This window comes from Macaca mulatta, chromosome 16, assembly GCF_049350105.2.
Source record: "Macaca mulatta isolate MMU2019108-1 chromosome 16, T2T-MMU8v2.0, whole genome shotgun sequence".
NCBI lineage: Eukaryota > Metazoa > Chordata > Mammalia > Primates > Cercopithecidae > Macaca > Macaca mulatta.
The window spans coordinates 6,747,921-7,670,000 of NC_133421.1; the positions used below are offsets into that span (position 1 = coordinate 6,747,921).

Here is a 922,080-nt window from a genome sequence, read left to right on the forward strand (position 1 = left end):
CTACTAAAAATACAAAGAAAGCTAGCTGGGTGTGGTGGTGGGCACCTGTGATCCCAGCTACTTGGGAGGCTTAGGCAGGAGAATTGCTTGAACCTGGGAGGCAGAGGTTGAAGTGAGCCAAGATCACACCATTGCACTCCAGCCTGGGCGAGAGAGCGAGACTCTGTCTCAAAAACAAAACAAAAAACAAACAAAAAATAGCCAAGGAAGTTAGAGTGAGGAGATGTTTTGTCACCCACGTCCCTGAGTTGTTTTTCAGAAATCCGGACACCCACCAAATGGATCTGCTGGCCCGTAGACTTCAGATAAGGGCAGCTGAGAACTGAACTCTGACTTCTGGTCTTTGTTCTCAATTTCTTCCTGAGGGGCCTGGAGGAAGTCATGCCCAGGAGCCAGAGCTAACATTCTTTTCTGCTGACCCCAAATTTTTAGACAAAGCTTCGCCTCCTGAATCAATTGCAAATCAGAAAATCTTTGAACCTACCTATGACCCGTGGCCCCCCTGCCTTTGAGATGTCCTGTCTTTCTAGGTAAAATCAATATATAGCCTGTATGTGTTGATTTACAACTTTGCCTGTAACCTTTGCCTCTCTGCCTTTAAAAACTCTTGACTGGCCGGGCGTGGTGGCTCACGCCTATATCCCAGCACTTTGGGAGGCTGAGACAGGTGGATCACCTGAGATCAGGAGTTCAAAACCAGCCCGTTCCACGGTGGCTCAAGCCTGTAATCCCAGCACTTTGGGAGGCTGAGACGGGCGGATCACAAGGTCAGAAGATCGAGACCATCCTGGCTAACACGGTGAAACCCCGTCTCTACTAAAAAATACAAAAAACTAGCCGGGCGAGGTGGCGGGCGCCTGTGGTCCCAGCTACTCCGGAGGCTGAGGCAGGAGAATGGCGTAAACCCGGGAGGCGGAGCTTGCAGTGAGCTGAGATCCGGCCACTGCACTCCAGCCTGGGCGACAGAGCCAGACTCAGTCTCAAAAAAAAAAAAAAAAAACAAAACCAGCCCGTTCAACATGATGAAACCCCATCTTTACTGAAAATACAAAAATTAGCTGGGTGTGGTGGCACATGCCTATAATCCCAGCTACTTGGGAGGTTGAGGCAGGAGAATTGTTTGAACCCAGGAGGTGGAGGTTGCAGTGAGCCGAGATCACTCCACTGCATTCCAGTCTGGGTGACAGAGCAAGACCCTGCCTCAAAAATAAATAAACATAAAAAATAAAACGTTTGTCTGTAAGCCATCAGAGAGTTCAGGTCTTAAGCAGGAGCTGCCAGATTCGTCTTGCTTGGCGCCCTGCAATACATGCCCCACTTTCTCTGGCTGCGATCCTCATGCCAGTGTTTAGCTCTGCTGGGTCAGGCAGGCCCACCCAGGTTCATTTGGGTAACAGGAGGAGCAAATGTAAGCAAATCGTTTTTTAACAAAGGGGATGGGGAAGAAAATCAATGCAACTTCTACAGGACAGGACAGAATATCCACCTCTATAAACAAAAATTATTTTTGCATTGCTATCAGCCATCCATACTTTACAGAGAATTGAGATCACACAACCCAGAAAGATATCCTCTAGAACAGGGGTCTGGGGCCTGTTAGGAACTGGGCGCACAGCAGGAGGTGGTGTTGGGTGAGTGAGTGAAGCCTCATCTGTGTTTACAACTTCTCCCCAGCGTTCTATGACTGCCTGAGCTCTGCCGCTGTCAGATCAGCAGGGGCGTTAGATTCTCACAGGAGTGCAAACACCATTGTGGACTGCACATGCCAGGGATCTAGGTTGCGCGCTCCTTATGAGAATCTAATGCCTGATGATCGGTCACTGTTTCCCATCACCCACAGATGAGACTGTCTACGAAAACAAGTTCGGGGCTCCCACTGATTCTACGTTATGGTGAGTTGTATAATTATTTCATTATAATAACAATGTAATAATAATAGAAATAAAGAGCACAATAAATATAATGAGCTTGAATGAGCCTGAAACCATACACTGCTGCTCCTGCCCCCTGGTCCGTGGAAAAATTGTCTTCCATGAAACCAGTCCCTGGTGCTGCCCTGGAGTTTACATACTGCACAGCTTTCTGATGAAACACAAACTTCTCTCTATATGAGAGATGGCTGAGGCTGAGAAATTCGAAAGAAGAACAGGTCAGTGGAACTTCTTGTTTTTTTGTTTGTTTGTTTTTCGGTTTTTTTTTTTTTGAGACAGAGTCTCGCTCTGTTGCCCAGGCTGGAGTGCAGTGGTGAGATCTCGGCTTACTGCAACCTCCACCTCCTGTGTTCAAGTGATTCTCCTGCCTCAGCCTCCCCAGTAGCTGGGACTACAGGGGTGTGCCACCATGCCTGGCTAATTTTTTTATATTTTTAGTAGAGACGGGGGTTTCACCACGTTGGCCAGGATGGTCTCGATCTCCTGACCTTGTGATCCACCCGCCTTGGCCTCCCAAAGTGCCGGGATTACAGGCGTGAGCCACTGCACCTAGCCTTTTTTTTTTTTTTTTTTGAGATGGTCTCACTTTGTTGCCCAGGCTGGAGTGGAGTGTGGCATGATCATGGTTCACTGCAGCCTCAAACTCCTGGCTTCAAACGAGCCTCCCACCATAGCCTCCCAATAGCTGGGACGATAGCCATGAGCCACCCTGCCTGGCCAGGTCAGTAGAACTTCTGACAGAAAAGGGGCTTCAGGAGCAGTTTGTAGACCAAGAACAAGAGCCCTCATATTTCTGAGAGATGCTAGAGCTTCCACTGTTAAACTGTTACCTATACTTGGGTTTCCTGCTGAATTTCGCAATGAATCTCTTCGATGTGAGAGATTTCAGGGTTTGCATCAGGGACAGCCAGGAAGGGAGGAGGCACAAAGCAAGGCTGGATCCCAGAGACTCTGTGGGCAGGAAGCCACTCGGCTTTTGAGATGAAGGCAAAGCCACAAGGGAGGGCCCCCCTAGAGCGGGAGCAGCCTTTGATATTCTCCAGGCCAGGGAGGCCCTGAGGGCTGGGCCTGCAGGGAGGGCTTTACATTCCAGAACTGAACCAGAAAAGACAAGGTTACCTCAAAGGAGTCCCAGGAATTCCCTAAAGAAGGACTCTGTGAGGGAATTCCTGCTGGGTGGGGGCATCCTAGAGCCCTTATGAACAAGGGTGTGGAGAGCTCTGCCCGCGGTCTCTGCCTTGGCACTCCCAAAGCTGAGTGGGGAGAAGAACCCACTTCAGTACCCACTGAACTGAAGAGAGTTTCAAAAAGTTACAGCCTGGCTGGTGCTGCCAAATCCTGCCTCTCCCTTCATCCAGACTGGTCCTGGGATGCTCAGTAGAAATTATAAATTGCCAAAAGTTTGGAAACATGGAAACATTCTCACTTCTACCACCAGATGGCGGCCATCATCCCTCATTGTTAAACCAGACAAGAAGCGCTTAGACCCGCATGTCACACCCATTAGGATAGCCACTAAACACACACACACACACACACACACACACACACACACACACAGAGAGAGAGAGAGAGAGAGAGAATCTGCTTGTGCACTCTTGGTGGGCATGTAAGATGGCACAACTGCTATGGAAAACAGCATGGAAGTTCCTCAAAAATTAAATTTCCGTGTGACCCAGCAGCAATTCCACTTCTGGGTCCTTACTCCAAAGAATTGAAAGCAGGAGCTCAGAGAGAGATTTGTACATCCATGTTCATAGCAGTGTTATTCACAATAGCCAAAATGTGGAAGCATCCCAAGTATCCACCAATGAATGAATGGAGACACAAAATGTGCCTGTAGAAATACAATGGAGGCTGGGCGTGGTGGCTCACACCTGTAATCCCAGCACTTTGGGAGGCTGAGGCAGGTGCATCACCTGAGGTCAGGAGTTCGAGATCAGCCTGGCCAACATGGTGAAACCTTGTCTCTACTAAAAATACAAAAATTAGCCAGACGTGGTGGCGGGCGCCTGTAATTCCAGCTACTCAGGAGGCTGAGGCAGGAGAATCGCTTGAACCCAGGAGGCAGAGCTTGCAGTGAGCTGAGATTGTGCCAATGCACTCCAGCCTGGGCAACAGAGTGAGACTCCGTCTCAATTAAAAAAAAAAAAAAAAAGAAATACAGTGGAATATTATTTAGCCTTAATAAGAGAGGAAATTCTGATACATGCTACACCAGGAATGAATCTTCAGGACGCTATGCTAAAGTGAAGCAAGCCAGACATAAAAAATAAACATTGTGGCTGAGCATGGTGGCTCATGCCTGTAATCCCAGCACTTTGGGAGGCCGAGGCAGGCAGATCACTTGAGGTCAGGAATTTGAGCCCAGCCTGGTAAAAACATGGTGAAACCCCGTCTCTACTAAAAATACAAAAAATACTTAGCCAGGCATGGTGGCGCATGCCTGTAATCCTAGCTACTCAGGAGTCTGAGGCAGGAGAATCACTTGAACCCGGGAGGCAGAGGTTGCAGTGAGCCAAAATCGTGCCACTGCACTCCAGCCTAGGTGACAGAGCGAGACTCTGCTTTTAAAAAAATAAAAATAAAAAATTGTATGATTCCACTTATATTGAGGTACCTAAAATTGGCAAATTCATACAAAGAGAAAGTAGAATGGTGGTTGCCAGGTGCTGGAGGAAGGAGAAAAAAATTCGTTGGTAAAACTGGAATCATATTTCACACATCAAAACCAATTCCAGATTTTAGTTAAAATTTAAATGCAAAAAAATAAAACAAATATTCTTAAATATTCATGTCATGAATAGTAAATATAATTTGTCTTCTTTATGATTTTCTTTTTTCATTTTCTTTCTTTCTTTCTTTCTTCTTCTCTTTTTTTTTTTGAGAGAGTTTCGCTCTTGTTGCCCAGGCTGGAGTGCAATGGCATGATCTTAGCTGACTGCAACCTCCGCCTCCCGGGTTCAAGTGATTCTCCTGCCTCAGCCTCCAGAGTGGCTGGGATTACAGGCATGCGCCACCACACCCAGCTAATTTTGTATTTTTAGTAGAGACGGGGTTTCTCCATGTTGGTCAGGCTGGTCTCGAACTCCCAACTTCAGGTGATCCACCCAGGCTACTTACAACCAGCAATAAAGAGAAGATATGAAAGCAGCCAGATAAAAAACAAACATAAAAATGACAGCAATCTTCTTGTTCAGAGTTAATGTGATGCAGAAGATACTAAAGTAACATTTAAAAAGTACTAAAAGGGCTGGATGCAGTGGCTGACGCCTCCCGAGTAGCTAGGATTACAGACGTGTGCCACCACACCCGGCTAATTTTTTGTATTTTTAGTAGAGATGGGGTTTCACTGTGTTAGCCAGGATGGTCTCGATCTCCTGATCTCGTGATCTGCCTGCCTCAGCCTCCCACAATGCTGGGATTACAGGCATGAGCCACTGCGCCTGGCCATGGTCATTTGATTTTCAACAAAGGTGCAAAGGCAATTCACTGGAGAAAGGATAGTTTTCAATTCTTTAAATAGGTAATTGGAACAGAATAGAGTCAATGTAGCAGTAAATTGTAGGCTGGGCGAGGTAAAATAGTCCTACACGTACATGGTCAATTGATTTTCAACAAAGGTGCAAAGGCAATTCAGTGGAGAAAGAATAATCTTTTTGGCTGGGCGCGGTGGCTCACACCTGTAATCCTGGCACTTTGGGAGGCCGAGGCGGGCGGATCAGGAGGTCAGGAGTTCGAGAACAGCGTGGCCAACGTGGTGAAACCCCATCTCTACTAAAAATACAAAAAAATTAGCTGGGCATGGTGGCAGGCACCTGTAGTCCCAGCTACTTGGGAGGCTGAGGCAGGAGAATAACTTGAACCCAGGAGGCGGAGGTTGCAGTGAGCTGAGATCGTACCACTGCACATTAGCTGGGGCAATAGTGCGAGACTCTGTCTCAAAAAAAAAAAAAAAAAAAAAAAAGAATAGTCTTTTCAACAAATAATGGGCCGGGTGCGGTGGCTCCAGCCTGTAATCCCAGCACTTTGGGAGGCCGAGACGGGCGGATCACAAGGTCAGGAGATCGAGACCATCCTGGCTAACATGGTGAAACCCCGTCTCTACTAAAAAGTACAAAAAACTAGCCGGGCGAGGTGGCGGGCACCTGTAGTCCCAGCTACTCGGGAGGCTGAGGCAGGAGAATGACGTAAACTCGGGAGGCGGAACTTGCAGTGAGCCGAGATTGCGCCACTGCACTCCAGCCTGGGCGACAGAGCAAGACTCCATCTCAAAAAAAAAAAAAAAATGTTGAAACCATACGACATCCATATGCAAGATACAAATAAAAATAAACAAAAACCATAGAACCAAATGCCAAATGTAAAACTTAAAACTATAAAACTTATAGAAGGAAACACAGGACAAAATCTTCATGACCTTAAGTTTGGCAAGGATTCCTTAGATACTATATCAAAAGCACTATTTATAAAGGAAAAAAATCAATTGAGCTTCATCAAAAGTAGAAATTTCTCTCCAAAAGACACTGTTAAGAGGATAAAAAGACAAGCCACAGACTGGGAGGTAACGTTGCAAATCATATATCTGATAAGGATTTGGGTCCAGAATTTATAAAGGACTCTCAAAATGCAATGATAAGAAAAACAATCTATATAAAAGTGAGGGCCGGGCGCGGTGGCTCATGCCTGTAATTCCAGCACTTCGGGATGCAGAGGCGGGTGGATCACCTGAGATCATAAGTTTGAGACCAGCCTGGCCAACATGGTGAAACCCTGTCTCTACTAAAAATACAAAAAATTAGCCAGGTGTGGTGGCACACATCTGTAATCCCTGCTACTCGGGAGGCTGAGGCAGGAGAATCGCTTGCGTTTGGGAGGTGGAGGTTGCAGTGAGTTGAGATCACACCACTGCACTCCAGCCCGAGTGACAAAGTGAAACTCGGTCTCAAAAAGAAAGAAAGAAAGAAAGAAAGAAAGCACCAAAAGCTGCAAACTAAATCCACAGTGACAGAAAGCAGGTCAGCAGTTGTTGCAGGAGGTCGGGGGTGAGGGTCTGGGGGGAACTGGGAAGATGGGATTACAAACGCACAGGAGAAAACTTTTGGGGTGAAGGGTGTGTTCCTTACTGTGATTGTGGTGATGATTCTATGGATATATACAGAGGTTGGTTAACACTTCATAAATTGTACACGTTAAATGTGTGCAGCTTATTTCATGCCAGTCATAACTCAATAAAGCGGTCAAAAAAAAAAAAAAAAGGTGAATCTGGGATTGGGATGGGTGAGTGTCAGTCAGAACATGGAGAACTCAGAAGCCAGACGGAGGGGTGTAGATGATCCCCGGTGATGGGCCAGCACCCCAGCGTTTCAGACAGGAGTGGGTTGTGGGAAACCAATACTGTCAGCAGGATCTGGAATGGATTGGAGGCCAAAGCAAGGAGTGGGGGCAGGAGCTCCTTGCAATGGACCCACTATAGTAGTGGGGGTGGTTTCTAGAAATAAAAGAAGGGGGTCTTTGGGAAATGAAGGCGAGGTTAGATATAGAAAAGGAGGGAGAAGCAACTGGATCCATGACAATTTAGGGCCCGTTCCCCAGCTCCCAAAGCAGTCACTTGATAAACCAAATCTAGGGCAGAGAAGGCTCTTGGAAGCTTGAAAACAAATTCCTGCTATGTCTGCTTCTTTCTGGTTTCTCCTCTGTGTACGGGGTCCTGTGACCATAGCTCTTTCTGCTGACCGCAGCTAGGCGCTGCTGCCTATGGAAGAGAACCACCCACTCAGCCCCGCTCACTCAGCAAAGGGGCCTGTGCTCCTGCTCCTGCACCCGACTGGCCTTCAGGACTGCAAGAGGCCCCCAGGGGCCAGCTCTTCCTGCTGCTCTCAGGGGCACCACCATTACCCTGTCCAAGCCAAGAACTGTTTTATCTCTCAAGTCAAGTTCCTCCTTTGGTCTGCTTTCTATCTCTCTAGGTGTAATATAAGTCATGAATATTCATTCTGCCAAACAGCCTGGAGTCAGTGCCTGACTTTACTGCTCACTTCCTCTCTACCTTGGTCCTACCTCAGTTTACTCCCAAAATGCTCCACCTACCACTATGCCCTGATTAACAGATGACCCCATCAGGTGACAGGAATCTAAATATAACTGTGGCTGGGCGGCTGACTTCCTGCGTGTGCTCAAGGCAAGAGATTAGGAATTGTGCCTTCACCAAGCCTGTAGATCCAGATCCTAGCTGCCTGAGACAGCCCTCAGGGTACAAGCTTGCAATCTGATGACAGAGAGAAGGGGAAGGGAGGAGAGGGGTGCCTGGTAGGAGACAGCTTGGTCCAGAGAAAGGTGGGTGCCAAACCCAAGGCCAGAGGTAAAGTTTAGAGCCTTGAAGAATGACTAACACCACTAAGTGATGGGTTCCTGTGAACTTTATCCTACCTAGCGAGGAATCTGCCAGCCTTTGATTGACACCGTAATAGTAAACTGGTGCCTGAAGACCATACCCAAGCCAACTGTTTCATTCTTTCATCCATTTATTTATTCACCCAGCAAATATTCATTGAAACCCTAGTGGCTCCAGCCTGACCAACATGGTGAAATCCCATCTCTACTAAAAATACAAAAATTAGCCAGGCGTGGTGGCGCACCCCTGTAATCCCAGCTGCTCGGGAGGCTGAGGCAGGAGAATCACTTGAACCCGGGAGGTGGAGGTTGCAGTGAGCCGACATCGTGCCACTGCACTGCAGCCTGGGCGACAGAGCCAGACTCCATCGGGAAAAAAAAAAAAAAAAAAAAAGAAAGAAAGGAAAGAAAGGAAAGAAAGGAAAGAAAGGAAGAAAGGAAGAAAGGAAGAAAAGAAAGAAAGAAAGAAAGAAAGAAAGAAAGAAAGAAAGAAAGAAAGAAAGAAAGAAAGAAAGAAAGAAAGAAAGAAAGAAAAAGAAAGAAAAGAAAGAAAGAAAAACCCTGGTAGCAGACCTACACCCTGCCTTCAAGGAGTGGACACCAAAAAATAAAACTAATTATGAACAAGATGAAAAGGGCTCCAAAGGGGTCTTCAGCCCAGATCTGGGAGAGGTTGGGTCAGGGAAGGTTTGTTAGAAGAGATTCCATTCAGACTCAAGTCCTAGAGGGTTAGTAGGAATAAGCTGAGAGAGGTGTGCCGAGGTCGGACAGATGGGCTGGAAAGATCCTGAAGGAGCACTAAGTAGTCTGGATATTGGGCACTTAGGGTGAAATGGCATTGGGGGCTGGGATGAGGTGAGGCAAGGCTGGGCGTATTGGCAAGTTCCTGATCTTGAAGGCCTTCATTCACTCACTCACTCACCGAACAAATATTTATTTATTTATTTATTGAGATAAAGTCTTGCCCTGTCGCCCAGGCTGGAGTGCAATGACACAATCTCAGCTCACTGCAACCTCCGCCTCCTGGGATCAAACGATTCTCCTGCCTCGGCCTCCCGAGTAACTGGGTTTACAGGCGCCCACCACCACGCCCAGGTAATTTTTGTATTTTTAGTAGAAATGGGGTTTCACCATGTTGGCCAGGCTGGTCTCGAACTCCTGACCTCAGGTGATCCGCCCACCTTAGCCTCCCAAAGTGCTGGGATTACAGGCATGAGCCACTGCGCCAGGCCTGAAAAAGACCTACTCTGGGTCAGACATTGTGCTAGGGGATCAAGAATAGTTTTGGCACTTTGGGAGGCCAAGGTGGGAGGATTGCTTGAGCCCAGGATTTTGAGACCTTGTCTCTTTTTTTTTTTTTTTTTTTTTTTTGAGACGGAGTCTCGCTCTGCCGCCCAGGCTGGAGTGCAGTGGCCGGATCTCAGCTCACTGCAAGCTCCGCCTCCCGGGTTTACACCATTCTCCTGCCTCAGCCTCCGGAGTAGCTGGGACTACAGGCGCCCGCCACCGCGCCTGGCTAGTTTTTTTTTTTTTTTTTTTTAGTAGAGACGGGGTTTCACCGTGTTAGCCAGGATGGTCTCGATCTCCTGACCTCGTGATCCGCCCATCTCGGCCTCCCAAAGTGCTGGGATTACAGGCTTGAGCCACCGCGCCCGGCCTATTTTTTTTTTTTTTTAATTAACTGAGTGTGGTGGCATGCACCTGTAGTCCCAGCTGCCCAGGAGGCTAAGTTGGGAGGATCACTTGAGCCCAGGAGTTGGAGGCTGCAGTGAACTATGATCAAGTTGCTGCACTCCAGCCTGGGCAACAGAGTGAGACCCTATCTCAAAAAAAAAAAAAAAAAATTTAAAAATAGTCCTGGATTCATTAAGAAATTTGCAGTCATTGGAATGAAATCTTGAGTTAGGTGATTTTACCACTAGCAACAAAACATTTTTGAGCCCACGCTACCAACTGCTCCAATTATTTGTTTACAATTATTCATACCATTATTATTAATTTTCTCAGGACTGACTATACACTGAAGGTGGAAGGCATAATTAGTGATAAGGGATCTAAAAATGTATTTCAAACACTCTTTTGATAATTTCTCTCACTCCTTCTTGCTCATTTGCCAGATTTTTGGCAGATCTGATGAGATCATGTTTTTACCTACAATGTGGCTGATGAAGGACTTATGAAGAGAAGCAGCATCAGGTCTGCCATTTCCTTTTTTGTGGCTTGTGCTGGCTTTATTAGTTTATATTCAATCTGTCTTTGCAAGCCACATGTCCAGTTTTTGAGGGCTGGGTTAGTGATAATATAATATAATCAGAAAAGCTCGGCCAGGGACGGTGGCTCATGCCTGTAATCCCAGCACTTTGGGAGGCCGAGGCAGGTAGATCACGAGGTCAGGAGATCAAGAGCAGCCTGGCTAACATGGTGAAATCCCATCTCCACTAAAAATACAAAAAATTAGCACAGGCCCGGCGCGGTGGCTCATGCCTGTAATCCCAGCACTTTGAGAGGCTGAGGCAGGTGGATCACAAGGTCAGGAGATCAAGACCATCCTGGCTAACACGGTGAAAACCCATCTCTACTAAAAATACAAAAAATTAGCCGGGCATGGTGGTGGGCTCCTGTAGTCCCAGCTACTCAGGAGGTTGAGGCAGGAGAATGGAGTGAACCTGGCAGGCAGAGGTTGCAGTGAGCAGAGATCACACCACTGCACTCCAGCCTGGGAGACAGAGCGAGACTCTGTCTCAGGAAAAAAAAAAAAAAAAAAAGGCCGGGTGCCGTGGCTCACACCTGTAATCCCAGCACTTTAGGAGGCTGAGGCGGGCAGATCACAAGGTCAGGAGATCGAGACCATCCTGACTAACACAGTGAAACCCCATCTCCACTAAAAATACAAAAAATTAGCTGCGCATGGTGGCACAAGCCTGTAGTTCCAGCTACTCGGGAGACTGAGGCAGGAGAATGGCCTGAACCTGGGAGGCGGAGCTTGAAGTGAGCCGAGATCACGCCACTGCACTCCAGCCTGGGCGACAGAGCGAGAGTCCATCTTAAAAAAAAAAAAAAAAAAAAAAAAAAAAAAGGCTGTTTAGCTGAATGCATTTAACCTGCAGTGCATCACAGTATGGTGAAGGCAATGACTCCACTTGCTGTTGTGTTCCCTATCTGCAGGCGGGCCTTCCCTCTTCCATCAGACACTATGCACCTGGCCCTACCCGAGGTGATCTGAGCTACACACCAGGATGTCAGTGCCAATCTGCAAAATATATATCAGCCTGATTTGATGTATGTCAGTCTTGCTACATTTAATACAAAATCACATGCTACTGGGTCATTTTGTGGATTTCTGGAAATAGATCCCAGGGCCATAGCAGCTGCTGTCTCTTATATCAGAGGTGGAGAAAGCTCTGATGTAGCCTATAGCAGGTATTGAATATGAGAGCCTTGATTTTCCTGCCTAATGGCCTCCAATGGCCTCTCATTGCGTCAGAAAAAAATCCACATCCTGGCCGGCACAGTGGCTCACGCCTGTAATCCCAGCACTTTTGGAGGCCGAGGCGGGTGGATCACCTGAGGTCAGGAGTTCGAGACCAGCCAGGCCAACATGGTGAAACCCTGTCTCTACTAAAAATACAAAAATTAGCCAAGCACGGTGGCGTGCTCCTGTAATCCCAGCTACTCAAGAGGCTGAGGCAGGAGAATCGCTTGAACCCGGGAGGCAGAGGTTGCAGTGAGCCAAGATAGTGCCTCTGTATTCCAGCCTGGGCAACAGAGTGAGACTTCATTGAAAAAAAAGAAAAAAAAAAAAAGCTTGTGGTTTTTTCAAAGCTCAATTAACAACTTTTTCTTAACTAATTTATTACCGAATTTAATTGAAGGTCTGTCCTCATTGGCTAAGTGATTTGCAATATGTAAACATGGAAAAATTTCATTACCGCCTTGTAGGAACTTAAATTAGAAGAAAACCAAACTCACAGAATGCAGCGGCAGCAGCAGCAGCAGAATATTCTGAAAAAGGGTTGGACTTGCTGCCACAAAATTCTGATTTTAGACTTGGCAGTCACTCATTCAATGCGTCCAGCCTTCAGCTTTTGGAGGCTGCATTCTTCATTTGCAAAATGGTGACTACCAAAAAAAGAAAACCAAAACACAGCAAACAAAAAAACCCCACTAATGATGAGGTCTGAAAAACAAAGATGGGATCCCTGAGAGTGAAGGGAAGAATAATGAGCCAAGGTAAATAAAATGAGAGGTTAGACTAATGTATACACTTGAGATTCCACCTGCTTTACTCTCTCCTGTATTCCACAACTATATGCTGGAGAATGGATTTACACTGGTCACTGAAGGAAAAGCCTAGTTGCATGACGGAAAGGAAAACCACAATAATCTCACCTCTACAATTCAATAACGATCTTAAGGTACTATCATACGCAATGAGACAAGAAAAACAAACAAGAGGTAAGTTTGCTAGAAATGTAGACTCAAAATTATAAGACTCAAAACTTTAATCCAACCCTGGTTTAAAACAGCAACAGCAACTGTTGGTCACAAAAATATTTGATGAGAAGCCTAGAGAGGATACATATTTTTGCCAAAATTATTTGAGAATGCAAATGTTGTTCTGGTTGTTATCATGTTGGCAAGAGAAGGAAGAAAAGGTTAGGCCAGGCACGGTGGCACATGCTTATAATTTCAGCACTTCGGGAAGCCAAGATGGATGGATCACTTGAGCCCAGGAGTTCAAGACCAGCCTGGGCAACGTGGTGAAATGCTGCCTATATATAAAATGTAAAAATTAGCTGGACATGGTGGCATGCACCTGTTATTCAGTATGCTGAGGTAGAAGGATGTATTGAGCCCTGCAGGCTGCAGTGAGCCATAATTGTGCCACTGTACTCCAGCCTGAGCAACAGAACAAGACCCTGTCTCAAAAAGAAAGAAAAAGAAAAGGTTAGCACTGTTGGGGATTAGCCAGGTATCACCAAAGATCTAATTTATATTTAAACTATACTTGCTTGCTTCTTTGTCACTGCAATGACAGTTCCTTTCAGCGTGTTTATTGGCCTTCAGGGAGAAGGAAATAAAGAGGCTCCAAGAGATATTAATCTGTTAGAGTACAAGAGGTTTTTTGTTTTTGTTTAATCTCACAGGAATGCAAGCTTTAGCCACAAGTTTGGGAATCATACAACTTGTAAAATATATTTATTATGGCAAATCGTATTTGCTCATTGAGGACCCAAACTATGCTTGGAAAAAATTGAACTTGCCTGCTCAACTTGTAAATTAACTCAGTGGTTTTATGATAATTCATGTATCATTTTATAAGGAGGTATTTACATTGCATAGACATCGATGGGCTCAGTGAATTGCTGGGATAGCTGGAGAACCAGATTTGAGGTTATGTAGGAAAAACCACAACCAAAATTATGACGTAGAACTGGTCTGGTGAGGACATCTCTGCTACATTCCAGAGGGGTAGGTGCTGGAATGATGCTGCTGATGGCACTGGGAACTGGAGGACACCACTGGCACTGTTGCCACTACTGCCACCATCTCTACCACTGCCAGTGGAGGCGTTCCACAGCTCCTGTTTATTCCTGAGCTCCAAATGCAAAATTTAAGATAGTGCATCTGATTACATACACCCAGGTCATATGCTCAGTCCTAGCTGCAAAGAAGGCTGGGAAAGTAGGTATCTGGCAGTTTCAGCATTGATGTTGGGAAGACAGTTATGCCATTCACCAGGCCTGTAGGATGAGGAAAGGGGTTCCAATGGGCAGATCACAAGGTCAGGAGTTCGAGAACAGCCTGACCAACATGGTAAAACCCCATCTCTACTAAAAATACAAAAATTAGCTGGGCATGGTGGTATGCACCTGTAATCCCAGCTACTCAGGAGGCTGAGGCAGGAGAATTGCTTGAACCCGGGAGACGGAGGTTGCAGGGAGCCGAGATCATGCCACTGCACTCCAGCCTGGGTGACAGAGTAAGACTCTGTCAAAAAAAAAAGAAAAGAAAAGAAAAAGAAAGGAGTTCTGAGTGTGAGCAGCCAGTAAGAATAATACAAGTCTAATATATATATGGTTAAGCCCAACTATTCTCTTACCCTGCACCTGTGCCCAAACGAGTGAATGTTGTAAGCAAAATCACTTCATCATGCAGATGAAATCAGTTTTAATTTATGACCTCAAGTCTCAAATGAACCTGCAACACAGCCAGACGATTCTATTTCTATCCACTTTCTAATAAACTCATTTTTCTACTTTCTGAGACACTATTTCATATGACTCCCCCCACAAATCTCCAACAGCTCCTCATTTCAATGGAGTCTTTGTTAGTGATCCCTAGAGAAAACAGATGCAATCAGAGGAGGTCTATTGATCTTCTCTTTCTGCAAATGCAACCTTTCCACTAGTGCTCTGAATCCCATCCCCTCTCACCAACTCAGAGTCTGCTCCTGTAATCTTCCCCCCTCCTTTTTTTTTTTTTTTTTTTTTTTTTTTTGAGACAGAGTCTTACCCTGTCACCCAGGCTGGAGTGCAATGGCACAATCTCGGCTTATTGCAACCTCTGTCTCCTGGGTTCAAGTGATTCTTGCCCCTCAGCCTCCTGAGTACCTGGGATTACAGGTGCGTGCCACCACGCCTGGCTAATTTTTGTATTTTTACTTGAGATGGGGTTTCGCTATGTTGGCCAGGCTGGTCTTGAACTCCTGACCTCATGATCTGCCCACCTCGGCTTCCCAAAGTGCTGAGATTACAGGCATGAGCCACCGCATCCAGCTAGTCTTTCCTCTTTCATACTCCAGTGGATCATTCCCATTGGTATAGAAACGTATCTTAGCTGTGTTCAGTCGTTCACGCCTGTAATCTCAGTACTTTGACAGGCCAAGTCAGGAGGATCACTTAAGCCCAGGAGTTCGAGACCAGCTTCGCCAATGTGGTGAAACCCTGTCTCTACAAAAACTACAAATATTAGCTGGTGTGGTGGTGCGTGTTTGTAGTCCCAGCTACTTGGGAGGCTGAGGTGGGAGGATCATTTGAGTCCAGGAGTTCAAGGCTGCAGTGAGCCATGATCGTGCCACTGCACTGTGGGCAACAGAGTGAGATCCTGTCTCAAAAAAAACAAAAAAACCAAACAACAACAAAAAGATGTTTTAATATCACTCATCTCCAAAGACATAAACACAACAAAACAAAAACCTGCTTCAAGCCCATGTCCTCTTTCAACTCTTGACTCTGTTCTCTTTCCAAATCAACCTCATCATTACAGTGGCCTATTCTTGTACTCATTCTTCCTCATCTGCAACTTTTTCTCAAGCCACTTCAATTGGGCTCTTGTTCTCACTATTTAATCAAGGTCATTAATGACCTGTACATCTTGCCAAACCCAATGTTTGCTTGTTTAATTTTTCTGTTGGCATCTTATTGAGCTTCTTAGCAGCATTCGAAGCAGTTGAAAACTTTGTCCTTCATGAAATACATTCTGTTTGAGCTTCCATGGTTTCAAACCTCCCTGGCTTTTCCCCTTGTCAATCTACTTGGCTTCCCAGGACTCTGTCCTTAGCAGCCTTCTCTCCTCTATCTACAGTCACTCCTTAAGTGATTTCCAGCCCCTTTGCTTAATTTACTTTTTCCATGAATTTTATTATATTTCACCTTTATCATATTTCTCTTATTTTGAAAAATCTCAAACTTACCAAAAAGTAGGAAGAATAATAACTACGAACACCCATATACTCTTCAATAAAATTCACAAATTGTTAATTTGCCAACATTTGTGCACATCCTCTCTTTCTTCCATTTTTCCTCACCTCTCCCCCTTGTCCCACAGAGTTTACTTTTTGCTGAAACATTTGAAATCAAGTTAGTGGGGTTTTTTTTGTTTTTTTGAGACAGAGTCTCGCCCACTTCAGCGTCCCAAAGTGCTGGGATTACAGGTGCGAGCCACCATGTCCTGCCTGAAGACACTTATAGCTGTCACAGCTGGAAAGGTGTTACTGGCATCCAGTGGGCAGGAGCCAGGGATACTGCTAAACATCCTGCAAAGCACAGGACAGTTCCCAAAACAAAGAATGACTCAGCCCAAATGTCAGTAGCGCTGAGGTTGAGAAACCCTAGTCCAGATTTATTTGATTGTTTGTTCATGATTAGGTTCAGGTTCAACGTTTTTGGTTGAGAAAGCTACTCAAATGGTATTATGGCCTGTAATTCCAGCACTCTGAAAGGCCCAGGTAGGCGGATCACTTGAGGTCAGGAGTTTGAGACCAGCCTGGCCAACATGGTGAAACACTGTCTCTACTAAAAATACAAAAATTAGTCAGGCATAGTGGCACATGTATGTCATTCCAGTTACTCAGGAGGTTGAGGCACGAGAATCATTTGAACCCAGAAGGCGGAGGTTGCAGTGAGTGGAGACTGTGCCACTGCACTCCAGCCTGGGTGACAAAGAGAGATTCTGTCTTAAAAAAAAAAAAAAAAAGGCCGGGCACGGTGGCTCAAGCCTGTAATCCCAGCACTTTGGGAGGCCGAGGCGGGTGGATCACGAGGTCAGGAGATCGAGACTATCCTGGCTAACATGGTGAAACCCCGTCTCTACTAAAAATACAAAAAACTAGCCGGGCGTGGTGGCGGGCGCCTGTAGTCTCAACTACTTGGGAGGCTGAGGCGGGAGAATGGCGTGAACCCGGGAGGCGGAGCTTGCAGTGAGCCGAGATCACGTCACTGCACTCCAGCCTGGGAGACACAGCGAGACTCCGTCTCAAAAAAAAAAAAAAAAAAAAAGCAACAGCCTAGCAGCCACTGGAGGGGACAGTGAGAAGCGAGAGATTGGTGCCTTCTCGGATCTTCCCTGGACATGTGCACAGCCCTGCCCATGCATGTATCCTTCCAGAGTCCCAAGAATAAGTCAGAGATCATCAAACTCCTAATGCAGAGAATTGTCACTATTTGATCTATGTGGCAGCTCCCTGAAAATCTGTATTCCTAGGGCTTGTCTTTATTTGTGTAGACTCAGAGCTCACTCCATGCAAACAGCCCTATCCTATGGCATTTGTTGAAAAACAGACAAACAAAACAGCTGCAATTGCTCAACATTGCAGCTACTCCAGGTGGTAATGCCAGCTGGGGCCAACAAGAAGATAATCAAAGAGTTTAAAAGGAAAAGCTTGGCCGGGCGCGGTGGCTCAAGCCTGTAATCCCAGCACTTTGGGAGGCCGAGGCGGGCGGATCACAAGGTCAGGAGATCGAGACCACGGTGAAACCCCGTCTCTACTAAAAATACAAAAAATTAGCCGGGCGCGGTGGCGGGCGCCTGTAGTCCCAGCTACTCAGGAGGCTGAGGCAGGAGAATGGCGGGAACCCGGGAGGCGGAGCTTGCAGTGAGCCGAGATCGCGCCACTGCACTCCAGCCTGGGCAACAGCGTGAGACTCCGTCTCAAAAAAAAAAAAATAAAAATAAAAAAAAAAAAAAAAAAATAAAAGGAAAAGCTGAGGCATGAGATGTCCGTAAAGGGCCTTGGTAATCTCTGACTTAGGACTCTAGAAGGACACATGTACATACAGGGCTGTGCATATGCACAAGAAAGACCCGAGAAGGCCCCAAAATCTCACCTCTAGTTGACCTTGAGGCCATGCACAAACAGGAAGTGAGGGATAAGGGGAGTTATAAACCGTCTCCTGGAGCGTTGCAGGTGTGATCCAACATACACACTGAGCCCGCTGGCAAAAGCCGTGAAGCTTATTGGTTCAAGGCAATTAAGAAAATCTGGCCAGGCACAGTGGCTCATGCCTGTAATCCCAGCACTTTGGGAGGCCGAGGCAGGCGGATCACCTGAGGTTGGGAGTTCGAGACCAGCCTGACCAACATGGAGAAACCCTGTCTCCACTAAAAATACAAAATTAGCTGGACGTGGTGGCGGGTGCCTGTAATCCCAGCTACTCGGGAGGCTGAGGCAGGAGAATAGCTTGAACCTGCGAGGCGGAGGTTGCAGTGAGCCAAGATCTGCCACTGCACTCCAGCCTGGGCGACAGTGTGAGACTCCATCTGGGAAAAAAAAAAAAAATCCATTGTATTTTCTAGGCTGGGCAGCATGGTGAAACCCATCTCTACAAAACCCACAAAAATTAGCCTAGTGTGGTGGTGTGCACCTGTGGTCCCAGCTACTCAGGAGGCTGAGATAGGATGGTTGCTTGAGACCAAGAGGTCAAGGCTGCAGTGAGCCAGGGTCACACTGCTGCACTCCAGCCTGAGCGAGACTCTGTCTTTAAAAAATTTTGTTTTGGACGGGCCTTTGGTGGCTCATGCCTGTAATCCCAGCACTTTGGGAAGCCAAGAAGGGTGGATCACAAGGTCAGGAGATCGAGACCATCCTGGCTAACATGGTGAAACCCCGTCTCTACTAAAAATACAAAAATTTAGCCGGGCGTGGTGGCAGGCACCTGTAGTCCCAGCTACTCGGAAGACTGAAGCAGGAGAATGGCGCGAACCCAGGAGGCGGAGCTTGCAGTGAGTGGAGATCACATCACTGCACTCCAGCCTGAGCTACAGAGCGAGATTCCGTCTCAAAAAAAAAAAAAAAAAAAAAAAAAAAAAATTTTGTTTCTATACACTACCACTAAAAAATATAAAAATATAGGCCGGGCACGGTGGCTCACGCCTGTAATCCCAGCACTTTGGGAGGCTGAGGTGGGCAGATCACGAGATCAGGAGATCAAGGCCATCCTGGCTAACACAGTGAAAAAAAAAAAAAAAAAAATTAGCCAAGCGTGGTGGTGGGCTCCTGTAGTCCCAGCTCCTCTAGAGGCTGAGGCAGGAGAATGGCGTGAACCCAGGAGGTGGAGCTTGCAGTGAGCCAAGATCACGCCACTGCACTCCAGCCTGGGTGACACAGCGAGACTCCGTCCCCCCCCAAAAAAAATGTTATGTCTATACACTACCACCAAAAAATCTAAAAACATAATTCAGAAATCAATTTTATTTAAAAGAACTGAAAACAAGGAAATACTTAAGGATAAGTTTAATGAAAGAAGTACAAAATCTATACTCTAAAAACAATAAAATATTGACTAGGCGTGGTGGCTCACGCCTGTAATCCCAGCACTTTGGGAGGCCGAGGCAGGTAGATCACCTGAGGTCAGGAGTTCGAGACCAGGCTGGCTAACACGGTGAAACCCCATTTCTACTAAAAATACAAAAATTAGCTGGGTGTAGTGGTGCGCACCTGTAATCCCAGTTACTCAGGAGGCTGAGGCAGGAGAATTGCTTGAATACGGGAGGCGGAGGTTGCAGTGAGCTGAGATAGTGCCATTGCACTCCAGCTTTGGCAACAAGAGTGAAACTCTGTCTCAAAAACAAAACAAAAAAACAAAAACAAAACAAACAAACAAAAAACTGCCGGGCACGGTGGCTTATGCCTGTAATCCCAGCACTTTGGGAGGCTGAGGTGGGTGGATCACGAGGTCAGGAGATTAAGACCATCCTGGCCAACGTGGAGAAACCCCGTCTCTACTAAAAATACAAAAATTAGCTGGGTGTGGTGGCGTGAGCCTGTAGTCCCAGCTACTCGGGAGGCTGAGGCAGGAGAATCACTTGAACCTGGGAGGCAGAGGTTGCAGTGAGCCAAGATCATGCCACTGCACTCTAGCCTGGTGACAGAGTGAGACTCCATCTCAAAACAAACAAACAAAAAAACTATAAAATATTGTTGAAAGAAATTTAAGACAAAAATAAATGCAAAGACACGCCATATTCATGGATTAGAAGACAATATTTTTTAATGAACAACACTCTTCAGAATGACAGATTCAACCCCAATGTTTTTCAAAGTCATAGCTGACTTCATTGACAAGTTGATCTTTTTTTAATTATTATTTTTATTTTTGAGACAGAGATTCCTTCTTGTTGCCCAGGCTGGAGTGCAATGGCACGATCACGGCTTGCCGCAACCTCTGCCTCCCAGGTTCAAGTGATTCTCCTGCCGCAGCCTCCTGAGTAGTTGGGATTACAGGCGTGCGCCACCACTCCCAGCTAATTTTTGTATTTTTAGTACAGATAGGGTTTCTCGGCCGGGCGCGGTGGCTCAAGCCTGTAATCCCAGCACTTTGGGAGGCCGAGACAGGCGGATCATGAGGTCAGGAGATCGAGACCATCCTGGCTAACCTGGTGAAACCCCGTCTCTACTAAAAAATACAAAAACTAGCCAGGCGAAGTGGCGGGCGCCTGTGGTCCCAGCTACTCGGGAGGCTGAGGCAGGAGAATGGCGTGAACCCGGGAGGCGGAGCTTGCAGTGAGCCGAGATCGCGCCACTGCACTCCAGCCTGGGCGACAGAGCGAGACTCCGTCTCAAAAAAAAACAAAAACAAAAACAAAAAAACAAACAAACAAACAAACAAAAAAAGAGATAGGGTTTCTCCATGTTGGTCAGGCTGGTTTCGAACTCCCAACCTCAGGTGATCCGCCCATCTCCGCCTCCCAAAGGCAGCCTGATGTTAAGATTCATATGTAAATTCAATGAACCCAGAAGGGCCAAAGCAAGCCCCCTTTTTTTTTAAGACTCCCTCCGTCACCCAGGCTGGAGTGCAGTGGCATGATCTCAGCTCACTGCAACTTCCACCTCCCGGGTTCAAGTGATTCTCCTGCCTCAGCCTCCCAAGTAGCTGAGACTACAAGTGCTACCACCAAGCCCAGCTAATTTTTGTATTTTTAGTAGAGACTGGGCTTCATCATGTTGTCCCAGATGGTCTAGAACTCCGACATTAAGTAATCTGTCTGCTTTGGCCTCCCAAAGTGCTAGGATTATAGGCATGAGCCACAGCACCCGGCCTCGGCCAACAATCTTAACAAAGAAGAATAAAGTTGAAGGATTCGCACTTCTTGATTTTAAAATTTGCTACAAGGCTACTGTTATCGAGACAGTGTGGTACTCACACAGGATAGACATAAAGATCAATGAAATAGAATCGAGGTCCAGAAATAAACCTATACATTATTGTGAATTGGTTTTTAACAAGGGTGTCAGTACAATTCATTGCGGGAAAGAACAGCCTCTTCAACAAATGGTGCTGGGCCAAATAGATACCCATATGCAAAGGAATGAAGTTGGAATCATTCATGATAAAAGACAAAAATTAACTCAAAGGAATCAAATGCCCAAATGTAAAAGCTAAGAGTGTTACACTCTTAGAAGAAAACATAGGCATGATCTTGGATCAGTTGATGTTTTCTTAGATATGACATCAAAACTGTAAGCAATGAAGGGAAAATAGATAAATTGGAGTTTGCCAAAATCAAAAGCTTTGGCAGGGCACAGTGGCTCATACCTATAATCCCAGCACTTTAGGAGGCCGAGGCGGGTGGATCACCTGAGGTCAGGAGTTCGAGACCAGCCTGGTCAACATGGAGAAACCCTGTCTCTACTAAAAATACAAAAAGTAGCTGGGAGTGGTGGCACATGCCTGTACTCCCAACTATTCAGGAGGCTGCGGCTGGAGAATCGCTGGAACCTGGGAGGCGAAGATTGCGGTGAGCCGAGATCACGCCACTGCACTCCAGTCTGGGTAACAGAGTGGTGAGTCTGTCTCAAAAAAAAAAAAAAAAAAAAAAAAAAAATTAAAAGCTTTTGTTCTTCAAAGGACATCAAGATAGTGCAGTGACAACCTACAGAATGGCCGAAAATATCTACAAGTCATGTGTCTGATAAGGGACTTGAATCTGAAATACAAAAAGAATTCTTACAACTCAACAATAAAAAGAAAAACAACCCAATTTAAATGGGCAAAGGATTTGAATAGACATTTCTCCAGAAAAGATATATATATATATACACACACACACACACATATGAACAATAAGCACATGAAGAGATATTCTACATCATTGGCCATCAGGCAAATGCAACTCAAAACCACAAGTTACCACTTGACATTCACTAGGATAGCTAAAATTAAAAATGTAGATAATAGGCCAGGTGCGGTGGCTCATGCCTGTCATCTCTGCATTTTGGAAGGCCGAGGCAGGTGGATAACCTGTGGTCAGGAGTTCGAGACCAGCCTGGCCAACATGGTGAAACCACGTCTCCACTAAAAATACAAAAATTAGCCAGGCATGATGTTGGGTGCCTGTAATTCCAGCTAATCAGCAGGCTGAGGCAGGAGAATTGCTTGAATTCAGGAGGCAGAAGTTGCAGTGGGCCAAGGTTGTGCCATTGCACTCCAGCCTGGGTGACAAGAGCGAAACTCCGTCTCAAAAAAAACAAAAAAAAAGGTAGAGAATAAATAAGTGTTGGCAAAGATGTAGAGAATTTGGAACCTTCAAACATTGCTGGTAGAATCATCAAATGGTGCAGTTACTTTGAAAAACAGTTTAGCAGTTCTCCAAAATGCTAAACATAGAGTCACCATATGAGCCAGCAATTCTACTCCTGGTTATATAGCTGAGCAAAATGAAAGCATATGTCCACATAAAAATTGCACACAACTGTTCACAGCAGTGTTATACAAAAATAACTCAAATGTTCCTCAACTGATGAATGAATAACCAAATGTGGGATAGCCACACAATAAAACATTATTTGGTCACAAAGGGAAACAAATTACTGATAGGTGCTATGAGACAATGAACCTTGAAAACATGCTTGGTGAAGAAACCAGATGCAAAAGCCAGCATATTGTATGATTCCATTCATATAAAATGTCCAGAATAGGAAACTTCATCTACATGGAAAATAGATTAGTAGCTCGTTGCCAGTGTCTGTCATAAAAGGAGACTAGGCAGTGACTTTAATGGGTACAGGGTTTCTTTTGTGGTGTTTAAACTGTTCTAAAATTGTGGTGATGATTGCATATGTTTGTGAATATATACTTAAGTGCGTGCTTTCAAGGGGTAGATTTTAAAATTTGAGTTATATCTCAATAAAGCTATTATAAAAAAATTAGGAAATACAGAATATAAATACAGAATATGTAGTCTTATTTTCCCCTTTTTTCCTCTCTTTTTTTTTTTTTTTTTTTTTTTTGAGACGGAGTTTTGCTCTTGTCCCACAGGCTGGAGTGCAATGGCGTGATCTCAGCTCACCGCAACCTCTGCTTCCCAGGTTCAAGCGATTCTCCTGCCTCAGCCTCCTGAGTAGCTGCGATTACAGGCACGCAGCACCATGCCTAGCTAATTTTTGTACTTTAACTAGAGATGGGGTTTTGCCACGTTGGCCAGGCTGGTCTTAACTCGTGACCTCAGGTGATCCACCCACTTCAGCCTCCCAAAGTGTTGGGACTACAAGTATGAGCCACTGCACCCGGCGTCTTCCATTATTCTTAACAAAATGTGTCATACTCTATATACATTTTTGGCTGGGTGTGGTGGCTCACGCCTATAATCCTAGCATTTTGAGTACCTGTAGTCCCAGCTACTTAAGAAGTTAAGGAAGGAAGAATTTCTTGAACCTGCAAGGCAGAGGCTACAGTGAGCCGAGATTGTGCCACTGAACTCCAGCCTGGACAACAGAGCAAGACTCTGCCTCAGGGAAAACAAAAAACAAAAAACAAAAAACGGGAGGCTGAGGCAGGAGAATCGCTTGAATTGGGAGGTAGAGGTTGCAGTGAGCCAAGATTATACCATTGCACTCCAGCCTGGGTGACAAGAGCAAAACTCTGTCTCAAAAAAAATAACAAAAATTTGTATCATGACATTCACTTCATAATAGTACATGAAACTTCTGTTCATTCTCATTTATGCCACATAGTACTCTGTTGTGTAGCTCTACCACGTATAATTCAATGAGTTTCCTGTATATGTGGCATATGAGCTGTTCATAACATTTTGCTAAAATGTCACAATTAATAACCGTGTGCACTTGTGTTCTTTCATTTTTTTGCAGATGTATCTGCAAGGTAACTTCCTATAAAAGAGATTATTGTGTCAAAGGATAGATACATATGAATATATGATGGTTAAACATTGCCAAATTTTCTCTCTCTAGTATCCCAGTGTGTACTTCCAACAGCAATGTAATAGAGTGCTTATTTTCCTTCCAGCTTCATTAATATAGTAGGTTGCCACCTTTTGAATTTTTGTCAATGAGTGAGAAACAGTATCTCAGGCTGGGCTCAGTGGCTCACGCCTGTAATCCCAGCACTTTGGGAGGCCAAGGCAGATAAATCAACTGAGATTGGGAGTTTGAGACCAGCCTGACCAACATGGAGAAACCCCATCTGTACTAAAAATACAAAATTAGCCAGGCGTGGTGGCACATGCCTGTAATCCCAGCTATTCAGGAGGCTGAGGCAGGAGAATCGTTTGAACCTGGGAGGCAGAGGTTGCAGTGAGCAGAGATTGCACCACTGCACTCCAGCCTGGGCAACCAGAGCAAAACTCTGTCTCAAAAAAAAAAAAAAAAAAAAAAGAAAAAGAAAAAAATGAAACAGTATCTCAGTGGAGTTTCAGTTTGAATTCTCTTTTGAGTGAAGTTAAGCATCTTTTGACATGTTTAAAGAGCTTTTTTTTTTTTTTTGAGACGGCGTCTGGCTCTGTCCCCCAGGCTGGAGTGCAGTGGCACGATCTCGGCTCACTACAAGCTCCGTCTCCCGGGTTCACGCCATTCTCCTGCCTCAGCCTCCCAAGTAGCTGGGACTACAGGCGCCCGCCACCTCGCCCGGCTAGTTTTTTGTATTTTTTAGTAGAGACGGGGTTTCACTGTGTTAGCCAGGATGGTCTCGATCTCCTGACCTCATGATTTGCCGGCCTTAGCCTCCCAAAGTGCTGGGATTACAGGCGTGAACCATCGCGCCCTGCCTGATAAAAAATCTTTAGCGAATAGTAGGTGCTCAGTAGGTGGCAGATATTACTAACAGTTAATATTATGGTCTGCAGGCTGGGCACAGTGGCTCATGCCTGTAATCCTAGGATTTTGGGAGGCCAAAGCGGTGGATCACTTGAGGTCAAGACCAGCCTGGTCAACATGGTGAAACCCTGTCTCTACTAAAAACACAAAAAAATTAGCCAGGTGTGGTGGCGAACTCCTGTAGTCCCAGCTACTTGGGAGGCTGAGGCATGAGAATTGCTTGAACCTGGAGGTGGAGGTTGCAGTGAGCTGAGATCGAGCCACTGCACTCCAGCCTGGGTGATGGAGCAAGACTCTGTCTCAAAAAAAAAAAAAAAAAAAAAAAAATTATCAGCTTTGCTGGGCATGGTGGCTCACGCCTGTAATCCCAGCACTTTCGGAGGCTGAGATGAGTGGATTGCCCGAGGTCAGGAGTTCAAAACCAGCGTTGGCCAACATGGCAAAACCCCATCTCTACTAAAAATACAAAAATTAGCTGGGTGTGGTGGTGTGCATGTAATCTCAGCTACTTGGGAGGCCGAGGCAGGAGAACAGCTTGAATCTGGGAGGGGGAGTTTACAGTGAGCCAAGATCATGCCACTGCACTCCAACCTGGGCAACAGCAGGAGACTCTATCTCAAAAAAAAAAAAAAAAAAAAAAAAAAAGAAATAAACCACTATGAATCTATGAATAGACAACAGGTTCCCTCAACCAATATCTCCATCATATTGTTCTTAACAGGACTACATCAGTCAACACAAGGGTAAAGCACTTAGCCCACTGCTTAGCACATGGTCTACACTAGTAAATATCAGCCAATTTTATTTCCAGGCAATTATGCCACTATGTGGTTGATGTTACAAAAGAGGAATTCTGTGAGAATGGGGCATCCACCAGCTCTGGAGAAACTATATCTAGCAAACTACATTTATCAAGTAATAATGGGCCAGGCGTGGTGGCTCACACCCGTAATCTCAGCACTTAGGGAGGCTAATGTGGACAAATCACTTGCACAGGAGTTTGAGACCAGCCTGGCCAACATGGTGACACTCACTCTCTACCAAAAAAAAAAAAAATTAGCCAGGCATGGGGGTGCACGTGTAGTTCCAGCTACTTCGGAGACTGAGGAAGGAGAATAACTTGAACCCAGGAGACAGAGGCTGCAGTGAGCTGAGATTGCAAATCTGCACTCCAGCCTGGTGACAGAGTTAGACTTCATCTCAAAATATAAAACAAGACAAAAAGTAAAAATGGATTCCTCTTTGTATTACTAATCAACAATTAATTAACTCCAATTAAAACTGGAATAAGAACAGGCCGGGCGTGGTGGCTCATGCCTGTAATCCCAGCACTTTGGGAGGCCGAGGCGGGCAGATCACCTGAGGTCAGGAGTTTGAGACCAGCCTGGCCAACATGGTGAAACCCCGTCACTACAAAAATACAAAAATTAGCCAGGCATAATGGCGGGTGCCTGTAATCCCAGCTACTCAGGAGGTTGAGGCAGGAGAATCTCTTGAACCCAGGAGGCAGAGGTTGCAGCTCACTGAGATCGCACCATTGCACTACAGCCCGGGTAACAGAGACTCCGTCTCAAAAAAAAAAAAAAAAAAAAGAACTTTTAATCAGCATGTGATAAGCAATATGATATATTTTCTGTCCAAAGCAAAGAAACTTGACATTTTAGCCTTGCAAACTTATCTAGAATAAATGTGATGGTTCCGTTAGGCTTTTGCAAATATTGGTGATTTCTGCCCTGGATCCCTAGGGATACCTTCACAGACTGACTTCTATGGTCCAGGACCCTTCTTGCCAGGATGGAAACTACCTATCCAGGAAAAAAAAGGACAGAAAGAATGAGACAAGCAGAGGGGCAAGCTGATATTTATAGACCAACTACCATGTGTTAGAGGTTACGTATTTGATCTCTTTAGCCTCCTGATGTGCTGTAAGGCTGATTTATTATTCCTATTTTAGACATAAGGAACTTAGATAAACAAGAACTCAGAGAGGTTAAATAATGTGTTTTGGGTCAATAGGTAATTTGTACCAGGATTTCTTTTCTTTTTTTTTTTTTTTTTTGAGATGGAGTCTCACTCTATCGCCCAGGCTGGGGTGCAATGGTGCAATCTCGGCTCACTGCAACCTTCTCCTCTCAGGTTCAAGCAATTCCCCTGCCTCAGCCTTCTGAGTAGCTGGGATTACAGGTTTATGCCACCAGGCTCGGCTAATTTTGTATTTTTTTTTTTTTTTTTTTTTTGAGACGGAGTCTCGCTCTGCCGCCCAGGCTGGAGTGCAGTGGCCGGATCTCAGCTCACTGCAAGCTCCGCCTCCCGGGTTCACGCCATTCTCCTGCCTCAGCCTCCCGAGTAGCTGGGACTACAGGCACCCGCCACCGCGCCCGGCTAGTTTTTTGTATTTTTTAGTAGAGACGGGGTTTCACCGTGTTAGCCAGGATGATCTCAATCTCCTGACCTCGTGATCCGCCCGCCTCGGCCTCCCAAAGTGCTGGGATTACAGGCTTGAGCCACCGCGCCCGGCCCAAGGGTTCCCACTTGCCTGGAAGGTGACAAGTGTCTGGGAAGCAGAAGTCCCTGCTTCTAGTCGTTTCCCTACAACCTGCAGTGAACCTGTCCCTTATTGAAGGCCAGGGACGTATGGTGCCCTGGCCCTACTCACTTCCTGCTTTTGAGAATCTGGGTCCCAGAGGGAGAGGAAAACCAACAGTAGTGAGTGAGTACTATCAGCTGAACCCTGAATTGGTACACCTGGTCTGATAGCCATTTGTATTTATTGGAAACCACAGGACAGAATCCTTGAAACAGAATTCATTGAGGAAAATTTGATTTATCCACTCTGTGCCCTTTTTTTAAAAAAAAAAAATTTTATTTTTTGACATGGAGTCTTGCTCTGTTGCCCAGTCTGGAGTGTCATGGTGAGATATTGGCTCACTTCAACCTCCATCTCCCAGGTTCAAGCAATTCTCCTGCCTCAGCCTCCCGAGTAGCTGGGATTACAGGCGCACACCACCACACCTGGCTAATTTTTGTATTTTTTAGTAGAGATGGGGTTTTGCCATGTCTGCCAGGGTGGTCTGGAACTCCTGATCTCAAGTGATCCGCATGCCTCGACCTCCCAAAGTGCTGGGATTAGAGGTGTGAGCCACCACACCTGGCCTACTCTGCCTATTGCCCACCTTTTGGGTTGTCAGTTAGGGGAAATAATATTTATGGGAAATGTAGTCAACGTTAAAATGCAGCAGTCTGTTCTCTAGCATGTCTGACCACTTGCTAGCCAGATCTGCTTGCACACTTGCAGTGTAAGCTCTCTGCTTGAAAGGCAGTTCCTTCTTTCTCTGATCAGCTCTGAGGGAGAGCAAGTTCTTCTTTAGTTGAAGAAATCTAGTTGAAGAGCTGAAGCCTCTCTTGCTGCAATCCCTGCCCATCTGTATGCACCGTACTCCAGGGATTTGAGGACAATCTTCATGGCCCAAGTCATCTACCCTCCCACCCCTAGTGTAACTTTGATATTTTGGATGGATTCTTCATTCCTTGGGTCTCCATCCACCACAGCTGGTCAGTGTCCCTGCAAATAATGGTGCACAGAACAAATACAACCAACGTTGCTGACGTGACCCAGTCAGGGTAATGTGCAGGAGATGCATCTGTTCCTATAATCTACACTGTGTGACTCAATGAAACACAGCATGAGTGCTTTCTATCAGTTCCATAGAACTTGCTCTTTTTTTTTTTTGAGATGGAGTCTTGCTCTGTTGCCCAGGCTGGAGTGCAGTGGCGCGATCTCCACTCATTGCAAGCTCTGCCTCCCAGGTTCACGCCATTCTCCTGCTTCAGCCTCCCAAGTAGCTGGGACTACAGGCGCCTGCCACCACACCTGGCTAATTTTCTGTATTTTTGGTAGAGACGGGGTTTCACCGTGTTAACCAGGATGGTCTTGATTGCCTGACCTCGTGATCCGCCCGACTCGGCCTCCGAAAGTGCTGGGATTACAGGTGTGAGCCACCGCGCCAGGCCAGAACTTGCTCATGTTAAGTTTGTAATGGGAAAATACAGCCAAATCTTTTTTTCTTTTTCTTTTTTTTTTTTTTTTTTGAGACGGAGTTTTGCTCTTGTTGCCCAGGCTGCAGTGCAATGGTACAATCTCGGCTCACCGCAACCTCCGCCTCCCAGGTTCAAGCGATTCTCTTGCCTTAGCCTCCCAAGTAGCTGGGATTACAGGTGCACGCCACCACGCCTGGCTAAGTTTGTATTTTTAGTAGAGACGAGGTTTCTCCATATTGGTCAGGCTGGTCTCGAACTCCCGACCTCAGGTGATCTGCCTGCCTGGGCCTCCCAAAGTGCTGGGATTACAGGCATGAGCCACTGTGCCCAGCCACACCCAAATCTTTCTCACCTAAACTACACCAAGTCTATGCTTCTCATAACTGTCCCTCCCTGGTCCAGGAACTACTGTCATGATTTCTGCGATACTGGTTTTCTTCCTATCTTTACCGTTTGCCAACTATGTATGCATAATGTTTAGTTTTGTCTGTTTTGGAACTTTATGCAAGTGGAATCAGGTTCTAAGTATTGTATAATTTTCTTATTTCTCTCAAAATTAGGTTTGTGAGATTCATCTACATTAAACATGTGGCTTTGGTTTGTTCATTTTCTTTTCTTTTTTTTTTTTTGAGATGGAATCTTGCTCTCTCGCCAGGCTGGAGTGCAGTGGCACAATCTCAATCTTGGCTCACTGCAACCCCCGCCTCCCGAGTTCAAGCGATTCTCCTGCCTCAGCCTCCCAAGTAACTGGGACTACAGGTGCATGCCACCTTGCCCAGCTAATTTTTTTATTTTTAGTAGAGACAACCATGTTGACCAGGATGGTCTCCATCTCTTGACCTCGTGATCTGCCCACCTGGGCCTCCCAAAGTGCTGGGATTACAGGTGCCACCACACCTGGCCAGTTTGTTCATTTTCATTGCTGTAGACTATTCCATTGTATGTTAAAACTTTAAAAAAATCTAGTCCACTGTTGATGAACATATGTGTCCTTTATTTATCGTATTATGAACTATGCCACTGTGAATATTCATGTGTCTCTGGGGCACATGGGCAATGTCATTGGTAACCAATTATTTTATGTATTTATGTGTTAGTCCCAATGTCCTTCAGAACATAAGAATCACATCTTTTATACTTAATAAAGACTTTGAGCATACATCTGTTTTCTTTTTTTTTTTTTTTTTTTTTGAGACGGAGTCTCGCTCTGTCGCCCAGGCTGGAGTGCAGTGGCCGGATCTCAGCTCACTGCAAGCTCCGCCTCCCGGGTTCGGGCCATTCTCCTGTCTCAGCCTCCTGAGTAGCTGGGACTACAGGCGCCCGCCACCTCGCCCGGCTAGTTTTTTGTATTTTTTAGTAGAGACGGGGTTTCACCGTGTTAGCCAGGATGGTCTCGATCTCCTGACCTAGTGATCCGCCCGCCTCGGCCTCCCAAAGTGCTGGGATTACAGGCTTGAGCCACCGTGCCCGGCCATCTGTTTTCTTAAAATATATTCCTAGGGGTGGAATTTCTGTCCTAGGGTTTACCTAAAAATATGAAAATGTTCAGTATTCTTGATGCTCCTATCTGATTTCAAAATGGCTTTTTCAACTACTTCCTTCACACGGAGAGCCCTAGGTGTCCAAATCAGATGCCTGACCATTTCTGAGGGACCTTGATCTTGAGGGCCTGGCTTCAAGCCTCATTATCAATGGCAATAAATTTGCCACTCTCTCACTGGAAGGAGCCCCTTCTATTTTATTTTTATTTATTTTTATTTTTTGAGAGGGAGTCTCACTCTGTTGCCCAGGCTGGAGTGCAGTGGCACAATCTTGGCTCACTGCAACCTCTGGACCTCCTGGGTTTAAGCAATTCTGCCTCAGCCCCCCGATTATAGGTGCCCAACACCATGCCTGGCTAATTTTTGTATTTTAGTAGAGACAAGGTTTCACCATGTTGGTCAGGCTGGTCTTAGATTCCTGACCTCAAATGATCTGCCTGCCTCGGCCCCCCACAGTGCTGGGATTACAGGCGTGAGTCACAGCACCTGGCCGCATCTGCTATCTTTATGGCTTATGCCTCGTGTTAGTCATCACAACAATACAGAGGATGCACTGGGCTGCCCTATCCTGGCCAAAGGTCTCCCTGGTAAGTATGGATTTGCTAATCCAGGAAAATCATTTATGGGGGGGTTGGGCAGGGTGCTGGGGAGACCCTGCTTGCTCTCTCAAATGCACACCAGTCATTTGGGAGACATTCACTGCTCGAAAAACTCAGTCTGTATATTGGCTCTCCCCTAACGTTGGCAGGACCTGGGGCAAAAGTACAAACAGATACCTTAATTACTTAAAATTACAAACCAGGTTGGACATGGTGGCTCATACCTGTAATCCCAGCACTTTGGGAGGCCAAGGTGGGTAGATCATTTGAGGTCAGGAGTTCAAGACCAGCCTGACCAACATGGTGAAACCGTCTCTACTAAAATCACAAAAGTTAGCCGGGCGTGCTGACACACGCCTATAATCCCAGCTACTCAGGAGACTGAGGCAGGAGAATCACTCGAATCCTGGAGGTGGAGGTTGCAGTGAGCTGAGATGGTGCCACTGCCCTCCAGCCTGGGCAACAGAGTGAGACTCTGTCTCCAAAAAATAAATAAATAATAAAATAAAATAAAATTACAAACTACTCCAATTAACCGCTAACCTTAATATAGTCTATTCTTCTACTTGGACAAATCTACATCTTTTAAGACCTGGAAGACCAGGTTTAAATTTAGAATTCCTGGACTCCTGGGAGTTAAGCACATGAATGAGGTGGCCAAGGGAGCACAGGACCTGGCCCAACTATTGTCTCTTGGCTCACTTCTTTTCTCACCTCTGTCCTGCACCACGAGGGATCTGTGGACATAGGAGCTCAAACACCCAAGTGTCGTGTCACCCCCTTAAAATAAAACACAGCTGCCCTTTAGCCCCCCCTTTTTTGATGATAATCATTTTAATAGAAGTATATCTTCTTTAAAACAAATGATTTAATTAAAGAAAGTAGAAACTGATTCTAATTAGTGGATTTTCTGATTATTATTATTATTATTTGAGACCGAGTCTCGATCTGTCACCCACACTGGAGTTGCAGTGGCGTGATCTCGGCTCACTGCAACCTCCGCCTTCCGGGTTCAAGCAATTCTCTGCTTTGGCCTCCCGAGTAGCTGGGAGTACAGGCACCTGCCACCACGCCCGGCTAATTTTTTGTATTTTTAGTAGAGACGAGGTTTCACCATGTTGGCCAGGCTGGTCTTGAACTCCTGACCTCGTGATCCACCTGCCTCAGTCTCCCAAAGTGCTGGGATTACAGGTGTGAGCCACTGCGCCTGGCCTATTATTATTATTTTTAATTATACTTTAAGTTCTTGGATACGTGTGCAGAACGTGCAGGTTTGTTACATAGGTATCCATGTACCATGGTGGTTCGCTGCACCTATCAACCCGTCATCTAGGTTTTAAGCCCCACATGCATTAGGTATTTGACCTAATGCTCTCCCTCCCCTTCCCCCCACACCCCACAGGCCCGGGTGTGTGATGTTCCCCTTCCTGTGTCCATGTGTTCTCATTGTTCAATTCCCACTTATGAGTGGAACATGTGGTGTTTGGTTTTCTGTTCTTGTGTTAGTTTGCTGAGAATGATGGTTTCCAGCTTCATCCATGTCCCTGCAAAGTACATGAACTCATTATTTTTTATGGCCTCACTTTATATTCTTTTTATGTTTTGTTTTGTTTTGTTTTTGAGACGGAGTCTGGCTCAGTCGCCCAGGCTGGAGTGCAGTGGCGCGATCTCGGCTCACTGAAAGCTCCGCCTCCCGGGTTCACGCCATTCTCCTGCCGCAGCCTCTGAGTAGCTGGGACTACAGGTGCCCGCCACCACGCCCGGCTAATTTTTTGTATTTTTTAGTAGAGACGGGGTTTCACCGTGTTAGCCAGGATGGTCTCTATCTCCTGACCTCGTGATCCGCCCGCCTCAGCCTTCTAAAGTTCTGGGATTACGGGCGTGAGCCACCGCACCCGGCCACTTTAGATTCTTTTAGGGATGCCTAGACTCTGCCCTAGAGAGAATGGATCTGGGAAAGAGGCCACAGCTTCAGCTAACTGGAAAGGGAATTCTGGGGCCACAGGTATTCAGAACTTGGTCCTGAAGTGCCAAACCCTGTGGACTCTCTCACCCTAGGGTGGGATTGCTGGGCCTTAGGATTTCCTTAAAAATATGAAAATGTACGTAATTCCTGATGCTCCTCTTTGATTTCAAAATAGCTTTTTAGGCCGGGTGTGGTGGCTCACGCCTGTAATCCCAGCACTTTGGAAGGCTGAGGCAAGTGGATCACGAGGTCAGGAGTTCGAGACCAGCCTGACCAACATAGCAAAACCCCATCTCTACTAAAAATACAAAAATTAGCCGGGTGTGGTGGAACGCACCTATAGTCCCAGCTACTCGGGAGGGTGAGGCAGGAGAATCGCTTGAACCCGGGAGGCAGAGGTTGCAGTGAGCCGAGATCACACAATTGCACTCCAGTCTGGGTGTCAGAGTGAGACTCTATCTCAAAAAAAAAGCTTTTTAAACTACCTCCTTGGCATGGGGTGCGCTCCAGGTGTTGAAATCAGATGGGGAGTGGTGATTAGAGGGGAGTTCCTAAAGTATGGGGCCCAGGGCAGGTTCTCTTGCCCAGGTATAAAGGGCCACACTTGATTTCTCCTCTCCTGCTATGAGTGCAGGGTCTGTACCTGGCTGTATCTCCACCATCTATCACCACTGAAAAGCCAAACGTATTTGCTTAATGGATAGTGCACTGGCCTCTGCATCAGAGGACCTGGGGTCCAGGCCCAGTACTGTCGGAAACAGTTCTTCATACTTTATTACCTCGTTTAAACTTTTCTTAGCCATTATATTGATAAAAATTCCAAGAGGTGAAGTGACTCTCCCAAGGTCGCACAGCTAGAAGAGGTAGAGGCTGGAACTGCACCCCGCCATCTGTCCTCCTTTCTTATTCTTTTTCTTTTTTTTTTTCCCCCACTGTGCTGTGGTGGGCAACCGGGACCGGCCCGTTCGAGAGGCCCGGTCTTTACTGCTCTCCCTCTTCTCCAGCTCCGCTCCGCCTTCAGCCGCCCTCTGGCGCTGGGTCAGGCGCCCAGCTCCGCCCGGACCCTCCCCTCCTGCCGCGCTCTCTCCGCGCTCCCGAGGCCCCGCCCCTCCCCTCGGGCCAACGTCACGTGCCGCCCCATCCCCCCGCGCCTGCGCACTGCTTATTTCCCGCTGTCAGGATGAGGAGGCGGAGGTCGGCGGTCGGGTCCGTCTCTGCCGGCGGCTGTGGCGGCGCCGGCGGCTCCAGCCTTAGCGGTTCCTCCCTGGGCGGCGGCGGCGGCGGCTCGGTCGACGCCTCCTCCGCCAGCTGAGCCCTCGGGAGCCCGGGACGCCGCTTCCCCGCCCATCCCCGCTCCCCGAGGCCGGCCGCCTGGTCATGGCGCAGCCGGGCCCGGCTTCCCAGCCTGACGGTGAGGCGCCCACCATGGCAGGCGCGGCGGGCGCGGCCTGCCCGGCGTCGGCGTCGCGGGAGGACTTCGGGGAGGGCAGGCGGCGGGAAGGGTGCGCGCAGGCCCCAGGGGTGACCCTGCCGGGCGGAGGCGGGGGCGCGCGGGCTGCGGCGCGCGAGGGCGGCGCGGGCACCCCGGCGGCCGTCGCTGGGGAGGGGGCGGGAGGCGCCCGTGCAGCGCTTGCGGGAGGACAGAGGGAAGGGCGTGGGGAGGCTGCTGGGTAGCGTGGGGGAGTGTGGGGAGGGAGCGGTTCTGGGTAGCGGGGAACCGGCACGTGGGTTCTGCCCGTGGGGGAGGATGGAAATCGGGAACATGTGCTATATTCGTTAAAGAAAAAAAAATGTTAGGTAGCGTGCCCTCCCCGCGGCCCCAATCCTTGCTATAGAGCTCTTTGCGCCCAGTTATGTGACCTGGAAGTAGTGGTGTACAGTAACTGGATTTAGTAGCATTCCCTGAATGGCACTGTAGCTTAATGGTAAGTGTTGGGGCCTGGGTGTCTAAAGGACCTGGATTGTTAACCAGCAAGCTCTGGGCTCATTTGTTAGCCTCGTTGAACCTGAGTATTCTCACACACGAATTAAGAGGTTAATTCATGCCTTTGTATTTTATCTATAAAAATAGCAACACGAATGTGTATATAAAATAATAGAATTGTTAGGAAGCTATTAGGAGTAATGAGAATAGTGTTTGAGAATGCTGAGGCCTTCTCGCACTACTTGAAGATATTTGCTTGTGGTACTAAAAAAAAAATGAAGTGGAAGAAATGTGTCATTTATGGCGTTTATATTCTTGGAAGGGAAAAAAGGGCCTCATCCTAAATAATGAAAGTTGATTATCAGAGCCCTTCATGATCTTCTGGGAAACTGGACTGAGCTGTGCCTCACAGATTGACTACATGGTTCCAGGTTTTACCACCTAGAATTGATGTTTGGGAGTAGTGTACTTGGTCTTTTCCAAGATCCTACTGTATCTAGTTGTGAAAGTTCTTTCTGGTGTGTTTCTATAATCAACGTGTGTGCTTAGCGTCTTTAAGTGTGAGTAGAGTAGAATGTTGGGAAAAGGGACTTGGTACGGAGTAGGTACTTTAAAACTTGCCTTTGCTTGGGGTTGTCTCAAAATAACCTTTCATGAAACCCTTACTCTTTATTCTTGCCTTTGGGGAACTTGTAACCATATCAGACATTAAGGTTCTGGCTGCTCTCTGGGAAGTGTGCTCCAGAGCCTATTAGCCTGTAGTTTTGGGTGGTGTTAGTTGCCTGAGGGGAGATGTCCAGTGAGCACTTGGACTTTTATAAGAACCTGCTTGCTATTTCTGTTTCAGTAAGCGAACGTAAGGGAAGGAAAGTGTTTTTGGTGGGCTGTCAGAGAGAGGAAACTGGGATGTTTTCAGGCTGCATTTTAATGATCACCTTTTGCATTTGGTGTCAGGCAAGAAAACTTTGTTTTTCCACAATCCCACTTTCTTACTGCGCAGAGAGGCAGGATACAGAGAGAGCCTGTGGTTCTGATCAGGAGTGATAGGTATGCATAGCTGGCTGCTGCCTTCTCTTGAGTTGCATGGAAACAAACGTTTAGGGCAGCTCAGGTGACATGACAGTCTGGAATCAAAATTCCCTGCCTCTTTCAAGATATGAAATGGTCTTCCTTGTAAATAGGCAGAAGTGACTAAGCACTTGAAAGAGACTAGGGAAAATTAGCTTTAGGAAATCTTGTATTCTTGCTATTTTTGTTCAGATTTATTTCCTATTTTTGAAATCTTGTGACTCTAGTATGATTTTTATTTTAAATTAATGTAGGTAGCCATGGCTACTTTTTACAGTAGGAGAGAGGTAATTTGGTACATTTGAGTGCCTTGTGTCAGTGTCTTAGAAGTTCATCTTGGGGATTTTAATTTTTTTTTTTTTTGAGACAGTATCTCACTCTGTTGGCCAGGCTGGAGTGCAGTGGTGCCATCTTGGCTCACTGCAGCCTCGACCTCCTGGGGTTAAAGCAATCCTGCCACCTCAGCCTCCCAAGTAGCTGTGACTACAGGTGCATGCCACCATGCCCAGCTAATTTTTGTATTTTTGTAGATACGGCGTTTTGCCGCGTTGCCCAGGCTGGTCTCAAACCCCTGAACTCAAGGGATCCATCTGTCTACGCCTCCCAAAGTGCTAGGATTATATGTGTGAGTCCCTGAGTCTGGCTTTTGGGGATTTAATTTGTGTCTTTAGCGGAACTCATGTAGACCACTTTAGCTTTAGGCACATTTGAATTTCCTGCTGATTAAAAAAAAAAAATTGCCAGAATTCTTTTGTGTCAAACTGGTGGTGAAAGATAACTAACTGCTTAGTCTTTGACTGTATCTCGTTTTATCCCATTTCAGAAGCGATTGTCTTTGATGACTTAAAAAAAAAACTATATTGTCTGTTTTTCATGGCCATATGGTAGATTAGGAAAATCGATTTGTGTGTAAATTGAAGGGATGAAATGTAATCACTTTATTCATTTTAATTATTTTGTAAATTAAAAAAGTTTTGGGTTTTTGATACTGCCTCTTAGTTTACTTATTTGGAATATAGGTAATTTTAATAGTTAAATTTCAATTGATCTGTCTTCCCCTGAAAATTCAAAAATTTGAAAAATTTCAAATTTTAATGTTTATTTTAATCTAAGTTCAACTATATCTTTGAAACATTTGCTCTGATTTTACTTCACTTTTTTCTTTTTCTTTTGTAGAGAGGGTCTCACTGTGTTGCCCAGTCTGATCTTGAATCCCTGGGCTCAAGCGATTCTCCCATCTTGGTTTCTCAGTGTTGGGATTACAGGCATAAGCAACTGCACCCAACCCACTTCATTAGTTTTTATTCTTGCCATGTTGAGCAGGCTGGATTCCTGATTGTTTCTTGTTGGTTACACAGACATGCTACCTTTTACCCCTGAAGGACATGCTTTACATACATAAATCTGCAACTTCCCTATCTCACTTAATAAATGTTAGCTAGAATATACTCATACATGGTTATATGGCCATGTAATGTTCTGTAAACACTATAGGCGTTATCTTAGGGAATCTTCGTAGCAATGAAGTAAGTACTATTGAAATATTACTGCTTCTATTTTCTTGATGAGGAAACTGAAGCACAGAGAAGTTAAAGAAATGTGCCTGGTGTTATACAGCTATTAAGTGGGGGAGCAGGCTTCAAATCCATACCATCTGGCTTATGTACTAGATCATGGACTACTTTCCAGGTCAGTGTTGTAGGCCTTCCTCATTCTTGTTAAAGACTATCTCATCATATGCATGTACCATGCATGATTTATTGCCTGTTTCCCTATTGTGGGGCAAGTAGATTGTTTTCAATTTTTAATTATTATTATTATTTTTTTTTTGAGACGGAGTCTCGCTCTGCCACCCAGGCTGGAGTGCAGTGGCCGGATCTCAGCTCACTGCAAGCTCCGCCTCCCGGGTTCACGCCATTCTCCTGCCTCAGCCTCCCAAGTAGCTGGGACTACAGGCGCCCGCCACCTCGCCCGGCTAGTTTTTTGTATTTTTTAGTAGAGACGGGGTTTCACCGTGTCAGCCAGGATGGTCTCGATCTCCTGACCTCGTGATCCGCCCGTCTCGGCCTCCCAAAGTGCTGGGATTACAGGCTTGAGCCACCGCGCCCGGCCAATTTTTAATTATTTTATAAGCAGTGTTGTAATGGATGTCCTTGTGCATATTTTTTAGGTACTCTTGTACTTCTGTAAGACTAGTGAATTAAATAAAGGGCATGAGTTCTGAGTGGTTTAAGTTTTAATACCTGTAGCTAGCTTACTCTCAAAGGCATCGGTTTACGTACTCGCCAACAATATATGGCAGGTGGATTTCCCCTGTAATCTTACAAGTGCTGGATGATGTAATTTGTTTTAAATTTGTGTCTTTTGATTAAAAAAAGTGATGTTGTTCAGCTGGGCGCGGTGGCTCACGCCTGTAATCCCAGCACTTTGGGAGGCCGAGACGGATGGATCACAAGGTCAGGAGTTCAAGACCAACCTGTCCAATATAGTGAAACCCAGTCTCTACTAAAAATACAAAAGTTAGCTGCATATGGTGGTGCACACCTGTAGTCCCAGCTACTGGGGGGCTGAGGCAGAAGAATCGCTTGAACCCGGGAAGTGGAGGTTGCAGTGAGTCGAGATCGTGCCACTGCACTCCAGCCTGGGGGACAGAGCAAGACTCTGTCTCAAAAAAAAGAGTTGTATTGTTCAGTTAACAAGTATTTGTGTGTCTATTCTATGCCAAATCCTATGCTAGGATCTAGGAAATGCAATGATGAACAAAACCAGACCCAGTCCCTGTTCCTAGGTAGTGAATCATTCAGCCACTAATTAGATAATCCTATAGACATGTACAAAACTATTTATTCAACTAATATGAATGTATACTGTTTCTCAGGCACAATTCTAGGCATTTGGAATACATCAGTGGGCAATATAGATAATAAATAACCCTGCCCTAGTGTGGGAGAAACGGATATTAAACAACAAACGTAAGCAAATGATATGGGTTGTTAGATGATAAGTGCAATGGAAAAAAGAAAACATAGCAGGATAAAGGGAAGGGGGGTGGGGTTGGTTTTAAATAGGCTGGTCAGGCAGCTTTATTGAGAAGATGACATTTGTGTAAAGACTTGAAGTAGATAGAGGAGTTAGCCTTGAGGATATCTGGTGGAAGGGTGTTCTAGGCAGGGATCAGTTTTTGCATATGCCTTGAGGGCAGAAGCATGTCTGGTGTGTTTGAGGAATGGCATGGAGGTCAGTGTGGCTGGAATGATGTTACGGGGCCTAGGAGAAGCCTGGAGTAGGATATGAGGTCAGAGAGGTCGTGAGGTGGAGGCAGATCTTGTTGGCCCTGGAGTATTGCAAAGATTGGTTTTCACTGTGGGGAACCATTGAAAAGCTTTGAACAGAGGAATGATGTGATCTCACTTAGGTTTAAAAAAAATCGCACTGGGCCAAAGTGCTGGGATTACAGGTGTGGTGGCTCACGCCTGTAATCCCAGCACTTTGGGAGGCTGAGGCAGGTGGATCACCTGAGGTCAGGAGTTCCAGAGCAGCCTGGCCAACGTGGTGAAACCCTGTCTCTATTATTATTATTATTATTTTTTTTGAGACGGAGTCTCTCTCTGTCACCCAGGCTGGAGTGCAGTGGCTGGATCTCAGCTCACTGCAAGCTCCGCCTCCCGGGTTTACGCCCTTCTCCTGCCTCAGCCTCCCGAGTAGCTGGGACCACAGACGCCCGCCACCTCGCCCGGCTAGTATTTTTTTGTATTTTTTAGTAGAGACGGGGTTTCACCATGTTAGCCAGGATGGTTTTGATCTCCTGACCTCATGATCCGCCCGTCTCGGCCTCCCAAAGTGCTGGGATTACAGGCTTGAGCCACCGCGCCCGGCCCCTGTCTCTATTATAAATACAAAAGTTAGACATGGTGATCTCAGCTCACTGCAGCCTCCCGGGTTCACGCCATTCTCCTGCCTCAGCCTCCTGAGTAGCTGGGACTACAGGCGCCCACTACCGCGCCCGGCTAATTTTTTGTATTTTTAGTAGAGACGGGGTTTCACCGTGGTCTCGATCTCCTGACTTTGTGATCCGCCCGCCTCGGCCTCCCAAAGTGCTAGGATTACAGGCGTGAGCCACCGCGCCCGGCCTTTTTTTTGTATTTTTAGTGGAGACAGAGTTTTGCCATGTTGGCCAGGCTGGTCTTGAACTCCTGACCTACGGTGATCCACTTGCCTCGGCCTCCCAAAGTGCTGGGATTACAGGCGTGAGCCACCGCGCCCGGCCTGTGTTTGACTTCTTTATGTCATGGACCACTTCTATGATACAGGCAGTGAAACTAAAGCAAATGGTGAAACGATTGGTACCATATAGAAACATTCTTAGAGAAATAAAAATCCAGATTAACACATAGTTCCGTAAAGTTACACTGAGTGCGTCTGCCTCTCTTGCCTCCCCTTCCACCACCTCCGCTCCTGCCTCTGCCATCCCTGAGACAGCAAGATCAACCCTTCCTCTTGCTCTTCTTCCTCAGCCTACTCAGTGTGAAGACAAAGAGAATGAAGAGCTTTGTGATGACGCACTTCCAGTTAATGAATAGTAAACTTATTTTCTGTTCCCATTATTTTAATATTTAGCCTGCTTTATTGTAAGAATACAGTATGTAATACATACAACATACACAGTATGTATCAATTGTTTTATGTTATTGGTAAAATTACTGGTCAGTAGTGAGCTATTAGTGAAGTTTTTGGGGAGTCAAAAGTTATACATGAATTTTTGACTGTGGGAATCGGTGCCCCTAGTCTAGTCCCACGTTTTTCAAGGGTCAACTGTATTTTTTCGTGACTTGTGCCTTTCGTATCGTATCTAAAAGTCATCTCCAAACCCAAGGACATCAATATTTTCTCCAGTGTTATGTTTTAGGAGATTTAAAGTTTTGCATCTTTTACCCTTAGGTCTATAATCTATTTTGAATTTGTTTTTGTGAAGGATGTAAGGTCTTGTGGCTCAGTTCATTTTTTTACATGTGGATATCCAGTTTTTCCAGCATCACCATTTATTCAAAAGTCTGTCCTTTCTCTGTTGTGTTGCCTTTTTGCTCCTTTGCCAAAGATCAGTTGACTGTATTTGCATGGATCTGTTTCTGGACTCTATATTCTGTTCCATTGATGTATTTTTTTTCTTTCATACTGCATGTTTTGAAATTTTATTTGCATTGAAAATAAATACTTGTGGCTGGGTGTTGTGGCTCACGCCTGTAATCCCAGCACTTTGGGAGGCTGAGGTGGGCAGATCACAAGGTCAGGAGAATCACAAGGTCAGGAAATCGAGACCATCCTGGCTAGCATGGTGAAACCCCGTCTCTACTAAAAATACAAAAAAGTTAGCCAGGCGCGGTGGCGGGCGCCTGGGGTCCCAGCTACTTGGGCCGCTGAGGCAGGAGAATGGCGTGAACCCGGGAGGCGGAGCTTGCAGTGAGCTGAGATCGTGCCACTGCACTCCAGCCGGGGCTACAGAGCAAGACTCCGTCTCAAAAAAAAAAAAAAAAAAAACTCGTGATAAGGAGATCGAGACCATCCTGGCTAACACGGTGAAACCCTGTCTCTACTAAAAACATACAAAAAAAATTAGTTGGGCGTGGTGGCGGGCGCCTGTAGTCCCAGCTCCTCTGGAGGCTGAGGCAGAAGAATGGCGTGAACCCGGGATGGGGAGCTTGCAGTGAGAGAGATTGCACCACTGCACTCCAGCCTGGGCAACAGAGTGGGGCGACAGAGCAAGACTCCGTCTCAAAAAAAAAAAAAAAGTGATAAAACAATTTGTAAATGTATAATATAAAAGGGAAGTTGATATGAACTGATAAGATCATCCCTCAGAAACAGAAACACTATTAATGTCCTGGTGAATATTTTTCCCATGTCTAAAAAATGTGTTCTATGGTAATTTAAAAGCGGAATCATGGCTGTGCACAGTGGCCCATGCCTATAATCCTGCACTTTGGGAAGCTGAGGCAGGAGGATCACTTGAGGCCAGGAGTTTGAGACCAGCCTGGGCAACAGAGCAAAACCGCTGTCCCTACAAAAAATAAAAATTACCCAGGTGTCACAGTTCACGTCTGTAGTCCTAGCTTCTTGTGAGGTTGAGGAGATCGTTTGAGCCCAAGAGGTTTGAGGCTACAGTGAGCTATAATTGCACCACTGCATTTCCAGCCTGGGCCACAGAGCAAGACCTCATCTCTTAAAAAAAAAAAGGCAGAATCATGCTACAAATGCTGTTCTCAAACTATATTATTACTTTTGAAGTTAATTATTGTTTTCATGGCTGTAAAATACAGATTCACTATAATTTTTAGATGTATTTCTCTCATTGATGAATATTCATGCCATTCCAATAACACTCAAGTGTATGTTTCCACATTCATGTGTTTTTATAGAATTAATTCCTTGAACTGGAATTACTGAGTCTAAAGAATGTGAATGTTTAAAAATTTAATTCTAAGTACCAAATTCTCTTTCAAAAAAGGTTTGGCAATTTATAGGCTCATCAAGGTATATAAGAGAGCTTCTGTGGCTGGGCTTGGTGGCTCACACTTGTAATCCCAGCACTTTTGGAGGGCAAGGTGGGCGGATCTCTTGAGGCCAGAAGTTCAAGACTGGCCTGGCCAACATGGCAAAACTTCCCTCTCTACTAAAAATACAAAAATTAGCCAGACATGGCAGTGTGCACCTGTAGTCCCAGCTACTGGGGTGGCTGGGGCATGAGAATTGCTTGAGCTTGGGAAGCAGAGGTTGCAGTGAGCCGAGATCAGCCATTGCACTCCAGCCTGGTTGACAGAGTGAGAATCTATCTTTAAAAAACAAAAAAGAAAGGCTCATGGTCCCTTAATTTAACAAGTTCTTTGCATATAGGGAAGTTGACCTTTGTCAGGTGTGTATCAAGTGTAGCAAAAATTTTACTCAATTTGTTTTTTAACTTTGAGAGTTTTTTGACTTTGAGAGTTGAGTTTTGGCATATGGAAGTATTTTAATTTTTCTGTGTGGTTATCAATTTTTTCCTTTATGATTTCTAGGTTTGTGTTCTTCCTCTTTGTGTTTTCTTCTTCTTCTTCTTCTTTTTTTTTTTTTTCTTGAGGCAGAGTCTTGCTCTTTTACCAGGCTCTCTTACCAGGCTATCTCGGCTCACTGCAACCTCCGCTTCCCACGTTCAAGCGAGTCTCCTGCCTCTGCCTCCCAAATAGCTGGGGCTACCACCACACCCAGCTAATTTTTGTGTTTTTAGTAGAGACGGGGTTTCACCATGTTGGCCAGGATGGTGTCGATCTCTTGACCTCGTGATCCGCCTGCTTTGGCCTCCCAAAGTGCTGAGATTACAGGTGTGAGCCACTGTACCCGGCCTAGTATTTACCCTCCCCTCCCCTCCCCTGCCCTCCCCTGCCCTCCCCTCCCCTCCCCTCCTCTCCCCTCCCTGGAGTCTCGCTCTGTCACCAGGCTGGAGTACTTTTAAATGATCAGTTTGCAGTTTATTTTGCCGTCAGGAATGATATAAGAATCCACCTTTTACTCTACTTGTGTTTTTTTTTTTTTTTTGGCTATGAGTCTTGCTCTGTCACCCAAGCTGTAAGTGCAGTGGTGCGATCTCGGCTCACTGCGACCTCTGCCTCCTGGGCTCAACCAATTCTCCTGCTTCAGCCGCTCGAGTAGCTGGGACTACAGGTGTGTGCCACCACCCCTGGCTAAATTTTGTATTTTTAATGGAGACGGGGTTTTGCCGTGTTGACCAGGCTGGTCTTGAATTCCTGACCTCAGGTGATCTGACCACCTCAGCCTCCCAAAGTGCTGGGGTTACAGGCATGAGCCACTGCACCTGGCCTTACTACTTACTTTCAAATGGTTGGCCAATTGTTCTTGCACCATATGGTGACTAATACATTTTTCTTCATTGATTTTGAAATACTACCATTTATCGTATGCTAAATTTGCAGGAATATTTGAGTTCATTTATAAACTGCATTTTGTTCAATTTACCTATTCTCTTGTTATACTACATGGTTACAATTACTGTTCCCTTCTCCTCTTTAATGTTTTAATATTTAAAAGAGCCGGGCTGGGAATGATGGCTGACGCCTGTAATCCCAGCACTTTGCCAGCCCGAGGTGGGAAGATCACATGAAGTCAGGGGTTGGAGACCAGCCTGGCCAACATGGTGAAACTCTGTCTCTACCAAAAATACAAAAACTAGCCAGGCGTGGTGGCACACCCTGGCTACTCACAGCTACTTGGGAGGCTGAGGCAGGAGAGGTAGAGGTTGCAGTGATCTGAGATTGCACCATTGCACTCCAGCCTGGGCAAAAAAAAAAAAATCCAGGTATCCTTCATTATTCATTTACTAGAATTTCCTTATTATTCTTAAGTATTTTTTCATTCAGATAAAATTTGGAATGAGTACATTAAGTCCACCCACTGTGCTTACCTCTCTTGTTTAAAAAAAAGGACTTAAAAAATATCTGTTGTGGGCCAGGCGCGGTGGCTCAAGCCTGTAATCCCAGCACTTTGGGAGGCCGAGACGGGCGGATCACAAGGTCAGGAGATCGAGACCATCCTGGCGAACCCGGTGAAACCCCGTCTCTACTAAAAAATACAAAAAACTAGCCGGGCGAGGTGGCGGGCTCCTGTAGTCCCAGCTACTCGGGAGGCTGAGGCAGGAGAATGGCGTGAACCCGGGAGGCGGAGCTTGCAGTGAGCTGAGATCCGGCCACTGCACTCCAGCCTGGGTGACAGAGCAAGACCCCGTCTCAAAAAAAAAAAAAAAAAAAAAAAATCTGTTGTGTTTATAAGCTCAAGAGAGCATATATCGTTAACAAACATCTTTACAATTAAGATAAGTTAGTGCATTAACAAATGCATATTAATTTAAATAATATTTATTATTATTTTTTGAGATAGAATCTTTCTCTGTTGCCCATGCTGAAGTTCAGTGGTGTGATCTTAGCTGACTGCAACCTCGGCCTCCTGGGTTCAAGTGATCCTTTCATTTCAGCCTTCGGAGTAGCTGGAATTACTCCGTGCTCATGATCCAGCCTGACTAATTTTTTTCTATTTTTAGTAGAGTGGGTTTTGACATGTTGCCCAGGCTGGTCTTGAACTCCTCGCCTCAAATGATCTGCCCACTTCAGCCTACAAAGTGCTGGGATTATAGGTGTGCGCCACCACACTTGGCTGCATTAATTATATTTTTTAATCCTTCTAATTCTTTAAAGATAATATTAACATTATTTCACAATTGAGGCTATACAAATTTAATAATTTGCCTAGAATCCAGGTTGCCGTGACTATTTTCATTCTAGCTATCCCTCAGGTCAGTTTTAGCTTAGCAAACTTTGATCATTTTTAAAAAGGCAAAATTAAGGCTCCAATTTTCTTTTCTGATCATAACGTACAAAGAAAGTGTAAAAGAAAACTAGACTTGCTGAGCGTGGTGGCTCACGTCTGTAATCCTAGCACTTTGGGAGGCCGAGGTGGGCGGATCACACGGTCAGGAGTTCGAGACCAGCCTGGCCAACAGAGTGAAACCCCATCTCTACTAAAAATACAAAAAATTAACTGGGTATGGTGGTGAGCGCCTATAATCCCAGCTACTTGGGAGGCTGAGGCAGGAGAATTACTTGAGCCTGGGAGGCTAAGAGGTTGTAGCGAGCCGAGATCGCGCTATAGCACTCCAGCCCAGGTAACAGTGTGAGACTGCATTTAAAAAAAAAGAAAACTAGACTTACACATAATTCTGTCGTTTAGAGTATTTTTTTATTCTACATTTAAAATTTTTATATCTACACATAAAAATATTTTAAAACAATTGATCATATTGCACATGTGGTTTTGCATTCTGCCATTTTCATTTGGTTATGATGTGAACAGTTTCCCTGTGTTGTAAGTTTTCTTTTTTTTTTTTTTTTAATAGTGGTTTTGGCCAGTTGCGGTGGCTCATGCCTGTAATCTCAGCTCTTTGGGAGTCCGAGGCGGGTGGATCACTTGAGGTCAGGAGTTTGAGGCCAACCTGGCCAACATGGCAAAATTCCGTTTCTACTAAAAATACAGAAATTAGGCATGATGGTGTGCGCCTATAATCCCAGCTACTCCAGAGGCTGAGAGAGGAGAGAATCACCTGAACCTGGGAGGTGAAGTTTGCAGTGAGCTGAGATTGAGCCACTGCACTGCAGCCTGGGGGAAAGAGCGATACTGTCTCAAAGGTGGTTATAAGTCTAATTTATCATATAAATGTATCATTTTACTATTACTGCCATTTTGATCATTTATAAATTCTCACTATTAATAATTTCATAGGAAATAACATTCTTGTACATTAATCTTTGATCTCATCTTTATTTCCTAGACTGTTTTGGATCTGAAGTATGACATTTTGATATATACTGCCAAATTGCTTTCTAGAAAGCCAGTTCTAGTTTACATTTCTTCTTCTTAGTGCTGACGATGTCTGTTAGTCTCACTTCATCCTTGTCAACATGAAGTGTAGACTTAAGATGTTCTTGCCAATAGGCAAGGCATAAAAATGGCATCTGACTGATTTTAGTTGCAGTTTTAGTATGATTGGCTTTTGTTCATTTTTTTTCCTTTTTTTTGTTTTTGATTGTTTTAAAAAAAATATATTGGCCTTTTTTTGTGTGTGCATTGCCTCATCGTGTCCTTTACCCCTTTCTTAATACATTTTTAATTTATATACTTTTTTTTTTTGAGATTGAGTTTTGCGTCGTCACCAGGCTATAGTGCAGTGGCGTGATCTTGGCTCATTGCAACCTCCACCTCCTGGGTTCAAGCAGTTCTGCCTCAGCCTCCCGAGTAGCTGGGATTACAGGTGTGTGCCTCCCTGCCTGGCTAATTTTGTATTTTTAGTAGAGACAGGGTTTCACCATGTTGATCAGGCTGGTTTCAAACTCCTGACCTCATGTGATCCACTCATCTTGGCCTCCCAAAGTGCTGGGATTACAGGTGTGAACCATTACACCTGGCATTTATTTATTTACTTTTGAGATAAGATCTTGCTCTGTGGTCCAGGCTGGAGTTTGGTGGCCTGGTGCGATCTTGGCTGATTGCAATCTCTGCTTTCCAGGCTCAGGTGATCCTCTCACCTCAGACTCTGTGGAGTAGCTGAGACTACAGGCATGCACCACTATGCCTCTCTAGTTTTTGTATTTTTAGTAGAGATAAGGTTTTTACATGTTGCCCAGGCTGGTCTTGAACTTCTGGGCTCAAGCCATCTGCCTGCCTTGGCATCTCAAAGTGTTGGCATTATAAGCATGAGCCGCTGTGCCTTGTCCATTTTCTTATTAAAATGGGGGATATATATATAAATATTTGCCGGGCGTGGTGGGTCACACCTATAGTCCCAGCACTTCGGAAGACTGAGGCAGGTGGATCCCTTGAGGTCAGGAGTTTGAGAGCAGCCTGACCAACATGATGAAACCCTGTGTCTACTAAACAAACAAAAATTAGCCGGGTGCAGTGTTGCACGCCTGTAATCCCAGCTACTTGGGAGGGTGAGGCACGAGAATTGCTTGAATCCGGGAGGTAGAGGTTGCAGTGAGCCGAGATTCCACCATTGCACTGCAGCCTGGACAATAACAGAGGAAAACCCCCAAAAAAATATATATATATCTCTCTCTGTATATATGTGTATTCATAGATGTTGGCCTTTGTTTTTTATTTGTTACAGATATTTACAGATATTGTCCACGTTTGTCCTTTGTCTTATTTTGGCTTTTGGGGTAATTTTTTTTTTGAGACAGGGTCTCACTCTGTCATCCAGTCTGGAGTGCAGTGGTGTGATCACGGCTCACTGTAACCTTGACCTCACACCTCAGCCTCCTGAGGCCCCTATAGACACATGCCACCATGCCTTGGTAATTTTTGTATTTTTTGTAGAGACGGAATCTCCCTTTGTTGCCCAGGCTGGTCTCAAACTCCTGGGCTCAAGGGATCTACCTGCCTCAGTTTCCCAAAGCTCTCGGATTACATGTGTGAGCCACTGCATCTGGCCATTGGGATAATTTTTGTTATGAAGAAATCTAACGTTTCACTTGGACAAACTTATTGATAATATTTTGACATTTTCAAAGATGTTCTCTGTCTCAAAATCAATTAGATAGATGCTCATAACTTATGTTGTTATACGTTTAAATTTATTTTTAAACAGTGGCCAATGTTTTTCTACATCATTTCAATTAAGTTGTTTCTGTGTGAGCTGTTTGTCAAGTTAGATCTTCCACATCTTGCGCTTGTCATTAATTTTCTTTCTATAATTATTTTGTAATTACAGATAAAATTTATATTGCCCATTGCAGACAATTAAGAAAATGCAAAAAAGCGTAAAGTGAACAGTCAGCAAAGACAGTTTATTAACGCTCTGATACACAGTTAGCCCTCTGTTTCTGCAGGCTCCACGTTCATGGATTCAACCATCTGGGGATGGAAAATGAAAAAACCCTTTGGGAGGCTGAGGTGGGGGATCACGAGGTCAGGAATTGGAGACCAGCCTGACCAACCCCGTCTCTACTAAAAATACAAAAATTAGCTGGGCATGGTGGCACGCATCTGTAATCGCAGCTACTCAGGAGGCTGAGGCAGGAGAACTGCTTGAACCCGGGTGGCAGAGGTTGCAGTGAGCCGAGATCGTGCCACTGCACTCCAGCCTGGGTGACAGTGAGACTGCGTCTCAAGAAAATAAAAAACCAATAAAACAATAAAAATACAAATTAAAAAATGCAGGATAACAACTATTTACATAGTATTTACATTGTGTTAGGTATTATAAGTCATTTAGAGGCGATTTAAAGTACATGGGAGAATATGCATACGTTATATGCAAATACTACACTGTTTTATATGTAATGGATTTGAGTATCATCGGATTTTGGTATCCGAGGGGTCCTGGAACCAGTTTCCCTCAGATACTGAGGGAAAACGGTATTATCTTTTTAAAGTTTCATATGTATAAAATATGTGAAAAAAACTTAAAAATTTGATAGAAAATTGCAGTACCTTTATAGCATGTTTTTTCCCGCTTAAATGAAGAGATGTTCATGATGTATTATTAAATAATGTTATTTTTAAGGCCAGGTGCGGTGGGTTACACCTGTAATCCCAGCACTTTGGGAGGCTGAGGCGCGCAGATCACCTGAGGTCAGGAGTTCGAGACTAGCCTGGCCAACATGGTGAAACCCCGTTTCTACTTAAAAAAAAAAAAAAAATTAAATAACAAAAATTAGCCAGACATGGTGGCGCACACCTGTAATTCCAGCTATTTGGGAGGCTTAGGCAGGAGAATCGCTTGAACCCAGGAGGTGGAGGTTGCAGTGAGCCGAGATCAGGACACTGCACTCCAGCCTGGGCAACAGAAGAAGACTCCATCTCCAAAAAAAAAAAAAAGTTATTTTTAATGGTATGTAACAGTAGTATTTTAATGTATGGATTCCATAATATGTTTAATCCTCTATTAGTAAATATTATTTTTATTTTTTTCTATTTCAGACGACACTGTGGCAAGCATCCTGATACATATGTCTCTAAATATTTAGTCAAATACTTCCCTCTGCTAAATCCCTGTTGCGTCAAAGTTTACATACATTTAAAATTTGATACTTTTGATACAATTAAGTTTTTATATGTTCTTTTGTATCAGGAATAACTCTATCTGAGACCAGCTGGAAAGCCAACCTAGTTGCTTCAAAAGTGAAGGGTTCAGTTTTTCTCTGCGTTCCACGTTCACACGTAGAGTTCTAAATTTGGTTTAACTGCTCAAGAATGTCAAAGATCGGAGTTTCTTCTATTTTCTACTTTCTTCCTCTGTGGGCCTGTTTGTCACATCATTATTTTTTGTAGATTTAGTTCTGATTTCTTTTTGGGAATATTTATTGCTTTAAATCTTCTACTGTTTTCTTAGTTACGTTTGTTGGGTTCTCTACTTCAGGCACGTGGATCATCCTTATTTTGGATAGTCTATTTCTCATAGCTATTTCCTCTCTAATTGCTTTACTTTTCTTTAAAATTCACTGAGATTATCTCAGGTCTTTTTGATCTGTTTAACAAAACGGATTGCATTAATGGATTTCTGAATGTTAGTTTTTGCACACTTAGATAAACTCAACTTGGTTGTGATGGATTGTTATTCTGGTATGGAGCTAGATCTGATTTGCTAAGGTTTGAGAATTTTTGCAATTATATTCATAAGTGAGATTGGCTTGTAGTTTTCCATTTTCGTACTGTGTTGTGTTTTGGGGTTTTTTTTTTTTTTTTTAAGACAGTTTTGTTCTTGTTGCCCAGGCTGGAGTGCAATGGCACGATCTTGGCTGACCACAACCTTCGCCTCCAAGGTTCAAACGATTCTCCTGCCTCAGCCTCCCAAGTAGCTGGGATTACAAGCATGTGCCACTACACCTGGCTAATTTTGTATTTTTAGTAGAGACTGGGTTTCTACATGTTGGTGAGGCTGGTCTCAAACTCCCAACCTCAGGTAATCTGCCCGCCTCGGCCTCCCAAAGTGCTGGGATTACAGGCATGAGCCACCACGACCTGCCTGGTTTTGGTATCTTGATTATGCTAGCTTGGTAAAATGGGAGGCATTTCATTGTTTTACTATGCTGAGGACAGTTTAAGTAGTATTGAAAATATTCTGTGAACATTTGATAGAACTTATGTTCCCTTTCAAGATTCATCTTAACTTGTATAGCTATTGCATAATTTATTTTGTCAATTTTATTTTCTTGTTTTTGGTGGGGTGGTGGTGGGGGGGCAAGGTCTTACTCTGTAGCTCCAGCTGGAGTGCAGTGGTGCAGTCATGGCTCACAGTAGCCTTGACCTCCCGTGGTCAGTTGATTGTCAGCCTTCTGAGTAGCTGGGACTGCAGGTGTGCACCACCACATCTGGCTAATTTTTGTATTTTTTGTGTAGATGAGGTTTCACCGTGTTGCTCAGACTGGTCTTGAACTGTGGGCTCAAATGATCTGCCTGCCTCAGCTTCCACGAGTGTTGGGATTACAGTCATGAGCCACTGTACCCAGCTTTTTGTTAGTTTTCTATTGTTAGATATTGACTTTTTTCGAATGTTTTGGAATTCTAACTGATGCTGCAGTCAATATTCTTGCAATTACATCTTAACACATATCTATGATTATTTCTTTAGGATACATTCCTGGTGGTGAAATTGTGTAATCACCTTTAGTTGAGAACCACTGGTTTATGACAAAATGCTTTAGGATACCCATTTACCATTCTGATACAAAATTGTACACAAGACTTTTTTAAAAACCCCAAAACCTTAACAGCATAATGCCTTTATTGTAAAGGAAAATAATTTGTAATTAGTAATACAGATTGCTTACACATTTCAACATGTAAATAAACAGTGCGACTACATAAAAGAAGAACATCCCTAGGAGGTGGTATTACACCTGTTTACAACTTCTGCTTATGTGACTCATGAATCTCCTCTGTTAAACACCCGTAATCATGGGAAAATCTAGCTAGGCCTTGGAATGAGGCAGGTCAGTGTTTGAATCCAGGTCTGGTACTTACTAGCTGTATATCAATAGATTGGCTTAATCTCAGAATATTTCTTCATCTATAACTGGGGTGATAATGCCTCTTTTATGGTTTGGTTTGAAAATTTAATGAACCAGTGTATAGCCTGATACTCCATGAAGAGCTATTTGTGAATTATTTAATCCTTAATACAATGCTAGAAGATAGTCCTATTATTAGTCCCCATTTTTACAGATGGAGAGAAGGAACCAGCTTAGTGGGAGGGCTGGAATTCAAACCCTAGTTTATTTCCAGAGCCTGTGCTGTCAGTTGTTACGTGCTATGACTTCTCATATAATAGTTGATAAATAGGCAATTTCATTTTCTGTAGCTTTAATCAAGAGTTCCCTCCCAAGTATTAACATCAGCATTCTTTCCTTAAGACTTCCCTTTGCTCTTGGTTCTCGTGTTCCCTTCCTGAGACATAAAATTAATCTCCTTCATCCACATGTAGGCAGAGAGCTATTTATTAAAAATTCTGTTCTGTCTCTATGTATGACCTTGATATTTCGGAAAAGCTCATAAATAATGCAGCCAGCTTTCCTTGTAAATAAAATATAGCCCTGTGTTTTTATTATTTATTTATGAAGAACTTTTCTTCTGATAAGTAACCCCCACTGTAGAGTTTATAGCTAGTGTGTAACCTTTTTATAACCCAAGTGTAGGGAGATAAGGAATTACATCTACATTTTAAAATTTTCTATGTTACAATCAAGGGAAGGGTGTATATAGGGAATTTGATTTGTTTTATGGTATAATTAAATATGGTTCTAAGAGGTGTCTTATGTTGCATTAGGCTTTTTTCCTGTAAATGATAAAAATTTTAAGAATATTCTTTTTTTTTTTTTTTTTTTTTTTGAGACGGAGTCTTGCTCTGTTGCCCAGGCTGGACTGCAGTGGCCGGATCTCAGCTCACTGCAAGCTCCGCCTCCCGGGTTTACGCCATTCTCCTGCCTCAGCCTCCCGAGCAGCTGGGACTACAGGCGCCCGCCACCTCGCCCGGCTAGATTTTTGTATTTTTTTTTTTTTTTGGGACGGAGTCTCGCTCTGTCACCCAGGCTGGAGTGCAGTGGCGCGATCTCAGCTCACTGCAAGTTCCGCCTCCCGGGTTTACGCCATTCTCCTGCCTCAGCCTCCCGAGTAGCTGGGACTACAGGCGCCCACCACCTTGCCCGGCTAGTTTTTTGTATTTTTTAGTAGAGACGGGGTTTCACCGTGTTAGCCAGGATGGTCTCGATCTCCTGACCTCGTGATCCGCCCGTCTCGGCCTCCCAAAGTGCTGGGATTACAGGCTTGAGCCACCGCGCCCGGCCATTTTAAGAATATTCTAAACCAATTACTATTTATATTAAAGGAACTGGTAATAACCAGAGATGATAATCTTCTTTATGAATAGTTCTCCACTGTGAATTGTGTGTGTATGTGCATAATGCCTCTTTATATCTTCATATGGAACTTCTTAAACATTTAAAAAGATTAGTATGTAGAGTCACCACCTTGCATGTGTCATGATTCTTTTTTTTTTTTTTTTTTTTTTTGAGACGGAGTCTCGCTGTGTCTCCCAGGCTGGAGTGCAGTGGCGTGATCTCGGCGGCTCACTGCAAGCTCCGCCTCCCGGGTTCACGCCATTCTCCCGCCTCAGCCTCCCAAGTAGCTGAGACTACAGGCGCCCGCCACCACGCCCGGCTAGTTTTTTGTATTTTTAGTAGAGATGGGGTTTCACCATGTTAGCCAGGATAGTTTCGATCTCCTGACCTCGTGATCCACCCGCCTCGGCCTCCCAAAGTGCTGGGATTACAGGCTTGAGCCACCGCGCCTGGCCAGTGTCATGATTCTTAATGTATGGCCAGTCTCACCTATAACCCCCACCTCCTCCGGGATTTTAAACTACGAATCTGTGATTTCATTTGGAAACATTTCAGGGTATGTGTAAACATACCACAATACTATTATAATACCTAAAACCAGTTAACAGTATCACCAAATACCCATTCCATGTTCACATATTCCCTAGTTGTCGTGCGTACTTGTGTGTGTGTGGAGGAAGTTTCAGCCTACCACACTGATACCCAAACTGCCCCATTTTTGGGCAGTGTGTGGCCTCTTTACATTGACTCCTAAATCTTTTTATATACCTTAACCGAAAAGATGTTCCAGGCTTATCTTGTACACTTCCTGCCCTGGACCTGGAATCGATCCTTTTTCCTAACGATCCCTAGTTCCTTTTAGTGGGGAAATGGCATTTAGAGAACACAGTCTGGGTACTGGGCGTGTAGCATGTATTTTTTTTTTTTTTTTTTTTTTTAGCAGTTTTTCTTAAGTCACTATTATCACTGTTATCCTTAAACAGAACACTGGGCATCATTTAATCTTTTATTGATGACTTAGTATTATGGAATTTAGTTTTGGTACTGAGCGGTAAGCTGATGAGTCCCTAGGGCCACTGAAGTTTGTTTTCAGTTAGTTTTGTTTGCCCTTATATTAAGTGGTTCTGAATTCCAGTTCATTTTTAGTCATGGTTTTATTTTTGCCTTGTGACCCAGTCCTCCCTGCTGTCACTGGGGTTTGTTTCTCATTTACAGGGCTATTCAACCTGCTATCTGCACTCGTTTCTTTTTCTTTTTTTTTTTTTTTTGAGTCTTGCCCTGTCGCCAGGCTGGAGTGCAGTGGCGCCATCTCGGCTCACTGCAACCTCCGCCTCCCGGGTTCAAACGATTCTCCTGCCTCAGCCTCCCAAGTGGCTGGGACTACAGGCGCCCGCCACCACGCCTGGCTAATTTTTGTATTTTTAGTAGAGATGTGGTTTCACCTTGTTGGCCAGGATGCTCTTGATCTCTTGACCTTGTGATCCGCCCGCCTCGGCCTCCCAAAGTGCTGGGATTACAGGCGTGAGCCACTGCGCCTGGCCTGCACTCATTTCTAAACTGCTTTTTCTCTCTGACTGGACTCCAGGCAAAACTGAGGGTTATGTTAGGAGATATGATTGGGTCTTATAGAGTATAATGTGCAGTTAGTTGGGAAGGAAAATCTAACCAGCTAAGCATTCAAGTGCATTAGTTTTTCATTTCTGTTAAGCTTGAAGGCTGTTATATTACATTTGTTGCCAGGCCTCCTTATGCTTCTCTAGACTGTGACAGTTTCTGTGACTTTGGTTTGATGATCTTGCTAGTTTTAAGAAGTGCTGGTTGAGGCCGGGCGCGGAGAACTTCTCACAAGTTTCCAGGTGATGGTGGTGGTGTGGTCCCAGAGCTACACTTGGAGAATCACTCCTTTATGCTAAACTTTAAGGAATACTCAAAAGCTGCTCTAGACCTGACCTTAATGGAAACTTGCCTCTGGTGCTGCTGGCCTATAGAAAAGAAATTGACTTAATGCCGTTGTCACTACTGCTTGGACTGATACCATTTCTGATTCAGGAGCTAGACCTATGCCACTGGGACGTGACTAAAAGTCTTACAGCAATGAGAATGGAACCTTGTTTCTTGACACGGCTCTATTCTGAACTGAAGTTGCATTTGGGTGTGTTTGTTTGGAGGAGCCTAGGTCACATGCCTGCATTCTTGTTTTAAGGGAGATTGGGGATTTGTATTTGACTTCTATTTTGGGAAGCTGAAACTCATAAAATGGAAATTTCTTTAAATGTAAGAAGACTATTGGAAAGATGATAGACAGCCATGGATATGGCGGTTGTCAAACTACAGCAGTACTACTGAAAGTAACCTGTCCACAAACTGTTTTTAATGTCTTCGAGGACACAAGGAACCTGAACCAGAATGTCAATCCATGTACTGCTTTCTTCATAGAAAAATGTCAGTAGAACTAAGCAATGTGCTTAGTGTCTTAGTTTATTTTACATTGTGGCACAAACTCCTTATCTCATTCTTAGACCAGTAACAAACAGTCTGCATACCAAACTTAGAGTAATAAATCAATATCAGCCTCCACCAAGATTTCAGGTGATGTACCAAGGGTCTCTTAGTCCTAACCTATAACTTTGTTTAAAAAAAAAAAAAAATCAACCGCCTGTGCTGTGATTAAAACTGCAGTAGCTTCGGGTTGTAAGAGGAGCCTTGGTTTAATAGCAATTGAAGTGGAAAGGGTTTAAGGACAGTATTGGATTACATTAATCTTGTGAGATAACAATAACAATGTGGGGTTGTGGCAAAAAAAAAAGCTAGAGTAGATTTACCGTACATTTTTTTTTTTTTTTTTTTTTTTTTTTGAGACGGAGTCTCGCTTTGTCGCCCAGGCTGGAGTGCAGTGGCCGGATCTCAGCTCACTGCAAGCTCCGCCTCCCGGGTTCACGCCATTCTCCTGCCTCAGCCTCCCGAGTAGCTGGGACTACAGGCGCCTGCCACCTCGCCCGGCTAGTTTTTTGTATTTTTTTGTAGAGACGGGGTTTCACCGTGTTAGCCAGGATGGTCTCGATCTCCTGACCTTGTGATTCGCCTGTCTCGGCCTCCCAAAGCCGTACATTGTTAAGGGTATAGCCCCTGAAGAAAGGAGATATTTCTGTTAGACTCTATGCTGGTATTGTGTTTAGATCATACTGTCATATTTTATGTGGAACTTTGACTAAGTTTAGTTTGAAGGGTGAGCAGCTTGGATAATGAAGCATTTAGAAATCATGATTAGGAGAAATCTGGAGAAGAAAATAGGGTAGGTGTGAAATGTCAGATACTAGAAAATCTACTCTCTAATTCTGGACAGCATAACTAAAATCTTGGAGCAGATTGGGGGAATGTTACTAAAAACAGATTTTTTTTTTTTTTTTTTTTTGAGACAGAGTCTCGCTCTGTTGCCCAGGCTGGAGTGCAGTTGTGCAGTCTCAGCTCACTGCAGCCTCCTCCTCCCCAGTTCAAGCGATTCTCAAGCCTCAGCCTCCCGAGTAGCTGGGACTACAGGTGCCTGCCACCATGGCCAACTAATTTTTTTTTTTTTTTGGTAGAGATGGGGTTTTGCCATATTAGCCAGGCTGGTCTCGAAATCCTGACCTCAGGCGATCCGTCCCCTTCGGCCTCCCAAAGTGCTGGGATTACAGTCGTGAGCCACCGCGCCTGGCCAGTTTACCTTAGTTTATAAAGTTACTTTATAAGCTTTTTAATGTTTTCTTTTGGAGTGCAGTGTTGCCATCTTGGCTCACTGCAAACTCAACCTCCCAGGCGCAAGCGACAGACACACACAACCATGCCTGGCTAATTTTTGTATTTTTAGTAGAGATGGGGTCTCACTCTGTTGCGAGGCTGGTCTCAAACTCCTGGCCTCAAGCAGTCCTCCCACCTTGGCCTCCCAAAGTGATGGGATTATAGATGTGAACCACTGGGCCCGGCTAGGAAAATCTTAAAATCTTAAGTGCAGTGTAAAAAATGATTATTTTGTAGACTGTGAGTTTCTTTGTTTTTTTTTTTTTTTGAGACAGAGTCTTGCTCTGTCGCCCAGGCTGGAGTGCAGTGGTGCGATCTTGGCTCACTGCAAGCTCCGCCTCCCGGGTTCACGCCGTTCTCCTGCCTCAGCCTCCCCAGCAGCTGGGACTACAGGCGCCTGCCACTACTCCCGGCTAATTTTTTTTGTATTTTTAGTAGAGAAGGTATCACTGTGTTAGCCAGGATGGTGTCAATCTCCTGACCTCGTGATCTACCCGCCTTGGCCTCCCAAAGTACTGGGATTGCAGGCATGAGCCACCGCTCCCGGCCGACTGTGAGTTTCTTTTTTTTTCTTTTTCTTTTTTTTTTTTTTTTGAGACGGAGTCTCGCTCCATCATCCAGGCTGGAGTGCAGTGGCTCAATCTCTGCTCACTGCAAGCTCCAACTCCCAGGTTCATGCCATTCTCCTGCCTCAGCCTCCCGAGTAGCTGGGACTATAGGCGACCACCACCACGCCTGGCTAATTTTTTGTAGTTTTAGTAGAGATAGGGTTTCGCCGTATTAGCCAGGATGGTCTCGATCTCCTGACCTTGTGATCCACCCACCTCGGCCTCCCAAAGTGCTGGGATTACAGGCGTGAGCCACGGTGCCTGGCCAACTGTGAGTTTCTTAACAGCAAAATTTAAAAAATGATTTTTTTGTGTTAAAATATTCTGAGACCATTTTGTATATGTGTACTTTTTTATGAGCAGATACATTGAAGTAGAGCAATAAAATAGCATAATTATTAAAATAAGAAACATAAAGCATTTCATTGCCTTTTGATTTAAATCTCATCAGCATAATTCTTTTATTACTCTGAGTGCCATTTGGGATATTCATTACAGTCTTTTTTTCTATATAATTTTTACATAGCTCATACTGTGCTATATATAACATTGTATTTTTTTATTTAACTTTTTCTGGCTTGGTATTCCTTCACTGAATGAATACGTAAAATGGGTAGGATACACCTACCATACTTAATAGTTTTATTTTATTTTATTTATTTATTTTGAGACAGGATCTCATTCTGTCACCCAGGCTGGAATGCAATGGTACGATCTTGGCTCACTGCAACCTCTGCCTCCCAGGTTCAAGCAATTCTCGTACCTCTGTCTCCCAAGTAGCTGAGATTACAGGCACGCACTACCATGTCTGGCTAATTTTTGTATTTTTGGTAGAGATAGGATTTCACCACATTGACCAGGTTGGTCTCGAACTCCTGTCCTCAAGAGATCCACTTGCCTTGGCCACCCAAAGTGCTAGGATTACAGGCATGAGCCACTGTGCCCAGCCAATAGTTTTATTTTAAAATCCAGTGACACACAAGATAAAACATTTGAGTTTTAGGAACTATTCAGATTCTTTGAGCCCACTGGAGTTATTTTTTGTTGTAAATTGGTTGAAATAGGTATTTTCTTGGAGTTCGAACATCTTTAAACAAAAAGGTTTTGGTCGTAGTACATTTCATGTTACTTATATCTTTATCAAATTTAGTGTAAAGATGCCAGGTGTGGTGGCTCAAGCCTATAATCCCAGCACTTTGGGAGGCCAAGGCGGGTGGATCACTTGAGGTCAGGAGTTTGAGACCAGAGTGGCCAACATGGTGAAACCCCATCTCTCCTAAAAGTACAAAAATTAGCTGTGAGTGGTGGTGGGCACCTGTAATCTCAGCTACTCGGGGGGCTGAGGCAGGAGAATCACTTGAACTCTGGGAGGTGGAGGTTGCTGTGAGTTGAGATTACACCATTGCACTCTAGCCTGGGTGACAAGAGTGAAATTTCGTCTCAAAAAAAAAAAAAATTATTATAAGTTTTACTTGTAAGAGGAACGTAGTAGTAGGACACAGCTTGAGTCTTAGAAATACTTTTATGTGTTCTCTTGTTTATATCAAAATTATTAGGTCTTTACTCCATTTATTTATTGTATTCTTTTTTCTTTTTGTATTGCTGCTGTTAATTCAGACATTCTGAATTGAGTGACATAGTCATTTTTCCCTTTGGATGTCAAGCATTATAAGTAGCCATTGCATGGCTGGACGTGGTGGCTCACACCAGTAATCCTAGCACATTGGGAGGCTGAGGCAGGTGGATCACCTGAGGTCAAGAGTTCAAGACTAGCCTGGCTAACATGGTGAAACCCTGTCTCTACTAAAAATACAAAAAAATTAGCCTGGTATGGTGGCAGCTCCTTTAATCCCAGCTACTTGGGAGGCTGAGGCAGGAGAATAGCTTGAACCCAGGAGATGGAGGTTGCAGTGAGCCGAGATTGCGCCATTGCTCTCCAGCCTGGGCAACAGAGCAACAACTCCGTCTGAAGAAAGGAAAAGAAAAAAAAAAAAAGAAGAAAGAAAGTAGGCAATGCATTAGATAATTTCTCCCTTTTTCTTATTGCTCAAATGAAGGCAACAAATACGGGATATATGGAACTGTTGACAAAGGCTGGCATACTGATATTCTCAGCCTTCTAAATTTCAAGTTTAATGTTGAAGGCTGGCAATACAGTAATTACTTTGTCCGTGATGCTATAAAGATACATGTTAATAGGGAAGGGTATGAGCTGGAAGCCTCAGCATGGAACTGAGTCAGAATCATGAGGTTGGAAGTGACTTCTGGTCTTTTCTGGCTACATATAAAGTTATTTAATCACTACTTTTTTGCTTTATTCATGAAATAAATACTACCAATTTAATAATGACAGCTAACGTTTATCAACTTTATTCTATATGCCACACTAAGTACTTTTTACATGAACTGTTAGCTCATGATTGTGACCTATTAGCTGCCATGTTATAAAAAATAATGCAGCATTTTGTGTGATGAGAGCTGTTTTCTCCTTGATTTGTGGTTGGTTGCTAATGCATTAGGATACGCTTATTTGTAAACTTTCTCATATTTAGGGTGAATTGATTTTTCTAGATGTTGTAGTAAAGTCATTCTTGTAAAAAGCCGTTTTTTTGTCTTTCTATATTGTAGAATTGCAGTATGTTAGAAGTACTTGAGGTGGATGATCACTTCTTTAAAAAAAAAGAGAAAGACAATTACTCGATATACTCTCAAAGGGATCATGATTTCTAGAACCGAACACTGTCCTGAAGCCTGGAGAGAGCCAGGCTTTGTGGGTATAGAGTGGGTCTAAACTGTGGGCCAGAGCAATGAGGGGTTGGGAGTAATGGAAACCTACTTAGTCTTGGCTGCATCTTTAACGGCTGCATTTTTGTTTTGTTGATTCATTTGTCTCAGTTCCTAATTATAAACACATTAATGTTGAGAGGTATGGGTGTTTTGGTTATGTGTGCATTTCGGTAGAAGGTAGGGATAGGAGGGGATACGTCTTATTAGAGAAAAATAAGAACAGGGATTTTGGTTTTTCTCTTTCCTTGATTCCCCAGAGCCCTTTATTACCCCTGTACTAATCAGTAGCTACTAGTAATACTAAAGTGTTACGTGGAAAAGTTGTTTAACTTACTAAACAATGTGGATTTAATAATAAAAATACCAGTAAAATTAGCACAGAGAACAGATTTCTTTCATGATTTCAAATGGTAATATGAGATAATTGCACATTTTTTCCTTCCAATGGATTTCTCATCCCTCTTTTTCTCAAAGTTTTATCAAACCTTCTGTTGACCAGAAGTTGTTGCTTTGACTTAGAGACCCTATGTGTTTGTTCCTTAAAATAATTACCATTAATGACATGGAACTCAAACCAGCAGTCATCCTGTTTCTGCAATGATTGCACTTACACTGTTAAATCTATAGCGAGGCTAGTTTCAAGGTCTCATGGGAATGAACGCATAGAGATACTTCTCGACTTAACCATGGAGCTATACCCATTATAAATTGGAAATATCATTAAATGCATTTAATACACTTATGGAACATCATAGCTTAGCCTAGCTACCTTAAATGTGCCTAGAACACTTATATTAGCCTACAGCTGGGCAAAATCTTCTAACAGAAAACCTGTTGTTGACAAAGGCTGGCATACTTATATTCTCAGCGTTTTAAATTTCAGAAGGTTTAATATTGTTGAAGGCTGGCATTACAGTAATTAGTTTGTTCATGATGCTATAAAGATACATGGTAGGCTGGGCACGGTGGCTCATGCCTGTAATTGCAGCACTTTGGGAGGCCGAGGCGGGCAGATCACCTGAGGTCAGGAGTTCAAGACCAGCTTGGGCAACATGGTGAAACCCTGTCTCTACTAAAAATACAAATACTGGCTGGGCACAGTGACATGTGCCTGTGATCCCAGCTACTTGGGAGGCTGAGACAGGAGAATCACTTGAGCCTGGGAGGCGGAGGTTGCAGTGAGCCAAGATTGTGCCACTGCACTCCAGCCTGGGTGACAAGAGTGAGACTCCGTCTCAAGAAAAACCCAAAAAAGATATATGGTAATAGGGAAGGGTATAAGCTGGGAGTCTAAGCATGGAACTGAGTCAGAATCATGAGGTTGGAAGTGACTTCTGGTCTTTTCTGGCTACATACAAGGTCATTTGATTACTATTTTTTTTTTGTTATTCATTAAATAAATACCACCAATTTAATAATGACAGCTGACATTTATCAAGTTATAATAAAATGTTGTGTATATCATGTAATTTATTGAATCCTGTAGTGAAAGTTGAAAGTGAAAAAGAGTGGTTATATGAGTACCATAATAAAATGGAAAAATTGTAAGTGAAACCATCAGTTTGAACCATCTGTATTGGTTTTAGTTCATTGTCAAAGAAATACACATCTGCATAGAAGAGAACTTTGAGAAGCATATGGAAGGCTGGGTGCGGTGGCTCATGCCTGTAATCCCAGCACTTTGGGAGGCCGAGGTGGGCGGATCATTTGAGGTCAGGAGTTCGAGACCAGCCTGACCAACATGTGAAACTCCATCTCTACTAAAAATACAGAAATTAGCTAAGCATGGTGGTGCATGCCTGTAGTCCCAGCTACTTGGGAGACTGAGGCAGAAGAATCACTTGAATATGGGAGGCAGAATTTGCAGTGAGCCGAGATCGCACCACTGCACTGTAGCCTGGGCAACAGAGCGAGACTCTGTCTCAAAAATAAAAAAGCATATGGAAGAAATTAATGGGCCATAATTCTGTTACTCATACATAAAGCATTGGTACATTTTTTCCCATCTTTTTTTTTTCTATACATTTTAAAAATCAGCTCTCAAATTGAGTGAGTGATTGGGAGAGGGGATAGCCTTCAAAGATAATCTCAGATCTTGATTAAAATTGTAGGCAAATCATCATTATCTGGAGTGACTTGTAGCAGGAAACTTGGATCTCTGCTGGCCTAAGTAGTTAGTGGTTGATTAGGACTAACTGATACCCCCTAAAGGGATTATGGTCATAGCTTTAAGGCTGGGATGCTGTTGGGGCAAAAGAGGAGATCAGGGGTTTGGACAGCTGGACCTCCTATCTTATGCTTCAATCAAAAGAACCCTTCGGTTTGGTCAGGGAAGACAATCATTTAACCAACTGAGTCCAAATTATAGTGTCCATAAAGTAAAAGTCTGCTAATCCCCGCACACCATGATCAATATTGAAAACATGGAAGAAAACCAGATTATCTCTCAGTAATTGAGAGTTCATATAGATTGTACAGTTCTGTATCCTCTCTCTGTGAATGGGTTTTTGATTATGATCTCAGTATAATGGTAATGGATCATTTTGGAGTTGGAAGAATAGTTCAGTCTGGTATGGCGGCACTAATTAGGGAACCTATTAGATTCTGCTTGTGACATTTGAGAGAAATGGGAAATAGCAAGATTGGCAGTGGGTTCATATGTGGGATAATTAGCTCAAATAATCCAGTGTTTAACAGTTCTAAAATTGAATTGCTATTCAGTTGCACAAAGGCACTTTAGAAACTCTCTTTTTGTGGGGAAGTTGGTCTTATGTGATTCTCTGTATATTTGTGGTTTCACTTTACATGACTCATTTACAGTTGTGTATTAAGTCTAATAGAAGGGTCTTTTTTTAGACAAGAGTCTCACTCTGTCACCCAGGCTGGAGTGCAGTGGCGTGATCTCGGCTCACTGCAACCTCCGCCTCCTGGGTTCAAGCGATTCTCCCGCCCCAGCCTCCTGAGTAGCTGGGATTACAGGCGCCTGTCACCATACCTGGCTAATTTTTGTATTTTTAGTAGAGACGGGATTTCTCCATGTTGGCCAGGCTGGTCTCGAACGCCTGAGCTCAGGTGATCCACCTGCGTTGGCTTCCCAAAGTGCTGGGATTACATGCGTGAGACACTATGCCTGGCCTGTCTTACTTTTTTTTAACATTAGAATATCCTAGCATATGGTGGATTTTTGGAAGAGACTTGACTACTTGTTTCATGTATAGCAGTGTGCAGCTGGAATATTAATTTATTGTTTTATAAATTTATTTATAAATAAAAGTTATTACTTGTTAACTAGTATTTTTTTCCCCCAGTTTCTCTTCAGCAACGGGTAGCAGAATTGGAAAAAATTAATGCAGAATTTTTACGTGCACAACAGCAGCTTGAACAAGAATTTAATCAAAAGAGAGCAAAATTTAAGGAGTTATATTTGGCTAAAGAGGGTAAGTTCATAAGTCTCCCACCACCGTCAATGCAAAAATGGCCTCAAAGTATTGAGTTTCTTGGTAGTAGTGTTAATTTTATCATTGAATAAACCTTGATTTTATTGGTACTTGCATAATAAAAGAATACTGTTTAAAGGCCAGATTAAGAATGAGATTGAAAAAACAAGTTGAAAAATGCCTTCTTCAGATTTTGCCTTGTTTTTTGATCTTACTGTTGATATTTAGGTTGCATAGCCTTGAGATAAGAGACGGTCATTGCTCTTACACTTGAGATACAGTTGTGGGCAAACTAGGATTGTTGGCATTCTAATAACATCTTTAGCTATGTTTAATTCCGTGAAACATCAGTTTTACCCAACAAATATTCAGTTGTCAATAAATATTTAATATCTACTATGAGGCAGACATTATACTTACATGTTGGGTATACAGAAGGAGCAAAATTCATGTGGTTCTTTAACTTGGTTGAACACAATGAGCCAAACAGATGTTAAGTAATTGTGTGATGAGTTGTTAAAAAAGAAATTGCAGGCCGGGCGCGGTGGCTCATGCCTATAATCCCAGCACTTTGGGAGGCCGAGGCGGGCGGATCACCTGAGGTCGGGAGTTCGAGACTAGCCTGACCAACATGGAGAAACCCCGTCTCTACTAAAAATACAAAATTAGCCGGGCGTGGTGGCGTGTGCCTGTAATCCCAGCTACTCGGAAGGCTGAGGCAGAAGAATCACTTGAACCCAGAAGGCAGAAGTTGAGGTGAGCCGAGATTGCGTCGTTGCACTCCAGCGTGGGCAACAAGAGTGAAACTCCATCTCAAAAAAAAAAAAAGAAAAAGGGAAACTATCAGGAAAATACGTGAGAGAACATGGTGGGGGACCTAATTTGAAGGATCAGGGAAGGGGCTTACATTCTGAGTACTGACCTAGAATAATGTGGATATGGCTTCCACAGCTCTCTAGACCAGTGGTTCTCAAAGTGTGGTTGTGGAACAGCATCATTATCATTATCACCTGGGAACGTTGTTAGAAATGCAAATGTTTGGGTCCCACCCAGATTTACTGAGTTAGAAACTGGAATTTGGGTCCAGATCACACTAAATTTTGAAAACTGCTCTATTCTATAATAGAATAGTGGCTCTCAAATTCTAACATGGATAAAAATCACCTGGAGAGCTTGTTAAACCACAGTATGTTTGGGTGGAGCCCAGAAATTTGCATTTCTAATAAGCTCATAGATGATTCCAGTTACTGCTAGTTCAAGTACTACAGTTTGAGAAATCCTGTTCTAGACTAGTGATCATGCAGCTTTTTTAACTTGTGAACTCTGTAAAATATATACTTACATACAACCTTTATACATTTTAAAGTTGATGTTTAAAATGTTTTGCTTGAAAAGATGTGGATATAAGTTTTATATTGTTGATATTTACAATTTAAATGAAAACTTCGTGCTTTTTTTTTTTTTTTTGAGATGGAGTCTGGCCCTGTTGCCCCAGGCTGGAGTGCAGTGGCGCGATCTCAACTCACTGCAACCTCCGCCTCCCGGATACAAGCGATTTTCCTGCCCCAGCCTCCCGAGGAGCTGGGATTATAGGCATGCACCACCATGCCCCGCTAATTTTTTTTTTTTTTTTTTTTTTTTTGAGACAGAGTCTCGGTCTGTCGCCCAGGCTGGAGTGCAGTGGCGCAATCTCGGCTAACTGCAAGCTCCGCCTCCCGGGTTCACGCCATTCTCCTGCCTCAGCCTCCTGAGTAGCTGGGACTACAGGCGCCTGCCACTGCGCCCGGCTAATTTTTTCTATTTTTAGTAGAGACGGGGTTTCACCATGGTCTCGATCTCCTGACCTTGTGATACACCCGCCTTGGCCTCCCAAAGTGCTGGGATTACAGGCGTGAGCCACCGCGCCCGGCTAATTTTTGTATTTTTAGTAGAGACAGGGTTTCACCATGTTGGTCAGGCCGGTCTCGAACTCCTGACCTTGTGATCCGCTCTCCTCGACCTCCCAAAGTGCTGGGATTACAGGCGTGGGCCACCGCGCCTGGCCAACTTCGTGCTTTTAGACATATCCAGTGGAATGAAAATATCAGTGATTTAATGTCCATTGTCATCTGTTTAACAAAAAAACACACGAATAGCTTTTTAGCAGAGATTTTACAGTGGTTTTCCTCCTTGAGTTTTCTTCTTTACATCTCTTTTAGAATTTTGTTCTTAAAAATGGTTTTGGAATTTGAATGTGCATTTGTTTCTTTTTCTTTCTTTTTTTTTTTTTTTTTGAGACCGAGTCTCACTGTTGCCCAGGCTGAAGTGCAGTGGTGTGATCTTGGCTCACTGCAACCTCCGCCTCCTGGATTCAAGCGACTCTTGTGCCTCAGCCTCCCTAGTAGCTGGGATTACAGGCCCATGCCTCAATGTGCTGTCTCAGAAGAAATAAGTTTTGTCTGGTTATTCAGTATCTTTATATGAATGTATCTTCTCCCTTTTAAAATTTGTTCATGCTTTTGAATTAATCAAGCACCACTGTCCTTCTGCAGTGGTATATTCTTGTCAAGATGACCTGTAAAACATTTGATGTATATATAAAAGGTTGTGGTAGTATTTTCTCTGATGATCAGTTGAAACCCAGCAGTATGATGCTGGCTAATGATATCCATTTTCTCCTTTACCTCTTACACCAAAACCTCTGTAGCTTGTTTATCCTGTCTACGGCTAATTGAAGTCAATCTTGCCTAAACCTTGTTTGTTTTGCTTTCTTTTTGTGTGTCCCCAGTAAAGCTGTTAGGGTTCCTTCGTTTTCTTATTTTCTTTGAAATTATAAAATTGAATTTTCCCAAAAATTCTGAAGAAATGAAAATGACCAAGAACCTCCCATTTCTGAAATGCATTATCAACTGCAGTTTTAGATCTGTGAATTAAAGAGCTTGTAACAGGGGTTGGTTCAAAAACCATGCTTAGTTTGTTAAAATTTCATTGATGACATCTAAACGCAGTAAATAGTCTTTTTGTGTACTGTTGTATCTTTACTGTCCAAAGTGGTCAATAAACTTAGCTGGCCATAGCAAACAGTTGGGGTAGCTTTTTACAAAATTTCAAAAAAATACTGTGATCCTTTTTGAGAGTTTTTGAGAGACATTCGTAAAGAAAATGCATAGTATATAAAAGGTCATATGCTGATTACTTAGTTTTTGTCTTGGCTGTTAGCCTATATCATAATAAAAATCAAATGTGAAGATTTCCCCTGAGACAGCTGCTTTTATTGTATCTACTGTGAAGTCTAAATCTAGTCTTTAATGATTGCCACAGGTGTTTACAGTATAAACCAGGATTTTGATGTGGACAGCAGTCTTTGTTTTATCTTTCAGGAAAACCAGGTCAAGGTAACTCTGAAAGTCCAAACATTGGTTTTTTCCCAATAGGTCCAGCTTTTGCTTTAGTGTTGTGATAGCTGTGTTTGCACTTGTTTGGAGAATAGCTGAAATATAAGTGCAGATGGTAATGAGAAATGTACCTTTTTACTTCTCTTACTGTCTGTTCTTTTCTTAGTACCTATTCTTTTTTTTTTTTTTGAGATGGAGTCTTGCTCTGTCACCCAGCCTGGAGTGCAGTGGCACGATCTCGGCTCACTGCAGCCTCTGTCTCCCAAGTTCAAGTGATTCTCCTCCCTTAGCCTCCTGAGTAGCAGGGACTACAGGCACATGCCGCCACACCCGGCTAATTTTTGTATTTTTTAGTAGAGATGGGGTTTCACCATGTTTCCCGGGCTGGTCTTAGTACCCATTCTTTTCCAAGCCGACTTTAGCTGGGAATGTTATAAATATTTCTGAAAGTTTTATTGCTTTTCTGTTGAAGTATTTTCTGATTTAGCTTTTCTTTAACTACAGAGCTTGGCACTACAGCAGTGTTTGTTTTGTGCTCTGGAAATTTGTAGTGTTGCCAATGAGTAAGAGACGGTTACATGAAACAGAACAAAAGGCCATATAGTTCTCAATCTGACGAAAAATAGTAGGAATAGAGCTTATAGCTAATCACCAGAAGACATTGAAGTTTTCTACTGGTGTTCAGAAAGTCTTTATACATGGTTGTAATTTATATATAAAGCTGTTATGCTAACTAATCAGAATTTCAATAGTGAAAAGCTAGATATAGGAAGCTATCTGTGGTTCCAGTGTCATAAACTTGCACTTAGATATGGAAATGAAAACAGTATATAAAATTAACAATTAAGACCCATTAGTAATACTGTAAACAAACGATTAGAAATTAAAATAGTGTTTGCTAATAGATTTAATCAGTAGAGACGATACAGAGATTTTAGTAAATTAGAAAGCAGTACTGAGGAGTTCTCCCTCCTAGTGAGACAAGGAAGGAAATATGAAAGAACATAAAGACATAGAGGATGAATTGAGAGCCTTCAACACACATCTGAAAAGAGTTCCAGGGGAAGAGAATGGAAGGGATAGTAAAGAATATTGGAACAGATAACTTAAATTTTTACTAATAAAAAATGTGAGTCCTTAACATCAATACTGACTACTAAACAGGATAATAGTAAATTCAAGCCGGGTGTGGTGGCTCATGCCTGTAATCCCAGCACTTTGGGAGGCTGAGGCGGGTGGATTACTTGAGGTCAGGAGTTCGAGACCAGCCTGGCCAACATGATGAAACCCCATCTCTACTAAAAATACAAAAAAACCAGCCGAACATGGTGGTGCACATCTCTAATCCCTGCTACTTGGGAGGCTGAGGCAGGAGAATTGCTTGAACCCAGGAGGCGGAGGTTGCAGTGAGCGTAAATTGTACCATTGCACTCCAGCCTGGGCAACAGTGTGAGACTTCATCTCAAAAAACAAAACAAAACAAAAAATAGTAAATTCATACCATGGCACATCTTTTATATGATAGAACATCAAGAATCAAAAGAAAATGTGAAAAGCTACCAGAGAAAAGAAACAATTACAGGCCGGGCGCGGTGGCTCAAGCCTGTAATCCCAGCACTTTGGGAGGCCGAGACGGATGGATCACGAGGTCAGGAGATCGAGACCATCCTGGCTAACACGGTGAAACCCCGTCTCTACTAAAAAATACAAAAAAAAACCTAGCCGGGCGAGATGGCGGGCGCCTGTAGTCCCAGCTACTCGGGAGGCTGAGGCAGGAGAATGGCGTAAACCCCGGAGGCGGAGTTTGCAGTGAGCTGAGATCCGGCCACTGCACTCCAGCCCGGGCGACACAGCGAGACTCTGTCTCAAAAAAAAAAAAAAAAAAAAAAAAAAAACTAAGCACTCAGCCATCTATGTAATCACTAAAAGTACTGCTTAGTAGGCCAGCTGTGGTGGCTCACACCTGTAATCCTAGCACTTTGGGAGGCGGAGGTGGGCGGATTGCTTGAGTTCATGAGTTTGAGAACAGCCTGGGCAACACGGTGAAGCCGTGTGTCTACTAAAATACAAACAGTTAGCTGGGCGTGGCAGTGTGTGCCTATAGTCCCAGCTACTTGGGAGGCTGAGGCAGGAGGATTGCTTGAACCCAGGAGGCGGAAGTTGCAGTGAGCCGAGATCGCGCCACTACATTCCACCCTGGGTGACGGAGCGAGACTCCGTCTCAAAAAAAAAAAAAAAAAAAACAACAAAAAAAGAACTGCTAGTAGAGATAGACATTCGCAAAAAGAAAACATAGAGGAAATATATAGGATGTAAGAAATAGGATAGGGCGGGTGCTGTGGCTCATACCTATAATCCCAGCACTTTGGGAGGCCAAGGCGGGTGGATTGCCCGAGGTCAGGAGTTTGAGACCAGCTTGGCCATTGTGGTGAAACCCCATCTACTAAAATGCAAAAATTAGCTGGATGTGGTGGCAGGCACCTGTAATCCCAGCTACTTGGGAGGCTGACATAGGAGAATTGCCTGAATCCAAGAGACAGATGTTGCAGTGAGCTGAGATCACACCACTGCACTCCAGCCTCGGTGACAGAGCAAGACTCTGTCTCAAAGGAAAAAAAAAAAAAAAAAAAACAGTGTAAGAAACAATACAAAATACAGAAATTGATAAAAATATATATTTTTAAATTTTTATCTTTTGAGATTGAGTCTTGCTCTGTCGCCCAGGCTGGAGTGCTGTGGTGCTGTGATGGCTGACTGCAACCTCTGCTTCCCAGGTTCAATTGATTCTCCTGCCCTAACTTTCTGAATAGCTGGAATTATGGGCACCTGCCACCATGCCTGGCTTAATTTTTGGAGGAGACACATCCCCACTTATTCTTTGAGGCTAGTGTTATCTTGACCTCAAAACCAACGAAGACATCACAAGAAACTTAGCCCAGTATTCCGTGGGAATATAGAAGCACAAATTCTCACCAAAGAACCAGCAAATCAAATTAAGCTACAGGTAAAAAGAATCACACAGCATGAAAAGTGGGATTCATCCCAGGAATTGAAGGTTGGTGCAACACCTGAAAATCAGTAGGATAAGAAACAAAGACACATGATCATCTTACTAGACAGAAAAAGTATTTGACAAAACCCAACACTGTTTCATGATAAAAACACTAAAACAGGAAATCCTGAAAATGGGCTTCTACGAAAAACTTACAGCTAACATCACACTTAATGTTTAAAGACCAAATGCTTTTCCCCTAAAGCCAGAAACAGGACAATTATGTACACTCTGACCACTTCTGTTCAACATTGGAAGTGAGGATCTATCTAGGGCACTTACCCAAAGAAAGAAAAAGGAAGGGAATCCACATTGAAAAGGAAGAAATAAAACTACTTTTCTCTGATGGCATCCTCTTTCATATACAGACTCCAAGGGAATCCACTACAAAACTAGTTAAAACTAATAAGTGAGTTCAGCAAGATTCAGAATATAAGAGCATCATACAAAAATCAGTTATATGTATGAAAATGGCGTTAAAGAAACAGTTCCATTTACAATAGCATCAAAATGAATAATGTATTTAGGAATACATTTAACAAAATAAACTCAAAACTTGTACTCTGAAAACTTCACTATTAAAAGAAATTAAAGGAGATCTGGGCTGGGCGCAGTGGCTCACTGCTACAGTCTCAGCACTTTGGGAGGCTGAGGCGGGCGGATCACCTGAGGCTAGGAGTTCAAGACCAACCTGGCCAACATGGTGAAACCCTGTCTCTACTAAAAATGCAAAAATTAGCCAGGTGTGGTGGTGCACGCCTGTACTCCCAGCTACTTGGGAGGTTGAGGCGGGAGAATCGCTTGAACCTGGGAGGTGGAGGTTGCAGTGAGCTAAGATCGCGCCACTGCACTTCAGCCTGGGAGACAGAGTGAGACCCTGTCTCACACACACAAAAAGGAGATTTAAATAAATAGACATCTCATGTCCATGGATTAGAAGTCTTAATATTGTTATGGTGGCACCACTCCTCAGATTGATGTACAGATTAAATGCAGTGCCTTTTAATATCCCAGTTGGCTTCCTTGTAGGAATTGACAACTGATCCTTAGACATCTCATGTCCATGGATTAGAAGTCTTAATATTGTTATGGTGGCACCACTCCTCAGATTGATGTACAGATTAAATGCAGTGCCTTTTAATATCCCAGTTGGCTTCCTTGTAGGAATTGACAACTGATCCTAAAATTTATATGGAAATTCTAGAGATCTAGAATTGTCACAACAACCTTCAAAAAGAAAAATGTTTGAAGACTCACACATCTTGATTCCAAAACTTATTGCAAGGCAACAGTAATCCAGACAAGGTGGCACTATCCTAAGGACAGACATAGATCAGTGGAATAGAATTACATTCTCAGTTGCTTTTCCACAAGGTGCCAAAACCGTTCACTGGGGGAAAGAATAATCTCTTCAACAAATTGTGCTGAGACATTTGGATATCTACATGTGAAAGAATGAAGTTGGACCCCCTGCCATCTGCCAGAGTTAACTCAAAATGTATAAGGACCTAGATGTAAAAGGTAAACTATAACTCTTAGAGGAAAACATAGGGTTAAGGTTTTGTGACCTTGGATTAGGCAGTGTTTTCTTAGGTATGACACTAAAAGTGGAAGCAACCAAAGAAAAATGAGATAAATTGAACTTCATCAAAATTAAAAATATTCATGTTTTCAAGGATACCATAGAGTGAAAAGACAACTCACAGAATGGGGCAGAATCTTGCAATTATTATATTGGATAAGGGTCTAGATTACATAAAGACATTACAACTCAATAGCAAAAAGACAGTCCAACTAAAAATGGACAGTGAATCTGAATAGGCATTTCTTCAGAGGAGAGACACAAATGGCCGATAAGTATGTCGTAAGGTGATCAGTGACATCAGCCCTCAGGAAAACACAAATCAAAATTATAACATGCCGCTTAGTACCCACTAGGATGGCTATAATTAATACGTCTGACATTAACAAATGTTGGCAAGGATGTGGAGAAATTGGAACTCTCATACACCACCGGCAGGAGCGTAAAATGATATGTTAGCTTTGGAAAACAGCCTATCACTTCCTCAAACAGGTAAACATAGAGTTACCATTTGACTCAACAATTCCACTCCTAGGTGTATACACTCAAAAAATGAAAACGTTTCCATACATAAACTTGTACATGGATTTTTGTAGCAGCATTATTCATAATAGTGAAAAAGGAATATCCTAAATGTCCATCAACTGATGAATAAACAAAATGTGTTTTTTCTTATCCATAAAAAGGAATGAAGTACCAGTTCTACAACATGAGTGAACCTTGAAAAAACATTATGCCAAGTAAACAAAGCCAGTCAGAAAACATCACATATTTCATGATTCTGTTTATATGAAATGTCTAGATTGGCAGTCTGTAGAGATAGAAAGTAGAATATTTGTTGTCTAGGATTGGTGGGGTGAGGAGTTGGAGATGAAAGAGCACAAGGTTTTTTCTGGAGTGATGAAAAAGTTCTAAAATTGATGGTGGTGATGGTTGTACAAGTCTGATTGAATATACTAAAAAGTCATTGAATTATATACTTTAAATGAATTGTTTTGTATGTGTGATACTGTAAAATATATATTTGGGGCGGGTGCGGTGGCTTACACCTGTTATCCTAGCACTTTGGGAGGCTGAGGTGGGCGGATCACCTGAGGTTAGGAGTTTGAGACCAGCCTGACCAACATGGAGAAACCCCATCTCTACTAAAAATACAAAATTAGCTGGGCGTGGTGGCGCATTCCTGTAATTCCAGCTATTCGGGAGGCTGAGGCAGGAGAATTGCTTGAACCTGGGAGGTGGAGGTTATGGTGAGCCGAGATCATGCTATTGCACTCCAGCCTGGGCAATAAGAGTGAAACTCCATTTAAAAAGAAAAAAAATATATATATATGTATATAAAAAATATATACTACATATGTATATAATATATATGTATATAAAAAATATATAAGTATATAAAGTGATAAGTGTCTTTGTTAATGAGCTGACTGATGGCTGGCAGCCCCTAGGTAATTTCAGGATAGGGGATGGTCACCAGAAAGACCAACACAGGATTGGAGGTTGGAACTTCCAACCCTGCCTCCCAACCTCCAGGTAGAGGAGAGGAGCTAAAGGTTAAGTTGATCATTGGTGGCATTTAATCATGTCCATGTAATAAAGCCTCTGTAATAACTGAAAAGGACAGGGTTTGGAGAGCTTCCAGGTAACTGAAGATGTGAAGGTTCCTGGAGGGTGGTGCCCCAGAGAGGGCATAGAAGCTCCATGCCCCTTCCCACATGCCTTGTCCTGTGCACCTTTTTCTCTGTACCCTTTGTAATAGTCTTATAATAATCTGGTAAATGCAAATAAATGTTTCCCTGAGTTCTGTGAGCCCAGTGACAAATTAATCAAACCTAAGGAGATAGTTGTAGGAACGTCAATTTATAGCCGGTCAGTCAGAAACACAGGTAAAATAATTTTGAAGCTTACAATTGGTATCAGAAGTGGGCTTCAGTCTTGTTAGACTGAATTTTCAGCTTGTGTGATCTGATGCTATTTCCAGGTAAATAGTGTCAGAATTAAATTAGAGGATACCCAATGGGAGTATGCTACCAAAATTACTGATTGGTTACTGGTGGGCGAAAAGTAATATGTGAATTATATCTCAATGAAGTTGTTACAAAAAAGTACAGTAAGCCAATCTAAGTAAAAAAAGATTACTAACACAAGAGAAATTACTGATATCAGAAATGAAAGAGGAGACTGCACTCTAGATCCCATATATAGTAAAAGGATAATATAAGAAAATTATGGAACAACTTCATGATTAATAACCTTTCAAAAAAAGCACTGTGCCCAGTTGTGTTCACTGGTGAGTTCTATCTGCCATTTAAGGAAGACACTATACCATGAGTTACACCAGTCTCTCCGAGTCTCTATTCTCTATAATCTTTCAGAAGATAGAAACAGAGGGAATACTTCCTAACTCATTCTGTGAGGTCTGCATAATCCTAGTCTTAAAACCATACAAAGACATTTAAAGAAAACTACAGACTCATATCTGTCATGCACATATATGCAAGATTCCTTGACAATATCTTAGCAAATCCAATCCAACAATGTATAAAAGTTACACACTGCAGCCAAGTGGCATTTGTGTAGGTACTCAAGACTGTTTCAACATTCAAAAATTAATGTGTAACTTACCATATTTGAGGTGATGGATATGCTAATTGTACTGATTTGATCATTTCACAATGTATAGATGTATCAGAATACCACTTTGTACCCAACACATATGTACAATTATTTTTTTTCAATTAAAAAGTTTAGGCTGGGAGCGGTGGCTCACGCCTGTAATCCCAGCACTTTGGGAGGCTGAGGTGGGTGGATCACGAGGTCAGAAGATCCAGACCATCCTGGCCAACATGGTGGAACCCTGTCGCTACTGAAATACAAAAAATTAGCCAAGCGTGGTGTGCACCTGTAATCCCAGCTACTAGGGAGGCTGAGGCAGGGGAATCGCTCAAACCCAGAGGCGGAGATTGCAGTGAGCTGAGATCATGCCACAGCACTCCAGCCTGGTGACAGAACGGGACTCCGTCTCAAAAAAAAAAAAAAAAAGAAATTTGTCACATATTTTTTTCCTTTTTGAGACCCAGACGGAGTTTCACTTCATCACCCAGGCTGGAGTGCAGTGGCGCAATCTCGGCTCACTGCAACCTCTGCCTCCCAGGTTCAAGCGATTTTCCTGCCTCAGTCTCCCAAGTAGCTGCAATTACAGACGCCCACCACACCTGGCTGATTTTTGTATTTTTAGCAGAGATGGGGTTTCACCATGTTGGCCAGGCTGGTCTTGAACTTCTGACCTCAATCTGCCTGCTTTGGCCTCCCAAAGTGTTGGGATTACAGGTGTGAGCCACCAAGCCCAGCTTACCAGAGAAATTTAACAAGGATATTGAAATAATTAAATTAAACAGAAGTCTCAGAACTGATAAATGTATTTTCTCAACTGGAAAATTCATTAGAGGCTTTCAGTAGCAAAATGGATCAAGCAGAGGAAAGAAGCAGTGACCTTGAAGACAGGCTGTTTGGAAAAACAAAGAGGAGAAAAAAGAATGAAAGCAATGAAGATGACCTACAGGATGTAGGAAAGTATTTCAAAAGACCAAAGCTAAGAATTGTTGGTCTTCAAGAGGGAGTTGAGCAAGAGCAAAGGTAGAAAGCTTATTCCAAGAAATAGCAGAAAACTCTCCAAAACTTGGGAAGGATATAAATATCCACATGCAGGAAGGCCAGAGGACACCAAAGGAATTTGACCCAAATAAAACTACCCCAAGGCATATAATAACCAACTCTCAATGGTCAAGGACAAAGAGAGGATCCTAAAAGTAGCAAGAGAAAAGTAGCAAATAACCCTAATGGAGCTTCAGTTAGTCTGTCAACAGACTTCTCAGTACAAACCATAAAGGCAAGGAAGGACTGGAATGACATCTTCAGTGTGCTGTGCTGAAAGAAAAAAAAAAAAATTGAACATCTAAGAATCATATATCCAACAAAGTTATCCTTCAGATATGAAGGAGAGAGATATTCTTCCAGACAAAAGTTGAGAGAATTGACAACTACTAGACCCATCCCACAAGAAGTGCTAAAGGGAGTTCTTCGATTTGAAATTTTGAAAATGCTAAGACACCAAAAAAAAGAAGTATAAAACACACTGGTAAAATTAAGTACATGGACAGACTCAGACATGGACAGAGTTAGACTCTTAATACTACAATTGGTAACTCTAGTATAAAGCCCAAAAGACAAATCTACCAAGAACAGTAATAGCTATGGCAGCCTATTCAGAGATAGGTAATGTAGATATGTGTAAGTTGAGACTACTAAAATTCAGAATGTGGGGAAAGTGGAGCTAAGTTGTAGAGGTTTTTTCCCCACTTTTTTCTTTGTTTCTATTTTTTAAGATGTATTCTCTTTAAAGTAACTTGTTATCTACGAGATGTTTTTTGTAAGCCTTGTGATAAAAACAAAACAAAAACCCATAATAGATTCATTAAAAATCAAAAGCAGTGAATTAAGACATACTACCAGAAAAAATCATTAAGCCCCAAAGACAGAAAGGAAGAGAGGAGTTACAAAGCAACCAGAAAACAAGCAATACAATGGCAGTAGTTTAAGTCCTTTCTTATAGATAACACTGAATGTATATGGATTCAGTTCTCCAATTTAAAGCCTGAGTGGCTGAATGGTTAAAGAAGCCACAACTATATGCTGCCTATAAGAAACCCACTTTGGCTGGGTACAGTGGCTCATGCCTGTAATCCCAGTATTTTGGGAGGTTGAGGTGGGAGGATCACTTGAGACCAGGAGTTTGAGACCAGCCTGGGCAGCAAAGTGAGACCCTGGCTCTACAAAAAATAAAACTGGCCGAGTGCAGTGGCTCACACCTGTAATCCCAGCATTTTGGGAGGCCAAGGTGGAAGGATTGCTTGAGCCCAGGAGATCGAGACCAGCCCGGGCAACATAGTGAGACCCCATCTCTACTAAAAAGTACAAGATGTGGTGGCATGTGCCTGTGGTCCCAGCTACTTGGGAGCCTGAGTTGAGAGGATCACTTAAGCCCAGGAAGTCAAGGCTGCAGTGAGCTGTGATTGTGCCACTGCACTCCAGCCTTGGTGAGAGAGTGAGACCCTATCTCAAAGTAGAAATTAGCTGGGCATGCTGGCATGTGCATGTGGTCCCAGATACACAGTAGGCTGAGGCAGGAGAGTTGCTTCATCAAGCCTGAGAGGTTGAGGCTACAGTGAGCCGTATTTGTGCCACTGCACTCCAGCGTAGGTAGCAGAGCATGACCATGTCTCTCACCACAATCAAGTAGATTACTCCTGAGGATGCAAGGAGGGTTCAGTATACACACTAAACAAATGTGATACATCACATTAACATAACCAAGAACAAAAGCCATATGGTTGGCCAGGTGTAGTGGCTCATGCCTGTAAACCCAACACTTTGGGAGGCCGAGGCGGGCGGATCACTTGAGGCCAGGAGTTCGAGACCAGCCTGGCCAACATGGTGAAACTCCGTCTTTACCAAAAATTCAAAAAATTAACCTGGCATGGTGGTGCACACCTGTAATCCCAGCTACTCTGGAGATTGAGGCATGAGAATCGCTTGAACCTGGGAGGTGGAGGTTGCAGTGAGCTGAGATTATGCCACTGCACTCCAGCCTGGGTGATGGAGTGAGACTCTGTCTCAAAAAAAAAACAACAAAAACCATATGGTTATTTCAATAGATGCTGCACAAGCATTCAGTAAAATTCAACACCTCTTTATGATACAAACCCTCATCAAATTGTGTGTAGAAGGAACACACCTCAAAATAATAAAGGGCATACATGACAAACCCACAACTAACATCATACTGTATGGAGAAGAGTTGAAGGCCTTTCCTCTGAGATCTGGAGCAAGACAAGGATGCCCACTTTAACCAGTTTTATTTAACATAGTATTGGAAATTGCAGCCAGAACAGTTAGGCAAGAGAAATAAAGGGCATCCAAATTGGAAAGCATGAAGTTAAGTTTGTCTTGTTCACAGATGACACAATCTTATACTTTGAAAAACTTAAAGACACCACCAAAAAAGTGTTTAGACTGATAAATTTAGTAAAGTCACAGAACACAAAATACACAAACATCATTAGCATGAATATATACCAACAGTGAACAGTCTGAAAAAGCAACCCCATTTACAGTGGCTACAACACACACACATACACACACACACACACACACACACACACACACACATATATCTAGGAATTTAACCAAAGAAGTGAAAGATCTGTAAAACACTGATGAAAGAAATTTAAGAGGACACACACAAATGGAAAGATATTCCATGGTCATGGATTTAGGAGAGTTAATATTGTTGAAATGACAATACTACCCAAAGCAATTTACAGATTAAATACAATTCCTATCAAAATACCAATGACATTTTTCACAGAAACAGTAAAAGAAATCTTAAAATTTGTATGGAACCAGGAAAGACCCTGAATAACCAAGGCTATACTTAGCAAAAATAACAAAGCTGTAGGCAGAACTATATAACATCAAAATGTACTACAAAGCTATAGTAACCCAGTCAGCATGGCACTGGCATAAAAACTGACGCATAGACTAATGGAACAGAACAGAGTACCCAGAAACAAATCCATGCATTTGCAGTCAACTCATCTGCAGCAAAGTCACCAAGAACATTCAATGAGAAAAGGAGAGTCTCTTTAATAAATGGTGGTAGGATGACTGGATAACCATTTGCAGAAGAATGAAATTAGGCCCCATCTCTCTCCATATACACAACAGTCAAAATAGATTAAAGATTTAAATCTAAGACCTGAAACTATGAAACCACTAGAGGAAAACATTGGGGAAATAGACATTGGTCGGAGCAGAGATTTGTGTGTGTGTAAGACCTCAAAAGCATAGGCAAAAATAGACAAATGGGATTACATCAGGCCAGGAAGCCTCTGCCAATAAAGGAAACAAAGTGAAGAGACAAGCCACAGAATGGGAGAAAATATTTGCAAACTACCCATCTCATAAGGGATTAATAACTACAATATATAAAGAAGTCAGTAACCAAAAAGCAAATCTTATTTAAACACAAGCAAAATATTTGAATAGGCATTTTTCAAAAGACATAAATGGCCAAGAGGTATGTGAAGAGATGCTCAACATCACTAATCATTAGAGAAATGCAAAGCAAAACTACAATGGGATATCCTGTCACCGCAGTCAGAATGGCTTTTATCAAAAAGACATTCATCCACTGAAGGTGGGAATGTAAATTAGTATAGCCACTGTGGAGAATAGTATGGAGGATCCTCAAAAGACTAAAAAAAGAGTTGCTGTATGATCCAGCAATTCCACTATTGGATATATATCCAAAAGAAATGAAATCATTGGGTGTGGTGGCTCATGCCTGTAATCCTAGCACTTTGGGAGGCCGAGGCAGGTGGATTACCTGAGCTCAGGAGTTCAAGACCAGCCTGGGCAACATGGTGAAACCCCGTCTCTACTGAAAAAGCAAAAACAAACCAAACCCCCCCCCCCGAAAAAAAAAAATTAGGCGTAGTGGTGTGTGCCTGTAATCCCAGCTACTTGGGAAACTGAGGCAGGAGAATCCCTTGAACCTGGGAAGTAGAGGTTGCAGTGAGCCAAGGTCACACCATTGCACTCCAACCTGGGCAACAAGAGCAAAACTCCGTCTAAAAAAAAAAAAAGAAAGCATGAAATCCTGTGATTTGCAGCAACATGGATGGAACTGGAAGTCATGATATCAAATGAAAGAAGCCAAGCACCGAAAGACAAGTGTCACATGGTCTCACTTGTGGGCGGTCATGAGAAGACAGACTAGACTGGTGGTACGAAGGTCAGGGAAAGCTGGGCTCGGGGGAGATGAAGAGAAGTTGCTTAATGGGTATGAATATATGGTTTGATAGAAGAAATAAGACCTAGTGTTAAAACAGATCAATAGGGTGACTCTTGTTTACAGTAATCTATTCTGGCCGGGCGCAGTGGCTCACGCCTGTAATCCCAGCACTTTGGGAGGCCGAGGCGGGCGGATCAGGAGATCGAGACCATCCTGGCTAACCCGGTGAAACCCCGTCTCCACCAAAAACACAAAAAAATAGCCGGGCGTTGTGGCAGGCGCCTGTAGTCCCAGCTACTCGGCGGGAGAATGGAGTGAACCCAGGAGGCGGAGATTGCAGTGAGTCGAGATCACACCACTGCACTCCAATCTGGGTGACAGATATAGGCTCCGTCTCAAAAAAAAAAAAAAAGTACAGTAATCTATTCTAGATTTCAAAATAGCTAGAATAATTCGAATGGTTCTAGCGTAAAGAAAAGACAACCCCTGGTGCCATGGGGATGAAAAAAGAACGACAAATATTTAGGGTAATAGATACCCCAACTACACCCAGTTTGATTTTTACAAGTTACATTAATGTATTATCACATGTACTTTGAACTATGTACCTCTATTATGCATCAATAAAAATAAAATGCAATGGTAACAAAATGAACAGCCCCATTACCACATGGGCAAAAGACCCAAACACCTCACTAAAGAATATATACAGATGTCAAGTGAGTAGATGAAAAGATTATTAGACTATGAGAATGGCCTAAATCCAAAATACTGCCAATACCGACAAATGCTGGTGAGGATGTGGAGCAACAACAACAACCATTGCTGGTGGGAATGCAAAATGACGTAGCCACTTTGGGATATAGTTTAGTGGTTTCTTACAAAACTAGGCATACTCTTGCCTTTTGATTCAGCAGTCATGCTCCTTGGTATGTAATTAAATGACTTGAGAAGACTTTGTCCCCAAAACTTGCACAAATATATTTATAACAGCTTTATTCATAATTGTCACAACTTGGAAGCATGGAAGATGTCCTTCAGTAGGTTAATGGATGAATAAACTGGTATATTGAGACAGTGGAATATTATTCCATGCTCAAAAGAAATGAGCTATTAAGTCATGAACAGACATGGAGGAAAGTTAATGCATACTACTAAGTGAAAGAAGGCAATTTGAAAAGGCCATATACTGTATGATTCCAAGCATATGACATTCTGGAAGAGGCAAAACTATGGAAACAAAACGAAAAAAGATCAGTGGTTGCCAGGGGTAGGAGGAAGAGGGGGTGAATACGTAGAGTACAGAGAATTTTTAGAGCAGTGAAACTATTTTGTGTGATACTATGGTGGTGGGAACATGTCGTTATACATTTGTTAAAACCCATAGAATGTACCACATTAAGAGTGAACCCTAGTGTAAACTAAGTGGGTGATGATAATGTACCATTGTAGGTTCATCAGTTGTATCAAATGTGCCACTGTGGTACAGGGTGCCTGTAGTAGAGGAGTGTGGATGTACAGGGCTATGGGGCATATGGGAAACCTCTATTTTCTGCTCAGTTTTGCTGAGAACCTGAAACTGCTAAAAAGTTTATTAAAAAAAATAAAATACAGTTATGTATTGCTTAGTGATGGCGATACATTCTCAGAAATGCATCATTTGGTGATTTTGTCCTTGTGCGAACCTGATGGAGTGTACTGACAAACACCTAGATGGTACAGCCTACTACACACGTAGGCTACATGGTATAGCCTATTGCTACTAAACTGAAAAGCTGTACGGCACATTACTGAATACTGTAGGCAGTTATAACAGTGATACTTTTGTATTAAACATAGCTAAACAGGCCGGGCTTGGTGGCTCATGCCTGTAATCTCCGTACTTTGGGAGGCCGAGGTGGGTGGATCACCTGAGCTCAAGAGTTCGAGACCAGCCTGGCCAACATGGCGACACTCCATCTTTACCAAAAATATAAAAATTAGCTGGGTGTGGTGGCACATGCCTGTAATCCCAGCTACTTGGGAGACTGAGGCAGGAGAATCGCTTGAAGTTGGGAGTCGGAGGTTGCAGTGAGCTGAGATCGTGCACTGCACTCTAGCCTGGCCGACAGAGTGAGATTCTGTCTCAAAAAAAAAAAAACAAAACAAAAACAAACAAAAAAAAAAACCCAAAAAGCAACATAGCTAAACATAGACAAGATGTGTGACACTATGATGTTGCCATGGCTAGATGTCATTAGGCAATAAGAATTTTTCAGCCCCTATAATCCATGTAACCACTGTCATGTATATTTTTTGTTGTTGACTAAAACGTGATTATTTTGCATATGACTGTGTGTCTGAGATTTGTCTCATAATATATATGGAGTGCATATGGATGGATTGGGGATGATTTGCCATGAGTGTATGGTTACTAGAGCTGGCTGGTGCATACATGAAGTTTATAATAATTTTTGATATCTGGTAGGGTAAGTCTCCCCACTTATTCAAAATGATCATGGCCTTTTTGTTAAACTTTTTCTTATATAAACATTTAAAAATAGACAAAAGTAGACAAAACAGTATAAAGCTATGTTAATTTAGACAGTATATAAAGTATTGGCATGAAAATAGACAACTTTTATAGAACAGAGTTCCCCAAATCGAACCCTCACAAATGTGGAAATTTGAAATATGACAAAGATGGCATTGTCAGGATGGGAAAAGACTGGGACAATGGGCATAGGACAAGGAGAACATCTGTACAGATAAAGCAGGTTTCAGTTTCACACCTGAATACCTGTCAGCATTGTATGTGATATATTGAGACTGTGATATTCTAATTAATGAATGAAGTAGTTATCAACAATCAACAATGTTGAGGGCTAAGAAGTAACTGCAAAAGAACATTAAGGTTTTAAAACCTGCAGCATAAGTAAAGGTGTAACATATATGCACTGTAATGATAAACCCAAATTCCCGACGGTTGTTACCTCAGGGGAAGGTAGTGTCTTTGCGATGTTTTGTTTCCTGAAGTTAAGAAATGGAAGGAGATGTAGCAAAATATTAAAAATGATGGGTCTAGGTTATAGGTAATAGGTGCCCATTACAGAACTTTTTGTATTGTTTCTGTTCTTCAAGTAGTTTATAATGCTTTATAGCATTAGTATAGGCCAGGCCTAGTGACGCATGCCTGTAAGGGCACATCACTTGAGCCTAGGAGTTGGAGATTAGCCTGGGCAGCATGACAAAACCCCCTCTCTACAAAAAATACAAAAATCAGCAGGGTGTATTGGCACATGCCTATAGTCCCAGCTACGTGGGAAGCTGAGGTGAGAGGATCACTTCAGCCTGGGAGGCAGAGATTGCAGTGAGCCGAGCTTGCATCACTGCACTCCAGCCTGGGCGATAGAGTGAGAAGCTGTCTTTAAAAAAAAAAAAAAAATGGCCGGGCGCAGTGACTCATGCCTGTAATCCCAGCACTTTGGAATCCGAGGCAGGTGGAACACAAGGTCAGGAGTTCAAGACTAGCCTGGCCAAGATGGTGAAACCCTGTCTCTACTAAAACTACAAAAATTAGCCAGGTGTGGTGGCAGGTGCCTGTAATCCCAGCTACTCGGGAGGCTGAGGCAGGAGAATCGCTTGAACCCGGATGGCAGAGGTTGCGCCACTGCACTCTAGCCTGGGCGACAGAGTGAGACTTTGTCTCAAAAAAAAAAAAAAATATATATATATATATATGTGTGTGTGTGTGTGTGTGTGTGTGTGTGTATATGTATATATATAACCAAATGAAGTACTTGAATCTTGTTTTGATCTTAAACAAAATATTCAGAAAGACTTTTTTTTTTTTTTTTTTTGTTCAATTGGAGAAGTTTTACCAGAGATTTGGTATTAGTTATCAGGCAGTCATTAATTTTGTTTTGTGTGACAGTGGCACTTTGTTTATATAAGAAACTCTCCATATTTTTAGAGAGGCATCTATACAATACATTAGATAATGTAATATTTCTGGGGCTTTAAAATACTACAGGAAAGAAAAAGGATAGTTTAAATAAGCATGGCAGGCTGGGTGTGGTAGCGCACGCCTGTAATCCTAGCACTTTGGGAAGCTGAGGCGGGTGGATCACCTGAGGTCAGGAGTTCAAGACCAGCCTGGCCAACAAGGCGAAACTCCGTCTCTACTAAAAATACAAAAATTAGCCGGGCGTGGTGGCACGTGCCTGTAATCCCAGCTACTCGGGAGGTTGAAGCAGGAGAATCTGTTGAACCCAGAAGGCAGAGGTTGCAGTGAACCAAGATCGTGCCACTGCACTCTAGCCTGGGCAACAAGAGCGAGACTCTGTCTCAAAAAATAAATAAGTCTGGCAAATCTTGATTCCTGTTGAGTCTTGGTGAAAGTTGTATGAAGGATTGTTGTAGTATATCCTCAACTTCTGAATATGCTTGAAAATTTTTATAATTACATATACAGCAGTAAAAGCAATAAACGAATGTTGGAACTCCTACTATTGACAAACGTGTTTGAAATGCTTTACTACAAAAAATTAAGATTTTCTAACTTTATTTTAAACTTCTGTTTGTCTCCTGTTTTTTTGTATTATATATATAAATATAACATTCGCATATAATATATATTCATATATAATAACTAAAGTTAGTGTTGACCAAGTTTTCCTCCAGGCTCTCTATTTCACTTTTAAGTGCCAAAAATGGATATTTAGGTTTGGTATTTGTTTACAGTTTTTCTTTTCATAATGACAGCTTGGTTGTGAATACCTCTGGGTAATCTCCAACAAATCAAAAGTACCAGAGGTAATTAGCACGAGGACCTGTTAAGTATGTAAACTTGAGCCTTGAAAAAATTGTAGTACCCAAAAATGAATAAAATACCCCAGAAATAATGCTTTTTCTTTTTTTTTCACTTTTTATGAAACAGTTTGACACTCAGAATATAGAGTTGACACACATAAACTTTTCCTTTGTGGTTTCACGTGTTTATAACTTTCTGGGTTAGTCCTAGTTGCATGCCTACCACGACTTCCTAGGTGTCCGTCTTTAAGCGACTTTACACAGTTCCTTTTAGTAATTAATGTTCTTAAAACTGTCTTTGGCTAGAGATTCAGAGTATTTTAAGAGCGATGGAAACTGATGTTGAGAGAGTCAAGATTTCAGAACAACTTAGCATGACTAGGTATTTCCCTGTGTAACTTGGACTACCAAATCATTAACTCCTGTGATTGTTTGATAACAATGAATGTTTCACAACATTTAAAAGTTCTTTTATTTTACTATTGGATTTTTATAAGTAGTTAGAAATTTATGCAAGAAAGTATTGCCACTGTCTTCATGAGGCAACCGAGACTTCCGAGTCTTGTGATTTCCTTAAAGTCATCAGCTGGTTAGTGGTAGAGTTAGATCTTAAATCAGTTTATTTTCTTGGTCAGTTTGGCTTAGTTATTGTGCTTTGGAGAGGAAATTGATAATTTTACAAAGATGAACAATTTTTTTTTCATAAATACCTTACAAGTTGAGATGCTAAAAGACATAAGGTAAGGCCGGGCGCGGTGTCTCACACCTATAATCCCAGCGCTTTGGGAGGCTGAGGCGGGAGGATCATTTCAGCCCAGGAGGCCAAGACCAGCCTGGGCAGCATAGTGAAAATGTCTCTACAAGAAATTTCGAAAATTAGCTGGGCATGATGGTGCAGGCCTGCAGTCCTAGCTACTCAGGAGGCTGAGGTGGGAGGATCGATTGAACCCAGGAATTTGAGGTTATAGTGGTCTATGATTGCGTCACTGCACTCCAGCCTGGGCGACAATTGAGACCCTGTCTCTTAACTTTTTTTTTTTTTTTTTTTTAAGAAACACAGCAGCTGACTGGGAAAAGTTTTGTAAGAGAAGACAGATTTAATATCCAGAATATATAAAATGCTCTTACAGATCAGAAGGAAGATCATTCATTAGAAGCAAATGTAAAGAATATCACCAAACAGGAAATGAGTCAGTAGTAAATATATGAAAAGATGCTCAAACTCCTTATTAACAGGGGAAATGTAGATTAAAATGACCATTTGCTACCCATGATATTTACAAGAATTTTTAAAAGATGGAAAATAGTGACTATTGTTAAGGGTAGGGGAAAACAATCACACATCCCCATATACTGTTGGTAAGTTCATCTTTTTTTTTGAAGTCAGTTTGGCCAAACATATGTTCTGCCTGGGCTTAAACCATGTAGGAGGCACATTACATCAACTTAGTATTTAAAAGATGGTAAGAAGGAGCTGAGAAATTAATGCTAACTTTAAAGAATATAGGTCTAGTCACTGCCATGTGCTCTGGCTTTCTTTTCTCTTTTATTAAACATCTTTTGAATGTTTGTAGAAGGTACTGTTACTAATTAGCATTTCCAATAAATTATCATTACAACAACCTTGTGAGGTGGCTATTTTTAACTTCCATTTTGCAGATGTGGAAACTTAGGCCAGAGAGATTAAATAACATGACCAAGTTCATTTAGTCAGCAGATGGGAATGTGTAAATTGAGCTTTAAAACCATGACCGTAACCACTGGATCATTAGATAGATAGTAGCAATTGGTTTGTGATACCCAGCATACCTTAAGTCTCATCTCTATTAAAAGGATGTCATTTTGTATGTTTATATTTTTAAATTTAATATCTTATTTCTTTATCAGAATGCCGGTCTGATAAAAGTGAACATTAATGGACCGTCTTTTACTTTTCTCTCCAGAGGATCTGAAGAGGCAAAATGCAGTATTACAAGCTGCACAAGATGATTTGGGACACCTTCGAACCCAGCTGTGGGAAGCTCAAGCAGAGATGGAGAATATTAAGGCGATTGCCACAGTCTCTGAGAACACCAAGCAAGAAGCTATAGATGAAGTGAAAAGACAGTGGAGAGAAGAAGTTGCTTCACTTCAGGCTGTTATGAAAGGTAAAGACAAACAGAGATCAATTTTTTGATTTTCTAAGATACCCGATTCTGATGATTGAGAATATTTTCAGAGAATCTTAAAATATATCCAGAGTTTCATTTGTGGTTTTATGTACTGTCATCATCAAGATATACTTTCAGATAAAAGAGAAGTCACTGATAACATAAATGGGTATATCAATCCTATCTAACTTAATAATGGAGAGTTATAATAGGAATGTTACAGAGATAATGCATTAAATGAGGACTGTACTTTGTAAGGCTTAAAAGTCGATTTCTTCTAGGAGGCAGGCTAGTAATGTCAAAGAATAAAGCTGTATGGGCACAGGGAATGTGCTGGAGTAGAGAGAGCTGCCATGCAAAGGGTAAAGTAACTGTTTACATTGATGAGCTTCAGCTAATTATTGCCCTTCCAGTGTAGTTTGGCCATATGGCTTAGAATTTTTTTTTTTTTTTTTTTTTGAGATGGAATCTCGCTGTGTTGCCCAGCCTGGGGTGCAGTGGTGCAGTCTCAGTTCACTCTACTCACTGCAACCTCCGCCTCCCGGGCTCAAGCGATTCTCCTGCGTCAGCCTCCCGAGTAGCTGAGATTACAAGCATGTGCCACCACACCTGGCTAATTTTGTATTTTTAGTAGAGACGGGGTTTCTCCATGTTGGTCCGGCTGGTCTTAAACTCCTGACCTCAGGTGATTCACCTGCCTCGGCCTCCCGAAGTCCTGGGATTACAGGTGTGAGCCACCGCACCCGGCCTGGCTTAGATTTTTTAAGAAACTTTATATATGAAATCTTCACTGCACTGTGTTGGGTAGAATGGCCTAGGCTAGGGTAGGCTTCATGGGCTGCCACCTTTCGTCTAAAAGAAGAGACATAGTTTAGTCTCAGACTCCTTTTGGCACTAGTGCTTCATTACTTCCCAAATTTCTGAGAAGATGATGATGAAACAAAGTAAGTTGTCACTGAATCCTTGGGTTCCTGGAATTAGTTAATACTCTGTTTTATTTTTTATTTTTTGAGACGGAGTCTTACTCTGTCGCCCAGTCTGGAGTGCAGTGGCACGATCTCGGCTCACTGCAACCTCTGCCTTCCTGGTTCAAGCGATTCTCCAGCCTCAGTCTCCCAAGTAACTGGGACTACAGGCGCATGGCACCACGCCTGGCTAATTTTTTGTATTTTTAGTAGGGACGGGGTTTCACCGTGTTAGCCAGGATGGTCTTGATCTCCTGACCTCGTGATCTGCCTGCCTTGGCCTCCAAAAGTGCTGGGATTACAGGTGTGAGCCACCGCGCCCGGCCTGGATTAGTTAATATTCTAAATGTGAAATAGTGATGACTTTTTCCACCGTGTTTGCAATTGTGTGTCACTTTTTGCCTTAGTGCTCTTTATAAAAAGGCAGGTGAAGCTAGCCCTATTTCTGAGTATGTAGCTATGACCTAGAGATTACTCTAGGCTTCATGTAACAAACCTGACTACGATGATTTACCAAAATAGGAGTTCGTTTTTCTCCCAGAACACGAAATCCAAAGGTAGATACCCCAGGCCTGGTTGCGTTGGTTCCATGATGTCAACAATGCCTCAGACTCCTTCAGCCCTTCTGTTCTTTCATCCTTAGCATATGGTTTTCAACTTAATCTTTGCCTTAGCTGAAAAATAGCTGCTTCTCCTTCAGTCTGCATCAGAAAAGCAAAAGTTTTCTAGAACTACCCAGCATATCCCTTTCACTTTGTTGACCAAGTGTGTGGTCACTCATAACTACAAGGGAAACTGGACAATGTAGTTTTAAAATTGCGCACACTGACTTCCTAAACAAAATTGGAGTCTTACCAGTAAGGACGAAGGAGTGGAAATTAATGGGCAATCAACAGGATCTGTCACATAATTTTTTTTTTTTTTTTTTTTTTTGAGATACTTAGGGTTGAGTGCAGTGGCGCGATCTCGGCTCACTGCAACCTCCGCCTCCTGGGTTCAGGCAGTTGTCGTGCCTCTGCCTCCCAAGTAGCTGGGACCACAGACATATGCCATCACACCCAGATAATCTTTTCTTTTCCCTTTCACTTTCCCTTCCCTTCTCTTTTTTTGAGACAGAGTCTCACTCTGTCACCCAGGCTGGAGTGCAGTAGCACGATCTCGGCTCACTGCAACCTCTACCTCCCAGGTTCAAGTGATCCTCCTGCCTCAGCCTCCCCAGTAGCTGGGATTACAGGTGCCCACCACCACGCCTGGCTAATTTTTGTAATTTTAGTAGAGACGGGGTTTCACCTCATTGACCAAAATGGTCTTGAACTCCTCACCTCAGGTGATCCACCTGCCTTGGCCTCCCAAAGTGCTGGGATTACAGGCATGAGCCACCGCACCTGGCAATTTTTCTCTCTTTGGTAGAAATGGGGTTTTGCCATGTCAGCCAGGCTGGTTTTGAAATCCTGGCTTCAAGTGATCCTCCTGTCTGCCTCCCACAGTGCTAGGATTACAGGTGTGTGTGAGCCACTAAGCCTGGCCATATTTTAGGATTATATCAAAGAGAAAGCCATTTTTTAAAGAGCTTATAGAGTTTGCCTCAAGTTACAATCTTGGGTTTTAGTAAACTATTCCAGAAATATATCCCTTTTCTCACACTTCCAGGTAGTGGGATTGGGCGACATATTATATTTGCCTTGGGAACCATAGTATATGTCTAAGAACATAGATTTTGGAGTTGGCCTTAAGTTTGAATTCTAGCTTTGCTTCATTCTGGACGTGAAACATTGGCCAGACTAGTTAACCTTTCCTAAGATTCTCTCATTCGTAAAATAATACAGGACACAGGTTTATTGTGAAGATTAGAAGTGATGATTTAAAGCCTTTATTTCTGTATATCATAAGAACTACAACTAGTTTGTTTTGTTTTTTAGTGAATTAAACATTTTCCAGAAATTAGACGTAAGCTTTTTATATAACTTTAAAAATTTTCATGTGCCAGGTTATTTTTTTTTTTTTCATAATGCTTAGATGTGAAATATGTGGTGATGTTTTGTAGAAACAGTTCGTGACTATGAGCACCAGTTCCACCTTAGGCTGGAGCAGGAGCGAGCACAGTGGGCACAGTATAGAGAATCCGCAGAGAGGGAAATAGCTGACTTAAGAAGAAGGCTGTCTGAAGGTCAAGAGGAGGAAAATTTAGAAAATGAAATGAAAAAGGTATGAAGGAATGTGTTCATCTGTAGAAATATTTGAATTCAAATGCAGAGTGCTCTAATATTGTTGTGTAATAGAAAGTAATAGAAGTACTTTGATATTTCCTGTGAGAGTAATTATTTGGACATAGACCTAAACATAGTACTAAATAATGTTGTATCTGTGGCTAACTCTGTCATCTTCTTCAAAGTTTTGAGCAAATGTCACTACTTCATGGGGTTTATCCCGACCACCTGCCATTTAACATCGCAGCCTGCCAACTTCCCTCTGCCGCCTGTCACTACTCTCGTCTCCCTTATCCTTCTCTAGTTTTTCTCTTTCCATAGCACGTATTTCCTTACACTATACAGAGTTCACCTGTTGTGTTTATTGTTTACTGTCTTTCTTTCCTTGCTAAAATATAAGCTCTGTGAAGGCAAGAGTTTCTCTTTCTCTCTCTCTTTTTTTTTAATAGATTCGGGGGAACATGTGCTTGTTTTTTATTTGTATATCCTAAATGCTTAGCATAGTGTCTAGGAGATAGGTGCTTGAATTCCTAAGTATCAGTTGAGTGGGTGTTGTTGCTTGATGACTGTGTCTAAAGCGAAGTTCTAGAATAGATGTTAGTTTTCCTTCTTTCTCAGTGTCCTTTGGTTTCTGTGTACCACACATTATGTACCACATATGCTTGAACGTAATACCATATAATACTTGAACATAAGGCAACTAAATGTAAAGTGAGACATTTTATCATTGAGAAAATATTAAAAGCTTTTGAGCCAGTTTAAATGAACTTTTACATTATTTTATATGCATACCCATATTTAAAATCACATTATATAAAATAATTAGTAATTGATTTTTCTTTTCAATTGAATTTATCATGCCTTTTTGGTTCTTATTTCTTAGTTCATTCTTCAAATGTATGTGTATTCATGATTTCCACAATCTTTTATTTTTTTAGAACTGTTTTTGATTATCTGAAAAATTGGGAAGATAGTTCCTATATACTCCATGCCTAGTTTCCCCTGTTGTTAATGTTTTACATTAGCATGGTACATTTGTCACAGCTAATAAGCCCATATCAATTTATTCTTATTACCTAAGTCCATTTTTGTATTCAGATTGCATTAGTTTTTACCTAATGTCCTTTTTTTTTCTGTTCTAGGATCCCATCCAGGATACCACATTGCATTTAGTCATATCTCCTTAGGTTCCTCTTGGCTGTGACAGTTTCTCAGATTTTCCTTGTTTTTAATGACCTTTCTGTCATTTTTAAAAGTGCTCTTTAAAGGTTTTGTTTATGATGACATTCAGCACTTGGAATTGTGAAGTCATATTTATATTAATAAATAACTTGATTTGTGATCAATTCTTTGCTTCCTCCCTCCTTCTTTTTCCCTGTTGTTTTTTATCAGATGACCTTTATCAGCATCCTAAACTAGCCTTGACTGAGATATTTTAACTTGTCTTTTCCAAGTAGTATTTAATTCAAAATAAAATAAATGATGACTTTGTAAGGACCTGAAAACAAAGTGAATCTGAACCCCTGTTTTTTGAGGGATATGTGTTTTGGGGAAAATCCACCTCACGTTTGGGCATTTATGATATTTTTCCCTATTGTGCACAACTTAGAATAAGTTTGCACCCATTTAAATTCAGTGAATTAGGTTTTCAGTTTCTCTAGAAGGAAAAAAGCCAACTTTTTGAGCCTGCCTTTGTTTCTCTGCGTGTAAGTGTATGTACATATGAGAAATGAAAATTCGTTTTCTCACCAGTTTACTAGTTTATGTAAGTTGGTTCCTTTTAATCCATGTTTTTGAGAATGGACTTTGGAAAACAATGATAGTTTTAAGGGTCATTCTTTGGGTTTGTTTCATTTAGATGGTAAAAGTAAAATAATATTTAAAGTACTCTGTTTAATTGGATGGAGGCCTTTTTATAGCAACATAATTTTCTAACATTTTGGAAAACACATTATTCTATTTTGGGTGTTTAAAATATAATCAGCCCTTTCATTATTCATAAGAAATTATTGTCTCATGAACTTAGTAACCCAGGAATTTAAAAAATCATTATGGGCTGGGCGCGGTAGCTCACGCCTGTAATCCCAGCACTTTGGGAGGCCGAGGCGGGTGGATCATGAGGTCAGGAGATGGAGACCATCCTGGCTAACACTGAAACCCTGTCTCTACTAAAAATAAAAAAAATTAGCCGGGTGTGGTGGCGGGTGCCTGTAGTCCCAGGTACTCAGGAGGCTGAGGTAGGAGAATAGCGTGAACCTGGGAGGCGGAGCTTGCATGAGCCGAGATCGCGCCACTGCACTCCAGCCTGGGCGACAGAGCGAGACTCCGTCTCAAAAAAAAAAAAAAAAAAAAAAAAAAATTTATTATGTGTATTTCCTTTTATATATTGGATATTTTCTTAATTGATTAACAAGTCAAATTTGTTTCAGTCAATCAGTTTTCCCATTCCCAAATTCTAAATAGAATATTTGGGAAAACTTCAATTATACCTTGACATTCAAAGTAATGCAGTATTTGAAAGTTAGACATTAATTCAGTTTTGTGAATGTTAATATAGTGCCTGGTCGAGTTACTTGTTACATACTAAGTTTTAGCAAATGGAAGGGTTAGAGTTTCTTAGGAAAGCAGTAAATGAATAAGTCGTGGCATTTAATTCTTTTTAACCATAGGCCCAAGAAGATGCTGAGAAACTTCGGTCTGTTGTGATGCCAATGGAAAAGGAAATTGCAGCTTTGAAGGATAAACTGACAGAGGCTGAAGACAAAATTAAAGAGCTGGAGGCCTCAAAGGTTATGAAACATTGTAATCCATTTGCTTGAAACCCAAGATTCTGCCCGAGTACCATGAACAAAATTAGAATCAGTAATAGGGGAAAAAACCCTGTAATTTAGATTATGCATCTTAAGAATCTTTATTTACAATGCAAAAAACTGCCACGCACGGTGGCTCATGCCTGTAATCCCAGCACTTTGGGAGGCTGAGGCGGGCGGATCACCTGAGGTTGGGAGTTCGAGACCGGTCTGACCAACATGGAGAAACCCCATCTCTACTAAAAATACAAATTAGCCGGGCATGGTGGCCCATGACTGTAGTCCCGGCTACTCCCAGCCTCAGGAGACTGAGGCAGGAGAATCAGTTGAAGCCGGGTGACGGAGGTTGCAGTGAGCCGAGATTGCGCCATTGTGCTCCAGCCTGGGCAACAGGAGCGAAATTCCATCTCAAAAAAAAAAAAAGTAATAAATTTAAATCAAAAAACTGCTTTGAGATGGTTTTGCTCTTACGGACATTGAAAATAATCACAATAATGGTGTTTTATCACAAGTGGCTGCTTTGTCACAAAGTTAGTGTTCATTTTCTTAAGAAAATGAGACCCCGTCTCATTCATTTTCCTATTAAGGAAAATAAACTGTTCAAAGTTGACCTTGTTTTCTGATGGCAGCTCCAGCATTGATGTTTTAGAGATAATGTAGCTATGGTATTGCTGAATTTGTTGGCCATAAAGACACAGCAAAAGAATTAAAGTAGGAACAGGCCAGGTGTTGTGGCTCACACCTGTAATCCCAATACTTCAGGAAGCCAAGGCAGGAGAATTGCTTGCACCCAGGAATTTAAGACCAGCCTGGGCAACATAGTGAGACTCCCGTCTCTACAAAAAATTTTCAGAAAATTAGCCAGACGTGGTGGTGCATGCCTGTTGTCCCACCTACTTGGAGACTGAGATGGGAGGATTACTTGAGCTCAGGAGTTTGAGACTACAGTGAACTGGCACTCTAGACTGGGTGACTGAATGAGACCCTGTTCCCCACACCCAAAAAAAAGGAAGAAAGTAGGAACAAAAGAAGCAGTGAGAGAATAAGCAAAAACAATATAAAAATAAATGGGAATTTATCAATAGTCTTGGTAAATGTAAACTGATACCTATGTTTAAAAGAGATTATCACATTGGATTGTAAAAATCTAACTATATTACTTGTAAGAGCTATGCCTAAAATCAAACTACAAGGTAAGATTGAAAATATTAGCCAGGCATAGTGGTGTGAGCCTGTGGTCCCATCTACTTGAGAGGCTGAGATGGGAGAATTACTTCAACCTAAAAGGTTGAGGTTGCAGTGAGCCATGATCATGCCGCTGCACTCCAGCCTAGGTGATAGAGTGAGACTCTGTCTTAAAGGAAGGCCGGGCGCGGTGGCTCATGCCTGTAATCCCAGCACTTTGGGAGGCCGAGGTGGGTGGATCACCTGAGGTCAGGAGTTCGAGACCAGCCTGGCCAACATGGTGAAACCCTGTCTCTACTAAAAATACAAAAATTAGCCAGGCATGGTGGCACACGCCTGTAGTCCCTTCTGTTTGGGAGGCTGAGGCAGGATAATTTCTTGAACCCGGGAGGTGGAGGTTGTTGCGGTGAGCTGAGACTGCACCACTGCACTCCAGCATGGGCAACAGATGAGACTCCATCTCAAAAAAAAAAAAAAAAAGAAAAGAAAAAAGATTGAAAATAAAGGAATAAAAATATACCATGTAAATTCGAACCAAAAGAAAGCTGCTATAGCGAGTGTATTATCACAAAGATAGGATAAGGGGGAAAAGCCACTAATAGAGATAAAGAAGGATCCTATCTAAAAAACAGTTCATAAGTAAGATATAATAGTCATGAACTTGAATGCACTTTACATAGTCATGAAATGCATGAACTAATAATGACAATTACAAGAAGAAACTGACTTTCACAAATACAGTAGCAGATTAAAATTGACCTTTAGAGAATATAATCAGAAAAAATTATTAGTAGAGCTATAGACATTTTGAACTATCAGGTTAATAATTTAGTTGTAGTTGACACACAGAACTTGGTATCCAAGAACAAGATAGTATCACATACAGTACTAGGACATAATAGTTAAAAGCTCAGCATTTGGTAGCCTGGGTTACCTTGGGTAAATTACTTAATCATACTGTGCTTTGATTTTCTCAACTGTGAAATGGGGATAATAAGCCCACCTTAATAGTCGCCATGTGGCTATTATGAGGAACATATAAATTCCTATAATAGCCACCATATGGCTATTATGAGGAACATGTAAATTAATACCTATAAACATTTAGGATAGTATCTGGGACAAGTTGTAGTTATTTTTAGATACATTATCTTAGAATTGAGGTTACACAGACCCAATTCTGTAACTATGGGTTATTCAGTTATTTACATTAAAATGATAGTTAAAATGCCTGGACATGAAAAAAATACTCATGGAAAAAGTAATTACAAAATATTTAGAATGATGTGAATAATGCCAGATCTTAAAAAAAAAAAAGTACAAATTGAGCCAGGCACAGTGGCTCATGCCTGTAATCCCAGCACTTTGGGAGGCTTAGGTGGGTGGATCGCCTGAGGTCAGGAGACTTCGGGACCAGCCTGGCCAACATAGTGAAACCCCATCTCTGCTAAAAATGCAAAAAATTAGCTGGGCATGGTGGCAGGCGCTTATAATCCCAGCTACTGGGGAGGCTGAGGCAGGAGAATTGCTTGAACCCGGGAGGCAGAGGTTGCAGTGAGCTGAGATATTGCCATTGCACTCCAACCTTGGCAACAAGAGCAAAACTCTGTCTCAAAAAAAAAAAAGACTGAAAATAAATGGAAATGAATAATATAAATAATATAAATTTGTGAAATAGAAAAGCAAAAGAACAATAGAGAATATCAGTATAATGAAGAAATGGAAAACCTATACACAAATCTCTAGTAAGACTGATCAGAAAAAATGAAAACAAAAAAAGAGAAATCAGAAGTGAGGCCAAGTGGGGAGGCTCATGCCTGTAATCCTAGCACTTTGTGAGGCTGAGGCAGAAGGATCACTTGAGCTCAAGGGGTTGAGGCTGTGGTGAGCCATGATGGTGCCACTGCACACCAGCCTGGGCAAGGGAGCCTGTCTTAAAAACAAAAAAAAAAACAGAGGACATAACTACAAATCAGTAGAAATTTAAAAATAACAAGTACTATAAACAATGTCACACAAATAAATTTGAAAACAGATGAAAAAAAATTTCTAATAAAAGATAGCCAAAATTGTTCCAAAACAGGAAAGCTAAGGTAGTCAGTAATTATTAAAGAAAGTGGATCTAGAGTAAAAAATCTTATTGTCTGTTGACTCCTCTCACCGAAAGACATTAAACTGTTGGTTTTACAGGTAAGTTTTTCCAGACTTTCTGGAAAGAGCAAATTCTTATATTTTACAAAATCTCAGGGAATACAAAAAGAGAGAAAGCTCTCCAAATCATTTTATGAGACTAGTAGATCTTCACTACAAGTGAACAAACACATAGAAAGGTAGTATGAGAAAAAATTACCGATCTGTCTCAGGAGTACAGAAGCTAAAATTTTCAGCATTGTAGCTAAAATAAACGGGGAGAAATACATCATGACTAAGTAGGGTTTATTCCCAGAAATTTATCAGAAAATCTATTATTGCAATGTACACATAAAATGATTGGAGAAGAACAGCATATTCGTCTTGGATTCAGAAAACTATTTGAGAAATTTAACCACAATAACTTAGTAAGGGGCTATTAATCAAACCTTTAGCAAACATAGTTAAGGATGAATATTTAGCAGCCTTACCGTTAATGATGGGAACATTCTGGGGCAGACCCATGCCCAGTAATTCAGAAATGAGGTATAAGAACTGGAAAGAAAGCTACGAGACTGATTCAATTGTCTATATAAAGAAACCAGGGAATGTACAACAGATAGTTAGACTTAATAAGAGTTCAACAATTTGAAAGTTGTTCTAACAAAATCAACATACAAAAATAGTTGTTTTTCTGTGCGCCAGTTGAAGAATGCAGTGGGGGGAGAAAGATTGATCCTATTCACAAGAGTTAAAAAAAAAAAAAAAAATAGTTACCTACCAATATAGCTAAACAAAGATGGGCAGGGTCCTTAGAGACTACATCATAAATGAGGACCTGAATCTGTGTATTTTCCTGAATGAAAAGATAGAGCATTGGGCCAGGTGCGGTGGCTCACACCTGTAACCTAGCACTTTGGGAGGCCAAGGTAGGGGGATCACCTGAGGTTAGGAGTTTGAGACAAACCTGGCCAACATGGCGAAACCCGGTCTCTTTATTAAAAGTACAAAAATTAGCTGAGCATGGTGGCGGAAGCCCAGCTACTCAGGAGGCTGAGGCAGGAGAATTGCTTTAACCCAGGAGGCAGAGGTTGCAGTGAGCTGAGGTCGTGCCACTGCACTCTAGCCTGGGCGATAAAGCGAGACTGCGTCTCAAAGAAAAAAAAAAAACCCTCCATTTGTATCCCCAAATTTTTAAATTTTACTCAGAATTCAACAGGGTTTAATAAGGAGCTTGATTAATTCAGTTCTAGAAATAGACTTCATATAGAGAAATAAAGGAACAGAAATATACTTAGCAAAATTTTGAAGACAAGATGAGGAGACTTGGCCTACCTATCAGATAGTAGGACCTCAGTAAAGCTACTATAATTAAGATAGTTTGTTACTGGTTTAGGGATAAACAGATGGATCAATAAAACAGCCCAGAAATAGACCTACATATATGTGTAAATTTGATGTATGACAGGTGGCATTACAGATCAGTGGGGGAAGAATGGATTGTTAAAAAATACCCTTTTTGGCTGGGTGCGGTGGCTCACACCTGCCATGCCAGCACTTTGGGAGGCCAAGGCAGGTGGATCACCTGAGGTCAGGAATTCGGGACCAGCCTGGCCAATGTGGTGAAACCCTGCCTCTACTTGGCTGGGCATGGTGGCTAACGCCTGTAATCCCAGCACTTTGGGAGGCCAAGGCCAGTGGATCACGAGGTCAGGAGATCGAGACCATCCTGGCTAACATGGTGAAACCCCGTCTCTACTAAAAATACAAAAAATTAGCTGGGTATGGTGGCGGGCGCCTATAGTCCCAGCTACTTGGGAGGCTGAGGCAGGAGAATGGCATGAACTCATGAGGCAGAGCTTGCAGTGAGCCGAAATTCTGCCACTGCACTCCAGCCTGGGCGACAGAGGGAGACTCTGTCTCAAAAAAAAAAAAGAAACCCTGCATCTACTAAAAATACAAAAATTAGCCAGGCATCCGCCTGTAATTCCAATTACTTGGGAGGCTGAGGCAGGAGAACCGCTTGAACCTGGGAGGTGGAGGTTGCAGGGAGCCAAGATCTCACCATTGCACTCCAGCCTGGGCGACAAGTGAAACTCTGTCTCAAAAAAAAAAAATAATAATACATAAGTTATTATCTGGCCATGTGCGGTGGCTCATGCCTGTAATCCCAGCACTTTGGGAGGCTGAGGTGGGCAGATTGCTTGAGCTTAGGAGTTCAAGACCAGCCAGCACAACATAGTGAAACTCTTTCTTTACAAAAAATACAAAAATTAGCCAGATATGGTGGTGCTTGCCTGGAGTCCCAGCTACTTGGGACTGAGGCACCAGAATCACTTGAACCCAGGAGGTGGAAGTTGTAGTGAGCCGAGATTGCGCCACTGCACTCCAGCCTGGGCGACAGGTTTATTCCTAAACCAGTAACAAACTATCTTAATTATAGTAGCTTGACTGCAAGTCGTACTATCTGATAGGTAGGCCCACTCTCTCCACCTTGTCTTCAAAAAGATTTTTTTTTTTTTGGAGTCAGTCTTGCTGTGTCACCTAGGCTGAAGTGCGGTGGCACAATCTTGGCTCACTGCAACCTCCGCCTCCCAGTTTCAAGCAATTCTCCTGCCTCAGCCTCTCGAGTAGCTGGGATTACAGGCCTGGGCCACTGCACCTGGCTAATTTTTGTATTTTTAGTGGAAACGGGGTTTTGTCATGTTGTTGGCCAGGCTGATCTCGAACCCCTGACCTCATGTGATCCACTCACCTTGGCCTCCAAAAGTGCAGGGATTACAGGCTTGAGCCACCGCGCCCGGCCCCAGGGTTTCTTAAGACAAAAATACTGACTGTGAAAGGAAAACTGGCAAGTTTAGCTACATTATAAAGTTCTTTGTTAAAAGATACTATTAATACAAAAAGTTGAAAAGAGAAGCTACAGACTATAAGAAGATATCAGTACCTCTTAACTGACAAAATATTAATATCCAAAATAATTAAAAAAATTGCTAAGTTGGCTGGACGCGGTGGCTTACACCTGTAATCCCAGTACTTAGATTGCTTGAGACCAGGAGTTTGAGAGCAGCCTGGGCAACATGGAGAAACCCTGTCTCTACTAAAAATACAAAAAATTAGCCAGGCGTGATGGCGGGTGCCTATAGTCCCAGCTACTTGGGAGGCTGAGACACAAGAATTGCTTGAACCCGGGAGATGGAGGCTGCAGTGAGCCTAGGTTGCGCCACTGCACTCCAGCCAGAGCAACAGAGCGAGACACTCTCGAAATTGCCAAGTCCACAAGTGACAAATAATTCTGAAGAAAAACAGGTAAAGTGGCCAAGTGCGGTGGCTCGCGCCTGTAATCCCAGCACTTTGGGAGGCCGAGGCGGGCGGATCACGAGGTCAGGAGATGGAGACCATCCTGGCTAATGAGGTGAAACCTCGTCTCTACTAAAAATACAAAAAATTACCCGGGCGAGGTGGCGGCGCCTGCAGTCCCAGCTACTCGGGCGGCTGAGGCAGGAGAATGGCGTGAACCCGGGAGGCGGAGCTTGCAGTGAGCCGAGATCGTGCCACTGCACTCCAGCCTGGGCGACAGAGCGAGACTCCGTCTCAAAAGAAAAAAGAAAAACAGGTAAAGTATAGCCAGGTGGCACACACTTGTAATCCCAGCTACTTGGGAGGCTGAGGCATGAGAATTGCTTGAACCCAGGAGCTGGAGGTTGAGGTTGCAGTGAGCTGAGATTGCGGCACCGCCCTCCAGCCTGGACGACAAATTGAGACTCGGTCTCTGTAAAAAAAAAAGAAAAAGAAAAAAGAAAAAAACAAACAGGTAAAGTGTATGCTCAGTCATTGAACAAAAGAGGAAACCAGAATAGTCAAGGCATGTGAAAAGATATTCAACATTCAACCACACTAGAAATTGGGGAAATGTAAATCAAAGTGGGACACCATTTTACCCTAACCGGGTTGTAAGTGCTACAGAGAAATCTGTCGCATTCACCGACGACTGGTGTATGTGAAACTCTTCCGTTCAAGGCACTGTTGTCAAATTGTACTCCCAGGTGACTGTTTCTGGTTTCTTATGGCCCTTGTTGCTTCTCTGTACTTTCTCCTGCATAGATCCTAATACCATGTACATTTTCCCGAATAGGTAATTTCAGTGGTTGGTGTGCACCCTCTCCTTGTCCCCTGGCTTCTTGTAGATGTCCATTTGTTTTTGGTTTTGGTCATTACAGGGTATGGAACTCAAAGTAATTCAAAGTTACTCAGAGTCCTGCTCAGTAGTTTTCAAATATTAGAAATTCATTATTAATTAAACCAAATGTTTATCCCAAAAAATAATAACTGGTAGAATTAGTGGGTTATATACCACCATTTTAAATCTGCCATATGGACTCTTTTACCATCAGCTGAATTACCCCCGTCTTCAGGTGTCAGAGAAAGCATTTCACGATAGTTGCGACTTTACCATTCTTTGTTCATATCACGTGCTGGACTGTCAGCCTTCAGTGAAGCATCAAATGATTGCTTACATAGTCATTTAAATCTTTGACTATTATTGCATGATGGCCTAGAAGTAAAGATAACTGAAAACAGAGAAACCATTTTAAGTTTGAAGAAATAGGAAGATAAAGGGCATGAAAAGGACTTTGAATGTGATATTAGATATAACCATTCGAAAAAGTTGAAAGTTAACTGAAAGGTTAGAATTTAGAATGGACAATTTATGTGACAGGTTAAAGTGACATAATCCTTGATTTTCTGGGGAATTAATTTTTTTTTGGTTATAACTTTCCTATATTAGACTATATTGTTACTATTTTGAGTATTACACTTAATTGATCAACAGAAATAAAGCATTGTTTTTAAAAGATGTGGTTTTATTATTATTTTTTGGAAACAGGGTTTCTCCATGTTTCCCAGGCTAGTCTCAAACTCCTGAACTCAAGCATTCTGCCCACCTTTGCCTCCCAAAGTGCTAGGATTACAGGCATGAGCCAACATGCCTGGGCAAGATGTGATTTTAAAAAGTATTCTGCATTTGCCTTTAAGTCATTACAATGTGAGACTAGTTATTTGTTCCATCATAATTTCCTCTTTTTCACTTCCATAAGTATATGTATCTGTGAAAATGTCTTTATACATTAAATATATAAATTTACATTTGGAATTCCCTCACCAGAAATAAAAGGAAAGCAAACTTAAAAGTGTATGGTATCATTTTTGTCCTTAGAAATTATCAATTTAAAAAAGCAAAACATACCTGGTGTTACTATTATGGCTAAAACAGACACATGCATATGTTGCTGTGGGAATACAAATTGGAACTACGTTTTTGAAAAGCAAGGGACAAAACTGTTATGTGAAATCTCAATTGTATATTTTATTCTGGTGGTATGATTATGGATGACATCTGTTAATTATGTTATTTTCCCAGTTTTCTATATTATTTTATAATTAAAAATTATAAATGGTAATTTTTGTAGATGTAAAATGTAGATGTAAAAGTGTCAGTTTTTTTTAAGGCATAGCCAAAACTTACCATCATTTTGTATCTAAGATAGAAACTGTTGTAAATTTCAGTTTAATGGAATTGCATCTTCTTTCAGGTTAAAGAACTGAATCATTATCTGGAAGCTGAGAAATCTTGTAGGACTGATCTAGAGATGTATGTAGCTGTTTTGAATACTCAGAAATCTGTTCTACAGGAAGATGCTGAGAAACTGCGGAAAGAATTGCATGAAGGTAAATAAATATTCTGTATATTTTTATCTTTGTCTCTAAGAACCATATAAGTTAAATTGATGTTGACTAATAACAATGACAAATCTTAAAATAACAATGCAACATGTTAGTGATTCAATTTAAGCCTTACAGTTGGTTTAAATGCACTCATGCAAACCTGAAATTATGGATTTTCCTTCATGACCTCAGTAATAACTTTACAAGGCAGCGCTCACTCCTATAATTCCAGCATTTTGGGAGGCCAAGGCGGGCAGATCACCTGAGGTCAGGAGTTCGAGACCAGCCTGGCCAACATGGCGAAAACCTGTCTCTACTGAGAAAACAAAAATTAGCCAGATGTGGTGATGCACACCTGTTATCCCAGCTACTCGGGAGGTTGAGGCACAAGAATCACTTGAACCCAGGAGGCAGAGGTTGCAGTGAGCCGAGCTCACACCACTGCACTCTGGCTTGGGTGACAGAGTGAGACTTCATCTCAAAAAAAACAAAAAACAAAAAACCCAACTTCACCAGGCATGAACTTTGGGCAGAAAGATAATAAAGCTGGGAATTTCTCCGTAAATTACTTTTCCCCCCACACTCATTTTGATGGAGGTGTATTAGCAAAAGTTAAAATTGGAAAGGGCAGAGAGTGTATTCTGGAGGCCCCAAGTACTGTCCTGTTTTTAAGGGACAGTTTTGATTTCACTAGTCTGGTAGCAGAGTGATACAGAAATTGACTCTGTTTTCCAGGGGCACATTCTTTCCCCACTAAAATATTATTAAAATAACCCAAACTTTGAGTAAAGTTTTGGCCTTCAGGAAACAGTTTCCAAGTGTGCTATTGCAATAAAAAGACACTCATATTCTTAAAGGTGTCCAAAAGAACTAGTTCAGTTTAAACTATGTCCCTCTAACACTTCCAGAAATAATGTAAATTATTGAGACTATCAAACCTTCCTAATAACCCTTGAAAAGTACCTGAGAAGGTTGGCCAGGCACGGTGGCTCAAGCCTGTAATCCCAGCACTTTGGGAGGCCGAGACGGTGGATCACGAGATCGGGAGATCGAGACCATCGGCTAACACGGTGAAACCCCGTCTCTGCTAAAAAATACAAAAAACTAGCCGGGCGAGGTGGCGGGCGCCTGTAGTCCCAGCTACTCGGGAGGCTGAGGCAGGAGAATGGCGTGAACCCAGGAGGCGGAGCTTGCAGTGAGCTGAGATCCAGCCACTGCACTCCAGCCTGGGCGACAGAGCAAGACTCTGTCTCAAAAAAAAAGAGAAAAGTACCTGACCTGAGAAGGTTAATTAAAATGAGGAAGGACGTGGAGTAATTTCCATACTGAAACACTCACAATAAAAAATAGAGTCTTTTTTTTGAGACGGAGGTTCGTTCTTGTCGCCTAGGCTGGAGTGCAATGGTGCGATCTCAGCTCACCGCAACCTCCACCTCCTGGGTTCAAGTGATTCTCCTGCTTCAGCCTCCCAAGTACCTGGGATTATAGGATGTGCCACCACGCCTGGCTAATTTTGTATTTTTATTAGAGATGGGGTGTTTCTCCATGTTGGTCAGGCCGGTCTCAAACTCCCGACCTCAGGTGATCCACCTGCCTCGGCCTCCCAAAGTGCTCGGATTACAGGTGTAAGCTACCACGCCTGGCCCAGATAGGCTTCTTAAAAGAAGTTGTCCTTAAGTGGAGTTTTGGAAGGTGGGTAGGTGCTTGTCAGGTACTCAGAAGCATGGCATTCAAGGTCATTTGCATGTGATGCAGTTAGGTAAGGAAGTCTAAGAAAAGCAGTTCAGCACAATTAGAATACAAGAGGCAATGGGCAAAATGTGAGTTTGGAGCAGTAGAAACAGACCAGTACATAGAGGTTTTATGCTAAGAATATTGGACTTGATCATCTGGGCAGTTCGGAGCCTCTGAAGGTTTTTTTATTTCCTTTGTGTTTTTTTTTTTTTTTTTGAGATGGAGTCTTGCCCTTGTCACCCAGGCTGGAGTGCAGTGGTGCGATCTCGGCTCACTGCAAGCTCCGCCTCCTGGGTTCATGCCACTCTCCTGCCTCAGCCTCCCAAGTAGCTGGAACTACAGGTGTGTGCCACCACGCCCAGCTAATTTTTTTTGTATTTTTAGTAGAGATGGGGTTTCACTGTGTTAGCCAGGATGGTCTTGATCTCCTGACCTCGTGATCCACCCACCTCAGCCTCCCAAAGTGGTGGGATTACAGGCATGAGCCACTGCGCCCAGCCTATTTTCTCTGAAATAATAGTTTTATTAAGATAAAATTTGCATGCCATAAAGTTCACTCGTTAAAGTATACAATTCAGTAGTTTTTAATATATTCACAAAATTGTGCCCTATCACCACTGTCTACTTCCAAAACATTTTCATTACCTCAAAAAGAAATCCTGTACCCATTTACCGTCACTTCCTATGTCTTACCTCCAGCCCTTGGCAACCACTAATCTCCTTTCTATCTCTGTGGACTTGCCTGTTTTGGACTTTGATGTGAATGGGATTTTGTAATATGTGCCTTTTTGTGTCTGGGTTCAGTGAAGGGTTTTTGACTGGAGAGGTAATATTTGTTTTGCATTTTAGAAAGTTCAATCTAATAGCACTGTGGTGAATAGAATAGGGAGGGCAAGACTGAGGGCAGAAGAATGAAAAAGGGGCCTCTGTTGTAGTTGTTTAAGTCATAAGCGCTGGTCTAAGGCAGAAGCCAGAAGATAGATGTATCATATTGCAGAGGAGGCTGAATTAGCAGGTCTCTGTCATAGCTGAATATGTTGGGGTGAGGAAAAGTCAGAAGTATGAGCTGTCTTGGGTTTCTGACTTGGTAGATGGGTAGATGGATCATGCTACCTCCTCTCTTTTCAGTAGAAGATGGCTGAGCTGATGAGTATCAACAACACATACATTTTACAAAGATTCCTTGACCTGTCATAAGAAGTCTATATTAACTGGACCCAGTGAGGATTTCTGGATAACAGATTTATCAGAATGTATTAAACACAATTAGGAGTGTTTATTCCACCTTTGGCCTTTGGAGCAATGTTTCCCAAAGTATATTCTCTAGAATACTTGTTATTTGAGTTGTACTGTGAAAAGTTTTTTTTTTCTTTTGCCAAATAGATTTAGGAAAGGTTATATTATATATCACCTTCCAAGAAAACATAGACATAATTAAGACCCCGAGTTCAAAGTCCTGCAGTAAAGAAATCTTTAAAAATTTATTTAATTATGGAGGAGCCTTTGCAAAATAATAATAATAATAATAATAATAATAAATTTATCCCTTTAACCTGAAGTTTCTAAGACTTTACTAAGCACAGAAATCTTTCTTTGCTGTGTTCCTAGGAGTCCACTTTGGGAGACTCTGCTTTAAAGAGATGATGTGGGGATAGGTTGCCCCTTGGTCCAGCTAAGAATAGAATCCTAGAGATGTGGACCATTGGTCAGACCTGGCTAGGAGCCCTGTGCCAAAGAAATTGCCTACATTAAAATTCAGTGTTTTTGATTTGTGGTGGGGGGTTCCTAAACAGTTTGCCATCTCTTGGAGCAAGAGCGACAACAACACAACCAGTTAAAGCATACGTGGCAGAAGGCCAATGACCAGTTTCTGGAATCTCAGCGTTTACTGATGAGAGACATGCAGCGAATGGAGATTGTGCTAACTTCAGAACAGCTCCGACAAGTTGAAGAACTGAAGAAGAAAGATCAGGTGAATAGAAGTTTTGAGGTCTGATTTGCCTTGTCAGTAATGTCCCCCACCACATGTGATTGCATTACCTTATGTGTATTAGAGACTGACTTAAGCTGCAACAAGGTGATATATGCCACTTTTAAAAACATAACAGCTACATTTGAGGGGCTTTGTTTTTCATCTTTAGAAATGGCCTCCTCTAGGGGGTGGGGAAACTGATTTAGAAATGGTCTTCAGTGACTGCAGGATGCAGCAGTGCATACTTCGGAGAAAATCTTTCTCTCCCCTGCTGACCAGTTCTCCCAGTGCTCCTGTGTTTTATCAGTCCAGGCCAAATCTTGGGTGACATTGCTGTAAAACAAGCTTGTCCAACCTGCAGCCCTTGGCTTTGAATGCAACCCAACAGAAATTTGTAAACTTTGTTAAAACATTATGAGATTTCTTTTGCAATCTTTTTTTGTTTGTTTGTTTGTTTTAGCTCATCAGCTGTCGTTAGTGTTAGTGTATTTTGTGTGTAGCCAAGACAGTTCTTCTTCAATGTGGCCCAGGGAAGCCAAAAGATTGGACACCCTGCTCTAAAAGCTCTACTAGGTGACATGATATGAATGGAGAGGCTGAGTAATAGGAGGTGGCAGATGTTCAGAGCGCTGCATATTTAGGTTCCTGTCTTCTCCTTATCTTTTAGTTATTTAAATTGCATGAATTATATATATATATTTTTACACATTGTCATAATTTTTTTGTTTTAAATACAGTGGAAAAAATAAATATGAAGTGATCAAGTGAAAAATCTTCCTTAACATCTCCCACACCTCCCCTTGTCAGAAGATTGTTTTACCATTTGGTAGAGAGTCTTCTAAACCAGTTCTGTGTGTTCATGATACACATTTAGGGTATAGTTTTCCTCTTACACAACTATGGTTATACTATAAGTATTTATTCTAGGCAGGGCATGGTGGTTCACGTCTATAATCCCAACACTTTGGGAGGCTGAGGCGGGAGGATTGCTTGAGCCCAAGAGGTCAAGACCAGCCTGGGCCATATAGTGAGACTCTGTTTCTACAAAAAATAAAAAAATAAAAAAAAAATAGGCCGGGCGCGGTGGCTCAAGCCTGTAATCCCAGCACTTTGGGAGGCCGAGACGGGCGGATCATGAGGTCAGGAGTTCGAGACCATCCTGGCTAACACGGTGAAACCCCGTCTCTACTAAAAAATACAAAAAACTAGCCGGGCGAGGTGGCGGGCGCCTGTAGTCCCAGCTACTCGGGAGGCTGAGGCAGGAGAATGGCGTAAAAACTTGGGAGGCAGAGCTTGCAGTGAGCTGAGATCCGGCCACTGCACTCCAGCCTGGGTGACACAGAGAGACTCCGTCTCAAAAAAAAAAAAAAAAAATAGCTGGGCATGGTGGCACGTGCCTGTAGTTCCAGCTACTTGGGAGGCTGAGGTGGGAGGATCACTTGATCCTGGAGGCGGAGGCTGCAGTGAGCTATGATCACACTATTGCACTTCAGCTGTGGGTTACAAAGCAAGATCTTGTCTCAAAAAAAAGTGTATGTATTTCCCATATGCATTATCCTGGATATATTTTCATATCAACGTTGTATTTTGCTCTTGACTGTGGCATGGAGGCACCATATTGATTTACCCTTTCTCCTTGTAGTGGGCATCTAGGTGGTACCCCTTTTCTTGTCATCTCAAATAATGTTGCAGCTAAATCCTTGACCATATTGTGTATGTGTGCAGATATTTCCCTAGGATAGCTATGTAAAAGTGTTCCCTGCCTTTCTAAGTATCTTGTCAAACATTTCAAATTGCTTTATGTGACTTAGGTTAGATTTTGTTTTGCAAAGTTTCTTTTTTTTTTTTTTTTTTTGAGACGGAGTCTCGCTCTGTCGCCCAGGCTGGAGTGCAGTGGCCAGATCTCAGCTCACTGCAAGCTCCGCCTCCCGGGTTCCCGCCATTCTCCTGCCTCAGCCTCCCGAGTAGCTGGGACCACAGGCGCCGCCACCTCACCCAGCTAATTTTTTGTGTTTTTAGTAGAGACGGGGTTTCGCCGTGTTAGCCAGGATGGTCTCGATCTCCTGACCTTGTGATCTGCCCGTCTCGGCCTCCCAAAGTGCTGGGATTACAGGCTTGAGCCACCGCGCCCGGCCAGTTTCTTCTTTTTTAAATTTCCTTTTTGTCTCTTAATTTGGACTCATTCGTCTTACATGTAGTCAAAGCCAACATAAGGATTTTTTTTTTTTTTTTGAGACAGGGTTTCACTCCAGTCACCCAGGCTGGAGTGCAGTGGCACAATCTTGGCTCACTGCAACCTCCGCCTCTCGGGCTCAAGCGATTCTTCTGTCTCAGCTGCCCAAGTAGCTGGGACTACAGGAGTGTGCCACCACGCCTGGCTAATTTTTGTATTTTTAGTAGATACAGTGTTTCACCACGTTGCCCAGGCTGGTCTCAAACTCCTGACCTCTAGTGATCTGCCTGTCTCAGCCTCCCAAAGTACTGGGATTACAGGCGTGAGCCACCACGACCCCCTGACATAAGGATTTAGATTCTAAAGTACAGATCTTATCCTGCCTCCCCTGCCGCCCATTAAAAGAGTCTAAATGTGGCCGGGTGCGGTGGCTCACATCTGTAATCCCAGCACTTTGGGAGTCCAAGGCGGGTGGATCACCTCAGGTCAGGAGTCTGAGACCAGCGTGGTCAACATGGCAAAACTCTGTCTCTACTAAAAATACAAAAATTAGCCGGGTCTGGTGGCACGTGTCTGGAGTCCCAGCTACTTGGGAAGCTGAGGCAGGAGAATCACTTGAACCTGGGAGGCGGAGGTTGCAGTGAGCTGAGATCGCATCATGCCTTCCAGCCTGGGTGACAGAGTGAGACTCTGTCTCAAAAAAACAAAAACAAAAAGAGTCTAAACTTTACTAAGATGATCATTTAAAACTTTTGAACATTTATTGAGCTCTTACTGTGTGCTAGCATTGTGCTAAGGCTTTATGTATAAATCTTTATCTCAAGTGCTTATCAAAAAAAAAAAAAAAAAAAACTGAACTCTCCATAAGTGGTAGGGACTACAGTTATACAGTTCCTGTGTTCTAGAGTAGTGAACAGGCTGAGAGGTAATGTATGGCCCATCTGAGGCTTGAACAATCTCTGATTCCAGAGTCTGAGTGCTTACTCACCACCTCTTTCTCCGTGTCTTTTACTTCTCCTGTGCCTGTCCATTTTTCATCCACAGAAAATTACACAGAATTCCCCCACAGGCCTGCTTTTCCATGTTTCTGTCTTTTGCGTGTGCTTCCTTTCTCCCTGGAACCCTTAATTGTCTCTTCTCATGCAACTGGCAAACTTACCTTACTGATCTTTCAAGATTCAGCTGAAGTGTTACCTCCTTTGGGCCCCCTTTGCTGGTTCCTTCAGATGAAATCAGTCATTGTTTTTCCTCCTTCTTTATAACCTTGTACATACTTGTAAGTGTGTGTCTCTCCTCACTAGGCTGTTTTAGGGTACACTGAAGGTATAAGATATCTCACTCATCTTTGTTGAGTGAATTATTCTGTTAACTTTAATCATTCCTAAGGTATAAGGTATCTCACTCATCTTTGTTGAATGAATTATTCTATCAACTTTAATCATTCCTTTTGTATTCATATACATTTGTTAATGTTTCTAATGGATGTGTAACATTATAAAAACTTTTTTGGGAGGGGTGTGGTGTCTCATGCCTGTATTCCCAATGCGTTGAGAGGCCAAGGCGGGAGGATCTCTTGAGCCTGGGAGTTTGAGACCAGCCAGGACAACAGCGTGAGATCCCATCTATACAAAAAAACCCAAAAAATTAGCCAGGCATGGTGGTGCATGCCTGTGATCCTGGCTACACGAGAGGCTGAGGCAGGAGGATTGCTTGAGTCCAGGAGTTCAAGACCAGCCTCGGCAACAAAGTGAAACCCTGTCTCTACAAAAAATAAAAAAATTAGGCAGTCGTGGTGGCACATGCCTATGATCCCAGCTATATGAGAGGATGAGGTGGGAGAATTGCTTGAGCCCAGGAGATCGAGGCTGCAGTGAACCATGTTTGCACCACTGCATTCTAGCCTGAGTGTCAGAGCAAGACCTTGTCTCAAAAACAGACTTTTTCGTATTTATTTTCTACAGTAATCACAAGGAATGTTCTGTGTAAAAAAAATTTTTTTTTTTTTTTCATGGATCATTTGAAGAGTCAGTTTTGCTTTCTTTTGTTTCGCCTTACTTTATGCAGTATACTTTTCTTGGAAGCTGCTTCCTGATTTCTTCTTTATACCAGGGTTCTTAGTTTGTGCTTATAGTATTAAAATATTTTGTCATTTCCAGAGGCCCTTATATGGGATTATAAACAAAGGAGCGTAAGTGTCCAGTTTTCTTGTATCATAATGCTCTGTTCTTTCTTATTTGTTTTGAATGGTTAAAGAACTATGTCACTTATTAAGTAGGTTACTTGGGTCACATATATGTTTTTTTCTTCCTAACTTTTAGGAGGATGATGAACAACAGAGACTCAATAAGAGAAAGGATCACAAAAAAACAGATGTTGAGGAAGAAATAAAAATACCAGTAGTGTGTGCTTTAACTCAAGAAGAATCTTCAGCCCAGTTATCAAATGAAGAGGTATAGTGAGTCTATAATTAAAGTCATTATATACACAATGTCAATAATTTTAGCTTACTCATACATCAGTTAATTACATTGTCCATATGAGAAGTGAGAAGTTCATTTTATCTAACTAGGTGAAAGTTAGATAAAAATGACAGTATTTATTTTCAGTTGTTTTTATGGCATTATAGGTAGCACTGTTTGAAACCTGTTGTAGCTTCATTCACTGTCTGAAATAATTAGATGTTCTTTTTCCCAGTATTTCCCAAATTTAATGCATTAAAATAAACCTTTAAACAATGTCTGCAAAATCTTTTTTGATGTGAATAGTACATATTGCTAATACTTGTCTTTTTTGTTTAAAAGAGATTATCTAAAGCGCTGAAATGCTTAACTCCCTATAGCATATATATGAGTATTAACCAGTATTAGGTTTTCATCCCTGACGGCAGTGGGTGAGGTTTGGCAGATTGCAACAACACAGGGTGAAACGTTTCAGGTACTAGGAATGAGTAGAGTAGAGGGACCTGGAAGTGTTAGGTGTTCTGTGGCCTTGGCACCTCTCACCCGCAGTGGGGCAAGGGCCTTCTCATTGGGTTTCCTGTCTCAACCTGTCCCATTCCATCGCACCCTCAGCATTACTGTCAAATTCATTTTCTTAAGTTCAGCTGCAGTCAGGCCACTCCCCTACTCAATAACTACCATTGACTCCCGTTACCTATATAATTAAGTACACATTCTTCACTCGGACAGGTAAGGCCCTTCATCATCTGGATTACATTTTAGCCATGTTGGTCGTCATCTTGGGCTGTACTCCCACCTGGTCTGTTGCTGCCTTCATTTGGAGTACTTTCCTCCCATTGCCTTTCTGAGTATTGAAATCCTTCTGCTCATCTTTCAAAGCTGGTGCTGGTTATCTTGTTATCAGTGAAGGAAATGCTTCTCTTATTGCCTTGAGGACGAAAACGAAGATCCCCCAAGATCCCTAGCGTGGCATACAAGGGCGTTCACAGTTGAATGGCCCTTCCGGCCTCACTCACTGCTTTCCACTTCTCTGTAGCCAGACCTGTGCACTTACTGTTCACACTCACTGACCTGTCCCTGCGGCTTAGAATCACACTCACTCCCTGCCCCACCTGCTTTCCTGATCTGGTGAATGAATCGCAGTTAAATTGGATACGGATCTTGTCTTCCCTTTCAGGGGTATCCTGCTTCTGTTTACTCTGCAGATTTACTTTGAGCCATACGTAATCTACCTCCTGGTGGTTTATATGCCCATGCTTATGGATTGTTTGAGGTTTAAGAAAAACTTTAAAAAAATTTTCGTAGACACTGAAAAGTGCTGTAGATTGTAGTTGTTTTGTTCATTCTTTGTTCTGGGACATAGACTGGGAACCACTTGGTCTAATTCTGCTGTGCATTTAAAAAATATTTAGACTCCCAAGAGAATGTCTCAAGTTTTGGGTACAGCCAACGATTACATAGTGTTTTCATCATGCAGTAATCTATCCAGGAATGTCTGAAAAGCGGGGAAACAGGAAAGGGACATTTGTTGTGATTTACTGAGAAGTATTTTTATTTTTGATTCTCTCTTAATGATCTGTAGACTTTCAGAGCTGGTGTTTTGCAATTTGAATGTTGAATATAATTGTTTTTTATTGAGAATAATGACACAGCTCTTGGTTTAGAGTTAATCTGAAGCCTGGCTAACATGGTGAAACCCTATCTCTACTAAAAATACACAAGATTAGCCGGGTGAGGTTGCGTATGCCTGTAATCCCAGCTACTCAGGTGACTGAGGCACGAGAATCATTTGAACCCAGGAGGTAGAGGTTGCAGTGAGCTGAGATTTCACCACTGCACTCCAGCATGGATGACAGTGAGACCCTGTCTCACACAAAAATGTTAATCTCAGATGCTTTGGAGAGTTAGATTTATGGCTAAAGATATTTGAAATTTGTAGACCTCACATTTTCTTTAACCTGATGCTTATAATGTGCTTTTCTCTATACAAAATGTTCATTATGGAAAACTTGGGAAGTATCGGAAATGCCATACAAAATAAAAATAACTGGTAGATCGTCCTACCCAGAGGTCATAACTAATATTTTGGTACATATCTCTTTCTTGCTTTTCTTATTTTCTTTTCCAGAGATAATATATATGTTAACATATGTGGTTTTTTTTTTTTTTTTAAATTTGAGAAAGGGTCTCACTCTCACCCTGGCTGGAGTGCAGTGGCGTGATCTCAGCTCACTGCAACCTCCGCCTCCTGGGTTCAAGCAATTCTCCTGCCTCAGCCTCCTGAGTAGCTGGGATCACAGGCATGCACCACCACGCCAGGCTAATTTTTGTATTTTTAGTAGAGATGGGGTTTCACCATGTTGACTAGGCTGGTCTCGAACTCCTGGCCTTAAGTGATTTGCCCACCTTGGCCTCCCAAAGTGCTGGGATTACAGGTGTGAGCCACGGTGTCCAGCTTGTGCCTGGTTTTTAATTCATAATGGTGACTGAGTGATGACATAGGGAGGTCAATGCCACTGAAAGAAGTTTTGTGTTACAGTTCTCCTAGAAGCAGAGGCCCAGCACACCATGCATGGCCACGGCACGGAAGTACCAGAGCTGGTCAGGAGGCAGGAGCAGGAGCGAGAGAAAAGCATGGGCCATAGCTATTACTGTGGTTTTCTGGGAAAAGCAAAGTGGAGCAGAGCAGAGAGTTTAGGACTGGCTAGTAATTAATTCCGGCAGCCTTTGGGGTATAGGGTCTGTTCTTAGCTATTTGGAACTGGCCCTGGGTTGATTTCGGGCAGGGGAAATACTGGCTCGGTGTGTGATTTAGGTAAGGGAGATGGTTGGGGATATGGGTTTGGGATTGAATGGTTTGTGTATGAAAGGTGTGTTTACAGTCAGGTAAGTTGTTTATTATCTCTAGAAATTAGCTAGTCCTGGGAAGCAGTTTCTTCACGCCAGCAAGGCCTCCAGTAAATCAAGACATCATGAAATATAGAAAATGAAAAGTATGATTAACACACTGATAGTCAAGTTGGTTCCACTTTTTACTACCATCCAGTTTTTCATTATCGTAAGTAATGTCATAATGTTATATATAATTTTTCCTTGTACAAAAATCGTAGATGCATCTGATTTTATTTTATTTTATTTCATTTTAGTTTTAGTATAAGTTCTTAGGAAAAGAACTGCCTGGTCAGGCACAGTGGCTCACAAGTGTAATCGCAGCACTTTTTGGAGGCTGAGGCAGGCGGATCACTTGAGGCCAGGAGTTTGAGACCAGCCTGGCCAACATGATGAAACCCGTCTCTACTAAAAATACAGAAATTAGCCGTGTGCGGTGTCTGGCACCTGTAGTCCTAGCTACTCACCGTGGCTGAGGCATGAGAATCCCTTGAGCCCAGGAGGTGGAGGCTGCAATGGGCCGAGATTGCTGCAATGGGCCGAGATTGCGCCACTGCATTCCAGCCTGGGTGACAGAGCGAGACTCTGCCTCCAGAAAAACAAAAACAAAAACAAAACAAAACAAAAAACCAAAAAAAAAACCCTACTGAATTCAAGAATGTAAATATTTTTAAGATATTACTGCCAATGTAGTAGTCTGATGTGGGGTTTTTTGAGATAGGGTCTCATTCTTGCCACCCAGGCTGGCTAGAGTATAGTGGCACCATCACAGCTCACTACAGCCTTGATCTCCTAGGCTCAAGCAATCCTCCTGCCTCAGCCTCCTGAGCAGCTGAGACTACAGGCATGCGCTACCATGCCTGGCTAATTTTTAAATTTTTTTGTAGAAACGAGGTCTCCCTATGTTGCCCAGGCTGGTCTTTTACTCCTGGGCTCAACCTGTTCTCCCACCTCAGCCTCCCAAACTGTTGGATTTACAGGCACGAGCTACTGCACCAGGCCTGTAGTCTGATGTTTTTCAAATGGCCCTCACAGCTGTTCTGTCCCTAGCCCCTTCCCTCTTCAGTATCACAGCAGCACTGTATGTCATACATAGCAGTGCGTGTTAGGTTTATTTGTAAACTAACAGAATGGCTTATCCCAGTTTTTATTAGGATACTTACTTGGGATCTTTGCCATAGTAAGCTTAATATATACGAGATTTGTGTTCTTAGTCATTGCAGTTTCAGATGAGTAAAAATCTTTTTTTTTTTTTTTTTTTTTTTTGAGACGGTGTCTTGCTCTGTCACCCAGGCTGGAGTGCAGTGGCGCGATCTCAGCTCACTGCAAGCTCCACCTCCCAGGTTCATGCCATTCTCCTGCCTCAGCCTCCCAAGTAGCTGGGACTACAGGCGCCCACCACCACGCCCGGCGAATTTTTTGTATTTTTAGTAGAGATGGGGTTTCACCGTGTTAGCCAGGATGGTTTTGATCTCCTGACCTCATGATCTGCCCACCTCGGCCTCCCAAAGTGCTGGGATTACGGGCATGTGCCACCGCGCCCAGCCCTCAGATGAGTAAAAATCTTTAAAAGTAAAGAAATGGAGGCATTAATTCAAAATTTGTCACCTTTTTATTACACCAAGAATATTTTTAAAACATTAAAAAAAATTGGTTACATGCCGTCGCCAGTAACAACTGTATTCCACAGTCTCCTCTGGTTCATTTAAAAAAGGGCATTTAACAACAAAACGTAGAAAGGATATTATCTTAAAGTATTGTCATTTAAATGGAATACATTCAGTTGGAAAGAAAACTTGTTACATTTTTCTTTAAATAATTTATCTTATTTCCCCACTAACTATGCAACTGCTTCATGTAATGGCACTGGTTTGCTTTTTGCCTTCGGGAATGTGCTGTACCACGTTGTTTAAAAATTGAGATGAAATTAATGTAACATAAAATTTAAAGTGTATAATTCAGTGATATTGCATATATACACAAATGTTTTTAGTTTGAAAACATTTTTATCACTCCCAAAGGAGACCTCTTACCCATTAGAGTCACTCCCCATTTTCCCTTCCCCCCTAGCCTCTAGCAACCACTAATCTGCTTTATGTCTCTATGGATTTACTTGTTCTGGACATTTTCAATAGATGGACTTACATAATATGTGATGTTTTGCATCTTCTTTCGCATAGTGTACAACATTGAACATGTTGATTACACCTTGCTTGCAAATAACACATTATTGGGCTGGGCGTGGTGACTCACGCCTGTAGTCCCAGCACTTTGGGAGGCCGAGGCGGGCAGATCACAAGGTCAGGAGATCGAGACCATCCTGGCCAACATGGTGAAACCCCGTCTCTACTAAAAATACAAAAAATTAGCCGGGCGTGGTGGCGGACACCTGTAGTCTAAGCTACTCAGGAGGCTGAGGCAGGAGAATGGCGTGAACCTGGGAGGTGGAGCTTGCAGTGAGCTGAGATCTCGCCACTGAACTCCAGCCTGGGCGACAAAGCGAGACTCCGTCTCAAAAAAAAAAAAAAAAAAAAAAAAAAAAAGAAAATACCACGTTCTCGTCATTTCCTTCCTACTACTCTGTCCTCTCCTTTGCTCATCCCCAAAATGTTAGTCTTTCTCAGGGTTCTGCCCTTGGCCCTCTTTTCCTACACACTCATCCTAGGTGTTTTGATTTGCTGCTGTGACTTTAATTATCATTATACAATAGTTACTCCCAAGTCTCTTTTGAAAGACTTCTATGTCCCTCTATTAAGGGGACATCTCTACTTGGATATACGATAGGCACCTCACGCTTGACATACGCAACACTGAATTGCAGGTGACCTTCCCCAGCTCTTTGTATTTGGGAGCTCTTTGAGCTACCAGAGCATTCAGCACATAGCTCTAGCCCATCCTTTTATCACAGTATTATAAGTCTGCTTACTTACCTTGTGTTTTTGAAGCTGTGTGTATCTCTAGGTCAGGGATTACATCTTGCCCACAGTTGTATCCTGAGGGCCTGGTTTCATGTCTGGCATGTAGAAATGACACTTAGTAAGTGTTTGTTCCATGAGTCTATGAAGGTAGCACATTAATGATTATCATGTGTAACGAGTGGCAGAATACATTTATTGTATTTTTTTGTATTTAAAAATGCAGAGAATTGTCTAACTTGGCAATATATATTTTCACATTTCAGGAGCATTTAGATAGCACCCATGGTTCCGTCCATTCCTTAGATGCAGACTTATTGTTGCCAGCTGGAGATCCTTTCAGTAAATCGGACAATGACATGTTTAAAGATGGACTCAGGAGAGCACAGTCTACAGACAGCTTGGGAACTTCGGGCTCATTGCAATCCAAAGCTTTAGGCTATAACTACAAAGCAAAATCTGCTGGAAACCTGGACGAGTCAGATTTTGGACCACTGGTAGGAGCAGATTCAGTGTCTGAGAACTTTGATACTGCATCCCTTGGGTCGCTCCAGATGCCAAGTGGGTTTATGTTAACCAAAGATCAGGAGAGAGCAATCAAGGCGATGACACCAGAACAAGAAGAGACGGCGTCCCTCCTCTCCAGCGTTACCCAGGGCATGGAGAGTGCGTACGTGTCCCCGAGTGGTTATCGTTTAGTTAGTGAGACAGAATGGAATCTCTTGCAGAAAGAGGTGAGTTACTTTTCTCACGTTTTTCCTCTTGCTCACACCGAGGCACACTGGGAAGCTCTGGGATTTATCGTTCATTCAGCAGATGGTTCCTGGAGTCAGTGCAGGCACATGTTGCCAGCAAGTGGATGTTAACCTGTGTCACCTGACCCTTGTTATAGTCCGCTTTGGCTATTCCAGGTAATTGTGACAGAGAAAGGAGCTAGCTAGCTTATCACAGTGAATGTGAACTTCCTCACCTGAACTCACAACTCTCAGGTTGGAGCGATCTGCCTGACTAGCATTGCTGAATTTAAGTTAGAGCAACCTGAATTTGGTTTGCTTTGCAGTTTTCTATAATCTCAGTGTATTCCAGGATTCAGGCTTTCATCTTTCCTTTAGATCAAAAGCGCAATTGCTTGTCTGCTGTTGATGCTGAGAGTGGGTTTAAAGAGGGGTTGGGAATATGGGAGAGAAAAGAAGCCAATCTTTAATGAAGTCGATTTTCCTTCTTAGAGAATTTGTAAATTTACAGATAAGATTAGGAGATAAACCCTTAGATATTTGCCTAATGCTTTATGGATTACAAAGGCCTTTCACACACCTGATCTCTTTAAGCTTTATGATTATAATGAGGCAAGTGGGGCATGGTTATCCCCAATTTACAGGTGAGAAAACTGGCTGGGAAAGATAAAGCGAGTTGCTCAAGTGTTCCCTTCGACTTAGTTGCAAAACCTGACTCCTGGGGCTTTCCTTGATGAGGGCTGCTTCCCTTTAAGGAAGCCATGGGTCAGTAAGTGGAACAGCTTACTGAGGCCTGAAAGAAAGTATTCTCGTTGGTCTTATGTAAAACATATGTGCCAAGGTGCTATTTACTAGTTTCATACCTATTTTATACTTGGAGCTGGTGAAACGGTGACTTGGCACTGTCTTTGTTTTTCCTTCCCAGTGGTTGGTTAGTATTGAACTGTGAGTACCATGGTATAGTACCTTTTACTTGCTTTGTGTTGTCCTCAGATGTGAGGTTTTGTGCCTCTTGGCAATAAATTGTGTCCCATGTGTCCCGTCATACTTGTACTGGAGAGTTTGACATTTTAGAATCTGACCCTATATTGTAACTTTTTGCCATAAGGCCCTGAAGAAAGTGTTAACTTCATGTTCTACTGAGCACCTTTGGTAAGACTGTGCACGTGTACCTCAAGTGTGTGATGTAGATTAATTTTGTTTTGCCTGATAAGAAGTAATTTTGGTGCCCTTCAGGTGCATAATGCTGGAAATAAACTTGGTAGACGTTGTGATATGTGTTCCAATTACGAAAAACAGTTACAAGGAATTCAGATTCAGGAGGCTGAAACAAGAGACCAGGTGAGTTTCTTCTGGATGTGCCAAATTGGGTATCTATTGTAGTTTTCGTTGGAGGTGCAGAATTAATTGCCTCCCCTCCGCCCCCAGCCCCATTTACATTATGAAGCGTATCCATCTTGTTAAGTTATGAGGTAACCTGGTACATGCAATGGCAGCTGCTTTTCCAGTGGAGCTCACTAGGACTCTGCTTTTGTGTATCTGCACAGGCTAGCCCAGCTCTTAAAGGGACACTGCCTCATCTCCTCTACCCCTGCCCCTTCCGTCTAAGGCCTAAAAGTGATTTTATGTACATGGAAAGTACTTTATGATGTGGAGATCTCAGGGAGATAAAAGGTTGATTGTTGCCTCTAATAGAATAAAGGCTTAATTGAATGCTAATCAGAATTTGTGTCCTTCATTGCTTATTGCTTACTTCTTGTCATAAATTTGTTGAATTAAGGTTAATAAGTTCACAGAAATTAAGCTTTGGTAGATTTGGTATGCTGAGATTGATAAATCTTCAGTACCTTTTCAAACGCAGTGTTTAATAATGGGTACTTTGATAGCATTTAGGAAATAATTTAGAAATTCATAAGAGTAGGCTTGTAAAAGTATATGTAAGAAAGATACTTTTTCCTTGTATTTCCAAATTGTTCTTTGGTTGTTATGAAGATTATTCCTAGTCTTCAAAATAACTTTAAGCAGGTTAGAATGATGGTTTAATATTTTCAAATGTCATCGCTATGGAGTTCCTTCATACACTGTGTGCTTTACTCATCGATGTTTCAAAGGTTAACTTCTAAAGGTATTTGCAGAACTAATGTAGCTGGCCCCTGGTGGTGTGATGTAGCAGTGGTTTTCACAGACATTTCAGTAGACTGTTTTAAGGCCTGGCTAAAAATTAGTCAGAAAAAGAAGTGGGAAAAGGGTGTTCATGGAGAGAAAAGATGTACAAAGAACAGAGTTAGGAAAGAAAATGATGTATTCTAGGAAGTATGAGTAGTTATGTGGCTGGGCACAGGGGGTGATTGTTACAAAATAATGGGAGAGTAAACTACAAAGACCATGATGGGAGCAGTGATGACTGAAGAGATTTAAATTTTACCCTGAAGCCGGGTGCCGTGGCTCACGCCTATAATCCCAGCACTTTCAGAGACCAAGGTGGGCGGATCACCTGAGGTTGGGAGTTCAAGACCAGCCTGGCCAACATGGAGAAACCCCATCTCTACTAAAAATGCAAAATTAGTCGGGTGTGGTGGTGCGTGCCTGTAATCCCAGCTACTCAGGAGGCTGAGGCAGGAGAATCCCTTGAACCCAGGAGGTGGAGGTTGCAGTGAGCTGAGACTGCAGAGCGAGAGACTATGTCTCAAAAAAAAAAAAAAAAAATTTACCCTGAAGACTTTGAGAGGCATTTAGAGTTTTAAGTAGGGAAATTATATTATTTCACTTTTTTCACAATTTCTGGTGTTAGTGTGGATTGTAGCCTGGAGACAGAGGATACACTCTAGTTAGGGAGAACAGTGTCATGGCCTGGAGGGTCTAGGGGAGAAGCAGATGTTTTCAGATGAGACGTGTGTGAAAAATGATTTGACTGTAAAGCACAGTACAGTTGTCTCTTGAGGTTGTTTATCTAATTTCTGCCTGAATTAAAAAATCTATGGTGTTTCCCAGAAAAAGACATAGAGTTTTTTTTTTTTTTAATTCTGCAGTTACATTTTTTTGAAAAATTTATAAAAGGATTCTGGTTTTTTTTTCTAATTGACTTTTAAAATGATATAGGTGAAAAAACTACAGCAGATGCTAAGGCAAGCTAATGACCAGTTAGAGAAGACAATGAAAGATAAGCAGGAACTGGAAGACTTCATAAAGCAAAGTAGCGAAGATTCGAGTCACCAGGTAAGGGAGGGTTTTTAGAGTGTGGCCCATGAGGGATGACTGGGTTATTTAAATGAAAGATTCAAAAAATAGAGTCATGTTTCTTTTGCCTTCAAGATTTGGCAGTTTTATTTTCCCTCAGGTAAAACGATTTCTTACTGATCATTCTGTGATACCTGTTTTACAGATTTTTAAAGAATAACTTTTGAAATAATTGGTCAGTAAACGCCAGGAGGCTCTGATTCTCCTTTCCTTTTTAGTTTGTATTAGTTAGGTTTTCCTGCTGCACTGGAAACTTGCTGACCAAGATACTAATTATTTTCTTTTAAACTTTGTAAAAGTATAGCAACATGGAAAAAAAAAAAATAGCATATACAGATACACCAAACATACCAGAACCAACATCTGTGTAACCACCATTGAGATCAAGCAATAGAATATTAGCCAGTCCCCAGAAGCCCTCACTTTCCCCGCACTTACAGCTCCCTCCCGACCGGCAGCCACTGTCCTAACTTGTAACACCATCAGATTAACCTGTGCTTCATGTTTAGAAAATGAAGCCATACAGTCTGTGTTATTCTGCGTCTGTCTTCCACCGTTCAACAGTGTATTATTCCTACTCATGATGCATGGAGTAAGTTTGTTTATTTTCATTGTTGAATAGTCATACCATTATACGGATATGCCACAATTTATCCAGACTAACGCTGATGGGTATTTCAGTTGTTTCCAGTTCTGGGATACTATGAATAATGTTCCTTTGACATTTTTGCATAGGGCGTGGTGGACGTGTTTCTGCAGGATTTGTAACTGGGGTGGAATGCTTGGGTACAAACGTTCAAAATGCCACATAGTTTTCCAGAGTGGTTACACCAGTTTAACCTCCACCAGCAATGTATGAGCGTTCCTGTGGTTCCAAGGTCTTGAAAAAACGTCATTTTGTTATTTTAATTATAGCCATTTCGGTGGGTGTGTAATGGTATTTCATTGTGGCTTACTTTGCATTTCTCTAATGACCATTGAAGTTATTTAGCATTTTTCATGTTTCTTGGCCATTGTGATATTGTGTGTGTGAGAGATTCCTGCTCAAGTCTTATCCTCATCTTTCTATTGTGTTGTCTGTTTATTTTACTTTTTTTTGGTCTCTAAAAACTGATTTGTTAGGTGTCCTTTATATAATCTTGTTAGAATCTTTTGCTGACAAGTATTGCAGATGTCTTTTACTTAGTAACTTATATTTGCTGTTTTTTGTTTTGTTTTTGAGACGGAATCTCTTTCTGTCGCCCAGGCTGGAGTGCAGTTGCACAGCCTCGGCTCACTGCAACCTCTGTCTCCTGGGTTCAAGCAGTTTTCCTGCCTCAGCCTCCTGAGTAGCTGGGATTACAGGCACTCACCACCACACCCGGCTAATTATTGTATTTTTAGTAGGTTTCACATTGTTGACCAGGCTGGTCTTGAACTCCTGACCTCAAGTGATCCACTCGCCTTGGCCTCCCAAAGTGCTAGGATTAAAGGCGTGAGCCATGCACCTGGCCCATCAGTAGCTTATGTCTTCGTTAATGGTGTCTTTTAATGAACAGAAGTCCTTAATAATGTCAAATTTGGGCGGGCGCAGTGGCTCACGCCTGTAATCCTAGCACTTTGGGAGACCGAGGTGGGCGAATCACCTGAGGTCGGGAGTTCAAGACCAGCCTGACCAACATGGAGAAACCCTGTCTCTACTAAAAATACAAAATTAGCCGAGTGTGTTGGCGCACGCCTGTAATTCCAGCCATTCGGGAGGCTGAGGCAGGAGAATCTCTTGAACCCAGGAGGTGGAAGTTGCCGTGAGCCAAGATCGCTCCAGCCTGGGCAACAAGAATGAAACTCCGTCTCAAAGAAAAAAAAAAATCAAGTTTGTTAATCATTTCTTTACGGTTTGTGATTTTCTTCCTTCTTAAAAAGGAATCTTTTCCTATGGAGTTAGGAAGATATCCTATATTATAGAGGCTTTATTCACATTTATATCTAAAATTCCTTTAGAACTGACTTAGACACACATACACACACACACACAGTGTAGATAAGGGTAAAACTTTTTTTTTTTAAAGTATGGATAGCCAATTTCTGTATGACTTGGTAAAAAGATCCACTTTTCCCCCATTGCTCTGTGTGGATTAGTTTCAGAACTATGGTCTGTTCAGTTTGTCTGTTTGCCTATTTTTTGTGCCAAATTCTACACTGATTTATGTGAAATAAAATTTTTTTTTTTTTTTTTTTAAACCCAAGACAGAGTTTCGCACTTGTCGCCTTGTGGCCCAGGCTGGAGTGCAAGGGCACATTCTGGGCTCACTGCAACCTCTGCCTCCCAGGTTCAAGCAATTCTCCTGCCTCAGCCTCCTGAGTAGCTGGGAATACAGGCGCGCGCCACTACATCCAGCTAATTTTTTAAATTTTTAGTAGAGATGGGGTTTTGTCATGCAGGCCAGGCTGGCCTCAAACTCCTGACCTCAGGTGATCTGCCCGCCTCGGCCTCCCAAAGTGCTGGGATTACAGGTGTAAGCCACTGTACCCAGCCTGATTTTTTATTTTTTAAAACATCTTTAGGCCGGGCGCGGTGGCTCAAGCCTGTAATCCCAGCACTTTGGGAGGCCGAGACGGGCGGATCACGAGGTCAGGAGATCGAGACCATCCTGGCTAATATGGTGAAACCCCGTCTCTACTAAAAATACAAAAAACTAGCCGGGCGAGGTGGTGGGCGCCTGTAGTCCCAGCTACTCGGGAGGCTGAGGCAGGAGAATGGCGTGAACCCGGGAGGCGGAGCTTGCAGTGAGCTGAGATCCGGCCACTGCACGCCAGCCTGGGCGACAAAGCGAGACTCCGTCTCAAAAAAAAAAAAAAAAAAAAAAAACATCTTTAAACATAGCTCCAACTAGGTCACGTGAGTTAGTATCTGCCTAGACACCCATAGAATGCTCTCTGTTACTGTGTGGCTGCATGTGACTTGGGCTTTGGCACTGCCTTGTGTTATCCGAAAGGCCAAGGCTTTGCACACAGCAGATGTGCACACAGCTGTTGGATGATGGTGAGTGGTTACCATGAACCAATAAAATGTCAATTCCAGACACTAAATACTTAGAAGATAGAAGAGTTAGTTTCAGAATAACCAATTTCCTAACTATATTTCTATGCATTTTTTTTTTTAAAGATCTCTGCACTTGTCCTAAGAGCCCAAGCATCTGAGATCTTACTTGAAGAGTTACAACAGGGATTTTCCCAAGCAAAGAGGGATGTTCAGGAACAGATGGTAAGTTTACTTTTAAGTAAATGATAACTATGTTACATACATTCCTTTTTTGTTCTATCTTTACATCATCTTTGATAGGAATTTATCATCCTGTCCAAAGTAGTTACTGTTGTCTTCTCTCGGGACTGTAGAACATTAATAATGGACAAAATATGGTAAAGACATCATTCCTTTTTTAAACCTACTTTCTGGCCAAACAAAAATTTTTCTCATCGTTTAACTTATTTTTCTGTTTGGGAAACCTAAACAGAATAAACTATGGACTTACCTTTAATTTTTAATTCCAAATAAAAGCCAAAAAATTGAATGTCTGAGAGCCCTAGCCGGTACAACTTTTGACCGGTCATTTTGTGATTTTCCTGGATGGCTAATTTATTTAGAATAACCTTATTAGGGCTGGGCACAGTGGCTCACGCCTGTAATCCCAGCACACTGGGGGGCCGAGGTGGGTGGATCACAAGGTCAGGAGATTGAGACCATCCTGTCTAACACGGTGAAGCCCCATCTCTACTAAAAGTGCAAAAAATTAGCCAGGCGTGGTGATGGGTGCCTGTAGTCCCAGCTGCTCAGGAGGCTGAGGCAGAAGTGCTTGAACCTGGGAGGCTGAAGTTGCAGTGAGCCGAGATCGCACCACTGCACTCCAGCTTGGGTGACACAGCAAGACTGTCTCAAAAAAACAAAAACAAAACAAAACAAAAAAACCTTATTAGTTTCACAGGGGTTATGAAAAAAACATGTAACTGCTGTGGTGCTGGGGAACTTCCAGAAGGCCATCTGTTCTGAGAGGGATGGGGGCAAAGTGTTAGGAGCAAGGGCTGCCTAGAGCCTTTGCAGATAGTTCCCCAGGCTTGGCCTCCCTCCTTACCAGTCTGGCTACATTTGCTTTGTTTTTCCTTTTCTCAAAGTTGGAGCCTACATCTCATGCCTCCAGCTAAATTAGAGGTGGCCCTGCTGGGGTGATTCTCCAAAGCTGATGCTTACCCGGGGATGACAGTTTGAAAAAAAAAGCCTTGGGTGGAATGGTCATTGAATGTTTTTAATTGGCATTAGGTCAGCATCTGGCCTATGAACTGATCCCTAAATCTTAAACCTGGTCTGTAGGGAAGCATCTCATCCTAATCATTGACCCATAGTTTCATATGTTTTCTCTAATTAGACAATACAAAATAATAACACTGGCGTAAAGATCATTGTTAAATACTGACAGTTTCATAGTGGTGAGCCTCCTACACTCCTTTGTCCCCTTGCATCTTTTTCTTTCTTGTCTGTTTTTTTATTTGAGATGGAGTTTTGCTCTTGTTGCCTAGGCTGGAGTGCAATGGCCTGATCTCCTTCTCCTGGGTTCAAGTGATTCTCCTGCCTCAGCCTCCCGAGTAGCTGGGATTACAGGTGCGCAACACCATGCCTGGCTAATTTTGTATTTTTAGTAGAGATGGGGTTTCTGCATGTTGGTCGGGCTGGTCTCGAACTCCTGACCTCAGGTGATCCACCTGCACTGGCCTCCCAAAGTGCTGGGATTACAGGCGTGAGCCACTGCACCCAGCCTCCTTCTTGTCTTTTAAAACCCATCAGCCTTTGCAGACACTTTTCAAGCTGGTTTCACTTAAAACGAATGTGTGTGAGTGACACTGGAGAATTGTTGAAATTAAGGTTGAGGTCCTATGAACTCTAATACATGACCATTTTGTTGAAATTACCATGAGTAAGAGACACTCACCACCTTAGTGCATGCTTGCCCTTGTTCTTAGTCTTTCTGTGTATGTTTGTAGGTATATGATGTGTGTGTATGTATGTCTTGGTTTGTGTTTTTTGCTGGACTATTTGGAGTTATTGTAGATATGATAGTCATAAGTATTTTAGTATGTATTTCCTAAAACAAAGAGTTGTTCTGCATTGCTACAGTACTATTATTACATCCTTAAAATTTAACCAGTTGTCCCAATAAGTCCTTGATTATTTTTTAGTGGTGGTTTTCCTTTTTATATTTTCTATATTTTGATCCAGGAACCAATCAAGGATCACATAATTTCATCTTGTTGTCATGTCGCCTTAGTCACTTTTCATCTAGAACAGGCTCCCACTCTTTTTTTATTTTTAAGAATCCAGGCCGATTGCTTTGTTTTAGGCCAGCTGTCTTGTAGAATTCATTTGTCTGATTATCTCCTTGTGATGTGATTCAGGTTAGACATCTTGGCACGAATACTGTGTAGATGAAATGGTTCAATGGGAGGTTCCTAACATCATGAGGCACGTTAATGATGAGTGCTTCCGTTACTGGGGATGTTAAATTTGATCACTTGCTTAAGGTGGGGACAAAATAGTTCCAGAATGACTATATCAATATTGCTACCAACAGCAAATCTACTAAGGTCAACATTTCTTTATAGTTCTTTCTGCCCGTAGACTGTATCTCAGATAAGGGTTTACAGTTTAAGTACTCTGTTCAAATGTTAGTTGTTCTCTCTGTGGTTGTATTAGGAATTTGACATATAGTTAGCTCCATTTGTTTCTCTTTATGTTACATTTTCATATTTGATTTTTCTTTTTTATGTTTTGAATATGCAATATGGTTCATAATCAAAAGTATAAAAATAAATACTCCATTTCCATTCCCTATCCTTTTCACCCCATTTCCACCCACTCTCATACGTAATCATTTGAATTTATTTTTGGCTTATCTTTCTGTTTTTCTCTTTACAAAAACAAGCAAATATATACATATTCTTTTTTCTTTTCTTTCATATCCACAAGGTGGTGGGATGCTAATATTTTGTTGTAAATGGGTTGAAAGTGATCATAAAGCACAGTGGATTCTAGTCTGAAGACAGTAAGAGCCAGTGGGATTTAGCCAGAGCATATGCATGGCCTTGACTGCCTGTCTCTAGCCTGTTTGTCCTTCAGGATGCAGCTCAGTCATCACCTCCTCTGGGAAGTGTTCGTTAACTCTTTCCCCAATTTCCTGCCCCAAATTAGGTACCCCTTTGGCCTTTTATCACTGCAGTACCCAATCTCTGTCATAGCAGTTAATGGTATTGTAGTTTTTGGTTTACTTGTCTTTCTCCTCTATTGGACAAAGTCTTTGTCTTTTACCTCTGTATTTCCTTTGGGCAGCAAAACACGTGGCATAGAGTAATAGCTGCAAAATAAATGTTGTATGAGAGCATAATCTACATGTATGTGTGCCCTTAAGGTAAGTGACCTGGCATTACAGAGTAGCAGGAGCCACATGCTTTCCGAGAGCTTTGTCTTATACTCGGATTTGCTGGAGTAACTTTTATATTGATGCAAATAATATGAAATACCTAAAATTGTTTTATACAGCAACAAGCAGAAGTGGGAGTGTGTCCGATTTTAAGAATAAGCTTCTCTGGCCGGGCGCGGTGGCTCACGCCTGTAATCCCAGCACTTTGGGAGGCTGAGGTGGGCGGATCACGAGGTCAGGAGATCGAGACCAGCCTGGCCAACATGGTTAAACCCCATCTCTACTAAAAATAAAAAAAAATTAGCTGGGCGTGGTGGTGCATGCCTCTAATTCCAGCTACTTGGGAGGCTGAGGCAGGAGAATTGCTTGAACAAGGACTCGGGAGGTGGAGGTTGCAGTGAGCTGAGATCACGCCACTGCATTCCAGCCTGGGCTACAGAGGGAGACTCTGTTTCAAAAAAATAAAATAAAATAAAGAATAAGCTTCTCGAGTGCTCTGTGATTCCCAAGCTTAGATCCTCTTGATGACTTCCAGTATCTGGGCCTGCTGGGCCATTCACAGTGATCCTGAGCCTGAACAGATGTACACATGACGGGAAATGAAGACGCTGCTTGGCTTCTCCCTCCTTTCTGCTGAGTGCATGCCATGAGAAAAGAGGCGTTGTCTTAGAGCACATGCTCCGTCTGACACGGGGCTTGATGGTGTCAGCCACTTCCGTTGAACTAGAGATCCTGGTCCTTCTGTAGTACAGGGACATGGAGGGAAAATATTATTATTAATTAATTTTTTTTTCGAGATGGAGTCTCGCTTTGTCGCCCAGGCTGGAGTGCAATGGCGCAATCTCGGCTCACTGCACCCTCTGCCTCCTGGGTTCAAGCGATTCTCCTGCCTCAGCCAATCCCTAGTTGCTGGGATTACAGGCACACGCCACTACGCCCAGCTAATTTTTTGTATTTTAGTCGAGACGGAGTTTCACTGTTTTGCCCAGGCTGGTCTCAAACTTGTGACGTCAGGCAATCCACCCACCTCAGCCTCCCAAAGTGCTGGGATTGCAGGTGTGAGCCACCGCGCCCAACCAGAAGATAGTATTTTTAAGCGGTTTGTAGGAACAATGGAGAATGAGCCTCAGATACTTGCTGCTTTGCCTGTCCTCTTGTGGAATATGTGCTGTAAATCAGAAAATCTCTGCACTGCTTTTTCTAAGTCTAGCAGAACTTCACCATACCCCGTCCATCCTCAGCACTCCTTTAGTTTGGTCTTGTTTTTCTCTGGTGTAGCTATTACCAGACCACATCTACCTTTCTGGCTGTGATTAGTGTCTCCTTCTATTTTAGGCAGTGCTGATGCAGTCACGGGAACAGGTTTCAGAAGAGCTGGTGAGGTTACAGAAAGATAATGACAGTCTCCAGGGAAAGCACAGCTTGCATGTGTCACTACAGCAAGCCGAAGACTTCATCCTCCCAGACACTACAGAGGTAACTTAACTTTCCACATGATCAAAAATGTCAACAAGTACATTTTCGGAATTGGCTGTATGTTCTTTATGTAAACAGCTTTATTCAGATATAATTCACATGGCGATCCAGCCGTTTCAAGTGTACCGTTCAGTGGTTTTTGCTGTACTCACAGATGTGATGTGTGCGACCATCATCACAATCCATTTTAGAACATTTTCATCACCTCAGAAAGTAACTCCTTGTGACCCAAGTACACCAGCTAAAAACAAACACAAACACACACACAAAAGAGAAAGTAACACTTCACCCTTTAGCTACCATCCTTATTCCTCCTCCTCCCCTAACCTTAAGCAACTGCTCATCTACTTTCTACCTCTATAGATTTCCCTATTCTGGACTTTCCTATGAATAGAATCATACAATATGTGGTCTTTTGTGTACATCTTCTTCACGTAGCCTAATGTTTTCAAGATGTGTAAGTTATTTTTGTGGGACCATATTGAGAGTGTGCCAGAAATTAAATGTTTGAAAAGGTCACCATGCTGGCTGCTTATGATGTTTGTTTTTGTATCTGGTACTTGAAAGGTTATACCACACTCACCATCATTCTGTCCATAAAGATGACACTTGTGTTTCTTTTTGAGACAGATATTATCTGTCACCCAGGCTGGAGTGCAATGGCATGATCTCTGCTCACTGCAACCTCTGCCTCACGGGTTTAAACGATTCTCCTGCCTCAGCCTCCCCAGTAGCTGGGATAACAAGCGCCCACCACCACGCCTGGCTAATTTTTTGCATTTATAGTATAGACGGGGTTTCACCATGTTTGCCAGCCTGGTCTTGAGCTCCTGACCTCAAGTGAGCCACCATGCCCGGCCAAAGATGACACTTTTGGTCACTTACATTCTTCTGTGGTTGGGTAAACCTGGGCTACAAAACCGATTTCCCAGAGACATTCATAATTGTCTCCTGAACTTTATCCAAGCTTTATTTTTAATTTTTATTTTTTGAGACACAGTTTCATTCTGTCGCCCAGGCTGAAGTGCAATGGTGCGATCTTGGCTCACTGAAACCTCTGCTTACTGGGTTCAAGTGATTCTCCTGCCTCAGCCTCCCGAGTAGCTGGGATTACAGGCATGTGCCAGCACGCTGGGCTAATTTGTTTTTGTATTTTTATTTTTTATTTATTTTTTGAGAGGGAGTCTCGCTCTGTCACCCAGGCTGGAGTGCAGTGGAGCAACCTAGGCTCACTGCAACCTCCGTCTCCCGGGTTCAAGTGATTCTCCTGCCTCAGCCTCCCAAGTACTGGCACAACAGGCGCGTGCCACTGTGCCCAGCTAATTTTTAAAAATATTTTTTAGTAGAGATGGGGTTTCACCATATTGGCTAGGCTGGTCTTGAACTCCTGACCTCGTGATCTGCCCATCTTGGCCTCCCAATGTGCTGGGATTACAGGGCATGAGCCACCATGCCCAGCCTTTTTTTGTATTTTTAGTAGAGATGGGGTTTTGCCATGTTGGCCAGGCTTGTCTCGAACTCCTGATCTCAAGTGATCCGCCTGCCTGGGTCTCTCAAAGTGCTGGGATTGCAGGTGTGAGCCACTGCCTGCTAGTCTAGATTTTAAAATGTTCCAGGAATCCAGGCCGGGCACAGTGACACTTGCCTGTAATCCCAGCACACTGGGAGGTTGAAGTGGGAGTTTTGCTTGAGCCCAGGAGTTTGAGACCAACCTGGGCAACATAGTGAGACCGTGTCTCTACAAAAAATAAGAAAATTAGCTGGGCACAGTGGCATGCATGTGCCTATAATCCTAGCTACTTGGGAGGCTGAGGCAGGAGGATGGTTTGAGCCCAGGAATTTCAGTCTGTGGTGAGATAGGATTATGCCATTGCACTCCGTACTCCAGTCTGGGTGACAGGAAGATCCTGTCTCAAGAAAAAAAAAGGTCCAAGAATCCTTGAAGAATGTAGTCAGTGTGTAAGCCTTGATTCTTGGACCTGCCTCAGTAATAAATCTTAAGAAATTTTAAAAACTGTTGTTTTATATATATTATCTGAAAATCCCGTTTTTACTTTAGAGTTGCTTTAGGATATAATTGAAAGGCTTTCTAAAAGAAGACAGAACTGAAATTTAGGAAGAAAAACAAAACAAATTATGTACTGAATTTATTACAGAAAAACAGCTTACCACCTTCAAAAGTCATCTTTGCCATTATTTGCCTCTGGCCTAAGGTAGTACTTTGCCTGTGGTAGATGTTCAGTACATGTTTGAATGAATAAGTAAGTAAGTAAACCTTATCCTCTTGGTTCACACTTGCTACTGAGTGGGAACTTGCTACTGAGTTTTGTCTTCATTTCCTAACGCCTCACAAATTTCTGCAAGTAATAGTAGAGGAGTCTAAGGTATTATTTCGATTGAATGGCATATTGTAAGTCACTTAACCTTTTTATTTTTCTGCTTATGAAACAGTTTTGAGGGAAGAGTATGTGGCTCAGAAGATACGACTTGGCCAGAAATGTCTTTTCTATAATACAATGAATGTTAACCTGACATGGCACCTGCCCTGAAGCTCTAAGTGGCTTAATGGTCAAAGTCTTAATTTTTGAACCATTAAAACAGCATCTGAGATTCTGGTTATAGAAAATCTTTAGCTTCTTTATTTCTTTTCACTCTCACAAACGCAATAATCATTTGTTTCTCGAATCCAGGCACTGCGGGAGATGGTATTAAAGTATCGCGAGGACATCATTAACGTGCGGACGGCAGCAGACCACGTAGAAGAAAAGCTGAAGGCCGAGATACTTTTCCTAAAGGAGCAGATCCAAGCAGAACAGTGTTTGAAAGAAAATCTTGAAGAAACTCTGCAGCTAGAAATAGAAAACTGCAAGGAGGAAATAGGTGAAGATGAAAGTGATGTAGTTTAGAGTCACTAAAGAAAACTTCAATAAAGAAGTAACATGTGGCCGTGGAGTCTGGAACACAGAAAAGCATAGGAAAAAATTTCGTACAGACTCAGTCCATTTTTTATAGATATTCTGATATATTCAGATTCTGAATATATATTCTGATATATTCAAATAATCAGAAATTCTGGTTATTTTAAAAACTTGTCTTTTTTTTTGAGTTGGAGTTTCACTCTTGTTGCCCAGGCTGGAGTGCAGTGGTGAGATCTTGGCTCACTGCAACCTCTGCCTCCTGGGTTCAGGCAGTTCTGCATTCTGCTGCATCAGCATCCCAAGTAGCTGGGATTACAGGCGTGCACCACCACACCCAGCTAGTTTTGTATTTTTAGTAGAGACGGGTTTCTGCATGTTGGTTAAGCTGGTCTCGAACTCCCGATCTCAGGTGATCCGCCTGCCTTGGCCTTGCAAAGTGCTGGGATTACAGTTGTGAGCTACTGCGCCTGGCCAAAAACTCATCTTTTTAGGAGTTCTGTGGCCTCTTTGGCAATTATTCATAGATAGGATTCTCAGTACTTGAACCCAGACCCAGGGGAACGTGATTCGATGGGTGGCGTTTCCCTGCAGAGACGTGATACGTGATCTAGAAGTAGTTTATGACACCATGTCCGTTTGCATAGATCCTGCTTTTCCCTGCGCTGAATATGCTGATTGCTTGGTGATAATTTTGAGACAGCCCCCCAGAACCCATGTTCAGCATATATTTGAATCCTTTGGGGGTGTTCTAAAATTTTAAAGAAAAAAATGTTCATGCAAAATAATAGATGAATGCTAATACGTCTCATTTTTTTTTCCTTCTAGCTTCCATTTCTAGCCTAAAAGCTGAATTAGAAAGAATAAAAGTAGAAAAAGGACAGGTAAGTCGTGAGTTTCAAATTAATTCTGTCAGCAACCGGTGGTTATTTATTGACTCCTGCTATGGTAGACCCAACGAATAAAAAATAGTTAAGGCATGGGACCTGCCTTAAGGAACTTCTGTCTTGCGGGAAGAAAACCATGGGGGTAAGGGTGTGATGGTGACTTACTGAGAGTGCCCTGTGTGTCAGGCTGTGTAGAACTGGAGGAGGTAAGGCTAAGCTGTGACTGTGGCTTGGAGTTTCCAGTGTAGGGAGAAGATAGGCCAGGCATGGTCATAACATGTTATATGCTTAGAGGTACAGTAGAAATATGTATAAAAATGTTACAAACAAGAGATGATGTTTTCTAGCTGGCTTAGTCCTCTTAGACATCATCAGTTTCATAGTAACCCCATTCAACTTCCTGACCTCACTGTTCCTTGATTTAGAGATTTTCACCTCCACCCTGCTCTCCCTTCTCACACACTGGGCTGCACTTTGCCCAACTGTGACATCTCACTGCAGCCTTAAATTCCTTGACCAGAATCTGCCATCCTTCCAGCTCTTCATCCTGCAGGCCTCTCCATCGGAGTACCTCATTCAGACCTCCACTTCTCTGAACTTCCCCTTTTATCCTGGTTTTAGCAGCTTCATGGCTTGCTTGCTTTCCCCTAGGTCGCATCTTACTGGCCTGCCTCTTCCCCTCATCTCCCACCACACCTGCCCCTACGGTCTTTCACTCCTTGTCCTGCTGCTGCCCTCACCTGACCACTGCCCAACCCTGGACTAGTCCTGCTGTCCCTAGCTGCTGATGCCACCAGACTTGGTGACACTGCCTGCTCGTGCTGCCAGATGGGCCTCCAGTGCTCCTCATGCAGCCTGCCATGTGTTCTAAGTTGCGTCTCCTCCATTCCTCACAGTGGCAGTTTCAGAGTCATCTCACCTCAGCCTCCTCACTCTCAGCAGATGCTGGCCTCACTCCTCAGGCATCAGGCAGGGCCACCTTCAGCTCCTGGGCTCCTCAATTACAGGTTCTCCTTTTATTCCCAGCCTTCTCTTTTCCTTCAGAGAAAATGATGGCCTGCTTCTGAGCACAGTGTGTCACTGCATAGGTGCTTTGAGTGTCTCCGGACTTCTCCAGACGTCCCCACACCGTGCTGGGCCTTGAACTTCTACCTCTGGACTGGTCTTTTCCATTATGCATGAACAGACCCAGGTGTCTCCCATTCAGAAGGAAAAAGTCTTTGGATTGCACTCCTCTCTCAAGCTACCAATCTTTCTTCTTGCTTCTGTTGCCACAGTCTTGATCATGTCCACTGCCAGACTTCCCAGCCACCCCTCCACCCGCTGCAGTCTGCCTCCTGCCTCCACTTTGCTTCTGAGATTGCACGAGCAGAAATTACCAGCGCTTGAAATACATCTCATCCTTTCCATTCCAGCTGCCACTCTTTGAGTTCAGACTTCACTCTCACCTGGCTTATTTTAACAGCCTAACTTACTTCCCTGCCTCCAAAATTTGTCCCTAATTCATTTCCATATTGAAATCAAGGTGATACTTAAACATTATACTTGTTCGCATCTCAGTCTAGTGGAGAGCCCTCCAGTGGTTTCCTTTATTTACAGGATCAAGTCCGTATCCTTAGCCCAGCCAGAGCTCTCCTGCCTCACACTACCTCTCCCCCTCAGTGCCTGTGGCTCCCAATGTGCCATGCTATAGGCCAGCTGAACATGCCACCGTTCCTGCATGTGTTTTTAATGCGTGCCGTCCATTCCCTCTTACTGGAGTATCTCTCTCCATCCTCTCCCCCTGTCACCCTTGTCTTTGCCCTGTAAAAATGTAGGAGTCAAATGTCATCTCCTCTAGGAAGTCCTTTGTAACTTTTCTGGCAGAATTAAATGCTGCTTCCTTCATGCTTCCCACGTCTGTTTCCCCTGGTTTCTTCATTTTGAGGCCTTAGAATACAGTAGGTGCCTAATAATGGTTAATGAAAGAATAGTTCAGGAAGAATACAGAGGGGATCCACAGAGCTGAAAGGGTGAGAGTATTCCCAGTGTAGCCTGAGTGTCTTGGTGTAATTCTCCGCGCTCTAGGCTCTTTTAGGCAGTGCACTGCGGGCCTGAGGGAGTTTCTGTCTCAGCTTTTTCTGTTTTCACAGTTGGAGTCCACATTAAGAGAGAAGTCTCAACAGCTTGAGAGTCTTCAGGAAATGAAGATCAGTTTGGAAGAGCAGTTAAAAAAAGAGACTGCTGCTAAGGTAGTATTTTCATTGGTCATTTAATTTTAAAAAGTAGGGCTAAGAAGGTAGGATCCCATCTTGCATGTTAAGAAAAAATATTGGTGCTTTGAAGTGTCACCTTTTAAAAAGTTGGCAAGACTGACAGCTTGTGAAAAGAAAAAAATTAAACGAATTGATCTATTCCAGCTGAGTTAAATCTTTTCTGCCAGGTCCGGAGGCCTGTGTCATGGGCTAGCTTCCGATAGTAGGTAGGCAATCAGGGCCATTGACCAAGCCTGGGCACTGCCCAGTTAGAAGCAGCTTTGAAAATGTCATTCCATCTGACTGATGTATCAAATCCTAAGAGAGATGGCATCAAACCAGGTTTGCCGCCTACATTTTGATGAGTTCCGTTAGAATAAACGTGCATGTTGTGGGGGTAGTGAGCTGAGGGGTCAGACCTTAAAGCACAGACAGTGTTGTTGAACTGCTTGTTTTTAGAGGCTCCCACACATCCTGCTGAAGTTTTCTGTGAGAGAGATTGGGGATAGCTGGGGCTGCCTGGGGCGTAGTCACTAAGTTTCCTGGTGGGTGCTTGACTGTGGATGTTGTTAGAGGAAATCCTGTATGCATCCCTGTTGCTGTGACAGATTCTGATCTCAGCAACTGTTTTGATGATTGATTATTGTCACTGTCACCAGCTGCTGGGGGTGGGGAAGGGCAGCACTTTAATCCATTTCTTCCTCTGGCTTTTCACACCCAGTTCATCTTAGGACCTACAGCAAACAGTCCAGATGGCTTGCACACTTGCCCTATAGATAAAGAGATTGGTTGTGTATAGGAGTATGATGGATATCCACCCACCTTGCTGCCCTAGTAGTTGGTAACTACAAGTTACTAGATTTCCTAAGTAATTTGGCCCTTTGGCATTAATCTTCATTCAAAACTTGTATTTTTTAGGCTACCGTTGAACAACTAATGTTTGAAGAGAAGAACAAAGCTCAGAGATTACAGACAGAATTAGATGTCAGTGAGCAAGTCCAGAGAGATTTTGTGAAGCTTTCACAGACCCTTCAGGTGAGGCGTTTGGGGAACCACATACAGAGCACGAAGGCAGTTTTGGGGGACAGAACCTTGCCAATTCCTGACTTGACCACTGGCAGTAGCTAGAGGTTTAGAGACTGGCTGCTCCTACCTCCACCCCAAATGTCTGCCTCATCATTCAGGCCAGAAACCTGGTGTGTTCTTCACACTTGGCCCATTTTTCTTTTTCTCTATACTTTGCCAATTTTGCCTCCTTATGAGTAAAGTATAAACTCCTTAGCATACCATGTAAGACTCTTCCCAACCAGGCCTACCCCTGTATTTTGCTCATCTCTCTGCCTTGTTTTACATTCTCATGTTTAACTGCTTGTGGTTCCTCGCCCACAGTGTGGTCTTCCGTCTGGTAAGCATCCTCCTCTCATCCCCTCCTGACTCCTTTCTTTCAAGGCTCAGCGTAGGTTTATCCATTCCATGGAGCCTTTCTAGGTCCCTGAGCTGGGCTTAAGTGCCCCCTCCCTCTGCCATGCTCCCTTGGGCACTCCATGAATGCCTGTAATGACAAAATGACATTTAGAGTATTGTGCTAAAACTAAGTTTTTTTTCCCAATGGAACTTCAGATTCTTTTTTTTTTTTTTTTTTTTTTGAGCAGAGTCTTGCTCTGTCACCCAGGCTGGAGTGCAGTAGCTCACTGCAGCCTCTGCCTCTTGGGTTCCAGTGATTCTCCTGCCTCAGCCTCCTGGGTAGCTGGGATTACAGGCACACACCACCACACCCAGCTAATTTATGTATTTTTAGTAGAGGCGGGGTTTCACCATGTTGGTCAGGCTGGTCTCAAACTCCTGACCTCAGGTGATCCACCCGCCTCAGCCTTCCAAAGTGCTGGGATCACAGGCGTGAGCTGCCGCACCCAGCCTGGAACTGTGGATTCTTCAGGGTCCGGAGTCAGGTTTCATTTGTCTCCATAATCCCAACACATTACACTTTAAAATCCTAGTCTGGGCCAGGCATGGTGGCTCACGCCTGTAATCCCAGCACTTTGGGAGGCTGAGGTGGGTGGATCACCTGAGGTCAGGAGTTTGAGATCAGACTGACCAATATGGTGAAACCTCATCTCTACTAAAAATACAAAAATTAGCCGCGCATGGTAGTGGGTGCTTGTAATCCCAGCTACTCGGGAGGATGAGACAGGAGAATTGCTTGAACTCGGGAGGTGGAGGTTGCAGTGAGCCGAGATGGCGCCACTGCAGTCCAGCTGGGGCGACAGAGCAAGACTCTGTCTGGAGGAAAAGAAAAAAAAAAGCCAGGTGTGGTGGCAGGTGCCTGTAATCCCAGCTACTTGGGAGGCTGAGACACGAGAATCACTTGAACCCAGGAGGTGGAGGTTGTAGTGAGCCGAGATCACACCATTGCACTCTGGCCTGGGTGACGAGCGAAACTGTCTCAAAAAAAAAAAAAAAAAAAAAAATCCCAGTCTGTTACGCAATAGCTTTGGGGAATTATTTTAAAAATTTTAATTGTTCTTGTTGTCTCCCTTTGAAGTGACTGCTACTCTGGTGAGTTAATCTGCTGCATCTCAGCTAAACCAGTCACAGTTCAGAAAATCTAGGCAGGAGCCACCTGTACTTACCTCACCATTGTTTCTCCAGGTGCAGTTAGAGCGGATCCGGCAAGCAGACTCCTTGGAGAGAATCCGGGCAATTCTGAATGATACTAAACTGACAGACATTAACCAGCTTCCTGAGACATGACACCCTGATGGCAGGATTCTAGCCTGCACTTTGGGTTTTTAACTCATCTTTAGAGCAACATTAATTATTATTTAACTCTTAACTGAAGAAAGAGAAGTCACAACAAAAGGAAGACTGGAGAAATGCTTACTTCTAGAGGGAGAAGACTGTGCGGCACAGGAAACAGCAAACGGGCTGATCTGCAGCCCAGAGACCTTCAAATGCGAACACTGATAACGCCAGGCTTGATTCCAACAGGCGTGGGATCAGATTCGGTGATGGAAAAAGTGCTGTTTCCTTGCCTGCTTTCTCCAATATAGATTTTTGGAACACATTTCCCTACCCTAAAGCGACATCCCAGTAGTGTTTGGAATTTTCTGTTCATAGATATTGGAAGAGAATTTGCTTTATCTGTTGTCTAGAGCTCATCAGTAACAGTATTCAGTTAGCAGACAGAAGTGTAGTATGCTGTATGAATATTTTATATTAAAATATGAAGGTTTGGAGCAGGCCATTGGCTACTGACTGTATTTCCCTCACTCAGTACATTTTTGTTTCCCTTTTACCATTTTATCTTGCTTTGGAGGACCTTAAATGCTACTGAAACTTACCTGAGAACCATAGGACTGTGGCAAACAAAACCAATTCAGGAAGTGAATTAATGATGAGGATCTGAAAACTTGGCTAGGGCTATATATACTGGAAGCTGAAGGTTAAAGGAAAAGCACAAGAAACTTGGGAAGCACTTTTTCTGCATACTTAGATGATCTTCATGGGCCCACAGGTACCAGGATAAAGCCGAACTGGTACCATCTACTCTTTTGAAGTGTTTTAGTCTAGTATTGGATCAGTGAAAAACATTAATAAAACAAGCTTTGTCTGAGAACCTCTAGTATACATTTATAAATCTGCTTATTTTTCAACTTGGATCATTAGGCTTACATACTACTTGTTTCAAATGTGTCAAATACAAAAATGGTAACTAGGTTGACAGATATTTTGTATTTTTCTTTTAAGTCCAGACCTGGAATGTAAGGGACAATGCTTATGGAGAGCCAGTTAGAATACTGATCAGTCTGGAAATCTGCCTTGCCATTTTACAAGCATTAGATTCCTTTCCTGTGTGAAGAAAGCCTCTGTGAAACAGGTCTTTGCCATAACTTGATGAAGTGCTACAGAAAGCACAAAGGATTGATTCACGTTCACCAATACCTGCTGAGAGTACTGTCCCAGGAAGATCCACTGGATGGATCATCATCCAGGAGGTTCAAAAGTAAAATGGTTTTCAAATCATTTTTGAGATTGGTTGCATAACAGTAAGGTACCTGAAAGAAGGCTTCTGGGAGTTAGTGAACTAGGTAGATTGTTTTGTTCACATAAAGCCACCATCAACTTAAAGTGAAATTGTCTGTTATAAATGAGGTCACTATGGACTTGCCCTAAAGATCTTTACTCCTGTACGTCTGTCTTCCATAGGACAAATGATAAGTACTACATACCTCATCTCTTGGGTTATTATTGTAGTCTTGCATTCATGATTATGAATTTAAAAATAAATATTAATTATGGAAATAGTACTAAAGGCTTGCCGCGCATGAAACATTATTTAAATTGGTTTGAAGTCCCTTTATAAAGAGTGCTATATGGTTTAGATAAAGGAAACATATAACTATTGAGTTACAGGGGATTTTATTAATTATAAAATGCAATCAATTTAAATTACGTAGGTTTAAGACTAGTCCCTTGGATAAGCCCCAAGCGAATTTGTCTTCAGATTATTAAAATTAGTGCTGCAAATCAGGGTGGGCAGTTCACAGCCTTTCTGAACTGACTGAACTAGAGCTTGCAGTGAAGTGTTCTGCTGAGACTGAGCACCTTACAGATATTTTTCCCCAGAAGACAGTACTGGGTAATAAAATCATCACAATTAGGGAATGGTTAGTGGTCTCTACTGTGACAAATGCAAACTGCTGGAATTCACTTTATGGAGGAAAATACTGTAGAAAAACCCAAACTGAGACTCTAAGTTTTGTTTAACAATGTGCTTCTGGTATGCAACAAACTACTGTGTCACTGTCCAGGTAGGAAACAATTCTTTCCACTGGGTTTTCAGCGTAAATGGGAACTGATTTAGAAGGTGAAAGAAAAGATCAGTTGGGTTTCTTGAGTGTTCCTGTGCTTATATTCAGTCTGTGCACACATGTTCTCATGCATGTCTAACCTGATTTACCTCTTACCTGTAACCTACCTTATCATGTGGCTTTTAATTGGCAGTCACTCAGCCATTTCTAAGCAGGTATAGTACTACCTTTCAGAACTCACATTGGCAAGTATAAAAAGATGAGTTAAGGCGAAGTGAGGACAAAATCACATTCTGCATACTAACCTGTTTCTTTTTCTCTCCCTTTAAGGTGCTAAACCTGCACCTCATGTCCACTCAGTAACAAGTGTTAGGAGGTAGAGCACAGCCTCACTCAGCTCTGGAAGGTAATACAGCCTGTGAGGAAGTGAGCCAGCAGTGGCCTTTGCAATTGTGGATCTTGAGCTCTGCTCTCAGCAGATTTCAGGTGTAACCATTTGTTAACTGTGCTGAAGGTGTGTCCTTAAGAAGAAAGTGTTCACATTAAAAAAGCTGCTGCCGAGTACACTGTGTGGTCTTTTCTTTTGAATCCTAGGTTCTGTCCCTCTCAGAGTCATGTTTCTGGTGCTGCTACTTTAAAACACAGCTCACAGGAATGCCTTGCTCAGATACGGAGAACACTCAACAGGCTCAGGGAGGTTCTGGCCGTGTGCAGTGTGAAATAACCCTGACTCCTTGCTGAACACAACTGTAGGCTTGAGTTATAAAGCACAATCCAAATTTTAAATAAAAACATTTATTCAATAATTATAAAACAAAATATTTAAAAAGATGAACAACCACACCAAAGGTCATCCAAAATGCCTTTTTATAAATTAGATAATGCTACCTGTTTTACAATATGGGTTTAAGCCTTCAGTGGTGTTCACTTCAGGTGTGAGTCAGCTCCTGGTGGTGTCAGAAGTTTACATGATTGCGGATATCATTGATTTGCTTCACCATTTCCCTTATGTGTTCACCCCTGTAAAATTGTAAAGTCACTCACTTTTGGAAATATAATAAACCATTTATATGGATTCTTAAGAATTCAAACTGGTAATGTCGAAATATCTAAGAACTGCTTTGCTAAAATTAACAGCTGAAGGTTTCAGATGGATAGCAATAGTGTTCACTGTTCATTTAAGGTGGCAAATGGTGCAAGTACTGGAAATACTTTTGAACATAATTACTGTAAAATACGTTTGGCCACACAACAAAATCATGTTACTAGAAGGTCATCACTTTCAATCCTCCCATCATAGTCATTTCTTAAGCCCCTATGTATCATGTGGCTCTTGTCCCAGTAATTACTTGACAAGCAAATACCAAGATCCAGGTTTCTATTAAGACAGGTTGACTGGGGCATACTGTAAAGGAAAAACTATCTCACAGTAATAGCTGACTGGAAGTATTTACTTACTCCTCCTTCAGGATGGACTGAATGCACTTCCGCTGGTAGGCACTGAGAGTAATGGTGGGTTTTTGAAGACTCAACACCTTCTCCATCTTTCGCTGCTGATAGTCCTTTTTCATAGTAACCTTAAGTATCAAAATAGATATTTTGGCAGTGGTTTGCCACACATTTTATCTATTTGAATCTGTTCTTTTTACATTTTTGTAAAATTTTCTGTAGAATAAGTGCTTTAAGAAAAATTACCAAATTTAGCTAGTTTGGATCTATTCCTACCTGTTTGATGGCATTGCCCAAATGTCGAAGTTGATCAGGTATCAGCTGTAATTCTTTCTTCATGTCTCGCTCACTATCAGAGAGAACTGGGAGCTCAGAGTGAAAACTGTGAAGTACTTTTTTCATCCTTTAGAAAAGGCAAGCAAACATCTCAAGTTAAGGTCTCTGCTAATTAGGAGAAACATAATCACAAGCTCATAATTCATGAATCTGGTGTCTCTGAAGTAGGCCCCATAAGAAGTGTTAGGGGAGAGCCTCATGTTTTCCCCAACATATTCTTCAGGAGAGGTAGGGGGCTCAGTTCAATTTTGTAGGTATGTAAGCACCTGCCAATGCCCATTTTCTTAAATATCACTGTTAGTACCCGAGTAGGTAACTAAATGTTATACAGCCCACTGACCTGTTCATGATATCCTCTTGTTTTTCTTTAGCTTCCTCATATTTGTCAGCTAAACGCTCAGCCATTTCCCGCAGACTTTTCCTAATGATATAAGAAACAAGAGACTCTTGAGGTCCACACCTTGATGTTGAAACCAATTAATGTGGCTCAGCATCTTAGGGTAAGAATATGGTTCCAGTCCTACTGACCTATTGTTTTCTTCTTGTTTTTGACACTTACCTCTCCTCTCGACAATAATTGAGATCTTCTAGTTGTTTCTTTTTTTGGTCACATAATAATTTCACCCTTCAAGAACAAAAAGGAATAGAGTTTACTCAGAAGCCAGGTCTAGGCTGTAACACGGCATCAGCTACCAGCCAGGGATCGATGGTTTGTGAGCACAGGACATCATACCTCCGCTGAATCTCCTCCTTGGCCAAGTCCTGTTTGAGAATGTACTGCTCTCTGAACACCTGGGTGGCTCTGCTGAGGAGCTGAAGGCATTCTTCAGGAGGAGGGGCTAGGTCCTTTTCAGAAGCTCTTAAAAACAAAGTTTCTACCTTTATTTTCCTTAGCTGAGTAAAACAACTGAAAATAGACTCAAGTCACAGGTGCTTTGTAAACTTTTTATATTTTTATTTCTTTGAAATGGAGTCTCGCTCTGTCACCCAGGCTGGAGTGCAGTGGTGCTCTCGGCTCACAGCAACCTCTGCCTCCCAGGTTCAAGCGATTCTCCTGCCTCAGCCTCCCGAGTAGCTGGGATTACAGGTGTCCACCACCCCACCTGGCTAATTATTGCATTTTTAGTAGAGATGGGGTTTCACCGTGTTGGCCACGCTGGTCTTCAACTCCTGACCTCAGGTGATCTGCCTGCCTCGGCCTCCCAAAGTGCTGGGATTACAGCTGTGAGCCACCGTGCCCGGCCTAACTTCTTTTGAGACAAAGTCTTGCTCTGTTGCCCAGGCTGGAGTGCAGTGGTGTGATCTCGGCTCACTGCAACCTCTGCCTCCCAGGTTCAAGTTATTCTCCTGCCTCAGCCTCCCAAGTAGCTGGGACTACAGGCGCATGCCACCACACCCAGCTAAATTTTTTTTGTATTTTTAGTAGAGATGGGGTTTTGCTGTGTTAGCCAGGATGGTCTCGATCTCCTAACCTCGTGATCCGCCCATCTTGGCCTCCCAAAGTGCTGGGATTACAGGCGTGAGCCACCACGCCTGGCCCAGCCTAACTTCTTTTTAAACACTTCCTGTTTATCATTCTCAGGTGCCACTTCCCCCCGTTCCCCATTCACTAGCTGATTAAATATATCCAGTTTCTTCCAAATCCATCACAGTAAAAAGTGTACGAAACAGATGAGGACAGAAAGGATGCACAGTAATTATGAAGACAGAAGAGAACCCATTCATAAAACCGCTATGCCCAAGGTTGCATACTTCAAAAATGCTGGATTGGCAACACTACGTTGCAAAATGCTTCTAATATGCTTTTCAAAGGAATCTGGGGTTTCAGCCAGAACACGGAGGGGAGACTCTGCCACTTCAACATCTTCTCGAGTACAAAGAAGGGGAGGAGACGCTGGATGGACTGTACTTCTGCAAAATAGAGAAGTAAATTGAATTCTACCATGGAGCGATTTACTGTATTACAGGAAAGCAGAAACCACATTAATCCAGAACTTTCAGAATATAAAATAAGGTGTTACTTTTGTAAAAGTGCAAGAATGCATGTTTGCCACCTAGAAAAGGTCACTTTGGGAAGCTACACCCTTATTCTTCCAATGCCCCTAATTTGTCAAAGCATTTCTGACTGCCATTTCTGGTTCTTTTCTAAAAGATTAAGGCAGCACAAACACCTAGCATGCATTCTTGGCAAAGGACTTGAGAGCCAGTTTATAAGCCAGAGCCACAAACATAAATTACTTGTTAGGTTTAGAGTTGATCAAAACCAGTATTAAGCCAGGAAACTGCTGTGTATACCACATTGGTTCTATATAATTTGATTTCTAAAAACTATTCACTCAAGTGCAAATACTCAAACTTCAGAAAGAGCTTAAAAGATCTCACAAACTTTAGCAGCATGGCAACTGATTTACTCTGAAGGCAACAATTCTAATGTGAATGTTTGGTTGGACATGGTGGCTCATGCCTGTAATCCCAGCATTTTGGGAGGCTGAGGCAGGTGGACCACTTGAGGTCAGGCATTCAAGACCAGCCTGGCCAACGTGGTAAAACCCTGTCTCTACTAAAAATATAAAAATTAGCTGGGCGTGGTGGCACACATCTGTAATCTCAGCTACTTGGGTGGCTGAGGCATGAGAATCGCTTGAACCCAGGAGGCGGAGGTTGCAGTGAGCTGAGAACACATCACTGCACTCTAGCCTGGGTGACAGGGTGAGACCCTGTCTCAAAAAAAAAAAAAAGAAAAAAAAAGTGAAAGTTCGTCAAATAGCATTACTTTATAGACAACTTGTATTTCAGGGAGCTAGCAGAAATATGATCTGAAAGTATCCAGATAATTGGCTGGGCGCAGTGGCTCACACCTGTAATTCCAGCACTTCGAGAGGCCAAGGTGGGTGGATCACCTGAGGTCAGGAGTTCAAGACCAGCCTGGCCAACACGGCAAACCCTCATCTCTACTAAAAATATAAAAATTAGCTGGGTGTGGTGTGCGCCTGTAATCCCAGCTACTAGGGAGGCTGAGGCAGGAGAATCGCTTGAACCCGGGAGGCACAGGTTGCAGTGAGCTGAGATCATGCCACTGTACTCCAGCTTGGGCAACAGAGCAAGACTCCATCTCAAAAAAAAAAAAAAAAGTATCCAGACAATTAATGTTTATTTTTTCTCTTTGGGATTTATATTTATTCTGAAGTAAGCCAGTGTGACTAGGTTTTATTTTACTAAATGTACTGTGGGTGTTTAGGGGTGGGGGTGGTGTCTAGTGTTTGAAGCTCCAGTGACTTTTGTTTTTGGTACTCATATTCCTGCATTTATATAACTCAGAATGATCTTCCAAGGCTGTTGGAAAAGGAAGACAGTGATTATAGCTTACTTGTCTGACTTCCTTAAAGGAGAAGGACTAAGAGTTCAGCTTTTTTTTTTTTTTTTTTTTTAAAGACACAGGGTCTTGCTCTCACCCAGGCTGGAGTGCAGTGGCATGATCATGGTTCACTGTAGCCTAAAACTCCTGGGCTTAAGCAATCCTCTCACCTGAGTAGCTAGGACTACAGGTGTGCACCACCATGCCTGGCTAATTTTTTTGTTTTTTGTAGAGATGGGGGTCTCACTATTTTGCCCAGGTTGGTCTCGAACTCAGGGCCTCCCAAAGCATTGGGATTACAGGTGTGAACCACAACTGCACCCAGCCTGAGTTCAGCTTTATTCCAGTTTACATATTCTACAATGTCCCTCAGGCTGGCAGAGATGGAGAAATTAAAGAGTATGAGTATGGACTTCTGAGTCAATGAGATCTGCATCTGTATCCCAACTCTATTTTGTTACCTGTGATTTTAGCATTTACTAACCTCTTGATCCCTGCTTCTACTCTTATAAAATGGAAATGACAGAACTGTCCTTACAGGGCTGCCCTGATGATTCCAGGAGGCAGTACAGGCACATGGCTTACTTCTGAGCTTGGCACATGGTCACAGCTTGAGAATTGTTACTCATATTGATAATGGAATTTGGTATTCAATTTTAGTATTTTTTTCCCCACACTCTGAAGAAAAGCTCCCGACTCTCAGCGAGGTGCAGGAGATGCCAGAAACCATGCCTAAAATGAAACCTTACAGACATGGCAGGAACAGAAATATCTGTCCTTCCAACCCTCAAGTCAGAAGCCAAAGCATAAACCACACTTTTGTATAGCTTCAAGTTGGTTACTGAGTGCATTTTCTCAACTGCAGAATTAGTGAGAGCTGTGCGGAGAATAGAAAATGGACGTACAGTAAAGGCCTGACGAGGCATTCATAGGTACTGGTGACGCAGAGCATCGTGGGGCCCAGAATGTCAGGGACAATCCAAAATCCTCGAATTGGAGCCGGATGCCTGGAAAAACAGTCATAGTTAAGTTACAAAGCAGCAAATGCAATGGAACCAAGAACAAAGACATGACAGGTCATGGCCTTCTCAGGCCTGGGCTGACAGTTGCCTGGGACATCCTGTCAGTACCATAACCTCAAAAGTGGTGGCCTGGAAACCTTTCATACAGCCCTACACTAAAGTCTAGAGCCCATGTCACTAAGTCACTCAGGAATCCCTAACTGTAGAGTGGTGCTGACTGTAATCTCAAAAGTTACACGTTCCACTGAAGATCTGTCTGTCTCTCCAACTTGCACATAAGCCCCAGCTATCTAGCCCACTTCTAACAAATTAAGTGCTTACAAACTGTTGAATGAACAGAGCTGCCGAGTCTGTCTCAATGAGGCCTGACGTCAATGTCACAGGAAATCATTTAGCATGCACAGCCTGCATCTCTCTCTCAATCTTCCTTCCCACTTCAGTGAAGACACTGGAAACTGAGACCTCAGATGGGAACTGTCAATCTGCCAACATGCTCTCCTAGCGGCTCCCACGCCCATCCCACCTGCATGCCTACAACACGCAACTGCCCCTGAATGCGGATGTCGCCTCCGCTCACACCTTCTGAAAATTGTACCATTAACTGTGTCGTTTCAGAATCTCCCTATTATCTACTTCCCCTCAGCTTGCAAACTCATGTCTCTTCCATTTCAAATACTCCCATTTCAATATAATGTCCAGTTCCCCTTAACTGATTCTTTCTCTCCATCCCTTTAGAACCAGCAGTCGACACACTAGTTCCCCTTCCATAGCTCCCATTTACTTTTTTGGCATCTAGAAGGTTGTAAACTTTTTATTATCAGTGTGAAATCTACACATTACTGGGCTATATACTATGTATTCAGTATCCAGGTCAAGAATCAGGACACTGCAGGGGCTTTAGGGCTCCCATGTGACTTTCCCTGGTCATAGCCTTTCACTCCCCAGAGAAGTAGCTACTACTCTGACATTCATAATACCGCGTCTTTGCTTTACAGTTTTCCTATGTATTCATTCCTAGGCAGGAATGTTTAATTTTACCTGTTTCTGAAATTGATATAAATAGGATTTTGGGGTTTTTTGGAGACAGGGTCTCACTCTGTTGCCCAAGGCTGGAGTGCAGTGGTGCGATCACAACTCACTGCAGCCTTGACCTCATGGGCTCAAACAATCCTTCCACCTCAGCCTCCTGAGTTGCTGGGACCACAGGTACATGCTACCACACTGGCTAATTTTTTTTGTTTGTTTGAGATGTAGTCTCACTCTGTTGCCCAGGCTGGAGTGCAATGGTGCAATCTTGGCTCACTGCAACCTCCACCTCCCAGGTTCAAGTGATTCTCCTGCCTCAGCCTCCTGAGTAGCTGGGATTACAGGCGCCCGTCACTACACCCAGCTAATTTTTTTTGTTTGTATTTTTAGTAGAGACGGGGTTTCAACATGTTGACCAGGCTGGTCTCGAACTCCTGACCTAGTGATTTGCCTGCCTCGGCCTCCCAAAGTGCTGGGATTACAGGCTTGAGCCACCGCGCCTGGCCTCACCTGGCTAATTTTAAAATTTTTTGCAAAGAAAGGGTCTCGCTATGTTGCCCAGGCTGGTCTCAAACTCCTGGCCTCAAGTGATCCTCCTGTCTCACCCCACCAAAGTGCTGGGATTATAGGTGTAAACTACCATGCCCAGCCTACATGGGATTTTATTTTCCCTGTTCACTTTTTTTTTTTTTTGAGATGGAGTCTCATTCTGTCACCCAGACTGGAATGCAGTGGTGTGATCTCGGCTCACTGCAACCTCTGCTGCCCGGGTTCAAGCAATTCTCCTGCCTCAGCCTCCAGAGTAGCTGCGATTGCAGGCACCTGCCACCGTGCCCAGCTAATTTGTGTAGGTTTTAGTAGAGACTGGGTTTCACCATCTTGGCCATCTTGAACTCCTGACCTTGTGATCCACCTGCTTCGGCCTCCCAAAGTGCTGGGATTATAGGCGCAAGCCACCGTGCCTGGCCTCACTGTTCACTTTTCAAGCTGGTACAGTTTGCTATCCTTCTTGTGCCCCACCAAGCGTTTTTCCTGTGGTGCTCTGTATTGCCAAACCTAGACTATGTCTATTTCTTAGTGTATGCTATTTGTCTCATGTTTGTGTATACTCGATGTCTGAATGCTTAGAGACATCCAGTAATTGATGAACAGAATAAAGGGAGGTATCTAGAATACCTTCCAGGTTTCTACTGGGGATAACTGGGCTGATATGGCACCCTTCAGAAAAATGGGACGTAGGAGAGAGACTTTTGGGGAGACAGAAGATGAGTTAAGGGGACATGTGGAGTTTTATGTTCCTATAGGGTATCTGAGTGGAGGAGCCCAGTAGGCATCTGGATATGTGAATCTGGAGTTCAGAGTGGTCTGGGCTGGGGCGATATGGATGTGGAAACTGTCAGCACTGAAGCCATGATTATGGCAAAAGGTACTCAGGAAAGGACCTAGAAAGAATAGAGAAGACCTGAGGAAAGAGTTGTGAGCATCACTTGTAAGCAGTAAGTCGAGGCAGAGGAACCAGCCTAAGAAGGAAACTTGAGAAAAGGACTGCTGGAGGGACTGAAGGAGAACCTGGAGGGACAGACGTCAAGGATGCCAAGAAGAGTGTGTTTCAAAGAGGAGACACAGGCAACCTCATCAAATAAACACAGCAATGCAGTGAAGGGCAGGCAGACTCTGCTCTCATGAAACATATACATCCCAGTAGTGGTGACAAGCATTAAAAAAATGCAAATATAAATAGTATAATATGTGCTACAAGGGATAAGAGAACAGGAGGGCCCTAAGTTAGACTGGGCAGTCAAGGGTGTTCTCTGTGAAGAAGTGACATTCAGATGAGAAAGAAGGGTACGAGTTAGCCAAGACATGACAGCAAGCTGGGGCTGGGGCTGGGGAAGGACCTTCCAGTCAGGAAACAGTATGTGGAGTGGCCCTGGAGCAGGAGAAAGCTTCTGATGAGCAGGACACTCTTAGGGGAGAAGTATCATGTCTGCAACTTTCAAATGATTCAGCAGTGAATACTGCGGACGTGAGTGTAATGGATACGCACGTATCTGAACTGCTGAAATGAACAATTGTTTTCTGATACACAAGGGAGGGAGAATCCTTACCTGCAGGGCAATGGCTTCGTACAAAGGATGTGTTCAACAAAGCATTTCTGTTCTGTAGAGAGTTCCTGTAAACTATCCTTATCTTCTTCATCTACCACAGAAGACATTATATAGATGAAATGACGCTTAGACAAGTCTCAAATTAAAACGCTCATGATATTGGGTTAAATGCAATTAAGTTCTTGTCTGGAAACACTGCTTCTCAAATACTATGCTTTTCTGACACAGGCATGTGCTTTCCCAGGGGGTCTAGATTTCCGCCCCAAGAAGCAAAGTAGGATTTTCCTTGGTAATGTCTCTAAATGCAAAAATGTTTCACTAAGAAGAATGAGATCATTCTCTTCCAGGCTGTTCCTTACCCACACTGATTTTATTTCCATACAAATATGGAAATAATGCTTTTTCCATAATGCTTGGGATCAGAAGTGTTTCAGATTTCATATATATATATATTTTTTATTTTGGAATATGTGCATTATACTTAGTAGTTGAACATCTCTTACCTGAAAATCTAAAATCCTAAATGCTCCAATGAGCATTTCTGTTGAGTGTCATGACAGCACTCAAAAACTTTTGTAGCTCACTCAGGTTCAAGGATGGAAAAAAGAGTTTTGGATTTCAAATTTTCAGAGTAGGGTTACTCAATCTGTAACAGGTTTTTTTTTTCTTTTTTTTAATGAAATCTCCCCCTGTTGCCCAGGCTGGAGTGCAGTGGCCCAATCTCTGCTCAATGCAACCTCTGCCTTCTGGATTCAAGTGATTCTCCTGCCTCAGCCTCCTGAGTAGCTGGGACTACAGGTGGATGCCACCATGCCCGGGTTTAAGTAGTAGACAGGGTTTCACCATGTTGGCCAGACTGGTCTCGAACTCTTGAACTCAGATGATCTACCTGCCTCAGCCTCCCAAAGTGTTGGGATTACAGGTATGAGCCACCACACCTGGCCTGTAACAGCTTTTTGAAATGTAATTCACAGTACCATACAAGTCATCCATTTAAAGTATACCCATTAAAGTATACAATTCAGTAAGTTTCTAGTGTAAGAACTGTATGCCTGGCTGGGTGCAGTGGCTCATGCTTGTAATCCCCAGCACTTTGGGAGGCCAAGGTGCGTGGATCACCTGAGGTCAGGAGTTCAAGACCAGCCTGGCCAACATGGCGAGACACTGTCTCTACCAAAAACACAAAAAATTAGCTGGACATGGTGGGCACCTGTAGTCCCAGCTACTCAGGAGGCTGAGGCAGGAGAATCGCTTCAACCCAGGAGGCGGAGGTTGCGGTGAGCCGAGAGTGCACTCTTGCACCACACCCTGGCCAAAAAGAGTGAAACTCCTTCTCAAAAGAAAAAACAAAAAACAAACAAAAAAATTGTATACCTATCATAACAATTTGGAATATTTTCATTTTCCCAAAAGAAATCCACATAACCATTAGCAATCACTCCTCAGTTTCTACCAAACTTTCCAGACCTAGGCAACTAATCTACTTTCTGTCTCTGTAGATCTGTCTATTCTGGACATCTCATATAAACAGCCATACAGTTATTTGTGACTGGCTTCTTTCACTTAGCATCTGTTCACAGTTCATCCATATTGTGGCATGTATCAGTACTTCATTCCTTTTTATTGTTGAATAATATTCTGTTGTATAGACATACCACATTTTATCTATCCATTCATCAGCTTATGGACACTTGGGTATGTGGCTTTTGGGCTATGATGAATAATGCTGCTATGAACACTCATGTACCAGTATTTGTGTGGATACAGGTCTTCATTTCTCTTGGAAATATACTCAGGACTGGAACTATCAGGTATGTGGTAAATGAACAATCATTTGAGGAACTGCCAGATTGTTTTCCAAAGTGACTGTACCATTTTACATTTCTATAAGCACTGTATAAAGGTCCTCATTTTTTTCTACATCCTCAACACGTGTTAATGTCCATCTTTTTCATTTTAGCTATACTAGTAGATATGACATGATACCTCATTGTGGTTTTGTGGTATCTTATTTCCATAATGACTAATGATGTTGTATATCTTTTTATAGATATGCTATTTGCCCAACTGTATTGAATGCTAAGGGTTCTTTATATTGTTCTCCATACGAGTCCATTATCACACAAATATTTTCTCCCATTTTGTGGGCTGTTTTCCCTTTTCTAATAGTATCCTTGAAGGAAAAAAAGTTTTAAATTTTGATGGCCAGGTGCGGTGGATCACACCTGTAATCCTAGCACTTTGGGAGGCTGAGGCAGGTGGATCATTTGAGCCCGTGAGTTTGAGACCAGCCTGGGCAACATGGTGAAACCCCATCTCTACAAAAGACACAAAAATTAGCCAGGCATGGTGGCTTACTCTTTTAGTCCCAGATACTTTGGGGGCTGAGGCAGGAGCATTGCTTGAGCCCAGGAGTTCGAGACTGCAGCAACCTATGACTGCACCACTGCACTCCCACCTAGACACCGTGTTAGCCAGGATGGTCTCGATCTCCTGACCTTGTGATCCGCCCACCTTGGCCTCCCAAAGTGCTGGGATTACAGGCGTGAGCCACCGCGTCCGGCCTTTTTTTTTTTAAAGCAAATTCTTCCAGACCCTGATTGAGTCAGTTTTGGTATTTTCTTTCTTGAAATTTGTCCATTCCATCTAGATTATGTAATGGCATACATTTTGTTCATAATATTCCCTTATAATCTTTTATTTCTCTAAGTTCAATATTAATATCCCTGCTTTTATTCCTGATTATAGTTAGTCTAGCTAAAGGCTTGTCAAATGTCGTTGATCTTTTCAAAGAACCTTTTGGTTTCACTGATTTTCTCTATCATTTTTCTATTCCAAACTACTTTTCTGAAATTTATTAAATCTATTTTTCCTCTGAAATCTATTAAAAGTGCAGAGAGTTAGTAAACTCACCTGATCCAAGAAATTTGTGAAGTTTATGAATCCAAGTTAGCCCAACACTATGTACACCAGCTTCATGAGTACAGTGATATCTTGAAGGACACTTGGGATCTGCAAATGGAATAATTAATGATACAAAAGTAGCCATTGGATAACTAAAAAAATTTACCTCAAATTTGTTGGCTACCCCACAGTAGCCTATGAACACATTTGTTGATGCAAGGTTTTATAAAAGGCTTTCCTATTGTTAGGGGTTTTGAAATTTTAAAATTTGAATTCAAATTTCGAATATATTTAAGTACAGATATACCTCAGAGATACTGTGGGTTTGGTTCCAGACCATTGCAATAAAGTGAATATAGAAATAAAGTGAGTCACACAAATCATTTGGTCTCCCAGTACATATGAAAGTTGTGTTTACACTATGCAGAAGGTTATGTTTATACTAGTAGGTACGCAACAGCATTACGTCCAAAAATATGTACACACCTTAACCATTTTTTATTGCTAAAAAATGCTGACGCAGAGACACAGTGAGCACATGCTGTGTGAAAATGGTGCTGATAGCCTTGCTTGATGCAGGGCTGCTGCAGCTTTCATTTGTTTAATAATAATAATTAAAAAAAAAGCACTATCTGTGAACCACAATAAAATGAGGAGGTATGCCTGTATTCTGAAAAGTATAAAAAATGGCTGGGCATAGTGGCTCACGTCTGTAATCTCAGAACTTTGGGAGGCTGAGGTGGGTGGATCATGAAGTCAGGAGTTCGAGACCAGCCTGACCAACACGGTGAAAACCCGTCTCTACTAAAAATACAAAAATTAGCCAGGTGTGGTGGCAGCCGCCTGTAATTCCAGCTACTCAGGAGGCTGAGGCAGGAGAATTACTTGAACCCAGGAGGCAGAAGTTGCAATGAGTGCCGGGCGCGGTGGCTCAAGCCTGTAATCCCAGCACTTTGGGAGGCCGAGACGGGCGGATCACGAGGTCAGGAGATCGAGACCATCCTGGCTAACACGGTGAAACCCCGTCTCTACTAAAAATACAAAAAACTAGCCGGGCGAGGTGGCGAGCGCCTGTAGTCCCAGCTACTCGGGAGGCTGAGGCAGGAGAATGGCGTAAACCCGGGAGGCGGAGCTTGCAGTGAGCAGAGATCCGGCCACCGCACTCCAGCCTGGGTGACAGAGCGAGACTCCGTCTCAAAAAAAAAAAAAAAAAAAAGAAGTTGCAATGAGTGAGCCGAGATTGCACCACTGCAATCCAGCCTGAGCGACAGAGTAAAACTCCGTCTCAAAAAATAAAAAAATAAAAAAACGCAATCTGAATGTTATTTTCTAAATATGAACACAAGAGGTTCACCAAAACATAAATACTTGCTGTCAAGTAACTCGTTTGTGCTTTTCTCTGTGCATTTATTTAGTTCTTCAAAAGAAAATGGTGGTTAAAATGGCAGCTCTGTAGAAAACCTATGTTTGTATACATCGACTTAAATAAAATTGTTGAAGCAAATGCACTCCTACAGCATAGGTATCACAAAAGACTTTAACACAACGGCTCAGGGAACAGTTCTATCAGTGTACTAAGGTGTGAAATGAGAAGTGAAGTTTAGTATGTCTTCATAATGTTGACTGACAGATAGTTTTAAAGGTTATTTTCAGTTTGGGATGCTCTTTTTGTTTGACAATCATTTATAACTAAAAAGTATGAGTAGTTGTTACACAATTTTAATTAACTGGTTTTGAAACAAATATTTCTGTACCTCCTTTGAGCCCCAGTATCAGTGAGACAATCCTGAGACTAAAAGATAAGCTATTGAATACTTATTATTATGTATATTTATCTCTGTAACTCATGATTTTTATTATTAATATTAATAATGTTACTGGCCGGGTGTGGTGGCTCACACCTGCAATCCCAGCTACTCGGGAGGCTGAGGCTGAGGCAGGAGAATTGCTCAAACCCGGGAGGTGGAGGTTGCGGTGAGCTAAGATTGCGCCACTGCACTGCAGCCTGGGCAACAAGAGTGAAACTCCATCTCAAAAAACAGACAGACAAAATAATAATGTTATTAAAGTAAAAATAAAATACAGAGATAAGGTATATATTGAAGCTGATAAAATGGCACAATAACCCATAAAACCCCTAGATTAAATTTTCCTTTAACAGTCTCACTTTGTGATTAGTGACTTTATCATATATTAATGTTCTAAAGCTGATACATTATTTTTCTGTCTTATATATTGAGGTTCCATAAAACATCTTAGAAAACAGCATTCTGCTATAAAAAGTTTAAAAAACCTTCGTCTATGGGAATCATCTATCTGTTTGAATAATTAAAGTATTGAAAATTTTCTTTTCATTTGCCCGTATTTTAAGACTTAAGGCTCAAATCATCTCATCAAATCTAACATTGTTAAAATGACTTTTCAAAACCTGTAGTGCTAACATCAACAGAAAAATCTTAATACTGGGGTGTAAAACAAATTGATTACTAAAAAGAGCCAACATTTAGTTAACAGGAAATCTGTTAGACACTATCACTTTGTCACTAAGAAATCTGGTGTGCCTCAGTGATTATAATATGCCTTGTTCAGCACAATTATGAACAAGGCAAAAATTTCTTAGTTTCACATATGAAAATGTTACTCTCATTAGAAGAACCAAGAAAAGGCTGGGCATGGTGGCTTATGCCTAAAATCCCAGCACCGCGGGAGGCCAAGGTGGACAGATAAGGAGTTCGAGACCAGCCTGACCACCATGGTGAAACCCCATCTGTACTAAAAATACAAAAATTAGCCAGGCGTGGTGGCGCATTCCTGTAATCCCAGCTACTTGGGAGGCTGAGGCGGGAGAATCGCTTGAACCTGGGGGGCAGAGGTTGAAGTGAGCCGAGATCGTGCCACTGCACTCCAGCTTGGGCAACAGGAGCAAAACTCCATCTCGAAAACAAACAAACAAACAAACAAACAAACAAAAACAAAAACCCAAGAACAAAATGTCTACATCTACACTTAAGATTTCCCAAAGATATATGTATCTATATGAGGAAACCAATTAGTTTCTGTCACTTTACTTCATTTGGTCTGTTTCCTCATCTATAAAATTCTTAGACAACAGAAATCTCAAAATACCTTAATTAGACAAACCCAATGTACGCTCTTTGCTGGTTTGTTATGTAAGGAATTCTACCCCCTTAAATATTTTGGCTATACTTTAGTATAGAGTTGAGGCCAAAACTAGGCAAACTGGCTAACAAGAACTGTAAGGAGAATAGGTCAAATTGCTACAAGATTGAAATCCTCCTATGTTGCAGTGAATGACACGATTTCATTCTTTTTTAAAGCCAAATAGGGCTGGGCATGGTGGTTCACACCTGTGGACCAGCACTTTGAGAGGCCGAGGTGGGAGGATCACTTGAGCTCAGGAGTTTGAGCTTGGATGACATGGCAAAATCCCATATGTACCAAAAATACAAAAATTAGGCGTGTAGTCCCAGCTACTCCAGAGGCTGAGGTGGGAGGATTGTTTGAGCCTGGGGGGTGAAGGTTGCAGTGAGCCAAGATCACACCACTGTACTCCAGTCTAGGTGACAGTGAGATCATTATCTCACACACACACACACACACACACACACAAAAGCCAAATGGTATTCCACTGTGTATATACACCACATTTTAAAAATCCATTTGGGGCCGGGCACGTGGTGGCTCACATCTGTTATCCCAGCACTTTTGGAAGGCTGAGGCAGGTGGACTACTTGAGGCCAGGAGTTTGAGACCAGCCTGGCCAACATGGTGAAACCCCACCTCTACTAAAAATACAAAAATTGTCAGGCGTGGTGGCTCACGCCTGGAATCCCAGCACTTTGGGAGGTCGAGGTGGATGGATCACGAGGTCAGGAGTTCGATACCAGCCTGGCCAATATGATGAGACCTTGTCTCCACTAAAAATAAAAAAATTAGCAGGGCGTGATGGCACGTGCCTGTAGTCCCAGCTACTAGGGAGGCTGAGGCAGAAGAATCGCTTGAACCCAGGAGGCAGAGGTTCCAGTGAGCCGAGATCGCGCTACTGCACTTCAGCCTGGGCAACAGAGCGAGACTCCGTCTCAAAATAAATGAATAAATAAAATAAAAATAAAAATACAAAAATTAGCCAGGCATGGTGGTGGATACCTGTAATCCAGCTACTTGGGAGGCTGAGCCAAAATAATCGCTTGAACCTGGGAGGTGGAGGTTGCAGTGAGTCGAGATTGCGCCACTAAACTCCAGCCTGGCTGATAGAGCCAGACACCGTCTCAACAACAACAACAACAACAACAACAACAACAACAAAAATCCATTTGGTCTGTTGATGGACACAGGTTGATTCAACATCTTAGCTATTGTGAATAACACTGCAATGGGCATGGCAGTGCAGGTATCTCTTCAACCTATTATTTCCTTCCCTTTTGACATATCCAGTAGTAGAACTACTGAATAATATGGTAGTTCTACTTTTGATAGGACCAGGAAAAATTCACTATTAGGAATCTGGGTGATCTGGACCAAAGACCACTATTTTAAAACTTGGAAATTTGCTCAGTCTGCCTTAGACAAAATGTGTACTATAGTGACTAAAAGGCTAAAAAAACCCAGTCAACTTTTTTTTTTTTTTAGGCGGAGTCTCGCTCTGTCGCCCAGGCTGGAGTGCGGTGGCGCGATCTCGGCTCACTGCAAGCTCCGCCTCCCGGGTTCCCGCCATTCTCCTGCCTCAGCCTCCCGAGTAGCTGGGACTACAGGCGCCGCCACCACGCCCGGCTAATTTTTTTGTATTTTTAGTGGAGACGGGGTTTCATTGTGTTAGCCAGGATGGTCTCCATCTCCTGACCTCGTGATCCGCCCGTCTCGGCCTCCCAAAGTGCTGGGATTACAGGCTTGAGCCACCGCGCCCGGCCCCAGTCAACTTTTTAAAGGCTGGAACCACAGAACAAACACATGACATAGGAACAGTCTATGATAGTCTTACTATAAAAATCATGGGAAGAAAGCACTACATTTATTGAAGAGCTTACCTCTATGAAGTTTGATTGGACAAGAAAAGTCAGAATCAAAAGGGTCATCCTCTCCAGATGCCAGTTTCAAAGCAAGCTCCAACTCAACACATTCAAACACATACAGAGAAGGAATGAGGTCAATCCTGGAATCCCAGGACTTTTCTGACTGTAAAAAAAAAAAAGTGTTGTAATTTTGATATTGCATGTTAATTTGAAAATGTACACAATTAAAAACAGGCAAAAAGCTGGGTCAGGGCCAGGTGCGATTGTTAATGCCTGTAATCCCAGCACTTTGGGAGGCCAAGGTGGGTGGGTGGATCATCTGAGGTCAGGAGTTCAAGACCAGCCTGGCCAACATAGTGAAACCCTGTCTCTACTAAAAATAAAAATTAGCCGGGCATGGTGGTGGGTGCCTGTAATCCCAGCTACTCGGGAGGCTGAGGCAAGAGAATCGCTTGAACCTGGGAAGCAGAGGTGGCAGTGAGCTGAGATCATGCCACTGCACTCCAGCCTGGGCACCAAGAGCGAAACTCCACCTCAGAAGAAAAAAAAAAAAAAAGAAGCTGGGTCAAACAGCGCTTTCAAATTCTTAATTCCACCTCTATCCTAACAGTGCACTGCACTGTTATTCTGAAGAGATAACACCTCTCTTCCTTTAAGAAGATGTTTGTGAAAAAAGCCGATGCAGTGATTCCAAGGCTCTTTGTATCTGTCCCTGAAGATTGCAATATAGAGATCAGAAAGTAACACGCAGACGGGTGGACCAAGTAAGTTGGGCAACCTTCTAACTTCTTTCCACTTAGGTTGCTAAGAGTGCCTCAGCTACTTTTTTAACTGTTTAATTTCCAAAATATCAGAAGTTCCATAAATAAGTTAAAATTCCTTCTCATATATTAAGCATTCATATTGGGTCAGGAAGTATTCCAGGTATCGAAGATACAAACACCCACAGCAGCCTGCACTTACTGCTTGGTCATCTTCTTCTTCCCCTTCTAGCACGACACAGTGATACAGCATTCCTGATTCAGTGGCGATCACTAAGATATTGGGGACACAGGGTAAGCAGAGGATAGCACAAGCATCATAACCATAGTTATCTTCAGCCGCAGGATGCATGGGCAACGGACCCAACAGCTTTCCAATATTTCCAGGGCTAAAGAAGGAGTAAAAACATATTTGGGAAATGTTGACAATAAGCTTGCTCACCCCATAAAACCATTCTTTGACTTTGTTTTCCTCCAGCTATCATACCCTCATTATAAATGTAGGATATTCCCAATACTCCACCTTCTCGCTTTCCCACTCAGATTCTACTGCTCTGGTGTTTCTCAACCAGAGACAATTTTGCCCTAGAGGACAATGGCAATGTCTGAAGACATTTTGGCTTGTCACAACTGGTTGTCACAATGTGCGGGGAGGTATTGGCATCTAGTGGTTAGAGGCTAGAGGCTGCTAAACACTCCCCTACAGCACAGCACCTCTAAAACAATAATTCAGACCAAAATGGCAATAGTACAGAGGCTGGAAACCCTTGCCCTAAATTTGCTATGGTTTATGCTTTCACCACTCCACTGAAGCCACTGTGGCAAAGGTCACCTGCAAGATTTGCTAAATCCAAAAGGCACTTAACCTTCTGCTGCATTTATCACTGGTTAACAATTACTGCTACTCAATATCCTTAACAGCTATAACAATTCTTTCTTATAGTTCTCTCTTCCTACCTCTTTAAAGACAATTTTCTAATGTCCTTTTCTAATTTCTTTCTCTTAAATATTGGTGTTCTCCAGGATTCTGTTGTATGCTTTGACTTTTTTCAAAACACACACTTAAATGAGAGCTTATTAAACTATGCCTCATTTTAACTACCATCTATATTCCAAGACTACCAAATCCTTTCTTCTGAAATGTAGCTTCTCTTCAAGGCTTTGGATCCCTATACTAAATCTGATTTGACAAATACTTATTATTGAGTGCCAGATGATTCTCCCAGTGAATGACTGTTTAGTTGATAAGGCAGACATTTAACTAGAATTAGTATACCATGTGATAAGTGCAAGAACAGAAGGATTTATGGTGTACAAAGGAATGACAAAAAGATACAAAGATAATGAAGAAAGCTATCAAAAACAAATAAGAAAAATAGAGAAAGAATGATTTCTGGGAAGGGGGTTGTTAAGCAGCTTATGCAAAGTCCTGGAAGCATGAAAGACAAGGAATTAAGAAGAAGAAAACTTATTTAGTATGATAGGAGGCAAAGTACAAGGTCTAAAGCAATGGCAAAACAGCTAGACAGACATCCAGGACTGGCTTATGAAGTACATCATCTTGGATGCCATGTTAAACTATTCAGTCTGCTGGGTAACAGTGTATCACTAGAGGTTTAAATCAAGTAATGGAACTTCACTTTACAAATCAATCTGGTATTAGGGAGGAAGACATGGAAGGGTCCAAAATGGGATCTAGGGAAACTATTTAAGAAAATAACCTAGGCAGATGATGAAGTTCTGATGCACGGACAACGGAATGGAGAGAAGGGTGTATAACCAGGGGCACCCAATCTTTTGGCTTCCCTGGGTCACACTGGAAATTGTTTTGGGCCACATAGAAAATACACTAACAATAGGTGATGAGCTTTTTTTTAAAAAAAAAAAAAAAAAAAAGAGGCCGGGCGCGGTGGCTCAAGCCTGTAATCCCAGCACTTTGGGAGGCCGAGACGGGCGGATCACGAGGTCAGGAGATCGAGACCATCCTGGCTAACACGGTGAAACCCCGTCTCTACTAAAAAAATACAAAAAACTAGCCGGGCGAGGTGGCGGGCGCCTGTAGTCCCAGCTACTCGGAAGGCTGAGACAGGAGAATGGCGTAAACCCGGGAGGCGGAGCTTGCAGTGAGCCGAGATCGCGCCACTGCACTCCAGCCTGGGTGACAGAGCCAGACTCCGTCTCAAAAAAAAAAAAAAAAAAAAGAAAGAAAAGAAAATCGCAAACAAATCTCATGATGTTCTAAGAAAGTTTACGAAGTGTGTGGGCTGCATTCAAGGCTGTCCTGGGTTGTGCACAGTCCGTGAGTTGGACAAGCTTGGTGTATACTTCCAAAAAATTTTAATCACAAAATCCACAGAAATTTGGGACTTTGATCAGTCCCAAATGTAAGGATGAAGATAACTTTTGGGTTTTGGGCTAAGGTTACTAAGCAGATCATGGTTTGGACAAATGAGGGCTCAGCAGTAAGAGGAGAAGGGGTAAGGGAAGGTACTAACGTTACCACAAAATCCTCCTGAGCTCATGTGTGAAAGGCAGAAAACATTTCTGCAAGGCGAATGCACTCAATAGTGAATCCTCACCATTCTGTAACCTGTCAAGCTCTTTCATCTTTCTTATCTTTATGGTTTTGCATACTTTCTTCTCTCTTCTGTACCCACTTCCGACTGTCTAGTGAATCCTTCAAGTCCAAGCTTTTGTCATAGCATTTCCTCAAAGTCTTCCAACATCAGCAGGTCTACTCATTTACTCCATCACACTCCTGAAGAACCCGGTGATGCCCTGAGCACATGACACTGTACTATAGTTACTGGTTTAGTTGTATGCCCTTCTGATAGATAAGGAACTACATGGTAGGAATGTTGCCTTCAATCTTGTATTTCCATCTTCTGCCACACAGTGGGCCCTGAATAAGTATGTTAAGTCGATTTATAAGCAAATAAACTCTAATGCTCAGTCCTTAGCCTTATGCCTCTGCAGTTTTCCCTCAAATTCTTATCCTGTATAGACTCTCTCACCATGACAGATGATTCTCATACCTCTATTTTAATTCTTCTTGTCTCTCATCATCCTGTATTTCCAACTGTCCATGGAATATTTCCATTTTATTGGTCCAATACTATCTTACACTGATTTACTTAAAAATAAAGTTTCTCCCCCAATTAGCTGCCTTTACTGACCTGTTTCTGTTCATGGCATACTCCCTTATCCAAACAGTAACTAAGTCTTATTTATCCTTCCTTTGTTGCTATCTACTGTGTTTAATTTTTCTCTCTGTTCTACTACCACCCAAGTTCAAACTCTCATAAATTATAAGCTCAATTTTGCAAAAGCTTCTTTAAAAGTCTCTGTCCCAGTCCCTTTCCTAACCAACTGTTTTGTCCTTCTGCTCAGAAACCATCACTGGCTTCCTACTACCCTATTCCTACAGAAAAAAAAAATCCACACTCACTCTTTAAAGAGGTATTTTTAATGCCAGCGAATTTTCTCAGGGCAGATACTTCTAGCTTTATCACTTAATGCTCCCTACATGAATCCTCAGCTGTAGCCCAGAATGTCTAATAAATGAAGCTTGAATGACACTTGCACTTGCTTATTTTTAGACTCTACTTTATGCTGCCCTTGACAGAAATGCTTTCACCCTTCCTTGATACTTCATTTAATCCTGAATGAACCCTCTAAGTCACACATGACATCGCTGCTTCTCTACAAAAATTTCCTCAACCTCGCAGTCAGAATGACCTCTCCTTCCTCTGGTTCTGACTGTCTGTGTACCAATACTGTGGTATACATAGTATTTTTTCATGTGTATGTATCTTTCTCCCCACAACTGGGACATAAATACCAGATTACCATGTCAACATGGTGCCTTGTTCATATAAGATAAACCATAAGCACTTGTTCAGATAACTAGAATTTGTGAACACAAATCCAGGCCTATCATAAGTGATTATCCAAGAATTCTATAGAACTTACCCAAATAACATGAAGAAATGAGAGGCCAAATGATCTGTACTAACCCTTTCTCAAAAAGATGCAAGCCAAGCATCGGAAGGCTGCAACATTTCCACAGACTCAAAAACATGGCTCCCGAGTCCAGCCTCAACGATCTCTACTGGAGCCCAAGCTGAGTTTTCATTTCAGGTGGGTGACCGCCACAACTCACCTGTGTAACAGACTGATGTATGTCAGGAAAGTCTCTCCATTCTCATATAAGATGTACAGTGGGTATGCCACTACTTCGTCTTTGCCTTTTTGTCCAAATAGAGTCTTTGGGACTGCTGCCAATGGCCCAAAGTCAAATGCCACTGCTGTCTCTCCTAGAGATGCAGTATATGCCCTTCTGGAAAGAGATGTAAAAACCAACTTGTTAAAAACAAAAACAACAAAAAATAAAAATAAAAAAAAACAAAACAAAACCACAAAATAATAATAGGAGGTAGGTATATACAGCATTTGTAGGCAATGGATTAAAAAGACAAAAAATGATTATGAAGAAGGTTAACATTTAAACATTCTCAGCTGGGTGCTGTGGCTCATGCCTGTAATCCCAGCAATTTGGGAGGCTGAGGCGGGTGGATCACTTGAGGTCAGGAGTTCGAGACCAGCCTGGCCAACATGGTAAAACCCCGTCTCTACTAAAAATACAAATATTAGCTGGGCGTGGTGGCGGGCGCCTGTAATCCCAGCTACTTGGGAGGCCGAGGCAGAATCACTTGAACCTGGGAGGCAAAGGTTGGAGTGAGCCAAGATCATGCCATTGCACTCCAGCCTGAGTGACAGAGTGAGACTCCATCTCAAAAGAAAAAAAAAAACAACTCATGAAATTAAGTGAAAAAAGCTAGCCATAAAATTATTTGGTTCTACTCTCATCTTAAATAGTTTAAATACACAGATATACAAATAGCAAAAATATATACATACACACAAATGCAAAAAGGAAACAGGAAAACACATGAAAACATCAACAGTTGTCTCTGAGCAGCAGGATCCGTAAGTTCTACAAGTAATTTCAAAGCACCTACTCTGTGCCAGGTCTTTTCTAGGGTCTGGGAATATGTCAGTGAATTAAACAAATGCCCTGCCCTCTAGAGAGAGACATACCACAAAAAGAAATAAAGATGGAACATAAACTCAGAAAATATCATGAAAATCAAGTAGGGTAAGAGGGTACTGATGGAGGTGGTACTTTACACTAGTTGGTACGGGAAAGACTCTGATAAGACATATGAGCAAAGATCTGAAAGAAGTAAGCAAGCAAGTCTGTGGTTAACTAGGGAAGGAGCAGTCAAGGTGGAGAGCAAACGTCTAAGGTAGAAGTGCTTAACGTCTGTGGAATGGCAAGGAGGCCAAGGTGCCTGGAGCCGAGAGCCAGGGCACAGAGAGAGGAATGAAGCTGGAAAGTCAATCAGGTGGCATACCTGTGGAACCTTTATAGGTAAAGATTCTGGGAAATCAATGGGGTGTGGAGAGCAGGGAAGTAGAATGATCTGATTAAACTGATCTGATTAAACTGTATATTAAAGTAGAATGATCTGATTAAATTTTGGCTGCTGTATTGAAACAGGCTATAGCTATAGGAGATTACAAAAGATTTTCAATTTCTTCTTAATACTTTGATCTATTTTTCTCAATTTTCTACAGCAAATATACATTATATCAAGAAGACGAATCATAAAACCATGCTGTTTTTGCATTTAAAATTTAGTGTAGTTATTCAGGAAGATTCTAGTTCAATACAAGGTTAACAAATATGGTTAAAATGAAATCACAATTTCATATAGCTGAGAAAGCAAACATCAATGCAAGATATTATCTTAGTTTCTTTATCACATAGAAAGGTGATAAAGAAATGAATGGTGGCTCAGGCCTGTAATTCCAGCACTTTGGGAGGCTGAGACGAGCAGGATCACTTGAGCCCAAGAGTTCCAGACAAGCCTGGCCAACATGACGAAACCCTGTTTCTACTAAAAATACACTTACTTCTCACATTACCAAAAGCATGCTAGTCACCTCTGCAAAACCTTGCAGTATGTTAAAACTGCATTTATAATCCCAATAAGCTAATTTAAAAAACCATTTTATGACTCAAATAAAAACTTACCCTTTATTGAGTACTAGGCTTTCCTCTTCGGCTTCTGAAAGTATAATCACCTTAGTGGGTGTCTGGGGCTCACGTAGCGAGTAAATTCTAGCAACCAAAAGAGAAGAAAACCAGCACTTAAAATTCTCTTTTCGTTTCCCAAAACTGCACTTTCCTCTCCATCTAGTCAGTTCTTGAGAATTTTCCCACCACTTATCACAACTATTTCTTTGCAAAAATCTTGCTGTTGCAAAGTAGTCTACTTCATTTATTGTTTAACTACATGAGGGAGGTTTCACTGGGACCTGAAGAAATGTTCTCTATCCTTACCAATATTCTTTAACAGCCTATTCCATACCACTGCACCTCTGTCACTTCCGTCCTGAGCCCTTAGCTATACTCGCCTTGTCCAGTCATCTCACTATTGCCCCTAAGCTTGCCAGTTTTCCTTCAACTACACACATCTATCTCTGCCTATTAGACACCAAATCCCACCAGAGAAAGAACCGTATCTTATTCTTTATATGCCAACTGGCTGACAGAGTGAGTGACATTTAGCCTGCAAATCTATTTATGTGTTTGTTCTATAAAAACCCAACATTGGCCGGGCACAGTGGCTCACACCTATAATCCTAGCACTTTGGGAGGCTGAGGTGCACGGATCACTTGAGGTCAGGAGTTTGTGACCAGCCTGGCCAACATGGTGAAACTCTGTCTCTACTAAAAATACAAAAAATATTTGGGTGTGGTGGCACACACCTGTAATCCCAGCTGCTCGGGAGGCTAGGGCAGGAGAATGGCTTGAATCTGGGAGGTGGAGGTTGCAGAGAGCTGGAGGCTGGAGTGAGCCAAGATCATGCCACTGCACTCCAGCTTGGGTGACAGAGTGAGACTCCATTTAAAAAAAAAAAAGAACCAAACAAACAAACCCAATATCATATCATCTCTATTTTCTCAAGGTAAAGTATGATACTGATTTTTTTTAACCAAAATTATTTTAAAGTAACCTATATTTCACAGCATATAAGGCTATTGTGAAAAAGGGAAAGAATTTTCAAAAGGCCAGTAATGTCATTTTAGAAATCCAAAGTCCCTTACAATCACTTATTTTGTCTGACGCCACTAAGAATTTTTAAACTTGGTTTCTTCTAATATCAATAAAATGCCACATTAAGTAGTTAATAAATGTTTTTCATGATAATTTGATCCATTTGAATACACATTTATTACAGTCTTCCTAGGTTCCTACAAGCGTTACTAACTTGAAAATACACATAAATACTAGACAATAATGTTGTATTGGGGAACAGTGAAAGAAAAAGAAAGTGTAACAGGGCATTCGGTGAAAATTTCCTTTTGCTCTGAAATTGCCCAAAATCTCCAAAGCTTAGGAAAACAGAAGTGTTAAGTACCACATATTTTAAAAAAGAACCTTCAATATCTGGGGCCAGACACTTCCTCTGGGGCTTAAGAACTGTACCTACGTTATCTTCCCACCATCTCCTTTTCCATCATAGGATATAAAAGGAAGACTAAGAAGAGAGGATGTCAAAGAGTCCTTCGGAGTACAGTATAATGTTTGTGCTGGGAAGATTTTCCCTCCCCTCTTTCTCTGCCCTGAACTCCAAAGCCAAACGGGTGGGCAGGGAAGGCTCTAGGAAAGAGCCAGATGTGGAGGTACCTGTAACAAGGGAGACTGGTGCATTTCCTAGCTGAATGCCCCTTAGTCACTTAGTAGCTGTCTCAGTTATTAGATCGAAAAAACATAGCAATACACACATATCACGTTCAGTACCATCTACAGTTTCAGGCATTCACTGGGGGGTCTTGGAATATACACCCTGCAGATAAGGTATACTGTACCCCATCTTGAGAGAGGATTCAGGGCATAGAGAACTGACAGGAGCCAATGGGAGCCAGAGCTCCTCAGTGATGGGGAGAGCTGGAAGTTCAACACTGCCCTCCAACACACACACACACACACACACACACACACACACACACACACACACACACACACCCCCATCTATACAGAGACTACCACATCAGCGGAGTTCACTGGTGACAGATGGAACGAGATTAAAACAAGATCAGGCATACTTCCCCATCACTACCAGTTTGGTAAGATCTCTACCTCACCTATCCCACTCCCCTACCCCACACTGAAGGAGTTAGATTTGGAGGAAGGAGGAGGCAGCCCATTCCTTACACTTCACCCTATGCTCCAAAGTGCTGGGATAAGAGGAAGAGTGAAAGAGCAGACCGCACACTCTCCAATCGCTTCTGATCCCACAAAACACAGGTCTGACCTACAAAAGGGCCAGGACATAGTTGTGAAATAGATTTGAGATCAAATAGCTTTTGAAATTTTTATTTTCTTTAGACAGGGTTTCACTCTGTTACCCAGTGGTATGATCATGGCTCACTGCAGCCTCAAACTCCTGGGCTCAAGCAATCTTCCTATCTCAGTCTCCTGAGTAGCTAGGACTACCGGCACATGCCATTATGCCCAGCTAATTTTTCTGCAGAGACAGGATCTCACTGCGTTGCCCACATTGGTCTCAAACTCAGGGGCTCAAGTGATCCTCCCACCTCGGCCTCCCAAAATGCTGGGATTACAGGTGTGAGCCACTGCAACTGGCCAAGATTAGAGTTTTAAACTGGACACACTGTTTTCATAACAAGAAGTAACAAGAAAGCTATGGGGATCTGTACAAGACACCATTAAGGGGGGAGCCGTTCAGCAGTGAAGGAAGATTTAGTAGAGCACAGTTAAAAGCAGTGATTAAGAAAAATAAAACTGAAGGTATCTGTACTTCTGCTGAGTCCTCCCAATTAACGATCCAGAAAGTTAACTGATAATATAGTAGAAATCTACATAGCATTAGGGCATTTAATAATAGAGTGCAAAGCTTAGAAGAGGCTTTAGAAACTATTGAATCAAACCTGCTCAACTTAAAAGATTGGAAACTGAGCCACCCCCATCCCTAAAAAGAAGCTCAAGATCTCAAAGATAACAGAAGAGGAGGTGGGACAAGAATTCAAATCTCTGAATTTATACTTATATTCTCTTTCTTTTATGCTACATTATCACCAAAAGGTGACATGATGAAAGAGTTTTGGAAAGATTATTCTAATGTGTCAGATTAGGAAAGGAGATACTTGGAGGCAGGAAGACTCGTTGAGAAGGAATAGTGGTAAGTAAGGCACGTAAGTTAGGGCAGTTAGGTGATTCTTATGATTGAGAATGGGTTACAACAGCCATCAGATAAAAGCAGACTCATTCAATGACTCACTTTGTTCTATGTTGAGCTGTTAACTGGCAAACAGAAACAGAGCTTTCCCACTTGCAAGGCTTCAAGAGAGAGAAAAATAAAATTTACCTTATTACGTTGTCTGATGTTAACAGCACTATGTGGGGATCCAGTATTTCACTTGGATACCATGCAGCATGCTTTAGAGTCAGAGAGGTAGAACTGGTGAAAAATCTCTCAGCAACTGGAGTGGTACTAAAATAAAGATAATAATTTTCCAAAACATTTTATACAACTTTGATGAAAAATCTTTTTTTTTTTTTTTTTTGAGACGGAGTCTTGCTCTGTCTCCCAGGCTGGAGTGCAGTGGCCGGATCTCAGCTCATTGCAAGCTCCGCCTCCCGGGTCCACGCCATTCTCCTGCCTCAGCCTCCCGAGTAGCTGGGACTACAGGCACCCGCCACCTCACCCGGCTAGTTTTTTTTGTATTTTTTAGTAGAGACGGGGTTTCACCGTGTTAGCCAGGATGGTCTCGATCTCCTGACCTCATGATCCACCCGTCTCGGCCTCCCAAAGTGCTGGGATTACAGGCTTGAGCCACCGCGCCCGGCCGATGAAAAATCTTCTAAAGGAACTTCTTTTTTTTTTTTTGAGATGGAGTTTCTCTCTTGTTGTCCAGGCTAGAGTTTAATGGCACAATCTTGGCTCACTGCAACCTCCGTCTACTGGGTTCAAGCGATTCTCCTGCCTCAGCCTCCCGAATAGCTGGAATTACAGGCACCTGCCATCACGCCCGGCTAATTGTTTGTTTTCAGTAGAGAGGGGGTTTCGCCATTGGTCAGGCTGGTCTCAAACTCCCGATCTCAGGTGATCTGCCCGCCTCGGCCTCCCAAAGTGCTGGAATTACAGGTGTGAGCCACCGTAAAAGGCCCTAAAGGAATTTCTATTTTAACACTCTTTGCTTCTCTTTCCTTCAAATGTATCTCCCTGAAATCATGCTGAGAGGGCATTCAAGGCATCTATTCAAACAATATCAAAGAATTGAAATAAAAATATCTTCTAAATTATAGCGCATTGGCTGGGTGCGATGGCTCACACTTATCTTAGCACTTTGGGAGGCCAAGATGGGTGGATCACCTGAGGTCAGGAGTTTGAGATCAGCCTAGTCAACAAAGTGAAACCTCGTCTCCACTAAAAATACAAGAATTAGGCAAGTGTGGTGGCGCGTGCCTGTATTCCCAGTTACCCATGAAGCTGAGGCAGGAGAATCGCTGGAACCCAGGAGGCGGAGGCCACAGTGAGCTGAGCTCACACCACTGCACTCCAGCCTGGGCTGAGGAGGTTGCAGTGAGCTGAGATCATGCAACTGCACTCCAGCTTGGACTACAGAGCGAGACTCTGTCTCAAAATAAATAATTTATTTTAATAATTTAATTAAATTTTATTTATTTATTTATTTGAGATGAAGTCTCGCTCTGTGGCTCAAGCTGGAGTGCAGTGGTGCGATCTTGGCTCACTGCAACCTCCGCCTTCCGGGTTTAAGCAATACTTGTGCCTTATCCTCTCGAGTAGCTAGGACTACAGGTGTGTGCCATCACACCCAGCTGATTTTTTGTATTTTAGTAGAGATGAGGTTTCACCATGTTGCCCAGGGTGGTCTCAAACTCCTGAGCTCAGGCAATCCACCCACCTGGGCCTCCCAAAGTGGTGGGATTACAGGCGTGAGCCACCGTGCCTGGCCTCAAATTACATAATATTTCATACATATATATACATTTTAGGATGGTTTGACTTAGGATTGATACATATTTTACACAGTACAAGTGTTTTCAGATATAGTATCTCATTTGATGCTTTTACTAACCCTGTTAGGAAATTACAAGGGCAGATATTATCAATCCTGTTTTTAAAACGAGGAAACAGAGACTTCGGAAATAAACAGTTTAAGGGGACTCAACTTATAAGTTGTGGAGCTAAAAGTAGTTTCTACCTTATACAGATGATCCCCAACTTTACAATGGGTTTACCAGTACATAATCCATCATAAATCGAGGAGCTCCTTATGACTTATGATGGGTTCATAATGTTGAAAAATCCTATGCTGAACCATCCTAAATCAGGGATCATCTGCTGTGCTGTCAGCAATGAATGCATTTTCAACTTACACTGGGTTTATCGGGACATGACCCAATCGTAAGTTGACAAGCATCTGTACTCTTTTGAGTAGATCTTTCAGATTCACTTTTCTGGATTTGTTGAAAAAGAAATTATATAAAAATAGGCCAGGTGCGGTGGCTCACACCTATAACCTCAACACTTTGGGAGGCTGAGGTGGGTGGATCACTTGAGGTCAGGAGTTCAAGACCAGCTTGGCCAACATGGTGAAACCCCATCTCTACTAAAAATACAAAAATTAGCTGGGTGTGGCAGCGCTTGCCTGTAATCCCAGTTACTCGGGAGGCTGATGCACGAGAATTACTTGAATCCAGGAGGCAGAGGTTGCAGTGAGCCGAGATTGTGCCACTGCACTTCAGCCTGAGTGACAGAGCAAGACTCCATCTCAAAAAAAAAAATATATATATATATACACACACATATATACACACACACATATATACACGCACATATATATATATATAAAATACTTACTTCTACCTAGTTGAAAGAATGGCCTAGCCTCCAATGAGAGAGCAATGTGGTACTTCAGGCAGAATAAAAGTACAATCAATCACACATATACTATAAACATTGGTAACACAGAAGCCAGTCTGCAGACCACGAGGAGTGCTCTAATGTTTCAAGAGCAGTATACTAAACATGCTTAAGAACCACTGGTCTTGAACAATTTTCTGTATATATAATAAATGATACAGATAAATACCATACAACTTACCTACAATTCACTGTTGATTTTCCACCTTCAAATTCAGAATTCTTCCCCCATCTCTTGGGTAATTCTAATACCATAAGTCCTTTTATTCCTATAAGTGCTACATGATGTTGTGTTGGACTTAACAAGACTTGATAGATTTCAAACAGGGGTGGATTTATGCAAAGCAATCTCTGAAAATTAAAGCAAACCAGTCAATATAGTTAGTTTTAATATAAATATGGATGGCAGTTACTTGAAATCACAGTAATAGTTTAGTTTACAACAATTATAGGATAATAAAACTCTGGGTAAGTGCTCACACTTGTACCATTACCTCATGTTTTTTTGAGATGGAGTCTTGCTCTGTCACCAGGCTGGAGTGCAGTGGTCCACTATTGGCTCACTGCAACCTCCGCCTCCCGGGTTCAAGCGATTCTCCTGCCTTAGCCTCCTGAGTAGCTGGGACTATAGGCGCAAATCACCACGCCCAGGGAATTTTTGTATTTTTAGTATAGACGGGGGTTTCACCATGTTGGCCAGGATGGTCTCGATCTCTTGACTCATGATCACCTGCCTTGGCCTCCCAAAGTGCTGGGATTACAGGCGTGAGCCACCGCCCCCGGCCATGAAATTTTTTAAATCATCTAGATTGGAATGTTCCATAAAATGCATCAGATTTCCTTACCTTGATAAATAGAGACTACTACACGTAATGTTCCTTCTTATAATCAAGCTCCACCCTACTACTCCAGGTCTCAACTCTCCACCACTCTTCTGCTTGTACCTCACACTCCAAACAGATTAATTGGTATTTCTGTATTTCTGGGAAATCATCATGCTCTGCCATGCCTTTGTGTCTTTGTACAATTGTTTCTCTTCTTGCAATGCTTTTGATTTTTTTCTTTTTTAGCTAACAAGACTTACACATTCTTGGGAGATTCAGCTTCTATGCACTTTCTTCCCAAGAAAACATCCCTGATCTTCTGGCCAGGAATAAGTGCATATTTTCTGTTGTTTTTTTTTCCTGAGAGAGTCACGCTCTGTCGCCCAGGCTGAAGTGCAGTGGTACGATTTCGACTTACTGTAACCTCTGCCTCCTGATTTTTAGTAGAGATGGGCCTCCTGGCCTCAACTGATCTGCCCACCTCAGTCTCCCAAAGCGCTGGGATTAAAGGCGTGAACCACTGCGCCTGGCCATCTTTTCTGTACATCAATGATATGCTCTGGATAATTCTATCATACTTATTATCATCCTACATTCTAATTGTCCTTTTTACTTGCTCATCCCACACAACTATGAATTACCTGAGATCTACATCTTTCCTCTCTGTATTCTTAGCATTCTGGCATACTGCTGACTCTCAACAGACGCTTAGTAGATAGACATAAACTCAGAATAAGCAATGATAATTATTATATAATAGTAAAGAATGGCTTGAAGGCCAAGTACAGCGTCTCACACCTGTAATCCCAGTACTTTGGGAGGCTGAGGAAAGTTTGAGACCAGCCTGGGCAATACAGTGAGACCTCGTTTCTACAAAAACTGGGGGGAAAAAAAGGGTGGCTTTAAGAGCTTCTGTAGCAAGCAGAATGCTGCTTTACCCATGAAGGCTTAATAACAGTGATCTTTTCATGAGATTCTGGTATGTTGTGTCAGCACCACATGTCCTCAAAATTCTCTTCTTCTCTTGGTTCTATTTGTTCTCCCATGACCATCTGTTTCTTTTCTTTCTACTTTCAGGAATATGTTATGAGACTGCCAAGGTATTGTTTATCTTTATGTATGAAGAATCACCCTAAGCCAAAATGCTTTTAGAACAGACACGACTGTTCTAAATACAATATTTCAAATTGCTGATGTCTGTAATCCTGGTTTTGTTTTTGTTTTTTTAGTTGCCCTTTGCTGATTCTAATCAAATTATTTCTCCTTGTCTTTCCTTCTTTTCTCTATATTCAACCCCCATCTTCTTTCCGCTTGATTTTTCTCGTCAAACGCAAACCAAACAAAGGCCACCTTTCTTGTTACATATACAATTCAATCAATTTAGTTCATTCACAATAATCACAGTATTTCGGTTGCTGTTGTTGTTTTTAAAGTTACAACTCATGCTCTTTTTTTTTTTTTTTGAGATGGAGTCTTGCTTTGTCACCCAGGCTGGAGTGCAGTGGCAGCCCACTGCAGCCTTTACTGTAGGGGCTCAAGTGTCCTTCCCACCTCAGCTTCCAGAGGAGCTGGGACTACAGGTGTGCACCACCATGCCCAGCTAATTAAAAAGGTTTTTTTTGTAGAGATGGGGGTTTCCTCCTGTTGCCCAGGCTGGTCTTGAACACCTGTTCCTGTGCTCACAAGATCCACCTGCCTCCACCTTGGCCTCCTAAAGTGCTGATTATAGGCTAGAGCCACTACACTCAGCTTACTCATGCTTTTAACATCCAAAGTTACAACTCATGATAAGCTGCTTTCTTCCCCATCTCTAAGGTTTTGAGATTCTGGAGGAGGGAAGGTTACCGAGAGTCACCAATATTTACTGAGAGCTTATAAATTCTGGGCACTCCAGCATTTTTGTATGCTGGACAACAATTTTGTAGCCTGAGGAACAGAGAAAGACCCCATCTCAAAAATAAAAAATAAAACAAATGTTTTAAAAATGAGAAGGGCAGACCCTGCCCCTGCCTTGGAGCTTACAGTCTAGAAAAAAAGACAGAGGCAGAGCGCCAAGGCTTACAGCTGGAATGCCAGCACTTTGGGAGGCCAAGGCGGGTGGATCACCTGAGGCCAGGAGTTCCAGATCAGCCTGGTCAACATGGTGAAACCCCGTCTCTACTAAAAATACAAAAAGCAGCCAGGTATGGTGGTGTGGGCCTGTAAACCCAACTACTCAAGAGGCTGAGGCAGGAGAATCGCTTGAATCCAGGAGGTGGAGGTTGCAGTTAGCTGAGATTGCACCACTGCACTCCAGCCTGGGCAATAGAGGGAGATCCTGTCTCAAAAAGAAAAGAAAAGGAAAAAAAAAAAGGCCGGCGCAGTGGCTGACTGCCTGCAATCCCAACACTTTGGGAGGCCGAAACAAGTGGATCACGAGGTCAGGGCTTCGAGACCAGCCTGGCCAACATGGTGAAACCCCGCCTCTACTAAAAATACGAAAATTAGTCGGGCGTGGTGGTGGATGCCTGTAATCCCAGCTACTCCAGAAGCTGAGGCAGGAGAATCGCTTGAAACCGGAAGGCAGAGGTTGCGGTGAGCCGAGATGGCGTCATTGCACTCCAGCCTGGGAAACAAGAGCCAACTCTGTCTCAAAAAAAAAAAAAAAAAAAAAGTAATTATAAATAATTAAATTATAATTGTGTCAAATGCTACATAGCAGTATAAGATGTTATCGAAATACTGTGTGCTGAACATTTGGTAATTATTATTATTATTTTTTGAGACGGAGTGTTGCTCTGTTGCCCAGGCTGGAGTGCAGTGGCTAGATCTCAGCTCACTGCAGCCTCCGCCTCCCAGGTTCAAGAGATTCTCCTTCCTCGGGCACCCGAGTAGATGGATTACAGGTGCGCGCCACCACGCCTGGCTAATTTTTGTATTTTTAGTAGAGACGAGGTTTCACCATGTTGGCGAAGCTGGTCTCGATTTCCTGACTTCAGGTGATCCACCCGCCCAGGCCTCCCAAAGTGTTGGGATTACCGTCGTGAGCCACCGCGCCCGGCCTTGATAATTTTTAACTGAAACTGTTTAAGTAAGCAAACCGTAGACTCTTGCCCTATTTTCAAAATTGCAGAAGCATTGCTAGCGTCTTATTAAAATTAAGTCACTTCTCGGTAACAAGAGTTGGACCGGGCCCACAACAGATGTCATACCTTAGAATGAGTACCAAGCTCTTTACTTTTTAATCTTTAAGAGAATCTGTGTATTACAAACAAACATTTCCATAAACCAATATTTGATCACAGCAAGTGTGTAATACTTTCTGGATCACGCCCATTTTCACATGCTGTTGGCTAATCAAAAACAAAAATCCCAATTTGGGGTATGGCTTTATTTTCTAAAGCGGGCGTTGGGGGGTGGGGAGGAGAATTAACAGAGACTTTCTCCTCCATGTCAAGCATGAAACGTGGTGCTTTGAAACCTGCTACCTGACTTGCTGTGCCCAACCCAAGAGAAACTTACGATCTATGCCTATTGTAAGTGTCATGTCAGGGAACAGGTTTCTCCCGACCAAACTAAAAATAGCAACTCCGCCCACTCGTTCTCAATCCCTTCAGCCCCGCTTTGTTTATCTCCAGAGCACTCATCCATCACTAGTATTTTTATTGATTATTCCATGGTCCTTTCCTTCCTCCCAGATCTCCAGGCCATAAGCATGGAGAGAGCCTGAGTCCCCGCGACCGCGTAGTGCAGTGTCGGAGCCAATCCGCGGGAACGCCTGCCACGAGATGAAAAAACAGCCAAGAGGGGAAAGAACAAACTAGTTCAGATCCCCGTGAGGCTCACTTCCAGATCGGCCTGACAGTACCTGGTACCGGGACAGGGCGGGCTCTTCATCGCCGCCGCCGGGGCCCCGAAGGCGAACGACTAAGAAGGAGCTGTCTTCTGCGTCCCACAGGAAGAGCTCTCCGCCGAGGCCAAAGACCACGTTTCTCGTCAGCAACTGCGGCGGCGGCGACGAAGGCAACGACGAAGAAGCTGGTTTCTCAGCTTCGGCTGGACTCTGGTTTTTCAGTCCCTCCCGGAGCCGCAGGAACACGACGTGGTTAGGCAGCCAGGTCTGCCACAGCTCGCCGTCGCCCACTAGTCCTTCAACGGCCGCCATCTTGGCCCAACTGCTCTTCTCACTCCAGTTGCTCAGCCCGCCGCTGAGCGCAGCCAATCCGCGGCCGTCCACTCACTGCTTCGGCCAATCATCGAGCAGGCGGCCCGGAAGCTCGAGAGGCTCGTGCCAGGGGAGGGGCGAGGGCGAGGCCAGCCCACCGGGCAGGGGCGTCGCCAAGGGACACCCAATCACCATTATTTCTGAAGCCCAAGGGGGCAGGACGAGAAGTCAGCGGAATGGTGATGCTACTGGAAGTCTAGCACCTGGGGAGAGACAGACTTGTGTATCTAATTGCCTATTGGACACCTCCATCTGGGTAAACCCAGGCATCCAGAACTTCCCCTCAAGACTTACCTCCCTCAATGCAGGTTGGGCTGGCCTCACACATTTCGCTTGGATGCCTAAATCTGTTTCCACGTGGGGCCGGCCGGTAATACAACACTTCCCAGAATACTCTGCGATCCAAGAGCAGTCTGCAGGCGGAAACTACAACTCCCAGGGGTCTGTGCGCGCCGTCAGGGGGCGGGGCTTGCGGCCTTGTCTCCCGGGGAGAGGAGATGGCGGAGTCATTGAGGTCACCCCGCCGCTCCTTGTACAAATTGGTGGGCTCGCCGCCTTGGAAAGAGACTTTCCGGCAGGTGGGTGTGGGGTTTGCGCCGTGGTCACTATCCCAGTCCGTCCCGGCGACCGCCGTCTTCCCTGCCTTCGCCTTAGCCCTGCTCGGTGGAGCAGGTGCCGGAGCGCTCCTGCTGTGGAAGCGGACCTCAAACCCAGGCCTCCTGACTGTAGAGTGTGGGATTAGCCCTGGTCGGCCCAGTCCTAGAAAGCCTTGTTTTTGAATTCGGTTTTGTTTTGAATTTAAAGTGTGGTCATTGGCCGGGCACGGTGGCTCACGCCTGTAATCCCAGCACTTTGGGAGGCCGAGACGGGCGGATCACGAGGTTAGGCGATCGAGACCATCCTGGCTAACACGGTGAAACCCCGTCTCTACTAAAAAATACAAAAAACTAGCCGGGCGAGGTGGCGGGCGCCTGTAGTCCCAGCTACTTGGGAGGCTGAGGCAGGAGAATGGCGTGAACCCGGGAGGCGGAGCTTGCAGTGAGCTGAGATCCGGCCACTGCACTCCAGCCTGGGCGACAGAGCGAGACTCCGTCTCAAAAAAAAAAAAAAAGTGTGGTCATGACATCACCCTTTGCACCTCTGCAGTAACACTATCTACTGTTGCTGCGGAGGTGGCCACCGAGAGAGGCACTTTGCCTACGTTCGTCTTGTGAGATAGAGATGATTTCTATTCTAGAGAGTAGTAAACCGAGGCTTAGAAGAGCGCTCCACTTCAGTTCTGGCCTCTTCTGAACACAGCGTGGTTGCTAGTAAGTAATGTCCAAGAAAATAACCCGACGCAAGAAAGATAGCAGATATAGCAGAGTTTCTCAGCCTTGACAATGGACATTTTGAGGGAGATATTTACATGTTGTGGAGGGCTGTTTAAGCCACATCTCGGGCCTCTACCCACTAGATGCTAATAGTCCTATAACTAGAATTGTGACAACCAAAAATGTCTCCAAGCATTGCCAAATGTTCCTTGGGGGACAGAACCTCCCTGAGTTCAGAAACGCTGCTGTGCAGGAAGGCTGTTACCCAGCCATATCTAGAGTAGCAAGAATTTGGAAGGAATATAAATGTTCTGTAATAGGACATTGGCTGCCGAGAGATTATGCACACAACCATTAAGGAAACTGGCAAGCTAGAATAAAAAATACGGTTATATGTAAATACATGCACAAAGCATTGTAATTTTATGTATCTCTACAGAGGAATATGCAAAAGTAACACTAGTTAGTATTATCATTGAAATTTTGTGTCTATAAACTTTCTTTAATGTTTTCCCAACTACTGTAAGAGTGTTTTTTAAAAGTAGAAATGGTTTTTTTTTTTTTCCTCCCCATCTTGCTCTTTTTTCCCAGAGATGCCTGGAGAGAATGAGAAACAGCCGGGACAGGCTCCTAAACAGGTACCGCCAGGCTGGAAGCAGTCGGCCAGGGAATGCTCAGAACACCTTTCTAGTGCAAGAGGTGATGGAAGAAGAGTGGAATGCTTTGCAGTCAATGGAGAATTGTCCAGAAGACTTGGCTCAGGTCAGGCTGGGCTATGTGTTTTCAGGAGGACTCCACCAAGAACGGCTACTGTCCTTTTTTACTTGTTTACTTGAGTCCCCTAAACCCACCATTCCCCTACCCCCATTTAGAATTCAACAGTCTTTTTTTGTGTGTGTGAGACGGAGTCTCACTCTGGCGCCCAGGCTGGAGTGCAGTGGCGCTATCTGGGCACACTGCAAGCTTCACCTCCCTGGTTCACGCCATTCTCCTGCCTCAGCCTCCCGAGTAGCTGGGACTACAGGCGCCTGCCACCACGCCCGGCTAATTTTTTGTATTTTCAGTAGAGACGGAGTTTCACTGTGTTAGCCAGGATGGTCTCGATCTCCTGACCTCGTGATCCACCTGCTTCCGCCTCCAAAAGTGCTGGGATTGCAGGCATGAGCCACTGCGCCCGGCCTAGAATTCAACAGCCTTTAACCCAGGCTTTTCTACCCTTAATGTTAGACTTGTCTAGATGAATTGTTGTGAAATACCAGACCGTAGATCTGCTCATCACTGCAACATCATCATTTATGAAACTAAAAAGAAAGAAATTTCATTTCTTGCCTCCACACTTGGAAATTATAATTTAGTAGGCATAGGCTAGGAATCTCTTTCTTTCTCTCTCTCTCTCTTTTTTTTTTTTTGTCTTGCTCTGTCACCCAGGCTGGAGTGCAGTGGCAAGATCTCGGCTCACTACAGCCTCCACCTCCTGGGTTCAAACGATTCTCCTGCCTCAGCCTCCCAAGTAGCTGGGATTATAGATGTGTGCCACCATGCCTGGCTAATCTTTTTTCTGTTTTTAGCTGGGATGGGGTTTCACCATGTTGGCCAGGCTGGTCTTGAACACCTGACCTCCAGTGATCTGCCCACCTCAGGAATCTCTTTCTAAAAAGGTCTCCAGAAACTTTCAGATTCTAGTCTCAGCCAGCGTTGGGAGCCATGTATGGGAAGGATACCATTTATAGTGTATCAGGAAGAGCACTGGATTCGAAGTCAGGAGTTCCAGAATTCGAATCCTGGTTTGGCTGTTGACTCTTAACTTCAGTCTGCCTCTTTGAGGTTTAGTTTTCACATTTATAAAATGAGAAGATCATGTTTTCAGCATTGTAAGCATTATGTAAGAAAATGAGAGCAACTGTTTGAAACTATCAACGCACTGTGTAATAACGATGCATTATTCAGTGGCTTCTATGTGTCCTACAATACACCAATGTTTGCCTTACATTACCACAATTAGTACTCACAGTAACCCTCTTAGATAGATTTTATTCCCACTTTACAGAGGCCGAAACTGAGATTTGCAGAGACTAGGAACTTTTCCTGTGATTACATAGCCTTGGAAGAATATGTACCTAACTCCTACCCTATATCGTCTCTCCAAAAGTGGGTACCATTATTTTGTCACTGGGTAGTTGGATCATTTGTTGACGACGTGTCAGCATGACAGCATTACCCCACTGTCAGTGTATTGTGCAGGAGGACTGGACTGATTCTATCCGGCAAATCTGGGTTCTTCAAGCCAGCCTCCAAGTATGAATCATTGTGGGGCTTGGTTGGTGATTAATACTTCAAACTTCTGATGCCTCCCCTTTCTCTTCCAGTTGGAGGAGCTGATAGACATGGCTGTGCTGGAGGAAATTCAACAGGAGCTGATCGACCAAGGTAACCCCTAGGAGTAGTCCTTCCTTACCTGTATTTAGCTACTCAAATGCTGTGACTTTTCCTCCAATCAGGATTAGTTCATAAGTCCCCTTTGTCTACCTCTATCGATCAAGTGTCCAAAAGGCTCTTTTTGTACTCTGACATCTTGGCTGTCTAGCTTCCCAATAATAAGGGTCTCCAGGGTGCTAGGCTTTGTGCTAAGAACTTCTCATTTAATGAATGCTGTTTTCTCCACGTGACTGCCCTGTAAGATAGTAGTAGTAGAACAGAAGGTGGTGTTCTCATGCAGGTCACACAGCTAGTAAGTGGAGGAGATGGGAAGCAAAATCAGTTGTGTGAATCCAGTTCTTGTGTTTCTTCTACCATCCTGCCTCTCTATTAATGGGTTAATAGTTCACTGAGGGTGGTGGCTTATGCCTCTAATCCCAGCACTTTGAGAGGCTTAGGCAGGAGTATTGCTTGAGGCCAGTTGAAGACCGTCATGGACAACATAACAAGACCCTGTCTCTACAAAAGTAAAATAGTTAGCTGGGCGTGGTAGCACATACTTGTAGCCTCCCTCATCCAGAAGGCTTAGGCAGGAGGATCACTTGAACCCAAGAGTTTAAGGTTACAGTGAGCTATAATCGTACCACCTCACTCCAGCCTGGCCGACAGAGTGAGATCCTGTCTCTTAAAAAAATAAATACATAAAAAGTAAACCTGCCACTTTACAGGATACAGTGACAGTGCGTGGTCTGATCCCTTGCCCTATTCATTTCAAGTGCCACATTTTCTCTTAACTCCCCAGGGCCTGTGAGCATCCACTCCTTGAGGGAGGTGCCCATAGCACTGTGTAGAGAGCATAATTTTGTACTTTATATAGTTAAGTCATTTTTTCCATGTTGCCCTGATTTGATTTGGTCTGTGCCACACAAATTAAAGTGGTAAAGCCAAGTGAATCTTAGAGGTATGACTCAAGGGTTTGAGCTCTTGCCTTATCATAACAATAGCTGTTGATTACTGAAAGCTCTCTATATGCCAGGCAATGCACTAAGTCTTTTTTTTTTCTTTTATTTTCTTTTTTTTTGAGACACGGTTGCTGCCCAAGCTAGAATGCAGTGGTGTGATCACAGCCCACTGCCGCCTTGACCGCCTGGGCTCAAGCGATCTTCCCACCTCAGCCTTCTGAATAGCTGGGATCATAGACGTGTGCCACCTCCCCTGGCTAATTTTTTTTATTAACCTTTTTTTTTTTTTTTTTTTTTTTTTTAAGCCAAAGGTGATTAAAACAAGACAAAAAATTATTTATGTATTTATTTTTTTGAGACACGTTCTTGCTCTGTTGCCCAGACTGGAATGCAGTGGTATGATCATGGCTCACTGTGGCTTCATCTTCCTAGGCTCAACCGATCCTCCCATCTCAGCCTCCCGAGTAGCTGGGACCACAGGTGTGCACCACCATGCCCAGCTAATTTTTTTTATTTTTTGTAGAGACAAGGTCTCACTATGTTGCCCAGGCTGGTCTCGAACTCCTCCCTGGTCTCATGTGATTCCCCCCACCTCAGCCTGCCAATGTTTTGAGATTACAGGCATGAGCCAACATGCCTATCCTAATTTTTTTTTATTTTTTGTAGAGACAGGGTCTCACTGTGTTGCCTAGGCTGGTCTCAAACACCTGGACTCAAACCATCTTCCTACTTTAGCCTCCCAAAGTGTTGGGATTATAGACATGTGGCATGGCCCCCGGCCTTAGGCTTCGTTTTTATGACCTGTAAAATGGAGATAATACCTTATACATTTGTTGTAAGGCTTAAATAACATGTGTAGAAGACTTAGTGCATTGCCTGGCATATAGAGAACTTTCAGTAATCAACAGCTATTGTTATGATGAGGCAAGAGTGCAAACCCTTAAGTCATACCTCTAAGATTCACTTGGCTTTACCACTTTAATTTGTGTGGCACCGACCAAAGCACTTAATTTCCCTGTGCCTCCGTTTCTTCACCTTAGAAATAAGGATAATAGTGAAGAAGTTAATATATGTAAGGGACTTAAAATAGCATTTGACACATAAGTGCCATGCAAGTGTTAGTTGTTAATGACTGTTGCTGTTGACTCCAGTTAGACTGTAAATTCCTTATCATCTTTTTTTATTCATTTTCCCTTCCCCCCACCTACAAAACCTTTCTTAGTGGTGAAACATAAGCCTCACCAAATGCTTATTTTGCGGCATATTTAATAAATCTGAAGTGACAAAGATTTACTGCGTTGTGCTGTCCTCAGCCATAGGAACATTCTAAAGCAGGAGCTGGCAGACCTTTTGTGAAGAACCAGATAGCAAATACTTTAGACTTTACAGACCATGCGGTCTCTGGCACAACTCCTCAACTCCGCCGTTCTAGTGGAAAAGCCGTTATAGACACCACATCAACAAACAAGCATGACTGTAGTGTTCTGACCCCTTCCCTAATGTCTAGACTGTGAGCTCAATAAGGGCAGGACGGTTTTTTCATCTTTGTGCCCCTGTGACTAGCACATACTAGGTACTGTTGTATGTTTGCTGAATGAATGAGCACACAGATTCTGAACAACACAGATTCCAAGTATGTGGACATACTTGGAAAGCAGATCTCTTTTGACTCAGCAGGGTCGTCCTGGCATCAGAAATCAGTTCTCTTTTTTTTTTTTTTGACACAGAATCTCGCTTTGTTGCTCAGGCTGGAGTGCAGTGGCGCAATCTCAGCTCACTGCAACCTCCGCCTCCCGGGTTCAAGTGATTCTCCTGCCTCAGCCTCCCGAGTAGCTGGGATTACAGGCATGCACCACATGCCGGGCTAATTTTTTGTATTTGTTAGTAGAGCTGAGGTTTCACCATGTTGGCCAGGCTGGTTTCGAACTCCTGACCTCAAGCCTGCCTCAGCCTCCCAAAGTGCTGGGATTACAGGCGTGAGCCACCTCGTCTGGCCAGCAATCAGTTCTCTTTGTCAGCTTTCCTTAGTTGCCTGTGGGACCCTGTCATTCCCTATCTGTGCTCCTATGATCTCTGGAGATGTGTGTGAAAATTGTCTCCTTGGTCTTCAGCCTGCTTTACCTCTTATGCTCACAAAAAGGGGACAGAGAGGAGGGAGAGGGATCTAGCAAGATGAAGCCAGCCTGAGAGAGCAGTAAAAACCAGTGATGGCTATTGTGCTTTTGCCCAAATCTTTCCCTTGTGTGAAGGAAGCCTTTGGCAGTGAAGCTTAGAATTAAATACAGGGCAAGCTGAAGCACGGTGAAGCACTCCAACTGCCTTTGCCTTGCAGAGCAGTCCATCATCCGCGAGTATGAGAAGAGCTTGCAGTTTGATGAAAAGTGTCTCAGCATCATGCTGGCTGAGTGGGAGGCAAACCCACTCGTCTGTCCTGTATGTACAAAGTAAGAGTTTTGAAAACCTTTTCAGCATTATTCGTTCCCATTCCCCACTCCAAGGTGAGTGGAATCTCCCCTGAGATTTGTTGCCTGAAAAGGTTTGGAGATCCAGTTCTGGTGGCCATGATGCTCTGGGATCCTAATTCTGCTTCTAGGTACAACCTGAGAATCACAAGCGGTGTGGTGGTGTGTCAGTGTGGCCTGTCCATCCCATCTCATGTGAGTGTTCCACACACAGATTTCATGATACTTTTTCCCACACGGATCTACTTTCTTGAAGATCCTCCAGCGCTGGCTCGGAGCCCATTGTGCATATTTCTTCCCAGTTTTATGTTCAGTGGTGTCACATTGGTAGCTTCAAATCGGCCATGGCGAGAATATCTGTGGCATGAAAATTGGCAAACAGTACACATCAGGGCCTTTAGGGCCCTGGAGAGCCACCACTGCTTAAGGTTTTTATGGAGACCTCAGCTTGGGATTGGAAATGCCTGTATCTGACGTTTCATAAAAATTTTCTATATATGAAGACATACCTAATTCAGAATTTAAGCTTTAGTAATCTTTTATTTATTTATTTATTTTTGAAACAGTCTTACTCTGTCACCCGGGCTGGAGTACAGTGGCATGATTTCGGCTCACTGCAACCTCTGCCTTGCGGATTCAAGTCATTCTCCTGCCTCAGCCTCTCAAGTAGCTGGGATTACAGGTGCCTGCCACCACGCCCGGCTAATTTTTTTTATTTTTTATTTTTAGTAGAGATGTGGTTTCACCATCTTGGCCAGGCTGGTCTCAAACTCCTGACCTTGTGATCCACCTGCCTCAGCCTCCCAAAGTGCCAGGATTACAGGCATCAGTCACTGTGCCCGGCCTTCAGTAATCTTAAAATACAGAAAGAGCCCTTTTATCTGGCATGATGGGGACTGCAAGTTTGCCAGTTAATTGAGCAATTGATTAAAGAGGCAAATTATAAAAATAAAATGTTTTATGGTAAGTTTCAAAAACATAAATTTACTTGCCAGCCTTTGAGTGGGGCCCTGCTGATTGGAGAGCTGAGTCACCTGTTTTATTTTTTATTTTATTTGAGATAGAATCTCACTCTGTCACCCAGGCTGGAGTGCAGTGGTGAGATCTCTGCTCACTGCAACCTCCGCCTCCCGAGTTCAAGCGAATCTCCTGTCTCAGCCTCCTGAGTAGCTGGGATTACAGGCACACGCCACGACACCTGGCTGATTTTTGTATTTTTAGTAGAGACGGGGTTTCACCATGTTGGTCACGCTGGTCTCGAACTCCTGACCTCAAGTGATCCACCCGCCTCGGCCTCCCGAAGTGTTGGGATTACAGATATGAGCCACTGTGCCTGGCCGAGTCACCTTTTTTACATAAACAACTCTTATAATACATAGTCCAGAGTTTACGATTTTAATTCTGTAAAGTGGATCAAGAAGCTGAGTATGCAACTTTGGAATTTTTCTCCCCCATCTTTTACCTAATTCTATAGCTCTTTTTCTTTCTTTCTTTTTTTATTTTTATTTTTTTTAAGCAGCTCATCTTTTTGAGTGTTTCCTAAACTTTCCACTTATAAAAATAAAACTTCATGGTTTTTCCCTTGTATTACTGATTTACATAATAAGTAATTAGCGTTACTGAGTTACAGTAGCAAGTTCAAGTAACTCAAGCAGACCTAGGAGCATACACTGCTAGTTGTTGGTAAGGATGCACTCAGCTGGTGGGGGCAGAGGCAGAGGGAGGCTGGAAAGTAGCCTACAGCCTCTGAGTGTTCTTTCTGCCATGAGTGGCCATCAGTGTGTTTTACAGCAGTAGAGGGCATTGGTTAATATGGAGAGGCAGTTAAATGGAGATTGGTTAAGAGATCTTGGCACAGTCATGGGCCCGAGTGTCTTTAAGGCTCCAAGGAATCAAGCCGTCACAGTGAGCCACAGTTCTATTGGTTGGCATGAGGAATGAGGATTTTTCCATCTGTTGGCTATCAAGTCACTGAGAGGAGGTTGAACTTTTTTATTTTTTAGTCTTCTGAGTTGACAGAGCAGAAGCTTCGTGCCTGTTTAGAGGGTAGTATAAATGAGCACAGTGCGCACTGTCCCCACACACCTGAATTTTCAGTCACTGGAGGAACAGAAGAAAAGTCCAGTCTTCTCATGAGCTGTCTGGTAAGCCTCTCCTGGGACCCAGTCTGTGGTAAGAGGAGCCTGTGGTTGGTTTTATTCCTACCTCGATAGAAATAATGACCTAGAAACAGGTAAATGTTTAATGCAGTTTATTATCTGAGGAATTTACTTCATAGAAAAGTGAAGGTAACAAGTCATTTCGACTCAAAGGCCAGTCAGAAGGGAAGAGGCAGCATAGGATCATGGCAAGAGGATTGGTCTGGGAGTTAGGACGTGTGGCTCCACACCTTCTCCTGATAGATCAGCACGGTGGTTTTGGATTCAGCTGGTCATTTCATAGTCATAACACCCAAATAGGCCATGCTGGCATCACTTTTGCAGAAGGAAACAGGGCAGAAAGTATAGCAGGGCAGCCTTAGGTTTGTCTGTCAGTGGAATTTTCACAGAGGTCCAAGGGCTAGTCGCTAGCCTGAGTGACAACTGAGGTGTGAGGGCTGGGAACACAAGCGGGTATGGGAACCACCTGTCCTAGAAGCGTGCTATAGGAACCAGTATCTCTCATAATCCATGTAATCTATCTATCTATATATGTGTACATGTGTGTATATAGATATCATACAAACACACATAAAACCGATATGATATATTTGCTTTTAGATCCCAGGCAGGGGGAGCCTTGGGATTAGGAGCACACTGTACTTTAGGAAGTTCATAGCCATGGCCTTCTACTGGGTGTTTATAGAGTTCTTTCATGGCCCTCTCTTCCAAACGCAGGTAACCTACAGGGGTCATTTTTATTATAAGCAACATTGCCTAGTAACAGCCATTTCACCTGTATCAGGTTTCTTCCATAGGTATTTAATTCTACTCATTCATTAAAAAAACAATGAATTGAGGGCTCATTAAAATTGAGAAATACACATCTCCCACGGAGCTCAAGCCTTGGATTGATAATAAGAGAACAGAATAAACAGGCAGTACCCTGGAGAGCTGTAGAGGGAGGGCTTATGGGAGTTCATAGGAGGGTGATCTCCTTTATGGTGACACCTTCCTGGAGGAGGCATTTAACTTGAAGCGTGGAATCGATCTGGACAGACATGGACATCTGGCCAGTTGTGGGGGTAGAGCTTAAGTGGAAGATCCCCACATAGAGGAACAAGGCAGAGAAGCAGAAAACTGGAGTGTAAACAAAGAGCATCTTATTCTACTTCGCTGGAGCATTAGGTTCATGAGGGAGAGGATAGTTCCTGTTAGATTCAGAGAAGTGATGTCATCTGGCCAAAATTTTACTACTAATAAGCGATAGAGCTGGTGTTGGACCCCAGGTCTTTGTGCCTCCAGTGCCCCTGCTGTTTCCTGCTCCAGGCTCCGGCCTTGGTGGAAGGAAGCCATTTTCCATCAGCTTGTGTGGAAAGAGACACAGCAGGTGAAAGTTTAAATAAAACACCTCACTACTTCCTGTTGACTACAGGCGTATGTTCCCTTCTGTTCCAGCTCTCCAGCACTGGTTGCAGATGCTCAAATATGCAGTGCTTTCAGGCCTCTGTGCTGTTCATGCTGTTCTGTCTGAATGCCTTTGACTCCTCCCACTACATTTAAGCATCATTTGCACAGATATTTATTGAGCACTACAATATGCCATGTACTTCATTCACCTGATTCCTCACAAGGAATTGGCCAGTCTCAGCCAGGCACAGTGGCTCACACCTGTAATCCCAGCACTTTGGGAGGCTGAGGTGGGCAGATCACCTGAGGTCAGGAGTTCAAGACCAGCCTGGCCAACACGGTGAAACCCCATCTGTACTAAAAATACAAAACTTAGCTGGGCATGGCGGTGGGTGCCTGTAATCCCAGCTACTCGGGAGGCTGGGGCAGGAGAATTGCTTGAACCCAGGATGCGGAGGTTGCAGTGAGCTGAGATTGTGCTGCTGTACTCCAGCCTGGGACACAGAGTGAGACTCTGTCTCAAAAACAGAATTGGTGGCCGAGTGAGGTGAGTCACACCTGTAATCCCCACACTTTGGGAGGCTGAGGCGGGCAGACCATCTGAGGTCAGGAGTTCAAGACCAGCCTGGCCAAAAAAATTAGGTGTGGTGGCACACGCCTGTAATCCCAGCTACTCGGGAGGCTGAGGCAGGAGAATCGCTTGAACCCGGGAAGCAGAGGTTGCAGTGAGCGGAGATTACGCCACTGCTCTCCAGCCTGGGCAACAAGAGCGAAACTCCATCTCAAAAACCAAAAACCAAACAAAAAAAGAATTGGCCAGCCTGAGAAGTCCGTTCCTTTAGAGTCTGTGTTCCCTTTTTCAACAAACCTAATGAGGGCTGGCAGAGGGGAATTGGCCAGTGTCTCCTTGGGCTTCCACCATACCTCATGCCGTGTCATCCATAACAGTGCTGCAGTTACCTGCCCATATCTGTCCTTGAGGGCATGGCCCATATTTATTTCTACTCCCAGCGCTTGGCCTATATTAATAAATACGTGCTTAATATGTTTGTACAGATGAGTTAAGGTGGAGGGAGGAGAGTTGAAGAGGGCACAGGTCAGCTGGCTTTGGCTTCTGTCTTAGTAAGGTGAACAGTGAGTCATCTACACAGATTATAATGGTAGCAGAGCTAGAGTCTACAGCTCCTCAAGTATGAAAGTCCCCTTGAGTGTGAAAGACCAAATGCTGGCGGGTGGACGAGAAGGGCAATTAAAGGGTAAGCAGAAGATTGCCTAATTGCCATGTGTACAGCTTCAGCTCAGCATATAATTATGGACCCCAGTTATCCACTCACCTAACCGTCAGTGTCCTGTGGCTCAGAGCAGCAGTGAAGCTAAGTGGGAGGTGAGGTTTGGAAGGTGAGTGCTGTGTAGCAGTCTTGGAGATCATAGTTGTCAGTGCTGGCTCTGGGGCGGGCAGGGAGACCATTGTTGGGTAAGTAAGGGGTGAGGGAGGCGGGGTTCACAGAAAACACGAGAAACACAGCCAGGCGCTGTGGTTCACACCTGTAATCCCAGCACTTAGGAAGGCTGAGGTGGATGGATCACTTGAGGCTAGGAATTCAAGACCAGCCTGGACAACATGGTGAAACCTGGTCTCTACTAAAAATACAAAAATTAGCTGGGCCTGGTGGCTCGCACCTGTACTCCCAGCTACTCAGTGGGAGGCTGAAGTGGGAGGATGGCTTGAGCTCAGGAGGTGGAGGTTGCAGTGAGCTGAGATGGCGCCATTGCGCTCCAGCCTGGGTGACAGCGAGATTGAGCCTCAAAAAAACAAAAACAAAAAACAAGAAACAGGAAGGGGAAAGACAAAATTGTATTCTGTAGGTTCCGAGTTCAACATTTGGAAAAGTAGACATTTGGAATGCTCTAGTTCCACTAGACCTTTGGTTTTCGCTTAAGGGGGACTCAAGGACCATTGTGTTAGAATTCAGTGAAGTCAGGATGTAGGGAGGCTCAGCACAGATGACTGAGGATGTGTTGGAAAATAGGGATGGGTTACAGAAGATGGCACTATATTACAAGACTTAGGAATATTTTGGATGTGACGGTGCTCAGGTGGTGGTCATGGGATAGAATATGCTAAACCACCTATTAGCAGGGTTATAGTGTCTTTTAGAGAAAGCCAAATATATTACCTGTGAAAGTGGTAAGAAACAAGGGTAACCTATTTATGCCTACTGTTTTGTTAGTGGAACGCTAAGCCTGGGGGAGTTATTGATCCCCTACTGCTCAAGGTCATCGCCGAGGTCTGATTTTTCACACAAAAAAATTGCAACCTCTGGCATAAATGGCTCAAGGACAGATGATTCCTTAGCATAGTGGAGGGGCTGAGCCACCAAGGAGTCGGGAGCCAGTTTTACACTTAGGTGCTTACTGATCATATTACAGATCGAGGGGAAGACATGTTTTCTGCCCGTACTGATCATGCATGGTTGGTACCTCCCCTGTGATACGCACCTGCTTCAATCTTGTGTAGACTTGGAGTCTCATCTTCCTGCTAGGCTCTAAAAGCTCCAAGCTACCAAGAGTTTGAATACAATCATACAATCTTTGTGGTCAGTAGTTTCCTGAGGTGAGGATGTTTGATTAGTTCATCTGCAGATTTGATCTTAGCTTGAAGACTGTTGGTGCTGACGGTTTCCAGACAGCTGTTTGAAGGCTGCAGGACAGAGGTCCAGCAAAGCCAAAGAGGGGCAGTCGTCGGTGGCCTTCATGACAAATTACACGACCTAACTAATTCAAACTAGACTCAGGAGACCTCATCTAATGTGTAGCATTCTCATTGATTACAACTTTTAACGATGTATCACATGTCTTTCATGACTAGAATACAATTTAAGCTAATTCTTCTCCTGTTTAAACCTAGGCCTGTGATACCTGGGCTGTGATCCTCTAGAGCCAGCGTGGACTCACATCATTCTACGGGTTGAAGACCACTCACTCCCTGAGGAGCCTTGTACATACAAGCCTTTTATTTATAACTTATTTTGTATCGAAACTTTTAACCGATCCTGAAGGAAAAAAAACTTTTCCGACATCTCTGTTCTTGGTCTTTTGTGACGCAGGTTGAAGCGGGAGGAATAGAATAGATACACTGCTTTGGAGGAGATAAACCAATTTTATGTCTATCATGTTATACAAAAATCTAGAAATAATAGATTTGTACAGGAAAAATGATAATGAGAGCGCAAAACATATAATTTAAATTTGGTGTTTTTCCCCATGATATTAGGACGATAATCATTTCAAAGCACATGTCTAGCTTCAGAGTAGGACTTGTTCACTGGCCAGAGCCTGCCATGAAACTAAGGCTTTCAGCGTCTGTCTGCTCTACTGGCTCTTGACAAATCTCTTGAGGTCTTCAAGAAAACTAATGTACTCCTGGTGCTCCAGGGCTGTGCTGAGCTCCACCAACTCATCTGCAAAAGTGTTGTCCACCCCTCGGTCCGCAAGGAAATCCATTAGGTGGTCATATAAGGCCTGCAAAGAACAACATTTACTAGTTTAAAAACAAAAAAAAATCTGTAATGAACATTAAAATGTTTCTTTCTCCCCTTGAACTAGGACCCTTCCTTCCACGGCCCAAAAGGTTCCCCCATCTTATCAAGCACTCACCCAGTCCAAGGAATCTGTGTTGAGTGTGTAATTAGTATCCTTCCATTCAGACTCGCCACTGGACTGAAAGCTAACTTCCCTGATAGAGAAGATGTCACTCTCAGCCTCGTCTTCTTGTCCAACCTGAGAAGAAACAATATTTGGGGAAACTGAAGGGTTCTCCAGGATAAGCCAGACTCATGCGAAGAAAGGGGGCTGCTGACAGCATGAAACTGATCAGGTTTTAACCCTCTTCCCTCACTCCCCTCCCCTCTCCCCCTGCTGGGCTGGTCTAAGCTAGAAAGTCTTTAAATTTATGCTAAAAGGGACAGGAAGTTCCCAAGGGACACGCTGTGCTCCCCAGGGGTGCCAAGGGGCTAGCACTCCATCCTACATACCTCATCCTCTGGATAATGACAGTCCAGCACAAGGGCCTTCTTGCCATCATTCTTTATAACTTCAACCACGAAATTGGGAGTTGATGTCAGTTCAGGCTGGGAAAACAAGAAGTCAGTACATGCCACTGCTGGAAGGAGATGGATGCCTGGATCAAGGATCTCTGTTCAGATTTCTCAGAGCCACCATTAGGATGTTATGTAGCCATTTTAATAGTCTTATGCCATACTATTCCCAAATGAAGAGCTTGATCTCACTTCTGTTGGCACCCTGCTTGTTTAAGTAACACACTGGATTTTCAATTAAGAAATCTGGATACCAGCCGCCTCAGCTATGTGCCAATTAACTGAGTTTATATCAGTTCCTTAACATTCCAAGCCTTTTCCTCCACCCATACACTGCAAAGCTTTCCTAAAGTTTCAAGATTCCAGCTTGACTGTTCCAGGAGTCTTCAAAAGGGACCAGGGTCAAAGGCTGGGGAACCTGGCCATCTTTATGGCTGAATAACAGCAGCAGCTTTTCCTCTGATGTGGAGCTCTGGGAGCAGACTGGGTCCAATGTCAGAGAGATGCTAGTTGGGGTTGCTGGGAAAGAAGCACACCAGAGAGCTGTGCCATCCACACCAGGTCATGACCCAACACTGTACTGATGGCTTTTGGGCAGAAGGTCTAGGGACTCTGTGGCCCTCGTACTGGCTGGTTACCAGGCTGGGCACAGCACTTCCTAAAATGTCTGAAGAGTAGGCATGATCCAGTTAAAGTCTCTTATGCCCCTGGCATTCTTTTTTTTTTTTTTCTTCGAGGCAGAGTGTTGCTCTGTTGCCAGGCTGGAGTGCAGTGGTGTGATCTCGGCTCATCGCAACCTCCGCCTCCCGGGTTCAAGCAATTCTGCCTCAGCCTCCTGAGTAGCTGGGGCTATAGGCGCCTGCCACCACACCCAACTAAGTTTTGTATTTTTAGTAGAGATGGGGTTTCACCATGTTGGCCAGGATGGTCTCGATCTCTTGACCTTGTGATCTGCCCATCTCGGACTCCCAAAGTGCTGGGATTACAGGCTTGAGCCACCACACCTAGCCTGCCCCTGGCATTCTTATCTTGGTTAAATGGCTGTTGTGTATTACCAGCTTGTGACTGATATGTTAGGAACATTCCACACATGCAAACACACCAAATGATAACCTCCAATATAAAAAATCTCCCCATAGGCCGGGCGTGGTGGCTCACGCCCATAATCCCGGCACTTTGGGAGGCCAAGGTGGCTGGATCACTTGAGGTCAGGAGTTTGAGGCCAGCCTGGCAACCACGGTGAAACCCTGTCTCTACTAAAAATACAAATATTAACCAGGTGTGGTGGCACATGTCTGTAATCCCAGCTACTGGGGAGGCTGAGGTAGGGGAATCGCTTGAACGTGGGAGGTGGAAGCTGCAGTGGGCAGAGATCGTGCCACTGCACTCCAGCCTGGGCAATGGAGCGAGACCTTCTCTCAAAAACAACAAAACTCCCTATCATGGGAAAGGCTGAGAACATTTCATTTCCTTTCCAGCCAAACCACTAAGCCTGAGCTGGCAGACAGCAACGTATTTTGCCCCTGGGAAAAGGAAGAGGGCCACAGTCCTGTTAAAGCTGGCCAGAAACCACTGATTCCTCCTGCCTCAGCCTCCTGCATAGCTGGAACCACAGTCGTGCCACCATGCCCAGCTAATTTGTTTTTTTTTAAACTTTCGTAGAGGCAGGGTCTTGCCATGTTACTCAGGCTGGTCCTCCTGGCCTCAAGGGATCTTTCTACCTTGCCCTCCCAAAGTGCTGGGATTCAGGCGTGAGCCACGTGCCTGGCCTTAGAGGAAAAAAAAATTTTTTTTTTTTTAAAGAACAAAGAAAAACGCTCCTTCTTTAAGTCCCAGGGACAGCCTGTCAGAACTGAGGTAAAAGCTGATCATAGTGTTAAGCTTACCTCCTGTTCTTCAACCTTCTGCTTTTGCGTGGGTTCCTCCTCACCATCAAATGTTGGTGGGATGCTGTTGTTAATGTTGAAAGTGACAATGATTCTAAAAGGGCAAGAGAAAACATAACAGACAAGGCATCATTTTAACTGAGTAGGTTAACACACAAACAGGGAGGTCTGCTACAGTTACAAAGGTGTACTGAAACAATGTCTCTATCCTAGCTGGCTGAATTATATGCAGAACTTCAAACAAGGCTGGTACCTACATCCAGTCCTGAGTGATTCAGCAGGTCTCAAGTGTGCCTACCATGTACCAGCTGCTGGAAGCCAAAGCTGGCCTCAGCTTATCTCAGCCAAACAAGTCATGCATGGGTTACTCCCAACAGGGCCAGTACCCCAGGGCTCACTGCCATGTGTTGACTGGGCATCTCATGGCCACAGCCAGCTGACACTGCCCACCCTGGTCTTTCCAAGGAACCCTTGGTGAAAGTAAGGACCTGGGAGGCTGGTGAGATGGAACAGAAGCCCCTTTAAGAGCCTTTCCCCATAAGAAAATTTGCCCTGCAAGGAAAGGAAGAAGGAGCAATGGAGGGTTGCATCTGTTAAACACGGAGAGCAGCCCTGGCCTCGGGAAGGGGATGCCTCACAAAGAAAAAAACGGCTGTAGTAGACAGTCATCCTTCAGAGTACTTGTGGGAAGTTTTATCATCACAAAGCAGGCCAGAGACACCAACTAGCGACAATTTTAAGGTGCAAGAATCCACACCTGACAAATCATGTCCCAAAGTTTGAGTCAAAATTCCTGGGAGATAAAGTTTAGAACCAGAACTGCTGGACTATGCAACTCTGGCAGGCACCGTTCCATACAAGTTCCATGAAGTACCGCCCCCTCGACTTGTGCTAACTAGCTGCTTTGCCAGGAAGTCACCTTTCCATAGTAACAGAGGCAGTCTGAGGTTGACACAATCTGTCTGATTCCAACTGTGCTGACCAAGCTGAGCTCCTGGGCACAGAAATGGAATGATGTTCGTCAGAGCATTATTTTTAATGGCCCCCAAATAGCTATGAAAACCTTGTGCAAATGGTTTTTAGGTGAGATTACAGAAGACACAATTGACCTGTGTAGGGAAAAACCACACTACACAATAGCCAAGAGAATTGGTACCCTACTTCACATCATACTCAAAATGAATCACAGACCTCAACTAAGAGCTAAAACTAGAAAACTCTGAAAAAATTAAGGCATAAATCTTCACAACCTTGGGCGAGGCAGTGGTTTCTTAGATGTGACACTAAAAAAAGCACAAGCAACCAAAAAAATAGGTAAACTGAACTTCCTCAAAATCAGAAACTTTTGTGTCAGAGGGCATTACAAAGAAAGTGAAAAGAAAACCCACAAGATGGGGAACAATACTTGCAAATCATTAATTTGGTAAGATCACTATACCCAGAAAAACTAAAGAATTCTTTTTTTTTTGAGACAGAGTCTCACTCTGTCGCCCAGGCTGGAGTGCAGTGACGTGATCTCGGCTCACTGCAACCTCTGCCTCTGGGCTTCATGCCATTCTCCTGCCTCAGCCTCCTGAGTAGCTGGGACTACAGGCGCCCGCCACTACACCTGGCTAATTTTTTGTACTTTTAGTAGAGACAGGGTTTCACTGCATTACCCAGGATGGTCTTGATCTCCTGACCTTGTGATCCACCTGCCTCGGCCTCCCAAAGTGCTGGGATTAAAGGTGTGAGCCACCGTGCCCGGTCAAAACTAAAGAACTCTTACAACCCAACAATTAAAAATGTAAACAGGCTGGGCAGGGTGGCTCACACCTGTAATCACAGCACTCTGGGAGACCGAGGAGGGCGGATCACGAGGTCAGGAGTTTGAGACCAGCCTGGCCAACATGGCGAAACCCCATCTCTACTAAAAATACAAAAATTAACTGGACGCATGCCTGTAATCTCAGCTACTCAGGAGGCTGAAGCAGGAGAATTGTCCGAATCCGGGAGGCAGAGGCTGCAGTGAGCCAAGATCGTGCCACTGCACTCCATCCTGGGTAATAGCAAGACTCCGTGGGGTGGGGAGGAAGCTACAAATTGTATGATTCCATTTATATGAAATGTCCAAAAGAGGCAATCCATAAAGTAGCTTAGTGATTACCTGGGGTGGCTAGAGGGAGGAATAATGAGTGACTGCTAATAGGTATTGTTTGGGGATTGACAACAATGTTCTAGAATTAGGTAGTGGTAACCGATGCATAATTCTGTGAGGACTAAGAACCACTTAATTTAATAAACTTCAATAAATGGGTAAATTTTATGCCATATAAATTAAATCACATTAAAGCTGTGATTTTAAAAAAGAATTATATATACATCATAAGGTCAATTATAAAGAAAATTCAATTTATTTATTTATTTATTATTTTTTTGAGATGGAGTCTTGCTCTGTCCCTCAGGCTGGAGTACAGTGGCGCCATCTCGGCTCACTGAAACCCGGGGGTTCAAGCGATTCTCCTGCCTCAGCCTCCTGAGTAGCTGGGACTACAGGTGCTTGCCACCACACCCTGTTAAAATTTTTAGTAGAGACAGGGTTTCAGTGTTAGCCAGGATGTTCTCGATCTCCTGACCTCATGATCTGCCGTCTCTGCCTCCCAAAGTGCTGGGATTATAGGCGTGAGCCACTGCACCCAGCCTCAATTTAAAAATCTGGAAGATGACAAATGTTTATCTGTGTAATGAGATTATGGATGACTATAAAGCAGAAAAGTGTAAACACTAACAGTTTAGGAGAAGGTGGGGCACCTGACTTAGGTCACAAACTCCCCGCCTCTGATGGCAGCCCTTATCTACAGTGGAACCCCATCCTGTTACATATAAGTTACATGCCTTGCATTTTCACCCAAGCTAAACATTACAGAGAGCAGGGTGCTACTGTATCAGGGCTGTAAATCAGAGATCAAACAGATTCTGTCAGTACTTTTTTGCGCTACATTTTTGTCTCCTTAGTAACCAGCCCACAGCAAATTTGTGTTCAGTGAATGGACTGCCTGGACCTTATGAAGCTGTCCAATTGAATCCTTCACTCTCTTGAAAACCATTTATCCACACCTGAACTCAAGGCTCTTCTAGGGATGACTCAGGACGGGTCTTGCAAGGTTAAGGGAGTCGGTGCCCTGGGATCCCCAGACCAGTACTTACTTTTCCCCGGCAACTTTCCGCACTAATTTCGCTTCTGTCCCATTCAGTTCCAGCTCCCAACCTCCAGACATCTTAGGGAGGGTTTTATGCTTCTGGATTTTTCTTTCCTCCTCAATTTCATCCTTCAGGAAATCAACAAAAGCTTTGTCTCCTAGAAAAGAAATCCATATACATAAAAAGGAAAGCCAGTTAGTCTAAAACATAAAACTATTACCCTGGTTATCGCAGCCAGAAACCTGGACTATTTCTAATCTCTCTGCTATTACAGTTACTCTAGAAGCCTCAGTTTCCTTATCTGTAAAAATACCATAATATTAGTGGGAAGCTGAGCCTGATGCTGGAAAAGTGATTTCCAACAATGAACGCATTACCACTTTCCGCTATAAAGCAGAAGAATTTCCGATCATCCTCTTCCACTTGCCAAACGATAGTTGTATCGTATGCTATTTTCAAACACGACCTTGGGCTTTCCCAAAAGTCCACTTTCGAGAGAATAAGACTAAGGATGAAGGTACCCTCTAGTATTTAATTTTATTCACCCCCCTACCAACAGAAAATGAAACTGGTGGATAGGGGAGGTGGGGGGAATATGATCACACGTGGGTTTAACCCGCTGGTTGCCAATCAATGGAAAAATGTCCCAGACCTCGGAGGTCGGTTGCAGGCCCCACTCCTGGTCTTTTCCCCTCCGTGAACCGCAAACCACACCCCTGGCCCGCGTGCGCGAACCTCACCTTCAGTGTGCAGCAAGCCGCAGCCACAGCCACAGGCGCAGGGTCCTCGAGGCCGCAGGAGGCCCGGCCGCCGCTCGGAACCTGTGCGCACGCTGAGCAGCCCGAAGGGCCGGGCGCACAGCCGGGGCGCCGGCTGCAGGAGCTGCCGGAAAGGCGAGGCGGGCGCGGCAGCGCGGAGGCTGGGGACGGCGGAGCCCAGCACACGAGGCACGCAGCGCAGCAGAGGTAGCATCGCGCAATCCACTGCGAACACGTGCAGATGCAAAGGACAACCCAGGCCCAAGTACCCCGCGACCTAAAGCGCCGCCGGAAGCCCCGCCCTTGCCCGGAAGCGCTTCCCGCGCCGGCGCACTGAGGACCTAAGGCCCCAGGCGGAATCGCGCCTTCTGCTGGAGGCCTCCTGTGCAGCCCGGGAAGCCTCGAATCCGGTTTCCGGAGCCTTCTTGCTGCGCTGGCCTGAGTCCTCTGTCCGAAGCTGTTTAATTATTTCTAGTGGCCGCTTCCACCTACTGTTTTCAAGGCACGCCAGGCTTTTGGGCTGTGTGGAATGCACTCTTGTCTTCCCCCAGCTCTCACCAGCCCCTTACACGGTCACTTTCCTCTAGGAGGCTGTGGTGTTATATTATGTATTTATTGGTTTTCATCCCCAGTTCCTGGGTCGTAACTCCCATAGCCCTCGTTACAGTGTTCTGTGATAATGTTGGGTGTGTTAGGCCTCAGGAAACAGACTCTCACTCTCCCCTTCTCCCGCCCTCCTTTCACCCGCCCCAATGCAGGACTCTAATCTCCCACATTTCTGATTATGGGTCTTAAGTCCCTTCCCAGAGAAGGTCCCACCCTCTACCCTGGGGGAAGGGATGCTGATGTCCAGAAGCTTCCATAAAAACCCATGAGGACAGGGTTTGCAGAACCTCTGATAGCTGAATACGTGGAGGTTCCTGGAGGGTGGTGGCCCAGGGACGGCGAGGAAGCTCGGAGCTTCTTCCCCACTGCCCACCCTGCTCATCTCATCTGTATCCTTGGTAATATCCTTTATATGAAACCGGTAAAAGTGTTTCCCTGAGTTCTGTGAGCTGCTCCAGTGAGTTAATACAACCCAAAGAGGGGGGTCGTGGGAACCCCCACTTGAAGCGGGCTGGTCGGAAGTTTCAGAGGCCCAGACTTGCCATTGCTGTCTGAAGGTCGGGGCGGTCTTGGGGACTGAGCCCTCAACCTATGGGATCTGACACTGTCTCATGGGATCTGACACTGTCTCCAGGTAGATAATGTTGGGATTGAATTGGAGGACACCCCGCTCGTGTCTGCTGCTTAGTGTGGAGGGAAAAAACCCAAACCTTTGGTCACAGAACTCTTCTGTGCTGATTGTTGTAAGAGCAAAGGAAGAAGTCAGGGTTTTCCTGAAAGAGGCCTTCCTAGAACCTCCTTTTTTCCATCGGCTTAGAACTCATGCTTGTGCGCACCCAGCCCTTAGGCTTCATTCTCTTTTCAACAGAAACCTCCTGGCATTGCTGGTTTTAACCGGGTTAAACCCAACCAGACTGTGACATCCTGAAGGGCAGGATCCATGAGTAATTTCTGTGACCTTCCCTCTCTGCACCTCCGACCCTGCATCCAAGTTCTAATGGAACATCATTTTTCTGGGGACAAGAAGCCGGCTTGTATCATTTAGATAGGTCCAGAAGCTTCCATAAAAACCCAAGGACAGGGTTTGGAGAGCCTCTGATAGCTGAATACGCGGAGGTTCCTGGAGGGTGGTGGCCCAGGGAGGGCGTGGCAGCTCGGAGCTTCTTCCCTATTCCCCACCCTGCTCATCTCCATCTGTATCCTTGGTCATATCTTTTATACGAAACTGGTAAAAGTGTTTCCCTGAGTTCTGTGAGCTGCTCCACTAAATTCATAGAACCCAGAAATGGGGTTCAGATTTAGATTAAGAACCAACAATCCTACCTTCCCAGGATATACAAGCTACTAAGAAGGTGTGTCTTACTAACTCATGATAAGACTAACACTTAATATTTTCTAAATAATTTTCTATGAATAATGGAAAAGAGACCCAAGAAACAAGCCATACACATCATATACAAGATTCATTTTTAATGGATTTGATCGTCAAGTGCAAATTTGAGCATTATTTACAGGAGCTTTCTGTAGAGTTATTTCTGTTCAAATAAAACCAGACTCTCAAAATACAACATACGCCTGAACCTACTTGACTTTTTTTTCCCTCCCTCTAGTTACCAAGGAATATCGTATCTCAGATGCATGGCCTGCTATCACACTGGTCTTTAAAGAAAATAAAAAAATGCATGGCCATAGTTCCAGGCAGTTCCTGGTAGCTGGATTTAGTGGATTTATATGACAGTACAGTACTTCATCAGTTTTACCCACAGGGCAAAACTCGCCTCCATTCAGGCATCTCTTTACAACTGGCAGCAATGCAGCATTAAGGGTTTGTAGCAGGACCTGCTGTTTGCAGTCCTGCCCCTTGTCGTGTTACTCTGGGTGTTGCATACTCCATGATTACTAGAAGACAGACACCTGAGGCATGCGATCTGCTTGGAGTGCATCTATTTACATGAAGCTGCTCACGGGAGCTGGTGACTCTTCCAGATACGGGTTTCGTAGGTTGGCAAAGAGGTATCATACCATCAGATTTTACCAATTGAAGAAGAGTAGCTGAAGGTTATATTGCAATGTTATTGTGAAACATTTAACTTTCTTAAGCGTAAAGTGTACTATCCCTTGCAGCTCAATAGAAACAACGATGTATTTCCTTGTAGTAATATGTGGAGTCAGAATGGGTTGTCCAATCTGGTTTAATCCCTGAGCAGCTATGTTAAAAGTTAACTTTTTTAAAAAGCCCAATAAAAAACTAAATACTGTATTAAAACTCTACCACAATGTTACAGTGATAAACATATTTCTGTACAGAAACATTAAAGCTACTTAGAAGCTGTTTACATCCTTTGCCTCTCAGAAAAAAAAAATACATTTCTGGAAACTGTTCAGGTACTTACGCTGGACATAAATTACCCCGAGGTTTTTCTTTTTTTTCTGAGACAGTCTCGCACTGTCAGCCAGGCTGGAATGCAGTGGCGCAATCTTGGCTCACTGCAAACCCTGCCTTCCAACTTCAAGCAATTCTTGTGCCTCAGCCTCCTGGGTAGCTGGGATTACAGGCGTGTGCCACCACACCCAGCTAAGTTTTGTATTTTTCGTAGAGACGGGGTTTTGCCATGTTGGCCAGGCTGGTCTTGAATTTCTCAAGCAATCCACCCACCTTGGCCTCCCATCCAAATGCTGGGATTACAGGCATGAGGTGATCTGCCTGCCTCAGCCTCCCAAAGTGCTGGGATTACAGGTGTGAGCCACCGCGCCCAGCCACCCCACAATTTTCTTTTTTCTTTTTCTTTTTTTTTTTTTTACCAGCACTGTGAATGATTTATTAAAAACACAATACTTTTTCTTACCAAGTAGGACGAAACATCCTAATCCCCTACTGCAAAACAAAAAAAACAAAAAAAAAAACTGTGGGAAACTTTTCAGAAAGTCAGCCATGGTAACAAGTCAGTAAGTGGAAGAACTAGTTCAAAGTTCAAGAATTCAGTAAGATAAGGCCGGGCACGGTGGCTCACGCCTGTAATCCCAGCACTTTGGAAGGCCGAGGCGGGCGGATCACAAGGTCAGGAGATCGAGACCATGGTGAAACCCCATCTCTACTAAAAATAGAAAAAATTAGCCGGGCGCAGTGGCGGGCGCCTGTAGTCCCAGCTACTCGGGAGGCTGAGGCCCGAGAATGGCGTGAACCCGGGAGGCGGAGCTTGCAGTGAGCCGAGATTGCGCCACTGCACTCCAGCCTGGGCGACAGAGCGAGACTCCGTCTCAAAAAAAAAAAAAAAAAAAAAAGAATTCAGTAAGATAAGGTATCTAGGAGCTGTCAGATCTTATTTCGCCCACATATAACCATTTCTGACAGAGCCCTAAACACTGAGAGCTTGACTGCGCAGGACCGTGGCTAGCGTTGGAAATAAAGACTCAGCTGGACTTGACATCCCCAACTCCGGACAGATGGGACCCTGGGATGGGGCTGTTCCCTCAGGCCACAGCTTCCAGAGAGACCCTCCGTGATCTCTGAAGAGCCTCTTGGGCAGTTTGGCCCCTGGTTATAACTACGATTCATTCAGTAAGAAATGACAAAACACCCACAGATGTATTTGGACCAAATAAGCACAACAGAAGAGCCAAAGCTCGACGACTTCTAGGACAGAACATTGTCTGGGGAAAGATTACTGGCTTCTGATAATTAAATAGCTAAGAGGAACAGTGAGTGCCTTTTCTCTGCTCGGAATGTCAGAACAGGAAGACTGTGGAGACCTCCAATTCCCTCTGACAATGAGGCTTAGAGGGAGGTGCCTAGCAGTTAGAAAGCAGCAAAGCCAGACTGTCCCCAAGTCCCTACGAAGAAGGAAAAAATATCATAGCACATTAATAAGACGCAAGAGTAAGTGCTACAGCTCCAGCTCTTTTCGAATTTGTCCAGCAGGCCTTCCGGTCTTCACTGAACCGCCCCCCGCCCACACACCGAGAAAGATACAAGAATGCAAGCCCAGATGTGGTGTGGTCTCTGGCATAAGCCAACGTTCTCTGGGTTCTATGTACCCCTCTCCCCTCCCCACCCCCACCACCTCTGACCAGGGGCTCTGCCCCAAAAGAAACAGCTGAAATGGTACGAGTCACTCTTCATGCCCACATGTTCGCTGGTGCCCAGTTAGAGAAAAAAATGGCAACTGTGTATGTGGGAGTCACCTACACACACGAAACACTGAAAGGCCAGTTTCCCATGTCTATGTGTGACAGGATTCAGAAGGTATAAATCAGCCTTCACCCGGGAAGCTTACATGTCTCCTGAAAGCACTGACAGGGTCACGCACCAACAGGGTCACGTACCGAGGACCAGGAGGCTCCTTTACTGGTCTCTGCTTGGAGACAGACAGAGCGGTCCACCTCTAGACGTAAGTGTTCAGTAGGGATCGCCATCCCAGGAGGTACGAGATAACAGCACCTCCCTCTGGAAACTTCTACAGAAGTCAGTTGTGTTTTCTATTTTAAAACTGCATGCAGATAGACGTTAAACAAGAACCAAGGGCAACATCCAAGCTCTGCAACCTCCTGTGGCCCTTCCAGAAAATCGCCCTCAGTCACAAGAACTTGGGATGTTGCTGTACCTAATTCACATCACGTGGAAACAGCAACATTCAGCCTAATGGCTCCCAACTCCCTGTTTGTGTGGCGTGCTCCAGGCATAGTTCTGGGTACCTTCCATTCATTTTCTCTAAACTTTATGAACCCAATTTTATAAGGATTATTATTATTGCTCCCATTTGGCAGATGAGAAAACTGAGGCTCAGGTGTTAATTAAGTCAAAGTCACCCAGTAAGAACCAGAAGCATAATTTTGAAGCTTCCAGTTACAAATGATATGTCCATGTCTACATGGGTCAGTCCTAGGAGGTGAAGCAAAGATGCTTTCAAGCCCCTGGAAGTCAGGCACGCTCAGCTGACTCCAGGGCTTCTCTAAGCGCCACCCTGGAAGGCTGCTGTGAGGACGACTGGAGTCCAAGCTCCCAGGGACCAGCGATTCTGGTGGCATCCTGGCATCCTGGGGCGGCTCAGTTTCTGGCGGTTCTCAGCTTCCTCCTAAAGTATTCAGGGGCAGCCTCGTACAGCCACTCTGCATCCACGACGCAGAGGTCCCGCATGTAGCACTTGTTGGTGTAGAGCAGCTCGGTGTACACGACGCAGGCCGGCTTGCAGTGGAAGAGGACGGACGACGGGTGGATGGCCACCGGCTGGTGGGTGTCCGTGGTGGCATAGGTGCCGTCTGGCTGAAGCTCGGCGGTGCTCATGAAGAGGCTGTGAGCCAGGCAGCGGCGGACGCTCTCCATGTCTCCTCGGGATGACACGATTGGCATTGACATCTGTTTCGGGAGAAAGCGAGGAATGGAGCCGACCCCAAACACTGGTCAGCACTACACAGTGTGTTGGGGAAACTGGACCCACTGGGGCAAACGCAGCCCGCACTGTGAGCCTAACAGAGTGGATTCTGACATTCAGAGGTGGTCACCAAGCATCAGCAAGGTCAGGGGAAGAAGGCCCAGCTGGAGGAGGGCGGACCAGAAACAGGGAAACTACTGCCTGCGAAGGCAGGGCTGGGAGGGAGGCGCTCACGTTAGCCACCAGACCACAGGCAGGCTGCGTGACCCACCCCTCACCTAAATTCCATCAGGACACCCAGAAAGGAAAGGCCCTTCCCTCTCGCTTTGACCATCTCACCATCTCCTCACGCCGATTCGCCTCACATGCTGCTGCCAGGCTCACCTACCACTCTCCGTCCACTCAGACACCTTCACCACTGTCTCTATCGCTCCTTGCCAGACAACGCAAAGTTCCCGAGGTGGAGCCACGAAGGAGCCGCCCTGAGCCGCTCCCCCGCCTTTCCTCTCACCGCACTTTTTCTTTTTCTTTCTTTTCTTTTTCTGAGGCTGAGTCTCGCTCTGTCGCCCAGGCTGCAATGCAGTGGCACGATCTCAGCTCCCTGCAACCTCCACCTCCCAGGTTCAAGCGATTCTCCTGCCTTACTGAGCCTCCCAAGTAGCTGGGACTACAGGCGCCCGCCACCGCGCCTGGCTAATTCTTGTATTTTTAGTAGAAACGGGGTTTCACCATGTTGGTCAGGCTGGTCTCGAACCCCTGACCTCAAGTGATCTGCCCGCCTCGGCCTCCCGAAGTGCTGGGATTCCAGACGTGAGCCACCGCGCCCAGCCTCACCACTGTTCTTTAGACACTCCATGGTTCCCCATAGTTGGCTGCCTTCTCTTTCCTCGCCCCGTTTCATGATTCCTATCTCTGTGCCTTCACATTTGCGGCTCTTAGTAGAAATGCTGCCTTTGTCTCATCAGAGGAAATGTCAGTCACCAGTCAATGTCCTTGTTCTACTGCTCTGGATGAGTGGGTCATGTAACCTACGCCCCTGGGCACAGATGAACCAACCAGTGGTACACACTCGCTGGACCTAAGCTGGCCAGCTTCTCTCTTCCAGGCATCTGTTAGGTTTGAAACTGGAAAACTTGTCAATCTCTGCTGGGCTCTTGAGAGGAGGGGCCATGCAGAGCAATCACTTCCATGTGGAGGTAAAGGGGGGAACAGGGAAGGACGCACGCAGAGGGTACTTGAAGCAAGAGAAGCAGCAAGTCCAGAGAAAGCAGCGGCCCTGGCTCCTGCAGGCTTTTTCTAGTTCCTGTGACTCTATTTCCTGCCTATAGGTTCTCAGAAACACCTTTCGATCCTTGGAAAAATCTTTCTTTTGTCCTTTATGATGGCTCAAGGGTTTCTGCTGTTGTTGACAATCAGCCGATCATGCCTGAAGAAGATACTTTTTTTTTGAAGAGACAGGGTCTCGCTCTGTTGCCCAGGCTGGAGTGCAGTGGCGCAATCCCGGCTCACTGCAACCTCTGCCTCCTGGATTCAAGCGATTCTTGTGCCTCAGCCTCCTGAGGAGCTGGGATTACAGGCATGCACCACCACGCTCCGCTTATTTTTGTATTTTTAGCAGAGATGGGGTTTCGCCATGTTGGTCAGGCTGATTTTGAACTCCTGGCCTCAAGCAATCCACCTTCCTGGGCCTCCCAAAGTGCTGGGACTACAGGCATAAGCCAGCTACCACAGCTGGCCTGGAAGATACTCTTTTATCTCCTTATCTGTCAAGATCTAGCTCAGTTGTCACCACCTCCAGGAAGCCCCAGAGGCTAAGTGCTGGTCTCTCCTTCCAGACTATCAGCTTTACCACTCACTGGCTGAGTGATTTGGGGCAAATTATTTAACCTGATTAGGCTTAGTTTCATCCTTTGTAAAATGGGAGTAACAACAGAATCAGTCTTATAGGTTGAAAAGAGGATTTTATCCTTTGGGTTAAGGTCTGAGTTAAAAAAGAAAAAAAAAGAAAAAAAAAAAGAAACGAGTTTAAATAAAGCAATCACATAAAAAGTATTCAGAACAGGGCTGAACAAACACCTCATAAATGATAGTGGTTACTTTAATCTGATGGCCTCCTGGCGTGAGTGTACGTACGTCAGGTCACCGTCTAGATTATTACTTAGTTACTGAGCAGGCATGTCTGTAAAGTCTCAGGACCTTGGCCAGTGCCTGGCATATAATGAGAGGTATCCCTGGCCACTACAGAGTCCTAAATCCAGAACTAATAGAGAAGTGCCATTTCTACTGTCAATAATTGAGAAAACTTACGAAGCCAAGAGACAGACTGGCAGGAAACTGTTCAAATACAAAAGCAGTTTGAAAAAATGTTGGGCTGGGTGCGGGGGCTCACACCTGTAATCCCAGCACTTTGGGAGGCCGAGGCGGGCGGATCACAAGGTCAGGAGATTGAGACCACGGTGAAACCCCATCTCTACTAAAAATACAAAAAAAATTAGCCAGGCGTGGTGGCGGGCATCTGTAGTCCCAGCTACTCAGGAGGGTGAGGCAGGAGAATGGCATGATCCCGGGAGGCGGAGCTTGCAGTGAGCGGAGATCGCACCACTGCATCCAGCCTGGGCGACAGAGCGAGACTCCGTCTCAAAAAAAAAAAAAAATGTGTGAAAGACCGAATACAACAGGCTACTAAGAGAAGAAACAGCTCTAGTGCTAACTACAGGCCGTTGGCATCAGACACAGGCCTGGGTACGGGCTGTGACTGTCTCCCAGGAGTGTCCGCACTGAGGGGGCACAAGGCATTCACCACAGAGTGCCTGTGACGACAGCAAAAACACGGACACTGTCTCAGTGATCAACAGCAAAAGAACACTCACGAGACCCTCTACCTGTGACATAAAATGTGGAGTGTCATGCAAGCATTAAATATACCACGGCAGGCCTTTCAAACACCATGTACTCTAAGAGGGAATAAAAAGCTAATATAAAACTTCGTGGGTCAGGCACGGTGGCTCACGCCCGGAATCCCAGCACTTTGGGAGGCCGAGGCGGGTGGATCGCCTGAGGTCAGGAGCTCAAGACCGGCCTGGCCAACACAGTGAAACCCCGTCTCTACTAACAATACAAAAAATTAGGCTGGGAGTGGTGGCTCACGCCTGTAATCCCAGCACTTTGGGAGGTCAAGACCATCCTGGCTAACACGGTGAAACCTTAACTCTACTAAAAATACAAAAAATTGGCCAGGCATGGTGGCTCACGCCTATAATCCCAGCACTTTACCTCGTCTCTACTAAAAATACAAAACATTTGCTGGGCGTGGTGGGTCACACCTATACTCCCAGCTCCTTGGGAGGCTGAGGCAGGAGAATTGCTTGAACCCAGGAGGCGGAGGTTGTGGTGAGCCAAGATCGTGCCACTGCACTCCAGCCTGGGCAACAAGAACGAAACTCCGTCTCAAAAAAAAAAAAAAAAAAGAAAAGAAAAGAAAAAACACTTTGTGGTGGACACTTTGGCAATATCTAACGAAATCCAAATTCCCCATCTAGAAATTCATTCTGTGCACACCACGGCACATATGCAGGAGACAGAACCTAAATGACCGTTACTAGAGGCTTAAATAAACTGCAGTGAATACAATGAAATGCTATGAAATCACTGAAATGAATGAGCTAGACACATGCAGCACCAAAAGCCCAGAAGGATTCAAGAAATACACATGTGAGGCCAGGCGCGGTGGCTCACACCTGGAATCCCAGCACTTTGGAAGGTCGAGACGAGCGGATCACCTGAGGTCAGGAGTTCGAGACCAGCCTGGCGAACATGGTGAAACCCTGTCTCTATTAAAAATACAAAAATTAGCCTGGCGTGCTAGTAGGAGCCTGTAATCCCAGCTACTCGGGAGGCTGAGGCAGGAGAATCGCTTGAACTTGGGAGGCAGAAGTTCCCGTGAACAGAGGTTGCAGTGAGCCGAGATGGCACTACTGCACTCCAGCCTGGGTGACAGAGCAAGACTCTGTCTCAAATAGTAAAAAAGGAAAAGGAAAAGGAAAAGGAAAAGGAGTGAAGCCATGTGGAAGAAAGGAAGTTGTGGAACAGTACCTCATATACACGTATCCGTGTATGTGTGTGCTCGTACAGACATGCACAAAATGCACAAAAACATACATACACAGAAACAAATTCTAGAAGGATCTACCCCAAACTGTTAACAGTAGTTATCTCTGGAGGGGCAGGATTATGGGAGACTTTTTAAACTTTCTACATTATAAATCACTATTTTCTATTTTCTGCATTGTGTAAATATTTAACAACTATATACGACTTGGGTAATCTAAAAGGAAATAATGGAGATATTCCCACTTAAAATCTTATGAAGAATTCTAACACTGGAAAATGCTTATAAAGATTATAAAACCAAATATAAATTATACATAGAATTTGCTATGTGAAAAAATACAATAAAAAATAGGCTGTAGGAAATAGGCTAAACTACTGAGATGCAGAATTGTGGGTAACTTCCTTTTTTCTTATTTGTGAAATTTTCTACAATGAGAAATCCTTTTATAATCACTAGCAATAAGCAATTTCAAAATGTCTACCTTGAACGAAGTAACAGCTTTGTCACCCAAAGAACACTAGGACCGGGACAATACCTTCAAGCAGATGTCCCTCAGCTGTGCTCTGACTTCGGCGACCAGCATCATATTCTTGCTATTGACAAAATTCTCTTTGCACCAATCCTGAATAGGAGACAGAATGATATCACAATCCACTCATTCACTATTTATTTGTTCACAGAGACGGGGCCTTGCTCTGTTCCCTGGGCTGGAGTGCAGTGATACATCATAGCTCACCACAAACCAATCCTCCCACCTCGGCCTCCCAGATAGCTTCAACTACCTGCACGTGCCACCATGCCCAGCTAACAAGCCTCTCATTTCTACAGAAAAAATATAACAACATTTTTAGAACACAGTTGAATTCAGAGGAAAAACTTTAGGTGCCAAAAAGGAACGTAGGAAAATATCTTTATATGAAGAAACATGAACTATAAGGAAAACTATTAATAATTTAAACTAAAGAAAAACTTAAAGTTTCCCAACTTGGGATAGTTGTCTTATCATACCCAATAAAATATCAGAATCTCCAGAATAGATTTTAAAAGTTCTACAAGTCATTAAGAAAAAGACCAATGACGCGGTAGAAAAATGGACAAAGGAGATGAACAGACACAGAAAACAAAACAGAAATGCCCAATTTATGTAAGGCTTCTTCTTTCTTTTTTCTTTTTTTTTTTTTTTTCTTTGGAGACGGAGTCTCGCTCTGTCTCCCAGGCTGGAGTGCAGTGGCCGGATCTCAGCTCACTGCAAGCTCCGCCTCCCGGGTCTACGCCATTCTCCTGCCTCAGCCTCCTGAGTAGCTGGGACTACAGGCGCCCGCCACCTCGCCCGGCTAGTTTTTTGTATTTTTTAGTAGAGACGGGGTTTCACCGTGTTAGCCAGGATGGTCTCGATCTCCTGACCTCGTGATCCGCCCGTCTCGGCCTCCCAAAGTGCTGGGATTACAGGCTTGAGCCACCGCGCCCGGCCCTTCTTTCTTTTTTCTCTTTTTGGAGATAGAGTCTCGCTCTGTCACCTAGGCTGAGAGTGTAGTGGCACGATCTCAGCTCACCGCAACCTCTGCCTCCCAGGTTCAAATGATTCTCCTGCCTCAACCTCCCGAGTAGCTGGGATTACAGGTGTGCACAACCACGCCCAGCTAATTCTTGTATTTTTAGTAGAGACGGGCTTTTGCCACATTGGCCAGGCTGCTCTGGAAGTCCTGGGCTCAAGTGATCCACCCGCCCCGGCCTCCCGAAGTGCTGGGATTACAAGCTGGAGACACTGTGCCTGGCCCTGGGCAAGTTTTTCAACTGCACAAAGCTTCATTTCCATGACTATGTTTCATGAATATAAAAGATAATAATAACAGTGCTCATTTCTTAGAAGTACTGTACTGAATGAGATCATATATTAACAAGTGCTTAGCATGGGGCATGGCACGGAGTAAGTACTCATTAATTGGTATGCACTACCATCATTAGACATATTACTTTATTAAGTTCCAACTACGTTTTGATGGGTTGGGAGTCGCTTAAGTCTTGCTGAGTTAAACACGTTCAGAGCAGAGACCGGAGTGACATTTCTTTGGTGACCTCCCAGTACTGAGGCATTTCCGAAATGATGTCTGGCTTTCTTTTTGTGATTCTTTAGATCATTCAGCCACAAAGGGAAAGTGTACTTTTTGTGCGGCTTCAGTAGAAAAAGGGAAGCACGCAGCAGAGACGAGCGGCTGTCTCTGGAGAACAGGAGCAAGACGAGGCTCACCTTATTTCCACCCAGGTTTTTGAAGGTCCGATAGATATTGAGCAGGGTCATGTGATCCCCCTCGCTGGATACGAACTTCTTGCGGACCCCTTGCACTTCCTCTCGCCGGGAAGGAGGGTTGTGGAGGACGCTGTCCACAGACAGCAGGGAGACAATGGTCAGGATCTCCTCTGTACAGTGGAATTTGGGGGACATGAGGATGGTCTGCAAACCGAAATTTAAAATTGTGTAAACCCAGCCTTCTCCTAGCTTTAGAATGCACTATTTCTGTACATTGCTTTTGCAGCTTCCTTTCTAAGGAGTTAAAGGACAGGTATTTCTAAAACCATGGCTATGTACATGAGTGTTATTTCACTCTTTCATATTAAATAAAACCGGTGACTGCCTTCCCTACAGAGTTCCGAATTTCTTGTGGGTAGGGCTCTTGACTTCATATCTTTGAATCCCACACTGAACATCAACCAGGGCTATTTAAAAACTAGGGGTTGGTAATTATTTAAGAGAAAAAGTGAGATTAATCGAGAAGCACTGGGTTAATGGTTCTACTTTGGGATGGCTAACTGTAATGTACAGAAAGGGGACTATTTACTTTGTAAATAGTAAAAGAGGGTATCATTTACTTTGGCAAATTTGGGTTCTAAAGGAAATGCCGCCATCTTTCTTCCAATTGGAGTCAGGGAAAGCTGGTCATCCTTATGTTCGAGAGCACCTAACAGGTCCAGCTGGGCAATGGCCGCCTGAATGTGATCTAAAGAAACAGAGACATAAAAAGGAGCCAAAAGTCCAAAAAGAATGAAGTTGCAGCCAGTTCAGTATTTCTGGGAGCTTTTGATAACTCTACATCAAACAACAGCAAAACATCAAAACATCATAACCACCACTGCCCCCTTGACACACCTGTCAAAGAATGACATCACTGTCTTCAGTCCAATTCCCTCTTTTTGTTGAGATGGAGTCTCGCTCTGTCGCCCAGGCTGGAGGGCAATGGTGCAATCTTGGCTCACTGCAAGCTCCGCCTCCTGGGTTCACGCCATTCTCCTGCCTCAGCCTCCCGAGTAGCTGGGACTACAGGTGCCCACCACCACACCTGGCTAACTTTTTGTATTTTTAGTAGAGATGGCGTTTTACCATGTTAGCCAGGATGGTCTTGATCTGCTGACCTTGTGATCCACCCACCTCGGCCTCCCAAAGTGTTGGAATTACAGGCATGAGCCACTGTGCCTGGCCTCCCTTTTCTTTTTTTTTTTTTTTTTTTGAGACGGAGTCTCGCTCTGTCGCCGGGGCTGGAGCGCAGTGGCCGGATCTCAGCTCACTGCAAGCTCCGCCTCCCGGGTTTACGCCATTCTCCTGCCTCAGCCTCCTGTGTAGCTGGGACTACAGGCGCCCGCCACCTCGCCCGGCTAGTTTTTTGTATTTTATTAGTAGAGACGTGGTTTCACCGTGTTCGCCAGGATGGTCTCGATCTCCTGACCTCGTGATCCGCCCGTCTCGGCCTCCCAAAGTGCTGGGATTACAGGCTTGAGCCACCGCGCCCGGCCTCCCTTTTCTTTTTTGAGACAGAGTCTTGCTCTGTCGCCCATGCTGAAGTGCAAATGTGTGATCTTGGCTCATTGCAGCCTCCACCTCCTGGGTTCCAGTGATTCTCCTGTTTCAGCCTTCCCTGTAGCTGGCACCACAGGCATATGCCACCACGGCTGGCTAATTTTTGTATTTTTAGTAGAGACGGGGTTTCACCATGTTGGCCAGGCTGGTCTCAAACTCTTGACCTCAGGTGATCCGCCTGCCTTGGCCTCCCAAAGTGCTAGGATTGTAAGTGTGAACCACTGCGCCTGGCCTCAATTCCCTTTTTAAATGACCTGTTATTTAGCAATATGTATGTAGATTTTGAATACACACATCAAAAGTGTAACCTTTGACCCAGCAATGCTACACTTACAAATTTCACCTGCAGATATACGTCGCACAGAGACCATATCGCCAGAAGCAAACACATAACAGTGGAAATAGCAGTTGTCTCAGGGGCCAGCTGGGGAGGCTGGGAGACAAGGAGGGGTGAGACGGACACTATCACTATTTACTATTTTATATTTTTTAAACTTTGAACCGTGTAAATACATTACCTATTAAAGAATAAAAAAGCATTTCTAAGGATGCAGTAAATATATACATCCCAATAAGGAGTGATCTGTAAAATGTATTAAATGAAAGAAAGCAGTGTGTTTCTCATTGCTTTTTTTTTTTTTTGAGGTGGAGTCTTGCTCTGTCGCCCAGGCTGGAGTGCAGTGGCGCGATCTCTGCTCACTGCAAGCTCTGCCTCCCAGGTTCACACCATTCTCCAGCCTCAGCCTCCCGAGTAGCTGGGACTACAGGTACCCGCCACCTCGCCCGGCTAATTTTGTGTATTTTTAGTAGAGATGGGGTTTCACCATGTTAGCCAGGATGGTCTCGATCTCCTGACCTTGTGATCCGCCCGCCTCGGCCTCCCAAAGTGCTGAGATTATAGGCGTGAGCCACCGCGCCCGGCCTTCTCATTGCTTTTTTTAAAGCAATATTTACCAATTGAAGGATGGATAAATGCAATTTGGTTTATTCACAGAATAGAATAGCACTTAATGTGAAAAAGCATCAACACAAATAAACTATACAGAACAAGCTGAATGAAAACAGCTTACTCAATAACATAAACTTACAAACAAAGAACAAACAGGTGGTTTAGGGATACAGACGCATATAGTAAAACAATAAAGAAAAGCAAGGCAATTACAAACAAAATGTGGGAGTGGTTACCCCAAAGGAGTGGAAGGAGGCGAGGGCAAGCGGGTGGCGGGGGTGCCCTGGGGGCTTCAACTGGATACACAGGTGTTGGATTTTAATCATTCCTTATACCTTATGTATCATCATTTGTTCGTAAGGATTTAGCAATGAAGGGAAAAAATCAAGCACAGAACAATGTTCAATGTTTGTTGCTGTTTATGGTTTAAAACATACTACAGGCTGCGCGCGGTAGCTCACGCCTGTAATCCCAGCACTTTGGGAGACTGAGGCGGGTGGATCACAAGGTCAGGAGTTCGAGACCAGCCCAGCCAACATAGTGAAACTCCATCTATACTAAAAAATACAAAAGTTAGCTGGGTGTGGTGGTACACACCTGTAGTCCCAGCAACTTGGGAGGCTGAGGTAGAAGAATCACTTGAACCTGGCAGGCAGAGGTTGCAGTGAGCTGGGATCGCACCACTGCACTCCAGCCTGGGCAACAGAGTGAGATCCTGTCTCAAAACAAAAACAAAAACAAAAACATACTACAGCGGGGGCTTGGTGGCTCACACCTGTACTCCCAGCTACTTGGGAAGCTGATGTGGGAGAATCACCTGAGCCCGGGAGGTTGAGGCTGCACTGAGCTGAGAATGTGCCGCTGCACTCCATCCTGGACAACCTGAGCGAGACCCTGTCTCAAAAATAAATACATAAATACATAAATAAAATTAAACATACTACATATACTCACATATGCATACATTTGCTCTAGAAGTCTACTAGAAAATACTTCCAGTGGTTGTTCTAGGGGAAGAAAACTATGAACCTGAGGATTAGGGCAGGACCCTTGTACACCCAATCAATTGCTGACTTTGTGTTTTCTTTCTTTCTTTTTTAAACCAATTGCATTACTTAAGAAAAGGAACGGGAGGAAGAAAAGGAAAATGGTGCATTGATGAGAGGCCAGGTGCCAAAGCTACTATCATAAAGATTTCCAATTATGTTCTTCCACTGTAGAGAAATTACCAATGAACAGGAGACTGATCAAATTCCAGTTAAAGGCACAGAAATGTGATCTTTGCAGTCCCTGTGCTGAAAAAAGCATAATTTCATTACAGTTCTGTAGTAACCCAAGGACTCACATGACCTTCACTGGTTCCAGAGGTCAAGGAAACTTATTGATGGTGCTGACAGTACAGAATCTATCATTTCATAGCTAGGAGCACTGGCACATGCCTGTGGTCCCAGCTACTTGGAAGGCTGAAGCGGGAGGATCGCTGGAGCCCAGGAGTTGGAGGCTGTGATGGAGCCTGTGGGTAGCCACTGCCCTTCCACCTGGGCCACACAGTGAGACCCTGTCTCTTTAAAAGTCAATCAATTTATCTGTCATTTCATGATTTTGAGACGCTTCTCTAATAACTAATGTTGTTATCCACACAATTAAATAAAGGAGATGACCAAAATACTTTATTTTTTCGGAAGTGTCCATTTGTTGTTGTTTGTCTCCTCACCCACCTTCTGCAAAACTGTGGATTTCACTTACCTGGAGATGGCTTGGACATGAAGTCAAAGGTGAGCACATTTGGGACTTTCATTGCCAGAAGCTGCAGCATCACACTGGCCAGGTTACACCTGCGAAGAGCGTGAGGCCAGGGTCATCACCTGATCCCTCTGCCAGTGAGTCAGAACCACTCACGGAGGAGCGTGAGTAAAAACCGCAGCTCCGGGCAAGCAGGAGAGACGTGGGGACGAACGGCAGCAGTGCAGGTGCCTACCTCTGGATCTCTGGCATGGTCATCTTATCAAACTTCTCAAACTCCTCCTCCGTGTAGAGCCGGTAACAGATGCCACTGTCCTCTCTGCCAGCCCTCCCTGTGCGCTGCCAAGCCTGCGTCTTCGATACCCGCTGCACTGCTAACACCTCAAGACCACTGTCTGGACGGAGAGTGAGCCCCATTAGTGCTTCATCACATGAACAAACTCTTTCTACAGTGTTGATAAAAGGAAGCACACCAGCGGTTCTTTCAGCAACACAGGGGTCCAGAAAACCTCAAGGCTAGCACAATGGACAGTGCAAAACCAGGATGCTCCGCAGCGGTTTGGCCCTAGTGAAACGAGGCTTTGCAATAAGCCCAGCGTGAAATCTGTCACGAAAACGTCAGAGAAAACTCACGCATGCAGCAAGGGGCCAGAAGAGTTTCCGAGGTCTTGCCTTAGGTGGTAGGACGGCCAACCCCTCCTGTTTGCTTGGGACAGAGGGTTTCCTGGGATGTGGGATTCTGGGTGCTAAAACTGGGACAGTTTCAGCAAACGAGGATGGTGGTCATACTATCAATCAACAACTCCGGAATTCAATGCCTCAAATCACTTGGGAGCTTTATCCTCCCTCCCAGTTCTGTTGTAAGACAGAAATAATGTGATGTCTGTTTTCTAGCAGTAAATGAGGTTCATTTCCTTGATAAAGGTGTATTCTTAGCCAGGCACTGGAGACCCAAGCTCTTTCACCTAACATCATCTCAAAAAGATACACCTGTGGAAGTCACGACCCTCAAATGTTTGCTGGAGCATTTCAGCTCAATAATTGGGAGCAATAATTTCAGTGGCCTCCACTCCTCTGTGGAATAAAGTGAAGTATCAAACAGACATGAGTCAAGATGACCTGAAGTTAGCTTCCCACTGCACCTTCTTAGGAGAAGCCAGTGCTCCTTCTATGCCTCAGCCCAGCCAGGGGATCTGGTTCCTTCCTAGGAAACCTGGGAGCTCATACCAGCCATATATATATATTTATATATAGTTTCTGATGACAGCCTTTGATTGACACCCAGCTGTTCCTGGCCTTACAGCTGACTTCTGATGGGGTACTGGACCCTCTGTTCAGGTCCCAGACCCTGTGTGCCCAAGTTTGCTCGACCTGGGCTCTTCCTTCCTGCCTCTACTTCCTGTCTCACATACCCGCCTCAGGACTCCTTTGTGGACCTGGAGTGTAGATGATCTCACTCATGGCGCCTGCCGCCCGAATTTGCTAGTTACAAACATGAAACACTCAGGGGAAAACTGCGGACTACAGTTTCAGTGGCTGCTCACTAGACACACGAGAGACATTCATGAACTACAAATTCTCACCAGGGTTATACTTCTTTGCTTTAACCATGCCCGTGTCAACTACATATTTTATTCCTGTAATGGTTATGGAGGTTTCAGCGATGTTGGTTGAAATGATCACTTTGCGATAGCCCTAAAAGGAGGAAGAAAACCAAAAAGCCGCATTGACACACGGATGATTCAGAAGCCTTCAAACATATTCTCACCATTGACTTCCACAAGTCACTCAGGACCACGAAAAGATGACTCCATTATTAATGGCAGTCATTAATATGAATGGTTGGTCATTCAACTAGGCAGGGGAAGGGACGCTGCAGTCTTAAAGGTCAATTTGAGGCAATGAGATGTAGCGGAACAAGCACAGGAATCAGAAGCAAGTAGATGTGGGTTGGAATCGTGGCCCCGCCAGTGACTTACTATGCGCTCCTTGAGCAAGTGTGACTTCCCCTCTTGGGGCCTCGCGATCCCCATGGGATCATCACCGGCCTTGCCGGTTCCCATGAGGATGAGAGACAGTGGATATCAAAGCTAGCACAGTGCCTGGCACGGCAAAGGCACACAATAAATGCCACAATGGACACATGCAATTTATGCGGGTCCTTAGAAGTCACCTTGCAGCTTTGGATTATACTCTCCCTCATCCCAACAACTGCCTCCCTGCTCCCATCACAGGAGCGCCATATATGTCACCGTGCATCGTGCTCCTGCGCCTCCTCAATGCGCTCATCTGGTACCTGGGTAGCCCATCCCATACACCTTATCTGGAACCTGGTAATAGGTACACAGACCTCACTGGTGGATCCGTCTGGGTGCCCACAATAGGGCTGGAGAGAAGAGGTGGTGTACTCACCTTTGGGGCCCCTTGGAAGACTCGCAGCTGCTGCGCATAGGGCAGGGAGGCGTACAGCGGAAGGACCAGCAACGCAGGGCAGCCGTCTGGGAGGTGCTTTGCAATGTCTCGGCAGGTCTTGCTCATGGCTTCGATCTCCTCCTGCCCGGTGAGGAACACCAGGATGTCCTGTGAAGGAGGGGCTTCCTGTAAAAAAGGTAGAGGGGGTTTACTAGGCATTGATAGAATTGCAGCTTGCACAGAAAAAGACAATGGTGATTGATGATGTTTCCCAGAGTTATTTTTCTTAACTATGGAAATGTAAATGAGCCTAAAAGTTGATGTCTAGCTTGGAGAGAACCCCGACCAGCAGTGCATAAAATGGTAATAGGCTGGGTGTGATGGCTCACGCCTGTGAACCTAGCACTTTGGGAGGCCGAGGCGGGAGGATAGTTTGCGGCCAGGAGTTTGTGACCAGTCTGGGCAACACAGCAAGATCCCATCTCTACAAAACACTTTTTAAAAAATTAGTCAGGGGTGGTGGCACATGCCTATAGTTCCAGTTGCTTGTCACTGCACTCCAGCCTGGGCGACAGAACGAGACCCTGACTCAAAAACATAAAAAACAAAACTGGAATATATAGGAGTTAGCCAGCTATGTTTATAGGCCAAGTGATGAAATTCTGAAGGAAAATCATCAGATTGTTTTTTCTAACAAGAACAATACCATGAAAAGCATAATCAAGCAAGCAAATAAAATCTGCATGAGGCTTCCTTCCTTTTGTAAGCATCTTGAAAGACGAGGTTGACAAAACAGAAGGCAACTTGGGGAAATCCTAATCCGTGGAAATGAACAGATGCAGCCCCGCTGGAAAAGGAGCCTTTAATAATGATGCCGTCGAAAGCGCTTTCACACGCCCCCAAACATACACTGTATACTTGGACAACTGCTTGAGCTGTTGAGGTTAATGGGGTTCCTCACTTTCAAAGGGAACAACACCCAAGTGTGAATGACATACCTAATGCCCTGCTTTTTTTTGATTTCTGATCAGACATATTAATTTGTTTGATGTAAAGTGCTTGACACTTTGGGAGGACAAGGGGGGCAGATCACCTGAGGTCAGGAGTTCGAGACCAGCTTGACCAACATGGTGAAACCCTGTCTCTACTAAAAATACAAAAATTAGCTGGGGGTGGTGGTGGGTGCCTGTAATCCCAGCTCCTCAGGAGGCTGAGGCAAGAGAATGCTTGAACCTGGGAGGTGGAGATTGCAGTGAGCCCAGATTGCGCCACTGCACTCCAGCTTGGCCAACAGAGCAAGACTTTCTCTCAAAATAAATAAAATAAAATAAAATAAAATTAAATTAAATTAAATAGGGCCAGGCGCAGTGGCTCACGTCTGTAATCCCAGCACTTCAGGAGGTCGAGGCGGGTGGATTACAAGGTCAGGAGATCAAGACCATGCTGGCTAACACAGTGAAACCCATCTCTACTAAAAATACAAAAAATTAGGCAGGCATGGTGGCACACGCCTGTAATCCCAGCTACTCGGGAGGCTGAGGCAGGAGAATCACTTGAACGTGGGAGGCGGAGGTTGCAGTGAGCCGATATCACACCACTGCACTCCAGCCTGGGTGACACAGTGAGACTCCATCTCAAAAATAAAATAAAATAAAATAAAGTGCTTGATGGGCTGGGCGAGGTGGCTCATGCCTGTAACCTCAGCACTTTGGGAGGCTGAGGCGGGCAAATGGGTTGAGGTCAACAGTTTGAGACCAGCCTGTCCAACACAGTGAAATCCCATCTCTACTAAAAATACAAAAGTTAGCCGGGTGTGGTTCCAGATACTTGGGGGGCTGAGGCACAAGAATGGCTTCAACCTGGGAGGCAGAGGTTGCAGTGAGCCGAGTTCATGTCACTGCACTCCAGTCTGGGCGACAGAGTGAGACTCCATCTCAAAAAAAAAAAAAAAGCCTAATGGCAAAATAAATAGAAAAAAATGTTAATAATTATATGTATGTTTAGGTATATATGTAAAAATACATATTTTTAAAATGTGTACCTTTTTTTCAGCCCAGTATTAACAGAACAATTGTTCAGAGGTACATACAGACAGGACAAAATCTAAATCAGTCAAAACCTCATCAGTGGGAGATTTCATCAAAGCCAGGGGTAACCTAATGCACCAGCAGCTGCCATTTATGAAAAATTCTCATCTTGTTTGCTTTCCGCAGTTAAACAAGGCAGACTTCTTCCCCAAATACTATGAAAACGACAGTAAAGGCCACTGTCTCAGAAAAAAAAGACAATGAGAGATGAGGAGGCTCAAATCACTTTGGAAGAGAGAGGGGAAAGGGGCTGGATGACTTGGCTGGAGGGAGGGAACTACACATCGTGTTGTGGGAGAGTGAAAACCCAGGGATTGGCTCAAAGTCTGAGTATAGCGTGGTTAAACCCTCCAGTTCCCTCTCCTACCCAGGGCGGCCAGGAGACTGGGAAGCGCTGGGCTTCACCACGGGAAAATGGTGACAAAGGGAAGAGTCATGATAACAACTGCACAAAGGCCCAGGAGAGCCACCTGCCCTAACTGGAACAGCCGCGTAAGGGACTCTGAAAAGACAGACTGTGCTTGAACACAGAACCATTCACGATTGGCATATGAGAGATGTTGGAACATTTGGAAAAAAATGAGCCATAGCTACCTACAAAAGTTACACAACTGTGTTGTTCAAGAAACAAGGTATAGGGATGACGGTGTGCTACTAGCAATGTGTGGTCATGATATTGTTAGTATTAATACTGGACTCAGAAAACATCATAATAGGCCAGACACAAGGGTGCAAGCATGTAGTTACTCCCCAATGCTGAGGCAGGAGGATTGCTTGAGCCCAGGAGTTCACGACCAGCCTGGGCAACACAGCAAGATCCTGCCTCAAAAACAAAAACCTAAACAAAAACATCATGATAGAACTGTCAAGAGGCTGGAGATAAAGGGGGCTGGGGAGGGGCAATTCTAAACTCTTGTCACCATGGTAAGAAATTAGCATATGATGCCTGATACCCATAACTCAAGAAACAGTGGCAAAAGCAAGGTAGTTTAGAAATACGAAAGCAATATGTAGAGACTGAAAGGAGGTGCCCTAAACAGCAGAAATCTGGGATGTTGAAGTAAAAACAACTGTTATTCTTTTATTATGAGCCTTTTACTATAGACTACTTGACTTTTTAAAACTTTAAACCCCCACATGCATCACTTCTTTTAAAATAAAAATTGACTGGGCACGGTTTCTCACATCTGCAATCCCAGTGCTTTGGGAGGCTGAGTCGGGAAAATCACTTGAGGCCAGGAGTTTGAGACCAGCCTGGGAAACATAGCAAGACCCTGTGTCCACAAAACATAAAAAAAATTAGCCAGGTGTAGTGGTGTGTGCCTATAGTTCCAGCTACTCAGGAGGCAAAGGCAGGAGGATTGCTTGAGCCCAGGAGATCGAGGCTGCAGTGAGCTATGATTATGCCACTGTTCTCCAGCCTGGGTGACAGAATGAGACCCTGTCTCTAAATAAGTAAATTAAATAAAACTTAATTTTAAAAGCTTGCCTCTGGATTTTCTCAGAAAGCCAATAGGAAGGTAAAAATATTAAATCTTATACAAATTAAACAAAAGTGATTTAATGATTCAAATTTTTGAAGTAAATGTTTAATAAAATGAGAAAATATTTTTTAATATTCTCCTAATATAGTTAAAAAAAAAAAACAAACTCTTAAGTTGCAACCCATTATTGGGCCAATGTCAATTTCTTCTTTTTTTGAGATAGGATCTTGCTCTGTCTCCCAGGCTGGAGTGCAGTGATCATAGTTCACTACAGCCTTAATCTTCCAGGCTTAAGTGATCCTCCTACCTCAGCATCCCAAGTAGCTGGGACTACAGGCATGCACCCCCACACCTGGCTGATTTTTTTTATTTTTAGTAGAGATGAGGTCTTGCTATGTTGCCCAGGCTGGTCTCAAACTCCTGAGCTCAAGCAATCCTACCCACCTCTGCTTCCCAACGTGCTAGGATTCCAGGTGTTAGCCACTGTGCCTCGCCAACTTTTTCTTTAAATGAGGTACAAAATATCAGAGTACCAAACATGTAGTAAAAGACGTAGTTTCTTTTTTAAAAAATAATTTTTATAATTTTTTATAGAGACAGGGTTTTGCTATGTTGTCAGACTGGTCTTGAACTCCTGGACTCAAGTGATCCTCCTGCTTTGGCCTCCCAAAGCATTGAGATTACAGGTGTGAGTCACCATGCCTGGCCAGAAGCGGTGTTTCATAGACTTATTTCAGTTATATGTATAGCATACTGGGTTGCAAAATAAAAAGTGCTTCTTTTGTTTTTTTTGAGACGGAGTCTCGCTCTGTCGCCCAGGCTGGAGTGCAGTGGCATGATCTCGGCTCACTGCAAGCTCCGCCTCCCGGGTTCACACCATTCTCCTGCCTCAGCCTCCGGAGTAGCTGGGACTAAAGGCGTCCGCCACCACGCCTGGCTAATTTTTTGTATTTTTAGTAGAGATGGGGTTTCACCGTGTTAGCCAGGATGGTCTCGATCTCCTGACCTCGTGATCCGCCCGTCTCGGCCTCCCAAAGTGCTGGGATTACAGGTGTGAGCCACTGCGCCCAGCCAAAAGTACTTCTTAATAGGGGTTATAATCAAGAAAAGTTGGTAAGCTACTGCTCTAACATGGCAATTTTCTGGCTCAGTGTAAGAAAGCTGCTGGTCAGAGTTGAATTATTTTTCTTTTCAGAGAAAAGGAGAGACACCATAAATAAAGGATAAAAATCCAGACACAGCAAATCAACTCCTTATTCATCTTTTTTTTTTTTTTTCCAGACAGAGTCTCCCTCTGTCACCCAGGCTGGAGTGCAGTGTTGCGATCTCGGTTCACTGCAACCTCCGCCTCCTGGGTTCAGGCGATTCTCCTGCCTCAGCCTCCTGAGTAGCTGAGACTACAGGCACCTGCCATCAGGCCCGGATAATTTCTGTATTTTTGTAGAGATGGGGTTTCACCATGTTGGCCAGGCTGGTCTTGAACTCCTGACCTCAGGTGATCCGCCCGCCTTGGCCTCCCAAAGTGCTGGGATTACAGGCGTGAGCCACTGCGCCTGGCTTCCTTATTCATGTTGATGACACAACTCACAAAGCTGTTTTTTTATTCAGTAGCTTTGCTTTTTAAGGCTCAATATTCTCACTACCAACTGCAAGATAAAAGACAACTTTTTGGGAATTTGCCCCCCACACCATACCTGGTGGATCTGGAAGACTGAGACAAGCGCGGCGTGCAGGTAATCATTCTGAGGCTGTTTGGTGTAAAACACTTGGATCGGATGCTGCCGACCCTCTAGGTAGAGGACGGGGGCGCCATTGAAATACTGAGAGAACAGGTCCACATCCATCGTAGCTGACATCACAATCACCTGCATGAAAGAACGAAGAGGACCAGAAGCAAACATTGGGACAGCCTTTCCATGTCCCTCTCAAGCCCCAAAAGCAGATGATTGAGGCCTGTGCCACCTCCATTATAGCTAACGTTCTTCCAAGGCTCTGAGCAGAACAGGCAGAGGAGAACACCCTGCTAAAGAACACAGGCCAGGCCAGTTTCCTTTCCTTTTTTTTTTTTTTTTTTTGAGATGGAGTTTCGCCGGGCACAGTGGCTCACGCCTGTAATCCCAGCACTTTGGGAGGCCGAGACGGGTGGATCACGAGGTCAGGAGATCGAGATCATCCTGGCTAACCTGGTGAAACCCCGTCTCTACTAAAAATACAAAAAATTAGCTGGGCGTGGTGGCGGGTGCCTGTGAAAGGCATGAACGCGGGAGGCGCAGCTTGCAGTGAGCCGAGATCGCACCACTGCACTCCAGCCTGGGCAACAGAGCGAGACTCCGTCTCAAAAAAAAAAAAAAATCGAGACGGAGTTTCACTGTTGTCGCCCAGGCTGGAGTGCAGTGGTGCGATCTCAGCTCATTACAACTTCCGCCTCCCAGGTTCAAGTGACTCCTGCCTCAGCCTCCCAAGTAGCTGGAACTACAGGCACACACCACCATGCCCAGCTCATTTCTCGTATTTTTAGTAGAGACAGGGTTTCACCATGTTGGCCCAGGTTAGTCTCGAACTCCTGACCTCAGGTGATCCACCCGCCTCGGCCTTCCAAAGTGCTGGGATTACAGGAGTGAGCCTCCACGCCCGGCCAGGCCTGTTTCCTTCTGTGTGTTATGCATACTTTCAGAGGAAGTTTCCCTAGTTCCTTTCTCCTCTTCTGTGCGGTTTTAACCACTCCAAAGAGCACATCTGTGTGGATAGTCCGTTCGTGAGCTTCATCCAAAATGACGCAGCTGTACTTCCGAAGCAGAGAGTCTGAAATTGCTTCGCGCAGAAGCATGCCGTCTGTCAGAAACTTGATCCTGGTGTCTTCTGAGGTGACGTCATCAAAGCGCACTGTATAGCCGACCTGTGCAGAGAAACAACTTATTTGGTCATCAAACATTTCTCGAGCGCCTGCTGTGTCCAGCACTAAGTTGGGCGCTTGCACCACCACATTGAACAAGACCAACACCAACCCTTCCTACTCCCTTGGGAGGCATGCAATCTAGCTGGGAGAGACCATGGTCAAGTTTGCTTCAACTGCAATTAATGTAACTATTACAAGGAATATTTAAAATTAACCTTCTAGCTCAAGCTATTTGATAATTTCATGTGGGCTAGGCGCGGTGGCTCACACCTGTAATCCCAGCACTTTGGGAGGCCGAGGCAAGTGGATCATGAGGTCAGGAGTTTGAGACCAGCCTGACCAATATGGTGAAACCCCGTCTCTACTAAAAAATACAAAAATTAGCCGGGCGTGGTGGCGGGTGCCTGTAATCCCAGTTACTCCGGAGGCTGAGGCAGGAGAATCGCTTGAACCCAGGAGGCGGAGGTTGCAGTGAGCCGCGATTGTGCCACTGTACTCCAGTCTGGGTGACAGCGCGAGACAGTCTCAAAATAAAATAAATAAATAAATAAATAAGTTTCATGTGAAGTTATGTACAGATATGAAAAGATGTCTAAAATATTTTTAAGTGAAATGAGTACACACACACAAATCTGTCTTATATACAGTTCTGAGACTCATTCTTAATACACACATATACACTGGCATAATGCTTACAATGTTTCTAGAAAGACATATAGATAAGAGAGTTAACAGAGGTTACTGAAGGCTTAAGATGTTCAAAGAAAACAACTAATTTATCCAACTTGACAACAGATTTTGAAAGCAAAGCACATGGGACCAATAGAGCCCCTGATCTCTCAGGAGCTTGTAAAGAACTCTCGGAAGAATAGGCAAGAAAAGCAGCTCATTATGTAAAAGGAGTCTTGTTTAGAAAAATAACAGGCAGCGGGCATGGTGGGAGAACTGTTTAGTCAAGAAGTATTAAGAGTAAAGAAGGAACCAGGTACCAGCTTCCCGAGTTCAGTTCTCTTCTCGTCTGAGACTCTAGTAGCAAGAGAGATGGCAGCTACTCGACGAGGCTGGGTCACAGCAATGATGCCCTGGCGGCTGATCCCTCCTTCATACAGGTACTGAGGGATCTGAGTTGTCTTCCCAGAGCCAGTTTCCCCTAGGAGAGAGGGGGAAAAAAAAAAAGGCTCATTGAAATGCAAATTAGGGCTGAGCACCAGGCCTGGCACCTATAATCTCAGTACTTTGGGAGGCCGAGGTAGGAGGCTCTCTTGAGCCCAGGAGATCAAGATCAGCCTGGGCAACACAGCAAGACCCTGTCTCAACAACAACAATTAGCCAGGTGTGGTTGCATGTGCCTGTAGTCCCAGCAACTAGGGAGGCTGAGACAGAAGGATCATGAGGCCCAGGAGTTCTAGGTTACAGTAAGCCATGATTGTGCCACTGCATGCCAGCCTGGGAGATAGTGTGAGACAATGTCTGAAAAAAAAAAAAGGCCGGGCGCGGTGGCTCAAGCCTGTAATCCCAGCACTTTGGGAGGCCGAGACGGGCGGATCACGAGGTCAGGAGATCGAGATCATCCTGTCTAACCCGGTGAAACTCCGTCTCTACTAAAAAATACAAAAAACTAGCCAGGCGAGGTGGCGGGCGCCTGTAGTCCCAGCTACTTGGGAGGCTGAGGCAGGAGAATGGCGTGAACCCGGGAGGCGGAGCTTGCAGTGAGCTGAGATCCGGCCACTGCACTCCAGCCTGGGCGACAGAGCGAGACTCCGTCTCAAAAAAAAAAAAAAAAAAGAAGAAAAGAAAAATAAATGCAAATTGGCTGGGCACAGTGGCTCATTCCTGTGATCCTAGCATGTCGGGAGGCCAAGGGAGGAGGATCACTTGAGCCCAGGAGTTGTCTCTACAAAAAATACAAAATTAGTTGGACGTGGTGGTGCACGCCTGTGGTCCCAGCTACTCTGAAGGCTGAGGTGGGCATATTGCGGAGCCAGGGAGGTCCAGGCTGCAGTGAGCCATGATCACACCACTGCACTCCAGCACGGGCAACAGAATGAGACCCTGTCTTAGAAAAACAACAACAACAAATAGCAAACTGACTTAAATTTCACCAAACAAACAGCTCAAAGTCAGAAGTAAAAGATAAAATACTCTGAGTTGGTAAAGCCTCAGGAGAACGGGCATTCAGGTACGTGTACTGCTGGCGAAGTTAGTTGGCTAATTGGTATTGTTTCTCAGGAGGCCAAATTATGTTTTTTAAATATTTAAAATGTTTATATCCTTTGCCCCACAATTCTGCTTGCAGAAATTGATTCTAAGAAAATAAGTAAACTTGTGTATAAAGATACAGCTTCGAAGAGATTTTATTCAATTTTGCTCCTGACAGAAAAAAACTGGAAACGATATAAATGTTCAAAAGGTAATTTACATAGTTAAAATATAAAATAAAATAATTTACATAGTTAAAATATAAAACAACTGTTACATAGATTTCTGCATACTGATGGACATGAAGAGACATCCACTCATGCACTGCTGCCTTCAACTCCTGGCCACTCCCCAGCCTGCTGCCTCCCTTCAACCCCTCTGCCTCTGCCCACACTATGGGCAGAACACCTGCCCTCACACTGCCTGCCTGGCAAACTCTAAGATGAGTCAGGCCTCAGACACGCTCTCCTGGTTGCACAGGTGGCCCTCCTCTGGGCTCCAGAGAGCCTTGTTCATCTGTCTTTCAGCACTGACCATGCTGCGTTGTACAGAAGAGTTTAAATGTGTCCATCCTCCCACAACACCAGAAGCTCCCAGAGGGCAGTGCTCTGCAAGTCCCTCACAGGTACTTGAGTATTTTGCATACAATAAGCACGCAGTAAATGTTATTTCCTGCCTTGTGTGAGTTCCTTTAATAGTGCCTGATTAGAGCAAAAAACTCAGCAAATCTGTGCATCCTTCCCCTCCCTCCAGTTACCACCAGGCCTCTCTGACCTCACAGAGTCCTCCAGTCCCATTATTTGTGGGGTTTTTTTCCTGTCAGTCTGTCAGCCCCCTCTGACTGCTCATCCTTCCTGACCCAGACAAGAATCAGACTAAGAATTTGATTATTCTGCAATCTTCCTGCTGAATCCACTAGGCAAAACCCCAAACTTGAATTAATGTCTCTGTCCATCTTTCCTGCTCCTGTACCAGGGCAACTGAGTGTTGCTAAAGTAAAATACAAAATGCTTGGCACCAGAAGTGTTGTGAACTTTGGATGCTTTCAAGTTTTGTAATATTCGCATTATACTTACTGGCTGAGCATTTTATTTGTGAAAATCTGAAGTCCTAAATGCTCCCAAATCCAAAACTTTTTGAGCACCCGACATGATGCTCAAAGGAAATGCTCCTTGGAGCCCCCTCTGGATTTTGGATTTTCAGATTTGGGATGTTCAAGCTATAATTAGGTTGTGCAGAAGCAAACCTGAGTTTATAGTGTAGCTGAAACGCACCTAGGCACCAGTACTACCAGGATCTGATTTCTTGTTTTTGCAGCCTGTCTTGTCTCCATCCTCCCCAAGGGCCCACTTGAAGCCCAGTGACTCCCATTCTGAGCAGAGCTCCTGAACCTGTCTCACAGAAGTGGGGTTCTAAAATGTGATCATCTCCCTACCTGCCCCTACAAGCCCTGCTGCAGTGCACCGTCCTTACATCCATTCTCTAGCTCTGCAGCCTCTTAGCCTTCCTCCTCTTCCAGACCAGCCCTGCATCTAGCGCTTGTGGCCAAGCTCCCCGCTTCCCCACACCTCCTGATCTTTGCTCCGTTAGCTCGATTCTATCTTCAGCCTCCCTCCCTATTGAGTTCTTCCCCTCAACCTCTGAATACAGACGGTCCCTGCCTTAGAACTGCTCGACTTCAGGATGGAGCAAAAGTCAAAACCATACAGTAGCAACTGTTCTTTTGAGTACCCACACACCTGTTTGTCACTTTCAGTATGGTATTCAATAAATTACATGAAATATTCAAGACTATTATAAAATAGGCTTTGTGTTAGATGATATCACCAAACCATAGGCTAATGTACATGTTCGAGCACACCGAAGGCCGGCTGTGCCTATTCCATGCATTTCCAACTTAGGATATTTTCAACTTATGAGGATGGGTGGGTTCGTCCACACATAACCCCGTCCTAAATTGAGCAGCATCTGTAAAGTTCCTCTCAGCTTCCCTCCCTTTTCTCAAAACAGAAGCCTGCTCTCCCTGCTTTCAGCCCTCAGCTCAATGACAAATCAGCTGTTACCCACAGAGCTTTGTTGAAATAGCTCTCCAAGGGATCCACGATCAATAGTGTCAGAGACTGTGAAAGTCGTGAAAAATTTTGTAAAAGGAAATTTATGCAAGAAATGTTTCACAATTTAAAAGTGATTAGGCTTCCTGAATGCTTTATAAAATGTCACTACAACTCTTAGCTGTACAATTTGCCTGCTTTGCAGCTAGGTTAAAACCTAGGACGCAAGGAGCTAAATGCTGAAAGAAGCCAGCACTTCTTATCTGCACTTCTGTCTAAGTCCTAGGCTGTACACCTAGCGCATAATTAAAATCCTAAACTTACCAAGGTTTTCAACAAAGCTAAAGGTTGCTAAAAGTTAACAATGTAACATGCATTTAAAACTGTTGAAGAGGCAGTTTATGTGCAAGGTGTGTAAGGAAAGTAAAATACACTTTTGGCAAAAAGATTATAAGGAGGGATAAGAATGTACATTTTAACCCATGTTAAAAGGTTAAAAAATTGTTTTGAGGGGGCTGGGTGCGGTGGCTCACGCCTGTTTCTATATCAACCAATCGGGCCTAGTAAAAATAAAAAGCGCTGCTAAAAAAAACTTAAAGAAAAGGCTAAAAAGCTAAGGGAGTACCAAAACAACCAAATGGACTCTTGGTTTAAAAACAAAATCATAGCATGCGTCATCCCATTCCTGGGCTCTCTCCTAATACTATGCCTGGGACTAATACTCTTTTTTGTTTATTTGTTTGAGACAGAGTCTGGCTCTGTCGCCCAGGCTGGAGTGCAGTGGTGCGATCTGCTCACTGCAAGCTCCGCCTCCCGGGTTCAAGCCATTCTCCTGCCTCAGCCTCCCGAGTAGCTGGGACTACAGGCGCCCGCCACCACGCCCGGCTAGTTTTTGTATTTTCAGTAGAGAAGGGGTTTCATGGTGTTAGCCGGGATGGTCTCGATCTCCTGACCTTGTGATCCACCCGTCTGGGCCTCCCAAAGTGCTGGGATACAGGCGTGAGCCACCGCGCCCGGCCAAGGGACTAATGTTCTTACCCTGCCTAATTAACCTTTCTCAAAGATTTTTAAATGACAGGATCATGGCCATTTCACAAACAAACTCCCCAAAAACATCTACAGATGGCATTGCTCCTACAGTCAACCTGAGGCCAGGAAACTCTCCGTCCCCTGGTTAACAGGAAGTAGCCAGAAAGAACATGCCGTCCCTCCTCCTTTTTATAACTGAAGGGTCTGGATTGACAGAGCAGGAGCATCACCATCTTGGACAAGCCCCTCATTCAAAAGTTCACCTTAAAAAACCGCCTAAATCCAAAGGGCATCAGCGTAATGGCTAAGGTCAGCACGACCGTAGACCACAAATAACATCTCCAATCAGAAACATTCCAAACCCATCCCCGACCAGACACATGTCAACCCCAAGATAACCTGGCTCTGGCCGAGAAGATGTTAGCCGGGAGATAACCCCCCTCCGGGCCGGAAAGATGTCTGCTCCAAGTCAACCTCCCCTCCTCCCAAAGAGAGTCCAATCCCGCCAAAAACTTCTCCACACCTATAAACATTCCAAGCTTGTGATAAGGGCCCTCACCCTAAAACCAATATATACTCTTAAGTCTGTAAGAGAAAGGGCTCCTGACCGAACTCGGCCAGGAGCGCCTCTCAGGTTTTAACTAAAGAAAACCCGTCTTTAATTGCCAGTTGCGTTTCGTGTTTCTTTCCTTTTTCTTTAACTCTTACAAATAGCTCACATCCAAATCCAGTGGGCATCACATCCAAGTCCAGTGAAACTGGACTGGACTGCTGCATCTGCTCACTCTGCATTCCTTTGACTAGCAGCACTCATGGGTCTCCTTCCCCTTTTTGGCTGCTCATCCTTTCCGTCCTTCAGTATCTCCTCTAACACGTGGGGGATGAAAGCCCCTTGAAATCAGTCCCTGCCCAACAACTCTGCCTGTTTTCATGCACCAGAAACTACACCTTCCCTTTCCACCGGAATGTGTTCAGGTTCCCATCTCTCAAAAGACTTTCTCTCCTGCCTAGAACGCCCTCCCTCCCACACGACCTCCCCAGCCACCTCCTCACAAACTGGGTCAGATCCACTCTCCTAAGCCCCGCAAGCCCCCGGTACGTGTCTCTATCCTTTTACACGGAAGGTGAGTCTTTGCCTACACACGTCGGTCACTCTCACCGGGCTGTCCAGCGCCTCCAGGGCAGGGCTGCCGGACCCTTCTTCAAGGCCCCTCTCCAGGTCTGGCCCAGAAAAGGTATTCAGGTTTGTTGAAACCAAGAACGAAAGGGATTGAGAGGCATGTAAGAAAAACTGCTTTAGCTAAGCCACGGACGAAGTGCAAGGAAGAGCCCGCCGGCGCGGCCACTCACCGATGAGGACCGCGTTGTCCAGGTTTCGGAGCTGGGCCAACAGTTGTCCCCGCGCCTGGAAGATGGGCAGACTCCGGCGCTGCAGCTCCACAGCTTCAGGGTAGGGACTGGCCGAGGGCTGGGCCAGGGGCGGCTGCTGCCTCCGGCCTCCTCCTCCACCTCTGCCGCCGCTGCCCGCAGTCAGCAGCATCACCACTTGCCTCCCAGGAGGGAAGGACCCAGAGCGGCTCGGAGGCCCAGAGCCCGGCCGGAATCTCTTGGCCGGCGGGAAGCCCGCCTCCTCCGGCATGTCGGGAGGGCACCGCAGCAGGAGGCGCAAGCGCCGGCAGCTCCTGCCCCCTCTCAGGTGCAGACAGCAGGCGCGCACCGCCCCTTCCTCGCCACGTGCTGGCGGCTCCCGGCGACCACCGATGACATCACGGCCGCCCCAGCCTTTCGAAAAGGGACTGCAACTCCCAGCATGCATTGGGGGCTTGGGAAGGCTTTCACTTCCTGGGGGTGGGAAAAGCAGGGCCTGAGGTACAACCAAGAAAAGGCCCGGAGCTACAACCGCGAAACACAGGGTGTACGGTTCCGTGGGACTGTAGTCTTGGTTAACGAGGGTTTTCTCATTGTTTTGTTTTAGTAGCGTTACTTCTTTTCAGTAAACACGCGTTTTCTCCTTCTCTGTCCAAATCACAGTCACTCTTCAAGAAAAGTACTTAATTCTGTAAAATCAATGAGAAGCACAAATGTGCATTGTCTAATCCTCTAAACGTGTAAGTTTTGTGGTAGATACTGGTTATTAGATTATTTCTAATTTACAGATAAAGAAATTGAGTCATCTGAGATTAGTTATTCAGATGTCCCCAAGTCATAGATTTGTGATCATCTTGTGTTACAGAAAGGAAAACCAATTCTATGATATACATGAATTTAACTCAGAAAATGACTATGCCAGAGGATGTGGTCGCCTCCAGTAATACAAGCAGAGGACGGAGGGAGTTCAATGAAACTAAAATTGTCTTTTATCTTTCTTTTCTCCCAACCATTCCAGCCAGACTCTCACGTTCTCTACATGGCTGTGCAACCCCATCATAGACACTTCAATGAAGATTCAGAACTGCAGCAAAAAAAGTAGGATTATAACTAGTTCTTCCTTCCCCTCCTAAAAATTCTTGGACGATTTGCTAATTTACCAGGAGAATGCCAAGTAGCTGTTTGCTCTTACAGGAAATGTGATTTCCAGAGTACACCGTAGGCTTCAGCTCATGTGAAGGGCATCTTCTGAAGCGCGTTTCCATGAAACTCGCCCTGTATGTGAACCTGTTAAAAAATCTCCCTTCCCATGATTCGTGAGAGAGCTAGTCTAAAAACAAAAACTTCCCCTTTCCTCCAGGTCGGAGATAATTTTCCTCTAGTTGCTGACAGTTTGGTGACCAGGCATTACTGAAAATGTGCACGTTGAACCAGCAGCAGATTTGTGTTTAAGAATAAACTGATAAATTTTCACTTCCTACCCTGAAATATTTAGAAAGGCAAGCCAAAACTACAAGGGATAATAAATGTTAACTCTCAAATTATGGACCTTGAGTAAGTAAAGACATCCCAGTCCTTTTTCCCAGTGTGCTTTCCAGAGTAACTTAATGTAGGAGTCCAATGTTCCTAATGATGATAATAATTTAGGTAATATAAATGGGTGGACTCATTTCTTGATGAAGCGCATGCCACCTCTAGATGCAGCCACTAATCATTTCTAGGCAAGGGCTGTCATGTAGACCTATTATTGCCAGATCTTCCAGTTTTCTCAAGAAAAGCCAAAAGTGAAGATTTTTATCTGTCAATGTTAAATACAGGCTTAAACTAAAAAAAAAAAAAAAAAAAGCACACAGGTAGGTAACCAATCTGCAGGTAACTCATCCATAATCTCTGGCCTAATGATCCAGCTATTTTGTAGCCTCAAAGCTAAGAGGACCAAAGAGTTGAAAAATTAAGTCCTATATATGCATCAAGCCATGTTGCCCACATTTCTCCCATTGGTAGACTGAAATCTGCTGTTTCCCCTAAAGAAGTCTCTTGGGGTTTAGCAGTTTTCATATGTAGATACTGACAACCTAATAACTATTCAAAGAATATCCTGGTTCTTCCTCCAAAAGATGAAGTGTCAGATACATTTCATTTTTAACTTCTTTGGGATGGTCTGTGGACTTAGCTGGTCTGATCATGACCATACCAGCTGGTGGTCACCTTTGCTTTTCTGATCACCAAATCACGGCCCTTGATCATGTTCAGTTTCCCTCTATCCCATTTTCAGAGACAACCACAAGCTTCAGCAACTAGGCTCAAGCTTGCATGCATACACTTTAATCCCTGTATAATTAAAAATACCAGATAATACTTTGCTGATCAATAAACAAAGGTATTTATTCAGCACCCATGTGCCAAGCACTGTGCTAGGCACTGTGGTGGATACAAAAATTAAGACATGGTCCCTGCCCTTAAGGAGCTTACATTCTCATGAGGGAGACAAGACTAATATACATGTACCAGCTAGGAACAGTACAAGACAATATATAATTTGGCGTAAGAATATGTCATACAGACTTGAAGCTTTATAGGGATTCAGAGACAGACAATAAAATTGGCCTTAGAGTCAAGATTTTTTGAGCAATCAGGAACAAGGCCAGGCCTGGAAGAACTGAAGAGACTTAAGTTGAGGTCCCTGTTAGGTAGAAGTGGAAGTAAAGTTAAGAAAAAAACAAGTATGCATATAATATAGGGGCTTACTAAGAAGTCACTGTGGATTTCTGAGCAGAGGAGTGACTTGATCATACAAGATTCAACAATTTTATTGCAAACTCATAAAATATGTTTAAGTAGTCTGGAGACATCCTACAGAACACAGAAAATAATGGCAGGATCATGACTAACAACATAGCTGGAACTCACCTGTCAAAGAGAAACAGCTACAACATAAAACCCTGGCAGGATAGATGACAATAGTTCTAGGAAGCCCATTACTCAACATGGCAATAGCTCCAATGCTTCCTTATTTTCAGAGGCCCCAGAGACAGAGGGTTTCATTATCCAGACCCAGGACTTGGGTGTTCTGCTTCTAGAGACTACACAAGAGGTATGAAAGATAAGAGGACATACAAGAGTGACACAGAAAAAAACAAATGGAAGAGAGAAACAAATAGAAATCCATACTAGAAAAAATGCACCGAAATGTATATAAAATGTATCTCCTAAGGAGATGCAATTTGTATGTCCATTTATTTTTAAATGAACGTATACCATGTTTCCATAACAAACAAACAAAAAACACTATGCTTTAGTCAAGTGTGCTTTTCAGTATTACTGGAAGAATCCAGGAATCCCTCAAATTATGTGTAAGGTTAGTTGGTCACAAAATTCTATGTATCAAATCTCACTTTTAGTTTATTTGCATTGGGAAAGGGAAGTGTGTTCTGGAAGAACTAAGATTGAGAGAGGTAAATTGGGGGGAAAGTAAGGACTTTTCCTTATGTCCATTCCAGCACAGGTATCCTCTCAAGCAACACAGGGCTAGGCATGGTGGTTGTAGGGCTGGCCAAACTGATGAGAGGTGACACTGCTCAGGACACAGTGTAGTCGCACAGCAGGGCATCCTACCACTGGGAACTTGCACCCTATAAAATCAGAGAAACCAAAAAACCCTGTAACTGCCTGCCTTTAGGCTGTATATTCAAAACGTACTTCCTGTTTTACCCAGTCATTAACGTATACAGATATTCCCTACTTAAATGAACAGTGAGTGAATAGATTTTAGGATCAGCATTTTACCACAAAAATGCCATTCATTGCATAACTCAACTCAGGGAGAACAAATAAAACTAGAGAAACTCATTTCTAGCCCAAAAACAATTTAAAAAAACAAAAAACAAAACAAACGTCACTGATAAAGCATTCTTGAGCAAAAACAAGAGGATAAAACTTAAGAATCCCGTAAGGATTATACATGCTAAGACTGGCTTTTAAACTTTAAAAACCTTTTTTAAACTGCTTAAAGAAAAAGCAGTCCCATAGACCCAGGTTCCATAAAATTGCAACAATCATATTCAAAGTTACTAGCAACATGTAAAATACTTAAATTCCATTAGTTACGCAATTCCATTTAAAGACATTAAAACACTTTTCACTTCAAAAACAATCTGAAAATTCCTATTTAGGATGTCCGTTATGTTTAAGCCTATATCTGTCTTTCTGAGGACAATCTCACATTCTGGAAAGCTACCCCTTAACAAAGGTTGAACTACTACTAACAGTCCACTTTTGGGAAAGGGACTGGTGCATACACACTGTTAATGAAAGCTGTTTGGAATCATCTCTTTCCTAGCGGTGCTCTTCCAGGTTCTGTGAGTTACTTAAGCAGTGTGAATGCAAACCTGCTGAGACTCAGGGAAGACTTAATACTTAGGGGAGGTATTTATTGAACCACAGCATTAAGTGTCTACTTCTGCGGACCCTGTCTTAAGTTCTACCTGATTGGGAAGGTAATCTAGGTACTTGGTTCTGAAAAGGTTCTTGAATTTTCATGAAGCAAATCACTAATGTTACCTAGCCAAAGACCCTGGAAGAACATGTGCCTGGCTAACTGGTATCGGTTCATCTGGCTCCAAAGTCAACATTCTAACTTGTTTTCTAAATCGAATGAAAATCTGAGACCCTGTCTCTATTTTTTTTTAATTAAAAAAAAAAAAAAGGCAAAAAAAATTTTTTTAAAAGGCTGGGTGGCTCATGCCTGTAATCCTAGCACTTTGGGAGGCTGAGGTGGGAGGATTTCTTGAGTCCAGGAGTTCAAGACCAGCCTGGGCAACACAGTGAGACCCCATCTCTATTAAAAAAAAAATTTTTTTTAATTAAAACTTTTTTAAAAAGAAAAGAAAAAAAAAAAGTCTAATGAAAATCTTCCTAGTTTTCCAAAAATGTGGCCCTTAGCAATCTTTCCCTGGATACTTCTTAATGGAGAAATGTAAGCAAAGCAAATAAGATGCCACATTAGCTTACAGCTGACTTTCCTATAGCTGAATTCCTACTGCTACAAGAAGCATCCTCCCTCCTTTTTTTCCACGTTGTCTGACAGTTTTGCAAAACCCAGATGGAAACAACCTATCCAGATGACAGAAATAAATCATCTTCCTGGTGAATCTTGCATTCTGAATTAGTAAGATGTACACAACCACAGCATGACAGCCACGTATTTCCAATCCTGAAATGAAATCCAGTTAAAAGTTGTGAAGACACAGAAGAACAGCTGTGTAAACTGTTCTGAGCTCAGATCTACGCAGGAGAGCTACAATACATTATCAGAATTTAAAAGATCACACACAAAAGCTTTAATACAGTGAGAGAAAAATGGAATTCAGTTTTATTGTGTCCTCTCTGAAACTTCCATTTACACCATGGCCTCATCTATCAAGAGGAAGAAAAGGCCCTGCCTTATACCATAAAAATCAAGTACTCATGTACTTGTTGGAGGTGGCAGGATATTTGTTTCTCCAGTTTTTTGGCTCCGAGAAATTACACTTTCAGTACCAGCATAGTGAGGAACCACTGGCAAACTGTTGGAAATGTCTTCTGGATTAGTCAGTGTACCATTTCATAAAGTGCTTCTGGAGTTAAAATCTGCCAAGCTGTCAAAAGTGTCCACACTTTTGCAACAAAGGATAAAAGAATCCCAGTGGGTATCACTGAGTCCTTCCCAGCTGGGTCTCATTATTGGCACTGCTGCTTTAACCTCCAAGGCGCTGGCCCTCACCCCAGGCGAAGCCTCCTGGCCGTTCTTCAGGTAGTGGATTGTAATTTGGATCCTCATCTGGTGTATCAAAAATAGCTTTCCTAAAAGACAGGCAACAGATATAATTTGGTCCCAGAGTCATCTCAGGTCCAAAGTACTACAAGGTCAGTTCAGGTCCCACAGGGTTTCCACCCATAGGTAAGCACTACACCCGCCTGCCAATTAAACAGTCAACATATTGTAAGAGCATCTATAATTATTAACATTTACATTAGCTTTTATCTTTCACTGATTTTTACTAGAAAAGCAACCCAAATCATAATAATTATAGAGAAGGAGAAAACAAGAGATTAGCAAAATATCCTAAATTCCCAGAGGTAACTATTGTCAATGTTTCAGTTATTCTTTGGGAACTTTTACATTATGTAATTTTACAAAAGTTAGATCACACTACTTTTGTAAGCTGACTTTCACATATTTATCATTAATGTCTCCCCATAACCAAGGTATCACCCAAGTGTCCATCAACAGGTGAATGAACAAAATATGGTACATACATATTACAGAATTTTTTTTTTTTTTTGAGATGGGGTCTCGCTCTGTTGCCCAGGCTGGAGTGCCGTGGTGCGATCTCGGCTCACTGCAACCTCTACCTCCTGGGTTCAAGCAATTCTCCTGCCTCAATCTCCCGAGTAGCTGGGATTACAGACACCCGCCACCATGCCCAACTAATTTTTGTATTTTTAGGAGGGACGAGGTTTCATCGTGTTGGCCAGACTGGTCTCGAACTCCTGAACTCAGGTGATCTGCCCACCTCGGCGTCCCAAAATGCTGGGATTACAGGCATGAGCTACTGTACCTGGTCAACATGGTAAAACCCTGTCTCCACCAAAAATACAAAAATTAGCCTGGCACGGTGAGGCAGGAGAATCGCTTGAACCTGGGAGGAACAGGTTACAGTGAGCTGAGATTGCTCCATTGCACTCCAGCCTGGCAACAGAGCAAGACTGTCTCAAAAAAAAAGGAAGGAAATTCAGACACATGGTACAACATGGATGAACCTTGAGGACTTTACACTAAATGAAATATGAAATAAGCCAGACAAAAAAGGACAAATATTGTATGATTCCACTTATGAGGTACATAGAGTAGTCAAATTCAGAGAAACAAAACAGAATGGTGGTGGCTGGGGTGGCGAGTTGTTTAATGAGTACAGAGTTGCAGTTCTGCAGGATGAAGAGAGTTCTATGGATGGTGGTGATGGCAGCAAAATAGTATGAATATACTTAATGCCACTGAACATTTAAAATGAGTTAAGATGGTGAATTTTATGTTAGGTATTATTTTACTACAAAAGTTTTAAAAAATTCACAAGGTATCCCAAGAAAAATTACTGCAGAACATAGGAGGGGATAGTAAATGTCCAAAAGACTCTCTAAGTACTAGGATGTAGTAATTCAAAACCTCACTAAAGAAGGAACCATTAAAGCAGCATCCTCAATTTGCACTTATACTTCTACTTGTAATCCCCCACAGTTGATAAAATTAGAAATGTATTTGAAAACTTCTAATTTATACTGGAGTCAGAAAAACTATACTTCAAAATGAGTTTTTAAAATTCTTATGAATTAACAATAAAAACAAACCAACAGAAAAAAATGGGCAAAGGGCTGAATAGGCAATTCAAAAAGGAAATCCATGTGGTCAATAAACGTGAGAATGTTTGCTCTCACAATAATCAAAGGAAAGTACATTAGAAACTGAGATCCCGGCCAGGCGTGGTGGCTCATGCCTGTAATCCCAGCACTTTGGGAGGCCGATCACCTGAGGTCAGGAGTTCAAGACCAGCCTGACCAACATGGCGAAACCCCATCTCTACTAAAAATACAAAATTAGCCGGGTGTCGTAGTGCATGCCTGTAATCCCAGCTACTCAGGAGGCTGATGCAGGAGAATCACTTGAACCTGGGAGGCGAAGGTTGCAGTGAGCCGAGACTGAGCCTCTGAACTCAAGCCTGGGCAACAGAGTGAGAATCCTTAGCAATGACAACAAAAACAAAACTGAGACCCCTTCTACTGCCCAAACATTAGCAGGATGGGGGTGGGGGCACAGCCTGGTATAGGGAGTCAAGAGCCCCATCAGACCATGCACACATGGAGGTGGCCCGACGAGATGTTAGCCTGAGTAGGGTGGGGAGGCATCCCCGTAAGAGGGCAGCCTGGTCTGGGGAATCTGAGGGTGAGTGAGACGAGCAAGGCATCCATATGGGGGAGGTGGAGACTATCACAAAAGACTGGTTACATATGAGGGGTAATTAGGTAGGTAAAACATTAATCATAATAAGAATCAGGTTAGGACAGATGGAAAGGGCAGATGGAAAGCAGTGGTACATTCACACAACCAAATAATACTCAGCAATAAAAAGGAACAAATTACCAATAAATACAAGAACACAGATGAGTCTCAAAAACATTATGTTGAATGAGAGAAGCCTTTTACCAAAGAGTACATGCATACTGTACGATTCTACTCATGAAGCTGCACAACATGAAAAACTAATCTATAGAGGAACAAAATCAGAATAGCAATTGCTTCTTGGGGGACAGGTGCAATGACTGACAAGGAAGGATATCAGGGAACGTTCTGATTGATGGTAATTTTCTGTCTTGATAGATACACAGAAGTGTGCATTTATAGAAACTCAGTTGACATACTCAAGATTTATTTTGTTGCACATAAATACTGAACTCTAGTTACTGATATGCATATTCAAGTATACAAGGAATTAAGTATACATATAATGGCACATACATTTTGGATTGGAAAGCTAGATGTAGGGATAGGTGTGCAAAAAGAATAGGGAACTATTAATTACAGAATCTATGTGGTGGCTACATGAAGCTCACTCCAATTTTTTTCTGATTTCCTATAAGTTTGGAAATTTTCATAATAAAATACTGGAGGAAACAAATAGGAAAAAAGCTAGAACGAACCATGAGGTAGTACTAGAAATGGGAGTATAGTATAAACCCATGTTTTTAAAAATACATAGATCTAAAAATATACATTTGTATACATTATCATACATACATACAATTCCACTGCTCTGTTCACTGAGAGGATCTGGGAATAGCAACACTCCAATAGCAATGAGCACATCTAGCACCCAGATCTTGGCTTCTAAATACCATTCTCCACTTTAAAGGAACCAGGGCTCCTTGAAGAAACAGCTGATTCTAGGACTGGATCAAGGAGAGCACAGGATGAGCCTGGTATATCTTGTTGTGCCAGAAAACAATTGCAAAAAATAAAACAAAATAAAAAGTGGGCTGTAGTGGCTCACACCTGTAATCTCAGTGCTTTGGTAGGCCAAGAGACAGGAGGATCACCTGAGGACTGGAGTTTGAGACTAGTCTGGGCAACATAGAGAGACCTCATCTCCACAAAAAAAAATATTTAAGAAAGAAAATAAGCAGAGGTTGGTGGTGTGCACCTGTAGTCCCAGCTACTCAGGAGGCTGAGGCGGGAAGATCACTTGAGCCCAGGGGTTTGAGTTAACAGTGTGCTATTATCATACCACTGCACTCCAGTCTGGACAATGGAGTGAGACCCTATACTGCATATGTAATTTCCTGGAGGACTGAAATTGTTTCAAAACATTTTTTAAAAATCATAAACAATGAGACATCATCCTATAACTATTCAACTAGGAAAGGGTAAATAAAATGTCTCCCTTGTTTGATGAGGATGTGCAGAAATGAACAGTTATAAATGCTAGTTGAAATGTAAACTTGAACATCCATTCTGGAAGGCGTTTGGCAACAAAATAGCAATTCCACTTCTAGGAATTATCTTTTGAAAATAATCATGGATGTGTGCAGAGATTTAGCTACAAGGATATTCACCACTCCAATTATAGACGAGAAAACCGAGCACTAATGTCAATGTCCATCAATAAGGGATTAGTAAAATTATGCCATATCCACACCATGGAATATCACCTGTTATAATTTTATAACACTTTAGGATGGAAAAAACAATTCTGACATATTAAGTTTACAAGGTTACAAAAATTGTTTTTTGAGACAGGGTGCCACTCTGTCCCTCAGCCCAAAGTGCAGTGGTGCGATCTTGGCTCACTGCAGCCTCAACCCCTCTGGGCTCGAGCAATCCTTCCACCTCAACCTCTCAAGTAGCTGGGATTACAAGCATGTGCCACCATTTGCAGCTTTTGTAGAGATGGGGTTTTGCCACGTTGCCCAGGCTGGTCTCAAACTCCTGAGCTCAAGTGATCCATCTGCCTTCGCCTCTCAAAGTGCTGGGATTACAGGAATGTGTTATGTTGTCCAGGCTGGAATGCAGTGGCTATGTTAAAGGCCTGGCCCAAGAAGAGCAGTGGCTATTCACAGGCTCAGTCATAGTGCACTATGGCCTTGACTGGCTCAGCGTTTTTTAGAAAGTACAGACAGTAAAGACTGAAGAATACACACTGAAAAGTTAACAATGATAGCCACTGCTATACCCAAGTGTGGACAATTTCACTTTCTTCTTTTTGCTTAACTAGTCTACAACAAACATTTTAAAACAAAAACTCACATTTCACTTCTCAATTGAGCCCTTTTTAATATGGCATCTCCCAAGGATACCAAATTCCAGAGTAGAAAGAGGTCTCATAAATCAAAGTTCTACTGCACTCCAGCCTAGGTGACAGAACGAGACCCCATGTTTAAAAAAGAAAGAAAGAAAGAAAGAAAGAAATCAAAGTTCTACCTCAGGAAACTGAATTGCAAAAAAGAAGGGACTTGCTCTATGGCTGGTCAGTGGGACAGCTACACCTGGTTTCCAGTCCAAAGCTATTTGTACTCTGCTTCACTTCTTATCTCAACCACCTGCTCAGCAGGCCACAAAGTCCACCATCAGAAACTTTCATCAGTTTTGCCCATTTTGCTACCTTACTTCACTAAACGTGGACAGTGGCTTTCATAAAACCAGCAGGCTCCTCCTGGAATAGGAAGTTCTAGTGGTCATCTGGAACAACGATTACCAGGTTACTCCCAAGATATCCTGAGCCTGTTAACCTTGCTCTTGCCACAACCCTGGCACTGTCTGCTCCTACCCAATCCAAGTGCTCTTCAACTGCAGCCAGACTGCTCAATCTGCAAATAGTTACTGACCTGAACTATGTGTACTAGGAGCTAGGGGAGCCGAAGAAAACACAGATCATGCCCTCTGTCCTGGTTTGCCTGTAAGAGTATGTAACCTGGTGTTAAAATACTCACAAAATAGATGGTGTTTTCAGAATTCTTATTCCACCAGGCTGATTGGGAAATACATCTTCCAAGAAAAAATAAATGTGTCCAACTGCAATACCTAGAGTCAAGCAGAAATAAAGGATGAGGGAGAGAATTAAAATTTAGATGGCAGGTAGACCTACCAACATAAATCGACTACATTTAGGATGAATGTCAACATAATTATTAAAAATTAATGAACTAATATTGTAGTATTTTACAATAGGTAATACATGAAGGCCAAACAGAATAAACATGAAAAATAGTGGTAAAATACTTTTACAGGTAAAATGACTTAAAAAATAGTGAGAAGAGCCTTACCCAAAAGGTCCACAATGATTGAGTTCCCCAACAACAAGGAAAAGCCCATGAGCACCCAGGGCAGAAAGGGGGCCTGGAAGTTGAGAAGGCCGAAGAAGTTCATGCGGACATAGGGGTTCCTTCGGCTCCACACGTAGACGAGCATTATTGTAAAGGCCTGGCCCAAGAAAACTAAGCTCACAAACAGACCAAAAAGCTAGCAGATGACATTAAGGAAAATATCAACATGAAAAGTTTAATAGGGAAGACTGAGCAGGAGAACTAAAGATTGTGTTCTAACAAAAGTTTGAATTGGAAAAGTCAAGTTGTTACATCTTTAGAACAGAAGGAAAAAAACCCAGAAAATAATTACCCAGAGCAATCAGGCAAAAATCTGCTTAGGCTAAATTATTGAGATTTACAGCTACTTCAAACAAATAATTCTGCTTTCGTGAAGTTTCTTGCCTCTTTGGAAAATGTGTTAATTCTTCGTTCAATAATTATATTAAAGCTTGCTCACAATTAGCACCTTTACAGAGGTGAATAAAGCTAGCTGGAATAAAACCATCTTGTCGGACCGTACCATATCTAAGTCTATTGTACAGATGAAAATTCTTTTTCTGAAAAATAATTTATTGGTTTTGAAAGCCACCAAGTAAATGTCTTACCAACTTAGTTTAAAAGTGAAGTACGCCAAGCAGCAATGATATAACTGAGATGCTTAACAGGAACCCACCTGGGTTAAAAGTTCCTGTGACTTGCTCTTCCTGTCCGACTGCTAGGCTTGGAAACTTGTCACAGAAAATGTGCTGTAAAATAAATGATAGCGCCCTGAAGCTAAGATCTGGAGATCTACTTTTATCTGTTTGTTCCGAATATCTAGAGAATTGTGGGAGACAGATGACAAGTTTTAGGAAGAGCCAGAGTGTTCTTCAACATTTTCCCGTAGGTTTTCGATTTGTTGAAGGATACGGTCATTAAGAATCCACCAAAAAGGAACATAAATACAAAGTCTGCTGTCCGACCTCGGAAAGAGCCTTCTTCTAGCATTCGACAGTAACGATATCTTAAGTTCCAAGTTAAGAAAATATTCAGCACACGAATATGAACGAAGTAAAAACTTAATGTTATCTTGTAAGTACACTTGGATTCCATATTATTTGTAAGAAGTCAAGTCTTCATTTGTGTAAGAATGTTTGAGTGGTAATGTGATTACTCTTTTACCAAGCATTTTAGAAAAGGTCAAGACCAGCATCATTTTTAACAAACTGTCCCTGGCTGGGAACTAATACAGATGACACACAGACATGCTTTCAGTCCCCTATCCTTTTTTTTTTTTTTTTTTCCCTTTCGAGACGAGTCTCGCTCTGTCATCCAGGCAGGAGTGCAATGGCACAATCTCGGCTCACTGCAAGCTCTGCCTGCCAGACTCAAGCAATTCTCCTGCCTCAGTCTCCTGAGTAGCTGGGATTACAGCTGTGCACCACCACACCAGGCTAATTTTTCACCACGTTGACCAGGCTGGTCTCAAACTCCTGACCTCGTGATCCACCCACCTTGGCCTCCCCAGGTGCTGGGATTACAGGTGTGAGCCACCACACCCGGCCCTCCAGTCCCCTACTAAACCTTTAAAAATTTGTATTGTCTTTCCTGTGCTCAGCCACACCTTAATCTGCACCATCTTTGCTTCTCCACGTCCTAACTTGGAAGAAATCCGCAGCAAGAAGCCTTGTGTGCTAAACTACTTTTCCAGGCCTGGCAGGTTGAGCACCTCAGTCAATAAAGATGAATCATGAGGAGAAAAAACTTTACTGGAAACTTCTCAGAATGATATACTACACAGGACTTAAAATGGATTCCTGCCATCCTCGGGAAGGAATGCAGCTGCAGATGAGCTGAACTGTAACTCCCTCTTCATACAGAGGGCAGGGGTGGAGGAGGAATGCCCTGCTCTGTGGCCCCAACTGCCACTGGATCAGAGCTGGGGTTTTCCTTTCAACAAACCGGAACTTGACAAGCCCAGCAGACACAATCACTGTCTTTCAGCCAGTAGTTCCAGCAACCACGACCCAAGGAGATCTCAAGTTTCCACTCCTCATGAACCCACTCCAAAACTTATGCCCAAATTCTACTAAATTATCATTGTATTCAGGTTGTTTTACCGCTTTGTACCTGTTGGTGTTACTGTGGAGGTATGCCTCAAATCAATTCTCCCCTCCCTTGATCAGATTTGTAAGTAACAAAAAAGCAGAGGTGCTATCTTTTTATGGTTAAAACCTCCCATTTGAACAAACAGTGACCTACAAACATTTTCAAAACATTACTACCTAACCAACTACTTTATGTACCACCGACCCAGAAATTACAGCTAAGATGGTACCAAAAACAAATAACAGGATTAAAAGTTTCAACTTAATTTTTTACTTCCTAAGAAAACAAAGTTTTGATGCTGACCCCATTTAATAAAGGATACAGAAAAATCATGTTAAATAAAAAATTGAATCCGACTGGCCCAAAAAATAAGAAATTGGTGATTAATCTCCATATCTGTTAAAAAAAAATCAAGAGAAAGATGTATTAAGTAAAATAAATTACCAGGAAACAGTTCCATATTAATACAAAAGATACATCCTATGACTGTGATGGTTGAGAAGCCTTGGACAGAGTGATATTCTGTTCTGAAACAAAAACAGGGGCACATAATCTGATGTTAGATTTTTTTTTTTGCTGCTTTTAGTTCAAAGTCTGAAAGACATCATTGTGACTGTGACATTTATAATAATAGGACAGAAAATTTTAAATTGTGATCATCTTATCGAGAAAGTTTGGTAGGAAGGCTAGGTTAATTTGCCGAACAGAAAACAGTGCTTTCGTGTGTAGTATCATCATATAATAAATAGAACTGACATACCAGAGAAAAACTTCAGGGTCTAATATAAATTGCTGAGAAATGTTTACATCAGGCAGTCAGAAACATCAAAAAGAAAGGAAAATTCTTTTTTTTTTTAATTAAAACTTAAAAAAAAAAAAATAGAGACAGGTTCTCACTATGTTGCCCAGGCTGACTCAAACTCCTGGCCTCAAGGGATCATCCACCTCAGCCTCCCAAAGTGCTAGGATTAGAGGCCTGAGCCACTGCACCTGGCCAGAAGGGAAAATTCTAAGGCAAATACCCAAGTTCTAATCTGAACAAATGGCCAACTCCCTGTAAGAACTAATGGTCTAATAATTACAGTCTACTTGGGAGATACAAGAACACTCATTTTCTTTTTCCTTTTTTTTTGAGACAGAGTCTCGCTGTCGCCCAGGCTGGAGTACAGTGGCACAATCGCAGCTCACTGCCTCCCACGTTCAAGCAATTCTCCTGCCTTAGCCTCCCAAGTAGCTGAGATTACAGGTGTGCACCACCACACCAGGCTAATATTTTTATTTTTAGTAGAGGCAGGGTTTCATCATGTTGGCCAGGCTGGTCTCAAACTCCTGACCTCAAATGATCCACCCACCTCAGCCTCCCAAAGTGCTGGGATTACAGGCGTGAGCCACCGCGCCCGGCCAAACACTCATTTTCTTGTTGGAAACCCTGATACACCCTTCCCTACCCAACCTCTCCACACCCACAGTAACCACTCACAATGGTAGAGTGCTTAACATTTTAAAATGTCTACTATCTGTTGTGATTCTGTGAGACAAGCAAGTTAATTCACAGATAGGAAACTAAAAGACTAAAAGTTGAATAACTAGCTGATACTAGTTATTCAGCTAAAAGTTGAACTACTAGCTGAACACTAGTTACTCAGCTGAAAGTTGAACTTTTAAATGTCCTGACCAAGGACCCGCAGGAGTAGATGGAGACTGATGGCAAATCTCAAAGTCCTAACTCCAAATGTCATCAAGAGTTTAACAGTTTAACCCCAGGCAGAGTAAAACCAAGCAAGCCAAGTAGGAAGCAAGACTTACTTGGATGGAACTACAGCTCCATGTGAGTATTGTGGGAACACAGTGACAAGAGATGACAAGACTACTTTACAAATCACTAAATTCTTGAGAATTGGTAACTATTAAAGTTGAAACAATTCAGTTCTACATATTAATTACCCAGATTTTAGAGTCCTCATCCTAGTGAGGAGACAAGCATACACATAACTGCAAAGTAAAGGTGAGAGATGCTCTAAAACAAAGGAGGATGAGTACATAAAGGTTACACAAAAGCTGCGTTTTGAAAGGCAAGCCAGAGTTCAATGGGTATAAAGTGAACGAAACACATTTGAGACAGAGGGAACAGCATGTGTAGAGGCACAATTATTGGCTTTTGGGTCTCTCCCCTACTCCAACTATGGTCTGTAAGATCATCTTGGAACAGAAAAATCCATGTTTCTTTTAGCATTTTGAGACAGAGTTTCGCTCTTGTCTCAGAGGCTGGCATAATCTCGGCTCATTGCAACCTCCGCCTCCCGGGTTCAAGTGATTCTCCTGCCTCAGCCTCCCCAGTAGCTAGGATTACAGGCATGTGTCATCACGCCCGGCTAATTTTTGTATTTTTAGTAGAGACAGGGCTTCACCATGTTGGCCAGGCTGGTCTCGAACTCCTGACCTCAGGTGATCTGCCTGCCTCAGCCTCCCAAAGTGCTGGGATTACAGGCGTGAGCCACTGCGCCCAGCCTCTTTTGACATTTTAATCACCGGAAAGGACCATCTCCCACTGTAATCTAATAAACCACCACATAGCTTTAGATGTTTGGAATTTTGTTAGTATGATCTGATCACTGGAAGACAGATCACAATTTAAAAGCACTAACAGAATTGAGTTTCTGGACCATCATGATAACACCAAGGTGGTGGGCGTGCCTAGGTGGTGAATGGACAAAATAAGGCCATCCCTGCAGAGACAACCCCTAAGCAGCTAGCTGGTCACTCTCCTCTCATACTACAACATTAAGTCTAAACCAGTGATTTCCGAATACAGGAACTGGACACATCAAAACGATGCAGGGAACTTTAAAAATGAAACACAGATTTTAATTCCTACCCTTGCAAATTCTGATTTGGTACTTGTTGAGGAGCTTGGGAATCTCTTCAAAGTTCCCTAAGGGATTCTCAAGTCCAACCAGGCTGCAGAATCACTGCTTTACATCCTGACAAGACAACTTATAATCAAAGGTCCCCCATGGGGTTCTTTTTTAGGATAGTGTACAACGGGATTTGCTACTAAACAGTAAGTAAAAGAAGAAACTGAAGCATTAATCACTATTGTGATGAACCACTTACTTGAAAGTGTTTAAAGATTAATTCAGGATTGAAGTACAACTGAAAAGGTGTGATCAATTCCAACTGCTGAAATAGAAAAAGAGCTTCTTAAAGCAAATCAACCAAGAAACAAAATTTCATCATTTACAACAAAGGATTAGTAGGTCTAGCAATTTCCAACTCTCGGTCAATTACTGATTTTCTTTAAGCCTTTCTTCTTAGGCCAGAGGAAGAGGTTGGTAAAGAATTCTCTAGAATTGGTAGAATTCTTTGTATCCTCAATACCTAACACAAAAAAGTTTATGTTGCAATAGTTGAGGCTGACATGAAGAAATGAGGCAGACAGGTGGTGATATTTTAGACACAGGACAAATAAAAACAGCTGCTATGAATCTACCCACCACATGGGCACCACCTGAAACAGCCGTGTGAAACAACAAAACTCACTTGAAATAACGGAGACTCGAGACCCTGCCACCGTTGGGGCTGGGTACCTCCAGCTAGCCCTTTGTTACCCAGAGACCCTCTTTATTATAAGCCACTCCCCTCTGGACAGTTTCCACCTTGCTTTCCTCATTCCTGTTTCTTCATAAAACGGACCTTCCTCTCACTAGTCACCACGGTACCACCTGGCCATTGGCAGAGCTCTCGGACACATTTCTCGGGTGGGAGGCTCCCGCAACCCTAACCCGGTATAGGTCCGGCCCTCATCTCTTAGAAACTGACCTGACCCCCCATGAAGCAGCACTCCCTTCTCAGGTCACTGGATAAGCATTCTCGGCGCCAACTCGAACCCCAGAGTAATCCCTGTACGTCTCCAACCATCCCCGGGACCAGCCCCTCTGGGCCTCCCCGAAGCCCAAACCCCAGTTTCCTGAAGACCCAGTCATATCCAGCCCAGATAATGAGAAGGTGGCACTGCAGCTGCTCACCACGGCGGCGGTGGTGAGGACGCAGGCCGTGGTGTAGGCGCGGCTGACCGGTGGGATCTGCAGGTACTCCAGCCGCAAGCTCTGGTACGCCATCTTCCCCACCGTCGCCTGCCCCCCTCACTTCCCCTTCCGCCAGCAGGCCCAGGCGGCTGGGCGGGACAAAGGCCTCCCCCGCGCCCGCTTTAGGGTTCCCGCGGCTGCCCAATCAACGCCAAGCAATCGGCCAGCCGCCAATCCGTAGAGACTTAAGGAAGGCACATCCGCCAATCACGAGTTGCGTGGCCACCGCCCCCCCCCAGCCCCCCAAGTACAGGTTCCTTCTGCCAATCCCCGCCGGCCACAGCTAACTTTCCCGCCCAGCCCCTTTCTGTCATAATTGACGTGTCCCCAACCAGCCAATCAGGAACGCGAGAGTATCCCGCGTTTACTTTCGCTCGCCGAGGCGCGTATCAGTCGGAATTTTGGGGAGCCAACCGCGCCGTCTGTCGCTGGCAAGCCAGCGGCGGTTTAAAGGAGGTGGCGGGAAGCCTGTGTGTGCTCGAATTCGTGACCCTCATGGTCGCTCCGGTAAGTACTGCGGGGCAGCATTTTCTCTGAGGAGAAGCGGGGACGGGCGAGACTGGCTTAGGCGGCATCGCGAGGGAGCGCGGCGGCCCGTGGGTCGGCCTTACAGCGGGCTCCAACCTGAAGGTCCCAGCATGCAGCGCGGGCTCGGGGCCCGACGGATGCCGGGAGCCGGCCGGAAGTTCCGGCGCTCTGGCTTCTGGGTCCTGTGCAGCGCGATCGCCGGGTCTTCGCTTAACTCACTAAGATGGCCTGGGCACCTCTGCGTTGAATCGGCAAATACTGATCAAGCCACATTTATTCTGCCTTCAGGAACTCTTTAAGTCTAGCAGAGAAGATGAGGCGGTAGAAGTTTATCAGCCAGTGCCCGAAGAGAGGTCCTGATGGGAATTAAAAGGAAGGAGTTAATCAAGGAAGTGTATTTTTTGTTGTTAGCGATGGCGCACATCTGTAATCCCAGCTACGTGGGAGGCTGAGCTAAGAGGATCACTTGAACTTAGGAGGCCGAGGTTGTAGTGAGCCAACATCATACCACTGCACTCCAACCTGGGCGAGAGAGTGAGACTTTGTCTCAAAAAACAAAAACAAAAATAACAACAACAAGAAAATTAGCCAGGCATGGTGGCCTGCACCTGTAGTTCTGGCTACTTGGGAGGCTGAGGTGGGAGGATTGCTTGGACCCGGGAGGTTGAGGCTGCAGTGATCCGTGATTGTGCCACTGCACTCCGGCCTGGGTGACAGAGCCAGAACACGTCTCACAAAAAAAAAAAAAAAAAAAAACAGAAATCCTACCTTACATATACGGCCAAACAGTTATAACCACTCTATATTTAGCCATTACAAACGTAAATTTTTATTTTATTTTATTTTATTTTTTGAGACGGAGTCTCACTCTGTTGCCCAGGCTGGGGTGCAGGGGTACGATCTCGACTCACTGCAACCTCCGCCTGGGGTTCCAGTGATTCTCCTGGCTCAGCCTCCCGAGTAGCTGGGATCACAAGTGCCCACCACCACGCCTGGCTAATTTTTGTATTTCTGGTAGAGATAGGGTTTTGCTCTGTTGGCCAGGCTGGTCTTGAACTCCTGACTTCAGGTGATCTGTCCATCTCGGCCTCCTAAAGTGGTGAGACTACAAGCATGAGCTATCGTGCTCGGCCTACAAACATAAATTCTTAAGATTAGCTGCATCTTCCCATAAGAAGATTTGACTGTACTGCTTATTGCAAATTATTTCATAAAGTGCATTCTAAATTCACCTGATAATTGAAGTAGCAGTTTGTTTTAGCTAATTGCCTTTATCTGAATAATAAAACTTCTCTTATTTCTATGACAAGCATATCATTTCATCTCAGAAAAAGATGCCTAAGTTGAATTCCCACAATGGCAAGGAGATAGGGGTTTATTTTCCTAGATGTTTATATTTGAGAGGAATTGCTTGCAGACCCTTAAAAAAACATGTCAGGGTTATAAAGCTGACAAGGGACTTACTCATCTTCTAACTGGGGTTTTTTCATATGGCTTGGCTGGAGAACAAGCAAATTGAGGACATCAGCAGTGGAGTGATCAAAATGATAGATCATGAGGCCTAAAATGAATAAGGAAAGAAGAGAAATGGGAGAGGCTGAGAACAGAAAGAGAGGGTGGAGGGGCTGTAAGTCTTGAAGATTAGGGTGTAATATGAGTATATAAGAATTGGAAGAATTTTATAGGAGGTGGTAGTCAAAAAGTAGAAGCAGTTTGGAAGAGTGGTTACAAATATCAAGAGCCAGGTGGCTAAAAGGTGGAGCTATAGGTCATTGAAGCTCAAGAAACTGAATCTCTAGGGCATTGGTTAAGTCATCTGTTTAGACTTCAAAGTTTTCTAGGATGGTAATTCAGAAGACTGTGATCTGTGCCAAAGTCACAGGTAAGGGAAGTGAACAATGAGGAGGGGAACAGGGAGGGTATAGGCTGATGGAAGGAGCCTCAGAGAGGCAAGAGTTTATATTCTGTTGTGGAAGTGGCATCAGGTATAAAGGAAAACAAACTCCTTATTTTTTGTTTATTTGCTGCTTTGTTTGCTATCTGTAATGTGATTTGTTATCCTGCAGAAGATTTTTTTTCCAAATGAATTATTTCCTTTTTACATTTGCAGGTTTTTCACACCTGAAAATAACATAGCAAAATAAGCCAAGATGTCTGTGGATCCAATGACCTATGAGGCCCAGTTCTTTGGCTTCACGCCACAAACATGCATGCTTCGGATCTACATTGCATTTCAAGACTACCTATTTGAAGTGATGCAGGCCGTTGAACAGGTTATTCTGAAGAAGCTGGATGGCATCCCAGACTGTGATATTAGCCCAGTGCAGATTCGCAAATGCACAGAGAAATTTCTTTGCTTCATGAAAGGACATTTTGATAACCTTTTTAGCAAAATGGAGCAACTGTTTTTGCAGCTGATTTTACGTATTCCCTCAAACATCTTGCTTCCTGAAGATAAATGTAAGGAAACACCTTATAGTGAGGAAGATTTTCAGCATCTCCAGAAAGAAATTGAACAGTTACAGGAGAAGTACAAGACTGAATTATGTACTAAGCAGGCCCTTCTTGCAGAATTAGAAGAGCAAAAAATTGTTCAGGCCAAACTCAAACAGACGTTGACTTTCTTTGATGAGCTTCAAAATGTTGGCAGAGATCATGGGACTAGTGATTTTAGGGAGAGTTTAGTGTCCCTGGTTCAGAACTCCAGAAAACTACAGAACATTAGAGACGGTGTGGAAAAGGAATCGAAACGACTGAAAATATCTTAATTGCTCAGTAGTCAAAAGGAGGAGCCTGTCAAAAAGTAGAATCATAAGGAATTTATACTAATGACTGTTCAAGCCAACCATACTCTTTCTTGTATTCTGTGTCTTCCTCTTTTTTGGTCCACTTTCCTGAGGTATGTGTGTACTTCTTTGAACGAGGCTGCAGCATCTGTTCCTTAGAGTCTTCTAATAAGTGGGAAGGGATCAAACGAAGAAGCCATGGCCAGTTAAAGATACTTGCAGAGTTGTACCTTGGTCATAAGTCCTTTGTGACCTTGATGATTTTGACTTACTCTTTGGATGAGACCAGATGAGAAAAGGATTAAACGAGTGGCTCCTTTAGTAGTAGTAGTATTTTTGAGGCAAGGTCCCTTTCTGTCACCCAGGTTATAGTAGAGTTCAGTGGCACAGTCTTGGCTCACTGCAACCTCTGTGTCCTGGGCTCAAGTGATCCTCCTGCCTCAGCCTCTCAAGTAGCTAGGACCACAGGTGCGTGTCACCATGCTTTGCTAATTTTTTTGCAGAAATGAGGCCTCACTATATTGCCCAGGCTGAGTGACTTTCTTATTAACCAGTCATTACACTGCGGGACAGCCAACATAGAGTACTTGCTCTCACCCTGTACATTTTCTTACATCAGGGAGTCAATATGTAGTGGAAAGAAGCATGTAGCAAAAAAGACAACCTTGGTCTTTAATAAAAAAGAAATTGGTTTATTTCCGAAATAAATCTCCTGACAAAAATTCTGGTGATGTTAAGCAATGACTGTCTTAGAGTCCAGCCAGAGAAGACCTTACACAAAAAAAGAGAACCCACTGGAACAGAGAAGGAAGCGTGTAGCATACTCAGTAGTGAAATTTAATTTTACTGACTGTTACATATCCATGCCAATTTGTTTTCATACTTCAGTTGGTTTCGGAATCTGCCTTATACCTAGTATTTAATTATTTATTCATACTCACAAGCATCAAATATTTAATTCCCTCAGTGGGAAATTTGTGTTTAAACTCAATGGAATCTAATATTTCTTTATATCATTAGTCCCTGTAAAATGTTAGGTCACCCAGGGAAAGGGGAGAAATAGCAATGGCTGCTCCTAAGGTGTTGCTTGCCCTCCATGTCTTCCTAAAGAGCAGAACTTGGAGTTTCTCCTTTATGTAGAGAAGAAGTAACTTAGGGTGTATTTGCAATGAAATATTCATAGATACTGAAAGCTTGTGTTTACATGAAATATGTTTATTATCAAGAAGTCCTTTTTCCAATTCTGTACATTAAATATATGTGTTTTAAAAGGTTTGGTTTTTATTTTCTGCTGTCTATAATGCCATGGTATATTTCTTTCCAGTATGACTTTTTACTCATTTGAAAACACTGTCCTTTTCACATTTGTAGCTTATTCAAAATCTGTAGTGGGTTGAACAGTGATCCCTCAAAAGATAGGTCCATGTCCTAATTCCTGGAACCTGTGAATGTTGCCTTATTCAGAAAAGGAGTCTTTGCAGGTATAATTAAGGATATGGAGATAAGGAGATCATCCTGCATTATTTGGATGGACCCTAAATCCAGTGAAAAGTGTCCTTATAAGAGAAAGGCAGAGGGAGATTTCAGACAAAAGGAGGAGGTATTACGACCTCAAAGGCAGGTTGGGGCCAGGCGCAGTGGCTCACACCTGTAATCCCAGCACTTTGGGAGGCCTAGGTGGGCCGATCACTTGAGGTCAGGAGTTCAAGACCAGTCTGGCCAGCATGGTGAAACCCTGTCTCTACCAAAAATATAAAAAATTAGCCAGGTGTAGTAGCGCATGCCTGTAATCCCAGCTACTCGGGAGCCTGAGGCAGGAGAATCGCTTGAACCCGGGAGGCGGAGGTTGCAGTGAGCGGAGATATCACCCCTGCACTCCAGCCTGGTGACAGAGCAAGACTCCATCTCAAAAACAAAAAAAAAAAAAAAAGTTTGGAGTAATGCAGCCCCCACAAGCTGGAAGAGGCAAAGAAGAGATTCTCCCTTAGAGCCAACAGGTGGATTGCATTTCTGGCTTCCGGAACTGTGAGAGAATGTATTTCTGTTGTTTTAAGTCATCGGTCTGTTACAGCAGTCACAGGAAACGATATACCTATTAGCAGACATGTTAGTGAAATCAGAATATTGAGATGTTCATGAGGATATAAACTGTCTATTAAGGAAACAACTGCTGAGGCCTTGTCATTATTACATGCAGTAATATGGTTCATCTTAATACAGTTAAGTATGGTCATGACCTGGATAGAAGGGTGAAATCCAGTGTTTGAACTCAGGGGTCCATTTCGTGTTGAGTACATGCTTAATAACTGCTGGGCATTACTGTTGCTGTTTGTCATGGTGGTGTCTCTGCAGAAATAATATAGTTGGCCCTATCGTCCTCCAATAAGTAAATTCTCCCTTCAGAAATTTACAAATGAATCAGAATTATATACAGCTGGTTACCCATTCTCTGCTTCCCTGGGATGCAAGGTTGTTTTAACGTGTGAAAATGCATCAATAGAACAGAATAAATAGAACCACAATAGAATAAAGGATAAAAATTGTCCCATCTCCCATCCAGCATCAATCACCCAATTTCTCACTCTTCCCCCCACCCCAATACTAGATCCCGTTGTTCTGTAATACCAAACCGTCCCTGGTTTTATTTATTCTCTACTGTCATGCCTATTCACCACTACATAATGGATGTAAATGCAAAAAAAAAAAAGCATAACTGGGTGCAGTGGCTCACGCCTGTAATGCCAGCACTTTGGGAGGCTAAGGCAGGCAGATTGCCTGAGCTCAGGAGTTCAAGACTAGTCTGGGCAACATGGTGAAACCCTATCTCTACTAAAATACAAAAATTAGCCAGGTGTGGTGGCGTGCTCCTGTAATCACAGCTACTTGGGAGGCTGAGGAATAAGAATTGCTTGAACCCAGGAGGTGGAGGTTGTAGTGAGCCAAGATTGCACCACTGCACTCCATCGTGGGTGATAAGAGTGAGACTCTGTCTCAAAAAGCAAAAAACAACAACAACAAAAAATTGCTGGCATGCACCTGCAATCCCAGCTACTCAGAAGGCTAAGGCACGAGAATCACTTGAACCCGGGAGGCAGAGGTTGCAATATGAGACGAGGTCCTGCCACCACACTCTAGCCTGGGCAACAGAATGAGACTGTCTAAAAAAAAAAAAAAAAAAAAGGCTTGGTGGCTCACACCTGTAATCCCAGCACTTTGGGAGAGTTGTTGTGGGAGAATTGTTTGAATACAGGAGTTCAAGACCAGCCTAGGCAACATAGTGAAACCCCATCTCTACATACGAGACAAAATCAGCCAGGCATGGTGGTGCATGCCTGTAGTCCCAGAGACCTGGGAGGCTGAGGTGGGAGGATAGCTCAAGTCAGGGAAGTTGAGGCTGCAGTGAGCCATGATTATGAACACTGCACTCCAGCCTGGGTAACAGAGTGAGACCCTGTCTCAAAAATAATAATAATAATAATAATTCCTGAACAAAATATAAGTAAATCAAATCCAGTAGTATATGAAAAGGATTATACACGATGACCAAGTGGGATGTATCCCAGGAATGTAATATTGGTTTAACATCTGAAAATGAATTAATGAAATATACCACCTCAATAGAATAAAGAACAAAAACTCTATGATTACCTCAGTAGACACATAAAAACATTTGACAAAATTCAACACCCCTCCATGACAGAAAACACTCAACAAATTAGGAACAGAAGGGAATTTCCTCAACCTGGTAAAGGACATCTATGAAAAACTCACAGCTAACATCACACTTAATGGTGAAAGACTGAATATCAGGAAAGAAAGCAAAGGATGTCCACCCAGCATCCTATTCAGCATTGTGCTGAAGATTCTCCCAGGACAGTTACACAAGAAAAAGAAATAAAAGGAATCCAGATTGGAAAGAAAGATCATGTCTGCAGATGATACGATCTTGTCTAAGACCATCCTATTGTCATCTTAAACTATTAGAACTCATAGTTATAAGTATTAGAAGAAATAAATGAGTTTCAGCAAGGATTTAGAATATAATATCAATGTAAGAAAAGCTATTATTTTTCTTTTTTTGAGATAAGGTCCCGCTCTGTTGCCCTGGCTGGAGTGCAGTGGTAAGATCTCAGCTCACTGCAGCCTCAACCACCCAGGCTCAAGCGATCCTCCCACTTCAGCCTCCAGAGTAGCTGAAACCACAAAGAGCTTGCCACCACGCCCGACTAATTTTTAAAATTATTAGTAGAGATGAGGTCTTGCTATGTTGCCCAGGCTGGTCTCAAACTCCCGAGCTCAGTCTCCCAAAGTGCTGGGATTACAGGCATGGGCCACTGTACCCAGCCTCAATTATTTTTCTATGCACTAGCAACGAGCAAACAGGAAATGAAATTAAGAAAACAATTCTATTTTGAAGACATCAAAAATAAAATCCTTTGAAGAAATTTAACAGAAAATGTAGAAAACTCATTGTATTCGTCCGTTTTCATGATGCTAATACAGACACAATCCCTATCAAAATTCTAATGGACTTCTTTGTAGAAATTGGCAAGCTGATCCTGAAATGTATATAGAAATTCAAAAGACCTAGACTAGCAAAAGCAATTTTGACAAAGAATAGCAAAGTTGGAGAACTTGTACTTTCCAATTTCAATATTTACTGCAAATTCCAATTTCAATATTACAGTTATCAGGACTGTGTATTAATGGAATAAAGATAGACATATAGATACATATAATAGAAATAAGAATCCAGGCCAGACAAGGTAGCTCACACCTGTAATCCCGGCACTTTGAGAAGCCAAGGCAGGTAGATCACTTGAGGTCAGGAGTTCAAGACCAGCCTGGTCAACATAGCAAAACCCCATCTCTACTAAAAAAAAAAAAAATACAAAAATTAGCCAGGCTTGGTGGTGCAAGCCTTTAATCCCAGCTACTTGGGAGGCTGAGGCAGGAGAATCGCTTGAAGCTGGGAGGTGGAGGTTGCAGTGGGCCAAGATCATGCCACTGCACTCCAGCCGGGGGGACAGAGTGAGACTCCGTCTCAAAAAAAAAAAAAAAAAAAAAAGAGAGAGACAGAATCCAGAAATTAACTCTCACACACACACACAAATTATTAAAAAACAACAAAAACCAGAAATTAACCCTCACATTTACAGTCAAATGATTTGGATAAGGGTGCTGGGATAATTCAATGGGGAAAGAAGAATCTTCTCAGCAGACGGTGTTGGGATAATTGGACACCCTCATACAAAAGAATGAAGTTGGATCCTGCTGCACACCATGTACAAATATGAACTCAAAATGGATCAAAGACCTACATTTAAGAACTAAAACTATAAAACTCTTAGAAGAAAACATGTATTAGGTTTAAATCTTCATAATCTGAATGGGTCAGTGGGTTCTTAGCTATGCCACTGAAAACATAAGCAACAAAGCAACAATAGATAAACTGGATATCATCAAAATTTAAAACTTTTGTGTTTCAAAGACACCATCACAAATGTTAAAAGACAACTCACAGAATGCGACAATAAATTGTAAATCATTTAATAATAGACTTGTATCTAAAATATATAAAGAACACTTAGAGGCCAGGAGTGGTGGCTCACGCCTGCAATCCCAGTACTTTGGGAGACCCAGGTAGGCAGATTGCCTGAGCTCGGGAGTTTGAGACTAGCCTGGGCAACATGGTGAAACTCTGTTTCTACTAAAATACAAGAAATTAGTCAGGCGTAGCAGTGTGCACCTGCCATCCCGGCTACTGGGGAGGCTGAGGCAGGAGAATTGCTTGAACCTGGGAGGTGGAAGTTGCAGTTTGCGGTGACACTGCACTCCAGCCTGGGCAATACAGTGAGACTCCATCTCAAAAAACAAAAACAAAAACAAAAAAAACCATCTCTACAAAAAATACAAAAATTAGCTGGGCCTGGTGGTGTTCACCTGTAGTTCCAGCTACTTAGGAGGCTGAGGTGGGAGAATTGTGTCAGCCCAGGAGGTGAAGGTGGCAGTGAGCCGAGACTGCGTCACTGCACTCCAGCCTGAGTGACAGAGCCAGACCTAGTCTCAAAAAAACAAACAAAAGAAACAAACAAAAAATGTCCCAATATCAATTGTAATTGTTGCACAACTCTGAGTATATTAAAAGTCATTGAATTTTACACTTTAAATGAATGAGTTGTAAGTTATATGAATTATGTCTTAATATAGCTGGTAAAAATAAGAATACACACTCCAGAAACAATGCCTGGGTTTGAAATCTTGCTCCATTGCTGTGACCTTGGGCAAATCATCTCACCTATGCCTGTTTCCTCATCTGCCAAATGGGAAGAATAATAGAACTTACCTCATAGGGTTGTGAGCATTCAATGATCTCATGCTATATAAAATACTAAGCCTGCCACCTGGTAAGTTCCATCATTAACAAAGTGAGCTCCATGAAGGCAAGGGTTGTCTCTGTTTTCCTGATAATTATCTCCAGTGCTTGGACCCTAACAAGCAATGACATAGTTAAAAAATTAATCTGGCCGGCCGCAGTGGCTCATACCTGTAATCCCAGCACTTTAGGAGGCTGAAGAAGACGGATCACCTGAGGTTGGGAGTTTGAGACCAGCCTGAGCAACATGGAGAAACCCCATCTCTACTAAAAAAAAAAATACAAAATTAGCCTGGCATGGTGGTGCATGCCTGTAATCCCAGCTACTCCGGAGGCTGAGGCAGGAGAATCGCTTGAACCTAGGAGGTGGAGGCGGAGCTTGTGTTGAGCCAAGATTGCACCACTGCACTCCAGCCTGGGCAACAGAGCAAGACTCTGTCTCAAACAAACAAACAAACAAAAATTAATCCATTTTCCCAGTATCAGTTTCTACTGTTTCAAATAGCTAAATTTCAACTGTTTCTCAACAACTTAAACTTACTACTGTTCCATGATAATCAGAATCCACTGCTTACTTCACCATCACCATATATTTACCTATGACTGACAACCCAAATTGCCCAAAACAGTTGGCGTTGCCTTCATCCTTTGTGACTTACCGAAAGTCGGTTTACCGGATATCTAATATTTTTACCTGCTTAGCATCCATGGCTCTTCAATCTTCCTCTGGGAACTATTCCTTTCCTATTGCATGCTATTTTCATAGGATTGCCTATTAAGATGACTCTTCTGTCTTTTAGCCAAAGATGGGCATGTGACCCCTGCCAGGCTAGTAAGACTCTAGCATTTGATTCTTGAGCAGCACGGCACAAGGACCCCCCAAAATGGGTCCTTGTTTGTTTGGTTTTTCGTTTTGTTTTATTTGGAGATGGGGTCTCTGCCATGTTGCCTAGCTGGTTTCAAATATCTGGCCTCAAGCGATCCTCCTGCATCAGCCTCTCAGGTAACTGGGACTACAGGAATGCACCACTGCACCTGGCTTGGGGGCCCATTTGTTTTTACGGTCTAAAAGGCTGTCTGTGTATACTAAGCAGACAGGGAAACACTTGATATTTTGGACAAAGGAAACTCTTACTGGACGCCCAGAAATTGGAGGACAGTTGCAAGCTCAATACAGGTAGGCAGTAACAGTGAAATTAGGTGGGCAGTAGAGAGACACGTGATCACATATTCCTGGGATACCTAAACTATAACTCAAACTATATAAGAGGAAAATTGGCCAGCTTAGACGCATGATGACACTAAAAGTACACACTTATTGTGTGTACACATTGAAGTGTACAAATTAAGTGTACACTTAAAATACTTAGAGAGTGTGAAGTAGTATCTCATTGTGTAGATGATGTGAGAGTAATGGAAATTTAATATTGATTAGAAAATACAGGCCAGGTACTGGAGCTCTATGGAACCAGGAATTTGAAAGAGAGTGAAATCGGGAGAAGCATAGGGAAGAGAGATGGGCTGATAGGAGAGAATATGGGGGTATGGAAAGAAAATGAATTTGGGGGCTGGAGTGAGTTTAATATTGGAGACAGCAGGGATGGGGTGAATGTCAAGGAAGATTGGAGTACAATATTGAGACAATAATCAAGTAGGGGGAACAATGCAATGAATACTGAAATAAGGGGATCAAATGGGGCTGGATATTTAGGAGAATATTGAAGCCAATATTAAGATTGTAGAGGCAATAGGATCTAATAACAGTATAGTCATGGGAACCAGGTGTTGGAATTTGGGGTAGAAAATGGAGGCCCAGACTGGGCACAGTGGCTCATACCTGTAATCCCAGCACTTTAGGAGGCTGAGGCGGGTGGATCACTTGAGGTCAGGAGTTCAATACCAGCCTGGCCAACATGGTGAAATCCTGTCTCTACTAAAAATACAAAAAAAGTTAGCCGGGCGTGGTGGCATATACCTGTAATGCCAGCTACTCGGGAGGCTGAGGCAGGAGAATTGTTTGAACCCAGTAGGCAGAGGTTGCAGTGAGCCAAGATCAGGCCACTGCATTCGAGCCTGGGGCACAGAGTGAGTCTCAGTCTCAAAAAAAAAAAAAAAAAAAAAAAATTAGCTGGGCATGGTGGCACGCACCTGTAGTCCCAGCTAATTGGGAGGCTGAGGCATGAGAATCGCTTGAACCTGGGAGGTGGAGGTTGCAGTGAGCTGGCCACTGCACCACAGAGAGAGACCCCATCTCGGGGAAAAAAAAAAAGAAAACAGAGGCCCAGATTTGTTGGCACAAAAAGGGCCATGATATTGTGGAACAGTGATCGAATGTTGAGGAACAGGGAACTTTGGTTTTGGGAAGAGAGGGACGAGTCTACTGTCAGGAGATTGGCTGAGGAAAGGAAGCTGGGGGATCATATCCTGAGTAGTCCCTGCGGGACTGGATGAGAGATAACAGGGGATGTGTGAAAGGGAGACAATAAGATCAAATGTTTGGAGAGCGCTAGGCTATATGTTGGGAGTCCGTGAGTACTTAATACTAAGAGATAGCAGAAGATCGAATATCCAAGTTTGAAACCTGGAAACCAGTGAGGGATAAATATTGTGGTCCTTTGGAGACAATTTTTTTTTTTTTTGAGACGGAGTCTTGCTCAGTCGCCCAGGCTGGAGTACTGGGGTGCGATCTCCGCTCACTGCAAGCTCTGCCTCCCGGGTTCACGCCATTCTTCTGCCTCAGCCTCTCGAGTAGCTGGGACTACAGGCGCCGGTCACCACGCCAGGCTAATTTTTTTTTTTTTTTTTTTTTTGTATTTTTAGCAGAGATGGGGTTTCACCATGTTAGCTAGGATGGTTTCAATCTCTTGACCTCGTGATCCACGGCGCCCGGCCTGGAGACGTAATTTTGGGAAATAGTGCCACCGATTGCTGTGGGGAAATTGTTGTAGTAAAGTGTGATTGTAAAGCACAAGCTGACATTGGGGAACACTGGATGTCATACTTGTGGCACTGAAATAAGTGTCCGGGGACAAGATATCAAGGCACAGAGTGATATGGGATTATGGGAAGTCAGAACTGAGAAGTGGCAAGGCCCTGATATTGGAAAACAGGGAATTTGTAAAGACCCACGGGACAAATTCCAGAGCTTAGCTGGGGGACTGTACTTGGTCTTTGTAAAGGAAGCAAGTGGAGACCAAATACTGAGGGGCAGAGTTAATGCCACAATGGGATAGTGGCTGATCTGCCATAAAAGGACGGTAGACTCGAATACCGGCGTGTTGTGAGGACCGGATGTGGAGAAAGATGCCATCGAAGGGCCTTGTAGCTATTCAGTGGAGGGAGAGGCTACATTTTGGAATACTGGGTCATGGGGTTAAGTCTGTTTTGGAGGGACAGTAGGGAATGCTGTGGAGCAGACTAGGAAGTTGGGCAGGGTCCACTGCAGAGTTGGAAATTAATGGAGAACTGAATATAGAGGAGACTGAAAAAGAGATAATTTATTCCATCAGAGGTATCACAATTACAGATTACAGACATTTGCAAGTAAAGACTATGCAGGGTTACAGCGCTGCGTTTTGACATTTAACATTCATGAGTAAACAGAGATGGCCGGTGGGTAAATATCTTGCCAAAGTGGTTTCTGGTATTAAGCCTTTTGAGTCTAAGATGACAAACCCCTAGGGCTCAGGTGGTTTTCCCGCACTAACTCTTGTCAATGACACATCCCTCAGCCCCTTTTGTCTTGGGTGCCACAGCTCCAGAAAGGCTCCGGGCCAGAACGAAGCCATCCTAGAGTCCCCAAGGACAGCCCTCCCGTGGACCCCGGCTAGGGCCCCAGAGTCTCATCCTGAGGAGTGCGCCAGCTCTGGGCCTGCGTCCCAGTGGGGTTTGCAGCCACAGGTCCCGCGAGTCCCGGACACTTCCAGGGCGTGGTCTCCTGGTAAGACAGCTCCTCCGGCTCCTCCAGGCAGCGACAACAAAGTCTAAGGCAGGAAAAACGCACAGTCGTGGTCAGCCAGAGCCCCTGGGGGCGCAGCAAGAAACCCCGACGAAAGCCACTTACCGAGTCCCGCCCTCCAGCTACGCCTGCGGCGCGGTCTTGTCCTCTCTCGGCCGCGCCAACTCCGGGGCACAGCCGGCTCCTCCTGGGGGCGATGCAGCATCACAGGGCTCCGGCCCAGCCCGGGCCAGGGCGCCGACCCTCCCCACGGGACCCTCTCTAGAAGGCCGCGGGTCTGGGTCTGGCTCATCCCTTAAAGAATCCAAGGTTGGGCGCACTCTGAGCTCCCCAAACACAAAATGATGGGCTCCCTGCGCGTGCCCCCGCGTCACAGAGTGGTAGGGGTCCAGCGACATTCTCCTAGTTATAAACGGGGTTCAATCACACCCCAGAATTCTAAACGCCCCCACCCCTAACCTGCAGGTGCAAACAGCACCCTTCTTTCATTGCCTGCAGCTACTTTGTACTTTCCTACTGATAGACAAAGATAGTGACAACAAAGAAGGAAAGAAGCATCGAAAGCTACATGAAGGGGGTGTGTTCCAAAACACAAAATGCCGAGCCCTGTTTTCCCTTTCCCTCCCCGCTCGGTCCTGCGCCCACCCCGTCCCGCGCTGGCCACTCAGGCAAGCTGTAAATGGATATAGGTAAAGATGCAGGAGGTGATGGAGAAGGCGATGGCTGCGTAGATGAAGATGGAGAGGTGCGGAAAATGGTCGAGATAGCAGCCTTCGACCAGTGGAGGCGCCTCCTCCTTGGGCTGGGGGCGCGATGCGGCCTTCGGGGGCTGCCCGGCGCGGCCCCCCTGCGCCCTCCCGCCCGCGCGCCGACCAGCCTTCTTGCCCGCGGCCGACGCGAACCTGGGCGCACGGGCAGCGGGAGGGTCTTCCGGGGGAGGCTTGTCAAACAGGCCTTCGGACTCGGGGTCCGGGCGAATCTGCTCGGGACCCCAGGGTCTGCGCTGAAAGAGTCCGTCAGCCATGGGCAGGATCGCGGGTAGGTGGGTCAGCTGGGTCTGGGTCGCAGCGCAGTGGGCGGTGGTCTGGGCTGCGGCTGTATTTCTACAGCCCCGGGTGGGGGCGGAGCCAGAGGGGCAGGGGGCCTCTGCAGGGTCCGCCGGGCCTCTCAGCGGAGGCGCAGCTTTGCCTGGCTCCTCCTTCCGCCCCCAGCCTGTTGCAGACGCTGGCTCGCTGGGTTCCAGCTCCCCGGCCGGCGGCTCGGCAGTCTTTGCGCAGCAAGGTTTGTCTCCATGGCAACCAGACTGGCGGCGCAAGGGGGAGGAAGCGCGAGCTTCCTGGGACCCCGGCTGGCTGGGACCCCGGGGCACGAGCAGGCTTGGCACCTAAGAAGCCGAAATGCAACCAGCCAGGCTCTCAGCTGCGTGGGGAGCTTCCTAGGGCATATTTCTCCTTTTAAAAGAAATATTTATTGTGTGGTCTGTTTTAAATTTTAATCTTAATACGTGAAAAAGCTAACACATCATCTTCGTAGAAAACTGGAAATTGAGAAAACAGTATAGGCAAAATCAGTGTAAAATAAAGCCTCCCACAATCCCAACGTCCAGAGATAATACAGCTAAAGAATTGGTGCCTTTCTCTGCCTTCCTCCTTTTTTTTTTTCTTTGTCTCTCCATCTACATCTGTATCTGTACACCTGTTTTCTCTTCTTGCTCTTCACCCACAAAAGCAGGACTCCAGCCTTTTGAGCATCTCACATATGATTAAGAACAAATCCTTCAAAGACCTGCCTCACCTAAGCCCATTTCTCAGACCCACCTGGGGTCTACTCAGGCCTCCTTGTCATCCACCAAGCCCTCTCTGGCTTCACCGGTACTGCCACAGGCTGCTGCGCACTAGCATCTCCTGGCGTCTCTGTTGCACCTGAGGTTCCAAGGCCGGATGGTGTTCCCTCCTGGAATGGAGGGAGAACAATCACTTGGGTTTATTTGAGTCCCAGTAGATTGGAGGGGTCTGCTGGCCGGCTTTATTAGTTGCAGCAAATTCAAACTGCATCAGACAACTCCCTGCCTCCTGCAAGTGAAAGGTCGGGGGTGAACCAAGGCCAGGGTGCTGAAACACTGTAACCAGGGTGCTGTCCCTCTCTATCTTACAGCGTTGCCAGCAACTTCTTGCATGGCCAGAGCCTACTAGGTAGTGGTAGGTACTCAGATTTTTGCTGAATGAATGATGCGGTGAATAATGGCAGCAGCAAACTCTGGTTCTCACAGCTTAACCCCCTCAGCTAAAAGGGCTTCCAGTTGGCTGGATGAGGAGAAGATGGAACCCTCATCTGTGATCCTGGGAATGTAAAATGGTGCAGTTCCTTTTTTTTTTTTTTTTTTTTTTTTGAGACAGAGTCTTGCTCTGTTGTCCAGGCTGGGGTACAGTTGAGCGATCTCAGCTCACTGCAACCTCCGCCTCCTGGGTTCAAGCAATTCTCCTGCCTCAGCCTCTGAGTAGCTGGGATTACATGTGCACACCATCACACCTGGCTAATTTTTGGTGTTTGTAGTAGAGACAGGGTTTCACCACATTGGCCAAGCTGGTCTCGAACTTCCTGACCTCAAGTGATCCACCTGCCTCGGCCTCCCAAAGTGCTAGGATTACTGGCATAAGCCACTGTGCCCAGTCGGATGGAAGTATATGAAGGGTGAAATGGAAAGGTATGGAGGGTGGAATGGAAGGATGGTTTAGGTGGAGTGAAAGAATGTGAAGAATGGAATGGAAGGTTGCAAAAGGCAGAATGGAAGGACATGGAAGGACCAGAGTTTGAAAAGTGGAATGGGAGGATGTTTAGGGTGCAATGGAAGAGCTTGACGGATGTCATGGAGGGGTGTGAAGGGTGGAATTGAAGGGTGTGAAGGGTGAAATGGGAGGATGCTTAGGGTGGAATGGAAAATGTGAAGAGAGAAACAGAAGGACACGTAGTGGACTGGAAGAGTGTCAAGGATGGAATACAAGGTGTGTAAGGTGGAGTGGAAGAATAGGAAGGTTGTAATGAAATGGTGTGAACAATGGAATGGAAGGGTAGGAAGGGTGAAATGAAATTGTGTGATGGATGAATGGAAGGGTGTGAGGCTAGAATGAAAGGGTGTATAGGGTGCAATGGGAGGGTTTTCAGGGTGGAATGGAAGGGTATGTAGAGTGGGATGGAAGAGCTTTATGTAAGGCTGTGGCATTGAGAAAGTCACCCAAACTGACCTATGAGGTTTAAGTAGGAGCAGGTAGGGGAGAGGTCTCAGTAACCAAGAGGGTCTTGGGCAGAACCATGCAAAGGCTTACTGCGGTGGAGCTGGGTGTAGGTGAGGAGTGCAGGTGTTAAAAATGCTTTAGTAACTGCAGGGCCTTTTGCATATTGAGAAGATGTGAGGCTAAATCCAGAGCTCAGACAGCAGAGGCCCAGGTGTCTCTAGGATACCTTGTTATTTTTTACCTGGTGCATGTGTACAGAAATGAATATATTGCAAAACAGTGCTGGTCCCAGCCCAGGTGACCCCTGGGGCTCTATCTGTCAGGAATTGAGAGAGCTTGACTTACTCCATGGCCTCACCCTGGTGCAAGCTATGCCTATGCCCAGCAACAAGAGCTAACTTTGTCCCAGGCCAGGGACTTTAGGACCCCTAGACATCCCTGACAGGACAGTCACCACAAGGTCCCAAGCTACAACTTCACTCTCTGCTCGGCACCTGAGTGTTCCAGGAAAAATCTCATGAGTCCAGGGCCTGGAGCCAGCATCCGCCAAAAGACCCCAAATGGGGCTGGGCGCGGTGGCTCAAGCCTGTAATCCCAGCACTTTGGGAGGCCGAGACGGGCGGATCACGAGTTCAGGAGATTGAGACCATCCTGGCTAACACGGTGAAACCCCGTCTCTACTAAAATACAAAAAAAATTAGCCGGGCGAGGTGGCGGGCGCCTGTACTCCCAGCTACTCGGGAGGCTGAGGCAGGAGAATGGCGTGAACCCGGGAGGCGGAGCTTGCAGTGAGCTGAGATCCGGCCACTGCACTCCAGCCTGGGCAACAGAGCCAGACTCCGTCTCAAAAAAAAAAAAAAAAAGACCCCAAATGGACAAAGGTTGCCTTTAGCTCCTGTTTCTGGGACCTGCCCAGAGTACATACCCCTCTCATAGGTGAGAGAAGCCTCTTCTTGGAGGATCTTTGCTCCTGGGCTATACTTTGATAGGCTTTCTTCATCCATTTAGGGATTCATTCTGCCTCTGGAAGAAAGATACACTGTCTGAGTCAATAGGAATCAGGGATTTGAGGCCAAAGCCTGGCTCTGGACAATGGCCAGTTGACCGTGTTGGTGACCCCCTCTACGAGGAATCCTAGGACACACATGGATCATAACAGCAGCAGCAGCAATCACTGAGCACTGACTGTGTGCTGGGAACTGTGCCCAACATTTCTGTAGAGACAGTCTCACTTCATTTTCATCACCCCCTAAACTGGGCACCAGGATTTTCTCCAATGTTCCAATGAGGAAACTGAGGCTGAGAAGTGAAGGAATCTAAAATCTGCTGCTAATGCTGACTGCTGGGGGCTGGGTGTGGTGGCTCACGTTTGTAATCCCAACACTTTGGGAGGCTGAGGTGGGTGGATCACCCGAGGTCAGGAGTTCGAGACCAGTGTGGTCAACATGGCAAAACCACCTTCTACTAAAAATACAAAAATTAGCCAGGCGTGGTGGTGCATGCTATAATCCCAGCTACTCGGGAGGCTGAGGCACGAGAATCGCTTGAACCTGGGAGGCGGAGGTTGCAGCGAGCTGAGATCGCACCACTGCACACCAACCTGGGTGATAGACTGAGACTCTCTCTCAAAAAAATATAGACTATACTAGAATAGAATAAAATAAAATAAAATAGAACAAAATACTGACTGCTGGGGTCCTAACCCATGTCTCTCTGACCCAAGGGTAAGAGGTATACCTCCCAATCCCCACCCCCTCAGCTACTCACCCCAGGCTTGCTCACCATCAAAGACTGTGTCCTGTTAGCCTTTCCCAGGTCACATCCTGAGCCTCACCCTGCAGCAAAACAGATTTGTTCCCTTTAGAATGTGTGCACGGAGCAAGAGGCAAAATTCACAAAGGCGCCCCCCCCCTTTTTTTTTTTTTTTTTGAGACAGAGTCTCGCTCTGTCGCCCAGGCTGGAGTGCAGTGGCGCGATCTCGGCTCACTGCAAGCTCCGCCTCCCGGGTTCCCGCCATTCTCCTGCCTCAGCCTCCCGAGTAGCTGGGACTACAGGCGCCCGCCACCTTGCCCAGCTAGTTTTTTCTATTTTTTAGTAGAGACGGGGTTTCACCATGTTAGCCAGGATGGTCTTGATCTCCTGACCTCATGATCCGCCCGTCTCGGCCTCCCAAAGTGCTGGGATTACAGGCTTGAGCCACCACGCCCGGCCACAAAGGCCACTTTTAGCTCGAAGTGTTCATGCCCAGCTGAGGAAACAAGCTTTGGTGGTGGTGGTGGTGGCAGTGGTGGTGGGATGTATGTGTCCATGGGTGGTGGGAGAGAAGGACCTTGCAGGAATCTCTGCCGCCTGGGCTAGAGCTGTTCGTTATTCTGGAAACCATGGTTGCTTTGAAACTGGCTGCCGAATTTCTCTCCTGCCAATTTCTAATTTCTGTGCATGCCCTGGCTAGGAGAAGGGAAGTCAAGCCAGGAATCTCCCCTTTCCACAGGTCCACTACCCAAACCCACCGTTGATGGGAAACCTCCAAGTGTATTGCAACCTCTACACCAGGATGTGCCTGGATAGGCCTAGTCACCTGCTGAAGGTGCTGTGGTACTTCTAGCCCAATGCAGGGTCAGCTGCCTGCCCCACCCTGAGAGGCTTCTGGGAGCTCACACCCAATGCTGACCATCCCTGTGCTCCACCCAGTCCCCTGCTGGGGCTAGGGGTAGCAGTGATTGCTGAGCAAGGCAGAGAAGGGGAGGCTGAGTAAAGCCTGGGGCTCCATGGGGCAGACAGCGGGAAGTCAAGAACCTTTCTGGGGGCTGTGAGGTGGCACCTGGCAGGCGGGATTCCACATGAGCTGTGGCTCCAAGCCTCCCTATCCTCCCTTCCTGCCCCTATGCACGCTCCAGGTCCCATCAGACTTCACTTACACAGCACACATTCAAAGATACAATTATTAAGAATTTCAAGGCAGTGACTGCCACGCATTAAACCCCAAGCATGGGGGCCTACTGCCATTGCACAGGCTGCACCTCCAGGAAGCTGGTCCTACTCACAGCCTACCGCAGGTCTAGTTTAGCCTAGCTGGGCACGGATGGCTTCTTCCTGCTCAGTGCTGTGGTTCTGCATCAGATGTTTAGCTTTCCACAGTGTGTTTTCTCCCGCTAGAGAGAACTCAGCGCTTCCAGCATCTCAGCTGCATTCCAGGGCCCAGCAGAACTCACCATTCTGGACATTTTCATCCTCTTCCCCGTTTTCTTTCACAAACACAGACCTCTGCTCTCTGCATATGATCTTCCTCAGAAAGAACAGATTTGGTTACTTGTGCTCTGTCCTCTTCTCTTTGTGCCGCCCCTATAGAACAAGAATCATCAAACAGGGTCAGGCGCGGTGGCTCACACCTGTAATCCCAGCACTTTGGGAGGCTGATGCGGGTGGATTGCCTGAGGTCAGGAGTTCGAGACCAGCCCGACCAACATGGTGAAACCCCGTCTCTACTAAAAATACAAAATTAGCTGGGCGTGGGAGTGGGTGCCTGTAATCCCAGTTACCTGGGAGGCTAAGGCAGGAGAATTGCTGGAATTTAAGAGGTGGAGGTTGCAGTGAGCCGAGATCGTACCATTGCACTCCAGTCTGGGCAACAAGAACAAAACTCTGTCTCAAAAAAAAAAAAAAAAAAAAAAAAAAATTGTCAAACAGCCAATTCAGCAACATCATTCTTCTCCTCCTTTCATTCCTCTATCCACCCAGAAGCTGACCCACACTAAATGGTTAAGAACTGTGAGGATAATCCAGCAATTTCCCTGCTAGGTGTATACCCAAAAGAGTTGAAAACAAGGTTTCAAAGAGACATCCGTACAGCTACGTTCACGGCAGCACTATTCACAATAGCCAAAACGTGGACGCAACACACGTGTCCATCAACAGATGAATAGATAACCAAAATGTGGCATAGACACACAATGGGATGTTTTCTTACCTTAAAAGGAAGGAAATTCTGGCCAGGTGCAGTGGCTCATGCCTGTAATCCCAGAACTTTGGGAAGCCGAGGCGAGAGATCACCTGAGGTCAGGAGTTTGAGACCAGCCTGGCCAACATGGTGAAACCCCGTCTCTACTAAACACACACACACACACACACACACAAAATTAGCTAGGCATGATGGTGGACACTTGTAATCCCAGCTACTTGGGAGGCTGAGGCAGGAGAATGGCTTGAACCCAGGTGATGGAGGTTGCAGTGAGCTGAGACTGCACCACTGCACTCCAGACTGGGCAACAAGACCGAAACTCCATCTCAAAAAAAATAAATAAATAAAAAATAAAAAATAATAAATAAAAAGGAAATTCTGACACATGTAATACCATGGATGAACTTTGAACACTTTGTGATAAATGAAAGAAGCAAGCGCAAAAAGATTTCTAGAGCAGTCAAATTTAAAGAGACAGAAAGCAGAATAGTGGTTTCCAAGGGCTGAAAGGAGGCAGGAATGGGGAATTATTATTTAATGGGTGCAGAATTTAAATTAAGGAAGATGAGAAAGTTCTGGAGATGGACAGTGGTGATCGTAGCACGTCGAGGTGAATGTGCTTACACATAAAAATGGTTATAATCATAAATTATATTACAGATATATTCAACTAAAGTAAGGAAAAAATAACCATGAGGACATATTGTTCTCCCTCAAACTGTCTTCAAATAAATTAAATTAAATTAAATTAAAGGTCTTCAAATTAAGGCCTTCTAAAATCAAAAGAAAACAAAAACCAGCCATTAAAGAATCAAGAAATTCAGCCAGGCATGGTGGCTCACGCTTGTAACCCCAACACTTTGGGAGGCCGAGGCGGGCAGATTGCTTGAGTCCAGGAGTTCCAGACGAGCCTGGGAAACATGGTGAAACCCTGTCTCTACTAAAAATACAAAAATTGGCTGGGCATGTTGGCTCACGCCTATAATCCCACGGGGAGGCTGAGGTTGGTGGATCACAAGGTCAGGAGATCGAGACCATCCTGGCTAACACGGTGAAACCCCGTCTATATTAAAGATACAAAAAATTAGCCAGACATGGTGGCACGTGCCTGTAGTCCCAGCTACTGGAAACTCAGGAGGCTGAGGCAAGAGAATTGCTTGAACCTGGGAGGCAGAGGTTGCAGTGAGCTGAGATTGCACCACTGCACCCCAGCCTGGGCGACAAAGCGAGACTCTGTCTCAAAAAAAAAAAAAAAAAAAGAAAAAAATTAGCCAGCGGGCGGGCACAGTGGCTCACATCTGTAATCCCAGCACTTTGGGAGGCTGAGGTGAGCAGATCACAAGGTCAAGAGTTCGAGACCAGCCTGGCCGAAAAGATTGAAACCCCATCTCTACTAAAAATACAAAAATTAGCCAGGCATGGTGGCGCACGCCTGTAATCCTAGCTACTCAGGAGGCTGAGGCAGGAGAATTGCTTGAACCATGGAGGCAGAGGTTGTGGTGAGCTGACATCGTGCCATTGCACTCCAGCCTGGGGGACAGAGTGAGACTCGGTCTCAGAAAAAAAAAAAAATATATTAGCTGGGTATGGTGGTGTGCACCTGTAATCCCAGCTACTCAGATGGCTGAGGCAGGAGAATCACTTGAACCTAGGAGGCAGAGGTTGTAGTGAGCTGAGATTGCACCACTGCACTCCAGCCTGGGTGACCGAGCAAGACCCTGTCTTAAAAGAAAAATAAAAAATAAATTTGTTTTGTAGAGACAGAGTCTTGCTATGTTGCCTAGACTGGCCTTGAACTCCTGGCCTCAAGTGATCCTCCTTCTTGGCCTCTTAAAGTGTGAGAATTACAGGCTTGAGCCACTGCATCCAGCATGAGGGAAGCTATTGCAAAATATAGAAAGTCATGAGACTATTGACATCCTTTGATACAATCATCCTATCCCTTAGTATTGACTCCAAGACAGTGATCTAAAGGATAAAGGAAAGCTCTCTGCAGAAAGACGTGTATTGCAGTACTGCTTATCGTGGCAAAAAATTGGAAGCAAACTCAATGTCAGAACAAGAGGAGAATAGTTAATTAAATGATATATCTACTGCAAGGAGTCATGCAGTCATCAGGGGAAGATTATCCTGAAAACAATCTTTTTTTTTTTTTTTTTTTTTGAGACGGAGTCTCGCTCTGTCGCCCAGGCTGGAGTGCAGTGGCCGGATCTCAGCTCACTGCAAGCTCCGCCTCCCGGGTCTATGCCATTCTCCTGCCTCAGCCTCCCGAGTAGCTGGGACTACAGGCGCCCGCCACCTCACCCGGCTAGTTTTTTGTATTTTTTAGTAGAGATGGGGTTTCACCGTATTTAGCCAGGCTGGTCTCGATCTCCTGACCTTGTGATCCGCCCGTCTCGGCCTCCCAAAGTGCTGGGATTACAGGCTTGAGCCACCGCGCCCGGCCTCTGAAAACAATCTTAAGTAGCTTGAGGGATGCTTGTGATGATCTAAATCAAAGTTAAAAAAAAACAAGATTTAAAACCCCATGTACTAGGATGATAACAAGATGAAAAAGTGTTCCTGCAGAGAAAGACTGGAATGGAAAGAGGAAAGACAGAATTTTTGTATTGTTTGGATAATGAGATCATGGGGTGACTTCTTTCTCATTTGACCAGAACTTGTACACCATGGTTATATTAGTTTCTGTGCAACGAAGGCAATTAACAGACGAAAAAAGTCTAAGCAATGGACCCAGTGGCCATTTTCAGGATTAACAATACTCTGTGATGGTCTGATTGGTGCCCACGCAGACAAAGGTCCTTACCTAACCGCAGGGATGGCCCCACATTGCCTAGCAACTACCTGCTTAACAGCAGTTGCTAGGAAACCAAGAACACCGCAGGACTCCTGACCAATAGCACAGCGTCCATACTACTGCCAGCCTTCTCTTCAAGTTCTCTCCAGCAGTCATGCTCCTGTCCAGCCATTCCTCTTCGCCTCCTGTTCTCCTCCTTCTCATTCCTACCTGCCTGGGGCTAACCTGCGAGTAGCACTCACTCATGGGTCCTGCGATCATACAGCCTGACACAACACAGGTGATCACAGGTTCCAGAGGACCATTTTCCTTCCTCTGCTTCCCCTGCTTCCCCTGCTTCCTTCTTGCTCCAGGACTGGGGCCTGGACCAGCGTGTGTGCATGGCTCAAAGTTCAAATCCGTAGTTATCCCACCATTGAGACAAGTATTGCTCATGGCCTCCATCAGGTTCTAGCACCTGGCAAATCCTACTCCTCCAGAGAGCGATTCCTTCAGGAAAGGCACTGAGCTCAGCCCAGGGCTCCCACCATCCATCAGAGTGCCTGGTGGAAGCATTCCATGATTCTTTTTTTTTTTTTTTGAGATGGAGTCTCACTCTTGTTGCCTATGCTGGAGTACGGTGGTGCAATCTCAGCTCACTGCATGAGCCACCACGCCCAGCTAATTTTGTTTGTATTTTTAGTAGAGATGGGGTTTTGCCATGTTGACCAGGCTGGTCTCAAACTCCTGACTTCAGGTGATCCATCTGCCTCAGCCTCCCAAAGTGTTGAGATTATAGGTGTGAGCCACCTCGCCCAGCCAAATCCATGATTTTTTTTTTTTTTTTTTTTTTTGAGACGGAGTCTCGCTCTGCCACCCAGGCTGGAGTGCAGTGGCTGGATCTCGGCTCACTGCAAGCTCCGCCTCCCGGGTTCACGCCATTCTCCTGCCTCAGCCACCCGAGTAGCTGGGACTACAAGCGCCCGCCACCTTGCCCGGCTAGGTTTTTGTATTTTTTAGTAGAGACGGGGTTTCACCGGGTTAGCCAGGATGGTCTCGATCTCCTGACCTCGTGATCCACCCGTCTCAGCCTCCCAAAGTGCTGGGATTACAGGCTTGAGCCACCGCGCCCGGCCTAAATCCATGATTCTTGAATGCATTCTTTGACAGGGGTCATGTGGACATCTCCCTGTTCCAAGTGGCCCACTCTAAAGAGAAAGAAAACCTCATGTAGGATGGATTAGTCTGAACACAATGATCCTGGAAGACTCCAATTTTCCACCATTGTTGAGAATGATCCCCGCTGCCCTGCACTTCTCATTCCCATCATCTCCATGTGTTGTTCGACCATCATGTCCATTCTCAGGAAGTCGCCATGTGTCTCTATTCAAAAAGATCTTTCTTCTATTCTTCTTTTTTAAAACAGAGACAAGGTCTCACTATGTTGCCCAGGCTGGTCTCAAACTCCTGGACTCAAGCAATTCCCTGGCCTCAGTCTCCCAAAGTGCTAGGATTATAGGCAAGCACCCAGACAATTATTTTTATTTAGAGACAGGATCTTGCTCTGTCACCATGGCTGGAATGCAGTGGCATGATTATGGCTCACTGGAGCCTGGGCTCAAGGGATCCTCCTGCCTCAGCCTCCAGAGTATCTGGGAATACAGGCATGTGCCACAACACCTGGCTAATTAAAAAAACTTTTTTTTTTTTTTTTGGGATGGAGTCTCGCTCTGTTGCCCAGGCTGGAGGGCAATGGCACGATCTTGGCTCACTGCAACCTCTGCCTCCCATGTACCAGTGATTCTCCTGCCTCAGCCTCCCGAGTAGCTGGGATTACAGGCACCCGCCATCATGCCCGGCTAATTTTTGTATTTTTGTAGAGACGGAGTTTCACCATGTTGGCCAGGCTGGTCTTGAACTCTTAACCTCAGGAGATCCATCAGCCTTGACCTTCCAAAGTGCTGGAATCACAGGCGTGAAAAAAATATATATATATTTTTGAGACAGGGTCTTGCTATGTCGCCCAGGCTGGTCTTAATCAATCTTCAGATTTTCGCCTCCCAAAGAGCTGGGATTATAGACGTGGGTGCGTATATCGTATCTCCTTGCCACTGGAATATAAATTGCTTGAAAGCAGATACTCTATGGCTTCTGTTATCGCTGGCAGCTACAACAGCCTCAGGCCCAAAGAAGCTAAGATTTACTGCCTGCCTAGCGTTGTGTACCACCTCGCCCAGAACAACTTCCCACTCATGAGCACACCTAATCAAACAACCGTTTGACGCCAGCTTTACTATTCCCTTCTTACACATCTGAAAACCTGTTTCAAGATCACACACTTAATGGGTGGTAGAGTCAATAATTTGATTCCCAGCTCACTGCCTGTCTCTCGAATTCTAGCTGTTGCTATCAGAATCCGGATCCAGGCCAGGCACGGTGACTCACGCTTGTAGTCCCAGCACCTTAGGAGGCCAAGGCGGGCGGATCACTTGAGGCCAGCAGTTCGAGACCAGCCTGGCCAACATGGTGAAACCCTGTCTCTACTAAAAATACAAAAATTTAGCCGGGAGTGGTGGTGGGTGCCTGTAATCCCATCTACTCGGGAGGCTGAGGCAGGAGAATCGCTTGAACCTGGGAGGTGGAAGTTGCAGTGAGCCGAGATTGCGCCACTGCACTCCAGCCTTCCAACCTGGGCGACAGACCGAGACTCCGTCTCAAAAAAAAAAAAAAAAAAAAAAAAAAAAAAAAAAGAATCTGGATCCAAAGCGGACATGCATCTGTGTCTCCCCCACCTCCACGCACTTGTTTGTGTCTGGCCTTTCTCCTACTCCAAGACTGGCTGCACTTCGGGGCTCGCTGCCATGGAGACGGCTCCGGATTTAGGAATACATTTCCTAGGCTTCCGGCAACTAACGTGAGGACCTGCTGGGATGAGGGAGGGGGAGCTCTGCAGAAGGGGGCGGGACACGCGGGGCTTGTGCGGCTTAGTGGGTGGCGGAGTCCCTCCTCGCGTGGGTGCCCTGGGTCTCTCCGTTCTGGTGCGCCCCCTTGTGCCCCGCACGCTGTGCGCACGCGAGTCCGCCGAGCCCATCCTGCGCCCCCGCACTCGGGCCAAGGCTTCTGCCCCAACTACCCCGGGCTTAGTTCGCGAAGGTCGCGAGTTGGCCTCCTGCGTCACCGGCGAGAAAGCTTCACAGGTGGCGCCACCCGGGGCTACGCGCCCTGCGGGGCCGCATGAGGTCGCGGCTGGAGCTGCTGTGAGAGGGCATGGGAGGCCCAGGCGGCCTGGACCTATCCTGCGACGCGGGGGCCACCCGGCCCCTAGCTGTCCTCTCCCTTTTCACCTGATGCCGTTTAAATTTTTTTTTTTAATTTTGTAAATAAAAAAATTTAACGTCTCATAAAGATAGGGTCTTGGCATGTTGCCCAGGCTGGTCTTGAACTCCTGGGCTGAGGCGATCCTCCACCTTAGCTTCCCAAAATGCTGGGATTACAGGCGTGAGCCACTCCACAGGGCCATCTGATGCCTTCCTTTTTTTTTCTTTTCTTTTTGAGACTGAGTCTCTCTCTCACCCAGGCTGGAGTGCAATGGTGCAATCTTGACTCATTGCAACCTCCACCTCCCGAGTTCAAGTGATTCTCCTGCCTCAGCCTCCCGAATAGCTGAGATTACAGGCCCGTGCCACAAGACTTGGCTGAGTTTTGCATTTTTAGGAGAGACAGGGTTTTGCCATGTTGGCCAGGCTGGTCTTGAACTCCTGACCTGAAGTGATCCACCCACCTTGGCCTCCCACAGTGCTGGGATTACAGGCATGAGCCACTATGACCAGCCTCTGATGTGTTCTTGAACTCAAACTTTCAGCTCACCAAGGCCTCTAGGAGGGTCAAGAGGGCTGGATGGGTGGGTGGGAATGAAAATAGGTGAGGCAGGCCGGGCACGGTGGCTCAAGCCTGTAATCCCAGCACTTTGGGAGGCTGAGACGGGCGGATCACGAAGTCAGGAGATCGAGACCATCCTGGCTAATGCAGTGAAACCCCATCTCTACTAAAAAAATACAAAAAACTAGCCGGGCGAGGTGGCGGGCACCTGTAGTCCCAGCTACTCGGGAGGCTGAGGCAGGAGAATGGCATATACCCGGGAGGCGGAGCTTGCAGTGAGCTGAGATCCGGCCACTGTACTCCAGCCTGGGCGACAGAGCGAGACTCCGTCTCAAAAAAAAAAAAAAAAAAAAAAAAAAAGAAAATAGGTGAGGCACTGGACTTCCCTGGTTTGGGTTTGGGGGCGTTCACTACTTTGTCACCTGGTGATTTGAGAAAACACTCTCTAGTCCATTTAGGTCTCTGTTTCTGTACCTCTCTGTCTTTTGTTGTCTGTTTTCCCAAGAGAAAAGAAGAATCAATGACTGACAGCTGCCATCACCAGAATAAGGTACAGTTTGCACGGGGATATTTTTCTTATTTGGGGGCTGTTGCTGCATCCTATTTTGTGCACTCAAGTGTTTTGTCATTTGGGCAGATGTCTGTGAGACAAAGTAGCAAACATGAGAAGCCATGTTTGCTCATTTCTGTTTGCCAGAATAATTTCACAAAGTCCCTGACTCTGACATCTGCTGCTCTCCAGAAAGATGTTTTGATAATGAAACAGGATAAAGCACAGGGCCCCCAACCTTGTGGTTGGGGCAAGACTCTTGCCTGACTCTTGCCTGTATTCCTTGAAAGATAAATGCTCCTAACCTTCTCTTTTTCTACATATAAAATAACATCTAGGCCAAGCTCAGTGGCTCATGCCTGTAATCCTAGCACTTTGGGAGGCTGAGCTGGGCTCAGACCAGCCTGGGCAACGTGGTGAAACCCCATCTCTACTAAAAATGCAAGAACAAACTGGGTGTGGTGGCATGTACCTGTAGTCCCAGTGACGCAAGATTTTTCTCAACCCTGCTTTGCCAGTTGGAAATTTCTGTGAATGGTGGGGTCTCTGTTTGTTTGTTCCCATTGTCCCACTCCAGCCCATGCCTCCCAGGCTGGCCCATCCCCACCGCCACTTCCCGTTGCATGGGATGGCCGCCTGGTGCTGGTGGAGGACTGGAGGGCTACAGCTTATAGCTCCTTTTGCCCCCTCTGTTCGGTGGGTTACAGGTTGTTGTCCCACCTCCAAGAAGAATGAGGTTATGGTGACAATCGAAGGGTGAGGACGGCAGAGAAGAATTTTATTGAATGACAAAACAGCTCTCAGCTGAAGATGATGTGAGGGTGGTCTCTTTCTTAATGTGGTTGGGTCCAGGGCTTTTATGGGCTCAGAATGGGAAGTGCACTCTGATTGGTTTGTGAGTAAGCAATAAAGGCTAAAACAAAACCACCACTCAAAGGTGGGCATGATAGTGTAAAAAAACCAATTAAGGAAGGGTAGGTGTATGTAAAATAGGTGAAGGGTGAGGATCAGTCAGAGGAAGGCATCCCAAACAGGAGGGGAGGTTCTCAATCCAGTCCAAGGATTTACCTGGGACTTGTTGCTAGGCTTTAAACTGTCTTTGGCTTAAAGGTGGGGTTTCACTGGGGACCTGTCCCTATCTGCCTAGGCATTTTACTGCCTCCTGCTGCTATTACCAGCCATTCAGGAGTCTGAGGCAAGCAGATCATCTGAGCCCAGGAGGTTGAGGCTGCAGTGAGCTGTGATTCTCCTATTGCACTCCATCCTGGGTGACAGAGTAAGACCTTGTCTCAATAAATAAATAAAAATAACATCTGGCAGGGTTAGTGATTATGCTTCTGATAGTGACATGAGGCAGTCAAATGCCTAGGCAGATAGGGGTGGGTCCTTGGTGAAACCCCACCTCCAAGCAGAAGACAGTTTAAAGCCTGAAAATGAAGCTACAAGTTAAATCCTCAGACCAGACTGAGAATCTTTCCTCTGATTGATCCCCACCCTTCACCTGTTTTACCCTTCACCTTTCCTAATTGGTTTTCTACACTGTCGTGCCCACCTTTCAGTGATGTCTTCACTTTAACCTTTTTTGCATACTCACAAACCAATCAGCAGGCACTCCCCATTCTGAGTCCATAAAAAGCCCTGGACCCAGCCACACTGAGAGAAGGAAAAACCACCCCACTGCAGGGGTGGGGAACCACCCCACCGCACCCTGCATCCCTTCTCCACCAAGAGCTGTTTCATCAGTCAATAAAGTTCTTCTCCATCCATTCTCACCCTTCAACTGTCAGCATATTCTTCTTGGATGCAAGACAAGAGTTCTGGAACCGCCAAACTCAGGTACAAGCTGTAATACAGGTGGGCTGCGGTGGGCTCTGCCTGCCCAACAGTGGGCTGGGCCAGTATGCAAGCCAGACTCAGCCTGGGCAGGCTGAATGGGTGGGATACCACCAGTGGCAGGTATCCTGGCCCAGCAAGGCCTAGGTGGGAAGGTGGGGGTGGGAGGCCTTTGGGAGTAGGAGGTTGGCGGGCAAAATGACGGAGAAAATTCCTGCATCACTTCCGCAGTCAATAACCACATGTACTTTGGTGATCACTGATGTACTGTACACCCACACCCTGGTCACTCTGATGTGATTTTGCAGGTACTGAACCCCACCACTTGCATATGAGTAGTGGGCTGAGACACTGCTTTGGAGCAACTGACAACCACTCCTGGGCTTTAAGGCCTCAGTTTATAGTCTTCAGCAAGACTTCTGAATAAACTAGTTTTAATTATTTAAAAGCTTGATTTTTTTTTTTCTTTAGTTGACATGTCCCTGCATCACTCAATGTGTTTTTTTGGTCCGCCTGGAACAAGATGTTTGAGGTGGGACTAGCCTTTCAGGAGGAGTTCTTCTGGAGTCCTTGGGGGTAACCTTACCCTCTGTGGCCCCTTTGATAGGTGGGTAGTAGGATTGGGGAGCGTGGAAAGTGGGGACTCCCTTGCTCAATAACAATTATTGCACCTCCAGCTGGGAGCTAACACTTGTAGGACGGTTCCTTGGGAAGGCCCTGAGCTACCAGACTCCACCTGCAACCTTCTGATCAGAGAAGAGGACCAGAGCTTCCTCTAGAGAGATCCAGGGTTTTATCTTGAGAATGGATTAATTGCACTATGCTGTGCAATGTGATGTGCAGTGCAAGGCAATAGAAGCAAATAGTTTAGTCCTAAGAGAACCCCCCCACCCCATGCTTCTGAGGGACTCCTATGAGGGGCCTTGGCTATTTGGAGAAGAAAGAAGGTCTAAAACAAATAGGGCATTTTTTTTCTCTCTTAAGAGAGTTGACGACATTGAATTCAAATGCAAGTTTGCAAGTTGTACACCTGCCACATTTAGCAGAAAACTGCTGACCCAGGCAGCTGATCTGAAATTCGTTCAAATCAGCAAGTTCATTATGCATAGCTTGCTTGTTTTTGGAAGTGGAAAGCCAGAGTCTTGGTGTAAACTAGGTTCCTTCCTTCCTTCCTTCCTTTCCTTCCTTCCTTCTCTTTCCCTCCCTCCCTCCCTCCCTCCCTCCCTCCTTCATTCCTTCCTTCCTTCCTTCTTTCCTTCCTTCCTTCTCTTTCCCTCCCTCCCTCCCTCCCTCATTTCCTTCCTTCCTTCCTTCCAGTGGAGTCTCGCTCTGTTACCCAGGCTGGAGTGCAGTGGCACAATCTCAGCTCACTGCAAGCTCCACCTTCCGGGTTCATGCCATTCTCCTGCCTCAGCCTCCCGAGTAGCTGGGACTCCAGGTGCCCACCACCACACCTGGCTAATTTTTTTTTTTTATTTTTAGTAGAGACAGGGTTTCACCATGTTAGCCAGGATGGTCTCAATCTCCTGACCTCAGGTGATCCACCTGCCTTGGCCTCCCACAGTGTTGGGATTACAGGCGTGAGCCACCGTTCCCAGCCTTGTTTATGCTTCCTCCATAGGCTTATCCTACCTGAGACCAGAGAACAGCCCCTGGATCTTAGGTAAAGAACATTTTTCTCAAAGTGTGGGTGTCCTGCTAGACTCCACTTCCATTATAAGAGCTGGGATACAAAAGTTCAGGAACAGTCTCATCTCCAGAGGAAGATTCTCACAGTCAGCCACGTTTGCTGAACATGTTTCCAATGTGATATAAGCAAAAAAGTCAATCTCTCCAGAAGGTAGATTGGATCCCCCACGTCCCTTCACCCATGCTTTCTTTCTGTGACCTGACTGAAAATCACAGAGTGACTTGACTGCTCTGTGACCCAGCCAGCTGCAGGTTCTTCCCAGCAGGCTGGAACCCAAACCGAGGCCTTGAACATTCTGAGGCGCTGAAAAAGGTATCTCAGTGGTTGTCAAAAACACTGAAGGAAACTGGTTGCAGCCCTGAGCCAGATTCCTTAAACCCTCCCACAAACTGCATACCTGACCCTCTTGCTGCAGGAATATGTAGGTAGAATCCCTTTTCTCTTGCTGTTAGTCTCAGAGATACGCTGCACCCCACTCTCTGTGTCAGTGTCCCTATTCAGTGCTTTGGACGGATTGCTCTGAATTTAGTGCTGCTTTTTTTGGGAATCCCAGCCAGCCCCATGTTGGTATGGTTTGAAGTAATCCCTTGCAGGAATTCCCCGGAGGCTGCTTCTGGGCTGGCTGGACGGAATAACAGCTGAAAACTAAATGGAGTATGCAACTTTTTATTCCTTTATTTTCACTTTTTCTTTTTTATGTATTTTTTAATTCTTAAATTTAAAAATAAAAGTAAAAAAATTTTAATTTATAGGGGTTTTCTGGTAAAAATGGAAAGCCTGCTAGGCAAATTCTCAAAGAGCTGTAATACGCCTGTATTTTCTGAATAAACTTCCCTCCACTTTACTGTGTCAGCTTGCTCTTGTAGATCTTCCTGTACAAAGCCAAGAACCCACGTGGTCTCCCACGCTGAACCCCAGTTTTGGGGCTCACCCTGTGACACGGTCAGAGGCAGACGGTTCCGTGTCCCTCCTATTCCTCCTTGCATCTGGATGGGATCCAGAGGGCTCTAGGCTTGGCTGCTGTGGCCACCAGACGAGGCTCTATGAGGTCTGTGGGGGTCTTGCCAGCTCCAGATGGACATTCCCTGAGATGCTGTTAGGCCACCTGGACTGGGGCCCCCTGTGGCATCCCTGGCATAGACACATAATGCCCAGCAAAGGCATCATCAGAGTTCCATTACTTTAGTGCTGGAAGGCAAATCAGATGGCAACTTGTTTGCAGAGAAAGAAACTGAGACCCAAAGAAGGGTCAGGCAAAGCCAGGACTCCAGGGCTGGTGTTCATACTTCAGCTGCAGAGTGGCAGGAGTCCCTTTTTGCTGCCCTTCTCCCAGAGTTCCATAATGAGGTGAGGATGAGTCTCCTTCAGGGCTTGGTAGAGTTGATCTTTGCACCTCCGGTCCCAGGACTGGCTCAAGCTGAACAGCTTCCGCATCTGGCTGGGCCTGGTGTCCTCAGCCAGCACCCTCTCATACTGCTCCTGGCTCAGCACCTGTCCATGCAGTTTGTCCAAGACAGCCTCCACCGATGTCACTCGGGCTACCAGCTGCTCTCGATACTGGTCCACAAAGTGCAGCAACCCCGGGGCATCCAGAGGTGAAGGTAAGGCTGGCAATGAACAAAGAAGGGCTCCAACCACAGCCTCCATCTCCAATCCCCATCTTAAGCCCTTTCCTCTCTCCTCTCTACATCCCTCGCTTCCTTCTGCCTCCAGAAATGCACTTCTGCCCTCCCTCATGCCAGCATCTAGCCTGGCATTCTGCCAGAGTGGGGATCGGGAGTGGAGTTCCTGCTGGGTGCACTGGAGGCTGTCAGATAAGGAGTTCTAGGGTCTCTGTGGATAGGACAAAAGGGTATGGGGAGGGACCATGCACCACTCTCCAGGGCCTGACCCCTTGTGAGGTCTGCAATGATGAGTCCCTTCCTTTCTCTCTTCCCTTCCCCCAAGAACCAGACAGTACCCCAGAACTGCCACTGCCTCCTGTGGTCTCTGAGAGTTGTTACTGACCTATGGGGGCTGGAGGGACCAGAGTAGCTGCAGGTGCGAGATCTCCTGGAGGAACACAGAGATGAAGATGATCTGAAACAGTGCTAAGTTACTAACACACACACAGTACACCTCCAGGCTCCCACTCACTTCTGAGCTTCTTCAATTTAGAAAAAAGTCACAGACAAATTCTGGTAGAATCTGGAGTAAGAGCTGGAAAGGTCCTTAGAGGTTATCTAGGTGAATCCCTTCCTTATACATATGGGGAAACTGAGGCCCAGAAGCTGTGATCATACAGTAATAGAGAGAAGGCATCCAAATGAGCAATAGCAATTTCTCCTACAACATCCCAGACTTGGTTTTAATCCCGTGTTGGCCCGAACTGTATCCCTGGTGAACTAACCAAACCCCTTGCTAGACAGCTTGAACTATTTAGCACCTCCTTGTTCTGAGCAGAAATCTACTTCCTTGTTCTTGTTTAGCCTTCTAGACTGGCACCAACCAAAGGTGTATGTTCTGGAATTGGATGTCAGAATCTAGAATCAAGATCAAGCAATCTTAGGACATGCGAATAACAAATGAATTTTAACAGAAAAGACAGACGACAACAAAAATGAAGGGACTTAAAAATTGCTTTGCAAAGGAGAGAAAGGGGAAGTTCACAGCAGCTCATATGTACAAGGTCTGAGAGGCTGAGCAGGCTCCAAGTTCAGTGTGATCTCACAGTTCAGGGAGGTGGGCACAGGGGAGAGAGTTGAGGCTGTGGTACCAGGAGCACAGGATCCATGTGGGTGGAGAAAGGAGGGTATTTCGCATCCTCTCTGCTGACTGGACAGTCCAGGGGTCAATTCTGACTCATTCCCACACTGGAGCATCTGCTGAGGGAGGTGACTGGATGACAAAGAATTTACAAACCAAAATAGCAGAGGAACGATGGAAGGAGCTGAGATGTGTAACTTGTATAACAAGAGTCATCAGGAAGGCTATGACTACAGTCTTCCAGAATCTAAATGGCTTTCTCATGGGGAAGGAGATACACTTTTTCTATGAGTTCCAAGGGACAGAATTAAGACTGATAAGAGGCAGAGACTGGCTTAACATGAGGAAAAAGATAATATTGCTACGATTTGTTAAGGATTACTGCATGAGGAATGTATAGACATCGCTTTATTTAATCTTTCCAACATTCCTACAAATTAGTCATTATGATCCTCTTTTTACAGACAAGGGACTCAAATGAATTAAGTAATTTTCCCAAGGTCACTCAGCAAGTAAGTGCTGGAGTGGGATTTGAATCCAGGTCTGAAGCTGGGGCTGGTTAGTTCTCCATCTGTGTTTGCACCCAAGCCAGGACTCAGTAAAGCCCATCCTCTTTCCACTACACTGTGAAGCCAGCTTGTTGCGGCTCAGGAGGTAGACTCACCATTTTTTGACAGCTGACTAGGGATGGTTGTCCTAGAAGGACCGTTTGGAGGGTTTGGGTTCTTAGAGTGTTGGTACTAGATTAAGAGTCCATACATTTTCTCTATCCCAGAAAATGTATTATTTGATTTCCTCTTGTCCACCTCAAAAACACTGAGCGATACAGGGAGAGTATCTGAAATTGCCAAATCGGCTAAACCCATACAACCATATGACTATCTAGGTCTTATTCTTCCACCTCACATCCAAACTACCATGAAAAACTTAGTGAAAAGCTTTGTGGATGTCGACATCTGTTAATTCAAGGGCACTGTGAAGACACATTGTACATGGGGGAGAGCATAAATTTTAGAGGGTCAGATTGACTCAGGTTTAAATTCTAGTCATAACAACTGTTATGTAACTTGAGAAAGCCACCTACCTCCTACCTCCTGTGGGCTATTTCTTCTCATCAGTAAATTGTGATAATGCACACGCCCTCCCCCAACCCCACCCCCCATCCCCCACACACAGACTTTCTATCACTGACTTTCTTCTTCTTTTTTTTTTTGGAACGGAGTCTCCCTTTTTGTCCAGGTTGGAGTGCAGTGGAGCGATCTCGGCTCATTGCAACCTCCGCCTCCCGGGTTCAAGTGATTCTTCTGCCTCAGCCTCCTGAGTAGCTGGGACTACAGGCACACGCTACCACGTCCAGCTAATTTTCGTATTTTTGGTAGAGACAGGGTTTCACCATATTGGCCAGGCTGATCTTGAACTCCTGACCTTGTGATCTGCCCACCTCAACCTCCCAAAGTTCTGGGATTACAGGCGTGAGCCACCGTGCCCAGCTACTTCATTGATTTTCTTTCTCCTCCCACCTCTGAGTTCTGTGGACTTGTCCTGGTTTTACCTGGTTTCACCAAGGCCTCCCACACCAGAGTCTCATCTTTCTTGTCTTTCATTTGCAGCCTGATCCCTGATCCCAAGTGGCCAACGTAGAACTCCGAGAACAGCTGGGCTTCTCCAGGGCTTCGATAGCAGAGCTCCAGTTCCTGAAGAGGCAAAGAGTTGAGTTGCCACCCTGTTCATCTTGCATGGAAGGTTTTTCCCCACCTGACATCTTCTTGGCTCTGCTTGGTTCCACAGGGACACTCCGATGATCCCTGTACTGAAATCAACTACCACCTTCAGAAACTGCTCTTTTCCCAATTTTCCACAGAAGGATGAGGACACAACTGAGCACCTCAAGGGTAAGTCAGGGCTCGTCCTTAAACGTAGTGCTCATAATCCTAAGCCAGATCCTTCTTCCTTCACTTCCCCCACCTTGAATTCAAACCCTCATTTCTCCAGCCCAAAGCCTGTCTTCCCAATGGATCCCAAACTCCACCCACTTTCAATTGACAAAAATTTATATCCATCCCTTTTCCTAAATCCCAGCTAAGACAGAACTCTTGATTCCCCACTGTCTTCCAAACATGCTCCCTTTCCAGTTTCCCCAAACTCAGTAAAGAACAGGACCATCCACTGAGCATGCAGGCTCCAAACTCGGAATCATGCTTAACTCCTTCCCTACACAGGCCATCCAGCAGGTCCTGTTGGCTTTACCTTCAAAATCAACCCTGAATTCATACACTTTTCTCCATCTCCCTCGCTACCTTCCTCGTCAAGTGACCTTCAACTGTAACTTGCAGTATTGCAACAGCCTTTTTCTTTTTTGTTTTGTCTTTTTTTCTTTTCTTTTCTTTTTTTTTTTTAAGAGAGATGGAGTTTTTCCATGTTGCCCAGGCTGGACTTGAACTCCTGGGCTCAAGTGCCTCAGCCCCCTGAGTAGCTGGGACTACACGTGTGCACCACCATACCCATCTTATTTTTTCATTTTTCATAGAGATGAGGTCTCCCTACATGGCCCAGGCTGATCTTGAGCTCTTGGCCTTAAGCAATTCTCCCACCATGGCCTCTCAAAGTGTTGGACTTACAGGTGTGAGTCACTATACCCAACCACAACAGCATTTTTTTTTTTTTTTTTTTTTTATACAGGATCTTGCACTATCGACCAGGCTGGAGTGCAGTGGCACAATCTCGGCTCACTGCAACCTCCGCCTCCCGGGTTCAAGCAATTCTCCTGCCTCAGCTTCCCAAGTAGCAGGGTTTACATGTGCCCACTACCACACCTGGCTAATTTTTATATTTTTAGTAGAGACTGGGTTTTGTCATCTTGGCTAGGTTGGTCTGGAACTCCTGATCTCAGGTGATCTGTCCACCTCAGCCTCCCATAGTGCTGGGATTACAGGCATGAGCCACCACACCTGGCCTTTTTGTTTGTTTGACAGAGTTTCGCTCTTGTAGCCCATGCTGGAGTGCAGTGGGGCGATGTTGGCTTACTGCAACCTCTGCCTCCTGGGTTCAAGCAATTCTCCTGCCTCACCCTCCCGAGTAGCTGGGATTACAGGTGCCTGTCACCATGCCCCGCTACTTTTTTGTATTTTTAGTAGACGGGGTTTTGCTGTGTTAGCCAGGATGGTCTTGATTTCCTGACTTCGTGATCCGCCCATCTCAGCCTCCCAAAGTGCTGGGATTACAGGTGTGAGCCACTGAGCCACTGCACCTGGCCCATAATGGCCTTTTGACTTGTCTCTCTGCTTTCACTCTTGCCTGCTTATCATTCATTCTCACCCAGCAGCCAGAGGCATCTTTATGAAAGTAAATCAGGTCTTGTTTTTTTCTTTTTTTTTTTTTTTTTTTGAGACACAGTCTTGCTCTGTCACCTAGGCTGGAGTGCAGTGGTGCAGTCTCGGCTCACTGCAACCTCTGTCTCCCGGGTTCAAGTGATTCTCCTGCCTCAGCCCCCTGAGTAGATGGCATTACAGGCATACACCACCACACCCAGCTAATTTTTTTTTTTTTTTTTTTTTGAGACGGAGTCTCGCTCTGTCGCCCAGGCTGGAGTGCAGTGGCGCGATCTCGGCTCACTGCAAGCTCCGCCTCCCGGGTTCACGCCATTCTCCTGCCTCAGCCTCCCGAGTAGCTGGGACTACAGGCGCCCACAACCGCACCCGGCTAATTTTTTGTATTTTTAGTAGAGACGGGGTTTCACCGTGGTCTCGATCTCCTGACCTTGTGATCCGCCCGCCTCGGCCTCCCAAAGTGCTGGGATTACAGGCGTGAGCCACTGCGCCCGGCCAACCCAGCTAATTTTTGTATTTTTAATAGAGACAGGGTTTCACCATGTTGGCCAGGCTGGTCTCGAACTCCTGACCTCAAGTGATCTGTCCACCTTGGTACCCAAGGTGCTGGGATTACAGGTGTGAGCCACTGCGCCCGGCTGCAAATCAGGTCTCGTATTAGCATGTTTATGACCCTCAAGAGCTTGCCATTGCACTTAGAACAAAGTGCAAACTGCACACCAAGGCCAATAGGGCAGATGAGGCCTGGAAGACCCTGCCTCTAATCTGACTCATCTCTTGCTATACTGACCTCTTTCTTGTCATCTGGAGGTGTCAAGCTTGCTCCCACCTCTACGCCTCTGCACACTTTCCTTCTGCCTGAAATGTTCTTCCACAAATCTCCGTGTGGCCTGAACCGACACCCAATCTAAAGAAAATCTTCGTTTCCTTAGATCTTCCTCAAATGTAACCAAGGCCCAAATCCTACAGCAGATTCTAACACCCTTTCCTGAGACACCCCATGGTTCCCCATAATATGTGTTCTGCCACTGCAATGAGTAATAAACCCAGTGTGTTCAACTACAGGTTCGTTCCTGGTGGTGGACTAGAGGACACTGATGACCTATAGCTCAAACACTTCCCAGTGTCCCCAAGTCAAACCCCATCATCCTTGTCATCCTGCATGTGATCCTCCCTTCTCCGAACTTTCTTTCTCCCAGTCTTGGAAGCATTCCCACTTTCCCTAAATCCCACTCACTTTCTGTTCCACCTCGATTTATCCCGTCCCTGGGAAAGCTCTGAGACCTGCCCCACAGGCATTCCCAGGTAGGACTTCTGTTCGCAGTGAAGAGGCTGACGCTGAGCTGCTCACCTTGGGGAGTATCTCCAGCATCCCTGAACCAGACCCAGACACGGTGTAACGACAGCCCATATAAAGTGGGGTCAGCGGGGGTGGCTTGTGGATTCGCACAAACTGGAATTTCGTTTCTTCATCATCTATGGCCTATGGAACATAGGGAACAATGATTAAGGGAGGCTTCTGCCCCGTGGAATGTGGTCTGAATGGGGAGATGGTGCATCTGTGTGTTTGCGTGGACAGAGTGGGACTCTATCACCCCTGCCTCCCTCCCCGCATGCACTGCTACACAGGCAGCCCTCGCTTGGTCTTTGTTATCCTCAGGATGGGAACAGGGTTATTGTTAGAGAAGTTAGAATGGGGAAAGGCTACAGTTTTAGGCATGGGAGCCTCCAATCCTTTGATTCCTGGACAGGGGCTGCAAGAAACTGTCCAAAGATGGGAGACGAGTCCACGACTGAGAAGGGACGAACTGTCCACCCACTTCAAGGTTCTCCTGTACAAGAGGCCCATCCTTAGTCCCAGTTAAAGGCCCTCTAGGGGGCTCTCTGGCTGCATTTTGTGTTTAACCCACCGTGGCCCGGCCTTTCTGGCTCTTAGTGTCACCTTCCGAATGGAGCAGTCACTTGGGATCAGGTAGAGGTGGAAGGTGACTTCCTCAGGATGGAGGCGGTGGTAAAGCAACACCAGGGAGTTGACGGGAAAGAAGCGCAGGGTACTATGGATCACTTTCAGGAGGACTCCCAAGGGGGAGAAGCTGGGGTTTTCCAGAACGATGTGATGCAGCTCCACCCTGGCTGGCTTCTCCAGGAGCATCCCCTCCTCTTTAAAGTGGGCCACTTGGAACAGGGATGTGTCCACATGACCCCCTGTCAAAGAATGGATTCAAGAGGCACAGGTTTATTTTTATTTATTTTGTTGAGACAGAGTTTCCCTCTTGTCGCCCAGGCTGCAGTGCAATGGAGCAATCTCAGGTCACTGCAACCTCTGCCTCCTGGGTTCAAGCGATTCTCCTGCCTCAGCCTCCCGAGTAGCTGGGATTACAGACACGCGCCACCACACCCGGCTAATTTTTGTATTTTTAGTAGAGACGGGGTTTCACTATGTTGACCAGGCTGGTGTTGAACTCCTGACCTCAGGTGATCCGCCTGCCTCGGCCTCCCAAAGTGCTGGGATTACAGGTGTGAGCCACTGCGTCCAGCCTAAGAGGCACAGATTTAGTGTTGTTACTGAGTCAGGATTTGCTGGTATGGTAGGATCCCAGGGCTTAGGCTCAGGTACCTTCTTGGGGGAGCCCAGTGCTATGGTCTTGAATATCTGTGTCCCCCTACAATTCATATGTTGAAAGTCTAACCCCCAAGGTGACGGTATTAAGAGGTGAAGCTTTTATGGGAGGTGATCAGGTCATGGGGGTGGAATTCTCATGAATGGGATTAGTGCTCTTATATAAGAGACTCAAGGGAACCTGCTTGCCCCTCCCGCCCTGTGAGGACACAGCTAGAAGGCTCCCTCTATGAGGAAGAGGGCTCTCACCAACACACCACGTCTGCTGGCGCCTTGATCTTGGACTTACCAGGCTCCAGAACTGTGAGAAACAAATTTCTGTTATTTTTTTTTTTTTTTTTTTTTTTTTTTTTTTTTTTTTTGAGACGGAGTCTCGCTCTACCGTCCAGGCTGGAGTGCAGTGGCCGGATCTCAGCTCACTGCAAGCTCTGCCTCCCGGGTTTACGCCATTCTCCTGCCTCAGCCTCCCGAGCAGTTGGGACTACAGGCGCCTGCCACCGCGCCCGGCTAGTTTTTTGTATTTTTTTAGTAGAGACGGGGTTTCACCGTGTTAGCCAGGATGTTCTCGATCTCCTGACCTCGTGATCCGCCCGTCTCGGCCTCCCAAAGTGCTGGGACTACAGGCTTGAGCCACCGCGCCCGGCCACAAATTTCTGTTATTTATAAGCTACCTAGTTTATGGTATTTTGCTATAGCAGCCTGAACAGGCTGAGACACCCAGCAGGGGGAAGAGGGCATTTCTAGGCCTGGGGCCTTCGGAGGCTGTGGGAAATTGTGCCACTAGGCGGGAGCACTTAGGATTGCTGAACTCCTCAGTGGGAGCTCAAGGATCACCCTTGAGCCAAACTTATACACAAACCCAGCCCCTGGCCCGGGAGCTGGGAAAGATATAGAACCTTTAGTTGCCTGTGCTGGTGTGGATTCTCCATGAGAGTGACGCTGGCAGGTTTGACTGGGCAGGTAGAGAAAAAGGAGGAGGAAGGGGCAGTGGGAAAATGGAGTGACCAAGGTGTTTGGCCACTCACCATTCAAACTCTTCTTTTTAGGAAGAGCCTCCTCCTCCCCACTGCGTGGGTCTTGGCAGGAGGCAAGCCGAGCCCCCAACTCAGGATGCTGCTACTCCCTGGCATCAATGACACAAGTGTGTCACCAATACTTGACTAAGTGGTTGTCCCTAACTGGGACCTCAAGTCTAGAGCGGTGAAACACAGATGCAGAGAGAGAGAATTTTGGTAGTAGCAGTTGGGTGAAGAGTCCAGTGGGAGGCAGGTGTGGTGGTGCACACTCATAATTCCAGCTACTTAGGAGGCTGAGGTGGGTGGATCACTTGAACCCAGGAGTTTAAGGTTGCAGTGAGCTAAGATTGTGCTGCGGCATTCTAGCCTGGGTGACAGAGTGAGACCCTGTCTCAAAAAAAAAAAAAAAAAAAAAAAAAAAGGAAAAAAGAAAGTAAGTAAAAGAGTCCAGTCGCTCCTGGGCAGGAGGGTCCTACAGTAGCTGTGTCTGCAGCCTGTCTCCATATTTTCTTGATGTGACCTTGGCCCTGCCCTTGGTTTCTCTGAGTCACTGGGCCACTATTTCCTCTCCCCAGCTAAAATTTGTTGCTAAGTCTATGAGTTAGTCAATAACCTTTCAGTGTATTCCTTTTCTGCTTAAATCAGCCAGAATTGGTATCTTTGATAGCAGCCTCTGACCAGCGCCGGCACCTTGAAGTTACAAGAGAGCTTGAGGGATGAACACTGGTAATGGGAGAGACACAGGCCTAGCGATCAGGAGTCCCAGCTCCATCCCTGCATTGCCTGGTAACTGCTGCAATGCAAGTGGTTTCTGGGCAATAAGGCATCCAGCAAGCTGGACAAGGCCCTTAGTCAGATGTCAATCCCAGAATCATGAAGACCCTTACTTAAGTTTTCTCATTTAACTGCATTTTTGGGGTGAAAATAAAGTCACAGTGGTATTTATCATCTGAAAAAATGAGGAAGAATTCACCTAAGAATCTTACCAATCAAACAATACAACTGTTCTTTTTTTCTTTTTGAGACAGAGTCTAGCTCTGTCACCCAGGCCGGAGTGCAGCGGTGTGATCTTGGCTCACCACAGCCTCCACCTCCTGGGTTCAAGTGATTCTCATGCCTCAGCCTCCTGAGTAGCTGGGACTACAGGCATGCACCACTGCGCCTGGCTTTTTAGTAGAGATGGGGTTTCACCATGTTGGCCAGGCTGGTCTTGAACTCCTGACCTTAGGTGATCTGCCTGCCTCGGCCTCCCAAAGTGCTGGGATTACAGGCGTGAGCCACCGCGCCCGGCCACAGTATAACTATTCTTAGCATGGGACACCTGCATCCCAGTCTTTCTCTGCAGCAACACCTTTTCCTATTTTTATCATAGTCTATGATGCTTTGTCTCTTGTTTCCCGTGGCAGTTTAACTTGTTGCAAGGACGTTGGACCTTTTAATTACCACAGCCTATGATCCCTGCTAGTGGATGCACCACCCTGTGATTCAGCCTCTGTTTCTCATTTCAGTGTTGAGTTTGCTTCCAACTTTTCACTATGATAAATAGCACTGCAATACACATATTCTGCAGGAAGCTGCTATTTCCCTTGTGTTATTGCCTTGAAATCAATCAGTACCAAGGGATGAGGAAAGCGTGTGAGACGGCAGGACCTCCTTCACCCCGCAGTTGCTTCTCCAAGAGGTGATGCTGGTTTGCATTGCCATCACTGGCACTAAATGGATGGTCTCACCCTGACCTCCAAACCTTGGGACGTCCTCACGTGTCAGCTGAGGGAACTGAAATCCTGGGAGGAAAGTGCTTTTTCCAGGGTCACACAACCGGCCATGGACTCTGACCACAGTCTGTGGCACTAACAGATGCTCGGTGCCACTTGAATTTTCACTGAATTCCAGAAGGTGCTGGATGTCTCCAACTTACCTTCTTGCTAGGGTGACCAACTGTCCATGCTTGCCCAGGACTGAGAGGGCTCCTGGGGGCGCAGGACTGTCAGTGTTAAGATGAGCTGGTCACCCCCCTTTTGTACATATTGCCCTTTCCATAGATGGTGGTAGTCACCTCATCCAAACCTGACAGCATACTTGTGCTGATAGATCAGAGAGAGAAGGGAAGCAATGGGGGAGACTGTGGTCTGAAGGAGATGAAGGTTGAGTGTTGACTGGGGCAAGTGTCGCTGGCAGAAAGACCTACCTGGAGCTGCCTTTGGCTGGTTGCACTAGAAAAATTTAGAAAATGCTATCGTGAGGGAGGCTTTTTTCTGTGGGTCAGGGGTCCAGGGCTTTGCATCTGCTCATTACACAAAAGCTTATTGAGTACGGACAATGTGCCAGGCCCTGTGGATGCGGCTGTGAACAGGAAAGACATGGGGACAGCAATTCCAGAGCTTGTGGCCCAGTGGGGAATACAGGCAGCAAAGAGAACAATGGACCAAAGCATCACAAGTGCTCCGCCAACGGCAGCCCGTCAGCTCCTTCCTCCTTTCCCAGCCGCATGCCCATTGTTTGCCTTGGGACATTGCTGCTCCTGCTGTCCAGGAGCCTGGGGACTCTCCCTCCTTTAGATGCTGCCCTTGGGCCTGTGACCTGATGTCTAGCCGTGCCCTCCCTGCTAAGTGTGTGGTCAGCACCGTCCAGGCTCAGGTGAGGGGCACAGTGGCTCTCCCGCTCAAGCAGGGACAGTGGGACCCACATCACATGAAAGTGGGACACTAGAGGGTTGTCTAGCAGAGCAGCTAAATGATACGGACTGCCTGGCTTTGACTCCCAGCAAGGGCTCTTACTGACTGTGGGACTCTGAGAAGATTACTTGCCCTCTCTGTGCATCATCTGTAAAGTAGGGCTGATAACAGCATCCCCCTCTCGGTGTCACTGTGCAGATTGACTGGGTTTGTGTCTACAAGGCCCTAGGATAATAAGGGCCACTTGCTCGTATTACAGATAAAACGCAGCTTGACCAATCTATCCACCTGGCTGTGGTGCTTCTTTCTGTTTCTTCCTCAAACAACTTGGCCCAATCCTCTTGGTAACTTGGGGTCTGGGAAGAAAATGCTACTAAATTGTTTTTTTTTTTTTTTTTTTGAGACGGAGTCTAGCTCTGTCGCCCAGGCTGGAGTGCAGTGGTGCGATATCAGCTCACTGCAAGCTCCGCCTCCCGGGTTCATGCCATTCTCCTGCCTCAGCCTCCCGAGTAGCTGGGACTACAGGCGCCCGCCACCTCGCCCGGCTAGTTTTTTGTATTTTTAGTAGAGACGGGGTTTCACCGTGTTAGATAGGATGGTCTCAATCTCCTGACCTTGTGATCTGCCCGCCTTGGCCTCCCGAAGTGCTGGGATTACAGGTATGAGCCACCATGCCTGGCTTTTTTTTTTTTTTTTTTTTGAGATGCAGTCTCTTTTTTTTTTTTAGACAGAGTCTTGCTCTGTCACCCAGGCTGGAGTGCAGTGCATGATCATGACTCACTGTAGCCTTAACCTTCCAGGCTGAAGTGCTCCTCCCACCCCAGCCTCCTGAGTAGCTGGAACTACAGGTGTACACCACCATGCCTAGCTAATTCTTTAATTTTTTTTGCTTTTTTTTTTTAGAGATGGGGTCTCACTATGTTGCCCAGGCTGGTCTCAGACTCCTGGGCTCAAGTCATCCTCCTGCTTCTGCATCCCAAAGTGTCGGGATTACAGGTGTGAGCCACTGCACCCGGCCACTAAGGTGTCTGAATATCTATTTTGCTGAATTTGAGTGTTGTATAAGGACTCTGTATCCTTATACAATTCAGTAAGTGTTGGTTCCAGGAAGCCAACAGTTTTGAGGCCTGAGGGATATCACTGGGGTTTCCAGCCATGTCATCTGGTTGAACTCCTGAGTGGGTGGGCAGGGGGAGGGGTGAGAATGGGGAGAGACCCCACTCAGGTGGCTGTGTGAAGTGTTCGTGTTCCCACGGGCAGCACAGAGAGGAGCAAGGGTGACAAAACTGAGGGAACTCACTTCCTCTTGGAGGGAGGGTTGTGTGGAGAGCAGAGGTCTGTGTGTGCTGAAGGAGATGGGTGGGTGGGGGAACGAAGGACCCGAAGGACAAGGCCAGCTTCATGGGCGTTTGGCCTGTACAGTCACACAGATGTGTTTCAAAAATATATGTCCAGACAAAAGTGGAATGCAGGAAAATCTTGCTCCCCATCTCCATAACCCCCCCTCGGCCCCTCAAAGGAAGCCACAACACTGTCTCCCAGGAGATCATCATTCTATACTCCTTTCAGGCCCATAATTACCACCGCCTTCCTCCCTATCCTTCCCTCTTGTTTACCTTGGAGAGCCACAAAGTGAGGGAGGTGCACAGCTTCCACGGCTCCGGGCTCAGCCTTGATGTCCAACAGAGGCCCTGCCACCATCCAGCTGTGCTGTGGGTTGATCTCACCCAGGAACTGGTCCCACACACAGAATTCAATCTCAGTGGTCACCGCTTCTCTCACCACAAAGCAGAGACCCGTGTTGGGCCAGCGGTAGGAGCCAGCTACAGGGAAGTGAACTCTGGGAAGAAGAGGGAGAAGCAGACACTTACTGCACGAACTCACTGAGCACCTGCTGGATGCCAGACCCCATGCAGGGGCTTGCGGATACCGTACAGGGGCTTCAAGCCCAGACTTCAGAATCAGATGGACTTGCATTTTAGTCCTGGCTCTTCTGCTCTTGACTGTGGATCCCTGAGCAAGTCATTTAACCTTCCTGTTTTTGGTTTCCTCATCTGTCAGTAAGAGTAATTGTAGCTCCCATCTCCTAGTTGTGAGAAAAAGTGACTCAATGCATGCTCACAGCTTAGTACACGCCTGGGAGCAGTGAACTATTTCTACTATGTTGATGATGGCAATGATGGTGATGATGAAATACCAAGTGTTTGCATATGTAAAGGGCCTATTTACCAATAATTAAAAACAATATATGTGCTAAGATTTCTATCTATATCTATTATCTATCTATCTATTTCTATCTGTCTATATCTATCTCTATCATCTCTATCATCTATCTATCTCTACCTATCTATCTCTATCTCTCTATATCTACCTCTATCTCTCTCTCTATCTATCTCTATCTCTATATCTATCAATCTCTACATCTATCTATCTATCTAATTTATATCTCTATCTATCTATCTCCATCTATCTGTCTATCTCTATCTATCTATCTATATGTCTCTCTCTTTGGAAATATGGTCTCACTCTGTTGCCCAGGCTGGAGCACAGTGGCCTGATCTTGGCTCACTGCAGCCTGGAAATCCCTGGCTTAGGCGACTCTCCCACCTCAGCTCCCTGAGTAGCTAGGACTGCAGGCACAAGTCACCATGCCCAGCTAATTTTTTTGGTCATTTTTGTAGACACAAGGTTTTGCCATGTTGTCCAGGCTGGCCTTGAACTCCTGGACTCAAGTGATCCTCCTGCCTCGGTCTCTTAAAGTGCTGGGATTATAGGCATGAGCCACTGTGCCTGGCCATATGTGCTAACATTAATGCTAAACCCTCAGAATTGGAAACAACACGTTTATAGAGATCAGAAGTGATTTTCCCAAGGCTCCTCATGTGGGTTAATAGTGGGTCCCGGGATGCCCCAGCTTCTGTAGGTGTGAGTTGGGAGTGATGCTGTCTTCTGGTTGAGATGATGTTTGTGGCAGTGTTTGGTAAGTGGTAACATGTTATATAAGAGATAATGACTATAGACAATTACTACTAGTGCGACTGTAAGCCCTGGGAGGGCAGGGCTGCCATATTCATCTTAGGGTTCCCAGCTACTAGTACAGTCCTTAGCTCATTAGCAGCTGTTAATAAAACAGGAGCATACAGATTAAGAGAGTTAGTGAGATTTAAGAAACATAACAAACAAAATACAATGAGTGGACCTTGTTTGGATCCTGGTAAGAACACACCAACTGGCCAGGTGCAGTGGCTCACACCTGTAATCCCAGCACTTTGGGAGGCTGAGGAGGGTGGATTGTCTGAGGTCAGGAGTTCGAGACCAGCCTGTCCAATATGGTGAAACCCCGTCTCTACTAAAAATACAAAAATTTTTTGTTTTTCACACGTGGTGGCGTGTGACTGTAGTCCCAGCTACTAGAGAGGCTGAGGCTGGAGAATCGCTTGAACCTGGGAGGTGGAGGTTGTAGTAAGCCAAGATTGTGCCACTGCACTCCAGATTGGGCGACAGAGTGAGACTCCGTCTCAAAACCAAACAAAACCAGACCAAACCAAACCAAAACACCAACTTTAAGAACACGTTTTAGACAATTGAGCAATTCGAATATGGATTGGGGATTACATGAAATCGAAGATTTATTGTCAGCTTTGTGAGAAGTGATATTGGCATGGTAGTTATGTTAAGGAAGAAAGGGTTTTTATTTTTATTTTTTGAGATGTGTAATGAAATATTTAAGGGTAAAATCACCTGACATCTTGGATTTAAAATATTGTAACAATAACAAAGAGGGGGAAAGTGAACAGCTGAAATGAATTTGGCAAAACAGTGGCTGAAGCTGGGTGATGGGTACATGGAAGCTCCTTGTACTCTCTATTTTTGTGTATGTTAGACAATTTTAAGTTTCATAAGAAAACAACTTTTTCCATCATGAAAAGCACACACCCGGTGTTTCAGCCCTGTCCTTGCCTCTTGTCTGGGCAAGAGGAGGGGACCCCGAGGCGAGTGTGGGTTGGGGGGAACTGACTGTCTGTGGGGACCCAGGATGGGCAGTGGGGTGGGGGAGGCCAGCCTGGGACCAGCAGAGCCCCTCACTCACCGGTACAGGCTCCTTTCTTTGTCAACTACCTCAGTAGCCACAGGCCCCGTGGGGCCCCAGAAGTCATCGTCAGTCCCCAAAGGCGTATCCTGGTCCCCTAGAGAGGCAGGTGAAGGCAGGCACAAGGGTTCCACCTGTTCTACCTCTGGGGAGCTTCCCTCTGAAACAGCAAGGCAGCGGTCAGCTCCAGATTCTCCCGCCTGGCCTCCCCCAGCCCCTATGGTTATACTGTAAGGGCCTCTTCCCAAGGCCGGCCTGCCTGGACCATGGCAGGGAGTGTGTCTACAGCTTCTGCTCCTGCTCCCTGGCTGCCTGCCTGCCTGCCTGCTGTCTGGGGAGCCCCACTCCAATGCCTCCAGCCCAGCCTCCACCCATCTCCCCTTCCCCACTGGAACAGAAGTGCCACTCTTCCCAGCATGCCCAGGTGGGCAGGTTGAGAGAGGAACATGGTTCAAAAGATGAAAGGGGCCAGGCACCGTGGCTCTTGCCTGTAATCCCAGCACTTTGGGAGGCCGTGGCAGGAGGATTGCTCCAGTCCAGGGGTTTCGGATCAGCCTGAGCAACATGGGAAGACTCGGTTTCTATAGAAAAAAGAAAAATATCAGCCAGGCACGGTGGTGAGCGTCTGCAGTCCCAGTTCTACTCAGGAGGCTGAGGTGGGAGTGTTGTTTGAGCTCGGGAGGTTGAGGCTGCAGTGAGCCGTGAACATGCCACTGCACTCCAGCCTGAGCAATGGAGTGAGACCCTGTTTGTTTGATTTTAAGATGGCAGGGCCAAGATGGAGATGTGATTCCCAGGCCTTGGCAGTCAAGGATGGGAGGCTGGACCCCGGTTCAGGGTTTGATACATGCCGTAGACGTACTGGAGAGGGGCAGCACCCATCGGTGGGTGCAGGAGAGGGGGAAACAGAAATCCAGCCAGTTCCTAGGAGTGGGCGCTCTCTCATGGGGGTAGCACCCTCTTAGGTAGGGAACCTGCCCGGTCCCACATCAGGGGCAGAGGGATGGAGGGAATGACCTCCCACAGCTGGCCTCCCCCAACCCCTGTCATGATGCTCCCAGCCTCGCCCCTTCAAACTACCTGATTCGAGTCTCTGCCGCTTGAGTGAGGACGTGCTATTACTCGTCTCTCCTGTACCCAGGCCCTCATCAGGGATCATCCCAGTTGGTTTCCTGGACAAAGAATTGTTCATTCTGCCTGAGATCCTGGAGGAAGCGAGGGCTGCCTACATGACATTCCCACTAAAAATTCAACTCCTCCTTGGGCCAGGTGCAGTGGCTCACGTCTGTAATCCCAGCACTTGGGGAGGCCGGGATGGGTGGATAGCTTGAGCTTAGGAGCTCGAGACCAGCCTGGGTAACACAGTGAGACCTCCCTACCTCATCTCTGCCAAAAATACAAAAATTAGCTGGGCATGGTGGCATGCACCTGTATCCCAGCTCCTTGGAAGGCTGAAGTGGGAAGATCACTTGAGCCCAGGAGACAGAGGTTGCAGTGAGCTGAGATTGTGCCACTGCATTCCAGTCTGGGTGACAGATCCAGACCCTGTCTCAGGCAAAACAAAACAAACACAAAAACTCCATCCGAATTTGAACTAAATCCTGTGGTTCCTCTGTGGTCCCTGTCTCTGAGCAGCCTCCATCCACTCATGCACCCAGGCTAGAAGTGGGGTGTCATCCCAACTCCCTCCACGCCCACCCTAAGAGCTGATCACTTTGACAACACCTCCCAAATAGCTCTTCTTTCTATTCTCTTCTCTCCACCTCCACAACCTCCACCCGAGTCCCAGGCCCTGGCCTCCGTGGCCCGCACCACTGCAGCATCCTCGGAAACAGTAGTGGCTGAAACGTGGTGGCTCACGCCTGTAATCCCAGCACTTTGGGAGGCTGAGGTGGGCAGATTACTCTGAAAGGTCTCCCTGCTTCTGCTCGGGTCCCTCTGCCGCCCATTGTCTACAGAGCAGCCAATCTTAAAATAGGAAGCTGCCCCATCACTTGGCTGCTGCAGCCCTGTAATGTCTCTTCATTGCTTCAGGGGGAAAATGGAAAGTTTTTAACATGGTCCAAAAGGGCTTGCTGGGGCCTCTGTCACCCTCTGATGTCACCTGGGCCGCTTTTTCCTTGCTCACTGACCTCTAGTCCATTGGTTCTCAAACTCTGTGTGCTTAACAATCATCTGGAGGGCTTGTTAAGACACAGATTCGGCCGGACGCGGTGGCTCACGCCTGTAATCCCAGCACTTTGGGAGGCTGAGGCGGGCAGATCACAGGGTCAGGAACTTGAGACCAGCCTGGCCAACATGGTGAAACCCCGTCTCTACTAAAAATACAAAAATTAGCTGGATGTGGTGGCGGGCGCCTGTAGTCCCAGCTACTCTGGAGGCTGAGGCAGAAGAATGGCTTGAACCTGGGAGGCAGAGGTTGCAGTGAGCCGAGATCATGCCATTGCACTCCAGCCTGGATGAGAGTGAGACTCTGTCTCAAATACCACACAGATTCCTGGGCCCCACCCCGGAGATTCTGGTTCAGTGGGTCTGGAGTGGGGCCTGAGAATTTGCAGTTCTATCGAGCTCCCGGTGAGGGTGATGCCGACGCTGCTGGTCCACGGACCACACTTTGAGTAGCTGCTCCTGACGTCTGGCCTCCCATTCCTCCAGGGGGCTAAACTCTTCTCTCTCAGAGCCTCTACTTCTGCCTGGACTCCACCCCTTCCTAGGCCCAGCCAACCTGTCCTGTCTTTCAGAGCTCAGCCCAGCTCCTCTTGACCAGGTCAAATAGGCCCACTGGTACACGCACCGACCCCAGGTGCATTTGCGCAGACACTTGTGGGATAACCCGTGCCTGTCTCCCTGCTGGACTAAGCTCCTGGAGGTTGGGCCGTGTCTTTCTTGTTCACTGCTGTGTCCTCAGATCCCAAAATAGTGCCTGACACATAGTGAGTCTGCAGGGAATATTTGTTCTATGAATGAATGACTCCTCTTAAACCTAGGAGCTCTTTTCCTTCCATTTCAGGGGAGCCACTGCAGCCAGGAACCTGGGGACGGATGTCCTTCATGGTCAGGTGGAAAGGCGCCCACCTGGGAGAATGCGGGAGCTGCAGCGGATTCCTCGGGGAAGGGAAGGTGGACTTTCCTGGCCCTGGGGCTTGCCCCTCAAGTCAGGGGTGTGTGTGGTGGTGGTGGTGGTGGTGAGGGCGGTGGGTGACAGTGATGGCGAGGGTGGTCTTTTTCCCAGGGCACGGGCTCTCTGTCTTTGTCTCCCTCTTGTGGTCATTGCTTTCATTGTTCCAAACCTCTGTTTTTCACGGAAGGATTGCCGGACTAGAGGCCATTTGGTATCATGCTGTGCTGGGTCCAGGGGATTTGCTGGCTCACCCACCCACTGACTTTTTCTTGTTCTTTTTTTTTCCTTTTTGAGATGTGGTCTCGCTCTGTTGCCAAGGCTGGACTGCAGTGGTGTGATCTCGGCTCACTGCAACCTCTGCCTCCCGAGTTCAAGTGATTCTCCTGCCTCAGCCTCCTGAGTAGCTGGGATTACAGGCACCCACCACCACGCCCAGCTAATTTTTGTATTTTTAGTAGACACAGGGTTTCACCATGTTGGTCAGGCTGGTCTTGATTTCCTGACCTCGTGATCTGCCTGCCTTAGCCTCCCAAAGTGCTGGGATTACAGGTGTGAGCCACCATGCCCGGCTTTTTTTTTTTTTTTTTTTTTTTTTTTTGAGATGCAGTCTTGCTCTGTCGCCCAGACTGGAGTGCAGTGGCGTGATCTCGGCTCACTGCAGCCTCCACCTCCCGGGTTCAAGCGATTCTCATACCTCAGCCTCCTGAGAAGCTGGGACCACAGGTACCCACCACCACGCCTGGCTAATTTTTTAGTCCACTTACTTTTTCATGTTTTCCTCTCCTTGTTTGTCTAACGTAAGAGTTTAAGCAAGGGGGGGGATGTGATTCTATTTGCACTGACAAGCGCACCTCACTCTGGCTGCTGCAGTTTCTCGGTTTCTCCCTGGCTGTGTTGGTCTCTCACCCCAAGGCTCTTTCCCTGTCTCCTGCTCAGCCCTGGGCCTGGATCAGCCAGAGGGAGTTCTGGGGCCACCCCTTACCATCTGCTGAAGATGAGCAGCTCAGGCTTCTTCTGCTCCAGGGCCCTCAGCTCCTGCCTCATCTCATCGCTCAGAGTCGTCTGGTCCAGCCTGAAAGCACAAAGGGAGACGGGTCCTCCTGGGATCTCCCATGTTGTCCCCAGGTCCCCAGGGCCCAGAATCCCAGGACCTGCCACCTTCTGGAGGAGCGGCCACAGGGTGCGTTCCCTGGGAGCCGGGCTCTGAGGAGGAGGGTACCGTGAGAAGATTCACTAGGGTGTGTTCCTGGGTCAATGCCAGGGCAAGGGCAGGGAGGGAATCGGGGAGACGTGGGCTGTGAGGCAGTCTCCATGGAGGCCTCAGCTGACTCTGGGAGATGATCCTTTAGAGCTGTTTAAAGGAGTTGGGTTGAGGGGCTGGGCCTTTCTACTGCAACACTGGCCCGTCATCACATGTGGGCCTCCTCAGGAAGGAGACGCGGCCTTGGGTGAGGTGGCTGTCACTGGCAGAAGCTTTCTTTGTAGCCGGCTGCCAGGGATTTCCCCATGGCCTCAAAATCCCAGGCCTGGGTCCTGGGACTCTCTTCCCAGTGGTCGGAGGTTTTGCTGGGAAGAGAGAGTCCTGGTTCCGCCGTCCTCCCAGGCCTTGTGACCTGGGGTTTCCGCCAGATGTGGGATGCTGATTGTCTTCTCTGGGTCTCTGTCCTCCATCTGTCACGTAGGAGGAATCAATCCTGCCCTGCCTGTTCTGAGGCCCAGACGAGGAGGAGGTGAAAAGACCCTGCCTCCTGCGAAGGGCTCCGCACGCGTTCCCCTACTGCTGTTACAGCCGTTCTGCCCCTGGGGAGGAGCGCGGCCCTTGAAGTAGAAGGTTCTTCTCAACTGACTCCTGGCTCCAGGAGGGAAGGAGGTGGACACCTACTCAGGACTCCAGAGGGTAAACCCCCTCGGAAGCAGCCCAGGTTTGATGGGTAAGTGTTGAGCTGCGGCCTGAAGCCACATCTGCCTGCCACGGCCAAGCTCTGGAGAGAGGCTCTTCGGCATAAGGGAGGTAGTGATAGCCAAAAATCTCAGTGGGGAGCAGCAGACTGGGGTGCAAAGGTGCTGCCCCCTCGGATGGAGTTCCCATGGTTATAAATGGCCAATGTCAGCTACAGGAGAACCCAAATGTAGACTATTTATTTCCGTTATTTTGCCTTGACCACTTCTTTAGGTTTGGGAGGCCTGGCTGAGGAAGGCCCGGGGCCCAGGCTTCCCGGACCCCCTCTGAGAAGGCTCTGGATGTGGGGGTTTGGAGCCCCCGTCTGCTCCCTGAGCACATGGCAGGGCCCCTGGCAGGAGCCATAGGTAAGTGTCAAGACAGAAGCCACCTGTGGGCTTGCTCCCAGGAGGTGGAGGGGAGTGGAAGTGGCCCAGAGATAGCGTGGGGGTGGCTCCTCGGGGAAGGGTGAGAATCTCTGGGGCCTACGGGATGGGAAATGAGGGCTGGGGGCTCACTCCAATCCGGCTGCTCAGGGTCCTTCAGCTCTCCAGGGTTCAAGTGCCTCTTTGTTCCGGGCCTTTCCCCACATCATCCCTTGGCCTGGACTACTCTCCCAAACTTGGCCTGGCTACCTATTCCTCCTTCAGACCTCAGCCTGACGTCGCTTTCTCAGGGAAGTCCTCCCTGGCCTTCCCTGAGAATGGGATTTTGATCAAATCCCATCCTCCCTCAATATTACATTCTCATAATACCCTGTACTTTCCTTTCTTAGCACTCCACAGAGCTCATAAATACAGACTTCTGCATTTACAGGTGACCAGTGTCCATCTCCTCCCCACTAGAGTGGAAGCTTCAGGAGGGCAGGGCCCATGTCTGTTTGCTCACTCTTGTACCCCAGGGCCTGGCCTGGTGCTTACACATAGGAGGCACTCAGTGAATGAATGAATGAGTAAATGAATGAATGAAGCGCTGCCCTGGAGTGAGGGGAACCTGGGAGTCCCTTACAGCATGCAACCTCAGTAACAGTTATCATTTGATCATGCCTGACTCTCTTCCCAGCACTGTCCTTGTTTTTATTTGATTGATTAATTAATTAATTAAATTTTGAGACTGAGTCTCACTCTGTTGCCCAGACTAGAGTGCAGTGCTGTGATCTAAGCTCACTGCAACCTCTGCCTCCCGGGTTCAAGTGATTCTCCTGCCTCAGTCCCCGGAGTAGCTAGGGGTCACAGGTGCACACCACCATGCCCGGTTAATTTTTATATTTTTAGTAGAGATGGGGTTTCACCATGTTGGCCAGGCTGGTCTCAAACTCCTGACCTCAAGTGATCCACCCGCCTTGGCCTCCCAAAGTGCTGGGATTACAGGCGTGAGCCACCACGCCCTGCCTGTCCTTGTTTTTATGCACATTTTATTCCATTACAATCCATGAGGTGGGTATGATACTCCCATTCCACAGATGAAGAAACAGAGTCCCAGAGAATTTGGTGACTTGTCTGAGTTACACGGTGTAAGCTGTAGAGCTGGTAAGAAACTTGGGTTGACTATGCATTTATCAGTCCTTCCTTTTTCCATGCCCTGTCCGACACCCCCACATCCCTCTTCCCTGCCCTCTGCCCAGAAGGGACCTCCAGGGCCTTACCCCAGGCGTGTGAGTTGGCAGGCAGGATGCCTGAGCCCCTCACACAGCAGTCGCACACCAGTGTCGCCCAGGTTGTTCTGCTGCAGGTCTAGCTCCATCAGGAAGGGGCTGGCGCTGAGCACAGAGGCCAGGTCCTGGCAGCAGCTAGACGTGAGGCCACAGCTGACCAGCCTGCAGGAAAGATACACAGCAGCCCAGGTCACTGTCCTGAGGGTTTGCTCTTCAGGGTAATTAGGGTCTGATCTTCCTTCCTAGCATCTGTGGCCTTTTGAGGGTCTGGGATGACAAGCAGAGAAGATACAAACTTTCCTGGCTTGCAGTAACCTGGGAGATTTTCACTTTCCTCTTGCAGCCACGGAACCCCTCAGGATGCCGGCACCCACCCTTTCTCAATCTTGTGTGATTCACTTGATCCTGTTCCCTCACTCTGTCCACACTGATGAGTAACTTACTCAATGTCCCACTTGTACACCTGGGTCTAACTGTGTTCTCTTTCCTTTTTTTTTTTTTTTTTTTTTTTTTGAGGCGGAGTCTTCACTCTGTCGCCCAGGCTGGAGTGCAGTGGCACCATCTCGGCTCACTGCAAGCTCCGCCTCCCGGGTTTGCGCCATTCTCCTGCCTCAGCCTCCCGAGTAGCTGGGACTACAGGCGCCCGCCACCGCGCCCGGCTAATTTTTTGTATTTTAGTAGAGACGGGGTTTCACCGTGTTAGCCAGGATGGTCTCGATCTACTGACCTCGTGATCCGCCCGCCTCGGCCTCCCAAAGTGCAGGGATTACAGGCGTGAGCCACTGCGCCCGGCCTCCTTTTTCTTTTTGAGATGAAATCTCACTCTGTGGCCCAGGCTGGAGGGCAGTGGCGCAATCTCAGTTCATTGCAACCTCCACCTCCTGGATTCAAGCAATTCTCCTGCCTCAGCCTCCTGAGTAGCTGGGATTACAGGCATGCACCACCATGCCTGGCTACTTTTTGTATTTTTAGTAGAGACGTGATTTCACCATGTTGGCCAGGCTGGTCTTGAACTTCTGGCCTCAGGTGATTGGCCCTCTTCGGCCTCCCAAAGTGTTGGGATTACAGGCTTGAGCCACCGTGACCAGCCAACCTGGGTCTCATTGTTAACCACATCATCCCTGCTAAACACCCAGAGCCAGCTGACATAGGATGCTTTGGTGGGTTTCAATATTAAGGGCACCTGCAGTCCAGGAGGAAAATGAGGGAGCTCATATGAGGTTAGAAGAGGGGGAGTATGAAGGCTTCATCTAGAACTGAGGACCTATCCTGGGCTCCTCACCACACACTGGGGTCTGGAGCGTGCACTGTCCCAGGACAGGGCCACGTTGCTACCCGCATGCTGTGCTGAGCAGTGCCACAGCTCTCCAGCCTGCCTAGTATTATCCAGGTGGATGAGTCTGCCTCTCCCATAGCTGAGCTGCAGGCCCTGTGGAATCCAGGTCGGGGTTTCTTGGCTGGCTGCTGTGGGGCCAGGGGAGCCTGGGTTCTTGCTGTTCACGGGCCAGGAATAACAGGGAAGGGACCGGTGGCTCACCTAGGAGGAGGAGCAAAGCTGGAGGGGCAGGCTGTTTCTGCTATCTTTCCAGATAAAGTTCTTCTCTCGCCCTTGCAATGTGAGTCGTTACAGAGATGCACTTGGCAGGGGCTGATAACAGGTCACTTGGAGAGGCTCACTGTGGCCCATTTAATCTTGATAAACATGTACCCCTTGATTAGTGGGGCCTCTATTTTGTTGTTTTGAAATGGAGTCTCGCTCTGTCACCCAGGCTGGAGTGAAGTGGCACAATCTCTGCTCACTGCAACCTTTGCCTCCCGGGTTCAAGTGATTCTCCTGCCTCAGTCCCCTGAGTAGCTGGGGTTACAGGTGCACACCACCATGCCCAGGTAATTTTGTAGTTTTAGTAGAGATGGGGTTTCAACATGTTGGCCAGGCTGGTCTCGAACTCCTGACCTCAAGTGATCCACCCACATCGACCTCCCAGAGTGCTGAGATTACAGGCGTGAGCTACCGCCTTGTTTTTATACACATTTTAAATCATTATCATCCATGAGGTGGGTATGATACTCCCATTCCACAGATGAAGAAACAGAGTCCCAGAGAATTTGGTGACTTGTCTGAGTCACATGGTATAAGATGTAGAGCTGGTAAGAAACTTGGGTTGACTATGCATTTATCAGTCCTTTTTCCTTCCCCTGTCCGACACCCCCACAACCCTCTTCCCTGCCCTCTGCCCAGAAGGGACCTCCAGGGCCTTACCCCAGGCGTGTGAGTTGGCAGGCAGGATGCCTGAGCCCCTCACACAGCAGTCGCACACCAGTGTCGCCCAGGTTGTTCTGCTGCAGGTCTAGCTCCATCAGGATGGGGCTGGTGCTGAGCATAGAGGCCAGGTCCTGGCAGCACCCAGATGTGAGGCCACAGCTGACCAGCCTGCAGGAAAGATACACAGCAGCCCAGGTCATTGTCCTGAGGGCTCGCTCTTCAGGGTAATTAGGGTCTGATCTTCCTTCCTAGCATCTGTGGCCTTTTGAGGGTCTGGGGTGACAAGCAGAGAAGATACAAACTAACCTGAGATTTTCACTTTCCTCTTGCAGCCACGGAACCCCTCAGGATGCCGGCACCCACCCTTTCTCAATCCTGTGTGGTTCACCTGATCCTGTCCCCTCACTGTGTCCACACTGATGAGTAACTTAGTCAATGTCCCCCTTGTACACCTGGGTCTGTCTTCTCTTTCCTTTTTCGTTTTTTTTGAGATGAGGTCTCGCTCTGTGTCCCAGGCCTCCCGAAGTGCTGGGGTTACAGGTGTGAGCCACCGCACCCGGCCAGGAGGGCCTTTTTAGAGGGCAAAATTAGCAACATACCCTTTTCCCAGCAGTTCTATTTTTTGAAAGTTAAGCTACAGATAATATGCTGGGTCTCAGGACGCATGGGGGGATGGTAACTGCTGCAGTTTACAGCAAACACTGGAGACAAGCTGGCTGCTCATAACAGGCAATGGACAAAAATGATGGTACATCCATGTAGTGAAATTCCACGCTGTGATTAAAAAGAACGATGTGACTTTGTATGTACTGATGTGGGACCGTCTCTAGCATATATTTTAACCGATAAAGCAAAGTGCAGGGCAGAGTTTGTGCTGTGCTAGCATTTATGCCAGAAAAGGGCTATGTATCTGCTGTATGTTGTATATGTGTAGGGCTCTCTCTGGGGGATCCCCTGTCTGGGCATCCTCTGCTCTTGGGGTCTCAGCCCTGCTTCTAGAACTGTTGGCTGCCCCAGCTGGGTCTGCTGAGACCCAGCTGCAGTCCAAGCTTGTAAATGTCACAAAGCGTTACAGGGCCTTTGCTAAGACAGGGGACTGGGAAAATGGAAAACCAGGCTTTGACGTCAGACCTGGCTTCAAATCCTGGTGCAGCTACTTCCTGGCTATGTGGCCTTGGGAAAATAATGAACCTCTCCGAGACCCAATCTTGTCTTCTGTAGATGTAGTGAGGATTCAATCTTACAAGTGTTACCGAGTTCCTAGCTGACCAGCGATCGCCGACCCCTGATGTTAGGATGGGATCCGCGTTGTCTCCCCTTCCCATCAACTCTGATCAGGGTTACTGAGTGGGGAAGCAGGCAGTGGCCCTGGGAAAGGGAGAGGTTTGGCCTTGGGAAGAAGGAAGGGACGTGTGATGTGTGAACAAGGATCTCGCGAGGTGTAAACAAGGATCTTTCAGGGCTTGGGCAGAAACAAAAGAAGACCCGAAGGCAGCCCTGAGCGGGTGCACGGAGGGGTATGTGTAACTTTGTGCATGGAGGGAGGAGGCCCAGCAGGACCAGGAGAGGGAACTATTCACTCTTGTTTCTTTTCTTCTCTTTTTTGAGAAGAAGTCTCGTTCTGTCGCCCAGGCTGGAGTGTAATGATGTGATTTCAGCTCACTGCAATGCCCACCTTCTGTGTTCAAGTGATTCTCCTGCCTCAGGCTCCCTGAGTAGCTGGGATTACAGGTTCCCACCATCATGCCTGGCTACTTTTTGTATTTTTAGTAGAGACGAGGTTTCACCATGTTGGCCAGGCTGGTCTCGAACTCCTGACCTCAAGTGATCCGCCTGCCTTGACCTCCCAAAGTGCTGGGATGACAGGCATGAGCCACTGCGCCCGGACTTGTTTCTACATGGTAGGGGGGGATGGCTCTGTCCCCTCGGATGAGATAGAAAATGGAATTCAGTGGACACCAGTGATTTCAGCTCTCCATGGCAGAACCCCAGAATGCCAAGTAAGAGGACCTGTTACTGGGCAGATCACAGCTGGTGGGAACAGGAGAGGGATAGAAAAACATCGCTGCAATCCTCATAGCTCTATGCAGTGGGCACTATTATCATCCTCCTCTGTGGCAGTCTGTGAAAATGGCCACAAATTCTGCCCCCTGTCCCCACCTTGCATTCATGCCCCTTGACTCAACTTGGCTTCTCTTGCCGTGTTTGGAGACTGGAGGCCCGCTCCCTCCGTCCAAGGGTGGACGAGCTTCCTCCTGAGCCTCTACTCCCTGGCTGAGATCCTGCAGGCTCCTCCCACTCCCACAAAGCAGGTCTCACCTTCTCTCTGCCCTTACCCTCCACCTGCCTCATGGTGGCAGGTGGTTCCCTCCACCTCCCCCTGCCCACCAAGAACAATTACTGCAGTCGCTGCAGCGTGCAGCACGGCCAACTCAGTCTCTGGCAAAGGTGTCTGGCTCCAGCATCCGTGAGCACATTGAAGCTCAGGTCCAGCACGGTCAGGTTCTGGTTGACTCTCAGCCCAGAGGCCAGGTCCTTGCAGTCCTCAGCTGTGAGGCCACAGCTGGCCAACCTGTGGAAGACACACACCCCCGGTCTTGAGGTTACTCACCTGTTGATTCAACAAACACCCATACGCACCCATTGATCACCTACTATGCGCCAGGCCTGTGGGCGAGGCAGAGGTTTAGAAAACCCTCCCAGGCCCCAGAAATGCACAGGGTACTTGGGGATAGACACAGAAACACATAGTTTTTCGATCCTTTTTGATTAAAAACCCTCCAATTTCCCCACCTTACTCAGAGTACAATTCAAGGTCCGTTTCCTGGTCTACAGGGCCCTGAGGACTTGGATCCTCATAATCTCTGTCCTCACCTTTTTTTTTTTTTTTTTTTTTTTGAGACGGAGTCTCGCTCTGTCGCCCAGGCTGGAGTGCAGTGGCGCGATCACGGCTCACTGCAAGCTCCGCCTCCCGGGTTCACGCCATTCTCCTGCCTCAGCCTCCCGAGTAGCTGGGACTACAGGCACCCGCCACAACACCTGGCTAATTTTTTGTATTTTTAGTAGAGATGGGGTTTCACTGTGTTAGCCAGGATGGTCTCGATCTCCTGACCTTGTGATTCACCCGCCTTGGCCTCCCAAAGTGCTGGGATTACAGGTGTGAGCCACCGCGCCCAGCCCTTGCCTCTAATCTCTTTTAGCTCCATCCTCACTGCCCCTCTATCTATTCCTTCCACACCCCAGGCACAGTTCCACCTAAGGCCTCTGCACCTGCTGCTTCTGCTGCTGCTTCTGCCCGGAACAATCTTCTGGCACTGATAACTCATGGTTTGCTCCTCTACTTGCGTCAGGTCTTTGCTCAGAAGGAAGTCGCTTTGGTGACATCTTGCCTCATCTCTCCACTTAAAATTGAACACCTACTCCCCAGACTCCCTGCTTCTTTCTGCTTTACTTTTCTCTATAGCTCATGTCACTCACAATATATTTTACTTACTTATATGGCTTCTTGTTCTCCCTCCCAACTAGAATGTCAGCTCCTGGAGGAAGGAATTTTGCCCATTTCCTTCCTTCCTTCCCTCCTTCCTTCCTTCCTTCCTTCCTCTCTTCCTGTTTCTCTCTCCTTCCTTCTTTCCTCTCTTCCTGTTCCTCTCCTTCCTTCCTTCCTTTCTCTCTCTCCCTTCCTTTTTTCTCTCCTTCCTTCCTTCCCTCCCTCCCTACCTTCCTCCCTCGCTCTCTTCCTCTCTTTCTCTTTCTTTCCCTCCCTCCCTCCCTCTCCTCCCTTCCTCCCTCTCCTCCCTCCCTTCCTCCCTCCCTCCCTTCCTTCCTTCCTCCCTCACTCCCTTCCTTTCTCCCTTCCTTCGTGTGAGATGCAGTCTTGCTCTGTCACCCAGGCTGGAGTGCACTGGCATGATCTCAGCTCACTGCAACCTCTGTCCCCTGGGTTCAAGGGATTCTCCTGCCTCAGCCTCCTGAGTAGCTAGGACTACAGGTGCCAGCCACCACGCCTGGCTAAAAGGGTTTCGCCATGTTGGCCAGGCTCGTCTTGAACTCCTGATCTCAGGTGATCCACCCACCTCAGCCTCCCAAAGTGTTAGGATTACAGGCATGAGCCACCGTGCCCAGCCCCATTTTCATTGCTAGTCATATCCCAGTGCCCAGAGCAGGGTCTAGCATATAGTAGGTGCTTAGTAAGTATGTAGTAAATAAATGAATGAAACAGCATCAAAAGAGGGGCACGTCAGGTACAGCTGAAGGCAGAGGAATGAGTGATTGCCAAGGCAGGGAGGAAAAGGTGAGCCTTAAATGAGGGGTTCACTGAGGTGAGGGTGGAGGCAGGGGCACGTGTGGCTGGTAGGGCAGATGTGAATTCACAGCAGGCGGTTCATATAGTGATGTTGGCATAAAGGCTACTCAGGTAGAGAGAAAGTTTGAGGGTAAAGCTAGAAAATATCAAGACAGTGGTAGGTCTCGGATGTCATTATAAGATGTTTAGACCTATTTTCCTGTGGCAGTGATAAGCCCATGAAAGTTCTTGAGGACAGCAGTGACCTGGTCTCTACATTGCTTTAGAACAATCCCTGAGGGAGGCTGTAGTGAGCTGAGATCGTGCCACTGCACTCCAGCCTGGGTAACAGAGCGGGACTCTGTCTCAAAAAAAAAAAAAAAAAAAGCAAGATCCCTGAGGGAGTGGAGGTGGCTGGGTGGGGAAAGGTGGGAGGCAAGGGCAGGGAGGATGAGCAATGGGGTCAGAGCAGCAACTTTGGGAGATGCCTCAAGTAGACCCTGTGGCACTCAGTGGAGTCCAGGGAGGCCTCTAGGTTGGATTCAGAGTAGAAGCTGCTGTCACTTACTGAGAAGGTAGATGTGAGAACAGTGTCAGTTTCATCCGTGTACTATCAGGGTAGTTGCACCGGGCCCTGTGCTCAGAAGGACCCGGAACTGACAGGGGTGTGAGGAGGACCCTTCTAGATTGGGGGATTAATGCTCTGTGGTGGCCATCTTGAATTTCTTAATCATTTTGTCCTTAAATTTGTGTCTCGTAGGTGAAGTCTGATGGGACCATGGGGCCTCAGCTCATAGGTGATGCCACCTCCTGCCACCTCCCTCCTTTCCTCGGGGTGAAACAGTTCTTGGCCATCCTGCATTTGAGTGTTGTGGGATCCCCACTCAGCCTGCCCCTCAGCCCAGTGATTACTGCCACCCTTTATCGCTGGTAGGGGCTTGGATCAGGCATGGGTAGGTTGAGGTGGGGCATCCTAGGGTAGGGCCGGTGGCAGCCTTTCTCGATGTGGGCTGGCAGCATCATGGCACATTTGGTGATTTGGTGGGGGCCAGTCTCCCCCACCACTGATCTGGACAGGTAATGCATCCTGGCAATACCCTGGAGGGTCTCCCATCTGCTTTAGGCTGGGGTGGTGGCCCATGGGAAGGACAGATGTCTGGCTTGACATTTTACCCACTCTGGGCCATGGTGCCTGGGTCTGGTGACTTGTGGGAGAGGCAGCCTGCATCTGGTGGGCCATGTGCACATGCTCAGCTGTGGGGAGGCTTCCAGGCACCTTTGAGGGTCTGGACAATCACTGCTAGTGTCCCAGTGCCCAAGGGAATGCATCGTTAAATAGCAAATAAAAGACACTGGGATAGGTTGAGAGAGAAACTATGGAAGAAAGAAAAAGCTCTGTATCTTGGTACCTTTAACAGCACTTTCATCCTGACTTTTGAGCTAGGACACTGCATTTTCATTTTGTACTGGGTCCTGAAAATGATGCAGTTGGTTCTGAGAGGAGGAGCAGTTTGTTTTTAGTTAGGGAGGAGAGTCTAGGTAAGAATATGCTGAGTTTCAAGAGCCTCTGGGACATCCCCTCCAAAATCCCTGTCTCTCCTTGCTCTCACAAGACCTACTTTTCCCCTTTGTTTTTCTCTGACTTCCTTCTGGACTTTCCTATCCAACCAGGAATCCAAGGTCAGCTGTATTAAACACACATCCTGGCAAGGTGCGGTGACTCCCGCCTGTAATCCCAGCACTTTTGGAGGCCAAGGCAGGAGGATGGCTTGTGTCCAGGAGTTTGAGGCTGCACTGAGTCATGATCACACCACTGCACTCCAGCTTGGGTGACGGAGCGAAACCCCAATTCCCCGTCTCTCTTACACACAGACACACACACACACACAGATACAGACACACACACAGACACACAGACAGACACAGACACAGATACAGACACACACACACACAGACACACATACAGACACACACGACATGACTCAGTATGTGGCATTGTAGAGCACTTGGCATTTTAGAGTGCACCAGGCCCTTGGTAATGTCTCCGTGGACAATCGCTGTCTTCCTTCTCTGTTCCCAACCCTGAGCTGCAGAATGTGGCCCAAGAAAGTCCAGACACAGCTGGCAGATGTGGCTCTGTGCTCACCGCCTGTGGCTGGCATCTCACAGCTGAGGGCCTACTTCCCAGATGGCTGTCTCCTGCCAGCTCACTCTCTCCCTGGGTGGTCAGTTTTACCCACCTGGCTTATCTGATTTCCTGCTTGTTGACAAGCTCATTTTCACTGGGCATGTTCCTGCCCCCAGGACTCATCTCAGCATAAACAAATGCATCTCTCTTGGGGCTTTATTCATTTTTGAACAAGTTACCATTACAAGCTGTGCTGTGTGGACTTCCCTCCTCCAGTCCTACCCATTCCCAAGCCCCAGTGAAGACACTTGGTATTGGACCTCTGTGAGGAGGCTGAGGCCATCTGACCCTGGGCAGTAGTGACCCCAGTGGGCAGGTGAAGGGCACAGGCTTTGGGGCTAGAGAGAGACACGGGTTCAAATCTTGCCTCTGTCAGTTACAAGTTGAAGAGCATGGCAGATGTCTTTATCAAGTTTCAGTTCACTCATCAGTATCATGGATCTACCATGTCTATTGTACCAGCTGGCTGCAAAGATCCAAGGAGATCATGTATGCCATGTTCTTAGGGAAGCCCCTGGCAGAAGGTTAGTGCTTAAAGGATGCTGCTGCTGTGGAAACCAAAACCCTCAATGTCCCTCCACCTCTCCGTCCTCAGCTGCCTGTGTCATCACATAGTCCTTTCTCTTCTGTCCCAGAGGAGGCCAAGGGTCCACCCTCATGTGTCTGATTCCACACCCTCTGTCTGGTCTCTCCCCTGACCTTGCTCTTTCCAGCATTCCTTTTTTGAGCTCTCCACCCCCACTCCCACCAATTTCTCCTTTGTCTGTGTAATGTGCTCAATTTTACATGCCATTAGTGAAAAAACCCTAGAATTCTTGACACCAGCTTACTCAATGTATTTCAAGATAAATCCAAAAGTCAAATAAGCCAGACATAGAAAGAAAAACACTACATGGTCTCACTTGTGGGTGAAATGTTAAAAAAGTAAAATACATACAAAGGAAGAATAAATGGTGGTTACTGGGGCGAGGAGGGGGAGGAAATGGGGAGATGCAGGTAAATAAAAACATAGAAATACAATCATTAGTTAGGGCTTTGCTTGTGGGTCTTGGGTAGTCCGGCATCCAAGCGTGTGTAAGGCTGTGCGTTCTTCCGTGTGGAGACGTTTTTACTGTGGGAAATAGTCACATTTGCCTGATCCAGATTTGGTAATCTTAGGCCACTTTTCTTTCTTTTTATGGTGCTACCCCCAGTGAGCCAGAATTAATCAGGCCCCGGCTTACCTCATACAGAGGAGGCAGGTGTTGGTGCTGGGTCATGCCCTCACTGAGTTGTGTCCGGCTCTCCCAGTGCTAACTACGTGAATTTGGAAAGTTGTTAATTTCTCTGAGCCTCTTAGGACAACTTAGGCACTAAGTACATAGCATACGTGATCCTAAGTACATAGCATACATGACCCTAAGTACATAGTACACATGATCCTAAGTACATAGCATACGTGATCCTAAGTACCTAGCATACATGACTCTAAGTACATAGCATACGTGACCCTAAGTACATAGCATACATGACCCTAAGTATATAGCATACATGACCCTAAGTACATAGCATACGTGACCCTAAGTACACAGCATACATGACCCTAAGTATATAGCATACATGACCCTAAGTACACAGCATACATGACCCTAAGTATATAGCATACATGACCCTAAGTACATAGCATACATGATCCTAAGTACACAGCATACATGACCCTAAGTACATAGCACACATGATCTCCTTTGACTTTGTAGCCACCTTGTGCAATAGACATGGTAAATCCATGTTATTAATGAATAAACTGAAACTTGCTAAAGAAACCTACCCATAGTTTTCAATCTGTAACTGTTAGAGGCAAGATTTGAACTGTGTGTATCTGGCTCCAGGGAGTGTCTTTCCCCAGCCCATTCTTTATATATAGAAAATGGAAATAATTGTCCCTGCTCTGCCATTTTTGCAGGGTGTTTTTTGGAAGGCCCAAGGAATTAATGGATATGGAGGTGTTTGGGTTTGAGATAGTGAAATTCTATGCCAATGTAAAAAGAGTACATTGAAGATTGGTGTCTTCCTACTGGGGTGTGAAGTTTGAGGTAGAACCAGGATTCCTTAGTCCTACTCAAAAGCATTGTTACTGGACTCTGGTGGTTCTCCTTGGATAGGTCTTAGGAGTGGGTAGAGCAGCTTCATGGATACAGAAAGTCACAGCACGAGGCTGGGCTTGCCTCCTTACTCTGCCTGCTCAACTTCTCCCACTGTAACTCCTTTTCAATGAGCAATCTCTTGATTGCTTTCCTTTTTTGCAATCTCCCTTCTCTCAATCTCTTATCACTTTCTTTTCTTCAATTTCCTTAGAATGTAGCTTAGATTCCATGATCCTTCATTGGCAGTATCCCTGAATTTCTTACCCTCTGACCTTCCATCACATTCCTCTGGCTAACCCTGAATTCTGCTATCTTCCCACTCTCCACCCCAACTCCCACCTGTGCAACAGGGAATGTGGCTGCCATCTGGAATCATGACCACGACCCTCACATGGGCCACAGAAATGCCCGACAGGCAGAGATCTCACACTCTATTATAGCCATTTGAAGATCTTGCCTTTTCCAAACATCCAGCACCTCAACCCTCACACTCACTCCTAGCAGACAACTGAATTCCTATTTCTCAGACAAAAATGAAGCCATCAGATGGGAACCTCTCAGCTTCTCAGAGTGAAACCTATGTTCCTACTTCTCTCTTCCCTGTCCTCATCTCCCCTCCTGTTACAGTAAAGGAGACATTTCCTCCCTCTTCCAAGGCCAATCTTTCTCCTCCCTCCTCCCTCTGAAGATAGAGTCATCAATGATTCCTTCTCCTTCTTGTGTCTTTTATCACTCCTCCTCCACCGATTCTCAAACTGAGATCTTTTCCTTCTTAAATGCAAGTAAGCAGATGGACAGACACATACATTTACTCAGCCCACCATCCCCTCTGCTTTAGTGCTTTCCTCCTTTTCAGTATCAAAGTCTTTGAAAAAAGTGTATTTGTGATCTCATTTTTTAACCTCTTTCTCCCTCTTTAATCCACTCCAGTCTGCATTCTGGCCTCTTCATGCCACGTAAGCTACTTCTGCTGAGGTTATTCATGACTTTCCTATCACTAATCCTATGGACAAATTTCAGTACTTATCTTACTTGACCTCCCAGCAGCAGTAGCCCCTGCTGACCTCCTTGAGACCCTCTGCTCTGTTGGGTTCCATGACACCTCTTTCCTGGTGTCCCTTTCATCTCTGTGGCCCCTCCTTCTCAGGCTTGTTTGTTGGCTCTTCTTTGGCCATTAAATACTGGGGTGGGGGTGTTCCCCAGGCTTGACATGCAATCTTATTTTTGCCTGTGAATTTTAGAATCAGCTTGTCCATTTCTGCAAAAATGGCAGCTGGGATTCTGACAGAGATTGTGTTGAATCTGTACATCAGTTTGGGGGGTATTGTCATTTTAATAATATCAAGTCTTCCGATCTATGAACACGGGACATCTTTTCATTTGTTTAGGTCTTATATGATTTCTTTCAACCATTTTTTGTAGTTCCCTGTGTACAAGTTTTCTTTTGTTAAATTTATTGTTTTCCTAATTTAATTTTTGGATTGTTCACTGCTAGTGTATAGCAGTACAACGAATTTTTGTATATTGATCTTGTTTCCTGAAACCTTGCTGAAATTGTAGTTTTTTTTTCTTTCTTTTTCAAGAGGGTCTCCCTTTGTCACCCAGGTTGGAGTGCAGTGGCACAATCTCAGCTCATTGCTACCTCTGCCTACCAGGCTGAAGCAATTCTCCTACCTCAGCCTCCTGAGTAGCTGGGACTATAGGAGTGTGCCACCACGCCTGGCTAATTTTTTGTAGTTTTGGTAGAGACAGGGTTTTGCCACGTTACCCAGGCTGGTCTTGAACTCCGAAACTCAAGCGATCCACCCACCTCAGCCTCCCAAAGTGCTGAGATTACAGGGCATGAGCCACCACACCTGGCCCTAATTTGAATATTTGTAGATTCCTTAGGATTTTCTACATACAACGTCATGTCACCTGCAAATAATAGTTTACTTTCTTTTCAATCTGAAAGCCGTTAATTTCATTTTCTTGCTTAATTGCTCTGGATGGAACCTTGAGTACAATGTTGAATAGAAATGGCAAGAACAGACATCTTTGTCTTATTCCTAATCTTAGGGGGAAAGCACTCAGTCATCCACCATTAAGTATAATGTTAGCTGTGGGTTTTTCACTGGTAACAACTTTATCAGGTTGATAAAGTTCCCTTTTATTTCTAGTTTGCTGAGTGTTTTCAATATGAAAAGGTGTTGGATTTTGTCAGATGCTTTTTTTTTTGTCTTTGAGATAACCATTGGTTTGTGTTCTTTGTTCTATTAACATCTTGCATTACATTGATCAATTTTCTTAGGTTAAACTCAATTTGTATTCTTGGGATAAATCCCATTTGGTCATGGTCTACAATCCTTTTTATATATTGCCAGTATTTTGTTATGTAATTTTGCATATATATCCATAAAGGATGTTGGCTTGTAGATTTTTTTTCTCTTGTGATGCTTCTGGTTATCTTAGTCTAATTTTGGTATCAGGGTAATATTGGTCTCATAGAACAAATTGGCATGTGTTCTCTTTTCTGCTATTTTTGGAAGAGTTTGAAAAGATAAGTGTTAATTCTTCCTTAAATATTTGGTAGAATTCACCAGTAAAGCCATCTGGGCCTGGATTTTGTTTCACAGAAAGTTTTTAACTTACTAATTCAATATCTGTGTTTGTTACAAGTCTATTAAGATTTTGTATTTCTTCTTAAGTCAGTTTAGGTATTTGTGTCTTTCTGGAAGTTGGCCCATTCCATCTGGGTTATCTAATTTGTTGGCTTACAATATTTCATAATTTTCACTTATAATCCTTTTATTTTTGGAAGTTCAGTTGTGATACCCCATCTTTTATTTCTGATTTTAGTAATCTGAATCTGCTTACTTTTAATTTTAATCTAGCTAAAAGGTGTCAAATTTTGTTGGTATTTTTAAAGAACTAACGTTTAGTTTCATTGGTTTTCTGTATTGTTTTCTATTCTCTGTTTCATTTATCTCTACTCTAGTCTTTATTATTTCTTTCCCCCTGCTTGCTTTTGGTTTTGTTTGCTTTTTTAAAAAATTTCTTTACTAACATGAAAGACTCAAGGAAAACAAATTCTTAAAGTGTAAGTTTAGGTTACTGCTTTGAGATTTCTCCACTTCTTCTTCTCTTCCTTCTTCAATAGATTTTATTTTTTAGAGTAGTTTTAGGTTCACAGTAAAACTGAGCAAAGAGTACAGAGTTCCCATATACTCCCTGTCCCTGCATCCCTCATACAATCTTTCCCACGATTGACATGCTGTACCACACTAGTACATTGTGGTGACATTTGTTACAACTGGTAGACTGACATGGACACATCATCACCCGAGGTCCATAGTTTACATTAGGGCTCACTTTTGGTGGTGTCCATTCTATGGATTTTGATTGCTGTAAAATTATACGTATGCACGATTATAGTATATAGAATAGTTTCACTGCCCTAGAACTCTTCTGTGCTCTATTAATTCCTCCCTTCCCCCAAGCCCTGGAAACCACTAATGTTTTTTACTATCTCCTTGTTTTTGCCTCTTCCAGAATGTCATACAATTGGAATCATACAGCATGTAGCCTTTTCAGATTGGCTTCTTTTAGTAACATGCATTTAAAGTTTCTCCATATCTTTTTGTAGCTTGATAGCTTCTTTCTTTTTAGCATTGAATAATAGTCCACTGTCTGTTTGTACCACAATTTATGAGTCCATTCACTTTCTGAAGGACAGCTTGCTTCCAAGTTTTAGCAATGATGAACAAGGCTGCCATAAACATTCACGTGCAGGTTTTGGCGTGGACAGAGGTATTCAATTCATTTTGGTAAATATCAAGGAGTGCGATTGCCAGATCCTATGGTAAAAGTATATTTTGTTTTGTAGAAAACTGCTAGACTGTATTCCAAAGGGGCTGTCTCATTTTACATTCCCACCAGCAATGAATGAGAGTTCCTGTTGTTCCACATCCTCACCAGCATTTGGTATTGTCAGTGTTTTGGATTTTGGCCATTCTGATAAGTGTGTAGTGGTATCTTTTCATTTTTTCATTAATTAAAAAAACTTTTGTAGAGATAAGATCTGTCTCTGTTGCCCAGCTTGAAGTGCAGTGGCATAATCACAGCTCACTGCAGTGTTGAATTCCTGGGCTCAAGTGATCCTCCCGTCTCAGCCTCCCAAGTAGTTATGACAACAGGCACACATCATTCTCAACTAATTTTTTATTTTATGTTTTTGTAGAGACAGGGTCTCTGTATGTTGCCCAGGCTGGTCTCAAACTCCTGGCCTAAGGCAATCGTCCTGCCTTGGCCTTCCAAAGCTTTGGGATTATAGGCATGGGCCATCATGTCTGGCTCTATCTTTCCTTTTTTTGTTGTTTTAAATAGAGGCATTTATAACTATAAATTTCCCTTTAAGCACTGCATTAACTGCATCCAATACATTTTGGCATGTTGTGATTTTGCTTTCATCCCTCTCAAAGTATTTTCTAATTTCCTTTGTGATTTCTTCTTTGGCCCTTGGTTATTTAGGAGTGTGGTTTTAATTTCAGTGTATTTATGAACTCCTCAACTTTCCTTCTATTGTTGATTTCTAATTTCATTTTATCATGGTCAGAGGATATACTCTGTATGATTTCAGTCCTTGCAAATTTGTTGAGATTTGTTTTATGGGGCAATCTTATCTTTGGATAGAGCTTTATTTGATACCTATTTGGCATGTCCAGTTGGATACCTTGAAAGGATCTTGAAATCAGCAAGCACAAGATCACACTCATGACGCTCCACCCCCCAAATCACTTTTCTTTTCGTATTCCCCATCTTAATGAAGATGCCACTATCCCATGAGCTGCTTTTGTCAGAAACCTAAAATCATCCTTGATATCTTCCTCTTCCTTTTTTCCCTAAATTCAATCCATCACTGAGCCTAGTTGATTTTACTTTTGCAGCTCTCTTACATCTAGCCACTTTGTTCCATATCCATTGCCAATACCATAGTCCAAGCTATGACTGTCTGTTACAAAAAGTACTATAATTTTCCTTAGTCTAAGCTATCACCATCTTTGCAGGGACTACTGCAATTTTCTTACTAATTGGTTTCCCAACCTCTACTTTTGCACTCTTCCAATCCATCTTTCATGTTGCAGTCAGTTTCTATTTTAAAAATGTACTGATCTTGTCAACCTTCTGCTTAAAATTCCACACCATCAGGAAAAGACCCCAAATCCAACATGGCGCCCAAACCTTGCATAGTCTGGTTCCTGCTGGTATCTGTGGCCTTATCTCACTCCTTTGCTATCTGCCCTCCAGCCACACTGGCCTGCTTTCAATTCCTTGACTGCCTCATCCTGCCTTCTGCACAGAGCCTTTGTATGTGCTTATTCTCTTTTCCTGGAATTTTTCCTTCCTGCTTCGCTTAGTTAAATCCTCTGTATTCTTCAGACCTCCCTCAAACCTCACTTTATGAAGGAATTTTTTTTTTTTTTATGAGCCAGAAATCCTACCTGTGTTTACTAAAGTCACCCTGGCCAGAGAGGGCCTCAACGAATATTTGATAAATACAAAGACAAATCCCTCAGCCCAGACTCAGCTTCCGCCTTGGATCTCTTCCCCATCCCTGCTTCAGAACAGAACCCAGGTCAGACTCACCGCAGGGTCTCCAGGAGGCAGTGAGGGCGTCTCAGGGTCTTACAAAGACTCTTCACTGCAGACTGGCTCAGCGAGTTTCCACTTAGGTCCAGCTCCTTCAGGTTTCTGGTGACCTTGAAGACGGAGAAGAGAATCTCCCAGTAGGCATCCGTGACTGGGACCCACCTGAACCTGAGGGGGAGAGAGGACAGGAGATGTGATGTGTCTGGCAGGGATTTGAGGTGCCCAGCTCTGCACAACACAATTGGGCTTTGTCCTCCTGAGCACCAGGCCACAGCGGGTAGTGCCATCTCCAGGACTGACCAGCCTCCCTGCCTGTCCGCCCCCGTCACCCAGGGCTAGGTCCCTCTCCTCCATGTGGCTCCTCATTCTACAGCCCTTACCATGGCACACTGAAGTGTTCATCTTGTATGTCTGTTTCCACCTCAGTCTGGGAGTTCTTTGAGGGCAGGGACAGACATTTGTCTTTGTCTTTTTTTTTTTTTTTAATCTGCACTGCTCAGCATAGGGCCTGGCTTCTGTGCTGGGCACTGCAGATAACAAAACAATTTTTCATTAAAAAATTTGACAGCCTTCCTCCCTTTGATGCAGACACACCTGTGTTCCTCTGGCACAGACATTCTGGAGTCCCAGTGCCCAGGAAAGAAGATGGGAGGCAGGAGCAGAGCCTGGGAGAGATGGCCTGAGGAAGGTGTTGTCATGGAAGACTGTGTATGATCATATGCACTACTGTTCAGGTTGGCTCACAGGGGACCCGATCCCCTTCCCAGGATAACAAGATCATGGAGAGGGTCTGCAGGAGAGAGATGGCTGTGGGGAGCGCCCTAGGAGGGAATATTTGCAGCCTGAAGGGAGGGGATGATGGGCTTTGTCTGAGAGTGTTAGAGTGGACTCCGACTCACGGGATTTCATTTAATCGATCTGTTTTCACACACTACTTTGATGACCTCATCTACCTCCAAGGCTTCGACTACTCAAAGCTCTATTCCAAGTTTCAGACTGAGTTTTCTATTTTCTGGCCGGATATCCCCACCTCGACATCCCAGTAATTCTTTGATCTAATTTGTCCCAACAAATCCCCAACCTTAATTCATCTTTCTCCGTAAGTCTGCAGAGCCATGTGGGGGAAAGCAGCAGAGGCAAAGAGCTGCCTGCACGTGGGCTCTGCTCCTCTGTGCCTCACTCCATCTCCTCAGCTGCAAAAAGAGGACAGCAACAGCACCTGCTGCAGAGGGGTATGTGAGAATTAAAAGCTACTACAGAGTATCCCAAAAGTCCTAGAGCAGTTTTAAGTTGTAATAACTGTGGAAGTACAAGTACTACAAACATACAGAAAAAGCCAGCTGAGTGCAGTGGCTCTTGCCTGTAATCCCAGTACTTTAGAAGGTAGAGGCAGGAAGATCGATTGAGCCCAGGAGTTTGGGACCAATCTGGGCAACATAGTAAGATCCTGTTTCTACAGAAAACTAAAAAAATTAGCCGACGTGGTGGTGTGCACCTGTAGTCCCAGCTACTTAGGAGGCTGAGGCAGGAGAATGGCTTGAACCTGGGAGGCCAAGGTTGCAGTGGGGTATGGTCATGCCACCGCACTATTCCTGGGAGACACAGCGAGATCTCATCTCAGACACACACCCACACAGACACATGCACACACAGACATGCACACACACACACACACACACACACGAAGAAAAGCCATAAATGAAAGTTTATTTGAATTTCTTTTACATTTAGTTTTGTGAAACTTGAAAAATACATTTTAAATGTTTTATTTCTGTCAGCATTTGCCATCCTTAATCAAGGTGACTGGGAAAAAAATAAAAATTTATATTTGAAAATGCACAATGCTTAATCACACGCCGAATACCTGGAACCTCCCATCCTGCCATCTTCATTTCTTTAATATCTCTGGTTGGTTCTCCTCTTCCTTCCCACAGCCCTTGGCCAACCTCCACCCTTTCTTCCTGAACTTTCTTGTTTGTTTATAGTAGACGTCTTATTCTTCTGTCTGCCTAGACTAGCCGATTCAGTTCCTTGAAAATTCCTCCTCCCGCTTGCGGCTGAAGCCTCTGACTTTCCCATGGCATTCTCTTAAGGCTCCACTTGCTCCCGCCCGTCCCAAACTCTCTTCTCTGGCCTGGTGTTCTTGGTTCCCTTTGCCCATCCCAGCCCCCATCCCCTGGCCAGCCACCATCTGGCCTCTGTCTGTAGCTGCTTGGAACTCTTCGAAGCTTTCCCATCTGTCCACTGCTACTTGCAGTACCTGTATCCAGGTCCTTTAAAACCTACCTCACATTTATAACCATGAACAACTAGAAACAGCTTACAATGGCCAAGAACAGGAGAATGGTCAAATCAGCCATGGCACTTTCCCTATGGAATAGCATGAGGTCATTCAAAATGGTGTTGTATCAGACTACTTAAAAATATATGAAGGGCTGGGCATGGTGGCTCACGCCTGTGACCCTAGCACTTTGGAAGGCGGAGGCAGGAGGATCATTTGAGGTCAGAAGTTCGAGAACAGCCTGGCCAACATGGTGAAACCCCGTTTCTACTAAAAAGACAAAAAAATTAGCTGCGTGTGGTGGCGCGTGCCTGTAATCCCAGCTACTCTGGAGGCTGAGGCACGAGAATTGCTTGAATCTGGGAGGCAGAGGTTGCAGTGAGCCCAGATCGTGCCACTGCATTCCAGCCTAGTGACAGAGCGAGACTGTCTATCTGTCTCTCTCTCTGTATCTCTCTCTCTCTCTACACACACACACACACACACACATACACACACATATGTATATGAAAGGCTGGGCATGGTGGCTCACGCCTATGATCCCAGCACTTTGGGATGTCCAGGTGAGCAGACTGCTTGAGCCCAGGAGTTTGAGACCAGCTTGGTTAACGTAGCGAAACCCAATCTCTATACAAAAAATTTACAAAAATTCTCGTTGCATGTTGGCATGCTCCTATAGTCTCAGCTTCTAGGGAGGCTGAGGTAAGAGGATCCTTTAAGCCTGGGTGGTCCAGGCTACAGTGAGCTGTGATTGCACCACTGCACTCCAGCCTCGGTGACAGAGCGAGACTCTGTCTCAGACAACAACAAACCAAAAAAAAAAAAAAAAAAACCAAAACCCACACCCACACACAAGAAGATAGCCTTGATATATGAAGAAAATAAAACTGAGTATAAAATAAAATGTACAATATGGTTTGATTTCGCCATGGAAATGTACATAGAAAAAAGACTGGGGTTCTTACAATTGACCACTAATTTTTTTTTTTTTTTGAGACTGAGTTTTGCTTTTTTGCCCAGGCTGGAGTGAAGTGGCACAATCTCAGCTCACTGCAACGTCTGCCCCTGAATGGTCAAGCGATTCTCCTGCCTCAGCCTCCCGAGGAGCAGCTGGGATTACAGGTGCCTGACACCATGCTCGGCTAATTTATGTATTTTTAGTAGAAACGGGGTTTCACCATGTTGGCCAGGCTGGTGTCGAACTCCTGATCTCAGGTGATCCACCTGCCTCGGCCTCCCAAAGTACTGGGATTACAGGTGTGAGCCACCACACCTGGCCAATTTTTAATGATAGTCATTTCATTTCAGAGTGATAGAATTCTGGTTAATACTACTTTTCATCTTTTTGCTTATGTACGTATCTTTTCTTTTCTTTTTTTTTTTTTTTGAGACAGAGTCTGGCTCTGTTGCCCAGGCTGGAGTTCAGTATTGCGATCTCGGCTGATTGGAAACTCTGTCTCCCAGATTCAAGTGATCCTCATGCCTCAGCCTCCCTAATAGCTGGGATTACAGGCGTGTGCCACCATGCCCAGATAATTTTTGTATTTTTTAGTAGAGATGGGGTTTTGCCATGTTGGCCAGGCTGGTCTCGAACTCCTGGCCTCAAGTGATCCAACTGCTTCGGCCTCCCAAAGTGCTGGAATTACAGGTGGAAGCACTTCACCCAGCCTACACATCTTTTTTTTTTTTTTTTTTTTCCCCATAATGAACATGAATTTTATTGTGAGAAAAAGTTTTAAAAATTTGAATATGAAGACCCACATCAAACATTTCTTCCTCTGAGAATCTTTATTGTCCACTCATGTGATCACTCCCTTGGGCCACCACAGTACCTTGTCCATACCTCTACTGTTTTAGGCACCATTCTCTCTTGTCATTAAATGAATGTTTGTCTTCTCCCCTATTGTTTGAGCTCCTTAAGGCAGGTATTGTGCTTTTTAATCTGTGATCTGTAGGGCCTGGCATAGAATCAGTGCTGAATAAATACTTATGGAATGAATCCTCTAAAGCAGGACATAGACACATACCAATACCATGTGATCGATACTGCGACAGAGGTCGGGGAACTGGGATGGGGAAGTTCTCAGGGTTGCCGGGCTGGAGAATGGTTAGAGGAAGCTGCTCTTACACAACCAGAGGGTGGGTTTCAGGCTGAGTGCCTGGGGCAATGGTGGCACCATGGTCACAAATAATTATGAAGTCAGTTTTGCAGGGAAAAGTAGGAAACTCTTTCTGCGAGCTGCTGGGGAAGATCTCAGGGCCAATGTCGTTGTCATTGAGAGGGTTCCTGAAGCAGCTGGAGGAGCAATTTCTCCGAGAGAATGAATGCCCAGAGAGAGGAGCAGGGGTAGGGGGGCTGCTTGATCCTTGGGGAGTGTGGGGGTAGCTAAGGTCAGTAGGAAGGGGGGAGCACGTCCAGGAGAGAAGGTGGACGGTCATTCTAAGAGTAGAAGGAGAGGTGTAGACATGGCGGCGCCCAGTGGCCTCTCCAGAAGCAAGCAAGGCTTGCCCCACAGCCGGGCACTGCAGAGGGGCTTATGTGGACAGAGCATGGTGGTCAGATTGGGTAGTTAGAAGTCACTGGCGACGCTGATCCTTTAGCCACCCCCGCCCCTGCCCAGGCTCAGGAAGCATGCCTCTGGTGCTCAGGTCACTCGGGCTTATGGACCGACAGAGGAGCTGGAGACATGGGTATTTTGGGTACTCACAGGACTATCCCGGTGGGGCTCCATGCTGGTCTGTGCTGCCTGCCCTCAATCAGTTGAAGCTTCTTCACGTGGCGGCAGAATTGAATGCAGAAAGTGCACACCAGGAGCTCCATGTCTGTTTCCACACACATGCCCATTTCTTGGAAATCGGCCATCATTTGTGTCAGGAACGTTTTGTTCTGAGTCTCGTACAAACAGTGGAGGAAGTCCAGAGAGTGTGGCTGTAGCAGGGGCCGCAGGGACGGGACCCACTGCATCAGGTTCCTCCCTTGAGACAGCCGGCAGTTAAAGATGTTCTCCATCGCTCTCTTCCCCTCATCACTTAACAGGCCCAATAGGAAACGTGTGGTTGGTGCCCCAAACAGGCCATGTGTTCCATACGCTTCTAGCAACTTTTCCAAATCTATGATGCAATTAGCATGTTTACCTCTCCTCTTCTTATCCTCCAAGGCATAGGACATTGCTGCAAAGAACTCCTGGAAACAGAGGTGAATGAAGCTGTAGCTCAGAGGGATGGGATGCTCTTGAAGAATACCCATCTTTAAGAGGGTAGAGATGATGGCCCCATCTAACTCATGCTTCCTGAGGTCATCTCGGCTGAAAAGGGTCTTTTTTTGCCAGATGCCCTCAGCAGCCAGAGAGCAGATGTCCCCGAGCTGGGGCCCCAACGGCTGAGCTTGGAGAGCCTGGGAAAGGTAATGCAGACAGAGGGTCGTGGTGGTCTTGGAGGTCAGTGTGAGTTCTTCCTTCCGCTTCATCTGCTCCATCAGGCAGGTGCAGGCCAGCCAGGACACCCAGGGCACGAGACATAGGGCCCAGAGCTCTTTGTTTGATTTGATCAACCCAAAGGCTCTAATTGCTTGCCTTTCATCTGTGAAATATTTGTAGAAATATTCCCTCCTGCTGGACTCAGAGAACCCCAGGACCTCTACCCAGCGTGCCTGCTCCAAAGAAGGAATGAGGTTCTGCAGAGCTGTGGTCCGAGCCGTGATCAGGAAGGATGCCTCGGGAAGTATGGTTTTCCCCAGCAAACTGCCCAGCAGTGCACCCGCCGGCTGCGGCTGGCTCCAGTGCAGACAGAGCTCGGAACTCGACTCCTGCAAGACCCATCTTGGCTCATCCACACCGTCGAGGATGAAGAGCAGCCGCTCTGGCCTGGACAGGATCTGTCTAATGGGAGCCTGAGCGGCTGTCCAGTCTTTCCCGATGAGTTCAGCGAGACTCACCACCTTGCACTGGGCCAGCTCTCTGCAGCTGAAGTAGAAGACATGCTGGAAGCGGTCCCCATACAGCTGGCCTCTCCCCCAGGCTTCCCTCACCTGCCTGGCCAGTGTTGACTTCCCAATTCCAGCAGCCCCCTGCAGTATGACTATGTGAGGTTCTTGGATATCCAGGCCTGGGCCAAATAAGTCTCTGATCTCAATTAAACGTCCTCGATCCTCCTCCACATCCTCCTCCGCATCATGAGGCCAGCTTCCCTTGACCAGCGGCTTATGGCTTCTGGGGTGAGGTCTTTGTAGAAGCAGCAGCTGTGTGAAATTTTGGTTCAAATCCTCATTTTTCCAGGACCATGTGGAACAGAGGCTCTCTCTCGCAGAAGGCTCCCATGGGTGGTGGTGGGGCTGTAGGCTGGTGTGCACCTGTGGGGGCGTTCCTACTGCTGCCTCCCATGGAGGCCTGCCTTTCTCTGATTCCTCTCTCTCTCTTTCTCTGATTCCTAAGTAAGGGAGGGAAAGAAGGAACATAAAGGTAGAGGATAGAAGAATGAGTGAATTAATTAAACAACTGTTTTAGGCACCTATTCCAAGCCACACACTGCGCTGGCTGCAGACACTGCTATGTTCTCGCCATGTGGCGGAAGGAGCATGTGCTTTGCGGTAGAAGATCCCAGTTCAAGTCTTGACTCAACCAAGTCACCCTCCCTGAATGACTTTCCTTCACTGAATATTTATCAAGGGCTTACTATGTGCCAGGTGCTGCTACAGGGGCTGGGGATAAAGAGTGAACAAAACAGACAAAACTCTCTGTCCTCACTAAGCACATGATGCTGGCCATTAGCCCCTGTGAGCCTCAGTTTTCTCATCCGTAAGCTGGGGGTTGTAGGAGGTCATGGAGTTGTGGAGGAGATACCAGAGTGTGTAGCAGATGCTGACAGCATCCCCTGAGCACCCACTGTTGCGGTACCTGCCAACCGTGTCCCTCGGCAACAGCTGTGGACATCTGTCTGAGGGCTCTTTCTCTGCCTGTAAGCCAGGCAGGCCAGAAATACTGGGGGATAGTTCTCCAGTCCAGGAGATGCCCTTAATGGATGACAGATGGGGGTCCCTTGCCCCCAGTGCAGATAACACTCAGGTGTGTTCTCACGGTCTCCCAGACATCCGCAGCAGCATGGAGCCTGCAGATGCAATGACATTCATAGGCTCAAAGTAAAGGGATGGGGAAAAATCCACCAAGCAAATGGGAAACAAACAAAAGCATGGACTGCCATTCTAATCTCAGACCAAACTTCAAATCAACAACATTCAACAAAGACAAAGAAAGGCATTACATAATAATAAAGGGTTCAATTCACCAAGAAGACTTAACTATTTTTTTTTTTTCTTGAGACGGAGTCTCGCTCTGTCGCCCAGGCTGGAGTGCAGTGGTGCAATCTCGGCTCGCTGCAAGCTCCGCCTCCTGGGTTCACTCCATTCTCCTGCCTCAGCCTCCCGTGTAGCTGGGACTACAGGCCCAGCACTAGGCCCGGCTAATCTTTTATATTTTTAGTAGAGTCGGGGTTTCACCGTGTTAGCCAGGATGGTCTTGATCTCCTGACCTCGTGATCCACCTGTCTCCGCCTCCCAAAGTGCTGGGATTACAGGCGTTTGAGCCACCGCGCCCAGCCAACTTAACTATTATGAATATATATGCACCTAATACAGGCGCACCCAGATTCATAAGACAAGTTCTAAGAGACTGATGAAGAGACTTAGATAACCATATAGTACTAATGGGAGACTTCAACACTCACTGACAGTATTGAACAGATCATCAAGGCAGAATACTAACAAAGATATTTGGGACCTAATTCGACTTGACCAAATGCGCCTAACAGACATCTACAGAACTCTCCACCTCAAACAACAGAATATATATTCTTCTCATTTGCGCATGGCATATACTGTAAAATCAACCACACAATCTGCCATAAAAAGTTCTCAGTAAATTAAAAAAAAAAAAACACAAATCATATCAGCCACACTCTTGGACCACTGCACAATTAAAAAAAATCAATACAAAGAAGATAGCTCAAAACCATACAATTCATAGAAATTAAACAACCTGCTCCTGAGTGGTGTTTGGGTAAACAATGAAATTAAGGCAGAAATAAAAAAATTCTTTGAAACCAGTGAGAACAAAGATACAATATACCAAATCTTTGGGACACAGATAAAACGATGTTAAGAGGAAAGTTTATAGCAGTAAATGCCCATATCAAAAAGTTAGAAAAATCTCCAATTAGCAACCTAACATCACAAATAGAAGAATTAGAAAAACAATAGCAAATCAATCCCAAAGCTAGCAGAAGACAAGAAATAACCAAAATCAGAGCTGAACTGAATGAAACTGAGATGGAAAAAACCATACAAAAGATCAACAAAACCAAAAGTTCATTCTTTGGAAGAATAAATAAGACCGATAGTCCACTAGCTAGACTAATAAAGAAAAAAAAAGATAGAAGATCCAAATAAACACAACAAGAAATGACAAAGAGGACATTATCACCGACCCCACAGAAATATAGAGAACCCTCAGAGACTATTATGAACACCTCTATACACAGAAATTAGAAAAACCTACAAGAAATAAATTCCTAAGACTGAACTAGGAAGAAATTAAAACTCTGAACAGAGCAATAATGAGTTCTAAAATGGAATCAGTAACAAAAATTCTAACAACCAGAAAAGGCCAGGACCAGATAGATTCACAGCTGAATTCTACCAGACATATAAAGAAGAGCTGGTACAATTTCTACTGAAATTATTCCAAAAAATTGAGGAGAAGGGCACTCCTTTTGAACATAGGTGCAAAAATCTTCAGCAAAATACTAGCAAACTGAATCCAGCAGCACATCAAAAAGCGAATTCACCACAACCAGATAGGTTTTATCTCTGGGATGTATGTTTGATTCAACATATGCAAATCAATAAATATGATCCATCACATAAACAGAAGTAAAAAAGCCCCCACATGATCATCTCAATAGATGCAGAAAAGGCATTTGATAAAATTCAACATCCTTTAATGTTAAAACTCTCAACAAATTAGACATTGAAGGAGTATACCTCAAAATAATAAGGTCCATTTATGACAAAACCACAGCCAACATCGTACTGAATGGGCAAAAGCTGGAAGTATTCTCCTTGAGAACCAGAACAAGACAAGGATGCTCATTCTCACCATCTATTCAACATAGTACTAGAAGTCCTACCCAGAGCAATCAGGTAAGAGAAAGAAGTAAAAGACATCCAAATAGGAAGAAAGGAAGACAAAGTATCTCTGTTTGCAAATGTTATGATTTTACACCTAGAAAACCTTCTAGTCTCTGCCCCATATCTGCTAGATCTGATAAACAACTTCAGCAAAGTTTCAGGATGCAAAATCAATTTCTTCTATTGGGTAATAAGTATTATGTAACATTGTGCAATGTTGGTGCATTTCCATAAACCAACAACATCCAAGCTGACTGCCAAATCAAGAATGCAATCCCATTCACAATAGCCACAAAAAAGTACTTAGGAATACATCTAACCAGGATTGTGAAAGGTCTCTATAGCAAGAACTACAAAACACTGCTGGAAGAAATCAGAGATGACACACAAAGGGAAAACATTCCATGCTCATGAATAGGAATAATCAATATTGTCAAAATGGCCATACTACTCCAAGCAATTTACAGATTCAATGCTATTCCTATCAAACAACCAATGACATTCTTCACATAATTAGAAAAAGAATTCTAAAATTAATATGGAACCAAAAGAGAGCCCAAATAGCCAAAGCAATTCTAAGTAAAAAATAACAAATCTGGAGGCATCACATTACCTATTTTTAAACTATACTACAAGGCTACAGTAATCAAAACAGCATGCTACTGGTACAAAAGCAGACACACAGACCAATGGAACAGAATAAAATGCCCAAAAATAAAGCTGTATACCTACAACCATCTGATCTTTGATAATGTTGACAAAAACAAGCAATGGGGAAAGGATTCCCTACTCAATAAGTGATGCTGAGATAACTGGCTAGCCATATGCAGAAGACTGAAACTGGACCCCTTCCTTATACAATATACAAAGATCAATGGAAGATGGATGAAAGGCTTAAATATGAAACCTAGAACTTTAAAAACCCTGAAGAAAACCTAGGAAATACCATTCTGAACCTAGGTCATGGCAAAAATTTCATGAGGAAGATGCCAAAAGCAATTGCAACGAAAACAAAAATTGACAAATGGGACCTAATTAAACTAAAGAACTTCCGCACAGCAAAAGAAACTACCCACAAAGTAAATAGACAACCCACAGAATGGGAGAAAATATTTGCAAACTACCCATCTGACAAAGTTGGAATATCCAGAATCTATAAGGAACTTAAACACATAAACAAGTCAAAAACAATCCCATTAAAAAGTGGACAAACGGCTGGGCGTGGTGGCTCATGCCTGTAATCCCAGCACTTTGGGGACTGAGGTGGGCAGATCACTTGAGGTCAGGAATTCGAGACCAGCCTGGCCAACAGGCCATCTCCACTAAAAAATACAAAAATTAGCCGGGTGTGATGGTGCACACCTGTAATCCCAGCTACTTGGGAGGCTGAGGCAGGAGAATCCCTTGAGCCTGGGAGGGGGAAGGTTGCAGCGAGCAGAGATCGCACCACTGCACTCCAGCTTGGATGACAGTGCGAGACTGTCTAAAAAAAAAAAAGTGGACAAAGGACGCTGATAGATACTTCAAAAGAAGACATACACATGACCAACAGCATATGAAAAAATGCTCAACATCACTTATTAGAAAAATGCAAATCAAATCCACAATGAGATACTATTGCACACCAGTCAGAATGGCTGTAACTAAGAAGTCAAAAAATAACGGATGTTGGTGAGATTGCAGAGAAACAGGAACGCTTATACACTGCTGGTAAGAATGTAAATTAGTTCAGCCACTGTGGAAAGCAATTTGGCGATTTCCCAAAGAACTCTAAACTACCATTCAATCTAGCAATCCCATTATTGGGTATATACCCAAAGGAGTGTAAATCATTCTACCATAAAGATGCATGCACATGTATGTTCATTGCAGCACTAGTCACAATAGCACCACTATGGAATCAACCATAGACTGGTTAAAGAAAATGTGGCACATTTGCACATGGACTACTACACAGCCATAAAAAAGAATGAGCTCATGCCTTTGCAGCAACTTGGATGGAGCTGGAGAGCATTATAAGCAAACTAACACAGGAACAGAAAACCAAATACTGCATGTTCTCATTCATAAGTTAGGGCTAAACATTGAGTACACATGGACACAAAAAAAGGAACAATAGATACCGTGACCTTTTGAGGGTGAAGAGTGGGAGGGTAAGGATTAAAAAACTGCTGAGCCAGGTGCCGTGGCTCACGCCTGTAATCCCAGCACTTTGGGAAGCTGAGGCGGGCAGATCCTGAGGTCAGGAGATTGAGACCATCCTGGCTAACACGGTGAAACCCCATCTCTACTAAAAAGACAAAAAATTAGCGGGGCGTGGTGGTGGGCGCCTGTAGTCCCAGCTACTCGGGAGGCTGAGGCAGGAGAATGGCGTGAACTCGGGAGGCGGAGCTTGCAGTGAGTGGAGATCATGCCACTGCACTCCAGCATGGGCGACAGAGCGAGACTCCGTCTCAAACCAAACAAACAAAACAAAAAAACAAAAACAAAAACTACCTAAAAGGTACCATGCTTATTACCAGGGTGACAAGATAATTTGTACAGCAAACACTTGTGACACATAATTTACCTATATAACAAACCTGCACATGTGTTTCTGAAACTAAAAGTTTTTTTTTTTTTTTCAAAGTTCCCTATTTGAAGAATTCCCTTAGAATTTCGAATCAGGGTAAAACGTATTTCCCTTGCATTGGTCTTTTCTATTAACAGGTATTATGTAACCCATTATATTTCCCCTTTTGCCAGTGTTGCTAGAATGTCCACAACCCATGGAACCTTTATTTATAGCACTGAGTTAGTCTTTGTGGTTTTCATACTTGCTTTTTCACTTTTAAAGTTATTTTTTTTTTTTTTTTTTTTTTTTTTTTTTTTTTTTTGAGACGGAGTCTCGCTCTGTCACCCAGGCTGGAGTGCAGTGGCCGGATCTCAGCTCACTGCAAGCTCCGCCTCCCGGGTTCACGCCATTCTCCTGCCTCAGCCTCCCGAGTAGCTGGGACTACAGGCGCCTGCCACCTCGCCCGGCTAAGTTTTTGTATTTTTAGTAGAGACGGGGTTTCACTGTGTTAGCCAGGATGGTCTCGATCTCCTGACCTCGTGATCCGCCCGTCTCGGCCTCCCAAAGTGCTGGGATTACAGGCTTGAGCCACCGCGCCCGGCCAAGTTATTGTATTTTTATGCTTCTGTAGATGGCTCTGATGTCTTTATATTCTTCCTTTCTTCCTTCTTTTCTGTTTTTCAGTTTTAATTATCTTTACTGTTTATTTGGGTTTTCTAATTCACAAAATCATTTTGAGAAAAAGTTATCTTTCTGATTCTCAGATACAGAAAGAAGCAACTAAGAGTCAAGTATTAGAATCTTCCTTTCTTGACCTTGTTGCAGATTCTGTTTTCCTTAGTTTAACTTGAAGGTTGATCTTTCCTTATATACCCTATTAAGATTTTAAAAATAGGGGTTTATTTATTTTTTTATTTTAGACTCAGGCGGTATATGTGCAGGTTTGTTACATGGCTTCTTCTTTTTTTTTTTGAATGGCAAATGGTGTGAATAATTAAGTAAACTGATATACTTTGAGCCTAGGCCATATAGGACCACGAAGTCTACAAGTTTACTCCTAGCTGAGTGCAGAAGAAATCCTTTTAACTTAACATCTCCCAGATTTCAAAGGAGGCATCCCCTGGCATTGAGAGGCAGTGTAGTTAGTGGTTAAGGAGCCTGTGGCATCAGGAGCCTCTGTACCTGTGGCTTTAGTATGATGGTCCTCATTGCCCACATGAGGGCACCCCCTATGTAAGAGTTAAATGTGTGGATTGCTGGATGAGAGTGAAGGCTGAATTCCATCTTTGCTAGTACTAACTGTGAGACCAGCTTTCTGATCCTCGGTTTTCTCATCTCCATGGTATGATAATAGCAATATTTATCTCATGGAGTGGTTGTAAAATTTAAGGCCAATGTACACGTAAAGCCCTGGTCATGGTCTAACCCAGAGAGTGTTCAGTGAGCACTGATGGGCATGGGACTAGCTGTAGGCCACTTGTGGGATGAGGAGCTCAGTGGAAATTGAACCCATCTCTCCTGACCCCAGGCCAGTGCCCTGTCCAGTAAACCAGGTGATGTGTAACCCCATCCAGCCTCCCCCATCCTTGCTCTGTTGTCCCCCTGATGTGCTGGGTAACACATCTGTATTTTGATGCCCAGGGGCCTCCTGGAAACAGTGCCTTGGACCCGTGGAGAGGCTCCAAGGGTGGGATTTCCTGAGGGAAATTTCAGATGTTTTCCAGAACCTCTGCTCAGCCTGCCAACCTGGTCCCCAGGGGACTCTCTCTGTCCATGCATTTGCCTCTCCCACCTCACCACCCCGCCAGGAGCTCAGTAGGGTCTCACCTGTGTAGTAATTTCCTGACGTTTCATCCAGAGGCCACTGGGTCCCAGGAGCCTCCTGCTCTCTGGGTGCTAGGCTGGGCTGCGGTGGGGATCCCCAGCTCGCCAGCACTGCTGTGGATGTGGGGGCATTGGGCGACTCCTGGCTTGGAGACTCAAAGTCTGGGGAGCTTGGGAGAGCTTGGTAGAGGAGTGAGGAAGAGATTTCTGGGGGGAATTAAAAGAAAAATGACCATTTACTGAACATTTATTTTCTTTTACGTGCATATATTTTAAACTCTCACAACAGTCCTGAGAGATGGGTCTTAATATTATTTTAAAAACCATGTTAAAGTAGAGGGACAATTTTATTCTCTTAGTAGTGAAGAGAGAAGTCATGTGAGGGAGCTGGCTTGGGCCGAGGACTAAGCCTAGCCTCTTCTTGGGGTCTGTCTGGAAAACAGAGTCCTCCTCGGAACTTCTGGACCACCCTGACCCTCAGGATCTTCACAGCCCACCAATATTATGAGCCGGGTTCTCCTCGGGCAAGGACCGTGTCACCCGTGACACCCAGCTGGGTAAGACTCGTGGCCTGACTCATACGGGTCTCAGCTTCCCCATCTGTCAAATGGGGAGGGGCGCAATCTCTCCCCTGAGGGGTCCCTGAAAGGTCACTTCCAGGCCTGCCTCTCACAGCCCACCCTGGCTCCCCTGTCCTTCCTCTGCGGTCCCCCATGTCAGGTCCCCATGCACAGACATGATCGTCTGGGCGCGGCCCACCAGTGGATTCGCAGCTCCACCCAGGGCTGTCGGCCGGACTCAGCAAGCCTCACCTCTCCAGCGGCGTCCAGATGTGTCAGGCAGCTGTCTCAAAACCCTTCTCTCTGAGCCCTGGGTGCACTCCGCTGGCAATTCACGGTTCCAGGGCCTCAGCACTGCGGTGGAGGTGGGTTGGCTGGGAGACCCCAGGTGGGGTTCACTCGGGCTGTAGGGGAATGAGGGAGAGTAGCCTACAGGAAAGAGATAAAGAGGTTGGAGACACATTAGAGGGACAGGGGCAGGTGCCAGGGAACTGAGCAGGTCTCCTGTCTCAACCAAGAGAGGTCAGGATACACCAGCGAACCCGCTGCAGCCCTCTACAACCTCCTCTAGAGGCTTGTCTGAAGAATGATGCTCTTACAGATACTGCTAGGCGAAAAGTCCTGGTCTGGGATCAGGAAATTTGCGTATCTGTCTTGGTCCTGACTACCTCCCTGCGTAAATCACTGCTCCTCACGAGCCTCAGCTGTGCTTCATTGGGCCAACGGCATCTGCCACCCAGGGCGGCTAATAGTAATAATAACAGCAGCAGCAGCAACAACAGGGGAGATCTTATTTATTGAGCACTTACTGTATGTCAGACTCTGTGCTAAATGTTTAACCTGGATGATCTCTTGTAACCCTCACACAGCCCAGGGAGGCGGGCTCTCACTCTCCCATTTTGCAGAGACACAGGCAGAGAGCAGCGAAGTGATTGGCCCAGGGTGATAGTGCCAGGACTGGGGATAGAGACTGACTCCCAAGTCTGTGCTCATAACTACAATGCCAGGCAAGTACTGGGAATGCACTTGAATAGGAGACGGTGTGGGGCTCTGAGGTGAGCAAGGGCCCCCCAGCAAGCCTCCCGGCTCAAGTGTAGTCTGGGGCCTGGGTCCACCTTTGACAGGGCAGTTCCACGTCACTGCCCAGAGGAAGGCCTGGCAGGGAGGGCTCAGTGGTGGTGGTGGGGTTCCAAGAAGGCAGGGCAGGGCAGGGCAGGGCAGGAGTGGGGGCCAGGGGATGTTCAGCGGGCAGAGGGGTCCTTTGGCTACTCACCTGCCCCTTCCCGGGCTTGGGTGCACAGTGACCACAGCCCCATCTGCTCCCAGGTACGGAGGGCTAGGTCCCAGGCCCGCTGCTCCCCATACTGAGCCACCAGGTATGAGGCCACCTCCATGCCACTCGTCTTCTCCGGCCGAGCGGGTGTCTCACCCGAAGAGCCGCTGGAGTGCACTTTACTGGCAAACAGAAGCTGGAACTCCTTCAGCTCCTCCTTCTTCAGGAGCTCCAAGTAACAGGCCAGGCGGCCCCAGGCTCCGCCAGCCATCTCTGTCCCAGAATTCAGGGCGTGTCTGGGGGATGGTTCACGGGTGGTGAGGGTATCGGGCAGGCAGAGAACAGTGCTGTCCTTTGCCTTGCTCTTACCGTCTCCTATTCAGCATTCAGAGCCCAGTTTTATAAATCCCGGGGCACCTGCAGATAGATGCCGATGGAGGCGGAGTGGTAGGAAAAGCCAGCGGAGGGAGGAGCCCAGAGGGGCCTGCGAGACCCTGGAAGAAGTCAGCTGACAGGGAGGTGCTGGGATGGGGCCCAGGACCAGGCGGGGGAGGGGGGGAGGGGGAGGGGAGATGTGGTGACGGAGGATGGGGTGTGGACAACGCTCACTGTTCTGTGTTCCCCAGATTCTTCCCTCTCCTGGGTCCTGGACTCCTGAGATCAACCGTGGAGCTGCAAGGCTGAGAAGAGGTGGGGTAGGAGGAGCCGCAGAGCAAGGAACGGGCTTTCAGAACCCAGAGTGGAGCCCAGGGCTACTGGCTCCCAGCTCTCGTCAGACCTCTTCTGGCCCTGGGGCACCAACCAGCAAGAACAGCCCCCAGTCAACAAGAGTGGGAAGGAAACGTCACCCAGAGGAAACTCACAAGGGGCGTGGCCAGGGGGTAGGCTCAAACCAGGCCTGGGTAGACCAGACTCAGAGTCACATATTCAGATGGGCCACGTGACATCGATAGGCGGACCAGGGGCACAGGCCCAGACTAGCTGATGCTGCAGCAGGTATAGGCCCATACTACACACGGGCACTCCGCCAGCCCGTCACCTAGAGCCTGTCTGCAGAGCCAGGATGCAGAGACTCTCCAAGCAGTTGTGTCTACAATCCAGGACCAGCCTCTCAGGATGGGCAGGGCCCCCTGTGTCTGCCCAGGCAGCTCCTTATTGGGAAATATTAGAACTGGGCCAGGGAACGTTTTTCCCAGCCTCTCATGGTTTTGGGAGCTTGTTGAGTTGCACTGCATGTTCTGCCGTGCTACCAGGGGCACTGAGGCATGTGTCCCAGGCCCAGGGGGCTGTTTGCCTTGTGGGCAGCCCAGCACTTAGCTGGTGAACACTTCCACCTGAAAGCAGAACCGCTCCTTCCTCATTCTTGCAAGCAGGCCTCGGGGAGCTGGGTGCAGACTTCCTCTTTGGTGGAATCTGCAAGATGCCGCTGACTCCAGGTTGAGGAATGACATTACCCACCTCATCTGCTGATGTAACACACCACCAGGAATTTCTGGAGATGCTTTGGTTTCACTTGGACTGGCAGAGCCCATGGCTTGCTTGGACAAGGACTCCTTATGTGCCTGATTTATTTCTTTGAGCCGCAGTTTGCCCATCTATTAAATGAGACATCATAGGTTTACCAAGAGGCTTCAATTCAGCAAAAGGTCTTAGAGTCTTTCTCTATCGCCCAGGCTGGAGTGCAGTGGCAAGATCTCGGCTTACCGCAACCTCCGTCCACCTCCCGGGTTCCAGCGATTCTCCTGCCTCAGCCTCCTGGGCAGCTGGGATTACAGGTGTGCACCATCACACCTGGCTAAATTTTTTCTATTTTTAGAAGAGATGGGGTTTCACCATGTTAGCCAGGCTGGTGTCGAACTCCTGATCCAAGGTGATCCGCCCACCTTGGCCTCCCAAAGTGTTGGGATTACAGGTGTGAGCCTCCGTGCCTGGCCTAAACACATTTTATAAATGTTAGTTTTTAAAAATGGCTAATAAGCACATTGTAGGGCATTCTAACATCAGACTGACCAGAAGTGGAAAAGCGCTGTGCTAAAAGTGGGATGATCGGGAGGCTCTGAGCACTCCGTGAAGGACCCTAAGACTCCATAGAGTGGGAGGAATGGCCTGGGGGAGGGCTGTGTGGGTTCTTTTTCCTCCTCAACACCAGCCAGTGCTGACACCAACTTGTGTCCTACAGTGCAATTCTGACACTAACTGCCTGGAGTTGGCATCAAACCCCACAGGTTTAGGGGCTCAGTGAAGAGCTGGCCTCATATCAGATGCCAGTTGCAAATGGGGTGCCCAGACCACTGGCACCTCTGTCTGACTTGGTGACAAATGCAAGGGTTTCCACAGCCTCCGGTTCAATAATTTACCGAAATGACTCACAGGACTGAGAAAAACACTTTATTTATTACTATCGGTTCATGATGAAAGATACAGCTCAGGAATAGCCAAATGGAAGAGATGCCAAGGTCAAGGTGTGGGTGGGGGAGGGGGCCCAGCGCTTCATTGCCCTCCCGGGCACCCCATTCTCCCTGCCCCTTCCTGCTCCTGCTCCACTAACCTGGAAGCTCTCCAAACCCCAAACAAACACAACTGTGGGGTTTTCTTGGAGGTGTCACCTCATAGGCATAATTGATTAAATCACTGGCCACTGGAGATCCATCCACTCAACGTGTTAAACAGATCAGAAACCTGGCCATCCCACCATGCCCACTGGGGCCGCTGGTCCAGCCCTCAATCGTCTCTTACTGGGATCATTGTGCTAGCCTCCCACATGTTTCCCACCCATGCTGACGCTGCCCCTTTACCGTCTACGCTCCGTCTAGCAGCCAGAATTATCCACTTAAAGCATAAATTAGGTCAGGTCACTTCTCAGCTCAAAACTTTCCCATACTCCCCATCTCACTCTGAGTAAAACCAAAGTCCAACCAAAGGCGCGGTGACTCATGCCTGTAATCCCAGCACTTTGGGAGGCTGAGGTGGGAGGATCACTTGAGGCCAGCAGTTCAAGACCAGTCTGGGAAACATGGCAAGACCTTGTCCCTATGAAATAATATTAAAAGACTTCCCAAATCTGGCCAGGTACAGTGGCTCATGCCTGTAATCCCAGCACTTTGGGAGGCTGAAGTGGGCAGATCACCTGAGGTCAGGAGTTCAAGACCAGCCTGGCCAACATGGTGAAATCCCATCTCTGATAATACAAAAAAAAAAAAAAAAAATTATCCTGGTGTGGTGGCGCACGTCGTAATCCTTAAGGAGGCTGAGACAGGAGAATCGCTTGAACCCAGGAGACAGAGATTGCAGTGAGCCAAGATTATGCCTTTGCACTCCAGAGTCTGGGCGACAAGAGCGAAACTCGGTCTCAAACAAAACAAAAGAAAACAAAAAACCAAACAACAACAACAAAAACTTTCCAAATCCCCCAAAGTCCTCCCAGTGGCTCCCGGGGGCTGCATGATCTAGCCCCTGATATCTCTCCGGCATTATCTCCTACACTATCTCCCTCTCTCACTCTGCTCTGGGTCCTCGTAATCTCTTGCCTGTTCCTTGAATACGCCAAGAATACTCTCACTCCAGGGCCTTTGCACTAGTCTTTCCATTGTCTTGGAATGGTTTCCCCAGATATTGAGGGGTGTGCTATCCAACCGCCTGCTAAGTAGTAGGTGGGTGCTTCATTTCTCTGCACGACACTTATTACTGCCTGATGTTACAGACTCGTTTATCTTCTGTCACCCCCTCCTGCCGATAGAATGTTAGGTTCCTGGAGACAGGACTTGGCTTGTTTTGTTCACTGTTGTATCCGCTACGCCTAAATCACAGCCTGGCCCACAATGTCAGCACAATCAATGCCACAGACATGGAATGTCTTTTGAACCCTTTCCTTTTTATCCTTCTAAACAGCTACTGACTCCGGCCACTAGATGGCACTCAAGTACTTTCTGTGCATTGAAGCAGCCTCATGGGTTTGGTGGCGAGGACTCACTGGCCCTCTCTGAGCCTGAATTTTTAAAGTTACCTCTGTTTCTGGTGCTTTGGGTCTTTGTTTTCTTTCTTTGAGGCATTTTAGGAACATATTAAGGCTCACTTTTATTTTATTTTCAATTAAAACTTAACTCATGAGGAGTATCTGTATGGCCAATACTCCAGCAGAGTACAGTGAGGCTTTCTCTTTACGTTCAAATTACTATGACTTGAATCCAGATCTGGGTAACTTCTGGAAATCAGCCTCCTTGAAATTCCCCTCCTCCCACCTATTTCTAAGCATGTCCCAGACATTATCTCTTGGGGTTCTGAAGTCAGTCCTCGGTTCCCCTCTGACCGACTACTGGTCTTGACTACCTTGCTGTCGTCCCCTTGGTCTCAGACCCCGTTTCTATCCTCCTGAAGTTGCTGGGTCCACGTGTCCTCTCTGTCACAACCATTTTAGGGCATGGCTCTTTTCTGGCCCATTCCTGAAATGTGGGATGGGGTTTTCCCAATTGACAGCACAGCTGACACCATGATATGAGGATATGATTTTGAGCAAGACCTTCCCCAAGGATCAGGGATGAAGGACGGTAAATACATCAGGGCGTCACTCTCCACAGCTGTGGCTCACACTATCCTCAGAGCCCTCTGGTCCAGGATCATCCCTGCTGTCCCTTTTCCAGCTGAAGCTCTCTGCAGCTCTGGTGGTTTCCATTATACATGGACAGGTCATTGCCCAGCCTCAAGATTCTCCAGCCTCCTCTGCCCTTTGGAGGCCAGGTCTGTCTGGCTCTAATACTTAGAAAGAGAACAAGTTGTCCTACATTCACATCACTCCTAGCACAGGCCCCAGGATTATCCTCCTTCCAGGATGATTGACATAGAAATATCTAGTCCCTTCAGATGTGTGCTTGGTATTGTTGGAAATAAGAGCTTGGAGTCACAAAGAAAATGAGCACTCAAATAAAGGATTTCTCAGCAAGGCAAATTTACTTCTGGAGAATGGTGCCACTTGCCCTTCTGGCCACTGCAAGAGCACACTGAACAAAGCAGGGAAGGGGTTTTTATCCCTAACACAGTCAGTCCCTGATACTGTGTCTGGTCCCCACTGGCTGGAGTTGGACTGCACAGTCTAAGCTGATCCTGATTGGCTACTTCCAATGGAGCAGGGGTGGGGACTACAGCAGTGGAAAGAGCAGTTTTGGCCAAATAAAGTACAGATGTGGTTTGTTACCGACTGGGAATGGATGTGAGTTACAGATTGGGAATGGATGTGGGTTGTTACAGATTGGGAATGGATGTGAGTTACAGATTGGGAATGGATGTGAGTTACAGATTGGGAATGGATGTGGGTTACAGATTGGGAATGGATGTGAGTTACAGACTGGAATGGATGTGAGTTACAGATTGGAAATGGATGTGAGTTACAGATTGGGAATGGATGTGGGTTACAGATTGGGAATGCATGTGAGTTACAGATTGGGAATGGATGTGGGTTGTTACAGATTGGGAATGGATTTGGGTAGTTACAGATTGGGAATGGATGTGGGTTGTTACAGATTGGGAATGGATGTGGGTTGTTACAGATTGGGAATGGATGTGAGTTACCGATTGGGAATGGATTTGAGTTGTTACAGATTGGGAATGGATTTGGGTAGTTACAGATTGGGAATGGATATGGGTTGTTACAGATTGGGAATGGATGTGGGTTACAGATTGGGAATGGATGTGAATTACCGATTGGGAATGGATTTGGGTTGTTACAGATTGGGAATGGATTTGGGTAGTTACAGATTGGGAATGGATGTGGGTTGTTACAGATTGGGAATGGATGTGAGTTACAGATTGGGAATGGATGTGAGTTACAGATTGGGAATGGATGTGGGTAGTTACAGATTGGGAATGGATGTGAGTTACAGATTGGGAATGGATGTGAGTTACAGATTGGTAATGGATGTGAGTTACAGATTGGGAATGGATGTGAGTTACAGATTGGTAATGGATGTGGGTTAAAGATTGGGAACGGCTGGAAGGTTGTTTACTGTAACTAGGGGCAAGGAGGCAAAAAAGTTAGGCCTTGAAAATAGAAGACAAAGAATGAGGGAATTGAACAAGCAGAACCTTTGAAAAGGAACTCACTGTATCCAACAGTATTATGGACCCAACAAGATCGTCTCAGTAATTTGACAATTCATTTACCCCAAGTTGGTGTGTTTCAGGCTTAGATAAAACGGTGCTTTGAACATCGACAGCTGAAATCTTTTGTTAAAAAATACAGTCTAGTTCATCCAGCCCTCCTACTCTCCCTGTTACTCCTCTTCCTCCTTTTAGTCTTTCCTGCAGTGTGAAGTGAAGGAAATATTGGGACTTGGTATTCTCCCTATCATGGTCTGCTTTAATGTCCTGTGAACCTGGACAAGAATACACACACCCGCATTACCATTTTCCAAGAACACACGATAGCCGAAGGTCACAGTGAATTTACATCAGTTACAACAGAACGCATCTCTCACTCTGAGTTTTCTCATTTGACCTTCTTAACTGCATTTAAATCTCAGTAAAGAACGACGACTTGTTCCTGCTTTATAGGCCTAAAATACCCACCAATAAGGTCCTCTTAGAAACCAGGCAAGGCACACCCAAGTGTCTATGCTAAAAGGAGGAAGTCATGCATAACTTTTTGGAGACCCTTTTTACTTTGAAAGCATTTCAAACTTACGGGAAAATGTCAAGAGTTGTACAGTGAACTCCCATATAACCTTAACCTAGATTCACCAATTATTAACATTTACTATTGTTTTAGTTTATCTTTTATTTATGTTTGCTGATTATTGGGATTAAGTTGCAGATATAACATTTACTTCTTTTTTTCTTTTTTTCTGAGATGGAGTCTTGCTTGTTGCCCAGGCTGGAGTGCAATGTCGTGATGTCAGCTCACTGCAACCTCTGCCTCCTGGGTTCAAGCAATTCTCCTGCCTCAGCCTCCCTAGTAGCCGAGATTATAGGTGCCTGCCACCAAGCCTGGCTAATTTTTGTATTTTTAGTAGAGACAGGGTTTTGCCATGTTGGTCAGGCTGGTCTCTAACTCCTGACCTCAGGTGATCCGCCCGCCTCGGCCTCTCAAACTGCTGGGATTACAGGCATGAGCCACCGCACCTGGCCTACAACATTTACTTCTAAGGACTTTGGCAATATCGACTAAGAATCAGGACGTTTTCTTATATGCCACTGAATGATGAAATTGAGGAAGTTCAAAACATTGATGCACTACTACTATCCAATGACGTGTAACTTTTCAAATGATATTTTCAACTTGTTCTTTATATTATTAGGATTATAAAAATACAAAACAGAAATATATAGGGGAAAAGTAAAAATGTTCTTTTGACTTTCTGCACCATCATATCTACTTCCCAGGAATAACCAATGTTACATGAATGTTTCAGTGTTCCGTGAAAAAAAAAACCATAGTTTTACACGAACACAGTTACTTTTCTATGTGTCAGATATATAGGACCTAAGTTTTTTAGGAGTGAATTTTTTTCCTCTTTTATTTCCTCAAAATTTATTTCCTCAAAAATATTTTGCAGATCCCTCCATGTTAGTAAATATGGATCTAAGCTGTTCTTTCTTCTTTTTTGTAATTGTTGAGTTTTTCATAGTTTGGATCTACTATAATTTATTTGATTAGTCACATTTGATGGAAATCTAGCTGGCTTTCATTTGCATTTTCCTGTTACCAGCCAAACGGTGATAACCAACGTTGTACACACGTGTATCTTGTCACACACATGTGAGTACCTCCAAGGGACAGAGTTCTAGAAAAGGAATTTCTGGGTTGAAGAGATCACACATGTAAAAATTTGGGTTCAGAAATATGCTTCCCACCCGTAATCCCAGCGCTTTGGGAGGCTGAGGCGGGCAGATCACGAGGTCAGGAGATCGAGACCATCCTGGCTAACATGATGAAACCCCATCTCTACTAAAAATACAAAAAGAAATTAGCCAGGTGTGCTGGCGGGCGCCTGTAGTCCCAGCTACTTGGGAGGTTGAGGCAGGAGAATGGCGTGAACCCGGGAGGTGGAGGTTGCAGTGAGCCGAGATCGCGCCACTGCACTCCAGCCTGGGCGACAGAGTTAGAATCTGTCTCAAAAAAAAAAAAAAAAAAAAAAAAAAAAAAAAAAAAAAAAAGAAAAAAGAAATGTGCTTCTCTTGAGAGCTCATTATTTTTGTCTTTCGACCACGGCATCAAGCAACTAGACACATGCATCTTTGATTTGCCTTCTGGGAGGTTTTCAAGTCACAGGTTTGGCCCATCTCTTAAAAATGTACATGCAAAGTTCACTCTTAAAGCACATGATATGTCTACAATGTTAACTCCTAGTTGCATCTTATTTTCTCCCTACCATTGTTTTAATTTTGCTTGCTGTACATACTAAGGTAATAAAATTTTAATTTTATCATATATCTTTATATGTATCTAAATTTGTCCACTGAGTCACTCCAGAACAATATGTGCTGTGAGTACACAAAACGGTTGAATTGAGCTCCTTCCTTCCTTCCTTCCTTCCCTTCCCTTCCCTCCCTCCCTTCCTCCCTTCCTTCCTTCCCTCTCTTTCTTCTTTCTCTTCGTCTTTCCTTCTTCCTTTCTTTTTTTTGAGACAGAGTCTCACCCTATCCCCCAGACTGGAGTGCAGTGGCACGATCTTGAACCCCTCCTGGGTTCAAGCGATTCTTGTGCCTCAGCCTTCCAAGTAGCTGGGATTACAGGCAGGCGCCACCACACCCAGGTTATTTTTTAATTTTTAAAAAAACTTTTAGTAGAGTCAGGGTTTCACTATGTTGGCCAGGCTGGTCTCGAACTCCTGACCTCAGGTGATCCGCCCACCTCGGCCTCCCAAAGTGCTGGGTGTACAGGCATGAGCCACCGCACCTGGCCTGAATCGAGTTTTCTTAATGACAGTCCTGGGAGTGGGGAGACGAGCAGATGACACGTCTGTTGAGTGGCGCCTGTTTCATACCAGGCCCTTCGTAAAGCCAGCTCATTTCATCCTCACAACTATTTTTTAAGATTAAAATTATCGTCCCTATTTTGCAGATGAGAACCAGATCTCTAAGATTCCAAAGCCTCCTCCTTCCCATGCATCACAATGGCACTAATGTGCTGAGAGGCGTGCTCTTCCGGAGTGACGGGCCGGCGCATCCCTCTCCAACGGGCTTGTCTTCCTCTCACTCCCGAGGCTGCTTTTAGCTTACTCCGCGCTGGCTTTGGCCCTCACATGGGGGAAGCCCGAGCCTCTCGGAACATATCTGTGTCCATTGCCTCAAACGGATTGTCGCCTACCCCTCTCTATGGAGGTTTCTAAGTTAGAAAATACAGAGGTCAGATGATGGCCGCTGAGTACATCCAGCACATGGGTGACAATCAAAGCAAAGGTGCTTTAAGTGCAGCAGGAGGAACTGGGATTAACTCTGGGGTAGGACCTCTGCACAGTGAGGGATGCTAACTTGTAGGAATGAGATAGGGGACGTTAGCGTGGAATTCCCTTCCAGAAGCCTTTAAGAACAAGCTAAATTTTCAACCGTCTGGGGCTTACTGCAGAGAATTAATGAGGCCCCTTGTGACAGCCCTGCTTAGCCTCCCTGGAAAACTACAAATCCATGATGTCAACTGGTCGTTAAACTCCATTACTCCAGGCTCTCTTTTCGTGACAAAATTTCATTTAGACCAGTAGGTGGCGATAATTAAACAGCTAATTCAACAGGGCTTCTCCCAACCATGAAAGAACGCATTAAAAGCAGTCTGGAAGGTTGCTTCTGGGAGCAAGAGGGGGAACCTTTCTGTGAATCCAGTGCTGATTGAGGTGCAATGAGCAGATCCACTAAGCCTCTCCTGACTCTTAAGGATCTCCTAGGCTCCCACCGTGATCACTTTTTTTTTTTTTTTTTGAGCCACAGTCTTACTCTGTCACCCAGGCTGGAGTGCAGTGGTGCGATAACGGCTTACTGCAGCCTTGACCTCCCAGGCTCAAGTGACCCTCTCACCTTAGCCCCCCCAAGGACTACAGATGCAAGCCACTGCACCTGGCATTTTTTTTTTTTTTTACTTTTTGTAGAGACAGGATCTCATTATGTTGCCTAGGCTGGTCTTGAGCTCCTAGGCTCAAGCAATTCTCCCACCTTAGTTTCCCAAAAGTGTTGCGATTACAGGTGTGAGTCACTGTGCCCAGCCCTATGATAATTTTCCCTTAGACTGGAGGACGAGGCTCTGCTGCCCAATGGATCTTGGGCAGATGTGTTTTTGGTTTTGTTTTTTGTTTTTGAGACAGAGTCTTGCTCTGTTGCCAGGCTGGAGTGCAGTGGCATGATCTCGGCTCACTAAAACCTCTGCCTCCTGGGTTCAAGCGATTCTCCTGCCTCAGCCTCCCGAGTAGCTGGGACTACAGGCGCCTGCCACCACGCCTGGCTAATTTTTGTATTTTTAGTGGAAACAGGGTTTCACCATGTTGGCCAGGATGGTCTCGATTTTTTTTTTTTTTGAGACGGAGTCTCGCTCTGTTGCCCAGGCTGGAGTGCAGTGGCCGGATCTCGGCTCACTGCAAGCTCTGCCTCCCGGGTTCATGCCATTCTCCTGCCTCAGCCTCCCGAGTAGCTGGGACTACAGGCGCCCACCACCACTCCCGGCTAATTTTTTTGTATTTTTAGTAGAGACGGGGTTTCACCGTGTTAGCCAGGATGGTCTTGATCTCCTGACTTCGTGATCTGCCCACCTCGGCCTCCCAAAGTGCTGGGATTACAGGCGTGAGCCACCGCGCCCGGCCCCAAGTCCCCCTTTTCAAGGAGGTGTGGCCTGGAACAATCAGACCAAAGCCCATCTGCAGAGTTTCCCCTAGACTAGGGAGCTCTCTGGCTGCAGGGGAGAGGCCACTGATTCTTGATGTGTTCTTGCCTATTTCCTACACTATAACTTTTTTGAGGGCAGGGATTATGTCCATTTTGCACACCACCATACAACCGCCACCTAATGCAGTGGATTAGTTATATGTAAGCAGAAGTTCACTACGTGTTGAACGAAGGAACGAATGAAGGTTAGGACAAGAGCTGGCCTTCATGGAGCTGTCCAGGGTTCTTACCAGTCCCTGACTTCCTTCGATGGATTGGTCTTCTGCTTTCTTGCCTTTCTCCCAGGGCTTTGCTGCAACACTTCACAAAACCTGTTTGTAGTATGTATTCACTGAATTATGTACTTCCTTGACAGTCCTACTGTATCCATGGTGGCCCCCAAACAGCCTGCTGACCTAGGTCCAAAAAAATCGGTTCTCTCTGCACAGAACCACTTGGGTTAAATGCCTCATTCTTCATCTGGGTCTATGTAGTTTTTAGTTCTCAATCCCAGTCCCTTCCATGTCACTACTGTTGAAGGATGTGTCGTGGGAAGTGGCATGAGAGGTTGCTGGAGGGACGAGCTGGGGCCAGACTGCAGGGGCTTAGGGTGTGAATTCATGGGGCAGGAAGTGTGCCTTATCCACCTCTGAGGGCTCAGTGTCCTGCACAATTCCAGGCACAAACTCAGCTCTCAATAAAAGGTGCATAATTTCTCATCGTGCAGGACTGTGCAAGGATATGGCAAATGTGGACCTGGCTCTAAACTCACCCCCATGAAATGTCTCAGTTGATATTTTCTGAGGAGTAGGAGATGAAGGATTGCTGTTTACATTTATTTCTTCTTTGTATTTGTTTACTCACATCTGGACTGGCTTAAGAAAAAGTTCTTGATTCTTCTATGTTGCTTCTTAGTATCTCAGACTATCATATAATACAAGGCCAAGATAGGGAGGAGGGAAGGAAGAACTGGGGGAAAAAAAGAGAAACCAGGGGAGTGAATCTAAGGCCAAGATTTCAGTCTCTCAAACAGGCTCTGGGGAACATAAATTTCTGCTCCCCAACTCAGAAATCAGTTGGTAAAGAGATAAAATTTCAGAGCCATCAAAATAGATGAACCAAGAGGTGGATACAGGGAGTGATTTGGGAAAATGACTCAAACTTTGCTCTGGTATGATTCAGGGAACTCTGATGTCAGTGCCCAACGTACAACTGCAGCAAAAAGAGTCCCCAAGGCCTGGCACCATCAGGCACATCCTCAGGGCTCTGGGCTCAGCCTCTTTCTTTGCACATCCTCAGGGCTCTGGGCTCAGCTCTGATCTCAGTACCACCTTGGAAATGCACAGAGACTGCAAAGCTCAACGGCCAGGCTGTGTATCAGACACGTGCCTCCCTCATCCTCCCTCACAGTTCTCTGACCCTAAGACAGCTCATTTCCTGCCCCTGGTCCTCCTCTCCCTCCCCTCTGCTCATTGTCACTTCTTCCATGTATTACCCTGTAATTGCCTCTCAAACTCTTCTCCCTGCCTCTGATCCCACCCCTTCCAACACATCCTCCACGTAGGTAGTCAGAGAGACCTTTCTGGAACTTGCACCTCATCATATCACACCCTTCGATAAACCCGTTCCATGACTCCCCACTGCTGTGTGGTGCTCCAGGTCCTTTAGCCCTGGTCCAAACTTCAGGCCTTGTCTGTATCTTTCTCCCCACATGGTCTCCGTGTCTGCTTTGCCTTCTCGGAGTCTCCAGAACCATTACATTCTGCCACCCACTGGGTGCCTTTGGGGAAACTGCTCCCTCTATCTGGGAGGCTTTCTCCGACTTTGATAAACTCCTCCTCCTCTACTCCAGTTCAGATGTCATCTCTTGCAGAAAGCTTTCTCCCAAGTCCCCAGGTACAGTTCCTTCATTGGCCACACATAAATTATTTACTTCTTGTTATAGAGAGCTGTGCACTATCTGTTACCCCTGTTCCCCGGACCATGAGCACTTTGAGAGCAAGAATGATAGCTTATTTCTTTCAGCATCCCCTTCCTCCCATTGCCCAGCAGAGTGCCTGGCACATATTTGATGCATAATAAGTATTTGGAGAATTGTAAAATTAATTGAGCCTATAGGATGGACACAGAAGATGGCCTCATGGGGACGAACTCTTCAGTCTAGAAGGACGGAAGCTGAAAAAGGACAAAACTGAATGCTATAAAATGCTAAGGAGAACAGAGAGGGGCACATGAACTATGGGTGTCTGTTTTTCCAGTGGTCTCCCGGTTGGTCATTGCCCCTAGCTTTTAGATTCATCCCGTCTTTCTCCTGCAAGCTGTGTTTCCCAGGTATCCTTGCCATGGGTGTTTGTCTAGGTTTGGCAGGAGATTGGAGCATGAGAGGAAGGGAGAGGTCAGGCCATTTCTTTTCTCTCTGCTCTGGGTGGAGGAGGGCATTTTCTGGCCATGGCTGCATCTGGACAGCTGCTTCAGGTCCCAGCTGGACGGCCCCTCACACCACAGTCTCAGCTTTTCCTGGCAACCTCTGCTATGGTTCTAGCTCGGGCTGGGTGGCCCTGGCTTCTGGGTTTTGGTAATGTCGTCATCCCCCTGTGTCCTGCAGCTGCTGGAGGGGAAACTAGCCCCTGCTGCTGCTCATATTTGGGTGGCTTTACCATCCCTGCGTGGCTTCTTAGTCTTTTTATCCTCACTGTGGCCCATCCTCCCTATTAAATTCCCTGTGATGGAAAACTAGAGTGGTTTTGGTTTTCCTGACTAGATCTTGATCATCACAGTCTTTTCATAAATCAGCTGAAGGTTCAGTCCTGGGGTGCCTGGACCAGCCTCTGCCCTGGGTTCTACTCACAAGGGTCTCTTGTCTTGGCCACAGTGTCCCTGCAAGCCAGCCATTGGTGGCCCTTATAAGCACCAGTGTTGCCTCCTGCAGCCATTTGCCGTATGATTCCCTTTCGGGGATTTTGGTGATCTGGATCCTTGGCTGAATCAATGCTTCCATTGGTTCTCATGAAGCAGGATTCTGAATCCTGGTGGAATGGGGTAGGAGGCTTGGTGCGAGACCACAACCCACATGTAGCCACTACTTCCAGGATGCTAATTACCTTCTGTGCCTTGACACTTGGAAGAAGAGTGTTTGAAACACATTCAGATGCTAGTAAACTCCAGCAATTCATTATGCCAAGAGCTGGTGCCAATAGGAAATATAAACCCTTCCTGAGAGGCTTGGCTGAACTCAACAATTGATCAGTGTAGGATGATTAAGGGAAATGAGTCTGTCATGCAGTCACCCCCCACTATGGAGCAGTGATAATGTGTTTTAGGGGACCTGGCTGGAGCCAGAACCGGGGCCAAGTGGACCAGAGGCTGACCCCCTGGTGGCTCTCACATCCCTTTGCAGGATGGCAGGAGGGTGAAGGGACTCCCCAAGCCCTGGTGGAGTTAAGGGCGCAAGAACCGAGGTGAGGGACCCGGGGCTGGAGAGGAGATGGATTGGTCACTCCACGGCAGCAGATGGATCAGGTGGAACCTTTCCCAAGAATGGAGAAACGAAAATACTTAAAGCTTCAGTTTGACAAGTACATATGACAGAGGAGAAGAGAAAACGCCAAGAGAGGGCAAGACAGAGAGATCTGGGTACTAGAAAAAGGGTAGACATTTCTTTTTTTTTTTTTTTTTTTTTTTTTGAGATGGAGTCTCACTCTGTCATCCAGGCTGGAGTGCAGTGGCGTGATCTTGGCTCACTGCAACCTCCGTCTCCCAGGTTCAAGCAATTCTCCTGCCTCAGCCTCCTGAGTAGCTGGGATTACAGGCATGTGCCACCACGCCCAGCTAATTTTTGTACTTTTAGTAGAGATGAGGTTTCACCATGATGGCCAGGCTGGTCTCAAACTCCTGACCTTGTGATCTGCCTGCCTTGACCTCCCAAAGTGCTGGGATTACAGGCATGAGCCACTGTGCCTAGCCAAGGGTGGACATTTCTGTAAAGGTCATTGAGGAGATAGGAGGGCAGGAAAGACAGCAATTCAACAAGCAGGACCCCGGGGCCCATTCCACAAGACAGGACCCTGTGGCCTCATTTATTTAGTGCTTCTGTGTGCCAGGTACGTGGGAATGCAGAGGTGAAAAAGACAGTGCCCGCTCTTTGGGTGCTCACACTGTCCTTGTGGAGACTGAGAATAAAGGAGATGACCACAATTCAGTGTGGTAGGTGCTCGGTGTATGGGCACACCAGTTGCTGTGGGGTTTAAAAGAGGAGCACCTAAGTTAAGCAAACTTGGCAGGTCAGGTAAAGCTTCCAGGAGGAAGAGATTTCTGCATGGAGTCTTAAAGGACAAACTGTAGTTATGCAGGAAGAGGAAGCAGAGGGGCTGGTGGAGGCATCACAGCATCTGGAGAGTGGTACCCAAAGGCCTGGAGTGAGGGATTGCTGGGTGTGTTCTGGGAGCTGGATGGGTGATGATGTGAGGAGGGGCTGGAGAGGCAAGTGGTGGTGGAGGTACCCTGGGAGGCCTGATGCTACTAGGAGCTTGGACTGGCCTCCTGTGAGTCGTGTGGAGCTGCCGAAACAACACGGTGGAGGAGTGATACACTGAGATTTATAGTTCAGAAAGATTACCCTGGCTGCAACGGGGAAATGTGAGCAGAGAGCGGTAAGATCAAGGCAGGAAGACCACACAGGTGGCTGTTGTGATGATTCATGTGACAACTGCTTCCTGCCAGCCCAGGCTATGCTGTGACTCCAGACAGGCCAGCTATAACCACCGGGCAGACAGACGGAGCCTGTCCCATCCCTGACCAAGATCTCTGGACCCTAATGGGGCTCACTCTGGCACAGAGAGAGGGACCTTGGGGAGCTGCTTTGGGAGCAGAAGTGGCAGAGAAGTCAGCTGGCCAGGCTCTGAGATGTGCCCCGTCTTCCGCAGTTGACTGCAGGGCCGATGCGGTTTGACTCCGTGGGGCCAGGGCTTTGCAGGTGGAGGCAGAGATTTAATGGCTGCTGCTGCTGCTGCTGAGTTGTGAGTGAGGATTTTTCGGGAATGTATGTGAAGGAGGCATCTCTATACAGCTAAATTCCTTTATTAACGTAATGAGTTTGGCTGCTTTCCTGGAAATGCAAGTGCCATTTGGCACCATCGCTGCTGCTTCAGAAAGGGTGTCATTAAACTAAGAATCTGTAGGAACGCACCATAGCGATAAACGAAGCTGCCTGGAGATTACACAGCATCACGCAGACTTCACAAGGACCTTCAGAAGGGAGAATGCTTCCACACTGAGGTCAGTAGCCAGTTAGGGGCTGGGAGTAGGGGGAGTGGAGACTCCAGAAATTATCTGGATAATCCAATCAATACAGGCAATGCTGCATAATATTGGGAGGGAGAATATTAGAATATTAAAGTCATTTTAAAATTGAAACAAACTTTAAAGGGGTCAAAACACCTCCTAGCCCTTCTCTGTCCCCCGTGTGCTGAGCATCCTCAAGTTCAGGTTTCTAAAGGCAGGACCCAAGTCTAAAGGCTTTGTTCTTTCCGTGTTGCAGCTTTGCATCCGATTGTCCAGGTGGTCCCCAGACCCACTGACAGGGAAACTCGAGGCAAATTATTTCTTCCAAACGCCCCACCAGATTTGGAACACCAAGGGCTGAGACTAGATCACTGGGTAAAGTGGGAACAGAAATCCCTCTTTCCATCCCTTTAGTTCCTTGGAATGCGAGGAGCCTTGAAGCTAGGGGGAGACTTGGGAAGTTATTGGGCTTTTGAATTTATAATATAATTGTGAAATCCTCTTTCTCTGAATTGAATTTGGACTTGAGAGTTCGTTATGAACGCTGTGTGACAAGAAAATTTTCCCAGATGACGTCAGCCAGCGGACTTTGTCTTTATTCACGTGATGCTAAGTTCCCAGAGGCCATGGCTGCAGAGAGGATGGGACCACGTAGCCACAAGTTCCTGTTCCTGATCACCCGCTGTGCGTCAGTCATTCTCTCTAATCCTCACAGCAAGCCTGTAATGGTGGCATTAGTCTTTTGCAGCTGAGAAGTGGGGGCTCACAGAGGTTAAGACATTCGTGAAAGCCCACCCAGCTGGTAGGTGGTGAAGGTGGGATTGCACTCAGACTGTCGTAGGCCCAAACTGGTGCCTTTCCCCACACACCTCTCCTTGCCAATGGGGAAGGTGTATATTGGGGATCTGCGGACGTCAGGTTTGAGCTTAGCCCGGCTCGGAGAAGTGTCTGTGGTCCCTCCACCCGCTCTTGGCTTCTATCCCAGGCAAGGATTCCACATGGTTGGGTGCTTTTATAAAATTTTTATTTTTCAATTACATACTCACTGTAACAAATCCAAACAACACAAAAGTGGATAAAGGAGGCGGAGAAGGACTGTCCTTCCCATTCCAGTTTGAGACCTTTTTCTTTGCTTCTGACATGTGGAGTTGAAGGAGGGGGGGTCGGGGCCAGATGGGCCAGTTCGATTCTGGGCTCCACTACTTGCTAACGCCACAACCCTGGAAAAATTACTTAACTTCTCAGTGCCTCAGTTTCTTCATCCACAAAATGGGATAACAGTATTTATCTCAAGGGGTTGCTGTAAGGGTAAAACATTTAAATAACTGGCAAAGAATAAGCATTTAATAAATCATTAGTGATTTTTATTAAACATGGCTTTTAAAATCCAAAATGAGTATTAACACTCTACAGATTGTGTGGTAACTTCCTTTTTCACTTTACAATATGTTATAGACTTCTTTCCAAGTCTGTACATATGGTACCTTTTAAATGGTTGTGTAGAATTTTATTTGTCGAGATACACTATAATTTATTCATTCAGATATGGATGCACATTTAAATTATTTCCACTTTATTTTTTTTTTTACCATTACAACCAATGTTAAACTTTGTGCCTCACCTGGTCCTACTGGTATTTCTGTAAGATAGAGTTCTGCAGCAAGATTGTAAGATTTTAGGGTATTTCTATTTTAAATTTGATTACATATTTTACAATTCAACAGCATAATAAGAAAACGTATTTCCTCAACCTGAAAGAACATTAGATTTACTCACCTTACAGCTGCTGGATTAAAGAAATATCCAAATAATTCACACAAGATGAAGATATTTATACAGACGGAAGGAAAGTTCTTACTTTACACCATAGATGTGCAGACATGATATAAAAGAAAACAAAAGGCCGGGTGCAGTGGCTCATGCCTGTAATCCCAGCACTTTGGGAGGCTGAGGCAGGCAGCTCACAAGGCCAGGGGTTTGAGACCAGCCTGGCCAGCATGGTTTGAAACCCCGTCTCTACTAAAAATACAAAAAAATGAGGCATGGTGGCATGCGCCTGTAATCCCAGCTACTCGGGAGGCTGAGGCAGGAGAACTGCTTGAACCCAGAGTTAGAGGCTGCAGTGAGCTGAGATCGTGCCACTGTACTCCAGCCTGGGTGACAGAGCAAGACTCCGTCTCCAAACAAAAACAAAAACCAAAAAACGAACCCCCCACTTCCACAAAAAAAAATGGCAAAAGACATAAAGTCCCTTCAGCACAATTCTGAACTAAAGATGAGTGTGTTTAGGGAGCACTCCCAACATTCCTTAATCCTTATGACATCTACTCATCATTACCCCCATTTCCGAGGTGAGAAAACTGAGGCATAGAGAGATTAAGTAGTTTGCCTGAGATCTTGCAGCTGGTGTGTGGCAGAACCTCCCTCATGTCAGGACCTGCTCTCCGTTCAGCCACACTACCTCCCTGTAGAGGTCCACACGTGCTTTGGATTGGAAGAAACTGATGAGGCCTCAAGGAAGTGGAAACTTCATTAGCCCCAGGTACAGAGCTGAGTGGTTCCATGCATCCTGAATGGCTTTAGATGATTTTCCCATCTGTGATGCAGAGGGGCTGAGCTGTAATAGGGAATCACTGGGGTGAACAGAGAGCATCTTGTCCCTCTCTGCCCATCGGGATGGAGAGACTGGGAGGCAGGCGGCAGGACGGTTCCTCTGCAGTTGGACTGCATTCACAATTCCCATATATTTATATAAATAGCCCCCAGCTCCTCTTGTGCTCATTTTCTGTGCGTGCCAGTCAGTGTAGTAAATCCTGAGCACTTCTGTTTTTTTTTTTTTAAACCCAACAAAATAGAATCAGTGCCTTTTGTGTTCAAAAGCTAAGTGTCTATAAATCAGCGCTCCTTGAATGAGAAGATGTATGTGGATTCATGAAGACAGGGCTTTGAATTATTTATCAAGAAGTGGTACTACTTGGAACCTCAGGCACACTCAGCTCCGCAACAAAACTGAGTGGCTTCTCAAGACGTCTTTGTGGACGTGATGGAGGATGACATGGATTTAAAGAATTAATTAGACATGGAGCTTCTTAGTGTCTGGTACCTGCCCACATTTCCAGTCCCCATATGCCCCAAGCTGCAGCCTCACCCAGGCACTCAGATTCCCGAAGCATCATGTTCGCACACACAGTTCCCTCTCCTTGGATGTTCCTTTCCTCTTAGCCACCCTGAAAACTCCTATGCATCTGTCAAGAGCTAGCCTAAATGTCCCCACCCTTTTTTTTTTTTCCAGAAATATTTCCTGCCTTCTCTTGTCAGGGTTACTAGCTGCCTTCTTTGTAAGTCTGTCTTACAAAGAATATACGAAATACTTCAAGAGCATAGTTGGTTATGTCTACCTATCTGTCACTAGAACAGTGTCAAGCACATAGTCAAAATTAGGGTTGTCGAATGAGGGGATCATTTGATGTCAGTGAGGAGACAATCCTTCTTGGTCAGCACCACGTGTCTGGCATGTGATGATAATTTAATTTCAAGTACAATGTGTCTAATACTTCTGTGAGTGGCTTGATCAAGATGCTAGGGAAGGTGCTTTACTGACTTTGCAGGTAATGCAAACCTGGAAGTGATAATAAACACACTGAGTGACTATTTGGTATTTTAAAAAACGTGGATACTTTGGCAGACTTGACTGAAATTAACAAGATGCCACTGAATATGGATAAAGTGGAGGTGTTACCAATATAAAGGTCTGTGAATCAATGGCAGTTGGTGGCTGGTGTGATAGAGAAGACTCACAGGTGACCAGGGTATTAAATAGTCCTCCACATATGCCACGGTCTTTCATACCCATTGGTGAGGGGAAGCTTAGGGGTTTGTCTGGAAAAAGGCAGTAACAGGCAGAGTTTGACTCACTGAATCCTCTGTGTTTGTAATAATGCCTGCCACTTAGTAGGTTCACAATACATATTTGTTGAATTATGAATGAATACTCTAGTCACTTTGCATTTACTTTCTGCTTGCAGTATCCTTTGCCTCCAAAAAAAAAATTTTTTTTGAGGCCCTCTGTTGCCCAGGTTGGAGTGCAATGGCACGATCTCAGCTCACTGCAACCTCCACCTCCTGGGTTCAAGTGATTCTCCTGCCTCAGCCTCCAGAGTACCTGGGACTACAGGTGCGCGCCACCGTGCCTGGCTAATTTTTGTAGTTTTAATAGAGATGGGGTTTCACTATGTTGGCCAGGCTGGTCTCAAAGTCCTGACTTCAGGTGATCCACCCGCCTTGACCTCCCGAAGTGCTGGGATTACAGGCGTGAGCCATCGCACCCGGCCGAAAATAGGTAAGTTTGATTTCTAAGCTTCAATCATCCTTCAAGAGCTTCAAGAGCTTCTGACTCTAGGTCTGTGCATTGGGTATGACATCACAGCTGTGTCTGAGACACTGGAGGTGGAAGAGGTTAGAGTTACGGCAGGGTCCCTGGCCTAGGGGCAGCGATATAGAGGAGAATGTTACTGGAGTTAAGGAGGCTGGAGAACTGTAAGACCAGAATGTCAGAGGGACATCATCTTGGATGCTGAGTTCATCAAGGATGGTATCAGGGGATACAGTGTAAAGCACATTTTAAAGATCACTTCAGACTGAAAACTACAGAATGGTCCAACCTCAAAAACACTTAAGCAAGAGAAGGATAACTTGTTGGCTTCAAGTATCCTAGGAAGGGTAGATTAGTCAAGTCATGGGGCAGTCAGGGAAGCAACTGGGTCTCAAGAACTGTTGCAACCAGGGATTTTAATGCCAACAGGTCAGTCGGTCTCTCTCTCTCTCTCTCTGTGTGTGTGTGTGTGTGTGTGTGTGTGTCTGTCTGTCCTTTTCTCTGTCCATATCTTGCTTCTTGGATGTTTGTTTCACTTGCCCTTTCCATTATGAATCGCTTTCTTCATGTGGCAGGACACAATACAGTTCTGAGGTTTACTTCCTATAGCTTTAATCACCAAAGAGAAAGATCTTCTAGGACACATATTTAAAAATTCCCAGGGAAGAGATCCATTATCTCAGAGGGAGTGAAGTGCTCATTCCTTGACTAGGGCCCTCAATTTGTCATCAGGTAGGTTGGGGGACGTGCTTGCAGAGTGAAGTTATTGTGAGAAGCGTATTCATTTAATAGACATTTATTCTTCATTTTATGATAGGAGACACAGCAATTGGGATGACTTTGGCTGCAAATAGGAGAAAACCTTACTCACACTGGTTTAATAAGGAAATTTATTGGCTCATATGATGTGAAGCCCATATGTAAAATGGTCTTAGTGTTAGCTTAATCCAAAGGCTCCAGTGTCCTTTTTTTCTGCAATTCCCTCATCTCTACTCTCTTTTTGCTTAGTCTTTGTCTTCAGACTGCTTCCTTTATGGAGGCAAAAAAGAGGTAGCAGTTTCTGGCTCCACATCCACACATAAAATCCAGAGGAAGAGAAATTGTCTGAAAGACTTTTCATAATAAATGAAGCTTTATTCTCAGAATCTACCAGCAAACCTCTTTATAGTTTCATTGGCTTGAATTGGATCCCATGCCCTTTCCTGAACAAGTTGGTGGCTGGTGGATTCCGTGTGCTGATTGGCTCAATTCTATTCATCTCAGAGCCTATGGCAAGGAGACTGGGATTATCCAGATTGGATTAGACTAATTAGAGGCCATCCAAAACACCTGAGTGCAGCATGGTAGGCATGGGTGTATCAGTTAGCTTTTTTTTTTTTTTTTTTTTTTTTTTTTGAGATGGACTCTTGCTCTGACACCCAGGCTGGAGTGCAGTGGCACGATCTCGGCTTACTGCAACCCCCGCCTCTTGGGTTCAAGTGATTCTCCTGCCTCAGCCTCCCAAGTAGCTGGGATTATAGGTGCCTGCCACCAAGTCTGGCTGATTTTTCTATTTTTAGTAGAGACAGGGTTTCACCATGTTGGCCAGGCTGGTCTCAAACTCCTAACCTCAGGTGACCCATCCACCTTGGCCTCCCAAAGTGCTAGGATTAAGGCGTGAGCCACCGTTCCCGACCTCAGTTAGTTTTTGTTGTGTAACAAACCACCTAAATTTTAGTCGATTAAACTATCATTTGTTTATTAAGTTCAGATTTTGTAGGTGAACAATTTGGGCTGTGTTTAGTAGGACAGTTCTTCTGTTGGACCTGGATCGCTTCTGCATTTTTGGTCAGCTCATGGGTCAGCTGGGGTTGTGGGGTTTATGACATCTTTGCTGAGATGGCTGGGATGACTGGAGCCTCTCTTCCTGTGATTGTCTGAGGGTTCCAAGAGCCACAAGACAGAATAAGCCCCAGGACACACACACTTTCCAAGTATCTTCTTGCCACACATTGCTATTGTCCCATTGGCTGAAGCAAGTCACACAGCAAGTACAGAATCAGGTAGGGGAAGATAACTCAAGGGGATGGATACAAGAAAGGGCTGGGTGCGGTGGCTCACACCTGTAATCCCAGCACTTGGGCAGCCGAGGTGGGCAGATCACTTGAGGCCAGGAGCTTGAGATAAGACTGGGCAATATAGCAAAAATCCCATCTCTAAAAATAAAAATAAAAAAATTAGCCGGGTGTGGTGGCAGACACCTGCAGTCCTAGCTACCAAGGAGGGCGAGGTGGGAGGATCACCTGAGCCTGGGAGGTCGAGGCTGCAGTGAGCTGTGATTGTGCCTGTGCACTCCAGTCTGGGTGACAGAGTGAGACCCTGTCTAAAAAAGAAAAAGAAAGAAAGAGTGAACAAAGTCGGAGCCATAAACACAATAATCTACCCCAGTGAGGAGAGCTGATGTTGGGAGAGAGCCACTGTTTCTACCCTAAGATGCAATGGAAAGAGTGGTTCTAGAGAAGATGCAGAAAGCAGGAGACTCAGATTCCAATACAACAGGAGCCACAGGGCAAACTGTATTGGAAGAAGTGTTTGGGCACAGTATATATCTGGAGAAGAGACGGGGGAGAGAGAGGTTTGCACTTAGGACTGAAAGTAAGGATGGAGGGAACAGTTCAACCTGGAAACACTGCCAGGCTCTGGACTAGGCATGCTGCCTGCTCCATGTCATTCGGTCCCTACAGTTGCAGGTGAGAAAATGGGCTCAGAGAGGTTAAGCAATGTGCCCAAGGTCAAGGTCACACAGTGAGACAGTGTGGATTTAAGCCCAACTGTCTGTGGATCTCAGGTGGGAAGGAGACAGGATTTGGCTGACGACGGCAGTGAAGGAGAGGGAGGGGAATGGGGTAAAGGAGTGCTGAAGTGCAGAGATCTGTAGCCCCAGCTCACCCCAATGTTGAGCAGAGTAAGCCTGGACCAAGACGCCTCTTTGCCAGCATGGAGTTCTGGACTGTGAGCTCCTGGGGCATGGGCCTCATTCCTGCTCTAGTCCTCCTGTCCCCAGCATCTAGCAGAGTTCTGAGATCAGCACTGAGGGGCACATCCCCTGTGCCTGGTGCTTTACTGCCACGGTCTCACTCAGCCCTCCTAACAGCACAGATGTGGCATGTGCTACTATTATCCCCACTCTACACACGACATAACCACGGCCTGGAGGACTAAGACATGTCTTCGTGTTTGCAGACTTAGTGAGTGGAGAAGCTAGGGCTTAAAGGTGGGGTCATGGAGCCCAAAGTTCATGCTCTGAAGTGCTGGCTAGGCTGCCTCAGGGAGGGAACAGTGCACCAAAGGGAAGGGTGGTGGGCGGCGGAGAGCCTGGACATGGAGTTCTTGACAGTGAGGGGTTTGATACGTCACCATTGAAAACATGTGAGGGCTTATTACTACTCCCCAGGATTGGACTAAGTGTTTTCTTTTCTTTTTTTTGAGACGGAGTTTTGCTCTCGTTGCCCAGACTGGAGTGTAATGGCGTGATCTCAGCTTACCGCAACCTCCACCTCCTGGGTTCAAGCAATTCTCCTGCCTCAGACTCCTGAATAGCTGGGATTACAGGCATGCACCACCATGCCCATCTAATTTTGTATTTTTAGTAAAGATGGGGTTTCACCATGTTGGTCAGGCTGGTCTCGAACTCCTGACTTCAGGTGATCTGTCTGCCTCAGTCTCCCGAAGAGATGGGATTATAGGTGTGAGCCACCGCACCTGGCCTGAACTAAGTGTTTTCTATATCTTATTTAATCCTCAAAAATTATGTGGGGGCTGGGCACTGTGGCTCAGCCCTGAAATCCTAGTACTTTGGGAGGCCAACATGGGAAGATCACTTAAGGCTAGGAGTTAGAGACCAGCCTGGGCAACGTGGGGATACCCCGTTTCTATAAAAGGTAGAGAAGATTAGCCAGGTATGGTGACATGTGTCTGTGATCCTGGCTACTCAGGAGGCTGAGGTTGAGGATTGCTTAAGCCTAGGAGTTTGAGGCTGCAGTGAACTATGATCATGCCACTGCATTACAGTCTGGGTGAAAGAACAAGACCCTGTCTCAAAAAAAACAAAAAAAGTACTTGGGGATACATATTATTTGTTTGCCCATTTGAGAGGTGAGAAAAATGGAGGATCAGTGAGGTGAGCTCATTTGCCAAAAACCACCAAGAAGAGGCAAGGCTGCAGGCAAATCTGGTCAGGGCTAACCTCAAAGCCCACGCTTAACCACTGCTCCGCCCATCACTTTGCCATCCAACACAGAGCGATTCAGCCCTGCACTATCTGGGCCATGCAGGGTGCAGGATTGCGGGGTGTAGGACGACGGGGTGCAGGACAGCGGGGTGCAGGATGGCAGGGTGCAGGATGAGGCTGCAAAGGCAGATGTTAGTGGGATGTGCTGCAAGCTCTGATGACTTAGAAGACCCCTGGGAGAGGAGGGTCAGACGTTTTTGTTGCTTCTTAGGATTGAATTTTTGGAACACTCTGGTGAGAGTTGAGATTTTGGCACAGAATGAGCACCCCAAAAATGATGGCTGTGCTGAACCAAATTGTGGCTCTTCCTGGAGTGTGACACTTCCAGTCAGAGGCCCTTCAGGTGTGCACAAGAGCAGCAACGCCCCAGACCTCCAAGGACTCAGGACCTAAAGCAGTGCGAGAAGCCCAGATGCAGCCTCCCTGCGGGAGGGGCACGGAGAGCTCCAGGCCTCCACATCTGGATGGAGAGCTCCCATCAGCTTGGACAAGCCAGATCAGGTCCCTCTGCACACGATGGCTTTCTCCTTTTCATGCCATTCTATAAACTCCCAGTGCTGTGGCCAACCAAACAGGCAGGGGTGGAGCAAGAACCATGTTCTCCCTTCGAATCAAACATTTCCCACAAACCTTTTTCTCCCCAAAGTCATTAATAACAATCTTCATGCCCACAGCATCTGCTAACGGTTATTATTACAGGGGTAGTAAAACATTTTCATACCCACACCGTTTTTCATCCTAGGTGGAGTTAATTGCAAACGACTCACAAGCAAACAGCATTTCCTCCAGCAATCCATTGCGAATGGAGCTCTGATTCCCCCCACCGAATCCTGCCGCCTTGCCCCAGCTCCCATGACCTTCCCTCATTTATCACCATTGATCTAAACAAGTCACACACACCAATAGAAAAGGCCCTGAAACTTTCCACTCAGTGGCTCCTTTCTGCTAAAAGCAGCCCTAAAAGCATGTGGACTTTCTTGAAAATTGAGTTCTAGTTTCTCATCAAATGGAAAAAGAAGTTTTCCTTAGCAGCGTCTCTCACTACCTATGTCCATGTGAGTTATGTGAAGTCATGATGTCTTGGAGGTGGCTGAGGGGCTTTCAGGTTCATTTGGTCGGTGACAGAATGCTGCCAGGTGAGAGCAGGGCTGCAGGGAGCAGAGCTTTCCAAATTGCTGCATTTTCTACAACTCTAAGGCAATAAAACTGGACTAGCTAACAATCGATGTTTATATAATTCTACTAAGTCCCAGAGACTCTTCTAAGTCCTGTATGTATATTTTACATATATTGAACATCTATATTAAGCAGCCTCCTCATAACCATTCTGAGGTAATTACTATTAGTATTTCCACTCTACAGGTGAGGAAACTGAGGCAGAGAGAGATAAGTGACAAGTGACTTGCCCAACATCATAGAGCTGGTAAGTGCTGGAGTCAAGATGCAAACCCAGGTTATCTCCGTCCAGTATGAGCTCTCATCTGCTCTGCTCTCTGGCCTTTTTGTAGGGTGTTAACCTCCTTCCTTTCCTATGTTGATAAAATCGTTTCAAAGACTCTACAGAAAGGATGTCCAGTGAAGCAGTGTGAATGAAGACCATGAGTTTCGTAGAGACGGCAGACAGAGGGCTGCGCCTTTCACAGGGCTTTCGACTCCTACCAAGCTACGATAAGAGCCCCCTCTCCCTCCACCCAGTGGAATCATTTCCCCCAGTTCCATGTCTATGAGACAGCAGAGGGAGAGGACATTGCTGGAGCGGGAAGACCTGCATTTGAGAACCAGTGGCCTCTCTCTCCAGCTATGTGGTGTGAAAGGAATACCAGCGCAGATTCTGGGCATGGCCTTTCACTAACTCGCTGTGTGCTCTTAGCCATGCTGTTTCTTTCTCTGGGCCTAAATTCCTGCATCTTCAGAAGGAGGAGGTCGAGCTGGATGACAGCCAACGTTACATCCTGCTCTAAGTGAGGCAATTCTAGTTCAGGATACAGAAATCATTCATTAAGTGAACCAACTTCAGATCATTTTAGTGGTGGCCACACGGTGCCCCTTCTGGAGATTAATTCTGAGTTCAAGTTCAGGCTCAGAGGAAAAGGTGGCTTGATCTATTTGTGAGTCTGCCACAGACTTTGGAAGGGGAAAAGTGAAAGTTACATCAGATATCTGACATTCTAGTTCCACTGTCCTCACTTTTTGTTTTTTTTTTTGTTTTTGATTCAGGGTCTGGCTCTGTCGCCAAGGCTGGAGTTCAGTGGCACAATCTCAGCTTACTGCAACCGGGCTCAAGCAATCCTCCCACCTCAGCCTCCCTAGTAGCTGGGACTACAGGTGCATGCCACCACGCCCGGCTGATTTTTGTATTTTTCGTAGAGACAAGGTCTTGATATGTTTCCCAGGCTGGTCTTGTACTCCTGGGCTCAAGAAATCCACCGGCCTCAGCCTCCCAAAATACTGGAATGACAGGTGTGAGCCACTGCACTCAGCCTCCTCACTTTTTACGTGAGGAAACCAAGGCCTAGAGAGGTTAAGTGACTTCTGTAAGCCTCACAGTGAGGTAATGGTGGAGTTGGGATTAGAAGCCAATTCTGCATATTTACTATGGAATGTCACTGTATGAGGAGTTGGCAGCATAGCTAACAATGGCCGACATTTGTTGAAAAATCACTAAATCCTCACTATGTGTGGTAGATTAAATTATTGTCTATCACTCGTTCCTTCCCCCTGAATCTCCAATCCACAGGCAAATGAGTGAGAAGTATGTGTTGTTGTCTGACACTGAGCTTTTGTGGCTGTCACGCAGCAATAGCTGACCGATACAGTAGTTCGTATCTGAAGTGGAATGCTTTCATAAGACCTGAAATACATGGCACTGGCTTTGAGACCGGGTGGCAGGTGGTGAGCCAAGTGTTGTAGGAGGCTAGTAAAATGGCACTCATGTAATGGCAAAACATTCGGCACAGCTGTCACTTGGAATAGCCTGGAAAGTAAAGAATGTGCCTGAAGCATTTGTCAAATTGGATGAAAAGATTCTGGGGCAGGATGTTGAAAGTATGTGCTGACTACTGCTAATTGCATTAAGCTCAAGGAGGACCTGGCCGGCTTGCAAGCAGAATTTCAAAGAACTGTAAAGAGGCCAGAAATTACACGGTGGGAAAACAAAACAGTGTCTTACCAAACCGGAGGTATGGCCACTACGATACAGCCTTGGGAGATGACATTTAGGGGTTTCATCTGTAGGATTTTTGTTGGTTGTTTTGCAGCCAAAGCTGACTGATGGATACTCTACCAGTCACTTTCCATGCACTATCTCATTTAATCCTTATAATAATCCCAGAATGTAGATGTGATTATTTCCATTTCACAGATGCTGAAACTGAGGTGTAGGGAGGTTCTGAAACAGGCCCAAGGTCACACAGCTATGTGAGGCAGAGCCAGAGTTAGAACTCAGCGGTGGCTCATACCTGCAATCCCAGCTCTGTGGCTCACGCCTGCAATCCCAGCTCGGTGGCTCACGCCTGCAATCCCAGCACTGTGGGAGGCTGAGGCGGGCAGATCACCTGAGGTCAGGAGTTTGAGACTAGCCTGGCCAACATGGTGAAACCCCATCTCTACTAAAAATACAAAAATTAGCCGGGTGTGGTGGCACCTGTGATCCCAGCTACTCAGGAGGCTGAGGCAGGAGAATCGCTTGAACCTGGGAGGGAAAGGTTACAGTGAGCCGAGATTGTACCATTGCAATCCAGCCTGGGCGACAGGGGGAGACTCCATCTCAAACCAAAAAACAAACAACAAACAAACAACAACAAAAAAAACCTCAGTGATGGATCTGACTCTAAAACCCATACTCTCACCAGCAAGCTTTTCTGCCTCTCAGCCTGCAAACGCTGCCGTTCTCTTTACTGTGAATGTGTGTGAGTGTGGTAGGCAGAATAATGGACCTCCAAATATGTCCCCATCCCAGTCCCTGGAAATGACAAAGAGGAATTAAGGTTGCAGGTGCAATTGAGATTGCTAATCATCTGACCTTCAGAAGGGGAGACTATGCTGGATGATCTGGGTGGGCCCAATGTAATCACAAGGGTCGTTATAAATAGAAGAGAGAGGATCAGAGAGATCTTTGAACTGCTACGCTGCCAGCCTTGAAGACAGAGGAAGGGGCCATGAGCCAAAAAATGCACACAGCCTTCAGAAGCTGGAAAAGGCAAGGTCATGAATTCTCCCCTAAAGCTTTCAGAAGGAACGCAGGCTTGCCGACACTGTGATTTTAGCCTCGTAGTCTCATTTTGGAGTTCTGACCTCCAGAACTCTAAGATGACAAATGTATGTTGTTTTAAGTCACAAAGTTTGTGGCAGCTGGTTATAAATAGCAACAGGAAACCAATACGAGTATTCCTAAATGTGTGCTGTATGTGTATGCACAACATGACTTTTTCTTTGGAGACGGAGTCTCGCTCTGTCACCCAGGCTGGAGTGCAGTGGCGCGATCTCAGCTCACTACAACTTCCGCCTCCTGGCTTCAAGTGATTCTCCTGCCTCAGCCTCTGGAGTAGCTGGGATCACAGGCACACATCACCATGCCTGGCTAACTTTTGTATTTTTAGTAGAGACGGGGTTTCACCACACTGGCCAGGCTAGTCTCGAACTCCTGACCTCAGGTGATCAGCCTGCCTTGGCCTTCCAAAGGGCTGGGATTACAGGTGTGAGCCACTGTACCCGGTCCAACATGACTTTCTAAGTGTGTATCTCTCCATAAAAGTCTACATGTGGCCGGGCGCGGTGGCTCAAGCCTGTAATCCCAGCACTTTGGGAGGCCGAGGCGGGTGGATCACGAGGTCAGGAGATCGAGACTATCCTGGCTAACATGGTGAAACCCCGTCTCTACTAAAAATACAAAAAACTAGCCGGGCGTGGTGGCGGGCGCCTGTAGTCTCAGCTACTTGGGAGGCTGAGGCGGGAGAATGGCGTGAACCCGGGAGGCGGAGCTTGCAGTGAGCCGAGATCACGCCACTGCACTCCAGCCTGGGAGACACAGCAAGACTCCTTCTCAAAAAAAAAAAAAAAAAAAAAAAAAAAAAAGTCTACATGTCTTGGGTGAGAGAAGCCCTTTTGGTAGCCAAATAGGGGTGAAGAAGTCAGCAGATTGCTGGGAGGGCTGCAAGCTTCATCTATTCCTTTATCAGCTGGCCACACCCCACAGAGCACTGTAATTGAATTCAGCAAGCATGATGTGCCTGAGACCCACAGGTATGTATCTATGTGAGTGAGTGGTACAGCCATCTGTGTTCAGGTATTCACACACGTGTGTCAACGTTCATACGTGCACCTGTGTGAGTGAACATGTCATCTTTGCTCATGCATGTGTGTAGACAGATGTGTCTATGTATGTGTATGACTATGTGTCTATGTATGTATATGACTATGCAGGCATGTGTGTACATAGGTGTGCATGCATAAGGCACATGAGAACACATATGTACACCTCTGTCTGTTATGTGTTGTGTGTACATGCGTGCACCCTGGATTCACTTGGGCATTTTGGGCCTGAGATCAGAACCCTTGAACCCATTTAACTTGCACCTTCCTGAGCCAGGCCCTGGGTAGAGATGTAGCACAGGAGCCCTTGACAGGAATCATTAATTTGCTCTTTTCTCCCTGGGGCTGGAGTAAAATGAAGCTTGTTTTCCATTTCTACACAATGAGAAGAAGTGTATCGATTTTTCCTCACTTCTGATTGTTCACATTAGGGGCTTGTTTCTAAATAATTGACACTAGGATCATTCGTTTTACGGCACAAACATATTTTACGGGTCACTTTTCCCTTTGAGACATAGTCCTGGGTGGACTTGAAACAAGTCCACTTTGTAGATTGGTGTTTCTCTGCATGGAGAACATCCCTCAAAGAGCAGGTTCAGCTGCTCTGGTGGCCCCCTTTCAATTGTGTATTTGTTCACCCATTAATTTGTCCAAAAAAATTGCACTGAGTGCCAGTGCTGTGCGGACAGAATCTAGGCAGTGGGTGTGGGCTGTGGTAGAGGAGTACTAGTGGTCCTTGCTTGCTGAAGCAACCAATTGGGCCTGAAGTGCTAGCCTCAGAAGAAACCTTTCACCTGTCCACTTTAGGAAGCAGCAAGGAAATTCATGGGCTCAAGGAAAAGCAGGAGGAAGAGGGAGGGACACAGTCAAAGCCCCCAGCTGTCAAGGTCCCCTCTCCTAACTTTGCTCATGTCACACTGACTTTTCAAAGGATGCTGCCCAATCGTCCACAACCCAATCATCCTCATGCTTGAAAAATAGCTTAACCCCCCTCAGGCTTCTCTGAGCCCCCAAACAGGAAGGACACCTCCCTCCTCAGTCCATCTCCCCCAGGGTCAGCATCTGAACCTCCTTCCTCACATTCTGATTTGGGTTTCAATATGAGTTCATTGGGATGTAATTTCTTTGAGGTCAGAGGCCACCCCTGCCTCACCGTCTCTCCAGCTTCCCCAGGAGGAGTTTCCAGTGCTGTTACTCATATACTCGGATTGCCCTCATTCCCTGGACTTGTGAAATCCCAAGAGAAGTAGCTGGGATAGAAAGCGGTGACCATCACTCCCAGCCCTGCTGACAGTTTTTCTGGACTTCTACTACTGATCCTCCACGCCCACCCTTGAGTTGAGGTGGTCTCTCTGAGGTCTTCTCAGTGTGACTCTAGGCTAATTTTCCTTTTTTGAAAGTGGTGCTGAGAACAGTAGTTTCTTTTCTTGTATGAGTGACCTCTTCATGGAGAGCTCAGGTTTCCAAGCTTCGGTGCCACATCCTGCAACCCAGTGAGGAGCAGAGGGAAAGGTCCAGGCTGAAAGGCTTACAGCTTCCCACTGCCCCTACAGGGTAGGCTCCATTCTGGCTGCCTGTGGGCCCGAGCAATTGGGCAGCCTTGTCTGCTTAGGGGAGGGTTGTTCCTGATTCTTGCAGGAGGCCTCAGCTGGTGCAACAGCAGTGGCAGGTTTTGGGGGGAATCTCATCTCTTCATATGGCCCCAGAGAGAGAGAGAGTCATGGGACTCTTACATAGGCTGAAGCCAGGAATACTGGTTGCCTCCCTAATATCCATTCTCTTCTTTGTTCTTCATGACAGAACCCCAATTCTATTTTATGTGGCAATGGGTCTAACTAAAGGACCAAGTGTTCCAGCTTCCCTTGCAGCTAGAGGTGACCAATAGGTTGGGAGCAGAGGTGGTTGGGTAGAGCTTGTGAGAAAGTGCTGTAACAAAGGGCAGGCAATGGTATGTGAATTCTGCCCCCTCTTTTCTCTCCTGTTTTTTTTTTAATTTTGATTTTAATTATTTCATTTCATTTCATTTCATTTGAGACAGAGTCTGGCTATGTCACCCAGGCTGGAGTGCAGTGGCACGAGCTCTGCTCACTGCAAGCTCTGTCTCCTGGGTTGAAGCGATTCTCCTGCTTCAGTCTCCCAGGTAGCTGGGACTACAGGTGCCCACGATCACGCCTGGCTAAGTTTTTGTATTTTTAGTAAAGATGGGTTTTCACCATGTTAGCCAGGATGGTCTTGATCTCCTGACCTTGTGATACACCTGTCTGAGCCTCCCAAAGTGTTGGGATTACAGCCATGAGCCACCACGCCTGGTCTTTTCTCTCCTGTTAGCTTTCTGCCTAGAATTCAGACATAATGACTGGAGCCCCAAAAGTCATCATGAAGTGACCTTGAGGATGAAAGCCATGTTCTAAGGATGATAGAACATAAAGGTGGAAGATCCTGGCTCCTATTTACTATGGAACATTTTCTTTTGTTTATCTCAGGGCTTCTTGTAAATAAGAGAGAAATAAATTATTGCCATTTTCTGTTACTAGTTTCTTAATGCAACTCCTGATACATAAGACTGTATAGTTATAGCTGTTACTGAGAATAGTGAGGTGTTCAGGAGCTGGGTGGCCCATGCACAAGTGATCTACCATACCAGTCTTTTAAAATTCTATTACTAAAACCCAAACATGCTCTTCCATTTCCAGAAGAATACTGGGTCTAAATTTAGACTGGTGCATCCTGATGCTGCACCAGCCTGCTCTTAATTTAAGGCATATAGGCATCTTGCTAATTTGGGGATAGTTATGTGACTAAAGGAGAAAGTGGCAGATGTAAGGGGAGCCCAGGTTCCAAAGGGGATTTTCCCAGAGACTCCTCCAATACAGATATCCAGAGTAAAGTAGCAAACAACACAGGCCGAAGGTTTCAGGCTTGGCCAAGCAGCCAGGTAGTGCAGCCCAGCAGAACTCATTCCACTTTGCAGAAGCTATGTGTGCATGTACGCAGGCTGACTGTCAGTACTGATTTGACTGGATGGGTTATTAAGGTCAATGTTTATTCTGACTGGTTACTGCCTATGCCTACACTAGTTAACTATTCTGAATATGACCCCTGCCTAGTACAAGGCTTTTAAAACCTGACAACCTCCTTGCTTGATGATGGACTGCTTCATCTCCAGGTCTACCCAAGGACTGTGAAATGCACTGGAGTTCAACCTGTATATTCAAACAATAAATAATTAATTCTACACATGTGCAACTCTCTGTAATATTGAAAGAAGAGGTCAATGAGTATGGGTATTAAAGGACAACAGAGGCCTTTCCTCTAAGTGGATCATCCTCAAACTGTTTTTGTTGTTTTCTTCAATTCTCTATCTGGTTGTCTTTTGATCAGTACAGACAGACCTTGATTGGGAATTAATCATATTCCAGCTGCACAGCCGCCTTTTTCTCTGTGTCAAAGATGACAAGTTCTTTACTTTCAAACATAGCCACCTATTAGATGGTGCTGTGTTCTTCAAGCAGTGTTCCGCCTTCTGAAACAGATTCCTGCTCAGCACATGCAAGTGGCAGCCCGTGGGCCTCTGTCAGCCTGCTCCCTCCCTTAGCAGTTAACCTGGTGGTGCTCAGCCTACCAGGGGCATGGGATGGCTCCCACTACTTGTGGTTCTAATTCATCTCACTGTCATGGTGCCTGGTTTCCTGGGGGCTCAGGACATTATTCCCTCCCTAAGCCCTTTGGGAAGGCTACTCAGGGGTCTAACCAAGAGTGAGTTCAGGCCCCCCCCATCACTGCCTATTCCCTAAAGTGGTTTTGGGTCCTCAGGCATCCTTTTACTAGTTCATCTCGGGTGGAAGTGGAAGTTCCCATCCTTTCTAATACTGAGCTGTGCTGCTCATCCCTTCTGCTCCACCCTGGTCTTACAGGTCCTATTCCCTTCACCCCACCCCAGAGGAGGAATGCAATTCAAGGTCATATGATAATGAGGAGACCTTTTCTTCAAGAGGTAGCAGAGATTGGAGACCTGTCTGTGTCCATGAGAGTTTAAAGATATTCCTGGAGGACTTCCTACTCAAGATGCTGCACTGAGCACATTATATCCCCTCCTTCCACTAAAATGACAGTAAAGGAATACAATAGTATAGTCCTCTAACAAGGAAGACAACGGGGAGGGGCAGTGGATGAGGCATTTTAACAGATTTCTGGAAGGGAAGAAGTATATGAAGAAATGCTGGTTGGAAAGCAGAGGGGAGAAACTCTCGGCTTGGAATACATGCAAAGGGGACAAGCTTAGTGCAGCCCAGAGAAGGCTGCAGACATAGAGATGACAGGTACTTTAGGCTGGCCTAGGACGAGAGAGTGAGGCTGAAAACAGGAGGAATAATTGAAGATGTGTACAAAAACAGTTGACCTTCACAACCCTCACTCTCTTTCCCAAAATGCAGACTAGATGACAGTCTGGAATTTACCCCCAGGACAAAACAGAATGATTATTTCTTAAGAAATTCCATAAATGTCTGGGAAGAATTTGGATAGTGAGTGTGAGCTGGGGTCTGAGAGTACGGTCCTCTGCCTTCTGGCATTTGAGGGGGGAAGGTCTGGTATAATTTTGACTTTCTGATCATTCATGTGGCTTGAAGCCCACCAGTGGCCAGCCCCGCCCTTGGATAGAGAGTTCCTGGTCAGAACAGTTCATTCATAAACATGAATGAATGGCCAACGATCCTCAAACACTTGAGGAGAATCTGAATTAATCAAGAGACAAAGTAAGGTAAATGGGACATTGGTTGCAGAAGAAACGGGATGATTAGGGAACAGAACTTCTAAAAAAAAAAAAAAAATCCTGTCTCCAAAGCATTAACCCTGTCCCTGAACATATCAGACTTTCTGAGTGGTCCTGTTGAAGGTTCTCACGCTTGGCTCAAAGCGGAAAATTTAAACATCTTGGTTTGGCATCTTCCTAAATCTATGCTGTAATGTCCCAAATGGTAGCCATTAGCCACTTGTGGCTATTTAAATGTAAATTTAAATTAATTAAAATGAAGCAACAAATTTAGTTCCTCGGTTGCATTAGCCACTCACGTGCTATTTCAAGTATTCAATAGCTGCATGTGGCTAGTTCCTACCATATTGGACAGAACGTTTACATCACCAAAGAAAATTCTATTGGACAGTGTTGATTTATAGCAATAGGTTACAGCCGAAACTTGCATTTTATCATCATTACATAGATTTATACACACACATACACACATCAATCACTTCCTCTTTTACAAATTATTTGTTTTCATATATTTTTAAATTGAAGCATAATTTATATACAGTAAAATGCACAAATCTTAAGCGTACAGGTCGATGAATTTTTAATATGTATTTAACAGCGTGACTACCACTCAAATCAATACATGGAATACTTCCATCACTTCAGGATACTCCCTCGTACTCCTTTCAGCCAATAGTTTGTCTCATGCTCTCCCATCTCCCCCAGGTAACCATGCTCTGAAATCTATCACCATAGATTAGTTTTGTCTGTCCTCGAATTCTTAAATGAGGTCATACGGTATGTACCTTTTGCATCTAGTTCTTTCCCTCAGCATAATGCTTTTGAGATTCATTCATGGTGTGCACACGCTGTGCATGTGGTGTTTGTACTATTTTGTTGCTGAGTCATGTTGCATTGTATAAATATACCACAATTTGTTTCTCTATTCACCTGCTGATGGACATTTGGGTTGTCTCTAGTTTTTGCCTATAATAAATAAATATGATATGAACATTTGTTTTTAAGTTGTGTGTGTGTGTGTGTGTGTGTGTGCGCGCGCGAGGAGCAGATTTACTGAAGGCTGAAAAATGGGTTGATGTCTTGGATGTTGCTTTTGGCAACACTTTATTTCCTAGGTTTCCATGCAAGATCATGGGCTTCGCAAAAGCAAGGCAGGGGAGGACTTTGGATCCCTGGAAGTCCTTGGGAATGAAAAGTGTGTCGCTCGACGCCAGGGACGGGGAAATAGAAAATAAAGGGTCTATTGTTTACTTGTCTCTTATGCCCTCTAGTTCGTAACTAGCCCTCCTTTGAGGGTCCCACACAATTGAGAAGACTACACGTTTGATTTCAGGTGTTGTCTGTTACAGTCCTCTCGCCGAACCTCACTGTAGGTAACAGGGAAGGGCTGCAGAAGCAGCATTTTTTTTCCCCCCGTGTGGGTGAACTCACCTGCCTTCCTGGCCCCTCCCCCCCCATGAGGCCGGCCATGATGGCAGCCATAGCGTAAGCTCCCAGACTCCAGGTGCATATTAGTCTGTTCTCACACTGCTATAAAGAACTGCCCGATACTGGGTAATTTATAAAGGAAAGAGGTTTAATTGACTCACAGTTTAGCATGGCTGAGGAGGCCTCAGGAAGCTGACAATCACCGCAGGAGGGGAAGCAAACGCGTCCTTCCGTTGACGGTAGCAGCGAGAAGGGCTGAGGAAGGGGGAAGCCCCTTATAAAATCATCAGATCTCGTGGGCACTCACTCACTATCGCGAGACATGTGACAGTACGCGGAAACCACCCCCCATGACTCAATTATATTCACCTGGTCCCGTCCTTGACATGTGGGTATTATTACAATTCAAGGTGAGGTTTAGGTGAGGACACAGAACCAAACATTTTCAAGGTAGTTCCCAGAGTCTTCCCAGACTCAGCTTCCTGCTGCTCAGCCTGGGGGCTCTGACGATGCCAGCCACCCCATGACCCCGACCTTCATCTGCACGGCCCCTGCCCTCGGTTAGGCCTTGTCCTTTTTCACCTGGCCGGTGCATCAGCCTTCTTGATGGTTCGGCAGGCAGGGTACGGTGATCTTTTAAGACACCAGTCTGACCCCGCCCCTTTCTTCATTAAAATATTTAAGTGCTCCCCACTGCCCGCAGAATAAATCTAAGCTCCTCCTCATGGCCTAGAAAGCCTCCTGTGTCCTGGCCTAAAGTCTCCTCATCAGGGTCCTTTCATCTGGTTTTCCCACGTCCACCCCTGACTCCAGCTAGTGCAGGGGGCTGTCATAGCTCTTTGCCTCAGGTCTGGGGCAAACAAAGAAGGCCCTTGCCACAGGTGTCAAAAATTTATAACTAAAATTTTAAATCAATATTTAAAAAGATCGAAATGAGCGCCAAGACCCCACAACTAACATAATATCAGAATTTCATGTAAAGACAGGCTCTTAGAGTGCTGTGCAGAGTGTTATTTGGAGGCTGAGGCAAAGGGAAAAGGTGCATCCTTACAAATGTGTTTTTATGTGTTTTTAAAAGGTTGGTTTAAGTATTGCAAAACAGAAAAGTAGACGTATCAACACTCACAACATTATTTTAAGTTTAAATATTTTATTTTTACCCAGACCAGAATTTATTATAATTTCACGTTCCTGGCTTTAGTAGAAGCAAGTGCATCAGTCCTATTTTCAAAATCTAGTTTTGGGAAAGGGCAGACTTTGAGTCTGGCTTCACTATGCGTTCACATGGTGCTGATGCAATCATGTCCTCTTTACCTGGGATACCACTTCTCCTGTCTAGGTGGTGTAGGGTGCTGGTGAAGAACAAGATCTTAAAACCGGACCAGGCAGGGCGCGGTGGCTCACACCTGTAATCCCAGCACTTGGGGGGTTGAGGTGGGTGGATCAGACGATATAGGAGGCTGGTATAGTTAGCTGTCCTGTAGAGTGTTTTGTTACAAATTTGGTATTGAATTTTTATTTTTGGGACAAATATTTTTTCTTATGCAAATGTCAACCACAAATATTGTACTGAGAGAAACTTGGTGTTCTGTGAAGTTTGAGTACTAAAAACAGAGGTGTTGAATGAGGGCATTTTCCCTGGGGAGAAGTTCTGCAGGGCATGCTATGTCTGGTTTTACATTTGCTCCTTGAGGCAGAGATTCATTCCCCCTTCTCATCCCAGGCCCAGTATAGATACCTGATGACTTTGTCTAGCCAGGAAATGAATGAAAGATTTAGAAGACTGCATGAGTTCTGGGTCTGTTGGCTCTCAAATCCATCCCCTAGCTTTCTGTGCCCTGCTCTGTATGGAAGGGGGCTGACTTCTGTAGGCAGCATTCCCAGCCTTCTGTCAGTAGCAGCCAGTGGGAGGCTCTGGTGGAAGATGGAGGTACTGGGAAGAAGGGAGAAACCAGGATATTTCTCCCTCCTTGTCTGCTTTGGGTGGAGTCTCCAGGAGCTGCTATACCTCCTTTATAGTTGCAGCTTCCTCTGGGTGACCCTGCGCCCCTCCTGGGCTTCCTTTCTCTGTCCCATGGCCTGGTGAGGGTAGTGGCTTCCTGCTGTCACTAACATTTTGTTGCTTCACTGTCCTGCTGGGCTTCTGAGCTTTTTCATCAATCGTATAACCAATTCATTGCATTCAAGTCCCTTTGCCTTAAACAATCTGGTGGTAGAAACCTGGTTTCTGGTTGGATTCTAATGAATGCAAGACTGAGTTGTGGATGTGGCTTCCCTGTCCCGGGACCTCACAGTTTCTGGAAATTCCCCACCTACATACCAGCTGCCTTGAGAAACTCCTTTAAACACAAATGATGGGGGATGCCATTCGCAGTTAAAAGAAGATACTGCTCCCTTTCTCAGGAATAAAAGTATAGATGAACACATTAAGGAGAGGGAGTAAGATGAGGGAGTAAGTTTTGGAGGAAGGAGCAATGATTGCAATAATAACAACTGTTAATTATTAGACCTCTGATATGTGCAGATGCCTTGCATACATTCTCATTAATCCTACAAAGAAGTCATATTGTTCTCATTTTGCAGTTGAGCAAATTGAGGCTAGTAAATGGCAGAGCTAAGGCTTGAACCTCTGATCTCACTCCCTCCAGAACCTACGACCATTCTGTGGCGCACACCAAGTGAGAAAACCTAGTAAAAATATAGTAATATTTTTATTAGTTATATATGCATTTATATACATATGCAAACATACAGTTAATATACTGAAACTATATATTAATAAGCTGCAAAGAATATTGTTAAACCAGGTCTCGCTACTCAGTATGGAAATGTCAAATCTTCAATGTCCAAATCACCTTGATGATGTCTATGATGCCAAACACCCAGACAAGGGTTGAAACATCAGCCAACATCACCAGCAGCCAGTGTGACGTCCCTGGACACACAGATATCACACCACTCTTACTTTAACAATGACATAAAACTGCACCTCCAGGGGGACCTACAGCAGCAAAATCCCAGGCTTGATTGTCCAGAAGACCGTATCTTCCTCACAGGTCACAGAGCAAACACTGTAAGAACCAAATCAATTACAGGAAGAAAGAGGAGGCATCAAAGGAGGAACAGGGTCCTTGCCGTGTGCACAGTATAAAAACCAGGTAGCAGAAGCCAAGGAAGTGAGGCTCATTTAACCCTTCCTTCAGGAAACTCAGCACGGAAGTCTACCCATAGGCTTTAACTTTTTTTTTTTTTTTTTAAAAAGGCTTTTTGACAAATGTACAGGGCAGAGGAAAGAATGCTTATCAAGAATGAGTTGGGGCCAAACAGAAGCCATAAGGAAGTTGCCATGGTCCTTTTAAAAAACTGTTTTTATGTGTTAGTTTTCAGAGTTTTATTTCTCCAGGATCCTCCTAGGGTTGTAACGATGACGTGCGCTTTGTGTATGAAGGTAGCTATTTCTTCAGCAGTGGTGAGTGGTTTACTCAATCCTTACTGTTTCTTTTCTGATAATTCTTGCCCTCAATAAACCCTCAGTGTGTTTATAGGTTAATCTTGGGCTGAGGAACAGCAAAGAAGCCATTGGGTACTCACACGGGTCAGACTTGCCCCTGGGCTCAGTGGCCCCTCATCACTGCAGCCTGCAAGCCTTTGCCAAACTGTTTCACCTGCAAGGCAGGCTCCCCAGCTGCTCTCCAAGGCTGTGCTCGTCACTTCCGCTCATTTCTGATTCTGGATTCAACTGTCTTAGGAAAGCTTTGTGGGCAACCCTGTGCAGTCTTCCTTCAACTCCCTAAGGATCGAGATGTAGGCTTTATATATGGCCATCATTGATTTGCTTCCATCTTTGCTTTGTCTCCGAATTGTCCTACTTACTACTTCCAGATTTTTTTCCTAAAACGTAGCTCAGACCCGATCATAATCAAATGCAAAGGCTCCAGCAGCTGCAAGGAACATGGTTTGATTATTCTTCCCTCCTTGAGACACTTTTCCCTCTTGGTATTCAGGATATACACTCATCTATATATCCTCATATCTCACCAATGGACCCATCTTAATCTCCTTCGTTGGCTCCTCTTCATCTCCCAGACTTTGAAATGTTGGGGTGCCCCAGGGCTTAGTCCCTGTTCCTCTTTATTTCCCTGCCTATGCTCACACTCTTTTTTTTTTTTTTTTGAGACGGAGTCTCGCTCTGTCACCCAGGCTGGAGTGCGGTGGCACGATCTCGGCTCACTGCAAGCTCTGCCTCCCGGGTTCCCGCCACTCTCCTGCCTCAGCCTCCCGAGTAGCTGGGACTACAGGCGCCCGTCACCGCACCCGGCTAATTTTTGGTATTTTTAGTAGTGACAGGGTTTCACCGTGTTAGCCAAGATGGTTTCGATCTCCTGACCTCGTGATCTGCCCTCCTCGGACTCCCAAAGTGCTGGGATTACAGGCGTGAGCCACCATGCCCGACCTGCTCACACTCTTGATGATCTCATCCTTCCTGGTGTCCTAAAACAACATGTACTTGTTGAGAACTTCGAGATTTCTGCTTCTAACTCAGACATCTTCCCTAATCCTAGGCTTGTATATCCAGTTTTCTTGGGGAAAAAAGTTGAATGAATCCAGTCTCTCCTTCTCTCCTTTCATTTTCTTTCTTTCCCTCCTTCTTTCATTTTCTTTCTCTCCTTTCATTTTCTCTTTCTTTCTTTCTTTCTTTCTCTCTTTCTCTCTTTCTTTCTCTCTTTCTTTCTTCTCTCTCTTTCTCTTTGTCTCTTTCCTTTCTTCTTTAACAGGGTATCATTCTGTTGCCCAGGCTGGAGTGCAGTGGTGCAATCTCAGTTCACTGCAGCCTCAACCTCCCAGCCTCAAGTAATTTTCCCACCTCAGCCTCCAAAGTAGCTGCAACTATAGGAGTGCACCACTACCATCAGGCTAATTTTCTTGATTTTTTTTTTGATAAAGATCGGGTCATGTTGCCCAGGCTGGTCTAGACCTCCTGGGCTCAAGCAGTCCTCCTGCCTTGGCCTCCCAAAGTGCTGGGATTACAGGAGTGAGCTACCAGGTCCAGCCTTTCATGATCATCTTACATTGCATCCTTGACATTCCTCCCCTGTGGGATCTATGTTCTTTCCCCTTGAATCTGGGAAGACCTCCATGACCGTTGTGACTGATAGAGTATGGCTGAAGTGATGCTATGTCATTTCCAAGGCTTGATCATCAATATGCCATGCAGTTCTGTCCTGCTGTCTTGAGATGCTCACTCTTGGAAGCTAGTCACCATGCTATGAGGAAGCCCAAATGAGGCCACACGCAGATACCATATGGAGAGGCCACTTGTGAGTCTTCTGGCCAACAGCCCAGCCGAGTTCTGGCTGACAGCCAGCTTCAGCCACTGGACATGGGAGTAAAGACGCCTCTAGTTCATCCTAGCCCCTAGCCATTGAGTTACCCTCAACTGACACGTCTTCCCAGCTGAAGCCCCAGACATTGAGAGAAGCGTCAGATTGTCCCTGCTGTGCCCTGTCTGAATTCTTGACTCGTAGAGTCCATGAGCAGAATAAAATGGTTGACACTAAGTTTCAGGGGTTGTTATGCAGCAGTAGTAGCTGGAGTACTAGACCTGCCTTGGGCGTATGCCTACCCTCCAGTTTCAGACTCAGGGAGGCCTGCCCCTCCTCCACAGCTCCTTTTCTTGAGTTTATTTAGCCACAATCTTCCTAACTGTGTATTCTTTTTTTCTGAGACAGGGTCTCACTGTGTTGCCCAGGCTGGAGTGCAGTGGTGCTGTTTCGGCTCACTGCAGCCTCTGCCTCCCAGGTTCAAGCAATTGTCTGCTTCAGCCTCCCGAGTAGCTGGGATTACAGACCTGTGCCACCATGCCCAGTTAATTTTTGTATTTTTAGTAGAAATGGGGTTTCACCATGTTGGTTGGCTGGTCTCGAACTCCTGACCTCAAATGATCCACCTGCCTCAGCCTCCTAAAGTGCTGGAATTACAGGCGTGAGCCACCGTGCCCCACCCCTAACGTTGTATTCTTACACTGACCCACTCCTCCCACCCCAACCACTTTACTTCAGCCTATCAGAGGAGCCAGACCAGACACCATGCAACCATTCTCAAGCCACCCTGAGGCTGGACTCAAACACTTAGGGCTGTTTCATGTCCATGTGCCTTTGCAGGTGTAGCTCTTCTTGTCTGGCCACATTTTCTTTTTTCCTCACCTCTTAACCTCTCAACCTGGAGAACTCCTACTCACCCTTCAACACCCGATCTAAACGTTTCTTCCCTGTAAAAAAGACTCCAGAAGTCTCCAGATTCAGATGCTTATGGAGTGAAGTCAGAGTTGGATGTGGTGGGTGTGGAAGACCCTGTGTCCATCCATGGGGGCTGCTGTTACCTGGCCCCAGATAATTCTTGCCTCCTTGGACTGTGGACTCGATGTGGATCGATCATCTGATTTTTCAAGACAAGGTTGAATTTTTATATAAAGTCTCCTGATTTTAAAACCTTTGGCCGGGCGCGGTGGCTCACGCCTGTAATCCCAGCACTTTGGGAGGCCGAGGCGGGCGGATCACAAGGTCAGGAGATCGAGACCATGGTGAAACCCCGTCTCTACTAAAAATACAAAAAATTAGCTGGGCACGGTGGCGGGCGCCTGTAGTCCCAGCTACTTAGGAGGCTGAGGCAGGAGAATGGCGTGAACCCGGGAGGCGGAGCTTGCAGTGAGCTGAGATCGCGCCACTGCACTCCAGCCTGGGCGACAGAGCGAGACTCCATCTCAAAAAAAAAAAAAAAAAAAAAAACCTTTAAGCAGGCCAGTCAAGCCAGGTTGCTTCTGGCCTGAGGCCACCAGCTTGCCATCCGTGCCTTACATCTCTGTTAGCCACCTCTCACCTGGACACATTCAACACAGCGTTTCTAGAGAGCTTTCCAGACTCTGTAGAAAGGATTTTATAATACTGGGCACGTAGCTGTGAACTCCCCAAGGGCAAGGTTGACCCCTGTGCTCCCCATCGCTGTAACCCCAGGGCTTAGCATAGGGCCGGATGCATGACAGGCTGAGGAGGCTGTTTGTTCAGTCAGTACCATGGTCTCCGCAGCCCTGGTCTCTGACATGAGGGTTTAGATGCTGCCCTCCACGTTTTCCCCACAATGTCAGCCCCAACTGGCTCTGAGCCCTGCCTCCTTCCTCAGGAGGTCGCCCCTCTCATCTTCTCCAGGCTACGTGCCTCCGAACCAGCTCTCCACACTCTGAAAGCTTCTCCTTTCCCGTCCCCGCACTACACTCCTGTTTGGAGCCTGAGCTAGTCAAAAGCCCTTCTGATTCTAGTGTGTAAATCTACTCAGAGATGGGTGCCTCTCCAAGCCTGTTGTTTTAGCCGAAGCAGGACGCTTACAGCTGATTATCGCATTACTGCGGAGCTGATGTGCAGTGCGGATCCACAAGTTAGATTGCACAACACTGAGAAAATCAGTGCTTCAGAAGAAGTTGTCTGCAGCGTAATGGATGCTCCGTCATCAACAGTGTTCCAATATTCTCTCCGGAGAAGCTAACGACGCTGACAAAATACATCGAACTGCTGTTCTCTTCCACACATTCAGATAAAAGGCAGCGTCCCTTGATGCAGGGCACATCATTGGGTGATGGCAAAACATAATCTTTTCTTTATGAATAATAGAAGACGTTTGGCTTGCTCATAATCTTTTAAAAACCGTAGTCATAGTAACATATGTCTTGCCCATTAATAAGAGATTTTTTTCTCCCTCTTAAAGACAACAGCCTATTTTACAGTGTGTTCTTAGCCCCCCAACAGAGCAATATCCATTCAATTTGCAACTTGACCGAAGTCAGTTATAGAAAGGAAAACTTGTCTCTGTTACCAGCGAGATTCGTAGCTATTACCCCTGTGGGGTGACAGAAGAGCTAGATTCATTTTGGTCAAAAATTGTAGTTTAGAACAAAAGAGCAAAGTCTCTGATGAAAAGAATAATCAGTGATTGTGCCCAGGTTGGGGGAGTGGTCTTCTTACACGTGCTCTTTTCCAAAGGAAAGAACTCAAGTTTCAGGAGAAGTGACCAAAATGGAAGAATAATTCCGAGTGTGTCCAAACCCGAGGGGTCCTTGCCTCTAGCATCAAGGTGGCCCCGACGGGTGGTTGTGGTGGTGACATAAAGGGGTGTCACATAAACGTGGGGCATGTTTTCTCTTTTTGTAATTGATACACTTCAATAGGGGCATGGGGATTTTGTAAAAGCAAGCAGAAAAATGTGGATGTTCCATGTTAGAAGGTTGAAGAAAGGGAAGTTGATTGGATTGGAGAGGGCACCAGATGGCTCTCAGAAGACACGGTGACCAGTTTTAAATATCTGAGAGTCTACTGGGGGTGAAGGGATTTGACTTGTTTTGTGTGTCCCTGAGGGAAAGAACTGATGGCTATGAATGAGAGGACACCATTAGGAAGGCATATTTCAGGTCAGTGTAAGGAATAGCTTTCTCCTCTTTGTTGCTGTCCAGATAAAGGATAGAAGGCATGAGTACTTATGGTGCCTTGGGTCGGGTTCCCTGCACACAGCTCTGAGATGAATCTCCGAATGCACAAAGTTTATCGGGAAGTGCCTCCATGATCGATATCTGGTAAAGGAAGCATGACTGGGCAGAGGAAGGAGTTGAGATATGACAAAACTGCAAAAGAGCTTCAGCTGCTCCCCATGGGGAGCCCTGGAGTGGAGGCGGCCCTTCGGCACGGTCCTGAATTGAGGCTGGAGAGTCAGCCCTTTGGAACCTTGCACTGACCAGTCATCGGATGCAGCTGTCCCCCAGGGAAGTGGGAGGAGGGATAGTGGATGAGGCTACTTTTCAGTGGAGGGCAATTCCAGGAGAGCAACTCAGCTGGGAGTCATCAGCCACCAACATTTCCAGGAGCTGGAGGGATGAGTGAGTGCCTTTGTCCCAAAGGGGGATCTGGGCAGCATCCCACAGCATCCATTAGAGATGGCTGCTTAATGAAGATGCTGTGACACCCTGCCCCTTGTGTGACTTCTCATGATCCAGTGTTCCCATTCTATAATGAAATACCATAAAGTCCAGATAAGACCCAGTTTATTGACTGCTTCCCCATGGGACCTCCAGTATGGGGTCCTGGAGGGAGTCAGAGGCATGGCTCCCTTAGCTTCTAGCTTAAAGCTCTTGGCTCCTGGGCAGCATCCGACCAATAATCCTCGGTTCCAGGAAGAAAAGTTCATTCATTCAAATTTCATTCAGTAATATTAATTGAGTGCCTTCTTTTAAGAGCTAGAAATACAACTATGAAGAAGATAAAGTCCTATGCCTGATGGGGCTTATATTCTCGTGGCAGAGCTAGAAAACAATACACAAATAAAATAATCCTGGTAAGGAGAGGTGGAGTGATCTTGTGTGTATGTGATATTTGTATTGGGAATTCAGGGAAGGCCTCTTTGGGGAGTGACACTGCAGCAGATTTGAATGATATGAAGTAAAACGCACCAATCATCAGCACTCTGTCAAAATGGACCAATCAGCTCTCTGTAAAATGGACCAATCAGCTCTCTGTAAAATAGACCAATCAGCAGGATGTGGGTGGGGCCAGATAAGGGAATAAAAGTAGGCTGCCCCGGCCAGCAGTGGCAACCCACTGGTATCCCTTTCGACACTGTGGAAGTTCTGTTCTTTTGCTCCTTGCAATAAATCTTGCTGCTGCTCACTCTTTGGATCCATGCTGCCTTTATGAGCTGTAACACTCAACTGCAAAGGTCTGTGGCTTCACTCCTGTCAGCAAGACCATGAAGCCATCCAAAGGAAGATGCTCCAGACCCATCTGAACGTCTGAAGGAAAAAACTCCGGACACACCCCCTTTAAGAACTGTAACACTCACCACTAGGGTCCGCGGCTTCATTCTTGAAGTCAGCGAGACCAAGAACCCACCAATTTCGGACACAGTGGCAACGTCTGAAGATCTGGGGAACAGGGTTCCAGGTAAGAGGAACAGCAAGTGTGAAAGTCTTGAGGTAGGGACCGCCTTGGTGTTTTCATGTTTCTTTTAACTAAGTAGAGCATGGGAAGATGAACCTCAGTGTTTAGGGAGAACCTGCCTCAGTAAAGAGGCAGCAGCATTAGGGGATGTAAGAAGTATTTTCAATGTTAGCAGCCAAAAACCATGTATGGTTCTCAGGAGAGAAGACCCCAGTTCTATTGCAGAGTGCTGGCATGAGACTGCCCTTGGCAGTGGAAACCCAGCTGACATGATTTGTTTCCTCATTTGAAAAATCAAGATTATTTTAGTACCCACTCTGTTAGGGCTGTTGTGAGGATCAAAGGCTGTGATGTGTGGAGGTGCTTAACTCAGTGCCTGGCTCATAATAAGTGCTTGATACATGTTAGCTTTTATTTGTGATGTATAACTCAAGAGAGCTAAAGAACTGGGGCTTGAATCTAGGATTTAAATTCTATCAAAGTCCTTGTTCTATGCAATGTTGCTGTTTCTCTCTCTCTTAGTCTTAGTCTCTGTATATCTGCTTGTGTGTCTTTCTCTGTGTCTATCTCTATGACTCCTGTACTCCATCTCTGCTTGTCTGTCTGTCTCTGTTTTCACTTCTCTCTCTCCCTCTCTGGCTTTCACTCTGTCTGTTCTTCCTTTCTCTGTTCTCTCTCTGCTTCCTTTCTTCCTACAAGACTGAGAGCCCCACTGTCTTCTATAGGCCCAGGAGCAGGCAACTCTCCATGGTGCTGACGAGGTGTGCAGGTCCCAGGCTTCCATCCCACATTAGGGAACAGAAATGGATGGCAGTGATTTTCCTCCAGCAGCCAGTCAGCAGGGACTCTCCATCTGCTAGTGCAGGTAGAGCAACTTTCCTTAATGGGACCAACTTCCCTAGAGCATGTAGAACCTTCTTGGTCATGAGAGCAGCTGTCTTTCTGCCCCCTTCCCACAAACACACTTAATCTTGCCTTGTACATGCCCGTATGGCCTCCACGGGGGCTAGAGAAGCAGGCTCTTCCTGGTCTCTGGACTGTAGCAAAACAGATTGGAAGGGGATTTATTTCTTCTGCTCTAGTGGCATATAGCAGCTCCCCAGTGAGGGAGTTGGGAGCTGGCCCTTCTGGAGACACAGGCACTTTCTCCATGGAAACCCTTGTCAAGGAGAATGGTAGCAAAATGCGGTGTCATTTTACCCCTCAAATAAGCTTTCTTTAATATCACCTAAAGTGAATTAAATGATGAGGGCCTTGAGGTTTCATCTCTCCTGACTCCTTTCAGTGGGTGATGGATGGCAGCAGGGAGGGCTCAGGGCTAGGGGAAAGGGGGAAGTTGCTCTGAGGAGGTGAAATGTGATCACAGAACTTAAAGCAGCCAGGCACACGTTTTAGTCCTGACCCCATCACCAACTCTGTGTCATCTTGGGCAAAGGATTGATCAGTTTCCTCACCCAAAACCAGGGGTAAACATATCTGCTCCAGCTTCCTCATAGAGTTGTTGTGAGGATCAAACAGAAAATGGGATGACAGAATTCGGAAACTAGGTGTAGGGCATGTTCCAACAGCTCACATTTTTTTGAGTGCTTTTTAAGGCCAGGCTCTGTGCTGGGCATTCTGTGTGCCTCATCTCATGGGATCCTTAATCCTCATAAGGTAGACACTGTTATTGTCTCACTTAAGGGACAGGAAAATTTCGGCCTAAGAGGAGTGATGTGTCTTTAGCTACTCTGTCTCTCTGTGTGTGTGTGTGTGTGTGTGTGTGTGTGTGTGTGAGAGAGCGAGAGAGAGAGAGAGAACGAGAGAGAGAGCGCGCTTGGAAATTAACTCTGGTCTGTTTGACTCCGAAGTTCTGTCTTCCTTTGTGCCCCACCCCCATCTCTGTCTTGCAAGACAAGCTGTGGCTGACGTCCCTGCAGCCCAGTGGTCCTGACAGCCTGACGGAGACACAGGCAGATGGCGGGGCTCGAGTTGTCAGATATGTCCTGAGTTGTCCAAGAGGCTCCCCTTGCACACACCAGCAGACACTTGGAGAAACGGGATTTTTTGAGATTTTTATCTTAGAGAAGGGACTATCTGCTCTCTGCTCTTTAAGATCAGTGACCTCCAGAATCTGTGACTTTTGGGCAGCAGAGGTTCAGGACACCGGGTGTCTGCTGCTTTATTCATCCAGTGAGAGCAGAACTGGGCCTCTCAGGGTTTAGGAGGCCCCTCTCATTGGCAATAAGAGCCCAGCCTGAGGATTCTGCAAACAGCTGGAGCTCGCTCTCTCTGTCTTCTTGTATCTGCAGCCTCAACTTTTAGCTCCAAGCCACGTTCATCAATTGACGGCCCTTGTTTCTGTTTTCACAAAACCAAATCTGCTTTTAAAGTCCTGGGTTCAGAACTCTAAGCACAACCCTTCAGCGACACACGAATAAGTTGGATCTAAGGGAGACTAATCGGGGAACAATTCTGAAGTGAACTGAGTTTCTACAGCTAGACTCTCCAGCTTCGTTAAGAGTGAATTTGGTCACCTTTTATATTTTTTCAGTAAAAATAGGCTAAGCCCCTCACTTGCCATATTCTAAAAAGTCTCAGGAAATCTCTTGGGGCTTTTAGATTATTCCAAAAAAACCCTTAGTGTGCACTCAGTCCTAAGTGGTCAGTCTGGCTTCCATATTCTCGTGCTGGTAAAACTGGGAAATATGTTTCCAGTTTTATGCTGGAACGCTGCTGCTGCTACATGGGATGCTTGTTGAAAACTGATCCAGCACAACGTGGTGCCCTCCTGTCCTTGGCTGTGAGGATGTGCTTGCTGGCTCACATCCTTGCACTGATCACGTTGCTATTTTTTTTTATTATTATTATTTTTAATTTTTTTGAGACAGCGTCTCGCTCTACTGTCCAGGCTGGAGTGCAAAGAAGAGGCTTTGGAACTTCATTTTCTTGCTCTGACAAGTTTGGAACTGGGGACCCAAATCTTTGTTTCTTTTCTTTTTCTTTCTTTCTGTTTTTGTTTGTTTGTTTGTTTGTTTGTTTTGAGATGGAGTTCCCTCTTGTTGCCCAGGCTGGAGTGCAACGGCGCGATCTTGGCTCACAGCAACTTCCGCCTCCCAGGTTCAAGCCATTCTCCTGCCTCAGCCTTCCGAGTAGCTGGGATTACAGGCATGCGCCACCACACCCGGCTAATTTTGTATTTTTAGTAGAGACGGCTTCATCATGTTGGTCAGGCTGGTCTCGAACTCCCGATCTTAGGTGATCCGCCCGCCTCGGCCTCCCAAAGTGCTGGGATTACAGGCGTGAGCCACGTGCCGGGCCTCAAGTCTTTGTTTCTAAGTCTTTCTTCAGGCTTTGGGCTTGGTTTCTCCTCAAGTTCTGGTGAATAGTTCAGTCCTCACACCTCATTCCTTAGCTTTTGCCTGTTTCCCATTTGATTGGCCCTGGCCTTGGTGGGGAACTGGGGATTCTCTCCCTGCTTTTTAACATTTGAAACTAACCTTTTTTTTTTTTTTTTGAAATGGAGTCTCACTCTGTTGCCCAGGCTGGAGTGCAGTGGCGTGATCTCGGCTCACTGCAAGCTCTGCCTCCCGGGTTCACGCCATTCTCCTGCCTCAGCCTCCCGAGTAGCTGGGACTACAGGCGCCCGCCACCGCGCCCAGCTAGTTTTTTGTATTTTTAGTGGAGAAGGGATTTCACCACGTTAGCCAGGATGATCTCGATCTCCTGACCTCGTGATTCACCGGCCTCGGCCTCTCAAAGTGCTGGGATTATAGGCGTGAACCACCATGCCTGGCCTAAAATAACATTTTTATTTTTTTAAAAAAATAATTCTGGATTTGCATAAAGTCACAAAGATAGAGAGTTTCTGTATTTTCTTCACCCAGCTTCCTCTGATGTTAACATGTTACATAACCATGGTACTTATGTCAAAACTAAGAAATTAACTTTGGTACAATATTACTAACTAAACTACAGTCTTTCTTCAGATTTCACCAGTCTTTCTACCAATACTCCCTTTCTGTTCCAGAGTCTATTACAGGTACCACATTATATGCAGCCAGCACTGGAACCCACCTGGCCTAGTGACAGCTGCATGACCCAGTGAAGTCCACACCCAGTCTCACAGCATGTCTTGGAGGCAGGAAAGGTGAAGGGTTATGTCAACTGAGCTCAGCTAGAGCTTCGGTTCTCAGAATTCCCTTTCTCTCGTGCTTCCAATTTCAGGGTGGCCCCAAGAGAATTTTGCACAGAATTGGGGAAACAGAAATGAAGCACCAGCCGTTACTCCCAGAAAGTCAGCGAAAGGCACCAGGCAGTGTCATAGTTTACACACCATGTCTCTCAACTGCTAACTCACCTTTCTGGTGGGGAGCTGGTATGGGGAACACCTGAGCTATACATCCTCCAGTTCCTTCTATGTCTCCTCCTTCAATTTTTCCAGGTCTTGGGCCAGGTATATGGTCAACTCTGCAATAAAGGATGCCAGCTTCTCCTTCAAGTCACCTGTGTCAACAAGATTGGAGGCAGTGAGGAACAGACATAGGTTCTGATTGTCCTTGTGGGATCCAGTCAATAATGTTCTGGTAACTGTTTAGCAACCAGCTCACCAGGTATAGTTTCAACATGGATGTCAGTTGATATTTTTGTTTAAGTGAATAAACATTCTATGTAGAAAGCCTCTGTTTTCATCACTGCTCCAGAGTTCAGTGTAAGACTTGGCATAGAATAGGCAATGTGTGAATGAATGAATGAATGAGTGAGCAAGTGCTCACAAAGGACAGGCCTTCCACTCTGACTAGTTGCTACTAGGGTTTGTGGCTATGTCCCATACATGCTGAGATATTCTAGTGGTTCCTTCAAGTCTACTCACCTGAGGCCTTATCAACCCTGCTGCTGGGACAGCCCCTCAGGGCCCTTTTTAGATGAATCCTGACTCTATCACTCTAGCTGTCCCACCAGGCTGGGAATAGTGGTCCAAGCCCTGATTCTGCATGCTGCCATCCCACGTCCATAGGGAGGGTGTGCACATTTATGTTGATGTGTGTGATTTAGGAGCAGCTTGGAAGATGGCTGTGAGCTTGCATTACTGAGAAATGGAAACAGAACTCTGGAGCCTACTACAGGGGAGGCCAGCATCCTTTTTGGACTCAAGAAATCCCTTTATTTCTGTATCAGTCAGAGTTCGAACATAGAAGCAGAAACATACTGAGTTTCGTAGAATAAGGGATGCTTTATAGGAACTACAAGTGATGTAACTGTAGGAGCAGGTTCGTACCTCTGTGTGAGGTTGCTGCTTCCGTGTCTGATCTTGGGCCTGAGGTTGCTATAGTTCAACAAAGCTGCTGGAAGGAGAGGCTGGATGTGAACCTGGGGAGAGCAAGCACAAGCTGGAAACCATGAAGACACTTCAACAAGAGCTGGCTTGTACCAGCTTGCAAGAGCTGATTATTGAATTTTTAGGAATTTTGTGATCAAGCTGTTAAACATAGCCATTATTAAAAAATTAAAAAGCTGGGTGTAGTGGCTTCCAGTACAGTGGGAGGCTGAGGTGGGTAGATCACTTGAGGTCAGGAGTTTGAGACCAGCCTGGCCAACATGGTGAAATCCTATCTCTACTAAAATTGAAAAAATTAGCCAGGCGTGGTGGCAGCCGCCTGTCATCCCAGCTACTTGGGAGGCTGAGGCATGAGAATTGCTTGAACCTGGGAGGTGGAGGTTGCAGTGAGCCAAGATTGCACCACTGTACTCCAGCCTGAGCAACAGAGCGAGACTCTGTCTTAAGAAAAAATTAAACTATATAAAGATCCAATTAAATAAATTACATTAAAACAAATGTAATAGTCAAGACTCATTCCTTCCTAATCATTTTGCTATGTCTTGTTATTACCTATGCCCTTGAGGTTATTCATGTCTATTATATCTGTATAATAGACATGAATGTTGGAAATACCATACAATGTTTAATGATATCGTGTTGATAGCTTTGAAGTAGCCCCAGAGAGGGTTGTTTACACCACAGAAATTGGCAAACACTACAGATCAGAGTTTGATTTATTATGTTGCTGATTATCTAGACTTAAGAAGGTGATGAAGAAAATGTTAACAAAGCAAATTAAACTTAAAAATTTGTCACATATGTAGCAGTTACATTGCGAATAAAGGAAGTAGTCTTTTGGCATTCAGAACTATTTTTCAATTTAGCAAAGAAGCAGCTTACAACATTGATGAAATGAAGTGCTAACATACATCTTCATTGTTTCACTTTTGTCTTGCTTATTCACATAAACGACCTGGGTCACACAGTTGAAACTATACCTGGTGAGCTGTTTGCTAAACAGTTACCAGAACATTATTGACTGGATCCCATAAAGACAATCAGAACCTATGTCTGTTCCTCACTGCCTCTAATCTTGTTGATACAGGTGAATTAAAGGAGAAGCTGGCATCCTTTATTGCAGAGTTGACCATATACCTGGCCCAAGACCTGGAAAAATTGAAGGAGGAGACATAGAAGGAACTGGAGGACGTACGGCTCAGGTGTTCCCCATACCAACTCCCCACCAGAAAGGTGAGCTAGCGGTTGAGAGCCATTGTGCGTGAACTGCGACACTGCCTGGTGCCTTTCACTGACCTTCCGAGAATAACGACTGGTGCTTCATTTCTGCTTCCCAAATCCTGTGCAAATTTCTCTTGGGGCCACCCTGAACCTGGAAGCACGAGAGAAAGTGAGTTCTGAGAACCGAAGCTCTAGCTGAGCTCAGTTGACATAACCCTTCACCTTTCCTGCCTCCAAGACATGATGTGGGACTGGGTGTGGACTTCACTGGGTCGTGCAGCTGTTCCTAGGCCAGGTGGGTTCCAGTGCTGGCTGCTGTATCTCTGTAGGTGAGTGTTCAGGTGGGTGTATGCATACGTTAGTCAGCCAGGGCTTAGGAATGCGCCTCCTGTGCCAACTCTCTGCCTTTACCATCAATCCAGAACCTGGAGATGGGCTTTCTGGCACTGGGCTTCTGCAGGAAGAAGTGGAATGATACCCCATACTAAGGGGTATCTAAGTCAGTTTTTTTCGGGGCACCCCATAGGCATGACAAAGTGTCTGAGCTGAAGCAGTGAAGGGGAAGGAAAATTCAGAAAGAACTTCCTTCATGGAGAGGTCCAGAATGAGCAAGTGCAGCCTCCCTTGATGGACCAGCTGAGTATCACCGGTCAGGGCAGAGGTGGGTGTGAGGTTCATGGAGGTACAGTCACCCTTCCCCACCATCAATTGGATGTGAGCACCAATTGTCCGTGAGCACCTTGGCCTCCCCTCACCAGCTGGATGTGAGCAGGCGCTCTGACTCCACCTGATGGGCTGATTCTCAGGTTGTTTGCCGGCACCTGCCAAGGCTTCTGTGGGTCCTGCCAGCTTTGCCAAACTGGAGGGTGTCAGATTCAGGGAAGTCAAGGACCAGGTCTTCATTTGCTTGGCTGTGAGCTCAGTCAGATGGACCAATATCTGCTCCAGTGTCTGAGCTGGAGGCTCAGCTGAGTGGCTTCAGTCAAGGATGACCTTGCCCAGCTGGTCTCCTTACTGGTGTCTGAGCCAGGCAGGCAAGGGGTGGGTGAGATAGTTCCTGAGGAAGGGGCCCTGGAAATGGCTGAAAAGGAGGAAGGAAGGGTCAGTCAACCAACATGACCATATCTCAGATGTGTCTCACTCTCTTCCTCATTGATGTAACTAGAAACGCCTCCCATTGCTGGGTCATTCCTCCTTGTGTCACACATAAGCAATGACAAAGGTAACGCATGCTCATGCCACTTGCCCCATGGCAGGCGCTTCTTCACCAGCATGGCTGCATAAACTGGTCAAAGCAGGGCTGCTGGAGACGTGGGCAGAGCTGCTTCCCTCAGACCACGCACTCTGGCACCTGCCACCTGCTTCACGACCTGTGTCTCCGGATGTCTTGGCTTTCAATCATCTGCTGCAGTCCCCCTGTTATGACCCTTGCTCTCAGGTTTCAACAATAGTTTTTTTTGTCCCTGCTGGGCTCTGGGCTTGGTGTCTAGGGCTTTCTCAGTGCACAAACCCTTCAGTGGAGCACTCTGGGCCAGGCTGCCAGCACTCCCTGTCTTGCTTGGCTTTGGCACTGGAGGACGGCCATTAGAATACAAAGACCTTTCCTACAAACTCTGGTGCTTCTGTCTGACCAAGTTGACCTTCTCACTAGGGCTAGCAGGGGCTAATTCCTCACATAATGGTGAGGGCAAGTAGGGGGTGAATACCCTTTAAGAAAGCAAAGAACATTTTTTTTTTTTTTTAATGTACAGCTGCTTTGGGCTGCAATACTGCCTGCAATTTCCTTCCTTCACTCCTTGTTTCCTCCTGTCGTCTCTCCTTTTCTCTGTGATGGAGTCATGGTGAGATTGGCATGCTATGAGATGGTGTTACAGTCAGAGGACCCAGGAGCTTCATTCTGTCCTTAAAGTTCCCAAGGCCATCTGAAGGCTCATTCACTCATATGTGTGTGGTTGCTGCTGGGTGTTGGTTGGGGTGCTCACTTTCTCTCCGCGTGGTCTCTCTGTGTGGGCTACTTTGAGCTTCCTCATAGCATGATGGTTGGCTTCTCCAGAGCAAGAGTCCCTAACACAGTGTGACCCAGGGGGAAGTGCCGTGTTTTCTATAACCTCGCCTTGGAAGGTGCATAGCATCACTTCTGCTGAGCTCTAGTGGTTGAGGCGATCTCAAGCCTGACCAGTTTCATGCAGAGGGAGCAGAGATCCCACTTCTCAGTTGGAGGAATGTTGAAGTCACATTGTACGAGAGGCATGTAACAGGAGAGAGATTGCTGCATCATGTAGGAAAATACCATCTGCCACAGAGGCAAAGGAATCTTTTCAAAAATAGGTGAGGTTTTGAGGCTCAAATCTTGATGCGGAATTCAAGTGGACTGGTTGCACCCTGTGAACGGCTTCTTTCTTCTTAAGCCTAAATAGCTTCAGGACCAAGGCCAGGAGGTTCACACTTTTCTGTTTCACCTCTTACTGCTCAAACCCAAAGCTTAAATCTTATTGTTGCAATGCAAGGAAAAGCCAACACGAGGGGGAACGGATCTAGGGAGGAAAAGAAAAGAACATTTTCTCAGGTTGGGCGCGGTGGATCACATCTGTAATCCCAGCACTTTGGGAGGCCGAGGCATGCAGATCACCTGAGGTCAGGAGTTCAAAACCAGCCTGGCCAGCATGGTGAAACCCCATCTTTACTAAAAATACAAAAATTATCTGGGTGCAGTGGCAGGTGCCTTTAATTCCAGTTACTCGGGAGGCTGAGGCAGAATTGCTTCAAGCTGGGAGGTGGAGGTTGCAGTGAGCCGAGACTGTGCCACTGCACTCTGGCCTGGATGACAGAGTGAGACTCCATCTTGGGAAAAAGAAAAAAAAAAGCATTTTCTCTAAGGCCTAGGGCATACTTGTCCCTGGCTGTCCTCTCCCTGCTCTTCCAGTCCTAGGCAGTGTCCCTGGGCCTGGCGACTTGTATTTGTTGGGGTTCTCCAGAGGACAAAAGTCAAGATTTATGATAAGGAATTGGCTTTTGCGATTATGGATGCTGACAAGTCCCAAGGTCTTCAGGGTGCGTTGGCAAGCTGGAAACCTGGGAAAGTTGAAGAAGTGGCTCCAGTCCAAGTTTGAAGACCTGAGAACCAGGAGAGCCAATGGTGTAGCTCTAGTCTGAAGGCTGGAAAGCTCAAGGCCCAGGAGGAGCTGATGCTTGAGTTTGTGTCCAAAGATAGAGAAAGCTCCAGTTGGAAGGCAGTCTGGTAGGAGGAATCCTCCCTTAATTGGAGGAGGGTCACTCTTTTGTTTTATTCAGATCCACCTGATTGGATGAGCCCCACCCACTACAGGGAGGGAAATCTGCATTACTTGGTGTACAGATGTAAATGTTAATGTCATTAACAGAAACACCCAGAATAGTGTTTGATCAAATATCTGGGCACACCGTGGCCTAGCATGGCCCAGTTCCATTGACACATAAAATTAACTGTCACGTTACAGTGTAGGAGAGAGGGTTTAAAGAGCAGAAGCAAGCTGGCCACCATGAAAGAGAAGCTTTTCCATCCACTGAAAATTCTGCCTCTACAAACATCAGTCCAGTGTCCTGAAATCCAACTAACCAGACCGTGCCTCTTCTTCCTTACAGAGGAAACATCCTTCTTCTTCACCCTTGATTCCCATTCATCCTTGTGGGGAGAGAAGGATGGAGAAAGGGGAGCTTTAGGTCTTCTGCAAGCCAGACTCCATTCATTCACTGAGTACTGAGCCAGGCCACATGCCGGGCACTGGACCCACGAGATAAATCTTACCAGTCCCTGCCTTTAAGGAGCTCACAACCTGTAGAAGAAGAGAGGTGAGGCTGGGAAGTAGGAGGAGATAGTGGCCTCCAGGCTCCTCCATCCAGACAGGTGATGTTACCCCACCATACTGCTCCAGAAACAGCAGTGGCTCCCCACAACACGCCCAGTTCCTTTGCACAGAGCGTTAAGTTTCGCACTTCGGCTCCTAGCCCTGCTAACTACTCAACAGGTATCCCTCCACCTGTCCTGCGCTCCCCTGCTTTGCTCTGTCCTCTAAGGCCTGACATGCTGATGTGTTCCCACAGCCTAGCACGTCACCTCAGCTTTTCTCTCTACTGAAGACCTCTCATTCTTCCAGTGCAGCCACCGGCATGAGACCCCCAAGTTCATGGCAAAGCAATCACCCTCTTCATCATTCACTCCCACGTCTTATGGCTTGTAGCTTGCTTTCTTTTTCCCTCCCTCCCTCCCTCCCTCCCTCCCTCCCTCCCTTCCTTCCTTCCTTCCTTCCTTCCTTCCTTCCTTCTTTTCTTCCTTCCCTTTTTTCTTTCTCTCTCTCTTTCTTTCTTTCTTTCTTCTCTTTCTCTCTTTCTTTCCTCTCTTTCTCTCTTTCTTTCTTTCCTCTCTTTCTCTTTCTTTCTTTCTTTCTTTCTTTCTTTCTTTCTTTCTTTCTTTCTTTCTTTCTTTCTTTCTTTCTTTCTTTCTTCCTTTTTCTTCCTTTCTCTCTCTCTCTCTTTCTCTCTCTCTCTTCCTTCCTTCCTTCTTTCCTTTATTTTCTCTTTTCTCTTCTTCTTTTTGAGATGGAGTCTCGCTTTGTTGCCCAGGCTGGAGTGCAATGGCGCAATCTCGGCTCACTGCAACCTCTGCCTCCTGGGTTCAAGTGATTCTCCCACCTCAGCCTCCTGAGTAGCTGGGATTATAGGCGTGTGCCACTGCGATGGGCTAATTTTTCTATTTTTGTAAAGACGGGGTTTTGCCATGTTGGCCAGGCTAGGTCTTGAACTCCTGACCTCAGGTGATCCACCCACTTCAGCCTCCCAAATTGCTGGGATTACAGGCGTAAGCCACTGTGCCTGGCCTGTAACTTTCTTTAATACTGTCAATGACATGTGTGTTGATGGATGTGTGCAGAGAACAAAGCATGTGTCAGGCACTGTGCCAAGCACTTTACGGCATCACCTCCATTCGATCCTTTCACAAGCGCTGGGAGTAGGCATTTCCATGACCTTTTTACATACGGGAAATGGAAGCTTGGAAATGTTCACCGTAATGTTACCAGGGGCACACAGGTAGTAGGTGGCAGAGCTGGACTTAAAAACAAAATTTTAATGGGTACATAATCATTGTACATATTTATGGGGTACATGTGATATTTTGATTCATGCATACCGTTTGTAATGATCAAATCAGGGTATTTGGGCTATGCATCGCCTTACATATTTATTATTATTTCTTTGTGTTGGGAACATTCCACATCTACTCCTCTAGCTATTTTGAAATATACAGTAAGTTATTGTTAACTATAGTGACACTGCTGTAGTGTTGAACACTAGACCTTATCCTTCTATCCAGCAGTGTTTTTGTACCATTACCCAACCCCTCTTTATCCGCCATCCCCACTCCTCTTCCGAGCTTCTGGTGACTATCATTCTGCTCTCTACTTCCAGGGGATCCATTTTTTAAAAAAATCTCTCACATATGAGTAAGATTTGAATTTCAGGGAGGGCTGCTCTTAACCTCTAAGACATATGGCCTGCCTATTTGGCATAAGGCAGCGAGCATAAATGCCAGTTCCCTGGACCAAGACCTGAGAGTAGGCCAGTCGGGGATCCTGTGGGGCTGTTTGCAGGCGGCCGTTTTTCAGGGGGTGGTGGGATGGCAGCTCTCTGGACTGCAGGGTCTTCAGAGAAGGCTGGGTCCTGCTGGGGCACAATAAACCGGAAGGCTGTTCAGCTGAACAGTAAACAACGCCTTTTGCAGCTATGGAAAGAAACCAGGCCCAGCATTGGGAGTGAAAATGGTTCCCGGGCACAGTTCTGCCTCCCACCTCCTCAGCTCAGACTGGAAAGCTGTCAGCTTCACTTGTCTCATCTGACTGAATGACACAATGTGTAGGAGGCACGAAAGCAGGGGATCCCTTAATAGATTGGGTGCCTCTCAGCCCTGAAACTCGATATCCACTTTTTGGGCGGACAGCATCAGTGTCTAAGAATTCATCCACCTCTGCAGGGGCGGGACTGGGGCGAGGCAAGTGAGGCACCCACAAAATTCAAGGGGGCACTGAAAAACTCGGTAATCAAGTTAAGCAGTATTTTAATGATATTTGAAAACCCCAATTAATACAAAATACTGGGGATGAAATAATAGCAACATTTAAATTAAGGCAGGATCAGTAGGACAGAAGGACTTTTACGAATTCTGAGGCACAGCTATGTGGTCTAATGAACAGGTGAGCCGGCCTCCCAAAGCTCTGAGCCTCCAGGAAACTATGACATTATGCTGTGTTTGTCCTTGACCCCATGGAACCAAACTGCATTTCATTTATTTATTTATTTACAAATAATAATTTATTTATTTATAAATTATTTATTTTTATTATTTATTTATTTATAATAAATAATTATATTATTTTTATTATTTTTTATTTTTAATTTTTATTATAAAGATATATAGAATGTATCTTTAATTTTTATTATAAATTTTATAATAAAAATAAATTATATTTGTTATAATTATATTATATATTATATATAATAAATATAATTATATATTATATATAGTATAATATAATAAATAAATAAATTTAATTTACTTATTTATAATTATTATTTATAATTATATTTATATTTATATTATTAATTTATTATAATTATATTTATAATTAAATTATAAATTTATAATTTATAATTAAATTATATATATAATTATAAATATAATTATATATTATATATAGTATAATTATAATAAATAAATTAATTTATTATTTATTTGTTATTTATAATTTTTAATAATATTATAAAAATATTATATTATAATATTAAGTTTTTTGTTGTTGTTGTTGTTGAAACGAAGTCTCGCTTTGTTACCCAGGCCAGAGTGCAGTGGCGTGATCTCAACTCACTGCAACTTCTGGCTTCCAGGCTCAGGCGATTCTCCTGCCGCAGCCTCCCGAGTAGCTGGGATTACAGGAGCCCGCCACTGCACCTGGCTAATTTTTGTGTTTTCAGTAGAGACGAGGTTTCACCATCTTGGCCAGGCTGGTCTCAAACTCCTGACCTTGTGATCCAACCGCTTTGGCCTCCCAAAGTGCTGGGATTGCAGGCGTGAGCCATTGCGCCCGGCCCTATTAAGTATTTTTAATGCAGATGAGCATATCATTTGAAAAGAAGGATACATTTGTATTTAATAGCTTTCTTTCCAGTTCTTTTTGAAGTTGAAATTTTAATTAATTAATTTTTATAAAATCCAGATCCTGTGCAATCTTTCCAGTCCTTACTCTCTAGCACACTAGCTGGACTTCCAGTACAATTTGAAATAGTGCTGTCAATAGCAGACACCCTTGTCTTGTTCCTAATTTAAATGGGAAGCAGTCTAAATTTTTATTAACTACAATGTTTACTGGACATTTTTGGTATGTATGTATGCTTTATTAGGTTGTGGAAATGACATTCTATTTGTATTTTGCTAAGAGTTTTCTTCCCTCTTTTAAAAAGTCATGAATGTGGTAAATGTTATTGAGTGCTTTTGGTGTATCTTTTGATATGATCGTATAATTTTTCTCCTTAATCTGCTAATATGTTGAATTAGGTCAACGTATTTCCTAATTTTGAGTTACCTTTGCATTTCTGGAATAAGCACTATTTGGACTCAATTATATTTTGTATACTGCTGCAGAGGATTTGCGACTATTTTCTTTAAGATTTTTGTATCTCTATTAATACACTTAGAAGTCTGATTTTACTGTTTTATACTGTCCTTGTCCAGTTTGGTAGCAAGAACATACTAAACCTTATAAAATGACAAGTGTTATCCACCCTACACCCCCCAATTCTCTGAGTAAGCTTTTGTAAAATAAGAATGTAGGGACATGGATGCAGCTGGAAACCATCATTCTTAGCAAACTATCACAAGAACAGAAAACCAAACACTGCATGTTCTCACTCATAGGTGGGAACTGAACAATGAGATCACTTGGACTCGGGAAGGGGAACATCACACACCGGGGCCTATCATGGGGAGGGGGGAGGGGGGAGGGATTGCATTGGGAGTTATACCTGATGTAAATGACGAGTTGATGGGTGCTGACGAGTTGATGGGTGCAGCACAGCAACATGGCACAAGTATACATATGTAACAAACCTGCACATGATGCACATGTACCCTAGAACTTAAAGTATAATAATAATAATAATAATAATAATAATAATAATAATAATAATAAAAGAATTACTTGTCTTTTGAGGGTTTGGTAAAACTTGCTTCTGTAACCGTCTGGGCTTGGTGTCTTTGGAAAGGGAGATCTTTGACTACCCATAATAGTTTCTTTTTTTCTTTCTTTCTTTCTTTTTTTTTTTTTTGAGACAGTCTCACTCTGTTGCCCAGGCTGGAGTACAGTGGTGCAGTCTCGGCTCACTGCAACCTCCGCTTCCTGGGTTCAAATGATTCTCCTGCCTCAGGCCCCTGAGTAGCTGGAATCACAGGTGCGTGCCACCACGCCCGGCTAATTTTTGTATTTTTAGTAGAGGTGGGGTTTTGCCATGTTGGCTAGGCTGGTCTTGAACTCCCAACCTCAAGTGATCCGCCCGCCTCAGCCTCCCCAACTGTTGGGATTACAGGTGTGAGCCACTGTGCCTGGCCCCATTATATTTTCTTAACGTTATTGGTTTATTTAAGTTTTCTATATATCTTTCAGTTCGTTTTTAGGATTTATGTCGTTATAGAAAATTGTTCATGTCTCATTGACTTGAAGTTCATATTTTTCTTGTATGGTTTCAAGTATTTATTGTATTCCTTTTCCTTGTTTGAGGTTTGTCTATATTGTTAATCTATTAAAGAGTCAGTTTTTGGTTAATCTTCTCTAATGCTTTCTCCCTTTCATTAATTTCTGCTCTCATTTTTATTATTTCCTTTATTCTACCCTGATTTTCTTTTCCTAGCTTCTTCAGTTGAACAAGGAACTCATTTATTTTTAATCTTTCTTCGTTTTTAATAAATACATTGAAGGCTAAATTTTTCCTCTAGGCAGAGCTTTAATCATGTCCCACAGATTTCACATCAAGTGTAGTGATTGTCATTTAGCTCTCAATATTTCATACGTTTTCATTGTGAATTTCTTCTTTAACCCATGTTATTTGGGAGCATATTTTTTCTTCTCCAAATGCATTTCAAACTACTTTCATTGTTGAATTGTAATACAAGGGAATTGGTTGGAGAACAAGACTATGTTCACAGACTAGTGTGACACGGATTCTTTCAAATTTGTTGGGACTGTCTTCGTGACCCCGGGCATTGTCAATGTTTAGAACGTGCTTTGCGTGCCTGAAAAGAATTAATATTCCATGCTTATTGGGAGCAAGATTCCAGATTTATCTATTATATCAAGACTTTTAATTATGTGATTCCAAATAATCAATACCCTTACTGCTTGATTTATTTGTCTCTGGGGAGGTACGCTAAACTCTTCCTCTGTGTTTGGGTATTTGTCAATATTTCCTTGGAACTCTACCAGTTTTTGCTTTGTATATTTAAGACAGGGTATTTAGACTCACAGGCGTTTATGATTGCTCTGTCTCTTTGGTGGACTGTGTTCCTTTTTATCATTATGTTTAATAATAATGTCTCATTATTTCTCTTATAGCTTTTTGCTCTAATTTTGGCTCACATTAGCATTGCTTAAATATTTGCTAAGGATGGGTTCTTTTTTGTCTCTTTATTTCAAAGTTTCTCTGTCACATGTAAGTAACATAGTTTTTAAAAACATTTCAATTTGATCATCTATTCTTTACCAGGTTATTTTGATCTGTTCAGATTTTTTGGTTCTCATTAGTGTATTATACCTACCATTTTATTTTGTGTTTTTCTTTAGCTGCTGTTAGTTTCTCTCTTTAGCTGCTTGTGTTTCTTTTTTTAGCTGCTGTTAGATTGATAAAGTTTTATTTTTTCCATTTCTCCTGCTGACTCGGAGACGATACATTATATTAGTCTTCTTTTAGCAATGAGATGTATATTTTTAGCATTTCTATTTTACTATTAAGCTTTCTTATGAAGTCAAAGGTTATTCATTATTTATATTCTCCTGCAGGTAAGACTTCAGCATACTTTACCCACAGAACCCTTGAATCTTTCATGAACAATAAAACTTTGAATCTTTCTCATTATTGCTGTCTAGACTTTTGTTCTAGACATTATTATTGTTTGGTAATTATATAGTAATAGAAGAGCACTATTTAGCAATTTATTAAATTTATTAACATTTTACCAATTTCTGAGTTTACCTTTGTTTCTTGCATGACACTTTTCCTCTGGATTCACTTTTCTTTTTGCTAAAGTACATTCTATGCCAATTCTTTCAGTTAGTTTCCTTGGATGGCAAACAGTTTTATGTCTGAAAATGTCTTATTTTCACTTTCAGTCTTGAACGATAGTTTAATTGGGGATATTGTTCTAGGCTTCCAGTTACTTTAATTAATTAATTATTATTATTTTAGAGACAGGGTCTGGTTCTTTCACCCAGGCTGGAGTGGAGTGTCACAAACATGGTTCACTGCATCCTCGACCTCCTGGGTTCTAGCAATTCTCCTGCCTCAGCCTCCAAGTAGCCGGGACTGCAGGCACGTGCCACCACGCCCAGCCGGTTTTGTGTTTTTGGTAGAGATGGGGTTTCACTGTGTTGCCCAGGCTGGTCTTGAACTACTGAGCTCAGGAAATCCGCCTGCCTTGGCCTTCTAAAGTGCTGAGATTGCGGCCATGAGCCGCTGAGCCTCGCCGGCTTCCAGTTATTTTGCTCAGTCCTTTGAAGATATGACTTCATTGCCTTCTATCCTCTATTGTAGTCATGAGAAACTTAGTCATTAGACTGTTTTGTTTTGCAGCTAATCTGACTGTTTTTTTTTTATCTGATAGTTTTTTAAAATAACTTTTTCTTTACCCCGATATTCTACAGATTCACTATGGTATATAAATAGGTGTAGTTTTAAGACATTTATTCTATTTAGTATACATCTTGGAGGATGCACATTTTTCTTCAATACTGGAAAATCCTCAGCCCTTACCTCTTTGGAAATTCCTTTTTCATAGCCCCCTCTATTATCTTCTGGAGCTATTATTTCAACACATATTTGAGCCAAAGAGTTTTTTTTTAATAGCTCTTTCCTATTTTTCATTTCTTTAAGCTGTGTTCTTAGTGCTTAAATTAGCACCATCATCCGATGTACCCATTCTCTCTTTGACTTTATTCTCTAACATTGATTCCTTCTATTGAAAAGCATTGTAAATGAAATGTCTATTTTGTGTTCAGCATTCACATCTGGTTTTTTGAATGTCCACCTGACTTTGTTATATTTTTGCTTGCTTTTGTTTCACAATTTCTCATTGTTATTAGTCATGTTATTTCTTCCTTTATCCATTTTGGATCCAAAGTAATAAAAAATATTTTCTGGTTGCTTTATTATTTACTTGCCCGGGGTGTGTCAACCTTCTGAGTATGGTTTTGTTGGCTGTTTTTCTTAGCATGAGATTTCCTCATATGCTTTAGAACTTAACTTTGTAGGATAATTATGTATGATTACTATGGGAATCCACTCAACTCCCTCAACCCCCACTTCAACTTTTGTGGTCGTCTCCAACCTAGTCATGAGGGTTCCATCCAAGGACTGGTCTCATGTTGGTGGTTGGGGCTCTGGTTCTTTAAGGAGACAGAGGAAGATGCAGATCCAAGAGCTTGGCTGGTTTGCCTGTAGGTCCGAGCTGGAAGGCTCCCCACTCCTACCTTCACCATCACTGAGCTACATATAAACCACAGCCTTGGGCCAGATACATTGCAGTTGGTTTCAAACTCCTTCCCTGACCAGGGAAATCCTATTCCAGGCGCAGTAAGTCTGGATCAAAATTCCTACATTGTTAGTTCCTTGTACCCCACAAGATAGAGCTCCAGCCACCCCACAAGATAGAGCTCCAGTCACCTCTTCCTGCATCTTGGTCCCAGTCCAGCAGACCTGCAATTCAGTCAGCCTTTTTTCTTTGTTCTTTTCTATCATTTCTAGTCCAGAAAGATACTCATCTTACTTTTGAAGGTGGTTATGTCTTCTTAGCTCTCGTTGTTTATATTTTATCTATGAGTGCTGTGTCGGAATCAGAGGGAGAGCTCGAAGTATGAACCTACAGTGTCATCTTGGCTGGGAGGCTCCATTAGTGTTTAAACCATTTTTAGTTAAAAATAATATTGCTGTGGCCATGTGCAGTGGCTCACGCCTGTAATCCCAGCACTTTGGGTGGCCGAGGCAGGTGGATCACCTGAGGTCAGGAGTTTGAGACCAGCCTGGCCAACATGGCAATACCTTGTCTCTACTAAAAATACAAAAATTAGCTGGGACTGATGGCATGTGCTTGTTGTCCCAGCTACTCGGGAGGCTGAGGCAGGAGAATCACTTGAACCCAGAAGGCAGAGTTTGCAGCTAGCTGAGACTGTGCTGTGCCATGACACTCCAGCCTGGGTGACAGAACGAGACTCTGTCTCAAAAAACAAAACAAAACAAAACAAACAAACAAACAAAAAACCTGTTATGACTGGATTAAGAAAATGTGGCACATATACACCATGGAATACTATGCAGCCATAAAAAAGGATGAGTTTGTGTCCTTTGTAGGGACATGGATGCAGCTGGAAACCATCATTCTTAGCAAACTATCACAAGAACAGAAAACCAAACACCGCATGTTCTCACTCATAGGTGGGAACTGAACAATGAGATCACTTGGACTCGGGAAGGGGGACATCACACACCGGGGCCTATCATGGGGAGGGGGGAGGGGGGAGGGATTGCATTGAGAGTTATACCTGATGTAAATGACGAGTTGATGGGTGCTGACGAGTTGATGGGTATAGCACAGCAACATGGCACAAGTATACATATGTAACAAACCTGCACGTGATGCACATGTACCCTAGAACTTAAAGTATAATAATAATAAAAATAAATAAATAAAAAAATAAAAGTAGTTAAAAGGTTAAAAACCTTAAAACAAAAACAAAAACAAAAACAAAAAAACCTGTTACTTACAACCTAAAACATCCTAACTGACAGAGGTACTTATCTCATAAGATTGTTTTGAGGACGAAGTGGGATTTTCCAATGCGAACGCTCTGAGTGGTGTCCTACATTGAGAGAGGCTCAATAAAAGGTGGCTATTACTTTAATTGTTTTCATTGTCTACTGTTTCCCCACGTGTGTTTCTGGAACTGTCCCTATAAAGGTTGTAAAGTTAATCAGGGAAGAAGAGAGGGAAAGAAATGGAAATAAACACAGCTTGCAGCACATTTGGCATTAACCACGAGATCAGCCACTCTCTGACCCACTTCCTCATAGTTGTTTGGTGTCTGTTGTGTTAGAATCACATTGACCCTAGATTACAGTTTCCCTTAACTTCTCTGTAGGTAACAACCTGAACATTACAGAGTATTACGTTTTCCCATTGAGATAGTCTTCAGATCCTGCACACCAGTAAAACTATCGATGTCAGCTGGTCTGAAGGACTCCACAAGGAGCTGACTCCCCAGAGAATGCAGTTTCCACATCCTGAAGATTTCATCCCCCGTTTACCCTAACCAATCAATGACCCCAATTTCCTAGCCCCTTGCCCTCCATGATCCCCTTAAAAGCCCCAGCCCAGAACTCTTTGAGGAGATGGATTGAGGGTCTCTTTCCATCCCCTTGCTTGGCTGCCTTGTGATCATTAAACTCTTTTCTCTGCTGCAAACCCTGCTGCCTCAGCATATTGGTCTGTTCCTGCATAGCCAAAAGCTGTAACACTTCTGCTTTCTCTGGGTTCAGCCCAGAAGAACCATAATGTGGAAATTTCATGCCTCTGCTTTTGGGCATATGCCCCCTCCTCCATCAAACACACTGGTTTCACTTACTGTCTTTTCTTCCTTCTTAACATGCTTTTTCATGTTTGCTTCTTCAGAATGATTCCAACCCCCCAACTTCTAAATGATGGTTTGGAAAGCCCACTTAACAAAAAGACCTAAGCTATCGATTTAGCCCCACCCATGCTATTACTTGGGGAAAAAAAAAGCTCTCAGCCCCATTTTTTCCATCAGCCAAATGGAGGTGGTGATGGCTTTGGCCACTTTACAGGGTTGTTGTGAGAATTCAGTGATGTGAAACTCTTTGCAAACTGTGAAATTCTGTGTAATTTGAGGGAAATTAATTGTTAATATTTATTAAACATTGTATTGTATTATTTAACTCTCATAACAATGGTTTTCTATACAGAACCTTTTTTAAATTTTTGCTTTAGAGGCTCAAGTCTTAGGAAAGTATAGTAACCTGATGAAGCAATTTATTTACTGAATAATGCAAATGAGATTTGGCTCTAAACCTCTAAACTCATCTCCTTCTTTTCCTTACCATCTACCTTGCTCTTTACTTCTTATCATTCTAAGATAAATTCCCTTTTAGAGTGTCTGGTCTTGAAATTACCCTTCTATTTTTGCTATATTGCCTGTGGTCTCCTTGTTTAACGCCTTGTAAGGCTACATCTCTTCTGCTATGAATTTTGGATTTCAAGAAGACACAGACCTTTCCTCTTACCTTTTTGCCACTTCCATTCCATCAGCCATCATTTCCTTTTGGGTCACATATAGGCAAGGGGAAGGTGCTGCTCTGACTGTTTTCTCTGTTTCTTGGGAAGAGAAATAGAAGTGTGTCTTAGTTCAGTTTCCCTAGAAAGCAAGATCCTAGAGGCAAAAACTTACATCCAATGCTTTGTTGAATGGTGTTAATTCCAGGGAATGAAGAATGAGGCAACAAAAAAGCAAGGGAAGGAGAAAGGAGAGAAAGCACATACAAGAGGATGTGTTGAGCTTGAGAAACACTTCCAGAAAGGCTATATGAGACTCTTGCTCTTCAGAACAGTATATGGGGAGGGAGGAAGGGCGAGGTAGGTGTTTACGAACTTTTCCCATAATCTCTTTCTCACTGAGGAATCAACCATGGATCTCTGTCTCACCACGGATCAACATCATGGGTGTTAATCCCCAAATACCATGAGGGGGCAACTCTAGACAGCCTCTGGGAAGCTGGAGCCGCCAAGGTCCAGACTGGCTCTTGTGCTGCTGTGGCCAGCTCTCTTCGTTCACTGGTGCTGTGAGGGGGCGCTTGGTTGGTAGTGGCAGCAGCAACCATTGAGACTTTCCACAGGAACAGGATGAGATGTCACTGGGGCTGCCCTGGCTGGGACATGAGGCACATAGCAGAGATCCAGGTTGGGTAGATAGGGCTGAGTGGATCTTCTACTACCTCACCTTCCTCGCCACACTCATCCTCATGAACCACAGGTGAATGCATGGATGTCATTAGTTGCCAAAGGTTATCACTACCCTTTTATCCCAGCCACTGGTGCCTACTACTCAAGTCATGTGGTCAAACCAACTCCATAGTCCCCTCCTGAGCTCCAGCTTTCTAGGGTCACACTCGACAGCAATTGTCTGCATTTCCTAGAAAACAGAACCGGAGACAAAAGCTTCCTTGTTGATGGTTTATTTGGGGGAAGATATGTGCAAGTCCCAGGAATCATGTCTGAGAAAAATGGAAAGTGAAGCAGAAAAGGGGTCAAAGCAAATACAAGGATGTGTGCTACTGGGCTGACCACAGCTTTGCAGTAAACATGGGGGGTTGCTCAGGACCCTGGGAGGTTTCTAGAGAAGCACAGGGAGCCATCCAGGCAGCTTCCAAGAAAGCCAGAGCTTTAATCAGGCCAGTGAGTAGGGAAATGGCCTCTGCATCATGTTAGCACAGTACACGGGAGCCCATTGGGTTTTAGAGACCGTGGTAGCCACCAAACTTTTTGACTATGGCGGGCAGAATAACGTCCCTCCAAAGGTGTCCACAGCCTAATCCCCAGAACCTCTGAATCTGTTTGCTTACATGGCAAAGGGGAATTAAGGTTGCTAGTGGAATTAAGGTGGCTAATCACATGACTTAAGAAGAAGAAATTATTCTGGATTGTTCTTGGTGAAACCAATGTAATCCTAAGGGCCCTTAAAAACAGAAAGGAGAGGTAGAAAAGAAGGTTGGAGTGATGAGTTGTGGGAAAGACGCTACTAGCCACTGCTGGCTTTGCAGGTAGTGGAAGGGGCCGTGAGCCAAGGAATGCAGGTATCCTCTAGCAGCTAGAAGAGGCAAAGGCATGGATACTCCCCTGCAGCCTCTAGAAGAAGCACAGTCCTGTCCATACCTTGATTTTAGCCCAAGGAGACTCATGTCAAACTTCTGACCTACAGAATCGTAAGCTAGTAAGTTTGTGTAGTTTTAAGCCACTTAATCTGTGATAACTTGTTGCAACAGCTATAGAAGATGAATAGAGTGACCCTAGGAGCAGATGATTGTCCCTGGAGTCTGCAAAGTTCCTGGAGGGGGTGGCATGTGGTCAGAATTTGATTGGAGGCCTCTAAAGAACCTATCAGATTTGGCATCCTGGAGGGTGAGTTCCCCCCGAGGTGAAGGTCCCCGTCACCGTGACAGCTCCCCTCCACGTCAGTGTCCAGAGCTCTGCCAGAAAGCTTCCACCTCACCGGGCAACAGTGTCCTGTTCTCTGTCCTTTGTCCCTCTCCAAATTCTCCCATGCTCAAGTGCGTTGCTCTTCCATTGTGTTAAAAGCATTAGGAATACCCTCTCTGTGTTAGAAAGGCAGCTTTCTAAACTGCCTTTCTTGAACTATTTATTCAGTGCTTACTTTGGAAAAGAAGGATGCCTGGGAATACAGGGATGAACAAGACAGGTTCTGAGTCCATTTTGCTAATGGGGCGACAGGACATTAAATCTTATGAGCACATGGCTGGGCACGGTGGCTCACGCCTGTAATCCCAGCACTTTGGGAGGCCAAGGCAGGCGGATCACCTGAGGTCAAGAGTTTGAGACCAGCCTGGCCAACATGGTGAAACCTCCTGTCTACTAAAAATACAAAAATTAGCCAGGTGTGGTGGCGCATGCCTGTAATCCCAGCTTCTCGGGAGGCTGAGGCAGGAGAATCGCTTGAACTCGGGAGGCGGAGGTTGCAGTGAGCCAAGATTACACCATTGCACTCCAGCCTGGGCAACAGAGCGAGACTCCATCTCAAAAGAAAAAAAAAATCTTATGAGCTCACCAATAAGTATAAATTCACAAAGTATAAATTCACAAATGGTTATTATGAAAAAGCTCTAGAAACTATGCAGATTCACAGGAAGACATGCATGAGATCAGGGACTCAGGGCAGGCCTCTCTGAGAGGTGACAGTTAAGCTCATGCTTAAATGATGAGAAGCTTGAGCCACACAGAAGTTGGTGGTCAGAACAGGCAGGTGCATGTCCTTGAACCCTGATGTGTTTCCTACCAACCAGGCAAGGCTTTCATTACATTACTTCAGGTAGGCACTTTCTCCTGCCAGATTCAGCAATAGCTACAAGATGCCCACGCTGTCTTGTGTTAGAATTTCAGGTGAAATGTATCTGAGCACATGGGATTCCTTCTAAAAGTGGTTGAATGAAGAGTGTTGGCTCTGGGAGGATGGACACAGGGAACCTCCAAATCCTCAGCACCTCTCACAAGTCTCTGTTGAAATCTGAGTCTTGTTTGGTTGAAAGAGAAAACCGTGCCTGGAGTAGCTGTGGAATAAGGGAGAACCGTCTTGGCCCTGGAGGCAGAGAGGCCTGGGGCTGGATCGCAGCTCCTCCACGGACTGACCTTACGGTCAGCTTGGGCAAATGGCCTTCCTCTTTGAATGAGCTTCCCAAGCCGTGAAACGGAGGTCACAATGCCTACCTCAGGGAGATGTTGTGCAGGTTCAGAGAGGCGATAGGTCCTCCGCTTCTGTTATATCCAAGACATTCAATAATTATAATAATATACTATGATGTAACACTATTCGAATAATTATTAACCCCATGCGAGTTCAATTTTTATGATGTGGCAAGATGCATTGCCCCCTCCATTATAATGAGTAGGAATGTGTGTGTGTGTGTGTGTGTGTGTGAGAGAGAGAGAGAGAGAGAGAGAGAGATTTGCAACAAACACGCCAGTCAGAGTTGGTGCCGTGCCCTCAGAGAGGGTGTCATTCACAGTGGGAATGCAGAGTCAAATGTTTCTTAGCACAACAAGGCACTGGAATGGCTTCTTTTAAAGGACGATGTCAGTGTTATCTTAACAGGAGGAATAACCTTTTCTCATGTGAGAAACATTATGACTTGCACTGATGTGGTGTCTTTGGGCCTTATGTAAACTCTGAATGAGGATTCCAGGCCACTCTTTCTCCTCGCTCCTGGGACCAGAGTCTGCACTCCCCTCTTTGGTTGCTTATTTTATTTTAAAATAAATGTTTCGGTTGAGAATAGTTTTAGATTTATAGGAAAGTTGCAAGAATATTACAGAGAGTTCCCGTATACCCCACACCCAATTTCTCCTATACACACCTTCTGCTTTGTGACTCAACAAGGATGGAGCTGGGGAGAGCCTGCGCTAGCATCCAGCCGGAGCATTTTAACAAAACAGAGGGACCCGATGGAGTCACCAGAGGAAGGGATAGAAGCTAGAAAGAAACAAGGGTGGAGGAGAAGGCGTAGAGAAGACCCCAACCATGGGTGCAGGAGGCAGCGACAGGTGCTGAATTTCCCAAATTTTTAGCAAACTTTCCTCCCTCAGCCCTTACCACAAGCAATTAAAAGCGCATTTGAAACAGAACAGAGGGACTTTGCCACACCTGGAGTTTATTTCTTACTATTTCCAGAGCAGGTGGTGTAGGAAATACCTATTGCCAAGTAAGAGATGCCACAGACAGATCAGGACAAAGTGCATAAGAAAAAGAACCGTTTTAAATCCTGAAATCTCAGAGGAGGTTAATACGCATGTTAGATTTGTAACTCACTTTTCACAGTCCTGATTTTGAGGTATGGATCTGCCATAAAGACACGCTAATCTTTAGCGGGGCAAGCTCTGCTCTCTTGAGCTGTTTCTTCTTAGACTCTCAGGATAAATATGTCGATGTGATGTTTTTACTTAAGATTACACATATTTTCCATGTATGATTGTACGGACATGGCTCTCGGGTTCCTCTCCCAAACCATAGCAGACTTTGGAGAGAGGGTGGGGGGATTTCAAATGTGGCTGGGGCTGGACGATTGGGTGGGCGGGCTGGTGGCTTTGCAGAGGGAACCTGTTGCTTGAGTGACGTGGGGCGGATGGCCCAGCGGTGGATGGAGGAGCGAGGTGATAGCTGGCTGCCATCTCTTGAATATCCTGGCGTGAGCTCCTCCTGTTCCTCCTGGGATTGCTATGGAAACCCAGACTGAGTTGTTCTCTCTGTGTCAGGGCTTTCCTGGGTGTTTTTCCTCCCGGCCTCAAAGCTTACAAATCATTCTTTCCTCTGTGCCGATCAGCTGATTCTCCCAGGCCCTGTCTGGGGCAGGGTGACTGACAAGCCAATTTGGTCAGACAATTGCTTGGGCTGATTTTTCCATTGCACTGAGCTCCTTGTTTTGGCTCCTGGTAAACTGGGTTTGATCTGGGGCTGGGAGGTGGAGGTTGGGGATCAGGAAGGCAGGGAGGGGATGCCACGTGAGCCTTCTCTTTCTCAGGAGGGGCTGAGAGGGAACCGTGAGAGTCCACAGCCCCCAGGTCTGAAGCAAGGAGTGGGGGCTATGTCAAGATTGGGGGTGGGGCATCATTCCCACTTTAAAGATGAAGAAGCCCAGCCCTCACTCATTCTTTTTTTTTTTTTTCTTTGAGACGGAGTCTCACTCTGTTGCCCAGGCTGGAGTGCAATGGTGTGGTCTTGGCTCACTGCAACCTCCACCTTCCAGGTTCAAGAAATTCTCCTGTCTCATCCTCCTGAGTAGCTGGGACTACAGGCACATGCCACGACACCTGGCTAATTTTTGTATTTTTAGTAGAGACGGGGTTTCACCATGTTGGCCAGGGTGGTCTGGAACTACATGTTGAACTCCTGACCTCAGGTGATGAGCCCGCCTTGGCCTCCCAAAGTTCTGGGATTACAGGCGTGAGCCACCACGCCGGCCCCCACTTATTCTTAATGGCAACAGAAATAAGGGTCAGTGTTGTCTCCATACTGATAAACACCTCCTCTGCTGATAAAATTCAGATGGCAGATTCCATTGCTTGCAACGGACTGAAAGAGCCCCAAGGGTCACTAAGTGCAACTCCTACGTTTTACACACGGGGGAGCAGTGGCTCAGATGGGAGAATGTTCCTTACCCAAGGGCCCCTGGGATTTCCCCCCTTCTCTTGGTCCAAGTGTCTTGTGTGTCACTCAGGCCTGACCAGAAGGCCTGGGACTGAGCTGCAGTGTTCTAGCCCCTGAGACGGGGAGAGAGATGGGCTCTGCGGGTGTTCTTGGTCTCCTGTCCTGGGTGACCATCATGTTCATTCTGCCATGGGAGTGATATGCTGAATGCATAGCTTGGCTTAGCTCCCCACAGGCAGAGCCTTTTGAACCCCACTTCAGGTTCAGGTTCAGTCCCAGCTCAGACGCTAGGACCCTCCCACACCCAGGCAGGAGGGGTAGAGGCACTTCTCAGGTCTCTCCGAGGACTCCAAGGCAAGTTTTCCAGGTTGCTAGTCTGGCCCCGTCCTCTTAGCCTGAGATGACAAATACCACTATCGATAATGATGATTGGTGCAAGCATCGTGCTGGCGACTTTGTACGTAATGTAACATTTATTTCTCTAGCAACTGTGAGCAGGTGGTTTTTTGTTTTGTTTTTGTTTTGTGATTTATTTATTATTATTATTATTATACTCTATGTTCTAGGGTACATGTGTACAACGTGCAGGTTTGTTAGATATGTATACATGTGCCATGTTGGTGTGCTGCACTCGTCATTTACATTAGGTATTTCTCCTAATGCTATCCCTCCCCCTCCCCCAACCTCACAACAGGCCCCGGTATGTGATGGTCCCCTTCCTGTGTTCAAGTGTTCTCATTGTTCCATTCCCGCCTATGAGTGAGAACATGAGGTGTTTGGTTTTCTGGATGAGTTCATGTACTTTGTAGGGACATGGATGCAGCTGGAAACCATCATTCTCAGCAAACTATCGCGGGTGGTTTTATGTCCATTTTGTGGATGAGTACACTGAGGAAGAGAGCAGCTAAGTGACGTGCCTGAAGTTCTAGAACTAGTGAGTGTTTATGGAGGCAGGAGCTGAGCTCAGTTTTGTCTGAATCCCAAGTTTCTTCTCCCAGCCACATGCATATGCAGCCTGACTCAGTGAGCTCAGTTCATACGATTGGGCTGCAGCGCTGTTCCTCCCTGGCCAGTATAGTTCCCTGTGAGCCCCTAGTTGGTTGTGGGGTGGGGCGGGAAGGCACCTAAGGACCTGTCACCTGTTGATGTCACTTTCTGACAGTCTCAACTTCCAAGTGTCCCCTGGCTCTTGGTTTCCTGGAGTTAGGACCCAGGCTGTCTGTGCCCAATCTTCTCACAAGTGGTGCTGCCTGCTGAAATCCTTGCTCCTCGCTGGGCCGAATGAATTCTCAGTCTCTTCTCAGCTCTGCTGCTCTGGTTCTAAGGAGCAGGCCCCCCACCTAACCAAGACAGCTGACCCAGAAGGCTTGCAGGAGTGGAGCCTTTGCATGTGAGCGCACAGAAGAATGATACCTTCCCAGAAAGAAAAACATCTCTTGTTTTCTTCCAGTAAATCAAGGCTGGGAGGTGCATTTGTTTAATGGGTTCTGTCCACAGCTAATCTAATTTGGTAAATGATTTGAGGGTGGGGAAAAATGCTGACCCAACACTTCAGAGAATGGACTCAGAGCAAGGGGTGCAGGCAGCGACACGCAGCGGGGCTGTGAGCAGGAGAAGGGGCCAGAGAACCTACCTGTGGGTCAGGGTTTCCTATCCCCTCCCCGTGTGACAGAAAGTCTCACACACATGCACCCACACGCAAACACTACCACTTGCGTGTATGTGGGTGCTGTCTTTCCTTTCTGGCTCTTAGATATCAGCATTGCCAAAGTCAGAGATAAAGTTCGTTCTGTTACAAAGTCAGCCAATGACGGAGAAGGCTCAATATTTCATTTGTTTGTGGTGGGGTGGGGTTGGGGGGGGTGCAGAACCAGATAGGGTGATCCTGTTAGTTTTGGTGTATTTTTTCCTAGTTGTGAAATTTGGTGTTCACTTATTTTATTTATGTATTTATTTTTTCCTCGCTCGTGGACGCACATGTGTTTGCTTCTTCATTACGACGACAGGAACAAGGGTCAGCGTTGTCTCCACACTGACAAACGCCTCCTCTGCTGAAGTGTGTGTCCGCGTGTGTTTCTGCCTGTCTGTCTACCTGTTACAACCTCAGCTCACCAGGATCCAGAGAGCAGACCCACCCACCATAACAGAGGAGTCAGAGATATTTTGAGAAGGGCAAGCTTTAAGGATGGGGAGTATGGCAGACAGAATAATGACCCCCAAAGATGTCCACATCCTCACCCTCGGAACCCATGAGGATGGCAAAAGAGACTTTCTGGATATGAATAAGTTAAGGACCTCAGGATGAGAGGGTCCTGGCTTATCCAGGGGGACCTAACGTAATCATAAGGGTCCCTGTCAGAGGGAGGCAAAGGTTCAGCCTCAGAGAGGAGATGTGATGATGGAGGCAGAGGAGAGGAGATGTGATGATGGAGGCAGAGGAGAGGAGATGTGATGATGGAGGCAGAGGCTCCAGTGATGAGCTTTGAAGGTGGAGGCGGGGGCCGTGAGCCAAGAAATTCAGGCAGTGTCTATAAGGCGGCAGAAGCAAGGAGACGAATTCTCCCCAAGAATCATCAGAAGGAGTGCAGCTCTGCTGACACTTTGATTTTAGCCTGTAAGATCTGCTTTGGATTTCTGACCTCCAGAACTATCGTCTGTTTGTGTTGTTTTAAACCACTAAGTTATAGCAGCGATAAGGAACTAACATGAGGAGTCAGCAAAGCTCAGGCATGGGGCAGGTGGGTGCCTGGGCTCTCCAGGCACACCGAGACTCACACGGTGGGCAGAATGTGGAGACAGATCTGGGAGCTGGAAAGGGCCTCAGAAGTTGCCTGGGATCAGAACAAGGCTAGAGGTCTCTGGAAGATGGAATCCCACAATGTTTCAGAGGTGCTAAGATCCTGGGCACAAAGATAGGGGCTCAGGTATTAGGGACTAAGACCTGAGGATGGGTATAGGGTGTGGCTGTGGAGAAGAACAAAGGAAAGGCCTACTTCTGATAAGCTCAGCTTGGTGCTGAGCTGTGTGCTCTGAGATTTGCTCTCTCTTACCTGCAAAACAGAGGTCTTGGCTAGCTCAGAGGTCACAGACTGGAGGCTGGAGGCTTGATACAGCTCACAGACACGTTTGGCCTGTACCGGGTTTCTAAAAACATTTGGATGGGTAAGGCATGGCGGCTCCCGCCTGTACTCCCAGCACTTTGGGAGGTTGAGGTGGGAAGATGACTTGAGGTCAGGGATTCGAGACCAGCTTGGTCAACATAGTAAGCCCCTGTCTCTATCAAAAACAAAAACAAGGCCGGGCATGGTGACTCACGCCTGTAATCCCAGCACTTTGGGAGGCTGAGGTGGGTGGATCACTTGAGGTCAGGAGTTCGAGACCTGCCTGACCAACATAGTGAAACCCCGTCTCTACTAAAAATACAAAAATTAGCCAGGAGTGGCAGTGCACACCTGTAGTCCCAGCTACTTGGGAGACTGAGGCACGGGAATCACTCGAACCTGGGAGGCGGAGGCTGCAGTGAGCCGAGATCACGTCACTGCACTCCAGCCTGGGCAACAGAGTGAGCCTCTGTCTCAAAAACAAAACAAAACAAAAACAACCGCAAAAGACATTTGGACCAATATTTTAAAATCATTGGATTTCACATATAAATCCGATGTTCTGACTTTTATCTTAAAATACGAGGTGATCTGGCAACAACTGGACTGATACTCCTGCCTATTTCAGAGCCTCCCAGGCAATTCCAGTTGGAGGTGGAATGTTCCCAGGGGAGGTGGGCCCTGCAGACATGGGAGGGGGGCCACTGTCACCCAAAAGGAGGAGCATCGGCTTTTTAGACCTGGGTTTGGGGAGCCCCCAAGGGAAGTGTCTGAACCACACAGGTTCCTTATAGTCTTGAGCTCAGATTCCACTTGACAAGTGCTGAGTGCAGCGGGACTCTTAGCCACATTGATCCAGACACTAAACTCCTATTAATGTAGTCAGAGAAAGCAATTGCTTTCTTGGCAGCCACATGCGGCTGGCGGCTCACACAGACCTTGCAGTCAGATGGAGACACCAGGACCGCCCCGTGGGAGCAGCTGCGAGCTAAGACTTCCACGCCTGGGTGTCCAGCTTCAGCTCAGGCTTCCCCTCTGGCCCTGTCAGTGAGGGCTGTCACTTCAGCTGCCAGCCTCTCCTGTGAGTGGCATCCTCAGCTGTCTCCTGCACTGGCCCCTTGGTGTTTTCCTAACCCCTACACAAAAGGGCAGTGGGATCTTGGCTAGGAGGCTCAGAGCAATGCTCCCCTGCTCCCCAGTTTGGTCTTCCCTGCTAGGATCCCATTCACTGGTGTTCTGACCCTTTTTGGCTCCCTCTCTTAGCACAGGCAGGCCCACTGATGCTCTATTTTGGATGTGTCTTCCTGGTTCTCCCTCCTCAGGTTCACTCCAATGGACATGATTTTGCTTCTGACCTCTGGACCTATGTGCCTTGGCTGGGCCCAACAGCTTCTCCCTTTTTCTTGCTATGTCGGGGCTGTGACGGCCAGGACCCCTCCCCAGCCCCAGCAGCACCCTCCACGGTCACCAAAGTCTGTCTCTTTCACTTCCCAATATCTTCGAAATTGTCCATTTCTTCCACCCCCAGTGCCATGCGTGTCCAGCCCAAGCCCTCACCTGGCTGCTCCCAGAGCCTCCGACCTTTTCACCTCCAACAGCAGCCAGAGAGTTCTCTTCAGAGGACAAACCCGACCATGCCAGCTCTGTCCAGAATCCTTCAATGCATCGTTCCGGATTTCAAGATAAAGCCTGAGTTCCAGGCACTTCCAGACTTGGCCCCCATTCTCTCCTGCAGCCTCATGGTTCCCAGCATCCATCCCCCGGTCCATGTGCTGGCCATACTGGTCCATTTGCCGCACGCTTGCTTCCTCTGAAACTTGGACTTTTGCGCACGGTATTCTTTTTGGCAGGAACCTGCTCTTACCCCACCTGTTCCTCTGGCTCACTTACCTTTCACATATGAGTATGGCTTCCCTGCCACCCCACCACCCCCAGGATAGCGTCCAGCTCTCGCTCTTATGAGACCTACCTCCAGTCATGGCACTGGCTAACTGGCCTCCCTCAGTGATCACTGCTTACTGAGTTGTCTGTCTTCCCACTAGGCGACAAGCTCCTTCAAGGCAGGAACTCCATCTGTTTTGCACCCCATTATGCCCCCATCCCCTGGTATAAGGCTGGGAGTAGCAAGTACTTGGTGAATATATATCGAATGAATGAATGATAGTGATGATGAAGCCAAGAGCAGAGAAAGCCCACACAGGTGGAGACTTTTCTCCAGGCTCATCCAGAGTCATTTTTTTTTTTTTAACTAGATGGAATTTCTCTCTTGTCATCCAGGCTGGAGTACAATGGTGCAATCTTGGCTCACTGAAATCTACACCGCCCGGGTTCAAGTGATTCTCCTTCCTCAGCCTCCCAAGTAGCTGGGATTTCAGGCCCCTGCCACCACGCCCAGCTAAGTTTTGTATTTTTAGTAGTTATAGGGTTTCGCCATGTTGGCCAGGCTGGTCTTGAACTCCTGAACTTAGGTAATCCGCCTGCCTCAGCCTCCCAAAGTGCTGGGATTACAGACGTGAGCCACCGCATCTGGCCCAGAGTCATCTTTAATTGCCTCTCTCTGGCCACACCCCATGGAAGGTGAATTAGCTGGGTGAGCAAGCAATCAATTGTAGGAATCTTCTCAACTCTAGCAACACCTAGTCCCCGTGTCTCTACCTTGTCCACGAAGATGACGTGGGAGACGTTGCCAACCGCCTCACTGGATCAAGGGACATTCATTCCACACGAACAGGAAATGAGCTTGATTTGGTATAACGATGGTCAGGCAACACTGAGTTTGTCTGATTCCGGAGCACAGCTTTCTTAACCACTGTGCCATCCTACCTGAAAGACAACGGGAAATCTGTCCAGAGCTCACTTCCCACGGGACTGGCTAAAGAGTGGTGGCCCAACAGGCAAAGATCTGAACTCTAGTCCCCGTTCTGCCTTAGGGAACTGTGTGACTTGGGGCAAATCTCTAACCTTCTCTGGGCTTTCTTTTTTTTTTTTTGGGTGCGGGGGCGGGGGCAGAGTCTTGCTCTGTCACCCGGGCTGGAGTAGCAGTGGCGCAATCTCGGCTCACTGCAAGCTCCGCCTCCCGGGTTCACACCATTCTCCTGCCTCAGCCTCCCAAGTAGCTGGGACTACAGACGCCTGCCACCACACCCGCCAAATGTTTTTGCATTTTTAGTAGAGACGGGTTTTCACTGTGTTAGCCAGAATGGTCTCGATCTCCTGACCTTGTGATCCGCTGGCCTCGGGCCTCCCAAAGTGCTGGGATTACAGGCGTGAGCCACGGCGCCCGGCCTCTGGGCTTTCATTTTATGTGACCTAATGCAAGGGCTGTGGTAAGGACTCATCTTTCATTACTTCAGGGCTTATAAAGGGCAGGGACCAGGTTTCTCTCTGTGGACTTCCCCATTGCTCAGCACAGGGCCTGGCCCATCCATAGCCCTGAACATATGATCATTGAATTGAAAAGCTCTTTGCAGACCACTTCCTAAAATTCTTCATCAGTCAAGCGCTTGAGCCGGGCAGGGAAACCCACTCCATCCTCACTAACTGGACAATTGCCTCATGTCACTGATGGGCGTTATTATGTCCTCTGCTAGAATGCATGTCTTTTTAAAAGAAAATTAGGATCTGTCAAGCACCATTACGCAATGAACCCAGCAAAGGGGCAGCCAAGCTTCCAGCCAAGCAGAGGCCGTGAGCGGTATGGGGAGCGGTTGTCTGGTGCTGCTCATTGCCCAGGCCGTAGTCCACGTGGAGGGTTCCCTGCTCTGGGGAGTCTCCTTCTCCTCCCAGATCCCTGCCCCAGAGAGGGGAGTGGGGAGGGTTTGATATAATTTTCTGGCCTGAGAAGCAAAATCCACTTCTGAAGGTACTCAGGATTCCATGCCTGCCCACGCACTGGAGATTTGTGCCAACGAAAAAGACCACAAAGAGGGCTGGAGCTGGGCACCCAAGTAGGGACGGCTCCTCCTAGTTCTGGTGTTTTGCACCTGGCAGTATTTTGGCACCATCCCTCTACTCCTAAGAGGGAGGTCCTTTTCCTAGATGAGGAAACTGAAGCTTGGAAAGAGTCCAGCCGAGAATTAGGTGAGTGTGACCCCAAAGCCTGTGTTCTTTGCAGATATGGGGCTGCCTGCCTTCCCCTGAGGTTCTGTGGACCACGGATGGGGGAAGGCTAGCAACAGAGTGGGTGTTTGGGATCCTATGCACGTCGGGAGGAGCCCAGCCTTCATCTATCTTCCATGGGAAAACACATTTTTTATTTCTCACTGCGTTGGTTGGTTGCTGTCAGGAGCCACCTTTTGTTTGACCAGCTCAGATGTGACAGACAGGCCTGTGGTGGGGGTTAAAGGATGGCAGTTGAGATGCTTCATTCTCAGTGGCCTCCTAAGCAGCTGAGAGGCCCTCACCCACCCATGTCGCTTCCAGGGCTGGCCCTGCCCTACACTTTGCTAATCCTTCTTTTTTCCTCCTAGTCTTCACCTTCCTCTTCCTTCTCCTCCTCCTCTTACTTCTCCTCTTTCTCTTTCTCCTCATACTCCTTCTCCTCCTCCCTTCCTCCTCTTTCTTTTCTTCTTCCTCCTACTCCTCTTCCTCTTTCCTTTTCTCTTTCCTTGCCCTCTTCTTCCTTTTTCTTCCTTCTCCTTCATCCTCTTATTCCCTTTCTCTTCTTCCTCTCCTCCCCCTTTCCTTTTCTTCCTTTGTCCTCCTCCTTCTCCTCCCCTTGTCCTTCCTTCCTTCTCCCTCCTCTTCTCCTTCTCTTCTTCCTCTCCTCTCTTCTCTATCTTTCCTCTCCTTCCCCTCCCCTCTTTCTCTTTCCTCCCTTCCCTCCTCCTCCTCTTCCCTCCTCCTCCCTCAGACAGTGCTCACAACTTCTCACCTGCCAGCACATGGAACTGGGAGAAACCAGAGGCAGCCTCACATGTGGGGGAATAAATGCTGAGCTGTGACAATCCTGACTGCCTCAGAAAGAGAGATTTTATGTAGTTTTTGGCATTTACAAATCCTTTGTGAAAAGGTCACCCTGTTCTTGGAATCTTTTATTAATGCTGAAGACTGGCCCCGGAAATGTCATGTCTTTTTACCATGATATTTACTCAAAAAGGTATGACTAAGCATCTGAAATTCTACCAGCAGCTCGACCCAAGTCAGGCTGGGTGAACCTGTGGGGGACAAATGGATGCTGGGCTCGCTGGTGCTGTTGGGCTGCACCTTCCCCTGAGCCCTGAGTGAAGGAAAGGAGGGGTGCGCCAGGGTTGGGTACCTGGGCACCCATCTGCTCTGCATGGCTCTCTGCTGTCCCAGTTCCTCAGAGGCTCCAGAGCACAGAGCAGCACTCCAAGCTGGAAGGGACCTTGTGTGTACAACATCCCAACTTATCAGTTTACAGATGTGGAGACAGGCTCAGGGAGGGAAAGACACCGGCAGGGTCACAGAGCAAGTCAGAGACAAAGCAGAGACTAGAGACCAGGTGTCCTGACGTCCAAGTCAGCGGCCAGTCCTCACATGCTAGTAATCCCAGCCCTTTGGGAGGCCGAGGAAGGCAGATCACCTGAGGTCAGGAGTTCCTTGCATTGACTTCAAAGCTCAAACTCACATCCCGCCTCACCTTCCTCTGCGGTGTGACCCTGGGGGAACTTAACCTAGTGAGCCCTGATTTTCTCATCTGTAAAACAGGAACAATGAAAATGTCTGTCCTACTGCTCACTGGGATTGTTTTGGGAGGATGAGGCGGTGGATGGGAAATTGACATGTGAGCTATAAACTGTGTACCTATGTGAATTCTAACACTGTTTTAAGTTTGCAAGGGAACCAAGGGAGAAAGGAGAAATGGAACAGTCATAAAGAGAACCACTACTTTCCATCAGGACCCAGGCATTCGTTTCCTCTCTTTTTCCCCTTATGTTCAGAAAACTCAGATTAAAAATTACATGAGACAAAAGTCCACACTTCAGCTGTCATACCAGCTTTAGCCAGGACACCCACTAACATGAAAGATGCGGGTTAGTTGATTATTTGGGTTTGGGAAATGGTCAATCGTATTTTGGAAATGTTAACGTTTGCTGGCTTGGGATCATCACGATGTTGCCCACACTCCTTCTTCTGAGGCTGAAGGTTAATCAACAGGTTCTAGTGAATGTTGATATCCTACAGAGTTGGTCTTTGTCAATATCGCCCCAATGCAAAGACAATTAATAAGCATAATCCAACTATGTCTTATTGCACACCTGCTGCAGAATGGAAGCTTTATGGGCATGATTTCAACTTGGAAGGTAGGTACTACTGTTTCCACTATAGCGATGAGAAAGCTGAGGCCCATAGATGTTAAATTACTTGACTAGGGTCACAGTTTTTTAAGTGGCAAGGTTCTTGCCCTTTGACTGTACCCCTTTGCTTCTAATAAGGGACATGAAAACACTTTGTGAACTGTGCAGTGTTGAACAACTGTAAGGGATTGCTATTAGTGCTCAGAGCAATTTTCTTGAGTTTTAAATTTCCCTGGTTGAAGAAATATCCGGCTACTTATGCATATGGACACCAGCAGCATCGCCTACGTGGCCTCTGCAGTATCCTGTAGTCTTGATAACAGATCCTCAGCCCTAAGAGACCATAGCTCCTCAGGGTTACAGGAAAGGGCATTTCATAAGCCTTCTCAATTTTTATTTTGCCTTAGGGTATTGCCTGGGAATAGCTTGTCTCCTCCTCCCCGCCCCCAACTCAAAGCCACTTTGTTGCACTGGCATAATTTCTTACAATAACATTAACATATCATTGGAGCTCATTACCTTTGGTGTAATAGTTCCCTATTGAACTGTGTCAGACTAATTATGTCAGTTCCTTTTCATTCCAGTTTAGTGCTTCTCCAGAGAGTCGCAGTGCAGCACCGGTAATAATGATTAAACTGCTGTCTAATGCTCCACTGGATGGCCAAACCAAACAGGGGAAAATTCCTTGCTGAAGATGGGACTCTCAGCAGCCCTTGTACTTGGTGCAATTTGGTGTTTTAAAAGCCATTACCTGGAGGTCGTTTCCACATGACGATGGAGGGCTGGTAGTGTTTCTTGGAGATGGCAGACAAAAACGCCTATCAGGGAAGGAAATAGCTTTGCAAGGCAAGAAGTAGCAGAGAGGCAACTCAGGTGCTTTCCATTTGTGTGGTGAGCCCTCAAGTTCTGATGGGGACCATCTGGAGCCGTGCTTTACAACTTAGCCAGCAGAGGTGGGTGTGCAGGAAGAGGCCGGGGTAATGAATCAGGACAAGCCAATATCAAATGCTTAAAGCTCTGCTGCCAGTGTCAGAGGAAAGAGCCCAGGGAAGATGAATGAAAATGAAGTCATTTTCACCTTCCTGTAGTCTCATATAGAGCTCTTTGCTCGAGCCTAAATTGAACATGCTTTTGTCTTTTTGTATAAAGGGAAGGAAGGAAATTTCATGCTTCAACAAGTGCTTCAACAGAAGTTGATGCTCTTCATTGCCTAAAGGGATGCTAGCCTGTTCTGAGCACCTGTTCTTGATGAGTATTAATGAGCCTAATAATAACAACAACTGTTACTATTAGACATCAGTTACGTGATGACTTTGTGCCAGGCACTGTGTTAAGGGTTTCACATCTGCTAGTTCATATAATCCATAAAATAACTCGACGGATAAAAGCTGTCTTATTATTCCCATTTTGCAGATGAGAAACCGGGGCATAGGGAGATTAAGTAACTTGCTCAAGGTCACTCCCAGAACACCCATATCTAACTCTAAAGCCTATATGCAGAGTTATACTCCCTCGTCGTTCATTCAGTCAGTCAATATGGTGAGGGCCTTTCTGTCCTTTAGCCATGAGCTGTGTCCCTCAGACATTTTGTGAACATTACAGACACAGTCTTGGGCTTCCTGGGGCTGAAAGATCAACAGCAAATTTCAGTACAGGGTGAGCCATTCTATGAATGGGCAAAGGGAGAGAGCTGTGAGAACACCTTCATTTATTCACTCACTGGTATTTATTTGAGTGTTTACTATGTGCCAGGCTTTGCTGGGTTCTAGGACACTGGGGTCAGCAAAATACCCACAGGCTTTGCTTTAATGGAGTTTTTAGTTCACATTATAGAAGCCTATACAGACTGAGACAGGAAATTGGTACGGAGAAGTGGGGTTGCTGTTGTATCAAATACCTAAAAGTGTGGAAGCAGTTTTGGAACAGGGTAATGTGGAGAGGCTAGAAGAGTTTTGAGGTGCGTGGTAGAAAAAGCCTACATTGCTGTAAAGAGACTGTTAAGAGTGATTCTGGTAAAAGCTTAGAAAGAAAAGAGGGGAGCTATAGGGAAAGTCTCAGTCTTCTTAGAGAATACCTAAGTAATCAAGAATGCTGGTAGAAATATGGATGGTGTCTAAGCCCATTTTGTGCTGCTACAATAAAATGCCAGAGTAACTTATAAAGAAAAGAGAATTTCTCACAGTTCTGGAAGCTGGGAAGTTCAATATCAAGGTGCTGACATCTGGCAAGGGCCTTCTTGCTGTGTCATCCCATGGTGAAAGATGAGAGACAGAGACAGAAAGAGAGAGAGAGAGAGAGAGAGAGAGAAAGAGCCAAATTCATCCTTTTATGAGGAACTCACTTCCAGGATAATAAAAGTCCTCTAATCCATTCATGAGGGCAGTGGCTCCATAGCCCAAACACCTCCCATTAGCCCCCACTTCCCAGCACTACTGCATTGAAGATCAAATTTTTCAACACGTGAACTTTGGGGAGCACTTTCAAACCATAGCAGATGGTAAAGGCCATTCTGATGAGGCATCAGATGGAAATGAGGAAGATGTTATTGAACAATGGAGGAAAGGTCATCCTTGTTACAAAGTGGCAAGGAAGTTAGTTGAATTGTGTTTGTGTCTTAGTAGTTTGTGGAAGATAGAACTTGTGAGTAGTGAAATTGGATATTTGGCTGAGGAAATATCTAGGTAAAGTGTTGAAAGAGCAGCTTGGCTTCTCTTGACTTCTTACAGTAAAATGAAAAAAGAGAGAAATGACTTTAAGATGGAATTCTTAATCAGAAAGAAAGCCAAACTTAAAGATTTGGAAACTTCTCAGCCTTTCCGTATTGTAAAGAATGAAAAGGTCTGTTCCTAAAGAACTTTAAAGGTGTGGCCCAATGGCCAAATCTTACATGGAGTTTTGTCAGCTGTCTGAACAGAAGCCAGGGGCTATTGTTCAAGACAATGGAAGAATGAACCCCTTGCATAGCAAGGTGCTCCAGAGATCATCAGAACAACTTCATAGGAGGGGCTGTAGATGCCTGCTGGACCCCTGCAGGCTTTGTGCAGCATCCCTCATATCACAGGCTCCACTCCACTGCATTCCAAGGTTTTGCTCCTTGGCTGCCCATCCAGAAGGCACAGGCAGCAGACTTTGGCTGTGTCTGTGTAGTGCTCAGAGTGTGCAAGCTGTGGGGGCAAGCCTACCTTCACCTAGATTTCTAACAATGGAGCCACCTGAGGCCATGGGTGTGCCACCTAGGCAGAAAACTATAGAGGGCCACTGGTAGGGCAATGCCTAGTGGTACCAAAGTGGAAAGCTTACCCTGAGACCCCAGAACAGTAGAGGCATCAGTGTGTGATTCTAGTCCTGGAAAGCCACAGGCGTGCAACTCCAACCTGTGAGAGCTGTGGCAGGGATTGTACCTGGCAAAGCTGTGAGGGCAGGGCTACCTGGAGCCTTGGGTGCCCAACTTCTACCCTGCAAGCCTTTAGGGATGAGACTTCCACTCCAGTGGGCCTGGAGGGCAGAGCATTGAGCCAAAGAAGATTATGCTCAAGACTTAAGGTTTTGGACTTGCTTGGGACCTGTCACTCTTGCCTTCTTCACCGTTTCTCCCTTTTGGAATGGGAATGTTTGTCCTGTGCCCAAGCCACCATTGTATTTTGTAAGCATTTAACTTTGATTTCACAGACTCAGAGAAGGAAGGGAATTTGCCTCAGGATGAATTGGACTTTGAGTTTCACCCATATTTAATTTAGATGATATTCAGATGAGACTTTGGACTTTAGGTTTTGGAGATGATGTTGGTATGAGTTAAAACTTTTAGGGTTATTGGGATGGAATGAATATATTTTTCATGTAAGAAGGACATGAATTTTGGGCGTCCAGAGGCATAATGCAATGGTTTGAATGTTTTTATCCTCTCAAAATTAATATGTTGAAATTATAACCCCCTAAAGTGGTGGTGTTAGGAAGTGGTGACTTTGGGAGGTAATTAGGTCAGAACCCTAATGAATGGGATTAGTGCTCTTGTAAAGGAAACCCAAGAGAGCTTGTTCACCCCTTCCACCATGTGAGGACACAGAGAAAAGATGGCTATCTGTGAACCAAGAAATGGGCCCTCACCAGACCCCGAATTGGCTGACACCTTGATCTTAAACTTTTTAGCCTCCAAACTGTGAGAAATAAATATCTGTTTTTATAAGCCACCCAGTCCATGGTAGTTTGTTATAGCAGTTCATATGGACTAAGACAGCCCTGATGGGAAAATGTAATCTTTATTTAACATTTATTAAGCATTCACTATGTGCCAAGATCTATGATAAGTGCTGTTAATCAAGTCGGTTTATATAGCCCTCACCATAGCTCTCTATCATTTAGATAGATGAGAAAATGAAGCCTTGGAGAGTTACACAGTCAGCCCAAGGTTATTTCTCCTAACCACTACGTTCAACTGTAGGCAGACTTGACCTATTTTTGGGGGTAAGTATAATGGGGCATATTCCATTTTTCTCTTGAGGGCCCCTTATTCCAAGAAGAACAGGCCATTGAGACTCTTAAGCCTGGCTTTGCACCCCTCTCACGGAGCCTATCAGCCTGGTGCCAGTTAGGGGCCTTACATCCCTATGGGCTCTGCTGCCATATTGGTTGAGGATGGAGCAGAGAGGAAGAAGCCTTGGCTTAGCTATGATGAAAAGACAGCAGAGAAACATGTAATGCCTGGCCTGTTCCTTTGGTCCAAGGAAGGGCATACATCTACGAAGACTCTCTATGGTGTTAATTGCACATCTGTTATGGGCTGACTTGTGTCCCCACCAAATCCATATATTGAAAACCTAACTCTAATGTGATGATATTTGGTGGTGGGAGTCTTAGGGAGGTTATTAGGTTTAGATGAAGTAATCAAGGTGGGGCCCCCAGGATGGGATTAGTGTCCTTTTAGGAGGAGGAAGCAGCATCAGAGCTATCTCTTTCTCTGCCATTTGAGGACACAGTGAAAAGATGGCCATCTGCAAGCTAGGAAGTGGGTCCTTCCCAGACAGTGTACCTGCCAGCACCTTGAACTTGGACTTCCCAGTCTCCGGAACTGTGGAACTAAATGTCTGTAGTATAAGCCATGGTATTTCATGATGGCAGCCCAAACTGAATAAGAGAACATCTTAAATGTGATGATGTATGGGAATGTGTCTTGTAAATGGTAAACTACTGGGCAAATGGTAATCATCAGAGACTTCATGAGTCATACATGCTCTGATGCACTGTGCCTCTGCATCAGAATTACCTGGTAAAGGTAGATAATGTGATGAAGTGCAGATTTCCTGGGGCCCACTGGCCTTATATAGTGATAATATGCCTCTATCCACAGCAGTTTTTCCTAAGATGGGTTCCGAGCAACACTATATTTATTGAATATTTATAGTGATTACTTGAGAATAGGGATTTTGTAAACCAATACATTTAGGGAAGCTGGGTAAATTAGGATTTTTTTTTTCTTACTGAGGGCTTCTCAGGGCCTTGAAAATGCCTTGTAATCTACTAGAGAGGAAATAATACTGTTTCCCAAAATGCTGTTAACCTTGGAGTATCTTTTCCTCAAAGCATCTTGTGGGAATCAGTTTTTTTGTTTTTTGTGGAATGTAAATTATTTGGTGAACGTAAAAGGGAATGTTAAACCGGGACTTACAATGTCAAATGCCCTCAGGAGCCAGGCAAGTAGTGCTGATGATGAAAGCAAATGGAGTCAGCAATAGGGAGGCGTGAGGACTGGGGGAAACTGTGGTCTATGTCCTCCTGTTTGAACTGGGCATCCGAATGCAAATTAAAAAATTGGACTCATGGCTGCTGAGACCTTTGGGAATGGCACTTTCTGGGAAGCAAAAGAGAGGAACCCTGGGATAAGCCTGGACACGGGACACACGAGGAGGTGCTCACGTGCAGGTGGGGTGTGGTCGCTCAGCAGGCAAGCTTCCCCAGGAAGGCGTGCCCAAGTGGTAGTGAGGGTACAAGGAGAGGGCTGGAGACGCTGTTGTGGGCATAAACCCTTGGGGCTGTGTTTCTCCAACATTAGTGAGCACATAGATCATCTGGGGATCTTGTCAAACTACAGATTCCCACTTAGCAGGTGTGGAGCGAAGCCAAGATGATGCATTTCTACCCAGTTCCCTGGTAATGCAAAGCAGCACTGAAGACACGATTCTCGGTCTTAGGATTTAGGCCACCTGACCTGAGGGAGGCTCCATCCAGGCTACATTTCCTTGTAATTTGAGTTTGTTCTGATTGCAAGGAAGAGCTTGTTTTTCTCATAGGAAGGGGGTGAAATATGAATTCAGAACTGGGGTGTGGGAGATAGAGAACGGGAAACACAACTCTATTTAATTTAACAAAGACAAACTAAGCTTCTGCTCTGGAACTGTTTGCATGATGAAACCAAGGGTGGGAGGGATAAGATCTCAGGTTCCGGAACCAGACTTCCTGGTTTGATTACGGGCTCTGCTGAGTGACCTTGAACAAGATATTGGACCTCCCTGAGCTTGAGAAAATAGGGCAATAATAGAACCCCACACATTGTTAGTTATGGGGATTACATGAGTTACTCTCTGTAAAGTGTTTAGAATAGTGCCTTACAAACTTTCATTATTCTCTAAATCTCATTCCGAATGAGACAGTGTGAGAGCGCTGATGCTGTAACTCTCAGGCTGTGGAACTAAAAGCAGAGTAGGTAAGAACAACAGCTTTGATTTCAGACAGACCTGAGTTGAAACCCAGCTCTGTTACCTATTAGCTCCGTTACCTTGGGCGAGTCACTGAACCTCTCAGAGCCTCGGTTTCCTCATCTATAAAATGGGGGTAATCATATTAGAAATGAGGCTTAACTAAGACGGTCCATGTGAAAGCACTTTGCCAACTGTAAAGTGTTGAACGATGCAAAGTGTTCGTGTGCAGGGTTTTTTCCCAAAGCAGCCCAGTAAGTAGGCAGAGCTGCTTTTGGGAGTGATGGAGGGGTTCTGACATGAGATTGTGTGATGGCTGCGTAACTCTGTAAATAAACCAACGATCTCTGAATCGAACCCTTAGAAAGGTGAATTTCAGGCTGGGCATTGTGGCTCATGCCTGTAATCCCAGCATTTTCAGAGGCCGACGCGGGCGGATCATCTGAGGACAGGAGTTCCAGGCCAGCCTGACCAACATGGAGAAACCCCGTCTCTATTAAAAATATGAAAAAATTAGCTGGGCATGGTGGCGCATGCCTGTCATCCCAGCTACTTGGGAGGCTGAGGCAGGAGAATAACTTGAACCTGGGAGGCAGTGGTTGCAGTGAGCCTAGATTGCGCCATTGCACTCCAGCCTGGGCAACAAGAGCGAAACTCCATCTCAAAAAAAAAAAAAAAAAAAAAAAAAAGAAAGGTGAATTTTATGGTGGTTAAATTATAGCTCCATAAAGCTTTTAAAACAAAATAGAAAAACACCTTGATATCTCTGGTCAAGAAGAACTGAAGGGTCTTTCCTGTTCTTACCTATTGAGGCTGCCCAGGAACCAGACCCTCTCCCTCCTGTCCCTCTGGCCAGCGCTCTTTCCACAAAGAGAAGCCCCAGACCCTGAGCCGACCTGTTTTCTTTTTCTAACCTGATTTGAGCTAGCATTTTGCAAAGCTTCGTTCTCTGGGGGCAAAAGTCCAACTTCTTATTCACCGTCAAAGGCATAGAATCTGGGTCAACAGAAAATGCTTTTTTTTTTTTTTTTTTTTTTTTTTCCTGAGGAGTGGGGTCAAGGAACAGGTGTCAGTCCTCCAAATTAGAAAGGAGGTCAGAGAGGGACAGAGACACACCATCTGCCTCCTGGCTTGGGACTGAGAAGGTGCTCCCATTCACACACCTGCTCTAGCAAACCACTCTGTCCAGGACAAGCAGGTCAGGCAGGTGAGAACTGATTGGGAACAGGCAAAAGGTCCGTGCTCCTGGAACTAGAAGATTTGCATCCCAGGGCGATGGAGGGCAGAGGGTGGGCGACTGCAGGAAACCAAGCAAAGATCAGGGCTGGGCTGCCTGAGGACTGGGGCTAGACAGAGGAGAAGCCTGGGTGGAGCTGTCAGAAGGCAGAAGTGGGGAGAGCCATGGATTTTACCTGGGTGGACTGAGGAGTCTCTCAGAGTAAGACATTTCTCCCCCCAAGAAAGTATTACTCTCTTCCCACCACCTGCTCCCGGAAACACTTTTAATTCCAGTATAACTTGCAGAAAGTTCTGCACAAATCCTTAGTGTATAGCGCCATGCATTTTCACAGAGTTTTTTCACAGAGTTTACGCAAGTTTAACCAGGTTCTAGATCAAGAGATGGAGCACTGGCTGGGCGCGGTGGCTCACGTCTGTAATCTCAGCACTTTGGGAGGCTGAGGCAGGCAGATCATCTGAGATTAGGAGTTCGAGACCAGCCTGGGCAACATGGTGAAACCCCATCTCTATTAAAAATACAAAACTTATCTGGGCGTGGTAATGCGTGCCTGTAGTCCCAGCTACTCTGGAGGCTGAGGTAGGAGAATCGCTTGAACCTGGGAGGTGGAGTTTGCAGTGAGCCAAGATTGTGCCATTACACTCCAATCTGGGCAACAGAGCAAGACTCCGTCTCAGAAAAAGAAAAAAAGGGAGAGATGGAGCATTTCCAGCACCGCCATTGCACTCCAGCCTGGGCAACAAGAGCGAAACTCCATCTCAAAAAAAAAAAAAAAAAAAAAAAAAAGGTGAATTTTATGTACCACTATCCACTCCCCACTCCACAAGGATAAACACCGTCTTGATTTCAACACCATGCACTCCTTAGTTTTGCTTGTTTAACTTTATATAGATGGAATCAGAAGCATTTGCTCTTCTGTGTGCAGCTTTTTTTTTCTTTCTTTCTTTTTTTTTTCCGAGAGTTTCTCTCTTGTTGATTAGGCTGGAGTGCAATGGCACAATCTTGGCTCACTGCAACTGCTGCCTCCCAGGTTCAAGCGATTCTCCTGCCTCAGCCTCCCGAGTAGCTGGGACTACAGGCATGCGCCACCACGCCTGGCTAATTTTGTATTTTTAGTAGAGACGGTTTCTCCATGTTGATCAGGCTGATCTCGAACTCCTGACCTCAGGTGATCCACCCTCCTTGGCCTCCCAAAGTGTTGGGATTACAGGCGTGAGCCACCGTGCCCGGCCAGTGTGCAGCTTCTTTTGCTCAACCTTCTGCTTGTGAGGTTCACCCAGGTTGCTGTGGTCTCTTCAGTCTCATGGCAGGGTGGAGTATTCCACTGTGTGATGACACCACACATTATTTATCCATTTAACAGTTTCTGGGTGTTTGGATGTCTTCCAGTGTGGGGCTGTTATGGATAGGGCTGCAATGAACATTCATTCAGGTGGCTGTCTTTGGGTGAACACATGGATGCATTTCTGGTGGGGGTGGAGCTGCCGGGTCCCAAGGTATGTGCATGTTCACCTTGAGTAGATACTGCACGGCAGCGCAGTCTACCCAAAGTGGGTAGACAAATTTGCAATGCCGCTGGCAGTGTGTATGGAAGAGAAAGAGTTCTGCTCTAGTCCTCCCTCTAAGAGCGAATAGGCACTGAATACTTTATGAGATGAATTGTGTCTCCCCCAAGTATTCATACATTGAAGCCCTCACTGCCAGTACCTCAGAACGTGACTGCATTTGGAGATAGGGCTTTCTTCTAAGAGTTAAGTAAGTTAAAATGAGGCTGCGAGGGTGGTCCCTGATCAATTCAACTGGTGTCCTTATAAGAAGAGGAGATTCCTGTAATCTCAGCACTTTCAGAGGCTGAGGCGTGTAGATCACCTGAGGTCAGGAGTTCAAGACCAGCCTGGCCAACATGGCAAAACCCTGTCTCTACTAAAAATACAAAAATTAGCTTGGTGTGGCGGTGCATACCTGTAATCCCAGCTACTCAGGAGGCTGAGGTACGAGAATCACTTGAACCTGGGAGGTGGAGGTTACAGTGAGCTGAGATCGCACCACTGCCCTCCAGTCTGGGCGACAGAGCAAGACTCTATCTCAAAAAAAAAAAAAAAAAAAAAAAAAGAGGAGAGACAGAAGGTGTGAGAATGCATAGGGGAAAGAACTGTGAGGACACAGTGAAGAGGAGGCTGAAGGGCAGTCATCTGTAAGCCAAGGGGAGAGGCCTTCAGAAGAAACAACCCTGCTGACACCTCCACCTTGGACTTCCAGCCTCCAGAACTGTGAAAAATAAACTTCTGTTGCTTCAGCCACACTGCCTGTGGTATTTTGTCATGGCAGCCCTAGCAGACTAATACAAGGACTTTCTTTATGTTGGGCCCTGTGCTTAGCTCATGCTTCATCTGACTGAATCCCCATATCAACCCTGTAGGGTAGGAACAATCGTGACCTCCATGTTACAGATGGAGGACTGAGCTTGGAAGCAAATGACTTGCCCAGGGTCAGAACACAGGCAGTGGCCTGAGCCAAGACTGGAACTCAGGGCTGCCTGTCCAGAGCCCTTGAACTGAACCCTCATGCCTGCCTCACCCATCTGTTAGGTCGTTCATGGCCCACTCCCACCCCCTGCTTATTTGAATAATGGCCGTATTAGGTTTTGCAGTTTAGTGTAAAGAAGGGAGAGTGTGCTTGGGAGGCAGAAGATCTGGGCTTGAATCCTGGGTTCTTGGCTTCCTGTTGAGTAAATGTGGGCCCCACTGCTTAGATTTTGCATGTCTCTATCTCCTCATCTACAAGGCCTTCCTCATGGGCTGATTCTGGATACCCAATGTGATGATGTATGGAAGGTGCACTGCAGATTATAAAGTGCTGGGCAGATGGTAATCGTTTCAGAGATTTCATGAGTCATGCTATGCATTTAGCATGGGCCGAATTGTGTCCTCCCGCCCCCAATTTGTATGTCAACAGTCTAACCCCTAATGTGATGGTATTTGGAGATGGGACTTTTGGAAGATAATTAGGGTTAGATGAGATCATGAGAGTGGAGATCTGCTCTAATAGGATTAATGTCCTTATAAGAAGAGACACCAGAGAGCTGGCTCTCTCTTGGCTTGGGGGCATACGACGAGAGAATGGATGTCTGCAAGCCAGGAAGAGAGCCTTCCCTGGGATGGAATTGGCTGGCACCTTTATCTTGGACTTTCCAGCCTCTAGAATTGTGCAACATAAATGTCTGTTGTTGAAGCCACCTAGCCTTTGGTATTTTGCTATGGCAGCTTGAGCTGATGAAGACAGCGTGACACCCCTCTTTCTCTTTGCAAAGCTTCATAGACATACATGGCCTATACACTCAAAAATTCAGATTCCTAAAGGGCTGACTGTTCGGCAGGCATCAGTTCTGGGGCTGGGCTGGGTGATGGGTTCCTCCAGTGGAAAACATGCAGTAGCCGTGTGTCTGCTCTGGGGTTGGTGTTTGGTGAAGGAAGTCAATGTTTCTTTTTCTTGTTTGTCTCATGCCCCAGGACTGTGAACTGCTCTTGTTGTGAAGCCTCCAGAGTAGAAAGGAGAGGATGGGGTAGGGACCCAGGTACAGGAAAGGGATGGCAGAAGTGCTTTCCATTTGGTGCAGATGCTCAGAGAGGAAGGTTTTGCTGTGATCCCCATTTTACAGCTGGGGGAACTCAAGCTCAGAGACTTACTCAACAATGCTTTCCTAATATGTCATAGGACCCAGGACTGAAGCTGAAGGCCTCTGGATTTGGGGTCTGTTGGTTGCATGGTATTAGTCTGGATAGGCTAGATTAAGCTGCAGAACAAGCAACAACAAAACCCAGATCTTTTGTTGTCTTACAGCGACACAACTTTTTCTCACTCATGCCACATCCGTCCTAGTGGCTGGTGCTGCCGCCCCTTGTCTCTTCACTCCGAGTCCAGGCCAGCAGAGCGGCCACCAACTCCAATATGGATGGGTCTCTGGAGGGTCTCACACTGGCAATTCAATGCCCCAACCCAGAAGTGACGTTCATCATTTCTACTCAAATTCATTGGCCGGAGTTAGTCACTGGCCAGAGTTAGTCTAGTTATTCTAGATCCCCAGCCGAACGCACAGGGGGCTAGAATATTCGCCCGAGGTGTGCCCAGCAGGCAGAGGGGGCAAGTATTATGGGGACAGTGTTAATGCCCATCTCAGAATGAATGAATGCATGCATGCACGAATGAATGCAAGTAGAATCTCCATCTGAGTTTGGTGGTTATTGATGGACCCAGGAAAAGACAGCATAAACTTGTAACTGCCCAATATCAAGGGCATTGGAACTCCTTGGGTCCCAATAATAGGTTTAAGCATCTTGAAAATGTATGCATGTTCTTTTCCTCTCCATCGTTTCCAGCTCCCCTGCTTACATGTCTTCTCTTTCACCAAATCTGTTTGCCATTTGCTGTGGATGACAGAGTCACCCCACCCACACAGGCCCCATTCTGAGGGTGATTGATAACCCTTGGACACACACAGATGGACACACAGAGAAATTTCTGCTCCTTCCACGCGCCTCGGGCAGCCATGGAGACGGTGATTTTTCAAGTCAGTGTTCACTCAGAGTCTTTCGCAGGCTCTGGAGCATAACTAAACCCAGACAGACTCTGGGAGATGAAAAATAAACCGTTGTTTTTATGATGCCATGAAAAAGCTTTCTTTTTCCTCCTAAAAAAGAAACTTATTTATTTCCATGTGTGTATGAGTTTGCAGTAAGTGTGGAAGGATTAAGCCTTTGAAACTGTCCATTTATATCCATGAGTGATGTGAAGTCTTTGTCCTGGAGAGCAGCAAGCTTTCCAAATTGGAAAATCAAGAGTCGGGCCTCTTTCCTCATTCACTTAGTGGCTCATTCACTAAATATTTACTGAGCACCTCTTGCCTTCCAGGCCTGGCTTCAGGAGCTGGGGATGCACAGTCCATGTCAGAGGGCACCTTCCCTGCCCTCAAGGAGTTTGCAATCTACAGGGGGTATTCCAGAGACCTGTAGAAAGCGTGTGGGGTACTGAGCAGGGGGGCAGCTTTGTCAAGGAGCATGAAGGACCTTAACCTGGAAGGACAAGGAGGAACCAGCCAGGTGAGGAGGACAAAGAGGCAAGATTCTGATGGAAAGAACAGCATCATCAGATGGGGGGAGGTGGGTGAGGGTGCAGTGTAGTTGGGCTTCACCAGGTAGTTCATGTAGTAGAGAAGATAAGCCTCTGGGCTCTGGGTTCAAATCCCAGCCTTGCCCCTTCCTTGCTATGCAACCATCTATAAAATGGGGAGAGAAGCTGTAACTCCCTCCCAGGGTATTGTGAAGAGTTGATGGGTTGAAATGTGTAAGGAGGCCAGAGCAGTGTCTGGTGTGCCAAAAATGCTTAGTAGCTGTGACCTATTCTCATTTTGCTGAGGCTTGAGTAGAAAAGAAGAGGAAGAAGGAAAAGGTGGGCAAGGACCTGAACGTCAGGGTGAGGGGCTGATGCTCTGACCTGTACTTGCAGCGTTCAGGGATGCAAAGTGTGGATTTCATGGGTCTGGTCTGACCCTGGGGAGGAAGCCTGACTGGGTGGTCCTGAGAGAGACCCTACACTAAGGGTAGAGTGATGCACTGGAAGCCCGGGGGCTGAAGGGGAGGTCCCACGGGGTCAGTCAGAGGAGGTGTGGCCCAAGTCATGGGGTCTGCCGAAGAGAGACCTTAGACAAGAGGATGGGTGGCTCTGAAGGACTCACACCAGCACCCCCCTGCTGGGTGCCCAGTGGAGGGTGAAGACTGCAGACGAGAAGTGGGCAGCTGGGCCCCTGCATGGCATGAGTGAGGGGCCCCTCATGGCTCTAGAGTAAGACTAGCTTGAACCCAAAGCCCAGGCTGAGCCTGATAAGCTGAGCCTCCCACAATGGGGGTAGTGATACCCATCGCTCAGGGGTGTTTTGTGAGTTAAATGTCTCTCTCTGTCCTTCTGGAGCTTAGAACACGGGGGTGCAGTGCAGGAAAAGAGAGGATTAGACACAGATTGACACGTGGTCTGTGGGAACACAGAGGAGGGTGGCTGCCTGGCAGTCAATCAGGTCAATCAGGCAGGCTTCCTGGAAGAAGGGGCCTTCTGAGAGGCTGAGATTCACAGGGTGACTAGAAGTTGGTATCCAGGTGAAGAGGAGCAGGGTGAGGGCTCCAGATGAGGAGATGGCGTGGGTAAGATCTGGAGGTGAGTGAGGTGTCATAGGACTGAGACACTGCCGGGTGTTCAGTGTGGCCAGAGTCAGGAGCACAGAGAAGACAGTGTTCCAAGACCAGGGAAGAGTGAGTGAGTCTGGCAGAGAGACTCAAGCGCTAATTGGGAAAAGTGAGTCCTCCTGGAGTCGGAAGACCTGGCTTCAAGGCTGCACTGGGTCACTCCTTGGCTGTGTGCCCTAGACACTTTGCTTTACCTCTCTGCGTCTGTTTCCTTCCCTATGAATTAGGTTTCACGTGAGGACAGAGATGGAATGCACTCCTTCATTCAAGCAGACATTTACTGAGTGGCTGCTATGGGCCAGGTGCTATTCTAAGCACTGGGGATTATTCAGAATATGGGGAAGATCAAGTCCCTGCCCTCATGGGGCTTACACTTTAGCAAGGGACACCTCATAAGGGCAACGAAGAAAAATCAAGCAGGGTAGGGGCCAGAGGGTGGCAGGGTACAGTGGGGTTGGGGGTGGGATGGGATGGTCAGGGAAGGCTTCTCAGAGGGCGGCACATTTGAACTAATGACAAGGGGGAGTGAGCTGTGTGGGATTCACGGGAAACAAACATTACAGCGGTAATGTACTCGGTAGATGTACCAAGTACAGGAAGTGCTCTGAACACTTTGCCTGGATTAACTCATTCCACCCTTGAACACCCTGAGAACCAAGCACCATTATCATTATACCCCATTACAGGTGGCAAAACGGAGGCACGGAGTTAGGTGGCTTGGCCAGGTCTCAGGATTTGAACCTCATGGCGTGGCCTGCACAGCCACAATCCTAACCACCTTCACCATATCCCAGACAGGCAGGGCTGGACAAGCTGAGTCCCAAACCGCTTTTATTGTGGGGGATGGTGGGTGCAGATTGCAGAGTGCAAGTCAAACGTGAAATGTTGTCACTGATATTTTCTTTGGAATGTGAAGGAAACATCTCAAACCAGTGGCATACTGTCCACTTCTGCCAATATTCTTTCTTATTTATTTTTTTTGAGACAGGGTCTTGCTCTGTTACCCAGGCTGGAGTACAGTGGTGCAGTCACTGCAGCCTCTACCTCCTGGGCTCAAGAGATCTTCCTACCTCAGCCTCCAGAGTAGCTGGGATCACAGGCATGTGCCACCAGGCCTGGCTAATTTTTTTGATTTTTTTGTAGCGATGGATTCTCACTATGTTGCCCAGGTTGGTCTTGAACTCCCAGGCTTAAGTGATCCTCCCACCTCAGCCTCCCAAAGTGTTGGGATTACAGGTGTGAGCCACTGCACCTGGCCCTCATTTGCTGATATCCTTAAAAATAAAGGCCTGTGGGCCTCAGTTTCCTGCGTGATTCTTGGCAGAGTATATGAAAACACAACTTGCTTAGGGCGGGAAAAATGCTGAAAAACAAAAGAAATACCTGCATTTGCTCTTTGTAAAAATAATATATCCGCATACTGAAAATATGAAAAATAGAGAAATTTCTCACATAGTTACCATTTAAATATAAGCACTTAGTATTTTGGAATGTTTTTGTTTACTGTTTTTCAAAAGGAGAGGGTGTTTCAGTTGTGTGCAGCAGAAAATAGAGAACTCAGTTATTTTGGAATATATAGACAATTATATAATGTTATTATGTGACAAGAAAACATAGGCTAGGCCATGCATGGTGGCTCATGCCTGTAATTCTAGGACTTTGGGAGGCTGAGGTAGGAGGATCACTTGAGCCAAGGAGTTCGAGATCGGCCTGGGCGACACAGGGAGACCCTGTCACTACAAAAAAATAAAACACATAGCTGGGCATGGCGGCATGTGCCTGTAGTTCCAGCTACTCAGAAAGCTGAGATGGGAGGATCTTTTTGAGCTCAGGAGGTGAAGGTTGCAGTGAGCTGAGATTGCACCACTGTATTCCAGCCTGGGTGACAGAGCAAGACCCTGTCTCAAAAGAAAAAAAAAAAAAAAGAAAGAAAACAGAAAATTTAGAATAATGCAATACCTATTTTACTTTTCTATTCTCCAAAATATTAGCTTATGCAAACAGCTCAGGGCAGCAGGTAGAGCTCTGTGGCAGATCACTAAAGACTGGGTTTCTGGTTGTTCAGTTCTCTGAGATTACCTGTTTGCCAGCTTGATGGTCACCTAACCGTACTGTCACCTGGTTCCATGGTCACCAAGCGTTTTAGTTGCTTACTCATCTTTGTATGAGAGAATGCTTATAATTTTTGAGCACCCTGTCTTCAGACAGGCACATTTATTTGTACGTCATACTATTACCAATCTGCAGAATATTAGTACATTCCTGAACTGTATGTTAATATTTAACACATTGATTTGTTTTGTGCGACCACCAGAGCAGGCGCCAGAGAAAAGGCAAGTAGGCAAAATAAAAAGAAACTTTATTAGCTAGCCAATGTGAAAGAAGAAAGGGTGAAGTTCACCGGTCTCTGGCGGTGGAGGCCGAGGAAGTCGCTCCGGCGTTCTCAGGCGAAGTTCCTGGGTCCGCATATGAGGGGCCGAGGAAGTTCGCGCCGCGTGTCTGCCCGGAGCGGCTTTATGTCTTGGGCCTGGGAGTGGGAGGGCAGTAGGCCGGCCATGGGCGGGTTGGGGGCCGTGTGGTAGGTTTTGGTTTCCTCGGTGGGTCGTCAGGTTGCACCTGCGCAGTTGACCTGTGTCTTTTCCCAGGCGCGGGAAAGTTGGTGATGAAGAACCTGGAAATACGCCATCTTAGTCCCTTTTGTTCTTTGTTTCCCTCCTCCCTCCGTCCAGACAGTCCAACCTTTTATTGATTATAGTGATTGGGGGCGTCGTTGTCTGTCTGGCTGCTTCCTGCTGTTAAGGGGCGTAGTTAGGGACTGTGGTTTGTATCTGGACGTAGGGATGTAGGAGCATCTGGTCGAAGGTGACGCGGGTGATCTCTTGCACTTTGGCTCAGAGAAGTTTTATTAAAATGGGAGTAAAGCACAGTATAAGACATAGGATTAAGATAGGAATGAGGAATGGGAGCATTTGTTGTATTACTGGTAATAACCATATAGGTGGACCAGGGGTTAAGGGAGTGTTGTAGTTTTTGAGTTCTGTTTTAATCCTGTTTAGGGTTTGGATGTTGGTGTCAACTAGACCTGACTCGTTTATGTAATAGCAACATTCTTCTCCTAAGAAAAGGCATGTTCCTCCTTTTTCAGCTGTAAGAAGATCTAATGCCTGTCTATTTTGTGCTGCTACCTGGGCCACTGAGGTGATTTGACGTTGTAAAGAGGCTAAGCTTTCAGCTGAAGCCTCTATCGCTGCCTGGACCTGAGTGGAGACGGCAGAGTGACAACCCTGGGGGTGGGGCATAATCTGCAGTGCCCTGCATGACTGAGTGTATCTGTCTGTAGACCAGGTTTCAGTTATAGGAATCTCCATACAAAGTTAGGATTAGTAGGAGTAACTAGGGGAATTAGAGTGAACCATAATAATGATGACAAAGGTGTAGAGGGTAAGTTCAACATTGCTGAAATCACAAAGGGCACCGTGCCAAGCTAGGTCTTCTATGAAAGTAAAAAGTCAGGAAACCTACTGGTTGGGGGATGGGTCGGGAAGGAGGGTGTCTATGGGGTTTATGAGGGAAAAGTCAGTTAAGATGAAGAATAGTGAGGAAGTGGGAAAATTTGAGGACGGTGTTGATCTTTGGGCAGAACCTGGTCACGTGGAGAGAGGGAAGGGGAATAGATGTTTTGAGTTAGGTTAAGATGTCTCATCCCAAGAGGGGGGTGGGACAAGAGGGCATGATAAGGAAAGAGTGGGCAAAGCATGCATAGTCCAGGCAGTAATTTAACACTGGGGTCTGGTGAGGGTTAGACGGTTTACCATCTAGCCCAACTACTGAGATAGTGGATGGCTGACTAGGACCTCCATAGGTTGACAAAACAGAATAGGTAGCCTCTGTATTGATGAGAAAATAAATTGGCTTACCCGCTATCTGTAGAGTTACCCTAGGCTCAGCGAGGGTGACCGGGGTCTCCGAGTGTGGGCACCGTCAGTCATCGTCCAGGTGTAGGAGCTGGAAGGAGCCTTCCGGCCTTTGAGGAGAGGCACCACGTTGAGGCGCAATGCCTGCCCTGCAGGCGGGGCAATCAGACTTCCAATGTTTCTCCTGTTGGCAGGTTGGGCACAGCGTGGTAGGCGGGCGAGGATTTGGACACCTTTTTGCTCAATGCCCAGTTGTGCCACACTTAAAGCATGGACCAGACGGAGTGGCTGGCTTGGCCTGGGGGCACTGGTTTGCCCAGTGTCCTGGGTCTCCGCATTTATAGCAGGAGCCCTTAAGAGACTTATCTTTGGTTTTCCCTGCCGGCAAAGTGGGCAACACGGGTTGGAGGGCAGCCACTAAAGCTTGCGCCTGAAGTGCAGCCCTTCTTTTCTCCTTGTCTAGCTCTGCGGCCTCAGCTGCTTCCTCTCTGGAGTTAAAACTTTGAAGGCCAATTTTACTGAGTCCTGTATGGGAGTCTGAGGCCCATCTTCAACCTTTTTAAGCTTTTTTTGAATATCTGAGGCTGACTGGGAAATAAAATAGGAGGCTAGGACGGCTGCCCCGGCTGGGGAAGTGGGGTCTAGCCAGGTAAATTGGGCCAGTCCCTCTGTAAGGGGATTTAGGAAGGAAGCCGGGTTCTCATCTGGGTGTTGGATAATTTCCTTTAATTTATTAAAATTTAACCACTTTGTTAGAGGCTGCCTGCATACCCGCTAAGAGACATTGAATCATAATGTTCTTCTTACGGCAGCCAGGCTGCTGAGGTTGGTAATCCCAATCTGGTTCTATGGACGGGACAGCCATCTTTCCTAACGGGATGGTGGCGTCGGTTAAATGCCATTGATCTGCATGTTGCCTGGCGGCTGCAAGAATGCACTCTCTTTCCTCTGGGTTAAGAGTGGAAGTAAGAATGACATGTAAGTCATGCCAGGCAAGGTCATATGCCTGGCCTAGGTCTCGAAACTCTTTGGAATATTAGGTGGGGTTGGCTGAGAAGTCGCCGAGTCATTCTTCAATTTTGGAAAAGTCAAGGGGACGTGGACTCTAACCATGCTTTCGGCTCCGGCAACTTCTCGGTGGGGGCGGGGGGCAACAAACTAGCAGGGGAGGTTGGAACAGACTGACCAGTAGGGTAGGTTAAGACAGGCTGACTGGTAGAGGGGGGTTAGGGCAGGCTGACTGGTAGAGGGCTGACTAATGGGGGCCACTACCGCGGTCTTGGAGCGAGTGTGGACGGAAATGGGAGAGGTAAGAGGAGTGGCTGAGGGAGGAGTGTCAGGAGGGGCGGTAGGAAGTCCATAGGGAGGGGGGTTGGAAGGTCGGAAGGGAGGTGCCCCGCCGTCAGCCCCATCTAAAATGGAGGTGGAGTCTTCCTCTGATGTTGAGGTGGGGGCCGAGGGTCGGGTTTTGGCTAACAAGACCTGGGCCATCTAACACTGGGCACACAGGTCTGGGCGAGAACGCAAGTCTTAAAAGGAAAAAAATCTTTTGTATATAGTTAATTTTGTACTACTTGCCTAGGTGCCGGCAGAAACTGCCAAGATCGAGTAGAATATTGCGGTCTAGAGTGCCTTCAGGTGGCCACTGAGATTGTTTAATTTATATTGGGGCCATGCCACAGTGGAGAGGAAAACCAGTCGCTTTTAAGATCTTGCTCTAATTGTAAAGTTTTTTTTTTTTTTTTTTTTGAGACGGAGTCTCGCTCTGTCGCCCAGGCTGGAGTGCAGTGGCCGGATCTCGGCTCATTGCAAGCTCCGCCTCCCGGGTTCCCGCCATTCTCCTGCCTCAGCCTCCCGAGTAGCTGGGACTACAGGCGCCCGCCACCTCACCCGGCTAGTTTTTTTGTATTTTTTTTTAGTAGAGACGGGGTTTCACCGTGTTAGCCAGGATGGTCTCGATCTCCTGACCTCGTGATCCGCCCATCTCGGCCTCCCAAAGTGCTGGGATTACAGGCTTGAGCCACCGCGCCGGGCTCTAATTGTAAAGTTTTGAGATTAGTTAGAAGACACCCTAGAGGGGAGTCTCTAGGTATTTTGGATTGGGGGATTCCCATTGCCTTCCTCTCGCCTACAGGCGGAAACGGAAACTGAACTCTACCTAGCTCCAAAGCGTCCTGTGGAGCCACTAGAGGCCGGCGGGAGGCCCCTGGAGCCGGAATGGAGATTCCCTCCAGGCAGACGTCTCCGTCCTGGCCCGGTCTCACACGGACTGGAATAGTTCCTTTGGGCAGACGTCTCTACCTTTGGGAACTCTCCTGTGAGTCACCTGGTGACCAAAAAAGCCTTGGGCCTGCGCAGGACTTCTGGCCAAGGAGTATGAGAGGGAGGCAAGAGGTACTCACCCCTAGGAGACACGGAGGTGTGGAAAGCGACGTCTAGGTCCTGGTCCGTCCGCGACGTGGAAGGAGGAGGCTCCTCGGACCTTGCGGGGGGCCCTGAGGAGGGGTCTCCTCCCGGGTTCGGCACCACCTGATTTTTTTGTGCGACCACCAGAGCAGCCGCCAGAGAAAAGGCAAGTAGGCAAAGTAAAAAGAAACTTTATTAGCTAGCCAGTGTGAAAGAAGAAAGGGCGAAGTGCACCGGTCTCCGGCGGTGGAGGCCGAGGAAGTCGCTCCCGCGGCGTTCTCGGGCGAAGTTCCTGGGTCCGCATATGAGGAGGGGCCGAGGAAGTTCGCGCGGCGTGTCTGCCGGGAGCGGCTTTATGTCTTGGGCCTGGGAGTGGGAGGGCAGTAGGCCGGCCATGGGCGGGTTGGGGGCCGTGTGGTAGGCGCGGCCAGGTAGGTTTCGGTTTCCTCCGTGGGTCGTCAGGTTGCACCTGCGCAGTTGACCTGTGTCTTTTCCCGGGCGCGGGAAAGTTGGTGATGAAGACCCCGGAAATACGCCATCCTAGTCCCTTTTGTTCTTTGTTTCCCTCCTCCCTCCGTCCAGACAGACATAGTTTAATTTCTTATTTTTATATAGAAATACAAATATTCTAATATTTTCCTCCCACACTATTTACTGATTTTCTCACACCCCACTGATTTAATGCATTTTGCCCCAGTCCAGAGACAGTTTTGTAGACAGACATGATATCTTGTGAAAAAGGGTTGAAGAAACGTGTCATTTTGCACCAAATCCCACTGTAGGAACCTCTGATGGGGTTGGCACAGTCTACCTCAGTGGGAAAATAAATCCTATCTTCCACTTACAAGACAGGTCAGGGAGGGAGAAGGGGAAGAATGAAATCTCGAGGCCAGGATCTGTGTTGATGGAGGATGCCTGCAGAGACCACAGTCATGCCACTTTTTTGCCTCTTTGGCCTGGAAGGGCAAGCGCTGGATCCTGATGGGGCTAGGACTGAATGATTGGCATAATAAAGTGAGAGGAGGCACACTGAATGGAGGGTGAATAATATTCCATTAGTATTAAGTAATTAATTCCATCCAATAATAGCCCATTATATGTATAAACCACATTTTCTTTATCCGTTCATTGGACAAAGATGGACAGTTGAGTTGCTTCTATCTTTTATTATTATTATTATTTTTGAGACCTAGTCTCGCTCTGTTGCCCAGGCTGGAGTGGAGTAGCACACGGAAGTTAAAATGTGATAAGGCTGGGCGTGGTGCCTCACACCTGTAATCCCAGCACTTTGGGAGGCTGAGGTGGGCGGATCACCTAGGGTTAGGAGTTCAAGACCAGCCTGGCCAACATGGTAAAACTCCATCTCTACTAAAAATACAAAATTAGCCAGGCGTTGTGGCGGGCGCCTGTAATTCCAGCTACTCAGGAGGCTGAGGCAGGAGAATCGCTTGAACCCAGGAGGCGGAGGTTGCAGTGAGCCGAGATCACACCGTTGCACTCTAGCCTGAGTGACAAGAGTGAAACTGTCTCAAAAAATAAAAAAACAAAATTGTGATGAGATAGAGGCACTGGAGGTTAGGAGCTTGGGCGCTGGTGCCTGACTTCCATAGTTAGTGTCCTAGCTCTGTGTCGTTGGACAAGTTACTTAGCCTCTCTGTGCCCCATTCCCATCATCTGTAAAATGGGGCTAACAATTTCTACCTCCCAGGGGGCTGTGAGGAGTGGATGGTCTAATATGCACAAAGCACTCTGAACAGCTTCATAAATGTTAGCTGTTACTTTTGAGATGAGCACCAGCCAGAATTTGAAGCTACAATGCAGAGTTGAAAGTGATTCCCAGATTTTGAGCCCCTGAGAATTCAGAGACATCTTAGGATTCAGTGCTGGGGCCAATCTTATTCCAATGTGAAAGGACAGGGTGACCTCAGCTGACCAGCCCAATTGCCGTGATGACCGGGATTTGGTTCTCACCTCCCAGCCTGGGCTTTGTTTTCTGATATGATGAGGCCCTAGTGCTGTCATTTCAAGAGTGGCAAGAGAGAGGTTTTCTCTTCTTGTTTAGTGCCAACCAGGCTCCCCCTACCATAGAAATCCCCAGAGGACTCTTCCATCAAAGTGAATATTCGTAAAGTGCTTTAGAGTTGATGGAGTCCCTTTATATCCATTATCTTATTTGATGACCCCAATAATATTATGACCCTTTTACTGCTGGGGCACTGAGGAGAGTGAGAGTGGAGGAGAGAGGTAGGAGGGGAAGGGAGGAGGGAGAAAAGAGGAAATGAAAGGGGAAGGGAGGGGTAAAAGTAATGCTGAAATGCTGAGACTGGCTTTTATTTTATTTTATTTTTCATTTTTTCAAAAGTAGAGATGGGGTCTTGCTATGTTGGCCAGGGTAGTCTTGAACTCCTGGACTCGAGCAATTCTCCTGCCTCAGCCTCCAAAAATGCTGAGATTACAGGCTACCACACCAAGACAACTCTCCAATTTTGATTTTATTATATTTATTTTTGTTTTTAATAAGAGCCTGGGTCTTTTTGGCTCATATATCCATGTGCTTCCTGCTTTACTAGCTGGCCCTCGGGTGGGAGAAGCAGGCCCTCTGTTTGCTCAGCCTGGGGTCAGTCACTGACCCAGTGCCCAGCACAAGGTGGGTGGACCCCTCAGGGGCTCTTGCTACCCTGACCAGGAGCCATGCTGAGCTACAGATCTGATACCTGGGTCTCTGCCAAGGGCTTGGGCTAATGCGCCCTGTATGGAGTCAGCCAGGTGAGCCATGATGGTAAGAGCTGGCTTGCCAGCCTCACCTTCCTTGCAAGAAGTTATTGAATAACAGCAGAGCTTTTTGAGGCAGGTGTTAATCATGTCCCCATCTTACCGATGAGGAAGCTGAGTCTTGGAGCGGCTCCTATCTGTGAGTAAGTGTTGGAGCCAGGTCTGTCTGACCTCGAAGTTGAACTTCGACTCTCCATTCCGAGGAGAAGCGTGCTTAGGGAGGTGCTGCTTGTAGAAAAGGATCCTGGTGAACTATTCATTTGCCATCACTCAGGCTAAAAGAGCAACAGAAGAAATGATCAATGAAAAACCCTCCAAAATTTGTCATTGGCTTGGGTTTATCCTGCTTTAAATCATAACCTAAGCAGCCTGAAATGCTATTTCCCAAAGATGGGAATGAAATTCTGGTTATTCAGGGAAGAAGCCAAGGGTTGGGGGTTTGCAGGAGTAGTTTCCAGACTCCCAGAGTGCAGGTAAGCTCTGAAGAGGTGGAGGGGCAGGGAGGGAAGAGCAGGGGAGGAGAAGGGGCTGGAGCCCACCAAGAGAAGGAGGGGCCTGGCTAAGCCCATACTGCACTGGGGACAGCTCTTCCCCTGGGGCCAATGACAGGCTCTTATCATCAGCCTTGTCCCAAGATGCCCCGCGGCACAGTTAAGTGCTTTAAGTGGCAGCTCCGAAAAAGGCCATTTCCCTCCAAGACTATAAAATGGAAAAATGGAGATGCTATATTCACGGTAAAGAATCAAATGAGCAGAGCCTTAACACGGAATTTATAAATCAGTTACCAGGAACATTAAAATGCCTCTTGCTGCACTTAATCTCCAGCTTCCTTTCTTTTCTTCTTCCAAATACCTAACGCATCAGTCTTTTTTACTGGCTCTGGTGGACTCTTCAATGAAGTCTGTTCCTTTTTCAGAATAAATATGTGTGTATTCTCTTCTCTGACTCAACTCGACTGTAAAACAAATAATGATACATGCTTACTCTGGTTCTTCAGATAAATATGAGAGGAGGCAGTTTTGTTTTTCTTTGGGCTGGGACCTCCCTGGGAGCAGGAATCATGGCTGTGCCAAACACAGTTTCTGTAGCTGTATCCCATGCGATCTTGTAAGTAGGAACACTCAGAATGTAACACCAGCAAAGCGTGGTCTAGACATAGTCAAGCTTGGCCCAATAAAAACAGGAGAACCAAGCTGCACTCCAAGGCATCGCCAAGACTCTTGTATAATAAGAACAGCCAGCGCCTTCCTGAGCCTACCTTAGGCCGGCTGCTGTCCTAAGCACATTGCATTTATCGACTCCATTTAATCCTCACAATAACCCTAGTATTGTTATGTTCTCCATGTTATAGATGAGGAAACAGAGGCACAGAGATATTAACTTTCCCACTTTCATACAACCAGTGACTGGAGGAACTGGCCTGTGGACCCAGGCAGTCTGACCCAGCAACAGGGCCCATAAATTGTATGCTATATGGCTGTAATAAGCAGGCTAGGTTTACCATTTACCCTATGATATGGTTAGGCTTCGTGTCTCCACCCAAATCTCATCTTGAACTACAATCCCCACAATTCCCATAATCCGCATGTGTCAAGGGAGAGACCAGGTGGAGGTAATTGGATCATGGGCGTGGTTTCCCCTGTGCTGTTCTCATGATAGTGAATTCTCAAGAGATCGGATGGTTTTATAAGGGGGTTCTTCCCACTTTGCTCGGCATTTCTCCTCCCTGCTGCCTTGTGAAGAAGGTGCCTTGCTTCCCCTTCACCTTCTGGCATAATTGTAAGTTTCCTGAGGCCTCCCCAGCCATGCTGAGCTGTGAGGCAACTAAACCTCTTTCCTTTGTCAATTACCCAGTCTCAGGCAGTTCTTTATAGGAGTATGAAAACAGAAGAATACATCCTAGTTCTGGGAGGATTCAGGGACCCAGGCTGCAATGAGAGGGCAGAGCTGTTGAGAGCCACCAATTTGGTTATTCCCTGGATGTCTGTTTGCTGGGTTGGTATGTTGTGGGTTGTTTTTGTAATCACCTTAAAGCACATTTGGTCAAATCTTATGAGAGGCTTCTGCTGGAGCCGTTCAAGAGGTGGCAGCTGAGGCAGGCCCCGTCACTCAGGGAAGGCAGCCCTGTGAAGGATGCCTGAGTCTGGAGATCTGCAAGGGAGAGGCTTTCTCCTGGAGAACTTTGGGGAAGTTTGGCTCAGTAAAGAGGAGGCAAGGTGGCCTGAACACAGACACTGGGCTGAGGTACATCTCTAAGATGCCTGTTGTGTGACCAGGAAGTGCTTCTGACCCTGGATTCCTGGTGATATTCCAGCTGGTGAATGTAGCATCCCAGCCTGAATTTCAGCATTTGGGTCCTCCTTGAAAGGTTCTGAGAATTTCCTTGCCAATATCTGTTTCTGGTCCTTGCAAACATCCAGACACTGCTGGACTTAGTCACTAACTCTATAGACCAGCCCTCTCTTTCATGCCTTTCTGATATCGGTCCAAAGAGGGCCCCAATGGCTCCCTTCTGGCCTACCCCCACCCCCACACACCTACTGAGGCTTCTGGAATATTGAGGCTCAGCATGCGTCCAGTGCCCTGGAGTCCCCTTGTCTTGAGGGGGCAGTGGGCAGTCCTGGTCTATCATCCTTAGTATGAATTCCTGACCTCTTTGAGCTTAGGTGGAATTGTCAGCCTGGGCTTTCCTCATTTTCCATAGGTGTGGCCGTGAGGCTGCACTGGCACTAGGCCAGACTTCACCAGGACAATCACATCCACCACGATGGGGCGGCAGGAATTCTGAGCGGCCAGTGAGGGAGGTGTATTGTAGAGGCCCAGGGTGAAATCCAGATGATTTCACCTGTACAGCCTCTTCTCACCCTGAGATTCTATAATTTAAAATGGAAATCTAAAGGGAGATTATAGATGAAAGACTACAGCTAGTGACTTAGATGACAACCTCCAGCTCAACAGCTGAGTTGTGAGCAAGGAAAAAGTAAATAGTGAAGCCAGGGAGCCAGTGTGGGTTCCCTGGGAACAAGTCATACCCAAGGATTTCCCTGAGAGAATTATTAGCCCATTCCAGCATGAAAACACTATAAAACAATCTCATAGCTAGAAAATACTTCCTGGTTTTCAAGGCATTTTCCTTTACTATGATTTCCCCCCTTCTTTCGTAACAGTCCTGGGAAATAGGCAGGGAAATATAACACGCCCATTTTACAGACAAGGAAACAGAGAGAAAATGGGATTTACCCAGGATCACGCAGCTAAGTTATGGAATGTAGACTCAAACTGAGCTCTTCTGTCTCTGCTTTAGGACCCTTTCTATGACTCTGCATGCTGTATTTTGATTTTTGCAAAACGCTTGACAATGGGCATGATCTCCTTGAGAACCAGAGGGAGCAGTGTCCCTGATGTGATGAATAAGCATGGTGGGTTGAACAGTGTCCCTGATGTGATGAATAAGCATGGTGGGTTGAACATTGGGGCCTATTTGATGGCTATGAGCCAATTTGATGGCTGAACGCAGAGATCTCTGGTGCACACCTGCCACAGCCCTTTTGTCTGGGACGCCTTCCATGAGACACGGCAGTGTTTATCAGACTTCCTGATGACACAGTGCTGGAAGTGATAACCAATCCACTAGCTGGGAGAACTGAGTAGAAAAAATTGAGAATGTTTGATGTATTGGAGAGGGCATAGGCTGTGGAATCAGACCAGCTGCAGAACCTTGGGCAAATTACTTAATGAGAGCAGATGCTCATTTAATGCTCCTTCCCCTTCCTTTCTTCCTTCAGGCAAAGAAAAGGCAGGATTGCTGTCTTCCAATGTTTGAAGCTCCATCTTAATAAAGCAGGTGCTGCCTGTGTCAATACCCTAGTGGCTACCAGCTCAGCCCCTGGAAACTGACTGCCTTGGTTCCTTTCCTGATTCCACCACCCACTAGTTGCAGGATCGCGGGCAAGCTACACCCTCTCTCAGCGCCTGTCCTGTAAAATGGAGACAACAGCACCCATCTCACAGGACTGTCGCTAGAAAGCACTCACAGTGGTAGCCAGCACCCAACACGTACTATGACAAATTTCCTTTGTTGTCGTTATCATCCTGTGGCCCCTAAAGGTAAAATGGAGCTGAACGCTGTAACTTACAGAAAGTGGGGTTTTTATTTGTGTAGGGGAGAACTTTTTGCATCACTCACCTCCTGAATACTTTTCAATTCCACTTCATTACCTTAGGAGAAAGGCAGAAATCTTTAACGTGACCTCCACAGTCCTGCTCATGTGGCCCTTATAAGCCTGAAACCGCCTGTGCAAAATTATCACTGAGATAGTGAAAGAGATCTAACTTAACTGATTCCGTTTTGCTTCTAACCTCCAATCTGTCCTTTTTCATTGCTGGGTGTAGGCTGAACTAACTTTGGGAGGAACTTTATAGTTTATAGTTTACAGTTTAAACAAAGACAGGAACAGCCTTTCCCAAAGCAGATCTCTTTCTTGCCTGGGGACTAGATTGCCTTTGTAGGACTAACATGTGCCACATTAGAAATGAGCTGAGATTAGAAACATAAGCCAAGAAATGTGCCAAGATTAGAAACATAAGCAAAGATGAGAAATTATGGTTTTGGAGTCATGCAGCTGGAGGCTACATGATCCTGACCCTCCCTAAACTGCTCCTAAGATCAATGCTTGAGATATTTTGCAGACCCTGCCCTTGATGGATCAGCTGGCCCCACCCAGATCAATCAACTGGCTCATCCGATCTTCTTGCCCCCACCCGGAAACTGAGCACAAGACAGCTCCAACTCCCTATGATTTCACCTCTGACCAATCAACACTCCTGGCTCACTTCCTTCTCCCCGCCCACCAATTTATCCTTAAAAACTCTGCTCCCTGAATGCTCAGGAGACTGATTTGAGTAATAATAGAACTCCGGTCTCCCGCACAGCCGGCTCTGCGTGAATTACTCTTTATTGCAATTCCCCTGTCTTGATGAATTGGCTGTGTCCAGGCAGCAGGCAAGGTGAACCCCTTGGGCGGTTATAACAGGCTTATCTTGCACCCCTTGGTCCCTTGCTCACTGTACTCCATCTGTCATCCTTTGAAATTTCTTGTATGCACAATGCCCCCTGCCTCTAGCCTCAGAGCCTTTGCACATGCAGTTTTTTTTTCTGCCCAGAACAATCTTCTGTCTTCCTCCTGGCCAATCTCTGCCAACCTTTCAATTTTCAACTTAAGTATCATTTCCTTAGAGAAACCTTTCCAGATCTTCTAAGTGAGTCTAGTCCTCCTTCTTACATAGCCTCATAGTATCCTATTCTCTGTAGCGGTTACCACAGTCATACTTTTCTCATATAATTATTTAATGTCTACTTCTAATGTTACCAGAAACAATCCTTGCCTCACTGCTGTACCCTTAGCTCCCAGCACAGTGCCTCGCACTGACAGGCAGCAGGAAACATTTGGGGGTTTAATGAATATATGTTCTTACCAGCTTTTCTGGGCAGGGCTACCTTTAGGGGCCATGCGATCCATCCCTGGAGATGTGCAACCACAGCCGGGGACATGGTGAGCTGAAGAAGCACTCAGGTGAATGAGGCCTCTCTGCTTCCTCCAGGGAGAATGCGCTGCCGCTAACCTTCAAGCTCTGAGGCTGCAAAATTGGCAAGACACCAGCTGAGACTGATAGGGGCTGAGATTGGATTATTCCTTCAGGGAGGGGTATCACCTCCTGGGGGAAAAGGGAAGGGGGTGGACACCCCCCAAGTGGGATGGGGGAAAGGAATAGCTGCAAGAAAGGAAGGAGGAGGGGTCCTGGAGGATTAGCACAGAGGCAGGATTTAGCAGCTGTGCAGGTCAACATCCCTGAGTCTACACCGATAGGAGCCCCTTCCCTCTTCTCCTCTCCAGCTGCCCCTGCCCTCAACACAAAGCCTCCAAACGATTGCCCAACCCATATGGTAAAATATTCATAGGGGCGCAAGGCAAGGCAAGAGACTGAGGCAGCCTGGGAAGAGGGGGTGGGGTTTCCTTGCTGAGAAGTCCTGGGTGCATCCTCTTTGGGCAGCGAGGCACAATGTTCTCTCCTTGGGAGCTGCGTGAGGGTCACAGTTTGAGCACGACTAAACTCCTGAGGTTAGCACGAATATATTTAACATTCCACCAACGTCCAGCTGCTGGGGACTTCTGCATTATTTATTTATTTTTGTACTAATGGCCTGAAACGTCTACAGAGCAGCTCTTGGATAGCGTGGTGACTAGAAACCCAGGCCCCTCGCTCCCCACCTTCTGCAGCGTGGGTAGAATTCGCAGCCTCGGGTCCCACTGACTAGCCCTGGGTCTGGAATCACAGGCAGCACTGGGGTGATTTTCCTCCTCGCCAAGACACAGATCCCTCTGAGGAGCGCCTGGTTATTTTTCAGTCCTCTGTGCTCAATCTTATCCCTCATTTCCAGGAACTCCATTGGCATCCAAGGCTCTTGCAAGTGGCAATTTACTAGAACAAAATAAAATCCCTAGTCAGATTTAAAAGCAATGAAATAAATAGAATTGCATTTTTCACTTGGCATCAGGACGGTGGAGACACACCCACGTACAACTTGAAAGCACCTTGTTTGCTTCCTTTTCAAGAGAGGCTGCTGATCCATCAGCCGCTTTCATTTAAACTCAGGGACACAGGGGAAAAGACAGAGCGCAAAAGCCCCATTTCTCCTTCCTGGAGTCTGAAACCAACTGTTCCTATTTCTTAAATCTGTGGACCTCCCCTCCCGTCCTCTGAACCTTTTCCCTACTTTTTCTCAGGATATATTTCACAGGAATTGAACATCTGGCAACACAGGTTTCCATGGAAAAGACAGCAGGCTGGGCTTTGTTCTCACCTGCAGCTGATGGAGAGGCGCCTTTCACATGGCAGCAGGAAGCCACTGTTAGCCACGCAGGCTGGAGCTCAGAGCCCAGCGGGTCATGGCAGTGCTGGGAGCTGCCTCTGCCTTCTAGCCCTTTCCTTTTTTGCTGCACTCTTCCACATGCTGACTTTCCTCCAGACCTGGCTTTATCCTGCCGGGACATAGAGAATGGTCTTGGAGCTTCCCTGATTGTTTCCAGTGTCTCCAGTCTCTGCTCTAACTCCATGCGGTACTGCTTACCTCTACGTGACCTGGAATATTATTTCGGCTCCGTTCATTGATGACTTTAGGGAGGTGGCCAGGCTCTGGCCGTCAGTCGGACCAAAGTGGCCATTTTCTCATCTGGAACCCAGAGAGATGGGGGTGGGGTGCACCGGAGATGGTAGAGTCCAGCTGAAGACCCTCAGGCCCAGAGAGACTCAATAGCTGGCCCAAGGTCATACAGCGAGTTAGACGCTGGACCTCCTGGTACTCACTCAGGCGCTCTGTCCAGTGCTCCATAAAGCCTGAGGTTTGAGTCGGCCCTTCTGAACCACGTCCTTGGCAGGGGAGGCAGAATGAGATGTCTGGCAGAGCTGAGCTGTGTGGCAGAATGACAAATGGGCCCCTTGTATTGCTAGGAAGTGGGTTCTGGGAAAAAGGGCAGCCAACAGAGCCATTTATCCACCTCCCAGTGACTTGGCCAGCAGTGGAGAAGTTAAGAGAAAACAGGGGGGTGTAAAGGTTCCCCTTTAGGGAACTAAAGGCTATGGGTTCCCCAACTCATTACTGGCAGGGACTGCCATGCAGGGCTGACCAGTACTTCAAATGTGAAGTCTGTCGTCCTAAAGGCCAGGGCCAGGTGAAGAACTTCCTTTTAATATAAATTGCACGTAAAATCAGTGTTTCTTAATTTATGTTAATTGCAAATGGAAGTCTTGCAATTTTATGTGTGTATACATAGACATATATTTAATTTTTTAAACAGCACAGTATACAGGATGTTCTAAGACAGGGGTTTTCAAATGGACGTGATAGAAGAATAATTTTTTAGGGAGCATTTGGCAAGCATTATCAAAGCTTTAAAATATTTATACTCTTTATCTTAGGAATTCCATTTCTAGAAATACAGCCTAGGAAAACAATCAGAGATAGATACAATAATGTTGGTTGTAGCATTAAATTAGATCTAATCTTAATATCCCACCATTAAGACAATGTTAGAGTGTAGTATATCCATTTGGTAAATTATTATGAATCATTCAAAAATGATGTAAAGAATTCTAATGAAATAAGAAAATGCTTATGATATAATATCAAACAAAAAAGTCGAGTATACAACTGCATATACATACTTTTCAACCATTAAATCTATATGTTTATTTCTCTTCACATAATCTTAAAAAGATGGGCAAGAAAAAAACCATGGGAAATATGTATAGTGTTTTCCCTCTCGAAGGAGGTGACTTGGGTGATTTTTAAACACTTTCCTCAATTTTTTATACTGTGTGTGTGTGTGTGTGTGTGTGTGTGTGTGTTTAGGATTGCATACACATAGCAGAGGTTTTATCTGGGCTGGAGCTGAGATTTGGGTATCTCTGATGGGTGGAGGTGACAACCTCTCTCTCTCAGATATGTTTACCTCCATTGATCTCTAGGGGCCTGCAGACTGTCCTTGACTGGTGCTGTGATTTGAATGTGTGCCCCAGATTTCATGTGTTGGAAACTTAATCCCCAAAGTCGTATGTTGATTAGGAGTGGGAGCTTTGGGAGGTAATTAGGATTAGATAAGGGCGTTAGAGTGAAGCCCCCGGGATGGGACTGGAGGCTTTATAAGAAAAGGAATGGAGACCTGAGCTGGCACACTCTTGCCCTCTTGCCATGTGATAACCTTAGCCTTGTTATGACAAAGCATGAAGGTCCCTACAAGATGCTGGTGCCATGCACCTGGACTTCCCAGCCTCCAGAACCGTGAGCTAAATAAACTTCTTTTTGAGAAAAATAAATCACCCAGTCTGTGATATTCTGTTATAGCAATAGCAACAGAAAACAGACTAAGACAATGGGCACACAGGCATTTATGGATGAGCTTCGCAAGCCTGGGTTGGGGCCCCAACTCTTTCTATCCATGTAAATGGCAAGGGACCCAGGACAAAGGGAGCAGAGCAAACAATGCTCAGCAAGGGGGCCTGGGAGTCAGAGAAGGGCTTATTCTGAGAAACAACATAATGGCTGCTGCTTGAAAGTCCTCCCTCCCTACCTGTTGACCCAATCACCATGGCAACTTGTGTTTACTCTGGGAAGAGATGCTATTGTCAAAAAGAGAGCTATAACTCCCAAGGGCCCAAGCAACCCTTGGAGGAACCCATCTAGGTGTATGAAGTTAGTGGCGAGGGAGCGTGTCTGTAGCCACTCTGCGGTGGCGATAATGAAGCAAGAACAGGGGAGCATCCCGGGGGATCTGCACCTGGGGCAGTGGAGAAGTGGGCAGCAGACTTGGCTCAGTGGCAATAGCAGAAAGTGTGGGAAGAACAGGGTGTTGTGCTGGAGACCGGGATCCCAGTGGAAATTGAGACTGAGAGAGGAAGACAGAGGGAGGGAACTAAGGGAAACAGTCTTGGGGTTTGATACTGTGACTTCATATGTATCATTTGGGTTGCAAATATGAATATGGGGTGGTAGGGGGGTGGTCCATCTGGCCTCAACCTGTCTTTGTAACAGTCATGACATTCTGCATACATATACTGCCATATATATGAGAGGATTAGATGAGTTAATCCATGTAAAGCACACAGTGAGCCCTAAGCCGAGTGCCTCTGCCATTAATATTGTCAGTTTGTCTGTGAGTGGGCAAGAGGGCCTGGCACTAGAAATCAGGGGACGTGGCTCTGGTCTGGCTCTGCCTTTGGCTGTCCTTCCTTCCCTAACTCTCCTGTGGGGGGCAGGATGGGTGGGTTCCATGTTGTTGGGGATTTTTGCAGTTCGTTTGCCCCTGCAGCACTCTCCTCTGTTGCTTCTGCAACTGCTTTGGGACAAGCCTCTTGAGTAGACGAAAGGGAGTGGGAAACTGAGAGCATCCCCGCTCCCTGCCACCTCCTGCGTCTTCTTAATGAACTGCCACTATCTCTGTGGGGTGTGGGGTGGTGCTAGCTCCCATCTGGAGGGAGGCTGGCTCTGACCTTGTTCTCCAGGTGCCAGCTCACCTCCAGGGAGGTAGTTTCTCAAATGCTGACTCCAGGCCAGGCCCTGTCCTCCAGGGACTCAAAGTCACTTTATACTTCAGGGCAGGGAGTGCAGTGCAGGCCAAGCGCAGGGGACTGGGTGATCCTAGCCTGGAGGGGAGGGGCTCAGGGAGAGGGTCGGGAGGAGGTGGCCCTGGAATCCTGAAGGCCCAGTAGGAGGTGATTAGAGGGTTAAGGGTGAGCATTCCAGGAAGACAATGGCCTGGGGTGAGGCCACAGGGGAATAAGCTAGCCATGTTCAGTGGGCTGGGGTGGAAAGTGGCCGGATTACAACCTCCTAGCCTGGGAGGATAACTCCTGAGAGGGAGAACCTAGGCCTCGGCCAGGATGCTTGTGGTCAGGTTGGGCTGAGGAAGGTGGAATGCCAAGCCCACTGCTTCTCTGGTTTTAAGCCCTTTTCAGTGTATCTTGGAAGAGAAAACATACCTCTGGTCTGTACCCCTTCTTCCTGGGTGGGCTTAAAAGTGGCATTAAACACCTTATTCCCAAAGCCCTGGGATGTCAATTATGGGGTTCCTTGAGGAGCTGCTGGGTGTTGCTCACCTTCACGCCAGCCTCCCGGCCTTTCCGCATTATGAAGGAAGCTCCAGAAGCCCAGCTTTGGCCGTTGCAAAGCCAGTGAGGGCCCAGTGCTGGGAGGCCAGATGGGGAGCTGTGCAGAGGGGTACCTTGGCCGACCCAGGGACTTCAAGCTGGCCCCTGAGCTAAGCAATCGGGGGTCAGGGCAGGCCTGCCTTTTTGGGCCTTCAGACTTCCCACCATCTGCTTAGTTGGACCCTTTGTTTAAATTCTCCAGTTGTCTCGCCTTCCACAAAATAATTAGCATCTATTCGTTCCTAGAGCTCGCTTGGTGACATTAGTCATTGTAGGCGCTTTCAGTGCGGCTCGCAGAAATTTCCATTTGATGCAAAGTTGAAAATGGCTTAAGTGGGACTCCACGGGCCCCACTTACTTTACCAGCATCTGGTGCCTTGGTTTGTTTCCTCCCACCCGCTTCTTTGCTGCCTTCTGAGCAAGTGTGGGGCCTGATGATGACAAAGGGAGAGGAGGGCACTCAGACAAAAGGGGATGCTGTCCTCCTGGGACACCGTGGGGAAGGAGACTCACAAGGAAAACCCATCTGGGGTGGGAGAGGGAGGAGGAGGTTTTCAGTGCTGCAGCCACCTAGGCCCTTCCCGCAGGGACAGAGCTTTTGTAAGGGAGCGATTCATGTGTTGAACTGCAAAGGAGCTCACATAAACCCAATCCCAGCTCAGGCATGAAATCCACTGCAGAACAGTTCTCTAACATATTTGCTGTACAAAACTAACATGCATGATTGCAGAACAACCTACTCTCTGAGTCATGAGTGGCTCAAAACCCTTTGGCTTTTCTTGAAAGCAGTTGCTTTGTCTCTCTGAGAACCCAGCTACTCTAGTGTTGGTCAGTTTACATATTCCTGGATTTTGGCATATTTGCATTATACACTTACTAGTTGAGCATCCCAAATCCAGAAATCTGAAATCTGAAATATTTCAATGAGCATTTACCTTTGAGTGTCATGTTGGTACTTAAAAAGTTTTGAATTTTGAAGCATTAAATGATGATTTTGGATTTGGGATGCTCAACCTCTAGTAGTTGCTAATTTCCCTTTGAGCTCAGAGCCTTTGGTGGGCAGTAGTACTTAGCTTTCGTTGGATTCATTTAAAAAATTAATTTGTTTTTAATGGATGAATAAAAACTAAATATATTTATCATGTACAACATGATGTTTTGAAATGTATATGTTGTGGAATGACTAAATTGAGTTATTTAACATATACATTACTTCACATCCTTACCATTTTTTATGGTAAGAACACTTAAAATGTACTCTCTTAGCATAATTTTCAAGAATACAATACATCCTTATAGTCACTATGTTGTACAATAGATCTCTTGAACTCATTCCACTTGTTTAACTAACATTTTGTATCCTTTGACCAATCCCCATTTCCTGGTAATCACTGTATTCATTTTTTACCAGTTAACATTATTTAATGGCTATTGTTCCTGATTTTTCTTTTTTGGGGAGTGACAGCAAATTTCCTTTGAAAATCAATTTATTTCATTACAAAAAGTTTGTGCTCAGATTTATTTACTTTTTTTTGGGTAAATAGTGTTAGACATACAAAAGAGTGGCAAAAATGGTACAGGGCTTCCTATATTCCCTTCACTCAACTTCCACTAATGCTAACATCTTACATAACCACAGGACAATTATTGAAACCAGAAAATTAACATCGATTTGATATTCTTGACTAATCTAAAGACCTTATTTGAATTTTGCCAGTTTTCCCACTAGTGTCTTTTTTCTGGTCCAGATCTAATTCAAGATCCCACATTGCCTTTACTAGTTGATATGGTTTGAAGCTGTGTCTATGCTCAAATCTCATGTAGAATTGCAATCCCCAGTGTTGGAGGTGGACCTAGTGGGACGTGATTGGATCATGGGGTGGATTTCCCCCTTTGGTGCTGTTCTTGTGATAGAGTTCTCATGAGATCTAGTTGTTTAAATCTGTGCAGTACCTCCCCCTCCTCTCTTCCTCCTCCTCCGGCCATGTGAAGACATGCCTGCTTCTGCTTCACTTTCCACTATGATTGTAAGTTTCTTGAGACCTGCCCCCCAACCAGCCATGCTTCCTGTACAGCCTGCAGAACCATGAGCCAATCAAACCTCTTTTCTTTATAAATCACCCAGTCTCAGGTATTTCTTTGTAACAATGTGAGAATGGACTACTTACAGTAGTCCTAGCTATTTAATTTTCTCCACACTGTGACAATTCTTACATCTTTATCTTTCATGATCTTGATAAGTTTGAAGAGAAATGGCCAGTTTTTTTGTAGATCGTCGTCACTTAACTTGGGTTTGTCTGATATTTTCTCATGCATACCACAGAAATGATGTTTTGCCATTCTCAATGCATCTTATAAAGAGGTACATGATGTCATATGGCTTAGGTGACCTATGCTTGGCGGAGGTTTGGGAAACCCTTGCATAGATGGAGACAGTTTGTGGTTGTCCTCTGGTAACTTTTGTGATGTGAATCTGTGTCTGGGCAATAGTCCTCCCAATCCTGGCCTGCCGTGAGGAGGCTGACCACCCTCTGCCCATGTCATAACTCATGGTGCAGCTCTGAAGTGTCTATGATGGAAACCAGCACCCCCATCCCCAGCACCCTGCTTCCTAAGGTTGGTCCCAAATGGTGACTGAGCTAAGACTCTATGGAGCTTTTATTTCTGTGCCTTCTGAGACATGTTCATGCTGGTTCAGATGAAAGGTGCGAGACAGCTCTTTGGATTTGATCTTCCCTCAGATGAAACATTTTAGGCTAGAAAATAAAGATGTCCCAGGCAGGTGGGAGTCAGTGACACCCTCGATAGAGGCATCTCTGCAGTTTTTCCTTTCAACCCCAAAAGAGATTTTCCCAACTGATTTTGCTCACCATCTGTTGCCAAGCTATTGCTTTGTTTGACTTTCTTTCCCTTCATGTTCAGGAAAATGTCCTGTGAATTCCCAATCTCTCTTCCCTCTGTGATCTGAAGAAACACTCTCTTTTGGCTTCTTCCCCACCTACCTCTGGAAAGACACTGGAGTCTTGGACGGCTGCTGGCTCCTGGGCAGCTAATGCTGGTTTAGGTCTCAGATAATATTGCCCTGAGGAGAAAAGTCAATTACCTTAAGCTGAGACTAATTAACTACCACAGAGGGTGGGATTTCTGAAGAAAATGCCTGACTCTCCCTAGGGTCTGCTTAATGAGCCCATGGCTCCACAGGGATGCCTTTGATAATCCCAGGGCCTGAAACGGATCCCATCACACAACTCACAACTGAATCTGGATCCCAGCGTCACCTCTGCCTCATTTCTGACTCACATACTGACTGGTTTCATGTACTGTTGAAGTTGGTGGATGAAGATGAAAAATAATTTTTTTATTTTACTCATCAATATGAGTCAATTCCTCCTTTTTCCTCTTCTGTGTGCAAAGTCCTGGTTTAGGTACCAAAAATACATGGGAGACACTACGTGGTAGGCACTGTTATTGCTGCTGGGGAGACAGCAGTGAATGGGCTATAGATATATCGCTTGTCCTCTTGGAGCTTGGAATTTAGAATTTAGTGGGAATCCAAGGTAGCTCAACGATGAAGAGGAATGAGGTATAGGATAAAGTGCTATGGGAGGGAAGAAGAGGAGACCGAATCCAGTTTGGGGTTGTGGAGCCAATTTCAAGGTGAGGTTTGAACAATGGGCAGGAATTATGCAGCTAGAGGAGCCAGAGGTGGGTGGGAAGGGAAGGTGTGTCTCAGGCAGAGGCGCCAAATGTGGCACAGAGATTAGAACAGCACAGTGAAGTTGAGGAACTGTTGAAGTGGAATTGGAACCCAGAGTTCAAAGAGAAGAGTAGAGAGAGATGAACAGGATGGGGGTTGGCAGGGAAGGCCTTGTAAGCTCAAGGGTTTGACTTCACTTCTCTTTTTTTTTTGAGACGGAGTCTCGCTCTGTCATCCAGGCTGGAGTGCAGTGGTGCGATATCAGCTCACTGCAAGCTCCGCCTCCCGGGTTCATGCCATTCTCCTGCCTCAGCCTACCGAGTAGCTGGGACTACAGGCACCCACCACCATGCCTGGCTAATTTTTTGTCTTTTTAGTAGAGACGGGGTTTCAACGTGTTAGCCAGGATGGTCCTGACCTCCTGACCTCATGATCTGCCTGCCTCAGCCTCCCAAAGTGCTGGGATTACAAGCGTGAGCCACTGTGCCCGGCCGGGTTTGACTCTACTTCTAAGAGCCAACTATTGTATATGAGAAGGAGGGCTCAGATCTCCATTTTAGTTGACTTGGCTGCTGTGTTATAGTCCCTTTGCATTGCTATACAGGAATACCTGAGACTGGGTAATTTATAAAGAAATGGTGAAACCCCACTAAAAATACAAAAAATTAGCTGGATGGGTTGGTGGGCACCTGTAATCCCAGCTACTCAGGATGCTGAGGCAGGAGAATCGCTTGAACCCAGGAGGCAAAGGTTGCAGTGAGCTGAGATCATGCCATTGCACTTCAGCTTGGGCAACAAGAGCAAAATTCCATCTTAAAAAAACTGTATAAAGAAAAGAGGTTTATTTGGCTCACAGGTCTGCAGGCTGTACACGAAGCATAGTGCTGGCAAATGCTCCTGGTGAGGGCTTCGGGAAGCTTACAGTCATGGTGGAAGGTGAACAGGAGCCAATGTGTCACATGGTGAGAGAGGGAGCAAGAGAGAGGGAGGAGGTGTTGGGCTCTTTTCAACAACCAGATCTAATGTGAATTCATAGAGTGAGAACTCACTCACAACTGCAAGAACAGCACAAAACCATTCATGAGGTATCTGCCTCCATGATCCGAACACCTACCATGCCCACCTCCAACACTAGTGGTGACCTTTCAACATGAGATGTGGAGAGGACACAACATTCAAATGATATCGGCTGCATTGGAAAAGAAAAGGCTGGCATCGGGGCAGGGAGAACAATGGGCAGATATTGTGCAGTTCTAGAAAGAGGGGATAGTGTCCTGGTCTAGGGCAGGATAGAGAGGAGGAAGTGGATGAAGACCAGGGTTTTTAGTAACACCTCCCACCCCAGGAGTAACAGCATGGAAAATACAATGGTTCTGAGTCCTAATAGGCGCTACCTTTCTTTACCAACAGAAAGTGACATTTCTGTGTGGCAAAGTCAATGTTATTGTTTATCACACACTGAGTACTAACCAGCAGAGTATGGGCAGAAGTGATGTAAGTCTTTTCTAGGATTGAGCTAAAAACATCCCACTCAACCCTCCAGGCTTCCAGAATGGTGGTTTTCTAAGACAGCTGGAGCTTGAATCCCTGAGTCCCCGCTTGGAGGAGAGCCCTCAGGGACAATGTCTTATCTTGTTTCAAGTTGTGATAGGAACAAGAAACTACCCCATGTTCAATCATTGAAATTTTGAGGTTGGTAATTATAGAAACTGGCATTTCTTACCAGGCCTACCACAAACCAGATGGGCTCACATTTTTCTTGGTTCTTTCATGGCACTTTGGTGGTTTCTAACTCTCTGTTCATCCAGAGAAGAGGAATTGTTGGGTGTGGAGAAGGAAGGAAAGGCCGTCATACAGAAACAGAAATATATATACACACAGGTACATGGGACCCCTCAACCGAGATACCCTTACAGGCCCAGAAAATCACTCAGTATAATGAGAAAACAATAAAACTGAAATTCCTTGAATGTCATGGTCTATGCTAATAGTTGATTAAATCCCACAACAACCCAACAAAGTAGATATTATTATAATTCTCTCTCTCTCTCTCTCTTTTTAAATTTTGAGACAGGACCTTGCCCTGTTGCTCAGGCTGTAGTGCAGTGGTGCAATCACAGCTCACTGCAGCCTTGACCTCCTGGGCTCAAGTGATCCTCCCACTTCTGCCTCCTAAGTAGCTGGGACTATTGATGCCTGCTACTATGCCTGGCTATTTTGTGAATTTTATTTTTGTAGAGATGGGGTCTTTTTATGTTGCCAGGGCTTGCTTCTCCTCCCTCTTCTCTGTCTCTCTCTCTCTTTTTAACAGATGGGAAAACTGAGTTCAAGAGGGGATGAGTAACTTTCCCGAGGCCACATAGGATTTAGACCCAGGTATCGTGACTCAGGAGTCTGTCCTCTTGGCCACAACTCACAGACAAGGGCACAGTGACAGAGGTCTGGGGATGGACACACACACACACACACACACACACACACATGACAGAGACAGAGTGTCTGGATTGTCCTTGTCCTCAGCATGAACACCATTCCATTTTCAGGAGAGAGATGGCCAGATTGCAGTGGTGACAAGAACAGAGCATTACCATTACCAAAGACTTACTTTAATGAAATTCTCAGCTGGCTCAGGACATTTTGTTTCTCTCTAGATAACTTCCTGATGCTATCATTTTTGCATACGCTGTTTATTTTACCTGCTCCGTCTTTCCATGGCCCAAAAGGGAGGCTCTGTTGGTTTGTTTGATGTTCCTTAGATACAAATGATCCTTCCCTGAATAACAAATAGGATGCACCCTTCAGAGGGATTTATGATTCACCTCTTGTTCCTCTAGTTTCTAAATGAGATACTTCCCCAGAAGGTGCTTTTTCCCAGTTGACACCTGAAACTTTGTCCCAGCAAATGTGTTGTCTGCTGAGCACATGGGCTTAGTTTTTCAGATCCTGGGCTTGATGTGTCACCCAGACTCTGGCCTCTGAAGCCTTAGGCTGCCCAGAGTGGAAAAGTCAACAGCAATGAGAACCCCTGCTTTGGCATATTTGTAGGTGTGGGGAGTAGTTCCTGTGGGAAGTTCCTGGGATAACAGTTTCTAGGATGGACTGGTCTCTTCATCCATCAGTTCTAGTCGCTATTGCTGCAAAACTGAGTGGTGTCATGCAGCCATTTTTATTATGTTTACAGATTCTGTAGGTTAGGAATTTGGACAGGACCCCGTGGGGATGGTGTGTCTCTGCCCCATAGTGTCTGGGGCCTCCACTGGAAAGATTTGAAGGCAGGTGTTGGGCGGGGGGTGTCATTTGATAGCTTTGGGCTGGAGTCATTTGGAGATATCTTCACTTACATCTGGAGGTTGATATGATATATAATATCTGAAGCTGACCATCAGACAGAGCCAGATGGACGGAGTGCCTCTACTTGGCTTCCCTATGTGATCGCTCTGCATGGGCTAGTTTGGGATGGTACACACCATGGTGATGGGGTTTTAAGAGTAAGCATCCTGGCCAGGGTCAGTGGCTCACACCTGTAATCCCAGCACTTTGGGAGGCCAAGGTGGGCGAATCACCTGAGGTCAGGAGTTCGAGACCAGCCTGGCTAACATGGTGAAACTCCCTCTCTACTAAAAATACAAAACTTAGCCGGTCGTGGTGGCATTCACCTGTAATCCCAGCTACTTGGGAGGCTGAGGCAGGAGAATCACTTGAACCCAGAAGGTGGAGGTTGCAGTGAGCCAAGATCCCACCATTGTACTCTAGCCTGGGCAACAAGAGCGAAACTCTGTCTCAAAAGAGAGAGAGAGAGAGAGCATCCCAAAAGGGCAGGGCAGAGGGTATGGTGCTTTGCGATATAGCATTGGAGGTTACATAATGTTACTTCTGTCATGCTGCTTTGGCTGAGGCAGTCACAAGTCTTTCTAGGTTCAAGGGAAGAGGATACTGATCTCACCACTCAATGGGGAAATGGCAAGGTTAGAAGCGGACGTGGGACAAGAGACATTTTTGCAGCAATCGTTGGAGAATGTAACTGATACACCATTTCACGTGAATCCCTTCCTTGTAGCCCACCGCATACTCCTGCAGCTTCTGCTCTCCTATATTCCTATCATGGGGAGTTCACTACTTGTCCTGGTTAATTTTCTTTTACTTTTTCTTTTTTTTTTTTTGAGAGGACTCTTGCTCTGTCGCCTAGGCTGGAGTGCGGTGGCACGATCTCGGCTCACTGCAAGCTCCGCCTCCCAGGTTCATGTCATTCTCCTGCCTCAGCCTCCCGAGTAGCTGGGACTACAGGCGTCCGCCACCACACCCAGCTAATTTTTTGTATTTTTAGTAGAGACGGGGTTTCACCATGTTAGCCAGGATGGTCTCGATCTCCTGACCTCATGATCCGCCTGCCTCAGCCTCCCAAAGTGCTGGGATTACAGGAGTGAGCCACTGCGCCCGGCTGTCCTGGTTAATTTTCTCTGAGTGTAAGCAACAGAAGCCCACTCTGGCTAACTTAAGCAACGCAGGATGTACTGACAGAAGGTGGGGGGTGTTGAAGGATGGAAGGGAAGGCTGAAGATCCAGGCTTGGCATGAAAAACGACCAGGGCAGTGCCAGAATAAGTCTTGTTCAGTCACGCCTGGGGGATAAATTCCAAAGCATGTTTGAAACTTTTAGTCATTCTGTTCAAAATTTAAATCACAAGGCGAGAAGATCTGAATGGCCCTGTGCTATGAACTTTACCACTTACTACTTGCTTGACTCTGGGAAGGTTACTTCACTGCTTTGTAACTCAGTTTCCTCATCTGTAAAATGGGGACACTCATAGCGGCTACTTCATAGGTTATGTGAGACTTAAATAAGACGGTGCTTACAAAGTGCTTAGCCCAAAGTCTAGCACATGGTAAATCTTCAATTAACATTAGCTAACAACTGCAACAATAACAATAACTGCTACTGTCACTGCAACTACTGTTATTATTATCATTATTATTTGAGATGGAGTCTCACTCTGTCACTCAGGCTGGAGTGCAGTGGCATAATCTCGGCTCACTGCAAACTCTGCCTCCTGGGTTCAAGCAATTCTCCTGCCTCGGCCTCCCGAGTAGCTGGGATTACAGGTGCATGCCACTACACCTGGCTAATTTTGTATTTTTAGTGGAGAAGGAGTTTCACCATGTTGGTCAGGCTAGTCTCGAACTCTTGACCTCAGGTGATCCACCTGTCTCAGCCTCCCAAAGTGCTAGGATTATGGGCATGTGCCACCACGCCCAACCCAGACTATTACTGTTTTGGTTGGCTTGCTTCTGTGCATAGTACAGGGTCAGGTACACAGTAGGTGCTTAGTTTTAGTGCTGAATGAATGAACAAACAAATGAATGACTTCTGCTCTAATACGTAGCAATCAAATTCTTTGAAGTCATCTTTAGACATTTCTTTCTTCTTCTTCTTCTTCTTCTTCTTCTTCTTCTTATTTTGTGATGGAGTTTTGCTTTCGTTGCCTAGGCTGGAGTGTAGTGGTGCGATCTCAGCTCACTGCAACCACCACCTCCTGAGTTCAAGTGATTCTCCTGCCTCAGCCTCCTGAGTAGCTGGGATTACAGGCATGTGCCACCATGCCCGACTAATTTTTTGTATTTTTAGTAGAGACGGGGTTTCTCTATGTTGATCAGGCTGGTCTCGAACTTCCAACTTCAGATGATCCACCTGCCTTGGCCTCCCAAAGTGCTGGGATTACAGGCTTGAGCTACTGTCCCTGGCCTAGACATTTCTTATAATTAGATCAAAACAAGAAAAATCAACATATAAGAATCTCAGTGCATTTAAATATTAGACACACCCTCCTGAGTGATTTGTTTTTCCTTTCTTTTTTTTTTTTTTTTTTTTTCCGAGAAAGAGTTTCACTCCTGTTGCCCAGGCTGGAGTCTAATGGTTGGATCTCAGCTCACTGCAACCTCCACCTCCCGGGTTCAAGTGATTCTCTTGCCTCAGCCTCTGGAGTAGCTGGGATTACAGGCACACACCACCAAGCCTGGCTTATTTTGTACTTTTAGTAAAGATGGGGTTTCACCACGTTGGCCAGGCTGGTTTCGAACTCCTAACCTCAAGTGATCCACCCACCTTGGCCTCCTGAAGTGCTGGGATTACAGATGTGAGCCACCGCACCCGGCCCTTAGTGACTGTGTTCTGTGTCTGCAGTCCTCTTTCTGAAAAATAATCCCTGACATTGCTCATAGTCCGAGTCCTTCAGAAATGCTGCAACAACCCCACTCCAAGGAGGGGACTCATCTGCTGACGGGATTGCATTCCACATCAATTCTCGTGTCATATTTGATTAATTTTGTATCTAGCTTCATTACATCTCATCCCTCACTTCAAAGGTGTCCTTCATAGGGGACACTGGAGGAAGCAGAGAGGGGAGACCGAGCAATGGACGTCCTGCTGTGAAGAGTTCATGGGCACCCCAAACAGTAGCAACTGAGATTTAACGCTCTCAGAGCTCCCCCCGCCACCGCCCGCGAGATGAGCTGTCTGCTGGTTCTACAGCGTTTCCCAAGCTTGAGTCACGGTGCCCCAGCCACCATGAGACAGCCACTTTACACACCATTAATCAGCAGAATGGCTGGCAAATGCTGACCCACTTAGCAGTGATACCCAAACAGGTGACGGCTACTGGAGCTGACAGCATCTGGCCGGAGGGCACACATCTCCAGGCAGGCTGTCTGGAGCTCTCTGAGTTCTGTGTGGGTTACTGTGAAGCTAAAGGTGAGACATCCAGCTTCTTGGCCAAGAGTTGCTTAAATGGGTCAGGGCAGGATTTAACTCTGGCACACCTGAGTTCTGGGCCCTTTCTCACCAGGGCTGATGACATCTCCTTCCCATTCTTCCCCTTCTACCCACGTCCTACCACATCTTGGAACTCTGAGGATTCATCTAATATTTATTGAATTCAATTCAATAATTTGTTGAGTGGTGTAGCAGAAACCTCTGCTGTTTACGTTATGTCTGTCCTGTTGGCCCACTTCTAATTTCAGTTGAAGCTGTGTGCATGTGGCATGTGCAACCACAGCTGTGGCTATGGATGGAGGCTGAGCCTGGATCCTGGCCTCAGAGCGTGTTGTAGTCGTGGTCACAGACTGAGCCCTCATTTTGGTCACAAAATGAGCTCTGATCACAGCCACGGACTGAGCCTTCCTCCTGGTCACAGGGAGAGCCTTGATTCTGGTCACAGACTGAGCTCTACAGACTAAGCTCTGATCATAAGAGAACATAGTGAGAAAGAGATTGAGGATGGCTCAGTTCAGGCCACCCTCACTTCCGCAGTTGCAGGTGGGAGCCATGCCCTTTCAGTGGGATATGAGGAGTGGGGACATCAGAGTAAAGGCATCCTGCATCTGAACAAAGACGGTGCCAATTATGGCAGCTCGCATTCTCAGGTTCTTAACTTGGAAAAAGCCACTGTGGTTTCAGGCACAGACTAATGAGGTTTTCAGAGCTGTGTCTTATTTCCTTTAGCGCATAGAGGTTATTGTGTTTTGCAGGAAAATTAACTGGCAATTAAATTTCTGAAAAAGTGTTTGAAACTCCTACAAGCGGTGCCTCATTGTTTTGCAAGATTGGGTACACAATGTAATAATTTCATCTGCAAATTAATTTTCTCTCACTCACAGCTTCTGATGTAACTGCAATGTCATCCATTTAGTCATTCATTCATCCCTCGATTCAGTGCACATTTACTACGAACCTCATGTAGAACCCCTGGCACCGTGGGGAGGGCAGAGGTGGGTCTCTGCTTCTCAGGCAGTTCCCTGTCTAGAAGGAAGGCAGGATTTTCTCAGAAATAAAGGTCACAGGAGGCAGACTGTGATCGTTCCATTAGAAGGAGATTTATAGTGATTTGGACTTTCAGATTTAGGAGGAGGGGGAGGTAACTCCTGACTTTGTCTCAGTGAAGAAAGAATAGAAAGCAAGCTGAAAGTAGCCGGGTGCAGCGTCTCATGCCAGCACTTTGGGAGGCTGAGGCAGGTGGATCATGAGGTCAAGAGATCAAGACCATCCTGGCTGACAGGGTGAAACCCTGCCTCTACTAAAAAAACAAAAATTAGCTGGGCATGGTGGCACGCGCCTGTAGTCCCAGCTACTCAGAAGGCTGAGGCAGGAGAATCGCTTGAACTTGGGAGGTAGAGATTGCAGCGAGCCGAGATCGCACCACTGCACTCCAGCCTGGTGACAGAGAGAGAGAGACAGAGAGAAAAAATAAAGAAAGCTGAAAGTAATAGTAACTGACATTGACTGGGCACCTGCTGTATGCCAGACTCTGTGGCAGGTGTTTTGCATCTGGGATCTCATTCAATCCTTAGGCCAGTCCTATGAGGTAGTGTTATCACCCTCTTTACAGATGAGGAAACTGAGGCTCAGACAGGTTGGATGACTTGCTTGAGATCAAGTACCCAGCAAGTGTTGGAGTCTGTTTTGGAACTCACAACTGTCTGATTAAAACATTCCCCACTAAACATGCTAAATTCTCTAAGGATGACTTCTTTGCCAAGGGTTTTGTAGCCTTCCTGCTTCCCATCGGCACAAATGAAGGAGCTGGAGAAGGTCTAGATGGGAGTTCTACCAAGGCCAGAATGACATCAAATGTGCTCTGAAGAAGAGAGCGGCTGGGACTGCAGGAGAGATGGCTGTGTGGTCACTTACTGAATATCTACTATGTAGTATATGTATACGTAGTGCTTTCCATACGTTTTCTCATTTAATCCTCACATACAGTCTTCAAGGTAGGCATTATCAGCTGCATCATTTTTGTTGTTGTTAAGGAAATGAAGACTTAGGGAAGCTAAATGATCTGTTCATGGTCACACAACTGGTAAATGATGGAGCTGTGATTCATGCTCAGGTCTGTCTGACTCTGAAGTCTGACTTCTTTTCTTTGCTTTGTTTTGCTTTGCTTTCTTTCTTTTCTTTTTCTTTTCTTTCTTTCTTTTTTTTTTTTTTTTGAGATGGAGTTTTTCTCTTGTCGCCCAGGCTGGAGTGCAATGGCGTGGTCTTGGCTCACTGCAACCTCTGCCTCCCAGGTTCAAGCAATTCTCCTGCCTCCTGCCTCAGCCTCCCAAGTAGCTGGGGTTACAGGCACGTGCCACCATGCCTGGTAATTTTTGTATTTTTAGTAGAGACACAGTTTCATCCGGTTGGCAGGCTGGTCTTGAACTCCTGACCACAGGTGATCCACCTGCCTTGGCTTCCCAAAGTGCTGGGATTACAGGTGTGAGCCACCAGGCCCAGCCCTGACACTTTTCATCTTACTTTGCTGCTTCTTCTGTGGTGTGGTGTATGCCCAGTCTCGGAGCATGGTGGACTGTTACAAGGTGCCAGTTGTAGGTTGTTCTTAGGAGTTTGTTTCTGAGATTAGGCATCAGGAAGAAGGGATGACGTCCTCAGGCTCCAGCCCTAATTCTGACTCCTGTCCCCAGCTGGATCCTTAACCAGAGCCAATCGTCTCATCCACCTTTTCTTAAGAGGCCTAATCTATCCCATGGCAATTACTAACACCTGTACATAGATGACATGCTAATCCTACCTGGGCCCTTCCCCTGAGCTGCAGACCTTTACCTGTTCACCTCCCAGACAACTCTTTCCAGATGACCCTGCGAATGTGAACCCAGCACGGCCAGATGAAATCATCACTTTCTCCTGCCCTTCTTAATGGTCCCCATTTCTGTGAACAGCACCCTCTAAGAGCCTTTCTTTTCAAATCTTTTCCTCTCTCAAGCATGTAAGTAACAACTTGGTGACTGCATCCTGTCTTTCCTTCCAATGGTTCCCTTACTCCACTCCCACATCACTGCCTTGGTTCAGGCCTCATGCCTCCTCTCGGATGGTTGCTTGCCTTTAGTGTTGCTCTGCCCAGCTCCACACTGTAGCTGGAGTGATGGTTGCAGGGGGCATGGGCTCTGAACCTGTGATGTGCTGTCACCCATGGCAAGTCCCTTAACCTTTCTGTGTCTCCTCCTCCCTGTAAGTGAAATGAAGATAACAGAACCTTCCTGGCTGGGTTTGTGTGAATTATAGGACATGATACAGATACAGCACGTGGAAATGGATTTGGCTCATAATAGACACTCAATAACTATTAGCCAATGTGGTTACTATTTAAGCAGAACAGATGATGCCTATTCTGCTCAAAGTCTTCTGATGGCTCCTCATTGCTTCTGGAATTAAATCCAAGTTCCTTATAAGCCTTTGAATCTGGCTCTGACCATCTCTCTAGCACCATATCCTGATATCCTGGAGCTCATCCCTCACCCCCATCTCTACATCTTGTCTGCCCCAGTATTTTTTCTACCTTATTTTTGTACATATTTATGGTGTATGAGATGATGTTTTGAAATATCTGTAAGTTGTGGAATTTCCCCCCTTTTAATTCCATCCATATGGATAGAAACTCGGGTTTCTAGGATGTAGCACAAGGAGTGGGGATCTGATGTCTTAGTTCAATCTGCTATAACAGAATACTATAGACTGGGTGGCTTGAACAATGGGAATTTATTTCTTATAGTTTTGAAGTCTGGAAGGCTGAGACCAGGGTGCCAGCATGGTTGGGTTCTGGTGAGGGCCCTCTTCCTGGTTTACACATGGCTGAGTTCTCATGGTGTCCTCACATGGTAGATAGAGAGCACAGACAGGAAGGAAGCCGTCTTACATCTCTCCTTATGTGGGCACTAATCCCATCATGGGGGCTCTACCCTCAATGCCTAAACACCTCCCAAAGGCCCCATCCCCAATATCATTGCATTGGTTTCAATATATGAATTATGTGAGTTTATAGTCTTAATCAAATTGAGCATTTTGTGACCATTATTCCTTTAAATATTTTTTCTGTGCCCCCCCACCACCATCCAACTCTGCCTGTCTTTTTTCTTCTGGTGACTCCAGTTACATGTATATAAAGCCACCTGAAATTGTCCCATAGTTCACTAATGCTATCTTCATTTTTTTTCAGTTTTTTTCTTCTGTGTGTTTCATTTTTGATAGTTTATATTACTATGTCTTCAAGTTCAATAATTTTTTCTTCTACAATGTCTAGTCTGCCATTAATCCCATCCAATGTATTTTTCACTTCAACCATTATAGGTTTAATCTCTAAAAGGCCAAAGTCAAACTTTTAGAAAAAGGACTGGATCCTCATCTCTCATCTCATACAAAAATCAACTCGAGATGGATTAAGGGCTTACATCTAAGACCTGAAACCATAAAGATTTTAGAAGATAACATCAGAAAAACTCTTCTAGACATTGGCTTAGGCAAAGACTTCATGACCAATAACCCAAAAGCAAATGCAACAAAAACAAAGATACATAGATGGGGCTTAATTAAATTAAAAAGCTTCTGCACAGCAAAAGGAATAATCACCAGAGTTAACAGACAACCCACAGAGTGGGAGAAAATCTTCACAATCTATACATCTGGCAAAGGACTAATATTCAGAATCTACAATGAACTCAAACAAATCAGCAAGAAAAAAAACAAACAATTGCATCAAAAAGTGGGCTAGGGACATGAATAGACAATTCTGAAAAGAAGATACACAAATGGCCAACAAGCATATGGAAAAATTCTCAACATCGCTAATTATAATGGAAGTGCAAGTCAAAACCACAATGTGATACCACCTCACTCCTGCAAGAATGGCCATAATAAAAAAATTAAAAAGTAATAGATGTTGGTGTGGATGTAGTGAAAAGGGAAGACTTTTACATTGTTGGTGGGAATGTAAACTAGTACAACCACTGTGAAAAACAGTGTGGAGATTCCTTAAAGAACTGAAAGTAGATCTGCCATTTGATCCAGCCATCCCACTACTGGGTATCTACCCAGAGGAAAAAAAGTCATTATATGAAAAAGAAACTTGCACACACATGTTTATAGCGGCACAATTTGCAATTGCAAAAATGTGGAACCAACTCAAATGCCCATCAGTCAACAAGTGGATAAACAAACTGTGGTATATATATACAATGGAATAGTACTTAGCCATAAAAAGGAATGAGTTAATGGCATTCACAGCAACCTGAATGGAATTGGAGACTATTATTTTAAGTGAAGTAACTCAGGAATGGAAAACCAAACATTGTATGTTCTCACCGATATGTGGGAGCTAAGCTAGGAGGACACAAAGGCATAAGAATGATACATTGGACTTTGGGGACTCAGGGGAAAGGGTGGAAGGTGGTGAGGGACAAAAGACTACACATTGGGTACAGTGTACACTGCTTGGGTGATGGGTGCACCAAAATCTCCGAAATCACCACTAAATAACTTATTCATGTAACCAAACACCACTGGTTCCCCCAAAACCTATTGAAATAAAAAATTAAAAGTAAAAAAAAATGTGTTTGAACCTAGTTATAATGATTTAAAATTCGTGGACCAAAGCCGCAATTACTTTGGTACCAACCTAGTGCACCTCCACCCGGTGAGAGCAGAATATACATTCTCTTCAAACACACCATGAGGTCTTCCTGCAAACTTCCCTGATCCAACACGGCTTCGTGGCTGTGCATCATCTCTGCAGTGTCACAGTGGCTACCGGAAGGCCAAGGCCTATCCTGGGGATGTTGCAGCTGTGGCTGCGGCTGTGGTGCTTTTCCATTCAAGGACAATGAAGGCTACTGGTTCTGCTCCCTCTCTGTTCACAAAGTGGATCCCTGGAAGGATGCTCACTCCACCCTGCTGTCCAAGAAGGAGACCAGCAACCTCTAGTTTCACAGTAAGAAGCCCGAGTGCCAGATGCCTATAGTAGGCACTGATGGAGGCAGCACTGCCCATGCTGCACCACGATGAGGACCACCTCTGGTCCTTGTGGGCAACTGGAACATGTGCTGTGAGGAGCAGGACTAGGCACTGCACCTGTGGAGGTTCTCAGGTGGCTACCCAGCCCTCGTGGACTGCATGACAAGGAGTACCTGGAGGTCCGGGAGTGCAGCCGGATGCTGTTGTCCAGGAGACACCAATTGCTCCTTGAGTTCAACTTCTGGAATGAGCCACAGCCCAGAGCGGGCTCCAACATCTTATGAGCTGAGGACCTGCAAACTCAAGCCAGGAACCATGATGGAGTAGGGGAACAACTGGGCTCCTGCCAGCAGGTACCAGCAACAAGTCCCAGCAGGAGAACCAGGAGGTGATGGTGGCTTCTCCCATATAGGAGAGCTCCACCTTGTGCATCATCTCTGGGCCGATAAAGACCCACAGTCTTGGCAGGAGACCCACAGTGCTGCCTGCAGGAAGAGGGGCTGGGATGAAATGTCTATTATACAGTTCTCCTGGTGCAACACATGGAGTCTTGGATCAAGGTCCTCTTGAAGACCTCACCTCTCCAGCCATGCTGCCAACACTTCTACCTTCTTCCCGTTCTCCCTCAGGGCAACCTTGGACAGAGGAGCACCCCAGTCCTGCTGTCATGGTTTTCTTTCGGCTCTGGGAGGAGTCTGAGGGTCTGTGCTTAGCTCAGACAACGGGGAACAGAAGGATGACAAATTCTTAGGACTTACAGCTCAGCTCAGCTCCTTCCTGCCTTCCCCTCCTCCCTCATTCCCCCTGCTGGAAGCAGTTCCTAATTTTTCTGAATGAAGCATAACAATCTTCTAGGCCTGCTTACATCTTTTCCTAAGATTTCTCAGTCCCCAGCTATCACCACAGAAACCCTCGGTTTAGCTTAATTGCACAAAAGGAAGTATGTCTAGTGGTTAGAGGTGGAATGGGAGGGAAGGAGGTCAGGCCAGGCCAGGCCAGGCCAGGTCCTCAGGAATTCCCTGATCTCCACTGGGCCACTGCCACCCACTTGCTGTTCAGTCTAAGCCAAGTCCTTCCTGATGGGGAAAATCCTGGAACTGCTAAAAAAATCCCCCTCAAATCAGCAAGGTAAGGAAGATGCCCAGACATTCCACCCAAAAAGACAGGGAAAAAGGATAGGAACCAGGAAGGATTTAGGGGCACGAGACAGACATGTAACAGAACCCAGAAGGCACAACTTAGAGAATTCAGAACTTGGGTTTGAACTGCAGAATTTGGAATTTGAAATACAGAATTGGAAGATAGAACAGAGATGACAGGCTGGGCGCGGTGGCTTACTCCTGTAATCCCAGCAATTTGGGAGGCTGAGGTGGGCGGATCACGAGGTCAGGAGTTTGAGACCACCCTGGCCAACATGGTGAAACTCTGTCTCCACTAAAAACACAAAAATTAGCCGGGTGTGGTGGCGGGCGCCTGTAATCACAGCTACTCAGGAGGCTGAGGCAGGAGAATCACTTGAACCTGGGAGGCGGAGGTTGCAGTGAACTGAGATTATGCCACTGCACTCCAGCCTGGGCAACATAGAGAGACTCTGTCTCAAAAAAACAAAACAAAAAAAACAAACAAAAAACCAGAGGTGACAGAAAACCATTTGGGGAAGGATTCCTAATACTAGACAGATGGAGAGTTAGTTGTCTGCTTTTCCCTACAGGTTGGGGTTGAGGACATGAATGTGTAGTTCCAGTCCTTTGCAGGGAGTCTCTTCTGCCCTCCCTCCTTCCTGCAGGCAAAAGTATAGACCAGGGCGTGTGTTTCCTTCATCCCGATTCCTTCTCCCCGACTTGACATTCCGTCAGCTCAATCCTCATCCTCTAGGGCCACCAAGCGTGTGGACTGGGGGGTCTCCTCAGTGAAAAACCTTATTTACGAACCCTCGGGATAGCTTCATTCTGCTCCTCTTCCGGGAAAGCTTATGCTGGGGTTGCTGATGCAACCAACTAAACATTTACTATAAAAACAAAACAAACAGAAAACAAGCACAGCATGTACTTTTGTCAAGATACGCCACACTCTGGCGTTTACAACAAGACGCAATAAATTTAAACGGATTTGGTTCATGCCAAACGGACCCCAATGGATTAAATTTGACCCCAATGAATTAAATGATAAATCAATGACAAGAAGCTCTCTGAAAAAAATCCTCAAATATTTAGGAACTAAATAGCATACGCTGCTGGTGGGACGTCAAATGGTACAAATACTTTGGAAAATAATTTGGCAATTTATTAATTCAACTCCTAGATATTTATCCAAGCAAAATGAAAACATATGTCTATACAAAGACTTGCACATAAATGTTCCTAGCAGCTTTATTGGTAATAGCAAAAAAAACAAAAAACAAAAACAAAAACCAAACACCTGGTAATAGTCCAAATGCCCATCAACAGATGAACGGATACACACTGTGGTACATCCATGTAATGGAATACTACTCAATAATAAAAAGGAATGAACTATTGATACAAGCAACAACAGGGATCAGTCTCACGTTGAGTAAAAGGAGACAGACAAGAAAAATGCAAATACTTTAAAATCCATTCATAAAAAATTATAAGAAACAAAAGCTACTTGATAATGACAGAAAGTGGACCTGTAGTTGTCTGAAGAGAGGGGTGTCAGGGAGTGACTGTAGGGAGAAATTATAAAGAGGCATGAGAAAACTTTTGGGATTGATGAATTTGTTGACATGTTGATTGTGGTGACAGTCTCCTGGGTGTGTACCGTACATACATATGTCAAATTATATATACCTTAAGTATGTGTGATTTACTGTATGTCAATTGCACCTCTAAAAACTGTCTAAAAATGTGATGGTTCTGCCGGGCGCGGTAACTCACACCTGTAATCCCTGCACTTTGGGAGGCTGAGGCAGGCGGATCATGAGGTCAGGAGATTGAGATCAGCCTGGCTAACACAGTGAAACCCCGTTTCTACTAAAAATACAAAAAATTCACCAGGTGAGGTGGTGGGTGCCTGTAGTCCCAGCTACTTGGGAGGGTGAGGCAGGAGAATGGCATGAACCCAGGAGGTGGAGCTTGCAGTGAGCTGAGGTCGTGCCACTGCACTCCAGCCTGGCAGACAGAGCAAGACTCTGTCGCAAAAAAAAATAAAAAAATAAAAATAAATAAATAAATAAATAAATAAATAAATAAAATAAAAATAAAACGTGATGGATTTTTTTTATTGTGGTAAAATATATAAAACATAAAATTCACAATTTTAATCATTTTTGTTTAATTTTTAATTTTTAACTTTTATGGGTACATATATATATATATATTTTTTTTTTTTTTTTTTGAGAGAGTCTCACTCTGTTGCTTAGGCTGCAGTTCAGTGGTACAGTCCTGGCTCACTACAACCTCTGCCTCCTGGGTTCAAGCAGTTCGCCTGCCTCAGCCTCCCAAGTAGCTGGGATTACAAGCTGGCTAAATTAGCTATCACACCTGGCTAGTTTTTGTATTTTTCCTAGAGCCAGGGTTTCACCATGTTGGCCAGGATGGTCTCGAACTCCTGGCCTTAAGCAATCCACCCGCCTGGGCCTCCCAAAGTGTTGGGATTACAGGCGTGAGCCACCGTGCCTGGCCTACCTTGTATATTTACTGGCTACATGAAATACTTTGATATGGGCATACAATGCGTAATAATTACATCAGGATAAATAAGGGTACCCGTTATCTCAAGCATTTATTTATCGTTTGTGTGTGTGTGTGTGTGTGTGTGTGTGTGTGTGTTAAAGATCCATTTTAACCATTTTAAAGGATATAGTTCAGCAGCATTAGCAGATTTATACAGTTGTGCAACTATCACCACCTTCCATCTCCAGGACTTTTTTACCTTCCCAAACGGAAACGTGGTCTGACAAAGGCTTTTGTCCTAAATAGTAATAGAAAGAGTTGGAATAGGCCAGGAGCGGTGGCTCACACCTGTAATCCCAGCACTTTAGGAGGTTGAGGTGGGTGGATCACAAGGTCAGAAGTTCAAGACCAGCCTGGCCAACATAGTGAAACCCCATCTCTACTAAAAATACAAAAATTGGCCTGGCATGGTGGCATGTGCCTGTAGTCCCAGCTACTCAGGAGGCTGAGCCAGGAGAATTGCTTGAACCCGGGAGGTGGAGGTTGTGGTGAGCCGAGATTTTGCAGTGAGCTGAGATTACGCCACTGGACTCCAGCTTGGGTGACAGAGCGAGACACGGTCCCAAAAAAAAAAAAAAAAAGTTGGAATAGAAGAAGTCTGGGACATATGGTTTAGATACTAAAAAAAAAAAACATTTCCAGGACATTTTAAAGGTATTTGGAATCAGGGCTGTTGCTCCTGGAGGAGTAGGTTCCCAGGGAGACTGGGACACAGAAAAGAAGGGACTTGGACTCCCGTCTACTGGGTACTCAGCTCAAAGCTCACACCCCGAGGAAGTCTGTATGACATTTACATGTTACTCTGCTCAAACAGGGTTTCTGTGCCTCCTGGAAATTTAGGTAAGCTTGGTTCAACCCTCCCAAGTTAAAGCCTGTGAAAGCTCAGGGTCTTCCTCATGACCCTGGAGAATTTCTGATGGTCTAATTCTTCAGTCTGTTCTCGTCAGCATTGGAGGGTGCAGCCTCCTGCCATCTTGGATAAAAACCCAGTCTGCAGTGGCTCCACTAAGGTTGCTCCCAACAGATGATTCATAGGTGTGGGCGACTTGCTCAAGATTTGAGGGGTCTCGCCAGGCTCCCCAGAATCTTCATCCATTTCACTGTTCTTCTCTTCTTCCTCTCTCTTTTCCTCTCTCTCTTCCTCTCTTTTTCAGGATCAACAGCCCTCTCTCCAGCGTCTGAAGCTCATATGAGCTTACTGTGTGGACCCACTCAGAACCCCAGAGTTGGAATAAAGATTATTTTAAACTGAAGATATTTGAGGTTCAACAGATGCAGAGAAAAGCCTCCTCAGAGCTTCCCTTGTCTGACTAAAAGCAGCAACTTCTGGTAAATGAAGCTACTATAGATCCCTTCTCTGGGGGAGTTTCATGGCCCTGAGGAAGATGGAAAGAACACCTCTATTTGTATGGAAAAACATCATCACACACCTAAAAAAATGTCCTGTTATCCTGAAAAAAATGTATATCCTAAAGAAGCTCATTTGTACTTCCCATAGGAGCCTTTTCTCCCTCCTCCCTTTCCCCCACTAAGTTAGGTATTTAAGCCCCAAGTTCTAATCACAACTTTGAGTTACTCATCACTGAACACTCAGGTTTGCATAAACTCTTCTCTTCTCTTGCTAATGTGTCTTTTGTCAACTTAATTTACAGAACCCCAATCACAGAACCTAAAAGTATAGAGGAAAAGTTTACCTCCCCTACATTATTGATCTTCTGCCTCCACCTGTAGAGTCTCAGCTTCTAACCCAGGTAAGATGATCTGGGAATCGTCCCCACAAAGGCATGTTTCCTAAGCCTACTGGTAATTATGAGAGAAGAAAAATTTTCCTTCTAGCTGCACAGGTATAAAACGGATGGGTCGGGATAAACCCACATTACTCAAAGAAATATTTGCATTTTTAGGCCAACCACTATCCACAGAATCTCTGGGCTTAAGAAAAACTATTCCTTAGGGAGAGCACAAGGAGGAAATTGCAAAGCATTTGTCAAAATATTTGGCCACCAAAAAATTCCTGCTTGCTTCACAGAGACAGATGTGTGAATGCCACAGCACTCTCTGCTCTGTGTTTTATGATCCTCCCCAAAATAACAGACTCTGTTGGATTTGCGCTGGTGATTTGAGAATAAGAAACTTTAAAAACAACGAGACAACCAGTTCAGGAGAGCAGATAATGTATATGCAGCAGCCTCCCCCTCCTGCCCTCACTGCTGAGAAGTGACAGAAATAATTATTGTAACAAGTTCTCATTACCATGCTGGGAAGGAAGGAGAGAGGCAGTTGATGGACAGTAATTATGAGAAGCTCCTTAGATGGAGCAAGGAAAACTGCAGTCAAAAATCATCTGTAGGAGAGGAAGAATGCAAAAGACGGGCAAGGGGGCAAAGGCATGGCAGGCCTGGAGATTGTCATTCCAGAATGAGATGGGACCCTGATGCTCCTGAAGGAGCAATAGATGGGAGATGCTGCTCCTTTATCAGGTAGAAAACAATCAAGTGTCTTGTTTTAAGAGGTAGCAAGGTTGGGCGCAGTGGCTCACGCCTGTAATCCAAGCACTTTGGGAAGCCGAGGTGGGCCGATCACAAGGTCAGGAGCCGAGATCGTGTCATGCCACTGCACTCTAGCCTGGGCGACAGAGCAAGGCTCTGTCAAAAAAAAAAAAAAAAAAAAGAGGGAGCAGTAGGTGTGGTTTTCCGGGTCAGAGAGGCAGGCTAGGATCTGGGGTGGCTGACAACTCCCAGCAAAACCAGACCGCCCATGTGCCCAGAAGGTTAGTTAATGCCCCTCTCTCCTACATGTCTCACATCTCTGCCATAATCAAGAGAGAGGCTGAGGTAGGTGTCTGCCTGGGTAGCACATTCAACCCCTTCCTATATTCAGGCTAGTGTACATCAGTGTAACTTCTGCAGCCTGGTGCACAGAGACTTTTACAAACAAAAGCTGGAAGCCATAATTCTCAGCAAACTAACAGAGGAACAGAAAACCAAATACTGCATGTTCTCACTCATAAGTGGGAGTTGAACAATGAGAACACATGGACACAGGGAGGGAAATATCACACACCAGGGCCTGTTGGCGGGCGGGGGGCAAGGGGAGGGAGAGCATCAGGTCAAATTCCTAATGCAGGCAGGGCTTAAAGCCTGGGTGATGGATTGAGAGGTGCGGCAAACCACCACAGCACATGTATACCCATGTAACAAACCTACACGTTCTGCACATGTATCCCAGAACTTAAAGTAAAAAAAAAAAAAAAAAAAAAAAAAGAACGAGATCAGAAGAGATTGCCCTAAGAATCAGTCTGCAATCCCCATGTTCATATCAGCATTATCCTCAATAGCAAAAAGGCAGAAGCAGCCCAAGTGTCCATTGATGGATGAGTGGATAAATAAAATGCCACATTCATCCAGGAGAATGTTACAGAAGAATGTTCAGCCTTAAAAGGGAAGAAAATCCTATCACATGGAGGAACTTGAAGAAGACATTATACTATGTGAAATACATCAGTCACAAAAGGACACATACTCTATACTTCTATTTATGTAAGTGACCTAGAGTGGTCAAAATGATAGAAAGTTGAAAGGTGAGTTCTAGAGCCTAGGTGGAGGGGAAAACGGGGAGTTGGTGTTTAATGAAAACAGATTCAGTTTGAAAGGATGAAAAAGTTCTGGAGATGGATGGTGATGATGGTTGCAACCATGTGAACAAACTTAATGCCACTGAACTGTACTCTTAAAATAATTAAGGTGGTAATTTTGTGTTATGTGTGCTTTTTTAAAATTATGTGTGCATAATTAAAATAAAGAATCAACTTGATATCTTGGAAATAAAAAAAAAATCACGATTGAAGCTGAAAAAATAGAAAGTTGAGCAGATTGGCCTCAGCTGAAGTGTAAATTAGTAACCTAGAAGACTGAACTGAAAACTTTAGAATACAACACTGAACCAACCAAGAGAAGCACAGGAAAAAAAGACTGATGCACGCAGCATAAATTAAGGATTTCTAACATTCCTATAATAAAAACGTCAGAAGAATTCTGAAGGATTATTAGTATTACTTAGGATAGGAGGATGCAAAAAGTGGTGGCTTAACAAGATACAGATGACTTATCTACCAAAGAAAAGTACAGAGGAGAGGAGAGCTGGCGTATGACTCCACAAGCATCATCGAAGACCCTGATTCCTGTGTTCCTGCTTTGCCAGCCCAGCACATGGGCTCTTCAAGCTCACCTAATGGCTAAAAACAGCTGCCGGAGCTCCAGCCACTCCATTTGTGTTGCAGGCAGGGAAAAAAGAGAAAAGCCAGACCTGCCCAGTTAACTCAAACCCCTTTAAGCAGGCTTCCCAGAATTCTACAAAACGCCTTTGCTTAGATCTCATTGTCTAGAATTAAAACACATGGCCACAGTGAGCTTCAAAGTAGATATTCTTCATGATGATATGTCTTGTTAAAATCAGTATTCTGTTTCTAAGAAGAAAGGAGAGAATGGCTACTGGGGAAGCCAGTAGTAGTAACTAGTCACCCCACCCCACCCCAAATAGAGAGAACGAAGAGTGGACAAATTCAAAATAAGGATAGAAGTAAAAAAAAATCCCAGAATAGAAGAAAAATATGAGTCCTCAGACTGAAAAGGTCCACTGAGTACTAAAATGGGATGAATGCAAGAAGACAATTCGACACATTGTAGTGAAATTTCACAACACCAAAGCTCAAGAAAAATCATAAAGGCTTCCAAAGAGTAAGAAACAACCAACAATTCTCTATAAAGAAAAGAGAATGGGCTGGGCGCAGCGGCTCATGCCTGTAATCCCAGCACTTTGGGAGGCCGAGGTGGGTGGATCACTTGAGGTCAGAAGTTCAAGACCAGCCTGGCCAACATGGTGAAACCCCGTCTCTACTAAAAATACAAAAATTAACCAGACAAGGTGGCACACGCCTGTAATCCCAGCTACTCAGGAGGCTGAGGCAGGAGAATTGCTTGAGTCTGGGAGATGGAGGTTGCAGTGAGCCGAGATCACACCACTGTACTCCAGTCTGGCCGACAGAGCGAGACTCTGTCTCAAAACAAACAAACAAACAAACAAAAAACTAAGGAGGTGGTGGTGATGAATGTGACACAAGAAGGCTGAGAGAAATAAATGGGTGTTGATTTTGCTCTTGTTTGGGCAAAAATTATAGATACTGACTTGAGTTTGGATACTGTTAGCAAAACATAATGTTGGCCTGGACAAACACAGTGAGACCCTCATCTCCACAAAAAATTAAAAAAGTAATTGGCATCGTGGCACACTCCTGTAGTCTCAGCTATTCTGGAGTCTGAGGCAGGAGGATTGCTTGAGCCCGGGAGTTTGAGGCTGCAGTGAGCTATAACAAGAAGAAGAAATTAAAAAAAAAAAAGAAATAAAAGAAAAATACAAGTTTAAGTAGAAGTGTTACAAAGCTAAGACTAAACATTGGGAGAATAAATACAGTATGTAAATTTCAAACTTAGAAGAAAAATGAAAGCAGGTTTGAGCAAATCAAACAAAGCCAGAAAGAGAAAAACAAGAACAGCGAGAAAGTATGAAAGACACAAAATCACTTGGCGGGTGTAAGTCCAAGTAACAATAATAACGTGTTAAATTTACTTATTAAAAGACAGAGACTCTAAGTTGAGTAAAAAACCCAATATCCAGATATATGTGATTTGCACAAGAAGCTCTTAAAACAAAATGACATAGGAATGTTGAAAATAAAGGGATGACGCTGAGCATGGTGGCTCACACCTGTAATCTCAGCACTTTGGGAGGCTGAGGCAGGCGGATCACGAGGTCAGGAGTTTGAGACCAGCTTGGCCAACATAGTGAAACCCCATCTCTACTAAAAATGCAAAAAATTAGCCGTGTATAGTGGTGCACGCCTATAATCCCAGCCACTCAGGAGGCTGAGGCAGGAGAATCTCTTGAACCCAGGAGGCTGAGGTTGCAGTGAGCGGAGATCACACCATTGCACTCCAGCCTGGGCAATGAAGAAAAAAGTTTTCTTTTTTTGGTCTTAAAAAAAAGAAGAAAACAAATGGGTGAAAAATAGAAACAAATATTAACAAATAAATCTAGAATAGCAATATTAACACCAAGCAGAATGGAATGTAGGGTGAAAAGCATTATAAAGGGCAAACTGAAACACTGTTTATAGGTAAAAAGGAATAATCCATCAATTAATGATCACAGTTATGAACCATTGTGTGCCAACAGCATAGAGATGGAGATATTAAAGCAAAACCGGATAGAAATACACGGAGAAATGCACGAAGCTGCAAGCACATATAAAGTTAAAACAGAAATGAAAGGAAAAATAGACAAAGCCTTATTCTTCACTCATAAATTGGCACCTTAAATAGATGAAAATAATTAAGAAAAAAGATAATTTGAATAAAACCGCTTGGTTTTGTAGTTTTGTGCCTAAGAGAGAATATAGTTTTCAACTACATTACTTGTAATTATGTTTTAGATTAAAAATCAGCCCAAGTTGGGCCACAAAGGAAATGACAGTAGATTCTAAAAGGCAGAAAGAAACAAGCCACTTTCATATGGTGAATTCAAACAGGCCATTTTCATACACAAAATGCAATACAATTAGATATTTGCAACAAAAAGATAACTGAAGAACCTTATTACTTGAAAGGTTTAGAAAACCACATGTGCGTTTCTAACGACTCTTGGGTTAAAGAAGAAATCAGAATGTATTAAAATTAAAATCTCTTTATATATTGATTAAAAAAACATTAAGGAGCAAACTCTGTGTTATAGATAAAATGGTATTCTGAGGAAAATCTGTAACCATAAATGCTTTTATAAAAATAAAAGAGAGCTTAGAATCAAGTGTCTTTCAGCCAAGAAGTAAAACAAAAGCACAAAAGAAAACTCCATTCCTTATTTTAAAAGTCTCTTCGAACTAGATGGAGTAGAAAACGTGCTGCATTTGGTAATGGGTATTTACCTGAGACCTAGGAAACATCACACTGAATGTTTCTGAGGTTCTTAGCACATACGGAACAGGATGCAGATGCTGCCTATTGCCTCTCCTACTCAATGCTGGGGTTGAGCTGCTGGTCCAGGGGTCCTCAAAGCACTTTGTCTGTTGGGATCATGTGGGAGTCCTAAAATAACACCATTATGCCTGCATCCCATCCCAGTGCACCTGAGTCAGGATTCCTGGGGGTGGGGCTCAGGCACTGGTATTTTACAAAGCTCTCTAGGTGATAGGTTTAAAAACAATCCTCTAGCCTACGAAATGAGATAAAGAAAATAAGTGAAAGGCACAGATACCAGAAAGAAAGACAGAAAACAGTATGATTATTTACCTAGAATATGGAAGAGAATCAACTGGAAAACTGGAAAAATCAATGAGAGTTCAGAAGATGATAGAACACAAACTCAATATAAAAAATCAATAGATTTCCTGTAGGTTATCAGTAATAAATCAGAAAAGGTGATAAAAATTCCAAATTATAATGGAAATAGCGACAACAAAATATAAAATAGAAAAAACTAAAAGAAACGCGAAAGACCTTTATCAAGGGAATTCTGTTTAACAAAAGATGTCAAAAACAACCTGAATAAATGGAGAGATTATACCATCTACATAGATAGGAACACTCAACTGTAAATAAGCCAATTTACTCTAAATTATCTATAATCCCAATAAAAGTGTCACCAAAATTCCTCATGAAACTTCATAAACAAATTCCAGAATTTATACAAAGGAACAGATGTGTAAGAACAACTAAGATAAATTTGAAACAGGACATTAATGATGTCTAGTATCTTCTCCTTTAGACCAGCCACTCCCAACCTTTTTGGCACCAGGGACTGGTTTCGTGGAAGACAATTTTTCCACGGACGGGGTTGGGGAGATGGTTTCGGGATGAAAATGTTCTACCTCCGATCATCAGGTATTAGTGAGATTCTCGTAAGGAGCTCACAACTTAGATCCTTCCCATAGGCAGTTCACAGTAGGGTTTGGGCTCCTGTGAGAATGTAATGCCCAGCTGATCTGACAGGAGGCGAAGCTTAGGCGGCAATGTGCGCTAGTCTGCTGCTCACCTCCAGCTGTGTGGACCGGTTTCTAACAGGCCACAGACAGGTACTGGTTTGTGGCCTGAGGGTCAGGGACCCCTGCTTTAAACATCAAAATATATGGCATTAACAATCAAACAGTGTGGTATTGGTGCAGGAAAAAAAAAATAGATAAATGAACCAGAATATAAGGAAACCAGCAAAAGATCATACATGAGAATTCAATATATGATGAAGGTGGCGTTTGAAATTAGCAGGGGTAGGATGGATATGTCAATTTAGACTATCGGTAGTTGAACATGACGGAAAACTCAGACCAATGGCTCAAATAAGAGGAAACCTTATTATTGATCCTTTGCATAGAGGAGAGCTGGAGGTCACCAGTCCTTCACATGTATGGCAGCTCCACGACCACTAGGAACCCGAGTTCCATCTATTGTCTGCCCCATCATCCTTAGCACAGTGATTTCATTTTCAAGGTTGCTTGTGACTAAAGATGCTTCTGGAGCTCCGGCCGTCGCATCTACATTCCATGTGGGAAGAAGAAATAAAGCAGAGAAAATCAAAAGGCATGATTCTTTGCCTTCTTAGCCTTTCTGGGAGTTCTACTTAATGACTTGTGCTTATGTGATATTGGCCTACCCTTATTTGCATTGGAAGCCAAAAAAATTTTTTTTTTTTTTTTTAGCTGGGTACATTGCTACCCCCAAATACTAAAGTATATTCTACCAGGAAAGAAAAAAGACAAATGGATTTTGGGCAGGCAACTAGCAGACTGTCCAGTCTGTGTGATGTGCAGCAGGTTCTTCCTTAGGTCGTCTGCTGCTTCTCATGAACGAGTGACCTATATCAATTTCAAGTCAATTGCTCTTCCCTACGAACACCCAGTGAACCACAGTAGCGAAGAAAAAACATAGATATACACAAAATGTGGCACCACAAAAGGGGAGAAAGGGAATCACATAGAAGTTACTATTATACAGTAATTATGACGTCTCTGGGCAGAAATGGTAAAGATTCCTTATTTTGAGAGTGAGGGAAATGTTTTGGTTACCCAACCTGGCAGTGCCTGGCTCTATACTCTAGGAGAGGGTTGCCAGATTAGGCAAATAAAAATAAGGTCACCTAGTTAAATGTGAATTTCAGATAAGTGACAAATAATTGCTTTAGTATAGGATGTTCCAGTATTGTATAATATACTCAAACCAGTTTGTATATATATACACACACACACACACACACACACACACACACATACAATTTTGGAAGTATAGTCACCAAACTGAGATTGGTGATATCTTCAGGGAAAGAACTTGAAATAAAAAGTGATGGTCAAGGGAAGTTTGCTTTACTTTATCTGTGATGCTCAAAATTTGTATTTGTACACTGACAATTATGCTTGTTTACGTGTATTAGGAAGACATAAAAAAAATGTAAGAGGTAAACCAAGGTCTTGGTGCTGAGGCTACAGACCAATGAATGACATTATGGCTCACATGGCCTCTGGAGTCAGGGTCAGTAGACCCAGACTTCCGGCCACCACTGAGCAGCCGCACCTGCTCTCTGAGACTCTCCTTTCACATTGACAAAAAAAGAGGTGGGCGATGATACCTACTGAAGAGTTGTTGAGAATATCCATAATGTAAACATAAGATAATTTATGGACAAATGCTTTGTAAATTCTATTGGAGCATACAAATTATGATGTATAATTTATGATGTCTATTCCTATTATGTTGTATAATTTATTATACAGTCATATTGGAATGTGCCCCTACATAATTATAGAGTAACGTGTAACGTTTTGGAATATTGAGTATCAAACGTAGGCATGAAAGCAGAAGTGCCCCACTTAGGGTAGAAGATAAAGAAACATTAACCAACTTAATGCATGTGAGAGTGCCAAGTAAGTGCTTGGTATTTAAAAGTCTACTCTCTAAGTGACAAACTTGAATTTCTTTTTTTGTTTTTGTTTTTCTTAAAAAAAAAAAAAAAAGAGATACAGATGCAGAACATGCAGTTTTGTTAGGTAGGTATATGTGTGCCATGGTGGTTTGCTGCACCCATTGATCCATCCTTTAAGTTCCCTTCCCTCATCCCCCCCACCCCCCAACAGGCTGTGGTGTGTGTTGTTCTCCTCTCTGTGTCCGTGTGTTCTCAATGTTCAACTCCCACTTATGAGTGAGAACATGAGGTATTTGGTTTCCTGTTCCTGTGTTAGTTTGCTGAGGATGAAGCTTTCCAGCTTCATCCATGTCCCTGCAAAGGACATGAGCTCATTCTTTTTTATGGCTGCATAGTATTCCGTGTGTATACGTACCACATTTTCTTTATCCAGCATATCGTTGATGGGCTTTCCGGTTGGCTTCATGTCTTTGCTATTGTAAATAGTGCTGCAATAAACATATGTGTGTATGTGTCTTTATAGTAGAATGATTTATATTCCTTTGGATATATATCCAATAATGGGATGGCTGGGTCAAATGGTATTTCTGGTTCTAGATCCTTGAGGAATCTCCATACTGTCTTCCACAGTGGTTGAACTAATTTATATTCCCACCGACAGTGTAAAAGCGTTCCTATTTCTCCATAGCCTTGCCAGTATCTATTGTTTCCTGACTTTAATAATCGCCATTCTGACTGGTGTGAGATGGTATCTCATTGTGGTTTTGATTTGTATTTCTCTGATGATCAGTGATGTTGAGCTTTTCTCCATGTGTTTGTTGGCTGCGTAAATGTCTTCTTTTAAGAAGTGTCTGTTCATATCTTTTGCCCTCAGAGTGACAAAGTTGAGTTTCAAACACAGGTCCCCAAACTCTAAATCCTGGACTTTTTCCGTGTGACCTCTTAAAAGTTTTACATAGTCCCATTCCCTTTTCATTCTAATTATTATTCATGCATGCTTACTGACTTATTTCTTTAGGTTCTATTTTTCCTTATCACTGATGCCATTATTTAAACACTGGAATTTCCCAGATTGCCAGTAAATGGTCACTTATTTAGTGTGACACAAAGCTATTGATTAGTGAAATTGGACCTAAGAACAACCCAAGTCTCCGTAGTAAGAAGGGTAGAGTAGTTATTTTATGGAGTTGTCACAGCATATGGGAACAATGTAAACTTTTACTTTAAAAGTTTAATATATTCTTTGCATTAATATTACTATGAAGTTGATATTTAAGAAATTATCTGGAAATAATATGGATTCTATGAGCTTTTAGGGTCTATCATGAAAGAAAGGTAGGGATCAAAGTCTGTGGTTGGTGGGTAGGCTGGAAACTGGTGCACATGGTGAGTATAAGAGCAGGGAGCCTGGCAGAGCTTAAAATAGACTTACTCACCAAATGTCAGTATGCATGAGCTAAGGCCTGTGCACAGAGAATTAAACCACGTGTCTGGTAACAAGGAACTTCTGTGTTGAAAATTTACTAATCAGTATTTATTCAACTTTAAAAATTGCTATTGTCTCACTCTTAGTATTCACATCAGAGCAATACAGTACATTAAACACATCTTCAATTATTCAAAGCTGCTTCTGCAGAATTACTACACCTAAATATTGTGTTTTAATGAACCGTACTTAATTTTTGCACAATCAGGTGACTGTCTGTGTTACATCTTCCTCCCAGGGGTCTGAGACAGTCTGTCTGGTGCTGCAGGAGACACATGGTTTCAAATGTCATCCTGAAACCCCCCTCTACTCCCATCCTTCTGCTTTCCTGCTAAGGCAGGCTCAGCAGTATTCTTTTTATTTACTGCATAAGGTTCTAGAAGGTGAGCTGCAGAGGGGAGGAAGATGCTGCCGTTAGTTACCAAACTGGCAGATCTTTACCTAGAAGAGATGAAATAAAAGTCTGGAAACGGTGACGTCTAGTCTGTGCTCTCAAGCTGCAGAAAGGGGAAGAAACTACAGAGTCACACCCTCTCCAGGAATTTAAGTCCCTAAACATGGACATCCAAGTCCAGGAATGGGAAGAAAGTTAGGAAGAAAAAAATGGCACAGTTCAAAGTCAGTATACTTTCTTTCTTTTTTTTCTTTTCTTTCTTTCTTTTCTTTTCTTTTTTTTTCTTTTTTTGAGACGGAGTCTTGCTCTTGTCGCCCAAACTGGAGTGTAGTGGCATGATCTCCACTCACTGCAACCTCTGCCTCCCAGGTTTAAGTGATTCTCCTGCCTCAGCCTCCCAAGTAGCTGGAATTATAGGCACGTGCCACCATGCCTGGCTAATTTTTGTATTTTTAGTAGAGACGGGATTTTTCCATGTTGGCCAGGCTGGTCTCGAACTCCTGACCTTGTGATGTGCCCGCATCCCTCCCGTAACTGGGATAACAGGCGTAAGCCACTGTGCCCGGTCCAAAGTCAGCACACTTTCATTTCATTGCTTACTGCTGTGTCCCAAGTGCCAGGTAGATTCGTGTCATCCTTGGCAGATTCATTCTGGATAGAAAGCAGCCCGCCCTCTACTCAGCCCACGTTTTATATGACCCAGATGCCCCCTCATGACTCAGCGTGAACTGACTCATCTTCAGAGGCCAGACTGCAAAATGCACTGATGACCTCCGAAGGCTCCTTCTTTTTTCCTCTCAGGGTTTCACACAGGTTCGGAGGTTCTCCTGGGTAGGCCAGAGGAGAGGCCACGACTTCAGCTCAGAGTTAGGGTTTGGGTCCCTTTTGCTCACCTCTGTTGGGACCGAAGCACACAACTGTTATTAGCCAGGGTTACATTGAAGATACCTCATTTTTTTCTCCCATAACACTTATCATTCACCAATACACTATTTATCCAATTTATTTTTATGTATGTATGTATGTATTTATTTTTTTAGATGAAGTCCCTCTCTGTTGCCCAGGCTGGAGTGCAGTGGTGCAATCTTGGCTCACTGCAACCTCTGCCTCCCAGGTCCGAGCAATTCTCCTGCCTCAGCCTCCCAGGTAGCTGAGATTACAGGTGTGCGCCACCACACCCGGCTAATTTTGTAGCTTTAGGAGAGATGGGGTTTCACCATGTTGGCTAGGCTGGGTCTCGAACTTCTGACCTCAGATAATCCGCCCACCTCGGCCTCTCAAAGTGTTGGGACTACAGGTGTGAGCTATCGTGCCTGGCTTATCCAGTTAATTTTATTTATTGTCCGTCTGTCCCCTACTAGAATGCAAACTCCGCAGGGAGAGCTTCTTGATTGCTTTGTTCACTAATGAATTGCTCAGTACCTCCTACATAATAAACATCTGTTGAATAAATTGTATGAGTTAATGAGTGGCTGACCATGTGTATCACTGCGAGTCCTCACGACTCGGACAGTCATCCTTCCTGACGCCCCTGCGTTAGCTGGAATGGGTTAGGTCATGCCACAGAAAAGTTAGGTCTGAAACCTCAGGGGTTTCATACAGCTGAGGTTGACTCTTCATTCACGCCATGTGTCCAAACTCAGCTAGCAGTGGGGGTCAAACTGACCGTCACTCGAGGACCTACAGTGATGACGTTGTGCATCTGGAATGTTGCTGGTCACTGCAGGACCAGGACAGACAGCTAGGTGGCCACACGCCAGCTTTTCTATGCTTTAGCCCAGAAGCGACCCAAGTCATTTTGGCCCAGAGCCTATGACCTCAAACTAGTCTTATAGTTCCTGCCTAACTTCCAGGAGTGGCTGGGAGGTGTGGGGGAATGGATGGAAAATCGAGGGAGCAGCGCTGTCTGCCCCACGCCCATGCAAGCCCATTCACACCCACTCACATAGACTCAAACCACTCACATACACCCACACCCACTCACATACACCCACACCCACTCACATACACTCAAACCACTCACATGCACTCACACCCACTCACATACACCCACACCCACTCACATACACCCACACCCACTCACATACACTCAAACCACTCACATGCACTCACACCCACTCACATACACTCACACCCACTCACATACACCCACACCCACTCACATACACCCACACCCACTACATACACCCACACCCACCACATACACCCACACCCACTCACATACACCCACACCCACTCACATACACCCACACCCACTCACATACACTCAAACCACTCACATACACCCACATCCACTCACATACACTCAAACCACTCACATACATCCACACCCACTCACATACACCCACACCCACTCACATACACTCAAACCACTCACATGCACTCACACCCACTCACATACACCCACACCCACTCACATACACTCAAACCACTCACATACATCCACACCCACTCACATACACCCACACCCACTCACATACACTCAAACCACTCACATGCACTCACACCCACTCACATACACCCACACCCACTCACATACACCCACACCCACTCACATACACCCACACCCACCACATACACCCACACCCACTCACATACACCCACACCCACCACATACACCCACACCCACTCACATACACCCACACCCACTCACATACACCCACACCCACTCACATACACTCAAACCACTCACATACACCCACACCCACTCACATACACTCAAACCACTCACATACACCCACACCCACTCACATACACTCAAACCACTCACATACACCCACACCCACTCACATACACCCACACCCACTCACATACACTCAAACCACTCACATGCACTCACACCCACTCACATACACCCACACCCACTCACATACACTCAAACCACTCACATGCACTCACACCCACTCACATACACCCACACCCATTCACATACACTCAAACCACTCACATGCACTCACACCCACTCACATACACCCACACCCATTCACATACACTCAAACCACTCACATACACCCACACCCAGTCACATACACCCACACCCAGTCACATACACCCACACCCAGTCACATACACCCACACCCACCACATACACCCACATCCACCACATACACTCACACCCACCACATACACCCACACCCACCACATACACTCACACCCACTCACATACACTCACGCCCACTCACATACACTCACGCCCACTCACATACACCCACGCCCACTCACATACACCCACACCCACCACATACACCCACACCCACTCACATACACCCACACCCACCACATATACCCACATCCACCACATACACCCGCACCCACTCACATACACTCACACCCACTCACATACACCCACACCCAGCACATACACCCACATCCACCACGCCCACTCACATACACCCACGCCCACTCACATACATCCGCACCCACCACATACACCCACATCCACCCCATACACCCACACCCACTCACACTCACACCACTCACATACACCCACGCCCACTCATATACACCCACGCCCACTCACATACACCCACACCCACCACATACACCCACATCCACCCCATACACCCACACCCACTCACACTCACACCACTCACATACACCCACGCCCACTCATATACACCCACGCCCACTCACATACACCCACACCCACCACATACAGCCACATCCACCACATACACCCATACCCACCACATACACCCACACCCACTCACATACACTCACACCCACTCACATACACCCACACCCACCACACCCACTCATATACACCCACACCCACCACACCCATTCACACTTATGGATACCCATTCATGTCCACCAATACACATTCTCACCCACAGCCATCGGTCCTCACCCTTAACTTCTCTTGCTCACCCAGACCCAACCGTCTGTGCAAAACCCAGCTGATGCCCCAAGCTAACCTCCCATCCACTGTTCCCACCTATGCCATGATATTATATCTATAGCTATAGAGAGAGAGATAGATTGGTTTTTGCCTACCGTTCCTGGCTAATAACTCCCATAGCCCTTACTACACTCTTTTGCTATATGGTGGGGCACTTTAGGCCTCAGAAAGAGAATCTCTCTCTCAGACCTTCCCCTGTCCTCCTTTCACCAGCCTGGGAGGGCACGGAGGCTCCACGCCCTTTCCCCCAAATGGTGCAGCTCTTCATCTGTATCCTTTGTACAATAAACAAGTATGCAGAATTCAGTGTTCCCGGGGTTCTATGAGCTGCTGTAGCAAATTAATCGAACCCAAGGAGGAGGCTGTGGGATACCAGTTGGTCAGAAGCATAGGTAAAACAACCCTGGGCTTGCAATTGGCATCAGAATTGGGGGAGAGTCTTGGGGACTGAGCCCTAAACCTGTGGGATCTGATGGTGCCTCTTAGGTAGATGGTGTCGGAATTGAATTGGAGGACACCCAGCTGGTGTCCACTACAGAAGCGATTGCTTGCTTGGTGTGTGGGGGAAAACCCCTACCCCTTTTGTCACAGAAGTTTTCTGGATTGATTGTTGTGCTGTGAGAGCAGAGGAAAAACATTTTGAGTTTTTCCATTCCGACATACCTGTTATGCTTACTCATGGCCTACCACATCTAATTGTGCAGACTCCATTCATCTTGTTTCTTCCAAATCAAATTTCCCTTTGGCAAACAAGGGGGCTCTCTGGGTGGAACGCTGGATGTCATCTATTAGGATATGAGAAAATCTTTGTTATATTAAGAAAAGTGATGGACTGCCACATGTTAGCAGCAATGTTCATAGCACTTATTGGCTGAGCAAATACTCAAAGTCGAAAAATCTACCATGAATTCAGTAGCTCTGTCACCCAGGCTGGAGTGCAATGGCCTGATCTCGGCTCACTGCAACCTCCACCTCCTGAGTTCAAGCAATTCTCCAGCCTCAGCCTCCCTAGTAGTAGCTGAGATTGCAGGCATGTGCCACCACACCTGGCTGATTTTTTATATTTTTGGTAGAGACGGGATTTCGCCATGTTGGCCAGGCTGGTCTTGAACTCCTGACCTCAAGTGATCTGCCCACCTACGCCTCCCAAAGTGCTGGGATTACAGGTGTGAGCCACCACGCCTGGCTGAATTCAGTAATTCTTAAGCATCTGTCCCCACTAGAAACATAGTTGTGCATTGATCTGTAAGCATGCAATTTGTACAGGTTGCAGACAAAGCTTGGCACACATACGGATTCAAGGATCCTTTGCGATGGTGCCACAGCCTGTGAGTTGGAAGCCACCAAGGTAGAATAGTGCCAATGAGCAGGAAAGCAAAGTCCAAGGAGGTTTTCACTTCTGCTCTCACTTGCTGGCAGAGGAAAGTGGACCTAATGGCATGAATTGAATGCCTTTGCTCTAACAGTGCCTGCTTATTATCTGTAAGCCTCTGTCATACCAACTTCAATTTAACTGCATCGGGGGCCGGGCATGGTGACTCACGCCTGTAATCCCAGCACTTTGGGAGACCTAAGTGGGTGGTCACTTGAGGTCGGGAGTTCAAGATCAGCCTGGCCAACATGGGGAAACTCCTTCTCTACTAAACATAAAAAAAAAAAAAAAAAAAAAAAAAAAAAAAAAAAATTAGCCAGGTGCGGTGGTGGGTGCCTGTAATCCTAGCTACTTGGGAGGCTGAGGCAGGAGAATTGCTTGAGCCCAGGAGGCAGAGGTTGCAGTGAGCCAAGATCATGCCACTGCACTCCAGCCTGGGCAACAGAGTGAGACTCTATACCAAAAAAAACAAAAAAAAAAAAAAAGAAAGAAAGAAAAAAAAAGAAACCCAATTTAACTGCATCGCATGTTCTCTCCTCATGGACAAATCCCATTTGCAATATAAACCTCTGCTTGCAACTAATAGAAACTGATATCTAGAAAATGTGATCCATTATCTCCCCTGCTGTGGTCTGCTCACTTCCAGGATTTCATTTCACATTTGAGCGTACCTGAAAACGCTAACATTATGTCAAGAATTTCCTGAAAATGAAAAGAGCTCATTTAGGGAGCTCTACAAGAGGTGGGAAGAGATTCCAGGCATCTGGGTGTGAAGTGTCCAGAGAACAAACTCCGAACCACTGGATTTTTCTCCTATTCTTCCTCCCATCCCACCTCAGACCACCTGCCCAGCCGGTCTCAAGGAATTTCTGTCTAGGGTCTGCCTCTGCCAAGGGCAGTGAAGGATGGTGTGAAGGATGGTTCTAGAAGCCATAGCTGCTTCCTAGGAGTTCCCAAGTCATCAGCCTGTCCAGGGTCACTTTGTCTTTCAAGATTTAAGTCCGATTGGTTCAAGTCTCATACCTTATACAGTGAGTTTTGCCTGTATGATCTGCTTTATGGTTGAGATTTCCTCTTAGGCTGTTGTGCTGCGCCCATGAGGGCTGGGTAGGGATTTGGCTGTTTTTAGTGAGTGCTGACAATGGCTGGATGGGTCAGGCCTCCAGCCAGGGTGCCTCAGTGGCTGGTCTTCTGGATGTGGGTGCCTCCCGTTCTGTCGAGCAGCCATGAACTACCCTGGGCACTCCTCCCACCACCTCAAGTCCCCTATTCACTGCCTCTCACCTCCCTCTCTCCCTCTTATGTTGTGAGGTCTCTTGGACACTCCTGTGTGTTTCCCTCTTCAGCTTGATCTCTTGTGCTTCTTTCCTTCTTACAGAAAGTCCTTTTCATATTCAGGTCGCTGACAAGCCCTCCCTAGTTTTTAAGTGTGACTATGGGTGTAATGTTCATTTTTATAATATCTATAGAATTTCTATTGATAATTAATAATCAATATTTTATATTGATTATTTTTATATATTTTATATAATATAATCAATATATTATTAATCTATATTGATCATGCTATATTTTATATTGATTATTAATTCTCAATAGAAATTACAGCTTTCTATTGGTAGGTCATCTGCAGCGTGGTCTAGCCTCTTGAGGCCAGAAATTCATCCCATGTGCAATGGAAAACTCGGTAGCTCTCTCAATACTGCAAGGATTCTTCCATGCAGTTTCTAAGCCCTGCCTCTGTTGAGTTCCTTTTTTTTCTTTCTTTCTTTTTTTTTTTTTTGTGGAGCGACAGGGTCTCTCTCTGTTACCCAGGCTAGAGTACAGTGATCAAAGGTCCCTGCAGTCTCAAACTTCTGGGCTCAAACAATCTACCTGCCTCAGCCTCCCGAGTAGCTGGGACTACATGTGTGCACCATCTTGACCAGTTGAATTTTTAAAAAATTGCTTTGTAGAGACAGATCTCACTATGTTGCCCAGGCTGGTCTTGAACTCCCAGCTTCAAGTAATTCTCCCTCCTTGGCCTCCAGTCTGCTGAGTTCTTGACCAATCCTATGGCTTTTCTGAATGTTCTGTTCCGTATCTATTCTACATTGCCTCTCTGCATAGCACATTACCTCACAGGGCATTTCCCAATTTCGTCACTCCCCAGACTACCAGCGGGTCCAGGCTGTGTGTGAAGCCTAATTTACTAAAGGTTGGGGTAATGGAAGAAGTTTCTTGGAGAGTAGCATGTAAATAACATAATATAGGTATTAGAAATCGTTGCTCACAAATACCTCTTAGTTGTTCGCGGATGTAAGTAACTTCCACTGGTATTTTCGTTTCGCTGGGCTCCTGGCTCCATTGACTTCTTTTTCCTCTCTGCCTCTGTGATTCCAGCCCTCTCCATTTTCCCGGATATTTCACACACAGCAGATCAGCCATACATAGCTTTATCTGGGTCCAGATCTTCCAGGTTACGCACAGAGGGTTTTCTTTTCAAAACCAAACACACACGAAGGTTAGTTTCTATACAAAGACTCTCCTCTTTGTGAGAACTAATGATCAGCTCTACACGTCTTTTTTCCCTTTGCCTGGGATACGTTCGGTCACAGATTCACGGAAGGTTGGGCTGGGTGAGACCTCAGAGTCTACCAAGTTAAACTCCCCTTTTAATGATTGGATTCCTTCTTTGGTCTCTGAAAAGTGACTGCCATTCCCCGCTTGCAACCCTCCAGTGTCAACGGTAGTCCGGCTTATTTGCCACCTGGGTAGTTTATGCATCTTCTTGAGCTGCAGCTTCCTATGCTGTAAAAGGGAGATGGTAGAACAGCATCTACCTCCCAGAGTTGCTGCAGGGATCAAATGAGATGGTGAATACAAAGGGCTCTGCACAGAGCCTGGCAAAAACTCAGCACTTGATAGCTGTTCACTGTCAGTGTCCTATCGTGAGTAGAAGGATGCAGCCTGCACATGGTGAGTTGATCTTCCCTTGAACCTGCTTGTTTTCAGCCACTGTTCATGCATAGCACCCTGGGCAGCCCAAGACAAAAGTCTTTTTTTTTTTTTTGAGATGGAGTTTCACTCTTGTTGCCCAGGCTGGAGTGCAATGGCACAATCTCGGCTCACTGCAACCTGCGCTTCCTGGTTCAAGCAATTCTCCTGCCTCAGCTTCCCAAGTAGCTGGGACTACAGGCGTGTGCCACTACGCCTGGCTGATTTTTTTTTTTTTTTTTTTTTTTGAGGTGGAGTCTTCCTCTGTTGCCCAGGCTGGAGTGCAATGCCTTGATCTTGGCTCACTGCAACCTCTGCCTCCCGGTTTCAAGTGATTCTCCTGCGTCAGCCTCCCAAGTAGCTGGGATTACAGGCACGCACCACCACGCCCAGCTAATTTTTTAATTTTTAGTAGAAACGGGGTTTCACCGTGTTGGTCAGGCTGGTCTCGAACTCCTGACCTCAGGTAATCCACCCGCCTCGGCATCCCAAAGTGCTGGGATTACAGGCGTGAGCCACCACACCCAGCCAACAGTCCTCTTTGAACGTCTGTAGGTGAGAGTGTCTGTGGTTGTCTCTCCACAAGGGAAAATCTGATTTTGTAAAACTACAGAATTTCTAGGAGGTGGTGGCAGTGGGAGAGGCAGGGACCAGAAAGAGGAGTTGTCCGGGAGGTTCAGGGGAGTAAGCAGGGGTTGGTGGTGTGAACCTGATCAGGGGCAGGTTTGGCCACCAGCCTTGATGGGACCTGAGCTATGTGGAATGATTGGGAGGCAATGAAGGCTGGGCCAGGAAGAGACTCCTCCAGAATCTTTGTGACACTATGATTTGACCTCAGAGAGTGGACTCTGCCTAAACTATGACCCTGGCCACAGACGAAGCAGCAGATGAAGCTGCTACAGCCATAGGCTGAGTGCCAGCCTGGGTCAGTCACATGTTGGCTGTTACCTCTGGGTGGAAGCTTGCATCACTCAGAGCCCCCTACCCTCCCAGGGGCCCGCACTACGGACTCTTGGCAGTGGCAGCAGTTCTGGAGCTGGCAGATGGCACATGTCTGCCTCAGAAGGATTCCCAGTTCTGTTTGCAGCTCCCCTAGGATACCGCTGATGTTTCCAAGAGGGGCTGTGAAATTCTCAGATAATTCTCAAAATAAAATTAATTTTGATACATTTTCATTTAAAAATAATAAGTGCTAGACAGAACTGTGTGGGGGAAAAGCTGCAGAAAGAAGTCAGGAAAGGAAGCCAGCCACCACGTTCTGCTGCCCTTGGAAGAGCTGGCGGGGTCCCCTCCATAGTGGCCAGATCCCTAGATCCATCTGCAGGGGCCCACAAGCCCCATTGCTCCACCTGTGATGCAGGGACCTGGGACCCAAACTCATAGGAGGCAGTGCCTGTGGCTGCTGAGAAATGCTTATTGTAGATGCCAGTGTCTGGAAGCCTGAAGGCATCTATTGGACACTTACCTTCCTACCTTGTACTCTCTCACTCCCTATCTCTCTGAGGGCTGACATTCTCCTCGCTTTTTTTTTTTTTTTTTTTTTTTTGAGATGGAGTCTCACTCTGTCGCCCAGATTGGAGTGCAGTGGCCGGATCTCAGCTCACTGCAACCTCTGCCTCCCGGGTTCGAGCGATTCTCCTGCTTCAGCCTCCCAAGTAGCTGGGATTACAGGTGCCTGCCACCACGCCCAGCTAATGTGTGTGTGTGTGTGTGTGTGTGTGTGTGTGTGTGTGTGTGTGTGTGTGTGTATTAGTAGAGATGGGGTTTCACCATGTTGGCCAGGCTGGTCTCGAACTCCTGACCTCAGGTGATCCGCCCACCTTGCCTCCCAAAGTGTTGGGATTACAGGCGTGAGCCACCGCACCCGGCCTCTCCTCTCTCTTCTTGCCTCTTCCGTTTCTTGATGTCTCTTCCCTCTCTGCCTCCTTAATTCTCTTCAGCCCCCGCCTTCCACTTTCCTCCTTTCTCTTGATCTCTTTCCCTAACCCTTTCTTTTGTCTTCTCCTCTTCCCCCTCATTTAAGTCCTAGAAAGACCGGCTTGCACGCAAACATCTGCAGATTGTCTGATCCAATTCACCCCCTTCATTCAAAAAGTGTCCCCTATCCCCCATCATTTTATTTCATTCTCAGAGTTTTTGTCTTTTCCTCGATGTCTGCCTCCGTTTCTGCCCCAGCACCTTGCTTGTCTTGCTCCTCTCCCCTCCGCTCCCCTCCCTCTTCCTTCTCCATCCCTCTTCCCTCACCCTTCTCTCCCCTGCTCTCTGGACTCAGATAAAGCTATGTGTGGCTGAACTGCTCTGTGTGAAATATCCAGGAAAATGGAGAGGGCTGGGGGCACAGAGGCAGAGAGGAAAAAGAAGTCAATGGAGCCAGGAGCCCAACGAAACGAAAATACCAGTGGAAGTTACTTACATCTGGGAACAACCAAGAGGTATTTGTGAGCAGAGGCTCACTTTCTCCATCTCTGCCCCTATCGGTGGCCCTGCCTTTGTCCCCATATGTCAGAATCTGTAGCTATTCTCTGCTGTCTGTCCCTGCTGCCATGCCTCTGGCTCTGCCTGGGTCACTCTGGTTCTCCCTGTCTCCTCCATGTCCTCTCTCACTCATTATCTCCCCCACCCGGTTCTGTCTTTGTCCCTGTCTCTTTCACGGTCTTTTCTACTGGAAGGCTGAGAGGAGGTCATAGCCTCAGCCCTTGGTTCTTAGTCATCGGGGAGAAGCTGGGGATTGGGGATTGGTGGAATCTGACAGGGTGAGGAGTCACGGCTTCAGGCCCTTGGTTCCAGGGCTTTGACTTGGTCCTACAGGGACCCTCACTCAAACCAGCTGCACTTGAGACTTGGAGGTGAGCTGCAGAGAAGCTGGCCAAGAACGGGCTTTCATTGTCCCTGAGGGCATCTGCTCTGAGGTGGGTATTAGTTGACTTGGGATTGTCTCCTGGCTGCCACAGTGGATTTTCTGGAGAAAGGCAGTGGGATTTCCTGATCTCATTGGAGGGAGATTTCCAGCTCACAGCCCTTTGCCTTGCAGCCTCCTGAAATGCCTCTCTGCCTTAAGGAATGGAAGAATACCTGGATTGGGGGTTGGGAGGGGGGTGTGGGAGGAGAACGAAAGAGAGAGAGAGAGAGAGAGAGAGAAAGAGAGAGAGAGAGATTATTTTTCAGGTATGTGTATTTTCTGTCTCTTGAACCTGAAGTGACCACCTTACTATTTCCTTCTATCTGTCAGAATCTTTTTCTTCAAGTCCTAGACCAAATGCTACTTCCTTCTTGCAATCTTCCCTGATCTCTTTCCCCTTTCTGCTATTCCCTTTTGTATTAACTCCTCCCTCTGCCAAATCCTAGGACACATGGCTTCTTCCTCTTTTATGACACAATTTCCTACTTTTGTCTTTATTTTTCACTGAATGACTTATAGTAGGGGTTCAGCTTCCTGAACCCTTTCTATGAAACTGAGTCAGTTTCTTCTTCTCTGCATAAGTGGCAGATCTGTCTGAGTCAGCTCAGCTCAGTCATCAGTTCATGGGTGATGGGGACATCCCTGCCAGGCTCTTCCTCACTTATAATATCACCTGCTCACCAAGTCCTACCAATTCTTTATGTTAGCACTTGTTCCTCACCTGGGTCTATACAAGTTCCACATTTCCATGGGGCCACTCTGTTCTTTGTTTGGCAAAAACGGGGGCTCAGTCTCCATCCTACATACCGTGGGGAATACAAATGTCATGCTTCCAGATCTCTGGGGATTTGGGTAGCTCTTCCATTTCTCCAGGTCCTGACCTTCAATCTCACTCTCATGCCTGTCAGACCAAAATTGGTTTCCCCAAAGGACACTAGCATAAGGAATAGGGTGTTACAGCATTTTATTAACATTTTGGGAGTGATAGAGGAGTATTCATTTGTGATACTGTATAGCAAATATGTTTGGTCATTGGACATTTCTGATAATTTGGGGAAAAGTTAATTTTTAAACTTTTAAAACCTTTTTATTTTACAGCCATTCTAGACTTACAAAAAACTGCAAAAGTAGTACAATATTTCCATGAACCTTTCACCCAGAGTCCCTAAATGTTAACATCATACACAACCACAATACAATTATAAAAATCAGGCAATTAACACTGATTGATACAGTATTATTATATAAACTGTAGACCTTATTCCAATTTTTCCAGTGGTCCCATTCATGTCTTTACTGTGGTCCAGAATAATCTCACACCAGTTAGAATGGCGATCATTAAAAAGTCAGGAAACAACACGTGCTGGAGAGGATGTGGAGAAATAGGAACACTTTTACACTGTTGGTGGGACCGTAAACTAGTTCACATATATATATATATATACACACACACACAGATATATATATATATACTGGCCAACTGACTTTGCCTGTCCCCTAGCCTGAGTCAAAACAGAAACTGGTTTACTTGGTGCTTATGGTAGACCAGGAGGTTCCCTCTCCGATAGCTCCTCCATCCTTCACTTGTGGGTGCAACAGTTATGTGAAAAGGCCATGTCATTTTTGAGTTATCTACCCCAACCCTAGTTCTAAGCGTTGATTCTGATTTCTTTTTAGAAATAAGAAGGATAAGATTAGGAAGCTGATTGGTTTCTCCCTGCTACAGCATCTCCTTCTACTAACCCAGGCACAAGCTGGTGGGTGCCAGACCTTCTGATGAGGCAACTGGTTCAGGAATGGACCTGTGGTCCAAATCAGACCATTGACTCCAAGGAGAGGGGGGTTATGGGAAAGACGGTTGCTCATGGGCCTGAGAGATCTACAGAAGGCGAGATCCTCTTTCTCCAAGTGTTGGGATGTAGAAGGGACACCTGGAGCTGCTGCAGCCCCTTTGCCACCATGAGGTAAGCTGACGCTAGAGAAGGCAGAAGGGAGATGCAGAAGGCACCAGCCCCTCGATGGGGTTATTGAATGACCAAATCCAACCCATCCTGAAGGCTGCCTTACCTCAAAGACTTCCAGGTTCATGGGCTGATACATTCTTACATTGCTTAGATCAGTTTGAGTTGGTTTTTTGGGCTTGTGCCATACAGATTCCTGGCAGATCAGACTCTGGGCTCTTCTGCTGACCCGGCTCCCTACTTTCCTACTCCTGAGTGATGCTTCTTTGTCCCAACAAAGAGAGGTAGGAGGCCTCTGCTCTGCTGACAAGCCTCTAGTGCTGATGCAGCCTTGACTTGCACATGTGGGAGGTTTTGGAATCGGACACCTGGGTGTTTAAATCCCTCACAAACTGTGGGACCTTGAACAAGTTGTCCACCCTCTCTTACTTTAAGTTTTCTCTGAAAAATGAAACAACAACAACAACAAAAATCAGCCTCTCTCTCTTAGGGCTCTTGTGAATGAGATGATGCACAGAAAATCTGGCACGCAGTAGGACCACAGCCAATTTCACCTCCATGTCCCCCTGCTCTTGCCTCTTCGTTACAGAGGGTGCCTTCCTGTGCTTTGAGCCTTAACGAAGACTCTGGCCCTCTGGGTGTTAGCTTCTTAGACTTAGAATGCCAGTGATTTTTTGAAAAGAAAACAAATCCCTATTGCCAGAGAAGATGAACAGCTCAGCCATTTGCTAAAACAAATATTAGTTCAGGGCTGTCCAGGGAGAGCAAGCAGCTCCAGGTTCTGCTTGTGTTTTGTATCCTTCGAGGAGCTGGTGCGTATGCTGCTGAGGACAAGCACCTTGTGCGGAGGGTGGGAGGAAGGCGGTTGCCCTAGAAGCTGTTCTCCATACCCCACTGCCTGTCCCTCCCGCTGGCATCACTTATCAGCCATCTGGGGCATTTATCCTGCCCCTGCCTTCTCTGTGTCTGGGCTCGTGTGCTGGCCTGGGGCCTGGAGCTGGCTTCTCTTGGCCTTGACCATATCCAGAGGATCGCAGCTGGATCCACTGGTCCGACTGGCTGTGCATTCAGACAAGATCTGAGAATGGTCAGGGAGACACAAACTTTCAGTTGAGGGTATTCATGGCTCACATTGTAGTCCAGGGTTTGCCAGCCTGTGTGCTACTGACATCGTGGGCCTGATAGTTCACCGTTGCGTGGGGCTGTCCTGGACATTGCAGGGCGTTAGGCAGCATATCGGGCTTCCACCCACTAGATAAACAGTAGCACTCCCCTCCCCTAGTTGTGAACAACTAAAAGTGTCTCCAGACAGGACCTAATACTACCGTGGGGGAAAACATGGCCTCTAATGGAGAACCATGATTCTGGTAGAAGGCAGGGGAGACAGCTGGAGTTAGCTATATCTTGGTTCAAATCCTGGCCCTATCACTCACCAGCTGTGATACTGGACTGGTTAACGTAACCTCTCTGAGCCTCAACTTGTGAACCTGTAACATGGGAACCATAACAGCACTATTTCATAGGACGGCTGAGAGGGAATGAAATGAGATCATTTACAGGGAGGTGCCTGGCCCCCGGTCTCCTCTATCCATGTCAACCTGCTTGTGTAGACTGTAAACTCCACGAAAGCAGGGGCATGCCTCTATCGTTCACCGCTGTGTCCCCAGCCCCCTGCACAGTGCCTGCTGTGTGTCGGCGCCCAAGAAATGAGTGGTATTCTTCCCTGCTCTGGGCTTTGCTGAACTTTCACTTTGCTGCTACTTAATGCTCTTGACAAAAATCCCCTTAGCTCCTGGCTTCCCTGAGGCAGAAAATCTCCACTCAGTTTGGGTTTTATATGCTTATCCGAAGCTCACAGTTGCCTCCCTTGGGAAGGATCTGGAAAGCCTGCTATTGCCCTGGCCCACTGTCACCACCCTGGAGTCAGTTTGATGGCAGTGACTCCAGGAGCATCAAGCTCCATATTTCCATTGCTGACTCCCTGGGCATCCCCTAGACTATGGCTCATTGGCAGAGTGGAAGTGATTGACATATCCTGCAGGGCATCCTCCTGACCATGGCTCATTGGCAGAGTGGAGGTGATTGACAGTTCCTTCAGGGCATCCTCCAGACCATGGCTCATTGGCAGAGTGGAGATGATTGACATCCCCTAGATCCAATGCCAGGGCATCCTCCAGACCCTGGCTCATTGGCAGAGTGGAGGTGATTGACATTTTCTGGGTCCAATGAAAGATCAAGTCCTTTCCTGCTCCAATGACCAGCCCCACTCCCTACCTTAGGAGGCTCCCCTGGATGACTCCTAATCCTGCAAATAGGCATATTGGTGGACTTCCTATCATTTCTGTGTCCTAAAGGCTAGTTTAAGAATATAAATTAGGCCAGGTGCAGTGGTTCACGCCTGTAATCCCAGCACTTTTGGAGGCCAAGGTGGGTGGATCACCTGAGGTCAGGAGTTCAAGACCAACCTGGCCAACATGGTGAAACCCCGTCTCTAGTAAAAATACAAAAATTAGCCGGGCGTCGTGGGCACCTGTAATCCCAGCTACCCGGGAGGCTGAGACAGGAGAATCGCTTGAACCCGGGAGGCAGAGGTTGCAGTGAGCCGAGATCACGTCCCTGCACTCCAGCCTGAGCAACAGAATGAGACTCTATTTCCAAAAAAAAAAAAAAAAAAAAAAAAAAGAAGTAGGGCATTTCACCCTAGGATGATGTGTCTAGAACTGTAGTGGAGCTTATGGTGATGGGAAGGCAAGATAAGCTTTTCCTTTGAAGGTGAAGCCGTGCCCCCAAAGAGTTAGAGAAATGGATGACTAAATGTTTGGGCTTACAGGGTAGCAGATGAAAAACCAGTTGCCAAACAGCTGAAACAGAAACTGTGCCCCAAAGAGTAAGAAACCAGTGACTAAAGGATATTCTTGAATTTGCAGGATTGCAGATAAGAAAAGTAACAACTTATGGCTATGCTGAAACTCCCTTCCCTTGCAGGATAACAAAAATGGCTGAAATCAGTAAAAAACCAATACGGCTGACTGGTGTTTGCGCAGAACGAGCTTGCTAACGTCACAGCCTCAATTTCCACTGCGTGCTTCATACTTACTCCCCTTGAATGTGCAGGTGCCATCCATGAGGTCGTATGAAGAGATAACTGTGCATGCTGGGGGACTTTCCAGCCTCCCCTTTCCTTCCACCGGTCACCCACCAATCCTAGAATCCATCCCCTAAACCTTTTCTAACAAAGCTGCTGCCCTAAAGGTGGCCCAGGGAGACAGATTTGAGCTGGACTCCTGTCTCCTTGTTGGTCCACTTGCAATAAAAAGGTTTTCTTTTCTCAAAAATCTGGTGGCACAGTATTGACTTCTAGTGCGTCAGGCAGCGAGCCCCCTTTGCTTGGTAACAAAGGCACTGCCAATTAAGTAGGGGAGTCAAGACGAATGAGACAAGTAAAGAACATATAAGCTCCTAAGTGATTACGAGAGATTGTGAATGGAGCCGGAGAAGCTGCTCAGGTGCCCTGCCCTGACTTCCAAATCCCCCTCCACCTGCTTTACCAGCACCGCCAACACCCTGATTTAGGCATCACTGCCTCTGACTTGAAATACTGTGAATGGCTCTGAATGGTCTCTCTGCTTTCATCTTCCTCAAATCTGCCTCCAGAGACACCAAACTGGTTTTTCTGAAATGCGAATCTGATTATACCGCAGCATGCCTGGAAACTGTTTAAGGTTTATCGTGATGTTATCTGCAATCATGAAACATTGGAAACGATTGGGGAATGGTTAAATAAATGGTGGTACATATCAGAAAATATTTCACAGCCATTCCAAATAATGTTTTAAAAGAGTAATTAGAGACCTGGAAAAATACTTGTAATGAGAACAAAAAACTGAATTTAAAACTATTTGACACGATACAGGTTTAGTAAGTATGTCCTTAAGTATGTACATGTATATAATTGCAAGATCGGAATTTTATATATATATGGAGAAAAGTAACAATGGTTATTTCTAGTTAGTAAGAAACAGAGGATTTTTTATTTATTCTAGACTATAAACTTTATGAGGTCAGAGATTGTCTATCTTGCTTATTATTAATTTTTAATCCTTTACTAGGTATCTTCTACTGGTATTTAATCCTTTACTGGTATATAGTAGGCAAGCACTTGAAACGTTTGATGAGTGGAATTGAGTATGGATTTTTTTTTTTTTTTGAGACAGAGTCTTGCTCTGTTGCCCAGGCTGGAGTGCAGTGGCACAATCTCGGCTCACCGCAACCTCCACCTCCTGGGTTCAAGCAATTCTCTACCTCAGCCTCCTGAGTAGCTGGGATTACAGGTGCCCACCACGCCCGGATAATTTTTTGTATTTTTAGTAGAGACAGGGTTTCACCTGTTGGCCAGGCTGGTCTTGAACTGACCTCGTGATCCACTCACCTCAGCCTCCCAAAGTCCTGGGATTACAGGTATAAGCCACTGTGCCCGAATGGAGTATGGATTTTATAATTTCCAAATTTTGTTCAAAAACGTCATCTTAGTTTGTGATTCCCTTAGAAGCAGACGCTGAGACAGGGTTTGGGTGCAAGTTGTTTATCTGAGAGGTGACCTCAGATAGGGGACTGGGGAGGTGATAGAGGGAAGGGAAGGGAGCCAAACTGTGCGTTACTCAGCAGGTTACCACATGGGCAGCGGCAGCTCGTCCCACTGGGGAGCTCTAGGAGACTTCACAGAACGTGTTGTAAAAGATCAGAGGGGCAAGGAAGCTGTGGTATTTATCCTCCAGTTCCCACCCGTGACGGCTGAGGGCAGCACCAGGGAGAGGTGAGCCCAGGGGCTTGTAGCAGGACACAGTCATCAGAGACTGGAATGGCAAGAGCTAAGAAGATGTAGGTAGGAAGCTGATGGGCTCTGCTACGAACATGATAATTTAGAAATAATAAGAAAAGGCTGGGTGCGGTGGCTCATGCCTCTAATCCTAGCATTTTGGGAGGCCGAGGTGGATGGATCACCTGAGGTCAGGAGTTTGAGACCAGCCTGGCCAACATGGCGAAACCCTGTCTCTACTAAAAATACAGAAACTAGCTGGGCATGGTGGTGCAGTCCTGTAATACCAGCTACTCGGAGGCTGAGGCAGGATAATTGCTTGAACCCAGGAGGTGGAGGTTGCAGTGAGCTGAGATTGTGCCACTGCACTCCACCTTGGGGATCAGAGTGAGACGCTGTCTCAAAAAAAAAAAAAAAAAAGAAATAATAAGAAAAATGTTTTAAAAAGATTAGCATGTAATTATTAATGGCCTTGGGGAAGTTCCTTAAGGTTCCTGAGCCTGTGACTTTGTATTCAAAGTAGAGACAGTAATTCCTGCCTGACCTTGCTCTTAGGATTTGACGAGAGTCGTGTGTGTGTGTGTGTGTGTGTGTGTGTGTGTGTGTTTTGTGGACGGAATGTCTGTGACCTCCCAAACTCCATATGTTGAAGCTTAACCCCCAATGAATGTGATTGTATTTGGAGGAAGAAATGCCAGTGCTCTGTCTCCCCTGCCATCTGAGGACGCAGTGAGAAGGCAGCCATCTGCAAGCCAGGAAAAGAGCCCTCACTAAATCCAAATATGCTGACACCTTGATCTTGGACTTTCCAGCCTCCAGAACTGTGAGAAATGAATGTCTGTTGTTGCTTAAGCCTCCCTAGTCTATGGTATTTTGTTATGGCAGTCTGAGATGACTAAGACAGCATGTGCATTTTAAAGTAAGAAAGCAATATAAATGTAACTCATATTTCCTGGGTCTTTTGCAGCAGAGTGTAAAAATGGGGTTCTTATAAAGCATCAGTTCCCACTCATGGTGCAGGGACTCCAGCAGTCCTGGGCTCAGCTCCTCCTAGAGAACTGCAGGTGCACAGAAGGTGTCTTACAGGTGCTCTGCAGTGAGTCCTCTCAGAGACCCTGTGGAGCTGAATTTCTCGCCCTCCCACCCTCTGCTTATTGTGGTGATGTCTCCGATCCCGTTCATTCGGAGGAGGAAGCAGTGATACAGATGTTTATGGTGTCTGACTCCGGACCAGCAGCATCTGGTGCTGAAGCTGGTGAGCCTTGGTAGCAACAGAAGGAAGGACAACACTTTCAGCACCAGCTTGTCCAAGGCTCCAGGGACAAGATGAGCCAATATTCCCATGAATCTAGGGTGACCAACCATCCTAATTTCCCTGGGACTTTCCCAGTTTTAGCACTGAAAGTCTTGTGTCCCAGGAAACTCCCCAGTCCCATGCAAATCAGGACAATTGGTTATCCTACTGCTAGTGTAAGATATGTGTGGTACCCCATTCTGTTCCAGGCTGGGCACCTCAAGGAAGACTCCATCAGAAAATGGGCATCGAGAGTGCTGAGCAAAGCATCATCTCCTTCCCTAGCATTTTGTCCGGCTTGAAGCACTAGGTCCTCCTTCCTGGAATGAATCCCTAGAGCTGTCCTGAGAAGACCACTATGAGGATGGCATTGAAGAGTCCATCACTTAGGTTGAGCTGAGCCACTGACATGATCAAATGGCAACTCTGTCGATCTCATCAGTGTCTTGACAAGGAGCATTGAGAACCAAGAGCCCTGTTGGTAGCCTGTGCTCAGGGCTACAGAATTGGGGAAGGGAGTTCCCCAGTGGAAGCTATACAACCTGCCCTTTTGCCATTCCCTGGCATTGACTCCAAGGAGGGTCATGACATGCCCTAGGGACGCCATAGCTCTCAAGTAGTCTGAGCCTCTAACTCAAAGTGCCTTAAGCAGTCTCTTTATACAGTCAAAGGCTGGGAGGTCAATGTCAAGCTCCTCTTATGTCTGGAGTCAGAGGAAAGAAGCTACAGCAAGAGATGAGAAAGAGATTGTGCTGCGGCATGAGAAGACAGGCAGGGAGGTACAGAAGATACGATGGGAGAAATAGACTGAACCTGAGTCCCTCATCCCAGGCACAGAAAAACTCTGTCCCCCATCCTGGATGTAGACTCACCTCTCTCTGGCCACGCACTGATCTCCAACTTTGACTAAACCCTGAGCTCTGATCTTTGACTCTTATCAAAGACTGAGGCTCTGGCTACACCCTGACTCTTGACCCCTGACCGCTAGGCAGCTACTGGGAGAGTCGTCTATGGACTTTGCAAATCTCTCTTTGTGTAACGGCAGACACGGGCTGTGTTCATGCACGAGCTCGGCTGCTTGTCCCAGCGTCCATCAATGTCTCAATTACCTGCAAACTGCTAACACGCAGAGGAATTCTCTCTGTATATTAATTGGGCCAAGCACACGTTAATCAGGTAACCCAGGCCCCCTCCATGCCTGCTGGTGTTATTTGCTAGGCAGAACCAGGTAATTTCATTGCTGGACTTGGGTGAAAGTTGAAAAGCAGTGTCAGCGTCTTCTGCTCTTAATTAGCGCTGGGCTTTCTCCGGTAAGTCGCTGATCATTATCAATGAGCTTGTAATTTTATGACCCAGAATTAGAGACTGATGATTAAAGAGAAAACCAAAAGGCCGTGTTGCAGGTCCAGCTTCCAAAGACACGGGCGTTCTTTCAATCTCCATAATTTATTCCACTGTGACCTTTTCCTAGAGCTTCATCGAGACTTCCCGAATTGCAACAACCCCTTGTCTTTGGGAAGGGGAGGGCTGTTTCTTTGTGGCCATCAGCACTGTAGGTGGCAGTGGCCAGCCCTCTGGCTGGTGGGGAGTAAGCTGGTGGCTTGTATGGGTTCTGAGGTTTTTGTTCAAAGAGGAAACACAAGGGATCTGGGAGCTCTTTTCTCTCCCTCGCTCCCTTTTGGTTCTGAGCAAGCCTAAAGCTTTATCTGATCTCACTTCTGGGGCTTTGTACTTAGTTTAGGGATGGTTCATGGAACTCTATCAGAACCAAACCAGGATGGCAGAGGCTCGAGTTCCACTGGGCTCCTGATGCTTGGTCAGGACACTGAAACCCGCGCCCTTCTGTGGGGCATAGCGGGTAGATTTGCCTGCACCCACTCCCCTTTCTTCTCGGCACAGCACCTTACTTTGCCCCCTCTTCTCTCAGTACATTGGTGAGAGTGACATCTCCCCTCACTTTCAGGGATGGTCTTGGGGCTCAGCCCTCACTGATTCTTGTATGCTCCTTTCTTATGGCCACGAGTCACTCAGGAACGGCCAGGTAGGTGATCCAAGGAGGCTCAGTGAGATTCGGTTGTGTTGAAACTGTGGGAGAAGGGAAGCTCTCTTTGCTGCAGTTGCTAAGCTAGGAGGGGGTCTGCAGGGAGCTGCCAAAGTGTTCAGTTTGATGCTGATTTAAAGACGACACCGTGGGTGACATTCGAGAAGGAGTATCAAATGCCTGCTGTGCACTTAGTTTTGAGAGAATATGGGGACAGAAGATGCTTCCAATATTCTCGAGAGGGAAGGAAAGAGAATTTACTGGTAAATCTCTAACCGATAAACCTCTAAATTAGTATACTGAATACATCATCCTTCCAGATGGAGGTTGCTGGCTTGTTCAAGCCTGAGACGGGGGTGCCCCCACCCACCTAACTCCCAGCTCCACTCTCTGGACTCCCTTCTAGTCACTAGAGTTCTGTGTTGTCTGTCTACTCACATATGTCCTCAGGAGGTAGCACAGTGCACCTCAGGGCAGGGGTTTAGAGTCAGGATTCCTGTTTCCATCTGTTTGGGTCACTAACTAAATGGCTCTGAATAAGCAACATATCCAATACAAGGTTCCGTTTTCTATTTTCATTTTATATTTTATCTTGTTTTATTTTTTTGAGACAGAGTTTTTCTCTGTGGCCCAGGCTGGAGTGCAATGGCACAGTCTCGACTCACTGCAGCCTCCGCCTCCCTGGTTCAAGCAATTCCCCTGCCTCAACCTCCCGAGTAGCTGGGACTACAGGTGTGTGCCACCATGCCTGGCTAATTTTCCGTATTTTAGTAGAGATGGGGTTTCACCATGTTGGCCCGGCTGGTCTCGATCTCCTGACCTTGTGATCCGCCCGCCTCGGCCTCCCAAAGTGCTGGGATTACAGGCTTGAGCCACCGCGCCCGGCCCAAGGTTCCATTTTCTATACTGGCTCTGCTTCCCTCCCGGCCCCTCTGCACCCCGTCAGACCCCCAGGCTGCACTCTGTCAAGTTGCCGTGAACTCAGACTAACCTGGAGTACACGGAGGAACTTGGGGAGTCGCCCCTCTTCTGAGCATTGCATCTTGTCTGGAAGGACATCTCCCTCTGGATACTGAGGTTAAGAACAGATTGAAGTTAGGAAGGACCTGCTTAGGGCCTCCTTGGTTTTTGACTTCTTCAATCGTAAGCAAATTGAGGCCAGGACTCCCAAGCTGGGTGGATAAGACCCTGGACATGGCTTTCTGCTGGCCTTACCTCCACTGTTCGTAAGAAGGGCCCTCGCAAGCAGAGCATGTGAGTAGCTTCTGAACCCTGAGTTGCCCCCAACCAGCGTCATGGTGCTGCAGAGGATGAAGCTCCAGCACTGGCCACCATTAATATGGGGGCACTCCAAGTCTGGCACTGCTGAGCCTCAGTCCCTGCCTCTCTCGTCCCAGTCTGACCACATCTCAACCAGGACTCCAGCCTTCACCCCACCTGCAGGCTCAGCAACTGCGAAGGGTTGAGGATCAATGATGGGCCCAGCTAGGAGGGGTTTGAGAGCTTTCACCACCTGTTCTAAGATGCAACGTCAGGGAACTCTTTGCTGATCCAGGTTTGACCTTGTGTGAGGACCCGCAGCCCCATCTCAGGAGCCAGAAATCTCACTCTACTTCCTCTAAGACTCTGGGCTTCTTCTGTCTTTGTCTGATCTCTGGGCACCTGGAAACCCCTTGTCCCATGGGCCTAGACTATTTGTATTTTGATCTTCCAAGATGTTCTCCTGCTGGGATAAGGCCCTGTTACCAGCACAGCGTGGGCATGTGGTAAATAGTAATTTGGATAGATGTGTGGAAATGACGTGGTAAAGGAATGGTTGAATGGCTGGAAGTGTCCATTAAATGAGAAAGTAGTGATGGGTGGATAACTGATGGATGGATGATAGGTACATTGGTGGATTGATGGATAGATGGGCTCACGTTAGCAGTGATCAGCTTGCTTGCAGTCCCAGGACCGCCTCTGTCATGCTCCAATGCCTTGCCCTGCTACTTCTGGCTCCTAGCCAGTCTGTCTCAGGCACCTACCCACTTCCCCATCCTTTTTCCTGGTGCTCCCTGCAGCTGCCTGGTGTGTGGTGGCAGATCCACCCGGTTTCTGGTTCCTGCCATCCTCAGATTTGGCCTATGCCAGGAACCTCCAGTAGTTCCAGTCCTGGTTGAAGCTGAGATACCCTTGGGTTAGGGCCAGTTTGGGGGAGGCTGGGAGTGGTGTCCTAAAACACCTGATGCGTCAGCCCAGGACCTACTTTGCATCTGCCTTTTGACTCTCCAGAGGGGCAGGCTCCTTGCTTCTAAAAACTTGCTTTGGCTTTTCTTTTATGAAAAAAATAAAGCCCTAAAGTAGCTGGCAGAGTTCCTGAAAGTCAATAGGAAAGAAGCAAAGGAAAGGAGCAAGCTGAGGTGGAGATAATGCTGAATGCCTCTGACTGAGATGGATCTAATTAAAACAAATCTTTAAAGCATAGACCTGGAGGCCGGCCGCAGAGGGACTGGAAGTCTCTGAGATGGACACATCTCCTGGAGTTAGCTGCTAACGACGGGACACACAGCCTGGCTGCTACTCCTCTTGGCTCTTCCCAGAGCAGCCTGGCTACTGAGGCAAAGGACTCAGGCTTCAGGTTCCTGATCTCCTCTCCCCAGGAATCCGGAACCAGGGTTTTAGGGAGACACAATGAGTAGCCTGCCAAGACCTCCCTAAAGCAGAGACCTTGCTTTCTTGAGGCTTCACGAGGGGCTTTTTGTCTGGGTCCAAAGCCTGCATTTCTATGGAAATGTCGGTGTCCATTTGTCAAATATGCCTGTAATTCACCCGCCTCTGGGACTCTCCCTTAAGACGCTCCCATCTGGCATCAGCCTCCTGCTGGGTCTCGCTGCGTCTACTGAACTGCTTCCAGTCCTTCTTGTTTGCGATCCTAGGAGGTACCAATGCACATATGTGAGCTGACATCCCTCCTTTGGTCGGATGTTCGAAGAGCCCCTCATCACCAACAAGACGAAGACGATGGCATTTAAAACCCTTGGCAATTTGACTCTGCCCCATTTCCCACCTGTCTGCTAAACCTTAGCTGTGATTCCTTCACCTTTTTTTTTTTTTTTTTTTTTTTTGAGACAGAGTCTCAGTCTGTCACCAGGCTGGAGTGCAGTGGCGCGATCTCGGCTCACTGCAAGCTCTGACTCTCTGGTTCAAGTGATTCTCCTGCCTCAGCCCCCCGAGTAGCTGGGACTACAGGCATGTGCCACCACGGCCAGCTAATTTTTGTATTTTCAATAGAGATGGGGTTTCACCATGTTGGCCAGCATGGTCTCGATCTCCTGACCTCATGATCCACCCGCCTTGGCCTCCCAAAGTGCTGGGATTACAGGTGTGAGCCACTGCGCCCAGCCCCTTCACTTTTAATTTGATCTTATTATTTTTATTTAATTTTATTGGGGTAAAAATCCCATAACGTGATATTGACTGTTAACCATTTTGAAAGTGTACAATTCACTGACATCCAGCACATTTATGATATTGTACAATCATCTGCTCCATCCAGCTCCAGGACATTTCATCACCCCACAGGGAAATCTCGTATCCACTAGCAGGTATTCTCCATTCTTCTCCCATTCCCCAGCACCTGGCAACCATAGCATGCTTTCTGTGTCCATGGAATCATTTATTCTGAACATTTCATATAAATGAAAGCATACAATATGTGACCTATTGCGTCTAGCTTCTTTCACTTAGCATGATGTTTCTGAGCCTCATCCATATTGTAGCATGAATCAATACTTCCTTTTTGCAGCCAAATAATATTCCATCAGGATCTAGAACCAGAAATACCATTTGACCCAGAAATCTCATTACTGGGTACAAACCCAAAGGATTATAAATCATTCTACTATAAAGACACATGCACATGTATATTTATTGCAGCAGTATTTACAATCGTAAAGACTTGGAACCAACCCAAATGCCCATCAATGATAGACTAGATAAAGAAAATGTGGCACATATACACTATGGAATACTATGCAGCCATAAAAAAGAATGAGTTCGTGTCCTTTTCAGGGACATGGATGAAGCTAGAAACCATCATTCTCAGCAAAGTAACGCAGGAATAGAAAACCAAACACTGCATGTTCTCACTCATATGGGAGTTGAACAATGAGAACACATGGACACAGGGAGGGGAACATCACACACCGGGGCCTGTAGGTGGGTAGGGGGCAAGGGGAGGGAGAGCATTGGGACAAATACCTAATGCATGCGGGGCTTAAAACCTAGATGATGGGTTGATATTGACAGGTGCAGCAAACCACCATGGCACATGTATACCTATGTAACAAGCCTGCACCTTCTGCACATGTATCCCAGAACTTAAAGTAAAATAATAATAATAATATTCCATCGCACGGACACACCATGTTTAGTTTATCCATTCATTCATCAACAGACACTTGTGTTGTTTCCACCTTTGCCATTGTGCATAGTGCTGGTAATAAACACTCATGGACAAGGACTTGAGTCTCTTATTTCAAATCCCTTGGGTATATACCATGGCGTGGAATTGCTAGGTCATATGGCAGCTCTGTATGGAAGCTTTAGAGGAAGCACCTGAGCCCTGGCTTCTTGATGGCCTCTGGACACACTGTGCCCTTTTGCCCTCTGTGCCTTCACACATGCTGCTCCTCCTGAATTTTATGCTTGTCCTTCCTTCCCTACCTGACAAACTTCTATTTCTCTTCCCATACTCTGCCCCTCTTTGAATCCTTCTCACCTTGTGTGCAAACTGAGTGCAGGTGCTCTAGGCTCTGCGGTGGCTCTGCTGCAGCTCTTGGAATAGACTGCGGCTGTCTGTCTGTCTGCTTTCCCCTCCAGGCAGAACCAGGCATTCTTTGAACATGGAGATCTTGTCTGGGTCATGTGCACCTCCTTAGTGCCAAGGCAGGTGCTAATGAGCTTATGAGATGCTTCCATGGGGACTGAGTAAATGGGGGGTCCACGTGTGTGGCATGGGGCTGGGATCGCTGGGCTCTTCAACATGGAGGTTTTGGGAGCCTGTGGCTGTTGAGGACCCCAACACGGCTGGACGGCTTTGCTTGGCTCCAGGGCAGCACTCCCATTTGTTTTCCTCTCTCTCAGTACACGGTGGCCGGCTGTTGGCTCTGCGCAGGCATTGTCTTACTTCATTAGGATTGCTTTTGTTGCTGCGTGCTGAGGTCTTCACTGTTGCTAGGTTGTCTTTTGTTTCGTATACATTTCACCGTTTTTTTTTCCTTTGGCAAATAATCAGCACCCAATTAATTCTGAATTTCCCATTGTTTGCTCCAGCTGTCGAGCTCCTTGCATGAGCAAAGAATGATTGTTCAATGTTTTCCCTGTAACGACCGTGAGAGTCGGCTGGGTCACTTCTGGTGTTGAGGGGAAGAGCCGTGAGAGACAAGAGACAGACAGAGGCACAGTGAGAGCTTGAGAAACAGAGACAAAGAAAGAAAGAGAGGGACAGAGAAACACAGAGGGAGGAAAGAAAAGAAAAACAGAGAAAGAGAGGGCTGGGCGAAGACACAGAAACAAATGTAAACAGACAAGAATATTTGGAAATAGATACACACTCAGAAGTGGACATTCCCACATATGGACAGAGGGAAATGTACTTGCAAAGACACACGGAGAGAGAGAGAAAGAGAGAGAGAGAGGGAGAGAGAGAGAGAGGAGATCCTTTAACACACACAGACCAACAGGGAAAACACAAACACACTGGGATACATAGAGACACACAAAGAGAGGAGAGACACAGGACAGTGACAGACGGACCAAGGGAGACTCAGAGAGGAAGAAACAGACCCTGGATGATTGAATGACACCTGCGTGAGTCCGTAGCAGTAGACTCTAGTGTCAGCATAACAGTGATCAGAACGGGCATTACTGAGTGCTCACCACACACCTGATGCAGTAACAGGATCCACTCACAATCTCTCTGGAATGCAGACGCTGGCATCCCTATCCTCCAGGTGAGGAAACCGAAGCTCAGAACTCAATAAACGTACACATGGCCAGACAGCTAGCAAAAGGCAAGAGGAAATTTGAAACAAGCGTCTGTGCCTCTAAAGCCCGAGTTCTTTTTTTTTTTTTTTTTTTTTTTTGAGACGGAGTCTAGCTCTGTCGCCCAGCCTGGAGTGCGGTGGCCGGACCTCAGCTCACTGCAAGCTCCGCCTCCCAGGTTCACGCCATTCTCCTGCCTCAGCCTCCCTAGCAGCTGGGACTACAGGCGCCCACCACCTCGCCTGGCTAGTTTTTTGTATTTTTAGTAGAGACGGGGTTTCACCGTGTTAGCCAGCATGGTCTCGATCTCCTGACCTCGTGATCCGCCCGTCTTGGCCTCCCAAAGTGCTGGGATTACAGGCTTGAGCCACCACGCCCGGCCAAGCCCGAGTTCTTAACGTTCATACTATGATGCTTCCCACCAGACCGGTTCTCGGGTCTCAGTTCTGCTACTGAAGAGCTAGCTGTGCAGCTACAGCCGAGTCCCTTTGCTTCTCTGGGCCAGGCTCCCCGGAGCTGAAATGTGGCTGGCTGGATTTTAGGAGCCCGCATAGGCTCACCCTCTCTCTGAATCCCAGCCAGGGCTCTCCTGGCTGTAATTACTAAACCTCTGCTGCTTGGAGTTTCCCTGCTTCCTGCCTCTCTACGGGGCAGTCCCCCCTGACTATTAGGAAACCCACCTGCCATTATCTTTGCAAGACTTCCGTTATTGTGTCAAGTTGCAAATTGCCTTTGAACAGAGAAAGATGTGAGAGGTTTGTTTCTGGGAAGGGGTGTGTTTGCGGTCAGGGAGGATGGGACGGTTCTGGATTGGGTTAAGATGCACAAACAAGCATCTTAGAGCCCACATCAGGTGGGACACCTCCTCTGCTCCCAGGAGGGCTACGGCTGGGTGGGATAAAGTGTTTGTTAAAGAGAAGAGCTGTGGTCGGCATGGTGGCTCACGCCTGTAATCCCAGCACTTCGGGAGACTGAGGCGGGTGGATCACGAGGTCAGGAGATCGAGACCATCCCAGCCAACATGGTGAAACCCCATCTCCACTAAGAATACAAAAATTAGCTGGGTGTGGTGGCGGGCGCCTGTAGTCCCAGCTACCAGGAGGCTGAGGCAGGAGAATCACTTGAACCTGGGAGGCGGAGGTTGCAGCGAGCCAAGATCGCACCACTGCACTCCAACCTGGGCAACAGAGCGAGACTCCGTCTCAAAAAAACAAAACAAAACAAAACAAAACAAAAAGAGAGAAGGGCTGTGGCTGCTTCCTGCTCCCGTATGGAAGGCCTGGGGGTGGGGTGTGTGCGTGGTGGGGATTTACTTCCATCATCCAGCTCATCCAGCACATAATGTTGTTACATCACTCTCTAATGTACAGTATATCTTATGTATCTGATTTGTCTGTCTCTCTCTGTCTAGAATATAAACCCCATGAAGGCAGAGATTTTTGCCTGTTTGTTTGTTTGTTTTTCATATATAATATGCACTTAAATGTTTGTTGAATGAATGAATGAATGAGAGTGTGTATCTATCACGAATCCCAGGCCATTGACAGTACCCAGATTGTCTTCTCTCTGGCTGAGGTGGGTTGGGGGATTCCGGAGAAGCTGGAGAACTGTGACGGTTTCTTTAGGAAATAACACCCCAGAATCTGCAGCGAGGTTTTCAGCAGTGACGTTCCCTGTGTGTTTTAGAACGATGCCTCTGCTGGCAGCGTGGGGGGCAGACTGGCGCGGGGCTGCTGGAGGCTGGAGCTCTGAGGAGAGGATGGTGTTATTCAACACCCGGAGGCATCAGGACCTGCAAAAGTGCTGTCAAAACAGGAAAATGCTGTGAACTTTAACAAAATTGTCAAGTTCACCAACTCTTTTTTTTTTTTTTTCTCTGTTAAAGATCTTGCTTGCTTGACTGGTTTTTCCAAATTCCCAGAGCTCCTCCGAAGTCAGTCAATATGGCATTATTGTCATTTGGGGAACAGTAAACCTTTGAAAAATGCCTTTTGCGTTCTGGATTTATGGAAACCGTTTGAACCGTGGTGAGTCCTTCGACACATAGTGTTTTGATTTTCTCAATAATTTCTTGAGGATCATTAGAAATGGGAATTCTAGAGTTAGGATGGATTTTTCCCATAGGCTGCATACTTGTCACCAAGCATGATTTATTGTGGCTCTTCAATAAGAACTTATGGAATAAGTAAAGGTGTCCACTCAGCAGCCCTGAGGCAGTGCGTTTTTGAGGCTTATGGGTCTGCCCTTTTCCAGACGCCAGGAGGTGTGGGCAAGAGCCTGTCTCAGGCTGGGAGGATTGCTCTTGGTAATTCATGAGTCCTTCATACCTGGGGTTGAGCCACTTCCACCCCCTCAGCCTCCACCTCCCACTACTGCCTGGAGCCCTATCAGACCAGGTGACCCCTCAAGCATCCTTCAAAGCCTGCAAGGTTTTGAGATTTGGAGTTCAAGTGCAAACTCATAATTTAGTTCACGCCTTACTAGTCAGTGTCCAGGGAGATTGGGCGTAGGTGGGGTTAGTCATGCCAGGGCCTGGGATGGTACAGGCTGGGCTGCGGTAGGAAGGAGTAGAAAGAGAATAAACTTGTTTCCTCCTTTTTTCTCTCTTCCAAGAAAGGATTGAAAGCATATGTCCAAGGGCGTTGTGGAAACTATGGCTTTGCCAGTAGGTGTTGACGAGAGAGACAATTATGGGTGACGGAGGCCCTGGCTGTGGTCTTCACTGCCATCCCTAAGAATCCGGTTTGGCATTTTATGTGTGGCAGGAAAGAAATTCTATGTTCTCACCAGCCTCCTCACTAGACCCTGATGTCTAGTGTGATTCTGCACACATGCTGCCAGCCGCTTCTCCGAGCTCCTGCCCATGCTGCGCCTTCTGCCTCAAATGCACTTCCTTGTGCACGTAGCTCGAATCTACTAGTGTTTTAATATTCAGCATGGGAGAACCCGCTCTGTCAGAGTTCATGGCTCCAAGTCCCCTTTGTACAGCCCGTATCACATCGTGATCTTGTCCGTTTGCCTTTCCAAGAATGCCTGAGGGTGGAGAAAGTTCTCTTTCTTGTTTCTCCAAAGGCCAGCACAGGGGCAGGCACATAGTAAATGGTGGTTGAATTTTACTAATGTGTCCAGGCTCAGAGTCCTGCAGACCTGAGTTGGAATCTTCTCTCCTAGCTCTGTGACCTTGCGTGAATCACCTGGCAAGCTCATCGGCCTGTTTCCTCACGTCTGTACCTGACCAGGGGAAGGTGAAGTAGATGGAATGGGTTCTATAAACTGAACAAAAAACAAACACCCACACATATAATACTTATTGAGCCACCTGTTTTGTGCCAGAAACAGCTCTGAGCTCTTTACATGTATAAACTCTCTAAATTTTCACAACAACCCTGTGAGCTAGGTACTATTGCCATCTAATAATAAGGTGAGGAAACTGAGGTGCAGGTGTGAAGTCACTTTTCTACGACCACACAGCTAGAAAGTAGCACGACTGGTATTTGAACCTGGATAAGGTGACTCCAAAGTCCATGTGCTTAACCATAATCCCAGCTCCCTGAGGACATGGCTATTAATATTTATTGAGTACCTACTATGAGCCAAGCACTTTATTTCAACTCATCCTCACAGAAACCCCATCAGCTATTGTGCGCTTGCCACAAGGTGGCTTTCAGCTCCTCCATCCAAGAGGCAGCGTCTATTTTCCCTCCCCTTGAATCTGGGCTTACCTGTGACTTGCACTGACCAATAGACTTCAGTCCAAGTGATGCCAGGACCTCCAGTCCTGACATGAGATGTGGCAACCCCATCTCATACTCTTATATGATAGATGAGAAAATTGAGGCTCAGAGAGGTTAAGGAGCTTGTCTAAGGTCACACGGGTAGTGACAGAGCTAAGATGCTAGCTGATGAGCCCTAAAGGCTGTGATTTTTTCTATTGCTCTCTCCTTTCTTACTCCCTTAATTGTATCACAGAGGAAACAGAAGACCAGGGAACAGAAGTGTTTTGCCTGGAGCCATGCAGTGGGTTCCCGGTGGAGCAGGAATGAAGACTCAGCCTTGGTTAACCACTGCTTTGCAACAACCATCTCCTGCCAAACCTTAGTGACTCAGAACTGTAGTAACATCTTATTTTCCTTGATTTGTGATTGGCTGGCTGTTCTGCTGCTGGTATTGCTGGGCTCACTGTGCTCCCTGAATGGTTGGCCAGGCTGGAGGGTCCAAGCTGGCCTCACTATACATGTCTGGCTGTTGGCTGGGCTCCTCAGTTAACCTCCACGTGGCCCCTCAAGATCAGTTTTCTTACAGAGTGGTCTCAGGGGAGAAAGAGGGAGGAAGCAGAAACAGCAGGACCCCTCAGGGTCTGGCCCATATATATATCTATATACACACACACATATATATATATATATATATATATATATATATATATACACATATATAGATATATATATATATCTATATACACACACATACACACACGCGCGCACACACACACACACATATATATATATGTATTCTTAGAATATATATACATGGGGAATACATATATATGGGGAGTGCACAGAGCAGGTTCATTCTCCAAAGCCAAGACCGTTTGCTCTTCTTCAGCCTATGCCTGGTATCGTATTGGTTTATCGTACTAAAAGACTCGGTTTAGCTTGGCATAGACTTTTTTTCTTGAGTCAAGTAGTGCAGAGCTCAGGGAGGCCTCAGGCTCCTGCAGCTCGCCTCTGCATTCCAAATCCCTCGGATGATGGCCACATTTGGCTTTGAGTGTCCTTGTGGGTTTGGGCCACCCCCGAGCTCTGTCCTCTCCACAGCTGGTCTGGGAGGGTACTGCTCATTCTAATGGAATGGGTCATGCCAGCTTCACCCCACGGGCTTGTGACCTACTTTCTGGCCTTTGCTGCCCTGCCCTGCCAAGAGGGCGCTTTATTAGTAAGTGAGATTTCCTGGAAAACCTCCAAGGGCCTGGAATGACAGAGTATTCCAGGCTAAGTGGGAAAACCTGTACCTGAAATCACAGAGGATGGGAATGAGTGTCCAGGGCAATTAAGAAAAAATGTACGAATCTTGGTTCCCTTTTGCATTTCAGGCCAAGAGGGAACTCTGGCCTCAGAAGAATGGCCAGGAAAAAACACGCACCTTGAGCTGGGTTCAAATCAGCAAAACTTCAGCAAGTGCTTACTTCTGGCCAACTCAGGTCACCCGCAGCCAGGTGCAAAGGTCTGTGCCAAAATGAGAGTGACTGTATTTCGGGAAAGATTAGAGCTACGTGAGGCGTTGCTGTTTTAGGGATGGAGGGTGATGGGGGAAGATTTGTAACCCTTTAACCGTGATGCAAAACAGAATGGGGGAAGAAATCCCACTTCTGGGTGTATATCCAAGAGGAGCAAAAGCAGGGGCTTGGACAGAGATTTGCACACCCATGTTCGCAGCAGCGTTATTCACAAGAGCCAAAAGGTGGAAGCTTAAACGTGGTCAACTTGCTAAATGATATATGTATGTTTTACCTCAAATGTTTTTAAAAAAGGTGAAAGCAATCCAAAGCGTCTATTAATGGGTAAACAAAATGTGGTATTCAGGCTTCAAAAGAAGTGAGATGCTGACACATGCTGCACGACGCATGGATCTTGAAGACATTATATGCTGAGTGAAATAAGCCAGATACCAAGACGGTATGATTCCACTCAGATGTGGTTCCTAGAGTAGCCAAAATCAGGGACACAAAGTAGAATGGCGATGGTTGCAGTGGGAGGAAGGGGGCAGGGGGGAGTTGATTAATGGGCACAGAGTTTCAATTTTGCAAAATGGAAAGAGTTCTGGAGGCGGTGGTGCTGCACAGTGTGAATGCCACTGAGCCATCCACTTAAAAATGGTCAGGATGGTAAATTTGATGTTGTGTATATTTTACTGCAAGAAAAAGATCCTTAGAAGTGCAATAGAAAAGAAAATGTGGGAAGTGGCTGGATACATTTCCAGGCCACATGCCATGTGCAGAGCGGGAGTGGGAAAGTTTCAGGCACATCAGGAGGGAGACCCTGGACAAAAGAGGGGAGTGCACAGAACAGGTTGATTCTCCAAAGCCAAGGTCAAGGTCACACTCCTCTCCACAGACCCAACTGTGAGTCCTGAGATGCCCCAGATGATTAAATAAGGCTTGAATCAAAAAGATACTTTACTTTGAAGAAAGAAAAAGCAAGAATCACAAGTGTTTTCTTTCCACTTGTTTTCTTTCCATAGCATCTGACTATGAACAGCATGTAACCACTTTTTAAGGGAAAAGTAGGCATGTATGTTTATTAGTGAATCAAGCACAATAAAAATCAACTGGCCACATTGGCCCTGACCTTTTACCTACCACCTTCTTCCCATAGGAATTCTGTTCTTTTTTTTTTTTTTTTTTTTTGAGACGGAGTCTTGCTCTGTTGCCCAGGCTGGAGTGCAGTGGCCGGATCTCAGCTCACTGCAAGCTCCGCCTCCCGGGTTCACGCCATTCTCCTGCCTCAGCCTCCCGAGTAGCTGGGACTACAGGCGCCCGCCACCTCGCCCAGCTAGTTTTTTGTATTTTTAGTAGAGACGGGGTTTCACCGTGTTAGCCAGGATGTTCTCGATCTCCTGACCTCGTGATCCGCCCGACTCGGCCTCCCAAAGTGCTGGGATTACAGGCTTGAGCCACCGCGCCCGGCCGGAATTCTGTTCTTTTTTTGAGACGGAGTCTCGCTCTGTCTCCCAGGCTGGAGTGCAGTGGCCCGATCTCGGCTCACTGCAAGCTCCGCCTCCCGGGTTTAAGTGATTCCTCTGCCTCAGCCTCCTGAGTAGCTGGGACTACAGGCGTCCACCACCACCCCCGGCTAATTTTTCTATTTTTAGTAGAGACAGGGTTTCACCATATTGGCCAGGCTGGTCTCGAACTCCTGACCTTGTGATCCGCCCACCTCGGCCTCCCAAAGTGCTGGGATTACAGGCGTGAGCCACCGCGCCCGGCGCCGTAGGAATTCTTGCTCTTGGGGTGTGTGCCGTCCGAGAGTCTCCACACTGAGATGTTCTTTAATCCAGGGCCTCGGTGACATTGTTCTGCGCAGGTTCTACTCTGGGGATGCAGGAGGCTCATCTTTAGGATCTGTTCGCCTTCATCAACGTGACTTGTAACCCTCGTGCTTCCTCCACCGATGGCATGGACACCTTTTGCTGTTTTTTTAATCCAGAGCTTTCATTTAAAGATGATAAAAGAAAACATCTACTGGGCACAGTGGCTCACGTCTGCAATCCCAGCACTCTGGGAGGCCGAGGTGGGTGAGGTCAGGAGTTCGAGACCAGCCTGGCCAACATAGTGAAACCCTGGCTCTACTAAAAATACAAAAAATTAGCCAGGCATGGTGGCAGGTGCCTGTAATCCCAGCTACCTGGGAGGCCGAGGCAGGAGAATCGCTTGAACCCGGGAGGTGGAGGTTGCAGTGAGCTGAGATTGTGCCATTGCACTCCAGCCTGGGCAACAAGGGTGAGACACTGTCTCAAACAAAACAAAACAACGAAGAAAAAGTACAGTAAAAGGAAACATCTTGGGCAGTAAAAGAGCTCATGAAGCACCATGACCAACCTCCCAGAGAGGGGAACACTGCTCTGGGAAACATTTTCTAGTTATGCTGCAAATAGCAGCGTGTCTCTGTGACCGGCCTTCCCCGTGGTGCTGTGAGTCTGTGCCAGCTCAGGCCTCCGACATGGTGACAGGCAGTTGAAACCATCAGTTTGTTTCCAAAAGCATAAAAGGATTATGCCTGAACGGAGAGGTGGGTGGGTAAGCAGAGACACAGAAACTCAAGTGTGTGAATGGTCTGGTTGGGGTTGAGGATGCATGTGGGGAGGTGAAGAGTAAAGAGGGACAGGGACCCACCTACTGTGTGCTGAAACCCCAGGAGGCACTTTCTAAAGTCCATTAGCTTCTCAACACAGTCTTGTGAGTTACGAGTTATTATTGCCATAAAACAGTTGAGGAGGGCCGGGCACAGTGGCTCACGCCTGTAATCCCAGCGCTTTGGGAGGCTGAGGCGGACGGATCACCTGAGGTCAGGAGTTCGAGACCAGCCTGGCCAGTATGGTGAAACCCAGTTTCTACTTAAAAAAAAAAAAATACAAAAATTAGCCAGGCATGGTGGCACGTGCTTGTAATCCCAGCTACTCTGGAGGCTGAGGTGGGAGAATGGCTTGAACCTGGGAGGTAGAGGTTGCAATGAGCTGAGATTGCATCATGGCCCTCTAGCCTGGGTGACAGAGTGAGACTCTGTCTCAAAAAACAAACAAACAAAAATTGTTGATGAAAATGAGGCCCAAAGTCTACACTGTTAATTAGCTGGTGATGAGGATCTAAAATTAGCCTGGATGGCCCCATAGTCAACTGGTTCTCGCTCCATCACGTCGACACAGCTTTGGCTTTGACCTTTAACCTGTGAGCCACAGGCAACCACCAGAGGGTTCTAAATAGGGGAGTGATGGGTTCAGAACTAAATTGTAGCAAAAGCCCTCTGGCAGGAAGGTGGATGATGGATGGGAAGGGAGTGCTGGGGCTAGGGGGCAGAGAGACTGGTTCTGAGATTGTCACTATAGACTCAGTAAAAGCATCAGAATTAGGGCAGGAAAGGGAGGTGGGGCAGGGAAGATGTGTTAACCATAATCATATATTGTATAACTTAGTTCTTAAAAACCATATTGGGAGGTAAGAATTTTCCTTGCTATTTTATAAATAAGGACACTAAAGTCGTATGACCGGAAGGCTCCCAGCCCTGATCTGAACTTGAGTGCCAAAGACTCAAAGCCTCCTGTAATTTCCTCTAAGCCACCTGATGAGCGCTCCCGCGTGGGTGGTGTCAGATTGGATCCAGACGTGAAGAGAAAGGCAAGGTAGGGCGGCTGTGGAGATTTAGAGGTAAGCCGTGGTGGTGGAGTTCTTACCTGGAGAAAGAGAAATCAGGAGGGTGTGGGTTTGGACGCAGCAGGGTATCCAGTGGAAACACTAAGCCAGCAGCTGGAAGTGGAAGTTAGAGGCCTGAAGTCTGGAGATCGAAGATGGGCTGTGGGTTTGAGAGTCCAAAGGGTAGACCTGCTATCTGAGGGAATGGGAATGAAGAGGAGAGAGGAGATGTGAGAGAGAAAAAGGAGAGATGGAGAGGAAAGAAGAAAGAGAAGAGATATGCTGATAGGGCCTCAGGGATGCTAGTGCGTAGGGGGTGGTCAAAGGGAAGAGGGGAGAGAAGTACAAAGGAGACTGAGGGTGGGGCGAGGCATAGGGGAGTCAAACCAGGGAAGTGTGTGAAGAAGAAGGTGACCGCTGGTCAAATGCTGCAGAGAGGGGAGGAGGTTAAGGCGGAGTGGGCACCTGGGCATTGAACCTCGGTGGTTGGGGGTCAGTGGTGGGGTTGGAAAGCTAGTGAGGAAGGTGGACCACAGTACTGTGTAGATGCCTGGGCGGGAGCTGCCTGGGAACCTCCTCTGAGGGTCTTGCCTGGGGACTCAAACCAGGATTCTATAGACAACGTCTTCATGTGGCAAGTTATTTTTGCTGTGAACCCACGTGGTCGCGCCTGGTAATTATACGGTAAAAGGAATTAAGCAAGACATAATTTCTCCCCATCAAACCTGACTGTTTTACATCTCCACCTCGCACCGGCAGGCAGGCTTTCTGCCTTCACAGGTGCCACTTTGATTTCAGTCACGTTGGAAGGGAATTTGAAACATCTTCAAAGTGATTAAAGAGAGGAAGCGATTGCAAATGTGGGCTAAACGCAATAATCACATTAACTGTTTATGGCCACGGAGCTTTCAGGAGGGAAAGCCTTGTGGTAGCTGGCAGTGCGGGTGGGGCTGGGGCTGGTGAGCACAGTGGTGGCAGAGGTGGCGATGGCACTGCAGGTGCAGTTGGAGGATGGCTCAGGTGCAGATGCAGGTGAAGGTGGAGAATGGCTCAGGTGGAAGTGGAGGATGGTTCAGGTGCAGACGGAGGATGGCTCAGGTGCAGATGCAGGTGCAAGTGGAGAATGGCTCAGGTGCAGATGGAGGATGGCTCAGGTGCGGGTGGAGGATGGCTCAGATGCAGGTGCAGGTGGAGGATGGCTCAGGTGCAGGTGGAGGATGGCTCAGGTGCTGGTGGAGGATGGCTCAGTGCAGGTGCAGGTGCAGGTGGAGGATGACTCAGGTGCAGGTGGAGGATGGCTCAGGTGCAGGTGGAGGATGGCTCAGGTGCAGGTGGAGGATGGCTCAGGTGCAGGTGGAGGATGGCTCAGTGCAGGTGCAGGTGCAGGTGGAGGATGACTCAGTGCAGGTGCAGGTGGAGGATGGCTCAGGTGCAGGTGCAGGTGGAGGATGGCTCAGGTGCAGGTGCAGGTGCATGTGGAGGATGGCTCAGGTGCAGGTGGAGGATGGCTCAGGTCCTGGTGGAGGATGGCTCAGATGCAGATGGAGGATGGCTCAGGGGCAGGTGCAGGTGCAGGTGGAGGATGGCTCAGGTGCAGGCTCAGTGCAGGTGCAGGTGGAGGATGGCTCAGGTGCAGTGCAGGTGTAGGCACAGATGCAAGTGGGAATGGATCTAATTGTAATATTAATTATTATTATTCCAGCTGCTGTTTTTTGAGCATTACCACTCCCTTAGTGCTATCTCCTTTAACCTCCATTAGAGCCTCATGAAGTGGGCATGATGGTCCTCATAATAAGGAGAGCAAGGTCCAGAGAAGTTCAGTCATTTGTTGAAGACACACACCTAGGAGGGGGCAGGGTTTGGATATGGAGATAGTCCCATCCCAATCTAAAACCACTCAGCCTCAGTTTCACTGTGTGGAGTCCATGGTCCACGTCTGCTCCTTATGGTATCCCAAGGGGACTCTTTCACATTCAGGCAATTTGACCTTCGGGTCTAGACTTGGGACTGAATGGGTGAAACCTTGGCTAATTATTCACCAAAGACTCCAAGACATAAGAGTACTCCTGTGACTCCCTCCCTCCATACAGGTGCAGCTCAGGGGGCTCAGAGCAGGTGCAATACAGGGACTGAAAGTGCCATGCAGTTGAAAGGTGGAGAGAGTTCACAGAATGAAGAACCAGGTGATTGGGTTCACAAGGAGAGCCCAGAAGTGCTGAGGTGCTGCAGCTTCATCTTCCTCTTTGATGAGATCCTGCCCTGGCCATGGAGATGACACCTCCAACCTAAGCAATGCTGAGCTCTGGTGGCTGATCCCAAGAGGCCTTCCACTACCACATGTTCTTTCCATATTGAGATAAAATCCATGCCTTTGTCTCTGTCACCGAAATGTCCAAACACCACTATTTTCTGGGAAGGGCAGGAGTCTTGGATGCCTCTTTTTTTTTTTAGACAGTCTCGCTCTGTCACCCAGGCCCAAGTGCAGTGGTGCAATCTCAGCTCACCACAACCTCCACCTCCCCGGTTCAAGCAATCCTCCTGCCCCAGTGCCCCAAGTAGCTGGGATTACAGGCATGCACCACCATGCCTGGCTAATTTGTGTATTTTTAGTAGAGATGGGGTTTCGCCATGTTGACCAGGCAGGTCTTGAACTCCTGGCCTCAGGTGATCCGCCTGCTCAGCCTCCCAAAGTGCTAAGATTACAGGTGTGAGCCACTGTGCCTGGCCTCGGGTGCCTTTATAAAGCAACTTTAGTTTTGCCTCTTTAAACCCACTTTGTAGGACTTGTTTTCCCCTGATCCTAATGAGATCTCCAGAAGGCCCTGCCCTTCTCTGACCACACTTAAATCATAAAATGTTCTCTTGTTGCCTCAGCCCCTTGGACAGTCTCAGGTCAGTAATTAATATGTCTAATCTGGGGCAATATCCAAGGCTCCAAATTTCACTTAAAGCTTGCAATCAGAAAAGGGAGTTGGGGGAGATTTTTCTCTCTTTACTCTCTGCATTAGGTTCCTATTGATGTTGCATCAAATTATCATGAACTTAGAGGCTTAAACAACACAGATTTACTGTCTTATAGTTCTTGATTTATTATCTTGTGGTTCAAAAGTCCAAAATGCATTGTCAGGAAACTATTCCTGTGGAGGGTTCTAGGGAAGAATCTATTTCTTTGCCTTTTCCAGGTCTCAGTGGCTGCTTGCATTTGTTGGCTTGTGGTCCCACATTGCCCTGACATCACTTCCATTGTCACCTCCTTTCCAGTGCCTGCTTTCTTGACAATGAACCCCCTAAGTTTGTATTTTTTGCAAAATTGTGGATAGGCTGAGAATCTCCCAATTCCTTTTTCTTAACAGTTCTTTCCTTAATTTACCTCTTTCCTCTCACATTTTACTATAAACAGCGTGAAGAAAACAGGCTGCACCTTCAACACTTTGCTTGAAAATCTCCTCAGCTAAACATTCAAGTTCATCAAGTATAAGTTTTGCTTTCCACATGACTGTAGGACACAGTTCAGTTAAGCTTTCTGCTTCTATGTAACAAAGGTCCACTTTCGTCCAGTTTCTAATAACATGCTCCTCATTTCCTTCTGAGCCCTCATTAGAAGCATCTTTAAACTTCTATTTCTGCCAATGGGCTGTTCACAATGATTTGGGTGTTTAGTAAAATGATACATGTTTTATTATTGTGCCCCTTATTTCCTTCCAGTCTTTCATGGTGGAGTCTTTAACATCCATCTTCCTATTGGCAGTATGTTCAAGATCATCTTTGCTTTCTCTATTGTGTCCCTCAATATTCTTTCATCCTCTGCCAACTGCCCAGTTCCAAAGCCATTTCAACATTTTTTTGCGTATTTGTTATAGCAGCACCTCACTTCTAGGTACCAGAAATCTCTATTGGTCAGAGTTCAACCAGAGTAACAAGACCAATGGGAGATACATATTAAGAGATTTATTGCATGAAATTGGCTTATGCGATTGTAGGGGCTGCCTAGGCAAGCCTGAAACTTGTAGGGAAGGCTGCCAGGAAGGGCAGGATGGAACTTTCAGGCAAGTGCTGATGCGGCTATCTGCAGACGGAATTTCTACTTCTTTAGGGAAGTCTCAGTTCTGGTCTTAAGGCTTCCAACTGATTGAATCAGGACCACTCAGATTATCTGGCATAACTTGCCTTCCTTAACATCAACGGATTATGGACTTAATCACATCTACAAAATACCTTCACAGCAGCACACAGATTCATGTTTGATTGAAAAGTGGGGATTGTAACCTAACCAAGTTGACACATAAAACTGACCATCACACTCTGCCATTCTCCTCTCTTCATCCCACTAGCTAGTGAGGGATGAGTGAGGCTAGGAGGTGTGGACTGGGGCAAGGGAAGAAGAAGAGAGCAGGGATGGTTTTCATAACTATGTGTTTGGGGTGGGGGAAATCTGGCGATTATTTCCTCTGACATCAGCTGCTGTTTACAGCCCAGCCTTTCTCTCATAGGTGCTGCTGAGAGTTTTTCAGACCCCTGGTACTATCAACCTCTGCTGGATAATGCTGCATAACAAACAGCTCCTAGAACTCAGTGGCTTGAAACCAGCATTTATTCTCATGGTCATGAGTCTGCAAGCCCATGGCTGTTTGGCTGATTTAGACTGTGCTTGGCTGGTGGGTCTTCTTCAGGCTGTGGGTTCAGGTGCCTGTGGCTCCAGGTTGTAGATTTGGTTCCTGCCCCTTTTATGTTCCTTGTAGGGTTCAGGCCCAGGTTCATCGTCTCAAGATGGATCACTGGAACATCAGAGGGCTAGCCCAGCCACATGCAAGCACATTTGCAGCCCTGCCTTGCTCACGTTTTCCCTGCTTCCAGAATACTCCTTTGGCCATAGGAAGTCACTGGCCCAGCTCAAAGTCAAGGAGGAAGGCACCTGTGAACAGTCACCTGTGCTCACCAGGAGTCCATGGCCAAACTGCGACTGCATCATTCTATTATAAAGGAGTGAATCATCATGACCTATGATGCAGTTATTACCCTCATCCCTATTCTGGGGTCTCTTTCACTTGCCCACTCTCCGTGGGCAGTTTATGACATTCTCCTTCGACCTCTGATTCCTGGGGATGCTCTTCCTCACACAGACTGTCTTCTGGGGTCCTGATGCCCCTCCAGGCAGCCCTCTGGGTAGATTTCTTTTAAGACCACTCTGAACCATCTCACCTCTGCTCTCTACAATGCTACCACAGGCTACTTCAGCCAAACTTCTGTCCTTTAAAATTTTCAGACACAAGTCAGACACTCATCCACTCCATCCCCCAAGCTCCATGGGGATTTGCGGCAAAGACCTTTGAAGCCCCTTTCACTAGCCAACCCTCAACCTCCCCCAAGAGACCCCTGGAGTCTCCATGCCTGGCCACGGTTCCATTTGTGCAAGAAGGATCAATTGCCAAATTTGGGGTAATTGGGATTTTTTCCCCATCTAGTCACAGTCATTTTTTCTCATTCCCAGTCAAGCATATCCCCTGTGCTGCCCGCTTTTTGCCGGACCCTGCGTTTGTGTTTGGAGATGAGACATTTCCTGTCAGCCCTGTTGTGCTCCACTGAGCTGGCTGCTGTGTGAGCTGTTCATTAAGACTGCCTATTATCTCGGATTCCCTTCGGTTACTCAGAGCAATTTATTTTCCTCCCAAAGGAAAAGAACTTTGGCTCCCCCAAGCCTCAAACCCAGAGGCTTTGGCCACATGGGCACCAAAAGTTTAGGGTGAAAAACCCTGGCTGGTGGCTGGATGCATAGATGACACCCAGTCACACAGAGGATTACTTGGGAGAATCACAAGGCAGATGTGAACACTGATTACATCTGCAGGTACCAGTCAAATAAAATGAAGTGTAACTATACAGCGTTAGGCAAATTGAAAGGATTGTTATTTCTTCTGGGCCAGATCGCTACTTCCCAGCAAAGAAGAATAACCTCTGATGTCAAATCCAAATTGCCTGTTTTGTGCTTCTGTGAATCTAAGTGCAATGCAAGAACATTGAGGCTGAGGAAGCCAGTCCTGCCCGCCAGCCATCTGTGTTTCTTGACTCTTCCCCACCATCAGGCCCCATCGGAGTGGTGGCCTGGCATGGTCCCATTGGGTAATTGGCATCTTTGTCCATGACTCAGGGAGAGGCTGGGCATCTCCTACAGGAGGGGAGGGAGCTCACGTGGCTTCCCACCCTGTTTCTGTGCTGGAAAGTTCCATGGTTCAGCAGTTCTGCTGGCCTCCATAGGGGACAGTCTACTGGTGGCCTCATTTGCCCTAACCAGTCAACTCATCCTTCAAGTCCCCAGGGGAAATCCTGGCTGAAGCCTCCTCAAGAAAGCAGGTGTTTCTTTCTTGGTGTTGACATGGTATGAGTTCACCTATTTGCTGTGACACTTACCACATAGTGCTTTAGTGACTTGTGCGTTCATCTGTTTCTCCTTCCAAGCTGTGAGCAACTGCAGGCCTGGCTTTGACGTATCTCTGCATCCCCGGACACACAGCTGAAGCTCAGTAAACCCTGGCTGAAAAGCTGGAGACAAGAGGACAGGAAAGGAAAACAATTGTCTTTCCTTAGGGGCCTAACCTGAACTTCTAGGTGAGGCTGAAATGCAGCCTTGCCCAGTTTCAGTGGAGATGCCAGATGGCTGGGTGTTTGTCAATGGCTTTAAGGTGATTAATTGGACATTGTTCTTCTCTCCTTGTGGGTGCCTGAGGCTCAACCCATCTCATCACAGCTGCACTCACCTGGTGGTAAAGCCAAGATCTAGCAGAAACGACCAGCAGCTGACTGCCTCAGGCAACCCAGGCTGCTGGGTGGAATAAACTGGAGGAAAAGAACTGTCATGTTATCCCAATGAGGAGCCGACTCTTTTGAAAACTTAATTGTTTCACCTCCCTCGAGAAGTTTATTTGGAGGGGCCACCTTCTTCCTGAGGGGAGCTGGGTCTCGATGCATGAGAGATAGGATCAAACACCACAGTGTGTTTCCGGGAAAAGTCAGAAAGTAGGAGTCTCTGTTTTGCCTGGTTGTGTGACCTTAAGCAATTCTTTTTCCTCTCCGGGCCTCAGTTTCCCTCTCTGTGGAGTGGAGTGGTTAAGAGTACAGGCTCCTTAGATTCCATCTTGCTGCTTTCTACTGGTGAGACCTTGGAAAAATTACTTTTTCTGCAAAATGGGGCCATGATTAGAACTCCTTCATTGGGTGATAGTGCGTGTTAAATGAGTTAGTGGATAGAAAGTGCTTAGGACAGTGCCTCCAATGTACAGATTGCAACGTAAATGTTTACTGTTGCTATCATCATCGTCACCATCATCATCATCATTCTCCGATTAGGTGATCAATCCCAACCACTGTGGGGCTCCGGACTGGGGTGGTCTGTGAGGGGAGCTTTCACCAGCTAGTCAAAGTGAGACGCAAATGTCCACATCATGTACGTGGAAGGTGGCCAACATTTCTTTTTGGGAAATGCTGTTATTTTATTCTGAAACAATGTCCTTTCTACGCTTTTAGTGCTAAAATATCATTCTTAAATGAAATTATAATGATTGTAAATTAAAAAAAATGTCCTATCTGGCAAAACAACAAGCTGGTACCCATCTTGAGGGCTTGAGGCATCACGTAGTCCAGTTTTCTCATTATTTGTATGACACTTCTTTGAGGGCAAGAGAGTTTGGCCAAGGTCATGAGACAGTCTCAACCCACCAAAGACTGGAGAAGTAGACCCCGGTCCTTGTTAGGTTTGTTTGTTTTTGTATTTATTTGAGTCTTGGTCTGTCATCCAGGTTGGTGTGCAGTGGCATGATCACGGCTCACTGTAGCCTCGAACTCCTGAGCTCAAGGAATTTTCCCCCTTCAGCCTCTGGAGTAGCTGGGACTATAGATGTGCACTACCATGTCCGGCTTATTATTATTATTATTATTATTATTACTATTAGTTTATAGAGACAGGATCTCATTATGTTGCCCAGGCTGGTCTCCAACTCCTGGGTTCAAGTGATCCTCCCACCTTGGCCTCCCAAAGTGCTGAGATTACAAGTGTGAGCCACTGCACCTGGTCCCACTTGTTAGGTTTGAAAATGGCTGTTTCTGTGTCATGTTTCCTTCCTCCAAAGGAAAGGAAGAAAGTGACTACGATACTCAAGTGAAGTTCTCCTCAAATCAGTAGTATGATAGAAAATGTAACTAGGAGAAATTGTAGAAGTCAAGTTGAATTCCATTGAAACTTCACTGAGCACCTACTAATGCCACGTTGCATAACAACCAACTCCTACTAATGCCACGTTGCATAACAACCAACTCCTACTAATGCCATGTTGCATGACAACCAGCTACAGTCCTGCCACCACAGCCACTCCCCAACATTTACTGCACACATAGGAAGCACCAGACGTGGTGATAATGCCTCACGTGGATTATCTCACTCTCTTCTCAGGGGTATGAGGTGTGTATGGCTGGCTCCATTTCACAGAGGAAGAAACTGAGATTTGGAAAAGTGCAGGACCTTGCCCAGGGTTTCACAGTCAGAAATGGGACCAAGAGAAGTCTGTGTTTGACACCAAGGTTGGACTTTCAGCCCCCATATCATGCTGTCATTGTAGGCACCACAATGGCTCTGGCTGTACCCAGAGTTGGTGACTAAGTGTGAGCTCACATGTGTGATTATGTGATTCGTGTCTGTCCCCAGCGGCTGCTCCAGGGAAAATAGAGTGTGAATGCTGTTTGCTCACCCCTTATCTCCAGCACCCAGCACGGGGCCTGCTTGGCACAGAATAACTGATCACTGGATACTTGCTGATTGGATGAATGAGTGAATGAATGAATTTGTTGAGAATCACCAAGGAAAGAATTCTGCTCCCACCCTGCCTCCAAGATTCTCATTCAAGAACTTGGGAGGGAGCATACAAGTCTACCTGTTAGGCCAGGCGCGGTGGCTCACACCTGTAATCCCAGCACGTTGGGAGGCTGAAGTGGGCGGATCACCTAAGGTCAGGAGTTTGAGACCATGGGGAAACTCTGTCTCTACTAAAAATACAAAAATTAGCCCAGACGTGGTGGCAGGTGCCTGCAATCCCAGCTACTCAGGAGGCTGAGGCAGGAAAATCGCTTGAACCCGGGAGGCAGAGGTTGCAGTGAGCTGAGATCATGCCACTGCACTCCAGCCTGGACGACAGAGCAACACTCCCTCCATCTCAAAAACAACAAACAATCAAACAAACAAACAAAACCCAAAACTACCTTTCCAATTCTACTGCCCATGCCCCCAAAACTGCCCTCTGAGACACCTGGCTGTAGGGAAATGGGTTTTTCTAATGATCAGGCAGGGAGACGTTGGTATTTTATTCCGCAGGCAATGGGGAATCACTAAAGAGGGATTTGAGGAGGGGATTGGAAGTCATCCAGAGCTGTGCTTTACGAAAATTGCCTAATGGCTTTGCTTGTCCCCTTGCCTAGTGATGCCCCCTCCCCTTTTTTTTTCCTGTCAACAAGACTGATTCTGAACAAGAGAGATTCAAGACAAACATCTCCGTGCTGCGGCGGGGGGGCAGTCGGTTCACTTTCAGCCTTTTGCTGCCGCTCTGACAGCAGGCGGCCCATTAGGGGCTCCCTGACCTTCCGCAATGGATTGTTAGTGCATTTAAGCCCTTTGTAGGAGGCTTTCCTCTGCCATAATTGGACCTTCACTCTGTTGCGCTTCCTGGCCACAGAGCTTGTTAGCTGTCAGGCAAGGCTGTGAATTTGCACAATGGCCAGCGCGGCTCATTTTTCACAGGCAACCCTGCCATGTGAGCACCCCGCGGAAGGACGCCCATAACGCAGGAACATGCCGCATCATGGGAGAGGAGAGAAGAATTAGGGTTCAACTTTGGAATGGGGAGCATGACAAAATGAAATCTCCCTGCTGCGTTCCCACAGAACTCAGGTGCATGTTTGCCAAGTGTCTGTGTTTAAGGCTATTGTGCTGGGTTTGCTGTCAACTCAGTTACAATGACAGGAACTCAGGAACAATGACAGCTTCTTCCAGTTCTCTGACTTCTTCCCAGGATTTCCTTTAGAAGGAGGTTCATTTGAGCAGTCTGTAAGCATGAGGGGACTCACCGGGCTGGACGGGAGCTAGTGGCAGGGCCAGAAGTGGAACTCAGCTTGTTGCTACCCCGTGGAGAAAGCCTATGCTTCTACAGCCCTGGCTCACTTGCAGAGGGGACATTACGGAATCCTGTGTCTATCCTAGGCTCTTAGATCTTGAATTTTAGGAGAGGATCCTTTGTATTTTTCCTCCTGCTTCTTTGCCTGATGTCACTGAAGTGGCCCTAGGCTCTGCAGAGCTGCCTTGGACCAGTGAATAAGAGGAACCTTTGTGAAAAGAGAATAGAAAGGAAATAAGGGGAAGACGGAGGGAAAACGGGAAGATTCTGCATCCTCAGGTTTGCCAGTGGCCTTGCGGACCTGAGCTGGGAGAGATGAACAGAGATCGTGAAACCAGGACCATAAGGGATGGGCGCTGGGTGGGCACCAGCTCCGGGGAGGGCGAGGCAGGCACAGGAAAGTAGATGTTTATAACCAGACTTTGCTGGTGCTTTGCTATTCTCTGTGCACTCCTGTCTTATACCCTCAAATCCTGTCTCCCTTCCTGCCTCCCTGACCTGTGCTGTGCCCCAGGAGGACACCACCCAGGGTTTCCTTGTTGATTATCTCTTGGGTTTGGCCAGTGAGGCACTAACAGAAGACTGGAGAGGAGAGAGAGAGAAAGAGAGAGAGGATGAGGTGTGACTTTCACTGATCCTCCTTGCTCTGGGCCATGTTCCAGAAGTTGCTGGACCCGTCCATGTCCTGTCTGGTGACATCTTCAGTGGCTCCAGCTCTCACTGTGTCCCAGTCATATTTCTTCCCTCTTCTCCTTTATGCCTGTGGGTGATGATGCCTCACCACTGTGGCTACACTTTGGGTGCCTCACGATTCCCACTGCAACACTAAGAGGAGTTTCTTCATTTGAGTCTCTTCCTTTGCATCATCCCAGTTGGATTCTGTGTCCTCAGGGGGTCTGATTGATGTAGGGCTTCTGACTCCGAGGCCTCTTCATCTTGGGCATGGCTTTGTTCCTTAAATAGTGAGCTAAGTATGGCTTGCTCTAACTTTGAGGAAGTTCTTGGCAAAATGAAGGGTAGGGTGGAGGCTGTGAGGAGAAAGAGAGGCTTCTGGAGGAGGCCATAAGAACTGCCTCGGGGCCAGCCTTCAGGGCCAGGTCCAGTGGGCTATTCGGTCAGTGCTCTTCTCAGGAGGAGTCTGTGTGGTGCCCAACTCTTGGGCTCTTGGCAGGCCTGGTGGTCATAATGGAAAGTCTTTTGGCTGGAGAGAGGCCAAATCAAAGCTACCTTATGGAGAAAACTCCGCTGGTATTTAAAATGTGAGCATGACGTTTCTGATAAGAAAATCAGAGGCCTGTTGAATCATTTTGACGTGGGAAACATTTCCTTTGAGGTGAGAAGCACAATACAAGGAATCAAGGAATTAAGGCTGAAGCTGAGAAATAGCCAGTATGTGAGGCCTGCGAAGTGAGATGCCTGTGGAAAGATGTGGCTGGGAGGACCACTGGAGAACTGACTCTCCCGCCTGGATGAAAATTCTGGGGAGGGACTCATGTGGAAGCCAAACAAATAAAAGATCCAGACAACTCTTGGGCCAGAAGGACGGAAGGTGTATCACCCATGAGATGTGGCAGCATTTGCTTGGGAGAGAAGAAGGAAGCCAGGAATGAAAGAAAACTCCTTCTCTGTCTCTTCCCACCTGCCATCGTAATTAGTGTGGCCAGGCACTGGCGCACATGCTCCAGCTTCAGCCACTGACTCTGGAGGTTCATTTGAAAGATCTGGTCCAGAATCCGATGGATCTGATAAGCTTGGTCTTGACTTGGCCAACTTAGACTGGAGTTTCCAAAAGAAGGTGTTGCATCTTGAAACACCTTTCTTATGTCTCATGAACACAATATCAACCACATTCAAGAGTTAATCTTGTTGGTCTCCATGTGGATTCCAGTCTTAACTGTTAAAAAAATCTTCTGTGTTACCAAGTTTCCAAATATCTTCTCTGTAGCTATCTGAAATGATACAGAATAGACTGATTGGGACTGATGACAGCAAATTCAGATGATGGTTGCGTTATAGAATGAGCTCTATTTTAGCCAAGTTGATGGCAAAGCAAATTTTTGAAAAGCAAATCCCAGTTCTCCATTAACTTCTATTATTAAGTCAGAGATGTGTCATCATGAGGATTTAATGACTTTCTTGTGTGAAACAAAAAACAATACAATAAATGTGTAACAATATAATAAATGTGGGGCACTGACAAATGCTCTACAGACTACCTCAGAGTTCTCAGGGCCTGTGGACACTAACTTCTGAAGTCTTCAGTTGCACTTATGGCCTCTTTGCTTTTTTTTTTTTTTTCCCATGAAAGGAGAGCAAGACATACTCTGTCCACCACAGACATGGATTGATCCTTTCCTGGGTTTCACCAGAATGTCTCTTCTGCTCCTCATTGTTGAAGCGTGTTCACCAATGAAGACCAGAAGGGGCATTTAGGGAAGGACAATGGCAGCACCCATTCCCCTGATGAATCCCTGATTTCTATACTGTGGGGCTCTTTTCTCACAGGGACCTTATCAATGCTCAGCTGAGAAATGTCTTCTCAGCACAGCTTACAACAAATCTATTAGAAGCGTAGAAATCTCCTAAAAGTGCTGTCATTAAGTCACATCACAGTCTTTTTCTCTCTAGTAATTCAACACATACTTTTTGAGTGACTGCTATATTATTAATATATTAGGTGCTAGGGATAAAATTGAGAACAATGAAGACATCTACCCTCGGGGAATTTATATTCAGGAGACACAAAAAAACTGAATAGATATACATAAGATAATGGCAAGTAATAAGTGCATTAAAGATAAACAAGAAACTGCATTGAAGAAAAGCAAGAATGACAGGAATTGTTACCATTTTAAATGCAGTGGTCAGAGAAGTCTCTTCTAAGGAGGTGACATTTGAGTAGGGACCACAAAGCAAGCCATGAGAATATATGAGAAGGCGTTTTTGAGCAGAGAAAACAGCAAAGCTAAAGGCATGAGGCAGGAGACTGCTGGGTATACTTGGGTAGGAAAGCATTGTGGATGGAATGGAGTTAGCAAGCAGTAGAGTGGGAGATAATAAAGCCAGAGATGACATCTTTTTCATTTTCTTTGCCATTTAACTAAATTCTGAACATTAGCATATTTTTTTTTTCTTTCCCTGGAAACTCTTTGATTCCTCACTGGCAGCTTCCAGAGATGTACTTACTTCCGGGCATGTACAGGGTCTAATAGAGCTGAATTGCAATATCACCTCTCACCAGCAGTTGCCACTAGGGTACCCAATTCATACAGTTCTGTAATTCTCTATTTCAAATCTGCAACTCATTAAGTGCATGCCAGGGGCCAGGTACTGCACAGGCTGCTGGGTTACAAAAATAAGTTAGATACAGTCTGGTAGGGGTAAATTCAAGGCTTCAATGAAATGACCCATGTGGAGACTGACTTCTGGCTTTGACGAAACAGAATAGGCTGATGCTCATTCTACTTTGGTTCTGCTGCTGGGGACAACACAGGCTCTATCCCTCTGTCTTCCTCCCCCATCATCATGAAGTTCAGGTCACCTCCTAAACCAAGACCTTTCTGAAACCTCAGCTACATGACATCATTTTCTGGTGTCATCTGAAAGAAGGAGAGTCTCCCTTCTGGAAAAGCTCCCTTGGGATTTTTCTGACAGGTGGTGGAAAATAACAATTTCTCTCACCTTTAGGTTGTACCCTCCAAATCCTGCAATAGGTCTCAGTCTTGCTGGAGTTTCCCCACAACCCTGAGAACTGGGTATTATTATCTACATTTTACAGTTGAGAAAGCTAAAGGTCAAAGGGACAAAGGGATGTTCCCAAGTTTTTGTTGGTTACTAAGCTACTACCTCTCACCTCCAGACTTGCCTTTCCACACTCAGCTCTGCAAGCTGCAGCTGAGAGTGGGAATGGCATTTTTACTTAGCCAGCGGGTTTCCTATTGGGTTTTGTCATTAGGGGGCACTAGAGGGATGCCGGGAGGCAGGAGAAGGGAGAAGAGCTGTGGAACTTCCTGTTTTGCTTGTTGCCCCTGTAAGTGGTCTGGCCTGAGATCCCAGTCTCTTGGGACCTTACAGTTTCTATGATGTGGTCACCTTTTGGTCCAGCTGCCCACACTTGCTACACATCCCTTGGGCTGGTCCTCCAGGCCCTGGGATACCCTTCAAAGGATTGGGGGTGCACTCTTCTCCCACAGCAGCTTGGAAAGTACCATAAATTCACTTGTTCTCTTAATTTGTGAAACCTCCTGGACTTATCATGAAGAGCTCCTCAGAAACACCCTCCTCATTACAATGTTAAATTAAAATTTAGTAGATGAGGCACATAGCAGAATAAACTTTCAATTAAAATATACACACTGCGATGGTGAAGGGAGACTGGAGAGAACTTGCCGGCATCTTTACCGCGAATGTGCTCGAGATTTAATTTTACTATGACATCTCCTTGGAATTACACTGCTAATTGATCACATTGTGTCTGTCTGTTATTTAAACTTTCAATAAAACTGAGATTAATGGAAGGTGTAATCCTCCCGGGCAGAACAAATATTCCCATTGCTCATGTCAGGTACAGAAACGGAAATGCTCTGCTAACAGCTTTTTGCATTCAATCTGCGCACATGAAGTTAATCATGAAAAATGCGGTGATTCTTTAATTACTTGAATGAAATTTTTTCTGTCTGCCCCATTTCTCACCCAAAATAGCTGCCCTTGTCGGAGACTCGAGTGAAGTGGCTGAGAGGCAGAGCCGGGTTTCAGGGGCTGGGGCTCAGGATGGGCTGGTGATATGGCTGGTGCCTGTATCTGAGGACAGTGTCCACCACCCCTGAGAATCAGGGTGCCTGTCAGATGGGATAAAACTGGGAAGGAAGAAACCCAGCTACTACAGGGGCCGAGGGCACCCACCATCAAATTGTAATTTTGGCAAGAGTTTCTGTGGTAAGCCATGGGGAAAAGGGTTTGTCTCTGAGACTCCTGTGTGGGAAGTAACAGGTGCTGAATCCAGAAGCCACCAAAAAAGAAACCTAGTTCTAGCTCAGGTGGGAGGCAGGGTAGTATAGCAGTTAAGAGCATCCCAGCTCTACTATTTATGAACCAGTGACTTTGGACAAGTTACTTAAATTTGCCTTGTTTGTTTCCCCTCCTGTAGATGAAAATGGTGTCTTAAAGTGTTGTGATTTATGTTGCTGACATATGCAAAACACCCAGAATGGGGGCCCAGCCCATGCTGCGCAAGCGTTGGCTATTATCATTACTATGCTCTCAGCTGAAGCTCTGTCTTCTCCACCAGCATCTCCCGTTCAACAGTATTTAAGGACAGGCTTTGGAGTCAGTTCCTAGGGCCTTGATTCCTAGGTCTTCCCAGATTCCTATATCTCCAAGCTGCAGTTTTCTTTACCGTAGCTTAGAGATGCTATTACTTGCCTCCTAGGGTTGTTGTAAAGACGAAATATGTGTAGAGTCCTCAGCATGCAGAAAACACTTAATAAGTTGCTATTGCAGTCACGATCATTGTTTCCATCTGGGCCCGGCAGAACCCATCCAACTCCCAGTATGAGCATAGGGAAAACCCTGCCCCAGGTTTAGTTGTGATTGATCTTCCAGTAGCTTCTATCCATTTGAGTTCCTTGAACTAGGTCTGGATAACTGGGTCACGCTGAGGTCAGTTCCCTCTAACCTATGATAGCCCTTCTGATTCTTGAAACTGGTGCTCCTGTTCCACCAAATCTTCCCTTCCCTGGGACGACCACTCCTAGCTCCACTGAGTGTCCCTCCAACACAGTGGATTCTGGTTGTTCATTTACCTTAGGCCACCCTCCTTTGACCAAGCCTGGTTGACCACATATGTCCCTTTGAGAGTGTGGGGGACTCAGTACCTCAGATGAGTCTGGAGCAGTGTAAAGGAGAGTGACATGGCCACCACCCATATTCTGGACCCCATGCTTCTATTGATGTGGTCCAGATAGCATTTATTTCTTGGTAACCATATCTCACTGCTAATTCCATGAAATTAGAGTTCAATATTATTTTCTCAATTATTTTCTATGCCTGTGGATACATGAGTCATGTTCTTTGCATCCCATGCTAACACAGCCAGATTTCTGCACTCATGGGTAGGTCTTTACTTTGCTCTTCATAGACTTCCTTACTTTTTCTTTTTTTTTGAGACTGAGTCTTGCTCTGTCGTCCAAGCTGGAGTGCAGTGGCGCCGTCTCGGCTCACTGGAACCTCTGCCTCCCGGGTTCAAGTGTCTCAGCCTCCCAAGTATCTGGGACTACAGGCACCTGCCACCATGCCCAACTAATTTTTGTATTTTTAGTAGAGATGGAGTTTCACTGTGTTGGCCAGGTTGGTCTTGAACTTCTGACTTCAGGTGATCCACCTGCCTCGGCCTCCGAAGTGTTGAGATTACAGGCGTGAGCCACTGTGCCTGGCCAATTTCCTTACATTCTTACCTGGTGTTATTACTTGGGCTCTGGGTTCTGACATCCGTCATGTGAACGTCATGTTTTTCAAAGTTTTGACAAGCATGGCATTAAACCTCTTTCTATACAGATGAGAAAAACAAGACCTAGATTTGAAGGCGGGGGTTTGCTTAGGGGTACACAGCAAGGTGACCAGAGAATCAGGATCGAAAACCCAGTTTTTCCGAATCTAAGTTCAGGAATCAGGGAAGTTCATAGTCAGGTGGGGAGGGGGGAACTGTAGAGGGCACCCAAATAGCTCTCCCAAGGTCCTCAAGTGTGAGAGCACATCCTCTGCCATATTTCTTTTTCTTTTTTTTTTTTTTTTTTGAGACAGGGTCATGCTCTGTCACCCAGGCTGTCACCCAGTTATAGCTCACCGTAACCACAAACTGCCAGGCTGGAGTGATCCTCCCACCTCAGCCTCCCGAGTAGCTGGGTTTATAGGTGTGCATCACCATACTTGGCTAATTTTAAAATTTTGTGCAGAGACGAGGCCTTGCTATAATGCCCAGGCTGGTCTCAAATTCCTAGGCTCAAGCAATCCTCCCGCCTTGGCCTCCCAAAGTGCTGGGATGACAGGTGTGAGCCACCGCGCCTGACCGCTCTGCCGTGTTTCTGACGGGAGGCTGGCTGTCCACTCCCTTTGGGAATGAGTCCAGTGGGGGAGGCGACGCTCATTGTCCCTTGTCCTGCACCCCCCCCATTCCATAAGAGAACGTCCTTAATTGTTAAAATGTTATTCCTTAAATTGGGCTGAAATCAGCTTTGTATGAGCTCTGTGGGGAATTAGGGTGTTTCCAGAACTTTCCGTGGTTCTGTTATTGTAAGCGATAGAGACCCACTTCAGCTAATTTAAGCACAGGGTTTTCACGAGGGTAAAAGAGGGATCCGTGTTCCTTCCCACGCTTGCTCTCGCTTTCTCAGCGGGTCTGCTTCTTGGTGCTTCTGTCCTGTTCTCTTTCTTGCAGACTTATTCCGCCTTGTGCTCACTCCTGTCTCCCGCACCCCTCTATTCCGCCCCAGCATGACAGTTCCTTCCAGCTGCAGCCTCCAGCACTACGTGGCAACGTTCCTCTGGGTCTCTTAGTTCACATTCTTGCGATGAAATTGAATTAGCAAGCGCCTTAGCCCAGGTTCTCTAGAAAACAGAACTGGAGGCAAAAGCTTACATGTTATTGGGAAGTGCAGTCTCAGGGAAGCAGGGGTGAGGGGAAGAGGGAGTGAGGCAGAAACAAGGGAGAGCAAATGCAGGAGAGTGTGGCGCTAAGCTGGCTGCAGCTGCCTAACAGCTGATTTCTCGGCATTGCATGACATCTTCGGAGAGGCCATGTGAAACTGCAGCATCTCTGGTCTGTCCAGGCTGATGGTTCTCAGTCAGGGGTGATTTTGCTCCCCAGGGAACACTGGACAACATCTAGAGACATTTTTGATGGCCATGTCTAGGAGGAGGACAGTGGCACTGGGTGATATTGTGGGCAGAGGCCAGAGATGCTGCTAAACATCCTCCAGGGCACAGCATCTCCGGCTCTGAACAAAGAATCATCTGGTCCACGATGTCAGCAGTGCTGAGACTGAGAAGCACTGATCTAGGCTGGACTCTTAGGGGAGGAAGGGTAAGAATTTACCTGTGGGCTTCCATATCCTTCTGGTTAAAATTTGCTCCAAGGGATGTTAATTCCTCACATTTCTGGGTTGTTTGTAATATGAGCTTCAACTGGGTCCCCTGGTGTCTCTTGTCTCCACAGCAACAAGGACATCCTGAGGTGGGAGGCAAGAGGCTTGGAGCAGGCATGGGGTGAGGTGGTGATGAGGGTTTTGAGCAAGTCCCCAGGCTGCTGCAGGGGTAGAGCAACCCCCCACAGCAACCTGACAGTGACTGTGACTCGATTGTAAGACCACCGGAATGGGACAAGCCACGGCTCCAGCCATTCCAGCTAGAAATCAAACATGCAGATCTGGGGCGGCTCATACACTGAATGCTATACAGCCTCATCTTTCTTGAGCCAAGGTCTCCAAGACATGGTTTTCTGGCCCTCCTAGGTACTGTCTGGTATCCCGCCAGGTGCCCACCCCAGGCCAGTTAGCCAGGGCTATATGTGGGCTAAGGTGGGGAGGTTCGTGGGGTAGGAAACATAGCTGCTTATTCAGCAGAAACTGTGAGTAGAAAAGATCTAATCAGAGTGAGAATGAGGGGGACTGGCAGTGATTCACATCTCAGACACACTGCACTTGGAAAATCTACCTGAAATCCTTTGTGGAAAGAGGTGGGTATGAGCAGTGGTGTGCTAGTAAATGTTAACAATTGCTTTTTTGGAGGCAGGTCAGGAGATGCCTGGCTTTGTATGTTCATCACTTTTTGTGGTATAAATGCTCCTATTGTGGCCAATTTCAGCTACCGATGGTTTAACAATTAGCTTGTAACTTTTCTGAAAATTCAACAATCGGTTCTTGAGAGCCAATGTAAGCTGGCTGTATAGTCAGCCTGGTATAAGTAAATAAGTTAATTACAAATGAACAGCTTAGCATGATGGAAAAAATAGTTGTGAAATATTGCAGACCTTTCCTCCAGCATAGCCTTCTCTCCAATTCTGAGCAGTCTGATCATTCTGTACTCATTCCTTCAGAGAAGGGGTATGTCAGAAAGGAAAGGGTCGTGAATTCTCTTCCTGAATTTCATGTTCTAAAATAACAGTATTAGACAGAACAAAAAGCTCCTTTGAACAGTCAGACAAAAATGTTTAAGACCGGGAGATTGAGAAGAGTAACCACCATCTGGGTTACTCTTGGAAGAGCAAAGATTCCAAACGCTAAGGGAAGAAAAGAACACAGGAGTGGAGGAACAGCTGAGAGTATAGTTCCCTGTGTGTCCCAGGGGGAGCAATCTGGTCCCTACTACCTGGGCAGAGCCCTGGGGAGGCAGAATGATCCAAGAGAAGTTTGCGGGATCTGGGAGCAGAGACGATCCGTGCCCCACTCTCTGAGGGGAACCCCAGGGAAGCTTAGAGAAAGAGGTTATCGACAAGATGGGGCCACGGTCTATCTGTAAAAATCCTGTTCTCTGTTGTGGTGCAGAAGCAGCTGAAGGAATGCTGGGTTTTTGGACAAGCTGCAGAAATACAGGAGGGAGCTTGAAGACCTGAAGGAGCCAGGTGAGAGACCTGCAAGGGGCAGAGAGGATGATGGGCATCTCAGGGGATGCTCATGTGGACGGATGACATTGAGCACCCAACTGACTTTGAGCTATATAGGAACGTGGCCACAACCCCAGGGAAAGGAGGGGGTCCCCAACTTGACTGAGATTGGTTTATGCCACCCTAGCAGAAGCTTGAAATAAAATAAAGTTGCAAAGAATTTTGTTTTTTCACACCGAAATTTGTGGACCGTGATTGAAATTCAACCCCTTTGCTTTAGACTAGGGATCAGTAAAGTTTTTCTGTAAAGGGTCAGAGAGTAAATATTTTAGGCTTTGAGGGTCATATATGACCTTCTTCCTCTTTTTTCCCCCTCCCCTTCCTCCTTCTCCTCCACCTTCTTCCTTTTGTTGCAACCGTTTAAAAATGTAAAAACCATTCTTAGCTGGAAAATGTCCCCTCAACGTCTGTCCTCCTCCCGCTGCTCCCGATCCACAGAGCTGCTGTCTGAATGAGGTTTTCCGTTGGCAACACTATTAGATTTTTAGAAAGCCAGGAAGATTCTGCTGCAATGAGATTCAGTTAGTACAAAATGTATTCGCTTACCAGGAGGATAACACTCTTTCTCTGGCCACAGGCCACGTGAAGAAGCCTGCATCTGGCTGTCGAAGGAATCTTCAGCATGGCCGAAGTTTGCTGTTTCTTCCATCTTTGGTTAAAACAGGGGCACATTTCCCTCACCCCCAGGGGACCAAATCCTCTCCCCAGGTCTACTTGCTCCACTCAATGCCTTCTCTCTCCCTATCCCTGCCTTTGGAAGATCATCTTGCAGGACCCAGCAGCCCTGAGAGTTCACGACAGGGCGTGGCTATGGCTGGATGAAAGGTTACTTATGGTTTTGCGTAAATGGACTTCTAGGCGGCTGGTTTCAGAAGCCCTCAGTGGGAAAACCAGTCAGCCCAGTGCTTTTTTTTTAATTCATTTTCCTTAGTTTCTTGATTTAATTTTGAAAGGCAACCCATGGACCCAGATGGAGAGAGAGACCACACGGTGGAGGAGCTGTCTGGGTTGCCGCGTCATCGTGACGGTGATGTGAGCCGCCAGTCTCCAGCACACCCTCAGAGCGCTCCCTGGGAGAAGGTGCCAGGGCAGGATATGAAACCGACTTCTGAGAGGGAGGCGGGGCTGGCCAGGCTGCTCTGTAGTGGGGACCCAGAGGCAGCTCCAGTGACAGGCAGGTCTGTTCTGTGCATGAATAACTGAGGAGCTGAGAACATCTGACCTGGACTGGGTCTCCTGAGTCTGTGGGAAGATTCTGGGGCTGAGGATGCCCAGATTGCTGCTTCTGAGGGTGCTGCAGGCTGAGCCCTGACCCTGGCCTCAGTGAGGACCTTGGTCCTGGCTAGCTTTCTAAAAATTTTTTAAATTAATTATTATTATTATCATTTTTTTGAGAGATAGAGTCTCACTCTGTCGCCCAGGCTGGAGTGCAGCAGCACGATCTCGGCTCACTGCAACCTCCGCCTCCCAGGTTCAAGCCATTCTCCTGCCTCAGCCTCCTGAGTAGCTGGGATTACAGGCGCCCACCACCATGCCCGGCTAATTTTTGTATTTTTAGTAGAGACGGGGGTTTCATCATATTGCCCAGGCTAGTCTCGAACTCCCAACCTCAGGTGATCCACCTGCTTCAGCCTCCCAAAGTGTTGGGATTACAGGTGTGAACCACCGCGCCTGGCCCGGTCCTGGCTACCAAAGGAGCCCCAGTCTATCCACAGGCAGCCCCGAGATATCCTCTGGCCCCTAGTGACCCCTGCAGGTTAGGTCACAAACGTGTGAGATCTCAGATGACTATATGGGCCAAGTTACCTGCTTTGAATAGAATTCAGAGCTGTTTCCTCCAATTTAAGAAAACGGACAGGTTGGGAGCATTGTCTTTATATGCAAAAGACAACGTATTGGAAGGAAGCTAAGAAGTTTCTTCTCAAATTGGGAGGACGGCAGTCCTGGCATCTTCATTGTGTTTTTAGGATATTTTCTGCAAAGGAAGGCAGTGGGGAGTGAGGGGGAAAGCCCAATCCGTGCCCTCTTCAATTTTGAAACCATTAAACCTCAGGCAACTTGAGTGAGAATCAGTCAATCAACAAGCAGCCTGTCAACTCATCAGTGCTTATGTACTTAACACCAGTGGGTTGGAGCGCAATTCCAGCTCTTCGGGGACACGGATGGCCAAGTTGGGGCCCTGCTTTGGGGGAGTTTCAGTGAAGGTGGGTGGTGCAACGCAGGATGTGGACATGCTTACAAAAGTCTGTAACCATAGGCTGGGCGTTTCAGGGGGTGATCCAAATGCTAGATTGGAATGGTCAGTGAAGGCTGCAAGGTGTGACTGCCGAGCTAACCTTGCCTCAGGTGGATAAACACATTTGACATTGGTGAGCCCTGTTTGTCCACAGTTCCTGTGGATGCTCTGGGCCTGTGGACTCTGGAGCTTGCTTAGCAAAGGCCTTGGGGACACTTATACTGAGCTGCTTGTCCTCACCATGCTCTGGTGACCCAGCTTTCTAGCCCTCCCACCGCGAGCTGCCTTGCAAGGGTTCATGTGCCTTTGTAAATGCATCCTTTTTTGGAGTGAACCCCCAACCTCAGACTCCTCTGTTGATGATATCCTTCCCCTAAGGGATCTTTCTAAAATAGATTTGACCATGTCGTTCTACTGCTTAAAAGCCTTCAATGAATCCCAGTTGGGTTTACTGTAAATCAGATCTCTTTATCTTTGTTCTTCCTGCCAAGCTGCTCTCCATCCCAGCATGGGCATGCACGCATACACACACACACACACACACATACACACACACACACACACACTCCAAATACATTAGCAGACAAATTCTCTTGCGTTTCTCCTCACCTTTATGTGTTCCCTCCATCTGGAGCACCCTGGCACATCTTTCCCTTGGGATGTCTGGTCAACCCCTGTCCCTCTGATCAGCAGTGATGGTCTTCTCCAGGCCACACTCCTCCCACACTTACCTCTTGTCATCTGGCAAACATCCACTCCTCTCTCAGGCTCCAGTTCTCGTGTCAGTTTCTCTGTGACTCTGCCACGTTGCCTTAGGTCTTCTTTTTTCCATGTCCCTCTAAATTCTGGATACATCTCCCAAATAGAAACTTTTTAACAATTAAACATTAAATTGACTTTTCCCACTTTTCCCATTGTTACCAGAAGAGTTCACGATGAAGTGGCCCATTATTGAAACGTACAAAATAAGAGTGCAATTGACTAAATTATGACACATCCATGGTATGGAATACTATGCAGCTGTTAAAAAGAATGAGTTAGATTTCTGTGGAAGGATAGTAGCACATTGTTAAGTATAACAGTTTGCTAAGTAAGGTGAGTGGTATAATCATATATTTGTAAAAAGCAAAACAAAGTAAAGCCAAAACTCAAACCTGTCGTCGTGTGTTTGTCTATGAACAGAGAAAGGGAAGTGAGGATGCACATCAGACTTAGCATTGGCAATCTTGGGGAATGAGTTGTAAAATTGATAGACAGGAAAGAATTATTCTTTCTTTATATAACTGTGTATTCTTTGACTGTGCCCTATTTGGAGCTCATTCAGCTTCTCAAATCTGGAGGTTTACATCTTTTGCCAAATTTGGCAAGTTTTCAGCCATTTTAAAAGTTATGTTTCAGCCTGTCCTTTTTCGCCTATTCTTCTGGGACTATGATGACATGCATGTTGGTTCTTTCGTTATAGTTTCACGGGCCCCTGAGGTTCTGTTAATTGTTTTTCAGTGTATTTTAACTCTGTTGTTCAGATTGGGTAATTTATATTGCTCTGTATTCACGTCCTGATGATTTCCTCTATCTTCTTCATTCTATTATTGATTCCATCCATTGAGTCTTTTATTTTGGTTACTCTATGTTCAATTCTAAACTTTCCACTTGGTTCTTATTTTTATATCTTCTATTTCTTTTTTGAGACTTTCTATTTCTTTGCTGAGACTTTCTATTTTTTTTTCATTTTTTTCCATTGTGTGTGTATTTTAAAAAGCTTTATTTTTGAAATATACTTCACGTGTCATACAACTTGCCCATTTAAAAGTGTATGAGTCAATGGTTCTTAGTAGGTTCACTGAGCTTTGCAACCGTCACAACAATTTTAGATTATTCTCATCATGTAAAAAAGAACCTCCATAACTGTCAGCAGTCACTCCCCATTTCTCTTCTCCCCACCTCACCTATCCTCTTCCCAACCCCAGGCAATCACTTACCTAATTTCTGTGTCTATGTGTCTGCCTATTCTATTTCCAGTGTGTTTGTAATTGCTCATTGAAGTATTTAAGTTATGATGACTGATTTGAAATACTGGTCAGCCAGTTCCAGCCAGTTCCAGCATATCTGTTATATCAGTGTTACCATCTGTATTTGTTTCCTAGGGCTGTTGTTGCAAAGTACCACAAACTGGGTAGCTAAACACCACAAACTGGGTAGCTAAACACCACGGGAATTCTCTCATGGTTCTGGAGGCTGGAGTCTGAGATCAGGGTATTGGCAAGGTTGGGTCCTTCCGAGGGCTCTGAGGGAGCCTCTGTTCCAGGCGTCTGCTAGCTTCTGCTGACAGCTGGCAACCCTTGGCATTCTTTGGCTTGTACATGCACCATTCCAACCTCTGTCTTTGTCTCCACATGTCATTCTGTGTATCTGTCTGTCTCTGTGTCTCTTTTTATAAAGAAAATGTCATATTGGATTAAGGACCTACCCTACTCCACTATGACCTCATCTTGACTAATTACTTCTTCAAAGACCTTATTTCTAAATAAGGTCACATTCTGTGGTACTGGAGGTTAGGACTTCAACACATTTTTTGAGAGGAACACAGTTCAATCCATAATGCTGATTATCTTTTTGGGTTTTTTGTTTTCAATCAGTTTGAGATCTTCCTATTTCTCAAACACTGAGCAATTTTTGATTGAAGCTTAGACTATTTGAGTGTTATGTTATGAGACTGTCTTGGTTTGTTTTTTGCTGGTACAATAGAATGCTACAGAATGGGTAATTTGTAATGAATAGAAATTTATTTTCTCACATTTCAGGCTGAGAAGTCCAAGATTGAGGGGCTGACATCTGGTGAGGGCCTTCTTGCTGTGTCATCCCACAGTGGAAGGCAGAAGGCAGAGAGAGAGAGAGCAAGAGAGCGAGAGAGAGAGAGAGAGAGAGAGAGAGAGAGAGAGATCTTTTTTAAAGGAACCTACTCCTGAGATGATGGCATTAATCCATTCGCTCTACCCTCATGGCCTAACCACATCTCATGAGACCCCACCTCCCATCATTGTTGAATTGGGGATTAAGTTCCCAACACATGCTTTTGGGAGGACATATTGAAATCATAGCTGAGACTCCAGATCTTATCTAAATCTTTGATTTGATCTGGATCTCTCCAATACCATTCCAGCAGTGGAGGGAGACCTTGCCTTGTTACTGCTAGGTGGGGGTTGCATTTCAGGTTTCATACTTGGCTTCCATTGACACCAGAATCAATAGAACTCTTTATTACTGGGGGATAGGGTAGGATTTCTGGTTTCCCACTAGGACTCCACTGATATCTCCCTGGCTCTGTGGGTGGGTGTGTGGGAGGGTGGGAGGAGGCTCCTACCTCCTACCTGCCTCATTAGTGATCGCCAGGTAATTTCCAGTGACACCACTGGGGTATTTGTCCACATTACTTTTGGGTGGTGGTGAAAGTCCTGATCTTCCACTCAGCCTCCTCTGATTCCAGCTCCTTGGGGAGGAGAACCTTATCACCGGTGGGGGTGGACGTCTAGGCTCACCATTTGGCCTTTGCAGATGTGCATGGTTGGAGGGCACAGTATTTTTATGTGGTGTTTTGCTGGAGTAAAGCACTTATTATCTACAAGTTATCTTTCTTGGTAGGTTGCCTCTTTCCTGGTCCATTGGCTTGAGAGAGTAGGCTTCGTTCAGGCTTTTATTTATTTCTTTAGTCTGCACCATTGATATTTACGTGGCTGGCTTCTTCAGCTTTAAGTCTGGGACACATGAGGCAAAACTATAACTCAGGAAACTCACCATCATGTTGTTCCTTGGGTCTGAAAGTCCCAAGTGAGTTCACCTTCTTCTCTCCACCTTTCAGAATCTTCTTATACCTATTTATACATATATGGGATTTTTGTTGTACCTCACAGGAGGAACAGGCAAAAGCATGTCTACCCTCATTGTCCTAGAAGTAGTCTATCAGTAGAATTTTTTGTAACCTTTGATTATAGTAAATTATGTTAATATTTTTGCTGGTGTTGGACAACCCTTGTATTGTTAGAATAAATCCTAATTGTACATGCTGAAGGCTTCTTTTAATGCACTGCTAAATTTAATTTGCTAATATCTTATTTAGAATTGCTGCATCTGTATTCATAAGTGAACTGGTTTATAAATTCTTGGTGTGTGTGTGCATGCAGGTATGCATGCTGTGTATGCATGCTGTCATTTTCAGGATTTTGCTTATCTCCTAGAATAATTTGAGACCCTTTCCATATTTCCCTATCCTGTGGAACGGTTTAAATGACATTGGGTACATTCAGTCCTTGAATGTTTAATAGACATTCCCCATAAAGCCTTTGACTGTGGCACTAGTTTTTTGTGTGTTTTTTTTTTTTTTTTTTTTTTTTCTGGCAATTCAATCAGTTTCTTCTGTGCTTCCCCAATCTTCTCAGACTCTTGCTTCATGCCAAGTCAAGTTTGAAATTTTTATTTTCTAGGAAAATCATTATTTCACATTTATTGGCAATATTGTATCTAGTATTCTCTGGTAACCGTAAATCTCCTTTATAATCTCTATCACTTTTTAAAAATGTGAGGTATTTGTGTTTCCTTTCTTTTATCCTTTGCATGCCAATTGTTTGAACATTTTACCAGAATTTCCAGGTAACCAGGTTTTAGTTTGTTGAGCTTCATAGATACTGTTTTTCTTTTAAATTCATTCTTTCTTGCTTTAAACTACAAAGATTAAATGTTTCATCTACCTTAAAAAATCTCATGGTTTGTCATCTAACTTATTGAATTGAAAGCTTGGTTGATTTGTTTCCATTCTTTCTGTTTAAGAATAAAAGTATTTTGGGTGATCACTTTTTCTTTGAGTTGGGCTTTGGTCTTCATCCCCTTGGATTTTATATATAGTGATCTTTGTGTCTTTAATTTTAAAGCGATCTGTAATTTTAGTTGCCTTTGAACAGTGCTTTTGAAGTTTTTTTGCGGTTACTTTTCTGAAATTATTATTTTGTTAAATGTTTCTAGTTTTATTTTATTCTAGCCAGAGAAGGTTCCTTGTTAATGTCTCACGTTTTTTGGCATGTACTAAAATTTTCTTTAGGCGTTTATCCTGGTCAGTCTTTGTAAACATTCAATGCTTTCGTTATAGGTTATGAAGTCCTCTACATATCTATTGAATCATATTTGTAAATTATAATTATAACTGAGTTCTCTCTCTCTTTGGGGGGTAGAGGTAGGTTAATGTCACTAGGCTAGTAATTTTATCTCTTCATTTTTCTGAAAAGCTTTTTTTCCTATGTTTTGATTCTTTGCTGTTCAGTGATAAATATTATCTTTTTATCAATGGTATTCCTCCTTGTTTTACAAGGCAGTTATAAGCTTATTCTTATATTTATTCTTCTTCTGTCATTTTAATATAGTTTGGCAGAAAGCAGAGGTATGTACAGGAGAGGATGGGAGAGGGGAGAAGAAAGGAGCACATACTTCCCCTTCCTTCCAAATTCTTCTTTCCAAAAGAATTTCCAAATTTTTTTTCCAAAAATTCCAAACCAGAGGGGTTTTCTGTCCGTGATCACATGTCAAAAGAGTTTTTGGGGCCCTTTGTGGGAAAAAGTAGAAAATGTATGTCACAAAACATGTCAGACTATCAGAGACTAAAAAGATGTTCCCTGAGGTTATCACTGAGTTGCAGATTTTTTTTTTTTCTTTTTGAGATGGAGTCTCGCTCTGTCACCAGGCTGGAGTGCAGTGGCGCAATCTCAGCTCACTGCAACCTCCGCCTCCTGGGTTCAAGCAATTCCCCTGCCTCAGCCTCCCAAGCAGCTGGGACTACAGGCACGTGCCACCATGTCCAGCTAATTTTTGTATTTTTAGTAGAGATGGGGGTTCATCATGTTGGCCAGGATTTTCTCGATCTCTTAAACTTGTGATCTGCCAGATGTTTTTTACATCCACTCCTTGTCCTTATAATCTGTCCTCCATGTTGACACAAGTGGGCTCTTTCTAGAAAGGCCAGATGGAGTTGCTCTCCTGCTCAAAAGCATGTATGGCTCCTTAGTTCCTGGGGAACAATGTCCCAAATCCTTGGCAGGACATTCAGAGCTTCTACCTTTCTGGCCCTCCTTAGAGTTTCATCTCTCATTATTTCTCTTCCCTGTCGCCTTGAGTGTTACGTTGCTCCTCCCGGACCACTTCCTGCTCTCTGAAGGCGTCATACACATTCACCATTCCCTGACTTCACCCCTGTTGCTTCCCGTTCCCAGGTGCCCTTTTCCCTCATCTCTGCCTGGTTGATAATCATACTCATCTTTCAAGCCTGGATTACAGATCTGTATTTCTCTGAAGCCTTTCAGGACTAACCCACAGGGGATTAGTTGTCCCTTCTCTAAAACCCTTTGTTGTGGCTGTTATGTTGTTCATCACCATCCAGCTTCTACTGGAGATATGAATATGTGTGGCTGGCTCTCCCTTTGGCCCATGAACTTCTTTTGAGGGCAGAGCTGTGTCTGATCCACCTGTATTTTCCCAAGGCCTCAAAAAGAGTCTGCCACATGGACAATGCAGGAAAATATGTGACTGAATCAAGTCAGATGTATTGGACAGGGAAGGGAAGCGCTGTCTCATGGGGGCTAGGAACACAGGTGCTGGGCAGTATTTGCTGATTAAAAAACCAGGTTCTCTAGTTCTGAGCTGGAATTAAGAACAATTCCTTTTTTGCTTCAAATGAGTAAGTCTTGACATGGAAAACAGACTGACAAGCTTTGCTTCCATCCTGCCTAGGTCTAGCAAGAAGGAAAGGCAAGAACTCCCTAGCCCAGTGGTGAGTAAAGGGCCGCAGCCTCTCACCCATCCTGGCAGACCCACCAACACCTGGGAGGATGTGGGGAGGAAGCACTGGCCGCTTGCAGGTTGCTGAGCAAGTGGTACTATGTAGAGACAGGAGGGACAGCAACCCTGTTTGAGAACCTTGGCAAGGTCAAAGCCAAAGCTGTCTCAGAGAGCTGGTCATGGGACTGATTCTAACTCTCTATGAGGACAACCAGGGACTGTCCTCATAAATACTGAAATAGATGTAAACAGCATGGCTGTTCAGGCACAAGTAGCCCAGTAGTCCTTTTGAATGTTATTTCTTTTATATTTCAAGCAGAACATTTACTCCTATTTCAGACAGTTGCATTACAATCAAATTGCATCAGCATGTTTTCTACTTTATATTTAAGGCTGATAAACTTCATCTAATTTAGAGGTCTGGCGAATGAAAGGAAAAGACCTGGTCACAAAGCAGTGAGTTTAGGGCACCTGGATCCCGGCAAACAACATTTTCTGGGGACTTCTATCAGTACATGGGTTTGCATTTTGGTTCCACCACTTTTTACCTATATGACCTTAAGCAACTTCACCTTCGTAAGCTTATAAAATAAAGGTCATAATAATGTCTACTTCAAAGGCTTTTTGTGAAGATTAAGAGCAATAAGCTTGTAAAGCTCTGAACACAATGCTTGACACGTATTAAGCACTCAATAAATATTAGCTATTACTGTTATTATCTGGCACAGTGATGAACAATGTTGCTGCGGTCCTGTGGCGGCAGCTGAGAGCCAGAATGGGTGCAGAAAGCCGCTCGTACTTGGAATTCCTTCGGCAGTCTGGTTTGTTGATGCAGTGTTAAATTAGGCCCATTAATTCATTGTGAAAACAAGCCTTCAAAAGGGCCTGGAATTTGCGGCTTCTTCTCCTGAATTAATGCTGCATGGCACCACTTTATTTTAAGAATAATAAATTCTAGCTCGACAGTGGAGGAAACCCCTGCTGCTGGGTTTGCTGGGTGGCCTCGCTGGGTGGCTGCTGGTGCCACCTGCTCCCTGGCTGGAAGCTGCCACGTACTTTCCCAGCAGCAACTTGGCCCAAGGCCACAGCCCCTAGCACTTACTGTGGATGTGAAGTGGCCACAAAAACTGGTGGTGAGCAGGTGGTGGAGACAAGGTAGGTACCTGATTAGATGGAGTCTAGGCCATCTTGAAGCAGAAGATACAAAAAGAACAAGTTTTCCTGTGCTAGGCTGACTCACTCCAAGGGCCAGCGAGAGGAAGGGCTCTGTCGGGGTTCTGATAGCAAGCAGTATCTGCAGAGCCACGGTCCAGAAGGGATGGGCTCCAGAGCCTCTCCCTCCAACCCTCCTTCTCTGTTTACCCTGCTTGTTGGGGACCAACCCATCTCTGCTGTCTTCATGATGACTTTGCTGGGTAAAGACTTCCAGGTTGGTAATTATTTTCCTTTCAATGTAGATCCTTCAGTTTTGGGATTTTCTTTCTTTATTATTATTATACTTTAAGTTCTAGGGTACGTGTGCGCAATGTGCAGGTTTGTTACATATGTATACATGTGCCATGTTGGTGTGCTTTGCCTATTAACTCTTCATTTATATCAGGAATATCTCCTAATGCTATCCCTCCCCCCTCCCCTAACCCCACGACAGGCCCCGGTGTGTGATATTCTCCTTCCTGTGTCCAAGCATTCTCATTGTTCAATTCCCACCTATGAGTGAGAACATGTGGTGTTTGGTTTTTTGTCTTTGTGATAGTTTGCTGAGAATGATAGTTTCCAGCTTCATCCATGTCCCTGGAAAGGACATGAACTCCTTCTTTTTTATGGCTGCATAGTATTCCATGGTGAATACGTGCCACATTTTCTTAATTTAGTCTATCATTGATGGACATTTGGGTTGGTTCCAAGCCTTTGCTATTGTGAATAGTGCCACAATAAACATATGTGTGCATGTGTCTTTATAGCAGGCTGATTTATAATCCTTTGGGTATATACCCAGTAATGGGATTGCTGGGTCAAATGGTATTTCTAGGTCTAGATCCTTGCGGTATCGCCACACTGTCTTCCACAATGGTTGAACTAGTTTACAGTCCCATCAACAGTGTAAAAGTGTTCCTATTTCTCCACATCCTCTCCAGCACCTGTTGTTTCCTGACTTTTTAATGATCGACATTCTAACTGGTGTGAGATGGTATCTCATTGTGGTTTTGATTTGCATTTCTCTGATGGCCAGTGATGATGAGCATTTTTTTCATGTGTCTGTTGGCTGCATAAATGTCTTCTTTTGAGAAGTGCCTGTTCATATCCTTTGCCCACTTTTTGATGGGGTTGTTTGATTTTTTTCTTGTAAATTTGTTTGAGTTCTTTGTAGATTCTGGATATTAGCCCTTTGTCAGATGAGTAGATTGCAAAAATTTTCTCCCATTCTGTAGGTTGCCTCTTCACTCTGATGGTAGTTTCTTTTGCTGTGCAGAAGCTCTTTAGTTTAATTAGATCCCATTTGTCAATTTTGGCTTTTGTTGCCATTGCTTTTGGTGTTTTAGACATGAAGTCCTTGCCCATGCCTATGTCCTGAATGGTATTGCCTAGGTTTTCTTCTAGGGTTTTCATGGTTTTAGGTGTAAGGAAGGGACCCAGTTTCAGCTTTCTGCATATGGCTAGCCAGTTTTCCCAGCACCATTTATTAAATAGGGAATCCTTTCCCCATTTCTTGTTTTTGTCAGGTTTGTCAAAGATCAGATGGTTGTAGATGTGTGGTATTATTTCTGAGGGCTCTGTTCTTTTCCATTGGTCTATATCTCTGTTTTGGTACCAGTACCATGCTGTTTTGGTTATTGTAGCCTTGTTGTACAGTTTGAAGTCGGGTAGCATGATGCCTCCAGCTTTGTTCTTTTGGTTAGGATTGACTTGGCAATGCAGGCTCTTTTTTGGTTCCATATTAACTTTAAAGTAGTTTTTTTCCAATTCTGTGAAGAAAGTCGTTGGTAGCTTGAGGGGGATGACATTGAATCTGTAAATTACCTTGGGCAGTATGGCCATTTTCATGATATTGATTCTTCTTATCCATGAGCATGGAATGTTCTTCCATTTGTCTGTGTTCTCTTATTTTGCTGAGCAGTGGTTTGTAGTTCTCCTTGAAGAGGTCCTTCACATCCCTTGTAAGTTGGATTCCTAGGTATTTTATTCTCTTTGAAGCAATTGTGAATGGGAGTTCACTCACGATTTGGCTCTCTGTTTGTCTGTTATTGGTGTATAAGAATGCTTGTGATTTTTGCACATTGATTTTGTATCCTGAGACTTTGCTGAAGTTGCTTATCAGCTTAAGGAGATTTTGGGCTGAGATGATGGGGTTTTCTAAATATACAATCATGTCATCTGCAAACAGGGACAATTTGACTTCCTCTTTCCTAATCGAATACCATTTATTTCTTTCTCCTGCCTGATTGCCCTGGCCAGAACTTCCAACACTATGTTGAATAGGAGTGGTGAGAGAGGGCATCCCTGTACTTGTGCCAATTTTCAAAGGGAATGCTTTCAGTTTTTGCCCATTCAGTATGATATTGGCTGTGGGTTTGTCATAAATAGCTCTTATTATTTTGAGATACGTCCCATCAATACCTAATTTATTGAGAATTTTTAGCATGGAGGGCTGTTGAATTTCCAGTTGAATTCTACCAGTGGTACAAAGAGGAGCTGGTACCGTTCGTTCTGAAACTATTCCAATCAACAGAAAAAGAGGGAATCTCCCCTAACTCATTTTATGAGGCCAGCATCATCCTGAAACCAAAGCCTGGCAGAGACACAACAAAAAAAGAGAATTTTAGACCAATATCCCTGATGAATATGGATACAAAAATCCTCAATAAAATACTGGCAAACTGAACCCAGCAGCACATCAAAAAGCTTATCCACCATGATCAAGTGGGCTTCATCCCTGGGATGCAAGGCTGGTTCAACATATGCAGATCAATAAATGTAATCCAGCACATAAACAGAACCAAAGACAAAAACCACATGATCATCTCAATAGATGCAGAAAAGGCCTTTGACAAAATTCAACAGCACTTCATGCTAAAAACTCTCCGTTTTGGGATTTTCGGTCAATTGTTCCTTTCATCATTTTCTCAGTTCCCCCTTTCTGAAATTCCTGTTGTTTAAATATTAGACCTTCTGGACATGTCTGCTAACATATTTTTCTTCTATTCTTTCCACCTTTTTGTCTTTTGGGAGATGACTCTTCACTCTATCTTCTATCCTAATGAGTTTTTCATTTCTGTGTAATTTTAGAAGCTATTTGATAATTTTAGAAGCTGTTTGATGTTTATGTTATTTCATTTGTCTTTTTTTTAATCAGTGCCATTTTTTTTGAGACAGAGTCTCACTTTGTCACCAGGCTGGAGTGCAGTGGCACCATCTTGGCTCACTGCAACCTCTGCTTCTGGGATTCAAGCAATTCTCCTGCCTCAGCCTCCTGAGTAGCTGGACTACAGGCACGCACCACCATGCCCAGCTAATTTTTGTATTTTTAGTAGAGATGGGGTTTTGCCATGTTGGCCAGGATGGTCTCGATCCTTTGACCTCATGATCTGCCTGCCTCGGCCTCCCAAAGGGCTGGGATTACAGGCATCAACCACCGTGCCTGGCCTCATTATTATTATTATTATTTTTTATGACAATCGTTCCTCTCTGCAAACCAAAAATAAAATTCTAAGACCCCCACAACCATCTGAAGGGACCTCTCCTCTTGGCCAAGGGCATTCCAAAGTTAACCTGAAAAACTAGTTCAGGCCATGATGGGAAGAGGGAGTTGGCTGTGCCTCATTATCCCCTCCTCCTTTTTGGAATTACGGATAGAACAGACTCTGTACATCTGAGAAGAAACATTTACAATCTATTCTCTCTGAATCCTGCTACCTGGAGCCTTTGTCTGCATTATCAAGCCTTGGTCTCCACAACCCCTTATGGTAACCCAGACATTCCTTTCTATTGAGAATAACTCTTTCAACCAATTGCCAATCAGAAAGTCTTTGAATCCATCTGTGACTTGGAGGCCCCACCCCAGTTGTCCCACCTTTCCAGGTGGATCCAATGTACATATTCTATGTAGTGATTAATATCTCACGTCTCACTAAATGAATAAAACCAAGCCGTTCCCTGCCCACCGTGGGCAGATGTCCTCAGGATCTCCTGAGGCTGTGTCCTTAACCTTTGCAAAATAAGCTTCCTAAATTGATTGAGACCTGTCTCAGATACTTTTGGCTTACACTGCTAGGATTGATAGTTTTCTCTCTCTTTAAGTTTCCCTTTTCCTGCAAGGTCTCTGCCTCCTCCAAGCTGCTCTTTTTCCCATGCTTATTTAAGTTTCTGTCTTTCACAGTAAAGTTCTCCTCAACTGTCTGGGGGAGCCTCAGTTGCAGCTCATATTTGAAAGCTAACTGGAAGCTGCACTTATGGATAGAGCTCGTCAATTGTGAGCTTCACATGGGTGGTCTCTGGGGCATCCCGATGTCGGTATCTCTAGATTCTTCCTTTGGAGATTGTCTGATGATCTGGAGATCATTTCCATGTCCTGCCTAGCAATCTGGGAGCTAAGGGAGAGAAGAAGGCTGGGAGGTGGGGTTCCACACTGAATCTGCAAACTTTTACTGATTCTCCAGGCTCTCCACTCTACGTGGGGTACTTCGGTGCCTCTACTTTTTTTTTCTTTCCCCAGATAATAGACCTTCCAGAGACTAAGGCTTCAGTTCTCTGCAGGGGTGAGGAAAAAGGACTTGTGATCTTCTGACACAGACTCTCAACTAATGGCAATGTTTTTGTCACATGTTAATCTACATTTCCAGTGGACTATGGTAGTGGAGGCAGGTGGTCTGAGATGTAATCCAGGTTACCTTTTGGCTTTTCTTACTCTTGATTGAGAAGCAGATTTATTAGTTACAGCCCTTCCAACTGCTCCTCCAGCTGCTTTCCTGCTTCCAAAATGTTGTTGTAGTTACATCCCTTCACTTACCTTTTAAAACCTAATGGGCTTATGCCTTAAAAGAAATCATTTTATTGTTATTTTAGTGAGGCTTGAGATAGAGCAGTGCTCAATGCTTGTGTTTAACCTGCACCAAGTTTAACTTTTTCAAATTACAAATAATACATGTTTACTGTAGAAAAATTAGAAAATATAATTAAGAAAATAACACGTAATCCCAGCACTTTGAGAGGCTCAGGCGGGAGGATCACCTGAGGTCAGGAGTTCAAGACCAGCCTGGCCAATATGGTGAAACCCTGTCTCTACTAAAAATACAAAAATTAGCCAGGTGTGGTGGTGTGCACCTGTAGTCCCAGATACTTAGGAGGCTGAAGCAGGAGAATCCCTTGAACCCAGGAGGCAGAGGTTGCAATGAGCCAAGATCATGCCATTGCACTCCAGCCTAGGTGACAGGGTGAGACTCTGTCTCAAAAAAAAAAAAAAAGAAAGAAAGAAAGAAAGAAAATAAATGTAACCAGAGTAATAATGCTCTTACCTTAGGGAAAATGATCGTTAATATTACAGAGGTAGGTCCTTCCATTACTCCATATATATGAATTATTTCTCACTATATTATATATGTATGCAAAGATTGGAAATCAATAAACACACTATTTTTTAATCTTTTTTTTTTTTTTTTGAGATGGAGTCTCGCTCTGTTGCCCAGGCTGGAGTGCAGTGGCTGGATCTCAGCTCACTGCAAGCTCCACCTCCTGGGTTTACGCCATTCTCCTGTCTCAGCCTCCTGAGTAGCTGGGACTACAGGTGCCCTCCATGTTGCCCGGCTAGTTTTTTGTATTTTTTAGTAGAGACAGGTTTTCACCGTGTTAGCCAGGATGGTCTCGATCCGCCTGTCTCGGCCTCCCAAAGTGCTGGGATTACAGGCTTAAGCCACCGCGCCCAGCCACTATTTTTAATCTTAACAATATATTGTGAACACCTTTCCAAGTCTCTAAACATATTTCTGAAATTATTTTGATGGGGCTGGGCATGGTGGCTCACACCTGTAATCCCAGCACTTTGGAAGGCCAAGGCGGATGGATCACCTGAGGTCAGGAGTTTGAGACCGGCCTGGCCAACATGGAGAAACCCTGTCTCTACTAAAAATACAAAATTAGCCAGGCGTGGTGGCGCATGCCTATAATCCCAGCTACTTGGGAGGCTGAGGCAGGAGAATCGCTTGAACCTGGGAGGCAGAGGTTGCGGTGAGCCGAGATCACGCCATTGCACTCTAGCCTGGGCAACAAGAGTGAAACTCCGTCTCAAAAACAAAACATTATTGTAATGGTTCATATTATTTCTTGAAATAGTTTACAATGTAGTGTATTTTTGTCCAGTCCTAAATCATTGCCTATTTGGGTTTTGTCCACTGATTTTTCAGGATCATGATAGAAACTCTAATGAACAACCCTCTAACAGCACCCCAGAACTCAGAATTCCTGACGCAGCTTCCAGGCATCTGTATATTTTTAAAGCTCCCAAAGCTTTCTGGGATTCTTGATTATTTCCTGAGGATCAATTCCTAGAATTGCTGCATCAAAAGTATACTTAGAATTCTTTTAATTCTTATTACCCAGTTGTCCCTCAGAAAGATTACGTGCATTTCACCATCAATCTGTCAAAGCCTGGCTTCTTTACCTTTGCTGATACAGGTATTAGATTTTCAAACGCCTCCCATCCGAGAGGGCCCAGTGGTGCATTGCCAGTGTTTTGATTTGTGTTTCTTGGATTACTGCTGAGGCTGAGCATCTCTTCCTATTCATTGGCCGTGTATACTTCTTCGTATCTGAATAGACCTCAGAGTGGGTTTAAGATTTATAGTTACACTCAGATGTGCAGCAGAAATGTAACTTTCTTTTTTTTTTTTTTTATAACCAAGCTTAACTTGGTCCTGAATTTCTACCATTTCCACTTAGCAGAAACAAGCCAACTTTTGATTCAAAGTAACTTCTTGCTTAGTCACTTCCAGGTGACACAATCTCACCTCCCGCACCCACGCCCATTCCTTTGGTCTAGTTACTACTCTTTGGCGCCTTGGTCCTTGGGGGCAGCCTCTGCACCGGCTGTGTCTGCTGCTGCTGTTGCTAGCAGTCTTCCCTGCTGTCCAGACCCCACCCTGGCTGGAATAGGAGCTGCAGAGGCACGAGAGGTTGGACTGTAATAATAGTCTTTAGAGTCCAGCCCGGCCGGGTCTCTGAACCACACAGGAGGTGGGAACAACTCAGGGAGAGGGCTATTCCCGACCCCCTTCTCAGCTACCACTTGTACTCTCTTGATATCACCCCTCATTCTTCCTGGTGGCTGCCAGGGTTCTGGGTGGGAAGCAGACAAAAGACCCTCTGCTCCCAGCCTTTTCTCGGGGCCAAGAAAATATCTATAGCCACCTTGCTTGATCTTTCAAATTTCTCTCTTCCTTTTTTTTTTGAGATGGAGTCTCACTCTGTCGCCCAGACTGGAGAGTAGTGGCGCGATCTTGGCTCACTGCAACCTCTGCCTCCCGGGTTCAAGCGATTCTCCTTTCTCAGCCGCCCGAGTAGCTGGGACTACAGGTGCCCACCACCACATCCAGCTAATTTTTGTATTTTTAGGAGAGATGGGGTTTCACCATGTTGGCCAGGCTCATCTCAAACTCCTGACCTCAAGTGATCCACCCACCTTGGCCTCCCAAAGTGCTGGGATTACAGGTGTGAGCCACCGTGCTCGGCCAAATTTCTCTCTTCTTCCAAGATAAGTTGATTTCTTTTTGAGTGGAAAACCTGCTCTCACCTCCTGTTTAGCGTCCTCTCAACTCTGTGATCTTGGCTCTAGAGGCTTTGGCTTTGTTTTGTTTTTTGTTTTGATGGCATTTGCGAAGAAAACTCTCTCTCTTGCAAATAAAAAATAATTTGACTATTGTTACAGGGAGGTCTTTAAAAGCTCCATTTTGAAAGTTAAACCTGAGCAAGACACTTATTCCTGGGCCAGTGGTTTGCACCGTGGGGTGTTCATTAGAATCACTTGGAGAGCTTTTAAAAACCCTGATGCTCAGGCAGCACCCCAGAATTCAGAATTCCTGACAGTGGGTTCCAGGCATCCATCTATTTTTAAGGCTCCCGAAGGGATTCAGATGTGTAACCAGGGTAGAGAAGTACTTGTTCCAAGCTGCAACTGCCCTACCCATTTCTGGGGCAATGGACCTAACTAACTTCATGGCACTTGAAGGCAGGGCTCCAGGCACCCGGGGAACAAACTGGGCTGTGCCACTGAGGGCTGGGACTGCTGGCATATGGGCTTTGCACCTGCTTCTCAGGGCCTTGGAGACAGACGGGGCTCTCAGTCGGGTGTGGATTCATTTCCAGCCGGCTTGACAGGCCTGAGATGGAGACTCACAGATGGAACCCTGCAGAGGGGGAGCGGGGAGGAGGACTCTGCCCCTAGGTCCTCATTAGCCGGTGTAGGCGGGAAAGGGCTTCCTCTGTTGCTGGAGTTTGTCAAAGATCAATATGCTGCAACATATGTTTTACAGCTTCCTGTGGTCTCTGATAAATCTCTCGAGACTCCTTTATTTGTCTTTTCTTCCCCCCAAGGTTATGAAGCCAACTGTTTTCCTCAGTGTACAGATGTGCAGAGGCAGGGAGCTCATTTCCATGAGAAACCGGCTTCTGAGGATGGAGGCTTTGGGGGAAGCTGGCACTTGGCCTACAGGCAAAGTGGTGGGGGTGTGGCAGACGGTGGGCAACGTCTCTTCTCGGCCATGCACAGAACATAGGACAGACACCTGTGCAAAGACTGATAGAAGCGACTTTGTTGTTTCCTTCACAGCTGCATGGCTTTTAGCTTTCTATGCGCGAGGCATTTTGATGGAGGAATTAGGTACGTTTCCTGCCCTCCAGACACTCGCCAGGTAGCAGGGGAGATAACTAGCTACCATTATTTCCAGCGCCGGCTGCATGTCAGGCACAGGTGATAGAGATGATAATAGTATTAATAAAGCCTCCCACTTATTTAGCCGCTAATATGAGCTTGGCCCTTTAAGGCACTCTGTGTTCCTCACAGGAACTGAATATAAGGTGTTTTGCTACCGGATGTGTGGCCCCGGACCAGTAGCTGCAGGCTTGCCTGAGAACTTCTTAGAAAGACAGACTATCAGGCTCATCCCAGGCCCCTGAATCTGAAGGCGTATCCTAACAAGATCCCCAGGTGGTCCTGTACGGCCTGTCATCCCCCTTTTACAGACAAGAAAACAGCGCTCAGTGGGAATTGAGCAAGTTGCTCAAGGCCACAGGGCACCTAGAAGGTAAGTGGAGATTTGAACCCACATTCTGGTTCCAAGACCTCCTGGTTTCCCACCGTGCAAGGCTGCATCACGGGACTCAGCAGATGTTGGTAAAGGCTAAACCGCAGTGCAGTTGGAAAGCTGAGGACGGGTGGAGGAACACTCCCCAGATTTCAGATTTCAGATGGGGAAACAGCCAGAAGGGCTTCCTGGAGGAGGAGGTATTTGAATCGGTCCTGCAAGAGTGAGCAGGACCTGAAGAGAAGGAGCAGGCTTCTTTGAGGTGGAGGAAGCAGCCTGAGCAAAGACAGGGAAGAATGAGTATCACGCATCCAGAACCTTCTCTTGGTGGCTGCTGACTCCTACGGCCAGATGCAATACAGGATTTGAGATAGGATGGTGGCAATTCAGGAAAGCTTTGATTTTCCATTCGTCTGTGGCTGCCAGAGGAAGCAGCCACACAGCCTCTGCCCTGGCTGCAGGGTGCTTAGAAACGGACCTGCCTAGGGGAGGTCTGGACCCTTGGCCCCTGCTTCTCTGGGTCTGCGGACCCCTTTCCTCCCATGATCCCCTGCTGTGCCATGCCCTGCCCAACCCACTCCATCATCTCTTCACTCCTGAACTCAAAGAAAAGCTCACATAGCCCCTGACCCTCAGACACAGAAACCCCCTTCTCTACGCAGTAACCAGTGGTCCAGTTGGAGGTCATAATGGGATCTTGTCCCTGTTCCCTGTTCTGATTTTGGCAGTCAGTCATCTTCTCAAAATATAGATACCAACTGTGGTGGTGCCTGTCAAAGACAAAACCAAACACACAGGGAAATGGATTTTGTTTCGGCAATGTGGAGCGCACCCCAGATCCAAAGATGAGAGTCTCTCCGGGGTGGTTTTGGACTTTCAGAGGGAGGAATAGCCAAGTTATAGGTAGGGCGAGATTACGGTTGGGATTGTTTTTGTATTCAGAGAGTCTTCATCAGTCAGCTGAACAGAAAATGTTTCTCTCTGTCTAGCTAGCTTCAGGAAGACAAACAGTTCAGCCAAGCATTTATGAGAAAAAGAATGGGAATTTAGAGAGTCCGTGTCTGGCCTTGTTCCGGGTTAACAAGGTGGTCATTCGCGGGTCTTATCTAAGTCATATGGGGGAGGTTTTCCCAAACACAGAAGGGGTGTGGGTACTTCTTAACCATCACTGTTTTTGGGAAACACAGGGCTTAGGGAAATTTCAACATCATCACGTCAGAATTTCTATACACAGAGGTATAAGGAGAACCATCTGATTAGGAGGTGACGGCCAGGATAGTCCTTTCAAGTTGTAATTCCATAGAAAGGATGTTGATTTTATTTGGATTGTGTGTTAATACCGATCAATAAAAGTAGCAGAGTTTTCTAAGGATGCTCTTATTAATATTTTACATGAGTCTACAAAAGCATGAATTTTTCACAACTAAAAGTATTTTTTTTTTTTTTTTTTGAGATGGAGTCTGGCTCTGTCGCCCAGGCTGGAGTGCAGTGGCGCAATCTCGGCTCACTGCAAGCTCCGCCTCCCGGGTTTACGCCATTCTCCTGCCTCAGCCTCCCGAGTAGCTGGGACTACAGGCGCCCGCCACCTCACCCAGCTAGTTTTTTGTATTTTTTAGTAGAGACGGGGTTTCACCATGTCAGCCAGGATGGTGTTGATCTCCTGACCTTGTGATCCGCCCGTCTCGGCCACCCAATCAACATCATAGCGTGTTAATGATTGATATGTATGCCAATAATGGAATGGAGAATGTGGAGAGTGGAGGGTGCAGCTGAGACTCCACGGCCGCCCTCTGAGCTACCCAGTGGCTGAGATTTCCTGCCGGGGGAGGCATGACATTGCCGTGCAGGGCTTCTCAGATCTTCGTGAGTGGATTATGGCTTTAGAACCACCTGGGAGGCTTGCTAAAATGCAGATTCCTAGGCCCCCATCAGGAGCTGCTGAATCAGAATCTGGGCATGGAGTGGAGTGGGGCTAGGGAGTCTGCACTTTTAACCTGCTCTCTGGTCTTTGCGGGAGTGAAGTCAGAGAAGCCTTCCTTCTGAGTGAGATGATAAAAGTGAGGCCTGAAGAATGAGCAGGGGGAGAGGGAGAGAAGGAGCGCTCCAGACCCATGAAAGAGAATGTGCAAGGGCCCTGAGGTAGAAAGCCACCTGGGGCACTTGTAAATCAGACCAAGAGTCCTTGAGGCTGGAGAGAAGCTGGCCAGGAAGGGAGAGTGCAGGGTAAGCCTGTAGGGAGAGCCCTGGGCCAGGTCCAGTGGGGCCTGGAGAGCCCTCCTGAGCATTCTGGACTTCATCCTGAGAGATGTGGGAAGTCACTGAGGGTTTTAGTTGAGGGTGGGTGGGTGAGAGAGGTGGGGATGTGAGTTGATCACTGGCTCATCACACCCAAAGTGTCCAAAACTAAACCTCCAGCCCTCAACCTACTGTCCTTCTCAGTGAGGGCCATCGCCCACCCAGACACCTCAGAAGGAAGCCTGGCCATCACCTGGGTTCTGCTGGCTTGTCCCAAACATCTCTTGAATCCATCTACTTCTCCCCCTCACCCCCTCTCCTGCTATTACCTGAGATTGGGCGGTACCTTCTCTCCCCTGGACAATGTTGGCATCCTGGGCTTCCTGCCCCCTGGCTCACTCTCCCCATGCCCACCCATTCTCCCTGCCATGTAGCTAGACTGGCCTTTCTATTAGGCAGCGGTGAGAGATGAGACTGGAGAGATACCCAAACACCCCGGTGATCCCCACTGCCCCTGGAACTGTCCTCAGCACCACGTGCTCCGTGCCCCCGCCCTGCTCCCCTCTCCTTCTCTCACCATTGCCTACTGGACAGCCTGCCTCCCACTCCTACCCAGCACCTCCTCACCTCCAGGCTGCTCCACTCTGCCTGACTTAGATTACTGACTCCAGCACATGGTCCCAGCTCTAGCCTGCCTCATCGGGAGGCCTTCCTTGACCTTCCGGGGCTGGGCCAGGAATTCCTGCTCTGCAGTCTCTTCCCGCCCGCCTGCTCTTCCTGGGGGTCTCTCCCCGAGGACCCTGGCCCCTTCTCAGGGGAGGATCTGGGTCTTTCTTCCAGTACTCCTGGCATCTGGCAGAGCAACTGCTCTAGGAAGTGCTTTGCGGGTAAATGTTAGCTAAACAAGGGTAGGTTTCTTGGCTTCCCCTGGATTCCCTGGTGTGGGGCCCTGATGGCAGCAGCAACCTGGTGGCCTCGGCCTGGGGCTGTTGCTTTCTGGAATATTCTCCTCCCAGCTCCTCGCCTCCCTGCCTCTTCATCTTCTCCCCTTTGACTTTAATGCTTGTGAGACCATCCAGGATAATTAGGAGAGGGGAATTTTATGCTGTTTATGGGACTTTGATCAAAGATTTTAATTAACCTACCTTGCCTTAAGCCTTTAAGAGTCCATTCCCCAGGGCTGACCATTTGATAATGGAATTGATGCTTCTGGGCAGAGTTGGGGAGTGGGGGAAGCAGGAAGCAGGAGGGCTGACAAGGAGGGCCTAGCGATTGTCTCATTAACCCTTCCCCAGATGGACAGATTTCGGCTCAGTGTAAAAGATTTGTCTCAGTCTGAGCTCTTCACCTATGGAAGGATGGGGTTGGAGTGGTGGTGAGACCTCCATCGCTGGAGGTACGCTAGCAGATACTAGACAATCTGCTAGGAGGGAGGTTAAAGTCAGTCATCACCTCACTGATCAGACGAGGTCACTTTTAGGGACCTGCCAGACCTACGAGTCATTCTCTCTCTCCCTATGCCATGCTGGGGAGGGGCAGGGTACACAGTCTGACTCACACCTGGAGCTTCGGTTTGAGGTCAAACCAGTGTTTCTAATAAGACAAAGATGAAAGGCAGCAACCCCAGGAAGCTAACACACCCCTTGCAAAAAATCACTTTTCCCACCAGCCTTCGTGGAAGCTGCCACAGAGGGAACATTCATCCGTGCAGACACCACCTCAGGGGTTCAGACCTGTGCATCTGCTTTAGAAGCTCCGAACTGATGGTCACGGGGAGGCAGCTGTCCTGCAGGTGGTGGTTCCTGAGCAGACACGCATCAGGCACCCCTGAAAGAGCCTTCCCGGAGCACAGGACCTGCCTGTCCTCAGGTGCCAGTGCCTTCCGGTAACAAGCACCTCCTTTAGTTCAGGTGAGGATCTTGGTGAGACAGTCTGCTGTTTTTAACTTGGGGGGAAAAGGGAGTGCAGTCAGGAACGTCTGGGGTGGGTGGGGTGGGGGGCGCAGGAAGGAATTAGGGTTCTTAGCTAAGATCTATTGAGTTGATTATTTTCCAGGCACTGCGGCAAGTACTCTAAAGTGTGTTCACTCATGTAATCTGACTGCTGTTATTTTTCCCAATAAATGAGGAAATCTAGGCCCTTTGAAATACGGCTCCCCAGGGGATGGAGGATGCAGGTCACAGAGTTTCTGGCCCTCTCTGATCTGGACTCCAACATGCTTTCCCCCAGCATTCCAGAAATTTTCCACCTACAAGAACTGGCTCATGTCTTCCCTACCATTCTTCAAGGTTTGACAGAAATGCTGGTGCCCAGTGGCCCATGCCCCACCCAACTACTCCCATCCTAAGCCCCTGGGCGCTTTCACTGGATTCCCAAAATGCTCACTGGTACTTGTATTTTGCCAGTTATGTCCTTCTTGCTGGCGTTATAAATATCCGTTTTAATGCCGAACCCTCCAGCCCCTAGACAGAGATGATTTCGAGGTGGGGAGACCATGTTTAATTCATCTTTGTCTTATTCCTCCACCCAGCATAAGCCCCACTTTTCACAAGTAATGTTGAATAAAATGAAAGAGGAAAAGCTCCACTTCTACCTCATTAGGTTCTGAGCTGATACATAGAAATATTAAGGTGTCAATCAACAAGCATTTCCTGAGTCCTGGTCAAACAGGGAAGGTTCCCTTGTCCTCCTCCCAGGGCGTGCAGTGGGGGTGCGGCTCACCTTTTCAGTGCCCCGCTGCTCAAATTCTAGGGCAGCATACAGACAGGCAGGCTATGGGGGCTCTGACCCCACGGCAGTGTCTAGGGGTGAGTGTTCACAGCTGAAGCCCCAGTGACGTGTGTTACACGAGTGCTCTTTTAGTGTGCCGTCTATAGGCGGCTTGTGTTAACCGGCTCAGTTAGACCCCTGCCTTATCACAAGGACAGAGAGATTGCTGTATCCCAGGGTTTCTTGCCTTGGTGTACCAGAAGCATCGGATCACACGTGGGCATGGAGAATGAGTGCAAGGTTTTATCGAGAAGAAGTAGCTCTCAGCAGATGGGGGAGCCAGAAGGGAGATGGATTTCCCCTGGAGTCGGGCCACTTGGAGGCCCCACTCTTCTTGGACTGCTCCGTCCCAACTCCGCATTGTCCTGCTGGTCGATGGCCGGCCAGTGTGCTGGTGCCTGATCGTGTGTTCTTCCACCAGCATGCTCCTCTCCATGTCTTCTCGAGGACATCCAGCCGCTTATGTGTTCTTTTGCCCATGTACTCCTCTCAATGTCTGCCTATCTGCCCAATAGGGTCTTAGGTTTTTTTTTTTTTTTTTTTTTTTTTGAGATGGAGTTTTGCTCTTGTTGCCCAGGCTGGAGTGCAATGGCGTGATCCTGGTTCACCTTAACCTCCACCTCCTGGGTTCAAGCAATTCTCCTGCCTCAGCCTGGTCAGGCTGGCCTTGAACTACCGACCTCAGGTGATCCTCCCGCCTTGACCTCCCACAGTGCTGGGATTACAGGCATGAGCCACCATGCACCCGGCTGGGTCTCAGGTTTTTATAGGCCCAGGACGGGAGCCTGGTAGGCCAGGGTGGTCTTGGGAAATGCAACATTTGGGCAGGAAATGCCTGTCCTCACCTAGGTCTGTGGGGGTGGAGCCCTAGCCAGGGACCACGCCCTCTTCTATGCAGCCGCTTCCCTTCCCCACTTCCATGTTATTTAAAGGGACCACGGCTCTTCCCTTCCCAGCACTTCCCTGTCACTGGAAACTATGTATCACCTGGGGGCGGGGAGGAGGTGGGGTTGCTTCTCATAATAAGCCCTTCTACAGCCTTTGACTTTTTTTTGTTTTTTTTTTTTGAGACAAGGTCTCTGTCACCCAGGCTGGAGTGAGGTGGCATGATCGTAGCTCACTGCAGCCTCAGACACCTGGGTTCTAGCGATTGTCCCACATCAGCCTCCTGTGTAGCAGCATAGCTGGGACCACAGGCATGCATCACCACACCTGGCTAATTTTTTTTTTTTTTTGTGGGGGTAGACACAGAGTCTCACTATACTTCCCAGTTTGGTCTCAAACTCCTGGCCTCAAGCGATCCTTCTACCTCAGCCTCCAGAAGCACTGGGATTACAGGCATTAGTCACTGTGCCTGCCCTGAATTTTTAAATTATGTGTATATATTACTTTGTTTAAAATGCATATTTAACAATGAAATAAATGGCATTTTCTTTCATGTCTTAAAATCACCAACCAGAGGGCAAAAGCCAAATTCCAAGTGGCTAAGCGTAATCCTTATAAGGGAGCTGTCAGCTTCCCATTTGGGTGGCCTAGGTTAAGAGGGAAGCCCCTACTTACCCCAATTATGTCCAGTGTCTCCAATGATACAGAGGAAAAGGAGCAATGTTTCTTTTTCTTTTCTTTTTTTTGAGACGGAGTCTCGCTCTCTCCCCAGGCTGGAGTGCAGTGGCATGATCTCGGCTCACTGCAAGCTCCGCCTCCCGGGTTCAAGCGATTCTCCTGCCCCAGCCTCCCGAGTAGCTGGGACTACAGGCGCCCGCCACCACACCCAGCTAGTTTTTTGTATTTTTAGTAGAGACAGGGTTTCACTGTGTTGACCAGGCTGGTCTTGACTCGGAGCAATGTTACTTTAGGAAGCCGTTTCTGCAGACGCTTGTCGTGGTCATAAGATGCCAGCTCTGACGAGGAGTCCCTCTCAGGCCTGCACTGTAGGAGAGGCTTGAGGGCCAGGCCTGGGGAGCATGGATTCTGCCTTGGATTCCTCCCCTGGTCCTGCTGTCGGAAAAGGCTATGCAGGGAGCGGGGTTCTTGAGGCAGGCATCAGAGATGCAGGGGAAGAGGTGAGGAGAGAAAATAAGCATCTCTGTCTACATTCCTGAAATTAGATGCAATGCCTGAAGTTTTCCCACACCTCTGAGAAATTCAGATGAGGAAAAGGCACAGATTGCCTTTTACAAAGATGAGATACATTTAGAGTTTGATTAAGCATTGAGAGAGAACAGCTGGAGTTAGTAGAGATAGTACTTATTATAACGCCTGTTTTAAGAAATAGTCGGCCGGGTGTGGTGGCTCACGCCTGTAATCCCCGCACTTTGGGAGGCCGAGGCGGGTGCATCACGAGGTCAGAAGATTGAGACCATCCTGGCCAACACGGTGAAACCCCATCTCTACTAAAAATACAAAAAATTAGCTGGGTGGGTGGCAGGCGCCTGTAGTCCCAGCTACTTGGGAGGCTGAGGCAGGAGAATGGTATGAACCTGGGAGGTGGAGCTTGCAGTGAGCCGAGATCGCACCACTGCACTCCAGCCTGGGCAACAGAGTGAGAATCTGTCTCAGAAAAAAAAGAAATAGTCACATTTTGGGAGACCAATACCATGGGTTGTTTGCTATGGCCTAGAGCCCCTTGGATAACAGGGTATACTCCGGGATCAGTCTGGGCTCTGCCTCTCTTTAGCTTTGTGGCCCCGGTCAGGTTTTTTCACCTCTCTGGGCCTCAGTTTCCTCATCTGTGAAATGGGAACAACGATAGTACCTACCTCAGAGGCTGTTGTGGGGATTAATTGAGCTAATACATGTAGCTCATGTATTACTGTATGACTGGCACATAGTGTCACATAACGTTGAGCTGCTGTTATTTATGATCACTGTTACTATCATGTAGGATCTGCTGTCTGTAATGGAGACAGCAGAGGTGCACACAGTCAAATTCTAAGGTGCCACCATCACTATCACCGAAGGAGGACATAGCTGACTTCTGGGGCATATCTACATTGCTCAGCCTTGTGCTAGCAGGTGGCAGGGAGGGAACTGCTGCATCTGCCACAGCCCCACATCCAAAGTGGGGAAGGGGCTCGGGATTGCACATAGATGCCCTGAGGCTGGAAGGAGTGCCGCTTTGGAGAGCTCCTTGGAAGGAAAGCTTTGGGGGATCTGAAGCAGAGGGTCTCAGATTTAGAGCGCATCAGAATCGCTGGGAAACTCATTGAATTTCAGCCTCCCAGGTTCATGGTTATTGGGCGGGGCTGCAGCATCTGCCTTTGAAACAAACATCTCTCAGTAATTATGATGCAGTTTTCCTTAGTCTGCAGTTACCTGGGAGACAGGGCACATGTAGCTTCTGAGAAATGAGCACCTGAGCTCCCTCACATGAACTGACTTCCTTCTTGGCTGAGAGAACTTCAGAGGTGCTAGGTTTTTAATCAGGGTTCCCGGCACCCTGACTCTGACCCTCAGCTAAGCCCTCGCCATGAATATAAGCTTAGTTTTTATTCTGATCACAGACAGAGCCACAGGCAGAGTGGCCATAGACTGCTCTGGTCCTTGCTATATACTCATCCCTAATCCTTGCCACATACTTAACCTCTACTCATGACCTCAGCATAAATCCTGACTGTGGCCACCAATGAAGCCCTCATCGTAAACATAGACTAGCCTTTGTCTTTGACCCTTCCCCAGGCAGAGTCCCAGGCACAAGCTCAGCCAGCTGACTCTCATGTGAGGGGATGTGGATGGTTCTGTGCAGAGCCTCCTCCTCCCCCAGGGCTGGAGACACAGCTGAGAGCCCACGCCCTGCTTGGTGGCCTCTGGTGGGGCTGAGGAGGGCTCTGGGACATAGGAACTGTGCGTGAAAGGCAACCCTAGCTGCACACGCAAGGCTGTTTAACGTGCATCATGCTTGCCTCATTCCCCAGACGCCTTCTCCAGATCATTGCTCCTCTGATTAATTGCTCAGAACAAAGCTTGCAGCACTTACGTGGAGATTGACTGGAGGACCCCGAGGCTGTTCCCAGCCGGCTCCCAGGCCTTTCCTGAGTGCTTGCGCTGGCGAAGTGTCTGAGGGGTAGGGGGGCCTGATGCCCAGAACCTGTCCAGAATGCAGACAGTGTTCTCCCTCCAGGATGACGGGTTTGCTGGTTCTTTGGAGACAGTTTCCCACTGGAGCCAAATCAAGTGAGTGACATTCTGACTTAGGAGTCACTGACATACTGGGTTGAAATCTGTCAGGAGGTGAAATTGGTTCTCCTTTACAAAGATAAGATACAAGTAGAGTTTATCTTACTGCTACCACCACCACCACCATCGTTATCTTTGCTCTCTATCTGCACTATGAAAAATTCTTTACTTGAGTAATTTCATTTAACTCTTAAATCTCAGGATTAAAACAGATAATAAGTAACTCGGTATATACGAGTATCACTACTGACAGGTGATGACACATCACCCCATTGAGTTCAGGACCAGGGAAGTGAATTCCTCAGTGGACTTGCAGATGTCCCATTACTATACTCTGAAACATAAGAAATCCATATAATTTCCTTTGTTTTCTCGGCTACAAGGAAATTCCAGAATTTCTCTCAATTGCTCTAGCTTTCCGCTGCTGAAAGTTCTCACCGTAACTCTTCTCTACCCATCTGTCATTATTTCTTGGTTCCCAATTAGTAAACAAAAAATACATAAGAATTATAGTTTTGATGGTATTTGAGTCTGCACTACAAATAATATGTGTATAAATGAACTGAAAATGCCGAACGTTATTCTAAAGCCAGTGTGTTGATTGTGTGTTGGTTCTTCTGCAGTACGGTGGAGTGCACTCCTAATAGACTCCTAATAGACTGACCCTCCTTCAGGTGATAACCATAAACCCTAGATAAAATATAGAAATCCAAAAGGCTCTGAGTAGCGAACAAAGACAGGAGGATTGTGTTGCGTATTTGAAACTTGGAAGAAGGGAGTAGCGTGAAGTGGGTTTCCCCTTTCGATGACTTTTGATTTGAAGGAAGCCACGGTCATGACACAGCACAGAGCATCGAATATGCTGACAGAAAGCCCAGTGTCTTTCTGGCCTGAAGAACCAGAGGATAGAGACAGAGGACAGCTGCTGGAAGATGAGGGAATGAATTCCAGAGAGGAAATAAGCAGAGAAGAGAGCCCCAAATTCTGTGAATAAATTCTCCCCAAGTCTCTGGCTGATCCTTGAATTGTGCACGCATGGTGCAGACCCAAAGAAGCTTGCAGCTAAGACCAAAACACCTGAAATGAAATTAGATCTGCTGCCCACTTCAGAGGAGAGAGAGTTTGTAGTTTGAAATGAAACAAGTTTGGTGCCTGTTAAATAAAAACATTAACACTCTTCAGAGTAATATGACAGAATCCAGAATCTCAACAATGTAACAATCCACAAAATTAAAATCAAATCCAAAAGTACCTGACATATGAAAAAATACAAAAATGGGACCAATTCTCAAAGAAAAAGACAATCAATAGAGGTCATCTCCATGACCTAAGGACTGAAATGATCACACAAAGGTGTTAAAGCAACTACAACTGTAGTTGTGTTACAATGATGGGAAACATGGTTTTAAAAAGGGAAATCTTAACAGAAATACAGAGCCTATAAGAAAAGAACAAAACACAAATTCTAGAACTAAAAACCAATTATATAAAATAAATAATTCACGAGGTGGACTTATTAGCAGAAAGGAAGTGGCAGAAGAGTGAGTGAACTTGAAGATAGATTAATATAAAAGACTAAATCTGAGGAACAAAGGAAAAAGATTAAAACAAAACAAAACAAAAAAAAGAACAGAGCTTCAGGGACTTATAGGGGAAATATAAAACTCTTTAACTTATAAATAACTGGAGTCCCAAGGAGAAAACCAGGTAAAAACCATGATAGGAAATAACCACACAGATCTTCCAAAGTTTGGGGATTAGGACATACATTTACAAACTCATGAATCTTAGCAAGCCTGAAAGAGAATAAATAAGAAAATCATGCCTAGACATGTCAGAATTTAACTGCTAAAATCAGTGTCAACCAGAAGGGTTTTTGCTATGAGTGTATTCATTTATTCAATGAATATTTATTGAGCTGTGTATTGGACACTGTTGGTGTGCTATGAATGCAACCTAATGCTGGAATCTTTAGGAGAGGAATGGGGGCAATTACTGGAATTGGTTTAAGATTATGTTTTGTTCAGTAAGATCAAATTTACATGAAGAATATAAGCAGAATAAACCCGGAGTTCAGGACATAAAGACAGTTCAGGAACACAAGATATCCTTGAACTGAACATCTCAGAAGAATATCAAAGACTCTGGGGGGAAGGGAGTGAGGTCTGATGGGCAAGGAGACTTTAAAAACTCAGGAGGAGCATTTATGGGTAAGGACAATGAAGTATCCTCTGACTCTGGGCTGTTCTGCCAGTGACTTCGGTCTAGATAAAAGTCTGGATAAAAGAGGAGGGGTCATTGCACAGCTTTGTGACGGTCCCCTAGGCTGCAGGAGGAGTTGTTTTGAGGCAAGTGCTAGAAAGTTACCCTTGTAGTGTTGGTGTCTTGGTGAAAGAGGGTCACTCATCAATTCATCCGTGAAACTGAGTGAGCGAGGGGGTCTCTGTTTAGAATTAAGGATGGGCATATTAGCGTGGGGAACTACAATGGAAGATCATGAGATTAAGGCTAATCAACCACGAGGAGGCAGGAGGGGCGAGAAGCAGGCAGAGGCAGTCTTAACCTTCTGAGAATATTCTCCAAAAGAGGCCTCTTTGTCACAAAATATTTAAAGTTAATATGTTCACGTGACAGTAGTTAAGATAATAAAAACATAATCAGTTGGAGAAATATGAAAGCAAGAGACATTGGTCCAACACTCGACTGAAACATCAGTGGCCAGATGATGATATGTGTAGGGAGAAGAGATGAATGATGGTATCTTTTTCAGTGTTCACCTTCCGTGGGGGATGGAGTTCCTTTCTCAGGTTGCCTCTTGTATTAGGGTTCTCCAAAGAAACAGAACTGATAGGATGTGGGTGTACATATAGCTATACGTATAGATATAGATATATCTTAGTTGACAGGATTAATAGGATGTGAATACAGATTAGATATGGATGTTGATAACCTACAGGTCACATTTGGCAGGCTTCCAAATCAATCTCCTGGGGTAGGTCTTATGATTCATGGCTTACATCCTGTCCCTGAGTAAATAATCTTTTTTTTCTTTTTTTTTGAGATGGAGTCTCGCTTTGTTGGCCAGGCTGGAGTGCAGTGGCATGATCTTGGCTCACTGCAACCTCCGCCTCCTGGGTTCAAGTGATTCTCCTGCCTCAGACTCCTGAGTAGCTGGGACTACAGGTGCCCGCCACCATGCCTGGCTAATTTTTGTATTTTTTTAGTACAGACAGAGTTTCATCACATTGGTCAGGCTGGTCTCGAACTCCTGACCTTCGGTAATCCGCCCCCTTCAGCCTCCCAAAGTGCTGGGATTACAGGCGTGAGCCACCGCGCCGGGTCCCTGAGTCCCTCAAATCCTATCGTGAGTTCCTCAACTGTCGATATATTTATTAATACATAGCTTACAGCTACTGAAAAGGACACTGATTTCTTTCTGAATCATGAAATTTTACTGAGTGTCTTGTGTGTAGGACGTTTTAGCATGTATATTGTAATCCGTAGCCAAGGATTGTAACCTTTGTCTTGTACCCCCCAATAAAAAAAATGACAATTCTGGTATGTGGAGCTGCCTTTCTTTCTCCTAAACTTTCTTGTAAAGGCATTACAACTTGAAACAGACCTTGGAACATGCTCAACTTTGTCGGTGTGTCTTCCCAGGTTGCTCCCCACATTTGGCTTTCAGTAAGCCTTTATCGAGCCTTCCAAAGCCTCAACAACCTTAATTTTGGTTGACAAAATGGCATAGTTGGCAGGATTTCAGAGTGACCTCCCTGGACCACCTGGAGTGGCTTCCAACCTTCATGCAGGAACTGGCAATGAAGCCATTGCATTTTTGAACTTGGATGCACCTGCTAGGTCTGCAAATGAGTTCCTCCTGAAATCAATTAGCTTCTTGTCTTAAGTTCTGGTTTATTCAATCTGATTTCCTCCTTGGCTAGGACATACGATGACTCTCTCAGAATGAGTTACTGCCACAAATTTGAGGTAAAGGTTTTTGTTGAGTACTGCGGGAAGGGAGAATAGGAGCTCTGTGAATTGTTTCCTGGGAGTTTGGGGTGAGACAACCTTTCCTTAGCTTTCTCCTTTGTTGACTGAGTGAGGGCACTCTTGCCCCACTACATAGCTTGTCTCACTCAAAACAACCAAGACGGGAAGTGGGTCCTCTAGTTGCACCAGCTGGTTTTATGTGTAATACGGTCTTTGTCCTTGCCAGTACTTAGGTAAGTGAATCAACCTAACTCGGGATGGTCATAAGCAGCAACAGCCAAAATGGGAATTTGTTTGAAATGCCTAAAGTGATTTATTTGAACACAAAATTGGAAAAAGCTGGCTTTAGAACCCAACAAATTGAATGGGTGACTGACTTCCAACGGCACCTAAAAGCTTTGTAACCTTGACCTGCTCTCCCTTCTTCTACCCCTCTGATCTGAACTCACTCCTTTCTGCTTGTTTCCGTGGCTCTTACATGTCTCTTAGGCAGAGATTTTTGGAATTTCACAATGCTCACATTTCCTTCTCTCGAAAGGGGGAAATATATTTAAATTCGAAACAAAAGAAGCAAATGAAACAACTACAGAATGAGAATAAAACTGCTGAGATTAAAAAAATACAGATTTTTTTAAAAACAATTTTTTATCCCTAAACTTTGTTAATGAGAAACGCTCTGGGATTCTCAATCGTTGAGGCATGCCAGGTTTTCTAGGCCTCCAGCTGGCTACATATTATGGTCCATTCTTGTGCACATTTGTACATTGATGGGCAAGTTACATCAAGGAAAATTCAGAACTCAAATAGTCATTATTCCAAAACTCTGCAACTCTAAAGTTAATATGTAGAGTCTTCTAAGTTCCTTATTTCTCTATTTTTTTTCTGCTGCCTACTATGAATCTGCTGAGTTTTCTACTGGTATTGAGATAAAACTCACTGCTACTGGTATTACTAATTCAAGGTTGCTTGAAGGTTTTGTTTTCTTATAGAATTCAGCCAGTTCTAGATAATGGGTAACCATTAAAAATGTAACCCTAAATTCATCTGAAACCAAAGGAAAAAAAAAAGGAAGTGAAAGAGGTTCTTAAAAATATAAAACTGCCATGGAAATTGCTATATCTAAAATTTTGGTTCAGAGTCTTCATTATGTTATTTACTGGGGCAAACAAAGTTTATTCATGTAAACAGGTCCCAATTTTGTCAGAGATATAATTTGGATCCACTTGTCTTTTCACTCATAAATTAGCCCCAATATTCTCTAAGTTCATGTGACTTAAGTAAACCTTTGATAAATAAGATAACTTTAGTTATTGGTAAAATAAAAATAGAAATGTCTTCATAAGCTATAAAAATGATTAACTTAGAAATAACTTGAAGTAATGCCTAGGTTTGTCAAATATCTCATTTCTCATAAGTAATCTAGGTAAACTTAAAATTAATTAAATGTAAATGGCATAAAGTGCTTATACATAAAATTTTCATGTACTTTGAAATATTAAAATTGTGTTAAATTAAATAATAACTACTTATTAAACGTCTGAGTTATTTCCAATTAAGAAAAAATTATGTTAGAAAGAAACATGTTTATAAAAATTATCAAATGGTTTTCATCTATAAAATACTGATATGTGACAGATGATTCAAGATTTCCTGCCTTCTGGGTTTTCACCAATATGTAAGATTGCTAAGAATAAAAATTCTAAATAATATGTACAATTCTGTATATAAAGTGTACCTAAAAAACAAGATGTGTGTTTAAGAGAAAAAAAAATCATAAAAAAGGATAAAATGTGTTCTTTACTGAGAAAAAATAATTTTGTCCAATTTGGAGGTTATTTAAAAGTTGATTCAAAATGTAGATTTAGGAGAAAGATATAAGAAGATAGAAAGAAACCATTAAGTAAGACAGAGACAGAGAGAGAGAGAGAGAGATGTGAAGAAAGTTGTGGACATAAATATATATTTTTATTAAGTAAGGTTAAAGAAAAAATAATTTTATATGAGAAAAAATCTTGAATAATAATTTTTTGTCCTAAAGTAAAATGACTTGTTATTTAAGAAAAAGGAAGTGTAGGATAAAGTAAGCAAGTCATAAACGGTCTGTATCAGTCATCATAAGGTTCATGAAAAGAGAATTTAAGAAAGAAATTTTGTGTGTGATTAAGTTGGCTATAATTAAAAGGAAATTATTTATAAGTCTTTCCAAAGATTGGTCTCCTTTGTTGGAACAAGGTTTTCTTAAAGTATTGATTTGCTCTTAATGACATTGTAAGAGGTTTTGGTTTTCAATTCTGTTATCTTTTTGTTTGTGAAACTTGTGAGAGTTCTATGTTGGAAGTTCAACTTTTGCTGTGCCCTGTTACATGTAATTTGCAGGTCATGTATCATGCTTTCTGCTTTTCCTCCTCTTGAAAAGATATATCTTTTTGCTCGGCTGGGTTGATAACTCTTTCTACCTTTTCATCAACTCCTGTAACTTTTTTCTCTAGTTCTAATTCTGATGTTGTGGCCTGATGCTGAAATGTTTATCTTGAAGTTCTAGAAAAGCAGTGTTGTCCTCCAGAATAACTTGATTCTGTCCTCTTGGCTTTTCTTGATGTGTCCGAATTGGTCAATATAATTTGGAGACTTCCCATACAGAGAACCGTGTATTCCCCCGATCAAGGTAGTGGTTTTCTTGTTTACATTCTTCGGTGATGCAGTGTTTACTCATCACCCTGGAAACAATTTTCCTGTGTCTGTGTCTGTTTCAATTTAAATATCTTTTTCATCAGGCTTGGCTTCCAGGTTATCTAAATCGGCTTCTCATGAGGAGAAGCAATCACACCACAGGAGGTATTTCTTTACCTTTTTGGTAGCTGACTGAAAAACCAAAGATTTTACATTTTATCAAGATAATTCCTGTGTTGCCTTTATTAGGTTTCTTGATTACTTAGGAAAACTGAGCTGTAAATGGGTTAAGGGTTTTACATTCATGTAACTTTCTGTATGACCCCTGAGGTCTTTTGATGGTCACAATGGTTAGATAAATAACTATTATTTTACAAAGACAACGACCTGTAATTTTGTTTTGTTCCAATGTTTTGAAACTTCTGACATATTTGACATATTTTCCAAGGGTGAAAATCCTAAATGAAGTCTTTTGGGATTAAATATTAGGTTGGTGCAGAAGTAATTGCGGTTTTTGACCTAATAATTGTATGTATTTGGTAAATTATATGGAAAACACTGACAAATAATAAATGATACTAGATCTTCCTTCAGTTACATTTATGGGTATGTTGTTGATATAAATGTTCCAAAAATTTTATAAATTGTAAAAACCCAACATGTTATCAGTCACAATTTTGATTATGTTATTTTCTAAAATTATATGGATGTTATTAATATAAGTATTCTAAAGATTATATAAAATTTATAAAAGTCTAATGGTCCTGATATGACACTGTCAGTCATAGTTCTGGTTATCTTAAAATGCTACATGTAATGGAAATAACTAAATTTCTTTGTCAATTGGGAACTTTCATTAGATTTAACCCATGGCTATTCAAAGTTTTTGTCATCACAGCTATTGTTTTTTTTTTTTTTTTTAATTGAAACAGAGTCTTGCCCTGTCACCCAGGGTAGAGTGCAGTGGCGCAATCTCAGCTCTCAGCAACCTCCGCCTCCCAGGTTTATGCGATTCTCCTGCCTCAGCCTCCCGAGTAGCTGGGATTACAGGTGTGTGCCACCATGCCCGGTTAATTTTTTGTATTTTTAGTAGACACAGGATTTTGCCATGTTGCCCAGGCAGGTCATGAACTCCTGAGCTCAAGTGATCCACCCGCCTCGGCCTCCCAAAGTGCTGGGATTACAGGCCAGAGTTAATGTTTTGAAATCTTCTCTAAAAACGTTTGCAATCAGCTATACTCCAAAACTGCCTTCCGTGGAAGAGACTCTGCCAAGTACTCTTGAATACAGATTTCTGATAACTTTAAGATTAATAGACTAAATAAAAACTTCCATAAAAAGTTGTACATCAAGATTACTAACCCAACATCAAATAAAACAAGGATGACATGGGACTGCGCTGATAGAGGATTAAAATGATTTTTATGACTTTTAAAATAATTGCTAATTCTTTTTATATTCTGTTTTCCAAAGTCAAAAAAGTTTTCAAGATGGATTAGAGACTTAAATGTTAGACCTAATACCATAAAAATCCTAGAGGAAAACCTAGGTAGTACCATTCAGGACATAGGCATGGGCAAAGACTTCATGTCTAAAACACCAAAAGCAACGGCAGCAAAAGCCAAAATTGACAAATGGGATCTCATTAAATTAAAGAGCTTCTGCACAGCAAAAGAAACTACCATCAGAGTGAACAGGCAACCTACAGAATGGGAGAAAATTTTTGCAATCTACTCATATGACAAAGGGCTAATATCCAGAACCTACAAAGAACTCAAACAAATTTACAAGAAAAAAACAAACAACCCCATCAAAAAGTGGGCAAAGGATATGAACAGACATTTCTCAAAAGAAGACATTCATACAGCCAACAGACACATGAAAAAATGCTCATCATCACTGGCCATCAGAGAAATGCAAATCAAAACCACAATGAGATACCATCTCACACCAGTTAGAATGGCGATCATTAAAAAGTCAGGAAACAACAGGTGCTGGAGAGGATGTGGAGAAATAGGAACACTTTTACACTGTTGGTGGGATTGTAAACTAGTTCAACCATTATGGAAAACAGTATGGCGATTCCTCAAGGATCTAGAACTAGATGTACCATATGACCCAGCCATCCCATTACTGGGTATATACCCAAAGGATTATAAATTATGCTGCTATAAAGACACATGCACACGTATGTTTATTGCAGCACTATTCACAATAGCAAAGACTTGGAATCAACCCAAATGTCCATCAGTGACAGATTGGATTAAGAAAATGTGGCACATATACACCATGGAATACTATGCAGCCATCAAAAAGGATGAGTTTGCATCCTTTGTAGGGACATGGATGCAGCTGGAAACCATCATTCTTAGCAAACTATCACAAGAACAGAAAACCAAACACCGCATGTTCTCACTCATAGGTGGGAACTGAACAATGAGATCACTTGGACTCAGGAAGGGGAACATCACACACAGGGGCCTATCATGGGGAGGGGGGAGGGGGGAGGGATTGCATTGGGAGTTATACCTGATGTAAATGATGAGTTGATGGGTGCAGCACAGCAACATGGCACAAGTATACATATGTAACAAACCTGCACGTTATGCACATGTACCCTACAACTTAAAGTACAATAATAATAAATAAATTTAAAAAAAAAAAGTTTTCCTTCTTTTGAGCCCTCTTACAACAATTGGGTAAAGTATGCTTTTGTGAACAAAATTAAGATACTTACCTTTCTCTTTACCCAAATTCTCCAGAATATGGAAACTATTCTTCAACAGCTAAGGCCAAAGTAGTATCACCCGGCAACTGGATGCGATTCATTATTCAGGAAAACAGCACATAGCCTTGTGTCAGGTTCTACCCCATGTTGCTAACAAGCTGCCTGCAATAACAAGGTTCTTTCTCGGCATTGAGAGACGAGACTTCCTAGGAATGAGGCTTCTCAGGGCCTAGGGATAAAGAATGTCTATCACTCTAACCTAAGCAGAGGTTTATCATCAGTGCTTCCATGGGAAGATTCTTGATCAAAAAGGGGAAATGTAACTTACAGGTCACGCGTGGCAGGCTTCCAAATTAACCACCTGGGAAAGGTCTTATGATTCCTGGCTTGCATCCTGTCTCTGAGTAAATCTTTTTTTTTTTTTTTTTTTGAGATGGAGTCTTGTTCTGTTGCCCAGGCTGGAGTGCAGTGGCATGATCTCGGCTCACTGCAAGCCCCACCTCCCAGGTTCACGCTATTCTCCTGCCTCAGCCTCCCAAGTAGCTGGGACTACAGGCACCTGCCACCACGTCTGGCTAATTTTTTGTATTTTTAGTAGAGATGGGGTTTCACCGTGTTAGCCAGGATGGTCTCGAGCTCCTGACCTCATGATCTGCCCGCTTTGGCCTCCCAAAGTGCTGGGATGACAGGCGTGAGCCACTGCGCCTGGCCCCTCTGAGTAACAAATCTTATTGTGAGTCCCTCAAGTCTTATGGTGCGTTCCTCAAATTTTTGATGTACTGATTAATATGTAACCTATCAACACTGAAACGGACACTGATATGTTTCCGATGCATGAAGTTTTACTGATTGTCTCACCTGTAGGACATTTTGGCCAGTATGTTGTAATTTTTTGACAGAGCAAACTCTGTCAAAAAAAGAAAAAAAAAAAAAGCACAAATTGAGAGGTGGGAAACTGAGACAGGGAAGGGAAAAAAAGCCCATAACGTGTGCATTCATGAAGGGGTATCACTGTGGGCAGAAACTCAGTCCACTGGGGACCCCTGAGGAATGGTGATGCTTGCTCAGGATCATCCTGATGAGAGTTGGGAGCTGAGAGTGCATCTGCTTACTCCCATCTCCCACTGGCTGAGGGTTGTCTCCAGGGGTGGTCACTTCTCCATGCTCACGAGTTGTGCATGTGGGAAGCTGCACACATTCTGGAGGGGAGAGGACACCCTTAGGCTGAGAAGCAGAGAGACCCAGGTTCTTGTCTAGGGAGGCGGCCAGCGAGCTGGAACTGTCTGCCTCAGCTCCGGATAAACTCAGAAGTAGGCCACAGGGCTGTGGACACCATGTCCGCTAGGAGCGCCCTGCAGTGGGGGACAGTTTTGCTTGTTCAAGGAGCCAGAAGGACTGAGCAGGTGACGGAGGACAGGAGAGATGGGCTGGAGAGGTGGGTAGAGGCCAGGTCCCCACTGCCCAGCCACCAACACAGGGGCTGTGGATTTTTTAAGTACAGAAGAAGTCACAGAGAGTTTCAAGCAGAAGTGCAAAATGAGCTGAGGGTAATTTTTAAAATATGAGAGAGGAGTAAATGCCTGGAGAAGGTAAAGAAGGATGGGCTCCAGGGCACACGGGCCTCTGAGAGGAGCAGGGATGCATCTTCCATTAAGACAGGAACAAGAGTGAGACCCACCTCACACAGGGTTGACCTAGGAAGAGGAGGGAGCTTCTGTTATTTCCTTTTCTTTCTACCGTGGAGAATGAGGTGCCCCCATTGGCCAAAATGGGGGTGGGAGGGGATTAAAGGGAAGGGAAGTGACAATTTTCTTTCTATCTTTTTTTTTAATTAAAAAAAATTTTTTTTAATTAAAAATTTTTGTTTGTTTGTTTGAGGCAGAGTTTTGCTCTTTTTGCCCAGGCTGGAGTGCAGTGGTGTGATCTCGGCTTACTGCAACCTCTGCTTCCTGAGTTCAAGTGATCCTCCTGCCTCGGCCTCCCGAGTAGCTGGGATTACAAGCGTCCACCACCACACTTGGGTAATTTTTTGTATTTTTAGTAGAGACAAAGTTTCACCATGTGGGTCAGGCTGGCCTCGAACTCCTGACCTCAGGCAATCTGCCTGCCTCGGCCTCCCAAAGTGCTGGGATTTCAGGCGTCAGCCTACATGCATAGGCGACAGAACAGTTTTCCTAGAAAGTCACAAAGTGAACCCAAGAGATTAACACGGGAGGGCGGTCCGAAGGGCTGAGTCTCTGAGTGAATTCTGTGGTCATGAATTGAAAGCGTAACAAATAAGAATCAGGTCATTTAAAGTGAGTTTCTCAGGTGACATTTAGCTGCTCTGGTGTGGGTGAGCAGAAGTGAGACAGTTGGGTTGGAGCAGGCTGGGATTTGGCCAGGAGAGTGCAGCCGAGGCAGCCAGGAAAGGGTGCTGGGGGCCTCTCAAGAGAGTGTGGGGGAAGGGGGTTGGTGGCTGGAACCCAGGGCCCCCTGTCTGTGTGTGCAGGGCTCGTGAAAGATGTGCACCACAGGGAGTCAATTTGGCTTTGGTTTTTGAGTTTGTGCTTCATGACTGGAAATTCATTTATCTCCATACCACCCTCTCTCCACTTCATTCCCTTTCATTCATTAGAGTAATTGTGAAAAGTATATGAACTCAATATTTTTTTTTTGAGTATAAAAATCTATTTTAAACATCAAATTGTTTTCTAGGCTTCCAGATGAATTGTTTAGTATCCACCAAGATAGAAAATATCCAATCAAAAGCTATACAAGGGGGACATTTATTTATAGAACTATATATTTCACAGGTATTACCTCAATACGGTCTTATTTTATAAAATTTAAATACAGAGCAAACCATGGTCAGTTAAAATTTCCAAATGTGAGTCAAGGTTTACTGCTTATTAATGAAGGATTCTAACACAGGTAGCAAAGGGAGTGAGCTGTTCAAAGATCCTGGGAGAGATTTGCCTCTCTTAGCTGGACATGGACCTTTCTTTCTTGCTTGGTCGTGGCCTAGCTAGACACAGCTTGCTGTCTGGCATCACGTGGTCATAAAAAATCAGGTTCTTCTCAGTGGTGGAGCATGGATAATTTGGAACCACCATCAGACACGACTCACTAATCAAAAAGACCAAGTCATAGATCTGAGAAGTAAAGGATAGCGAATTGATCTGGGTCTATTAATTGAATGTTTCAAGCAACAGGGTTTATATATCCCATTCACCTCCAGGTATCACTCACAGGCCCGGGGCCTGGCCTTTCACTGAAGCTCTCAACACATTTCTCCAGCCTGCTCTCAAAGGATGAACACACAATTTGCTTTCATCTCAGTTTTGGGCAAAACATTACTTACTTTTTTTTTTTTTTTTTTTTGAGACGGAGTCTCGCTCTGTCGCCCAGGCTGGAGTGCAGTGGTGCCATCTCCGCTTACTGCCAGCTCCGCCTCCCGGGTTCTCACCATTCTCCTGCCTCAGCCTCCCGAGTAGCTGGGACCACAGGCGTCCACCACCACGCCTGGCTAATTTTTTGTATTTTTAGTGGAGATGGGGTTTCACCATGTTAGCCAGGATGGTCTCCATCTCCTGACCTCATGATCTGCCGGCCTCAGCCTCCCAAAGTGCTGGGATGACATGCGTGAGCCACCACGCCCTGGCCAGAACATCACTTTCATACATGAAAGTCACCATTTCTTTACTCATTGCTCATACTCTCTTCCCTATGGGCAACTATATTAGTCAATTTTTGCATTGCTATATGAAATACCTGAGACTAGGTAATTTATAAAAGAAAGAGGTTGAATTGGTTAACGGTTCTGCAGGCTGTACAGGAAGCATGATGGCATCTGCTTCCGGGTGAAATGGGAACGCTTCCCTTGTCCCCCTTGTGGCGCACGTGATGGGGGCGGGGCTCCCTTCTTCAGCGCCCCCGCTGCTCAGACCTCTAGGGGAGCGTGCAGATGGGCAGGCTGTGGGGCTCCGACCCCAAGGCAGTGTCTAGGGGTGAATGTTGGCAGCTCCTGAAGCCCCAGTGGGTGTGTGTTACACGGGTGCTGTTTTAGTTTGTGCTCTGTAGGCAGCTTGTGTTAACCAGCTCAATGAGAGCCCCTGCCTTATCACAAGGACAGAGGGATTTCTGTATCCCGGGGTTTCTTGCCTTGGTGTACTAGAATAATCGGATCACACGTGGGCTTAGAGAATGAATGCAAGGTCTTATTGAGTAGAGGTAGCTCTCAGCAGATGGGGGAGTCAGAAGGGAGGTGGTTTTCTCTTGGAGTCAGGCTGCTTGGCCACCAGGCTCAACTCCGACTGCTCAAGCCAAACTCCAGTTTGTTCCTCTGGTCGATGACCTGCCCATGCCTGGCGGCCTGCTCTTGTGCCAGCGTGATCTCCACGAGCAGGGGGTTGTGTCTTCTTCTGCCGATGTATTCCTCACGACGTCCAGCCGCTTGTATGTCTGCCTGCAAGAGTCTTGCTTTTTCTTTTTTTGAGACTCAGTCTCTCTCTGTCGCCAGGCTGACGACAGAAATTAAATATTAATAAATAATATCGATATCATATTAAGATATATCATATTAATATTTGTAGATATAATAATATTCATCTATATAAATTATATATTATATATGAATATTATGTAATATATAATATATATAATCTCTTATATATGTAATTATAATATATGGACACCCCCTGCGAGATGAAGTAATATCGCCCCCCATCTCTTCCCCTGGCTATTACAATCCACGGTGGACCCACAGCGTGTTTACAATATTGTGAGTAGCATCATCTCTCTCTCTGGAAATTACGAACTATTTCACAGACAGGTGTACACCCTCTGCAGTATTGGGAGTAATTTCATCCTCTCCCCTGCTGGATATGAAGAACAATATCCCAATATCCCCCCCTGCAATATTGGGTTTGATATCATCCTCTCCCATGTTGAAGTTAGGAACAATATCACTGGGGGCGTGTATACCCCATGTGATATTGAATGTAATATCATCCTCTTCTCTCCTGGATCACGGGAACAATATCACAGGGGGGTGTACACTTTCTGCGACATGGGGATTAATATCATCTTCTCCCCTTCATGATGTTAGGAACAATGTCACACGAGGGTTTACACTTTCTTCGATATTGGGAGTAATGTCATCCTCTCTTCTTTTGAATGTTAAGAACAATATCACAAGGGGAGGGGATGTACACCACCTGCGATACTGGGAGTAAAATCAAGCTCTTCGTTTCCGGGATATTAGGAACAATATCACAGCGTGGGTATACACCTCCTGCTATATGGGGTGTAATATCCTCTCCCTTTCTGGATATTAGGAACAATATCACTGGGTGGGTGTACACAGCCTGTGATGTTGTACTGACATCATCCTCTCCCCCCTCTGGATATTAGGAACAATATCACAGAAGGGTTGTAAGCTCTCTGCGATATTGGCAGTAATATCATTTTCTCCTTCCCTGAATATTAGGAGCAATATCCCCGGGTGGATGTACACCCACTGTTACATTGGGAGTAATGTCATACACTTCCCCCTGGATTTTAGAAGCAATATCACAGGGCGCAGTGACACGATCTCGGCTCACTGCAACCTCTGCCTCCCGGGTTCAAGTGATTCTCCTGCCTCAGCCTCCTGAGTAGCTGGGACTACAGGAGCACACAATCATGCCTGGCTAATTTTTGTATTTTTAGTAGAGATGATGTTTCACCATGTTGGCCAGGATGGTCTTGATCTCTTGACCTCATGATCTGCCCACTTTGACATTTTTTTTTTTTTTTTTTGAGACAGGGTCTTGTTTTTGTTGCTCAGGCTGGAGTACAGTGGCATGATCTTGGCTCACTGCAACCTCCGCCTTCCAGGTTCAAATGATTCTCCTGCCTCAGCTTCCTGAGTAGCTGGGATTACAGGCATCTGCCACCATGCCCAAACAATTTTTAGTAGAGACAGGGTTTCATCATGTTGGCCAGGCTGTTCTGGAACTCCTGACCTTAAGTGATCTGCCTACCTTGGCCTCCCAAAATGCTGGGATTACAGGCTTGAGCCGCTGTGCCCAGCCACGGTCTTTTTTTTTTTTTTCAGAGGGAGTCTGGCACTATTGCCAGGGTTGGAGTGCAGTGGCACTCTCTTGGCTCACTGCAACCTCTACCTCCTGGGTTCAAACAATTCTCCTGCCTCAGCCTCCCAAGTAGCTAGAATTACAGGTGTCCACCACCACACCCAGCTAGTTTTTTTTTTTTTTTTTAATGTATTTTTAGTAGAGACGGGATTTCACTATGTTGGTCAGGCTGGTCTCAAACTCCTGACCTGTCTATCTGCCCGCCTAGGCCTCCCAAAATGTTGGGATTACAGGCAGGAGCCACGGTGCCCAGCTGGGTCTCGTGTTTTTACAGGCACAGGATGGGCACCTGGCAGTCCAGGGTGGTCCTGGGAAATGCAACATTTGGGCAGGAAGGCAGGAGTGCCTGTCCTCAGCTAGGTCCATGGGGTGGAGCCCTAGACAAGGACCAAGCCCTCCTTTACCTACCACTTCCCTTCCCTGATCCCGAATCATGGGTGGGACTCAGGAAGCTTCCAGTCATAGCAAAAGGCAAAGGAGGAGGGAGGTGTCGCACATGGCAGAGCAGGAGCAAGAGACAGTGGTGCAGGTGGTGCTATACATTTTATACAACCAGATCTCGCGAGATCTCACTATCATGAGAACAGCACCAAGCAGACAGTGCTAACCATTCATGAGAAATCCACCCCCAAGATCCAATCACCTCCCACCAGGCCCCACCTCCAACACTGGGGATTACAATTCAAGATGATATTGGGTGGGGACACAGATCTAAACCATATCTGTAACCAACATCAACACCTTGGGTTCCATTCTTCCAATGTCTTTGTGTGTGTGTGTGTGTGTGTGTAAGAAACATATAAACATAAATGGTGCCATACCATGCAAATTATTTTTTAATTTTATTTTACTTTTTGATAAGTATTGGGCATCTTTCCATGTCAGTGCATGAAAGTCTACTACATTATTTTAATATATGTAGAGAATTCCACCGTCCCACATTATGTCAATCTTTAGCCGCTCTCCTACTGATACACATCTATCAATTTCCCAACCCCCAGCGTTTTGCGCTTACAAACCAGGCTACAAAAACTGCTTTTGTATGTATATCTTTGTGCGCAGGTGGGTTTTCAGGAATGAAATTGCTAGGGTAAACGGAATGCCCATTTAAACATTGGTCAATGATGCCTAATGGGTTCCAAATGACCTCACACGTTCTCAACTGCTTTCAGCAAGTATCTGAAAGCACCTGTTTTCACACATCCTTGCTAATATTTGCTACTATCAATCTTTTTAATTTTTGGCAATATAATTAGTATAAAATCATATCTCATTATTGTTTTAATTTTCATTTCCCTGATTACTAGCGGAAGCTGTGCATTTTCTCATATGATTATCGGCATTTCTATTTTTCTTCTGTGAATTGCCTATTTATATCATTTGTCTGATTTTTATTGTCTTGTGTGTCTTATTGATTTATATATAATCTTGATATAGTTTGGCTATAAATTCTATATGAGATAAGTGTGTTGCATATAATGTCTTCTCTTTGCTGTTTGTATTTTAACTCTGTATTTGAGGTGTCATTTTTCAACAAAAATGTTTTAAAATTTTATGAGATTAAAAATGTTAATCCTCTATTATATGGCTTCTGGGTTATATGTCTTGTTTTAGGAAAATCTTTCCAATACTAAGATTATAATAATTACTTCACAGTTTTATTCCAACTCTTTTATAGTTTCTTTTTTTTTCTTTCTTTTTTTTTTTTACATTTAGCATTTTATCTAGCAGGAATTTTTTGTATGGTACAAGTAATGTATCTAAGTTAATTTTTTCAAATGGATATGGAGTTTTCTTTAAACTACTTATTGAATAGTCTTTTCTTTCCTAGGAAATTGAAATGCTTTTATAGCAAATAATATTTTGTCACTAATAATAAATGCACTTAGAACAGTTCCTAATTCCTTATTATATCATTACTGTTGTCATTGTAGTTGAAATTGCCATATATACACAAAACTGCAGATTCTACTCCATTCCTGTGATCCGTGTATCTATGTATCTCAGTCAGTTCAGGCTGCCATCATGGAATCCCATAGGCTGGGTGACTTAAACAACAGAGATGTATTGCTAGCAGTTGTGAAGACTGGGAAGTCTAAGATTAGGGTGTCTGCACGATAAGATTTTGTTGAGGAAAAGGTATTTTCTTGGTCCACAGATGGTTGTCTTCTTTCTATGCCCTCACATGGCACAGAACAGAGAAAGGAATCAGGCTGTTTGCTGTTTCTTCTTATAAGGGCACTAATCTTGTCAGGAGGGCTCTAGTCACATGACCTAATGACCTCCCAAAGTCCCCACTCCAGTTACTGTCACATGGGGGGCTAGGGTTTCAACACACGAAGTTTTAGGGGGACATAAAAATAAACACAATTTGTTCCACTATTCGTATGCCTACACTACATCATTTAAATAAATATGTGCGTAATTTTTGTTCTAACATCTATCTGGGCAAATCCTCCCTCATTTTCTATTATTTTTTGGCATTTTCTTTTTTATTTTCTTTCTTTCTTTTTTTTTTTTTTGAGATGGAGTCTTACTCTGTTGCCCAGGCTGGAATGCAGTGGCACCATCACTGCAACCTCTGCCTCCAGGTTCAAGCAATTCTCCTGCCTCTGAGACTACAGGCGTGAGCCACCACACCCAACTCATTTTCGTATTTTTAGTAGAGATTGGGTTTCTCCATGTCGGTCGGGCTGGTCTCGAACTCCTGACCTCATGTGATCCACCCAGTGTAGCCTCCCAAAAGGCTGGAATTACAGGCATGAGCCACTGCACCTGACCTATTTTTTGGCATTTTCTTGAGGCTATTCATCCATACATGATTCAACCTCTACTCCTCTGTTGTTTGGAAGTTATATACTCTTCTACTATATATATATATATATATTTTTTTTTTTTTTTCTTTTCTTTTTTAGACGGAATCTTGCTCTGTCGCCCAGGCTGGAGTGCAGTGGCGCAATCTCGGCTCACTGCAAACTCTGCCTCCTGGGTTCCCACCGTTCTCCTGCCATGATCTCTCTAGATAACAATATGCTTTATTGACTCATTGAAGTCTAATATGAGTTGGTACATTTACTTTCCTCTTGAACAATGTAAGGATCTCAGAATACTTTTATTCCGTGTTCTCCTCTCTTGGCTCATGTGCTGTTTTTCTGTATTTTAATTCTATATGCATTTAAGCCTTCACAGGGAATATTATTAGTTTTTAAAATAAACTCAGAGTTCATTTTGGTTTATCTATATATTTACCATCATTTTTTGTTCCTTGTTCTTAATTTCCACTATTGCATCTGGGATCATTTCCTTTCGTATTTTCTTTAGTAAAAATTGGTTAGTGGTGAAGACCCTTGGTTGTTTGCTGTTCTAAAAACGTCTTTCTTTCAAATTGTTCTTGGAAAGTATTTTCACTGGGTATAGAATTCTAGACTGGCATTTATTTTCTTTTAGTCCATTGGAAATACCACCCCTCTGTCTTCTGTCTTCCACTGTTGCTGTTGAGAAGTCAGCTGTAGGTCTGTTTCTTCTTAGAAGTGTTGCGTTTCCACTCTCACCCCTCAGTACATTTAAGATTTTCTCTCTGTCTTTGGTTTTATGCTGTTTCACTATGATGTATCTGGGAGTATATTTATTTTTTATTTCTTTTGCCAAGGAGCCATTGGGGTCTTGAATCCATCGATTAATTTATTTCACTAGTTTTGGAGATTTTAAAGCCATTTTACTTGTTTAAATATTGCTTCCAACCTATTCTCTCTACTCTCCTTCTGGGACTTCCGTGAAACCCATGTCAGTCTTTCTCAACATATCCCCTGTGTCTCTTACTCTTTTTTCTGTAATTTCCATCTCTTTGTCTTTTGGCACTTCATTCTAAATATTTTACCTAACATGTATTTCAGTTCATTAATTGTCTCTTCATTTGTGTCTCGAGTTCTTAATTTTAATCATTGTATTTTTAATGTATAACATCTATTTGGTGGTTTTTTTTTTTTTTTTCTTTTTGAGGTGGAGTCTTGTTCTGTTGCCCAGGCTGGAGCACAGTGGCATGATCTTGGTTCACTGCAACCTCCGCCTCTGGAGTTCAAATGATTCTCCTGTCTCAGCCTCCCGAGTAGCTGGGACTACAGGCACCTGCACCATGCCCAACTAACTTTTTGTATTTTTAGTAGAGACAGGGTTTCACCATGTTAGTCAGGATGGTCTCGATCTCCTGACTTCGTGATCTGCCTGTCTCAGCCTCCTAAAATGCTATGATTACAGGCGTGAGCCACCGCGCCTGGCCTATTTGGTGCTTTTTCAAATCTGCTTTGACATATTTTACGTTGCTAGTTCTCTTTCATTTGGTTCTACCAGGTGATAGCAATCTCGGATCACCTTAATCCCATTTCAGGTTTGAAATATTGTAGAACACCTGGTAACTTGAAACCACGAGGCAGCCTGTGTAAAAGTTGGTTTACTTCTGGTTCCTCCTTAGGCTTAGAACTTTGGCATCTCAGCAATTAGTGCGACTGTGTCATTACGGTTCCTACCCCTGTCCCTCTTGCCTGGTAAAGATTTCAAAATGGGTCTTAGCTTATAAATTACTTCTTTTGGATTTGTAATTGCTTGGGGGACAAAGGTGGCCTTCAATGGCCGGCTCACCTCTTTCAATTTCTATCTTATTTTAGATCTTGGTGTGATAATTTCTCACTATCTGGTTAACTCTTGGATGCATTTAGGAAGGTATTTATTTATTTATTTTTAATTGAAAACATTCCAATACCTTTAAGAATACACATGGTTTTTTGTTACATGGATGAACCATATCGTGGTGAAGCCTAGGATTTTAGTGTGTCCATCACCGGAGTAGCGTACATTTCACCCAATAGGTGGTTTTTCATCCCTCACCCCACTCCCACCCTCCTCCTTTATGACTCTTCAGTGTTCATTATAACACTGTGTATGCCTTTGTGTACCCATAGCTTAGCTCTCACTTGGTCTTTGATTCCTGAGTTACTTCATTTAGAGTAATGACCTCCAGGCTGGGCACGGTGATTCACGCCTGTAATCTCAGCACTTTGGGAAGCCGAGGCGGGTGGATCACGAGGTCAGGAGATCGAGACCATCCTGGCTAACACGGTGAAACCCCGTCTCTACTAAAAATAGAAAAAATTCGCCGGGCGAGGTGGCGGGTGCCTGTAGTCCCAGATACTCGGGAGGCTGAGGCAGGAGAATGGTGTGAACCCAGGAGGGGTAGGTTGCAGTGAGCCGAGATCGCGCCACTGCACTCCAGCCTGGGCGACAGAGCAAGACTCCATCTCAAAAAAAAAAAAAAAAAAGAAGAAGAAGAATGACCACCAGTTTCATCCAAGTTGCTTTAAAAGATGTTTTTTTTCTTAAATGTCTGAGTAGTATTACACACACACACACACACACACACACACACACACACACATATATAAACATTATCTGCTCATTAGTTGATGGGCACTTAGGTTGATTCTATAGCTTTGCAATTATGAATTGTGCTGCTATAAATACAAGCATGCAAGTATCTGTTTGATATAGTGATTTCTTTTTCTTTGGGTAGGTACCCAGTAGTGGGATTGCTAGATTGAGGTGTAGATCTACTTTTAGTTCCAAAAAGTTGCTTTTAAATATTGTGTCCATCTTTGTTTGTCTCTGAGGTGCACCTGTAGGTTGGTTTAAAGCAAATGGTTTGCCATTATTTGAAGTGAAAGTCCTACATTTTCTTTTTCATTTAAAGTTTGGATTTACAGTTGTCAAGTTTAACAGTCTCCCGTTGGAATTTCGAATGTGATTACTTTGTATTTATAGATTCATTTGGAGGAGAATAGACATTTTTACAGTATTGAGTCTTTCCATTCAAGCTTATTTAAAATTTATCTTATGCCTTAGTAAAGTTTTATACTTTTATTAATCAATAAATTGTCCACTCATTTATAAATTTATTTCTGAATATTTTTATAAATTTCATTGTTAATGAGAATGAGATGCTCTATTCCACAAGCTGGCAATCTTTGTTTGTGAAGGGCCAGATAGTATATATTTTAAGATTTGCTAAAAAATTAGCCGGGTGTGGTGGCAGGCACCTGTAGTCCCAGCTAGTCAGGAGGCTGAGGCTAATCAGAATGGCGGAACCTGAGAGGCGGAGCTTGCAGTGAGCACCACTGCACTCTAGCCTCCGTCTCAAAAAAAAAAAAAAAAAAGAATAATGACCTCCAGTTTCATCCAAGTTGCTGTAAAAGACATTATTACTTTTTCTTAAATGTCTGAGTAGTATTACACACATACACACACACACACACATATATTATATATATAAACATTATCTGCTCATTAGTTGATGGGCTCATTAGCTGATCTCTCTTTCAAATAACCAACTCTGCCATTGTAGTCTGAAAGCAGCCCTAGACAATGTATAAACAAATTGGTATAGCTATACTGCGATAAAACTTTATTTACAAAAACACGTTGCCAAATGGGCTTAGCCCATGGGCCATAATGTGCCAAATCCTGCTCTATCCCATCACATTTTTCCAACTGTTAATTTTTTGGTGCTTTAGAGCTATTGATTTAAAAACTTTAATCTTAAAATTAGCAAATTTAATCAACTCTTTGATTAGTTCTAATGCTTTTACATCTGATTCACCTGGATTTTCCAGAGAGGTGAGTGTATGGTCTGTAATGCTGACAAATCTTCCTCTTTTTACCTGATAATCACACATTCTATTTAATTTTTGCATCTTGTTGCATCGACTAGAACCTCCAGTACAATGCTGTGTAATTAGAGTGATAACAATCATCTTCATATTTTAAATTTCTGTTTTGGAGAAAATATTTCAGATGTTTTTACCATTATCTGTGATGTCTGCTGTGAGTGATTGACAAATTAGCTTTGTAAGATTTAAAAAGTTTTCTTCTATTTCTAGCCTGCTGGGGGCTTAAGCATGTTGAATTTGATCCAATACTTTTCCACTATCAATTGAGATAATCTCATGTTTTTATTCATTTACTTTATTAATGTGATTATTTACAATGACTGATTTCCTGATATTCAATTGCTCATATATTTCTGAGGAAAACTTTTTATTTGTGATAATGTATTAGTATTTTAGTACATTGATGCATTTGATACGCAAACGTGTTATTTAACATTTTCACATTTAAGAGCTTGAATGAGATTGACTTGCAGGATACTTTTTGGTGTTACACTTATTCAGTTTTGGTATCATGGTTATGGAAAACTTATAGAATGAATCAAGATAAATTCTCTGGAAACTTCGTCTGAAATATTTCATATAATTAGGTATTTTCTGTTTATTCAGGATTCGGGATAACTGGTCCCCAAATCTTCATAAGGCAGTGCCTATTTGGAGTGTAATTACTAACCATTATTTCAATTTCTTCCAAAGTTAATCCATTCAGAATTTCTGTACTTGAGTACATCGAGGTAATTTTCCAAGAAAATAATTTATTTTATCTGAATTGAAAAATCTATCAGATAAAATTATCAATTTTTTCCTATGTTGAGAAAATCTTTTCCATATCTATAATTAGGCATATTTCTGGTTCTGAATGTTATGTAGTTTGCTGTTTCTCTTATTTCTTCACTGTCATTCCTGGAGATCTGTACATTTTATTGGTATTTTAAAAAAGTTTTAATTTTACTGATCAAGTCTACTCTGTTCTATTTTGTTTTTGCTTTCATATACTATGCTATTACTACCTATGTTCAGAGGGAAAATATTTTCGTATATTATTAGTGAGATTTTGATGGTTAAAATTTTAATTTTTCAGGTATTTGATGAATTTGAAAGAGATACTTTATTCCTCTTCGAAAGCCTGTTCTGAGTGCTACTGAACTCTCAGTTCATCCGTGTGGTAAGTGTGATTCCTGTTTGACATAGCGTTGGTTTTCTGTAAGTGCCTGGTGGATTTTTGATGTGTCCTCACTTCCAGGACACCTGAGCCCTGTGTTTCCCGTGGCCCGTCCGTGGCAATTATGAAGTAGGGGTGGGGGCACACTCAGGAGTGACGGCTTGGTCGGGAGCTTGTTTTCCTGGGCGTCCCATCCTTTATCGTGGTCAGTGTGGCCCAAGGGCCTCACTGGCCACATTGGACACAGCTTCACACTCTTGGTGTCAACACTCTTTGTCCAGGGGAGAGAGGCGGGGCTGAGCCGCAAGGAGTCGTGATTAACACCTGTGCAACGTGTCTATCAGGGAAGCTTGTTAGAGACTCAGCTGCCCTGAGTGCTCCTTCCCACTCGTGCCCTCTCTGAAGGACCAGAGTCTACTCTGTCTTCTGTTGAAGGCCTTTGAGTTTGGAATTCTCTGGAACAACTTCTCCCTTCGAAGGGGTCTTTTCCTTCATCAGTTTCCTGTGGTTTTGTTTCATTTCAGATCAAATCCGGTTCCTATTTTTCAAAAATGTTCACCATTTCTGAAATGCCAGTATCACTTTTTATTGTTTTCCTGGCCTATTATATATTTTTAAAGTCGTTTTATTTCGTCTCATAGAATTATAAATAGCCACGCTCACTACTACACACGCAAATGCACTTTTAAATCGATCCATGTTTTATTAACCTCAAGCCCTCATACACATTTGAAAAATAGTTGTATATCTCTACAAGAGAGGAGAGTTAGACAAATATAAACCATATAAGAGTTTTTCTGTACGGAGAGTGTTTAGTACTCCTATGAGTTCAAGCCTCTGCAGTGGTCTACTGCGGTACACAGGATGAGAATAATGAGCTAAACATCCAGACCGAATGGGGCGGCCACAGATTAGTACAGTAAGGCAAGTAAGAAGGAAAATTAATATAATCTACTTGTCACTGTAATTTTCTTTTCTTTTTTCTGAGACAGAGTCTTGTTCCGTCACCCAGGCTGGAGCGCAATGGCGCGATCTCGGCTCACTGCAACCTCCACCTCCCGGGTTCCAGCGATTCTCCTGCCTCAGCCTTCCTAGTAGCTGGGATTACAGGTGCCCGCCACCAGGCCTCGCTAAGTTTTGTATTTTTAGCAGAGACAGGAGTTTCATCATGTTGGTCAGGCTGGTCTCGAACTCCCGACGTCAGGTGATCCACCTGCCTTGGCCTCCCAAAGTGCTGGGATTACAAACATGAGCCACCGTGCCCGGCCTGTCAGTGTAATTTTCTCTTTTGAGATTTATCGATTTAAAAAATACTTTTTTAATATTAATGTGGCTTATATTAATTTCTGTATATGTGGGGGTGAAAGTGATGATGTATATAAATTAGGGTAAGGAAAAATATGTTTGCCGAATTCGGGTTTGGCGGTTTTCAGTCTGTTTGCTAGTGACTGTTAAACACAATACGCGTGTTGGAGGGGTCCCCGAGATCCTCCGCATGATGGATTTGCTAGGGAGACTCACACACTCAACATGTAGTTGTTGTCACAGCCGTGGTTCATTACAGCAAAAGGATACAAAGAAAAATAAGCCTGGGGAAAAGGCACGTGAAGTAAAGTCTGGAGAAAGCCAGGTGCAAGTTTTCCAAAGTTGTCTCTAGTGAAGTCACACAGGACACACATAAGTCCTCCAGCAAGGAGTCATGATAACACCTGTGAAATCTGTCTATCAGGGAAGCTCATTAGAGTCATTGCCAAAGGTTTTTACTGGGAGCTGCTCACTAGGTACTCTGTGTCTAGTACGGACCAAATTTGGCTCTGGCTTTCCAGAAGAAAAGCAGGTGTCAGCATAAACCACATTGTTCGTGCAAATGGTTTAAGCACAGGGAGCCACTCTTATACGTTAGGCAAAGTTTTGCATCAGAATAAAGAACTCTCTACCATTCAAGTTCCCAGACGTCAGCCAAGGACTGGCTTTGCAAGCAGCCCTTTCTAAGGACAGCAGTCCTGGCCCTACTGTATGAACTCTTTTCTGCACAATCCCTAACCTTTGCTTTGAGTCGATTGATGGAGCAAATAACATGTTACTGACTAAATCTGCAATACAACTTTTTCCCCTTCTTTTTTCTACTGAAAAGTCAGGAGCGTGTGGGACTGCTTCAACTTTCTTAGAAAATTGGTGTGTGAGAGTTTTTATTGATTGGCCATAATCTGACCAATCCATTCAATGACTGATTACTTCTTTCATGAGATACTTGTGGCGTGTCTACTATATACTAGATACTGATACGGAGACTGATGGAGGGGTGCATTTGTTTAATAGTCAAATGCTTGCACCTGACCCATAAATGTAGGCCTTCCTTCAAGACCCATGCTTGGTCAACTTTTTCTGTCATTCTTCTCTCTTTTTTTGATGGAGTCTCACTCTGTCGCCCAGGCTGGAGTGCAGTGGTGCGATCTCGGCTCACTGCAAGCTCCTCCTCCAGGGTTCACGCCATTCTCCTACCTCAGCCTCCCAAGTAGCTGGGACCTGAGGCGCCCGCCACCGCGCCCAGTAATTTTTTGTATTTTTAGTAGAGACGGGGTTTCACCGTGTTAGCCAGGATGGTCTTGATCTCCTGACCTCGGGATCTGCCCTCCTCAGCCTCCCAAAGTGCTGGGATTACAGGCGTGAGCCACCGTGCCTGGCCCCTGCCATTCTTCTTACAATTCTGATGACTTCGATTTCTCCTTGTAAACTGATGCTTCTTGAAACTATATCTGTAGCCCAAATCCCTCTCGCATTTCCTAAAACCCCCACATCTGACTGAGGAGTGTCTCCTTAGGGCTCCTCCACAGCCATCTCACATTCAGCTTATTCAAGACTGAACTTGGCATTTCCCCCCGAGTCTGTTCCTTCTCTGTGTATTTCATCTTCTGGTTAATGGCATCTCCATTTATCTAATTAATAGAATTATCTGGAAGTGATCGTTGACTCCTTCCTCTCCTCCCATCCCTAAAGCCTTGGTCACTTAGCAGTTAACTATTGCTGGGTAACACACCACCCCGGAAGTCAATGGCTTACAACAATTGTTATTATCACTGGGGGTTGAGTGATCTGTGCTGGGCTTGGTTGGGATGGCTCTGTTTCATGTGTCTCTCCTCCTCTTCCCGGGTCCATAAAAACACACAAAACCTCTCAATCCTCCTCTTCCCAGGTCCCTAAAAACCCACAAAACCTCTCAAGGCACCAGCTTGGAATGGCGCAGTGTTACCTCTGCCTTACTCTATTACCCAAGCAAGTCACGTGGCTGAACCCATACTCTGCCCATTCAGTGGGAGGAGCTTCAAAGTCAAAAGGCAAAGGGTGTGGATAGGAGAAGAGGTGAAGCATTGGAACCAATAGTGTAATTGCTCATGGTCACAAAGTCCTGGAGCTTTTCCCTCTTAAGTACCACCTCTTGCCTTCCATCGCCTTTGCTATGGCCCCTGTTCCGACCTTCTCAGCGCTCTCCTGGCCTACTGCAACATCCCCCTTCTTGGATGTTCTTGCTTTTAGATTCTCCATAGGGCATCAGAGTCATAGGTCTATCTAGATGCAAATCTGAACTGAAGTGAAGAGTCCTCTAGGGCTCTCTGTACCCTTGGGAGAAAGTCTGAGTTCAGGCATGGCTTTCCATGATGCGGCCCTTCCTGGTGCCTGAAGCTTAGTTTTCCCTACTCTCCCTTTTCACCTTTTTCTTCTGCCTTGCTAAGTTCTCCGGAGTTCCCACACACACTATGCAGTTTCACACCATCATGCTTTTGCACAGGTTACCTCCTGGGCCTGGAAAGCCGTTTCCCTCTTGTCTGCCCAGGGAGGCCCTCCACACCCTTAACTACTCTGTGGCGTATTCTTCCCTGAAGTTTTCCGGAGCTCTCCCCAGCTAAGGTGATGGTGCCTCCCTTAGTGTCCCCACCACCCTGGAACCCTGTGGGTTATGCATGAATATAACATCTAATCATGTGGCCATGACCTTCTCTAGGCCTCATGTGTTGTATGCACCACAGTGTACTAAGGACCTAGCACAAAATATAGCTAATTTTAAACTACAACAGCAAAGCTGAGTAGATGTGTCCTAGGCCATGTGGCCTGCAAAGCCTGAAATATTTACTCTCTGACCCTTTACAGAAAAAGTTGATTTAGAGGTTTGCGCTTGGACCAGAAAGGCAGCTTCCTAGGGTGAGTTGATGGCTAACAACTCAGTGGGGCTTGGGCTGGCTTTCCCCAACACACTCATCAGGAAGGCAAAGCCAGAAGTGCTGACAGCACTCAGGGCACGTTCCCCTACTCCTGGCCCTTCTGTGTTGATTGGCATGACATGTGTGGAAGTGTGGGGGCTCTTTTGTGATCTTGAGACAGACTGGGAGCTTATGTTCCCATTGTGCATTTCTGCTGTGTGGGCTTGGTGCTGCTGGTGGGAACATCCCGGGTCTGGCCTCCACAGGGACAATCACAGGGCGTGCAGACCTAAAGTCAAGGCCCCCACACAGGACTCTCTCTGTGGTCTGTAGACCTTCTTGCTAATTTTAGCAAGAATTCAATATATTTTTCACTCAATGATGGATGAATAGAGGGATGGATGGTTGGTTGATTCAGGTTCACAGGAAGAGGGGATTAAAGACTGCCTTTTATACCTTGTGGGTGACATTAAATTAGAGCATTCATAAAATGAAGCAGGGGTATATTTCTCCTAGTATTAATATACAGTAATTCTAATTGGACTCCAATGGTAATTCTTACTGGACTTATTTTTCACTTTGAGACTCAATTAATTTAGCGATTTTAATTGGGTGTGTGGAAATTCTTACAGGCCAATGTAGATATTGTTGTGCATGTAAAACTTTTAGAGGTTAATTTAAACATTAGATCTTATTCTCTGGGGAGAGTTTGGGAGCAGCCACCGTGGAATTGAATGCCGCTAACAATTTAGAGCAGGGGTCAGCGAAATGTGGCGGATGGGCCAAATTCAGCTTGCAGCTTATTTTGTAAATAAAGGTTTCCAGGAACACAGCTGCACTTTTTCATTTATATATTGTCTATGGCTGATTTCAAGCTACAACAGCAAAGCTGAGTAGATGTGTCCAAGGCCACATGGCTTGCAAAGCCTGAAATATTTACTATCTGACCCTTTACAGAAAAAGTTGATTTAGAGGCTTCCACTTGAGGGCTTCCTCCGGTGAGTTGATGGCTAACGACTCTGTAAATGTCCCGTGACCCCTCGTTTTATTTCATTTGGAAAAGATGCTGGGATTTTGCCAATGCTTAGAATTATATTTAATACATATGAGATTCCTGGGAGATACTTTGACAGGCATTATAAAGCATCTACTATGTGCTAAGTGCTAGAGATGCAAAGACCATTGGGCTTGCAAAGTCTAACCTTTTGTTGAGATGCACTGGGCCCAACACTGCTGTCCAGCCATGGGGCTGTCTGTGAACCTGAGAATCATTATTCTGGGAGGGGTGAGATTTCCAATTAAGGCTTTTATTGACCTTTATGATCTGAGACTCAGAACCAAGCGATATTGGGAAGGACACACAAGCTTATGGAAATTGCCCAACTTGAACAGTTTGGGTGAGATTTATCTGCAGGAGTGGCAAGCTTATTTCCCCTGACAAATTTTTTATGTTTCATTTGGTCTTATTTCACTGCTTGGGAAAGGTTTTCCCCTAACATTTTTTTTGTTTATTTTTTATCTGGTGATAATGTTTTTGAAAATACTAAGTGGTATAAAAGGCCACTCGGACACAGGGGATTTGAGCAAACCTAGGGCTTGGAAGAGACTTTTTGTCTTAATGAGTACCACCATTAGAGCTGGTGGCAGAGCTGCCCTGGGGTTCCTGGACCACCCAGATCACCGATCACCTGGTTGTATTTAAGTTAAAGAAAATGGCAAGGGGCAGAAAAGGGGTGATTGGATATTGGGGAGAGAGAATGCAAGTAGAATTAGGGAGCTGGAGTGGGATGATGGTTTGTAGACTACTGCGTGTGTGTGTGTGTGTGAGAGAGAGAGAGAGAGAGAGAGAGAGAAGAAATGGGGGCAAATCACACCTGGGTCCTACAGAGGAGCTTGGGCTCAGCCATTATCTATCTGGAGTGCTTCATGCAAGCTTGTCACTCCTTTGAGTCTCTTTCTTTAGCTATAAATGAGGGATAACAATTGTCTCTACTTTCCACAATTGCTATGAGGATTGAGTAAAAGATGCATGGCAAGCTATTGGCCTAGAGTTCAGTATAGAGTAATTATATTTTCCTACCGTTTTCCTTTATTCCCATTATTATTACCCCTGCATGAATTTTTTTTTTTTTTTTTTTTTTTTTTTTTTTTTTTTTTGAGACAGAGTCTCGCTCTGTCTCCCAGGCTGGAGTGCAGTGGCGTGATCTCGGCTCACTGCAACTTCCACCTCCCTGGTTCAAGCAATTCCCCTGCCTCAGCCTTCTGAGTAGCTGGGATTACAGGTGCATGCCACCACGTCCAGCCAGTTTTTTTGTATTTTTAGTAGCGATGGGTTTCACCATGTTGGCCAAACTGGTCTAGAACTCCTGACCTCAAGCAATCTGTCCGCCTCGGCCTCCCAAAGTGCTGGGATTATAGGCATGAGTCACCACGCCCAGCCACCCCTGCATGATATTAACAAGGCTGAGGCTGAGGCTGGTTGGAAAGACCTTGATATGTTGAGTCAGGGCCTGAAGTCATCACTGGGAGGTGAGGGTCTTATAACTCTGTCTGTGGCAGAGATGGACGTGGGTTTTACTTAGGCAGCTGGGGAAGGAGTGAGTCAAGGAGAGAGAAATATAACATCCATGCATTTCCATCTGAGGAGTCTAAATTCCTTCTTTGTCCTTTTAATCTGGATTTCTTTTAGACCTATTAACTGTAAGAATGACTGTGTTGATTAAACTCTCCTAATACATTTTTGAATTCATCACCAAAGCAGTAGGAGTCTGTCCTAAATGTCTCCTCACCTCCTCACCCCACAAAACACCCCAGCCTACAACACAGAAGTTGCCCTTTGTTTTTGCTGACTCCAATCACTGTCACAGCACTGGGCTGAGGGCCAGCCCAACACTTCTGAGGATTGTATCTTTGGTAGCCAATCCCTTGTCGCTCTGGACTTCCTCTTCTTCCAATATCTGAAGGTCTTGTCGAAATCTTGAGAAACCTGTTGACCTCCCTTCCAATGGTATGACCTAATTCATTCGCAAAGGGCTTATCTTCCAAAGGGAGAGGGGTCCATGATAGAAACTCAGCAATGTGATTGTTGCACAATGTACTTGTTAAATTCAATGAACAGTGAAAAGTTCCTTGGCATAACTTAAGCAAAAGACAGGGCTTGGTTGGCTGGATGTGTCACCGAATCCCAGGGCTGAAGGGCGGTGGGCCTTTAAGGCCTGATACTCAGCAGGAAAGCCATCAGGATACAAGGCTGCCAGCTGCCTCATTGCCTGATGGCCTCTTATTTCTTTCTTTCTTTTTTTTTGTATGTAAGCACCTTTTCATTCTTTTTTTTAAATTTAATTTAATTTTTTGAGACGGAGTCTTGCTCTGTCGCCAGGCTGGAGTGCAGTGGTACAATCTTGACTCACTGCAACCTCCGCCTCCCTGGTTCAAGCAATTCTGTTGCCTCAGCCTCCCGAGTAGCTGGGATAACAGGCACGTGCCACCATGCCCAGCTAATTTTTGTATTTTTTGTAGAGACGGGGTTTCACCATGCTGGCTAGGCTGGTCTCGATCTCCTGACCTTGTGGTCCACCCGCCTCGGCCTCCCAAAGTGCTGGGACTTTTCTTTCTTCTATCTTCAGCCTGATCTTTTCTATTCTACTTACGCATGGCTCAGAGGTGGTTACCTGGGCCCTGGCTTTCCATGATATCCCAATTCATAATTCTTCAGAGACTGATTAGAGTGTATATTAATTTAAAACTTGTAGGAGGAAGACTCTGGATAGCCCAGCCCAGCCAGTGGATTGGCTCCCTCTGGGTCAGCCGTGACTCACCGGTCACCAGGCGCCAGGGGATGCAGCGTGCTCCTGTATTTCCTGCACATCTTCATGCAGACAGGTTCTGGATAACACACCCTCTTGAAAGAGACTTTCCCCATGTTGGAATGGCATTCTGCACCCTTATCAACAGACACAACCTCCTGCAGGCCAAGCAGCGGGGCCTGTTGGGAGCGATTTGGTACCGTCAGCAGCATGACTCCTCAGGGGATCTGTGGATCTCTAGGTCAGAGCCCTCTGCTGCAGGTTATGTACAGGCTGCAATTTCTCCAGCAGCAGCTACAGTCAGGTCACAGGCCAGTCATTAGAAATGCCAAACGTGTTTGGTCCAAAGATGACCTGTGTTATAAACTACCCGTCCCAAGGACATTACCAGTTGGGAAGTACGAGATTCTTTTAAATCAGAGAATTGAGAGAAAATGCGTAACTGTGCAAAATCACCAGCGAGGGTGCCTGGAAGCTGCTGCTTCTTCTAGTCAAATGGAAATCTTTCCATGATGCCAGGTGGTGCTGTGAAGAGGCAGAATTCTTCCCCTAAGCCCACATGCTCATCAGGTCCCTTAAACCAACAGCTTGAGAAATTTAGATTTCCTTCGGCATTCTTTCAAACTCCGGGCCTAGTGATTTCTTCTGGAATTTTAGAAGAGCTTATTATGCCATTTCTTTGGGGGGCCCTGGGAGGATCAATCCTTTCAGGCTTCAGTTTTCCCAGGGTGGAAATGGGAAGCTGAACAAGATGATCCCTATGGCCCCCTCAGTCCCGATTTTCTGTGATTCTGTGGCAAGAGTCCAGGCTTGGGTGAAGCAGGACTGACATGATAAACTTTGCATGGCTTAAAACATGAGGGCTCCCAAGCTCCTGGGTCTATGCTCCTCTTTGATCTGTTTCATGCTCATGCTGTTTGGCTGGCTTTTCTTTCTTTCTTTCTTTTTCCTTTCCTTTCCTTTCCTTTCCTTTCCTTTCCTTTCTTTCCTTTCTTTCCTTCCTCCCTTCCTCCCTTCCTCCCTTCCTTCCTTCTCCTCTCTCTTTTCTTTCTCTCTCTCTCCCCTGCTCTCCCTCTCTCCCCCTTCCCCCTTCTTCCTTCCTTCCTTCCTTCCTTCCTTCCTTCCTTCCTTCCTTCCTCCCTCCCTCCCTCCCTCCCTTCCTCCCTTCCTTCCTTCCTTCCTTCCTACCTTCCTTCCCCTCTCTCTTTCTTTCTCTTTCTCTCTCTCTCCCCTGCTTTCCCTCTCTCCCCCTTCTGCCTCCTTCCTTCCTTCCTTCCTTCCTTCCTTCCTTCCTTCCTTCCTTCCTCCCTCCCTCCCTCCCTCCCTTCCTTCCTTTCTCCCTCCTTCCCTCCCTCCCTCCCTCCTTTTTCCCTTTTCCCTTCCCTTTCCTTCCCTTCCCTTCCAAGACAGAACTCACTCTGTTGCCCAGGCTGGAGTGCAATGGCATGACCATAGCTCACGACAGCCTCAACCTCCCAGGCTCAAGCAATCCTCCTACCTTAGGCTCCTGAGTAACTGGAACCACAGGCGTGCACCACCATGGCTTGCTAATTTTTCTTTTTTTAATGTTTTGTAGAGATGGGATCGTGCTATGTTGCCCAGTCTGGTCTCAAATTCCTGGGCTCAAGCAATCCTCCCACCTCAGTCTCCCAAAGTGCTGGGATTACAGGCGTGAGCCACTGTACCTGGCCACCCTTTGGCTTTTCAAACCATCCTTGAGCAAGCCTCGAGGCTTCTGTTGGAGGGTCTCCTTTGTACTAGTCCATCAGCATCTTTTGTTCATTTGGATTCTCTGCTTTGAAGTTTGACTTGATAGTTGATTAGCACAGAAGCTAACCAGGGAGGGCTGAGAGAAGAGGCGTTCGAGAGAAAAAGGCCTCTTGTTGCTGCTGCTGCCCCTGTTGTGGCAGGAACACTTCCGCCTTGTCAGGGTCTTGGAGGACCAAACATATTTTTACATATCCTAAGACATCTAGAATGATCCAAAAGTTATCAGAAGGCTTGGAAATAAAAGTAGGATTCTATGACTAAAAGGGTCCTTAGAGTAAATTACTTCAATGTCCTCATCCAGCCAGGGATTTCTGCTCCACTGTCACCAAGAGGTAGTCAATGAACCTTTCTTTGTCTAGCGCAAGTGATGGGGAGCTCACTACCCCCTGAAAAAGCTCATTCAATTTCAGAACATCTCCAATTGTATCAGTTTGTTCCACCTGCCCAACTCAGATGGGTCCCCCTTAGGAGCTACTCACCTGAAGATGACTCTTGGGTCGCCAGTTCAATCCTGCAGATATTTGTAAATTGTGAGCTCGTCCATTGGAATCTTCCCCTTTCCAGGCTAGGCAGCCTGAGAACCGGCAACTGCTTTTCTAAGCATATGGCTTCCACTTCCCACCTCATTTTGGAGGGCACTTGTGGAACTCTGTTCTTCAGGTGTGACCTGACTCACATGAAATAAGCAGTTGTGAGCTTCTCCCCAGTTCTCTAATGCCTTTGGAAAAGCTATTTGCTCACAGGTATTTGCCAAGGAGGGAGAGGGTGTGTTTCAGCTTCTTGGGTTTATGTCAAGAACAGACTGGCCTGGCTCTGAACGTCTGGGAAAATCCTAATACCTCATTTGCTATCAGTTCTTTCCAGGCCTTTCTTACAGAACGTAAGAGCAAAAATAGTTCTCATAGATCATCTGCCTTAGCCTCTCTTCCCATTTTACAGATGGGGAAGACTGAGTCCCAGAGGGAGGAATCGAATGTCACTCAGTGCTAGAAAAATGGGAGCCAAGGTCTTCCGGTTCTTAAGTTCAGCGAGATCACCTTTCATCTGAAAGAGAAACGCGGATGATCCCTGAGTGTCTTTGGAGCCTGGGATCCATGGGAGCTTTGGCCCCATGGAACTTGGATACCCATCTTCTTCCTGTGGTCTGCAATTTCCCCTATGCCGATCCTGTATCTGCACTCTGAGCTCAGGAGTCACTGCCTCCAGCCTTGACCTTTCTTCCCCTGCCCCCACCATCTCTGGAACTCAGCCTCTTTCCAAGTCATCAACTTATCCTCACGAAGGCAAGAATAAAAGAAAATCTGCTAATATTCAAGCAACTTTGCTAAACAAGCAACTCTTTCAGGGTGACTATTTATTGCTACTTATGATGACAGATTATCTTTCTGATTTCCCCCAGCACATGTCTCCAGAGGAAATTAGATACAGTATTTTCCTTAAGCGGGGCCAGGAGAGAAAATGTTTCTATAAATACTTAACAACTTGTCAGGGGAGATTACAAATATTGGCACGTCCTTCACAATGTCACGTTGGTTATTGAAGCTGTTGTAAGAAATCAGGATGGTTTATTTTCTTCTTGCTCCAAGGTAGGGCTACATCTTCTGAGGCTGGAAGAGGTGCTCCCAAAGGAGACCAGACTCAAGCCCAGGATCCTGGCCTCCCCAGCATCTGTCGTCCCACCAGGGCCAGAGAGCTCTGGGTCCATTAGCTCCACTATTTTCCAGCAAAGGGACCTTGAGTAAACCCTTTAGCTCCTTAGTGTCTCAGTTTTCTCTTCTGAATGATAATGATACTCTGACTCATCTCAAGGTATTGCAAAGATTAAATGAGGTATTGAGTGAAAATTCCCCGATACGTGGTGGGTGAGCCACACATATAGACCCTATTGTGTCCCCCTCCTGGTCCATGAAGACCACCCTTATCAACAGACATGGGCTGCACAAAGCCTCATTGTTTTCCTACTTCCAGTGTTGCTTAGGAGGAATTTGACCATAACAAGAATAATACATGCAGTTAATAAAAGGTAACATTTCTGAATCTCTTACCTGTGGCAGGATTGTTCTAAGGCCTTCTCATGGATTAAGTCATTTAATCCTTCTAGCGACTTTATGGGAGAGGTACTATGGGTTTAGTATCCCTTATCTGAAAACCTGAAATCCAAACTGCTCCAAAATCTGAAACTTTTTTAATGTCGACATTAGGCTCAAAAGTGATGCTCATTAGAACATTCCAGATTTTGGACTTTTGGATGAGGAGTGTTCAACCAGTATGTATAATGCAGATATTCCAAAATCTGAGAAATGTCTGAAAAACACTTCTGGTCCCAAGCATTTTAGATAAGGGAAACGGCTTGTAGTAGCATCTGTCTTTTACAGAGGAGGAAACCGAGGCAAAACGACCTGCTCACGGCCACAGAGGCAGAAGTGACGGGGCTGAGATTGGTCTCAGGCTGTGATATTCATGCACTAAATTAACCAGATATGTGGTCTCTGAAGGAGAGCTGGTTCTCGTTCCTTTCTAGTAATCTCTCCTCGGCACCTTTAAGGATTTCCTCTTGATCCTTTATGTTCTAGAGTTTTACCGTTATGGATTTAGCTATGGATTTTTTGTTTTTTGTTTTTGTTTTTGTTTTTGTTTGAGATGGAGTTTCACTCTCATTGCCCAGGCTGGAGTACAATGGTGTGATCTCGGCTCACTGTAACCTCTGCCTCCTGGGTTCAAGTGATGCTCCTGCCTCAGCCTCCCTAATAGCTGGGATTACAGGCATGTGTCACCACACCTGGTTAATTTTGTATTTTTAGTAGAGATGGGGTTTCTCCATATTGGTCAGGCTGGTCTTGAACTCCCGACCTCAGGTGATCCACCCGCCTCGGCCTCCCAAAGTGCTGGGATTACAGGCGTGAGCCACCGCGCCTGGCCTGGATCTTTTAGTTATCCTGCTCAGTACCTGGTAGAATTTTTAGATCCATCATCTCACGTTTTACCTACATTCTGTGAAATTCCTGGCTGTTATCTCTTCAAGCACTGATTCTGTGTTATCTCTGTTTCTCCTGGAACATCCTAGCAGACCTATATCGAAGCTTTTGGAGTTGATTTTCATGTCCCTCAACTTCTCTTTTGTATTTTTCAGTCTTTTAATCTCTCTTTTTTGCTATGGTCCATTTGCTCTTTATGTCCCCAATTTTGTTCCTTGGCTACGTTCAGCCTTCTGGTCAGTGTCTCTGTTGAGTTTTAAAATCTCAGTAACTCTCTTGTTTCATTTCTAAGGTTTCTAATTGGTTCCTTGTCATAGCCATTTCCTTTTTATCCCGTCATTTTATTTCTTGTGTCATGCTTGCAATCCCCTTCCTGACCTCTTCAAGTCGATGACAATGCTTGTCCTGTAGCTTCTCAGAACGTTCTGTTTGGTCTCTTTTCCCTCACACGTGGTTTCATTCATGGAGTTTGTTGTGAGCCCTCCACGGTGGCCACCTCCTCAACAGCTTTGTGCCTCCTCACTGTGAGTTCACCTGGCGGATCCTGAGCTGGGCTGGCCTCCAGGGCGTGGTGCCTCAGCAGCCTCCACCTCATTTCTAGGTCCTATCCCCCTTGGCACCCAGGTCCAAAAGGTCTTGGTGCTCTCTTGGGTGGACAGGAAGTGATTTCCAGTTCTCGGCCTCCTCTGGGAGGCATCCCTCTGGGCTGCAGCCTGGGAAGGGCTATGTGGTTTTAGCCTCCACATACTGCCACTGTGCTGCTTTGTATTTCATTTCTTTTAGAAGCCTGGCTTTAAAAACTACAGCGATATCCCTTCTTTATTTTTGAATATGCATGTATTCCCCCTCAACACTAGAAAAGTCTGGAGTGGAAAGTAGAGGTTTTGTTGTTGTTTTGTTTTTGTTTTTTTGAGACAGAGTCTTGCTCTGTTGCCGAGGTTGGAATGCACTGCAGCATGACCTTGGCTCACTGTAACCTCCGCTTCCCAGGTTCAAGCCATTCTCCTGCCTCAGCCTCCCGAGTAGCTGGGGTTACAGGTGTGTGCCACCACACCCGGCTAATTTTTGTATTTTTAGTAGAGACAGGGTTTCGCCATATTGGCCAAGCTGGTCTTGAACTCCTGACCTCAGATGATCCACCTGCTTCAGCCTCTCAAAGTGCTGGGATTACAGGCGTGAGCCACTGAGCCTAGCCAAAAGTAGGGTTTTTGTTTTGTCTTTGTCTACGATCTTGAATTAGAAACTCTTTCTCATTATTATTCTTTGTTAAAATGAAATAATCAGTGTATACAAAAGAATATATATAATATTGGTCATAACTCATAATAATTCATAATAATAGACCTGTGAGCTGGCCCTTAACTTATCACCAAGACAAGACCAATACTGTTGAGGTCACAGCATGTTCCTTCCCGATCCCATCTCTTTGCCTCCCCTCATGCCCAGGAAACAACTCCTCTTGGGTATTTTCTGTTTATCTTTCTGTTGATTCTCCCCTCCATTACTTTTTCACCAAATCTTTCTTTTCTTTTCTTTTCTTTTCTTTTCTTTCTTTCTTTCTTTCTCTTTCTTTCTTTCTTTCTCTTTCTTTCTTTCTCTTTCTTTCTCTTTCTTTTTCTTTCTTTCTTTCCTTTCTTTCTTTCCTTTCTTTCTCTCTTTCTTTCTCTCTTTCTTTCTTTCTTTCATTCTTTCTCTCTCTTTCTTTCTTTCTTTCTTTCTTTCTTTTTCTTTCTTTCTGCCTCTCTCTCTCTCTCCTTCCTTCCTTCCTTCCTTCCTTCCTTTTCTTTCTTTCTTTTTTATTTTGAGATGGAGTCTCATTCTGTTGCCCAGGCTGGAGTGCAGTGGCACAATCTTGGCTCACTGCAACCTCTGCCTCCCGGGTTCAAGCAATTCACCTGCCTCAACCTCTCCAGTAGCTGGGATTACAACAGGTGTGCGCCACCATGCCTGGCTAACTATTGTGTATGTGTGTGTGTGTGTGTATATATATAGTTTTTTTTTTTTTTTAGTAGAGACAGGGTTTTGCCATGTTGGCCAGGCTGGTCTCGAACTCCCAACCTCAGGTGATCTGCCCGCCTCGGCCTCCCAAAGTGCTGGAATAAGTGTAAGCCACCGTGCCCGGCCTCACCAAATTTTTTAATGCATGGAAGTGCCGTAACATTGGCTCTTTATCATTGTACTATAAAGTTGCAAAAATAATTACAAAACTGCAAAAATAATGAATACACATTGTCACATAAATGGACCAATGAGTCCATGAAACAACACAGAAATGAGGAACAGACTCAAGTTTGTAAGGAAATTTTCTCTATAAAAAAGGAGGTAATGTAAAGCAAGGCATTCAAAAAAGATGTAGGGCCGTTTGTTACCTATTTAGAATAAAATACATTCTAGATTCTTATCTCACCCCTTACATGAAAAGGAATCTTGAATGTCCAGAAAGACGGTCCAGGCAGAGCTGGCTGTGCTTCTCTGCAAACGTGTGCTATATCCCCCTCACTGGATCAGGGCACAGGAGAGTGGGAAAGTGGGAAAACGGCTATCCACGTTCCATGAGTCTCACCTGCTTCCAGATCCTGCTGTGTCACAGAAACCCCGCCTGCCGGCAGCCAGTGCCTGGGGAAGGCCCCGGGCTTCTGAGCACCCCTTCTCGAAAGAAGCCTGTCCTGCCGGAGGTCCTAATTAAACACAGGGCAAGACAGCATCTGCAGCGATGCCTTTGACAGGGGAGAGGGCTGGTGCGTGGCAAACCCGGCCATTTATCAAACGTACACGCTTGCATTGCTCAGCGGGTTTGGGGACCACATTAATAAATCACTTTTTTATTTGAAAGCAGCTCCCAACACACAATAGAGCCACTTGAGTCATCTCTCTGTCCAGGGCTTGGCTTCCACAGGGCCCTTCCAGCCAGCCTGGTTATTTTTAGCTGTAATTAAAATCATAACATACAGTGTCATGGACCCCATTTCTGCTAAGTGACGTGCAAGCAGGTTTTTTTTTTTTTTTTTAATTAAACTGTAAAAACTTTTCAATTTGGGGATATTTAGGGTGTTCAAGGAGAAAACCACCCTAACATTCATGCCAGATGACAGCTAGTCAATGAGGAGAGGAAAAAACACCCCACGTTGACTCCGTCGATCTCTCTGCTCTCGCCGCACTAAATTACAGAATTAATAGGCTCTTAGAAAAGACTGACACACAGTTACTGTGAGAAAGACAATTAAATGTGGAAACCCACTTTTCTCACCGCATTGAATTTTAACAGGAGCCTTTGAGACTCAATAAATCTCTTTTCTATTTCTTCTTCGCTTTCCCATAAGTTCTTCAGAGAAGCACCGAGAACGTTTAAGAGGCTTCTCGCTCTTGATCATCTCTAACTACTCGTTAAGGTGATGTTTTCTTCCAGAAACTTTCTTTGGAGATCAAGGAGAATTAGAAACACCGACATGTTGGCCAGGCATGGTGGCTCACACCTGTAATCCCAGCACTTTGGGAGGCCGAGGTGGGTGGATCACAAGGTCAGGAGTTTGAGACCAGCCTGACCAACATAATGAAACCCCATCTCTACTAAAAACACAAAAATTAACCAGGCCTGGTGGCGGGTGCCTGTAATCCCAGCTACTCGGGAGGCTGAGGCAGGAGAATTGCTTGAATCTGGGAGGTGGAGTTGCAGTGAGCCGAGATTGGGCCACTGCACTCCAGCCTGAGCAACAGAGCGAGACTCTCTCAAAACAAACAAACAAACAAAAAAACCCACACAAAAAAAATATCCAATATATTTTGTTAGCTTTTTAGATGGCCTTCCTGTTCCTGGCTTGACCTTTTTAGTCTAGGTCAGATTCATTCATTTGTTCCTTCATCATTCATTTCTTTCTTTTTTTTTTTTTTTTTTGAGACAGAATCTTGCTCTGTCACCCAGGCTGGAATGCAATGATGTGATCTTGGCTCACCGCTACCTCTGCCTCCCCAGTTCAAGCTATTCTCCTGCCTCAGCCTCCCAAGTAGCTGGGATTACAGGCACGCACCACCATACCTGGCTAATTTTGTATTTTTAGTAGAGACGGGGAATCCCCTGTTGGTCAGGCTGGTTTCGAACTCTCGACCTCAGGTGATCCACCTGCCTCGGTCTCCCAAAGTGCTGGCATTACAGGGGTGAGCCACCACGTCCGGCCTGTTCATTCATTTCTTTATTCCCTTGGTCAACACTCCAGCTGTCTTGCTTTCTCTAGGGGCTAAGCTAAAGGGATTGGTGGGGCCGCTCTTGCTGTGGTGAAGTTCAGTCTAAAAGAGATATAAGCAGTTGATTAAGTACCTGGAGTGAGACAGAGGGAGCTGGAGGCACCCAGAGGAAGAGTCAGTTGACACACACAGATGCCCTTCACCCTCCCTGTGCCCACACCATCCAGCGCCGTGGCTTCTGCCCGCGGGTGTCTGGCACTCACCTGGCATGAAATAGGCACTTTCTAAATGGGCCCCTAATTGACTCCACTTGTTAACCTTTTAGTCAAATCCTCCCAAGGTTATGGTTCCAACTCAAATCAGGCTGCTCTCTGTCCCATATGCTCTCATGATTAATTGCAAAGAAAAATCCTTTCTGAAGAGAAGGGGAAGAATTTTTTTTGTTGTTGTTAAGATCCTGCTTTTCTCCCAGCCTCAGCTGTTCAGCAGTCAAGCATGTGTCATATTTCAGTCCTTTAACCACTCGTCATTTCTGACTAATACCCAGTAGGCAGACATGGGGTAAGATTTCCAAGATGATAAATGCTTCCCTTCTTATCTTTTGATATCTGGAAGTAGAAAATTTCAAGGAAAAAGGGTTTTACACCAAGACGACCATAAATCTCATTGTGTTCACAACAGAAGGCTGACCAGAGGAGTTTATTAAATCTGTAAAGGATTTGATGTATATCAAACTGTTACATAAAGTCAATACTTTGGAGAGAAACGGACAATAAATACTCAGCAAGAGGCAATATTTCTATCAGGGAGAAGGCAATCGCATAAAGATTAGGGGAGCAATTTCAATATTGCGTGTCTCTCCGCAGTAAGAAGACAGGTCTTGTTTTCGAGAATGATCACAGGGGAAAGACCAAAGGCGGGGCAGGCAGCCTTCTGGGCTCAGCTAATCCCACCATCCAGCTCAGACGAGGGGTTATGGACTGAACCTTTTGGTCCCCTCCCCAAATTCATATATTGAAGCTCTAACTCCCAGTGTGGCTGTCTATGAAGATAGGACCTCTAAAGAAGTAATTAAGGCTAAATGAGACGTAAGGGAGGGGTCCTGATCTGGTAGGATTAGTGTCCTTATAAGAAGAGACACTGGAGGCCAGGCGCAGTGGTTCACGCCTGTAATTCCAGCACTTTGGGAGGCCGAGGCAGGCGGATCACGAGGTCAGGAGATCGAGACCATCCTGGCTAACACGGTGAAACCCCATCTCTACTAAAAATACAAAAATTAGCCGGGCGTGGTGGCGGGCGCCTGTAGTCCCAGTTACTTGGGAGGCTGAGGCAGGAGAATGACGTGAACCCCGGAGGTGGAGCTTGCAGTGAACCCGGCTGGTGCCACTGCACTCCAGCCTGGGCGACAGAGCGAGACTCCGTCTCTAAAAAAAAAAAAAGAAGAAGAAGAAGAGGCCCTGGTGAACTCCCCCCATCACTCACCTGCACAAAGGGGGCCATGGAAGCACACAACGATTTGGCAGTGATCCGGAAGCCAGGAAGAGAGGCCTTATTAGACACCCACCGTCCGGGCGCGGTGAATTACACCTGTAATCCAACACTTTGGGAGGCCGAGGCGGGTGGATCACCTGAGGTCAGGAGTTCAAGACCTGCCTGGACAACATGGTGAAATCCCATCTCTACTAAAAATGCAAAAATTAGCTGGGTGCGGTGGCGTGTGCCTATAATCCTAGCTACTCAGGAGGCTGAGGCAGGAGAATCACTTGAACCCCGGGAGGCAGAGGTTGCAGTGAGCCAAGATTATACCATTGCACTCCAGCCTGGGTGATGGAGCAAGACTCCATCACAAACAAACAAACAAACAGCCACCATGATGGCAGCCCGATCTCAGACCTTCAGCCTCCGGAACTGTGAGTCAACCAATGCAATGGCCCGTCTCCTCTTGGGAAGGCTGATCTCACTTTGAAATTGCAAGATGGCCACCTTCCTCAACATCTAAAGGCCACAGTGCAGATGGGAAACCCAAATCATGTTGCTGTTTAAATAATCATAGCTTCTACATTTAATCTATGTGCTTTTCAGATATCATCTCATTTAAGCCGCTTCTTGAGGGAATCCTCACATCAATCTTTAAAATAAATAGTGATAATGCCCCGATTTTCCATCTGGAAACTGCAAAGCTCAGAGATACTAACTTACTCAGGACCAAACAGATGATTACTGGGAGGGTCAAGGTGGAATCCAGTTTCGGTGGTTTCCAGGGTGGTCAAAGGACCATTCTGCTATTCTACGTCTTGAAGTCATCCTCTTTCCAGTGAGATAGCTAAGGCTTGGAGTTATGTCTACAAAGACCAATCATCTAATAGAGGAAGGGAAAGTTTGGCTAACGCTCTGGATAAGTTATCTATACAACACTAAGCATCTGAATATTTTGATGCATCCAAATATTCCACTGTCTGACCCAGCTGTTCCCCAGCAGGGCTGACTGCTCTTCGAAGAGATAGACCATTTCTCTTCCTTTCCTTCCTCCTTTTAATGAGCACAGCCCCTTCCTTCCACCATATGTGTGGAAGATAAATGAAGGAAGGGGGTCTGAGTGAGCACAGCGACGGTGCGAATATAGAGAGGCCACTGCGGAGGGACTGAGCACTTGTCCTTTAGGAGTGGCCACTTCTTGTTGCTTTTGTGTGTCATGCTTTGTCTTTCCAACAGATCTATGGGCAGTTGAGAGTGGGGCTGTGGCTCTGTATCCTGTGGCCCCTTCCCCCATGCTGAAGATGCTGTGTGCGGGGTGTGCTCTTGGTGAGGGAGTCCTCCTTCCCCGTGCCCCCTCTTAGGCAGGGCTTGGGGGGTACCCACAATTGGAGTGCAGGGTCCTTTCAGTCTTAGGAGTTATCTGATGCTTCCAGGTCCCATTTGGGGAGCAGATATTGTTGTCAAAGTTGGTTGGCCGGACTGAGGGCCCCACGCAACCACAGCTATTTCTCCCTGGAATCTTGCTATCCCCACCCAGGTCAGTGTCAGGTAGCTGAGCCCAGGAATCCACTGTTCTAGGACCACAGACCTCTCTTCTTCCTTCAACTCTGGTGGAGCTTGCTCTCTAACTGGTGCGAGAAGCCCCAGAGTCCCCATTTTTCCTCAACACTCATTACCAGCAAATCCCACCTTCTTCTTTCTTCTGCCCCATCTAAGAGTCCTCGAAGTCCTCCACTGGGCTTAGGAAAAACCCAAACCAGAAAGGCACATAGGTCTTTCTGCTTTTTGCCATGACATAAACCTCCTGGAAGGTTCTGTACCCTGAGCTGGTTTCCTACTAGAACAGGAAGGACATTAGAAAATACAGGAAGGAAAAAAAAATCAAAGCCTGTATTCACAGGCACATGGCTGCAGAATATTGTAAGGCTGATTTTTTCCTCTGTATTTTCTAATAGTGAGTGTGAAGAGTGTGGGGAGTGTGCACATGGGTCCATATGTGTGTGTGTGTATGTATATGTTTTGTATATACATATGAAGGTGAATGTGTCCATGACAAAGGCCCCAGCCTGGCTCTGACCTGTGGTCACTTCTTATTTGTCCTTGAATTCCTCCATCTTTTTACCCCTCTGCACCAGCCCAGCCTCAGGAGCCCCATGACCAGCCCCCTAGTCTGCTGACGGCACCAGTGAGTGGAAGCCACTATAAATGGAGGGGAAAAGTGGGCTCCTGCTTGGCACCTGCTGTTTGCACTGCTGTTCATGAGGGTCCTCCAACTTGGCCCCATCATCTGACCTTCCAGGATACTTCCTCATGCCCCTGCCTTAATGCAATTTCTGTTTCCAGGAGCAATAATTCAAACTGAAAGCGGGGACTCTGGGCTGACCGCAGGGCAGCCTCAAGCCCAGAGTGGGTAGTGAGGACTCTGACTGCAAGGTGTCAGAGGTTCTAAGCCATGTGTGTGGTGACAGCCACATGCCTCTCTGGAGGCCAGGATGGAGGCTGCAGCAGACTCTTCAGCCATAGGAGCCCTTAAAACACACATTCCCGGGATCCTCCACCTCTGTCAGGACCCTGGAGTCTGATGGACAGTTTTCCAGCTGACTCGATAAGTCCTCTGATTTAGAGCTACTGCATGGGGGCAGTGGTCAGCCTTACCCGTGGTCTGCAGCCCTGAGGCTTGCCTCGGCCACCCTGGTCACCACCTTGACCCGCTGGTTAAGGCTATCACTTGTCACTTTGACCAGTTGCTGCTGTGGGCCTCCCCTGGCCAGCTCCTCTCCTGCCTGCAATCCTGTGGGGCCAGGTCTGGAACATACTTCTTTTAGGCCTTGTCTTTCCTGCTACCTAAAGGTGGAAGTTCTTGGGCTCTCTCCCCTTTACCATGAAATACTCGTTCCTGGAAGCCCGCCCGGAGTGACTAGGAGCCCAGGGAAGCCTTCCTGTGATGGATGGGGACAGGAAGCCGCAGCTGTCTCTATGGAGGACCAGCAGGAGCAGCAGCTGCATCTGCCCCAGGCCTGGCTCCAGAGCTCTGTCGGTGAGGCTGATCACTGTGTGCCTGCGCTCATGACAAGATCCACCACCCAGCTGATCTCTCTAATGGAGGGAGGAAAGGAATGGGCCTGTTACTACCCTGAGTTGAGAATACAGTAGAGTGAATGCCATTAACTCTTGGGGGTACGTGTCTTGAAAATCCAGGGTGGTGCGATTCCTTTTGCCAGAGACTTCTCCAGACCCCTGAGGCCAGGGTCAGACCTGGGTGACACCCAGCTGGCCCCCACCTTCCCTTCCTCTCCTGTTAGCCTCGACTCTCCTCATCCAGAAGGATCTCCAAGAGAGGGAAGGCCCTGTCCTCAGTCATCTCCCAGCAGCGGGTGTGCTGATCCTCAGGGCCTGGTTCTTTCTCTCCCCTCCCTGCCCATGTAAATCAAGGATTTGGCCGAGTCTCTCTGTGAGCCCCCAGTGGGTCTGGCCAGAGGCTCTTCCAAAGGTTGTCTTTCTTCCCCCAGGAGCAGGAGTCGACGGTCCACAGGGGCAGCAGCCAGAGGCAGGAATGGACTGGCCTCCGCCTCAGTTATTCCACCTCCTGATTCACCTCTGATTACCGAGTTTGGGCTCTGTTGTCAGTGAGCGCCGTCTCTCCTGAAACCTCTGAGAAACCGGAGGGGCTTCTACCACCTGGCTGCGTAAAAAGCACAAAGGGGTTAATGGAGAATGACCAAAAGGACCACACCACGAGAGGGAGCCTTGCCCGGGTGTGACTGAGCAGGGAGCACAGAGGACTCCTCTCACATGACGCCCAGCCCCAGATAAGCCATGTGCCCATTGCATGGACCGGTAAACTAAGGTTCATTAACTCCACCATCAGGTACAGGTTGAGGATTCCCAATCCAAAAATCCAAAATCTGAAATGTTCCAGATGTGCCCAGGCAGATGTCTGTCTGATTTTCCTTGGCTGCCCTTCCCTTTTCCCCACCCTGCCTCGCCGGTTCCCTCTGGGGTTCTGCACCATCCCCCTCCACATCATCACTGCTAGAATGTGAACCTCAAAAGCAAAACCTTGGACAAATGCTACCATATTCTACAAATCTTATAAAAATATTTTAGCCTGTGTTTTCAAATAGGTACACGTACATGCAATTTCTAAAAGTATACAAAGGGTCAGAGCGGCAAGTCTCATTCCCAGCAGTCTCCCTGCTACCTTGAGGCACACCCTGTCCACAGCTTCATGTGTTGACTTCCAAAGGGGTTCTATAGATTTATAATATTGAGCCCTGTATAATTTCCACTATTGGAGAAGTTTTGACCTAAAAAAAAAGAAAAAAAGAGTAACCTCATGTGGATTGACCTAATTTAAGCATATTCTTATAAACCTGAATCATAATTATTTGAATAACAGGTTTTAGTATCAATTGCAGGAATAATTATTCATCTCTCTCATTAGGGATCTGGCTAGGGAAACTATTTGCTTTCCAGTTTATTCCCATCCTTCCTCTGTTTTCTTTTTCCTCCCTCACAGGTGGGGTGGGGTTGGATGACCCCTGCCAACAAGGTTTTCCATGCTCCCTTGACAACTGCCTTCCATGTGGATGTGGCCATCGGTCACCCCTTACCAATGACAGGTGGGACACTGGGGATGAGGAAGAGGGGGAAGGCAGGGTATCCCCTGCACCCCCCCATCCCTGGAGCATCTTTGGTCGTGTCTGCATCTTCTCTATAGCTCAGCTCCCACCAGGCAGCTTGAGCAGCTGTTCTAGCCCCCAGGGGCTCCTCAGCTGCAAGGATCCTTCAAGGTTTTGGCTCCTGCTAGGGATCCCGGCTCTCAGGATTTGGAAAAGACGTTTCCTCCCATGACCTTCCAACCCGCGGTGGTGGAGGCTCCCTAGTTGCCCATCTTTGGGCTTCCTCACCTACATTTGCCTTTTCAGCTTTTCTAACACCTCTGTTACCGGTTCCTTGTTTTAAATTCCTCTTTGTAAGAATTCTGTTTTCTTTACTGGCCCTTAACGGACACACTCCATTATTGCTCAGAATCTATACTTCCCTTCTCAAAAGAATGGCATCTGGTCTTTAAGCCTGGAATCCTTGGCTTCCTTGCTCTCACTCATCCAAGAAATCACCAAGTCCTGTAATTCTATTTCTGAGTATCTTTTGAACCCGCACCCTTCTCTCCTCCCCAAATCCCCTACCTTAGTTCAAGCCTCATGTCCTCCCTCCAGCCCAGCCTCCCAGCTTCCAGTCGTGGCTCCTCGTGCTTCACTTTCTACTCGATGGCCAGAGGGAGCGTTCTAACATGAAATCTGTTCATGCCACTCTCTGGCTTCAAACATATCCACAGCTTCCATGTCCTTCTGATGACATCAAAAGTCCTTTCCATGCGGTGGTTCTGCTTGCCCCTCAGATCTAATCTCATGCCTCTCTTCTTTTGCCACCCTCTGCCCGATGAGAGCCAGACATAAAAACAAAACAAAGCAAAACAAAAAACAGATTCCTGTTTGCATCAGTTGTCTTTTAGCCCCTCCCTTTTTTTTTTTTTTTTTTTTTTTTTTTGAGATGGAGTCTTGTTGTGTCGCCCAGGCTGGAGTTCAGTGGCGTGATCTCAGCTCACTGCAACCTCTGCCTCCTGGTTCAAGCTATCCTCCTGCCTCAGCCTCCAGAGTAGCTGGGACTACAGGTGCCCACCGCCATGTTGAGCTAATGTTTGTATTTTTAGTACAGATGGGGTTTCACTGTGTTGATCAAGCTGGTCTCAAACTCCTGACCTCAAGTGATCTGCGTGCCTCAGCCTCCCAAAGTACTGGGATTATAGGCATGAGCCTCTGCACCCGGCCTCTTTGGGCCTTTTTTTATGGAGCACTTTTATCCCCCTCTCCCTCTACCTCATCATCTGCCTAATCTCACTCATCCTTTATATTTCACCTTGGGTGCCACTTCCTCCAGGAAGCCTTCCAGGATCTGCCAAGATTGAGTTGGGGGCCTTTCCTTTATATGCTACAGCATCCTGTACTCCCCCTATGTTCTCATTGCTTGTAATGTTGTTGCTCTCCCTTCCAGATTGTAAACTTCATGAGAGTGGGGGCTATGTTGGTATCATTATCAGTCAAGTCCTCCCTTCTTCACCCAGTGCCTGACACATGATAGGAGATCAAAGGGCTTGACTGTGGGGTCCAATTATTTGTGAGCCTGCAGATGCAGAACATGGCGACTCCCTTTATTGTGTTTGGCTGCAATGAACCCCCGGCCTGTACGTGGAGAGGCATCTTACTCTACTTGATTAAAAAATGTGACCTGTGTGTGAGGCTTGGGAGGGACCCAGAGATGAATCGCTCGCAGCCCCTGTCAAAGGAAGCGCTGGCCTAGATTCTGAGGGAAACCCTCCATTGGGAAGTGTAATCGGGCCATGTACAGATTCGGGATGTACTGAAGTGACCTTAGCAGTGAGCTCCCAGTTAATTCAGAGGGTGGAACATGGTGCTAATGAGAGCAGAGTCACAGGGTCAGTCCTACCCGGAGGAGGGCCATGTCAGCCAGCAAAGCTAACAAAACAGCATTCTCTTCCAGACCAAGCCTGGCCTTGGTCCTAGACTGGGTTGCAGCTGCTGCCACGGCCTGAATTCCCCACGACTCAGATCCCTTGTTCCTCCTGCAGCACCACCAGCTGTGAGGGCAGAATGTCTGCATGGCCTCGGCCACCAAGTGAGCAGACACGTGGGTTGGAGGGACCAGAGATGCACAGAGAAGTTCGAGGATTCCCCCAGAGTTACCGAACCAGCACTGGAGCCAGGCGTGAGCATCAGTAGAGGTAAGTCATGTGCCCATTGCATGGACCAGCAAGCGGAGGTTCATTACCCAGCAAGCAAGCCCGGGTTGAGTATCCCTCATCTGAAAATATGAAATCAGAAATGCTCCAAAATCTGAAACTTTTTGAAGCCCCCACACTTGAAAGAATTGCTCATTGGAGTGTTTTGGAGTTCAGACTTCCAGAGGAGGAAGGTAAGTGTGACGTAAATATTCCACTTCTGGTCCCAAGCATTTCAGATAGGGGACACTCAACCAACTGGGCCCTCGCTGTGATTCAGGCTTTGTGCCACATGCCACCTGCAGATACCATGGTCCTGACGGTCCAGAAGCTCCGCATCTGGCTGGAGAGAGGGGCAGGGAAATCAATGATGGTTTTAAAAGGGTCATGAGAGGAAACACATGACTCAGTATCTTGATGGCGGTGTTGTATACATGAAGACACACAGGGGATAACGTTGTATAGAACTCAGTCCATGCAGACAAAATGAGGAGACGCAAAACTAGGCGAATCTGAGTAAGTTCGGGGAACTAACGCTAATTGTAATACTATTGTATAGTTTTATGAAGTGTTATAATGAGGGGAACTAGACAAAGTGTGCAGACATCTCTCTGTATTATTTCTTACAACTATACGTGGATCTACAATTATCTCAAAACACTTTGTTTTTTGTTTTTTGAGACGGAGTCTCACTCTGTCACCCAGGCTGGAGGGCAATGACACGATCTCAGTTCCCTGCAACCTCTGCCTCCCCGGTTCAAGTGATTCTCCTGCCTCAGCCTCCTGAGTAGCTGGGATTACAGGAGTGTGCCACCATGCCTGGCTAATTTTTGTATTTTTAGTAGAGACAGGGTCTCACCATGTTGGTCAGGCTGGTCTTGAACTCCTGACCTCGTGATCCACCCGTCTCGGCCTCCCAAAGTGTTGGGATTACAGGTGTGAGCCACCATGCCCGGCCTCAAAACATTTTTTTAAAGAGCAAGTGTCTCTGCTGAGGCCATTCTCACCCTTCAGTGAGGAATGGGCCACCTTCCTCCACTCCTCCATAGAGACAGGAAATCAGCTCTCGGCCTTGACTTTCAGAAAGGCTAGAGTAACCTCCTTTGCAAATTTTTCGTGTACTTCCTGCATCCAGAAGCTGGGGGTTCCACTAACTATGAGCCACTGCAGTCATAAGGCACCTGTTGTTGATGATAAACTCGTCCTGAACGGCCCCTTGGCCGCCTGGGAGGCTGAAATAAACAGCAAACACGCATTCGAAGAAACCAAAGCCTTTCACGAAAGCGAATTGGGGTGGAAAGTTGTTTTGCTTTCACAGAGTCCTTGGGAAAAAGATCCTGACATAGTCACTCCCAAGTCTGGGATAAATGCATACAGAAAGTGCTTTAAAGAACGCCGTGAGTCTGATGGATTTTATTGATCGGCTCTTCCCCGTGTTTCCTGGGGAAATACGGCACCTTCCTCACTGTGGCTTCCTCACTCCGGCCCGGCGACACAGACACGATTGTTTTCATTACAGGACGGCATTTCCTTGGAATGAAATATGAAATGGGGTGCATTCTGCTCTCACCTCGGGCAATGTGGTGCCCGGGCTTGGACAGACATTTCATTATTTCCAAACAAATATCACCTTCAATCAAATATTAATTTTGTATGAAACCAGAATGATCACTAGTGGTTTTTGTCACCAGAGTGAAAGAGCAACGAATGGCCCAGGGGTCATTAACTTCTTCCCAGAAAAGTGTGTGTGTGTGTGTGTGTGTGTGTGTGTGTGTGTGTGTGTGTGTGTGAGAGAGAGAGAGAGAGAGAGAGAGAGGGAGACAGGGAGCCAAGTGAGAAAGTCAGACTGGAATCGTTTTCATCTTTGTATTCTGACCCCTGATGCTTCTGTTCCTGTTTTCCAGGTGGGAATCACAGCCTTTGCTGACTTTGTCCTTATTCCTGGAGGTAAACAGACACGCCCCATGGTGCAGGGCTGGAGTGGGAGTCTGGCCACCCCGGCAGGCTCTGTAGCAAAGGGAGGAGTGGCCTGGGAGGCTGCACGCCTTTGCCAAGCTCTAAACAGACCTGCTGTCCATGCCCAGCACACACTGGGCCTGTCTGAATCTCCGAGTCTTCAGAGGTGATGGGGATGTAGCCGACATGATCTCTAGAGTCCTCTGGCTTCGTGTTCTATGACATTCACTATAACTTGGGGGATTTCCCCATATGCAGTCTCCTTTATGAAGGATGAGGAGTGATCCCAGCTACAGAAAACTGCAAGAAAGGCCTTGGGCCTGTAAGGCTTCTGACCCGTTCCCGATCACCACTTTCATTCTATTTCTGCTTCCTTTTGGGTTTCTTCCACCTTCTTTCAACCTCCTTGATATCAGAGAACTGCAGCTCTGATCTCGGCTTGAATACCTCCTGTGAAGGGGTGCTCCCCACCTTCCAGGCAGCCCAGGCTATTAGGTATTGGAAAGTATTACTCTTGTAGTCTTTTCTTATGCTGAACAAAGAGAGACATTTCCCTATCAGTCTTCTTTCTGCTCCCTGGTAGTACACGGAGTAAGGCTAATTTTTGCTACAAATGACAGCAGTTAAGTGCTGAAGAATGGTAATCAAGACCCCCTTAGTCTGCTCCTCTCCAGAATTAGTACGCCCAGATCCTGAATCATTTACGGCATGTAGTCATGAGTCTTTATCATTCTGGTTTAGTTCTTCTTCTTCTTTTTTTTGAGAAGAAGTTTCGTTCTTGTTGCCGAGGCTGGAGTGCAGTGGCGTGATCTCAGCTCACCACAACCTCCGCCTCCTGGATTCAAGCGATTCTCCTGCCTCAGCCTCCCGAGTAGCTGGGATTACAGGCATGCACCACCACGCCCGCTAATTTTGTATTTTTAGTAGAGACAGGGTTTCTCCATGTTGGTCAGGCTGGTCTCGAACTCCCAACCTCAGGTGATCTGCCCGCCTCAGTCTCCCAAAGTGCTGGGATTACAGGTGTGAGTCATTGTGCCCAGCCTGGTTTTGTTCTTACAAAGAAGTTATAGAGCTAAAAGCATCCCTTCTCATATATATATAAATCAATCATAAAGCTAATATAATTATAGAAGAATTAGTTAACTCAGGGAAAAAGTTGTCAAAATTTCCATTTTTAACCCACTTACTATGCATATTTTGCTACATTCTTTTCTGTCCTTTTCTCCATATGTTGTTTACAGTTTTGAACTGTAAATTTGAACACGTTTTACCCCTTTCTGCAGTAAATGTCATGTCGAAATTGTTTTCCGTGTTACCTCATAGTGTTTATTTTTAAAGGATGTGCACTCTTCAATCTACTGATGCATTTATGGTAATTTATTTAAGCTTATACTGTTCAGTACTGAGCTTGTTTCTACTTTTATGCTATTATCGCCAACGCTGTGATGGACATTTTTTGAGTGTGGCTTCTTTGAGAAAGATGTCAATGAGATGCATCCTGGGATCAGAAGGTGTAAATATTTACAGTTGCTACATATGGCCCGTTGCTTTCTAGGAGGGCTACTAGACGTCCACTGTAGGAAAGGACCTTTCTCATGGCTCGGTTGCCAGCAGCCAGTGCCTGGGCTGAGCTACGGCAGGATGCTCCCGGGGTGGGCTGGGCAGTGCTGGATGAACGGGCAGGGTCAGCTCACTGATGCTGGGTCCTGGGTGTCTACTGATGGAGACAGCAAAAGGTAACGGGTAAGAGTGGGCTTACTCGTAGAACCTGGTAGGTCTAGGTGGAACCCCCATCCTTCTGCTTGCCTGCTTTATGACCTTGGGGAGTTGACTGAGACTTGCTTCCCTCTTCTGTAAAATGTGGACAGAACTTAATACCTGCTCTTATCATGTTCACCAATGGCCTTTGTGTTAGTTTCTAAGGGCTGCTGAAACAAATTACCATGAACTTGGTGACTTAACAGAAATTTATTCCCTCACAGTTCCGGAGGCCAGAAGTCTGAAACAGTATCACTGGGCCAAAATCAAAGGGTTGGCAAGCTGCCCTCCCACCACAGGCTCTAGGGGAGAATCCACTCCTTGCCTCTTCCAGCATTTGGTGGCTGCCGGCACTCCCTGGCTTGTGGCTGTATCCTTCCAACCTTCCTCCGTAGCCACATGGCCTTCTCCTTGGTGTCCACTGAATCTCCCTCTGCCTCCGTCTTATAAGGACACTTGTCATTGGATTTAGGACCCAACCAGATAACCCAGGATCCATCTCAAAGTCATTAATCTAATCACGTTTGCAAAACCCCTTTTTCCAAATCAGGTAACATTTACAGGTTCCAGAAAATAGAATGTATATCATTGGGGGCCATTTTAGCCCGCTGTGTCCTCTATGTTGTCATGTCTCTAAACATTTTCACGCCTCAGGACTTGGTCCTTGGCCCTCTTGTCTTTGTTACTTCCTCCCTTAGGTACCTCAATGGGTGGCAAGGACCTTTCCCTTTCTGGTAACGTTCCTCACTCAGTCACATGACTTTAAATCTTCTTGCATGCTGGTGACTCCAGCCCAGTTCTCTGAACTCCATGTGTCCCCCCAGCATCTCCACTGACAGTCTAATAGGCACCTTGGATATAGAATATCCAAGCCTGAGTCCCAGATGTTCTTCCCTACCCTGTTCCTCCTGCTGCCTTCCCTGCCTTAAAGGACGGAAGTCTGTCCTTGCAGCGGCTCACAGGAAAGCCTGAGACCAGCTTCCACCCGTTTCTCGCCCTACATCCCAACTCATCGGCAAGTCCTGTAGCCAATAGATCCAGATTCTGACCAATTTCCATCACCCCACTGCCAGCACCCCACTCTGAACCACAATGACCTCTTTCCCGGATGAGCGAAGAGTTTCTAACTGGACTTTCTATATCCGTCCAGGTCATTCTTTGGTTTCTTCCCAACACAGCAGATGGAGTGAGCCTCAGGTTAAAATCTAAGTCAAATCCCATCGCGCCTCACTGGTTTCTTTCTTTCTTTTTTTTTCTTTTTTATTTTTTTGACTGAGTTTCACTCTTGTTGCCTAGGCTGGAGTGTAATGGCGTGATCTCAGCTCACTGCAACCTCTGCCTCCCGAGTTCAAGGGATTCTCCTGCCTCAGCCTCCTAAGTAGCTGGGATTACAGGCGTGCACCACCATACCTGGCTAATTTTTTGTATTTTTAGTAGTGTTGGGGTTTCACCATGTTGGCCAGGCTGGTCTTGAACTCCTGACCTCAGGTTATCCACCCGCCTCAGCCTCCCAGAGTGATAGAGGTGAACTATCACACCCGGCCCCTCCTCATTACCTTATTCAGAGTAGAAACCAAAGTTCTTGTGATAATTTCAAAGAACCCCCAGCAACCCACCTCCGTCTCCTCCTGCTTCTGCCTCCTGCACTCCTCTCCGGGCATCCCTGCCTCCTCACTGCTCTGTCATCATGCCTGACACAAGCCTGCCTCATGGCTTTTGCCCTTGCTATTCCTTCTGCCTAGAACTCTCTGCCCGCACCCCTCACTCTTCTTTAGGTGTTGCTCAAATGTCACCCTCACAGAGAGGTCTTTCTTGTCTATCATATTTCAGAGGGCTATGCCCACCCCTGTATCCCGCAACCCACACTTAACACCACTTTACACGTTACTCATTCATTTCGTTTTTCGTTTGCCTTCTGTGACTAGAATATAAGCTCCAGTAGGGAAGAGCCTTTGTCTCCTTCGTTTACTGCTCACCCCTCCCCACGTGTTTTGCAGTGTTCAGTTGTGAATTGGAATATTGTTTTCCTTCTCCATTTAACGTTGTGTCCAAATGTTCATGTTTTTTCATAGTCTTTATAACCATGCTTCGTGAAGGATATGGGCTCTTAATAAATATTTATTGAATGAGTGAGTGAATGAACGATTCAGGGTTCTGAGAGGATGAAACAAGATATGTATGTGAAGTTCTTGGCTCAGCATCTCGCACAGAGCAAGCATTCAAGAGGGGTTAGTGATCACCATCGCCGTCACTGTTACTAAGATTCCACGAAGTCTTTGGGCAAACAGGCTGAAAATTCTTTGCATGCACCTGCAACCCCATCCCACTCCGCCCAAGGCTTCTTCTCAGCCTTGTTCTGCTAGCTGCCTATTTTTTTATTTTATTTTGTTTGAGATGGAGTCTCGCTCTCTCACCCAGACTGGAGTGCAGTGGCGTAATCTCGGCTCACTGCAACTTCCGCCTCCCAGGTTCAAGTGATTCTCCTGCCTCAGCCTCCTGAGTAGCTGGGACCACAGGTACCCGCCACCACGCCTGGCTAATTTTTATATTTTTAGTAGAGACGGGGTTTCACCATGTTGGCCAGGCTGGTCTTGAACTCCTGACCTCGTGATCTGCCCCGCCTCGGCCTCCCAAAGTGCTGGGATTACAGACATGAGCCACCATGCCTGGTGTGCTAGCTGCCTATTCTTGTGCGGCTGAGTTTCAGGCCCCAGCACGGGAATTTGCATTTCCCTTGCATGTTTCTCCTTGCTGGGAGCAGCCTTTCATCTCACCTCTTAAAGCCCTTTGGAATCTGGATTCTGTTTCACTTCTTTGTGTTTCAGAACACACAAAGCTCTGCAAAAATCTTTCCTAGCTTCCTAGCCGGCTTCCTCATTTGATCTCTATAACACTCTTCATTTTGCAAAAGAAGTAACTGAAGCTGAGGGAAGTTAACTTAATCTCCTCATTCATTCTTTTATTTAACAAGTAACTATTGAGCGCTGGGCTAGGTGTGAGGATGCCAGGGAATGGGTCCAGCAGCACTGAGGGACAGTATGTCCTGCAAGGATTGACCTCAGGCGGGTGGGTGTTTCTCCAGCACGAGCTCTTGCTCTCTTATCCCAGCCACTGGCCTGTCCGTCCTGGGAGGTCCTTCAGGGAGACGTGGGACTGTGCCCTCAGAGTCAGGGGCCCGCTTGGTGCCAAAGGGCTCCCTCTGCATCTTCACTTGCTGGGCAATGCCAAAGAAAAGATGCTTGTCCTGTATCCTTTGGGTGGGCTCCATGAGAGGCCAATACCCCACTGGACTGTAAGCTCCCCAGAGGCAGGGACCTTTCTGTCTTGTCCAAACTGCCTTATCCCTCCCTGCATGGCCCAGTGTATGCTCTGGAGTGGGTGCTCAGTACGTATTTCTTGATTTAATCATGAGATGCCCGTCATAGAAGAGAAAGCTCCCAAACGACGTTGGGAACTAGGGAACATTATGATGGGGGGCCCACAGCTTGAACAGAGCCGCTGCATACCTCCGGCTCCTTAGCTTCTGGGTGCTGACTGCTCTGCAATGTGAACCACAGGGCCCACACTGCTTCGCCCTTCCTGCCCAGCTTCCAAGCCCTTGGGCATTCTCAAGGTGACCTTAAAGTAAACTGCGTACATACTAAGGCTAAGGCCTCTGAGACCTTCAGGAAAGAGGGGGTTGGGATGGCATAAGATGGTTGTTTTGATTACAAAGCCCAGGCCAGGAAAATTTTAAGACTAGACTCTAGACTCAGCATGGCCTCCAACTCGCTCTGTAACCGTGGGTCTAGTCTCCTGTCTGTAGAATGAAGGGGGACAGATGTGGTGGTTGATGCTTGTAATCTCAATACTTTGGGAAGCCAAGGCAGGCGGATCCCTTGAGCCTAGGAGATCGAGGCTGCAATGAGCGAAGATCACACCACTGCACTCCAGCCTGGGTGACAGAGCAAGACCTTGTTTCTCTTAAAAAATATAATAATAAATTTAAAAATACAATAAAGGGATTATTTAGGGCTTCCTAAAGCTCTGAGCCCTGTAGCTATGTGGATGAGCCAGTTTCTTGCAACAACTGATTTCTATCACTCCAGGATGGCTGGCGCACAGTCTTCTCTATGGCAAGTTGCACACATATCAGACCAGTTCTGCTGTGGGCAAGGAAACTCCAGCCTCCCTAGAAGCTATTTTTTCTGATGCTAGAAAGCCAGGATGGTGATGGCTCCTCGGACTGGACCCCGGGGAAGGTTGTCCTTCCATAACCATTGCATAATTCCACACTTGTTCAAGGTGGCTCTTTTTCTTTTTCTTTTTTTTTTTTTTGAGATGGAGTTTCGCTCTTGTTGCCCAGGCTGGAGTGCAATGGCGCAATCTCGGCTCACCACAACCTTTGCCTCCCGGGTTCAAGAGATTCTTCTGCCTCAGCCTCCCGAGTAGCTGGTATTGCAGGCAGGCACCACCACGTCCGGCTAAATTTGTATCTTTAGTAGAGATGGGGTTTATCCATGTTGGTCAGGCTGGTCTTGAACTCCCGACCTCAGGTGATCTGCCCGCCTTGGCCTCCCAAAGTGCTAGGATGACAGGCGTGAGCCACCGCGCCTGGCAAGGTGGCTGTTGTTAAAATAGTTTTGCCTTCTTTATGTCAATTGCTTGAATTTAAAGAAAGTTTTGTTTTGAAATAATTATAGATTCACAGGAAGTTGCAAAGAAATGCACCATGCACCCTTCACTTCTTCCCCAGCGTTAGCATCTTGCATAATGTTTGCATGATATCAACACCATGAAGATATGTGAGATGAGTTTCTCATCTTTAGACTAGAAGTAGGCAATGATGGCTCATGGGCCAGATTCGACTTGCCACCTGTTCTTTTTTAAAACCACCTGTTTTTGTAAATAAATTTCTATTGGAACACAGGCCTCCTCATGCATTTACGTGTTGTCTATGACTATTTTCATACTACCATAGCACAAGTGAGCAGTTGTGACAGAGACCATATGGCCTCCAAAGCCTAAAATAGTTACTATCTAGCTCCTTATAGAAAAAGTTTGGAGACCTCTGTTTTACAGTAAAACACCAAGACAGCTAAGACACCAGGATTAAATATCACTCATAAAATTATAAAGATGGCTGGGTGTGGTGGCTCATGCTTGTAATCCCAGCACTTTGAGAAGCCGAGGTGGATACATCACCTGAGGTCAGGGTTCAAGGCCAGCCTGGCCAACACAGTGAAACCCCGTCTCTACTAAAAATATAAAAGTTAGCCGGATGTGGTGGCGGGCCCCTGTAATCTCAGCTACTTGTGAGGCTGAAGCAGGAGAATCGCTTGAACCCAGGAGGTGGAGGTTGCGGTGAGCTGAGCTTGCGCCACTGTACTCCAGCCTGGGTGAGAGAGCTAGACTCCATCTTAAAAAAAAAATTATAAAGGCAACTATTAGGAGACTAGAATAGACTTTATGCACTTTCTAATCCGTAAGAAGGAAGCCATACAGTCAAATAAGATAATCCATGTAGGAAATGAGCACCAAGAAAGATTTTAAAGCAACACAAATGAGGATACAGTAAGATCAAATATATCTATTACCCACATAAAACAAATGAAACAAATACAGTTATTAAAATAAGCCTCAGATTTGGTTAAGCAAACAAATTAACTATAAATTGTATACAAGAGCTGAGTTAGAAATAAAGTGATGCAGGCCGGGTGTGGTGGCTCATGCCTTATAATCCCAGCACTTTGGGAGACTGAGACAGGCAGATCACTGGAGGTCAGGAGTTTGAGACCAGCCTGGCCAACATGGTGGAACCCTGTCTCTACTAAAAATACAAAAATTAGCCGGGCGTGGTGGTGCATGCCTGTAATCCCAGCTACTCAGGAGGCTGAGGCAGGAGAACTGCTTGAACCTGGGAGGCAGAGATTGCAGTAAGCCGAGATAGCACCACTGCACTCTAGCCTGGGCGACAGAGTGAGACTCTGATGCAAAGATTAGGGGTTAAAGGGAGGGACTTGTGGTTAAATTACTAGACGTTATCTTATCTTCCTCTAGGGATCCACTAAAATGGTAGTTAAAAAAAGTGTAACTGATGATGTCAAAGACAGTGGGTGAAGGTCTACTAACAGCAGAGAGGAGGCTTCAGTACATTTCTTTCCATTAGAAGAGTGTATTGGCAGTGCCGTGGTCATTGGCAGTGCCTGGAAGGGTAGAGGGGATACAGGTGAAGGAGATGCCCATTTGTCTTCTAGAACCAACAGAGACTTTAGACCCTGAAGCCCTGGGTGAACCGAATGAGAGACAGGCTGAAAGGGGGATTAATTTAGTATCTGTACAGTCAGTCCCTTTCTCATTTTCCCTTCACAGAGCATCTGGCAGCTATCCCTGTTCTTTTAAAAGTATATTGAAAGATCTCAGAGAAAAGGCTTTCTCCTCCTTCTACCCTTTGTAGATCTCCAGTGTTTTGGCCATCTCCCTACCTGATCACCCTGAAGCAACACCCACAAGCAGACAAGACCTGCTCATGTGTTCACAGCTTCTCACAACTTCCCATTTCCTCCTTCTTGAAAAACAACTAAACAGGGCATTATCGAATATTTGAAAAAAGCCTCTGTATGAGTTATGCCAAGCCACACATTAGCCCCCAAACTTAGCAGCTTAAAACAACAAGCATTTATGATCTCACGGTTTCTGTGGGTCAGACATTGAGAATGGCTTAGCCAGGTGGTTCTGGATCAAGACCTCTTATGAGGTGCACGTCTGAAGACAGGAGGATCCACCTCCAAGATGGCTCATTCACATGACTGTAGGCAAAGAGGTCTCAGATCCTTGCTGGCTGTTGGCAGGAGGCTTCAGTTTCTCACTACATGGGCCTCTCCACAGGGCTGCTTGAGTGTCCTCATGACATGGCAGCTGGACTCCCCCAGATTGAGTGATCCAAGAGAGATAGCAAGGAGGAAACTTTTTACAACCCAGTCTTGGATGCTGCATACCATCATTTCCAGCTTCCTCCATTCACTAGAAACAAATCACTAAGTCCAGCTCCCCATGCTCTGTGGAGGGGAATTGGGCTTCCCCTCTTGAAAGGAAAAGTATCAAAGGATTTGTGAACATATTTTAAAACTACCCAACCTGTAACAGGAAAAATAAGATAAAAATAAATAAATATCTAAAAATAATTCTAAAGTGAAGTAGTACAAGCAGCAAAAGAGAATAAAAAAGTTTAATGGGTGTCCTCAGAGGTATTTCAGAGGATACTATATTCATTAAAGAAACCACAAAATCAATGCCATGGAAAATAAAATTAAGAGAATGAGAAAGAGACCTTGGACATTAAAGCATGATTACTGATTTCTTTTTTTCTCCTTCACTTGCTTTTATGAAACATTTATTTTACTTTCTTATTAAAGTGAAATTTTTATTAAAGAAAGTTAACCATTTAAGGCATTTAGTTGTGCAACCATCACTTTTCTCTAGTTCCAAAACAAAACTCTAAACGAGACTGTGTATCCACTAAGCAGCTACTCCCCATTTCTCCCCATCCCATGACACCCCCTGGTCTACTTTCTGTCTCTACGAATTTGCCTATTCTGGATATCTCATATAGATGGAATCATATAACGTATGACTTTTTGTGTCTGGCTTCTTTTATTTGGCATGAAGTTTTAAATTGTGGGTTTCTGTTTTTCAAATTAGGAGAAGGGTTGGAGGCTAAATCGAAGAAATCTCCAAGAAAGGAGAACATAAAGGAAGAATGAGGAAAATATGAGTGAATAGCAATGCTAAGAGATCACTCCAGGGGGTCCAATATCTGATAGAAGTTCTAGAATGAGCAGAGAAAATGGAGAGGAGAAACTTATGAAAGAAATAATACAAGAAAATTCCCCATTAATAAGGGATACACATACACAAAGAACCAGCATACTGAATGACAAAAGATTCACATTAACACAAACTATTGTGACATTTCATGTCACAAAGAGTTGAGAGGAGATATTAAAGATTTCTAGATGGGAGGGGAAAATAAAGAGCAACAAAGAAAAATGTAAGAGAATCAGAATGTATAATTCTTTTTCTCACACACTATCCTTAGAACCTAAGGCCTGTATAAGTTATGACTCCAGTGTCTAATTTATGTCATCTGACTTCAATACAATAAAACTTAAAAGCAAAATCAAGACAATAGCAACACTTGCAAATCAATGACCTAGAAACTAAAGAAAAATTCTCTTATATTAACTTCTGGGTTAAAGAATAAATGAAACTGAAAATGAAGAATCTCTGAAAGATAAGAATATATGAGAATGAAAATGCTATATATTGATCTTTAGAAATATAGCTTGGAGAAAAATTTTACTCTTAAAATGCTTAAAAAACCAAGCATGTGTACCCAGTAACCAGTATGTTAAAAAGCAGGACCCATTTAATTAGAAAACATCTTTATTTTTGACTGTCCTTTTAATTTGCTTGGTTGGGTTGTTCTTCCTCTGACACCCAATTAGGGTACAAGCATACTCATTACTTTTCTGATAACTCTCAGGTAGTTAAAAAATTTGATATCATCACTTTGGAGCACAAACATACTTTTTTTTTTTTTTCTTTTTTGAGAAGGAGTCTTGCTCTGTCACCCAGGCTGGAGTGCAGTGGCATGATCTCGGCTCATTGCAAGCTCTGCCTCCTGGGTTCATGCCATTCTCCTACCTCAGCCTCCTGAGTAGCTGGGACTACAGGCGCTTGCCACCACGCCTGCCTAATTTTTTTTTTTTTTTGTATTTTTAGTAGAGATGGGGTTTCACCATGTTAGCAGGATGGTCTCGATCTCCTGACCTCAGGTGATCTACCCACCTCGGCCTCCCAAAGTGCTGGGATTACAGGCGTGAGCCACCGCACCTGTGATTAAGAGTGTTTCTGACATCTCCCTTCCCACCCCCACTTCCTACTCATTTTGGGTTCAAACTGAGGGAAAGAAGGAGAAAGAATGTGGTACAGAAAACTCTTTCTGGACTAGAACTTCCCTAAGGTGACTTCCCAAGTTTTGTACCTGAAATGTGGTCAAAGTTAACTCTTTCTTAGAGCACCTGCCTGATTTCTTTGGAGATTTCTCCACTGGTCTCCTGCCAGTCTTGTTCCTGGGGCACAGCCTTGTCTTTGCCTGGCCTCCTGAGGATCCCTCATCTTCAGTGCCCATGGGATGGGAGTGCTGTGGCCACCTAGGGGCAGACCTCTACCCCTGTTGCCACAGGCTGTATGAGCTTTCTCAGGAGCGGGTCAGGCACCTGTTCTGTGTGCCCCCAACCATATAGAACCCCCATACTTTCTTCTAACCATCTCACTAGCTTGGGGTCAGGAGACTGCATTGTTCTTGCCACCCTTCAGAGTGGGGTCTGACTTAAAGCATAGCTCTCTACAAATAAATGCTCCTCCAAAAATGTATTCTAAGGCTCATCATTCAATCCTGTTGTATCCTTATCGTGATCATTCACCTAACTAGTTCTAGGCTACCTCCTTTAAATACTCAGCATGGTGATCCGTCTCTCATCTTACTTTGGTGTCTGAGAACTGGAATATTTTTTATCTTATTTTATATTTTATTTATTTTTAACGTTTTGTAGAGATGGAGTGTCACTGTGTTGCGCAGGCTGGTCTCAAACTCCCAGCCTTAAGCTGTCCTCCTGAAAGTGTTAGGATTACACGTGTGAGGCACCATGCCTGGCCTTAGAATTTCTTGTTTATTCAATCAGATCTTGCAATATTACAGACCACATTATGCAAGAAAAAAATAAAACGAATTAAACATCCAATATGAAAAGTTAAAAGAGATCAATTGAATCAATGCAAAAAAATTTGAAAACAGGTATTGATTAATTTATAAAATAAAAATGATAGAGCTAATAAATAAATCCAAGAATGAATTTATTTGAGATAAATAAATCCAAGAATGAATTTATTTGAGATAAATAAATTCAAGAAGTTTATGGGGGAAAACACAATAAAATTGAGAAATAATTTGGAGATGGTTCAAATCCACTGCTTTAGAAACAAACAAGAGAAAACACCACAGATCCAAAAGAAATTGAATAGAACAGGAAAACTTAACAAAAAATTTAGTCAAAGTAAATTTGACAAAATGCGTGAGATAGATATTTTCTAGGAACTCTAAATGACCAAAATCGGCCCCATAAGAGGTGGGAAGCCTAAGTAGAGCAAAAACAATGGAAGAAATTGAGAAAGTTATAAAAAAGCTACCTCTCCACAAAAGTGCCAGATCCAGATGGTCTCAAAGGTAAATTCTTACAAAAGTTCAAGTAACAGATGATTCTGATACTATTTAAACCCTTCCAGAACCTAGAGAAGTAAGGATGTCTTCCAAATCTTTTTATAAAACCAGCATACCAAAATTTGACAAAGTTAGCACAAAAACACAAAACTTTAGACCAATGTCACAACCACCATAAAGAACCATTTAAATTGATGGTAGAAATTTCCATAGCATATTAAAGGACTAAAACACCACATTCAAGGGGATTCTTCCTCCAAATTAAAGGCCATTCAAAATTATGTCATCTATTAATATAATACATTTTATTAATGTATCACAGGGGGAAAACACCAGAGGATCAACTCAATGGACGCCAAAAGGAATTTTAACTGAATTCAATATTCACCACTAATTTAACACAAACCAACGAACTAACCTTACATAATGGGAATAGATGGTGCACTTCCCACTGTCATCCCTCCCTCCCCCGTTACAAGTATACAAAGGTTTGGGTTGAATCGACCTCCACCCCTTCTCTGAGCCCCAAGTTGGTTAGTGGAGTTCCACTGCCATGGTGAGTAGTTAAGGATGGACAATAGCTCAGCAAGATATTTTCTTTCTTAGTGATTGGTATAAACAATCACTAAGACTGTTGTAAACAAAGAATCTTAGGATGTTCTAATCAGAGTAAATACCAGGACTTTTTTTTTTTTTTTTGCCTTCAAAGCTTTGAAGAAGAGAAGCGTTATTTTTTTTCTGGGTTATATGGTGTGCAAATGTTAGGTCTGGAACAGGGCAGCCATTGTCGTTTTCTAAGAGGAAAGCCAGCCAGACAACAGAGCCAGCATGCAGAAGAGGCCGGAGCTCAGAGAGTCACAGGGACATGAAACTGGAGCCCCAGTCAAGCTGCACCTGAAACTTAACTACCACTGGGCTATTTTTATGCAAGCTAATAAATCATCTTTATTTTGTAAGCCAATTTGAATTGGTTTTCTGTTACGTGCAACTAAAAACAGGCTAACTGATTCATACTGGTATTTTCTTAGCACCGTTTAAAAAGTTTAGCTCAAATCAAAACCATGGTGGAAGGCGAGAAGCATCCTCATTAAATTCAGGGCATGCAAGATGAGAACAGCATCTGCAAAGGATGGCTGGGAAAAATCCTAGATTTCTTGAGTCTGAGGTCAAAGAGGGGTGGAATAAAGGTGAAGATAAAAGGGCTGATAGCCCTGGGGACTCTGAAATGAAGAGAACAGAGAAGACAGATGCCCTGTGGTGATTTGCTCAAAATCAGCTCAGGGGGAAGGGAGCCAGCTACTTTCCCTTAGAACAGTGGTTTTCAACTCTAGGTGATTTTCCCTCCCAAGAGACATTTGGAAATGTCTAGAGACATTTATGGTTTCACAACTTGGGGGCAGTGTTATTGGCATCTAGTGGGTAGCAGCCAAGGATGCTTCTAAATATCCCTCAACGTACAGGACAGCCCCCGACAATAAGAAATTATCTGGCCCAAGATGTCAGTCATGTTGAGGTTGAGAAGCCTCACCTTTATCCTCTCAGTTTTGCTGGTTTATGTTCACAGTTCCTTCTGTGGCCTCGTGGGTAACCTCACTGTGGAGTTTACGTTGTTCTCACAGCATAAGTCAATGAGATTAGACAAGAGACAAAAATATTGAAAAGGAGGAGGTCCAGTGTTGTGATTCACAAATAATGTGACCATATACTTGCTGATTCCAAGAGCAGGCTGAGAAACTGTCACTAGAAACAATAGAAGAATTCAGTGAGGTGGTGGATTTCAACATTAATAGTCAAGACCAACAGTTTTGCTGTATGCTAAAAATAGCCAGTTAGACAATATTATGGAAAATCTAAAAAAGCGTACAAAATGTGGGTAGCTTGAGCTGATCATTACCCTTTTGAAGATCATTACCCCTTTTACTCTCTTTTGAGAGGCACACAGAAAAGACTGCTTCAAACTCTCTGGACCTGGCTCTAGAGAGGAATATTCACCCTAACAGAGATGAGTGTGGTCTCAAATTTAACTGAGAAATGATATTCTGATTAAAATTTCACAGGATTTTTCTCCTTTTGGAATCTGATGAAATAAAACCTAAGTTCATCTGGACAAAAAACTATAAAAAATAACTGAGCAAATTCTGAGGGAAAAAACTACTGACATGGGACCAGCCTGATAAGATACCAAAACATCTGAAACTCAGCAATAAAGCAGTTTAATACTGGAGAAGAAACACACAGGTGGATGAAAGCAATAGAGATTCCAGAAATAGACCCAAGTACATGGAAGAATTTCATTCACAGTAAAGGTATAATTTTCTGAAACAATTCTCTAGCCATCTGGTAAAATGAAAGCCTTCTCAGCCCTCATATCTGAAGCTTATATGTCCAACAAAGGATTCATTTTCAGAAAATATAAATAACTCATACGAATCAATCAGAAAAAAAGACAATGAAAAAACGACTATAACACTGGGACAGCCACCTCACAAATAAGGCAATCCAGATGGCCAATAAGCATTGGAAAAGGACCTCACCCTGTTTAGTCAAGGAGCTACAAATCAAAACCACAGCTGAGATCCTTTACGCATCCACCAGAATGGCTAAAAGTTAAGGACTGAGGATATAAAGTGTTGTGGAAGATGTGGAGCAACTGGAACTTTTCTACATTGGTGCAAGTGTATATTTGTACAACTACTCTGGAACAGTAGCATTCCACATGGTAGGAGTTTGCATCTCCCTGCAGGGGAGTGTGGTAGGAGTTACTAAGAAATTATTTCAGGCAGATAGGGAGGAAAAGGGGTCCTTGGAAAATTTTCATTTTTAAAGCAGTTCTAGAGACGTTTCTTGTCTCTTTCTTTCTTTCTTTCTTTCTTTTTTTTTTTGAGACCCAGACGGAGTCTCGCTCTGTCGCCCAGGCTGGAGTGCAGTGGTGAGATCTCGGCTCACTGCAAGCTCTACCTCCCGGGTTGGCGCCATTCTCCTGCCTCAGCCTCCCGAGTAGCTGGGACTACGGGCATGAGCCACCACGCTAGGCCCAGAGATGTTTCTGGTCTAGCAGAAAAGCCCTGGCTCTTAGACCCGGGCCAGTAACTTTTAATATGCAAATACTAGACATTAGAAACCGGGTCCACCCAAACATGGGGATTCCACCATCTTCTTCCTTGCCACCACATATGCCTGGTAGCAAGGCCACCCCTACATATCCCCACGTGTGTAGAACATCACGGAGCCCTGCATTTGCATATTACAAGGCTAGAGTGGGAGGGCCAGTTTTTTCACAGGCTATGAGAATGACATGCCTACTCAAACCAATCCCCTGAACCCTGTGCAAATCAGACACCATCTCCTCCAGCCTCCTCATAAAACTGGCTAGTATCCGTGGCACATGGGGTCTCCTTCCTCGGCTTTGGAGCCCCCTCCCTCTGTCTCTGCACGGGGGAGCTTCTTCCTTCTTTCTTCTCCCTTCTTTCTTTCTGTAAACTCTCTGCTCCTTAAAACCACTCCACGTGTGTGGGAGTCGTTTTTAACAATTCAACTCAAAACGAAGAACCTTGGTGTTGCTCCACTCATCAGAGCTGTATCACTACTTTCCAAACTACTTGGAACACAAAATTTAAACAAAGTGTACACACATGATGACACAGAAAGTCCACTGCTAGATGTATATAACCAACTTACTCGAATGATACATTAATTTTGTTGTATTTGGACGATGGAATATACAGCCATGGAATGAATGAACATGTCTGTATGAACATGGATGAATGATCCAGCTATGAAAACAACTACGGATGAATGGACATGGCTGTATGAACATGAATGAATGATCCAGCTATGAAAACAACTACGTATGAATGAACATGGTTGTATGAACATGAATGAATGATCCAGCTATGAAAACAACTATGGATGAATGAACATGGTTGTATGAACATGAATGAATGATCCAGCTATGAAAACAACTATGGATGAATGGACATGGCTGTATGAACATGAATGAATGATCCAGCTATGAAAACACTACGGATGAATGGACATGGCTGTATGAACATGAATGAATGATCCAGCTATGAAAACAACTACGGATGAATGGACATGGCTGTATGAACATGAATGAATGATCCAGCTATGAAAACAACTATGGATGAATGGACATGGCTGTATGAACATGAATGAATGATCCAGCTATGAAAACAACTATGGATGAATGAACATGGCTGTATGAGCATGAATGAATGATCTAGCTATGAAAATAGCTATGAATGAATGGACACGGTTGTATGAACATGAATGAATGATCCAGCTATGAAAACAGCTATGAATGAATGAACTCCAGCTATGACAACATACACAGCCACATATGACAACACACATGGCAAGCGTGATGTTGAGCAAAAGAATACATCTGGAATGATTGTGTTTGCAGAGTGTTAAAGCACAGACAGAGCTAATCGATGGGGACAGAGGTCAGGTGACCTTTGGGGAGAAGGAGGGCTGTGCCTGGGAAGAAGCATGGCTGGGGAGGAGGGGGGCTTCTGGGTTTTTGACAATGTTCTTTTATTTTGCGATGTGGGTATGTTCCCCTAGTGAAAATCCATCTTATATTTGTGTGCTTTTCTGTATGGATACTATTCATCAATAGATAGTTTAAAAAGAAATACAGAGGCTGGGCATGGTGGCTCACGCCTGTAATTCCAGCACTTTGGGAGGCTGAGGTGGGTGGATCACCTGAGGTCAGGAGTTCAAGACCAGCCTGGCCAACATGGTGAAACCTCATCTCTACTAAAAAGTAAAAAAAGTAGCTGGGCGTGGTGGTGTGCGCCTGTAGTCCCAGCTACTAGGGAGACTGAGGTGGGAGAATCACTTGAACCCGGGGGGTTGCAGTGAGCCGAGATGGCACCATTGCACTCTAGCTTGGGGGACACAGTGAGATTCCGTCTCAAAAAAAAGAAAAAAAAAAAGAAATACAGAAATATATAGTATAGTGAACAAGCGAATGGAAGATTCTGTATCATGTTGAAGGTCATTTACGCAGTGTGGGTGATTCCCAGTCTTCTCACCTAATACATAGAGTGAATAATGCCAAACCTGAATGGGTTTTATGAAAATTAAATGAGACAATGGATATGGAAGTGTTTTGTAATCGGTGAAGGCTGTCGTCGTGACGAGTTTTACCCTTACCCCACGTTCCCACTGCTGAGAAGGGCACACGTGCAATTATGATGACCAGTGGCGTCTGGGGCCCCTGTGCTCTCTTGTTCAATTGCTTTTTATCATTTAAATCTGTTCCGGCTTTACTCTCTTCACCACCTCCACAGCCCCACTCCCAAGATGAGTTCTTTCCTTAAACAATGGAAGATAGATGGGCTTTGTGTTTCTTGAGCTGATTAGAATCATGTCCTCTCTGTGAGAGTCCATCCATGTGGAAACGGTGCCTCTGAACGCCAGCCTCAGAGTCTAGCCTCGTGCACTGGAATTGCAGCCTGTGATGTCTAAGCTTTCCTGTTCCTTTCTGGCCGCACTTCACAGACGCTGCAGATGCCCCTGCAGAGCCCTGAATGCTTTCTATCCGGGCACCAGCCAAGCCCCTCTGAAAGCTGCCTGAGTGCTGTGGGTGCAACCGCAGCCGTGCGTCATGCTGAGCGTGGTGGGCGTTCATCAGCCACCATCGCGGCAACAACAGCTTCCGCTCATCACGTGCGTTCTCTCAGTGGGTCCTCACAACAGGCCGGGGGCAGTAGATACCACAATCCCCATTCCACAGGTGGGAAAGCTAAATGGAAGATCAGAGGCAGGAAGTGCCTGAGCCACAGTCACAGAGTCACACATTGCAGAGACAGGATGTGAACGTGAGTTTGTTTGACTCTAGGGCACATGCTGGTTCATTATTGAATAATAAACGTTTATTAATCGTCTGCCATGTGCCAGGCGCTTGGATTCGTCGGTGAAAAGGCTTCCTGCCTCATGAGCTTACATTCTATTGGAGGAGATGGACAACAATGGCTAAACATCATACATAAATAAATCATGTCATATACTAGAATGCCAGGTGCTTAGGGGAAAAAGAGAGTTGGACAGCGCAAAGGGGTATCAGAAGTGGCGAGAGGTTGGGGGCGGGAGTGTCTTGACTTGCAAGTGAAGTTGGCCAAGGGAGACGTCTTTGAGAGGGTGACATTTGACCCGCCCACCTCAGCCTCTCAAAGTGGTGGGATTACAGGCGTCAGTCACTGCTCCCAGCGTTCAAGACCAGTCTGGCCAACATGGTGAAACCCCATCTCTACTAAAAATATAAAAATTAGCCAGGCATGGTGGTGGGCGCCTGTAATCCCAGCTACTCGGGAGGCTGAGGCAGGAGAATGGCTTGAACCTGGGAGGCAGAGGTTGTAGTGAGCCGAGATCTCACCATTGCACTCCAGCCTGGGCGACAGAAGACCCTTTCTCTCAAAAAAAAAAAGGGGTTCATTTGAACACAGTCTTGAGGAAGGCAAGAGGGGGTTAGCTGTGTGGATATCTGGAAGAGGAGTGAGCCAGATTGAAGGAAAACTCCACATCCAGTCCCTGCATAGGAGAGGCTGGCATAGCTGGTGCAGGAGAAAGGGAGGCGGCAGTGGCAGTAGCAAGGGTCAGAGAGGTGGCTGAGCGCCAGGTCATGGAGTCTTGAAGTCCATTGTAAAGACCCTGGCTTTCTCGCTGAGCGAAGTGGCGTCCTAGGAGGGTCAGAGCAAAGGAGCCCACTGCCTGATTTTTGTTCCAAATGCTGTGTGGAGACTGGACTATGGTGCAGCAAAGGCACATGTATGGAGACCAGTAGGAGGCAAGAGGTGATGGCTGGGACTGCAGCAATCGAAATGTAGCAGCGAGACATGCACAGGTCCTGGATGTTTTTTTTTTTTTTTTTTTTTTGAGATGGAGTCTCAGTCTATAACCCAGGCTGGAGGGCAGCGATGCAATCTCAGCTCACTGCAACCTCCACCTCCCTAGTTCAAATAATTCTCCGGTCTCATCTTCCCGAGTCGCTGGCATTACAGGTGCCCGCCACCACACCCTGCTAATTTATGTATTTTTACTACAGACAGGGTTACACCATGTTAGCCAGGCTGGTCTCGAACTTCTGACCTCAGATGATCTGCCCGCCTTGGCCTCCCAAAGTGCTGGGATTACAGGTGTGAGCCACCGCACCCAGCCTTCTGGATGTAGTTTGAAGATAGAATTGATGAGATTTGCTGAGAGAGTCTGGGGTCTAAGAGAAAGAAGGAGAAAGAAGATGACTCTAAGTTTTTGGCTGGGGCATCCGGAAGGCTGGAGATGAAGAAGGGTGTGGGAGGAATGGGCTTGGGGAGTGGGATGTCAGCGCAGTTTTGGATCTGCTGGGTGTGAGGTGATTCTCAGGCCTCTGAGTAGAGATGTTAGGTAGGCAGTTGGATGCAGGAATTTGGAATTTGGGAGAAGTGTGGTGTGAAACCTTATTTGGATTCAGGTTTTTCTCTGTAAAGAAAAGGGGGAGCTGTAAAGTCAGGTGCTTCCCGGGGATCTTAAGGGAGCCTGAAGCTGTGGCCCTCTGGGAGAGCCTGATAGTCCTGACAGCCTGTGAGCTGGCCCTGAAACAGTCACTCCCAAGCACACACACTGGGGCCCAGGAATCATCGGCAGGTGCCAGGCCTATCCCGGGGCTCCTGCACCTCTTATGGTCATGGCAAGCATCTCGCTCTTCTTATCACCAGCCTGCTCTCACTCTTATCCTATTTCTGTCAGCTCCTGGTCCTGACTTTGAGACCCAACTGTGGTTCTAGCCTCTCCTTGAGTCCCCACACTGGGTCCCTTGGTCATCCCTTGTGTCTTTGGGAGAGGCACGCTTGACATCCAACTCAGTTGTCTCTTCACCCAACAGAAGTTGGACTAAGGACAGAGGTACTTCCTCCCATCCCCACACTCCAGGAGGGCTTGTGCCAGCTTGGCCGACTCAGACACAGATGCCGATTGGAGAGTCCAGTCCGTGAAGGCCTAGGTCACCAGCCTGGCCCTGCCAGAGATGGCTGGGATACTGAATATGGCCAATGGAACAGGAGAGATCCATAGGCATCTAGTGTCTGACTCTCCCTGGCAGGGAGAGAGGCGTGGAGTTACCTCCACGTTCAGAGTGCCTTGCTGGTAAGAGTTGGGTGGAGGCTGAAGCGGATAGAGAGGGATTACAAATGGTGACCAAGTCAGAAGAGAAGCACATCCACAATGGAGTGTCCATGAAGGTGCCCTGAAGTGTCCTCTGTGTCCAGGGGATCTCTAGTGACATTGGTGGGTGGGTAGGGGGTCTTCATCTAGAAGGATGGGACAGGGCAGTGCACTGAAGCCTGTGGGTTCTAATCTCAAGGCCACAGCTGGGGTCTGCCATCCTCTTTCAGATGGGCTGTTTTTCTTACTTTAATTGTGAATAAACAGATATCTATGGAAGCTATGAGATGGAAGATAATAAGGGAACAGAGTGGGGTTGTCACTGACACTTCCGCCCTCTGGCATGTGGGATTGTGAAATGTTGGGGGACAAGGACTTCTGGGTTTTTACAATGTTTACACCTGTCTCCTCCATGACAAGAAAGGGGCTTCACGGAATTGTCCACGTTCTCATCCAGGCCCAATGGGGTCAGAAGTAGATTTGGGGAATTAAATGGGCAGATACATGACTGGGATTAGGGTTCAGTTGTGCCCAGGGTAAGATGTCAGCTGAAGGTCAGAAACGGGAATGGGGGCCAAACTCAGTCAACGAGTGCCTCCGGCTGCATCTTGGCCTGGGGACAGGCTAGGCTTCGTGGGGGTCAGGATCAGGACAAATCTACTTCCAGGGGACACTCTTGTCCTACGTGTAGCTAAGAGGCCTGCTCCCGGATTCAGCCAGTCTCTTGCCTCCTTTGGTCTGTCTCCTGATTAACTTTTTTTTTTTTTTTTTTTTTTTGAGACAAAGTCTCACTCTGTCACCCAGGCTGGAGTGCAGTGGCAAAATCTCGGCTCACTGCAAGCTCCACCTCCTGGGTTCATGCCATTCTCCCGGCTCAGCCTCCCAAGTAGCTGGGACTACGGGCGCCTGCCACTATGCCCGGCTGATTTTGTTTATGTATTTTTAGTAGAGACGGGGTTTCACCGTGTTAGCCAGGATGGTTTCGATCTCCTGACCTCGTGATCCACCCACCTCGGCCTCCCATAGTGCTGGGATTACAGGCGTAAGTCACCACGTCCAGCCTGTCTCCTGATTCACTTCTAAGCAAACCAAACCTGTCAAGACTTGAGAGCAAGTGATCCTTCCTGCTAGATAGATCCTTATCCAACAGGCTCCAGCCTCCTGGAGGAAAGCTGGGCCCTGGCTAGAAATTAACCTGCTCCGGGATCCTTTCCAGTCCCACATGGTTCTGCCTGCCCTCTCTGTGACCAGTACTGTGCTAGGCACTTTTGTGAGTTCTCTAGATCTTGAGAACAATTGCATGGGGGAAAGGATTATCCCCATTTTACGTGCAAGGAAAACTGAGGCTCAGTTGCTATTTGTACACCGGAGCCTATGTATCTTTCTGGCTGTGGAGTCATTTCACCCCTTTTGCTTCTGGATGATGCTCAATCCCACCAGGATTCCCCAAAGCACAGAGAAGCAAACCTGGGTGATCAAGGCACCATTTCATCTTTTACCTGAGTGCTCACAGTCAGGGGTGATCAGGGTTGATCTTGTCTCTGCTCAGCCTGGGCCAGCCTTAAGGCCCTTTCCTCAAAGGGGATTCCGTATTGAGAAAAGACACGGCAGAGCAGGTTTTCCGCTGCTGCAGAAAGACCGCAGGCAGCTCCCTCGAGGGAAGTTTGGAAAGGGGCCAGGGAGCAAGGCTTTATTGGTCTCTGGAGGGCAGGGGGCAACCCTTCATCAAAGCAGCCAAATCGTTGTCTCTTGGGGCAGTGGTGCTCAGCACTATCCCACGGCTGGCTACGACAGTGGGTTCCTGGGGATGTTGGCTGAAGGCAGGGAGCAGTTGGGGTTCATGCGCTGGGTCCAATGTGCTCATCTCTGCAGAACAAACAGGGGAGGACTGACTGCGTGCGCTTCCTTCTCCGTCTCAGCATCGCCTTGGCCCAGTGGCTAGGGGAGGGGCTGTGGGCTGCCTGACCCGTGACCGGGGCAATTAGACCCTTTTGCAGCACGAGTCAGACTGTAGATGTGTCTTGCTCTCAGGGAATTCTCCTTGCCGTCTCCTCCCTCAGCATGGCCTCCTCTGTCGCTCAAGTTTCCAGGCCCCTCCCCTTTTTGAAACCCATGCTTCATATTCTTTCACCCAAAGACCCACACCTTGCTTGGCTGAACCCACTATACTTCCCTGTGGGCAGGAGACAGGCAGGGAGCTGGGTCTTGCACACTGGGTGTTGTACAGAACCAAGAGGCCGTTCACTGTTGCTCACTTTGCCACTGACTAGCAGCTCCTGTCAGGGACTGACGAATGAACGTGGGTATCCTGGGAGACAGAGATGGATGGAGATCCCTGCACATGGCCCCGCACACACGGCCGGCCTGTGTATTCCTCGCCTTGGGATCAGACGAATCAGATGGCCACTGATGGAGCCATTACTCAGTCATTTAGTTGTGCTGGGAGGGGGAATGTGAGTTTCACCCCTAGGACATTTAGGACCCCTCCCTAGGGCCTGCAGTATTAGGTGGAGGAGTGTGGAGTGGACAGATGAGTCCCATTAGGTGGTGATGACAATAACAGCCCATTGGCTCCAATCAGATCGGAGGCACACGTGTTCCTCCCCAGGGCTGGGCTTGGGCGGACACCACTCACAGCCAGCCCTACTGTGGTTAGGCGTGAAGCCAGACCTCACGTGAGGTCCATTTGGGCTTTCTGAGCTCGGGTGTACCAGCCACAGAGAAAGAGAGCCCGGATGCTCTCTTGGCAGCCTGCTGCCTTTGTTTTAAACTAAAAAATCTGCGTCAAGCACAGCACTTGGTATGCAGACAATTCCCTGGGAAGAGATTCTTTTACGTGTGTGCAGTAATATATTCTCCATCCTGGGGCCTGTTATTGTACAATAAAACAAGAAGGCTGGAAATCAATACAGAAATGTGAAAAAAAAATGCTCTGAATCATTTTCATAACCAGCAAATGTGGTTTTCAGCTGAGAAACATTTTCTTTTCTATTCTGAAATGGTGGGAGCAATTTTCAGGCCTGGGCACTGGGATTGAAGTTCTGCTGCTTAAAGGTAAATATCACCCAGAGGAGAGACCACACCATACTGGGCTGTGAGGAGCTGAACTTGGCTATCATAATCCCAGTACACACTTTAAAAGCATCTATCAGGTGCCAGCTCTGTGCTGGACACTTTCATACTTGAAAGGTGATATGTTTGGACAAGTCAAAACAGGGTTCATCTGCTCCAGCCCCCCATCAGGGAGGAATTCCCTCCGTAGCACTCCCCACAATAGACCTAGAGGCTTTCCTTAAGTGCTTGCAGTGAGAGTAACTCTAACTCTAAACAGCTCATGCTGTTTTCTGTTAATAGCTCCAAGTATTAAGAAATGCTTCTGACTTCTTGTCTCAGTGGAGTGGGCACGTGCTGAAGTCGCCCTGCTCCGCTTCAATCACATGCAAATAATACAAACGTAGATGTCATGCAAGTACAAATATCATTTCGTCTTGTTTTTGATAGGATTGGCCATATTAAAAATCAGAATAGTTTCTATAGACTAGAAATGAAACAGAGATACTGATGTGCGGGGGCTGAAACTCTGTGATCCTCAGTGTACCAAGACTGGAAACAGCCTGTGAGCCAGGAATTCATTCACAAATAAATGGGAAAATGTGACTTCTAGTCAAGGAAAAAACCCACCAAGAGAAACTTACCCTGAGATGACCCGGGTCTTAGATTTAGCCAGGCAAAGGCTTTAAAGCAGCTTTATAAATATGTTCAAAGGCTTAAAGGAAAATAGTCTTAATGAATCAATAGGGAATCTCAGCAGAGAATGGAACCAAATGGAAACTCTAGAATTGAAAACTATAATAACTGAAATTTTTAAAAAATGCACCGGATGGGCTTCATAGTAGATTAGAGAGGACAGAGAATGAATAAATAAATTTGAAGATGGGTCACTAGAAATGATCCAATCACAGCAGAGCAGACAGGAAAAAGATGAAGAAAATGAACAAAGCTTCAGAAATTCATGAGATAAGGTCAAACAATCTGACATATATGCAATAGAAGTTGCAGAAGGAGAATATAGGTCTGAAATAGCAGATTGTACATGTCAGAATATTATATACGTATAATATAGGTCTGAATAATGAGTGAAAATGGGTCAGAAATAATATTTAAAGAAATAAAGAGAAAGAAAATTGGATAAAATAAATATAGACTCACAGATACAAAAAGTTCAGAGAATTTCAAGAAAGATGAATTTATACCCACCCATATCACACTCAAACTGATGAAAACAAAGAGAAAATCTTGAAGGGAGCCAGAGGAAAAAAAGGGCACGTTTTATGTAGGATAACAATGATAAGAACTACCACTAACTTCTCAGAAACAGTGCCAAAAGACAAAGGAATAACATCTTTGAAGTGATTAAAGAGGGAAAAAAATCCTGTTAGCCTAGCATGTTTTACTGTTTGTATTCAGTAAAAACATACTTCAAAAATGAAGGTGAAATAGAGTCATTTTCAGACAAATGGAAACTAGGAGAATGTGTTGGCAGTACACCTGCGCAGCAAGAACTGCCAAAGGATGTTCTCCAGGTTGAAGAGAAATGCAACCTGATGGAAACTTGCTATCCCCAGAAAGGAAAGAGCAAAACTGTTTTTCTATTGTATTTTTAAAAAAAGAAAATTGACAGTTTCAATCAATAATAATAATAATTCAAGCCATGATTTAAAACATCTGTGGAAAGCAAAAGATAGGCAACAATAGCAGAAAGAATGGAGGGTGTTCATATAACAATATAATTATACCGTTATAAGAGTATTTTATTTGTAAACTGGGAAATAGTAAAGGGGAAGTGTGAAGGATCCTGTGGGAAATGAAACAGAATTGACTAAGGGTGTGCATGATGAGCCCGAGTGTATGGTAAAACAACTAATAAAAGGAGCTGGAGCTAAAAAGCCAATAGAGAAGAGAAAATGAAATTTTAAGAAATACTTCATTAACCTAAAAGAAGCTGGTGAAGGGGTAAATGAAGAGCAAAGAACAACAGGAAAAACCGAAAAACAAATGGTCAACTTAAATCCAGCCACATCAATAACTACATTAAGTGTGAACAGACGAAACAGCAAGATTGCAGGATAGCAAATCAAATTTTAAAAATCCACTGTAGGCTGGGTACGTTGGCTCACTCCTCTAATCCCAGCACTTAGGGAGACAGAGGTGGGTGAATCGCAAGGTCAGGAGTTCAAGACCAGCCTGACCAACATGGTGAAATCTTGTGTCTACTAAAAATACAAAAATTAGCCGGGTGTGGTGGCATGTGTCTGTAATCCCAGCTACTTAGGAGGCTAAGGCAGAAGAATCACTTGAACCTGGGAGGTGGAGGTTTCAGTGAGCCAAGATCGTGCCACTGCACTCCAGTCTGGGCCACAGAATGAGACTCTGTCTCAAAAAAAAAAAAAAAAAAATTACGTTGTATACTGGCATCAAGAATTGGAAAGTGGAAATTTTAAAATACCATTTCAGTAGAGTCAATGAAGATAAAATACTTAGGAAGAAACTTAATAAAAGATGTGCAAGACCTGTACAATGCTGATTTCAAAGCTTTAAATAGACGGAGAGATACATATGTGTGTGTATAGGAAGCCCCATTTTATTAAGGTGTTCATTCTCCGTATTTATTTATAGATCCTGTGCAATCTTAAGCATCATCCCAGCTGGAGATGAAAAAGCCAGTTTAAAAATCTATGTGGACATGTAAAGCATCCAGATGAGGTAAGACAGTTTTGCAAAAACAAGCACAGTATGAATTGCTTAACAATGGGAGGCATTCTGCAAAATGTGTTGTGAGGTGATTTTGTTGTTGCGTGAGCATCATAGAGTGAACTTACATAAACCTGGATGGTATTGCTTACTACACATTTGGGCTATAGGGGACAGCATGTTGCTCCGACTACAGACCTGTACAGCATGTTACTATAACTGAATGCTGTGGGCAGTTGTAACACAATGGTGAGTATCTGTGCATCTAAACACAGAAATGGTATAGTGAAAATGTGGAGTAAAAGATGAGAAATGGTGCACCTGTGCAGGGCATTCATCATGAACGGAGCGTGCAGGACTGGAAGTTGTTCTGGGTGAATCAGTGAGTGAGTGGTGACGGAACGTGAAGTCCTGGGACATGACTCTACACTACCGTAGACCTTTTTTTTTTTTTTTTGATTCTTTTTATTGAGACGAAGTCTCGCTCTGTTGCCAGGCTGGAGTGCAGTGGCTCGATCTTGGCTCACTGCAACCTCCGCCTCCCGGGTTCAAGGGATTCTTCTGCCTCAGCCTCCTGAGTAGCTGGGACTACAGATGCGCACTACCACGCCCAGCTAATTTTTGTATTTTCAGTAGAGATGGGGTTTCACCATGTTGGCCAGGATGGTCTCGAACTCCTGACCTTGTGATCCTCCCGCCTCAGACTCCCAAAGTGCTGGGATTACAGGCATGAGCCACTGTGCCCAGCCGACTACTGTAGACTTTCTTAGCACTGTACACTTATGACAAATATTTTCCTTTTTTGAGTGATAAATTAACCTTAGCTTACTGTAACATTTTTCTTTATAAACTTAAAAAATGTTTAAACTGTTTGATTCTTTTTCAATAACAGACTAAAACACAGATACCTTGTACAGCTGTACAAGAATATTTTTTCTTTATATTCTAATAAAAAAGTGTTTTTCTGTTCAAACATTTATGTGTGTATGTATGCATTTTTACTTTTTAAACTTTTTTGTTAAGAACTGAGGCACAAACACACACATTACCTGCTAGGCCTACAGAGGGTCAGGGTCTTCAATATCACTGCCCCCCACATCCACGTCTTGTCTCACTGGAAGGTCTTCAGGGCCAGTAACGCACATGGAGCCGCCGTCTTTCATGATAATAATACCTTCTTCTGGAACACCTCTTATAGGGCCTGCCTGAGACTGTTTTACAGTTAAATTTTTTTAGTAAGCCAAAGGAGTACACTCCAAAATAACTATAAAAAGTATAGTATAGGTCAAGTGCGGTGGCTCACGCCTGTAATCCCAGCATTTTGGGAGGCGTAGGCAGATGGATCACCTGAGGTCAGGAGTTTGAGACCAGCCTGGCCAACATGGCAAAAACTCCATCTCTACTAAAAATACAAAAAAAAAAAAAAAACCTTAGCCTGGTATGGTGGTAGGCACCTGTAATCCCAGCTACTCGGGAGGCTGAGGCAGGAGAATTGCTTGAAACTGGGAGGCAGAGGTTGCAGTGAGACAAGATCATGCCACTGCACTCCAGCCTGGGCGACAAGATTGAGACTCTGTCTAAAAAAAAAAAAAAAAAGAAGTACAGTATAGTAAATATATAGTATTTATTATCATCAATATTATATACTGTACATAATTGTATGTACTGTACTTTTGTACAACCGGCAGAGCATAGACGCAGTCTGGTGTGTGTTGCCTGAAACGTCATTACCCAGTGCATGACTGTACAAAGAGGAACATATGCTCTCTAATGTCTTAATCTACCAGCTGCAATCATCAAGACAGTGTAGTATTGGTGTAAAGACAGACATAAAGATCAATGGGATAGAATAGAGACTTCAGTTTATATATATGGCCACATATACATGGTCAATTTATTCCTAAAAAGGGCTCCAGGATAATCCAGTAGGGAAAGGTAACTCTTCAGCAAATGGTTCTAGAACAATGAGATATGTGTATGGAAAAAAATAAATCTCAAACAAACAAAACTTAATTCAAAATGGATTATAGACCTAAACATAAAAGCTGAAACTATAAAACTTTTAAAGAAAAACATAGAAAATCTTCATGACATTAGATTTCTTAGAAAAGACAAAATAAGTGCGAACCACCAAAGGAAAAAAAAGTCAATAAACTGGACTGCATATGAAGTAAAACCCTCCAGTCTTTATATTCATCATTAATACTTGTGACAAAGGGCTTTTATCCAAAATATATAAAGAACACTTACAACTCAATAATAGTAAGATTAACAATGCATTTCTTTTAATGGCTGAATGACTTGAATAAAGTGCGTATCCGAACTAGCCTTAACCTTTTTCTTTTTCTTTTTTTTTTTTTTTTGAGACGGAGTCTTGCTCTGTCACCCAGGCTGGAGTACAGTGGTGCAGTCTCAGCTCACTGCAAGCTCCACCTCCCGGGTTCACACCATTCTCCTGCCTTAGTCACCCGTGTAGCTGGGACTACAGGTGCCCGCCACCATGTCCGGATAATTTTTTTGTATTTTTAGTAGAGATGGGGTTTCATCGTGTTGGCCAGGATGGTCTCAATCTCCTGACCTCGTGATCTGCCCGCCCCGGCCTCCCAAAGTGCTGGGATTACAGGTGTTACAGGTGTGAGCCGTGCCCGGCCTTTTTTTTTTTTTTTTTTTTTTTTTTTTTTTTTGAGATGCAGTCTTGCTCTGTTGCCCAGGCTGGAGTGCAGTGGCACCATCTCAGCTCGCTGCAGCCTGTGCCTCCTAAGTTCAAGCAATTCTCCTGCCTCAGCCTCCCTAGTAGCTGGGATTACAGGTGCATGCCACCACACCCAGTTAATTTTTGTGTAGCCTTAACCTTCTAATCATACCTAGGGAGCAAAAGCAGAAGGCATATTAAAGGCCACTGGGCTGGGCATCAGGAGCCCCAGCTTCCGTTTCTAGCTCAGTGGGTGACTTGCTATGTAACCCTGGGAAAGCCCCTTTCACACTCTGTGCCCCAGAAACTACATCCATAAAAATGGGGAGAACATTATTATAGCCTCATATGCATTTTGTGAGGCCCAAGTTACACAGACTATGGAAAGGAGTTCTGAAGTGCACCAGGATTTCTGTAGATGGAAGGCATAGTCATGCTGTTTTTGACCTTTTAGCTATTACAGATGATTGTTATAATGGGAGCACCCAATCTGAATGATCAGATATAATGACCTGGTTATCTGAATACCTGACAGTTGACCGACCACACTGATATATGCATATAAACAAAAACATATAACAGGAAACACATGGATGTTATAAGTCACAAAATTCATCCATACAAACACAAAGATATGTGTATCCACGACTTGCCCACATGGGCACACGGAGGCCCACATGCATACATGTATGCACAGGAAAACACAGGTGCATGTGTACACACATGTTCACATGTACACACATGTTCATAGGCCCTCACGCTCCCAGAGTCCACATTCCATGAGCACACGGTTGCACACAGATGGGCCCAGTTGTCACACACACACTCATGAACAGGCAGAGTCACACCCTTGAACATGGAGAACTGGAGTACAAAGAGATTTTACGTGGAGAAGCTGTGAGCCCAAGGCAGAGGGAGGAAGGGTATATCCTGCTGAAGGTGAGCAAGTCCAGGATTCCCTGTAAGAGGGGCTTAAGGAAGGGCTGGAGCATCAGAGGCAGAGGGGCTAAGGGCTGGCAGAGCCGGGGAAGCCAGCCACAGATGGTACCCTCTTCAGGGAGTAGGATCTGAGGGATTCCTAGGGCAGGCGGGCCTTGGATGTAGGTCCTGGAGGTAGAACTAAAGGCTTCCATGCAGTTCTGCTCATGGAGTCACCAGCCAGCCATTCCCAGAAAGTAGTGGGGTAGGGGCCAGAGATGACTGAAGCCTGGGGCTGGGTGGCTGGGGCTAGGCCTCACCAGCAGCTGCTGGAATGAAACACTCAGTTTTGGCTTATGTGTCAGGATTTGCCAGTGGGTTCATCTCCTGGGTGCAGATTGGTTGAAGGAGACTGTCCTTTATCAATTCCCCTTTATGGTAAAAATGACCTGCAAACGAAGTTCATCTTCTAATCGTACGCCAGGCAAAGAAGCTGCGAGTATAGACAAGAGCACTGGACTGGGCGTCAGGAGCCAGCACGTGGGAGTGTAAGGGACGGCTGCAGGCTGAGATGAGAAAGCATCTTAGAGCCAGAAGGTCCAATTCAGACTCTTGACACTAGGGGAAGGCGAGGCCCAAAGCTGGGATGGCGACCAGCTCTTTGGTCATTGCAGCTCCGTCCACCTAAGATAATCTCAGAGGAAGGCCAGGACATCTCAAGGTCTCATCGTCAAGGCTAGTTCCAGACCTTCTCATCAGCTCCTGCAGAATCACCTCCTGGTCTTCTCCCCCAAGTGAACCCCTTGGAGTTGGACCCATCATTCCCTGAAAAGGCTCCACGGCTGAGCCTGGGCCTGGGCCCGGGGCCATTCGCATTCAGTTCAGCAGCTGGGCAGGAAGGAGAAGAACAGTATCAGGGTGGCAGGAAGAAAAACAGGGCTGGGAGAAAAGAGATAAGGAGGAGGAGGAAGAGGGGGTGCAGGTGTGGCTCCCAGCTGTTTGCCCAGGGGCTCAGAGAGACTAAATAACTCACTCACATTTATCCAGTTAGTGAGAAGCAGTGCCAAGGATTTGAACCCAGGTGTATGTAAGATTCTCGGGAGAGCAGAGGTCATTCTACATGGTGAGAGCTGGAAATCTTCCAGGGGAAAAGCCTTGAGGAGTGAGTCTGACTGGATTCCATCAGCCCAATCCTGGCAAGGTGTGCCACCGAGGACGTCTCCACTCAGAGACTTCCCTGAGCCTGAGTTAGATGAGGCCCAGAGATCCAAGAAGGGCACTGGCCTTGAGGTGGGCACACAGACCTACGTGGGAAAAGCTTCTTACATGGTGGGTCAGAAGCCGGGGACTCAGGAGAGTGAGAAGGTCACAGTGCAAGGAGCGGGGAGCAGGGACCAGCTAATGCAGAGTTCCTTCAATTCCACACCGCAGAGGAAGCTTCCCTGAGAACGCACCTTTGCTGGGCTCCTTATATGCCTCACCTCTGACTTTCTCTCTGGAATGTCGCACCATCGCCCTGTAAGGTAGCTGTCTTTATCCCCATTCTGCAGATGAGGAAACTGAGGTTTTGAGAAGTCAAATTCACTTGTCTTTAGTAAACCAGAGTCCAGATTCTCATAGTCCAGACCAGGGTGCCTTCTCCTACTGATCATAACAGGCTTTTATTCTCCAGAGCCTTTGTTAATGGACTTCCCTGGACCTGTGACTGCTGAGGCCTGGCAACTTTGACCTGTTTTCGTGGGGTTTCATCTGTGCTGGTCTCTGGATTTTCCAAGTTTCTCATTCCCAGGTCCAGGGGAAGGAGTGCTGCTCAACCTCAGGCCCTAGGAGGTGGTATTTGGGCAAGGAGGCAAGAGACCAATGATCTGGCCCCAGCTCTGCCTCAGTCAAGCTATATGACCTTGGGAGAGTCATTTCTCACCTCTGCTCAAGATAACGTCATACTGTAGAGTGAGGGTTAGCCCTGGGACACCTCTCAGGCATCTCTCATCCTAAACCATCCATCCATTCTTTCACCTTCCATCCAACAATTCATCCATCCTCCAATGATCTGTCCATTCATCCATCAATCTATCTTCCATCTATCCATCTTCTACCCATCCATCCATCCATCCATCCATCTTCCATCCATCCATCCATCCTCCAGTGATCAATCGATCCATCCATCCATCCATCCATCTACCCATCCATCCATCTTCCATCCATCCATCCATTCATCCATCCATCCATCCACCCAGTCAGCCAGTCATCTATTAAACTTTTCATCTACCCATCATGCATCCATCTGTCTCTCCATTAATCCTATCAAACCCTGGATTGAAAAAATAGCATAAATCTGTCCCTTTATGGGACAAAAGGGCCAGATAGCAAATACTTTATGTTTTCCAGGACATATGGTCTCTGTTGGAACTATTCAACTGTGCCTTTGTAGCACAAAAACAGCCAGATTAAGAGGTAAACAAATGGGTATGGCTGCATCCCAAGGAAACTTTATTTGCAAAAGCAGAGGATAGGCTGGATTTTGCCCCCAGACTATAGTTTGTGGCCCTTTGCCCTGGATAATTGCTGGATACTAGAGACACAGCTACAGGTACAGTCTAATAGGGGAGGCTTACATGTGGACCAACAATTACAGTGCAGTGTGAAAAGTAGAGATGCCTTAAGGGGTGCACAAGGTACAGAAGGAACCCAGAAGGGGACCTGAGGCCTTAAGTGATTAGGCTGGTGTCAGTGGTTGAAACTTGATCAGGGTTTCGGTGGATGAGGGGAAGAGCTCTCCAGGCAGATGGAACAGCGTGAGCAAACACCTAAAGTCATGGTAGTGCCTGTTGTGTTGGCAAAGGCTGTGAAATTTGATGGCTGGAATATGCAGCAGAAATGAGATCAAGGAGGATTTTAATTGCTGTGCTAAGGAGCACGAACTTTTAAGCAAATAATTCTCAGTTATTCAACTCCTCTTCAATGACTAACATTTTTCTTGGAAAGAGTCCACTCCATAACTGCTAATCTCAGTGAGGGGTATTGGATATGCAATTTCTTCTAATTATGTGGAAATACTAGTTGTTTCTTCTCTGTGGGTGCTGAGGTCCTGGGGGCAGTGACGGATGCCCAGGCAGTAGGCAGAGGGGTCTGGGAACTGAGCATAGCTGATGTGCACCACAGTAGAGCCCTGGGCTCTGATTTCACACTCTGCCCCAGGCCAGAGTGATTCTGCCTGTGTCATCATTATGCTCATCAAGAGATGCTTTGTCTTCCCCTGATCAGCCTAATTGCTCTCCTCATTTGGACAGCCCTGGAGTCATTTAGTAATGAAAATCACTGTGTGCTAATATGGCATCAGGAGCTCACCTGCTTGTTGGCATTTGGAGCAGTGTGGAGACGGGAAGAGGCTCTGCTTGTCATTACAGGTGCAGAGCCTCGCTGAGCTGTTCATGTGCAATTACCATCCAACAGCCTGGAAATTACAGTCCAGTTACAGTGCCTGCTAACAAGGACTAATTGTACCACCACAGAGCTTCCCTGGACACTTAAAACAAATGGCCACTGTGGGAACTTGGCAATGAATAGAGAAAAATCCCATCTATTCTTGGAACACAGGACAAATATGCTAGGAGTTGGGCAGGGCTCAGCTGGGGGCTCTTGGGCATTAAAACTTGGTTTCCCAATCAATGTAACAAAGTTAGACTTTCATGAAGACAGCCATTCATCCATCCATCTTTTATTAACCCATCCATCCTCCAGTGATCCCTCTCTCCATTCATTCACTTATCCATCTTCCATCCATCCACCCATCCATGTATCCATTCATTCATCTATCAATCCATTCATCCATCTTCCATCCACCTATCTATCCATCCTCCAATGATCCATCCATCCATCCATCCATCCATCCATCCATTCACCTTCCACCTAACCATTTATTCAACCTCCAATGATCCATCCATCCATCCATCTTCTATCCATCCATCCAACCATCCATCCATGTTCCATGCATCCATCCATCTATCCATCCCCCAATGATCCATCCATCCATCTTCCATCCATCCATCCATCCATCCACCCACCCATCCATCTATCCATCCACCCACTCAGCCAGTCATCTATTCAACTTTTCATCCACCCATCATGCATCCATCTGTCTCTCCACGCATCCCACAAACTTCTCCCAAACTCTTGCTTAGAAAAAGGTCTATTCTTGATGCTGCAAGTCAAAGATGTATCAGCAGTGATCCTGCATACAAGAAGACGTACTAGGTGCTTAAATATTTTTGAACGAGTCAACAAAAACAGTGAACATTTTCTCAATGGAAGGGAAAAATAGATTCAGTTAAGTGAGAAGGTGAAGAGAGGGGCATAGATGGTGTGAGGATAGAGAAGATATAAAGAGTTGTCCGTCACCATCATACACATATCCTGAGTGAAAGAGACAGGAAAGTAAAAGGGAAGGGGATGTGTGTGTGCTCTGTGTTTGAGTATGGCAAGTTATTTCATCTCTTGTAGTCTCAATTTCCCTACCCAGACAATGGGGATGGAAATGGTTCCTACCTCACGGGGTTATTATGTAGACTACAAAAAATACTGCACATAAAGTTCTTAGAACAATGTCTGGTATGTAGTAAGCAGGCTCTGCCATTCTGCTGCCTACCCCTGGGGACTTGAAGGTTGAGTTAGAGTCCACCCTACCTAGACAGTAAGAAAGACCATCTTAGGAACTGGGAACGTGTAGATGCTTGTAACATCTACAGGGGAGGCTTTAGGGAGTGTTAATTTTTGCATCTTGTGATTAGAGCCCAGGGAGCGAGGGGCAGTGATGGGGAAAAAAAAAAGCAGGTCAGAGGCCACATCAGTCCAGAAAGAGCTGAGGATTTGGATTTGCAATGGGGGTGCTGGGGAGCCATGAACATATTTTAAGCAAGCAATTTATATTTTAAAATTATTCGTGTAGTGTGGGAAATTGATTATTGTTCATTAATTATCACTCTAAGGGGAGATGATTGTGCAAGGAAGACAAATGAGTCCTAGTCATTCAAGGGCAGAGTCTAGATGAGAACTGCTCTAGCACTCATTCCTGGTTCTAGCTGCCTCAGACTCTGGCCTCTAGGCTCCCTGTTCATTGTTTTCTGGCCTGTAGCTCAGGGTGTATGGAAAGAATGTCAGAGCTATGACTTCCCCTGCCCTGACAGGATCTCTGCAGGGTCTTTACATCTCCATGTGCTTCCCCCCAACGCATCCCTACTCATGGAACCCTGCTAAGTGGTCATTTCAACTCTCCTTATATACCTCCAGCAACAGGGATATACTACTTCCTGAGCCAGCCTGCTTCCTCCATGACCACCTCTGACCCAAAGTCCTTTATCCTATGAAACGTCAACGCATCTCCCCATGGATTCCAATTATTCACTCTCGTTCTGCTCCTGAGGCGCTGGGCGAGATAGGTCTCAATGGCAGCCCATGCATCTGACTCATTCTGGGCCTGAGACCCAGGCTCAGTTTGTGGTCAGTGCTCAGTGTGTCCACATGGGTGCTTTGGCTGCAGTGGGGCTCAGGGTGGAGCACTTCTCAGGAGGGGTGAGGGTAGACTGACCCTTCCAGGGCGCCCTGCCTCCTGGGGATCACCCTTTGGTGTAGTCCCTTCCACATGAGCTCTGGGTTTGACCATGTGACTTGCTTTTTTTTTTTTTTTGAGATGGAGTCTCACTCTGTCATCCAGGCCGGAGTGCAGTGGCCCGGTCTTGGCTCACTGCAACCTCCTCCTCCCAGGTTTAAGTGATTCTTCTACCTCAGCCTCCCGAGTAATTGGACTTGCAGGGGCCCGCCACCACGCCCAGCTAATTTTTTGTAATAGTAGAGATGGGTTTCATATTGGCCAGGCTGGTGTCGAACTCCTGACCTCGTGATTTGCCTGCCTCGGCCTCCCAAAAGTGCTGGGATTACAGGCGTGAGCCACTGCGCCCAGCTGTGACTTGCTTTAGCCAGCGAAATGTGTTGGAAGCGATGCTATGTCAGCTCAAGACTTGCCTTCAGAAGGCCTGACGCCTTCCGCTTTTGCACTCCTTGAAGCCAGCCTCCGTGTGGAGAAGCTTGAGTTGGACTATTGGCAGGAGAGCCATGGGGAGGAAAGCCACGGGGAGGGAGGCTGAGAAGTCATCGGGGACACCCAAAGCTCACTGGAGCTCTGCTGAGTGCAGCCACTCGAGTGACCTCTGCCAAACCATGTGGAGCGGAACTGCCCAGAGGAGCCCACTTGCCCTTAGAATCCCGAGAAATAATACATCATGATCGCTTTCCACCGTTGCGTGTTGGGATGGTTGGAAGGCACTACCAGAGAACTTCTACTTGGATCCTGAGCAAGTACTTCCTGTCCACTCCTAGGACAAAGAAACGTGCGAGCTGTAACCATTGAGTCTGAGTTTCAGCCAGGCTTGTGGTGCTCACTCCTGTACGGTCCTAGGCATGTCACAGCCCTTCTTGGGACTCAGTTTCTCCATCTATAAAGTGGAGAGATTGTAAATTCCGTGATCTTATCTCTTTTAGCTGTTCTCTGGTGAAGCTGAAGGACTCTAGATGAAGCAAGACCCCCCACTCTGAGCAGGGGCCCCTTCTGCAGGTGTGTGTCAGCATAGGTGATGTTTCTCATGCCCATAGCCTCACCGACAGCAGAATCACCTGGGGCCAGTCTTTCTGGCTGATCCACTTGGAATCATGCACTTCCATTCCAGGTTGTGCCAAACTCGACCTGATGTTCCATGTGGCCCCTGGAACGGGGCTGCCCGCTGCGGTGTTGGCTAAGTGGGCGTGTCAAACTTGGGACTCTCTTCCTCTGTTTCCTTGTTCCTCATTAGGTGTTGGTTACAGATGATTCACTTAGAAGGCAATGGGAACAGGCAGTGATGTTTGGAGCATTTCTCCTTTGATCATTTAACAGCCTTCTTCCTATTTTATTTATTTATTTATTTTTTTATTTTTTATTGTTATTTTTAGATGGAGTCTCACTCTATCGCCCAGGCTGGAGTGCAGTGGCACGATCTCGGCTCACTGCAACCTCCACCTCCCAGGTTCAAACAATTCTTCTGCCTCAGCCTCCCGAGTAGCTGGGACTACAGGCACATGCCACCACGCCCAGCTACTTTTTTTGTATTTTAATAGAGGCAGGGTTTCACCGTGTTGCCCAGGCTGGTTGCGAACTCCTGAGCTCAGGCAATCCGCCAGCCTCAACCTCCCAAAGTGCTGGGATTACGGGCATGAGCCACCACACCTGGCCCTCCCTATTTTATCATGCTATCGGCAAAAATAAAATCATGAGGTTTATATAAATGATATTTGTATCATGTCTGAGAGCCTTTGGATCAAATTTTCTAGCCAATTTCCCCAAATCCGAGCTTTTAAACTTTTCCTTTATTGTTGACAGAAGATGCTTTTAGAGATTGCACTGTGGCAACTTTAGAGACAACCAGAAGGTTGGGAGGGAAGGAAAAGGCACCCTGTAAGGGATAATGGAGGGGCTGCGGCTCAGACTGGAGAAGAGAGGTGCAGGCTCCATCTGCAGAACTCATCAGGTCTCTCTCTGGGTCAAGGAAGCAGGTGTCACTGGTTGACACAAACAACTGGCAAACAGAGGCCAACACAGGCAGAACTTTCTAGAAGTCTGAAGTGTCTGGAGAGGGAGCAGGCTGCCTTTGGAGGGTGTGTGACTCCAAGAGAAGAGGACTCTGAGATTCAGGGAGGGGCAGCATTATCCCAAAATCACCCAGCTGGTCAGTTGAGGTTCTGGGAGCAACGTCTAGAACTGGAAGCTCACCCAGTGCCCAGAGCCTGGGAAATGGACAGAGATGTGTGTTCCAGCCAGCATGTACCCTTCCCACTCGAAGCCTTGAGTGTTGGACAAGGTGGTGGTCAAGACTCTCTTTCCCTCAATGGTGAGAGGACACGGCCAGGGTTTCAGCGGAAGCCTTTCTTGACTGCCGAGAACCTGATGAGCCTCTTAAATATTTATTTTTCCAATAGACCTGAACAATTCTGAAGAGACACAATATTACGTTTCTTAGAAGCTTCCCCAAATACATATTTATCAGGGAAACCTGAATAAGCTAAGAAGGGCTTAGACCTATTTATTTATGTATTCAGTTATCTCTGGGGTGTGGGTTATGCCGGTGTGAACAAGAAGAGACGGTAATTAGATTGTGCTTAGACTGATTCTCCTGCTCCAGGGATGGGATTAGGGCCTGACTGCCCGAGCTCTGCGGTCTTCCATGCTCATGGTGCTGGTCCTTCAAGTTTATACCTCTGGGATCCTTGGTTCCCAAACCTGACTGATATGGAATCATTTGGGGAGTTTTTCTGTTTGTTTGTTTTTGTTTTTTAACTGATGCCTGTATTCCATCTGCTGAGGTTCTGATTTAATTTATCTGGGAACAGCCTTGGCATTGGGACTTTTACAAGCTCCCTGGGTGATCCGTTGTGCAGCAGAGTCTGAGAATTCCTGATTTAGACAATGAATCTGTTGGGGCAAGCTACACTCATGGGTCATCCTTCATCCTTCCGTAGTGTTTTTTTGTTTTTGTTTTTGGTTTTTTTTTTTTGAGACGGAGTCTCACACTGTCGCCAGGGCTGGAGAGCAGTGGCGTGATGTCGGCTCACTGCAACCTCTGCCTCCCGGGTTCAAGCTATTCTCCTGCCTCAGCCTCCCAAGTGGCTGGGACTACAGGCACCTGCCACCATGGCCGGCTCATTTTTGTATTTTTAGTAGAGACAGGGTTTTGCTATGCTGGCCAGGCTGGTCTCGAACTCCCGACCTCGTGATCCACCCACCTCAGCCTCCCAAAGTTCTGGGATTACAGGTGTAAGCCACGGCCCCTCCTTCCCTAGTTTTAACCCAAACTGAGCTGTGCAGGTGTAGGGAGAGGATACCAGGGCTGAGGTTTAGGTTCAGGGACAGTTTAACGGATATGCCACCTGGGAAGTCACACAAGGTTGCGCCCTAGAGAGGCCCCACACTTGGCTTAATGCTCTGCTGTAGTTATCTTAAAATTCTGAAGCATTTTTGAACAAGCAGATGGCCTCATATTTTCATTTTGTATTGGATCCCACAAATAATGTAGCCCGTCCTGGGCAGGGGACCTGGGTTCTAAACCCATCTCTGTCTGGACAGTTGGTTTGCTGGGCAAATCTTTCTTTGTCTCTGGATCTCCATTTTCCTTTCTATACAAGAATAAAATCAATCAGCCCCAATGACTTTCTAGAACACTTTCTGTGTCTATACACACATTCATGCAAGGCCACCTAAGATATAGTTGTGTTAATCCAGGCGCTTTGGGAGGCTAAGGTGGGTGGATCACGGGGTCAAGAGATTGAGACCATCCTGGCCAACATGGTGAAACCCTGTCTCTACTAAAAATACAAAAATTAGCCAGGTGTAGTGGCGTGCGCCTGTAGTCCCAGCTACTCAGGAGGCTGAGGCAGGAGAATCGCTTGAACCCGGGAGGCAGAGGTTGCAGTGAGCCGAGATCACGCCACAGTACTCTAGCCTGGCGGCAGAGCAAGACTCCGTCTCAAAAAAAATAAATTAAAAAAGAAAGAAAGAAAGAAAGAAATAGTTGGGTTGTCTTCAGTCAAGTACGTTGATAAGCCATAATGACTAGTTGTTTCTTAAATCACATGTTGTTTGAATTTAACTGGGCTCTCTTGCTCTCGTCAAATAGGTTTGCATGCTTAGAACTGGGCCCACTCTGACATGGGACAAAAAATTGCTGTGTGTGCACATTCGCATTCTCATTCCCTTCCTCCTCTAAATGAAAAGAATTCCTTCTTTGCCTGTTCAGTTCCCCAGCAACCTTTTCCGGCCTTCTAGACAGAGTTCCACCTTTGCCAGCTCAGACCCTCAGCTTTTAGAATGCAGAGCTGGATAGAGAGGCTGGGGACTGAGGAAGGCCGGTCAGGAGATTTGCATTGGTAAGAAGAGAACTGTTCCAAGAGAAAAGACGAAAAGGGAAGAGAAAGACGGTGGGGAGGAAAGACAATAGGGAAAATTTTAGATCAGGACTGAGAGTGGAGAAAAGGAAAAGATATTTGAGGAATGTCTGCCAGATGTGTGGATATCGAGAGTGGCAAAAGGAGAAGAAATATTTATATTTTGCTATGCATTGAGAATGTACCCTGTCCTCCCCACATACACGGGGACAATTTCCCTGTAGAGGCTTCACCAGAGGTATGCATCAATTACAATTGCTTTCAGCTATGTTTTGCTGTCAGACTACAGATTCTTTGAATTGATGCTGCACAGAGACGGGTCCATTTGGGCCTCCAGTTACATTTGGAATATGCTGTTAAGCCAGGGTTGTGTGGAAATGGCAGCAGCTGTGAGCTGGGCAACCCTTTACCACCTGATGCAGGCATTTTACAGACTCACGAGCGCTCAGAGTGGGAAGAGATCTTAAACATGGAGGTCTTCAAAATGGTCTAATTTGGCCGGGCGCGGTGGCTCACGCCTGTAATCCTAACACTTTAGGAGGCCAAGGCGGGTGGATCACCTGATATCAGGAGTTTGATACCTGCCTGGCCAACATAGTGAAACCCTGTCTCTACTAAAAAATACGAAAATTAGCTGGGTGTGGTGGTGGGTGCCTGTAGTCCCAGCTACTCAGGAGGCTGAGGCAGGAGAATCGCTTGAACCTGGGAGGTGGAGGTTGCAGTGAGCTGAGATGGCACCACTGCACTCCAGCCTGGATGACAAAGTGAGACTTGGTCTCAAAAAAAATTTTTTTTAAATCTAATTCCCCTACCCATTTTCAAATTGATTTTCTAGATCCATCCCCCCGCTAAGTTCATTCTCTGCTTATATACTTCCTATAAAAGGGAATGCACTAATTTCAGAGAAAACACACTGCAACCGTGTGTAGACCTAGCAGTTAGAATTGTTTGTCTGTGTTCTCAGATGCTATTATCGGTGATGTGAATTATTACAGCCTCATTGGACTTCGCTCTGGCGAGTCCTGGCACAGTTTAAATTATACTTCTCTTTTGAATCAGCAATTCTGTGTCTAGGAAGTCTGCGTCACTCATACGCATACACAAAGGCGCATGTCCACGGATGTTTAGATTGAAGCATTACTTGTGAGAGTGAAAATGTGAAGCCAGTTCAATGTATACCTACCGAGGATTGCCAGTAAAACTACAGTAGATATAAGTTGTGGAATAATGGATCTGCCTGTCCGAATATGGAAAGATTTCCAAGATATAGTAAGGGAAGAAGTAAGTTGCAGACGGTAAGTTAGGAAAGAGTGTGTTAAAACCCCACAAACCTTGTATCTATACCTGTATAGGAGTTAAAGATACGAAGACATAGAGCCAAACAATGTATATAAAATTGGTAACAATTAGTCAAATCAAAACCACAAGATACCACTGTACGTCGATCAGAATAGCTATTACTTAAAAAATGGCAAATCACAAGTGTTGGTGAGGATGTGGAAAAATCATCCACTGCTGGTAAAATGCTACAGGGTGCTTTGGAAAAGCCACTTTGGAAAATTGGCAGTCCCTCAAAAAGTTAAACACAGAGTCACTATATGACCCAGCATTCCACTCCTAGGTATGTACTCAGGCAAAATAAAAACTACATCTAGCAACATTTTTGACAACAGCCAAAAAGCGGAAACAACTCATATGTCCATCAATTGATGGGTCTATGAATAAAACGAAGTTGCATCTATACAGTGGAATATTATTTGGCAATAAAAAGGATTAAAATACTGATGCATGCTACAGCAGGGATGAACTTTGAAAACATTATCCTAAGTCAAAGAAGCCAGTCACAAAGGATCACATATTGTATAATTCTGTGTATTTATTTATTTATTTATTTATTTATTTTTGAGACAGAGTCTCGCTCTGTCGCCCAGACTAGAGTGCAGTGGCGCGATCTCAGCTCACTGCAAGCTCCGCCTCCTGGGTTCACGCCATTCTCCTGCTTCAGGCTGCCGAGTAGCTGGGACTACAGGTGCCCGCCACCATGCCTGGCCAATTTTTTGTATTTTTGGTAGAGACGGGGTTTCACCATGTTAGCTAGGTTGGTCTTGATCTCCTGACCTTGTGATCCGCCTGCCTTGGCCTCCCAAAGTGCTGGGATTACAGGTGTGAGCCACCGTGCCCGGCCTGTATAATTCTGTTTATATGAAATGTCCAGGATATGCACACCTGTAGAGACAGGAATAAGATTAGGGTTGCTTAGGGCTGGAGGAGAGAGGGGAGTGAGAGTGAGGCTGATGGGCATGGATTTTTTCTCTAGGGTGATGAAAACATTCGATAGCCTATAATGATGGTTGCTCAATTCTGTGAATATACTAAAAACCACTGACCTGTGTGTGCATTAAATGGATGAACTGTATGGCTGTCTGTGAAATATGTCTCCATAAACTGTTTTGTAAAAATGCTAATTGTGTTTGCATCTTGTGTGGGGGAGGGGGGTGGAGTGTTGCATTAGGAGGGAGGAGTCAAGGACTTGCCTTGTCCTGGCGATTTGTTTCGTGCCGCAAAGCGTGATGACGATTATGGGCATTCCAGGGAGGCACTGAAGGCAGAGGGCTGCTGGCCACCCAGCCCTTGGACGAAGCGGCACATCAAGTCTCTACCTTCTTTGCCTCTGGGGCCAATGGCTGTTCCTCCATAGGCAATCCGTGGCCCAGGGGTGGCAGTGCTCATGCAGGGTGACTCATACCACTCTTCCTGCGTGCCTTTCCTAACTGGTGGTTTCTCCTGGGCTCTCATAAGCCCTCCGGTGACTCAAGGCAGAGAATGAGCTCTTTGGCCTGCCCACTTCTGGGGATGCCTAGTGCCGGGGAGGACTGTGAGAAGGGGAGGCTGCCGGGCTCAGCAGGGATTCAGCTGACGGAGAGAAGACTGTCAGAGAAGATGCTAAGTCTGCCTGGATGACAAAGCTGACCCCAGAGAGGCCGGATTGACCCTCCCCACCTTACTGCAAACAGAGGCAGAGACTGGAGCCAAGGTTGAGTGAGGCAGGGTCAATGGCCAAAAGGGGTCAGCGCTGCTGGGGCCTTCAGTTGGCAGGAGCCCTGTACAAATCTCCACAGCCCTCCACCCACAGGAACCCAGGCTCGCCCAGGCTCATCTGCCTGACGCACAACGGCAGAGTGCATAGCACAGCACCCTAGCACAAGGCACCCAGAAAACACACTTGACATGTGTGCAATACAACCAAAGCACAAAGACACCCCAGGGCACACCCAAAGCCACAACGCGTGTCACCCAGGCACTTGCATCACACAACAAATGCACACAGACCGCAGACACACAGGACTGCACGTACAAACAGAACGGTGCCCTCCCCATTGCCGAGACATTACATGGCACAAGAAACAAACGGACCAACACAAGGGAAGGTCCCTGACAGTTTGTCCCTTGGCCATCAGAGGCTGATCCGGAGCAACTGAGACGCCCTTTTCAATCCCCCAGTCTGGCTTGGGTGCCCTCCTCTCTATCACCTCTCTCTGTCCCTCGTCTTCCTGCGACACATCTACCAGGCTTCTCTAGCACGTGGTCTATTCCACCACACCAGGACTGTTGGCTAACCTGTTTGCTTTCTTCTCTTTCCTCTCCATTGCATATAAGGTTCTTTTCTTTTCTTTAGAGACAGAGTCTCAGAGTGCGGTGGAGCCATCTTGGCTCACTGCACCCTCCACGTCCCAGGTTCAACCAATTCTCCTGTCTCAGCCTCCAGAGTAGCTGGGACTACAGGCACCAGCCATCAAGCCCGGTGAATTTTTGTGTTTTTAGTAGAGATGGGGTTTCACCATATTGGTCAGGCTGGTCTCAAACACCTTTACCTCAGGTGATCAACCCATCTCAGCCTCCCAAAGTGCTGGGATTACAGGCCTGAGCCACTGCGCCCAGCCGCATGTAAGTTTCTTGAACGTAGAGCCTGTGGTCTATGTATCTGAGTCTCTGGCACTTTGCAGTGTCTGGGGTATAGGACAGGGTTAATGTATAACGAATAAATAAATGGATCCAGCTATCCATGTGTGTGTATACTTACAAGAGAAAATTTTCAACCTTCACCACTATCAAAGAAATGCAAATTAAAATGAGATGCAATTTTACACCTATTAAATTAGCACAAATTAAGAAATATAATTACCACACCCAGGACTGACACGGTCATGGTCTAAGCATGGCACCCATACGTTGCCGGTGGCAGTGTGTAAATTGGGTGCAGCCCGTTTGGAAAACAGTTTGATCGTATGTATCCAGAGTCATTAAAAGGCTCACAGCCTTTGGTGCAGTGATCGCACCCCGGGAATTTATTCAAAGGTAATTACCAAAAAGGAGGAGGACATTCGCTGACGGTGGTTGGAAGTGTCATTTGCCATCACCCAAGGCCCTGATTTCCGAACCCAAAATTAGGATATACACTGACGCATTGAACTTGAGAATGGCTGGGAAGAATAGCTGCAGAGAACTGGGGACAGGGGCTGACCATGACTGAATCGGGAAGGGCAAAGATAGGGAAGTACATTTTCTGAGGTCAGGGATCTGGCAGGCACTGTTCACTCCGGTATCCCCGGCTCCTCGTGGAGTATCTGGTACACAGCAGGGTAGATACTGTTGAATTAAAAAAGAATGAATGGTTAAGCGATACGTACCTTAATATATTTAATCGTGATATATGTTTTTATTTATGTAGCTAGCACAGACATACATACACTCTGAATAGGATGCCCTGTGGCCATTAAAGGTCATTAATATGCAAATGTGTTTACGATACAATGTTGTAAAGAAATAATTTCTTATTCTGCATAAAAAGGATTTGTGTGAAGGGAAATGGAGGTGAAGCAAGGTCGAGTGACTTGATCGTGCCACACAGCCCTAAGTAGGGCAGCCCTGACCCAAACCCAGGCCTGTTGGGCTTAACCACTGGTCTTTGCTGTCTTCAGAACACCCTGAGTTATTTTAGTCTGAGGCCCTGAGCCCTAAGGCTCCTGGGTCCTGAAGTCCTGAGGTCCCGAGGTCCTGGGTCCTGAGATCCTGAGGTCTTGAGATCCTGGATCCTCAGATCCTGAGGTCCTGAGGTACTGGGTCCTGAGGTCCTGAGGTCTTGAGGTCCTAGATCCTGAGGTCCTGAGATCCTGAGATCCTGAGGTCTTGAGGTACTGGGTCCTGAGGTCCTGAGATCCTGAAGTCCTGGGTCCTGAGATCCTGAGGTCTTGAGGTCCTGGGTCCTCAGGTCCTGAGATCTTGAAGTCCTGAGACCCTGAGGTCTTGAGGTCCTGGCTCCTGGGTCCTGAGGTTCTGAAGTCCTGTGTTTTGAGGGTCCCATGTCCTGAGGTCCTGAGATCCTTAGATCCTGTGGTCATGGGTCCTGAGTCCTGAGGTGAAAAGCACTGCTGGGGGGTCTCCTGGAGAAGAGATATTTTCCCATGAGGGTTCCCTTCCTTTGCGAATCCTTAATAATCTGAGCTCCTTTGTAGACTTAAATACCCCAGCTTTTCTTAATGATGTATGCATTTCATTGTGATGGGTAAGGTACAGATTTACTTTTGAAAGGTTAATAAATTTGCTTTTTTTTTCTTCAAGTGTGCATTGTCTCAGAGAAAAGATACTAAAAGGTTGACTACAATTTTGCAAGAGTCCAAGGGATTTTTTTGTTGGTATAATAAAACCCTTGCGGTGAAAATGTAGAGAATGCAGACTGAGTGTACTGAACCCAGGGGTGCAGGGGCCAGGGTTACAAGGAGGGAGCAGGAACGTCCCGAGGGGACCCTTCCATGCAGGGTGAGATAGTGGGGTCACACTACTCCGAGACCAAAAATAATAAGTCCTTATGTAAGCCTCCATAATTCTGGATGTTCAGGACCAAAAACAGGACTCCATTTTGTTCTGTATTTGAGATGCTGTTAATCTGAGCTTCTCCTGGCTGACTGTTCCTTTAGCCTGGAGTTCCGCAGGTGCTGGTGGGGAGAGTTGGAAAGGCACTCCCATTAGACCTGATTTTCTGTTTTCTGCTTCTGTCAGTGTCTCTGGGGGAGATTTACCTAAGGCTAGTGGGGCCTTGGACTTAAGAGAGTTTTGCTCCTGATTTGGGAAGAAAGCAGGACTCTCCCTTCTCCCTAAGCCCGCCCCATGACCGCAGAGTCTCACAGAGTTGTGGAGCAGAGGGTCCTGGGCACGTTGACTCCTGATACTGGGAGGTGTGAGTCATTCCCCGCCCCCTTGCTTGAATCAATCTCTTCTTTTAAAAATTTAAAGTATTAAAAAAATTTGGAAATAATTTTAGATTTACAGCAAGGTTTCAAAAATAATACTGAGTCCCTTTGTACCTTTACTCGGGTTCCCCAAATGTTACCATCTTCCATACTCACAATATCATGATCACGGCTAAGAACTTAGCATCAATATGAGAATCAAACTAATACTACAGGGCTTGTTTCTATTTGGCAAATTGTCTACATTGTGTTTCGTTGTCAAAGTTTTTTGTTTCCTTCGATCTGGGATAGTCCTCAGTCTATCATTTATGTCTTGGAAACTTTTGAAGACTATGGGCCAGCGGGTTTGCAGACCGTCTCCTCACTGTGGTTCGCCTGATGTTTGCTCACGATTACACTGAGGATTGCCTTTTTGCAAGAATCCTGCAGAAGTGATGCTGTGTCCTCAGCACAGCCTATCAGGAGACATGCGAAGTCAGTGCATCTTGGTTAAAGTGGTATACGCCCAGTTTTTACACTCGTCTGTACTCCTTCTTTTTTTCTCTTTGAGACAGGGTCTTGCTCTGTTGCCCAGGTTGGGGTGCAGTGGCGCAATTACCATCACCACGTGCTGCAGTCTTGACCTTCCAGGCTCAAGTGATCCTCCCACCTCAGCCTCCCAAGTAGCTGAGACTACAGGCACATGCCACCATGCCTGGCTAATTTTTTATTTTTTGTAGAGACGGGGTCACCCTAGGTTGCTTGAGCTGGTCTTGAACTCCTGGGCTCAAGTGATTTTCCCGCCTCAGTCTCCCAAAATGCTGGGATTACAGGTGTGAGCCACACTGCCCGGCCTCTCCCTTTCTTTACCCGAGTCATCCCCCTTCACCTACTGGCACAGTGGAAACAACTGGTCAGAATAATTGGAACAATTCTTCTCACATCCAGCACTTCCTACCTAAAAGGCATTTTCATGTGTTACCTGATTTGAACTCACATCCTGGAGATAGCCCCATTTGCATGACCAGCTCATCCAATCTGTTCAGTTTACTGATAGAAATGCAAGCCTGTATTTGGAAGAAAAGAATAAATAGTGTTTGTGTTTTCTCTGCAGGTTAAAAACGTGCTGGGGCCTTCCCTGCACTGCTATGTCTTATTTAAGAACTTTCGGCCGGGCGCGGTGGCTCATGCCTGTAATCCCAGCACTTCGGGAGGCAGAGGCGGGTGGATCACGAGGTCAGGAGTTCAAGACCAGCCTGGCCAAGATGGTGAAACTCCGTCTCTACTAAAAATACAAAAATTAGCTGGGCGTGGTGGCGGGCACCTGTAACCCCAGCTACTTGGGAGGCTGAGGCAGAGAATTGCTTGAACCCAGGAGGCAGAGGTTGCAGTGAGCCGAGACCGTGCCACTGCACCGCAGCCTGGGTGACAGAGCAAGACTCTATGTCAAAAAAAAAAAAAAAAAAAAAAAAACCAAACAAACAGAAAACAAAAAACAAAAATAACTCTCAGCTCCCCTTGTTTATTCTCACTTTATAGTGTGTGGCACAGAGTCTCGGAAAGGTGGGGAAAGCTGCCTAAGTTCACACAGCCAGGACGTGGTCTGCTCCCAAGTCTATGTTTTTCCCTCATTCTCCAGGATCGGGTCTTGCTCAAAGTCACTGAGCGATTTCACTCTGCTGGGACACAAGCCCAAACTCCTGTGCAACCTCCCAAGAGAGCTGGGAACCGAGGAAATAATGATCATAACACGTATATAGCGTGTCATGATTGACAAGACTGTCCGTCTTTATGGCAGACCCCTGAGTCAGGTGTTGCTATCTTCATTTGGTAGAAGACGAAGCTGAGGGTAAGGGAGTTTGTGTGTCCTGCTCGAAGTCTCAGCCAGTTTGCGGCAGACCTGCAATTTTAACCCATGTTGTTCCACTCCAACCCCAATCCTTGACTATGTAAATGCCTCCTTTTTCTCCACCTGGATAGGAGAGTGCTGGTTCCCGGGCAGGGTGAGGGGTGCTGAGCCCATGAGGGAGGGGATACTCATCTTTTTTTTTGAGACAGTCTCGCTCTGTCGCCCAGGCTGGAGTGCAGTGGCGCGATCTCGGCTCACTGCAAGCTCCGCCTCCCGGGTTCACGCCATTCTCCTGCCTCAGCCTCCCGAGTAGCTGGGACTACAGGCGCCCACCATCACGCCTGGCTAATTTTTTTTGTATTTTTAGTAGAGACGGGGTTTCACTGTGTGAGCCAGGATGGTCTCGATCTCTTGACCTTGTGATCCACCCGCCTCAGCCTCCCAAAGTGCTGGGATTACAGGCGTGAGCCACCGCGCCCGGTCAGATGCTCATCTCTTTTAGAATAACCAAGATCTCTCTGGGTATTACCTATATCCACAGGTGGTGTCTTACAGGTGATTTGCATGCTTCGTAAAAACATAATTTATAGGAATGATAAAATTTTATGTGATGTATGAGACCCGTTAAATGTGTGAGGGAACCAGCAGGGTTCATGGATCCCTCTGCCGTCTCTGATTTGGCCAATCAGCAGTTGGCCCTTCAGGAAAGGCTGGTCTGAGCATTGTCCTGGGCCTGGTGTGATGGTCCCAGCCTCATGTGGATGAACCAGACAAAGTGCCAGGGATCTGGGGGAGGAGGGGAGACAAAAGGAAGACCCACAGAATCCCAAGGCCAGGGTGTGACTGAGTTGCAAACCCTGGGGCATTGTGGAAGGCTTCCTGGAGGCAGTGGCACTGCCGAGGACTCGTGACATTGGACGGGATTTAAGCAGAGGAAGGTTGGCGTTGCGTGGCCGTCCCAGTGATTGCAGGGGTGGGAATGGAATGTGGGTCTCCGGAGTGGAGAAAAGAAGGGAGCCTGGCATTCTGACAGTTCTTTCTTCTCAGGGAATTGAAGCCTTAGGCAGGGCTGGTCAGAAACTCTGCATACCCGGGACACAGGATTTGAAGGCAGGAATTCGGAAATCCTTGTCGTCCGTGGCTGGCCTGTGCCATGAGACATGCCCCTTGTCAGTGCCAGAGACCCCATATCTGACAGCAGGAGGAATGGGGTTCTGGTTGAGGAAGAGGGAAGCAGAGGAGGCCTTGCGACTGCCTCCCGAGGCCCTGAGCATTGTGTTATGAGGAATACTCCGTTTGTAAAGGGAAGTGGGACACGGGTCTACGCCCACAGAAGGTGAACTGGGGTCATGTACCAGAATCTCTACAGGCAGATAATGGGACTAGCCGTTTCTCAGCCCTGCAGATAAAAGTTTATGGAATCTTTTGACAAAAGAGAGAGAGAGAGACAGAAGGACAAGCACCCTGTGACTCTCTCGCGGAAGCAGGAAGAGACAAGATCGTTGCCCTTCCAGCATGTTCTCTTGGTTTTCAGGCAAACTCTTTTAGGTCTGCCCTCCCTGTTCAGAAGCCTCAGCAGCACGCTGGAGCCCTTTCCTCCTGTGTCCCCGTATAGCCACTCATTTCCGACACTGCTCCCCAGTATATGCCACAGACCCTCAAACCTACATGTCCAGAATGAGCTCATCACCTTCACCTGAGCCTGTTCCTGTCCTGGGCTCTCAGCTCACAGGTGACCTCGCTGGCCCCTAAGCCCGAAACAGAGGCATTTTTCTCTGTCTCCTTTGTCCCTCACCCCCACATTCAATCACCAAGCCCTGCCCCTTTGTCCCCCCAAATCTCTGGAATTCCCCCACCCACTTTTCTATCCACCATCACTAGCAAAGACATCATGTCTTACCTTGTCCCTTGCATGGCTTAACCGCCTCCTTATGAGGCCATGGTCACTCTGCTAGACAATCCTTCACACCGCCCAGCAGCAATCTTCCCCACTCACATCCGGCCCCCTGTCTCTCGCTTGCATAAAACTCTTCAGTTGTTCCCTGGTCAGCATCAAGTCCTAGGCCCTGGGCCCTGGGCCTGGCATTCAAGGCCTTTCAGACTTGGCTCTGCTGCTTTTTGCGGTATATTCTCCAGCAGTCATCCCCAGTTGCCTGTTCTGTGCCAATGTCACAGGTATTTGCCTGATAACCCCGTGTTGTTTCACTCCCTTTGGCTTTTCCAAGTGTAATTGACTCTCCCTAGACATGACATCCCAATATGTCTCTCTGGAAAACTCCTATTCATCCTTCAAAACCAACTCCTGTGACACCACCTCTCTGAAGGACACCCTGACTTGCTTCATACATAAGCATTCTGCCCTCTCTACCGTCTGTGCATTAGCACGTGTTGTACCTCACTGGGATTATCTGTTTGCACATCCGTTCCCACTGTAGTCTGTGATGTCCTTAAGGGCAGGGGCCAAATCTCTCTCTCTCTTTTCCTCTTTTTTTTCTCCCTTCCCTCCTTTCTGTCCTTCCTCCCCTCCCTCCCTCTCTCTTCTCCCCCTCTTCTCTTTTTCTTCCTCCTCCTCCTCCAGTCTTAACCTTTCAGCCGTCAGCTCTTTCCTGAGTGCCAGCCGACATGCCAGCTCTGCTCTGAAGTTTGTGCATTCACACAGAGCTGTGTCCTTGACAAGGTCCTACATCAATAGATTCCACAGTCCCCTTGGGATGTGAACTGTAACTAGGAGTTATAGCCAGGCAATCTCACAGAAGAAGTGCCCTGAAGAAAGCAGAGTTGGGCGTTGCACCTAGAGCAACTGTCAGGTGCAGCGGGGTGGGGTGGAGGAGGTGTCTCCTAAAGAGGAACCATTTGGGCCTGAATGACAAGAGGGGTTTGGCTGTGCAAGGAAGCAAGACAGCGCTCAAGGGAGACAGAACTGCTTGCTCAAAGGCCTTGTGGTGGGAATGAGCTTGGTGCATGGAAAGAAAGAGTAGGCTGGTAAGGCCCAAGAGAAGTGAGCAGGGGAAGTAGATACAGCCTTGGGAGGTGGCCGGCAGCGGACTTTTATGCATTGGTACTGGAAGGGGGCGGGCAGTGGGCGGGATAAGGGCGTGATAGGGGCGTCTCTATAGGCGTGGCCGGGTAAGTTTTGATCTCTTCGGCTTGACGTCACCTGGCGCATGCTCGGTTGATCTGCATCTTCCCGGGCGCGGGCTGCATTTTCCCGCGCGCGGGAAAGTTGGTGAGGAAGAACCCGGAAGCAACATGGATTGTGCCTTCTTGTTCACCTTCCTCCATCTTGTCCTTTCTCCCTCACCCAAACAGTGAGGGCACAGGTCATTCCTAAATCCCTGCCTGTGTCTTGTGAGCCCTCAGTTAAATTGGGATCCCAGGACCAGAGCCACTAGCTATCCCGCCCTAAGGGGACGAGAAGGAGAGCCAGGCATGGCTGTCTGCAGTGTGCCTCTCTCGGATACTTCTTTGACCTGGTGGACAGCCCAGCGCCTAGCTGTCTGGCCGTGATCAAGGTGTCCCTCGCACGAAAACTTGTTTATTCTGACAAATGCCTTGGTGGTTGCTGTGTCCAGCGAATGCCCGCTTGACCATCGCTTTGAGCTGGGAGCTTGTGTTATACCCTGAGTCCCGGGAAAAACCTGCTGGGGCAGCCCCCGGTTCTTCCTTTCTTCTCTGCAGTTGGGGTTCTCTGTGTTCAGGGATTACCCAAACCACGGCTTTCTCTGGAGACCAGTGGCGGCAAAGCGTTCTCTTCTGCTCCTGCCAAGTCGTCCCCATTCAGCTCAAGGCCTGCGGCATTCCTTGGAGACTTCTGCTCACTGCTGTTGGAGGAAGATGCCGACTCAGGCCAGATTCCATCTTGGGGTGCGTGCCCTTGGGCTTCCTCCACCCCACACATTCCTTCTGCAGCTTTGTGCGTGGTTACTCCTGCCTGTCATTCAGGCTTTGGCTCAGACAAGAGAACTTTTTTGGTAGATGCATAGCTTTAAATTTAAAAAAAAATTTTTTTATTTTTTAAATGTAGTATTTTGGATTCAGGGGATACATGTGCATGTGCATCACATGGTATATTGTGTGATACTGAGGTTTTGGCTTCTATTGATCCTGCCACCCAAAGAGTGAACATAGTCCCCAGCAGGAAGTTTTTTAGCCCTTGCGCCCATCCCTCCCTCTCCCCTTCTGGAGCCTCCTGTATCTGTTGTTCCCATCTTTGTGTCATGTGTACTCAATGTTTAGCTCCCAATTATAAGTGAGAATTTGTGGGATTTGGTTTTCTGTTTCTGTGTTAATTTGCCTAGGATAATGGCCTCCAGCTGCATCCATGTTGCTGCAAAGGACATGAGTTCGTTCTTTTTCATGGCTGCATAGTATTCCATGATATATATGTATGACATTTTCTTTATCCAGTCCACTGTCAATGGACACCTGGGTTGATTCCACATCTTTGCTATTGTAATGAGTGCTGCAATGAATATCTGCATGAGATGAGGAGACCTTCCTGATTACCTTTTCTTTTTCCTTTTTTTTTTTTTTTTTTTTTGAGATGGACTCTCACTCTGTAGCCCAGGCTGGAGTGCAGTGGTACAATCTTGGCTCACTGCAACCTCCACCTCCTGAGTTCAAGTGATTCTCCTGCCTCAGCCTCCAGAGTAGCTGGGATTACAGGCACACACCACCACACCTGGCTAATTTTTGTATTTTTAGTAGAGATGGGGTTTCACTATGTTGTCCAGCCTGGTTTTGAACTCCTGGCCTCAAGTGATCTGCCTGCCTCAGCCTCCCAAAGTGCTGGGATTATAGGCATCTGTCACCATGCCCGGCTAATTTTTATATTTTTAGTAGAGATAGGATTTCACCCTCTTGGGCAGGCTGGTTTTGAACTCCTGACCTCAAATGATCCTCCTGTCATGCGTGTCCGTGTGAAGAGACCACCAAACAGGCTTTGTGTGAGCAACATGGCTGTTTATTTTACCTGAGTGCAGGCGGGCTGAGTCCGAAAAGAGAGTCAGTGAAGGGAGATGAGGGTGGGGCCGTTTTATAGGATTTGGGAAGGTAAAGGAAAATTACAGTCAAAGAGGGGTTGTTCTCTGGCAGGCAGGAGTAGGGGTTACAAGGTGCTCAGTGGGGGAGCTTTTTGAGCCAGGATGAGCCAGGAAAAGGAATTTCACAAGATAATATCATTGCTTAAGGCAAGGACCGGCCATTTTCACTTCTTTAGTGGTGGAATGTCATCGGTTAAGGCGAGGCAGGGCATTTGCACTTCTTTTGTGATTCTTCAGTTACTTCAGGCCAGCTGTGCGTATACGTGCAAATCACAGGGGATGCGATGGCTTGGCTTGGGCTCAGAGGTCTGACACCTCCCACCTCGGCCATCCAAAGTGATGGGATTACAGGCGTGGGCCTTTTCTGAGTGGCACTCTCTATGCTCTTTATCCCCTTGCCTTGTGTTATTTTCCTCCCTGACTCTTCCATCCAAGCTTGGAGGATCCACCATTAAAATGCAGACTGCTTGAGGGCAGAGTCGTGTCTTCTGTTTACCGCTGTTACTTATCTCCAGGGCCCAGAACAGTGTCCAGCACATAGTAGTGCTCAGCAAACATTTTCTGAGTGAATGAAGGTGCTTTTCCTTTTTTTCCCCCCTTTTTAGTGATTAATATGCATGGATTTCTCATCAAAGAGGAGATTGTGTGAAACCCACAGAGCGCTTGACTCTGGCGTGGCTCAGAACTCATTATCTTCCAGCAGCAAGTTGAGAAATTCTTGGACAGAGATTTAAACAAACGCTCAAGTTGCCGCTTTGACCTGACTAACCTTCCGGTGAGTTGAGAGTCATAAACCATTATTGTCTCTGCAGGCGGGGAGTACTGCGGGCGCCTCTTGGCACCTGGCGCCTCTGTCTGAATTAGTAGCTCATTCTCTCTATCTGATGCTGGGCCAGGAATGGGAGAGTTTACACTTCCCTGTGTGAGCCTGCTCTTGGCATCTTTAATGGTGTTCTGTGACCACAGAGACACACCCAGAATCAGAGAATCTGAAGGCATTTGTTGGTTTGGTTTTAGAGCCCAGAAAAACCAGTGAATGAAAAAGACAGGCCCAGGATGGTGTGTGGGCCAACTGGGAGGGCCCAGACCATTGCCCAGGACCCGACTCCTCACCTGGTGTTTTCTCATTGCTCTGGGCTGGGAGCAATGACCCTGGCCCCACAAAACTCGGTTTGTGCCTCCCCAGTATGCCTGTAACAGGGCCAGGGCTATCTTTCCCCTGTTTTCACTGCCCCTCCCTTAGGTGGGCTAGTTGGATGGTGTAAGATGATTCCCCATTCTCAGAGTTTCTGTGTTCATCTCTGCCACTTGGCAGCTGTGGCTTTTCATGAAATTTATGCAGGAAATGTTTTTTTAGTCGTAGTCAAATACACAAAACATAAAATTGACAATATTAACCATTTTCTTTTTGAGATGGAGTTTTGCTCTTGTTGCCTAGGCTGAAGTGTAATGGGGCAATCTTGGCTCACTGCAACCTCCGCCTCCCGGGTTCAAGCGATTCTCCTGCCTCGGACTCTCAAGTAGCTGGGCTCACTGGCATGCGCCACCACACTTGGCTAATTTTTTTGTATTTTTAGTAGAAACAGGGTTTCCCCATGTTGGCCAGGCTGGTATCAAACTCCTGACCTCAACTGATCTGCCCACCTTGGCCTCCCAAAGTGCCAGGATTACAGGCATAAGCCACCACGACCGGCCTCAAGATACATTTTCAATGGGATGTCAAACCTCTAGATTTCCCCAGTTGATGAAGAAGACCTTAGTGGGTTTAGGCACTCAGAAACTTCAGAGAAAATTCCTTCAGTTTCTTTTTGTGTGCTAGGAAGAACTTTCACACTTCCTGTGGGGCATGAGTTAACCAGGAGCTGTCTGGTGCTCCATGGTTGCCACTGGGCATGGTGCCCTGGCATTCAGAGAAGACGGCACGAGGACTAGAAGAGTCAGGAGGGAAGGCAGGGTTCTCTTGGACCGGGGTTACCTGCAGGTGAGGGCTTTGAGCCCAGGAAAGCTCCTCTTGTGCCTCTGAGCTGCCTCTTACACCATCCAACTAGCCCACCTGAGGGAGGGGCAGTGAAAACAGGGAAAAGATAGCCCTGGCCCTGTTACAGGCATACTGGGGAGGCACAAACTGAGTTTTGTGGGACCAGGATCATGGCTCAGCCTAAAGCTGGGGCCAATTCACGTATCAGGATTTATCCACGTGGAATTAGCCCTTGACATTGCAGACCTGCCTCAGGCAAAGAAGATGAATGCCAGAGGACAGAGAGGGCCTTTTTTCCCTCCTGCATGTCTCAGTGGATAGAAAGGGCAAAGAGAAGAAAACCCTGGCCTGCTAACAGGTGGGCGAGATGGCAGGCAAGGCGGCTTCAGCCTCACAGGGAGGCCGGTCCTGCCCTGGGTTCAGTACTTTATTTGTTGTCAAGCGACTTCAGGTGCATTAGTGACTCCTTGATGTTAAATGCCTGCTAATTAGCAACAACTGCAATTTGCCTCGCTTGGGGGCATTGACACCTGGGCTGGGAGCTCTCTGTCCCGGGGGAGAGAGGAGGGCATTAGAGAAAGCCACAGGCCGGTGGGGGAACTGTGCCAAGAAATAGTGCCCTGGTGGCTGAGGTGTCCTGTACCATCAGGACTAGCACGGTGACGTTTCCAATTCCAGCTCTGACGTTTGCAAGCGGTGTGCACTTGGGGGAAGTGCCTTCTCTCTGAAACTGGTTATCATCTCTGATATAGGCCTTGTACCTCATAGAGCTGCTACAGCCTTAGATGAGATGATGCCTGCAGAGCTCGGCACAGAGCAGGCTTATTGAAACCCTCAATGGCTAGCTGAGCGCTGTGTTTGAGGAAGTTGTAAGAAAGTAGCAAATCTGGTGTTTCTCCTTCATGTCTATCCTGCCTCAGTTTCTCTTGGTGACCTTCTTTGAATGTACTGATGGCTGCCTCGGTGGCCAGTCTTTACCTTGGGGCCTTACCCCACTCTCGGTCTTGGTCCCACTAGTTTGAAGAATACTTGGCTGGGAAAAATACTTTTCTGATCATTAGGCCAAAGGTCCAGGGCACTAGGGAAGTCTGTGTGGCTCTTTTGGGGGTGGGGGCTGGGGGTGGAGAGGGTGCTGGCAGAGGGAAGGAGAGATCTGAGTCTGGTGGGGCTTCTTGGAAAATGTGAGCTCTCAGCCTCCGTTTGAATTCCCAAGGTCTATCCACAAGGATACCGCCATGTCAACTTTTTTTTTTTTTTTTAATTTTAAGTTCTGGGATACACGTGCAGAACGTGCAGGTTTGTTACATAGGTATACATGTGCCATGGTGGTTTGCTGCACCCATCAACCCGTCATCTAGGTTTTAAGCCCCGCATGCATTAGGTATTTGTCCTGATGCTCTCCCTCCCCTTGCCCCACACCCCCTACAGGTCTCAGTGTGTGATGTTCCCCTCCCTGTGTCCGTGTGTTCTCACTGTTCAACTCTCACTTATGAGTGAGAACATGCGGTGTTTGGTTTTCTGTTCCTGTGTTAGTTTGCTGAGAATGATGGCTTCCAGCTTCATCCATGTCCCTACAAAGGACATAAATTAATTCTTTTTTATGGTTGCATAATATTCCATGGTGTATATGTGCCACATTTTCTTTATCCAGTCTATCATTGATGGACATTTGGGTTGGTTCCACATCTTTGCTATTGTAAATAGTGCTGCAATAAACATACATGTGCATGTGTCTTTATAGTAGAATGATTTATAATCCCTTGGGTATATACCCAGTAATGGGATTGCTGAGTGAAATGGTATTTCTGGTTCTAGATCCTTGAGGAATCACCACACTGTCTTCCACAATAATTGAACTATTAACGAAAGGTCTGAATGAAGGTGGTAGCAAGAGAAACCTTGGTGCACAGGGTTTCACCATCTCTCTGACACCTTTCTCTCCACTCCAGGCTCTGATTTGATCCTCATAATAGGCCTGTGAGGTGAGTGTGAAGGAAACGTGGAGGAATTTGTTGTTCAAATAAGTGGAGGTAGCTCCTGTCCCTATGGACGCCTTATAGTTCAACTCTGCATCTGTCTATCAGCCACACAGCATCTTTCCAATAGATTCCTTTTTGCCTTAAGTTAGAGGAGCTTCTATGGCTTGACAAACACACACACACACACCCTCCCCCTCCGGGTTAACTGACAACCAATAATGGAAAATCATACGACTATAGTAAGAGTCTTACTCCACTTGTAGCCACAGGGTTGGGACTGCAAAAACCAAACTCAGGGGTGGAGATTGCTGTCGCTGCCTTATCATGTCTCACCAGACTTCATGTGAAGGACAGGATTTCAGATGGCATCCACTAACAGCAGGAGCAAATCTTGGAGGGTCTGGAGACATCATCATACCCACATTAACTGCCCTGTCTTGACCTGTTTATTGGTCTTTACTACCAGCTTTGAATAGACCCCAGAGCATGAAGAAGTTCTTGCTTTAGTTTTCTGTCGTTGCTGTATCGAATTACCATAAACTCATTGGCTTAAAGCAACACATATTTGTTACCACACAGCTCTGTAGGTCAGAAGTCTGACCTAAGCCTCCAGGGGCAAAAATAAAGGTCTGGGCAGAGCTGTGTTCCTTTCTGAAGGCTCTAGGTGAGAATCTGTTTTCTTGCCCTTTTCCAGTCCTGGAAACTTCCCATATTCTGGCTTGTGGCTCCCTTCCATCTTCAAAGCCAGCAATAACCAGTGGAATCTTGATCACCTCACCTCACCTCACCTCACCTCTCACCTCTCACCTCTCACCTCGACCTCACCTCACCTCTCACCTATCACCTGTCACCTCTCACCTCCCACCTCACCTCGACGTCACCTCACCTCACCCTGCCTCTTCTCTTTTGCCTTCCTTTTCCATATGCAAGGATCCTTGTGATTATATTGGGCTCACCTGGATGATCTTCCTATTTTGAGGTCGGTTGATTAGCAATCTTAATTCCGTCTGCTTCCTTAATTCCCCTCTGGCGTGTAACTAATGTATTCACAGGTTCTGGGGATTAGAATGTGAATATCTTGAGGGTAGGGTGGGGACGGAGAGGTGTTCATCTCCCTAACAGTTCTCCAGCTGTTCCAGGCTGGAGCTAAGGTATTAAATACTTTGTCATTTGGCCTTTTGGGATACTCTATGGTGACTTGGATAAGCCCTGATTTGAAAAATCACAGTGAAGCTCCTTAAATGTTGGAGCATTAGCAAGTACTTAAACTTCTTTTGTGAAATGGAAGCTGAATGTCTAGTCAGGGAAGGTAGATAACCATACAATCTGAGCTATTTAGGGGTTATTGATTGATTTATATTGATTGATTTAGCTTTTCCCAACAACACTCCATCAAAGAGAAGTGCTGCATATGGAAACAAAACTTCTCAAATGGGTCTTGGATAAGGTATCCCTGAAGACCTGCATAGGGCCTATGAATGGGTTCAGCAATGTGGGGCAAACGAGTTCTGGAAATCACTGCTATCGATTCTGATTTGCCAGCAGTAGCAGCTAACTTGATGCCTCTGGTTCTAAAGAACTTTGAAAGGTCTGAGATCTTACCCTACAAGCTATTCAGTTTGTTACAGTTTCATAAATGCTGGCAGAAGACATGAGACTCCTGGATCAGAGAAAAAAGACTATTGCTCACAGCAGGCACAGCAGACAGCTTGAGCTTCATGTTTGCATCAGCTGTCCTTATCCCCAAGTTCCATGAGGTGATGCAAAATGGCCCAGCTGGACGCTGCATATGCAGTAGGTTTGTGTCTCAGAGAAGGAACCCAAGCTTAGGAAACTCCAATGTTTTGTAATGAGCTGCAAGCAAACCTGCTTCATCCTTTTCCTCAGAGGGAAACATTCTTTTTATTAGCCTGGACAGTGATCAAATCTTCCCTCTTTTCTGGAGGGAGATGCTATATCTTCTAAGGCTGTTTTCTGTACAAGCATCCTTGAAAAGATAGTGTGGTACAAAAGCTGTCAACGTCTCTGCTCAGAAGGCCTGCAGAAGTGTGGGAGACCCACGGAAAATGTCTGGTATGGTCATAATAATGGTATACAATGCTTTCAGAGTCCACTCGCGCCTGGCCCTGTTCATTCAACTCATTTAATCCTTAGTAGATTCTATTATCATTCCCATTTAAAAGGTGAAAGAAAATTGAAGGCACAGAGAAGTGGATCCACAGATGGCAGATCTGGGAGTAGAGTAGAGATCTGGGTACAGCCCAAAGTTGTACCATGTTCTGACGGGACCAGCCAGCCACGTGGTGGCAGCCTGCTTCCCTAGTGAGCAGTTTTCATTATGGAAGCGGCTACAATGGGACCTCCCCGGAATACACACCGATTTGCAATTTGGGCTTGTTTTTCTCTGCCTCCACGCCTTTGCTGGCCATAACCACCACTTATGAACTTAGTGAATGGCTTTTTTTTTTTTTAGGTGGAGTTTCGCTCTTGTTGCCTAGGTTGGAGTGCAGTGGCGCAATCTCAGCTCATTGCAACCTCTGCCTCCCGGGTTCAAGCGATTCTCCTGCCTCAGCCTCCCGAGTAGCTGAGATTACAGGCATGCACCACCATACCTGGCTAATTTTGTATTTTTAGTAGAGATGAGGTTTCTCCACGTTGGTTAGGCTGTTCTCAAACTCCTGACCTCAGGTGATCCACCCACCTCGGTCTCTCAAAGTGCTGGGATTACAAGTGTGAGCCACCGCACCTGGCCCGTGAATGACTTTTGTAGTACATAACATCTTGTACAGATCACCTTCCATTTAAAGAGTTATATTACAACGAAAGACAGGGGTCCATGGACTGAGGCCTACGAGTCTCACTGTACCCCATTTTCAACAAGAAGCTGCCTCTAAAAAGATTTGAATGGTCTGTTGAAAAACCAGCTGGAATAACAGTCCCAGCTGGAGATGATAGCTCATAACCTTGGGATGCTGTCTTGCAGGGTGTGAAATATATTCTGAACCAACACCCAATATATAGTGTAGAGGGGGTGTCCCCACCAAGGGTCCTCCTTCATCGTATGCCTTCACTTCCCTCATATATAGATAAGTTTTAGCTCCTGAGGGAGAGTTGCTTCCAGCAAAAATCACAATCAAATTCCATTCCATTGGAACCCCAGATTGTCCCCTGGTTATCATTAGAGGGGAATTTGGTGTCTCCTATGTTGATTGCTCTGTGGAAGGACGGATTGAGGGATTTTGCTCTGCAAATGAGGCTCAAATGGAAATCCCCCTCTTTCTGCCACTATACCCAGGGATAAAGTTAACGGGTGCCGCAGGCAGATCAGCAAAGGAGAAGACACCGAAGGATGCAATATTTGTATTGATTTAGCAGGTGAGGAACCCTGGTCAACTAAGGCACATAAGCGAGGGGAATTAGGAAGGATGAGCATAGGCGAGAAAGTCGTAAATATGAGCTTTGTCATGTGACTTAAGGCAGAAATGAAGGCTATGGCCTTTACTTGTATTTTTTTATTTGTTTTCTGCTAAAATGTTAAGATGTATCTTTTCTCTTCTTATTCATATCTGTAAGGTATATAAATGTAGTGAAACTTCCTATTGTGTTCAGAGGTGGCAGAGTATCGAAACAGAAGGATTATGATAAAACCTGAAAAAGAAGGGACATTTTCCAGAGATCCTAGACTTTATTTTATTTTTTGAGACAGAGTCTTGCTCTATCATCCAGGCTGGAGTGCTGTGGCGCCATCTCAGCTCACTGCAACATCTGCGTCTTGGGTTCAAGTGATTCTCCTGCCTCAGTTTCCCGAATAGCTTAGACTACACATGCCTGCTGCTATGCCTGGCTAATTTTTGTATTTTTAGTAGAGACGGGGTTTCGCCATGTTGGCCAGGCTGGTGTCGAACTCCTGACTTCAAGTGATCTGGTCGGCTCTGCCTGCCAAAGTACTGGGATTATAGGTGTGGGCTTCTGTGCCCGGCCAGATCCTACATTTTAAAGCTGGACACAGCATTGGGTTTTCATCTTTTAAAGGAGGGAGGGAGGTATTGTGTTTTTGGCCAACCATGAAGTGGTTATTTAAATGCAGTTCCTCCAATATCTTTTTTTTTTTTTTAATTTTGAGATGGAGTCTCACTCTTGTTGCCCAGGCTGGAGTGCAATGGCATGACCTTGGTTCTGCAACCTCTGCCTTCTGGGTTCAACAGATTCTCCTGCCTCAGCCTCCTGAGTAGCTGAGACTACAGGCATGTGCCACCACGCCCGGCTAATTTTTTGTATTTTTAGTAGAGACGGGGGTTTCACCATGTTGGCCAGGCTGGTCTCGAACTCCCAACCTCAGGTGAACCACCTGCCATGGCCTCCCAAAGTGCTGGGATTACAGGAGTGAGCCACCGCACCTGGCTCCAAGATCTTAATATTAGTAAAAATTGCTGTGTGTGTGTGTGTGCACATGCATGTGCATGCATGTAAAGTGGTAAGCCAAAGACAAATGTAGTGAATATCTGGTTATGGCCCACCCAATATCCTCCTCCCTTCTTCTGTCAACAGCATTTGGGGGAAATTGCCCATCCCCAACTCTGTATTCTCCTGAGGGAGCTGCCAATCACAGCCCGGGACCATAACTAACCCTCTTCACCTTCATGCTCAGTGATCTGAAGACTAAGACACCATTGTCCAGGGCCCGGGGTGGCTGAGAGGTGTGACTGTGTCCCAGAGGACTGGCTCTCCGCTAAGATTAGACTGAATGACCCACACTGAGGCCAGGGATGCAGTAGGAACCTGGTGTCTCATTCAGAGGCAGCCAGCTTGGGCGAAGCATAATTTATAATATTCTGTGTAAATATTTTATGCAGTTTCAGGTTACCTTCTAGGAGTGAAGAAATCAAACCCTTTCTGAATCAAATGAAAGTCAGCTTTATTCTAAAGATTCATTTGAAATATTGGAAAATTCCCCAACAAATGAACTTTCAGCCACTAAGGAAAACAGTATAATGGTTCACTGAAAAATTAAAAATAGAATTACCACGTGATCCACCGATTCCCCTTCTGGGTGTATGACTGAGAGCACTGCGAGTGGGGTCTCGAGGAGATATTTGCACACCCATGTTCATTGTGACGTTATTCACAATAGCCACAAGGTGGAAGTAACCTGTGTCCACTGACAGATGAATGGCTAAACAAAATAAGATATATGCATAAACTGGAATATTATTCAGCCATACAGAGGAAAGAAATTTTGGCCGGGCGTGGTGACTCACGCCTGTAGTCCCAGCACTTTGGGAGGCCGAGGCGGGTGGATCACCTGAGGTCAGGAGTTCGAGACCAGCCTGGCTAACATGGTAAAACCCCATTTCTACTAAAAATACAAAAAATTAGCTGGGTGTGGTGGTGGGCGCCTGCAATCCCAGCTACTCGGGAGGCTGAGGCAGGAGAATCGCTTGAACCTGGGAGATGGAGGTTGCAGTGAGCCAAGATCAAGCCACTGCACTCCGACTTGGGCAACAAGAGTGAAACTCCGTCTCAAAAAAAAAAAAAGGAAAAATAAAGGAAAAAAATTTTGACTCGTGCTATACAACATGGATGAAACTTGAGCATACCATGCTAAGTGAAATAAGCTATTCACAAAAGGACAAATACTGTATGATTCCACTTACATGTGGTCTCTAGAGTAGTTAAATTCAGAGACAAAAAGTAGAAAGGTGGTTGTCAAAGGGGAGAGAGGATGGGGAGTGATTGTTTAATAGGTACAGAGTTTCAATTTGGCAAGATGAAAAGCATTCTGGAGACAGATGGTGGTGAGGGTGGCACAGCAGCGTGAATGTACTTAATACCAGAGAACTGTACACTTAAAAATGGTCACAATGGTAAATTTTATGTTAGGTATATTCCACCGCTTTAAATAAATAAAAGAAATGGGCCAGGCGTGGTGGCTTATGCCTGTAATCCCAGCACTTTGGGAGGCCGAGGTGGGCAGATCACTTGAGGTTAGAAGTTTGAGACCAGCCTGGCCAACGTCGCAAAAACCCATCTCTACTAAAAATTGAAAAAATTATTCAGGCGTGGTGGCACATGCTTGTAATCCCAGCTACTAGGGAGGCTGAGGCAGGAGAATCACTTGAACCCGGGAGGTGGAGGTTGCAGTGACAGACCTACACTAAGGGACAGATTTTCTAGGAAATTGGGATTGGCGCGAAGGTGTAATGTTGATGATGCTGAGTTGGTTTTAAATACCTTATGAAATCTGTGTATCGGGCTTAAGCTCTGATCCTGCTCAGTGAGGCTGATGTTTGCAGAGAACACTGGGCCATCTCCTGCTCTGTTCCTGCTCCAAATCACACATGCTGAAACTTTTGCCTGCCCAAAACGATGCTGGGATTCTTGGACCCACAGGGCTTTCTGCCTTGGCGGAGGCCTTTGGGGAGCAGGTGACACCATTCTATGTAACAGGGCTGCTTCCAGGCAGGGTGAGGCAGGGTAAGGTGGACTGCAGGCCATTGGGCTTTTGACCTGGCTGTGCCTGCATGGGCACTGTGGGAAGTGCCTGGGGAGCCACTCTGAGCAGCAGGAACCTGTTTTTCTCCCTTTACAGCATTTCTGGCTTGGTCTCTCACCTCCAGTGTGGGCTATTGTGGAAGCTGGACTTGAAGGACCAACTTGGCTATCAGCTTGCGGAGTGGCCGTACCAAGTCCTTTATCCCAGTGGGCCTTGCCTTCCTGTTTATAAAATGGGAGAGAACAGTGAATCTAGTCTGGTGTGAATCAGAGCAGGGGCAGTGCGGATGGCAGGGAGAGGATGAAGAGCAGGAACCAGTGGAAGTAAAATTGGATGCGACTCTTAATTCACAAATGCAGGAATAAAAGGAATATTACAATTCTTAATTTTATTCTAAATCCACCTAAGTCTGACTGAGTCCATATCTCACTGAGAGGGTGGGAGAGTCCGCTTCATTCATCGACAGGCTCCTCCTCCTCCCCATTTCTTGGGCTCCATGAAGATTTCAGGAGTTTAAGGGGCACCTGGAAAATAGGCTAGGTGTTTAATTTCTAGGTCATTACGGGAATTGTCACAGAATCCTCATTTCCCAGTGTGGTCCCTGGAAGTCCAGCAGCTTTCTGATTCCCTTGGGGGCTGAGAATTTTTGCCACGGCTGGGAAATGTTAGCATCCAACTTTGCAAGGACAGCACGCAGGAGGAGGAGCAGGGGTGGAGGAGTCCTCTCCAGGACGCGCCTAGCACATGGGACACAGCTCCCAGCTACTCCAGAATCTCCAAGGGCTTCCTATTTCCAGTCTGGTAGAAACCGGCCCCAAACCTCTTGTCACTTCCCAAAGCCATTCTTTCTTTCCCTGTCAGAAGTATCCAGCACAACCTCATCAAACAGTTGAGGATTTTACAAAAGTCTGGAAAGACCTTTGACTTCAGGCAGTTTCTGTATTCTGACCAGCCAAAAAAAATAAATTAAAAAAAAGTGTCTCTAAGACAGGGAATTGCACAAGAAGAAAAAGACAAGAAAGAAAAGGATTAAGGGCCTGAAACTGGGATAGAGAGAAGAAATACAGAGAGAATGACACCAATTCATATCTCAGATAAGTTTTTTTCTAATCTGCATGAGCTCTTAGCAGATCGTGATCAGCATCACAAAGAGAGAGAGAAGTGTAGAAAATATCAGAGTACCTCCCACATAGCGAGCGTGTGGGTTGTTTTGTACATTGAGAGGAGTGTTCTGAGCTGGTCATAGTTGAAAAAGTTGATCCTGGCAGAGATGAAGGGGGTGGGGCAGGCATCTGTATTACAAACAAAACTCACAGGTGAATCTAATGTACCGCTCAGGCTGCGAACCTCTGGTTTAGACACTGATCAGACGACAGTGTGGGGAACCAAAATGTTGGTATTTTTAGCCTGCCTAAAGCCATTCAGCAAAAGACAGACTCTGATGGAGGTGGAGGCAGGTGGTGAGGGCAGATAATGAGTTTGAAGGGGGAATGTGTTTGTCAGAGCACAATGGAAATACGTGGAAAGCATTGGTCGCCCTTGAAACACCTGCAAAGGGCAGCTGTGCTGGATGCTGGGTGGGGAAGGAGCCATCAGGGGAAGCTTTGACCTCCGAAGGGACAGGAAGAGCAGCCAAGATAAGCCGCAGGACAGGTCTCTCTTGTTTCAGACGCAGGCGCAACAGCTGAATTCGGGGCTTGAGTTTCTCTCCTTGGCTTTGACAACCTACATTTCGGACATTTGAAACAGCACTGCCCGCTGTCATCCGCTCCCACCGCTCACCTGGAAGCTTATCTTTATTCCTGCACTGATTTCTCTCTGTCAGCTCATCATGAAGACAGATGCGTTGGGGCACTCAACACTGGGTGTTTTTTGCAGATGTTCCGCCTTGCGAGGCCTGACTGCTCCCTGGAGGGGCTGTATCTGGTTCAGATAAGATAAGAAGCTTCCTGATTCAGTGGAGGAACAGCTGAAATCAGCAGCACCATCTTGACCGTGATTAGTGGGAAGGAGTTGGGGATGGGGGTGGAAGTGATTCACTTGGAAAAGGAACGATTATTTCTGAAGATGAGTTTGAACTTGCCGACATGTCCACAGCTGGGGGTGTCGAGATGCCAGGGATAGATGGACTCTTTGCTCTTTGCAGAAGCTGAGTGCTTAGGGAGTCAGGAAAAGTTCACGTTCTGAAAATAGACCAGGTGTACTAACGGTGATTGCTTTATTCATTAGGGGTCTTTCCATTTCCAGTGACAGAAATTCCAGACCATACATATTCAGCCAACAAGCACACGTTTATTGTCATATAATCGCAGTGTCAGAGTTAGGCGTGGCCACGGGCTGAGCCCATTGTGGGTGGATTATGGCTCAGGGCCTCCCTGGCAGTCTTCGTGAGTGAGCTCAAGAAAGGCTGCATGGAGGTTGTGACTGTGAAAAATACAGACTGAGGATCCCAGTTTCAAATCCTGCCTTTGCCACTCATGAGCTGGCTGACGTGGGGACAGGTCCTTTAGTTGCATTGACCCTCAGTTGTGTTTTCTATAAAATAGGGACAGTGCTGTTGACAGGATAAATGAGAGATGGCATGGAAAGCCCTCTGCACACAGCTGGAGCTCATTAAATGTTAGTAATTGTAGAGGATAATGGTTGTTTTCCTCTTCAGCACCCACACACCTCATCCTGCCTGGTCTCCTGGCAACAGTTTCAATTCTGTTTATGCGTTGCCCCTCCCTCGGTCTCAGTCACGTGCCAGGATGCAGCATACAACCCAGCCTAATACCAGTTAGTATGTTGCATTATCTGGGCCTTCGTGATTGACTCATGGATGTCTCCTGACCGAAGCTTGTCCCATCAGAGAGAGCATCATGATTTTGCTGTGAATGTCAGGACAAAGATGGGGAAGTATTTCCTCCAGCCCACTGGATTTGAGCCTAGAAGTATATTGCCCCAGGAGCTTCTGGTGGTCATTTGTCAGCCACAAGGGAAGTGCTCAAGTGAGAAAGAAATCCACACAGAGAGAAAAATGAAGACATGAAGAGAGAGACAGAGCAGTTGCTGGTGACATAATTCAAACCCTTGATCAGCCCATGCCTGATGCTTGATTCACTCTTTGGTTGTATGGCAATCAATTTTCTTTTTTGTCTTAATGAGTTTATTCTGGATTGTCTGTCACTTACAACTGAAAACAATAAACTTGATTGGAGATCTGTTTCCTGGAAGCATAAAAGAGATTCTTCAAAAAGCCCAAGCTTCTTTTCCTCAGTCCTATTTGGCAGCTAAGAAATTAGGTCTCAATTGTTGCTTGTGACTAATTCCTTCCTTCTGTGCATGAGGCTTCTTGTACCTTGTGTAGGTTTGCTAAAAGTAAAAGAAATTGTTCCAACCACCTGTCACTTCAAGAAGAGATGAATTACCTTTAACTAAAAGAACCTCTGCTACCACAGGAAAATTACATTTATGAGCCATACGGAGGGTCCTAGCTGCTTGACTGCCATCCCAGGTCACCCTGTCATCACATCCTTGGAATGAACAAGGTTTTCTTTGTGGCCATTGCCATCCAGGCATCCTGGATCCCTCTGAAGCGCAGGCAGGAAAGAGGCTCAGAGGCTGCAAGGTACTGGCCTTGGTCCTTGGTGTTGCATCTGACCCGGTCTAATTGTGGCTTGGTTTGATGGTTTCTGGGTACGAGAGGCTGACATTCAAGATGATCCCTTGCTACTCGGCCATTGTTCAGTCTAAAGAAGATACCCCTTTGCTCTTCCAAAATGTAGAGGGAGGCTGTGCCCCCAGCCACCTGCTGGACTGCAAGCATACAAGAAAGATTGGGCTTGATTGCCACCCAAGTTGCATGTCTGACGGGCATCACAAACGGAATGGAAATGAGGGCACTACTCGGGAATGGAGATAAGCAAGGACGGTCCATGGGCGTTTGGGGTAACAGCAGTCTCTTCCCTTTTGTCTCTGAGAAACTGCCCTTTACGTTGTTAGGGCTAAGAAGCAGAGCTGTTGTTCTGCCTGCAGAGACCCACTGCTTAAGGCCAAAGGAAGGATGGAAGTGCTCTGCTGGCCATTCCGAAGGCTAGGACCAGGTGTGTGTGAGCAGGTATGTGGGATGTTCACAGTGTGCACTGGGAAAGTGTTTTGGGATTGTTACTCTATCTTATTAGAAATCACTATGTGGGGCCGGGCGTGGTGGCTCACACCTGTAATCCCAGCACTTTGGGAGACCGAGGCAGGCAGATCATGAGATCAGGAGATGGAGACCATCCTGGCTAACATGGTGAAACCCCATCTCTACTAAAAATACAAAAAATTAGCCGGGCAAGGTGGCGGGCGCCTGTAGTCCCAGCTACTCAGGAGGCTGAGGCAGGAGAATCGCTTGACCCGGGTGGCAGAGGTTGCAGGGAGCCGAGATTGCGCCACTGCACTCCAGCCTGGGCTACAGAGCCAGACTCTGTCTCAAAAAAAAAAAAAAAAAGGAAAGAAATCACTAGTTGAAACTTCACTCCCTTATATCAGAACATGTGGGTTCATGTCCTTATTTTGGGGGGTGCTAAAAACAAGGATAACTTCGGCATGTGAGAGTTATGTTCTGGCCTTCCACACATTTTCCCCTCGCTGCTGTTCAAATTATTGTGGGTCTTGATGGGTCCATATGTCTGTAGCACAGTCAGGTCTCTGCATGTTAGGAAACATGCAGGCCTCAGTTTCCCAAATGGATTATTTATTCCATAATTTGCATAATGAGGTAATTTTTTTATTATTAAGTATTGTATTTTTGTCCTTAGTAATTGATAAGGTTTGGCTGTGTCCCCACCCAAATCTCCTCTTGAATTCCCACATGTTGTGGGAGGGACCCGGTGGGAGGTAATTGAATCATGGGGGCAAGTCCTTCCATGCTGTTCTCATAATAGTGAATAAGTCTCACAAGATCTCATGGTTTTAAAAAGAGGGGTTCCCCCGCACAAGCTCTCTCTCTTTACCTGCTGCCATCCATGTAAGACATGCCTTGCTTCTCCTTGCCTTCCACCATGATTGTGAGGCTTTCCCAGCCACATGAAACTGTAAGTCCAGTTAAACCTCTTTCTTTGGTAAATTGCAGTCTCAGGTATGTCTTTATCAGCAGCATGAAAACGAATGAATGAATACAGTAATTCCTAGTTTGAATTGTCTCAGAGTTTGTGTATTAAGACAGCCAGGCCTAGTGGGTCAGCTCATAGAGTTTCTTTGGTAGTATGGAAGGGGTTCCTCTTCTTCAATCAGGCTAGTGCCCAGGAAGAAGAGGATTTGATGTAGGGGAAGGCTTTGCCAGTGAGAAAAGAAGCTGAAGCTCATCTCTTCCATCCTGGAGAAGGGTGGAGAGGAGAGGGATGGAGGGGGAGCAAGGAGATCACATGCCAGAGTCTTTGTGCCCTTTCAGGGACATGTACCTAACCTGACAATGCTGAAGAAAGATTCATAGAGATTGGAGAGCTTAAGAAGATGAAACCGGGGGCACCATTCCCCTGGGCACTGTCAGAGGGATGATTTAGTTCTGAAGGCATAGCCCAGTCTCTGGCTCAGAGACAGGCCACTGTAGACTAGGAAAGAAGGTATAGCTTCGGCTGTGAGTGAGCCCTGATAGATGAGCCTGGGGAGGTACCCTGGGCCCCCATGGCCTGTGAGTGCTGTGTGTGCTGTGCAGGGAACCAGAAGCTCAGGAGGTACAGAGGACACTCCAATGCATGGCATGAGGATGAAGGCCCAGAGTGTGCGTGGCTTGAACCCTGGATTTCAAGGAGGCGTCAACATGACCGCCATCCTCCCAGTGGATGAGACAGTGTGGCTGGCCACTCTGTGACAGAGATCAAGACCAGAAGCCCCCTTATTTTCTCAGCCACAAGGGCACAAGAGCCCCCAGACACTCAGACACCATCTCAGAGAGAAGCAGAGGTAGAGGGAAGAAATCTGAGAGATGAAGATTGTATCTAAAAGGAACTGAGTTATTCAGAAGAGACCATCAAGCCATCAGAGACCAAGATACTATTGATTGTAAAGTTTAAGATTTGTCCTTTCCCCCCGATACCTCCTGTCCTTTGTTAGCTAGAGGGATGGAGGATGGTGAGGAAGATTAGATCAGTTGTAAAGAAAGAAATAAAGCTGCATTTTCTTGGCAATTCCCTTTGAATATTCCCCTTTAAAAGCATACTCCATGGTGCAAATGCCAGATGCTAAGTTATGTCAATCCTGAGATAATATTATTAGTATTTAAGTAATGTTAGTGTTTCTCAGTCACTCAGGAGGGCTGGAGCCAAGACATCAGGTGTGTCCACATTCCTGTCCTAGCACTCAGAGGTATGCTCCCAAGAGGTCATAAGAAGATAAAACCACTATATAAAATCCCAAATTGATGCTCTTCACATCTGCTTATGGGATATTGGTTGTTACGGTGGTTGCAAAGAGATTAAACTGGAAGGAAACTGTGAGAGAACTTACATACAAAACTCTTTGAAAATTTATTGCTTTTGAAATGCTGGTCTTGAATCATGTTACTTCCTTTCATGATAGCAGTGGTCACTCTGAAGTCAACACAGTCACGGAGACCTCTGTTTTTACAACATTTTCTCAGAATTCCAGGCAACCATAGTCAGTCTGGAGGCCAGTGGGGGACCCTAGTAATGATGACACTGTTTTTTTTGTTTTGTTTTGTTTTGTTTTGTTTTGTTTTGTTTTGAGACAGAGTTTTGCTCTTGCTGCCCAAGCTGGAGTGCAATGGCATGATATTGGCTCACTGCAACCTCTGCCTCCTGGGTTCAAGCGATTCTCCTGCCTCAGCTTCCTGAGTAGCTGGGATTATAGGTGCCCGTCACCATGCCTGGCTAATTTTTTGTATTTTTGGTAGAGACGGGGTTTCACCATATTGGCCAGCTGGTCTCAAACTCTACACCTGAGTTGATCCAGCTGCCTCAGCCTCCCAAAGTGCTGGGATTACAAGTGTAAGCCACCATGCCTGGCCACGATGACACTTTTGATATCCAGTTCATACTTCCAAAGCTGCACTCATTCTTTTTGCATCAAACTGGGTGCCAATGATTAGCTGCACTTGACAATTATTTACTGTGATTATAAATGGACAGGTGTTTTGACCATCAGCAATACCTAGCAGGTCAGGGGGATACTTTCTTAGTCTTTTGTCTCACATAATCCTCACATCAACTCTGGGATATGTGTTCCATTATCCTTATTTCACAGTTTAGAAAACTGAAGCTTAAACTTATTTAATTTATGTGTGATGGAGGCTGGATTTGAACTCAGGTGTATTAGTTATCTGTTGCTCAAAACTTAGCAGCTTAAGACAACAAATATGTTATCCTGTAGTTTCTGTGGGCCAGGAACTCAGGAATGGCTTAGGTTAGTTGTGGCTGAGGGTCTTTCATGAGGTTTCGATCAAGATGTTGGTTGGGGCTGCAGTCATCTGAAGGCTTGACTGGGGCTATAGGATCTGCTTCCCAGATGGCTCACTCACATGGCTATTGACTGTAAGCCTCAGTTCCCCACTGACTGTTGGAAGGAGGGCTTCAGTTCCTTACCATAGGGTTGCTTGAGTATCCTTGTGACAGGGCAGCTGGCTTTCTTTAGAGTGAGTAATATAAGAGCGATAGCAAAGAAGAGGCTATAATGTCACTTATGACCTTGTTTTGAAAGTTATACACCATCAATTCTGCCATATTGTATTCATTCATTCATTCACTCATTCATATGTATGCAGCCCACATTCAAGGGGAAGGGATTTAGGCTGCATTTTGAAGGGAGAAGTGTTGAAAAAAATTCATGGACCTATTTTAAAACCACCACACAAATTGTCTGACTTCAAAATCTGCATTCTTTTCAAAGATGCTATGCTTTTACTCACAGGTAGATATGCAGAGCGTCCACTACCTTTTCCTACACACATCCTACCTCTATACCCCACCCCTCAAGAAGCCTTTCTTCCTGTCCTGGGGCTGATGAGTCTCTGTGAAGACTGAGTCCCATTGCCTTATCGTCATTAGCATCACCCTTTACTGCTCTGGCTTCGATTTTATGCTATGCCTTCGATTTTACCAAAGATCACAGAAGTGTGAAATATGCTTCTGTGTGTATTGTCATACTGTCATAAAACCCTTAGCTTTATTTGTACCACAGTGATCTAGTGAACTGATCGTATTTTTCACATCTATAGCAGAAATGGCAAGGAGTTCACTCTGATCTCTCTGACCTTATGATGTTTCAAATAAAGGTAGAGAGCCTACAAGAAACCCCTGAAATGTTTCCTGAATCCTTCCACCCACACTTCCATCCTTCATTCTGCCCACTGCTCCCAGAGTTCTTTCTAAAATCCGGATATAATCAAGTCACATTTTGCCCCAAAACTTTTAATAACTCCCAATTTCTGTAAGATGATTTCAACTCTGGCTTTGAGATCCTTCATCACCAGGCCCCTGCCTGCCTCTGCCTTCTTATCTCCTCATCACTCTCCAGGCAAACTGGACTATTTGCTATTCTGGGAATGTGTCTTGTTCTTTTAAGCCTCAGCCCCTTTGCATGTTCTGTTCATTCTTTCTGGAATGAGCTTCTCCCCTTTGAACAGTTGTCAAATTCCTTCAAAGTCCAGTTCAAACACTGCCTTCTCATGAAGTTCTTACATACCACTCACGCCTTTCTCTGCATGTTAGCCAAGAAAATAAATGCAGATGAAGGTGTCTACTTGAATCATGGCAGCTACCTGCTGGCTTAACTGGGTTAACACTAATTAAAATCACAGGACAGCTAAATTTAATTTTTGACACTTGATAAATGCCAAACATCAATGGATTTTTCATTAACATACCGAATAGCAGTGTCTTCAAGTCAATGTTGTGAAGACACTTTCCTAATTTCTTTGAGGTGGTTAATCTTCTGTGCAGACATCAGAAAGGATTGCATTTCCTGACTCTTTTGGCTCTTGTCATGTCAGTTGTGTAAAATGATTTGAAAAGAGCTGATTACCACGGACTGTGACATCCATTTCACCTTTATCAGGAAATACATAAAAGAGATAGTGCAGGTGTTGTGGGCAGGGGTAGGTCACTCTCCTCCCCTGCACCCTTCTCTTCTGAGCAGATCCAGAAGGAAGTGTTTGTCTTGGGTGTTGGACCCTGTTCCAGTTCCATGATCATATTTATGTTGCTTCTGAGTTTCCAAAACGATGTATGTTGAATTTGTCAGGTCATATTTTTGCAGCAATAAAGGGTGGTCTTGTTGAAGTCAACTCAATCCCAATGGGTCTTATATTTATGACATTCCAGACTGAGGATAACATGTGGAAAGAAGCCCACAAAGTAATAAGAAACAAAGAATCCTGAATATGAAAAACCACCCTGATGCTGATTCTGGTTGCCTCTCCTTGCCACGGTCCTTCCTGGACGGGAGTTCAGCCAGCAGATGCACATGATATTGGATGCTTCCTCTAAAGAGGCAGGAGGAGTACGTGGGAATACGGGAGGCACTCAGAAACTGAGTATTCACACACTGAAAGAAAAGCAATCAAGGCATCAGCAGCCCTGTTCAGAGCAAGCCAAGCGGGGAAGGCATAAACCTGAGGGTGGCTTGGGGTTATGTTAACAGATGGTGGAGAGAAGGCAGAATGCTTCACCTCCCATTTGGCTCCTGTCACCCGACTGAGAAGACTAATCTTCTCCTGTAAAAGGATAGCGCAATCACTTTATTCAGAGGAAATTGCAGGATGGGATGTGAGAGGCGTTTGGACAAGAGCCTAATCTCTGGGTGTTTTGCTGAAGGATAGGTAATTTAAAGTTCTGCAGGCAGCAAAGGGTTAATCCAGTTTTTGTCCAAGAGCAGGGAGTTAGAGTACAGAGTGCTTATTGTCGTTACCGTATTCATTCATTCGTTCTGCAAACCTTTTTTTTTTTTTTGGTCTGTATGATCCCAGGGTGTTGTACTGGGGAGGCTGACCTGGATTCAAATATCTGCTGCAATGTATTACTATCTGTAGACAAGTCACAACGCCTCTCTGTTATTGTTAAAGACCTTTGCATTTCAAGGAACTGAGACTCAGTCAAGCTGACTCAGGAAGAGGAGTGAGTCGGTCAAGAAAACAGAATCCACAGTAGGTATTTCATTCTTTTTTTTTTTTTTTTTTTTTCTGCCTTTGCTACTTGAATCAGAACAGTAGGTATTTCAAACAGAGGGGATTTAATGTAGGAAGTTGGTTACATGCATATGGAAAAATTGAAAAAAGTAAAAAGGGAGATACTGAGGTGGGGAGATACTGAGGTAGCTTGGAGATCAGTAACTGCAGGAAGCAGTGACCTCCCGAGTGCTGGAGAAACAAATGGGAGGAAGTGGCATTGCCAGAAGCTAGAAGCTTGGAGAAGCGTTGCTGAGAAGGTGGATTTACATCCACTAGCTCCACTGCTTGCCATCAATAGTCTTGGTCTTTCAGTTACATTGTGAGCAGAGGTAATTTCAGATAGTATGACAAATAGAGTGATAGGATATAGGGTTATGAGGGTTGAGGTGAGGCCAGGGGTCGGGAGGCTTTCATGGCGGAGCTTGGAGAGGACGGCTGAATTTGGATCATTCATGAGTTGACAATAAATTCAAGAAGGGCAAGAGCAAGGCAGGATAAGAATTAGACGATCATTACAATAATCCAAGTGTATAGGTTTTGTATTGTCACATAATAAATCACCACACACTTAGCGGCATAAAACAACATGTTTATGATCTCACAGTGTCCATGGCTCAGGAGTCTGGATGTGGCCCAACTGGGACCGATGCTTCGGATCTCACAATGCTTTGGTCAAGGTGTCGGCTGGGGCTAGGGTCTCATCTGAGGCTGGGGATCTCTATCAGCCACAGATCCCATCCACGTTCACATGGAGCGGGAGTGTGCACACTGGGGGCAGGAATCTGAAGCCAAAGCCGTATTAGAATTCTGCCTACCGCACCAGGCAATAGATGATGCTGGCTTGAACTCAAAGTGGAGGCATGGAGATGGGAGAAGTGGTTGCATTCAAAATATAATTTTAAAGTCCTGGCTCAGAGGACTGCCTTTGGAGAGGGAGGGGACTCCAACTCTAATAATCTATGCGGGGTGGAGGGTACTTTCAATGAAGTGGGGTCCTCCTGGCAGGGGAGCAACCTGCCCAAGGGATGCATCATGTCACTTGGGGGCATGAGTGCTTCAGATAAAAGGACCCTAGACAGGGGGATGGGGCTCCAAAGAATGCATAAAAGCACCTGCAGGTGAAGGTCAGCTCTAATTAACTGCCAGGCTCAGATGGCGGCAAGCCACCCAGCTCAAAAAGAGCTGTTTTACTCCTTACTGCTCCCCCCACCACAATTTTAACTCTAGCAGGGTTCAAAACAGCGACTAGCAAGTAGGGGGAGGAGCAGAGTGGAGCAGAGGGAGAGTTGGAGATGACCATGTCCCTTTCTCAAAGACAGGGGCTCCAGACACAAGTCTAGGTGTGAAGGAAAGGGAGAAGTCTTTGAGTAGAGATTGAAGCAGTAATTAATAGTTTGGGCTGGACACATTCATATGATTGAATCTAATAGTGTTTTGTGATTGAAAATGACCGTAGGACTGCCCCTTGCCTGAGAGCGCACAGAAAAGTTTAGTCTGAGTTTCTATCCAGGGACAGGTGAGGATGACCACTACTGAATACATGGTTTGTTTTTTTTTTTTTGAGACGGAGTTTCACTCTTGTTGCCCAGGCTGGAGTACAATGGTGCCATCTCAGCTCACTGCAACCTCTGCCTCCTGAGTTCAAGGGATTCTCCTGCCTCAGTCTCCCAAGTAGCTGGGATTACAGGCATGCACCACCACGCTTAGCTAATTTTTGTATTTTTTTAGTAAAGATGGAGTTTCACCGTGTTGGCCAGGCTGGTCTCGAATTCCTACCTCAGGTGATCCGCCTGACTTGATCTCTCACAGGGCTGGGATTACAGGCGTGAGCCACTGCGCCCAGCCTGAATGCATTTTAAAGGTGTATGGTTATCAAAAAATTAAGTTGCATCTTGATCACATCTTCTATACTGTGCTTGTTCAATAGATTGGTTATGCAAAAGTCTGGGTGAAGAATTTTCTTGGCAGAGTGACCATCAAATGCAAGGGCATTGGGTGGGCATGATGTTGATATCTCTGAGGAACCACAGTAGAGTAAGAGGAGGGTAAAAGGGCTGAAGCTGGTGGGTGCGGTGGCTGATGCCTGTAGTCCCAGCACTTTGGGAGGCCGAGGTGGGTGGATCACCTGAGGTCAGGAGTTTGAGACCAGCCTGACCAATATGATGAAACCCCCCCGTCTCTACTAAAAATGCAAAAAATTAGCTGGCTGTGGTGGCATGCACCTGTAGTCCCAGCTACTTGGGAGGCTGAGACAGGAGAATTGCTTGAACCTGGCGGGGCAGAAGTTGCAATGAGCCGAGATCGTGCCATTGCACTCCAGCCTGGGCAACAAGAGTGAAACTCTGTCTCCAAACAAACAAACAAACAAACAAACAAAAGCAGGGAGGTGAAGCCAAAGAGGTGGTAGGGGCCAGATCAGGCAGGAGCCAGCAGATCATGGTGAAGAGTGTGGATTTTCTTCTAATTGTACCGAGAGGTCATTGGAAGGTGTAAAGCAGGGGAGTGACAAGGTCTAACTTATATGCCAGGTACTATGCTGCCAGCTGGAATTCTTTCCCCACTTTTATGGTTATACTTCAACCTGTTGGGATCGTCCATGGAGTTTTACAGCCATCCTTTGAGGAGAGAGGTCCCAACTACCCCAATACCCCACAAACCCCTTCTATTTACCCAAGCTCACTAATATGCCAGTTAATGAGAGTAAGCCTGATCTCCCCAGCTGGTGGGCATCGTACAAGGATAGGGGCATAAGTTAGAAGCAGCTGCATGAGGGTGAGACAGGAGGAATCTAGGTCTCCTTGATGTGATGTGACATCAATTTTTCTCCATGCTGAGTGATGCCTAGCAGATCCAATCAAATCCTCTCTTTGGGGAGGCTTAATGTGGGCTGAACAATGACTAGGCAGCTTGCTTGACCAGAGATCCTGAGGTCACCACATATACCTCCCTGGCTTGGGACAACTGGGACCCGATGCACCCTGGGCTACTTTCCTGCAGGATCACAGTGTTTCTTGAGTGACCCACATCATACCTGAGGGCTCTCTGTTCTCTGAGGCTGAGGGGAGATAGCAGAAGGATTGGGCCCAACTCCTCCATTGTTAGGAATTTCTCTTTGTAGGTGTGGTGGAGTGTCTTATTTTCTCAAGGGCAAATTCCAATTCCAATTGAAAGCCCAGCCTCATTGCCATCTTACCTCCTATTTCTGTCCTCTGTCTTTTGCTTACCACTGATAAAACATGAAGTTCTGTGCCTTTTCCAGAATTTCTCCACCCCTCAAAAAGCACCTCCACACGCAAGGTATGGTGAATGTAGCACATTTTGTGGAGTGTGGGGTTGGCAGATGAAGCCCACAGTACCATCACTTGGCTTTGTGCATATCTCAACTTCTGCTTTCTCAAGTCTCCTTGCCTGGCACTACCCCTTCTCTAAATCCAGTTCTTCTCTCCCACTTTATCATGCACAAAATGTAACTCTCTACCTTCTACTCAGCTTTCCTTTATTGTCTAAGGCTCATTAGTGTCTCTACTATCACAGACTCTAGTGGAAGAGAACAGCATGGAACTTTATTATTCCATTATCTTTTAGAAGTTAGAAGTGGCTGAATTTAGTTTGGTTTTAAACTATATTACCTCCTTTCATTATAATAACTTTCTATTTCTTTTTTTTTTTTCAGACGGAGTCTCACTCTGTTGCCCAGGCTGGAGTACAGTGGTGTGATCTCAGCTCACTGCAACCTCCACCTCCTGGGTTCAGGTGATTCTCCTGCCTCAGCCTCCTGAGTAGCTGGGGTTACAGGCATGCACCACCATGCCTGGCTAACTTTTCGTAGTTTTAGTAGAGACAGGGTCTCACCATGTTGACTAGCCTGGTCTTGAACTCCTTACCTCAGGTGATCTGCCCACCTCGGCCTTCCAAAGTGCTGGGATTACAGGTGTGAGCCACTGTGCCCGGCCCTCTATTTCTAAAAGTAATAGCTCTTCCTGGCCAACTTAAGAATGAACACAACGTGTCAGGGTACTGAGGTTCAGATAATGTGGCAGGTTGTATTTTCTGAAGATGGCCACAAAGATATCTCCCATTTCACATGCTCTTCTAGACCTTGCCACTTCCCGAGCAAGAGGCAGGATCTATATCTCCTCTCATTGAAGCTGAGTGGCCCTTGGTGACTGCCTCAACCAACAGAGGATGGCAGAGTGGTGCTATGTGATTTTAGAGGCTAGGTCATACAGATGCATGCACTCCCTGCTTGTTCTCCTGGTATGTTCATTCATGGAACTCACTCACCATGAGGAAGCCCAAGCAAGGCATGCAAAGGCCTGCAGGATGAGCAACTGAGGCTCCTGGCCCATAGCCCTGCTGAACTCTCAGCCATCCATCAGCCAGCAACCACTTGCCAGCCATTGAAATAAATTCCCATCCTTCATCTATAAGGGGCAGAGATGAGCCATCCCTGCTGAGCCCTGCCCCGATTGCAGATTCATGAGCTAAACTGTTACTGTTTTAAGCCGTTTGAAGTAGTTTGAAAAACAGCAATGGATAACTGATACAAATAAGTAAGGTAACTTGTGCAAGATCATAAAGTGTAATTTCCAGAGCTAGCACTCAAACCAATGTCTTTCTGGCCCCAAGTCTGTGCTCTTACCACTGTGCCTAATAATAAAATGTTCAGCCCAGTGCCTGGAACAAAGTGAATGATCAATAAAACATTTCCTTCCGTCTCTCCTTTTTCTCTTAGGGTCTCATAGTAGAACATGTTTCTCTGACCCAGTCAGTCTTGCCAGGGGTGGCCACATTCCAGCAGAAATGCTTCCTCTTGCAAAACCCACCTAATCTTAGGTGAGGCTGCATCTTCTTGAGTGTGGGGAGTAGCCCAAGTCAAACAGTGCTGCTTCTTTACCTCGGTATTATTGAACTAGAAAAGCATTTGCCAACATGCACTTGGTCTCTGGCTGCCCCTGAGGCTCAAGAAGGAAACCCTGCCCTCTGAAGACACATCCAGGCATTCATATCAGCAGTCGGAGGAGAGCTGAATTCCAGGCCATGCTGGTGTGGTTGAGCAATGAAGATTCCCCAAAGGGGGCTCAAGTTGCTTCTTAGCCTACATTGGAGTTTCAAACAAAGGATTTTCTTCCTCCTCTTCCTATAGGGTTCACTGAGATAGGATGACATTTAATAACAGCAGAATGAGAGTTAGGATCTGAAACGATGCTCATGGGCAGGCGTGACCTACTGGGGCCGTTCAGAGCATCTTTCTTCTGAGAGCTCACTCTCCGGATCTTTCTCTGTTGCCCTAATTTTGCTTTCAGGGGCTTGGTGAGGACAATGTGCCAAGTAGATGAATTGGATGGACCCAGGAGGTGGGCACTCTCTCCCACTCTAACTGGCCACCTCATCCCTAGCAGTTACAAACCGGCCCTTAGCAGGTCACCTCCCTAAACTTCAGCATATGCCTTTAGCCTGGGCACCATGCATGTGAGGCATTAACAAATTCATTTATTCATTTGCTTATCTATCTGCATGTCTACCCATCAATTTATCCATCTATTTGCTGAGGACAATATAGGATCTTGGCTTAGGTAATGGGCTTGGGATCTGTATTGTTTGGGTTCTGATCTGCCTTTGCCACCTTTTAGTTAGTGATCTTCACCTTTCTATGCCTCAGATTCTCCTCTGTGAAGTGGCGGAATACAGTACTAACACCTGCCTTGTAGAGTTTTTATGAAAATTAAATACATTATTATGTAAAGCACTTGCCCTGGCACCTGGTTAAGTACTCTGCACATGTTATAGTGTAGTTATTGTCACTGCTGTTGGAGTGTGTTCGGGTCTGTATGAGTGTTGGGGGAAGCAGAGCAGATGGTCTTCATAAGTTTTAAGCAAAGGTGCTAAGAAAACACAAAGTTTACTTTTCTACTTCCAGGTGGCTTAAATTCCCAAGGAAAACAAGATACTGCCTTCTTGGCTGTTTGTTGTTGTTGTTGTTGTTTTTGGTTTTTTGTTTGTTTGTTTTTTGGGATAGGGTCTTGCTCTGTCATCCAGGCTGCGGTGCAGTGGTGTGATCTCAGCTCACTGCAGCCTCTGCCTTCTGGGTTCAAGCAATTCTTCTGCCTCAGCCTCCCAAGTAGCTGGGATTACAGGTGCACACCACCACACTCAGCTAATTTTTTTTTTTTTTTTTTTTTTAAGCAGAGGTGAGTCTTTGCCTTGTTGGCCAGGTTGGTCTCAAACTCCTGACCTCAGGTGGTCCTCCCGCCTTGGCCTTCCAAAGTGCTGGGATTATAGGTGTGAGCCACTGCCCCTGGCTGAGGCTGTTTTAAGATGGGTTAATGATGTGTCATGTGCCAGATCCGTGTGCTCATAAACATTATATCATTTCTTTAATCCCCCAAATTCCTTTGAGGTAAGCTAGGAATATTCTCATTTCAGAGAGGAAGAGAGAGGTGCTACTTTTCCAGTTTCCTGGCTGAAGGTGAGAATCACACCCGGATATGTGTGGTTTGCAGGAAGGGCTGCATCCATCCCACCCTGGGCTCCTCCCCAGTGCGATCCTGGGACTGCCTGAGAGGCAGCAAAGCCAGCTCACATTCTGGGACACCTCACAAGGCACCAAACTCCACTGGCTTGATAACAGCTCCGAAGCCACTGTGAAGCCACTTGGTCTCCAGGGTAGCAGGGTGCTTTCCAACCAGCACCTTCCTCCTGTGAATCCAAGCGGCAGGGCTAAGGAAAACTGCGGGTTTGATTAGCTTTCAAGAACACACTTTATATCATTTCCTCTCCTCATTTGAACTATAAAAAGGAGCTTTCTAGTTTGAATAGCAACTTCAACTTTCTGCCTTATTCTGTAAGAAAGGAAAGCATTCAGTCAGAAATGGGGGTGATTTCATCAGCACTTTTCAATTTCAAATGAGTTTGCAAAAGCTGGTGGCTTCCTTTGGTGGTCAGGCTGTGTTTGGTGTCCAGGAGCTGTAAAAGTTGGGTCAGACTGGCTCACAGGGGACAAACGTGTGGGGGGCGGGGAATAGCCCAAGGAGAATTTTCTGCTTTTGGAGAGGAGAGACTGATGGACAGAAATGAGCAGAGCCTCTGGGCTGTGGACCAGTTTCTTTTCTTTTTCTTTTTCTTTTTTTTTTTTTTGAGATGGAGTCTCATTCAGTCACCCAGGCTGGAGTGCAGTGGCACGATCTTGGCTCACTCCAACCTCCACCTCCCAGGTTCAAGTGATTCTGCTGCCTCAGCCTCACAAGTAGCTGGGGTTACAGGTGCCTGCCACCATGCCTGGCTAATTTTTGCATTTTTAGTAGAAACAGGGTTTTGCCATGTTGGCCAGGCTGGTTTCGAACTCCTGACCTCAGACGATCCGCCTGCCTCGGTCTCCCAAAGTGCTGGGATTACAGGCATGAGCCACTGTGCCTGGCCTAGGTGCCAGTTTCTGAATCTTCTGCCCTTCATGAGTGAGTCGTGTCAAGGTGGCCTCTTAACCTGGCGCTAGGCTGAGCAGATGCACCTCATCAAAGATGAGTTTGGGAAGCTGAATAGCTTTAGAATGCAAGTTTTTTTTTTTTGTTTCTTCTGCTATAGTGAAGTTGTCCCTGGTGAGGTCAGAGAGAGAAAGAAAGGTCACTGATGTGGTCAGATTTCTTAGAGCAGAACCAAGTGTGTTTTGTTTTGTTTTGTTTTGAGACAGAGTTTCGCTCTTGTTGCCCAAGCTGGAATGCAATGGCATGATCTTGGCTCACCGCAACCTCTGCCTCCTGAGTTCAAGCGATTCTCCTGCCTCAGCCTCCCCAGAAGCTGGGATTACAGGCATGAGCCACTACGCCAGTTAATTTTGTATTTTTATTAGAGACGGGGTTTTTCCATGTTGGTCAGGCTGGTCTTGAACTCCTGACCCCAGGTGATTGGCCAGCCTCGGCCTCCCAAATTGCTGGGATTACAGGCATGAGCCACCACGTCCGGCCCAAGCAGAGCCAAGTTTAAAGATCCAAACCAGGGCTTAGCAAATTCTGTAACAGGTCAGAGAGTAAAGGTTTTTGGCTTTGCAGGCCAGACCGCATCTGTGGCAACTGCTCAGCTCTGCCACTGTAGCATGAAAGCAGCTGTAGATAATATGTAAATGAATGAGCATGGCTGTGTTACAGTACGTTTTTATTGGATACTTTATAAATACTGAAATTTGAATTTCATGTAATTTTCACATCACGAAATATCACTCATCTTTTGATTTTTTTTCCTCCAACCATTTAAAAATGTGCAAACCATCTCAATGGGTCATACAAAAGTAGGTAGTGGGCTGGATTTTATTCACAGGTAGTGGGTTTCAAGATCCCTGCTCTAAATGTCAAAGGAGCAACTGGTACCCTGGGGTGGGAAGTGGCAACAGAGGGTCACCAGAGCAGCTTTCACAGGGAACGGGCAGGAGGTGCTCAGGGTAGTGGTGGAGGGTGGCTCCTATGCAGCCTCACTGCGGGCATTTTCTCTCTGAGAGAGTGGTGGGAGAGAGAAACAGACAGAGACTGTTTTCTGAAATCAGACAGATGATTCTGCTCAAAACCATTTGCCGACGTTCCCTTGGGTGTCAGGAAATCTCTACATATTGGGAATGGGGGATTTTTTTTTTTTTAAGTGCAATTTCTTTTTTTGCCAAAAGGCAACCCAGTCGTCAGGTGTCGGTTGCCCCTCCTATTACATGATCCTTTAAGATGTGAAGGACTTTATCCAGTCTATCATTGATGGGCATTTGGGTTGGTTCCAAGTCTTTGCTATGGTAAATAGTGCTGCAATAAACATATATGTACATGTGTCTTTATAGTAGAATGAGTTATAATCCTTTGGGTATATACCCAGTAATGGGATTGCTGGGTCAAATAGTATTTCTGGCTCTAGATCTTTGGCACGTATACACTATGGAATACTATGCAGCCATAAAAATAATGAGTTCATGTTCTTTGCAGGGACATGGATGAAGTTGGAAGCCATCATTCTCAGCAAACTAACACAGGAACAGAAAACCAAACACCACATGTTCTCACTCATAAGTGGGAATTGAACAATGAGGACACATGGACCCAGGGAGGGGAACATTATATACCGGGGGCTGTTGGGGGTTGGGGAGCTAGGGAAGGGAGAGCATTAGGATAAATACCTAATGCATGCGGTGCTTAAAACCTAGATGATGCATTGACAAGTGCAGCAAACCACCATGGCACATGTATACCTTTGTACCAAACCTGCACATTCTGCACATGTATCCCAGAACTTAGAATAAAAAAATAAATTGTGAAGGACTGGGACTCCCACCACATGCCGGGGGAAATCCCAGTGCCCAGCTCCAAATCTCTGGGGATTCTTAAAGGGATCATGTGTCTCCTACGTGCTTTTGGTTCTGCTTTCTGCCTTAACTCACTTACCATCCTATGCCACATCAGTTTGCAATGGGAATAGAGATTCCTTCCCCCATGTCTCCAGAATGCAGATCACCAGGAAGGGTTCAGTGTGGTAGGATTTGCTGAAAATTTGGGGTTAAAAATCTTTTGGCCCTGCTAGCCACCAGGATTTCCTTCTGATCATCATCCTCCACAGTACCCTTCCTCACCCAAATCCTTCTTTCTGGAAGTTATTACATTCTACAGGGTAGCAGACAGGAACACAACACCCTATAATAAATAAAAATTCAGGGTGGTCATTCCGTGAGAGGTGGCCAGCTGTGGTTGGGGCCATGGGAGAGCACTACTGATTCTGCAAAGTGGTAAGAGGATTGGAAAGGCTTCCCAAAGGAGGGGATGTGAGAAGGCTGTTGACATGTGAGCAGGAAGTAGGAGGTGCATTGGAGGCAGAGGGGAAAATGAGCAGAAGCTGGTAGGACCCCGGGGGAGGAGTCTATCCTTATAAGTAGATTTTCATTGGTCTATTTATTAAACTCATCTTTTCTTTTCTTTCCCAAAAGAAAAGCTGCAATAGGTTTCTAATCCTTGCTTCCTTGGACCATTGAAGTATTTTCAATCAATGTCCTTTAGACATTAATTTTCTTGAAATGCCAGAAACAATGAAATACAATATTTTTATTAAAATATTAAACTATACATATTACAGTATTTTACTTCTGTAGATTTGTAAATGAATGGTAAACATTTTCTGAATGAAGCACTAGAGTTGAACATCCATATGTGTTTCTGTAGTTCACACGTGCAAAAATAACTCTTTAGATAGACTCCCAAAAAGCAATATCTAGAAACAGTATTCATGTGGTAGATGTTTGTAGTAACCTCCCCAACATCCACCTTTTTCTTTCTGGAAGCTGGATTTCTTTTGGGGGATCCATGTAGTTTGGGGGAAGTTGGCTACTCTGCCAGCTATGATTGGGGCCCATGACTGGTCTACACTTATCAATGGATCCCATCCTGCTGGTCACAGTTCAGGGATGAGTGCCTGACTGGAGGTAGCCCAATCAGAGCAAATGGTACTCCTCTTGGGGATGTTGGGACAGCGACATCCTCTCTTCTTCTGAATGGGCCACCATGTGGACGAGAGACCTACAGGATTGCTGTAGCCCCAAGGGAAGCCAGCTTGAGGATGAAACTCAGCCCAGAACATGGCAGAGAAAACAGGACCAGAGTCCTGAGCCACCATGAACTACTGGATCAAACTGTGCCTGAAACCTGCCTACCTCTGGGATTTTCATTTTGATGGGACGATAAATTCTCTTTAATGTTTAACCAAGATGGAATTAGATCCCCATTCTGAACTTAGATGACTCTCAAGACTGGACTAGATTTATATCTACCCTTTTGTGGAGACTTGTGAGTTCCTGAACTCAGTTTGGGAACTCAGCTGATGGTGCCTACAGTATCCTAATCTTGGATTAATTACATCAGTAACAATCTAGATCCATTAAAATATATTTAGTGTTTGCATAAAAAGAGAGATTGGCAGTGCAGAAGAGAATCAAAGGCGTGGGGAAGGTTTTGCATCTGCTGTGTTGAGAATTCAGAAGAAAAGCTCCAACCAGCAGCAGCTGTGGTGTTTTTAGTGGAATTTTGAATTAGAACCAGGCAATTTTCCTGCTGGGCTGTGCCAGGCAAGGGTTGACAGGGAGGGTGTTGGAGCTGGCTTCATAAACCTCAGCTGGGTTAATGAGGGACATGGGTTTTAGGAAACCACCTCTTCAAGGGCCTGAAGAAAGTAGCAAATCCTTATTTTGCTTGTTTGTTTCATGATTCTAAAAGTAGTATGTGAGCATTGTGGAAATTTTAGAAAACGTAGAAAAGTACAACAAAGAAAGTAGCAAACATGAAAACTATTTCCCATATATGTGCTATCCCCACATATGCATAATGCTTCCCTATTATCAACATTGGTAGAGTGGTACATTTGCTACAATGGATGAGCCTATATTAACACATCATTATCACCTAAAGTCCATAGTTAGCATTTGGGTTCACTCTTGGTGTACATTGTATGGGTTTGGACAAATTTATTTTGACACATATCCACCATTATAGTATCATACAGAGTAGTCTTACTGCCCTAAAAATCCTCTATGTTCAGTCTATTCATTCCTCCATCCTCCCTAAAACCCAGCAACTGCTGATCTTTTTACTGTCTCCATAGTTTTGCTTTTTTCGGAATGTCATATAGTCAGAATCATACAGTGTGAAGCCTTTTTCAGATTGACTTCTTTCACTTAGTTATATATATTTAAGTTTCCTCATAGCTTTTCATAGCTTGATAGCTACTCGCTTTTTAGTGCTGAATATTTCTTTGTCTAAATATACTGCCACAGTTTAGCCAGTCACCTACTGAAGGGCATCTTGGTTGCTTCCAAGTTTTGGCAATTACGAATAAAGCTACTACACACATTTATGTGCAGGTTTTTTGGTGGACATATGTTTTCAGTTCCTTTGAGTAAATACCAAGGAGTATGATTGCTAGATCATATGGTAAGAGTATATTCAGTTTTTAAAGAAACCACCAATCTCTTTTCCAAAGTAGCTGTGCCGTTTTGCATTGACTACGAGTTCCTGTTGTTCCACAGCCTCATCAGCATTTGGTGTTGTCAGGGTTCTCGGTTTTGTGTAATGGTATATAATGGGTATGTAATGGTATCTAATAGGTGTGTAAATGGTATCTAATTGTTGCTTCAGTTTGCATTTCCCTTATGATGTAGGATGTGGAGCGTCTTTTCATATGCTTATTTTTCATCTGTATATCTTATTTTGTGATGTATCTGTTAAGATCTTTGACCCGTTTTTAAATCAGATTGTTTTTTTATAGTTGAATTTTAAGAGCTCATATATTTTTGATAACCGTCCTTTATCAGATATATCTTTGGTAAATATTTTATCTCAGTCTGTGGCTTTTCCTTCTCTTAGAGTTTCTTTCACACAGCAGAAATGTTCAAGTTTAATGAAATCCAACTTATTAATTCTTCCTTTCATGGTTTCTGCCTTTGATGTATCTAAAAATGTCATCCCTAACCCAAGATCATCTAGATTTTTCCTATGGTATTTTCTAAGAATGTTTTAGTTTTGTGTTTTATGTTTAGATCTATGATTCATTTTAGTTAATTTTCATAAAAGATGTAAGGTCTGTAGCTAGATTCATTTTTTTGTTTTTTGCATGTGGATATTCAGTTGGTTCTGCACCATTTGTTGGAAAGGCTCCTTCCTCCATTGTACTGCCTTTGCCCCTTTATCAAAGATGAGTTGGCTATATTTACATGGGTCTATTTCTGGGCTCTCTATTCTGTTCCATTGGTCTATTTGTCTATTATTTCACTAATACCATACTGTTTGGCTACTGTAGCTTTATAGTATATCCTGAAGTCAGTCGTGTTAGTCCCCTAACCTTATTCTTTTTCAATCTTGTATGGGCTATTCTGGTCCTTTTGCCTCTCCATATTAACCTTAGAATTAATTTGTTGTTATCCACAAAATGCTTGTCAGGATTTTGATTGGGATGGAATTGAATCTGTAGATCAAGTTGGGAAGAATGCTCATCTTGACAATATTGAATCTATCTATCCATGAACGTGAGACATCTCTCCATTTACTTAGTTCTTTGATTTCTTTCATCAGTTTTGCAGTTTTCCTTATTTAGATCTTGTTCTCATTTTGTTAGATGTATACATAAGATACATAAGTATTTCACTTGGGGATGCTAATGTAAATGGTGCTGTTTTTAATTTTATGTTCCACTTGTTTATAGCTAGTATGTAGGAAAATGATTGACTTTTATACATTAGCCTTTTATCCTGCAACTTTGCTATAATCTCTTATTAGTTCCAGGGGCTTTTTTTGTCCATTCTTTTGTATTTTCTACATAGATAATCACATCATCTGCGTTAAAATACAGTTTTATTTCTTCTTTCACAATTCGTATATCTTTTGTTTTCTTGTTTTATTGCATTAGCTAGGCCTTCCCAGATGATGATAAAATGTAGTGGTGAGAGGGGACATTTTTGACTTGTTCCCGATCTTAATGGCAGGGCTTTGAGTTTCTCACCATTACGTATGATGTTACCTGTAGTTTTTTAAAAAATAAATATTTCCTATTAAGTTGAGGAAGTTCCCCTCTATTCCTAACTTACTGAGATTTTTTTTTATTATGAATGGGTGTTGGGTTTTGTCAAGGGGTTGTTATGCATCTGTTGATGTGATCATGTGCTATTTCATTAGCTTATTGATGTTATGGATTGTATCTGTCGATTTTTCAAATGTCATACCAGCCTTGTGTAAACCTCACTTGGTTGTGGTATATGTTATTTTTATACATTGTTGGATTTGACTTGCTAACATTTGTTGACGATTTTGGCATCTAGTTCATGAGATATTGGTACGTAGTTTTCTTGTAATGACTGTTTAATTTTGATATTAGTGTAATGCTGGTCTCATAGAATGCATTGGGAAGTAGTCTCTTTGCTTTTGTCTTGTGAAAGAGATTATAGCGAATTGTTGTAATTTCCTCCTCACATGTTTGGTAGAGTTCACCAGTGAATCAGTTGGGGCCTGATGCTTTCTGTTTTGGAAAGTTATTATTGATTTAACTTATTTAATAGGCATTGGACTATTCAGATTGTCTATTTCTTTTTGTGTGAGTTTTGGCAGATTATGTCTTTCAAGAAATCATTCCATTTCATCTTGATTATCAAATTTGTAGGCATAGAGTTGTTGTTAGTACTCCTTTATGATCTTTTTAATGTCCATAGGATCTGTAGTGATTCTCTTCATTCAGTTCTGATATTAGTTATTTGTGTCCTTTCTCATTTTTTCTTAGCCTGGCTAGAGGCTTATTGATTTTATTGAACTTTGAAAGAATAAGCTTTTGGTTTCATTGATTTTCTTTATTAATTTCCTGTTTTCTTTTTTACCTTTTCACTTAAAGTTTACTAGTACTCATAGAATGTTCAAAGAAAGCAAAATGAAAAGAGCACTGAGAATTAGAAGTAACAGATGGTAAAGATACAAAAATATACAAAGAATCAGGACAGTGGTCAAGTATGAGGCAAGACAAAGATAAGTCTTAGAGGGGACTATCAGAAAATTCTTAATGCCTGTCCAAGGCCCAGTTATGAATCTTGATGATAATTCCTATTTTTTTCAATTATTGCTATTAAAACCTATGACAAATGTTTTATAAAGACTCCATGAAAAGCCTTCTAGAGTTAGAGCTGATAAATGACTTCAGTAAAGTTTTAGGATATAAAATCAATGTACACAAACTAATAGCATTTATATATACCAGTAACATTCAAGCAGAGAGACAATTCAAGAATACCATTCTCTTTCCAAAGCCGTAAAAATAAAATACCTAGGAATACATCTAACCAAGGAGGTGAAAGATCTCTACAAGGAGAACTACATAATACTGCTGAAAGAAATAATAGATAATATAAACATATGTAAAAACATCCCATATTTATTGATTGGAAGAATCAATATGGTTAAAATTTCCATACTGCCCAAAGCAGTATACAGATTCAATGTCATTCCTATCAAACTACCAATGTTATTTTTCACAGAATTAGAAGAAAATATTCTAAAATTTATTGGAAACAAAAAACAAATCCCAATAGTCAAAGCAATTCTAAGTATAAAGAGCAAGCCAGAGGCATCATTGTACCTGACCTCAAACTATATTTCAAGGCTATCATTACCAAAACAGCATGGTACCGGTACAAAAACAGACTTCCTGCTTTCAATTTCATCTCTAATTTTATTATTTTTCTTCTTTTTCTTTGTAAAATTTTTAATGTCTTTTATTTCTATAGGTTATTGGGGAACAGATGGTGTTTGATTACATGAGTAAGTTCTTTAGTGGTGATTTGTGAGATTTTGGTGCATCCATCACCCAAGCAGTATACACTGCACCCTATTTATAGTCTTTTATCCCTCATCTTCTTCCCACCCTTTCCCCGAGTCCCCAAAGTCTACTGTGTTATTCTTATGCCTTTGCATCCCCATAGCTTAGCTCCCACTTATAAGTGAGACCATACGATGTTTGATTTTTCCATTCCTGAGTTAGTTCACTAAGAGTAATTGTCTCCAATCTCATCCAGGTTACTGTGAATGCCATTAATTCATTTCTTTTTATTGCTGAGTAGTATTCCACCATATATATATACCACAGTTTCTTTATCCACTCGTTGATTGATGGGCATTTGTGTTGGTTCCATGTCTTTGCAATTGCGAATTGTGCTGCTATAAACATGCATGTGCAAGTATCTTTTGTATAATGACTTCTTTTCCTCTGGGTGGATATCCAGTAGTGGGATTGCTGGATCAAATGGTAGTTCTACTTTTAGTTCTTTAAGGAATTCCCACACTGTTTTCCATAGTGGTTGTACTAGTTTACATTCCCATCAACAATGTAGAAGTGTTCCCTGTTCACTGCTGGTGCCCCTCCTCCACCTCAAGGCCAGCACTGGCAGGCCGAGTCCCTTCCTTCTCTTGCAGCCACATCTCTGACTCTCTCTTCTGATTCCCTCTTTCACCTTTAAGGACCCTTGAGATCAGGCCCACCCAGCTAATCCAGGGTAATCGCCCCATTTTAAGGTCAGCTAGAACTGTGGATATCTTTAGGGAGCTATTATTCTGCCTACGACAGGGAGTAACTATTACGTAGTGATATGGTTTGGGTCTGTGTCCCTGACCGAATCTCAGAGCAAATGGTAATCCCCAATGTTGGGGGTGGGGCCTGGTAGGAAGTGATTGGATCTTGGGCGCAGATTTCCCCTTTGGTGCTGTTCTTGCAATAGGTGGTAAGTTATACTGAGATCTGATTGTTTAAAAGTGTGTAGCACTGGCTGGACATGGTGGCTCACACCTGTAATCTCAACAATTTGGGAGGCCGAGACAGGTGGATCACCTGAGGTCAGGAGTTTGAGACCAGCCTGGCCAACAGGTGAAACCCTGTCTCTACTGAAAATACAAAAAAATTAGTGGGGCCTGGTGGCAGGTGCCTGTAATCCCAGCTACTTGGGAGGCTGAGGCAGGAGAATTACTTGAACCTGGGAGGCGGAGGTTGCAGTGAGCCGAGATCGCGCCACTGCACTCCAGCCCTGGTGAGAGCAAGACTCCGTCTCAAAAAAGATAAAAAATAAATAAATGAAATAAAAGATTATCTCTAAACACTGCTTTAGCTGTGTCCTGGAGATTCTGGTACATTGCATCTTTGTTCTCACTGGTTTCAAAGAATTTATTTATTTCTGCCTTAATTTCATTATTTACCCAGTAGTCATTCAGGAGCAGGTTGTTCAGTTTCTATGTAGTTGTGCAGTTTTGAGTGAGTTTCTTAATCCCAAGTTCCAATTTGATTGTACTGTGATCTGAGAGACTGTTATGATTTCCATTCTTTTGCATTTGCTGAGGAGTGTTTTACTTCCAATTATGTGGTCAGTTTTAGAAGAAGTGCGATGTGGTACTGAGAAGAATGTATATTCTGTCGATCTGGGGTGGAGAGTTCTGCATATACCCAAAGAATTATAAATCATTCCACTATAAAGACACATGCACACGTATGTTTATTGCAGCACTGTTCACAATAGCAAAGACTTGGAACCAACCCAAATGCTCATCAATGATAGACTGGATAAAGAAAATGTGGCACATATGCACCATGGAATACTATGCAGCCATAAAAAAAATGACTTCATGTCCTTTGCAGGGACGTGGATGAAGCTGGAAACCATCATTCTCAGCAAACTAACACAGGAACAGAAAACCAACCACCACGTGTTCTCACTCATAAGTGGGAGTTGAACAATGAGAACACGTGGACACAGGGTGGGGAACAGCACACACTGGGGCCTGCTGGGGGGTGGAGGGCTAGGGAAGGGATAGCATCAGGACAAATACCTGATGTAGATGACGGGTTGATGGGTGCAGCAAACCACCATGACACGTGTATGCCTATGTAACAAACCTGCACGTTTTGCACACGTATCCCAGAACTTAAAGTATAATAAAAAAATTTTTTTAAAGTGTGTAGCACCTCCTTGCTCTCTTTTCCTCCTGAACCAGCCATGTAGGACATATCTACTTCCCCTGTACCTTCTGCCGTGATTGAAAGTTTCCTGAGACCTCCCCAGCCATGCTTCCTGTACAGCCTATGAAACCGTGAGCCAATACTCTTTTCTTTATAAAGTACCGAGTCTCAGGCATGACTTTATAGCAATGCGAGAATGGACTAATAGACATAGGAAAGAGAAAAAGACAAATATACACTTAGAAGAAATAAGACAAGGTATTTGATAGATCAGTAGGGTGACTATAGTCAACATTCATCAGTTGTACATTTCAAAATAGCTAGAAGAGAATGGTTCAAATATTCTTAGCATAAAGAAAAGATAACTAAAGTTGACGGATATTCCAATTACCCTAATTTGATTATATGAATGAATTAAACTATATGTACCCTGAAAATATGTGCATCTAATATGTACCAATAAAAAATAAAAGTAAGGAGTTACAATAAAATAAAGAAAAAAGGGCCGGGTGTGGTGGCTTGCACCTGTAATCCCTGCACTTTGGGAAGCCGAGGTGGGTGGATCACCTGAGATCAGGAGTTCAAGACCATCCTGGCCAAGACAGTAAACTCCGTCTCTAATAAAAATACAAAATTAGTTGGGCGTAGTGGTGGGCGCCTGTAATCCCAGCTACTTGGGAGGTTGAGGCAGGAGAATTGCTTGAACCTGGGAGGTGGAAGTTGTGGTGAGTGGAGATTGTGCCATTGCACTACAGCCTGGGCCGTAAGAGTGAAACTCCATCTCAAAAATCAATCAATCAATCAATCAAATGAAAAGCATTTCCACCACAGTTGAGCCAAGACAGTGAGATGTGATGGAGTTTGGGAGGGAGGGTGCCACAAGGAATGATGTCATTAGGAGAAGAGTGTATCTATAGGGGGTAACTTTAGCTGACACCCTCAGGGTTCTAGGGACCTGGTGCTTCTCCCACCAACCCTAGTCATGTCACTGGAAGTAATAAACCATGCAGGGGCTTACCCACGTCATCTCTTCTGTAATCCTTCCTGACGTTACTGCTTAGAAGGAAATCCCAAGAATCAGGACCACAGACAGAATAGGGGAGCATCAGCAGCGGTTGCTATGCTCCTGATGACCTGAGAAAGCATTCTAGGCAGTCCAGAACCCCTGGGGCTTAGCCCCTTCTCCCTTTCCCTGCAGTTACTGGGGTAGAAGTCACAAGAGGGTCTTAGTACAGAATGTGCCAGCTCAGAAAGAAGGTTCTCAAATCCTCTGTTGTTAACTTACCAACTCATGACAGGGCGACTCTCCTGTGCCCAAGTATAAGGCATTTGGTAGTGAGCAAGATGGTTTCCTGGCCTCACACAGCTCACAATTGAGTGGGGGTTATAGGCAGCAAGTTAAATTACATGCCGGTGTGGCAGGTGCTGCACAACCAGTCACTGTAGAGTCTGTGGGAAATGTGTTTACTCATCAGCCCAAGTTGTATCATTTGGAGCTGAATAAACAATGCTCATGTTTGCATCTAAGAAAACGCATACTTTGGCTGGGCACAGTGGCTTGGCTTACACCTGTAATCCCAGCACTCTGGGAAGCCGAGGTGGGCGGATCACTTGAGGTCAGGAGTTTGAGACCAGCCTGGCCAACATGGTGAAAACCCATCTCTACTAAAAATACAAAAAATTAGCTGAAGGTGGTGGTGCATGCCTGTAATCCCAGCTACTTGGGAGGCTGAGGTGGGAGAATCACTTGAACTTGGCAGGCAGAGGTTGCAGTGAGCTGATATCGTGCCATTGCACTCCAGCCTGGGTGACAGAGCAGGACTTTGTCTCAACAAAAAAAAAAAAAGAAAGAAAGAAAAAGGAAAAAGAAAAGGTATATTCCAAGTCCTCCATCAGGGCTCCTTGCCTCTAATTACCTTTGTTCCCACCTGAGTGATATACCAGAGGCCACCGGCATTATTTTGATGCACAGCCCATTTCCAGGAACAAAACCCACTGGAGTTCAAGGCGGGGCAGGGTGTTCCTCACCATGGCTTGTCCAGGTGCTTGTCCAGGGTCCCTGGGTTTTAGGGCAGCATCAGAGACCAAGAGCAGGAACCAGAATTTCCAAGTAGCAGTGGTGGCAGGATCCCTGCTGGGATTTAGCTGGAGAACCAAGTAAGTTTGCATAATGAGTGTGAGAGCTGTAAAGAATAAACCGTGAAGTGCTGTGCAAATATTAGCTCTCCTGTCTCTTCCAACTCTGGCCTCCCCTTTACAGTGTGGCTGAAGCCCTTTGTCTGAGGACAAGGACAGATAAGCTGGTTAGAGATGGCTGGAGTCCACAGAGGGGCACAAGGAGCCTCTGAACTTGAACTTGGTCTGTCCTCCCTGGGGCCTCTTCTGACACACTCACTTGGGGGCAGAGAATCCAGGCCTAGGGAGAAGGCAGCAGAAAGAGGATGCAGAAAATCAGCTGTCTTTGTCTTCAGGGTAACCAATTCACAGGAGTCTCCTTACTCTGCAGACAAGCCTTATTCCTTCAACAACCCTGAAGCCTTCAGAGGAGCTGAAAGTCAGAGGGAAATTAGAAATGAGATCTCATCCCCACAGTGGGAACAGCCCGCTCGCAGTACGGCCTCCATATGGTTTAATAATTTGAGATTTCTCACACGTCTCAAGGGAAGGCTGGAGGGATTTTGATGCTCTTCCTATGGGTTCCCAATGTGCATCTCTTCTCATCAATAAAAGATCGGGTTTACTCACTGTGGTAAGCCAAAAGTGAAAAACAGGTGCAGCTATATAATATTTCTCTTTAATTACTGCTTATGGAAAGAAAAAAACCAAGTGTGGAAATTAATTATTCCATATTGTTAGAACAGGATGAACTACTTACTAATTTTAACTGTGGCTTTTGTGTAGAAGCTGTTGCTCAACATGTTATTAATTTGGGTAAATATTAACAAACAGTTTCTGCACCTCCTCCTCCACTACCCTCTACCTTCCCAACCCCATCCCATATAGTACATACTCCTACGGGGTGTGGTTTGCCTGGGGTTCCTTTTTTCCTTCATTTTATAGTGTTGGACCCAGTTGCTACAAAGCTTCCTTTCAAGAAGAAAAGCTTTTTGATATCAGGGCTGTTTTTCTGCCTCCCTCTGCTGTCTGTCAGGGTACCCTGAGACTCATGTAGAAATGCAAGAAAATGCTTTTCTATTATTTATGCCCACTTTCATGCCTGGCACATTTGCCCTCTCAGCAGACACCTGCTGTCTGAAAGGCATCCACGCTTCAGATTAGTGACCCATGGGGGCAGATTAACGTATACAAGATGGATTGGAGATGACCTCAGAGGCCTCACGGAGTGCATCTTCTTGACTTATAGAATAAAGAATCTTTACTTGAAGCCTCAGCAACAGAGAAGAGGAAGGAAGGTGGTGGGGAGTGGCCTTAACACAGTTTCAGCAGGATTCATATGGTGGGGTTGAGGCTTCACTCAATCTACCTTAAGTTGCAGAGAGAAAAGGCACAAGCTCCCAAGAGCCTTTCTGCTGGAAGCTCATGGTAGTCTGGAGCTCTTGAAGCTCATGTTGAGGCAATCTATTGCTGTAAGCAAAATATCCAAAACTTAGTGGCTTGAGACAAGTAACTAATTTACTATGTCTCATAATTGTGTGGGTAAGGAATTAGGGCAGTGCTCAGCTGGGTGATTCTTCTGCTTCACCTGGGTTAGTGTGGCTTGGCCAAGACATCTTTGCTTATATGTCTGGCTTCTTGCTGGGGACATCTGGAAGGCTGAACTGAGCTGGGACCGTCAACCAGAGGATATACACATTGTCTCTTCAGAATAGTGGTTTCAAGGTAGCTGAACTTCTCACATGATGGCCCAAGGCACCTCGAGAGAAGGCCCAGAGACCCAGGGAGATGATGCAAGGCTTCTTCTGACGTACCCTCAGTAGCCTTAGTACATCCATTCCATGCCATTCGGTTGGTTAAGCAGATCACTAAGGCCAGCCCAGATTTAAGAGGAGGGAGATTAGACCCCACCTGTCATGGGAGGAGTATCAAAGACCTTGTAGTCATCTTTAATCTACCCAGCATGTGGTTCTGCTCAGGGGCTTACCAAGTCTTGGGAAGCCAGGTGGTGATAGGAAGAGGTTCATAGTCTGATGGGTTTCAGTGTTGCCACTTAACAGTTTAACACGTGATTTTAATAACTGATCCTCAGATTCCTTATCCATGCAATAAAAACAATAACTCCTACCTTATAGGAATACTGAGAGTATTAAGTGAGATCACATATAAAAAGTCCAGACTAGGGTCTGGCATCCAGAAGGTACATTCTTCCTGGAGCTCTTGCTGTAAAGATGACTGCTTAATGAGGATAATCATGTGGGAAGAACAAATGAGATTGTACATGTTTATCAAAATGTAGGTTTAGTCATGAAAAATTTGAGTGACATTGTAAAAATAGAATGGAAAAGAAAGACCATAATTTACAAGCATCAAAGCTTATCACTCTCGTAAGGGTAGGTATGATTTTTTGAAACTTCTTTCAGTTTTGTAAAAATATTTGTGTACTGGATCATGATGTAAAATGTATTGTTTTGTTCTTAAGATGTAGTTTTTACTGAGGTTCATGGTTGAAAACATTTGAAAGCTGCTGAGAAAATGAATGTGAGGTGCTTTTGCCAACCGTGTTAGTGAACTGTCATTCAAAAGTACAATTCTTATTCTGTTGGGTGTATCTGAGCACCCAGGGCTGGTGGAGATTAGGAGCAGCTTAGTAAATATGATAAGTCCACTAGGATCCTGGCCTCAGGGATATTTGGCTGTCAAAGTCAACAAAGTAAAACTACCCGGCAAGCCCAGAATTTGTCCTGGTGCCACTTTTGAATGTCACACATAGCCCTGAAAATTGGATTGGTAGAAGGAAGCATTATAAAATCTCGCTCATTCTGCCTGATCTTATTCCCTGCAGTGTCTTCAGGGAAGGGAGTGGTTTTTCTCTTTCTGGACCTGAAAGCAGTTACAGAGAAGAAGACTAGAAATTGGATATGAGTTGGGTTGGATATGGATTTGGGGGAAGTGAGGACAAAGACCATCAAAGTGGGCATGTCTGCTGAGGACTCCCACCTTTTCCCAATAACTGCTCCTCTCTGATTCCAGCCATGTGGTTCACATGGGAACCGCCCTAGGTGACTCTGCCTCTCATGCCATATATGACTGTGTTGGCACTTGCCCCGAAATGGCAAATCAGAGTTCAGAGCTCTTTCCTGGGGGTGTTTTTTCCCCTCCCTCTCTCTTCAGTTTGGGGCCAAAGAAAGCATCTATCAGCCTTTCCAGTGGTAGGAGCCCTAAGAGGTAAAATTTGAGAGCTGTCAATGTCCAAATTTCCCTGTGATGGAGGAAGTTTGTCTACAGGGAGCGAGAACAAAGCTGGCATGCCAAGAGAAGCATGGAGAGACAGCAGAGGTGCCAGGTCATGTGTGAGTTCCTGGATGCACTTGTTCATGAGCCCAGCTGTACCCCTACTTTGGTTGCAGCATAGCTGTTCAACCTCAGAGTCCATGAGTCAATCCGTCCCCTTTGGCCCAAGCTCATTGGAGATGGGTTTCTGTCCCTTGCATCCAAGAGTCTTTCGTAAACACTTAAGTGTGAGCAACTTGGTGGGACCAGAAGAGATGACTCTAAACACAGTCATTTTTCTAGGGCCTGCATCAGGCTGGGAACAGAGGCTGCCACCTCCTGTCTCTCTCTTCCTGCCCAGGCATCTGCAGGGTGCACATCCCCAGAGCCAAGTGAAGCATCCAGGAGAGAAGCACCAGCCAATGCATTAAGCAGCTCACACACTCACTCCTGATAGGAAGAGTGGAGGACAACCAGCCCTCCCCCCATGTGAGTCCTCCAGGCCCCTCTGCAGTTAAATGCCATGATCTCCTTCGCGCCAGAGGCTGCCACATCAGGAGGCTTGGATTAAGTGATTTGTCTCCCTCCAACACAGCTGCTCGCTGGTTCCTGTCTGACAAATGTGGTTCATTAGGGCTGACAAAGATGAATGTCCTTGTTTGTGGGAGTCTGCTAAGTGCTGTTCTCAGGGAGCCAGTGGACCTGGATCTGAAGCAAGGTATACATCATGTTGGCTACCCAGCAGGGCCTCTCAGTCAGAGGCTACAGTGGGGACATGAAGGCCAAGTACGAGCTACCTGCCATGAGTAGGTCCCACAAGAGCTTCATGGTTGGGGTACAGTGAAATTTGGCAGCTGAAGACAGCTTCTATCATCGCCATCTGAGAGTCAACCTGTTTTTGAAAGTAGTTGCCCTATGATGTACTTACAACATACTCATGAGCCCAGAGACATACATCTGGGCCACGAACATCTACTAAGCAAATTCTATAGGCTGGGTGTGTAGGGGGAAGGCTGAGAACCTGGGGGTGGTAGTTGTCAAGGGAGGCCGAAGCCTCAGAAACACAAAACGTGGGCATAGCCAGAGCACTTCAGCAGCAGCTGCCATTTGGAAACAGAAAGAGCGCGAGCAGCTGCCTTCCTTCCTGTCCCGATCATTTACTTCAGTCAACAATTCCACGACTCTAGGAGCCCTGAAAAAACTAAAGCAATCATTCTCAGCCTGGGCTGGGCAGTGAGATGCCTGCAGCTGTGACTTCCAAAGATTTGGACCGTTATCCACAGTGAGAAACGTAGTATATCACAACCCAGTGCACACGTGTGTACACATATGCACTTTCAACAATTTTACCAAAGACGGTGACATTCACTCCGGTATTCTTTATTCTATTTTCTTCTACTCAATTTCCTCTTTTAAAAAATGCTGGTTGGAACCAACAAATGAATTTCCCTGATTGTTTATGGGTCATGACCCTTGGTTAAACAACAACTCTGACTAAATGGTGCTTTTAAAATATCCACATTAACCTTGTTAGGGCAAGACCTCCTGAGGAGGGCTCGTATAAGCTGAGACACAGGATGGACAATAGTTAGCCAAGCAAAGGGATGTGGAGGAGAAAGCATTTCAGGTAGAGAGGGCAGCAGGTGCAAATGTAGGGTGGGGCGACTGAGAGGGCCACATCTGCCATATGGAGAAGTGGAAAGTTCAGCTCAGCTGAGGCACAAGTGTAGTGGGAAAGGGTGAGGGAGGGACTGAGAGTCAGGTGGTCCATCACAGAGGGCTTCACAAAATCAGACGAAGAGTTTGGAATGGATGCTGAGGGCAATGAGGGGTTCTTAAAGGACTTTAAGCAGATGAGTGATATGGTCAGATGAGTGCTTTCTGAAAGATCACTCTGCGCGTGGAGGATGGATTTGGGATGTGGAAGACGGGGTGGGGAGAGCAGTGAAGGCAAGGCTGGATGCAGGGAGATCAGCTGGCCGAGCCATTGTGTGCACGCGTGATGTGAATTAGAACTAGGTATTCCCTGTGGGAGACCGAGGCATGCAAAGAGCCTTACCTCGACAGATGCAGGGCTTGTCCAGGCCAGACTTGTGTGACTGGATTTCAGCCCCATTCACCCTCAGGCCTGGGGTTCTCCTACAGGGCATGACCCAAGTGACTGTGGGTGGCAGCCCTACTCGTTTGGAGGTAACAGTAAAGGTTCAGGAAATAGACAATGATGGTGGGGATGATGGTAGGAAAGAACACGGGATATGCAAGAAATAATTATGATGGGAAGGCGAGCTGAGTGCCCTTGAGAGTTTCTTCTGGCCACAAGACTCTGCGATCCTCATCCACCTCTGCCCACCATCCTCAGTGTCCTGGGCTCTTGCTTCATCCTTGTTGAGTAGCATAGATATGTATAGCTGTGGCTTGTCAAGGGCTGAACTAACGCTGAGAGGCGGTATAGGGGAGGGTGCTTAGGGAAAGATGTCTGCAGCCTGGGCCACAGAGGGGAGGCAAGGTCTTAGAGGCAGAACCTACCTCTTCTTGTTCCAAAGAAGGGAGTGGGAGGAGCAAAGGAGCAAAAGGAGCTGTCTTCCTACTTCATGGTGAGGACTTTGAATCAGATCTGAACTGTGTGTTTTAAACCCGGCTGACTTTCAGATGCAGAAAGGGGCCAGCAAGTCAGGGGCTCTGTTGCTCAGCAAAGAGAAAGAGTCAAGGCACACAGCTGGATGGTGGCTGGAGAATGACACTTGTGTCTCGTGTTTGTCTCTCACCGAGGTGGGGCTGTGCAGTAAACCCAAGTGGTCCCAGCTGTGTGTTTTTCCTCCCTCTGGCTTAACCTGAGTCCCACCCATCCTGCACTGGGCTTTTTTTTCTTCCATGGGTAGAGCTCATTGGGCAGAACTCTGTCCCCATTTTGGTCCCTCCCAGCCCTAAACAGGGAGGTCTAGTGTTGCCCGGCAGCTCTACCTACACCAGGGTCAACGAAATTCAAGGAAAAGGAGTAGAAAGTCCTCTTTCTGCCTCTGGTCAGAGCCGTGTTCTCCAATCCAATTTTACAAGGCAGTCCCGAACTTTGGGCAATAGAGCAGAGGCTGTTTGAATAGTGCTTATTTCAATTTCTCAAATTGTTTAGAAACTACAGGGACTATGGGTGTGGGTGTAGGTAATGAACTAGGCTTCCTCAGCTTCAAACACATGCCATTAAACCTCTCTAAACTCCCCTAGCCCCATTTTCTAGAATAGGATTCTAAGACTGCCCCGCGGCTTAACTATAATGCCTATCATACATCGAGTGCAGTGCCTGGCTTGTGTGAATGGTATTTTGATGAATGGACTTCCTTTTTCAGATTGCTCAGGCTGGCCTGTAGGTCCATGCCAATACTGGGCACTCAAGCAGCTGAGGTCTGATATGGGGAAAGCCAGGGGCTGCATCTCAGCCAGAGTCCATGGGGACAAAAGGAGTGGAAAGCCACAGAAAGTACACGGCAAGACCAATGACAGGGCAGCAATAGTAGTAACAGCTGGTATGCTCCTGGAACTGGGCTAAGTACTCCATGTGTACCTAATCCTTGCAATGAGGATTATTGCCCTCATTAGGAAACTGACATCCAAAGAGAGAAACTTACCTACGTTTAGGCAACTGGTAAAAAGAGCCTGAAAGCAAAGTCGGGGTTGCCTGGCTCCTAAGCACAGGAGGTCCTGGACACTCCTGCAGACCCCTGAGGGGGTCACACTTTACCTTCAGCACTGGGGTGTGTACAAATCAAGCTGGCCCCAGCCTGGGGGTTACCCAAGGCTCTACCATGTTTAAGAAAGCAACTGATCATTCAAGGGCCTTGGTGTGGTTTCCGGAACAGGCTCAGTAGGTGCTCCTCAGCTGTGGCTTCCTGCACACGCACCTCCCTCCCACCTCATCCTGCACTAAATATTTTTTCTTCTCGCTCCAATTTTTTTTTGCTTCTGTTTAAAATTAATTCCACAACACTGAATAACCTTCCCCCACAAGGTTGGAGTTAATCAGGCTGAATTTATTAAGATCTTTACAATTAAATGAGCTCATACCAGGAGGAGGAAAGTTACCTTATTATCCCATTTTAAGAGCTCAAATAATTTCAGTCTCCAACTTTACTGTCGACCCCCAACTACTTCCATCGCGGTCGCCAATGACTTCAGAGGGCGCCGGACCGCGGTCTTCTCCGTGCTTCCCATCCCTGATGTGGGGAGAAACGTGCTCAGACCAGTGAGTCATTGCAGAGGGAAACCAAGAAGAGAAAGGGCGAGCAGTTCAGCATGGATGGAACCTGTTCTAGTTTTACAGGCAGACGTTGGGCCCAGGAGTCTACATCATGAAGAGACGATTTCCCCCCAGGGCTCATCCTCTGGGGTCAGTGTCAGCCTTGACTGGGTCCCTTCCTGCTCCAGTCCCTGGCCCCCAGCTCTTCTCTCCTCATAGCAGGGCCCTCTTCTTTGACACCTACAAGATTAGACAGACCCAGACAAGTGGGGGTTTCAGTAGCCTGGAGGAAGGGACTCAACCCAGAAGGAGCCCCGATGCTGGTCTCACCCTGACCTAGACCCCCTGCCTTGTTCCTGAGTGCCCAATCTTGATGGTTTACTGCATACTCTGGCACACTGAGGTCTAGGATTCCTCCGTTTGGTCTTGCCAGCTTTGCTCAACAGAGCCCACAACCTACAGGGTTGGGGTTAATCGTCATCGGTGGGGCTGACATCTGTTTGGATTTCTGAATATCATTCCCGCTCCATTTGCTTGTGAATTCACCAGCCTCTTATGGTTGGGGCCTCTTATAGGTTGAACTGTGTCCTTCTCACCCCCAAAGATGTATTAAAGCCCTGATACTCTTTATGTGTGAATGTGGCCTTATTTAGAAATAGGATCTTTACAGATACAATTAAATGGAGATAAGGTCATTAAGTGGGCCCTAAACCAACAGGACTGGTGCCCTCATAAGAAGAGGAGAAGAGACATGCCCAGAGAATTCACCATGTGATGATGGAGGCAGAGATTAGAGAGATGCATCTACAGGTCAAGGTGCACCAAGAATTGCAGGCAACATGGCCAACATCTCTGCCAAACACTGGACTCTTGGCTCAGCTCATGTTTTTGGTCCAAAGAATATAAATATTCTGCACTTTTTACCTCCTGGCTCTATGTTTCTCCACAATGTTTTAGAGATCTGCCCACGTTCTCTGGGCTTCATTGATTGTATAGACTGTCTTTCTACTAACTACTCCTTACAACTTTTCTTCTGGTCAGTTCCACTCACTTGATCCCAACCATTTTGCTCTGACCCTTGGCTCTGTCCTCTGGTTGCAATCTTGCTCTTGTCCCTTTTGAACTTTAATTTTCCAAATCTAAGTTATCTGCTTTCAGGTTATGGGCCTCAGAAACACATACCTACGTACGTGTGCTTCTGCACAAACTGTCATGAGGACGCCATCTGAGCCCTTCCTCCTTGCTTCCTCCTCACTGTGGACAGCTTCCTGAACAGCTCTTTGCCGTCAACTCCAGCCCTGGCCCAGAAGGGAGGAAGGGTGTGAAATGTGGATGATTGGTACCGTGTGATTCCAACAGGGTCAGAGAGAAGGGTTTGATTTTCACTAGAAGAGAAGTTCAGATGGGTATTTCAGGCAGAAAATAAGCCAAGTTTCAGATTTCAAACTTTGGAAGAGCAAATTTCAATGTGGTCTGGAGTTTTGGGGAGTCTCTGAGACATTTCAGGAGATTCATAAGGTCAAAACGATTTTCATAATAATAATGATATGTTATTTGCCTTTTCCACCATGAGATATTTGCACCGACATTGCCAAAACAATGGTGGGTAAAATTGCATAAATCAAGGCAATGGCAACAAATTACTAGTAGCCACTGTATTCTTCACTGCCAGACACAGGCAGTGACAAAGCATCAATGCCACTTAAGAACGTTCTGAATAGAGCAGCAAATGTTATTAATTTTATTTGGTCTCAAGTCTTGAGTACACATCTTTTTTTATTTTTTATTTTATTTTATTTTGAGACAGAATCTCACTCTGTTGCCCAGGCTGAAGGAGTGCAGTGGCGTGATCTTGGCTCACAGAAAGCTCTGCCTCCTGGGTTTATGCCATTCTCCTGCCTCAGCCTCCCGAGTAGCTGGGACTACAGGCGCCCGCCACCATGCCCAGATAATTGTTTGTATTTTTAGTAAAGACGGGGTTTCACCGTGTTAGCCAGGGTGGTCTCGATCTCCTGACCTTGTGATCCGTCCGCCTCGGCCTCCCAAAGTGCTGGGATTACAGGTGTGAGCCACCGCGCCTGGTTGAGTACACATCTTTTTAATATTCAGTATGATGAATAAGGCACTGCTGCTACTTAGCAGAATACACTGGTTGTCTCAAGGTAAACTTCTCATGTGCTTGATTCAGTTGTGAGCTCAATTAGCCTCTTTCTCATGAAATGAATGCCATATTTACTTGAAAGAATGGAGTCAAGCTTTGGATATTCAAACTTAGGTATTTTTCAGACACTTCTTGAAAATAAACAAAGCAAACCTGTTAATTACAAGAGAAACAACTGACAATATTTGTTGCCAATGATAAAAGTTGAGTTTTCAAATTAAAATTAGAATTTTGAAGATCTTGTAACAGCCACAATTTTGCCTAGCGGCTCTCAATATTTGAAGACTTACATGATGAGATCTGTGGTGATTTTAAAACACGTGAATTTTTGGTACTGGATAATGAAATGTGTCAACATTTGAAATATCTGTGTAGCTCAGTGGACCAATATTTTCCAAATGACCAATGCATGGTGTTACCAAGTAATGCATGGTGTAAGGTTCTTTCAAAGTTCAAGATGGACTGATGATTTTAATACAATGAAGTACAAAAATGTTTGTTGATATGATTTCAGGTTCCTCATTTAATAAAGATGATTGTATCAAAGGAGAATACCCATAATTATCTTTATTAAATATTGCTAAAACATTCTCCCTTTTTCCAACTTCATATCTGTATGAGGCTCAATTTTCTTCATGTTTTTAACCAAAACAACGTATTATAATGGAACAGAATGAACGCTGAAGCAGATAGAAGGATCTAGCCATCTCCTATTAAGCTAGACATTAAGGAAATTTGCAAAGGCAAATGACAATGTCACTCTTCTAACTAGTTTCTTTTTAGAGTATAGTTATCCTTTATTTAAAAACATGTTATGTTAGCATGTGATGACATTATTATGATTTTTAAGTGAATGCTTTTATGATTTCTGCTTTAATTTCTAATATAGTGAATATTAATAAATATAATCTATGTAATGAAAATATTCTTCAATGTATAAAGTAATCCTGAGAACAACAAGTTTGAAAACCACTAGCCTGGGAGATAGCCCAAGTCTCTGGAGTATAAGGCTAAAGAAAGTTTTAGTGGAGATGAGGTTGGAAGGGAAATTTGTTGTTGTTTCTTTGGTCTTATTTTATTTCTTTACTTTCTTGTTTTCTTAAATCCCTGGATACTGAAATGAAAAGATATAATGAGACAGTATCCCTATAGCAGTTTGCTGGAAGTCAATGCCCGAGACAGGAATTCAGCGACTGTCCCCTGACCCCCTTCAGCCTTCTGATGGGGAACCCCATGGTCAGGTCACTGCAATAGCCTTCTGTTTGGCCCACGGCTTCAACCCATAATAATATCTCCTCCCTTCTTTAGTACAACCCAAAGGACATCTATTTTCTTTTAACTCTGATATAGACTGAATTGTATTCCCCCAAAATTCACATGTTAAAGTCTTAACCTTGTTTGGAGGCTGTATTTGGAGACAGAAACTTTGAAGAGGTGCTTAAGTTAAAAAGAGACCATTAGGGTAGGTCCCAATCCAATCTGACTAGTGTCCTTATAAGAAGAGGAAATTTGGACACAGGAGGCACTAGGAAATAACTCAGAGGGATGGTTACATGAAGAGGCAATAAGAGGGTGGCCGTCTGCAAGCCAAGGAGAGAGGCCTCCAGAGAAGCCAACCCTGCCAGCATCTTGATTGTGGACTTCCAGCCTCCAGAACTGTGAGAAAATAAATTCCTGTTATTTAAACCACCCAATCTGTGGCATTTTGTAACCCTAGCATACGGATACACTCACATTCTTCTGATAGCAACTTTGTTTAGAGCAGGTACCCCCACTATTCATTTTACTTAAGGATCAAAGAAGGTAAGTGCCCGGCTTATGATTTCACAACTAGTCTATGGAAAACCCAGGTCTCAAACGTATAGCCCCTCCCTCAGTATTTTTTTTTCCCTCTGGACCACACGTGATCTTTGACTCTGTTCTCAGACTGGGTACTCCTGGGTTCTCACTGTAGCTGACATTCAGGATGAAACTGAGTCTTGAGCCCTGCTCAAGCTTGTCTCATGCAGTTCCCTGTCAAAATCTGCTAGATTCCATGAATTATCTTTTGATGCCTATCTACTTTGCTTAATAGGGTAGCCGGTAGCTACATGTGGTCGCTGAGTACTTGAAAGTGGCTAATTAGAAATTGAGATGTACTGAAAATATAATATACTCATTAGTTAGAAAATAGGAATGCAGGCCGGGCGCGGTGGCTCAAGCCTGTAATCCCAGCACTTTGGGAGGCCGAGGCGGGTGGATCACGAGGTCAGGAGATCGAGACTATCCTGGCTAACATGGTGAAACCCCGTCTCTACTAAAAATACAAAAAAACTAGCCGGGCGTGGTGGCGGGCGCCTGTAGTCTCAGCTACTTGGGAGGCTGAGGCGGGAGAATGGCGTGAACCCGGGAGGCGGAGCTTGCAGTGAGCCGAGATCACGCCACTGCACTCCAGCCTGGGAGACACAGCAAGACTCCATCTCAAAAAAAAAAAAAAAAAAAAAAAAAAAAGAAAATAGGAATGCAAAACATCTCATTGATATTTTATATTGATTCCATGTTGAAATGATAATATTTTGGATATATTGGGGTAAATAAACTAAATTATTAAAATTAATTCCATCTGTTTCTTTTTGATTTTTTAGAAGTAGCAATGACAATTGCAAAAAACACAAACATTGATAAGTGAGACCTAATTAAACCAAAGAACTTCTGCATAGCAAAAGGAACTATTAACAGAGTAAACAGACAACCTACAGAGTGGGAGAAAATATTCACAACTATGCACCTGAGAAAGGACTAATACCAGAATCTTTAAGGAACTTAAACAAAAACAAGAAAAAACAAATAACCCCATTAAATAGTGGGCATAGGACATGAACAGACACTTCTCAAAAGACAAACAAACATATGAAACAATGCCCAACATCACTAATCATTAGAGAAATGCAAATCAAAACCACAAGGAGATACCATCACACCAGGCAGAATGCTATTATAAAAAGTCAAAAAATAACAGATGTTGGGGAGGTTGCAGAGAAAAGGGAATACTTATACATTGTTGGTGGGAATATAAATTAGTTCAGCCACAGTGGACAGCAGTTTGGAAATTTCTCAAAGAATTTAAAACAAAGCTACCATTGGACCCAGCAATCCCATTACTAGGTATACCCAAAGGAAAATAAATTGTTCTACTAAAAGGACACATGTACTGGCATGTTCATCACAGTGCTATTCACAGTAGCAAAGACATGGAATCAACTTAAGTTTCCAGCAGTGGTGAACTATACACCATGGAATACTATGCAGCCATAAAAAAGAATGAGTTCATGTCCTTTGCAGCAACATGGATAAAGCTGGAAACCATCATCTTCAGCAAACTAACACAAGAACAGACAACCAAACACCACATGTTCTGACTCATAAGTGGGAGTTGAACAATGAGAACACATAGACAGGGAGGGGAATATCACACACTGGGGCCTGTCAGGGGTTGGAGGGGGGGAAGGGGAGGGAGAGCATTAGGGCAAATACCTAATGCATGTGGGGCTTAAAACCTAGATGATGGGTTGATAGGTGCAGCAAACCACCATGGCACATGTATACCTATGTAACAGACCTGCACATTCAGCACATATATCCCAGAACTCAAAGCTGAGATCCGGCCACTGCACTCCACCCTGGGCGACATAGCGAGACTCCGTCTCAAAAAAAAAAATAAATAAATAAAATAAAATAAAATAAAATGTGGTACATATTCACTGTGGAATAATACTACACAGTCATAAAAAAGAACAAAATCATATCTTTTGCAGCAACATGGATGCAGCTGGAGGCCGTTATCTTAAGTGAATTAAGGCAGAAACAGAAAATCAAATACCACGTGTTCTCACTTATCAATGGGAGCTAAACACTGGGTACACGTGGCCATAAAGATGGGAACGATGGACACTGGGGACTCCAGAAGGCAGGAGGGAGGGATGAGGGGCCAGTGTTGTGATGTGGTTTCGATGTTTTGTTCCCTCAAAATCCCATGTTGAAATGTGACCTCCAGTGTTGGAGGTGGGGCCTAGTGGGAGATGTTTGGGTCATGAGGATGGATTCCTCATGAATGGCTTGGTACCATCCTCCAATAATGGGCTCGTGTGAGATCTGGTTGTTTTAAGGAGTCTGGGAAATCTCTCCTCTCTCTTTTGCTCCCTCTCAGCCATGTAACGTGCCAGCTCCCCCTTTGCTTTCTGTCATGATTGGAAATTTCTGGAGGCCTCGACCAGAAGTAGATGCTTGGACTTCACTCTTTGTACAACCTACAGAACCGTGTGCTCCATAATCTCTTTTCTTTATACACTACCCAATCTCAGGTATTCCTTTATATCAATGCAACACAGACTAACACAAGTTGAAAAGCTACCCTTTGGATATTATGTTCACTATTTTGGTGATGGAATCAGTAGAAGCCCAAACCTCAGAATCATGTAATATATCCATGAAACTAACCTGCACATGTACCCCAAATCTAAAAAAAAAACAGTGCTTACTGAAACATAAACATACAATAAAATAAACATGGCTATGAGCAAATTTACAATTATATATGTCATATGTAATTGTACTTTTACATATGTCATACGTAATGGTAAATTTACTCATAGCTATGTTTCTTTTATTGTATATTGGACAATAAAATATTCCAATTGGGCAGCACTGATGTACACTTTGCTTCTCTAACAGGTCTATAAGGTTAGCAGTGGTAGAAATCTTGCCTTTTTTTAAATCTTAAATCCACTACCACACTTGTACCTAGAACACAGAGCAGGTTTGCAGAGGTTCCTTTTTAGTTCACAACTGTAAATGTGCTTGAAATGATAAAATATTAGTACAAACAGCAAGTCATCAAGGGCCTGGATACTCCTACCACGACCCGATTTTGCTAAAGGAAACTGTCAGCAAGGACTAAAGTGTTCAAACGTCCTGGTGAAACTAGAGTTTTGTTTTTTTTTTTTTTTTTGAGACAGAGCCTCCCTCCGTCACCCAGGCTGGAGTGCAGTGGCAGGATCTCAGCTCACTGCAAGCTCCGCCTCCCGGGTTCAGGCCATTCTCCTGCCTCAGCCTCACGAGTAGCTGGGACTACAGCCACCCGTCACCACTCCCGGCTAATTGTTTTTGTTTGTTTGTTTGTTTTTGTTTTGTTTTGTTTTTGTATTTTTAGTAGAGACGGGGTTCACCGTGTTAACCGGGATGGTCTTGATCTCTTGACCTCGTGATCCGCCCACCTCGGGCTCCCAAAGTGCTGAGATTACAGGCGTGAGCCACCACGCCCAGCCGAGTTAAATCTTGAAATATAGCATTGTGTGAGTAGAGAATTATTATCCAGTGGGAATTAAAGGTTAAACAAAGGCTTGGAGATAGGAATGGCCAGGGAAGGTCTAAGGGACTGAGTTTTGTCCAAGACAGTGGTCCCGAAAGTATGATTTCTGTACTAACAGCCAAGATCTTGTGGGAATTTGTTTGAAATTCACTTTCTTGGACCCTACCACAGACCTACTGAATCAGAACCTCTGGGGGTAGAGCCCAGCGACTCACATATTAACAAGGTCTCCAGGAGATTCTAAAGTACACGGAGGTTTGAGACCTACTAGGGTACAGAGTTTGGATCATTCCTGAAGCACTGAGGAGCTAATGATGGGCTTTGAATAAAACTGTGTTATAATGAGATCATAGTTGGGAAAGATGACTCCTGAGAACCAGATGGGAGCCTGGACTCCACACCTGGTCTGATGTCCCTACCCTTCTGAGTCCCAAAGACATCAGTCAAAGATTGGTCAAGTACCTGGAGGCACACAGCACCTTTTCTAATAAATCCCAGCCGTGGAAGAAGTATGACTTCCCTAAAGTATCTAAAAGGCCTTCTTTAAAACCCAGCACAGATCCTCTGCTTGGTTCTGCACCAGAAATTAGGAATCAGGCTGTGTTTCTCTGCAGTGAGACAGCATGGAACAGCCTCCCCGGGATGTCTGGCGGCTCCTACTTGGTTCCACTGGAAAGAAAATAAGAGGTCATTATTCACAAACAAAGTAGGAGAACGTGTGTCTTTGAAAGATGTTGGGCGTTCTGGAACCTGGCCTTGCCTACAAATGACGTTCCGGTGGAAAGGCTGATTTTTGTGTCATTAATTCAAGGGAAAACTTCCCAAATTGGTAAGTGGTTTGTAAAGATACTACTGTGCCTTCCTTCCCTTTTCCTTCTTCTTCATTTCTTCCTCCCTCTTTCCATCTCTACTTCCTTCCTCCTTTTTTCCTCCCTCCTCTCTTCTTCCCCTCTTTATTTTCTTTCTTCTTTCTCTCTATCCTCAATCCCTTCAATTGCTAGATTAACTTTTTCTGAAACACATAGCACTTAACATATGCCAGGCATTTTTTTCAAGGACACTGTACGTATTACCTCACTTAATCTCCCTAACAACTCTATAGATGGGAAGATCACATATTTATCATCCAAACCAAGACAGCTTTGTGAGTATAAAGGGAAGAGAGGACATTAGAGCCAGCCAGGACGTATAGTCACTATAATTATAGAGACAGTTTGACATCCCTATTTTAGAGATGAGGAAACAGGCACAGAAAAGTCAAGTAACATAAAGTCAAATAGTGCATAGGTGCTGGAGCCTGGATTCAAACCCAGACAATCTGGCTCCAGGCTGTGATCTTTTCACAGTAGGTTGTCCTGCCCCTCCATCACCCATAGTCTGTATAAACAAGTAGTAGGGAAAGGGGAACAGCATTGACCAAGGTACGGAAAGTCATAGAATGAGGCCAATCACCCCGCCTGGAACATGGGGCATGTAGGCAGAATGGCATGAGAAGGGGCTTTTCTTTTCTCTTCTTTGTTTTTTAAAAAATAGAAACAACACTTATCATTTCAATTAATATACGGCCATCTTTTATAGTCATTAATCTTTTTTAAAAATCTTTTCCTTTTGAAGATAGTAACATGATGTACTAGAGAAATATTATCTTGCTCTTTTTGGGATATCAGTGGGCACTCTAGTAATAATTTTTCATTGAAAACAGTAGTCAAGCACAAGAAATTCTAATGTCCATTAATACTGAAATAGGGTTAAAGACTTAAATGTAAAGCCTAAAACTACAAAAACCCTAGAATAAAATCTGGGAAATGCCATTCTGGACACAGACCCTGGGAAAAATGTCATGACAAAGACTCCAAAAGCAATTTCAACAAAACCAAAAATTGACAAATGAGATGAAATTAAATGGAGGAGCTTCTGCACAGCAAAAGAAGCTAATAATAAACAGACAACCTACAGAATGGGAGAAAATATTTGCAAACCATGCATCTGACAAAGGCCCGAGACCCAGAATCTGTAAGGACCTTAAACAAATTAATAAGTAAAAACCAAACAACACCATAAAAAAATGGGCAAAGGACATGCACAGAAGAGGCTTTTCTGGTCATCAGGTACCAGATTACAAAGGGCTTCCTTCTTTGCTAAGGTGTTTGGAATGGTACCTGCAGTGGGCGGGTAATGAGGAGCCAGGGAGGGTGTGAAGTGGGGTAGTGATATGGTCAGGGAGAAGTCCACTCGGGCACCAGGTGTGGGTGAACTGGAGGCAGACAGACCAACAGGACATGATGAGGGGATAGAAATGGGGAAAGAGAGCGAGAAAAGAGAAACAGAAATATGTTGGCGGTAGAATTTGGTGGGTTTTAATGTCTGGAAATGGGAAGTGAGTAAAGGGAAATTTTGGCTAATTCTCAGACTTGGAGGACTGGGTACCATTATGAAGAGGGGGCTTGTGGAGGAGGAACATGATGAGTATGGCCTGCACATATTACAGTTTGTTTTAAATCCAGGCTTATTGAAAGCAAAAATATAAACAAAAGTATTTATATTTTTGGGGTGATCTTTGACAATGGACAAAATTGTATAACCACTACTGTAATCAAGATACAGAACACTTTCTTTACTCCAAAACATTATCTTCTGCCCCTTTGTCATCAGTATTCCATACCTCCACAGCCCTGGCAAACACTGACCTGATTTCTGTCTCTACAGCTTTGACTTTTACAGAATGTAACCTGAAATAAAAAATACAGTAGTCATTGTCACATGTTGATTCTTTCACTTAGAATACAGTTTTGAGATGTATTCATATCATTTGTGTGTCAGTATTTCATTTATTTGCTGGATAGTATTTCATTCTATGAATGTACTATAGTTTGCTTATTGATTCATCTGTTGAAGGACACCTTGGTTCATTCTAGTTTGGGGCTATTATGAACAAAGCTGCTCTAAATACTGATACATACATCTTTGTGTAGACATAGTTTCCATTTCTCTTTGGTAAATACTGAGGAGTAGCCATGCCACGTCATATGGTAAATGTATATTTCGCATCATAAGGAAGGAACCACCAAACTGTATCCAAAAGTGATTGCACCACTTTGCATTGCACCTTGCAACATACAAGAGTTCTAGTTGCTCTGCATCCTCATTAGCACGTGCTGTTGTCAGTTGTTTTTTAATTTTGGCAATTTTAGTGGATACAGAGTGATATTTTGCTTTGGTTTTAACTTGCATTTCCTTATGGTAATGATTGATGATGCTGAACATTTTTTCATGTGCTCATTTGCCATCTGTGTATCTTATTTGGTGAAATGTGTGTTTGAAACTTTTGCCCACTTTTGTTTTACTTTATTCTTACTGAGTTGTTAGAGTTATTTACACATTCTGGACACAAGTCCTTTATTACATAGCTGTTCTGCAAATATCTGCTAGCACTCCGTGGCTTGTCTTTAAATTTTGGGGGAAGAGTGGGAGGTGGCCAGGGACAAAAGACAATAAATATGGTGCAGTCTATACTAGTAGCTCAGGTGATGGGTGCACCAGCTTCTCACAAATCTCCATTAAAGAACTTACTCATGTAATCAAACACCACCTGTACCCCAATACTTAAGAAAAAATAAAATAAATAAATTTAAAAAATTCTAAACAATGTCCTTCAAAGGAAGGACAGTTTTTAATTTTTATAAATCGTATTTATCAGGTGTTTTCACTTTTGGTTTGCACTTTTTTGTATCCTAAGAAATCCTGGACTAACTCAAAGTCATTAAAAATTTTTTTCTATATTTTCTTCTAGAAGTTTTTAAAAGTTAGGTTTTAACTGTAGGTCTACAAACTATTTGAAATTAATTTTCATATATGGTATAAGTGGAGGGTTAAGGTTAATAATTTTACATAAAGATATCCATTACTTCCAACATTATTTGTTGGAAAAGGCATTCTTTCCCCATTGAATTTCCTTGGCACCTACATTGGAAATCAATGGACTGCACATGTGTACATCTCTGGATTTTCTATTCTTCTGTTACATTGCAATATATGTCTCTCCTTGTGCCAATGTGCACTGTCTTAATTACTGCAGTTGCATAGTCAGTCTTGAAATCAGCTAGTGTGCATCCTCCAACGATGCTCTTTTTAAAAATTGCTTTGGTTCTTCTAGGTCCTTTTCCACATAAATTTTTCCACATACATCTTGTAGTCAACTTGTTAATTTTGACAGAAGAAGCCTCCTGAAACTTTGACTGCAATTGTGATCAATTTGGGGAAAATAAACGTCTTAAAAATATGCTGTCTTTTGATCCATGAACTTGGTATATCTTTCCATTTATTTAGATTCTCTTTATTTTCTCTCAGAAATGTTTTGAAGGCTTCACAGTATTCTGCAACCAACCTTGATGAATTCACTGATTAATTCAGTTAACTTTTTTTGTACATTTTTGAGATTTTCTATATAGTCAGTCATGCCATCTGCTAATATAGCATTATAGTTCTTCATTTCCAAATGATATACCTTTTATTTCCTTTTCTTGCCTTTCATAATGATAGGACTTCCAGTATTATATTGAATGGGAGTGGTGAAAAAAGACATCCTTGTCTTATTCTCTGTCTTTGAGGAACAGCATTTAATCTGTCAGCACTGGCTAAGAAAGTTCAGTTGTCAGTTTCTTCATAGATGTCTTTTTTTATACTGTGAAAATTTCTTCTATTCCTAGGTTGTGGATAGTTTAAAAATATCATATATGAATACTGAATATTACCATCTTCTTTTTCAGCATTTATTAAGACAATCATACGCTTTTCCTTTTTCAGTCTGTTGTTATCATGTATTGCATTGGTTGAGCCTTGGATCAATATTGAATTCCTGGGATAATTTTCACTAGATGGTATCATATTATTATTTTAATATATTTTTGATTCAATCTGCTAATATTTAGCTAAAGATTTTTCAACGACGTGCATGAAAAACAGTGCCCTGTGGTTTTCTTTTCTTGTGATTTCTTTGACTGACATAATTGTTAGGGTAATGCTGGCCTCATAAGATAGGTTGGAAAACCTTCCCTCCCTTTCTATTTTCTGGAAGAGACTTTAGGTTCACCTTCTCTGATTCTGTTGTTCAGGTCACTTACATCCTTTGCGGTTTTCAGTCGATTACCAAGAGAGTGGGGAATCTCCAAGGATAATTGTGGCTTTGCCTGTTTCTCCTTACAGTTTTATCAATTTTTGCTTTCTTTGTTCTGAAGCTCTGTTGTTAAGCGCATACACATTAAGATCTTCATTTTTTGATTATGTAATGTCTCTGTCTCTGACGATATTCTTTGCTCTGGAGTCTACCTGGTTTGATATTGGCATAGCCACTCCAGCTTTCTTTTCATCAGTTTTTATGTTTTTTCATTCTTTTTTGCTTAACCTCTCTATGATTTTACATTGAAAGTGTGTTTTTTTTATATAGATGGCATACTGCTGGGTCTTGCTTTTCTTAAAATCAAATCTGATATTTCTGGTTTTACATTGGGCTGCTTAGGTCATTTATATTTAATTCCATTAATAATCTTGCTGGATTTAATAGACACACTTAAATATACGATTTTGCTCGATTTTTTATCTTTTTGCTTCTTTCACTTTTAAAAAAACACCTGATTTTATTCTAAAACCATCTCATATTTAAAATTCCATTTCAGCCTGGAAACATGTATGTGGTGGCTCTTTGATGAGGAGCCGGAGCCCAGCGTAGGGAGGAGTGAGGACATGGAGGTTTGTTTCTTAGGTGATGTTTTGCTGACGAGGCAGCTCTGCACAGGCTTATTTTCAGATAACAGGCTTGACTCTGATCCGCCTTTGATACAATCAATAACCTTTTGTAAAGATTCTTTAGGGCTTGACATGTTCTGTGGCTGTGAGTTAATGGATCAAAGCAGAAGGTGCTTTGGCACCTTCAGAAGTAGTACACAGAATGGCTGGATGCTGTTGAAGGAGGCAGAGGCTCACTATGAATGATGCATTCTAACTTCAATATTACAGCAGACTCAGGAGGAAAGAAGGCTGAAGGGTAAACAAGGGCTCTTCATATTAATCTTGCTGGTTGGTTGTTATTTGTTACATCTGCTGTTGTTGTTTTTTTTAACCCTGTTCTAGTTTTCTGATTTCATTTGAATCAGTGGGACATTTTTCGTAACTCATTTTTATCTCCACTGCTGATTTGCTTGTCGTATCTCTTTTTCCACTTTTTAGTGATGGCTGTAGAGTTTAAAATATATACCTTTAACCGATCACAGTCTTTCTTCATATAATATTACACTACCTCAGGTATAGTATAACAGCCTTGTAGCCATATATTTCCATTTCCTTACTCTCATTTTTGGTGCCATAGCTCACATGTATTTTACTTCTACCTAGGCCATAAAATTTAGACACATTGTTACTATTTTTACTTCAGATATATATATGTGTCTTTTTTTGAGACAGAGTCTCGCTCTGTCACCAGAATGGAGTGCAGTGGCTCACTGCAATCTCCAGCTCCCAGGTTCAGGTGATTTCCCTGCCTCAGCCTCCCGAGCAGCTGGAACAGCAGGTGCGTGCCACCACGCTTAGGTAATTTTTTGTATTTTAGTAGAGACAGGGTTTCACCATGCTGGCCAGGATGGTCTCGGTCTCCTGACCTGGTGATCCACCCGCTTCGGCCTCCCAAAGTGCTGGACAATTATTTTTTAAAGCAATTTAAAAATTAGTCTTAAAGTATCTTTTATACTTACCAACATTTTTACACTTTTTGTATCTCATTTCTTTGTATAGATCCAAATTTCCTTCTGATATTACATTCCTGAGGAATTTCTCTTAACAGTTCTTGGAGTGCAGGTCTGCTGGCAGTACTTCCTTTTGGCTTTTGTTCAAAGAATCTCTATTTTACCTTCATTTCTAATAGATATTCTTGCTTTATATAAAATTCTAGATTGACAGCTTTTCATTTCAGGACTTTGAAAACGTCACTCCATTTTCTTCTAGCGTGCAACATTTCTTTCCATAAGTCTGCTGAGTTTTTATATTTGTTTTTTGTATGTAATGTTTATTTATTTCTCTGACTACATTCAAGATTGTCTTCTTTTTAATTTTAAGTTTTTAGCAGTTTAACTATGATGCATCTAGGCGTGTCTGTGAGAGAGAGAAAGAGAGAGACAGTGTGTGTGTGCTGTAACTTATTCTGCTTGAGGTTCTCTGAAGTTGGATCTATAGTTTACGGTATTTCATTAATTTTAAAAAATTCTTAGATACTATTTCTTCAAATATTTGCCCCTATGTTCTCTTTCTCTCTTCTTTCTTGGTTCCAATTACATATATGCTAGACTGTTTTATATTGTCTCACAGCTCTTGAGTTCTCTCTTTTGTTTTTCACTTTGAGTTTCAGTTTGGATAATTTTCACTGACATATTCAGGTTCGCCAATTCTCCATCAGCTGAGCCTACCCTACTAATAAGCATGTCAAAGAAATTCTTTATCCCTGACATCATATTTGTACATTTATAGCAATTGACTTTTCCCATTTATAAAACAGTTTTCATTTCTTTGCTGAAATTCTCCATCAGTTCCTGCATCTCTTCCGCCTATCCCCCAGTGGATACTTTATCATACGAGTCACCGTCATTTGAAGGTCTTAGTCTGATGTTTCTGACATCAGTATCATGTCTGAGTCCGATTCTGTTAATTGCTTTATGTATTGATAACGCATGGTGTGCTCCTTCTTTTGTTGCATGTCTCACAGCTTGATACTGAATGTCTGACCTTGTGTGTAGAAGAACAGTAGGAGCTGAGGTCAATGATTTTTACCCCAGGAGTGGGCATACTTCTTCTTCGGTCAGATTCTTAGGGCAGAGGCTGTGTTAATCTAATGAAGGGTTGAGCTGGGTTAAGGTTTTCTGTTGCTATCCCTTCTTTCCATGTACCACAAGCTTTACATTCCTCCCGAGGAGATCTGCTATTGTTTTGTGCTTAGTATTGGGCCTGCCATACCAGGGAGGTTTTTTTGGTTGTCCTGCTTCACCCTCGGATTTTAGTAGGCCCTGCACACCTGCAACACAGAAGGAGTCTTTCTCCACGCACCATCAGAAGATCGCTGTGGCTGTGCTCAGTGTGAGGCTCATGATGGCATGAGGGCTTTTCTTGCTTCTTGTTGATCTTCAGTCTCAGAAGGACCTTGTGCCTCTGGGCCTCAGGGATGGGACTTTATTGACAGTCCTGCTTCTCTCTCTGGCAGCCTAACACTCTTTGTGTCTATGGTTGGCACAGGACCCCTTCTTTGCCCAGAATGAGTAGACCTATGCTTTGTATAAGTGCAAGATCCTGGACCTGATACTGTTTCCTCTCCTTCCCCAAGGGCGGAAGGCTTTTGTTTCTGCTCCTCCCCCAGAATCAGATGGTTTGGCTCCTGTCTCTTCCCAAAAGTAGAGTGTCTTTGCTTAGGCCCTGGGAGGAGGGGGGGTTTCTGTCTCTCCTCCCAGTGGCTCAAAGCTTTTGCTTTGGGAAAGAGAGTTCTGAGAAAATGAAAAGGGCTTTGTTCCTGTGACCCAGCTGCAGCTGACCAGCACCTGCATGCCTGTGCCCCTGACTTGAGCCTTCTTCAGTCTCCTGCCCTGTGTCTTTCCCGTGACCACACAGCTGAGACTTCTGGAAAAGACCTTGCAAGTGAGTGCAAACTTCCCTTGCCTCTGGGGCTCTCAATTTTCAATACTTTCATGCTAGCCTGTACTCATTCTTTAAGGATTCAGTAGCGTTTTAGCTGATTTCTTCTTACCTACTTTTATGGTGACCACATCTTCTTCCAATGTTTTGCCAAAGGTGAAACATTTCATATGACCCACTGCTCCTTAAAGGGGTTCGCTACTCTTCAGAATTCAGTTCACTTGGCTGCCTTCTGAGCTCAGCTCTCTAACAGGCTCAAAAAACATATAATTTTGTGGATTACCTGGACTTCTTTCTCCTAGTGAGGATGAGAATGACATTTCTCGGGGATTTCCATATCCAACGTGGAAGTGGAAGTGGAACCCCATAAACACACGAAGTCTGAAGTGATTTGAGGACATTCAAGCGAACACATGCGGGGACAGTTCAATGTATCGGTCAGGAAAGCGAAAAAGAGGTTGAAACTTGTTCCAGTTTGTCTATCACTACATAACAAACTGCCCCAAAACATAGTAGCCCACAACAATGATTTCACTCATAAATCTGCAATTTAGACAGAGTTTGGTGAGCAAGCCTGGTCTGTGCTCTATGTGGCATCAGCTGGTTAGGCTCAACTGAGGGCTGCAAGATCCACTTCCAGTATGGGGGACTGACTCATAGAGGCAGCACTTGGCCTTGGCAATTGGCTGGGATCTCAGCTAGCTCTGGGTGCTGGTGGGAGGGGTCTCAGTTCCTTTCCATGTGAGCCTTTCCTCAGGGGTCTCATCACAGAATATCTGTGCCTGCTCACCACATGGTGATGAGCTCTGAGACTGAGCATCCCAGGAGACTCACGTGGATGCTGAAGTGTCTCGTATGATCTACCGTTGGAAGCCACATAGCAACAAACCTTCCCTGATTTAAGGGAAGGGAACATGGACCCCCATCTCTGAGTGGAAAGACTGTCAAAATCAGATTATAAGAAGAGTATGCTTTGAGAGGCCAACGTGGGCAGATTGCTTGAGCTCAGGAGTTCAAGAACAGCCTGGGCAACATGGAGAAACCGCTTCTCTACAAAAAAAAAAAAAAAAAAAAAAAAATACAGCCGGGCATGGTGGCTCATGCCTGTAGTCCCAGCACTTTGGGAGGCCGAGGCGAATGGATCACCTGAGGTCAGTAGTTCAAGACCAGCCTGGCTAACATGGTGAAAACTCATCTCTACTAAAAATACAAACATTAGTTGGGCATGATGGCGGTCACCTGTAATCCCAGCTACTCAAGAGGCTGAGGTGGAAGACCCTGGGAGGTGGAGGGTGCAGTGAGCTGAGATCACCATTGCACTTTAGCCTGGACAACAAGAGCAAAACTCCATCTCAAAAAAAAAAAAAAAAGAAAAAGAAAAAGAAAACTATCTATCTATCTATCTATCTATCTATCTATCTATCTATCTATCTATCTATCAATAGCTGAGTGTGGTGGTGTGCATGCCTGTGGTCCCAGCTGCTTGCGAGGCTAAGATGGGAGGATCATCTGAGCTCAAGGAGGTCAAGGCTGCAGTGAGCTGTGTTTGTGCCACCGCACTCCAGCCTGGGTGATGAAGTGGGACCCTGTCTCAAAAAAGAAAAAAAAAAGAAGAAGAAGAAGAAGAAAGAAAAAAGAAGAGGAGAAGAGCGTGTGGGATTGGAGATACTGATAGACTATTTTTGGAAAACGTAATCTGCTTCACATCTCAGATTTAGAAGTAGGCTAGTAAAGACATTGGCTGGATATTAGGAAATTGACTGGGAAATCTTCGAATCTTCTTTGGTTCACATGGGAGGAGGCTGGAGATAGAATGAAGCAAATTCCAAGCCATCAGTCCTCTGCTTTCATAAAGGTGAGTTTGAACCCCAAAATGTTGAAAGAAATGCGAGAAGGTGATAGAGGACGCTGGTGCCAGAGGTTGAGTACATGAGTTGGAATCCCAACTTCACTGCTTCTTACCTGAGTGACTTTGGACAATTAAATAACTTCTTTGACCTCATTTTTTCCATCAGTAAAACGTGGACAGTAGTTCCCACTTCTTAAAAGTGTCATAAACACCAAATGAGATAATTCACATGAAAGGTCATAGCACTATGCCTGGCATCTAGTAAAAGCATAATACACACACACACACACACACACACACACACACACACACACACACATATATATATATTTTTAGACAGGGTCTCACTCTGTCATCCAGGCTGGAATGCAGTGGTGTGATCTCGGCTCACTGCAACCTTCACCTCCCGGGTTCAAGCGATTCTCCTGCCTCAGCCTCCTGAGTAGCTGGGATTACAGGCGCACACCACTACCATCTGGCTAATTTTTGTATTTTTAGTAGAGATGGGGTTTCTCCATGTTGGCCAGGCTGGTCTCGAACTCCTGACCTCAAGTGATCCACCCGCTTCTACCTCCCAAAGTGCTGGGATTACAGGTGTGAGCCTAGTATGCCAGAAACAGAGAGGAATCTTGATTCCAAGGGGCTGTGATGAACTAATCCTGGCTACTTTAGAAACTTCCAACTAAAATTTCACAATTTTGAGCTTTGGATAAAAATATATGAGAACATGTTTCTTGGCTAATGATAATAGAACTTGGCGTTTTCTGAGCATCTTCTGTGTTGCAGCTTTGAAGTTTATCCTCTCACTGATGGTTACAACAACCCAGATGAAAAAAACGGATGCTCAGGGAACTTAAGAAACGTGCCCACAGACCCCCAGCCAGGAAGCAGTGGAGCAGGAACTCAAGATGATCTGACTTTGTTTGACAAACTTTTTCCTTGACCTAGAGAGGGACTACTGGGAAGAACAAAGGCAAGATACCTCTGGTGCTTTCCCCTAGAGATTTCCCCCTGTCATTAATTATCTATTAAAATGCTTCAGATTTGCAGTTTCCACTAAGAAATGCAAGAGTATTCCAAGTTATCACGTTTATTAAAAATGATCAAAAGTATCCAGCAATGTTTAATGAGATTCTTTGGAGACAATTACCAAGGCACTGAAAGCTGGGAATAATTTATTACATGCTAATGATAAAAGTTGAAGCTGTCTTAATAAAAAGTTTATCACTTCCAGACTTAAAATGTTGGACTCTGACCCTTTTCTTTTCTTGCTATGAGCTTCTCTGTTTTTTTTTTTTTTTCTTTTTTTTTTAGACAGAGTCTCGCTCTGTCACCCAGGAGGCTGGAGTGCAATGATACGATCTCGGCTCACTGCAATCTCCGCCTCCCGGGTTCGAGCGATTCTCCTGCCTCAGTCTCCCGAGTAGCTGGGATTACAGGCACGTGGCAACATGTCCAGCCAATTTTTGTATTTTTAGTAGAGATGGGGTTTCATGTTGGCCAGGCTGGTCTCGAACTTCTGACCTCAGGTGATCTGCCTTCCTTGGCCTCTCAAAGTGCTGGGATTACAGGCATGAACAACTGCACCCGGCCGCTGTGAGCTTCTTTTTAAAAGCAGAAAAGATTGTGGCCTCACGTTTTAGAATGGAATACAGTAGAGAAAATAATAACTGAGGGGTATTTATGATTTCCTGAAAGGTCTTAGTTTTTTCTACAGAGCATGATGATGGTCTGGTAATTCTCTCATAGCTCTTGGGATCTCAATCACTCATTTGTCACGTGGTTTTGTCCTGCTCTCTCTGATTGTCCCATGGGTGCAGGGAGCAGCAGAGGGCTCTGGGTGGAGCATGGGGCTCGAGATCAGGAGACTCGGGTTCGAGTCCCAGCTGGGCCAGAAAATCCTTAGGAACCACGGGTTCCTATTCCCATCCACCTTCTCCCAGAGTGACCATGAGGACCAATCCTGTGAACAAATGGGGACCAGGGTGCTCTTGTAACCTGGGATATGCTATTAAGAAGCATCCCAAGGCCAGGCACGGTGGCTCACGCCTGTAATCCCAGCACTTTGGGAGGCCGAGGTGGGCGGATCACCTGAGGTCAGGAGTTCGAGACCAGCTTGACCAACATAGAGAAACCCTGTCTCTACTAAAAATACACAAAATTATCCAGGTTTGGTGGCGCATGCCTGTAATCCCAGCTACTCAGGAGGCTGAGGCAGGAGAATCGCTTGAACCTGGGAGGCAGAGGTTGCAGTGAGCCGAGATCGCGCCACTGCACTCCAGCCTGGGCAACAAGAGTGAAACTCCATCTCAAAAAAAAAAAAAAAAAAAAGAAGCATCCCAGAATGCCAGGCCTTGTTTTAGGGTGGGAAGGGGCAGATAGTCAGGAAGAGGCTGCTGCTCATAGACCCTGACCCTGGGCCTGCTCACTCTCTGCCATTCCACATACACTTGGCGTTTTCCATTTTCATGGGATGGGACATTCAGGCCCAATGTCCAGCCAAAGGCCTGAAGGGTGGTTGTCCTCGAAGTGGTAACTGCTTTAATGGCAAAGGGGTTTGCAGTGTGCTTTGTAAAAGTCCTGGCCACAGGAGCGTGGAACCTGTGTGACACACACCATTCAGGCCTCTGGCTCTGCCATAAACCACTTCAGCTCCAGGAGTATAGTTAGGAGGAGCAGGCAGGGGTGCCCAGGCCGAAGGGCCAGATCAAGATGCACAGCTGGAACTGAGCCCCGACTGAGCTGCACGTACTACATGATCCTGAGCGGGTCACTTGTCTTCCAGGATCCCATCTTCTCATCTGTAAATTAGCCTTCACATCAAAATCCCAAGAAGATCCAAAGGCAGAAATGTAATCATGAGTGTGAAAGTGCCTCATAAGGTAGAAAACACTGTCCGGACCTAAGGAGTGGCTGTCAAGTCATTGCCTGACCACGTAGACCATCGCCAGGTCGTAGACAAACCCTGTTGGATCGCCTTGGCCACAGTGGATGAGCCCCTGATTCAACCTGTACCGGTCATGGGGCTTCCCATGGTGTCCACTGCCCTGGTCAGCATGCTTAGCTCAAGGTTGGGCACTGAAGATAGGCTGTTTCCCTAGGACTTTGGAAGACATCCTACCCTTGCTCTGGCCGTCTCTTTAAAACAGCAGAATTAATCCCAGCAGTGAGAGAGACCTGTGTTCTGTCTTGTGATCTGGGGAGGCAAAGAAACCAGGCATCTGGGAGAGAGAAAAATTAGGATGGACAGAGAGGAGCACAGAGGACGGGTGGAGGGAGAGTCCAGGGGGCTGTATTCCTCCTCCAGTTCTTTGTGTCCTCAGGTCCAGGTGCCTCCTGCCCATGGGCTCTCCAGCTTATCCTTGTGTCCTATCCTTGTATAAACTCCCTTTTTACTCAGGTTGCAGAGGGTCTTCGTTTATTTCAAGGAAAAGTCCTTCTAACTTCTACAGGGCCAAAGCGTGCATGTATCATATTAATGTCAACCATGTGCCAGACCTTTGTAAAATTAAATACTTCAGACTTAAAATAATTCAAACTTAAGCCTGTTGGAACATTCCATTATTCTGAGCCTTGAGAGGAACGTGGCTACACAGTCTGAGTCATACAGCAGGCAGCTGCAACTTCTGCCTTTTTGTTGGTTTGTTTTTGAGACGGAGTTTTGCTCTTGTTGGCCAGGCTGGAGTGCAATGGCACAATCTCGGCTCACCACAACCTCCGCCTCCCGCGTTCAAGTGATTCTCCTGCCTCCCGAGTAGCTGGGATTACAGGCATGTGCCACCACGCCCAGCTAATTTTGTATTTTTAGTAGAGATGGGGTTTCTCCAAGTTGGTCAGGCTGGTCTCAAATTCCCGACTTCAGGTGATCGCCAGCCTCGGCCTCCCAAAGTGCCGGGATGACAGCATGAGCCTCCGCGCCCAGCCTTTTTTTTTTTTTTTCCCCTGTAAATAATTAAGACCAAATGGTGCCAGACAAGAAACCATCGGAGATAACTGCCCTTCCTCATGGAGTAATACTCTTCCCTGGAATGTATTAATAGCAATCTGTAGCCCATCAAACTGCTGTCACGTGTGTACTGCTCTTGTATGGAAATTGTTCCAATTCTGCTAACATTTCTCTGACTCTGCTTGTGTCAGGGAAACCTTAACTTTTCCACTTGGGAACACTGACTTCATTCGTTTGAAGTCCGTGTCTTCTGGGCAGCTACCCTCCAGCTTTGTGCTGAAATAAACTCTATACTTAATCATATTTTCCGAATCTCATTATTTAATGTTGACAGCTTTTAAGTGTCTTTAAACTTTTCCATCGATGTTTAACACACGTGCATTAAAGTATGTAAAGTGTATTTATCTCAAGTACACAGCTGGTTAGATTTTGTGTACACCCATGCAACCACTGACCAGATCAAGACATAAACACTTTTAGCTTCCAGAAGGTACCTTTCTACCGCTTTCTGATCAGTTACAAAATCTCTTCTTTGAGGTGACCACTAATCTGACTTACCTAAACAGACATTTTGTATATGGTTATACATTATCTCACTTGTTCTTTTATGTTAAAAAAGCTAATTATAGAATACTTCAAACATTCAGAAAAGCACAGAAGATAATATGACACCTATGAGTCGAATTTCCAGATTTCATAGAATTAAATATTTTTCATATTTGGTTTTCTTTCTTGTCTTGCCTATCATATGTCTGGGTGTGGATTTGCTTTATTTAAAAAGAAGTTTTGTTAGTTTCAGATTGAAGAAGTCTGAGGATTCATGTCTTTCATCCACTATGGAACATTCCAACGCATTCTCTCTTCTGTGTTTGTTTATTTTCCCTAACCTTTGTTGAGAACTATAGCACACACATGTAGAAAAGTTCACAAAAGAAAGAAGTATAGCTCCATATTTTATTGATAATGTATCACAAATTTATCACCTTTGAAACTGCTCCTCAAGTCGAGAAATAGAACATTACCAGCATTCTTAGAAACTGCCCGCAAGCTCCTATCCCATCAAAATTAATCATCATTTTTTATGGTAATTATTCCCTGGATTTTCCTTATAATTTTACCACCGAAGGATGCATTGCTAATGCCAAGGATTTTTTTTTTTTCTGCTTGCATGTGTCTTTATTTTTGTTCTCCTGAGCAACTTTTTCTCCAACAATCTGTCATTCTTTAAGATCAATTAACCCAGGATCATTAATATCTTTTTTTTAAGTAAACTTTTTTTCTGCACTGTTAATATGATAGTTAATTTTTTGAGAGATATGCAGTTTTTAAAAGTAAGTTTTTTTACACTCCCATCAACAGTGTAAAAGCATTCTTATTTCTCCACAGCCTCGCCAGCATCTGTTGTTTCCTGACTTTTCAATAATTGCCATTCTAACTGGCTTGAGATGGTATCTCATTGTGGTTTTGATTTGCATTTCTCTAATGACCAGTGATGATGAGCTTTTTCTCATATGTTTGTTGGCCACATAAATGCCTTCTTTTGAGAAGTGTCTGTTCATATCCTTCGCCCACTTTTTGTTGGGGTTGTTTGTATTTTTCTTGTAAATTTGTTTAAGTTCCTTTTAGATTCTGGATATTAGACCTTGGTCAGATGGGTGGATTGCAAAACTTTTCTCCCATTCTGTAGGTTGCCACATACCGGGGCCTGTCAGGGAGTAGGGGACCAAAAAGAGGGAGAGCATGAGGACAAACACCTAATGCATGCAGGATTTAAAACCCAGATAGGTGCAGCCAACCACCATGGCACGTGTGTACCTATGTAACAAACCTGCATGTTCTGCATGTGTATCCCAGCACTTAAAGTAAAATAAGAAAAAAAATAAAGTAAGCTTTTTATTCTAGAATACTTTTGTTATTTACAGAGCAATTGCAAAGATAGTACAGAGAGTTTCTGTATATCCCCGCACTCAGTTTCTGTTATTATTAACACCTTACATGATGGTACATTTGTCACAATGTGTAAATCAATATTGATTGACACATGATTATTCACTACATTTCAAGTGTTGTTGTCATCAAATCGCACCAAGGATGCAGACTCTCAACATAACATATCACTGCTGATGTCAACCTTGATCAGCGGCTTCAGGTAGTGTTTGTTAGGTTTTCCTGTTGTAATGTTATCCTTTATCCCCCGGCTCTTCCAGTATTGTACTCTATGGAATGCAGTCACCATATGATGGAGTGGGGAGTTGTGTGCTGTTTCCTTAAGGGTGGAGTAGCTACATAGATTATTTGGAATTTCTCTCCACAAGACATTTATCGCTACCGTTTATTTACTGATTTAATACTTTCTTTATATCAGGATGAACTCATGAATATTTATTGTATGCTTTGGGTTTTAATCCAATACAACTTTCTTTATTTTGTGGCTCAAATTATTCCAGCCTTGGCTATTGGGGGTTCTCACCGGTGACTCCTCTGTCCTTTTAACACCCTCCCGTGTGTGTGTGTGTGTTTTGAACACTCCCTTACTTTCTGACACTTTAACATGCTCCAGGCTCATCTTGTATATTTCCTGCCCTAGCCCTAGAGTCAGCCATTTCTCCAAGGGGTTCTCTTTCTATTATCTGAGAACAGTCATAGAAACCCAGGTCTGGGTGCTAGGTGTGTTTGTTGCTATTGGGGTACAGTTGCTATTGGGACCTCTCAAACCAACAGAACAATGCAATAGATTTATGTATATTAACCCATGTCCATACACATGCCTATAACTATTTCTATTTGTAAACTTCTGTGTCTATTTCAGCTAAACTTGAATTCACACTGATGTGTGCAATGCCAATTCTTACAGACTTCACTCAAGCAATCCTCCACCCCAGGAGTTCGAGGCTGCAGTGAGCTATGATAGCGCCTTTGCACTCCAGCCTGGGTGACAGAGCATGGCCTCTGTAAAAACAAAACAAACAAAACAAAACAAAAAACAAAAAAACTTTGTATACCTAGAGATTCACTCTTTCTGCTGTAACATTCTATGGGGTTTTTTTCATGCATCATTCTGGCTCCTCCCTTTGCTTGTCTGTGAGCTCCCACTCAAAGTGAGAAACCTGCCCTCACCATCCATTTACTTAATTGTTTAAGTTCCATATACACGCATAGTGGCTCAGAACTGGTAACCTATACCTCTATGGGAAACAACTTTATCAAATAAAGTGCTCGCATAGAGTGCTTTCTTTTGCCTTTGGTCTTACAGACACCATTCATTTCTGAGGTTACTTCCGTCAGCACCATTTCCTCCTACCTCCTTCAGTTAGGTTCTTTCATATGTTCTTAATACAATTAGTTTTTTGGGTTACCTTCTATGTTTCTTCCTGAGATCTCCTAGTGTATTATTTATTTATTTATTTATTTATTTTTGAGATGGAGTCTCACTCTGTCGCCCAGGCTGGAGTGCAGTGATGTGATCTCTGCTCACTGCAACCTCTGTCTCCTGGGTTCAAGCAATTCTCCTGCCTCAGCCTCCCAAGCAGCTGGGACTACAGGTGCACACCACCACGCCCAGTTAAATTTTTGTATTTTTAGTAAAGACAGCATTTCACCATGTTGGCCAGGTTGGTCTCGAACTCCTGACCTCAGGTGATCCACCCTCTTCAGCCTCCCAAAGTGCTGGGATTACAGGCATGAGCCATCGTGCCTGGCCTCCTAGTGTGTTTTTTAAAACTTTGTATATGGACCGGGTGAAATGATTTATGCCTATAATGTCAACACTTTAGAAGGCCGAGGCAGGAGGATTGCTTGAGGCCAGGAGTTCAAGACCAGCTTGGGCAACGTAATGAGACCCTACCTCTAAAAACAATTAGGCAGCCATGGTGGCTCATGCCTGTAGTTCTAGCTACTCAGGAGGCTGAGGCAGAAGGCCCCATTGAAGCCAGGAGTTTAAGGCTTCAGTGAGCTGTGATCATTGTGCCACTGCACTCTAGCCTGGGCAACAGAGGAAGAACCTGTCGACTGAAGTGTCATATAGAATAATGATACTGCCTTTAAAAAAAATCCCTTGTATTTCAACCATTCAACTGTCCCTTGACTCATCCACCCACTGGCAAACACTGATCTTGGTTTACTGTCTCTAGCTTTGCCTTTTCCAGAATGTCATATATTTGGAATCATAAATCATATAGCTTTTTCAAACTGGCTTCTGCAGCTTAGCAATATGCGTTTAAGATTCATCCATATCTTTTGGATGGCTTAGTAACTAATTTCTTTTTTCAATGAAAAAGAATTCCATTGTATGTACATACAGTAAGCCCCCTTATCTTCGTGAGATATGTTCCAAGACTTCCAGTGGATGCCTCGAATAGCAGATAATACTGAATCCTGCTTATAGTATATATTTTCCTATACATACATATATACCATAAATGATACGTACATACATAAATGATAACATTTAACTTATAAATTAGCCACAGTAAGAGATTAGCAATGATATCTAATAAGAAAAACAGAAAAATTATTACAATATGCCGGCATCATTACTCTTGCACTCTGGGGTCATGAGGAGATAAAATCAGGGGTTACTTGAACACGGGGCTGCAATACTGCAATAGTCAACGAGCAGGCTGGCTCCTGAACGACTCACAGGCGGGGAGAGTCTACAGTGTGGATTCTCTGGACAAAGGGATGGTTCATGTAGTTTCTCCATCCCAGGTGGGATGGAGTGGAATGGCTCGTGATTTCAACACACTATTCAGAACAGCATGCAATTTAAAACTTACGAAATGTTTATTTCTGGGATTTTTCATTTGCTATTTGTGGACTGTAGTTGACTTCAGGTAACGGAAACAACAGAAAGCAAAATCTCAGGTAAGTGAGGAATATGGTACCACGGTTTGTTTATCTAGTCACCCACCTGTTAAAGGATATCTTGGTTGCTTCCAGTTTTTCACAATTATGCATAAGGCTGCTATTAACATTTCTGAGCAGGTTTTTATGTTTACATAAGTGTCTAGAATCAGTGGGGGAAAATACCTAGGAAGCAGTTTGCTACATCTATTAATAATAAACTTTAAGGGTGCGGTGGCTCACTCCGGTAGTCCCAGCACTTTGGGAGACCGAGGCGGGTGGATCACCTGAGGTCAGGAGTTCGAGACCAGCCTGCTCAACATGGTGAAACCCCATCTCTACTAAAACTACAAAAAATTAGCTGAGTGTGATGGCGGGCACCTGTAATTCCAGCTACTCAGGAGGCTGAGGAAGGAGAATCACTCGAACCCGGGAGGTAGAGGTTGCAGTGAGCAGAGGTGGCACCACTGCACTCCAGCCTGGGCAACAAGAGTGACACTCCATCTCAAAAATAAATAAATAAATAAATAAATAATAAATTTTATTTAGAAATAATTTTGGATTTACAAAAGTTCCAAAGATAGCACAGAGAGTTCTCCTATACCCCTTTCCCAGTTTCTCCTAATTCCTACATCTTTCATAACTTTGGTGTATTTGTCAACACTGAGAAATTAACTCTGGCCCGTTATTACTAACTAAACTCTAGAGTGCATTTGGATTTCACCAGTTTTCCCCTGAGGTACGTTTTCTCCTCCAGGGTCCCATCCAGGACAGTCCATTGCATCCAGCCATCGTGTCTTCTCACTCATCTCTTGTCTCGGACTGTTCCTTAGACTCTCCTTGCTTTCAATGACCTTGAGAGTTTTGAACAGCGCTATTTTGCAGAATGTCCCTCAGTTTGGATTTGTCTGATAGGTTTGTCATAAGACTGGGGCGATGGCTTTGTGGAAGAACATCACAGAGCTAAACTGCCCTCTGCCTCACTTCAGGGATGGATGATGCCCGCGTGACTCACTCCTGGCAGTGTGAATGGTGATCACTTGGCTAAGGTACTGTTTGCCACGTTTCACCCCTGTTAAGTTGCTGGTTTTCCCTTTTCTTTCTTTTCTTTTTTTTTTTTTTTTTGGAGATGGAGTCTCACTCTGACACCCAGGTTGGAGTGCATTGGTGCAATCTTGGCTCACTGCAACCTCCACTTCCCAGGTTCAAGCGATTCTCTTGTCTCAGCCTCCCAAGTAGCTGGGATTACAGGCACCCACCACCATGGCTGGCTAATTTTTGTATTTTAGGTAGAGACGGGGTTTCACCATGTAGGCCAGGCTGGTCTCGAACTCCTGACCTCATGTGATCTGCTGGCCTCGGCTTCCCAAAGTGCTGGGATTACAGGTGTGAGCCGCTGCGCCCGGTCCGCTTTTCAGTCATCAAATCCAGCCCTCATTCGGTAGGGAGTGTGTTGAGGGATCCTGGAGGAGGAGAACCTGTTTATATTATTTGTAATTCTCCTGTAAACAAAAATTTATCTTTTCTACCTCTTTGTTTATTTGTTAACTCATTTGTTTATATCAATATGGACTTGTGTATATTTATTTTATACTGAGGGTTTTAAACAAATACTAGGCAATTTTGTTGTTGCTGAAATTGTTCCAGCTTTGGCCGTTGGAAGTGCTTTCAGGTTTTTAGATCGACTTCTGTGTCCCTTTGGCATACCCTATCCATTTATTTATTTATCCTTTTATTTATTTTAGCATTCTTCCTTTCTAGCACTCTAAGGTACTCTAGTTTCATCTTTTGTATTTCCTGACCTCGGTCAGCCATTTCTCCAAGGGGCCCTGGTTTCTTTTATTGGAGAATGATTATTTGCCACCGAGATCTGGACTCTCCGTGTGTGTATTGCTAATCAGGGGTCACTGCTTCTAGGCCCTCTCAGTGCACAGAGCACTGTGGGAAATGTGGGAGCACTCACTCATCCATGCATACATACATATTTGTAATTATTTCTGTATCCATCCGTGTGTGTATATGTGTGTGTATAGTTTAATATGAACTAAACACCAGTTCCTACTGCCTGATTCTAAGCCAATATCCTATTGCTTTTAGCCTCAGTGCCTTACTTATTTGCAACATTGTAACTTTCCCTGACAAAGAGAAACCTCACTTACATGATCTGTCATTTATTAACTTATTTGTTAGATCCTAGGATACATGCAATGTAATTTCAGAAATATTAGCTTGTGCCCTTGTGAGAAACAAACTTACCAACTAGAGTGCAATCCTCAGAGTCAGTTCCTTTTTTTCTTTAGCTTTACAGTTTTCCGTCAAAACATAGTTTTTCAAAATTTCTTAAGTTCCCCGCCGCTACCCCTTCATTCTGCGTATGCTGTACATTTATAACGCTGTTAGATTTGTGTATTGGACTTCATTCAATTCTGGGATCCCCTGGTATCCTGGTTGAGTTTCAAAACATTTGTATACATTAAAGGTCATCCTGTGTGATGTAAAGTTATCGGTTTTGATAAATGCATGGAGTTATGTAAACACCACTGCATTTTCAGACAGAAGATTTTTGAAACAAAATCTGTACTTGAGTTTTGCATAAAGAGCTACGGATTGTGTGTGCTCCTTTGTGCCTCGTATTTCTTTCATTTGCCATTGATTGTAAACATCAGGCCAACTAGAGTTTCTTTCTTGTAATCATTTGCATGGTCCATTATTTAAAAATATCACTATTTATCCATTCCACTTATGTTGAATATTTGGGCTGTTTCCAATTTGGGGCTATTAAAAACCATGCTGGTATGAACATTCTTCATGTTTCTGGTGAGCATATGCAACCAGGACTGTTGTGTTGTTGATTTCACACATTTACTGCTTTTGTTTCTGGGGATTTTCCTTTTTTGTGAGATTTTTATTGAAAAAATATTTTGTATTTAACTTTCTAAGTGTTTGTAGATGGAGGGATTCTGTATAAATTTAGTTCATCATCTTCCAGAGTATAACAGTCTCATTAATCTTTACTATAATTTTCTAATATGGATGTCCTATTGTTCTCGTTCAATCAATTAAGAAATTGAGAGTCAGCAAGATGGATCACTTTGCCTGACTATGTCCTTCCTAGTCAGTGGTGCAGCTGAGAGTTGAGTCCAATTAGCTCTGTCTCCCAAACTCAGGTTTTCTCCCCTCTTTCCCAGCTGTAAAACCCTCCTCACCTCTGACCCAAAGCTGTGACCTAGATTTTAAAATGTCCTCTTCCTCCCTCTCCTGCTGATCACCTTTTAACAGTGTCTCCATGGCCTGGACTTACAAGTCATGCCAATTCCCTCTGCCATAGGCTCAGCACCCAAGAAACTTCTGCCTGATTCCACATGATTTTCATGCCTTTGACATTTCACACAGGGGATGGGGGCTGGAAAGGAGGACAAAGGAGGGGAAGAAGGAGGAGAGAGGGCAGGGGAAATAGGAAGAAAGAGAAGACACTGGATGTGTACACCCTCCTTTCTCCAGTCCAGGGGATAAGGTCAAACTGAGACCCCAGCCTAGCTGCTATTTCACAAAAGGGTTGTGAGTGCCACTCTCTCCCCAGACCAAGGGGTCTCAAAATCCAAATTCCTTTAGTCACTTCATTGGCGGGGTACCTTAACGTCCACTACACATATGCTGAAAAACCTTTGTTGGCAAAGAAGGCAGCTCGAAGAATGTCTCCTGCGTTGGTGCCCTCGTATGCACTGAAGACAGACCATGCTCAGGAGAGGGTGCCTTCATTCTCTGTGGTCACAGCACAGGGTGGGGTATGCTGGCCACAGCCTCTACCCTTCCAGAATCAAGAACCACGCCTTCCTCCTGGTCCAAGATTGTGAGTGGACGGGACATTTGACTAAAGCCAGAAAAAGAAAATGTATCTCTGTCCCCTTTTCCTTGAAAGCCAAAAGTGAGTTTTATCGGTGATGAAACTCAGAAATGCCCCTAACCCTGAATTACCAGGTATGGGGGTTGACTGCAACTGTGGTGAAAATCAGAGCAGAGGAGGAAGGAGATGCGAGATTCTTGCTTCCACAAACCTTAGAGTCTGACAAAGCGGGACCTTAAAGATTAAAGTTCAGGACCCCTGGCCAGGAAGGACAGTGGGCAGACTGGGAGAGCCTCCTAAGTCCTGGCTTACACTCTAAGGTGACCTCAGCAGCAGAGCCCAACAACAGAAACATCACCCTTCCAATAAGCAAGTTTCAGAATAGCAGGGAGGCTGGGGGTGGTGAGCAGCCCAGAAGAGCTGCAGAGGAGTAAAGGATGAACCAATAGATGCCAAAACATGTGGCCTGCTGGTGTGGCACAGGGTGAGGGCGGGGCTTCACTGGGAGCCAGGGAGACTCCTCTCAGCCCAGAACAGCCGTAACCCAGTGGAGAGAATCAGTGAGAGAGTGAACCAGCGACCAAAATCCAATTTGCCTGACACTTAGCTTCTTCCCAGTCCCTGAAGTGTCCCATCCACTTCCAGTCCTGGACCAGGAGGAAGGCGTGGTTCTCTGATTCTGGAAGGGTAGAGGCTGTGGCCAGCATGCCCCACCCTGTGCCGTGACCACAGAGATCCTCCTGAGCATGGTCTGTCTTCACTGCATGCGAGGGCACCAATGCAGGAGACATTCTTAGAGCTGCCTTCTTTGCCGACAGTCAGCTGAGGAACTACGCACCCGGAGCTGAAAGAGGAATCATAACCCAGAAGAAAGCAGCGTCTGTGCAGAGGAACTTTAGGAATAAAAGGAGCAAGGATGATGGTGATCCACATGTCGATGGAGCCCCCCGGAAAGATGATGCCCAAAGCGGGTAAAATTGATGAGTGAGGAGCTCTTTACACCAGTGCTCAAGGCAAGAGGGGAGGATAACATGAATGGAAATACAGTGTGCTTCAGGACTGTCTGTGCAAGGAGAGGAAGCAGGCAGAATTGATCCATAAACTCCCATCTCCCTCTGGGTAGTGGTTCATAGGGTATAAACGCCCGGTACTTCCGTGTCGCACATATGTGGATGCTGTACAAGTTTTCCTGATGTTCCATGCCTTGGCCTCGATAGCAAAGCCCAAGGAGGGAGGCGAGGGGTGCAAGGCTCATGCCCGAGGCAAGGCCCTGTCCAGTTATGCCTGCAGGAAGCCAAGCCGATGAGCACAGATCTGGTGGCTGCAGCGATGCCTACAGCAAGAGACACGTTGGCTAACATGTGCATTGTACAGAAAGTTAAGGAAGTAACCATGAAGAGAAATTAAAATAAGTTATAAGCTTCTCAGATTATCAGAAGGAAAACATTTGAAAGGAGCTGAAGAAAATAGGCCATATAATGACACATTTTTAAAACAACAATAAAGATGCATTCAAATTTTTAAAAGAGCATAAACAAGATGATGAACCAACTAAGAACAAACATGAATGTCTTATTCGTACATAATTTGCAGATGAGATAAACTCCTATTAAAGGAAAATGCTCTCAGATTGTATCAAAAAACAACAAAATTACATGCTGTAGACAAGAGCATCTAAACCAGGAGACAGACTGGGTGTGGTGGCGCACGCCTGTAATCCCAGCACTTTGGGAGGCTGAGGTGGATGACCTGAGGTCAGGAGTTCGAGACCTGCCTGACCAACACAGCGAAACCCCGTCTCTACTAAAAATACAAAAATTAACCTGGCATAGTGGCACACGCCTGCAATACCAGCTACTAGGGAGACTGAGGCAGGGCAATCGCTTGAACCCAGGAGGCAAAGGTTGCAAGGAGCCGAGATCACACCACTGTACTCCAGCCTGGGCGACAGAGTGAGACTGTCTTCAAACAAACAAACAAACAAACAAAAACAAGTGACAAACAGAGAGGGAAGAGGGAAAAAATAAAAGGATGGCTGAGCTCATACCTGGCAAGTGCAGAGAAAGGCAAAGCAGAAGTCAAAGCCTCACTATCCCCCAAGGTTGAATTTAAAGTGAAAAGCATGAAGCAAGAGGCCCAAAAGAGCCTTTCACAAATGGATACAAATCTTAATGACCTGTCATGAATATTTCTGCCTCCATGCATGGCAATGAATTCATTTTAAAAAAACAGAAAAATCAAAGGAAAAGAGAGATAAATACAATAGTAATGGGTAACTTCATTTCTCAGCCCATGATAGATTAAATAGATAAAAATAACCTAAAAAGTAATAAAGCAATTAATAAAGTAAAATCAATAAATTATGACTAATAAAGTACAACAATGTAACCGAACCTCAGCAATAGATAACACACTCTTGCTACACCTGAAACATCTGTTGGAATGTTTATCAAAGAGGCCATATAGGATATTAGGACATAAACACTGAATATATTCCAAAGAGTAGAAATAATAAGGAAGACACTCTCTGATTGTAATTTGGTAACATCAGATAATAATAATAAAATCTAACCACAACAAAAGCCTGTCACCTAAACAATCAAACACCCCCACCCCCCAAAAAACACACCGTCATGTTAGGAAATCCAAAGCAAAATTACAGAATATTTTAAAAATAAGACCAATTAGCCTGGGCATGGTGGCTCACGCCTGTAATGCCAGCACTTTGGGAGGCTGAGGCAGGCGGATCACGAGGTCAGGAGATCGTGACCATCCTGGCTAACACAGTGAAACCCCATCTCTACTAAAAACACAAAAACACAATTAGCTGGGTGTGGTGGCGGGCGCCTGTAGTCCCAGCTACTCAGGAGGTTGAGGTGGGAGAATGGCGTGAACCCGGGAGGTGGAGCTTGCAGTGAGCTGAGATTGCACCACTGCACTCCAGCCTGGGCGACATAGCAAGACTCCATCTCAAAATAAATAAATAAATAAAATAAGATCAATTAAAATGCTATGTGGCTAGGTGCAGTGGCTCACTCCTATAATAATCCCAGCACTTTGGGAGGTGGAGGCAGGTGGATCACCTGAGGTCAGGAGCTCGAGACCAGCCTGGCCAACATGGTGAAACCCTGTCTCTACTAAAACTACAAAAATTAGCTAGGCATAGTGGCATGCACCTGTAGTCCCAGCTACTTGGGAGGCTGAGGCAAAAGAATTGCCTGAATCTTGGAGGTGGAGGTTGCAGTGAGCTGAGATCACACCACTGCACTCCAGCCTGGGTGACAGAGTGAGACTCCATCTCAAAAAAAAAAAAAAAAAGTAGAACTAACAAATACAAAAGCTAGTACTTTCTTGGGACGGGTGGGGACAATAAAATAAGTAAGCACTGGTTAACATAATTAAGAAAATTAAAAAAGAGGAGAGCTGCAAATACATTAAATTAGAAATGTGAGCAGGAGAAATGGCCAAAGATAAAATGAGACCAAAGGAATAACAATAGATACAGAGAAACTTAATCATTTTCCTTGACCAACTCTCCTACATTTACATTTCCCACCCCAGCCCTGCCTCAATCATTCTCTCATTCACACTCTAGTATCGCCATCTCCAACACTAAGAACCGGTTCAAGTGTTCCAGTTCTAAGGCCTCATGGAGATTTCCATTTGGAGATGACTCACTGTTGACTATTTATCCCCTCCTTTTTTTTTTTTTTTTTTGAGACAGAGTCTAGCTCTGTTGCCCAGGCTGGAGTGTAGTGGTGCGATCTTGGCTCACTGCAAGCTCCACCTCCTGGATTCACACCATTCTCCTGCCTCAGGATGGATGATGTGTGGATGATGATACCTACCTCACAAGGTTCCATGAGGACCACATGGAGGGTAAAGTCCCCGGATATAAGCAGGCACCCATTGGATGGTGGTTATCATTATCATCATGAGAGTCATTGGGAAAGACTAGGATGGGATTTTCTTTTCTCTCTGGACAATGAGGGATTTTGCTTCTTTGTGCTCTGTACATATGCATAGATCAGCTCAGGAAAGCCGACCTCATGCTAAGATCTATGACACCATGGAAAGGGAATTGGATCAAGTTAGAAATGTGTGTTCAAATCCCAGCTCTGCCACCTTACCGCTGTGTGACCCAGGCAAGGGACTTAACTTCTTCTTCTTTTTTTTTTTTTTTTTTGAGATGGAGTCTCACTGTTGCCCAGGCTGGAGTGCAGTGGTGTGATCTCGGCTCACTGCAAGCTCTGCCTCCCTGGTTCACGCCATTCTCCTGCCTCAGCCTCCCAAGTAGGTGGGACTACAGGCGCCCGCCACCATGCCCGGCTAATTTTTTGTATTTTTAATAGAGATGGGGTTTCACCATGTTAACCAGGATGGTCTCGATCTCCTGACCTTGTGATCCGCCCACCTCGGCCTCCCACAGTGCTGGGATTAAAGGCGTGAGCCACTGCCCCGGCCTATCCCCCACTTTTGACTTCACTTCCCTCCTCATCCTGCAATAGACCATCATAACAACCATCTCCTCCTTGCCTTTCTTCCTTGTCCTCTTGTCTAAGGAAATCTAAACCCTGATGGATCCAGCATCCCTCTTCTAGGTGTCTCCACTCAGGCAACTGACCACTGCTCAAATGCTTCACACAACAAGGATGGCCCATGAAGGCAGGATCTTTGCTCTGTTTTAGGATTGTGTGTGTGTGGGTGTGTGTGTATGCACACACTCATGTATTTTTGGAACTCCCAGAGCCTCCCAAACCGCACCCTAGCAGATTTCAGAAGTTACCTGTGGTTTGGTTGGTGAGTGGGGGGAGGAAGCTTGTTCAGGGATGTGGTAGCCAGTTTCCAAGACGGCGCCCTTGATCCCTGCCTCCTGTTATTCAAGTTCTTGTGTAGTCGCCACCCACATTGTACCACGGTGGGTCTGTATGACCAGCAGAACATTGCAGAAGTGATAATAGAGCATTTCTGAAATTACGTTATAAAATTCATTGAGGCTTTGAGCTTGGTCTCTCTCTGTCTCTCTGTGTCCCTCTCTCTCATCACTCACCTGGGGGGAGTCGGTTGCCATCCCTGTGGAGAATCCCATGTGGCGGGGAAATGAATGAAGCTCTCTTCCAACAGCCACATACGTATATTTGGGAGTGATTCCTTCAGCTTCAGTTGAGCTCCAGCTGTTATCATCGTTGCAGCCTTGCAAGAGACTGAGGCAGAGCAACCCAGCTAAGCTGCTGCCAGATTCCTGACCCACAGAAAGGGAGGAAATAAATATCCGTTGTTTTAAGCTGCTAGGTTTGGGATAATTTGTTGTGTTGCAATAGGTAATGAATGCAAAGGAATACCATACCAGGTCAGGTTTGGGAGTCATTGCTGTTCGCGGTGCTACAATGTGGCTCATAGGCTGAAGCCCACAGGAATGCTCAGAAGGTGGGATCAGAAGCACGTGGCTGTCAGCTGTGGTGTCACGTGCCCTATCTGAACAGTCACAGGGAAATGAGGCAATCCTTGTGAGTGCTTTGAGGCTCACACCTGCCCCTCAGGTGTTATCAGTATCATCTGTCTTGGAAATGAACATTCTGTGTGTTCATTTCAAATTATCATTCTGTGTGTGTGTGTGTGTGTGTGTGTGTGTACATGCGCGCGCACACACACTTTTTCTTGCAAGTTTATTTGAAAGTAAATTGCAGACATGATGACACTTCACCTCCTGAGTGCTTCAACACGTGCCTTCCAAGAACAAGAACCTTCGCTTCCACAGCACGGCTATCGAACCAATGAATTTGGCATTGAAGCCTTAACATCATCTACTCTACAGTCCATGTTCAAATGGTACTCGAACAGTTCTTGAATCTACCAAAACTGTCTCTTCCAGCCTAGGTTCCCCTGGAAAATGAGCTTGAGACTTGTCCCCTGGCTCCTGTCTTTCCTGGTCAGTGATGACCACAGGGGCATTAACAGCCTTGCACATCCAGCCTGGACATGGGCATTCCATGCTAGCAAGGGCTCAGAGAAACACCCAGGCTGAAATCAAGGGGTGCATAGCAGCTCAAGTCTGAAGAGAGACCTGTCAGGCTGCAGCTGCATAACGCTGATTAAAGCCCGCATGGAATGTTCCTAAAGCAATGGCTAGAGAGAGGTGGCGCTAAGAGAATTTGGAAAGACACAGAAAAGGTGTCTGATGCAATGTCCCTTATACGCCTTCCTCAATTTTGTAAGTCCAAGACTAATCAGGGATTTGATTGTCAATCATATTGCATTCAAAAAATAGAGATGGGGTTTCGTTATGTTGCCCAGGCTGGTGTCAAACTCCTGGGCTCCAGTGATCCTCCTGCCTCAGTCACCCAAAGTGTTGGGATTATAGGCGTGAGCCACCATACCCAGCCCACTTTGCATTCAATTGTCAATTCTCATTAGACTCTTTAATTTCAAAATATCTTTCTACCTTTAAATCTTTATATACCTGTATAAAATTCTTTAAATCATTATATATATATATATATATATCTACATATTCATCTATATGATGATATTGTCATTTTTGAAGAGTTCAAGTCGTCAGAATATGCTAATTATTTATTCATGATTAGACTAAAGTTTTGACTAGAGTTATCATATAAACATCTTGTACTTCCCATGGCATGATCTCAAGAGATACATAATGTCGGTTTGTCCCAGTTTTGGTGATGTTAAATTTGATCACCTGGTTAAGTTTTCCACCAGCCCTCCTTGTTGCATGAGTATACCTTTTTTTTTTTTGTAATTAACAAGTAACTGTGGGGTGATACTTGGAGACTGCATGAACATCCTATTCTCCCACATCATCTCATCCACTGGTTTTGGTGTCCATTGATGATTCTTGCCTATATCTGTTATTACATTGTTGACTGCAAAATGGTGATTTGGGCATGTAGATTTGGAGAGATTTGAGATGACGAGGCTAAGGTTCAGAGAGGTTAGGCTAGGACTGAAACTTGGGGCTTTCTGACTCAATCTCTAGACTGTTTCCATTTCTCCCTGCTATAAGACGGCCTGCTCCTTACCCTTTACCTTTGAGTGATGGTGCATGGCAGTCTCACTGCAGGACCAGATGCCATGACACCTGGATCCTCAACATCCTGCCTGTCTGGGAGAGGGCGGTAAAGATTTAAGAATCCCCAAAGCCTCAGGCTCCTGCAAAGAGACAGCAAGAGAAGGAGGCATGAAGGATGGTGGGGGTGGTGAGTGATGTCCATGACTCACTACAGCTGTTGGCCATGGATACCATCACGAGGAGGAATCTGGAGGCCACAGTGTCTGCATCTCCATCTGGGATGGCAGATCAGAACTTATTGTCATAGCAGTACCTCTGGTCACATCTAACATCTCAGCCACCACCTGTCCACACACAGGCATCTTCTTGTCCCAAGAGACTTATTTCAAGCCTGGTGCCCCTCAGGGAAGTACCTCAACATGCTGGTGTGCATATGTGCCACGTTGCTAGTAATTTGTTACTAATAATAAATGACTGGCATTTGCAAATGCTTTCATCGTTTTTAAAAAAATAAAAATTAGAGAGAATTCAAGGTGATCTCTATAATGGTCTCCAAGATTTGCCTTCTTGCATGGAAAGTGATGACATTTTATCTGTGAGATGGAAGTTACAGATGAGGATTTGTCTTGAGTGTTAAGGGGAACGTGACGAAGAACTGACATTTTAATAGAAAGTACGTGGATATGTCATATTTTCCTACTCCCTGGATGCTGATTGTCAGTGGTCAAAAATCTGCAAGGCACTGACTGTTAAAAGCTTCAGAGGAAACCTCTGGTGACAAAGACCCCTGTTCTGCCCATTATCCAGAAAAGACAGCCCAGATAAGTAGGCCATTCGGCTGGCTGAGCTGCAGGCTTGCAGGTTTGAAAGACTGAAGGAGCGTGACTAGAAACAACAGCTGTAGGACATTCACTGTTCTCACAATCCATCCTCACAAGTGTCTGGGGTCAGGCAATACTCTCGTGATGGTCTCTGGATTTTTTTTTGGATCACCAGGCTGCTCAGCTCCGTGAAAGTCAAGTGGGAAATTAGGGTAACCAACCTTTCTGGCTTGTCTGGGACTGTTCCAGTTTAGTACTGAAAGTTCGGCCTCCCAAGAGACCCCCTATTCTCAGGTAAAACAGGATGGTTGGTCACCATAACTGGCATAGAATTCTGTCCGGATTTGAGAACGCTATTTTCACTTACCTGGAAAGCTGCTGTCACTTACTTGCATCAGTCCATCTGGGATAACGTCTGACTTTGGTCCCTAGAGGAAGAATGACAGTCACAGTGGGTGAAAAGAGGAGATTCTGGCATGTCTGCAATTTGGTTCACGCTTCACACACATGGTATCTGGAAGGTTCTCTGTGCCTCTAGGTTCATATATGCACCCCCATGCGGCGCACAGCAAAATTCCTTGCCGTCTAACTTGGGACCACTTTTTTTTTTTTTTCCCTACAAGATAGCTCTTATTAAGCTCACAATGTTCTACCGATTTCTAAACCTAAGGACTCCTCTCTGTCATCATCCTATATCATTCAACAGTCACATAGGAAATCCAAAGGAATGACTCTGTGGACAATTAATTAGAATGAATAAGTGAATTTTGCAAGGGTGCCGGATTAAATTTCAACATAAATCAATTGTATTCATATATACTAGCAATAAACTACTACTACTAGAAAAGTAAGTTTAAAAATAGCATTTATTATAGCATCAAATCCCATCAAATGCCCAGAAAATACCTAGACATAAATCTAATCAAAGATGTGTAAGAAGGCACTCTGTAACACCAGAGATTCTGAAACCAGTGTTCATCAGAATCACCCAGGGAGTTTATTATAACACAGACTGCTGGGCCGCAAGCCCAGAGTTTCTGATTCAGGCGGTCTGGGGTGGGGCTGGAGAATTTGCATACCTTGTTGTCAGGGGGAGCTGGTGCTGTGGGCTGCAGACCACACTGAGAACTTCTGCTCAACGCTGAAAACTAGAAAACATGCACCTGTCACTTTCTGAGTGTTCACTCCTTGGAAGTCTTCTCATCCTTAGTTCCCGAGGCACCACATACTCCTGGTTTCAGTCCTGCTCCTTCTCCTTCATTTGGCTAGTTTTCTCATTCTCCACCCACCACTCAGACTTGCAGCTCCTGTGGGCCCTGTCCTCAGTGCCCATCTCATTTTGCACACCCTCCATGGGCATATACCCACGCCCGTGTTCTCTGATGGTTCATAAGTGTCCAGCCCACGGCTCTCCTGGAAGCTCCAGGTTGTCGTGTCTCCACCCACTCCCTGGACAGCTCCACTTGGATGTTCTGCAGCCTGTTTAGCCTGCATGGCCCAAACTGAACTCCCTTTCTTCTCCCTAAACCTTCTCCTTCCCCTCTTGTTCATGTTTGAAAAGAGATCAACTTCCCCGTCCATCTAGTCACTCAAACAAGAAAGTAGGGCATCGTCTCTCACAGTTCTTTCCCAATTCCTACCTCACTTCTAGGAGATTTGATGGACAGAGGGGAGAGGGGCCTGGCTATTCCATAGCACTTCCACTGGGCCCCGTGTTGAGGGTGAGCGTGATAATCACAGCTGTGCGAACAGACACAAGAAGCCGTATAATGATCAAAATGCAGCATCAGCTTTATTACAACAGGGGTGGATTGGTGAACTCACGTTGCACTGAGCACGAAATAGGTCATAAATCTTTTTCTCCTGAATTTTATTTACCACTCAATGAGGGCTGGAATGCCTGAAGAATCTGGGCTCCCCCTGGGTGTGTGTGTCTGCTGGTGGATTCGGGAATCCTGCCCCTGAGCCTACCGCATAGCAGAAGCAGCTGGAAGGAAACTGCTGTGGTTCATGAGAAAAGCTGGGCAGTCCTTGACCAGTGGTTTTTCTTTACACCAACTTCTCCATCAGATAAGAGTTTCCTCTTCTTGAGGGAAGGAGTTAAGAGAAAGATGAAAAAATATTCCTCCAATCCTGTCCCATCCTGGGAAGTGGAATGGAAGCTTCCCCTCCACAGAAACACAAGGAGAGGGTGAAAAACATTCCACCCCCAAAAGGCCCTATATGTTCTTGAATGAGTCACTGACCCTCCTTGAGCCTCAGTTTCCCCATCTGCAAATAAAGGCCCTTAGAACAAAAGCCGTGAAGGTCCTTCCAAGCTTTCAGATTTCATTAAATCCTATGAATATGGAAAGGCTGTGCTCCTACAGGTTTTCCAGCTGAGAGCCTGCAGGTAATTTGTCATTTAATTACTCCATGAGAAGTTGGCAGCCCGGCCCTCTCTGGGGGCCCAGAGGATGCTCCTGCAAAGATCGGTGTGGCTTGCATCCTACATGGCTGAGAAATGAAAGGAGTCAGAACATAGTCCAATGCAGTGTCTGGCAGACACAAAAAGGAAAATTCGCAGCTCATTTATTCTTTTATTCCTCACGTAGGTATCGAGCATCTACTGCGGACCCTTTGTTAAGAGTTGGGGTGGCCACATAACCTCAGCTGTCAGTCAGGTCAGAATATAGCCAGGGAATTAAGAGATAGGCACAACCAACTGTTTAAAAAAGAACACACAAAGAGTAATCAGGGCTCTAAGAAAACTAGAAAAGGAATAGGGTCAGTGCTGGAAGGGCAGGGCAGCTCCTGCTACGAGGGAGTAGAGTGGGAAGGCTTATTGGAGAAGGTGATAATAGCTCCTGGGGTTAGAAAGCTCTGGGCCTGCACAGACTGGCTGTGAAGGGGCTGTTCAGGGGGAAGAATAACATGAGCCGAAACAGAAGGCTGGAAGCATGGGGACAAGAAAGAATTCTGTGTCACTTCAACAGAAGGCGTGGGGGAGAAGAGATGTGATGGATCCAAGACAGGACGTTGACCTCACCCTGGAGATCTCCCTCGTGCCCATTCCCTGTCCATCCACCAGCCCCAAAGCAACCTCCGATCCGGTTTCTCTCTCCATAGGCAAGTCTTCCTATTCCGGAGTTTCATAGAAATGGGAATCCTACTGCATGTTCTCTTATATTTGGTTTCTTTCATTTGATACCTTATTTTTACCAGGCGTGGTGACTTACGCCTGTAATCCTCACACTTTGGGAGGCCAAGGTGGGCAGATCATCTGAGATCAGGAGTTTGAGACCAGCCTGGCCAAAATGGTGAAACCCGTCTCTACTAAAAAAAAAAAAAAAAAGAAAAGAAAAAATCAGCTGTGGTGGTGGGCGCGTGTAATTCCAGCTACTAGGGAGGCTGAGGCAGGAGAATCGTTTGAACCCAGGAGGCAAAGATTACAGTGAGCTGAGATCACGCCACTGCACTCCAGCCTGGCTGGCAGAGTGAGACTGTGTCTCCAAAACAAGCAAACAAAACCCTATTTTTTGATATTCATCCACGTTGTATAACATGTATCAATAGACTTTGTCACTTTCCATTTTTGCTGAGTAGTATTTCACTGTTTGGCTGTGCCACAGTTTATCCACTCTCCTGGGAATGGACACCTGGATTACTTCTGTTTTCCGACCATCATGAAAAAGCTATGAACAATCTCATGCAAGGCTTTCCGTGGACATATGCTTTTATTTCTCTTGGATAAATACCTAGTAGTGAAACACCAAGTCCATAGGATAGATGCATGCTTAACTCTTAAAGAAATTGGCAGAGGGTTTCCAATGTGGCCCCTGTCCCTTTCTAGCTAGGAATTTCTCTTTGCTTCAGAAATAATGAGGCAGACACACATTTTAAAAAGCAGCATTCCCTGCTTCTGGGCTTCTCTTATCCCAGACACCAGTGACTAAGCCCTGGAAAAATATCAAAACAATTCTAAAATTAGGTCTCTTTGCAACCTGCACGTCCAGCTGTTATGCTTAGCACCCTGCCTCCCCTCCCCCGAATGAAACTCATTCCATGAATATTCAAAATAATTAGTGTTGCCTCTTTGAAGACTGCCTCAGTCCAAGCTTCAGTCCCTCCAAAAAGACCTGTCATGTATGTGAGTGAGAGACGGGGTAGTTCAAGTACAGCCAGTCTGCTCTGAGCAGACACTTTCTGCTAAAGTCTGAAGACTCTGAAGCGCTGGTGAATTGGCCAGGGAGCGGAGAAAGCCTCGTCTGCCAGTGTGCATTTTCTCCAGACTTGTTTTTATACCTTATGTGTATTGGGTTCTTACCCAGCATCTCATAGGAGGAAATCCCTTCGAGGCTATCTCTGTTTTACAAGTGAAAGTTTGGAGAGAAAAATGCCACTGTCGGCCGGGCGCGGTGGCTCACGCCTGTAATCCCAGCACTTTGGGAGGCCGAGGCGGGCGGATCACAAGGTCAGGAGATCGAGACCATGGTGAAACCCCGTCTCTACTAAAAATAGAAAAAAACTAGCCGGGCGAGGTGGCGGCGCCTGTAGTCCCAGCTACTCGGGAGGCTGAGGCCGGAGAATGGCGTGAACCCGGGAGGCGGAGCTTGCAGTGAGCCGAGATTGCGCCACTGCACTCCAGCCTGGGTGACAGAGCGAGACTCCATCTCAAAAAAAAAAAAAAAAATGCCACTGTCTGTGGTTGCCCAGGGAGTGCGTGGTCGAGCCGAAGCTATGTCTTTCCAGCTCTTTCTCTGCTGTAGATCTCAACTCCTCCCAATTTTAGTGGGTATTCAAGGTTCCTCTTCCCCTTATGAAAGCTCTTCCCTGCATATTAGTGCTTCCGTCCTTACCTAAAAGCAAGGTCAGGAGGTTGAAGGAGGTCATATTCCAGGTCCAGGTCTGTTTGGCCCAGGCACAGGGGATCCATCACTGTGGCATGAGTTTTGCAAAAGAGAAAGGATTTGTTTGCAAGGGCACCAAGTGACGATGCAGAAGAACACCCCTCACATCCGTCTCCCCACAGGTAAGGCTTGGGGATATTTCTGGGCTAGAGATGTGGGGTGATCTAAGGTGTGGGGAATGGGGATTAGCAGTGGAGAAAAAGGAAGTAATAAGTCCATTCTGTGCAAGCGTAGTCAGGGTTCACGGCATATTATGGGACATAGGTACAGAAAATGATGGTGTTAGCATGATCTGAGGATGGAGGGTGGAGTTTTTGGCCCTCCTATATAAAAAGACCACCTCTTGGTCACTTGCACAGGCCCAGTTGAACGGCTGGTGATCCCCACTGGTCCAGGAGCTGGCCCTCGTTCCTGAAAAACAACTGAAGCGATCATTACCATGTGGCCTGTGAATGTTAGCGATAAAGTAGCCAGCGAAGGTTAAGTTTCAGCATTCAGCCACAAGGCCTTCAGCTACCTTAAGTTTCATGGAAAAAAGAGGAAAAAATAATAAAAAGCAAGCAATCAAAAGCAAGCAGGAAGGCAGACCTGGTGAAATTAGCCCCTCAGTTTCAATGGCAGCACGGCAAGAGAGCCCTTCAGGGAGCTCCTATGGGCAAAGGTGCTAAATGCACCTCTGTTGACCACCGTCTCCCTCAGGTTCAGTCCTTCAGTGAGGGCCAACTCTGGAGACACTGAGAACCTTCTTATTCCCAGCCTAGAGGAGATTCCAGAAATCTGAGCTCCTCCCAAAGCCAGAAATGGAGACAAGTTCTGGTGCCTGGAACCCAGCCCTTTTGCATTCTTCTGGGAATAACAAAAGCCTTCTGCGTATGGCCTGGAGCACAGTGGGTTCTTGAAGGGCCATCCCTAAGGCATATGCAGTGCCTGGCCCAGGCTGAGGGAGGGAGAGCCCGAGCTCCCTCATCCCCTGATGCAGCATGTCTGTGCGTGTGTGGCTGGGGCAGGCTCTGCTGAGCTCCTCCTGGGGACAGAGCCAGAGAACATCCCTTTCTTCCCAGCATCTTCTTGGACTTCTCTGGGCATGACCTCTGCTTTAGCCATCCTGTCAAGAAAGAGGGCAGGGGAGGTGGCCGAGCTGCTCCCCACCTTCCTGGAGGGAGGTTTTTTATCAAAGTTCTGCAAGTCCAGCCAAAGAATACTCTGTCCTGAGCTGTGTCTCTAGGAGGGCTGGTGTCTATGTGGGGACACTTCCAGGCAGGAACTGCCCTTGTGGGTCTCACCACTCCTCCCAACCTTGTCCCCTCTCCTTCCTTTACCCATTGGTATGGTGTCAGTGGTGGTCAGGGTGGAAGGGGGCATCCCTGCTTCACCACGGGTATTGTGCCCTTGACTCCTGACTGTCAGAACGTTCTCCAGGTCAGTGACTCACCTAATAACCTTGGGTCAGGGCCAGCTCCCTCCTCGTTCCTGGCTCCACATTGCTCTGTGTTACTTCAAGGGTGGTGGTGAGGCTTCCGTAAGGCCACATGCATGACTGGAGAAGCTTCTGCCTCTATGAGGAAGCTCCTCTAACCCTTGTTGGAGGAACGGGTGGCCTGAGGGTCCACGGGTTGGATGGAGCCCAGGGTGGATGTATCCGAGGTCATAGATTCCAGTCATTTAAAAAAGCCCATTAGATTTAGGACAGTCAACTCCATGGCCACACAGAGACTGCTGACTCCAGCAGAAGGACAGCTGTCACATCTGTCTCCCCACAGTTAAGGCTTGGGGATATTTGTGGGCTAGAGAAGCGGAGTGGTCTAAAGTGTGGGGAAAAGGGATTAGCAGTGGGGAAAAAGGAAGTAATAGGTTCATTCTGTGCAGAGCTCCAACCCTGGCCCCCCTGCTTCCCAAACCTGGCTGTGGAACTAGGAACTGGGAGTCATAGGGTGGCTGTGTTATCAGGAACACCAGGGACCCACCTGTGCTCTCTCCAATCTGCCCGGCCCTGAATATCCCTGTGGACCAAGTCATATCTATGACTTCCTAGTGTCTGCCTCCCAAGGTGATTTTATTTTATCCTTTAAGTGGAACCTTGTCATGCATTAGAGTCAGGAAATTACACCCTTCACTGAGCAGCCTCTGTGCTGAAAGGAAGCCAGGTAATGTGATGAAGTGAGGCCAAGAGCGGCATTAATGCAGCTGGTCATGAAAGTCACAGGAACGCTGGCAGCTGCCACCCAGCCCAATCCCTGGGGCTGCCAAAGGTACCTTGGGCCTTAAGGGGGCTCTACATCAATCAGAGCTGGTCCAGAGAGGGTAAGCTCCTTCCACGCTGGCTTCTCAGGTTCCTTGGAGGGGAGACATAGGAGCCCTTGGCAGCAGCAAAGGTGGCTCCTTGAGCTGTACTGCCATGGGTGCTGGACATGTCGGTGACTGCAGCAGCCAGGCAAGCCCTTCCTGACCCACAGGGCACTCACATTTGAGGCTGCATCTCAGGAGGGCTGTGTGGTCCCTGGCTAAGGACATTGGCAAAGAAAGTGCAAATTTCAGTGGTCCGTGGTGAGGCATTAATGTGCTAAGGCAGGGGCTTGTATCTGATGACTTTGTGGCGGGGAGGTCTTTTCAAGATCCAGGACTTGTCAGTGTACTGTGGAATATATGAGTTATCAAATGATAAGTGAGCGAGTGGATATGTGAATGGAGTAGGCATTCTAGAGGCAGGAAGGCTATCCTGGGGGCTGCTGGACAGCCCAGGCAGTGTGATGGAGACGACTGGCCCATTCCACAGCCCCTTCTGTCTGCTGGCTTTGCGTATAGGATTAAGCTGAAACCATGGAGCCACAGCCACATCAAGGCATAAGATGATTCTTTTAGATCCTGCTGAATTCTTTGCAGGATCAAAGGGCTTTCAGCATTGCCTGTGTTCGTCCTGTGCCTACATGTTGCTTCCAAAAGAGGCAGGGAGAGCCAGAGAACCAAAGTCTGGGGACTGAGTAAGATGAGATCAGAGAGATCATTTATCCAGCCCCTTCACTGTTCAAGTGAGGAACCAATGCCAAGAACATGGCAGGAATTTTTCAGCCAGCCAAGGAATGTCCAAAGAGGAAGCAGGAAGTAATAGAAAGAGTCAGGGCTGAGAGTCCGGAAACATGCGTGCCCAAGTGCGCCCACACATGTATGTTTTGGCATTATGTTGAGAAAGATCCAGCATTTCAAATCACAGTCAGGGTGGGTCAAAGGCGAAGCAAAGATATTACAAAATCTCTCTGCGCTCTGCAATTTGCTTCATTTTCTGGATTCCAATTTTAGAAATTATTTCATGATAGAAAGCCAGAAGGTAAACCTAATAAACTCAAGTCCTCCATTGATTTTTTCTCCTCTTCAGTAGTCGCTGTATTTTGACTACAGCGTGGTGAAACGTTTAGCTAAGGAAACAGAAAAAGAAGAAACAACCCCCTCAACTCCCGAGGCAATAAAATCATCATCAATTCCCTAGGACGAATAAGTTTACTCTCACCAAAGAACAAGTTATTAAGGATCCGCTGCGAGTATCAGTCGGGTAAGAGCCTGACAGATAATTTCATCTCCTAGAATTTAGTGGCAAAGGTTGGGGAAACTAAAACCTTTTCTCTCCCATCTTTCCTTTTCCATCCTACCCAGAGGTACAAGCATACCTTGGAGATACTGCAGGTTCGGTTCGAGACCACTGCAATCAAGCAAGTATTGCAATCAAGAGAGTCAGGCCATTTTTGTTGGTTTTATGTGGGATCAACAAGTATATGCTATGCTGTGCCTGGCTTTGGGTTCAACATTATTTGTGAGACTCATCCATGCAAATTTCAGTTGCTTGTTTTCATTATTGTTTAATGTTTCACTCTACAAATAGATTGAAATTGATTTACCATTCTTTTTGATGGAAATTTGAGTCGTTTCCAGTTTTTTTGCGCATCACAAGTCATATTACTGTGAACATTCTCATAGTGTATGCTACAGACATAGCTGGATGTTTCTGTTGGTCATGTGCCCAGGACTAGAATTGCTGGTTATAGGGTATGTGTCTTCTCAATTTGGGGGAGACACTCTTTTCCAAAGTGATTGTTCAAACTTACATTCCCTCAAGTGGTTGAAGAGAGCTCCAGTTTTCACATCTTTGTCAGCACTTAAAGTCTTTTATTTCAATCTAGTGGCTCTCATTGCATTTCCCTGATTAGCAATACTTTTGAACATATTTTCCCAGTTTATTGGCCATTTAAATAAGCTCTTACATAAAGGGCTGTTCAAATATTTTGCCTAGTTTTCTATTATTTTTCTCTTATGTATCTGTAGCTATTCTAAGCATATTTTATATCAGTCATTTGTCAGTTGTATGTGTGGAGAATATCTCTTTGCACATTGGTTTGCCTTCTTACTCTCTTAATGGTGTCATTTGACAAATAATGTTCCTAATGTAGTCCAATTTATCAATCATTTATTTAAAGTTAAGTGTCTTTGTGTCCTGATTGAGAACCTTTTGTTTCCCCCAAGGTTATAAAGAGAGTTTCCTTTGTTGTTCCCTAGAAGTTTTACTGTTTTTACCTTTCATATTTGTTGTTGTTGTTGTTGTTTTGTTTTTGTTTTTTTTTAGACGGAATGTCGCTCTGTTGCCTGGGCTGGAGTGGTGCAGTGGCCGGATCTCAGCTCACTGCAAGCTCCGCCTCCCAGGTTTACGCCATTCTCCTGCCTCAGCCTCCCGAGTAGCTGGGACTACAGGCGCCTGCCACCTTGCCTGGCTAGTTTTTTGTATTTTTAGTAGAGACGGGGTTTCACTGTGTTAGCCAGGATGGTCTCGATCTCCTGACCTCGTGATCTGCCCATCTCGACCTCCCAAAGTGCTGGGATTACAGGCTTGAGCCACCGCGCCCGGCCTTACCTTTCATATTTAAATCTATAACCTAGCCTGAATTAATTTTGTGTATGGTGTGAGGTAAGGGTACAGATCAACATTCATTTTTGCCATATGGATATTCGGTCATTGCCCTATCACTAGTTGATGAGAAGACTGTCCTTTTTCCACTGTTGGGCAATGCCATCTTTGCCATTAATCAATCTTTGTGTACACACATGCACACATATATGTGAGTCATTTTGTGAGTTCTCTATTTGTGTCTCGTGCAAATACAATACTATCTTAATTACCGTAACTTTCTAAGAAAAAACCTTGACATCAGATAGTGATTGTCTTGGAGGTTTTCAGCCATTTTCATTTTATATAAATTTTAGAATGATTAATTTCTACATACAGCACCTTCTGGAATTATATTACTATTCCATTTAGTCTATAGATCAATTTGGGGAGAATTGATGTTTTTGTAATACGGAGTCTTCTGGTCCATAAACACAACTCATTTATTTAGGGATTCTTTAATTTAACTCCATGTCTTATTGTTTTCTAGGTAGAGGTCTCACAAATATTCTATTAGGTTTATTTCCAAATATTTGATTTTTTTGCTATTGTAAGGGCTATACTTCAAAAAATTTTTTTCTGTTTGTTGCTACTATGTAGAAACATAATTTATTTTTATGTATTGATCTTGTATTAAGTGACCTGACTAAATTCACAATTTAATAATTTATTTGTAGACTCTTTTAAATTTTCTATAGATGCAATCACATCACTGGTGAAAAATGAAAAATCATGTCATTGGTGAAAAATGACAATTCAGTATTTTTCTCTTTAATCCTATACATTTAAAAAATGTGTTTTCTTATTGCACTAACTAGGATCTCTCTAATATAATATTGGATAGAATTTGTGATAGAAAAGTATCTCCAAACTCTAGGGAACACAATATTTTGCTATTAAGTATAATAATATTCCTGTAGGTTTATCAAACTAAGGAAATTCCTGACTATTCTTAATATTCTATAAATTTTTCATCATAAATGAATATTAAATTTTTAGGGCCAGGCATGGTGACTCACGCTTGTAATCCCAGCACTTTGGGAGGCCGAGGCAGGTGGATCACTTGAGGCCAGTTCGAGATCAGCCTGGCCAACATGGTGAAACCTCGTCTCCACTGAAAATACAAAAATTAGCCAGGTGTGGTGGCACACGCCTGTAATTGCAGCTACTCCAGATGCTGAGGCATGAGAATCACTTGAACCCAGGAAGCGGAGGTTGCCGTGAGCCGAGATTGAGCCAAGCCACTGCACTCCAGCCTGGGCGACAGAGAGAGACTCTGTCTCAAAATAAATAAATACATAAAATAAATACATGTGTATATGCATTTTTGCATTTATTGAGATGATTACATAACTTTTCTCCTGTATTTCATTAACATGGTTGTTTGAATCCAGGCTTTAACTGTTTGAAGCTTGGTCTATTTCTGGCTAGCCATTACTCTTTCAAGGTGTCCTAACCAAAAGCCTGGGATATGATGAAGGCTCTTCCTCTTTATCGGAAACTGAATTCCAAATTTGGTCCCTCCAAGTGTATGAGACCATTCGCTATTTTAGAAAATGCATTTATTTGCCTTCATGTTGTTGTACCTGTAATTTACCTCCTTAGGATAAACTCCCAAATGTGAGATTTGCTGACTCCAAGTATGACTTGGGAAAGTTTACATTTCTCTCACCTACCCTTCAGGAGAACCCTCTCTGATGAACCACATGCGAGATTCCCGTGCATTTCACCGCAAGGACTCCAGAGAACCCGGCTAAAGGGCAAGGTTTAGCTGGGTTTAGGGAAATACTAAGGGACTAGGTGCAGAGCCACAGGATGAGCAAGCCCACAGCAAGGGTCAGGCTAGTACAAGGTTATACACCAACAGAATACAGACTGTCCCCTTCTTCCTTCCAGGACAAGCTCATGAAATTCTAGTTGAAATACTGAAAACAGAATAAATTCAATCACAAAGCAATCAGTTGTCAAGTTCAGTTTTGCTGTTTCCAACAGGGCAATTTTTTTCTAACTGCATCAGCTTATTTAGTTTATAGATGGCTGCTTGGACACACACATTTAAACTTGTGTTTATGAATAATTTAAAAGGAAAATCCAGCACAGCTAGCAGTAATCAGCTCCTCATCTGCTTTCCTAATGACGGGTCCTACCTTCTCGTGCCCTTCCCAGATTCAAGAGGGGTCACCTATGTTTGGACTCAGTCAATGATGGAAATCTGAAACTCTCAGTGATTTGCCTGTTAAGGCCAAAGGGAGACTTAGGTAATAATTGATCCTAATGACCTTTCATTAGAATCCCTGAGGCTGGGCGCGGTGGCTCACGCCTGTAATCCCAGCACTTTGGGAGGTTGAGGCGGGCTAATCACAAGGTTGGGAGTTCGAGACCAGCCTAGCCAATACGCTGAAACCCTGTCTCTACTAAAGATATAAAAAAAACTAACCAGGTGTGGTCGTGTATGTCTGTAATCCCAGCTACACAGGAGGCTGAGGCAGGAAAATTGCTTGAACCTGGGAGGTGGAGGTTGCAGTGAGCTGAGATAGCACCATTGCACTCCAGCCTGGACGACAGAGGGAGACTCTGTCTCAAAAATAAATAAATAAATAAATAAATAATACATACATATAAATTAAAAAAAAAAAATCCCTGAGAGCACAGGAAAAAGGGCTGGGATCTCATTCTAGGTTAGGCATCGTTTTGGGGACAGGGTTAAGGGCTGGGGAAATGCCTGTCAGTGAAGCGGGAGTTTCAAGCCTGGCCAGCTTGATAGTGACTCTGAAGAAGATGGTGATCTCCCTGGCGGCCAGAAGGTGTCACGCCCACCTGGGCGTGGCAGGGCGTTTTGATAGAGCTCGGGTAATAGCCATCTAGGAGACTGGGTGGGTGACGGAAACAGGACTCCAGTTGTAGACTCCAGCCCCAGGGGAAACAGATGACAGAGAACAGACCTGAAGCCCAGGGTGGACTCTTCAAGCCTCATGCAAGCACTGGGGACCAGGCAGTCACTGGGCTGTGGGGCAAGATGGTACTGACTCTCGGGAGACACCTGGACCCAGGAGGTATCAGCTCTGGGAATCCAAGTCAGAGCAAGATGAGCCTCTCCTGACCTCCTGCCTCAGGACTCATACAAGGGCCAGGGCAGAACTGAACCTGCAGGTGGGAGAGGGGATGAGGGTGGCCTAAGTGGAGAGGAAGAGCCAGGTGGCTCCTGGGTGGGGCTGCCAACCTTGATGGGGGTCTGGAAATCAGATTCCAGAGGCTATTCGGATGTTCGGACACTCGTGTGAAGGCAGCCCTTGCTCAGGTGGCCTTCTTGAGTTCTCCTTGAAAAGCAGGGAGATGTGGTTTAATGAAACCATACTGGTTGGAGTCATACAGACTGGGTTTGATTATTGAGTTCAGGACTGTTCAACAAAAATGTTCTGAGTATCTACCATGAACCAGTGGCAGGGAAAGCCATAGAATATGTAATTACAAAAGAGACAAATGCTACAAAGTGGGAGCATGTTGGGGAGTAGGAGGATAAGAAAGCTCCCACAAGCAAAGAGACTGTGGCATGTGTGTGCGTATGGTGGTGGTGGTGGTGGTGGTTGTGGTAGTGGAGGGAACCGGGATATCCTAGGCAGCAAGAACAACATGAAGGAGGTTCTGGAGGTCAGACAGCAGCCTACAAGTGAAGAAAATGGTACTGTACATCTGGAGAGAAGAGAGACTGAGACCTGAGTGGTCTAGGAAGAGGCCAGAGAGGTGGGCAAGAGCAGGATCCCTGCAGGCCTCGGAAGCCTTGTGAAGCAGTTTGGTCCTGATGGATCGGGCCATGGGGTACCACTAAAGTGTTGTGTGCAGGACAGTCTCATGATCAGACTTGGGTTTTAGAATCTTGCTATGCAAAGTGTGGACTAGCAGTGTGGCCATCACCTGCAAGCTTGTTGGAAATGTTGACTTTCCATCCGGCATTGTGTTTTCACACTACTGATAAAGACATACTTGAGACTGGGAAGAAAAAGAGATTTATTTTTTATTTATTTATTTTTATTTTTAGAAAAAGAGATTTAATTGGACCTACAGCTCCACATGACTAGGGAGGCCTCAGAATCATGGTGGGAGGTGAAAGGCACCTCTTCCATGGCGGTGGCAAGAGAAAAAATGAGGAAGAAGCAAAAGTGGAAACCCCTGATAAACCCATCAGATCTCATAAGACTTATTAACTATCATGAGAATAGCATGGGAAAGAGTGGCCCCCGTGATTCAGTGACCTCCCCCTGGGTCCCTCCCACAACACATGGGAATTCTGGGAGACACAATTCAAGTTGTGATTTGGTTGGGGACACAGCCAAACCATATCATTCCACCTCTGGCCCCTACAAATATCATGTCTTCACATTTCAAAACCAATCATTCCTTCCCAACAGTCCCCCAAAGTCTTAACTCATTTCAGCATTAACCCAAAAGTCCACAGTCCAAAGTCTCATCTGAGACAAAGCAAGTCCCTTCTGCCTATAAATTTGTAAAATCAAAAGCAAGTTAGTTACTTCCTAGATACAATGGGGATATAGGTATTGGGTAAATACAACCATTCCAAATGGGAGACATTGGCCAAAACAAGGGGGTTACAGGGCCCATGCAAGTTCGAAATCCAGCAAGGCAGTCAAATCTTAAACCTCAAAATGATCTCCTTTGACTCCAGGTCTCACATCCAGGTCATGCTGATACAAGAGGTGCGTTCCCACACACTTGGGCACCTCCACCCCTGTGGCTTTGCAGGGTACGGCCTCCCTCCTGTCTGCTTTCACAGGCTGACATTGAGTGTCTGTGGCTTTTCCAGGCCACAGACAAGGTGCAAGTTGTCAGTGGACGTACCATTCTGGGGTCTAGAGGACAGTGGCCCCCTTCTCACAGCTCCAGTAGGCGGTGCCCCAGTAGGGACTCTGTGTGGGAGCTCTGACCCCACATTTCCCTTCTGCACTGCCCTAGCGAAGGTTCTCCATGAGGGCACTGCCCCTCTGCAGCAAACTTTTGCCTGGGCATCCAAGCATTTCCATACATCTTCTGAAATCAGGGTGGAGGTTCCCAACCCTCAATTCTTGACTTCTGTGCACCCACAGACCCAACACCACATGGAAGCTGCCAAGTCCTCTGAAACCACAGCCCGAGCTATATCTTGACTCCTTTCAGCTGGAGTGGTTGGGATACAGGGCACCAAGTCCCTAGGCTGCAAACAGCACAGGAACCCTGGGCTTGGCCCATGAACGCACTGTTTCCTCTTGGGCCTCTGAGCCTGTGATGGGAGGGGCTGCCACGAAGGTCTCTGAGATGGTTTGGAGACATTTTCCCCATGATCTTGGGGATTAACATTAGGCTCCTTGCTGTTTATGCAAATTTCTGCAGCCAGCTTGAATTTCTTCCCAGAAAATGAGTTTTTCTTTTCTCTAGCATAATTGGGCTGCGAATTTTCCAAACTTTCATGCTCTGTTTCCCATATAAAACTGAATGCCTTTAACAGTACCCAAGTCAACTCTTGAATGCTTTGCTGCTTAGAAATTTCTTCCACCAGATACCCCAAGTCATCTTTCTCAAGTTCAAAGTTCCACAAATCTCTAGGGCAGGGGCAAAATGCCACCAGTCTCTGCTAAAACATAACAAGAGTCACCTTCACTCCGGTTCCCAACAAGTTCCTCATCTCCATCTGAGATGACCTCAGCCTGGACATTTTCCTGTCTTCTTCTGAGCCCTCCAAACTGTTCCATCCTCTGCCTGTTACCCAGTTCCAAAGTTGCTTCCACATTTTCAGGTATCTTTTCAACAATGTCCGACTCTACTGGTACCAATTTACTGTATTAGTCTGTCTTCACACTGCTGATAAAGACATACCTGAGACTGGGAAGAAAAAGAGATTTAATTGGACTTATAGTTCCACATGGCTGGGGAGGCCTCAGAATCACGGTGGGAGGTGAAAGGCACTTCTTACATGGCAGCAGCAAGAGAAAAAATGAGGAAGAAGCAAAAGCAGAAACCCTGATAAACCCATCAGGTCTCGTGAGATTTATTAACTATCACGAGAATAGCATGGGAAAGACCAGCCCCCATGATTCAATGACCTCCCCCTTGGTCCCTCCCACAACACGTGGGAATTCTGGGAGATAGAATTCAAGTTGGATGAGGACACAACCAAACCATTTCACATCCTCACCCTGGACCTGCATTTTAAGAGGATCTGCATGACTCGGATGCACCTCCAAGTTCGAAGAGCCCTGCTCTCCCAAGTTCCCATCAGTTGTTCTCAGAGGTCGGATGAGAGGGAGCCACAGGTGAGCATGGCAGTGTAGTCAGGAAGTTGTTCTCGTGATTCAGGAGAGAAATATGGAGACTTGCACCAAGCCTATGGCAGGAGGGATGATGTCCCCCTAGGGCAGATCAGAACGCATCACACCCCTGCTCATATCCCTGCATTTCTGCCTCTCAAACATCCCATCTCTTCCAATGGAACTCCCATCTCCACCTCAGAACATTCTCCTGGCAGAATTCTACACTGTCTTTCATGTCTGTCTCCTTCTCCAGCCCCCTGCAACCGTGGCTCAGTGTCCCCCTCCAATCTTCCCCAGGCTGTGACAGCCATCTTCCAATTGGCCATTGCAGCCAGAGCAGTCCGTCAAAGCACAGCATTGACTCAGGAGCTCCCCAGCTCATGGCCCCTGGTGACTCCTACCTCTCCTTCAAGATCAAGTCCTTGCTTCTCACCTGGCCTTCAGGGCCTTTCGCAGATGGGGCCGTCCTTCGGGTACATCTGCATCTCCCACTGCACCTGAGTGGATCCTGGCCCCCAAGCCAAGGTAACCACCCTCTACTCCAAGAATATGGGTGCTTCCCCCACTCCCACCTCACGCGAGCTTTCTGGAATGCCCCTGTGCCACCTCGGCCATACTCTCAATCTCTTTACATGAAAAGATGACATTTGTTATTGCATTTCCTGGTTACTAAAATATCATGAGCATATTGCCACTGTTAGGAAGACACTGGAAAGTATAGGAAGACAGTGAACTCTGCTGAAAGCCCATCATCCAGAGACAGTCCCTGTGCAGAATTTGCTGTGGCTATTTCTCAGCCACATGCTCTGAAAATCCACTGCTGAGAGTCTGCAGACCAGGCTGGCAGCCTCCAGCTAGAGCTGGGAGAAATCAGGCCCCAGATGGGACACCAGAGTCTCTGTTTTGTGCCTCCTATAGGCGTACGGGGCACCACATCACCTTCTCACAAAGGGTGTCTAACACACTGTGGGGAGATGCATGGATCTCAGGGCTCTGGCAAAGGCAGCTCCATCTCAGTAGAGCAGTGTTGGGATCGTTAATGGCTGGAGAGATGGCGGCTGGTGCAGAAGGCTGGGCTTGGGGGGCTTGTGGTGTGTGTGTCAGCCCCTGCCTTCTCCTGCCTTGCGGCTCCAGGCCCCACCATCTCCATTCTGTAGGTTCTCTTCTCTCTGTCCCAACTCTAGCAGCAAGCCAGCCAGCATGCCTTTAGTTCTGTCCGACAAACACTCTGCATGCTCAGCTCTGTGTTAGGAGACACTGGGGACAGAGAGCAAGCCGATTATCCCTGCGCTGGAGGAGCTCACAGCCTGGTGGGTGAGGAGCAGCTGTCTCCCCAGGCTCTGATCCTCCACCAGGAGCTTCCGTAAGCTCTGAGGTTAAGCTCTGGGCGACTGCATATCCAAGCAACCTCTGCCTCCTTCCGGCTGTCACTGGGTGCTTCCACTTCCCCGATTTGCTCTCCAGGCCTCTCACTGGGACAGGATCTTGCTCTGAATTCAGTTTGCTGGGCTGGCACTGCCAACCTTTTTAGCACTAGTGGTACCTCCAAGCCAGAGAGTTGCAGCAGATCCTGTGAGTGGCAGACACACCTTCACGGGGAACTGTGGTCACAGTCAAGAGGCAGAAGAGACAGGCTCCCCTCCATCCTCCCATCTTTGTGGCTCCAGGAACACGGAGAATTCCTCCAACATCCCTGCCCAGTTGTTTAAGGGCTCATGGCAGGGAGGTGAGACACGTCAAAACAAGCCTGCCCAAAGTAACAAGTGTTACAAAGAGAAACACGGGTGTCAAAGGAGTAACCTTAACTTTGGAAAGACAAAGAAAGTCCTTACAGATGGGGTAACATTCAAGCTGGGTTTTGAAGGAAGAGAAAGAATTTTACAAGTGACAAAGGAGAGAAGGGCATGTTCAGATGTTTACTGCAGAAAGATTCCCCCATGCCAGTTAGCACGGAGGAGGGACTGGAGGAGGGTTCTGGGGAAGCAGGGAAACCAGCAAGGTGGCCGATATGGCCCTCCAGCTGGAGACACACTGAAGCCTGCAGAGGATGGGCTGTGAATGTGAGGGAGGCAGCAGACACTGGCTGGGCGACCAGTAGCTCCTGGGCAAACGCTGACCTGGAGATCGTGCAGGCAGCTAGGACTCGATGCAGAGCCAGGAGGCCTGTGGCTCCTGCTCTGAGCCCCACTGTGGTGGGTGGGGGTGTCTAGGCATTTGAAGGAATCTCAGCTGGTGGGAGGGCACCTTGTAAGTGATCTTAAGCGGTGAAGTGCATCCTTTAAGAGAAATGGTGACACCTCTGCGGCTTGCTGTGAATTTGTTTATCTGCATCCTATCACCTCCTCCAAATGGGCTATAACACAGAATTGCAATTATTTTGAAAACCCTAAATTGGCTTCTTTTTGCTAGGAAAATCTCCCTTGATTCAATTAATTCCTATCCTAGAGGAGCAGTTAGCTATCTGACAGGAAGGGGATTTGAGGGCGAGATGGCTGCTCCCCTCAATTCCTCTACTGTAATCCAGTTACTCCAACATTGATCAGGTGCTGCCATGCTTCGGGCAGGCGGCTGCAGAGCCCCACCCCCGGTGAGGACCCCCTCTACGCCCTATACGGAGCTCACAATCTAACCAGGAAACAGAAATAAGCTAATAAACCAACAACTAGCTCTGGCACCAACCCGATTGAGCAGAGAGCCAGGGAATTTGAGGGAGAACTTTGAAGGATGGCTTCCTGGGGAAGGTAAGAGTAGATAGAGCTGGACGTTAGGACAGGCCAGGCCCTCGCAGAGTGACTGGGGAAAGGGACGGCCTGATCAAGGTTCGGGGCTGTGAAAGGAGGGAGTCTGTTCAGGAAACGTGGGTAGATGGGTGTTGCATGGTGTAACTCAGGGTTCCTCAACCCCGAGGCCACAGACTGGTGGTGGTCTGTGGCCTGTTAGGAGTTAGGCTGCACAGCCAGAGGTAAGTGGTGGGTGAGTGAGCAAAGCTTCCTTTGTCTTTTTCATTTGTTTGTTTGCTTTTGTTTTTTTTATGGAGGCAGAGTCTCACTCTATCCCCCAGGCTGGAGCGCAGTGGCACGATCTCAGCTCACTGCAACCTCCGCCCCCTGAGTTCAAGTGATTCTCCAGCCTCAGCCTCCAAAGTAGCTGGGATTACAGGTGCCCGCCACCATGCCCCACTAATTTTTGCATTTTTTTTTTTTCGTAGAGACAGGGTTTTGCCATGTTGGCCAGGCTGGTCTCGAAATCCTGACCTCTGGTGATCCACCTGCCTTGGCCTCCCAGAGTGATGAGATTACACGCATGAGCCACTGCACCTGGCCCAAAGGTTCAGACTTTAAAGAGCATGGGCAGAGAAGGCCTGGGTGAGAAGGTGACCGAGTGCACACCCACCTGAAGGAAGTGAGAAGGTGATTTGCGTGGGTACCAGGGAAGGGGAACAATAGATGCAGGGACTCAAAAGGGCACATGCTAGAATGTCCAGGAACAGCTGGTGGGCCAGTGTGGCCAGAGCGGGGAGGGCAAAGGGACAAGAAAGACAGCTCAGGGGCTCAAGGTGGGGCAGATTCCACCAGCCACCGCAGGTCACTGTTAGGATCTGCCTTTTGCTCTGACTTACTCCGATGGGAGGGTTTTCTGCAGAACAGTGACACGATCTGACTTACTTTTAAAATGAGTCACTCTGGGCTGGGCGTGGTGGCTCATGCCTGTAATCCCAGCACTGTGGGAGGCCGAGGCGGGTGGATCACTTGAGGTCAGGAGTTCGAGACCAACCTGGCCAAAATGGTGAAACCCCATGTCTACTCAAAATACAAAAATTAGCCAGGTGTGGTGGTGGGTACCTGCAGTCTTAGCTACTCAGGAGGCTGAGGCAGAATTGAATCCGGGAGGCAGAGGTTCCAGTGAACCGAGGTCACACCACTGCACTCCAGCCTGGGCAACACAGCAAGACCCCATCTCAAAAAAAAAAAAGTCATTCTGGTTACTGTGAAAAATAGACTGCAGAAGTAAAAAAAAACAAGTTCAGAGGTGACTGTGATCATCCAGGGGCAAAGTCACGGTGGCTCAGCTTGGACCAGGTGTGGGGACAGAGGGGGTGGTGAGAAGCAATCAGATCCTGGATAGAGTTTGAAAGTAGAGGTGAATAAATTTGCTGATGACCCAGATATGAGATGAAAGACAAAGAGGATGACGCCAAGCTGTTTGGTCTGAGCGTCTGGAAAATGGAACTGCTATGCAGTGAGATAAGAATATCTGTGGCAAGGAGCTGGCTTGGAGGCAAAGTGTAATGGGGACACATGATGTGTAAGACGCTTGTTAGTCATACCGCTTGTCCCTACTTCATTGCTGTTACTTCCTCTGCTACCGGGTCATAACTCTCAGTTTTACCCTGTTTACCAAAACCCCCAATATGCTGTTCCTTTTGCACAAAATGTCCTTCTCATCCCATGCCTCCTCCAGCAAAGTCCTCAGTGAGGTGGTAAGTCCCCCTCCAGCCACCCCAGTCAGGTAAATGTATCATCTCTGACAGCCCCTTATTCCTTTTCAACAGCCTCTGTCTTATTGCTGTATAAGTTCTCTCTGGGCCTATTTGTCTCTTGAAACACTGAGCTCTTTGAGGCAGCCGTGCCTAATTTAAATCTGGCACTAGGGCTGTTCCGTATGGTGTTGGGGTTAAGAATAAGGACCACAAAATCAAATAGAGCTGTGTTGGAAACCCAGGTCTGCTACTGATTAATAAGCCATGGTCCTTAAGCCATTTGGTCAACTACTCCGAGCCTCAGTTTTCCTAGCTGTAAAAAATGATGATTGTCTTAGTCTATTTTGTGCTGCCATAACAGGCTCCTTCCTTCTCTGAGAAGGGTTAACCCTCTAAGTAGCTCCTTGGAGCACGGGGACAATGCCATAACAGAAATACTTGAGACTGGGTAAGTTATGAAGAACAGAAATATGAATACATTCTCCCACAGTTCTGGAGGCTGAGAAGTCCAAGAACAAGGCCCTGGCTTCTGGTGTGGGTCTTCTAACGGCGCCCTCACATGGCGGAAGGTGGAGGAGCAGGAGGGAATGGGCTCACTCCTGCAGGCCCTTTTTATAGCAGCATTAATCCATTCATGAAGGTGGGGCCCTCATGACCTCAACGCCTCCCTAAACACTCCACCTCCTAACACCATTGCACTGGGGATTAAGTTTCCAACACGTAGATTTCAGGGGACACATTCAGATGATAGCATGGATGATAATAGTAGCTTCGTCCTAGGATTATTTTGAGAAGTGTATAAAGTACTTGGTGCTGGGCTTGGCATGTGTTAATCCCTCATTAAATGCTCACATAACTTAATAATGTGTCTTTTTTTTTTTTTTTTTTTTTTTTTTTTTTTTTTTTTTATGAGACTGAGTCTTGCTCTATTGCCCAGGCTGGAGTTCTGTGGTTGAATCTCGGTTCACTGCAACCTCCACCTCCCAGGTTCAAGCAATTCTCATGCCTCAGCCTCCTGAGCAGCTGAGACTACAGGTGCTCACCACCATGCCAGGCTAATTTTTTTATTTTTAGTAGAGATGGGGTTTCATCATATTGGCCAGGCTGGTCTTGAGCTCCTGACCTCAAGTGATCCGCCTACCTCAGCCTCCCAAAGTGCTGGGATTGCAGGTGTGAGCCACCGCCCCTGGCCAATAATAAGGGTTCTTTATGAAGATTTGTGAGGGGCCAGTTTGGAGGGTTGGATGGAGGGCTAGGCAGGCCAGTGAGAAGGGAAGCTGAGCAGCAATTGTCCAGCTCACAGAAAATGCTGTGGCCAGGACCGAGATGGGGCAGGCAGATGACATCAGGGCTGTTCTTGGGGTTGAATAAGCAGGACTTGGTGACATTGGTCACAGGTGGTCGAGGAAGGGAGAAATTTTAGACAACCCAGCCTCGAGTTCTTTCTGAGCCAGCTTTGAAATTTTAAACAGCTGTGTTTTCTCACTTGGGCAAAGTCACTCAGTCCTGAGACTTCCCCCACTGCGGGCTCCAGGAGACCTGACCTTTCAGCAGTATTTACAGTATCAACCAGCTAATTTTAGACACTAACAGCAGCAGGATAATAGGGTAAAAGGCGACCTCACTGGAGCTGCTGTAGCCGGTGCGCTTCCCAAGATAGTGTCATTCACGGATGAAGCCAGGGTTCATTGGAGGCCGACTTCGGGCCCAGCCTGGGCATCGACGGTGTGTATATAAATAACTCATCCTTGTTAAGTCAGTAGAGCGAAGGCATCTTTTCCAAGGGGGTGGCCCCCAGCTTTCTGGTTCAGGCTCTCTTCTGGCTGGACATGGATCCCCAGTGACCTCACCCACTCCCCTGCCTTCCCCAAACCCCTTCAGCACCTTCCTGTTTCCCAGTGTGCTCTGACCTTCACCTCAGCAGCCCTTCCTCCAAGGCTCTTCTAAGGCTGAGTTCCCACCTTGGCAGGGACTTCCTGGAGCAGGACAGAGCCAGAAGCGGGAGCACAGCATCCCTGGGATGGCATTCTGGCAGTCACCAGACCAGTTATTAGCCGTGGCCCTTAAGCAATTTGTTCAACTACTCCGAGCCTCAGTTTCCCTAGCTGTAAAATGGTGATTGTCTTAGTGGAGCAAGTGTGAGAGACACTGGTATGAGGGCAAGAGCTGGCTCCTTCCTTCTCCGAGAAGGGTTAACCCTCTAAGTAGCTCCTTGGAGCGCGGCAACACACGCTGTTCCCTTGACGCCACCTCCAGGTCGAATGCCTCTGTCTCTGTGTTTGCTGGAAACCGTCCAGCACCGTCTGGCCCTGCTGTGAGCAGCCTGTGGAGCTGCGTGCGGCCGCTCCCCCGTGGCGCTGCCACCAGCTTCTGTATGGGGAATAGGCTGGAGCCTCCCATCTGGGCTCGGACTCCTTGTTCCTCTCCTCTACTATCCAAGGACTCGTTCACCTTAAAACAGTTGGGAAAAGAATGTCCTCTATGCAGGTTCTAAACCTCAAGGGTTGAAGGGCTGGCATGGCCATTTTTTTCTGGGGACTGGTTAAGTCATGGAGGAAACCCCCAGGGTTTTATTTCTCCCTGGACAACAACAAGATGAAGTCAGATAAACCACCTGTTCATTTTTCATTGCTGTAAAGGAACACTTTAGGCTGGGTAATTTGCAAAAAAAAAAAAAAAAGAAAAAAGAAAAAAAAAAGGCTTATTTTTGGCTCATGGTTCTACAGTCTGAGCAAGAGGCATAGTGCTGGCATCTGCTTCTGGTGAGGCCTCAGGCAGCTTAAGATCATTGCGGAAGGTGGAGCAGAGGAGGTGTGTCACATGGCCAGGGAAGGAGCAGGAGACGGGCTGGGGAGGTCTCAGATATTTTTTTTCTTTTGAGATGGAGTCTCGCTCTGTCACCCAGGCTGGAGTGCAGTGGCACAATCTCAGCTCACTGCAACCTCCACCTCCCAGGTTCAAGCAATTCTCCCGCCTCAGCCTTCCAAGTAACTAGGATTACAGGTGCCCGCCACCACGCCCAGCTAATTTTTGTCTTTTTAGTAGAGATGGGGTTTCTCCATGTTGGCCAGGCTGATCTTGAACTCCTGGCCTCTGGTTATCCACCTGCCTTGACCTCCCAAAGTGCTGGGATTACAGGCGTGAGCCACTGCACCCGGCCCCCCAGACTCTTTAACCATCAGGTCTCTCGGTGAGTCATCAGCATGGGAAGGGCACCAAGCCATTCATAAGGGATCTGTCCCCATAACCCAGATGACTCCCATCAGGCCTCACCTCCAACACTGGGGATCACATTGCAGCATGAGATTTAGAGGGGACAAATAATCAAACCATATCCCCACTGTTCTCAGTTTGGCTTTGCCATTGATGTTCTCTCCTTCACCCTTCCCTGTAGGTGGTGGCTTTCAGTCTGAACCCCGAGAAAGCCAGAGGGTGGAAGGACACCAGGAAGAAAGATAGGGTGGAAGAGCGCGGAGTGTTATCTGTCGAGGCTGGGCTCATGGGCTCTCCTCTGTGAGGAGTGCAGACGATCAAGGCAGGCATGGAGAAGCTGAGGGCAGCGGAGCAGGGTTAGCAGGAGGCACTTCTGCTGGCAGGGTGGGCCAACTGCTGGTGGCATTCTCATTATTAGCCACAACCACCCTCAACAACACTCGCACGCACTTAGGAGCACTTTGCAGCTTATAATGAACTTCTGTAGTCATTTCTTCATTTGAAACTTGCAAGAGGCACAGCAAGGAATTAATTAGTGAAACCATTCATTTATTCAGTGATAGAGCCCTTAGTAGATACATAACAATGTGTTAGACTGTTAACTTACATCATTAGCCCTTTTACAGAGAGGAAACTGAAGCCCATGGAGGTTAAAAAATCTCACCCTCAGTCTGGAAAGCTGGGATGGGCTTGAACCAACGAGTCACCATTTATCCGTGCTTGGTGCCCAGGAAGCTCAGCTGCAGAGCTGAATCTGGCAGGTCCCTGCTCTGAAGAGCCCACAGTTTCTGCTTCCCCTGGGCTCTGTGGGTGGAGCAGCTTAGAGAAGACCCAGGAGATGAAACTGGTCATCCAGAGCAAGAAGACATGGGCTTCCCAGATGATATTAACTAGGGGCAAAAGTAGGCACTGGTGGTGGGCAACTTGGGGGATTATAAGTTGTCTTTGCTTTGGGGGAGATTTCTAGACTCTTTCTTGGAGGCTTTCATTACTGATTGGGGAACAGTTTCTAGTGCAAAAAGGTTTAGCTCCAAGATATAATAAAACCACACTTAAAAATTCAGTGAACTTTGGAGCATCTAAAAGCGGAAGGAAAAGAGAACTCTCTGATAAAGTAACAATAATCCCGCTCAGAAAGCAGTTGCCATGGTTACGCACAAGTCTCTGGGGTTGTTTTTTATTAGGCAAGAGATGGTAAATGTTTTCCCAGGGTAAGTCCAACTGACCACACTGGCCTGAGGGATGTGAGGGAGCTCTGGGGCCCCAGCCAAACCCTCCTGTGGCAGCTGGAACTATTGCCCAAAGGATGGGTGCAGCCAGGCAGAACCTGACACTCGGGAAGCCTTTCCTCTGCTCATTGCTCAAGGGAGCAGGGCAAACTGAGCCCCACATTCCAACAATAATCATTCTGTGTCTATGAGGATGGCAGTCACAACCAGCTCCCCTGACTGGGTGCTGGGCAGGTGCTAAGCTAAATGTTGTATGTGTCTTAGTTCAGGTGACCTTAACCATAGCCTCATGAAGGAAGTACTATTCCCACGTTACAGACGAGTCAACCGAGGCTCAGAGAAGCTAAGACACTCACCAGATCTCACAGGAAATGGTGAAGCTGGAATTTCAATGCAGGTCACCTGGACACCAAAGTCCAGGGGATGGGGTAGGAATCCTGTTTTTCTGTTTTCTTTCTTTTCCTTTTTTTAAGATGGAGTCTCAGTCTGTCCCCAGGCTGGAGTGCAGTACCGCAATCTCGGCTCACTGCAACCTCTGCCTCCCAGGTTCAAGCGACTCTCCTGTCTCAGCCTCCCGAGTAGCTGGGATTACAGGCACCTGCCACCACCCCTGGCTAACTTCTGTATTTTTAGTAGAGACAGGGTTTCACCATAGTGGCCAGGACGGTCTCAATCTCCTGACCTCGTGATCTGCCCGTCTTGGACTCCTGTGTTTAACTAAAAGGACAGACAGAACTTTGAGGTAGCCCTTCTGCCTCATCTTTTCCCAGTGACATCTTACTAGTGTCCTTCTCCTAAGGTGAGGTTAAGCATTATTCGCCAGCCAGGGATAGCTCTCTCCCTCACTGGGTTCACCTGGGCACTTCAAGATGCCTCGCCAAATGCCCAGCTTGGATCTCGGTACTCCATTCCAAGTATTCTCTGCCAGTGAGCCACCCTGGAAAAGTATGATCTCAATTGGCGGCAGAGTGAGGATGTGAGCTCTGGCTACTTTTGACTATCCTGTTTGAGGCTCCACCAGATCTGCCTCTGGGGCGGTGGCCCTGGGAACACCAACACATAATGCCAGTCCCTGCCTTCAGGGTGCTTACAGTCTGCAGGGGGAAATACGCAGGCAGTTCCAAGGCCCTCATGGTTTCTCTTGTGATACAGGGAGTCATGGGAAGCTACAGGACCTAGAGGCCACGAATCAGCTTTACCTTGGAGGCAAGAAAAGGGTTACAAAGAGTGTAGTAGCCTTTGGTTTAGGAAAAGTGCAGAAAAGAATTAATACAGTCATACAGCAAGCTTGAAGCTTCTATCTTTAGAAGAGCTTGCTTGCAAGGTAGGCCCTTGGCCGGAGTCATAGAACTTGGCTTTTGAAACATTCTTTCACTGATAAAGTTGCTTTGCTTTGCCTGGACTCTTTGCACAATGCGTTTTATGTATTTTCCTGACGGGAGTCTGAAATGTTGGTACTTGCTAGGCAAAGAGTGCCTACGTGATCAACTCCCAATTAAAAACGAAACAAAACGAAAAACCCACCCTAAAATCCGAGCCTCAAACAGGCTTTCCTAGGCAGAAACTTTACATACATGTTGCTGTAATTTTTGCTGCTGGAGAAAAGAGCGTGCTTAGCATGTCCCTTCCTCAGTGTGTCAGGGGAGGGAGAGGAAACCTGTGCTTGGATTTCTCCGGGGTCCATCTGATGTCTTTTCCCCGTATAGATCTTGTTGTGCTTTCTTTTACTGCAGTAAACTATAGCCATGAAGTCAATTATGCTGAGACCCATGATTTCTTCTAGTGACCCAGTGAGCATGTGGGTGGTCTTAGGCCCCCCTCAAATAGAAAAGATGAATGAGATTTTAATGGGAAGAACAGGAAGAGGGGATTCCAGGTATAGGAAACAGCATATGCAAACTCACAGAAGCATGGAAGTGCGTGGTTTGGGCAGGGAATGGTGTGGCCTGCAGCTAACTAAAGGAAGGTGTTGATAAACTGGAAAACGTTCGGAGGAACTGGGTGGGATGTGAGAGGCCTGAGTGCTAGGCTAAGGTGTCTGGATTTTATCTTACGAGCAATGGGAAACATTGGGTATACTTAATAAGAGAAATAACAGTCAGAGGGATATTACTGTTACAACAATTACTCTAGTAGCCAGTGTGTAGGGCTAATCGTGAGGGAGGAAACAGGAGGCCGGAAGGCAGAAGGAGGCATGGCAGGGATGCAGATGTAACCTGTCTGAGCCGAGTGCTCCTTAGAGCCTCCTTGCCAACCCTCCTCCTGTTCCATCCTTCCCAGTGTCCAAGAACCCTAGATGCTTGCTTGGCTCATTCTGATAGGGCTGGCTGGACTGTGCAGTCTATTGCTACTCTCCCAGGGCCTTGAAGAAAACTAGCCCAGCCCAGTTGCATTTATGTCCAGTCCTGAGCAATGCTCATGATGGTCGATAGGGTCTAACCCAGTGGTTCTCAACTGGGGGCAATTTCCCCTCTTCTCCAAAGGACATTTGGCCATGCCTGGAGATGTTTTGGTTGTCACAACTGGGGGTGAGGTGCTACTGGCATCTAGTGGGTAAAGGCCAGAGATGCTGCTTAACATTCTACGTGCACGGGACAGCCTCCCAGAACAAAAATGTATCAGGCCCAAAATGTCAGCAGTGCCAATGTTGAGACACTCCTTTCTGGATTAGCACTGTCCGGTGGAATTTATTGCAGTGATTGAAACGTCCTATCATTCTGCACCATCTAAGGTAACCACTAACCACATGTGGCAACTGAGCTCCCGAAAGGTGGCTGGTTGGGATTGAAGAACTCAAATTTCAAGTGTAGTTCATTTTAATTGATTTGATTTTTGTCTTAAGTAGCCACACGTGGCTGGCTAATGGCTACTGTATCAGGAGCAGGCTGTATCAGATCTGCAAGCTCAGCAGTCTGCTGGCATTCTTCAGTTCCTGAGGATAATGTCCTTAGTTTACACCCTCTGGCTCCAGTATTTTCCCCAGAGCACATCCTCTGGGAAGAGGAGCCTCCAGCCAGAGCCACCTCTGGGCCAGACAAAAACCATGGGCCAGACAAAAACCACAGCCCAGACTTGGAGGCTGAGCACAGCTCAAGGTACGTTCTCCCAGGGCTTCCCCTAGATATGAGTCAGGCCCATCTCAGACTGCATCGCGGAACCTCAGATGCAAGAAAGAAGCTTGGCTCTTGAAGCTTTTAGGTTTTTTTCCCCAATAGGCCCCTACTTTGCCAAATTTTCTCCAAGTCACCAGCTCTGGAATATTGGGAGGTGCAGCCGTGATCAAACCTCAGAAAGGGTCCCTTGGTTCCTTTCTTCTGGGAGAGTGACAGCTCCTTGGTGCACCTTATTCCATTCCTAAGGGGCTTCCTTTCAGAGATTCTTCCCAGGAAAGAATAAAAATCTGCTTCAAGATGACTTAATGTCCCTACATAGGCAGGGAAGACACTGACAAATTCAAACAGCCATGTCTCTGACTTAAAAAAATGTAAGTTATGCTTAATAAGGCACAAACCTTAGATAGAGAAGAATATCAGATAAGGCTTGAATGCAAACTGTGGCAGTGGCATGGAGCAGATGTACATACTGGATATGCATGAGTGACAGTAGAATGAATAAAGCATCATGAGGTTTAGAATATTCTTCTTCCCCTTTTAGAAATGAGGAAAGTAAAGCTCAGACAGGCTAAATGACTTCCCCAAAGTAACAGGACAAGTATATGGCAGAATCAAGATTTGAACCCAAGTTGATCAGACTCCAAACCCCACACTCCTTTTTATACTTTTTTTTGGGATGGAGTCTTGCTCTGTCACCCAGGCTGAAGTGCAGTGGCCTCATCTTGGTTCAAGTGATTTACCTGCCTCAGCCTCCCGAGTAGCTGGGATTACAGGTGCGCGCCACCACGCCCAGCTAATTTTTGTATTTTTAGTAGAGATGGGGTTTCACCATGTTGGCCAGGCTAGTCTCCAACTCCTGACCTCAAGTGATCCATCCTCCTTGGCCTCCCAAAATGCTGGGATTACAGGTGTGAGCCACTGCACCCAGCCTAAACCCCACACTCTTAACCAGCGAGGTACCTGTGGGAAGGTGTCTGCAAACTGGAAAGGCAGGGCTGTCCAAGAAATCTCCTGAAGTCACTTGCCCAGGGAAGGTTCCCAGATTTTCTGGAGGCCTAGACAGGCTATGATGCAGGCCTACAGCATCCCCAAAACATCCAAAGAAGAGATGAACAGAGAGGCTCTCCTGTTCTGCTTCAGAAGGCAGCCATGCCGCTAATTGGCTTCAGGGATAAAGATGTGGTTGGGGGACGGCTATTTACTTCACAGTGGGAAACATACATTTCAATTTGCTTGATCACAACCCAGTCTGGTGCTCTCAGGAGACTGTGGGTTGGGGCGACTGGGGAGCTGGCAGGGACAGGCACTGGGCTGGGATGGCCGGGAAACAGCTCAGCTTTAAAGTGTTTGCACTGCTTCCTAATTAAAGAATAAGCCCACAAAGAAGGGAGTTGAGTAATGTTCAGGAATTGGAATCTGGGCAGCTGCAAATCTCCATGTTGAAAATTAATCTTCTTTCTGGCTCTAAGACAATGTACTTTGGTATTTTCTCGGATGAATGTGGCTTTACCACTACTATCCAGTGGGGCTTTCCAGAGCTGAAATGCAAGTCCTGGTGCAAGGATGGCAAACACGAAGCAAATGTCTGCTAGCTACCATCCTGCACCCGTGACAGACATCACTAATCAATCAAAGCACACGTTCCCATGAAGCCTAAACAGAGCTTGAGAGTTATTTTTAAGGCGCGAATGTCTGCTAGCTACCATCCTGCACCTGTGACAGACATCACTAATCAATCAAAGCATGCGTTCCCATGAAGGTTATACAGAGCTTGAGAGTTATTTTTAAGGCAGCACTTCAGACAGCCACTAACAATGGAATCAAATTGAAACATAAAATCTATTTGCAATGCCTGCCCTTGAAGTCAGGTATGGTCTTAGAGGACAGATAGATCTTGCTTAAAGTAAGTTTGCTAAACCAAAGTTTTAAAAGCCATTATGGTGCTGGGGTGGGCCCAATAAAAGAGTGGGTGAACCCATAGTCAGGAAACTAGTGAGACTCCAGTTCAGTCCGTCCTTTCAGTTACATCTTGTGTTTTCTCTCAGTTAAGTGATCGACCAAGCCTCTACTTGACCAGCTCAGTGATGAGGAACTCACGATCTTACAAGGAAGCCTATGACTTTTTTTGCTCAGCTCTGAACTACAGGCCATGAAGTCAGCTGGCCCTGGGTTTGTGTCCTGGCTTGTCCTGTTCTAACGGTGACTCTGAGCAAGCCACATCATCTTTCATCTATAAAGTGTGGGGAAGTCGTGCCTGGTTCAGGGAGGTGTGATGTATAACTGAATGTATGTTAAAAAAAAAAAAAACTTGCAGAATGCCGGCCAGGCAAGGTGGCTCACGCCTGTAATCCCAGCACTTTGGGAGGCAGAGGCAGGTGGATCACAAGGTCAGGAGATCGAGACCATCCTGGCTAATACGCTGAAACCCCGTTTCTACTAAAAATACAAAACATTAGCCAGGTGTGGTGGCGGGCGCCTGTAGTCCCAGCTACTCAGGAGGCTGAGGCTGGAGAATGGCATGAACCTGGGAGGCAGAGCTTGCAGTGAGCAGAGATCGCGCCACTGCACTGCAGCCTGGGTGACAGAGCGAGACTCCATCTCAAAAACAAACAAGCAAGCAAACAAACAAACAAAAAAACAACTTGCAAAATGCTTCACATGTGGTTGGTGCACAAAGCGTACAGATCTTTGTTTCTACATTGTCCCCAGATCTGCCTTACTGAAGCTTCCAACACTGGTTCCTCGGGGACCTCAGAATATATCTGCCTCCTCCTCCCCATGACAGCCTGGCAGATGTTTAAAGACACATTTGAACACAGAGTGTCACACCTTTTCTCGTTCCTTCAACATTGACAGAAATCTTCTGTCTAATGCTCGCTGCCTCTGTACTTGCTCTTAGCATGTGGACCAAACTCTCAGGTTATCTCTGACCATACCTGGACAGCAGGACTTTCACCTCCCTCCTTCTGTACCCTAGACACCGATTCACTCATTCACTAATTCATTCACATGTTCGTTCACTTAGTAAATACATCACCAAGTTCCTGCTAGGTCTTAGGCACTTTGCTAGGAACAGAGAATACAGTGATGACCTCAATAATTGACACAACTCCCCTGCCCTTTGTTGGTGAATTCTGGCATTGTTCTGCAAATTCATAGATTCCAGAAATATTTAATTGTGTATGTTACCCTGCAAGAAGTTATAGATGTAGCAGAAAAGAAGGCTAATGTAGTTCCTGCTTTTTGTTCATTCAACCACTTAACGATTATTTATTAATTTGTTGAGCAGACTTGAAGTTGGACAAACAAACAGGGAACCACTGGCATAAATATTATGAAGACATGTAGGTGCTGTGGGAGACTAGGAAAGGGATTTGCCTTGGTCTTTTTATTAGTGTGATACACACACACACACACACATATACATAGCATATTTATTTATGGATTTATTTATTTGTTTTTGAGATGGAGTCTCACTTTATCACCAGGTTGTTGTGCAGTGGCACAATCTCAGCTCACCACAGTCTCCACCTCCTAGGTTCAAGCAATTCTCCTGTCTTAGCCTCCCAAGTAGCTGGGATTTCAGGTGCACACCACCACCTGGGACAGGGTTTCACCATGTTGGTCAGGCTGGTTTCAAACTTCTGACCTCAGGTGATCTGCTCGCCTCGGCCTCCCAAAGTGCTAGGATGACAGGCATGAGCCACTGCGCCTGGCTGCATATGTATATTTATATATAGTATATGTATGTGTTTGTATATAGTATATATATTTGTGTATATATACACATACACACCCAGTACATATATTTTGTGTGTGTATATAGTATATATTTTTATATAGTACATATTTTGTATATATGACATTTTGTATATATTTATGAATATATTTATATTTATTTGCCATTTTAATTGTCCTTAAGTACATATTGGTTACATGTAATCAGTGGCATTAATTACATTCACAACATTATATAACCATCACCACTATCTGTTTCCAAAATTTTTTCATCCCCCCCAAACAAACGGCCCATTAAGCAATTATTCCTCATTCTCTCCTCTCCCAGCCCCTGGTGGCCTCTAATCTACTTTCTGTTTCTATAAATTTGCCTATTCTGGATATTTCGTATGAACAGAAAAATACAAAATGTATCATTTGTGTCTGCATCTTTCACCTAGCATAATATTTTCAAGGTTCATCCATGCTGTGGCAGGTATCAGAGCTGATTAATATTTTTATGGCTGAATAACATTTCTCTGTATGGGTGTACCCACACAGTGAACCCATTTTCTTCATTCATCTGTTGATAGACCATTGGCTTGTTTCCACCTTTGGCTTTTGTGAATAATGTTACTATGAACATGTGCGTGCGAGTGTCTGCTTCGTCCCTGTTTTCAAATATTTTGGGTATAGATGGTCTTAGTAATACCTAAATTTTAGGTGCACAGAACTGGATTAAGCACAATCCTTAGTTCATGTTGTGGACCAAATGGTATTTCCCCCTAGTTCATATGTTGAACCTCTATCCCCCTATTTGACTGTAACTGGAGACAGGACTGTCAAGGATGTAATTAAGGTTACATGAAGTCATAATGATGAAGCCCTAATCCAAACAGGACTGGTGTCTTTAGAAGGAGACAAAGAGACACCAGGAGCTCAAGCCCACAGAGGAAAGGCCACGTGAAGACACAGCAAGAAGACAGCCATCCCCAAGCCAGGAAAAGTGCCCTCACCAGAAACCAACCCTCCTGACACCTTGATCTTGGACCTTCAGCCTCTAGAACTGTGAAAAAATAAATTTCTGTTGTTTAAACCACCCAGTTTTTTGTATTCTGTTATGGCAGCCTGAGCAAATGAATACATTTTTATAATACACTTTCATTTTCGGTCCATGTGTGATCCAATTTTATTATTAATTAATTATCAATTATTTGGTTACCTTGAGTTATAATTTTTTTTTTTTTTAATTTTAGAGACAGGTTTTGCCATGTTGTCCCGCCTGTTCTCAAACTCCTGAACTCATGTGGTCCACCTGCCTTGGCCTCCCAAAGTGCTGGGATTACAGGCATGAGCCACTGTGTCTGGCCCAATTGTAGTTCTTTACATGTTACTGACACTAATCCATGTATGTATTATGTCTTCTTCTAGCCTTATTGAGTATGATATGAGGTGTAGGCATCAAGCTGTACTTCTTCCTAGATGAATACCTAATTAAAACAGCACTATTTATTTAAAAACAAAATAACAAAATAGAAAACAAAACGAAAAAAATCCTTCCCTTTTCCATTGTCTTGATATGTAAGTCTATTGTCTATCTGCATATGAATCTTTTTCTGGACTCTATTAGTCTATTTTCCTATTTTTGCACCATTTCCCTAACTGACTGAATTACTCTGGCATCAAAATAAGTCCTGTTATTTTGTTAGCATAAGTCATTTCTCCTGGATCTTCTTTGTCAGAAATGTCCTGGCTTTACTCCTACATACATACTTTCTACAGGCTTTACTCCTACATACAAATGTAGGCTCACTTTTAGAAGCTGCTGTTAAAAATTTAGCACTCTGGAATTTTGATTGGAATTTTACTGGATCTGAGCACCTTCATGATGTTAAGACTCACCCTGTCCATGAATGTTGTATAGCTCTAGCTCCGTCCTGTGACTTAAACAATTATTAAAATTTATCCAGGTAAAAAAGTCAAGAAGGAGCAGGAGAACAAACGAGCAAGCTGCATGTGTAGAGGCCCTGGGGCCTGAATAGGTAGAATTCACTGGTGGCATGGGGAGATGGTCAATATAACTGAAGCACAGAATGAGGAGGAATGGGGGAGAGATGAGATTAAAGACGAAGGCAGTGCTGTAAGGATCTGGAGAGTTCTAAGAAGATCACTGATATGACCAGAATTTCATTCTAGGAGGACTACTCGGAGGAGGGAAGAATGGACGAGGGGAGGGGGAAGAACAGAAACAAGGAGACAAGGAAATTACTGCTGCTGTCTGGGAGAGAGGCAGCTCGGACCAGGGTGTTGTCAGTGGTGTCGGAGAGAAGTGAACGGATTTGAAGTTTATTTAGAAAGTAAATTTGGGGCCGGGCGCGGTGGCTCACGCCTGTAATCCTAGCACTTTGGGAGGCTGAGGCAGGTGGATCACGAGGTCAGGAGTTCATGACCAGCCTGGCCAAGATGGTGAAACCCCGTCTCTACTAAAAACAGAAAAAAATACCCAGGCATGGTGGTGGGTGCCTGTAATCCCCAGCTACTCGGGAGGCTGAGGCAGAGAATTGCTTGAACCCGGGAGGCAGAAGTTGCAGTGAGCCAAGATCGTGCCACTGCTCTCCACCCTGGGCAACAGAGTGAGAATTAAAAAAAAAAAAAAAAGGAAATCTGGAATCAACGGGATATAGTGACTAAATAGTCATGTGTGAGGGAGACAGGCAGGAGGAGAGAATGATGCCTTAGTTTCTGGTTTGGGTGACAGAACAATCAGGGTTACCAATTGTTAGAAGGAAACTCCTTTTTCTCCACTCCTGGGTCCCAGGAGAAGAGATTTGCCCCTGAGCACACATGACCTTTCTCCAGCTTTTCACGTGCTGACTCTTCTGACAGGTAAACTTGGGAAGAATAACTGCGCTGGGCTTTGTCCTTCTTCTTTCGGTCAAGAACTTTTGCCCCCTGAAGTCAGAGGGCAAAAGTTCTCTGCTCTTCTAAGACATAAGACTCACTTGGGCAGAGCCCTCCATGCTGCAGGCTGGCGCTGCCTGGGACCAGGTGGCTACACCTGCCAGGTTCGGGGGTTTAGTACTAGGAAGCCACTTGTCTAATAGACCCAAGGCCACATTTTCCACCTGGCTTCTAGAAGTAACAAACTTGTTATTTTGGCCTTTATCTTTACTTTTTATTTGATTTCACAACTTGTTCAAAACCTAGGAGAAGTAGCAGGGTACCACTTGGTAGGATTTCTTCACACATCCTTAATATTTCATGCACCGGGGAAGAAAAAAATAGGTCTGGAATTCAGGAAGTCGCATTTGTACATGGAGTGGTTTCAGGGGCAGCAAGAGCTTGTGGCTATGACTCTGGGCATCACACTTTAATCTTGGTAGTTTCTAGACACCTGCATTCGCCCAGATAGGTTCTGTATAGCTGTGTGGTTGTCTTTTTAACAGTTCTTGTAGAGACAGGCAGGTTGTGCCTTAGGCCAAGTGATATGTTGACTTTGTGGGTGACTGTAGCTTTTGATCTATGCAGAAAAAAATTGAGGTCTCTGAACACCTCCCCAATAAATAGCACCTTGTTCCTCACTCAAGGTGTGAAAAAGTCGAACAAACAAACAAAAAATAAAGATAGAGGTGCACAAATCTTTCACTACGGCATCAAGCCAGGCAGAGGGACCTGACTGTGCTCTGCTACCTGGACCAGGGCAGGTGGTCCCCCTGCAGGGATGGAGCAGTAGAGTCCCCGCTTCCTGTGGCCGCTCACTTCTGAGAGGATGAAGGAACAAAGACCGGGGGGGAGCTTTGAAAAAGGCTTCTGTGAATCGCTTGGACCTGGGAGGCGGAGGTGGCAGTGAGCTGAGATCGCGCCACTGCACTCCAGCCCGGGCAACAGAGCAAGACTCCGTCTAAAAAAAAGAAAAAGAAAAGAAAAGAAAAGGAAAAGCTTTCTGCATGCAAACCAGGAAAGGGGAGAAGACATTCCCTTCAACTCTGTTTTTTGAGATGGGAACTCAGGAAGAAGAGCATCCAGCTGGCTTCCTAGAAGTCTGCCAATGCACAGAGCCCTTTGCAAAAGCTGTAAATCCAACAGTCAGCATATTGGGTTTCCTTTGAGGAATCCTGAGCAGGCACACTCTTTTCTTTCCTCTGCATCTTCACCTGGCCCTGTCCTGCTCTGGGAGGGAGCTAGGCAGGGGCCAGTTAGGGTCAGTAGGTGCTGGTTCTAGAAACACCTAAAGCGCTGGGAATTCCCTGACTGCCACTATGCCCTGAGCTCACGGGGCCACTGGCTGTGAAACAGGTCCTCTGTTATTTACTTTGACATTAGGGCCCAAGTAAATAATTCAGCGGTGTTTCTGCCCCTCTAGCACGTTCAGCTGCGGCGATTAACTAAGGTTCTGCTGGGATTGCCTTGTTTCCAGCATTTTCTGACCTCTGACCCCAGTGAATTTAATTTCTGCTCCTTTAATAATTTCTGAGGGTGTCGATTCTGTCGAGTGAGCAGGTTCCCTCCTGCAGAAATCAACTTAAATTCTGAGGCTGCACACTGCATATTCAGGAAGACCGAGCCCTGATCTGTTTTGGGTGCAAGCAGGAGAGGTGAGCAGGACCTGCTCTGCCTGCAGCCGAGGGGCCAGGCATAGCCCTACCTGAGTGTGTGGGCTTAGGGGTGGTCTTTTCCCGGGTGAGTTGCTGCCTCGGAGGCTTTTGGCCCTGGGATAGGCCCCTTTCCTGGATTCCTGCGGGAACCAGAATAGCTGTGAGATTGCATGGGGTTCTAGTAGGATGTGCAAACCCCTCCCTCATCATTCATTTATTCCTTACGTCAACAACAGTATATGTTCCAAGCACTGGGCTGGGTCCTGGAGGTGGTAAAGATGATAAATATGTGGTGCTTTAGCGGTCCTTTATGGCCCTTTAGGGAAAGATAGATGTGTGCGGTAGATGTGTGCAGAAGGATTGAGTTAGGCTGGAGGGTGAAGTCACCTTATAGCTCGGGGTCATCGATGAGCACCTGAGCCTGGAGGGGCCAATCAAGCCTCAGTCTGCAGAACTTTGTAACTGAATCAGGAACGACCCAACTTTCCAGTGGCTAGAACCATAAGGTATAGTTAGAAGCCTACGGGGTGGCACTTTTTATTTTTATTTTTAAACCGAGTCTCACTCCGTCTCCCAGGCTGGAGTGCAGTGGTGCAATCTCAGCTCACTGCAGCGTCTGCCTCCTGGGTTCAAGCAATTCTCCTGCCTCAACCTCCTGAGTAGCTGGGACTACAGGCACACGCTGCCATGCCCGGCTAATTTTTGTATTTTTTAGTAGAGACAGGGTTTCACCATGTTGGTCAGGCTGGTCTTAATTTCCTGATCTCGTGATCCGCCCTCCTCGGCCTCCCAAAGTGCTAGGACTGCAGGTATGAGTCACTGAGCCCAGCCGGGGTGACATTTTTTAAGTTTGTGGCTAAATCGAGGAGGATGCTGGTCTGCAGAGACAGACAGACAGATGGCGGGGGGTGGGGGGGAGAGAGAGAGAGAGAGAGAGAGAAAGAAAGAGGCCAATGCTCAGAGAAAAGCAGAAGTAAAAGGGGGAAAGTGGGTAATTGCAGCATTTCCAGAGGTTTTCCAAGTTTCTATTCCAAACCTTATGGATGCCCAGCAAGCTAGCTTGAACAAGTGCCTGACGTTTATAAACAAAAGTGTTTGTAGAGTGTCATGACAGGCCGTTGTGATATACTGAAACAATTGTAAGATGGACAGGAGAGGAGGCTGCAGGAGCACGAACTGAGGACCTTTAACTCCAGATGATGGAGTCCGGCCAGCGAAGAAAGGCTTCCCAAAAAATGGACATTCAATCCCAGTCAGGAAGGACGAATACCAGTGACCAACATCATTTACCTCTCACCCTGGGACAGACACTCTTACAGATGCTCTCTGATTATCTGTAACTTCGTTTTTGTAGCAGCCTAGGAAATAGGGATGACGATGATCCCATTTTTCAGATGGGAAGACTAAGGCTCGGAGAGGCGAAGTTGCTTGCCTGAGATCATCGCATCTTGGCAGTGGTGGAGCTGAGATTTGCACCCTCGCCCCTGGCTTTGTTCTGCCACTGGGCTTGACTGCCTCCTTGCCCCCTGCACCCCTCCGCATGGTTTACCACAAGGGCAAGGAGCAGGCAGGGATGCACTTCGTGTAGAGGAGACAGCGTGGACAGAGAAAGGTAGAGAGGAGGAGGAGAGGACAGTGAGCCTGGGCAGGATCTGCTACATGATTTGTAGGGCCCAGTGCAAAATGAGAATGTTTCGAGATGGCAAGAGCAGGACATTAAACCAGGTGTGGACCTTTCTAGATCCTGGGCCCTGGGAGCCTGTGCACCCCGGAAGACAGCCAGGAGTTTGGGCAAGCACCCACCATTGCTTCCTGCCAGCGGCTCAAGAGGGAAACCTGTGTCTCCGGCAGGGGCAGGGGGAGACCACTCGATACTTCCCCAGTGCAGCCAGCACAGTCTCCTCATGGTGGGGATTGTGGTCCCAGATGAGGGCAGGGTGGGCCTCTTTTTGCAAAGCCAGAGGATATGGATTCAGACCTGCAGGGGATGAGGAGCCAGTAAAAGATTTTGAGAAACCAGCGATGCCATCTAAGATTGTGTTTCTATGTAGCAGACCACTGAAAGCACTAAAGCACTAAAAAGAGGGGCTGGATGGGTGGCAGTCATCATTTCTGCAAGTAATTCCAAAAGCGCTTTTCTTTTCTTTTCTTTCTCTTTCTTTCTTTCTTCTTCTTCTTTTTTTTTTTTTTTTTTTTTTTTTTCTGAGACAGAGTCTTGCTCTATCACCCAGGCTGCAGTGCAATGGCAAGATCTTGGCTTACTGCAACCTCCACCTCCCGGGTTCAAGAGATTCTCCTGTCTCAGCCTCCCGAGTAGCTGGGATTACAGGCACGAGCCACCATGCCCAGCTAATTTTTGTAGTTTTAGTAGAGATGGGGTTTCCTGTATTGGTCAGGCTGGTCTCCAACTCCTGACCTCAGGTGATCTGCCCGCCTCGGCCTCCCAAAGTGCTGGGATTATAGGCGTGAGCCACTGCACCCAGCCAGGGGTTTTCTTAACACAATCTGTTTGGGTTCTCTTGACCATTTGAGAGGATCGACCAAGAAAGTTCAGAGGTTGCAGTGAGAAAATACTCATAGAGGGGATGCTGAATCTATTAACACTGTATTTTTTTTTAAACCTCTCAGCTGGAGGAAAACATTTAAATAGAAGTCATTAGCGAGCATGTTTCTGAAGCCAACAGTGCCTAATAAGTCAAAATTGCTTTCCCTAAAAAATGAAACCTATTGAAGGTTTTCAACCCCTCTTTTTGAAGTGCTCAATTAGGGTGAAGAAAAAAATCCATAGCTCTCCCTGGCTTGAAATTGTTGAAAGGCAGGAGTGCTTTCTGGTTAGGCATTGTCCAACCACAGTGATACAAATCAGCCCTTTAGGATAATTGATCTCTTGGAGAGGAGTTCGGAAATGGGTCCGCTCGGAGCTAAAAGCGTCGTAAATAAGCTGGGCTGGGAGACTGTGCCGGCCACACTGGCGAGTTACAGAGTGATCTCCCAGCTGCTGCCCACCAGAGGAACAGGGACTAGCCTGCTGCCTCCTGAGCCACACAGGCTGATGGATGGCGGGACCCGTGGCTGGCCAGTCCACATCCATTGTCCTCGTGGGAGAATGGACCTCAGAATGGGGCAGGGACTTCCCACAGTCCTGCAGCAAAAGGCAGTGGCAGAACCAGTTTCGGGGCCCCACTTCCTGACTGACCGAGGTGTTAAATGATCCCTTAGCAGGCACTGGAACGGTGAGCTCCCTGAGGCCCAGGAGTTGAGTTGAGGGGGGTCAGACCAACACCAGGACCCAAAGACACTCCAGTAAGTACAAACTCTCAGTGTCATAATGCAAACGAACCCACAAGAGAGCATTTGTGTGTGTGTGTGTGTGTGTGTGTGTGCAGGTACATAGATGTGTACATAGATGTGTACCTGGGAATGCCTCCGTATACATGCCTGTGCTCGCGTGTCCATGTGGATGTGCTGCAGCACATATGTGTGTGTTGTTTATGTGTGTATCTTTTATATGCCCGTGTGTGTATATGTGTGTTGTGTGTGAATCTTTTATATGCCCGTGTGCGTATATGTGTATTTACACTCATGCATGTGTATGTGTGTGTGCTTGCATATGTGTGCCTGTGATTGGATTGGGGGGCACTTTATTCTGTCTGGAGGAGTCAGAGAATTTAATCCAGGAGGCTGGGTGCGGTGGCTCATGCCTGTAATCCCAGCACTTTGGGAGGCTGAGGTGGGCAGATTACCTGAGGTCAGGAGTTCGAGACCAGCCTGGCCAACATGATGAAACCCCTTATCTACTAAAAATACCAAAAATTAGCTGGGCGCGGTGGCGGGCGCCTGTTGGGAAGGTGAGGCACGGGAATCATCCAAACCAGAAGGCAGAGGTTACAGTGAGCCGAGACGCACTCCAGCCTGGATGATGGAACAAGGCTCCATCTCAAAAAAAAAAAAAAAAAAAAAGAGAGAGAGAGAGAGAAAATTTAATCCAGAGGCTGAGGGTAAAGTCTTGGGCAAGGCTGGAAAAACGTGGATGGCGAGTCTGGCTGGATCAGGTGTAGACTGGTTATGGAGTCTGTGTCTTATCTTGTAGGGCCTTGAAGGATCATAAGAAGGGGATGACTTGCCCAAACCTGCATCTTAGATGCTATAAATCCCTGCATATAGGATGAAATTATTTTTCCCTCAGGAAAGATTCCTTCCAAAATTTGTCACGTAACAAAGAGGGCATTGCCTAGATTGTTTCAAAAAGCAGTACTCTTTGGAGAAAGTCATGGTAGCTTGAAACCCTGTCAGTCTGTCAGTAAAAATAAAATGAGACAAATAAATTGAACACAGATAGAGTAGTTAATTATTCCTGAGAGCCTGACCCCATGATTGTTGAATGTTCTCGTAGCAACCCTTTCAAGGGTAATTTTAAGCAAGCGAGGAAGAGAGTTGTTTATGCTGAGGGCAAGATCCTGAAGATGGGTAAAGAAGTGCTTGTGGTTTGGGTGTGCAGGAGTGAGGTCTGACCTTATGAAAGATCAAGGATGGCTCTCAATGGACACCGAGGATGAGCCCTGGAGCGGGGCTGGGACTGCAGCTGGACCCCGGAGAGGGGGCCCAGGGTCCAGGAGACAGCTGAGCCTGATCTGGGGTGAGGGAGGGGCGGAGGGCGAGGTGGATCCTGCAGGGTAAAGGGTGTCTCTGAAGTGCCGCATTCGTGCAGAGCCAGCTCCGTCTGCCTGCAAATCGAGGTGACAGAGACTTAGTGACTCCTAGTGCTTGCTGTCACTTCCCATTTCGCTGCTCCTCCCAGCTTGGTGGGAACTGGGTGGAGGCTGTCAGAGAGCCTGATGTACATCTGAGCCCTGTCAGCCCTCAGGTGTGAGGAACCAGGAGGGGTGCTGACGCCGGGTCCACCGTCCAGGGCTGTGCTAGCTGGGAGCAGGGAGAGGAAGGCGGGCAGGTGCTGAAACTGCCTCTGCACCTGGGGATCCTGAAGGGGAACAGGTGGCCCCAGCTCCTTGTCCTAAGCTCAGCCTGGGATTCTGAGGGTCAAACTCATACATAAACCAAAAGACCCTGCTCCACGCTCCCCACTACTGGTCGCCATGACAATGGCAGGCCCGGGCGATGGTCAGGATGCACCATCTCTCCCTCCGTGTCAGGGCTTCCACCCACTGGTGAAGAATGCCCAGCGGTCTCAGCACCAAGCTCCAGGAGAAGGCCAAGTGCATTGGGGTTTCCTTGCGCACCTCCAGCCTCCTGCCTCCACCTGTGTTCACATCCCGGGAACTTCTCCCCTTCCCCTAGCATTCCACGTATGTCTGCTGTTCTACACCCAGGCAAACCACACCATCCCGTCCTCATCCTTGGATACTCATCTTCTGCATCCACTCCATCCACTTCTTTGAAGTGTTCTCTGGCGCTGCTCCTATTCTTTGAAAATGCATTCCTTGTTCTTCTGAGCGGCCCACACTGATGAAAGCAGGATGGGCAGAGCCTTTCTGAATGCTACGGACACCCTCTGTGTCTTCAGGTCCTCCACCGGCTCCCAGCCCTTGACCACCTCCTCCCCCACCCCAGCCAGTGTCCAATTCTCACACCTCCCAGACGTGGAAACATAGTCCTGCCTCAACACAGCCCTGGGTAGAGATGGAGGGGATGGACAGAGAAGCAAGCTATTGGGTACCATTCATCAAACATATCCTTCCTGAGCCCTGCCCTGTGCAGATGCTGTCTAGGTTCTGGGGAAGCAGCATTCATCAACCCTGGCATGGCCCCTGCCTGTGGATACGTCCAGTGTTAGAAGCAGACATTAACCCAGTAAGTACCCACATGAGAATATAACTACAAGTTAGGACAAAATCTCTGAAGGAAAAGAAATAAGTAAAATCATGCCTGGAAGGTGTGAGTCACAAGGCAGTTACCCAACAGGTCTTCTCTTCTCTAACTTCATGATCTGCATTTTTCTGAGGAGGAAACTGAGGCTCTGAGGGGTGAGAAGACTTGGGGAACACGTGATCATGTGATTCACAAGTACCAGAGTCAGCCTGGTCTGCGGAGAGTCTTGATCTTCTGCATTTCTCGTGTGTGTGTGTGTGTGTGTGTGTGTGTGTGTGTGTCTGAGACAGAGTTTCGCTCTTCTTGCCCAGGTTGGAGTGCAATGGCATGATCTCGGCTCACTGCAAACTCCGCCTCCTGGGTTCGAGCGATTCTCCTGCCTCAGCCTTCTGTGTAGCTGGGATTACAGGTGTGAGCCACGCGCCCAGCTAATTTTTTTGTATTTTTAGTAGAGATGGGGTTTCACCATGTTGGCCAGGCTGGTCTTGAACTCCTGACCTCAGGTGATCCGCCCGTCTCAGCCTCCCAAAGTTCTGGGATTACAGGCGTTCTGTTTCTTCTCGACACCTTATCCCTCAGTTCCCGCTGGGGAGAACACATGGGTGGAAACAGAAGGAAATAGACAAAAACCCAGAGGAGCTTTTTATTTATTCAGGTTACTTTGCCCTCCCTTTCTATTTATATCTTGAGATAGAAGTTCTTTATTTATTCAGGTTACTTTGCCCTCCCTTTCTATTTATATCTTGTGATAGAATGGTTTTCTCTTGACAGCGAGCCCACAGACCTAGGGGATCTGGTACTTGGGTGGATGCAGGGCTGAGTCTGGAAATTCTTTTCTCTCCCTCTTCTTCTCCCTAGAGGATCCCTTGATTGAGCTCAAGGACCTCGAAGAGAATAGCAGCTCCTCCTCCTTCCTTGATCCCTTGGGCTCACGGGATTGACATTGGCCATGCCCTGTGTGAGTAATGACTCAGCAGTGCCCTTTCCGTGGAATTTCCTTCATCATCTGAGAGATGGAGAACAAGCATGTATGTGCTGGCCGCGAGATGACTGTACAGAGGAAGGAGGCCAAGGTTTCCCTGAGAGGAGCTGCAGCTGTCCCGTCGTGCTCCGTGGGTGGGGTGGTGGGGAATGGACAGGTGGGTGGATGTGGGTGACTTGTTAGAGCCCATGGGGATGGGGTCCTTCAAAACCAAGTAGACCTGAGCTCCAGCCAGCTTTCCCTTTCTAGCTGTATGATCTTGACTGAAGTCACTTAACCCCTGAGCCTCAGTTTTCTCATCTGCAAAATGAGGCTAAAACAGGACACATTGAAGAAGGTTGTGAGGAAGATTACATAAAACGGCATGTGAAATGCTTAGCATAAGGCCCAGCAATCCTACCGTCCTCAGCTGGGGGTAGATGACCTGGACATGTGAAACGGGGAGGTTTCCACATGGAGGGGCTTCAAGAAGGAGTAGGGGGAGAGGAAGTAGAGATTGAGGCGGAAGTGGCTGGACAGAGGAGGTGACTGACGGAGAAAGTTTGTTTGAAAAGACTGAAACAGTGTGAGTATGAGCTTCCAAGCGTTCCGCTCACTTGGTCGGCAGACATCCATTAGGAATTCACTGATCCCATGCTGGCTATGGTGGGCTCATAGTTTGGGCTCATAAAAACAGCTAAGTGAGGCCGGGCGCGGTGGCTCACGCCTGTATTCCCAGCACTTTGGGAGGCCGAGGCGGGCGGGTCACGAGGTCAGGAGTTCGAGACCATCCTGGCTAACACGGTGAAATCCCGTCTCTACTAAAAATACAAAAAAATTAGCCAGGCGTAGTGGTGGGCGCCTGCCTCAGTCTCCTGTAGTAGTCCCAGCTACTCGGGAGGCTGAGGCAGGAGAATGGCGTGAACCTGGGATGTGGAGCTTGCAATGAGTCGAGATCGCAGCACTGCAGTCCAGCCTGGGCGACAGAGCGAGACTCTGTCTCAAACAAAACAAAACAAAACAAAACAAAAAAACCTAAAAAAAAAAAAAACAAAACAACAACAAAAACAAACAAAAAACCCAAACAAACAAACAATAAAACCACCTAAGTGAGCAGGATTTTTTTCACCAGTACAAATATCCTTTATTTTTCTGCCATATGTTCAGAGATAAAGGGTCCTCCATTGGCAGAGAAGCTCAGGCGTGTCACCGAGGACCTGGGATACTATTTTATTTGTGCTTTTTCCCCTTAGAGGGTTGGCTTGTCACCTCCTGGTCACGAGATGACACAGAAAAGAGCCAGCCGTGCAGCTAGTTTTATATGCTCCAACAGAAAGCCCTAAAAAGGAGAGGGCGAGGAAAGGGATTAGAAAGAACTAAAAGTGTTTCACTTTCTTAAAAATATTTCCAAACAAAGAATGAATTTGCCCTGGAAAGGATGCTTACGAAGCATTTATGGCACCCATTGACATCAGTGTGTTGTTCTCTCTTGAGTTGAAGTAAGGCAGGCACGACTGGCTGTTTAAGTGGATAAATCTGCCCATGTGGGGTCAAGGAGCAGAGGTGGAAGTAGAGGCTGGGGAGAAACCACTCTGCCTCTCCGGTGACCCTTTCCTGTGCTGCTGGGATGAAGAGGGGCACAGGGAAGGAGGGAGAGGCCCCTCACCCAGACCAAGTGTGCCTCCCGGAATCCATTAGCCACACATTCGGAACTTGACATCATGTTTTCTCCAGAATTTCATTTCAGCCACCTGCCATCTGCCAGCCCCAGTTCTGTTAGAGTTTCTTCCACAGCAGCCTCTCCTCCTCCCTGCCTTTCCTTAGGACACCAACCAGCTCTCTCTCACTGGAGGTTGGCCAACAGGCCCCACACCCCAAGAGGTGGTACCAGTAGTCACATGATGCCACCAGCTTCAAAATCTCCTTTAGTCTGTGATGTCCAGTTGTTTGAAATGAGCCCACTGGACACTCTACGTGGTTAGTACGCCTAGTCACAAAAAGCAAGGCAGGAATGAGAAACCATCAAGGACCAGAAGAGAGTGGGGAGACATGACATCGCAATGCAGTGTGGTACCCTGGATTGCATCCTAGAGCAGAACGAGGCCATCAGTGAAAAAACCAGTGGAACTTAAGTCAAGTCTGAAGTTTAGTTAATAGCTATGTGTCAATGTCAACCCATGTCTTTGTTTTGACAAAAGTCCTATAGTAGGCTGGACACGGTGGATCATGCCTGCAATCCCAGTGGTTTGGGAGGCCGAGGTGGGCAGATCACTTGAGGCCAGGAGTTCAAGACCAGCCTGGCCAACATGGCGAAACCTCGTCTCTACTAAAAAGACAAAACTTAGCTGAGCGTGGCAGTTCGCGCCTGTAGTCCCAGCTATTCGAGAGGCTGAGGCACGAGAATCGCTTGAACTTGGGAGGCGGAGGTTGCAGTGAGCCGAGATCACACCACTGCACTCCAGCCTGGGTAACAGAGCAAGACTCTGTTTCCAATAAAAAAAAGTACAATTGTAATAAAAGAGGTTAACAATGGGGAAAACCAGTGAGGGGTACACGAGCAGTCTCTGTTCTCTTTGCAACATGTCTGTAAATATAAACTTATTCCAAAACGAAAAGTTTATTAAAGTGGACCCACCTCCTCTCTTATCAATGCTATCAGCTTGAGGGGTCCAGTAGCTTAATGTAGAAGATGACTTGCAAGTTCAAGACCTTTGATGAGTGACTTATAGAAAAATTCATAAAAATGGGATAAAGACGAGGTGCTTTCTTCACTAAGCCCCTGTGTCTACCGGCTGGTGCACCCAAGGTAGGCAGGAGGAGCAAAGCAGGGACCACTTCTGCCATCCTCTTGCCCCAGGGCTTTCTTGCTGCCCCAGTACCCTTGCACCTGCCAGTGGATGGCTGATCCCACAGGCCCTGCCTCTAACCCCACCGACTTCTGCAATCCGTGGTCCCTCAATGCTTTCTGTCCCTCAGACTTTCCCAGCTGCTGTCCCTGTGCCAGTAGAGGGGGTGATGTGGGATCAGGATGTTATAAACCCAGATCTGACAACGCTTATTCCAGCACCTGCTATATCACACCCCACACCAGAACTGGTTAGAGCTGGAAGAATCATCATAGCTATCATTTCTTGAATATAAACCCTATGCCAGAAACTCTGCACTAGAAATAAAATACTTTCCCCATTTTGCAGATTAAAAAACTACATCTGGGAAGATGATGTCATTTGCCCAAACTAAAAAAGCACAACTGGCCCCAAATCACTCTCTTCTTATTCCCCTGCCTTCCTTAAAGAAAGGCTCTTCAATAGCCATTAGACAACCTGCCCATTTTACAGAAAGGCAAAACAGGACTCAGGGAGGTAAGGTTTGCGTGAGACCACACAGCCTATTCACCTCTAGCCAGAAAAGGAACACAGGCTTCCTCACTGTGCTCTCTTTGCCACCTCTGAATTACTGAAGCTTTCTGGGTACCTATGGCCCATGCCTAGGAAGTCTAGTTGCTTCTAGACCAGACCAGTGCTCCAGGAGGTTCCTCCCTTCCCAGTCAGGTGCAGATTCCCTATTCCACTTCTCCCTGCCGTCCTCCCACCCCCGACACCTCCGTGTCTGCAGGCACAGCTCAGCAGGGGGCACAATTACCATCTGTGTCACTGGCATCTTTACAGAGGCATATTTAAGTCACTGCAGCACTCACAGGAGAAAGCAAGTAAATACACAGCCCAGCAAAGCGCTGAACCCAGCCTCAGGTCTGCTTGCACGGAGCGGGCGTCACTTCACAGCACTATGGGGGGAAAAGCAAAGCAAAGAAAGAAGAAACTGCGTCTTCCCTTTGGAGGTGTTGCCAAAGTTTCTCTCCATCTCTGAATGATGCTTCTTCAGATGATGTGATGTCCAGAGGAGCAAAAGGCAACCTTCACAGGTGGGATAGTCAAGCCTGTGTCACCTTGTGGGCCAGCATCCTGGTGGAGCAGCAGCCAAGAGCTGCATGGGTAAAGGAGATTACTGAGACGCAGGTGCCTCTGGGTGTCGATGGAGCACCTGCTTCCTCATCCCACCACAGTCCCTGGCAGGGGCACGCGTTGCAGTGAGCCATCCGCACTCACCCTCTGGGTCTCCCTGGTGGCCAGTAGAATCCAATGGACTGGATACAGGACTCAGTCTGTGATACAGGGATCAGTCTGTGACCAGAGCAAGGGGAAGCAGCCTCTCGAATTCTTGGGAAGAAACGTGACCACCGTGGGAAGCCTTCTTGGGTTTATTAAAAATATGTCATGCTAGGCACATCATGTTTTTAAAAACACAATTATTTATTTAATAAATATTTAGTAAGTATGCTTATGTGCCAAGAATTAAACTTGGCACCAAGAATACAGTTCTGAATGTGATAGTAAGTTCCCGGGCCATATTGGAGTTTAAATTCTAGCAGTGTGGGCTGTGAGGGTTGGGGAGGAGAAGACACACATAAACCGACAAATACACAGAGAGTTGATAGGACAGTGAGTTTCATGAAGACTGGAAACTGGACAGTGAGGTGGATGCTTTAGCCAGAACGACAGGGCAGCCTCTGGGGAGATGGCATTTGGAGGAAGAGAAGGTATCATAAGCTTGGTGGCTCAGGAGAACATTGCACATGTGGCATTTCTGGAGTTTAGCAAAGCTTTGGGAAAAACCCCTTCTTGTAATATTTACTAAAATGTGTTATGTGCATATTCCACGGCAAATGTTGTTTTGCTTACACACTCAACAGACATTTTATTTGGTCCTTACAGGCACCTCCATAACGGAGGCATTTTCTCTGATTTGCAGATGACAGTGTTGAAGTCCAGAGAGATTGTGACTTGGTCAAGGTGAGAGAGATTTGAGCCCCACCCCCGGCCCTCACCCCGACCTGGGCTTGTCACCCCCATGACTATGACTGGTCAGGCTGCCTTTGTCAACACGATATAGAAGTGTGGGATGGATGATGACTCATCACTGGTTGAATGACTTTTTCCATGGCTGATGATGATTAGATGACTACCGTGAAGGGAACTCATCAGGGTGGTGGCTCAGGCATGGTCCACAGCCCTGCCTTGTCCACTGGTGCCAATGACCTGAATGGGGGTTCAGTGGCCAGTCAGGGTTCAGTGGCCAGTCACGGTTCAGCCTCCTCCCCAACCACCTCTGACCTTGCACCAGCTAGTGCAAAGTCACTGGCAGTTTCTGTGACATCCTGTGTGTTTCACTCTTCCCTGCCTTTGCAAAGGATGCCCCCCACCCTTGTCTGGAATGGCCCCTGCACCTGGTGACCCAGGTGATGTCCACTTCTCTTCTAAAAGCCAGCTTACATGTCACCTCCTCCATGAAGTCTTCCCTGAATTCCTCCACACTGATGTTGCGAGTCAGTTAGGTTCCAATGCGCTATCTATCATCCATATCTATCAATTGATCTATCTATCTATCTATCTATCTATCTATCTATCTATCTATCTATCTATCTATCTATCTATCCATCCATCCATCCATCCATCCATCCATCCATCCATCCATCCATCCATCCATCTATCTATCTATCTATCTATCTATCTATCTATCTATCTATCTATCTATCTATCCATCTATCACAGCTAGTTGCCATCCCAGCAGCCATCTACTAACATAGAAACAATTTTGATGAAGTGGGGATGTGCTCTGAGAAGACTGGCCTATCCCCAGAGGATGAATTATAATTAGCCAAACCCATTCCTCTTGGCCAGGTATTGGCTGAGGGGTACTCATAGGATTCATTTCTGGCCAATGGGCCGTGCCAGAAGGCGGATCTGGCAAAAGTTTCCTTACCCAGTGAAAAAAGAAGTTCATGGGAAGAAATGTTCCTTCCTTTCTTGACTTAGGGAATCATCATTTGGGGAAGTCACAAACAGTGCTTCAGTTGTCATTTTGCAGTCAGGAGGGGGCGGTCCAGGGAACACGGAGAGGCCACCCCTGATCCTGACATCAGTGAGCTGCTGAATCACCCAACCTTGGAACTGCCTACCTCCAGGCGTCTTGCTGTCTGAGAACATAAACCCTTTGATTGACACCACTTTTACTTTGCTATTTGTTACTTGAGGCTGCAGGCATCCTGACTGATACAGCAGAGCTCTCTCTTTGTGGTATGTTTTCACTCTGGTCTGTTTTCTTGTCCAGTTCTTCACACTGGAAACTCCTGCAGGGGACTGGTTCTTTTTATCAAAGACTCTCCAGTGTTCAACACAAAATCTAACACACAATGGGTGCCTTGCTTAGTAAATAAATGAAAAGATGGCTGGCTGGAAGGAAGGAGGAATAAGCCATCAGATGACATGAAGTTAGGAGGTGATGTAAATACCTAGGATCCAATAGTTGAGGTCTGCAAAGAGAGGAGCGGACGACTCAAGAGCCAAACACAGAAAGATGGGATTGTTGTGAGGTCAGACCTGTCTGATTCTTAGTCCCAGACTCCTGGGGGGCGGGGGGATACCTTTCTCAGCAGTAAATGGACATATGATGGCAGCTTTGTGGGACCCATTGCTTTTGGGACAGGGATGGTATGCAAGTGACTGTGAAACAGTCCCAGCTATGTGGAGAGAAGAGCTGAGGGGCAAGGCATTGGACTGTGATTAGGAGTGACTCTGTTATCAGCCCTCCCTATCACTTCTCACTGGTCACCATCACTAGAAAGAAGGGCTTTGTCCTGACACTGAAATACTCCTGGCCGTGTTGACTCCCAAGTCCTTCTCAACTACTTCCTGAGTTCTTTCATGCACTTCCTTCCTCAACCTCCCTCCCTAGAGTCAGTAGTTGCCTCTAGCATCTACCCACACAGGGGCTGTTTAGTGCTCCCCTGGTGGGTGGGTGTGGGGGGGCTTTGCAGGGCAGGTGCATCGTGACATCGGCACAGATGGCATGGATACCCAGCAGCCTTTTCCTTTCTCAAGTCACCTCCTTCCCTGGTGTCAGCCACATCAACTCTTCTGCTTGATTATTCTGTATCAAGCGTCTGATGCTGCAGACGGCCACTTCTCCTGAATAGTAGCTGCCGGGAAGTGTCTGGCTCCCCAGAGGAGCCGGGCTTGAGTTCTCCTGGGTTCAACTGGCTGTGAGCCTTTTGTGGTCACCCACCTTAGGGCCTCCTCTGTCAAATGGGCACATGAAGGCATCTATAAACTTCTCATGAGTTTTAAGTGGGAGAATGGGTACGAGAGGGCCAGGGCTGGCTTCATGGGTATGAGACCTGTGAAAGGCTCTGAATTCTGTGCTCAGAAGGGACCTGTACTGGTTTAATATCCTCCTTTTATCTCTTGAAATTCTTTATTTTAGGCCCTTCAAATTATGTAGCTGGTCATGGAGAGGGCTTTGCAAACCAAACAGCATTGCAAGACTGCACAGTGGGTTGCTGTTGTAATCATAACAACACACACATTCACATTCTGTAAAGGATATATGTGTGAAGGGGGCTTTTCTGCAAGGCTAGGACGTTGAGGCAGCACAGAATTCCTCTCTCACTGTATCCTCTTCCTGGGTTTAAGGATATTAAATCCAGGTGCCCCAAAAATCTTCAGAGCACTCGGCCTCCATGCCGATGGTGCAGACTCTGCTCTAATTCTGCACTTGGCCAGACATGGCTATGCAAACTGCAGTGTGTCTCTTCCTACTCTGGGTGCCACCTCACTGACCCGTGTAAGGAGGGACTGTGACTGGTCCCCAGGCAAGCGCTTTCCCTGCCACCTGCACCTGTTGCAAGCCAGCTCCTCGGAACCAGGCCAAGCAGCTCTGCCCCTAGCGGGAGTCGGAGGCATGAAACTCCCTTTTAGGAAGACCCAGTAAGAAGCACCGCCACCTGCTCCTGCTGCCTGTGCTGTCCTCAGCTTCTGGGAGCATCTTAGCAGCCAGCCCCGGGTGAGGACAGGGTCCACCGGTGCACCTGGCAGAGCAGGGTAGATGCTGTGACTTGGGGGCTTCGGGGGAACTGGGTGGGGCTCCTCATTGGGAAAAATCTTTAGGTTTGGATTCAGCTTTTATTTAAAGAGGGGGATTGTGTATAGACTTGTGTGACTGTTCAGCGTCTTTCCACCTCTGTGTGTGTGTGTGTGTGTGTGTGTGTGTGTGTGAGAGAGAGAGAGAAAGAACCTGTGGGTCAATTGCCCAGTGTGCCCCTCTATCCGAGAGTGTGTCTGTTAGTAGGCACCCGTGTGTGGCATTGCTTCTGTGGGTGACTATGTCAAGGTGTGGGTCTGTCACTGTGTGTGGTGTGGAGCAGTATGATAAGCCGGTGGCCGACCCCCGAGTGTGTAGACACGGGAGCTGGTGTCAGGGTGTTTGTAGGGCTGCGGTTCTGTGTAGGTTTGTCTCAGATTGTGTGAGAGTGTGGGTGTTCCAGCAGGTGCTTGTTTCTGAGTGTGAATGTGTGTGAAGCTGTGACCGTCTGTCTCTAGCTCTGCATGGGACGGTGATCCGGTGTGTGTATGTGTGTGTGTGTGTGTGTGTGTGTGTATTAGAGTGCTACAAACTGTGTGGCTGTGTGTGTACGTGTGCGCGCGTGTCACGGCGGCCCAGTCTGCTTCTAGGTGAGTGGGGCAGAGCCCCGAGAGTGTGTGTCTGAGTGTGGGTGTCGGTGTCTCTGTCTGGGAAGCAGTGGTTCGGGATGTGTGTGTCAGGCAGTGTGCGGCTGTCGCTGTGAGTCTGCATCGGAGTGAGAGTGGTGGCGTGCTCCTCTGCGCGGCAGTGCCCCGTGTGTTTGTGGGTCTGTGTCTGGGTGTGAGCGTCATGGTGCGTGTGTTAGAGCCCGTGGGGCTCCGATGAAAGGCTGTGGCTCTGGGTGACTGGTGTGTGTGTGTGTGTGTGTGTGCGTGTGTGTGTGTATTAGAGTGGGTGGCGGCGTCTCTGCTCGGTACTGGCGCGTGTGGTCCGCCCCGCGCGCGTGTCTCGCGGGCCCGGGCAGGGCGTGGGCCCCCTCCCGCGAAGCCGCGACCCCTCCCCCGGGCGGCGGGCGGTGCGCACCGGCGCCTCTAGGACCCGGCGGCGGCCGGCCGCTGTCCCCGGGCCGCGCGAGTGAGCATGTGCAGAGCCCGGCGCCCGCTCGCCCGCCCGCCCGCCCGCCCGCCCGCCGCTCGCCCGCTGCCCGCCCCGGCTCCGCGCCCGCCAGCCCGCCCCGCAGCTCAGCCCGGACGCCAGCAGCCCCGGGGAGCCAGGCGGCGGCGCCCTGTGCTCGGGCGCGTGGGTCCGCTCGCCGCGGGCGGCCGGGGGCGTGCGGGCGCCTGGGCTCCTGGGCTCCGGGCACTACGGGGGCTGCGGGCTCGGCGCCCGGGGGAGGCGGGCCGTGGGCGCGGGTGCGGGCGCCCCAGCCGGCCGCGATCGCGGGGTGAGTCCTGTCTCCCGGCGCTCCATCCGGACCCCCGCGCGGGCTGGGAGCAGGGTGTTCCCCCCGCCGCGGGCAAACAAGTTTGTGCGGACGCCGCTGGGAGCGCGGCGGGGCTGCACCTGCTCCGGCTGCCGGGCGGGCTTGCGGGGGACGCCTTCCCGGGGGCCGGGGTGGCTCGGCCGGGGCAGGGGAGAGTGAGCGGGTGCGTGCGGGGCGCGGGGGGCGCTCGGCGCGGCCGGGATGGGGCGGGGGTGCGCGAGGCGCCGCACGAGCTGCGTCGCCCTCCGGAGTCCTGAGAGCCCGTCCGTTTCCTGGGAGGGCGCTGCGGCTGGGCCCGGGGAGGGGGCGAGGGCAGGGTGTGGGGTGCGCACAGCCTCCCTCCTAGGCGGCGACGTTTACCCAGAAGCTGGTCCCTCTCGTTCCGCTACCAAGAGAGGCTTCCGGTCAGCGGAGGGTTTGCTCCGTCTCTTGGTGAACTTGAACAGAGGCAAAAGCAAAACGTATGTATTTTGTCCGGAAAATTACCCAGTGTAGAGCTTTGTGTCTTCGTAGGTTTGGACGGAGACTCACGACTGGAGGTTGCTAAACTGCGTTTTTCTTGGCTACTCTGGAGCGTACCTGGCTGGGTCCCCTGCCTCCGGTAACCTCGCTGGTTGTTTTCCTGAGCATTTGTGCTCCTGGGATGATGCCTGCTCTGCTGATCGGGAATGCGGGTGGGGAAGAGGACCGCGCTTCCTTCCACTGGGCGGTGGGAAGGCTGATATAGGAGTTCTAGCCCCATAGCCCTGCACTGGGATCCAGCTGCTCCCCATACTGGCCCTGCCCCTGCAGCTCCCAAGATGGACAGATGCAGGACTCCCCTGTACTTTTCTAACATGAGACACCCGCATCCCTCTTGTTGCTGGAACAGCATGCTTAGGTTTACGGAGGCACTTGGGTTATCCCACTTTGGGATCAGGAGTGGGGGCCTTTCTTTTTTCCTCTGATTTGCCTAGGTTGTCAGGCACAGAAAGGGTGATGGGGAGTGAAAGTTAGAGGAGGTATAAAGCTGGCTTGCCCTGTGCTATTTGCAGTCACCCCCTCCCGGTGGCTGCAGGTGCTGGGGAGAGCTAGGGGAGGTTTCCTTGGGCTATGGGAGAATGAGGTTCGTCTCTCTCAAGCATGCTTCCCACCCCCACACACTTAGATTGGCCCTCAGGAGATCCTCCGGGAAGAGGCCTCAACCGGCCGCCAGAGCCCAGGGTTTCTAGGAGGAAGAGCAGGAGCTCTCCCAGGCACGGGGGCTTGGCGGTGGTTGGGCTGGTGGCTGAGCCTGACTGCCTCATCTTCCCCGCCAGAAGGCCCTCACCTGTGGCTGCATCCGCCAGCCCTCAGCAGGGCCATTTCCACAGCTCCTCTGTAAAAATGCCTTATTCTGGGGTGAGGGGATCCTTCTCTTTAGTGGGCATTGTGCTCTATGGGGTACTGTCCTGCGGCCTTTAGCATGTCTGGTTGGAAGTGAAGAGAGGCTGGGATAAGGCAGAAGGCCAGACTCCTGTCTCTTCCTTCCGAGCAGAAGTAGATATTCAGGCCCACCAGTGGGTCTGCTGCTGAAGCTTGAGTCTCCAACCTGATAAGTTCAGCCAGAGCACTGGGGAGTGAGTCACAGAGCTGGATCCTTATGGCATCGGCCTGAGCAGGTGACTCAGAGCCTCTGAATCCAGAGCCTCCAGGCCCCGATGGAACCCCTCGAGCAGGGCCTCTTGGGAAGTGGTGTTTCTCATCACAGAAGCCCCAAGCTTGTACTCCCATCCGGCTCAGACCCCCATCAGCCTTGGTGAGACCAGCTCCCCAACTCTTTCTCTGGAGGCACAATGAGGTCAAGGCCAAGGACTTTGGGGCAGCTCAGTGTTTAGACCTTCAGGGTCTTAGGCCTTAAAATGCAGGTGATAATCATGTACACTAGCAGGGCCAGAGATGGCCCTAACATCCAGGGCTGCTCATCTAGGGAATGAGGGAGTGAACGTGGCCTTGCGCTCACTACCTTCTCCCTGGGCCTCCTGGGCTGGCCTTCACATTCTTCCTTTAATCTCTCCTCATCATGGCTTTGCTAAGCGTGTTGACTTACGCCTGAAAAATTATCGTAAGTGTGCCACTTGGAGAATGTGATCAGGGAGGAACTCTGCATATGTCCTGCCTCCTGGTGTGGATGTGAGAAGTGGATGGAAGAATGGGCTGGGTTAATTTCATCAGCTGGTAGCTGTTAAGGCCCCTCCCCTCCACTTCGCTTCCCTTCCTTTGCTTTTGAAAGCCCCTGGAGATGTAAGCTCCCTCCCAGAGGGTGGCTCCCTTGACATGAGGGGGTCATGAGTATTCTGAGGACAGGGATGTGCAGCAGGGTGTGTTGGGCTCTCTCCCACAGCCCGAGTCCCCCGTCCCATTGGCAGGTCTGACTCTGGTTGGGCATTCCACTCATTTGTCCACCTGTATCCAACTCACTCAGTGGAGTTTGAACACCTGTTTGCCTTCCAGGTTCTCAGATGGACTTGAGACGACCCTTAAGCTTTCAGCACCAGGTGGAAGAAAAACACGAATAAGTGAACAAAATAAGGTTCTATAAAAGAGATAGCTCAGGCCAGGCGTGGTGGCTCACACCTGTAATCCCGATGTTTTGGGAGGCCGAGGTGGGCAGATCACCTGAGGTCAGGAGTTCGAGACCAGCCTGGTCAACATGGCAAAACCCCATCTCTACTAAAAATACAAAAATGGTGGCGTGCACCTGTAATCCCAGCTACTAGGGAGGCTGAGGCAGGAGAATCGCTTGAAACCAGGAGGTGGAGGTTGCGGTGAACCAAGATCATGCCACTACATTCTAGCCTGGGTGACAGAGCGAGACTCCATCTTGAAAAAGGAATAAAAAGAGATAGCCCGGAGATAGGCTGGAAAAGGTTGAGACTGGCTATTTCAAAAGTGAGAAAGGCTGCAAATCAGGTGCCAGGAAAGGAAAAATGCCAGCTCCCACGCTGGTGCTCTGTCTTTCTGTGTGGACCCAGCCCCTAGCACAGTGTTTGGGAGGATCTCTGTCCTTGGTATTGCACACGTGAAGATCATGTGATATGGTTGATGATGATATGCACTTGGAATTAGAGCGATTTAGCAATAGCTGTTTGGATTTGTTCAGGTTAATTGGCCTTCTCTGTCTCAGATTCTGCGTCTGTATGATAGGGATGGTAATGATTTTGGCCTCACAGATATGTGGGGAGATCACTCATTCATTTTTCCATCTGACCATTCATCCAATGCACTTGACAGTTGGTGAAAGTACCTTGACCTCTAATATGGTAGGTTAAAGTTTTTATTTATATGAACCCCAGCAGTGGGTTAACTGAAGGGGCTTTCCTCTTTTGCATGGAATGGAGTTCTGACCTATTATGTTTTATACCCTTTTAGCAACATATTAAAATGTTGAATCTTTTTTCAAGCTCTGAAGTCCAAACTCTTAAGAGATTTCTTGTCTCATCAAAGACAAGGATCCCACTCCACTTGCATTTCCCAGACCTTGATCCCCCAAAGGACCCAGCAGATTTTTGTTTAGTGGGTCTCTTGCTCTTTTTCTCAGTCTCTGAGACACAGTCGTGAGGAATGTGAGTAATGGCAGCATGGCCCTGAGCACTGAAGGATGTCCAGTCCAACAGGTACTTATTTTCAGGGGCATTCCCTGTGCCCCACCCAGAGGTGGGCAGAGGCACTGACTGTGCCTTTAAGAGGCCCTCAGGCTGGAAGGAGAGGCAGGGACATCAGCAGGGAACCCTGACTCAAGACCACACACCACCCAGGCACACTTTGTAGCAGCATCCAGCCTCGTTGCTTAGTGCCTAGCACTGAGGAGTGGTTCTGCTCCAGACACCAGGGAGGCTTTGTGGAAGAGGTGGCATGGGAGCTGAAACTTGATGGCCTGGAGCATTTCAGAGCCATAAGATGGGGCACAAGCGTCCCTGGCTGGTGGAAGGGCATGCGTGAGGGTGCTTGAGGCATCTTTCGCTAACCAGGTGATGCCCTGGTGGGATACAGGGCTGGCTTGTATATCCCTGGGAAGCCATTACAGGCTGTAGCATCATTAGCTCCTCATAGTAGAAAGATCACTTGCTTAGATGAAAAGGGACAGCCTTTTGGAGAGGGAATGGGGTCCAGAAGCCAGGCACTATGCCCGAGCGGGGCAGGGGCAGGGGCAGGGGCAAGGGGAAAGTCACAGGAGGGGAATCCAGGAGCTGTGAGCCCAGCTGGAGGCTCCTGCATGTACTCTGCCCAGGTCCTGAAGCTGAGACCCCCCTGGCTGCCAGTCATTGAGGCTGAGGCTTCGAGCTTCTAGGACCCAGACGCCCATCACCTTCATATCTGGAGAGCGACATTCTGGGCCCTATTCTCGTCATTAGGGCTCCTGCCCTGCAAAAAGCAGGCAGCTCCAAGTCCCAAGAGATTTGCAGCCCTTACTGCAGCTGCCACAGTAGCTGAGATCCTTCTGGGGATGTCTGGTGTCATTTTCCCTTCAGCTGCCACGGCCTGTTCTCTCTGACAGGGGGTCGCAGGGAGGTAGAGTCACCTGACTGAACCCCAGCGGTCACTAGCTGCACCTGGGCCAGTTCCGAGTTCTATCCTGCAGCCCCTACCCCCAGGGACTGCCTCCTCTCCTCTCCCTGCTGCCACCCCTCAGTCTCTGGACCCCTAGCCTGGCTGAGAGGTGGCCACCTGACCAGCCCAAGCCAGGCTGGGCAACTGCCACTCCCTCGGTCCCAAATGGCCACAAAGTAATAGACAAAAGCTCAGGTTGTCTGAGTCCCCAGGTGCTCTGGACTCCTGCTCCCTTCCTGAGACTTCCAGAAGCCCCTTTGTTCTGTTACTCTCCTCTCATGCTTGACAGGGAACTCAGGATCTCCGTCTGCAGGCCCTGCTCTTCTCTAGGGTGACCCCAGGGCAGGGCAGTGGGTGTGCACCTTTGTCCAGCCCTGGTGTGCCTCCTCCACCCCCAATAGGGCCAAGCCCCAGGCAGGGATAGAACCCCCCACCCACCCAGCCCCAGCCTTCCCCTGAAGCACTCTGCAGGGTTCCAAGATGGGAGGTGCCCACGGGAAGCACACCTTGGGGAAAAATTCCCCAGACTTTCAGAGGGGAAGGGCCCCAGGCTGCCTGCCAGTCCCAGTGGGCTGGGGTGTGAACACTCACCGACAAGGCACTGTCTGGAAGGCTTGGCTGGGGAGACCCCATGTGGGGCATCATCTCTAGGAGCTTTGGCCCGGCATGACCTCAAGAAGGTGCTGACGGAGGCGCACTAAACTCCTCTCGAGAATACATCTTGCCTCGTGTGAAGCCGGAGCTGGGAAGGGGAGAGAAATAGGAAGCTTAGTGGGCATAATAGAGGCTCTGGGAGCAGGTGGCCTGGTCTGAGTGCTGGCCCTGATCTGTCTGGCTTTGGGCAGCGTACATCACCTGGCTCAGCTTCAGAGACCTCAGTGCTCAAATGGGGTATACAGGGCATTGCTTGGTGGGTTGCCTGGAGGAAATGAGATGGTGGATGGTGCAGGTACAGCCCAGTTCAACCTATTCACACTGCAAATGCTTCATAAATGGTGGCATTGACAAAGCAATTGCTAACAGCAGTCTCAGCATGGGGATCAGCTGCGAGCAAGAGTGGGATCCTGGGTGCACTCCAGGGACTGTGGGGGCTCAGAGCTGGGGAGAGGCCTCTCGAGTCTGACTTCACCAGTGGCACAACTACTACAGGCCCATCCTCCGGCTTTTCCTTGCTTGCCTCTTTTGCATTCATAACCAAGCCATGCCGCAGTCTGTAGGGAACAGAGCCACAGCGGATTCATGTCCACTCCCTCATTTGATCCCGTAAAGCACGTTTACCCCCATTGAACAGATGATGAGCCTGAGGCCCTGCCCTGTGCAATGCTTTGCTCGAGGTAGGTTTACTGTCATGGACAGCCTTCTGGCTTTCGGGTGTAGTGGGTATAGCTGATGGCCTCCCAGGCCCTATGCAGACGAGCAATGGCTAGGATTCTGTCCCCGACCCCAGGTGTTGGCCGGTTCTGCTCTCTGACTGACCTCATGGCTTGGCTGTGCGCCCTTGTGCAGATGCTCCAAGTTTCCCAGCCCACCCCCAGGCCTCTCGTGGGTTCAGTCACTCAATAAACATTTACCATCGCTGCCCTGCTAGCTGTGGGCTGGGATCTGGGAACATGGAGATACACCAGGTGTGATCTCTGCCCTGGAGCGGGGCTGCCAGCCTTGAGGAGAGTGCCACGTTGTGATGTTGGCTATAAAGTGTGGTGGAAGTCCAGGGCAGGGTGACAAGTTCCTGATGCTTATTTTTTATTTGTTTATTTTTTTGAGACAGAATCTTGTTCTGTCAACAGGCTGGAGTGCAATGGCATGATCTTGGCTCACTGCAACCTCCGCCTCCCGGGTTCAAGTGTTTCTCCTGCCTCAGCCTCCCGAGTAACTGGGACTGCAGGTGCACGCCACCACGTCCAGCTAATTTTTGTATTTTTAGTAGAGACAGGGTTTCACCATGTTGGCCAGGCTGGTCTCCATCTCTTGACCCTGTGATCCGCCCGCCTCGGCCTCCCAAGGTGCTGGGATTACAGGCATGAGCCACCGCGCCCGGTCTTTTGTTTCCCCCTACCGGCCTACCCGCAGTGAGTTTTCCAGGCTGGGAATCTGCTTTGTGATTTTAAAAGTTGGGAGTGCAGCCTGCTTCATAGAAGACCTGGGCCATGGAAATCTGGCCTGCACACGGCTGGCTGTGGTGTCCGCACCAGCACCTACCTCCCCAGACCAGGGAAGCCTCTTTTGGAAGGGGGGCACCAGAAAATACTTTGGAGGACCGTGGGATCCTGGGTGAGATGGATTGAATCCTGATTCATCCGCTCTGACCACTCCCTACCTCAGCCCTACTTGTACTGTATATCCAAATCCTATCTAGAAAATCTATACAGAATTCACAGTATACCCTGCCTTCAAAATTCCGAACTGTTGAGCTCCTGCCTGCCTTTCTGCTCCATCTCATCAGAAACCTTCTCACAGCAGGAGTGCTACCCTCTCCCCTTCAGTGGTACAGGATGGATGTGATCCCTAGTTTGTAACCGGAGCCCCTTTGTGAACAGACCTGGAGACCCCTCCTCATAGAATTACATCATAGAAAGGATGACATAAAGCTCATCCCAGGCACTCTTGTTAACTCCATGCTTCTGAAAGCCCTCAGCTCCATCAAGCTGTGTTCCTGGACTGCCTGGGGGCCTGTGCCCATGCACTGCTCCATCTCTCCCACGTTTCAGGCTTCATCCATGGCTCTGGGTAAGTGGAATTTGAGATTTCACTGCCCTGACCCCAGAGGAGCAGGTTTCTGATGTCAGGATTTACGTATCAATTTATCTGTGGTCTCGTTTGTTTTTAAGATGTATTCATAAATGAAGATCACTGAGCATCCGCACTCCCAGGCCTCCTGCTGGGGCCGGGGTTAGGAAAATGACCGAGGCATGGCCTGTAGCCCTAAGTAGATGACAGACTTTGGAGGGTGACTGACAAGTAGATGGACAGTTCTGATCAGCCTCACAATGGCGAGTGCTGGGCTGAGGGTCAGCAGGGGCTGCGGAAAGCCTGAGGAATCTTCAGGGAAGCTTTCTCTGAGGAACAATATCTGGCCTGAGCCTTGGAGGACACACAGGGATTTGATAAGTGAAGAGGAAGGAACAGGCATAAATAAAGGGTAGCTTGTGCAAAGGCACCGAGGCAGATGTGCTGTGGTTCCTGGTGGTTCTGCTGCAACGTGGAGTGTGTGTGCGCATGTCTGCATTTGAGATGAGGAAGCCAAAAAAAGAGACCGGGCAACAGATGAGGCTGGATGGGCTGGATCACGAAGGGGCCCTTGTATGTCATGCCGAGGGGCTTAGCGTTTATCCAGTAGCCACGGGGAGCTATTGAAGGGGGTTTTAAGCAGGGGTGCGCCATGATCAGATTTGCGTGTGAGGAGGATCACCCTGGCAGCCTTGTGGAAGATGGATCGGAGGGTCCAAAGCTGGAGGCAGAGAGATCAGCCAGGATTTCTTGGGATTTTCTCTGAGGTTTTACAAATCTGATGAGGCTGTCTGGGGTGGGCCTGGCAGATACGTCAGCCTAGAAAATAGAAGCTCTGGAGAACCGTCTGCAATTTCCAAACCCAGAATTTAATTGCAGCTTCATTTGCTGATTACTGAGTCTGCTACCTCTGCCCCAGCCTAAAGGACCAGCTGACCCACATTTCCACATCTCTGCCCTCCCCAAGGGCCTCAGAACCTGGCGGCCCTCACCGTTTAGTCAGAGAGGCTCATGCCTATCTGGGATCTTTGTCCCAAGCCTCCAAGCTTTCTGGGGGCCTGGAATGCCAGCTCAAACATTGTCCTTCCTCTCACACCCGTTGTCTATCCCTGGTGCACAGAGCAGCCATTGAGTGGCTGCACAGGCCTGGCGGGGGGCCCGGGCCAAGTTAGTTACGGGCAGTGGCTTAGTCACGCTTCTGGGGGCCTTTTTTTCTGGGATAAGCCTGTCCTTGTGCTAAGGGCTTCGCTCACACAGCAGCCCAGGTCGTTGCAGCTGCAGAGCCCTCTGCCAACCCCAACAGCACGCTTCAGAGGTGCCGCCAATGGGAACCGAAACCCAGAGTGACTGAGTCCTGGGGAGCGGAGAGACCCACGGAAGGCAGATCAGAGAGCCTTCCGCCTTCTCTGCTCCGGGTGCTCGGCCTCTGTTTGCAGGTGCACGGCTCAGGCGCTACCCTGGTCCTTTGCTTCTGGCCTCTGGAGTCCAGGAGGCCTGGGAAGGCTACGCAATCCCCTCCCTCCCCTGGGCCCCATCCTGTGTGAAAGCCAATGACCAGCCTGTGCAGAAGCTCCTTCCAACCCGGGCCCACAGTTCCAGTGCACCACTGGGAGTCAGCTGATTACATGCATATATCAAGCACCTGCAGCATTGTCCTGCCTGGGCTAGGTACATTTATATGTGGTAGTGTCTCACGGCAGGCTGGGCCGTGTAGTCATTGAGAGTCCAGGCTCTGCACACAGACTCTTCCAAACCTTGGCTCTCCTGTTTACCAGCTGTGTGGCTTGGGGAAAGCGAGCTAATATGCCTTCTTTTGCCACAGTTTCCTCATCTGTGAAACAGGGATATGATATCTCTACCTTGTTGGATTGGTTTCAGGGTTAAGTGAGATAATATGCAAAGTGTTTAGCTGAGTGCCTGACACACAGGAAGGGCTGAGGAAAGAGCCCCTGCTGCTGTTCCTGCTCCTCCTTATTATTTCTATCATCCTCATTACTCCTCAAGGGGAGAGCTGTTATCCCCATTTTGCAGATGGGGAAGCTGAGGCCCAGCAAGGTTAAGCAACCTACCCAGTGTGACACAGCTGGCCAGTAACAGAGCTGAGATTTAAACCTGGCTTTGTCCAGTGCTCCTGCAACACAGCTCGTCCCTTGGATAAAGCAAGCACAGGGTGAGGGGTGTCGCAGCCTGGGAGTGCCGCATAGTGGACCCTCCTATTACATCCCAGTGTTCTTTCTCCACCTTCCAGATTTCTGCACCAGGAGATGAGGGTCGGTGGAGCCCTAGAATGGAGATGTCCTTGACACCTGGGCAGAAGCTGCAGCTGCAGGACCCTCTGGCCACTGGAGATAAGTAATGGTGCCATTTGCACACCTACTGGAAACGGGAAAGGAACAGTGAGTGACCCCAGGCGAGCACAGGCAGGTGCCAGGAGCCAGGATGCAAGGATGACGTCTCCGGAGGCCCTGGCCTCCCTCCCGCCTGGGCGCTAGGAGCCATCCCGGGGCTCCAGCCAGGAGCCCTGCTGCCCAGGGGCATGGCCAAACCTTTCTTCCGACTCCAGAAGTTTCTCCGCCGAACACAGTTCCTGCTGTTCTTCCTCACGGCTGCCTACCTGATGACCGGCAGCCTGCTGCTGCTGCAGCGGGCCCGAGTGGCCCTCCCACAGGGCCCCCGGGCACCTGGCCCCCTGCAGACCTTGCCAGTGGCCGCCGTGGCCCTGGGCGTGGGCTTGCTGGACAGCAGAGCGCTGCATGACCCTCGAGTCAGCCCAGAACTGCTGCTGGGCGTGGACATGCTACAGAGCCCCCTGACCCGGCCCCGTCCCGGCCCCCGCTGGCTCCGGAGCCGCAACTCGGAGCTGCGTCAGCTGCGTCGTCGCTGGTTCCACCACTTCATGAGTGACTCCCAGGGACCGCCTGCCCTGGGCCCTGAGGCTCCCAGGCCCGCCATCCATAGCCGAGGTAGGCGCTCAGCTGCATTTAGGGGAGCTGTTCCCAGGACCCCTATTCAGGGTCACAGGTTTGGTGTCGTCTTTCTCTCTTCAGGTTCATAGCCTTCACCGCTAGATGGTTCTTTCCTTCTGCTCTGCAGGTCAGGAAGGGACCTGTGACGTGAAGTCCTTTAGGGTTTTGCTCACTCACCGGCTGGAATTCCACATGACTCAAGGCTGAGATGTTGTGAGCAGGTCACTTAGCACTCCGGCTTTGGATTCAGACAGACGTTGGCTGGAATCCTGGCCAACAATTTTTTTGTTTCTCAGGCGGTGGATCACCTGAGACCAGGAGTTCGAGACCAGCCTGGCCAACATGGTGAAACCTGTCTCTACTAAAAAAATATAAAAATTAGCCAGGTGTGGTGGCACATGCCTATAATTCCAGCTACTTGGGAGGCTGAGGCAGGAGAATCCCTTGAACCCAGGAGGCAGAAGTTGCAGTGAGCCGAGATTGTGGCATTGCACTCCAGCCTGGGTGACAGAGCAAGACCCTGTCTCAAAAAATATATATAATAATAATAAAAATAAAAATATAACTGACGAGCAGAGGGGAGGGCTCAGCCCTGAGTGCAGAGCGTGTATGTCTCAGGAAACCAGTGGCACCCCTTTCCTTTAAGTTACCCCTAATGACTTATAGAGGTGATGGAAGGGACTCCAGTAAAAGCAAGAGAGATTGTGGCTAGATATAAGCAGGACTGATATCCACATTTATATACCAGTATGGTCTTATCAGTTGTTAAAATAATTGCACTACTTCCAGGTTGGTTGGTAAATGGTTCCTGACCTGGGCCGCTGGGGGGTGCCTCTACATTCTGGCTACCTCCCCAGTGGCCCCCAGACCTCCCCCTTATCCAGCAAAGAGAGGGTTAATGTGATTCCAGCACCAAATGGTGGCAATTCCGAACGGTCAGTGCCCTCCATAGGTTGTCCAGTATTGTGAATGTGTGCCAGGATTGAAGGAAGAATTTGCTCTCCTTTGAACAGTATAAGAACCAGGTCTGGGGAGGCTGTGCCGTCATGGTCATCAGAGAATGGGGGAAGGCAGAGTGCTGACCTGCAAGCCCTCTGGGCCCCTTCCTGTCATGGGGCTCCATGGGCCAAGCACAGCCAGTCGGGCCTCACTGGCGGAGAGCAGCCCGCGGCCCAGCCCTCGGGACAGCTGCTGGGGCTGCAAACAAAGCGGGTGTCTCTCTGTGGCCCGGGCAGCCCGCCATCCTCCTGAAAGGGGATCCTGCAAGGCGCGGAAGCTGCAGGAGGCACCATCAATCACTGAGCATTTCATTATACCTTGGACAACATCCATAATGGAATAAAATGTCAGTAAGTTTACTAGGGGAAAAATAGTAACTTCTCCATAGCCAGTTTGTTTTTTATTGATAGTAATTTCCAAAGACATTCCAATATCTTCAAAGCCATCGTTAATAGCCTCACGGAGTGTCCATTTTGATGTGCAAATGAACAGATGCAGAGTCACAGACAATAAGGCGATGCCTCCATTTCAGCCGAAAGTAATAAATCCGCCTCAGAATGGGTCCCAGTGTATCCCTCGGAAGTTCTTTCTTTCCTGAACATTCTCGCCTCTGTCGGGGAGTTAGAAAAGCTGTTCGTTCTGCGTCCAGATAAAAGAGCTCGCCTCCTCCTCACAAACAGAGGGGCCTCTGTGTCTCAGGCCCCTTGCTGCACACTGAGACGGGCCCAGCCAGGCCCGGGCTCGCCCTCCATCAAATGGCCGGCTGGTCACAGGTGGACCATTCCTTGTTTCCAGAAGAACCAGAGCCTGACTGCTTGAAACAATTTTTTTTTCCTCTCTTTTATTAACGTGTTAATTATTCAGCCAATATTTACTGATCCATCCATCACACATCCCAGGTTAGAGTGTAGGATCACAATCATAATGGCTGTTACTTATTTGAACATCTGTTATGTGCCAAGTGTTGTATTGTATAGACATACATCTGTTATCTCATTTAATTTAATCTTCAAACAGCCTTATGATGTAAGTGGTGCTATCACTGTTTTAATGATGAAGAATTTGAGTTTCAGGGAAGAAAAGTATTTTAAATGTTTTCATTATTAATAGCAATATATTAACGGTAAAAACAATCGCTGCTGAGTAATGACTGCATGCCAAGCCTTGTATTAGACATTTCACATGTGTTACCTTATGGAATTTTCACAACTACCTCGTGGAATTGGAACCATATTCCCATTTTATAGATGGAGAAGTTGAGGCTCAGAGAGAGGCAGCTGCACATCCCAGGTGGCACAGCCAGATAGTGGTGGAGCCTATTCCCAAAGGCTGTTTCCATTCACTTCCCCAGAAGCTTGTGCAGCCGGGGAAGCATGTACAGCAACAGGCAGTCTCAGCCTGGGAAGGTCTTGAGCCCAAGCACCTTGAAAACCTTGTGGTTAATTTCCCATCTACAGTGATAAATGTTTAATAATCCTGAGCTTATGCTTTGGCTGTTTAATTGAAAGCTGAAACGGAACTTCTTTGCTGAGCAACCCATCACAAATTTCTCAAATATTAGTTTTCTTTTGCTAAGTAGGCAGGTGGAGGAGAAGGATTCATTCTCACTGACGTGGGTGAAAGCTCCGTGCAGTGGTCCACGCCGGTGGTGGTGGACCTGAGACTTACAGAAGGAGAGAGGTGCACGTGGGGCTGGATGTCTGGGCAGCGGGGGGCAGTAGCATGTGCCTGTGGGCATGGCCACATGTGCTGATGGGTGTCCCCAGATGAAGGTGACCTCAAGAGGCTCAGAGCCTGGCAGGGAGCCAAGCAAACATTGGAGAAGGTGGCTGTTGTTCCCTCCTCAGCCCTGGGGTTCTCTGGTCTGAGGGTCTCCTGGGTCCCTTGGGTCTTGGTGTGGTGGGGAGTCCTGTCTCCTGCCATCTTGCTTGTTCTCCTCTGATTTGCCTTAACATAGGGCCCAGGATATTGCACCTTGGTGCACTCAGTAAGACCGTCCCTGCCTTCATATATATATGTGTGTATATATATGTGTGTGTATATATATGTGTGTGTGTATATATATATATATGTATTTATGTACTTCGTGCATTACTGCTAGTCCCCATGAATAATAAATAGTACTATAATTGTTCATTCATATATATATATATATATTCAGACAGAGTCTTGCTCTGTCGCCCAGGCTGGAGTGCAGTGGCATGATCCCGGCTCACTGCAACCTCCACCTCCCAGGTTCAAGTGATTCTCCTGCCTCAGCCTCCTGAGTAGCTGAGACTACAGGCATGCACCATCACTCCCAGATAATTTTTTGTATATATATATATTTTGTATTTTTAGTAGAGATGGGGTCTCACCATCTTGGCCAGGATGGTCTCAAACTCCTGACCTCAAGTGATCCGCCTGCCTTGGTCCCCCAAAAGTGCTGGGATTACAGGTGTAAGCCACCACGCCTGACCCCAGCCTTTGTATTTAGGCTCTCGGCTCCTAACTTTGCACCCTCCAGGCATGTCAGCATGGTTTTTAGGAGCTGGAACCCACCGTTCACAGTCAGGCGTGGATGTTGACATTGTGCCTATCCCTGGCGAGTCACCGGGAGGTCACCAGCTCTGGTAAAGGTATGATTCCTGTCCTCTAGGAGCCTTCAATCATGTTGCAGAGATAGGACGCATAGGTGTAAAAGATATATATTTGGAGATGGAGTCTTGCTCTGTCGCCGGGCTGGAGTGCAGTGGCACCATCTCGGCTCACCGCAACCTCTGCCTCCCAGGTTCAAGCAATTCTCTTGCCTCAGCCTCCCGAGTAGCTGGGACTATAGGCATGTGCTACCACACCAGGCTAATTTTTCGTAGTTTTAGTAGAAATGGGGTTTCACCATGTTGACCATGCTGGTCTCGAACTGCCGACCTCCGGTGATCCACCCACGTCAGCCTCCCAAAGTGCTGGGATTACAGGCACAAGCCACTGCACCCGGCCAGGTGTAAAAGATTTTTGACTCCAACAGCTAATGGCAAGGGTATAGATGGTGGATGAGTTTTTCAAGCACAGCATATAAAAACCCAGAGGAAGGGGAGGCCACTGTGCGCTGGCATGGTCAGGGTCGGAGATGTAAGGCCTGAGGACAGGCAGGAAGCGAAGGGTAGGTAGGAGGGATGAGCAGTGACAGGCCCAAACCTGGAGGCAGGAGACATGAGCCTGAGCAAGGGGAGGCGGTGTGGGTGGGCACGTATGTGTTCGACAGGTGAGGAAACCGTGGCACAGAAGGTTGAAGTTATTTAGCGAGGGCAGAGGTGGAATTAAATGTGGCGTTTACTGTCAGACAGAGTCTCACTCTGTCACGCAGGCTGGAGTGCAGTGGCACGATCCTGGCTCACTGCAACCTCCACCTCCCAGGTTCAAGTGATTCTCCTGCCTCAGCCTCTGGAGTAGCTGGGATTACAGGTGTGTGCCACCACATCCAGCTATTTTTCAAAAAAATTTTTTTATATTTAGTAGAGACAGGGTTTCACCATGTTGACCATGCTGGTCTTGAACTCCTGATCTCAAGTGATCCACCCGCCCCGGCCTCCCAAAGTGCTGGGATTATAGGTGTGAGCCACCGCGCCCAGCCCCCGCCTTTGTATTTCGGCTCTCTGCTAAATACAAATAAAAGTCACTCCTCGATTAGGGGCCAGAAGCGGATGGTTGGCAGGCTTCCTCCGCTAGGCCACTCAGTGGTGCCTTGGCTCCCCCAGCCGCTGCCCCAGACCAGGCTCTTGGCAGGAACAAAGACAGTCTCCGTTGCCCTCATGGAGCACCCAGGCCTGTGGACCATCGGGACTTTTCTCCTCCCTGAAAAGCCGCTTGGGAGCCGCTGGCAGGCTGCTGGGAGGCCTTGGGCGTGTTACTTCCCAGAGGCAGCCTGATTTCTCTGGAGGCAGCGGCGCGCTCCCCAGATGACATGAATGAGCGGAACGCAGCCCTTCCTGCGGAGACGTGCGGCGTCTTTATCACAGGTGCCCGATCCAGATCTCTGCGCAGCTATTGTGGGTGTGCGTTCACAGCTTGGGGGCTGTGTGACGGAGTGTTTGCAGATTCCCACGCCGTTCCTTCAAAACACTGGTGCGGGTGACATTTACATGCCTACCCGCGTTCGCTTCGGGACTGCCATCTCCGAGCCCCTCTGCGCATCTCTGGGAGATGTCTCCCTCCCTTGGGGTGGCAGGGCAGGACTGTGAGAGACTCTCGCTGGTGCGTGCGGGCACGGCTGGCCTCTCATTGCCACTGCAGCATGGGTGTCCCCGGCATCCCCTTCCAGGGATGTGTGCAGGTGACCAGCCTGGAGAGGCCTCTGCGGTCACTTGGCCCTGCTGTTTCCCACACAGGATGCTTTCTCCTACTCTTAACGGACTCTGCGGACACACTCCAGAGATGGGGCCTTCCTCCCTCTTAGGATGACAGACTTTATCTTGAGATAGCTTGCCCCGTTTGAAAGCTCTTCCTTGAATTTGCTAAAATCAAACTTGCCCTAAGGGATTTCTTCTCTTTGGCCCACAAGGACCTTGTCTCTCAGGACACTTGCCAAGGTAGAGAGGCCGCTCTGAGCCCAGGGAGGGCAGGGCTGGAGAGGAGGGGTGGAGCCCATGAGAGGTAATCCAGCCTTCCCAACTTGTGAGTTGGGGGCAGTGGAAGAAAGCAGTGGTCAGGCTGACGCCAGGCTCCTGGCAGAGCTGTCTGGGTGGACAGTGGGCCATTAACTAAGAGAAAATGGGCAGGAAACAAACAAGAGGGAGGTGTCGGATGCTCCGTTGACTCAGCACTGAGGGGGAGGTTGCCTGCAGCTCTCATCCCCCGGGTTTCTCTGAGAAGTGGCCTTGGCCAGGAAGGGAGAGGTTCCTCTGGCTTTTCCTAAGGGTGGGCCCGTGATTCCTGGGCCTCTGGTGTCAGCCATGCTTCCCTTTCTGCAGGCACCTACGTTGGATGCTTCAGTGATGATGGCCACGAGAGGACTCTGAAAGGAGCTGTGTTTTATGACTTGAGAAAGATGACTGTCTCCCACTGCCAGGATGCGTGTGCGGAGCGGTGAGTGCTGGGTCCTGGGCTGTTGATTCCACTGGGAGGAAGGTCCAGGGACAGTTCCAGAATGACGAGGCATATCAGCTACCAGTTGGCTGTCATAGCATAATTAGAACACACTGATCAGATCCCAGTTGTCCAGAAGAAAGAAAGTTTGTTGGCAGATGGCTTGGGTGCTGGGAGCTGGGTGCTGGGTGCTGGGTGATGGCCTGGGTGCTGAGAGCTGGGTGCTGGGTGCTGGGTGATGACCTGGGTGCTGAGAGCTGGGTGCTGAGAGCTGGGTGATGGCCTGGTGCTGGGAGTTGGGTGATGACCTGGTACTGGGAGCTTGGGTGCTGGTGCTGAGTGCAGGGAGATGCAACTTCCAGTCCAGCCATAGCAGGGACTCAGCGTGTGGCTTTGGTGAGTTCTTTTCCTTCCCTGGGACTCCATTTACTTAATATGTTTTACAATTGGATAAAGGGCTTTAACTGAGACTTCTCTGAGAGAATCTTTCCAGCTCTGGTAGGAAAAGTATTTTCACCTTGTGTGTATAACAAGGTTTACTTTTGCTGATACTTCCAGCTCACCCAGTAGTTGCCAGACACTTGTCATATGCCAGGGCAATGGTCCCTAATGTCAAGGCCTTCACAATTGACTGTGTGTGTGTGTGTGTGTGTGTGTACACATCTGAGAGAGGTGGGTTAAACAGAATCAGACTTCACCCTTCACTTATTTATCCCACAGATTTTTTTCACCTTTGTTATGTCATATAAATTCTTTCCACAGTCGGCTAGGTAGCAATGGGTTATCCCCATTTTACAGATGGAGAAACTGAGGCTGGGGAAAGAAAAGACAAGGTCCTTACGGAAACATACGTCATAGTCTAGATAAAGTGGAAACAGGATGATACATTCTCTTTTTAGTCTCCTAATAGATCAGGAAACTGAGACTCGGAGATGGTAAGTGACATTCAGCGTCTCACCACTAGGATGTGGTCAAATGGGGACTTGAAGCTTGTGTTTGGATTTTCAGTCTGGGCTTTTCACATCTAGATCCACTGATTTGAAAGTATTGACTGCTTTCTGTAGTTGGAGTCCTGTGTGATTCACTGTGGGTTCCATTTCCAACCTTTCTTTACCTATGGTATTACAACTAGGTAAAAATAAGTAGAGAAATGGCTGTGGAGATGGGGGCTGTGTATAACAAGACATGACATGTGGCAGGCAATTCAGACCAGCTCATGGCCACTCACCAGGGTAAACTCTTAAATTTTTAGAGTTGTTGTGAGCCCATTATAAAACTATTGGTAGCTTAAAATCTTCTACAGTGGGAGTGTTTACACCACAGAAATTGGCAAACAGTACAAACCAGAGCTCTCCCGGTCACATACTGAGAACCAGTTTACAGGCACATCACAGATTTAGACCCATTATAACCTGTAACCAGGCACCCTGCAGGGCAGAACTGAAGGCTGGCGAGAGGGAGCAATAGGGCTGGTTCCATTAGTTTATCACAAAGGAAAGACTGTTCCCTGAACTTAGCCAGGTGACCCTTGAGTGTGGCTGGAGACTGATTCCTAAGACCAGCCATAGGCTGACAGCTGTAGCCCCTGTCTGCCTGTTCACCCAGACCCAAACTCAGCTTCAAGTCCAGCCCATATCCTGACTCCAGACCCAGTTGCCATTGCATGACCATGTAAATCCTCTCCACAGTCTGCCAGGTAGCAATGAGTTATCCCTCTTAGGCAGATGGAGAATCTGAGGCAGGAGAAAGAAAAGACAAGGTCCTTACTTAAACATACTTTCTAGTCTAGATCAAGCTGAAACAGCCTGCAGTTTAGACCCCAGCCCTAGCTCTGGGCCAAGGTCCGGACTCACCCAGGCCCTGTCTCCCTTCAGGTCCTATGTCTACGCCGGCTTGGAGGCCGGGGCGGAGTGTTACTGTGGGAACCGGCTGCCAGCGACGAGCGTCGGGCTGGAAGAGTGTAGCCATGAGTGCAAAGGCGAGAAGGGCTCTGTGTGTGGCGCTGTGGACCGGCTCTCCGTGTACCGTGTAGACGAGCTGCAGCCGGGCTCCAGGAAGCGTGAGTGGGCCAGCCTCTCCCTGAGCCCTGTCCATCCCACTCACTCCGACTGCTTGTCTCCCACAGCCTCTCATTCCAAACTACCTGGGGCAGAACCTGTGCTAGCCTCCGCCCTCCCTTCCCTATTGCCATCACTGGACAGGCTCCTGGCAGGGCGGGGATGGGGCTAGGGTCCATCAAAGGCTTAATTGCTTGAGTTCCTCACTGAAGCATACCTTTGCTTGTCCCCTGCAGGAGAGAGAGACTGATTGGGAGGCCTGAGTGTGCCTCAGACATGCTGTGTGGCCTCCGGCAGCTTACTGCCCTCTCTGAGCTATAGTCTATTTTGCAAATTGCAGAGGGAGACCTAGATTTCTTTCTTTTTAAAAAATTTTTATATTTTATTTTTTATTTTTGAGATAGAGTCTCAGTCTGTCACCCAGGCCAGGCTAGAGTGCAGTGCCACGATTTTGGCTCACTGCAACCTCCACCTCTCAGGTTCAAGCAATTCTCCCGCTTCAGCCTCCCGAGGAGCTGGGATTACAGGCACCCGCCACCACACCCAGCTACTGTTTTTTTGTATTTTTAGTGGAGATGGGGTTTCACCATGTTGGCCAGGCTGGTCTTGAATCACTGACCTCAGGTGATCTGCCTGTCTTAGCCTCCCAAAGGGCTGGGATTGCAGGCGTGAGCCACGCACCCAGCCGGGAGACCTAGATTTCTAGCAATGGTGTGAGCCAGACAATCAGAAAATTCCCTAACTATAAAGCACCTAGAAATGCTGCAGAACATTTAGCAAACATTATTGTAAATGCATAGCTGAACTAGCAGGAAAGTAAGACAATCCCTTGGATCCAGAAATGAAGAACAAAGAGCCACAGTGGAGAGAGTTACAGATATGCTGTGTGGCCCTGGGGCTCAGCGGAGGGAAGCTGCCAGGCTGGGTGGCCACTCAGTTTAGATCTTAATGTCTAAGCAGGATAGGGAAGGAGGCCTTGGGCTTCTCAGGGCAAGGAATTGGATTGAAACTTCTGTATACAGTGGGATTCAATTTCACTGAAATGTAAATCAGCGAAAGTTTAGATTAAAAAAAAAAAATATCTCCCACCCATTCAGAGAGTTAGAACAAAGCTTGTCTGTCTTGACCTGAGTTCAGGTGAAGATAAACGTCTTCCTAAGAATTTGTAACCACCGCACAGGCTTGCATTTGTATGCATTTGGGGGTTCGAATTTATATGATCTGCCTGAAAGTTTCAACATGAAAGTTGGCTCTGGGTCACCTGGAGGTTCTGGCAGAGCCAAATGCAGTGTCCCCTTGAGAGCTGTGCCACCAGCCCAAGCGTAGGGGTGCCCAGCGGCGAATGCTCACTGAGTGCTGAGTTCAAAGTAGTGGAACTCAGGAGGAAACAGTCAACCAAGCTGACACGTCAGGCAGCAAGATTGGACTCCGAGGAATTTCAGTGCAAAGGGCTAGCAAATAGAGATGGCCCTGAAGGGGCCCAACTCAAAGGAGGAGTTGGAAACTCAGATTTGTCCTCACTGCAAGATGATGAGCACAAATCCACTTCCTCTAATCACAGAAGGCTCCTTGATAAAATAATAGGGCTGTGCACCATTGCACATGCTGGGGACCGTTCTTTTCATGGTTGGGAGAGGTGGGTTGGGAAGGAGTCAGAGCCTGGGAGACCACCCCCACCACTGGCAAGGGTAGGGCAGCGGTGATGGAGGCAGAGGCACAGCCCTGGGTCCTGGCTTGCTGACTCATGGACACGACCGCCTCTGGTCATGCCCTAGTAACAGGGCTCCAGAGAGCTGACGAATTAGTTCAAGAATGGGGCAGAGCCCAGGTAAAGAGGTATTGGATCAGCTGGGCGTGGTGGCTCATGCCTGTAATCCCAGTACTTTGGGAGGCCAAGGCGGGCAGATCACGAGGTCAGGAGTTCGAGACCAGCCTGACCAACATGGTGAAACCCCGTCTCTACTAAAAATACAAAAACTAGCTGGACGTGGTGGCAGGCACCTGTAATCTCAGCTATTCAGGAGGATGAGGTGGGAGAATCACTTGAACCCAGGAGACGGAGGTTGCAGTGAGCTGAGATCATGCCATTGTACTCCAGCCTGGGTGACAGAGTGAGACTCTGTCACACACACACACACACACACACACACACACACACACACACACACGAGGTGTTGGATCAAAAGCTAAGGCTTCACAGGGGTTCTGGGAGGGCTGTCCTAGCGGGGAATGGGTTTTCCAAGCAGCACAGAAGCTGAGCCCTGATAACCGTGGCTGAACCTAAAAGCCACCCGGGCTGGCAGCTATCTGTGGGGTCCCAGTGCCAGGGAGAGCTGCTCCGTGTTTGACCCCAGCTGACCGGTGCTTCTTAGGTGCCTCTTGCATTCAAACAGGATGTGTCTGAGAGCTCAGGGGTCCAGATGGGGCAATGGGGACAGGGTGGAGAAACTGACAACACACCGTTTAGCTTACGGTTCACCAGTGACACCATTAGCTCGACAGTTTCTCACCTACTCTGCCAGGCTCTGACCTCACCCAGGGGTTCGCCATGGCACACGGGCAGAGTCCTGTCCTGCCACTTGGACATCCAAATAGGCTTCCTGAAGACCAAACTGCTCCATGCTGGCTTATTGGAGCTTTTATTTCTTTGGTTTTAAACAACATTCCTGCCCCCAAGTAAGACCAATTCTATATGTGGACTCCTGGTGGCCCTCCCAGCCCCACCTGCCTGCCCAGTCATTGGTTCTGAGAGGCAGTTGTTTTGCTTTAGGTCACCCATGGATTAAGAGACAGATGGTCCCATCATTCAAGCCAGCCCTAGATCTGGAGTTGGCTGGACTTGCTGTCATGGTTAGTGTTGAAGATGGTGTCCTAGCTGCCCCTGTGGACAGGCTGTGGAGCGCCCTGTGAGGTACCCTTGCCTTCCTGCCCCCTTCTTGAGGGGAGGAACTGACAGGATCAAGAGGTGACCAGGTGACCACCATTGTGAGCTGCAGCTTCTGCCAGCAAGGAACATTCACAAGGAGTAAGACCCATGAATGTGCTCCCCAGATTGGAATCAGAGTGGGTTCTGAGCCAGTCATCAACGTCTTCACCTTGGAGGCATCATTCTGCCCCAAGTGGCCCTCAGGCTCCCTCCTGGGGAGTGAGGGAGACCGGACTGTACCAGGTGACAACCTGTGTCCTGAGAGTTGCATCAGAGGCAGCCAAGGCTTCCTTCTTTAGCGGCTCACGGATCGCTCACCTGTTGCAGTATATGCAGTGCCTTCGTGCTTTATCTCATTCAGTTCATTCATTCGCTCAGCACATAGTGGGTGCCTGCTGTGTGTCGGGATCGGGGCTGGGTGTGGGGAACACAGGGGTCACCCAGGATGTAGCCTCCCCTCAGGAGCTGTGTTCTGGAGGCCCCGTGGCCCCCTTTTGTCCCTCCCTGTGTCCCGGGGCTTGCTGGAATCTTGATCCGTCCCCCATCTCTGGATCATGCCTGCCCTGCTGACTCTCCCCATTGTCTCTTCTACCCCTGTGGAGCTGGTTGAGGACCAGTGCCCAGTCCATTGCAATGTTTGTTCTTTGAGGCTCCAATCATGCCAAAGAACAGGAAAGAGATTTGTGAGCCCAGCACCTGCCACCACCCTCGACCTTGACACCAAAAGCCAGGGCAGAAACATGGTGGTGGGGAGACGCGGCCCCATCAGGGGATATGCGTGGGTATACATTGTTCCTCATGACAACCCTAGGAGCTACGCTGTATGTAGCTGAGGAAATTGAGAGTCTGAGCGCGAGACATGGCAGAGTTGCAGAGCTAGTCACTGGCAGTGCAAGGACTTGAACCTAAGCACTTATGACCCTAAGCCCTGGTGTTTTCCTCACACTAGGCTGGTGTCTGTGCCCTAATAGGTCGTGCCCTGACACGTGGACCTCAGTGCTGTGGTCAATTGAGATGAGCTTCCAGATCCAGGGTTTGGTCCTACTTGGCGGATTCTGGCTGGTGAGACGGTTTCTGCTTGCACCACGTGGTGTGGCAGCTAGAGAGCCGGGGGAGATGCTCAGCCCTGGGAGACCCCGTGTGGCGAGGAGCATGGGGTAAGAATCAGGATGCCGTCTAGAGAAACCCTGACGAGTCTGGAAGAAATATGAGCAGTTGATGCAAGAACATTCCAGAAAGTTCGTTCAGCTCCGAGGAAGCCAGCTAGGGCACGGGACATTTCCACCTGGAGGTTCTCCAGAGCAGCAGGAGGCTTGGCGGGAGGCTTCTTTGTAACATGGGCTTGAGGAGTGTTCCTAGAAATTGAGTGGGAGTTCGAGATCAGAGAGAGGCAAACCTTGCACAGAGGCAAAGCAGTGGGATGACTCCAATGGCACGGCAAGAGCAAACCTGGCCGGGTGTCAGATTTCCACGTCTGCTTTTCTTTTAATGCATCTTCTGGGAAGATATCGGATTTTTCACAGGATCAGCCTGTCAGGTCACCTACCATGGAAGGAATCTGGCACCTAGTAAATGCACCATCCAAATTTGTTGAAGGAAGGGAAGGAAGGAAGGAAGGAAGGAGGGAGGGAGGGAGGGAAGGAAAGAAGGAAGGAAGGAAAGAAGGAAGGAAGGAAGGAAAGAAGGAAGGAAGGAAAGAAGGAAGGAAAGAAGGAAGAAAGGAAGGAAAGAAGGAAGGGCATTATGGAGAATTGACAGAAGCAAGAGAAGGAAGGAAGGAAGGAAGGAAGGAAGAAAGATATGCATGCATTAGGAGAACTGGCAGAAGCAAGAGAGGGAAGGAAGGAAGAGAGGGAAGGAGGGAGAAGGGAGGGAGGGAAGGAGGAAGGGAGGAAGGGTGGAAGGAATGACTTATGGAGAACTGACAGAAGCAAGAGCTGAGCACTGCCGTTTCAGCCACGTGGTCCCTTGTAGGTGACCCTGGACAGTCAAGGTCCTGATGCCTGGTTTCTCTTAGGAGCTCAGCATGACTATGTCCCACCCAGCGCCGTTTTCCCTGCCTGATTTGAAATCTGCGCCTCCTCAGTTTATTTATACCTGTCTCGGGACCTAAAGCCAGCATTTTTCCTGGTGCCAGGCACCAACAACTGGACACCATCTCTTACCAGAAACCCCTCTCTTTCCCCGCAGGGCGGACCGCCACCTACCGCGGGTGCTTCCGACTGCCAGAGAACATCACACACGCCTTCCCCAGCTCCCTGATACAAGCCAATGTGACCGTGGAGACTTGCTCGGGCTTTTGTTCCCAGAAAGTAAGACCAAATGATCATTTCACAACCCTTTCCTTTAAGTGTGTGTGGTGGTCCCAAGAGACGGGGACGCCTGTGCTGGGCTGCGGGTGTCCACTCTGGCAGTCCAGATGGGAGCAGAGGATGCGGGCATGGGTGGGAGGCAGGCATACAGCAGGTGCCACAGAGGGAACCGGCAGGGAGCCCTTCGCCTCTGTCCGCCATGTGAGGCTGGGTGGGGAATTGTCAGCAAGGCTGACGGAAGGAGCCGAAAGGAGAGTGCCTTTCTGGATGCCAACTCTTGGCACAAGTGTCAGATGTTAAATTGACTTGGTTTGGAAGCCAGAAGATGCTGGCTCGGGACTTGGGGATAGCTGATGGATTTTCTGTTATTGGTGCTGACAGTGTTGGACTGTGAATCTGATGACAGGGGCTGGAGCCACACTTGCATCGTTGGTTCAGTCTGAGCTGAGGAGTAGAGCATGACCCCGTGGAGGGGCAGGGCTAGGCACCGAAGGCCACTGACCCTGCATTGCATGCCAGCTCTGGGGTGGGGAAAGTTGGTCAAGGCCAGAGGGGCCTTGCGAAAAGCAGGGCCAGGAGTGTGTGAAGCAAGGCTGGGGAGACCCAGCAGACTCTGTCCAAGGAACTCTGAGATCTCAGGCTGCAGTCCAGCAGACTCCAGATTGGGGCGGATGCTGTGGCTCTAGAAATGGCCTTCTGTGGCAGTAGGCTTGGTGCTGGGGCTGTTTGACATATGCTGGGGTTGCAGTACCCTCAATGTGGCTTTGGTACTTGGCAATGTAGCAGAACAGGGCTAAGGCAAGAGGAGGGCTAAGGTGAGAGGATGGCCTTGGCCAGGATGATGATGACGATCATGACAATCAACAGAAGCTGCCATTCTTTTTTTTTTTTTTTTTTTTTTTGAGATAGAGTCTCGCTCTGTCGCCCAGGCTGTAGTGCAGTGGCTGGATCTCAGCTCACTGCAAGCTCCACCTCCAGGGTTCACGCCATTCTCCTGCCTCAGCCTCCCGAGTAGCTGGGACTACGGGTGCCCGCCACCTCGCCCGGCTAGTTTTTTGTATTTTTTTTTTTTAGTAGAGACGGGGTTTCACCGTGTTAGCCAGGATGGTCTCGATCTCCTGACCTCGTGATCCACCCGTCTTGGCCTCCCAAAGTGCTGGGATTACAGGCTTGAGCCACTGCGCCCAGCAAGAAGCTGCCATTCTTAATCACTCATTCCATGCCAGGTACTATTCCACGCGCTTTATGGGTTAACTCATGTAATCCTCCTACCAACCCTACAGCGTAGGTGCTGTGATTATCTGCATCTTCCAGGTGAGAAAACAGGCAGAGAGTTGGAGCTGTGTGCCTGAGGTTACACAGCTGGTAAGTGGTAGGGTCAGGATTTGAACTCAGATAGCTCCATAGTCTGCTTGGGGTTGAAGGGTGCAGGGGTGGACTTCAATGAGAGCAGATATGACCAGACCTGCAGGAGCAGCACAGCCTTCTGCTGCTGCACCCCCTACTCCCACTCTCCCTGCTTCCTGTGTTCCACCGCGCTCTGGGGACGCCTCCCTTGGAGGGGACTGGAGAATAAAGCCTTTCACATGTGCTTTCTTCCCATCCAAGTGCATCCTTTGAAATGGTTCTCCTGCATCACCAGCGTTTCTAAAGCCACAGCCAAGGATGTCTTGGGCATCAGGACACCCACGACACAATGAAATGAGCCACGAAGGCAGTTTGTTGATTTGCAGACATCTGGCCTGGGGACCTCCTCATCCTGTCTCCTCCTCGTGGGAGCAGAGCGATGGGTAGAGGCAGCAAGGATGCCCGCTCAGCTGCCGGCCCTGCTGGTGCTCTCAGGAGGATGAGCCACCCTCCCAGGGCTTCCCTCGCACCTGTAGCTCAGAGCACTTCCCTTGAGAGGCCCTCTCGTTGGAATCAAAGGAACTCTGTGGGCCAGACCAGGCTGAAAGCAGGCCGCCCTTGAGCAACCAGTTTGGAGACGCCTGCTGTGTGCTGGGCAGGGCACTGGGAGCCTTCCTGCGGGGGATTATCTGCTTTGATCCTCCCGGTAGCTCCCAATGGGAGATACTCAGATCCCTGCTTGCTGCGAGAGGCTGGGCAGGTGTGCAGAGCTGAGAGCCTTCACACACAGGCACAGAGCGGCCGGCTTTGCGGGCCCTGCTCATGACGCCACACACAGCCCGTGCTTTTACATACTGCTGCCACTTGGTGTTATGGAAGGGGGAAGAGACAGAGAAGACGAGGAGGAAGAGGAGGAAAAGAAAGGGGTGGCCATTGTGGCCATGAGCCGTTAGTGTTTCGGACTATTTTTAAATAGGAACGTGCTTACTTGGAGCACAATGAAGACGCCGAAGGGCATAGCAGGGAAGCCTTCCTCTCACTCCATGCGTTTCCTTGCCTGGATTGTCCTGGCTTCTCATGTCTACTTCCACAGAGACTGAATCTCCAAGCAGCCGCATCCTTGCCCATTCTGTAACCAGCCCCGCAGCGGGGAAGGAGCCGCACCTGCCCTTCTGCACCGAACCCTTCACTGGACAGCCTGTCTCGGAGATTGTCCCGCAACGTGACACAGAGTGCTTTCTCATGCTTTTTTACCATTACACGGATGTCCTATCATTTATTTAACCAGTTCCCTGCTGTTCAGCATTTCGCCTACTTCCAGCCTTCACAAACAATGCGGCAAAGACTGCCCATGTATGTACATAGATCACTTTGTATGAGTGAATCTGTAAGAAAAATATTCCTTGGAGTTGCTGGGTCAAAGACTGAGTGTCTTAATCATTTTGGTAAACTTTGCCAAGTTGTCCTTGGCAAGGATTGTATTCACTTTATACCCCGATCAGTGATGTGTGAGGGGGAGGCAAGGCACCCTCATAACCTGTCTTTTGTGTGTGTTGGGGGGTTCAAAGCAGCATTTTAGGTAGATGCCTCAGTTTTTTGGGGCTCCTCCCTTTGGGTACCTCGTTAGGGCTCAGAGAGTTCTTTTTTTTTTTCTGCTCTGATGCCCAGGTTGGAGTGCCATGGTGTGATCATAGCTCACTGTAGCCTCTGCCTCCTGGGCTCAAGTGATCCTCCCACCTTGGCCTCCTGAGTAGCTGCGACTACAGGCACACACTACCATGCCCAGCTAATTTTTTTGTGTATTTTTTGCAGAGACGGGGGTCTCACCAAGTTGCCCAGACTGGTCTTGAACTCCTGGGCTCAAGCAGTCTGCCCTCCCCACTCCCAAAGTGCTGGGATTACAAGCACGAGCCACTGTGCCCAGCCAGTCCAGAGAGTTCATATTTGTAATTACAGACAAGAATGTAAAGATTTAAAACTCTTCAACTTGTATTTTCAGGCTTTCTTCGTATTTACTGGCATAAATCCAGATCGCTGCAGTTTCACACTGGAGCACGTGCCGGAAGATACACGCAGGCTCTTGGTGTCTTGTGCCATTACACCTTAGCACCTTGTCCATCTCCCCTCACCGTGCATTTCAAGGACAAGTTCCCTTCTCTGCTCTGGCCGGAGCAGTCGTGAGTTGTTTGGGTCAGAACTACACGGAAAGGGCATCCAGATTTCTCAGAAACAACCTCTGTCCTCCGCACTCACCACACTGGGGTCGGTGCTGACACCAGATCCTTATCCGGCCGCCTCTGCGTGGTGGGATGGGGCTGGGAGGGTGGCGTTTCCTGAGTTCCATTGTTTAGGGCTGCACCATTTGCAGCTGTGAGGAACAGCGTCATCATTTCCAGCTTTAAAGTTTAACGTGGGTATCGGCCGCACATATTCAGTGGGACTTGGCAAAACGCAAGTGCTGAGACGTTGGGTACAGCCAGGGGCAGGTGACTGTCACTGGAGGCAGATTAAGGGCAGTGCCTGAAGGGTGTGAGGAAGGCTTGGAAGGAGGCTGAGAAAGGAAGATGGTTGCAACTTTTGGGAAGGGTCGGAACTGGAGGATGCGGGGCGGTGTCGGCAGGTGGCTGAGGGGATTGAGGAGTGTGTTCCAAGAGGAGGTAACTGCTGAGTAGGAACGAGGTGGCGGGAAAGCAGCCCAAGGGGCCCAGCGTGCAGGGTTACTTGGGGTGCTGTGAAAGGTCAGGGGGCACAAATTGCAGAGTGCCTTGTGATTTAAGAGTTATTAAGAAGTTATTTTAGGCAGATTGTACGGTTCTGGGTGGAAATTTTCCTGTAATAAGAAACAACCCCCAAACCATCTCTTTTCTAACAGAAAAGGCGGCTTAAAGGGCCGGGTGCGGTGGCTCACACCTGTAATCCCTGCACTTTGGGAGGCCGAGGTGGGCGAATCATGAGGTAAAGAGATCGAGACCATCCTGGCCAACATGGTGAATCCCCCATCTCTACTAAAAATATAAAAATTAGCCAGGCGTGGTGGCGGGCACCTGTAGTCCCAGCTACTCGGGAGGCTGAGGCAGGAGAATGGCGTGAACCCGGGAGGTGGGGCTTGCAGTGAGCCAAGATTGCGCCACTGCACTCCAGCCTGGGTGACAGAGCGAGATGCTGTCTCAAGAGAAAAAAAAAAAAATTAGCTGGGCATGATGGCGCCTGCCTGTAGGCCTAGCTGCTCGAGAGGCTGAGGGAGGAGAATCACTTGCCCCAGGAGGCAGAGGTTGCAGTGAGCCAAGATGGCACCACTGCGCTCCAGCCTGGGTGACAGAGCAAGACTCTGTCTCAAAAAAACAAAAAAAAGAAACTGGGTTCACTCAGTATGGTGATTCCCGCCGTCTTTTCCTTGTCACCACGTGTACCAAGTGTCATAGCCACCTCCAGATAACACCATGTGTTTCGAACATCATGGCGACCTGCATTTGCGTAGTAAAGGCCTAAGGTGGGAGGGCCAGGTTTTTCGAGGGCTACGGAAATGACACACCTGATCAAACCAATCCCCTGGGCCTTATGGAAATCAGACACCGCCTCCTCCAGCATCCCAATATAAGCAGCCACTTTTCCGCTGCGCTCGGGGGTTTTCTCTTTGTTCGAACCCCCCCTCCCTCTGTCTCTGTATGGGGGAGCTGTTTTCTTCTTCCTTCTTTCTTACCTATTAAACTTTCCACTCCTTAAAATCACCCCACCCGGTTATCTAAACTGGCACGAGACCAAGAACCCTGGTGTTCCTGCAGTCATCAGAGCCGTCTCACTTGGATGCCTGACTCGAGGTTTAGACCTTTTTCAGTGGGTGGGAGGGAGCTACTGTTGGTGTGGCAGGGAGGGGCTGGTATGGCTTGTGTGGCACTTTATAGCTGCAGGTAGGATGTTGTGGAGCAGGGAGAGGATGAGAGCTAATAAAGGAGGGAGTAGGTCTAAGAGACACCACAAGACACCACTAAGGGTTGGAATCCACAAGAGAGGATGTGGGGGCCTGAAGGAAGAAGTGGGAACCTCCAGGGAGGAGGATGAGGCACCTCCATGGATAGGGTTGGGGGTGGGGTGAGGCAGCTGACCTGTCCAATGCAGGAGGGAGGTTCTCCTTGGATCCTTCTGGAGACAGCCTTTCTCAGGGGCACCCTCAGAGATGCCTTGGCAAAGCTGCCGCAGAAGTCGACCTGGGACCTGGTTCTGGAGTTAGGGATTTCAGGTAGGGCAAGAACAGTGCCCTGGATGTCGTGCCTTTAAAACCACTGTCTGCCCAATGGAGCGAGCCTTTGGCTCCCAGACTGTCCATCCATTCTCCCTTGTCTCGCCCCTGGATGTGGGTGTAACTTGAACTCAAACCTTCTGAACGGTCAGCCCTTCAGCTCTGAGCTCTGCAGATGCCTGGCGGGGGATTTGCTGGAATTCTGACTTCACTCTAGAGCAGGGGTTCACAGCCTTGGATCTGTTGGCATTTGGGGTTGGATAATACTCGTGTTGGGATCTGTCTGTGCGTTGTAGGATATCTAGCAGCATCCCTAGCCTCTACCCACTAGATGCCAATAGCACATCCTCCCTCCATTGTGACACACAGTCCCCAGACGTTGCTGTATGTCCTCTGGAGGGCAAAATCACCCCCAGTGGAGAACCACAGCCCTGGAGAGGCACCTGAAGATGCCAGGCAGCCATGCCCAGACATGGCCCATATCCCTGTGGGGCTGAATCCTGGGGAGCAATGGTCTCTTCCAACCATTGTTGAGGATGGAGAAGCAAATTCTGCGTCCAGCATTGAGATCTGATGGATGTGAAATTGGTTAGAAGTTGATCAGACCCAGACCTGCAGAGGCCAGGGACCTCTTTGCAGGGAATGGTATCCTCTCTTCCCTCCTGAATGTTAAGGGTGGCAAGAGAGGTGAATTCGGGGATGTCTGGCTGTATTTGCCTCCTCTGAAGTGCCAAACACATCCTCTTTGGAAAGGCCAGTGGTGTGGAGGCTGCCGGGCAGTCCCAGTGGCAGCTCTATCTCATCCCAATTTGGCCGAAAAACAAGCTGAAATGTCCTGTGATGTGGGAATGGTTAAATTATGCCACAGCCATACAGTGGACTACAATACAACCATTGAAAATGTTTGCAAAGACTTTGATGATGGAAAATTCTCACAGTAGAGTGTTAAATGGGGCAGAGCTGAGCCTGGGGGTAGGAAGCTAGGGGCTTAATTAGAGCTGGCCGTGCTGTGGGGCCAGGAGCAGCAGATGTGAGAGGTGGGGCTTGGAAACAGGAAAAGAGGGGGGAGGGTTCCTTGTCGTGCCCCCACTTTTGAGCACCATCTGAGGCTTATTTGTGGCCCCAGATAAAATGTCTAGTGTTTTTTGCTACTTAGCGAAAATGGATTTGGGGAGCTCCAAGAGTGTAGTTTGACAGAAAAAGAACATTCCAGGCGATATCCGCATCTTAATGATCTGACTCTCTGCCAGCAAGAGGGACTTGACCAATGTAATGTGTTTTTAAAGCCCAGTCAAATGATCTTGTCTAATTTCCTGTGATCGTACTAGAGATGGAAAGAGACCTGCTCATTCTCAGTCCTCTTCAGGATCCTGTTGGCTCCTTTGTTTCAACACAAGGCGAGAGTGAGCAGGGGGCAGCTTCGATATTTGCATTGCTCTCAATTCAGATCTGGGGTAATTAGTTTTGTCGCCTGATATTTGTGCTCAAGGACATAGGCTATTTGTGGGGGTGCTCCGAAAGGAGGCCGATGAGCGAAATCTAACACCATCTGCAAATAGGTTACTAATGTGAGACACTCCACCAGCCATTATACCTTGTGTTGTGAGGTTTGTTCTCCCAGCAGCTGTTAGTGATTCTACTGATAAAGGAATCCCAGGGAGAGGAGGAAGAGAGGTGGTGCCCTTCCCTTTTCCCCTCTTTTAGCCTCTTTTGGGTGTCTGAATTCTTTATGCATTAATCACCTGGATGTTTTCCCACTGACATTTCTTCTAAGTTTTTTTGTTTGTTTGGTCATTTAATGGTGGTGCTCACCCAGCCACCTTTCAAATGGAAGAGCATGCATTAATATGGAATCTGTTTGTTCTCAGCTGGGCAGCTGTTCTTGCAAAATCCACTTGAATCCTGATAGATGCAGTCTATCCAAGCTAGTAGCCTTATGGTCTCCATGGAGCACCCAAGTTCATGTTTTTGCCAAGGGTTGGGTGTGTAAGAGCCTGGGTGTGTAAGAGCCTGGGTTTTGTGAGCCTTGAGAATAAGAATTTTCTCTTTGACAGAATGCTGTAGTCATTCTAAGAGCTATTGGATATGCTTTGAATTGCTTATAAAAAGTCTGTGGTAAACCTGTTGATACTGTACTCTGTGTGTATTTCCAAAAACATGTATTGTTTGTTTTTTGGGGGGGAGGGTTAACACATATCTATTTTAGAGAATTTGAAAATTTTCCAAGTGCAGAAATAAAAATAGAATGCACCTGTAACAACTAATAACATGGAACATCTTTTTGGTCTTTTGTTCTCTACGTAATTTGTTTTATAAACGTTGACTCATTCCTTCTCACATTTGTTCTTTTTTCCCATTTAATATGTTGTGAGCATTTTCTTTCACTGTGCTATGCCTTAGGGCTTATTGGCATTCTGTCCTCCCCTGAGGGAAATTTAGGCCATTTCCTTTCTTTTTTTTCTTTTTCCTTTTTGCTATTATAAACAATGCTGCCACAAACATCCTTGAAGATAAACCTTTGAGCACATTCATGTGTTTCATTGGGCTATACAGGCAGATAAGGAATTGCTGGGGCAAAAGATAGATACATTTTATACGAGCCGTTTACATTTTGGGAAGTGTGTGTTCTAGCCTCATCCTTCTGAACTGGCAAAAGGGCTTTAGAATCATGGTAACCTGGGTTCATATCCCTGCTCTGCCACTTTCTCATTTTGTGATCCTGGCCAGATCACATAACACAGAGCCTTAGTCTTCTCGTCTGCTAAATGGGATGGGTGGAGATGAAAGTGCCTCACCAGACTGTGATGAAGATTCAGTAACTTTGTGGACACGACCAGTTTGGTGATTTATGTTTTGGGGTGTGTCTGGAGTAGCACATGTTCCAGACAATGCTTATGATCGTTGTGATTATTCAGCATCCCCTAGTTCTTTCAGTGTGTGGAGGATGCTTGAGAAACTTCCTGGGTTGAAGAGCCAGTCCTTTCCCAGGTCAGTGGAAAGCCAGGCACCTCAGAATCCCAGTGGTTGGGTGGTTCTGAGTCACACCCTGTTTCACAGACTCTTCTGTCTGAAGGATGTTTGTTTGGCTTTGACAGGGAGGGTGTTGCCCGGGGGTGGGTTGGTGGGTTAAGCAGGTCTGCTGTCTGGGGCTCAGGTCTTCAGAGAGCCATTCACCCCTGGAGACATCCCACCCCTGGAGACATCCCACAGGGTCCTCTGGAGACATTCTGACATTTGCCGCAAACAATCATGCTTGGCCTGCTGTCATATGCATAGAGTGGATATTGCAGCCTCTGTTTAGAGTGTGTGCTACAGCTCACGGAGAAGGGGACTGGTGAGTCTGCTCTTTACATGGAGAAAAGTGGATGCTGTGGGGGTGTGGGGAAGCCCTTGCCTCTGCCGCCATGCATTTGCCTCCTCTGGACTCAGCCCATCCATGTTTACTGAGTATCTACTCTCTGAAAGGCACTTCGAGAGTATTTCAATCCCCAGATCCCCCATATGGGTGGAGGAACCAAGACTCAATTCAGCTAAATTGAAACTCACACCTAGAGACGCCAGAGCCTCTGTTAGCCCATTTGCATTGCTGTAAAGGAATACCTGAGGCTGAGTAATTTATAAAGAAAAGAGGTTTATTTGGCTCATGGTTTTGCAAGTTGTAGGAGTATGGCCCCAGCATCTGCTTCCATTGAGACCTCAGGAAGCTTCCAATCATGGTAGAAGGTGAAGGGGGAGCCAGCATATCTCATGGTGAGAGATGGAGAAAGAGATGGGGAGGGGGTGCCACGCTCCTATAAACAACCAGCTGTCCGTGAACTGAGAGCAAGAACTCCCTCATTCATTACCAAAGGGATGGAGCTGAGCCATTCATAAGGTATCTGCCCCTATGATCAAATGCTTCCCACCAGGCCCCACCGCCAACATTAGGGGTCACATTTCAATATGAGATTTGGTGGGGACACACATCCAAACTCTGTGAGAGCCCTGAGTCATTAAACTGCCCCTTTTACAGAAGATAACGCCAAGGCTCAGCGATGCCCAGTTGCTCGTGGGCAGTCCACGGATGGGATTCAAAGCCCACAGTTCCTGGTGACAAGCTTTGGGTTGGTTCCACTCCCAGCATCTGCCTCTCCAAATCACAAGGCCCCGTGCTCAGTTACAGCATCACTGGACAAGTTTTCAGCCAACCTGACAGATGCCTGAAAGCAAAAGTCTGCCCCCTTTGTCCCCAATCCTTGAAGTCATCTTTGCGGGTGTCTTCTTTCCTTTTTGTACCTTTTCCTTTTTGTACCTTGAATATCCAGACCTGCCTCTGGAGTGAAGGGAACTGCTCTGGAGGCAAGAGACTGGCAGAGCTAACCTCCGTACTGGTTTGCAGATTTCACTGGAAACCCAGTGCATCCATGTGTTTGCCTCTCAGGAGTTGAGCTGTGTTGATGTGGCAAGGCCCTGGACTCGGAGTCCAGAAGGCTGGCTCCTTTTCCCAGTCACCTGGCACGCTGGGCATCCTGGGCTCTTCACTGCCTACCTCCCAGCTTCCATTTCCCCGTTCTGTGATCCCTGAAATCTCTGTCATTCTGTGTAATCCTGGCGATCCTGAGAAAAGTGCTAGAGGAGGAATGACGATGGAGGAGATGATGCCCAGAGGGGCTGGTTTGCTACAGGGGTCCCGCCTGGGGCCTTGCTCCTTACCTCTAACCTGGAGGAAGGTTCACTCCTTGACCAAGCCTCCTGCATGTGGATCCTGGCCAGCCCCGAGCCCTGCCCTTGCTAAGTCATGACCTTGCTCCAGGCTGAGTGCCCACCCGTACCTCAGCCCAGCCCAGCACTAGCCCTGCGTTCAGACCGAGCCAGGCTCAGGCTGTAGATGCACGATCAGGATGAGGATGCGTTTCCTTTCTGCCCTCGGACGCAGGCTGAGCCGGGTCTTCCTTTTTTTTTTTGAGACGGAGTCTTGCTCTGTCGCCCAAGCTGGAGTGCAGTGGCGCGATCCTGGCTCACTGCAAGCTCCGCCTCCTGGGTTCACGCCATTCTCCTGCCCCAGCCTCCCGAGTAGCTGGGACTACAGGCGCCCACCACCGCACCCGGCTAGTTTTTTGTATTTTTAGTAGAGACAGGGTTTCACCGTGGTCTCGATCTCCTGACCTTGTGATTCGCCCGCCTCGGCCTCCCAAAGTGCTGGGATTACAGGTGTGAGCCACCGCCGGGTCTTTCTTTCACCCCTCACCTGTCTGAAACAATCCCACATCTATCTTCTCACTTTCTTTTTCTGCCTTGCATTCTTGGATCTTTTTTCCTCTTCTCTCTCTCACTGAAGCGTAGGGTAGGGTGGGGGGAGCAGGGAAGTTGGCAGAGAGATAAGATTCATCAATATTTAATTTTTATGGAAATCATGTCCTAGAAATCCCCAAGGGGCTGAAAATTGTTCTGTGTTTTCAGAATCCAGTGATGTTGCTGAAGCGGTGATGTTGTAAATAAAACCACATTACTGTCTGCAGCTCTCCCGTCGCTCTGCAAACACCCGGAAACTTGACAGTTTAATCCACTCAAGGAAGCAAAAAGGTTCGGGTCACTGCTGGGGGCAGCCCATTCTCCAGCCCTGGGATATAAGATTGTGAGGCATCAACGTCAGCGGTGCTGTTACTGCTGGGGAGGGAGACGGAGCCAACGTGCCTTGAGTAGATTTACCATATGCTGGTGACATTTTTTTTCCTCGGAACAGGAATCCCAGGACAGCAGAGCCCACTCTGGGCTTTCTGATGTGGGGAAGATTTGCTTAGAGAGAGCGGGCTTTCTTCTCCCTCATGCCTGTGGTGCAGTTAACCCAATGACCAGCAGAAAAATGAGACCCAAGTTAGTTTCCAGCAGCTTCTGGTGTGGTTGGGATTTGGAAGGGACATTCATTTCTTTCTTCATTCGTTCATTCATTCATTCATTCATTCATTCATTCATTTCTTCATCCATCAAACATTTATTGAGCATCTGCCACGTGCAAGGCACTTTTCCAGATTCTGAGAATATAACAAAGCACACAAAAAACACAACAACCCTGCTTATGTTCTTGTGGAAAGAGGCAAACAACCAACCAGGTAAATAAGTAAATTATATAGTATGTTGTATGGTGATCCATGTCGTGGAGGAAAAGGAAGTAGGAATCCTAGATGTTTACTCATGAGAAATGCAAACATTTATGGACTGCAAGGCTTGCACAAGAATGTTTGGAGGAGCATTATTCACAATAGCTAAAAACTGGGAACAGCCCAGATGTCAATCCACAAGTGGATGAATCAACAAACCAGTGCATCCTTGGATGGAATACTACACAGCAATGAAAAAGGAATGATCCACAGACGCAGATAACAACATGGATGGATTTGACAGATATTTTTCTGAATGAAAGAAGCCAGGCACACGAAAACATGTGCTGGGTGATTCTATTTATATGACGTTTTAGTATAGATAAAATGAATCCGTGGCGATAGAAATCTGAAAAGTGGTTGTTCTGGGGAGGGCAGGATGACAGTGAATGGGGAGAGGGGCCTCTGGTGTCATGGATGTGCTGCCTGTCTTGGTTGAATGGTACACCTGGGATCAGAGCATGTCATCAGATAGGTTATTACACAAAACTGGAAAGCATGGTGAGGCAATAGGATGTGTTGGTGATGGTGGGAGGAGTTTGCACCTTGAAAAGGGGGTGGCCGGGGAAGGCCCCATGGAGGAAGCGACTTGAAGGAAGTGCGGGAGAGAGCTATGAGGGTATCTGGGTGAAGGGCATTCCTGGCAGGGGGAGCAGCAAGTGCACAGGCCCTGAGGTGGGATCATGAGTGGAGAAGTCAGGGAACAGCAAGGAAGCTACTGCATTGGTCAGCTTGGCTGCCGTGACAGAGTGCCACAGACTGGGCAGTGTAAACAACAGACGTTTATTTTCTCAGTCTGGAAGCTGAAAGTCTGAGATCAAGGTCTCAGCAGGGTTGGTTTCTTCCGAGACCTCTCTCTTTGGCTTGCAGATGGCAGCCTTCTTACTGTGTCCTTGTGTGCTTGTCCCTTGGTCTGTGTGTTGGCCATGTCCTAACCTCCTCTTCTCGTAAGGACCTTTGTCATATTGGATTAGAGCCTACCCTGATGGCCTCATTTGAACTTAATTATCTCTGTAATCCCAGCACTTTGGGAGGCCGAGGTGGGCGGATCACCTGAGGTCAGGAGTTCAAGACCAGACTCGCCAACATGGTGAAACCCCGTCTCTAATAAAAATACAAAAATGAGCCAGGCGTGGTGGAGCGTGCCTGTGGTCCTAGCTACTTGGGAAGCTGAGGCAGGAGAATCGCTTGAGCTGGGGAGGCAGAAGTTGCCATGAGCTGAGATCGTGCCACAGCACTCCAGCCTGAGCGACAGAGTGAGACTCTGTCTCAAAAAGAAAAAAAAAAAAATGATCCTACATCCAAATAAGGTCCCATTCTAAGACCCTGGGGTTAGGACTTCAACATATGAATTTGGGGGACACAGTGCAGCCCATAGCAGCCAGCATGGACAGAGGTGCCTGAGACACAGACCGCCCGCTGTGTGCTGTGGACACCTGCGCTGCTTGTTTCTGTTGTCACTGTGATGAAGGTGTTGGTGTGGAATGAGGCAGGATGAGGGTTTTGTGATAGAGGGTGGATGAAGCTGTAGAGACCGGAGGTGGCAATTCTTGAAGTTGCTTTTCACGAATTCACATCACCGGGGAAACTTGCTTCTAGCAAAGCCAGCAGTGTGGAGATTGAGGGTCAGGACCCAGCTCTCGCTTTCCACAGAAGAGTGGTGTGGCGGCCGTGAGGATGGGTCTAGTTGGAGGTACCACCGAAGTTCGATAGTCCATGGTATACTTACTCACAGCGCAGGTGCCTCCTTGGCTTGAAGAAGGATGAGGCGAGCAGGGGGAGGCTTTCCTGGGGGCTGCTTGGCACCTAGGAGAGCATGCGGCCTGCGCTTACAAGAGCAGCCTGACAGCGGGGGGCAACCTCCAGCAGCATTTCCCCCACTCCCTCCAAACATACCCGTCCTCCCACCAATGCCCCAGGCCCTGCGTCATCTTCGCTTGCATGGGACTCAGTCTGTTGTCTTTTATGAGTGCCAAAATCCTCAGCTTTACCTAGCCATGCTCAAAAAATGCTATTGATTTTCTTTTTCTTATTTATTTATGAGATTTTTGCTGTGGGCAAAAAATAAAAAGGTTTCTGCAGCATTTCCCTTAGCAGTGAGAAGCTTTCTCCGCCCACTGCCTCCCTCCCTGGCACACACACTCGCAGATTACTCTCTCATCTCTCTACGCTCCCAAAGGCCTAGCATCTCCGACTGTAGGATGCAGAGAGGGAAGAGATGAAAAGGGGCTAGTGCCTGGGGCAGAGCGAGGACTTTCCTATACATGTGGGAGTGGTGGGTGGATATATTTTTGAGCAAGACACAGCTGATGCCCAGAGGGTTAAGGAGGTCGAGCATGACCTCTTTCTCCCTGAAAGTACAGCGTGGCGGGCCCAGTGCTAGGCGCTTTGGACCCGTCTCATTTAGTCCTCACCATAAACCTACAAGGCAGATTTTATTGCTTTTTTCAGTGATGACATTCAAAGAGGTTAGGCACCTTGCTCAAGGGTGCCTGGCAAGTGAGCCGGAATTCACTTTCACACCTTCAGGATGCCAGCCACCAGCTCTCTTCAAGCTGTGGTGTGGCTTCCCCAAAGGGGAACAAGGACCCATTTAAGAGACTGCTGGGAGCTGGGCTGGCCCACAGAGTGAGACGACTCCCCTCTCCTACCCCTGACAGGGCCCCCCTCCATTTTTTAAGAGTCCTCCTTGGGGTGAGCATCTCGGGCGGGAACAAAGTCTGTTCTTCTCCACCCCTTCCGTCTTTGGAAAGATGACTATATGAGAATCTCTGCACCCTGCACTGGGGCATCTGGCACGAGAGGTGGTTTTGGTTTCTTTCCAGGGAGGTGGCTGGCCAAGGAGGGCCGGAGGGAATCTCAGTCCTCTCTCAGGGCTCGAGCTCTGTTCATTAGTGGTGTGACACGTGGAGCCCTGGGCAGCCCTGTGCCAGCTGATCTGCCCCGCTCTGTGCCGTGCAGACATCCACTCCTATGGATGCCCCTGCCCAGAGTGCCCTTTCTGTCCCTGGCACTCCTGATAAATGCCTTGGAGTCTCAAAAGCATGGTTCCAGCTTCTGTCCCCTGCTTTCTTCACGTCACTCACCCCTCAGTCATATTGCTGCTCATACTGTTGACTTGTCAAGGAACCCAACCAAGTAGGGCTGTGCTTATAAGAACAAGGGCTACTTGAGCTACTTGAAGCTCACGTCTTGTTGAGCTTTGTATCTCCGGAACTGGGCACGGAGTGTAGTGGTGGAAGGATGGTGGTCATCCCTGTGGATTCTATACAGCTGGCCGTACATCGTCCATGTTCATCCCATTCCTGAGCCCTGGGAAGCAGGACCCTCAAATTCACTCAATGTGCTTCTCTTCTTATCTTTCCCTGGCAGGAGTTCCCCTTGGCCATTCTCAGGGGCTGGGAATGCTACTGTGCTTACCCTACCCCCCAGTTCAACCTGCGTGATGCCATGGACAGCTCACTATGTGGCCAGGACCCTGAGGCACAGAGGCTGGCAGAATACTGTGAGGTCTACCAGACGCCTGTGCAAGGTGGGTTCTGCGTCCCTGACTGGTAGTGGCATTTGGTCTGGGGGGTGGGGAGAGCTTCCAGGGTTGGGAGATGCCAGTCATGGCCAAGCATAGAGTTATGAGGTATGGCCGGTGTCTGTGTAAACGTCTTGGCATCTTGATGGGTGGTGGAGATAATGGGGAGAGTCAGGTTTCCACCCTCCACAGAGGCTGAATCCTGGACTCACTTTAAAAAACACTGGACCTTTTATCTAAATCTCTCTGGGGATGACAACGGTAAGAGGATGAGCAGAGAGGGACGGGTCCCAGAGAGATAGCAACAGAAAGGTGGTAGGATTGGGAAATGTGGGAAGAATGGGATCCCAGGAGCTGCAGGGGCCACTGGTGCCTCCAGGACCTGGGAACCCTCCTTGGTGTGAGCATCAGGTCTGCCCCTATTGACCTTAGGAACTGATGAAAAGAAGAGCAGGTGAAGAGGGATGTTACCACCTTTATCAAGTGCCTACTGTGACCCAGCACGGCCCTGGAGGTTTTGGGGCTTTCCCTTGGTGATTTCATGTGCTCCTTGTAGCACCCCTGGGGATGAGACACAAGAATGACTTGCCTGTCATTAGTCCAGCTCTGGTTTACTGTTGATAGTCCCTGGGTGTGTCACTTTGCTCAGCATAGCCTCAATCCCCTCCCACTTCCCCTGGTAGAATCTGGAATTATCTGTGCTAACTTAGGAGCAAGAGTTTGGCTGTGGTCATAGAGACAGAATGGGAGTCGAGGGTCCCTAGGGTGTCTGATTCCCATCCCACTCCTGCACTGCCGTCTTGGAGGCCTCATCACGGGGCTTCCTCTGACTAGCCACAGACCTGTGCAGCTAAGGTATAGTTGGAAGATCTCTTCCCTGCTTTGGGTCTTGGTTCCCTCATCTATTAAACGGGAGTCTTCGTTCTTCAGTCCCTCTAAGGGAGTTTAGTGGTGAATTGGTGAGTCATAATGGAAGTGAGTAACCAATCCCGTGATGACTTTTGGACTTTCAGACACTCGTTGTACAGACAGGAGGTTCCTGCCTAACAAATCCAAGGTGTTTGTGGCTTTGTCAAGCTTCCCAGGAGCTGGGAACACATGGGCACGGCACCTCATTGAGCACGCCACTGGCTTCTATACAGGGAGCTACTACTTTGATGGAACCCTCTACAACAAAGGTAAGTCAAAGCTACAGAGGACAATGGAAGGCAGCTCCCAGTGACCAAACTGTCACCTTCCCACGCAAGCTTCTCAGGGCACTAGAGCAGTGCATCTCAAACTTGAGTGTACATAAGAACCACCTGTAGGTGGAGCCACTGTGTGCCATACTCACCCTTCAGGGACTGAAGACCAGCCTGCCTGGTGGTCCCCATCCACAGCAAAGTTACACCATTGTATCCACGAACACTCACAATCTAGGCCACTGAGGCAGTTGCAGACACCACTGATATTGATTGCAGACAAGGAAATGACACTGAGACTACACTACTCCCCCACCCAGAACCAAAACCTAAGCATGCTACCCAACCCATGCTATAGGATACATCTACTAGAAAAAGTCTTTTCCTATGAAAGCTCCTCCGTAAAATTGGAAGAGGTGACTGTCCCCCCAGATGTGCAGATATCAATGCAGTCACACAAGAAACGTGAAAGAGCAAGGAGGCCAGGCGCAGTGGCTCACGCCTGTAATCCCAACACTTTGGGAGGCTGAGGTGGGTGGATCACCTGAGGTTGGGAGTTTGAGACCAGCCTGACCGATATGGTGAAACCCATTTCTACTAAAAATACAAACATTAGCCGGGCATGGTGGCGGGCGCCTATAGTCCCAGCTACTCAGGAGGCTGAGGCAGGAGAATTGCTTGAACCTGAGAGGCGGAGGTTGCAGTGAGCCAAGATCACGCCACTGCACTCCAGCCTGGGCAACAGAGCGACACTCCGTCTCAAAAAAAAAAAAAAAAAAAAAGAGCAAGGACAGAACATGACATAATTCTCTAGTAACAGACCTAAAAGAAAATGAAATGTATGAAATACCTGAAAAGTAATTTAAAATAATGATTTTAAGGAAATTCAGCATGATACAAGAGAATACAAATAGACAATTCAATGAAATTAGGAAAACGTTTTATGATCCGAATGAGAAATTCAATAGAAATAGATATCATAAAAACAACCAAACGAATCTGTTAGCTGAATAATTAAAATGAATTTTTAATGAATGAAATTAATGATCTAGTCTGTCACCAGAGCTCTCAACTGTGTTTTTAATTTTATACCAAAACCTATGGGATACAGCAAAAGAAGTTCTAAGATGGAAGTTTATAGTAATAAATGCCTACGTCAAAATAGTAGAAAAATTTTAAATAAGCAACCTAATGACATACCTCAAAGAGCTAGGAAAGCGAGAACAAACGAAACCCAAAAGTACTGCAGGGAAAGAAATGATGAAGATCAGAGCAGAAATAAATGATAAAATTCGACGTCCCTTTATGGCAAAAACAATCAACAAATTAGATAGAGACGGAATGTACCTCAACACAATGAAGGCCAATATGTGAAAAACCCAAAGCTAGTATCATACCAAATGAAGAAAGGGTTGAAAACCTTTACTCTAAGAACTGAAACAAGACAAGGATGCCCGCTTTCACGATGTCTATTCAGCCTAGTAATGGAAGTCTTATGCAGCAATTAGGCAAGAAAAAGAAACAAAGCGCATCCAAATTGGAAAGGAAGAAGTCCACTTGTCCCTGTTTGCAGATGGCCTGATCTTACATATAGAAATGCCTAAAGGTGTCACCAAGAAACCCTTAGAACCGATAAATGAATTCAGTAAAGTTACAGGATACAAAATCAATATACAAAAATCAGTAGCATTTCCATATACCAATCGTGAACTACTGAAAAAGAAATCAAGAAAGCAGTGCCATTTAGATAGCTATGAAAAAATACCTATGAATAAATTTAATAAAAGAGATGAAAGACCTCTGCAAAGAAAACTCTACAACACTTAAGAAATTGAAGAGGACACACAAAAAATGGAAAGACATCCCACATTTATGGATTGGAAGAATTAATATTGGGAAAATGACCATACTAGCAAAAGCAATCAACAGATCCAATATAATCCCTATCAAAACACCAATGGCATTCTTCATGGAAACAGAAAGAAACAATTCTAAAATTTGTATGGAACTGCAAAAGACCCTGAATAGCCAAGGCAACTCTGAGCAAAAAGAACAAAGCTGGAGGCATCACACTGCTGACTTGAAAATATGTTACAAAGCTTTAGTGACAAAAAACAGCATGGTACTGCTATAAAAACAGATGCATAGAACAAAATAGAGAACCCAGAAATAAATCCATGCATTTACAGCCAACTCATTTTTGACAGAGAAGCCAAGAACATACATTTGGAAAAGGACAGTCTCTTCAATAAATGGTGTTGGGAAGACTGGATAACCATATGCAGAAGACTGAGGCTGTACAAATGGTGTTGGGAAGACTGGATACCCGTATGCAGAAGACTGAGGCTGTACAAATGGTGTTGGGAAGACTGGATACCCGTATGCAGAAGACTGAGGCTGTACAAATGGTGTTGGGAAGACTGGATACCCGTATGCAGAAGACTGAGGCTGTACAAATGGTGTTGGGAAGACTGGATAACCGTATGCAGAAGACTGAGCCTGTACAAATGGTGTTGGGAAGACTGGATAACCGTATGCAGAAGACTGAGGCTGTACAAATGGTGTTGGGAAGACTGGATACCCGTATGCAGAAGACTGAGGCTGTACAGATGGTGTTGAGAAGACTGGATACCCGTATGCAGAAGACTGAGGCTGTACAGATGGTGTTGAGAAGACTGGATACCCGTATGCAGAAGACTGAGGCTGTACAGATGGTGTTGAGAAGACTGGATACCCGTATGCAGAAGACTGAGGCTGTACAAATGGTGTTGGGAAGACTGGATAACCGTATGCAGAAGACTGAAGCTGTACAAATGGTGTTGGGAAGACTGGATAACCATATGCAGAAGACTGAGGCTGTACAAATGGTGTTGGGAAGACTGGATACCCGTATGCAGAAGACTGAGGCTGTACAAATGGTGTTGGGAAGACTGGATAACCATATGCAGAAGACTGAAGCTATACCCCTCTCTCTCTCCTTATGCAAAAATCAACTCAAAATGAAGACTTACTTAAATATAAGACCCAAATCTATTAAACTACTAGAAGAAAACAGGGAATATTTCAGGACATTGGTCTGGGCAAAGATGTTTTTGCTTTTGAGATAGGACCTCAAAAGCACAGACAAGAAAAGCAAAATTAGACACATGGGATGATGTCAAATGGAAAAACTTCTGCACAACAAAGGAAACAATCAACAGAGTGAAGAGACAGCCTGCAGGATGGGAGAAAATACTGGCAAACCATTCACCCAACAAGGGCTTAATAACCAGAATATATAAGGAACTCAACAACAAAAACACCAAAAGCATCTGATTTAAAAATTGACAGATGATACAACATTTATCAAAAGAAGACACACAAATGGTCAACAGTATGTGAAAAAAATGCTCAGTGTCACTAATTACCAGGGAAATGCAAATCCGAACCACAATGAGATATCATCTCACCCCAGTTAGAATGGCTACTATCAAAAAGACAGAAAATAACAAGTGCTGGCGAGGATGTGGAGAAAAGAGAACTCTTATACACAGTTGATGGGAATGTAAACTAGTACAGCTGTTATGGAAAACAATATGGGGGCTCCTCAAAAAAAAATAGAATTGCCATATATATGATCCAGCAATCCCACTGCTGGGTATATATTCAAGGGAAAGGAAATCAGTATGTTGAAGAGGTATCTGTACTCTCATGCTTATTGCAGCACCATACACAATAGCCACGGTATGGAATCAACCTTAGTATCCATCAATAGGTGAATTTTTAAAATGTGGTACATATACACAATGGCTAGTTAGCCATAAAAAAAGAATTAAGTGCTCTAATTCATGGCAACATGAATGAGCCTAAGGAACATTGTGTTAAGTGAAATAAGCCAGGCACAGAAAGATAAATACCACATGCTCTCATGCATATGTCAAAGCTTAAAAAGTTGATCTCACTGACATGGAGAGTAGAATAGTGGTCACTAGAGGCTGGGAAGGGTAGGAGGGAGGGCAGGATAGGGAGAGGTTGGTTAATGGATACAAAATTACAGCTAGATATGCGGAATAAGTTCTAGTGTTTTATAGCGCTGTAGGGTGACTACAGTTGACAATAATTGATTGTGTGTTTTCAGGTAGCCAGAAGAGAGGATTTTGAATGTTTCCAGCTCAAAGAAATGATAAATGTTTGAGGTGATGGATGTCCTAATTACTTTGATTTGATTATTCAACATTTTATACATGCATTGAAATATCACATTGCACCCCATAAAGAAGGTGTACATTTATCATGTGTCTGTTTAAAATAATAATAAAAATATGTATTTTTATTTTATTTTACTTTAAGTTCTGGGATACACGTGCAGAACGTGCAGGTTTGTTACATAGGTATACGTGTGCCATGGTGGTTGGCTGCACCCATCAACCTGTCATCTAGGTTTTAAGCCCCGCATGCATTAGGCATTTGTCCTAATGCTCTCCCTCCCCTTGTCCCACACCCCCAACAGGCCCCGGTGTGTGATGTTCCCCTCCCTGTGTCCATGTGTTCTCACTGTTCAATTCCCACTTGTGAGTGGGAACATGTGGTGTTTGGTTTTCTGTTCCTGTGTTAGTTTGCGGAGAATGATGGCTCCCAGCTTCATCCATGTCCTTGCAAAGGACATGAACTCATTCTTTTTTAATAAAAATATTTTTAAGTAAAAAAAAGAATCACCTGGAGGGCTTTTAAAAACTTAGGTTCCTGGCCCACACGCCTGACAGCCTGATTCAGGTGGTCTGAGGTGGGGCCTAGGAATTTTTATTTCTAACAAGCTCCCAGGTGATCCTGATGAAGGCAGTCCTAGGACCCCATTTAGAGTGAAACTTCATGAGATCATGCCTATTCTGGATTCAAAGGGAAAGACTAGCAGCTTGAATATTCTCTCTATAAACATTTCTTGAATTTTCCTTAATTTTTAGAACCCTCAATAATTAGGGGTGAAACTGATTTAATCTGCTCATTCCTTTTTTGAGGCAAGAAATAGTTCATCAAAATGTAATAAAAAAGTCTAAAAATCTTTTAAGAATTTTGATTTGTGATCTTTCCCTTGTAGAAATAAGAGAAATTAAGTTAAATGACTGAAGTCTGTGTTTTGTTTAAGAATGAAAAACCTCAGACAAGTCCATTGGCATAAAATTTGGCAAAATCTATTAAAATGTATTTCTCTGTTGTCAAGCATTGCAACATTTTCTCCGGGTTTCTTTCTTGCTTTCTTTCTTCCTTTTTTTTTTTTTTTTTTTTTTAAAGATAGAGTCTCACTCTTACTCTGTCGCCCAGGATGGAGTGCAGTGGCACGATCTCAACTCGCTGCAACCTCTGCCTCTCGGGTTTAAGTGGTTCTCCTGTCTCAGCCTCCTGAGTAGCTAGAACTGCAGGCACCCACCACCGCGCCCAGCTAATTTTTGTATTTTAGTAGAGACAGGGGGTTTCACCATGTTGGCCAGGCTAGTCTCAAATTCCTGACCTCAAGTGATCTGCCTGCCTTGCCCTCCTAAAGTGCTGGGATTATAGGCGCGAGCCACCATGCCCGGCCCATTTTCTCTGGATTTCTTAATCAGAGTTTGGTTTAGGAAAGTTGATGCTGTCAGTGACGTCCTAGAGAAACAGAAACTTCCTGAGCTTGGCATTGGCTTCTGGAATCACTCATAACAATCTTGGTTCTGAGAAAAAGCTATCATTGTCCATATAACCCAGCCTCATCGTCCCCGGGAGCCTCGAGTGTTACAGGTGCCTTCAGGTGAGGGAGGAAGTGGTCACATGAGCACATGGCCCCATCCACTCTGGCTTAGTCCCCTGGGACTCACCCACTGTGCCCAAGCTGCAGTTACCCACCTTGTTCATCTCCAAGACCCTCACCTTATTCAAGCAGCTGGCTGTTTTGGTCTCCATATAGTAAGTGGCCCAATGACTGGTATTGACAGCTGTAGAGGTTGGGTTGACACTGCCTCAGAAATGCTTTAGAGATACCTCACACACATCTTTGAGCCTTACAGCACCATTAGATGTAGCCAGTGGCCTCAGAGCACTGACAGAGTGATCACACACACACACACACACACACACGCACAATTCACAGAGCATCACCAATGCCCAACCGCCAAATCTATTGTGGTAGGTCGAATGTGGTCTGCGCTGCAAGGCAGAATAGCTGTTGTTGGAAGAGGCCGAGGCAGTATGGAAGGCACCCTGGGTCTCAGGGTTGTTAAAGACCAGATCTCAAGTTTATTCATTCCAGTTTGACTCTTCCTTTCATAGCATTTTCCAGCTGTTTGACAGAATGAATCAAAGCGAGGCCTTCTGGTGTTTGGCCTATGGCAGAGATGAGTTTGAAGCTTCAATGGGTAAACCCGGACTTCCAGATTCAAAAGAGACTTGCATTTTCCAGGCATCAAAGCATCCCTCAGTGCTCACTGCAGATACAAATGCCTTCCAGCCGTTCCTGCAGAGGAGCAGGTGGTAGGACTCCTTTTGTTTCCAAGAGCCCAAGAGAAGCGCATGAGCACTTAGGGAACATGTCTCAGAGCTGGGTGTGTGGGCTATGTGGGGTGTGGCCAGGAGACTAGTTTCAGGAGACCTCTTCCCAGGAAGACTTCTAGAACATCCCACTATTTGGAACCCCTGCTCTTTGTTTCCATAAACCCCTATAGCCTGCACTTAGGCTATTTCCTCTACTAGAACATAAGCTTAAAGACAAGGTCTGAGGCTTAATCCTCTGTCCCCGAAATAAAGTCTAACACAGCGAACACACAATAACCTTCATTGAGAAATGTGTGACTCTGGATGAATGGGTGGAGTCTGGCCTTCTCTGCCAGTAGTCATTCAGGTTCTGAGTGCCCAGGACTATAGTAAGGGACCAAGGAAAGAGAGGGCCCCAGATAGGCTGATGAATGGGAACAAGTCTCCATTCATAGAAACTGGGCCCTGGGTCCTCAGGGCCAGGCTCAAGCACTGTGGATGAGGCTTTGACCAGACCTGCTCTGGGGCAAGGCTGGGCCCTGTCATAGGACCACGGCATCAGGTCAGAGGGTGGATCTACACCTGCTCACAGCCATTGAACCTGTAAGTCAGGATCCTGCCCCGACTGTGGAAAGGTGAGAGGAAGCTGGGGGCCTCATAGGGACACACAGTGGCCTGTGGAGAGAGCCCTGGTGCTGTTTTCATGGTGCTGTGTGATCTTGGGCAAGTCCTCTGCTCACTCTGTGCCTCAGTCTGTTCATTCAGCTATGTTTGCAGCTATGGTTCAATCAAAGGTTGTCTGTGATGCTTGCGTAAAATGATCTCTATGAAGACGCCCAAAATATATGCGTGCATCTGCAATGACAGGTCCTCTGCCTCCTGACTCCTGGAGGTCTTCAGGGAATACCTCATCTCATTTCTGTTGCAGATGCCATCTTTCCCCACTTTTAGACAATTCCTGTTGTCACTTCCCCTTGGAAAGGGTCACTCCTGTGGAAGCTGTTCCTGTCACCATTCATAGGTCCTCTCAGTGCCCTCTGTGCCTTCCATGGGGCCTCTCTTATGCCCCTGATGCCGGCTTTCCCCAACCTGTCTGCTGCTGTGGTAGGGGGCTCCATGGACACCATCCTCCACAGAGACCCTCTCATTTTTCCCTGCAGGGTTCAAGGGCGAAAAGGACCACTGGCGGAGCCGACGCACCATCTGTGTCAAAACTCATGAGAGTGGCAGGAGGGAGATTGAGATGTTTGATTCAGCCATCCTGCTGATCCGGAACCCATACAGGTCCCTGGTGGCAGAATTCAACAGGAAATGTGCCGGGCACCTGGGGTATGCAGCTGACCGCAACTGGAAGAGCAAAGGTAATCAGGGACCTTGTGGTGGGGGTGGGAGGCTTGTCAGTACAGGCAGGATGCCCATCAGGATGCAGGATCAGTATACACAGGTAGGCACTGCAGGATGCAGGATCAGTATACACAGGCACTGCAGGATGCAGGATCAGTATACACAGGTAGGCACTCAAACCCCATCCTGCTAGGGACTTAGTGCTGCTCTGCCTGGGCTTAAGCTCACCTCCTCCCCTTGCCCCCCATGCCTGCTGAGGTCCATATGTCAAGGCATTTTACTTAGATGCCAGCTTGATTGCCAAGAATCTTCTCCACCTCTATGAGTGCATAGTAGGGTGATATGCACCCCTTTGCATCTCTGCTTCTGCTCAGGAGCTCATGCGGGGCTGGGAGAAGAGCATGTGGGCTGCACATGGACCTGCTTTGCACCCTTCTGTGTCTTTGGCACCAGGTTTCTCCTTTATAAAATGAGACCTGTGCCTCATGGGGCATTCAAGGAGCAGTGGAGTTCATACAGGGCTGGGAGAAGAGCACATGGGCTGCATATGGCCCTGCTTTGCACCTTCCTCTGTGTTCAGCACCAGGTTCCTCCTTTATAGAATGAGACCTGCACCTCGTGGGGCATTCAGGGAGCAGTGAGATGATGTGCCTGCCTGGTCTCTGGTCAGAGCTCAGCATGTTAATTCCCTCCTAAGCTGCCTCTCGCTGACTCTTCACAGTGTCTGGTCGGGGAATCACATCAGCCCACATTCCAGATGAGTCCAGAGAACACGGCTGTGGGACTTGGTCTTGGTGGTGGGCAGCAGAGCTGGGACTCACACCCAATGTCTTAGTTAGCTCTGGCTACCGTAACAAAACACCACAAAACTGGGGAATGGGGTAAGGGAGTGGTGCTTAAGCAACAGACATTTATGTCTCACAGTCTTAGAGGCTGGGAAGTCCAAGATCCAAGTGCTGGCTAATTCCATTCCCAGGAAGGGCCTGTCTCCAGGCTTGGAGACGGCTGCTCACTGTGTCCTCACATGTCCCCAAAAGCTCTCTGGTGTCTCTTCTGATAAAGGCACTAATTCCATCACAAGGGCCCCACCCTCATGACCACATCTGACTCTTATCACCTCCCAAAGCCCCCATCCCTAATACCATGATATGGTGGGTTAGGACTCCATGAATTTGGGGGGCATACAAGCCTTTTGTGCCCCAACATCCAGAGTGTCTGATTCTGGGTCAGATTGGCCTGTTCCCCACTGCAGCTTTATTCATGGAATCAGTCCTCTGACTCACACTTGCTGAAGTCCTCCTGGGTGCCAGGCATGGGGCAAGGTACCAGAAGCCCAGGCTAATGGGGTCAGGATCTCTGCCCTCAAGACACGCACAGCTGAGCCTTTGGGTGGTGACAAATAGAGTCTGGGTGGTAAGTAATGAGAAATGAAGTCGGTCAGAAACAAAGCAGTCTCCAGGCAGGGTGGGATGAGAGGGGTAGTCACAGGGGCCCATGGCCAGGCAGGCTTGCACTCCTTTCTGCTTGTTACTGGATCAACCAGTGGGTGGCCTCTGCTGGCCTCTAGTCTTCCCCGTCCCCCATCATCCTCTACCTAGACAGCCCCTGACAGTCAGGCAGGCTGATCTCTGATGCCTCCTCTGCCTCTTATGAGCTGTATAACTCCGGGAAAGCTGCTTACCTTGTCTTCTGAGCCTGTTTTCTCATCTTAAAAATAAGGATAGGCCCTGTCTCCTAGGGTCATTGTGAAGATTAGAGAAAGCAAACGCTTCACACAGCATTTGAGGTGTGTTAATAGCCCAATTATGGAAACTTTTTATTGAGATGATTTCTGATATTTGGACCCTGCACACCCCTCCCCAAAAATTAATTTCTTAATTTTCTGGAAAAGAAAGCTCATGAAGTAGATTACCTGCAAAAGTCCAAGGCCACCCCCGCCTGTGGCTTCACTGTATGTCCTACTGCCTGGCAGTTTCACAGGTTCAAACTGGCCATCAAACCACAAGACACATACGTGCTCATCAGGCACCATGCTGACTTAACTTTATAGGAGGACCTAGGATGGGAAATGGAGCCTGCAGAGTGTCCTCATCCCACCCGGATGCCCAGAGCTGCCCCTGCCCACCACAGACTCACTGCTCGGCCACCAAAGGGTCTTCCTCCATGGAGAATGCCAGGTTGACTCTAGGCAGCAGACAGTGGAAAACCCTGCCCAGTTCCCTCTCCCGAGCAGCCTCCCGGGTACCGGCAGCCCTGGCAGGGCCAGCCCCTGACTCTGCGTCTCTCCTGTCCTCACTCTAGAGTGGCCGGACTTCGTCAACAGCTATGCCTCGTGGTGGTCCTCGCACGTCCTGGACTGGCTCAAATACGGGAAGCGGCTGCTGGTGGTGCACTACGAGGAGCTGCGGCGCAGCCTGGTGCCCACGCTGCGGGAGATGGTGGCCTTCCTCAACGTGTCTGTGAGCGAGGAGCGGCTGCTCTGCGTGGAGAACAACAAGGAGGGCAGCTTCCGGCGGCGTGGCCGGCGCTCCCATGACCCTGAGCCCTTCACCCCGGAGATGAAAGACTTGATCAATGGCTACATCCGGACGGTGGACAAGGCTTTGCGTGACCACAACTGGACCGGGCTTCCCAGGGAGTATGTGCCCAGATGATAGGCCCGGCCCACGCCGCCGCCCCCTCTGAGTGATGCAATCTCACCACGGGGCTGTGCACCCCACTCTGATGCTCAGGCCTGTGGCCTCACTGGGACGAACCGTGGGTGGGGGACCCACCCTGGTGCTGCCTCCAGCACAAGGAGACCTGGACACAGCAGACACACATCACAAGGCAAACACAAAAGGACACACCCACCTGGCCACCAAGCCACACCTCCTCAGACACACTCAGACACCACTCCAGGCTCACAGCCCCGTCTTAGTGAAGCCACCCACGTGGGGTGTGCCAGGCGCCCCCAGATACAAACGCAGCCACGCACAGACGTAACACACAGGTGCCAGGCCCAGTGCTCCTGGAGGCTGGCGGGCTGTCTCTCTCACACAGATACACATGCACTCCCTGGGATCTAGGAGGCCCTGGGCTTCCCGTGTCTAGCCCTGGCGTAGACTTGCTCATTAGGGTGTTTGACTCTGGGATGCTGGGCCGGGCGGGCATTTATGCTCTGAGCAGCGAGGACCACTGGGATGGAGGTGGGCGCCAAGACTGCTGCTGCTGGGCTGTGCGGCCCTGGCCGTGTGCCTGACATCCCATAAATGTATGTGTGGTGTGACTACGGGCACCACAAACTCTGCAGCCTTGCCTCTCTTTTCTCTGTGGCTGGGCTGGCCCCCACCCCGCCCAAGCCAATACAGACACTGACCTCAAGACCAGCCACATTAAGTCTGTGCCCTGCCCTCCACCCCCTTCAACCCCCACTACCCCATGCTCCAGGCGTGGGGCCTCCTTGCCTGGCTTCTTCCTCCAACTATCCCCAGGGAAGCTGGAGATTCAAGTCATGCCCCAGAAGCAAGGTGTAAGCGTGGGGGCATGGGGGAGAGGGCAGGAGCTGAAGTTCCAGGGGAGCCCAGGACCCCTGGGAACCTGTACACCAGTAGATGGGTCTTGGGAGTTGGCACGGGGAGATTGTAAGGGCTGTGTCTCGGAGATCACTGGGACTGGTGCCGCACCCATAGGGGCCCTGTTTTCTCTGGGGACCCACACTGGGGTCATGAGAGCCAGTTAGTACTCAGTCTGACCCCTAGGTCAGGCCCTACCAGCCTGGGATGGGGGTCAACGTATGCTACACATCTTGGGCTCGCAAGTGAGGCTGTGGAGGCCAGGAGGTTCAAGTGTGGAGGGTAGGGGTGCAACCCGGGAGCAACGCTCAAGGTGGCTGAGATGCAGGGAGGACTGTGGCAATCCGGCTGCACACTGGCCCCTGTGAAGATGGGGAAGGTGGGTGGGCCTGAACTCAGGAAGCCCCTCAGTGGCTTCTCCAGGCCTAGGATAACCCTGGCTGGGCCCCATGGTCCTGCTCTGGGTCAGCTGTCAGAGAGACCTCCCCTCAGCCTGAGCGAAGCTGCATTGGGAGGAGAAGGCAGGGTGAGGGATTTGGGAGAGCTGGACATTGAGATGTCCTGACCTTCTGCTCCCTAGCCTGATGATGAGGAACCTAGAGCCACCCGCTGTGAGCGCAGGTAGTGGGTGGAGGGCCCAGTAGAGATGCCCTTCCCCATATGGAAGCTTCCTCCAGCCTTCAGTTTGGCCAGTGGGTGGGTTTGGGCATCTGTGCCCCTGGTGGCCTCTAAGTCCTTCCTGGGATTCCCCCAAACCCACAATGATGCAAAGCTGTTCTTGACCCTCCCATAGTGTCAACTCAGTTCAGTTCAAAGCTGGAAACACCAAGGTCTTTGAAAATGTTTATTGGCTCAGGATAGCTTCAGCATCGAATCCGCGAAGGCCCCTGATGGGGCTCTTTCTCCCTAGTATTCGGAGCAATTGAGACCCCTTGGGAGTTTCCGCACTGCCTTGGGAGGGGTAGCCAGGGCAGACCTGCATCCCAGAGCAAACCTAGGTCCTCAAAAGCGATGGCAGGCGTGGCAGCGGGGAAGCCATGGAGGTGGGAAGGGTAAAGTGTGGAGAGAGGAGTGGCTGGGACTGGAGCCGGGGTCTGGGGAGAGCAACAGCACCAGGTTTTTCCTGGTAGTTGGGTTGGTACATTGACTGCTGCCAGGTGCTCAGAGATGTCATGTCCCTCCAGGTAGAGTGTCACCTGCTCCTGTGGCCTTGTAGATGACTGTGTACCTTAGTGAAGAGTGCAGGCAAGAAGAATGATAGGGTCAGGGTTCATCCAGTTTACGTTGAGTCACTCCATATGGCAAGGCACCTGGCCCTTGGCAGGTGCTCCCAGATGTTGGATGAGCAAGGGAGAGCAGAGGCCCCGTCAGCTGGCGGTGGTCCTCACAGCCTTCATCCCAGGTCTGCCTACGTAGGAGATCTCATCAGAAACAGGAACGGGGATCTGTCTGTGCTTGCAGGAAAGTCCATTTGTGTTTCTCCAAGTTAGGTCTCATCTACAGCTCTTAGCTTCTCGGGAAAGAGGACACTCTCCCAACCAGCCAAGGAATAAAAGCTGATCTGTATGTAGGGCAGAAGTGTGGCAAATGCATCAGGAACCGGTTAGAATAGAACAGAGAAACCCTGACTGTTTACAGATGCCAACTTTAATAGCAAGGCTGCAGAGTTACACAAACCTGTGTTAAAACATGTAATTTTTATGGATTTCATCTCCTGTTGTGGATCAATTTGGAAAATCAAAATATGTAATTTTAAAAAACTAAAACACATTCTGGTAATCCCAGTGATGTATAAATGAGAGAGAAGAATAGACAGGCTTCCAAACCCTGGGAAGAAAGCTGCTTAATTATGTGAACATCTTATAATGAGGTCTCTTGCAGCTAAAATTAGATTTTGAGTGCACGAATATGTGATAATGTTTGCATAGCAGAATGCATTTTCCCCTTAAAAGTAGCAATAGCCACTTGGCTCTTAGGGGTCCCCAAGAGGAGAGGAGAAGAGCCGAGGTTGATCTTATCACTGCAAGAATTCTTGGGACACAGGTTTGTTTTCTGCTGACTTGTTTGGAAACCCACTGGAGGTATCTGAAATGTGATGACTCTAAAGGGGTTCATTTCACTATAGGGAGAAATTGATTCATCTGACCTCCTATTTATCACCACTCAATATTGGGTGAGTTGGTCTGAACAAGGTGGGGGTAAAGTGGAGTGGAAATAATATAGAGTCGTCAGACTGAAGGGCCAGGTTGTAGTCCCAGCTCTTATCTGCCATCTTGGACAAGACTTTTCCCATCTCCAGTCTCAATTTCATTCATAAATTGGGGAAAGTGGTAGGTCTTGCCGGTTCCATCCACATTCATTGCCCCATTTCCTTTCCCAGCAACCCCCCATTTCTGTTTGGGGATTCATATGATCTGCCAGAGCCTCTCCAGGGGTGGAATACATGTCCTGGACTAAGCCAATGACACCTTCCATCTTTCCAGCTATGGTGACTGGGTTGGTATGATCTTGTGAGTTAAGGCGATGAAGCCAGAGGGAATTTCAAGACTTTTGGGAATGCTGGGTAGAAGCTGTTTTAATTCCCCTGTTGAATGTGAAAAAGGTAGTAGTATTCCTGGGTCTTTATGTTGACCACCTTGGGCCTTGGGATCATGACCAGGAGCCACATGAAGCTGACACCACAGAAGGGAGAGTCGAGAGGCAGAAAGAAACAAGTCCTTGGTGAAATTGTTTAAGTACAGGATCAAGCCTTGCTTGAGGTTGGCCTTACCTCTGGACTTTTTTTGTTATATGAGCTAATAAATTCTGTTTATTGTTTAAGTTGTATTGAGTTTAATTTCTGTTACTTATAACTCAGAACATGGTGCAAATGAGTTAGATTGAAAAGCCCTGGGGCTCTGACATTCTCTATCTCTGTGGCTGATGTAGATAAAGCCTGAAACTCAGTCCAGCCTGAGCTTGTAGGATTGGGAGGTTACTTTTCACAGGAATTGAGCTGAGTGCAAAATTCTCAATAGAAAGCTGTGTTTAGCCAACACAAGTAGCATTTTTCAGTTGGTACATGGTGAGGTTACCCATATAGCCATAGGCAATAATTTCTAAGATGCCCAGTCCAGACCATCAGTTGTCTCATTTAATGCTTAACCCTTTGGTGTGGTTATTATTTATTATCTCTTTTTGAAAAATGAGAGGATTGGGATTCCAATTTGTAATGATTGTCAGTGTATGGCCCTTTTGTAGTTACTGTAACTTCTTTCATGGAGTATATGATGTGGTATTGGAAGGAATTATTTGATAAACTACTTGGATTGGGGATTAGACCTTTAGCCCCTTCAGGGGACATGCTTGAGTAACAGCTTATAGACAGTAAACTCTCTTCTAGGGAGGGTAGGTGTTGTTAACCATATAGCTTTGATTTTGCAAAGTGGGACATGCAAGCTTGGGGCAGAGCTGAATTGCTGCTGTTGGAGGAGAGGTAAATGATGCCACTGCGAGATCCCCCCTCTGTCTTTCCCTCTTTAGCCCTCTGTGTGCCAGAAATCGGAGGAACAGAGGGAGTTATATGTGGCTCCCCATCTTCATACTCTCTTTGGAATGTCTATTATACAGTATGCCAGGATGAAAATCTATACAATATGTAGAACAAGGCCAGGATCCCAGGAAATTTATGTGAGTATATTTGTCCACAGTTCTCCCTTTTGTGACTGAAGATAGATTTTGAACTTCTGGAAGTTCTCAGGAGGGGCCCAAATGTGCAGACATATTGCAGACATCCAGGCCCCTGCCCTGGGAAATATGAGCAGATCCAGCTTAAATGACAGGCAATATAAAATGAGGAATCTTGTTGTCAAAAATAAAAAGAATCCCAGTTGATGTTATTAGCATAACCATGAGCTGAATGCATTAACTTTCCAAGGTGTCTTTAGTACTTAAGAATTTTTTCTTTCACGTCCAGGCATCAGCAGTGACAGACCCATGGTTTGAAGGTGTGAATAATGATGATCAATAACAGTGAACAAAATTCTTTTGAGTCACTAAGTTCCACAAACATCATCCCACATGTGCCTCAGTGAGGCAAACATTATTATTTCCATGTGGAGGGAAGAGAAAATGTGGTATCTGAGACTGAGTTAGCCAAATTTAACTGCTTTAGTTTATAGAAGAGTAAAATGAGATTTGGAATGGGAAAGGGTCTCATACGAGGTCATGCTGCAGGAATGAGTGGTGGAGCTGGGACCAGAAGGTGGATTCTTTCCATTAAACCACCTGATTGGCCCCACACTACATACCTATAATTCTTCAAGAAGTTGCTGGAAATGAGACAAGTGTGCACAGACAGCTCATTTGGAAGCAAGTCCATTAATTTCACTGTTCATTCTTTGCCAGAATACATTTTGGTGGGCAACTGAGTTCACTTTTAAGAGCCATTTATCAAGCATCCCCACTACTTGACAACCTGCTCAGAAGAAAAATCCCTTTCCAAAGAAGGGAACTCAGTGAGATGGACCATAATGCCGTAAGATAGGAGCCCAGAGTTTTCACCCCAAGTCACCAAATCCCAGACAAAGAAAGGTCCTGTTATTCCAAGACATTAATTAATAGGCAAGCATCTTTGGTGGGTCTGAGCTCAGCAGTATGTGTGTATTTGTAAGAGCTCCAGTTGCAGACAGCTGCCCCTCTAAATCCAACGCCAGCCATCCTGAGCATTACAAGTGACAAGAGCCTGGTCACTTGGGCCTTGGCATCAACTCACTTAGATAATTCTTCCTCCCACAGTCAGATCTGTGGTATCCAGATGACAGAGTAATCTACCCTCACTTTGGAAGGCAGGGTACACATTTAGTATGTGTCTAGGAGGAAGCCCAGGGAAGCAGAATAGTGGTGCTAATACACATACTTTCTAAGCCTTCAACCATCCAGTTGTACCATGGGACTTGCCAAAGGTTGAAGTCATCCCTCACCAGAATCACCTGTATTTGTTTTCTATTGCCGAGCAACAAATGACCACAAATGGAACAGCTTAAAGCAACACGCATTTATCATTCCACAGTTTCTGCGGGTCCGGAGGCTGTGAATGGCTTAACTGAGTTCTCTGCTTCAGGATCTCATCAGGCTGCAATCAAGATGTCAGCCAGACTGCATTTTCATCTGGAGATTTGACCAGGAAGAATCCAAACTCACTTAGATCGTTGACAGAATTAAGTCGCATGTGGTTGTAGTACCGAGGCCCTCAGCTCCTAGAGGCCATCCACCATTCCTAGACATGTGGGGGTCTCCATAGGCAGTTCACCACATGGCTGTTTGCTTCTTCAAGGCCAGTCAGAGAGTGAGACAGTCTAACATTCATAATGTAACCACAGGAGTGACATCCCTTCATTTTTGCTGCGTTCTACTGGTTAGAAGCGAGTCACAGGCCCTCGTCACATCCAAGGGGAGGGTCTTGCACAAAGGCATGAACACCAGGAGGTGGGGATCATTTGTACACCACAACACCAGTAAGGATAAAGTCCAGCAATCAGAGCATGCTTTATGGTCCATAGGGAAGGACTGGCCATTGGATCGTATTGCACGGAGTGGATATTTTGAAGCATCATCCAAGAGGATCAGTGATCCAAGTCATAATAATGAATTCAGAGCTAATGTCCTCAACCCACTGCCTTGACATTAGCAGAATCATCTACTTGTGAAGGTAAAGGAACATTCCCAATTTATGTTGGCCAGATCTGTATTATTTTTAAAAATTTATTCTGCTCGGCCCATAGTGCATCTTTCAATTTCTTCCTTCCTTCCTTCCTTCCTTCCTTCCTTCCTTCCTTCCTTCCTTCCTTCCTTCCTTCCTTTCTTTTCTTTCTTTCTTTCTTTCTTTCTTTCTTTCTTTCTTTCTTTCTTTCTTTCTTTCTTTCTTTCTTTCTTTCTTTCTTCTTTCCTTTCTTTCTTTCTTTCTCTTTCTTTCTTTCTTTCCTTCTTTCTTTCTTTCTTTCCTTTCTTTCTTTATTTCTTTCTTTCTCTTTCTTTCTTTCTTTCCTTTCTTTCTTTTGTTTGTTCGTTGTTTCCTTCTCTCTCTCTCTCTCTCTCTCTCTCTCTCTCTCTCTCCTTCCTTCCCTCTTTTTTCTTTTTTTTTGGAGTTTCTCTCTGTTGCCAAGCTGGAGTGCAGTGGAGTGATCTCAGCTCACTGCAACCTCCGCCCCCCAGGTTCAAGTGATTCTCCTGCCTCAGCCTCGTAGCTGGGACTACAGGCGCCCACCACCACGCCCAGCTAATTTTTGTATTTTTAGTAGAGATGGGGTTTTCACCATGTTGGCCAGGATGGTCTTGATCTCTTGACCTTGTGATCCACACACCTCGGCCTCCCAAAGTGCTGGGATTACACTGGATTTCTTTAATTTTAGTACATATTAGCTACTATCTCTTTGAATATTGCCGTCTCTTTTCTTTAATCTCTCATTCTGGCACCGGTGTTGGAACTCAAAAATCTAGTTTTCACACCCAGCTCTTTTCTCATACTTTTTATCTCTCAATCCCATTGTACTGGGTCCTGGGAGAATTCTTTACTTAATAGTCAAAATTTATAATTTGCACATCACTGTGCACATTCTGCTCTTCAACACATCTATGGATTTCTATATTTATGTTTTTTATTCATGAGACTTCTAGTTGATTTGTATAACAATCGGGACGTGCTTCATGGCCATGATACTCTTTCGCCTCTCTCTGGAGATATTAAATATATTTATGTAAATGTTCTGTCCTGTTTGCTCTATCAACTCTATTTTCTTGGGTGTTAAGTTTTTTTCAGTTGTTGATTTTGCTATATTTTTCATGGTTTGGATTTTTATCAAAATTTTAGTGATTGTGTGTTCATGAAAATAGAGGAGAATTGTGGAGGTGTCAACCATCCTGCCTGCTGTCTTAGGCTGTAACACCTTAATAATGACCCTGTTAATCACCACTAGGCCACTTCCTGCTCCCCAAATTCCACCCACTCTCAGTAGGAAGCACCAGTATTTCTGAGGCAGAATTCCCAGCTACGTCCTGGGCTGTGGGTTCCTTCTAAGCTTCCCATCTACTTCCTATCTTTCAGCTCAGTTTTGGGTCCAGTCTAGTGCCTCTTGTCATTTTTGAGCGTGGCTATGTTACTGTATAGCTGGATTCAGGGAACAAAGTAAGTGCTTGTTGAACCTACCATCATGTCAACAAGGTCCTTGATGCTTAATCCATCACCAGGAAAACCAGGTTGTTGGTCATGAAAACCATATCTTTGATGCTCTCTTGTGACCTAAGAATCATCATAAAAATGCTGGCTGGGAGGGAGAAGGCCAAGGTTCTAATCTAGAAAGACAATTTATGTGCTGTGTGATCTTGGGCAAGTGTCTTCCCCTCTCTGAATCTTAACTTAAAAATTAGAAGTTTGAAATAAGAATTGGCTCAATCCTCATCTAGCTTGGGTTTTCTCAAGTTCCGCTTATCACATCCACAGCATAATCTCATGGAATGATTTTTGTACCAGCTCAAAGCGCAGACTTCGACAAATGATATCATGACAGACTTTCACTTCACAAGAATTGGCTTCTCAATCTTTGTCAGGTCTCCTCTGCAAAATGGATAGTGCCTTGGGAAAAATGAAATACCCTAAAAATAATTTATATTTATTCCTTCCATTCTTTGTTTTCTGTGTTTGATTCCATAAACAATTATCCAACATTTTTTACTCGCTTGAAAAACTATATATACACACACACACACACACATATGTATACACACACATATATGTATATGTGTATTTGTCTATGTATACATATATGTGTATATATATGTGTGTGTGTATATATGTGTGTGTGTATATATATAGTTTTTCAAGTGAAAAACTATAAAAAAGCCAGGTGATTTAGAATTTTAATCCATCCGTCCTTCTATTTCATTAACATTTCTTGGGCTTCCTGTATACCAGGTCCTGTGCTAGGGGCTAAGGTTACAAAGATAAATGCAAAATACAATATAAAAAAAACTCCATCTCAAAAAATATATATATATACACATATATATACACACACACACACACATATATACACACATATATGTATATGTGTATATGTATATGTATACATATATATGTGTATATATATGTGTGTGTGTATATATATGTGTGTGTGTATATATATATATATTTTTTTTTTTTGAGTGGAGTTTTGTTCTTTGTTGTCCAGGATGGAGTACAGAGGCACAATCTCGGCTCACTGCAACCTCTGCCTCCCGGGTTCAAGCGATTCTCCTGTCTCAGCCTCCTCAGTAGCTGCAATTACAGGCATCCACCACCATGCCCGGCTACTTTTTGTATTTTTAGTAGAGATGGGGTTTCACCATGTTGCCCAGGCTGGTCTCGAACTTCTGACCTCAGGTGATCCACTCGCCTCGGCCTCCCAAAGTGCTGGGATTACAGGCGTGAGCCACCGCGCCCAGCTGAAAAGCTATATTTATATATTGCCTTCATTGTATGTTTAAGCCAGTAGAGGCAGGAATAGTATTATATTTTGCATTTATCTTTGTAACCTTAGCCCCTAGCACAGGACCTGGTATACAGGAAGCACAGGAAATGTTAATGAAATAGAAGGACGGATGGATTAAAATTGTAAATCACCTAGCTTTTAAAGTTTTCCAAGAAAATAATATCGTCCTGGAAAATAGTACCTTTCTCTTCCAATTACAAGCTGAGGCTACATTGCTGAGGATATTTGGTGGAGTTTTTCCACCAGCTGTTTATTGAGAAGCTCAGGAACTGAGTCGAGCTATAATCGTTCCGTGCTGCAGATATAAAAGGCAAAGAAATGTGGCAGCCACCGAATTTTGCTGGAGAATTGTTCTGAGCTGCCGCACTTCTTGATCAACCACTTATTCCCAACTCTTGGTGAATACGAAACAACTTGTTAGGATGCCTGTCAAAATCTCTGTTCATGGATGTTCAGAACGATCGTTTAACGGCACAATCCACACCTTTGCTCCAACTCAGAGTCTCCACTGCAGATGGGCACTGTTCTTTTTTGCCTTGGGGTAGGTGAGAAACAGCAGCTTCTCTACCTCTTCTGGTTCTGTAGCTCATTACCTAAAGCTCATTAAACGTTTAGCAAAACTTTTTTTCTTTTAATATTAACCACCCATCTATCATAGGCCCCAAGGTAGGACACAAAGACCCCATTTCCAGGCTAGGTGCAGGAAGAACTTCCTCTCACTGGAGCAGGGCGAGGGCGAGAATACAGAGACACAGCAAGGAGGGTCTGCCTACTGGTCAATCTGAGGCCTCCCACCCCAGTATTATCATAAAGTCTAAAGCTCCTCGTGTTAGTTACCCACTGCCGTGTAACGAACTACCCCAGAACTTAGCCACAGCTTAAACTGATGACTTGAAACATTTGTTAACTGAGGGTTTCTGCAGGTCAGGAATCTAGGCATAGCTTAATGACTATTGAGCGTTAGTGACTTAGTGAGCATTGGCTCAGTGGCTCTCATGAGGCTGTAACCAAGAAGTTGGCCTTGGCTGCAGTCTCAGCTGAAGGCTCACCTTGGGAAGAACTTACTCTCAAGCTCGCTCACATAGCACAATGGCAAGATTCAATTTCTTGCAGGCTGTCAGACTGCGGACCTCTTGCTGGCTGTTGGTCAGAGGCTGCCCTCAGTTCCCTGCCACCTGGGCCTCTCCATAGGGCATCTCACAACACAGTGGCTGGCTTCACCAGTGTGAGCAAGTGAGAAGAGCCAGAGAGAGCGCAAGCAAGGCAGGAGTTACAGGGGTTTTTTTGGTCACTGAATCTTGGAAGTGACATCACATCACTTTTTCATATTGTATTTGTTAGAAGCACATCACTAGGTCCAGCCCACATGCAGGCAGGCGGATTACACAAGGGCATGAATCCTGGGAGGCAGGGAACTTGTGAAGCGATTTTCATGACTGCCTACTATGTTCCCATGGAGGGCCTTCTACACACTAGAGTCACAGCCATCATTGCTGCTGCACACACTGACCCTTGCCCCTGCACGTCCTACGTTGCAGCCTTCGGCATCCTCAGCAAAGCCTTTCCAGGCCTGTAGGCTGGCTGGCCTTCTGCCTTCATCGTTGTTGTGGTGGAGAGCTCATTTCCTGCCCTTTCATTCCTCACGACTGTGCTCATCTCTTCTTTATGCCAAGGAGAATGCTCCCGGTCCCCACATTCAGCCTGGTAGGGAAAGAGCAAAGCAGGAAAACTCTGCCCAGACCTCCCGCCGGGGTGCCCCACTCTATGGGTCCATCCACGAAACCTGCTCTTAGCACAATCCATTCTCCCCGGTTACACCCAGGCTTCCCCTGTTCCGTGGTCACATTAACCTCCATCAGATAATTAAGAGCTTGGCTTTCCGTGAGAGACCTTAAATGTCACCTTTCTGCCACCCAATATGTCTCTGAATGACACAGACTCTAATGAGATATTCAAATATAGAAAACTGAACGACTCCTTGCTTTCTCATCATGACATGTATTCAGCTGGAGGGATCTGACTACATCACTACATTACTTATAATTTCTACCTGACCTTGGGTGGTGGAGTGTAATCTTTAAGGAAACTATCCATTTAATCTCTCTTGCCTTATTAGCATTTAATTACTATGACAAATTTCCAGATGTACCAGGGATGTTAGGATTATAATTCAATTTTCCCCTCAAATGGCCCAGTAACCAAGGGCAGTGGGGCCATTTCTGGCACCATCAAGTTCTGATCAAGGAAGTATCCTGGACCTGGTGCAGGCTCCTGCCTGTCTGAGTGCTGAGCAGGGTTTATCCCAACCTCAGCTCCCCAGGTAATGGCAGAGCCTTCTGCCAGCCAGGACCCCTCACTTGCTCTCATTCTCTCTCTCTCTTTTTCAGTGGGCTGAGCCTTTTTACCCTGCCCAGGGTCAGGCCAAGGCCTGGGGCCAAGGAGAGGATGTTTCACACACAGGAAGGAGCAAATTCTCAGCTCTGAGAGCTGTATTGGCCAGTGGATGCCATAAGCCAGCTGCTATATGCAGATTTTCAGTCATTGAAGGACAACAGTTGGAAATAAGCCAGAGACACCTTCATCTGCTTTCACTCCTTTAAAAAGCCACACTCTGCCCTGTGAGTCACTGGCATTTTTCCAAGTCCCATTTTGACACCTCTTGCTTCTCTGAATCCCATAAATCACTGAGAAAGTCCTTCTTAGGGTCACCCGTCCTTGGATGTAGAGAAGGAAGCAACTCCAAAGGGACCCTCCCTGGGGTCTGGGGAACTCGGGCTCTACGACTGACCCTTACCTCTCACTGGCCATGCATCTTTGGAAGACTCTGTCATTTTCCCTGAGAACTGTCACTCACACAAGGCAGTGGAGCTGACATCTGGGTTTGACCTCGTGACCTTGTCTCCTTGGCCAGAGCTCACGGGACTGCTGGGGTCCCTGACCAGAGCTGGGAAATTGGATTCTCCTTTTGGTCACTTGGACTTGGGCCTGGGAGACCCCTGTCTGTCTGCTAGTTGTGCAAAATGAAGACACAGGAATGTGGGGCCCGTGGAGCACAGATCTGGGCACGCAGATGATGGCCGCAAAGAGACCAAGGAAAGGCACCATTGTGCTGAGAGAAGGAGATCCGAGAAGTAAATAACCCAGAGAGAGGCTGAAATGGGATCTGTTCATGTTAATATTAAAATGGCAACCAATACCCAAGACAGAAATTGTGCCCCTAATCAAATCAGTTCTTTCATTCGTCTGTATTGCCTTCTTCTCCCTTTTCCTGCTAATTTACTTTTTACCTATATGAACAAATGTAATCGATAGACCCTTTTCTTTTTTATTTAACATTACATCATGAATATTTTTCCATTTCTCTGTAGTCTCTTTTTTTTTTCTTTTTTTTGAGACAGGATCTTGTTTTGCCACCCAGGCTGGAGTGCAGTGGTGTGATCTTGGCTCACTGCAACCTCCACCTCCTGGGCTCAGGTGATCCTCCTGTCTCAGCCTCCTCAGTAGCTGGGACTACAGGTGTGTGCCACCATGCCCAGCTGATTTTTTTTTTGAGATGGAATCTTGCTTTGTCACCCAGGCTGGAGTGCAGTGGCCCGATCTTGGCTCATTGCAACCGCAGCCTCCCAGGTTCAAGTGATTCTCCTGCTTCGGTCTCCCAAGTAGCTGGGATTATAGTCATGCACTACCACGCCCAGCTAATTTTCATATTTTTAGTAGAGATGGGGTTTCACCATGTTGGCCAGGCTGGTCTCAAACTCCCAACCACAGGTGATCTGCCCACCTCGGCCTACCAAAGTGCTGGGATTACAGGTGTGAGCCACTGCGCCTGGCCAAATTTTGGTATTTTTAGTATAGACCGTGTTGGCCAGGCTGGTCTCAAACCCTGACCTCAACTGATCTGCCCACCTCAGCCTCCCAAAGTGCTGAGGTTACAGGTGTGAGCCACTGTGCCCGGCCCATAGTATCTTATTTTTCCCCAATTCTTCTCCTTTTCCTACTTTCCTGTTCAGCCCCTGATATAGTAACCAGTGACAGCCTGGTGTTATCCATTCACACCATTATCACACCATTTGCGTATAAATATATAAAAGCGTATGTGTGTATATCTATATTTCTGTCTGTGTCTGTATGTCTATAGATATAGATATAAAAACTTGGGGGCCATCATTTGTTTTTGCAAAAATGAAATAAAATGATTTTTCTGTGTTTTCTATTTAATTTGCCCCTAAATGATGCATGACATTCATTCCTTTAGAAGGCAAACTAATATTCTGCAGTTGGGAATCTCCAGAACGAGGTGCATACACTGTACCGACACAAGGAAAACATATTCAAATTTTTATCTCGATTTTGATCTCTTCTCTTTAAAATTTCTATTTTCTGTTTGTTTACCCTACAGTTAAGGTATTCATACATGCAAATAAATATCCGTCTTTTGGAAGTGTGTACTATCATCAAATGAGCAATCGGAAATGCTTAGAGACCACTAGTCCACAGAATCTGGGAACAACTTATTCACACATTTCCCTTTTGGTAGATAACCAGGCTGTTTTTAGATGCTGCAACAGGTACCACTACAAACTATGCTTCGACAAGATTACTCCACACAGGTATTTACATACTAGTGCTTTTTTTTTTTTTTTTTTTTTTTTTTTGAGATGGAGTCTCGCTCTGTCGCCCAGGCTGGAGTGCAGTGGCATCATCTCTACTCACTGCAACCTCCACCTCCTGGATTCAAGTGATTCTCCTGCCTAAACCTCCTGAGTAGCTGGGATTACAGGTACCTGCCACCACACCTGGCTAATTTTTGTATTTTTAGTAGAGACGGGGTTTGACCATATTAGTCAGGCTGGTCTCGAACTCCTGACCTCGTGATCTGTCCGCCTCGACCTCCCAAAGTGCTGGGATTACAGACGTGAGCCACTGCGCCCAGCCGTGCTTTTTGTTCTATAGGACAGATTCCCAGAAGTAAAATTCCTGATTCAAAGGGTTTGTCTAGTTTTAATTTTAACTGATATGGCGGGTCTGCTCTCCAAAATGTCCCCGCCACCAGCAATGCATGAAACACTTATTTCCTGCATCTTCAAAGATTTTAAGAATTATTACTCTTTTCAACTTTTGCCAATCCGATCAGAGGGATGAGAAATGGCATTCAGGATACCTTCATGTACAAGTAAAGGCATCGGGTCAGACAACCTCTAAGATTATTCTAGTTCAAGTATCCATATTTCTCGAATTATCTATTTTCATAACTTACCTGTTAGCAGGTGTGTGTTTATCCCCCATTCACTAACTGTTTGCAAATCCGAGACATCTTTGAAAAAATTGCCAGAAACCAACACATCAAGAACCGGAAAGAAAGAAAGTTGAATAGAGTCCAGAAAATCATCTTGCCAATACTGTTTAGCTTGTAAAAAACCATCTAAGCCAAATCCCTGCGATTTCATCCAGAACAAATAATAAAAAAGCAGTGTGTAATATTTCTTTTTTTTTTTTTTTTTTTTTTTGAGACGGAGTCTCGCTCTGTCGCCCAGGCTGGAGTGCAGTGGCCGGATCTCAGCTCACTGCAAGCTCCGCCTCCCAGGTTCCCGCCATTCTCCTGCCTCAGCCTCCCGAGTAGCTGGGACCACAGGCGCCGCCACCTCGCCCGGCTAATTTTTTGTGTTTTTAGTAGAGACGGGGTTTCGCCGTGTTAGCCAGGATGGTCTCCATCTCCTGACCTCGTGATCCGCCCGTCTCGGCCTCCCAAAGTGCTGGGATTACAGGCTTGAGCCACCGCGCCCTGCGATTTCATCCAGAACAAATAATAAAAAAGCAGTGTGTAATATTTCTAAGATGAGCATATTCATAGTAAATATTTTAAGATCCATGGCTGCACAAAATGCATTTTCCTTGGAGGTTCGCTTTTCAAATGGCTTTGTATTAAAAGTGCCATTTCAATAAATATTCATGGGGAAATTCACTGATGTAAAATGTTTTACCATTTATAGCTAAAATTTCAAAGGTCTTAGAAAGAAAAAAGGTATGATGCATATCCTACCCTTTTTGGAGAAGTGGTGAAAAATACATGCTATGCTTTGGTTTTCTCCGACTATAAAACTCCCAGGCAAGCTTCTGTACTTTTCATTCCCACTCTTCTCTGGCTAGTCCTGGGGTAGATCGCAGCCTGGTCAGGGGACGGTCAGCAAGAAGGACTAACGGAGGAAGGGGAAATGAGAGGTTAGGAAAGCGTGTGCACAGTCTTTCCAAAGTTTCCAGAGCTCTCCCAACAGCTACCATCTGGTGAGCATTTAATGCACACACAGCAACTTGACAGAAACACTCCATATTCTCTTACTGCAGCCTCACTATCACCCTGTGAAGTAGTTGTTTATTATTATTATTATTACTATTATTATTATTATTATTATGAAGGTGGAGTTTCCCTCTTGTTGCCCAGGCTGGAGTGCAATGGTGTGATCTCGGCTCATTGCAACCTCCACCATCCAGGTTCCAGCGATTCTCCTGCCTTAGCCTCCTGAGTGGCTGGGATTACACACGTCCCACCACCATGCACAAAGCTACAGTTTTTTGTAATGTTTAGTAGAGACGGGGTTTCACCATGTTGGACAGGCTCATCTCAAACTCCTGAACTCGAGTGATCCACCCGCCTTAGCCTCCCAACGTTCTGGGATTACAGGCGTGAGCCACCGCACCTGGCCAATAGTCACCATTATCGTCCTGTTTTGCAGATGAGAAAATGGGGCCTCAGAAAAGTTAAGTGATTTGTCCCTGAAGTCACACAACTAGTTAACGAGTAGCAAGGGGATTCAGACTCAGGACTGTCTAACTCCAACTTGCTATATTATTAGTCCCTCTGTGCCTCAGTTTCCCTTCTATAGTTTCCCCAGATCTCAGGCAGCCCAGCGAAGCTGTAGAGATTGGAGGAAGTTTGGTATACGGTGCTAAATGCTTTTTTCGTCTCCCCGGCCGCTTGGTCTCCGATAAGCATGATTTGGCTGCCTGCTCTGGACATGAGGCATCCCACGGCCTCATGACATCATCCTTCTTGGCCCCTTTGCCTCTGGCAGGAAGCAAACCCCCACAGGCAAAGAACTGAAAATCTGGTCACTTATTCCAGCCAATATTTCTCAGTCTTAGGTCGGCACATTCATTTTTATAATGGCAAGTTTTACCCTCGGAAATGATCAGATCCAATCCTTCTCTTGTTTGAGATGTTGGAACCATTCACCATGGCCCAGGAGAATAAAACCCACGGCTCCACTTGGCTTGGCCTTCAAAGCCCTCTGCAACCTGCCCACATAACCATCTTTTGTATGGATGCAGTCTTGCATTGATGCTTCGGCCACTCCACACGGTACCTCTTCCGCCTGCCTAGTATGTCTTTCTTCGCCTTCTCTGACTATTCAAATCTTAAATATCATTCAAGGTCCAACTTGAATGGATCTGCCTCCTCCAGGGAGCCTTCTCTGTTCTTCCAGGCTGAATGAACGGGCTTCTCCTCTGGAATCCCCACGGTTCCATTTCCACCATTTGGCTTCTAACCATCACTGGCATTTTTTCATATCTGCTTTTGCAACTAGCCTGTGAGCTCCTGTGGGGCAGTGGCAATGTTATTTACATCTGTTTCTACAGCACCAACTCATTATTTCGCTCAAAGTAATAACGACAGGCCAGGCGCGGTGGCTCACACCTGTAATCCCAGCACTTCGGGAGGCCGAGGCAGGCAGATCGATCACTTGAGGTCGGAAGTTTGAGACCAGCCTGGCCAACATGGTGAAATCCTGTCTCTACTAAAAAAAAAAAAAAAAAAAAAAAAAAAAAAATTAGCCAGGCATGGTGGCACGCACCTGTAATCCCAGCTACTTGGGAGACTGAGGCAGGAGAATTACTTGAATCTGGGCAGTGGAGTTTGCAGTGAGCTGAGATCACGCTTCTGCACTCCAGCCTGGGCGACAGAGGGAGACTCCATCTTGGAAAGAAAAAAAAAAAAAAGGAATAGTGGCAATGACAAACAACATCAATGGTAATAGTTCTCTATTTACGGGGGGTTTAAAACATGACTTAGTTTAATCCTCAGACAATCTTATGAGGCAGATACTATATTTACTCCTATTTAACAGGAAAGGAAAGGGGGCTCAGAGAGGCCACGTGGAAATGGTGAAGCTGGGATTTAAGCCAAGGGTGCCTTGTTCCTCAGGTAACCACTCTGACCCACTGGCTTCTTTAGGTGCTCGGTAAATGTTTGTTGAATTGCAAAGCAAATGCGTTAATGAACGAATGAGTAATAAGGAAAAAACAGTCAGGCAACAGAGAAAAATCATCCATTCCATTGATGAAAGCAAGGCATTTCCCAGAACCCAAGCAATGATAGTGAACATTCTCTTCTATCATCCAATCATTGCCCTCCCCTTGTTGGGGAAATCTCATGGACACATTTCACTAATGGGTGTCTTTCCAAACCTACTCCTGAGGGACAGGGAGGAGAACGTCTCAACCTTTTTAGTCCAGGACAATGCTTTGACTCACATCCAGGAGGATGGGACCTTAGAGCTGTGCCCAGGCCAACAGGGACCAGTGGCTTGGGCTCATCACACTCCCATCATGATCTTCCTGGGACAAATATTGGTTCTAAGGCTGCTACCCAGTATCAGAGAGCAGTACAGGCTGGAAATGTTTGGAGAGCAGAAGAAAGCCAGGTGCAATGTAGGAAACAGGAGAAAGGGCAGATGGCGAGCAGGCCACGGCCTTGTTGAGGCCAGGCTGCAGCTGCGGGAACCACAGGTGCTGGCGGAACCGAGGTTGCTGGTGCAGGAAGCAGAGGCTGCATCACCTGGGGCTTAGCCAGGGCCAACATAGACAGGGGCTTGGCCCACCTGCCTGCTGGCGGTCACCAGTCTTCCTGATGCTCAGAAGGAGAGGGCAAGCCCTGGAGCTTTCCCTGTCCTCCCTCCTCTCCACTTACCCCACACAGGGAGAATTCTGGAGATAACACAGATACTCAGCGGGAACACACACACAGTCATGCATGTACTCATACATGTGCACAACACATATAAACACACTTTCACACACACATACTCACATATGCACCCACGTATGTACATGTGTGCAAACATGAATATGCATACACCTGCCTCTGGTCTCACGCATAAACACATACCTATACACGTGTGAACGCACACTTTCTCACACATGCACACACATACACTCTTATGTACACACATTCACACATATACTCAATCACACATGCACACACACCGTTTTGGTGTCACACATAAATATATACACACACATACCAGGCTCAGAAAATTTGTCAGGCTTCCAAGCACTTCAGAGCACAAGTAAATTGATGGATCTTATTTCTGGAAAGAAATCAGCATGTCCTAAAGACCCGTGAGCTGGATTTTTCCTTCTGAGATCTGAGAGCCGACATTAGTTCCCCCGTCTCCGTGTACATCCTTGATGGGTTTCTGGCCTCGTACACAATAGGAAAGAGGGCTTTGGGGCCAGGGGTGAGTCAGGGACCAGAGAACAGAACTGCGTGGTCCAAAAGAACACGAAGAAAGAAAAAAAGGCCTTTCGTGTGGAGGATTAAATTTCCAGTGAGGAAGGTTGAAATTTTAATTTCATAAAGTGGTTTTGAAAACACATGAAAGAGTTTTCCTTTCTGAGGCTGTCACTGCCTCCTTGGGTGCCCGAGAATCTGGTTCTTTCCAGAATTGCGGAGAACCAGTGGCAGCGTGGTCTGCAGTCTCTGCCAGAACCTCAAGGGACAGCATGCGAGACGTTCCAATCATTTCAACTGAGTCCATCAGTCCATCCAACTAACCATTTATTCATTGACACCCAGCCTTCATCATTCATTCATGTAGTTTAGATGAATCACCTGTTATTCACCTGCCTTTGGCCTGGCCTTGGGGTCCAGGTCCCTTGAAAGGACTTCCAGCTGTCCTCTTGATTATGGAGAGGAGGGGATGCTGGTTACAGGGACTTGTTCTTTTCTAATTCAAATGCAAAATAGAGGATAAACCCTCTCAGGTGTGAAACTCTCTTGGCTCCAGAACAATGCAGTAGTTAGTTCTGGGCCTGGCCCATGCCAGTTTCCCAGGAAAGCCCTGCTGATTCAGGATAACTGCTACCACCTGTTTCAACGCCCTTGACGCTCTCCACACTTTTTGTCTTTGAAAGTCTTTCATTTAGGTTTCATAACTGAAGCAAGGCTGAACGATTATGTAACGGTGCTTTTTGCTACAAGTTTATGGGTATATTTTGAAGGCAGCAAACATACGCCTATTAAGCATGGGGAGAATTATCAGTGAATGTTTTTAAATGACCAATAAAAATGAAATTATCTTGCTCATTGTTTTTTATGGATCATAATGTGTTTTTCTCTTACGGAAATATCCAAAAACTCCCCTCTTAGTCACCGGCCGCTAATTACATAGTTAGCACACAGTAATCCATGCAAGTGGGTTCTCGCCTGTCGTAATTCATCTTCATAAATGTAATTGGCCCAATGAAAGAGACCACAAAATAATTCTGCAGAGAGGAGATGGATTCAATAAAAACTGATTTTACTTTTCTTTTTTCTAAAACTACAAACTGGGAATAGAAGTTTTTAAGAACATATAAGTGTTTTTCCCAGATTGCCACTCCTACCTCAACTTGTTTGTCATTCAACCGTTTATTGATTTATTGAGGACCTGCTCTATTCAAATCATTGGCTCAAGACTGGGGTGAAGTCAAAATTTGAAAGAAACTCCTGGCTGCAAGGAACTGGTCATCAAGTGGGGAAGTCTAGAGCAGCGGGCAGAAATCATGGTGATGCAAGGCAGACAGTAGTACATGCTCCAGAAGAGATTTGGAGAAAGGGCTAAAGGAGTTCAGAGGCAAAGTGGTTGCTTCCTGCTGGGAAATCAGGAAAGGCTTCATGGAAGAAGTGGCATCTGAGCTAAACTTTGAATGATGAAGGAAGGCGGAGCTAAGGCACAGAGGTATGTTCGGTTAGAATAACCTGAGAGTGATTTTAGTGAAGTGCCGGCAGGTGAAAGGTGAGGGGAGATGGAATGGAAAGGCAGGTGGAAGGTTGTTATAGATGAGGAAGCACATTTTATACTTTTCAGCTCAAAGTTGTGCCCCTCTCCTCTCTGCATATGCAATAAATCACTTAATATGTATTAATATTATATTACATATTATATTATAAATATTTATTAATAGCAATATTATAAATATTATATAATAAAATATATTAATAAATATTACATATTATATAAGTTACACAAAATTAAAAATATGTAAATAAAATAAAAATATGTAAATATTACATACATATAAATATTTACATAAACTATAAAATTATTTTACATATTTTAATGTAATTTTATATTATTTTATATTTTAAATTTTATATATTAAAAACCATATGAAATTGCATAAAAATATATAAAATAATAGATCAATGATATAAATAATATGAAAACATATAAATATAAATATTTACATTAATATATAAATATTATATATGATAGAATATTATGGAGAGAGAGACTAATCCAATATAATATATATTGGATATAGCTGGATGCAATCAATACAGCATACCTACTACTGGCCAGGCCCTGTGCCAGGGCTGGCTGGGTAGGAGACTTAGCTGATTTAACACAACGCCTACCCTCAGCAACTCAGAAGGGAGGTGGAAATGATGATGTGGTCAATACTGGCTTGAGCCTGTATCTCCATTTATTATTGCGAGATGGGGCGGTGGGAGGTGTCACTGCTCAAATATGGCAGCTTATCCCAGACGAGTTCACTCTCCATATTTCATATTACAGTAGGCATTGTTAGCGTGAGGCTCTAGTTGCTTCCAAGGCAAAATATTTTTGGACCATTTACTGCCAAACGCTTCCTTTCTCTAGCTCAGTCGCCAACATTTTCCTCCTTGAAAATTTGAATGAGCCTCGAAAAGACACCGAGAAGAAATTCAGGGAGATGGGAGGAAAATGCAAATAAGAATTACAAGACAGAATTCAAGAGGATTGGGACTTTCAGGGAGGACATGATTGACAGTGTCACAGGCTACAGGTGATCAAAGTAAGAGAAGGTCCCGCAAGGGTCCATTGGATTTAGCCTGGAAGAAATCACTGATGACCAGGTGAGAGCCAGGGAGCAGAGGTCGGGGGCAGAAGGGTGAGGAGTGAGCTGGCCTGGGGTAGCTGGAGTTGCACAGGTGGTGCAGGGATCTGGTCAACCTCCTCCACCCACACCTCCACTTAGCTGGTGTGGTCTCTCCTCTCGTCAGCAGACCTAATCACGCTCAGGAAATTATGTCTTTACAGAGTACATTATGTGCTACTGTGACATTTTTGCAGTGCAGCATGTTTGTGATGCCTTGGGATGACTCCACTGTGGTGGTTCTTGCCCTTTCTTTCATGGGATTAAAACCCGGACCCAGTCACCTAGACGTAGCACAGATTCTCCCCCTTCTCTCTCCACTTCCAGCTCCTGCTTATCATCTCACTTATCTGTTTACCTCCTCTTTACCCTTCTTAGTGACAGACTGAATTTTTGTTTCCAACTCTTCACTACTTTGTAATAGAATTTTACTTGTACGTTCTTTCCACGGCCTCGTGATCTATACAGTATACTTCCCCACTTCTTTACTTTTGAGTTGAAAATACGACTTGTTTGGGCCGACAATATGACTTGTTTGGTTCAATGAGATGTTAGTGAATGTGATGTAATCAGAGGCTTGAAATGTTCTGGTGCAATTGGTTTTTTTTTTCTTTCTGCAGTCCAATGACTGCATGAAATGTTCATGTGCCAGGTAGATGCTGCCACCTCAGACTGGACCCCAAAAGAAACATGTCAAATGGACCTGAAGCTATCCTGCATCCTAGGGCCATGCCCAGTCAACCTGTAGCCTAAAGCAGAGCCACCCAGCTGAGACCGGTCTAGGCCAGCCGTACTGTAATCAGTCTGCAAACCCACGGTTATGAAAATAAACACTTACTATTTTAAGCCACTGAGTTTGGGGTTGGTTTGTTACGCAGCATTAGCATGATGTCAGTACTGACCCTGACTTTGACATCAGCACTGATGCTTGCTAGTTCAAGTTCTCTACTCCATTCCTTTAAGCCCATCTTCCAGAGAGACTGTTAGACAACCTCAATCATCATTACAAACAAGGAAGACTACCCTTTCAGGATTTTTCAATATTTCTTCCAGAATGTTTATTCCTTCATTTATTCATTTTTTCAAACATTCAACAAATGACTACTTGTACTAAGCCTTAGGAAGGGCCCTCGGGGGGAAAATGGGGTAACTATAATTTGAAACAAGACACATTCCATCTCTTTAAGTGAGTGCAAAAGAAGTGTGTGTAAATAATTACATCCCAAGGTGCCTGCCGTATTTCTTATCCTAAAGCAAACCAAGTGGAGGTAAAATCATCATTCTTGAAAACGCCCTTGCTTATACTTAAAAGCAATTATCTGTGGGTATCTAAAAAAATAAAATCTATAGTAATTACAAGCTTGCCTTTTTCTATCTCACATATCACATGAGCCAGTGAAGAAGCGGGATGCAAGACAGTCTTACCATATGTCAATATCAAATACGTTTTCTTTTAAAGCGTGCTTTGCGCATCCTTCTGGAAGTTGGGGAATGAAATGCTGTAAACAGGCAGACATGATTCACGGGATCATGATTGCTTTTCATCAGCTGCATCAATTATACACAGCAACGGGACTTGGTGAAATACATTTACAACTTGTTAAAAACACTCCTTGAAACAATTCAGACCTTGTTAAGTCCTGGTGTGCTCAGCCAAGCATGGCTGGGCTGGCAGTCAGCAGAACTTAGTCTGAGCTGAACAAGTCCAAGCTATCTTTGGCCAAGAGGAATGGCATGCCAGGTGGAGATTCTTTCTGACCTCTCCTTCCGTTGTCATGAGATGTAGCTACAGGATGGGTTCAGATTTTTACTAGGTTATCAATAAAGCATCCAATCAACCATCAAGCCAATTAACCATACTATGCCAGGGGATAGGGGTACAGGGATAGAAGTAAAGCAATAAATACACGGTCCTGCCCTCAGGTTGCTTACAGTCTCATAAAAAAAAAAGATAAACATGCCATCCATCTCTAGCTCCTCCATCTACTATGTAATCTTAAAAGAATAAGTACTTAACTTCCCTGTTTCTCAAGTCCCTCATCCACAAAATTACATTAATAATAATAGCTACAGCCTAGGACTGTTGTGAGAATTAAATACGTTAATACATGTCATGCCAGACATGGCTAGTTGCTTACCCAATATCCGTGGATTCCACTGGGCTGGCAATGCACCCTGGGAAAGTGCTCACCTTCCTAGACTCCCCTGCTGCGATGGGTGGCCACATGTCTCAGTTCTGGCCAATGAGAAGTAGATGGAACTGGCCAGGCTTGGTGGCCCACTCCTGAAATTCCAGCACTTTGGGAGGCCGAGGTGGGCAGATCACTTGAGGTCAGGAGTTCGAGACCAGCCTGGCCAACATGGTGAAACCCCATCTCTACTAAAAATACAAAAAAAAAAAAAAAAAAAAAAATTAGCTGGGCGTGGTGCCGGGTGCCTGTAATCCCAGCTACTTGGGAGGCTGAGGCAGGAGGATTGCTTGAACGTGGGAGGCAGAGGTTGCAGTGAGCCAAGGTCACGCCCTTGCATTCCAGGCTGGGTAACAAGAGCGAAACTCTATCTCAAAAAAAAAAAAAAAAAAAAAAAAAAAAAAAAAAAAAAAAAAAGAAGTAGATGGAACTTTTGGTTAGGGCATCCCTTCCGAATGACATCCCTGGGCACCTGAATAAGTTCTGTTCTACGGTCTTCCAGACTCTTTGTCATGGAAGGAAGAGTTTTTGCTTCAGCCGCTTTCTTGGTTAAGCCACTCTTTGGCAGGGGAAGCGTGGGTGGTTCTGTACTACGCAGTTGAACATATTGCCAACTGAAAATAAGTAAGAAGCCTAGTATGCAGAAATAATTTAATAAATATCATTGGTAATGCTGATTTTGTGGCCATGCAGGGTGAATGGGGAAAAAATGAAGAACTGTCAGACCACATAGGAGAGGGTTTTATTATTTTTTTTCTGAGACAGAGTCTTGCTCTGTTGCTCAGGATTGTGGTGAGCCAAGATCACACCACAACCTCCGCCTCCCGGGTTCAAATGATTCTCCTGCCTCAGCCTCCTGAGTAGCTGGGTCTACAGGTGCGCACCACCATGTTAGGCTAATTTTTGTGTTTTTAGTAGAGATGGAGTTTCACTATGTTGGCCAGGCTGGTCTCGAACTCTTGACCTCGTGATCTGCCCACCTCGGCCTCCCAAAGTGCTGGGATTACAGACGTGAGCCACCGTGCCTGGCCAGAGAGGTTCTAATCCATACCAGATGGAAACTTTTTGGAGAAAGAGACATTTAAGCAGAGACCTGGAAGGTCGGGTGGGGGTGCTGCCAATTCTAATTGTTGACATTATTCCCTCTTTTTCTTTCCACAGTTCTCTCATTCCATGGAACCTCTGCCTGGGATGGCTCAACAGGCTCTGAGTAGGCCTTCTACTTGCAGTCTAGCCCAGATCATCTTCCATTCTTGTTTCCAGGGAAATCTTCCTAAAACAGGCCTGACTATATCACACTCCCAGATGAAAACCTCCCGAGAGAGATCCCTCACCTACACAGAGATTTTCAATGTTCCCATCAAAGGGCCCCTAAGCGATGAAACGGTACCTCCAAGGAAGCTGTGGCAAGGCCTGAAAATGTATTTGAACTTTTCTAATTCAATTCCAAAATATGAGGTCATGTTTTGTATTTATTTTGTAATATATTCTTGCTGGTTTTAATATGAAACTGTTTTAACGTCCTAATGGGCTTAACTCATGTTCTAGGAAGACACGCCACATTGAGCCAGTGGTTCTGAGTACACCCTTGCATACTGCTCTATACATCAGAGAGCACACAGGACTCCCCAAGCAGGCATCAGGTTGGCACTAACTTAGCATCCCGTGATACTTCCTTGCCTTTCCACACGCCAGGCCTTCCTCACTGAATATCCTCCTTCCCTGGTGGTCTGGCCAGCTCCTGGGTATGCTTTCATGTTGCGGCACCCACCGTGTCCTAGTTTGAGCAGTGGTTAAAGAGTTTTCAATCTCTGATTAAATTGTGAATTTCCTGAGGGCAAAGGCTAAATCTGATTCATGACTGAAAGTTTTCCATTTACTGTGGTATAATAAATTACCCCCAAACCTAGAAGCTTTAAAAAACAATTATTTTATTTTGCTCACAATTATGTGGGTCAAGAATTCAGAAAGGAGCCAGGCACGGTGGCTCACGCCTGTAATCCCAGTACTTTGGGAGGCCAAAACAGGTGGATCGCCTGAGGTCAGGAGTTTGAGACCAGCCTGACCAACATGGTGAAACCCTATCTCTAAAAAAAATTAGCTAACAATTTTATTAATAAATGTATTAGCTAATAATGTCAGCTAATAAAAAAATTAGCTGGGTGTGGTGGTGCGTGCCTGTAATCCCAGCTACTTGGGAGGATGAGGCAGGGGAAGCACTTGAACCTGGGAGGCAGAGGTTACAGTGAGCTGAGATTGTGCCATTGCACTCCAGCCTGGGCAACAAGAGTAAAACTCCATCTCACAAAAATAAAAAATAAAAAAAGAATTCAGAAAGGGCTCAGCTGAGCATTGTCCCATGCGGTTTGCAGTCACACATCAGCTGGGGCTGCAGTCATCTGAAGGCCCGACTGGGCTGCAAAGTCCCAGATAGCTCCTGCCTATGGTAGCAGGCAGTGAGTGCTAGCTGTGACCAGGGGGCTCAGGAGGTGCTGTACACTGGAGCATCTCTGAGCAGCCTCTCTAGTCAGATTTCCTAAGGTGGCTGGCAGAGCAAGTGTCCACAGCGAGTGTTAAAAGAGAACCAGGTGGAAGCTGCATGGTCTTCTCAGACCCAGCCTCAGGAACCATGTAGTGTCATATCCAACCATATCCTATTGATGGCAAATGAATCAAAGGCCAACACAGATTCAAGGAGTGGGGAGGAATAGACTCTACCTCTTGATGGGGTCCCATGACAGAAGAGCAGGTGGGATGGAAGCTATTGTTGCAATTCTCTTTGGAAGATACTTTCTGCTGTAGTAAGCAGCTCAGCCTTTAGCCCAGTGTAGGGAGAATGAATGAGATCTAAGTGTTCTGAGGGCTGCCACCATTCCCAGAATAAGATTTTCATATGGAAGGGAAATGAAATCATTCTCTCTCCTTTCCAAAACCTTCTTTTTCTCTAGGACTCTCTCTGCCTCTCCCTACCCTCTCTCGTTGAGGCCAAGAGATGCAGAAAGAGTAAGAGAGGGATTGATGGAAGAGGGATTAGAAGGTTTCCGACTCTTGAGAAGGAGAGAAATAAATTCCTCTAACTTGATATTTTCCACTACCACCAAGCTTCAGTTTTTCTTTTCTACTCCAAAATAGGAAATGAAGTGGTTGGGATTCGTTTTGAGCATAGATGAACGGCCAGTAAAATAAATGCAAATCAAGGTTGGTATTCCATGTTTCCCCATGGAACCATTTCTGTCCCCCCTTCCTCAGGGCCTCAGCCTCCCCACCTCCATTAGAACATAGAGGACTTTTGGCTAGCCCATCCCTTGGAGTGGCTCCTGCAGTTAAACTCTATAATATCACACCAGCCACCTCCACCCAACCTAGCACAGCCTCTCCTGGGGAGAGGCAGCTTGTCGTTCAGAGAACTCTCTTTCTCCAAAATCTAATATCCCCTCATCTCCCATTACGAGTTCAGTTATGGGAGCCTTCATAGCAGGTGTCATTAAATAGACATTAAGACCCAACAGGGCATGTTTTACGGGACCATTACCATATGCCTGATGTTTGCTGTGACAAATGGAGATCCAGCCAACCACGCCATGTGATAATGGGCCTGGAAACACCCCCTGGGGTGAGGTAATGTGATTAGAAGATGAGGCTCTCATTGTTTAATGCCATCCATCGGAAGGGGACTGACTCCTCTTTGCTGACTCGCCTGGAAGTCAGGCTTCATCCTTTTCTTCCTGGGTCTATCAGGCTCCTGAGCCAGGAGAGAAGGGGACCACTGTCTGGCTAGCATGGCAAGCTTGAGCATGTTCCAAGAAGTTTGCATTGTTATGTAAAGACCAAGAGCTATGCTGCCTCAGTTTCCCCCAAGATGATTGGTCTCTGGCAGCCAGAGGCCAAACAGTAAAAGTGAGATGAGCTTATCTATCATTCTGATCATCTGAGTAGGAAGTCAGCCCTTTCCAGCCTCAGAGAACTCACCTTACTTCACTTCACATCATTGTAGATACCCAAACTCCCAGGTGACCAGGCATCGCTAAAATATTCTCTTAGCTGGAGCTCTCTGTGATCTGGAGGCAGCTTGCACGAAGAGCAGGCATGAGCTTTGGGTTCTGCCTTCCTTGGGTGCGAATCCCAGCTCAGCCATTTGATCTCACTAATACTCCTTCTTCTCATCTCCCTTGCAAAGATATTATAAGGATTACATGAGATGACTTACATGAAATATTTAGCACAGGGCCTAATTTAGCAAATTCTAAATTAGGGTTTTCCTAACCCTCTCCATCTCTTTTTATTCTGGTCTTCTAGTCCTTGGCCTTTTAGGAAGGTAAGGGTCTGGGATCTAGCATCTGGTTGATCCTGCGGCTCCCTGAGGAGTGGAGATACCCAAAGCTAGGCTTGCTTGATTTATGACAGTTACAACCTCAGACTCTGCACTTTCCAGAATCTCCACTGTCTGCCTCCTCTGAAACATACCTCATTGACAGAAGAGTGCTGAGGACAGTCCTCAAACCTTCCCACCTGCTGACTGAACAAGCCTGTCACTCCTTCCACTGATATGTCCAACTCCCAACCAGATGCCCTACTTGACCCCACAGCCCTTGATTCTTGGATAAACATTCACTCAGTACCCCCCACTCCATGAGCCTCCAGTGTGTCCAGACCCTCCACTGGCCCCCTACATGTCCTGCCCTCCTGCCTGCTCTGCAGTCTCTTCCCTTGTTTATCCTCATACTTGCTCTGGGCCTTGCCCCTGGCTGCTTCCCAGCACACTCGGATTTCCCCTGTCCCGAAGGAATCGTTCCTCAACCACTCCCATGCCCCCTGCCTTCACTGCTTCCACTTCCTCTCATCCAATTTACTCCTCCATTCCTCAAAATCTCGGTTCCATCCCCACCACTGCACTTAAATTGTTTTCTCCATCTTGCTCCAATATCCAATAAGCAGGGTGAATTGCCTTTTCTCTGCCATCATTCATCCCCACACCTCAGCACCAATCGTTGAGAGCACCAATCACCCTCATTGCTTTTGGATTCTAGGTCACCAAGGTCTGGTCCTTGCCCCACCTCTCTTCATGGGCTGCCTCTGCTCCCTGCATCAGCTTCTCTTCTTCCAAATTTCTATTCTCATAGCCTCTCCCTCCCTTCTCTAAACTCCCTCTTACTACATACACCTATTCTCATGGGCTTGGCCATCATTTCAGGCTGCTGACTTCTCTACCCTCTTGTCATCCCCAGCCTCCTTCTTTAACTCCAATCTGATGTTCCCAGCGATCTGCAGGACCAGGTGTCTCCCTGGGATCCCAGAGTTTGGATGTCCCACATCCCCTTTCTTCTCAAAATCCTGCTTCTCCTCCTAGACCTCATCTCCATGATGGCACCACCAGTGCTTTGCTCTGTTTCCCAAATGCTTCCTCCCTCCCTCTCTCCATACCCACTTCTAATTCATGGTCCAGAAGCCTTCCCAAACCACCTCCTCCCTGGTTCCTCTCCCTCCCAGCCCATCCCACCTGATGGGGGAAGATGCCAAGATGGCCTCTTGGTCTTCCATTCCTCCGTTCCTCCCCTATATTCTTCTATGGAGGTTTCCATTGTAGACATCTTTCTTCTGTGCTCTGTTCTGAGCCCCTCCATGTGGTGATGGTGCAGAGCAGTCACCACCTTCCAGGGGGGTGAACCTCATCCAGTGCCTTGCCTTTGGGCATTTTCCAAGTTTGTCCAGCCTCACGTTTCCAAACTCCCCTCAGACCAGAACCCACTGCAGAGACAGAGTATTCCAATGCCTCCCCTCAGCCTCCCAGAAGGAGGCTGACACCTACCTTGTCAACGTTATCTTGCCTTTCTTGTTCTGGAACTTTCCAGGTCTGGCCATACCACTCACCCATGTCCTCAAAAGAGCCAAGCCCATGCCCACCTCAGGGCCTTTTCACAGGCTGTCCTCTTTCTTGAGATTCCCCCTGTCCACTCACCACCCTTTCTTCATGTGGCTAGCTCACATTTCTCTTCCTCAGCCAGGGTCTCCCAACCTAAATTAAGACTCCTCCTTCATTCTGCGCTATAACACCAGATTTCTGCCTTCAACTTACATTATATGCCCATGTGTTTTGTTTACTTACTGCCAGCCTCTCCCACTTGACTGTAAGCTCAACAAGGTCAGGGACAAGGTCATGTTCATGCTGGAATCCCAGAGCCTAGTGCAGTGCCTGGAACACACTACACGTTCCAGAAATGTTTGATAAATGAATGAAGTAGTGAATGAGAGAAACTGTCACTGGTTGACCCTAACTGCATCATTTTAGGTGCAGGATTTTTGTCTCTTTGGAAGTTACCAGTATTTCACCCCCCAGGCTCTGGAGTGAGAGGATGTGTGTTCAAATCCCACTGCTACTACTACTCATCTAGATGACCTGGAATAGCTTGACCTTCCTCTTGACCAACCCTCTGTTTATACCTATAAAAATAGGAGGAATAATGGCGTTTAATTCACAGGTTGTTCACAAGGATCAACTGAGAGATGTAAAGTGCTTAGCATAGTGCCTGGGACGTGGTGGGTGGAGCGATTGCTCCCATTTCCTCATACTCTGTGGGAAGAACTGATAGACACAGCAGGTGGGATGGGCTGGGAGGGAGAGGAACCAGGGAGGAGGTGGTTTGGGAAGGCTTCTGGACCATGAATTAGAAGTGGGTATGGAGAGAGGGAGCGGGGAGGCATTTGGGAAACAGAGCAAAGTAGGTAATGAAAAAGAGGGAAGTTTGGAGCTGCCGTTAAGTCTGAGATTCATGCAGACCCCAAGCACCTGTGGTATTATTGGCTGCTCTACTGTGGCCTTGAGATATTTTTGGTTTGGTTCTTTTTTTTTCCCTTTGTAATTTTTTAAATGTAGAAAATATTCACATAACATAAAATCAACCATTTTAAAGTGTACAATTCACTGGCGTTTAATACCTTTTACACTATTGTGCAACCAACACCTCTATCTAGTTTTAAAACACTTTCATCATCCCAAAAGGAAACTCCATGTCAATTAAGCAGTGAGAGATTACATTTAAAACTTTTTATTTTGACATAATTTTAGATTTACAGAAGAGTTGCAAAGATAGCATAGCTTCATCCAGCTTTTCTTTTTTTTCTTTTTCTTTTTCTTTTCTTTTTTCTTTTTTTCTTTTTTCTTTGGACAGAGTTTCACTCTTGTTGCCCAGGCTGGAGTATAATGGCATGATCTTGGCTCACCACAACCTCTGCCTCTCAGGTTCAAGGGATTCTCCTGCCTCGCCTCCCGAGTAGCTGGGACTACAGGCACCCGCCACCACGCTCAGCTAATTTTGAATTTTTGGTAGAGATGAGGTGTCTCCATGTTGGTCAGGCTGGTCTCGAACTCCTGACTGCAGGTGATCCTCCCGCCTCGGCCTCCCAAAGTGCTGGGATTATAGGCGTGAGCCACTGCACCTGGCGGCTTCACCCAGCTTTTCTAATGTTAATGACATCTTACATAATCTGGGTCCATTTATCAAAACTGAGATATTAACATGGCCACAATGCTATCAACTAAACTACAGACTTTTATTTGGGTTTCCCCTGTGTCTCCACTCATGTCCTCTTCTGTTGCACAGTTGAATCCAGGATACCAACATTGCTTTTGGAGAGATTATTTTGGAAACCTAAAGAGTCAAAGTCAAGTCCACAATTCCTTGGGCTTGGGCTCCATCGTTAGTGCAGGTTTTTCATTATTGCCTTCCTGAGGTTCCATGTGACTAACCCTGACCCAAAGGAAGGGTTTCCATTGTGCCCATGGGCTGTGAATCCACGAATCGCCAAGTCCCCAAAGCAGATCAGAGCATGGCGTGTTCTCCAAGAATCACACCTTATTCAGAGTCTCTAGCATGGCCAGCGTTTCCCCTGAGCGGCCTCCTCGGCACCTTCCAGCCCCTGCTTCTCTCTCTTCCTCTGAGTCTCAGTCTGGAGAGGTGAGGTTACGCATCCGGGAAATCTCAGTGGCTTAGAAACACCGAGGTGTCCATCTCATTCATGCACCCCATCCGTGGAGACCCATCTTCCTCCACACCCTCTTCCCTTGAGACTCAAGCTCATGGGCCAGCCACTTTCTGGAGCACTGCATGCATGAAAGACAGCCCTTGAGGTGCTTATACCAGCATTTACGCATTCCAGCCTCAAATTGAAGCATGTCATGTCTGTTCAAACTCGTTGGCTGGAACCAGTCACACAGCTGCACCCAATCAAAAGGAATCAGGAAGTGCGACCCTCTCATGTGCTCAGAAGCAGAGGGAGAGAGTTGGATTGTTGGGTAAACAGCCTTGATGACTCTCAAGGATGGTACTGAAAGGCAGGCCTGCAAACCTGCCTCCCCAAAGACAGACTGGGTGACTTAAGGCTCTGAGGAGACTGTGTGCCTACCGGGGTTTTAGGGTAGGCATGGGTAGGCAGGAGAGAGGAGGCAGGGCCAGCACAAAGATAAGGAAACCATGCCAGCTCCTAACCTCAGATGCTCAGCCTAAAGCAAGGAACCATAAACAGAACCAAATAATCAGGACCCAAAGTACTGAAAAAAGCCATGAGGTATTCTATCATTCTGCCAAGATGAGATGGAGTCATACCATTCACGCAATTTTTTCTGCACATCCCTATCACGTGCCTCCTGGAATCTTCTAAGATTTACTGAGAACCTATCATGTTTTTTTTGTTTTTGTTTTTGGCAGAGTCTTGCTCTGTCACCTAGGCTGGAGTGCAGTGGCGTGATCTCTGCTCACTGCAACCTCCGCCTCCCAGGTCCAAGTGATTCTCCTGCCTCAGCCTCCTGAGTAGCTGGAACTACAGGCACCCGCCACCACGCCCAGCTAAGTTTTGTATTTTTAGTAGAGACGAGGTTTCACCATGTTGGCCAGGGTGGTCTCCATCTCCTGTCCTCATGATCCACCCGCCTCAGCCTCCCAAAGTGCTGGGATTACAAGCGTGAGCCACTGTGCCTGGCCAGTTCTTTTACATTTATAATCTCATCCGGCAATGTTGGCATTAGTATCTGCGGTGGGTTGAATGGTGATCCTTAGAAAGATTTGTCTGCATCCTAACCCCTAGAACATGTGAACGTGATCTTATTTGGTGAAAAAAAAAAAAAAAAAAAAAAGGTTTTGGTGGATACAATGAAATTAAGGATCTCAATATGAGATCATCCTGGAGTAGCCCTAAACCCCATGACAAGTGTCCTTATAGAAGACAGAAGAAGAGAAGACACCAACACACAGAGGTCCATGTAGTTTCCACTTTCAAGACTGTGAACTTGAAGTCCATGTGAAGGACTTGAGTCCACGTGAAGGCATAGGTAGAGACTGGAGTTATGCAGCTATAAGCCAAGGAACACCTGGAGCATTAGAAGCTGGAAAAGCTGGAAAAGGTGGGGAATGAATCCTACTCTAGAGCCTCCAGAGGGAGTTGGTTCTGAAGACACTCTGATTTTGGACTTCTGGCTTCCGGAACCATGAGAGTAAATTGCTGTTGCCCTAAGCCACTGTGTTTGTGGTAATGTGTATGGGAGCCACAGAAAACCAATATGGAATCCTTCATAAATAGTTGAGGAAGCTGAATCTCAGAACAGTTGGGCAATTTCTCAAAGTCATAATGATAATAAGTATCAGAGCCAGGGCTTGACCTTGATCTGAGTGGCTTCAAAGTCTGAACTCTTCAAGACATCGTAGGGAAGAGCTGAGAGCTACGTACTGGAGCTAGGCTGCCTGGGTCCTAATTCCAGCCCTGCCACTCGTGAGCTGTGTGTTTTGGGGCCAATTGCTTCATCTTTCAAGCCTCAGTTTCTTCCTCTATAAAATGGGGCTGCCAGAAAGAGTCCTTTCCCCAGAAAGTTGTTTTGGAATCGAAAGGAGTGGATGAGTTGAAGGTGTGGAAAGTGATGAGAACACGACTTTGAACACAGTGAGCACTAGGAAAACATTTTGTATAACCATATGTCTGCAGAATATTTCGTTGCCACGATTCTTCTAATCGTATGCTATGCCCCATTCGTTCCCCTTAGTCCAGGGCTTCACAGTGTCAACCCTATTGATTTTTTGGAACGGATAATTCTTGGTTTCTGGGGCTGTCCTGGGCTCTGAAGATTTTAGCATTCCTGGCCCCTACTCATTTGATGTCAGTGGCAATCCCTCCTCCCGAGTCTTGACAGTCTCTAGACATTGCCAATGTCCTGTAGGGGGCAAAATTGCCTTCCTTTGAGAACCACTGCCCTCGGCCTCCAAAGGCCAGGCCTTTAGGATGGGAGTCTCTTTACTGAGCATCCTGGCTTGCAGCTGGGTCTTGGAAGCAGATCCAGTTTTCATGCCAGAAGTTGTGGAACTGTCAGGCAAATGACTGTTCACAAAGGGCTGAGTGATCCCCAGTCCCCGAGGAGAGGAGGCAGTGCATGGAGCGAAGGGACATTGGTGTTGAGGACACAGCTGGTAGAGTTCTGGGTCTATTATTTGACATTTCTGAGCCTCCGGAGAAAATTTTTGCAATCTATCCATCTGACAAAGGTCTACCATCCAGAATCTACAAGGAACTTAAACAAATTTACAAGAAAAAAACAAACTCATCAAAAAGTGGGCAAAGAACATGAATAGACACTTCTCAAAAGAAAACATTTATGCAGCCAACAAACATATGAAAAAAAGCTCATCATCACTGGTCATTAGAGAAATGAAAATCAAAACCACAATGAGATACCATCTCATGCCAGTTAGAACAGTGATCATTAAAAAGTCTGGAAACAATAGATGCTGGCAAGGATGTGGAGAAATAGGAACACTTTTACACTGTTGGTGGGAGTGTAAATTAGTTCAACCATTGTGGAAGACAGTGTGGTGATTCCTCAAAGATCTAGAACTAGGAATACTATTTGACCCAGCAATCTCATTACTGGGTATATACCCAAAGGATTATAAATCATTCTACTACAAAGACACATGCACACGTATGTTTATTGCAGCACTGTTCACAATAGCAAAGACTTGGAACTAACCCAAATGCCCATCAATGATAGAGTGGATAAAGAAAATGTGGCACATATGGAATACTATGCAGCCATAAAAAAGGATGAGTTCATGTCCTTTGCAGGGACATGGATGAAGCTGGAAACCATCATCCTTAGCAAAGTCACACAGGAATGGAAAACCAAATGCCACATGTTCTCACTCATAAATGGGAGTTGAACAATGAGAACACACGGATACAGGGAGGGGAACATCACACACCGGGGCCTGGCCAGGGCCAGGGGGCAAAGGGAGGGAGAGCATTAGGGCAAACACCTAATGCATGTGGGGATTAAAACCTAGATGACAGGTTGATGGGTGCAGCAAACCACCATGGCACAACTATACCTATGTAACAAACCTGAACATTCAGCATATGTATCCCAGAACTTAAAGTACAATAAAAAATAAAAAAGATACCTATTATGTGGGACTAATAATAATATCAGCCTCATCTAGTGATTATAGGCTTTAAATAAAATATTAGATGTACACTGTTCACAATAGCAAAGACTTGGAATCAACCCAAATGTCCATCAATGACAGACTGGATAAAGAAAATGTGGCACATATACACCATGGAATACTATGCAGCCATAAAAAAGGATGAGTTCCTGTCCTTTGTAGGGACATGGATGCAGCTGGAAACCATCATTCTCAGCAAACTATCAGAAGAACAGAAAACCAAACATCGCATGTTCTCACTCATAGGTGGGAATTGAACAATGAGATCACTTGGACACAGGGTGGGGAACATCACACAGCGGGTCCTATTGTGGGGAGGGGGGAGGGGGCAGGGATAGCATTAGGAGATATACCTAATGTAATGACGAGTTAATGGGTGCAGCACACCAACATGGCACACGTATACATACATAACAAACCTGCATGCTGTGCACATGTACCCTAGAACTTAAAGTATAATAATAAAAATATATATATTAAAAAAATATTAGATGCAAGAAGATGAGCAGAGTGCTGGCGAGAGAGTCAGCATGTAGTCAACGTCAGCTGTTATGATTCTCACTGTTATTCCCCCAGCCTGGGGAGCTGACCCACAAAGGGACGCAAAAGCAAAATATCTTTTCTCAATGGCTGCAAAGGCCCCGAATCAAATCAGGATGTGTCTGATGGCTGCCGTCAAGTAAAACGTACATGGCCAGGACGAGGGGAGGGAGTTGGGGTGTGTGTAATGTAATTTAAAGGAATGTCTTTGCCAGTCAGAAGGAAATTGTGAGATTTACATTGATGTGGCAAAGGTTCCCGAAAGCTGCAGCTCTCCCACGGCCTGAAATGATGATATTTGCTGTTGGCAGACGTAGCTGAATTGGAAAAAGAGAGACCGCACTCATAGATTGTCACTTCATTTTATTCATCGGTGGCTGTCGTCCAAACGGGGAAGTGAGAGCTCCTCCATGGTGGAGGCGGCTTGTAGGATGATTATCCTCCTCCTTTTCCTCCTCTTATACTTCGATTGCCTCAGCAGCCAGAGGAAAGGGTTAAGGCCTTGGAGTCAGGAGGTCTCAGTTTGAGTCCTGGTTCTGCCACTTGCCAGCCGTGTGTGTGACCATGGGCCAGCCACCCACCCCTCTGAGGCTCTCACCGCCTATCTTTCTAGAGGACCAACAAAGACACAGGGCTGATAGCTGGTGGTGAGCCTCGTGGTGCTCTTTCACCTGCCTCATGCTTCTCACCTTGCCCTCCAAAGGCTGCCTGCTGCCCTTCTGTTCCCAGAATTGGTTGCCTGTTGTGGTCACCTCAGTAAAGTTCCAAGTTTGCATCTTCATCTTGGAAGGAGGAAGAAGCATTAGGCTGATAATGTCCCACCAGCAGCTGATATTAAGGGAGTACATCTCACCAAAGAGATCAGGCACTTGGCAGTAATGATGAAAAGCATTGTTCCCTGAAGGTGCCTATACCACCTTTATGAAAATAATAGGAACAGCAACAACAGACCACTACCGTTTCTTTCTTTTCTTCTTTTTTTTAAATTATACTTTAAGTTCTGGGATACACGTGCAGAACGTGCAGATTTGTTACATAGGTATACATGTGCCATGGTGGTTTGCTGCACCCATCAACCCGTCATCTACATTAGGTATTTCTCCTAATGCTATCCCTCCCCTAGAACCCCTCCCCACAACAGGTCCCAGTGTGTGATGTTCCCCTCTCTGTGTCCATGTGTTCTCATTGTTCAATTCCCACTTAGGAGTGGGAACATGTGGTGTTTGGTTTTCTGTTCCTGTGTTACTTTGCTGAGAATGATAGTTTCCATCTTCATCCATGTCCCTGCAAACGACATGAATGCATCCTTTTTTATGGCTGCATAGTATTCCATATGTGCCACATTTTCTTTATCCACTCTATCATTGATGGGCATTTGGGTTAGTTCCAAGTCTTTGCTATTGTGAACAGTGCTGCAATAAACATATGTGTGCGTGTGTCTTTATAGTAGAATGATTTATAATCCTTCGGGTATCTACCCAGTAATGGGATTGCTGGGTCAAGTGGTATTTCTGGTTCTAGATCCTTGAGGAATCGCCACACTGTCTTCCACAATGGTTGAACTACTTTACACTCCCACCATTACTATTCCTTAAGCATTTATTCCAGGGTGAAGTGAATTATCAAATCCTCAGGATACCACTCTGAGGGAAGTGCTCTGGTTATTCCCATTTTATAGAAGAAATAGAAGCTTAACAAGGTAGGATAATTTGCCCAAGGCCAAGCAGCTCCTCAGGGGCGTCCTGTATGGTTGATCAGGTTGTGCACTGCATGAGGAAACTCCACCTAAGAAGATGTCATTTACATTGTAGAAAAATACTAACGTGTATCACAGCACGCAGTGAGCACAGAGCTTCCAGGCCTCTGAGGCATGTCCTAGAGCAACCGGTCCTTCATAAACCCACCCCAACACCATGACCAGGCTTCTACTCAGGAGTGCAGGAGTCACACACTCATTGATGCACACGGGAGTGTAGTTGTGCCAGGTTCTGACTGTGTCCCAGTCATCTTCTGAGGTTGCTTCTCTCATTGCTGTAGCTCTTAGTGGCCCCATTCACATCCTGTACCAGACTTGGAGTTGGCTATGATTGCCTTTTGGGGAAGGATAGGGCAGGTGCACGTTGGTGTCGGCAGGGGCCTGAGAGAACTGGGCTATCTGTATACACAAAGCTGGGCCTGATTCCTAATCAGATGCTTTCTTACCCCGAGATCCGCAAAAAGCAGAGCCAAAGGAGAAGCTCATGTGTGAGCATCTCACAAGCAGTGTGAGCCCAAGGAGCAGAAGTGAGGGATGGGAGCTGAATGAGCTTCCTGTGGCTGCTGTAACAAATTATTAGAAACTTCGTGGCTTAGAAGGACACACACTTGTTCTTTTACAGTTTACTCATGGTCACACGTCCCAAATTAGTTTCACTGGGTTGAAATCAAGGTGTCGGCAGGGCCTTGTTCTCTCTGGAGACTATGGGGGAGAATCCACTTCCTTGCTGTTTCCAACTTCTGGAGCTACATTCCTTGCATTTCTTGGCATGTGGCCCCTTTCTCCATCTTTACAGTCCACGGCACTGGATCTTATTCTATCCTCACTTTGCTAACTTCTCCTGTAATTTCATTTCCCCCGCCTTCCTCTTATGACACCTGTGATTACATTTAGAGCCTGCCAGCTAAGCTGGGATAATCTCCCCATCAAGATTCTTAATACAATCACATCTGCGAAATGTGATTGAACCCCCCGCCCCTTGCCAGTAGGTAACAATCACAGTACCAGGAATTAGGACCTGGTTCTCTTTGGGGGCCATTATTCAGCCTACCATGGAGTGAAGAGGGGAGGGAGAGGAGAGCCAAGATAAGGACGCATTTTCTGCTCGGCTGCTCTTACGGGAGACTGGTTGCTTGATTCTCTGGGGCCACCAAGAAGCTGTATGAAATGTTTTCATCTCAGAACTGCCTCTGGGGAACAGTGGGCAGTGGGAAAGGAGGAAGTATCTTTCCACGGCTTCTACCCCCTGTTGGTCAAAGGTTCACCCCCTGGGGCATCCATACTCCCACAGCTGTGGATTGTGCCCAAGTGGATGCTTGGGGTCTCCCACCTGGAGGAGGAGATGAGACCAGTGGCCGCCACTAGGCTGCACCACTGGCCAGGGCCCCCATGGAGCTGCCCATCAGAGCAGAGGCTGGAATAAGTACAGATAAGTAAGGCCCAGAGGGCCTGAAAGGGGTGCAAAAGAGGTGTCCAACACAGGTGCCTGTGCTCTGTCTACAGGTACAAAAACAAGTCTGAATTAAGGGAACACGGTTCATGTGAATTTAAGTGGGATGCTACTAATCAAACCCCAGGTCCCAGGGCCCTTGCTCCTTCCTGTTGCCTCCCTGTCCTTTACACAGGTGGGACATCTTGTGGGGCCATCTGTGGTCAGTTCTCTAACACAGCCAGAGAGGCCACCTCCCTCATCCCCTTTCCCTGCCACATAATGCGCTCCTGGGTGTGCTTTAAATTGTTTTACCCTGGCCGGGCAAGGTGGTTCACGCCGGTACTCCCAGCACTTTGGGAGGCCAAGGAGGGTGGATCACCTGAAGTCAGGAGTTCGAGACCAGCCTGGCCAACATACTGAAACCTCGTCTCTCCTAAAAAATACAAAAGTAGCTGGATATGGTGGCACACGCCTGTAATCCCAGCTATTCGGAAGGCCGAGGCAGGAGAATCGCTTGAACCCGGGAGGTGGAGGTTGCAGTGAGTTGAGATCGCACCATTGCACTCCAGCCTGGGGAACAAGAGCAAAATCTCTGTCTCTAAATAAGTAAATAATAAATAGTTTTACCCCATTCCCAGTTTCTTTTACCTTGAAGAAAAGTTATTGACGTCCTGTTTTGTTTTTGTTTTTAATCTGCCTCCGTGTCCCCCCAGGCAACAGCCCTGCAGCATTTGGGAGGCAGAACCAAATCCTAAATCCAGATCTGTTCATTGCAAAACCCAAAGGAAACGACAAACTCCACCGCTCCCTTACAGTTCCTAAGGAGCCAAGGGGAACAGGGGAAGGTTTGCCTCATTCTCTGATCAGGGTCCCGCACGCCCACACGTCAACACGTCTGGCAAAGAGGAGAGAAGCCCCAGGAATAAAATGAAGACTTTTGGAGGGGAGTGGGTGCTTCATGGAGAAGAGCAGAACTGGTAGAACTGGCGTTGTGAGCAGCATCGGGGAGCTGGGTGGTGCTGGGGTGTGGGTTTGAGTGAGTGGGGAAGGTTTGGGGAACCCCGAAAGGAACTGAGCTCCGTGGGTACAATTTCGGGAGAGGTAAGTGCTCCTAGCCTCAGAGATGGGAAGCCCAGGGCAATGGCCTCTGAAGTTCTTTCCCTCTGACCCTATGGGACCACGGTAAAGTTCAGGCCTAAAGAGGTCTCCAGGCCGGGTCTTTCTGCCTCTCACCTGCCCCTGCATGCCCATCTCTTGAAGCCATTCGGATACGTTCATATGAACTTCTGTCCTCATTCCCATGCGGCTGCTGCTGCCCTTATTCCCGACTCCATCTTAGCTTATGACCACCTCCGTCTTGCAGTTCCGGGCACGGAGGGTATTTCTGCTCTCCCCTGACTCTCGGAAGCTCCCTCCAGGACTCCAGCATGTCTTCGTTCTATCCCTTGCACCTGGTAGCACGTCTCCCTGGCGAGCCCTTCAGGTCTTCATCCTGTGTCTCACTCCACAGTGAGGTGATTCAGGCACTTCCAGCAGGTTCTACGTAGAGAAGATTCTGATGCTCCAGACAGGCTGAGCCTGACCCTGCCAGTCCCACGGCCCAACCTGACCCTGGCCTTGACCTTGACCTTTGAGTCTCAGTCCTGTCCCAGACTTAGCCCAATGCTCCCGTCAGCCTCATCCCTCAGCTCTGCCCCAACGGTGCATTTACCCCAGACAGTTCCAGCCCAGGCTGAGCCCCAAATAATCCCAGATTGTCCCTCAACCTAATCTGGCCAGAAATGGCCCTTTATTTAAAGTGAAAGGTATAGCTCAGCCCTCCCACTTCGGCAGCTCAGCTCCCATACCATGTGCCTCGGTGGGCCGATGTATTGAGACCATCAGGGCCACACAGTACAAAGACCACCTCTCTTGGGCCTGAGTCCAAGTTTTTTCACTTACCAGCGATGTCACCTTAGGCTAAGTTCCAAGAGGCACCTTCTGGGCCCCAGTGTCCTTTTCTTACCACAAACGGCTATGACAAGGGTTCTGTAACCCGGCGCCTGGGAGTCCTGTGTACACTGTGGGATACTGCAGGGCTTCATATCCAGGGGTACTTGGGGACTGGGCTTTCTGTCTCTCCCTGGCCAGAAAGGGCAGTTCTTTTCCCAACACTGCAGGTATGCTAGGCCTTTCACAAATCCCCGACCTGCCGGCAGGATGTTTGAACAAGGCTCCCGCAACAGCCTTGGCCCCGGTGCCATCAGCCGACCTAGTTTTATTTCAGTTTCCTTGAAAGAAAATGTTATCCCAGTCCGCTCTGTGTAGTCTGACAAATGCGTTTCTTTATTAGGGTGAACCCAGCCCCGGGATGCAGCAGAGCAGGTCACGTGCTGGCAAGGTTGCCATGGAAATTATTCACTTTTATTGAATTATTCATTTGCGGCGTCCACCTAGAATGTCCCCTCAGGCTCACAGCGGTGACAGACAGACACTTGGACAGAGAGATGTGTGGCCAAGGGCCCCTCGGCACGTCAGCATCTCTCCCAAGAGCCGCCTCCTGACGGGGGCAGAGCGGAGAACTCTGAGTCTGAGACCCTGGATCCCCTCCCTGTCTTTGTTCAGGGGGCGGTGGCTCTACAGGGATTTAGTGTGCGAACTCTGGCTCCAGACTGCCTGGGTTCGAGTCTCCTCTCTCCCTCTTCTATTTCCTCTACCGCAAGGTGGGAATAGGAAGGTACCCACCTCTCTGGGTTGTTATTACATTTGAGACTCAAAAATATCTAAAACACACATAGTAATGTTGGCTTTTATTATTTATTTATTTATTTTTACCAAGTATGTGATTATGGCCTCAGTTTCCCCCATCTGTACAATGAAGATAACTGACCAGATAATCCCTAAGGAAGCCTCCAGCTCTGATACTGCCTGCCATTGACAATGAAGCCAAATGGCATCGTCTTGCCTGGATTCTGAAGCTTCTCAGGGACACAGAATCCATTTTCTCCAGTAGACGTTGTCTTCTTCCCAATGGGGGGTCACAGGTCACGGTTGTAAAGTGAGTGTGTGTTAAAGACTCAAAACAGGCGGCCAGGCGTGGTGGCTCATGCCTGTAATCCTAGCACTTTGGGAGGCCGAGGCGGGCAGACTGCCTGAGCTCAGGAGTTCGAGACCAGCCTGGGCAACACAGTGAAACCCCATCTCTACTAAAATACAGAAAATTAGCCGGGTGTGGTGGCACGTGCCTGTAGTCCCAGCTACGCCAGAGGCTGAGGCAGGAGAATCGCTTGAACCCGGGAGGCGGAGGTTGCAGTGAGCCGAGGTTGCGCCACTGCACTCCAGCCTGAGCAACAGAGCGAGACTCTGTTTTCAAGAAAAAAAAAAAAAAGAAAGAAAGACTCAGGTCCGGTCCCAATTTCAAAGTCAGAGGAAGGATGAATTCTGCTTCCTTCAACTCTCCCAGGCTAGGAGGGGGGTGTGATGTGGCACCAATGTGCCTGGCGTATCGGGCAACTTTTACTGAAATGACCTCCACCGTCTGCAACTTGAAGGGCTTGTTGGCGCGTGCTGGCATCGCTTCAAACAACTGATTCTCGGTAGAATGAAGAAAGATCAGCAACGGAATGTTCGCGTGGGTTTTTTTTGTATTTTAAACTGAAACCTCAACAGATGTGTAAAGATATAAATAGAGGGAGGATGTTATCACAGAAGCATTGGAAATCACCTAAATGCCCACTAGGAGAGGAGTGGCTGTATACACTGCTAATTCCTTTCCAATAATTTACCACGTAGACATGAAGAGTGAGCGAGACATATACTTACTGACAAACCTAGATGCATAAGACCCAGGACCGAGTAAAAAGAGATGTAAAACAGCAAGTGCTATAAAATGTTGTTTAAATCAAGCCTATAAACATAAATACATAGCCCAGGTGTTTAGGGCCAGCCTGGAGCTTTAGATCTAGAAAAGCTTGGCTTGTAACTCCCATCCACAAACTGGGGAGCCCCCTGATCCCCATATGTTTGGGAATTCCTGAAGGAATCTTCTTGACAGGGTCACATCTGGATTCTCTAGCACCTGGCTACCCTCCCCACCCCACCCCCATTCTGCTGAATTAGCTCAAGGTCAGGACTGTGTGACTGTCTCGTGTTCTAATTTTCCTTCCACACCACGACTGCCCACATACAGATCCAGCCCTTTCCTTACTGTCTCCCCGCAGAGCACTCATACTGGGTCTGTGTGTGTCAGAAGCATTCTTGAAGGCTTGGGGAAGCCCGTTGAAGGCTTTTCACAGCAACAAAGCAAGCGCCTTGAAATTCAGTCATTAGGTGCCCCTGCTTTGCAAATGTCCCCTGACCACTCCCATGCCCAGGTCCCCAGCCTCCTGCTGGGATGCGCTTTGGTCCTTTATTTTTCTTTCTATTTTCAGCTCTATTGCTCTCCCTCTAGCGCTTGATTGGCCCTGGGAGCGCCAAGCTCCTCTCACTTTATGAAGGAAAGCAATTCAGTTCCTTGTCTGCCTCACCCCCACATTTGGATCTAGGCCACTCTTGCAGGTATCGAAACCCGTGGAGGGGCTCAGGGTCAGCTTCCAACCGGCTCTGCACTAAACAGAACTTGCCCTCATTAGAGAGTTGTTGGGGTTGTAAATAGCAACGTACCACACACACACACACACACACACACACCAGTCTGGAATTGTGTTCACCAAAACGTTAACAGCGGTTATTTCTGAGTAATGATATTTTGGGTAATTTTTAGCCTAAAATTGTATTTTTGTATTATATATTTCTTTATATAGTTTTGTATTATTTGAATTTTCTAAAATGAGCATACGTTAGCTTCCCAGTCTGAGCAGGGAGCAGAGGAAGCAATTTTGGGGGAAGACAATATCCTGAGTGATGCAGAAGCCCACTCAAGTTCCCCCTCTTCCCCCACGTGGTCCACGAGCACATCCCTGTAATGCCCACGCCTCAGTCAGTCACCGCCCAGGCCCTGCTCTGACTCTCTCAGCACCCTCCCACCCGTCACTGCCGACCCCTGCTCCAACTCTCTCAGCACCCTCCCACCTGTCCCAGCTGTGGTGCCACAGAGGCTGGCAGGCAGCCCACCCAGACCTCCCAGGAGTCCAGCAGAAACTGACTTCCCACACACTCTGCTCACAGCCATTAGGAGAGCAACCATGGCAAGGGCGCAGAGAGCCAGTGAGGCCTGGGCTATTTTGAGAGCACCCCTCCCCTGCCCATTTTTGCAGAAATGATTGAACGAAGTGAGCCACACATAGGATTGACTGGAATTACCAGGAGCAGGGCTCAACATCCTACATCACCTTGTGAACAGAGCCTTGGCCTCTGGAGAAGGGGTGCGGAGCTGGAGGGAGGAGGAGTATCCAGGAGGCCTGGGGATCACGTCCAACACCACCCCCTTCAACAGATGCATCCTGTATCACTACTGGTACAGTGTGTTTTGATTGATATGTCACCACTGCTCTCTTGGTGAAGGGACGGGAGATGGTAAAGTTGCTTTTGTTGCCAAGAAACTCATGAAAGTCAACTCATGCTCAAGAAGAGAACATGTAGGTTCATTTACGAGTAGTGAGGCTCGAGATCTAGGAGAAGAGGTTTCAGACTCCCCTGCTGCCCCACCCCCAATCTGGCCTGGATTTCTGCCCAAAGACCTGTTTGAGGCCAATATGAATCATGTAATAGGAAGAGGATTTTAAATCCATTCCCCACGGTGCCTGGCACTAAGCCAGCCACTGTGGGCACTCAACACCCTTTTGTCAAATCAAGCTCTTACGGAATCACTCTTCCCTCTCTTTAAAACCACCATTCATCGAGAGCCTTCCATGGAGTGGGCACCATGCCATGTGCTTTACTTATGTCATAGCCCATTAAACCATCACACTAGGGCTGCAAGGTAAAGTGTTATTGCTTATTTTTTTATAGATGAGGAAACTGCATCTCACAGCGATGAACGTAAGTAACTAGCCAAGGGTCCCACAGTCCATTAGTCAGCTATTGTGGCAGTAACGCTATGCAACACACACTGTCTGCAGACTGAGGAGATGGTAACAAGCACTTACTTCCCACTGACAGCTGTGGCTCGCATGGGCTGGGCTCCAGGCTGTGGGTTGGGCTGTTTCAAGGAGCTCATTCTCCTGGGACCAGTGGTTACCCACTCCATTCCTTTCATGGCAGATGGCTGAAGAGCCAGATTCCAAGCCAAGACATGCAAATATGGAACAGTTTGTTGGCCAAAACCCACATCTGTGGGACAGGGAAAGATATTTCACCTCTTCTATTGAGAGATCTTGTAAGGTTGCATTGCAAAGGGTATGGATGCGTCATTCTGACACCAGGAGTCAAGAAATGGAAGCTGAGATACCATTTGTAGACATAGCTAGTGGAGAGGTGAAGCCAGGTTCACACTGAGAGCCTTGCAATGCTAACACCCACTTTCAGTCACACCACGTCCCTTCCTCTGTCCCCTCTGTGAGTGACACACTGAGCTCAAGTCTCAAGATGTAGGTTGCATGGATAAAGAACCCTGGAAGGCTTAGCAGACCTCAGGAGAAAATCGGGCCTACAACGCTTGCCTGGTGCATTTGCTGCGGTGGTAGTTACTCTCCGAGATGACAGCTGTGAACCTTTGAAGACTGGGTGGGGAGCCAAGGAGAGAAACTGCTCCCCTCCATTGGAACCAGATTTAGCAGCAATGCTTGCTCCCCACCCACTCGAGGCCAATGAAACTGTTTATTCATCTCCAGCTTCTGTCATGAGGGTGCCCTAACGTCTAAGATAGGGTGGCTTCTGCATTTTGGGACAGCATTCCCCACAATAGTTCATGCAGTGAACCCCCAAGATCTTATCAGTGAGCTTCAACTCTTGGAACATTAGTGGGGGATAGCACTATTAATATCTGGGGGGCAGTTTACTTCCAACATCTGGAGCTCAAGATACCCTAAACTGGACTTGGCAGTCACAGGGAATAGCCAGTGTCCTGGGTGTAGGATCTGAGGCCCTGACTTCCAGTCTCGGCTCTGAGGCTCATCTCTGGGCCTCGACTTCCCTGCTGCTAAAATGGGGCTGAGATAGAGCCTGCGTCCAAAGCCTTTCCCAGCCCAGCAGCTTCCGGTCCCAGGAAGCCAGCGTACTGCCGGGGCGCTCTAGACTCACTGTTCATCTGTGTGGTGCTCTTGTCTCCCCAATTTCGCCTATCCTTGTCACATACACTCCAGAGCCCTTAGACTTCTGGAAGAAAACAGGGTAATTAGGAGGTTGGATGACTGCGGGCAGGGGGCTTGTTACTCGGTCTCCTCAGGCTGCAAGCAGGGCTGAACCTGGATTGCTCAGTCTGCATGGGGCTCCGAGCTGGGGTGGGGTCTGGGGCTTCCCCACAAAGCCCACATCAGGCTTGGATTGGAGAGCCAGTGAGGGAAACCAGTGGATGTGTGAGCCCAGGAGGCAGAACAAGGGGTATAGCTCTGGCTACTCCAAGTGGGAGCCATAGACCAGCGGCAGGAGCCTCACCTGGGAACATGTTAAGAATGCAGACTCCTGGCCGAGAGCAGTGGCTCATGCCTGTAATCCCAGCACTTTGGGAGGCTGAGGTGGGTGGATCATTTGAGGTCAGGAGTTCGAGACCAGCCTGGCTAACATGGTGAAACCCTGTCTCTACTAAAAATACAAAAAAAAAAAAAAAAAAAAAAAAAAAATTTGCCGGGTGTGGTGGCAGGTGTCTGTAATCCCAGCTACTCGGGAGGCTGAGGCAGGAGAACCACTTGAACCTGGGAGGCGGAGGTTGCTGTGAGCCCAGGCCATACCACTGAACTCCAGCCTGGCAACAGAGGGAGACTCTGTCTCAGATAAAAGCAGACTCTCAGGCCCCTCCTAGCACCCCTAAATCAGCACTGAACAAGCTCCCCAGGTGAGTTGTGTGCACCTTGCAGTTTGAGAAGCGCTGGCGTAGCAGATGCCGAGCTCTACCCTGACTCCCTCGCCTTTGCCATTTCCCCTGCGCACTGGCTCCTGGGTCGCCTTCACTCGCAGCAGTCCACACCTGCGATTATCTGCCAGAGGGCTGTCCTCAGGCTGCTGGAGACCCCTTTGCCTGTAGCACTAAGAGCCAGAGGGCTTGGAAATTTACATCTACCCAGGGGCAGCCCTTAACCCAGAGGTTCCAGAACTTTCATACTTCATGAAGCCCTTGGAAACTCAGTAATTTCTCACAGCACTCATTCCTAGGCAAAAAACAAAAAAACAAACAAACAAAAAAAAACAAAAAAAATAACAGTTCCAAGTATTATATAGTAAGGTGCAAACAGCTTAACTAGTATTTACAGCCTAACAACTTAGCAGCTATTTACAAATATGATACCTAAAAATTAAAACAGAAAGGAATGTGTTGATTTCACTCACAAATAACCACAATGACTTATTCATGGGATGTGTGTGCCTGTTGGGCACTGCACAACTTTCCAATTCTCAGAATCATGTTGCATGCCACCACCCTCACTGCCGGCTCTACGCTGATTTCCATTCAGTCCTTCCTTTTTATCACAGCTTCTGCTTAACACTCAGCTTCACAAAGATGTAACGTCAGCCAAAGAAACGCAGGGCAGTCTGATGTTGAAACTGTGAACTGTCTCAGGAGTGGTGTCTGGCAGCTGTTGCTGTGTTTTCCTTAAAAACTTAAAATATCCCACGGCACCTGGGGAACTTTGGCACACACTTTGAGAATCATGGCCTAACCCATACATGAGGTCATCGGGTATAAATACTTCAGCTCCCTCACCCTGATGGGGCCAGCTCTGAGGCATGATGGACTCTGTCTACTGTTGGGCTAAACCGAGTTCCCCCGTGTGGGCCGTGTGCTGCTGTTCCTGGGCCCCCTTCCCTTCCCAATCTCACTTCTCTACTCACCTCCTGCTTTATCTCGGGAACATTTCCTAATGCATGTCTTTCACGGGAATCCTCCTATCAGGACCTGCTTCCGGAGAACCCAGCCTAAGGAAAAGGCAACCAGGAAGATACGGGCTTGGGGAGGCAGTTAGGAGGTAATGCTGTCATCCAGAGAGATGCAGATAGCTTTGCCTGGGATGGCAGTAGTGGATGGGCACAGAAGACCAAGTCGGGAAATACCAAGGATGTGGAATTAGCAGACTTGGTCACCAGCCAGGTATGGATGGCAAGAGAATCTCAGAAACTCCGGGTTTCACCCCAGTATGGGGATGCCACTATCCGCCATCTGGAGACTAAGAGTCGGGGTGAGTTGGGGGAAAGGTAGGAAGTACATTTTCCAACATGTGAAGTTCAAACCCTGAAATCCCAGTTCTAAAAAAAGGCGAAAGTCGAGCTGGCAAACTTTTCCACCCACTTTTTTTCAAGGTTCTGTTTAAGTGTCTACTCAATGTGCTGTTCTCAGCTTCATTTACCCCCCTAATAATTATACCAATGACGGCACTCTCCGCCTTGGGATGGGTTCAGAAGCCCCGGCTCACGCTCGGCTTCAGATGGCAGACAATGCGTTCCTGCGTCGTGGTGTGTTGCTGCTGCACCCTGAAATGTTTAAGGCAAACAGAGGCAGCACCTGTGAAATGTCATGGCTGGCAGTGCGCGGCTCGAGCTGCCTCCAAGCACTCACAGTGGCAGAGCCACACTCCACGGAGCCCAACACCAAAGCCTTGGTTCTCTGAAGAGGCCAGTGAGTTGGGTGGGATCTGCCCTGTTAGTCTTCCCGGGACCGGCGGGGGACAGCTTTCCCACTTGTTGCCTCATTTATTCTCCCGATAGTCTTGAGATGTGAGTGTTGCTATGTCCGTTTTGCAGGCAACAAACCTGAAGCTGAGCTGCAGTTTTATAATTCATTCAACACATATATTCTGAGCACCTGCTACATGCCAGTTACTCTTTTTTTTTTTTTTTTTTTTTTTTTTGAGATGGAGTCTTGCTCTGTCGCCCGGGCTGGAGTGCAGTGGCTGGATCTCAGCTCAGTGCAAGCTCCGCCTCCCGGGTTCAGGCCATTCTCCTGCCTCAGCCTCCCGAGTAGCTGGGACTACAGGAGCCCGCCACCTCGCCCGGCTAGTTTTTTGTATTTTTTAGTAGAGACAGGGTTTCACCGTGTTAGCCAGGATGGTCTCCATCTCCTGACCTCGTGATCCGCCCGTCTCAGCCTCCCAAAATGCGGGATTACAGGCTTGAGCCACCGCGCCCGGCCCAGTTACTCTTAAAGGGTCTGGGAGTAAAGCAGTAAGAAAACCCAATCGGGCCCTGTCCCACCCTACTTCTAGTGGACATAAACAATGAATAAATCAGCCAGCCGGGCATGGTGGCTCACACCTGTAATCCCAGCACTTTGGGAGGCTGAGGCGGGTGGATTGCAAGTTCAGGAGATCGAGACCATCCTAGCTAACATGGTGAAACACCATCTCTACTAAAAATACAAAAAATTAGCCGGGCATGGTGGCAGGCACCTATAGTCCCTGCTACTCAGGAAGCTGAGGCAGGAGACTCGCTTGAACCCGGGAGGCAGAGGTCACAGTGAGCCGAGATGGCACCACCACACTCCAGCCTGGGTGACAGAGCGAGAGCCCATCTCAAAAAAAAAAAAAAAAAAAATCAAGCCAAGTAGTAAAGAGATTGAGGACAACCGAGGCAAGGGGAGGAGGAGAGTGTAGGGGGCAGCATCATATGGGGCAGTTGGCTGGGGAAGGCCTGTCTGAGCGAGGAAGTTTGAGCTGAGCCCCCAAAGAATGCAGCAAGCGAGCCACGGGGCTGTTTGGAGAAAGCAGATGCCAAAAAGAAATGGCACTGAGTACAAAGGATCTGGCAGGTGCCTGGTTGTTGAGCTGAAGAACGGTGAGAAGCCCAGTGCAGTGAAGTGGAGGGGGAGGTTCTATATTTGTCTATTTGGCATCTGATACGGTTTGGCTGTGTCTCCACCCAAATCTCACCTTGAATTGTAGCTCCCACAATTCCCACAGTAGTGGGAGGAACCCAGTGGGAGGTAACTGAATCTTGGGGGCGGGTCTTTCCCATGCTGTTCTCTTGTTAGTGAATAATTCTCATGAGATCTGATGGTTTTACAAAGGAGAGTTCCCCTGCACAAGCTCTCTCTTCACCTGCTGCCATCCATGTAAGATGTGACTTGCTCCTCCTTGCCTTCCACCATGATTGTGAGGCCTCCCCAGTCATGTGAAACTGTGAGTCCGTTAAACCCCTTTCCTTTATAAATTACCCAGTCTTGGGTATGTCTGTATTAGCAGCATGAGAGCGGACTAATACAGCATCCATTCATCACAGGGCCGATTTAACTACATTTTCCTATTTTCTGTATCGATGCTCTAGCATTTGGGGATCTTGCAGGCCCAAGAAGATATTTCCCTTCTAAGGACTATCCAACTCTTAGAGAAAGCAAAGGGCAGAGCTGGGAGCATGTCCTTCATCTACAAACCAACGAATCCAGAGTCTGAGCCCCCAGCCATCACCTTGCCTATCCCCACACACAGGGTCATACTTCCTTTGTCCTAAATCATCCAAAGGCCAGGTCTCAAGCAACTTGGGAATTCCCTTGAGCCCAGAGCCCATGAGGATTATTCAAACTAGCCAGCTCAAAGTGACTTACCTGGCCCTGCCTTTCTTTTCCCAGGGAAACCCTAGTCACGGCTGTGACCCAGGCCTTCCCTCGCTCCCGCTTTTGCCTCCTGACCAGCGCTGGTGTTTGCCCCTGTAGCTCCGTGTGGCACACTGTGCCTTGGGAACTGGGAGGAACATTAAACCTTTCTCCCAGTGGAGTTGAACTCTCCATGTCGTCCCTCGGTCACCAGGCCCCTTTAATTATTTGGAAGGAAAACATCAGGGATTGCTCTTCTGCAAAGGGACAAATAGCCCCAAGAGGAAAAGGGGGTGAATAGTGGTCTCCTGGCTGGGATAGGGCACGGGTGGGGGACAGAGGAACTCAGAGGAAGAGCAGAACAGACATAGGCATCCACGATTCCCGGCAGAGGCATTCCGACGTCTGGGCTGGCATCCCAGGCCTAGATCCAGGGCCATGACTGAGCTAAGAAGGGGGCTTCTGTATGCACAAGGGGGCCAAGTTGAGGGCCATGGGACTTACGTTTCTGATTCTTCCCTGTGTTTGGGCCAAGGCAACTCCAACAGGGCTCTGCTCCTACCAGTCACGTAGATTGGGGGAAGTCCGGGTAGAACACGGAATTCTAATGAGTTTGTCTGGGAGGATGCTGAGTCTGGGTGTGGCAGAGAGGCCCCTAGTCCCAGAGAGTGCCTCCTGCATCCAGAAACACTTCTAGGGTCAAGGTGAGGAACGTTCTCGGCTGGGACAGTTTAGGGCGGGTGGACACAGTGTGCCTCTGTGTCATCTAGAATGAGGACCCTCACTTGGGGGACAGATTAGAAAAAGCTGCAGACACAGCCTCTTGGGGGCAATGTTTGCCAAGGTGCTTTAGGGCAGAGAAAACAGCATCCCCTCCTCCAGCCGACTTGCAGCCCAGCTTGTTGAGCAGAATGGGCAGGGAAGGACAGCTGACCTCAGACCCCTACCCCCAGGGAGGTATCCCACTCCTAGGAGCAGGAAATTGCCACTGCCTAAGGGATAGGCAGGCACTGAGTCCGTTTCAGAATACCAGAATCTGCCTCTGTCTCCAGGGCCCTTTGCTCCCTTTCCATGGGTTAACCACACAGGACCCAGACTTCCAGCTGTTGAAGAACTGGTGAATGTTGCTTGAGAAACTTCAGGCAGATTCTGGGAACTGCTCCCCATCCCTCAGCAAAATGTGGACAGCTGGGGAGATGCAAGGAGTCCAGTTAGCTGGCCGCCGCCCACCCCCAGAATGCCTTGGATGATAAATTCGACGCCGGAAAAAATAAATAAATCTGTGGGTGTGTTTCGCCTCGAGGATCTGCCACGATAAAATTGTAATGAATGAGAATGTTTCTGGGTTATGTGTTGGAAAATTAGCACAGGCTTGCATTAATTGAAATTTCGTTATTTATGTATATCAATTCCCTTTTATCCCTCTGGGATTTGCAGCAGTGAGAAAGACACTGAGCAACAGATTAATCCAAGTGTTGTCAGCGACAATGATAAATTGAGGTTTAAAAGCCTACATTGAGATAAATTACTATTAAAATCCAGGCCTCCCCTCTCCTGTTAAGTCTGTAGAATCAAGAATTTGTTAAAATAGTGAGGGGCCTTCCATTAAGCTCACTCCTTGGGATATGGCCTAGACAGTGGATGGTGACTCCTCAGTCCCTGGGCGTTTTTTCCTTACCTTAAGGGGTGCTGTTTTTTCAGGGTTGGCCTTCCCACTCTCACACTCCCCTGGCTCATCGTATAGCTTCCTCTCACTTGGCCTCAATGGCTAAATCTGTCTCTGTGAACCCTCTGCCTGTGACTGTCCCCTGAATACCAGGCCTGTAGATCTAGCTGCCCTGGGCACCTCCTAAGTTCTCAGACTTGGCACAGCCGAGATTCCATGTTCCAGTTTCTCCCCAAACTTGCATCTGATCCTGTGTTCCCGTCTCACCAGTGCCATCATTCACTCACTTATTAAGTTGCTGACGTCATCCCGGGCTTCTCCCATCCTCTTATTCTCCCATCCAATCAGAGCCACTCCCTCTTCCATCAACAGCCCTCTTCTCTCCATCCCAAGTGACTTCCTTGGTTCGGATCTTCATCAGCTTGCCCCTGGATATTGTAATTACCTCCTCAGTGGTCTCCCTGGCTCAAGTCTCCTTCCAACTCCTTCCTCAACCTCCAAATCCACGGTCTTCCTATAAGCTTGCCCCTATCACTCCCCTGCTGCAAATCCTCGAGTGATTTCTCACAGCGCTCAGGGCAAAGTCTAAACGTTGAGGCTCTTTGCGGTCCAGCCCCCAGCCCCATGCTGAGCCACACCCACCTTCACTTCATCAAGACTCTTGATGTCTTCGGAACACAGCACATTGTTTCTTGTGCCTCTGACTGTGCATCTTTTCCTTGGAATAGCTTCACCCTTCTCTGCCAGTTGATGTTGACTTCATGCCCAGCGTTGGAGCCCACTCTCAAACAGGATGGAGCTTGAAGCCCTCACCACGGGTCAAGTGGAACGGTTTTTTCTGCAGCCTGAGTCACCCTGGTTTGTATGTTCGCCATCGCTTTCTTCAATCTCTGACCAGACCATGAGCCAGGATGTAAGATGTGTGTGCACCAAAGTCTGGGGTGCGTGCACCCAGCTGCATCTGTGCTGCAGGTGGGAAGGCGGGCAGGCCATTGGCTTGCAGTCAGAAGTCAGCCAATAGGGAACCTTCTAGACTCCCAGGGTCCTGTTTCGGCCACCTGGAGAAAGCTGAGGACTCTGGAGCCCTGAGACTCCCAGCAAGAGCCATTTCCTCCTGTCTCCGCTCCTACAGACATTTCCAGGATCCTCCCCTTTCCCAGAAGCTGCAGGAGTCCCAAAACACCATTACAAGCATGTTATCACAGTTCCTCACACTGCCACAGGGCGGGAGATGGCTCAGAGAGTAATGAATTCATATTCGTGTATTCCCACGATTAACATAGTGAAAGCTTCCTTCATTAAAATTACAGCACTGCAGACACTTCCTGGTTAACTTGGACAACAAGGAAGCTCCTCTCCAAGGGATAAGAAGTTGTTTCAAGATGAAGGTGTTATCCAGCTTGTCATATCTGATTTCTCAGGCCAAAAAAGAAAATGATAATCCCCTGTCTCATTCTCATTCTTTTTCTCCCCTCCCCCACCACCTCTCTCTCTCTCTCTCTCTCTCTCTCTGTCTCTCTCTGTCTCCTCTCTCTCTCTCTTCAGCCTCCTCTCGTCTTTCACTGTGTGCCAACCCCTCTGTAATTTCCCAAGTAACAGTAAAAGAGATGACCTTCTACGTAATCAGCCATTGCAATTTGGGGGTGAATATTCAATTAGTTCCAGGCCAGGGATTCTTGATCAATATTGCCTTCTCACGGCAAAACGGTGTAACAAACTCTCTTATTAAGCAATTCTAAGTCCCTGTGCTGATACCCGTGACCGACAGTTAATCTGCACTTTAATTAATACCTGCCCCTCAGTTGGCTAAAGCTGTGCATTACCCACAAAGGTTTTCAGTCCCCTCCCCAGTGAAGCTGGCGGGAGCATGGCTATTGTGTGAGGCTGCAGTAAAGTCAGAAGCCCAGCTTAACCTGGCCCTTTGGTGCTGGACCTCAGGGGCTTAGAAATAGAACAATAGATCCTCACGCATGTAAGGGTCCTGAATTGCACTGAGATTCAGGGGAAGAAAAGGCACAATTTCTGGGGAAGAAAATCCCCCCCTACACACACACACAAGAATACATTCCTGTACTCACACTCACATTCCACATCTCTACCAAGTGACTCATCATCTACTTGCGCGCCTTCAGTCACGGGGAGCTCACCACTCCAGGAGAGACCCAGTTCTCTCTCTGGCCAGTAAAGATTATGAGATGGATTCTGCCCCTACTGAGAATGGATTTTGCCTCCACTGATCCTGGCTTCATATTTCAGGCTTGTTGAGCTCCCTTTCTCTTCAATATGCCCAGTGCTGTGCGCCCTAGCCCTTCCAATGGCTCCCTGGCCTCTGAAAAAGTCCCCTGGTGGTGGACAGCTAAGAGTCTCCGTGATACTAGCCGGGCGAGGTGGCGGGCGCCTGTAGTCCCAGCTACTCGGGAGGCTGAGGCAGGAGAATGGTGTAAACCCAGGAGGCGGAGCTTGCAGTGAGCTGAGATCCAGCCACTGCACTCCAGCCTGGGCGACAGAGTGAGACTCCGTCTCAAAAAAAAAAAAAAAAAAAAAAAAAAAAAAAAAAAAAAAGAGTCTCCGTGATAACAGTAGCACTGACACTCAGAACTTGTGCAGTGTTTACTACATGCCAGCCCCTGCTTAGGATGTCATAGGTGTTTTTTTAATCCTTAGGATGACACTGGGAGGAGGATGCTGTTCTTATTCCCTGTTTTATAGCCAGGGAAACTGAGGCATTGTGGACTTAAGTCATGTGTTCAAAGCGAGGTCACACATCTAACAAGGTTGGTCTCTCCTTCATGGATGACTCACGGGTCATCTCCTGGGCAAGACTTCATGGATTCTCCAAGGGCAGTGTCCTCACCCACCCCACGGGGCTCTCGCCGTGCCTCTTCCGTGCTTCTGCTGCTGCCCTCATTTCTGGGTATTGCAATTCACTTGTTTTTTTTTTTGGCCTTGTCTAACATTGTCCGCCCCACCTACTGCTCTTTGGGCTTCTCTGGGATAGAGGCTGAATGGCCTCATTCATTGGCAATATCCCACACTTAACAACAGAGCCTGGTTCTTAACTTGTATTATATCTTCAAGGAATGTTATGGTTCAAACTTCTATGGAGGCCGCTGGAGCCCAGACCAGCATGCCCACAAATAAGATATCAATCAAAGGAGAAGCTAAATGTCAGGGGAGCTCCACCAAGACGGCTTGGATATACGCATAGAAGAAAAGGCAATGAAGAGTGGTAGAAAGAGCCCCAGTCAGGGGAGTCAGGTGATCTGGGCTTTAGTCTCAATTCGTCCAGGCTCTTTGTAGTATACAGGACGAGTCACTTTTTCTCACTGGGTCTCAGTATCCGGGGCTGAACCTCAGGTTGTATGGAGGACTTCTGGACACTCCTGGCACCACCAGCCTGCAGATGACACTCTGATCGGGTTGTCCAGGCTGATGCTGGGGCCGAGTTCGGTCGGTGACTCCCAGCGGAGCCCCACTGCCACTGCCATTGCTGCAGACCTTCTAGACATGGCCTGTGCACTACACCTCACAATATCCCCATCTCCTGGCTGAAGGAAGCAAAGAGGAGCGGTCGGGGTGACAGCCACTACAGCAGCCACGGCAGCAGCAACCACAGCGAACCAGGTGCTATTCTAAGCACTTTGCAAGCCCAGCTCCAAAAGGTGGGATGCTCAGAGGACTTTTGCAATGTGGCATTTATGAAGCTGTTGGCCTGGGCCTCGCCTTAGAGGTTCTTTATGCAGAAATTGTAGAGGTTCTTTATGCAGAAATCCCAGACGGAGGGATTCTCTTTGCCTCTGATCTTCGTCCAGCACAAATTCTCAGGCCCTCTCTGGGCTGACAACCTTGCTTTCTAATTCCCAGAAAGTTTGGTTTCTGAGTCCTCGGCTTCTTAGAATTGTCCTTTTCCTTAGGCACATTCTCAGGGGTGACACCAAGGCAGAGTCCAGCAGATAATCCTTGTGCCTCTCCTACGGAGCCAGTTGAGTCTTTTAGAGTAAGAGGAAGAATGCTGAGTCTAACCTGGCCACCCAATAGGCCCTGATGTCGGTTGCAGACCCCAGTCACTGATAGAGGGCGGTCATGGCCTTAGATTAAGCTATCACCTCCTCCACAGACACAGACCTGGCCCAGCCAAAGGCTAAAACTGATATCAGCCTTAGAGTGAGCTTCTAACAGAGTCCACAGCCTGTGCTTGGACCCCTGACTTGTGCCACAGTTGAGTGTAATGACTTGGCACACCTCTTCCCACTGCTGAGGCAGCCAGGAGTGCATACCCCTCTCCCCAAGTCCTCATTTCCATTCACTCAGCTGCTAAAGAGTTAGGATCCCGTCTAGTGTCTGGGCAACTCCCTGTCGGCACAAACCACATGAATTAACTCTTCTACTTGAAGGATATGTGGAAAGCAAAAGGTACCATCTCAAACAAGACATGTGTTCCTTCTCTTTGAAAGGCCATACCAGGTCATGCCCACCAAGCACAGCATCCTTGGTAAGACCTGGCCCTCATCACAGCTCTCCCAAAGCACCTTCCCTTCACTGTGTCTTCCCAGACCTCCTAGGCCCAGTGCCCAGCCTCCAGCAGCAAGCAGGAATGGACTCAGGGGCTGGTCCTCACTGATAAGATGGGCAGGGTTCGGAATTTCCCTCTCTCTGGCAACTCCTTCCAGCTTCTCCGTGGGTCTCAGCCTTCCAGTTTCTGCTGACATAGATGGTGCTGCTCAGAATGGCCACTTCATCCCCTCTTCTGAGGCACCTTCCTGTTATTCTTCTAAAGCAAAAGGCCAGGGTCATTTCCTTAGTGACAAGGGCCCACTACCAGACCCAATGGCAGGGCAGCTACACAACTCCGCATATTCATAAAAGGCAATGCTGAGGTTCTGCGTGCACGTCTGTGTGGGTGTATGTGCTGGTCAAACCCGGAAAGGAAGCCCGCGCTGCAGCAGCACAATCAGGAGCATCAGGAGTGTGAGGTCCACGCAAGCGGACAACACCTTCCAAAAGTCCTCATGGGAGAACAGAGAGAAAGACCTGGTGAGAGTTCCCGGGAGAAACCACAGGATGAGAGGTCGGCGAAAGAACACTCCGAGGGTGCTTCCTCAGCGAGGTTGCCCCTTTGGATACAGCCCCAGAGCATCAGGAAGTCAGCATCCTGTTTTGAAAGACCAGGGAAGACTCCTCTTGCAGAAAACATCGTGTAGCTCACGCCATGCTCTAGAAAAGACCTTGGGTGACATCACAGATTCCCAAAAAGAGGATGGCACGTGGGTCTCCTTTTTCCTGGGTAACTGGGGGAGTGGGGTGGGTAGAATATACATGTATATGATAGAAATATGTTGTCTATAGAAAACAAAAAATAAATCAAGAAAACCTTGTAACTATCACACAGAATCAACCCAGTCTTTTCTCTTCCACACGTTCACAGTCAGCATCGTATGCTCGAGAATGTTCTCTTCTGCTCTTTTCACTTTGTATCATATCAGAATCATTTTCTGCCGGGGCCAGGTGCAGTGGTTCACGCACCTGTAATCCCAGCACTTTGGGAGGCCGAGGTGGGCGGATCACGAGATCAGGAGATTGAGACCATCCTGTCTAACCTGGTGAGACCCTGTCTCCACTAACAATACAAAAAAATCAGGCGGGTGTGGTGGCGGGCGCCTGTAGTCCCAGCTACTCAGGAGGCTGACTCAGGAGAATCGCTTAAACCCAGGAGGCGGAGCTTGCAGTGAGCCGAGATCGCGCTACTGCACTCCAGCCTGGGCAACAGAGCAAGACTCTGTCTCAAAAAAAAAAAAAAAAGAATAATTTTCTTCCGTCATTAAATGCTCATTGAAAGTATCATTTTAAAGGGTACCTACTAATTCATGGGAATGTAGCTAGCTTTACTTTTTTCTTACTGATAAGCCTTTAAGGTTCTCTCCTCAAGATTTGCTCATATTCACACTGCTGAAATTAATCTTTGTGCATAAGTCTTTCTTTGCCTCTCAGATTACTTTATTATCCAAATCTTAAAATGAAATTATTGGTTATGAACCTATTAAGCCTTCTGACTCACATTTCTGAATTGAACTTCAAAATATTTGTGCCAATTTTTGCCCCTAACAAAAACAAATGAGATGTCCATCTCACTGCAATCTCACCAGCACTGAGTATTTTCACTTTAAAATGTTAGCCACGGTGACAAGTAAAAGGGCAAATCTTATTTGGTTTGAATTTCCATGATTATTATTCAACTGTACGTGATAGGTTGATGAAGAGACAATGAATTTCCATGATTATCATTCAACTGTATGTGATAGGCTGATGAAGAGACAAAGAAAGTCTTGCCAGTGAAGGTCAAAATACCAGATACAGTACTTTTTAAATTATTATTTGTATCAATTTAAGGAGTACAAGTATTAATACAAATTTGTTACATGGATTTATTGTGTAGTCGTGACGTCTGGGCTTGTAGTGTACCCATCACCTGAGTAACATGCATTGTACCTTTTAAGTAATTTATCATCCCTCACCCCCTATTCTCCTACACTTCCAAGTTTCCAGTGTCTATTACTCCACACTCTGTGACCTCGTGTACACAATATTTTGCAGTCATTTAAAAGTCAGAACATGATTAGATTTTAAAAAATGGTATATATAGACAATGGAATTCTATTCAGCCATAAAATAAAATGAAACCGTGTCTCCTGCAGCTACAGGCTTTTTTTTTTTTTTTTTTTTTTTGAGACAGGGTCTTGCTCTGTTGCCCAGGCTGGAGTGCAGTGGCACAATCTCGGCTCACCACAACCTCTGCCTCCTGGATTCAAGCAATTCTCTTGCCTCAGCCTCCCAAGTAGCTGGGATTACAGGTGCCCGCCACCATGTCTGGCTAATTTTTGTATTTTTAGTAGGGTCGGGGTTTCACCATGTTGGCCAGGTTGGTCTCAAACCACTGACCTCATGATCCACCCACCTCAGCCTCCCAAAGTGCTGGAATTACAGGCATGAGCCACTGCGCCTGGCCTAAGGGGCTTTTTTTTTTTTTTAACCTGATAACTTTATTTGTATTTTGTCTATAGATATTTTATTTTATTTTATAATTTCAACTTTCATTTTAGATTTGCGGGGTACACATGCAGTTTTGTTACATGAGTATATTGTATGATGTTGAGGTTTGGGATACAAATGATCCCAGCAGCCAGACAGTGAGCACTGCACCCAAGAGGTTGTTTTCTAACCTTTGTCCCTCTCCCTCCCTGCCCCCTCTAGTAATCCCCAGTTTCTATTGACAGCATCTTTCCATGAGTGGTCTATGTTTAGCTCCTACTTACAAGTAAGAACATGCAGAAGTTGGGTTTTTGTTCCTGTATTAATTCACTTGGGATAATGGCCTCATGCTGCATTCACGTTCCTGCAAAGAACATAACTTTGTTCTTTTTTATGACTGCATAGTATTCCCTAGTGTACATGGGCTACATTTCTTTATCCAGTCCACTGTTGATGGGCATCTAGGTTGATTCCATGTCTCTGCTATTGTGAATAGTGCTGCAATGAATATACAAGTGCATGTGTCTTTTTGGTAGAATGATTTATTTTCTTTTGGATATACACCCAGTCATGGGACTGCCGGGTCAAATGGTAGTTCTGTTTTAAGTTACTTGAGACATCTCCAAACTGCTTTCCACAATGGCTGAACTAACTTAAAAGCATAGACAAGATTGATAGTCCACTAGCTAGATTAACAAAGAAAAAAAAAGAGAGAAGATCCCAATAAGGACAACCAGAAATGACAAAGGTAACATAACAGCTGACCCCACAGCAAGACAAAGACTCCTCAGAGACTACTATGAACATCTCTAAGAGCACAAACTAGAAAATTTAGAGGATATGGAAAAATCCCTGGAAACACGCAACCTCCCAAGATTGAATCAGGAGAAACTGAAACGCTGAACAGACCAATACTGAGTTCTGAAACTGAATCAATAATAAAAAACCTACCAACCAAAAAAAACAAAAAAACAAAACAAAACAAAAAAACACACACACCCAGACCAGATGGAATAGCCAAATTCTACCGGACATACAAAGAAGAGTTGGTACCAATTCTACTAAAACTATCTAAAAAATCGAGGAGGAGGGACTCCACTCTAACTCATTCTACAAAACCAGCATCGCCCTGATACCAAAACCTGGCAAAGACACAGCAACAACAAAAAATAAAACTACAGGCCAATATCCTGACGAATACAGACACAAAAATCTTCAACAAAATACTAGCCAACAGAATCTAGCAGCACATCAAAAAATTAATTCACCACAATCAAGTAGGCTTCATTTGTAGGATGCAAGATTGGTTCAACATACGCAGATCAATAAATGTGATTCACCACATAAACAGAATTAAAAACAAAGACCATATGATTATCTCAATACATGTGGAAAAAGCCTTCAATAGAATCCAACATCCCTTCATGATTAAAAAAAAAAAAAACTCAACAAACCAGGCATTGAAGGAACATATTATTATTTTATAATAAAGTATTATCCATATGATAAAGTATTATCACAAAATAATAAGAGCCATCTATGACAAATCCACAGCCAACATCATACCAAATGAGCCAAAGCAGAAAGCGTTTCCCCTGAGAACTGGAACAAGATAAGGATGCCCATTCTCACCACTCCTATTTAATATAGTACTAGAAGTCCTAGCCAGAGCAATCAGGCAAGAGGAAGAAATAAAAGGCATCCAAATAGGAAAAAAAGAAGTTAAATCATCTCTGTTCACTGATTATATGATTCTATGCCTGGAAAACCCTAAAGACTCTGCCAAAAGTTTCCTGGATCTGATAAAAATTTCAATAAAGTTTCAGGATACAAAATCAATGTACAAAAATCAGTAACCTATCTATATACCAATAATGTTCAAGCTGCAAGCAAAATCAAGAATGCAATCCCATTTACAATAGCCACAAAAAAAAATAACTAGAAATACATCTAACCAAGGAGGTGAACTATCTCTACAAGGAGAACTACAAAATGCTGTTGAAAGAAATCACAGATGACACAAACAAATGGAAAAACATTCCATGCTCATGGATGCGAAGAATCAATACTGTTAAAATAGCCACACTGTCCAAAGCAATCTAAAGATTCAATGCTATTCCTATCAAACAATCAACATCATTTTTTACAGAACTAGAAAAAAAAAATCTAAAATTCATATGGAACCAGAAAGAGCCTAAATAGCCGAAGCAATCTTAAGCAAAAAGAACAAAGCTGGAGGAAATCACATTACTTAACTTCAAACTATACCATAAGGCGACAATAACCAGAACAGCAATACTGGTACAAAAACAGACACATAGATCAATGGAACAGAATAGAGAACCCAGAAATAAAGCCACACACCTGGTAGCCATCTGATCTTCAACAAGGCTGACAAAAATAAGCAATGGGGAAAGGGTTCCCTATTCAATGAATGGTGCTGGGACAACTGGCTAGCCATATGCAGAAGAATGAAGTTGGACACCTAGCTTTCGCCACATACGAAAATTAATTCAAGATGGATTAAAGATTTAAATGTCAAATTTAAATCTCAAAATATAAGTTAAACCTCCAACTATAAGAATCCTGGAAGAAAACCTAGGAAATACCATTCTGGACACTGGCCTTGGGAAAAAAATTATGACTAAGTCTTCAAAAGCAGTTGCAACCAAAAAAATGGACCTAATTAAACTAAAGAGCTCTTCACAGCTAAAGAAACTATCAACAGAGTAAACAAATATCCTATAGCATAGAAGAAAATATTTTCAAATTGTGGATCCAACAAAGGTCTAATATTCAGAATCCGTAAGGACCTTAAACAATTCAACAAGCAAAAACCAAACAACCCCATTAAAAAGTGGGCAAAAGACATGAACAGACACTTCTCAAAAGAAGACATATAAGCAACCAATAAGCAAATGAAAAAATGTTCGACATCACTAGTCATCAGAGAAATACAAATCAAAGCCACAGTGAGCCACCTGTACTTTGGGAAGCCAAGGGGGCGGGTCACTTGAGGTCAGGAGTTCCAGACTAGCCTGGCCAACATGGTGAAACCCCATCTCTACTAAAAATACAAAAAAGAAAAAAAAAAATTAGCTATGTGTGGTGGTACACACCTGTAATTCCAGCTGCTCCAGAGGCTGAGGCAGGAGAATTGCTTGGACCTGGGAGATGGAGGTTGCAGTGAGCCAAGATTGTGCCACTGCCCTCCAGCATGGGTAACAGAGTGAGACTCTATCTCAAAATAAATAAATAAATAAAAATAAAAACCCACAATGAGATATCATCCTACACTAGTCAGAATGGCTATCATTTAAAAAATCGAAATACAGTCCTTTTAAAACTGGTTTGGAGGATATGGTTGGAATATGCTACAACCATGTGCTTCCATATTCTGAACCCCAGAATTAGAAATAGACACAGGCCACAGGCAAGGCCGAACATTACCAGGCCTCCTCTGCATGAGGCAGCAGTGCGGAATACACACGCTCTGCAGCAGGTGGAGTTCAAAGAGGAAGCAGAGAGAGAAACTAAGTTAGGCAGCCCAGGTCCCAGTCCCAAATGCACCAGCCAAATAATTCACTCCTCTTCTGGCAGAAGCAGATGAAGGTTATGGTGAGGAGAGAAGACACGGGTGTTTAAGGGTAACTTTTCCTTATAGAACCTGGTAGAGGAAGGAGGAAGACGTGTCTATCCCTTATTCCATACTAATAAAGTCAGACTTTCTGCTTGTGTGTGGACTGCTTGGGTTTGGAAAGAATTTGCAACCCCCATCTTTGTTTCCTTTTCACCTTCATCCTTCCCCTTGGATTTTACCCTTCACATATGTAGTTTGCAAAACTATGCCCTGGCTACTAGTCTCTATGACAGGTGAGGCACAAAAACAGCATATTTAGACTGGGTAATCTGAGGACAATTTAATAAAGAGGCTAATTACAAAGATTTAGGCAAGGTGTAGGGAAGTAACAGGGAGAGAGTGCAGGACTCTGGAATCAACACAGGGCTTGGAAGAGGAATATTACCACCCTGAGGTAGACGTACCCTAAGGTGATCCACACTGAGTCCACCCTTGTGTAATCCCCTTCCCTTGAGTGTGGGTGGGGACTACAGCTTGTTTTTAACCAATAGAATATTTCAAGGGTGAGGAGCTATTACTCTCATGACTACCTTACATTTTCAGGACTCTGTCTTAGCAGATTGGAAACATTCTCTTGCTGGCCTTGAAAAGCAAACCGTCATGTGCTAACTGCCTAGAGATAGGGAGATGGCCATGTGGCAAAGAACTTTGGGTGGTCTTTAGCACCAGGGGCAGTCTCTATCTAATAACCAGTTAAAAAAAAAAAGAAAAGAAAAAAACGGGGCCTTCAGTCATGCAGCTACAAGGAAATGTCTTCTTCCAACAGGCTGAATGAGCTGGAATGAACTTGGACGCTTCCCCCAGCGTCCCCCAGTGTAGATGAGAATACAGCCTAGTGGACACCTTGATGGCAGCCTTGTGTGATCGTGAGCAGAAGATCCAGTTAGTACAATGTCATTATAAAAGAAAAAAAAAGAAAGGCCAGGTGTGGTGGCTCACACCTGTAATCCCAGCACTTTGGGAGGCCGAGATGGGTGAATCATGAGGTCAGGAGTTCAAGACCAGCCTGACCAACATGGTGAAACCCCGTCTCTACTAAAAATACAAAAATTAGCCAGACATGGTGGCAGGCGCCTGTAATCCCAGCTACCTGGGAGTCTGAGGCAGGAGAGTTGCTTGAACCTGGGCAGCAGAGGTTGCAGTGAGCTGAGATCATGCCACTGCACTCCAGCCTGGGACAGAGTGAGACTCCATCTCAAAACAAAATTAAAAAATTTTAAAAAAAAGACAAAAAAGCTCTTTATTTCTAAAAGTGCCTAGGTATGTGCATGTAAATTAAAAGTCATAGATGAACAGACATTTAATGAGAATAGTGGTTACCTCCGAGGAGGGTCCTGGGTCTGGGATAGATGGTAAAGGTCTACTTACATTTTAACATCATGGTTCAAATATGTACAGTAATAATATATTCATGTATTATTTGTATAATTAGAATACTAACAATAATAACAAAAGACAAAGAAAAGATCATTTGCTCATTCATGTCATTCTCTGCTCACAATAGTGAACAGAGGCATCACCTATTTTTACTTTCCAAGTAAAGAAATGAGACCCAGAGAGGGCAACTGGGTGGTACTTGTCGGTGGCCATGCTTGAGCCCATGGCCATTGGGTTCCTGGGCCTCCACCAGCTCACACCACTCACTATGCCTTTTAGGTGAGGATGGACTCAGGACCCTGTAAGCGCCTTTCCACGCCGGTGCTCAGACCCCGCATTTGCAGGCTCACGGCCCCCCTAACTGTCATGCGTGTCCATGTGAAGAGACCACTGAACAGGCTTTGGGTGAGTAATAAAGCTTTTTAATCACCTGGGTGCGGGCGGGCTGAGTCCAAAAAGAGAGTCAGCGAAGGGAGATGGGGGTGGGGCCGTTTTACAGGATTTGGGTAGGTAAAAGAAAATTATAGTCAAAGGGGTTGTTCTTTGGTGGGCAGCTGTGGGGGGGTCACAAGGTGCTCAGTGGGGGAGCTTTTGAGCCAGGATGAGCCAGGAAAAGGAATTTCACAAGGTAATGTCATCAGTTAAGGCAGGAACCGGCCATTTGGAAGTGTACGTGCAGGTCACAGGGGATACGATGACTGAACTTTGGCTCAGAGGCCCGACACTTACGCCCACTATAGACTGAATGTTTGTATCCTCCCAAAACTCATGTGTTGAAGCCCCATTCCCCAAGGTGATGGTTTTAGGAGGTAGTGCCTTTGGGAGGTAATTTGTGCCACTTTGAGAAGAGACACAAGAGGTATGATTTCTCCCCCTTTATGAGAGGACACAGCAAAAAGGTAACTGTGTGCAAACAAGGAAGAGAGCCCTCATCAGGAACCGAACTGGCCAACACCCTGATCTTGGACTTCCCAGCCTCTAGAATTGAGAGAAATAAATGTTGTTTGAAAGCCCCAGCCTATGGCATGCTTGTTACAGCAGCCCAGATGGATTAAGGCACTGCCTCCAAGAAGCATCAGGTTCTCTACACATATCCTGGGTCAGAGCCCCTCTGAGTCACTGGCAGAAATCACAGCTAGGACCAGTCTAGGGGACAAATGTCCTATTCATTGAGGCTTCAGGCAAACTCAAAGGTGATACAGATTGATCCTCTATATGACAGATGAGGAAACCGAGGTTCATGGAAGAGAGGACCCAGACACTCTGCTCTGAGTAACCAGAGCCTGGTTTCTCCTGAGCATGGTGTGTATGGCCGTTTCTTGGAGGGAGATGCCACAGGGCCTCTCCTCTTGCAGCACATGACCTGCCTGGAACACAAGAGATACACTGATGAAGAACACGCTGTACAAGGTAGGTTGTGAGCACTGCCTAGGTGTGAGAAAGGGAATCCAAGTGTGGGAACTTCCACCCCTTCTTGAGGGGTCACCTGAGCCTCAGCTTACTCATACCCTAAGCTGCATCTCCAGGGGAGAGCCAAGCCTATGGGAGTCTGGG

General features: G+C 45.9%; 11 protein-coding genes, 5 long non-coding RNA genes, 2 other non-coding genes and 1 pseudogene across 86 annotated transcripts; 9 read left to right on the forward strand and 10 right to left on the reverse strand.

The window, feature by feature from the left end:
• Positions 1-34,468: 34,468 nt before the first annotated feature.
• RABEP1 (rabaptin, RAB GTPase binding effector protein 1) lies at positions 34,469-139,111 on the forward strand. Of its 7 annotated transcripts, none has more exons than XM_028835942.2 (18): positions 34,469-34,710; positions 63,706-63,834; positions 86,435-86,638; positions 89,651-89,811; positions 92,483-92,602; positions 101,533-101,668; positions 105,193-105,371; positions 109,863-109,994; positions 116,074-116,541; positions 117,778-117,882; positions 119,641-119,757; positions 122,924-123,022; positions 127,560-127,700; positions 130,391-130,580; positions 131,444-131,499; positions 133,635-133,733; positions 134,655-134,771; positions 136,386-139,111. In XM_028835942.2, exons 1-18 carry the CDS (start codon positions 34,677-34,679, stop codon positions 136,485-136,487), a joined length of 2,589 nt encoding a protein of 862 aa, XP_028691775.1. In that variant the 5' UTR covers positions 34,469-34,676; the 3' UTR covers positions 136,488-139,111. The 7 variants fall into 7 exon arrangements, with proteins under 7 accessions (XP_028691775.1, XP_077826065.1, XP_077826066.1 ...); XM_077969939.1 differs by having other exon boundaries at positions 105,214-105,371; XM_077969940.1 differs by lacking the exon at positions 92,483-92,602.
• LOC144335275 (uncharacterized) lies at positions 66,077-69,117 on the reverse strand. The gene is made up of 2 exons (XR_013406005.1): positions 68,632-69,117; positions 66,077-67,413 (listed from the first exon to the last, which is right to left on the reverse strand). It is a non-coding gene; the product is annotated as an uncharacterized LOC144335275 (long non-coding RNA).
• LOC144335277 (uncharacterized) lies at positions 93,887-99,057 on the reverse strand. The gene is made up of 2 exons (XR_013406008.1): positions 98,690-99,057; positions 93,887-94,023 (listed from the first exon to the last, which is right to left on the reverse strand). It is a non-coding gene; the product is annotated as an uncharacterized LOC144335277 (long non-coding RNA).
• On the forward strand, positions 120,890-122,626 carry LOC144335261 (uncharacterized). Its single transcript, XR_013405991.1, has 3 exons — positions 120,890-121,164; positions 121,409-122,087; positions 122,511-122,626. It is a non-coding gene; the product is annotated as an uncharacterized LOC144335261 (long non-coding RNA).
• On the reverse strand, positions 130,320-173,563 carry NUP88 (nucleoporin 88). 7 transcript variants are annotated; one of them, XM_077969957.1, is made up of 18 exons: positions 173,255-173,563; positions 168,765-168,934; positions 166,001-166,126; positions 162,639-162,725; positions 160,701-160,877; positions 156,741-156,927; positions 155,793-155,940; positions 152,649-152,777; positions 150,757-150,855; positions 147,844-147,934; positions 144,593-144,694; positions 142,085-142,243; positions 141,066-141,191; positions 140,892-140,957; positions 140,673-140,753; positions 140,273-140,399; positions 140,006-140,124; positions 139,327-139,567 (listed from the first exon to the last, which is right to left on the reverse strand). In XM_077969957.1, exons 1-18 carry the CDS (start codon positions 173,549-173,551, stop codon positions 139,504-139,506), a joined length of 2,355 nt encoding a protein of 784 aa, XP_077826083.1. In that variant the 5' UTR covers positions 173,552-173,563; the 3' UTR covers positions 139,327-139,503. The 7 variants fall into 7 exon arrangements, 6 of the variants coding, with proteins under 6 accessions (XP_077826088.1, XP_077826086.1, XP_077826083.1 ...); XR_013405953.1 differs by lacking the exon at positions 152,649-152,777 and having other exon boundaries at positions 140,662-140,753; XM_077969959.1 differs by lacking the exon at positions 152,649-152,777 and having other exon boundaries at positions 160,701-160,874.
• A 111-nt stretch (positions 173,564-173,674) lies between these two features.
• Positions 173,675-187,550, forward strand: RPAIN (RPA interacting protein). 15 transcript variants are annotated; one of them, NM_001194178.2, is given in 7 exon segments: positions 173,675-174,189; positions 175,516-175,686; positions 177,291-177,351; positions 180,634-180,745; positions 180,895-180,958; positions 182,767-182,907; positions 187,220-187,550. In NM_001194178.2, coding segments are annotated over 7 exon segments (660 nt in total). In that variant the 5' UTR covers positions 173,675-174,108; the 3' UTR covers positions 187,250-187,550.
• On the reverse strand, positions 187,452-194,499 carry C1QBP (complement C1q binding protein). Its single transcript, XM_001100940.5, has 6 exons — positions 194,215-194,499; positions 193,481-193,631; positions 190,295-190,388; positions 188,346-188,441; positions 187,969-188,091; positions 187,452-187,833 (listed from the first exon to the last, which is right to left on the reverse strand). Exons 1-6 carry the CDS (start codon positions 194,444-194,446, stop codon positions 187,684-187,686), a joined length of 846 nt encoding a protein of 281 aa, XP_001100940.2. The 5' UTR covers positions 194,447-194,499; the 3' UTR covers positions 187,452-187,683.
• On the forward strand, positions 189,036-189,930 carry LOC144335273 (uncharacterized). Its single transcript, XR_013406003.1, has 2 exons — positions 189,036-189,179; positions 189,819-189,930. It is a non-coding gene; the product is annotated as an uncharacterized LOC144335273 (long non-coding RNA).
• Positions 194,500-196,293: 1,794 nt separating the features above from the next.
• On the reverse strand, positions 196,294-226,731 carry DHX33 (DEAH-box helicase 33). Of its 8 annotated transcripts, none has more exons than XM_077969976.1 (13): positions 226,369-226,731; positions 220,729-220,889; positions 219,512-219,739; positions 218,538-218,708; positions 213,273-213,458; positions 212,444-212,555; positions 211,096-211,255; positions 210,864-210,952; positions 207,187-207,314; positions 206,567-206,770; positions 204,854-204,940; positions 200,018-200,191; positions 196,294-197,296 (listed from the first exon to the last, which is right to left on the reverse strand). In XM_077969976.1, exons 1-13 carry the CDS (start codon positions 226,655-226,657, stop codon positions 197,288-197,290), a joined length of 1,998 nt encoding a protein of 665 aa, XP_077826102.1. In that variant the 5' UTR covers positions 226,658-226,731; the 3' UTR covers positions 196,294-197,287. The 8 variants fall into 8 exon arrangements, with proteins under 8 accessions (XP_077826102.1, XP_077826101.1, XP_077826100.1 ...); XM_077969975.1 differs by having other exon boundaries at positions 199,327-200,191; XM_077969974.1 differs by having other exon boundaries at positions 198,809-200,191.
• Positions 198,724-198,785, forward strand: LOC114673284 (U7 small nuclear RNA). The gene has a single exon (XR_003724005.2). It is a non-coding gene; the product is annotated as a U7 small nuclear RNA (small nuclear RNA).
• A 4,993-nt stretch (positions 226,732-231,724) lies between the features above and the next one.
• On the reverse strand, positions 231,725-244,030 carry DERL2 (derlin 2). Of its 7 annotated transcripts, none has more exons than XR_013405763.1 (8): positions 243,894-244,003; positions 242,983-243,048; positions 240,191-240,264; positions 238,690-238,783; positions 237,739-237,934; positions 237,406-237,496; positions 235,221-235,368; positions 231,730-232,227 (listed from the first exon to the last, which is right to left on the reverse strand). XR_013405763.1 is itself a non-coding variant. In NM_001194187.2 (7 exon segments), coding segments are annotated over 7 exon segments (720 nt in total). In that variant the 5' UTR covers positions 243,987-244,030; the 3' UTR covers positions 231,725-232,121.
• Positions 244,031-244,341: 311 nt separating this feature from the next.
• Positions 244,342-248,540, forward strand: MIS12 (MIS12 kinetochore complex component). 2 transcript variants are annotated; one of them, XM_001101672.5, is made up of 2 exons: positions 244,342-244,460; positions 246,592-248,538. In XM_001101672.5, exon 2 carries the CDS (start codon positions 246,632-246,634, stop codon positions 247,247-247,249), a length of 618 nt encoding a protein of 205 aa, XP_001101672.1. In that variant the 5' UTR covers positions 244,342-244,460; positions 246,592-246,631; the 3' UTR covers positions 247,250-248,538.
• An 8,575-nt stretch (positions 248,541-257,115) lies between these two features.
• SMIM48 (small integral membrane protein 48) lies at positions 257,116-258,675 on the reverse strand. 2 transcript variants are annotated; one of them, XM_077970100.1, is made up of 3 exons: positions 258,504-258,675; positions 257,707-257,788; positions 257,273-257,626 (listed from the first exon to the last, which is right to left on the reverse strand). In XM_077970100.1, exons 1-3 carry the CDS (start codon positions 258,623-258,625, stop codon positions 257,486-257,488), a joined length of 345 nt encoding a protein of 114 aa, XP_077826226.1. In that variant the 5' UTR covers positions 258,626-258,675; the 3' UTR covers positions 257,273-257,485. The 2 variants fall into 2 exon arrangements, with proteins under 2 accessions (XP_014973876.2, XP_077826226.1); XM_015118390.3 differs by having other exon boundaries at positions 257,116-257,626; positions 257,707-258,675.
• Positions 258,676-259,415: 740 nt separating this feature from the next.
• Positions 259,416-331,705, reverse strand: NLRP1 (NLR family pyrin domain containing 1). Of its 13 annotated transcripts, XR_013405837.1 has the most exons (21): positions 330,863-331,705; positions 329,842-330,018; positions 329,033-329,236; positions 320,180-321,896; positions 315,188-315,358; positions 303,371-303,541; positions 300,967-301,137; positions 298,698-298,868; positions 296,096-296,185; positions 293,073-293,164; positions 292,481-292,573; positions 291,993-292,152; positions 289,519-289,742; positions 283,534-283,796; positions 282,943-283,074; positions 279,818-279,959; positions 264,047-264,176; positions 262,598-262,669; positions 262,293-262,446; positions 261,760-261,956; positions 259,416-259,554 (listed from the first exon to the last, which is right to left on the reverse strand). XR_013405837.1 is itself a non-coding variant. In XM_077969629.1 (18 exons), exons 1-18 carry the CDS (start codon positions 331,131-331,133, stop codon positions 276,808-276,810), a joined length of 4,614 nt encoding a protein of 1,537 aa, XP_077825755.1. In that variant the 5' UTR covers positions 331,134-331,705; the 3' UTR covers positions 276,171-276,807.
• On the reverse strand, positions 276,271-276,331 carry LOC114673281 (U7 small nuclear RNA). Its single transcript, XR_003724003.1, has one exon. It is a non-coding gene; the product is annotated as a U7 small nuclear RNA (small nuclear RNA).
• LOC144335293 (uncharacterized) lies at positions 299,370-301,516 on the forward strand. Its single transcript, XR_013406024.1, has 2 exons — positions 299,370-299,463; positions 300,215-301,516. It is a non-coding gene; the product is annotated as an uncharacterized LOC144335293 (long non-coding RNA).
• A 14,755-nt stretch (positions 331,706-346,460) lies between the features above and the next one.
• WSCD1 (WSC domain containing 1) lies at positions 346,461-859,963 on the forward strand. Of its 16 annotated transcripts, XM_077969208.1 has the most exons (16): positions 346,465-346,972; positions 468,506-468,680; positions 469,004-469,102; positions 535,068-535,144; positions 587,006-587,089; positions 612,138-612,290; positions 640,105-640,191; positions 667,479-667,648; positions 815,268-815,982; positions 821,931-822,045; positions 823,920-824,104; positions 829,219-829,340; positions 844,434-844,593; positions 845,601-845,765; positions 853,406-853,606; positions 855,891-859,963. In XM_077969208.1, the coding sequence occupies exons 9-16, from the start codon at positions 815,556-815,558 to the stop codon at positions 856,241-856,243; spliced, it is 1,728 nt and encodes a 575-aa protein (XP_077825334.1). In that variant the 5' UTR covers positions 346,465-346,972; positions 468,506-468,680; positions 469,004-469,102; positions 535,068-535,144; positions 587,006-587,089; positions 612,138-612,290; positions 640,105-640,191; positions 667,479-667,648; positions 815,268-815,555; the 3' UTR covers positions 856,244-859,963.
• LOC144335219 (uncharacterized) lies at positions 429,922-448,136 on the reverse strand. The gene is made up of 8 exons (XM_077969689.1): positions 448,124-448,136; positions 447,547-447,619; positions 442,754-442,808; positions 433,947-434,050; positions 433,709-433,902; positions 432,114-432,254; positions 431,310-431,455; positions 429,922-430,063 (listed from the first exon to the last, which is right to left on the reverse strand). The coding sequence occupies exons 1-7, from the start codon at positions 448,134-448,136 to the stop codon at positions 431,325-431,327; spliced, it is 711 nt and encodes a 236-aa protein (XP_077825815.1). The 3' UTR covers positions 429,922-430,063; positions 431,310-431,324.
• On the forward strand, positions 463,402-466,672 carry LOC100424883 (protein NipSnap homolog 1 pseudogene; annotated as a pseudogene).
• Positions 859,964-922,080: the final 62,117 nt, after the last annotated feature.

Bases quoted from the DNA above. Each gene is read 5' to 3' on its own strand.
- RABEP1 (XM_028835942.2), top strand. From the start codon at position 34,677: ATGGCGCAGCCGGGCCCGGCTTCCCAGCCTGACG. The intron at 86,639-89,650 runs GTAAAGACAAAC...GATGTTTTGTAG, and splicing joins ACTTCAGGCTGTTATGAAAG to AAACAGTTCGTGACTATGAG. The intron at 119,758-122,923 runs GTAAGGGAGGGT...TTTTTTTTAAAG, and splicing joins GCGAAGATTCGAGTCACCAG to ATCTCTGCACTTGTCCTAAG.
- NUP88 (XM_077969957.1), bottom strand. From the start codon at position 173,551: ATGGCGGCCGTTGAAGGACTAGTGGGCGACGGCGAGCTGTGGCAGACC. The intron at 152,778-155,792 runs GTAAGCTCTTCA...CTGTTTTTTGAG, and splicing joins TCCAATCAAACTTCATAGAG to ATGGAGTTTCACTCTTGTTG. The intron at 140,754-140,891 runs GTAAGTGTCAAA...TTATATCATTAG, and splicing joins AATTATTGTCGAGAGGAGAG to GAAAAGTCTGCGGGAAATGG.
- RPAIN (XM_077969154.1), top strand. From the start codon at position 174,109: ATGGCGGAGTCATTGAGGTCACCCCGCCGCTCCTTGTACAAATTGGTG. The intron at 180,746-180,894 runs GTAAGAGTTTTG...TTCTGCTTCTAG, and splicing joins GTCTGTCCTGTATGTACAAA to GTACAACCTGAGAATCACAA. The intron at 180,959-182,766 runs GTGAGTGTTCCA...TTTATTTTTTAG, and splicing joins GCCTGTCCATCCCATCTCAT to TCTTCTGAGTTGACAGAGCA.
- C1QBP (XM_001100940.5), bottom strand. From the start codon at position 194,446: ATGCTACCTCTGCTGCGCTGCGTGCCTCGTGTGCTGGGCTCCGCCGTC. The intron at 193,632-194,214 runs GTGAGGTTCGCG...TTTCTTTTCTAG, and splicing joins CGGCTTGCTGCACACTGAAG to GAGACAAAGCTTTTGTTGAT. The intron at 188,092-188,345 runs GTATGTAGGATG...GTTTCTTCTCAG, and splicing joins GTCATTATCCAGAGGATGAG to GTTGGACAAGAAGACGAGGC.
- DHX33 (XM_077969975.1), bottom strand. From the start codon at position 226,657: ATGCCGGAGGAGGCGGGCTTCCCGCCGGCCAAGAGATTCCGGCCGGGC. The intron at 219,740-220,728 runs GTACCTGGTTCC...TTCTCTGCACAG, and splicing joins GAACTGAACTCGGGAAGCTG to GTCGGCTATACAGTGCGCTT. The intron at 207,315-210,863 runs GTAAGTGAAATC...CTGTTTCTTTAG, and splicing joins CATGTCCAAGCCATCTCCAG to ATCACATTCAGGCGGCCATT.
- DERL2 (XM_015118299.3), bottom strand. From the start codon at position 243,986: ATGGCGTACCAGAGCTTGCGGCTGGAGTACCTGCAGATCCCACCGGTC. The intron at 240,265-242,982 runs GTAAGTGGTTCA...TTTTTTTAACAG, and splicing joins TAATCTTTAAACACTTTCAA to ATATGGAGATTAATCACCAA. The intron at 237,935-238,689 runs GTATCCTTCAAC...GTCATCTGCTAG, and splicing joins TTGGTGGATTCTTAATGACC to CTTTTTGGTCTGTTTGTGAG.
- MIS12 (XM_001101672.5), top strand. From the start codon at position 246,632: ATGTCTGTGGATCCAATGACCTATGAGGCCCAGTTCTTTGGCTTCACG.
- SMIM48 (XM_015118390.3), bottom strand. From the start codon at position 258,625: ATGGCTGACGGACTCTTTCAGCGCAGACCCTGGGGTCCCGAGCAGATT.
- NLRP1 (XM_077969628.1), bottom strand. From the start codon at position 331,133: ATGGCTGGCGGAGCCTGGGGCCGCCTGGCCTGTTACTTGGAGCTCCTG. The intron at 329,237-329,841 runs GTGAGGCTTGCT...AATTCCCCCCAG, and splicing joins ATCTGGACGCCGCTGGAGAG to AAATCTCTTCCTCACTCCTC. The intron at 293,165-296,095 runs GTAAGGGGTGGC...TTCTTTGTCCAG, and splicing joins CTGCTCATCTTCAGCAGATG to GAAACCAACTGGGATGATCC.
- LOC144335219 (XM_077969689.1), bottom strand. The intron at 434,051-442,753 runs GTGGGGAGCGAG...CGCTCCCGGCAG, and splicing joins TTCTACCCACGCTGCAGAAG to ACACGCCGCGCGAACTTCCT. The intron at 432,255-433,708 runs GTGAGTACCTCT...CTCTTAACCCAG, and splicing joins CACCTCCGTGTCTCCTAGGG to AGGAAAGAGAGTGCATTCTT.
- WSCD1 (XM_077969209.1), top strand. From the start codon at position 815,556: ATGGCCAAACCTTTCTTCCGACTCCAGAAGTTTCTCCGCCGAACACAG. The intron at 815,983-821,930 runs GTAGGCGCTCAG...CCCTTTCTGCAG, and splicing joins GCCCGCCATCCATAGCCGAG to GCACCTACGTTGGATGCTTC. The intron at 853,607-855,890 runs GTAATCAGGGAC...TCCTCACTCTAG, and splicing joins CCGCAACTGGAAGAGCAAAG to AGTGGCCGGACTTCGTCAAC.